Source organism: Sorex fumeus, unplaced genomic scaffold (genome assembly GCF_029834395.1).
Source record: "Sorex fumeus unplaced genomic scaffold, SorFum_2.1 ptg000024l, whole genome shotgun sequence".
Lineage (NCBI taxonomy): Eukaryota > Metazoa > Chordata > Mammalia > Eulipotyphla > Soricidae > Sorex > Sorex fumeus.
In genome coordinates this window covers 52,938,521-54,056,323 of record NW_026606081.1, presented here as the reverse complement: position 1 = coordinate 54,056,323, position 1,117,803 = coordinate 52,938,521, and the positions used below count along the sequence as shown (strand labels likewise).

General features: G+C 49.3%; 1 protein-coding gene and 1 non-coding gene across 2 annotated transcripts; one reads left to right on the top strand and one right to left on the bottom strand.

The window, feature by feature from the left end:
• Positions 1-146,908: 146,908 nt before the first annotated feature.
• CSMD1 (CUB and Sushi multiple domains 1) lies at positions 146,909-1,115,075 on the bottom strand. The gene is made up of 70 exons (XM_056113926.1): positions 1,114,802-1,115,075; positions 867,012-867,228; positions 734,405-734,517; positions 530,138-530,332; positions 513,285-513,492; positions 386,096-386,208; positions 363,447-363,524; positions 340,318-340,405; positions 329,241-329,365; positions 320,718-320,839; positions 311,703-311,806; positions 308,933-309,045; positions 300,118-300,300; positions 298,693-299,019; positions 297,145-297,339; positions 294,452-294,590; positions 292,590-292,777; positions 291,183-291,371; positions 284,106-284,222; positions 283,381-283,596; positions 281,294-281,482; positions 275,535-275,704; positions 274,414-274,570; positions 266,733-266,924; positions 266,050-266,176; positions 264,445-264,647; positions 257,725-257,916; positions 254,972-255,110; positions 252,820-253,007; positions 252,229-252,423; positions 247,706-247,822; positions 245,721-245,834; positions 244,311-244,406; positions 240,328-240,531; positions 239,388-239,512; positions 238,635-238,731; positions 233,765-233,869; positions 226,478-226,596; positions 225,577-225,646; positions 225,377-225,493; positions 221,858-222,067; positions 216,710-216,898; positions 211,566-211,743; positions 208,981-209,126; positions 208,130-208,210; positions 207,208-207,321; positions 206,149-206,337; positions 204,258-204,404; positions 201,638-201,826; positions 195,253-195,438; positions 183,819-184,013; positions 181,259-181,432; positions 177,025-177,198; positions 174,992-175,165; positions 169,888-170,076; positions 168,724-168,897; positions 167,085-167,267; positions 161,864-162,040; positions 161,275-161,454; positions 160,394-160,567; positions 160,115-160,288; positions 159,026-159,099; positions 157,668-157,779; positions 156,332-156,511; positions 155,121-155,165; positions 152,956-153,117; positions 152,112-152,224; positions 151,641-151,728; positions 148,121-148,253; positions 146,909-147,329 (listed from the first exon to the last, which is right to left on the bottom strand). The coding sequence occupies exons 1-70, from the start codon at positions 1,114,866-1,114,868 to the stop codon at positions 147,170-147,172; spliced, it is 10,677 nt and encodes a 3,558-aa protein (XP_055969901.1). The 5' UTR covers positions 1,114,869-1,115,075; the 3' UTR covers positions 146,909-147,169.
• On the top strand, positions 593,988-594,094 carry LOC130023866 (U6 spliceosomal RNA). Its single transcript, XR_008792528.1, has one exon. It is a non-coding gene; the product is annotated as a U6 spliceosomal RNA (small nuclear RNA).
• Positions 1,115,076-1,117,803: the final 2,728 nt, after the last annotated feature.

Here is a 1,117,803-nt window from a genome sequence, read left to right as displayed (position 1 = left end):
CCAGGAGGTGCGGGCCCTGGGATCCCCCTCCTGGTGCTCAGTGCCCAGTGCACCCCCATCACAGTGGACACAGTCTCCCCGGGTTCTATGAACCGCAGACTCACAGCCAGGGGACCCTGCAGCACAGCTGCTGGCCACTTCCTGCCACATCCCAGCCCTCCTTCCCGCCCCCTCACACAGCGTGGGGGAGAACGTGCTGCCTCTGTTGCCCTCTGATGACGTTAGTGCTCACGGCTAGTGACCGCCCCCCCTCCCCCACCACCACCATGTACCCACAGTCCAGAATCTCCGTCCTCTCCACCAACAGTGCCCTGAGTCTCCAGGGCAGTGTGCAGAGCATAAGGTGCAAGCAGGGACAGGCGTGGGGGGCAGGGGCGGGGCCCAGGAGGGCCGGCAGTCGTCAGGGAGGAAGAAGGGGCACATTGGGGACCTGCAGACCTTCTGACACTCAGAGGACCCTTCTGCAGGCATGGGGTAGAGCACCCAGCCAAGAGGACAGGCACCCCTCTGGGGTAGAAGCAATGTGGGAAGCCCAACCCCCCGGCACCCCAGGTGTGGGGCGGGCTGGAGGGGCTTCCGCGAGAGGAGGAACAGCTTGTGAATGAATCTCACTTAATTTATGCTTTTAATGTTTCTGCTGTTAGACCCTGAGTGTGTTCGGCTTTCTCCTGGGGACTTCCCCGAGCCCGGGAAGACCGTCTGCTTTAATTCTCTGATAACGGAGTCTTTCCCCACCATGAACTAACAAATATCTTCATTAGTGCTTCTCATTTCCACTTCTCGTCTGCTCCGAATTAGGCTGTGGAGTGCTTCGAGGCTGCTCTTGTAAGCGTCTAATGGAGACGCCCAGGACTGGCTCCTGGCTCCTGCCTCCCTGCGGAGTTCCTGATTACAGGGGGACAAATGCGTCCCCCCTGCGCAGTTCTCCATGCTAACGGACACGGAGAGCGGAGACGGCTTTCTTCCCGATCAGCCCCAGAACAGGCATCAGACAGGCTGGAGTTTGGCTTCCCTCCCCATCGGGGCTGGTCGGCGAGCAGAGACCAGAGAAGGGGCACGGGGAGCCCGGGTGTGATGCCCCCAGCTGCTCTGCATCCTGGTAATTGCCTCTGGCTGGGGCAGGCCCATCAGAGAGATCAGCCCCATGGGCTGGCACCAGAGAATGGGGCAGCAAGAAGCTGTGGCCTTAACGCTTCCCAAATGACACAAAATCTCCCTCATTACCTGGCAGACCTGAGGCTCCGAGCCCCTGTCTGGGTCGGCCTGGCATTGAGAAGCGTCACTCTAGGGCTGGAGTGATAGCATAGCGGGTAAGATGTTTGCCTTGCACGCGGCCAACCTGGGTTCGAGTCCCAGCATCCCATATGGTCTCCGGAACACCGCCAGAAGTAATTCCTGAGTTCATGAGCCAGGAGTAACCCCCTGAGCATCGCTGGGTGTGACCCAAAAAGAAAAAAAAAAGAGACACGTCACCCTGTGGTGTTTTGGGCCTGGTTTGCAATGCCTCCTCCAAGCTCTGCCATGCTGAAGGGCTGGTCAGCGGCCTGCCCGGGGGCCAGCTGGGTCCAACCTGGGCCAGGACCCAACTTGCTTTGCAGACCCTGGCTCTGCAGGTGGCCTGGGCTCAGCCTTCCCACCTGGGTTTCCTGTGGCGTGTAGGAGAGCTGTACGCGGTGGCCCGAGGAGGCACCCGCAGCTTCGGGAAGGCATGGCTGCTGGCTGTCCGTGCCTCCACGTCAGTGAAGGCTGCGCCCTAGTGCCAGGTCCTACCGAGGACAGCTCTTAGCATCTCAACAGAACCACACGAGCATCAGGGAAGTGTGTGTGTGTGTGTGTGTGTGTATGGTATGCGTGCAATGCTTGTGTCTGTGTGTGCATACATGAACACATGAGTGCATGTGTGGGCATGCAGTGTGCACATGTGTGCATGTGAGTACATGTGAGTTGGGGCATGTATGCGTATGTACACGAGTGTGAGCATGTGTGTGTATACATGTATGTGCATGCACATGTGTGTGGGAGCACCTTTGCCTTGGGCACTGGCTCCAAACTTGGCCCTGACCACAGTTCCTCCATGTGGCTTCCAGTCTGAGGGTGGGCCTCAGGGCCTCACAGAGCACCTGAGGCCCACGAGCCCGCAGGGGCAAGAGCACCCGTGGGACTCTGGGCATCAAAGCCGTCCTAAAGGCCCACGGGACAGGGCGTGGACATGGGTAGAGGTTATCACCAGCCAAAACCAAGAGCCTCTGGGTCCCAGAAACCCAGACTGGTTCCGCGAGTGTGTCTTCTGGTTGCACACAGGTCTGTTGACAGCAGCTGTTGGACACGGAGAGTCACCCACAGCATCCGCAGCACACATGGTACACACAGTACATGGCACCCACAGCACCTGCAGCAACCAGCACCCACAGCACCCATGGTGCACCACAATGCACGTAGTACACACACAAAACACCGGCACCCTTAGTACATACAGTATGTACACCAGGCACAGTTCCCCAGAACGCAGGGCTCTCTCCTCTCTCTCTGCCTCTCTCCCTCCCTCTCTCCCTCCCTCTCCCTTTCTCCTTTCCTCTCTCTCCCTCTCTTTCCCTCTTCCTCTCTCTTCCTCTCCCTTCCTCCTTCCCTCTCCCTCCCTCCTCCTCGCTCTCTCCCTCTCCCTCTCCCTCCCTCCCTCCCTCTCTCTCTCTCTCTCTCTCTCTCTCTCTCTCTCTCTCACACACACACACACATACACACAGATTCGTACAATTTTTCCCTCTTCCCCTGACCCCTCCCAGTTTCCAGGCCCGTACATTCCGTCTGGGAATCGCTGCTGCTGTGTTTCTGCCCAGCCTGCCCCTGAGGAGGAAAGTGGGGGAGATCCTGCATGTCCTCGTCGCTGCCAGAATGAGAGCTCCTTTCTCTCGACAGCAGGCGGTGTGGGAATCACCAGCCGGGTCGCCCAGGCTTCTGGGCCGGGCTTAGGTTGCAGACACTTTAATGTGCTCTGCGGCTGCCCGAGGCAGGGCTTGAGCGGCGTCCACTGCCCATCCAGGCCGCGGTCAGCTTCGAGGCGTGTTTGTGAGTGGACGTAGCCTCGCTTTCCCCTCCTCTCCCCAGCCTGCATTCTTCAGGCCGCCGTGTCTGACCCTCTGGGTGGGTGTGCACGCCCCGTCTCTGAAGTAAAGAAATGGGTGAAAAATAAGATCTTGGGGAAAGCAGCAGGTCCCAAATATTTTCCTCTCCCTTTCCTCTCTGCTGGAAGGGGCCAGGTGACTGCTTTGATTTTCCGCCTTCTCTTCTGACAGACGCAGAAGAGCAAGCTGCAAGCTTTGCCTCCTTACGTGGCGAGTCTGTGGGGTTGGGCTGTGATGCTTCTCTCAGCACTATCCTGTCAGTGGCTCCAGAGAACCTCACCGGGCCAGTGTGCAGCCGTGGGACTTGCACTCAGGGTAAATGCCTGGCTCCAGCCGCTGTCTTCGCCTCCCAGTGTGGATGTGTGGAGCCGTGTTCATGGGAGCGTGCAAGTAGGCATCTGTACACAAGAATGTTGGTGTATGTCTGCAGTGTGATGTGACTGTGCACGGATGCATCTATGCTATGAACACACGTATTGCACATGTGTGCCCAGGCATGAATGAGTGCGTGCATGTGCAAGTGCGTTTACCATATGTGAGCATGCAAGCATATACACACATTTTGTGCATGTAGGTACCATATGTGCATGTGAGGTGTGGGTAGCCCTGTGTGAAAGTGCACCCATGTGAATGTACATAGTTCATGCACGACTGTGAGCATGAATGTGTGAGTATGCCACAGGTGTATCTGCAAATGTGTGCACGCATGTGCAAATGTGTACAGTGCATGTGAGATGTGTGCATGTGAGATGTGTGCTAGTGTGTGCAGGCATATGTGTGCACATGTGTGTGTCCATGGTGCATACATGTGTGTCTAAGAATGGTCCTGGAAGGTAGAGCATCAAGGCCTGAGTGTGCGGGTCTTGGTTTGGTTGCTGCAGCAGCAGGAGGCGGCCACACTCTCGCTCTAAGCCACAGCCCAGCCTGTGTGGCAGTTTGAGGACATCACCAGGGTTGGGGTGCAGGAAAGCGGGCAGAAGGAGCCTGGGCCCACCCTCTGACACACCTGTTGTTAAGGACAGGGCGGGCTGCACCTTTACTGGTGAATCAGGGACATCCGGGTGAGACCCCCCGGGGCTAGTTTCCCAGAAAGGACGAGAAATGAGCTCCAGCCTCCCCCTCTCTGACAGCAGCTGTGTGAGCACGTGTGAGCATGCAGGGGGTATGTGAGTGTGTGACTGTGAACACGTATATGAGCACATAAATGTGCATGTGTGTGAACATGCATGTACACGCACGAATGAGAACATATGTACGTGTGCATATGTATGAGTGTGTGAGATTGTGTGAACGTATGTGAGTATCTGTATGAATTTGAATGTGTGAATGTGTGTGGGTGTGTATCAGTGTCTGAATATGTGAGTGTGCTTGAGTGAGTGAGTGTGTGTGAGTCTGCGTGTGTGCATGTGTGTGAGAATGTGTGTGTATGAGTGTGCGCATGTGTGAGAGTGTATGTGAGTAGCTGTCTGCAGTCCAACAGTGAACGCTTTCTTTTCCATTGCTGGACCAGAATTTACTCTGAGTCTGGGGAGCCATCCTCCAGGTTTCTATGGATTTTGAAGTAAAACCCAATTGTTCGCTGTTCTGTAATGTGTGTCGTAAACTTGATCACATCCCATTTGGCTTTGATGATGTTCCACAACCTATTTAAAGCCCGGGGTTTCCGCCGGCAGTGAGGACCCTGTGACCTCTGACCTGTGGGACTCCAGAGGATCTGGGCATAGAGGATCTGAGGGGACAGAACATCTTTTCCTGCCTCACTGGGGCTGGCTCTGCTCCAGCTTCCTGAGCACTGAGAGCCTCACACGGCTTCTGCTCCCTGCGACCCATTTGTGTCCTTAGTCCTCGCCTGGGTCCTCGGACACTGCTGACCAGGGCCACAGTTCCTTTTGGGAGTGGCCACTGCACCTTCTGCTGCAGGAGGACCTCCCGGTGCAGGTCACTGTCCCCACAGTCCCTGCAGACATCCAGTGCTGGTCACTGCAAAGCTGCCTGCCTCAGGCAGGTTCCCACACCAGGCTGAGACCAGCTCAGGCAGGGAAGGAGGGGCACCAGGACACACACACACACACACACACACACACACACACACACACACACACACACAGTCTGGGCACCTCGGAGGGACATCCAGAACACGGTTCTTTCCTGCAACCACTGGGATGAAGAAGGCTTGTGGCTGGAGTGGCCACGACTGATGTGACTGTGGCTGATGTGGATACAACTGGTGGACTGTGGCTGGCGTGGCTGTGACTGATGCGGACGTGGCCAGTTTTATGTAAACGTGGCTGGTGTGACTGGCTGGCGTGGCTATGGCTCAGCCTGTCTCCCCAAGCCCAAGTGCTGACCCTCAGCTCTGCATTCAGGACGTGTCAGCCCACATCGCAGACAGAGTGTCCAGGAGCTGATTGCTCTCCAGTGTAATTACCAGGCCCGTGGGCTCCAATTACCAGGCCCATGGGCTCCTCTTCTCTGGGCCTCAGGGAGGGTGTGGACATTGCCGCGGTCCAGGCCTGCACCTGAGCGCCAGCCTCTGCAGCAGCTATTCTGGCCACCAGATGGCGCCCGTGCCCTACTTTCAGCGTTGGCGATCTCTGTTCTTTCACCCCTGAGGCTGTGCTGAGGGTCTTCCCCGGAGCTCTGCTGGGGGCTGGTGATGGCTCCTTGGCTGCGCCAGGCATCCTTGACTGTTCCCACAGGGGCAGCTGTCGTGCGCTTTTGCTGTCAGTCACCAGGGCCAGGCTTTCCCCAGTGTCTAGCCGTGGGAATGGCTTGGGTGCTGTGTGCTGCAGGCGATTTCCGGGCATGGTGTGTGGGTGCACGGGGCGTCCCCCAGGCCTGCTGAGGCCTCTGACCCTGGGGCTGTGTGCTGCTCTATCATGGAGCCCCAACACTCAGCCTGGCATGTCCGAGACACAGAACAGAAACGGGGTACGTTGGCATGTTGGCCCTCGAGAGGGCAAAGCTGGCAGCGTCAGCAGGAGAAACAGGCGTGGTTTCCGTGTTATAGGGCTCGGGCTGCCTCTGTGCAGCAAGGACACCCCCCGGGCCTGTCCCTTAGAGTCCCTGGCCCCGGGGCCAGCCCTTCAGGCATCATCGGGCCCCTTCCCAGCCCTGCTTGGCCCCAGGCACAGGACTGGGGGCTGGGAAGCTAGGACGGCAGGCAGGGCACTTGTCTTGCATGTGATCAGCTGGGCTTGTTTCCCAGAACACTGTAGGTCCTCCGAGCCCACCAGGAGTGACCCCTGAGCTGGTGTCACTCAATCCCTCCACACAAGCCAAATCCCAATTATGGGGACCCCCGGGAAGCGACTGCTCTGCCCCCCGCTCCTTTCTCTCTGTACTCTGGGGGCCCATGGGTGGCCCCGTCTCTGCTTTAGTCCTACCAAAGGGCTCAGGGGGCATCCTGGCTGCTCCATGTGGCACAGGACCAGCTTCTGCCCTTGGCAAAGGGACGCGGGGCGTGGGTACCCATCCTCATCTCATGGGGGTGGGCGTTGGGCCTCCTACCTGTGGTTCTGAGAAGGAACAGCTGGAAGTGAGGTCCTAGGGCCTCAGAACCCGGCTCCCCGCAGGAGGCATGACGTTCTCATGCCAGGTGTGGTTACTTCTGCCTGGTAGACATCTCAATGGTGGCTCCTCCGAGCCACGGGGTGGTCGGAGGCGTCTCCCTCAATGAGTCCTTGTGCGTGAGCAGAGGGACCTGACATATGCCGGATGGACATGCAATGTCACCCATGCAGGAAGCCTAGCATGGCTGTGTGCCCTGGAAAAGCCTGGAATCAGCACCTGGTCCGGGCCTCGTCGGTTCTGGGCACCTGGGGCAGCCTCAGGGGTCCTCGCGACAGGCCTGGCTTGTCCTTCCCACACCCTTAGCTTTCAGTCACCTTTCAGCTGCTTGGTCAGTCAATGGACAGTGAGCTGGGAGGTCAGCTGGTGCAGAGACCAGCTAGAGTGAGGAACGAGGCTGGTTTTGTGTGCGCTTAACAAATAAATGGCTGTTTCCGTGGCTTTGGTACAAAATGATGAGGATTTAAAGATTAAGCCATGAGCTGAGGTGGCAGCAGGGAGGACTGGGTTTGAGTGACAGCAGCCCCGAAATGCATCTCAAGACCCGAGTCCTTCTCTACAACCCGGCTGGCGCTGACCTCCGTGTTCTACCGCGTTCTCCCTCAGAATCCCTTTGTATCTGAATCAGACTGTGTGTGCTTTCAGCCAGGGTCTCGCATGCAGATGGGGTGCTGCTTTGAAAGTTATTCAATGCCTGTTATGTGATTTCAGTCCTTAAGCCCCAAAACACCCTTGGAAATAAAGTCCTGTCCCTCTGAGGCTTGCTAATTCAATGGCAGGCTGATAAATTAAAGGAGCTCTTTCTGATTTTTTAGTGAGGAATACTTCCAAATGGAATATTTAGATTAATTGTAAAGAAAAAGGCATTGCACAATGACAGTTGTCATTGGCATGTACAGCACAAGGCATGCACATAGACGTGCACACAGAGTACACGCATGCACGAGGCATGCACACAGACATGTACACAGAGAACACACATGTATGAGGCATGCGCACATATGTGCCCACCGCACACGCATATACACAAGTGCGCACGTGTGCACCACATACATGCATGTACACATGTGCATATGCACACACATTACTGTAAGAAACATACATCTCAGGGTACATCTGCACACACAGCAGGCTGCACTAATGCATGTACACACATGCACATCTACACATGAGTGCACCTGTACGCAGGCAAGGACACACAGCATGCACACACATGTGCTCATGCACTCAGCAGAGCACAGGGTACATGCATACACACACACATGCACACACAGAGCAGTGCTGATTGTGGGGTGACTAAACATCTTCCCAAGAAACCATCGCCTGACAAAAGCATCCCTTTCCCAACCTTGGCACGTTCCGGCAGACCTTGCTGGGGCTGGAGAAATGAGAGCGGAGGGTCTGCTCTGGCTCGTTACTCTGGAATATCAGTGAAAACATTAATAGGACCTCATCCCTGGTATTCTAGATGTCAGGAAAACGGTGCTTTGCCGATAGATGTAAGTTTATAAAAACAGCCACGCAAAATGCAGATCTTGGCTCTCTGATGGCAGAAGCATGGCCTGGGGACCCTCAGCTTTGGCTGCCGGCTGGTCCGGGCCCATCTCTGCCTTTGGGGCGGCTCTGGTTGGATGGCTCTTTGGCAGTGAAAGGGTCAATTCTTAGACTAAATGCAGCTTTGTAATAGAAAACCGATTTAAATATTTGAGTGGAAGTGTGAGAACCCACTGGCCAGATGAACCAATGAGAAGAATCCACAGCCCTGTGGCAGATGCCGTGAACACATGTGCACAGGACAGCCTTCAGGCTGTGCACCAGAGCAGGTGGGCACCTGTACGCAGGGCACCTGTATGGAGGTGTGGGGCCCAAAGCTCAGGTGGGTCAGAACGAGGAGCATGAAGCCCCCTTCCCCCTCCAGCGTGCCGAGGGCTGTGCTCACCAGGAGCAGATGGGCGCTCCAACAGTTCCAGGCACTAACACTGCAGGGACAGACCCAGCCACCTCCTGCCCTCCTGCCCACTTCACTCCACTGACCTTTGGGGCTGGTGAATGTTGGTTGCAGGGACAGGTGAAGGCGACTCTCCCAGAGTCGGGACCCGCTGGGAGAAGCTGCTGCATCCTAGGGCAGCGTTTCTCAGGTCTGCATAAGCACAGCAGCATCTGCCTGGAACAGAAGTCTCACGCAGTGAGGAGTTTGGTCCTTTTGGTGTGCGAAGAGCGGAACGAGACAAAACCACACTCAGGGGGCTGGGGAGACGGTGCGAAGGTGAAGGCAATTGCCTTGCAGCTGAGACCTTGGCTCACACCCCTGAGCACAGAGCCTGTTGTGGCCCCCAAATGAGGAAAAATAAAAGCACTCAGGGTTTTGGATTCAAGTACTGAAAGGGAGATTTCATACCCACAGCATTTAAGACCAGACACCTCTAATTTTTTGAGAATCGTCCATACTGTTTTCCAAAAGGGCTGAACCATTCGGCATTCCCACCAGCAGTGAAGGAGGGTCCCTTTCTCGCCACATCCGCACCAGCACTGGTTGCTTTTGTTCTTTTGGATGTGGGCCTGTCTCTGTCGTGTGAGATAATATCTCATTGTTGTTTTGATCTGCATTTCCCTGATGATTAATGATGTAGAGCATTTTCTCATGTGCCCTTTTGCCATTTGGATTTCTTCTTTGAGAAAGTTTCTGTTCATTTCATCACCCCATTTTTTGATGGGTCTGGATGTTTTCTTCTTGTGGAGTTCAACCAGTACTTTGTACATCCTTGATGTCAACCCCTTGTCGGATGTGTATTGGGCGAATATCCTTCCCCATTCTGTAGACTGTCTTTGTATTTTGGTCACTGTTTCTTTGACATCTGCACTTGTTTGTTCATTGCAGCACCGTTTACAGTAGCTAGAATCTGGAAAAAACCTGAGTGCCCGAGAACAGATGACTGGTTAAAGAAACTTTGGTACATCTACACAATGGGGTACTATATAGCTGTTAGAAAAAATGAAGTCATGAAATTTACATACATGTGGTACTGCCTGGAAAGTATCATGCTAAGGGAAATGAGTCAGAAAGAGAGGGATAGACATAGAAAGATTGCATTCATCTGGGAAACATAAAGTAACAAAATAGGAGACTAACACCCAAGAATAGTCAAGGTAAGGACCAGGAGGTTTACTCCATGACTTGGAGGCCAGCCACATACGCTAGAGGAAAAGGCAGCTCAGATAGAGAAGGGAGCACCAAATAAAGGGCGCCGGGATGATCCTCCCAGGATGGGAGATGCATGCTGAAAGTAGACTATAGAATGAACATGATTGCCACTCAATGCCTCTTTTACAAACCGCAGCACCCAAAAGGAGAGAGAACAAAAGGGAATGCCCTGCCACAGAGGCAGGGTGGGATGGGGAGTGGGAGGAACACTGGTATCAGTTGTGGTGGAGAATGGGCACTGGTGGAGGGATGGGTACTCGATCATTGTATAACTGAAACCCAAGCACAAAAATCTGTAAGTCTACAACTATACCTCATGGTGTTTCACTAATAAAAATAAAAAAAAAGAGCAGACACATCTTTCGTGGCACGGTTATAGAAGGGCATGTTTTAAATTTTTCTTTTTTTGGCTTTTTCTTTTTGGGTCACACCCAGTAATGCACCGGGGTTACTCCTGGCTTTGCACTCAGGAATTACTACCGGCAGTGCTCAGGGGACCATATGGGATGCTGGGGATCGAACCCGGGTCAGCCACGTGCAAGGCAAATGACCTACCTGCTGTACTCCAGCCCCTGAAGGGCATGTTTTGAAATGGCTGTCTCCTTGTTGAATTATCAGGATGGTGATAGTTTCAATGTGAGTGTGAAAATAATTAGTCTTTTCAGGATTGAACTTGGAGAGATAAAGACAAAACTGTATACACCTAACAAGACACTTGTGCAGGGTTTTTAAATTTCCTTTTAAAGTTTATTTTCTAAACCAGTTTTTGTCCATGTGCTTTGGAGGCGAAGAAGCGATCGGAGATAAGCCTTCCTTAGAGCCTGCAGCTCTGATGGAAAACTGCTGATCTTGAGAGAATGAACTAGAAATGGGAACTTTCCAGACGTGTGGGCTCTGATGCCGGCCAGGCCAGCCCAGGGCACATCCGTCAGCCCGTGAGCAGAGGCACATAGCAATGTGCCTACCAGCGTGTGCTTCTGGGATGCTGCACCCGGGAACCTCAGAATCTCACACCTTCCTCCCAGACACTGAACCATGAGTGGAAGCGCTTTGGGCAAAGGTCTTCATTCTTTCTAGGATGCCCATGACTGCCTCCAGCATTCCAGAGTTCCCGAGGGTGTTCCCTCTGCTCACCCTGCCGCCTAAACACGTCAGCAATTTCTCTGTGTATTCTCAGAAGTGGGCAAGAAGAGCAAGCAAGCACTTCCCTCTGCTTAGGAGCTGAGACGGGAAGAACTGGAGCTTCTGGCTGAGCAGATGCTGAGTTTCAAACCTCTCGTGGGATGCAGAACAGTGGGGGCACAGAGAAGGAAGCGCTCCCTCCTGCTGGGAATCTGGGTCTGTGTTGACCCTGTGGGCTAGTGGGATGTGGCCTGAGGCATCGCCCTGCCCTGCTGCCTCTGGGGTTCCCTTGCCCCTGCCCCGCTGAAGGGCAGGACTCACTGTAGAATGTATGCGTCTCATGCAAAAGCAGATGACAGAGTCTCCCCTAAAACTCAAGCTATGTTTTTCTTTCTAACTCTTCTGGGTGCAGAGATAAAACCAACTCCTCACCCAGAATTTACTCGAGGATGTCACGGATGCCAGAGGGGCACCCACAGAGCCCCTCGGGCCCACAGCCCTCAGTTAAACACATACTCGTTGGAACATTTTTGGGGGCGAATGAATAACGCTACTACTTTTTTTTTTTTTGCTTTTTGGGTCACACCCAGCGATGCTCAGGGTCACTCCTGGCTTTGCACTCAGGAATCACTCCTGGCGGTGCCCGGGGGACCATATGGGATGCTGGGAATCAAACCCAAGTCAGCCGCGTGCAAGGCAAACGCCCTACCCGCTGTGCTAGTGCTCCAGCCCCAATGCTACTACTTTTGAAAAGAAAATGCAATCAGCTGGCTTTCTGTGGCACTTTTCCCCGAGTGTAGAAGGTTAGAAGCTGCGCAGAGCAGCCCTTCGTCTCTTTCTCTCTCGACATCTCTTTGACGGAGCCGCCACGGTTTCACGAAGCTGCTGTGAAGCTCTCCACGTGCGGTGCGATGCTGTGGAAAGCGACCGCGTCCCCAGGCTTTATTAATGAGCTAATCAAACAAGAACAATGGACCACGAGATCTCCAAGATTCCTCTGGAAAAGGTTACGCTGTTCTCATTCAAGGTTAATGACGAGGCTCGGGATTGTTTAATAAGTGCTCAATTGGCCCGTAATGTTCGAAATTGTCTATAAATAACACGCAGACAATAGCGTGCCAGCCAAAAATTATTTACGAGCGGACTCAGTGATCAATCTTACTGCTGTTTGTATGAATGACTCATCGTATTTATTATTCAAAGTCAGGAAGATTTAATCGCTTAGGGGACTGCAGCGTGGAATGACTCCAGTAAGCTGGAACTTGGAGCGAGGGAGAGGAGTGAAGAAGTGTAGAAACAGGTAAGTGTGAAAAGCCAGCAAAGAGCATGAGAATATGAGATGATGCTAGTGATTGGCTCTCACACACAAAATGACACAAGCACACAGGCTTGCAAACACGGCTAACAGCACACACTCATACACAGGCACAGTCACACACATAGCACACACGTGTGCACACGCTGCCATGCCCAGCCCACATGCTCACGCACACACCCTGGCTGGGGTAGCCATGCCCGGGTATGGGGACGGCTTGTGGCCGGCGAGGGCAGGAGACACGTGGTGTTCTCTCCTGGGGAGCAGCAGGTGATAAGGACCCTGCGTGCCAGACTCCCGACTCAGGTACAGACACTTCAGTGAGGCTTTGAGGAGACGGCAGAGGCGGCCGTGGGTGCGCAGGCCTCAGGGCTGAGAGGAGTTGGGGAGGGAGGGGGACACGGCGTCTGCCCCACACATGGGCCCTGTGGTCTCACTGCGTGTGAGTGGGCATGTGGTCGACACCTCTGACTACCCGAGGGTCAGTGACCCAGCAGGTGAGTGACCAGGGTGAGTGACCTGAGGGGTGAGTAACTGGGGGGGGGGGTGAGTGACCGGGGATGAGTGAGCAGAGGGTAAGTGACCAGATCGTGAGTTACTAGGGGGTGAGTGACTAGGGTGAGTGATCGGGGGATGGTGACAGGGAGTGAGTGACCAGGGGGTGAGTGACCAGAGGGGTGAGTGACTGGGGGGTGGTGGTGAGTGACCAGGGATGAGCGACTAGGGAGTGAGTTAGTAGGGGGTGCGTGACCGGGGGTGAGTGACTAGGGTGAGTGACTGGGGTGAGTGACCCGAGGGCTGAGTGACCAGAGGGGTGAGTGACTGGAGGTGAGTGGCCTGAGGGGTGAATGACCCAGGGGTGAGTGACTGGGGGTGAATAATGGGGGTGAGTGACCTGAGGGGTGAGTGACCAGGGGATGAATGACTGGGAGTGAGTGACCCAAGAGGTGAGTGACCAGAGGGGTAAGTGACTGGAGGTGAGTGGCCCAAGGGGTGAATGAACAGCGGGTGAATGATTGGGGGTGAGTGATGAGGGTGAGTGGCCTGAGGGGTGAGTGACCTGAGGAGTGAGTGACGAGGGGGGTGATGACCGGGGGGTGAGTGATCAGGGGTGAGTGACTGGGGGTGAGTGACCAGGGGGTGAGTGACCGGGAGGGAGGAGTGACTGAGGGCAGAGTGGCGTGTGTGGGAGGTCAGGGAGAAAGTGGCGTGTGTGGGAGTGCTGCTTATTCCTGGGCTCTGGGTGCCGGAGGGCCCAGGTGGGGCTGGCAGACACAGGCCTAGTTGTCAGGAGGTTTCCAGGAGGAGCTGTCCGGGCTGGGGCTGAGGGCGGTGATCAGGCACTTTGGAAACTCCACAGGAGTAGAAAGACCCACTGGGAGCTGTAGACCGCCCCTTCCAGGCCTGGTCTCTTGGGTGGGCTTCTTGACTGCCCCCACACTCTGTCTCTGCCCAGCTCCTCCTCACACTCCACAAGGCCTGTTTCACGCCCCCTCCCCGTCAGCACACTGGGGACAAGCACACTGGACACAAGCTCCCTAGGAGCTATCACTGTCTCAGGTATCCCCCCACCAGCCAGAGCCCTTGGGGCATGGGCACCACTGACCATCCACTCTGTGACAGGGCCTCAGGGGCCCAGGGCCTAAAAGTGTCTCCAGATGCAGGGACCCAGTCAGGGTCGGGTGATGCTGTGTTTTAGATCTCAGGGTGTGTGTGTATGTGTGCGCGCGTGCGTGCGTGTGTATGCGTGCTTGTGTGTGTGCGCGCGCGCGCATGTACGTGGGTTATGCCTGCACCCAGCTGTGCTCAGAGGTTCTGTGACTACTGGGCATCAACCCTGGTGGTTTGTGGGAGGCCTCTGGGGTTGGGCCCCTGCAGGTCAAGACAGAGCTGCAGGCCTCGGGCTCTCTCCCCCCAGTGCACTTGTTTGAAATGCTGAGGAACTGCTTCTCACTAGTGGCATGAAACTAGCGATTGAATTTCTACTGTGTGTTTTGTTTGATTTTGTGTCACACCTGATGGTGCTCAGGACTCACTCCCAGGGCGGGCTTCTGGAGAGACCATACAGGATGCCTGGGATCGAACCCGGACCAGCCACATGCAAGGCAAGTGCCCCACCTGCTGTACTGTTGCTCTGGCCCCTGGCTGAGTCCTTACACAGACACCTGATGTTCCTGCTTCGGTGGTTGCCCTAGTGTGATTTCTCTGTGTTCTGATTATCCATGCTCAGATTTGGGGTTTACAAATGTTAGTTGCTGTTTCGGTGCCATGATGCAGAGAGAAAGATTGTGAGAAAATGGTCTTTTTTTTTCTTTTTGGGTCACACCCGGCAATGCTTAGGGGTTACTCCTGCCTTTGCACTCAGAAATTATTCCTGGAAGTGCTCTGGGGACCATATGGGAGACTGGGAATCGAACCCGGGTCGGCCGCATACAAGGCAAATGCCCTACTCACTGTACTATCGCTCCAGCCCTGTGAGAAAATGATCTTGATGAGGTCTAGTGGCTCAATTTCCTATTAAGCTTTGAGCCTTGGAATCAAGTCTAGAGACCCTCTAGGAGTGTTTAGGCTTGAGTCTGTGATCCATTCTGAGGGGATTTTCCATCGAAGGCATGAGACGTGGATCTGTGCAGACATGAATATCCTGGAAGGCCTGAGAGTCCAGCCATGTTTTCTCTCCTGCACTGTTGCTTCTGCCACTGGTGGGCGTATATGCCATGCACCTCCCCGAATCTCTGCCTGACCTATCTGAGATCTGTCCCGGGGCTGAGACCCTCCTGCCATAGCTCGGGAAGACTCGAAATTAGTCTTTTCAAAATTGATTCAGCTGCAAAGTCCTTTTCATTTTCACAAACATTTAAAGATGTCTACAAAGAATCTGGCTGCAGCTTGAACAGAAATTACATGAGCACCTAGATGAATTGGGGGTTACTGGCATCTCTGTCTGGGATCCCTGCTTTTGCCGGCCCCATGTGGTTCATTGCTCCCTCACCGTGTTCTGCCTAAGGATAGGTCCACTCAGGTCTGGCCTGCCGGTGTCTCATGGATTGGGGTGTGGGTGGCTGTTGTTGTGACAATGGGTCAGCGTGGTGGCTGCCAGGAGGGCAGGCATGCGTGCAGCTCGGGCCTCGGCTCCTGGGGGCTCTCCCACTGCTGACGACGAGAAATGACAGTTTCCTGGCTGCCGCACGCCTCAGAAAAGAAGAGGTTAGGGACAGCAGCAAAGTGGAGTGTGGCTCAGAGCTGGAAACTGCGTTTCGTCCCAAACCTCCTGGCCTGTGTGGGCTTGGGCACCCTCTGCCGTGGCTCACAGCCTTGTGCTTCCTGCCCCTTCCTCCTACTGGCCCCCCTGTGCTGCGTGCAGGGTCCCCGTGTCCCCGCTGTCTTCCCCTGTGCCCTGCAGACTCTCTCTGCTCTCTCAGGAGGAACCAGGTGCTTTACCTCCTCAGAGGGCTGCACTGTGGAATCTGACCTGGGCGAGCGAAGGAGGAGACTAAATGATAACCCTTTCCTACCGATGCCTGATTTTACCGTGTAGATTTTATTTTTTATTTTTTTGCTTTTTGGGTCACACCTGGAAATGTACAGGGGTTACTCCTGGCTCTGCACTCAGGAATTACTCCTGGTGGTTCTCAGGGGACCATATGGGATGCTAGGAATCGAACCCGTGTTGGCCACGTGCAAGACAAATGCCCTACCTGCTGTGCTATCACTCCAGCCCTTCAGTGTAGATTTTAATAGTTTAGGATACCTGCCGTGAAAAAGTCATACGAGAGAGCTAATTTTCCTATTCACCAGGAGAGCCCAGCCCGACCCAAGCCCTTTATTTGGTGGTGCTGTGTTTCTAAGTCCGGGCTTGAGGAGATGCCAGCCCAGCCCCTCTCTGTGGAAGCTCATTTATTCCGGGAGCAGCTCGGGCTGGAGCCTCCAGCTCTCTCTGCCTTTCCTTCGGCAGTGAGTTCTGGGGGCAGGCAGCAGGACGTCGGGGGCTCCACTGGCTGTCGCCTCTGTCTCTGACACCTCCTCATCACCATGGAGAAGGCACGGACAGAGTCCACAGCAGCCCTGGCACCTGCATTGGCGTGAGTCTCCTGCTGTGCTGGGACAGATGCAGGAAGCCTCCCTCCGTGGACTCCGTCCCCTGCAGGCAGGCATGAGCGGGCTGCGGGCGCCACTGCTGGTCACCCCAGCCCACATCCTAATCAGGCAGGGGACCCGGGAGCAGAGAGGGGGCATGCACAAGGTGGGACCGACGGACAGCAGATGGGCTTGGGAAGGCAGTGCTGGGTGCTGCAGTCCCAGATGGAGGGTCGGGTGCAGAGGGCAGTGTGTGCACGACCAGCACCTGCGTGGGACTGTCACTCACTAGGGGGATGCATGGCCCGTTTGCTTTCGTTGGAGTAGTTTTCCCCCATGTCCTGTGCTGCACTGGTCGGATTTAGTTCAGCCTCGTCTTGGAGGTGACTTTCCTGGAGAAGGGGCTGAAGTCTCCCCGTTTCCTCCTGCCAGCGGAATAAAGCAGGGGTGAGGCCTCCTGCCTCTTGTCCCCGGAGCCGTCCCTGTCCTCGCTTTTAATCACTGGCGCCTGGGAAGATGAATGTTGTGCGGTAATTGAAGCTGGTGATGTGATTTGAGTTCCTTGGAGAAGTTTCATGTAATTGTCTCCTAATGATTGTAGCAATAACAAAGAAACCCAGTGATGATGCAAAACAAATAAAACAAGACAAAGACCTCATTTTCTCTGGAAAAGCAAAGTAAAACAAACAGGAAAGATGAACCATTGTATCTGTATCTTTAAAATGCCGGGAGCATCTCAATGACTCCTTGGAATGCAAGGGCATCTGTGTACTCGATTCCTTCTTTATTAAGGACAATAGCGGAAGAAAGCTGCTGACACCTGCTTGCTTTCAGAATGATTCTGGCAGGAAGTGATGGGGGCAGGACCGGCTCTTTGTGGGCGAACCAGGAGTCTCAGCAAGCCCAGGGTCTGACGTGAGAAGCACGAACACGTGTCAGGGAGGAGGACAGGGTTCTGGGGGCCCACGCCTGCCCAGCCCTCCCTACCCTGTTGGCTCTTCCTTCTCCCTCCCTCTCGTCCTTTGACTCACAGGAGTAGGTGCCAGGGGAGGCTGTGTTCAGCACCCCTGGGTGAGCCGGGATAAGGCTTAGGAGAGTGGAGATGGGCAGGGAGGGGCCACGGCATCCAGGGACTGAAGAAGCGACACAGCATCACTGAGCGTCCACCCCGGGGCCTCTGCTTCTCTGGGTCTGAATGAGCCCTTGGACCTGGCAAAGGCTGAAGAGTCCCAGAGCCCAGATACCTCGTCCGGCTGTCTGGGCTGTGCTGACGTGAAGGTCCTCGAGGGCCTTCCCCAGAGAGCTTGGGCTAACGAGAGGCCTTACCCCATGGCCCACCTGGGCACCGTGTCCTCTGCCCCAGGGCAGCCCCCCAAGGGCCCTTGGGAGCTGGTGCTGAGGGAGAGACCCCCTCCGCCATCTCATAAGCACCTTTGGGGTTAGGGTCAATTGCAGTGTTTCTGCAGAGACATGTCCCCCATGAATTATGGGGATCTGGGCAGGCCTGATGGCTTGGAGCTTCTCGGGATCCAATGAGGACCCTCGCCTGCTCGCCCGCCCAGGCCGTACAGAGATCTTGGAAACCATAATAGAAGTCCCACAGTGGCCCAGGAAGCCAAGCCCGGGCCAGAAGGGTTAACTCACTCTACGTGCAGAGACACCCGTAAAACATACTTTTCTACATGCTGTTTTGTTTTATTTTTGGGGAGAACTAAAATAGTTTGAAATATGAGACCTCAGATCCAGGGAAGCAAGCATCAACCTTTAAATGCATGAATTATTCAGATTGTGGGGTGAAGACCATATTTACAGTCGTCTGTTGATTTTATATATTGTAATAAATGTGATATATACACAGGATATATTGTATCTCCTCCCTCTAGATTTCCGTCCCTTTTGTTTTTCTTTGCAAGCGAGCTGATGGATGGCGCTTACATTACCCGTCACCTGGCAGCTGCCTTTATTATTATTGAAATTCTGCCGATGGATTGTTGAAATTTGCCTCTAGTCGGAGCACGGGGTAGAAACTTCTGGCCCTGAATTCAAGAAGAGAAGGAAGCACAGCCAAGGTGGGGTGAAGGAAGAGAAGATGCAGGTTTGGGGACACCACTGGGGTCTTCCCAGCAGCCCTCGGAGATCCCAGCCCTGCCACCAGGCATTTGAGATTTACTCAAGGCCAGGGGGGCCTGACTCGCCCAGTCAGCCAAGCCAGGCTCACTCAGCACACAGCACTGCCCTGTCCGCTCACAGACCAGGAAGCCCCAGCCCGGATGCCACCTTCAGTTTTATCATTCAGAACAAATGATAGTGTTTGGGGTGGGGCCAATCTGGTCCTTTGGTGTGGACATGTGGGGTATTCTCAGAGGTTTGTCAGAGCTGCCAACTGCAGCCAATGCTCAGGCTGGTCTGCAAACCATGGTTTCCTGGAGACTCTCTGCTTGGCCCTTGTCCCACCTTTGGGTTGTGGTGGCTGGTTTCATGAAGGTGCTTTTGCTGCCTGGCTGGAAACATATATAGGAGGTTTCTTGGGCAACTGAGCCTGCATCCAGGCCTATTTACTGAGCCTGAGGGGAGGCAGCTGCTGAGGTGGGCATCTGTCCACGGCACTGGCCTCTGTGTCCGGGTTAGAACCCTGCCTGAGCCCCAGCCCCCAGGCCATAAGGAAGCAATTTTAACTGTGCACGCAATTTGGAAAGTGGGTTGTAAAGTAAAAGTAAAGTAAAGGCCCTCCCGTTGATCATCGATTTGCTCGAGCGGGCCCAGTAACGTCTCCATTGGAGACTTTGTTGTTACTGTGTCTGGCATATCGAATACTCTCGGTAGCTTGCCGGGCTCTCCGAGGGGGGCGGAGGAATCGAACTCGGGTTGGCCATGTTGGCTGCGTGCAAGGCAAACGCCCTACTGCTGTACTATGTAAAAGCACTTGAAAACTACCAAAAAGACATTCCCAGCCTGATTGGACTCACTCCTTTGTTCATTTAACTCATTTTGATGCATGGTTTAAGGAAGAACTTAAGGTATGTAGAGAGACCACAGGACAAGCAGTCACCAGTAAGTCAGACAAACTAGCTCTAATGGTGGCTTCGGTTGTAGCCTGTGTCCAGAGCGTGGACTCTCGTACCCTCAGTCTCCCCAGATGTGAGTGGCCAGTGCGCCCCACAGCTGCCCCATCAACATTGTATTTTCAAACTGAACAGCGGGGCAATGAACCAGTTTGAAAAATGTGTGTTTCTTGATAGGAGGAGTGGAAAACATAAGTCCAGGACACACAGTTGAAACTCCTCTTGGCGTGATACAGCCCACGTCCAAAGGAGTGAGGTGCCCCCAGAGCCCAGAGCCTACATGCTCAATGCTGTCCCACGAGGAAGACCCCACAGTTTGGCGGTGGGCTGACTGGGAGGCCAGGAGTGGAAGCCAGCAGTAGGCTGCCCATGGCCCTTCTCTGAACTGCATTGACTTCTCCACAGTCACCTGCTGTGCATTGGGGTTTCATTCGTATGTGCAATGGGTCCCCCTCGAGAATTTGTGGGGTGTCACCTGAACTCAACCATCTGCACCCTTTTTGCCGCCCCTTGTAACCTTCCCTGGCACTGGAGAGTGGGGTCATTGCAAGGCCTACCCAGATATCTGGGAAGTCCCTGTCACGGGATCCTGTGTGGTAGCACATCTCTGTCACGGATCCCATCTGCTAGCATGTTCCTGTCATGGGAGCCCATGTGCTAGCACATCCCTGTCATGGGATCCCATCTGCTAGTGCATTCCTGCCACAGGATCTCATGTGCTAGTGCATCCCTGTCATGGGATCTCATGTACTAGCATGTCCCTGTCACAGATCTCACGAGCTAGCACATTCCTGTCATGGGATCCCGTGTGCTAGCACATTCCTGTCACAGGATCCTGTATGCTAGCACGTCCCTTTCACGGCATCCCATGTGCTAGCATGTCCCTGTCATGGAATTCCATGTGCTAGTACATTCCTGTCACAGGATCTCATGTGCTAACATGTCCCTGTCACCGGATCTTGCATGCTAACATGTCCTGAAGCTTCTCACACTGCAGGTCCCAATGACCGTGTGCAGAACCAGCCCAGGAGACAGGCAAGTAGGTGGGAAGGGTGGGTTCCCTGTGGCCATGCCCCCTTCCTGCCTCCTCACAGCCTCGTTGCTCTGCTTCTCACGAGTATTTCTGAAGCCCACTGGGAAGAATGTGGCAAACTGCATTTTATTTTCATTGTGGAGTCATATGACCAAGGAAAGCACCTTTAATAGAGAAATCATAGTTTAGAATTTGTAAAACTAAGCTAATATAATTACATTTTGGATTTTTTTATTATGATGATTTTTGGTTTTGGGGGCCATACCTGATGGCCTACTCGGATTGGGACCCAGACCCCCCAATCTTCCAGTAGGTAGGCGTCACACCCACCAGCTGCCGCTAGCACCAGGTTGGTCCCATCAACGGCCAAGACGCAGAGACTATAAAACCTAGCTCCTGGAAGCATGCGGCTGCATTCGTGGCCTCGCGACATCTTACTATCTTATTTTTCCTTTGGAGAACCTGGCAGGCTACCAAAAGTATCCTGCCCGCCCGGCAGAGTCTGGTAAACTTCCCGTGTCATACTCAATATGCCAAATACCAGTAACAAGGATGGGTCTCATTCTCCTAATCCTGAAAGAGCATTGAAATGGCTCTTTTAAAATCTCAGGGCTAGGAAGGAGACGTTACTGGTGCCTGCTCGAGGAAATCGACAAACAACAGGATGATCGTGATCGTGGCCTGATGATGGTTAGGGCTTGCTGCTGTGGACTTGGGGGACCCTATGGGGTGCCAGGGATCGAACCTGGGTCGGCTGTGTGCAGGATAAGCACCTTGCCCGCTGTGCTATCTGGCCCCAGAATTAAATTAATCTTTGATTAGTTTAATTTTTTTTCAGTTTTGGGTATCCCCTCAGCATTTCCCAGGGGTGTATCGCCTTGCTATGCTGAGGGATCACTCTGGAGGTGCTCAGGGGTCCTTGAGGTGTGTGGTCCAGCCCAGGGCTCTTGTCTGTGCTCAGCCCACTGAACTATCTCTCTGGCCCCTGAATCAGTGAATCTGGGAGGTCCCAGGGACCCCAAGGAGTTTCCATGCAGGAGCCGAGAGACTCAGGGTCAGCAGAGCTGGATTGCCTTGAGGGCTTCCAGCAGCACCCAGCTGAGCTGTGGGTCCTGCGGGGTTGGAGTTGAGCCCGGTCAGCCATGGGCAAAATGCATGTCCACCATTTGTTTTTTTATTGATTCACCATGAACTAGAGCAATAGCACAGTGGGTAGGGCGTTTGCCTTGCACGCGGCCAACCTGAGTTCGATTCCTCCGCCCCTCTCGGAGATCCTGACAAGCCACTGAGCGTATCCCGCCTGCATGGCAAAGCCTGGCAAGCTCCCCATGGCGTATTCGATATGCCAAAAACAATAACAAGTGTCACAATGGAGACGTTACTGGTGCCCGCTTGAGCAAATCGATGAACAATGGGAGGACAGTGCTACAGTGCTATTGACTCCCCGTGAGATACACAGTTATAAAGTTGTTCGTGATCGGGTTCAGTCATACAAGGTTCCAACACCCATCCCTTCACCAGTGCACATTCCCTCCCCACCAAACACATGTTAACCTTGATACTATTTCTCTGGCCCCTCAACTTAGTTTTGAGCTGCATAAATGTACTCTTCAACATTTACCACGAAACTGCAAAATTCTCATAATTCACATATTGCACAAGTGTGCAAAGTGCACACTTGCTCAAGCTCTTGCCATGTTCCAGAATATGCCCTAAGTGTATGCTACATTATCCTACTTAATGAGCCAGATGTGAAACCAATTCCTGCCAAAATCGCTGTTTGAACTCAAAGACGTGGGTCCGCTAATTTTGTCTTCAGCATGTTTATCAAGTGACATCAATGATCCAGGCCATTCTTAAGTGTCTCTTCATTATTTAAAAATGGGGTTTGATTTTCTGACTCCAGATCAAGAGACCAGACTTCATCTGAAAAGATTCTAAAAGAGAAAAGCAATTCGCAGCAACTGAATCTCTGTTTTCAACAAATCCATCTGATAATTGCGCGAGTCCCAGAAGTCCTTCTGCTCTGTGACGAAGGAGACAAATAAATCGATTCTCCTTGTCAGGTAATAAAGAGCAGAGGGTTTCGCGGAGCCATCTGAAGCCATTTTTTAAAATGTCACTTGGTGAATGTTTGAAAATAAAGCTATAATTACTGTGACAGCATCAGGAGCAGGGCTTCAGCTGCGGGGATAATGGGCATACTGTATGTTGTGTGTGTGTGTGTGTGTGTGTGTGTGTGTGTGTGTGTGTGTTCATGTGTGTGTGATGAACACATTCGTGAATGTATGCAGGGCATGTTTGTGGGTGTTTACATGTGCGCACAGAGGTGCATGTGTGTGTGAGTGTGCATGTGTGTGTGCTTGGGGGGGGTCCTGGAGCTATGTAGGAGACCTGGAGGGCAGTGAGGTACTTGCACAGACCCTGTCAGTGGCGTGGCGACGCCTGTCAGCTCCTATTCTCTCCCTCCTGTCCGGGTGCTCAGGAGCACATTTACACACCAAGGCAAGCCCTTAGGAAGGGGGAAGTCAACCTCACGGGAACTGAGGGAAGGCAGAGCAAAGTGATATGTGCCTCCATCCACGAATACTCTGGGAAGTTTCCATCCCTGCCCACGAGAGACCCTCTGCTGCTCTGTCTGCTCTTGTCAGCCTCAGCCTCAGCAGGGAGGATGCAGATGCCACGGCCAGAGCCTCAGCTGAGAAACAAGAACCTCCCAACCAGCATGTTGGAGACATCCACCGGGGGAGAAGGATGGGCGCCCCAGAAACCAGAGAACAGCACCCATTGGTGAGTGCCTGGTTTTGTGATCAGGTCACGGAACGTGAAGCCGTCTGAGCTGGCCCACACAGGGAAGAACTATGCCCGATAATTGAACTTGACAATTTAATCTCAATTCCAAGAGATGAATATTTTCATAACACTGGCTTTGGGATATCACTGGTGTCTAACAGGAGGGTTAAGGTAAAGTTAAACTGTCTGGACAGAATAATTTAAACATGGGGATGGCAAGGACAATATTTAAATTACTATGGTTGAGAAGTAGATGTACAAAATAGTGTTCAGTTTAAGTTATGGGCATATAAAATTTGAAAGCAAGAAAAAAAGCTCAATTTAATAGCTTGGCTTCTTAGCAATGGTCTAATTAGATTTATAGTTAACATTTTCACTATAAATGTTAATAAAGCATCAGATATCTGAAAGATTTAATGACATCAATAGCTTATTTTTAAGCCCATACTTAAATTTTAAGTTATTTTTTTGCTCAGTAAATGAATAAAGTTTCCACTCTGCTTCCTGTCCGAATCACGTGAGGGTTCGAGGAAGTGATTGTTCAAGGTGGATCCTGGTGCCAGAGTGTGGGGTAGAGGCGGGGCTGGGTGAGCGGGTGGGCAGGTGTGGGGTAAGGTCAGAACCACACCCCAGGCCCCCAGGCAGAATGGTACCTGCACCCCAAACTCCAGCAGGATCTCCACTGCATCTCACTCACGCCGAAAGGAATGTCCACTCGGTCCCAATGCAAGCCCATGGCAATGCCGCCTATGCATTCCTGCCGAGTGTGCACGGAAGCAGGGCTACTGGACAGGGCCATGCGTGGACTCCACGATGCCCACAGGACAGCGACTTCCTGGGTCTTTTGCTCTCCACGCTGCAGGGAGCTCTGGGGCTGAGGCTTGGGCGGGTTCCAGGCACAACCACTTGCTTTGAGTTGTGGACCCTGTTGGGGGTCTGGGGGCCACCTGGCTGCACCCCCTGAGGCCTCCCAGTCTCTCAGCAGCTGTGTGCAGCTGGCTCTGGCTCTGCGTGGTTGTGGCCCAGCACGCTAGGGAGCTCTGTCCATGCCAGGCATGTGCTTCAGTGGTTTCATCCCCTGGAACAGGAGGCAGCCAGCCTTGCGCCCGAGAAGCGCATCAGAACTGCGGCACAAACCCGTCGGCTGCGGCAGTTTTGTCCTAGGATACTTGAGGCTCTGTTTTGCTAAAATGAAACCATAATAAAGCAACAGCAGCAACAACAACAAATCAGGAGAGACTAATAAAGAACAAGAAGAAAGCGTTGGGTGGAGGGGAAGAAAAGAGAAGAGGGAAAGAATGAAGGTGAAGGAGGGAAGGAAAGAAGAAGGAAACGGGAAAGGAAGAAGACAATAAAAGAAAGACAGGAGGAAGGAAAGGAGGGAAGAAGGGAAGTAAAAAAAGAAAGTGGAGCATTTTGGCTCATTCAAGATCCCAATTTCACCTACAGTTTTTGCTTTCATTCATTTTCATTTCATTTCATCATCCTGTTATTCGTCGATTGCCTCGAGCAGGCCCCAGTAACGTCTCCTTCATCCTAGCCCTGAGATTATATTCAAGGCTCTTTAGGAGAATGAGACCCATCATTGTTACTGGTATTTGGCATATTGGGTACGCCACGGGGAGTTTGCCAGACTTACAGTTTTTGCTTAAAAAAAAAAAAACCCTACTGGGGCCAAAGAGGCAGGACAGGAGTGCAGCACTTGGCTTGCATGCGCTGACCCGGGTGACTGCTAACTCGAACCCCACCGGGAGTGATTCCTGAGTGCAGAGCCAGAGGAAGCCCTGAGCACTGGGGCTGTGGCCTCCACCCAGGATCCTCAAGAGCATGGCTGTGAGGACAGGTGCCTGCAGGCGGCCAGCCTAGGCTTGGGCCGTGGCCTCCTGTGTGAAGCCAGGGACTGTGAAGCACCACGTCCTGCCGCTGGTGGGCTAGGGGTGGTGGAAAGCCCAGCCTGCCCCCACCCAGAAGAAGCAGAGCCACGTTTAGACCCCAGCTTTCTTGGGTGACTGAGCCCATGGGTCTGTGCCCACATCCTCGTGCCCTCCCCACCCCCCACCCTGGGTCGTGCCCTGCCGGGTGAGAGCTCCAGGGGCTGTGATGGGGTCTGGCCTGGCTCACGCCGAGATGGGACAGCCCCATTCCCCACAGCCTCTGCTCTGAAGAGCGGGCCGCTTGGACCTGTGTTCCTCCTGTAGGTGCCGTCACTAGGGGCCCTTGTTAAAGACAGCAGCCACAATTCCTCCTCCCGCACCCGACGGGGTGCCTGAGTAGTGAGCATGGGACAGACACTCCTGTCATCGGCTTTATTATCTCCTCCTGCGGAAGGCCCTGAGATAAGGGACTTCGCAGGTCAGGTCTTGGTGTTGACTCTTCAGGGGCCTGTCTTCCCCTCCAGTGTCCTGGCCATCTGCTCTGCCCACAGGGCCTGGGACCTGAAAACAGCATCTGGGTGCTGGCTGTGGCGTCCAGTCCAGCTGTCCTTTGGTGGACCACTCACCACAGGGCAGGGTATGAGCGCAGAGGTGTTGGGCAATGAGCTCCCGGCGGGGGGGGGGGTGGGGGTGGGGGGGCTCTCGAGGTGATCAATCCTCACTGACATCGGAGTAGGATTCCCCTGGGGGCCACGTCCTTCCTGGGGACAGGTGTCAGCAGCTGGAGCAGGAGAGGGGCTCATGGGGGTGGGCAGCTCACCACAGCAGGAGGCCGGAGGTTCCCAAACCTGGACCCCAGAGCCGAGGGAATCCAGGCAGCTTTGCAGGTACAGACTCGTTGAAGTCTGAGGGGGGAGAGCTGGCACCTCAGGGTCTGAGTCAGGAAGGGACCCCCAGCTCAGGTGGGGACCCCCCCTTCCTGGGTACTGTGATCCCAGCCTTGGCACTCCACACCCCACACCCACCTCAAAGCCCTGCTTCCCAGCTGGGCAGGTGCTTCCCACAGCCTGGCAGGCCTGCAGGGTGGACATAGCACTAAACATTGGCTCTCTGCTGCCCAACTTGCCCTGGATGCTCCGTGGATGCTGGAGAGGTTCCGCCAGGCCACACCTGCACTGCAGCTGTCATCAGGCATGTCTTGAATCTATTCTGCACCTTCCCATCTCCTGAGGAGATCTGTGTAGCTCTTGAGTATATCTGTGTCGATAGAATTGTGTGTAATGACTGAATTCATATTCAAGAGATAGTACACTTGCATCTTAATTTAATTCTAACAGTATATATTTTGTATGACTTAATAAAGTGTCATTTAATAGTTTAATATTATTAATACAATTTATATTAAATTTAATACTGTTACAGTAGAATCTGTAACCTTTATTTTAAAGGATTAAAAAATTCAACAATGTAATCAATCAAGTTAATTTACTGCTATTTTATTTTCATGGTGATATCTTGTTAAGAACCAAGTTAACTAGGCAAATAGATGCATACTTTAGGCCTCACAATTCCACTGAACTCTAAAACGTATGTTAGTCGGCAAAAGTCACATCCTGGTGAATTGGAAGGATCGTGAATAAAAATGGAGCAGTGACTAGATCATGGAGAAACTTTATTATTCAACAATGAAGCTAGGATCTCCAAGCCTGCTCGGATTGGGACTGGGGCCTCCTCCACCCAGATCCCCCATCTTCCGCTATGTAGGTGTTACACCCACCAACTGCCCCCAGTGCTGTGTAATCCCATCAAAGGCCAAGACCCAGAGACTATAAAACCCTGCTCCCGGAAGCAAGCGGCCACATTCGCAGCTGTGCGACATCTTATTATCTAGTTCTTACTCTGGAGAACCTGGAAGGATACCAAAAGTATCCTGCCCACATGGCAGAGTCTGGCAAACTCCCTGTGGTGTATTCAATATGCCAAAAACCAGTAACAATGATGGGTCTCATTCTCCTGATGCTGAACGAGCCTCGAATGTGGCACTTTTTTTTTAAATCTCAGGGCTAGGACGAAGGAGACGTTACTGGGGCCTGCTCGAGGCAATCGATGACCAACAGGATGACAGTGATACAGTGAAGCTAGGAATTAAACATGAGAACACAGTGAAAAATTGAGTTGATCCCATCAAATTGCATAATCTAGGAACAAAATGGCAGGCAGCCTGGTGGCACGAGCCAGTGCAGAGGGCTTGGAGCTGGCAGACTTTCATCCGTTTTATCTGTGGAAATCAGTCAACTGTGTTCACTGGCAGGAGTCGCTCAGGAGAGCACGGAAGGCCCTGAGTGACAGCCACCGTCCCCAGACCACCCAGGAGGCCTTTGCTTTCTCGTGCCACACTCCAGCACCACCCCAGGGAGGGCCCCTGAGCGCAGCCTCCCTTCCCCACCTCCCGGGGACTGGCAGGAGGAATGGAGACGTGGGGAGAGAATCCTGCCTCCATCTGGACCCGGAACCTCACAGCACAGCCTGAGCGGGCGTGGAGAGAGGATGGGTGCTTGGATGCTAGGCTTCTCTCCGCCCTGCTCTGCAGGCTCAGGTGACTGTTTCAAGGGATGCTTCATGTTCGGCTTTTGTTGTTTCAACAGTTTCAATGAGGTGCTTTGAATGCAGGTTAAATAAAAGCAAGCTCTGGGTGTGAAGAGGCTGCTTCTTTCCTGCCCGAGGGTGGGGCCTCACAGCCCTTTCTGAGGACTGGCTGAAGATGCTGGCCTTCCTGAGCTGCTCCTGCCTGCTGGCGGGAAACGGCAAACACGACTTCCATGGAGATGCTCAGAGTGTGGACGGGGTTCCATCCAAGGACGGCTTCTGGGGGAGGAGAGGACGCAGGCTCACTGGCAACTAGGACGTGCTCGCTGTCTGTTCAGAGAATCTGTCCACAATCAGACTTTATTAATCCCCTGTGTCTTGAGTAAAAGCTAAAGGAAAAAAACGACCGTTTTGCACGGAAACTTCTAAAGAAGGTGTCATGCTCTCTTCTCAGCCTGGGCTCCCTGTTGGCACCTCCTGCTGTGTCCAGCATGTCTGAGGCAGGTACGTGTACCCTCCTCAGTAACACCGAGACTGTGACATACTCACACCCTCCTCGGTTACACCCAGACTATGATTGACACACTCACACCCTCCTCAATTACATCCAGACTGTGACACACTCACAACCTCCTCAGTTACACCCAGACTCTGACACACTCACACCCTCCTCATCTGGGGAATGGTTGGAGACCCCTATGGCACAAGGTGGAAGCAGGGATGAGGTCCACACTCAGCTTTTCACAGGAGGAGCACTGGGGGGATGAGTGATTCCTTCTAGATGGAGTAAGGTAGTCCAGTCACAGAGATCACCTAACAGGGAACAACATGCTCCCCCGGACACAGGGACCCAAATCAGAACTGGCTCCAGTCCCCGTCCGGCAAGGCGGAGGCCCCAAGATACAGCAGGAAGCATGGTTAATTAAGAAATTTATGGGCAATTTTGGGTTATGCACTTTGGAGTATGGAAAGGGAGTAACAAATCTACGGGCTCGTGAGCCTGGACTTAAACAGCATCTTGTACAGCATAGGAAGAAACTAAAATAGTTGCTCTGATCCCAACTTAAAAATGATCGCATCTTGGGGCTGGAGAGATAGTACAGCGGGTAGAGCGTTTGTCTAGCACGTGGCCAACCTGGGTTTGATTCCCAGCATCCCATATGGTCCCCCGAACACTGCCAGGAGTGATTCCTGAGTACAGAGCCAGGAGTAACCCCTATGCATTGCCAGGTGTGACCCAAAAAGCAAGTAAGTAAATAAAATCACTTCTTGCAAGTTTGTAATTTGCAGAAAAAAATATTCAGAGTCTGATGGAATAAAGGTAGAGAAAATCAGCTCCTGGTAGAAGGACTGTGTGAAATGGATCAGTCACACATTTGGGCCAGTGCTGGACGTCTCTCTAGTCAATGCTGCGCTTTCTTTGTTCCCTGCCGGGCTTCTCTTCATACTGGGATGGAAAATGACAACGTGTAACTTGCTCCATTGGGTTCTTGCCTCCACGGAAGACCTGAGGACTGAGAGAAGTTGCTGTCCTAACCCTGTCATCTGCTCAGGGCTTGGTCCCACAGAACGAGCGCCCAGGCCAAGTCATGGTGGGAGGAGGCCTGAGAGGGACCTGATGAGGGGGCCTGAGGGGGCATGAGGGGTCCTGAGAGGTGACGGGGAGAGGCCCTGAGAGGGGCCCCAAGAAGGCCACTGCTCCTCCCTGTAGGCTGTCACCCGTGTCAAGGCGCTGTCCTCTTGATTCCTCTGTTTCTTGCCTACCCCCACAGAGCCGGCTCCTCCCTGCAGCCGATGCTCCATTAGTTAGCTCGTCAGAGTGAATAACCTCGGAAGGCCAAGGGCTCCCTCTCAGCCCCCTCTCTCCACACACGGAGACAGAGTGAGTCTGGAGAAACGAAGACAGCTGTGGGTGTGTGAGAACTTGCCAACGTTTGATGGTTGAATCCTGGCGATCTTTCCTGAATCAGCCCTCCAAGTCTGCAGAAGATGTGTGTGGCCCTGCTGCTACGTTAACTTTACTAGTGACCTGCCATCAGAACAAACGTTTGCCCCCTGGGTGCTCCCTTGATGCCACTGATGACTCCTGGGCTGAGTCCAGACCACTGCCAAGAGGTGCTAAGGGGAAGATGCGACTCCAGACGCTGCCTGCTTTGGAGTTGAGTTTGCTTTTCGGGGCTTTGAGCTCTCTCGCTCTCTCTCCCTCACTCCCCCTCTCCCTCTCTCTCCTTCACTCTCCCTCTCCCTCCCTCTCCCTCCCTCCCCCTCTCTCACTCTCCCCTCTCCCCCTCTCTTTCTCCCTCTCTCTCTCTGTCTCTCTCTGTCTCTCTCTCACTCTTCCCCTCTACCCCCTCCCCAACTTCTACTTTTAGAAAGGCTGAGTAGACATACTTTCCTGGTTCCCCCTTGTGGCACAGATGCTGGAATTTTCTGGAAGGTGGGGAGAGAAATGCAGAGGCATTTTCCGGGTCTTTGTTGGGCCTCCCTGGTTAAGAGTTGGAGCTTGAGCACTACTTGGCTGTAACTGCCAATGAGCGTTACCAGAGGAAGCGCCTCCAAAGACTGCCTCTTCCTTCTCAGAATCAGGGAAGGACAGACAAATCCTCCCTATAATGCTTCCCCTCCCCTGTGCCCCATAGCTGGCCGCCCGAGCTCACTGCTGTGAGTGGGTGATGCCACCTCTGACCATGCAGTGCTGTGGGAGTATTGCTAAGTAACAATGGGCAGGCTGGGGTGCAGTACTATGGGGTATTGCTGAGTAACAGTGGGCAGGCTGGCCATGCAGTACTGTGGGATATTGCTGAGTAACAGTGGGCAGGCTGGCCATGCAGTACTGTGGGATATTGCTGAGTAACAGTGGGCAGGCTGGCCATGCAGTACTGTGGGATATTGCTGAGTAACAATGGTCAGGCTGGCCATGCAGTACTGTGTGGTATTGCTGAGCAGTAACTGGAAGGCTGGAAGTTCAGAATTGTGGGTTGTTGTTGAGTTTTAATAGGCAGGCAGCATTCTTGATGCGCATTTGCACAGAAGAGTAACAGGTTGTACAGGAAACAGCACAAGCATATGTGAGCACATGTGGAGGGAAGGGAGGAGGGGAGCCGACACCGGTATATGCCAACCAGATGCAGGTATTTCAGCAGAGCAAACCCCTGGGTTCTGATCAGTAGGGCCGAGGAGCTTCAAGCTGCCCGCTGAGAGGGCGCTGGGAGATGGTTATGATCAGGACTCCTGCCGGGAGGTGGAGGGAACAAGGGTTTTGACCAAAGAAGAGCATCATTTATTGTACCCTTCTGCACTTTGAAGTCTTGCCCAGTTAGAGAGATGCCCTGAAACTGGGATATTAAAGGATTGAAATGAAGTGGAAACGGAAGGAGTTAAACGTGTACAGTAACCGGGGTCCTCTGAGCTACGCACTCAGGGGCACAGACAGGCGCTCCCAGGCATGTGCTGAGCTGTGTCTGTCAGTTGGTCCCCAAGGCCAGGCCCAGGACATGGCTCAGGTGGTCTGGGAGCCCGTGGGGGTGTGGGAAGGTGAGGCTGTCCCTTCACACCAGTTGGGAACGTAACCCACAGAGCAAAGGGCCATATGCCCCTGATGCAGCCGTCCTGTCTGTGCCGGGACTGTGGGGCCAAGTGTCCCACGAGCATGAGATAGGAAGTGTCTGGGGGGTGTCACCATTGTGTGGGGCCTGAACTGGGGGGAACTCAGTCAGCTGCTGATGTGGAACTTGAACCAGATGCCCGCGTTTGGGGTCTGAATAGAGAACAGGCCCCAGCTGACTCTAAAATATCCTCCCAGGGTTGGAGAGTGAGCACAGGGGTCCGTCACGCTTGTCTGCGCACTGCTGCCTCCGATTCAGCCCCTGGCACCACGCCTGTCTCCCAGTCTCACCAGGAGTGACCTCTGAGCACCGCCATGTACGGACTCCAGGCCCCCTACAACATCCTCACACAGAAAGCCATCATCGTTCTACAGTAGCTTCTGGTGAATCACACCTCGTGCTCTGTGTTGGCTGTGGAGGCCATGCTCAGAAGCTAATCATGGTCTCTGAGCTCATTTGGCTGGAAGTTGTGAGCAGTTAATAGAAATTCCCTGATTGGCGTGGGGGAGGGGAAGGGAGCGTTCTAGGGTTTTATTCTACGGAACAGTGATTTTCTACATCCGTTTGCATTAGCATTAGCCTGAGTCATAGCGTTCCCATCCACAAGGAGGAGTCGGGCCTCAGTGCTCTGCAGAGATAGCGGAGGGAGAGCATTTAACCGTCATTTAGGCCCTGCACACAGAGGTAGGGAGTTAATTATGGCGTGTTCCGTGGCAGGAAAATGCTGACGGAGTCCAAGGCAACTCACCTAATCATGTTATTTGGAAAAATTGTCTCCACCACAGATGCTATAATTCTAACCTCTTTATGAGAAATACGGATTTTGCATATACAGAAATTGATGCCCGCCTGTTGAATACATTATACAGAGTAATACATTTTCTTGAACTGTAATTGAGATATTGTGCTGACCTCAAAATCAAAGAAAAACAAGTGACAAACACAAACAGGCAGGTAGAGAAGACTGTGCCACCCATGGCAGTGAGCTCATTGCCTTGGAGATATGGCGGTTCGGAAGCTGGCCATGAGGTAGGTGCTGGCTGTCTGACCAGCAGTGACCTTGAGTCTCTCGGAGGGTCAATTCAAATTCCAAAATACTCAGGCTGAAGGGGCGGGGTGGGGGGGGAGGGAGGGAGGGAGGGAGAGAGAGAGAGAGAGAGAGAGAGAGAGAGAGAGAGAGAGAGAGAGAGAGAGAGGAGAGAGTTCCATGAGGGTCCATGAGGTGAGGACCTAGTCATCAGCCTTATAGCCTTGTGTAAAGGGGGTGTTTTGGCCACTGAACCCCACTTTGGGCACCTGAAGGCTAATAGTCAAGAGACAAGAGTCAATGCAAGAAAAATAGGTGAGAACTCAGTCCTACACTAAGTTTTCCTTCTTCTCCTACTTTGCAATGAAGCTAACAAACAAAGGCCATCTCAGGGTTGCAGGCTTGATGGCAGACTCAGTCCAGCCTTAGCAGACGCCTGCTGCCTCTGGCTCCTGGCAGTCCTGCGTGAGACCAGGGCTAAGCCCAACAGACAGCTTCCACATTGCAGCTCCTTATTCAACAGCTCTTGCAGGCCCCCAGAACCAGAACCCCAGACCTGGTGGCTGTGCCATCCAGGGCCACCTCTCGCTGTCTTAGTTGCCTTCTTGCTGACCACTGCTGGTCGCTGTCCTCCTGCTGTCTAGTTTGTCAGCTTCCTCTGGTCTTCAGAGCTGGGGCTCTGCTGCAGTCACCTCCAGTGCCCAGGGCGCGCTCACTCTCCTACACTGCCTCACTGCTGGCTGCCGTTGTTTGTGTGCTTGCCTATGAGTGTGTGTCAGAGAGAGGGAGGGAGAAAGGAGGGAGGGAGAAAGAGGGAGAGAGGGAGGGAGGGTGGGGAGAGAGAGGAGAGGGAGAGAGAGAGGGAGAGAGAGACAGAGGAAGAGGGAGGGAGAGAGGGAAAGAGAGAGGGAGAGAGACAGAGACGCAGGGAAACAAGAGAGAGACAGTGAGACAAGAGACTCCCTGGACCCTTCTTTATGTCCTAGCCTCCCATCCCTTCCGCCCATCCTTCGCTCCCCTGTTTTCTGACTGGTAGCTCTCCCCTAAGAAAGATTTAAAATGCCCCACTGTGAGGCTGATTGCCTATGCCCTCCCCTCCACATAACACTGATGGACCTTCCTGTGAAGAAGGGGCAGGGCTCTCTAGGGCCGGTGGGTGAGACTGGAGAGAAGGTCAAGGCCATGGGGCAGAGCAGAAGCTCCTTCCCAGCCCGTCTGAGGTGACAGGCCCTTGAGGACCCCATTTCTGCCCTGTGGATTGGCCGGGTGGGCCTCTCAGGGGCTGCAGGGGACCTTACAGGTCATGAGGTGATAGCCCGGGGCTGGTCACGGTCTGTAGGACAGCCCCAGCCTGTGGCCGAGCCAACCCCCAGTTCATGCTTGAGAATCAAGCAGACAACTTCCTCTGCCATCCCCGGGGTTCTCTACTGAGACCCTGAACCCTCTGCTAAGGCTTAACAGGAGGCGGGTGGGAGGCTGGGGAGGTGGGCGTGGCGCATGCGGCCAGGTCCTTTGGGAGGGGTGGGGTTGAGGGAGGGCTGGGGGTGCCAGGTGTGGGCATATGCAGCCCCCAATTTAACTGGCAGGGCCCTGGGACAGCGGTTCCCGGGGATCAGGGATTAGCGAGATCGAGGGCTAGTCTTAGCTGCCCCTGTATTTAGTTGCGGCTAAGTCGGTTTTGTATTTCGTACCAAATCTTTATACAATGAAATAATTAAACAGGAAAAGAAATTGACAGCACCGTGACTGAACTATCCACAGTCAAAGTGTAGATTGAAACTCATGTTTTTGAAAGGGATGAAAATGAGTAGTAGAAAGAGAGCAAATAAGAAAGCACGCCGAGCGTCACCATAGCCACCAGTGAGGAAATCTGATTATAAACCAGATGTGCAGAATTTCCATTACACAGGTAGCTGATCAGGGAATTTGGTATCTAGACTTGAAGCAAGCACTCGACTGATAAAGCTATTCCACTTGGAATATTTTATTTTTCATTATACACTCAATAATAATGTGATTAAGAAACAAAATGCATTTATATGGTCATGTTGCTGTTCATTCCTTCCTTCCACTGGAGGACAGGCTATGCGCAGCTTCCCTCCCAGTCTGAGGAACTTACTGAGAGCTCAAATTCACCTAAGAAACTGAATCTGGGACTATTCCCTGGGGGTCCCAAAACATAGCAGAAACACCAACTGCACCCCTGTGTTCATTGCAGCTTTGCTCAATAGCCAGAATCTGGAAGCAACCCAAAGGCCTGAGAACAGACGAAAGGATAAGGAAATGATGGCACATCTACACAATGGACTACTACACAGCTGAAAAATGAAGTCATGAAATTTGCTTATAAATGGATGGACATGGAGGGTATCATGCTGAATGAAATGAGTCCGAGGGAGAGGGACAGATATAGAATGACTGTGTTTATTTGAGGGATATGAAAAATAGGTAGTATGAGACTAATATCCAAGACCGGAGATAACAAAGTCCAGGAGGACTGGTCAACGGTTGGAAGTTGCCACAAAAGTGTCTGGGGGTGTGAAGGGCAGTGAGGACAGAGAAAGGACCAGTATGACAGTAAAAATAGTAAAAGTAAAGGCCCTCCCGTTGATCGTCGATTTGCTCGAGCGGGCCCAGTAACGTCTCCATTGGAGACTTTGTTGTTACTGTGTCTGGCATATCGAATACTCGCGGTAGCTTGCCGGGCTCTCCGAGAGGGGCGGAGGAATCGAACTCGGGTCAGCCATGTTGGCCGCTTGTAAGGCGAATGCCCTACCCGCTGTGCTATCGCAATGGATAGCGCATTGGACTTCCAGCGATGAGTATGACAGTAATAGTCGGAAATGATCATCTGGGGCAGGAACTGAGTGTTGAAAGTAGGTACAGGGATATACCTGATAAACTTTCAGTATCTGTATTGCAAACCATAAGGCCCAAAGCTGGGGGTCGGGGGGAGAGAGAGAGGGAGGGAGGGAGGGAGGGAAGGAGGGAGAGGAAGGGAGTGAGGGAAGGCAGAGAGGGAGAGAGAGGAGAAAGAGAACGGGAGAGAGAGGGAGAGGAGAGAAAAGAGGGGGAGAGAGGGAGAGGGAGAGAGGGAGAGAGAGAGGGAGAGCACGTGTGCCCCTGCCATAGAGGCAGGCAGAGGTGGGGTGGGAGGGTGGGAGGGAAGCTGGGGATATTGGTGGTGGGAAGGAACAAGTGAGTCTGAGTCTACAGTAAAGAAGTTGTTGATCATGTCCATTGTGAAGGGCACAGTGGGGCCTGCAGTGCCCGGTGCTAAAGCAGCGTGTGTGCCTTCCCACGGGTGCTGGAGAGTAGCGCCTGGAGCAGGGGGACTAAGGACGTGCCCTGCTTCTGAGGGCACTGCCCTCGCCCAGAATCCACCTCCCACAGCCAGGAACCCGGGAACCCGGGAACCGTGGATCCCTGCCTGAGTACTTTCAGGCCAGTGAGTCGCGTTGCAGAATGAAAACAGGCAAGAAGGGCAGGAAACCCTGTAAACCGGCCGGGCCACCATTTGGGAAATGCTCCAGACTCTGCCGGCAAGCAGGCAGAAGTCGCCGCTGGCCAGCGGGTGGGGGAGGCAGCACTTAGCCACATCACAGGCTGAGCTGCTCGTGGGTGTTTCCTGAGTGAAATTCAGCATGACTCAGTGACAAGAGTGCTAGAAAGAGGCCGAGGGAATACTGAAATGGGTCCCTGTGCCTTGATTAAAAAGTATAGTTTTAAAATCGAATCACTGTGAGATAGACCCTTACAAAGACACGGGTGCGCTTTTTCCCCCTCTGTCTCTCCCAGGGTGGACCCCAGAATCACCAACCTCACCCCTGCTTGGTCTAAATTCTGCTTTATTTGTTATTTATTTATGATTCCTGGGCCACACGCAGGGATGATCAGGGACCCCTGTCCTGTCTCTCCTGCCCTCAGTTCCTTCCTGTCCCGACACACTGTCCTGCATCCACTTCATCCCCCTTTGCTGACAGGAGGAATTGTGAGAAGCCACACTCCAGTTAGGCCCGGGTTCACATAGGGTCTCACAGCAGTGAGCCGAGCGTAGGGAGACACCCCCGAGGGCGGAACCGGGAGGAAGCCCCTAGCACAGCTGGCGGTGGCGTCCCCAAACTAAACAAAAGCACAAAATGCTGTTGTTTAATGTCAGTTTAAACATTTTAAACTGTGGTTTTAAAATTCTCCCTTGGCAAATTCCTAATGCTTGCTGCATTCCAATAAAAGAACATGCTAAATAGCTGTCCAGGATTCTTGTTGACCAGGCGAGCAGGTAAAATGAAAGATGTGCTTTTTAGTGAAATGATTAATAAATGTCATGACACCAGGGGGAAGCATCAATATTATTTAACATACCATTACTAGTTGAAAGGCATCCTCAGAACAGATGCAGGAGCAGCAGAGAGGGTTGTCTTTGGACTGGTGATGCACATGGAAGACTCAGAAACGGAGGAGGAGGAGGAGGAGGAGGAGGAGGAGGAGAAAAGGGAAAGAAGAGGAAGAGGAAGGAGAAGAAGAGGAGGAAGAGGAGGAAGAAGAGGAAGAGGAGGAAGAAGAAGAAGAAAAGAAAGTACAAGAAAGAAAGAAAGAAAGAAAGAAGGAAAGAAAGAAAGAAAGAAAGAAGTTAGTCAGTCTCTGTTTAGGCAGGAAGTGTGAGAATTCCACCCTGGACCCAGCTGATTCTGGGAGCCCCATCCAGGAGGGGTTTGAGTGTGGGGACCTCACTGTTTAAGATGGGGATGTCTCCTCCAAGTTAGCCACCCACGGCCTATTGGGTGATAACTGTATCCTGCATAGAACAACCAAGTTCTCTCACCCACCAGTGTCTCTGTGCTGAGACCAGGACAGACGTGTCCAGTGTAGGGCCCTCTCTGTCCTTCAGTGGGGCTCACAGAGCACTCTCTTATCAGGGAATGACACGGACATTGTTTGTTTTTGGTTTGGGGACCACACCTGGAGGTGTGCAGGGAAAGGGAGTGTGGTGGGAAAGGGGGCCGAGAATCCTGCTGGGAAGAGTTGGCAGGCGCCTGGGAGCTCTCCGTGTGGTCAGGGAACCCAGTGGGGCAGCCAACTGGAGCAGCTGGGTTTGATGCAAACACACCAATCAGGCTGAAGCTGCCAGCAGCCTTCCTGTTCCAGCCCAGCTCCCAGATCGCTAAAACACTGATTCTGATTCCAGTTTGTGCAGGCAGGGGAGGCCCGTGATTCACCATTCTCCCTCCTAAGAGAGAAGCTGAAATGATCTGAAAAATGGAAAACAAAGAAAATAGACCACAGGGGGTATGGTGCCACCAGCAGGTCAATCTGTACCTGTGAGGCGAGTGCATCAGCAGCCTGATGGCACCTTCAGACTTCCAGATACCCCAAAATTGCTGCTGTGCCTTTGACCAGACCCCAAAAACTTGGGGCAAAGTTTACCAAGAAAGTAAACGGCCAAAAGTTAGGTATGTGGGAGACACATCCACAAACCACCTCGGGCTCAGCTATATAATTGGAGGCATGGCCTCTCTGGTTCCTGATCGAACTGCTTAACGGCCATGATCCCACAGACTCAGAAACAAATCTCAAAACCTAATGGCTTTTGGCAGAAATGCGTCTGGTCCCTGCAGTAGGTTACTGGCGCCGGGCCAACCCAGGTAGGAATAGGTTTCATGCCTTGGCCTGTTCCCTTGGCGGCCCAATGGCCACCATCCTCCAGAGGCCACTGGACAGTCAGGTTTGGGCCTGCAGTGACAATATATGCGGGCCTCATGGGATGGGGGTGGAGGTGGAGCCGGCCCTTTCCTCCCCACCCCAACGAGACCCCGAGTCGCCATCCATGAATGGCCTCTCTGGCTCCTGATCAGGCTGCTTAACGACCATGATCCCAGAGACTCAGAAACAAATCTTGAAACCCAGCGGCTTTTGGTAGAAATAAGTCCAGACCCTACAGTAGGTTACTGTTGCCGGGCCACCCCAGGGGAAAAAGGCGCTGTCCCTCCGCCTGCTCCCCCTTGGCAGCTTGATGGCCGCCATCCACCAGAGGCCATTGGACAGTCAGGTTTGGGCTTGCAGTGATGAGACACGCGGGGCCTCACGGGATGGGGGTGGAGCTGGCCCTTTCCTCCCCATCCCAGCGAGACCCCAAGTTGCTGCCTGTGAACAGCCTCTCTGGCTCCTGATCAAGCTGCTTAATGGCCATGATCCCAGAGACTCAGGAACAAATCTCGGAACCGAGCAGGTTTTGGCAGAAATCCTTCCAGATTTAAGTGTTAAAATTTCGAAATTTCAAAATTGTGTGACCACTACTGTGGCCAGGCGACATCATATGTTAATCTTAACCAGCAATAGAAAATAAATTGTCTACTGTTGCCTTTTCAGCAGATCTGAGTGTTGGGGTAAAATCCCAAATAATAATGGTGGGTCTGGTGTCAAAATATTGAATGTGATCAAAGTAGAGAGAGAGTAATGTGGAAACCATCTGCCCTACAGTAGGGGGAGGGTGCGGGATGGGGGTATACTAGGATTTTTGGTGGTGGAGAATGGGCACTGGTGAAGGTACGGGTGTTTCATTGTATGACCGAGACTTAAACCCGAAAGTTTTGTAACTGCTAGGTGATTCAAGAAATAAAATTATAAAAAATGAAAAAAAAAAAAGAAAATAGACTGCATTTCCAGCAGAAACCAAATGGGACAGAGGTTTACCCACCTGTAAGATGGGAGCAAGGTCAAATGTGGATGTTAAATAGAGCAGTGAGGGCGTTGAGGGATCAGCCACATCCACACTCAGTGGAGAGAAGAGAAATTTTGCTTCCAGAGGAAGTTCAGGCATCTGGTGAGGAAGGGAACTGGGAAATGTGGAATCGGAGTCACTTAATCACTTAATCACTTAATCCCCGTTATTCATCGATTTACTCGAGCGGGTGCCAGTAACGTCTCCATTCATCCCGGTTGCGTGCTAGTGTAGCCCAATGGTATCTGTTCGTTCTAGGAACATGCAGAGCCTCAAACCGATCATTCAGGGTCTTGACGAAGAAGTCTGACCATCTTGTAGGTGGGCGTCCACGTGATCTTTTGATGTCCCGTGGAATCCAATCAGTAATGGCTCTAGTCCAGCGGTTGTCTGTAAACCTCATTACGTGTCCAGCCCATCTGATTTTTGATGCCTTGGCAAATGAGACAGCGTCCCTGATTCTTGAGCGTTGACGAAGATCAGAACTCCGGATTCTATCTCTCATTTGAGTGAATCGTGATATTCCAAGCATAGCTCTTTCGATGTGGAATCGGAGTCATGGCAGCAAATGGAAATGGCTGTGGAAATCCGCCTGGAGAAGCTCTGGTGGGGATTTCCCAGTGTGAGGGTAGGAACAAACCTCTCTGGGTTCCTCTCCCTCCCTCTCCCTCCATCACTATCTCTCATCGGCCATCCCTTATGACCACCTTCCCCGCTCACCTCCATGCCTGACAGAGGCAAGACCCAGGTAAGACCCAGGACAATGGATTTAAATGGAACGGGTCAGTCCGTGATGGGTCACGGAGGTGGAGGAGAACAGGGAAGAAACGACAGCCTATCTTTGCCCTATTTTTACAAAAATCCGTGTATTTCTTCATTGGAGGAGAGTTTCCTTATTTATTATTAGTTCAAGGAGTTTTCGAGCAACCGAAGCTCACAGCTGGTTGGCTGCAAATCCCAAGTGCCCGGAGGGTGTCCATCTGCAGGGCTGCTGCAGGGCAGCATGTCTGGTCTAGGCGAGGAGACAGGCAGCGGAGGGCACGTGAGAGAGCATGAGGACCCGGTAGGCTTCATTGGAGACCTGTCAGGTCATCTTTTCCAGGAAACTCGCCTCATTAACGGGTCTGTTTAGCTGGGGTTGGGAATAAAGCCTCCCAGATCACACCTGCAAATGAGCTTAGAACCCCCACCTGCAGTTAGGAACTGGGCCAGCCTATTAACATGTATTTTGCATCTTTAAAGGGATAAGTGCAAAAGGATCTGTGTTTGGTGAAGTCTGAATCAGTATCCTGTGGTCCTTTTGACAAAGACCAAGCTGAAGAAGGTAAGCACCTTATGGAGAAGAGACAATTTTGGGAATTATAAGTATTCAGATTTGAGTGTTGAAAAGTTCTCTACTAAAGAAGGGTCAGGGTGTGAATGCTGAAAGGGATCTGAATTCACGGGCAAGGGGGCTTCTGCAGTTTACAGCCTGGGCCTGGAGAAGTCCCAGTGCAGGTAGAGGAGTCTGAGCATGGCTTGCCTCTCTGCAGTGTTTTCCATGATGATTCTGTGTGCATGAGGAACAAAGCGGTGAAGTGTATTTGGGGTTTTTCATGGTCCTGTACTGAGCACTATTCCTGGCTTTCCAGAGCACAGAAGGCAGTTGGGTTTAGTGAATAGGTTGATAAGTGACCAGAGGAAGTCAAGTAATATCAAACTTCTAATATTTGGAAACAGACAAGTGTCTTCATGTAGGAAAATTTGAGAGCATATGTGACGCTGAGGAGTTCATGCCTTATAGGTCTACACTATTGCACAGTCCACATGCCTTAGGGTGCCATTTGCTTTTGGGGTATTGGTGCTACCGGAAATTGTCTCTCTTATGCCTGTGTGGATTTGAGGAACCTCCTATTTGGAAAATGTCCCTGGATTCTTTTTTTTTTCTTTTTCTTTTTGGGTCTCATCAGGTGGTGCATAGGGGTTACTCCTGGCTCTGTACTCAGGAATTACCCCTGGAGGTGCTCAGGGGACCATATGGGATTCTAGGAATTGAACCCAGGTCGACTGCATGCAAGGCAAATACCCTACCTGCCGTGCTATTGCTCCAGCCCCAACGGATCAGTCTTAAGCCTTGTTCATCCCTGGTTTTGGAGAGTTGTTTAAGAATTCACATTTAGTTTTTTTTTTTCTTTTTGGGTCACACCCGGAGATGCACAGTGGTTACTGCTGGCTCATGCACTCAGGAATTACTCCCGGCGGGGTTTTCAGGAAACCACATGGGATGCTGGGAATCAAACCTGGGTCAGCCGCATGCAAGGCAAACGCCCTACCCCCTGTGCTATAGCTCCAGCCTGCATGTAGTTTTAACTACTGAGTTTTGCCCAACAGCAGGGAGACTCTAAGGCAAACACAATTCAAAATTTAACAAAAGGTGAGTGCTCGAGGATTGGAAATGTTGCAGCATAAACTTTTATTCATTCATAATTAATTACCTTATGTAAATTGTGATTAATTGGATAGCAAAAAAAAATGTTGCGGATGTCATTTGTAGGGGAAGTCATGAATTTTACATCAAGTTCTTTGCCGAAGGTGTTCCATATGGCTGGGATTTGGCTTCACCCAACACCAGCATCAACCACCCGACAGCTTTCTAAGTCTGGTTGTTAAAGTTCAGGTCTCTTGATTGCAGAGCAGTTGACCCTGCGGTTTGGATATTTGGCTCTGTCATTCCTTAGCCCCTTTGCACCTGACTCCCTGACCTGGCTCCCATGCTTCTCAGTTGTCTTTCTCCTCTTTCTTCATTCTTTCCTTCCTTCTCTTCCCTATATTTTGGGGCTGAAGTTGATCTGGTCATACTCTGCTCCCCTTTGAAACATTGCATCTCGTGCAGAATGTGACTATAGACCGAACACGATAGCCACGCAATACCTCTATTGCAAACTACGACACCCTAAAGGAAAGAGTGACCAAAAGGGAATGCCCTGCCACAGAGGTGGGGTGGGGTGGGGGGGTGGGAGGGATGCTGGGATCATTGGTAGTGAAGAATGGGCACTGGTGGAGGGATGGGTACTCGATCATTGTATGACTGAAACCCAAGCATGAAAGTTTGTACGCCTACAACTCTACCTCATGGTGTTTCACTAATAAAATAAATAAATAAATAAATAAAAAGCTGAACATATAGTAGTTAAAGAAAAATCTATCAAAACCATATATTGTTTTAATAAACTATTCTAAGTATAAAAAAACTGCATCTCCTCATCTAGTTATTCTAAATGTCCACTATTTTTGTGTTTCAAATATCTCTCCTCTCCTAGAATTTTGAATAGAAGTAAAATTAATAGAATGATCATGACTTGCAAATGGAATGCGGTCACTCCCTGACAAATCACCGGCCTGCGTTTCTCAGAAACAGGCACCTGCTAATTGAAAATTCTATTCCAAGTGGGAATGACTTCTCAGGCCCCAGACGTCTAGGAGCAGACGGAGAGCAGCCCGGGGCTTGGCTTGGGCCTGCAGGACTCGGGAGAGTGACTCCTCCTCTGAGGTAACTTTGCAGGGCAACACTTCCCCTGTGATAAGGTCCGTTTCTGCACGGGCTGCTCTCTGAGCTGTCTGTGGGATGAGGCTGGACATTTGTGGCATGTGGCTCTACCCTCCCCCAGGGGCAGACGTATTGTCAGACCTGGGGACACACTCCTGCTGCTGCCCGCACACCCAGATCGTCACTCCGAGTGGACACAGCCCTCTTTAGCATTTCCTATGGGCTGTGCTTGTGCATCTTACATCCTGCCCACAGCCACAGATTTGGGGCCAGGAAGTCATTGATGAAGGGATGTCAGGTCTGGATGAACCAGACGAGATGCAGCCACGGCCCCCGGTGCTCTCCTTTGTAAAGTCAGATTCGTGGCTCATCAGTAGATGGCAAGCTCGCTACATGAGGTGTGCAGGTTTGCTTCCCTGCCGGCAGCTTCACTGGGCTTTGTTCCCTAGTGGGGTTGGCAGCGTCTGCAGACTGGAGGTGTGTTCAGTTGTTGTAAGGCTGCCCGCACTCTGACGTGGACGCAGGTGGACTGTGTGGAAGAAAAGCCGTATCCCTGCTTCACATGGAGCTACAAAGCACCTCTGTGTTCTCTCTCTGTGGAAGTGCTGACCCTGGCACAGGTGGTTCCCACATGTGGCAATTCCACTCAGGCAGACACATGGTCCCTGAGATCCCGGACAAGCTCTGTGACTTCCTCTTGTTTAGCGCTTGAGCCCAACTCCTCCACGCAGTTTAGCAGATGTGGAGGGAATTAGTATGTGGAGAGGAGCTACACCAACGTAGCAGGTAGGAATTGGGGAAGAGTAAGGAATGAAATCCTAAAATGGTTGGGATTAAGGATGTTCAGATGGCTGGTGATCAGAAAGAATGTTTGTGTTCTGAGTTTTTTTGGTTGTTGTTGTTGCTTTAGGCTTTTGACAGTTTAATATTTTGACCTGAAAAGAATTTGTGAATTTTGCACTGAGAGTAAATAGTAATGTTCACCCACAAATATTCCAAGGTTCTTCAACCCTCAATCTCAGGGGGCTTTTGGATCTGACTGTTAGAGGAGCTGGTAGTCCTATGTAAAAGAGAAGAAAGTTGCAGCTGGAACACAATTGCCGTGAGTAGTTAGATTAGCAAACATCATGCTTCGTGGATATTGCAGGAAACAAGTGTCCTGCTTATCTGCTAGTGCGAACCCCCAATACCAATCCTGACACCAGGCTCTCCCCAAGCCCTAGCAATGGACACCAGGCTCTGATCTTAGATGTTCCCTCTGTGGGTCTGGGTATAGGCTGCTGGCCCCTTGGATGTGGTTCATTTTTTTTTTTTCATTTCATCATCCTGTTATTCGTCGATTGCCTCGAGCAGGCCCCAGTAACATCTCTTTCATCCTAGCCCTGAGATTATATCCAAGGCTCTTTAGGATAATGAGACCCATCATTGTTACTGGTATTTGGCATATTTGGTACGCCACGGGGAGTTCGCCAGACTCTGCCCTGTGGGCAGGCTACATTCGATAGCCTGCCAGTTTGTCCAAAGTAGGAATGAGATAATAAGATGTCATAAAAGATGTCCTGATAAGATGTCGCGGGGGGGGGGGGGGGGGAGCTGGATTTTATAGTCTCTGAGTCTTGGCCGTTGATGGGATTACATGGCGCCAGGGGGCCAGGTGGTGGGTGTGACCCCCGCCTACTGGAATTTGGAGGATCTGGGTGGAGGATGCTCGACTCCAATCCGAGTAGGCTTGGAGATCTCGGCCCCGGAACCTGCGTGGCTTTGTCCCTCTGCCAGTACCTTCCATGTGTGCGGAGAGTGGTCTCAGCGTGGTGGTGGCTGGTCCTGGAGGTCTTCGGCTGCCGGAGCCCTGGTTGGGGTGGGGAGGAAAGCTCAACCCGCTCCCCTCCAAGGGGCCCCGGGAAGGAACACCCAGGCGCGGGGGCAGAAGACTGGATGTGGTTGGGTCTCTATTTTCCTTCCTTCCTTCCTTCCTTCCTTCCTTCCTTCCTTCCTTCCTTCCTTCCTTCCTTCCGTCCACCCTCCCTCTCTCCTTCCTTCCTTCCTTCCTTCCTTCCTTCCTTCCACCCTCCCTCTCTCCTTCCTTCCTTCCTTCCTTCCTTCCTTCCTTCCTTCCTTCCTTCTTTCCTTCCTCCCTTCCTTCCTTCCTCCCTCCCTCCCTCCCTCCCTTTCTTCCCTTTCTCCAATTCTCAGTTGACAGAGATAAGGCCCCAACTGTGGTCTGCACCACCCCATCTCACAGTGCGCCCCGTGTTCCTGAAGCAGGGAGACTCCATCATTCATTCTTCCCACCTCCCGTCTCCAGTCAGGGGCTTTGCTCCTGGTACTTGTCCAACTTGTAAAAAAAGAACAGACCCTAGAAAGTGTTCACTGGCCGCCTGGGGCATCCATAGTCTCATCAGAAGGGGTTAGATTGGCTTGGAGACTCCTAATCTGTGGAAAGCTGAGTAAGTGGGACACCAGCCAGCACATTGGAGCGAGGCCTCACTGTGCCAGCAAGAGGGGAACGAGCCCCGGCCTCAACCCACTTATCTGCTCGACAACAGCTAGAGGGTAACACAGATGGGGAGACCCACGGGGCCAGAGCTGGGGTCAGCTGCAGAGCCTTCCTGCTGAACTCCTCCTGAGAGGGCTCAGAACTGCCCGCCCCTGTCCTCTGCCTCACTGCCTCCTGCTCCAAGGGCCCCACAACCCACCCCACCCTCGTCCTGTCTGTGAGAAGGGGTGGCTGGGGGCAGGTGGCAGTTCCAGGGACTGGAGGCCCCATGGCACCCACGGGCAGGGAAGGCCTCACCCCCTGCCCTCCACTTTCTTTGACTTGGTCACTGTAGTTCTACGACCCATGGACTCTCACTCTTTCAATGCGCTCATTTCCCCCTGGGCAGAGGAAGCAAGGAAGGAGAAGATAAGAGTTGGAAGCAGTGTTAATTCAGACACAAGAAAAATAGAAATAGAATATGTACACTCAACTTTCATGCGCATGGGCTATAAATAGAGGGAAAGGAGCGATTCTTGTTGCCATAGTAACTGGAAATTTTCCTCAATAGCTCCGGCTTTACTCTGGGTTCGGGATCACTGACAATTTCTCACTGTTTCCAGCACGTTCCCCACCCTGCAATCACCACTGAGCCCCCGCATCCGGACGGGTGGAGTGAGAGGCGTGCAAACCCTCCGAGGCCCTGGAGGACACACGGGCTGGGATGGGCAGCGTTTAGCGAGGGGGCTGCAGGCTGGGGGGTCCTAGCTGCTGCTTCTGTTCCCTGACTAGCACTTGTGCGTGCAGAGGGCCAGGCCTGCCACCGCACCACCCCCCCCCAACTCCTCTGGTTGCCTGGGTGGACAGGATTTGTCCCTAGACACTGGCTGCTCCGAGCAGCCAGTGGCTTTCGTGAACAAGAGCCTTGCGTGGGACTTGGGTCACCCCCTGAGGCAAGTGATGGGGGGCTCCCCACATCTCTGTTGCTGATGGTGGAGGGTGTTCGAGCACCCTCTCTGGGCTTTGGCATCAGCCACGGAGCCCATTACGTGTTACTGAGCTCAGCCGGGCCAGTTCTGACCGGGAAAGCTGGTAACTCCAAACGAGAACCGTCTGACCCCCTGCAGCACAGACGGCTGGGGGACACCATGCTGTGCATATTTCAGCCTGTCTAGATGAGGGGACAAGGAGTTTGGGTGTTGGAGTCGGGTTTTGGCTCGAGTTGACCCAGTTTCTACTTGCCATATGAAGCCTTGAGGCGGTGGTTTTCCTCGGCGAGAGAGCGCAGGCGTGTGTGGTCGAGACTGGCCTGGAGACCCCACGAGGAGACCCTTGGAACAAGTTCTCAGAGAAGTGTCCCTGCCTGCCCAAGCCTCCGTCTACACCCCAGGAGGCCCCAGCTCAGCTTTCAGAGTACTTTGGACTCCTTAGAGAGTGCTCAACCCAAGACAGCAAGTCAGTCTGTTGGCTTCTGCTTCTCAGGTAGTGTGAGCCCCAGGGGTGACACCCACACACAGGGGCCTAAGGGTCTGTGGCAGCTTGGGGATCTGTGATAGCCTGGGGGTTCTGTGATAGCCTGGGGGGGTCTATGATACCCTGGGGAGTCTGGGACGGTCTAGGGGGTCTATGATATCCCTGGGGGGAGGGGTAGGACAGCTTGGGGGGGGGTCAGTGCCAGGGCTGTGGAGGACGGACTCGGCCCCAGGGGCTCAGCACTGGCTGGACTCTGCTTTTATGGCCCCGAGGACTCACAGCAAGACTGTGTCCAGCCCCGAGTGTCCTGGCCAGCAGCGTCTGGCTCTGTGGAGTTTCCGCCTGTGCAGCCAGGAGAACCAGGGCCCATTGAGGGTCTCTGCTCGGCCACACACTGTGTCGGGACAAATGCTTTGATTTTACATCAGCGAATGACTTAATGGCCCTAATTTGCTCTGTGCCATAACAGAAAAAAACTTAGAGCAAGGCACTACGAGAACTGATGAAGATCCACAGTACCAGCCCATAATCTAGCCCAACACTGTGGAGTCCAGAAAGATGGTCCATGAGGCGGGAGGGCACATGACACACACGTACACAGACGCACACACACACACAGCCATACACCTACAAAAACGCATACAGTCAGGTGTGTGCAGCACATGCACGGACACAGGTGCACACATATGAACCATGTGCACAAAGACCCATGTATACACACTCAAACCAGGTGCACACAGAGACACACAACATACACACGTGCACACATAGAGCCACAAGAACATACACACACACGTAGACCTATATGGACGCACAGACACACAAACATACCCATATGCACACACAGACACACAAACATACACTTACATACACAGGCACACATGCATACACAGATACATCTGCACGCACAGAGTCACAAACACAGACACACAACATACATACATGCAGACACACATACACACGTGCACACACAAGCCGCAAGCATGTACAGGCATACAGACACACACATAGACCTATGTGCAAACACAGACATACACACATACATGCGTGCACACACAGATGTACACAGAGCTGAGTGCAGGATCACTGCAGCTGGTTCTGGTGTCTCTTCACTGTGTAATCATTTCCTGGAATTTTCCAGAATGAGCATCTGGACTGGAGTACAGGAACAGGGGTCCGACCATGTGCCAGCCGTGTGCTTGATCTTCTTCCTTTCTGGAGGCTTCCCTTCCCCACGCACCTCCTTGGAGCTCCCGTGCCTGCCTGTCCCAGGGCTTGTCTGCACTGGGACTTCCTGCCTGTATTTTGTCTTCCTTCCAGCAAGGGAGCAAGCTTGCTGCTCACAGCTTCCGGGAATGTCTCCAGCTGGGGGGATGCTGGCCCCTGGGACGGGGCAGCTGCTTGGTACATGCCTCCATGGCACCTGCCCAGACCTCCTCCTCGGGCATCTCTCTTCTGATGGCCGGTGCTGTGAGCTCAGCATGCCCTGCACTGTGGGCCCTGCCTTGGCCTCGGCCCCACTCTCGGAAGCCCTGGCCACATGGAGTGGACACAGACCTACAGGGACCTGGCTCTGGAGTCAGGGGTGGTTGATGCAAAGATCTGAGTTTTTTATTGTCTTTTCAGCAACTTGTTCCCCAGGTAAGAAGGGAGTGGTCACCTGGAAACTCCAGGGGTCTCCAAGTGTGTGTGTGTGTGTGTGTGTGTGTGTGTGTGTGTGTGTGTGTGCTGAGATTAGCAGTGAACACACAGCAGTGCTGAGCACGAAGTTTGAATACAAGCAGAAATGCTCTGTGTCGGGAGTCAGAGAATAGGACAATGGAAGGGGCCGGCCTTCCACATCCAGGGTCTGGCTGGGACACCCCCCCACCTCATATGGTCTCCAGAGCCATTCAGGAGTGACTCCTGAGCACTGCCAGGTGTGGCCCCCAAACAAAGCAAGATACAGCACTGTCTGGAGCCCCAGAAACACCTGGCTCGTGGTGTGGCTCATTCTCCATTCTCTCCCAAGTTTCCTGCTCCAATTCCCAGTGGTTGCAGATCTATCCCGGAAGATGAACATACCGAGTGTGACTGAAACCGGGTGGAGGGCGGCTGTGACGCACCATTCAGACCTGAGCCGATGGACATGGTCATCCGCTACATGGACATAAATGCTAGACAGAGGCAGGAGACACTGGTACGATCCATTATCCTCGCAGCCTCATGGGGAGAAACCGCACGTTAAGAACCAGAGTTCATTACGAAGAACATTTGGTCACAAGATGCTTTTTACCCAGATGAAATCAAACCAACATTTGATGTCAAGTAATTTTATTTAAAAAATGTTTTGAGTTGATTATATGACACAGGCACCTTCTAATAAATGAGGGTGTATTTATGAATTCCGTCTCCTTTCCCAAAGAGTGGCATGAATAATACATCATCACTGTAACATCCCATTAATACTACCATCACCGGGCAGATTATCATGCCATGAAGTAATGAGAAAATGCCCAACAGTAATGGAAAATAAAAAGGTGTTTATCAAAAGCCAGCACTCAGAGTGCTGTATCGGTCACAGTGAGTGCGTGTGGGCGCATGGGGCTTCCAGGGGTCCCAGAGCAGAGCCGCGTCTCTGCCAGAGGCCCTGACTTCAGACGCCTGTGTGGGAAGCTGTTCTGACTGCTGGAGCGTCTTCTGTGCAGTTTCCTGGTGGGCACCGGCATCTCTGTGCAGTTTCCTGGTGGACACTGGCGTCACTGTGCAGTTTCCTGGTGGGCACCAGCATCTCTGTGCAGTTTCCTGGTAGGCGCTGGGGTCAGGTGAGCCTCCTGCCCCCTTCCCATGCCTGGGACTCTTGTGCTGCCCCTGGCAGAGTGAGGGCTTCTGACTCCCACCCGCCATAAGCCCCAGTCTTAAGTAACAGGCTCAGGTGTGCTGAGGGTCCAGACCTCCCCCTGGCCTCAGAGCTGGCTTCAACACAGAGCTGGTCGGGGTCTGGGGGTGAGGAAACACCTGCCAGAGTAGATGGGCACTGAGGGGGGTCAGGTGGCACCGGGCAGACTCAGAGGGGGAGAGATTGGGGAATAGGGCAGACTCAGAGGGGGGTTCTGGGGCATAGGGCAGATTAAAAGGGGATCCTGGATGGGGCCTGGGGGCATAGGGCAGACACAGAGGGGATCTGGGGGGCACAGGGTAGGGTATGGGACACTGGGCAGACAAGGCTCCAATGGTCTGTAGGTGGGATGGGCTCTGGGCTCAACGGCTGGCATGGTCTGAGCATCACTCTGGCCAGGAGCTTGCTGCACCCATGGTGTTCCCCACCCCCAACCTCCACTCCTGGGGAAGCCAGACTTGCCTGGGCCCAGGGCGCTGCTCATGCTCTCGGGCTCTCTGGCGACTGACTCCAGCCCCAGCAGCTCCTCCTGTGGACTCACCACTGGTAGGAATGGACAGCAGGGCCTGCCCTGGGGGCAGAAACCCCAACACCCTTGGGCAGGGTTGGGCTGTACTGCGTATCTCTGACCTTCTCCAGAGTTTCCCAAGTTCAGGGAGAAGAATGTGGGGGGAGGAAGTCTCCTGGGTCACTCCTGACCGCTGATGGGCCTCCCAAAGGTGCTGTCTCACTCAGAACTACTCCCCGCCCCCGAGTTCAACAGTGGGTATAGCTGTTCTCGTCTCGTATTCTCTGCACACCTGTTGGCCCAGCACGCCCGGGTGATGGATGTGGCACTGAAGTTCTTTTCTTACTGTCAAGACACTATTTTGCGGTATTTTCTAAGATCATTAGAGTGAAAGGCTGACGGCCCATATACAATTCTAATCTTGGCATAACTGTAAGAGTTCATTGAAGACACATGTAAATTTACCCGCATCTAGAATATATTCAATAGAATAATATGCTTCAGAGTCTGAGACATGCATATCAGTTATAAATAAGTCATGCACAGAGGGGAAAAAAGCCACATTTAAATTGCTCATGAAATCAGTGAAGAAAAGGAACAAATACTTAATTATGGCAGCATATTTGGAACCTGATCCTCCAGCCGTGTGGGCTGTGGGTTTGGTCGGGGCTGATGGGAAGTGTTGAGAAGGGGCCTTTCTAGCTGCTCATGCCCGCCCTGGGTGGGCTTTCGAGCTGTTTCTGGGGTGATAGCTGTAAACAACACCCTTAACAACAAGAGGTGTTGCTATCTCTCAGGGGTGCGGATTTCGTCTTGTTTGAGTATCTGTCCCCACGTGAAACAGCTGCTGCTTTGGATAGTCCAAGTTTAGGAGTTTTGAGAAATGTCCATACTGTTTCCATAGTGTCCACCCCAGTCCTGGTCTCTGCTCTAGTGCTGTGACCCCCTTGGCTGCTCCCCACTGCCCCCTCCCCCAAGACTTGTGTGGTTTGCAAATATTTTCTCTTGTTCTGTTTGTTGAATGCCTGCTGCTGGCTGCTCAGATGGAAGGTCACATGCTCTATGGGACTGGTAGCATAGGCAGCTCTCCACACTCATTGTGCCTCATAGGTCTTGAGAGGAGAAGGAGCATGTGGGAAGGGAGGGAGCCCTAAGGGACATGGAGACCCTGAACACGAAGACTCACCTGCCTGCAACTGTCTTGCTGCAGGAACGTACCATTAGGTGGTGAGGGAGACTCCACGATTTCCCAGGAGGGACATGAGAGAGTCAGGTCTTCGAGGAGGACAAGGACCCTTTCTCCCAGAACAGGGGATCAGCACAAGCCCCCCTCAGGAAGAACTCTGACACTCTTTTCTCTTTTTTTAATTTTATGAAGTAAAGTAAGTAAAGGCCCTCCCGTTGATCATCGATTTGCTCGAGCGGACCCAGTAACGTCTCCATTGGAGACTTTGTTGTTACTGTGTCTGGCATATCGAATACTCTTGGTAGCTTGCCGGGCTCTCCGAGAGGGGCGGAGGAATCGAACTCGGGTCGGCCATGTTGGCTGCGTGCAAGGCAAACGCCCTACCGCTGTGCTATCACTTTTATGAATCACCATGAGATAGTTACAAGCTTTCATGTTTGGGTTACAATCACACAATGATCAAACACCCATCCCTCCACCAGTGCACATTCCCTACCTCCAATATCCCCCATATACCGCCCCCCCCCCCTTTCCCACCCTCCCCCTGCCTCCATGGCAGACAATATTCCCCATACTCTCTCTCTACTTTTGGGCATTATGGTTTGCAATACAGACACTGAGAGGTTATCATGTTTGGTCCTTTATCTACTTTCTGCACACATCTCCCATCCCGACCGATTCCTCTAGCCATCTTTTTCTTAGTGATCCCTTCTCTATTCCAGCTGCCTTTTCTCCTTTGCTCATGAGGCAGGCTTCCAGCTATGGAGCAATCTATCTGTCCTGTATATCTACTATCCTTAGGTGAGAACCCTGACACTTTTAGAGCATGGTAGAGCATCATCAAGGTGGACCATGTGACACTGAGAGTCATGTGACACTGAGGGCCATGTGACACTGAGGGTCATGTGACACTGCAGACGGTGTGACATTACTTCTTTTGTTCATCTGTTGTTGGTTATAGGAGGGGATTTTGGGAGCCCAGAGAGTCTAATAGGTGGAACAATTGCCTGGCACAGTCAATGCCAGTTTAATCCCTGGCACCACCCATAGTCCCTGAGCCCTGCCAGGAGTGAGTGCTGAGTACCATAGGGTATGGTCCCAAACAAACAAACAAACAAACAAACAAAAAGACAATATTTTGCTTGATAATGTGAACTGTGATAAAACACAGAAGAAAGAGTTTTTAAGACTGGATCTAAGCTGACGGAAGTGAGCGAACGTGACTCTCAGGCCCGTGTGTTTATGGTGTTTATGGTGAAGACGCGAGGCCACGACTGGTGGCTGGGAGGAACCGGCTGTGTGGAGCGAGGGTCAGGCTGAGGGGTCTGCCAGTGACAGGGAGGGCCAAGGAAATCCTTCCTCTCTCGCTGCTGCTGCTTCTCGTGCCGGCGTTCATCATAAAAGAGGAAGGAAAGCTTAACGTCGCAGAGAAGAGTCTCTCCTCCATCCCTGGCTCCTCCTGACACTGTCACGGGAGTCTGGAAACAGAGGGAAAAGGTCTGAGAAACAGCAGAGCCAGACTGGTGGCACAGGACTGACTCACACACACCAGCTGCATCTCTGCACCCTGAAAGGGACTTCTAAAGTGGGCACATACAGCATTGTTTATCAGCAGACAGATTCACTGACGTGCAAGACTTCACGCCATGGTGGGGTTTGGACTTAGGTGCCAGCCCTGGTCTCATCACCGTGGCCAAGAGCTGAGCTCTGCCAGCCTCTCCCAGAGTGTCCGAGGCCCTCCTGCAATCACCGCACATGCAGCCCTACCTTCCCTGCGGTCTCCATTTGAAATGCACAGGTCACGTTCTCACAGGGCTCTGTGTGAGCATATAGAGACCCAGAGCTAATGCATCTAGCCCAAATCTCTGCACCCTTGCGTGGCATCCTGGTACCCTGGCTCTCCTGTGAGTTTTGTGCTCTCTGATCTCATACATGGTAGCATCAGCAGTCTCTCCTTCTGTGATGGGCTGACTTCCTTACACAGTGCTCCTGACACAGAGGCTCACGCTGTCTGATTTTGGAAACTCAATGGCCATTTCAAATGAACAGATTTATGCAGAGCTAAAGGGATCTTCTGGTTTAAATGGAGGGCATCACTGGTGCATTAGAGCCAGGCCCTCATGCATCGTGTTAAATGCCTGAAGACGGGGAGCCTGAGAGACTCCAAAACAGGTTGAGTTCTACTGCTCAAAAGGGAATCTATCCTCTGTAGTTATTATTACCCACCAGGGTGGAGTCATGGCAACGATTGTGTTCATTTGTGCTTTTATTTGTCGTAGGCCAGCATCTATGTTTAGGTTATCAAGTGCTTTAACGGTTCATTTGGCGTGGCAAATACATTAACCTCGAGGACAAATAATAACCAAAGCAGAATGAGTAATTTTAATTTTTATCATTATACATATTATTTCCAAGAGGAGCGGAGGAATCAAACTCAGGTCGGCCATGTTGGCCGTGTGCAAGACGTGTGCTATCAGGGCCCTACCTGCTGTGCTATCAGGGCAAAGCCTGGCAAGCTACCCATGATGTATTCGATATGCCAAACACAGTAACAAGTCTCACAATGTTACTGGGCCCGCTTGAGCAAATTGATGAACAATGGGAGGACAGTGACAGTGACAGTGACTTATTATTTAAGAAAAATGATTGCCCAATAATCTGGCTACTGGATGAAGAGGTGATGACACGGAAATTGCTAATGCTGTTTCCTGATGAACTCAAAACCCTTTCCTGTGTGCAGCCTGGGGACAGGAGCCTGAGTGGGAGCCCAGAGCCTGAGTCCTGAGCCCTGAGCTGAGCCTTGAGATGAGCCCTGAGCCCTGAGCTGGTCCACTGAGTGTCTTGTTTGCTGGTACACTGAACTCTTGACCTCTTAGCCCCCAAGCCTCTGGCCCATTGACCTGGGCCCATCATGAGCTCTGCCCCATCTCTGGGCCTTCAGCAGTTGATGTTGGCTTTGTGCCCAGGACCAGGTGGTTTGTATACAGAGCCTGGAACTGCACAGTGCTGTGATGGGAATCCCCTATACTCAGGTCTGTCCAAGCAGGCTGGGAAGGCGAGTGAGAGGATGCAGGAAGAGTTTTCTTTCCTGAAACCTGGGGCCTGGCAACCCTCACCTGGTCTCAGTGGGTTTATATGGGAACATGGTAAGGGGCAAACTTGAAGTCACGCTTCTGTGTAAGGAAAATGGTGCCTCTTAGAGGGTTTCAATCCAGAGAAAAAGTGGGCGGTCATACACACAAGTGAAGATCAAATGTTGTTTTAGTTGAGTTAGCAATAATAGGAAATTCGTGGCTGTGAATTTAAACTTTCGATGATGAGATACAATATTCTTCTAACAAAACCAGGAATTAATTTGTCCCTGACATTAATAAGTCAAAGATGTTTGCCAAACATGGTTCTGGTGTTGACATTTCAAACCCATCTACTTATCATTATAAATAAATGCATTTTTTAATGAGTTGCTATATTAAGTCAGAAAGTATCAGTGTTAACTAAGAGTAAATATCATCTTCAAATGCCTTAACATTACAAAAGCAAAATTTTTTTGCTGCTTTTCAAGAAACTTGGCTTACCAGGAAAAATTAATTTCTAAGTCAAGAGGAAGAGAGAGGTTCACTTGATATGCTTTCGATTATAAAAGATTTTAAAGAATTTCTCAGGAAAGGAATCATTTGCCTGGCAACAGATGGACATCCCGGAAATGTGAAATATCCTAACACTACCATGCAATGTTTGCCTCTTTGAGAGCGTGACAGATAGCAATTTCACTAATGCTTATGCTCTGATTCATGAGTATTTATTATTTACCTAAATGCCGCGTTCCTTCAGGAGCAGCTGCTAGCCTGGCTCCCATCTCTTGTACCTGCGTCTCTCACTCTCTTCCACATCACACTCGCCCCCTCATGTCTGCCCCTGTGTTGCTTCACTCCTGGGAGAAGGAGAAACTTTCCACACCTGCCTCGGCTAGACCCTGTCTCCCCTCTACCCCGTACCCCACCCCTGTGACTCACACTCTCCTTTACTTCTGTTTGTTTTGTTTTCATAACATGAGTCTCCTTGGGGCTGTAAAAGGCACTTAAGAACATTCCTAGTGTTCTCTCTTCCCTGCATGCCCTGAATGATGGAGAAACTGACCATCAATTGGGTCTGCAGATCCTCTGCAGATGCCCAGAGGTCACCCAAATTAACTGGCACTAACAACTATATCTGCTCATATTTGAAAGAGTTGAAACTAAAAAAAAAACACACAAAAAAACAGGACTATTATTCCCTAGTTCAACATGCAGCTTGCAAGCATTTTATAATTCTTAGAAAGTGAAAATAAAACTGGTGTGAAATCTTGACTATTCTCCCATAATCTCTTTGAAACCTCGCCCATTGGGGCTATAAAAAATGGTGGCATTTCTATAATCTTCCTCACGACTATGTGACTGTGAAAAGCAGGGAGCAATGAAGAAACTGAGTTCTAGTTCCTTCCCTTTCATTCTTCATTTGTTCATTCACTCATTCATCCCACAGACTCTGAGAATAAGTGCTCCATGTGTGAACCAGCAGCTTGGAAGGAACAGAAATCAATTCTGAGGAGACCCAGATGGCCAACAGGCGTGTGGAAAAAATGTTCATCCTCCCTGATTTCCAGGGAAGTGCGAATTAAAGTGACAACAAGCTGTCACTTCCTACCCTTGAGGATGGCCGTGTCAGAAGCACTCAGTCAGTGACGCAGGGACCTCATCTGCCCACCCCCCCCCCCCCTTGGTGGAAACAAGTGTGTGGAGTTCTCGAAGCACTCCCACGGCACTGTCAGGTGAGCTGCAGCTCCAGGGTTAGACTCTATCCAAAGAACCACAGCAAGGCACTTCTGAAAGACATGTGCTTTCCTGCGTGTTGCAGAGCTACTTACAACAGCTAAGATCAGGGAATGTCCTGAAGGTCACAGCCTACGGCACCAGGCAGATGAGAGGACAAAGCCGTGGTGATGGACGAAGGAGCCTACCCTGGCTGCAGTGTGGGTGACTTGGGGCTGGGCGCAGGGCTGGGAACCAGGGAGAGGGTGAGCTACAAGGGGTCATCCTCCTGTACAGAACACACATAACCCAGCCACAGAATGGTATCAAGCAGCTGCGAGCCTCTCAGCTCTGATGCTACCAGGGAATGCATTTCAATGACTCAGATAGTTTTGAAACAAAATATGTTTGATTTTTTGGGGGGAGGGTGTGTCACACCTGGCTCATGGACTCAGGAATTACTCCTGGTGGTGCTTGGGGGGCAGGTTGAGTTCCCTTCCCTGCCCCAAGCAGAGTTCCGGCAGCCAAAGACCTCCAGAACCAGCCACAACCATGCTGAGACCACTCTCCACATGCATGAAGGTACTGGCAGAGGAACTAAGGCATGCGGGTTCCCCGGGCTGAGATCTCCAAGCCTGCTCGGATCGGGGCTGAGCATCCTCCACCCAGATCCTTCATCTTCCAGTAAGCAGGGGTCACACCCACCAACTGCCCCCTCGTGCTGTGTAATTTCATCAATGGCCAAGACCCAGAGACTATAAAGCGCGGCCGCATTTGTGGCCACACAACATCTTATCTTATTTTTACTTTGGACAACCTGACTGGCTACTGAATATAACCTGCCCACATGGCAGAGAAACTCCCCGTGGTGTACCCAATATGCCAAATACCAGTAACAATGATGGCTCTCATTCTCCTAACCCTGAAAGAGCACTTTTGAATGTGGCACTTTTTAAAATCTTAGGGGTAGGGTGAAGGAGACATTACTGGTGCCTGCTCGAGGCAATTGACGAACAACAGGATGATCGCGATTGTGATTGTGATAGTGATTGGTGCTTGGGGGACCATATGGGACACTAGGAATAGAACTCAGGCCAGCCGTGTGCAAGGCAAACACCCTACCCATTGTGCTATTGCTCCAGCCCCTTGAAACAAAATCTGATGACAAGAAAATGAGATATAAAGAAAAGCCCCTGTGTGCCCAAGCAGTGGCATTTCTGTTCTTTAAAATCAGGTTCTCTTTTTTGTTTGAACAACAACAACAAAAAAATCCAAGATTCTTTTTTTTTCCTGATGGGGTCATCCATCATAAACCCTCAGAGGGTGGTGGTCGCGGGGAGGGATGGGGATGCTGTTGGTCCTCTGAACCTGGAGATGCTTCCCACAGCGCGTGACTGCTGGGCAGTGGACAATGGACAGGGCACGTTTGCCGGGACAGGCTGCAGAGGGCACACCGGCAGCACACAGGGTCTCTGCTCCCAGTGTTCATGAAGCCTGCACAGAGAGAGGCCTAGTGGATGGATTCTAGCTACTTGGCTCAGGTTAAACATGACAAGGGTGGTTTCCTCTCTTTTTCCTCCTGCATCAGGTGGCTTTGGGTAGTTCGAACTTAATGCTCAGGTCTGTGTTGCCTGCAGGGCAAAGGTTCCCACATGTCCGTTCCACCGCCTCGGTGGAATTGCAGGAGGCTGAGAGACAGGTCCAGTCAAGCAACACAGTGATAAGGAAACAGCTTCACTGTGATGGACTTTTGTTTTAGAGCTTGTTATATTCTGGCAGCAGCCAGACACATCGAAGAGCAGTGACCACTGCAGCTTTCTGCTTTCTGTACTGATGACTGTTCTCTCTCCCTACCCCTCTCTCTCTCCCTCCCTCTCCCACTCTCCTCCCTCCCTCTATCTGTACCAATGACTGTTCTCTCTCCCTTTCCCTCTCTCTCCCTCCCTCTCTCCCTCCCCTCCCTCCATCCTCCCTTCCCCCCTCTCTGTAACAGTGACTGTTCTCTCTCTCTGTACCAATGACTGTTCTTTCTCCCTCTTCCTCTCCCTCTCTCTCTCTTCCTCCCTCCCTCTCTCTGTACCAATGACTGTTATCTCTCTCTCTCTCTCTCTCTCTCTCTCTCTCTCTCTCTCTCTCTTTCTCTGTACTGATAACTGTTCTCTCCCCCTCCCCACCCCATTCCATTTTGGAAATGCATTGAAGGAAACTCTATAATCCTTTGCTGAGTTGCCTCTGGTATCAGGACACGGTGTAGGAGCAAGGATCGAGGGCAATCACTGTCAGCTGCTTGGCTAACAATGTGCCTACCTTTAGAGGCTGGGGATTCTGTGTCAGTGAATCCCATGGGGTACCAGGAATGGGCATAGACCGAACACTTGTCTCCATATTGAAATGGCCACACTTTTCCAGAAATAGACAGAGACATAACCCCCTCCCCAGTGGCTCCCTCAGCCCCAGGTTCTGTGGGGGCTGGGACGAGGGTGGGCCCAGGCGAAGAGTCTAAATGGAGGGAGCTGCAACACAGCCACTTTCTAGAGAAACATTACCTGTGTTGTTCCAGGCTGGGTGCCCGACTGCCCTGTGCTGGCGGGGGGGGGGGGGGGGGAGGTGGGGAGGGCGGATGCTGCAGACCCCACCCCCCCCTTGGAAAATGAAAGTCCAGGACATCTCCTGTGAGCCATGGAAAGGTGGAGCAGGGAGCAGAGAGCCGATGATTTTAATATCCCAACACTTATGTCACTTATCACTTAATCACTTAACTTCCCGTTAGTCGTCGATTTGCTCGAGCAGGCGCCAGTAATGTCTCCATTTGTCCCTGTCGTGTGCTAGTGTAGCCCAATGGCATCTGTTCGCTCTGGGAACATGAAGAGCCTCAAACCGATCGTTCATGATCTTGATGAAGAAGTCTGACCATCTGGTAGGTGGGCGGCCACGCAGTCTTTTGACATCCCGTGGAATCCAGTCAGTAACAGCTCTAGTCCAGCGGTTGTCTTTAAATCTCATTACGTGACCAGCCCATCTGATTTTTGACACCTTGGCAAATGAGACAGCATCCTTGATTCTTGATCGTCGATGGATGTCGGAACTCCGGATTCTTTCTCTCATTTGAGTGAAATGTGATATTCCAAGCATAGCTCTTTCTATTCTTCTTTGGGAGACCTGAATAGTGTTCTCATCCTGTTTGCGTAGGGCCCAGGTCTCTGAGGCATATGTTAATTAACATAATTAACACTTATGTAGTAAGGGAATATTCCTCATGAGCACCACTGCATGAGGAGAATCAGTTCATGTCGCAGATGGCTTCAATGGCATGAGAAGAGCTTCTTCGAAATGCAGAAGCCGTTAAGGAGATATTCTCCTCTGAGAAGCAGAACAGGACTAAGAAAAGACCTCATGAGAGAAAGGTAGGTGTGCTTCTGCTAGAACAATGCAGTGCATCCCATCCGCCTTCTGCAAAGTCAGCCTGTAAGGGCCCATTCCTCAGCGCCCTGGTCTGCCAAAGCCAAGAGATCAGGGTGACGTGCATCTTGGATGACAAGGGCATGCCACTAGCATAGGCTTTGTTCCTTCCCTGGATTCTGGAAGGTACTAGAGGCAACTTATCTTTCTGTCTTGTTTTCCAGTGTGAGCCCGGGATTCACTGTGAGGCGAGACATTGTTGGAAAGCTTTAAAGGAAGCACATCACGACATGCACTTCCTGTCCTGATGATCAGCCAGGCAGAGATGGAGTGAATCCTATGTATTATCGCTGGTGTCGCTGCACCTTGATTATTGCCAGGAGCAACTAGCGGTAGTCTCTCTCTGGGAAGAGCAGGGACTGGAGGCTCACGGAGATGCGTCCTCCTGTCCAGGAGAAGCTGGAATTCAGACTCCAGCAGGGGTCCGCAGAACCCCTCAGCAACTCTCGGCCAGCTTGGTTGCTGAGGACATAGGAAAACCAGTGATTGCTCTGAAAACCCAGGGGCATTTAGAGTAAAGGGCTGTTCAGTCAAGGTTTTAGGTAATGCTGTTTTCTACTTGAACTTTTTTCTCTGAGTTAAGTAATATATATTTACAGTTCCTTATAATGAGATAAGGTAAAGGTTCAGCAATTACATGCTAGTATTGGTCACATAAACCTTGAATTAGGTGTTATCATAGTTTGATCTTAAAAGATATGTTCTCTTTTTCAGTATAGATAAAAGTTCTTTAGCAAAGATACTTATATGGACTTAAAAAATACTTCAAACATGCCCCACCCTGTACATATATTTGCTCATCCACATCCACACTCACACCCCCACACCCCCACACCCACACCTGAACTTACACAAACTCACTCCCCCACTCCCACATACCACACCCTCATGCACATTCCCACACTCACACCCTCGACACTCATACACCCACACCACACTCACACACACTCTCATACCCACTCACATACACTGATACACATTCATACATACTCACACACTTGCTCACCCATACACCCACCCACCCACAAACACACACACTCACTTACCCACACTCACACACACTCATACACCCACACCCATACCCACGCAACCCCCACACTCCCACACACTCATTCATACACCCACACCCACACTCACACATACACTCACCCCCCACCCACACGAGCCTACATCCATTCACACCCACAACACTCAGACACCCTCCACCCCCCCACTCACATACTCACCGACGAATACATCCACAAACACTTCCATATACTTGTTCACTCATGCAAGAATTTTGCTTGGGTTGCAGAGACAGTGTAGTGTAGTGGGGGCACCTGCCAGGCACACAGGCTGCAGAAGTTGTGGCCCTGGTTTGGTCCCCAGAGCACTGCAGAGGGTCACTCCTGATGACAAAGCTAGAAACAGCCCCTGGGCACTTCTGAGTGTGGTCCTAACCCTTCCTGCCCCACCACCATCCCCCTCCCCCCCCCCCCCCCCCCCCCCCGCCTGGCTTTTGCATAAAAAATAAAAACACAGGATTCCCTGCTAAGGCCCTGTACGCTGCATGATGGGAACTGGGGGGTCAGGACAGAATGCTGAAAAGTCTGGGGTGCTGATTTTTGCCTGTTTCCTCTGATATTGATGAACACCACAGTGACTTCCCAAGCTCCCTGCAGTGAAAGCACATGCGTTCTTTCCAAATGGTTGAAAGGGTCAGTGTCCATGCTAGTATTGTAAGATGTCTTGTGAGGCTCTGTTTCAGACCCCTGGAATACTATGAGCACCGAAGGGGTCGTTTCCTGAGGAAGGTCCTATCAGCAGGGCAAGGCATCAAACAGGCGAAAGGAGCTTCTCGGAGTGAGCATCCTACAGCAGCAGCCAGCACTTTCAGTCACTCGTCTCTGCCACTGAAAATCTCCTTCCTGCCTGCTCTCCACCATCTCTCTGATCATTGCTCCTTGGCCTTTGACTCAACAGCCTTTAGGTTAGAATGGTCCAGCATTCTTGATAGAAGAGTGCTGGTCACTCACAGCTTCAGGTGTCCACACATGAACTGTCCTCACCTTCGAGACTTTACAGGCCAGCATCTCGCCTGCTGCCATTCAGACCTGGCATCCAGCTCTAGTTTCTCAAACCTTGTTGAGCAGTTATGAAGTCAGAAGTTCCCTCTGTTCCTGTGAAAAAGGGATTGTGGATGATCAGGGGAGAATCTGAAGTCCACTCTCATTCCTGAGCCCAGGACTCAGGGTCAGAGGTCCGGCGGGCAGCAGCCCCTTTTCAGATGCTGTCCAGGCATTGTCTGTGAGTCACTAGATGGCTGGAAAGCAAACCCTCCAGGAGCAGGCAGCCAGGAGAGCTCAGTGATACTTGGGTGTGAGTAAAGCAGAGGGGGGAGATTAGATTCCCACAAGCACATCTCTGGTTTCCCAGCAACTCGCCCATCATTCATGCCACACTGCCTACAGGGGAGAGAACGAGTGTGGGTCGTGATCAGGCAAGCTCATGCTTGACTCCTGGGTTCTTGAAAACAGGAAGATGGTCCAAGATGGAGCTGAGAAGCCACTTCTCCGGGTATTTTTTGACTAACGGGGGACTTACGTCACATATTTCTGCATGCACATGCAGGGGTGTGCCATGTGTGAGCCCATCACGTACAACGAGGTTTACTTATAATGCGGAACAAAGGAAGAAGTCGGTACTTAGGACTGGGTCCCTTCGAGAGACTTGCCTTTAATTTTGAGAATCGTTCGGATGAACCCCCTTCCCACAATCTCTGTGCAATCACAATTTCCTGGGATGTAATTTCCTCTTGTTTGATTTGATGCCCTGTGTTTACAATTTTCTACAAAATACAAATACTTTTTTATTATATGTGTTTGCATTTGGCTACATTATTTAAATTAGGCCCCATTAGCATTTTACCTTGGATTATCGGCAATGTTATGAATACATCAGTCTTCTCCAATTAAACAAAGCAATCTTGGGCTGCGCTTCGACTGTTTGAGAGCTAATAAAAAGTAAATAATGTGGCACATATCTTCATGAAACCTTCATGTGATTCTCTGCAGTAAGAAGCCTGGGAGAGGCAGGTCAGAATCCAGCTCACAGTCACTCTTCTTTCGGAATGGGTCTGTTTGAGCTGAAGATGGTACATGGGTTAATGCATTGCCTTGTACACTGCCAACCCTAGTTGGATTCCTGGCACTTTGTGTGGTCCTGGTCCTGCTGTGGTCTGTTTGTTTGTTTGGGACACTCCTTGCTGTGGTCCCCTGCCTGTCTTGTTAGGATGTGCCCTGCTGCGGTCTTTTCCCATCTGGCTAGGACTTTCCCTGCTGTGTTGTGGTCTTTGCCCATCTGGTTGGGACTTTTCTTGCTGTGGTCTTTGCCCGTCTGCTTGGGATGTGCCCTCCTGTGGACCTTTGCCCCTCTGGGTCAGAATGTGTGCTGCCGTGGTTCTCTGCAGCTCACCACACAGCTTCTCCTGGGAATATGCAATGATGATGCTTTCTGGGAGGTTTTTGTGATCTTTATTCCCCACATCTGAGCAGTGCTGCCTTCTTGCTTAGGGTTTTTAGCTTGGAGGATACATTTTGGGAGGATAAATCATCAGGAAGGGCGACACCAGGTGAGGTGATAGAAAAGTCTTTCCTGATTTTCTTGGAGTTTTACTACGGTGTTGTCCACAGTGTGTGCCAATCCCAGTACACAGGAGTGGGACTGTGTGTCTTAGGGGTCTGCTAAGAGGAAAGGCTCTTCATGTTAAAAAAATTAGTAGCCTGAACCTGATGACTACTTCCCATCAATTCATGCTATAACTTTCAGCAGGGCTGAAGACACAGAGATTTGTTCACTGGCCTCCTTTTCCACTGACTCACCTGCTTCTATCTTTAGAACTGATTACACGTTGTATAAGCAATTTAATAGGAACCTTAGGGGGGTGCATCTCTGCATCAGGTATCAGAATCACTGATACTTGCTCATTTGGAAACGTGTGTGTGTGTATGTGTGTGTGTGTGTGTGTGTGTGTTAAATGACTTCGTGTGATTCTGTGTGGTATAGGGGCTGGTGATGGACAGTGAGGTCTGAGATCAACACAGGGCACAGGAGCTGGTGGTGGACAGTGAGGGCTGAGACTAGTACACGGCGCAGGGGCTGGTGGTAGACAGTGAGACCCTGCACCCCCTCAGGGGTTGGTGGTGGAAGCCCCTGCACACTCGTCTGCAGGTGGCCACTGAGGCTGCACAGTTGGCCTGGGGTGAGTGCTGGACTGTACCTGGCTGGGCTCTGCAGCCTCTAGGCTCAACACGCTCAGTGCCCCTGTTTTGCCCCTGGTCAGTGGTCTCCCAGACTGCCTGTGCCAACTGTCCAGACCCTCAACCCAGGCTGTGGTCCCCAAACCTCACCTGCTGGTCCCCGAGCTCTGGACTCATACCCGTGTATGGTAACTCGTGGGCTCACCGGGGTCTCCGCGGCCCACCTATTACGTGAATTGAGAACTCAGGGGCCTTCCTGAGGCTGTCCAGTCCCCAGCTCCCAGCTGGACCTAGGAAGCGAGTTTCAGCACAGATAGATCCACAGATGGAGGGTGAGTGGGGATTTGTTTCATCTGTCACAAGACACAAGTTGTTCCAGGATCTCAGTGATGATGGTATCTTTAGGGCGGTTTTATGTATAGAGTCAGGATGGGGATGAAACTGGGCACACATTCTCTGGCCTAAAACCATGTGACTTTCACATTTAAAAAAATTACCAGAAGCAGCTGAAGGTGTGTTCTGAGGAAGGCCAGATCACTTGATTCGCAGCTGCCTGGGAGCGAGGCATTCTGGGGCAAGGGGGGCCCAGGCCGGCTGCTGGAGTTCTATATCCAGTGGAACCAGAGCCCCTTCGAGAGGGGAGGCGGTGCTGCCGTGCAGGTACAAGGTGAGTTCAGGCACGAGGGCCAGTGTGCGTCCACTTCAGCTTCCCTCTCTCTAGCACATTTTTAATTAAAAAAGGAAAAATGCAAATCGGATCTGCGATTTAAACATTTTATGAGTTTAAAAAAATTTTTTAAACATTTATGCGCTTGCTTATGTTCAAGACTACAGCATAGACCATTTTTCCCCCTTAGGAATGCATAATAATGCAAAGGAAAATATCTTCTTAATTTTAGCAAGAAATTTGTAAAAAGGAAAATGTCTTTTCAGTGACTAGTTTTATTGTTTACTGCATTCGCTTGTTTCATTTTACTGTAATGCTACGAGGTCTGTTTTTATTGTTTATCTTATCATGACATTAATGGGCTAGAGTGATAGCACAGCGGGTTGGGTGTTTGCATTGCACGCGGCTGACCCGGTCGACCCGACCGACCTGAGTTCGATTCCTCTGCCCCTCTCGGAGAGCCCGGCAAGCTACCGAGAGTATCTCGCCCACAAGGCAAAGCCTGGCAAGCTATCTGTGACATATTTGATATGCCAAACACAGTAACAAGTCTCACAATGTTACTGGGCCCGCTCAAGCAAATCGATGAACAACGGGAGGACAGTGACAGTGACATGACATTAATAATAAAATCTGACTGGAGAGTTAGTATAGCAGGGAAGGCTCTTGCATGTGGTCAACCCGGGTCCAATCCCCAGAATCCCACGTGGTCCCCTGAGCCTGCCAGGAATGATCCCTGAGCACCACCAGGTGTGTCCCTAAAACTAAAGGAAAAAAAAACCCACATTGATAATTAGATCTATCCCTCTTGCTTCAAAAGTGATTTTCAAAAACATTTGCCTTCACATTTTCTGAGTAAAATTTCTAAAAGAAAATAAACATATCAACTGTCATGTCTGACCACTTGTATTTCAAATGTGGGAGAAAATGCTTTGGGGGACGATGCTGCCCCCCAAATCCCTTCGGGAACAAGGGAAGCATTGAGACAGAGGTGGGCTCCCTGCATTCTGTGTGTGCTTGCTGCCGAGTAACCAGTGTTTGCAGCTCTCACATGATGCCAGTGACGCCCATTATTTTATTTAAAGAGACGCCTCCAAACTAAGTTCTGCGTTTAGGCCTCCTACTTCCTTTGTTTTTTGGTCTGAATCTTGCGTCACTCTCTCTCCCTCTTCGTCTTTCTTGGTGCTCCCAAACGGACCAGCCCATCGAATCCTGAACTATTTGGCACCCCTGTGTCTGCCTCCTAATTGATTCTTCCTGAGCATGTTCTCATCCAACGCTTTGAAATTGATGCTGACCACCTGGTGCTCTCTCCTCAGGCCTCTGTTCACAAGGCGCCATCGGCTGACCTGGTCAGGTGCTCACCCAGGGCTGACCCAAAGCCATGGTCTGCCCCATCATGCAGTCCCTAATCAACTGCAGGAAAGCTCTTTCCTCAGCTTTCCAGCACAAGGTTCTTTGGACATTAGCTGATAATCCTTAGAAACCACAGTGGCCCCGGGGTCAGCTTGACGAGACTTGTAATCAATTTACACCCAGTGCGGACTCATTGGTGTTTGCAAAGAGGTGGTTTCTCTTGCCCTCTTCCTCCTGCCCTCTGGAAGCTTCTGAGGGGTTGGCATCACCATCGGCTTGTGGCAGCTGATTTGATCTTCGGGCCCTGGTGGGTCATTTTGCACAAAAGACTGTTATGGCAACATTTTCCTTTAGAAAATATGTGGTGTGAATTCTAATGTCTGTCGAGCTGACCCTCCGCACAGAGTGTTTGGGGAGTCTGCACGGAATAGAGATGGCATGTCCTGGTACGACAACCTAGTTTGTTTCTTACTATTTACAAGGCTGACAGCTAAAAACAAAGGAGGAGACAGTCGGAGAGGAGAAGAGAAGAGAAGGTGGAACAGAAAATGGAAGGAGAGCTAATAAACTTTTCCTTAGGGACACCATGGGTGGTGAGCGCATACGAGGTGCCCTCAGGAGCACAGCCTGTAGGAGCGTGTGTTAGCATGTTGGCAGGGCCAGTGTGTGCCCTGGACAATATCAGGGTATGTCTGCACGGCTAACAGGAATGTGTAGGTGCTCATGTACATCCGTCTGTACTCACATGATAGCAGTATGTGTACCAGTCAGGAGTGTGCATCTGCATGTGTGTACCAGTCACTACGTGTGTATCTGCATGTGTGTACCAGTCACTACGTGTGTATCTGTATGTCTGTGTGTATCAGTCAGTACGTGTGTGTCTGTATGTCTGTGTGTACCAGTCAGTACGTGTGTGTCTGTATATGCGTAACAGTCAGTACATATGTGTCTGTATGTCTGTGTGTACCAGTCAGTGTGTGTCTCTATGTCTGTACAATCAGTACATGTGTGTCTGTATGTCTGTGTGTACCAGTCAGTATGTGTGTGTCTGTATGTCTGTGTGTACCAGTCAGGAGTGTGTGTATGTATGTTTATCAGTAAGGACATGTGTGTCTGTACATGTCAGTAAATGTCTGTGTATCAGTCAGTATGTGTCTGTATGTCTGTACGTATATTAGTCAGTACATGTCTGTCTGTGTATCAGTCAGTATCTGTCTATATCAGTCAATATTTTTCTCTGTGTTTATGCATTGTATACTGTATGCACACCAGTATATATGTCAGCATGTGTAAGTGCACATAGCTCTATGCCATCAGTTTGTACTTGTATATATAGCTTACTATATGTATGCATATTTGTGTATCACTGGGGGCTTATTGTGTCAACATGTATCTATGTATTTCAATATCTATATTTATACACCAGTATGAATTTACAAATATTATGGCTGGAGCGATAGCACAGCGGGTAGGGCGTTCGCCTTACAAGCAGCCAACATGGCCGACCCGAGTTCGATTCCTCCGCCCCTCTCGGAGAGCCCGGCAAGCTACCGAGAGTATTCGATATGCCAGACACAGTAACAACAAAGTCTCCAATGGAGACGTTACTGGGCCCGCTCGAGCAAATCGACGATCAACGGGAGGGCCTTTACCTTTACCTTTTTATACGTTGGCATGCATTTCCATACCAGATGTATTTTCATGTGTCATGATTTTTACGTATCTTTTATGTCTTCGTGTGTGTCAGTGGCCTTCTACATGTGCAGTGTGTTCCCAGATATATCAGGATATATATCTCTGTATCTGTGCGTGTCCCTCTCAGAGAGGAAAGTGAAGAAAAAGAGGGAATTTGCCCTGCCTGGAATGTCTCAGTGTCTCCAGCCCCGCTGTCTGTTACTGTGGCAAGAGCAGACCCCGAATCCCCTTCCCTGGCGGAATTTCACTCCCGTGTGTCTGCCATCTCCCACCATCACCACCCACGACCAGGCCAGCCCCTTCAGCTCTGAAACAGGCATTAAAAGTTTTATTTCACAAGGTCCTTATGAAAATTAAATGATACAATCCATTATCCTCATAAAAACATCAAACATTTATTGAGTATTTAAAATGTTCCAGGAGCTATAATATGTGTCTACATATATTTCATTTGATCTTTATTTAAATGCGAACATTTGAGAGCCTTTAGCACAGGAAACATATGTAAGGTGGCACCTAGACTTTTTCCTGTGAGCACCGTTCTTGGTCCCAGTCTCTTACTATTTTGTAGGCAGATCACCAGCATCTGCATCTTAAAATAATCACAACTTTGAGAGACAATAGTAGCCTCCCTGTGCTTATTTCTTATTTCCACCAGACACCTCCCTGAGTCCTGTGTGTCTGCACAGAACGTCATTCTGATCTGCCGGGTTCCCCAGAGCACAGTTGGAAACTCCATGGCAAGAAACCAGTCTCGAGGATGTGCTTGTTGCTACTTAGGAGAGTGGCAAGTTTAATTAGCACCCAAACGTACAAGGCGCTGTTTTTGCTCCCCAGTGAGGCAGACTGCTTCTGTTTTCCTAGCTCTCGTAAATAACGGCAGGACATGTGAATCTCTGCCTTGTTTTTATAGCTTCACACAGAGTGTAAGTTCCAAAAAGAAAATTCTATCAGCAAAATTGCATGGAGATTGTACCCGAGTGTTTTGGCGGAGGCTGAGAGGGAGGCGGGAGGCCCTCAGGAGACAGCTCTGTGATTGTGCTGAAAATGCTGAAGATTTCTGGCTTCATCAACACCAGATCTGACACCGGTGGGGAGGACGGGCGCCCAGCAATCAATCGGGACGTCTAATGAGGTAAGATGCTTTAAAGTGACTTCAAGTGATTTTTAAATTGCACAACCTAAACTTCCTGAAAATGCACCCATTTTGTAAGAAATTGACCCAGGAATAGTATTTACCCCTTTTGTTTTTCTCCAGTGCCATGCAGGCTTTCTTGCCTAAACTCACAATCCTTGATGAAATGACAGGGGCACTGTGATTTTCTAAGTAGATAAAGACCCAGTGATGAGCTTGACTTGAGCTAGAAATTGGTAAAAATTGAAAGTGAGAGCATCACCCAGGCCAATCTCTCCGAGGAGCAGAACCCTTGAGGGAGTCCCTGGAGGGGCCTCAGCCAGAACAGTGAGAACTCCAGGTCTCAGCCGAGTGGGGAGAGCGACCTGCACCCCCGTCACATACAGTACTACCAGCAGAGTCTCCCTCAGAGCTCAGGGTGTATCCCCTTCTGCTCGCCTGATATAGCCACACGGCTCCCCCTTCTCTGCCTGCCAGCAGTGTCCTGTGGTGGAAGTGGTCCATTCATTTCCACTGGTCTTGATGGGCGCTGTCTTATTGTGCTGTGCTGTTTCGACACAGTCAGGAAATCACATTCGCCGAGACACAAAATTATCCATCTCCTGGGTGCTTAGCTTGGAACCAGAAAATCGTGTTGCTTCCAAGTTCCACATTTGAGCCTGTCGTGACGCCCCCCCCCCCACCTAAGTTATGAGCACCCAGCATGCCCCTAAAACTAAACACCATTCACACAGCACTGAGCACACACACGTACGCACACACACACACATACACACTCACACACACAAATGCTTGGCCCATCATGGTGCCTCAGGTCCGTAACTCAGCCTGAGAAGTGATCGATGTGATATGTATATGCACAGCACAATACACACAGTACACACATGAACACATGCCCACTCGGGGGCATATACACAGCACGCACACCTGTCCATAAGGGCACACACACGGACGCACATTACACTTACCGTGATGTGTGTATTGGTCACACACATCACATGTGGGCATGCACACACACCACACACACACACACGCACAACACACACATGCACACACATGTGCTCCTACTCTAAACTAAGGATCATCTAATAGGGAAATGGGAGACCTGACCTGACCGAGTGAGAGACAGCGGCAGATGAGGCAGCCACACTGGCAGGTGGGTCACGGTTCTGGGACCTGGTGTCAGCTTCCTGGGATGTCAGATGGCATCGTGATGGCAATGTGGAGCCACGAAGCAAAGAACATCACAGTGTAGTTTACAAAGCTAAGGTGGGCTCAGCCTCTGGCTTTTACCCCGTGTCACTTAATGGCCATGGTTTCTTGCCTGAGCTCAAAGATACTGGGTTGGAGCCATTTAGCAAACACGCTTGGCTTAGAACCTGACACAAATGGTGCATCCTCCCAATGGGGATGTTAGGAGCCAGGAGCCTGTGGAGAAGTTACAGTTTTCCAGATACAATCAGGGGAAGTCACTGAGAGTCATGTCCATGCTTCAGCCGAGAGACAGACATTCCCTCTACCCGATATCAAGAGGACAAGGCAGGAGAATGTCTTTAGGGCTTCTCTCTCCTCCCTCCCAATGACTAGGTGAGTGAGTTTGCAGCCACCTTCTTCACACGACTTTCCAGCTCTCCCCATCACTCTGATGACTGTTATTTATAGCTCACAGGACGCCATAAATCACGTTGTAAGTCACCAAGGTTGAGACCAAACTTTATAATCTTTACTGCTCTCATCATACACGGGTTCAGTTAGAACTATTTTAAACTGATATTGAATTTCTGTCAACTAATTCCTGAGATTTTTAAAATCTGACCTATAAATTGTCAAGTCCTAACAAGTATCAGCCATAAAAACATGTAAAAAGAAAATGGAGAAAACGATTTTGGTGGTAATGCCAGTTAATTCAGCAATTATCACATGGTGGTAGGAAATAATGTATTCATTACATTTTATTCGGTGTTTGTTATTTCTGTGGACAGAAGATGATATTTTGCTTTGAAATGAATCACATTGAAAATTGCATCGAATTGATAGAAAGTTGGCCATTTTCACATTCTCTCTCTCTCTCTCTATCTCTCTCTCTCTTTCTCAAACAGAAAATCCAACTGAATTTCTACAAAAGCAAAAGATGAACTTCTTGAGATGAAACTTCCAAATATGGCAAGTTGTTTGAACATGGAAGACTCTTACTTTAAGAGAACTCACTTTATTAAGGCGGAGCGATAGCACAGCGGGTAGGGCGTTTGCCTTGCACACGACCAACATGGCCGACCCAAGTTGGATTCCTCCGCCCCTCTCGGAGAGCCCAGCAAGCTACCGAGAGTATTCGATATGCCAGACACAGTAACAACAAGGTCTCCAATGGAGACGTTACTGGGCCCGCTCGAGCAAATCGATGATCAACGGGAGGGCCTTTACCTTTTACCTTTACCACTTTATTAAGATAACTTTAAAACAGCCACCTGGCATATAGTTATATTTTCAAACTGTTGAAAGGGCCTTGCAGCCTTTGCAGAGACTGTTTCCTCTACACCACTTGGTATCCGTATAAATTCACATCCAGAAAAATTCACATGCACTGCAATGCAGGTCCTTTGGCAAGGGCTAGCCAACTGAGCAGGAGGAGTCTTATGAAGGAGGACAGTGGTCACAGTCAAGGTGGACTTCTCAGGCCACACAAAGCCCACTGGCAAGAAGGACACTTGATTTAGGGACTCAGCTGCCAGGGCTCACATGTGTGGGCCCAGGACAGATTCTATAGCCAGAGACCCAAGCCTCAGGATGAAGAAAATAGAGTTGCCCCTGTTAGGGCGCAGATCGTGATCTCCCTTTAACGACAAAGAGACTCCAGAGACTGCAAACAGCAAGCAAGGTTTACTGTAAGACTGGCTAGCCAGGGTCAAGCCGCCTACACAGACACGCAGGTCAGTTAGGTGAGGCAAGACCCCGAACTTCTTCAAAGGGGATCTTATATAGCCCTTCACTGGCCGTTACAGCAAAGCCCGCGCATTTCATAGCCAATAGATTTGTAACAACATATGCTTTCTTAACCAATCCAATTAAGGGTACATCACTTCTTAGCCTATAGTTTAAAGATCAGCATTTTGCGTCCGTGCTTAGGAACTGACAGGTTTTTAAGGCAGTCCTGGGTCTTGCAACATGGGTCCTGTGAGAGACATCCGGTTATCTGGTCTGACCCCCACCCTTCGAGTACCTGTATCTGAATTCCTTGCTCAGGGGCAGAAAAACCAGTTATTTTGCAGTGCAGGCTCCTATAAAGCGGATCTGAAAAAGCTTATCTAGACCTGTTCCTTGAAAAACAAGTTATTTTGCAATGCAGGTTCCTATTAAGCTAAGCTAAATTAATTCTGGTGGTAGTCCATTTTGGGTCTGTCCCTCACAGCCCCAATGTGAATAGCCAATCATGATTGGTGTGTTCTTGTTCAAAATTTCTTTCTAAGAAAACAGTTTAAGAATTAAAGTAAAAAGGCCCTCCCATTGATCATCGATTTGCTCAAGCGGGCAAATGTCTCCATTGGAGACTTTGTTGTTACTGTGTCTGGCATATCGAATACGTCACGGGGAGCTTGCCAGGCTCTGCCGTGCGGGCGAGATACTCTCAGTGGCTTGCCGGGCTTGTTTAATTTTTTTTTGGGGGGGTGTTTGTCCCACCTGACAGTGCTCAGTGTTTATTCCTGGCTCTACACTAGACGGTGTTCAGAGGACTTTATGGGGTGCTAGGGAGAGAACCTAAGTTGGCCAGGTGCAAGGAACATGCTCTACCCTCTGTACAATTTTCTCCAGCCCCCCTAAAGAATCACTATGAAAAACTGTTGGGGGAATGGAAAATAAAATCATGGGAAAGTAACTCAATGAATAATTCGATGTATTTGAAGTGGCTCAAAACTGCTTTTGCGAAGCACTAGAGTGTTGTGAGAAAAAACTGAAGATTAAAAGAAAAAAAAGAAAGCAACAACAATCAAGGCCAAATGCACAAATGTGGAAAATACAAAATTGACACAGTCATTGAAAGGACAGAACAAAGAAATCAAGCTTATATTTCATGAGAATTCCAGAATGATTTGGGATGGGGATATCATAAGATACTGCATGGTAATTGCTTAGAACGGAAGAAAAATGGTGTCTAAAAGGTCTAAAATATGACAAAACAGCAACAAAAACCTATCTGAGAGAAATTGTGTCAACATTCCTGATCATCAAGACAGGAGGCAAGCTGAAGAGCTTTCTTTGCTCCTCAGACATAGTCAAATAGCAGAAGGGGAGGAGAGAAATTAGGCTCACAGCAGGCGTCTGAGTAACAATACAGACTCCACAATAAGCTCAAAATATTTACTCTCTCTCTTTCATGTGTAAGAACTAAGAGAGAGTTTTATACACAGATATTTCTGCAAAGAAACAGCAAGTGATCAAAGTTAATAAACCAGGGAACGAAACCTTGAAGGAACTGGCATGAGACAAGAAGTAGGTTTAAGAAATAAAGAAATCAGTTCAAATGTTTTTTGAATTTAAGTATATACTTTAAAAAGTGGAAAGGAGAAATCATGAAAAGAAAGACAATGTTCCAGAAAAAATATCATGACTGGTGGCAGTGAGGGTCTAAAATATTAATACAATCTTTATTTTTGTCCCTTGGAGGGGAGCGGGTTGAGCTTTCCTCCCCGCCCCAACCAGGGCTCCGGCAGCCGAAGACCTCCAGGACCAGCCACCACCATGCTGAGACCACTCTCCGCACACATGAAGGTACTGGCAGAGGGACAAAGTCACGCGGGTTCCGGGGCCGAGATCTCCAAGCTACTCGGATTGGAGTCGAGCATCCTCCACCCAGATCCTCCAAATTCCAGTAGGCGGGGGTCACACCCACCACCTGGCCCCCTGGCGCCGTGTAATCCCATCAACGGCCAAGACTCAGAGACTATAAAATCCAGCTCCCCCCCCCCCCCCCACATCTTATCAGGACATCTTTTTATGACATCTTATTATCTCATTGCTACTTTGGACAAACTGGCAGGCTATCGAATGTAGCCTGCCCACAGGGCAGAGTCTGGCAAACTCCCCGTGGCGTACCAAATATGCCAAATACCAGTAACAATGATGGGTCTCATTCTCCTAAAGAGCCTTGAATATAATCTCAGGGCTAGGATGAAAGAGACGTTACTGGGGCCTGCTCGAGGCAATCGACGAATAACAGGATGATGAAATGAAAATGAAATGAATTTTTGTAGGAGGAGGAGGAGTTAGGTTAAAAGATTTATGCATAGACCAGAAAGATATTACAGTGGGTACAGTACTTCTCTTGACTTACCCAAATAGGGTTCAATCCCTGGCACCCTATATGCTACCCTGAGCTCCACCAGGAGTTACCCCTGAGCCAGGAGTAAGCACTGAGCACAGCTGGGTGTAGTCCCTGAACCAAATAAATATTTTTGCAAAAACTCCACAAATGGTTACAAATGTCCTAAAAAGTGGGTGGATTATTACTTCCTGTCTTCTCTTGGACCATTGATAACAGTGGACCATACTGTAGACCATGAAGGAGTCCTAATATATCCCAATATATTCAAAAGAATCAACCCAGATTGGATAAAATGATCCCATAATTATTCAATTGATTTTGAAAAGCAAATAATTGATACGCAGTTGTAAGGTTCTTACAGGGACTCAGAGACAGACCTGAAGACTTGCTGAGGGCTCGGAGTCTAGCTTTCCAGAAGACAGCCCACCCTACCCTTTCTGGAGGCTCCTTCGACGTGCCCCCCGCCCCCCAGGCCCTCCTGCCCCACAGATGAGGGACTTGCCTTCCTTCGTGGAAAGTGTCCAGAAGGCTGTAGACTGGGTGGATAGATGTCCCCTCTCCTGGGTGATTCGGCCTGTGAGATGCTATAAGAGGGATTTCTGGGAGCCAGGTGTGTGTGTGTGGCGGAGGGGGGGGGAGGGATGTGGTCTGTGTTCCTGCTTGAGCCCACCAGGAGTCAGTAGATGATGACCACTGGTCATTGGTGATGGTTAGCAGGCTTCTGTGGATCTCGGATTTGGACTTCTCAGGGACCTCCCATGTGTGCTGAGACCAGGCCCATGACTCATGGAATGCACAGAATGATGGAGGCCAGTGTGCCTCTTTATTTATAAACTTCTGTATATCCAAACAAGTTATGGGGAAGGGAGAATTTGAACAGCGGCATCAGGAAGTTGGAAAGACGAGCCATAGAGTTCAGGTCTTGAAGGAACAGAGTTGGAGCATAGCACAGACTCACCTAACGTGGAGGCAGAAGGGTCAGCTGTGGGCTGTGGGCTTGGTGCGTCCCCACAAGGACGTGTGTGAGGAGAAGGCAGAACTCCTGAAATGAACTCCCAGATGCGAACCCAGCCAGCTTCTGAGCAGGGGCTTATTTGCATTTCTATGGCAAGTGCAATTTGCATTACTATCAGTTTTGTAGAGAAACTTGTAAAATAGTTCAAAGACAATGAGAGACACAGAAAACCAAGCCTGTGCTAGACAGGACTTTCAATATCTGTTTTGACATCTCTCAAGAAAGATTTTTTTTTCTTAAAGGAAAAAGAATCAATAGATTTTACTGTAGAGAATCAGCAGATCCAAAATTGTGGTGGTACAGCAGTATCTGCCAGAAGATTAGAGAACTGATCAAGAGATCTCTCTTGGTTTTGGGGAGGTATCTGCGTGCTGTGGAGGGGTTCCACTCTGGAAAATTCTACAGGCCATTACGGAGAGCTGGAACACCTTCAAAGGAGAAATGAGAAGGAATCTATCATGTAGTTCTGGAGTGAGAAAACTCAGCCACGGCTGGGGAATACACCGCAGATAAACCCTGCTGTAGTGGACGGATGCTGACTGGTGGTCTGCTTGCAAATCTCCCTCAAGTCCACAGAAGCCAGTCATGGATTCCCTGTGGTACTGATGTTCTACAGGTTGATCAAACACTCTAGAAACTGCCGAGCTCTGGAGGAACTTGCCTGAACAATTTTCTCCTTCTCTTTAAACCAGCCACCCTAGTCCTGAGCATGGGCCCTTCCTGCTTGATGCTTTAATCTGCAAAGTGACAAAGGAGACACATTTTGTCTTAAAAAAATGGACTATCCTTGGCCTGAAAGAGATAGCTTTGGTGCTCAGCCACATTTGGAGGGGCTGAGGGGCTGCGTGATTCAAAGGCAGACAGCTGCTCGGAGAACTTGCGAGCTGGCACTGGGCTGTCTGCAGGGAGAACAACTCCAGGTTTAAGCAGCCTGAGCTACAGCCTTGACGCTAGGGGTCCCCGTCTTACAGGGAGCAGCTCACCCTCCCACAGAGGGATAATTGTTTCTCATCACGACTTGGGCTTCGGGTGTTTGGTGTCTTACTCAGAGCAACCCACCTGGGACTTCCTGCCAAAGGGACACAAGGGAGGTGAGTGGAGGCAGGTGCAAACCAGTCCCACCGCTGGTTGTCTGGGGACAGAGCCAGCATTCTGGTTTATTTGGGGGCAGGGATGACACAGTCTCCCCCTGCCTTTGTGTTTTCCTGAGACAGGAAGCAAGAGAAGTACAGGTCGGTCCCCTTTATGCACCTAGGAGAGGGCAGAGGAGCAGGAGGGGAGAGAGGGGAGGGCCAGGAGGGGAGGGGACCAAGCCCACCTTGCCAGGGTTGCCGATGTGTGCAGCTGCAGCAGTGCCTGAGCAAAGAAGACTCTTCTGCAGCCTCTCCACTGAGGCAGGTAAGGAGATGGCCCCTGGCAATGTGGATGAAAGTTACTTGGGCACTGGCTGAAAGGCTTGAAGCTCAGATGCCCACTGAGATGCAGAAGCGACAGCTGCTGGCATCGCCCAGCAGGCTCGACCCCGTGAGGAGAAGCTTCTGCAGAAACCGAAGGTCGTGATAAGAATACAAAGGAAGACCAAGGAGTTTCCAGGCTCTTCCCCTTGACAACACCCTAGCAACAGTCGAGCTACAGAACAGGCCCTAGTGGGACAGCGTTGGAAAACCCCACAGAACTCATGTGGCAGGTCCCCTTCCCTCCCAGGGTCCTGGTGTGGAGGTGGGTATCTGTCACAGCTCTCTCATCTGGGGACACTTGAGACTCTCCTCTGGAGATACCTCAGACTCTCTTCTCTGGGGACACCTCAGACTCTCTCCTTTGGGGACACCTCAGACTCTCCTCTGGGGACACCTCAGATTATCCTCTGGGGACACTTCAGATTATCCTCTGGGGACACCTCAGACTCTCCTTTGGGGACACCATATTCTCTCCTCTGGGGACATCTCAGACTCTCCTCCGGAAACACCACAGATTCTCTCCTCTGGCGACACTTCAGACTCTCTCCTATGGATACCTCAGATTCTCTCTTCTGGTGACCCCAGTCTCCAGTTTCTTATACAAAAAAATAAATGAACTTTAAAAGCTTAAAAAGCTAAAGGAACAGCGTAATATTTTCTCTGTGACTCCTTTCTGCAGACACACTGAGGCACCAGTGGGAATGCAACAGGCATTTCTAAACTCAAGAGAGAACTCAATAATAGAACATTCTTTCCTTCTTCTCTTCATTTTGATGCAAAGATGGAGGTTTCTGGAGAGCTCTGCGTGTTGGCTGAGATTCCCGTAGAGACAAGCACATGGCCTCCTGACCAGATGCTCTTGTCTGCCTCACTTCTGAGGCAGCCTAATCTTCTTTCCTGGTGATGTTCCTGGTCCTGATAAAGGAGTAGTGAGTCTGAGTCAATGTGTTACTCATAAATCCTGAAATCTCCCTTTTTTACAAAACATATTTGTAATTTCTTAATTTCTCTTCTGTTGAAATCCCATAAGCCTTATTTATTTCTCATTTTTTTTGGCATTTAAAAATAGGGAATGAATGCACAAATGCAAAATTAAATGGTGAAGGCAGAGTGTAAAAATAGCTATTAGAAGCAGTGAAATTCTCCAGTCGCACTTTCTGATTGCAAGAAGGATAATCCCAAGGAGCCATATGTGTAACAGGCCCAGCTCGCTGGGCCTCCTCCCACACCCTCGCTGGAGGGGACAGAGCGGAGATGCTGGGAGATGAAGTGGACACATAATTGTGGGTTTGACTGTGATGCTGATTTCTCAGTTTCGTGTTGATTATTCTCATCTCTGTGCTGCTATGACATGCCGACATTGCCTCTGTGCTCTGCTCTCGCACCATGGGGGTCTGCAAGAGGTGCCGACACTCTACACTTGGTAGTTCTATGTCAGAAAGCAAGGGACAGGCTGGAGGAAGGAGGAACAACAGCACCCAGCGACTGCAATGAAATTAGCAGTTCCCACCATGTGCTTCGCTACGGGCTCATGCATTTTAGGGTATAGACACAAAACTTTCTGCTTCTCTTTTATAAGCACCCACAGTTCAAGCTATAAAGGAATGTTCCTGTGTCTCTCTAATGTATTCGCTGCAAGTAGACCCATAATTTAATAACATGGATGGCATTTGAGACGTGGGTTGTGATGAGAAAGGCAATTTAGTTTGGCAGGGGAATTAGAGTGACATTTTCAGAGAAACCATTGATACTTTTCGTAACCCGGGAAAACATTAAGTCGAAGACTTTAAAATATCCAGTCCAGATGCCGAGTGAGGAAGGTCTAGCTAGAAACTGCCTGTGATATTTTACTAAATTGTTTCATATGATACTTGATGGAGGCTTGTTATCACAAGAGACGGTGAAGGTAATAGAGAGAAGATAAACATTTCTCGAGGAGAATCCATCTCTCAAGACCACTTTCCAGCAGAAGCGCTGGACTAATTAGCCTGTTCTGGAAAACTAGGGCTCCTGCCAGTGAATTTATGACTGATAAATTCCTGTTACCGAAGGAAGTAAATGAAAAATATGTGGTTAGAAATTTTGTTTTGTTTCACTTTGGGGCTACAGCCAGCTGTGCCCAGGGCTTGCCTCTGGCCCTGAACTCAAGGTTGACTCCTGTGGGCCCCAGGATCAAACCCAGGTTGTCTGTGTGCAAGGCAAGCGCCTCCTCGCTGTTCTCTACCTCTGACCCTGGTGAGAGATTTTGGTTTTTGAGATGAGACTTCCCCCAGGCTGTGCTTCCCGATGCTCTTCCTGCAGTGGCCGGGGCTGGAGGGAGGCTCTTCAGTAGGCAGCGCAAGGCAGTCAGTCCTTCAGGCCCTGTTGCCTCAGTGTAGAGAGGAAGAGGGAGGCTTCTGTGGAAACCCACTACGTCTGACAACCCAGAAACCCACCCTCCCTGACACCCCTGATGCTATTTTGTGTTTCTTTTGTTCTTCAGTTTATGGAGCCCATTCGGATGTGCTCAAAGCAAACATTTCCCACCAGCTCAGGGAGAGGGTCAGTAGCGGGTAAGGTAAGTACCTGACTCTTGTACTATTTTTTCAGCCCCTGTGGTTTTTCTTTCTTTTTTCTTTTTTTGGGTCACACCCAGCAATGCACAGGGGTAACCTCCTGGCTTGCAGCCAGGAATTACGCCTGGTGGTGCTCAGGGGACCATATGGGATGCTGGGAATAGAACCCAGGTTGGCCGTGTGCAAGGCAAATGGCCTACCCGCTGTGCTATCGCTCCAGCCCCCCTCCCCTGCAGTTTTTAACAAAATGTTTGCTCATGCATTTTGATAAACAGTCACAGGATCAAATGATACATCTATTCATGTAGATAAGATATTTGGGAAATATTACCCAAAGGTATAAGTATTCGCCAGACCCACAAAAGTAAAACTGGAGAGGGGAAGAAATGAGTTTTTTTACTATTGTACACAAGATTATACAGTGTGTGGGTCTTACCTTCACTCTTTTATATGTAGAGCAGAACAATGTCACTGTCACTGTCCTCCCATTGTTCATCGATTTGCTCGAGCAGGCCAAGTAACGTCTCCATTGGAGACTATGTTGTTACTGTGTTTGGCATATCGAATACATCACGGGGAGCTTGCCAGGCTCTGCCGTGTGGGCGAGATACTCTCGGTAGCTTGCTGGGCTCTCCGAGAGGGGCGGAGGAATCGAACTTGGGTCAGCCATGTTGGCTGCGTGCAAGGCAAATGCCCTACCGTTGTGCTATCGCTCCAGCCCCAGAGCAGAACAATAATGTATCAGAAATCAAGTCACAATAAAAATGCGGACACTCCCTTTTAATAATAATTTGCACAAATCAGCAAAATTCCATAGATGGTGCTCAGCCAAGGGACTCTCTTCCTGACTGAAGCGGGCATCTGTCGAGGGCCAGGGGCACTGGGGTCTTGAACTGGCCCTGTCACATAGACAGAGCATCCTGTGCCCATGTGGAACCCCCACCCCACATGGCGAGGCTGCTCGAACACGAGGAACGTGACCCTCCAAAGCAGCAGTTCCCTCCTAAGTCATTCTCATGACCATCAAAACTAACTAGCAGGGTATTTGCTCTGATGTTATTCATATCTTTGCAAGACACTGAGCTTTGCAGTTCTATCTTCTGGCTGAATTGAAGATGAAATATGGTACTAAGAGGCTGTATGCATGTGGTTTTAAAAGAGTTTTCAGAGCGTGGGTTTCCTCTGGACACACGATTTCTTTGGCCCATTTGTTATTACCTGAATGAAATAACTGGGGATGAAAAAGCTCATGTCGGTGATGAGCTGTGGATGGTCTGGCTGGAATTTTTCTCCCACACTCCTTGTGTCACGTTTCCCCAGCACAGGAGGGGAGTTTGGCATGCTGACCAGCCTGGTCAGACAGTTTCCCATTCTGTGGCTGGGCTGGGCGTGTGTGTGTGTGTGTGTGTGTGTGTGTGTGTGTGTGTGTGTGTGTGTGTGTGTGTGCAGCACTGGGCCGGTGTCTGGTGGGGTCTTCAACTCTTCAGTGGTATTTTGCAGGGGCGACGGCTATGCTGAGACAAAGCCTGGTGGCGCTTCTCTAACTGGCCTCTGGGAAGGACATGGCAGGGCTGGACGGCAATTCTTTCAAGACACAGTAGGCAGAGGATATAAATGCAAAATGACATTTAAATAGAGATAAGAAAACTATCCACGTTGTATGAAAAGCAATCCTGCTATCCCAACCCTCACACCCACAGGCCTTTGCCAGTGATGACCACATACTCTTGGACTTGTCTCTGTCTGAGCATCATGGGGTCAGCTCGCAGACTACATTAGAATGGCATCAAGGTGTCCTGCTGCCTGTGCCTTGCTGCAAGTCATCATTTTATGAGCCTGGCAGCATCGCCCCTCTATCCCCCCAGGCTGAGGTCTGTGCCACCATGCCTGTTTCACTGCCCTGGGCTGAATTCTGCTCCGGGTGGTCAACCTAAAGGTCACTCACCTTTGCAGAGGGCAGCAGCTCTTCATCCCAGCTCTCCTGTGAGAAGCAGCTTGAATGAGCCGAGTTGCCTGGGGACTGTGGGCTCAGGGCACTTCCTTCCGGGCATATTCCCGAGTGCAGGGAGCGTGGGCCAGACAGGCTTACCTCCTGGGCACTTCATTTTATGCAGTGAAACACCCTCTTCCTGAAGGGGGAGAAGGCTCTATCCAGGGCTGACAGAACTTGACTTCAGGTATCTCATTTGTGCTGGTGGTCAACATCTGTTTCCCCATTCGGGAAAGCAGGTGATGGTCTGTGTGGCTGGAGGCATGAAGCCTGAGTTCAACATCTGCAGTGAGGCACACCTCAGCCATTCCTGCCCCGAGTCCTTTCCCAACAGCCAAGCAGAGGGCAGAGGTGGCATGTGGGCAGGCCTGTGCCAAGCTCTAGAAGTGAGGACTGTCTGCACATACTCACAATGGGTGAAGCTGATGAGTGTTCATGCTGTGCAGTACGGACAGTCAGCAGGGAACATAAGGACCTGGCATGCTACTGCTTAGCCTGGGGGTGGGGGGGGGTGGGGACACACCAGCCTGCAGGGACCTGGGCTCTTCTGGGCATCAGCCCCACCATGCCTGGAGGCAGCTTGTTGAGTTGGACTTGAGTTGATGTGGGAGTTTAGCAGAACAACAGTGCTTCTAGGAAATATCAAAAAGAACCTGTTTGATTTAAAACAGGTCATTTCCCAAACATGATGGCCTCTCAGTACCTGTATTGCAAATGATAAGAGAGAGGGGCGGGGAGAGAGTGATGGTGGCAGGGGATATTGGGGACATTGGTGGTGGGAAATGAACACTGGTGGAGGAACAGGTGTTGGAACACTATGACTGAAACCCAATCACGAACAACTTAGTAGCTCATGGTGACATGGTGATTCAATAAAAAAGGTAAATTAAAAAAACAAAAACAGGTCATTTCAAAGGACAGATGCTTTGATGACTAAAATTCATAGACAACCAAAGACTTACAGGAAGAAACATCCTCTGATTCTGAACTAGTTAAAAAATGTAAAGGCTGTAGATTCCACTGGGTGAGTCCAGCATCAGAAACAGATGCCAAGTAGCGGATGTCCCCATGAACACTCGCCCCAGGGAACAACAACCTGGAGTAGTGGTGGTGACTGTGAGCAACCGGGCCTTCTCTCCCCGGGTTACTACGGCACGGTGTGGCTTCTCTGTTTCTTGGGCTCTGCACCAGACATCATTCACAAGGACTTGCTGGAAGAAGGAATGGGGAACTTGGTTTTATGGTTCATCTCTTATTTTGTCCTCAAACGAGATCCTTCAAGATGGTGTTGCATGTTTAATGAGAAGAACATTTGTTTGTGCAAGGCAGAAAACATTCAACTTTCAAATTGAAAATCCAAGAGTGTGTCAGGCTGGAGTGAGGACACAGTGCACGAGCATTCACAGTAATAAGAATGTTTGCAAAAATGATCCATAGGTTGGGAAGTGACTGTTCCGGCTTTTCTGCAGGGGTTATGGGTGCAGTGAAAGAGGCAGCCTCAGAGGCACAATATCCCTGAGACCCTGCTGGCTGTGGTCAGTTTGTCATGGCCTCGCTTTCCATTTGGATCCAGCCATTGGAGCTGGTGAGGGTGAGGCAGCTCAGGCGGCCCTGGACCCCTCTCCCTACCACAGCGTCTGCTGTACAGCTCTGAGGGCTGTGTGGACCCAGAGAGCTGGACCAGCTTCCCTAGTGCTGCTGGGAGGGAGGAAAGAGGAGAGAAGAGAGGGGAGAGGAGAGAGAGGAGAGGGGAGAGGGGAGATGGGAAAGGGGGAAACTGAAGAGGGGAGAGGGGAGGAGGGGAGGAGAGGGGAGGGGAAGAGAGGGGAGGGGGAGGAGAGAGGGGAGGAGAGGTGAGGAAAGGAGGAGGAGGGGAGAGGGAGAAGAGGGAAGAGAGGGGAGAGGGGAGGAGAGGAGAGGGGAAAGGGGAGGAGAAGGAAGGGGAGGAGAGAAGAGGAGAGGGGAGGGGAGGGGAGGAGAGGAGAGGAGAGGAGAGGAGAGGAGAGGAGAGGAGAGGAGAGGGGACAAGGTGAGGGACAAGGTGAGGGACAGGGTGAGGGACAGGGTCGGGGAGGATGACACAGCAGCTGGAGACAGACAGGAATCCTAGTGAGTCCCCAGCCTGGGACAACACCTAGGGTAAACTGGAACTTTGGGAGAGAAAGTGTGTGGGAAAACTGAGTGTTCTGTAAAAATTCCACGGTTCTCGTCATGAGGCTCCCTTGTCTGATGTGACGTTGAGAGTAAACATTGCTTATTTCCACACAGACTTTCACACACACACACATTCACATATGCATCTAGGCATTCACAACATGCTCACTTACACTCAGACGCTCACACCCACTCGTACACTCTCACGCTCACACACTCAGAGGCTCACACCCACACGCACACATTTGAACATACACACACCCATCCATACAAACACACACCCACACACTTAGATATGCTCATGCACACCTATTCTTGCACCTATACTCACACAGTCACACACACACACACACACACACACACACTCGCGTACATAAACACGTGCCCACACAATTCACACATATGCCCAGGTAAAGTTCCCCTCCTAACTCTTATTTGGGTCTCAAATGGCCCCGGAATCATACACATCTGATGACAAAGAAGCAGAGCTGTGTGTTTAAATTCCAAGGAGGCTTGTGTTTTTAAGTCCCTGAGAATTTAAATTTTAGCAGTTGTGGGGCTGAAGTTGGGACACCACAGCTTTCAATAAATCACAGTGGCACAAACATTTGATTGTACCTCTCATTGATTTTGTGCGTTATGGCCATTTTTCTCTTGGACATGTTATTCTGAACACCAATGCATTTTTCACGTATACAATATATGGGTAGTTTTAAGCTCTATGAATCAAGATGGATTTTTATCAACCTCTTCAATATAATTTCTGTTACAAATGTTTGAACAAAATACAAAACTTATAAAATAGAATTGATTAAAACAAAAACAGTCTATCCTAATTGTAAGCATATAAAATGTATTTATATTTCTTTTAGCTATATTATTTAACCACATTTATCTTAACTAGTAACTGCAGATAGCATTTAAACAAATCGGCTGTATGAAAAATTCAATTCTCTGGGGATGCATGACTCTAAGTGCACTTTGGGACGCTCCCTGTGAGTAATCTCCCTCTCAACATGCTTTCATACTACTTTACAGGCTCAATTTCTGCAAAAAATGATTTCCCGGATGACGACTATTGCCAAACCTTACTTCAGCCTGCTTTGAGCTGGTAGATGCTATCTCCTGCACCACGGTTCTGGCCGGAGCCACAGCTACCAGTGGTGGCCAGAGGCAGGAGTCAGTGACTCTGGACCCAGACTCCACACCACCATGACCCCAAGGCTGGAGGTTGCAGCAGCAGGTGCTCACCCCGGTGTCTCTGGTCAAAGCCCCTGGAGTTCATAGCCAAGTGTGCCACTGATGCTTCCTGTGGCTAGAACTGGCAGGAAGGTAAATCATCTTACCTTGCCACTGGGCCCCTGGACAGAAGGGACATTTTGGGACACTCACTCCACCCACACAGGGAGACTCTCCGGGCCAGTGACCCTGAGTGAGGAGACTGTGACGTTACCTGCCTCATAGACGGTGACTCTGCTGGAAAGTTCTCCTTGCTCCCGGGTCTCTGCCTGGTTATGCCAGGAGGCACCTGGAAGGCCACTAATGGCGACATGGCGCAGCTGCTGGACAGTGTGGGAATGTCTGTGGGTTCCAACTCCGGGCACAGCACCTTGGGAGGCCAGAGACTGTCCTGGCACCACTGGACTCCGGCGGATCCGCTTCAACAGGAAGCACGAGCATGAGGGGCATGTTCAGGGAAGCTATGGGCCGCATCCACATCAGGAGCCACCTATGTCTCTGCATGCTGGGAACGAGCCACTTGAGAGTGATTAGAAGACAGAATGGGTGCACAGCCGTCCACATGCTTCTCAGGCTCTGACTGGTAGCTCGTGGGCCTGACGTATTGAGCGACCAGACACACGGGATGGAAATGAGGGGACACTATGCACTGGGTTCCGTGAGTGGCTCAAGTCCACAGAGAAGCAGCTGGGTGGAGAAAGAGTGGTCTGGGCCCCAGGAAGTCCTGGGGCAGAGTGGGGCTGTGGGCGTAGCCTCGCGCCACGTGAGGGCACCTAGCACCACAGACTTCCAAATGTGAAATGTTTAATATTGTAGTAAGATGATTTAATTGGGGAATTTCTATGCCACGTTTGAAATTACATTACTTCCATCACAACCACAAGGGAGTAATTGGCTTAGTAACTAGTTTAGCATTGTAGCACTGTCCTCCCGTTGTTCATCAATTTGTTCCAGTGGGCACCAGTAACGTCTCTATTGTGAGACTTGTTGTTACTGTTTTTGGCATATCGAATACATCATGGGTAGCTTGTCAGGCATTGCTGTGTGTGCGGAAAACTCGCAGTAGCTTGCTGGGCTCTCCGAGAGGGGTCAGAGGAATCCAACCCAGGTTGGCTGCATGCAAGGCAAACACCCTACCAGCTATGCTATTATTCTGGCCCAGTTTATCACATTATCACTGTCACTGTCCTCCCGTTGTTCATCGATTTTCTCAAGCGGGCCTGGTAACGTCTCCATTGTGAGACTTTGTTGTTACTGTGTTTGGCATATAGAATACATCACAGGTAGCTTGCCAGACTTTGCCGTGTGGGTGGGATCCTCTTGGTAGCTTGCTGGGCTCTCAGAGAGTGGTGCAGGAATCGAACTCGGGTCGGCCATGTTGGCTGCATGCAAGGCAAACACCCTACCCACTGTGCTATCGCTCCAGCCCCATCACAGTATAATGTATTTTTATTTTTACTTAAACAACTTCTTTTCATTTAAGCACCATGGTTTACAAAGTTGTCCATCATGCAATATTACAGTATTTCGGTGTTCCAACAGCGGCCCCATCATGAGAGTGACCTTCCCACCCCATTTTTCTAACCATCCCCAAGCCTACTCCCTTAGCAAGCACATAATAATTTATTTTATATTGCTTTTTACAACTAAATGATGAATGGAATTACCAATACATCAGTAAAAGAAGGTTAGTGGCAGTTGTTCCCTCTTACCAGTGGGCAGTTTGTCCTTTCCGAGATTCCCAAGCCGTTTGCTTCTGAGCCTTATCTGCCGTTGTCTCTGTTGGTTGAGTTGAGTTGGCTTCTCCGTTTCCTTCCTGTCTAATTTGCTGTGCTCTGGAGGAAATGTCAGTATTGTGGAAATCGGAGGTGTCACCAGCCGCAGGTGTGGCTGTGTGGCCAGGAAATGAGGCTCTCTAGAACCAAGGTGTGACTGTGGGACTTGACAGTGACTGCTGTAGTTTCTGGAAGTGATGGGGAAGGAGGTCCCGCCCCACTCTGGGAAGGCCATAGAGTTCTCAGCCTGAAAACCCATGTGCGCCTGGAATTTTCGTGGCTTGGTGTTTCTGCAGAGATTATTCATGACTAAGTGGATTCGGGCCACTGGTGGGGCAGCAGCTGTGGTGGTGCTGTGGGCAGGACAGAGACCCCGCCAGACCACTGCCGAGGGTGCCCGACTCTCTGGCTGGGAGATTGGCAAATGCGCTGGTTGGCTTGTCTCAAAGCTTCTGGGAGGTTGAGTTGTGATGTGGAGAGGAAGACCCGTGAGTGAGTTAAAATGGTGGCAGCTGTGGGAAGCGGGTGTGGCTCTCCAATGAGAATTTTAGATGGTGCCTAGTTTATCATAATTAAAGGAGAACTGAGGGAAACAAGTCAGTATATACTATCAGACATCAAAGAAATCCCCAGAAGCTCATTTACTACCACTTATAGTAATACAGAAATTAACTTTGAGGGGCTGGAGAGATAGTACAGTGGGTAGGGCGGTTGCCCTCCACGTGGCCGACCTGGGTTCGATTCCCAGCATCCCATCTGGTCCCTGAGCGCCGCCAGGAAAAATTCCTGAGTGCAAATTCAGGAGTAACTCATTGCCGGGTTAACTCATTGCGACCCGAAAAGCAAAAAAATAAAGAAAGAAAGAAGAAAGAAAGAAAGAAAGAAAGAAACTGTGTGAGAAGCTGGAAAATAGATGCTTCTCCACAAAGATTCTTCATCATCTCCATTCTATGTATTACAATCCTGAGTATCGAAGGTTAATTCTTGCAGGCTCCACTTTGGGTGTCTTTATTTAGAGACTATTTGCTTGGTTACTTGTTTATTTTCTACATGTTAGACCCTCAGTAATTTGTGAGTAACAGAAGTATTTCTTTCTAATCTCATTGCCATGGGTTGAAACTCACAAACATATTTTATCTTCCGGTTTTTACTTGCTTCTCAAAATTATGGTGAATGAGATCTGCCTATTGTCTGTCATCTACAAGTTGTTCACTCGAGTCATCCTGAATAGGATTGGCAGAACACTAGATGAAGGACAACCATGTGAGCAAGCAGGGTTCCGCAAAGGATTCAGCACCATCGACCATATCCACACGATAACCAAACTCATTGAGATTTCTCGGGAGTTCAAGATGCCGCTCTGCTTAACGTTCATTGATTTAAAGAAGGCCTTTGATTCTGTTGAGACGGAAGCGGTCATTGAAGCCCTAGCCAATCAGGGCATTCAAGCCCAATACATCAGGATCCTCCGTGAGCTGTATTGCGGATTCACTACCAGGATCTCACCATTCTACAAAGAAGTGATCGTTGATGTCAAGAGAGGGGTGCGGCAGGGTGATACCATTTCACCAAAACTCTTCAGTGCCACCCTCGAGAACATCATGCGACGACTGGAATGGGAAGGAATGGGAGTGAAGATAGATGGTCGGCAACTACACCACCTCCGCTTTGCTGATGACATTGTTTTAATAACACCAAACATCAGCCAAGCGGCACAAATGCTGGCCGACTTTGACCGTGAGTGTGGAAAGGTAGGACTACAGCTGAATCTTACGAAGACAATGTTTATGAGAAACAGCCTTGTTCCTGACGCCCCATTCGCTCTCAATGGAACGACCATCTCCGAATGCAACAGCTATGTGTACCTAGGTCGAGAGGCCAACATGACAAATGACCTGGCACCCGAGCTGCGCAGGAGGAAGAGAGCGGCTTGGAACGCCTTCAAGAACGTCGAAGAAATAGCTAAGAGGACGAAGAACCTCCGGCTCCGGCACATCTCTTTGATTCCACTGTTCTTCCTGCATTAACATATGCCTCAGAGACCTGGGCCCTACGCAAACAAGATGAGAACGCCATTCAGGTCTCCCAAAGAAGAATAGAAAGAGCTATGCTTGGAATATCACGTTTCACTCAAATGAGAGAACGAATCCGGAGTTCTGACATCCGTCGACGATCAAGGATCAGGGACGCTGTCTCATATGCCAAGGTGTCGAAAATCAGATGGGCTGGTCACGTAATGAGATTTAAAGACGACCGTTGGACTAGAGCTGTTACTGATTGGATTCCACGGGATGTCAAGAGACCGCGTGGCCGCCCACCTACCAGATGGTCGGACTTCTTTGTCAAGGTCATGAACGATCGGTTTGAGGCCCTCCATGTTCCCGGAGCGAAGAGATGCCATTGGGCTACACTAGCACGCGACAGGGACAAATGGAGACGTTACTGGCACCCGCTCGAGCAAATCGACGACTAACGGGAAGTTAAGTGATTTAAGTGATTAAGTGATCTCAAAATTATACTTAGTGGATATGTTTATCATTCTGATATAGATGATCACCCTTAGTGTAATTGAATAGTCTCAAAATTCAACAGAGTATTCATATATTGGTAGCATTAACTAAGCAATCTATTTTCCAAATAACTGTATAAATTTGATTTTCATTGTGATCATGATCTCTTTGATTATGGTATTTACCAAAAATGTGAAGTGACTATTAGCAGAGATTAGGTCACAATAAATGATCTGAGTTTTGTGTTTTGGGCCACCCTCACCTGTGCTCTGGGTTCAGGGATCACTCTGAGCAGTGCTTGGGGGACTGTATGTGATGCTCAAAATTAAACGAAGGTCAGCTGTGTGCATGCCAGATGCTTAACCTTTGTACTATCTCTCCAACACAATAAACAATTTTAGTAATAGAAATATATGTCATACTTCAATAAAATTTAAAAGACAAAACAATGAAGAATAGGAAAAGATGTCGGAGAAAGTAATAAATGATGGCAGGACTAAAATCAAACAATTGGCATGAAATAAAATAGAAATATGAATGCTTAGAAAATAGTGAGTTATAAATCAGGCACTAAGTAAACTTAAAAAAAAAAAGAAAAAGAAAAACTCAAGGTATTGGAAGAGAAATAGCTCAAGTTAGTGGGTTGGTGAGAAGTCAGAACTTGATCCCCACAGAATGGGAAGGCTGGCAGGGAACATTTCTAGCACAGAAAATTTTCTTAGAAATGTCATCCTAGAGATGCAGGGTGAATGGCACTGAATAATAATCCCACAGAGAGGAGAAAAGAGTAGACCCTCAGGCCAGAGCAATGGTTCAGTGGGTAGGGTGTCTTGTTTTGTACCTGGGTTAGACCCTTATCTTCCCTGATGATCAGTGATGCACACTATTTTTTTTTTTGCATATCTACTGGTCATCTCTATGTCTTCATGTTCTCTCCCCCATTTTTGATGGGGTTCATTGCTTTTTCTCTCTCTCTTTTCTTTTTGGTTCACACCTCTGTAACTGGCTGTGATCAATTAATTGTAAACACCACTGTACTAGGACCAGCGGTAGGGCATTTGCCTTGTGCACAGCCAGCCCGGGTTCGATTCCTCTGCCCTTCTTGGAGAGCCCGGCAAGCTACTGAGAGTATCTTGCCCACATGGCAAAGCCTGGCAAGCTACCTGTGACAAATTCAATATGCCAAACACAGTAACAAGAAGTCTCAAAATGGAGACATTAGTGGGCCCGCCCAAGCAAATCGATAAACAACGGGAGGACAGTGACAGTGGGTCACACCTAGCAATGCACACCTAGGGGTTACTCCTGGCTTTGCACTCAGGAGTTACTCTTGGAGGTGCTTGGAGGACCATATGGGATTCTGGGAATTGAACCTGGGTTGGCCGCGTGCAAGGCAAATGCCCTACCCGCTGTGCTATTGCTCCAGCCCCATTGTTTTTTCTCTTGTTCTGTTTTACAAGTACTTTATATATCTTGGATATTAACCTTTTATCTGATAAGTCGTGGGCACATGTGTCTCCCACATGTGGGCTTGTGTCTGCCTGTGGTCCTCCTGCTGTCCCCCCTTCTATGTGTCCACCCCACAACCATACCTCAGAAGGACACTACCTTGTCCAGAGTCAGACCTGGGCTGACCATGGCTTTCAGAGTTCTTTACTGCCTAGTACCACTCTCTCCACAGAAGCACTGGTATAATTTTATCTATGTCTGGAAGAAGTCTTGTGAGGCTTTCAGAAGCATTGTTTTGAAACTTAACATAATTTTGTGGGGGATTAATATTCATCCTACGTTGAATTTTCTAACCCACAAGCAGTGTTGAAACACATTCAGTAGGATCCTCTTGTAGTTTTTTCATTAACATTATATATGTCCATTATATAACGTCTGAATATCATTTTGTTTTATTTATACTTTGTATTTATAGTTCTTTAGCAGAATTCAGGTGGTATTATATTTTTAGTTGAATTAAATTTTTTATTTTTTGTCACATCTGATGTTATTCAGGGCTTACTCCTGGCTCTCTACTCAGGGATCACTTTTGGCAGTGCTCAAGGGACCACATGGGTGCTGGGGATTCAAGCTGGGCTGGGCTGCATCAAAGCAAGCATCTGAATCCTGCACTCTCCCTTTGCACCATGCTTTAACTATTTTTACTGATCACATATCAATTGCTAGTCTAGAGAAATGTACTTAATTTCATATACTTATATTCTGGGGTTCTGATTTACCTTTTAAAAAACTTTTAGTAGTGAAACACCATGAGGTATAGTTGTAGACTTACAAATTTTTGTGCTTGGGTTTCAGTTATACAATGATTGAGTACCTATCCCTCTACCATTGCCCATCCCAGCACCACCACTGATTCCAATATCCCTCCCGCCCCCCATCCCCTCCATCCCATCCTGCCTCTGTGGCAGGGCATTCCCTTTTGTTCTCTCTCTCCTTTTGAGTGCTATGGTTTTCCAAAGAAGCATTGAGTGGCAATCATGTTTGGTTTATAGGGTACTTTCAGCATGCTTCTCCCATCCTGGGAGGATCCTCCCAACACCTTTTATTTGGTGTTCCCTTCTTTATCTGAGCTGCCCTTTCCCCCTAGCACGTGTGGCAGCCTTCAAGTTATGGAGTAAACCTCCTGGTACTTATCTCAGCTATTCTCGGGTATTAGTCTCTTATTTTGTTACTTTATGTTCCCCAGATGAATGCAATATTTCTATGTCTGTCCCTCTCTTTCTGACTCATTTCGCTTACAATGACACTTTCCATGTAGTACCACTTGTATGTAAATTTCATGACTTCATCTTTTCTAACAGCTACATAGTATTCCATTGTGTAGATGTACCAAAGTTTCTTTAACCAGTCATCTGTTCTCGGGCACTCAGGTTTTTTCCAGATTCTGGCTATTGTAAAAAGTGCTGCAATGGACCACAACACCCAAAAGGAGAGAGAGAACACAGGGGATTGCCCTGCCACAGAGACAGGGGGGATGGGGGGATGGGGGTGGGAGGGATATTATCCATGGTGGTGGAAAATGGGCACTGGTGGAGGGATGGGTATCTGATTATTGTATAATTGAAACCAAAGCACAAAAAATTGTAAATCTACAACTTTAAAAAAAATAAAATAAAATAAAATAAAGGGAAAAAAAAGTGCTGCAATGAACAAACAAGTGCAGATGTCACTTAGACTATACTTTTTTGCCTCTCTGGGATATATTCCTAGGAGTGGTGTTGCTGGGTCAAATGGGAGCTCAATTTCTAATTTTTTGAGAATCGTCCATACTGTTTTCCAAAAGGGCTGAACCAGTCAGCATTCCCACCAGCAGTGAAGGAGGGTCCCTTTCTTGCCACATCCGCGCCATCACTGGTTGCTTTTGTTCTTGTGGAGGTGGGCCAGTCTCTGTGGTGTGAGATGACATTGTTGTTTTGATCTGCATCTCCCTGATGATTAATGATGTAGAGCATTTTTTTTTTTTTTTTGCTTTTTGGGTCACACCCGGCTATGCACAGGGGTTACTCCTGGCTCATGCACTCAGGAATTACTCCTGGCAGTGCTCAGGGGACCATATGGGATGCGGGAATCGAACCCGGGTCGGCCGTGTGCAAAGCAAATGCCCTACCCACTATGCTATCGATCCAGCCCCAGTAGAGCATATTCTCATGTGCATTTTAGCCATTTGGATTTCTTCTTTGAGAAAGTTTCTGTTCATTTCATTGCCCCATTTTTTGAGGGGTTGGATGTTTTCTTCTTGTGGAGTTCAACCAGTACTTTGTATATCCTTGATATCAACCCCTTGTGGATGTGTATGTGTATTGGGCAAATATCCTCTATCCCATTCTGTAGACTGTCTTTGTATTTTGGTCACTGTTTCTTTGGAGGTGCAGAAGCTTCTTAGTTTAAGATCGTCCCATTTATCTATCTGTTTTCACTTGCTTGGCCAGTGGCGTGATATCTTTGAAGATACCACTAGCTTCAATGTCATGGAGGGTTTTGCCAACTTTTTCTTCAATGTACCTTATGGATTCCAGTCTGATGTTGAGGTCTTTGATCCATTTTGATCTTACTTTTGTACATGATGTTAGACAGAGATCTGAGCCCATTTTTTGCATGTAGCTATCCAGTTTTGCCAGCACAACCTGTTAAAGAGGCTCTCCTTGATCCACTTCACATTTCTTGCTCCCTTATCAAAGATTAGATGATCATATGTTTGGGGGGGATGTCAGTATATTCAACCCTGTTCCATTGGTCTGCAGCTCTGCCTTTGTTCCAGTACCATGCTGTTTAATTATTATTGCTTTGTAGTAGAGTTTGAAGTTAGGGAGGTTGATTCCTCCCATTTTCTTTTAATCCAAGAATTGCTTTAGCTATTCGTGAAGGCTTATTGTTCCATATGAATTTCAGGAGTGTTTGCTCCATTTCTTTGAAGAATATCATGGCTATCTTTATAGAGATCACATTGAATTTGTACAATTTTGGGAAGTATTGCCATTTTGACAATGTTAATTCTCCGGATCCATGAGCAGGGGATATCTTTCCATTTTCCATGTCCTATTTTATTTCCTGAAGTAGCATTTTGTAGTTTTCTTTGTACAGGTCCTTTACTTTCTTAGTTAAGCTGATTCCTAGGTACTTGATTTTCTGGGGCACAATGGTGTACAGAATTGTTTTTTTCATGTCACTTTCTTTTCTCTCACTATTTGCATATAGGAAAGCCATGGACTTTTGGGTATTGATTTTATAGCCTGCAACTTTACTATATAAGTCTTTTGTTTCTAGGAGTTTCTTGGTAGAGGCTTTAGGGTTCTCTAAGTATAGTATCATATCATTTGCGAATAGTGAGAGCTTGATTTCTTCCTTCCTACCTGGATGCCCTTAATATCTCTTTCTTGCCTAACCGCTATTGCAAGTACTTCCAGTACTATATTGAACAGCAGTGGAGAGAGTGGGCATCCTTGTCTCGTCCCTGACCTTAGGGGGAAGGCTCTCAGTTTTTCCCCATTGAGGATGATGTTTTCTGTAGGCTTGTGGTAGATGGCTTTAACTATATTGAGGAAAGTCTACTCTATCCCCATTTTGGCGAGGGTTTTTATCATAAACGGGTGCTGGATCTTGTCAAATGCTTTCTCTGCATCTATTGATATGATCATATGGATTTTATCTTTTCTTTTATTGATATGATGGATTATGTTGATTGATTTCTGAATGTTAAACCATCCTTGCATCCCTGGGACGAATCCCACTTGGTCATGGTGTATGATCTTTTTGATGAGTTGTTGAATTCTATTTGCTAGTATTTTCTTGAGAATCATCGCATCCGTGTTCATCAGGGATATCAGCCTGTAGTTTTCTTTTCTTGTGGTGTCTTTGTTTTTTTTTTTTTGATATTAGAGAGATATGGGCTTCAAAGAAACTGTTTGGGAGAGTTTCTGTTTCTTAAATTTCCTAAAAAAGCTTGAGAAGAACTGGCAATAGGTCCTCTTTAAATGTTTGGAAAAATTTGCTAGCGAATCCATCTAGATCTGGGCTATTGTTTTTGGGAAGACTTGATTACAGTTTCAATTTCCTTGATGTTAAAAGGTCTCTTCAGGTACTCTAGATCTTCTTGATCCAGCCTTGGGAGATTATAGGAATCCAGGAATTTATCCATTTCTTCTAGATTCTCTTGTTTTGAAGTATACAGACTTTCAAAGTATTCTCTGATGATCTTTTGAATTTCTTTGGTTTCTGTTGTGATATCCCCCTTCTCATTTCTGATTCGGTTTATTCGGGTTCTCTCTCTCCCTTTCTTTGTGAGTCTTGCTAGTGGTTTATCTATCTTATTTATTTTCTTGAAGAACCAGATCTTAATTTCATTGATCTTTGGGATTGTTATTTTGGTTTCCATGTTGTTGATTTCTGCTCTAAGTTTTATCATATATTTCCTTCTGCCTGATTTGGGCTCCTTTTGTTGATTCTTTTCTAAGATCTTGAGTTGTGAAGTCAAGTTGTTTATGTGGGCCCTTTCTTCCTTCCTTAGAAATGCTTGTACAGCTATTAATTTTCCTCTTAACACAGCTTTAGCTGCATCCCATAGGTTCTGGTAGCTTGTGTCTTCATTCTCATTTGATTCCAGGTATCTTTTGATTTCGTCCTTGACTTCCTTTCTGACCCACTCTTTCAACATTGAGTTGTTTAATTTCCAGGTGTTTGATTTGGTTCTCCGTGTCTGTGTGTGATTCACTTCTATTCTCAGTGCATCATGGTGTGAAAGATTGTTGATACTATTTTCTATCTTCCTGATTCTTTTGAGGTATGTTTTGTGTCCTAGCACATGGTCTATTTTGGAAAATGTTCCGTGTGCACTGGAGAAGAATGTGTATTCTTTCTTTTGGGGGTGTAAAGACCTGTGTAGGTCTATAAAGCCCTCTCTCTTCTATTTCTTTTTTCAAAGCCAATGTTTCTTTGCTGAGTTTTTTTCTTGTTGATCTATCCAGAGGTGATAAGGTGATGTTGAAGTCTCTGGCTACTATTGTGTTGCTAGCAATGTCCTGCTTAAAATCTGTTAGCAGTTGTTTTAAATATTTAGCTGTTCCCTCATTAGGTGCATATACATTTAAGAGTGTGATTTCTTCCTGTTGTATGCATCCTTTGATGAATAGAAAATAACCTTTGCTGTTTCTTCTAATCTTTTTCTTTTAAAAAAATTTTTATTAGTGAGACACCATGAGGTACAGTTGTAGACTTACAAATTTTGTGCTTGGGTTTCAATTATACAATGATCAAGTACCCATCCCTCTACCAGTGCCCACTTCCCACCACCACGGATCCCAGTATCCCTCCCACCCCCACCCCCCCATCACACCCTGCCTCTGTGGCAGGGCATTCCCCTTTGTTCTCCCTCTCCTTTTGGGTGTTGTGGTTTACAAAAGAGTCATTGAGTGGTAATCATGTTTGGTCTATAGTCTACTTTCAGCATGCTTCTCCCATCCTGGGAGGATCCTACCAACACCCTTTATTTGGTGCTCCCTTCCCTATCTGAGCTTCCTTTCCCCCTAGCATGTGTGGCTGGCCTCCAAGCCATGGAGCAAAATTCCTGGTACTAATCTCAGTCATTCCTCAGTGTTAGTCTATTTTTTTGTTACTTTATGTTCCCCAGATGAATGCAATCTTTCTATGTCTATCCCTCTCTTTCTGACTCATTTTGCTTACAATGATACTTTCCATGTAGTACCACTTGTATGTAAATTGCATGACTTCATCTTTTCTAACCACATAGTACTCCATTGTGTAAATGTACCAAAGTTTCTTTAGCCAGTCATCTGTTCTCAGGCACTCAGGTTTGTTCTTCTAATCTTTTTCAACCTGAAATTTATGTTGTTGGATACTAGTATGGCCTCACCAGCTTTTTAATGGAGCTGTTTGCCTGCAGGATTGTTTTCCATTCTTTAACTTCGAGTCTGTGTTTTCTCTGACTGTTGAGATGAGTTTCTTGTAGGCAGAAGAATGTTGGGTTCTGTCTGTGAATCCATTTTTCCACTCTGTGTCTCTTAATTGGTGAATTTAGACCATTGATGTTGAGAGAGATTACTGTTATGGGATTTTGTGTCATCTTTCCGTAAGGGTCTGTTTTTCTTGTAGGGTTTGTTTTGTCTTATAGTAGCCCCATTAGCCCTTTTTTTAGGTTTGGTTTTGAGTCTATGAAGTTCCTGAGCTGCTGTTTATCTAGAAAATAGTGCACCATTCCTTCGAGTTTGAGTGAGAGTTTAGCTGGATAGAATATTCTTCGTGAAGTGTTCATTTCAGTGAGTTTTTTCACTATATTCCACCATTGCCTTCGGGTTTGGAGGGTTCCTCTGATAGGTCTGCTGTGAATCTAAGGGGTGCTCCTTTGTATGTGATTTCCTTCTTCAACCTTGCTGGTTGCAGTTTTGTGTCTCTATCGGCAGCATCAATCATTTTAACTATGATATGTCTTGGAGTGTTTTTGTTAGGGTCTCTTTTAGCTGGCACCCTTCGGGCTCCTTGAATCTGAATGGCTGCATTGTCCAGCTCTGGGAATTTTCAGCAATGATTTGTTTAACTGTGGGTTTGTTTCCCTAAACTTCTGGTAGTCCAATGATTCTAATATTGTTCCTCTTGGAATCATCTCCTAGGACTCTGATTTGCTCTAGAGTTATTTTGAGGTCTCTTGCCATTTTTTGTTGTTGCCTGTTGGCTTGGTGCAGCTGATCTTCCAGCTCACTGATTCTGTCTTCAGCTGTGGTCATTCTACTGTTGAGGGCACAGACTGAGTTTTTAATTTCATCTACAGAATCTTTTATTCATACATTTCTGTGTGTAGTTTTTCAATTTCTGCTCTCATTTCTTCCTGTAATTTCTCGATTGTTTCTCTCATGTTACTGGATATCTGTCTGACTTTTTCATTGAGTTCATTGAACATCTTCATTACTTTATATCTGAATTCTTTCTCAGAGAGGTCCTTTAGGTGAGTAGTACCTACTGAGGCTTCTGGACTCTTTTCATCATCCTCACCAGGTGGTGGGGATTTGTGTTGTTTCTTCATGTTGGTGTGGATGTTTGGGGGCTGAGATGTTACACTAGATCTCTTGATATGAATAAACTACCTGTGGCCAAGTGAGCATTGGCCCGCCTAATATTAGGTCATGCCCACTTCTACAGAAGCCACGCTCACTTCTGAAGAGGCCACACCCTCATGGGTACCTGGTGTGTGTGCGGGTACTAGCTGGGAGGGGAAGAAGACCGACACAGCATAGAGGACAAACAGGAAGAGGCTCAGGGATGCTGTTGTCCCAGGATCCTAGAGAACGCCTGGGGTGCTTATGCGGAGAAAGCTAAGTCCTGGGTTCAAATACTGGCGGATTAACTGACCTGGGAGGGAAAGAAGACTGGCACAGTATTGGGGATGAACAGCTGATTTACTTTTTTTGGATGTGTGTATATTTCTTAATGATTAGAGTTATTTTCTCCCTATTTAAGGTAAAGGCCCTCCCGTTGATCGTCGATTTGCTCGAGCGGGCCCAGTAACGTCTCCATTGGAGACTTTGTTGTTACTGTGTCTGGCATATCGAATACTCTCGGTAGCTTGCCGGGCTCTCCGAGAGGGGCGGAGGAATCGAACTCGGGTTGGCCATGTTGGCCGCTTGTAAGGCGAACGCCCTACCTGCTGTGCTATCGCTCCAGCCCTATTTATCGTTTGGAATTTTCCAAGTTGCTGTGCCTGCAAGCAGTGTCAATTTTATTGCTTCCATTCTGATATGCATAATATGTACTGTGTCTAGTTTTAGTATCAAATTCACTCTAGTTTTAGAAAATGCCTGAGAAATTAGAGGAATTAGAAATTCTCTTCTATGAAAGGATTTGTGTAAGATTCTTTAATTCTTTAAAATTTTACATCATAATCACTTGAGCCTGGAGAATTTTTAAATTTCCTACTTATTCAAGAATTTTATTAAAGCACTGTGATTTATAGCTGAGTTCTAGACATATAACATTGCAGCTCCCAACCCACCACCCATGTCAGCTCCCTCTGCCAATATTCCCAGGTGCCCTCCCATACCCCACTGCCCACCTGCCCTCTCGACAGGGGTGACAACATTGAAATCAAAAGACCCAAACTTTAATAACTGAACTTAGAAATGTGCCTGTAAATTCAGTTTTTAAAGATGTGAATAAATTTGAAATATTTATTTAGCTGGTCGAACTGTAGTCACGAGTATGTAGGAATGGCTGAGGGCGTGATTATCTGAGTCATCAGGGTCCTGCTTGTTACCTGCTTACTCCTTACAGAGGTTAATTGTTTCTTCTCTTTTTTCCCTGTTTTCTTTCTTGTGGGGGTTTGTCCAATTTATTGACTCTTTAAAGGAACAATGTTTTACCTTTCTTCTCTATTGTTTTCTTTGATTTTCATTTTCCCCCATTTATCTTATCCCATCACTGCACTCACCCCATTGATAGTCTTCATTAGTATTTAGTCTTTGTAATTAGAATCAACTCATATACTTTGATATATTCTCTTGGTGTAGGTTTATAGAGGTTGCCAAGCACGAACATAGTGTATACTTTAGTAAATGCACTTTTGTTAATTTTTGCTTCAACTGTCAAACATAATTTAGGGAAACAGACAGGAGAAACATCTTTCTTCCTCATAGTTTTGAAACATTCATTCTTTTTTCTTAAAATTTTTATTAGTGAGACACCATGAGGTACAGTTGTAGACTTACAAGTATTTGTGCTTGGGTTTCAATTATACAATGATCAAATACCCATCCCTCCACCAGTGCCCACTTCCCACCACCACGGATCCCAGTATCCCTCCCACCCCTCATCTCCCCCATCCCACCCTGCCTCTGTGGCAGGGCATTCCCTTTTGTTCTCTCTCCTTTTGGGTGTTGTGGTTTGCAAAAGAGGCAATGGATGACAATTATGTTTGGTCTATAATCTACTTTCAGCATGCTTCTCCTATCCTGGGAGGATCCTCCCAACACCTTTTATTTGGTGTTCCCTTCTCTATCTGAGCTCCCTTTTCCCCTAGCATGTGTTAGCTGGCCTCTAAGCCATGGAGTAAAATTCCTGGTACTAATCTCAGCCAATCTTGGGTGCTAGTCTCCTATTTTGTTACTTTAGAGACATTTGTTCTTTAGGATGCTCCAGGCTTGGATGATTTTCTTTGGGGTCAGAGAAACTCCCCCAGCCATTGTGTGAGGTTAGGCCAGGTCGTTGGCTTCTTGGGATCTTTCAGACCCCTGTGGTCCATGGGGCTCACCTGTCCTCAGATGACTCACGTAGGCTCCCCTAGGACTCGCCTGTCCACCTGAGCAGGTGCAGCAGTTCTTTGTCCAGCACTGGCGAATCCCATCCTGCAGCCCTGGCTTCCACCTCACCCCACCCTGTTGCTGGCTCCTCCTCTGGGTCCTTCCCACATGACCTCCTCTCTACACTAGCCCTTGAAAGCTCCAGAAACCCATCCTCAGTCCCCAGCTTGGGCATTTCCACGGTGGGCCTGGCAAGAAAGCCCAGGCTCGGCCGTCTGTCTCCCCTTCAACCCTCGCCTTCGCTGAAGTCCAGTCCTGCTTCCCAGGAAGTGTGTCTTCTCTCCTTTCACTTATCAGATCTGTGAGTTCAGAATATTCATGATTCTGAGAAAATCATCACGGACTGGCCTATAGTTTACAGTTCAAGGCAGCAATTTATTTAATTTATTTATTATTTTGCTTTTTGGGTCACACCTGGTGATGCATGGGGTTGCTCCTGGCTCTGCACTCAGGAATTACTCCTGGCGGTGCTCAGAGACCATATGGGATGCTGGGAATCGAAGCTGGGTTGGCCTTGTGCAAGGCAAATGCCCTCTCCATTGTACTATTGCTCCAGCCCCGAAGGCAGCAATTTAAATGATCCCTTCAGCACAGAGCTGAGCCCTGAAACCCGGGCTGTATTTCTGTATCTTTTTGGAAGCAATATTCCCCATCTATTCACACTCTCAAAATGCATTCTTATAATTTTTATTAGAAATTTAGCCTTGGGGTAAAATGAAGGGAGCCACGCCTTTTCCTCAGAGTGTTCCAGCCCCTAACTCAGGGCTACACAGGAGCCCCTTGTGGCTGGGCGGGGGAAGCCCGGGGAGGGATAACAGTCTGTTTCTGCCATGATTTTTCTGTTCCTAAAAGGGCACTGGGGAGGAAGGGAATGGCAGTGACTCAGGATTCTGTTGCTGGTTGAAGGGACATTCTATGGGCCAGAGAGACAGGACAGGGGTGGAGTCACTTGCTTTGCGCACATAGCCCATCTGAATTTGGTACTTGACAGCACATGTGGCTTCCTGAGCATTGTCAAGGTGGCCCCTGAGCACAGAACTGAGAATATCCCCCAAACTCCCCCAAGTTCCCAAACTGATAGGATGAGACCTACTCACATCCTCTCCTTGGCTCCATTTACTTCCGCGTGGGTGGCTGTGGACAAGGTCTGAGTGAGAAGCTCCTCCCCGAGCCATCTAGCTGGGTGCCTGACCTCCACCACACAGAGCTGGCCATGCGCTCCCCACACAAGCCACTGATCCTCCTCATGAAGAAGAGTGTGGCTGAACCTCTTCCTGCTCCCAGTGATACCCCCATCCTGGGCCACCATGCACCTATATCTCCTCCCTGGGTGCCCCCCCCCCCCAGTCCAGACCACTGCCCACCCATGTCTCCCTGTTGTGTGCTCCCCCAGCTCTGGAATGGCCTTGGTGGGCTTATGCCCCAATCACTGGGAGGAAGTATTGGGGGTGGTCATTGATTTCTACATCTCGTGGCTGCTCAGTCACCAGGGAAGGATGGGTTGGTGCTGCATCAGAGTTTGTTGCAACACTCATTCAAGAGTGGCCAGAGTCGCTGGCTGGGGTGTTGGGGGGAGGCACTGGTGGTGGGCGGACAATGGCCAGGGCATCCAAAAACTCCAGGAAGTTGATGTTTTCGGATTCTGAGTAGAAACTGCCCAGTCCAGCTTAGAACTGTGACCCACTGGGTGTTTCCCCCACAGTCTCATAGCCTTTGTCTGAAAATGCACCCTATCTCTCAAGAAATGGCTTCTCTCCTCTTGCATATATGAATTTGAAATATTTGCAGTAGCCCCCTGCCTCAGTTTGATCATTAGGGAAACGAAAATATTAGGGTTAGAAAAGGCACATAATTCATCGGCTTCCAAGTAAGTAATCTGCTTTTCATTCTCTCTCTGCTGTAGCTAGATTGGTATAAGCTACGCAGGAGAGGGTGGATTAGTCAGTGATAACTCATGGACTTAAATTGGCATTGGGACGCAGCGAACTGGAGTATTAGCTGCAAAGGGCAAAACTCCTCCAAGCATGGTAATAGAAGCTTGCTGTCATCATAAAGGTTGCAATATTTAACATGATAGCATCCATTCAAGAAAAGATTTGTTTTTATTAGAACACAAAATGGAAATCTCTTCTCTGACTTCTAAAATGCTAGGGCAGGGGATGCCTCAGACAGGGACCTTCTCTGCTAGCAGTTCTGTACAAAATGAATAAATAAATTTGTGGTCGAAGTATGTAAGGCCAGGAGTGGAGACTTGTACACTCTATTCCCTGGACACTGCCCCCCCTCAGGGGCAGGTGGCCGCTGCAGAGGGGTTGAGGGTGCTGGACAAGGGCTCATTGGCTTCCCTCTCAGAGCTGGAGCGTGTCCACACAGCACTGCACCCACGGAGTCTGCCGTGGAGACAGGGATGCATGCCAGGCTGGCACAGGCTTGGACCCTTGTTGGCCAGTGTCGATGGTCACAGCAAGTGGCCACCAGCTCTGGGTTCTGGGGACAGTGGGTGAGCTAAAGTTCTGGATAAAGACCAGTGGACTTTACGTTCTCTGGAAAGGACAAGCAGCCTTATACTTTCCCAGAAGAGTATTTTCCACATCACGGGGTCCCTCTTTCTTCAGATCCCATGACAGAGCACAAGGCACAAAAGAGTTGGAATCATTTTAGGGGGCAACCTTGTGACATAAAAATGGGAAATAAATCGTAAACTGAGAATAGAACAGGATAATCTGGACTCGTCCACCCACAATGGAATCGGATGAGCAAACAAAGAAGGAGTTGAGGCTCTGATGAGAATTTCAGATCATCCAGCTGGGGCCGAAAGGACTAAGATGTTCGAGTGTTAAGAAAGGAGAGAAAAGGCCAGGAGCCTCGCAGGTAGTCTCTAAATTTCCAAAGGAGAGAAAGACGGTTTCTCAGCCTAAGAATATAATTTTCCGCAAGAGCTCAGCGTGCACGCCTGTGGCTGGCTGATAAGGGGAGCGGAGAGGGGCAGAGCTGAGGGGGCCAGGGAGGAGCCGCTGAAACAGCACAACAGCAAATCTCCGCGGACGGCACACGCGAGGATGGCTTTCGCTTGTGTGGGCAGGGACGGGGCACAGAGAGTGATGTCCGGGACTGCTCGGCACAGGCTCGAGTGTCTCGCTGTCTGGAGACTGTAGTGACAGAGCTCCGAGTCACCGTGCCAGGGAGACTAGAAGCAGAGCCTCGTCCTGGTTCTTCTCTAACCAAGACTTCCAGGAATACCCGCGGGGCAGCCGGACGGGTTTTGATTAGATGTGAGGTGGAGAGGTGAGCACTGTGGAGGCCACTCTGGAGTTGAGATGCAGTTAGGGACCGGCATGGCACCCTAGCGGGGAGCCCTGGAGGCATGTGGGGGTACACAGAGGGTGGGGGCTGTTCTCAGGGTCTGCGACCATGAGTCAGTGACCCTTTTAAGTGCTCCAGGGATGGCTGCTGCCGGGCTCCTGGACACTGACTGCTGCCCACTCCCCCGCTCACCTGTCCTCCTGCCCATGGGCCTACCTGTCCACCTGCTGCCTGCGTGGGGGAGGAGGTCACGCTGGCTGGCCATTAGCCCTCTCTTGCCTCCCATGTTTGTGCTCGGATCTGCGTCCCCAGGAGACACTTACTTGCACGGCACATCTGCCCAGATACTCACACTCCAGGTGATGCGCCAGCAGGGACAAGCCGGGCCCAGAACATTTTCTCTCCAGCCAAGAGAGCCTGGAGACAGCATCGTAGCAGCTTCTGTCAAATTTTCTCTATTTTCCTTTGGGCCTCCCTGGCCTCACTGGTTTTTCTCAGTCAATGCCAGGACCTGAGAGTGATTCGCTGTTGTCTGAGGTGGAGGGTCACCCTCAGGGTGCACACAGGGACCCGTTGGACTCCCACGACTGGGAAGGAAGTCCAGTTGTGGGAGGAGACCAGAGACCAGACACCCGCTCCAGGCTGGCTGGACGGGTGTTGGTCTAGATGGACCCAGGCCCAGGAGGCACTGACTCCAGGCAGTAAGTCGAAGGCTCTGGGAACTTCTGCAGCTCTAGTGCAAGGGAGAGGGGGTGGGGTGAGGTGAGTGGCTGCCCACGAACACACATGTGTCACGTGTCCATGGTGTGGTAAAAGCAGGAGAGAAGCGCTAGCTACTGTTTCCTGCCAGAAGCCCTGATGTGAGCATCCGTGCTGTGGCCTCAGTGTCTGTCCTGGCAAAGCCATAGCAAAAGTCCTACCTTAGAGATGAGTCAAAATCTGGGAGAGGGTTCAGAGCCAGTCCAGAACTAGTCCCAGGGACTGGACTTGAGGATCCGGTTTCCCTCCTGGTCACTTTGCTATGAGCTGCAGAGGTCATTGGCATCCCAGAGAGAGGCATTTTCCATCGTCACTGCAGAGGAGACATTTAGCTTTGCTGAGAACTTTCACCATCATTTTAACGCTTTCAAAGCAAACTTTAAGTGTTGCTTACAATAGTTTGTCTCGCGAACGAACATGGAGACTTGTGATAATAAATCATTTTCTATAAAACAGTTTTCCTCGCTTCTAGTGGACTTTACAGAGTTTAGATTCTTTAGATACTTAAAAAATCATTAACGCAAAGAAAAATCCACACTTTCTACTGAAAACCTATAAAATCCCCCAAGGAAATCTTTAAAACTTCAACAAATTAAGCCTACTTGAAATTCAAATTCTGTTTGCTATTCATCATGTTCACTTTTAAGAGGCCATAGAGCCGAGATTGGCTCTGAGTCCCAGCCCCGCATTCGAACTGTGTGATCTCCACAAGTTACTTAATCTTTCTCAACTTTAGCTTCCTCAGTCTCGGTGGAGGCAGAAATCATGTTATCTCTAAGGGTTCTTAGGAGGATTAAGTGGGTTAATAAAAGTAAGACATTTTGAATAGCACCTGGTAATGGGAAGATAAATCAGTTGGTCAGAACCTAACCAGAACTGGCACAGGTATTAAAATTACCCATTGAATAGTGTGAGTTATTATAGCTGCAGCCCACATTCCAAAAAATTAAGTTACTATATAGAACACGGAAAACGGAGCCAGCAGGAGCCAGAAGCTGGCCCTCAGACTGGTGTGTGCATTACCTGGGGGAGGGTTGGCCCCCTAAATTAAATAGAATTAGAGAAGATGCATAGAAGATGGATGATACAGAAACAGAGAGGAGATTTAAAGAAAGGAGCATATGATGTTCCAAATGGAAAACGTGATGACCCCCGCAGATAACGTGCAGGCTGAGACTATTCTGGGGAATAATGACCTGCTTGGAGGACATGGGGCCTGCTTTGAGGTGGCCCCTACAATCACAGGAGGCAGCAGTGCCGGGCTGGACAGGAATGGAATGACCCAGAAGCACAGAGTCTGTGTCGTGGACAGATGCCGTGAGTCCCAGGAGGCTTCGTTTTCGCCTGAGATGTTGTGGAAACATTCAAGAATCTTTTCCTCCCTTGTAGTTTGTGGAACATTCCTGCTGTTATCAGTGATGGAGATGTAGAACCAGAAGTGGTAAAACCAAGCGAGAAGAGGAGCAGAAGGGTCTGTGACTCAGAACCCCTCCCCTCACACACGCACCTGGGTCCTCTAGGGACAGAGGAGACACTGCTGGAGGCCCTCAGAGGGGCTGTGTCCAGTCCTGGGAGACTGCACGGAGGGGGGATGAGAATAAGACTGAAAGACAGAAAACGAGTGCTCTCCAGGGAGCTGGTGAGTGGAGATGGGGATGGTGCTGGCAGGGGTGGATGCAGATAGGCACACCTGTGGGTTCACCTGTGGGCTCACCTGTGGGCATACCTGTGAGCTCACCTGTGGGCTCACCTGTGGACACACCTGTGGGTACCCCTGTGGACACACACTGGCAGAGAGATGTAGGTACAACTGTGGGAGTGGGTACAGGCACGAGGCATGCAGAGTCACCAGACATGGGATGGACCCAGACGCATGTGAGGATGCTGAGGATGTGAATGTAGTGAGAGCCATGGAGTTGTAGGAAGAACTCTGTCTGTAGAGACGCATGATGGATGATGCAGCATTTCTGCCCATTCACATCTGACCCGTCCACACAGGCCACACCACTGAGCTTCCAGAGCCAGTGCCTGGCCTGGGGTGGGGGAGTGGGGGGTGATCATGCCTCACATTGCACAGAAACCTCCTTCCTTCCTTGCTTGTCGCTGGCACTTGCCTCTCCCCATCTCCGTCAAGCTCGTGTTTCTCTCTCCACGAGTCTTCTGGTTCCCTGCGAAATGTCCACGACTGCGTCTCTACACTGAGAGCCCCAGGCCCAAGATGACAGAGGAACAAGAACCACCCACGGGGAGGCTGCGGGGCAGAGTGGCACAGGCCACTGGCTGTGGACTCATCACTAGGAGAAGAACTGGGCTCTGCACAGCTCCGCGGTGGGTTTGAGCCCCCACAGACACCTGGCTAGCAGGTTGACATCAGCCAAGTTGCCGACCTCCTGTTTGGGAAGGAAGTGGTTGAAAGAGATGTCAGGCTTGCACCCCCTCCCCTCTGGAGCCCTCAGTCCTCAGGGGAGGCTGTGAGCACTCCTGTCTCCAGCCTCCAGCTTGGGGTGTGTGACACGGACCCCTGGGCAGCACGTGCCCCTGCCCATGAGGCCGGAGCCCACCTTCCCTCTTTGTGCTTATGCCTTGGACACTGCACCCCACCTGCTCACACAGTTCCACCTGGTTTCAGTAAAACATCCATGGGGTAGATGATGTGCCATCAAGTGTGGCTGATCTCCCGACCTCACCTAACCCCTCAGAGAACCCCTCAGGACTGAGGCACTGAGAGCTTGACAGGAGTTTCAGGCAGGGGCAGAGCACACATCCTGGACTGGTCCAGGGAAGAATGAAGAGCTGCAGGATAGTTTACCTGGATGCATGTATGCTTCTATAAAAATACTTGTATTATCTATAAATATTTTTGTATTCTACCTTCTCTCTAGAGATGATGAGTGATAGGCTGATTGTAGGTAAGAGAGAGGTAGGAAGATTGATTAGACAGGTAGATGGATGAAAGGCAGGTGGGAAGCCTGAAGTCGTACCAAACTTCAGTGAGAGACTCCCCGACACTCTCGAAGGTCTTCGTTGTGCTCCTTCATTGCAGTTTGTTTCTTCAAAGCTGATGGTCCCCGTGCGAGTCTTGCCTAGAATATCGATGCTTGCATCTGTCTATCCATCAGAATATCCTAAACGTGCAGAGAAACAGCAGGTCTCGCCTCCTGGAATACGCGGCACGGCTGGAGAGATACAGAGAGCGAGGCAGAATGAATGGGGTGCTGATTGCATTAGAGCCTTAGTGTTGGAAATCAGCCGTGACACCTGGATTTACTCCCATTGCGCCTTGCTTTACCATACCAGTACCATAAATTATAGGCAGCAAGTCTCAATAAACTCTGTGTATTGGATCTAAGCTATCAGCAAGACAAAGTGTGAGAGGTGAGAGGTGTACAGAACAAAGACACGGTTGAAAAACGGTTCTCTTGCCCTTTCCTTAGTATTAACAGAGAGACAAAGTCAATTTGAAAATGAATGTCCACTGTTTCTGGCAATAGATCCTAACCACCAGCAATTGTAAGAGATCCCTTGGAAACCAAAGCAGGAAAACCGAATCCCTCTAAAGGATATTTTCTCACTCACTTTCTCAGTAGCACGTGGCACCGAAAAATGTTATTCTCTGATGTGGAAGAAGCTGAGTGCTGCTTTGAGTTCTGATCTGAGCCAAGGTGAGAGTTTTAATAAGGTTTAAAGAACAGCTTTAGCTTTTTCAAGTCATCAGTTTTTTTTTCTTTTACAGAGTCATGTTTTAATAACAATGCTTTAGAGGTCTATCTAAAACATTGAAATGCAAGTCAATGGCACATAGAGATTGGGAACAGAAATAAAGATGTTTGCATGAATCTGATATTCCTAAATCAGGTTGGCCTAAATTCATCTATATGTCAATAATCTGAGATGAAGTCTGAGAAATGACAGAGGAGAAAAGTCATTGCAGGGCGGCACCCTCATGCGTACAGTGGCATCTGCTAATTGCGTCTCCTGTACCCCTCACTGTGCTGCTGTGGTTCTTAGCACCCACAGTAGACCCCTCCTTCTGGCCCTCAGGCGGTCATATGCACGGGAAGCCCTCTGCTTCCTGTAGAATCGCCTGAAGCTTTTCGATCGTCAATCAATCATTCTTGACTGCATGCTCAGCCAAGCTCTGGAGAGAAAGAAGGAAAGTGCTTGCCACAGAGGCAGGCTGGGGAAGGGAATGGCAGGAGGGAAACCGGGGACATTGGTGGTGGGAAATCTGCACTGGTGGAGGGACGGATGTCAGAACACTGTATGACTGAAATCCGATCATGAACAGATTTGTGACTGCGTATCTCAGGGAGATTCAATAAAAAAGGAGTTTGACCAGAAAAAAAAAAAAGCTTTATCTCTCAGGACTGCTTCTGGTGATGCTGCCCGATTCTCTGAGTGCCATGAACTCAGGTTGGCTGTCCTGCAGGTCAGTCAGTGACCGGGAAACCCTGAGTGGGGGTCTCGGACACACCAATGAGAAGCCTTTTGGGCCAGAGTTTTGCTCAATGCCAGGAAAGTCAAGTGCAGAGCTGCAGTTTCTATTCAATTTGGTGTTTGCTTTTTCAGAATGAAAAATCTAAACCCTTCAGCAAACATTTCTTTGCCAAGTAGAATCTAGCACGTACTTTGAATGGCATCCTGTGGCCGGACAGGCTGCAGCGTGGCCCCTCGTTACTAGAATGATGGGTCATCCCACCTGTGCGCACCGGGAATGTGAATTGGCAGGTGTGTCCTAGCAGAATTGAGTTTGCTTGGGTTGATTGATAGTGCCAGAGACACAAACAGATGTGGGCTGTGCAGCAGAGAATAGCCAAGCCCGATGGTCCTAATGAAGTATCAGGGTACTTAGTGGTAATTACGGCAGCCTGGAATAAATGTGGACATAAAAACATGGCATGAGTAGCTAGAATAATTTTCCATGTCACCTGTAGGTCTACATGATTCAGGGTGGGGGGAAGCTTTTGCAGGCAGGACATGTGTGGAAAGGTAAGAACACACTATATTTGGTGACCCTTGAACTAAAAGGTACAGCACACTATTGCCAAGAAAAACATTTAGTGTCCTTGAGAAATGTTTTGCTGGGGGGGTGGGGGTGGGAAGACCATTTCCCATTATTTGCTCAGACCTGTGTCCAGAGATGTTTATCTATGCGAGTTGGCCTGTGCTTCTGTGCAGGGGATTTGATTCCGTCTTTCCAATTCCACACGTCTGGGGCAGCACGACTGACATTTGCAGGGAATGACACATTCCGACAGGACTTAGGAAAGAGTATTCCCTGCCGAGAGTGACTGTAGGGTCTCAGCAATGGAAACCCCACCCGTAACATATGGAAATGAACACACACTGCCACGGGTGCAGTCCTGGAGCATGCCCTGGGTGGGGGTGGGGTGGGGTGGGGGGACGCTTATGGGGGGGTCGTTCCACGCAGAGAGAAAAGGACAGGTGGATGGTGGCTGTTCAGCTAAGCTCACCACTGCCCCGAGCAGGGGGACAGCCTGGACAGTGTCTTCCTATTCCTTTGGAGGAAAGAACCAGGAAACCTTCAGTGGACGGGGCTCGTGCGCTGATGGGGTTGGCTCAGGCACTGTGCCCCCTGCAGACCTCGTTGAAAGGTGCCTCCGGGCTCCCCCCCTCTGTCCTTCCCTGGGCAGTCCTGGGCCTCTGGAGGACCCTCGGGGGGGCTCTGTGAGAACAAGACTCGTCTCACTGTTCTCTCGCCCGTGAGGGAAGCACGTCTGGCATTGATACTGTGGTGTGTGGGCTGGTCTAAGCAGGTGGAAATCACGAACTTGAAAGGGTGGTCGTCAGCGTCACCAGGAGGGAGGGAGCCCAGGCTCTGACCTCATGAGCTCTCAGCACACGCCCACCTGCCACGCAGAGTGGACACAGTGGACGGGGGAGATGAGAAGATTCTGGGCTCAGAGCCCAGGGATAAGGGCATCGAGTCCAAGCATAGGGGGTATGACGGGTGGACGGGGTGTCCCAGGGACCCTGGGGACAGCCCAGCCCCATGTCCCCAGCTGTTCCGAGCTCCACGACTCCTTCACTGAGGGTGGGGGGGGATGTGGACAATGTCCGGCCCCGCAGGGTCCTTCTCCTCAGACATGGAAAGGCAGAGCCAGAGGAGACAGCCGACTGTCCCCTGCTCACTCCTGCCGGCCCCTGCTGGTCCCCAAGGGCCACTGTCCACGCGCTGCACCCCTGGATGCCAGGCCTTATTCCCTGGAGTCCTCCTGGGGACTAGCATCTGTGCTTGCAGGCTGGGACAGTGAGAAGCCACAGTGCCATTGAGGGGCCGGCCCTCCTGCACAGGTGGGTTCTTGGGGGAGGCGGGTGCAGGGCACACCAGGGGCTGCTCCCAGCTGAACCCTCATGGCTGCAGAATGTGTGGAGGACTGTCCTGGGTGGGGGGGGGGGCGGGAACTCTCTGCAGCTGGCAGAGAAACACTCACAGCCAAGGACTCTGAGGGTCCCTCCCAAGTCACAGCCAGCAGAGGGGCGGGTGGCCAGCGCTGCCCAACACAGACAGCAGATGTCGCTCCAATCGGCTTGTCCTGGATGTGTCCAGGTGGGAGCAGAATCGGGCACAGAGGGCGACACCTGGTGGCAAGGTGGGCACAGCCTCTGCAGATGACAAGGGGCTGGGGAGGAGGAGGAGGAGGAAGAAGAGGAAGAAGGGGAAGAGGGGGAAGAGGAGGAGAAGGATGATCAGGAGAAGAAGGAGGAGAAGAAGAACAAGGAGAAGAACAAGAGAAGGAGAAGAAGGAAGAGGAGGAGGAGGAAGAGGAGGAGGAGGAAGAGGAGGAGGAGGAAGAGGAGGAGGAGGAGGAAGAGGAGAAGGAGAAGGAAGAGAGGGAGAAGAAGAACAATAGCCACCACCTGGGGGGCCTGAAATAGATGCACGTTCTGTCCTCCTGCCCCCCCACGCCTGCAAATACTCCTGAGCATGGATTTGCTGGGGTTGGTTGTTGGCATCTATCCGGACTCTGAGAAGAAAACCAGAAGGTCCCAAGTTGTGTCCAGAGGCCATCTAGCCCAGCTGAATGCACTTGGAGCCCAGTGCTGAGGGTCACTGGTCACCTGGATGCGACAGCACTCAGAAGGCAAGATGTTTTCTGAGCACAGAGGATTTGCTCTCAGGGGAACTGTGGGGGAAAGACGGGGTTCAGCCCCGTAGGCACTCTGTGTCGGTCACGCCCACATCATCCTGTCCGAGTGTGAATCTGATGCACCCAGGCCTACTTAGCCCATTTCTAATCACGTTGGACTTAGTGCTAATTTCAGTAGCGGTGATTGACAATAATTTAAAAATCTACCAGGAAAAAACATGAAAAAACACATTGCCAAGGTCTTTGAACAGTCTGTCACCTGATTGTGGGAAGCAAACGCTCGATAATACAACATGCGTCCTTACAGTGCAGCTTGTCCAAGGCATCAAAGGAAGGAAGGGCTCCCTCCGAGGAATCTCTACTTTAAAGCAGAGCAGAGGGGGACAGCACAGCAAGGCGCGGAGGGACTTGCCTGGTCTGACCCCGGCACCCCATTCGGCCCCCTGGTCCCAGCTATTGAGCTCCAAAAGCAGCGTCACGACTTAGTCCTGAGCCAGGCGTAGCTCCGTGAAGTTGAAGCCAACAAGGCGGAGGGCAAGCGAGTCTTTTGGAAGAGATGAAACAGATCCAAAAAAAAAAAAAAAAAAAGGAAAAAAAAAAAGAAAAAGACTCTACAGGTCTGTTTTTTCCCCCTCTTGGATGTGTTTCAATAATTTCCGTTCCAAATTAGCGGGGAAACCAGCAGTTCTTTCCTTTCCGTGTTCGCAGGCTTCTCTGCAGGGGAATTAAATATCCAGTGCAGGTAAGTGGTGTTTGAGCAACAGAATCTTGGAGGCGGCAGCGCTGCTCCTTCTGGGGGAAGCCAACACTCTCGAGTGGACCCGGAGCCAGAGCCAGATTTCGCCTTTGTGCGTCCCAGCCTTCCCCAAGAGCTCGTGCCCAAGTGCTCACCACGCCAGGGCCAGCAGGGCCACGCAATTCTGGCAGTGCTGAGGCTCCGGTAAAGTGATGCCTAGACGAGCTCCCAGTCCCTGGCCTCCAAGTGGTGAGAAACACACCCAGGGCTTGTGAACTTTGTCAAGAAGATGCTGCAGTGCCCTGACCCCAGCTGTCGGGGGTCTCGTGGGGGCTTCAGGTGCTGATCGGGGCTGCATGCTGGGTGGTGCTCTCTCTCTCTCTCATTCTCTCACCCTCTCCCTCCTTCCCTTCCTCCCTCCGTTTCTCTCTCTCTCCCTCCCTCTCCTCCCTTTCCTCCCTCTTTCTCTCCCACTCTCCCTCCCTCCCTCTCTCTTCATCTCTCTCTCTCCCTCTCCTCCCTCTCTCTCCCTCCTTCTCTTTCCCTCTGTTTCTCCCTCTCGCCCCCTCTCTCTTCTTTTCTTCTTCTCCCTCTCCCTCCCTCACTCCCTCCCTCCTTCTCTTTTCTTTTTTGTTTTTGTTTCCTTTTCTTTTTTTCCCTTTTATTTTTTTTTATTAGTGAAACACCATGAGGTACAGTTGTAGATTTACAAATTTTTGTGCTTGGGTTTCGATTATACAAATATCAAATACCCATCCCTCCACCAGTGCCCATTTTCCACCACCATGGATAATATTCCCCCCACCCCCATTCCCCCATCCCACCCTGCCTCTGTGGCAGGGCATTTCCTTTTGTTCTCTCTCTCCTTTTGGGTGTTGTGGTCTGCAAAAGAGGCATTGAGTGGCAATCATGTTCAGTCCATAGTCTACTTTCAACATGCATCTCCCCTCCTGGGAGGATCCTCCAAACACCCTTTATTTGGTGCTCCCTTCTCTATCTGAGCTGCCCTTTCCCCTAGAATGCCCGGCTGGCCTCTAAGCTATGGAGTAATACTCCTGGTACTGATCTCGGCTATTCTTGGGTATTAATCTCATATTTTGTTACTTTATATCCCCCAGATGAATGCAATCTTCCTATGTCTATCCCTCTCTTTCTGACTCATTTCGCTTAACATGATACTTTTCATGTAGTATCACTTGTATGTAAATTTCATGACTTCATCTTTTCTAACAGCTACATAGTACTCCATTGTGTAGATGTACCAAAGTTTCTTTAACCAGTCATCTGTTCTTGGGCACTCAGTTTTTTTCCCAGATTCTGGCTATTGTAAAGAGTGCTGTAATGAAGAAACAAGTGCAGATATCACTTCGACTATACATTTCTGCCTCTCTGGGATATATTCCCACCTCCTTCCCTTTTCTTTCCCTCTTCCTCCCTTTTTTACCTCTCTCTCCCTTCCTTTCTTCGTCTCTCCCTCTCTCTCCCTTTCTCTCTCTCCCTTCCTTCTCCCTCCCTCTCTCTCTCCCTCTCCCTCTCCCTCTCTCCCCCTTCCATTTCTTTCTCCCTCTCCCCCTCTCTCCTTCCCTTTCTCCCTCTCTCTTCCCCCTCTCCCTCTCTCTCCCTCCCTCCTTCCCTCCCTCTCTCTCCCTCCTGCTCTTTCTCTCTCCCCTTCCCTCCCCCTCTTTCTGGTTTTGGGCCACACCCAGCAGTGCTCAGGGTTTACTCCTGATGAGGTTCAGGGGACCACATGTGGCCCTGGACTGGCTGTGGGTAAGACTCACCCCAGTGCTCTCTCCCCATCTTAGCAACATGCCCATTTTAAAAGGTGCAGTTGGGTTTATTTTAAGATACACCTTCAGTCAACTCTGATCATCACAAAACCTGATGATCAGCAAAGTCACCCAGAGGGAAGTTCTGGGTGTGGCCCAGGGAGTGTCTGCATGGGCTTGAGGGATCCCTGAGTCCTGCTCGCAGGAAGAGGCCAGGCGCCCTGGAAGCCCCCCTTCCCCAGTCACTCCTGAGACGGTGAGAAGGATATGTGAGCAGGGCAGGGGCTCAACCCACACCTCCCCTTGCTGGGTGAATCAGAAAGTTTTCTTGCCAAAACGTGAAACCAGTTCTCCCAGATTTCCAATAGAAGTAAGATGAAGATCAATACGTGAGGACAATGAAGAATCGAAGACACTCAGTTCTTGATTGCCCGCAATTAGTGATTATTTTGTGCCTGCCACGGGCGGACGCCTGTGGGTTTCGTCGCAGACAGCTCCGCGTGAGAAAGCAATCATTTCATCTAGCTCACACACAAAAAAAGTAAATTGAAAAGAAAAGATTTTTAAAAGTATCTGCCTGTAATCAACCATCCTGGCCGGTCTCTTCTCTATAGAAAAGGGGATTATAGAACTCTGCCACTTTCCTAAACACCAACATACGTAAAGTCTCTTTCTCTTTAAATAATAGGTCTGGACTCAAAAAACTGTAGTTCTATTAAAATTTTATATGCGTTTTCTTCCATAACAAATGGATGTCCCTCACGGTATGGCAAGTACCAATTGTTAAGAGAATAAAGGATTCTAATTAGATGGCGGCATTTCCATCTCTCGGTATGCAAATGAACACCACGTTCTGGATCCGGCTTGCTCTAAGTGCACGTCAGACTAGGGTGAGCTGTGAACTTACCATTTCAGATATTAATTTATTTTAATGAATTCTTAGAATTTCCACATTCAGATGTGAAAAGTTCTTCTGTTTTTGTTTTACCCAGATTTAGATGAAGTACCTCAGACAGAGTCCGATTGCCCTGTCTGGGCAGGAAAGTGGAATTTCATGATGTCTCCAAGTGCCTATGTTTACTGATTTTCTATAAAGACATATTAATTCTAGAGAAAACAATGAACAAGTGAAATAAATGACTATTCAGTCAGAATGATTTTTATGGCAAATTGCATTTTTCTCTCCACATATTTGTCCTTGAAATAGAATGAAATCGGGTGACGTCCCCGGGACTGCTTGTCACAGTGGCCGGTTTCACTGGAACTTCAGTCTGGTGAGTGTGAAGCGGCCGCTTCCCCCGGGGACCGTGCTCAGCGCCTCAGAAAGTGGCTCCGTGCCCCTCACTCCCACCCATCCCTCTGCTTTTTCCTCAGACCTCGCTGCGTGGACACATCTCCCCGCGCACAGCTCGGGTGTTCTCCTCTCCAAGAGACCCAGGCTCCGACTCAGTTTTGTTCCCCGTCTGCCTGTGCTCAAAGGTTCCATATCCTCCTCAGCCCCAGAGACTTACAGCTGTGTACATGGGGACATCTCGGCTGGAGTCTGGGATGGTTTGTAAAAGAAATAGAAATTAGCTAGAAAAAGAACCCAACTCCTATCGACCTACTGTCTGCGATCTGTTTCCTCTGATTCCTACTGACCCACCACTCTCTGACTCCTACTGGCCTTGTCCACTGTCGCCCCTGACTCCTACTGACCCCGCCCACTGTCTCCTCTGACTCCTACTGACCCGTCCACTGTCTCCCCTGACTCCTACTGACCCCTGTCCACTGTCTCCCCTGACTCCTACTGACCCTTTTCATTGTCCTTCTGACTCCTACTGACCCTATCCACTATCTTCCCTGACTCCTACTGACCCCGTCCACTGTCTCCCCTGACTCCTACTGACCCCATCCACTGTCTTCCCAGAATCCTACTGACCCCGTCCACTGTCTCCCCCTGACTCCTACTGAACCTGTCCACTGTCTCCCCTGACTCCTACTGAACCTGTCCACTGTCTCCCCCTGACTCCTACTGAACCTGTCCACTGTCTGCCCTGACTCCTACTGACCCCTGTCCACAGCCTCTCTGCTGGTTTCCTTCTCCCTGAACAGGATGCATCTTCCTGTCTCTGGCCCAGCTGGTGTCACTGCCTGCAGGTTCTCTGTGTGGACACCACGTCCCCTTCACTGTTGCTGCCCGAAGCCCCCCTGCATGTTAGAAGCCAGGAAGACTGACCCAGAGCAGGGGCACTCAGAGAACGTGGTGCTCGGCTTTGTTGGCTCTAGTCCTCACTGCCGTGGGCGGCAAGGGGGTATTTGTATAAACCCGAGACCTGAACCCTGGCAAGGCTTGGGCAGAAGTGGAAGAAACACAGGGGGAGGGAAGCAAAGGAGGGACCCACATGTACCTGCCTGGTGCCATCGGCATTCGCTGCCCCGACCTCCACACCCTACACAGTGCCAACCGGGACTCAGCTGTTTGTCTTCAACGTTCCCTCTCTGTGCGGCCGTGGCCTGAGAGTTCTGAAGAAGTGACCCACAGCAAACACAGGTGTGGGGCATGTGGCCACTGGGGTGTGACCCCTCACACACACGTGACATTGTGGTACGGACTCCCATGTTCACTTGGGGATTGGAAACTTTAAAATCCTGTTGACACTGGTGGTGGGTTGGGTGTTGGGGCAACTATGTCTGCAACTCAACTATGAATAATTTTGAAAAAACATGTTTACTCAATTAAAAAGGACTTATATTACATTTATTAAGGCTTCTTATGGAAGTGTACTGTCCAGTCCTCATGGTGCGTCCCAATGGTGAATCTCAGGGGCAAGCACTAATTATGTTGTTCCATTACATACCAGCAAGTTTTCCAGAAAGTGTTTTCACTGACCAAGGCAATCACACTGTGGGTGCAGGAATTTATTCTTTGTCTTTAAAAGGTCTTTGTTATCAAGGAAAGGAAATCACTTCATGATGGACCACCTGCAAATAATGCTAATTTTGGAATTTTGTTCCAGACACTCAGCACCCTTTTGTCTTTGTAAAGATTCTCAACCCCGCAGGCTGATTATGCTAAAGCGTTTCTTAAAAAGAGTGTTGTAAACAAGAAAAGAATAAACACCTATTAAGTACTGGGTGTTTCAAAGTTGAGGCTGAGGTTGGCAGTGTTGATGACTGGGACTGATTCCTAGTTCAGTGCTCCCCACAGTGGTCGTACCACCTCCCTGGCGCACTGGGGACGAGACGGGTGGGGCGTTGGATGGAACTTAAGCAGGGGCCACTTCTTTTTATTTATTTATATTTTTCGAAAGGGGGCAGTAGGCCAGATCAGTTTGGGACTCTGATAATCAAACATATGTTTTGAAGATGATTTGTGATTTCTTGGTGCTGTGGGTGGAGTCATCTGGCTCCTGAGGGCAGGTTGCTCCCGGCCAGCCGCCCCTGCTCCATTGCTTTCCATGTAGAAATCGTCACTTCTCATGCATCTTCTGGTTTTCCCTTTACCAATCTCTAACACCCTCAGTGAGGACGTTTTCTGAGTAACATTTTATTTCAAAAAGTGCTAATTTAAGAATAATTCTTAGTTTTTGCAGAGATTTTTCTAGGACTCGTATTATGTCTCTGAACTTGGAATCACTGTAACCTCAGCTCCATGGACCATATTCTGGGAAAGCCTGGAAACCTCTTTGTTTTGCTCGTGGACCCCTATTCTTTTTGTTTTTCACCCAATGGGGCATTGCTCCCTTGGGGTCTTTACCTCCACATTCAACACCTGGATTCCCTTGAAGGTGGTTTCTCTGCCTTGTGTCTGTGCCTGGATCACACTTGCCCTTTTTGGGACTTGCTTTACAGATTTTGTTTAAAACCTGACATGTTGGGTAATATTTCATCAGGGTTCTGGACACCAGTGTCCTGACACACCCTGGGTTCTAGTGCAGGGAATTCCGGATGTGTGGGGAGCCAGTTTCCCCCCCGCGGCGCCCAGCAGGGGAGAAGTCTGGCCACAGTCTGCTCAGGGCGCAGCTGGTGTCCCTCCCGGAGACTCGCATCCGCCTCAGGTCTGTGAAGCTCTGGGGATTGCAGAGTCCTTGCAGACAGAGGCCCGGTGGCACCAGGATAATTGGCAGCGCCCTTGGCATGGCTGAGCCCCACAGTCCTGGAAGCTGTCTGTCTGGGAGAGCACGCGGACTCCAAGGCTGTGCTCCCTGCCCTGATCTCACACTCCCCCACCTACGCACGTCACCCTGCTACCAAGGGTCGCTTCTGCTCAGGGACACCCTTGTATGGAGGATTCACTGCTGAAGCCCAGAGCCGCTCGCAGCTGCCCAAGCTGGGCATTCTCAGGCACAGGTGGGCACTGCCCAGAAGGCGGTGAGAATCAGGTGAGAATCAGCCCAAATTCGTTGCTTCCCCTTCCCTTCCCAGCCACTCAAGGGGGATGTCTGCTTCTACTTTCCCTGCTGAGAAAACTGGGAAAATTCGAGCCAAGAACATTAGGAAATGTGTCCACATAGTCTGAAGACTGGGCCTAATAAAATCTATAGTCAATTTTCTTTGTGTGTTTGGGCTACACCCAGCATTTCCCAGGGGGCTTACCTCTGGCTCTGCATCAGTGGTCACACTTTTTGGGTTTCAAGGGACCGAATGGGGTGCCAGGGTCAAGCATGGGTCAGCCACATGCTGGCAAGCGCCCTCCCCAGTATACTGTCTCTCCCAGCCCAGTCAGTTTCTTTTTTTTTTTTCAATTAAACAAGTTTTATAGGATCACCGTGAGGTACAGTTACAAACTTGTATGATTGCATTTCATTCAAATAATGCTCGAGCACCCATTCCTCCACCAGTGCACATTTTCTACCACCATTGTGTCCAGTGTCCCACCTGTAACCCTCACCCTACCCCACTCCCTGCCTCTGTGACAGGTACAGTCTTTCTTACTCTCGAATTTTGGGCATTGTGATTTGAGATACAGGTACTCAGAGGTCATCGTGTTTGGTGCTTGGTCTACTTTCAGCCCATATCTCCCAACCTGGCGATATCTCCAACCATCATTTACTTAGTGGTCCCCTCTCCATCCTAACTGCCTTTTCCCCCCGGCATGTGGGGTCGGTTTCCAAACCATGGTGTGATCTTCTTGGCCCTTTTTTCTACTGTCCTTGGGTTTTAGTCTCATATTCTACATTCCACAAATGAGTGCAGTCATTCTATGTCTGACCTTCTCTTTCTGACTAATTTCACTTAGCATGATAATCTCCATGTCCCTCCACTTATATGTGGATTTCATGATTTCATTTCTTCTAACATGATCATCTCTTTCTGATCACTCTGGATGTTCCCAACTCGAGGGGGATGTGAGGAAGTGAGACGGTGCTGCTCCAAGTTCCTGACAAATAGCACAAGGAATTAAGGCTGCAGCCAACACAGAGATGCACCACTTCATTTCTGGGTAGAATAGACATAGAAAAATAGCTTAGGGAAGATACTGCGATTATTCTAGAGGATTCTATTCTAAAGGATTCTCGAGTGGATGGCGAGACAGTCCAAAATACTCAATGACGTCTTCTGTATTTGAAATTTATAATGAAAGTATACTCATGCCATTTGCTGTGCAAATAAATAAAATCCTGATAAATTATTCTTCCTCATGTGTATTAAATAGCTCATGCCTTTAAAGCAAAGCACAACTAACTGTTGAGACTCCTGCCCCAGAATGACTCTCTGGAGGGTGACGACCAACAGTTCCAACATAATCTTGTACTCAAGTGGGGGCACAGCCCAAGGACCAGAGGTGACGAGGAGCACAGCCCAGGCGGGAGCTGATTGGAGAGAGGTAATGACAGTGTCCTCAGCCTCTCATATCCACGGGCAGGCACAGCCCTGGTCATGTGCACTCAGGTTTTTCCACCCTGACTACCCCCATGACCGGCAGTGGCCGAGAGGTCGAGGCTTGCTCTGCCCCATGCGTCAGCCCATAGCACACTCCCTGCAGGAATCTGGAACACGTTCCAGCAAACCGTAGTCGGAAGTCTCCAGTCCAAGCCAAAATAGTAAGAGCGATGCTTTATTCTCCACAGTTTGTGTTTAAACACTGGAAGTCACAATCCCGTTGGTAAGGAGCTAGGTCTGCCGTGTCCCTACACCACAACCTGCTCCTGAGTCTCACGTCCCCCCTCCCCGCCTCACCCCTTGGGTGAATTAGCTTTTATTTGTTCGTTAATTTATCCCTGACTGGAGGGGTAGTTTTTTTGGTAATCACACTCGCTGGGGTCCAGCCGATGGGAGGGACTAGAGGCGGATGTGAGACCCATCACTTCGAAGTCGGCACCCGACTCTCGTACTGTCTGTAGCCCTGGCAAGCCCTTTAAACAGTGATCATTCTGATTTGGGTCAATGTTTACGATGGTGTTGACACTTAGGGTTGTGATGTGCACAGTTCCCTCTACTCTCCTCCAGGGAAGTGTCTAAGACCCTCATCCATGTCCTTATGTGACCTGGAGATGGGACAAAAACATCTCTCAGCAAGGAGCAGAGGCTCCCTCCCAGGCACAAGCTCATGCCAAGGGTCAGGTAACGAAGCCGTTTGCTTCAGCTGGTTGGAAACAAATCCTGCAATCCAAACTGGTGAGAAGGTGACGCTCAGGGCCCTGCCTCTCTCCTCCCAGCCGTGTGTCTGTGTTTTCTGTGCTCAAGATGTTTAGAGAACATTCTAGACAAGCAAGAAAAACAACCCAGAGTACAAGGGTTCATCAACCAGGTCAGTGCTGAGGACCAGTTTCCCACCCACAAGCCCTTGCTGTGCTGCATGGAAAGCGTGTGAGTGTGTGTGAGTGTGTGTGAGTATGTGTGTATATGTGTGTGAATGTGTGTGTGAGAGTGTGTGTGTGTATGTGTGTGTGTTTATGTGTGTATGAGTGTGAGAGTGTGCATGTGTGTGAGTGTGTGTGTGTTTGTGTGTGAGTGTATGTATGTGTGTGTGTGTGTGTATGTGTGTAGGGGGCTAAGAGCCCCCAGGCTTCTCAAGTGAGCAGAATCACCTCCCTTCTGACAGGAGACAGACTCCTCGGAATCCCTGGGGCAGCAGCTGATACTATATGCCTGTGACTTTTATTTCCCAATGGCTCCCAAATCTCATAATTTCTTTTCTTTTTTGCAAAACATTTTGTTAATGTATGTGTATAAAATCTCCCTCTCATTGACATTTGATAAATAATCTTATAAAAAGAATTCTCTTGCAGATTTATGTACACACAGAAAAACATAACTACATGATCTATGAAAAATAGATACTCTGTTTTTCAGATTTGTAGCACAGCTTGACTCTCTCCTGCGGTGGAGCGAGGGGAGGTCGCCCTGCTCTGGGTGCAGCTGGACCCTGGCACACACCTCACGCCGTCTGTCATGACCGAGGCTAGTTAAGTGCGTTCAGAGTCAGGATCACGTCACAGACATCAAGAGGAAGAATGAAGTTGAGTCTTTTGAGCTTTTAAATCTGGTAAATGAAGAATAATAATTGACATTAATGAGACAATGAAATTAATTTGAACAAGAAGAATAGATATAAAGGGATGCACATTACTTTTTTTTACTTATTATTCATTTAATTCTATACATGGTAATTTTTCTCACTGTGCTTCAGTGATGAATAATTCAAAATTGTGGCAAGCTGTTTAGAAATGTAATTCATGTTTCCAAAATCTTTGCTTCTTCTTCTATATTCTACTAATTTTTATTCAGATTACATCCACACGAATGCTCCTTATATTTTAATTATGGCACTATTATTAGTAACAACAAAACATATTTCCTAGGAGGCAAATACATCTTTCTGAATGTGTGATTAGGTGATTTTCCCCAAAGCCAGTGCTTCCATTGCGAAAGCAGTAAAATAAGGACTTGTCTTTGAATATAAGTACAACATTGAAAAATTGCTATTTGATAAAAGCACCACTTCTAAAAGGATACTTACATTTATGGCAAGATGTGAGGTCCAGTGTAGTAAAGATCTAGCACAGTTGCGGCCATGGGCACTTGTTGAAATCCCAAGGAGGTGAGGAATTCCCTTGTCATCCTGGTTCTGGGTGTAGCGTGCCCAGAGCCCCAGAGCAGTATGCAGCCCGGCAGCCAGGGGGCGCTGTCCTCCCTCAGCTGGGGGCCGGCAGGATGAGCAGGCCTGGACCTTTCTCTGCCTTGTCGCCAAGCAGGAAGATTGTGTCATTCCTAGACTGAAAAGGGAAACAGTGACGCATAATCAAAGCATCACTGTATTGGATTTGCCTAAAAAAAATGAGTAGCTTTTTTTAAGTCTTTTTTTTTTCAAATAAAATTTACCTATTATATTTAAACTCATAAAATTAAAACTTAATAATCAGTTGCTATAATAATCAATAATCAATTGCTATAATTCTGAAGTATCTTTGCATCTCTTTCCCTCTCCTCCTCTCCCTCCCCTTTTCCTTCTCTTCCCTTCCTCTCCTCCCTTTCTTTTTCTTTTTTTATTTTCATTTTTTAAAAAAAATCTTATTTTATAAGTTAGTTCACAATATTTGATTACATTTAATATTCAAACACCAATCCCACCACCATTACACCTTCCCATCACCAAATTCGGGATGTTCCTATCCCAAGCCCCAATCCCTGTCCCAAAACACAACCGAAAGAATATGTTTTGTATTGTCTGTTATGAAGAACGGCTGATCATGCTTACAAAAAAGTGTTCGTACAGGAAACAGTGTGGAGATGGTTCTATTTTGGCAGGAGCCATTAAGACATTCTGTAGGATATCACTAACATGTTGTTGGCCGTGTTAACACGGTCAACCCGAGTTCGATTCCTCCGCCCCCCTCGGAGAGCCCGGCAAGCTACCGAGAGTATCTCGCCTGCACAGCAAAGCCTGGCAAGCTCCCCGTGACATATTCGATATGCCAAACACAGTAACAACAAGTCTCACAATGGAGACGTTACTGGGCCCGCTCGAGCAAATCACTGAACAACAGGAGGACAGTGCTACGATGCAGTGCTACAGAGCTTTGGTATATATATCTAAAAACATGTATATATGCGTATATATATATATATATATATATATATATATTTCCCTCTATGATTTGTTGCCTACTGTGGCCCATCAAATATGGTGTGGTAATTATGGAGAATGGGTTGGGAGTGTCTTATGATGTGTTCACTCAGAAATATGTTCACTCATATGTGAGGCTCGGCCCGAGCATGTGAAGAGAGGTCTGGAGCGTGGCTGCGATTGGGCTGTGGATGTTGGCTGGCATGGCTGGGTTCCTTGGGGCGGGAGGGGCTCTCACCTGCCCGCCTCTGGGGCGCCCCGAGTGAAAACAGTCTAGCGCGGAGTCTGGTGGCATGTCTGTGCCCTCCCCTCCCTTTCTCTTTCTCCCCTCCTCTTTCTCTCCCCTCCTCTCCCCTTCGTCCCCCTCCCCTTTCTTTCCCTCCCCTCCTCATCCCTCCCTTCCTCTCTCCTCCCTGCCTCTCCCCTACCTTCCCATGCTCCTTAACAGTGTTCTGATGTTTGGGTCCTCTCTGCGCAGTGCTCTCAATCAGGGCCTGCTCTTCGTTTGAGGGTCTGAGACAATGTGTTCTCGGACCCTGAGGTTCTGGCACGACCAGGGTCCCTCAGTGGTGCTGGGGGTCAGTGCATGCCAGGGTCAGGTGCATGCGAGCTCCTGTGCTAAGCTCCCCAGCCCTGAAGGACGTTCTCCAAGTGCCCTCTATACCTGAGTCCATTGCTTTAACGTTGGTGGCCGTGGTCCTGTGCCCAGAGCCATCTTGGGCATTGGCCTGGTTCTTTCCAGAACCGTCTCTTCCTCTCCTGCCCCTCTTTGGGTTTGCTTTGTTGAGTTTTGCCAGTCTCTGTTTGTTTTGGGGACTATACTCAGGCTCAGGGTTTATTCCGGTTCTGGGCCCCAGGGTCATCCTTGGTGCTCAGGGAGCATCTGAGGTGTCAGGGTCACACTGGGGCTGGCCATCACAGGATGACCAGACTGCCCAGCATTCCAGCTGCTGAGTTCCCGTGACTTTCCACGTGACTGGATGTTGGCTCACTGGCAGGTGCTGGATATAAAAATATTTTCTCACTGCATCTGATATCTTTTTGTTTTATTGATATTTATATTTTTCTGGGCAAAGCCTTTTATTTTGATGTATTTGCAATTGTTTATTTTTATTTTCTCTGCCATTGGAGTCAAATCCTCAAATATACCACTGAAGGTAATAGTGCGGAGTGTTTTATCCATGTTTTATCATATTTTAAGATTTGGACGTCTGACCTCCAAGTTTTTAATCCATTCTGAATTAATTTTCATATAAAGGTTAGATAGTGGCCTAGTATTAATTTTTGCATTCAGATATCCAGTTTTCCCAGCAACATTTTTTTTTTGAGGAATCATTTCTCTGCTTCATACTTTTGATTCTGTCTGTATAGATTTATTTCTGGCTTCTCAAGCCTATTCCATTTGTCTGGATGTCTGTTTTCAGTCTAACACCATGCTGTTTGAATACTACTGCTTTGCAGTGTAATTTGAAGTCAAGAGAACATAAAGGTTCTCATCTTCTATTTTCCCCTTCTAGAAATACCAACTAGTTTCTGCCATTGAAGAATGAGACAGATTTTTATCCAAGTACTCATTGCTTTTCTTCTATTTGTTCTTTTCTATTTCCCAGTTAAATTTCTATCTGGAAGCACATGTCTGCAAGCAGGCATCTAACCAGCTGGACTTGGAAGATAGTTAGAAAATAACTAGAGATCACAATGGCACACAGGTGTTGCCTGGTTCTGGCACTGGGAAGCAGTTGAGCAGAGTGAGCTGGAATCCCTCCCCACCCCCCGGGTCAGTGCCGGCACTTCCTGTTCCATCGTGGGGCCTGCAGAGGGACATACCTGCAGAGGGACACACCTGCAGAGGGACACACCAGCAGAGAGACACACCCGCAGAGACACACACCTGCAGAGGGACACACACCTGCAGAGGGACACACCTGCAGAGGGACACACCAGCAGAGGGACACACCAGCCTTCCCCTCCTGCTCTCAGAGGGGCGCTGGCACCTTGGCAGCCGGGATTCACATTTTTCGCTTTTCTCTTTAACCGAGAGCCAGAGACAGTTTCCGCTTAGTCAAAGACTTTCCTGACTGAGCACAGGCTCGTGGCTGACGGCCTCTGTGACTTTTCCTGTGAGCGTCGTGGCTGGCGCAGCTGATCAGGCCTGACCCGGAGCTCTTACACGACGGGGCTTGGAAAGAATTCAAAAGTCTGCAAAACGATGTCTCCTGGGCACCGGGAGACTCTACGAAAAATCAAGCTTATACCAACTCATTTCGTGTATTTCTTTATTCCCACTTGACTTCAAAGGCAGAAAGTTGCAAGGCTGTGTTTTATCCCTATAAAGTTTACGAGTGGCACACTAAATTTCAAAGGTCAAAATTTAACATTAATCTGACGGGCTAAAACACCTCATAAAAATAAATGAGATAAGCAATAATGGAATCTAAAATGTTTGTGCAAACTAAAGATGAAAAATGGCTTGGCAGAAACTATGATTTTAGCATCCTGAATAGTGTGTGGTGCATTTTTAGTATTAACGTTGTGCATAAAAGATTTTTTTTAAAAAAAACAAGATTATTGTTGGGGAAAGAATAACATGTGACTCGGAGGCTAAATATTTCATAGTCCTTTATCTAAATTTAATTTGTGTTCTGAGCACTGTGCTTTTGTTTTCTCTGTCAACAGGGCCTGCAGGAGCTGAGCCCGTAGGTTGTAATGTCCCGGCTCTCCTGTGGGGGGTGCCGCGCCAGGCCCATGAAGCTGCCCTAGGGCACAGGCAACGGGTAAGCTGGGCAGCCTGAGCTGTGTCCGCCTCGCACTCAGGGTGCTGGTGTCTGTCCTGGGCCCGTCACTCTTCAGATGCTGAGTCGTCCGCAGGGTGAGTACCCAAAGCCCGGGGATCACTCCGGGAGGTGGAACTCGGGAGGCCTGGGACAGCCCCATGTCCGGCTCGTGCTGGCCTCTGCAGGGCCCAAGCCAGGGGCTGTCTCCAGAGCAGGGGGCTGAGCTCTCACTGGGAATTTCGGTGAGGGTGCTTGCGTGTCCGGTCTGCGCCTTCCCTGGGGGCTGCAAACTCCTGTCCTAGGGACTCACGAGCAAGAGCTGTGTCCTGCGGGATGCCCTATGCCCCTGTGCTCTCATGCCTTGCACCCACTCCCTCCAAGTTTTTTCTCTGCCCCAGAGCCCTGAGCAGCGGGACCCTCTGCTGGTCCTCCTGGGAACACGGTGGTGGTGGTGGGGGGAGTCCCAGCTCTGCCTCCAACGCTCGAGCAGTATCCAGCTTCCAGGCCCGTGGGTTCACCCCACTGGTGCCTTCCTGGCCACTGTTCATCCTCCCGCAGTGCCCAGGCCGGGGCGTGGGACACTCAGGCCACCGGGGAGAGCCTGGTGGTGTTGGGCCCTGTGGCTGGCCACACATGCTCCCCCTGAGTTCTTAGCATCCCCTGGCACCAGGGCCGGCACAGGTGCCCCTGGCCTTGGTGATTCCTTTCCAACGCTTTCTCCAACCACTTCCCAGTGTTTTCTCCAGGTAGTTTCGGATTCTTTCTCCAGTCCACTCTCTGATACTATTCCTGAGAATCCCCCAGTATTTTGGTACTTCCCCCAGTCCTCTCCCCGATGTTTGTGTGCGACTTTCTCTGATACGTGACCCAGTGCTTTCTCCGAGTCTCTGCAGTGCTCTCGCTACAGACATCGTTTCTGTGTGGGGTACGAGTCCCCGCCCAGCCTCCTAGTGCAATGCAGGTGACATGTTCCCACATTCCCACTTTTTCACTTCAGCACTCCAGCACTTATATCCTCCATGGGCCACCTGGCCCAGCACCTCTTCCTGCTTTGTGGTGGTCCCAGGTGATTTTGTTGAGCGCTTCCCTCAGCCCAGGTGTTCGGCCTTCCCTTCAGGCTGCTTGAGCCCCACGGGTGCACCCACCCACTGACTTCTCGGCAGCTAATTGGGAACTGGAGCTCCCGGCTTCTGAGTTGGCTTGAATGGTGTTTGCAACTTCTGCTTTTTGGAAAAATTTTCAATGTGCTCTTATTGATGGTTGAGAATCTTTAATTGGAGTGTGGGCCCTTGTAATTAGGCACTAATGAGGCTGAAATCAGCTTCCACGTACTGGCAGGTCAGGGGAAGCAGGACTGAGGGCTGGCCTGGCCTCGTGCAGGTTCTGGTTTCATTCTGACCAGCTGCTGCGTTTCAGGGAAGGGGACAAGCAGGTGTGGTTGTTCTGATCTGGTGTCAGCTGATTCTCTTGCTTGTGTGGATGGTCAGCTGGGGTCCTGTCGCTGCCATCACCCCTAAGCCCCAGGATGGCACAGACTCCCCCCCGCCCCCAAATCACCAGAATGCCCTTTCCTTTCTATTCTCAAGCAGCTAATTGACGAACGGCACCGTTCACATGGCAGTGAAATAGCACCAGGCAGAACTCATTCGCCAGAGAGAGAAGACGGTGTGTTTTGTTCACATTTGCAAAGACTCGATGTCATTTAGTTAAAAACGACATATTACACAGTTCGTCCTCCCAGGAATGGTGGCCATAATTGCCGGAGAAGTGGGAGCAGGACAGCAGTGCAGTCAGCTGGTCTGCAGGGGGACAGCCGCAGGGTCTGGAGGACAGCCCCAGCTTGAGGAATCCAGCTGGGAGAGAAGCCGCCCATTTGTGGCAGAACCTCTGAACTTCTGGGTTTCCATCACATTGGATAATCACGCTGGAACTCAGCACTGACCAAAGATACACGACTGTCTGAGTTAGTGGGCTGGGAACCTGGGTCAGATCAGGGGGGCTAAGTGCAGGATTTCAGAGGCTGGGGACTCTTTCACCCATTCCTGTGGAGCTGTGCCTTTGTGCTGTCATCTGAGATGGCGCCTGGCCACACACAGGGTGCCTCTCCCAGAGGTGCGTTGGCCCTGGCCACCACCTGGGACTTCGTCTTCGTCTTCCTCTTCTTCATCGTTGTCGTTGTCGTCGTCCTTGTCGTCTTCATCTTCGTCTTCTTCGTCTTTTTCTTCTTGGTCTTCTTCTTCATATTCTTCTTCGTCTTCGTCGTCGTTGTGGTCTCCGGCTCCTCCTCCTCCCTTCTCCTTCACTCTGTTCCTCCTTCCTTCTCCTCCCTTCTTCTCCTCCTCCTTTCTCCTCCCTACTCCTCCCTTCTCCTCCCACTTTCCCCTTCTCCTTCCTTCTTCTCCTTTCTCCCTCTCCCCCTCCTCCTCCATCTCTTTCCTCCTCCTCCTCCTCTTTCCTCCTCCTCCTCCTCCTCCTCCTCCTCCTCTTTCCTCCATCTCCTCCAACTCCTCCTCCTCTTTCCTCCTCCTCTTTCCTCCTCCTCTTTCCTCCTCCTCCCCCTCCTCCTCTTTCCTCCTCTTTCCTCCTCCTCTTTCCTCCTCCTCCACCTCCTCCTCCTCTTACCTCCTCCACTTTCCTCCTCCTCCCCCTCCTCCTCTTTGCTCCTCTTCCTCCTCTTTCCTCCTCCTCCTCCTCATTCCTCCTCCTCCTCCTCATTCCTCCTCCTCTTCCTCTTTCCTCCTCCTCCTCTTTCTTCCTCCTCTTCCTCTTTCCTCCTACTCCTCCTCCTCCACTTTCTTCCTCCTCCTCCTCCTCTTTCTTCCTCCTCCTCCTCTTCCTCTTTCCTCCTCCACCTCCTCTTTCCTCCACCTCTACCTCCTCCTCCTCCTCCTCTTTCCTTCTCCTCCTCCTCCTCTTTCTTCCTCCTCCTCCTCTTTCAACCTCTACATCCTCCTCCTCCTCCTCCTCTTTCCTCCTCCTCCTCCTCCTCCTCCTCTTTCCTCCTCCTCCTCTTTCCTCCTTCTCTTTCCTCCTCCTCTTTTCTCCTCCTCCTTGTCTTTTGTCCTCCTTCTCCCTTGGCAATGCACAGTGGTTACTCCTGGCTCTGCACTCAGAAATTACTCCTGTAGGTGCTCTGGGTACCATATGGGATGCTGGGAATAGGACCTGGGTCGGCCGCATGTAAGGCAACCGATCTACCTGCTGAGCTATTGCTCCAGCCCCTCTTCTTTTTTTCATACACATTTTTGCAGTCAGGGAATGGTCCATCGTGCCACGTTGTGTCCAGGCAAAACCAGCCCAAAGGCTTGGAGGACCCTGGCATGCAGAACTGCAGGTCCAGGTGACCCGGAGGAGAGACTTGACATGGGAATGGAGTCAGGGCTGATTTTCCAAGAAACCCCTTCGGGTTCTGAGCTCACCCTTGGCCTTAGTTGGAACAGTTCGAGAAGACTGATCAAACCTACCTGGCAGAGGCAAAGCAGCAGCGTTTCCTTCTCTGGGCTCACCGCCCTTCCTGCCCAACCACTGGTTCCTTCCCTTACCTTGGGGCGCTGTCTCTACCCGGGAGTTGACCCATGTCTCTGCCTTTGTTCCTCGGGCTCCCTCTCTCTCTCTCCCTTTCTCCTGTTCTCCCTCCCTCCCTCCCTCCCTCCCTTCGTCCCTCTTTTTCTCTCCCTTTCTCTCTATCCCTCCCTTCCCTCCCCCTCTCTCCCTCTCTTCCTTCCCCTCTTTCTCTTTCTCTCCCTCTTTCCCCTGTCCCTTCCTCTTTCTCTCCCTCCCCTCCTCCCCCTCTCTCTTTCTCTATCTCCCTCTCTCTCCCTCTCCTCTCTCCCCACTCTCTTCTCTCTCTGTCTCTGTCTCTGTCTCTGTCTCTGTCTCTGTCTCTCTCTCTCTCAGCTTATCTTACTTCCCTACCCATCTTCTTCCCAGAAGGATTTTTTTTTAAGGATGGGTGACTGACCAACCGGAGAAAGGTCAGAACTGACTTTTCCTTTTCCTTCTAAGAGCAAATTCCTAAGAATGTCCCCAGCCCGAACCCACTGCACCCCAGACGTTGGGCGATGGGGATGAACTTCCACTCTGTGTCGGTCATGAGTGACAGGGTCTGGGCCACGTGGTGCCTGCAACCTGCAAGGAGGGGGAAACATGACTTGGCTTTTAACTTGTGAACTCTGAGCTTTTTTTTTTTTTTTTTAAGATTTTGCAGGTCGCCACCCAGTTTTCCCAACACCTGTTCAAGAGGCTTTTCTTGCTCCAGTTCATAGGTTTTGATCCTCTTTCTTTCTTTCTTTCTTTCTTTCTTTCTTTCTTTCTTTCTTGTTTTTTTAAAAATTTTTTAATAATTTATTTATTTATTGAATCACTGTGGGAAAAGTTACAAAACTTTCAGGTTTAGGTCTCGGTCATGCAAATATCAAACACATTTCCCTTTACCAATACTTATTTTTCACCACAAAAAAACCCAATAAACCCCACCCCCCACCCCTCCCAATGCCTGTGAGGCAGATGAATTCTAGTTAACACTCTATCTACTTTGACTAGATTCATTGTTTCGATAAAAGATGCACCATTATTTTTCACCATTATTATTTAGAGTTTACCCCCCCCCCCCCAAATCAGACATGCTGAAAAAGCATTGTGAAATGATTTGCATTCTACAGCTGGGTTCAAGAATTAAATAATTAAATTAAATGGTTTTGGATTTCTGCTATTTTACTTATTAACCCTGGAAGTATTTCTACTGAGAGTCAGATGATTAAGAGATTGTTTTCTGTGCTCTGGAGCCATGGTACTATTGGGCTTTTGAATCTAGTACTGGGATTCACGATCCTTCACCACACATGTTAAAAGAAATGAACATTTTACCATTATCCAAAAAGAAAATTTTCAATGTCGTAGTTAGCAACACTTTGCCCACATGGCAGAACCTGGCAAGCTCCCCGTGACGTATTCGATATGCCAGACACAGTAACAACAAAGTCTCCAATGGAGACGTTACTGGGCCCGCTCGAGCAAATCGATGATCAACGGGAGGGCCTTTACCTTTACCTTTACCTTTTATTTCAACACCATGATTTACAAAGTTGTTCATCTGACAGTTGTTTCTGGCATTCAATGTTCTACCTCCAGTTCCAGCACCAGTGTGACCTTCCCTCTACCAGGCCCCCAGTTTCTCATCCACCCCCCAAGCCTGCTCCTTTAGTAGGCACAAAATAATTGACTTTACAGAGCCTGTTAACAAAACATGTCCAACGGAACTATGAGAAAGTGCTTCAGTATAAGAAAATTGGTGAAAGTCATTCTATCTCACAATGGGGTGTTAAAACATTTGTCTGAGGGTTTGCTGAGCTGTTGCTGCTGGCTGGGCCTCCAGGTCACTGTTTCTGTCTCGGGCTTAGTGGGCTTCTCTGCTGCTCTCCCGTCTGAGTTGATGTGCTCCTACAGGGACGTCTGTATTGTGGGTTTGGTGTGGCTACATGGACACACAACAGGCGCTCCAGGCTCTGGAGCACTGGACTAACAGAGTTGTGAGGCTGGGTTGTTTACATGGCAGCAGTGGTGGGGATGTGGGTATGGCTGCCGGGGCTTCAGGCACTGTGGTGTGCAGAAGACCCCAGCACTTACAGCCAGAAGAACAGTGTATCTAGAATTTTCATCTGTTTGGATTCTCTGAAGCAATTAGAGGTGAAGCAGTGAAGTCGGGCATTGAGTGGCCACAGATGTGAGGTGCGTGTATAGCTATAAGGCTGTGGGCAGGACGGGGACCCCAGGGACACCCCAGAATTTTCAACTGATTTTTTTCAAAATGATGAATTGCAACAAAATAAATTTCCCAAGTTGGAGACACAGGCTGATTTTTTAAAAAATTTTATAGTGAATGGTCCTTTTTTGTTTTTAAATCAAGGCATTTAGAAATAAAATTATAATTGCTACAGACTATAATTAAAAAAAAACTCAAGGGAAAATACAACATCCCTTTGCATGTGGCATGTCTTTACCAAGAACAGGGTGTTTTCCCAAGGACAGTAGATACAAGGGTCAGGAGGATTGCTCCATAGCTGGAAGCCTGCCTCATGAGTGGAGGGGAGAAGGCAGCTGGAATAGAGAAGGGATCACTAAGGAAATGATGGCTGGAGGAATCGGTCGGGATGGGAGATAGGTGCTGAAAGTAGATAATAGACCAAACATGATGACCTATCAGTGTCTGTGTTGCTAACCATAATGCCCAAAAGTAAAGAGAGAGTATGGGGAATACTGACTGCCATGGAGGTCAGGGGGAGGGTGAGGAGTGGGGCCGTATACTGGGGATATTGGTGGTGGGAAATGGGCACTGGTGGAGGGATGAGCATTTGATCATTGTATGATTGTAACCCAAACATGAAAGCTTAGAACTATCTCATGGTGATTCAATAAAAAATAAATAAATAAATAAAAACAGGGTGTTTTTACAGTTCTTCTGGTATTGGGAGCAGTGGGAACACAGACTGTCAAGTGCATTGTCGAGTGGTTGATCTTCTGTTTTGAGTAGAACCCAGAGGCCAGTGGGGACAAGACAAGCCATTGGTCTAAGTGAATTTGAAGAGTCCATGGGTGTGGAACCACAGATATGGAACTTCTTTGTTCACTGGGGTGGCACCAACGCCCTGCCATGGTGAGTGTGACAGGTTCTGTTTGGTCAGACTTCTGTGTGGTCACTTGCATGGAGAGACTGACAGGACAGTCAGGCACAGGCAGGCTGCTTACAGTGGACGAGGCCGGACAATCCTGGGGGTGAGGCAAGGAGCTCAGGCTTGTCTCACTGCCTGTGGAGGGTGCAGCCAAGCATACGAATCAGGCTAGGCCTTTGTGGTAGAGCCCTGTACCCTGGCTGCAGCCAGAGAGTGCCCTGTGTGGGGGGTGTGTGTGTGTAAGGTTGTGTTTGGAGCCGCTGACCATCACCTCTGGGGCAGGCTGTGTTCAACAAGTGGCTGTATGGGGAGAATAATATTGCTGTGGAAAACAGGGGGGAAAATGATATTGCTGAGGAAGATGAGAGCAAGATGGGATGGAGGCTTGGGGGTCGGAGAGGTAGCATAAGGGGTAAGGCACTTGCTTGGCACACAACTGACCCGGGTTTGATCCCTGGTACCCCATATGGTCCCCAATCCCCACCAGGAGAGATCCCTGAGCACCACTGGGTGTGGTTCCAAGACCAAACAGAAAAGAAATTACAAAAGAAAAGAGTCCAGACAGGGGACAGGGTGAATGGGGGTCCACACTGGGCTTGTCTGGGCACGGTGAGATTCGTCCCCTGCACCACATGTCTCCACATGCCTAGGGGATGACCCCTACAGAAGCAGTCTTATTTCTATGTATTTGTAATGGATTATTAAAATGTCAGCCATGCAAATGATAATCTTGTAAATGTGTTGGCTAGCATCCTGAAATGGCATCCTGCTCTCTCTCGCACCCCTTGAGTAGCAGCAGTGTGTGGACCAGTGGCATCTCACCAGTGGGCAGATTAGCCAACAGCGCCTGCATGAACCAGGAGATCTCGAACAATTTCCCTTGTGGTACTTTGATGCATCTTTCTAATCGAGCTGCACTTCTTGGCTGACCAGGTCTAAGTGAATTTGAAGAGGTCACCCTGTTTTAATGAGATGTGTCTGGACAGTTTCCTGCATCATGCAGTGGGATTCCCTGAATGTCAGGGATCTAGCCCCTCTCTGCTTCATGTTCCGCTGGCCACAGGGAATCACGGTGCTGGCTTGAAGAACTTAAACCTGTGACCTCTCACTCTTGCTCAGTCCTTTCAGCTTTCTGTGGCTGAAGGTGGCTGATGGGTGGAAAGCAAACTCATTGGCTGCTGTGACCAGGCAGGCCTGTCTGTCTCTTGGTGGGTGGTGATTAGGAGAACAGCATAGAGTCTTTGGAACTGGTGCACGCTGCTCCCAAGACCAGTGGCTCTGCCTTTGTTTCTCAGAGAAAGAAATTAGGAAAAAACAATGTTTCCCTTTCAAAAGTCTTACCCTGCATCTAGATAAAAGATCTAACAGCATTTAATTTTTAGATCCTGTGGTAATTACAAAAAAAGCTTCTTTGTAATAGGGTTCCAGACATATAGTACCCCACTTTCAACCACCATCCCTCATCCCCCCCACCTTAATACTCGACAGATACAATTTTGAATTTAATTATTGTAGTTTGGTTTCTATGGTTTTATTCAAGATGGTTCTAGTGCTTTAGATTATTTTGCTCTATGCCACAGATGAGCCCCAGGACTCTGCCCCTTGCCCCTTATTCTCCCAGACATCTTCTTCTCGCTCTTCTCCATTCATGTTCTTCCTTGGCATTTTTGTTTCTGTAATCCAGAGTCAATGGTTTGCCCATTGTTGACACCTCCCACTCCTATGTCATGTTGTTCTGTACAGTGCAGATTATCCTCGTCATTCTGACTTATTTCCTTTAACATGAATCCTGCAGTTCTGTCCACGTTGCAGTGAATTTTGGATTTTTTTCCTTCCTTGCAGCTTTATAGTATTCTATGGTGAATATATACTGCGTCGTCATAATCCACTCATCTGTCATTGGACACTTGACTGCTAAGTGCTTCAGTGAACAGAGGTATAATACATAGCTTCGAATAAGTGATTTTTCGTGTGTGTGTCTTGGGGGTAGGTACCAAGCAGTGCTATTGTTGGATCTTATTTTATGGCCATTTCCATGAAACTGGTTTGCTCTTATAGGACAGATGTACTGTAAGTAGGGGGACACTGTTAGAAGGGTAGATAACAGGCAGGAAGCTGCATGAAAACTGAGAGTGATGTGCTCATGTGATGGATGACGAATAGATTATAGATTATAGGTAATAGGCATTAGATGGAAGATAAATAGGCAACTGGATTGATAGATGAACAGATTGTAGAAGATAAGTTTTCAGATGGATAAACTGGTGCACTGCACTCACTCTAAGGAATGTGAGCTCATGTCAGAGATAGGAGGACACTTCTGGGCAGAGATGTCATCTGCCATCATGCCCTCCCCCCCATGTCTGTTGATGAAAGGGTCCAGCTTGTGCAGTTGCTGGATACACCCTTCCCTGGCTCTTCAGCTCTCCTGGGTTTGGGTTATTCTCTTCTAAGAGAATACCCCCACTTAGCCTCACTTAACCTCACTTCATCCTGCCTGTGGCCAGTGTTCATCCTGTTATGTCAGGTGAAGATGCTGTGGGCTTCTTGTTGAGGTCAGGCACATTTTCCTGGTGGAAATGCTCCTACACCTGGAGACTGGGTCTGAGATTGGGTTCTGGGAAGTCCCAAGTCATACAGAAAGCACAAGTTTGAAAATGTGCTGCAGCGACTAGCATCATTTTTATTTACAAGATGATCATCTGAATATTCTAATTAGTAAGCCTCCATCCCCTGCAGGAACAAGGGCTTTCTTCCCGGGGAAAACACCTGTCTGCAAAGGACTCCTGGTGCTTGGCTGCTTCCAGGGGTCTCTTGATCACTTGGTCCATGCTGGTGATTGATGGGTTACTGAGAATCTTCCTGTTGCTATGAATATACTTCACTATCCATGCTCACCTTGATGTAGAGTTGGTGCAAGCCCTTGGTAGGGCCTGCTTATCGGACAGTGTACAGTGGCCCATGCACGAAGGTGTCAAAAAATCGGAGAGAGAAAAGGGAGTATTTTACGCGACCATGATTCTTTCATGAACGAAAAGGCCAAGGCCACAAAGGGAGTCTGTTGTGTTCTAAAACAGTGGCTGTCAGTGATTATTTTCTGACTTCCTAAGTCAAGCATCCTGAAACTTCTGTGCTGCTGCTGTCTTAAGAAGGAAGGTGAAGGTATGAGCCGGCGGTGATGGGGCAACTGCAGTCTCATGGGAAGGGGGGTGGTACCGGCTTGTCCCTCACGCCCTACTAAGGTCATGTGTTGCCCCCCACAAGTGGTTCTCCGGCAGAGCCATAACACCAGACACACAGAAACCAATCTTGTAATTATCTGGCTCTTTGCAGAAATCCCTCCAGACCTACCTAGTAAAATACAAAATATTAGAAATCCAAAATCGTGATAGCGGCCGCGTGACATCATATGGTTCTCATAACCAGCTATAGAAAACAAATTATTTCACAATGCCTTTTCAGCAATTCTGATTGTTGGGGGGAAATTCTAAACAATAATGGTACATCTTTTGTCCAAATAATGAATGTAATCAAAGTAGAGAGAGAGTTAAGTAGAAATCATCTGCCTCCCAGGCATTGGGAGGGACGGAAGGGGGTATATTGGGGTTCTTCGTGGTGAAAAATAAGTACTGGTGAAGGGAAAGGTGTTTGATCATTGAATGACTGAGACTTAATTTTGAAAGCTTTGTGACTTTTCCCACAGTGATTCAATAAATAAATATAAGAAAAGGAAAAAAAAAGAAGGAAGGTGAGAGGCGGGAGAGTCAGTATATGCGTTCTGCCCCTCAAGGGGGGAATCTGTGGAGTTGTGGGAATGCTGCTCCCTTCTAGATGAGGAAGGGAGCAAGCCACACACTTTCAGCCAGGAAGAACATCTGTCAGCAGCTGTACACAGCACCTGACGCCTGCAAAATCCAGTCCCTCCAAACCGCCCCTGCCTGACAGAGGGACACAGGCCTCCTTGTAGCTCTTCAGGCCTCCCCACTCTGGGCTCCCAGATGGTCTCCAGGAAACCATGGTCACTTTTCCTTAGCCAGGGGATGTCCCACGCAGTGACAGACGCTGACACATGTTCCATCTCCCTGATTGTATAGGCATGAGGCTAAGGCCGTGATTTCTTTTTCGAGTCATGCCTGCAGGATTAAACTCCAGTTTTAAGTTTCTTCTGTTCTCACAGTTGTCTGCTCCTGGCTTAGATGGTAACAACATTTCCTTTTAAAATTAAAACAATTGTTTGTTGGTCACAACTGGAGATGCTCAAGGGGAACTCTTGGTTCAGTGCTCTGGGCTTGCTCCTGGCAGGGCTGGGACTGGCCCCAGACTCCTGCATGCCTGTGGTAGGCACTTTGAAACACATCTCCGGCCCCACATTTTCTTTAGTGATGTGATTTTTTTGATTCAATAATTCTTCAAAACAAAGTGCTATTTATTAATATTGATACTATTTTATTCTATTATAAAACTTTGGAGATTCATCACATGAGAATGTGCATTGCTCTAATAAATTATAGTTAAGTTAATGTTAAAAGTACTTACTCTAATTCGTCTTCTTGCTTCCCTTGTGGATTGTGGGAGAAAAGCGGAGTAATTTGCATGTATAAATGACACTTTCCCGTAGAAAAGCCCTAGGGCATGGGGTCTGAAATATTAAAGATTCATAGGGAAGGTATAAAACACCCAAAGATCCAGCTGATAGCCTGTGTGTGCTGTGGGGAGATTTGCATTTTCATTGCATGTAGGATGCATAACAAGTAGACTTAAACAATTGATTGAAATTAGAAAATGTCAAAGCTGTATTTAGAAAATTGAGCTATGCTATATTTTTTCTTTTGCGCAGCATTAAATCAAGGAAAACATCAAAGATAAAATGAAATGATAGTGCATCTTCCACATCTAATTTGAAATTTTACATATGGCAACAAGTATGGTTAAATTATCCATAGCTAATTGATCTTAAACTGAAATAGACAATTAAAATGTTGTGGACTATTAACTAGTTTATATTTTAGGGATTTGCCTAATTAGATATTTCCTAAACTATTTATTTATGTTCGTTAGGTTTTCTACAGCACTTCATTGTGAATTTAAAGTTTTATATTTGGTACTTGCCCATTTAAAGCTATTTCTGTGAGAAGTTGTATCCACATAATTATAAAAATGTCTATCTTCAATTCAAGGGACAAAGTTGTTTTTTTTAAAATCCCTTGAATTGATTTTGGACTACACCCAGCGATGCTCAGGGGTTGCCCGGCTCTGCACTCAGGGAGCATTCCTGGCAGTGCACAGGGGACCATGTGGGACACCAAGGATCAAACCCAGGTCAACTGCATTTAAGGCAAACATCCTACCTGCTGTACTCTCACTACAAACCCATGAAGAGACAAAGGATTGTCACAGATTGGAGTCTGAAGAAAATAGTTGCCAAACACACACACACACACACACACACACACACACACACACACACACTCTTATGAACCCAGAATTAGAACAAATACTTAAGCCAGGAAAGAAATCTGTCAGATTGACCTTGTGTATTTGAGACAGAAGCAAATAGACGTTATTCAATGACTAGACAGAAGATGAAAATTCAGTAAGAAACGGTGAACTAAGGGCAAGGCTGAAAAAGCCGTAAATATGACATAAAAAGACAGACTCTTGGAAACAGAAGGAGCAGGGAAGGCAGAGTCCCCAGCAACACCACTGACCACAGGCTGTGGCTGGCAGCAGGACCCTTGAAATAGGGATCTTCTCCAGTTGATCAAGAAGTCAAATTTTCTATAAGCAGTCTCAAGTGCTAGTGAGTGAATTTGTGGTTTCCCAAATTCTGAGTTGATACCTCACACCCGATACAATGGTGTTGGGAGGTTTGAGTGGTGGTTAAGCCTTGCGGGTGGAGTGCCCTGGTGGTCTGGATTGTGGAGAGTCTCTGAAATCCTACATTAGATCACTCTGGTACACTGGGTCCTGAGAGCCCCTGGAATCCTACAGTGGATCACTCTGGTAGACTGGATCACGGATAGTCCCTGCAACCCAGTGGATCACTCTGGCAGACTGGATCCCAGAGAGTTCCTGTGATCCTACAGTGGATCATCCTGGTGGACTGGATCCTCTGGAGAGCTTCTGGAATCTTGTGGATGGATCAGCCTAGTGGACTGGATCCTGGAGAGTCCCTGGAATCTCATGGTGGAGCACCCTGGTGGACCAGGTTCTGAAGAATTGCCTGGTGGATCAGATCCTGGAGAGTCCCCTGGTGGGTGCATCCCAGAGAGTCCCTCACCGTGGAGGAGCAGACAGTGGCTACCATGTTGCTGCCCTCACGCTGCCCTCCTGCTGATCTGGCTTCTAACTTGGTCTCTCACCCACACAAGTTCAGCATCACACCAGCTTTTTCTGTGTAACCCAGTCGCAGAGGAAGGGATTTGATTTTCAACAGCAGCTGGGGGGCCAGAGAGGCAGGGGGAGGCCCTTACCTTGCATGCTATTGTTCTGCTTCATCCCCAGCACTGCATAAGGCCCCTGAGCCCTGCCAGGAATGTTCCCTGAGCACAGAGCCAGAGATGCTTCCCAAGGACAGCCAGGGGTGGCCCCAAATGCCTGCCCGCCCAAATAAGCATCAAACAAGCAATAAAACCTCAGATATTTGTGCAGTGCATAGGAACCCTGGGGCTTTAGCAGTGTTGCTGGAAATCATATTACATGTGAAGTTGAACAAGGCCTAGCGACTCCGGCTCAGCGCCCTGTGAAGGCGGCAGGGCAGGCTGACCTGCAGTGGAGCCCTGAGGTCTGAGACCTCCCTCCTGCTCCTTGAAGGCCACGGGAGGCCACCGCTGTCCTGTCTTCAGGACTCCCCTAACGTGCTCCCTCTAAGGCTGCATGACAGTTCCAGACTGTCACTGAAGTATGGAAAGGGGGAGCCCAACTCTAGCTGGGCATGAGTGAGCTGTGGCTATGGGGAAAGAAACGGAAAGAGAGGTCAGCTTTAGAGCATGTGACTTCACGTGAGCGTGGGCACTGGAGGGCACACAGCCTTGAAGGGAAGGGCAAGCGTGGGCCTGGCTCGGGGCAGAGAGCCGGGTGAATTTTACAAGCTGACACATCTCCCACTGGGGCAGGTGTCTGTTCTGGTGAGCAATAAAGCCAAGTCACATAATAATCACAATTTGTTCTGACGATGGATTGGGCTATTCAGACACCCTTAATATCATCAATTAGAGTTTTATGCATAATTAAATTGTACAGCTAATTAGTACACAATGAAATAAAAAGGTCAACTGGTGAATAATGGAAATTCTTTACTCGGGAGCGAAGCACCATTTGAAGGTAATGTCTTCTGTGCAATGTCATTGAAACCACGAAGGTGGAATTCTGCATCAGATTCTCATCGCAGGTCTAGAAAATTTCATTTATTTTTAATTAGCTAAGGACATTGTAGCTTTGCAAGAAATGAATAAAGAAGTGATTTACTCACATACTGGGGACCCTTAATCATGGCTAATACGTATCAGCAGCTTAAACCACCCGTGACACGTCATAAATGCTCCCTAAATATTATCTATTGTAATCGTTATCCCAGACGGGAAGCTCGTGGGTATTTATTTTGTAGCCCGGTTATACACAGAAAGAGCAGGGTCTGTGGAAGCTGCATGTTTGTGCATATTTTGCACGGATGATGTGAGTGATATTGTTCTGCTTGTTTCTCAGATGCTTCTAGGGGAGTTTCTGCCCATTCTAGTGAGGACCATGTTCTGTTTTGTTCTTGGGGTGATGAACCAAGGCTCTGCCTGTTCAGGGCTGCTCTCAAGCACGCCCCTCCCTCCCTCCCTCCCTCCCTCCCTCCCTCCCTCCCTCCCTCCCTCGATTCTGCAGCCCACTGGGAGCTGATGTGCATTGTCCCTGCTCCTCTCTGTGATGTGGCTGGTGACCACTGTCCACTCCAGGACCCCTCTGTGCTCTAGGCATTGCTCCCTGCGTACTGTCCTCCACAGAGGCATAAAGGCGTGGACAGTCTTCACAAGTGGAAACCTACCTTGGTTCTCACATGGGGGCGGGTTCAAACTCTCAGGAGGAGAGAAACTTGGCTCGGAGCGAGCGGTCCTTTTCTCTGTGGGAGGAGAGGGAGAAGTATGAGAAGCAAGGTTAGACTATGAATGTGGAGGGCCTGCACTCGGCTCAGCACCCGCGCTTAGTATCCCTGCTTGCACTCAGCTTAGCACCCATACTCAGTACCCCTGCCTGTACTCAGCACTCGTGCTCAATACCCTGCCTGTACTCAGCACCCATGCTCAGTATCCTGACCTGTAGACTTAGCACCCAGCCGGTAGACTCAGTGCCCATACTCAGTACCCTGCCTGCACTCAGCACCCACGCTCCGCACTCTGATGTATGAAGTTCTGGGTGACCACAGCTTCTTCCTCTCTGCCCTCTGTGAGGGTCAGACTCACAGTGCCGCTCCCATCCATCACTTGAGGGATTTCTGTATTATTACTGCCTGATTATTTGGCCCCGGTCCTGCTTTCAGGGAGAAATACGTGCTTGGATTAGGGTGTTTTATTTGTTCACTGGATTCCTGATAAATTCACAGATGTGTTTTGAAATTCTCATTCTCATTTTCTTTCCTAAGTGTTCAACCCACTTTCTCATGGTCCCTGGAGGTCAGACCCCGAGAGGTCACAGGGCACTGCAGGTCCCACCCCGAGGGGGTCGCAGGGCTCTGGAGGTCTGACTAGAGGCCTCAGATTTTCCCGGTTCGTTTGTGACCACATTTCTGGGGGCTCATAGTTCTGGTCGCCATCATAAGCAGGGTCTCCTCCTCTACCCGTTTGTCCTCTCTCCTGCTTCCTGCCTGTAGGGTATGGGCGGTAGCCATAGGGTATAGGTTCAACACCAGCCTCCCCTCAACCTGCTTCTGGAAAGGGTGTGACTTGTCCCTTTGGAGTTCCTGGGCCTGCTCTGGTTGGATCTGGAAACACAGCATCTTCACTGACCCTCTTGTTACCATGTGTACCTGCCCCTTGCCCCACACCCAGGGTGTGCCGGAACCACTGCCGTGCTCATGTGTGTGCTGGGTGTGGCCCGTCCCTCAGAGTGGCACCAACTCTCCAGAAGCGCGTGACTGTCCATGGGCTCTGCCAATGTCTGGACACACCCAGGAGGGTCCCGAGCTGCCAGATGTCTGGCTGCCCCCACTGAAATTTTCAGGTGCTCACAAAGCACCCTGGTTCCCATGGCTGCACCTTCTCCCACCCCTGACTCCCAGTCTCCCCCACCCCAAGACCCCTTGGACCCCCCACGTCGCTGGCTTCTGCCAGCCACACTCACAGTCCTTTGAGAGACAACAGCCCTGAAGTACCTCCCAGGGATGGTTTGGGCTGCAAATCAATCTGGAGAAGTTGTTTCTGAGGAAGTCATTCTCCCCACATCAACTTTTGTAGTGTTTTATTCTAAGGCTCTGTGTAAACAATCCATAACTCAGAGAAACACACTCAGTAATTCTCCCGATGCCTCCCTGTTTTGAGCTTCCTCTGGGGGAAGTTGTAGCTTCCACCCAGCTTGTTGGCATCTCCCCTGGCTCCTGGCATGGTGCAAGCCAAGAGTGAGTTCTCTGGCAGAGCAGCCACGCACGGGAGGGCCGGCCCCGGCTGCCACGGTGGACAGATGTCAGAGTCTGCCTCTACAACTCTAATCAAACTTTTTCTGTGGGATTCTGTAGAGTTGGCCCGAAGCTCACCTTTCAAGCGGCAGTGGAAGAAGCAGAATGCTCATGGCTGGAATGATAGTTGCATTTCTCCTTCCTGAGAGTGAGGCGAGAGGTCCCCAGAGCGATGAAAACCAACAGCCCAGAGCTCTGGAATGCAGACGGTGCTCAGGAAGGTGCAGGGAGAGCAGACATTGCTGTGAGCACTGGGATTCTTTCTTTTGCCTGGGGACGGGGGCTGGAGAGTGAGCTGGAAATTGCGACAAGAGCCAGAAAGGGGCTTGGTGGTAGAGTGAGGGCGGCCTTTCTGTTTGTTCTGATTGATTTTCCTAGACTTTATTTGCTCAATCCTGTCATTGAAGCATTACAACAATCCCAGTGGGGCGTGAGCGAGGAACTAGACCTGGATGCGACTTGCCGACTCGGTCTGCCAGAGCCAAGGTTTCCAGGTGTGACGGGGCTGAGGTGCCCGTGAGCCAGCAGGCACGTCTTGGCTTCTCAGCATGTTAAAGACAGTCCACAGTGCCGTCTCTGCGAGATACGTGTCCATACTCAACCCTTTCCCTGAGCCCGTGGCCGCCTGTTAGATAGATGTAGCTCACCGTCACACACCCGAGTGGGGCTTCCTTTCCAACTTGGAGCTTGCAATCTGCCCCTCCCTCCCACTGTATTGGCAGGTCTGTGAATCTTGCAGGTTTTGTACCCGGCAGGCACATGAGGGATCGCAGGAGGCTGTGGGGTCGCTCTTGGTCCCAGGCGGAGTCTGGTGGCAGGGGCACCCCGGCCTTGGCCTGTACTTGGCTTTCTCTGAGGCTGTTTCTGTGACATTCTCTTCAGAGGGATAAACTTTGCACTGCGAGAATTAGAATTTAATGCCAGTGCACTTTGTGAATGGAAAGTGGCACTTGTGTAATTACTTGCAATTTCAGAGATCACTCCAGCTGAACGTGGCACACAATGCCGGAAGCATAAATATATATTTGATGGATTAGGAGGCACTTTTTCAGTCAGATGGAAGGGTAACACGAAAGTTTGTTGTTGTTATATCACAGCGGAGAAGAGAGAGAGACTCCACGCCCCAAACTGTAAATGCAGAGGGAGGCCTGAGATGGCAGCCGGCCCCTGTGAGTTCCCGGGTGGCAGCTCTGGGGCAGGAGGGTCTGTCAGCATCAGAGATGCTCTGCAGGGCGAGACCAACCCCGCCGCTTTGCTCTCCGCCAGAACTTTTGCTTGGCCCACACACATGTGCCTGCACACATGCAAGGAAACACATGCACACATGCACCAGCATCCACACACATGCACATCCACATGCACGCACCCAGACACATATACGTACACATGCACACATAAATACATACAGGCAGCCCCCACAAACACATGTGCACACAAGGCACATGCACACACCCATGAAAGCAAACTCATGCAATGCATGCACACCAGCATATGCACCATATGTCCGCATGTATGTACACACAGGCACACACGCATGCCTGCAGATGCACACATAATGCATGCACACATGCAGTCATGCCCAAGAAGCAGAGGAAAATGGTAGGACAGCGAGTTTGGTCCCAGTCTCGTTTCCTAGGAATTCTAGTCAGTGAAGGTTTGTCATGGCTCGTCGGCCTCTGCATACAGCCAGGGAGCTGCATGGGTAAGCCATGCTATCACAGACCCACAGTGCTCTATGAGTCCTTTGGAAGTTCCATCAACAGCAAGAAGGTGGGGGGAGTGAGTGCCGTGAGATCCTGGCAGAAACCAGAATCTCTCGCAAGCTCGAAGGTGCCAGGGCTGAGTGGGATGGGGGGACAGCGGGGTGGGAGGGATACTGGGACCAGTGGTGGTGGAGAATGGGCACTGGTGGAGGGATGGGTATTCGATTATTGTATAACTGAAACCCAAGCACAAAAATTTGTAAATCTACAACTGTGCCTCATGGTGTTTCACTAATAAAAATCTAAAAATAAAAAAAGGTGTCAGGGCTGAGCAGGGCCACACCTAGAGATGCTCCCAGGAGGTCTGGGGTCAAGCTGAGGTCGGCATAGGCAGGTTGTCTCCCTGGCCCTGACTCTGACTCCTCCTGCGGGCACCCGGGACCGGGAGTGTGTGTGAGCAGTTGTCTGATGTGCCTCTCTTATCTGCGCTACCTCCCACCTCGTGTTCTTACCAGTGACCACCTCGTGGGGCAGCCTCTGTGTCATCTCTGGAACCGACGTCCATCCACACTGCAGGGACCCGGCCATCTTCTTGGACCCGCTAGCTTGACCCCAGGCTGGGAGCCGGCAGGAGGGGTCTCTGGAGGGGTGCTGAGTGAGTGGGCCAGCCGGGGGCCACTGTGAAGCTGCGGATTGCAGATGCTTTTCTGGGACAGCTTCTGGGACCTGGTGGACCCCACCCTTCGATGCCCGGCCCCATGGAGCTGGCCATACACCATGGGGCCACAAATGGGGTGCAGGGAGTTCGGGTGGGAGGTGCCTCGTGACCAGGGAGATTCTCTGGCCCCTGTAACTCTAAATCTGGGCATTTCCCCACCAGCTGAGTGAAGCATGATGTGATCGAGACAGGAAGTAGTGGGGAGAAGTTAATGGCAGAAGATCGGGGCAGGGAGGATGTCAAGCTCGTGACATTTTTAAGTGGAGAAAAAGAAACTTGGAGTGAAAGACACTGACCCAAGACAGTCTGAGCATGTGGGGGCGAGTGTTCTGGCTCTGCTTCCCCCTCGGGTGGGCCTGACTGGGTGGTGTCAGCTGAGAACCGGGTGCAGGCGTTCTAGCCCCCATCCAGGGCCCGCAGCCCTGGCACTGACCCGAAAATCAGGCGCTGGCAGGAGCCAGTAGGAGCCGGTTCTGGTTGTCAGCTGTTTCCATTTCTAATTATGAGTGTCTTGGCTGTTTCCATTTGGAGATGGCTCTCGGGAACCCCCTTTCCTAGTTGCTCAGGACGTCACAGGACCTAGTGGCTCTGGGCTGTCCAGCTGGGGTCCATGTGGGGCTCGGGGAGGTGGTCATGCTAGGGAGACCCCGGGCCAGTGGCCTGGGTCTGGCCTGTGCCAAATGAGTGCCTTTGCCCGCTGCTGTCTCTCTGACCCCCAGTTAAATGTTGGGTAGAATCTCCCGAGCAATGCTCAGGGTCCTCTTGGTGGCACCAAGCCAGCTGGGGGGCTTTTGTAGAGACTGCAAAGGTGCTGCTGGGCACCTCAGGCCATATCCAGCAGGGCTGTGGGGACTGGGCAGTGCTGGGTGCAGATTCGGCCCGTGGGGCTCTCCCTTTACCCCAAACTGTTTTAGTCACAGAATTCTAGACTTGATTTTGGCTTGGAGGGAACTAAGGTTTCTCCTTTTCACTTTCCTGGTTTTATTGTTGTTTTCTTTGGCCACTCCCAGGGACGTTCAGGGGCTACTCCTGGTGGTGCTCAGGGGAATGGCGTGTGGTGCTGGGGACGGAACTCTGGACGGTGAGTCCAGGGCTTGGGCTCAGCCCTGGCACGGTCTCTGTCCTGAGAACCTGGCTCTCATTTTCCTGACAAACCACCAAGAGATTGGCTCACTTTGACAATTCTGTTATTCATGCCCAAACCCGTCCTGCTTGACAAAAAAAGCAGGTATGGGCATCTTTCCACTGAGCAAGGGCCACAGTCAGAGCTTACAGCTGAGGGGTCCCTGGTCAGTGCATGTGATTGAGGGGTCCCAGAGACAGTGCATGTGTCTAAGGGGTCCCTGCTCAGTGTGCATGGCTGAAAGGTCTCTGGAGAGTGGGGAAAGGAAGAGACCCTTGGTGCTGATGTGTGTCTCTTAACACACAGGACTCTGTGAGCCAATGTTCCCACAATTACAAAAAAAAAAAAAAGGAGATATTTAAAAAAGTCTGGGTCTCTTTTTAAACATGACCAAGACTTGGCCTAAATGTCCACCCCTCCCCAAGCTTAAGAGCATATATTAAAGGTAAAATAAATGCATGCCCATGAGTAGAAATCTAAAATGAAATATTTAATTAGAACTCTGATTTGCTTTAAAGACAGGTGGCATCACACAGGCTATATTACACTCTCTTTATAATTTTTTTTGACAAAAAAGATACTGTTCCTTTTACAGGGCCACTGGAATATTAATACATGTGTAATAGGATTGGAACTGAAAATCAGCTAGAGATGGAGCATTGTACATTATTGGGAAAATTACAGTTTTGTATTGTAAAAACATTGAATTTTTTTTAACAATTTACCTACATTAATCAAAAAATTACAGCATATTTAATAATTTTACAAATTCTTCATAAAAAATATATCTCTGTACAAAAAGGTCTTTGCACCTACATCTGACAGCAGCATGTGGATGGCGGGTGGGCGGCGGGCAGTCTCCGCGGGTGCGGCCTCTTGTCCCCTTCGAAGAGCGTCATGTGGTCGCTTACAAAATATCTTACAGGAGAAAAAAATTATTGCAGCTAGCCTGAAGAAAGGCAAGGTGTCGAGAGAAGCAGCGTTTGGAGGGCCCCTGGCTGCTCCTGGAGGGGCCTCGCCCTGCCCGCCCCGGCCCAGGTCCTGGGCGTGTCTGCACACACGACCCACTAAGGCCGGGGCGGCTCCTGGCAAACGTGGCCACGAAGGCGTCTCCAAGGGACCAATATGATGGGGCTCGCCAGGGATGGCCTGGCTTTGCACACAGAGGAAGCGGGAACTGTGGAGGGGGTGGAGGGTGGGGGGACTCATGGATGCTGGGGATATATCCCTGGACCAGCAGCTGGCCAGGGATGTGGGAGAATCGCTCGGACTCTGAGCCCTCAGGCAGGGCTGCGGACAGTAGATTTGTGTCTGCCTATCTGTCTGTCTATGCTCGTCCACAGCTGCCCTGTCTGCCTGCCCCCAGGAACAGGGATGGTCCCCCCGGGGATGCCACTCACAGGCTCCCCAGCAGGTGTGACTTGCAGAGATGCTTGGGGCTCCGGGAGACGGTTTCTCGCTCCTGCTGGACCCCATCCTGGAGGGAGCTGCCCCGCTTCTGGCCCCTGTGGTGCACAGAGGCCCCCGCCAGGGAAGGGAGCGGGAAGATGCCTTAGGCTGCGCCCACCTGGCTGACTTTCACTGGGACACACTGTGTGTGGGGGTCCTGCACTCCCCTCGGGAGAGACTCCAGCATTCTCACCTTCAGGATCTCTGCTGAGTCCAGGCGCCTCAGGGCCCAGAACTGGGGACAGGGGCCATGGAGATCAAGGCCACAGCCAGGAGGCTTCCTCCCGCCCTGCCCCATGGCATTGGGGTGGCAGTGGGTCTTGGTGGGGGAGACATGGGCACGTGGGACCAGGGAGCGGTCGCCAAGCGCGTGGACCACGGGCATGCCCGGCAGCTGCCCTGCCGCCAAGGGGCTTCTCTCTTCCTGACTCGCCAGGCCTGTGGGATGTGAGGCTGAGATGAGGAGATGCGTATATACAGTGGCGCGTGTGTATAAACCCTGTGTGAATCATTTGTTAGCAGAATCTCACTCCGTCATTCCCAACACGCTAGTGCAAAAAAATTGTGCATGGGAAACTCCGCACTCCAACAGCCGACGCCCAGGAACAGACGGGGTGAGGGTCCTCAAAGCTGTCAGGCCTCCGAGGACTCGGGGGGTGCGCGGGGGTGCAGCTTCTGGAGGGGGCGTCCTCTTCATTCTTCTCAGATCCCGCCACGGCGGAGGGGGGTCCGAGAACCCAGACCAGCTCACGCTCCCCATGGCCAAGGACGTGGCCTGCGGCCCCGGGGCTGGCAGGAAGGCGACGTCGCCGCGCCCCGGCTGGCACACGGACACCGCCGCCACCTCTCCCGGGCTCCGTCCGACGGGAGGCCTCCATCGGAGGTCTGTGTCCGTCCCGGAGGCTCTGGCATGGAGCTGGCAGCTACACAGAGCAGCCGGCGGGAGACGGGGAGTCCGCAAAGCCGGGAGGGGACAGTGGTTAATGGCACCAAGGAATTCCTGCTTGTCCGTCGGAGGTATGGCTATGAGTCGGGCACGCGTGGCTACACCACAGTACACACTGTGTTCAGGGTCGTGTCAAAGCGCACGGCCTTCGCCTCGGTGGGCTTTAAGTTTGTGTCATACATGGGGTTCTCGAAGGACGCCTGCCCGTTGCTGCTCTCGTGCCCGGCGTAGCCGTTGTACTGCACTTTGGGTCTTGTCCTGCGAGGAACAGGGCCCGTTAGAACAGCAGGGTGTGAGGCTGGCTGCAACCCGCCCCCATCCACGGCAGGGCCCTGACTGGTCCCGGGTTCCCAGCACAAAGCCTGCTGTTGCTCTACTCAGCCTCGGGTCAGGGTGATGGTCACCCCCACCCAGGACCACTGCACAGGCCTGCCAGCCTGTCCTCACACACACACACCCCTCTCATTGGAGCCGAGCACATGGGTGTGCGGTCAAGTGACCAGGCATGTGCAAAGTGTCTCTCTCCCCTCGGAGACAAAGACTCACGGTTCCACTTCCAAATGGTGTCAGGGCAGAAGGGTCGGGGCCTCCCAGGAGCCCCCAATTCTGTTGCCCTGTTTGGGCGTCCACCCTAGGGGAACCTCTAGCAAGTAGGGGCTGCGGCCACTGAGACACTTTCTCAAGACTCGGGAGTGTGGTCCCGTTTGCAAATGGGGTCCTTGTAGATCACAAGGGCCCGGGGTGAGCCAGAGTCTGGCCATAGGAGGGACCAGCTCAGGTTTACCCCATTGAGCCTGAAAATGGCCTAAGGAGCCTCATCTCCTGTCCCGGGGCACAGGGGACGTAGGCTGGATATTCCCCCATTCCCTCCTCAGGGGCCACAGCTCCCCGAGGTATCTGGGCAGCAGCACCAGCACCCAAAATCATCAAAGAACGCTAGCACCGGGGAGAGGACGCTGCCCGCGCAGGCATGAACACGGCTCTGCAGACATGCGTGTCTGTTCGTGCGCCTCCCTCCCCTGCCCCCAGCAGTCGGGGCTGGGCAATACCTGTGTTTGTAGAGGTAAAAGGCAAACCCTGATAGAATGAGCGCGAAGAAGGGCACCAGGATGGCGGCCGCCACGGAGCCGCTGCTGGTGCCCTGGGGGTGGCCAGATGGGTCTGGACCGCTGCTCGAGGGATCTGGAAGACATAAGGGGCACGAGAGTTGGGGGGCTGCGGCCATGGTGGGAGGGAGACGCGGTTCTGTGAGGCAGAGGGGATGCAGCCAAAAGGCAGCAGGGGTGCTCTTCAGTACCCAGAACCGGTGGCCAGGCTGCCCCCAGCACGGGCACCCCATCCCTTCACTGTTGGTTTCTTTTTAAAAGGTTATTATTATTTTTAGGCCCTTGCAGAACTATTCATGATTGGGTTTCAGTCACACAGTATTCCAACAGCTGCCCCTCCTGCAATGTATATTCCCCAGCACCTATGTCCCCAGATTCCCTCCCGACACCCCAGCTCCCCCCCCAACTCCAGCCAGCCTGCCTCTATGGCAGACACATCCCTCCCTCACTCCCTTTTCTGTCCCTCCCTCCCTCCCTCGATCCCCCTCTCCTTTCCCTCACTCTGCCCCTCCCCTCACTCTTTCCCTGTCTCTCTCTTCTCTCTCCCTCCCTCACTCACTTTCACCCCCTCCATTACTCCCTCACTTCTCTCTCTCTCTCCTCTTGCATTAAAAAATTTTTTTTCAATTGAATCCCCGTGAGATTGACCCTTACAAAGCTGTTCACAATTGGGCTTCAGTCATACAATGTTCCAACACCCGTCCCTCCACCAGTGTACATTTCCCAGTACCAGTGACCCCATGTTCCCTCCCATCACCCCCAACTCCGGTCAGGCTGCCTCTATGGCAGAGACCTCTCTCCCTTATTCTCTCTCATTCCCTCTCTCTCTTCCTCCCTTACTCCGTCTCTTTCCTTCCCTCCCTCTCTCCCTCTCTTTCTCTTACTCCCTCCCTTCTCTTCTCTCTCACTCCCTCCCTTGTTCCCTCTCTCTGCTCTCTCCCTCAACCCCTCCCTTACTCCCTACCCCCATCTTTCCCCTCTCTCATTAAACCAAATTTTTTAAAATTGAATCACTGTGAGATAGTTCCTTACAAAGCTCATGATTGGGTTTCAGTCATCCAATGTTCCAATACCCGTCCCTCCACCAGTGCACATTTCCCAGCACCAGTGTCCCCAGGTTCCTTCCCATCACCTCCAACTCCGGTCAGGCTGCCTCTATGATGGCAGACACCTCACTCCCTCTTCTCTCTCTCTCTCTCTCTCTCTCTCTCTCTCTCTCTCTCTCTCTCTCTCTCTCTCTCCCTCACTCTCTCTCTCATTATGGGCATTATGGTTTGCAATAGCTTCTATGCGCATCGTGCTCCTAACAGCAGTGGCAGCTGGTGATTTTGGTGAAGGTTGCCCTGACATCTGATGAAGTCGAGGGCTTGTTTTCCTGCTCACGGCCATTTCCTGGCTCCCTGCCCCTTGTCTTCGGAGAAGTGGCTATTCAAATCCCTGAATGACATCTACTGGCTCAGCATTTTGGAGTCATGAGACTCTTTCCAAGTTCCGGATGTGACTTCTTTCCCAAGCACTGCTGGCCTTGAGCGGCGCCCCGCTTTGTTTGGGTGTGCGGGGGCCTCTCAGCTTTAACAGAAAAGCAGCTTCCTGCTCCTTCTTGAACACTTTTCTGCCTTCGAATTGTCATTCAAACAAACTTGGTTCCCGTCCAGGGTGCTAATCGCCCTCTTCTCAGTGTCTCTGCTGGCTGGAGACCATGAAGAGCTGGTTTATTTTTAGCCACCAAATAGGTTTTACCCACAACTTCAACTTCCGAGTGAACACTGGCTGCTGAAGCATCACTTAAATGTGGAATTTTCTAATTAGTTCAATGGGGACTTGCTTGGGCTCCAAATGGTTCGGTGAGGCAAAATGGTCCCAACAATCTGCTCGTCACCACTTGAGAATAAAGATCACTTTTCAAGGCTGCTGTTTTGTTAGACAAAAAGGGCAAGGGGCGATGCCAAGGAAATCTGCCCTGGGAGAGCGAGAGCTGGGCTTCAACGCTCCGGGAGCAAAATCAGTCACATCTGCACTTAGAACAGCTCAGTGCACACGGGGCCTTCAGCCGAATTAGCAAAGCCGTTGCCAGGAAGGGAAAGGATGGGGCCAGTTTCAGGCAAAAGAAACAGCGGGAATCTGGTTTATTACCTCAAAATAGCAGACCCGGGTCAGGTCACGCTCAGCCGCTGCTGACACAGTAAAGGGTGTCCCGGAAAGGATCGAGCTGGGACAGGCTCCAGGGCGGAGGGCCAAGCCTTCCTCAACACAGGGGGAATTTTTGTTTTGTAAATGAGGGAAGTCCTTATTCCCTTAATAAACTACATTGAACACAGCGTTTTGTGACGAATAATGTGACTCACTGCCTCAAATGACAAACGGACGGAATTCTACTCCATTACCTGTGTAAAACTAAGAAATCCTCTCTGATGTCAGTGTGGGACTCACAGATGCTCTCAGATACCTGGGTGAGACTCAGAATTTCTCTCTGATGCCTGGGTGAGACTCACAGATGCTCTATGATACCTGTAAGACAGTCACTGATCCTTTCTGACACCTTAGTGAGACTCCTGTGAGTCTGATATCACAGTCTCAGCTCTGATACCTGTGTGAGACTCACAGATCCTCTCAGATACCTGTTTGAGACTCACAGATCAGCTTTGATATCTGTGTCAAACTTACAGACCCACTGATACCTGTGGGAGACTCGGAACTTCTCTCTGTTATCTGTGTGAGACTCATAGATCCTCTCAGCTACCTGTGTGAGACACACAGTTCAGCCCAGATACCTGTGTGAGACTCACAGATCACCTATGATTCCCTCCCCTGGACAGCACTGCCCAGTCATCATTTGCGATGAGATATTCCTGAGGCATGGGGTCTGTGGCTCAGCTTAGAACACTTATCACGTACAGGTGAGACCCTGGGTTCAGGTAAAAATTCCCTGACATTTCTGGGGAGAAAAAAAGAAAATTTCTCTTCAGAAAACAGTTTTGGATGAGAGAATTTGCCGGTTGTACCTGTTAAGTCAATTCATCTGTGGAGACCTAATCCCACACACTTATTTGCAGAAACCCAGCCAGCAGAGAACCAGCCTACTCGTCCTGTTGCCATGACAAGCACTTGCTCGGAAGTCTGCCTCCCTGTGCCCACCAATCACCTACTCGTGGCCTCCTGCATACTACTTAGATTTTCTTTGGTAATATGGCTGTCTGCTTTTTAGCTGACCCCGTGTTGCTTTCGTACTTGTTCTCACACTGTCTCTGCAGAGGGAGGAAGTGATGCTTCCTGGTACATTGTCTGTAGCTGCCCTAGGTCCACGCTGCTGCCTGGCCATCTGTGGCCAGCCTGCCCAACTGTGACTGTGTGAGTCTCTCGGGTGACTGTCTCACCTTCCTGAGCCACAGGCTCCTCGCTGCTTCTCAGCGCAGACACCTGGATGCTGAAATCTGCTCAGAAAATCACACAGGGTGAAACTTACCTTGTCTTTCCAGCTTGAATTTCCCAAAGTCCTTTCCATTGATATCACCTTGGAAAGTGAACCCTCCTCGTTCAAGGCCTGATGCTACCTGGTATAGATGAAAAGGAAGAAGCCAGAAGCTGTGAAATGATCAATGCTCACTCGCCCCTCAACCCAATAGGCGTGCTTCTCTTCTCATGCCCAGATCATAGCTAAGTGGTTCTCTCCTTGCCAACTCCTTCTGGTGATGCAGTTGAAATGGGAAATTGAACACAAGCTTCCGTGGGGCCACACACGTAAGAACACATGCTTCCATGGGGCCATACACAGAACACAAGCTTCCATGGTGCCATACATGTAGGAACACAAGCTTCCATGGGGACATACACTCTCATCTTGACCTCAGGAAAGAGAGCCAAGGTGTGTGATGCAGGAGGTCTCACTCAGACATGCTCCCGTGCCTGCTCTCCTGACTCAGAGACTGGTACTTACATAACCATCCAGCGCCCATTCGTCATTCTCAAACTTGCTCACGAAGATATCTGCTGGGCCTTTGGTCTGGAAAGCTCTCAGGAGCAAGTGGGCCTCTTCTTTCTTATACACACCTATAGAAAGAGTGGTTCCCATGTAGACATGCATGGGGCAGGGTGGTTCCTGTGTAGACATGCTTGGGGCAGGGTGATTCCCATGTAGACACACATGGAGCACTGCTGTCCATGGCCCCTGGCCACACGCTAGCCCTGTGGTTTGCCATATGCCGTGAGACTGGGTGTCTAGGAGATCTTGGGCACCACCATTGGGGTTCATTGTGTCATTTACTATTCAAGGGGCTCTCAGAGGCACTCTCTTGGCAATCCTCAGCCCACTGGGTGGCAGTCAGTGCTAGGGCTGGAGAGGGGTGTCGCTTGTATCCTGGGCACCAGGGACCCCTGGGCTAGCCCAGGAGTGTGTGGCTCTGGGGACCACAGGCTGGGACCTCCCGGTGCTCAGAGCTGATTCCTGGCAAGCAGGAACCCAGGCCACTGTGCTGGACACAAAGAGAGCCCTAATGGAGTCCCTCCTCATCCAGGGGCGAGTCTACCCACTTCTGCCGACAGGGCCCAGCACAAACTGCTATGATTCTATCAGCCTGCCCTGAGCTCAGGAAAGTGTGTTGTGTGACCCCATGGTGTTGGCGAGGCTGCCCAGGTGAGATTGCCCAGCCCCTGGGCTAGATGGTGTCACTCTTCTGTTAGCCCCGGGAATGGGTGTGAGAGAAACACACATGTCAGGGTGCCTCCCCCCAGACTTGTCCCCACCATGGGCTGGGAGTGGGTGGGGCATGTCTGCCCCCTACCTGCCAGCGTCAGCTCCACCTGCTCTGTGTCCCTGAAGGTGGCCGTCACCTTGCCGCTCGTGGCATTGAACCCGTCCACGGTAAGTGTGGCCGGCTGCCTCTTCCCCAGGTACTCGTAGTGACCCTTCCACACGGAGCTGAGGAAGAACACGTCCGAGGGGACTGCAGGCAAAGAGGGGTGTCAGCACACATAGGAAGGGCAGGTGAGCCCCCAGCCCATGGCATGGCCCCCGCCCTGAGGAGGATGGCAGGGCCCTCAGGGCTCAGGAGCTGCACCTGGCGTGAGTGTTCGAGGCAGGCAGGTGTACTTGTGCCCACACACCTATAACTTTATACCTGTGCCCTCATACCTGTTCACACACACCTGTGCCCTCAGACCTGTGCACACACAACTGGCCCTCATACCTGTTCAAATACACCTGGGTCCACACACCTGTGCCCTCAGACCTGTGTCCGCACACCTGTGCCCCTCATGCCTGTGCCTTCATACCTGTGCACACACACCTATACCCTCATACCTGTGCACACACACCTGTGCCCTCATACCTATGCACACCTGTGCCCACAAACCTGTGCCCACATACCTGTGCTGCTGCCGAGGCACACTGCCAATACTACCGGGCTGGCCTGTACCCTGTGTGTGGACCCCAGCATCATGCCCCAGCATTACCTGGCCACATCTGCTCTCATGGACACAGGTATTTCTTTCTGCACAGTCCTCCGCTCCACCCGCAACCACTTGCAGGGCCCGGCTCTGCCTCCCGAGGCTGTGTTCTGGTGGGCAGCCTGTCGGCTTCCTGGAAAGTGCCCCTGGCCATGAGGTCAGTGGTGGCTGGCAAGAGTTGGGCAGAGCCAGCACATGTGGCCCTAGAAGCTGGGCCACAGGAGCAGCTGATCCAGGTCTGAGGGAGTCTGCTTCCCAGGGCCCATGATGGAGACTTCACGTTCTCCTAGCAGAGCACACACGGTCTGACCCTTCCCGATGTTAAATGTGTGTTTGGTTTGGTGAATCCAACCCAGGATTCTATTGCTTCTGTCTCTTCTCTGCCTTGGGCTATGCCTACACAGAAAACAGAACCAGTAACAACCCCAGCACCCTCCAAAACATGCATCGTTCGCCCATGTGGTATAGCTCGGAAAGACTCAAGGGGCCTTTCCCCTGTGTGCAGGGCTGTGGCATCTGCATCTGTCACTCACACTCACTCTGCAGCTCACATAGGCCCCTCCACGACCCCGTGCCTCTGTGCATGCATGTCATTGGGCACAGGACACACACGCTCTACTCCACACAGGCCCTCCCCTCTTTGACTCTTGGGGGCAGGTCTTGGTGTGTAACTAATGGGCCTGTGTGTCCAGAGAGGCAGCCCCAGCAGAGCGGGGCTGGCACCAGCAGCAGCATGGCAACAGCCCCCCGAGCATGGCTGTTTCAGGTTCTGCTCCCCAGCTGCTGGCTGGGACACCTGCAGAGATGCAGCAAGCACATCACCCGCAGGAGAGTAGCTTGCTTGAGGGGTCTCCACCACCTTACAATGGCACCCCCTGATAGGGCTTTCCATCAGAAACCAGCTCACACCTCGGCCTGGAAAACTCTGTGGGCGTGATGGTTTTCCCAGGGTTTTCTATCTCTGTGGACAGGAGAAGCGTGGCTCTGCCATGGCCTGGGGACGGATCTGACCTCGCTTCGGGAAGGTGTGACCCAGACAGAACGTGACTGGGCTCAGGAGGAGCACCTGCATCAGGGATGTCACAGGGCCAGGGACGGAAGTTGCCTGGCTGCACCAGAGCCAGCACGCGCCACATTTCAGCTGCTAGAATCTGGGTCTGGCCTGGAGGCTGCACGTTTCAGCAGTTTATGCCCACGGCATGCCCCGTTTGCCTCCCCTGGTGGAGGAGAGGGCGGCCACCCTCTTTAGAAGGCTCTCCGTTATATCACCGCACAGTAAGAGTTGCGCTTCCACCCAGAGCCCCCAGGCCCCCCTCTCGAGAAGACCAGGACGTGACTCCAATCGCAGACCACGGCCGTGGCATGGCTAGCCATCTGTAAGTTCCGGCTTTTTCAGAAATTGAAACATTAGTTGTTTATGGACCGAATGGAATCAGAACTTGGCATGTTACAGAGCCGGTCACTCTACGGGTTGGACTCTAGAGCTGTTCTGTATACGAACCTGGAGTTTTAGTAACTGTTTCATTAACGTCTCTCACTCCTTTACCTACAAGTAAAAAGACAAACTGTCATTTTCAAAAGCATTAATTTGTGAATATGTTTGAAAAAATAAAATGTCAAATCGGAGCAATTTTCCTTCCTGGACATCTGTGTGGGCCCTGGACACCCTCTCCATGGAGTCGGGCACCTCCGAGGAGGTGGGGACAATCTGGGCGCCAGCAACAGGGCAGCCCACCTTGGGGGTCTGGCGGGGTGTGTTACAACAGAGAGCCTTGCAAGGAAGGGAGGGCTGGTCACTCGGGTAGACGCTGGGTGCCGCTGGGGGTAGGGTCTGAGCTTCTCCCATCCCAGCTGCTGCTGAGCCTGGACTCAGTCCAGGACACCCTGAGCCTGGACTCAGACCAGGACACCCTGAGCCTGAACTGCGCCTCTGGCCCATCCTGTGGGGCCTAACCCAACCTCTTCATACTGGACACTGAGTTTTCATTTGTGTTTAAGCGTGAATCCCCTGTTCCAGGCAGAGAGGCACGAGGGAGGCTTCTCCAGGGTCCTGACCTGGGACGTGTCCTGGGCATAGACCTCCTGCCCTTGGCCTTGTCCCTTTTAGCTCACTCTGAGCCCAGGTGTGTGGGGGGTGGCGGGGGGAGGGCCCAGCAGTCCAACTGCCTCCAGTCTGCCTTGGTTCCCACTCTCATCCACGGACAGCCCTGAGAGGGGGAAAGAGACTCTTCCCGGAGAATTGCTTCGACACGGCGGAAAAACAGAAGCAATATAAAAAATACACGAACCGTTCCCCCCACCCCCCACTGCTGGGAACTGGGGTCTCAGGACCCATGGAGAGCTGTGCCTGCAACTGTGCCTGGCTCATGGCCACCCACCTCGATTAAAAGAAAACTCTCAAAAGTGGTTTGGAAGCATTTTCCATATTTTCCTTGCAACACCGGGCAGGCTGTGGATTTTCTTTGGCATAAGTGGGATGGGCAGAGAGACTGTCTCTATGGGACTGGCCTCACCTTGTGTCTACGTCTCAGGTACACACACACACACACACACACACACACACACACTCACACGCACAAGCAGAGGCTCCCGGAAGCAGCCCTGAGCGCACACTGCCAGGATACCCAGCACAGGGGGTGGTTGTGCCAGACTCACACCCGCAGGAGCAGTGCCCTGCTTTGCGCCCCTGTGCCTGGCAGAGCCATGACTTACTTTTGCAGATGGGGGATTTCCCCGTCCACCTCATGTCTGCTTTGCAAGTCCTGTGTTCAGACCCTCCGGCCAGGAAGAAGCCGGGGTGGCAGGAGTAGACCAAGGTGTAGCCGAAGGCGGGCAGGTCAATGGCCCGGACGTCCACGTGGGCTGGAGTCTCTGGCTGCCTGCAGGCGTGGGCTGTAGGAAAAGTTCTCCATCAGGGACGTGTGGGCTGAGACCCTGGTGACCTTTCACCTGATGATGGAGCTCGCCTGGGTTCAGCGGCATCCCCTCTCCTGTGTCCTCTGCGTGTGGGGTCACGACCAGCGGTCCAGACTGGCCACCCCAGCTTTGAGATAAACACACCACCTCTCATTGACCACTAAGGCCAGTGGGCATAACCTGCTGCCACGTTCCAGCCCAGGCTGTAAATGTGCAGACGTAGCCAGACACGGTTTTGTATTCAGCAAAATGAAGGGCTGCCGCCAATGAGAAGGTGTGTGTCCAAGACTGAACGGAACCATCAGAATCCAGCGCCTCTAAAGGCAGAACTTAGGGGAAAATTAAACGGGAGGCCTGAATACACATAACCTCTCATTCTCTATTAAACCTGCACATACATCAAATAAAGAGATTGGGTGGGTGGTATGTAACATTGTCACTGTCACTGTCCTCCCGTTGTTCATCGATTTGCTCGAGCGGGCCCAGGAACGTCTCCATTGGAGACTTTGTTGTTACTGTGTCTGGCATATCGAATACGTCACGGGGAGCTTGCCAGGCTCTGCTGTGCGGGCGAGATACTCTCGGTAGCTTGCGGGGCTCTCCAAGAGGGGCGGAGGAATCAAACTCGGGTCGGCCATGTTGGCCGCTTGCAAGGCAAACGCTCTACCAGCTGTGCTATCGCTCCAGCCTGGTATATAGAGTAAAATTGTGAATGCCATGGTTTCAAGCATTATATTTTTGCCCTTTAATTAAATTTCACCACCATAGCTGTTTCTAGCAAGCTCACACACACACACACACACACACACACACACACACACACGAATATGTATGTTTATCTGTGGTACGTGTGGATCTAAATACATACACACGCCTGTGTAAACAGCATGACCTGGCCCCTGTCCCTACCTGGTCAGGGAGCTGGGGGTGGGTCTGGCTACTCCTAGGACCTTGTGCCCACTAAGGCAGCCACTGGAGGGGGGGGGTCGAGCGAGGAAGCGAGGCAGGAAAACAGATTCCTGAGGCTCTCGGCCCCTAGCATATACCCGCCCCCCCAGGCCCCTGGTCCCCTGAGGTCCTCCCGCCCTCCCACCCCCGCCGAGGGCCCCTGGCCCAGCCCATGGGCACTCACGGATGCACTCCGCAGGCAGCCCGCTCCAGGTCAGGTTGGCCAGGCACGTGCGTGTGGTGGAGCCCTGGACATGGTAGCCCTTGCGGCACCTGAAGAACACAGTGCTGCCCACCTGGGCGGGCACAAGGGATGTCAGCACTGGCCCTGCCCGCTCTTGGCCCTCTCCCTGCTCTCTCTCTGCCCTCTCCCTGTTCTGTCTCGCAGCATCTCCTGAGATGCACTGACCTGGTCCCTGTACCAGACTCACCCCTACAAAGCCTGTGCTGTCTCACCCCTGCACGTCCCTGAGTTAGACTCACCCCTGCACAGCCCTGTGCTGAACTCACCTCTGCGTGTCCTTGAGTTATATTCACCCCTGCATGGCCCTATGCTGGACTCACCCCTGCACATCCCTTGCTGGCCTCACCTCTGCGTGTCCTTGAGTTAGACTCACCCCTGCATGGCCCTGTGCTGGATTCACCCCTGCACAGCCATGAGTTAGACTCACCCCTGCAAAGCACTGTACCGGACTCACCCCTGCGTGTCCTTGAGTGAAGAGTCACTCATGCACAGCCCTTGTTGGACTCACCCCTGCATGGTCCTGAGTTAGACTCACCCTTGCATGGCCCTGTGCTGGACTCACCACTGGAGAGCCTTTAGTTAGACTCACCCCTGCACAGCCCTGTGCTGGAGTCACTCGTGTGTGTCCCTTGAATTAGACTCATCCCTGCATGTCCCTTGCTGGACTCACCCCTGCACAGTCCTGAGTTAGACTCACCCCTGCATGGTCCTGTGTTGGACTCACCCCTGCACATCCCTTGCTGGACTCACCCCTGCAAGGTCTCGAGTCAGACTCACCCCTGCATGTCCCTGAGTTAGACTCACCCCTACATGTCCCTTGCTGGACTCACCCCTGCACGGCCCTGAGTTAGACTCACCCCTGCTTGTGCCTGTGCGGACTCATTTCTGCATGTCCCTTGCTGTCCCACCCCTGCACAGCCCTGAGTTAGACTCACCCCTGCTTGTCCCTGTGCGGTCTCATTCCTGCATGTTCCTTGCTGTCCCACCCCTGCGTGTCCCTGTGCTGGACCCCTTGCATGGCCCACCTGACATTCCTTACAGGCATGGGGCAGGGCCGGGCTGGGGCTCCTGCTGCTCTAGGACCTGGGTCTGGTGCTGTCAGCCTGCTCAGGGGCTGCGCACTGCAGGCTTCCCTGAGCCCCGAGAGGACTGGGCACTGCCGCAGAGGATGCGTCACCCCAGCAGGCAGGTGAAGTATCACAGAAACCCCGTCAGGGCGAGCTGAGCTGGAAGGATGGCAAAAGGCCCAGAAGCTGGCCAGGCCAGGCCCTGCCCCCTGGAACCACCTGACCACTGACCTCATAGCCCCGTGAGCTGTTCTGTATGCCGAAGTGTGGGGTCCCCGGGTCTGGGCAGGCATTGTGAGCGGGATCTGCAGGGACAGGGAGAGAGGGGTCAGTGCAGGAACACCAGCTCCTGCCTTGAGGGGTCGGCCAGAGCTGGGGTCCTGTTGACAGACGTCAGCTGATTTGGTGAAAGGGAGAGATGAAAGGAAACTGCATTTTCCATCTTCCTCCAGACGTCGTTGGATTTGGTCTGTGGTGCTTTATCAGTCTCTAAATCGCTCCGTTTGCTATTTCCTGTATCAGAACAAGCACATGCTTTCCTCGAGCCGGGTCTAATTTTCTCCTGCTGCCCTGACTCGCCATGTGGTTAATGATATACTATCTCGAATAATTATCTATTAGGAGCTTCAGATTTTTAAGGATTCAATTTACGGTCATCATCTGGTCATTCATGATATTATTATTCCAAGTTTCACAAGTTAATTTCGTTCCAGACTTCAAGATGAGAAATAAATTTCATGCTTCGAAATTGGAACCCCAGGTGGGCCCCTGAGGACGGACATGGGAGAACCAAGGGCGAGGGGACGACACTGGCTGTGTCCAGCGGTTAGCGGGAGCCAGACCAGCGCCTTGTAAAGAAACCTTGCTTGCCTTGAAGGGAAACTTCTCACAGGGGCATCTTGTGTTGCATGACCCTCGGTGCCCACACCCCACTGACCGTCGGTGCCCACACCCCACTGACCCTCGGTGCCCACACCCCACTGACCTTAGATGCCCACACCCCACTGACCCTCGGCGCCCACACCCCACTGACCCTCAGTGCCCACAATCCGTTGACCCTCGGTGCCTATACCTGTGGACCCTCGGCACCCACACCTGCTGACCCTCGGTGCCCACATCCCTCTGACCCTCAGTGCCCACACCCACTGACCCTCAGTGCCCACACCCCACTGGCCCTTGGTACCCACACCCACTGACCCTCAGTGCCCACACCCCACTGGCCCTCACTGCCCACACCCACTGGCCCTTGGCACCCACTGTGGGCAGGAGGGAGAGCTCAGTGCAGGCAGGGCCTGATAGCCCGGGCCCTCTGGCACCTACCGATGCAGGCGGGCTGCACACCGCTCCAGGTGCCATCGGCCTGGCAGAGCCTGCGGGCAGAGCCCACCAACAGGAAGGGGGCCTTGCACTGGAAGGACACCTCAGACCTGTAGGTGAACGTGGTCCCGCTGAGCCGGCCCTCGCTGGGGGTGCCAGGGTCTCCGCAGAACACAGCTGAGAGAAATGAAGGATGGGGTCAGCACAGGCAGCCCCCCCGTGAGGCCCCCCACACTTCCCCCCACCCCGGGCAGGACTGTGGTCGAGGCCTTGGGTACTCACGCAGGCACTGTGGGGGGTCCCCACGCCACACGCCATGGCCCTCGCAGGACAGGATGGCCGCGTGGGACAGCTGGAAGCCGGGCACGCAGCGGTAGCTGATGCTGGCGCCCCAGCGGAAGTCCGTGCCCTCCACGGTGCCCTGGGGGACAGCGGGGGGCGGCCCGCACAGCACGGCTGCATCCAAGGACAGGGGTGTCGGAGAGGGTCCCTACGCCCGCACCCCTAAAGCCAGCCTGGTGGGGTCTATCACATGGGCCAACCCAGCACCACAGTTTCCAGGGCCAGGGACCCTCCACGGGGTCAGCAACCAAGACCCCCCTCCCCCTCCGCCAGCTGCAGCTGGCAGCCTGGTTCCACCCCAGGTTCTCTCTCCAGCTTCCTCCCTTACTAGCAGCGTTGGTTTCAGGAGACCCTCAGACCTGGGGCCCCCTGCTGACCAAGCTTCCAAAGGCGTGACCTTCAGCAGATTCCAAATGTGCCCACCCAGCTCCCCTGCCCTCTGCATGCCCAGGAGGGTCCGCCATGTGGCCCCTACTTTCTGCCCAGCCCCTCCTTCTCTCCTCTTCCTGCACAGCACACTCGGGCCCATTCCTGGCCCCCGTTTCATGGGAGCCCCCAGTGGGCACTGCTCTCCCCGCCGCCCCCAAGGTGCCATAGCCTCTCCCTTATGTGGATGGGACATGAGGATCAGGCTCCTTCCCTGAACCCCGCCTCTGATTTCCTGCACAGCTGGGCCTGTTCTCTGCCCTGGGCACCGTGCCAGGCACCCGACATCCTCCTTCCTTCTGAGTCCTGCCCCTTCTCTGCCCTCCCCGAGATGCCTCTTCCTGCCCCTGAGTGCTCTGTGCTGTGTTCTGAGCAACCTCACCCCCCAGCCGCACCTTTGCAGCGGGGCTTGCTGTGGTTCCAGGTCCCATCTTTGGTGCAACGGAGGGCGGGGGCGGCAGCGGGCTCCATCAGGAAGCCGGGGTTGCACTGGTAACTCACAGTCTTGTTGAAGGTGAAGTCAGTCCCAAACTGGAGGCCGTTGGCCAGACCGCCCGGGTCCCCACAGCTGATGACTGTGCAGTAGACGCCGGACAGAGAGACACAGAAGGATCACAATCTGAATCCCGCCGGCTGTGCCTCGTGTCTTTCCTGCACTGCTGGTCACTGGGTCTGGCAGGGCCCTTGGACACAACACTGAACGGACGGGTGCTTGGGGGCTGCACTTGCCCTTGGCCGGGAGCACGTTAATGCCAGCCCAGGGTTGGAGGCTGCTAGGTGATCCTGAGCCCTGTGGCACATGCCCTGCTCTCCCCAGACTCCAGCAGGCCTGTGGTAGGCACAGCTAGTACTGATTTACTAATTTGGACCATGCCCTGAGCAAGATCCTAGAGAGAAATCTGCGAGTATCACTCTACGGAGGTGCGGGGCAGATCTCACCTTGTCTCTCCCCTCTGGGGGGCCCACGAGGGAAGCCAGGCTCACCTGTGCAGTCAGGGGCGGTGCCGGTCCAGGTGCCGTTGGCCGTGCAGTGACGTGTGGTCAGCCCTGCAGTGTGGTAGCCCTCCCAGCAGGCGTAGACCACGGAGCTGGAGAAGAGGGTGCCATCGCTACTCACGATCCTGCCGTTGGTGGGTGTGCCTGGGTTCCCGCAGGACACAGCTGCGGGGGACAGGGCAGTCACCGACCCTGCGCCCGCATGGCCTTGTGCAGGGGAGCGGGTGGTAGAGTCACGCGGGGTGGAGTTCCCTGCCGCACACACGCTGCTTCAAGTGGGTACCCTGAGAGCTGGGACGCCAACACCTGGCTTTTGGGTGTCCAGAGCATGATAGGAGGGGATAAAATAGCTGCCGTAATTGTAAGGGGACTCTGGACCTTACCACAAGCCCCTCTACCCGCCTCCCCAAGTATCTGCTGTTTTTAAAACGTTATTTTTCCGTTTCATCTTGGGGCCATGTGTGGCTGTGCCCAGGGCTTCCTCCTGGCTCTGTGCTCAGGGATCACTCCTGGCAGGGGTTGGGAATCATGTATGGTGCTAGAGATCCAACCTGGGCTGGCTGCATGCAAAGCAAACACCTCGTCCTTGTCCTATGGTTCTGGTCTTTTTGTAAATCTGGTCTTCAGGTTGCATTTCAGCCTCTAACCTTGCTGGCTCAGAGGAAGGGCCTGCTCAGGCCTCCAGGGCTGGCTGCACTAGGGGATGCCCCAGAGGGCCTCTGAGCAATGGAAAGGCACGTGCACCTGTGCTGCAAGGTAGCACTGGCATCTGTGCCCTGTGGCCTGTGTGCTGAGCTTTGGGACACAAGGCAGAGAAAAGTTCAGCCACTGTTGGGATGTCAGGGGCACTAGAACAAGGAGTCCCATCTGCTCTGCGGGTCCCACTGATTCTCAGTGCCATTACGTTCCTTCCAGGGCTTCCTTTGCCACCCCCAAATCATAATGTCCAGCAGTAGAACTGGAAAGAAGGACCCGGGAATGGGTTTAATAACAAGAACATCAGGCGACCATTTCTAGCAATGAGCCAAAACTTTTCTATCTGTTTGCTTCTTTGGCCTTAGACCTAGCCTTGAGAATAGGGGCATTTTTTTTTCTTTTTGGGTTACACCAGGCGATGCACAGGGGCTACTCCTGGCTTTGCACTCAGGAATTACCCCTGGCGGTGCTCAGGGGACCATATGGGATGCTGAGAATCAAACTCAGGTCGGCTGTGTGCAAGGCAAATGCCCTACCCACTACACTATTGCTCCAGCCAACAGGGGTACTTCTAATTTTCATTTTAAATATAGAAAGTTGTAGAAGAGATAGAATTGAGGGCAAGGCACTGACCTGGGTTTGAATCCCCAACACTACATATGGTCCCTGAGCAGTACTAGTGGTCACTATTGGGCACAGAGCCAGGACCAGGTCCTGAGCACTCCTGGATGGGCCCAACTTGCCCTCCCCCAAATGATGACTTTAAAATAATCACTGTATGGACAAGCTCTCACCCAGGTAGTTAGGGAATCTTAGGGTGTAGGACATTGGGAGGGCATCACCCTCTGTCCAGCGTTCATCCACAACGCATCAGAGGAGCCTGGCTCAGACCACACCTTCCATGGGAAGAGCCTGGCTCATACCCTGCCCTCCATGGGAGGAGCCTGGCTCAGACTACGCCCTCCGTGGGAGAAACCAGACCCAGAGTCTGACTCAGACCACGCCCCACGGAGGAAGAGCCTGGCTTAGACCACACCCTCCACGGGAGGAGCTTGTCTCAGACCACGCCTTCCATGGGAGGAGCTTGGTTTAGACCACACCCTCTGCAGGAGGAGCCTAGCTAAGACCAAACCCTTCCTACCATACTACTTGCAGCTTCCTGATTGGCATTTGAGAGAAGATAAATTGACCAAGAAGAAACAGATGATATCCAAGGCTGTCTAAACTCACATGTCCTCTGAGGACTGTAATGTGAATTGCAAACATGAAATCAAATAGGCCTTTATATTAATGTTTAATGTTTTGGTATATAAGAAGACCATCAGCAAAGCACAAGAAATTAGACTTCAATTCACTACAAGAGGTAGAAGGCTTTTTAAACTGAAAGTTAAAGAAGTACACCTTATCTTTTTAAATTCCTTTGGCTCATGGGATGCCTTTGGGGAAGATTTTCCCCTTTAACTTGATTTATAGTCAGATGGCATTCTAATGATTGTGAACATGCTTTGTTTTCAAGAGCAGCCCTGTTAGGCAGAGTGCATTTTAGGACTGATATTAAATTGATCCAAGTAATTTTGGACTGGAATTGTTCTTGTCCACTGACCACTGACCACTGACCTCCTGTTGTTCATCGATTTGCTTGAGCAGGCCCAGTAACGTCTCCATTGTGACACTTGTTACTGTGTTTGGCATATCGAATACATCACGGGTTGTTTGCCAGGCTTTGCTGTGCGGGTGAGATACTCTCGGTAGTTTGCCAAGAGGGGCGGAGGAATCGAACTAGTGTCGGCCATGTTGGCTGCATGCAAGGCAAACGCCCTACCGCTGTGCTATGGCTCCAGCCTAAGTCATGTAAACTGAAGGGTTTCAAGTCCTAACCTGAGTATCTCTAACTGCAAAAGGGGTCTATTGTGGGGGACAGCTCCAGCTGCTGGAAGTGTAGCACAATTTGAGCAAAGTGCACAGCAAACAGCACAGCGAGGGGACAGGAAGGAGCCACAGAACAGGGAGGTGCTGCTGTTTCCACAGGCACCACCAGCATGCTGCCATTGCTTGAATAAAATGTCAGACTTAATTACTATTTCATGTGAAAGAAAACTAAGAATTATCAAACTAAAACCAACAAAGTGTTTCTATTCCAGCACCTTTCTAAGGTATATTATATATATTGATTTAAAAGTTATGTTGCTGAGTTTTATTAAAAGACCAAAACAAGAACAATATATGAGTTAACACAATGGAAATATAAATTCGTTGCTAATATTTAAAAAAAGATATTTCTCCCATAATTTATGAACTCCTCCATCTTTCTACAGTTTATTGAAATAGCCCAGTGGAAATCCATATGGTGATTAGATTCAGGGGAGGTGATTTTGGTTATAGGACCAACTAGATGTCATGGCTAACCCTTTCAGAAATTCAAAAACCTGTGCTCTCAGAGTCCTCATTCTTTTAGAAGTCTGAGCATGGCAAAAGTCTGAGCATGTTAAGATGCTGTATGGGATTCTGAGAGATTCTGCCACGTACTCTTTCCTCCTCTCTACCCTCTCCGCTTCTGGGGGCAGCTGCTCCAGTTGCTGCTCTGACCAAGGCTTATGCTTGTGTTGCTCTGAGCTGTGCGGGCTCAGTAACTGCATCACATGATGGATGAGTGTTGGGACTGTGATATCTTTAGCTGATGCAGGGCTTCCCATTGGCTGTGCCTCTCAGAAGCCTGGCACCACGATGCACTGAGAGAGGAGAGTCACCTGGTCATGACCATGATGGGTGTTTGGGTTCACGGTGGTTCCACATGCTCCTCTGTGTTGGTGAGGGAGCACACTCAGAAACGGTCCACCTGGGTCCTTCAACATTCCTGCTAGGTGCTCGGGCTGATCACAGCCACAGTCAACCCTAATGTCCCCAAGGTGCAGTACTGGGGAGGGTTTAGATGGGACATGAGTGAGATCCCAACTCCGAGGTACTTGTACAGAGTAGAACAGAAGTTCTACTCTGGGGAGAGACGTTTTCATATTCAAATCTTTATGACAGGGATTGAACTGAAGATACTGAGTCATGATGTATTTCCACCAGTGAAAATGGGATGGCTGTGCAGACTCAGAATGCTGGCCATTCTCACTGGCTTGGGGAGGTCAACTGATCTAAGCTATGATCTACACCCACTCAATTGTTAGGTGATTTTCTGTCAAGATTTACCTTGAATTCTCTTAATATTTAGATGTCTAGATCTGCCCATCTAAATTATATATATGTATGCATATGCATATATATATGCCTTAGATAACCCCAGAGACAGAGCCAGGATGGGGCCATATGCATGCATATATGCAGCTGGGGAATGATATGTGCATATCATACTATCATACTATCATACACAAGGACACTTGGCTAGCCTCTTTGTATATACTCTCCTATTATGTAGCTTGATGTGAATCATGCACAACTGCAGTTGTACTGTATTATCTTTAGAGACAGATACGTAGATTGTAGATACAAGGAGGGGCGGCAGAATCCAGAAAACAAAGATTCAGGAAGCTTGATACACATTTCTGATAATGGGCATTGTAGTATGACATTGTTCCATCCTTTCTCTCTTGTCACAGGGAGCTTAGGTTTATTGGGTTACACCCATCACAGTGCTTGAAGACACAGCTATTCCTCTGTGTTCATCTTTAACTTCTCATCTGTGCTCTGCTTCCCCTATCTGTTAGTCACCTATGTCTCCAAATCAGATCCCGTGACTTATAAGGTCAGATCCTTCTAAGGACACTGGATTTTGTATGTATAAATGAAATAATGCTTTTCTCGCTCCCTTATGTCCTTTGCATAGTTTACTTTAGAGCAATGTCCTTTTTGTATAGACACAGGAACACAGTTAATGCTATGCTTTTGTAACTTCGAAGTTAATCGACTCCAAATAATATTTCGTTCTGGGCATCTGTCATATTTACTCAACTTTAACCTCAGTTGCCCTTAGTTCCTAGCACCCCAAAAGCAGAGTCGCGATGAAGATATTGGATGGGTCCAAGGCAAGTTTTAAGTTACCCTGGCATCAAAATGGGACAGACCAAGTGCCACAAGACTTATAATAAGTTAAGAGCACAGTCATGGATAAATTCTGTCATGACCCAAAGAGAAGTGACTGGACAAGGACCCTGCTGGGGTTAGGAAGGACTAATCTGGCCTGAGGACTTTAGTCTGGGATATATAGTGAGATGTACTCAGGAGACCCACCCTTTAAGCTTAATATATCTCTTACTGTGTCCATACAAAATGACTAGGAAGATTACTAAGAAGTAGAAGTAAGAGGACTATTTAAATGGATATGAACTAAGGAAAGGAGAAATATGCCCCTAGATGAAATTCTGTCCTTGGGCTGATCTCCTAGCAGGATGAGATCTTTGTCTTAGAAGAAGCTTCCCGAGAAGGAAGGGCTTTGCTTATGTTGACTGTGCTACCTCACCAGTGCGTATTTGCTACCCTGACTTCCCATTGTTTGGGGGCTGAGCCTTACCCTCACATGCAGGCTGCAGCCCCGACCAGGAGCCATTGTGCAAGCACGTCCGCTCCGCGGAGCCCCGCAGCTGGTAGCCCACCTCACAGGAGAAGCGCAGGAGGCTCTTGACCTTGAACTCATCTCCAAGCCGAGAGCCATGTGCCGGGGTTCCGGGGTCCCCGCAGAACCCAGGGTTGTTTCCTGGTGGATAGAAATACAGATGACCCCATGTGGCCAGATGTTTAAGACACAGCTGTTGTGTTCAAGGACAAAGGAAAGAAATTAAATCTGTATTGAACACAGGCTATAGTGCTGTAGCATTCCAGCAACCTGAGATAAAGATTTTCTCTAATTGCACAAACATGGAAGATGCTGAGAAATTGTTCTTGTGTAATGGGAAGGAGGACAGTCTATTGAAGCAAGGCTCTGATAGGGACTGATGTGATTTGGAAAGAGACAGTGCTGGGCATGGTGTAGGCAGGATTGCTCCCTGGAAGGCAGGTATAGAGAGTCAAGGAGAACGAGGTTAAGGCATTGTGAAAATTCAGAAAAAAATACACAAAAATTTTAAGAGACTTCACTTTCTTAAATATTACAGAGCTTCTGATTCATTGTGTTTTATCTAAGAAATATTTGCTTTGATATCACATTTGTTCCTACAAGAAAAGTATCATAAGACAATTTTTCAAAGAAGACCAATATATTTATTGATTCTAGAGTCAGAAAAGAAAAACATGGAAAAATTGAGAAGGAAGCACAGAAATGGAATCCAAAGCAAATGAACAAACACAATTCAAGTCCTGTCCCTGCTGGGGAAACATGGAGCACTGGGACTGCCATCAAAGGCTAGAAATGACCAGGGCAGGATGGCGGGGGCCATAGGGGCACAGAAGTGAGGCTGGTGGTAAGGACAGGGATGATGGGAGCATGGTGATGCCACGATGATTCGTATAGTAGTGACTATGGCTATGGTGATCTGAAGATGGCACTGGTGATGTTCTGGTGATTCTATTGTGATGATGGCTAAGGGGATGGTGATAACAGTGATGATGGTGATGACGTGGTGGTCATGTTGGTGATGGTCCTGATGCTGATGGTGATGCTAGTTGGTGATGGTGATAGTGATTAGATCGTGATGGTGGTGGTTATGGTGGTGATGATGGTGGTGATGATGATGGTGGTGATGGTGGTGTGGTGGTGGTGGTGGTGGTGATGGTAGTGGTTATTGGATGGTGATAGTCCTGATGATAGTGGTGGTGATGGTAATGGTGATGGTGGTGGTAATGGTGATGGTGGTGGTGATGGTGGTGATGATAGAGATAGTGATGGTGGTGATTACACTGTGATGATAATATGAAAGTGTGGTGCTGACCATTTGAGGCCTCTGTTGTGGCAACTGTGTGGATAGGATACTGTGGTATTGGTGGTGTTGGTGGTGAAGACGATGGCACATTAAACTATGGCGTTTAATGATACTAATGGGACCGCTGGGATGACAGTGCCATGATGATAATGATGGTACAATTAGTACAATGAGGATATTAATGGTGCAGCGCTAGTGTAATGAGGAGGAGGAGGAGGAAATATAATATTGGCACTGTGAGCTGAACAGGAAATAACCCTTTCAAACCTCTTTAAGACCCCGATGGGCACTCACCGGCACAGTGGGGCAGAGCCCCGCTCCAGTGGCTGTTCTCCTGGCAGACTCTGGTGCCGTTGCCTACCAGGCTCTGGCTCCCTTTGCATGAGTAGTGGACCACAGCCTCGTAAGTGAACACTTCCCCAGTCAGGATGGCATCAGCAGGAACCCCGGGGTGCCCACACGTTATCCCTCAAGGAGAGAACGAAAAGCAGAAGAACATTCTTACCACACCGCTTGTTGCAGGCAAAACTCCCACAAAAGCCCGGACTCATTTGCTCCTGGAACTGGTCCGCCCTTTACTCCATGTTCCTGTGCTTTTCCTTACATCGTGCCTCATTACACCCATCATCTGCTCTCAAACCGTCCCTCCAAAGGCAAATTCTGGAATCCAGATTAATGTAGGGGAGGGACAACGCTCTCCTGCCCATTCTGTCACATCCTAGGGTTAACCCACATACATTCTAACCACATGAAAACAGGTCACTGGCCTCAGAGATTATTTCCAGTCCCTGTTGCTGTATCCGGGGACAGGGCTCCCACAGTCTTGGAAGCAGCCCTTCCTGGAGGTCAAAGCTGAGACAAGAGTCTTTGCTGTCCCCGAGCTGCCACAGGAAGCCCAAGGTGCCAGTGCACAGAGGTGGCACCTAAGAGACCCAGAGCCCCCCCCCCCCCCCAGCACCCCCAGCCCCTGTGCTGAGTCCTCTCATTAATAATACCAGGAGCGGGAAGTGACACCTGGGGCCAGCAAGGATGGGGTACTGTAGTGCCCTGAGAGTCAGACCCTGTCATTATAGAGGTGGGTGGGCAGAATGCAGAGCCCCTAAAACCCACACACAACCACACAGGTGCTCGTGGCACTCAGCTGTGGTTGAATTCTGGGCTGGGCTGCCACAGTGACTCATACAAACACAAGAGTTCTCAGTCCTTGGTGTGCCCAGTATAGAATTATATACTGATGAAAAGACAAAATGAGACAATATGAAATACTCAACCACGGTTTTCTGGCACTGCCACTGAGATTTCCTGGGAAGAGGCCGAGGGAATGGCAGAAAAAAGGTGCGGCCTGCGGTAAGACAGTGACAGTTTATCGGGGTGGTTGGCAATAAAGGCAGAGTGTTGGAAGAGAGGAAAGAAGACAACTGTGCTGTGTGGCTGCAGGAAGCGTGGGACCCCACTTACTCAGACACTTGGGACGAGAGCGGTCCCACAGGCCGTTGGCCATGCAGGTGAGCACTGAGGAGCCCAGCAGGTAAAAGCCCTTCTTGCAGTGGTACATGACGCTCATGCCATACTCAAAGCTCTCGGGGACACTCTGCTGGCCATGGCGAACGGCGTTCTCCACGAAGCCTGGGTCTGAGCAGTTCACAACTGGGGGAAGGGAGGGGGAGAGAGCGAGGGAGAGAAAGAGAGAGAGGGAGAGAGGGAGAGAAAGACAGAGAGAGAGGGAGAGGAACAGAGAGGGGAGAAAGAGAGAAGAGAAGAGAGAGAGAAGAGAGAGAAAGAGAGAGAGAGAGGGAGAGGGAGAGAGAGAGAGAGAGAGAGAGAGAGAGAGAGAGAGAGAGAGAGAGAGAGAGAGAGAGAGAGAGAAAGCAGCTGTAGTGAGGCTTGCAGAAACCCCGTGGTTGGGCCAGCTTCTCACATCTCGGGAATCCACGTGGGGGTGACTCTTTGGAAAAGCTACAGAGTGTCATAGGAAGTGGAAGGTGGAGCTGACACATGGAATGTCCTGTCCACCTTGTGCCACTGTGGGGTCCTCGGGTGTAGAGCCACCAACTATGACAGGCGGCACCGGAGAGCAGACGCCTTTACATCATCAACGAAGCCAGAAACAAACACCAACTGTCCCCACAGGAGCTTTGAGGGACGACGCCGGGAAGGAGCATGCAGGGAGAGACTCAGGCTGGGCCCACCCACCCATGTGTGAAGGACTAGGAGAAAGAAGGCTGGGGGTCCAAGCAATGAATTGCAGAGGACTCACACACCAGTGCTCTGTCACTGATGACACACTCAGTGAAGATAAGTCCTAGCCAGGCTCATGGCTGGCCGCCCTGCTCCCAGGAACCTGCTCACCTCTGGGGGCCATTGGGCTTTGAAATTCACCCACTGCCCAGAGGCCTCAGATGACGCCCAGAGAAGGTGAGCCCGTCGGGTCTTTCCTGATACTGATGGATCCCAGGCAGAGTCGAATCTAAAACCCATCTTCTTGGCTAAGCTGGTGGATCCCAAAGGTGTTCTAGCTGCACTGACCAACGGGAACTCGGTGGAGACATCTGAACTTGCAAAATGATCGTGCCGGGCATGCAGAGGTTCCAGGACAAACGTTCCTGCCCAGGCACAGGGGGCGGCTCAGCAGCACCATGTCTGATGTGGATAAAGGGGACATTCTTCATAGAACGTAGCTGGAGGCTGCCCGGGATGGGTGCGTGGGCCTAGGCTGGACACATCAGCTGCGTCTGAATGCAGCACTGGGAGGAAGGGTCGCGATTGAGCAGGTGCGGGAGTGAGCGGGCCGTGTTCTTGGCAGTCACCCACCAGCCCTGAATGCCACAGCTGCGGCCTCTCCGGCTATTTCTGGCTCACAAAGGGGCACGTCAGGCTCTCGTGGCCCCTGCACGCCGGCCTGGCCCATCTGGGCCATTCATTCTTCTCTGTGCCGGGAGGAAGTGTGGGGCCGAGTGGGGAGCCACAAAGGCCCCTTGAGTGCTGGAAGGCTCGGCTGTTGCCGTTTCAATGAGCCTCGGATTTGCCCAAAGTGGGCAAGTCTGATATGGGGGGCAGGTTCCACCAAACGCATGTGAATTCACAGAAGCAGAAGGGTTCGGGCTGCATGGGGCGGAGAAGCTCGTTCTCCGACACTGTCTCCTGCTCGGTCACTTGTGCAATCTGAGAGGCCCTGATCCAGGCCCTCGGGACACTCGGGCAGCTCCCAGAGGGCAGGCCTGAGTCCTCAAGCAGGGAGCCATCCTTGACAACGTGCAGACGAGACTACCAACTCTTTCTGTCCCCAGCGGGAGAAAGGCTGAATCTCTCTGCAGAGCCCGTCCCAGTGCCCGAGGTGTCCGGTCAGATGTTCCCCGGATTCCATGTGCCCAGACAGCTCCCGGTCATCTGTCTTTGTGGGCTGGGAAGGGGGACACACACCAGGACCGGTGCCCGGGCTGGGGAAGGGCAATAGAGGGAAAGATGCCTCTGGGGCAGGAGCAGAGAGCCACACCCGCAGGCCGGGATGGAGTGACCCTGTCCTCTTGCTGTCCTTCTCAAGAAGCCTGGCAGTGGCAGTCCTGTGGGACTCGGAGCCTGCTTCCTCCCTGCAGACTCAGGGTGCAGGGTTCTCTCTGACCTCGGCCGAAACTACTTGCCTCCATGGGCCTCACGTGGCCCCTGCCTGGGCCCTTCGTGCCCGTGGTGAGTTAAGCCCCTTCCTAGCATTCAATTGAACTCACCCCGGTTTCTGGTGAAATTCTGCTCCTGGGCACGTTGCTGAGATTAATGAGAATGCAGAGGCTCACCAATGACTGCATCAGCATCAGGATGTGGCTCAGAGAAGGTGGGAATTCTTCCCAGAGATCCCCAGGTCCACAGCAAAGCTGGGGGCCACAATAACATGGGCCCCACCCCCTCCTGGAAAGCTACAGCCCCCCTCCCTCCTGAGATCCAGGTGGGTTTCTAGATGAACAAGCCTTTATTCCCTGCAGAAAATCTTTCCCTACTAAGCTTTAAGATCACAATCAGAGATGTCCACCGGCTCCCCCAACCCCCTCCCCCAGACTATCATTGTGTCTGTAAAGTCAGGTACGCTATTGAGCAGATGGCCTGTGCAGGGCTGGAGACAGAGTCCGGCAGGGAAGGGATCTGCCTGCTTTGACCCCAGACGCCCCAAAGGGTCTCACGAGCCTCCCCACCCACAGGAATGAGCCCTGAGCACAGAGCCAGGAGTCAGCCCTGAGCACAGAGCCAGGAGTCAGCCCTGAGCACAGAGCCAGGAGTCAGCCCTGAGCACAGAGCCAAGAGTCAGCCCTGAGCACAGAGCCAGGAGTGACCCTGAGCACCGTCCGAGTTTGGGTTAAAAACTAAAACCCAGCAGTCCCATCAGCAGACACGGACTCTCAGCAGGCACATGCCCTACAGGTCGGCCATCCACGGGCCCCTGGGCAGCCCCAAGCAGGAAGGTTGCACACCCAGGGTGGACAACTACAGAATCCAGGTCTGTGAGGTAGCTGGGCCTAGTTCCTGGTTCCTCGTGGCGAGGTGACAGAGTATAGGGACGGTGGTGGACTGGGGTCTCCGAGGGGACTGAGCAGGGGCTGTGTTGCCTGGGGCAGTGAGGATGCCGAGGCAATGCCCACAGCCCTGTCCTCTGCCTTGTTCTACAGGGGGCCAGGGTGTACAGCGTGCATGCGGTCTCTGTGTTATCCTAAACAATTACAGTGAAACCCACAGTGGCCTCAAAGTAAAATGCGGAATTATAAAACGGTTGACTCATTCAACCAGAAATGAGGAAACAGTGGAATCAAGTATGTGGGAAATACACAGAAGGCAGTATACCCTGCGTTGACTGAATTAAAATAACCTTTTCATTCAGGCTCCATGACCACGTGCACTCAGCTGGGGTTTGAAACCCCGGAGCCCAACCAGAGGCCACGTCCTTCCCTGGCCCCCACCCAGAGTTGCAAGCAGGGGTGGAGGAAGGAAGCCTGTTTGCCAGTCGCTAATCAAAACTCGTCATTCGTGCGGCCCGAATGCCAGGACGGGTCCAGCTGCCCGGCTTGTTCTGGGGGATGGCAGCATGCATCTGAGAGCAGCTGTGCCAGCTGTGCTTCTTTCCATGCCATCCCCCATGTCACAGCCCATGTAGGGCGAGTCATTTCCATCCGAGCATTGCGTGTCTTTAGCTTTTAGAGTAAATGCCCAGAGAGGGACAATGGAGGAGGAGGAGGAGGAAAGGTGTAAGTTTGGCTGGAGAAAGGCTCGGGTGTCTTCCCGGTTTGCATGATGCGTGTTTAAACCAGGGGGGCTACTGTCTGCCAGGGAGGACTTGCTGTCCATGTCTGCGGCTTCCCTGCATCGTCATCCAAGACGGGCCCTCCCTGCGCCTGGCCTTTCTGCCCCATGCTGGATGGGAACATGGCTGGGCTCACAGGCGCTCTCTCAGCTCCTGGTGTCTGTGCCCTGGAAGCAGGTGGAGCTCTCCCTGGGGTTCGAGTGGAAGGCAGACACCACGACACAGACCCGCTTCAGGCCCACATACCTGCCCAAGCACCAGCGTGACCATCAGATATTGTTGTTTCCTTTCAATATAGCTCTCTTGGGAACACCGGGGATGGAGGGGTGGATTACCAGCACAAAGAATTCCAGAAGAATCTGACTCTGGTACCACATTACTTTCACAGAAGCAAAACCAGAGGTGTTTGCTCTCCATCTCAAGTCTGACCTAGCACCTGCCATAACACAGCTATTCCAACAGAAAGTAATTGAAGTGGAAACTCTGATAGTCAGAGCTAAAACACTGAGAAGTACAAAAAATACAAAAGAGCATTTTATGAAAAAAAAAACAACAACTCTTGTTTTAACACAGATACTTGTGAGAATTTTAAACAATTAAATTAAAAGCTGAGGCCAAGCCATATAGGGATCCCGCAATGCCACTCCCGGGTCTCTGCGTACAGGGAACCTACATTGGCTGAGGTATTCGCGCCCTCGTGCTCACAGCAACCTGGTTACCAGCAGCTCGAACCCAGAATTAAGGGCTCTGTCCCCAGACCCTGGGAGTCCTCCTGTGCATTAGATAAGACAAAGAGAACAGACTTGGAGTGTCACTGCACAGGGACCTAAGTCCGGAGAGAAAGCAGGAGCTCACCCCTACCACCGAGGATCTCCACAGACTCTGGCGGTGAGGAGGTGGGGAAGCGGGGAATTGGCAGAAAGAGGGGAGGGGACGGTGATCAAAGGTGGACAAGGCTCAGCTGGGGGGACGGAGGGGACCTTATATCACAGTGAAAGCTGTATCCCCCAAACCTTCCATTGCTTTACACCAATGGGGAAATACGTATAAGTATAAAAAAAGATGAAATAACTCCCAGAAGTATAGCAGGGAAATGAACCATAATATGAATGAAAAATGAAAAAATGACACTTGGATAAATGCATAAATTAGTGAGTGAACGAATGAACAAATGCCGAAAGAACAAATAAAGGGAAGATGAGTCAGTGCCACACCTGTGGCCGTACGCAGGCCCGCATACACCATCGTCCCACCCCACCCCATTCTGGAAGTTTCTCTTACCTCGGCAGGTGGGCAGAGCGCTGCTCCACTGCCCACTGCTGCGACACTGTGCCCTGGCCGCGCCCTGCAGCAGGTAGCCGGCGGTGCAGGTGAAGTTCACCACATCGTTCAGGTTGAACTCGGAGCCATTGGTGAGGCCACGGGCGGGGTTCCCAGGGTGGCCGCAGGTGATGGCTGGGGGAGACAGGGCGTGTCAGGCAACCAGGTGAGGCCGTGCTCCTGCTTTAGCTCCACAGACGCCAGACTGGCATGGGGCAGAGAATGGGAGACACAGGGCAGGGCCCAGGTCCCTGCTGTAGGCAGCAGCCAGGGCCCACACGAGCACTTTCCTCCTGCTCAGAGCTCGGTGGGGCCCCAGGCTGTTGGTGCAGGAAGCTGCATTCCAGAGAGGCTGAACCCCCAGTCTCAGTCAGGGGGATACTCTCCTTGTGGCACACCAACCACATCTCCGTTGCAGAAGGCAGAAGGATCCAGGCTGCAGTGTGCATGTGTGTGTGTGTGCATTTGCATGTGCATGTATGTGTACATGTGTGCATTTACATGCATGTTGTGCTTATGTGTTTGTGAGTGTGTGCATGTATGTGCATGTGGGTATGTGTGTGCAGTGTGCACCTGTGTGTGCATGCATGCATGTGTGTGTTTATGTGTATGTATGTGCATGTGTGTGCATGTGTGTGTGTGCGTGTGCATGTGTGGTTGTGTGCGTGTGTGTGTATGTGCATGCGCATGTGCATGTGTGTGTGTGTGTGTGTGTATCATCCCAACAGCAATTCAAGCATCATGAAATCAGCCAAACCATGTACACACACAGACTGATCCAGAAGGCTGTCAGACATCCTCCCCAGAGATGCAGGGAACTGTCCTCCAGTCCTGCCCAGAATCAGGACATTGGAGACAGTCTTCTTGGCCATCCCAAGGACATGGCAGTCAGCAGAGCCAACACCCGTCTCCTCTGCCCGTCAGCTGCTGCTGCTCTCAGGCAAGCTTGGGCCTGAGCTCCTTCCCCAGCTGAACACTGTTCTGACCCCTCCCCCGCTGGGAGATTCTCAGGGAAACAAAAGCTCCCATCAGGGTGAGGAGGGCCAGCAGCTGAAATCTCCCTCTGCCGTGAGACAAGGCTTCATAGATCCTGCATTCTTGGTGAAAGCAGACAGACACAGCCACAGTGACAGGGGCCTGGACACTGGGACCCCCTCCCCGTCTCTGGGCCTCCCTGAGGCCAGGTCCCCCCGCCTCTCCGGTGAAGGGGTTGGGCAGTGCTCTGTGAGAGGTGGGCAGCTGGGGCGAAGCTTGAAGGAGGGTGAGTATGGAGGCCTTAGGGGGCAGGATGTGTGGGATGAAGAAGGGGCTGCAGGTGAACCCAAGTTCTTTGTGTTTCCTCTGGAGATGGCCAAGCCTTGGTGATGACTTCCAATAGAAAAGACACGAGGAAGACGATGGCCCAGCACCAGCAATGATGGGCCCAGGGTCACAAAGCCAGCACCCAGAGAGGGCTCAGGGATAGGAACACACACAGGCCACAGAATAAGCAGACACACAGTATCCATGGACACACATGGGCCACGGAATGAGCAGACACACAGTACCCATGGTCACACACGAGCCATGGAGCCATATGGTACTCACAGACACATACATAGGCCATGGAACCAGCAGTCATACAGTACTCCTGATATACATAAGACTGTGGAACAAGCAGATATACGATACTCATGAACACAAACACAGGCCACTGAACAAGAAGACATATGGCACTCACAGACACACACATAGGCCATGAGACAAACAGATATATGGTATTCACAGACACACACAGGGCACAGAACAAGCAAAAATGCAGTACTTATGGACAGAGCTGGCTGAAGGGGCCAGCACTCAGACAGACTCAGGGACAGGGTCATACAGGCAATGGAGCAGCAGACAGACGGTCATGGAACCCGGCCACAGAAGCAGAAAGCAGAAGGCACGGAACCAGCACATAATGAGCGCTTAGGGTCACCCAGGCCACAGAACCAGCACCCAGAGGTACTCACGGACACACACGGGTGTCTGTCCAGACCACTTGTGGTCTTGCAAACAGATCCTGACGGAGGTGCCCACCAGGCGGAAGCCGGGGTTGCACTGGTATACCACCGTGTCCCGGTAGCTGAAGCCATCCCCGCTTATGTGGCCGTTCACAATGGGGTCAGGAGAGCCGCAGTGGCCGGCTGCAGGACAAAGCCATGGGAACACATGGTTAGTAGTCCCACACTCAGCTGCCCACTAAATAGCCCGCTGCTGAATGACAGATAGCATGTGTGGGCCCTGGTGCTCCTGTGTACATGCTGCCCTGGAGTAGTCAAGGAAGGTGAGAGGGGGTTAGAAGGACGAAGATGACATGCCCCAGGGCAAGCAGGCTATGGCTGCAGTGTGCCCACCTCAAGTGTGGCCCAGGTTGCCTGTTGGATGAAGCTGTTGGTTTTCTCGTTTGCTTCTGTTTATGGTCCAACAGGAACCAGGCACAGAGGAACCGTGGCAACTGTATGTTGGTGTGTCTGCTCCATGGCACCCACACTGGGCGGGCTGCACCGGGTGGGCAGGTCTCTGGGAGACAAGAGAATCCTGGAGGACAACGGGGCCCGTACTCTTGGGTTGCCGGAACCATGTCCAACAGCTGAGACTCAAGCGAACAGGTGCTCTCACAGATGGAACTTAACATCTCCACAGGACTCACCTAGGCCCACACGGACCACACCAGTGCACACACACCTAGGCTATACCTGTGCTCACACACCGGGGCTATACCTGTGCTCACATGCCTGGGCTGTCCTGTGTGCACACACCAGAGCAATACCTGTGTCCACACACCTGGGCTGCACCTGTGTTCACACACCTGGATTGTACCTGTGATCACACACCTGGGCTGTACATGTGTTCACACACCTGGGTTATACCTGTGCTCACACACCTCGGTTGTCCTGTGCTCACACACCTGGGCTATACCTGCGCTCACACACCTTGGCTGTCCTGTGTGCACACACCTGGGCTATATCTGTGTCACACACCTGGGCTGTACCTGTGTTCACACACCTTGACTGTACCTGTGCTCACACAGCTAGGCTGCACCTGTGTTCACACAAACCTGGGCCATACCTGTGTCACTCACCTGGGCTGTACCTCTGCTCACACACCTGGACTGGGCCACTCACATAGGCTAAAGCTTTATGTATGAACTTGGCTGCCATTGAGGGGAACCCCTCTTCTAGGTGTGGCTGTAGCACACATACAACTTGCACACACTCTCTCACACACACGGACATATAATCATAAAATCAACACACATATCCATATTCTCCCACATAAGCACAATCATATCTCAATTTTTACATATGTACAAACATGGCCACACATGAACACACAATCATAATCTCAACATTCATACACATATTCTTACAAACACAAAATTCTATACTTAACATGCACACATACATACATGTAGAGTGCTCACACACTAATTCTTATAGAGCTTCACACCCTCACATGCATACACACACATACATATGCAAATGCTCAAGCACATACCACATCCCACACAAGCACTCACGCTGTCTCTGAGTTTTGTTGCACAGACTTGGATGATCTTCCTCACTGCTTAGATCATTCATTTCTGAGAGAGAAGCCACATCCTCTCTGCCTGCACACGCTGGGCACAGAACGGCTTCTGTTCGCGGAGCTCTCCCTCCCGATGACCCTCCTGCTCACACTGCGAGGGGTAGGGACCTGCCCTGCTCCAAAGCCTTCTGTTCTCTGCAGCAGTCACATTATCACCACCAGCTGCTTGATTAAAACTTTTACGTGGCACTACCACAAAGTACAAGGCATTTGAGGAATATGATTTAATTCTCTGAAAAGCAATGAGGAACATGGTTGAAGTATATTCTCTTAGATGGTGCCATCTGGCGAATGCCAGCATGATGCTCTCTGTTTTATAGAGATGCCACTTGCTCATGGCTTCAGTCAAACAAGCGCATCCCTGCAGACTCACTTCCAGCCCCAGCAAGACGATGAGAGAGCAGCTCTTCCTCTGACGCTCTCTCTCCTGCCCCTGAAAGCACAGCTGTGTGCTGGGGAGTCAGAGGGCTCCAGAGGGCATGCGAAGCCCCATGTGGTTCCAAGACAGGAGGTCCAGACCTCTGATGAGCAGTGCTCTCTTGGACGCTTTGCTGGACCCCATAGGGAGAAAGAGCAGCCAATGACCCTGGGGGTGAGGAGAAGGCTCCTGCAGTCTGGATGTGGGGGTTCCTGTTCTACGAGCTGAGTTTACCAACCTGGGGGGATTTGCATCATGGAAGGTGGCCCTCGACAGATCATGGAGAGCTGGACAGCCACACACAGCCGGGGTGACCCCTGTCATTCAGTGTGGGCTACCTTCACAAGCAGCTTTCCCCTCTGACCTTGAGACTGGACCAACCTCTGCTTGCAGGGGGCCTGGCATTCTTCACTCCTATCTCGGTTGCAAATTCTGCAGGCAACGACTCCAACACTTATGCGTGCGACTGTCCAGTTACACAAAGGAACATCCCCAGCTTTGGGACAGTGACCCTTCGGTGAGCTGAGCCCAGAGCTCCGCTTGCCGCCATCACTCACCAGGAGGCATCCAACACCAAAAGAGTTCCTGTTTGTTTTTTCTCTTTAGATCTTGAGTAAAATTTCATGTCAATCCCTACAGTTGTCTGATACGTCACTCCCCGTGAAAGCTCATCCATTCTGGTTTTCCTCCTTGCATGCAGCACGGTGTTCCCCCAAGAGAGGAAAAGGGCTTTGGAAAGGGCTGGAGGGAGGAGGAGGACCAGAAGCTTCTATCCCCAGGCATCTGCCAGCATACAGGGCTCTTCCCCAATACCTGTGTTGCCTCCCTTTTACAAGGTGACTCCAGAGGGACCCTGGGAAAGCTCACGCATATGCCACTCCGTGCAGGGACACAAGGGGGATGTCAAAGGAACAAGCTGATAGAGACTTGTGTGACGCCGTCTAAACTCTTCTGACGCTCGCTATCAGGCTCCCATCTGCACAGTGCTGGTGTGATTATCTGCTCCGCAAAGCACCAAATCTGCCAGTCCACAAAGTCCGACAACCAGCAAACGCCTCTCCTCTTCCTTCGATGATCTGATTCTGAACACTCTGTGATGTGTGCAGACTCCTCACCCACGCCGTCCATTCCCTCAGAGCAAGTCCCCCAGAGGGACACTCAGCTCCACTGAAAACTCTAAATCTTCATAGATTTAGAACCCTTGCTGGGGTTCTGGATCCTCATGCCCAAGCGTGCTGCAACCCTAGAGTGGCAGTAATGATTCTTCTTGGCAGAAGAGGCTGCTGAGAGGACCTGCTCTATTTCTGCCCTTCACTCCCTGAAAGCATCTCCATGGAGCACACAGGGGCTCGTCCTGCCTGCTGGATCCTTAAACTGAAGTGTGCCCTGAGCACAGGGCCAGAAGGAAGTCCCGAGCACCACTGGGTGTGGCCTCACACTGAAAAATACACAAACAAACCAAACCAAAGCCATCGCCCAAAAGTGCCCAAGACACAGCCAGTCATTAGCAGCTGGCACCAGCAGACGGCTGCAGCAGACAACACCAGCCCACGGCTGTAGGAGATGTCATCATCTGGTCCACCCAGGCACGATCTACACTCTGGAAGTTTCTCCTTTGCCAGGGTTAGGATGTGCTGTCGCCTGGGTCTCCTGTCTGTGAGCCCACCCGTGCATCCTCACGGCCACACACAGCTCCAGGTCCTGGTGCCTGCCCCCTGTCACAAACTGCCACTGAACCACCAGCAACTCTGAAGATTCCACGTGGCACTGGCCAACTTTGCTCAGTACCTTCCCTGTTGCTCACCAGCTGGTATCGAGGCACGGAGAGCCGGTTGATTGCAGAACTCTTTGACTGTGTTTCCTGGAAGGGTTCTTTGCTCCTCCTCGTCTCCAAGGCTAGACTCACTCTCAGACACCAAATGCTGGCCTGGCCTCTCAGGCCCCCTGCCCCACCCAGACGGGGCCATGCCTAGAGAGCTCCTCCTCCCTCCCCGACATTGAGTCCCCATTAGAGTCAGCTCCCGTGTGTCCCCCTGGGGTCTGTCCCCAGCATCTGACCAGGGCTTTGGAGAGGACACATCCCCTCAGGCCTGGCTGTGTCTGGGTTCAGCCTGAAGCCCTTGGGAGGTGAGGGTGGGTCAGTAGTGGGGGTAACGGGGTGAGGGGGACCCAGCTCCCCCACGTGGGCCGGCACTCACCCAGGCAGCGAGTCTCAGAGCCACCCCACAGCCCGTTGGCCAGGCACTGGCGCACGTGGGAGCCCACCAGCGTGTAGCCCGTGTTGCAGGTGAAGATGGCCGTGGCCCCAAACACTGTTAGCGTCCCGATCTTGTTGCCATTGGGTGGGGAGGAGAGGCGGCCGCACGAGATGACTGCAAGGAGAGAGAAGGTCAGAGTCCTGACCGGCTGGGGGAGCCCACTCAGGACCCAGGAGGGCTGTGAGTGGCATTGGTGGGGACACCACAGCCGGCCACTCACCCCTCTCAGCTGTCCTGGACACTGTGCTTCACCCACCTGCTCTTCCCTCCTCAGCCCTCCCTGGACACCCGAACTCCAGGGCCTTCTAGCACCCTCACCCACCTGCCCTCCCGCCTCTGACCTCGGGTCTGGGGGAAATGCATCCAGAGGCTGACGCACACTCTCACACCCACACTCTCACACTCACATCCTCACATATTCACATGTTCTCACACAAACTCACATAGTCATATGCTCTCACATGTGCTCACTCACATACTCTCACACTCACACACTCACATAATCACATAGTCAGATATTCTCACACATACTCACATAGTCACTTACTCTCTCTCACACACACACTCACATAGTCACGTAGTCACATGCTCTCACAGGTGCTCACTCACATGCTCTTATACTTTCACACTCACATACATATTCTCACACACGCTCACTCACATAGTCACACAAGCTCTCACACTCACACTCTCACACTCACTCACATAGTCACATGCTCTCACACATGCTCACTCACACACTCACACATGTATTCTCACACACGCTCACTCACATAGTCACTTGCTCTCACACATTCTCACTCACACACTCACACATGTATTCTCACACGCGCTCACTCACTCTCACACTGTCATACTCACGTGTTCTCTCATACAACTCACATAATCAGACTCTCACACACATACTCTTGCACTCATACTCACACTCACCGACACACTCACATAGTCTTACCCCACACTGACTCAGAGTCACATTCTCACACAGTCACTCACACACTTTCATTCACCCTCACACTCACACACTCACACTTACAGCCATATACTCCTGCTCACACACTCATTCACTCACACTCACATATTCCCGCACACACTCACATAGTTACACTAACACTCAAATACTCTCATACTCACACACTCACTCTCAACTCACACACACACATACACAGATGCACACTCACACACTTTCACACTCTCATACATATGCACACATCGCATGCACATATCACACACACACACACACACACACAAGAGCAGGCTGACCAGGTGGATAGACTAGGAGGGTCTCCCCAGCTTTGCCCCCTGCCCAGGGTGCCTGTAGGGCCCCTGACAGGGACATCTGCCTCACACAGGCCCCGGCCTGCCCTGGCCAGCTACTGAGTACAGGACCAGTCTGAACATGACTTCAGGCTCTGGGTGATGGAGCCCCAGAGAGAGCCTGCAGGGACCCACCCCAAGATGGCACAGCTGACTCTAAGACCCTGAAGACACTGAGGTGAAGGGCACTGGCTGTGTGAGCCTGTGGGAGGTGGAAGGCCACCACTTCTGACCCTTCTCCTGCCACTCTGGGGCCTCCCACGAGCTTCCCGGGGAAGGACAGACAGGGAGGGCAGGAGGTCTTGAGGTGTCCAGCACAGACCAGCCTGGTGAGTTTCGTGGTCAGTAGGGGCCATGCAGGGCTCCAGGGAAGAACCAGGCACTCAGGACAGTTGCCCAACACAAGGGCAGGCTCAGCAGACCCAGAGCCAGAGTCAGAGCCAGAGCCAGAGCTGCCACCACAGGCCCAATTTACCTTGGTCCTGCCCATGTCCTTGGTGTGGGCTCTCTGCAGCGCTGTGTGGGGGCCATGGGCAGCAGAGGCCCTCTGATTCAAGGGTGGCTGGATGTACCTGACTGGTCTACACCTATCCCTACTCCCCGGGAGAACAACCATCAACACCGTCCCATTCCCCACGAAAACAGCCATCACCACAGTCCCATTTCCAAGGAGAACAGCCACCTACAACCATCCCATAACCACTAAAACAGCCATCTACACTGTCCCATTCCCCAGGAGAGGAGCCATCTATACCATCCCATAACCAGGAGAACAGCAATCTATACCCATTCCATTCCCCAGAAGAAGAGCCATCTACACCATCCCTTTCCCCATGAGAGATGCAACTTCCTTTTTGTGTCTGAGGCGTGCCCAGGCCAGCCTGCAGGCATGCTGGGATCCCAGCTTATGTTTCTGTTCTTCTGTTTCAGACCCTGCCATCTTTGCTGCTTCTCTGGTCCCCGAGAATAATCATTCCACTAGCTTTCATGACAGCTGTGGCTGGTGGGCCGACAGATAGCAGGGTCAGGACCCCCCAGGTGCCACACCCCCAGGGTCCACTGGAGACCTCAGCCAGCCTGGGTCTATGTAGGCACTGCCTGGAGCTGGCCACATCCTGGAGCTGAGGTTGGAGGAGAGCGGCAGGTGTCCATCCATCTCAGGGCAGCAGGGGGGTGGCGGGCTCACCTCGACAGCGTGGCCGCTCCTCTCCCACACTCCACGTGCCGTTGGCCTGGCACTGCAGCAGCCGGCGGCCCTCCAGGCTGTAGCCGGGGCTGCAGCTCAGCACCACCTGTGCACCGTACTCGTTCAGGGCGCCCGACAGCAGCCGCCAGGTGACATGCTCCGAGAGCTGGGCCTCGATCCCTGGGCAGGTGACCGCTGCAAGAGACAGAGCCTGTGTCAGCTGCCTCCAGGAGGCCCATCTGGCTTGCCAGGGGAGTGCCAGGCACAGGCTCTACCCTGGCCTCCGGGCTGGCTGCTGGGCGCAGCTCCCCAGAGTGAAACTTCCTCAGGGCCAGTCAGATCCCAGAGGTTGCCCCTCTGCCCTGAGAGTCACTGGAGCCAGGCGTGGGGACTTGCTTCTGGTTTAGCTGGTTTTAATCAGCTGAACGGTATCTTATGTTTACCGCGTGCGTATGCATGTGTGTGTGTGTGTGTGTGTGTGTGTGTGTGTGAGATAGGGTGGTGATTATGCATGACGAGGGGTGTGTTATGCAGGTGTGTGTGAGGGCGTGTGACAAGTGTGTGGGTATGATCTGTGTGTGTGATGTGTTATGTGTGATGGTGATGCGTGTGAATATGTGTAAGAGTACGTGTGGCTATGACCAGTGTGCGGGAATGATCTGTGTGTGATGTGTGATTGTGATGTGTGTGAGTATAAGAGTGTGTATGACTATGAGGAGAAAATATTTTTGAAACATCTTATAACAGTTTAAAAATATGGAACATTTCTATAAAAGTTCCAGAGTCATAATATTTTGGTTTACTTTTCTCTCTTGAAATTTTGAAGTGTTTTGCTAATAGCAATAAATTATGAATCTCTGTACAAGAGAAGCTTGTTTTATTTCTTTCTAAATCTAGATGAAAGTATCAGGCATCTGGTGCTGGAGAGATAGCCCAGGGCAAGGCACTTGGACATGCCCAGCTGGGTTACTCCTTAACACCCACCTGGTCTCCCAAGCCCTACCACGAGTGAGCCCTGAGTACCACGGGGTGTGGCCCAGAAACAAAACACACAAAAACGGGGCAGGAACAGAAAAGAATGAGAGCACCAGTTAAAAGCTGAATTATGTGAAATCATTTACCAAAAAAATTCTGCAGTATTTAAGCAAGCAATATAGAAATCTTTACGTGGACTCCCAGCATTTTAAAAAGTAAAATCCTGGTGGGTTATACAGTTGGAACTACAGCCTGAAAACCCTCCACTCCACTGGCCCTGGTGAAGGTGACAGAGATGGAGATGGTCAGGGATGAGGGGGTCTCCTTTCAGAGACTGAGGTCCCAAACCCAGGGGATAAGCTCTAGTGCCAGATGAGACACGAGAGAAGCACAGCTCCCTCCCTACGTCACTGAATGCATGCATGATTCCTCAGGTGGTGAGGGAGCATCCCTGGAAAAGTGTCCTGGCTGGGCTCATGGCCTGGAGCCCAGAAGGAATCTCCACATGCCTAGTCGGGAGAGAGTTGCCTCTAGAACCTTGACGGAGAGATCATCTGTTCCCATGCTTCTGCCCTGGGCTAAAGAGGCCAAGGGTTAGACGCAGAGGACAATCTGCATAGACTGGTTGAGATCCACCACCACGTGAGGGATTCATGTACAAGCAAGAGGGGTTGGGTATGAGTAAGACCCTCCCAGTGCTGCCAACAGCCCCCCAGGTTCCTCACAGCGCTGCCTTAATAAACATCCCGGTGCTCCTGAACCAGCAGCGAGGATGCCTGGAGCTTGGCTGAAGCCCAGGTTAGTTGACAGGGACCCTGTGAGGAATTCAGCCACTTGCCACAGGTAGCGCCAACTCATCTGACCAGAGGCTGCAGAGACCCCAGCCTCAGAGACACTCTGCTCCATGCTCGCAGCTGCTGGTGTGTCTAAGCTGGAGGCGGTCACTCACTTACCATTCCCAACACTCCCTTCCTGCCTCCCTCAGAGCAGCCAGTGGAGTGCTGGTCACTCATGTGGCCTCAGTTCTGACTGGATGGCCTCTAGGTTGGAGGAAGGTTTTGGCAAGGATGCCCCCTTCTCCAGAGTGCCCCTTTCTAGTCTGGGCTCACTGCACTGAGACCACAGCTGAAGAAGCTTACATGCCAGGCCTGGTCAGCATGGGGTCAAATGCTCACACCCCCTTCTTGGCCTCGCTTCCCCAAAGGGTGTCCACCACCCCAAGTGTCATTTCATCAACCAGCAATGCCTGCCCGTGTGTATGCCAGCTGGGAGGCCCTGTTCGGGGATGTCATGGAAGGAATTAGGCTTCAGCAAGCTACATCTGGCCTCGGTAAATAATTAAAATGAAGGGACTCACACCTGGGAGACGTGTACCTGGCAGGAAGTGCTCAGAGCCAGGGAAGTTATTTATTACAACCTTCACGTTAGCCAACCGAAGGGGCCTGGGCTAATTTTATTTACCATTTACATTTGCTATTTATCAAAGTTGAAGTGTTCCTTATCTCTGGAGAGTGAGTGTGCTGATCTCCGAATTATTGCATTTGCTAAAGAAACTTATAAACCGTGTCCTGCCAACATGGGCCTATCTGGAGGAATTTGCCTGGGGAAATACGTGTCTCAGAATTTAATAATAGTCAAATGTTTGAACAAAGAGGTAAAGTTTTATGCTTACTTGGTTCAATTTCTTTATTTAAATCAAGTGAAGTAAATACCTACTCTCCCTAAATATTAAATAGATGTTCCAGGCTTTAATACCAGGCCATCTTAGTGGAACGTTTACTTCTTCTTTAATGCAAAAATTTATTAAATAATGGGAAAAATGCTTGAATGTTTTCAATATGTGTGGACATTTAAAAGTTGAATTTCTATTTTATTTTTAAGTTTGTATGATTTCCCTGTGTTATAGAATAAATAGTACTCAATATTAAAAAATTGTAAGGGTTGTGAGATAATACAGGGGTGAAGATGCTGCCTTGCTGTGACCAATATATAAAGGCTTGTCAATATATAAGGGCTTGCTGAGCCCCACCAGGAGTGACCCCTGAGAACAGACTAGGAGTAAGCCCTTATTGCTGTTGGGTGTGGCATCAAGTGCAAAAACTGAGGAAAGAAAGGTTATATAATACAAAGTGACTTTTCCCATTTAATCATTATTTCATTGAATACGCTCAAACTTCCTAATAATGGGAATCTCCTTTGTATGTTAAAGGCAAGTTTGTTATCAATTGCCACATCATGAAAATAATTATACTTGCAGATAGGTATTTAAAAAACAGAAAAATTCAAATAAATTTCTTCGTTAGGGAGGGAGTAATTCAAATAAACTACAAACCAATCTGCTCTATGAGCTATCATAGAATGTTGACAGAACAGTACAGTGTGTCAACACACATACTTGGAATTGCCCAAGAGGTGGCATTCCTGACCTTGCCAGATGTGGTGGACACGTGTGGAGTTGTGACCCTTGTCTTACCTCATGGACACCAGCTGCTCAGCACTGTCCAGAAGAAAGCCCTGCTCAGGACAGAGGCAGCTAAATCAGCTAGATCAGAAAGCTAGGGACCCCGGGGGAGACAGAGAGACCCCTGGAGACCCCTCCCCTGCCCCTGCCCTTCAGGACCACAGCACCTGCTCAGAACACTACTGGGTTCCAACTGCAAGGGCACCACTGAACTTGCTTCTTCCCGCATCTCACTGGGGTACATGGGGCCAAGGAGCTGGAGGTCAGTGGAAGGTTAGATGAGGGGGTGATCCCCAGTCAGGGGAGCCCTCAACTTTGTCTCCACAATGAGGAGAGAATTGGGGTCACTGGCATGCAGACCTGGCACATTCACAAAGCTCCACTCAGAATGACTCCTTGATGAAAATGTAAAGAAGTGCGGGATGATCAAACTCATGGGAGAGCTGGATCCCCCAAATGCACCAACCATCCCCACCAGGCCCTGGAAGGTCCCTGCTAGGCCCCCGGAAGGCCCTGCGCCCCGTGCCTTGGATTCACGACTAGGAAGCTGCACTCGGAACTGTGCCATTTTGCCTCCAGTTCAGTCAGGAGCCTCTGAAGTGTGTGGCCACCAATGTAGCCGGGCACTACTTATCTTCCTCACAGAGAGGATATACCGACATTCTAACTCCAGACCATCGTCCTTACAACAACAGACAAAACTCATCTCCAGGGGGCAGAAGGTACAATGGGACAGCAACACAGCCTCACCAGGCTTGGTCACTCTAGATGGTGCCCAGAAGTCTCAACTAGTAGTGACCAGTTCTATGGCCTCTCTGAGAATGACCTTAGAGAGGGAATGTTGAGGATGTTTAAGGAGCTCAAAGGAACAATGGAATTGACAGTCAGTAAAACACAAGAGCATATGAGAGCAGAAATGAGAAAACTATACGCAGAAATAACCAAACTAAAGAATTTGGTAGGTGAAATGAAAAACTCACTGGAAGGCCTCAGCAGCAGAGTAACAACAGTGGCAGTGGCTAAAAATCAGTGAACTCCAAGATTAAATGCAGAACATCTCCAAGTAACAGCACGAGATAGAAAAAAGACTTAAAATAAAGGAAGAGCAGACAAGAGAGCTCTGGGATAAATTCCAGGGTAGCAACATCAGTCTCTGAAGGGACAGAAAGGTAACGCTCACGAAGAAGCAAAAGTATCACTGAACAGTCAAAAACATCAGTGCTGAGAAGTTCCCAGAGCTGGAGAGAGGAGGCATCCAGTTCCTAGAGGCTCACAGGATCCCAGCTAACAGAGATCCAGCACTCCGAGACACACCCTGATCAGAATGACAAATGCCACAGAGAGAGATTTCATCGATTTGCTCGAGCGGGCCCAGTAACGTCTCCATCGTGACACTTGTTACTGTGTTTGGCATATCGAATACGTCACAGGGAGCTTGCCAGGTTTGCCGTACGGGCGAGATACTCTTGGTAGCTTGCTGGGCTCTCCGAGAGGGGCGGAGGAATCGAACTCGGATTGGCCATGTTGGCTGTGTGCAAGGCAAATGCCCTACCGCTGTGCTATCACTCCAGCCCAACAGAGAGAGATACAATACTTAAATCAGCTAGATCAAAGAAAGAAATTACACACAGATGAGCATTGATAAGATTTACAATAGATGTATCATGTGTACCTTCCAGCCCAAAGATAATGGAAGGACATAGTTAAAAAACTCAAGGAAAAGGATCATCTTTTATAGCAAAAGTACAATATGGGATAAAGGGCAAAATTTCAGTTACAAAGTAATGGCTTGAACTTTAAATTCTTTATAACTCTTTTCCCTTAATTTTAGAGGGATCTTTTACAAACAATAGACCCTCCAGTAAAACTGTTATCTGTAGTGCTACCACTTAAGCTAATCTGAGCTTTCTTATGTTTAATTTCAAGTAAAATTAAATTTCAAAACATTAATTGAATTAGTAAACATAATATGTTCCAGCATTTCTAAAAGTATTTCTACTTATGCAATATATTTCTAGATGCAGAAACATATTGACCTATATCTGGATATTTTGTTCACTAAAAGTTAAATGTAATTCTGTATTAAAGTACCTGGAGAAATTTTTATTTTATTTTCATTCAATAAATTTCTTTATTATTTATTAAAAAAACTCAAGGAAATGAATGACTCACCATGAATACTTTAACCTGGCCAGACTCTCAGTCATATTTGAAGGAATCATACACAACTTCATGAATAAACAACAGCTCAGGAACTTCATAGACTCGAAACCATCTCCACAAGAAGAACTTAAAGGGCTACTCTAAGACCAATCTTACAAGCACATCCAAACTTCTACAAAAAGATGGCCCAAAACTTCATGACAATAATCTCACTGTCAATGGACTAAATGAACCAACTAAGACACAGAGTGGCAGGATGAATCAGAAAACTGAGTCCAAGCTTTTTCTGCTTACAAGAAACACAGTTGAATAGTAATGGAAAACAAAGACTCAAAGTCAAAAATTGGAACACAATATTTCAAGAAAACAACCCCCACAAAAAAGCTGGTATGGCCATACTCGTACCAGAAAACATCGACTTTACGATTAAAAAAGTTATGAGAGAGAGGGCCATTTCTTAATGATGAGGGGATATCAGGAATAACACACTCCTAACCGTATATGTTTCCTAACAAAGGACCAGCAAAATAAATAAAAGAACTACTAAATAGACTTGAAGAAAGACATCAATCAGAACACAATAACAGAGATTTCAATACTGCTCTATCACAACTTGATAGATAAACTTGATAAAACTCAGCAAGGAAATACTGGATGTAAAGGAAGAGAGCTGATATAAGCTGAAAGAAATATATATTATCATATGATATATATTGCTGATATATATATATATATCTGATCTGTCCTCCCGTTGTTCATCGATTTGCTTGAGCGGGCCCAGTAACATCTCCATTGGAGACTTTGTTGTTACAGTATTTGGCATATCAAATACATCACAGGTAGCTTGCCAGGCTCTGCCGTGCGGGAGAGATACTCTTGGTAGCTTGCTGGGCTCTCCGAGAGGGGCAGAGGAATCAAACTCGGGTCGGCCATGTTGGCTGCGTGTAAGGCAAATGCCCTACCACTGTGCTATCGCTCCAGCCCGAATATATACATACATACATATATATATATATAACTTTTAATTCTCCTAAAGCACAATATACATTCTTCCACTCTTCTCCAATGAACATAGGACATTTTCCATGATAGATCACAGGTGCTAGACCACAAAACATAACCTCCATAGAGCCAAGAGCTTAGAAATCATATCAACTATCTTCTCAGACCATGATGCTCTGGAAATACAAGTTAACCACAAACAGAAACAGAAAAACAGCTTAAACACTTGGGAATTAAGCAGCTCGCTATTGAACAGTGGGTCAGAGAGGAAATGAAAAGATTCCTGGAAGCTAGAATGAGGAGACAAGCTACCAGAACTCATAGAACACAGCAAAAGTGGTGTTTAGAGAAAAGTTCATAGCAATGCAAGCATTCGTCAGGAAGGAATAAAGGGTCCTACACAAATAACCTAACAGCATAGCCTGAGAAAACAGGAAAATGACCAAATAAAGGAACCCAAAGCAGGAAGAAGGAAGGAAATAATAAAACTTAAAGCAGAAGCCTGATTCAGTTTTCAGGGTGATGGTTGGACAGTATTGTTTCTGTTAGTAATAAAAACTTGTGTAAAATTTAAAAAAAACTTAGAGCAGAAATTAATGAATCAGAATCCAAAAAAAAATCAAAAACATTACTGAAACCAAAAGCTCGTTCTTTGACAAAATAATGATTGATAAACCACTAGCAAGACTCACAAAGAGAAAACACTAGTTAACTTAAACAGAAGTGAAAGGGGAGGTGTCACAACAGATACCACAGAAATTCAAAGGACCATTAGAAATTACTTTGAGAATCTTTATACCACTAAACAAGAAAACCTAAAAGAAACAGATAAATTCTTGGACTCCCATAGCCTTCCAAAGCTGAACCAAGATGATCTGTAATACCTGAACAGAAATATCACTGTTGAGAAAGTTTAAATGGTAATCAAAAGTCTTTCCAAAGGCAAAAAGCCTAGATGGATTCACTATCTGAGTGAGTTCTTCCAAACTTTTAAAGAGGACCTACTGCCAATTCTTTTCAAGCTCTTCCAGGAAATCAAAGAAACAGAAATACTCCCAAACAGTCACTTTGAAGAAAATATTACCCTGATACCAAAAGAAGACAGAGAGAGCACAAAAAAGGGAGAATTACAGACTAGTATCTCTGATGAACACATACACAAAAACCTTCAACAAAAAACCAGCAAATCAAATTTAACAACTCATCAAAAAAATTATACGCCATGACTAAATGGGATTCATGCAAGAATGGTTTAACAAATGCAAGTCAATCAACATAATATACCATATCAATGCAAGGAAAAGTAAAAAAATCATATAAATAGATGCAGAGAAAGAACTTGATAAGATTCAATACCCATTCATGATAAAAAAAAAACCCTTTCAATAAAATGGGAATTGAAGGAACTTGCCTCAAAATTGTCAGAGTCATTTACCACAAGCCTACAGCAAACATTGTACTCAATGGGAAAAAACGAAAATCCTTTCTCTAAGATCAGGCACAAGACAAAATTTCCCATGCTCAGCATGTTTATTCAATACAGTATTGAAAGTATTTGCCATAGCAATTGGACAACACAAAGATACCAAGGCCATCCAGATAAGAAGGGAAGAAGTCAAGCTTTCACTATTTGCAGATGACATGATACTATATTTAAAAGCCCGTCAGGACTAAAAAAATCTCCTAAAAACAATTGATTTGTACAGTAAAGCGGCAAGCTACAAAATTAATATGCAAAATTCCATGGCTTTCCTATATGAAAATAATGAAGTAGAAAAGAAAGATATTTAAAAAACAATCCCATTCATGATTGCGTCTCAGAAAATCAAGTACTTAGGTATTGGCTTAACTAAAGAGGTGAAAGACATTCAAAGAAAACTACAAATAACACTTCTAAAATAAAAGAGGACACAAGAAAAATGTAAACACATCCCACTGCTCATGGATTTGGACAATACTCCCCAAAGCATTATATAGATTCAAGGCAGTCCCTATAAAAATACCCGTGACATTCTTAAAAGAAATATACCAAACACTCCTGATGTTTACATGGAACAATAAGTTCCTGCTCCCCCACCTCCAAATAGCTAAGGCAGTCCTTGGGAAAAGATGATGGAAGATACCACTTTCCACAACTTCAGACTGTACTACAAAGCAGTAGCATGGTACTGGAATTAGGACAGATCCTCAAATCAATGGAATCAACTAGAAATTCCTGTGGATAAAGGAACAAAAAATATAAAGCTGAGCATGAAAGTTCAACAGATGGTACTGGGAAGATTGGTTGACCACATGCCAAAAAAAAAAATGAACTCAGACCTCTTTCAAAGGCCATGAACAAAAGTCAAATCGAAATGGATTAAAGATCTAGATATCAGACCTGAATCCATAAGGTACACAGAAGAAAATGTAGACAGAAATTTCTGACATTGAAACTAGAGGCATCTTTAAGAATGAAATGCTACTGACCAAGCAAGAAGAAGCAGAGATAAACAAATGGGGCAGTACTAAAAACCAAGAAGCCTCTGGAACTCAAAGGAAATGATGAACAGAACACAAAGCTGTGAAAAGACATGGAGGGTGTAAGGGCAAGTCACTAAGGAACAGAGCCACCCCCTCTCCCTCAAGGACCCCACACTCCAATTCTAACTGGGGGCACTCAGGGAAAGGAAAGGTATTGAAAGAAAGAGAGAGAGATAGAGGGTGAGGGATGGAGGGATAAGGGATGAGGGACGGAGGAGTGAGGGATGGGGGGAGAGGTATGGAGGGGGGAAGATGAGGAATGGGGGGATGGAGGAGTGAATGATGGAGGGGGAGGGATGGAGGGGGATAGGAACGGGGGCTGGAGAAACCAGGGATGGAGAGACGGAGAGAATGAGGGGAGGGAGAGAGGGATACAGAATAGAGGGGTGAAGCATGGAAGGATGAGGGCTAGAGGGATGATAGATGGAGGAATGAAGGGATGGAAGTAAAGGAGGAATGGAGGGGGGATGATGGATGGAGGCATGAGGGGTGGCAGGACTGGGATGGAGGGCTAAGGATGCAGAGATAGGAGTGGAGGATGGAGGGGTGAGAGGTAGAGGGGTACGGATGAGTGGAAATAGTTGGAGGGATGGGATGAGAATCATCAGGGAGATGAGACCGAGTCCTTCTGGGCAGGACACTGTCAATGAGACTGGGAAGGACACAGGCTTCATGATCCAAACCCACCAGAGGGACCACAGGGGAGGGACCATCCCTTCTATGTGGCCTTTGGTTAGGATGACACACTGTGTCTGCTCATCATGCCAGAGGTGTGGAGAATGGGGTGTGCAGGGAAGGGGAGCAAAAGGAATAGGACTATCTCTGCACTGTCCCTTCCACCATCCTTGAACAGCTCAGAGATACGCTGTTTGGGGAACAAGATGCATGCACATATTTATGATGCCCTGGGTGAATCTCCAAGGAGGGCGAGAGAATACCCTGTGACTTCTCTTTCAGACACAGCCCACCCTGCCACCCAGAGGTACCAGCACACTCAGAAGCAGAAGCCCCTCCCCAGGCAGCCAGACCTGGCCCTGGAGTTGTAAACCCCATGGAACTGGAATGGGGAGGCACCGCCATGGGCCAAGTGCATCTGACTCCAAATAGCAAGTCAGTGATGCTGTCCTCATTGGCTGCTCACCTTGTCTGCATTTTTGGCTTCATGAGATTTATGAGCCATGGAAACTGCCGGTACCCTTGGACTCCACGAGCATCCTCACTAAGGGCCTCTGTGCTATATATAAGCAGATGAGAGTGTCTCAGAGGCCGGGAATCCTTCTTATTATCAGCAGCCCCACCCAGCACCCCTGGAGAGCATTTATTTAAGATGGGACTAAAAATCAGGTTAGAATATCTGGGCATCCTGGTTCTTCCTGAACTGCTACTTAATTCCAACAGCACACTAATGAATAGTAACTAATCATTATGTTTTAATGTGTTTAACAGACTCCAAGGAATAATTATTTGAAAATAGGGAAAAAGAGTTGATGGAAATGAGTATAAGAAAAGGGTTGGAGGGATACCCACTATTTCCCATAATGCTTCTATCTCCTTTCTGAAAATTTAAAAAATTTAAACATGACCAAAATACCACATTCAAAAAGAAACTGATAATCTGACTTTATATTTGAGGATAATTTGGATCTACTCTGATCATATTGTAAGAATAAAAAAGACATATATGAACATACATATTTGTATGCGTGTATGTTGCATGGTCCTCAATTTCTAGAATCTTGCCTTAAATTCAAGGCTAGTTTTGCTACAATCACAGGAAGAGACTTGGTATGGAAATTCTGGGTATCTGTGTGTGTATGAGTATGCATGGGTCTGACACACACGTAACACATAGATACTACATGTGTGTTACATGGGTAAGCTTGCATGTGTGTGAACATGTGTGAGCTCAGGAGTGTGGATTTTTGTTGTTATTGGCTTTGCATTATGTATTTGGTGTTACTTTTTAGGACAAGATCTAGAATTAGCCCAAACATTGGTGCCTTTAAGACTCAAACTAAAGTACATCAAGAACCTTTAAAATGTACCCTGAGTCACCTCCAGAGAGATGACCCCCACAAATCAGATCAGCTATGGACTGGTCAGCTCAACCCATGGGGCAGAGGGAGCTGTGCTTAGACATCTGTCTGCAGATTGGGGCACGCACATGTATGCCTGAAGGTTATACCCACACCTATACCTGTAGGCTGGGGCACACACATGTAACCCTCAGACTGGGTCGCACACACCTACACCTGCAGGCTGGGCTGTGGGCGCTGCTCCCCCCTCACTCCCCGGCACGGGTGCACTCACGGCGGCAGGTGGGGGGGCGGCCCCGGTTGCTCCACTGTCCGTCCTCCATGCACACGGCTGTCGCCTGCTGTCCCGCCTCCAGGGAGAAGCCCTCATGGCATGCGTAGGTGACTTTGCTGTCCAGCGTGAACTCGCTGCCTGAGAAGGAGCCGTTTCCCGGGCTCTCCGGGATCCCACAGGACACAGCTGGACAGAAAGAGAGCACGGTCACTCACTCACAGGGGTGGCCCCCGCTGGTCATTTGCTGCACCCTGGAGACAGTCCCACTTTGGGCACAGGGCCCCTTCCCTACAGCTCAGGGCATACTAAAGGCCAAGGAGAAGAGAGGGAAGTGGAGGCAGAGGCCAGGATCTCAAGGGCTGAGCCCGGCTCTGGGGTTCTCCAGATGGCTGGGCTCAGAGGACTCAAGCACCTGCTTCTCCCCCCTCCAGGGAGGGAACGGGGGACTGGGCCCTGTCACTGAGCACCAGGTTGCTTCACCTCGGGGTTTGGGTCTGAGCATGCAGCACTTCTCATGGGGTCCCCAAGCAGGGCTACACCCAGGCCGGAATCCAACCAGGTGAGGTGCCTGCCAAGCCTGAGCTGCAGCCATTGCAGGACCTGTGGCAACCCCTGGGGCCTCCGTCACCACCAGTAGCACCCCCAGGGGTAAAGGACAAAAGGGAAGAACAGACTCAGCCCTGTACATGCTGGGTCAGCCCCGCACGCCTGAGCCCCAAGTTCTTAGCCCTGAGCCACAAGTCCTGAGCTCTTAGCCCTGAGCACTAAGCTGAACACTGAGCCCTGAGCTGAGCACTGAGCTGAGCCTTGAGCCCTGAACTGAGCCCTGAGAGCTGAGCTGAGCCCTGAGAGCTGAGCTGAGCGCTGAGCGCTGAGCCCTGAGCCCTGAACTGGGCTAAGCCCTGAGCACCGAGCCCTGAACTGGGCTGAGCCCTGAGCACTGAGCTGAGCCCTGAGTCCTGAACCCTGAGCCCCAAGTCCCAAGACCTGAGCCCCGAGCTGAGCCCTTAGCCCCGAGTCACTTAGCCACTTAGCCCTTAGCCCTTAGCTTGAGCTGGCATGCCAAGGTGCCCAGGAAGAAGTGGCCCCATGTGCAGCCGTGCTGGGCAGACTCCTGAAGGAGCAGCTCCTGGGCGCTCACTCACACCTGTGCCACCCCCCGGGTTCTTGGATCCAAGCAGAGACCAGTCGTGTTCGAGCCTCACGCAGGGTCCCAGGGGTCGCAGGTGGCGGTGGGCAACACAGGGCAGGCCAAGCACTCACATTCCTCCAGTTGGGCCTCTGCGTCTGAGCTCCTGCCTCAGCCCAGCTGCTTCCTGTTGTTCTCCCAAACAGGCTGAAGGTTTTGCACCAGGCTCGGTGTGTGAAAGAGCCACAGAGAAAGGTGATTCGTGTGAGCGTTTATGCTACATGGACCCAGGCATGCTCCAGGCAGAGTGAATCCTGGCATTTCCTTCCAGCAGTTGCCTCAAGTGTGGCCCTGCACAGAGTGCCAGAGTTCCCCCCCCACCCCCCCGGTGGGGTCCTGCTGAGCTCCGGACATGTGCAGGCAATTTCTCCGAGCTCGGCAAATCAGGCTCATTGCTGGCAGCCCTGTCAGCAGCCACGGACACAGGACGTGGTGCTGCAGGATTCCATAGCCCGCGGTTGGCAGCCATGCAGTCGAGTCCCACTGAGCTGCCTTCCCACTCATGGGCCTCTTCTTCGTCGCCTCATGCCAGCTGGGCAGTGTGGGCAGAGGCCCAGCTCACGGCAGGAGGCAGCTTTGGGTCTGTATTGCTCGTGATGACAGAGTGCTGGGACACTCACCCAGGCTGTACACATGGGCAGGCTACAAGCTCCAAAGTGCATCCAAGACGGGTGGACAGGGTTGGAGACAGAGAGTCCACGGCTAACACTGCCTCTGACACACAAAAGAAGCTCCGAGGCCAGCAGGCTGAGGCCTCCTCGGGTCAAGGAAGGGAGTGGCCACAGGGTTTGGACATTGCCAGCCAGCTTCTCCTTGAACTACAACCAGGGGACAAACTCAGGACTCATCCCATCCCCAGGGCTGCTCCAGGCCTTGGGCAGCCCCTGCTATGGGTGAGGCCCAGTGGAATGGCCAGCTCAGGGGCTTCGAGCTCTCCCTTAGCCCCTGGCAGCACCGAGGTGAGCCAGGCCATGAGACGGAGGGCGCCCTGGGATAGAAACTGGGCATGTTGTGAAACCTCCAAGAGCTTATGGCATCACATCCCCTAGGAACGGGAGGAAACAGTGACAAAGGGCTTAGTTGGGGAAGCAGCTTCTAAGCAGCTGTATTAGAATAAAGCTGGTGGATCCCTAGGTCAGATGAGTGTGTCTCTCCCACGTGGTCATTAGCAAGGGCCCGGTGCTGAGAGTTGGAATCACTGAGAAGACGAGGCCCTTGTCATGGGGATGCAGAAGTCTAACCAGCCTGTTCCTGGGCGTTGCTGGTGAGCATGAGCGTCAGCCCATTCCCACCACCTGTGTGCACACTGAGCACGGTGAGATGCTGACGACTGGGATGGGTGGGGGCGGCTCCCCCACAGAACTGGTCACAGCAGGGGGGCTCAGCAGGTGTGGGCAAACGTGGGCTGGGCGCTTCCTGGGTCAACTCACCTGGGCACCACCATCTCCAGCACAGATGGTGCACACCCGAGACCCTGAGCCCGGGCTCTGCCACGCCCTCACATCCCCGATCATGCCCACACCGCCCTGACCACGCCCTCTCATCCCTGACCACACCCACACCCCCCTGACCACGCCCTTACATCCCTGACCTCACCCACACTGCCCTGACCACGCCCTCACATCCCGACCAAGCCCACTATCCCGACCACGCCCACACCATCCCGACCACGCCCACACCATCCTGACCACGCCCACACCACTCTGACCACGTCCATATCACACACTGACCACAGATGCTCTTACATGAGCCCCTGCGTGCCCTCTGGGGGAAATGAGGCTGGAGGACAGTGGGGACGTGGGCTTGATTGAGGAGGATCAAATCCAATGCAGATTCTTCTGAAAGTAGGCAGGGAAGGGGAAAGTGAAGACAGGGAAATATCCCGAGACCACCAGAACCTGCCTTCTCCGGTGCAGTGCCTCACTGCTGAGCAAAGCAGGCTGTGCTGTTCCAGCCGGGCCGTGCTGTTCCAGCCGGGCCATATTGTTCCAGTTGGGCTCTGCTGTTAAGTTTTCTGTGCTGTTCCAGCCAGGCTAGGCTGTTCCAGTTGGGTTCTGCTATTCCAGTTAGTCCGTGCTGTTCCAGTTTCCTGTGCTGTTAAGTTTTCTGTGCTGTTCCAGCCAGACTAGGCTGTACCAGCTGGGCTGTGCCATTCCAGTTTCCTGGGCTGTCATTCCAGCTGGCATGTCCTGTTCTAGCAGGGCTGTGCTGTTCCAGTTGGGCTGTGCTGTTCCATCTGAGCCTTACTGTTCCAGTTTCCTGTGCTGTTCCAGTTTCCTGTGCCGTTCCAGTTTTCTGTACTGTTCCAGCTGGGCTGACCTGGCCAAGGGCTTGTTCCCGGTGTCTCTCTGTCTCAGGAAGTGGTCTGGGGAGGGTCTGGGCTTGAGGGGTGCCCAGGAGCCAGTGCTCATGTGTGGGGGTCCCCGCTTCCTCCCAGGACAACACTTACTGGAGCTGGTGAAGTCACCAGCCACCCACGTCCACAGCCCCAGTGCTGGGGGTCCACGTTCTCAGCTGACCAGGCAGGAAGTGGTTCTGGGGCAGCAGGAGCTCAGTGTCCAGGGAAGCAAACGCAGGTGCGGCAGCTGGGCCTCCCCTGCGTGGACAGGTGCTGGCCCCCAGCACAGAGGGAGTGTGAAGGTACTTCAGCCTTGTTCCCAGGTGACTGTGGAAGTCACATCTGTGTCTCCTGTCCCCGTCCCTGGAGGTCTCGGCGGGCCCCGCCCTCTGCCTGGGCTACTTCCAACCCGCACACCCTCTGGCTGTGTTTCCCCCAGACCCGAGGGCAGAGGCGGGAGGACAGGTGGGCAAGGGTACTAGAAGGCCCTGGAGTCCGGGTGTCAGCTGCAGCCGTGAGCCGAGATGCATACCCAGCTGCGGTGCTACCCCATGGGCAGCCAGGGGAGCATGTCCCACGGCGAATCATACCAAGTGCTCCTTCTCCGAAACCACGTGTTCAGCGCAGGTTCTGGAGAGTGTCGCTGGCAACCGTAGGTGCAGTGTAGTATCTTCACCCACATGGGCCATCCCCTTCCAGCCCCTGGGCTGGACGCTTCCTGGGCTATCTCACCTGGGCACCACCATCTCCAGCATAGAGGCCCGGGAAGCCCCAGTAGGGCACACCCGATACCCTGAGACCTGGCTCTGCCACTCTTCACATCCCTGACCTCGCCCACACTGCCCTGACCACGCCCTCACATCCCTGACCACGTCCACGTTGCCCTGACCATGCCCTTACATCCCTGACCACGCCCACACATCTCTTCTTTTCCTCTGCAGCTCAACACAGGTGACACCACAGCAAAAGTCAGTACGGAGACAAACTTTCTGGCTTGTGGGTGGGGTGGCAAGTCACGTTGCCTTGGAGAGCATCAAACATTTAGTTTATCTCGGGGCCTCTCCTGGAAGTGCTGGGGGACCAGCCTGCCAGCGGACTCCCAGGAACTTTATGTTCCATATTAAATGCAGTAAGATCAAGTCTTGAGTGAAAAGTCAAGGACTTTGGAACTAGATGACAGGGTACACTACATAAGATAGCTCAACTCAGGCTGAAGTTCTTTCCCTGGCCCCTCACCAGTTCCACAGTCATGTTCACTCTGTCGGTGGTTCAAGTTTTCTCTTAAAATTGAAAAACGTTATCCCCAATCAATTAGCAAGACTACTACTTTCTACTGTGTCATTTAAAGCTGTAGTCCCATAGATATTGGATATTCTGAGTGCTGTTACAATGAGAATGTCATTCTTATACAAACTGCAAATATCTAAGGACAGGTTGAAGGAACTGGAAGGGAGAAAGAATGCGGAGAGATCTAAAATAAAGATCCTTTCAGAATCTGTGCCTGCAGGGCTGGGCATGTTTTCTTTGTATTTTGCTTTTGTCTTATTTTGGACCTCCCCTGGCAGTGCTCAGAGGTCATTCCTGGTAGGACTCAGGGGGGCAGATATGGTGCAGGGGATCAAACTCAGGTCAGCCATGTGCAAGGTAAATGCTATCCCAGGGCTGTCTCCCAGCACCAAATGTGTCTCTGAGCCTCTCTTCCCCCCTCTGCCCTCTGAACCACTCATCCCTGATGCCCTATGACCTGTTCCTTGCCCCAATGCCCTCTGACCCTCTTTTCATCCCTGACACCCTCTGATCTGCTCCTCACTCCCATCCTGAGCCTTCTCCAAGGTTTTGCTGCTTTGGGAGTCCGAGGCTGACCACGGCCTGCCGCAGCCATCACGGTCCCACACGTGACCCCAGTGTGGCTCCCCTCCCTGGGGCAGCTGTGGAGGTGGTCCCCTGTGCTCATGTGCCAATGCCAACACACTATGTTCAGACCACTGGCCCTATGTACGGGGCGACCCTCCTGGGGTGAAATGAAAAGGGTTTTCTTGGAAATGAAAGGCCCCCTGGAGGGTCCACCCCAATCAATGCGGCCCTGGGTCTGTCTGTCTGCCCAGGCCAGAGCCTCAGCAGATGGGGGCCCGCACAGGGCAGTGGGAGGCATCTGGTGCCACCTCTGAGAGTCTGCTAGAAAACAAGGCATCTGATGGGAGAGGAGGAGAATGGAACCAACAGGAAATTCTATTCGTAAATCATAATTAACTTTCAGGGGCCTATATATTACGTATGAATATAAATCTCGATAAGACAAAAAGATGAAAATTTCATGACTTCAAAACCTTCAAATTAAAATGAAAATATCTTATTTAAAAATCAGATTTTTATGCATATGACAGTTGAAATGCAAAAAAAGATATGAAATATTGAAATCATCTTAAACAAGCCAGAGATTTAAATCACCCAAAGAAAAGGAAATACAGAGCATATGGCTCAGAGAATGGGTTTTTAATCTAAAATAAGAAAAATGAGTTTTAGTAATTGATTTTTTAAAATTAATGCCACTGTCAAGAAAAAAATATTTAGAATCTAAATCAGAAAACACATTTTTCACCTTAAAATGAAACACAAGTCAGAATTGGAATAACTCAGGCTGGTATCGAGGGACTGGCCGGCCAGCCTCTGACTCAGGTTATAAAGCTAAATCAAGGCCAGTATAAATGTCATCTGTGTTTACTCGGTCAGTGGAAAGTTAAATGTGTACTTTACAAACCCGCATCAATTTCCGCTCACCTTCCTCGGTAATTCTCTGGGTGTGAGTGAGATAAGAGTGATAAACCCAGCCATGGTCGGGGCGGGAAGTGGTTCCTTACCCTGGCAGACAGGGGCGAGTGCATCCCACTGGTACAGGCCCAGGGGGCTGCGTCTGCAGGTGGCGTTGCTGGGGCCGACCATCCTGTACCCGGGCTTGCAGAAGTACTGCACCCTGCTGCCGAGCGTGCCTGCCGTCCTGTTCAGGACACCCCCGTTCCTCAGGGTGTGCGTCAGGCTGCAGTAGGGCGCTGTGGACACACGCACACAGAGACACAGACACAGATATACAGACGCACAGACACACACAAAGACACACAGAGACATAGATATACACACAGATACACAGTCCCAAAGACACACAGAGACACACATAGACAGACACACAGACACAGAGACACACATAGATAGATACATAGACACACAGACACACACAGAGACATGCACAGATACACAGACACACACAGACACACAGACACACAGACACACACAGACATAGATATACACACAGAGACATGCACACAGACCCACAGACACACACAGACAAACATAGACAGACACAGACACACAGACATACACACAGACATGCACACAGACACACAGACACACAGACACACACAGACATAGATATACACACAGAGACATGCACACAGACCCACAGACACACATAGACAGACACACAGACATACACACAGACATGCACACAGATACACAGACCCACAGACACACACAGACACACAGACATACACACAGACATGCACACAGATACACAGACACACACAGACAGACAGACAGAGAGGGAGAGAGACAGAAAGAGGTAGGTTAGTCCTGCTGCATTTCCCCAAGATATGCCAGGAGAGGCACAGTCTGTCTCTGAGGGGCAGCAGGGTGAGACCCCTGACATAGCAGCACTGTGGAGGGTAGAGTGTGGGCTGAGAGAAGATTGGCTCATGTCATGGTGGGTCTCCCCAGGGAGCGCCCCGCGTCAGCCCACCCGGGGAGATGCCTGCTTCTGCATTTTCATGCTGTGGTTTCTACATTTTGCCCACGGCAGTGTTCACGCCCCCTCCAGTCCAGGACCCCAAGTTCTCCCCCTCCCCAGCCTGACTCCTCAGCAGACCCTTCTCGAGTGGACTGTTCTTGCAGCACACCCGGAAACCGAGTCTTCAGCACTGAGCCGAGGGACGCCGAGGCCAGGCCCCATAGGGGTGGATACGGGTGTCTGTGATGGCCTCCCTGGCCCCCACTGCTGGAAGCAGCCCAGTGGCCCCTCAGTGGTGAAGGGAGAAGGTCTGGCCATGCAGACACATTGTGGAGAGGTGTGGTTGCCCTGAAGTCACACCGCTCGTGAAAGGGCTACCAAGTACATGCTGCAGAACCTTCTGGAAGAGGCAGAGCACTGGTGGTATTCACAGAGGGGTCTGCCGGAGCTCTGGGCTGAGGGGTTGGGGCAGAGGCTGAGGTGCGTGGGTGGTGGGCACTCTTGCCCACATGCAGGCTGTGTGCGTGCACAGCCCCCGTATGCCCGAGCCGTGCACAGAACTCCACGCTGGGTCCGAGTCACCCAGTGTTCCAAGTGCCCCACTGGTGCAGGCTCCCACCCACGGGCAAGGCTGTGCCCATGGGGGTTTCTGTACTCTTCCTCAAAATTTTTCTGTGAGTCTAAAACTTCTCTGAAGAAGTTTGATTTGGGAAGGGGTCAGACAGGGTCGCCACGGGAAGGGCCTGGCTCAACTTCCTGCCTTGCTCTGCACCAGCATGCAGGAGCCTGGCCTCCTGGGGGGATGCTGCAGGCACAGTCACTGCGCGATGCTTTTCTCAGAACTGGGCATGCGCTTGAGCCCCAGAACTGGAGACGGCAAGGGGCGACCTGGAGCCCAGCCGCAGAGACTCTGCTCCACCCTGGAACACCTTCCTTTTCCGTGGGGAGATGAGAGAAGACCACGCCCAAGGCCCAAGCCTCTCACCAGGCATGGGCCATGACCACGTATGCAGGGGACAGACACAGGTGAGGCATAGGCTTCCTCCTGACATCTGGCAGGTGGAGAGACCCTGAGGGATAGCTCCGCCTGGTAGGAACCTGACAGCGGCAGGTAAAATAGCTGGTCCCCTCCCAGGACAGGGCTGTGGGCTGACTGCTGTGGTCATCAGTGCAGTCAAGGCAAAGCTCTCTTGTTCTCAGGCCAGTCTAGGCACCAAGTGCCTCTTCCTGAGCACAGGGCATGGCTGTGTCCACTGACAGAATCTTGTTTTGTTTTGTTTTAGGGCCATACTCAGTGGTGCTCAGGGCTGACTTCCAGCCATGTTCACGGATTGCTCCTGGAGTGATTCGAAGGGCCAGACTGGGGTGCTGAGGATCAAACCTGGGTTAGTGCAAGCACCCTACCTGCTGAACCAGCCCTCTGGCCCTGACTTTTAATCATATTTAAAGCTTAATTTTGATCATATTTTATTATCATTGGGGTAAACTCCTTTGCTTTCCTAGTATATATTTTGGTGGTGTATAGTCTTAGCAATGCATTCAAAATATTTAGCAATAAATGATTTTCCCAAATGTAGTTCAGAGACACTATAAAGATCTATTTCCCTCCCTGAATTTCTATTGCTGTGAGCACTGGACACTGGGCACGTCTCTGGATCTCAGGCTCCAGTCTAACGCAGGGCCCTGCCTCCTGCACTGACCTGAGTAGCGGATCTTGAAGCCCTTCTTGCTGGTGGCATGGTCTGTGGACCAGCGGAGGTAGAGCTGGTTGCTCCTGCTGGTGTAGTTGGATTGCTCTGTGAGGTTGCCGCTGAGGACCACCAGAAGCGGACTCTGGCCAGAAGAACCTGAAGGCAACAGAAGCAAAAGCCTGTGTGTGACTCATGCCTGTGACACGCAGACAGCTGTGGGCTTCCGGTGAGACTGAGTCTACATGAGCACTGCACAGAGTTCACGTCCAGAGAGGACAGAGAATTCACGGGAGTCAGCGCATATCTGCCTTGATAAGAATGGGGGAAAAAAACCCTATTGAGTCCAAGTCATTGCAGCTGCATGTAGGGCTGACATGCATTTGGGTCAGGTGACCTGCATCTGAGTGGCTGAGAGTGCGGGTCAGCACCAGTATTGCTCTCCCTGCTTGGACCCGAGGCACAGACATTCCAGAGTGACAAAAGTGCTGGGTGAGACCAGAACAACTGCAAATGCAGCCCTGCCACTGGCAGGCAGGATTTACACCTTCCTAGAATTTCGGGAAAAACACACACACACACACACACACACACACCTATTTCAATATCCACTTAATATTTTACAAAAGCATAAATCTCTGCTCTGACATGCAACTCTGAGGTGCTTCGTGTTTGTGTGTTGTATACAGTGCAATGCAATGCAACATAATGCCACCCTGAAATTCAAATATGATTCTTCATCCTCTGAGTCTTGGTAGGAGAGTGTGAGCTCAGCTCCCGTGCACTTGTCACCTCAGAAAGGCTGCGGTGTCATCCCTCAACACTTCCAACTGAGACCCATCAGGACAGAGAGAGACACCAACACTCGAATGCCCGGCACCCTCTGCTCCCCTGAGCCTGGCAGCTGTTCCCGACAAGCCTGGCGTGCAGCTATCAACACAGCTTGGTCTGATTTCCTGAGTTATGATAATGCTTCTTTGCACAGACAAATAGTAACATTGGTCCCATTGCAAATTGATGGCAGAAGCATAACCACCTAAGCACAGTATTGTGATATTAAAACAGTCACCAGATATATATTTATAGACATGTCTCCAACTAGTATTGAGGACAGTTGAAGCATTTGTTTACCTGTATGTTAAGGCTCAATTCTTCCTTTTTTTTCTTGTACATTATTTTTTCTTGTATTTTAAAAAATTTCTTCTTTTTTTCCTTATACATTAAGTCTCCTTTTTTAGGTTAAATCCAGAAATCTGAATCATAGTTTTTTTTTTTTATAAATCTTGTAAAAAAATCATCTGGATTGATGAATGTGCCTTTAGGTACCTTAAATTTCCTAAAATGTCCTCTGAATCAGAGTAATAATATAATTTATTATATTATACTATGATTGTGTTTAGTAAAACTGCGTAAAAATATGGTACTACAAGTAATACATTATACTGACTAATATATTGAGTAGTGCAGAATAAATAAGACAGAACTATAATATATTCTATCACACTGAGTAGTTATAAATAGGCAAAGTGATATTTATTTATTTATTATTTTTAATTTATTTTATTTTATTTTTGCTTTTTGGATCACACCCAGTGGTGCTCAGGGGTTACTCCTGGCTCTGCACTCAAGGATCACTTCTGCTGGTGCTCGGGGGGGACAGTATGGGATGATGGGGATTGAACCTGGGGTGGCTACATGTAAGGCAAATGCTCTCCCCGCTGTCCTATTGCTCTGCCCCCCTCACAGTGATATTTAGACGTCAACAAAGTATATTAGGTTTCACAGACTGCTTCTTCTCCATGACCCTACCTGGTCTGTGCAACTCGTGATGGGGCAGCACCAGTGTGGGGTCTAGGCCTGGGCAGGGGACCTGTGGCCACTGCAGTGACCCTGGCAGACTCACCGTCAAACACTTCCAGGGCATCGAACTGCCTCTCGCTCTGGAAGGTGTCCACCAGGAGGGTGATATTGTACTGGGGCTCCACCCGGATGCTCCAGGAGCACGTCTGCGAGTTGAAGTAGTTGCCAGGGTAGCCAGGACTGAGGATCACGCCGGAGGAGTCCGTGCGGACTTCGTTAGCTGGGCATTGTGCTGATGAGACAAGAAACAGGAGACACTCCTTAACTGCATGGTAGCATTGGCTGACCACATGGGCCAGAGGGGGGCGGCAGGCAGAGGCGGGTGGGCAGGACTGCCAGGACTCGGAGTGGTGAGAGCTTCTCTGATGACCATATGAAGCTGCACGCCTGTGCACAGGGCCGTGTCCTGTGCGTGAAGGACACACGGCGCTCTGAGGGCAGAGTCAGGCAGGATAGAGGTCCCGCTCGAGACTCTTGCTTCCCAGCACTGGGTGCCACAGTTGACATGGGGACTGCCCAGCATGAACCATGGGACCACGCATGACAGGGTGAGAAAAAACACAGGTCACTCCATGGGATAGCAGCTATTGTCTCACCTACACTAACACTGAGCAGATCTGGGGGGAGTCACAGAGATGCAGATATCAGAGAGCTTCACTGACCACCTCGGGGACCATGTCACTCACCACCTTGGGGACCACATCACTGGCCAACTCAGGGACCATGTCACTGACCATCTTGAGGACCACATAAATGACAATTGCACAGACCAAGTCACTGAACACCTCGGGGACTATGTCACTGACCATCTTGCGGACCATGTCACTGACCACCTCGGGGATCACAGAAATGACATCTTGGGGACCAGGTCACTGACCATCTCGGGGACCATGTCACTCACCACCTTGGGAACCACATCACTGGCCATCTCAGGGACCATGTCACTGACCATCTTCGGGACCACATAAATGACCATTGCATGGACCAAGTCACTGAACACCTCAGGGACCATGTCACTGACCATCTTGGGGACCACATAACTGATCACATCATTGTTAACTTGGGTTCCCGCAAAAGAGAGATGCAGCCAGGCCTGACCCACCTTCGCAGGTTGGCAGTGGCCCTTCAAATTGCAGCTGGGCACTGAGCTTGCAGGAGAGCATGTCGGGCCCCGACAGCGTGTACCCCGGGTGGCACTGGTACTTCACAAAGTCTCCTGGAAGAGAGAAGAGGGCACGTGTGAACACGGGTGTTGCAGCACAAGAGGGGACTGGCAGAAGGGGCAGCCCAAGGGCTCCTGGTGCCTCTGGGGTGAGGCCACAGAGCAGCACCAGGCCCAGTCGGCAGCTGAGTCAGTGTGGCCAAGCCTTTGGTTCAGGCTATGAGGGGGTTGTAATGCACCCAGCGAGCAGCTCGGTCCAGCATGGCCTGACACGTGCCCCATCAGCTGCCAAGGGTATGCTGGAGCTGAGCTGGGGCGGACTGAGTTCTGGAGCTTGGCTGGGCATGTTCACTGAGGGTCTAGGTCCCTCTAATGCTCCTGCAAACGTCAGCTTCTTCCTGAAAACTGGTGATTCATAAAATAAGCCACTAGTGTGGAATGGCCGGGCTGAAGTGCTGAATATTGTTCCTGAATATATGCACCCATTGTACCCCGATTTCTGAGAAAGATCAACATTACACTGATTATTTCAGCCACAAATCAATTTCTTCTGAGGCACAAACATGCTTCCTTGGCAGAAGAGACCCAGGGGGCTTGTGGCTTTTCTTGGGAAATGTTGTTCAAAGGGAAAAATGGAACACTCCATGACTTGGGGCCCAAGGGATGCTGAAAACTGACGATTTTCACACACAAATGACAGAAACCTTCACATTAATGGAGAGTGGAAGGGGCTCGGCTCCACACGTGAGTGAGCTCCATGCCCAGGAACCCCCCGAGGCATGGATGCATGTCCAGCAGGGGCAGCTGTGGCCAGAGGAGAGTGGGACGCCAAGGGAAGTGCCCTGGGATGGAGCCAACATACCTATCTCAAAGTCCTCATCCTCTGTGAGCATTTCTGCCCGTGGCACAGCTGGGGGTGGTGGGCATTTCTTCAGCTGAAAGGCTGCAAGCGTGTTTGAGAAAGAGAAGTTGCGTTACACACGCTGGATCCCCCAGCATAGGGAGCGAAACGTTTCTCTTCCTTGGCTGTGACGCTTGGGCACACGGGAAGGCAGGAGGGAGGAGGATGAACAGAGCCCCTGGACTATCTGTGCCTGGGTTTGTGGGGTGCCGAGCAGTGGGACAGCAGAGGAAGGAAGCATGCTGTCCAGGGTGTGGTAATAAAGTCACTCGCTATGTATCGGGGCTCAGCTCTCTCTCCCCTAGCGTGGCCTCTGCCGTGGCCTCTACCGTGGCACCACTCAGCTGCAGCCCTGGCATGGGAGAGAGGCCAGAGAACTCTCCTCATAGGCCATTTTATTCCAGGGGTGCAGAGGTGGCATCAGGTAAAACACTTTCCCTGCACTTGGCCAACTGGGGTTCACTCCATGGCATTCCCACATGGTCCCTAAAGACCTACCAGGAGTGATCTCCGAGCTCAGAGCCAGAGGAAGCCCTGAGCACTGATGAGTGTGGCCCCAAACCAAATTTAAAAAAACTTAAATGACATAAAACCAGTTTATTCCAATCCCCCTGAAGATTTGCACTGATCATGGGAGTCCAGCCCGTCCCATCTACAGTGACTCTCAATCCGAGCACAGCCCGAGGCCACACTCCCAGTGCCAAGGTCACTTGTGCCCATGCATGGAGCTCCCGGCAGCCTCTCTGAGAAGGCCAGGGCCATGCTCGGGGGCCAGTGACCTCCAGCTGTGGGGAAAGGTGGGCTGCACTGACCCTGGAAGTTGAGCACGAAGAAGCCGCCATTGGAGAAGTCACTGTGGAACTTGAGCAGCACTTGGTTGGTGGAGCTGTACGCCGTCTCCAGGGCCGTGTTCCCGCTGAAAATGCCCAGCTGTGGGGCGTTGGGGTCTGGCCCGTCCCTGCAGGAGAGTGAACAGGTGAGAGAGAGCTGGACAGCCTAATGGTTGGCGACAGAGCAGCAGCAAAGCAGCGATGTGGATGCTACCCTTGTTCCTGTCTCTGGACGCAGCAGCCTGTTCCCTGTGCATCCGGGGACTCTGGTGGCTTGAGAGAGGGAAGGGTTAGCCCTTGTGCGCCTCAGACAGATCTCAGTCCTACAGAGGAAGATCAGAACTGGCTCCTCCATTCACTGGTGGAAGGTCAAGACATGAAATTGCATCAGAGACAGCACACAGGCCAGGGTGCCTGAGTACTTGCCCTGCATGTGGCTGCTCAGGGTTTGATCTCTGGCAGTGCAGAGGGTCCCTGAACAGTGCCAGGAGTCAGCCCTGAACACAGAGATAGGAGTGATCCCTGAGCACAGATCCGGGAGTGAGCCCTGAGCACAGATCCGGGAGTGAGCCCTGAGCACAGAGCCAGGAGTGACCCTGAGCACAGAGCCAGGAGTCAGCCCCGAGCACAGAGCCAGGAGTCTGTCCTGAGCACAGAGTCAGGAGTCAGCCCTGAGCATTGTCAATTGGAGGCCCAAAACTTTAAAACAAAAGGCAGATTGGGGATGGGGGTGATGGGAGGGAGCCTGGGGACACTGTCTGGGAAATGTGCACTGGGGAGGGACAGATGTTGGACACTGTATGACTGACACCCAACCAACAGCTTTGTGAGGGTCTATCTCACAGGGATTCAATTGAAAAATGGTAAATTTTATGTTACAGGCACTTTCACAATAAAAATATGATTTAAAAAAGAAGACACAAACAAAAACAGCTACAGAAGTGATGAACACTCAAGAAAAAGTTGGGTTTTCTCCAGTGCTGAGGGAAGTCTGGGTCTAAGGAGGGTCAAGGGGAGAGGGGAAAGAGGAGAGGGGAGAAGGGAGAGGGCAGAGGGCAGAGGGCAGAGGGCAGGGGGGACACCAGGAGCTGAGCCCTAGGGGAGCGGCTGTGATCAGAAGTGCTGGGCCTGGAATCTCTAAGCGTGTCCACCCACTGCAGCCTGACCTCGCCGTGGCTCTGGGGAGCGAGCACTTCAGAACTTTAGTAGCAGGAGTGCCCGGGCTGGCATAGTGCAACGTTCCCCACATGCTGAGCTGTTGGGGTTCAGAGCCTGTGACCCCCAGCTTCCTGTCTGAAGGCCACAGTCTAAGGTTTGAGCTGACCAGTGCAAGGCTCTGGAGGCTTTGTAGCTGGACTAAAGTGGTGAAGGCTGGGTGGGCAGTGCTGGGTGCTAAACGCCACCCAGGGGTGAAGCCTTCCCTCGGCAGCCCTGGCAGGGGCTGTGCGTGCCCCTGAGGCAGCAGGACTGGGGCCATCGGTATTGACTCCTGTTGCTTTGCATATAAAGTGCAGCCCACGGTGCCAACAGAACACCGGGCTCTTGTTTTCATTCTAAACTCACTGGCTGGACTCACAGTCTCTTTCAGGGCTGATCCCTGCAGCCCGGGCACTGGCCTCTCCTCTGCCAACGGGCCAGCCACACTTTCCACCACCTCCAACCTCAGCCCCTTGCTGGGTCCCTACCAGCACTGCAGTGAGACCCCTGGCCAGCTCCTCTGTTCCCCCCCCCCCAGGAGGATATGAACCACTCTCAGGGGGACCATCGGCCATGCCACTCCCAAAATCACACAATGTTGAGCTCATTCTGTCATTAACCCCAGCCCCAAACTCAGTGCCACCCAGCAACACAACCATGCCCATAGATACCGCAGAGAACATGTGAGAACACACACAGACCACAGACCCCCACACATGTGAACACGTGAGAGCACACAGACCACAGATACCCACACATGTGTGTGAACATGTGAAAAGACACACAGATCACAGATGCCCCACACATGTGAACATGTCAGAACACACACAGACCACAGACCCCTGCACACATGAGACATGTGAGAACACACAGACCACAGACCCCTCACACATCTGAAGACGTGAGAACACACACAGACCACAGACCCCCCCACACGAGTGAACATATGAGAACACACAGACCACAACCCCCCCACATGTATGAACACATGCACACAGATGACAGATATCCACCTATGCTAACATGCAGTCATATAGAATGCATATGCCCACACACATGTGGACACATGTGCATACATGCAGTTGCCTGAGTTGCCTGTGTGTGTGGACACATGCAACCCATAGACACCAACATATGTGAACACATGCATATCCACAGACCAAAGATACCTTCACATATGTGAGCACACGTACACGTGTGTGAGCACAGACACATGCTTACACAGGTACACATAAGCACATGTGACACAACTGGCTGTGGGTGCATGCACCCTGCAGATGCACAGACATGTGAGCCCACGTGGGCTGGCATGTGGAACACGTGAGACTTAGCGTGAGGTGTGCCGTGAAGGAGCGGCGGGTGGTGCGTACCACACGGCAATGTAGTCGTTCACGGCCTCCGTCTGCAGCAGAGAGAAGTTGATGTAGACCCCGTGGCCGGGGGGCACCGTGACCAGCCAGGTGCAGTCCTTCAGGATGGGGTACTCGTCGGGGAAGCCGGGTGAGTAGATGGTCCCATTCTGCGCCGTGATGTTGTAGCCACAGGGAGCTGTGGGGGCAGAGGGAGTCAGGCTCAGTGTGGCACGGCCGGGCTGTCCCAGGGCATCCCTGGGCCCAGCGTCCCTGCTGAGAAAGAAATGTGGCCGGTTCCTCAGGAACAACTTTGCCAGCATAATCCCCCAGCAGTCCTAGAGCCCGGGAAGAGTTAGACTGGAGGCTAGGATATCCAGCGTGCGTTAATTATATTCTCCAAACATCCGGAATCCCTCCGGGATAAAGTTAATCACGAGTAATTAGGAAGAAAGATAAAAACCCTCCTTCTGGCCTGGTTCCCACCTGCGCTAAGCTGCTAATCCGCCCAGCCGCAGGCCCAGGATCCGGGAGAAGCACTCAGACGGAAATGGCTTGTTCCCGGGGAGGGTCTGAGGCCATTTCAGGAGCTGGAGGGCCGTGAGGGGCTGCTGCTGGGAGGGAACCGGGGGGCTGGCCGAAGCTCTTGAGGTGAAAGGGGCCACGTGGACAGCGCCCGGCTCAGACCCCTGACCTCCGCCTAAAGTCTTCAGTTCTGCGGGGTTCTTGCAGCAAGGGGTCCTGCTCCCAGGACAAAGCAGAGGGGTCTCCGGAGGGCTAGGTCTGTCCTACCACGTGATGGATCATCTGTGACCTGAGAGGGGGGCATCCCAGACCGCTGGCCCCTCTGAAGCTGTGCTGCTCCAGCCCTGCTGGAGGTGACTGTCCTACACAGCCCACAGGACCCCCGGAGATACTTTCAGAGCCACACTGCCTGCTTTGGGGTCATCGTCCTTTGGATGATGACCTGGACACTTGTTCAGGTTGCTGCCTGGAGGTTCAGAATTCCTGAACCTTTATCACCTCAGTTGCTTCATTTTTGTTTTGTGTTTGGACCACATGCAGTGATGCTCAGAGCTGACTCCTACGAGCCTTGGGGGGACCATATGGGTGCAGGGGAACTGGGTGCAGGTCAAGCACCTTATCTTTTGGGGGCGCAGGGGAGTTGCTTGATTTTTTAATTGTTTGTTTATTTTATTGTCTTTTGGGGGCACACCCGGAGATGCTCAGGGGTGACTCCTGGCTCTGCACTCAGGAAATACTCCTGGTGGTGCTCAGGGGAACCTATGGGATGCCGGGAATTGAACCCAGGTCAGCCACATGCAAGGCAAACACCCTCCCAGCTGTCCTATCGCTTTGACCCCAAGTTGCTTGATTTCTTAGATGCCAGAGGTGTTTCTACGCACCCAGATGACCACTCACCCCGCTTCTCCTCAGCTGGACTCCAGGGCCTGTGCTCCCGAAGCCCCTGACAAATGCTGAGTTGGGGGCATGCGCGGGAAATGCCTAGGCGGGGAAGAGGAGCCTGGCCCCCGGGCCACATTGGCTGCGCTGAGGACTCATCTTTGCTGGTCACCTACACCTCCCTGGTGGAGGACAAGGGCTCCTGCAGGCAGCCTCGCGGGCGTGGAGGGTTGCTGGCTTGACTGGTGACTGGCAGAGGGAGGAAAGCCCAGCTACTGACATTTGGGCTTTAGGAGCATGAAGAGGGTCTGGAGTGTGACGAAGGGCAGCAGTGACGCCTGGGTCATCCTTAGCACCAACTCGCTAGGGGTTTCTGTGTCCTCCTGTGTGCATGAGGAGCACGCGGCCGGTGGTGAGGAAACCAGCACCTCCACCTCCTGTTATGGGGTCAACCCTGCTCCAGTGTTCCAGGGCCTCTGTGGGCTTTCCCAGGAGCTCTGGGTCTGGTGTGGCGTCAGAAGGAGACCCCGGGGCAGGGTGGACAGGCCCTTCCTACTGGCACTAACACTCAAACTAGGGTCATACCAGGCTATCCCGGGCATGTGCCATGGGCTAGGTAGGGCCTGGTTCCCAGGAGGGCCCCTCAAACTCTGAGGAAACAGGCCTGGGACACCCCTTGACCGCCCTCTGGCGGTCCTGCCAGGCCAGTGGCATCTCCAAGGCCCAGAGGGCTCAGATGCGGATAAAACTGATGAAGTCAGATTTCTCTATCAGGCAAGAGGGCTCCCCTCATGCGTGAGTCCAAAGCTTTAGGCAAGGAAGGATCCATCCCAACAGCCCCAACCACTTTTTACCTAGAAACTGATGGAATTTCAATGGAGAATTGTGTAAGAGGGTTCTGTTCTAATAGAGTGAAAATGTGTTGCATTTTGATAGTATTTTAATAGCGACATGTAATAGCACTACTTAGTTCATCAAGTACATTTAAAAATGATATTTCATTGGTTCCTAAATGTGCACTGGACTTCAGTCAGGATTTAAAAAAACATCAGCCCTAGGTTTTCCCATTTGCTTTTGATGATACAGAGCGGAAAGACTCCACATCTTTGAAAATGATCTCAGAAGCCCAGGGACGGGTGTTTGTTTGTTTGGAAGTTCTTCAAGGGGCTCACACCAACTGGCACTCCTGCCTGCCCAGGAACTCATCAGCATTTCCAAGCCCACCATGCCATGCCCTTCCTCATCTTCCTTCCAAGGTGACGCCTGTTTGCTTTGCTCTGGACTTTCTGTTTTTTTTTTCCAGACAAAGCTCTGGATCTGGTTAGTTTAGCTGATACACAACATTTTAAAAGACATCCAGAAATTTGGGAGCCTGAGAGTTTCTCAGGAGACAAGCTGTCAGGGAACCATTAGGGGACAGCCTGGGAATGGCCCGGGGACATCATTTCAGGTCAGGAAGATACATACTGGACAGAGAGTCAGACAGTGATGGGACCTGGGTCCACTATGCTGGAGGCCAGTCACCTAACCAGACGGTGATCAAGGGCAAAGGAGCGGTTTGGGGGTTTAAGAGGGACCTGAACCCGCCTACTGAAACTGGACAAGAAACTCACTGATGGGTGTGAAGAAGAAAACAGTACAATTCTCAAGAAATCCTCCTCAGGGAAGAACATCCTCTTTCTGGGTAACAAGAATAGCACACAAGACCCAGGAAAAGTGAAACAATGCATTCACAGGATATCCCCCTGTGAAGGCCGCCCCCCACCTCTAGGGGACCCTTCTTGCTACAGCTCTCCAAGGGGGCCCTTTTTGCCACACTTCTGCAGGGGGCCCTTCTCACCACACCCCTCCAGGGGACCTTCTCACCACACCCTTCCAGGGGTCCCTTCTCACTACACCCCTGCAGGGGGTCCTTCTCACCACACCCCTCCAATATTGGTTACTTCCAGTGTTTTCAATATATACCATTTTCATTAGTGTGAGACAGTATCTCACGGTGGTTTTAATTTGTATTTCCCCAATGATCAGTGATGATGAGCACTTTTCATGTGCCCACTGAACATTCTATATCTTCATTGTCTGATTTCTCAAAAACATAAGAAAGTAACTCCTAAAGATAGGACCAAGGGATGCCATTTCTTGACATCTACCTCCAGAAACCCCCAAAGGAAGTCTACAGGAAAGGCCTCCTGCATACCTATGGTCAGCAGTGCTTAGTGCAACAGCCTGATATGGATATAGCCCAGATGTCCTGGGATGAGCAAATGGAGGAAGAGGCTGTGATGAGCACACAACAGAATTCTATGCAGCTGAGACCAAATCTTGGGGCTTGCTGCTCTGTGGGCTGCCAGGAGAGTCACTCTGTGTGAGTCAGTCAGGAGAGGGACAAACGCAGAATGATCTCTCTCACACATGCAGTGCAAATAGCAAGGTAAGAATATATGGAAACTCTCGTCCCCCAGCCCTGATGGGACCCTGAGATGGTGCCCACCAACTGCTTCCGGCTACTACTTAAGATCCTCAATGGCCATGATCCAGAGACACACAAAAGAATCTCTCACCCGAGCAGCTTGCTGCAGAAATCTCTTCAGATCCTAATTATTAAAATTTTAGAATTTTGGGAGCACACGGCCTCATATGCTATTCATAACAAGCGAAACAAAATAAATTGTCTAGCATTGCCTTTTCGGCAGAATTGAGTGATGGTGGGAAAATATCAAATAATAATGGTGGGACTGGTGTCAAAATATTGAATGTAATCAAAGTAGAGAGAGAGGATGGTAGAAATTGTCTGCCACACAGACAGAGGTAGGGGTGAATGGGGTGGAAATGGGGACTTTGGTGGTGGAAAATGTGCACTGATGGAGGAATGGGTATTTGGTCATTGGATGACCGAAACTCAAACATGAAAACTTTGTAACTGTATCTCATGGTGATTCAATAATAATAATAATAATAATAATAATAATAATAATAATAATAAAATGTGGTAAAGGCACCAGACCTAGAGAGCTGGTTCACAGCTGCACCTAGGGAGCGGGTGGTGGGTGTTGGGACCCTGGTGGAGGGAAGCGGCCCCCTAGAGGCTGGATAGAGAGAGTGTGTCTGAGACTCTCCCTAACAGTGTCCTAAATCACAGCACCTCAGTTGGAACCAAGGAAGTGAAATAATGCAACCCCCAGGGTCATAGTAACAAGCACCACTGAATGGGCCTCACGCTTGTCCAGCAGCATCGAATGAACTTGGACACCAATCTGGGCTGCCCCAGACCTCACATACTATTATTATTACACAGAGTAATTACCCAGTGCACATCCCAGGCTCCCTACGGCACCTCCTGCTCTGCTTCATATCATAAATCTGTGTTTACCCTTCCTTATTCTTTTCATTCCCATGAGAGCGAGACCTTAGTATTCAGATATTTGTCTAAAGCTGCTGCAATTTGGCATCTTCCTGAAATACCGGGTAGAGGGAATTTAACACTCAATTGCTAACCAAGCTTTGTTGCACAAACTAATGCTCAGAAAATTGCTCACAGACCAGAGAGCTCTCTGAGTCCAGGAGAAAGGAAGGGCTGCAGGCACACGCTGACCGTTACGGCATGGCGCTGACTGGCTCTGGGCATGCGCTGACCCACTCCAGGCATGTGCTGATCCCTTCCTGCATGGTGCTGACCAGTTCTGGGCATACACTGACCAGCTTTGGCTTTGCGCTGACCAATTATGGGCACGCACTGGCCTGCTGTACAGGAGTTGACCTACCGTCACACCGGGGAAAGGGGTGGTTCCAGTTCCTGTTGCTGCCGTGCTGGCACGTGAGAACTGGGTGGCCAATCAGGATGTAGCCGGGGTAGCACTGGAAGGACAGAGACTGGCCCACGCTGTAGTCCGAGCTGACCATGTAGCCATTCTGAAGCGGGGGTGGGTCTGGGCAGTTCTGCAGCTCGTAGGCTGGAAGGAAGAGAACACAGAGCAGCTGAGAAGCAGGCATGGGCGCAGGGCAGGGGGTGGATGACCTGCGTCTTCAGGCGCACTTTCCCTCTTGTGAAGCAAACACCTTTAGAGTGGACGGAAGGGGCTGTTTCCGTCCTTCTCAGGGAGCAAGACGGGGCTGGACCCTTGGATACCAAGTCACTGTGTGTGTGTGTGTGTGTGTGTGTGTGTGTGTCCCTCCAGCCAACACTATGGCCATGTCACTCACTGTTGCCCAACAGACACTGGAGCTGTGTGTTCCCCATGGGGGTACTGTCACCGTTTGGAGTCTAAGAAGGATCCTTGGCTTCTGTGGAGAGGCCGACACAGAGGAGCCTCCGGAACTGCCCTATGGCAGTTACTAAGCATCATTGCCCCACATCCAGGGCAATGCAATTGCCCAGGATGGAGTTTTTGCTGAGAGTGTGTTACTGAGTGATGGATGTCCTCTGGTCCTAGTGCTCTAAGATGGAAAGGCAGGTGTAGGCCTGAAGGTGCCATCACCTGGAATGTCTGCAGACCTATGGGGTCCCCTGTGCGGGGGTGAAAGGAAGGGTCTCTGGGTGCAGGAGTGAGGACGGCCCCTTTAACTCCCAGAACCCCATGGAGAGAGCAGTCCAGTGGGGCAAGGTTTGCCTTGGGATCTGCATCTCCTGAGCCCATGAGAGGGAACATAGCCAGAAGACAGTGGGGACCCTGGGGACCAGAAGGGCTGGTAAGGGGACTCCCCTACATCTGCTCACCACTGCTCTAGCTGGCAGCGGGGAGAACCACCTGCTGCCAGAGCCTGGTTCTCACAGGCAGATGAGTGAGAGGGAGGGAGCCTGACTACTGCTCTCCTGTCCACTCATCCAACGCCAAGACAATGGCGAGAGAGGGGGGTGGCCATGAGGAAATCGCTTCCCTGTATAGATGTGGGCTGTGTTTGTAGAACACCTGTTGTGCTTCTACCTGTACAGGTGTGGGATTGTGTCTGCAATGAATTTCCATGTCTTACCTGTACAGGTGTGTATGGGCTGTTTATGCAGCATACTTCCATGTTCCGACCTGTAGTACAGGTGTGCGCTGCGTCTGCAGTACATTCCTGTGTTTCCCCTGTACAGCTGTGAGCTGTCCCTGCAGCACATTTCTGTGTTCTGAACTGTCCAGGTGTACACTGCAGCACTCAGGGTGTGGCTACCATCATTGAATTCTCACTTGTTCTCATTTCCCTTTTTTTAGCCCTAGCATCCCATGGGATGTCCTGTTCTTCCTTAGATGCAATTCACTACAAACGCAAATTTTCTGGTGTTATAGTTTACTAACAAGAGTTAGCTCTAAGATAATATTGGTTTGTCCTTTCTCCCTTGCTCTAGGGAGCTTAGGTTTATTTGGTTTCACTCGTCACAGTGCTCCTGAGTCATTCCCGTTCCTTTGCTTATCTGTAACCTCTTTGTGTTCTGCTTCCACAATCGGTCTATCACCTTTTCCCCCTAATCAGACTCTGTTAACTTGTTAGGTCAGATCCTTCTAAGGACACTGACCTTGTATTCATAAGTGAAATATTGCTTTTCTCCTTCTCTTATGTCCTTTTGCATAGTTTACATTAAAATAATGTCCTTTATGTATAGACACAGGAAGACAGTTAATATTATGCTTTTGTAACTTGGAAGCTAATTGACTCTGAATAATATTCACTCCTGGCTATCTGCTTTCTCAACTTAAGCCTCAGTTGCCTTAGTTCCTAATACCCCAATGCAGGGTCCTGACAAGGGGCTGGATGGATCTATGGCAAGCTGTGAGCTACTCTGGCATTGAAATGGGCCACATCAAAGTGCCACAATACTTAACTATAAGTTAAGAGTATAGTCATGGACAAATTCTGTCATGATCCCAAAAAATAACGACTGATTTAGGACCCTGCTAGGGTTAGGAAAGACTTATCTGGCCTGAGCACTGTAGTCTGAGATCTATAGCGAGATGTCCCCGGGAGAGCAATATTATAAGCACAATGTATCTCTTACCATGACTATAAAATGACTAATATTATGAATGCTTATATGTTTGTTGGATTAAGGAAAGGAGAAACACTCCCATAGGTGGAATTTTGCTCTTGGGTGGATTGTCTTACTGAATGAGAATTTGTCCTAGAAGAAGCTTCTCCTGAGGGAAGGACTTTACCTCTGTTGATTTTATGACCACACCCACGTGTAATTATTACCCTAACCCCTCATGATCTGGGATTTAACTAAGGCTGTAAGAGTGGGCTGGGGGAGGCAGAAGCAGGAAGGAGAAGTATGAAGGAGCAGGATCCAAGAGGAGGATGAGGGGAATCGGGGAAGGGGACCCAGAGGAGGAAGAGAAAGGAGATGGGAATGGAATAAACTGCAACTGACACCAACCAGCCTGGCCCTCATTCCCTCTTTTGGTCGCCCATCGCCATTGGCTACCCCGGGGTGGGGGAAGTGGCACCGCTGGCCTTTTGTATTTATTTCTTGAATACACAGTTAGCAAAGGAAAACTGAAAACTGAAATGGGCTGGAGAGAGCACAGCAGGGAGGGCACTGGCTCCATGTGGCCCACCTGGGTTTGAATCCCTGGCACCACCTATGGACTCTGGGCCCCACCTGGAGTGCTCCCTGGGCCCAGAGCCTGGAGTGCTCCCTGGGCCCCACCTGGGGTGCTCCCCAGACCGAGAGCCGAGAGTTCTTGCACAGGAGCAGAGAGCCACGGGTAAGCCCTACGCATAGCAAGGAGCAGCCTAGCCCCTGCAGTCCCCAAGAGAGTTGAAATGTGAAGAAATATGCATTTTTTAAATTTATGAAACAGTGACAGTTGCCTTTAAGTTTTTCCTTACTGCACAACTATGCTTTTTTTAGTGCAGAGAGAGAAAGAGAAGGAGGAGGAGGAGGGAAAAGAGAAGAAAAATATTCAACTTCTTCAAATGTCAAATTATAAAATAGAAACAAAAGGGCAAAGAAGGTGGCAACCATTCCACAGGGATCAGGAAGACCCCATCGCTCCAGAGCTCAAGCCAGCCCCACAAGTCGGATAATAGAATGTCATCTTCCATAGGGGCAGTGCCTAAGATTCGGGAGAATAACTCTCACTCCCATCTATCCATCCCCAGTGATATTTGAGTCAAGAGTTAAATTACAGGTGCTTACTGTGACGGCAGATGGATCGTGTGGCCACCCCCCCAGAGCCAATATGTTTCCTGACGAATATCTTATTGTTGATGAATAACACTGTCATCTGTTTCCAGCTCCTGACTTAGAAATGGGGCGATGGACTCGCTTCTATTTAACATGATCCTTCATCGGCTGCTTCTTCATTCGGAATCATCATTTAACTTCAAGGCAGCTACATCTACGAGTTAGATTTTTGACCTTTCTGTGGTCGTGAATAAATGACAAGCTTAAGAATAGGGCATATGACCCAGACATCATTGAGACTGACAAGAATTATCTGCATGATTTATGTATCTTCTTACGAGTCATTAATTATCAGTTTAACTTAGAAATCTCAAGTAGGACTTGGGAATTTTGATTTGACATACGAATCAGAGTTGTGTCATTTTGCCAATTTATAAATTTTATAAGATGACAAACACTGATAAATTATCTAATTAAGTGTCATCCTCGTTGGAGCGATGTAGCCTAGAAATCAACACGGAGATTCATGTTCTCATGCTTTTCACTTCTATTTATCTCTTAACGACAGCACAGCGTTCCATTAAAATAGGCTTAAGAGTCAAGTGTGGAGCTGATCGGACCTGGCCCACTGCCTGTCTCAGTCGTGGTTTCCCTCGTCAGAATGTCCAGGCACACAGAGCAAAGCTATCGTGGGCTTACGGCAGCTCTGGGAACCCTTTCTGGGCTGCCCCTTCACCTCCAAGCTCTGGCTCAGAGAAGAAACGGGCTGTTGAGTCTGTGGGCATCTCACAAAACACATGAACCTCAGCCTGAGTGCTGTCGATATCAAGCATCTATACTCCCCCAGCCCATGTCAACCTGATGCGCTTCCACCTAGATGGGCTCTAAGCAAATATTTCTGTGCTTTTCTTTTGCTTCCTTTTGTTGATCATTCTTTAAGGGTTGAAGCAACTGGCAGCTTCTTTTTGATACTCCAAAGAAACGGCCTTACTCACCCAACTGGAATAAATGAGGAGAAATATTTTTAATATAAGTTTTTTGTTTTTGTTGTTGTTGTTTTTACATTGCAGGTTAGAGGTTATATAAAATAAAGTGCATTTCAAAAAGCACACAGACAATAATGCTGTCATGGGATTTGGTACTTGGTATATATATTTTGCAATGTCAATAGAGAAGGAAAAGTTTGATTTTGAAAGAGTACTTAAAATGTTGGGCCTGAGAGACATTAGTGTTTGCCTCATGTGCAGCTGATCTTGATTCAACACCTGCCACCACATATAGTCCTTGAGCACTGCCGGGGTGATCCCTGAATAAGTCCTAAGCATATCAGGGTAAGCTCCCAAAACAACAACAACAACAACAAAACCCTGCCCCCGTCAAATATTCAAAATGCTTGAGTGTCCCCATGGAGACACACACACACGCATGCACACACACTCACACATGCACATATACATACATGCATACACCCACATACTGCATGCACACACCCACATTCTGCATGCACACACATACACGCACACACACAGGCATGCATGCACCATGAACACACACATGCTCGTGAATATCCTTGGGGGCAGTTTCTCAGAAGCTTTCTGCTCAGCTGAGCAGGTAACCACTGCCTCTTTTTCATCAGCTCAGCTCTATCGACAGTGCCCATCGGACAGCGGAGACCACCATGGAGAATCCAGCTCTGTCTGGGTGTCTGGTAGAGGGCAGCGTGGGCACCAGACCTCAGGAATGCCCTGACATGAGCCAGCAGGAGAAGAGCAAGGAGCAGTGAGTGGTGCTCCTGGGGTCCTACCTTGGTAGGCGAGCTTGAAGCCTTGGCGGTTCTGTGAATGGTCGCTGGAAAAGCGCACGAGTGTCTCGTGGGTGGTGCTCAGGAGGGCTGCGGGCAGGTCAGGGCCGCTGAACTGCCCAATCATGGGACTGGTGTGGAACGGCCCATTCTGGATCTCCAGGTAGTCGTGGTTTGCCTCTGTGGAAAAGTTCAGGAACTGGATGTGGACGCCTGCAGGGAGGGAACGAACGTTACTGACCCTTCCTGGGAAAGCCAGAGTGGGGAGAGCACGACTCCTCTGGGAGAGACAGGCATGTCGGTCACCGCCGACTTGGGCTGTTTCCTCCTTCCACCAGGGCGTGGCTCCCCAGCACAGAGGTGTAGCCACACTGCTGAGGTGGGACCAGAACACGTGGACACGGGCATCCTGACCGACCACGCAAAGGACGCGAATGTACAACCTATCACTCACATGTGGATTTAGGGCTGGGCCTGGGAAGAGGCCGTTATAGCCTAAAACACGCAACAAGCTAAAAAAGTGGGTTGGGAAGGGAGGACCCAACACCACATAGACATGTGTGCATCTAACAGGTTTCTGTGTGAACAGTGTCTTGGCAACAGCAGGAGGTTCTGGGTAAGTATCTCCTGCACCCACCATTTCCTCCAACAACCCAGCATAGTCTGACAGAGACCATTTAAACACCCTGGGACAGTATACTGCATGGGAACAGCTGGGAATATCAAAGGAAAGAAGCAAAGAAGGAAGCAAAGAAGGAGAAAGGGGGAAAGGAGGTAAGAAAGGAAAGAAGGAAGGAAGAAAGGGAGAGAAGAAGGGAGGGAGAAAGGAAGGAGGCAGGAAGGAAGGAGGAGGGAGGAAGAAATGAGGCAAATAGGATGGAAAGACCGAAGGATAGAAGGGAGGAAAAGAGAGAGAGGAGAAAGGGAGAGAAGGAGGGAGGGAGGCTGGGAGGGAGGGAAGGAGGGGAAGAGAGAGGGGTGGAGAGAAGAAGTAAGGGAGGGAGGAAGGAAGGAGGGAGAGAAGGAAGAGGAAGTGAGGGAGGGAGAGAAGAAGGAGGCAAGTAGGAAGGAGGCAGAGAGGCAGAAAGGGAGGGAGAGATGAAGGAAGAAGAGACGGAGGGCAGGGGAGAAGGAAGGGAGAGAAGAAGCAGAGAGGGAGGGAGAAGGGAGAGAGGGCCGGAGGGGCAAAAGGAGGGAGAAGCACCATCTCCTCCAGCTGCCCTGTGCTGTCTCTGCTGGGAGCTGCTCTCCCAGAACTGCACATGTTCCTGCTTTGCTTCCTCATTCACTGTGTCCTGCCACCCGCTTTCTTTCCCAGCACACTGTGACCCGACAGATGAGCTGCAGTAACCGGCCATGGTGGCAATTCTCGAGTGCCTATCCCAGGGGCAGGCGCTGAGCCTGGGGTCCCTTCTCAGCTCCACCCACAGTAGCAGGGGTCCTGAGTCTGGCACAGGGGCATTATCTGGACACAGACCCACACAGAGGTGCTGCCATCCGCCCGTTTCAAGTGCGGTTGCAAACAATGGCACAGAAGGAATCAGGAGGGAAAGGCATGAGGTGGCAGCTCCCTGGGCGCTGAGGGAGGGAGCATCCAGGGGAGGGAAGCCGGAAGGGACCTGGGCTAGAATCACTCACGATGGATGGAATTAGGGCAATTAGGAGAGCAGGATTTAAGCAGGGTGACTGTCCATCCGCATCTCAGTGGCCTAAGACAGGCCCTGACCCAGTCATAATCCGGCTTAGACGGGTCTTATCGGGCGCTCTGTGTCTTAGCACCTGGAGACAGGTGGGCAAGATTGGTGGTGGTGGTGGTGGGGGAGGATGCAGTGGGCAGGCCCCTGCCTGCTCTCAGGCCTCGGCTGAGGGGGGAGCAGGGGTGTCACCGGCGTCTCTCCTGAGACAGCGGGCACCTCCTGTGGCTGCGTCCCTGACACCGAGTGGCTGGCCACAACCCATCCTCAGATGCAGCTAGAACGGAGGCAATGCCAGCACCCAAGAAGGCAGAGCTGGACAGTCCAGCTTCCCTGCTCTCTGTCCCAGTGGGGCAGCCGGGGGATCCAGGGATGGCTGGGGAGAAGTCGGGGAGACCTTAGTCTCCCGTGTGAACATGCATGCACATACATGAGCAGAGATGGCATGCGTGTACACACAACACACACGTTCACTGCTACATACTTGTAAACACAGCACTGTAGCACTGTAGCACTGTCCTCCCATTGTTCATCGATTTGCTCGAGCAGTCCCAGTAATGTCTTCATTGTGAGACTCACTGTTACTGTGTTTGGCATATCGAATATGCCACAGGGAGCATGCCAGGCTTTGCCGTGCGGGCGAGGTACTCTCAGTAGCTCGCTGGGCTCTCCGAGAGGGGCGGAGGAATCGAACTCGGGTCGGCCAGCAAGGCAAACGCCCTATCTGCTGTGCTATCGCTCCAGCCCGTAAACACAGCACACATACATAATACATAAGTGCACATATATGTGTAAATATGACACACACAATCACAGACACATAAATGCCTAAACTACACACGTGCAGGCATGGCACAACAGTATACTACATACATAATTTCAACACACATACCTACATATTCATGAGGTAAATATGGCACATGCACATGCAAGCTCACATACACACACATGCGTGCAAACATAGTACACATACATGTATAAACATGGAACTTCATGCTCACCGATACATGTACACTTGCACACACACCCTGTCATAAATAGCACGTGTGTATACATGAGGGCATAGATGCATGTACACAGGCACATAAACATATAGTCATGCATACACAAGTAAATACAGACACAGTGCACGCATAGTCACATGCACACAAACACATGCAGACACATGTGTACAGGCATGCACACTCAAACACCCATACACACAAAACACACATGGACACATGCATGCACACACTCACACAGACACACAGATGAACACCTGTTTGCACATGTGTAAGCAACCCAGGAAAACGTGCACAGAGCTGGTGACAATCAGGAGTCATGGCATCTTCCCTGTGTCTGCACACCTGCACACGCATGTGCCCATATGACCAATGGTCTTTCTTTGCAGGCACATGGCCCATTTCATGCCTCAGTGCCAGGGTGCTTGCAGGTATGTCCTGAGCCATCACTTGGAACTGAGGTGGTCTAAGTGGAAGCTGGGGTTCCTGGGCAAGGCTCGACAGAGCGTGAGACCATCGTCCTGACGCAGGCCACGGCCCTCAAGAGGTCTGAGGGCAGAGCAGTGGACTCTGGAGAAGACCACATGCCCCACATGCACTCACAGGCAGCCAGCAGCAGCCCAAGCCGTCCGGGGCTGAGACAGGTGAGGGCGGGCCAGAGAGGACAGGGTCATGCACCCACTGTGTCCTCCCATCGCGCTGAACTTTGCCTCTGGAGGGTTCAGTTCAACTGAGCTTCTGCCCATCCCATTCTCTGGACTCTGTGACCTCGCCCCTTTCCGCTGGACAGAGACTCTGCAGCATCAGTGCTGCCCCTGGGCACTCACCATAGCCCACAGGCAGGGAGATCCTCCAGACACAGTCCAGGTTGTTGGGGTATGCACCGGGAAAGCCAGGGCTCAGGATCACGCCACCCAGGCTGGTCAGCGTCCCCCCACAGGCGGCTGCAGAGAGACAAGGGCACTGAGATGGGGGCTCCCTCGGGGGCACGGGGGCGGGCAGGGGAGGTGGTGGAGTATGTCCCTACCGATGCAGAGTGGAGACGGGTAGTTCCAGCGGCGGACGGTCCCCGGCATGCAGGAGATGTGGGAGCGGCCCTGTGGGAGGAACAGGTGGGCTCAGGGTGGCCCCACGGGCCCCCTCCAGGTCTGACACAGAGACAGACCCAGAGACAGAGACCGTACCCAGATGCACACAGACCCACAAATATAGTCACTGCCAGGCCCTGCCAGCTGGGGTAGCCCGAGAGCTGCTGACCCTGGCAGAAGGTCTGATGACCTTTGATGGCCCCGGGATGTGAGCAGGTGAGGGGGGCAGAGCTGCTCCCAGCCAAAGTTCCCCTGAAACGGTTCAGATGCTGTCTCCCAGGCTAAAGGCACAGCTTTCTGTGTCCCAGGCTAAGAGCACGGTTTCCAGGGTACTGTGTCCAGGCTAAGAGCACAGCTTCCTGGGACCCCAATGTGGGGAGAGCAGCAATTCACTATTTTTCTGGCCTTGTGCACCAACATGGCCAAGCCCTCTTGGCTCTCTGTCAGCAGGAGAATTAGACAAGAATTTTTCCAAATTGTAGAAAAAACGATTCTGGAGTAAATTTATTCACTCTGCAACCAGGAGGTAAATAAAACAGAAAGACTCATGCTGTTTCCCCTTGGCTGACTAAAACGCCTTCACCAGTTCTTGAACAAAGCTCTGAGATGGTCTAGGAGACCCTGCATGCTGACCCCAGCTCACCAGGAACCCAGAGCAAGGCTCTGGGTGGGGGGAGCAGAGCCTGGGGGTCCTGTGCCCCCACGTGGAGGCAGACTCTGGAGCGGGTAGAGAGGCCCAGCTGATGCGCTGAGAGTGCGTGTTCACGGAATGAACATGTGTGGGAGCACAGTGCACCGAGCACTTGCCCAGAGCAGGAGGCCGGCGTCCCACGCACCCACCTGCAGTGTGTAGCCGGGCTCACACTGGAAGGACACGACGTCGTTGACCATGTAGCGATCGCCCGTCTTGATGGCATTGCTGGGCATGGCAGGCTCCTGGCAGGCAGCGAGGCCCACGGCTGTGGGAGCAAGGACAGACACGGAGCACCACGGTGCTTCACGTTAGAAGGTCTGACTTTACCTGAGTCAGGCCAGGCCACGTTGCCACGGCTGCATTCACAGGGAACTGTGAGCTCGACAAATCAAATGCAACAGTGAGTGATGTGATTATATTTTAAGGTGTAATGATCACTTCGATCATTAGCACATTGAACTTACTCATGTGCCCAAGTGTAAGAAGAGAAAAATCTCCTTTTGCTCTCCCTGGTAAAGTATGACCACCCTCACAGTGAGAGTTTCCACACTTCCTTTCCTTCATCCTTCCTTTTGTTCCCATTTATAGCAAGCACCAGTTCAAACTCCTTCCTACCTTTCCCAGAATTAATATCTACAGCTGGCTCATGGCTGTCTTTCCTTCCTTCCTTCCTTCCTTCCTTCCTTCCTTCCTTCCTTCCTTCCTTCCTCCCTTCCTTCCTCCTTCTCCCAAAGGCTGTGGGCCCGTCCCAGCCTTCCACTGGAAGCTCTTCTCTACTAAGAGCCCAAGCTAAAGCAGGCAGGATGTCTCTGTGACCTCAAGGATAATAGCAAGCCTCCTGCCCCACTGGAGATCTCAAATGCATTTCGAGAAGAAGCTTCTCCAGCTTGATCCTGGTCTTCTCAGAGATCAAGTCTCACAGCTTACAGATCACAGAAATGTTTAAACTCTGCTGTGGCTGATGGGAAAATACCTCCTGAGTAGGGCAGTGAAATAACAAATGTCCCAGAGACAGGCTTGTCTGGGCTCAGAGACCCACAGACCAGTGGTTCAAATACAGTCGCTGAGTTTGTAGCATTAGCTGGGAGGGATGCAGCTTGAAGGGGTCTCTACGGCTCACGGTGGACCCAGAAATTAAGTATCTTCCAACTTACCAAGATAAACTAAATCACAACAATAGTGGAATTTAATTGAAAAGAGATTTAATAATGAAAAGTGTCATCCTCAAGGAAGCATCGCCATATGTATAAATCAGATTTCTATTTCAGGACCTCTTTAAATGGGGAGTAATTAACAATGAAAAGAAAAGGCCCATCTGGCTTATGCTGCTAATGCTTTATTTAAAATGTAAATATAAGTCCAACTTGACTTTACAATTTATCCTCACCTCTCTCTTAAATTTTCCTAAATCTTGAAGAACCCTACAGCACCTGTTTAAAATTGTGTGTCTTGGATAAGTGGCTGGATAAATGCTCTCGTTTTAAAATGAGTCCATGGTTTACATGTACAAGCCAGCTCTGTGCTCATACACTTCTATCCTGAACCAGAGGAAGCAAAACTGGGAGGCACTGATGTGCAGAGCAGGCCCTCCCTTTCACTTCAGCTGAGAGAAAGGGGCCACTGCACAGGGGCCACTGGGCTCTGGCCCAGCAGGGCCTGAGGGGCAGGATCCGGGCGACAGCAAAGTGAAAAAGAAGACGTTCCTCCAGGGGATGCAAGAGAGCCCTCTGAGTGCAGGAAGCAAAGGGGGGGGGATTCACTTACACACACTCACACTCTCACACACTCACATGCTTCACATATTCACACACATGCTCACACACTCTCACACATGCTCACACACATGCCTCACATATTCACACACTAACACTCTCACATTCACATGCTTCACAAATTCACACTCTCACACTCACACATACTCATATGTTTCACATATTCACACAGACACACTCACTCATGCTCACACACATTCACATGCTTCACATCTTCACACACTCACATATTCACACATACTCTCACATACACTCACATGCTCACATATTCACACACTCTCTCATACGTAGACTCATGCACACTCACACATGCACATACTCATACATGCTCACACATCTCACATATTCACACACACCCTCACATATTCACAAAACTCACACTCACACACTCACATAAGCTCATACTCACACACTCAAACACATTTTCACACACATTCACATACTTGATACACTCACAGACTCATACACTCACTTACACATACTCTTACACACTATCACACATTCTCACACACAATCACACAAACTCTCACACTTACATTCTCATATACATTCACACACACTTATACATGCTCTCTCACACACACTCAGTCTCAAACACACAAATCACACGCTCTCATACAGACTGACACTCACACACACTCTCTCATACATACTCACACATACTCATTCACACACATTCTCACACACAGACTCTCAAACACACTAATTTAAACACTCACTCTCTCTCTCTCTCTCACACACACACACACCTTCACATCCACTCAAACACATCCACTAACTCTCTCTCTCTCTCTCTCTCTCTCTCTCTCTCTCACATACATACACACATACACACACACACGTCAGAACCCCTAACACTAATGTCTCAGCAGCCACCAAGCTGAGAAAAGATGTCTAGTCCTCAGAGGCCAGAAAGAAGGCATCTCCACAGCCTGACACAGCCTCTCTTGTAAGACTGGGGGATTCAGTTGTAGATCCTGGAATAGAACACGAGTGTGAAGATCCCCAGGACAGACAGCGCACGACTCCTATGCCTAGGCCCAGAGCTGCAGTGGGGCAGGAACAGGTCATGGATGAGAAGCTCTGCATGGGCAGGTCTGGGCTGGCATGGTTCTGAGGGGGGTTGGTGTCAGGGAGTCTTGATAGGAACACTGCAGGAAAACCCACCAGCCCTGGAAGGGAACTGGGAGGTGGAGAGAGTCATTCTCAGATGAGCAGGGCGCCCTGGACCCCAGGGAGTCTCCGCACAGGTCACACAATGGGTGGGGGTGTGGTTGGGGCCAGACACCACCTCCAACCAGGTGCTTCACGGTCATGACCAGCTAGAGGTCGGCTGCTTTGAATTCACCTATTCCTTTTGGCTTTGGGGCCACACTTGGCAATGCTCAGGGCTTCCTCTTGGCTCTATGCCCGGAGATCACAGCTGTCAGGGCTCAGAGACCCTGTGAGGGACTTGAAATTGAATCCAAGTCAGCTGCATGCAAGACAATTGCCCTACCCATTGCACTTCCTTTCGGGGGCTTATGATACACTATGGACACGGAGAATATCCGAAGTAAGTGTCCGGCATATCAGGCCAATGTGAGAACAGTTTGACGCCTGTAGCAAACTCAGAACTCACCCCAGCTCAGCTCCTATGAGTCAACAGACCACTGAGTGAGCCAAGGTCCGTCTGACACCAACTGCGACTCTGCACTCTTACACCTGACCTCTAGTTTTGACAGTAAGAACATACAAGGTACACATGAATGCAAGAGGATGTCGCTGTATACGCAGAGACAAGGCAGGTGTCAGAACCACACCTGGCCATGCTCATATATGCTTAGTCTCATTTGTCTGAATAGGAGACTAGAATCAGGAATATTAAGCTGATTATGAGACTGACACTATGCTCAAAGATCTAGTGGAAAGAGAGCATCCGTGAAGATATGGAATAACTTAGTGAGACAAGAATTAAGAGAAAGAATCAAAGGAAAATTCCCGGGGGACAATCTAACACTGTCAGAGATGAAGCACTCTCCAGTGCAATAACTGATATGGCAGAGGAAAGAACCAAAACCATTAAAGAAAGTTAATATCACGGTACAAACATAAAAAGAGAAGAGTGAATCAAAATAGAGCTGTGCAATAGTAACTGTGAAAAGGCATCTAATGGTTTAATAGGAAAAGAAATGGGATCCCAGAGCTAGTGGAAAAGGAGAAAGGAAAGAAGGAACATCTGGAACAATAATGAACAAGAATTTTTCATGAATTATGAAAGACCAGAATTAACAGATCCATGAGCATCAAAGAAACACACATACAAATACATCGCAGCTGACTTGGTAAGATGACGAACAAAATTTCTGAGTAAATCAGCCAGAGAAAAGGGCAAAAAGCCAGACATAAAAGACACAGCTGACTTCTCATCACGAACTATAACAAAAAAACTAACAGTGGGATGGGATTTCAACCAGCCTTTTCCAGCCACACAGACACCTTACACCACTTGTAGGCCACTGTTATCTCAGTAAAAAGTATCAAGAACTCCAAATTGAAGAGGGAAGTGATGACTTTTCCTCAGAGAAGCAATTTTGGGAGACTTCATTTTTCTCCCAAAGGACAAGAAATAGTCAAGGAAATTAGTTTTCAAAACAGGAAAGAATTTAGACAGAGACTTGGATTTCTCCAATAAATAAAGAGCCCCAGAGATGGTAAGATGAGGGCGAGCATACAGGACAGTTTTATTTTTAACCACTCAAAAAAAGATCATTGTCTCAAACCCCGAACAGTTAAAATGGTGGGCACTGAGGCTTATTTAAGGTGAGACACAAATAAGAATCATAATTGCGGCCAGGACGAGAGGAGAAAGGCAGGAGCATATCATGGAGTTGTTCCACTGCACTCAGAGGGGAGCAGTCTCATCTCAAGGTGAGCTACATCCAAGATTCATATTTTAAATGTTAGGGAGGTCATTAAAATTTTATTGTTTGAACTAATAAGTCTGTAGTGGAGATGAACAGGAGCAATAAAAAAAAAGATCCAATTAAACCAAAAGCTGGTGGGAAAAGGTGGAAATCACAAGCTATAAATAGGCCACATAGAAACACTCTCATACCATCTTCCAAGCAAGCCCCACACACGCTTGTGCCTTGACACATGTGTGTGATATAAACAACATGCAGTTGTCAACGAGAGCCCAGCATCGGCTCTGTCGTGCGCGTGTTTCCAGAGGAAGGAGCGCAGCCTTCACCCCTTTAGCCTGCGTGCTTGCAGGATCTCCAGAGTTTCATCCTAAGAAGTTGAGGGCCAGCAAGACTCTCGAGTTACACACTAAGATGGGGGCCAGCAAGACTCCCAAAGTTGCACGCTAAGATGGGGTCCAGCGAGACCCTCAAGTTACATGCTAAGATGAGGACCAGCAAGATGCACTTCAGCGTCCCCAGGGGTCCCCAGGTGCCACCTGAGCTTAGGTGGCAGGAGTTGATCCTGAGCACACATGCACCATTGTCTTTCAGCCCCACTGGTCTCACGAACCCTTTGTCACTTGTACCTTGGGGTGAAAGGGGGTATTTGAGAACCACCCGGGGCTTGGGGGAGCGATGTGCTGTGGTGATTCTCAGGGCACTGCCTGCATTTTCCTGAGAGAAAAGGGCAACTCTTCTGTGGAGCTGAGGAGGACCAGACCTCTGTCCAAGTCCTCCTGTCCTTCAGAGCTGGAGCCCTGTAACCCGGCTTGCTGGGCACCATATGGCTCAGTTCAGATGCTCCATGAGATTCCTGCAGGAACAGACCTGGGAGAGCTGCAGACATCCCCTGCTCTGTTCCTGCTCCAAGACGGGTAGCACCACAGGGTAGGTTGTTCTGAGCAAAATGAGACTGAAGCTGTGAGGAACAGGTCAGGCCCTGCCTCGTGACTCCTGTATGATGCACTCTTCAGTGGAGAACCAGGACTTTAGATGTGCAGACTGGGGTTGTTCAGTTTTGATAGATGCAAAACAGCTCAAGTATCAGATTCTTGCTCCTGGCCACCTACTTGGCCTGCTGTCTGCTGTTGCTCTTTTTTTTTTTTTTCTTTATGGGTCACACACAGCGATGCACAGGAGTTACTCCTGGCTCATGCACTCAGGAATTGCTCTTGGAGGTGCTCAGGGGACCCTATGGGATGCTGGGAATCGATCTCGGGCTGGCCACGTGCAAGGCAAATACCCTACCCGCTGTGCTATCACTCCAGCCCCTTTGCTATTGATCTTAACCTGGCAAATTCCACAAACACTCAGACTATCATCCACCTCTGAAACCGAGGCACAAAGAATTAGGTAGGGCCACGACTATGACAGTACACAGGAGTGGAGGAAAGGATAAGAGATAGAAATATGATGCAAAGGCCAATCGATTAGAAAGGAATCATCAAGACCACCAATTACTGAGTAAGCTTGGTTCCTCAGAGAGCATGTCAGGCTCTCTCTTGGGAATGTTCTCACTGGCAGGACCTCAGGGTAAGTGGTCCATCATAACTTGTCAAAGCTGAAGTTCATGTGAACACGTAAATAACTGTGCCCAATAATAACTGGAGACTAATTATTTCACAAGCACCTCTTTGGGTTAGAAGCGAATGAGAAGGCATAAAGGACAAGATAACTGAGGAAAAGAGATAAGAGCACCCATCCATTCCCACACTGCTAAAAATATTAGAGAATTTATTATCACCATCATAAATAAGCTTTATGGTTTCTTGTCTACAGATGTTCACGAAATGCATCCAAGCAGCAGATTTTTTCCAGACATGGCCCACATAAATAACATCCACGATACCATTTTACACTGTCACTGAAGAAGCCCTATTCAAATAAATTGGAATAAACATGCATACAAATGCCTGTAATAAGTAAGGAAATTTAACCAGAATGTGAAACAGCTCTGGGGTTTGCGTCTGCTCCAGAATATTTATCATCAGCTGGAATTCTGGCCTTTCAGAAAAGTATGCATGCATTTATATCCCTGCAAACTGTTTATCTCAATTCAAAGGATCACTTATTAAAGCTTATCCTTGTATTTGCTTATCTGCAACTGCTTATTAAAGGAGATGAATATCAACATTAAGCATTTTTTTTTAGTGCTTGAAAACATGTCCTAAAATAAACTTCTCTCTCATTGGAAATTCTTATTTTGCTTTCACAAGGTTTACCTGCATAATCACAGCCGGTAGAAGACTTAAAAATTGACCTTTGTCATTCATTCATCAGCCCATTAACTTGGCTTCTCATCCATTTGTAAAAGGTTAGTCTCCTCCTCGATCCCTTCTCCCAATTAAAACGAGGCGGTGAGCTGTGCTCATCCTCACAGCATGGGACCAAGAAGGGGAGACACGTGCTCTTCCATCGGAAGGCACATGTGTTTTGGGAGGCTAACACAGACATTCGCTACCACTCATGAGACTAATGCTGTCCCCAGCGGCCACTTTAGGCATGTTTGAACGCAGCCCACAAAGCCAGCAGGCGCCGAGCCCCCTCCTGGAGCTAAGGTCTGAGTTCCCTCTTCACTTGTCTTTTTACTAAATAGAGTTAACAAAGATTCCGTGTGGCCCAACTTCAGGCGACTTCCAGACACAGTTTTAGAACACCATGATTCCTCCGCATAATGAGGGGAGCCCGTGGGTGGACACAGCCCACCTGTCCTTACTTTTGTATTCCAGGTGAAAGCCCGCAGCCGCCACGCTGATGTCCGACTGGAAGTGCAGGTAGAGCTGGTTGGAGGTGCTGTTGAGCAGAGCAGGCACTGTGGTCCCTGCGGGAGAGAAGGCAGGCTCAGCCCCCGCACATGCACTGCGCCTGCTCTCACGAAGGGCTCGAGGGATGCTTGTGGGGGTCTCTGTCCCCTATTCCACCCGAGCGTTAGCTCCCATCCTGACCTCCGCTCCTCTTCAAGTGCCTCTTCCAAGCACAGGTAACTCTCCTGATCACACTACCATAGAACAGTTTTCCTCCACGCTTTCCTTAAAGACATCACGGGATTTACACATCGCTTCCTATGAGACATGCAATCATTGTCATTATTAACCTTTTTTCTTCCGTGACTAGGTTGAGGAGGCAGAGCTGGGAGGTGGTCGGGCTGTGCTCGCTGACCCAAAGCTGTCCTTGGATGACGGCTTGGGAGATTGGGCACTCTGGGCACTGGGACACACTCCCTTACACGAAGTGCCCTGGCCTGGAGCCACACGCCCAGCCACACATGGAGCCCAGGACATGGGCACAGGGAGGCTCTGCTGGGACTGAGGGGACAATGCTTCTCAGCAACCAGCAACAAATCTCTGGCAGACACGGACACAAGGGGAGGATTATGGGCTGGTCCTGGGCCTGGGGCTGAGGGGCTGCCAGGGAGAAGCACCAGAAAACATGCTGACAGCAGTGCATTTGCACCTGAGACGGAACACAAGGGGATCCTCCTGGGCAGACATGGTAGACACTAGGGCCCTCGCCCCATGTCCCACTGTGGGCTCCACAGCACCATCCACAGGAAAGGACCCTGTGTCCGTGGCACCCAGCAAAGCCAGGCAAGGCAGGACCTGTGTCCTTAGCACCCGGCAAAGCAGTCTCTTGGATGGAGATGCCAAAAAGAGTCTCCGTCTGTCCTGCCAGACCTTTCCACGAGCCACAGAGCATCAACTCTTGCCTGCCCAGGAGAGTGTCCCTGTTCTCGGCCAATGCCACCTGTTGGCACCCTGGCCTGTCTGCTTTGTTTGTACTGTCGCCATCTCTCATCTCTCAGGTCCCACTCCCAGGGCCCACCTGCGCCCGCCAGCAACAAGCTGGCATGCACAATTTCTGAGTTGCCTGTTTCCAGAAGAGAGTCCCACCGGCTTACAATACGAGTCCCTCACACCAGGGTGAGCCGCACAGACATGAAAAGCGAAGCCCTGACATGACCAGCTGCCAGGCCTTCTCCAGAAATGTGAGTCTGCAGCAACTACTTTCCTTGGCTGTTCCCATTCCATGGCATGAAGTGAGTTTAGCAGCTTCTCTATCGACACTCTGAAGTGACAGTGCTTTTTCAAAAAGTATAAGACTACTGATTGTTTTAGAGCAGTTTTCTGGCTGAAAATTCTTTTCATTTGTTCCAGAGCAATCATTTTCCTTTATAATAAGTCCTTTCTAAGTTAATTAGTAAGTTGCAAATATGGAACACAAAATACCCCTCTCTCTCTGGATATTATAGCATTTTATCATCCCACCTCTAATTTATATATATGATTTGTTCAAACGTATTTTATTCAAATTGTGAGCAAATTGTAGACACAATGTCAATCTCTTGTGAAATTCTAATGTGTATTTCTTAGAATATCTCTCGAAAGAACTGAGTGTTGAAGGTACTTAAAGGGACAAACATGACAACCTCTCAGTACCTGTATTGAAAACGATAAGACCCAAGAGGAGGGAGGGAGGGAGGGAGGGAGGAAGGGAAGGAGGGAGGGATGGAGGGAGTGAGAGAGAGAGGGAGGGAGGAAGGGAGAGAGGAAGGAAGAGGAAGGGAGGGAGAGGGATAAGGAAAGTGCTGCCACAGACGCAGGCTTGGAGAGGGGGCCTGGAGGGAAACTGGGGACACTGGTGGTGGGAAATGTGCACTGGTGAAGGAACATGTGACTGAAATTGGGTCATACACAACTTTGTAACAATTTATCTCATTGTGATTCAATTTAAAAAATGAGGAAAAAAAGTTTCTAGGGGCTGGGAGATAGTAGAGGGTGAAGGAGTTTTCCTTGCTTCAGTCAACTCTGGTTTGAGCCCAGCAGCACCTGACCTGCGGGGCATCACCAGGTGTGTCCTGGGCACCCTGGAACACCATCACCGGGGCGGGGCCCAAGGGAGACGGTGTTCTGGGACTCCCTGGTGAACCTCGGCCTGGCTGGTGGGCAGTCACCATGCAATACACGTATGATGATCGGTACACAGTGCACATGTATGATCCATACACAACGCACATGGATGACTATCAGTGCACAATGCACACACATGATGATCAGAACTCAATGCTCACGTATGAAGTTCAACACACGTGATCAGCACACAACGCACATGCATGGTCAGCACACAATGCACACACATGATAACCAGTACACAATGAGCATGCATGATCAGTCCCTAATGCACATGTATGATGATCAGCATAGGATGCACATGTGTGGTCATCAGCACACATGTACTCACATGATGATCAGTACACATTACACAGGTATGATGATCAGTGTCCAGTGCACCATGTAATTTCATGACAGTCCGTGTTGTGACTGGTACACAATATACATGTATGGTGATTCCCATGCAAAGCACGTGCATTGTGGCCAGTGCATTCCTTCATGTGTATGAAGATCAGTACAAATGCGCTGGCATGATGACTATTAGGCAATGCACATGCCTGATAAAAACACGCTGCACACATACAGAGGTCAGCCTCTGATGAACATGTGTGACTCAGCATCCAGTGCCCCCAGTAACAATCAGTGCCCGACACACAAAAGCTGCAAACAATCATGGTCCAATGCCACCCTCTTCTGAGGTGGCAGCTTTGCCTGATTTAGGAGAATCGGTTCCCACCCATGTCGCCTGCTAGTGAGAATGTATGTGATGACGTCAGCAGGGGTTTGAAGATTTCTGGTTCACACTATTTCATTATGCAAATTTCCCCACCAGAACCTTGGATCAACACGTGTCCAAGAAGCTTTGGATCTTTTAAGGGAGAAGAGCATTTATTATGATATTTAGAAACCCAGATGTGGGTTTACTATGATATTTAGAAACGCAGCCCAGACGGTGAGCTACGAAACAGAATCACACACATAATCATGAACATGCACACACAAGTGCACGCGCACACACACACACACACACACATACACACACATACATACACATGTCTGCAAATGTTCACGTAGAATGGCAAGTGCATGCCAGCATCTTGAATCCAAACCCAGCACTGCCAGACCCTCCTCTAGAGACTCAGCAACACTGAGGAGGTGGGGGGAGCCAGAGATTTCACCAGTGGCTCAGAGAACCAGGGGACTCAGGACTCTGGGGTCTGTGCCCACCCCAGGATTCCACAGTAGAACTGCCCAACAATGTCACTGGTGCCAAGGCCCCCTCCAGCCTCACCCCAAATCTCCAATAAAGAGGAGACCAATTCTTCCTTTGCTATTTTTTCAGGAAGTTGCTTTGCTGCTTCTGTCGCTCTGCCCACTGTACCCCCAAGCACCGACCTTCTTAAGCCCCAGATGTCCACCTCGGGGGTGGGAGGGAGAGTCTGCCCAGCCTCCCACTGTGTGTTCACAGCCCAAGAGGAAGCAGGAAGTCAGGCTGAGAGGTTGAGAGGGTGCAGGCCCCCCCATAGATGAAGAGCGGAGGGTGCCTGTCCAACGCCCACCCCTCCCCCTGCACGTCTGGTGTGCTGGGAGACAGGGCAGGGCACCGGGGATGAACACAGACCCCCAGAAAGGGCCTGCGTGTAGATGCACGCGGCTGTGAGATGTGCTGTGGAGGGAGCAGCTGTGCCTGCCCGCATCTCTCCCAGCCTGAAGCTCTACTCAGTGCTACTCATGGCCCCGCTGTCTGCACACATGTCTGCAGTGTGTGTCGGTGGTATCCCCCCGCCCGGTCTTAGGAAAGGCCTGTGCGTGGCTGTGTTTGCCGACTGCCAGCTTGGGTCTCTGACAAAGGCGAGATGAGAGGGGAGGTTCTAGCATCCCCAGTGGGGCTCGGTTTTGCCACCACTTTAAGGAAGGAAGCTTCTGAGAGAGCACTGGAGGTGTGCCGAGTTCCTTCCAGAGCCCTCCGCCAGCACCTGAACGCTGATGGCAGAGCTGGCGCGGAGGACATGGGGTTCACACTGAGCACTCAGGGGGATCGGCATGGGTGGGCCATCAGACACTCAGGCACCAGAGGTGGGAGCAGCACAGGGAAAGGGATTCCTGTGACAGGCAGTGGGCCGTAGCTGCCCTGGTCTCCGGCGGATTGGGGCTGTGCCCTTCTCTCTTGGCTCCCCGAGACCAGCTGCAAGACCCCGAAGTCTCTCAGAGGCACGGGGTCCCCCAGAGCAGCACAAGGCAGAGGTGGGGCGCAGAGGGAAAAGCCCCTCCCCCCTTGGAGGTCAGACAGACCCGGAAGCAGGCTCAGGCCAGAGGGGAACGATGCGTGATCTAGTGTGAGTGTTTGGGGCAGACGGAAACGCTGGACAATCTGGAACGTCACATCCGTGAGTAAGGACAACAGAATCCAGGTCCTTGTTAGCCCGGCACTGAGGCCAGTGGCCAAGGCTGGAATATGCTCACAAGGGAAGGCGAGGGAAGAGCGTGAGAGCGGGAGTGAGTGGTGGTACCGGACCATCGTGGAGCACGTGGCACGGCTAGAAACCAGGGACTCTGGTGTCCCTACACTGGATGCCATTCTTGGCTGGCTGCCTGTCACAAGGCAGGGCTAACAGATCAGGCCCAGAGCTTCCCACGCTGCGTCAGCCTGGACAGAGGCTCCCACACACAGGCACCGTGCCTCGGTGTCACTCTCACCTGAGAAACTCCCCAGCCGCGGGGAGGACAGGCCTCCCCCGTCGTAGATCTCCAGAGAGTCCCAGTTCTGCTCCGTGGCAAAGCTGATCACTTGGATCTAGCAGGCGAGAACGAGAGTTACTATTTGTTTGGGGTTTAAAGGATTTGGATGAATCAGGAGGGGTTTCCATGACACTGACTACAGCTCTGTAAAGAAACCGCAATACCGGAGGGAAACCCTGGCAAAGACAGCCATAGTCTACAAATGTAGCCTACGGGGATTTGGATAGATGTGGGGGGGAGGGTATGATTACCTTCCTCCCGAATCACAGAGACATGATTAGAAGCACTTTGCAGGGATGGAAGAGAAGACACAGGGATGATGGACATTTGAAAATGACGAGTATAAAAATGAAAAAGAGAAGAAAGCTAAAAAGAAAGAAAAGTTGGGAAGGAAGGAAGAAAGGGAGTGAGGGAGAGAATGAATGGGAGGGATGGAAAGGAGAGAAGGAAGAAAGGAAAAATGGAAGGAAGGAAGGAAGGAAGGAAGGAAGGAAGGAAGGTAGGAAGGAAGGATATGAAGGAGGGAGGGAGGAAGAAAGGAAGGGAGGGAAGGAAGGAGGGAGGGAAGAAAGGGAGGGAGGGAAGATGGAGGGAGGGAAGGAGGAGGGAAAGAGAGGAAAGGAAGAAACAGAGGGAAAGAAGGAAGGAGGAAGGGAGGGAGGGAGGAGGGGAGGATGGGGAAAGAATTTCCTGGACCCCCAGCACACTTGCCTGAATTCCTGATCCCTCAGTGACTATGATTTTCCAGACACAGTTTAGGTTGTTCCCGTAGGGCTCTGGGTACCCAGGGGAGAGGATGGTTCCCCGCCTCTGCGTGAAGTTGCCGCTGCAGGGAACTAGGAAGCAAAGTCAAAATCAATTGACTAAACTGCAGAGGGACCCCACGACCACCACACACACAGCTGTGCATCCACTCTGCTCTGTGTCAGGCGTTAAGAGAAATATCACTGGAGCGGGGCACTTGCAATGTCCTTCCAGCTGAGGTAAAATGGAGCCTGTTCTCTGTCACATCAGCAACGCCAAGGGTCTTGGCGTTGAGTCCTTTCCAGCTACCAAGCTGGGCTCTGCACCTGACAGCCATTCTCAGCAAGTTCTCCAAGAGGACTCTCGACCCACACAGGAGGTGGTAGGAGCCGTCCGGATGACTTATCCATTAAAATCTAAGGAATTTGGCAGATTTTTCTCATCAATATGCAGACATGCAACTAGGGATGATACGAATGGGGTTTATGAGCAAAGCCAGAAAGAAGAGACCCTTCCAAGCCAAAGGAGCTCGGGAGCTAATCACAGCAGTGGTGCGAGGCTCTCAACGAAGCAGGTGTGAGACCCCTCGCAGCCCATCAGCATTCAGGCTGCAGGGATGCCCTCATTTCAAACCTGCACCCACGTGCGTTTATGTGGAATGAAAGGACATCCACCAGGAACAGTGAATCTGCATGATAATGACCGGCCCCAGATGGAACGGTGTCCTCAGCCCCTGGCTCCAGGGCTGCTGGCTCACTTATCAGGCGCTGGTGGGGACAGGCACTACCTGCGGGTTAATGGGGTGTCCGCGCTGGGGACAGCGGTTTGAGGGGTTGGCTGCAGCTCTGTGATCAGTGGGGAAATCATTGCTTCTGACACAGCATCAGGAGGACAGACACAGACTCACCCACGCAGCTGGGCACCGTGTCGTTCCACTGGGCCAGGGCATTGGGCACTGCCCGGCAGCGGATGGCTGTGGAGCCTTGCAGCAGGTATCCCGGGTTACACTCGAACCGGACGATGGACCCCGCGGAGAACTCCAGCCCGATTCTCCGGCCGTACCTGGGCTCGGGCACCGAGCTGCATTGGGTGTCACTGGTGCGGGGGACAGCTGTGGACAGAACACAGGACATGGGACATGGGAGTCTGGTTGTGGGTAGAACACAGGACATGGGACATGGGTGTCTAGCTGTGGGCAGAACATAGGACATGGGACATGGGAGTTTGGCCATGGGCGGAACATGGGACATGGAACATGGGTATTTGGCCCTGGGACATGTGTGACTGGCTGTGAGAAGAACACAGGACATGGAACATGTGTGTTTGGCTGTGGGCAGAACACAGGACACAGGACATGGGAGTCTGGCTGTGGGCAGAACATGGGACACGAGACATGGGTGTCTGGCTGTGGGCTGTGGGCAGAATACGGGATACGGGACATGGGTATCCATCTGTGGACATAAAACAGGACATGGGACACGGAACACAGGTGTCTAGCTGTGGACAGAAAACAGGGCTTAGGCACCTGACTATGGTTAGGACATGGGCGTTCAACTGGACAGGGCATGGATGTCCAGTTGTGGACACAGGAAATAGGAGACTGACCCTGTTTGAACAGGCTGTGAGCTGTGAGGGCTCCTGTCTACCCATCCAGGAACATGCAGGCTGCAGGGCCACCGGGCACTGCAGAGGGGCTGAGACCACGTGGCTCAGGCCTTCAGAGAGTGGAAAAACCTGAGCAACTCCCGAGGGACTGAGTCCTGGTGGCCACAGGGGGTGCCTGTATCCACACGGCTACTGTGGGGACAGGCCAGCGACAGCCTCTGCCCCAGCCCATGTAGGGTAACTGGCGATGGAGAAACAGACCCGGACCCCATGGACACTAGCGTCAAAGGGCATGGTGGGGTTTCGCCGGGACATTCCCACACATTCCCACATCTGTGTGGGAAATCCAGAGCTGACTGTCAATGAGTAACACTCGGGCCCAGCTGGCAAGCTGGCAGGACCTGTGCAGGCACAGGTCCGGTTTTGGCCACTAGGGTGTCGGCTGGTCCCCTGCCAACTTCACCAATCCCCCCCTCCCCCACCAGCACCACCACCACACACACACACACACACATGTGCCACAGCCTCGGGCCTGGGGAGCTCACAACTGAGAGGCCCCACCCCAAGCTGTCTCCACTGCGGGGGGCTTGCATCTGCTGTGGCTTCCAGGGGTCTCCCTCTCCAGGAGGGGGGAAATCACCCTGAGCCGTCCTGTGGACCCTGAAGTCAGTTCCTGGGGAAGGGGTGCTGTGTGACTCGGGACAGGAGCTTGGGGCTGGCCACCCACCTGGGCTGGCCACCCACCTGGGGAGGTGCCAAGAAGCGGCCTGTGGGCCTGTGGGGTGTGGGTGGCAGGTGTGTGGCTGCTCCTCCCCGTGCTGTGGCCACCTCCTGGTCTCTGCCCCAGGTTCGTGGCCGTGGGGAGGAAGCCGCCAGGAGGCAGTGTCCCTGCATCAGGACCAAACACCCCTTGGGCACAGGGCACTGGCTGTCGTGAGGGCAGCAGGCAGCGTCCACTCTGGCCATGCCTGGCTGACCCAGACGCTCCAGCCCTTTCTCCACAATCTGACAGTGGTGCTGGCAACCTGACAGTGGCTTTGCTGCTGTTGGATCAGCCAGGGAGGATAAGGACAGGGATGGATGGCTTCACAGGAGGGCCCCTGGGCTCCCCTGAGGCTTCATCAGAGGAGGGAGGTTCCCTGGAGAGCTTCTCCTGAGGGGTCAGTTGGCCTAAGTAGACACCCGCGAAGTTTCACACTGCTGAGACACTCCACGTCCAGCCAGTCCAGGTTCGGGAGGAGGAGAAACCCACCCTGGGGAGCAGCTGGAACTCTAGAACATTCCAGAGACAACTGGGACTCTAGAACATTCTAGAGAGCAGAGGCTGGTGTTGGGAAGTTCACAGCATGCAGCTGGCAGAGTGTGAGGGGTTGAAGAAGTTCCAGAGCCTGATTCTGGAGACCTCGGAGCACGCGTGTGACCTGGTCCTCGCCCAGTGGGGACCCAGAGCCACCTGCCTTCCGGGTGCTAGCTGGGGTGCAGGCAGCCTCCCGCCCGCTCAGGTTCCATCCTCTAGGAGAGTGCAGCACTCTCCACATGCCTGCCCCTCACTTTGCTTCACCTAAAGAGCAGAGGTGCGGTGATGTGACTGATCCATCACGTGGGTCCAAAGCGACCCACATGAGCAGCTGCGGCGTCCACAGGACAGTGATGGCCTCCTACTGGCCTCCTGCTCTTCTCCCTTTTCACACACTGTCTGCCAAACACTGCGACTTTTGGCAGTGGAATATTGGTGGGTGTGAATTTTGCACGAGATGATTGGAAAAGATTTAGAAGTGGCATGGCCGGGTCATTTGCCAGTTTGGGGCAGCAACAGCAGTGAGGCATGCTTCCTGGAGGAGATGTTACATATGGAAACCAGCCAGCACAAGCCGGTGGGTGCAGGCACGTGACAAGAACTGTTTGTCCTCAGGTCTCCTCAGGGAGAACCGAGCCTGGAAGGTATCAGCACCACTGGCTGCTTTTGAAGCAGCTTGTCTCCATGGAGGGTCTCTGCTAGACTCCAGCCCGAGAACCACACAGGCTGCACCCCAGACCACACTGGGCCTTGGGAGGGCGGAGGCAGCTCGGGAGGTGGGTTTTCTTTTTCTTTTTCTTTTTTTTTGGGGGGGAGGTGGGTTCTCAAAGTTGTCCAATGAGCATGCAAAACAAAGGTGAGCCAAGAATAGGGAAAAGTCTTCAGTTTTAGAAAAGTTGAGCACTATCAAAACCTTTGATATAGTTATAGATTTAAAAATAAATGTAATTGTGTCAAAGTACTAAACTTAATAGAAGATGAATAAAATCAGATACCTAGAAAAGGTAAGTATAACATGAACAAAATAAAATGGGAACACAAGATCTATATGTACATGTACATATATACCCATTTTATTTTGTATATGTATACATATAGATAAAAAACAAAATAAAATGGGACACAAGATTTATATATACATACACATATATATGCCCATTTTATTTTGTATATACACTGGGTTTTATTTGGCTAAATTACATTTTTAATTTGTTTTTATAAAAATGTGGACCTTTTAGTATTTTTAAGTGAATATTATTAAAAACAGTTATTAAAATCTAAGCAATTATAAAATATTTTACCTTAAATAAAGTATTTTTGTCAAATGGGACATAATATGAAAAGGTATGGAGGTAGAATTGTTATATTGAAGCATTGAAGTAAAAGTTTGCCATCTCTGAAACAATTTCATCACAAGTGAACATTCTGTGGCAGAATGTTCTATGAGAGAATTTTGTGTGGATGAATGTTCTATGAGAGAATTTTCTGTGGAAGAATGTTCTGTGGGAGAGTGTTCTGTGGTAGACTGTTTCATGGAGGGATGCTCTGGGGATAATATTCTATGGGAGAATGGTCTTTGGGGAGGGCAGTCTGTGACAGAATGTTCTATGAGAGAATATTCTGTGGAAGAATGTTCTAAGGGAAGAGCGTTCTGTGGGAGAATGTTCCTGTGAGAGAATATTTTGTGGAAGAATGTTCTGTGGGAGAATGTTCTGGGGATAATGCTCTAAGGGAGAATGGTCTTTGGGGAGAGGTTCTGTGGCAGAAAGTTCTGTGAGGGAATGTTCTGTGAAGACAGTGTTCTATGGGAGAATGCTCTGTGGCAGAACATTCCATGGGAAGAATATTCTGTGGGAGAATATTCGTGGAAGAATGTTCTGTGGGACTGAGTATTTGGGACTTGGGGCGGGGTGGGGGGCGAGGGGTGGTAGGGGTTGTGCTCTCTGAGGACCCTGTCTGTGGACAGTCAAGAGCAGTCAGAATTGTACCTTGGTAGACAAAGTGGAAGCCCCGGGCAGACGCTCCACTCTTTGCGCTGAATCGAAGGAGAATTTGATTCGAAGTTGCCAAAGGTAACGTCTCACCTGCGAAAAGGACCCAGAAACAGAGCTGGCACACAGGACCCGCACAATACCCTGGGCTGTGCTGACACACGAGAAGGGCAACAACAACTTACAATTCCATGCTTAACTTTCAGACATTTAAAAATTTGTGCCCTGGGATCTAGAAATTCAATAGATTGTTTCTACAAAGATTCTAAGATGTTGTCCTTGCCTGGAGAGCCATTAAAACATCATTTGAATCACAGTCACAGGTGCTGTCTCTTGAAACTTGCCTATAGTGGCCTATTGGCAGATCAGGTGGCAAATGTAACTACTGGGTGAGCAGGGACTCAAAATCATCTTTACATGATAGTTACTTGAAAGGATTTCACTTACAAGGGCTCTAAATCCAAGGTTGCTTTCTCTTTTTGTTTTAAATAAAGGGATCCAGGAAAGCTCTGTGTCTATCTCCTGCTACAGCACAGTCTGTGGCACACGGGCCCTCAGGACTAATGAGCAAGAGAATGGACGGTGCTTTCTAGAGGGACCATGACAGTGCACTCATGTCCTGGGTGTGTCTTCTGATACATTTCCACTGACATCACTGGGCATTTCTGGACATTACAAACTATAGGCTAATGACTTTGAGCTAATAGTAGCGAACCACTAGGAATAAACGCATCTTGATGTTGGCACAGGCTAACCCTGGTCAGCCACAAAGAGAAAGCACTGGGAAAGTAAAGGTTTGAGTCAAGTGCACTTGACCCTCACCCCAGAGGCCCTCAGCACACAGACTGGAGCCTGGTAAAGACACCTTTCCCCAGGAAGACACATCTGAAGGGGAAGCTTTTGATTGAAAAGGGTGGGCAAGTGCCCTGAGTGGGCCTGCATATATGTCTGCAGGCAGATATGCATGTGGACACAAGTGCCTCCCCAGGAAAAAGGGTAATATCTCCCAATGTGTGCATGTAAAGGTTTAGAAAGGACGAGACGGGAACACCAATAAGTTTGACGAGAAGGAGCTCTGGACACATACAAGAGAAACTAAAATATCGCTTATCCTTTCTATCCTGGTCATTTCTGCTCTCACTCAGGTGTAGGTTACCTTTCCCCAAATCTTAGCAAAATGACAAAAAGAGGGTGTATTTATGTGTTTTAAATTGAAACAAGATTTTAGCAGCAGAGAGATAGTCCCCAAACCAACCAATCTTTTTGTTTGTTTGTTTGCTTAATCAGAAAGCAAAATCTAAGATAGTCAAGTTTCTACTTAATACACAAATAAATAAATAAAGCAAGTGTCAAGTGGATTGCCCTGGTAGTCCTTGAGATGCCAAGATGCAGTTCTCTTCAGTTTACCTGAGTGAGATCCAGAGAGGGAGCTGAGAAGTCTGGCCTGAGGGCTTGCTCCATCGAACAGTTCTACCAAATCGTTCCGCGTTGTCTGGAAATAGACAAACTGTCCAAATACCACTGCAAAACAAGAGGGTCAGGCAAGATGGGATTTTAAACAAGAAGGTTTGGGTGGACTTATTTACTAATATGTCCAAAAATTTGTTATTTCATGAATCCTGTAATTGGGATTTTAAACAAGAAGGTTTGGGTGGACTTATTTATCAATATGCCCCCAAATTTGTGATTCCATGAATCTTATAAAAGTAATCAATTAATTATTAAATAATGTGATGTTGAGTTTTAGTAGCTTACACAATTTATTTTGCTTCTCAATTTAATAAAAGAAATGCAATTATTATACTCTGTATAGTTTGACGACTGAATAAATATTACTTTTGTTTTCATAAATGCTGCTCCAGTTAGTGGCTTGTGGCCAGAAATTAGCTCTATGTATTTGTCATTAACATTTCCTTGAGTGAATTAAGAGCTATAGTATGGGGACGCCTGCTTTCTGTTAAAGCATGCTATTTGACAGGGATTAAAATGTCTTCACTAGGATTCTCATCAGGACAAATTCCTGTGAGCTTGTTGAGCTTGCACATGTAGAAATCCATCGCAGGAACTGTGCTCTCTGATAGAGGCTACAACATGGCAAGACTCATCTCCAAGGAGAGCCTGGAGATCCCTTTCCAAGTAGCGGCTTCACCCACTTAAAAAGATTTTTTTTAATTAAGCCACTTTGATGTACAAAGTTGTTTTACTAGAGTTGTTACATGCATACAGTGTTCTGGCACCCATCCCACCACCAGTGTCACCCTCCCTGCAGCAATGTCCCCAGCTTCCCTCCCACCCCCAGCCTACCCTTTGGGAGGCATCTAACAAATCTACTCCATATTACTTTTTCTGCTAACGGAGGAGTGGAAAATGGAGTTATCAGACAATAAGTCACTAAAGGCCTCTCTGTGATGACTGGCTGCTAAGTGATTTGAACCAATGTAAATCCATTGCTAATTCATTACTGACGGTATATAAAGTCCCTAGCAGGCGAGGAGTAAACAGACTCCTTAATCTAGAGTGGACAACCACAGAAGCATCAGAGAGTGCCATACTCAGTGTCCATGTTGGGAAGTGTGTCCTGTCTGGTAGAGAAGCTCCTTTAATGGTTCTTGCAAAACCACTTTAGAGGCTGTGAATTCCCTAAGCTGTTGCCTGTCTGTGAAGATCCGTATTGTCCCTGATGGGGAAAGATCAGAATGATAATGTAGCTGGACAGAGTATCTTGGCGAGGTGCTTGCTTTATTGAAGTTTTGTACTATATCCCTTCATTCTCCTCTGGCTCACATTGACCTGACAATGTCCTTTATCACCCAGAACACTTGAATTCAGTATCCATTCGCAAGCAATGGGTCACAGTTACTGTTTGGGGGTCAGGCCGAATCTAAGCTCCCTCTAAGTCATCCTAGATCAGAATCAGAAGGTTCTGGTCTGTGTGCTCAGGAGGACCCAAGTAATGCCCCAGCAGAGCCACACAGCATGTGCAGAGCCTGGGATGGAAGCCTGCACATTCACAGGTACAGATTCTTACAATGGTGCCCACTCAGCGCAGGCACATTGCAGGATCCTCCCCCCGCCCCCGACCACACACATGCACACACATGTGCACACACGCACACCCGTGCACAGATGCATACAGGTATACCCATGCTCTCAATCACATATACACATCCACGCACATATACACATGCATACACACAAAACTGGCACGCAGAGTGAGGACACTCTGAAAAAGGAACAGCAGTGGGTACTGTGTGGACTGTGTTTGGAAAACCTGCTTCTTCAACGCAGCTTTTATGCTTTCTGATTATGGCACATCTGGAATTTCTTCTTAGACAACAAACAGAAAATTATCATTGAAAGAAACACGACAGAGGTTGGGAAGAATTTCTTACCGAATTCCTTGGGCACCGTGATGGAGTAGAGGCAGATCTGACCAGCTGTGTAGTTATGCGGGTAGTTCGGAGACAGGACCACGCCCTCTGACCCTGTGTGCTGGCCTCCACAGGGAGCTGAAAGCAGAGACCCTGTCTGAGCTTCACTGACCCCACTCTGGGCAGAGAGCCAAGTGGGAGCACTGTGGGGGTGCTCGGAGAGCCCCCTGCCAGGCTTCTTGAAAGTCTCAGAAGCGATTAAGGCTAAGGGTGTGTTCCGAGGCTCTCTAAGGAGCAAGAAGAACAAGAAGACTGAGAAGGCAGAAAGCAAAGTGACTCTACCTGAAGGAAGAGCTAATGTTATTACCCTATTATTACCCTATTATTACCCTAGCAGCAGCAACTACAACAACAAAACGACCCCAACAATGACGGCAACAACCACAACTACAACAGCAAAAACAACTACAATGGTACCAGTGGCTAAACCAACAACAACTGCAGCAGAAGCTACAACTCCAACGAACAGAAGCCAGCTGCAACAGAGGAACCACCACCTCAGTAATAGCAACTTACAACACAACAACTACCATGGCAGCACCAATTACAGAACAACATAACACCAACAACCACCACAAAAATAGCAGCAACCACCAAAGCACCAGTAACTACCATAGTAGCAACAGCCACGATAGCAGTCACAGCAGCAGCAACAACTGCAAGTACCACAGCAGCACCAACTACCACAGCAACCACTACCACAGCAGCAATTACCACAACAACCACAATAGCAATAGCTACAACAGCAGCAACAATGACAACTACAACAGTAACAGCAACTACAACAGCAGCAACTACAACAGCACCGTTAGCTGCAACAGCAGCAACTACAATAGCACCAGTAGTTATAATAGCAAGAACCACAACAGCAAAAACTACCACAGTGACAGTTACCACAACAGCCACAATAGCAATGACTACAACAGCAGCAATGGTCACAACTACAATAGTAAGAGCAACTACAATAGCACCAATAGCACCAACAGCAGCAACTACAACATCAGCAACTACAACACTAGTCGCTACAACAGCAGCAACTACAATAGCAGCAACCACAACAGCACCAGTAGCTACAACAGGAACAGTCACAACAGCAGCAAACACCGTAGCAGGAATACCAACTACATCGACTGTAGCAGCAAGTGCAGCAATGGAACAGCAGTAATGACAACAGCAGCAGCAATGACAACAGCTCAACAGCAGCAACAACTGCAGCAGCAGTAACAGCCAGAACTACAATAGCAGCAACTACAATGGCAGCACCAGTCACAGCGGCACAGCGGCAACAGAGCAGAGACAAACAATCCGCAACTTCTAGATTTGCTTCCGGTGTACGGCAGACAGCGAGCATACCCAGAATCTCAGAGCCTCAGGGACACAGCTGTTTTCTGCTGGTTTTACATTGCTGGTGGGCTGGAAAACTTGCTGCTGCTTAGATTGGATTGACCGGACTTGGGGTGTTGTTTCTGCTCATCAGCTGACCCTTGAAGTTCCTTCCTCATTACACTTTTCTGTTCTACTGCTTTTGAGAGTCTCCCTTTCTATAGCTGATTTTGTTCTGGGTTAGTTTGAGTTTGAGGGTGCCTATTTAGTGAGGAGCGCTCTGATCCCAACTCACGCATAGAGAGTTTTCTCCCTCCAGACCCACAGAGGCCCTTTAACAAGGTGGTGGGTCTGAGGAGGTGCCTCTTCACAATCCCTTGGGTTTCCCAGACCAGGTGCTGGACACTTAAGCATGGTTCCAGGAGCCTGGGAGATCCTCAGACCCCTGACCTTGCTCATCTGTTACTGATCAATGAGTTTCTTAGCTGAGTGTGGCTCCATTTGCAGAGTGAGTATCACAGAAGAGTTAGTTTATCCTTCTGCTAAGTTTGCATTGTTATTTTAGCATTTTAAATAGGTATAATTTATCTTAATTTTTAGATAGAGATAGGCATTTCCCTGAGTAGAGCCCCAAACTGGATGATTCAAGTGAAATAACGGAAAATTCATTCTGCTTGAGTGAGTGGTCAGTGGTTCTGAGCCATGGACTGAGTGGGGCCAGTCTGGTCTACATAGAGGTGAGAATGAAAACCCCCCTCATCCAACTTGATCTTCAAGGCAGAAATAGTGACAATATTTCATCCGTAAATGCTCCAAAATCAAATTTTTTAAAGTGCAATGAAAAGTATAGTTAATTTCAACTACTAGAATGTATTTTCTATTGGCATAAAGTTCAAGCAGAGCTTTGTGCAAATATCTCCTTCCCATATGAAACAGTCTCCTATTTCACATTTGGACAATACACATCAAGGACATGTGGGAATCCCTCAGCTGGCCCCTTCCTGGGGCTGAACTCAGTTGGGGATGCCGCTGGGCGTGCGGCTGAGAGCTAATGCCAGGATCTGCCTAGGCCAAGGACAAGGTCAGGGGAACATCACTCTCTGATCACAGGACGCACAAGATCAGCCTGAGAATAGAGCACAAAAGTTGCTAGGTCCAGGCTTGCAACACAAGCAGGGTTCTGCGCCCCCTTTCCCTGGTGAGAGTAGGCTCTAGGCCACAAACACAGCCAAGCACTCTGGAATGAGTGGAAGTGCAGACAGTGTTCACTGAACTCCTCAGCACTGTCCTGTCCAATACTGGCTCATAAAAATACCAGGCTTGGTCTCCTGCTGGGAGATTTTCACATGAACAAGGTATTGAAGGAAAACAAAGGTGAATCCACTCTGTGTGGTTGGCATCTTCAATAGACTTTGCCTGGCTGTTTTCTACATGGAGGGACCAGAAGCCCATACCCTAGTTTGGCTCACCAAACCCGCGTCTCAGAAACAATGGGATACAACCAACAGAATGGAGACAGGAGAAGCATGAGCAACAGAGTTTCTTCACCTTTGGAGCTGTCTGTTACCTCAAAAGCTGTCACTTTATGAGCTGCCTGTCACCTCAGGAGTTTTCTGTTACCCCAGAAGCTATCTGTCACTTCAGAAGTTCTACATCATCTCAGGAGCTGTCTGTCACCTCAGGAGCTGTCTGTCACTTGAGAAGCTATCTGTCACTACAGGAGCTGTCTGTCACCTCAGGAGTTCTACGTTATCTCAGGAGCTCTCTGTCATCTCAGGAGTTCTCTGTCACTTCAGAAGCTACCTGTCACCTCAGGAGTTCTATGTCATATCAGGAGCTCTCTGTTGCTTCACAAGCTGTCTGTCACTTCATGAGCTGCCTGTCATCTCAGGAGCTGTCAGTCACTTGAGAGACTATCTGTCACTTCAGGAGTTCTACGTCATCTTAGGAGCTCTCTGTCACTTCACAAGCTGTCTGTCGATACTATTTGGGCTGAGGGAACCAGTAGCACCATGAACTGTGGGAAAAGGCTTCTTCTGCAAATTCAGTGCATTTAACTAAGGAATCTCTGGGTAACCCCCAAATATCCAGGGCAATTTCTCTCCACAGACACTTGGATTGACTCTTTGTAATGCGGGCATCTACTCAGGGGAGTGGATCCAAGAGGCCCCTGTAGCTAAAAAAGTATCATCCGAGACCCCAAGACATCCAACCAGACTCCGACTGCAGGTTCTGAGCCCCACTGAACCCCTCAGATCAGTACATCCTCCCAGCCTGGATCTGACTTTTGTCTTCAGGGAAGAAGCTCAGTTCACTCCTTAGTGGCAACAGGATACAACCGACTGAACGGAGGCAGGAGAAGCATTAATAACAGAACTTCTCCATTTTTGGAGCTGTCTGTTACCTCAGAAGCTGTCACTTCATGAGTTGCCTGTTACCTCAGGAGCTTTCTGTTGCCTCAGAAGCTGTCACTTCAAGAGTTCCACGCTAAGTGATTACTTTAGTGTCTACATAAGGAGCCATAGATAGAGCGGGCAAATGACCACCATTTCTACATATTCTTTGTGCATGCACATGATATGTGTGATGGAGGCAACCAGAGAGCATGCCTGTGTGTATATGAATGTGTCTGTGACATACTACACATGTTACACATGCAGGTATATATGTACTTGTGAGTATGAGGGAGAGTCTGAGAAAGAATGAGAGGAGAGACAGAGAACATGCCCACAGATGGCCACCAATGTATCTTGTACATGAGACAGCACCAAGCTTCTCAGACTGTGGGTCTCTCATCACTGAACCTGTCTTTAGGGGAGATAGCACAGAGCCAGACTCAGCACCATCCCCAGCACAGCTGGGTCCAAAGAGCACCCTAGTGTTGGGCATGAGTGTTGGCCCAAGCATGGGGGGATCAGGGGTCCTGGGCAGTGCTCAGGAGCACCCAGATCGCTTTAGAAGAAATCTTTAAGCTTCAGTGCTGGTGAATATTTGATCTGCAGACCTGTTTATGCCCATATAGCTGCAGCCATAGAGAATGTACCCAGGATGCGTGGAAGACATTTCTGTGGGACTAGAACACGCAGAGACGGTATCAGGCAGGGGACCCCAGGGCAAGGAGCATAGAAGGCAGACACCCAGTGGGGCACAGGGGAGCCTACCGCTGCAGGCAGGCAGTGCGTGGCTCCAGGCGGGTTTGCCATCTGCCCCGATCACACAGCTGATAGAGGGTGGGTCCCCCATCCTGTAGCCAGAGTCACACTGGTAAGTCACGGTGGAGCCCAGCTTGAAGTCGGACCCAATCCTCGTCCCATTCATGATGTTTCCAGGGTCGAAACAGGCTTCCCGAGGCTTCTCTGCAGGAGAGACGAGGGAATTGCGTGAGGGCAGGATCTGAGTGTTGGGCTCAGGGAAGTCCCCAGAACTGTGAGGAGACAGAGACACAGAGACAGACACAGACACAGAGGCAAAGACAGAAACAGAAGCAGAGACAGACAGAGACAGAGATACTCTCTGACAGAACTCAGAGGCAGAGACAGACAGAGACAAAGACACAGAGGCAGAGACAGAGGCAGAGACAGCCCTGGGCACAGCTGACACGCTGTGAGAACTGATGGGCGAATCAGCTGGATGATGGTGGGAGCCACCACTTCTGCGGCTGAGTCTGTCTTTGTCCCTGTGAATGGTTCCAGGGCCTGGGCGGGTTTCAGTACGCGGGGCCAGGTGAGCTCTGTAGGGTGAGGGCCCCCTACCTTTGAACTCGATGGCAAACCCCGACAAGCCCACGGAGGCGTCACTGCGGAAGGCCAGGAAGAGGCTGTTGCCACTGCTCTCGATCCTCTCAGGTGCCTGCGTGCCCTGGAAGCTGCCCACCAGGGGGCTGTTGGAGTCGTCACCCTCGTAGATGTGCAGGAAGTCATAGCTGGGCTCCATGTTGAAGCTGCAGGAGAGGAGAGTGAATGCAGCCTGGAAGCGGCTCCCCCCTCTGGGTGGAACATTCCAGGGTGGACCCCGGGACAGGTCTGCCTTCCAGAATATTCCAGAGTAGCCCCTGGATGGCCCCCAGGAAAGCTGCCTGGCAGAGCCCTTTGTAAGACCCCCCTCTCCCCCGAAGAGATGGGTTCGTCTCACAGCAATGGTTGACACGCAGACCCCCTGGCTGGCATCTGTCCCGGGACCTCTCAGAGGAGGACAGTGGGGACACACACCACCTGACGAGCAGGTGTTGGTGGGCAGAGGACAGCTCAAACAGGCTTGTGTCCACCCACGGGTGCCGCTCACCCCATTTCAGAAAAGTGGGTCCTGGGCGAGGTGGAGAGAGGTCAGTGCCGGAGACTCTAGGCCTGTGGCTTGGAAGCCTCCAGTTTCCCTCCCTCTTGCCTTTCCCCTGTCTTTCCCCGTGTCTCTGCCTGGATGCTCAGGCCCAGGCCAGATGATCTTTGCCACTGCCTGGCAGGCCCAGGGGGTACAGTGTGGGGAGCAGGACCAGGGCCCCGACTACAGGACCAGCTCACGTTCTTTCACTCTTCAGGGACGCCTGCTGACAGCAGCTGTGACTTGGGCACCCTTGAGCACGGGTAGCCCGGCCTGGTTCCCCTGTCTCCTCACTGGGGACAATTCTGTATTCCCACGTCCTCTATCTGTACTCAGCAGACCCAGGAGGAGAGCACCCTGCATGCGCAGCTGACACCCTTCAGGCACAGCTGAGATTCCTCGGAGACACTGTGGGTCAGACACAGCTGCTGGGCTGGGGGGTGCACGCATTTCCAGCTGCAGGGCTGAGGGGGGACACTCTATCGCCAGCTGCAGGGCTGGGGAGGGGGGCATGCCATCTCCAGCTGCAGGGCTGAGGGGGGCACGGCATCGTCTGCTGCAGATACAGTGGCCCAAAGTGCTTCTTGCAGGGGGCCCCTTTCTGAGTTTCCTGGGGGGCCTGGGGGGGAGGCCTTGTCTCCCCCCTCCCCCCCCCCCACCAATCCCTAAAGATGCACTCCCTGGCCCTGAGGCTTATTCTGTTAAGGCGGGTCTTCCCGGAGTGGATCACTGATAACCCCCCACGACATCCCAGAAGACAGCCCGCAGATGCTTCCCGGGGCGGCCATGCTGAGCGGCACCATCAAGAGCTCATCACAGGTCATTTGTCACCGCTCGAACACATTCAGGAAATGATGGCTTATCAACGCTACTTAGAACCGGCCGTCGTGGTCTGAAATTACACCGAGTCAGCTCTCATCAGGGGGAGAGAGTGAAAGATAATCACAGCAGGCCGGAATATTGCTGCAAGCGTCTCGGAAAGAAAGAAAGCATGCACAATCAAGAGATAAATAAATGTAATTAGACCACTTTGCCCCGGGGAGCAGAGAGATCAATGGGAAAGGCTACAAAACACTTAGTTTTTAAAATATCGCTCTGCTGAGATCAAAAAAACCAAGATGTAAAGTTGGAAAGATCTTGAGAATTAAAACAGTGCAATCGCCACAAACAGAGTATTAATAGGATCGTCCTGTAGAACTTAAATTTGTCAAAACAGCCCTCACAGCTGCACTTGGGTCGCCGAGCCCAGCAGACAGAAGTTACGGCTAATTCCAAGCCCAACGACGCATTCAGACTCAAGGGGACCAAGCGGGCAGTTGAGCCCGCAGTGTAGACTACCTCGGTGATGAGACCAAGGGGCCAGAATGGACCCATCCCACACCCAGGGAAAGCATGAGGAGCGGCCTAGTACTACTGCCGCTTTCTCTGCCCTAGAAGGGGCACTATGCAGTTTCCGGGACCCCCTTGTCTGGCGGGCTGACCCTGGACTTGGTCCCATCAAGTCCTGCACTGTGGAACCACAGACCAGCATGTTCTAGGCCCAGTTGGGAGGAACCACTCCCACAGCACCCCCAGGGGGCGCCACTGTACCTTTTGAAGATTAAGGCGATGACGAAGTCGGGGTTCACCCTGATCCTCCAGTCACACTCCTTCCCAGGGGGGTAGGGCTGCGGGTAGTTGGGGGACAAGATGACGCCCGCTGGCCCCGTCAGATTCCCGCCACACGCCGCTGCCACGGGAGAGAAAGAGGTGTCAAGTGACTGGCCACAAGGACCATGGGCCCCCAGAACTTCCCTCAGCGCACACACTCATGTCATACACACTCACAGCCTGTGCGTCACACACAGATACATGCTCACATGTGTGCATCTCTACACGCAACACAGCACGCCTAGTCTGCACATCACATGCATGTGCACACACATGCCCCTCACATGTGCACACACGCACACACATGCACACACAGACCGCACCTCAGTGGCAGTTAAGACACAGGGGCACACTTTTCAGTGCTCCGTGTGTCTGTGTCACTAAACATGCACGCAGCATTCTTGAAAACCTAATTTTCCACAAGAAGAAATATAACAAATCGCCTTATCATTGCTGACTCATCTGAGGCAAACACCGGGGAAACTGTTCACAAGGTTTCCTGACGCATCCAGGGTCAGGCACTTGGGAACAATGATGGACACTCGGGGACATAGTCGGCGGCCCTGCCCACACCCGGCCTGTGTCCCCACAGCCCCCATGGCTCTGTCTGCGCCCATCCCTGGAAGCCAGGACACACAGCGGGAGATGGGATTCGTGTGGGGCCAGGTCACACAAGGACCCAGGGTCACAGCACGCCGTGGCAGGCTAAGGGACCCAGGAGAAGGGGGATGGTGGGGCCCCTGGCGGCCCTGCACAGAGCTGCACCCCCAGGGGGCTTTCAGAGCACCCACACAGACTGACTACACTCCCAGGAAAGAGGAAGTGTGGCTCAGACGCCACAGGGACACTGCAGAGTGAACAGAGAACAGAGACACTGCGGAGATACCACAGACACCATCACAGACATACCACAGAGACACTACAGAGATACCACAGACACCATCACAGACATACCACAGAGACACTACAGAGACACCACAGAGAGACTGCAGAGATGCCACAGAGACACCACAGAGATACCACAGAGACACTCTAGAGATACTGCAGAGACACTACTGACCCATTTTTCAGCCACACCCACAAACATCTCCTGCACATGCATGGGAACCAGAGCAGGTATAAAAGGACACATGATTTCTGCTCTTCCTCTTAAGGAAAGCGTAGAAATTGTCTGCCATGAGCACATATGGTCTCCTCATAAGAAAAAAGCTAAACAAAACCACAATCCAAACAGAAAATTAAGTGATCCAAATCCGCAGATCAGAGGTGTGTGGGAGCAGAGAGGCAGGGGCTGAGCGACAGGGGCCTGAGTCTTGTTTCTGGAAACGGGTGTTCCAATGCCTGGAGTGGGCATCGTCCTCCTTCCCTCAGCACCCTCTCTCTGCCTTTCCTCTGTGTGTGTGGGGGGGAGCTTCCAGGGCTCCTGTGCTCAGCTGCTGTCTGTGTGGATTCTCCATCCTGTCAAAAGGAGGACCTGAGAGAATCTCGAAGACTGCATCAGCTGGGAAGGCGATCAAATGTCACAGGTAAGTGAATGCCCACAGAGGAGCTTCCAGAGGCAGAAAGATAAATGCTGGCGCTTGCACAGATTCTTGCTTGGGCTTCTGATCACATCAAATCAGGGGGGAAAAGGATAAAAGAAAAGCACCTTTGCTAATTAAAAAGCAGGCTGAGGGTTGAAAAAGATTACTGTGCTTATCAGTAATGTCTCCACTTTAGAAAAGCAACAGAGAGATCTTCCCCGCCTCCTGATGACTCAGCTGGAAATGAAATTCACGACTATAGCTGCAAAACGGTCCAAATGAAATGCAGCCTGGATATTAAATAGACATGCAGAGCCCGTCCCAGCATGCATGATAATCAGCCGTCCTGCCAGTCCCTTCATCTGCAGATACACAAGAAAGATTTGGCAAAGGGCATGGTGCCAGCTGACCCTCTCTGGAGCTGCTGGGAGGGACATGGAGGTCACTTGAAATAGGACATTCTCTCCTCACAGATTAATTTTCAAACAGTTGAGGGAGAACAAACAAAGCCTGGGGAACTTCATCAAAATAAAAAATCTCAACAGCAATTCTTGAAAAAAAGTGGGGAGAGGTCTGCTCAGATGATCAACAGCTAAAGGGGCCCTCTGCTGACAATTACATGTGGATGGTGCTAAAAGGCTGCCAGGGGTGGGCGATTTCATTTCACTATAGCCTGTGAAACCGAGTCCCGTCATCTTAGCAAGTTCAAACTATAGAGTCCCAGCGAGCTTCAGAAACAGCTTCCCTGTGCTTCTGACTTTGACATAAGCAGCATCATTTCTAGGGTGGGCTGTTTGCTTTTAAGCTGCAGATACTCCAAAAAAGCCACGTGATAAGAAAAAAGCTATTTTGTATTGAGTCCTTTCCACTGCAGAACATGAGTCCCTATCACACACCAGAGCACGGGCGGGCAGCCTATGAGTTGTCAGCCATGGAATTCTAAGTTACAATGATTTGATGGATTCCTATTTTTTATAAGGGTACATAAAGATAGGAAATGTCAGGTAAATGTCAACCACCAAACACTGAGTGAATGCCTCTTGAACGTCACCGAGAAGATGGGGTGGAGAGACTCACAGCTACGGCCCTGTACTGTCTGCAGGACCCTGCAGATGGGGGCAGCCCCTCTAGGGTACCCGGCACCAGCAGCCCCCGAAACGCAGCGCCTACCGATGCATGTGGGAGGGTCCGGCTGCCAGAAGAAGCGGCTGTTGAGCTGCACGCAGGTCACCTTCGCCTGCCCTTGCAGCTGGTAGCCGGAGTCACACTGGAAGGTGACGGTGTCTCCCGGCTCTCGGCTGTCCCCATAGCGAGTGCCGTTCTGGGGCATGCCCGGGTCGTTGCAGGTGGATGCGACAGAGGCTGCAGAGAGAGAGAACAGAGTGGGGAGTGATCAGAGGAGGTGTGGGGAGGGTTTTGGTGGATGCTATGCTCGGGGAGCACCGTGCGTCTGTCCTGCCCCCAGAGGCATCACAGCTTGGCCCTGTAGGGCAGCAGATTCCTCCTGTGATGGACATGCTGCCACGGGGGCCAAGACTGGGGTAGAGCACACATGTCTTCCCAAACCTCTCCAGAGAGCATACCCATGAGAAGAAGCTGGATTCCCTCGATGATGTGACAAGGCTTGGAGAACCTGAGCTGACTGAAGTGCCCATAGTCTGTGCTCCCTGGCCATTCCAAGTGGGCCTGTCTCTGGGGAAACAGCCAGAGAACCAGGCATCCCTCTGTCCAGGCCCTGAGCCCACAGCCTCTGCGGCTGGTGACAGCCTACAATAGCCCCTTTGCTCTGGACAGATGTCCATTCATCCAGAATGATCTCTCCTGCTTGCTGAGGTCACACTGCACTATGCTGGTAGGCGACTCAGGGAAATAAAGGCGTGCCCATGCTACATTAGGCTCACAGGGCACGCCTGAGACTGACCCTCTCTGTCCGGCTGTCCCTCTGCAGACTTTGACTTGGGGGATCAGGCTAATGGCTCAGCAGTGAAGCTCTGGGTTTGGTCCCCAGAACCACAGGAAAAGAGAGCTAAGGCTCCAATTCAGACACGGCATTAGGGACTTGTCCTGATTTTCGTGAAAACCCTGAAGATCTTGCTTTTCTGTAGACGAGGAGAAGAATTTGGAATTTCACCACAGTTTAGTAGAGAACAGACTCTCCCATCAGCTGGGGGTGGGGGTGGCAGAGACGCAGAAACACGACGGTCTCCCGGTTATTCCGCAGACAGCGAGTGACGTGGTCAGAGCTGCCCCTCACCCACACCCAGGGTCTCTTTCGCACACCCGGGGTCTCTCTTGCACACCCGGATCCATGGTGCTCAGTGGGGTGGCTGGTGGGTGGCGGGCGTCTCCACAACCCCAAACTGCTGCTCTCAGAATTAGGAGCCTAATCTCTCAAAACAGAAACAGACCCTGGCTCTACACCCCACGGGGCCCCTCCAGGAGACCACTGTCAGGAGACATCCCTGAGGACTGAGCACAGAGCCAGGAGTCAACCCTGAGCACCACTGGGCGGGATCCCCCAAATCTCTCTCCCCAAACGGAAACTCCGTCGTGATACAAATAAGTATGATTTAGTACTATTTGTAGTCAAATTAGCAATAACTAGAAAACAAAATCATTATATATTAGGATGATTTAAAATATTAGCGTGTAGAAGACCAAGAAGTCATGAATAAAGCTCATGGTAAACTTTAAAATCAAGATGAGTGATTCTGACTTCTTTTGAAAATTTCATTTCAATGTTCGTTGAAAGTAGAAGCACATAATCCCCACCAAAGGAGCTCGGGCTCCAAGGTGAGCACACTTGCACAGGACGAGGATTTTACACACAAGCCTTGGGGAGCCTGTTTCTGAGAGCGAGTGACGGCATCTCCGCTCCACCACAAGGAGTGAATCTCCCCGTCCTCACTCCCCTGCATAGGTCCTTGCTGTGTGTCGGGGACAAAAGGCTCGTGGAAGCCTGGGGCACAGCCCTGCGCCCACCTCCTTAGCACCAGTTGAACCCACCATTTCCTGAACTGCACACGGTTCGTGGGGTACATTCTGTGACTCAAAATCTTACAGGCGACAGCCACAGATGACCGGTCCACAGGCCTGGTGTGGACCCCCTGGCCCAAAGCACCTTTTAGGAGCTGAGGCTGGATCCACTTTCCCAAGGACACCCCCCACTTCTGAGCCAGAATCTCACTTGGACTAGCTCTGGCAGGAACATGATGGGAAATTCAGCCACACAGGCAGTACTGTTGCAGAAGCAGCAGGACAGGGAGGCCACATGACTAACAAGGACAGTGTTCACTGGCCAGGACAGCGCCCACAGGTGAGTTCGAGTGAGACCGTCTAACTCTGTGCTAGGAGAGGACCCATCTCGCTGATGCTTCTCTGATGATGGGGAAGTCCAGGAAGCGAACCCCGAACTGCTTTTCCTCTGAGAAAGATAAGACTAGACCCAGAGGCTTCCAGAAACCCAGTTAGGGTGAAAAGCAGGAAGTTTCAGACAGGACACAGCACGCTCCTGACTCAACTTGCTCTGAAGTATTTTTCTCCAAATGGGATTTGGGTGAGTGAATCCTTTCAGTATCTTGCCACAAAAATGCCGTGATCTGAGCCACATCTGGCCTCTGATATAGCATGTGGCCCCTGCAATGGCGAGAGTGTGAGTTCAATGATGAGGAGACAGTCCCAAGGACACTGAGGACAGAGACACTCAAAGGTCTACCCCACATCTTGTCTTCCAGAGCCCAGAGCTCCCTGCCTAACCAGAGAAGCCCAGTTTCCCCCAGAGGGGACCCAGCAGGGGGCATTGTGGGCACTGAGTCCGGCCTTCTATTGTGAGCCACGGCCCCTGGCGCTCTGGTTGCTGTGAGCCCGTTTACAGGGGGCACGGGGATGCCTCCCCTTCCTGGTCTATGGGATAAAAACCCAGAATGGGATCAGAGCCTGGGGCGGGGGGGTTGTGCTCTGGAAACAAGAATGAAGAGCACTGTGGGAGGAGTCGCCTAGCTACAGAGAAGCAGCCGATGCAAACCACCATGTGAAGGAGAGGTTCAGACATCAGGCACAATGCAGTCCTTAGGACTCTCGGTGCCCCATATAATCTGCCACTGCAGTTCTCGGTGACGTTCTTCAAAGAGAGACATTGGTTTTCAGGGTCTTTCTCCCTGACAGGGACTGCATAGCTATGACAACACACCCCAAAGTGAGGTGTTCTAACCTGAGTCTAAATCGGGCTTTACCACTGTAAAAGGTGAGAAAGAAACTTCAGCACGCGACAAAAGAAAAAAATAAAAAACAAAAAAACAGCCCCTTTGATCTTCCAATGGAGAGTGAATTTAATCAAAGGCTTCATGCCAGCAGGAAGGACGATTCTCACGTAGCAGCTGGTAAACTGGGCCACACGCACGCCTGCCAACACTAGCCGGGTCCAGGGTCACCTTTCCTCACAATTATTCTCATCAGGTAGAACCAGGGTGTCTTGATCTGTGCAACATGGTTCTTTTGTTTTAAATTAATTGGCTTAAGTTCCCATTTTAACATTACTCTTTAAACGTGATCCAGGGGCTGGAGCAATATAGCACAGCAGGTAGGGCATTTGCCTTGCATGTGGCTGACCTGGGTTCGATTCCCAGCATTCCATATGCTCCCCCGAGCACTTCCAGGAGTAATTCCTGAGTGCAGAGCCAGGAGTAACCCCTGTACATCACTGGAGATGATGTAAAATTAAAAAAAGCAAAATAAATAAATAAATAAATGTGATCCAAGGCTTCATTGTCGATTGTTGAAACAAGAAAACCAGCGGCCCACAGGAAGCACCCCATGTAGGGGACCCAGCCAGTCTGAGATCCATGGGAAACGCCCCATATAGAAATCCCAGCCAGTCTGCAGTTCTTTCTGGTTCTAGACCTTCTTGCGTGTGGGACTCTCGTTTTGAGAAAGGAATGGTGGGTGTGGAATATTTCAGAGACCAGAACCTCTTGCTGGTGAGGGTGTTCATGCCTTTCTGCAATCCCACATTACCACATCGGTGAGAAACAGCAAATCCAGCCTGTTTGTTCTCCGGAAACAGAACTTGTGAGCTCTTTAGAATTCCATTTACAACTTGAAATCTCATAGCAGCAGAGATACGCAGATTTAGAATGTCTGTTAGCTTCGTGGCATGGGTGATCCTTTATTCAGTTTTGTTAAGTTTTCAGCTTGTTTATACAAAATGTGATAGTCACAGCCAAGCCCTCACCCGCTCCTTGGGGGTTTGCAGTTGGTGGGATCCTCCACTCTCTCCTGCAGGCAGAGACAGAGACAGACTCGCAGGAAATGCTGAGTGTCAAAGCTTTCTCCAAAGGTCCTGCCCAGTGGCCAAAGCTCTCCTGAGAAGGAACACACAGCTGTTCCCTTCTGTGAGCTTTAAAACTATTCAGTGGCTGTGGCAATGCCCGGGAACAGAATGCTGGCAGGGCTAGGAGAAAGTGAGTTCATGTTTTAGTATCTGCCTGTTGCTCCACCCAGCCATATCCCCTCCATCATATTGCTGGGCGACGACTGTCTCAAACTCCAGCACAGGCTCCAAAACAGGTATCTGGACAGTGGGCCAGAGAAGAGCCAGCGTCCATCTATGTCCAGAACTGAGAGCGATCAGCAGGGACCCCCATATGCAGAGGAAAGTGCCCATCAGAGTGGTCGGGCATCTACCTCTGGAGCGGTGGTCATCAGAGTTGGTCAAGGCTCACTAGGCTTTCTCAATTTGCCCGATCATTGACGCCTCCTCAGCCCCATCACTGATGCCCCCTCAGCCCACCATGAAGCCCCCTCAGCCCCATTACTGACGCCTCCTCAGCTCCATCACTGAGGCCTCCTCAGCCCCATCACTGACTCATCCTTAGCCCCATCATTGATGCCTCCCTAGCCCCATTACTGAGGCTTCTTAGCCCATCAGTTGACACTGACACTGATTTTCATGTGGCAATTGACCTTTGAGGTAGATCAGTGAAAGGCAGAACTGAATCAGGTCAGGTGTTCAACTGCAGACATACGTGGGGCCAGTGACTGTTGTACAGATCCAGGTGGTACCCATTTATGAACTACAGCCATGCAGGGGAGTGTGTGTGTGTGTGTGTGTGTGTGTGTATCTGTACAGACCCCTGTTGTACAGATAAGTCTGTACAGGTGTGGTGGGGTGTAGCTGTGTAAATTTTTGCTGTACATCTGTGCAGGAGTAGTTGTTTGTGCCTGTGCATGTGTGTAACTATGCAATTTACAGCTGTGCAGGTGCAGGTGTGTGTGTGTGTGTGTGTGTGTGTGTGTGTGTGTGCATGTACCGGGTTTATTATACAGCCTCCAGTCTTGCAGGTGTGTGTGGGGTGTGAGCCTGGGGTGTCTGCTTTGGCACCCTCTCTGTGGGTCACACACTCAGGATTCTGCTGCCCAAGATTATGGGGAAGTGCTCAATACCCTTCTTCTCATGGACACACATGTTGCTTCACGTGTTCACATGACACATACATGCGTGAACTCTGTTAATGTTGGGCACAGACCTGTGGAGAGTTAACCCCCTTTGTCTTGCTGAGTTTATCCATTTGGATCTGCCCCTCTAACGTCAGTTATTTCTCACCCTCCTCAATGAGTTTGCATGTTATTAGGGAGGACGGCTTTAAGTCACTTTAAATGCAATTGGACACACACCTCTGGGTGATTGCTTTTGTAATCAGACTCATCCCTAGGAATGCAAATGGGAGAAGAAATATACAAAACTAATTATTTTAGGGAATTCACAGTCTCAGTAGAGCCAATAACTAAAATATATTAAAAATCAGCAGAAAATGAACCTAGATGCAAACACGAGACACGGGGAATGAAACAAAGACCCCCGGGGTGGGGCAGAGGACACGTGTCACTACAGATAAGAGGAAGAACATGGCAGGGATGGGTGTGAGAGCCGGTCACGCATCCCGGCACGGTCTCCTGAGAAGAAAGCAAAGGCGAGAAGAGGAAGGAGCCTACAGCCCTGAGCACGAGGGCAGTGGGGGCCCCAAGGATATGCAGAGGATGAAGGTGGCGTGCCTGGTGGTCAGGCTTCCAGCCCAGATGGGGAGTCTGGCAGGTGGTGGGCAGACCTGGGTGCTCTCTTCAGCCCAGCCCCCACCAGCTCCAGGAAAGGCCAGGAGGGGAGCTGGGGAAGACGCATCCCAGGTCACTGAATGAAAACCAGATGTGTCACCAGCAGAACCCTAGCAGCTGTTTGAGGGGCCCCTAAAGCATGGCAGACGGGGCTGAGGTGTAAGTCACACCTTGGGGGCTGTGCCTCGTATTCTGTAGAGCCACAGAGGCACAGCAGAGGGAGGAGGAGATGGGGCACAGTCAGGGAGGGGCACGGAGCAGCCGCCCAGTCAGAGGGCACCTCTGGAGGGTGACCCTGGAGGCCCTGTGAATGCACACATGTCACGTGTCAGTTACACGCTTAGGACTGTAGAAAATGATTCATCCTCCAATATGAGAAAGTGCACGTCCAGGCGGATCCCAGCTAGACCCCTGCGTTCCCCAGGGCCGGGGGGGCCACAGGACCCACTGCACCTATAGGCAGCCCCTCTCCAAGGACAAGAGGGTCCTTCTCCCTCTCTCCTCCAAAGACCACCTGCCACAGCTCACAGCCACAGCTGGAGACACTCCCACTTGCCAAGCCTGAGATGAAGGGGGACAGAGGGGAGAGACACGGGGGAAGGGCAGGAGAGGGGACAGATAGGGGAGAGACATGGGGAAGGGACAAGGAGGGAACCAGGGGAGGGACATGGGAGAGGGTCACAGGGGAGGGTCACAGGGGAGGGACACGGGGGGTCATACAGAGGATCATGGGGAGAGACCGGGAGAGACACAGGGCCCTGGACTGCGCCCAGCTCCACCTACTGGAGAACTGGATGGAGAAGCCGGACTTGCTGATGAAGAAGTCGCTGGAGAACTGCAGCGTGAGTGAGTTGAAGGTGCTATGGGTGTCGCCGGGCAGTGCCGAGCCGCTCCACTCCTTCAGCAGGATGGCGCTGTCCAGTGGCCCGTCCCACACCTTCAAGATGTCGTGTGCCAGCTCCGTGTCAAACACGATGAAGTGCAGGCTGTGGGGACAGAGAGCCGGATTCGGGGAGGGCCGGGTGGCTGCAGCCTGGGTGGTTGGGCAGGCAGAGAGGGCTGGGCTTGGGGCTGACTCTGGGTGGCCACTGTGTGGTGACATGCCCACGGGGAGCTCAGGGCAGTGATACCATTGCCGGGGCAGAGGCACCGCTGCACTGAGCTGATCCAGCCCGGGAGGGGAGGCAGGCAGGAGGGTGGTGTGGAGGGGAGGGTGTGAGCAGACAAAGTTGCCTTTCCCATCCAAGCCTGTCCACTGCAGGAGGTTGGTTTCAAACACAGGGCAGCTCCGGGGGCTCTGGCCAGTGGCCACCACAACACAGGAACATTGGGGGAGGGGTGACAGTGCACCCACACTGCACCAGTGTTCCAAGTCTGCAGGGACAGTTTTGCCTATGTTTGACGCCTCTCATACTTCCACACTTTGTGAACTTTATGAAGGAATTCCTGCCAGTGCTGGGGAAATGGCAAGTCCTCAGGGACAGAAAGGCCACGAGGGAGGGCACCGCATCCCTGCATGCAGGCCCCAAGGGAGGGTGCAGGGACAACCCTGAGGGCAGGTCCCATGGGCCAGGCCCCGCCCCACCGGCCAGGCCCCACCCACAGGTCAGGCCCCAGCCCGCCCACTGGTCAGGCCCCACCCCCACGCTCAGGAGACATTTTCTTTCAGATGTCAAAGGTTTATTTACTTAGAACTTCTCTTGCAATTTTATTTCCAAGAGCTAGAAGGAACTTTAAAGGTGTATTCCTTGGTGTAAACCAGCGTAAGTCACTCTTTGCAGGTGAATCTAATACCTCATTCAAATTTTAATAAGAAGAGAGAAACTAAATTATTAAAGAATGAGTTGAGGTAATAAAAAATTTATGACTTTGCTATCAATACTGACTTTAATATTTAGCCATTAATGTTGTAGAAAAAAAGACAAATGCCAATTAGTTGTTTGGGGAAATTTTCTTCTCTCATGTTTAAAATGAGAGTTTACCTTAAAAATACGTGGAGGGGCTGGAGTGATAGGGCATTTGTGGGAGGGCACTGCCTTGCAGCGGTCACCTGGGTACCATCCTGGCATCCCATATGGTCCCTGGAATTCCTTAGTGCAGAGCCAGGAGTAACCCCTGAGCATCACCAGGTGTTACGCAGCCCCCAAAAGCCAACATATATATATGCATATATATGTATACATAGGACCTTTTACATGTATCTAAAATTTTTATTTAAAGAACTGTAATTTCCAAAGTCATTTATGGTTGAATTTTAGGCATGCATTTCCTATGTAATAAATATCAGGCATACACTGTTTCCACCAGCCTCACCACCAGAGTTCCCTCCCCTGCATCTCCCACTTCAGGCACAAACTCCCCTGGAGATACAGAATGAAGCACCAGTACCTGATGGTCCTGCCCGGGTCCGCCTCGATCACCCACGTGCAGTGCAGGTTGTTGTCGTAGGGCGCAGGGTAGCCTGGAGACAGGATGCGCCCGGAGGTGGCCGCCTGGATCCGGCCCCCGCACTCCGCTGCAAGGGACACCAGGCGGTGGGGGAGGGGAAACGCCTCCATAGGCACAAGCAGGGGGCCCCACCAGCTGGGGGGGACATAGGGGCCCCGTTCATGGGGAAGGCCCCGCCCACAATTCCCCGCCCACCGTAAGGCCCCGCCCCCACCAAGCAGGCCCCGCCCACAATTCCCCGCCCACCGTAAGGCCCCGCCCCCACCAAGCAGGCCCCGCCCACAATTCCCCACCCACAGTAAGGCCCCACCCACACCAAGCAGGCCCCGCCCACAATTCCCTGCCCACAGTAAGGCCCCACCCCCACCAAGCAGGCCCCGCCCCACAGTGCAGGCCCTGCCCCCACCTTGCAGGGTACGCCTCACAATTAGGCCATGCCCCACGAAGGGACCCCTAATCCCACTGAGTGTGCCCCACCCACATAGCAGGCCCCACCCATGATCAGGCCCCACCCCACCATGCAGGTTCTGCCAACAGACCAGGCCCTGCCCACCCGCCCTGAGCAGGCCCCGCCCCCGAGCAGACTCCACCCCCATCCCTTTGTCCCTAGCATCCCTGCTCACCCACGCAGGTGGGCACCGGCTGGTCCCACACCCTGCGGTCTCCACTCAGGCAGGTGAGGCTACTGCTGCCCCGCATGGCATAGCCGGGGTTGCAGCTGTACACCACGGCCGTGTCCGAGAAGTGCCCTTCGTCCCGGATCCTGTAGCCGTAGTTGGGGGTCCCTGGGTCCTCACACTTGAGCAGATCAAAGCCTGGGGGCAGGGGCGTTGGGGAACAGATGGTGAGAAACAGGCCCGTGTAGACCCGGGTAGGGGCTCGCCAGCTGCCTCTGGCAGACGGGGGAGGAGTCTTCTTTCCTGGGGAGGGTCATGCTCAGGGATCACTCCTGGTGGGGCTAAGGGCACCCTATGGAGTGTTGGGGTGGGCCTGGGTCAGCCACATGCAGGCCTAGCACGTTAACCTCAGTGCCCTCCCCTGCAGGCACCAAGAATCTCAGAGATCCAAGGGTATCTGCGGGCCCAGCACCCGGCCTGGCCCTCTGCATTTCAGCAGGGCTTGTAAACTCAGGTACCTTCGTGGGACTGTGGGAAACCGCATCATTCTGCAGTGACTGTGAAATGGATCTGTGTCCATTGGTGTGGTTGATTCAAAATAGTTCAACAATAGTTAAATGATTTTCATCTAGAGCAAATCTGGAGTATACCCCTGCTCTGAGGAGGCTTGCCCACCCCTGTCAGACCTAAGGGGGTTGGAAGCATTCGCTGTGAGGCCAGCAGTCGGGCCAAGGCTGCCCGCCCCCCGGGAATGGTAAGTTGCCATGGGAAGGCCTCTTGGTGTTTGGCTTCTGGAGAGTACAGGAGGGTGAACTGGTGGCTGGAGTCAGTCTCAGCCCACGGGGGCTTGGAGACCACCATTGTCTCTCCAGGCCTCTCCTACAGCCACAGGCAGGAAGCGGCCATGGGCAGCACTGGCTGGAAAGAGCCTGAATTCCCAGTGAGGACCCTTGTGGCTTTGTGTGCCAGGAGTCCAGAAAGTTCTGTGTCAAGGTCGCCCTACAGGGTGGGTTCTCCTCTCCCCTGGGGACCCGGACCCCGACTCCTGGAGCTTCATCTCCGGCCAGGTGGGGCCGGTCAGGCGCATGTCCACCTGCAGGTTCCCCACTCTGTGAGCTCTGAGTGAGTGGCTGAGGCTGTACCATTGCTGACTTCCAGAACCTGCTGGAAGGAATCTCAGCCCTGCCCTGAAGCCAGGGCACTCGGTCTGGGGACTTTTCTTATGTGACAAAAAAAATCCTCCAGTCATCTAAGCAAACATGTCCTGTCCAGCAGCAGCCATGCCCAGTGGGGGGCTGGAACGCTTCCATGACTGCGTGTAACAAAAGGAACAGCAGCAGGACACTGACAGGTTTACATCCATATCTGCATGTGCTCCCAAATGGTGCTCAAGGGCCCCAGGGCCACCCTCAATGGGATGACGGTAGGACCCATATACCCCCCATATACCCAAGGAATCTCAGTGGTTCTTGACCAACCCACTGAACAGTCAATGTCCAGACCTGCCACCAGGAATGGCTGGAGGAGATGGCGTGTTGTGGTACAGGGCAGAAAGCAGAGACCTCGGGCTCAAGAGCCCGTGCGTCCATCCTTTGCCCTTGCCCTGAAGTAGCCCTTCTCAAAGGGATGATGTTGACCTTCAGGCCACCCAGAGGGAAGCACCACTCAGGACGAGAGAACCCAACAACACACACGTTCCTTTGGGGTCCATCGGGGGAGCTCACTGGTAGTGAATTTCCTGAAATATCTGATTCATGTTTTAAACACAGACCCTGTTAATCAGGCATGGCATTCTTGGTGAAGTGTGTGTGCGTATTTGATTTTCAAATCATTTCTATTGAATTACTATAATGGAAAATCATTCTCTATTTTATAGTTACATATAAAATATGTTTTTTTTCAGCTAGCATTGGGACTAGTTTTGAATTGATATTTTGATCAGCGGTTCTTTTCTTTTATCATTGATGCTGTTACTTGGTGATTATGTCATCTTCCTCCATGGGTACGGACCTCTGGATTTTAAAAAAAATTCTTAGCTGGATAGGGATCACATTGCAATAGAAAGGTGGGTTTCAGAGTGCCAGAATGAAGCATCAGAATGCCTGTCCGAGTGTGGAGAGGCCACGTTACCAGCCTGAAATGCCTGTATGAGAGTGGAGAGGCCATGGGTACCTGTCCCATGAACTCTTCCCTGAAAACGTGGTGCTTCATCTAAATGTGTCGTGAGGAATCACGGAGGCAGGGAGAGCTCGCTGAGCAACCCAGTTAGATCCTAAATGCACCCACCCACCTGGCTGCCCCTTAGTGCAAGCACAGGACCTGGAGTCACAGGGTCCAGACCACAGGATCCAGAACCATGGAACCCAGAGCCATAGATCCAGAACCACAGAACCCAGAGCCATAGATCCAGAACCACAGAACCCAGAGCCATAGATCCAGAACCACAGAACCCAGAGCCTCAAGATCTAGAACTATAGAACCCAAGGTCTTAGAATCCAGAACCACAGAACCCAGAGCCTCAGGATCCAGAACCACAGAACCCAGAGCCCCGGGATCCAGAACCACAGAACCCAGAGCCCCAGGATCCAGAACCACAGAACCTCCCCCAGTTCTCAGTGCTGAAAGCACACGCCTGAGTCTGAACTCCCTGGGGTCTGCTCCTTCTTGTCTGCTTCCGGCCCCTAAATCAAATGACATCAGGAGGATGGCAGAAAAGCCCCCTCGGAACCATCACAATCACCAAGTGGAGAGGCGGGGGAGCAGGTGGGGGGGCAAGTCCTGGATCTTGAGTGCGAGGGGCAGGAGGGATGTAAAGGTACCGATCTGCAGGCCCTGCATCCCAAGCCCACTCCCAGACCTGCTCAGTCTCTCAGAGGCTCCCACCCTGCCCACCTGTGCCTTTCTTCCAAGTCCAGCCCCAGAGCCCCTGCGATCTCCTGAGATTTCTTACAAGTCCCACACAGGGAGCCCTCCTCACTGCTGCACTTCCTCACGCCGCACAAGACCAAAGCTTGTTCAGGGCAGAAAGGAGGTGGGAATGAGCTGGGCAGTGAAGCAAGACCTCATGCTGGTGTCTGTCCACTCTGAAAGCCCTATTACAGTGCTCAGAAACTCACCTTCCTGCTGGAATATTATTCCCATGCAGTTGACTAGGGGTTCCCCCCAGGAAATCCAGGGTGTTTCCATGGACACAGCTCACTCTGCTTCACGGACGCTTTATGAGCTCTGCTTTGTTAATAAGTGCTTCGATTTTAATGAAACAGCAAGCTTCTAATGATACCCAGGCATATTTAAAACACCTCGGCACTCATGCCAGTCTGTGCTGTTTGTCCATCTACTTTGTGTGTCCATCTGTCTTTGCCAGCCTGTGCCAGCCCGATGCACCCTGCAGCTCTGCCAATCTTCTGTGTACAGCCTAGGTCAGCCCACAAGCTCTGAAGACTGTGCAACCAGAAACTTGTTCTGAGCCCAGCCTGGGGCTCAGGGCTGTTTTGATGGTATCCAGGATGATCGTGTGCCCATGTGAGGTGGAGTGAGGGAGCCAGAGTGGGGGCCACCCCCAGCTCAGAGCCCAGCCCTCCACGGAGGGGTCTGTGCATGAGGATCTCTGCAGCTGTCACCCGCTACATCTCCCTCTAGGGTCCCTCCTGGCTGATGGGGCCACACGGGCACTCCAAGGCTGTCCAGAGTGCCCTGCCCATCCTTGGATTAGAAGCAAAGGCACCCCCTCTCCATCCAACCACTTGGAGCCTCTGTCCACTCTGGTACGTGTGAGAAAGTAGTAGGGACCAAATAGTGGGTGCTGCGGGGACAAGCAGGCTTAGGGCTCGCAGCAGAAACCAGAAGGCTGGCATCGGGTTCCCGCAGCTCAAACCTGAAAGACGATGGGGCCCAGCAGCAAGGCAGAAAGCCCAAGCGCAGCTGCTGGTGGCCACTCAACCTTGGGGACACGGGAGCCACACGACACACCTGTGATGGTTGAGGAACCACGGGACTCGACTGAGGCCCCAGGACAAGCCAGGGCCCCTCTGGAGAGATGAGCTGTGTGGGGCCCCAGAGCCACCCATGGCAGTACCCGCACCAACTCAAGGAGGACTATGGCCAGCACTACCTTCTACCTGTGCTTCCCAGGCTGCGTGGGGCTGCCCATGGCGCCTGCTCTGCTGTCTCTGTGCCTCTGGGTCTCAGATGTCCACTGTGCCTGGGTGGGCCTGGAGAAAATCTGTGGGATTCTGGGTTGCTGTGCATAAAGTGGGTATCATGCATGAAGAAGAGTGATATTCAGGACACGAGTACGGCTCAGGAAGGCAAGTGCGATTCATGAATGTGAGTACTGCACAGGAGGACAAGTACTGCTCGTGAATGTGAATCCTATGCTTGGAGACGCTGTTGTTCATAATTGTGAGCACCGTACATGGAGATGAGCACTGTTCATGAGCGTGAGCGCTGTCCCGAGGAGGGGTACAATGCAGAGATGAGTACGATGATGCAGATGAGCACTGTCTGCAGAAATTAGTACTGTGTGTGAGGACAGTGCACGGAGAAGGGTACTGTGCATGGAGAAGAGCACTGTGCATGGAGAACAGAACTGTGCATGGAGGATAGTACTGTGCACAGAGATGAGTACTGTGCAAGGAAAGGATTACTGGCGAATGAGAAGAGTACTGCAGATGGAGAAGAGTACTGTGCACGGGGAAGAGTAAAGTGCATAGAGAAGAGTACTGTGCACGGAGAAGAGTACTGTGCACGGAGAAGAGTACTGTGCATGGAGATGAGTACTGTAGATGGAGAAGAGTACTGTGCATGGATAAAAGTACTGCTTATGGAGAAGAGCACTGTGCATGGCGAAAAGTCCTACTTATGGAAAAGAGTACTGTGCATGGAGAGGAGGACTGTGCATGGAGAATAGTACTATTCATGGAGAAGAGTACCATGCACAGAGAACAGTACCATCTACCCAAGCCCACAATTCCCAGGATGGTAGAGTGGGAATGTGTGCGAGCTTACTGCAAATATTAAAGGATAAACACAATTTGCGCTCATTTGTAAAAAGACTTCAGGATGTTTATCAAGCTATATATTTATTCTCTAGACATTCCGGGATCCACTCATGTGTGTAGATTAGTTATGGACCTGAAACATTTAAATATGAATGTTTCTTTAAGTAATGCAATTAACTAGCAAGAGATAATTACAAAAGGCTTTGGAAAATAGTTGAAAGTGTCTTTACATAGTCTGAGGCTTTAATAATAATTGGCTCAAACTCTTTTCTAAGCATTCATTACTCTCCAGCCCTCTTCCAGGGATGCAGATTCGACTTGGGCGTCATACCACATCTTGGAGCCTGCGATTTCTTGAGCTTAATTACTTAGCATTTAATCTATGAATTTAATGAGAAGCTAAAAATGTTTTGATTACATAGGCATCGTGCCATCCATCCGATATCCCAGATATCTTTCCCCTCCGGCAGAGCGTTCAGCTTGAGCAAGTAAGACGCCCACCCGGGGGTCTGTGTTTTGGTAGGTGGAGACAAATTGGCAAGCAGGCAGAAAAGCCAGCTCAGTTCTCCTGCCAAAGCGATGAGACCCTGGGCTACATTTCCATCTCTGTCAGTCCCGGTAGCTCCTGACGTTAGAATTGTGTGCTGCCGGGGGCACTGAGCACAAAGGATGCACAGTCGCGCATTTCCTGGAGGGTTCTTGGGAGAAGGAGCGAAAAAGCAAAGCTACATAGTGGTACCTGGCATGGGGGGAAGAGGGTGGGGAGTGGTGTATACCAGTGGGCTCAGTCAGGAGGCCACAAGGATCTGAGATGGGATGGGAAGTCATTTCCTCCACCAAGCAAAAGCACATGCAGACAGACCCTGTGTCCACCTGCCCTCTAGCCCGGCCCTGCTCCCAAGGCCATGGACCCCCAGGGAGGGGAGACTCCGAGGGGAGAAGGATTTGAGGCACAGTTCATAGACTTCTTTTGTAAGCCAGCTAAGCCCCACTGTGGACACTGGACTTGGGTTCCAGGCTGAAGATGACTCATACTGGAAAGCATCAGAGGGACCAGGGGAAGCAGGTACTGGGAAAGAGTGATGCGGTGAGTGAGCAGGGTTGGGAGGGCTGAGGGCAGCGCACACAGGGGCACTGTGGGTTCTAGAAGCTCAGAGTCCGGAGCCTCAGGCAAGTCAGGAGCAGCCCTTGGCTGTAGAAGAACCAAAGCCAGCCTGGGGGCCCTTCTCTAGCCCCCTTTGATAGCCTGAGCTAGGCCAGGGCTGAGCTTGTCCGAGGGTTAGTACCAATAATCACGCACTGCCCACGCCCACAGACAGAACGAGAAAGGCAAAACCTGAAGCTGCAACACACATGTTTTATCTGCTCTGACTCTCTGGGACCAGGACACAGACTTACTTTGGGAGTGGAGTCCTGAACAGTAGAATCAGCGACGCAAGGAAATGGTTTTATGCTGCTGCTCACTGCCAGCACACGCTGCATTCATATGATGAATCCGTTTCCTAGTTACTGAGTTATCTCAATGAAGTGACTCATCGTTGTTATGAAAGAACAAACAGCTTGTTTCCCTGGGTGCCAGCGACTCTAATTCTATTCCTGCCCAAAGTCTTACAAGTCTCCGACCAGTGATTGCTCCTGAAAGGGGGATCTGAGTCCTTTGTCTCAGGCTCAGGCATCAGGATCAGTGAGTTCCGCATCTGGGATGACTTAGGAGCATCCTAAGCCTTTAGTTGCATCAGCATCAGCACCAAAGGTGTCATTGATTAGGACACCCTCTCCTGTTACCTGTCCTGTAGTCTGACCTGATGGAGTGGTAGGTGGAGACAAACTGGCAAGCAGGCAGAATAGCAGGCTCAGTTCTCCTGCCAAAGTGACGAGACCCTGGGCGACATCTCCATCTCTGTCAGTGGTAGTAGCTCCTGCTGTTTGTTTTCTGTATTTTCAAGATTTCATGGACCGACTTGACTTGAATCAATCACCCACATTCCGTCACCAAGTCTGTGACTTTGTCTCTAACGAGAATGGTTTAAATGATGTCATCCTGCTATAAAGTTCCCTTTCTGAAAGCACAATTTCTTGATTTTTCTACTCTTTTGTCTTCTTCATATTCATCTTTAAAATGTTCGTTTCCACCCTGGGTCTTATCCATACAGGAGCAACGGAGAACACATGAGGCTGGTGATTAGGATCCTACTGCCCATGGCTGACCCAGTGGGACCAAAGCCCAAAGTGCTGAGATCTAGCAGTGAGCTGGGAGAGCGTGTGTGTGTGTGTGTGTGTGTGTGTGTGTGTGTGTGTGTGTGTGTGTGTGTGTGTTCTGGGAGCAGAGAGCCTGCATATGTATATGCAGTTGACCTCGAGTCACAGAACGGAGCCCACGTACATGGGAAGGGTGCCCAGTATCAAGAGACACACCACACCAGGGAGTACGAGGCAGAGATAGTTCTGATTAGGACTAGAAACACCCCTGAAATCTTTCCTACTTAAGAGCATGGAACTCTGTCAGCATGCAGTACCCCAAGATCAGTGTTTGGCTCAGAGTTATTTTCTTGTCACGCATAGCCATGTTATGAGACCACTCAGACTAGTTCCTAAGAGACCGTCTCAGGCCTTGCCTCTGATCACAAGTCTGCACCTGGCCACAGTCTACACGGGCACAGGTGGTTAGAGGCAGGGGGGCTACTTACTGGTGTAGGTGAGCTGGAAGCCGGGCGCTGTGCCTGAGCCGTTGGTGTTGAACTCTAGCCACAGGTGGTTGGACGTACTGTTCAGGACCAGCCCCGAGAGCTCATTTCTGGAGAAGGCACCCAGTGGGCGGGCAGAGCTGTCCCTCCCATCGAACACCTGGGAAGAAAGCACAGCACACACCATTCCCAGCTGGTGCCTCTATCCCAGTGGTCCAAGAGCATCACTAACTACTGTTGCCTTTATCCCAGTGGGCCCAGAGCACCATTATTGGTGAAGCTTTATCGTAGTGTTCTTAGCAAGGCATGAAAAACCTTCACAGGTAGAGTCCAACCCAGACAAAACTCCCTGGTACTAGAATGCAGGAAGGACAGACAGACATGTTGGGTGTCCACCCATCTCCCTGAAGACACAAACCAGGTCTGGATCATGGACCACCCCCTGCTAGGCTCTCTGATGAATCTGTTTCAGGGATAACTATCACTGCCATTGGCACAGCCCCCTTGGGAAAGGTGAAAGGCAAAGAGTGTTCCCAGGAGTACTCCCATGAGTGTTCCCATCATGTTCCTATGAGTGCTTCCATGAATGCTCCCATGAGTGCTTCCTTGAGTGTTCCCAGGAGTACTCCCATGAGTGCTCCCATCATGTTCCTATGAGTGCTTCCATGAATGCTCCCATGAGTGCTTCCTTGAGTGTTCCCAGGAGTACTCCCATGAGTGCTCCCATGAGTGTTCCCATGATGTTCCCGGGAGTGCTCCCATGATGTTTCCATGAATGTTCTCATGAGTGCACCCATGGTGCGCCCATGAGTGTTCCCATGATATTCCCGGGAGTGCTCCCATGATGTTTCCATGAATGTTCTCATGAGTGCACCCATGATGTTCCCAGGAGTGCTCCCAGAAGTGCTCCCAGGAGTCTCCCATGAGTGTTCCTCACGCTGGGCCCTCTTGTCTGTCTCTGGCTGGGAGTGCCACACTCAGGCACCTGGGGGAGCCCGGGGTTAGTCCTGCTCTCGGGTGCTATATGAGAATCTGGCTCCTGACCACTTCACCGTGGGGCAGACCGTGAAGAGGTTCCTCCTGCCCATGACACCAGGAGGCTCTGCTGAGCTATGGAAACTCACCTTGAGGACGTCCCCCTCAAAGAGCTGGAAGCTCTGCGCTCGGAGCCGCACGCCCTTGCCAGGCTCTGTCTCTATCCGGTAGATGCACTCGTGGTGGTTGTCGTAGTTGGACGGGAAGTTCGGGGACAGCAAGGTACCTTCGTTCCCTTTGACACTGGCTCCACATTCAGCTAAAAGAAACGGGACACGGAGAAAAGGGAATTCAAGAGTGGAATGACCGATACTTTCAGAGGCAAAACACACGCAAGGCTTGACACCCTCTCCTCAGCAACACGTGCAGATCAGAGCCACAGACTGTGGACGCTGCCTGCTCCTTCCCTAGCGAGGGGGTGGGTCCCACCGGGCCTGCCCAGATGCTCTGTCTCTGCCAGCGGGCACCACCTAGCAGCATCCAGGGCACTAACTCACTCTAACCCAGCACAGACTCACTCTAGAATCTCTGTCTTCCCGAATATATCTCTTATTGGGTCGGCATAGGGGCTGCAGGGGTGTGAGAACACCAGACTGGGCCCCCCATTCCTGCTTCCCCTCCCCTCAGGTCCAGCCCACAGGAAGGAGTGATGCTGTCCTGGTCATCCTCCTCACTGATCTCCAGACTGGACTACGCCCTCCCCCTTCCCTGCAAGGGTGGAGACTGACTTATGTCCAAACATGCACCAGGCGTTCAATTTCGTAAGAAACCAATGCTGTGTAGACCCCCGCCAAGCCCTGACTGCAGGGGCAGGTTCAGAGGATATGACTGCGTAGCCCCTCTTAGGTAGGGAGGCTGTTTTCTAAAGCACCAATAGGGGCCTGCTGCATGCACACATGTGCAGCGGACATGGACCCATGCACACAGAGACACATCCACCTGTGTGAGTATGCACAAAGGCATGGTCACGTGTGCATGTGTGCATCGTGCACACCCACAGGCACACCTGTGCAATGTGCATGTGTGGGCTGGCGTGTATCAGTGTGTGTACAGGTCTTGCCTTTGAGTATATGCACACGGTTCACATGCGTGCACATGTGTGCACGTATTTTGAACCCACAGTCGAGATGAAACCTCTGTTGGTGGTGAGTGAGTCATGGGGAGCTCAGGAGTGACCCAGAGTACAGGAGGTTGGGTGGCGAGCCCAGCACACAGGGAAGGACGTGGCTGGGCACGGGGGGCAGGAAGCTTGTCCAGGGCCACTGCACAGTCCACCTTGGGGGTCCAGCTCGTTCCCCGTTGCCATTATCAGGAGTATGGGTGAGTGTGAAGCCCCTCACACCTCACACCGCTCACACACGCCTCCTTCATCCCCACTGAGGAGGACATGCAGGGCAGTGTCAGTCACGGGTGGACTGGGCACTGGGTCCAGACACTGAGCACTCAGGCATTAGTTCCCCTGAACAAACAGCTCATCCCCAGCTCCCTAGGGTCCCTGAGTGATCCCCAGCACAGAGCTGAGGGGCACCCTGATCTCTACACCCCCAAATAAAGATCAAGTGTTTTTCCCTATGCCAGGCAATTTGTTTAGGTTATTGATTTGATATAAACTAAGTGCTGAGACAGTGGCCTTTTTATAGCTAAATTAATGTCGAGTACACCTTATAATTCATAATTAAAATGTTTAGACCAGCAAAATAAAAATATGTTTCAGAGGAAAACATACTTTTAAAGATTTCCATTCAAAATTGTTCAGATTGACCAGAAATTATATTAGTTTTTATACTGGCAATTAGAATGTTAACCATATGATTTATTTCCTATCACACAAGATGCTGCAGGAGAGAGAAGACTCACATTTGTCTACCTGGGAAATACATCAGCGTGATGCTGGTGACCAGCATGATGAAGTACAGACGTCATGAACTCCGTGGAGACCGTGAGTGCGGGAGAGCGACTTGCCCTTTGGCATTGATGAGCTCTGTGGGCAGCAGCTATGGACAGCACTGTCCCTCTCACCAACATGCCCCCTTCCCCTCAGCCGCCCAGTTGAATCCGAGCCAACTCAGTCTGACCCCAGACTAAATCTGCCAACCTTACCTCCCACCCCGCCATTACATCCAAGCTTCACTGACCCCCAGATTAAACCCTCCCAACTTCACCCAGTCCCCAAATTAAATCCAAGCCAAGTTCACCCCACACCCCCAATTTAATCCATACCAACTTCCTCCCTGGTCCCCCAATTCAATCTGCACCAGCCGCCCCCAGTCCCCACATACACTTGGCCCGCATTGAAGCAGCCTCTGTCCTCTTGGGTCACAGCTAGCTCCCCTGAAGCATGAGCCCAGAAGCCCCGTGTTCTATGCATCTCACACCCAAACCATCAGCTGCCCCCCACTCTGCGGGCAGAGGGGCCTGGTGGACCTAGCAGCATCCGGGGCCCCGACATGGTCCCAGCACAGACTCGCTCTAGAAGCTCCGTCTTCCTGACTATATCTCTTATTGGGTCAGCACAGTCACAGCTGAGGGTCTCATTGGCACAGGGACCACCAGAGTCTGATCCAGGAGGCAGCCCCAGAGTCTGGGGGATGTCCTTGTGAACACTTATGAGGGGCACCGGTGTGGGTATTGGCCTGCTGGAAACTTCTAGAGCTTCCTGTCTTATGAGAGCCGCCCATGTGGGGACTGACTCAGCTGGATGCTTCTAGAGCCTCCGGTCCTAACAACAAACTTGCAAACTGACCAAGGGATGCAGGGTCGGTTTCTCCCCTTGTGGAGGACTCCAGGAGCCCCACTGCAGATGTGTGAGGCCAGTGCAGGCCATAGACTCCAGGACATGGGGATGTTGTGAGTGGAGCGCCACCCGCCTGGGGTTGGCGTGGAGAGGGCACGGCCACGCTGTGCTCAGGGAGGGGGTTGTGTAGATCACCCACGATGGAGAACCTGGACGCGGGGTGGTCAGCACTGTGCTTGCTCACCCAGCAGGACTGCACACACTCCTGCGTCTAGAGGATTGCTGGAATCACATCGAGAACTCCCCCGCTCCCCTCACCCTCCCCATGCAGAATGTTCTTTGCAGACGTGGAGACCCCACAGGGGCCTCTGGGCGTCTGGGGAGGCATGAATGCACAGGTGCATGCGTCTGTCTGAGGGAGGGCACTGTCTGGCTGTGGGCATTGGCAGCGGGGCTGCCATGGAGAGCAGTTCTAGGACTAAGGGTGGCACACGCAGAGCCCCCTGGAGAGATGGACACACAGAGAGACCCCAGTGAAGGCAGATCTCACTGTGCAGACAGACCCTTGGCCACGGTGGCACCTGATTCTCTTGGCCCCAACCAACTCCTTCCTCCCGGGTCTGGTCCCCAGAGCACCGAGCTGTCCCCCAAGGGCCCTTCCCTCACCCCCGCTGATGGAAAGAAGCATTCTCCCTCGGTAGGACACGTTTGCTCTTTGATGAAGCCCCTGCTGAATGGAATCGAAGCTGCACCACCACTTCTAGACTGGACTGAGAGAGACAGCCCCATGGGTCTCAACATAAAGCGAGTCCCGCTGGGCCCCTCACAGCTCACCAGGGGCTGGGCAGCACGGGGTCACGCACAGCCACAGGCCGCTGAGCACCTGGGCCTGGAGGGACCCATGGGACCAGCCAGATCCATGGCTGTGTTGAGGCATATATGGGAACATGGATGACTGCATGTTTGGGGGACGTGCAGAGAGAGGAAGCCGCTCGGCTGTGTGGGTCACAGAGAACGTCCTGATTCAGCCAATCCTGGTCACGCCCTTCTGCCTCCCACCTGGATCTCTTGCCCACCAGGATGGTTTCTCTAATCACCATTTAGCATCTCTGATCCGCCACCCACCACCCACAATCTACTCTCTCTGTGTGAGCTCCACGTTATCTTAAACATATGATTCGCCGGGGGGAAAAGGGCTCTGCTCCTTTCCACATTGGTTTGTCTGTCACAAGAACCCCCTTGGAACACAGCCAGGCTCACGCTGAGTCTCAACCCCTTAATTTAATGCCAGGATTGGACCCTCTACTAAGGCTCTGCGGGGATTATTCCTTTTTTTTAATCTTAAAGATCATAAATTAAGAAATCAAGACACTACACTAGTTGGCTACACAGTAGTTTGCTACACGCTGCACAGGAAAATCTAAGTTAAATCGATTGTGTTAAGATACAAGCAGCATTTATTTCTTCACATTTTCTCTCTGAAATATCGTGGTTCGCTGACCCATGGCCACTTCTGGTATTGTTCCTTGTGTACATCTCACTTCGGCCACTGTCCTTTCTCTGGGAAGAGAGACAGCCCGAGGGTGGGCCTGGTTGGGGACAGTGGCACAGCCCACAGGGACACACATGTTCCCCCCGTGAGCAGGGCAGGGCCTGCATCTGGCTCAGGGTCCACCAGTGACACTTCTCTTCAGACACTCCTGACCGTGGCGCCCTCCCCACACTGCCAGAGAAGATGGGTATTATTCAGCATGGCACCAGCACCACCATTTCTAAGTGGCAACCATTCTGTAGCCAGAGCTTGCTTAGTGTAAAATTTGTATGCCATGACTGTGGCCTTGAGGCGTATCTCAGGATTGCAGAGTCAGCTAGTAACCCTGTCGCACGGCAGGACTTGGGAACCTGATGTTGGCCGGTCCTTGGAGAGACATGAGAGAGACATGGACCCCCAGATGGTCACAACCAACAGGATTTGACACAGCACTCGCCCAGCACAAACCAGCTAGAGGCGGCCAATCAAGTCAAAGGCCACCAGTAAGTTAGCCAGACCAAGAAATGGGTAACTTGCAGAACTCAGGGATAGAAAGAGTCCGAGAGCAAAGGAGGGGACGGCCCTGACCGGTCAGCTTCCTCAGCTTTCTCTGCTTTCTGAACTCAAGACTTGCTTGACTTGTACCAGATAAAACGTCATACTGTGAAGGTCACTGCTTGGCGTGGACACCGGACTGGAACACTGACTCTCAGATTCGCAATAGTTCATGAGCAGAAAATCCCCTTTCAAATCTCCTAACACCCCGAATCCATGCCGGCCTCTGGAAAGTGTCTGGGAGAAGCCCACCTTCGTCCACTCCCTGCTCCCATTCCCTGCCGCCTCCCTGTATCCCTCCTGAGAGCATTGGCCAGGCCATGGGGCAGAGCTAGTGTTCTCTCCCCAGGCTTGAGCAGGGCTCTGGCCACGCAGTGAACAGCCTGGTCAGCCCTCGGGTGGCCACAGGGTTCTGAGGCAGGTGCCGAGTCTGTGGAGCCTTTCCTCACTGCCCTTACAACGTCCCCCTGGCACCCCCCTCCCCCCCCCCACACACACAGGTCAGCAACTGCGGACACCTTGCCTCTACCCGGAGAAGTCTACTACCATCTGCATGGCCAGGCACACCCTTGAGGACACCCAGAGGACAGTCAGCTACATCCTGAGCCCTCTAGAAGACGAGAACCTTTGGATTTGCTGTTGGGCTGGTATAGATGGCAGGGCTTGGGCTCAGGGTTCCATGCAATGCTGATTCCTTGTGGACTATGGCTCAGTCACAGGAAATGCTGGTTCCCAGTGGACTCGGGGCTCAGTCATAGGCAATACCAGCTTCTCAGTGGACTTGAGGCTCAGTCACGGAGAGCTCAGGGGTTCCTAGTGGACTCGGGGCTCCTAGCTAGGCTCCTATCCCAGTGCTCTTGATCTCCGAATCCCTCACAGAGGCCAGTGCCTGCACCTTCCTCGGCACACACCAGCCAGAGTCTTTGAGGGGGTCCAAGGTGACGAGGACCTGCCCCCACCCACCCTCAGGTCCCCGCCCCCCTCGCCCGTCCCACCGGATGGATGAAATGAAGCGTGTGTCCACCTACCCACACACCTTGGCAGAGGCGCACTCCACACACGGCGGCCCCCACCCAGGCACGTAAGCTTGGTTGCACCTTCTAAGCGGTACCCAGGGAAGCAGGAGAAGGCCAGCGAGTCCCCCACGCCGAACTGGAAGCCGATCCTCCGACTGAAGGCGGGCACACCCGGGTCATCACAGGGTTCGAGGTCGTACTCTGTGGGGTGGGGGAAGGAGAGAGGAGCAGGGGGGTCGGGCAGGGCCACACTCACACACACACACACACATGCATGCACACACGCATGCACACACGCATGCATGGCATCCTCTGCCTGTCTGCCACACCGAGACTGCCACCTTCCCTTGTGGCCAGAGCTCCCGGTGCAGACTCAGGGCAAAGGCCTGCTTGGGTTTTGAGGCACACCAGGCAGATCTGGGGTACCCTGACTCTGTGCTAGGGCCCTGGGTGGCATCCAGAGAAATGCCTTCCCTCTGGAGAGGAGTCATGCCCAGGGAGGGCGGCCGCATCCTTCAAGAACCGCATTCCACAGAAAGGACAGCTCACCCACCGCACCACAGATGCCAGTCAGCTTTGGGTCTGTTTCTGCCCAACATGTGGGGGATAAGCATTATGCAGAGACGCTCGTCTGGAGGTTTGGGGGGTGTCAGTGTGCTCAGGGGTCATTCCTGGCTTTGTGTGGGAGGAACCAGGTGGTGTTGGGGAAAAGACTCAAGGCCACCTGCATGTGAAGAACATACTCTGGGCACGGCACAGCTCTCCAGCCGCTGTCAGGAAACTGGAGCAAACAGACCTGGGCATGTGATGGCTCTACAGGAAGTCTGGGATCTCTCGATGCTAAAATCAGGCACGTGCTCCTGGGGGGCACTAGGAGAACAGGCCCCGGTCACGGGAACAATGGAGAGGCTGTAGGTGGGGAGGCCACATGTCCAAGGCCCATGGGGCCCTGAACACAGCCACAACCTCGAGTTCACAGTGGCCACGTGGGGGCTCTGCCATGTGGGGGCTGAGCCCCACGCTGGCTCTGCTGACTGGAAGGAAACTGTCCCAGCTGGGCACTGGGGGAGGCAGCATTTGGTGCCCCTGGACATCACCCTTGTGGGGATACCGCAACCCAAGAGTCATCCTGATACCCACAACACAGACATACCACGCTGCGTGTCAGAGGACAGATCCGCCTCACAGCCCCCACCAGCCGACTGACCCTTACTCACATCCCAAGTCAGTAGAGTCCTGTCCCCACATCCTGAGTCAGACCCGACCCACAGACACTGTTAGCAGACAGACCCATTTTCTGCATGGCTCCTGCAGAGCGGAGCTATTCAAGCTCCAGAATCTCCCTGTGCTGCCCGTCTGCTCAGCCCTCTTCCCCCTGCCATCTGCCCATCTGGTCAGCTCTACTTTGCAGCAGGGGCATCCTGGCTGACTTATGTGGTCCACAGTCCGCCCTCATTCTGTCTGTCCCCCTCACTGCCTGCAAAGCTTGCCCACGTGCATACCTTTATACACTCGCACGTCTGCCCGCAGAGGCATACATTCACACTCTTACTCTCTCTCTCTCTCTCTTTCTCTCTCTCTCTCTCTCTCTCACACACACCACACACACACACACGGCACTCCAACATGCTCACACACATTCACATGGCCACATACAGGCCCTGACACAAGTCACATGCACATGCACATGTACACACAGTCACACACAGTCACATGCACAGGAATGCATAGTCACACAGTCAAACGGACAGGCACACACAGCCACACACAGTCACACACATAGGCACACACAGTCGCACGTGCAGGCACACACAGTCACACGCATAGGCACACACATCCACAGTCACGTGCACCAGCACACACATTCACACACACAGGCACACACAGCCACACACAGTCACATGCACGGCACATGCAGTTGCATGCGCAGGCACACACAGCCACACACAGTCACATGCATAGTCACATAGCCACACACAGTCACACACACAGTCAGACACAGTCACATGCACAGGCATGCACAGTCACACGCACAGACTCACACAGTCATACGCAGAGGTACACCCCCTCACCCGGCACCCTGGCTGCAGACACCCCACCTGAGAAGGTGACGTTGAAGCCCTCGTAGGAGATGGAGAAGTCGGAGATGAAACGCAGCTGGGCCGTGAAGTTCCCGAACAAGCCCGCCTTGACAGTGTGAGGCAGCACCGAGCCAGTGAGCCGAGCCACAGGCTCTGAGAAGCCGCCGTCCTCTGTGATGAGCAGGTAGTCGTGGGAGCTCTCCAGGTGGAAGGTATGGAAGCTCAGCTGCACGCCTGGCGGGTGACAGGGCCGGTGCTGGGAAGAGCCACTAGGATCCCCAGCCCGCACGCTGGGCACCCAGGAGCAAGCTCAACAGGCAAACCTCACCCCCAAGTTTGCGAAGCAGATACAGGGGTGCGTGAGATGGAGGGTGGGCAGGGCAGCACACATGAAGCCCTGCCTGCATGCGTGAGGTGAGGGGGAGGGTGTCAGAGGTAGGTGCAGGGTCGGAAGTGACTAGCCACACAGGCACGTGACCAACACACAGACGGAAGTTTGGAGACAGGCGAAGACAGAAAGATAAGCACTGAGGCGGTCTGAGAGCGTGGAACCCAGAAACAGGCCCAGTGGAGCCCATGGGTGAGACGGGGTATGAGGAACACAGAACAATCTCAAGAAAGCTCCAAGTCCACACGAGAGCTGTTGTGCAGAGGTTTGCCTCTTGCCGCTCACACATGGAGGCCCGCCTCCTTGCTGGTGCCGGTCACTCTGGTCTTGGGGTTGGGCACCACTTGCTGCTTACCTTTCCCATGGGAGACTTCGATGGTCCACGTGCAGTTCAGGGAGTTTGGGTAGAAGTCGGGAAAGCCGGGAGAAAGGATGGTTCCACTCTTTCCCTGGATGTAGCCTCCACACAGAGCTTCGCACAGGAAGGGAGGAAGGAAGGAAGGGAGGGAGGGAGGGAGGGAGGGAGGGAGGGAGGGAGGAAGATGGAGGGACAAGGGAGGAAGAAGGGAGGAAGGGAGGATGAAAAGGAGGAAGAAGGGAGAGAGGGAGGGAGCAGAGAAAGAAGATACTGTTAGCAGACAGACCCATTTTCAACTGCTCACACCTGCTCATACCTGCACACACCTGCCCCCACCTGCATATACCTGCATACACCTACACATACCTGCTCACACCTGCACATACCTGCTCACACCTACACATACCTGCACACACCTGCACACAACTGCTCACACCTGCTCATACCTGCACACACCTGCCCACACCTGCATATACCTGCATACACTTACACATACCTGCTCACACCCGTACATACCTGCTCACACCTACACGTACCTGTTCACACCTGCACACAACTGCTCACACCTGATCATACCTGCACACACCTGCCCACACCTGCATATACCTGCATACACCTACACATACCTGCTCACACCTGCACATACCTGCTCACACCTACACATACCTGCACACACCTGCACACAACTGCTCACACCTGCTCATACCTGCACACACCTGCCCACACCTGCATATACCTGCATACACCTACACATACCTGCTCACACCTGCACATACCTGCTCACACCTACACATACCTGCACACACCTGCACACAACTGCTCACACCTGCTCATACCTGCACACACCTGCCCACACCTGCATATACCTGCATACACTTACACATACCTGCTCACACCCGTACATACCTGCTCACACCTACACGTACCTGTTCACACCTGCACACAACTGCTCACACCTGATCATACCTGCACACACCTGCCCACACCTGCATATACCTGCATACACCTACACATACCTGCTCACACCTGCACATACCTGCTCACACCTACACATACCTGCACACACCTGCACACAACTGCTCACACCTGATCATACCTGCACACACCTGCCCACACCTGCATATACCTGCATACACCTACACATACCTGCTCACACCTGCACATACCTGCTCACACCTACACATACCTGCACACACCTACTTACACCTGCACACACCTGCACACACCTGCACATACTTGCTCTCAGACCCTGGCCTGACCTCACTCCTGCTCTCTGAGCCATCTATCCTGAGACAGAAAACAGATTTAAAAGTGAATTTGGTTTTGGTTTGGGGGGGGGGCCACGCCGGTTGGTACTCAGGGCTGACTTCTAGTGGATTCAGGAGACCATTAAGTGGTTCCAGAGGGAATATGGATTGTCCATGTACAAGATAAGTGCCTTGCCTGGTGGCCCATTTCTCTGGCTCCTGACAACATACTTACTGGATTAAATTAGTTCCATTTATAGAATGCTTGTTCCTGGGTAGGTGTTTATGGTGATACTTCAGAACACACATTTGCAGGGCCTAACATGTTCTAATACCTCAAACAATGACTGCCAATAATTAGTGACTGGTGAATCACTGCACTGATTCTAATTATTCCATTAATTTAAAATCTTAGTAATTAGTCATTTGGGACATCAATAATCAGATCATCTGAACAGTTACAAGTCTCACTGTAACCCACGGCTATTGCCGAACTTTGTCCTTGGCCTGGCACTCTGGAACCTGTCCATAGAGGCTGCACACAGGTGACTTCTCGGGGACCTGGAGTGAGACATTAGGGGCCCACACTCCTTCAATGTGGGTCCATGATTTAGCCGTAACGAATCAGGTACCCTTTATGTAAAATGTAGAACTATCTAGCTTTCATTCAAGGGTCTTTACCTAAAATCAGTATATTCTATGAAAGTTGCTAACACTTAATATCCAGCTACATCTTGGTTATACATCAATCTTTGTTAAATCTTCTTCCCTAAAGTCATTAAAATAAATTATTTAGTCATATTCTTGGGAATTCCTTGGGCAAAGGCACATCTAATCATGGTCTTGATGTTTTCCATCATCATCCATCCATCTAGCTAAACTTCATCCATCCATCCATCCATCCATCCATCATTCATCCATTATCCACCCATCCAGTCTCAACCATCCATCCATAGACCAGCAGCCATTGAATTCATCATCCATCCATTATCCATCCAATCATAATCACTCATCCATCCATCCATCCATCATTCATCCATCATCCATCCATCCATCCATCCAATCATAATCATTCATCCATCCAATCACAACCATCCATCCATACAGCCATCATCCATTCATCCATCGAACCATCATCCACCCATCTGAGACAGAGTTCAGAAAACACTCACCAACTCTATCAGGTTGCTATTTAGAGCAAAGTTGGACAGAAAATTATACATAAGGCAAATATTTATGTATGTTTTCCCAGATGCACACACAACACAATCTAATTCATCCATTATGGGGATTTTTGAATAAAGTAACTGTCTATAAACCCAACGATGATTTGGAGGATAAAAGGTGTAGAGAATTGCAGCGTCATTCTCCAGCGCAATGGAAAAGAGGCAGTGAAGAAGAGATCTGAGTTCTCTCTCAGTGTTCATGTGAGCCCACTGCCCCGGAGGATATGCGGGTGGGGCAGGGATTCAATTGGAGGAGAGCAGAGGTCCACCTGAGAGCTGCATCAGGTCCAGCTGTGCAGATTCACCCACCCTGATTTCTACCCACAGCCCTTGCTCCTATCCTGCTCCTTTGCCTGCGACCCCCCTTTCCATGTGTCCAGTGAGGAATAGGGCCCCGTGGCCCATGGGAAGGAGCCGTGGAAGTCCCAGTGGGCTGTTGGGAGTTCATCAGGACAAGCAGCAAATTCTAGAATGCCCTCTTAAGTCACTCTCAGACCTCTGGGAGGTCGAGGGGATGGAGGCAGGTGCTGGGTGCAGCAGGTGGTGGAAGGGGCAGGTAACAGAGTCCACTGGTGGTCAAGGATCCCCAGGAAAGCCCAGGAGTGGACGCATTCCTCTTTAGTATCCAGAGCACGCCACTCTCCCCTTTCTGAAGCTGCAGCAGCCCCTCCTCCCAGCTGCTGTTCCGGCCCGTGGAGGAAACCTTATCTGAACCCCCAAAACAAAGGCGGGGATGATTAGGGCTTGGGGTGGGGGACTAGCCAGGGCCATAGTCCTGGGGTCACTCACCAAGACCCCCAGCACGTGGCCGCAGAAGCTCCTGTCTGGGACAAGCCCCTCACGCTTGCTGGCCCAGCAGGCCAGGTCCGGAGCCACCTGTGCCCCTGCCCAGATGACGATCAAGGAACAGCCCCACCTTTGCCCCTGACTGTGTGGGTCTACCCTCCACGTCCTGCTCCTCCTCTCAGCCTCTGCCTCACTTCTCTTGTTTGTACTTGCCCCCTCCCCCAGTTGCCTGCAGGGGCAACTCTCTGCCTCTGTGCTCAGGGCTTCGCCCTTGAGCTTGGGGGACCCCTCGGTGCCAGGGGGTCAGACCAGCTTTCTGCCGGCAGAGACCCTGCTCTCAGCCCCTCAGCCCCTATCTGAGACCAGCACAATGATGAATGCCATTCTCCATGCCAAGTTGAAGCCTTATTTTCTTTATTCTCCACTACTTTTGTTTCTGTTTTGTTTTGGTTTGGTGGGGTGGGAGGGCACACCAAGTGCTTCTCAGGGGTCACTCCTGGCTCTGCATTCAGAGATCATTCCTACTGTGCTTCTCGGGACCAAGCAGGACCCAGCCACGTGCCCCGGCCACTTTACCCGCAGAACTCTCTCTCCAGCACTCCTCTAGCACTTTTTATAACTTTACCAAGTGATTAAGAATTAGCCTTTCCTAAGTTAAAAATAAAACCCACCAGTCACATGCTTGCAGTATAGTCACTTTTCAATGAACACCCTTAAAAAAATTGAACAGTTGACAAAAATATTTGCTCAACAAAAACTTTTCCCGAGTTCTTCTTGCATCTGTCTTTCACAGAGTGAAAAGGTTGATGTGTTCCAAAGTTCACATCATGTCTTCCAAACCTGAATTTGCTAAAACATGAATAGCAAAAAGGAAAAGAAAAGGAGGCAAGTCTGTGTGAGAGATGCAGAGAGTTTGCCACTTTTTTGCAGTGATATATAACATTACAATTAATTCTGATTTATTTTTACCTGTCCAGGAGCTATGAATTTTTAAAGCTTTAAATATCTTACTGATATATTACTGGTTATAATAAAACCCCTCAGGGTTTCTCAGATTGCTTATGATTTGAAGAGACAACAGAACAGTTTTAGTTAAAATGGGAACAGCCAACCATGACTGACTAAACCTCATATCAAACTCTAAAATCTCCCCAAGTCTGCACACCTATTAATAGTAGCTTCGTCTCAGAAATCCAGCGTTCTGTGAAACAGGTTCCAAAGAAGCAAAGCAGAGGAAATGCTTCAGTTGCCAGCTCCCTGCAAAATTTAAGTTTCAAATTGGCCTACAGGGAAGCTGGGAACAATAAAATCATGAAAAATATGATGAGATGCAAAATATGACAGTTGCAAAGTCTGATTAGATGCTTCAACTTTCTATGGGAAAGACCATCCTCTTAACTCGTGCCTTAGCCTCAGCGCCAAGTCGACGGGGCCCTCTCCTTCCTGTTGCTGCTTGCTCCCAGGCCTGGGACAGAGCTGCCCAGGGTCCACGCTCTCTCCCTCACTGGGGACTGCAGGAGTGCCACGGATGTGAGTTTGGGACTGTGCCCACATTCAGGAATGGGCAGCTGTGTCTGTGTCCACACTCAGAAGTGTGAATCTGTGTCCATACTCGGGAATCTGAGTCCATGTCACACTTGGGAATGAGTCCGTATCCACACACTTGGGAACATGTGTCTGTGTCTATGTCCACACTTGGGAAAGTGTGTCTGTTTGTGTCCACACTTGGGACTGGGGCTGTGCTGTGCTTCTGGGACCAGCCCTGGCTGTCCCCCGTTCAGCGAGGAAGGACCAGATTTCCTATCATTGATGTCATACTGTGCTTGGGGACTTGAGCCCCCAACCCCGGGTGCCAGAAGGTGTCAGAAGGAGGGAAGACAGGGTGAGGAGGTTGGGAAAGTGGGCACTGAGGGTCTCCTTTCTGAATGAGTGGGGCCAAGGGTGAAGAGACATAGCAGTCGGGTGCAGCTCATGTGAGGGCAGCTGCTTCCCAGGACAAGACTGGCTGTGGGTCAGCCCTGGATACAGAGCGAAAGTCCAGGGGGAGAAAGGGTGGAGCCCAAGAGCAGCCCCCCCCCCAGCTCCATACCAAAGACCATTAGCCGCCCAAAACACACACACACACACACACTCCTATTAAAACTGTACAATGACAGTCAACGAAACCATGTGTTTGTGTGACATGCAAATATTCCAATGAATTCAGCACACAAGGTGCAGAGGACAAACAGATCACTGCGAGGGCCACCTCTGTTTGCTCCATGCTCCTTAGCCTGTGTCACTGCTCTGGGCCCTGGTCTGATGGCACGTCCATGCCCTGGCAGGGGAACAATCTGCAGCCCTCTGAGGTCCCACAGTCACTTCCTGCTCGCCTTCACAATTCTAGAAGAATTTCACCAGGTGGATAGTGTAAGATCTATCGAAGACTCTTCCAGTCACTTCAAAACTTCCTTGGGAAGCTCTTCAGAATTCAAAAAGCAAAATTTCTCCTAGATCAGACATGGCCTTGGTACTGGTAGGCACCAGAGAGGAATGAATACGAGGGGCCCAGGGGTGGAGAACAGGCTAGAGATCAGAGCTACCCACACTTCAAGCACTGATCCTCTGGGAGAGCGACCACCCAGCTCCCAGTGCAGACCCAAGACGGCTTCTCCGGCCCAGACTCCAATACAGGGCCACTGACTGCTTTCTCCAGATTCCAGTACAGAACCACTGACGGCTTCTCCTGTCCAGGTCCCAGAAGAGAACCACTGACGGCTTCTCTGGCTCAGATCCCAATAGAGAACCGCTGACGGCTGGGAATTTACCCTGGGACCCCAAAACACACCGCAGAAACACCATCTGCACCTGGATGTTCACTGCAACACTGTGCACAATAGCCAGAATCTGGAAACACCCAAGTGCCTGAGAACAGATGACTGGATAAAGAAACTTTGGCACATCTACACAGTGCAATACTATGTGGCCACAAGGAAAAATGAAGTCATGAAACTCGCTTATAAATGGACATGGAGAGTATCATGCTGAGTAAAATGAGTCAGAGGGAGAGGGCCTGACATAGAATGACTGCACTCATTGGTGGGTTCTAAAAATAAACATAGCTTGAGACTAATGTCTAAAAACAGGAAAAAACAGGGGCCAAGAGGACTGGTCCACGGTTGGAAATTTGCCACAAGTATGTGGGGACCAGAAGTCAGTTAGGAGAGAGAAGGGACTACTGTGACAGTAGCACTGTCCTCTCGTTCATAGATTTGCTCAAGTGGGTACCAGTGACGTCTCCATTGTGAGCCTTGTTGTTTCTGTCTTTGGCATATCGAATACGCCACAGGGAGCTTGCCAGGCTCTGCCGTGTGGGTGGGATACTCTCGGTAGCTTGCTGGACTTTCCGACAGGGGCGGAGGAATTGAATCTGGGTTGGCTGAGTGCAAGGCAAACGTCCTACCTGCTGTGCTATCCCTCCAGCCCACTGTGATAGTGAATAGTTGGAAATGGTCACTCTGGACAAGAGCTGAGTGCTGAAAGGAGGGAAAGATATACATGATAACCTCTCAGGATCTGGATTGCAAGCCATAGTGCCCAAAAATGAGGAGGGAGATAGGGAGAGAGGGAGCGAGGAGAGAGTGCCACATGTGTCCACACCAGCTGATGGCCACTGCCACACGCGTCCACATAGAGCTGGAAAACAGCTGATGGCCACTGCCATACATATCCACACAGAGCTTGACGCCAAGTGATGGCCAGCGCCACATGCGTCCACACAGCCCTCCAGGAGCAGTGCTGGCAGGCTGGAAGGGCCCGAGGGGACGGTCACTTACCATCACAGCTGGGCAGCACGTGGTCCCACTGGTGGTTGCTGTCGCACACCAGTGGCTCATCAGCACTCAGCGTGTAGCCAGGGTCACAGCTGAAGGTCACCGTGGACCCAATGCTGAAGCTGCCGCCGTGCCGGTGGCCATTGACAGGGATGCCAGGGTCAAGGCAGGAGTCGGACTCCAGAGTGACACCTGCAAACGAGACAGGGCTGTCAGGGCTGCTGGACACGACATACCTTCTCAGGGATGAGCCAAGGGCCAAGTCCTGTGTCCACCTGTCCTGTCTCTCCCATGGACACAAGAGGCGCAGGCAGGTCCCTCTGGGGCACAGGGATGGTCCTTCAGGCCCCTCTGAGACAGAGGCAGGTCCCCCTGTGCAGATCCCCCCCCTGCGCAGCAGGAGAGGGCTCCGGGGTGTCCTGCTCTGTCCCCACTGCCCTTCTTGGTACCCACTCAGCTTCTCTAGCTGGTTCCTGGTGGCTACAGCCCAGGGGTCAGAGCTGAGCAGGCACACACCTACACACCTGGCACTTACATGATGCATCCACATGTGTCCACATGCGCACATATAGCGCATTCCTTTATGTCATCCCAGGAACACTCATGCAGAAGCCACGTACATGCACCTAGCACACACACAGCATGTACACAAACATGTACCCAGCACACACATGGAGAATCCACAGACATGCTCCCAGCACACACGGCATGCACACAAACACGTACCCAGCACACAAGTGGTGAGTCCACGTGCATGTACCCAGCACACATATGCACCTTGCTCACACACGGTGCATCCACATACATGTACCCCCACATGTACAGAGCACCCACGTACATGCACCCCGCTCACAATGCCCTCTTCACAGACCCACCCTCAGCACACCTGCTGTCTCCATGTAATGCACCTAGAACATACATCCTGCATGCACAAACATGCATCAGCACACATGTGTCCACATGCACCCACACACATACAGTGTCCTCACACACACGCACCCATATACAGGCACCAGCACACATGCTGCCTAGGAGACTTGCAGAGCATCACAGCGTCTGCCCCGTGCATGGCTCAGCCCTTCTCAGGAGCCACGACCTCCACTGGGAGGTGCCGTGGGGAAAGGCCACAGGAAGCCCAGGGGCACCACCGGCCAGGCCAATGGCATCTGCCCCTGCCCGTTTCCTCTTTAGAACAAAACAAGCTAAGACGAGGGGAACCGGAAGTGGGGGAGTCGCACAGTGGTGCCCGGGGGACACAGGGACATGGGAACTGGACATGGAGACTGGACATGGGGATGGGGCATGGGTACTGGGCACGGAACTGGACACGGGGCTGGGCATGGGGACTGGGCACCGGGACTAGACGTGGAGACTAGACACAGGCAGGGCGCTGGCCGGGCTGGCACTCACTCTCGTAGTGGATGAGGAAGCCCACGCTGGAGCGGCTGCTGTCGGTGCTGAAGAGCAGGTGCATGAAGCTGCCAGTGCTGATGAGGAACTGGGGGGCTTGCGTGCCATGGAACTCCCCAATGAGGGGCGATGAGCCTGCTGGCCCATCCCGCACCTCCAGGATGTCGTAGTTCACCTCGGTCTGAAACCTGCGGAGAGAGGCCGGGGCGTGGGTGGGGACGAGGTGTGGGCTGAGCCTTGCAGGTGCTCAGGGCTCGCTCCCCGCAGGGCTCAGGGACCATGTGTGAGGCAGAGACTGAGCTGGGGTCAGTGGGCACAGGCCAGAGCCCTGCCCGCGGCTTCTCCACCCTGTGCTTTGACGACTGCTCTGCAATATTACAATCATTCACTCTCAACGAAAATCATAGTGAAGCAGATTGATTAAGGGAGGAGGGAAGGAAAGACAGGTGGGAGGGAAAGGCAGGGCTGGGAGAAGGAAGGGAGGAAGACAAAGCCAGTGAAATATCCCCAAGGAGGGGCAAAGTGATCCTCATTCATCTGCAAAGCATGCAGCATGAAAGTCAGCAGCTCTAAGGAGGCCCAGCTGCGGGACTCTCCCTTCAAGGGCACCAGCCCTTGGTGGAAACGGCTGCTCTTCTTGGGGGCTGGTGTCCAAAGGAATCAGAAATATGGACACTTCCACGTGGGCTCAGCCAAGAGCCTCCATTAATGACGTTAATCTGAGACACTAGGAAGTTCTACGAGTAGCTTTGTCGTAGTTTCCAGACTGTGTCATTCTGACAGCACAATCTCGATTTCCATCAAGTAAAGTGATTCCCGTCGTAAGGGCTGCCAGGCAGCGGAGTTTGCAACCGTCTCTCTTCTTCAGAAAGCATCTGAATCAGCAAGAAGCTGGGCTGGATGTGGGGGAGGTCAGAGGGATCTTCCCCAGCGATTAAAGTCGTGGGCAACTTTAACATACAAAGGAGACCAAGTTTTCAAGTTTCCTCTTGAAATTTTTGTTCCATTCTATATATATATTTTTTGAGATAAGTAATATAAATACAAAAATCCACTACAGATAATTTCTGAGGTGACATAGCTTTCGCTAGGAGCCTGTCTGTGTGTTATCACTGATCATAAGTGAGTGAGTGGAAAGCAAAAAGGAAATAGTACGGTGAGGTTCCCCAGCGTGAGACGCGTTATGCTCGGGAGAGGGTCCCAGAATGAGGTCTGGTCAGAGGAGGCTGCAGAGAAATGACAACAGTGCTCAAACATGAAACCTTTAAAACTAAGCAGAGCTGTCTTGCCCTTAGCCTAGGTCCACGGGGCTTATGCCCAAACAGTTTCAGTTTCCACCACCCCGTTGTTTTTATGCCAGACACGGGTGGGAAAGTGCATGTGATGGGGAATTTGGAGACCATGCCGAGTTTTACAGGGTCAGCCCGAAGTGCCCCTGTCTGGATCTGAGCCTGTCTCACGGATGAGTCTGGGTGGCCTCCATCCCCTTGCACCCCACCCGAACCCTGGACAGCATGGCCAGGAGGATGTGCCCGTGGATGATCACAGAAGTCACCCGGGGGGAAAAGTGAGGTCATCTGCAGCACTCACCACAGGGCCCAGGCCAGGCCAGACTCAAGCCTTGAGACTTCCTGCAAGTGGACATGACCAGCCCCCACCCGTCCCCAGTGCAGACAGGCCTTGCAGCCAGAGGGCGCCACTGGACAAGAGTGGACCCACAAAGCAAGGGCCTCCACTTCCAGGAACGCTGTCCCCGAGCCCAGGCAGAATGCCCTGTGTCCATGCGAAGTGACCGGGAATCGGAACACCAGGTGTCAACCATCCTTGGGTCCAAATTAAGGGGAGTAAGGGGACTTTCTTACCTATCAAAAGTGATCTTGATGGAGTGTCCTGGCTTTGCTTCAATGATCCACTCGCAATTTAAAGAATCTTTATAATATCCCGGCCACCCGGGGGGCAGGATAACCCCGCTGGAGGCCGTCAGGTGTCCACCACACGGGGCTGGAAGGGCAGAGGGGGAGGAAGGAGAAAGGGAGAGCAGGAAGAGGGTGTGAGGACAGCAGCTCCCACAGAGGAGACCCACAGCAGGAAGGCGCTCCCCCCACCCCACCCCCCACCCCCCATGGCCCAGCTAAACTCTAAGGATACAGATGCAGCAGGGCCTTCTTCATCGGCTGGGAGCTGGCCTTCCACTCGGACAGGAGGATACAGTGCCGGCCACCCCTGGAACCAACCGTCACACAAGCCCGGGGCTCCCAGCACCCTTCTTAGATCCTCCACAAACTGCAGGGGTGGGCACATTCCCTGAACTGAGCTTCTGTGTGGGCAGTGGGCTTGGGTCTCTGCACGTGGGAATGTTCCCTCCCCCATTACCGGGATAGCTGACCACTACATTGTACTACAAGGCTGGTGAATGCTAGGAAACAACCTACAAACCTCAACTGGATTCAACGAGTTTAGCTCAAAGGGTGCATGAAGTCTTTTGAAGCCTCTGGAATGAAAAATGGGTATCGCTGTGAGGCAGAGAGGGTGCCGTGGCAACGGCTGGGCCTGGTGCTCGTTAAAAGCAACCATGCATGTCCTGCTCTACAGGAATTGTGAATTGTGCCACATATCAATATGATATCAATATCAGTGTATCACCATATCAGTACCAATTTATTCATGCTTCTGTCTGGCCACACTTCTGGTTGAATTTTATTTCGTCTTCCCTCAACATTTTTTGTCACCTCTGATTATATTTGTGACTGCATAGATGTCCAATAAGCATGCGAAAATGTTTTCAGTTGAAAATTATATATGCTTTTGGAGGAAATGTTTATTCTATGGAAAACATTGCACATGCATCAGAAGTTGACCAATATACTAAAAACTGTCTGCAGGTCTTGATGGGAGAAAATAAAGCTCGAGAAAGAGACATCTCGAGAAGTAATCTAAGTAGCTTAGATTTATCACTTGAAACAAACAGAAGCAAAAATCTCTGCAAAGATAAGCCATTGCTGGATGAGAACACAGACATTTAAGTCCTGTTTGAAAAACCTGTTAATATGGACAACTCGATGTCACTTTTCTGCATTGCATTGAGTTACATCTATCGAATGAGTTCTTCTAAAAGAACACGGGTGCATTTTTATTTTATTATTTTTTAATTTATTATTATTAGTTTTTTGCTTTTGGGTCACACCCAGCGATGCTCAGGGGTTTACTCCTGGCTCTGCACTCAGGAATTACTCCTGGTGGTGCTCGAGGGATCATGTGGGATGCAGGGAATCAAACCCAGGTTGGCCACGTGCGAGGCAAACACCCTCCAGCTGTGCTGTCCCTCTGGCCCTGGGTGCATTTTTAGACTCAGACAATCTCCCAAGATAAACCTGAACAGACCAACCTCAAGTAAGATGAAAGAAACTGAAACAGTCTTTTTAAATTCCCTCAAGAACAAATGCCCAGGTCCAGACTGCCTCACTTGGGAGTTCTACCAAACCTTCAAAGAAAACTCACTACCAATCTATACTCCTGAAGCTCTCCCAAATTATTGAAAAACAGAAATACTTCCTTACAGGTCCTGTGACAACAAACACTACCCTAGTTAAAAATAATTGGACAGAGATATCATTAGAAAAAGAGACTAATATTCTTGGAGAACATCAACGCAAATATTCTCAGAAAAACCTTAGTGACCAGAATCAACAATATATTCAAGGGCTGATACAGTAGATCAGGCGGATTTCATTCCAGGGATGCAAGGATGGTTCGATAGATGTAACTCGATAGATGTAACAATGATAGACCTTATAAACAAAAGACCCAAACCATAGAGTCACATCACATGCAAAGAAAAGTTCTAGCCTGTCTCCTTCCCCCTTCCCCATGCTGTGGCAGTGCTCGGTGCATGTGGGAGAGGCCACATGCCTGGCCATGTCCAGCGTACCCTGATCAGTGTGCTGAGAATAACATGTGCATGGTTGCAGTGGAGGGTCACAGCAGCAGAGCTGCTGGTAAGGTACTCGGCAAGGCAGGTGGTGCTTCACTGGCGAGCTCTCAGCCATGTTTCAGTTCATGCTCCCCTTAGCAGTTCCTCTCTGCTTTAACTTGGGGGACCAGAGCAAAAGTACCAAGAAAAGGGGGCAGGGCTTATGCAAGATACACAGTCAGAAACTACATTTTAGAGATGAATCCTGCTTCCCTAAATATACCTGCATCTGTCTTCAAGGATATGTAAATATACGTTCTTGCAGATAAAGACCAGACAGATGGTGGCTTTTTGCCCCTCAGAGCTCTCACTGGGATTTACTAGAACCCGGGACCATGACTGGGAAGAAATTCGCCTCTACGTGTGCTGAGAGCTGATGCTCTTCCAACAGTACCTGAGTTCAGGGGACTTGGATGGGTGCATGTCAGTGGGAAAAGTAGAGCCATCACCCCTCATGGCACAGGCTATGGCAACTGGAAGAGGGGCCGGGCAGAGCCTGATGCTGAGAGCACCCTGGGGATCAGCGGTGAGTGTGCCATAGGTTTGCTGGGTCAGGAGCATTTCCCCGCAGGCAGGGGCGTGTACCTTCGCATCGGGGGACACTGGCGCTCCAGACCACATTCCCGTCCTGTAGGATGCAGGTGATAGACTCGGAGCCCTGCGTCTTCACAAAGCCATCGTCACAGTGGAAGGACACGGAGCTCCCCAGGAGGAAGCGGTCCCCAAACCGCCGTCCGTTGGTGGGGATTCCTGGGTCATGGCACTCGTTTTGGCCAAATGCTGAAAAGGAAGGGTGGGGGAAACAACAGTGTAAAGGGAATAGCAAGTCCCTGGGGATTTGAGTGTCATCCAAAGAGAGGAAGTGAGCACACGTAGAAGCCAGCCACTTCCCCGGCTTTGTTATAGGACCTGCGACAGATACTGGGTATGAGCCGCTTTCAGTGTGGGCAAGACAGATGGACACAGGCAGGGAGCACTGCGTACAGCCACAGATGAACATGTCAGAGTGTCTGGCCATTTGACAGAACTTCTGTGCCCTGTGGAAGGTGGGAGAGAGGCAGAGGGTGGAAGGGTCTTGGTGGGAATGTCTGGGGAGGGCCCCTGCATTTTGTGCTTCTATAATGATCTGATGCAGGGAGGAACTGTTTCACTGACAGGACCAGCAATATCAAGCCTAGATCCCAGACATTCCAAAATACAGTGAAACCATCTTTGGCAAAGCCTCGGATTAGCCTTGAAGAGAAGTAGGGGTGGGTACAATCACAATTCACTATCACTCATGGTAACATTATCATCTGATGTGGCTCCCCCATGTGCATTTAAGTCTATGCTCTCAAATACAATCAATTTGGCTAGTAGGAGCCTGTGGCAGAGAACTGTGTTGCCAGAGAAAGATTCACCGAATTACACGAATGCCAGTGTCCTAATCCAGCACTCATGAGTCCAAATGCCTCAATCCTACTGCTGTATTTCCTTGTTTCTGGGAAGATGGATAGAAGGATGGATAAATAATGGGTGGATAGATAAATGAACGATGGATGAATAGATGGATGCTTGGATGGATGGATGGATGGATGGATGATAGATGGATGAATGATGGATGCAGGCATGAGCAGAAGAATGGATAGATCGATTTGGGGTGGCTGGATATGAAATGGGTAGATGGATGAACTGATGATGAGAAGAAAAACGTGGATATATTAGATGATATATGGTGGACATGGTCACCGAGTGAATGGTCAATGGATGGACAAATGGGGTGGGGTAGGCCGAAACATGACTCATCATTGGAAAGATGCATTTAGCACAGGAAGCAAAAGGCCAACAAAGTAGTCAAGGACATATGTTACATACATGTGTTCCTGAATTTGATCTCTCACACTGAAAATAAAATAGGAAAAGGAAGAAAGGGAGGAAGGGCAGAAGAAAGGGAGAAAGGAGAGGGGGAAGGGGAATCGAGAAAGAGGGAAGGAGGAAGGGATAACATCAGGGAGGAAGAGACAGTATGAAAAGTGATCGCCAGGTGGACCAAGGCTGGACTCCATGTCAGTGGATGGGCCTGTGCTGCCCTCTCGGTCATGTGCTCACCCACCCACCAAGGCCAGCCCTGCTGTGGCCACAGGGAGAACTCACTTGTGTATGTGATGTTGAACCCTCTGCCTGTGGTGGAGTGGTCGGACTGGAATTCCAGGCGCACGATGTGTCCGCTGCTGGCCAGCTGGGGAGGCACCTCATTGCCTGAGAATGTCCCCAGCACGGTGACCTCAGAGACGCTGTCCTCCTTCACGGCCAGGAAGTCGAACTGGGGCTCCACGTCGAAGTCGTTGAAGATGAGATGGATTCTGCTGCCCAGCTCAGCGATGATGAGCCACACACAGTTCATGTTGTTGCCGTACTCCTCCGGGTAGTTTGGGGAGAGGATAACGCCCGAGGAGGCCGTGAAGTTGAAGAAACACGAGACTGTGGGCAGACAAGCTGTCAGCAGCTTTGCTGGCACTGAAGGACATGCCCGGGGCTGCCGGATGCTGGACAGTGAGGGGCTGAGGCCACTGTGCTCCCCCAGAAACCCTCTTCCCAGCATTCACCCCACCTCAATACTTCACCTCAGACACCCCATCTTCCCAGTCCCACCCTAGTCACGCTGTTACCTCAGATGCCCTCCTCCCAGCACTCACCCCAGATGCTCTGTCACGCAGACACCTCATCTTCCTGGTGCTTACTAAGACCCTATCACCTCAGAGACTCTTCCCAGAACTCATTCCAGACACCTTGTCACCTCAGACACTCCTTTTCCCCAATGCCCCAGACACCTTCCTGTCACCTCATATGCCCCTCTTCCTAGCATCTACCCCAGATACCCTGTCACCTCAGATGTCCTCTTCACAGCACCTGCCTCAGACACCTTGTCACCTCAGACGCCCCCTCTTCCCAGTCCCAGCCCAGTCCTGTCACTTCAGATGCCTTCTCTATCCAGTGTCTGTCCCAGACACTCAGTCACCTCAGATCCTCCTTTTCCAAGCACCCACCCCAATGTTCTGTCACCTCAGATACCCCTCCTTCCCAGTCCCACCTCAGACACCCTGTCACCTCAGACATCTCTCCCCAGAGTCTGCACAAGACTCAGACAACCCCCTATTCCACCCTAGATGCTCGATCGCTTCAGACGCTCCTTTTTCCCCAGCACCCCAGACACTCTGTCACCTCAGACAGCCCCCTTTTTCCAGCACCTGCCCCAGATACACTGTTACGTCAGACAGCACCACCAGAGCACCACCACAGAACCACAGGGCGGGGCTTGAGTGACCCTGTGGACTTAGCTAGAATCCGTGGCAAAATCAGTGGTAACAGATCTAGAATGACCCCAGACACAGACCCCAGAATTGAGACAGGGCTGGTACCACTCAGGCTCTGCTGCTATGCAGACCGCCACATCCCCCCCCCCCCCCACGGGCACATTAGCTCAGGCAAGAGGACACAGGTAGGCACTGAGGTTGGGCAGGTGAGGGCAGGTAGGAGGATACAAGGTGGGCTGGGGTCACGCATCAGGTGGACACTCACACACGCAGCTGGGCTTGTTCCCCGACCACTGGTTGTTCTGCTGGCACGTGATCACCCGCTCGCCCACCAGCTCGAAGGCCGCCTGGCACTCAAATGTGAGCGAGTCCCCATGGAGAAAGCTGCTTCCCGTTCGCTTCCCGTAGGCAGGGATGCCTGGGTCCCCGCAGCCCCCCTTCTCGATTTCTGAAAGCAGGAAAGCAGAGGAAGCATTGTGACAGGTGGAGAAAAGAAAGCAAAGAACATTCTAGAAAATTCAGTAACACTCTAGAACATTCTGTAACACCGTAGAAAATTCTGTAACACTCTAGAACAGTCTGTAACACTCTAGATCATTCTGTAACATCCCTAGAACATTCTGTAACACCCTAGAAAATTCTATAACACTATAGAACATTCTGTAACACTCTAGATCATTCTGTAACTCCCTAGAACATTCTGTAACACACTAGAACATTCCATAAACTCTGGAACATTCTAGAACATCCTAGAAAATGCCACTGTGGCTTCCTTTCACCCATCATTGTTACAGTGTTGGGAGGAAGGAGTCACTGCCTGGCCCCAAGAGTGTGCATGTGGCCACACAGAGCAGATTTTATAGTTTGGACACTGGCTGGGATATGTTCCCTGACCCCTGCACAGCCAGCTCAGCACCCTTCACAGTCCTGAGCTTGGTTCACTTAATCTTTGAAAAAGGCACAAGAAATGTGAAGTGGAGCAAGGAAAGCCTCTTCAACAAATGGTGCTGGGAAAACTGGACAGATACTTACAAAAAAAAATGAACTCAGACCTCATGCCAGGCACAAAAGTCAGATCAAAGTGGATTAAAGCCCTCAATATCAGACCTGAATCCAAAAGGTACACGGAGGAAAACGTAGGCAGAACCTTCCATGACATTGAAGCTAAACGCATCTTTAAGGATGAAACATCACTGACCAAGCAAATGGAAACATAAACAAATGGGACTGTATTAAACTAAGAAGTTTCTGTACCACAAAAGAAATAGTGGCCGAAATACAGAGAGTCCATGGAATGGGAAAGAATATTTACCCAATACCCATCTGATAAGGGGTTAATATCCAGGATATATAAGACACTAGTAGAATTGTACAAGAAAAAAACCTCCGACCCCATCAAAAAATGGGGAGAAGAAATGAACAGAAGCTTCCTCAAAAAAGAAATACAAATGGCCAAAGGGCAAATGAAAAAAATGCTCTACATCGCTAATCATCAGGGAGATGCAAATCAAAACAATGAGATATCAACTCACACCATAAAGACTGGCACACATCAAAAGAACAAGAGCAACCAGTGCTGGCACAGATGTGGGGAGAAAGGGAGTCTCTTTCACTGATGGTAGGAATGTTGACTTTTTGGAAAATAATATGGGCATTCCTCAAAAAACTAGAAATTGTGTTTCCATATGACTAGTCCAGTCAGTTTTTATGTAAATCTGGCACAAATGGCTTCGTTCTTCTGTGCTGGGCATTTACATCACTGTTGCTCCTGACCTGGTCTTTACTGAGATTCATGTTATAAACTATGCAGGCCTCTGCAGCTTTCAGGTGAGGTGAAAGGAAAGATGCAGAACCAAAGCTCTCCTCCTTCAAACCTGAGTGCAGTGAAATATGCTTCAAATCCACCCACCCATGCATGTGGTGTTTGCTACATGCTGGCCTGTCCCTGAAGCTATTGGCCAAGGATGGATTCAGCCAGTCACTCTTTCACTCTCAAAGTGTCTCAGGATAACTCGGTGTCAGGCCTTTTCTGGGCATTGTTGGACCAGAGAGAAGGAAATCTGTCAGGGCAGAGCTGCAAGGAAGGATGCGGTGGGTTGTAGAAGCAGGAGTGCATGGAGACGACTGGAAGGAAGAGGAGGTGGGCGGGAAGGGCAGTGGGCGGGAAGGTGCACATAAGCCCCACAAAAGGGGCCCTGGGTGGCACCCAGTTCTGTCTCTGCACCCGGTCAGGTCTGTGCTGGGAGAGGTAAGGGGCCTCGGAGGGTCTCAGGGTAGGCAGATGTGTGTCCTTGCTCTTGTGTGTCCACTCCTAAGCTCCTGCAGGACTTGGGTGCAAAGCAGAGGGATGGTGACTCCGGTGATTGTCCCTTCACACACCCGAGTGCCCTTCTTTGGTGCTGGCACAGCCTCACCTGGCACCAACATCCAGCAGTGGTTGGGGGCACATAGCAGTCTCGTCTGTGCCAGCCTCAGCCGCCGCCCCTGCTTAGCCCTTGAGCTGGTGGCACTTAGTGGCGGCAGGGTGGCATGAGTGAGTGGGGGCCTCTGGGTGCTGGCCTGGCGCCGGCAGTGGCTCTGGGCCCGGGGGGAGTTGCACCACGTCTGAGCTCGGTGGAAGCAGCTCTCCCTGGATCCAAGGCGCCCTGTGACCTCGGCTACAAGGCAATATTTCTGTCACTGTCCTCCCGTTGTTCATCGATTTGCTGGAGCGGGCCCAGTAACATTGTGAAACCTGTTACTGTGTTTGGCATATTGAATACATCAAGGGGAGCTTGCCAGGCTTTGCCGTGCGGACAAGATACTATTGGCAGTTTGCCGGGCTTTCTGAGAGGGGCAGAGGAATCGAACTTATCCATGTTGGCCGCGTGCAAGGCAAACGCCCTACCCGCTGTGCTATCACTCCAGCCCAAGGTAATATTTAGGATAGGTAAAGGTAAAGGCCCTCCCGTTGATCGTCGATTTGCTCGAGCGGGCCCAGTAATGTCTCCATTGGAGACTTTGTTGTTACTGTGTCTGGCAGATCGAATACTCTCGGTAGCTTGCTGGGCTCTCCGAGAGGGGCGGAGGAATCGAACTCGGGTCGGCCATGTTGGCCGCTTGTAAGGCGAACGCCCTACCCGCTGTGCTATCGCTCAAATGAAAGCTTGGGTGCGGTGAACATGGCTAATGGCACGGGACCCTCAGTTGCTCCCCACACCCTGGCAAAAACGGTTGACGCACGTCTGCATGAGTGCAGCCTTGCCCCTGCCTTCTCCCCACTGGGAGCTAGAGGACCCTCGGGGACTAGGGAAAGCTAAAGTGGACTGCCCAAGGCCTGACATTTGGTGAGTGTGACCACCTCTCTGCGGGAGACGCCTCCTCGTTAGTTCTCTGGGCTCTGACTGGGTCAGGACAAACCTGCTGGACATTTGGGTGCTGGCCAGGACCTCAGGCCTCAGGGCCTGCAGCCAAGACTGTGGTGGGTCCTTTCCACTCACTGTCCTCCTCCTCCTCGCCCTGAAAACATGCCCCTAAAGCTCCCCCCCTCTCATGTTCTGTCCATGCGATGCATGTCCACTGGTTGTCCCTCTGTGGGTTCAACAAGCCCCCCACGAGCATGCCGGAGTTCCAGAGGGAAACACTAGAATCAACAAAGTGCAGGATCCGGAAGCTGAGTGGGGAAGTGTTTAACGACAGGAGACAGAAACCCTTGGTACTGGTGACTCCGGAACAGATGGGTCCACAGTCCTGGGAACTTCACGCTCTATCAATACCCCCGATGATCAGCCGTGCTGTCACTGTTACCCAAAGACGGTGTCAGAGCAGCCCCCGCAGGTCTGATATTCAAAACTTTTCCTCAAATCATGGTCACTGGGAAACTTCTATTCACTACCTTGGTCTTTGGTATGTTCTGTCCCCAACCTCCCCTCCCCCACCACCAAATTATGGGGAAACCTACAGATAAGTAGCTAGCTTGTTCAGGCTACTAATAAATGCTTTTAATCCAATTTGGAAATCACACATGCACTTATTTCAGAGTCCTCCCCGGGGGCAGTCTCCTTAGACAGAGGAGGTGTTTGCATGTCGAATCAATTGCTGTGGAAGCTCCATGTTCTCTGGCATCTGCAATGAGCTGACCTGGTAAATGGGCCCTGCGCCCTTTGAGAGATAACTAACAAGCTAAGAGCTTTAAGATACAGCCCTGTGATTTAATCAGCTCAACACCAAGCAGTTTTGTCAAATCCCATTATCTGGAGACAATGCCCACCATCCCTGGCCCTGAATTCATTAGGAAACCAGCACCTTCCTTCCAGAGCCTGAGATTTGACGTTCAATCGTTCTTTTTTAAGTTTCTACAGTTGAGAATGATTTATAGGAGGGCTACAGAGGGGCAAGCCATAATGTGCAAATCTTGCATAATGATTGTTTAATTGACACCCACAACTAAGGGTGCTTTAGCAAAAATTAAAAAAAAAATAGAAATAAGCAGCCCAGCAGGTAGAGCAGCACTGCAGGTGGTTTCAGCTGAGAAGAATCTTCCAGAAGCCTCAGTCTGGAGCTTTAGCAGAAGTTCCAGCTCCAGAGAAGACTTAGCAATGCCGAGCTTTCGGGAGATGACCCACAGCAAAGGAGACCGAAGTCTCACCAATGAGCCCCCATGTGCGGCAGCCACAAGCTTCCCAGAGTGATTCCAAATAACCCCAGTGGAAGCCGATTTCCCCTGGGAGAGGTCGAAGGCTTCAGCGTGAGTGTGAGGTGTACCATGGTGCCATGGGGCTCACTGATGGGCACCGGGTGTTTCCTGGGCAGCAACTTGGGGACTCAGACCCTGGGGTACTCAGTTCCCCTCATTTCTGCTGATGGCAACTCCCCAGGTCCTCAATTTGCTCCCCTTCTCTGTGTTCAGGGGCCCATACAATGGCGATAAATCACCAGGTTCCTGAGGGCTGGAGTGATAGGACAGTGGGGAGGGCACTAGTCTTGCACTCGGCTGACCCAGGTCAATCTCTGGCATCACATATGGTTCCTTGATCACCACCAGGTGTGGCCCCCCAACAGAAAAATAACCCAAAATAATCACTGTTCTTTACATCATCTTTCCTCTTTCCAGAATGGCCAGTTCAATGACCTGCATCTTTCTGAGGGCTCTAGGAGCTTTCCTGAGTGAGCCTCAGCCACAGGAACAGCCGCTGGCCTTGCTGTGGGCTGTGGGTCTGGCTCGGACATGCCCACCACTGCAGAATCTGCTACTCAATGTCAGAACATACATCTTCAATGAGAACAGTCCACAGATGTTTCACTTACTGGACTCCAGCAAAGCCTAGGTCAGGAGCACCAGCCACTGGTCCCTCCTGATGTTCCATGATACAACGATATGTTCTGAGATGCAGTATTGAAGAACTGGTTGTTATCAATCAAATCACCAGAAAACAAAATAAGTAGGAGATTTTGGTTAAGCTCTCATATACTTTCATGACCTGTAGTACGGTGGGGGTGGTCGTGGAAGGCAGCAGGAAGAACCGAAACTTTTGAGGAGATGCCTGAGCAGAGACACCCCCTGACTGGGATCCGGACTCTCTCCTGGCCTCTGAGTCAGACTGCGCTCTGCAACGGAGCTGAACCAGCTCCTGGACCACTTCGCGTGTCTTCTAGCCTCATCTTTAATAATCTGATGATAAACACTCTAGAAAGAAGAGTGTGTATTTTCACAGCAATCTTTGATATGTTCTGTAATGAGGCACATAGGGCCTCAAGATCTGTATCTGAGTCAAAGGCATAGACACGTGGAGTTTGCTGAGTGCAAGGAAAGTGCCTTAACCCCTGCAGTAATCTCTCCAGTCTCCACAAATGACCTTTTCCATCATATCAACGGCAACCATTCTTGGACAAAGCATGAAAGGGTGTTCCTGACTTAAAACGAGCACCAAAAACAGCCTGCTTTGTGATGCACTCACACGGCATGACTCAGGGTGAGGGAGGTGGGAATTCTAAGTGAAGGTCAGCTCAAGGGCAACCATGGTCCTGTCCCCACATCCTGTACTGCTTCTCCCTAAACATAAGCTACGTGGCAGGGAAAGAGCAGGAAGCGTAATGAGCAGCGACAGAGCGGGGGGGGGGCAACCTGGCTGCTCCCTCGCATAGAGCAGCTTCCCTCCCATCCTGAGCCCGAGCTTGTCATGCCTCACAAAACTTCAAAGACTGAAGGGCAAACTCATTTTCTGTGCTTGATCCTCCTGGTGGGGAGGGAAAAAATCAAATGCTATTGTGTGAATTTATCATAATATTGTTCAAGGGGAAAACTCATAAAAACCCGATCTGCGGCTCACTTGGTTTGATGTATCCTCGTCTACAGCCATCACTTAGGGAGAAGAGCAGCATCGGGAATGCAGCTTGCCAGGGGGCCAGCCCTGCACCGCCTCAGCCCTGCACCCCCACTGTGGGGCGGTGTCTGCACCCTTAGTCCTGCACCCCCTGCGCCACAAGGGGTGTCTGCACCTTTAGTCCTGCACCTGCAGTACCTCACCCCTCCACCAGGAGGCAGTGTCTGCACCACCCCAGCCTGTCTGCACCTTTAGTCCTGCACCTGCAGTCCGAAACCCTCCACCAGGGGGCGGTGTCTGCACCCCACCCTGTCTGCACCTTTAGTCCTGCACCCCTCCACAAGGGGTTGGTGTCTGCACCCTGCAGTCCTGCACCCCTCCACCAGGCGGCAGTGTCTGCACCCACAGTCCTGCGCCTGCAGTCTCGCACCCCTCCACCAGGGGGCGGTGTCTGCACCTTTAGTCCTGCACCTGCAGTCCCTCACCCCTCCACCAGGAGGCAGTGTCTGCACCACCCCAGCCTGTCTGCACCTAATCCTGCACCTGTAGTCCTGAAACCCTCCACCAGGGGGCGTTGCCTGCACCCTTAGTCCTGCATCTGCAGTCCCGCACCCCTCCACCAGGGGGCGGTGTCTTCACCCCACCCACCCTGTCTGCACCTTTAGTCCTGCACCTGCAGTCCCGCACCCCCCCACCAGGGGGCGTGTCTGCATCCGCACCCCTCCTTCCTGTCTTTCCCTCCCCTGAATTGGATCCACAGTCGGATTTCTCTGTACTGAGAATAAACACATTCCAGGGGACAGTGGGAAACAAGATCAACCATAGCAGTGTCCAAGACTAATTTAAAAGGAAAAGAAAAAGGGAAAAGTCAAGGAGAGGAGTGCTCTAGTGAGCGGGGCGTTGGACTGGCTTAACTCTGCGAGATTATTCACCCTCTGGAGTAGATCATGTTCTTCGTATATAACATCACAGTCATCACATTCTTGATGACACTCGGTTTCCTTGGCAAGAGCTGCATGAGGAAAATGAGCAAGCCCATGGCTCCCCCCAGCAGCACAGGCTGCGATTGGATGCAGAATTTAGGGGAAGATTTCCACAATCAAGGCAGGGCTCCGACTCCTGAGAGAGGAACAGCAGGACAAGGTCCCTCCCTCCCTCCCTCCCTCCCTTCCTCCTTCCTTCCCTCCCTCCCTCTCTCCTGCCCTTTCTTCCTCCCTCTCTCCCTCTCCTGTCCTTCCTTCCTTCCTTCCTTCCTTCCTTCCTTCCTTCCTTCCTTCCTTCCTTCCTTCCTTCCCTCCCTCCCTCCCTCCCTCCCTCCCTCCCTCCCTCCCTCCCTCCTTTCTTTCTTTCTTTCTTTCTTTCTTTCTTTCTTTCTTTCTTTCTTTCTTTCTTTCTTTCCCTCTTTCATCCGTCCTTTCCTCCCTCCCTCCCTCCCTCCCTCCCTCCCTCCCTTCTTTCCTTCCCACATCCAGATGTACTCAGGGCTTCTCTTGACTCTGTCCTCGAGGGTCACTCCCGGAGGGGTGCAGAACTGACCCGGGGTCCTCAGGCTGCAAGGTGCACCCTGCCCCCATTGACCCTCCCTCCACTTTCTTTAGGAAGTTCGAGCACTGTGAATGGGGCATGTTGTTGTAACTGATTTGCATTTCCCTGTCAACTCACGGGGTACAACCTGGCCCTGGGCACCTCCTGGGGTGAGGGCAAGCCAGGCCCCTGCCTGCCGGTCTGTGGGTGAGTCTGGAGGCTTCATCGAGTCACGAGCCGAGTCCCTCTTCAGGACGTGCTCGGGAAGCATGGGAGACACTTCCTCCTGCCTCGGTCTCCCCCAGGTTGTTCGAAAGCAAGAGCATCGCTCCCACGTCCACACGGTAAGGAGCAGGGCTGCCGCCAGGCAGGTGGGGCTCACGTGTGACCCTGCAGACTCTGAGCCCACAGACCCCTGTCTCAGGAGAGGCCTCCACTCGAGACAGGATGACGGCGGCAGTGGTGCCGGGCCCTGCCTGGGAAGGCACATGGGAGTCAGAGGTTGCCGCTGCCCCATCCCAGGCCCTGCCCAGGCATCTCTGTCCCCGACCGCCCCACCGTACTCAGCACAGCCAGACATACAGCCCCACGACACACATCCCAGGGACTGTAGTGCCTCTGTGAGACAGAGAAGGGGCAGAGGGGTGAGCCCAGGAAGCACCTGCCACTTAACCCGCCAGTGATGCCACTGTGCAGTCCCAAGGCGAGGAAGAAGACAGGGGGAAAAGGGCAGGGTGCGCCTTGCAGGCTGAAGACCCCGGGTAAGATCCCATCCTCGGGTCTCAACCCTGAGTCCTTTAGGGGCGGAGGTGAAGAAGTGCAGTTCCCCGCACACGGGTTAGTGGAAGGCTGCTGGTCACTTGCGGCTCAGAGTCCTGGCCGGACCCCAGCAGCCCCCAGAGAGCTGGGTACAGGGGTGAGAAAAGGGGGGGTGTAGAGGAGAGTGAGAGGGGTGCAGGGGAGAGAGCGGGAGGGGTGCAGGGGAGAGAGCGGGAGGGGTGCAGGGGAGAGAGCGGGAGGTGCGGTGGGGGCTGTCCCAGTGTCATGTGGGTGGGTGGGGCGGTGAGGCCAGGTAGTGAAGCTTCTGGTTGATCTTCCTGAACCGAACAGAGAAGGCTGTGGGGGAGGAGGCTGGCCCCGGGGACGGCCCCAATGCCCTTGCATGAGGAAGTGGTCTTGATTTGTCCTTGGGTGCCAAGGGGCATCGCCCCAGCCCACTCCCAGCCAGTGCCCACCCCCTGGGGAAGCCCCTACCTTGGTAGACGGCCTTGAAGCCGGGCGAGGCGATGCTGTCGTCCGACTGGAGGTGCAGCCACATCTGGTTGCTCAGGCTGACGATGAGGTCGGGCACGCTCGAGCCTGTGAGGCTGTGGAGGGGTGGGGGAATCAGTCAAGGCTCGGGGAGGGGCTTCCTGCTCACCGAAGGGGGCACCACCCGGCACCTCTGTATGTGTCTGTCCATCTGTCTCTGTGTCCACGTGTCTGTCTCTCCGTTTCTGTGTCCACATGTCCATCTGTGCGTCTCTGTATGTGTCCGTCTGTCTCTGTCCATGTGTCTGTCTGTGCATCTCTGTGTCCATGTGTTCATCTGTGCATCTCTGTATGTGTCTGTCTGTCTCTGCATCCACATGTCTGTCTGTACATCTTTGTATGTGTCTGTCTGTGTATCTGTGTCCACATGTCCGTCTGTGCATCTCTATATGTGTCTGTCTGTCCATCTCTGTGTCCACGTGTCTGTCTCTCCATCTCTATGTCCACATATCTGTCTGTGCGCCCCTGTGTCCATGTGTCTGTCTGTGCGTCTCTGCATGTGTCCGTCTGTCTCTGTGTCCACATGTCTGTCTCTGCATCTCTATATGTGTCTGTCTGTCCATCTCTGTGTCCACGTGTCTGTCTCTCCATCTCTATGTCCACATATCTGTCTGTGCGTCCCTTTGTCCATGTGTCCGTCTGTGCATCTCTGTATGTGTCTGTCTGTCTCTGCATCCACGTGTCTGTCTGTACATCTCTGTATGTGTCTGTCTGTGTGTCTCTGTATCCACATGTCTGTGCGTCTCTGTAGGTGCTTGTCCATCTCTGCGTCCATGTGTCTGTCCGTGCGTCTCTGTATGTGCAGAGTCACCTGCCTATGCAAGTGTCACCTCCCCATCTTCTCTTCCTATTGGCACTCCACCTCCACCTTTTCCTCTCCCCGTCATCTCTCGTCAACCATCACTCTCTGCCCATCTGTCTTCTGCAGTCTTTCCATCTGCCTACAATAATCAGTCTACTAGCTAGCACCTATTGATCACCTATCTTTTCTATTACTTATCCATCAGACCCACCTTCAAAGGAACAATAGCTAATTGCCATGCGTGAATACAACTATATCACCCGAATTTTGCCTCAACAACCTGACTTTTTTCCCACGCTTCTGCTCTGATAAACTGACCAGGTGATCCCCTATTTGTGGTCAGTTCAAGGCTTGTCTGGTGCAGAGACACCAGAGCAGAGACCGGCCCGGGGCAGCACTGGGCACAGCATGGCCGGCACAGAGGAGGCCACCCCCTGCCTGGGCCTGAGGCTTCCTGGGTCTCAGGCAGAGATGCTACCTGTGAGCCTCAATGTCAGCTCCCTGCCTCGGCCGGCCCCAGCAGCGACACCCCCGGGGGCCTGCTGGTCCTGGCTCCTTAAAGTCTGCTGTTCCCCAGCCCATCAAGGGCTGGTCGTCAGCACGATGCTCTCATCACCAGCACCTTCATCACATCATCCTCTCAGCAACCACACTGCCATCTTCCTCCTCCTCACACGCCTCCCCATGCTGGCCTCATCACTGTCCCCCTCATCGTTTGGGGGCCTGGGCCACACCTGGCAGTGCTGGGGTCCTGGCCCTGCTCAGGCAGCTCCCGGAGACCCTTGGGGGGGGGCACAGGTGGTGCTGGGGTGGATCCAGGGTCAGTGCACATGAGGCCGGCACCCTACCCCTGCACGGTCTCCCATCCCCCATCCTACTTTTACTACCATCGTTCTATTCATCTCCTAGCTCAGGGCTGACACTTTCGGGCAGAGCGGGCTGTGGGTTGATCACTTTCCCTCTAACTTGGTTTATTTTCTGCTTCCCCCCACCCCCATTTCTCTTGACTAACAATCTCTAGGCTATGTGGGTGCATGGAGAAAGGATTGCTTCTATGTATAGCCTCTGCAAACAGCTCTTTTTCATGTCTTACCTTAAATCCACTGTGCTGGGTAATAAAGGAAAGCCAAAAAGCAGCAATTTCTCTGTTTCCTTCAGCCTCGGCAACCCCCCCTCCCCCCTCCAAACCCTCCCCATGTCCTCAGCGGGGCAGGACGTCTTCGTCCCCCAGGGTCACCTGCTCTGCTGTGGGCACCCATGCTTGGTCCTGCCCCCTGTCACTCACTCGCCCTCTGGGGGCCCTGCACTGGAAACCACTCAGAGGTGGCACTTGTGAAATGCCAGAGTCAGAACCACACCAGCAGGGCAGGGGACACTCATGTTCACACGTGATTGCGTGTGCTACAGAAGCCCACTGCATGCTTATGCTAAACTCACCGTGTCAACAGGACCCACACATTCATGATGCAGGTTTCTACATGTGATTTCTCATGTGGCAAGAGAAGTAAAGGACACGCTCACACACAAGACTAATGATGCATGCGCGCACACACGCACACACACATGCACACACTCATGCATACACATGCACACGCATGTACACAAATGCACACGTACACACAGGCTCACGTCTGCACACACACGCACACACACGCACATATGCACACACATGCTCATGTCTGCACATACACGCACACATGCACACATGCTCACACACATGCACACACAATGCTCACGTCTGCACACACACAGGCACACACGCACACACATGCACACACACATGCACAAATGCATACACACATTCACATCTGCACACACAGCTACTCACGCGGCAGAGAAGAACGACACTCCCATGTGATGGGGCACAGATGTGTGGCTTGTGTATTCACACGTGGGGAGAGACATACTTACACGTACAAAACAGTCCTGGTGTCGCCCACTTTCCCTGCATCGCCGACCGTGAGGGTGTCATAGCCGCGCTCCAGCTCGAACTCCTCAAAGGCGAGTTTGATGACCTGTGGGCCAGGGGGTGGCGTCAGACATGCAGCCCGGACTCAACCCATGCCACCATGCCAGTGCCGTGCTTGCTGCTATTCCTGAGCTGCGGCCCTTCCACGGCCCCAGGCTCTCAGGGCGGCACACCGGGAGGCAGCAGCTCCTACCTGTGTGACCTGAGGTGACTCTCCCCGAGACACACACCGTCACTCTGTGAGAGCTAAGGTGACTCACACCGTCTCTCTGTATGATCTGAGGTAATTCACACCACCATTCTGTGTGACCTGAGGAGACTTTCCCTGAGACACAAATTGTCACTCTGTATGACCTGAGATGACTCACACGGTCTCTCTGTGTGACCTGAGGTGGCTCACACTGACACACACTGTCTTTCTGTGTGACCGGAGGTGACTCTTCCTGAGATACACACCGTCACTCTGTGTGACCTGAGGTGACTCACACTGCCTTTCCGTGTGACCTGAGATGACTCTCCCCAAGACACACACCGTCTCTCTAGGGCACACTTCTAGGGCAGTGGGTGGGACCCTAAGCCTTCCTGCTGAGGAGGGACCCAGGCGTCCCAGGAGAAGTGACGTCTCCTTCTGGCCACTCGGCCCTGAGCTCCCCACGCTGCCCCTGGGGGACATGGCTACAGGATGGCGCCTCCCATGGGCCACTGCCATGATGAAACGGGTCTGCTGACTCGCCACCGGACTTGCACAAGGAGGATCTTATTCGAGGCTTCGTTCTTTACTGACAATAGAGCCTCCAGCTTTGAATCGAATCTTCCGGAAGATACATCTGGCCAGGTGGGCAATGCGTGACCCTGTTCCAGCACCATTCGGTCTAGGGGTCTGTGGACAATGGGGTCGGGAATGGACCAAGAGGGGATGAGACGTGGTCCTGGGGAGCTGAGCATGGACACAGAGGTCGAGGGGGGCGTCCCTGCCAGGTGTCCACAGTGGTCACTCGGCCTGTTTAGGGGCAGCACGGATACTCTCGAGGACAGAGGGCAGCCGGCCACTCTCAGTGGGCCCCTGGGATCAGGTGCTGGGGCGTGGCTCCCCCCTTGCCAGCCCAGTAGTGGCTGAGGCTGGGGCTGTGTCCAGTGCCTGGACTAAGAGGGTGGCCCCCATGTCTGTCTCCTTCTGGAATCACATCGTGCATGTTGCCAGCTGGTCCCCAGAGCCGAGAGAGCAGAAGGAAGGGAAAGGAGAGGGCCAGGTTCCCAGGGAAGAGGAACGAGGATGAGATTCCCATGGAAGCTGCAGGCCGGGTGGCATCGGCTGGGCCACTGGCGGGCAGTCGGCAGCGCACGCAGGCACTATCTGCTCCTATGGATCAGGGTTCGCTCCGGGCAGACGAGCACAGACAAGAGCAGCGGTGACTGCTGACTGCCAGCGTCTCCGATCTGTTTGCCACCCGCGGGTGGGGGCCCCAGTGTTAGGACTGGGGCATAAACGCTTCCCCAGCTGCCTGGGGTCTAACACTTGGGCCAGCGACTGTCTCATCCTGCCGACTAAGGCAGGAAAGTAGCTGATTCTAGAAGTGTCGGAACCTTTGCACAGTGGGAAAGGGCAGGACATAGCTAAGGCTCTGGCCCTGTACAAACCGGGCAGCCCACGGCGTCAGTGCCTGTGTGTGCTTGTGTGTGTGTGGGGGGGTGGCATCAGTGTATGTGTGTGTGTGTGTCGGGGGGCATATAAAAAGTGCATGTGGGGGATAGAGGTATCAGTGTGCGTGGCTATTTGGGAGGGAATCAGCATGTGTGTGTATGAGGTTGGGGGCATGTGTGTGTATGTGTGTGTATGAGGTGGGGGCACATGTGTGCATGTGTGATTGTGCACATGAGGTGGGGGCATGTGTGTGCATGTGTGTGTGTGCCTGAGGAGAGAACATGTGTGTGTGCATGATGGGGGGCACATGTGTGTGCATGTGTGTATATGAGGAGGGGGCATGTGTGCAGTGTGTGTCTGAGTAGGGGAAGTGTGTACACGTGTGTGCATCTGTGTATATGAGGAGGGGGCACATGTGTGCATTTGTGTGTGTGCGCGTATGAGGACGGGGCACATGTGTGTATGAGAAGGGAACATGTCTGCGCACATGTGTGTATGAGGAGGGGACACGTGTGTGTGTGTGTGTGTGTGTGTGTGTGTGTGTGTGTGTGAGGTGGGATGGGCCGTCAGCCCTCCTGGGTTCTGGGCATGCCCCTTGTCAGCACTCAGGGAACACCCTGCCGTGTGCTCTGGGCCACAGGGCTGGGGTCTATGCTGAAGAATCTCTCCCTCTCAGGGACACTCCCCAGGACACAGTCTCCAAGGCCCCGCATCCGTGCTGGGGCCGAGGACACGGGGCCACAGACCCCTAGGAGCCGGAGTCTGGGTAAGAGATAGCTGCTTGGCGAGTGGACCCCAGCCCAGCATAGAGGGGATGCTTGTTTCCTGAGATGGGGGTCAGAGCAGCCCACAGAAGCTGGATGCCATCATGCTGACTGGGCGGCTGCGTCACACTTGGACATGCTGGAACCTCTAGCTGTGCCCAGGGGTGGCAGAGCCCCTCACCCTCTGCCCTCCTGGCAACACAGGCCCAGGGGTCCTGGCTTCAAGGGCAGGGAGGGAATCAGGTGGTCCTCTATGGCCACCACGGGAACTGAGGAGGGCCACGGCCGGGGGCCCGGGCAGTTGGTGCTGGGTGGGGGTGGACAAGGAGGGCAGCCCCCACAGAAGCACAGGGCAGGCAGAGGAGAATGTCAGGGGGGACAGCGCGTCCAGCGGGAGGGACTCTGGGACCCACAGCATGGGCAGGTGCCACCACCTAGTGGCCGAGAGCAGAAACGGAGCCACAGAGCACCGGGAACAGAGTCCTAGCCTGGCGGGAGGGAGTTCCAGCGTCCACTTCGTCCAGTGTTCCCACTGCATCTAACACCGCCCCCCCACCGTGTCCAGCTCCCCCGCTATGTCTGGTGTACCCACCGTGTCCGGCTCCACTTCTGTGTCCAGTACCCTACTGTGTCCAGCTCCCTCTACTGTGTCCCAGCTCCCTACACTGTGTCCAGCACCCCGAGTGTGTCCAGCACCCCTTGCTATGTCCGAATGGTCCCCATTGTGCCGAGTCACATCCCCGATGGCCCCCACATCCCCCCCACTGGCAGCTTCTCTGGATGTGAGGGTGAGGATGTGTCTCTCCATGACCCCTGTGTCCCCCCTTTTCTGTGGCAGTGCAAACCTGCCTGACAGAGACACCGGACACCCAGACCCAAGCAGGAACATTTTATATCCACAGTACAGAGACGAGGGGGCCCGAGCATAGGGCTGTGCCCATGGGTCCTGGGCTCCTGGTCTCAGCACGAGGTGCCACCTGTGGGCGGGAGGGAGCAGTGCAGGGCAGGGGGCAGTCAAGGGCTGGGCTTGTCTCCAAGTCCTGGGCAGCTCAGAGCTGGCATGCCCTGTTGGGGTGGGGGGTGGGGGGCTGATTCTGGGCCACTGGTGGGGGTGGAGTCTGGGGAGAACCCAGGGTCGCAACCGCACACACACATCCCACTCGGAGAAATTCCATATCGGAAGGATTTCTCACTTGCTTCCCCTCAAGATTTTGCATAATTGTAGCTCATTTTCTTTAATCCTACACCAGGAAAGCTTGTTTTACATATAAATTTAAAATGTGTACATAGACATGCACTCGCTTGCGATCATTTTAAATCAGAACATTTCACCCTCCCCTCCCCACCCCCCACCAATATGTGCCAATCTTCATTTCCATTCCTCCTCGTTTCCCTGTATCTGATTATCTGGATCTTGCCCGTGTAAGGCTTAGGATACACGTGTGAGCACATGTCATAAATCTACTGTGTGTCGTAAGGCACGGCCCGGGTGCTCCAGTGTGTTCTGCAATGAAACAGAAATAGCTCAGCTGAGCGCTCTGAGTCAGCGAAGACCCCGGTCCCCGGGAAATGAAAGCTGCTTCTCCAGAAACGGCTTTCGGGTGGTGCCTGTTCCTCCCCGCGTGAGGGCAGGCCCTGGTAACGGTCATCTTACTACGGGGCTTTGAAGCAACACGCTAGTGGCTAGTGGCACAGATTCGGACCAGTTAACTAGAACGGCAGCGAATCAACTCTGAGGACACAGCATTGTTTGGGTCCTGCTGTGCCCGGGGGCCTCTAGGGCTGCGCCTGCCAATGTCCAGGGGATAGTCCAGCTCAGGCACAGGCGGGGCAGGGGGCCTGACCCCTCCTAGCACCATCTCCCACCCAGAGTGCTGGTTTTAGACCAGCCAAGGACAGCAAGGAGCAGGCACGTATGCAGCCACTGGTGAAAGTCACTTGACTCCTGGAATCTCCTCAGGTTTTGGGCTTTGGGCCCTGGTTACATACAAGTGGCCGCTCCACTAAAGAGCACCAGCTGCTGGACACTGCAGAGTCCCAAACGCCACGTGTGCATTTACAACCACAAAACTCAGACTGTCAGAGGCAGGCTGGGATGCAAGTGATCCTGGGAGATGCCAGAACCGGGTCATTCTGGAACAAAACAGAACCTGCTTTCTCATCTGCAATTCCAGCACACGGAAGATGAAAACAAATCCCCAAACTAACCAGAGTAGACACAGGACACGGATGGACGAGTGGCCCGAGGCTCCCGAGGGAGCTGAGTGACGAGGTAGGGGGCACACTGCGACTTCCCGGGTCCCTCCATTCAAGGGCAGCTGACCAGTGTCTGGACACACGAGGTCCTGGGGGATGTGCCTGGGAAGCCCCTCACCCCAGGGACGGGCCCACGCACCCCTATCCCTCTGCCCAGCCCTCGATGGGTCACCTATGGAGACCCCAGAAACCCTGGCCAGCAAGCTGGGGCTGCCTCCCAGGACACAGTCAGGGTTGTGGTCATCTCGTCCCAGCAACACCCGAAGGGTGAGTCCGTCCCTGCGTCCAACTGTCCTGAGAACATGCTTCAGGGGCAGTTCCCACAGTGGCCCAAGGTGGTGGCATATTAAACGGGGGCTTCCTGTCCGCGAACTATGTCCAGATCAAACCCACAGACCACTCGAGAGGACACGACTCCCACCCTCGAGGCCTCCCTGATCTGTGTCAGATGGGCACTGCCCCCAGAGCCCCTGTCCCTGCCCCCTGCTCTGGGGAACCAGCATGCATTCCTTCCACACATCACCTCGTAATGCTGAGATGGGCCCAGAGGGAGCCGTGGACACAGCCCTCACTTGCCCCGCTGGGGGGAGCCCCAACTCCGCACTGCCCTTGCCCCCCACATCCTGCACAGAGCCCAAAGCCCGTGACTGGTGTGCAGCTGAACAGGGGGGGGGGGCGGGGAGAGGGAGGAGATGCTGCACAAAACAGAGCAAAGGGGAGGAGGAAAGTGTCAGGAGAAAATCATCAGCATCCGACTGAGGAGCATGTCAGATGCCAGGGAGGCCAGTGAGGAGATGACAGTCGGACTGATGGCTGAGTCTGGGGTCCTGAGAGAATCAGGGGCGTCTCACCTCCACGCCTAGATGCTCAAGGACACACACATGCACACAGACTCTCACGCAGACACAGAAGCACACACGCAGGCACCCACACTCAGATCTCACATGCATACATGAGTACACACAGAAACGTAGGAGCACACACATGCACATATGTGTGTACACTAACCCGCAGGAGCACACAGGCATGTATACACAGATACAAAAACACACAGGAACACACACTTGCACTCATGCATACACACACGCATAAACACACACAAGACTACACACACATGCACTCAGACATATAGAGACAAACCACAGGACTATATGCACGCACTCATGTGCACACACACAAACATCCATGGACCACACACACATGCATTCATGCGTAAAAGGTAAAGGTAAAGGCCCTCCCGTTGATCGTCGATTTGCTCGAGCGGGCCCAGTAACGTCTCCATTGGAGACTTTGTTGTTACTGTGTCTGGCATATCGAATACTCTCGGTAGCTTGCCGGGCTCTCCGAGAGGGGCGGAGGAATCGAACTCGGGTCGGCCATGTTGGCTGCGTGTAAGGTGAACGCCCTACCCGCTGTGCTATCGCTCCAGCATTCATGCGTACACACACACAAACACACACAGGACCACACACATATGCACTCATATGTACACACACAACTACAGGACCCACACATGCGTTCATGTGTACACACAGACATGCACTCATGCACACACACACAAACACACAGGACTACACTCACATGCACTCAAGCATACACACACTCAGAAACACACAGGACCACACACACATGCACTCACGCATACACACACTCAGAAACACACAGGACCACACACACATGCACTCACGTATACACACGCATAAACACACATAGAACTACACACACATGCGTTCATACGTACACACAAATAAACACATAGAGGACCACACACATGCACTCATGCATACACACACATAAACACATAGAGGACCACACACAAATGCACTCATGTGTACACACAAAAATACACACAGGAACACACACATGAACTTACCATGTATACACACAAACACACAGGACTACACACATGCACTCACACATACACACACAAACACATATAGAACTACACACATGCGTTCATGCGTACACACACATAAACGCATAAAGGACCACATACACACATGCACTCATGTGTACACACACAAATACACACAGGACCACACATATACACTCATGTGTGCACACACAAACACACAGGGCCACACACATGTACACGTGTATATACACAAACACACACAGGACCACACACAAATGCACTCATGCGTACATACACAAATACACACAGGACCACACATACATGCATAGCACACTCGGGCCCAGAGGCAGGTCTGCACCTCGGCCACCCAAAGGATAACTCAAGAACAAGAACCGGCGGAAGGGGTCCCCACCCGCCTCCGCCCAGTTCGTTGCCTGCCTCAGCGCTGCCCAGGGCCACAAGTTTCCCGAGCAAAGAGGCCAGAGGGCACTCTGTCTCCAGAGGGGGTCCCGATGGCCACGATGGGAAACAGAAGCAAACAATGGCCCGAGTCCACTTGCTGAGGTACTCTCCATCCCGGACCCCCTGCAGGAGAATGTTCCAGAGGTCCAATGGGCACCCCCATCCGGGAAGGAGCCAGGCTTCTGAGGCCTCTTGGGAGATGCGTCCACCCGCCCTTGTCTCGCTACCGGGGGGGACAGGTCTTTGGAGCCTCCCCCCACACCCCTCCCCTTGCAAGTCGGCCCCTTCTCGGCCTCTCCGCAGGCCCGTCTCCACCCCAAGCTGCCCTGGAAAACCCCCTTATTTGGAATTTCTCCCAAGGAATCAAATTAAGTCTAATTATACTTAATGGCAACGACTGCTGCTTAATTTGGATGGTAATTCTGCTTAATCGAGACACCGTCAGGTGTCAGAGGTGGGAGTCTCAGGGAGGTGCGGACACAGGGAAAGGCGTCCCGCAGCAGTTGGAGGCCTGCCTGCTCGGGGGCTGGCCAGTGAGGGGTGGACACGTGGCTGTGTGATGTGCAGAAACCTGGAGGAACAGCAACTCAGAAAGGGGGAGAAACTCACGGAGGGGATCCCCCACCCCGTGGCCAGGGTCCCTGCTGCCAGGCAATCCTGGTCAGGGCCCCCAAGTTACCCTCAGGGTGTCCAGAGAGAGGAGCTGCTGGGCCCAGGGACAGCAGCTTGATCCTGGGCACCACATGGTCTTCAGAGCCCCCCAGGAGTGACTGCCCTGAGCACTGCCAGGTGTGGCTCCCAAACAAACAATGCCAGAGACAATGTCCTCAGGAGTCCATGGGCAGGTAAACCCGCGGCCACAGAGTCCCCCCTTGAGGTGACCACCAGAGCTGCCTTCCTGACTTCACTTAGGGACGGGAAGGCTTGGGAACATTCTAGAAGCTCTCATGCTGAGAAAGTCCCCTGGTCTCCTCACTGGTCTGCCTGTGGCCACAGCCTTGAGGTCTGAAGCCTCCCTGCCCAGGGGTGCGGCAGAGCACAATGGTCTTGGGGTCCACAAGTGTCCCCAGAGGACATCATGTGAGATGAGTAACCTCATGTGCCACTGAGGCATCACGTCGCTGTGTGTCTGTCCAATGACATCATGAGGTTGCAAGGGAGGGGCCTGTGAGGTCACTGAGACCCACTGTGAGGTCACAGTGATGTCATTGTGATGCTGTTGTGACGTAGTGCTGCGGAGAGCAACAATGACCCCCGAAATCACTGTGATGTCACTGTGGGGCACTGTGATGTCATTGACATGTCTTGTGATGTCACTGCCTACAATAGCCCACCTGTGCTTTCAAATTGACCACCACTGCCCGCCTGTGCGCTCTCACCTACAGCCACTGCCCACCTGTGCGCTCTCACCTACAGCCACAGTCCGCCTGTGATCTCTCACCTACAGCCGTGCCCACCAATGATCTCTCACCTATGACCGCTGCCCGCCTGTGCTCTCTCACCTACAGCCACTGCCCGCCTGTGCTCTCACGCCTACAGACCATGACCAAGTCTCCCTGTGGGAAGCCGTCCTGACTCAGTCGGGGATAATTCCTCAGTGGTGACATATTTCACAGCTGTTGGGGCCCCAGAGGTCACACAGTGCCACCTGCCACCCTCGCCTCAATAACCAACAGAAAATCATCCTGAAAAGCAGCTGAGTTGCAGATCCCAAAGGAAGTGAACACACGGGGGAATCTCATGTCGTCCTGAGTGCTGACCTGTTGCCTAACCACCATGGCCAAGCTGGCCTGTGAGCTGAGCCCCTGCACCCCGGGGCACAGCACTCAGACACCGACCCTTGGGCGCTCCTCCTCCCCACCCACCCCTGCAGTGCTCCTCTTCCCCTCCTCCTCCCCACCCAGCCCTGTGGTGCTCCTCCTCCCCACCTAGCCCTGCAGGGGCTGTTCCAGGCCCCCAGGGGCAGCCCGAGCCCTACCTTGTCGGGGTCCGAGGTGGTGATGACCCACACACATTGCGCGTTGTCCTCGTACTGGACGGGGTAGTTTGGGGAGGTGATGATGCCCGAGGGCCCTCGCAGGTTCGAGCCACACGTCCTGGCTGCAGACACAGAGAGAGGTCAGAGTCCCCAGTCCTCAGCTGCCCACCGGGAAAGCTCTGAAACCCGCATCCCAGGTGGCCAGTGTAGTGGTGGATGCCGGCGGGTGCTGGTACCCCATGATGCAGACGCCCCACCAGGGAGGCTGAGGTGTGGGGAAGCTTTGTGAGCACCACTACAGAAGAAGGCAAAGGAGCGATTGGCGTTCGGCTATACACGGCTTGTGGACATTAGATGGAGACCACGAATTCATCCCCGAGTCACAGAAAACAGGACACCCAACCCAGACTCACTGGGCAGCCAGCGAGGCTGGGAGTGTGGACACGTGACCTAGCTGTCCACAGTCACTCCCAGCCATGGACACCTCTCTAGTTGTCCATAGTCACCCCTGGGCACAGAGCTGGCCTGCCGGACTCACTCCCAGGGACAGAGCTGGGCTGTGGTCAGTGCTCAGGTGTGGCATGGCTGCTACTAGCCACTCTGGACTCTCACCTTTGGTCACTGAAGTGGACCCTGGGAGCTGGGCCACAGCCCAGCTGTTGGTGGCATGACCCTGTCTATGTAAGGCCCCACTCCCATCTCAGAGCCACATGACCCCTGGGCAGCCCGGGAGGCCCCCGGCACTGCTGGGCACTGACCAGCCCAGTCTGAATGGCCGAGCGCTTTCAGATTTGAACACAGACCCTGCAGAAAGTGACTCTCGTCACAGTGCCTCTGCCGAGGAGGAAGCCTGTGACGGCCCCTCAGAGAGAGGTGGCATCATGCCCCAGGGCTCCTGCTGACACTGGCCACAGAGGCCACGGTAGCAGGGACACACAGGGAAAACCAGAGCATCTCTCATCCCTGCACTGCACCTCAGCCTGCTCAGGTGCAATGAGGTGTGGCAGAGAGAGGCCACGGGGCAGAGCGCGGGAGACTAGAGCCAAGGCGGGCATGGGCGCCCCCCACCCCACACCCCCTGCCCCCAGAGCAGGAGAGATGGATGAGAAGAGCAGAGCCCACATCTAGGTCTCCTCAGCAGCCTGCACTGGGCGCCCCCAGGAACGGCACCAACACCCTGACACAGTGACACGGATGGCAGCTGCCACCCCGGCTGTGAGCCAAGGACTGTGAGCGCCTGGGGGAGGAGAAACGCTATGTGGGAAGATGCAGTAAAACACAGACACTGCCGGCCAGTAGCTCCGACCAGAGTGGGTGTGCACCTCCTCCTTAGGAGACCCCCACCCCCCCACCTCAGGACAACGGGCCGCGTCCGGGTATCAGATCTGAGCACTGATGTGAATGGCTGTGCTGCTCCTGAGATTTCCCCACAACCCACTCAGCATCTGTACTCGTGGCTCTGCACCCCTGCGTGGGGTTCCACAGATGCCAGGACCACCCTCAGGGGCCTAGGACACTCCCGGGGGGTGGCTGGTAAAAATCACATCAATGGGCCCCAGCTGATGGGTATAGGGTGGGAGGGAGAGAGATGCTCAGGGAGCGTCACTTATCGGCCCTCCTCGGCCCCAGTGGAGAGTGAAAGATTGACAAGAAGAGCAGATGCGCAGAGAGCACACGTAAGAACAGACTTTGCTTCCCCAGACCCAGAGCCGAGACCAGAGGTCACCATGGGGATTCGCACACAGGACCCCCCCCCCCCCCCCCCCCCCCGCATCGCACTCCCTGGCGTCTGTTGTCAGGGCCAGGATTTCAGAGAGGGCTGAGAGAGTCTCAGGTGAGAGAATTCCTTGGAAGCGCTCCTGTCACTCACGGGCTTCGCTGTCGAGTCAGAGATGTGTAAGTCATCTCCAGCCCCCTTGGTAAACTTAGCTGTGGAAGTTTGCTGGAAACAGAGCACCACACAGTGAATATCTGCCTGTGAATATCTGCCTCCTGTCGAGGGCATTCATCCTGGGGCTATTCAGGGTATTGAAGACCATCGCGTATTTCTGGGAAGGCCAGCAAGTGGACACCAGGCCTGGCCAGTGTCTCCACAGCTGGCTTTGAAGCTCAATCCTGAACCGGGTTCATTAAAATCGGCTCTTGGCTTTCTGTGAAATACAGCTCACCCACTGCTTGGGGGAAGACGATTCCCAGTGATTATCTTTTCAGAGAGACCCGCGGGAGTGAAATATTTCTAGGGACAGACACTTTCTCCACACCCAGCCTACAGCGTGCCGTGGCTCAAGGCAGCAAGAGATTTCTCACCGACCATTCTCCAATTAATTCATGAGAGAGATTTGTCCTTTTCTTCCCCAGAATGAAGCCTCGGTCTCTGCAATGCATCTTCTAATAAATGAGAAATCATAACACTTTTTTTTTGTCCCTTCAATTTTAATCAAGCCATCAAAATCGCCAGATGAGAGGAAAGACGTGGGAAGTGTTTGTTCCGTTGGCCTGAAACACAACAGATGGAACAATCTGGGACATTTATCTGATTGTTCCTCCCGGAAAGGCTTGCAGCTTGGGAGTGGCTGGAAGCTTCAAGAATCGCATCTAATTCTGCTTTTGCTTTTGTTCTGAGCCACACGGGGAGGTGGTCAGGGCTTCCCCTGGGCATGCACTCAGGGATCACTCCTGGTGGTGCTGGATCCACTCTGCAGAGCTGGATATGGACCCAGCCGGCTGGGTGCAACGCAAGTGCCTTAATCTCTGTACTTTTCCGTTGGCCCCATATTTTATCTTTTTTAACAAAACCAGAACCGGAACCATGTTGAGAGGGAAGCTGGATGGGAGGGGAGTCTGATTCAGAATGCCAACTTATGCTATTTTTCATTCAACTGGTAAACGTTTGTTAAACGCTACTTTTGCATGTATTTCTCTTATGGAATACAAAGCCACACTTTATCTACGTATGTAAATTTAGTTCTAGGAATCTGCCGTTCTATAGCAAACCACTTCATCAAATTAAGTGAGGAGAGGAACATTCTAATTGAATACATCTAAACTAAGATGGCATTGGGGCCCCACGCTTTCCCAGCACTGAGGCTGTGCCATGGGTCCGTCTTGTGTGTTTAGCAGGAGACAGGTTGACCTCGGTGCCAAGTCAGGTGGTGAGACACAGAGGGTAAGGGGTGGGGAGCCACACCCAGCAGTATTCAGCAACTGGGCCAGGGGGTGTCAGGGTCCTGGGCCCCTGGAGCCCCCAGCAAGTCTCAGGTTTCTTGGGCTGTGCTGTAGCCCCTGGGCTGTCCACTCACCCCCCAGCTCCTGGGCTGGAACACATGGGGCCCAGGACTCCTTCGACTCCTAAGTGGACTTTGGCCTTCACTCTCCTCTCTAGTCCAACGCAAACAGCTGCAGTGCCCACGTCCAGTGTGAGACTCCTCTAGGGGCCAGACCACCACAGGACACGCAGAGGGCCTGGGGACCACACGCTCAGGAGAGGCTGGCTGAGGAGAGGACGGGAGTTCCAGCGGGCAGCAGAGTCCCCGAACATGGTAAATGACATCAGGGAGTCAGCACAGAGCGATCCTGGGCCTGTCTGAGCAACACCACTGGCTCCAAAGGGCTGTTGGTTCCACGTCACTAGAATCTGGGGCGTTTCATTAAAAACACAAGCCTGAGGCTGGAGTAATAGCACAGCGGGTAGAGCATTTGCCTTGCACATGACCCACCTGGGTTAGATTCCTAGCATCCCATATGATCCTTTGAGCACTGCCAGGGATAATTCCTGAGTGCAGAGCCAGGAGTAAGCCCTGTGCATTGCCAGATGTGACCCAAAAAGAAAAAAAAACTAAAATTAAAAAATAAAAACACAAGCCTTCCTCCTTTGCCTTGACAATAAAAACATAAAGAGCAAAACGCGGCATTCTCCCAAGTGAATTTCAAGTCAAACGTGCAAGGCCCTAGGAGTTTGAAGGCAAAAGAGGAAAGAAGTTCTCTATGAGTTCCCTGGGATTCAATCAAGTTTACAGTGCAGGGGGCACCTCATCTGGGTAAGCCGCAGGAAAATGCACACAGGGGGTTCTCCCAGGAAGGGAGAATGGGACACCAACCCCAAGAGATCTCTCTCCACCCGTTTCCTCCGCAGTAACTGACACAATCGCCAGGCCATGCGGTAGCCCGAGATCCGTTGCAGAGAGGTGGACAGTGAAGCTGCCACACGGAGCCACAGTGGACACTCAGCAGCTAAGGAGAGATGAGCCTGCGCTTGGCACGGGAGAAGAGAGGTGGAGTGAGAGGACACGCAGTGACCCTGTCAGAGAAAGAAGCAAGGAGATAGGACGGGCAGCACTGGGTTAAAGAAATGAGGAAGGATGGATGGAGGAGATGGCACTGCAGACGGGGAGGGCAAGGCGAGGGCACTCGGCACTGGTGGGAAGAGAGATGAGGCCACGTTGTACCCCAACCTTCAAGAGCCAACACACCAATGGAGAATGGGCACTGGTGGAGGGATGGGTACTCGAGCACTGTATGACTGAAGCACAAGCATGACAGTATGTAAATCTGTAACTGTACCTCACAGTGATTCACTAATACAAATTTTTTTTTAAAAATGCAAAAAACAAAAAAACCTTAAAAAATTTTCTCAGATAGGGGCTGGAGTGATAGCATAGCGGGTAGGGCATTTGCCTTGCACGTGGCCGATTGAGGTTCGATTCCCAGCATCCCATATGGTCTCCTGAGCACCGCCAGGGATAATTCCTGAGTACAGAGCCAGGAGTGATCCCTGTGCATCGCCGGGTGTGACCCAAAAAGCAAAAAAAAAAAAAAAAAAAAAATTCTCAGATATCTTTGGATTGGGGCATTTATTCTGCACCTTCTCATGCATCTGCCTCTCACCCTCTGAACAGTGCCCTTCATAGTTTGTTACCCATTTTCTCTTACCACTAATAACAATCTTGTGCAGAAACACACACACACAAACACAAAAGAACCAACATGCTGAGTTCAGTTCAATGAGGTTTCTAAGGGGGCGGGGGGAGGGGCAACAGCGTGGGGCCCAGGGAGGGAGCCTGATGGAGTGGGCATTTTGCTGTCCGGACACTGTCCACCTGACACTGTTACTAACAGAGTGAGAATCTAGTGCCTGAACACGAGTCTGGAGAATCAGCGGTGCAGGACTGAAGGTGTAGCACAGGGCAGTGTATGTGCCTGGCATATAGGCCCGATCTGGTCCACGGCAGCCCACAGGGTCCCCCAAGCCTGGCTGCCAGGAGGGATTCCCGAGTGCAGAGCAAGAAGCAAGCCCTGAGCACTGCCTGGTATGGCTGCCCCTGTCCAAACTCACACAAAGCTGATGGGCAGGGGCTGGAGAGAGAATTCAGCAGATGCCTGTGAACAAGTTGGGCTCGATCCCTGGCACCCACATGGCTGGAAGCAATGCCGGGCGCCAGCCCTGAGCACGGTTGGGTGTGTTCTCTCTCCTCCCCCTCCCCCCCAGCGCAAAGTACGTCTACTTAATTAAATTTCTGCTCAGAGTACCTGGGAAGCCAGGGGCGCAGGGAATCGCATCCCTGTTCCTGACTCTGACCTCGCACAGGGAAGAATCAGCTTCATGTAGTAAAAGCCTTTTCACTGTTACTGAAAAGGTCGGTTCTGCCCGGCAGAAAGGAAGACGCTTAGTAAATGGCGAGTGGGCAAGTTGAGGGAAATCCTTCGGGAACCTAACCTGAACCTAACTCAACCCAAGGGAGCAGAGGCCTTATCCTGGGACCCCCGTGGTTCTCACTGGCTCCTCCTGGTCACATCTCCAGGCTGGTAAAACTCTGCAGGTGTTGAGGGGGAGGTTACTCCTGTTAGCACGGAGTGGAGGTCTCTGTGTGTAAATACCCCCCTGTAAGTCCCGGGACTAATGTCACCCCTGGGATATTTCACTTCACAGGGCAGAATTGGCTCCTCTTTCTTCTTTGCTTTCCGGCTTATGTTAAAGATAGTTACATTGTATTATGCGCCTCCCAATACTGTTCTCCGCAACATAAATCAAAATAGCTGATTTCTTATGCCTGAAGGGAGTGAGAAGCGTCCAACTAAGCACAGGTCTAATTACTGAGCTGTGTGAACCACTGCTCTGGTTCCTCTGTTCCTCCATGAGAGGAAAGAAAGTCTCACCCAGCCCCTACACCAATCAGCAAGCAAAAGCACTGGCTAATAATGACACCAGGGCCTGATACCAGAGATAGGCATCTCTCAAGTAGTGCATCACCAGCCTCCAGGAGGCTCCCTCTTAGAGAGCAGGCAGTGGTGAGCTGGACGTCAAGCCCCAAGTTAGAGACGACGGGGACCCGACATCAGCCTTGCTGGCCCTCTGGTCTGGAATCTGCAGACTAGCCAGACCAGGCGTGTCTTAGTCTGCCCTTGATGGATGGCTGTGTTTGGACTCCACGGGCTGGACGCTCCCTATCACTCCTCAAAAGACTCGGATTCAACCATGGATACCTGGGCCAGGATGTTCCCTTCTCATTCATTCATTCACACACGCTGTTTGTGGAGCAGATAGCAGGGGCTGTGAGATGAATTTGGGAGTTTGCACTGGGCAGGCCGCCCCCAGTGAGAGGCCAGCCCACCTCTCAGCACAGTCTGCTCGGGGGACAAAATAGGAAAAAAATGCATGAGTTGTATCTACTCCCCCTACATTTGACACATCAGGAGATGTCGCCATGGAAATTGCTGTCCACACTTTGCCTCCAAAAATGTCCCAAATGGTCTCACTAATGAGGGGGGGCACTCCTAGGCAGGTGGGGACGGGGTTTGAAGGGGGAGAGAAGAGGTCGCCAGTCTGAAAGCTTGGGTGGGTTCTGCAGAGAGAGCTGCATGGAGGAAGTAGTAGGTAGCGGCTAACTTATGCTCCCCACTCCCCATGCCCTCGCCCACCCCCGCCAGGAACAGACAGAGACCGGCTAAGCTCAGCTCCTGTAGTGCCCTGGGGCTGCTCTGTGGCACTGATGGGTGCTGGGGGTGTGGAGATGCACCCGGGGCCCAGGACTGGGGACACACTAAGGCATCTGCTGTGAGCTTCTGGAGGTGGAACACCAAGAGGGGTTGTCTGCAGGACACACATTAAAGAATGGTCTCGACTGTTTCCCTGCCTTCCAGACGCAGTGAGGCCCCATGCACATCCTCACGACACACTCCTGTCCTCAGGGCTGGTCTGTTCTGATGGTGGCTGCTGTGGCGAGGGCCACTCCCGATGGACCAGTGGACACACACTGGCCCAGGACCCTGTGTGCAAAGTACATGCTCTACTCAGGGCCCTGGGGCCCGGCCTGCATCCCATGTCAGTGGGGGCTCAGGGCAGCCTTCCTGGGGGACAGCCCGCAGGAAACTGTCCCCTGGTCTGGGCCGTGAGCTCAGTTCCCAGAGTCTGACTCTGGGGCCCGTGGGGGAAAGAGCAGGAGAGGTCAGTGCCTGGAGCAGGGCTGGGAGGTGTGTGCTGGCCGTTTGGCAATGGGCTCACTCCCCATCTTCCTGGATGGACAAGCAGGTGCCAGGCTGGTGTTTCCAGACAGGACAGAGGGACACGGGGGCTAAGGGGTCTGTCCAGGGGTGTGAAGTGGCCAGGGGGCGGCAGGAGGGGGCACTGTTATGGGGCGACGGAGCAGAGGAGGGTCTGCCCAGCGGTGAGAGAGGAGAGGGCTGGGCACTCAGAGACCCTGAGGCTCTGTCGGCGGCCACCCCCATTTGTACGGGAGACCCCCTGAGAAGCACGTGCCGCCATTTTTCTCTTCATACCCACCAATTGCCCGAGTCAGGTCGGGCCTCTGCTTTTATGGCTTTCCTCGTTCAGGCAGCCGGGCCTGCTCCCTGCCGGTTCCCTGATGGTTCCGATTGCCTGCAGCACCCCTGGCCCTCCCAGAAATTAACGTCCTGTAGAGGTCACTCCCCTAACACACACTGAGGGCAAACAAAGTGGTCACTTATCCCATGGGAACAAGTTGCATGCTGTGTGACTCACTCTCTGCAGCACCGTCCAACCCCCCAGGGCCCTGTAGTGACCACCTCACCCCAGGGCCCTGTAGTGACCACTCCCAGAGCCCCATAGTGACCACCCCACTGCAGGACCCTGTAGTGACCACCCCACCTCAGGACCCTGTAGTGACCACTCCCAGGGCCCTGTAGTGATCACCCCATCCCAGGGCCCTGTAGTGACCATCACACCCCAGGACCCTGTAGTGACCATCACACCCCAGGACCCTGTATCGACCACCTCCCAGGACCCTGCAGTGACCACTACACCTCAGGGCCCTGTACTGACCACCCCAGGGCCCTGTAGTGACCACCCCCTAAGGCTCTGTAGTGACCACCACACACCAGGACCCTGTAGTGACCACCTCCCAGAGCCTTGTAGTGACCATTCCACCTCAGGGCCCTGTCGTGACCACCCTAGGGCCCTGTAGTGACCACTCTCCAGGGCCTTATAGAGACCACCCCCCAGGGCCCTGAGTGACTGCCCCACCCCAGGACCTCAGAAGCATGGCTCACCTCGACAAATGGGCCGGTGGTCACTCCAGGCAGCCAGTGTCTCGGTCACCCTCTGGCAGGTTATGCTCTTGGAGCCCTGGAGTACGTAGCTGTCCTCGCATGAGAAGTGGACACTGGCCCCGACCCTAAGGACAGAGAGAGAGAGAAGGTCATCTCACAGCATGCTGGGGGACTCACCTGTCAGAGCTGTGAATGGCGTGAACCCCCAAGAGCTGCAGGGCTTGGGTCAGACACAGCCTGTTCCTCCAGGTCCAGAGCCCCCAGCCTAGTCGTCGTTGTCGTTGTCATTGTCGTTGTCCTCCTCCTCCTCCTCCTCCTCATCATCATCACCATCATCATCATAACTGGAGGCGCTGGAGAGGGCTGAGGACCCCGAGGCAGAGGGCCGGCCCTGCTTCGTGAGGACAGACATGGTCACGTCCACCTTCAGGACTGGGAAGAGGATGATGGGTCGGGAGGGGCTTTGGAGCCACGCCTCCCAGGCAGAGGCTTTGGGTGAGGTGAAGGATGCTGGACGCCCGAGGCTTTCTCTGCATCCTCAGTACAACCAAGGCTCCACCACCTTTGTGGGCCTGACACTCACAGCCATGGGTGCGCGTGGGCTGAACCATTGTTGCATCCCTGGGATGAATCCTACAGGGTACAAGGGCAGGACCCTTATGTTTCGGGGGGGGGGGGGTGGGAGTTGGGTCACCTCCAGCAATGTTCAGGGGCTTCCTTTTGCCCCCGCACCCAGGAACTTCTTGGTGGTGCGTGGGGGACCCTATCAGGCGTTGGAGTCAAACCTGGGGAGCAGCAGGCAGGGCAGGCACCCTCCCCCATTCTCCCCCTCTGGGGTCAGCACAGGACCCTGCAGAGGGTGGACCTGCATGCTGGGTGTGTGCTGATGAGCTTGGGCTGGGGGCAGTGACAAAGCACACGGGCGTGCCCATCACCACCACCCGAGCCTGTTCGCTCCGTCCTGCTGGCAGGGAAAGATGAGTGTCCCAGCGGCCACCGGCCTGGGCAGGCTCCCACAGGGGACAGTGGGTGCTGTGTGGGGGTCCGAGGTCCTCTCACCATAGCTAAAGCTTACAGGGTGTTTGTTCTTGTCCCAGAGAAGAGACAAAGGCAGAAACAAGCTCAGTCAGATGACCTCGTATGAGAGACCAGGGTCTGCAGACGGGCAGTGCACATGCATCCATCCTGGCCCTGACCAGCACACGCCTCCCGGGCCCCGTGGCTGCAGCCCTGCTGGCCCTGACCAGCACCGCACACCCCAGGCACAGCACGTTCTTGGCAGCCTGGTCAGCTGTGCCTCATCAGGTGTGTTTCTGGGCTGTGCTGAGTGCCCGCTCTCCCCAGGCCAAGTCAGTGGCCCCTGACTCATCTCTGGCACTGCATAGCCGCCAGAATCCACCAGGTGTGAGCCATCAGTCCCTCTGGGCGATCCTGGGGCAGAGCCTGAGGGGCATCATCCTCAGGTCCTCTCCAAACACTGCCAAGAAGGTCCAGAAGCCCCCAAGCACTGTGATGAGGTCTCTAAGCACTATGATGGAGCCCTGAGCACTGTGATGGAGTCTCTAGGCACTGTGATGGAGTCTCTAAGCACTGCAATAGAGCTCTGAGCACTGTGATAGAGCCCCAGAGTACTATGATGGAGTCTCCAAGCGCTGTGATGGAGCCCCGAACACTGAGAAGGAGACCCAAGCACTGTGAAGCAGTCCTGAGCACTGAGAAGGAGCCCTGAGCACTGTGATGGAGTCCCTGGGCACTGTTATGGAGTCTCTAAGCACTGTGACGGAGTCCTGAGCACTATAATGGATCTCTGAGCACTGTAATGGAGCTATGAGCACTGTGAAGGAGCCCCGAGCACTGAGAAGGAACCTCGAGCATTGAGAAGGATCCCCGAGCACTGTAAAGGAGCCCCCGCAGGTCCGTCACTCTCGCTCTCTCTCACTGGGAAGGTCAGTGGTGCTGCCCTTGGCCGAGGCCTTGTGGAGGAAGAGGCTCAGCGGGCCCTCGACCAGCCGGTGACATGACAAATGGCTTTGACTCTTGAACAAAATGACTTTGGCTGCATCTGAGAACAGGAAGCCCCTGGGCACCAGCTCTGTGGTGGGGGGATTCGGGGGCACGTCGGGGAAAGTAGGGCACGGCTCAGCTCCGGGGCTGATGCCTGGCTCCGTGTCTGGAGCGTTATCGATTCTCCCTGGCAGCGCTGTGGCTGCTGCAGGGAACTCTCCCGGTGCAGCCCTGGGGCTGATGTGAAGGAAGGAGAGAGCAGCATCTCTGATGCAGGGCGTCCAGTGGCCTGGGTGCAGGGAGAAGGTTAATTACAATGCAGAGGAAGAGGGGGAGGTGGACAGACACTGTCCTCTCCTCCTCACTGTCCGGCTCGAGCCCCAGGGCCCAGCATCCCTCACGCTTCTCTCGATATCCACGCAGGATGAATGCCAAGATCACTAACCGGGGGCAAGCCAGTTGGGAACATTTTCTGGAAGAGACAAAATTAAGCATCTTTCCATGATAATGGAACCTCTCAACCCACTACAATTTAATGTGGAAAATTCTACTTTGCCTTCGTAAGAAGCTCATGGCACTTTCCCCTTTATCTGCCCAGGAAGCTTCTCTCACCAAGAATTCAGGGCAACTTGGGTCCTATGAAACTATTTTAGGAGATGTTTCACTGTAGTGAAATATTCCACTGATTATATGATTTGGGGGGAAGTATGACTTATAAAAGAATATAAAAATAATCCTAGTTTCCACTGACAATCATAAAGGCTATTCAAGAAGCTGTCCTTTGCACATACAATTCCCACACGCAGTAACCACGCAGTGTGACGGACGATGCAGATACCCAGAGAGCCGGGGTTGGAGCGTGCCGACACTTCCTGGGATCATACTGAATGAGCAACGGATATCCTACTTTCTCTAGGTATGGAGAAAAATGGGGTCCTTGACCCTAGTGTGGTAATCTGGAAAACAATCTTAGAAAAAATGCCAGACAATGAGATGGAGCCATAGTATAGCAGGGAGGGCACTTGCCTTGCACGCGGCCGACCTGCTGTCCCAGGCATCCGTCCCATAGGGTCTCTTGGCAAGACTGATTCCTGAGTGCAGAGCCAGGAGTTACCCTGAACATTGCTGGGTGTGGTTCCCCAAACAAAAGCAACCCCCTCCCAAAGGAAAAAAAATGCCAGAAAACATCATTTGTGGTACCTCCCATTGGCACAAGCACTCGGATTATGTTATGCAATCTTGATAATTGGTAATTATTGGAAATTGGGAACTGGAGCAACAGCACAGTGGGTTGTTTGTTTGTCTGGCACACAGCTGACCCAGATCCGACCCCCACGACCCCATATGGCCCTCCAAACCCCGTGAGGTGTGATCAGAGCAGAGTCAGGAGTCAGCCCTGAGCCCTGCCAGGCATGGCCCCAAAGAAAATAAAACAAACAAGCAAAAGGAAACTGAGATCAGAAACTGATTTTGTGTAAGGTCTAGACAGAGAGTTTATGAAAAAGAAACACAGAAAGACACTATTTAGGTAACACAGTTAAGGTAGCATGTTTTCATTCTCTAAAATGGAATAGGTATTTTTTTCCATCTCTTGTGCTTAGTATTCTGGAAGCTTTATGCCTACGTTCTTGGGCTCTAAAGACATTTCCTGCCCCACCATTTGTCTGCAGTATGAGGTGTCATTCTAGGTGAGTGAATTCTTTCTAAACATCATCAAGTTCGGAGACAAATCACTGCCAAGTACAGCTTTCCTTGGGAATGGCTCTGTGGACCAATATTTGAGACGGGTCCCGTAACTGTTGCTGCAAAGGAATTAATGTGACTTCGGGGACCAGAGGAGTAGGGCGGGGTGGGCACACACCTTGCATAGGCCAACCTGGGTTTGATGCCCGGCACCCCATGCCGCCCCGTTGAGCACCTCTGAGAGTGATTCCTGAGCGCAGAGCCAGGAGTGAGCCCAGGGAAGCACAAGGTGTGGCCCCAAACAAAACCAAAAATCAAATAAAGTGACTTTGAGCTCTGACGGGAGCCCCGAAACAGCAAGAGGCAGTGGGTCTACAGGGCTACAAGACCTCTCTGTGCCAATGACAAGCAGGCAATAGTCCTGGGCAAGCTCTGTGCCTGCGTGATCAGGGTGGGCGACTGGACACTTCGGGCAGGCAGCTGAGCCACCTGTGTGGCAGGAAGTTGGTGCTCCCATGCAGGTGCTCCCATGTAGTGCTCCTGTGCAGTGCTCTCGTGCTCAGGGGTTCCCTGGAGCAGACTCAGCCCTGTGGGTGGTGGGTAGTGGCTGCCATGGGGCTGGTGTCCCTGAGCCAACCTTTGGGGTCAGGAACCCTTGGACTGTGAGCCGCACAGAGACTGTAGCTTGAAGTGTTGGCAGCGCCCAGCTACTTCCCATCTTTCCAAACCTGGAGACGGGGCCTGGGTGCAGATCATGGGAAAAGCCTCCAGATGACCATCTGTGGTGGTGATCTGGGGACAGCCACTGCACACCCGGTGGCACTTGGGGGAGATGCTTGGCTCTGAGCTCAGGGGTGAACCCTGGTGGTGTGCAACGGTCAAATGCAGTGCCCAGATTCGAACAAGGGTGGCTGCATCTAAGGAGAGAGGCAGCCCGAAAGCTGGGCATCTGTCCACTGCGCTAGCCACCCGCTGGGAAGATGACGCCCGTGGACTCACCGAGCGCTACCGTGTCTTATGGTGGCCTTGATTTTCCTCAGGCCCCTACCAGGTATAAAGTGATTCGGAGAAATAATAACAAGCATATGTAAGGGGGAAAATATCACATTCATTTCCATGTTCAAACAATGTTCGTATGAGCAGTTATTTCTAAATTCAAGGGGGCTGGTGCAGAAAGCCCTGCAGCTAAATAATGGAAAAATAATAAGTTTGTTGCAGTGATATTTCAGTGCTACAGATAAAGTTATCTATGCATCCCGAAGGCCACACAGAACTGCAGTGGATGGTGGCTGCCGCCCCTGCTGGCAGGAAGGCTGGAGTTGTCTCCTTCTCACTGATCACTGATCACGTGGGCTTCCCTCTCCCCCCATAATGTCTCGTGCCACTGCTGAAAGGACTCCACTCGAGGGCCTTCCCTGCACACAGGGCCAAGAAGAGCGGGGAACAGAGGCTAGAACTCCAAGGGGTCTAGGGCCGATAGCAGTGGGCTTTGAGCACTTACTCTCTAACCCCCCAATCTCTCTCCTCCAACCCCAGCTTCGCTCTGGGCCGGGGTCCTGCTGGAGGGCTCTGCTGTTCCGGGCGGCTCACTTATTGCCTTCTCAGCTACTAATGAGGCGCTGACGGCTCCTCTCCAGGGACGGGCTTGTTACCGCCAATTTGATCCAATTTCACAGAAGAGGGTGTCTACCAGGGCTGGGCATGGGAATGAAGCATAAAACCAATAAGGCCTGGCCTCCTCCCTCTGAGGTACCTTACCCCACCTGATGGGGAAGTTCCTCCAGCACAGTATATGTTTATACACGCCGGGGACCATCATATGTGCCAGCCCTGGTGCCAGGGACCGATGAAGTGAAGCAGGTGAGGTGGACGCCAACAGCAGGGATATTTAAGATAGCCATGCAGAAAGCAAGAAGCAGCTCGGGAGGAATCCAGAGCATCTGCTGGTGTCTTGCCAATCAGTGACGGGGCGTGCAGGCAGTAAACGACACACAACCCTGTCACTCAGCCCATAATACTGCCGCCTTCTCGCGCTCCTCCCAATCACTTCTCTTCCCCTGCATTTCAGGCATTTGCTAAGGTAGCATTGTAATCGAAGTCAGAAAACAAGACGTAATAAATGTGAAAGGATCCAAGGAGTGGACAAGTCAATTCAACTGTGTTCTCTGAACACAAAGATCCTCTGTAAATACCTAGATCCCTGGGGACTAAATTGCACATGAATAACCAATGGACTAAATACTTAAGTATTTAATAAGTAGAGGAGAAAGTAGAAAGTAAAATTGTTGAAAGGAGCTAAAGAATTCCTAGGCGTAGCATTTATAGCACTAAATACCCACTTCTTAAAGAAAATATATTAAATTATACCTTTAATTATTAGAAAAAAAACAGAAAAATAAAAGAAAACAAACCCCTTAGTAATTAGGTACTGAAAATAATGACACACCAGAGCATAATCAGTGGCTTGTAAGGCAAATAAATTCAAAAGATAAAAATCAGTGAAATCAAATGTGATTTTTTTTTGTCTTTTTGTTTTGGGACCTCTCTGGATTTTTCTCAGGGCTGACTCCTGGCTCTGTGCTCAGGCATCACTCTTGGTGGTGCTCTGGGAATCACATGTGGTGTCCGAGATGAAACCCCTGCAGGGTGTATGTAGGATAAGGCCCCCACCCACTGTACTATCTTTCCAGCCTTAAGTTGATTTTTTGGGGAATCACTAGCACTGGTATGTCTCCAGTCAGATCAGATAGAAAACACAGGTTACCAATTATCAGGAATTAAAACTGTGATATTATGACTAATATAAGAACTTATTATACAGTAATGTATGCATTAAAATGAACAAATTTGATGAAATTGTTTAATTCCTCAAAATATGGGCCTTAGTAATATTCAAGTGGAGAAATAGATCCTGAAGTGGTAGCTATGTAGAAAATGAAGTTGAATTTTTAATTTAAAACAAAACATTACTATGAGAAAATTCTGGGGCCAGAGAGATAGTCTAGCAGTTAGGAAACTTCCCTTGTGTGTGACTACCAGGGTTCAGTCCCCATCACTCCGTAAGGTCTCCCTGGCTTTCCAAGAGTGACTGCTGAGCTCAAGAGTGAGGAATAAGCTCTGAGCACAGCTGGGGGTTGCCCCCAAAATAAAAAAGCAAAAAAAAAAAACCAGGTAATTCCAGACAGTTTTATTGATGAATCTCCACAAAAATTAAGAAGGAACACTACTAACTTGACTCAAAATTTTCTGGGATGTATGAGAAGAACATTCCAACTATTGCATGAGACCAGTATTCAAGAAGAAAACCAACCAGCCAAAGACCAAGTCGTGACAGGATCAGGCTATCAAAGTCAACATGTGTCATGAACACACACAAAAAAGATTCTGAGGAAGAATGAGCCAATTGAACGCAGCAACACATGGGCATAATGATGGAGCACGCCCAGAATGCACGCTCGGGTAAGTGATTCTTCACTGTGATGAAACAAGAAAAGTGGGAGAGATCCCCTCAATCAGTACAGGGAAATGTCTGGATAAAACCCCATAGTCTTTTTTTTTCTGATGAAAGGCTCTACTGGGTGCCGAGACAATGCAGGAATCAGGTACCGCCTTGCACGCAGCTGAGTTTGGTTCCATCGCCAGCATCCCCACCCCTGAGCATGGAGCCAGGGACAGTCTCTGAGTTCTGCCAAGTGTGACTCCAAATAAATACATAAAAATAAATATATCCTTATGAAAAGCTTTTTTTCTCAAACAAAAGAACCACGTCCACTTGTGTTGGAACATAGCTCTTTCTTGGGAATGGATGTACCAGAGTGAGCTGAAACGACTGTCCTCTAAATTAATTTTATATGCCGAAGGGCTTAATATAGGTGACGTTTTCAAAGCCTTACCTACACACTTGTAAAAAACATATCCCCAATTGTGGCAAGGTTCATAAACTTTACTTGTAACCGTAGAAAACTCTGGATATTCATGTTATATATTCAACATCAACAATCTATGCTTTCATTCATTTCTTGATCATTTATAGGTTCACTTCACACTCCAAACTTTGGTATTTTGATGGGTTTGGATCTTTTAAAATATTTTTCTTATAGATACTTGTGATGCCCTGATAAGATGTCTTTTGAGGTTTGGGTACTTTTCTTTTTTTCTTTTGGTTTGGTTTCCTGTCATACCCCGTGATGCTCTGGGATTACTTTGGGCTCTGCACTCAGGAATCACTCCTGGAGATTCCCAGGGGACCAGCTGGGGTGTCTGGGATCAAACCTGGGTTGGCTGCGTGCAAGGCAAGAGTCTTACCCATGGTACTATCTCTCGACCCTCTTTTCTGTTTAGTTTATAGCTTGCACTATCTCTGGTTAGCAAGTCTAAGATGAACATTTTTAGAACACTGTGTGTTTTTATTTGATAATCTTAATTTACTGTAATGCATTTAATGAGTGTGACTAATGCATATTCTCCTCACACACAAAATTTCCAACAAACCTCCAAATAGAAGGGTATTTCCTCAACCTGATCAGAGACACGTATAAAATATTTATAACCAATATCATTCTGAATGACAAAACCCAGGATGTTTCTGGCTAACATTAGGAATCTGAACATCTGCATCACCACCACTAATATTTCCTTGAAACATAGGCCTTAATGCCTTTAGGCAAAGAAAAGAAATATTAAAAAATTTTTTTCAAGCCAACATTGACTGGAAAGAAATAAAAATATATATTTGTAGTTGATAGAATTAATAGGCCCTGAATTTGGGGGAGAAAGTCCTAGGAAGTCTACAAAAGTGCTAGAATTAACTCTCAATATTCTGTACGTACTCACACACATGCTTACACATACTCACATACACTCACACACAATACACAGTCACATATATTCACACTCAAACGCATACGCTCACACACACTTCACTCAATTCACACTCACTCTCATTCACACTCACATTCACACTCACATTCACACTCACACACTCACACTTGTTCACATGTACACACATGCATAACATACACTCATTCACACGCACACACATTCACACTTACATATGCTTACACTTATACACACACTCTCACACTCATTTACACTGACACACACTTATTCACACGTACACACATGTACACACACCCATTCACACTCACATATGCTCACACTCACACACTTATCCACTCATGCACACACACTTACACATGCTCGCACTTACACACTCACACATTCTTACCACTCATTCAGACCCACACACATTCACATGTACACACATGCACAAACACACACATATTCACACTCACACATTAAAAATGCTCACACTCACACACTCACACATTCTCACACTCATTCACACTCACACACATTCACCTACACTCACATCTACACACATATACTCCCATTTTCTTACACACACACACAGGGCCATCATGGCAGGAGTGAGACCTCGCACCCATACCAGGTGTAGAGCCAGCCACACGTCCACCTTTGTCCACCTTCGCCCTCACTGCCTGGCTGGGGCAGGGGCAGTGTCACTGGGCGTGCAGCTCTGGGCTCTCCAGTGCTGTGGCCTTCCTCCCATGGCCATGCACACATGCAGCAAGTCCCCCACTCAGTTCGTCCTCCTGCATCTGCTTCAGACACGGGCGGCGGGAGGAGGAGGGGGGAGAGTGGCCCGTTCACCCCGTGCTACGGTCACGTTTCCATCACATCCTGTGCAAACGAACCTCGGTCTGCTTGGGCTGCTCCCAAGTTTCCTGTAAACTTTGAAAAATGAACGAGCACTTTCTCTTTTCCACAGATGTGATCGCCTGAACCTGGCACCACGTGACAGAACTTTGCTCACTGTGGAAAAAAACACCCAAGCAGGTCTGGGTTCGGGCAGGGCTGTAGGAGGGAAGCAGGGTAAGCCTGCCCTGCTGATTTTCAGAACCCACCGGCCTGGGCACCATGGGCAGAGATGCTGCGGTGAGCCTGCATGGGGAGGGGTGAGTGCGGGGCAGAGAGTGAACATGCAGCTGAGGTTCAGGGTCCAGAGAAATACTGTCTGAACACGCAGTCCCAGGAGGGCCACGAGCAACTTCTGGAGGAATGTGTGAGGGACGCCTTTCCCAGGTGAGGGCAGGTGCACAGAAAATAGAAAACACCCCGCAAGTTGGAAAACTCATGTTCTGGGGTGGGGTCTGTCCAGCAGAGATGAGTAGACTTCATCTTTCCTCTGATTTTTTTAGAAACTTGGATAAAATCCCTACGTGTATGCCACTAGGGGCTGTCTGGTGTGTGTGTGTGTGTGTGTGTGTGTGTGTGTGTGTGTGTGTGTGTGTGTGGTAAATGCTCTGAAATCAGGGCCTGGCCCTGGAACTGACCAGCACCCCTGGACATGCAGCAGCTTGGGAGGGACTCATGGCATCTCGTGCAGCCTCCCCCTGTGCCAACCCGGACAGACAGAGCCAGGGGCAGAGAGGGCGAGGTCTTGGCACCAAGTCTCCTGAGCTGGCGACGGCCGCTCTCCGCTCAGCTTTCCGCTCCCCTAAGAAACCCCCGCATGCTGCCCAAAGACCAATGGGAGAAGAGACCATCTCAGGCTCAAACACCCAGATGGGGTCTGCCCCCAAGTTTCCCACATCCAGCCCTTCGAGGAGTGAGGGACAGGGGAGTCTGGGGTGTTTCAGCATCACACCTGCACGTTCTTCCCTCAGGATGGTGGATGTGATGGCCCATCTCTGGGCAGAGTGCTGCGTTTCACTCCTCACCATCCTCCCGAGCAACCCCCAGTGCCCGATCTCACTGGCTGGCGTTGCCCCTGCCCCCTAACGTGGCTCTGGCTCTGGCTCTCAGCCCACCAGCCTGCATGAACACACCACAGCCTCTCTTACTCCCAGAAAGGCCCAGGATGAGGAGGGAAACAGTGACCACAGGTTCGGCTCCAGTTTGTAATGAACTCCTGATTGCAGCATTCCTCTGGCCTTGTGTATTCTTTGTGATGTGAGAAAATACTATTTTTCTTAAATGAACTGAGAGCAATGCAGACATCCACACTGGGAGTGCTGTTAAAATCGCTACTGTATTCATGACCACACAGGGAACAGACTCTAGCTCCTCACACTCCTAGTACCACAAAACCATAAAATTGGTTTTACATAGACTTTGAGCATCTATAGTTAGAGTACAAATGTAACCCTCTCCCCCCCCCTCCACACCACTCCCATAGGGGAAAGAATCAACTCAACAAAATCCACAACTTTTAGCACTGCACACGTTGTTGGCATTCAAAGGATAACACAGCAGGATAGAGACAGAGATGCTGCCTCTTCACACCCCGGCCGAACACACACAAGAGCGGGAATGATTCATGGGTTCTGGGAAATCATATGACACTTAGAAGCTGCTGTTCTCCTACCTGAAGTCAGAGCCTGCTCTTCGGCCGTATTCTGGAGTTCCCGGGTCTGGGCAGGTGTCAGAGACTAAGGCCACACCTCCCTGGCTCACTGCAAGGGAAAAAAAGCAGCGTGACTTCGTGCCGTTTGTGGGGAGCCTTTGAGAATATGCTTTGGTCATGCTGACATGGAGCCTGAAACGTATCAGGCGAGAGAGAGGACAGGTGGGGGGCTGGGAGGGTGCCAGGTGAGACCTGCTGCCCACCACCTACAGTTTCAGGCCCGGCGTCCTCACACCCCCTTGATGACCTCCTAGCTGACCGGCCAGAAAATGCTGGCAGCGGACCCCTGCCCTATACGGGAGGCCCCCACACAAAGCGAGACAGGTTAGCTTGAGTAGATCAATCTGCCCTTACCCTCAGAAGGACTCCTCAGCCCTCCTATGAGAGAATGTCAACACCATTTGGCTTACACTCTGCAATTTATTTATTTATTTATTTATTTTATTGTTTTTTTTTTGGGTCATACCCAGCGATGCTCAGGGGTTACTCCTGGCTCTGCACTCAGGAATTACTCCTGGTGGTGCTTGGGGGACCATGTGGGATGTGCCGGAGATCAAACCCAGGTTGACCGCGTGCAAGGCAAAATGCCCTACCCACTGTACCATCAATCTGGCCCCCACTCTGAGATTTAAATTAAACCTGACTGTGCTCATTACCAGGCCCTGGTGACCGGTCACTGATACCTCATCCTGGGAGGGGCCCTGGGGATCTGTGCCTGGGCTTACAGTGGACAGAGCCTTCATTTGCTCCCACAGGTAACGGTGGGGTCACGTGCTCAGAGACAGGAGCTGCCACACACCTGCCACTGTAGAGAGAACAGTGGCGCCTCCTGGGCAAATGTGCCATTCAGCTGCGGAGTCTGCCCGTGCCCCTGTGGAGGCAGAGTGCAGGTGGGCATGTGGGGCCATGTCTGAACACTGCTTTGGTCATTAGCCCGAGCTGCTGCCCCCCGCACCATCTACTGCGGGGGATGGAAACAAGATAATCCCACGAATTCTCAGCCAGCTGCGACTTGGTCCTGGTGAAGCCCCTCAGCACCTGGGGGTGTGGTAGGTGAGCTGGGGGCAGGGCAGCTCGGTCACCGGAGAAGAGCTGTGGGTGCACGGAGACCACCGTCTACCCCTCTGGACCCCTCCGAGTCTGGACGCTGACAGCAGACCTCACCTCACCCATCTCACTCCAGCCCCACTGGAGCCCACCACGTGGCCAGCAGCATGTGGGCGGAGGAAGGAAGCAACAGAAGAGTCTCTGATACAGAAGGGGATGGACGTCAGTACTTCCCCTTGACCCACACACCCCGTGGGGGAGCTGGACTTTCCGGCATCGCCAACCCATGTGAACAGAGAACCTGTTGTTTGCGTTTTAACAGCATAACGAGGAGCAGATAATTTACATGTATATTTTAAGTGATTCCATAAGAGGAAAAAAATACAAGTGGGATAGTGGAGTCCTTGAGCACTTTATTAAAGTATTCACAGGAAGCACTGATAATTACAGTAAGATCTGGCTTTCATTGCTAAATTAAGCTGAAATTAGGATATGGATATAACCCTTCATTAACTACAGATCTTATTAGAGAACATTAAGAGAATGTATTCTTAGGAGTACACCGTGCTAATTGATTAACTTATAGTTCTGACACTTTTTTATTTCTTCTTCTTAGCATTTTTCTGTCGTCTAAAAATTTAACTTTGGCATGAGCGGTGAATTTTGTGATTTTCGCGATAGGATTTCAATATCGTCTGGCAAGTTGGGCAGTGAGGTGGGCGAGTTGGTGGCAGGGCAGCATAGGCCCCGCTGGCCCATGTAATGGTCACCGTGGACCTTGGATGTCAATCTGAGCAGGAGCAGTGACAGAACCAGAGACCCTTGAAGAGGGCAAGCGCCGAGAGGGTGAGCGTCTCCAGCAGGGAGCTGGGAGCTCACAGAGTCCCAAGAAGGGAGCCGAGAGGTAATAGCTGCTTGTCTGTGGGCTCAGAGGGTCTGCACAGGACCCTGGGCTTGGGAGGCCAAACTGGAGGGGGCGGGAAGCTCATAGGGACCAAGATGAACCGGGCTGGTCTCTGGGAACTGAGATGTTAGGGGTCTGAGGGATGGGGCACAGGGCAGGGGGAGGGGCATGAGCGCAGGCCAGGTGGACAGAGGGCAGCTCAGTGGACAGAGCTGCCCTACCACCAGCTCACCCACCTCACCACCCAACTTGCTGGACGATATTGAAATCCTATTATGAAAAATCATAAAATTCACTCTCATGGCAAAGTTAAAATTTTAGATGACAGAAAAATGCCAAAAAGAATAAAAAGTGTCAGAGGGGCTAGAGCGATAGCACAGAGGTTAGGGCGTTTGCTTTGCAGGCAGCCAGCCCGGGTTCAGTTCTCAGCATCCCATATGGTCCCCTGAGCACTCGGGAGTAATTCCTGAGTCCAGAGCCAGGAGTAACCCTGTGCATTGCTGGGTGTGACCCCTCCAGAGAAAGAAGAGGTTTGGAATGCCCTGCCACAGAGGCAGGGTGGGGTGGACGGGATGGGGTGGGGGTAGTGGGAGGGATGCTGAGACCACTGGTGGTGGAAAATGAGCACTGGTGGAGGGATGGGTACTCGATCATTGTATGACTGAAATACAAGCACGAAAGTTTGTAAGCCTGTTAACTGTACCTTATGGTGATTCACTAATAAAAAAATTTTTTTAAAGTGTCAGAAATATAAGTTTTAATCAGTTAGCACGATATACTCCTAAGAACAAATTCACTTAATGTTCTTTACTAAGATTTGTAATTAATAAAGGGTTATATCCATATCCTAATTTCAGCTTAATTTAGCAATGAACCCAGGGTCAGTGGCCGAGCTTTAGTCCAGGGCTGTGTCAGCAGATGTCCCCGTGTCCACAGAGATCCCCGGGCAGACGGGATACAGGGACATGTGTTCCAGGGGAAGGAAGCAGGCCCAGAAATGACACACAGCACACCTGCCGGCACACTTGTGCTTGACTCTGTCTGCGGGAAGATGCTAACCCACGGCCCCAGGGAGCCCCGCGAACCTGAACTGGCATGAGTGCACAGACCACCCCAGGAAGGACAACAACACCCCCCCGCCCCCCCCCCCCCACACACACACATATTCCTGAGAGGAGCAAAGAGCCGTCTGCTCTGGCCAGGATGCAAGTGTCCACATCTGTGAACCGGAGAGAAGATATTAGTGGCAGGAGGGATGGAGCGGAGACACCCGTGTGCCGTTGGTGAAACGGAAATCGAGGGCATCACAACCATGAGTGTATTTCAGGTGAGGGCTAGCAACCCCCAGGAAAGCTGGCGGCTGTGGAGAGGATCTGGGAAGTGGGGATGCGGCACTCAGCAGAGGGTGGAGGTTTGCGGGCAGGGTGGGGGAGAGACAAGAGCAGCCCCCACCAAACCAGCGGGTGGGCCCCTGCACCCCAGCCCGTGACACCAGGTTCTGCTCCAGCTTCGGGCTCCGCTGGCTACTCAGCACACATGACCCAGGGGGCTGGCAGAAGTAAGCAAAAGCTTCTGCCGCCCCACTCTGCCCACCAGCACTGGGCACTGTCCGCGTCTCTGAAAACAGAAGCTCTGACTGGGGGGCAGCCTGCTTCCAGTAGCCTTCCCAGGGCACAGAAACACATTTTCAGAGGAGAGGAATTACTGGGATTAATGTCTTTTTAGCTCAAATTTTGTTGAATTATATCCTTTCAAGTCTCATAGGACACACGCCATAGATATTCATAAATATATTAAAACTCTAGTCAAAACCTCGGGGACCTGAACTCAAACTGGCAATATTCGGTCGGCAGATTCCTGCCCTGTTGTTAAGTAACACTTAATCACGCTGAGAAGTCATGCACACAGGGAGCAGACACGGAGTCGACAGTGTATGCGCGACGTTGAGGGGGTTGATGTGAAACGTGTAGATTCTATTAATGCACAGAGATTTAAGTGCCTTTCCCGAAGCACGTCGGCCCACGGCTTGGCGTTCCCTCTCACCACACGTCCCCGGGAGGCGCACACTGTGGGGCCAAGCCTGTTGCTCCCTGCCGACCTCCCTGAGCACACGCGTGGAGAAGGAGGACTTCCCATGGGCGGATCCAGAGGCCAGCACCATCTGGAGGGAAGCGTGATCCTGAGAAGTGTAAACAATGGCCGGCACGGCAGAGGGGCTGCTAAGGCCAGAGATCAGGTGAGCTGGGGTGTGCCAGGGCTTGATCAGAAAGCCTCAGCCGTGATGTACCTACCGGGAATCGCACTGCTCATGACAGTGATGCAGTACAAAGAAGCACAGAGCAGCTGCGAGGAACTGCCTGCAGCACGGAGACGCACTTTAGATGGCCTCCATGATGACCAGGCTGGGCGGTCTGCTGAGCCTCGTTTAGAGGAAAGAACACAGAGACCCTTGGGCCCCTGACACTGGGCGTCTTCCCTACCTGTCCAACACGAGCTACTGGGCACTTTACAGTAAAGAGCTCTGCAAAATCAATGTGTGAAAGTGAAACTGATGCCATGACAAGCTGCAGCTAACATTAAATCTCAACTAGGCCTCAGTTTCTGTTTTCTCGGAGCAGGACTTGCAGCTTCTGGTAGATTCCCAGGTGAGTAATTTGCCCAGACAAGGAATTGGGCAGTTGGGTCTGGCCGGTCATGAAGGGTCACTGTACCCTTCTTTAGAAACCGTTGCTAACCATTGCCTAATTGCTGACCACCACTGTAATAGGGCCAATGGTAAAAATAGACCAGTATATAACTTGCTTAATTCTGAATCCTATATAAACTGCTTGTGATTTGGAGTCGGGGTCCTTGTCAAGACTCCACTGTGTTTGGATGAGTTTTGGTCCCTACCTCGAGCTAGCAATAAGGTTCCTTTGCTTTTGCACTATCGTGTGTGGACTTGGTCTCTCCACGACTGGGGATCTAAAACTTGGGCACAACAAATGCGGTTTTTAGAACTGTACTTAATATATTACTAAGATGCATTCCTTTTACAGTAGGAAGGCACAGTCCTGAAAAGTGAAAAGGTGTTTGCATCTATATTCCCAATCAAATATGCACTCGGGAAGCCATCTGGTTCCAGCCATGGGACTCCAGCTCAAACACCATCTGGTGGTGATTTTCCTGCCTTAAAAAGCCGAGATTCCCAGACGCTGCTCTGGGCCCTGTGCCACCCCAGAGTTCTAGAACTACGGGCTGGCTGGGATATTGGGCCTTCGTGGAAAATGCCATTGTTTATGCTAATATTTAGTTTGTATACCTTGGCAATAATAAAATCTAAAATCACAGCCATGTAAATGAGTCTACACATTTCTGTGAAATAGCTCCACGCTTTATCAGAACATATTTTATTGTTGATACTTGTTTCTTAAGAGACCAAAAACATGTTTCAGCCAGATCAATTTGGAGACTACCTCTGACCTTTTTAAGCCTCCAGCGAGGTGACATATGTTTGGGCCGCATAAGAGGTTGGTCTGCAGAACATTTTGGCCCAGATGCCCTACCAGCCACTGTGATCTTTCCACGATCGCCTCCAATTCTGGGTGCGTGTGTATTCAAGTGCCCAGAACTCCAGCCACTCCAGCTAAATTCCATCTGGAATAAGTCAGCACTGACTCCTGCATTCACAGGCTTCCCTAAAAGCAAAGCAATTGCCATTTCTGAAGGCATTCCCTTTCTCTGGGCGGCAGGAGGTGTTTACCTCAACAAGAACTGAATGCCCATAGTCTGTCTTCCTTAAAAACCAATAACTAGATCAGCATCGGTGCCAATAATAACATTCCGTGGCTGTAACGATTCCTTTCACCTCACCACAACAGGATTAGTTTGACTTAACAGAGCACCACATGGGACAGCTACTTGCAAAAACAAATTCTCGTTACTTTTCTTGGTTTCTACAAATGATTTGCACAGTCTCCAGCAGTGCTTGGTTCTGATCCCAGAACAGTAAACAAATATTTACGAGTTTTCTAGAAATGGGCTGAAACAAGAATTTCCAAGCTGTGGGTGCTAGAGTCTCGTTACCCACGGAACATTAGCTTAGAAGGAAGTGTGTGGGCTGAATCTCACGCTGCTTTGGCATGTGCCGTGGGGATCTCAGTTTAATGGGCTGCTAATGAAACACCTTCTTAGTAACTGAACCCGCGGATCTGACACCCCTGTACGGACAGAGGCTGAATTCCCCCAGCGTTCAACCGAATACGATAATAGAACGCCAAAGTTTTCGCTCTGGTTCTCACTTTTCTCACTATCTAAGCCTTAATATGGCAACTTTTAAGATGCTGTATTCAAACGCCTATTATCATCCTTTCCATCATTATTTCCACGGCCTCGTCTCGACAACGCTGCGTGCATGGTCTTCAATCAAGCTCGAACTTCACAAGCTTGATGTTTCTAAACTATATTTAACTTCCCAATGCATACAAATAAAGTACAATGTAATAAACACGGAGACTTAAAAAATGCCAATGCCTTCTATTGCTTGACAAGTAGTCAGAACTTTCTGTGTTTCCAAGGCTGTCCTGAGAGCTACATGTAGGATCTGATGAGCCCCCAAACGCCCCCACTGCTGAGTCTCCCCACTGTGCCAGGCCCTCACTTAGACTGTTCTGCTGGGGAAAGTTAGCCAGACCCATCTATGGCATGGAACAGTGATAATCCTTCTTCAGACTAGCCAGACTCCGGCAGTGCATGGTCAAGGAAATTAATCCTCATATTTTTCTCTTTGGGCCACCCAGTGATGCTCAGGGGTTACTCCTGGCTCATGCACTCAGAAATAACTCCTGGCGGTACTTGAGGGACCATTTGGGATGCTGGGGATTGAACCCGGGTCGGCCGAGTGCAAAGCAAACACCCTACCCATTGTACTATCTCTCCAGCCCCAAGAAATTGCCTTTATGTAGGATCAAGTTGAACCGAGGTGTTTCTTTGCTGTTTGAATGAAGTACAAATGGCGGATATGCTGTGCGGGATCAGCATGGAGGACCCCACTGCCTTCACAGGCAGGGGAGGGGCTCTGAGAACCATCACCCTCTTCTGAGCGAGTGTGCCAGGAGTTGGCAGTGCTCGAACCTGCTGCCTCCAGCTGCTGCAGAAGCCACCTGAGCAGGGGCTCACCTGGACAGGGACCCACTGGGCAGAGATGCACGAGCAGAAGCTCACCTAGGCAGAGACCTGCCAGGCAGGGACCTAACTTGGCAGGGACCCATCTGTATAGAGACCCATCTTGACAGGGACACACCTGGCAGGGATCCACCTGGACAGGGACACACCTGGACAGGGACCCACCTTGGCAGGGACACATCTGAGCAGGGACCCATCTGGACAAGGACCCTAGTCAGCGAGAGTGGCCACCCTGGGGTCTTACTCCAGCACAGAGCAAGACTCTGCCCTGAGGCCCTGCATCCCTGCTGGGCCCCTACACGCTCCCGTGGGAACCTGGTGACACTGGCCCCCGGTCAGGCTGCACTGACCAGCTGTACCCAGCACAGGACCAGGGTTAGCCCTAGCACGTGAGGTCAGCGTGACCTGGAGAGTCTCATGTCTGCACGCAGGGGGGTAGGTGTTGTGTCAAAGGTCCATCTCTGCTCCCGGCACAGGCCAGCTCTGTCCATCAGGACAGGCCGGTCACGGGAAGAGGAGCCAGTTCTGTTGTGATTTTAGATCTCGGGACTCAGGTACATTCTGAGCCCTATAGCACAGAGATGGCAACACGTGTCATGTATGTGATAGTCATGATGTATTTAATTCACCAAATAGATCATGTGTGCATTCCTAACTACTAAATTACACCCGAATTTGTTCAAGCAGATGTAATTAATTCAATATATCAAACAACTCTAAGGGTGGACACATGTGATGATGTATTTGCCCAAATCCAGAGAACTTGCCCTGCAGGAGGAGGTCACATGCTCCCAAAGACACAGGACAGTGGCCGGTGGGGGGAGGGGGAGATGGGAGCCGAGGACGTAAGCGGGAGAGGCTGAGGAATTAATGACCCAGGCTCCAGCCCCTTACACCCACCGGGCCGGGCTGTGGTCTTGGGGCTGGTTTGATGGAGGCAGGACCCCGTTTCTCAGCATCTAGTGAATCATGCAGGGCTCAGTCACAGCGCCAAGCCCCGCTCAGAAAGAACTGACCACTGGACCCTGCTCCCTCCCTCCCTCCCTCCCTCCCTCCTCTCTCTCCCACTCTTCCTCCTCCTCCTCCTCTGCCCCCTCCTGCAGCTCCTCCTCCTCCTTCTCCTTCTCTCCTCCTCCTCCCCCCTCATCCTGCAGCTCCTTCCCCTCCCCCTCCTGCAGCTCCTCCTTCCCCCTTCTCCTTTGCATCCTCCTGCAGCTTCTCCTCCTCCTTCTCCTTCTCCCCCTCCTCCTCCTCTGCCTCCTCATGAAGTCCTCCTCCTCCCACAGCTCCTCCTCTTCCCCCTCCTCTTTCTCATGCAGCTCCTCCTCCTCTGCCTCCTCCTCCTGCAGCTCTCCTCCTCCTCTTCCTCCTGCAGCTCCTCCTCCCCCCTCCTCCTGCAGCTCCTCCTCCCCCTCCTCCTCCTGCAGCTCCTCCTCCTCTCCCCCCCTTTCTCCTGCAGCTCCTCCTCCTCTGCCTCCTCATCCCCTTCTCCCCTTCCCCCTTCCCCTTCTTCCCTTCCTCCCCCTCTTCTCCTCGTCCCTTCCTCCTGCCCTCCCCCTCCTCCTCCTCCACTTTCCCTGCCCCCCATCTTCCCCTCTCCCATCCCCCTGCTCCTCTCTGCTCCTGCTCTTCCTCCTCCCCCTCCTCCTCCCCTTCCTCTTCCTTGAGCAAACTTCACCATGGTGGTTTCCTTCCACAGTCTGGGGACACTGCAAGAACACTGGTCACCTGGAAGCCCAGGGACAGGGCACAGGGTGGACACAGAGCGAGCCCAGGTACAACATGTGCTTTTCAGAGAGTGAAAGAAAAATTTGCATAGTGCCAGTGAAGGCTAAGAGTCACAACTCCTGACCGGTGACTGACACCCCAGGGCAGAGGGCGGTTGGAGAGAAAGCCGCCTTTCCAGTCAAGAGAGAGGGCAGGCGGGGCTCTGCTTCCGGCCTTCTACCTGCACCCAGCACTGCCGGGTTCCAGCTAACAAATGACAAGAGATGTTGACATGTTTTCTTCGCAGACTGCATTCTTATTCACGAGCAGCTAGCAACTCAAATGCTTGTTTTTCTGACATGCTCAAGTAACAAAGATCACCATGGAAATGACACTTGCAAACAGGAACGGTGTGATATCGATGTCATACAGCCCTTGAGGGAACGTGTGCACTGAGTGTCGCTTCATTAGCCTTTGGAGACTGAATAAGCCCTCACAGAGAAATTCTGGACTCCAGGCTCCAGCACTGTGCTCCTCCAGAGAGCCACTGGGGTGCAGGAAGGGAGCAGAGGGAAGGGGTGCAGGAGGGGAGCAGAGGGAAGGGGTGCAGGAGGAGAGCAGAGGGAGGGGTTCAGGGGGAGCAGAGGGAGGGGTTCAGGGGGAGCAGAGGGAAGGGGTGCAGGAGGGGAGCAGAGGGAGGAGTTCAGGGGGAGCAGAGGGAAGGGGTGCAGGAGGGGAGCAGAGGGAGGGGTGCAGTGGCAGGAGGGTTGGCTTCTGGAAGGGACAACCTCTCAGCCACACTGAAGCCGGAGAGGTGCCTGCTGCGGGCCCGTGAGCAGGGACCCTGTGTTGGCGAGGTGTCAGGCAGAGGTCAGCGCTCAGGGAGGGGGTCAGGGTGAAGCCAGTTACCTGCTCTGCGGTCATGGGTGAGGCCCAGGGACTCGGGGAACTGGCAGGAATGTGGGTGGCTTTGTGGTGGGAAACCCAAATTGTCACTGGATCAGCTTCTCATTTGCATTTTTTCATTTTTCCCCTGTCCGCACTTTGCTCTGCAATAAGGAATCTAAACAAACAGACCCTTTAATTCAAGACTGGAAGCACCTCGTTTGGGAATGAAAGAGCCTTCTCACCAACTTTTCCTTCTGAAAGGGAAATAAAAATCTGGAGGTGGAGTGGTTGGGATTCAGGGGAAAAGGCCCATCTCAGAGCCTCAGGCCGGTAGCACTGGCCAAAAGGCAGTTAGGAAACCTGTCAGCATGAAGGGCTCTTGCCTCCTGCCAGGGCAGGCCCCAGGGCCAGGCCAGGCCAGGCGGTCTGCTAGCTCACGAGTGCACCTTCCAAACAGCATCCATCTGGCCTGCTCCTCCTGGCAGCTGCAGGACTGTGGCCTTCCATGGTGCCCACCATGCCATTCATCTCCCCTTACTGCTCCAGCCTCATTTCTCCTGCGCCTAGCGACCCTGCTTGCTTCCAGGCTGGCTGCAATGGACATGCCCGTGCTAACAGAGAAAGGGGCACGGCAGAGAGAGACACTGATAGTCCACCAATAGCCTACTGATAGACCACTGATAGCCCACCTATAACCCACCAATAGCCCACAGAGAGACCACTGACAACCCACTGATAGACCACTGATAACCCATTGATAGCTCACTGATAGCCCACTGATGACCCACTGACAGCCCACTGACAGCCCACTGACAGCCCACTGGCAGCCCCACCGATAGCCGGTAGCCCACGGTCTCCACCACTGGGGCAGGTTCTCACACGCCCGGCTGGGGAATACCTTCAGATTTGGGAATGATGACAACAGAGTCATGTGTAGACTCGATAATGGCTACCAAGAACCACATTCGGTCTCAGGAATGACAGGGTCACATTCAGACTTGGAAATGACAACCACAGAGCCATGTTCAGACTCAGGACCTATGAGGACAGAGCCGTGTCCAGACATGGGGCTGATGCTAGAGTCAGAATGGCAGAACTTTGTCACCCACGGGGCGGGGGGGGGGGGGCAGGATTGCCCCAGGGGCACCTTTGACAGAGGAGGAGGAGGAGGAGGAGGAGGAGGAGGAGAGAGAAAGAGGGATTCTGGGCGTTGGGGCGGGTCCTTGCCCAGAGTGAACAGGAGCCGAGGGCTGTCCCAGGAACTGACCCGGGGGCCTGGACAAGCAGCCAGCCAAATCCCCCCAGTTTGGAGATGGCCCAGGTGCTCCTCTATGGCTCTCACCCTGTTCTTAGGCGGCTCCGTTAGAAACATGAGGACTTAGAAATAAGAATAATGTGCTCAATCATTTGCTGTGGAGTTTGGAGACATCCCTGCCTCACACTTAGGTCGGTTAGACGGAACTGGAAGTGGCCTGTTTACGTGCTGGGGAGACAGGCCTCGTGGCACCTTAGAAAAGCAGAATAAACGGAAACCAGAGTCTGCAGAGTAACCTGAGCTAAAGGCAGTGCTTGGGGATGGCGAAAGTGAGCCCAGTCGCAGGGAAGAGCTTCCTGCCCAATTGGACGTTCCTCGCATCAAACATGTGTATCTGTGTAAAAGTTTTTTGTTTGTGTTTGGGGCAACACCTGGCAGTGCTCAGGGCTTATTTTGGCTCTGTACTCGGGGCTTTTGGGGACAATACAGGGTGCTGAGGATTGAACCCGGGTCAGCCACGTGCGATGCAAGCGCACTGCCTCCTGAACTATCACTCGCCTAGAGCACTTTCTACCCATGGTAGTATGTAAAAGTATCTGACTATGGGGCTGGAGTGATAGCACAGCGGGTAGGGCGTTTGCCTAGCATGCAGCCGACCCAGGTTCGAGTCCCAGCATCCCATATGGCCCCATGAGCACCGCCAGGAGTAATTCCTGAGTGCAGAGCCAGGAGTAACCCCTGTGCATTGCCGGGTGTGACCCAAAGAGCCAAAAAAAAAAAAAGTATCTGACTGTAATAACAGTTTTACTTCTATTTACATAAATATCCCTAACAAGCACTGTTGTTTATGTTTACAGCAATATGATCTTAAGGTGCATTTTAACAATTTTAAATAATATGCCGTAATTATAACTTTCATTTAATTAAAAGATATTATTTGAATTCTTGTTACACCTTTGAGGATTTCCTACCAACTGTGAATTGTTTCAAGGCTTCATGCCTTACTCTTGGAGTTAATAAGCTGATTCTTGCCTAGAAAACAGAACTTACTAAAAAGTATTTTACCTTCCTATATCAATGACTTAATATTTATAGCATATTTTCTTACAGGTCTTCAGCCCATTGTCATTACATTTAACAGGTGTTCCCTATATTTACTTAAAATTAGTTCTAATTTCTTAGATGTGACTGTCATTATTTTAGGATTTACATTGTAATTGTCATTTATGTGTTAAATAAACAACACATACAGCTTCGAAACAAAAGGTCTTTGTTGCCAGCTGTTTCTGTGGCCCCAGGGCTTCTGGGGGGTGGGTGGAAATATGCCTATTTACACCTAGAGCTTTTCTAGAGGCCAGTTAGTAAGCCTGGACCAGGCCACCCCCTGCTTTGGCCAACAAGCCCTCACGTTGCCAGCTCCAGGGACTGGGGAAACTCATCATTGGGTCATTGGGACGAGGGCCCTTTCCACGTAGTTGGGAGGATTCTAAGGTGATCAGAGCCCATTTGGATCACCAGCCTCTGAGACACCCACAGAAACAGCCTGTTTGCCCCAGTTCAAGAGCAAGTCGGCCCTAGACTCTCTGGAGCAGGGGAACCGGTGTGCATGCTTGCTCTCTCTCTCTCTTTCTCTCTCTCTCTCTCTCTCTCTCTCTCTCTCCCCTCTCCCCTCTTTCTCTCTCTCCCTCTCTTCTCTTTCTCCCTCTCTTTCCGCTCTCTTTCCCTTTCTTTCCTTCTCTCTCCCTCCCTCCCTCTCTCTCTCCCTCACCTTCTCTCCATCTCTCCCTCTCTCTCCCTTTCTCTCTGTGTCTCCCTCTCTCTCCCTCCCTCTCCTCTCCCTCACCCTCTCCGCCGCTCTCTCTTCCTCTCTCCCCCTCTCTCTCCTTCCCTCTCCCTCTCCTTCCTGTCTCCATCCCCCTCTCCCCCACCTCTCCCTCTCTCTTTCCGCTCTCTCTCTTCTCTCCTCTCCCATTCCCTCCCTTCCTCCCTGTCTCTCTTCTCTCTACTCGCTCTTTCCTCTCTCTCATGGTCCCTCTCTCTCTTTCCCTCTCCCTCTCTTTCTCTTTTTTCTCCTCTCTCTTCCCTCCCTCTCCCTCCCCTCCCCACTTTCTCTCTGTAGAAGGGAACCACCAGCCTTTGGGACTGTGCACACAGGAGAAGGGGGAGTCGCGTGCAAAGTGGGCCTGGAAACTGGGTGAGTCTCAAACACATGCTAATCGATCTCATACTTTATTACATTAATTCCCTCTCCACTCCTCTGAAAAAATACCAGTAAATAGTTTAAATCTTCAACCGGCAATAGAACTAGGGAATAAAATCATATGGCATAAAATAACATTCCCAAATGGGCTCTAAAGTTTAACTTCCTTAGAGAAATAATGCCACACAATATGAAATATGGAAATGGAATTTGCCGGGAAGAATCTGCAGTAACTGCCTGAGCCCTACTGCAACCTTCAAGGAGTGCTCTGGCCACAGTGCTCATGCTGGACACCACAGATGGAGGTGCTCCGAGAGTCGCTGGGGAGGGGTACTGAGAACAAGCTGTCGGCTGAGATGCTGGGGTCAGTGGACTCAGTGGGGTGTCCAGGGCGATGGTTTCCATGTACTCCTGGGCAGCGGACTGAGACACTTTCTAGCCAGGGGCTCTCAGCTCCTATATCCCTTTGGGATTCAGTTTTTCTGTGAAATGGGGGTGCTGTGATGCGGCTTCCAGTGTGGGTGACCCTCATGATGCCCGCCTGGCCCCTCAGGCCTTCAGCGGTGGTGCTGGTGCAGAGAGCCTCAGCTTGTCCACTGGGAGCCCCAGCAAAGGCCTTTGTCTGCCGCTGTCCCCTGGCTGTCCTTGGAGTGGTCACTCACAACAGCACAGAGGACCTTCTGTCACGGGTCCTGGCCAGCCTCAAGTCTGCCCTCCCTGACCCCGCCTGACCTGCTGGGCTGCCCAGCAGGGCCAGATCCCAGAGTCTCCGGTGGGCACATGAAGATGCCGTGAAGGAAGTAACCATGCCCCAGGCTCATCGTCCGCAGAGAGGATGTGCCCTGGACACAGTTCACTGCGGGCTCCTGCCCCACACCAGCTCCTTCAGAGACTGCGGACCACAGAGCACAGAGCAGGCTCTCAAGACTTGGGATAGCCCTCAGGATTTTTACTTCATCCGAATTGTTCAAATGCCCTCACCCATGACCTAGCAGCAGCAACTGATGCCTCTGGGGTCTGAATTTGGACTGATAGGCTAAGATGGGTCCCAGGCCTCAGGCTCACTGTCCTGTGGGAGTCTGCACCCAGACAGACTCAGCCCGCCCTGTCCTGTGGGCCCGCATGAACCCAGCTCAGAGACAGCGGCGATCCCTGGTCTGAAGAACTGAAAATACCCTTTATAATATGTGAGAAGCTGTGCCAGGGCACGGACCCAAATAAGCATTAGCAGCTGCTTATGTAGATTATCTAGGAAGTGAAATATTGACTAGAGAAACTACCGGGGGAAACTGACAATCCCAGAGTTTCCAGGTCGCTGAGATGGTGTGTCGGCCCCGTGAGACTCCTCTAGTCTTCCTTTCCTCGGCCACTGAAGAACCCAGTTAGATTTGAGAGGTGCAGTGTGGACAGGGCCATTACACACCCGGCAGATGGGGGGTTCCCACAATCTGGGAACCAGGGGGAGTGATTGGGAGAAGCAGACACGGTGAGCAGCGCCCAGACAGGGGCCCACAGGGACAGTGAAGGGCTCAGATGGAGACTGGGGGCAGCAGTGCAGGGAAGATGCGTTTCGGGAACAGAGGAGGACACCACCGAGAAGGGTGGACACCAAACAAGGACCTCACACCACCACCCAAAGATAATTCCAAGTGCCCCAGGAGCCTGGAGAGGGGGGCGGGGCGGGGGGGGGGGGGAGCTTCATGTCTGCTCTGCAGGAAAGAGCCTGTAGGAGATTCTGGCTGCAACCATGGTTGTTTAACCAGAAGAGCAGATTGGTATTTTAAACAAAACCTGACAAGTTCAACTTCATCAGAATCGAGCACGTCTGCTCAGGGACATTTAAGAGAACAAGAAAGCAAACCTCAGAGGGAGGAAAATATTTGCCCAAGGCAGAGCAGCTAAAGAATCCCTCATCATCAGACCGGGAAAGAGCTCCATGCCCAGGAAGGAGGCAAAGAATCCGGAGCCTTCTGCAGGCTGGAGGGAGGGCCGTGCGATATAGGCGTGTGCAGGCGTGCATGTTTATGCGCATGTGTGCATGTATGTGCATGTGTGCATGTATGTATGTGCATTGTGTGTGCATGCATGTGTGTGCGTGCGTGTGTGTGTGTAGACAGAGGTGGCCTGTGGGAACTCTGGTGTTAGAACCAAAGTGAAGTTATAGTTGTTAGGAGCCATTTTGTGCTTTATAAAAGGGCCCTCCCGTTGATCGTCGATTTGCTCGAGCGGGCCCAGTAACGTCTCCATTGGAGACTTTGTTGTTACTGTGTCTGGCATATCGAATACGTCATGGGGAGCTTGCCAGGCTCTGCCGTGCGGGCGAGATACTCTCGGTAGCTTGCCGGGCTCTCCGAGAGGGGCGGAGGAATCGAACTCGGGTCGGCCATGTTGGCCACTTGTAAGGCGAACGCCCTACCGCTGTGCTATCGCTCCAGCCCATTGTGCTTTATATGTTCAGTAATTGGCAGCTGAACTGGCATGAGCCCTAGACCATCTTCTGGAACATGCCCTGGAGAGAGGAATAGGAACAGAGGAAGAACAGATGGGGTAACTCCTTACAAAGCTGATAAGAGCTACCAACCAATCAGTGTAGGGGTGGGAATAACCCAGTAGTCAGCCAAGCTTGTGTTTTTGGAGTCCTTAAGCCCGCCCTTGCAGTCGGAGGGGGTTGTGCCCCGACTGCCTTTCTAGGGCGTGTGACCCTGGCAGGTCAGTCTGTAACCACTCTCTTTAAAAAAATCTTTAAACTCCTCTTGCATGTCTTGTATTCAAATCGCGGACCCTAGTACGGGCATTCACACACCATTTTACCGTGAACCTAGAAGGTTTTCTGAACGAGGCCAGTGAGGTCTCGGGGTGGAGTGACCAGCTTGATCTGCCTCCTAGCCCCTCACAGGGCATGGGGCTGCCAGGTCCTCATGCTGACTTGTGACAACAGGGTACTGTGGGATCTTCCAGGATATAAATAGGATGCTCTTCATTTGCTTCTCTCCCCATGACCCAGGTCAAGGAAATTCCTTATCTGCAGGAAGGTGTTTGGAAGAAGTCGTCTGTGGCTCTGATAAAAGGTGAATAAAGCCCGCCAGGTGAGGAGCAGCAGAGTGGGAATGACTCACTGGCCTGGAGCAAGTGGGAAAGTGCCATTCTCATGGGCAGAGCACGCAGGATAAACCAAAATTGGATCAAAATGTCATAAACAATTCCTAGGTGGATTCTGGCAAATTGAGCCTGAAAGTGAGCAAAATGGGAATTTGGTTGGAAAGATAAATCACAACTAAGCCCTTTTTAATACATGAGGCACTAGATACACTGCAGCTCAACCAGAAAACACTTCTCCCATCCACAGTGGGGCCCTGGGCTAGACTCTCCACTTCTCAGAAGTCTCCACTGTATTCAATTCCTCACTAGATACAGTAAATGTCTGCTATTTTTTTTTAAGGATAATACATAGGGGGGCGATAGCACAGCGGTTGGACTTTTGCCTTGCAAGCAGCCAACCCGGCCAAGCGGGGATCGATTCCTCCGCCCCTCTCAGAGAGCCCAGCAAGCTACCGAGAGTATTTCGCCCACATGGCAAAGCCTAGCAAGCTACCCATGACATATTTAATATGCCAAACACAGTAACAACATGTATCTCGATGGAGACGTTGCTGGGCCCGCTTGAGCAAATCGATGAATAACGGGAGGATCCTGACCGAATACATAGGAATCAGCTTTTCAAAAACCTTGCAGGCATGCACACATGTACACACACAGGTATGTGTACATGCATGCACAGTAGGTATGTGTGTGCGTGTGTGTGCGCACGCGCGTGCACACACACACACACACACACACACACATACACACACACAACCTTCCCAGCATCAGAAACCTGCAATACTGTGGAAGACCTATGCTTACATTGACCTGAAAACCTGGCTGATTTTCTTTGAAGGAATGTGAGAGATTTTTATTGATTTTTATTTATTACAGAACTTGATTGTTTTTTGGGGAAGGGAATAGCCAACTTGCTCAGGACTTACTCCTGGCTCTGTGCTCAGGGACCGCTCTGAATGTGTGTGAGGAAGTATGTTCGGTACCAGTGACTGAAACGGAACGGGCAGCCTGTGGGGCAAGTGCTTTGATGCTGGTACTATCTCTGCACCTCTAGAACTCGATTGTTCACATAAAGCGGGGCTTTTCCTGGCACCTAATGAAAGTCTCTTTCTTGTAGCCTTCACGGTTACACTATTTGACGGGGCTGTCAAACGGAGGTTCGGTATGAAGCCGCTGATCAGAGATGCAAGCTGAGTTCCCTCGGGGAGAGAAATCAGTCCTACTGCAGTGTGGACCGTCTGCAGGCAGGGGTCTCCCCCTACAGCCCACTCTGCAGCCCAGTGTCCAGTCCAGCCCATCTCCACTGGACAGATGTTTTCATGTATCTTAGAACATGATTTATTTTCCTTCTCTGGCAAAATCTACCACTAAATGCTTCTCACCATCTGCTTCCTCTTTATGAAAAAAATGAGTGTATTGAACTCATGGGATATGACCATATGAGTATATGCCAAATAAAGATAATAATTTTATGTAATTAAATCATCCAATTTAGCCCAATTTGTGCGACAATGAATTTGGATAGATTAGTAAAAAAAGAGTGATGAACACTTTCAAAGATGAAAACACACCTACTCATTACTGACTTTTTCCAGGGGACCACACCTGATGGTACTCAAGGGGTGCTACTGACTCTGCCCAGGAATCACTTCTGGCAGGGCTTGGGGTCCATATGGGGTGCAGGGATTAGACCTGGGTCAGCCCTGTCCGATTATTCCAGCACCCCATAATTATCAATTTCTAATGGCTATTTTAAGGCCAGCCCATTTTGTAGGCAAACAACACTTAAGGAACATGGAATTGTCCATTTTATACCTAAAAACTGCAGTCTAGTTAGAAATAAAATATTAAGGATTTTGAAGAAAACAATAAGAATCTATAAAACATTTCTTGTAATTTTCCCATTTGAATTAACTGCCCTTTCGGTCATTTAAATGTGCTTAATTCAGGAGGAACACAGCAGAGGAAGGCTTCCATGAGCCAAGTCCAGTCAATTGTAAACGGTCAATGAGGACATCTTATCAGTCTTTTTTGTCAAAGTATCTTTGATGTGAAAGGTCAGTGTAGAACACTACAAAGCTTTAAGGAGGCGAAGGACTAATTTGAGGCCGTGAGACCTTGCGAATGCCTTTATAACACTGGGATGGGATCTGACCCTCAGGGGACACGGTGGACTCCTAAACAGTGCTTGCCAAGGCCTGTGCAGTTCTTGGAAGAGAAACAGTAAAGACTTTGAAGATGGTTCAGAAGCTGCACTGTGGGCCCAGTGGGCTGAAGTGCTTATACTGAGTCCCTCTGCCCTATATTTTGGGGTGCTGGTGCTGGGTCCCTGTGCTTGTACTTGGGGCTGATTTCTTCCACGCACCAGGGCAGACCCGATGCCACCCTTTCTTTTGTTTTTATGACACTAGCAGCACTTTTGTTTTAGAAGCAAAACTATAGCTTGTAGAGGTTAGTTGAGGTGAAGAGCAAGTGAGATCAGGGGACGGAAGGGAAATGCCTGCAGGCTGCAGTCCCCGGCAGAGGGATGACATCCAGGGATGAGACAGCTGCGATTCACGAGAGAAAAGGCAGAGCATGGGCAAGCGCCATCCACAAAGGGTCAGGGTCAACAGGGCTGCCCCCACGGTGTCAGGAGTGGACAGAAAGTGGCTGTCCATGAAGGGGGCAGGGGCTGAGGGTCGCAGGCATAGGAGCACATGGTGCCACGTGCTCCAACAACGTGCTGCTGAGGAAATAGTCAAGACTGGCCATGGGCCTGCTGGCCACTTAACGGGACAGGAATCCCACACCACATGCTGGGGCGGGGGCGGGGGGGCGACACTGAGACACCCGAGTGGGCTGCGCAGTTTCCTGAAGAATCAAACAGGCCATTGTCCGTCCGGGGACAATGCCTGAGGCCTGAGCAGTTACCCACGAGTGGACGTGACTCCCTGATCAGCTCCCCTGGGTAAGGCCATCCATTCGGACAAGGCCAAAGCAGTCCTCTCGGGTAGTGAGGCTGCCCACACCCATCACAGCCTCTGGTTACACGGGATGGATGAGGTTGACTTAGAAACTTGGTGCCTGATGATGAACTTCCAAGACACAGGATGGAGACATGGAGGTTAAGGCGCCTTCAGAGGACCAGGCTGCTATTTGCCTTAGGGGACACAGGAAGGTACCCCCTGCTTGTCTTGGGCAAAGGAGTCTGCGCCCCCCGGTCAGTCTCCGATACCTGCTAAAACCCACATCCTCTCCCTCCCTCCCTTCCTCCCTCCCTCCCTCCTTCCCTCTCTCCCTCCCTCCCTCCTTCCCTCATCTTTCCATCCTCCTTCCTTCCTTCCTTCCTTCCTTCCTTCCTTCCTTCCTTCCTTCCATCCCTCCTTCATCCCCCCTCCCTTCCTCCCTCCCTCCTTCCCTCTCCCCCTGCCTCTCTTCCTTCCTTCCTTCCTTCCTTCCTTCCTTCCTTCCTTCCTTCCTTCATCCCCCCTCCCTTCCTCCCTCCCTCCTTCCCTCTCCCCCTGCCTCTCTTCCTTCCTTCCTTCCTTCCTTCCTTCCTTCCTTCCTTCCTTCCTTTCTTCTTTCCTTCCTCCCTTCCTTCCCTCCTTCATCCCCCTTCCTTCCTCCCTCCCTCTCTTCTTTCCATCCTTCTATCCAATCATGTTCCTCATTTGGAGGAGATCCCCTTTCCCTGATTATCTGAGAACCCCAGGCATCATGTTCAATCACGACCGGGCGTTGAGTCCCAGTTCCCCGGGCCCTTCTCTGCTTCCCATGCATCTAGACAGCGACTGTCTCACAGCACGGCCTTCCCGAGCGTTATAGGAGATATTTTAGCTCCTGCCGTGACAAAGGCCTATTTAGAAACTGCAAGCATAATTTACTCACCTGATTTATGAAGCAATTTATACAACCTAGTATATCCAGGAAGTATGGGGATGGATCTTTGTTAAGAAAATAAGGATCTCTAACAATTGCAAGGCTCTGTATTATTACATTTTATGATGGAACAAAGGAGATTGGGCAATTATCGCTCTTGTTTTATTAAACCTTTATACCACTGTTAGAGGTTAATAGGACGATTATTTTTCCTACTGTCAAAATCTGCTTCGAGGCCTGATGCGGTATGCTTGGTGCCAGAAACACACATGGAGGAGCATTGGAACCTTTACTTCTGTAGCAGTCTTGCAAATCTCTGTGACTCGCTGCCTTCCAGATCAATCCCACATTAATAACACAGCAATCATGTTATCTCAGACCTCAACCTGAAGCCAAGCAGCAGTTTTGGCAATTTAATATCAAGCTTAGCAACTAGGATAATACTATTATAAAAACTTTTGTTTCTGCAGCCAGATAAAGTAAATCACGTTAATGACTGACAATTATTCCCATGGGGACAGAGCAAACACCCCCTGGATATGTGGGTCCCTGGGAAGGCTGTTGAGAAAAACGACAGGAGCGGTTTCCAGAGTGAGGTGTCACAGTCGGACAGCCTCATGTGAATCTGCCACTAAATCGTCCACCTTCCATGGATCAGCCACTGACAGAACCTGCCTCTTGTGGATCAGTCACTGATAGCACCTGCCTCCTGTGGATCAGCCACTGACAGCATCCACCTTCCATGGATCAGCCACTGACAGCATCTGTCTCCTGTGGATCAGTCACTGACAGTGTCTGTCTTCCATGGATTAGCTACTGATAGCACCTGCTTCCTGTGGATCAGCCACGGACAACACCTGCCTCCTGTGGATCTGCCACTGATAGCACCTACCTCCTGTGGATAAGCCACTGATAGAAACTGCCTCCTATGAACCAGCCACTGACAGTGTCAATCTTCCATGGATCAACCACTGAAATCTCCTGCCTCCTGTGGAACAGCCACTGAAATATCATGCCTCCTGTGGATCAGCCACTGACAGCACCTGCCTCCTGTGAATCGGCCACTGATAACAACTGCCTCCTGTGGATCAGCCACTGACAGCTTCCTCCTTCCATGGATCAGCCACTGACAGCACCTACCTCCCGTAGATCTGCCACTGACAGCACCTGCCTCCTGTGGATTAGCCGCTGACAGCATCCACCTTCCGTGGATCAGCCACTAATAGCATCTGCCTCCTGTGGGTCAGCCACTGACAGCACCTGCCTCCTGTGGATCTGCCACTGACAGCACCTGCCTCCTGTGGATCTGCCACTGATAGAACCTGCCTCCTATGGATCAATCACTGACAGTGTCAACCTTCCATGGATCAGCCACTGAAATCTCCTGCCTCCTGTGGATCAGCCACTGACAGAGCCTGCCTCATATGGATAAACCACTGACAGCACCTGTTTCACATGGCGCAGTAACTGATAATGCTTGCCTCCTGTGGTTCAGCCACTGATAATGCCTGCATCATGTGAACTGGCCACTGAAAGCACCTGCCTTGCATGGATCAGCCATTGACAGCACTTACCTTCTGTGGACCAGCCACTGAGAGCACATGCCTTTCGTAGATCAGCCACTGACAGCACTCATCTGTGGATCAGCCACTGACAGAGCCTGCTTCACATGGATCAACTATTTTTAGCTTCAGGACTGCTCTCCGAAGCCTTGGTGCTTGTACATTGGTCTCCCTGAATTCATTCTTCTCACTCCTTCTCTCCGTCTATCCCCGTGTTCTCATGAGGCCACTGTCCACACTGCTGGGCCTAAGGAAGCCCCGTGGACAGAAGCCAGTGCTGTCTGCCCTCAGGCTTTCCAGGGGGAAGTGGACGGGCTACATATGCACCCAGGATGGCAGGATTCAAGGGAGCAGCAGGCTGGGCAGAGAGGGACGAGTTGCTGGAGGTGGGGTGGGTAAGCGCTGCTCAGCTCTTCCCAGTCAGGCCAGTGCAGGGGAGCTGTGTGACACGGCGTGACCCATCTGTGTGGGCTGCGCCAACCCAGAAGTAGAGAAGTGTGTCGGATGGGAGCCTGGGCTGGAGTCTGACCCAGAGTTCCATGCAGGAGTAACTGGATCCAGGGGCACCTTCACAAGCGCAGGCGGGCCCCTGTGATGCCTGCTCCCCCCACCTCTGTCCCCTCTGTTCCTTCTCTGCCCAGCCCCGGCCCCTCACAGAAACCACTCAAAGGAGAGTTGTGTTCGCCCCCAGCTGGTGATGGCAACTCAGGACCAGCCTAGGGCTGACACAGGGCATGGCCGAACTCTCCCTCCCCCTCACACTGCTGGAGTGAGCCGAGAAGGGCATACGCATGCGCCCGCTGCTCGGAGGCCACAAAGGAATTGTCAGCTGGGGGCAACACACTAGGGCCTGTCTCAGTGACTCAAATGATTGTGTGTTTGTGTGTGTGTGTGCGTGAGAGTGTGCACATGTGTGAGTATGTCTGCGTAGTGGTAGGGCACAGAGAGGATGGTCGGTGATCGGAACAGGAAACAGAACCTCGTGGTTGGCAGTGAGGTTGGCCGGGTCTGAGACCTGACTGGGGGGCTCACAGGGAGGACAGAGTTGGGCACACCAGGGAGGCAGAAGCCCAGTGCCTTGTCTCCGTCCCCAGAGCATGAAGGTCCCGCTCCTACCAGCAAGCTTGGTGGCAGGGGAAATGTGGTAGAGGAGAGAGGGGACGTGTGGATGCTGGGCCCCTGGGGGACAGATTTACAGATGGAGATGGGGGCAGAGAGACTTACAGACAAAGACTAGGTGAGACTGATGGACAAAGATGGGGCTGAGTATGGATGCAGACAGGGGCAGACTTACAGACAGAGAGACTTACAAAGACTAGGTGAGACTGATGGACAAAGATGGGGCTGAGTATGGATGCAGACAGGGGCAGACTTACAGACAGCGACAGGGACAGACGAACTTACAGACAGAGATCTTGTGGTTGCTGTCCTTGCCGGGCAGCAGCTTCACACCCCGCGACTTCAGCTCGATGGCCTTTTTCACTGGAGGAGACAGAGGAGATGGTCAGTAGGGCGGCCACACCGGCTCATCCCAGCCCTCCCACCTGACCACCACTTGCTGCAGGCTGCACACCTGAGCAGAGCCATGGGCACCTGAGGGCCTCTTCCAGCTCACTCAGGCCGAGCAGGGTGCTTTGTGAGCTGGCGTGGGAAAGCTTGACCCAGACGCTGGTGCAGCAGAAGGCACCGTCCCCAGATGAGGGCCCCACCACCACCAGGGCTGCACAGCCCGAGCTGCACCCAGCCCTAGCCTGCACCATCTGGCGCGTGCACTGAAATGGAGCATGGCGAAAGCCCACCTTCTGGTCACTGTGGAATGAGGGGCAGAGGCATGATGGGAGGAGGAAAGTACTTCCATGGAACCCTACTGGTTTTAAGTATCAAAGTGATTTTATTATTTTTATTATGAATAATAATAATAGCCACCACTAAAATGGGGACATTCTCATTCACAGATGGAGGTCAGAGGGGCTTCAGGCCATCTTTGCTCCTAGCAGGACCCAAGTCACTGGGTGTGGCCATGCTCCTTGCCTGGTGCTTCTCTGTCTTGTGTGTGCATGTGTGAATGTGAATGGTGTGTGTCCGTGTGCAGGGCTTGTGTGTGAGAGGTGTGTGTGTAAGAGTGTATTGCGGTGTGGGTGAATGTCTGTGTTGTGTGTGAGAGTTTTGTGTGTGCAAGTAGTATGTGAGAATGTGTATGAAAGTGTGTGAATGTGTGGTGTGTGAGTGTGCGGGTGTTGAGGGTATATGTATGTGGTATGTGTGTATGAAAGTGTGTGAATGTGTGGTGTGTGGATGAGAATATGTGTGTGCGAGTATTGTGTATGTACATATGATGTGTAGAGTGACTTGAAGGTGTGTGAATGTGTGAAGTGGGTGAGTGCGTGTGAGAATGTGTCTATGTGTGCTGTGAGTGTGCACATGTGTGTGAGAGTCATGAAAGTGTGTGAATGTGTGCTGTGTGTGGTGTGAGAGTGTGGGTGAGAATGTGTGCATGAGAGTGAATATTGTGTGTGTGCCTGTGGTGTGTGAATGTGTGGTGTGTGTGTGGATGCGTCTATGTGAGTGTGTGTGTGTGTGTGTGTGTGTGGTGGGAGAAGCCATGTGAGCTCGTGTGTGTGTGTGTGTGGTGTCAGGGGAGCGGGGCCACATCGTGCCGCTCAGGGTATACTCCTGCTCCCTCTAGTTGGCCTCAGGAGACCACATGTGGTGAGGACACTGAGTCAGGGCGAGTTGTGTGCTTTTCCTGTGGCCTCTCTCTTCCGGAGCCTGAGCTGAATGCCGGGTTCTCAGTGCCCAGCGCCTGCACCCTGCAACCACAGGACGGCCATGGAGCATCAGAGGTGGCACAGTGCAGGCTGTATGTGCCAGGAGCTTCCTAGCACCTGCCTTTTCCAAAGCCTATTATATCCATTCCCCTCCACAAACACTTCCTGACCGCCCGTGGCTGCCTGAGGAAGTCCCACTCAGCTGTCTCTTCCCCAGGAGAACACACAGGCTGCCTGGCCTGGCAGGAGACTGTGCCTCCATTTACCCCCTGTCATGACTCTGGCCTGGGGCTCCTGCACCACCAATACAGGCCTTGGCTGCCAACAACTCCTGCTCAAAATCCCCTCTTGCTCGGGTACCATAGTGGGGAACCCTAGGGAAGGAACTGGGGCTGACTCAGGGGTGGGGGCTGGTGGTACCTGGACCACGTCTGTGGGTCGAACACCCAGAAAGTATGATGTAAGTTCTGCTGGGGTGTAGACACATGGTCACCTGTCTGAGTTTCTGTATGGAGGACTCTTGGGACCAGCTCACTCGTTTCCCCAGTCCAGCTCTGCATGCTACCTTCCTGCAGAGGACCCACCAGTACTACCCCCAACCCATCCACCCAAAGGGCAACAGCAATGAGGCACGGTTTCCCCTTTTTCCCTGGCCACCAATTGTATGGGGGAATTCTAGAACCCAGCCAAGCAGACCTGTTTGCAGAATTTCTTTTTAAATTTCTGCATGGCAACTGTATTTTCAGTTTAAATTGGGGTCCCTCTCCTCCCTGACTTTAATGATTCTCATTTTGCAAACACTGATATTTTTGCTGTTTCCTCTGATGCCTTTGGAAAAGCCTCATTAATTTCATTAAATGGTATATTGCATCAAATTTAATGTAGTGACATGGGGGAGATGGTACATTCCTAACATAAAACTTCCCTCAGAGAGAACCATGATACAAAGCCTCAAGAACTGGCCAGCATGGTGCCTTCTGAGGGGGCCTATCTGCAGGTGATAACATGTACAGAGCCTCCTGTGGAGATGCCATATCAGCTGGAAATACCAACCAATCAAATGCAGAAATGCATGAGACACACCCTCTTTCTTCCCTTGTTACTGTCCTGAGCCCCAGAAATCTAGGATGAAGAGAATGCCTTTGGGTCATGTGTGTAGGGGTCATCTAGGAGTTATTGATAGAGATAAAAATGCAGCTATTATCAATTTTTGGAGACAGACGTTTGAGAACAAAAATGTTGGTGTCTGCCTCTGTGAACTTTGTGATTTCCCCCATATTAGTGAATTCCGATAACATCAAAATTTCATGAAAGTTAGACTCCACTTGGAAGAGAACTTGACTAGTTCACATGGCAGCCAAAAGACCAACCTACTGACAATGCTATAGGTCTCGATTACATTTAAGAGAGACTCTAAGCAGATGTTAAGGATATGTGATCGAATGTGTCATGTCCTGATTCCAGGAAGGGGGAGGGAATGCAGATGAGCTCCTGGGCACCCAGGAAGTTGTTTTACCCATGAATGCCTGTGTTTTATCCTTGTACAGACTCCCAGAGCTGGGTATTCTGTACTACAGACTTGAGCACAGAGGCATTTCTCCCAGCTAGAATTCTTTAGGAAATTACCAGATGATTCTTTTTTGGCTGAAAAAAAAAACTGGAATTTTCAAGAAAAGGTGATTATTCTGGAAAAGCCACACCTGCCTCTGTGTTCCTTAAACTTTCTGGCTTTTATTTTGATTTTTTTAGGCCTTTCGGATGGGCACCCTGATATGCTGTTGCCTTGGTTAGAGCTTGTCTGCTGATGGACCAGAGCTAAGGACATGGCTAACTTGGGTGATGGGGACAGAATGACACCTGTGAAATGCCAAGTCCAGACTAGATTAAGGACAAGATACAGACTCTGGCGCCCATGCCAGCCGTTGCCATGGAAACCAAGGGCAGGCGAGCGAGACTCCTGCAGTGACTGTTGCCTGGATTGAGGTAGTCCTCCAGGGCAGGAGAAACATCTAGGACATTCCTAAAAATTGGGACAGTCCATCTGTCCAGTTAATTATTTAAATAATGCACCCACCAGGCATATAACACCCTCATGAGGGGGAGGCCCAGTCCTGGGCTCCTAGAAGTGGCCTCGGGCTGCTGATGCTGGACAGAGAGTAGCGAGGAGAGAGCGTGGACCTGGACCAGGTCTGCAGGACACTACCCGATCCTGCCCTCCCACCCCAGCCCTGTTAGGGAGGAAATGAGGAGGGAGGGGCCAATGATAAGCCCACCAATCAGTTTCCAGAATTTACAAGGCATCTGCAAGCTGATTGGTCACCCTACAAGTCTTATTTGCATAAGAAATCTCATTGGTTGTCTATCATCTTTCCAATCAAATGCCTTTATCCGACATAACCAAAGGGCAGAAACCAGGGGCAGGGTGGGCAGGTACCTTGCATCCATCCCCTGCATCCATCCCCTATCCAAGAGGCGCCACCTTCCTTGTCTTCAGATCTTTATTCTGGCTTCAGATGTGAGGCCCTGCCCTTCCCCCACCCCAACAGTGAAAGACAACCCAATTTTTATTGTGCTGGATATTAAAGAGATCAGCTAGAGGTGATAAGAGAATGCGCTTCTTTTCCTTATTAGGGGTGAAATGACTTATTGCCTCAACGTCTCACGTCTTGCCAAGGGTTGCTGTTTCCATTGTCTTTTTAATATGGAAAAAAATGATGTTAAAATGAAATAGAGCTAAGGTGCTTTTGCATTCTGAATGCCCACTTCACCACACACACACACACACACACACACACACACACACACACACACCACTCGACTGTGGTCATCTCTAATCCTTAGCTCCTCTTTTTCACCTTAGCACTTCTCTTCCCAGGTCATTCAGAAGCAAACCCTGATAGTAAATCAATAGTTTCATAGCCCATAAACATTTCAGAATGTGCTTCTGAGAGGTGAAGATGCAGATCAGCGTCCCCAACACCAGCAGGAAAAGTGTCTGTACCTCTGGCCTCCCAACTCTGACGGTCACTCACTTTGGGTTGAGTAGACACTAAGTTGATGTGTTTTAATGAACAAAAAACATTCCTGCTCCATAGACAGACCCTTCTCAAAAGGGTCCATAGACAGACCCTTCTCAAAATAACTCAGAGGCGCAAACACAGCACTGTGGGTTCCGAGTGTCTGTGCACTGATTTTTCAGGGCAACTTGCACTGCAGTGGACCCACCAGCCTGCTGGAAGCAGGGCTTGAACTGTCATGAGGAAAGCACAGCTAAGCAGAGGGTGCAAGCACCTTCCCACTGGGACTGAATTATCTCTGCTCTTGTTCTGGGAACCGCAACTATTACCAGCAGTGTGATAAAAGTGAGGAGGGAAAGGAGCTGGTGCTGTTTAGAACTGGATTGTGCAAATGTGAGAGTCAATCACCATGGGAAGGGCACTGGCACTCAGTCAGGGGATGCCAGGCATGCATACAGCCAGTTCCCAAGGGTGAGCACTTCTGAGGCAGCATCATGACAGATCACCTCAAGGGTGCCGACTGGTGATCCACACACAGCCCCTGAGCCCTGATTTTGTCTGACTTGGTGGAGCTGCTTGTTCCTCAACCAGGTTCCACGACTGGATCACCATCAGCATTACTGGCATGCTGCCGTGTGGTTCAGATTCTGTGCATCCTGCAACAGAAACCCTGGTAGAATCTGATCTGAAATGTAACTAGGAAATACCAATATGATGATGGTTGATGTCAGATATTTCCTGGCCGGGCCTGAGAGACAGCAGAGAGCTGGGAAAACCTTGTTTCTCTGTGATTTTGTCTTGGGGTGGAGGATGTTTGCAGAAGAGATGAGGGTTTAAGTGGGTGGAGGAGGAAGGAGCACCCACATGCGTGGGCTCGGGCCAGGTTCTGAGAATGCCATGGCAGAGAGGTGGATGAAAAGCAAGCAGACAGTACTGGGGCAGGCACATCTGCCCTCTGGCCGTGCACTGGATCTTGGACCCTGTACACAGACTAAATATTCCACAGCATTCCTGCTAATGCACACAGCAGCTCCTGGGCTCCTCAATTCTCAGGGTCAAGCCAGAAACTGCTACAGCACTGTCTGTCTCTCTCTTCATCCATCTGTCTATCCATCATCCCTCTACTCATCTGCCTATCCACTTCCCCCATACCTACATCTAACCACCCACCCATCTGCACATCCAACTATCCATGTATCCATCTACTTACCCACCCACCCCTTTACTCATCATCAGTTATCTATCATCTTTTCCTAGTCTACTTACATATATTATCTATCATTCATTTATCTACCAACTATCTATCTATTGAATGCAGAACACTGAAAAACGCAAAATGTTTTTTAAGTGTGTTTGTGTTGATATACACATGGTTTGGATGCAGACACACTTTCTGTACAACTTCTCAGTGGAATTGAGTCCTGCACTTGAAAATCAAAGGTTATTATACATCATAACTTATCCAGGATAACTTTTGATTATTCCATACAGGTTTTTAGGCTACACCTGCCAGTTGCTTTCTGTGCTCAGAGATCACTGCTGGCAGTGCTTGGGGGACTGTGTGTGGTGCCAGGGATTGAACCTGGGTCTGCTGCATGCTAGGTAAGTGCCCTCCCTGCTGTTCTATCTCCAGTTACCTACAGTTTTGCACGTGAGTCATCCAAGCTGCTCACTTCCTTACTTCACTGTTAACTTAGCTCCTTTTCGGGAAAGAGCTGGTGGCAGAGTGTGTTGGGCCCTCTTGTGGAGAGGTGGGCTACCTTCTGGGCAGCTGCAGTTAGTTGGCATTCCACATGGCGATGGCACACAGGGACCAGCACACCCCTTCCATGAAATTATCGCAGATTAAACACAGGCTCCTCACTCATCCTGCCAGCTCCACTTGCCATGGCCACTTGCTGAATATGTAGTGATTACCTAATCACTCGCTGGCCTGGACTGAGTTCTGAGTACTGAAAATTCAGCTGCACACAGGCAGACAAACACCTGTGCCTCTATTGTTTCCTATTGAAGGCACAACGATGAAAGGGGTTCATGGGTAAATCCATAGATCTTACTGGGAATAAGAACACTGGGTAAAAATTAGAGGTAAGAACAAAGAGATGTGCTGAATGGGAAATGGTGTTGCAGAGAGCGACGGGTAATTTCAAGCTAGATATTGTCCATGACGGCCATGTGCACTGCAGATGGATAATCACACTAAGCATGAGAGTCCTGCTAGGGCCCGGGCAGCCCTCCCTGTGTCTGCAGCCAGACAACACATAAGAATGACCAGCTGCCTGGCCTCCTGCCCGAGTCAGCACTACCCACGGCTGACACGTGAAAATAACAAGCTACCCAACGGACCGCCTACTCGCCTTGTTCTGAAGTGCTTGGACTGCTCGTGAAAGTGTGTCCAACTTACTACATCTCTGCCTACTTTTCTACACTCGCTTTAGCTTTACATTTGGAGGAGATGGCTTGGGGGGTGGGTGCACCCCACCAGCCCTGAAGAAGGGGGTGAGTGAAAGCATGTTTCACTCAAACAGAGGAGGTTTATTGACAGTCGGAAGCTGCAGTGGAGAGATGTTCCTTAAGGTCCAAGCAGGATGCTGAGTCATCTCTGTCCACCTCTGACTGTCCACCTGCCCTACACTGCCTTCAGTACTCGCCCCATTCCCCAGAGCCCTTGCATGTTTGCTGAGTGACCCCCTCCTCTTCCCCGAGAACTTGGGGTGTATGGCCGTACTTCTGACAGCACCTACTGTCAGGAACTGTGGAATGTGCCAGTCCTCCCCATAGAGTTGGGGCCAGCTCCCAGTCACCAGGTGAGAGCCTCACAGTGCAAGGCCTGGATCCAGGGCCTCCTAGACTTCCCTTTCCCCCCATTCACAGATGGTTCTTCACAATCCCTCCCCAGGGCTACCTCATCCCCCTAAATATGGGGGCGCCCACTGAGGATCCTGAGAGGCACTTGGGAGTTCCCTCAGGTGAGTTGAGACCAGGTACTGAGGGCACCCACTGCTGGACACTTGGGATGACCAGGTAATCAACCCTCCCAGAGGCATCTGCAGGATTCAGGTGAGGCAAGAGCCATATCTGCACAGTTCTGCATCCTGCGGGGACCTTCCTCTGCAGGCACCCGGGCAGTAATGGGAATGAACGTTGTTTTGGCTGTATCCATCCCTGTCACAGCATTTTCTGTGACCATTTCCCTCACAGGCACACTCATTGGCCAGTTTGCTTTCTGGAGAGAGGCTGTGGCAGGGATGCCCTGCACACCCACTTGTCTGGCTAGGAAGCCTGGCGGCGGTCTGTTTTCTAAGGGAAGCTAGTCATGAACTGAATCTTCCTAATTTGACCTTCCTTCAAAGATCTATTCCTCGTGGGGGGTGGGAGGGACAGTGTAGTTACTGTCTAGAAGGATTTTACCAACAAAGAAGTTGGAATTTTTTTAGAATTTGATGAGGTTATAGATAGTCTTCCCATGCCATGGCTTGTCAACCACTCTCTGCCTAGGCTCTTACACACGGTGTCCCTGCAATGCCCACTGTCACTGTGTCTCTCCCAACCTGGTCCCTGGCAAGGTACATTTCCTCCCAAGGCACTGAAGACCCCACAACCCCTCTTGGGGACTAATCTTTTTGCTAAGCTCCTTGGATGCTCCCAGAATCTCTTTGCACTGTTGCAGCATCCAGAAAAATTGATTCGTCTCTTCTCTTCAGGTGTCTGGCTTCCAAATGCAGGCTGATATTTAGGTAAAGACTCTGGCAGCATCCAGAATTCCTGTATTTGCATGAAATCTTTTGCAGTGAGAGGAGAAAAGAAAAAGTAGGATGGCGGTATTTAAAGCTACAGAAACATAACCTTCAGGTCCAAAGTTGGCCTGCAGTTCATCTTTGCAAAGCAAGCATTTTCATGAACTCCACGAGAGACTCATGGCTGTCAGGGCAAGTCGGGACAAGAAACAACCAAGTGACAGGCAAGATGATGCAGAAACAATGACCAATGAGTGCGGCGGATGCCAGCCATGGCTCCCTTGCCAGTGCCTTAAATATTTTAGCCAGTTATTACTCCAGTGACCTTTCATGAAGACGATATAGCCCCGCACGTGTACAGCTATTTCCTAAAGACATTTCATAGCCGTGTGTAAGAAAGAAGTCATCTCTTTGTTCTCCAGGTTCCACAAAACAGAAATGGATGTGGGTATGCACTTTGTGCTGTTTTAAGAGCACGAACCAGGAGGAACTCTTCGTAGCTTATGGTCAATATTGCTTTGCATCTAAAACAGCTCTAAAATATATTTTCCAATCACAAAAGAAAAGACTTCTAAGTGGATACATGGGTTCCACACTTGGCAGATGCTGACTAACTGAGGCATTTCTCCATGCACTGACAGATTTTCATTCAGCTTTCCCTGGAGAAACTCAGTGCTTTGAAATCCAGACCCAGGACAGGGAGAGACTCGAGCCCTGAGTTTGGTTCCCGGCACTATCTGGACAGACCCCAGGTCCTAATAAATATATTTTAAAGTCAAGTCCGTAGCTACGAGGTCCAGGGAGGCAGTCCAAGGGTAGAGTACCTGCCCAGACTCTGTGATCCCAGGCATACATCCAGAATTCACAGTCCAGCCATCGATTCTTTCCACCCAACATTCGCAGGGCTCATACACATTTTTCTGTCTTTCAAACTTGTGGAGATCATATTTGGAGCTAAGACTTGTGGCTGATGAATTATTTATAGATGAATTTTGACCATACAGCCAAACAAACAGGGAACTGTGCTGTGCTTTTTCCAAAGACGAGTTAGCTGTGTCCACCTGGGGTGCTGGGCCCAGGTACCAGGGAGGTACCTCTCCCTGGGGTGCTGGCCACCCTCCCTCCCTGGACCTCTCTAAGAGGGGTGTAGAAAGGCAGAGAAAGGGACCAGAGAAGGGGTTGGAGGAGGAGCCAGGGAGGGCCAAAGCCATGGCAGCCATTTTTAGTTAGTTAATGTGTTATTTGTTCTGTTGGGTTGCAGGACCCTTCTCCATCTCCCTGTAAGACCTGATGAGAGTGAAGATCTGGAGTTCCCTTTTCTGCCACACAGGAAACCATCAGGTGCAGAAGCTGATGGTGGTTGCTGTTCCTGGCACGGGCAGATGCCGTGGGCCATGGGCAGAGAGAGTCATCAAACCGAACAAGCACTGGTCTGTGCTTATGCCCCTCGATTTCAGACCGTTTAAGTCTTTGGTGCATTTTCCGTGGGTCTTTGTGGCCGTTGGTGGTGATTGTTTACTGTGTGTGGCAACCAGCCCTCCTGGACCATCTCTCAAAGATCTGTTCTTTCCCCATCATGAACTAGAAGTGTTTTGGTTAGAGACAGGTGGGTGTGCAATGTGGCCTCACTCTTCCTGGGTTCTGCTCTGGGTTCCTTCTGTTAGTCTAAAATCAGGATATAGGATGCTCAGCTTTGTTTTGGTTCAGAATTCATTAGCTACTTGGGCTTTCTTATTATTTCGTAAGAACTAGGGTATTTTTCCTTCCATTTCTCTGAAGCCACACCCCTGACATTATGATAGGAATTTCCATCAATGGAATGTATACACACACAGTTTGCTATCCCAATGCGGGAACACAAGAATTCTTCCCACTTGTACGTGACCTTCATTTTATTCATCAGAATTTGAACTGTTCATCACATGGGTCTTCAAGCACCTAGTTTTAGATGTTTAGTTTTAGTTTTAATTTTAGAAGCACCTAGTATTTTAGTTTTTTTAGTGCTTTTGTCAATGAGATCACTCTTATTGTTTTCTGTATTCTTAAGTTTGAGTGTAAAGAAATGTAAGTGGTTTGTATATGTATTGTAGCTCAAATCTCACTAAAATTGTTTATTAGTTGTAATGAATCTTGGGTGGAGTATAGGGATGTCTCTGTGAAAACATCCCATAATCTGCAGACAATTTTACTTCTTCCTTTCCACTCTGGAAGATTTTCATTTCCCTTTTGTCTAATAACTATCTGTAGATCTTCTATTACTGTGTCAAATCAAAGGGTTGGGATTAGGCACCTGCTATCTTCCTGCTCTCTGCTTTCCACACGTGTAATGTTAGCTGGGAGCTTTTAACATGTTGAGATGTATTTCCTCTATAACTAATTTTTAGAAAGTTTGTATCATGAATGGATGTTGTATTTTATCAAATGCTTCTAAATTCATTGAGAAAGCCCTGTGGTTTTAACCTTTCTTTTTGACTGAAGTTTGTTTATTCATGTGTGTAGATTGTGCTGCCCTTGCCTTAAATGAATAAATATCACTTCATCCTAGACGATGTTACATTTACTTTTATGTTTAATTCAGTTTGTTGGTATTTGGCTGAGGTTATTTGCATCTGGGTTCATGAGAGATGTTGACATGTAATTATTTTCTTAGTGTGTTTATCTGCCTTTATCAGAATAATGTTGATCTCTTAATATGCAGGCTCAAGGTATTTTTCCTTGCTCAGTTTTTGGAAGAATTTCACAATTATTGGTGCTAATTTCCCCCTCAGGGTTAGGAAAAACCTCTAGCAGTGAAGCTAATGGGCTTTTGTTGAGAGATTTTAAAGTTATTGATTCAATCTCCTTACACACTATTGGGCTGGTCAGTTTTTCTATTTTTGCTGTATTTCCATCTCGGTGGGTGACTAGCTAGGAATTTCTTGATTTCCTCTCGGTTATCCAATTTGTTGGCATAAAGTTGTTCATAGTTTTTTTTTTCTGACCCTTGCTGCTCCACTGGTTCAATTTATAAAAATTTTTCTTTCATTTCTGATCTGATGTAGTTGAGTCCAGGCCTTGGACAGCAGCTGCTCTGTGGGCACCTGCAGTGAGGATTGGAGGACAGTCACTGCAGGCTCGCACCTGGTGCTGAGGGCTGTGATGGGGACGAGGCAGGTGGGAGTCTGTGGAGGAAAATGCGTCGTGGCCTGTGGGAGTGATGGGGGCATAGAGCCCCTGCTGCCACCATGGGGTCTGTGCCAGCACACACCGAGCTTCTGGGCAAAGACGGTTGTTGAGGAACAGTTTTCCCCAAAGTGCCAGAACACGTTGTGCAAAGTGTCCCGGCTGACATGGAGCAAAGGACGACAGGTGTGCAGAGAAACACCCTCTAGGAACAGCCAATGGCTGTTCACTTTATTGCCAAATACGCACATATTTTATAGAGGGTCTCAGCTTTACAGGAAGGTCCGATCACAGAAAGTTTAGCATTATTGGCTGATGACCTTTTCTACTCTGATTGGGTCTAAACCCAATCAAGGCCAGATGCTTTGGTTAGGATGACTTGCTAAGCATACACAATAGTTTCTGTGTCTTTGGCTCACATGACTAGGAGGTCGAGTGAGGCTCAAGACCGGACACCTGGTGCTGACCCCCTGTTCTTGCCAAACTTGCCCAGATACTCTTTGGCAGGGCCTCACTTCAGGACCACTTTGCAAGGTCAGGTCTTATCTGCTCCAATGCCCATCACCATGCTCCATAGCTGGCCACCCTCATGCCTGGTCTTTTACACATCTTGACTGAGCCCGGCTCCCCGGCACCTGGAGGCGGTGGGGGCAGGGAAGCTCTGTCTTTGCGTGGGGCTCAAAAGTCGGGTGTATGGGGTCAATTCCTGATGCAAAGCCAGGAGTAAACCCTGAGCATTGCCAGGTGTGACACAAAGAGTTCAAATAAATAAATAAATCAAGGCTGGGGCAGGGGCACTGTGGGCTGCTTAGCCACCCAGTGAGGGCATCTGTGAGTGCTGTAGAAGCCTGCCTGGAGGATGGGGTGTGCAAGTAAGGAGAAGCCACCTTCGTCCCCTGCCAGGAGCCCGTCCCGCCTCCCCACAGCATGGCTGCCACACTGCCTGCTGTGGACTCCTTCCCACATCTTGAGACTTTTCAATGCAGAAATACCTGTAAAGCACTGACACATTCTAGGCTCACCAGAAATGGTTTCTTTCTTCCCCTTTCTCTCTCCCAATATCATAGCCCTATCCTCTAAAACTCTTTTTCTCTGGGCTGTTCTGAGAGGCTTAGGAAATACCGATTCAACACTTAAAAGGCCAACTTGTCCTCAAATAGAATCTCCCTCTCCTTTATTATTTTTATTTATTTTCTTTTGGGGTCATAGTCAATGATGCACAGGGGTTACTCCTGGCTCATGCTCTCAGGAATCACTCTGGTGGTGCTCAGGGGACCATATAGGATGCTCGGAATCGTACCTGGGTCGGCCACATGCAAAGCAAATGCCCTACCCTCTGTGCTATTGCTCCAGCCTCCCTTTCCTATAAAACCAACCCCCTAACCAAGCCCTTGTGGGACAGTTAGATCTAGGATTGTTTATGCTCTAGTCTTATGAGGTTGTGCCATGTGGTGCAATATTAATTCAGATATCCCGTTTCTATCACTTTTATGGATTTAGCTGATTTGCACTTTAAACTGTCAAGGATGCTGATATTTGACTTGTTCCCTCTCTCTTCTCTGTGCCTCGAGAGAAATGCAGGCAGAAGCTGGAAGAATATTCTAGAACTCTGTTGTGTTGAGGGACCTGAGAGAAACAGTAGGCAGGAAATGAGAAGCAGAATTCGTTTATATGCCACCAAGAAAGGACAGATACAAGCACTGTCAAGTAAATTATCCTTTTGGAGATACTAAAATATGGAAACATGTTCATCTTGGATTCAATGTAATAAAGTGTAAGGCACAGCTGGTGGAACAGGAAAGGGATTTTGTGTTTATTTCAAGGCAATATTTTTCATTGAAGTTATTTGAAATAGGATTTTTTTGTCTGTGTTTTTCCAGAGTGGTTTTTTTAGCTAGTGTCTTTTGAGGATGCCTTTAAATTTGCTAGGAGTGGGCTTTCATCTATAAAACATGGCATGGTTTCTGAAGGAACAAAGAAGACAACATCAGCTCTTTAATACTGCTCGGAAAAGTGAGATTTTAATGAATATTTAATTAGCCTTAATTCTATATTTTTTTGTCATTTTTAATACCCGTCATTTAAACTCTAACTTGTCAAGATGCACAAGGCCTTTATCTGCTCATTACCTGAATACCTGTGGCTAAGAAAATGATATGAACTTGCGAAACTATCAGCTTCCTGCCTCCAGCTCATCAGATTATAATTGGCTAATGAAATAAGATGGAAAGATCAATCCCCAAAGAATCAATTGAGTTATAACTTCATTTCACAAGGAACAACTCTGAAAACAGAGCTTCCCAGGCAAAAAAAATTACGAATCCTTAAAGGATTTGCAGAAGGAAGACTAGAAGTAGCCAGGGTGATGCTTCGTGTGTTAGTAAATATTGTTATTGATTCACGTTTACCAAAACAATGTCAACATCCATTACGTTATTGACCACACTTATTAAGATGACGTCAATATCCATTCCATTATGGGTCCACACTTCTTAAGACAATGTCAACAGATTTCCTCATCTGTTGAGATCAAGGGATGTGATGCTAAAGTTACCTCAAAAATATTTTAGTACATGAAATGCAGAATTGTATATCTGGGATTACTGCCTAGGTCATTTTAAGAATGTCAGGAATAATTCTGGCTTCCATCTTTCAGAAATCATTGGCTCTAAAACCTGGAGAAAATTAATGCCCAAATTATTTTGTCTCCAGTAAAGGTATAATTAACATTCTCTTGGACTCTTCTGGGTATTATGGAATAAGCCAATGAATTCCAAAGGAATATGCAAACAAATAGGACCACTTACAAAATGGTCCTTTTCCACAGGGTGAAAAAAATTCAACAAAGGTATTAATTTCACTGAATTTAAACTTTACATTATTTTAGCTCTGCATGATAAGTACTTTTTCAAAAGCTTTAAATAGCAATTTAAATGATTTCAACAGGGATCATATTCACTGCCAGGCTGTGAGGACTTTTGTCAGTTAAGAAAACCTTATCCCAAGTGGGATTTCTCAGGGAAGGGCAGACATGCCTCGCGTGGCTGGGATTCACAGGAAGCGACAGGGCCCTGCAGGTAAGGGGAGGATGTCAGGGGCCCAGGAGGGAAGAAGGACGGAGAGGTTAGGGTCCCTCAGCTCCAACCCACTCCATGACAAACCCTCAGCACACAGAGTTCCCAGTAAGTAACACAGCTGCTTAACGTCCAGGACTTTCCTTTTTGCTCTCTTTGTTAAATGGATTTTAGGCACCATGATTTACGATATTGACAATGGCCAAGTTTCAATGCCAAAAAGAAAGAAAGAAAGAAACCCAAATTCCAAGATGCCGTCCTCCTGCCTCACGTCCCAGCGTCCCCTTCTCCCACAGTGATACATTTCTGATTAAAGACTGTTCTCAGTTTCTGTTGCTGTTGGGTATTTGCTACTTCTTTCCCCTGTGACTTTGTGTCCTGCATCTAGAGATCACTCTGTGTCCAACCCTCATGTCCATGGCTCACACGTCCACACTTCGGACTCACCCGACATCCGCAGTGGGCACAAGGCAGGCTCTCCCAGGAAAGGGGATGACAGTCCCAGCCTGGCACTCTTGGTGCTTTCCTGTCACAGTTCCCTCGCCTCTAGGTGGGGGACTGTGTTCTAGGTGATCATCATACAGGAGTCATCACCTGTCCTCACTCTCTCACTTCCTCACACTCTACTGAGCGTCTTATCACAGAGCCACGCGGCTCCCATATGACTTACTCAGTCTGGGGAGAGACACAAAGCAAAGCTTTCTTTTTTTATATTTTTATGTAATCCTTACCCTGTGCTTCCTTCCAGGGAAGGAGTTGGAAAACTCCCATAGTTTGAAGGATAAGTGGTAATAAGGCATAGAATTGATCTCTCATGGAGATTTTTCGTCATAAACCCAAACTGAAGCCCACTCTTGGCCCTTCGTGGGAGAGTTCCAGACGTCAGCAATCCTGATCAGCTGCCTGAGAGGCTGATGGGGCCCCTAGAGCAGCCTGAGACCCCCCACAGGCCTGCTGAAGGCCTTTCAGGCTTAGAGAGAAAGCCAGTGATTTAAAGCGGCGCAGAACAGCCAGTGGAGGACAAGAGGCAGTCTAGGTTTCTGGCACCCACATCGAACATTTCCAAGAAAGGAAATGTACTTTATAATATGATTATTCAGCTCATTTTTGAACATTTATTCTCATTCATAGTCATTTTCCTAGTGCCTTGGAAGATGGGTGCATTTCTCCTCTGCTTTCTCACACATGTTCCAGGCCTCAGGGGTGGGTGCATGGCCAATAGCCAGACGCTTTGACAGGTAACAGTGAAGACACTCATTAAGAATAAATGACTTTGGGAGATGAGCATTTTGGGTGCAAGCAGGGAGTGGGCTGGGGGTCATGTGTAGGGGCAGGGGAGGCATTAAGCTGGGGGAGGGCAGGAGGATCTGATGGGGAGGGGAGGGACTGTGAGCAGGTGGAGGGGGAAGGAGGATCTGATTGGGGAGGGGGGCTGTGAGCAGGGGGAGGAAAGGAGGGACTGGTGGGGGAGGGGAGGGATGTGAGCAGGGGGAGGAAGGGTCTGATGGGGAGGGAAGGGCTGTGAGCAGGGGGAGGGTGGGAGGGGCTGATGAGAAGGGGGGGCTCTGAGCTGACTCGACTCCCCCAAGACGCATGATGACACCACCCCTGGGTGGCCGTAAAGCTGGGCTCTACTTGACTTTGAGGGTCCACACCCACCTTCCAGTCCCAACTCTGCTCCCTTGGTTTGCCCGTGGGTCTGTCCATGGGCCAGGCTTGAGCGGCCCTCGGATGTTGGCCTCCCTCTGCTCTCTCCCACCATAGACTCACAGACTGGGTTCGAGCCCTGCAACTTCACCCAGAAATCACTGTTACCCCCAAAACAGTGACGCAGCTCTGACCAGGACACCCTGGAAGGCTGCTGTGGCCCCGGATGGGATGAACAGGCTGGCTGTGATTGAATTTTCAATGCCAAGTCAGACCATGCTGTGCTGTGAGCTCCTGATTAAATCACGGATGCAGACGGTCTGCGGATGGCTCCGGTGTTGGCCTCCCAGTCCAGGCAGGCCTGCCCCCGTGATTGCTGCTTCCCTAAAATATGTGTTATCATTGCCGGGCATGGCATTGCAAACAGCTACACAAGTTAATCTCCTGCCTGCACTCACAATGTTGGTATAAATTATACTTGGTATAAAAATAAAGAGGAAGACAGGGATTAAAAGTTAATCAGGGGGCTGGAGTGATAGCACAGCGGGTAGGGCGTTTGCCTTGCACGCAGTCAATCCAGGTTTGATTCCCAGCATCCCATATGGTCCCCCGAGAACAGCCAGGAATAATTCCTGAGTGCATGAGCCAGGAGTAACCCCTGTGCATCGCTGGGTATGACCCAAAAAGCAAAAAAAAAAAAAAAAAAAAAAAAAAAAAATTAAAAGTTAATCAGGAAAATGCATACTGGTGGTTGGGGATGGGTATTTGATCATTGTATGACTAAAACTCAATCATGAAAGCTTTGTAACTGTATCGCATGGTGATTCAATCATTTAAAAAAATAAAAAAAATAAAAATTTTAAATCTAAAAAAATTAAAATAATTATCAGGAAAAAAGTTAATCAGGTATTTCAATGAGGAAATTGGCAGGATTAATAGTTGAAATTGGAATCCCTCTAGAGGACAGCTAGTAATGCACATCATGGAAAAGTATAAAACACAAGAATTGCAGAATCCATTCATGTATGCACAATTACACATTAAATATAAACCTCGATCTCGATGTAAAAATCACGCCTCTGAAAAAAAAACTAAAAAAAAATCACGCCTCTGCAGTGGGCTGGAGGCCTTCGCTAAAGGAAGTGTGTATTCCGCTGTCTCAGTCCCATTCCCCATGACTGCACTAGTCTGTGCAGGACAAATCTGTGGCTAGTACCACTGCATGTACACGAATAAGTGACAGAATGGAACTGCATAAACGGCTGTTACTCTGCAGTCACCACGTGGCACTGGATTTTAGAGAATGCTGTTAGGACATATTTAGGTCAGTGTGTGCAGGTGACAAGGACAGCTTCCCAACAGATGCTTATGGGCGAGCCAGGGAACATCCCCTGGAGTCTGAGAACGAGGTAAAATAAATAGCTTTGATTAATAAATCCCAGCTTTGAAATGTTGGTTTCCATGTCTGGAATTGCCTGAAAAGGGATGAGACAAGCACAGCTCACCAGCACAGAACATTCCAGGCCCATGCTGAGTGGAACTGCTGTCCTTCCCACTTCTCCTCGCCAAAGGTCAGTCTGCCCAGGTTCTCCTCCTGGTGTCACAGCCAGATGGGGACCAAGAGACAGAGCTCCCGGGGGGGTTGTGGGCAGGAGGGCCTCAGGCCCCCTGGTGTCACCCGTGCATGTGGACAAGACCTCCTTGTCCTTGTTGTCTTGCTCTGTTCTGAACTCAGAGAACCAGGCGAGATGCTGCCCCTGTTGTGTCCTCACCCGGCTTTTACCAAGTGGCCCCTAAGACTGACTGTGATTTGTAGGTGATGATCAAATGAGGGTCCTGGCTGAACTCGTCTCTCCCCCCAGGTCAGTGACTGCCCCATTCTCAGCTTCACCGGGAGCAGCCGGCACCTGGCATCAAGTCACAGGCCACGAATGGTGGTCCTGTGTGTGCCATAGGCCTGCCAGTGATGGGCAGGATGGGGACCTGGGTTCGAGGAGAGCAAGAGTTCCACAGCCTGAGTCTATGTGACATGGGGTCATCAAAATGCCTCTCAGAGATCTGGAGGCATAAGGTAGGGAGAACTAAACACAGTGGCACCCGGGCCTGGCTTATGGCACAAACTAGTGAGAATCAAAGACCGTGGTGCCAGTGCATGGTTTATGGCTCAGCCATGGGACAGCACTGGGTGCTGGAGGCCTGGCCGGACCACTGCTGCCAAAAGCTTCCGTTTCTGCAAAGGAACAGCCAGTCCATACCACATAGTGTGGGTAGCAGCACCTGCCTCATGCCACGGTGACTGCTCCGAAGTCCAGTGCAGGTGGCTGTACCGGAAGGTCAGTCTGGAGGAACTTTGGCTGGAGATATGGCAGCCTCCCAGGGCTGGAGCTGTTTCACTGGATGCCACTCATTCCTGGCTCACCACTGGCACAGACTCACAAGCCAACCTCAGCTCCAGAAAGGTACCAGAGAAGCAGAAATTCCCCTGAGTTCCTGGTGGGTTCCACAGGCCCTGTACCTCTCTGCATTGTGCCTCTTGGGTGGTAGATGGATACAGCTGGAGCCGTGTCCCATGTCCCGTTAGCTCCATCTCCAGGGCAGGAATGGGAGCAGTTTCCAGGGGATGGAGCCGAGGTCACTGGGTGAGGGAGGAAGTGGCTGGAATCTGGGAAACTCTAGGAACCGCCTCAGGCTGACACCACCCAGGACTTGTCAGAAATGGTGCCAGAGGGACAGTCCCTAGCGAGTGACCATGCAAACTGTGGTCTTCCAGACAGGTGCCAGGGCTAGGAAGAGCCTCACTGCCGGGCGTGACTGAAAATGGCGCTGAGGACTTTTCCTGGGGGATTGCCCACAAACATCCTCTGTCCTGACAGAATTTCCCCCCGGGGGCCACTGCTAACTGAGCTTCTGGCTCCTCAAACCCTCGTCCACCAAAGGGGAGCCTGCTCCCGAGCCGCTGTGAGTGGACCATATTCTCCACATGGTGTGGGGTTTTCACAGAGCCTGGACCGTGGACCACCCAGCACAGGTTGGTGACTTGTGGAAGGCTTGCTGGAGTAGAAGGGACCCTTGGAGCTCAGGAAACCAGCTGTGGCCATGCTGCTGCCTCACTTTGTTGGCTTTCCAGAACATTCCACGAGGGGCACTCCCAGTTTCCTTGGCCGTGCAGAACCCGTCAGGCATCAAGGGCTCTGGCTTTGAACAGTCTGGACCCATAGCCTGGACACACGAAGGGTGTCTTTCTTCCCCTGGGCTCTGGGAGAAACTCAACAATCCGAGTGGGGCAAGTGGCCCACGCTTCTGAGGCAAGGAGGCTTATTTTTTTTTTTTATCCAAGCGCCATTTTTGCATGTGGGGGATTTAAGAATGATGGAGAAAGGTCGTGAGATCAGTTTTGCCAGTGGACGTTGAGGCAGTCGGTTTCCTGGTCAGGAGGCTGGGTGGGAGTGCCACCTGCAGGACCGGCCGAGTTCTGCAGGCCGGCGTTGAGATTGACGGTGCCCCGTCCTCCTTCTGCCTTGAGTCTTTCCCATGGGACAGTTTCCTTCTGTGGGAGAGAATCACAGACACAGCCTGGCTGGGAGGGGCAGACGAGCCCTTGGAGAAGAGCTTCCGCAGCCGGTGCTGAGCTGCAGAGGGGAGCGCTGGTCTCGCTCACATTTCAATTAAGCTGAGGAGATGGAGCCTCCATTCTTTACAGTGCAGCCAGGGAGAGCGCCGAGACCTCTCCTTTAAAGACAATCAATAGGTATATAGAACCTGCACCTAAAAAGCAAACTAATTATTTGTGTCAACACGGGCTTGAAATCCACGGCTAGGTTCCTCCTTGATTTATGAGCCGGGGTGTTCTCTGTATAAACTGGAACTTTATTACAAACGCTTTCAAAATGATTTATCCATTACAGGAATCAATGGGAATTTCATTCTGTGAAAATTGTATTTTTATAAATAGCCAGGTAAACATATGTACCAGTCGAGGTAGCCCCTACGTGGCTGCTTAATAGTGAAGAGGCATTGTTCTTCAAGATTAATATGCCTTAAAAATTCACCCTGGAGACACTGGAAGTGTCTAGATGATGGATTGCACTAACAAGGCACTTATTTAATTATAATTAATGATGGAGGCAACATATAAAGAATGGGCTCAATTTTCAGCTGATTTAAAGAAATAATGAATCCTACATAAATCTATCATTCTGCAAGAGCCCAATAGAGACACAGGTATTGCCAAGGGGGTGAGTTTCTCTCCTGCACCTGCTGCTCCTCCCATCCATGTGCTGTTTAAGAAGAGTGCGCGTCTTAGGGATGGCAGCTGAGGGCTGTGTGGCCTGGGTGGGTCAGCCTCATTGCGCCGAGAAAAGCTAGAAGCCAAAGGAAAGACTGTGATTGTCGGGGAATAAAGACGTGGTAGAAGAAAGCTAGCGGCATCAAGTGAGGCAGGGTCTGTGTCTGAGCTGGCTCCTGTTGGTTTGGCCAGGAAGAGCACTGAGTGTAGGAGAAAGTGCTCCTGGGCATCGGGTTCGTGAAAGCTGAGACTCAGTCTACCTGAGAGGAGCCAGACCTGGCAGCCTGTGCCTGGAAGCAGAAGACTCCTCATGTTATAGACTTTCCTCTCAAGCATGAGACTAGATGTGTGCACAAGGCATGGAGGTATCCACAGAAGTAGAGGAAACAGTCCTCCAGTCCTATCACTTAGAGGCCCAGACCAAGAGATACACACACACACACACACACGTACACACATGCACACACATACATAGATACACACATGCACACATACACGCACACACACGCTCGCACACACAGAGTGCTCAGCACAGAGGGAGTTTCCCCTTTCTAGAATGTTCATCTATAATGCTTCTTTTCTTTGCAATTGTATTGTGATAATAATGGGGTCCACCTGTTGCCTCAGTCTCCCTAGTTAAAATAAAGTCACTTCCAGGTGAGCAGGACCCGGGCATCCCATCTACACATGTGTACACATATATGCACACGTATGTACCCATGTGTGTGCTTACAAGCCTGTGGCTGGTATCTAGATCATCAGACTTCTCTACCTGTCAGTGATTGCACACGTACACATACACGGAACCGATATAGAGGCACCCGTTCTACCCCATGCTCTGCTCTCTCTTCCCATCAAAGGCTGCAGGGCCACGCAGCCAGTGTCCTGCCACTGTGAACAGGCCCACAGGGCTGTCAGAAGCCAGTAGGCAGCTCAGAGAGCTCTGGGGCCTGTGCCTCCCAGTACAAGTTTCTGACCCCTTGGGCCTGGGAGGTGTCAGTCAGCTTAGAGACCCCAGCGCCTATGCAGGGAGTATTGTTCTCGCTGCGGCGTCCCCAGGTGGCCACCACGTCCCCATCTCACTAGCCTGGCTCCGCCCCCCACATTCTCGGGTCTAGATGTCCTCCACTATCACCCAGTTGTCACTGAGATACAGAACGGCTGTTGTCCTCAGAAGGGAGGCAGTGGCCACATCTGGACCCAAGGTTAAGCCCCCCAGAGCAGAGAGGACCGCGTCAGGCACACACGTGGCCACGGCCGCTCACAATGCAGCATCTCTGCTGAGATTCGGGCCTGAGGGTCGCTAGGCAGAGACCCCGGCTCTGGTGCTCGGGGCCCTTTAAGACGGAGGCAATACTCTTCCACAGCCACACAGCCCCACGCTCACTGCTTCTCTCAGGGAGTGGACAGTGGAAACAACCAATTGCAATGGGCACCTGCCATGGCCAGGTGTGCTCTCGCCAGCTCTCATGCCCACGAACACTTGTGCATTAAAATGGGGCTACGGGACAGCGGGCAGGGCACCTGCCTTCCACACAGCCACACTGGGCTCAAGCCCTGGCATGGCAGATGGTGCCCAAGCTCCTCCAGCAGTGACCCCTGAGTGCACGGCCAGCAGTGACTCCTGAATACACAGCCAGCAGTGACCCCTGAGTGCACGGCCAGCAGTGACCTCTGAGTACACAGCTAGCAGTGACCCCTGAGTGCATGGCCAGCGTTGACTCCTGAGTGCATGGCCAGCAGTGACTCCTGAATATACAGCCAGCAGTGACCCCTGAGTGCACGACCAGCAGTGACCTCTGAGTACACAGCCAGCAGTGACCCCTGAGTGCATGGCCAGCATTGACTCCTGAGTGCACGGCCAGCAGGGACTCCTGAATACACAGCCAGCAGTGACCCCTGAGTGCACGACCAGCAGTGACCTCTGAGTACACAGCCAGCAGTGACCCCTGAGTGTACAGCCAGCAGTGACCCCTGAGCACACAATCAGGAGTGACCCTTGAGTGCACGGCCAGCTGTGACCCCTGAGCGAAGTCAGGAGTGACCCCTGAGTGCATGGCCAGCATTGACTCCTGAGTGCATGGCCAGCAATGACTCCTCAGTGCATGGCCAAGCAGTGATCCCTGTGTCCATGGCCAGCAGTGACCCCTGAGCCCCCAGGTGAGCCTTCTCTGCAGTCACCCCTACCCCCAAGCTCTTTATAAAAGGCCTAGAAAACAGGCCGCGAGGCTGGCGGTGGTTCCGCTCCTGAGGGCACGGCAGCTTCTCTGAACCACTTTCCCAGTGCAGGCGTCACCCTTGTCCTGAGCAGGCCCTGACTCTCCTCGGTGCATCAGGCTGCCTCTCCCTGCCTCTCTCCTCACCTTGGAACTGCGCGCTGAAGCCCTTGCGCCGGTGGTTGCTGTCGGTCGTGAAGTGGAGGCGCAGCCAGTTCTTGCTGCTGATGACGGGGGACGGGAGGTTCATGCCTGTGAGCCTGGAACAGAGAAGAGAGAAGCCCTGAAACCAGAGCGGGGGTGCGGGGCTGAGTGTCCCCAATCCCAGACGCAGACCCAGGGCCCCACAAAACCCCCAGCCCACCTCGAGGGTCCTCATCACTGACAGGGAAGCAGGGGGCAGTCTCCGTCCATTGATTGGTCAACAGGGGAGAGTCTCTCCGTCCACTGATGGGTCAGTGGGGAAGAGTCTCTTTATCCACTGATGGGCCAGTGGAGGAGAGTCTCTCTGTCCACTGATGGGATAGCTGGGGACAGTCTCTCTGTCCACTGCTTCCCAAGAACTTAGACACAATGGACTGCAGGCAGCCAAAACAGCATGCTTGAGCCTGTCCCTTGTTCCTGGACATTGGATCAGCCTACAGTGAGGACTGGACCAGCCAGGGGCAGCCAGATGGGACCGCAGTGTCCCTCCTTGCCCCCAAACCCTGGGAGGGTCCCTCTGAGCCTGGCCAGGGCAACAGAGAGGCTGGGGAGATGAGGCAGGGAGGCCACAGTGGCACAGCCCCAAGCAGCCACACTCCATGTGGACACGGCCAGCTGCCACCATGCAGCCAGTCAGCATGGATGTTGGTGAGGATTTCAGTGCCCTGCAGGTAGCTGCAGTGTGGGGTCTCCTGTCCCCTAACCTGAGCATCAGGCTTGGAGCAGCCCCACCTGCGGGCAACCGCTCAAAAGACTCGGCTGAGGTGTGGAACCAGCAGGACCCTCAGGAACACAGTCCGCTGAGCAGAGCATCCAAGCCATAGTCTGCACCCTCTCCAGGGGGGCGGGTCTCTGCTTCCATGCTGCAGGTCCAGCTCTGGAGACACCCAGGGTCTCAGCACCTGCTCTCAGGCCCCGTTCCTGCATGGTGCCACATGTGCTATCTGAGATGCCTTCAGTGGTCTCTACCTGGCACAGTGCAGTGGCCTGGATGTCCACTGATGCCAGGATGTGCCCAGGTGTGTGGTGCTATTGCTTCCAGAGAAGTGCCACACCCAGCAGTGCTCAGGGCTCACTCCTGCCCCTACTCTCAGGGATCTCTCCAGGTGGAGCTTGGGAGCTGGGGGCCCAAATGGATCGGCTGCATGCAACACAAGTGCCTCCATGCTTGCACTATGTGTCCACCCCCCAACCTAGGGCTGTTTAAACGTGGATTCTCTGCACGTTCTTGCTCTCAGAAGCACGGCATTGGGCTAAGAGCTCGGTGTCAGCTGCCTTCAGTCACGATATTGAATGCTGGCAGGAGAAAGGTATCTGCGAAGGCCTGGGAGCCCCCAAGGAGAGGTGAGGGGTCCCGCGCCACTCCTGTTTGTGGCCTACCTTGGGTCCCGTGGTCAATGGCGCACACAGGCCAATGGACATGGAGGGTTGGATTCCCCCCACCCTTCTTTTTGCACAAACACTCCCTTTTATGGTGTCCTTTCCCCGCTTTCAACCACTCAGCAGTGTACCAGTGACTCTTTGGGGACAGGATAGAATAGACCTGTGGGCATTTAGGTGCTGTCCTCAGTATTTGCGTCTAAAAGGCCATTTTCAAACTTACTGAGCAGAAAGCTGATTAGATGGTCATGCACCTCAGGCTCCTGGGAAAAGAAGGGAAACTCTAGATGGAAGCAGAATAACATGTGAAAGTCTTAAGAGGGAAAAGAGATGGAGAGGAGAAAAGGCCACCCAGGAAAGGAACAAAAACATCCTGTTGGGGACTTGAAAGGGGACATGAGCTTGGGGCTGCCATAGGGAGCAATGTGATCACGTTGAAACAAAACCATATAAAAGACCAAGAAGAGGCAAACAGAGGCTGATCATCCCTTTAAATTCGAGTGTCAAAACGCAAGAGTGAGAAATAGACAAAAGCTAAAGAAATGACGGCGAGCTGCGAACCACCCCAAATCCTCATGGAAACACGGTGCTGGATTTACTCCCGCCAATAATCTCTCTAAATGTCAGTGGTTTGAACTCCCTTATCGAAAGGTGCAGGCTGGTCGCCATCCAGAGCAAAGCCCAGGCTCGCTGCTTGCACGAGACATACTTGAACTCTGATGGCAAGTCAGGCTCAGAGCAAGGGCAGCGCTCACCCGGGAAGGGGTGGGCTGCTGAGTGCTGGAAACCGCACTGTCACCCATCAGTAGGACAGCGCTGAGTTCCGGGGAAGTAATCAACATGCCAGTGTGGTCCCACTAAGTTAGTGACTGTTAACTGGATGGAAGGCAAGGTAGCAAAGTCCTCATAGCAATGATGAACGTAAAGCAAAGTGACACAGTAGTGACAGAGGATCCTGACAGTCCACTTTCACCACTGGACGTGTCCACCAAGAGGATCCATAAAGAAACAAGGGCCTGAATAGGGCCCAGATGACCTGGGTAACATGTAACTGCCCCAAATCCAAAATACACAGTTTACCCCAGTGCTCACGGGACCCTGTTTAGGAGTACGACATGAGTTCCACAAAGTCACAGAAACCAAAGTATTCAGTCTCTTCACCGGAAGCACCGATGGAGAGCCTGGAAAAGCAGAAATGACTGGAAGCCAACAAGCACAAATCACCTTCACGTTTGATCCCCATTGGAAATGACCCCTAACAAGGCCAGGGGCTGCCTGGGTGACCCCAACATACGGGTGTCCAGTGAGCATTGAACTCTCACGTTGGCAGATGATGGCCAGCAGTGACCCCCAAGCCCAGTAACCATTGTGGAAGATGGTGAGGACAGACAGGGCTGCAGTCCGAGGTTGCATAGGAAGGTCCCTCCGATGCGGCCCTTCCAACTGCCCAGCTCAGGCCACGTCTCTGTGGTTTGGTTTGAGACAGGTGCCTCCCACCATGAGCACTAGAGTCGGAGGCAAGAGAGGACATGGCTGGAGATGGAGCACAAGGACAGCAGGGGCAGTGAACCGCTGGGTCAGCCCTGAGTGTCTGGGCACGGGGTGGGTCAGCCCGGCCTGCAAAGGGACGAAGGAGCAGCCCTTGCTGAGAGCAGGCGTAGCCGGGCTTCCTGGACTAGGGTTGATGACAGGGTCAGTCACTAACTTCCACTCTGGATGAAGCAACTGGACCTGCATTGGCCCCAGCTCCAGAGTGAAGTCTGGAGCTTCTTCCCCAGGCTCCGAGAGTCCCTGACGACCAGGACCAACCACGCAGCTCCAGCCTATTCCTCCTGACAGGCATGAGCGGATGTGGCTCCCCATGTGGGTGGCTTCAGGTGGGAGAGGAGCCCCTGGCAGAGGCCAGCAGCTTACAGACACGTAGGACTCAGCCGAGGCGCCTGGTGGGAGCACAGCCGGGAAAGAGGCAGCACGCGCCGAGCTCTCAGTTTCAGACTCAGAGTCGGGGCTTCACTGCCAAGCCCAGCGGCCAGGCAGGCAGCCAGCACTTCTCCGCAGAGCGTGCCCAGGCTGGGCACTGAAGGGCACTGCCCAGAGACCCCACGGCAGCTGCCCCACCTCCTGCACCTGTGCACACTTGCTCCGTCCGGGCCACCTGGCACAGGTCTTAGCTGGCGTTGGGGATCTTGATGCAATCATGGATTTGGATCTACATCGGTGACTTGCAAAGGGACTGTGGGTCTGTTCCTCAGCCTCTGCCATGATCCGGGTCCCAGCGCCTCCTCAGGCTGTGTCCCCAGTGTCCCCGTGTTCCCTGTGTACCATTTCCACCATGTGCCTCATGTCTGAGGCTGGTAGCAGGAGAAAAAAATCCTTCCTGTGCCAGGCTCTGACTCTTCAAAGCAAAGACCGGGGCTTTGGAGTGATAGTGCAGTGGGGAGGGCATTTGCCTTGCACCCTGGTATCCCATATGGTCCCCCGAGCACCGCTAGGAGTAACCCCTGAGCCTCACCGGGTGTGACACAAAAGGCAAAATAATAAAAATCAAAGCAAATGACTGTGGCATGGGCTGCCCAGAGCATTCACTCATGGTGTGGCCGGTTATGGCAAAGGAGGCAGAGTTCACCCACCCACATGTCTGTACCCAGTACTCACGGGCAGTGCTCCGAGACACTTGGTCCAAAAATAAGCAAAACACCGCTGGTTTTCATGTCTTTGTGGTTCCCATTTTCGCTTGGATATTATTTTTAGTAAAACCCTTTCCTTAAGACATTGCAAGTCTAGTCCTGTCGATTTTAAACAAACTTTTATTCTTTTAGCATAGATTTCCATAGATTTGTTTTGGGATTCAGCACTGCTCCAGAATTGAACAACTGAACACTGAGTGCCACATTATGACAGATTATGGGAGGGATTGTATGAAAAATTTGGTAGTTTCCTTAGATTATAAAATGATCAAGAACACTGAATAAAGTTATTTCAACATCTTTATTTTCAGCTTTTAATTATTGCTCCAGTTTCTGTCTCCATACCTGAGTATGAAAAGGAACTCATGCCTAGGTGTGAAAGTTGCCACCTCAAACCCCGTCTGTGGTCAGGGCTACTCCTGGCTCTGTGCTTGGGACCCCTCTTGGAGGGGCTCAGGTGACCACTGCAGTGCTGGGGATGGAGCCCGTATCACGGTTTGCAGGGTGGGCGCCTCAGCCCCTGGACTGCCAGTGGGCTGCCTCTCTGATTCCCATCACTTTTGGGAGTTTCTATTCCATTTTGCCTCCGAGGGAGCATTTGTGAAAAGACTCTCATTTGTCTGAAACGTCCAGTAAATGGATGTATGACAGAAATGGTGCTAGAGAGCGGTGAGTGATGAGATGATGGTCACTCTGCGTGTCTCTAAGACTTAAAGGTAAAATAAATAAAATACTTAAAAATCAAAACAGGCTCAAAGTCCAGTTCTCAGGTAAAGCACATTCCTTACTGTTCTTTTTTGGTCAGATGTTTGGGTGGGCATCCAGATCTGAGCTGACATGAAGGGAACGGCCTGCCAGGCTCTCTGACTGGACTTCGCTCAGGCTTTGAAAAAAAAAAACCGAGGCTTCAGAGTTTTCTATTGATTTTTAAATGTGTTCATCTCTTAAAAATAGCAGCCAAGTCATCAATTGTCCTGGCTACAGAGAAACTGTAATGGGTGAAGACCAATTAGGAGCAGAGGGAAAGACTGTTTAAGTTGTCATTTTTAAAAGAAGGTTAGATGTCTTAAAATAATCTTTTCCTATCATTCACTGATTTCACTCCATAACTTGATGAAAATTGCCCTATTAAATGAGCCATGTAAATGAGCAGTGAGTTATGTGCGATATATACCCAAAAGCAATTCTCTGAGCGATAAAGCTTTAATAGGCTCTAGGAAGTGACAGGGTTAATATTTCAGGGGGCACCTATGCCACGGTGTGACTTTTGAAATAGGGGAAAGGGATATAATACGATTAGGGAGGATGTATCTGTGTTTGACAGAGCCAGGTGGATGCATTCCACAGACTCAGCTAAGCCTTGTACGTCTCCAGACAAAGATTAATGTCCAGAAATGTCAAATAGTCACATGGCAAGATAGGTTTAACACAGGACAAGAACATGATTTGCCTGGGATATTCTTAAATCTTGGAAAATTTATATTTTCCAAAACTTTACTTGAAAATGGGTGAATCTGAATTAATTTTCTTTTATTTTTTATTTTTTAAAAAAATTTTATTAGTGAAAGCTGAAGACCTCCAGAACCAGCCACAACCATGCTGAGACCACGTTCCACACGCATGAAGGTACTGGCAGAGGAACAAAGGCATGCGAGTCCCGGGGCTGAGATCTCCAAGCCTGCTCGGATCGGGGCTGAGCATCCTCCACCCAGATCCTCCATCTTCCAGTAGGCAGGGGTCACACCCATCAACTGCCCCCCCGCCCCCCACCACCCCCACCCTGCCCCCAGATTCCTGTAATCCCATCAACGGCCAAGACCCAGAGACTATAAAATCCAGCTACCAGAAGCGTGAGGCTGCACGACATCTTATTATCTCATTCTTACTTTGTACAACCTGGCAGGCTACCGAATGTAACCTGTCCACACGGCAGAGTCTGGCAAACTCCCCGTGGTGTACCCAGTATGCCAAATACCAGTAACAATGATGGGTCTCATTCTCCTAACCCTGGAAGAGCCTTGAATATGGCACTTTTTAAAATCTCAGGGCTAGGGCGAAGGAGATGTTACTGGTGCCTGCTCAAGGCAATCGACGAACAACAGGATGATCGTGATCATGATTAGTGAAACACCATGAGGTACAGTTGTAGACTTACAAATTTTTGTGCTTGCGTTTCAGTTATACAATGATTGACTACCCATCCCTCTACCAGTGCCCATTCTCCACCACCACTGATCCCAGCATCCCTCCCACACCCCTATCCCCCCCATCCCACCCTGCATCCCGGGATGAACTAATTTTCTTACTAACAGGGTGTAAACTTCTAGGCCAGAGAGTGTGTGGGCCTTGTGCATATACAAGATACAGGAGGCCGAGTTCAATCTCTGCTACTGCTTGGCCCCTGAGCACAGAGGCAGGAGTGAGCACTGAGCATGGGCCAAGAGTGAGTACTGAGCACAGAGCCAGGAGTCAACCTGAGCACAGAGCCAGGAATGGCTCCTGAGCACTGCCAAAGCCCCCAATGTAAATTTTGGAGTCCGGTTTTCCAATATGCAACTATGACCCCAAATCCACACATAGCCCTTGCACATTTGTGAGAAACATTCTCTGTTTCATGGAAGCCCTGTTTGAGTGACTGGCCAGTCCTGAAATGATTAGGGTTTATCTGATGTAAATGATGCTGCCTGGTTAACCCTCCACACTTGGCCCCATGCTCAGATGAAAAGTTCCAAGTGCAGAGGGGCTCCCTCTTCGCTCTGTGCCTGCAGGCCAGCCTTCTCAGACCTGCCTTGTCTTATCCTTTCAGAGACATCAGAGGGGGCAAGGTGACTAGCCAACTTAAATAATGGTCCCGGGGCAGAATGAAATGCCGAGAGCCCCACAAACAATCTGCTCCGTAATGATGCCCTTTAAGTCCACATCACAAACATGCCGGCTCGCTTGTAAAAGTGGATCTCACAACAGTAATGGTTCCAAATTACAATCCCGAAGCCGGCATCAGAAATCATTCCATTAAGTCCATTTTTGGTGGTAAAATTGAATTGTAATGGTAATGAACATCCGCAAACCACTATTATCAAATTCACAAATACTAAATTCACTAAAGCGGATGCCGAATTGCACCTTTTTCGGCCACTTTCTCAGAAAGCACCTGCCCTGTTACTGGGCATTTTTGGTGACAGCAGACAGAGATGCCTGCTGGGATGTTCCAGAGCCTGTGACATGAAGCTGATTTAATCTCACGGGCGACACTCTTAGAGACAGATCAATCCCAAAGAATGTAATTCAATCAGCTGCCCCTGTGTTTCCCCAGAACCATTTCCTGGAGAATTCCCTCTGGTCATTGTTTAGTTCGGGATTTGTAGGTGTTGGAAGGTGTTTAGGTAACTCTAGATAATTTAGAGATGACGGTGGCCTTATAAATATAGAAAAGAGGCCTGAAAGATATTTTCTACTTGTCCCTAAAACAGGCAGGATGTTTGGCTTCAGTTTGACTGCTCATAGTAAGTATTTCATAGGGGAAATTTCAAGCCAAGCCAAGCAGCAAATAGGTGTCTCTTCAAGGCCGGTATAGGATTGAGAAATGAGAAGGAAGGCGGCTTTGGCTCCACGCGTCTCCAGCCCACGGCCGCAAAGCAAAACAGAGATTCTGGTTTTTAGCTCCAAGCACAAGGGTTGTCACCGGAGACAAACTTTAAAAATTAGGCAATTGCCAATTTTTGTGAACTGGACTGTGTGGTTCTGCCAAGAAGCCCGGACAGGCTTTTGTGGTCCCTACTCAGGGGTAGTCTGCAGCCTGTCTCGTGCCGGTCTCTGTGCTCTGGGCTGCCCAGTGAGATGCCTATGAAGAAGCAGACAGAGGTGCACGGCATCAGTGAGTGAGCTACCTGGCCAGGGTGATCTCGCAGAGACTGTGGGGAGTGAGTGGGCAGTGGCCCTGAGATCAAGCATGTGAGTGAGGTTGGAGGACAGAGCCAACTGGTCCCCTTGCATGGTCACACAGAGTTCTATCATCGTGGGGAGGGTCCATCATTCTCCTCCCACCACTGTGTTTGCTCACAGTCTGCCTCAGAGCTGCTGCCTCCATCCCCAGATGCCCTGTTTCAGAGGCGGTTCCACTCGAGTAGGTGCATGGTTACAGGGTTGCTGGAGCAGATAGATCACTTAACTTAATCACTTAACTTCCCGTTAGTCATCGATTTGCTCGAGCGGGCGCCAGTAACGTCTCCATTTGTCCCTGTCGCATGCTAGTGTAGTCCAATGGCATCTGTTCGCTCCGGGAACATGAAGGGCCTCAAACTGATCGTTCATGATCTTGACGAAGTCTGACCATCTGGTAGGTGGGCGGCCACGCGGTCTTTTGGCATCCCGTGGAATCCAATCAGTAACAGCTCTAGTCCAACGGTCGTCTTTAAATCTCATTACGTGACCAGTCCATCTGATTTTCGACACTTTGGCAAATGAGACAGTGTCCCTGATCCTTGATCATCGACGGATGTCAGAACTCCGGATTCGTTCTCTCATTTGAGTGAAACATGATATTCCAAGCATAGCTCTTTCTATTCTTCTTTGGGAGACCTGAATAGCGTTCTCATCTTGTTTGCGTAGGGCCCAGGTCTCTGAGGCATATGTTAGTGCAGGAAGAACAGTGGAATCAAAGAGATGTGCCCAGAGCCGGAGGTTCTTCGTCCTCTTAGCTATTTCTTCGACGTTCTTGAAGGCGTTCCAAGCCGCTCTCTTCCTCCTGCGCAGCTCAGGTGCCAGGTCATTTGTCATGTTGACCTCTCGACCTAGGTACACATAGCTGTTGCATTCAGAGATGGTCGTTCCATTGAGAGCGAACGGGGCGTCAGGAACAAGGCTGTTCTCATAAACATTGTCTTTGTAAGATTCAGCTGTAGTCCTACCTTTCCACACTCACGGTCAAAGTCAGCCAGCATTTGTGCCGCTTGGCTGATGTTTGGTGTTATTAAGACAATGTCATCAGCAAAGCGGAGGTGGTGTAGTTGCCGACCATCTATCTTCACTCCCATTCCTTCCCATTCCAGTCGTCGCATGATATTCTCGAGGGTGGCACTGAAGAGTTTCGGTGAAATGGTATCACCCTGCCGCACCCCTCTCTTGACATCAACGATCACTTCTTTGTAGAATGGTGAGATCCTGGTAGTGAATCCGCAATACAGCTCACGGAGGATCCTGATGTATTGGGCTTGAATGCCCTGATTGGCTAGGGCTTCAATGACTGCTTCCGTCTCAACAGAATCAAAGGCCTTCTTTAAATCAATGAGCGGCATCTTGAACTCCCGAGAAACCTCAATGAGCTTGGTTATCGTGTGGATATGGTCGATGGTGCTGAATCCTTTGCGGAACCCTGCTTGCTCGCATGGTTGTCCTTCATCTAGTGTTCTGCCAATCCTATTTAGGATGACTCGAGTGAACAACTTGTAGATGACAGACAATAGGCAGATCGGGCGATAGTTGCCAATGTCATGGATGTCTCCCTTCTTGAACAGTAGTACAGTCCTGCTGGTTTTCCATTGGGATGGAACCTTGCATTCAGACAGGTAGCGAGTGAAGAGCCGAGCCAGTGTGAGTCTCCCGGTGGACGATTCCACAACGAAATAGACCACATCATATTCAATCGACGGTTTTGCCTGACTGATGTCGCTGTTGTCCCAAAATTTCGAACGGGATCGGACCACCGTCTCCTTCGTGCAAAATTCTACTTCACAGAGCGGGGAGAAAGGGCTGCAAAGTTCAAAAAGAGAACTCCTAGAATGACCACCAACTGGGAACTCTTTGGTACTATTGCGGCAACATGGGAAGATGCCATTGTTGACAACATTGATGAGGAATACGATCGACTGGTTCAGCACCTCCATGAATGTGCGAGGAATGCCAAGAGAGAGATAGCCACAAAAAATCGCCTATCTTCGAAAACTCTTGAGCTAATTTGCCAGCGTGGTTTTGTGCATGCCTCAGGCAACCACAAGCTAACGTCTGAGCTCGCAAAGCAGTGCAGAGATGCGATCAAGGAAGACCTCAAAGAGAGAAGAGCAGAAGTACTGGTAGATGCGGCAGAAGCCGGGAAAAGTATTCATAACGCCCGCCTGTCCTTCGCCAACTATAAGACCAAGATGACTGCCCTCCGACGTCCTGATGGATCCATCACATCCTCCAGAACGGCAATGGAGAAGATTATCCATGACTTCTACTCAAATCTCTTCGATAGCCATGTCCACTTGCCGACATACCAAATTCCACAGGATGGATATGTCGTTCCCAACGTTCTCCCTTCCGAAATCCGACACGCCATTTCGTCGGTAAAGAAACAAACAGCACCCGGCCCAGACAAGGTCAGACCTGAACACCTGAAGAACCTGCCGTCAGTAGTCATCAATACACTGGCTCGGCTCTTCACTCGCTAGAGCAGATAGATACTTCAAAAAAATGATTTTGTTTAGGGGGCCACACTTGGTGGTGCTCTGACTCTCTCCTGGTGGTATTTGGGTGCCCCTAGGTGGTGCTAGGTCTTGAACCTCGGTCTGCTGCATGCAGGCAAGCACCTTCCCTGCAGTCCTCTTCTCCAGCCTGATACATTCTGATATTTTAAAGGCAAAAATGAAGCATCTCCAGTGAGACTTCTGTCCAGACCTGGGTGAGGGTTTAGTTTAGAGCTGGGTGATTGGGACACTGAAGAGAGTGTCAGAATGAACAGAGGGTCACGGGACCCCTTTTGTACTTAAAAAGAAAACTTTGCGACCCAGCGGGGTGCCAGCAGTTGAAGACAAAAAAGAAAACACAGTGCAGTGGCTTAGGGAAACATGAACTAGCGTGAACTGGGACAGAGTGGATGAGGAGTATGTACCGGTTCCTGGACCGGGAGAGCATGATCAGGAGTGTAGCCTGAAGGGCTGGGGTGTGTAGAGTGAGGGAGGGTAATGGGGAGTGTAGACTAGGGATGTGGATGGGGAGGTCCCCTGGGCCCTGGACATATGGAGGTGAGGGGGCAGGACGGGGCCTGGGGACACAGAGATTTGGTGGCTACACCAGTGGCTAGAAACAGAGGCTATTTTTTCGGGGACTTCTCCTGAGGTTCCTTCAGGTCTCCAGACTGGACATTTGGTGCTGGGGTCCGGGGAGGAGGCACTGCTCAGACCCACGTGTGGGGGTTGATCCGGGCATGCAAAGTGCTCGGGGACCGCCAAGGCCAAAGTTGTCGCTGGGGGACTCTGCAGTTGGGGACTGACCCAGAGTCAGCGGCAGGGAAGGCTGGGGGTCCCCCGTACAGGTTCCCTGGCTCTGAGACCTGGAGATTTGGTTCTATTCCGCCAATATTTATTAAACACCTTCTGCTTGCTAATGGCTCTATCTGCGCTTGCTCTGAGTGTGCCTTTAGAATATTAATGCTCACTTAATTAAAACAAAATCGCTTCAAGGGAAAGGAGAAAGCCAGAAAAATGGCAGTGGACTGTGAGCACAAACCTTCCACGCCTAGAACAGGAGACCCAGGTTCAGAAACTGAAGCACCTTCCTCTACAAGGACAATGAAACACAATCATTTGAAAAAGTCTACGAGGTAAAAAAAAAACTTTATAAAATAAATATGGTTTTGGAGACGCCTGACTCTGAAAGCTGTAGGCAAAAAAGCTCCTGGTTGATGCTATTTCACCTACACAATCAATTAAATAAGCAGAAAATCAGAATTCTTGCATGTTGTGGGCAATCCATGAATTTCAATTACTTTTCTAAATGATTTGCAAGGGTTCGTGAGGAAAACAAAATGATGATTAATCAAAGAGAATGGTAGCTTATTAGAGGAGGTTAATAGCAATTAAGATAATATTAATATCCATGAATATATGAGAAAATACAGATTTTCCAGGCACTTTAATTAAAGATATAATTGTTACAACAATTAAAGCTGTATAATCATGTTTATTCCATGGAGAAATAAGGCAGCCTAGTAATTCCGATTTAATATTGCTTACAAGTCATTATAAACCTTCAGACAGCCAGAGCCTATGTTATATTTGTGAGGCAAATGCAGCCCCATCTGGAAAGAGTTAGGCACATTTATAATACACGCATGAAGCTGGAGCTTCTGACTCTCTGGGTGTGCATGAATGTTACTGCACGGCCCTGGGTCCTATAAAGAAAGGTGAGAACAGGCTGCACCATTGGCTTCACACAAATCACACAGCTGTCGTGTGGGAATGGGGGGCCTGGGGTCACAGCACACCTGTACCATGAATGGAGAACAGTGACTCGAGAAAAAAAGAGGTGGGTCTCTGGATGGAGTATTGATTCAAACACGGTGTCAATTAGCTTAGCCCACAGAAGGGTACTCCCCTTCTGTGTGTGTGTGTGTGTGTGTGTGTGTGAGAGAGAGAGAGAGGGGGGGGGGTCCTGGTAGCACTTCACATCAGAAGTTTCTTCCTAATACACCCCAAAGCTGGCTATGTAGGAAGGACACTGTGCACGATTATTAATTCGAGATTGTTGGTTCAATTGTTTTAAGTTACACAGGTCATCTCACACGCGTACATGACCAGCTTAACTGCAGTTTTCCTGCTTGATAAAATTTATCTTAGCAATTTAATACAGATACATGAGACAAAGTTTCCCTCAGCACAGGGTGCAACTCCGCATGCTTTTGTGCCCATCTGATAGTTGAGAGCAGGTGAGAATTGTGGCGAGGGTACCTGGAACATGGGTAGAAGGCACTGGGGCAGAAATAGTTACCTTCTTCCAACCAAGAGCCTTGGACTCAACTGCATCGCCCAACCATCTCGTATTCGTCCATCATACATCTACCCATCATCAGTAAACTCTCCATCCACCATCCATTCATCCAACCTCCCACCCATCCATCTACCTGTCATCAATCTAGACAACAGCCATCCATCATCTATTCACCATCCATCCACCATTCATCCACCGTCATATCACTTCACTATCTATCCCCTGTCCATTTATCCGTCATCAATACACTATCCATCCACCATCCATCAACCCATCCATAATCCATCTATCCATCACCAACACAGCATCCATCTATCATTTATTCATCATCCATCCATCTATCCATCATTTATTTGTCTATCCTTATCTATTTATCAATCCTTACATTCATCCACCTACTCGTCCATCATCCATTCATCCCTCTCTCCATCATCCATCCACTCACCCCTCTATCATCCATCCATATGTCCTTCCATCTATTCATCCATCTAATCATATACTAATTTATTTATTCTATGCTAACAAAGGACTTGAAGGATAGAATCTGAATTTTGCTCTATCAAATCTCCCCCAGAGTAGATACAAAAACAGAAGTAACTACATTTGTAAGTAGAGTTATAAAACTAGATGGCAGTCAAGAATCTATTATGTAGTTTCACATTTACGTATAACTTCCTGCTTCTAATATTTGTGAAAAGGGATGTGATAAATATAAACAATAATACGCTAATGATCTTATTATATTGCCTATGATCCATCAGGAACAGTCTCTGGGAGCTGAGGTCATCATAGCTGTTTCAGACATGGGCAGGCATGTGGAGACTGAGTGACTTGCCTGAAGTACAGACCAACCCAGTCATCTAATACCAAATAACCCAAATCCTTTTATAAGCCAGTCATAAAGGAGGAAAATGTATGACATGCATTTGTTAGTTTTTGCTAGTTTTTTAAAAAATATTATATAAAACTTTAGTAGCAAGTAGAATAAAGCTAAAAGATGCCAACATTCTGTTTTATTCCCATGACTTAATGTTCTAAATCATAGACAATGTTTGTAGTTCCTTGACAAATAAAGCATATCTAGTACTGAATTGTTTTGTTAGTCTTTGACTAGGTTCTCTAAGGAATAAAATGGTGAAAATCTCAAAATTTCCAGTAAGTCATGTATGCTGTTTGCCTATTTGGTATTTGTCAGAAGAGTTTAAACGGTCATGGTCAGTAATAATGTGAGAGTTCAGAGAAAGCCACTGAAAGATCACGCTTATTGAAGAAAGGCAGAGGACATTTTGCTGTGATTTTAAAACATGAGTGACCTTGGATCATTACTCTTGTCCATGTCTACAGTCAGAGCTCTGGGACTCCCTGAGAAGTGATACCATTCACTGACAAACCCCTTTGGGGAGAAAATGGTTCTTATGGGTCTCCTAGTGAGCAGCTGGAAGCAGAGAGAACAGACGTGCTGTTGGGTTTAACCTGAAATGCAGGGTGTTGGTGGAAAAGATGGTGAGGGTGAGGGTGAAGAGGAGGAGGATGGTGATAATAATGGTGATGAGGCAGGTGAGGGTATGGTGGTCAGGAAGATGGTGATGACAGTGATGGTGGTGGTGAGGTGAGGATGGTGGTAATGATGACAGTGAGGGGGATGATTAACATGGTAACTGGTGGCGGTTGTGGTGATGATGTTGGTAATGATGGTGATGATGGTGTTGATGGTGTTGATGATGGTGATGATGGTGGTGGTGGTGATGGTGGTGATGAAGGTGGTAATGATGTTGGTGGTCATTGTGATGGTGGTGATGAAGGTGGTGATGATGGTGGTGATCATTGTGATGGTGGTGATGTGAGGGTGAAGATGTGGATGGTGATGATGGCGATGGACATGGTAGTCATAATGATTGTGATGCTGAGTGTGAAGATGCTGGTGATGGTGGTGTAATGGTGTGAGGTAAAGATGAGGATGGTGATCACAACTATAAAATTGATGGCAAAGACAACCAGGGCCAGTTATAAAAAAATGTGACTTTTACTTTGGGGACTTATGATTACACATGGAAAGATCAGCATGTCAATAAAAACATCACCATCTCCTCCTAGCTAGGGAAAGCTTGTATAGATTCCTTCCTAAGAAATCGGTGATTGCTATGAGAACCAATGTCTAGGGGTCTAGAAACAAGGGTATCATGACGGGCTCTGGAAGTGTCAGACCTGGGTGACAAAAGTCCCTCAACATAGGAGGTGTTTGGAAAACTTCACTCTGTGATGCCAGCTGTAGAAAAGTCTAGAAATGGCAAACTAAAGGAGACAGTGGGAAGATTGGTGTTGCTGCGTGGGGCGTGGGTTTGGCACACAGACCATTTTGGGCTGTGATGAGTCTGTCTGACTCTCGAAGGCACACACACATCATTGCATGTTTGTCCAAACTGACAAATGGATAGAAAGGATAATGCCCAGAGTGACCCAGAATGGAAACTTGGAAGAGTGACATGCCGTGTAAGGAACATCAACCCACACGGCAGGGTTGTCGGGGGCTGGCAGAGAGGGCAGAACACTCTGTTCCTCCTAAAACCAACAGAAAAGCAGATGCAGGAACCGCCTGGGTGGAGGGGAAAGTGTCATGAACATTGCTCTCTGAGTGGGGAGGGACATGACATTTCAGCCCAGAGCCAAGTCCTGTGCCCTCCCCGCACCTGGAACCCTACAGCAGGTCCCTTGGCTCCTAGACCACGCAGCTTCCCAGTCCCTGGAAGTCGGCCTGGCACCGCCCAGAGCCGAGGGCAGCAGCGATTGCTTTGTGCTTGTTTTCCATTGACATTTCCTAGCACCTCCATTGTTTGAAAGAATCATTGAGGCACAGAGTGGCTCTGAGGAGCCGAGACCCCGCCTCGTCCATCTCGGTCTGCACGGCACGTCCCTGCTTAACTGCATCGAATCTGTCTCGGGAGCCTTGAGAAGTGCGCTCGGCCCATTTGCTGTTTGTGTCTCTCTCCCGCCAATAACTCAGCTAGACAGTTGCCAGCATGCTGAGTGCCACTTTATTTCCAAAATGAATCAAAGTCCTGAGTTGGAATGCTGTTTGAATGTGAGACCTTGACCGGAGCCCCAGATAAACGCAGTGTGTGGGTGACATCCTCAGGGGAGAAGGCGCTTCCTGTGAGCCCTGAGAGCACAGAGCTCCCTGCGTGCCACCTGGGGCCAGGCAGAGTGGACTCATTCTCTTCACGGGTCACACCTCTCGGATACCCACGACACCACCTCAGACCTGAGGGGTTCCCATCTGACAGAACATCTTGGAGCCACCAAACGCACCCAGGACCATGAGCCTGTGTCCACTGTCCTTGACCAACACATGGACAACACATGGTCAGCTTGGAGCTCCCTGCTCCTGGCCCTCGAGGCTTCCCTGCACTGTCGGTCCAGCAGAGGGAGTCAGCTCAGTCAGAGATCATCTCCCCAGAGGGCACCCCTGCAAGCATCCTCCCTGACAGACCATCACGTGTGATAGCCCTGAGACAGGGCCAGGGGCAGCACGGTTGTGAGGATGCAGGTGGGGCTGGGAAGCTGGAAGAACATGGGGACAAATGCACAGCCTGGAAACATGCACAGCCATAGTGACACATGCACATCTGTGGTGACACATGCACAGCTGCAGTGACATATGCTCAGCTGTAGTGACACATGCATAGCTGCAGTGACACGTTCTCAGCTTCAGTGACACATGAACAGCCATAATGACACATGCACAGCCGTGGTGACACATGCTCAGCCGTGGTGACATATGCATAGCTGCAGTGACACATGCTCAGCTGTAGTGACACATGCATAGCTGCAGTGACACATTCTCAGCTTCAGTGACACATGAACAGCCATAACGACACATGCACAGCCATGGTGACACATGCTCAGCTGTGGTGACACGTGAACAGCCGCGGTGATACATGCTTAGCCGTGGTGACACATGCACAGCCTTGGTGATACACGAATAGCTGGCGTGCATACAGGAAGGCTGGGGACCCGGCAGGGCGGCAAGTTGTTGAGCAGTGAAAAGGCTGACTAGCTCCGGGGGTGAGAGGGGAAGGGAGAGGGGTGGCCACAGGCTAAGGCTTCTGCCTCAAGGGGTGCAAGGCTGAGGGGCAGGGATGGCAGGGGCGAGGTAGGGAGGAGGGTCATGGGTGCAGGGAATGCTGCTGGTGTGGCCCAGCCGTGGGTGAAGCAGAACAGCAAACGCTCTCCACATGGGGTTATCCATCGACTGGGCAGGTGGGGGCCTGGGAAGGCGCAAAGGCAGGAGAGGGACAGAAGCAGAAAGGACTCGGGGCTGTGATGGAGCCTCCAGCTCGGCCTAAGACAAGGACTAAGAGTGGGCAGGGAAGCCACTCTTAGCTCACTCCGTGAGCTCTCTCACTTGTGTGTGCTGGTCCCCAGGGCCCCAGGAAATGGACGCAGACTGGCCTGATGAGTGAGCTGGGCACAGCCTGCATCTTGGGTTGCCAAGGCAACTGGCCAGAGCATCCTGTTCTTCCCAACCTTGGGGAAGTCCCTGAAGTAAGGTGAAGGTCCCCGTGTGGTGAGGGTCCCCGAGTGGTGAGGGTCTCTGTGTGCTGAGGGTCTCTGTGTGGTGAGCGTCCATGTGTGGTGAGGGTCTCTGTGTGGTGTGGCTGTCATCTCTCATGTTTCTTTGGACTATTGATCTGGATCTCACTGCTAATTCAGCAATGGGAGGCAGCGAACTTCTGGAAATCAGCTCCTGCCTTTTGGTGGTGATCTCAGGCAAAGCCAAGATCAGGAATGGTCAGCAGTAGAGCCTGCGACTCAGAGTTGTGCAGGAGAAATGCACTCCTGCATATCCGTCAGCTGTCTCCAAGCTGAGTGCACTGGCCTGAGCCATGAGCCCCATGCTCCAGGCTAACCCCTGTGTGGGCACCGCCGTGAGTCCACCACGGCACAGCCCGCCCCAAACACAGTGCACCCTCAGCATCTCCCCATGAAGGCCCCAACCAAACACAGACATGAGCGTCACTGGTCAGGACGGGCTCTGCCAGCTCAGAAACTGGGTGGGGGGGGCACAGTGCTGACCTAGGGTGCCGGCAGGTCTGAGCCCCCATGCTGATGACTTCCTGATCCAGCCTCCTCTGCTACAGAGAGAACGTGACAGAATGGACCACACTGTCTGTGCTAGTATAAAGAGAAGCCAGGACTGCAGTGTCTGTTAATGACAACAACGGGAATTGCAATGTTTGTTGCTAACCATCAAAGGACACTGTTCTTAATAGCAATAACCATCATTAGAACTGCATTGTTTGCTAGTAGAAACAATAAAAATTAGGACTGCAGTGTTTGTTAACAGCAATAATAATAATTAGGAACACAATGTTTGTAAATGATCATGACAATAATTGGACTGCAGTGTTCATCCATAATGATGATAATGAGGATCGCAGTATGTGTCAATAATAATAATAATTAGAAGTGCAGTGTTTATGGTGATGATTCACAACTGCAGTGTTTGTCCATATAAAGAATTAGGGCTGTAGGGCATGGAACAGGAACAGGATGATCAGGACAACAGTGCTCTGACAGCAATGAGGTGGAGTGTAATATTTGTAATATTTACTAATAGCTATGATCACAATGAGGGCCGAGTGCCTGTTGGTGGCAGTGGTAATCGGGACTGGGGTGCCAGGACGAGGAGAGTGGAGAAAGTGTCTGTCGTGGAGACCAGATGTGGACGGGCAGGATAACTGAGGACGAGACACAGCGACTGCGTGTCTGCATGCAGACACGTGAGTGGGTGCAGGATTCTCCGTCCTGAGAATCCACAGGACAGTCTAGAGCACAGGCGGACACGCTCTGGCCTGAGCAGCCTCCAGAACATTCTTGTCCTCTGGAACATTCTCGTCCTCCAGAACATTCTTGTCCTCTGAGGAACATCCCTTGTTCGCAAGGACCAGGCCCACTGGAGGAGTGGCCCCATGGTACTGATGTTCTGCTTCCTGGCTGCCAAGATCTCAGTTTTGTGGATGAGGAAAAACAAATACAGCCCTGCAGCGCTCCACTTAGCAGGCAAAACAAGCTGGATTGTGCCAGGCTCTGCATCACTTGGTCATGACCCAAGGTTCGTTTTGCTTGTGTTGGGTTTGTTTGTGTATGTGCTTGTGCGTGTGCACATGCGTGTATGTGTATGGGCCTGTGTGTGCATATGTGCGTATATGTACCTGTGTGTATGTGCTTATGTGTTTATATATGTGCCTGTGTGTGTATGCGCCTGTGTGCATGTGTGTGCATGTGTGCGTGCATGTGTACGTGTGTATATGTGCCGGTGTGTATGTACCTATGTATGTGCACGTGTGCATATATGTGCCTATGAGCATCTGTGTGTCCATGCATGTGTATGTGCATGTGTATGCACGTATGTTCATGGGTATATGTGTCTATGTGTGTGCACGTGTGTGTATATGTGCCTATGTGTGAGCATGTGTGTGTGTGCATGGGTGTGTATGTGCCTGTGTGCATCTGTGTGCCTTTGTGTGTGCATGCGTGTGTGTGCTTGTGTGTGTGTGCATGTGCCTGTGTGTGTGTGTTTGGGGCCACCAGCTTTTCTGAGGGATCACATCTGGCAGGGATCAGGGGACCATCTGGGGTGCCAAGGACAAACCCAGTGGGCTGCTGAGGGCAAGCGTCCTGCCCTGAGCCATCTCACAGTCTTTCTCTTCATGTTTGGTGCCAGAGAAGGAACCCCCACAGTGTCTCATACCTGTCTGGCAGAGGGTCTGCCAATGAGCTCCATCCTGATTTAGTTACAATGTAAAACACAAGCTGGTGGGCCCAGGAGATGACCAGGTCCTCGTTGGGCATGGACCCTGGACAGATCCCTGAACCCAGAGCCCCAAACACACAGCTCTGCCGGGCTGCCTGTCCTGAGGGCTGGGTGTGGCTGCTGGGCTTCCTCTTCCTCGTCCCCCTGACCACTGCCCAGAACACGTGGCTCTCTGCTGCTCCCACACTCACACATTCACTTCATGACTCATATCTCAGTGCACACAGCATCATTCCAGCTTTGCCAGGGCCATACTCCAGAGGAGAGCAGGTCAATGATCAAACTGAAACCCCTTGCCGCAATGCCTAGGGAATGTTTATGGGGGTCAGCCTGGGGGTGACTTTGGGGTGAAGGGCCTGGAGGAAAACATCTGAGTCAGTGGCTTGGCCCTTCTCATCACCACTCACGGCCAGGAGCGGCCTGTCAGACAGGCAGGGCACGTGCACCCCAGCAGGAGAGCCAGGCTTCCTGAGCAGCCAATCAGGCGTCTGCAGACCAAGGGGCCTCGGGCCCATCGCTGACTAGTGGACATGGCTCCGTAATTCTAGTTAATCAAGAAAGTAATTCAGGGAGTTGGAGGCGGGAAGAAGGATCAATGTGCTTTTCAATTAGACCTTCTTGTTAGCATTAACACCAAACACTTAGCACAGAACATTTATTTTCCTGCAAAGAGCTCAATGCCAGCGCCAAATCAATAGCAAGTAGAAAAACTATTTTTGGTATCTATTTTGAGGCGCATGGCTTAGAATCATTATTTTTTTAATTAGGAAAATTTTAAAACTCTACATAGCTATAATTGAGGACTTCAGAGCGGGTGAAAATGTTTTCTTTCCATTGCACCACTTGAACGTGTGCTGGAACTCGTGATGTCAAAACTGAGTTCTCTCCTCAGTCACTGGGATGCAGGCATGAGGAGAGATCACGCCCCAGGCCCACGGAGATGGAAGGCAGAGCCTCCTTTATTTGAACGTGTTCTTGAGTTTTATTTTTAACGGAAGGAATTTAGACAGGTGTGATGGTGTTACGTCTCCTTCCTTTCTTGAAGTGCTGACTGAATCCACTTCCAGTGGTTAATTCAGACTAAAGGCCTGTGTGGTGCAGAGTCACGATGCTGGCCACTGCGAGTACTTGGGCTGAGAGGTTGTTCCCTGAGCAGCTCCGGGGCTGAGAAATAGTCAGAGTACTGGCCGGGGCCATCTGCCCGCAGCAAGGTGGGGCATAGTCCAGTGCCTCCTCAGAGACTGGCTGAGACATAGATTGAGAGACCTCCCCAGGAAATTATTTTTTTTAAATTATGACTATTTAGGGCTGGAGCGATAGCACAGTGGGTAGGGTGTTTGCCTTGCATGCAAGCCAACATGGCCGACCCGAGTTCGATTCCTCCGCCCCTCTTGGAGAGCCCCGCAAGCTACCAAGAGTATCTTGCCCGCACGGCAAGGCCTGGCAAGCTACCCGTGACGTATTCGATATGCCAAACACAGTAACAGCAAAGTCTCATGGTGGAGACGTTACTGGGCCTGCTTGAGCAAATCGATGAACAATGGGAGGACAATGACAGTGACAGTGACTATTTAAGCTTGAAGGTTGTGAATATTTTCTTTAGAAGAAGACAAGAAATTCTAGGATATTACACATATTGAAAGCTAGAAAATCCTAGAAGTGTCACTATGATGGAAATAGATAAAATACAATCAATAGCAGGTCACACAGGCATGACGAACTGGAAACACATGTTCCCCTCCACAAATGCTCAGAAGCACTTGTCCGACCATCCCCAACAGGCCCGTGGTGTGGTGCCCGCCGTGGCCACAGGCACCGGCCTTGAGGCTCAGACTTGAGGGGGAGATGGGATGGGGAAGGGTGGCAGAGACCACTCCTGCTGCTCCAGCAGGAGACTGAGGGTCCGGGAAAGGGGCTGATGCATAGGCAAGGCTAGAGCTCCTCTCATCTCCTCTCCTCCTGCCTCTCCCTTCCAAGCTACCCCCTCCTGCCTCTCCCCTCCTACCTGCTCCCTCCCTTCTCTTTTTTCTCGCCTCTCCCTCTCTAGCACCACCCTTCCATGAGGAGATGGACTTTCCTAGGGAGGATGGAGAATGGGGTGCAGAGCTGACGGGACCCACTGTCCTCACTTCCTTCGAGGTGGGGAAGCCCAGAGCAGATGCAGCTCTAGAACTCAGACGAGGACCAAACAACTCCCGGTGCAAAGCTGCCCTTCTGGCCCACCCCCGGCTCTGTCAGCTCCTGGACAGGATCACCACCACCTGGCTGTACCCACAGCCCCTGGCTTGCTTTCCCGGCCAATTCTGTATTCCCTGCCCAGCTGGATACTTGCCCACAGCTGGACGCCTTCCTCACCTGCAGCCCATGGCACTCTTTACTCCCTGAGATCTGCAGCTGCTTCTAGAAGCTTCTTGTTATCTCACCTCTCCCTCAGCAAGGACCACGTGCCACCCCCACGGCATCTAGGGCTCCTGGAGGGGACCCGGCTTCTCTGCTCCCACCTGCCATCTCAGTGGGCTGCAGAGTCTGTGGAGCTCACGGGTGTGAGCCTGCCTAGGTAAGGAGACCGTGATCAGGTGCAAGGGGCACCCAGAAAGACGTGGGCAGCTTTGCAAACAGGTCAATGGCAACACTTCTCATCCTTCATTAAAAGATATGTGACCTCCCTCTCAGAACATCCGGTCCCAGTGCTCAGAATGCCCCCAGAGAAGGCGTGACGGTCAGTGTCGGTGACAGTCCCTATACCGTGACATGCCTGAAGCCCAGTTCTGCAAAGCACAGAGGGTTGGAGTGATAGCACAGCGGGTATGGTGTTTGCCTTGCATGCGGCCAACCCGGATTCGATTCCCAGCATCCCATATGGTCCCCCGAGCACTGCCAGGAGTAATTCCTGAGTGCAGAGCCAGAAGTGACCTCTGTGCATCACCGGATGTGACCCAAAAAGAAAAAAAAAGAACTGAGTGACTCAGACAGAGTTTCCTTTTCCCCAGAGCCTCTGCCCTTTGAGGAGTCTGGGCACAAAGCAGTCAGCAGAGACAGGGTCTCACCCTGCAGAGCAACTGGAGTCCTGCCTTCATCACAGAACCCCCATCAGAGCTGCAGGGGCAGAGTGGGGTGAGGGCAGAGCCAGGGGAGCAGCCCTGAGCTCCAAAACACCATTTTTCTTGAAATCCAAAGACTTGGAGCATCCCAAGTGATACCTATGCTCTGGACTATGCTACTTAGGGCTGGATTCTTTCTTCACTCACAGAATGATTCACAGCATAACACTTGGCAGGTTCCTGCACTTTGGAAATGAAGGGTCGTGGATTTCAAGAAAATGAATATTTAATAAGTATTTTAGTTATTGTTCAATTTAGTAGTTGTTTATTATTGACACTTATTATTGCTGCTTTTGCAGTTGCTGTTTATAAATCTCTCTCGAGGAAACCTACCCCCATCCAAATAACTTCATTTTCCTCGTTCTACGGCTTTTGTCTTGTGAATTAAATTAAAACAAATTCACAGGATCCAAGAATTTGATGCTCTGTTCATAAAGCTATATTTGGGGGGCCACACCCAGTGGTGCTCAGGACTTATTTCTGGCTCTGCACTCAGGGATTGTACCTTGGGGACCATAGGAGATAAAGTGGATCAAACTTGGGTCATGAGTGGGCACATCAAGTGCCTTACCTGCTAGCCAATGACTTCTGCTCATAGTAAGCTCTTTGAGAAGAAGTTGGATGAAATTACATTAATTGCATTAATTCTGAGAATAGATGGGTTCATAAGCACTTCGGCCAAGAGAACTTTTTTCAAGTAAGATGCAATGAGTACCCTCAGCCAAGAGAAGTTTCTCTCAAGTAAGGTGCAATGAATAGTCTTGACCACCATGTAAAATGAAATGGTCGAAGGATATGCTTTTCATGGAGCGATGGGACTCATGTGTTTGAGAAAGCAAGATAGTATGCATTTGTAAATAAGCATTTTTAGACTCTCTTCCTCAGCTTCTCTAAAAAAATATTTATTTCCTCTTGCAAAATTCTGCCCCTATATCCATTCCCCAGGAACTAGATTCGCTCTTCAGAACGAGACCAACCCCCGGCGTTTCTCTCCCAGTGCACAATGAGATTAATCCTCTACACGACAGAGCGTTTGACCTTGCTTGTAGCACAAAGATCTTGTTAGATTATGCAGCTGGGCGATTATGAGCTGCGTTTTCTCCAGCTGGGCACTTGATACCGCCAGTCATGGCCAGGTCAGGAGGGGGCTTAGCACAGCACACCCTGCTCGTTTGAACTCGCCGATAATCATGGCCCAATTGACACTCATATTTAATTATGCATTTTGTCCATGAACTTTGTATCTAGGTAAATAAAGGTTTGGGTCTGGAATGAAATAAGCTCCTCTAGCAAGCTTGTTTGCTGTTCACCCAACTGAGTAACCAGCATCCTTTGAATTTGGTTACAGATTCTTGCCTGGAAGATGAAACTCCTACTGACCTGGAGTTGCTGCATTGAACTCATCATCACTGTGTGTTACTTACTGACCAGCCTTGACCTCCGGGCTTGGAGGGGATGTGCTGGGCATGGAATTGGGGGGAAGAGGGGAGAAGGGAGAGGGGATGGATGGCTGGGGCGAGAGCTCAGGAAGGGCTCCAGAGACTCTCCCAGTGGCCTTCCAGTGGGCAGCCTCAGGTGCTCATGAGGAGAGGAGAGAGGAAAGAGGAGAGGGGGGGGGGAGAGAGAGAGAGAGAGAGAGAGAGAGAGAGAGAGAGAGAGAGAGAGAGATCTGTGCAGACAATATCACACCTTGTCCTAGGCGAGGACCTCCAGGAGCTCATGGCCCCTGCTTTCCCATTGCTTTACACTTCCCTTTCTTCGTACTGCTTTACCCATTAGATAAGAATGTTCATAAGTACATCTCTCCTTCCCCCTATATCCTGACATTGAAAGCATTATTGTTATCATTGTGATTCTTTTATTTCTTGGCCAGGTGGGTCATCCTCATTGTATGTACCCGCTGACAGGCACGGAGACCTCTCTTTCACACAGAAAAAGACTAAGACTGCAGAAGTGAAACGCCTCTCGCCTTGCCACCAGCCTGCAGCCCTGGACTTTAAACCCTGTCTCTGTGCTCCCAGCGAACGCCATGCCCCAGGCCTGGAGATCAGAGTCTCTGGATGGCTGGGGTTGGAGCTCAGGAAAGACTCCGGAGACTCTCCCAGTGGCCTCCCAGTGGGCAGCCTCAGGTGCTCATGAGAGCTACACCCAATAACGTCAGGGCGACAGGAACCGCCCTGAAGCTATTGTGAGGGGTGAAGGTTTGGCGCGACTGCAAGGGGAACTTTTTAAGAAAACGCTTTCTAGGGGCTGGGGCATGGGACAGGTGGTAGAGCACAGGCCTGTCACTCACAGGGGCCCCAGTCTGGTCCCGGCACCATTTCTCTCCCGCCACACACAGCAGGATGCTGCCTAGAGGCCACAGCACACTAGAAAATATTCTCTACTTTCTTGTTCCTAGTAAAGTTTTATTTTTTAAATTTTTTAAAATTTAATTATTTTAAAATATTTTAAAAATTATTTTAATTTTTTAAAATGTTCTTTTGGGGGCCTGCATCGGGGTGGGCTGTATCCACGGCAAGCACCCGGCCCACTGTGCCTTCCCTCCAGCCCCACTAGTGTTTTTCAATTGACTCTAATGGTTTTGTCTCAAATACAATATGTGCTAAATAAACTGCACCCATTTTTAACTGGGAACTGTGGAGGGTGCGGAAACTTTGTTAGGAATGATGTAAAGGTAAGGTAAAGGCCCTCCCGTTAATCATCAATTTGCTCTAGCGGGCCCAGTAACGTCTCCATTGGAGATTTTGTTGTTACTGTGTTTGGCATATCGAATACGTCACGGGGAGCTTGCCAGGCTCTACCGTGCGGGCGAGATACTCTCGGTAGCTTGCCGGGCTCTCCGGGAGTGGGGAGGAATCGAACTCCGGTCGACCATGTTGGCTGTGTGCAAGGCAAACGTCCTACCGCTGTGCTATTGTTGGGTTGTTTGGGAAGGAATGTGGATAATTTCCCATGAATCCATGGAAATGCTTCTATCACCATCAGTCGGAAATAGTGGTTTCCTATTTGCACAGGGAGCTGGAGCTGAGAACTCATGACATGCCACGCAGGTATTCCTCCCGAGACTTGTTCTTGGGGCCACACGTAACGGTGATGCTCAGTTTCCCTTGGGCTTTCTTCTGGTTCGTGCTCAGGGATAGCTCCGTGGTGCTCTGGGGACCATCTGTGGTCCCAGGAATCAAACTGAGGTTGGCAACATGCACGACAAATGACTTGACCCCTGTATTATCTTACTGATGCTCCTCTTGAGATTTTTATCTGAAACACAAAATTCCCGCGTGTGCCTCCTTCGAAGGGGAGTAGCTCAAAGGAACAGGCCTCGGGAAGTAAACTGCCCCACCACGTACAATGCCGCTTTCCACTCACAGGCCAACACCGAAGAAAGGCAGCTGGTCTGTGTAGCTTCAGAAAATCAGACTTTTTATCTACGAGAATTTACACTAAGTAGCAAAATGTCTAGAGGAATAAAATTTACATGGAATAAGCACCAGGATATCGCAAACTGAAACTGCTGGGGTCCTAGGGCAGTTCAGAGTATTTTCACTCAAATAACATTCAGTAGAAAACTAAGACAGTATTTGGGAGAGGGTTTGGAAGACATAACCTAATATTTATATACAGGGCAAGAGAATTTGTCTTGGGATGCACAGTAAGAGGCAGTAATGTGTATAGAATTACACTTTAAAATATCGAGGTCCCTTAAGCCCTCGCCTGGCTTTTCTTAACTACAATTTCCTCTGTACTGAGTGGAAGGTAATAAAGTGACAACTGAAACTGAGGGCAGTGAATGGATCCAAGAACCGAGACTGCTGGGCTCAGAACCTGGTTTATAATCTCCCCAGCTCTGCCACATGACAGCAGCCAGTGACTAGAGTCCAGCCATCGGCACAGCCTTAGTAAAATGCTCCCGTGTTGTGGCACTGAGATCTCACATGTACTGAGTTTGGTGTTACTGAAACGGGCATAATGACGAATAGAATGGTCCCTGCTATAAGATGAAAATGCTCGCACACATCCTGCACAGAACAAACTGAATGCAGGACCTAAGAGCAGAACAAATGCAGGAACATTCTAGACCACGGGCACTGTCCTTGGCTTTGTGGGGTCAGAATTAGAGGTCTAGGATTTTCCGTGAACTCTGAAAACTAGAGGTAGTAGGTGACTAGATGTATAGCATGTCATTACTTGCAAAGTCCGTGAATAAAAGCAAACATAAGTGTCTGCAATTTAAACAAAGGGGAGATGAGCCACACTTGGCAGTGCTCAGGGACCAGTGCTCAGGTGCCAGGGATCGACCATGGTTTCCGAGTAAAGCAAGTGCCTTATCTGCTGGACCATCTCTCTTGCCCCTAGTAGACTGGTTACTGTAATTGATTAAGCAGTGATTCATACATAGCCTTGACCTGTCTACAAAGCCAGCAGGAAGTGATAATAGGAATAAAATGTGTCCAAACATGGTGTGCATGAGGGAAGGCTTTTGTAACCCTGTCGTAACCAGGCAGGGTGTCATCAGAAGCCTGTTCTGGGGATGTGAGCACGGATGTGTGAGCAGCAAAGGCAGGGGAATGAGCTGCAGGGGTGAGTTAGGACCAAGCACATTTTTACTGGAATCACCAAATGGTGATGCTAAAAGGCATGAATTATTTTCCTTCATATCTGCTCACCGATACAGTAATCGTTTATGATAACGGTGAAGAATCTGGTCAATTTATTATTGTCTGTGTCTCAACACAATAAAATATGTAAAGGAAATTTGTGATAGAAAACAGTTACTGAGTTAGCTGGAAGTCGGCAAAACTGGCAGCTATAGTCCCTTAACTCGTGCCCAGCCAGAAAAGCATCTGGACCCTCTGACTAAAGAACATTTGGCTCTGTGAAGCATTTTCCTCCATATGTTATATTTATTAATATAAATGGAATAATTCATACTGATTATGTTTTTCTCTTTATATGTAGTTTCCTTTGGTCTTTTCTTAAATAAATGAAACAGAAGTAAGACAACAAAAGTCAGATAGAGTTGAGGTTCAGGCCCAATTCAATCAGCTTAATTAGTGGCTGAATAAATAGCATTACTCCTACATTAAAAAACAAAGTCAGCTAGAGCTTAGATCACTAATTTAGCACTTTTAGTTTCTCTCCCCAAGGATGGGGCAGGCAGGATTTCGGGCTGCCCCTGCAGGGACACTGACAGGGCTAGAGTTTGCTGTGTGGCTCAGCCCCAGCCAAAGGTATGTGAGGGAAAGTCTAGAACCATCCACACGGGAAAGTGTCCACTGCTAAGGCTTTTCTGGTCCAAGCTGGGGCCTCCTCACTCCCCGGATGCTGGCTGGAGTCTGAGCATCCGTCTGCTTCTCTGCTGAGGTCTCCTCCCTCCTTGGATGCTGGCTGAAGTCTGACTATCCCTCTGCGTCTCTGTCTGCTGCTCCCCACACAGCGGCAGGTAGGTGAGGCACCTGCCAGCACAGGTGAGTCCTGTATGTGGATGGGGTCACATGGAAGGCCCACCTGCAGCTGGACAGCGCAGTGGGTAGGGTTTTCATCACAGACCCACACCGAAGGCCTGTGTGAGCTGCAGGATGTGGTCTGGGTGCGAGGGCCTGTGCCACGCCGTCAATGGTGTCGCCCGCGTAGCAACCTGCTAAGGTGACCTGGGCCTGGCCCAGGTCCCGCGGGAAAGGGAGGTTCGCGACCTTTGGGTCTATGCCTCCGGCGCCCCCTTTTTCTTATCCTGCTTTGTGTGCTTCTGTGGCACTTTGGTATGTGGCTCTTCTGCATCCCGGATGGAGTTTATAATGGTTGCCTGCCAATTTTACTTATAAGTTAGGTATTTAGAATTAATAAGTAGAAGCTTTGTAGTTATAGTTTGCTTTTAATCATTGTGAAATCTGTAGGAAACTAAGGAGATGTTAGGTTTGACAAAGGTCAGGAGTCATAAGTGAAACCAAACAATAACAGGAGCCAGAAAAACCGCCAAATATTGTGGCTGAAACAATTAGATCCTTAGCATACAGTACAGCCCTCAATTTCAAGCAAGGGTGCCTAACATAAAAGAAAACAATAAGCTACCATATGAGAGAATGAGGGACATTGTGAAACCTCTATCCCCCCATACAAAAACTGGTCTAAGCACATACATCCTGGAGTTTATTAACAGAAAAACAAAGTGTTGCAAACCAATATATGGGAAGGTCCGAGACCCTTCCTGGATTGTGATGTGTGGTTAAGACCCTAGTAAGTAAAAGTAAAGGCCCTCCCGTTGATCATCGATTTGCTCGAGCGGGCCCAGTAACGTCTCCATTGGAGACTTTGTTGTTACTGTGTCTGGCATATCGAATACTCTCGGTAGCTTGCCGGGCTCTCCGAGAGGGGCGGAGGAATCGAACTCGGGTCAGCCATGTTGGCTGTGTGTAAGGCAGACGCCCTACCCACTGTGCTGATGAAAACATAAGTTGCTGAAGAAAAACAATGATAGAGAACTCTGTAAACAGGGGAACCATGGTTAGACATTAAATCCTGTGTAATCACTGTAAAGAATTCATAGGTAAATGTTTTGTCCTAATTTGAAGCAGGAAGTGTATTAAGAAAGTGTTTTTGTCCCTCGATATTTTTTGGAATATGTCACCAATAAGTAACCACGATATGATGTAATGTCCGATTGTATTCTGGCCCTTTGTTCTATGATTTTGCCTTGACTGTATAAAAAAGGAACTCTGTGCTCAGTAAAATTGCAGCAGCACTCAACCTCACTTGTGTTGGTGTCTGTCTGTCATCGCCGAATCTCCTGCTTTCCTGTAAACCTTCTCCCACGTCCCTCAGCCTGGTGGTTCCCGACTGAGCCAGTCTGCGGCAGGCCTGTCCAGAATCTACACAGTAATATTCTCAATTGTATGTTCTTGTTGCTTTATAGTACTTGTTCATGGTCATTAGATACAACGTGCATTACTTCTGTGAATACGCATTCTCCATGATAGTGTATTAATGATTTTAATGCATCATGGTCAACCCAAGCATCACACTGAGTGATTAATGGTCAAGCTCACCAGCTCTGTGTCACTAGGTTTGAAAACTATGGACCGTGCTGGGCACCGGCATCAGGAGGGGACTGAAGCATACATAGACGCACAGATGCACAGACTCACAGAGGCACAGAAGCACAGACGCACAGACAGACACACAGATATACAGGCATACAGGCTCACAGACAGACACACAGACTCAAAGACACATAGACTCACAGATGTACAGACACATGGGCACACAGGCACACAGGCACACAGGAGCACAGACGCACAGACACATAGGGTCTCAGACGCACAGACACACAGGCACACAGATGCACGAATGCACAGACGAACAGACACAGATGCACAGACGCACAGGCGTACAGACACACAGACACAGAGATACACAAACATACAGATGCACAGACACACAGACGCACAGAATCTGGGTCCTTACAGGAAACCAGCTATCCAGCAGGGCTGGCAGGTGAGTCTGGCATCCTCTGTGATCTTAAGATCTTGCCCCCTTCCCTGTTGTGCTCAGCTCATGAGCTGGGCCTTGTGTTCCTTCCCAGGTGCTCTGCAGGTGCCTCCTAAGTTGCCTTCAGCTCCCTGACAGGGAGGTGACGTGCCGCTGAGCTCTGCCTGTCCCCCGCCCCAGACCCTCTGCTCCCTTCTTCACCAGGGTCAGTGGGAAACACTCACCCGTGTCCCTGGTGCTCAGACCAAGTATCGGATGTGAGTGGACGAAGAGCAGAAGGATCCTGTGTGCCAAAGGTGGACAATGTGGTGAGAAACGGCCGCTGCCTCTGGGCCCAGAGAGAAGCTGCTTCCCATGGCTGGCCGGAGCCTGGCCTGAGGGGACAACAGCAGGACCCCTCACAGCCCAGCTTGGGGTGGCTGGGGAAGGTTCCAGAAGGAGTGATGAGTAGCAGGGGTGAGCCAGCGCCTACACAGAGCCTGTTGTGGGAAAGGATGGTGGCCCTGGCGTCTGCTCAGAGCCAGGACCCTCTCTGCAACACTCAAGAGTGAGTCTCTCAGACCTGCAGGAGCCCAGGGTGGGCACACAGAAAGGAAGGTGCAAAGGGCTCACTCGCTTTCCCCAAAGGAGCAGCACGGCAGATGCCATGATGGCACACGAGCCAGCGAACACAGAACACACAGCTGACACAAGGGTCAGTGTGGGCTAGAGGCCGGGGTCCGGCCTGCAGCTCCGTCTAAGTCCTGAGCACATTCATTCCTCTTCACTTCTCAACATGATGCCGCTCCCTTCCATGCAGGAGCGTGGGGCTGTTTATAAATCAGGCCTCCTAAGCATCGCACTTCACACCCACAACTCGGCTTTAATCTCTGCCATCCACCACCTTGCCAAAGTTAGATGTTTGAAGTGTAGTTTTGAAAACAAAACCAGAAAACGTTTTATTCCCAAGAAAAAGTTAGTCCTTTATATGGAAAATATGCAAGTGAAAGGAGACAAATAAAAATCCAGAAAAATCTCTGCAGTGCATAGAAGAGTGAACATCCCCATATAGAAAGAGTTCTGACAAATCAATAATAAGCTGAGTGGCAGAGAGAGAGAGAGAGAGAGAGAGAGAGAGAGAGAGAGAGAGAGAGAGACAGCAGGCACTCCCAGGAAGAAAGCTACTCATGTTTTATATCAAAAGAAAACTTAGTCCTTTATATGGAAAATATGCAAATGAAAGGAGACAGATAAAAATCCAGAAAAATCTCTGCAGTGCATAGAAGAGTGAACATCCCCATATAGAAAGAGTTCTGACAAATCAATAATAAGCTGAGTCGCTGAGAGAGAGACAGCAGGCACTCCCAGGAAGAAAACTGCTCATGTTTTATACCAAAAGACATCCAACCTCACTAGTAATTTAAAGAAATACAAGTTCAAAGAGTGAGGAAGTTTTAATACATTATTTTAGAAAAAACATAAGGATTGTATTAGTAAACTGCAGGTATATCTTTGAAATACCTCTAGGTGGAGTTTAGATTGTGCAGCTGTTTCAGAGGATAATTTGTTATTTATAAGTGCTAAAATATTCCCTATTCCCCAATTAAGTTAGATCCTTGGCACTCGCTCTAGAAAAGTATCTGCTCATTCGCACTGAGGAAATAGAAGCGTGCTCAAGGAAATGCCGTTTGCCATACTAAAAGTTTGGAACATCTTAAATGTGTGCTAACAGGACGACTGCGATCTAAGTCCTAATATGCCCAGATCATTGAATAAAAAGGCTTCTATGAGTATAAATGTGAACGTTTATGATATATTCAATAACATTTAAGATGGCAAAGCTATGTTTTATGGACATACATAAACCTGTAGAGGTGTATGCAATGTTTTTAATAACACAACAACAGGATTGAAAAGTGTACAAGGCACCTGGGAGAAGAAGTGCTGGTGGGAAAAGGGAGCTCAGATAGAGCAGGGAGCACCAAATAAAGGGTGTTGGGAGGAGCCTCCCAGGACGGGACAAGCATGCTGAAAGTCGACTATAGACCAAACACGATTGCCACTCAATGTTTCTTTTGCAAACCACAACACCCAATAGGAGAGAGAACAAAAGGGAATGTCCTGCCACAGAGGCAGGGAAGGGGGGTGGGAGGGATACTGGGATCCGTGGTGGTGGGAAATGGGCACTGGTGGAGGGATGGGTATTTGATCATTGTATAATTGAAACCCAAGCACAAAAAATTGTAAGTCTACAACTGTACCTCATGGTGTCTCACTAATTAAAAAAAAAAAAAAGAAGTGCTGGTGATTCTGGAGGTTCTTGTTTTATGTTTTACAATTAGAACATGAACTTAAACAGAACTTGAAAACTGGTCTACAGAGCTGAGCTTACTGCAGGGAGCAGCTTGGGGACCGTGAGGGGAGATGAGGACCCTCCTACGGAGTGTGTGGTACCAGAACCGAGAACCCCTGAGCCTTGCTACCAACACTATTGTAAATCACGGAACTTAAAACAAAAAATAAACGTTAAAAGAGAATGGGATCTTATATAATTTGGGTAACTAGAATCAATATGTAAGACCAAGGGACAAGTATAGGATATTCACTTGAAGCAACACAAATGAATTACAGGGTAAATACTGGTCAATATACTGCTAATATTTAGGTATAGCACTGCACTGCACTGTCCTCCCATTGTTCATCGATTTGATTAAGCGGGCACCAGTAACATCTCCATTGTGAGACTTACTGTTACTGTTTTTTTTTTTTTTTTGCATGTTGAATATGCCACAGGGAGCTTGCCAGGCTCTCCGAGAGGGACGGAGGAATCAAACCCGGGTTGGCCGCATGCAAGGCAAACGCCCTACCCACTGTACTATCGTTCCACCCCAATATTTAGGTAATAAAACTAATTTATACAAAATACAGGTGTGTGCCTATCAGATGAAATAAATTGAACTTTATGAATTTATTTAAATCAATAGTCTTGGTTTGTTTACTCAGTCTTGTGTTAATTTAAAACATAACAATTTATTTATCATATTGGAATAGGTTTTAAAAAACAAAACGACTTGGGCTGGAGCACAGTGGGAAAAGCACTTGCCTTGCATGTGACTGACCTCGGTTCCATCCCCAGCATCCGCCAGGAACCATCCCTGAGCACGGAGCCAGGAACAGGCCCTAGCCAGGAGCAGGCCCTGAGTACCTAGCCAGGAGCAGGCCCTGAGCACCGATCAAGGAGCAAGACTGGAGCACCACTGGGTGTGCTCCCCCGAGCAAAAAATAAATTGAATAAAAAGAGAGGGATCTATGAACTTGGGCACGAAGTGATACAGATGTTCTGTTGACGTTGCCTATGGAGATTCACATTTCTTTGGTCTTTCACTCAGTAATCGCAGCTCTAATTGTTTTTTACAGGTGTGAGGAGAGTCCCACGGTGCTGAGCACGGGAGCTGGCTGGAGAGGTGGCCCTCGGCACAGGGCACCCAGCCAGGGCTGGAAGCCAGAACCCCCTAAAGCAGGACAGGCTCCTTGCACCCCTGATGCCTGGGCTTGGGAAACTCCCCAGGTCAAGGCTCCTCAAGTGCTCAGAGAGTCTTGGGCCAAGTCGCTTTGAGCACTGGGTGGACGTGAGCCAAAGCAGGGCCGTGGGTGCCCACTCCAGCCGTGATCAACGCTGAGCTCTGCACTGAGACGACCTCTGCTGGCCGTGTTCCCCTGGGTGTGGCTGGGATCAGGGGCTACTCGGGTGACTCCTGAGTCTTAGCAAGTTCAGCTAGGGAGAGGGTGGTCACTGCAGAGGGTGGTCACTTCTGCCCACCCGTGGCCCATGCAGCCAGGGATCGCCCTTGGTGGCAGGCACACAGAGAGTTCTGTGCCCCATGACCACCAGCATCTTCTCTGTGCCCCTGCAGCACCCAAAACCTTGAGCAGAAGGGGTAGCCGGCATCCTGACCGCACCAGGGTGCATGGGTCAGGGAGCCGTGGAGCGTGCGGCTGCTGCTCGCGTCTGACGTGCCCACACTCTCCCATGGCCGCAGAGGCCCAGCTTGCAGCCTCTGGCTGACTCCTGAGCTTCAGACCAGAAGATGGAGTCCACCAGCCACACCTGTGCATGCACCTCACAATGGCAGGACCCCAAGCAGGCACACAAGAGGCACTGGCAGGAAGGGCAGTCCCGTGCATCCAGTGTGCCCACAGGAGGGCCAGGGCATGGGCCCAGCGACTTCAGGATGAGCGCAGGGAGAGTTGGCTCAGACTAGCACTGGCGGAAGCCTCAGCTCTAACTTACTTGTTCATTATTTCCCTTTCAACTGACCTGTCAACCTTGGTCTCCTGGTCACTGTCCAGCGGGGGGACAAGTCATGACAAAGAACTAAAGTGAATTGGGTAGAAAAGGCTGCAGCGATGTGCTAGACAGAATGGGGTTGGCGGAGCCCAAGGTGCTCTGAGTCCGGCTATGCATCCATGTGGGGAAACGGCCCCCGACTCACGCCGTGCTTCTGAGTCTCCACAGGTGTGTGTGTCCCAGGCAGAGGACTCAAGAGGCATCAGCCACATGGCAGAATTCACACATGGGACATAAGAATGACTTCTGCTGGCTGGGGGCTGCTCTTGGCCAATACCAAGGATCAGGAATACATGATACAAAGAGAAACACACATACACACAAACCAGACACAGAAGCACATCCCTAGGAAGGCATCCACGCCCACACCGAATCACACCTGTGGAGACACCCACAACCACACGCATGACCCACACCCATGCCCACACACACAGCCACACAATACACACACTATATACACCACACATTTGCTACACAAATCACACAAGGCCACAAACTCCCCAACACTCACTTGCGTTCTTTGCCCCTTTCTCCAGGAATGTCTGTCACCCTTCTAGAGTGATTAATACGCAGGCTTGAAATGACAGCCTCTCTGAGTGAGAGCAAGGCAACTACTTAATGAGAGTGTGAATGATTGCTTCTGCAGATTCCGATCTGTCCCGGGAAGACTCGGGTTCCCACGGGCGGGCGAGGAACGCCCCCCTGCGTCCCTATCATTAGCAGATTTCCTGAAAGCTAAACCCTGGCCAAGTGCAAAGCAATCTCCGAGAGGGAGGCAAAGCCTGGCGTGCATTTGATGTCCAGTAGGATCTGATGTGAGCCATCCCCACCGCCCTGTCCATCACTGAGTAATTCCGTTTGCAAACTGTCCATTTTCCTTCCCTGCCACGTGAACTGGCGGCCTAGGAGGCAGCCTGAAGTAGAGTAAGGTCAGACATCTGGGCCCTGGGATAATTTTCCAGAGTCCCAAAGGACCTAATGCTGGTTTCATAATCATGGAATTAACTTTGGAAAGTGAAAAGATGAAGTCATGAAATTTACATACAAGTGGTTCTACACGGGAAGTATCATGCTAAGCGAAATGAGTCAGAAAGAGAGGGACAGACATAGAAAGGTTGCATTCATATGGGGAACATAAGTAACAAAATAGGAGACTAATACCCAAGAATAGCTGAGATAAGTACCAGGAGGTTTACTCCACGGCTTAGAGGCCAGCCGCACATGCTAGGAGAAAAGGCAACTCAGATAGAGAAGGGAGCACCAAATAAAGAGTGTTGGGAGGATCCCCCCAGGAGGGGAGATACATGCTGAAAGTAGGCTATAGACCAAACATGATTGTCACCTGTTGCCTCTTTTGCAAACAGCAGCACCCAATAAGAGAGGGAGAACAAAAGGGAATGCCCTGCCACAGAAGCAGGATGGGATGGGTGGGATGGGGGGTGGGAGGGATACTGGGATCATTGGTGGTGGAGAATGGGCACTGGTGGAGGGATGGGTACTCGATCATTGTATAACTGAAACCCAAGCACAAAAATTTGTGAGTCTACAACTGTAACTCATGGAGTTTCACTAATAAAAATTAAAAAAAAAGAAAGTGAAAGCAAGCGGGGAAGTAACTGTGTTTTTTCTAAGTGAGTGTATGTGCAAGTGTGTGTGTGTGCAAGTGTGTGTGTGTGAAAGTGTGTTTTACATTTTGAACACTGCATTGAAATGAGTTTGGGATATTTTTACTGGGCAAACAGTTGAGAATTCGGTTCTGGTAAATTTTCACACTATAGGTGAGAGAAGTGTCTTGTCAGGGACCTCACACCTCATCCAGTGACCTTTTTGGAGGATGGAGGACACGACTGTGGTGAGAGGCAGGAAGGCAGAGTGTCTGCCTCCAAGAATTTCACCCTTGAAGCTCAGGCGAATAATACCACAGACCTGTGACCAAAGGATTGGGCGGGCCCAAATCTGAATTCTGCTGCTGCAGAGGCTGAGATGGCTTAAAATCCAGAATGAACTTCCCTGGATCCCCAAGTCTGGGAAACAGGGCCCTGCCACCCTGCCCCGCTGCCCGGGGTTATAGTCACGTGCATCCTGATGTCACTCTTCCTGATGACAGAGGCCGGCGCCCGAGAGACAGTACTGAGGGATTCAGTGATGCCTCCTGCGAGGCGCCTCCTGGGTCCCCCATGCTCCTCAGGGCAGAGCCGGCTGAGGCGGCAAGGGCAGCGTTGGATGCCTTAGGTATCATGCACTCACCAGCTCTGCGGGCACTTCACCCACATTAATAATTCAGTGAGGCACCGTTGAGCTCACGTTTGCATATTTTGCATGTCACTCTGAACTTTCAAGATCCATAATTAAGGAAGCCTTCCATTTTTACCACTGGTAAGAAGGATGATGGAAAGGTAAGGTGGCATTTATATTCTGCTAAAATGACACAAAGGAGCCAAGGGCCGACCACAGCTGATAGCGAAGAAAGTATCTCAAATCTCTGTCGTGAAACCAGGGTCACATGTGAAGGGTCACGCCGAGCCACCAAACAGGACCTCTAAAGTCTTGATTCATGGGAATGAAACCTGGAGGGCCTGGCGATAATGCACCTGTCTGTACTGGACACAGGCCTGGCCTGGCCTGACTCTCCCTGAGGATGTGAGGGAGGGAGGAGGGTCGGGGTGCAGCCTCACTCCACAGACTGTTTCACATGTCTCCAGCCTGAGTGAAAAACTGGCACAGTGGAAGCAGTTTGGAGCCACAGAAACTTCACCTGACCCTCACCACGGACTCACCCAGAGGCAGAAACAGCCTTAGTTCCATAGGTGAACAAACTCCCTTGTTTCTCTAAGAAAACACAAACACACACACAAATACACACACACACATCTCTATAATCCAGAAGGTTCATATTGAAAGGCCGAAGGGACCTATTTTTATGTCCAGCAAGCTCTTTTATGAAGGTGGGTGAAAGCCTTTGCAGAGATCCGTTCTCCCTGCCAGAGTTCTACTCTTGACTTGGGACCAAGATAGGGAAATCTCTCCACTATCCTATCCTTGTCACTGTTTTTATCCTGAGAATCTTCTGGAAACCACCTCTGCCAACCACTCACCATTCGTGGTACTTGCAGAACAGAAGAATTTAGGAGGTGGCTGCTATTCCACTCAGGCTTCTCACCTCATGAATGGCCTGAGACTCACAGGCAGACCCAAAGACGAGGCAGAGCAGATTTCAGATCTGGTGGGGCTGCCACACCCAGTGTAGATGGGGTTTGGCGGTGCCAGATGGTTCTGCCTAGGGCAGCGCACAGAGTGGTCTGGGCCAGGGGCACCCTCTAGGGGAGCCAGGAGCTGCCTGCTGTCTCATTCTGATCCAGGTGATCTGGAGCAGAGGGGCGTGTCCAGACCTCGAGTTCCCCTCTTTCCTGTGATTGCAGTTCACCATCCTGAAGAGAAAGCTCCCGGCATTGAAGATCCAGTTCTCGATCCCTCCTATTTCCTGCCTATTTCCTCTCACTCTCCTCCCAGCGTGAATGGATTATTCACTCCTCTAACCCCTTGAGCTTTGTCCATACAGCTTATGTGATAATCCTGCCAGGTCTGGCTTAGATGGGGACAATGCCGTTGATTCTGTGCCAGGCAAAGCACAGGGAGGCACAAGGAGTCCAGTGTCCTCCTGAGCACCCTGGCCGTGACGACGAGAGCCTGTCCACGCAAACAAAAGCTGTCCACACTGATTCTGTGTGGCATCAGGACAGAGGCCAGGTTGTCCAGACACAGACATGTATTTGGATATCCAGGGCCAGCCATGGGGGGATGGGTCACTGTGTCCTGCTGTCTGTTCCTGCCCTGCCCACAATGGAAGGCTCTTGCTCATCCCACTGGGCATTTAGGCATTTCCGAGTGTAGTGGGGCCCGTGACCACTCCTGCTGTAGGGAGGGGCCCCTGCCATAGGTGGGGTGTGCCACCACGCCCACACTCCAGCATGAGGTGTTGTTGGCTCCAGAGCCCTGGAAGACAGGAGTGTGTGTGTGTGTCTGTGTGTGAGCGTGTGTGTCTGTGTGTGTCTGTGTGTCTGTGTATGTGGTCTTCACGTGGCTTTTGTACCTCTGTAGCAAGCCAGGGTCAGAGCAGGATGCTGGGATGGAATGGGCATTTGGGTGCTTATCTGTCTGTCGGAAGGATGACCCACATGAGGAACACGCTGGCTGGCATAGTGACTGCTCAGAGAACCAAGCTCAGGGTCAGGCCTGAGCCTACCTGCTCATCTTCCAGGAGACCAGCAGGAAAGTCAAAAAACCAGACGTCCGGCCGGTGCATGAACAGGACTCTGGGCCAGTGGTGTTTATGTTCACGCTATTGGTGGAGTCGTGCAGATTCTGTGAATCCTACGCTCTGCCCGGGAAGCAGCAGACAGGCACTCAGTGCCACGTGACCCATTCCAATGGAATTCCGAAGGAAAGGGGACATTGTTCCGTGATAAATAATGGTCCTGATTAATCAAATTAGAGGAATTAAGTTCATGTTTCAAGCAGTCCACAGCTGCCCGGAGAGTTAGCCTACTCACTCATCTGGCTCTCCACCAACTCGAATGTGATTAATCAACAGTGCTGTGAGCCTCACGGATACCTACAGAGGCAGGATGGCAATTAAATTGGCTTTTTGACACAGGAGTCTAAATCTCCAAGAAAACAGAATTTCTGCTATACAAAGTTTCTATATATTTCATGCTGTCAGCCCTTGTTTTGTTTTCACTTTATTTTTCATTTTAGTGAGTTAAATTAGAACTCTGCGTTTTCTTGTTAAAAAGTGTGTCTATGTGTTGTATGTGTGTTTGACTTTATGACATGCAGAAAGGTGGATCATGTCATCTGTTACAAGATTAGCATCTTTGCAATGCCTATTAGATATATTACAACATGTTTTGTGCTATTAAAAATAATTAGAAATTAGAAAGATTTTGAAAAATTATTTAAAATATTGAAACTATATGCTTTCATAGTACCAATAAATTACTTCTGCTATTTGGCTCTAATTCCATGTCTCTGTAGTTTATATATATATATACACATATATAAAGTAAATATTATTATATAACTATGTATGGATGTGATAATATATATCTACATATATAAATATTATTATATAACTATGTATGGATGTGATAATAGATCAATACAATAAGTATACATGTATATATTGAATATTTTGCATGGTCATAATAGATGAGTTCATTTATATGTGAATATATTTGGAAAGAATATAATATTGCTTTACTGAATATTTATCATTGGGGAATAATAAATGCAAATTTTACATTACCCTCAGGTATACAAACATACCAATCCAAATATTTTTATATGTTGTAAAGTGGTCTTTCTTCCCAGTATGTCTACTTCACATCCCTCAATGCACATAGTCACATAACTTGTTTTCAGGATGGAAACTTGAAGCTCTACTGTCAGAAGTAGGAAGTGAGATGCTGAAGAGCATTATTTCTGGTTATTACTTGGTGCTCCATTTCCCTTTGCTTCTCTCAGGGGGAATCTCCTGAGGCTTTGATTCCCTGCACCTGTCCGGCTTGCTGCCTCACTGCCTCTAAAGATGGCCAGTCTGCTGGGGTATTTGAGCTTTCCTCCACTGGCTCAGATGTGTGATCCTGTGCCATGTCCTCCCCAAAGGACCTCACTGCAACTGCCATGCTGTTGCCACGGGCATGACGCCCCACTCCCTTAAAGCTGAGCCATGTTCTAGTTGCATTATGTACATTCAGGTGCAGCCATACACACAGACACATATGCAGTGACCCTGAACCACATTGGGTCCAACTTTAATAATCCACTTTGATACGAGTTTTTAAGAAAGCCACATTTGTGCATTCTCGATTCTCTCATTCAAGGATTTGACTAACAGGTATCCATGGCAGATTGAATTTGTGGCGGTGGAGTCCACTAATATGTAGACCCTAAAAGAAAGTGATGAGGCATGGGTTTTGCTGTGAGAGGGGACATGAATCCAGACCTGTACATTCCAAGGAATGACCGTATGAAGTTCTGGGGAAGCCAATAGGTCTATAGGAAAGCACCCCAATGCCCCGTTATTCAAGGGTCAAGTGTTTGTGTGTGCATACAAATATAAATATGACTACAGTTTTTTTCCCAGTCATCAACATATAGGCACTTAACTTGTTTCCATTGCTCAGCTATTGGAAATGATGAAGTTTTGGGTTAAACTAAACTTCTGTTAGTTTTAAGTCTTCTAATGAAGACTGTTCTATTTGTGATTCTGTTTTAGGAACACCCACACTGGCTTCCCTAGAGACTAAATCAGTTTCCACTCCCACCTACAGTTCATGAAAGTTCCTTTTCCCCTTTCTGTGACCCAAAATTTCTTTGATTATCTTTTCTGATAAAAGGTGTGAGGTGATATCTCATTATAGTCTTTATTTGCATTTCCCTGAAGATCAGTGATGTGGTGGATGATTTACCTATTGATTGTGGGTCCTCCTTGGGTCAATTCTGATTTTGTTGTGGTCATTTGAATGATTCACATTTTGGGGGTATTAAATCCTTCTCAGATGTTTGATTCTCAAGGAACCTGCCACACCCTCAATATTCTCTTCCATGATAATGAATTTGCTTCATTCTACACAAGACTTAGCCGAGTCTCACCTGTTTGTCTTTGCTTCTTTGCTTTTGCTATCAAATAGAGAATGTCAAGATCAATGTTAAGAGAGGATTACCTCTCTCTCAAGGATATTTGATTCAGGTTCTCCATCCAAGTTGCTCACTGAGTAGATTTTGTGTATGGTATAAAACAGGGGTTCACTTCATCCTGCTATGGTCATTCAGTTCCCCAAATCCACTGATTGGAGAAATTGTCCTTATATAATTTTGGCTCCTTTATGGCAAATTGGATTAATGTGTGGGTTTATTTATGAGTTCTCTGTTCTATTTCACTGACCTATATGTCTTTTTAATGCAATACAGTTTTGATAGTATAGCTTTGCACTATATTTGTAATTCAACTACTGATTTGTTCTTGAGATATACTTGTGGTCTTTATGTCTCCATACAAGTTACTAGAATATTTTAGTTTTGTTAAAAATAACAGTAGAATCTTCAAAGGGATTGCTTTGAATTGCCATTGCTTTGGACATTCTAATACTATTAATTTCCAATCCCTGGGCATATCGTGGCATTTTTTCTTCAACTTCTTTCATAAATGCATTATAGTTTTTATTGTGCAAATAATTTATATAATTGGATAACTTATTCTGAGATATTTCTATTATCCTTATTTTTTTGTTTCCTTATTTTTTCATTCAGAAAACTCGTTAATTCATAGACTACAATGGATTATAGACTACCAATTGCATAGTCATAACTTAAATGAATTTATGTGTGCTAATAATGTTCCAATGAAGTCTTCAGATTTTAAAGATACACAAATTTATACATATACATGCATATATGCTATCATGTCATTTGAAAATAGTGAATTTTATTTATCCCTTTCCAATCTGGATGAATTTGTTTCTTGCCCATCTCCGCCAGAGAGAAATTCCAATATGATGTTGAATAAAAGTAGCACAAGAGGGCATCCTTGTCTTATACCTGATCTTAGAAAAAAGAAAAGCTTTAGCTTCTCACTATCAAGTCGGATGGTTGCCGTGGGCTTGTCATATATGGTCTTTATTTAGGTGTGACATATTGTCTTCTATCCAGTTTGTTGTGAGTTTTTTTTTATCATAAGGAGATGTCAGATTTTGTCAAATGTGTTTTTGTTTCAATTGACATGACCATATGCTTTCTTTCTTATCCTTCATTTTAGCTAATGTGTCAGTGTCTTGATTTGCAGATGTGGGACCATCTTTTCCTCCCCAAAGCCATTTCTGCTTGTTCACAGCATATGATTCTATCATTGCAGTGTAGTGTTAGGTTTGCTTATATTTTGTTGAGGATCTTTTCATTGATGTTCATCAGGGATATTGGCCTAGAATGATTTTTCTTGTAGGGATTTTTTTTTTGCTTTAGATATTGGGATAAACCTGGCCTTATTAGAAATGTATGGAGGCATTTTTGGGGAAGGATTTGAGAAAGATTGTTACTAAGTCTCTATTGCGTTTCATTAGGATCTGACAGGGAAACCAGCTAGTTCTAAACTTCTGCCACAGGGGAGGGCTTTGATTACATATGTAGCCTCATGACGAGTCATCTGCTCGGTCTCCCTAGGGCAGCCTTTAGAACATGTGCATTTCTAGAACTTGTCCTTTTTTTCTAGGCTTCTAACACATCGTCAGGTAATCAATAGAGCAATCTCTTACACATCATGTAATTCTGCCTAATCAGACAATACATGTCTAATTTCCGAATTTGTTTTGTTACTGTCTGTTTGGAGCTTCTCAAGCAGGGGGGATAAGGGCACATCCAGGGCCTGATCAAGCTGGACATGCCCAGTGGCCAGGTCTTGGTTGGTGCAGAGCTGGGCTGTCTTCTGAAGGTTCAGGGACTGAACCTGGCCCCAGAGTGGGTGCAGTGAATGTTCCGGCCCTCTGAGCTCTGCTGGTGCCTTGTTTGTGAACTTTTTTATTTGAATTGTCTTTTATTGTTCTTGGCAATTCTAGCTAAAGGTTTCTCGATTGTTTTTCTTTTAAAAGAAACATACCTCAGTTTGATGGATCTTTTCTATTATCTTTTTAGTCTCTTTTATTTATTTCTCTGTCCTGGGCTTTATTTCCTCCTTTGTCCAAATCCGGGGTTTTAAATTTTGTTTTCTTGTTCCTGTGTAAGTATGCGGTTCAGTGATCTAAGGTTTCCTTGTCCTCCAAGTGAGCATTTATGGTTATAAACTCGTACCTTTGAGATGCTTTTGTTCCTGTAGGTTTTAGAATGCATTTCCACTTTCATTTAAATCAAATTTGTTAAAAAGTTCTCTTATGATTCCTTCATTGACTTTTTGGTGTTACATAACTTACACCTGCTGGCATTTTAATATGTATATAACTTTGAACATATATTTGTATTTAGACTTATGATGAACTATCACACCATTTTATGTTAAAAATTTTTATAAATTTTTATAAATAAAAATCCCTATAACTTAACTAAAGCATGAAAAGTTAGCAATTCCCTGTTTTATTTTTTATTTATAATAAAATGAACAATATTATGACACTTCTTACTCTCCCCATTGTCCCTTCTGAAGAATTTTTCTCTCTGACTTTCTCTAACCTCCCTCTCCTCTCTCTATGCCCCTTACTCTCAACTTGTTCCATTGATCCTTTATTCCCTTCTCCTCTAATCACCAAATTCTGCAACAGAAAGTCTTAGAGATGATTTGTCAAGTTTATAAACCTTCTTGGGAGTGGGAATGATAGAGGTAGAAGGCAGAAAATCTAATGGTGGAAAAATGGCAATAAAACTTTGAAGTTAAACGACTATTTGTATCTTTTAAATTTATGCAACTATAAAATGTTCCACAAATAATTTTTACTATTTTGGCATTCTTCAACATTATCCTCAAAACTGCCTAAAAACATGAGACTTCGTTTCATTAAATTTAATGAATTTAAAGCAATTTAAAGAAAATTGAGTTATTCAAAAGGGAAAACATTTTCTCTCAAAGGAAAGTACCAACAATATGCAAATGCACGCCACTAAAATATCAGTTCACAAGGATTGCTAATTTAATGTTTTGAAATCCACTATATGATACTGACCTTCCAGAAAGCTTTAAGTTTTACAAATTATTAACATTACCTTCATTGGCAGATTTAAGAAAAGGGATTCTTTCGTTTTTAAAAATATATGATTATTAGTTAATAAAATAGCTCATAGTTAGCAGGGGAAATTGAAGGAGTTGTAAATAAAAGAAGGATGAGCTTTTCTTTGAAATATGTGTGTGAGTAAGGAGGAAGTGAGCATGTTAAATGGACTCGCGGGCCAGGATCCATTCATTCACTCCCCTAGAGAAAGCAGAGCACTGTGGTAGCTCCACACACACCTCGTCCGTCATAGAAAGCATCCACCATCCTGAGTGCCTGCAGTGCGCTGCTACCTGCCCAGTTACAGAACCGTATGGTTTGCAGAAACAACCAATATGGTCAAATTGCAGGAAGAATCTGACAGTTTCTGAGGCTCGTTCAACTGCACCTGTTGTGAGGTGCCAGGAGAATACAGTGCTCGTGCCCGAGAATACTAATGGCCGAGCTCCCCCATCTTTTCTGGTCACTGTCCTGTCCTTGATGCATTCTTTGTCCCTCCTAAATACTGCTTGGGCTTCTGCTACTCGCAGAGAGTAACACACATGTTTGAGAACAGAACAGAGAAACTCCTACCATCACAGAGCCTGTGTTTCCCAGCAGGAAGTTAGGGAAGTAAATGCCTTGCTTATTGTGGCTAACCCAGGTTCTATCCCTGTACCCCATAAGGTCCCCCAAACCGAGTAATTCTGAGGTGCTACATATCAGGTGGAGTGGGAGCAGCTCTAAGGCTTGGCACCTTCACCTTGACCTTGAGGACTGTATTTTGGGGGAAGCACTGCAGAGACTGGTCAAACCCAAGGAAGGAAGATGGAGGCAGCGGCTTCCCAGTGAGGAGGCTGCTCCTGAGCTTGGGGCAGAGGGCAGCTGCATGAGGCTATGCACTGCAGGACGGTGGGGAGGGAGGCGGCTGGAAGGAGAGACCACCTGGACGAGGTGGAGTGCGCTGGGCTGAGGAGGAGTCGGCGAGTTTAGCGCTTTATCACTGTCATCCTGTTGGTCATCGATTACCTCAAGCAGGCCCCAGTAACGTCTCCTTCATCCTAGCCCTGAGATTTTAAAAAGTGCCACATTCAAGGTTCTTTCATCTATTATCTAGGTCTTACTCTGGTGAACCTGGCAGGCAACCAAAAATATCCTGCCCACATGGCAGAGTCTGGCAAACTCCCCATGGCGTATTCAATATGCCAAAAACCAGTTAGCGCTTTAGTTCCTCATTAGTCTGTTTCTGGGCCACGCAGCGGTGCTCAAGGGTGGCTCCCGGCTCTGAGTTCAGGAATCACTCCTGGGGGACTCAGGGGACGATATGGGGTGCCAGGAATTGAAGCAGAGCTGGACACATGAATGCCAAGTGTCCCACCCACTGGACCTCTGCTCAGGTCCCAAGAGGAGCATTTTAAAGAGAAATAAGAGCACTCAGGTTCACAGAATGGAACGCACACCCCACTGCTCTGGGCAGCCCTCACTCAGCCGACCCCTCCTGCTTTAACTGATTTCAATCTCCTCCCTTTTCCCCTTCACCCACCAAGCTTCATCAGTCTGGATGCTTTCCTGTCCCCATAGCACTGGACTGGCCAAGACCCTGAGCCTGCAGTGCCTGAATACAGTGAATAAATAACCTCCACAGGGTCCACTGGCCAAACACAGTCAAGTGTAACTGGTTACGATTTGTTTGTTTTATCAAGATCATATGCCAGTGAAGAAGAGGCTGCTGAAAGATCATTGCATGATTCAGTTGATCCAGAGAGACAGGAGGTTGGAAGCTGCCACGGGAGTGTGTGTGTGTGGGGCTGGGGGCCGGAGAAGGGCAGTGAGGATAAGGAAGGGACCAGTATGACAATAATAGTTGGAAATGATCATCTTGGACAGGAACTGGGTGTTGAAAGTGGGTAAAGGATGTACCTAATAACCTTTCAGTATCTGTACTGCAAACCATAGAGCGGGGAGGGGAGAGAGATGGTAGGTGAGAAAGTGGGGACATTGGTGGTGGGAAATTAGTTGGTGAAGGGATGGGTGTTGGAGCATTGTATGACTGAAACCCAATCATGGAAAAAAAAGAACAAAGAGTGACCACCAAGCATCATTAACTGGTTTTGGGGTCTGACAATTAGAGACTAGAGTTTCTAACTTTCTATTTTTGCACTATCCATATGGAATGACTGTTCCTCAATGTCAGATTTCAGGGCTTAGACACATATTGTTATAAAGGAACAGAATCATCATTTCCAATGTTCAGCCAGTAAAAGCATGACCAGGCTCATCTTTTCAAACATTGTATTGCAATGCCGACTGCCATGATCTGCTTCTCCCAAACCCTTATTTAAATGGAGAACTCATCATCCTTAATTCAACCCAACACTAAAAAGTTTTCAGATATTCTGAAAGTTCTACAATTAACATTCTGTTAATTTCTACAAGTTTGTTCTGGTCAAGACACAAATGCGGCAAGAAGGAACTGGGGTAAATTTCATGTGAAACACCTGTTTTACTCTGCTCATTTGCTATTTCAGAGAAATTGGAGCACGCTTCACCTGTGAGCACAGACCCAGATAATTCACACAACCCTCCAAAATGGACTCGACCATTATCGCAATTTTACACCTGAAGAAAAATCGAGGAAATGTGTTTAATGAACTCACCCCAGTCAGCTAACTGCTCAGTGGGGGCTAATGAAGATGTGCGTGTGTTAATCCTGCATGCAGGGGGCGCTCTGCTCGCAGACATCCATCCCCCCCACCCCCCACCAGGGTTGCTCTGTGACAGTCCCCACAAGCACAGATGTGAGTATTCATCAGTAAACACACTCAGGAGAGCTGGGCTGGGAGCTTCCAGGTGAAATGAGATGTCCAGGAACCTTTGCCCTCTGGGGATCTGTGGGGTATTTCCCTGTCACTTCTTTAGAGTTGATTTTTAATCAAAACTGAGCACTGGGTCCTCAGCCTGGCCTGCTTGGAGGGCTGCTGTTAGAATTTTACAGAAGATCACCACTCCACCCAGATGGAACTTTTGAGAAAAATTTTCCCTTCCACATGCTCAGTCAGCTCCGAAGCTTCCAAAAGCAGAGGATCTCTCTTCAGAGGAGGCTGCCGCCAGCAGCCCTCAGTCAGGGAAGTCCGAACCTCTGCAGATATTTCACTTTCCAACGACGATGGATTAGAATCCTGAACTGTGGTTGCTGCTGAGGCTGTGCTCTCCAGTGGGGAGCCCCTGGCACAGACTCCGGTTATCCCTGTCTTAAAGCCCAGTTTCTGCCCTGTGGAACTCTGGCAAAGGATGACAGTGATGCCACACTTATATCCCAGAAGCCGAGAATGTCTGGACACAGACTTCAGCTTCTGTGGAGCCACCACTCAGAACCGAGTAGCTGCCCTGTTTGATCACGTGCCTGGGAAGCATGATGCCAGAGTCCCCACATCTCTGCATGTGCCCACCGTCCCTGCTACTGAGAACCAAGCACCAAGCTAATGAAGGTTTCTTGGCTCTGCCAACAGCAGCTTCCAGCCTGGCCCAGCCTCCAACCTACTTCTTAGGAGAGATGCAGAAACAGACCTCTCCTAGCTGCTCAGGGCACTTTATACCGTGTGTAGGACCCAGGCAGCCTTGGCAGGGAGCCGACAATACATTCTAAGGTGTGCAGGGCTGTCTCTTTGCAGGCCGCTACCAGACACTGGCCCTGGGCATGGCTGGAAGCCTCTCTTCTTGGTGGCATGAAAGGGAAAGTGTCCCCATGAAGACTAGATCATTTCATGTCACAACACCCAGCTCAAGAGAACCTTGCATCATTCAGTCTCCAAGGATCAAAGACAAATGTCCTTTCTTTCTTGGCAAGAGGGGGTCAGTGTCCAGGGTGCCCTGAAGACCCTCCCAGTCACTCCAGGCCACTTCTTAGCTGCTGGTTGCATGCGCAGGTCTGAGTATGTGATGCTGTCTGGGAACAGGGATGTTGGGCATGTCCCAGGTCACAGGGGTGTGGTTTGGGGGCTCAAGGAATCATGTGTGCTGAGAATTGAACCAGAGTCGGCCACTACAGGGGACGTGTCCTAATCCCCCCCCACACACACACACATGCACACATGCATGCACACACGTATACTCTCTCTCTCTCTCTCTCTCTCTCTCTGGCCCCGAGACAAGTTCCCGAAGGACACTGCAGTATGATGGAACAAGGCCACTGTTTTCCAAAGCTGTCCTGCCTTTTCATTTTTTACCATTAATTCCGAAACTCATCTCAAAGGTAATCTCGTCTTTCCTATTTCACATGTGTGACAAAACACTTGATGTGCCCAGCAAGAAGGTGAGAAGGTGCACAGCCTCTCTGCCCGCTGCCGTTCCCCCTGGCATTGTCCTTTCATGTCGCATCTTCTGCTCGACAGCTTCCCGTCTGTGACACTTGCCTGGATGGCCCTCCCTGACTTGAGTGCCTCAGACAGGTCATCGAGTTTTGTCCCTGTCTCTGTCAGCTACAGAAAACTAGCTCCAAGTCTTCCCATGAGATGCTTGAATTACTTGTTCTAGAAACTTCTGCCAGTGCCCTGACATGAGATCAGTGTTTGGGTTCCAGATGGTCCCACTGATTGATACTTGGATGAAGTTGGATTAAGTTCTGGGCTGCCTCTGTGTGCCTGCGCTCTCAGCGTTGCTGTTTGAGCAGCTGTGGAACCCAACTCTACCCTGACCGTGAGTAGCCGGTATTGAAACTCTTCACCTAAGGTTTGGGGAAGTTCTGAGGGAGAGCAGTTTGAGGTGCTACAGGCTTTGATATGGAGGCTGGGAGCACACTGGGAAAAGTGACCCCCCTCTCCTGCCTGCAGACCTCAACCCTCTCTTTCCTAGAACACACTCTGCATTAGATTTCAGAGAGAACTTAAAAATGAAACCAGGCAGAATGTCCTGACCCTGTGCCAGGCTGTCTTTACCAGGGCACCATGGGGGCGAGGGCAGAGGGGGGTTGAATTTCTTCCCCACCCCAAAAACCTTCCCCCCAAATTTCTTCCCTGGAAGCCAAAAACCTTCAGAACCTAACCACCGCCATGCTCAAGGCCACCCTCCACACGCTCGGATGAGCCTCATCCAAGAGGGGATGAGCCTCACCCAAGATGGGATGAGCCTCACTCGAGAGCAGACAGGCAGAAAAACCCAGGTATGTGGGAACCCATGACTGAGATCTCCAAGCCCGCTCGGATTGGGACTGGGTCTCCTCCCCATTGCTCTCCAGTTTTCCAGTACCTTGGCAGTCACACCCACAAACTGCTCCCATCACCATGTAATCTTATCAATGGCCAAGACCCAGAGACTATAAAGCTCTTGGAAGAGAGCACTGAAGAACTTCCTGGAGTGTGCAGCCGCATTCGTGGCTGCGTGACCTCTGACACTTTATCTCGCTTGCTTATCAAAAGTAGCACACATTCGTTTGGTTTTAACATGCTTGCTTATATTCTCTTATATTTGGGCTTAAATGGCTCCAGAATGAAATACAACAACCTTCACATTCTTCCCTCTTATTGTGGTGGGAAGGTGTTGGTGTTTGAATATTATCTGTAATGAACTATTATGAACTACTTTTATGAAAATGAAATATATATATAAAATTGAAAAAAATTAAAGAAATCAAACTGATGATAAACTGGAAGGAGAAAGGTAAGATTAAAGTTGGAAAACATCTCAAAAAGGATTTTATATTCAGTTTCAAAGTTTTCTCCTAAAAAGTGATCCAAGTCAATAAAGACAGGGCAGCTGATGGGGTACAGTCACGAATGGAATAGTGTTTTTACACAAACTTGATGAGAAAAGTAGAGACAGTTCCCTGATGTCATTATAAGAAATAAAATATACCACCAGTGGTCAGCATTAGTGTTGCACCTCCGAAGTGTTGGGTATTGACCCTAAGTACCTTAGCCTTCATCAATGAATTGCCCCTTTTCCTCCCCTAGAGAAGCTTATGTTCCATCATACTGCAGTGTCCTTCAGGAACTTGTCTCAGGGCCAGAGAGAGAGAGAGAGAGAGAGAGAGAGAGAGAGAGAGAGAGGGAGGGAGGGAGGGGAGAGAGAGAGAGGGTGTGCATGCGTGTGTGTGCGTGTGTGTGTGTGTGTGTGTGTGTATTAGGACATGTCCCCTGCAGTGGACGACTCTGGTTCAATTCTCAGCACACATGATTTCTTGTGGGCTGGAGCAATAGCATAGTGGTAGGGCATTTGCCTTGTGTGCAGCCAGCCTGACCTAGCTGGGTTCGATTCCTCTGCATCTCTCGGAGAGCCTGGCAACCTACCGAGAGTATCTTGCCCTCACAGCAAAGCCTGGCAAGCTACCCATGACGTATTCAATATGTCAAACACAGTAACGACAAGTCTCACGATGGAGACGTTACTGGGCCCGCTCGAGCAAATCGATGAACAACGGGAAGACCATGTTACCATGCTAGAGAACTTACAGTGCTCTTACGAGCACTCCTAATCCCCCAAGTTTATCTTTAACCTTTCCTTTGTGCTTTACCTCTCATTGTTACATTCTCCAATCAGTCTTGGTTACTTGTAAGTCAGCACTTCTTGTGATTCTGGACTTTGTGTGTGTGTAGTGAATTACTTGCTTTTCTATTTCCCCTGTGGTCTTTTCATATTTTACTAGCGAGTAGTGTTCTTTGCTTAAACACAGAAAGGCGGCTGATACTGTACTCCCAGCATTTGGGAGTTGATTGACTCAGAAATATATCTACTCCTGGGCATCCATCATAATTACTTGACTCAGGCTTCAGTTTCTATAGTTCCTAACACACTCAAAGGGGAGGCAGGGAGGGTCCTCACCATGTGACTGGGATGGGCCCGGGGCAAGTGGCAAAGCTACCCCAACATCGAAATGGGACAGTCTAGGAAGCAAGCATGGTCTTGATGCTAGCTGTTATTTATGACTTAAGAGACAGGACCCCCACAGGGAAGCAAGCCAAACCAGCCTGAGGACCCAGTTTGGGATTTATGGTAAAGGACCAGAGGGCTTGCCCTAGGAGCCCAGAGAACTAAGTTTTGGAACCTGTATCTCTTACTGTGTTTATCTAAATAACTGTAAGTATTAATAAGAAGTACTAAACTTAGTTGTTTAATATTTACAACTAAAGGGAAAGAGAAAACCAACGTGGATGTCCCTGGGAGACAGAGTATCTCCTTGAGTTAATGCCTTAAGAGAATTGCCTCCGCCGAAATGTTTTACCTCTGTGAATGATCAGTCACACCTATGTGCAGTCCTGTACCTCGAGCCTGTCAGATGTTCTCTAAGTATGCCAACAGCTCTGCATGACATGGGCCATTTTCATCATCTATCTGCGAGTACTCGTCTCTTTGTCCCTCTGCTGGGGAGGCTGAGGAGGTGCTCTTGGCCACCAAAGGCACGCGTCGCACACCCACACTTTGAACTCACACTTATTTCTAAGTCCACCTTTAAACAGAAAGCTGCTGTTGGTATTTTGTAGCTGATAGATGCTATCGTGGGCCGGAGTGATAGCACAGTGGGTAGGGCATTTGCCTTGAATGTGGCCAACCTGGCTGACCCGAGTTCAATTCCTCTGCCTTTGATTTCTCGGCTCCTCTTGGAGAGCCCGGCAAGCTACTGAGAGGATCTTACCCACAAGGCAAAACCTGGCAAGCTACATGTGACGTATTCGATATGCCAAACACAGTAACAACAAGTCTCAAAATGTTATTGGGCCCGCTCAAGCAAATCGATGAACAACGGGAGGGCAGTGACAGTGATAGATACTATTAATTTTACCCAGTCCGGGCTGGAGCGATAGCACAGCGGGTAGGGCGTCTGCCTTGCACGCAGCCAACATGGCCGACCCGAGTTCAATTCCTCCGCCCCTCTCGGAGAGCCCGGCAAGCTACCGAGAGTATTGGATATGCCAGACACAGTAACAACAAAGTCTCCAATGGAGACGTTACTGGGCCCGCTCGAGCAAATCGACGATCAACGGGAGGGCCTTTACCTTTACCTTTACCTTCTATCATAAAATTTGAATAAGTGACTAAGCACATTTCCTAATGAAATCTTCCCTCAGTCACACACACAGGTGACTTGGATACTCCCATCTTTCGTGAGCTTTCTGTGTTTTACAGGGAACACAAAAGTGTCTGTTTCACTCATTATTCTCCTATAGCATGTTAAAAGATTTTCTCAGAATTTCATCATAGTCCTCAAAATCACCTGAAAAACTTTGGTAAACATACACACAAACACACACATGTACACACTTTGTTCACCATGAAGTACGAGTTCTTTTGCACTGTGCTGGTGATATATTACTCTGCCTCCTCTGTTGTGATGTTTTCATCTAATCTATGACTTCTCTAATACCTACATTGAAGGAAACGCACATTCTTGCTTCTAAGAGAATCTCACACAATTTTACCCATTGTACTCATTCACGGCCCTCCTCACTCTGATTCCCTATGTTACGGTGTTCCAGGATGTGTCTGTGACGGGCAGTATGGCACTGCTTGGCATTTTCATCCCCTCCTAGAGCATTACCATTCCTGAACATCTGCTCACCATTTGGCTAATATGTGCTGTGTCTTTTCTTTAGAGATTAAAAGTTACAGAAGTGTTTAGTTACTTCATGAAGACTCTTTGATGGCTTCGACATGTCGAGAGAACATTAAGTAAAGGGGAAGCAAGCTGTTTACAACAGGTCTTTGTAAGAGTGAAGAAAAGGCTCCTAAAATGTAATGCACGGCTCTATATGGAAGGAAGATTGTCTTCAATGACACTAAAATGCTTCTTTCAGTCTCCAAACACCATGCAATGGTGGTCACTGATCATGCCCACAGACATTGGTGAGTCTTTCTCTCCCTCTAAGCTCTTCTTCCTGTCCTGAAAGCTCTATGGAAGCTCCATCTTTCTGCTCCTCAGGAACTCTGAGAGCTAGATGGCTCAGTAATGTCCCTTCTTTGATTTGTGCTTATTGGAACAAATCTAATTTTGCCACCAAGTCTTCCTGGAACAAATCTAAACTTTCTTCCAAATGGCAGCTTTTATGTGCTTAAAAGCAAGCAAAGTGCTCTGAGTCACTTTATTGTCATTCCACACAAGAACTTCTGAACAAACGGGGCCAGGGACTGGAACACGCTTAGGCCTCCAGGTGTGATCTAGGTATAGGTACAAAAGGAGGAGGTAAAATAACTGCACCGGCCCACCCAATGGTACTGCATTTGAAATGTACAATAGAACGATTTATTTTAAGATGTTTAACAACTTATTTTGTATTTTCTTTGTGCCATCCACTCATGAAGCACTGTGTATAAAATGAATCCTTGCTCTCATGGAAATTGCATTCTTAGGGAGGGCATTAATAGGGAGTTTATACAGTTAATGTAGCACTGTAGCACTGTTGTCCAGTTGTTCATCGATTTGCTTGAGTGGGCACCAGTAATGTCTCCATTGTGAGACTTGTTGTTACTGTTTTGGGCATATCAAATACACCACGGGGAGCTTGTTGGGCTCTGCCATGCAGGCGGGATACTCTCCGTAGCTTGCTGGGCTCTCTGAGAGGGATATACAGTTAATACGGTTAGGAAAGAGCAGAAATAGTAGAGAGACTCTGGTTAAGGAAAGTCTCTGAGGTGACATGTTCGACTTGTGCCCTAAGTGCCTAGAAGAACCATCAAAAGTAATCTGGACAGGAGCACCATAATGAGAGGGGAAGGGCTACTGCAGAGTCCCTGATGGGGCTGACATGATCCCCGAGGAGGCGCACAAACTACCATAAACACACTCACACATTCACTCTCATTATCACACTCACTCTCTTGCATAATCACACGTGCACTCACACACACACCAACTCAGTCATTCACACACACACACTTACATGCATGCACACTCACACACACACACATGATCCCGCACTCATCCTCGTGCACACACACTCACACGACCATATATGCTCACTCACACACCTGCGTAGTTGGTGAGAGGTAGAACCTCAGAATTGAAAGAGAGGCTGGCATTACAAGGGAAGATGAGTAACACATTCCTTCTAGAAAAATCTCAGTCCCCCATTTCCCATAGGGATAATGTGTGATAAAGAGTAAGTAAATGATGCAAATCACCAGGCTGCCTACTCACAGCTAAAACCACCTTTCCCAAGGCCTAAGGGAAGTCCCCTGAGGTCCTGTAGGGGAGTCAGGTGACTGACAGAGTTTGCCTGGGGTCCAAGAGCTGGACACTGTCATGGTCCCACAAAGACCTGGGTATGGGTGTTCTTCTTCACCAGCAGAAAGGAAATAGGGTAAATACTTCTGGACTCCACATGTGAGGAGAGACTTGGGTTCGTGGCTCCTTCCAACAGCAGCATGCTTCTTACTATCATGCCAGAGTCCCACATGAACCCCACCAGAGCCTGGAACTTGGATCCCCAAAGGTCTATTCTGTCCCAGGTCATGCATTCCTCCATGCAGAGACATCCTCTGGAGTCCAACTCTGAGCACAGAAGTAAGGTTGGAAGACTGAAGCCTAGAGAGATGTTTGAGAAATCTGGTGCCCGCCCTGATAAAACTGTATAGGGAAAATCTGCCCCAAAGGCTGCCTCCTAACCTTGCAATCATGCTGAGTTTCTCTCTGCCATGTAGAAACACACAGACAGGGGTTAAACTTCTCAGGTTCGTAGACCAGCGGATGTGTACACATTCTCCAGTCACCACTAGGCCAGCAGAATCGAGCCACATGCAGGGCATAGCTGGCAATCCTGCAACCACCTCCATGAACATGGCCAGGTCATGGCTTGTGGCATTTGTCCTTCTTTATCTGATTTGATTCACAAACCCTAATCCCTTCAGAATCACCCATGCTTCTGTAAATGACAAGGTTTGTTCCTACACCGTACAAACATATATCTATACATTGAGATTTTTTATGCCACTTCCAAGCTCATTTATTAGGTTGTAAGAATACATTTGCTGGTATCTTAACATTGGATTCAGTATGTAGTCTATAGGTGAGTGTTGTTTCTTCCTTTGCAATGTGGATAACTTGGTTTTCTAGCCTACTTGTTCTTTCTTGAATGGGAAGTACTATTTTGAATAAAACTAGTGAGTGTGCTCATCTTTGAAGAGTTTCTGTTCTTAGAAGAAAGGCTTTCCCGGGACCTGTAGGCGTGAACAGAAGACCCTGGAATGCTGCCAGGCACCCAAGCATGGCAGAGCTACCAGGCAGGATGACCTGAGTCTACTAAGCCCAGCCTGAGAGCTCCCCCCACCCCACTGCAGCCCAGAGGTAGAGAAACTTTAAGCAGCTCAGCGTAGAGGGTGGTCCCAGTTGTGGGCTTGGCACTAACACTGTGGTGATGTGGACACATATCCTTCCTCAACTGAGTCTGCTGGAGTTTGTGTGGAAGTTAGAACATGTCAAATGGCTCTTCTGTACTCAGATCACAGGTGTCTTCCTTCATCTTGTTAATGTGGTGATTCACAATGACTAAGACACAGATATTGAACTGTCTTAGTATCCCTGGAATAAATCCCAAATGAACAGTGTTGACGATCCTTTAAATAACTATGCTGAAAGTAGATAAAGGACCAAACTTGATAGCCTCTCAGTATCCATATTGCAAACCATAATGCTGAAAAGTAGAAAGAGAATATGGGGAAAATTGTCTGATATAGAGGCAGCAGGAGGGGTAGGATGGGTGGGGGGATACTGGGAACATTGATGGTGGAAAATGCGCACAGGTGGAGGGATGGGTGTTCGATCATTGTCTGTCGAAACTCAAACATAAAAGCTTTGTAACTATCTCACGGTGATCCAACAAACATTAATAACTATGCTTATTAATTTAATGTTGGAATTCATCGTGGCAACATTATGAGTCCTCTTTTTTCATCCTATGATGTCTCTGATACACTCATCTGGTGAGTAAGTACAAATTCAAATAATCTATAAATAACATCTCTAGTTCTGCTGTTTCCTAGTGATGTGTCTGCAATAGCCTATGCATCTTTAAAAAGCATTTCCATATTGTACACAAGTATATGATAAACACACAAATGTAAAGCATGTTACATAGATAATAAACATACATGCGTATTCAACTGATCTTTAAAACATATGAGTACACATATATGTATGCATAGTAGCAAATCTGTTATATGAGAGTGATTTATATCTGTGTAAGAATAATCTGTCCTTGATCTGCCTAAGATTTCTGCATCTGAAAATGCCCTGCCCATCTGTCCTGTGGTGGAGACTTCCCACTCCCATCTTCATAGTTCTCCTTTCCAGACCCCACATTGCAGATTAATCTCTCAGACGGCCCTCTTGTACAAGCACCATGTTGCATAGTACAATTTATTCCAAATAGAATCTTCATAGCTCTGAAATGTTTCATTTGCAGCACAGTGATTTCTTCCATTTGATGATTGTGGCTCACTGCCATCGTGCAGGTATGAAATTAGTTTCCACAGATTCAAAAATAAAGACAACAACTGGGAGTAGGGGCCCCTGCAATGGCATCCTTCAAGAACACTTGGGTGCATGGACATTCATATAATCATCTCTCCTGTACACCACACTCCCATGTGTCAGTATACACATACACTCTGTATTTTCCTGCACACTTCACTCCCTAGAGTCCCATATCACTAATCATGGCCCTATCAGTCCCAATTTCCTGAGCTCCTCTGACCTCTGCAGCTTCCCATATCTGCAGCCTCTCCAATCCCAGAGCTTAGTTCAACACAGAAATGTGTCCCAGTTCTTGGGTCTCTTGTGGGTGATGCTACATCCTTGTCAATTCTCTTGCATTTTCCACAAACTCAGTTGGGATATGGGTATGAGCTTATTTCACCACTACTCATCCTCTGACTCAAGAAAGGAACCAGCTTCCTTATATATCGCCAGACATTAACCTAGAGTTCACTTATGCTCCACAACCATTGCAAAGAATAAAAACATACTGAATATTTTACGTTTCAGCTTTAAAATTATTTGACAATCACCATTCTGTTCTAACATCCAAACATTTTTTCTCTTTCAGATTCTGCATCTAAGTGATATCTGGCTCTCTCTGTCTCCGTTCATTTTTCATAATGCCCTGAGGATCCACTTATGTTTCTGCAGATGGAGAGGGACCCCTTCTTTTTGATGGCTGATCACCATCAATTGGTGGCTGCCAGAGGCGAAGGTTGGGAAACATGGGAGAAGGGGAGCGGTGGCACAGACCCCCATTTCCCAGCTAAGTCAGCTCTGGGGACCTGCATGCATCAAAGTGGCATGTCGTTAGAATCCCGTGTTGAACATCTGGATGTTCTTAATGGAGGTGATCCTACAAGTTCTCATAATCAGAGATGCGAATCATGCCTGGGTGGGCCAGTGGGGTTGGGGGGAAACTAACTGAACTTTCAGTGCTGGTGGCTTCCAAGCAGGAACAACAGCCAGCGAACTGCATGGGTGAACGTCACATTGAAGCAAAGCCATGTGCTGATCCTCTCTCAATAAAACAGGGGAAAGGGCTGCCTCATAAAAACTCCCAAGCAAACAATGACATTAACACAGAAACCAAACACAACCTTCCTCTCCAAGAAGGGAGGCAGGGAAGAAGGGAAGAACCCAGGAGAGCCGAGGGCGGGTCCTGAGCTGCCTCCTAACCACCTCCTGCATGATCCAAGTTCAGCTACCTGAGAAGACATTCCTGGTCTCTGAGCAGCTAGCCCCGCTTTGCCTGTTTATCAAGGGAAGATAAATGATCGTCAGCTACCGACCCAGATCTTACAAATCCAGAGTTAGGAAGACAAATACCAAGAACAGAATTATTAATTTTTGCTCAAAAATTCCCTCCATCACCCCAAATTCCTTTGAAACATATCTGCACTGATTTTGAGGAGACAGTTGTTCAAAAATCTTATCGCAGCGCCCCAAACACTGTGCCCCATTAGGGAACATTGCAAGAACACAGCTCATTCCCTGAAAATAATCCGGTATCTGAAAGTGGAAAAGATTCTGCTGAAGTAGATAAGATGCCTCTTATTGACGATCTCAAATATAAAATGATTAAAATAGGAAAGGGAGCCAAACTTAATTAATGGTTTTAAATGAAGACGGGATGTTCTTCAGAAAATCGCACAGATACTCAGAACTGCACTTGTACCTAGAGGAAGCAGAGCGAGCTCTGTGCTGAGATCAGTCCTAGAGGGTTGGGGAAACATATGGGATGTACTCAGGTCAGCCCCACTCAAGGCAAGCAACTTGCCAGCTGTCCTATCTCTCCAGTCCCCTGCTTCAGTTCTTAAACATAAATATTGGTGGGGGCAAAAAAACAGTGTTTCACTGACAACATAAAGAGATCAGCAACAACATGGGAAGGCGAAATTCTTGCTTCCACAGGAGCCTCTTAATTAAGGTTCCTGATAAATTATCCCGATTATGTACTTTCCCCAAAACTTAGACTAAATTGACCTTTTGGTAATCTCCCTCTAGGCACTTTGGAAAACATCTGAAAAGCCCAAACTGACTCAAATTGGAAGCCCTCAATCGTTATGATAGAGATGTAGCAATGCATACTTTCATAGAAATATAGAGTCTGTTGCATATAAATAGAGAATCTTCTGCAATTACCAATGCCCCCGTACAAAGATGCGTATTTATCTCATTGAAAGAGAAATCCCCAAATCACGGTGACTTTGTTTATACAATGGAGATTTCTTTTGATTTTTCCCAAATATATGTCTCTGTTTTCATTGGTACTGGCACACACTGATTTTATTTTATGCTCTACTTCATGGAAGGAAGGAAATTTCTAACATGGGTGGAGAGGAGGTAAGAACAGCAGCTAGAAGCTCTCCACACTGAAGCCCCAATCTCCTTCCCTCTTGAAACTTAATCAGGACACACCGCATAGAGAGTCCTCCACACTCAATTTCCTTGGCCGCACTTGAGACCTTTCAGAGCCTGGGCAAGGCGGCATCCCTCCTGGGCTTGGTTTCCCATCTTGGATGCTACTGTGCCCTGAGTGTGAGGAAGAAGCAGAAGCAGAAGCAGAGAAGGCCGTCAAGGGGGCACTCAGAAGCGGGAGAGTCAGACCAGGGAACGGGAACTGAGCTTTCTCACTGCAACAGGGATGCAGAACAGCCCAAACATGTTGGGGCATTCCTCAGTGAGCACACATGAAAGGGGTGCCATGGAATCCGACAGAGCACGCACACATACACATACACACATACACATACACACACTATACACACACCACATACACAGATACACACATATACACACATGGGATGCCACAGTATCCCACAGAGCAGGCACACACACACATATACACACAAGGGGTGCCACAGTATCTAACAATGCATGCGCACACACACATATACACCAAACACTCATATAAATCTTACATACATAAACACATACAAACACCACATGTACACCACACATATACACACATATATACACATATACACACACAGGGGGTGCCACAGTATTGACAGATAATCCTCCCCCCCACACACAGGGGCTGCGATGGTATTCAACAGAGCATATACACACACATACACACCACATACCCACACACACATATGCACACATACACACACGCCCCCACACATACGCACCACATACACATACACACACCCCACACATATACACAGACACACACATACATACCACACACATACCACACACATACATATACACAACATACACACACCACATATACACACACACGGGGGTGCAGGCTGTCACCAAGTGTTTGATAGCAGATGGCCAAATGACAAACGCGCTTTGATTTCAGGGGAATAAATGAGGTCTGGGATACTGAGCTGCCCTGGCAGGGGGTGGGGTAGGGCTGCCTACGATGCAACATGGGGTCTCAGGTCCGCCCCTGGTTTCCATGTTCTGCCTTCCCTGCCTCTCCCTGTGGCCCCCGGGGCTTGTCTCCTGCGCACTTGGAGCTGGTGGCAACGGCATGGAGCAGACGAGCAAGAGAAAGAGACGGATGAGACGGCTCAGGAGTGAGTCCCTGACCCTGCGAGGGCTTCAAAGTCCAGTGGGCTCTGCCAACCCACCACTGACTGTGGGCGTCCCAAACCCCTTTCCAATGTGGGTGCTGTGTGTGCCCACGCACGTCTCAGGCAGCCCCACTTCCCAGAGAGGCTGGGCCCATGCTCGGGACAGATTCACCTCTTTAGGATAGCCCACCGCATCCTGCACACCCTCCACCCGCAAGGATTTTAATTTGTCAGCCTCACTTTGAAGGGAACCATTACTGGCAGCGCAGAGCTGGTGCCATGAGACAGAGAATGTTCTGGGGCTTCCCAGCCCATGGAGGCTGCAGTGAAGAGTGGCTGCTTCCCGTCTGTCCCCAGCTGAATCCCTCCTCCCCCTCCACCACGCTCCAGGCTCACAGCTCACTGACAGGCCAGGCCCAGCTCTCGCTGACGGCCTTAATGAGGTCCGGGTCGCGCTTAGGGAGGGGGCACTCTGAGAACCGTTTGTCTGCTTCATGAAGACAAGCCTGCAAGTGCTGCTGATAATTCCAGAAGGGACAGATGGCGCCCGGGGAAACGCAGCCCCCTGTGAGGCGGCAGGTCAGCCCCCCCGAGGAGCAGAAATGACGAACAACAGTGTTTTTGCAAAAAAAAACCCCCAAGTTTATTAATTTAACTTCCCACATGCTCATGTGAAAAAAAATCTATCACTCAAGTGCAGTCTCTGGAGAGACTGTGATTGTGAGTCTGGGTGAGGCCCTGTTTAACTCTGAGTCTGCTGAGCGTCTGAGGATGGGGCGGGCAGCTCTGTTCTCTGCCCTGGTCAGGCACACACCCTGCAGAACCCAGGCAGGTAGGGTGGGGGTAATGGAGGGAGGGAGTAAGGAAGGAAGGGAGAGAGGGAGGGAGGGAGGGACGGATGGACGGACGGAAGAAGGAGGGGGAGAGAAAGGAAGGAAAAAGAGAAAAGAGAGAGGGAGAGTGAGAGAGAAGAGAGTGAGAGAGAAGAGAGGGAGAGAGAGGGAGGGAGAGAGGGAGAGAGGAAGACAAAAGAAAAGGGAGAGGAAGAGGGAGAGAGAGTAGAGAGAGAGGGAGGGAGGGAGAGAGAGGAAGAAAAGGAGAAAAGAGAGAGGAAGAGAGAATAGAGAGAGGGAGAGAGAGGGAGGGAGGAAGAGAGGGAGAGAGGGAGAAAAAGAAAAGAGAGAGAAGGAGAGAAAACAGAGAAAGGGAGAGAGAGGAAAGAGAGAAAGGGAGAGAGAGGAGTCGGAGAAGACACAGCTCCCAGGTTGTGAGGAAAAGCACACAGAGGCCTCTGCCTCCTCCTCCCAAGGGCAGAGCTCCAGCTCTGTGTAGCCGCAACTCTGGACCATCATGTACACAGGCTGGGCAAGCAGGGTCCGAGGGGACCCCCGGCAGGGCTGACCCTGGTGGTTTCTGAGGTGGAGTTTCCGAGACGGGGCATAGGCGGGCAAGAGCCAGAAGCCCTGGGGACAGTGTGGGGTAGAGCTGTCTGAGAGGGAGCTGGGTGGGGTGGGGTGAGGGATAGCGCCCCAGCTGCCTCCCCTGGGACCTGTGTGTGTCTGTGTATATCTGTGCCTGTATGTGTGTATTTGAGTGTCTGTGTGAGTGTCTATGTGAGTGTGTGTGTGTTCTGTGTCCTGTACAAACCCTGCCCAGTATCTGCTCCCCTTCACTACTGCACCATTTGACTGAGATGCAGTGAGTGATGGGGCAGTAGACAGCTCAGGATCCCCTTCTCCAATGATTCTCGCACTCTGACTGACCCGGGCAGCTCTCCTTCACACACAGACACTCCTCTGGGTGGTCAGAGGCTCTCAAAGGCAGCACCAGAGAAGCTCACCCAAGTCTTCACTCCCATCCCAGCCCACATCACCCAGTAACACAGCAAAGACCCAGCACGAGCCCTCGGACAAACAGCAAGTTAGTGATGCTGCGTATGGACAGCGGGACTCAGTGATTTCAAAGGCGATCTCAGGAGCCAGAGTGATAGCACAGCAGGAGGGCATTTGCCTTGCACACAGCCAACCTGGGTTCGATCCCCGGCATCCCATATGGTCCCCCTTGTACCACCAGGAGTGATCCCTGAGCACAGAGCCAGGAGTAAGCCCTGAAATCACAGGCTATGCCCCTGCAAACAAAAAACAAATAAGACAACAACAAAAAGTCTTCATTTGATGTACCTAATAAAATTACTAGAAACTGAAAGATGTCTGTACCGATTGCCACACTAATGAGACAGGACTGCAGCATATTTAAGGAATTCCTAAAATATATTTTCCTAAAAAATAAGCCATTTATTAGTAAGTACTATATTTGTGATCAAAATAACATGAATATCTGTTTTAATGGGAGTCATACTGACAAAGAATTCTTGAGGACAGAGTGTACAGGTATAGTTTATTCATTATGAAAAAACAGGTTAATAAAATTGAATTTTTGAAAATATAGTGCTTGCTTAAGAGGCCAAAGATTTTGCACTTCCTTTCTGAAATGTCTGCTTGAAATGTTTGTAATATATGGCTCTTACCAAAGTCTAAGGGTATTTCATCTCCTATGAATTAATACAACCAGTATTAGAAGAAGATAAGAAGAAAGAAAGGCCCTCCCGTTGATCGTCGATTTGCTCGAGCGGGCCCAGTAACGTCTCCATTGGAGATTTTGTTGTTACTGTGTCTGGCACATCGAATACTCTCGGTAGCTTGCCGGGCTCTCCGAGAGGGGCGGAGGAATTGAACTCGGGTCAGCCATGTTGGCTGCTTGTAAGGCGAACGCCCTACCGCTGTGCTATCGCTCCAACCAGTATTAAAAATTAGAATCCCTAGTTTATTACCCTTACAAAAGAAAGTTTTAGGAGAAAGGGATTCTGGCATTTTAGCAAAACTGAACTATTTTGAAGTTATCAATTGCTTTATTTTCTTGCCTAAGCCAATAATTCACTATAATATTGTGAACTGTGTGTGATTTTTCTTATGGAGCAAAGATAAATACAAAAGTAATGGGATCACAGGCAATAGTGCCCAGCTTTGGGAGAACTCTCCTTTGTATGAAAGACTCCAGAGATCACATATAATTTATTCTTAAAGCTCTTCCAGGACTGGGGAAATTAGACTATTGATTCTGAATTATTTCTCAGCTGACTCAGCCTTCATAACCAAATGGAACTTAGAAAACATATTAAGAAGGTTGATTCAAATGTTGCTTAGAAAGGTAATGGAATTCCAAGTCTTTCTTTATTACGCCTGACAGTGAGTTACTCCAACTCCATTTTAGATGCAATAAATCTGAAATACCACTGACGGTGCTATGTGGAACAGCCAATCTCTAGAATTTATTCATCCTGCACAACCAAAGTCTTCTACCCATTCAACAGCCTTTTTTTCCTCTGGGAAACAGTTTCTACACTGCTCAGAGTTTGCCGTTCCGAGGGTTGGATCCCTGTAGGTTGGAGCCTTCTGTGCCCGGCAAATTTACTGCTGTGCTGTCTTCTAAGTTATCTTGTTGCCAAGGGAAGAATGTCCTTGTTCTTTGGCCTGATGACACTCAAGCCCCTTTCATCTTTCTTGATCCATTCAGCGCCCAGTGGGAAGGGCATTTAATTTGTTTCAGATCCTGGCCATAGTGACAAATACTGTAGTGGCCGTGAGGTTGTTGACATCTGTTTGGCATCCCTATTTTGTTCTCTTTGGACATTTTTTTTGGTGAAACACCATGAGGTACAGTTGTAGACTTACAAATTTTTGTGTTTGGGTTTCAGTTCTCTTTGGACTTTTATCCAGAATAGGATTTCTGGATCCCGTGTTTAATTGTGTGTGTGTGTGTGTGTGTGTGCTCATGCATGTGTGTGCATGCGTGTTGTATGCTGCCTGAGAGTTCCATGTTTAAGAAATCTTATATGCTCTCTATAGCCATTCTACTGTTTTGCATTCCCTGTACTGGATAGGAAGGGTCCAATTTCCTTACATCCTTTTAGATCCTTCTATTCTTCTTTGAAGTAGCCAAACATTTGTGAGTGCTGTCTCCTTATGCTTGTGATCTACATATAGCTCCTGGGTGACTCGGGAATCCAACCATCTTTACAAGGATCTGTTGACTGTTCACATACCTTCTGCTAGATTATCATTCCAAGCATCTTAGGCTTAATATTGGGATATGCTTTGTCCTCCTGCAGGAAGCTTATGTGATTTGAGTTACACCCACTACAGTGCTCCTGGGGGCAATCCCAATCCTCAATGTTTATCCTTTGTGTCCTACGCCCCCTACCTATTATCTCCAAATCAGACATGGTAACTTGTATAGTCAAACCTTCTGAATTTTGTATATGGAAGTGAAATACATAGAGAAGTGCTTTTCTTTTTCCTTTATGCCCTTTGCATATTTTTATTTTAGAGCAGTGTCCTTTTTGTATAGACACAGGAAGACAATTAATGCTATGCTTTTGTAATATGGGAGTCAACTGACTCTGAAAAATGTTCACTCCTGGGTCTCCATCATATTTACTTGACTTATGCTTCAGTTGACCTTAGATTGACCTTAGTTTCTTACACCCCAAAATGTGGGTTCCACTGAGGGCATAGGATGGACCCAGGGCAAGCTGTAAGCTGTCCTGGCTTCTACATGGGACAGCCTAAGGGTCATAAGAAGTATAAATAATTTAAGAGCATGGTCATGGAACAAACTCTGTCATGACCCCAAAATAAGTAACTGAAAAGGACTCTGCTGGGGTTAGGAAAAACTGGTTAGTTTTTTTTTCTTTTTGGGTCCCAGCAGTGCTCAGGGGTTATTTCTGGCTCTACACTCGGGAATTACTCCTGGTAGTGCTTGGGGGACCATATGGGATGCCAGGGATGTAACCCAGGTCTGTCGCATGCAAGGCAAATGTCCTACCTCCTGTATTATCGCTCTGGCCCCAAGACTGGTTAGTTTTTCTGTTAGTTTACCTGGTTAATTAGCCTGGCCTGAGGACTGTGGTATGGAAATTACAGCAAGATGTCACCCAGGAGAGCCACTATTTACCTGAGTCCAGAGAGACCATTTTAGGCTTTATCGAGGGTATAGATAAAAGTCAATATCTCTTGGTGGGTTTATACAAAATGGTTAAAAAGCACAGTGGGTGGGGCGTTTGCCTTGCACGCAGCCAACATGGCCGACCCGAGTTCGGTTCCTCCGCTCCTCTCAGAGAGCCCGGCAAGCTACCGAGAGTATCTCGCCGGCACGGCAAAGCCTAGCAAGCTCCCCGTGACGTATGCGATATGCCAAACACAGTAACAACAAAGTCTCCAATGGAGATGTTACTGGGCCCGCTCGAGCAAATCGATGATCAACGGGAGGGCCTTTATTATTTTATTATTATTAAGAAGTAAATGTAATATGATTAAATGGATTACCAATAAAGGAAAGGAGAAAGCAATATGCCCTTGGATGAAATTCCACCCCTGAGTGAATCTTCTGGAAGGAATCTAGAGTGCTGGAGCCCTAGGTAGAATTCTGTCCTTGGTGGATCTCCTGGAAGCATTTTGCCTGAAAGAGTGTCTTGACACCTGTTCATTGTTTATGTTAATGTTCAACCACACCTATGAGTAATTGTGGCCCCCAACCCTCCACAATTTCTCTATAATAATCCTGATTGACTTGAATAAATGCCACTGGTCTGGTCATCAGCCTGTGGACCTGTTCCTTTGTTCATCAGCTGGGGGGGGGGGGGCAGGAATGGTCATAGGCATGGAACACACCATGGGACTCTAGTCACCAGGGGACGCTTCAGACAACCTTCTATGGAGAAATTTCATTTCTCTTGATTTATTGGTGGCTTATGATATGCACTTCAGGGCAGCAGCTTAAATCAGAAATGAATCAAACTCACCGCTCTCATCCCCAAGGCTCCAGTGCCACATACCACCAGGGACCTACCCCCTTCCCGTTTCTCCCGCCCCTCCAGCACTCCAATCCAGGAACCACCATCCTTTCACCAAGTTCTACTGAGTTTCACTGAACTTCCCCCAATTGTTTGCTTGGTTTTTTACATTCACAGAGTAGAACCATCTGAAGTTTGTCGCTCATGTTGAACTTATTTCAAAGATCCGTAAATCCCGTCCCCATTGCAGACCTTCCTTTCCATCATGACACATGGTACCCTTCTGGTCTCTGCCACAGCCGCTCTCTCCATCACCTGCCGACAGGCATCTCACCTAAGCCTGGCTCGGGCTGAGCAGGTGGAAACACAGGGCTGCCATAACCTTTGGGATTAAACTTCTCACGTTCTTCGAATAAATACCCCAGAGTGGTGATGCTGCACCATATGGCACTTACAGTTTAGTTTTCTTTAACGAATTCTCACACGGTTTCTGTAGCGGCTGGACCCATCACTGCCGAGGCGGTGCCCAGATCCCCTCCTCCGTGTCTGGCCAACACTTGTCATTTCCCATCCATTCCAGAGAGGCAGCTCTCACAGGTGGGAGATGCTGTCTCATTGGGATTCTCATTTGCATTTCCCCGATAACAAGTGATGTTAAGCGTTTCCCCACTTGCCTGTGGCCCATCTGTTTGTCTGCTCAGGCCCTCGGCCCCCTTCTCACTGGTGGCCGTGCTTTCTGCCGTTGGGAATGTGAAGGCTAAGCACGCTCTGGATGTCAACCTCTGTCAGATGGACGAGGCACAAACATCTTCTCCCTCATGCCCAGCTGCCTCTTGGCTCTGGGGTCTTCGCTTCCACTGTTCGAAGGATCCTTAATTGACTGCAGTTCCCGTGCTGGCTGTTGCTTTTTTGCTCCTGCATTCAGAGAGCAGTCTACAAATCCATCTCTGGCCCAAGGCTTCTGCAGAATAGCACCTGTGGGTTTTTCCCTTTGTATTTCAAGGTTTCAGATCTAATATCCAGTCATCTGACAATTTCCAGTTCATCTATGTTTATGGTGTAAACAACAAGAACCTCCCTCTCCTCCTCCCTGCTTCTTCCCTCCAGCAGGACTGGGATGGAGCAGTCAGGGCCACGCTGGGTGGTTATCTGCCCTCTCCGTGCTCAAGGCTACACTCGGCAGAGCTCTGGGGACACGTGTTGGCAGGGATCAAGCTCGTGGCGATGTGTAAGCTGGGCCTGAACTTAGCCATCCAAGGTAGTGCCCTCGGCCCTTCCTTTTACACGTGGCAGCCCAGTTCCCCCCACTGCTTCTTGGGGGGTATCTTATTATTGCACAGACATGCTCCTGAGATGTCCAGGTATTTGTCGAACTGTTGTTGTGTTTTCTTTCACTTTCCTTCCACTGATGCATGTGCCCAAACAAAACACTGTCCTCCTGTTGTTAATCGATTTTGCTTGAGCCGGCCCAGTAACGTCTCCATTTTGAGACTTCTTGTTACTGTGTTTGGCATATCAAATACGTCGCAGGTAGTTTGCCAGGCTTTGCTGTGTGGGTAATACTCTTGGTAGCTTGCCAGGCTCTCCCAGAGAGGTGGAGGAATCGAACCTGGCTCAGCCGGGCTGGCTGCTCACAAGGCAAACGCCCTACTGCTGTGCTATCGCTCCAGCGGGGCACTATCACTGTGCCCATTTTTGTTTAATTCCATATTGATTACTATTGATTTCCAGAGGCCTTCCAAGTGAGGAAGTGTGACGCCCCCACCCATTTCTCTGCCCTTTTACAGTCTTTGGCAGGTGGGGATCTTCTGTGGCTCAAACAAGTCTTAGAATTCTTTGTTCCATTTTCCTCACGAGAGCATAGCTATTTTAAGAGGACAATTTTTAGGCTGCAGATGGTTTTGGATAATACGGCCATTTGAATAAATTTAATTTTTTTGATTCATGGCTGGATCGATAGCACATTGGGTAGGGCGTTGGCCTTGCACATGGCCCACCCACATTTGATTCCTCCATCCCTCTAGGAGAGCCTGGTAAGCTACCAAGAGCATCCCGTCCTTATGGCAGAGCCTGGCAAGCTCCCCATGGTGTATTCAATATGCCAAAAACAATAACAACAAGTCTTGCAATGGAGACGTTACTGGTGCCCACTCGAGCAAATCGATGAACAATGGGAGGACAGTGCTACAGTGCTACAGTGATTCATGGCTACAGGGTATCTAACCATTTCTTTGAGTGTATAAGTCTTTGTTACATATATTCCCAGGAATTTGATGCAAAATAAATGGGGGTCATCTTTAATCCCTTTCCTCTCACTTAGTGTTCATATAGACAAATAACCAGACTTATGCATATTGATTTTGCGTCTGTCCACTTCCCCAAATTCATTCATTTTTGTAGCTTTTTGGTGATGTCTTTAGGGTTTTCTATGTACATTTTCATGTGATATTCAATGAATGATAATTTTACCTTTTGTTTAATCTGGATTACTTTTAAATCTTTTTGTTTTCCTTGCCAAAAACCTCTAGCTAGAACTTCCAAAATTATGTCAAAAAGCTGTGGTGAGAGTAGACATCATCATCATGCTTAAATTTCAGAGGTAAGTTTTCAGTTCTTCGCCAGTGAGTATGATAGTAGCTATGGGCTTGTCATACAATAGTATGCCACCTTCATTATACTAGGGATATTCCTTCTCTTCTAAATGTATTGAACATTTTTGGCATTATGCAATATGAGCTATCTTTATGGAATGGTGGGTTGCATTAATTTAGTTGTATATATCTCTATCCCTGGGATGAATCCCAATGTCAGTGATAAATAATTTTCTTGGAGTGTTGAATTAAAACTGCCAAGATTTTGCTGATAGATTTTTGCATATATATATATATTCATTAGCATTATCGGGTTATTTTGTTTTTCACGCTTTTAGGATTTGAGATATTGGTATTATAGACTGTGTCTGGGAATGTTTACCAAGTCTTAATTTTTGGAAAGAGCTTGAGAAAGATAGATATTACCTCCCTGAAAGTTTTGTAAAATTTATTGGTGATAAAACCTGGCATTGGATTTTTTCCCCTTTTGGTTATGGATACATTTGATTCCTGATTCTATTTCTGTTATTAGTCTTCCCAAGTTACACATTTCTGTCAATGTTGGTTGGTTCAATGATTCTGAGAATGTTTTTATTTTTTTGAAGTTGCCCAAAATATCTGAATACAGACACTTACAGCCGCCTCCATGTTTCTCTACATTTCTGTTACTTGAACCCTACCCTTCCCCATCAGAATAGGACAATCCCAGGTTTTCCCAATTGTCCTTTGATCCCTGCCAGGAGTGACCCCTTTGTACAGAGCCAAGAGTAAGCCCTGAGCATCATTGGGTGTAACCCAAAAACAAATTATCCCAGAATAGTGAGAATCAAATACAGTATCAGGTGTGATTTCAAAGTCTAGTGACATACTTTCTCCTAACTTCTGGTTCCTAGGAATGGCACCACTGGGCCTGATGACCTGACCAGTGGACAGTCATCAGACCCTGAGTGCCCCTGGAGCAGAGGCACTTAAAAAGTCAGCAGGAAGAGACTGAGGGCCAGCAGAGAAGGGTGTCCAATGGAAAGGAGACAGGGGCAGGTGGACACAAACAACAGAGAGACCACCCTGGGACCAAGGGGCCATGGCAGGAAGCCCCGTTTACCATTGATGGCACTCTGGTAGGGTTTGGACCCACCCATGGAGAAAGAGCAACTGAGCAGCAAAAAAGCAGGGCCCGGCCTCTGGGGCTCACTGCCTGCTCAAGGCTGGTGGGCTCAAGGGGACGAGGGGTGGTCTGGGTCCCCACATCCTCACTGCGGGCTCTGTGGTCTCGAGAAATATTCCTCACCTTCTACACCACCAATGTGCTGAGACCCCTGGCCTATAGGGGTCTGACACTTCTTGTTTCCTTGCTCCATCTCTCCCCTTCGTGGGCTTTTCATTTCTATAAACTAGGGCCCAAGGTTTGTGTATCAAAGAAGGAAAGTTCTGTAGAGATTAGCACGTAGGAAAAGCAACAGACAGCTGAATGTGAGGCAAATAAAACTTCAATACCGAGGGTCAACAACATTCTTCCCCATCTTCTGCACAAAGACGGGATCTAACCTGATGTGACACAGAAAGTCCCGTTTTCTTAGATACCGTCTGTGGTTAGACACAGACTCCAGTCTCAGAGGGGAAATCCTTATCTACAGAGAGCTCTCTATTGGATTAGAGTTTGCCATTGATCTGTTTAATTAAGTGCTTAACCAGGCATTGCTTATATAGATCTTAGCATATACTTTTGTTAATTGATTTTTTTAAAACAAGCATTATGGGGCAATCTAGATATTATAATATTAAATTCCTTCTTTAAAGAGTCCTGCCCCAAACAACAAAGCCCACCATCTATTCTCATTCACCAACTATGCATAATTTGGGGAGAGGGCAAGGACTCCTGGCACAGCTATTACAACTCTGCCAGCTGGTCATACCATTTCTTCCTGGATATAGACCTAAATCGGAATTGCTATTATTTAATCTCAATTCAAAGGATGAGTGGGGGAAATGCAGTGGAGGAAAATCTATCAGGAAGCCGAGAACGTTGATGAAGAGGCGAGTGAGGGAGACCTAGCAGGGCGGACAGCACCTCACTGGCGTCGGGAAGTTTGCTTCTGTGCTGTTCTTATCAGGCGGACCTATTGGAGGAATAAATGAAATTTCTACTCCAATGAATTGGCTCTTTTTCTTTCTTTTTCCATTTACTTTTGATGATAATTTAGTTTAATAAGTGTGGGGTAAAGCTGGCTTTCATTTCTCTCTCACACGCTGAGATTCAAAGGCTAAGATTTCGCCTCTTGAGACACTTCCTCTGACTCTCTAGAGCAGATCAAAGGAACAATGTGTTTGTGTGACCTTCTGTTATCTGAGAGAGAGAATCTCCGCATTCAAAGGCATAGGGACAGCGTAGGGGGGCCCAGAATATGAAAAAGACATGAGCAGGGACAAGAGGCCGGGCAAGTCTGGCCCAGGTCGGCTTTGTTGTTCTGTTGCTGGTGAAGCAGCACTGATGTCTGAATTCCCTGTTGGCTGCAGAAGACCTTTGAATCATATAAATTCTTAAACTATTTCAAGAAATATTTAGTTTTTCCTCGAAACAATGATATTTTCCTTTCATTTCTTTTGATGATGCTTAAGTCTCATCACACTCTTCATGTACATGCACAATTTCTGTGTTTGGGACCACACCTGGCTGTGCTCAGCGTTTACTCCTGACTCTGCTCAGGGATCACTTCTGGCAGCCCTGGGGGACTATGTGGGACCACCTGGGGGGCTTCCACCATGGCTCCCCCTGCCTGGATATATCATCCAGCATTTCCGCCAGTCACAGTGGCCCTGCCCCTGTTTGGCCCAAAGAGCTGTGTGGCATAGGAACCATCTCAACCAGAAGAAAGCAGGAGCTGCACTCAATACAGAGGCAGATGGAAACAGCCCGTCTCACTGCAGCCTCCTTTCAGGGGAAATGGAACTTCTTCTTGTCTTCTCACAGTTCCTCTGGGCCAACCAACATTGTTTAGCTTAGTCTAACAGACACCAAGGAATCACTTTTCATTTAAATAAAACTTGCATTGCTGCAGAACATGTTTCCAAAGTTTATTTTTATTTGATGCCTGGTTTCCCTGGGCTGGAGCGATAGCACAGTGGGTAGGGCATTTGCCTTGCATGCAGCCAACATGGCCGACATGAGTTCAATTCCTTTGTCACTCTTGGAGAGCCTGGCAAGCTACTGAGAGTATCTTGCCCACACGGCAAAGCCTGGCAAGCTATGCGTGATGTATTTGATATGCCAAACATAGTAACAAGTCGCACAATGTTACTGGGCCCGCTCAAGCAAATCAATGAACAACGGGAGGACAGTGACAGTGACAGCTTGGTTTCCCATTGGATACAAATTTTCTGTTTTTTTTTTTTTATAACTTCCAACAATGAATGTGTGGGTCTGTGAAGCCATCCTTCCTGAGTTTGATTTGGAGTGAAATCTGTACACAGACGGAGGCAGTGAATTTAGTGGGTACGAGAGATACTGAGCTAGGCGGGATATTCCATCCTTCAGAGGGTTGAAGAGACTCAAAGGGCACAGGTGGGAAGTCTCCCAGCTCAGACACTGAACTCAGCACTGTATATGCCTCTGTTAGAGCTCAGACACTGAGCACAGCACTGAATGTACCTCTGACCCTGAGGTCCTGAGTTCGTGGCAGATCCTTGGACCATCTTTGGTCTCAATCATCAGATGCCAGTGGCAAACTACAGTTTTAAGGGTCAGATCCCCTGCCACCACACACACACACACACACACACACACACACACACACACACACACACACTCCACTGCAGAGTGTCCTCAGCTTGCGGGCATACAGAACACTCTACATCCTCTCTGTGACCCTCTGGTCTTGTGGGATGGTCTGGCGTCAGTTGGGATTTCTGATCTGAACTGTGAAGAGATAGAGTTAGGGTCAGTCCTTGGGGAGGTGACAGGTGCTGGCTGGCAGGAGCAGGTATGGAGAAGAATGATGGCCCAGACCAGAGCTTCGGGGGGGAGCAGAAGCCAAACTCGGAGCACGGATTAAAGTGCTCTCTGAGTCCCTGTCAGCACCCCAGACTCTCAGCAGCTCCCTGGGGGATAAAGTGGATTCTGACCTTGACTTCTTCATTTGGAGCTGTGGCAAACTCATTTTCCTGGATAGTAATTAGTCCTTAATTCTGTAGTTCTTATTCACTCCTATGGGTCTGCTTAGCTGCCGTCTGTTTTACTCAACTGAAGATCACAGATTCCAAATTTTCAAGAGATTCTAAATTTATTACAAAGAGATCCAAGAATGGGAAAAAACTAAAAGCCTTCCCCCTAAGATCAGTCATGAGACAAGGCTGCCCACTCTCACCTTCTATTAATATGGCACTGGCATTACTTGGCATAGCAATTAGTCAAGAAAAGATATTAAGGGCATCCAGATAGGAAAGAAAGAAGTCTTACTTTCACTACTTGAAAATGATGTGAGACTATATTTAGAAATCCCTAAAGACTCTACAAAAATATCCTAGAAACTTTAGATTTGTATAGTAAAGTGTCAGGCTACAAAATGAGCATGCAAAAGTCCATGGCTTTCCTAAATGCAAATAATGAAATAGAGGAGAGAAATTAAAAAGAATTTCCATTCACAAGTGAACCTCAGAAAATCAAGTACCTAGAAATTAGCTTAACTAAAGAAGTGAAAGACCTATACAAAGAAAACTACAAAACATTACTAAAAAAAAAAATAAAAGAGGACTTAAGGAAGTGAAAACAGATCTCCTGCTTATGCCTGGGAGGATTAACATTGCCAAAACAGCAATAACCCCCAAAGCATTATACAGATTCAAGGAAGTGCCTATAAAGATACCCATTTGACATTGTTCAAAGAAATAGATCAAACACTCTGGAAACTCATATAGAACAACACTCCCAACCCCACCTTCAATAGCCAAAGCAATCCCAGAGGAAAAGAAGATGAGAGGCATCACTTTCTCCAACTTCATACTGCAGACAACGTGGTCTTAATTAAAATAGCATGGTAATGGAATAAAAACAGACCTGAAATCAGTCGAATTAGTACTGAAAATCTAGATATAGAACCTCAGATATATGGTCAGCTAATACTTGATAAATACTTGATAAAGGAACAAAAATATGAAATGTAACAAGGAAAGCCTTTTTAAAAAGTGGTACTGGGAAAATTGGTTAGCTGTATGCAAAAAATAAACTGAGACCTCTTTCTAACCCTGTGCACAAAAGTCAAATAGAAATTAAATAAAGACCTCAATATCACACCTAATTCCATAAGGTACATAGAGGAAAACATAAGCAGAAATCTCCATGACATTGAAGCTAGAGGCATCTCTAAGGACAAAACGCCACTGACCAAGCAAGTGGAAGTAAAAATAAACAAATGGGACAACATTCAATTAAGAAGCTTCTGCACCTCAAAGGAAACAATGACCAGAATACAAAGAAAGCCCACAGACTGAGAGAAATTGTTTTCTCACCACTCACCTGATAAAGGGTTAATATCCAAGTTCTATAAAACATGGGTAGAACTTTAGAAGAAAAAAAATCCAACCTATCAAAAGATGAGAAGAGATGAAAAGAAGCTTGCTCAAAAAAAATACAAATGGGAAAAAGGCATATGAAAAATGTTCTATGTTACTAAGCATCAGGGAAATGCAAATCTAAACAATGAGGTATTTCCTTGCTGCAGTGAGACTGGCACTCACCACAAAAAACAGCAACCAGTGACAGCGAGAATGGGGTGGGGGGTGAGAAGGGACCCCCATTCACTGCTGCTGGGAGAGGGGAGTGGCCCAGCCTTTTTAGAAGACAATAGGGACATTCCTCAAAAAATTAAGATTTGAGCTCCCAATTGACCTGGCAATTCCACTCCTGGGAATATATCGTTGGGCACAAAAACACAGTACTTAAAGGACATCTGCAGTCCTGCGTCCACGAACAGATGCCTGGATAAAGAAGCCATGGGGTGTGTACACAATGGAAAACTACTTGGCTGACAGGAAAGAGGAAGTCGTGCGATTTGCTGGATCATGGATGGATCTGGAGAGTATCATGCTGAGTGAAAAGAATCCGAGGGCTAGGAACACATACAGAATGATCTCGCTCATATGCAGGATGTAATGATCCACACAGTAAAGGAATCACTGATGACTGAAGGCAACGAATCAGAGAGCAGGAGACTAGTTGGCCCTTAGGAGGAAGCTTGCCTAAGGAGAGAGACAGACAGGGCAGGGCAGGGACCACTATGACAATGACAGAGGGAAGCGATCACTCTGGACCAGGACGAGGTGCTGAAAAGAGGTAAAGTGACCTGCTTGATACCCTACCAGTAACAGCGGGGCAAACCACAGTGTCTAAAAGGGAAATGAAGAAGGAGAAAACAAGAAAAAATAGTGCCTGTCAAGAGGCGGGCGGGGGGGGGGGGGGCGGACAGGAAACTAGAGGGAAGTGGACGCCGGGGAAGGGACTGGTACTGGAAGGTCGTACACGTGAAATGCCATCATTAATGACTTAGCAACTCTTAATTCACACTGATTCAGAATCAAAATAAATAGTTTGTTCCCCTTCCCTCTGATCCGGACATTGCCAAGGAATGAAGGTGCCTGAATTCTTCCAAGTTATCAACTGTGCCGCAGCTTCATGGGAGCAGATGGGAAACCGGCCAGTCAGGAAAACAAAACCATCTTGAGATTGGATTTCATTTTGACGTAAGCCTGACAATATGAATTTCTTGATGGAGTCACCATGCTCTGGTAAGTCACCAGAGGGTTAATTCCAAATTTCCTCTCCTGAAATTGCTCTGCCTCTTCTCTTTCCCATGATAGATACCTGATGTTATCAAAAGGGACAAAACACATTATCACGGCCCCAGAGATGCTGCCATGTCATTAAACCTGGCCTCGTAGGCTAATCTGGAAGCCAGCTGAATAAACGCCTCAAAACTCCCTGCACCATCAAAGGAAAGACAGTTAATTCAATGGCTACTATTCCCCCACCCTTGGCTGATTAAAACGGGCAGGAGAAGGAGGGGCGATCTTCCTGGGGTCTTCAGGAAAAAAGGCCCCCTTCCTGATGCGCCCTCTGCCCCTGCTGTCCCTGGCACCCTCAGACTGAGTCCTCCATGGCCCCCTGACAGGCCCTGGACAGAGTAATGTCTGCCTCCTGGGGAGCAGGATTCCCAGTGCTGCTGGTTGCAGCTTGGCTTCTGCGGGACCACCGAGGCCCAGGAGGGTTCTGCAGATGCAGGAGTGTGTGGGAGGCAGGGAGGGCAGTGAGGATGCAGCTTCAAGAAGGTCTCAGCTGGCAGTCAGGGGATGAAATCTTAGGATTTGCTCTGATTGATTCCTCCCTGCTATCTGATGCGTGTACTGTGGCAGAGAACACAGCAGATGCACACACACACACATACATGCACACACCCACATATACATATGCATAATACAGCCACACACTATACAGATGCACACCTTCACACTCATACATGTGCACACACATGCACATACACACTTGCACAATACACAGACACATTCACACACATACATGTGTACACACATGCATATACAATAGCACACTCCACAGATACACACTTTCATACACACATGCGCATACACATGCACACAAAATCCTACATTATACAGATACACACCTTCACACACATACAGGTGCACACACACGCACATATACAGTCACACAATATACAGACAAACACATACATTCACATACATATGCACAAATTATATTACTCACACAATATAAAATATACACATTCACATACATACATGTACATGTGTGTGCACACACACACACATACACATACACACACACACACGCTTGCCTATCACAGCGAAGCTCAAGTACCCTCCTGAGGGTCAGAGCCTTGGCGAGCCTGGGAAGGTTCTGGATCTCCACTAGTGGCCCTTCCCCAAACTGTCCTGTCCATGTGGAGTCGGAACGATGCTCCGTGGGAGGGGTGGGCATGGCCATCCCTGTGTTGCCTAACTAACCCGTCAAGAGCCTCAGTTAGAGTTGGCGCATGCAGCTTTCACTGTGGATAAAGAACAAGGAGACGTGAGCAGGCCTGGGGGCTGCCCAGTCACATCTGTTCCTGGAAATTCACCCCAAGGTGCCCGGAGACACCACAGAGCCAGCTGAGAGCCTGAGCTGGGGAGAGGAAGCAGCTCTCTCAGCGCAGACGCCATGGCAGACAGAACTGAACTCAGGCGAGGCACGGCCATGGGAACCAAGGTCCTGGCTCTGACCCCTGAGCACTTTGCTGAGGCGGGTCTGGGTCTGGGTCGTGAGGAACTGGGCTGGCACAGGCTAACCTGTGTGCTGCTCGCAGTAAGCGTAGCTCCAGGCGGGTGGGGGGCCAGCCAGTGGGACATTTCTGGGCCAAGTGGGGGGGCCAGCCAGTGTGAGTAGCTCTAGGCTGGGAGGGGGGGTTGGGGGCAGCTCTGACTCTCCTCTGGGGGCCCAACTTTCCCCTGGGAACCACCCTCTGCCCTGGTAGCTGAGCGACCTGCTGCATACAGCTCAGATCTGTTCTCGTTCACAGCCAGACAGCTGGCCTTCTAAGAAGCAAACCTTGGGCCATGGCGGTGGTGGTCAGCATGGGCCCAGGCGGCCGCATGCTGTGCCTGCCCCAGCTCTCCTGACCGGAGCACAGCACAAGCTCCTCTCCTGGGTGTGAAGGGCCTGGAGTGGACAGTGGGCACAGACATCCTCTGTGAGATTGGCCGGGAGGAAGCTGTTCCCTCCTTGTCCCAGGCAGTGGGCAGGCAAGCAGCAGAGAGAAGCTGTGTCCAGGCAGTGGCTCCCATGGGGGCAGCACCGGGCTTAGGGCTCCTTGGGGTCTTGGTCTCTGCCTCTGTGATGTTTGATGTTTCCACTAGTGTCACAGACGTCCCTCCTTCCTCACAAACTACCTGGCAGGGGTCCTGCATGCCTCATTCCAGTCTATGCCCTTTACCAGGACTGACGTGCTAGCATGAGTAAGAAGCCCCCATGCCCCGTGCCCTACCACAGAGAAGCGCACCATGCCCTGCCATGAATGCAGACTCACAGCCTGGGACTGCAGCAGCAGTGTGAAGAGCCCAGGATCAGAGTTTCACAGAGATGGCACTGACTCCTCCAGATGGGCCCGTCGGTTGTGACAGTGTTGTTCACTGAGGGTTCCTCTGATTACACCCACATGGCAAAGACAGACCACCCCATCTTGTCCCGAGAGCAGCTGCATTCAACACCCACCGAGGCTGCCGGGACAGGGGGCAGTCTCGGGGTGTCCTGCATCTCCTGCGTATTTCATGGCAGGGCTACTTGCAGAAACAGCTGTTAATCGGTGCCTTCGTTCAAAAGGTTGAATTATAGACCGAATGGCTTTGGAGGGACATTCCTGAGTGACATGGCTGAGGACTCGCAGGTCTTCTTCAATCAAACCATTTTCCCCAACAACTGCTGTAACTTCTGTCGAAAAGGCAATTTAAAAATAGAACTCGAGGCAGGAGGACTTTGGAGCATTTAAATGGCACGGGAATAGGGCTGTAGATCGTGTTGGACAAGTTATGCAAGCCACACAGCCTCCAAGAATTATAATTCATTTCTGCTATGTGATTACCTGGCACGCGGGGGATTGCTTTTGGCCTCTGCAATCCCCGGGAGAGGACGGTAATTCTGTCGGAAAATGCACCAGCCTCTCGGTGAGGTCCTGTCCATCTCTCTATAAAGCTTGAATGACAACCTGGGTAGCTCAGAGCGGGGCTAAAAATAGATTACTCCGGATGATTCCTGCCTAACAAAGACATTAGGATCAATTATAGCTGAAGGAGAAAGAACCCCAACTTAATTATAGAGATGTGTAGGTGAATGAAAACACCCCAGTGTTTACTGGAAACACAACTGACACACAATTATGTTATTTAAACATAAAGGAATGTGTGGCTTTGTAAGTCTGTTATTAAAATGTGCAATTTAACCAATTAACATATCATTAGTATCTCTTTCAGCTCTGCACAAGGAACACTGTATTCATGTATCAAAGATGACTTGACATTCCTGGGTTAATGATCTTTGCCTTTTATTATCTGAGTGAAAAAAAATTAATGGGAAAACATCCTCCACTAAACATTGTGTTGCATTTCTCTGAAGGGTTTGCTGGTATTCCCCCTTAATCACATTCTATTCCTTTCACTTTAGCCAAGCACAGGGCTGAATATTTCCCTTCACCATCACGCTGAGTGGATCGCTAAGGTTCCGGTGGATCAGAGAAAGCTTATTGCTGAGGCTGGAATGTGGGATCCCTCCTCCTTTCATATGAGTGCTTGCACTGCAGAATACATCTCAGGAGAAAGGTGAGTATCCTGGTGATGTATAAACAGGCCCTGGGATAAAGCAGAATATAAACTATGGTCAGGGTCTCTGCTCCCTGTTAATAAAATCCTGGAATTAAGGGGCTGCATTCGGTTCTGTTGAGTAGCTAGCTTGTCTCGGTGAAGTTAGCACGATCAAAACCCACTATTAATCTGCTACCAATGACTTTTTTTCTAGCATATTAAGTACCTCTCTTACTCCCTGGGTGTCTGAGCTAGCATTTACAATGAGACCTTCTGATATCTTGCCAGAAACTTGCCCTCATCACCCAGCTTCGGTGTTTCCATTTCTGCAATGAGAACCCTAACATAGATTTCCTGGGATTATTCTGAAGATGAAATGTGCATATTGAATTCTTAAACTACTGCTCAGGCAACTAGAAGCCAAATCCAGCTTCCCTCTAGTTTCCTGCAACATCACTGTCCTGAGAAGCCCCGAGAGCGTTTCTTCGGGGAACCAATGATGCGCGTGAGTGTGTGAGGGTTGATGATAGCACAAGGCATGGGCAACCTTCTGGCAGCGGGGTGGGTGCTGGTGTGAGTGCGTGAGCGAGACTGTGTGGCTGTGTGAGTGCGTGAGTGTATCTGCATGTACAAGTATATAAGTGAGTGTGATTGTGAGTGTATGTGCATGGCTGTGTGACTGTATCAGTATGTGAGTGTGTTGTGTGAGTGCGTGAATGTGTGCCTGAGTTTGGGAGGCTGAACCTGAGTGTGTCTCCATGGAGTGTGCATGGGTAGGCATGGGTGTGTGTGGGGCACTGTCTGATGTTGACTGTGTTCTGAGGTCTCTGGACTAACGGTTGCTCTAGGCTGACTGTGCTCTGGTTCAGTGTTGCCAGGTGGCATCAGGAAACTCACTCAGCCACACCAGGATCTCCTCAGGGGCACGACCAGCCACCTGCCCTCTTTGCTGTGGAAGTCCACGCTCAGACCCCCATGTAGGCAAGTCCCCACCCAGTCCTGGGGCTCCCACGGCCTACAAAACACTCCCATGGGGACTGAGGGTGCCCTAGAAGTCCTTCCAGGAATAGGGGCCTGGGCAGCCATGGGAGGGATAGGGAGGCTGCGGACTCCACTCGGGGTCCCAGGAGTCAGAGCTGAGGGGACAGTGGCCGCTCCTTTGTGACAGGCCCAGGAAAAGGACATCTCTGTAAGCTTTTGTCTAGGAGAAATGTCCCCTCTCCCTGGCCTCCCAGGATAGAGCAGAGCGCCCGGGAATGCCCTGGTGCCCAGGGGTTCTCAGGAACAATATCCTGAGATGTTTGTGTTCCTTGGAGATGTGAATCTGGCGCCCTGCCCTGGCTGCTATCAGGGATCTGCTGCCTCCTCAGCAGCCACCAGCACGCGGCCCGTGCCCAGAGCATGAGTTCATTCCCGGCTGGGGGTGCATCTGGGTGATGCCAACACCTCTGTGCCACAGCCCTCAACCTACAGCCCCATCCTCTGCATTAAGCCACTTTCCAGCGGGGACCACAACAGTCACTGATACTTTGTATCAAGGTGGCTTTGGCTGGGAATGAATGTTTCTGTATCCAGGGTGGATACTCTGAGGAGTGTTCCAGAGCCATTCAAGCTACTCTGTTGCGGAAGGCCGACAGCAGCCCAACTTGGTTTCCCCCGAAAACTCTCCAAGCTGCCTCCACCGTGGGGCCGGGCAGTAGGTCTGGCATCCACGGGGAAGATCTGTTCTTACCCCATCTGCCCCAACACACTGTCTCTGGTGTGTGCCCTTCCCCAGCGTTTGAGAACCATAGCACAGTGTATCTTGGTTTGGCTTTCCCCGACAATAAGTGATGATGAGCACTTATCCATGTTGACCTATTGATCATTCATCTGACTTCTTCAAAAACGTGTCACTTCTTGTTCATTTCTTCTCCCTCTTTTTTGAGAGGGGTTTTGGAGACCCAGGACCACTCTTAGCCCTGGAGTATAGAAATAATAAGGACATGGAAGGAAAGACCAAGGAGGGGAGTAAGAAGAAGAGGGTGGGAGGTAACACTGGAAGGGAGAGGGGCGATGCATGCATGTTTCCACACCAAGGCCAACAACACTGAAGGCATGTGATCTGAACTATAATCGCCAAACTGGAAAGCACGCCTGTCAAGTCACATCTTGAGGGGTGAGTGGTGGTAGAACCCTGTCTGCCTGAGATGTGGCTATGAATAACCTTACAAAATCACAGTAACTGGTTTTATATAGAATAGAAAATATAGAAAATACATAAAATTCTATTCATATATAATAGAATTTTAATCTAAAAGCTCCCTCTGTCTTTATCACCTGGAGGGATACTGGTTGTTTTGGGGGGGGGGTGTCACACCCAGCCATGCTCCGGGTTATTTCTGTCTTATTGCTCTGAGGCTGAATCTTGGCTATGCTCAAAAGACAGTGTGAGGGGTGAATAGGGGCAGAACCCAGACCCCCTGTCCACCAAGCATCTCTCTGGTGCAATAACCGGAAGTTCTTCATTGTCAGACATCCATAAAACTGTGACTTATTGTTTTTTTTTTTATTCTGGCCATGATAAAAACTTGAGGTATATTTAATAGATGCAGGAAATGTGTTTTTTGCTTCCTTTTCACTTTCTTCAGTTTATATTCTGAATAATATATGTCTCGCAAAGTGACTTTTTAATGAAAAAAGAATGATAAAATATACATATGAGAGAGCTGGCGGTCCCTCTGGGTTCCCGCATCCACAGACAAATGGGGCCTGATTGTCTCAGAACCCGTGAAACCGAGAAAGCAATCAACTCCATTATCCCCCAGTTCATTATATTTAGACGCAAAGACTTCCAGAAGGAAAATCTTTCTGGAAACTTTTTTCTTCAGAACAAGAGTCTGGTTTTCAGGTTTCTGTGTTCTTTCTTCTTTCTTTGTGGACAGTGAATTCCCTCTACTTGCTCTGCACCCGCGGCTTCAGGAGGCCCTTCAGGGATCCTGGGGGCTCAGGGTGGAAGGTCCCTCCCCAGCCGCCCACCCCTGAGCCTCGGGTTCACCACTTCTGTGCCAGACAGTGGCCTGCACAGGCCCTGGCAGCCTTTGTTTCCTCCCTGTCAGCCTCCATCATGGTACCTGCTCTGGGTGCTTCCTGGAAGCGCTCTGCAGAAGGAACCCGTTTTCTCTGGGCCCTCAGCGTATGTGATGGATGATTTCTGCAGCTGAGGGTCACTACACACACACACACACACACACACACACACACACACACACCGGGTTAGCCCACCCCAGACATCATGCAGGGCCAGTTCTTCAATTCCTGCTTCTGTCCCCTCAGATATATGCCAGAACCCTCCTGCACACATGCTCTCTCTCTCTCTCCTCTTTTTCTCTTTCTCTCCCTCTCTCTTTCCCTCTCTGTCTTCCTCTCCATCTCTATCCCTCTCTCTCTCCTCTCTCCTCTTTCTTCTTTCTCTCTCCATTCTCTCCCTCTCTCCTTTCTTGTCTCTCTTCTCTTTCTCTCTTCTCTCCTGTCTCTTCTCTCTCTCCTCTCTTTCTCTCTCCCCCCGTTCTCATCTCTCCCTCTCTCCTCTATCTCTTCCTCCCTCCCTCTCTGTTTCTCCCTCTCTCTCCTCTCTCCTCTCTCTATTTCTTCTTTCCCTCCCTCCTCTCTCCCTCTCTCCTCCCTCCCTCTTTCTTCTCTCCCTCTCCACTCTTCCTCCCTCTCTCTCTCTCTCTCTCTCTCTCTCTCTGTCTCTCTCACACACACACACAAACACACACACCATCTCCACTACAGTCACTCTGATACCCTCCATCCTCTGACCATGTTTAGTGGGTGATGTGACATAACACATGGTCTTTGTTCCTGACCCCTCCCCCTGCATATGGATTCTCAGGTCACAAACGTCTGAGGATGAACCCTTCGTCCCGCACCACGACATCCTACTGGGTGTCAGCCAGGTTCCGTTCCCCATCATCAGTTGCAGACGTGCTGCTTCTGCGTTGGGGTAATGGGGAGTAAGAGATCTCTCTAAGGGTCTGTGTGGTCCAGTGTCCTCTTAAGCAAAAACCCAGGGGCAGGTTTGTCCTGCTCCTCCTCGGTGTCCCTGTGAAGGTGACCACCATTTCCTGCTGGACCATGGCTGCCCTTGGAGTCTTTCTGAAGCCCAAGATCATAAAAGAGAGGACAAAGAAGTTCATCAGGACCAGCCTGACCGCTATGTCAAGACCACATGGGGCCAGCAGGAGCCCAGAGTTCCTGACATCAAGGTCAGAGTGCACCAAAGATCCAAGGACCATATCTTGATCCCTGATATCAGTCTGGGTAGTGACAAGAAGACAAAGAACCTTCTGCCTGAGAGCTTCTGAATCTCACAGAGCTGAGAGAGCTCCCAGCATGGCCCCCATAATTGCAGAGAGCCTGCAGTGAACAGCCCGCTGCCCACCAGGTGGCCAGTACCCCTGCCAGGCTGCACAGCAGAGAGAATGGCCACACCACCGTTGTGTTAATACAACCTTAAAATTGCCCCCAAATAAATAATGAAGAAACTCAGGTGCGAGATTCTGACCACTGAGAAAGGGCAGAGCTCTCTTCTATTCCTGTCTGCTTTTCTGCTGATGACAATGTATGAAAATCTCAATTTTCTTTATACCACAACCTTCAAAATTAAGATTAAGTGTAATTCTCAATGGTTTTTATCTTTATATCTTAAAGTAACAAATGACAGTTAGCACATCTCCATAGGCTTACTGACCATTTATTTTTCTTCTTTGGGAAAATGTCTACTTACATCATTTGCCCAATTTTCAATTGTGTTATGAGCCATAGCAGTTCATTATAAACTTGATATTAGGTCTTTTTTTAGATAAAGCACAGTTCCCCCGCCCCCCCCTCAGGTTCTGAGTTAGTTTTCTTTTCACATTCTTGATAAAAGATTTGTTGCACAAAATTTTCAGTCCTCAAGAAACCTAACTGGTCCCCTTTTAATTCTTGAGCTTTGTGTCATATCTATGAAATCAAGGCTTAGCTCAAAGTCATTGAGGCTAACACTAAGAATTTTATAATAGAAGCTGCTACTTCAGGCTGTGGCCATTTTCATGTTTGGAGGAAGAAGCTCAGAATCACGTCTGCTTTCTGCTTGGGGGTGTTCCTTTTACCACGGAACACCCTTTCACCTGGTCACACAGATGGCTCTGTGCCCGTGTGACAGTGACTGCATGCTCTGGGGTGACATTCGCTTCTCAAACCTCTCCGAGCATCCATATTCTGTCACTGAAGAATCAGGGTTATGGCGATTTGTCCAATATCCTACCTGATATTGAAGCTATTGTTCCCCAGAATGCAGTGCTGTGCAAATCAAACACCATTCTGTCCTCATCTATAGGAGTGCATCTTGGCTGACCCTCATCTCCGGTCACTCAGGGCCTCTCCCATGTAGAATCACACATAAGCATGTCATCTGATTGCCACGCAATCCCTCATCATGAGCCAAGGTCCTGCTATCCTACTCCAGAGCCACAAGTTCTGTACCTGATAACTGCATCCTCGGAGACCAGACACTCCAGAGTCAAGAGCCTCCAGGGCAGTGACTGAGCCCAGGACACACACACCCAGGGGAAACTGCTCCTTTCCCTTCCTGGTGAAGAACCCAGGGCTGTGCCCACCTCACGGAACTCAAGGCACAAAGCATTCAGCTTGATTCGCGTCAATGATGGGGTCAAGCCTGGTTGAGAAATATGTCATGAATGATGGAATCTCATGGAGTTGATCATTTGGTCAAGAAGAAAAGTTGATTTTCTCAAAGGATATTGAACAGACTATTAGACTTTAAGAATACTATTAGACTTTAAGAATTAGAAGCGGGAGAGAGACTCAGGGGCCAAGGCATTTGCCTCGTAGGGTCTGAGCCAATGCAGTTCCAGGGCTGGTCCTGAGCCTAGAGCCCGGGGTGAGTCTGGGCAGAGCAGGGCACAGCCCAACTCTTTCACCCGCCCCCACAAAAGCAAATCAGGGAACCAAATACATATCTGCTTTGAACAATGCCACAAGTATAGCCTAGTGCACTTCTTAAAGCACTGATACAAAGCTCCCCATTCAATGTCTACATGAAGATCTCACTAATCACAGACTTGGACATCCTGTTTCTTGTTTCTCACACATGCTATACCCCAAGAGAGAAAAGATTGGTGGAGAAAAGTCAACTATGTCATCTACTCCATTTCAGAACTTATTTAAATGAATTACAACCCTTTTCACTAAAATAACGTTGAACAATATGTATCATATTGAAGATAAAAATGGGCCTTTGCAAGTTTTCCTATACTTATGCAGAGTACTATAGGCTAACAATTTTATCATAACCAAATGGACCGTATTTTTCAATTGATTGGTTTCTATGGTTTTCACACATGTCTCATCTTTAAAAAATAGCTCCTCTATAGCCACTTGAGGCCTGAAAGGGAGGAGGACTAGAGTCCACAAACATTTTGAGATCGATTTGCACTTCAGTTTCAATTGCACATTCATTTGTTACTATGTATTTACTGTTATGAATCACTCCCTATTAAGTGGTGAGACTCTTGATATGGAACGAATTCCCTAGTGTAAGGATCCCATATGAAGGATCCATTGTCAAAGGCCCAGTGTGAGGGATCCAATATGAGGGGATCAATGTGAAGATCCAGTGTGAGGATCCAGTGTGAGAGTTCAGTGTGAGGGTCCCAGTGTGAGGGATCCAGCGTGAGCAATCCAGTGTGAAGGATCCAGTGTGAGAGATCTAGTATAAGGGACCTGGTGTGAGGGATCCACTGTGAAGGATCCAGTGTGAGGGGCCCAGTGTGAGGGATTCAGTGTGAGGGATCTAGTAGAAGGGATCTGGTGCAAGGGATCCACTGTGAAGGATCCAGTGTGAGATATCTAGTATAAGGGACCTGGTGTGAGGGATCCACTGTGAAGGATCCAGTGTGAGAGATCTAGTATAAAGGACCTGGTGTGTGGGATCCACTGTGAAGGATTCAGTGTGAGAGATCTAGTATAAAGGACCTGGTGTGAGGGATCCACTGTGAAGGATTCAGTGTGAGGGGCCCAGTGTGAGGGATTCAGTGTGAGGGATCTAGTGTATGGGACCTGGTGTGAGGAATCCATGTGAGGGGTTCAGTGTAAGGGCCCCACTGTGTTTTCTTCACCTTCAATGACCAGCCCCAAGAATTACCTCACAGCTCCCAGGCAGTCTGTGTGCGAGTACAGAAGACGTGATATTCACCAGCTCTTGCTGACTAGAAAATCTCCCTCACATGAAGTGAATTCACGTGAAGTAGGAAAATACGATACCTGTTTTATAACTGTGCATGGAAATAGGGGTCATCAATGGTTCAGTTTCTAAATGGTGGTTGACAGTGACAGGAAATAAAAAAAATGATGCATATACAGCACTTTTTAATATTTAAAATACAACATAACGGCATGTTTTAGAGTACAGTTTTACTTCACCACATACTTGATTTGTATGAGTTTGACCATTTTAAACTTGGAAAATCTAATGATCATGTTATTAAGAGTAGCTTTTCTCCAGGGGCATGCCAGTGCTGCTCAGATCCACTTCTGCCAGGTCGGGGCGGGGGGGGGGGCATGTCGGTAGTTCTGGTGATGGGGCCCGGGGTTCACTGTGTGCACCCAAGGGCCTTACCCTGGTGCTATCTCTCTGGCGCTTCTGAGATCCATTCTGATTGATGGATGACTCTAGCATCCTCTTTCTCTTCATTTACCTGGTTCACTGGTGGAGGTCTTTGCTGAGGAGTGCCTAACAGAGAGGCACTCAAAGGGAGGTAAATAAAGCAACTAGAGATTTAATTGCCCATGATAAATCTACACATCCATTAAATCCTGAGGCAAGAGTGGGAGAGGGAGGCAGCCCAGGAAGCAGGACGGTGCAGTATACCGAGAGGCCAGGCTAAGAGGTCAAGAGAAACGGTGCCTCCTTGGTTTTCTTCCTTGTGCTTCCAGCTCTCTCATCCACAAAGGGCATGGGAGCAGAGAAACACCCAGCTCGGAATGCAGTGCTCCCCCTTCACGGGCAGACTTGCACCCAGTGGTCAGCCTGGCAGCCCTATTTCCCCCTGCTGCAAGCCCTGACAGGAAGCCCGCTGTTCCCAGTTCCCCAGTGATACCACATTCACTCCTGCTCTTGATGCCTCTCGTGGCAAACAGCCCTGGTGGCGGCCACAGAATCCTTGGGGCTGTCACTATTCTCTACGTGGCATAGGAAAACCCAGGACAAATCTAGCTCCTGGCAGCAAGTGACTTTGAGCCTGCATTCCTCACCCCACCCCGCCGGATGGTACCCGCCGGCCTTCATGCATGCATCCACCTTCTTTCTTGGGATTCCCGAGTCCACTTATTGGTGAGGGTGTGGGACTTTCTCAGCCTTTCTCCTCTTTCTCCAGGCCCACATCCTTTCGTAGCGAGATTCTCTTCTTGGTGGCTGGCTGACCGCACTGACAGGGGTGGCTGACACAGACACTGAGGGCTGTTCTGAAAGCAGGGCTGTTGAACATAACAACCAGTGGGGCTGCAGATGAGCTCTGTCCACTTCTTCCTGAGAAAGACCCAGCAGTGCTGCCTCCCGCAGTAGACCTGCACTTTGGTGCTTCCTCTGGAGCAATCGGCCGGCTGCTTTCCAGAGCGAGGTTCCAGTTTACAGGGGGCCTGCACACCCCCAGCTCTGGTAGCGGCTGTTTCCTCTTTTTCTGAGAACCGCTGAAGGGTTGGTTTGCCTGATTCCTCTACCAGTGATGTTGAATTTCCTTCCATGGATCTTTTTTTCACCGAAACATGCTATATGGATGCTTTACCTATTTTTTAAGAAAATTCAGATAGACCTTATATTTGTCGGCTATTGAACTGTAGGAATTCACTCTGTGTTTTCGAGTTATCAGAAGTGTGGCTTTGAATATCTTCTTCCATTCTTTCTTTCCCTTTTCTCCCCTTTTGTGTTGTGGTCAGTCTTTTTAGTTGTTCCATTTGTTCATTTTTGTCATTATTGTCTTTCTTTTGGTGTCCAGACGAATGATATTCGCCACTTTGTTTTCTTCTGCAGAGTTTTATGGTTATCGTCTTGCCTGAAAGTGTCTAATCCACCAAAGGGCGTGTGTGTGTGTGTGTGTGTGTGTGTGTGTGTGTGTACATGTGCTTAGGACCACAGCAGAGTTTTTTCCTGCCTGTGACTGTCTCGTTTCCCTAGCACCGTTTAATTTAGATGCCGGCCTCTCTACTGCAGAGTCTTGCCTCCTTTGTCACACATAACTGAAGGTATCTGCCAGTCTCCTGAGTTCTCTGCTGTAACCCTGTTCTGTGAGGCCGTGCCCTGGGGTCAGACTGGATTGTAGTTTTGTAACACTGTTGGGGTTAGGGCCATGCTCCCTCCAACTCTGTTCTTGCTACAAACGTTTCTTTGAATTTGGGGGATCTCTTGTGGTTCCACACAGATCAAGGATTGCTTGCTGTATCTTTATGGAAAGCCTCTGGAGTTTGATAGGGAGTCCACTGGCCAGTTTGCAAGGCTGGCGACCACTTGCTGGCTCATGTCTGGAAGAGTTCTCATCCCATGCCAGAGTAAGTCCTCTCCTGACACTGACTGAGACCAACCCTCTCAGTTTGCTGCGTGGGTCCTGGTGCAGGTGTATTGGCACAGAAGCATCTATGAATGCCACCTTCTGCCCTTACCCCTTCTCAGCATGCACTGACCTCTGTGCCTTTGTGCAGACTTGTGCCTTGGTGTTACAAAATGTTCTGGTGACATGACTATAGGGATCCCATTGCATGAACCCTTTTCCATCCCTCACTGCATGTTTTTGTGCATATGTGTATATGTGTATGCATATGTATGCATGTTTGTATACATGTGTATTTGTATATGTATGCATGTGTTTATTTGTATGTGTGTTTGCATGTGTGTGCATGCATGTATGCATATTTATATGTGTGTATGTGTATATGTGTGCATGTGTACGTGTGTATATGTGTGCATGCCTATTTGCATGTGTATGTATATATGTGTGTACATGAGTGCGCATATTTGTATACATATATGTGTGTGCATGTGTGTATTTGTGTATGTGTGAGGATGTGTGTGTATTTATATGTGTGCTTGTATGTGAGTGCATGCATGTGTGTATATTTATATGTGTGTGCATGTGTACATGTGTATATGTGTGTGCATGCATATATGTGTATATGTGTGTGGATGTAAGTGCATTTGTGTATGCACATGTGTGCGTGTGTGCATGTGTATTTGTATGTGTATATATGTGCATGTAAGTGTATTTGTGTGTGTATGTGTGCGTGTGTATTTGTATGTGAGTGCATGTGTATTTGTATGTGTATATGTGTGCACGTGTGTGCATATTTGTGTGTGCATGTGTGCGTATTTTATGTGTATGTGTGTGCGTGTGCTCTGCCATGAAGTGGGCCCCGTGAGCAATGGGTTACTGATCTTGCTTTAGCTGATTCATGGCTTGTAGAGCTGAATCTCCTGACAGGCATGGCTGAGTTGGGGGAATTTGTATTCTGGCAGGATGTTTTGTTCTGCTTCTCTTCTCCTGGTCCTTTGTAGTTTGGTGACGGCGCGCGTGTTTGCTTAGACTCTTTCACGAAGCACAATAGGGCCTTGCTTTGTCATTCCCATGGGGCTTAAACAGAACAACCTCATTTATCACAGTGTTATTTTGATAACAGTTTAAACACGGGCACTTCGTGAGGCGCGGCACCTTACCATCCTACCCATTTCATTTTGTGTGTCACATTTGACATGTTTTTATTTTGTTTTCCTTGCCTAATTGTTAGTTGTTTTTAGCGCTCTGTCTTCCAGCCACCGTAGCAGCTGCGTGAGAGGTGGACCGCCTTTCTATCTGCCTTTACCGCTGAGAGCGAGACTCCAACTACTTCCATCTGGGTCTAACCAGTCTCCCTCTTTTCAGATCAACAAGGCCCCTTTGGTGCTTGCTGAAAGAAAGGCTTAAAGACAATGGCTCAGTTCTGATGTGTCTAAATAATGTGACCGGAGAGTGCTCTTGAGCTTGGACTATGTCAAGTGCTCCCTTTTGGCTTCTAAGTTTCTGCTGGAAAAAAAGCTGACTGAGGGAGGCCACCTCGGGGCAGAGCAGGCGGGTGCTGGAAGGTGCTTTGGACAGTGGCCACCCTCTGAGCCCCCAGTCCAGCAGGCTAGGACACCTGAAGCATCTGGGACGGTGCCCTTCTCCCTGCGCCCCCACCCCGCAGATGAGGATGCTGGCAGGCCTAACGGCTGCCCCTGAATAAGCCGGCTGGCCTGGGAAGCTCCGTATGCTACGTGGACAGTGAGGACCAGACTCTAGCTGCCCACATAGCACTAGATGCAGGAACAGGCACCTTCCCCAGAAGGGAGATGAGATGGGGATGCTGCGCACTCTTTCCCAAAGCCCCCTGCCTGAAAGCAGCTTCTCTGTTTGGACTCCACTTAAAGGGATGTTTAAAGACTGGCTCCAGGTCCAGGCCATCGCCCGGCCCCCCTCTGCCCCTCACGGTCCTGGTGCAGCAGGGCGGTGGGTTGGCCCTCTTATCCTCTGGCTCCCAGAAATTGGGGTGTGCTAGTTTAACAACCTGCTTTCAAGATATTAAAAATGAAACTGCGCAATGATTTCTTCTCATGCTTAGCTCCAGCAAAACATTCACAGGGCCTTTTGGTTTGACCCTGCAAATAACCGTTTTCTCTCTCTCCAAACTCTAGGGAATGGTCTAGGTAACTACCATGTCCAGCCGGGCATGCGGAGATGCATGTTCACTGGTACAGAACCCACATGCCCATGGCCATGCACATGCCTCCCACTCCGTGTCTTAGTATGCATATGTATATGCATCTGTGATGTATGTATGTGAGCATACATGTCCATGCATGTGTATTATGTACATATGTGCTATATGTATAATGTATCCATGTGTATAATATGTGCATCTGTAGTCCTGTGGTATCTCTGTGTGAACTGTGTAAGCACCTAGATGTATGCATGTGCTCATATAGTTTTGTCTGTGCGTTCTATGTATTTATGTGTATGAGTGTGCACGGGTATATGTGTTTGAGAATATATGTTTTAATATGCTGTGCACTCTGTAGTATGGTTGTATGTTGGTGTGCATGGGATAGATTTATGTGTGCATGTGTGTATTGTGTGATATGCATGCACGTGTATATATGTGTTCATTTGTGTATGGGTATGTGTATTCTGTGTGTTGTGTTGTAAGTGAATGAGTGTGTGTGTTTGCCTGCACACATGTGCACATAAGTCTGAGTGCATACACATGTGTCTTGTCCCTCGTGCATATTTTTTTTAAACTTTTTTTTGACTCCCTGTGAGATAGACCCTCACAAAGCTGTTCATGATTGGGTTTCAGTCATACAGTGTTCCAACACCCATCACTCCACCAGTGCACATTTCCCAGCACCAGCGTCCCCAGGTTCCCTCCCATCACCCCCACCCCACCCCCTGCCTGCCTCTATGGCAGGCGCTTATCTTCTCTCTCTCTCTCTCTCTCTCTCTCTCTCTCTCTCTCTCTCTCTCTCTCTCTCTCTCTCTCTCTCCTTTTGGGCATTGTGGTTTGCAATATTGATACTGGAAGGTTGTCAAGAATAGGTAGATAGAGAGGAGATCATACAATAATAGCTGGGAATGATCATACTGGACAAGATCTGAGGGCTAAAAGTAGTAAAGGAATATTCATGTGTGCCTGTTTGTACATGTCTATGTGTGCATGAGGAGGTGGGAAAGCCCCATGAACCTGTCCCGGAGACATGTCAGCATGTGGATGGGCTGCAGGTGGCCCTGAGGGTGGCACCGGAAACTGGGGGTACAGTTGTCTTACCACCCTCCACCTCTGCCCTTGAAGATGCACAAGCCTTTCTCCTCAATGGGAGACTTTAATCATCTACTGATCAAAAATAGATAGGGCAATGGTTTTCTTCTCAAACGTCCTGATAAGTCATCAATTATTCAAATAAAAGTCATTTTATTGGTGGGTAACTGTCCATCATCCCTTGGTCTACAGATCCAGTGGGAATCCCAGAGCTTGGTCTGCAGCTGGACAGTGGCTCCCTGTGGCCAGTTTCCTGCAGATGAGCACCGAATGTGTGGCCCCTGCACAGAACTCTGTCCAGTGCTGAAGTTCAGGGTCAGAGTGAGCTGGCGGCTGTCGGGGGGTCCTGGAATGAGAGCATGAAGTGGGGTATGTACTTCTACCTTACAAAGTCACGCCTGTGTGGAGACATAAATCTGACTCCCCACGAGGGCAACGAGGTGCTGATAAGAGAGGGTCCCAGGGGATTCTCTCTCTTTGTAGAGCATCTCTGAGAGGGTTTGTAGCCTGGGAGGCTGCTGTACTGGGAAGAGGGGGATCTCTTTTGCCGTGAGGACAGTAGGCTGAGAGCTTCGAGCGATGACCTTGTGCTGGCCAGGAAGGGCCCCTGGTGACCCACTATCCCCCAAGGCCAGGGCTGCGGGCCAAACCTCGTGGACAGTAGAAGCAGTCCCTGTTCCAAGTTTCAGTGTGATGACATGCGCTTTGAAACCCCAACACATTTCACAGCGGGGGCGTGGGGGGGGAACTGGTGATGAATCATCTCACTTCCTTCTCAGCACACACCAGCAGAGAAGTCCAGCAGGACATGGCCCACAGACACTGGCCAGCCCCAGGGGAAATCTCTTCTTCAGGAGGGCAGCTTGGGTGCTGCCGGCTTCCTTGGGTTGGTTCCTATGCATCCATTCAGTTGGACACAGTGAGTTTTATGAACCTTTATCTGCTCCATGCAAAGGCAGCAGCTTCTTGGTTCAGCTCAGATCACACACTGCACTGGGCTGGCCGCTAAAAGTGGTTTTCTCAACGCTCTCAAGCAGGATTTGAGAGACAGAGGTCACAGGGGATAATCACCTCCCCCCCCCCCAGCCCCCAATTTCTCTAGTTCCAACCTCACATCGGATTTTTCCCTTTCCAACTGCAGACGTCCTGGGGAAATGAACCCTCGAAGGATGCCGGCTGACTTTTCTCTAAGGTGTGGGCACCCCAGCTCATGCCATCCTCACTCACCAAGAACTAGCTAGTTTGGAAGGGATGGGTGAGGGTTGAGCCCGGAGGGATGAGGGAAACCCTGGGGAGAGCTTGATGCAGCAGCACTGGGAGATATGCCTGGGTTTGGCAGCTCCCAGAACGGAGAATTACAGAGCAGAGTCCCGCTTAACTAGGGGAGGCGAAGGCAAGGAGAAGGCCCGCCATCCCAAGTTCTGCCTTCTGCCTAACCCCACCCCAGGCCCGAGCCGGCCCTCTGGAGCACAGTCACTCGGAGGTTGGTTCTGAAGATAGGCTAGCAGAGCCCAGGCTGGAGTGGACCCGCCTTTGGTTCTGTTTACCCGTAAGAATGCTACACAGATGCTCCCCTGAGCCTCTGCTACTGAGTCCGTGCCTGAACAACTCTCCTCACAGTTATGTCCAGGGAGGAGAGTTGCTGGCAAGAGGAAGCAAGCTAGTCCCACGAGTCTTCAAACCCGGTGCCAGGAGGGAAGTCAAACCTGCAGGGGTGGTATCTTAGTGATAAGTCTGGGCAAGGAGGCAGAGGTGGCCCTGAGTAGATCAATCAGGCCACACAATTTCAGCTCAACTTATTGCAACTTAATTAGTGCTGTGGCTGGCTGCAGAGCTACAGCCCCAGCCTATTTCCTGAATATTTGTATTGACATTTTCGCTCTTGTTAAGGGGTCTCAACAAGCCCATCTAATAAGCGCATAAGAACACGACTCGTTTGGGAAGGATTTTAATGTTAATTGCTTTTTTTAAAAAAAAGGAAGAAGAATGTAATGAACCAGTAATAACAATCATAAAGGCTAACGATGTTGAATTTTAATTTTATGTGCAGAGATGAGGTATTTCATGTTTTCCTTTCTACACAATTGTTATTAGAATTCACTATTTGGTGAAATTGAAAAATGCTTTACAGTATTTTATTCCAAGGAGAACACAATGTTATGTAATAAAACTAACTATTTTTGAGGAGTGCATGCATTTTTTTTCTCTTTCTATTCCTCAGATCTGAAAATTCTGCAAGTGTTTGTGTAGCGCAAGACAACTGTTCTATTTTAAGAAATTGTGATCAAGTGTCTGGTTAAAATGAAACAGATATATTTTATGTGTCCTCTTTCAACTGCCTTGGGTTCATATATTTAAATTTTTATATAGCATAAGGAATTTATCCAAAATACACTTCTACTGTAATACTTCATGGCGCTCCTTCCCAAAATTTGTTGGGCAGAAAGAGATAAGATTTGGAAGGGGCGAGACATATAGTATGGGGGAGGGTACTTGCCTGGGCGAGGTCACTGGAATGCTCTGTACCCTTCCCCACCCCAGGCACAAGGGATCCCTCAGCACAAAGCCAGAAGAAAGCCCTGGAAACCCCTGAATCCACTCAATGTGACCCCAAACAGAAAATAATTAACCTTGGAGTGTGTGATGCACTGATGATCTTAAAATACTTTGCTTCATTCACTTTTAAACTCCGTATTTTTCTGTAAACCAAGGGCCTCACTGAAGCAACTTCTCACTGAGGGCCTCTCAGGTCAGGTTTATTTGGGATTGGGGATATGTGAGGACCGCACGGCACCAGGGGCTGACCCTGGAGTGTGTCCGAGTCTGTGCCCCACTCTCAGGTCCCAGACCCCCAGCTTAGTTCTTACTGAAACAAGCACATGAAAATAATGCCTGTGCTTAACTAGACAAGTAAATAAGGATTTTTAAATGTCATCCCTACTCTGCCCTACCATTCTCTCATTGTATGGAAAGTTCTGGAGGCTTTGAGAATGGATGTGCCCCCCTCCCCACACACACACACACAACACACACATGCACACACACACACACACACCACCCCATCCTCTAGATGGCACGCTGGGAAACAGCTGGGGTGATGACAAGGGCACTTGAAAGTTCTGTAGTGTTGTTACACTGTAAGTTCCTTATTTGAGAGATTTCAGCAGAAAGCTATTTTTCCTTTATTTTTGGCATCCATTTGCGTTTCTTTTTGCATGAATTATTGTACTGGGAAAATCCTACAGTACGGAGAAAGGGGGCTGCCTATATTCGGGTTTCCTGTGTTATAGTACTCATTTGATTTTATAATTCAGATCTTGCACTTAGAACCAATTAGCCCAAATGGAGGGACTGCTGTGTTCTGACCCAATTCGTCTCCCTTAAACCAGTCTCTTCACCACCTTTGCTAGGACGCCTGGTGAGGGCAGGTGGGCCATGCGGAGGCAAACCTGGACGGGGGCCAAGGACATCCTGGGACCAGTGGGAACAAGTCCAGGCAACGGTTCTCAGCTCTGCTGCCCGTCGAGAGCACCAGCCAATGGGGCTCTCCACGGCGGAAACTGACATGTCTACTCTTGTTTCCAAAATGTTCTTAGGAAGTCAAAGCCGACAGCCAGATGGAAAGCGTCCCAGCTCATCCTTACAAGGGGTGACAGACACAGGAGAAAGCACATGGGCCCCAAGTTCTCCTGCACTTGCCCCGGAAGGGGGCTGATTGATGAATGAACTGTTCCCCATCACTGGTTCTTTTTTGTGGACTTAGCTTGTCTCTGGCAGTGTGGGTGTTGGCATCCCTCTTGGTGAGACGGTCTGGAGGGGCGGATTCTGCCCAATGGGTGCCCAGCAGTTTCCCGGAGAAGCTTCATCCTGGCTTTTGCTTTGGGAATGTTAGTGTATTATCATGGAATACCAGCACTGTAGACATGACCGTGACCGTGACCATGCCTTTCTACTTCAGTGCTAATCAAACTTGCTTCCTCTGCTCATGCCTCTCATGTCCCCTTCTCCATCACCAAGCAGGAGGGATACCTCAGCACAAAGTCAGGAGAAAGCCCTGGGAACCCCTGAATCCATTGAATGTAACCCCCCAAAGAAAATAATTAACCTTGGAGTGTGTGATGCACTGATGATCTTAAAATACTTTGTTTCATTCACTTTTAAACTCCGTGTTTATCTGTAAACCAAGGGCCTCACTGTAGCATCTTCTCACTGAGGGCTTCTCAGGTCAGGTTTGTTTGAGGTCAGGGAGGTGTGAGCTCTATGCAGGGCCGGGGGTTGACCCTGGAGAGTGTATGTATCTATGCCCCACCCTCGGGCCCCAGCTCCCAGCTTGATTCTTAGGGATACCACAGTTATCACAAAGTCTAGCAATTATGGGGCTTGTTGGTAGTGGTGGTTCGTTTTAGTTTGGGGGCCACACCCGGCAGTGCTCCAGGCATACTCCTGGCTCTGTGATTAGGGCTCACTCCAGGACCCTGTTTGATGCTGGCGATCAAACAGGTTGGCACCTGCAGGGACATGCCTGACCGATTCTACTCTCTTTCCGGAGGCCCTGTTTTTATTTTTCCAAAGGAATTTCCTTCCCACATAACCTCCACATACTGATTTCCACAGGCTACACTGACTTTCTTTCCATTTTATTTTGTTCATTAAAACAATATATGTGACTAAGACAGGATATATTCTTCTACAATAGAGCCATGTGTAGAGTTTTACTTGAATTATAGCTTGAACAAAAAATACTTTATGGTCCCTGTCTCAGAGAGCCGTGAGTCCTCATTAACTATCAGTTGTAGTCACAAGTTAACCATTAGCCTTGCCGCCTTGTTTTTATCAGAGTCCCCTGTTCATAACTGCCAGCTATAAGTCCAGTCCCTAATCACAAAATAGTGAGTCAAAACACCCTAATTAACTCCCAAAGGCATATCAGGATTCCATAAGATCAGGACAGTTTTATGTGTAAAATCTCCATACAAAATATAAGAGGGGGGCGGAGCAAAAGCACCGTGGGTAGGGCGTTTGCCTTGCACGCATACGACCTGGGTTTGATTCCCAGCATCCCATATGGTCCCCCGAGCATCGCCAGGAGTAATTTCTGAGTGCATGAGCCAGGAGTAACCCCTGTGCATTGCGAGGTGTGACCCCAAAACAACCAAGATAAAATTAAGTGACTAGAAAAGTTTATAAAATCATACTGATATTGATTAACAAACATCAGGCATTGGGGTGACTTTCACTTGAGGGACAGTCAGTGTCACTCTGACCAGCACTCAGATCTACCAAGCTTTTCTGTTTGGGAAAACGGAAATGACAATGCACACAACTTCCTAATGCAAGGAAACAAATCACACACAGAAGGGTCTGAATCCCTGAGACTTGGAATCTAGTATGAGAATATGTTACACATTGGCAGGAGGAGGGTTCGAAGGTGAGAAGGGGTTTGGTGTTCTTAAAGCCGGGTGTTTACTCCCTGGTGAGAATGATTCAGTCCAGGGGGCATGAGCAGATTTGTTTAGCAAAAATAGAGCGGTTCCATTTTGGGGAAAATTAGTGATGGCCGATGCTTTTAATGTGTGCCTGTTTTTTCAGCCATCACTTGGAACTCAGTGCATGCCCCTGGCTGATCAGGGTGGAAGCACTGGATATCATGGAAGGTTTCCACGCAGGCTGCTGGCTTGAAGAATCTAGAGTGGGGGTGCTGGGGGAGCATGATATTGTCAACATTTTAATCTAACACTTGAGTTCAGCTTCACAGAGACACCTGAAGTAAGATTGCTCTTCTCCCCCGTCTACACAGAGCTCAGGCTGTGGGAAGGCAGTGTGCTTGCAATGAACCTGGTGGTTCCGATAGATCCTGATGAGTCTCTCAGAGAGTCACCAATAAGACTCATCAACTCAGTCAAATTCTTCAGATGACAAGTGAACTCTCAGACACAGCATCTGCATATTCCCAATAGCTTAGACCTCCATCTCAGGAGCACTGACTTATAACTCAGGATTGTGCCAGGAGCGAGAAGTCAGGGCGCTGTCTTCAAAGATGTGCTTCTGTTTCTGACATTGTTAGTACTGAGCCACAGTCTGACAGAAAGAATCAATCCCTTCAGATGCATACATTGTCAAATGCTCATTGATTTACTGAAAAATAGGCCTTATTACAGGACAATAAGCCATCCCCTTGGTTTGTGAGTGACAGGGGTATGCTAGAAACCAACACAAAAGCTTCTTTGAATTGAAAAGTCTTCATCTCTGGAAAAAGTGGTTTTAAACTAGCATGGGGACATTCACAGTCATAAATAAGAGCAGATATGCTCCCCCCAGCTTGTTTGAAAGGCCATAACACTGGATATGTTATTAACGCTCCACTGTATTAGATGCAAAACAGCTTAGAGTATGGGCTTTGAAATTGTTTACCATTAGCCATCTCAGGACACCAAATAAAAAGAATATAAATTTTCATCCAAAGGAAAACATTCATATGAATTTTTATGTTTCTTTGTTAGTCATTATATGAGGAGGGAAATAGTCCTCTTGAAAAGTCATGTTGAAAAATAGGAGACTAACACCCAAGAATGGCCGAGATTAGTACCAGGAACTTTATTCCATGACTTGGAGGCCAACCACACTAATGCTAGGGGAAGAGGGAGCTCAGATAGAGAAGGGAACACCAAATAAAGGTGTTGGGAGGATCCTCCCAGGATGGGAGAAGCATGCTGAAAGTAGACTATAGACCAAACATGATTGTCACCTGTTGCCTCTTTTGCAAACCACAACATCCAATAAGAGAGAGAGAACAAAAGGGAATGCCCTGCCACAGAGGCAGTGTGGAATGGGGGGAGATGGGGGGTGGGAGAGATACTGGGAACCGTGGTGGTGGGAAATGGGCACTGGTGGAGGGATGGGTATTTGATCATTGTATAACTGAAACCCAAGCACAAAAATTTGTAAGTCTGCAACTGTACCTCATGATGTCTCACTAATAAAAATTAAAAAAATAAAGAAAAGTCATGTTGAATCTAAGAGACTGTGTCTCTCAGTGGTGGGGGACACAACACCCTCACTGGACTTTCCATTTTATTTCCAAGTGCTTGTGTCTGAGGAGAATAATATGGGTGAGGGAAAAAAATTCCACATGACTGACATCCTTGTGTAGAATTTTCTTTTTTCCATTCCCTCCATTTTCAGGAGTTTTTACTATGCCTGTGACTTTTATCATACTCATATTAGCAAGCATTTTTGAAAGCGGTACACATTTTAGTTAAACACAGAACTTAAATCAGTCTTGCTAATTCCCTAAACTATCCTTTTTTTAACCAGATGCTTTGAAAATGTCTTATGTCAGCTATAATTCTTTTTTGATGGTGTTAAATTAACATTCCTTTCAAGTAAGTTTCACAAAAGTTCTTAAATTCAAAATATTTCTGTCCATCAAAATACAAACACTGTGTTTTGATGTTCTGAAACAGAGTTTGTGCAGTGAGGTAACAGATAGACCCAAATGCTTTGATTTAAACTGCTCCCTCCAAGTTTGTGTTGTGTGTATGTGAGAAGAGGTCTCCCTGGATACTTCACTCCCTCCTCACTGTTATTAATGAGTATATGGTAATTCATTAAGACTTGATGAGGGAAAAGGAAGCAGGAGCCCTGGACCCACAAATCCACATAGATTTGGACTAGATTTAATGAGGTTTTTAATTATCTAACTAAATCTTTTCTTTAGCAATATGTATGCACTTTCTCTCTGCAAATCCTTCTGTCTTCCCCTCATGAACAGAGGAAATATAAATTGAATTCAATCCCTTCACCATTTTTTTCTCAGAAAGTGATATACAGGAAACACAAAGGCCATCAGCCTGAAACGTGTCCTTCACTTGGTTATTACAAGAGATCATCAACATTGTCTTTGGTGGCTTAATGGGCTTCCAAATCCAGAGCACACACATCCGCGATTTGGAGAGATAAAGGAATGTCCTCATGCAGGTCTCACTCTGCCTCTCAGACCTGTGACTCTGTCGCAGGGACCAATGGCTCAGACTGGGCAGTAGCATGTTTTCCAGGTGGCAGTGCTTGGCACTCCTCAAATCACCATGTCACCCGGGATGAAATGACCACAGCTACACAAATGTTCTCCTGTCACTCATTCCCCAAACATGTCCCCTATCTCCGAGTTCTGTAAGAAATAAATGATATGATGCAGGAACTGGCATTTGGAGCTTCTATTTCATCAATACTATAGGAACTGCAGCTGGGGGAGATAAGATAGGGGGTAAAGTCACATGCCATGCATGCAATTGACCCCATTTGAATCCCCAGGTATGATCCTTTGGTCCCTACGACCTCAAGATCTGAATATTACCACATTTTCAGACCCTCACATTGAACCTGGAGCACTGCCTGGAAAACCCAAGAGGAAAGAAAAACAAATGTAGAAGTTAAACACAAATATTTAAGTTCTCTGAGCTAAAACAAAAACATCAATGAGTGGTTCTCAAGATGGAAGGAAGGGTAAACTGGGTAGAAGTGTGTCACTGTAGGGGATGGAGAGATACGACAGGGGGAAGGGTGCTTGTCCTGCCAATGACAGATCTGAGTTTGATTCTTGGTGCCACACACAGTCCCCAGCACCACCAGGAGTGAGCCCTGAGTACTGCCAGGTATGGCCTTTAGAACAAAATTGAAAGTGTTCTGTTGTACGACAAGGGACAGATGGGGCCTGTGGCAGACACAGTGAGTAAGGGCCCATGTGATGGACGCTGATGGCCACCTGAAACAGGACACAGCTGGAAGCAGAAGAGGAACTGGTCAGGAGACAAGCTCACACCTGGTGCCTGAGTTCTGTGTCCATCTGTCCTCTGGGGTTCTGCACAGGCCATGCGCATATCCATACTTGTCTCACCTGCACCCCAGTTGCATCCCCGGGTGCACTTTAGCAGGAGATGCCTCTATCTTGTTACACACAACCACAGGTGACCAAAAGAGGGTTGGGACAAGGCCGGGCTCAGGCCACCAGCAGGACAGTCAGAGGCCAACACTTGCTTCTTTGCAGAATGAAACTGAAGTGAGGGAGACGAGTGCTGCCCAGGGTTAGTGAGGTCAGGGTGTGTGACAGGTGCTGAAAGCCAGATACACCATATAGTGGCCCAGCCCAGACACAGAACACCCTGGGGCTCAGCATCCCACTGCTCAGAGCTCTAGTTTGCAAAGCGGAATCCAAGGGTCCTGCCGGCCCTTTTTTCCAAATTGCTATGTCCACTGTGTCCATAGAAAGTGGCTTCTCTACTGGTGGTTGCCCACCTGTCCTTAGTAAAATGCACAGAAATAGGCAAACACTAAGGATAAATAAGACTTGGTTTCCATTTAAGTTTTGTTCTAACGCATCTTTTTTTTCCCCTTTTTTTTAATTAGTGAAACACCATAAGGTGCAGTTATAGGCTTACAAATGTTGTGCTTGGGTTTCAGTTATACAATGATCAAGTGCCCATCCCTCCACCAGTGCCCGTTATCCATCACCACGGGTCCCAGCATCCCCCCCCTCCCTTCATCCCTCCCCCCCCCCCCGTCCCATCCTGCCTCTGTGGCAGGGTATTCCCCCTTGTTCTCTCTCTCTTTTGGGTACTGTGTTTTGCAAGAGAGGCATTGAGTGGCAATCATGTTTGGTCTATAGACTACTTTTAACATGCTTCTCCTACCCTGGGAGGGTCCTCACAACACCCTTCATTTGGTGCTCTCTTCTCCATCTGAGCTTCCTTTTCACCTTGAACGTGTGGCTGGCCTACCATTCATGGAGCAAAATTCCTGGTACTAATCTCAGCCATTCCTGGGTGTTGGTCTCCCTTTTTGTTGCTTTATGTTCCCCAGATGAATGCAATCTTTCTGTGTCTATCCCGCTCTTTCTGACTCATTTCGCTTAACATGATACTTTCCGTGTAGTACCACTTGTATGCAAATTTCATGACTTCATCTTTTCTAACAGCTACATAGTACTCCATTGTGTAAATGTACCAAAGTTTCTTTAACCAGTCATCCTTGAGGAATAAGCGTCATCTTTGGAGTATGACAACAGGCTCTATAGCAGATAAGACCTGTCCCTGCACAGCAGATAAGACCTGTCCCTGTAGAGGAACCCCAGTAGGGACTGTCTTGGTACATTTTGACAAGCACCAGGTATCCAGCCTTGAGTCTCACCCAACCCCCCCAAGAATTGTCACCTATGCTTAGGGAGTCATTCCTAAGTGCAGCATCAAGCATCAATCCCTAACTGGGATTGGACCAGGGCAAAGCGAAGTTGAGAAAGGTGATAGGTCTGCACTTGTTTGTTCATTGCAGCACTCTTTACAATAGCCAGAAACTGGAAGAAACCTGAATGCCCAAGAACAGATGACTGGTTAAAGAAACTTTGGTACATTACACAATGGAGTACTATGTAGCTGTTAGAAAAGATGAAGTCATGAAATTTACATACAAGTGGTACAACATGGAAAGTATCATGCTAAGCGAAATGAGTCAGAAAGAGAGGGATAGACATAGAAAGATTGCATTCATCTGGGGGACATAAAGTAACAAAATATGAGATTAATACCCAAGAATAGCTGAGATCAGCACCAGGAGGATTACTCCATAGCTTAGTGGCCAGCCGGGCATTCTAGAGGAAAGGGCAGCTCAGATAGAGAAGGGAGCACCAAATAAAGGGTGTTTGGAGGATCCTCCCAGGAGGGGAGATGCATGTCGAAAGTGGACTATGGACTGAACATGTTTGCCACTCAATGCCTCTTTTGCAGACCACAACATCCAAAAGGAGAGAGAGAACACAGGGGATTGCCCTGCCACAGAAGCAGGGGGAGATGGGGGGATGGGGGTGGGGGGGGATATTATCCATGGTGGTGGAAAATGGGCACTGGTGGAGGGATGGGTATCTGATCATTGTATAATCAAACCAAAGCACAAAAAATTGTAAATCTACAACTGTACCTCATGGTGTTTCACTAATAAAAAAAAAAAAGAAAAAGAAAAAGGTGACAGGTCAGTAATAGAACCCATTTGTTAAAGGCTACGAGATGTTTTCCTCAGTTTAGTCAGAATGAAGACTGGGAATGCGGCTCTGGGACTCAAGTCTCTGTCTGGCAAACACAAGACCCGAGCTCCAGCCCCAGCACTGGAAAATAAAAAAGTGGGGGAAAAAACAGAATGCACCTGAGAAGGTCCTCCAGTAATTGCTTTTAGAGCCTGCTGGTAATTCTGCCAGAAATAGATGAAAATATTATAGGAAATGGAATATTTACACAAACCCAGTGCATCTCTCAATCAGATACTTATGACTTATTTCTGTCTTTCTAGTGCAGAGCCTGCCAGCCCGCTCTTACCCAGAGCTTATCTCAACAGTAATGGGGCAAATCGGCAGGATGGCCTCCTGCCAGGATTAACGAGGACATGAGGCCAATTCCGAGGGTTTCTGCCAAAAATAACCACCTAGTTCTAATGGAGAGGAAACAATGAGAGGACTCAAATTGAGGGACAGTCTTTAAATTAACTGGCCTGTCTCTTCAAATGCACCCGAGACCCATTCACCAGCCTCAGAAGCCTGGCACCCGAGGAAGTGTGTGCACTGGGTCGGACTGTGGAGCAAAACTTCAAAGGCATCTGCCGGGTGGTTGGGAAAATCTGAAGTCGTTGTATAAATCTGGGAAGGGAATCAAACCCCATTAATGCCATAATTGAAATTGCTCCATGAGAAATGGATTCTTGCTTTCATTCTCCAGGCTTTCAGGAGAATACACAAATAATCGATAGGACTTGGACACTTGGTAATTCACGTGAAAGGCACATGTGGCGTTTTTGCTATTTAAGACCCCCAAAATTTTTGTGATCCTGGAAATATTTCAAGATTTAAAAAATACTCATATCAAATTATCATTGTCATCATTTTTCTTTCAAAGAGGGCAAAATGGAAAATCAAGTTTGCGCTGTGGATTTGCTTTAGGCTTGGTACCTCACTCATCGACACAGTTTCCGGAATGCATCTGCTTCTGCCTACAGTGAAATCTGATTGAAAGAGTGGGCAGAAGGTCTTCTACTTAAGTGAGGAAAGTAAGTCTTTGTTTCGGTTTTGTGAGTGTGGATGCAGTAAGATGATATTAGCTGGCTGAATATTACTCATGACGTGCCCAGGTCAGTGGAAACCTGGACATTGGAAGGAGCATTTGATGTCCAGTGTCCCAGGCCTGCCCACAGAGTCACTCACAAACATCAAGGAGCTGGTGAGTATACAAAAGGCTGCAGGAAATGTGACTGTTGGTCAAACAGCAAAATAGTTTCCACTGTTTTCTTACAAGTACCCAGAGGATCTACCCAGCATGAGCTGGATTCTATTTCCAGAACTTTCCCCACTGCAGACTTTTCCATGCCTCAAAGCTCACGTTTATTATTCCTCTATTTTACAGTGAAAATGAATCTTTCTAGGTAAAGTTTTTCACCCCAAAAGTGAATAGGTACCCAGATTTCCAGAAACCAGAGTGTCCCTTCATCATAAATGCCTAACTGGAGTCCAGGAAAACGTGAAGAATGGGGTCATAAAAAAGATAATAAGTCTAATTGAAATTTATGGCCAAAGATAGGAATAATCACGCAAACATCCAGGGAAAGAAATGATGTTAGGATACAGTTGATGACAATGTTTGAGAAACAAAATTAAAATATAAAAAGCATTTGCATACATTTAATTGAAATTTAAAATCAGAGTTTATGGCATTATAGAATGTAATAGACACATAAAAATAAGGATGGTCCCTGCTGGCAATGAATCAGTAGACTGGAAAATAAATGGAATTTATGTCTCTAAATACAGAGCTCAATAAGCAAAGCCTTAACATAAATTTTGTTTTAAAAAGATGAAACGGGGGTTGGGGAGATGGTACAGAGGCTGGGTGCTTCTGTGCCTGTGGCTGTGTCACGTTCGGTTCCCGGCAATTCATAGGGTCCCTGAGCACCACCAGGAGTGATCACTGAGCACCACCAGGTGTGGCCCCAAACATCTTCTCCCCAAATTAAAAAGGTGAAAGATCATGATGGAGAGAAACCAACAAACATGGAGTTTGGGGCAGATGAAGAACAGTCTGGTGGTCCTGTGGTCCTCTGACAAGGACCCTGCATGTCTCCAGAGAGAAGGTCTCGACATGCGTGGGGAGCCTGGAGAGAAGACGCCTTTCAGAGAAGCCAGGAAGGCCAGACAACGATCACCACCCCACACTCTCCTTGCCCCCGCGATGCTCTTAGAACATTCCTAAGCGCTCTTTATGGTGAAAGCAGACAAGATGTAGGAACTCAGAGCTCGCTTCGAACCCTTTTTTCAAGCCAGGCCTAGGAGAGGCATGAAGCCAACCTTCCCACATTTTGGAGAAGCGAAACCCATGGGACTTACTATTGCACGTGCCTAGCGCTAAACACAACGGTAGACTCATAGGTTGAACCGTAGACCCCAGGCAGCACACAACACTGAGAGGAAAAGAGATCTCCGTGGGCCCTCTCCACACAGGCAAATTTTGCAGAGCTATTGTTTCTATTTTGCTTTCTTTCTGCTTTGCATGCCATCTTTCTTTGTGATCAGTGCTTGGGTCTGTTGGTTCTTTAGCCCTCAGTGTTACTGCTTAGGGATACCTCCAGGAAGTTCCAAAATCAGAAGAAGGAAAGGACCTAAACTCAAAGCAGAAATGGCTGTGCCCCACCCTTCAGAGCAGAGACACTGGCAGCAGGTTGACGCCAACATCCTGGAGAAAATATGCTTATGGCCCCGTCTCTGGGACATGGGGAAGAAGCACAGAGGGATTTTCAGAGCAGGTGAACAGTTTAGAGGGGAGATGAGAGCAGTGAAGGCAGAGATACCCAGCAGGTAACGTAACCATTCTCATGCCCCATGGAAATTTCTTGGTGCTGATCTCAGTGGAGGTTCCCCAAGTCCCTCGAGCTATATCCTTCACTCCTACCTGTCCATGGCACGGAGAGAGAGGAGAAGAAAGGCGGTGTGGGTGATAGGCACAGATGCGGGGATTGGGCAGGGTCCCAGAGGGTGGGAGGCAGCTGGGGGTCCAAGCAGATTCTTCTCTGATCAAAGGACTCAGGACTCTCTGATTTCTGCAGGATAGAGAATCTCATCATCTCTGCTGTGATAAGGAAGAGGATGTCTCTTCCTTAGGCACCAGGGCCTTTGGGGTTATTAAGTACTTCCCTGTTTCTCCATCCACCCCTAGGCATACACAGGTCCTGATGATTGGTAGCTGGTTGGGTGGCAACAGGGCTCCCATCCAGCGATGTCAAAGAATTCTGCTGGAGACAAGGGTTGGGATTTACTTAGTGCTGGCTAGGTTGTGTAATATGTTGGTGCCCTGCACACCAGGGAGCTTAATTATGTGGAAAGGATCTCAGGGTCTTGGCGCTGAACCCAAGATTAATGCCTCCATTTGCATGGGGACAGGCACCAACCCCATCGGAACAGAGCAGAAAGCTCTGGATGAAATCCCAGAGCCACAGACAGCCTGGGGGCAAGAACAGTCACCCCCACAGTGTGGTGAGAGAGGGAAATGCCCAAGGAGCAATTTCCAAGTAACAGCACGAAGGGTCAAGGCCCCATGCTCTTGAAATCGGAGGAGAGAGAGAGGAAGGAAGATGCACCAAAATCTGAAGTGACACCAGCAAGTCCCAACAATACTCAAAATCCACAATGGTAACACTGAGTGTCAAAGCTCTAGCACAGCTTGGAACAGTCCACCAAAGGACATGGACTGTGGGGGGTGGGGGGGAGACGTGCAAGTTTACATACTGGACAGGAGGCTGGACCCCCCAAATGGAATGCATTCAACCAGCTCAATAATCTGACCAGCAAACAAACAGGTATCAAAAAGATGGACATTTCCATCAGGGATGTTGTAATGTCAACATGGCTTAAGTTTTCCCCTGTGCAACTTCTGCCATCAAGACAACGGACTTACACATAAACTTATACACCTGTAAACACTCATACACACACAAACACCCACAAAGACTCACACATTCACACACACTCACAAAACACACACACACATACATACTTATACACACATACACACGCAAACACATACACAAATGCCCACATCACTCACACACACTTATACACGCATACACACAAACACACATACACACACGCAAACACACATATACACTCAAACGCCCACTAAAACTCACACACTCACATACATGCACACATACTTATACACTTGCAAATACACATATACACACAAATACCCACAAAAACTCACATACACACACTCACATACATACTTACACGCATACTTATACACACACATTCATGCGAACACCCTCAGGCACTCACACACACTCACATTTACACACACATACTCACAAAACACATAGTTATAAATACTTACCTCCCCCCCTACACACACATAACTCACATACACAGAGGAATCCTAGGCAGTTGAGAGAAAAGAGGAAACTTAGACACATGTGTAGTTGCAGCAGCATCTGAACAAGATGAGAGGAAGATGAACTTGAGATCTCACATATGCCCAGACATGAGGGTCCCCCGAACCAGACAGACAGATCCAGGGCCGGGCTCCGCTCATCCGGGAGCCACACAGCCGTCCACAGAGCCTGAGACCATCCGAAGCACACAGGTGCAAATGGCGATGGGTGCTGAGCGCCACTGTACATGCATGTATGGCACCCCTGGCAACTCAGAGCCACATAGTGCCACATGCCAAACATAGTCAATCACAGGGACACATGTCAGAAATATCCAGGGGTTACTTTCCAGAATATCATAAGCTTTATATTTCAAAATATATGGTTGGGTCATATTACTCTAACTTAAGTATATTAAAATATAACAAGTAAACAAAATAACGAGGTCAGATATAATAGAACATATGCTTGGTTGCTTTATTTAAATTATTTAAATTTTGTTTTAAACACTATATATGTGCATGTTTCTAGAAAAGAAACATTTTCCATAACAAAATGAAAGCCATATGGCAACCTATGTCAGGAAAAGCTTAATATTTTTGGAGGTTATGGGGTAAGTTTTTGGAGCTTACTATAAAAATTATGTTTACACAAATAAAGACATAAAAATTTGGTTTAATAAATGAAGGGAGGTGTGGTAGTTTATTTATTCCTGTAAGAATTTCTAGCTCACCCTGGCCTTAATTTTCTCCCTCTTGGAAGTTTAAAAGGTATTTAATCAAACAGAAGAGTCTGAACATTACCAGAGCATACAAAGGACCTGGCGCTTTGCATAAATTATTCTCATTAATAGCACAGCAGGAGGTGCTTGCTGGAATAACATTTTGTCCATAGTGAAAAGAATCTGCTTGGGAAAAGAAGTTGGGCATGAAATTCACAGCATGGGTGAGGACTAATTTTTATCTTAACAAACAAACATGGAAATCACTTTATTTATTTATTTTTTTTTGAAGACTAAGTAAGTCGGTGATTTCTTACATAACGTGTCCCTTGGGTTCTTAGAGGGTGCTCCTGTCCACTCACTGGAGGCTTGAGGAGAAGGTCACTGAGCACTATGCTAGCTGTACCCTCCCCCCGGTCAGGCTGGGAGTTCAGAGTCATTCCCAACAGGTTCTGCGCATCAAGCTTGGTAGGGGTGGAAAGTCTAGAACCTGGGAGCTTATCTCCCCCCTTCTCCCTCTCTCTCTCTGTGTCCCTCTCTCTTCCTTTATCTCTCCCTCTTCCTCTCTCCCTCCATCTCCTCTCTCCCTCTCTTCTTCCCTCTCTACCTTTCCTCTCTCTCCCTCTTTCCCTCTCTTTCCCTTCCTCCCTCCCTCCCTCCCTCCCTCCCTCCCTCCCTCCCTCCCTCCCTCCTTCCCTTCATCCCTCCCTCTCTCCCCGTCCCTCTCTCTCTGTCCATTCCATCTCTCCTAATCCTATCTCTCCCTCACCCCCCACCCACCCTCATGCATTCCTAGGTCATTTTCTCCTGGTTCGCTTCCTAACCCACCCAAACCCCAGATGAGTTGTCTGAGTCAGTGATAAGAAAATTTTACGCTGAAATATCTACCAGAGGGGAGGTTTCTCTGTGTTAGAATTTGAAACTGGCCCATGATAAAGAATTTCTTTTAAAAACATTTTAATGCATTTGTGAGATATACCAGTCTCTTTCAAAGACACAAGCAGTGGATTTATTTAAACTCAGAGCTCTTGCTCCCATGTTGCCGCCTGGGGTCATAGGGCACATGTATGGGTGCAGAGCCGCCTCTGGCTTGGACAGGCAACCTTGAGGCCTTGAGGACAGCCCTTCCTGGTGGACATTCTCACCTGCTCTCTGCCATGCCCAGTCTCAGAGGGCTTTGGGAATAGCAGGGCCTGTGCCCAGGATTCACAGTGCCCAGTCCTCACACCCACCCGTGCCAGTGCCAGGAAAGGGAGCCTGTGGCTGAGGTTTTCCCAGGCCAAAGCCCCAATCTCTGGGTTCCAAAGAGCCACATCTCCAAAGAGCAGAGCTAATGGTCCACGCAGGCAAGCTTGGGGAACAGGAGGCAGGAAGGAGGGGTGTGGGGTCCTGCATCCCTCATCAGGCCCTGGCCAAGCGGGGCGCTCAGAGCCAGCCCTCTGGATGCCCCCTGCTCTCCCAGTGAACCCTGCTTCCTTTCTAAACTAAAACCACCAATTAAGCGAAACCCTATTTTCCTCTATCCCATGGTGCGTTCAGTGATGCTTAGTAAGTCATTGCCTCCTCCAGGACCGATACGTCCTGCATTTCGAAAGCAGGATAGTTCCACCTGATCAGGGCACTCAAAAGTCTGAGATAGGGGGTGATATCAGGGCGGACACGGCTCCCAGGTCTGGGCACAGCTTGGCTTGGCCTGCGGGAGACCCAGGTCCCCCCTGTATCTGGGAGCCATGGCCTGGCCCACGGAGTAAATTCCTGAGCACTGCAGAGTCCCAAATAAACCGCGTGAGATGATTTATATGCAGCACTTGTTCAAAGTTGGGCCCGAGGGAACACTGACTTCTGGCTACTACTGAATAGCTTCAGAACAAATATTTCATAGTCTTTTTCTGAGTCTGAAACCCCACAAGGGAGAAGAGAGATGGAGGAGGGTTTGGCTGCAGTAGACGCACATGGCTGATTGATGCTGAAACAAGTCACCCCAGATTCTGACTGTCCCTTCACTCGAGCAGGAGCAAGGCAAGAGTCTCTCGGGGTGGAGGAAGAGGGTATTCTTGATGCTTGCCACCAAAATTTCTATGAACACACTGTCACAAAAAACTGGTAGAAAATAGAAGAATCTGTTGAATCTTTCTGATACAGCCCCAGAAAGCTTAAAAGATTTTCATTTCTCTTTTAAGAGAGAAGAGGAAACGCTCACAATACTGAAAGGTGGAAATTTACTGAGAGATTCCAGAAAGGTGCAGATCCAGAGCCCCTGTATCTCCAAACTCTACTGGGGACACGTGACCTGAAACTGGGGTATGGAATGGCACCTTTGGGAGACTCTGAGTTGTGGCCCTCACAGCCCAGGTACTGCTGCTGCCTGACCCAGCACTGTCACCGTGGGCTTTGCCTCAGGAGCTGAAAGTATAAGCACAGGGTATTTGAGCACTGAATCATGCACCCTTCACTGGTGACAAGCTATGCTGTGGGGCAGTTGCTCAGGGGAAGAAATCTGGAACCCAGGGCCAGGGGACATGAGGAAGCAAAGAAGCTCATTGGCAGGTGAAACTGAGCCAGAATGGAAGGTCCCACCTGTGATACCCACCCAGGCAGGGGAACCCCCGTGCTTCCTGAGCAGGGGGGAAGGGGCAAGAGGGGTGCTTGTCACTCTCTGAGTCCAGCAGTAAGGGGCCCAGGCTGCTCACCAGCTGAGACCAGAGGTGAACAGTTGGCCAAAAGGCCCTGGACAAGATAGATGGTCAAGGGGGAAACATAGCCCAAACCCTGCAGAGAGACAATATAACAGAAGCTGGTGCAAAGGTGGAGAGCAGGGGCTGGGACATAGTGTCACCTCTGGGGAAACGGAGGGGACATTCATCAGCCAAAAGCAGAAATTCCATATAACCCACCACTCTGCTCCCACGTGTCTGCTGAAAGAAAACTCAGTTACTACATAGCCAAGAAAGGGAGCGACTGCAGTGTCTGCAGATGGAAGACTGGAGGAAGAATTCCTGACACATTGCGTGTACATGCACAGGGGCACTCGGACCCAACAGGGAGGGATGCTGAGACCTGGGTGTAAAGAGACCTGGAGAGGGAAATAGGACACATTCCTTATACCCAGAGTCTAAACCAGGCCCAAGCCCGAGAAATTGTACGGCCGGGAAGGTGCTTGCCTTGCATGCCGCTGATTCCATTCCCCAGCACCACACATTCTCCTGAGCACTGAGCCAGGAGATGTCCCTGAGCAAAGCTGGATGTGGCTCACAGAGCCAAAATGGAAACAGACAAAGCGACCCAGTGCATGCAGAGGCAGGCTGGTGAATTCTGGAGGTGAGTGAAGAAGATGCAGCAAAGAGGGTCAACGTGTTCAGAGTTCCACATGCAAGTCAGACAGCCTCTGGACACCATGTAGCAGAGCAGCTAGGCGTGATCATATGTTGACTCTTCTTACTAAGCAACATCAAGTTACCGTGTTAGGTGGGACACTTACTAATGCACGCATTATGTAACTCCACGTTTACTAACTACATGATAAGAATATTATATATCACACACAACAAAAGGCATTCCATCATGGGATGTGTGCTCTACTATATGCTATTTATCAGGATATAGTTTGTTGTATGCCATATTAGATATGCTATGATTTATATTACATGCCGTATCATATGTATGTACTACACTATATGTGCTCTGCTATTTAGAAGATGTCAAGTTGATAAACTCTAAGGGTTCTTATCACAAGTGGTGGTGGGTGCAGCTTGTATAAAGTGAGCATTAGACCCCTCTGTGTGCTGAGGTGCACTGACCACTGCCCGGCACACCTTTGCGCAGACTTCTGCTGCATGCCTGAGATGCAGTGACCACTAGCAGGCAACCTCCAGGTAGACCACTCTGCGTGCCTGAGATGTATTGACCACTCGGCCCCCTACTGCGTGCCCATGGCACACTGACTGGTAGACTCCCTGCTGCTTGCCCGAGGCACACTGACCACTAGCAGGGACACCTCCAAGTAGCAGTATGGGAGAACTGGACACTGATGGCCGGAAACTATCTTGGGGTGAGTGGGAGTGTTTCCATCCCAGGCTCAGAGTTCAGTGCTCTCATATTTATAAGCAGTGAGCCTTTTGAAGTCTCTGAGAAGATGTAATCTAGGGGAAACAAAGGGCACATACAAGGGAGGGAATCAGTCGCAGGTAGAAGGAGGTAATGACTGGAAATTACTCTTGAATAAACAGTGGACTCTGCATGGCTGTGGAGAGGAGGGACTGTGTGGCTGGTAAGGGCCCAACATCCTGCCTTGTCACAGCTAAGGGGCAAGGAGAAAGGCCGGGCGCTGCCCAGAGCAAATGGGGCCAAGCCCAGGTCCTCGCCCAAGGACAGCGTCCAGTGCCGTGCTGGACAGAGGTGAAGGCCAGTGCCTGGACAGGGCAGAGTTCGAGTACAGTCTACTCCCTGTCTGCCTCAGTCTGCAGCAAGACCAGTGCCAGGCTCTGCTGGGGAAAAAGACAAATCACAGGCCAAGAGGAGAGGCCACTGGTGCATCTCTGCAGCCCCATCTCACTGGGTTTTGCCGGAAATGCCGACTTGCCCTTCCCACCACGGCCATTCACGAGGGTGTCAGATGGCCAATTAGTGCAGCACCATGCACTGAGCTTTCATGCCAAGGGTTCCTGAACACCTGGTGGGTTGCACAAACACACACACACATGTGTGCACACATGCGTATGCACTCACACACACGCACAAATAACACACACGCGCACACACACATGCACACATGCGCACGCACATGCACACACATACACCATATGCACACACGCACATACACATGAACACACATGCACACATACACACAAATGCATGCATATACATCCACATGCTCGTGTACACACTCATGTGCATGCATACACATATGCAGGCACACACATGCACACACTCACACACATGCACACACATACACATGCACACACATGCACACACTCATACACATACACACATACATTTACATGCATGCTCATACACTCACATTTATGCACAATTCAAAAACGCAATCACACAGGAGTATTCATATATATGCACACACATGTATACACACTTGTGTTCTCACACATCTGCACACACTAAATACATATACCACACACACAAATATGTAGCTATGCACACACACATATTCCTGACACGCACAAACACATGCAAGCACTCACACACATACACACCCAAGACACGTACACAGATCACCCACCATCCAGTCTGCTGGAGCGGAAATGAAGAAGCCCATTCCATCCTGACAGAAACAGGCTCCATCTGACATGTAGAATCTATGGGAATCCAATGTCGCAGCTGAACTGATGGAACTGCAGAATCCGCAGCTGTGTGTGCATGCGTGTAACCAGGTTTAAAACCGTGCTCCAGAACCCCCCTTCAAATGTGGTGGCCCTCTTGACTAATTCTTCTCAAAGAGGCTGAAAATGATGACAGGAAAGGTCAGAGCAGAAGCAGCTGAGCAGAAGCCCCCCTTCTCCCTGCCCTTCCCTGGGTCCTGGCCCACCACACAGGACCTGGGGCTCTCGACCGCAAGCGAGGTCTTGTTGGCTTCTCAGATCCTCAGTGTTGCTGGGAAGAAGCCCAGAGTTTGTAAGTTAGCATTGTTTGCTGTGATACATGTATGTGTCCTATAGAATATCCCAGAATGCATGTTGGCATGTGCTTATACGCCAGCTTGTGAGCAGCTTCCTCCAGAGTGACCCTGAGCATGTGCTGCATGCTGAGGATAGCAGTTGGTAGGATGTGGGTCATTTCTATTTGCAGTTATAGGGTCGCATTTCCACACCCATGTCCAAGGGGACTCTGGAGATCACGGCTTCTCTCTGGATTTCAGAGACGGAGGCTTCTCTCTGCCTTGCCCCTGAGCCTGTGGAAGTATCTGGCTCCCGCGGAGGCTCCAGGATGGAGCGGCCTATTCCAGACCCTCACGGCTCAGGGCTGGGTTCTCGAGGGACCCGGGGAGGGAAGCAGGGCTCACTGTGCCGGGCCGAGGCCTCTGGACAGGATGGCTGAGAAGGAACCCTATGCCCACATGGACATAGAGGGCTGAACAGCCCTGCAGGAAAAGCCTGGCAGAGCCAGGGTGCATAATTCTCAATGTCCACCAGAGTTGAGAGGACAGCATGAGCCCAGGGTCACTCTGATTCGTGACAGGGGAGGAGGGGACACAGAGAGCCACAGAGTCCAAAGCTAGGACAGCAGGAAAGGCACTTGCCTTGCACTCAGCCAATGCCTGTTCATGCCAGACTCCGTTTACAGTGCTCTGGGCCCTGAGTACCACCAGCTGTGGCCCAAAACAAGCAGTAAAGATAACAGAGACCAGAGAAGTAAAGGAAGCCGAGTCCTTGCTCTTCGAGGTTCTGAGCCCTTCCCGGATAAATAACCCAAAAGACGGCCACAAACCCCAAATGTCTCCGCAATCCCGCAGAGAGCCCGACACAGTGGCGGCATGGAACCCAGGTTGCCCTCTGGAACCTTTGCCTGCCTCACACACACTGTAGGGAAAGTCCCAGAAATGGGAAGTTTCACTTTCAGGAGGAGAAAAAAGTTCCATTGAAATCACAGTGATGGAGTTCAGGGCAGGCTGCCGAGATCAGTGAGTTTCATGTGGGTTAGTTTGAGCTGGAATCAATCAAGGTCTAAAAGACTCTGGCGGAACCTTTGCCCTTCTCTTCATGGCCTCACTCTATCCGCGAGGATGTCTCAGGAAGGACGCTCTCACCGAGAACCACAGCAGCACGTGAATAGGGAGGCAACAGGATCATAGCACCATGTGGGACAGAGAGGGGACAGAACCACAGAATCACATGGGAACAACCCCCCAGCACCACGTGGATGGGAGGGTCTAGAGCCACAGTACCAAGTGGATGGGAGGGACTAGACCCCGCACAGCATCACCTGGATAGGAGGCACTAGGAGGTCCGGAAACTCTCTCCCACCACTATTTCTACAATGCTTACAACATTGAACCTGCAGAGGCTTTCTGTGACCTGCTCCTTTCCTTCCTGTCCCAGAGCCCCCACCCCTTCTTCCTGCTCAGGAATGAGGCACAACATCCTCAGGCATCTGGAGTCTTCCATGTCTAAGGAAATTCCCTGTCGGTAGGCAATCGATTTGTTTTTCCTGCTAATCTGTCGGATGTTGATTTGATTATTTAATTAGCCTTGGAGAACCAAGAGGCAAGATGTGTTTCATCCTCAAAAGATGTGCCCCTTGTTTGCAACAGCCTGGAAACTGATGCATGGCAAGTGCCCAGCAGGAGGCAGTGCAGGGAGATGATCCTTGTGGCTACTGCTGCCTTAGTACGGGGCCGCTGGCCACTGTGGGCAGATGGAAATGGAGACTTGGTCCTCCTAAAGGACAAATGCTTTGGGTGTCATGCGGACACAGACCAGAAAGCACAGCCTAAGAAAACACACCTGCCGACTCCAGTGGAAATGCCCCCCAAAGCAACAGTGAGGAGGGGGAGGCCCTGCAAGGGTGACCTTCAGGGTGTCAGGTGGGATGAAAACTCGGAGAGGGATATACAGTCAGATGTACCCCCAGATCAACCAAGAGGCTTTGCTCCCTGGACTCAACAAGTGGTCAACCCTAGTGGGTGACCAAAGTGAATAATGGGGAACAACTTGCCCAACCACATGTTACCATCCTCGTTTCCCAGGTCCAAAAGAGCGTGGTGGACAAGCACCTTCCTTGCACCCGGCCAACTCTGGATTGATCCCAGCATTGCATCGATGCTATCTCTGATCACCACCAGTGGTAAGCTCTGGGTATCACTGGGGATGCTCCAAACACTCCCCAGATAAATAAAAATAAGAACATTTCAGTTATCCTCAATGGCACTGCTGCTGCTCTGAAAACTAGAGCTTTTCTATGAGAATCCGTTGATAAGAGGACATTTAATGCACCGGTGGGTCTTTGTGACCGCTATTCCTGTCCTCAGCTCCCTTTCCTACCACCAGGAGTGAATTCATGTCTGTTCCTCCTTAGAGAATCGGGCCACAAAGGGGCTTCTGTGAGCACCTGACTGGGAGTCCAGTTCCCCTGCAACTAACACAGCAACTTTCCTTTCTGTGTTGCTTGGGCGACACCCAGGGGAGGGCTTCCTTCTGCTCTGTGCTCAGTGATCACTCCCAGCTGGGGTCAGGGGGAGCATTTGGGGTGCCAATGATCTAGTTCAGTTCTGCCCTGTGCAAGGCAAGTGTCCTCCCAGCTGCTCTACTGCTCCAGCCCGAGGCAGCTTTCATTCTTAATGCAAGACTCAGCCATTGACTGGAGGTATTTTAAGCCTAATCATAAAAATAGAAATGGATTATAACCCGTGTTAGCTTGAGCATTGCCACTGAGTTCACTGAGATGTGTCTTTGGGATTAAACAGTGCCAATTAAAACAAAAATGTATATATCCAATGTCCTTATGAGTCTTAGGAATCTCTACCGTTGGGGGGGGGGGGATGAGTATTCACACATACACTTTGACATTTATTAATAAGGACACTCAACATTACTAAGGACAGAAAATGTCGCCAAATAGAGAATTACAGAAGAAAATAGAGGCTAAGTGGAAACAGCTGACTAACAATCTCATTTACCATGGAGTAAACATTTCCCACTTTTCTCTCTGCAGTGTTTCCCAAGCAGCCCCCAGGTGAGGGGTATTTGGTGACAAACGCTGCTCTGCCCTGCAGCTCGGATTCCAACAAACCTGTTCAGTTATCAGGTGCAAATACTGAAGGGAAAGAAGGCTAGGAAATCCCCCAACTTTGCCCTAAAATGCAAAAGGTCTTTGTGACCCAACCTGTGGCCATCAACACAGACTGCAGTGCTCCCTCTGGACAGAATGAGGAGCCCAGATGCCAGGTCTCTCAGAGACGGTCCCATGCCAGGGTCCTGGTGGTCGATGGGCATGAGCATCTCACAGATGGGAAGAAGGTTCCAGCTTCCGGAAGAGGCAGGTTTGGGCTGAGCCGCCTGTGCACTTGGGTGCTATCCACTGGGCCACATTCTCGGGCATCTCCAAGGGAATATAAAACTCATAGATTTATCCACCATGTGGCCTCCTACCCGCCCTGCGAGGGGGCACGTGAATGATGGACTACTATGTGGTGTTTTAGGTGGGAATAGTCCTTGCTTTAAAACATAATGCACCGCGACAAATCACAGCTGAGAAGGCAGAGACGCAACTCTTCATTGCCACTGTGTACTTTTGCTAAAAGTCAGAAGGAATTGTTCTATGACTCTAACATTCCTTGATTTTTTATGTTTTGATTTGTGAAGTATTGCCAAGGCTTTCCTTGGTGCGGAAACGAAGGCATCCTAGGGAAAGATGTCCTGTACCACCAGCGGGCTTTTATTGATTCACATATCTTAGTCAACCAATTTTGCTAGAATTGGAAATTTAATAGCTAGTCCCCAGAAATCAATCATGATACCATGTATAATTTATAGCTTTCTATGCTGTGTCTGCTTTTATACACAGTTTTTTAGATGCCAGCCCATAGTCAGACATTCTTGCTTTCATAACTTATTTTTTAAGTTTCAGATATACTAGATAATTATGTTTACCAGCATTCAGTTTACAAACCAAGCATACTTTATGGATTTTTCTTTTTTTGGTTTGTTTATCATGCCCTTTAAACATTACTTTTCTGAGGAACCAAAAGAAATGGAATCAAATATATGGATTTTTAAAACAGTGGGGAAAATAAAATTTTGTTTTCCTTTGGATCCATTGAAAGCAGTTTTCACAAATAGTCCAAGCCCCCTATTGAAATGGGATAAAACGAGGACCCCGAGAGCTGGAGAGCAGTAAGAGGCAATGCCTTGTACACGGCAGGCTTGGGCTCAATGCCCAGCACCTCACTTGGACCCTAGAACCTTGGTGACCCCTGAGCACAGAGCCAAGAGTAAGGCCTAAGCACAGCCGAGTGTGGCCCCCAAACCAAAAGGGGCATAAAATTATAAAATATTAACTCTTGGAAATAAAAAAATTATAGTAATCATATTGTTTCTACACTAAGCCTATCAATTTAATGGTCTCAAAATATTTAAATGCTCACTCTTATGATTATAATAATATATGCACATTTCTATAATAATAACCCTATTCCATAATAAACATCCGATGATTATTTGGTGAAGGCAGTTCCGGTTTAGTTTTGTAAAAAGGACCAAGGTATTCTTAAAATGTGCTGCCAATTCAGTCCTTCATAACAACTATTCATAGAGCATATTCATGAGACAGAAATAGACAGTAGCAGATTTGGAATAACCTTGTGCCAAGTTAACTTACATTGCTGAGGGGGGTCTCAGGTAAACCCACTACTGGTGGGATTTTACGGGCTGGATAGAGCAAAGGCAAGCCTGTCTCCACTGAAAAGTTTCTCATTGTGGCATGTAGAACAGATAAGGGGTTAGGAGGTACCAAAGGGTCAGGCCAGGCCTAGATTATAGAAATGAAGGAAGGAGAGAGACGGAGGGAAAGAGAGAGCGGGTGGATGGGAAGGGATGGGTTGGACCCTCGGGGAAGTAAAGGTGGGCAGAGGTGTGGCTGGGGCAGAGATGCAAACCATGGAGCCAGCAGAACTGCAAGTCTCACATCCAAACTTCAATCACCAAATTAAAAACTGTGTCTTTTAATTTTTTTTAAATGAATCACCAAGAGATACATAGTTACAAAGTTGTTCATGATTGAGTTTCAGTTACACAGTGTTCCAACACCGGTCCCTTCACCAGTGTCCATTCTCCACCATCAATGTCACCAATATCCCCAGTTTCCTCCCAGTCACCTGTCCCAGCCTCTACTGTCTGTCTGTCTTTCCCTTTCCTTTTCTTTCTCCCTCACCCTCTCCCCTATCTCTCTCTTCTTCTCTTTCCCTCTCTCTATCCCTCTCTCTATCCCTTCCCTCTCTTTCGATCCCTCTCCATCTCTCTCTCCCCCTCCCCTTCCTCTCTGTCTCTCTCTCTTGTGCTCTCTCTCTCTTTCTCTCTCTGTCTCTCTCTCTTGTGCTCTCTCTCTCTTTCTCTCTCTCTGTCTCTCTCTCTCTCTCCCTCCCATTTTCCTTGTAAGCACAGCACTTTGCAATACTGCTACTCAAATGGATCCTGGACATCACTCTACCTCCTTTCAGCACTCAGCTTGTGTCCAGAGTGATCATCTTCACTATCATTGCCATAGTGGCCCCTTCCCTGTCCTGACCGCCTTTCCCAGTCCCTTTGTGGCAAGCTCCCTACCATGGGCCTGTCTTGCTGGTCCTTGTAAAATCTGCGTCTTATAAAGCAGGAGGCCCAGTACTCTGGCGGAGGAAGTAGGAACTGCAGGTGGGGTTGGTGTTGGAATACCGTTTGTAAATCATGATGCCTAAGTTTAAGAAAATGATTTTTTAAAAATATGCCATGAAATGTTTAAAATCCTATCTGGCAGACATAGCTTTCACCGGAGTTTCCTGGACATGCCCTTGAACAAGTTTGGATGATTTAAAACCTGGTGTGGGTGTCTGACAGCCAAACACTGGCTCCAGTCTGGATAGGAGGTTGAATGGGGGGCGTCGGTGCCCAGACAGTTGGCAAGGCCTCCTCTGAGCGGCAAGCATCTCTCCAGTCCTGCCCACAGGGGCCCCGGGGGGAGGGGGGCTGTGGGCAGGGCCGGAAGTTAGTCTCTGCTGCTCCTCAGCACATGAGTTCTGAGCTCTCCTGGGCTCTGTTTTCTACTGTATGAGCAGGGTGAGCCATGGAAGTGGTACTGTGGAGGGAGTCTCCCTTTGGGATAGAGCAGCTAGGAATGGTTTTGAGGCTCCCGGACACAGGCTGCAAATGGGAAGCCCTGTGCAGTGCCGGGCTTGAGCAGGGCCAAGCATTTCTTTCCTAGGCCCTTAGACAGGTCCTTTTGCTCCCTAGGAAATGGAGTGTCCAGTGGACAGAGAGAGCAGGGGGCCACCCCAAGGGGAGAGGCTAGGACGGCATCTCCTTAGGGGTGGGGACCGACTTTATCAGCAGACACAGGTGTCCGGAGCCTTTCTAAGGCTCAGGAATAAATCTCTTGCCCCCTCTGCAATGCTCCCAGGACTGATTTAGGAGGTGTCCGAGATGATTGATTTAGAGGCCAGCACTGGCACCAGCTTCATTATATTATAAACTCAGAGAAGAGGAGAGATCATGGCGGCGAGCCCGAAGTCTACTAAGCTACTTAGAGCTTCTGGACTTGGCTTCTCGGTGAGGACAACCTTCTTGTGCTTCCTACCACGCCGCCCTTGGTCATTCACCACTACAAACTATTTCATACCTCTCAGCGCAAGGGGCTCAGCCGCTGGCATGGACTCACTGATGATTCGCAGAATCCTATCAATCACTCCAAACAAAATCTAGACAAAGTGTGGGGTGAGTCGAGGATGTGTGGACAAACATCTGTGCTCCTGTGCAGAGTGCTGTCTGAGGAGAATGCAGCCCTCCCCACAAGGAGTCCTGAGCGACCTGAAACCTCGGGCTTGAAATAAGAAGCTTCAGCATCTTCTTTAATCACCTAGGCGCTGCTGACGTGAATCCTTCCATTCTGAGTTCAAGACTTATTTTAAAATGTCCCTTCTCGGGTTCCTCTTGCCTGTCATTCTCTGCACTGATCAATGCTTCCCGCACCCCTGCTCCGGAACCACGGACTGTGATCTGGAGAGAGCCTGGGGCCACGCTGGCGGGGGCCAAGAGTCTGTGATCATGTCATACCTTTTCTGACCGACTTGCCTGCCTACAGGGCCAGGGGAGGGACTGGCAAGGAGAAAAGACAGAGACAAACTACTGTGACAGAGGCCATTTTGTCCACCCTGGCAGCTCCCCCAGCTGCCCTGAGAGTCACCCCCACGTCTTCCAGCTGCCAGCCGCAGTGAACCTGACTTCGCTTTGTAAGCCCCCAAACTTCCCACCAAACCCACCAAACAGCCACAGGAACAGCGAGTGTCCCCCGGGGGACACAGTGACGAGGCAGAGCTGACCCCTCATAGCTGTCCGGTGCTCCAGAGCTCTGGGGCTCCAGGAAGCCACTCTCTGGCAGTTGAGGCTGCTCGAGTGAATGCGTCCCCCATACCCATGATGCTCCGAGAGCCCCTCTCTGGCCTGTGCTCACAGCCATATCTAGCCACCCTGTGCAGACGGTTTTCACCATTCCCTGCTTCTGGGCATGGGGCCACATGCATGGGATCCAGTCTAGGGATGAGGCAGGGATCGGGAGTTTTTTGCCCAACTCTCAAGGACAATTTAACTCTCACAAAATGGTGGTGGTGAGCGGGGGGGGGGGGGGGATGTTACATTTCAATATAAGTTTTGAAATTTAGTTGACTTGCTAAAAATACATCTAATCACACAAACATTTACCTAACTTTTATTTCCATGAATAGTGTTGGTAACTAGGGCAGTCACAGCACATGCACACAAGTTAAAAAGTGAAAAGATAAAGTGTGCATTTTGCATCTGGGTAGATGCACACGCAGAATCTGCACTTACATGCCATAAACACATCTGAGGTGCATATCACAGATAACTAGAAACTCGCATGTCCACATACATACTGACATTGCATACACCCATGCACTTGTGCACACATACCATGCACACATGCGCATCTTCATGTGCCCGTCACACATATACCCGCGGTACACATTTACAGGGACACATATATTTGCTAGGATGAAGGAGACGTTACTGGGGCCTGCTCGAGGCAATCGACGAATAACAGGATGGTCGTGATTCGTGATTCATATATTTGCACTATGTGCTTCCAATTTTCTGTGGCTGACCTTTACCCTTGGACCATGCGCTCTATGGTGCCCTGTGGATTTCCCCACAGGAAGCACTTTGGCCACGTCCCCCCTGTGGTCAGAGTCTGTGTCCATGCTGAAGTCCTTCCACTGCAAACCCTCAAGTGCTGATGAGTCCAGATTCCAGCAAAGCACCAGCAGAAGGCTGGGCTGGCCAGTTGCCAGGACAGAAGGACTGGGCCATTCTCCATTTATGACCAGGGAAGGAGCTTGTGTGTGTGGCGGGGGAAAGGTGTGGCGATGTTCAGCAGCTGGACTTTGTCACAGAGCCACGGGTCTGCAAAGTCAGCTCTCACACCTGGCGTCCTGTCCCTGCTCCTGACCAGTAGTGCTAAGTAGCAACGGAATCCTCCTCGTTCCGTGTCTAATCGGCCAGTTGGCCATCTCCCGCTCAGCGTGGGCTCAAACAAGAATCTTCTCAGCTGCTTTGCCTTCTCTTCTGCCTATTATCCCTCCCTATGCAGGCAGACCTGGTCAGCAAGTCTGAGGCTTTCGGGCCATCCTGTTGCTCATCACTGTCCTTCCTCCTCCCCACGAGCAAGGGTAAGATGCCCCATGGGCTCAGCTGTCAGGAGAACTCGGGCAAACTGTCACAAGGACGTAAGTGGTATATGGGTGGGTCCCCGCCTCCTTCTCCCCCTCACCTGTGACTCCCCAGATCTGACTTACCTCCCACTTGATACAGCCACCCTGGCCATGCCCTTCCCTGATGCCCTCTGCTCCTCGCGACATTTGAGTTTGGTTCTGTTTGCCGGAATCTGCATTTGGGGGAGAGAGTGAGGGAACAAACGCTTCCAGGACCACTACACAGCCTGGGAAAAGCATCCACAAAGTCACATGAAAATGGACTCTGGGTGGTTGGTTGAAGCCGACTGTCTCTGCTCATAGCCTTGAGGTGACTCGAAGCGGCCACCCTGGGGGGTGACAGAGATGAGTCTCGGCAGCCCAGCACTGGCCTCACCACCAGCAGGAATTATCTGTCTGGACCTGAGTTTCACTCATAGTCATTCCAGAATCTGGGCTTCTGCTCACACCCAGGACTCAGGGAGCAGGGAGGAGGAAGCTGGGCACCATCTCCACCAGAGCAGGGACGAGCAGGGAGTTTCTGTTTGTCCCTGGTCGCCGGCACCTCCCACACATGCCTTATGGTATCAGAAGCTTGGGGGAAGCGGGCATGAAGCCCAGTGACCTCAAGATAGAGAACCCCTGGGCCCCCAGTGTCCACCATGTATGTACACGTCTCTATTTCACACGGGCCTGGACAGTCTTTCAGGAGGGGCTTCACCAGCGCAGACCACAGACCCTGAGGTGAGGGACAGGACAGAGATTTCCACAGAGGCAGCCAATGACCCTGCCAGGGCCCAGGGGGACATTGGAGTCCGGCCAGTCACTGCCTCAGCCGCGCTGGGGAATGTGGGGGTTCATGGCTCCTTCCCTGGGGCATCTGTCCACACGCCCAACTCTGCCTGTTCCCATCTCTCCCTGTCAGACCCTCAGTTGGGATTTTCACAAGTCAAATGTTCCTGACTTTCAGACTGAGGGACTGTTGAGCCATTGTGGCCAGTCAGTGCCTGCCACAGCCCACTCGTGCTCACTCCTCCCCTGCAGGAGACGAGCCAGTCCAGGACTCGGAAAGCAAGTTAGGCTGGTTCTTGCTCGGTATTCTGCCACAAGTGAGCGCCAACCCCACGCCGAAGACGCCATAGAAACCTACTGAGGGATCCTGCATGTTCCCTTCACATCTCGGTGATAGGAACGTGTGTGAGTGGGATATGAGCATGTCTATGTGATGTGGAGGTGTGCCTGCTAGCATGTTTGTGAAATATGGATGTGTGTGTGTCTATGTATGTATGGATGGATGGATGCGAGCAGGTCTCTGTGAGATAGATGTGCATGGATATGGCTGTGTGATATGGATGTGTATGTTTGTGTGTGAATGTAGGTATGTATGCAGGTCTCTGAGATCTGGACTGTGTGAGTATGCCTGTGTCTGATATAAATGTGTCTGCGTGCATGTCTGTGTTATGTGAACGTGTCTGAGTGTGTCTGTGTATGAACATATGCGTATTGTGAGCATGTCTGCATGTCTGTCTGGGTATGTGTGTGAGTATATGTGTGTGAATGTGCATGCATGTGCAGCATGGGTACAATAAGCATGTGAACGCGTGTGACCATGAGACTCAGTGCATGTGTGAGAGAGCATGTGTGTCAGTGTATGGTTATTTTGATCTCCTCTGACGGGTTTTGGGTGGAAGAGACTTGATTTTGAAAAATTACCAAGACAAGGAAACTTGTTATAAAATTTTGCATTGTCCTCATCAGGGCAAAACCAGATTTACGTTTTATTTTCAAATGTAGCACTGGGAAAAATCTTTCATGACTGGGAGAAATCTGCAAATTTCCCTCCTTTTCTAATGAGCATCTGGTATGTTGCCAGCTTCCTCCTTTTGCCCAAGATGCCTGGGAATTAAAAATTAAATATTCATTTTGATCTCCACAATTCTATTAATCTCCATTTATAGATAATTAATTTGCTCCTCCTGGCTTTCATTTCCGATTTCATTATATTTGTGCATATGTGTTTTGTTCAAACAAGCCCCTGGAAGGATCTGTGCATGGGCGCTGAAGGCCAGAGATTTCCACGTCTGACTCTTTCTGCGCCTCCCAAAAGTCTCTCGGTACTACTCGGGGCCACAGCACTGACGTCCGAGGACATGCTTATCCCCTTCCTGATAGCCCCGTGTCTGGGCGGTGCTGGTTGTACCACACCCAGCTTGGGGGAGAGGAAGCGCGGGTGATTCCGGGGACACAGGAAGCCTCGGGACTGGACGAGACACTGTTGTGGGGGGAGGAAGCAGTGACCGGGTGGCCGCTGGTCCACGAGAGAGTGTGCCCAGAGGCACAGTGGTGGGGGGTGACTGGCTGCAGAGACCCTTCCCCGAGGCCAAGGCGTCTCCCTGCTCCCACAGCCCCGGGAACCCACATCTGCCAGGGCCCAGCGGGTCACGCCCCGTGTAGCACATGCAGATAGGAAGGTCCAGGCCCATGCATGAATGTCTGTGTCCAGCTGTTTGAAAGGCAGAGACGCCCCAACCAGGTCCACAGCACACCTTTCCCTGGCTGTCCTTGTCAGCTCTGCAGGTGCCCCCAAGAATTTCAGGGATGAACCCGGGACCAAGAGCACTAAGCCCCCATCTGGGCCCACCTTCCACATCTCGCTCCACCGTCCATGTCTGGGACCACTCAGAGTCTTATATGTAGCACTCGTTAGTACTGTGGGTAGCATTTGCAAGTACTCTGTGTAGCACCCATTAGCACTGTGTACAGCACTCATTAATGCTGTGTATCGCACTCACAAGTACCCTGTGTAGCACTCATTAGTATTTGTGTAGCACTCATCAGTATTCTATGTAGCATTCACAAGTAGTCTGTCTAGTACTCACAAGTTCTCTGTGTAGCCCTTGGTGCTTCTAATGCATCACACAGGAGTTCTGTGCACAGTACTTGGTAGAAGAGAGTCTGTGTCTTGGGGATACTCTGTTTATAATTCAGGAGTACTGCTTCTCTACTTAGGGTGCTGTGCTTCTCACGCGGTCATGCTGAATGCATCACTCACCCAGGAGCACCATGCACATCACTTGGGAGCACTGTGTATATTACTCAACAGTACTGAGTGAATCACTTGTGAATACTGAGTATATCACCCTGTAGAAATCATCAAGTGTGTGATCTGCCTCTCCTTTGGACCAGCATTTCTGACTGAGTGTCCACTTGTGCTTTGGACCTTGTGATGATCCTTGCCCCTCACGTGCCTCCTTAGGAAACCCGGCCTGGCAAAGGAGCAGCCTCTAATTTCTGCCCAAGCTGCCCTGCTCCCCATCTCTCTCCCACTGCCTCCCCAGCCAAGGCCCAGTGGCACTGGACAGTGTCCAGAGTCTCTCTCACATACCATGGGACATCAATCACAGCCTCCTCCCTCTGTCCCTGGAGTAACCTGGGCTGGGGTGCTCGCATGCTGAGCTCCTGGTGGGATTCATAGGAATGTGTGTTCCTGCAGGGCTGACGAGCTGATTCTGAAGTAACTCAGTGCGGCTCTTTCAGATGGAACCAAGTGCCTGGCACAGATCATGGGGCCATGTGCATCCCCTGTTGTGGGGCCTGGGTGCTGGACTCGGAATCCCCAGGGCCCGCAGGAACCAGGTACTGCACAAGCAAGAGTTGGGAGGAGGGTGTCAGCATCACAGAGTCTGACTTTCACGAAGTGACTCAACGGGCAACTCACTCAGCCCTCTGCAAGGTCAGAGGGCAGCAAACGCCCAGCAAAGACCACAGCAGGTCACGGCGGTGTTGCTCTCCCAGGAACATTCAGCACCAAGGAAATAATTTATCCATTAACATGGATCCCTGCTTTGAAGTCTTGGAAAATCAAATCAAATTCAGTTACCATAATTGATTTAAGACAGGTGATCTAATCATATTTTTTCCTAAAGGAAAATATTCAGCCTTTGTACTGCAATGCAAACTTAATTCTGTAGAACTGTATGTGATGGCTCATGTCTCTCCTCTCACTGCAGAAATAGCCGCTGTTTCTGGGTCCTGCCTTAGTTCACACACACGCAGGTCAAAACTCGCTCGTACTTAGAGAGCCGAAATGTTCTACAGGAAAGACAGAACACCCCAAATGCGGAAACCCCAGCATTTCCTCCAACAGATGTGATTACATCTTCGAATGTTTAGCTGTCGGTTTTGTCCTTCCCAACAGAACCCGCAGACCCAGTGATGCTCCCCGCCACCGATTCAACAAACTACAGAGTAGAGCAGCATGATTTTCGTTCTGATCAGCACACATGCTCTAAACAGATCCTCAGAACTTTCATGCCTCCCCTGCATTTTTCTCTATGGTTTGCCGCTGGCACCCCTCTTGTGGTGGCCAAAGCTAACAGAAGCCTCGCTGAATCTGGTCTGGAGCAGAATCTCCAGGGAAGAAAAGCAGGCAGAGTCTGAGCACAATTCATAGAGGTCAGGGGAGCACTGTGACTGGAGCAGCTCCTACACCAACTCCAAAGGAACCGTGCATGTGAGCTGCCCTCAGGTCAATTCCTGGGGCCACTCCAGGGCACGCAGTCAGCCTGCAACCCACAGCCTGGCCAGAGAAGTCCATGAGACGCACATAGGTTGTGCATGGCCGGCAGAGTCACTCACCAGATGGATGGGGCTTCTGTCCCGCTGATCTCCAGGAAGTCGTAGCCTTCCTCGAGCTGGAAGTCGGTGAAGACCAAGGCGATGGTGTCCCCGGGCTCGGCCAGGATGGTCCAGGTGCAGTCAGCGTTGTTCTCGTACTCCGAGGGGAAGTGGGGGCTGGAGATGCCGCTGCTGGTGCCCCTCAGGGTGCCCCCGCAGGAGCCCTCGGCTGCAAGGGCAGAAAGTCGGAGAGCACGGTCAGGACAGCCTCACACACACGCACTCACACACGCACGGGCAGAGGGCCGCCTGCCCCCAGCCCTGGCCTTCTGCCCATCTCACTCAGAGGGACACAGCAGGCCACCCGAAGACATTTTCCAAGGGAAAGGAATGCGTTGGCCTGACATTTAGTGTTGGACTCTAGTTCCTAAAGTTTACTCTCCGACTGGATAACTCATCTCAGTCCACCGAGGGCCTGGGAAACGTCACCTTCTTCACACAGCAGCCCCCCTGATCTTTAGAGAGTCTGGAACAGACATTGGGTTTCCAATTCCATGCAAGTTCCTGGCTTGTACCACAATACAGACACACTGAGCAATCTAAGAATCCCGCGAAGAACATCACTGCGGGTGAGTGTAGAAAGAAAGATCTTAGAAAAGTGGCAAACGAGAGTGAAAAAATAACTGACTGGGGCTAAAGTTTATACGTTCTGGAAGTATATACTTAAATAGTGTTCAGTAAATAGTGGTTTGAAGAGAAATATGTACGGTAGCTTTTCAGGTAAAAGTAGAAGAGTTATCTGTGGTAATGTAAATATAAATTACATACTACAGAATGTCATATACTAAGCTGTACATCAGGTAAAGGTAGTGAGTCTATAACATGTTTTAAGAAGTATCTTTTTATAGGATCCCTTTCTGTTTCATTCCTCCTCTCTTTCCCTACTTTTCTCTCACAATTCCATAAAATTATTCTTTCATGTCCCTCTTTCATAATGTCATAAGATTATTTCACAATTTCATAAAAGGGGTTGGAGCAATAGTTCTTTTGCCTTGCATGTGACTGACCCCGGTTTGATCTCCTGACATCCTATATGGTCCCCCAAGCTCACCAGGACTGGTTCCTGAGCACAGAACCAAGAGTAGGCCCTAAGCACCTCTGGGTGTAGCCCCCAAACCGAAAGAATAAATTGATAAAAGAGCAGCTCTGATCATGGATACTGTTATATGCATCAGCCTGATCTGGACGGCCTGGTGGCAGGTAGGATATGCCTTCCTAACTGGAGCCCTAGAAAAGTTCTTCCAGCAGAAACACTCACTGACTACAGCAAACACCTCACACACCTAACCCTTAGACTCTCTGGGGGAACACAACTTTGCATAAATGAACACAAACAAGTATCATCACAGATACATCAGAATCTATAGCTGTCATTTCCTTCCATGCTTCCAAGCCTAAGAAATCTCGTTATAGGAACAGATACAGATTTGCAGTACAGGATTTGTGTAGAAGTTAAAATGTCATGTATTTGGATATGTATATTTGTGTCAGTGGAATATGTAACTGGGGAGTGTTTGAAGGCAATGTCAGTGGTCACTGTCACTGTCACTGTCACTGTCCTCCTGTTGTTCATTGATTTTCTCGAGTGGGCCCAGTAATGTCTCCATTGTGAGACTTTGTTGTTACTGTGTTTGTCATTTCAAATACGTTACTGGTAGCTTACCAGGCTTTGCTGTGCAGGCGAGATACTCTTGGTAGCTTGCCGGGTTCTTTGAGAGGGGTGGAGGAATCAAACTTGGGTCGGCCATATTGGCTGCGTGCAAGGCAAACGCCCTACCCTCTGTGCTATCGCTCCAGCCCTGCATATCAGTGGTACTCAAATTATTTTCTTTAACTGAAAATCTAATTCCCCTTATTTCTAAACATAACACTTTGCATTTCTGTATATGTAACTGGATTGCATAAAATGACTAGTTTAGAGTGGAAATACACCTAAAGAATTTATTTAATTTTTAGGTTATAAAAATCTATAAGTAGATGAACTATATATAGCAGAGTAGATGATTTTCAGAGAATCCTGTCCCTTGAATAATAATTGATTCTTTCCTTTTAATAAATAAATTTTGGGTATCATATTAGTGGTGAATTCATCTGCCAGTGTGATTGCCAGATACTTTATGTGGCAAGTCTCAAAGTATCATTGAATGACAAAGGTCCACCTTGTAGACTTGCTAAAGTCCATTGCCTTGAGTTTGGCGGTTATACTGGGCCGGCATCGGGTAGCTACAATAAGATTTACATTCAAGAGGAGAGAAGGGACTGAGCCAAAGTATCTGGGAAGATAAATGGAAATATGAAACAAATTTAGATGTAATCTAATAGAATGTTAGTATTTCAGTATAGAAATATGTTGAAAATGTAATAGGCTTACAAATGAATAAGATGCATTATATCATCTTAAATAATGTGATATCTTGATGAAACGACAGAGGTTACTGAAACTAAAGAAACCTAGTAAGCTGACTTATATTTGTTCAAACCTATGGAGATAAAATAAAAAAATCACATAAAATATTTATAATAGCAGTAATGATATATTATCTATAATTTTATATTACTCAGAGATATGTAAAGAATGACCATAAATAAATAAAAAATCATGATAAACACCAGTAAAAATATAACATTTCCCATCCTCTTATTATCAGAGATAAGGAAATGAAAACAATAGCAAATTACCTGAAGTTTGATAAAATGTTTTCCAAAAATGAAAATTAATCCAGGTTAAAATGGACACAATTTTCCATCGCTGACACTAATGCTGGGTGACTTCCAAACAACTGAGAGGAGTAAATGTGCCCCCATCCCTGACAATCTCTCCCCTTGGAGTCTCACTGACTAAGGAGGTTGGGTGTGCCTGAGAGTCCAAACAAATTCCCCATGGAGACTATTGCATTTCATCTTTTCATGTAAGAAATTATTCTATGGCCCTATTTCAGTTTTCAAAATGAGGTTATGATTGTTTAGGAAAAAGGCATAAAAAATATGAACATCTTACTAATGCATTCAACTAGACAGCATGAAAATAATCAACATAAACACTAACACCAACATCAAACACATAATTTTCTTCATAAAAACCTGAATAAATTCTACTATCTTAAGATATACATACAATATCTAAACATTAAGACTTCCAGGTGTGCCGATTATTTAAAATATTTGGGGATTAATGCTGATTCCAGCAGTAAAAAAGAAAAACAAAGTAACAAGAGAAAAATTAAGTAGTTATATTTTTAATAGCAAGTCAAGCTACAACTACTGCTACAACACATTTGTTTGGGACTGGATTTTCATTCTTTCTACAATATACTGCTTTGCAATTTTTACATACACATATTTATTTACATTCTGGTATATGTTATGTAATTATCTTGTCTAATTTGTATTGCCTACAGTATCAAGTTGATTAGTTGTAGGAGTTTCAAAACCACAACCGTTTTTGTCATTGTAGAATACTCAATGCAGAGGCAATGAGAATTCCCAAGGGTGTATCTACTCTGCCCATTACAAACACACAACCCACTTTGCAAGGTCACTTCCAGTACCATCTCACAACACCCATGCTGTGTGAATGGCCAGTGGCCACAAGAACTTTTATACTAAATCATTTCCTGATGCTTGGTCTCACACTGTATAGACTCACCATTCATTTAGATGCAGTTTAAAGAAATATATGAGAACATCACAAAGGGAATTAACAGGGTTTCAAAGTCACAGATTCATGTATAATTTAGAGACTGCATTACTTAGGCAGTGATAATTTAGTGATAATTTAGGCAATGCATTACTCCTGCATTAAACAACAGCAAAACTGCCAACATTCTCTTCTTTGATTCATTTCAACTAAGCAGTTGAACGTGGGTTATTGTACAGAAGCAAAACACCTGTATCATGGGAAGTGTATACAGTGTCATCAAGTACATAATCCATGTCATAAGCGGACAACAATGGACATGCCGGTATCAAAGACTGTGTTCATGTCTGTGCATTCATCCATAAATTCTAGACACTCTTCTCTACCAAGCCCTCTCTACAAGCTGAGCATAAAAGGACTCTTGGAAAATAAAGCATATTAAAAAGTCAAAATTTGAAGAGGAGGAGTTGAGGCGTGACCTGGATACAGCAGATGAAATGACAATGTATTCCCATGTCTAAACCCTGACATGCAGGTGTTACAACCTCCCTACACCTCATGTTACGTGCTTTCTCCTGTTACGTACTTTCTCATGTTGCTAGTGAACATTCAAGGAAAGAACTGTACTTAATTGACTTAAGTGGGTAAATCTCACTTACCAAAGGGAATTTTCCCATAGAGTTGGTCCATAATGTCCGAAGGGAAGGCTCTGCTGTTGAGTTTGCATCTTATGTAGAAATGATGCCCTATTTGTCTAAAGTTCCTGAATAAAAGGAAGGATGAAAATAATAGCTGGTGTCTTTTCTACAGACACCAAATCTATACAGTGATAGAATGTGAAGACTAAGGTATTCATAGCGTGTGCCTTCGATCATGGCAATATCGTATTTAAATTAACTGCCTCGAGAGGCCATGTGCGTCATTATGTGCATGTTCAGTGAAGTGATGATACTTGCTTCACAGGGAATAGTGCCATCATTGAGGTGGGGACCATTCTCATAAGAAACCTGTCCTCCCACTGTCCAGTTAGTCAGCTTTGCCATCAGTACCTGGGTGTTGGTACAGTGAGTCACTTGCCTCCTGTTAAATTTAAATTGGTATCAGCGTCCCCGGGCTGGTGCTGGGCCCAGCTCTGAACCCAGAGTGTGTGCAGGCAGCTGTGGGACACACTGAAAAGTTCAGGAACTGGATAGCTCAGAGCCACCCAAACTGGGTGACCTGAATCCTGGCAGGATGCAGAGGTAGCAGTAACGACGAGTACTTTATGCCCTTCACGGAAGGAGTTGGATGTCCAGGGGACAATCTGCTGGCCACCACTCAAGTCCCAAAGTCCCTCAGAGATACGTCACTTGGCCCTCTGGCCCCCAGGTAGAAGAGGACTTGGGGTCAGAGTGACCGTGCCTGTGTCAACCCCACGTGTCACAGCAAACCCTGGTGTCAGGCTGCAGGGGGACAGGCTGGGGTGCAGGAGGTGGCATGGGACCCACGGGCGAGCGCATTACTCACATTCCTGCTTTGCCCCTGCCATGTCTTTGAAAAGTGGATATTGGTTCCATTGAATTAAAGAGCCCCTGCCCTAAGCAATAACGGGGGTTTGTTGAATAAATGCACCAACATCATGGTGCTAATGGTGAGATTTGAAGACAATAACACCCAACATCTAGTATACCCGTGGTACATGCCCCCATGAGTTATGATAGAAAATACGGTGCTGCCCTATTGTGCCTCCAGGTGCCATCTTAGCACACCAACAGTCTTGGTCCAGAGATGCCCAGTTGAATCCCAAAATAGATTAGTGCCCTACAGAAATGTCTCTAGAACCCAACCATCTACAATCTAGGATTCCAGAAGCACGCGGCCACAGCACCCATGATATTCAAAATGAGCAATGGACAATAAATGATCTAGCATCGGCCCCTGGCATGCAGGCTTGAATGGTGGTGGAAAAATTCAAGCAAAGATAATGCCCAAAAATAGAGAGAGAGAGAGTATTGGGGAAATTGCCTGCCATGGAGGCAGGATGAGGACTGGGATTGGCGTCCGGGGGTTATACCGGGGACACTGGTGGTGGAAAGTGTGCACTGGTGGAGGGATGGGTGTTCAATCACTGTATGGCTGAATCTCAAGCATGAAAAGCTTTGTAAACTGTATCTCACAGTGATTCGATAAAAGAAAAAAAGTAATGTGGAGTTCATGCCCAACTCAATCAGCTTAATCAATGGCTGAATAAAGAGCAGTGCTCCTATACTTAAGAAAAAGAAAAGAAAATAGGGTGTGCTGGAGGGAGTCTAAATGCGTATAAAGCCCATTACATGTGTGACAATATAAAATCACGAGCTGCATCCCATGAGGCAGGTGTCATTCATCGGTGGTGATGGCAGTGACATGTATGTGGCTGTCAAATGTCTCAGATATGGTACCTGGGCCTCTGAAACGCTGGGGCCAACCTCACCTTAAGAAAAATAACCATGGGGTGCCTCACTATTAAAAAATAAATAAATAAATAAATAAATAAATAAAATATTTCCCCTAAAAAAATAAATAAAGTAACATAACATATAACATAACAACATTGTTCATATAAATGTAATAATGTATCTGACTTTCAGTAGAAATACTTCCAGGGTCAATAGGTAAAATAGCAGAAATCCAAAACCAACTTATAATTCTTGAACCCAGCTGTAGAAAGCAAATCACTTCACAATGCTTTTTCAGCATGTCTGATTTGGGGGGGGGAGTAAACTCTAAATAATAGTGGTGAATCTTTTATTGAAACAATGAATCTAATCAAAGCAGATAGAGTGTTAACTAGAATTCATCTGCCTCACAGGGACGGGGAGGGGTGGGGGGTGGGGTTTTATTGGGGTTCTTCCTGGTAAAAAATAAGTTTTGGTAAAGGGAAATGTGCTTGATATTTGCATGACTGAGACATAAACCTGAAAGCTTTGTAACCTTTCCCACAGTGATTCAATAAATAAATAAAAATAAATAAAATAAAAAATAAAAAAAAATTAAAAAAAAAATAACCATGGGGAACTGAGCCCTAGGACAGCAGGGAGGGCACTTGTCTTGCACGTGGCTGAACTGGATTCAATCCCTGCTGCCATATACGGCCCCCTGGGCCCACCAGGAATAATTCCTGAGCACAGAACCAGGAAGAATCCCAGAGCACTGCCAGGTGTGGTCCGCAAACCAAAGGGAAAAGCACCTAAGAGCAACCAGTGGCAGACACACCGAGACCCTCCCACACTAAAATGCAGATAGAGCAACTCCTCTAGAGGAGTTCTCTGCTGGAAACAGACACGTGTCTTTCCAAGCTACAAATCCTCGACCAGAGCACTTGGAAACGAAGCCTGGTTGTGCCTGTGCAACGAGCTTGCTTGTGCCCATGGCATGTTTATGTGCAGGCACACATACATGCACAGGAACACATGTGCACGCATATGCATGGGGAGACCTGAGCCCCAGAACTCGGGCCTTACTTTCTCTCTCGTCCCATCTCATCGATGGGTCTTGTCAGATCACCCTGAGTGACTCAGTTTTCACTTCGACCTTGGTGTTCTCACTCTGCCATCTTGGCTGCAAGCTGCTCATCTTCCCAGGACTTCACTCCGGATGAAGGAAGCCCATCTGTATTGAGGTCTAGACAGGCCCATCAGCTCCCCGGTCCACTATCTACACACACCGGTCCACACTACAGCCTAGCCCGCTCTCTGCACCCTCACGGCTGGGTACTCCCTCCCCCAGGACCACAGAGACCCAGCTGCCGGCTTGGTTCCTGATCTTGTTTTCCTACTGAGCCAGGCTCCCCACACAGCAGGCTCTTCTGGGCTCAGGGGGGCCGCTGGAAATGGTCCTCTTTGGGGGGAGACCCACTCTCTACCCGTGTTCTCCATCACACCCCAGGGAGGGCCCTCGGGCCCCTGACCGTGAGGCCTCCCTCCCTCAGGCTGAGCAGGAAGAAGCTCACTCAGTGACAGCGACATGCGGCTTTTACAGGGAGGACGTTTAACAACACTATAAAACTCCGGCAGGCTCCTTAGAGTGGTATCGCAGACACAAATTAATTGCCAAGAAGTAAGATTTACAACCACACAGATCCGTGAGGGTTTATTCAGTCTTTACTCTCTTCAAGGGGCTGAGTCTCGAGACGGAATTTCTGCTCAGATAGGGCTGGGCAGTGTCTTGGGACCGGCAGCGAGAGGCAGATGGGCAGTGGGCAGAAGCTAGGGAGGGGGACACACACCTGCAAGCAGGGGCAGGAGCATGTGTGGAAAGCAAATGCCTGCAGAAGTAAGCCCGGCAACTCCAGAAGCCTGGTCCCCGGGTTCTAGGTAAACAACGCATATTTACCTTATGTTTTATAGGATATCTAAAATGACCCATGAAACGTATCATGCATTATTGGAGCTATTTATGCATATTTAAATGGTTATGTTAATATAATGTAATGTTCATGCAATCCACAAATTGTTTTCAACTGATGTTAAAAACAATTAAAATGTATAAAGCTGTTTGTAGCATTTATTTTACTATATCCAGAGGGAACTTTTTATTTGTGAATTGAATAAAACTGGATGGTCCAATGGACTAAACGCTGCATTTAGAATTCCAGCCTCCTTGCTCTTGTCTATCCACACTGAAGGGGAGGGGAGCATCTCCCGCGTTCTGAAGAATGTATACCCCTGGCTCCCATGGGAGAAGCAGGAGGAGGGTCCCAATGTGGGTCCTCGCTCCCCATCCAGGAAATTCTTTCTTCAAATCTGGGTCCTTTTTGGGATTTTCACCAGACCTTCATTTGAAGAAAAGGTTGTGCAGCTAAGAGGAGATTGCAGACAGACCATCGAGTAAGTCTGAAAGGAAGATAAGGGTTTTAATAAAAGATGTAATGGGCTCCACTGATCGGGCATGTGGGAAAATCTCTGTGTAAGCAGAAACAAGAGGGTTCTCTCCCCGGAGGAGTTCAACAACTTTTCTAAAAGTTCGGTCTCAACTCTAAAATTATACTCTGCTTTGCCTAGGACTTAATGTTGCTAGGAATGTATCTTGAGGGCATAATTCAAAATACAGAATAAAACATTATTTAGAGACATGCTGTGCCATCGTTATCATAAGGAAAAGTGGGAACCGCCTCAGCACCTAACTACCGATAAATCATTCAATAAAGCTGGAAGTGGCTGCGTCACGAGACCAGCCCACCCGCTTGCCGAGCACTCAGGAAAGAGGCTCAGTAGAGTTCTAGGTTATAGTGTCACGTGTGTAAAACTCGGGGCTCACGTCTGGCTACACAAGCTCATGTCAGCTTTCCTAAGTGCCTTTACCATAATGGCAAGTACACAGATCCCCAGCAAGGAAAGATTCACATTCACTCACGCACACATGTCTGCTCTTAAGCGCAAACATTCATGCACACGCGTCCACACACACGGACACACATAGACAACACTGTGGGCTGCTCTCAGTGTGACCCAGCTTCCAGCGAGCAGCAGAAACTCTTTTTTTTTCTTTTTGGGTCACACCTGGCGATGCTCAGGGATTATTCCTGGCTCTGCACTCAGGAATTACTCCTGGTGGTGCTTGAGGAACCATATGGGATGCTGAGAATCGAACCCAGGTCGGCCACGTGCAAGGCAAACACCCCACCTGCTGCACTATCGCTCCAGCCCCAGAAACTCTTGAGGTCGCTGTGGACAAGCCCTTGGCTTCCCTGTGGCCACCATCCCACCTCCCCCCAGGTGCCCAGTACACTCGGTCAGTGTAGCTGAAACAGCCAAGATTCTTGCATGCCCCAAGCGCTTTGCATTCAGCCATGGTTACTGACTGTGCCAGGAAGGCAGCTAGGAGTGTCTTCTCTAACGGCCACCCCTGGGGGTCAGAGATGGAGCATTCTGTTAGGTTGTGATGGGGTGGAGGAGTGGGAGCTATCTTCTGCTTTGGGGTAGCGCCTTTAACTTCCTGCATTGCTTCCTGGGAGACCAGGGAGGGGCACTTACCCCTCTCCCCCGTGGACTCAGCTCTGTTACTGCAGGACCCCTGGGTCCAGTCCCCACCCACCATTCCCGAATCCCTTCCACTGGTCCCTGGTGGTCAAGTTCGTCTGCTAGTGCAGCCCCAATGGCCCCTTGCGGGGAAGGAGCCCAGCTTCCTGCCCCACCTTGGCAAAGAGGCAGGGGTCTCATGAAGTCACAGCACAGATTCCTCCTGATGTGCTGCTGTACCTCCGTCCTGGAGGGGCCAGAGAGTTGCCTGCCTGTGATCCCCACCCCTCCCGGCCACTGGACTCTCCTCCCAGCACTGCCCAAGGCCGGTGTTGGCCCCAGCTCCCCACAGCACCCACAGAGACGAGGGACGAGGTCACAACCCGACTCCCCCACCCAAGACACAGACCTTCCACCCAGTTGCCCCTTGGTCCTCGGTGGTTTGGGGAACGGTCTTAAACCTCTTTCCATTTCTCTTCCCATCCACTGTCTGTCTAGAGAAATGTACAGATTTGGGGGTTCTGGAGCAACCCTGGGCTTACTCCTGGCTCTGAGCTTGGGGCTCACACCTGCTGGGGTGCAGGAGACCCTGTCAGTCTGTGCCAGGCATGCGCCTGCCCCATTGCACCAACCCCCAGTCGCACTTTTAATAAACATCTTTTGAGCCCACTCGAACACATGAGTCACGATCTCGGGAGCCTTCTTGGGGGCGATGCCTGGCCCAGCAGCAGATCCACAACCTGCTGTGGCCTCATGGCCCTGACAGTTGGACCCCACCCACTGGGACACCTTGGGGCAGCGTGACCAGCTGTCCATCGTGTGTCTGTGCACACAACCAGACATTCCTTTCCTACCCTCAACGCTGTTTGCTGCCTGAGCTCTTAGAGAGCCGCTATGGTGGAGAGAGAAGCAAACAGCCATTCCTAGATGTCAGCCAGGGCAGACATCTAGGAATCAGGAGACAAGGAAAGTGACTGAGGGCATCGTCTGTGCCAGTAAATTTTCAGTAAAGTGCGGGAGACGCCGATATCACGACTCCCGAGGCAAAGGCAGTGCTGGTGCAGGAGGATGATGTGCAGAGCTGGGAACACATCCCCGGGATTCTAGCCTTAGGGGAAAATGCAGCGGAAGGAACAAAAGCACCACTATATGTACAGCCACTAATTACAGCATTATGCGGGGAAGGAAACACTGCAAACACTCATTATGCCCAATTATGGAGACAGAGCACTATTAATTTGTATCCTATTGAGGGCATAAGACGGGCACGCTGTCCATGAACACTGAGGGTTTCTGGCAGAAGCCTAATCTCAGGAAGGAGTGGCCAGTGCCATGGACCCTCGGGCCTCTGTCTGTGGGATGGCTGGGCTGTCTCTGCTTCTGCCTTCGGGGCCCTGGTCACTCGCACCACAGACACTTGTCCCGAGAGCTGAATCTCTTTCACTTCTGACCATCCTGGGATGTTTGAAGTCGTGCTGATTTAACCGGGCAGACTCGGCTTTGCAGGAACCTCGCCCCACCCTGCATGGTGCAGTGGTGGAGAAGGGTTTGTCAGGACAAAGTTTCCCGTTAAACTGTCCTGGCTCCAAGGCTGATGGGGAAGGCTCAGGCCCTGGGTGTGTGCTCAGCTCGGGTGCTCCAAGGCTGACCTGATCTGTCCCCAGAAGGGAGAATGTGTCCTACTCAGGAAGCCTCTGTCTGGGACTTACACGCGTGACAAGATCTCCTTGAATGAGATCACATAATCAGACGCTTCCAGAAGACGGACAGCATGGGATGGGGCAGGGTGGTGACCGAGGCTGACCGGTGCTATTTTTCTCCAAGGCTGGCATAGCGTTGTGCACTGCACCTTACACAGGATCGTGCTTCACCCCCACTGCCTGGCACCAGCTGGCTTTGTAGAGAACTGATTTCCTCCAATGGCCACCCTGTCCAGGCTCGGGATGCCTCCTCGGGCATGGAGATCATTTAGGATCCATTTTACCATGCTACTTGGGTACAAACACAGCTGCGCTGTAAATATCAGGAATTTATAGGCTCCAATCAAAAGCATGATTCACCCCCGCCCGCCCTCCCTCTGCCTCTCTCCTCTTCATTACCAGGAGAACGTCTGCAATTAAACAACTCTGAGTGACATTTCCTATAATGCTGGCAGCGACATATTGTCACTCGCCCTCACATGACGGAAGACTTATCAATGAGGGGGATTTGCAGCTCTCCACGGCACTGGAGGGGCTGGGGCCCACGATTCTCTGTGTCTCCTTCAAGACAAGGCTGCCTGACTTCACGGCGTCCTAGCTTGACTAACGGCCGTGCCTCCTCTCAGAGAAATGCCACCATCCCCGAATGGAGAAAATCAATCACTACTTAAAAACAAGCAAAGTAGCTGCCACATCCCATATCTCCAAGGCCCTCACAAGATGTGACAGTGTTTTGACACACGCAGGTGAATATTCATCTGCAGCGTGTCTGTCCCGGCAGACATACCTGAGGGTAGGGCTGGAAGAAGCAGTTGCCTGAGTCCCCAGAAATGAATGACGCCTTGGCACAGGCTCTTGCTTCAGTGGGGGACCCAGCCAGCTACACTCAGGGCTGACTCCCATCTCTGTGCTCAGGGATCACTCCAGGTGGGGCTTGGGGGGCAATACAGAGATCCCTGGCTGGTGCATGAAAGACAAGGGCCGCCACCACTGTACTGTCTCTCTGTCCCATTATCTGTGATTCTTCCATATTTTCCAGGCCCTTCTCTGACACCACGCAACCAAACCTCCTCCCTCCCACTGCTCCATGGCTTCAGGTCTGCACAGGAGAGCGACTTTTGTGCTTACCAGCTCTGGCCCCTGCAGGCTTCACCCATAGCTGGAAGTTGGACACAAGCCCCATCTGTTTCTCTGAAGCTACTGCTGGTCTCTAGCCTGTAGGGATGGAGTGTCCCTTTCTACCAAGGTCCAGTGTGTGTTTCCCAAGTTCATCCTCCTACCCCTGGTTCTTCTGCAGCCAGTTTTATTTTAAAGCACTGTTTTAGTTTCTGCCTGCCCAGCATACACGTAAAGGTATCTGTATTTCCTCTTTAAAACACCTTAATGGTTGCATGGTGTCAACCATTAGGAGACACCTACAGGGTGACACAAGCTGCCAGAGCCTTCTACAAAATCGTTCCCCTCCAGGTCCTTCAGCAGTGTGCCCAAGATGGGAACAGCTCCAAAATGGTCATCAGGGCAGGTGCGGGGACCTCGCCTGAGGCCATGGGGACATTGGCCCCATGTCACCACAGGCCTGCGTGGTCTGCAGGTGAGACTCATTTGGGTCCCGGGTCAGTAGGTGTTGAAGGAGCTGGTCTGCAATCTCCCAAGAGGCCAGGCTGGACTCTGTGTGCTGAGATGCTGCTCCCAAGTATTGGGAGCTCGGCTTACCATCACAGAGACAGGAACTGCTGCAGTGGCCGATGATGGGTGAGCAAGGACTGCAGGCCGATGGCCGTGGCTGGGCTGCATCCAACTCACAACTTTAGGAATCTGAGTGTGGGACACAGTGAGTCCGTACAAAATGCTCCTTGATGAGAGAAAAGGTGGAAGGGAGAGCATGAAGTTGGCCACGGCTGGTATGGGGATGCAAGGAGGGGCTGGATTCCTCTGGCAGGAACCTGTTGCGAACATGTCCAGAGCATCTACTAGACCCATCCAGGCCTGAGCTCATGTCCTCCATGCCTCTTGCTTCCTCCATGATGCTAGGATACAGGGAATAGGAAGACTGCTGGAATGCAGTCAGACGACTTTTAGATTTAAGAAGGGAACGAGGATTGAGTGGCGTCTGCTTCCAGGGCAGGGGCACGAGAAAAGGTCCCCTTCTCTGGGGGTTTCTGAGGCTCAGATATTCTTTTCTTAGGAAGGTAAATTTTCCCATCACAGACCATCCCCTGCTGAGCAGTGGGGAACTGGGAGAGGCCCTGGCGCATTCTGCTTGTGAGGAGATCCTCTATGTGGATTGTACACCCCGAGGCCTCCACCCATGGGGACTCAAGGAACTTAGGGGACTCGAGGAACTAGCCTGGTCCTTAGGGGATGACCTTTGTGGCTTATTGATAAGTTCAGAAAGCACAGCCACCTGGAAAAGGGGCCAAAAGCCTGTGACACGATCCTCCATGCTGACCCTTCCCTCCTGCACAAACTTGGAGCCTGGCCGTGACCTTCAGGGTCAGCAGGGGGGAGAACAACCAGGGAAGGGCATTAGGAAGGGCTGGATCCATGACTAAAGGTCAGGACTCACAAGCAGGACCTAAGGCGAGGTGCCCCCAGGAGAAGCAATCGCCCTCATGTAAAAGAAATGAGTAGGAAAACAGCCCCTACTCCAGGAGCTGTTCCGGTCCCGATGGCCTCCCCTCCTTCCCCATGACTTGGACTCTGCTCAGCGGAGGTACCCCTTGGTTCCCTCTAAAGAGTCTCCTCATGATCCCAGTAGCCCTCCTTCAGGGTGTTGTAGTTTACAAAAGAGTTTTTGAGTGACCATCATGTTCAGTCTATAGTCTACTGGGATCATTGGTGGTGGAGAATGGGCACTGGTGGAGGGATGGGTACTCGATCATTGTATAACTGAAACCCAAGCATGAAAGTTTGTAAGTCTACAACTGTACCTCATGGTGTTTCACTTAAAAAAAAATGTTTAAAAAAAATAATGAAGAGTCTTCTCAGACTCAAAAGGTGCATTAAGCACCAGTCAGGTTCAGTGCTGCCATCTGCAGTTAGACGCCAAGTTCTGGAGCTGAAGCCAAAGGTCACTCACAGAGCCAGCAGAACTCCAGCAGGAAGTGGGGAGAAGCAGTCCCCAGGTTCCTGGAAGGAGGGGCGACAACTTTGGGAAGCGGCAAACAGATTGACCTCATTGCTGTAACCCCCGGGGCCCAGATCACTGAAATCCACTTATGTCTCTCCTGGGCAGGTCACGGCTACACATTTATAAGAATTAGATCATTGATTTTTCTCTTGATAATCCAATTATCCAAATCTATGACAAACTGTTCTGCATTCTTCAAATTTCCTTCATAGAATAATTACATCTAATTGAATATCCTTTGAGATGTTACTAGTCCATTGGAAAAAGGAAAAGTTACACCTAATTTAATCAGCTGTCCTATAGAAGAAGATATTATCAAGTAACAGCATCCTGATGTTGTTGGGGTTTTATAAACAGGGGGCAGATAGGATGGCAAAGCACGGAGAGCGGCTTCTGCTCTGACTGTAAAAGGTTGACGACGAAGACAACGAAGCCTCAGGGCTGACTCATGTACTGAGCAGATGCAGAGCGCTCCTGTGTCACCCGGGTGCAGAAAAGCAACCGCCCTGGTTTCTCTCTTAGAGTTTTGCATTTTCAAACATACAGAAGCTCTTTATTTGACACTCAGTATACTTCCTTACTCATAGTAACTTTGGAATCGGGAAAGACAGCTCTGCATTAACCGTGATGTAGAGAGAGAGCGTGATCAAGAGTACACAGTTTCTCAGGCTGCCTCCTGGGAAGTAAACCGACTCATTGAGGAAACGCTATTAAGACATGAAGCTAAAATACATACTAGCCATAAAAGAAAGACGACAGACAAAAGGGCTTAGATTTCTTCCCCAAGCCATTTAAAGGGGGTGCAGAGGTATGAAGCACCTGGGATTCGGACCTCAGCTGGGACAAGGAGGCAAACCTGGCATCTTCGAGGGAGTATGAAAGTTAGGTGGGCACTGAAGCACCGCAGGGTGAGTGTGGGGTCAAACAGTGCAGTCCAGGGCATGAGGCCCAGGCAGACCTTCCTACCAAGACTGTGTGGGGCTGGGAGACCCCTTCTGTGCCTGGGTCCTTGAGTGACCATAGGTCTTTGCAGAAAGAGTCCAGGGCATAGTGTCAGCCACGGGAGGGAGGGGGATGGAGCCACGGGGAAGGGGGGAAGGGGAGAGGAGGAGAGAATGGAAGGGGTGGGGGTCCGGGCTCCAGGTGAGTTTGTCCCCCTCTGCGCTGGATCTGGTGACAAGGACAGAGAAGAACCGTGGTGTGGAGTGGGCAGTGAAGGAGTGGACCCCAGGAGGCAGGGGCACAGTGATCCACAGTGAGCAGGCTGGCGTGGCCTGACCCCAGCCTGTGTAAGTGCCCAGGGAGGTGCCCCGGGCCCTCTGGAAAGAGTGTGTCTGCCACAGCTGAGCTGCACATTTTTATGTCAATAGGTACCTGCATCAGATGTCATGTGAGCCAAAAAAAGGAACTGCTTTAGGAATGCAGGCCACATGAGCTGGTGCTTCGAGACTGAGTTTATTTATTTATTTATTTATTTATTTATTTTTTTAGGAAGTGAAAACCCATGCTAATTCCTAACGGCATTGGATCAGTAGAATAACATGACAGGAGAGCTGAGAATTGGGAATCATAGTACTCCAGGACTCCAGATTCCCTCATAAGGACTGTCTGGGAGCACTGGCCACTGGTACCACCACAGGGTCTCTGAGGCCTGGGAAGCAGGACTGAGGGGCAGGACTGAAGGCCCAGGGCTGCTCAGTGAGACACCCATGGGAGGGGCCATCCAGGTGCATATGGATCTTTGCCCTCATCAGAGGAGTGACCACTGACACAGAGAGTGCAGCCCAGAGCTGAGAAGGCAGCTGGTGGCCCTGGGCAATGGGAAAGGCGCTGGACTTCAGGGCCCAGCAGGGGCTGCTGGCAGCACCTGGTTCTGCTCTTGGAGATGGACTCGGGGAACTTGATGGGAATAGGGCAGTGGTGGCTGTCCAGTAGGGACTGGGGTCAAGTCAGTCCAGAGCCCCCAAGAGGCACGAGCACCAAGCTGACCCCAGGGAGGAACCTGGGAACAGGGGCCCACCCCTCTGCAGGGGGGAGTGAGGACTGGGATAGTATGCACCTCTGCAGGGGGGGAGTGGAGATGGGGAATAGTGTGCACATCTGCAGGAGGGAGAAGGTACGGGAGGGGCATAGTCCACAGCACTGCAGTGGGGAGTGGGGATGGGATAGTATGTACTTCTGTAGGGGGGGCATGGGGACGGGGGATAGTATATACCTCTGCAGGGGCGAGTGGGGAGGGGAATAGTACACATCTCTGCAGGGGCAAGTGGAGACAGGGGATAGTACTCACCTCTGCAGGGAGGAATGGGGATGGGAGGGGGGTAGTCCACACCTCTGCAGGGGTGAGTGGGGGACGAGACAGTACTCACCTCTGCAGAAGGGAGCGGGGAAGTCCCAGGATGCACCGTTGCCGGGGCTGATGATGCAGGTGAGGGTGGCGTGACCTTCCAGGATGTAGCCCGAGAGGCAGCTGTAGCGGACCTTGTCCCCGATGTTGAAGCGCGTGCCGTGGAGAACGCCTTTCAGGATCTCCCCGGGGTTCCCACACGTGTGGCTCGGTAACACTATTGCAAGAAGCCAAAAGAGAAGGCAGAGATGAAGGTTGCAGAAAGGTTTCCTGTACATCCCAAATCATGCAGTGTGGGGCTCGTCAAACGAGCACAGCTAGCCCAGATGTATTTTGATGGTGCTTAGAAATTAAACAGGAACCCACACTTCAGACTTCCGTAAGATTCCGTTTTATCCCCATAGAGGCTATTTCAAAGTAAGGATATCTGCACTTGAGAGGTTCACGAAGCTTCGCTGCTCAGACCTGGGAATGACATGCAGATTATTTCCATAATGAAGAGACTTGTGCCCCCACAGAGCGAGCACCAGGCAATAAAAAATGATACAGATCTCTGAAAAGTGAGATCTGAAATTGCCATTTCGGTGGTAGGGGCGGTGCAGAACATTGTCTGCTTAAAGCATAAATATTAACACTCTTTCAAACCAGGGTGCCTTCGAGAAATAAATGCACAGTAAATGAGCCAGCCTGCAGGAAGGGTCCTCACTCCTCCCGGGGGGAGGGGGAAAGTTCCCTGTTCAGTCAGGTTTGCTGCTGCACGAGGGAATTAAAGGAATAGCTGAAGCCCTGTCACTGAGCTGTCAGCCTCAACACATCGCCGTTCTCCAGCTCCACCGAGGGACTGGGCATCGCCTGAGTCCCAGCTGGTCCTTGAGATCCCTGTGGCCCTGTAACACCCACCATCAGCCTCTCAGCAAGCACGGTCCTCCACTCCCTGCCTCCCTGTCCCTGCGTTTCTCTCCACAAACTCAACCCCCAGAGGCCTGACAAGAGATGCTGCCCGGGGCCCTAGAAGAGGGTTTGGAGCTAAACTGATGCACATTTACTTAGATGGATGAAGCCCGAGAGTATTGGCTATTGTCTCCCCTTTTAGGACTTAAATTTAGCATGAAATCTGTAAATTAGAAGCTACTATGTAATATTCAAAAAAATAAGTGTAATATTTTCCAAATAAAGAGTATTTCTACATGAACAGATCATTTTATGTCTGTAGCCAAAGGTTTGCAAAGATAGACATAGCTACGTAAATAATGAATGTGCATAAATTGTGTATATTATATGCACACATGTGTGTACTTATCCATGTAACATACATGTATGAATACAGTGTTTCTTTGTAAAATAAGAAACAACACTTTCAGAGTGATGGGTAATCTCAGTGATTTCCAAAAGCAAGCTTCCTAATTAGGGATGATTTGGATATCTATTCACCAAACTATGTAGAAACACGGCAGGGAATAGAATCACTAAGATGGTTGATATTACTCATTTCTATATTTTTATAAAAATTGCTGAGAGATCTTTGAAAACCCTATTTGAGGAATACCTTTCTCCTTTATAAATACATGATTTTCTTGTATTTAATTTGGCCTTCTTTAGTCCAAAGGCCATTGGCCTTCTCTCAGTAATGCTTATAAACCGTGGGGATGGCTCAGCTCCTAATACTGCCTCTAGAGGCGAAAGATTCCCCTGTCCCATCAGATGCAGGCTGGGCCTCTGGGAGGGTTGGGGTTCAGGTGAGCCCAGGGAGAACCGGGGTCATGGAACCTTGGTCTTTCCATAGGGTGGAGGATCCGGGCATCTGCCTTCCCAGTTTGAGGGGCCCATCCCCTTCTTGGGCCTTCCTACGGCCTTTGACTGCATCCTTCCGGGAGGTCTCCCCAAAGACGAGAATCAGGGCTCATACCCCCAAAATGGTAAGACCTGCAGGGAGAACCGTGCCTCCCAGCAGAGAGAAACACTCCTGAGAACACCTCAGGCTGGACTCTGCCTGCTACTGAGTGGCAACACGCTGTGGTCCCACAGGCTCAAGCAGGAAGACAATCCCCAAAGTCACAGTCAGCTGAAGCAGTAGACAAGCGCAGCTACCAGGACCACTGCGACCTTGTCAAGGTGCCTGAGCACCCCAGGGGATCCCAGTGTGAGGCTAAAAACAGACACAACCCCCCTCCCCCCACCACACACACACACACAGCCCAAGACTGTGCTGGCCCACAGACATGCTAAGGGCCACAGGACACTGCAGAGGAGGGCAAAGACCTGGGCCTGGACTCTAGCAAGACACTCTCTGCTCACTATCACCCAGTCCACACCTCCACTGCTTCCTGCTGAAGGGAGAGAGGCCTGCAGCCATGTCCACTCTACACCCTGTCCAACATGCCACATCCTGTCCATCCATGCCACACCCCTGTCCTCTCCACACCCCTTCCATTCCATACCATGTCTGCTTTGCACCACCATCCACTTTATACCCCAACCCATTCCATATCCACGTCCTCTCTACATGCATGTCCACTTCATACCCCGTGTCCACCCCACACCTCTGCTCCCTGAACTCTCTGCACCCATCCACTATGCAGCCCCATCCTCTCTGCCCCTCTGTCCAGCCTGCAGTGGGCTCCCCGTCCTGAGGCCCTGACACCAGATCCACCCATCTAGACTCACCTTCATGAAAGCTGCCCTCCCTGATCCCCAGAGTCCTTTCTGCCCAGCACGGCTCACTGCGCAATGCTGTGAGCTGTGTGACGGAAGGAAGGTGATGGATGCAGAGTCAAACTTTGGGAGGGAAGAACAATGGTTCCTGGAAAGGTTTTCCCAAGAGACCTCTGACAGCCCCTCAGGGAGCTCTGAACCATGCCAAAGGCCACACCTGGCCCTGCAGACCCAGACCCAGAAAGAACAGGGTCAGATGGTCATCCCAGCAGGCCCAGAGAAAGTTACAGGCTGCCATGGGAAGGCGGCACCTGGCAGGGCCTCTGGGGCCACAGCCAGTGTCATGCTCACCTGCAGTGCTGGAGTCTGGCACTGGCCACGCAGAGCCCTGAAGGAGGAGCAATATTGATGGAGCACCTCAGCCAACTCCCCCCCCCCAGCAGCTCCCCAGGGTTTGGGGACAGAACCAAGCCCCCCTGAGTCACTGTCAGCCCCACAGCAAAGCAGGCCATGCTGTGAGCACAAAAGCCGGGGGCAGCAGCAGGACCCTTGAATAGACCCTCCCCTCTGCCTCCTGGGCAGGTCACTTGCTGATGGCGACGGCATGGGGTCCACAGGTGACAAGCTGACCACTGCTGGCCGTGAGATGCTGGCATGGGCCTTGCTGTATCCCCGCCCAGAGCCCCTTTCCCATCTCTATCCACAGAGGCAAGAGCCACGTCCAACCCCGCAGCGAAACTGCGTGTGCATATTTGCTTATTGAAGTGAGTGCATGAATAGTCACACAGACGCATCCCGCCTCATTCTAGATTGGTGACACATTCAGTAACTACAGTCCTCGGGGCTCCTGGTTGGGGGAGGATACGGGGTAAATTCTAAAAACCACTGGGGCAAAATGACACTTTGGAAAGACGAAATCAATGACAAATCAGGCTATTAAGTCACTTTCTCCCCACATTTGGATAAAGTTGTAAATATGTCTCAGAGGCTTAAAATGAATTTTAGACACTTAAATGAAAAATGATAGAGTAAAAGAGGACAAGTGATTAAACTGCTATTTCAAAGTTCAAAGCTTTGGATATTACTGAAAAATGGTCATTTATGATATAGAAATAAGGGTCTTTGGCATCACTTGATCACTTGACTTCCGTCAATTGTCGATTCGCTCGAGCGGGCGCCAGTAACATCTCCATTTGTCCCTGTCGCGTGCTAGTGTAGCCCAATGGCATCTGTTTGCTCTAGGAACATGAAGAGCCTCAAACCGATCGTTCATGATTGTGATGAAGAAGTCTGACCATCTGGTAGGTGGGCGGCCATGCGGTCTTTTGACATCCCATGGAATCCAGTCGGTAACAGCTCTAGTCCAGTGGTCATCTTTAAATCTCATTACGTGACCAGCCAATCTGATTTTTGACACCTTTGCAAACGAGACAGCGTCCCTGATTCTTGATTGTCGATGGATGTCGGAACTCCGGATTCTTTCTCTCATTTGAGAGAAACGTGATATTCCAAGCATAGCTCTTTCAATTCCTCTTTGGGAGACCCGAATAGCGTTCTCATCCTGTTTGCGTAGGGCCCAGGTCTCTGAGGCGTATGTTAGTGCAGGAAGAACAGTGGAATCAAAGAGATGTGCCCAGAGCCGGAGGTTCTTCGTCCTCTTAGCTATTTCTTCGACGCTCTTGAAGGCATTCCAAGCCGCTCTCTTCCTCCTGCGCAGCTCGGGTGCCAGGTCATTTGTCATGTTGACTTCTCGACCTAGGTACACATAGCTGTTGCATTCAGAGATGGTGGTTCCGTTGAGAGTGAATGGGGCGTCAGGAACGAGGCTGTTTCTCATAAACACTGTCTTCGTAAGATTCAGCTGTAGACCAACCTTTCCACACTCACGGTTGAAGTCGGCCAGCATTTGTGCCGCTTGGCTGATGTTTGGTGTTACTAAAACAATGTCATCAGCAAAGCGGAGGTGGTGTAGTCGCCGACCATCTATCTTCACTCCCATTCCTTCCCATTCCAGGCGCTGCATGACGTTCTTGAGGGTGGCACTGAAGAGTTTCGGTGAAATGGTATCACCGTGCCGAACCCCTCTCTTGGCATCAATGATTACTTCTTTGTAGAATGGTGAGATCCTGGTAGTGAATCCGCAATACAGCTCACGGAGGATCTTGATGTATTGGGCTTGAATGCCCTGATTGGCTAGGGCTTCAATGACCGCTTCCGTCTCAACAGAATCAAAGGCCTTCTTTAAATCAATGAATGTTAGACAGAGTGGCATCTTGAACTCCCGAGAAACCTCAATGAGCTTGGTTATCGTGTGGATATGGTCGATGGTGCTGAATCCTTTGCGGGTCTTTGGCATAAATCAATTATATTTGAAAAAAATGGTAATTTGGGGGTTGTGGACACACTCAGCAGTGCTCAGAGATCATTCCTGGTGGTCTCTGGGGCCCAATGGAGCTGAGGACAGAACCTGGGTCACAGGCAAGAGTAGTAAAAACCTCTCTGCTGTCTACTTCTCTGTCCTTAGAAAAATTGGGATTTTATTAATGTAAACAATACCACCAAGAAAATACAGTTGAGGATAAACTACTCCCAGTTGCCAATGAAAACAAGGAACCACATATAAAAACAACATCATTGTCAACTTAAAATATTAAAAGATCTTAAATTTTGAAAACTGTGTCAGTATCAGCAATGATTTCTAGCTCAGACATGTTGAACTTGCCAATACTTAATCCAACATCTGGATTCCAAACAATTCCAAACAGTTCACTCAGCCCAGTGGCCGTTTCTTCACGCTTTATCCTAAGTCCATCTAGAGCCGTTTCCTGAAGAACATGTGGACTTTTGTGGGTGAGGATCAGTCCATATTCAGATTTAGCAAATGCTTGCTGAATCCCTTCAGCTATACTCTTCACTCCCCTCCTCCTGCCTCTCTCCCAGAGACCCGCAGGAGAGTAGATTAGACCAGGGAGGGCATCTGGGGTATGAAAGACTTGCTGGAGAAGCCCCTCTGTGCTAGGCTGCCACGCACAGCTGTCCAGCACCTTGTCCTGGGAAGCCACAGGCCCCGGGTACCAGGACTGTCGTTATTCTGCTTGTGCAACTCCCTGCATACCACTTCTCATTTGGCAAGTAGCAGGGTCGCAATTCAGTGACTTAATTAGGGAGTCACATCAACCCTTCACCCTGCTGCTTAAATGATTAAAGGGATGTCAGATTAAATTCCTTTTCTTTCTGAAAGAAAGTGGGTAGCAGGGTACTAGCACAGGGCCCTGTTAATGTTCCTCCCTAAACAGGACGAGGACCCTTGGACACTCACGGCGGGTCAGTCTGTGTGTTCACACTCTGTCTCTGCAAGAGGGCACAGACCCTCCCATCCCCACGGGACTCTCCGTGCAGGGGGTAGCCTGGGTGTGAGGAGCTTTTCCACCGCCCACCGGTGTCCTCTCTCTGCCCTGTCTCCCCCCAAGACTCCTGGGAAGGAAGAAAAACTGTTTATCTGGGACCCTTTAAAAATCAATTTTGGAAACGTAGCACCTGAGTGTGTTCTTCATCTTGCGTGCACCTGGCCACCTGGACGGGAGGTGTGGAGAGGCCAGTCATGTGGCAGATACGTGGGTCTTAGCAGATAGTGCCCAGAAAGGTCCAGGTGGGAGAAGGAGGCCTGGGTAAGTGGTTGTGTCCACTGTAGCACTGCCCACAGCAGCCACAGTCTGAAGCATCCCTGTGAGGCCCAGCAGAGAGAGAGAGAGAGAGAGAGAGAGAGAGAGAGAGAGAGAGAGAGAGAGAGACCAGAGGGAGTCACCCAGAACAGAGGCCTCGTGGGCATCTTCCAAGACTCATGTACACAAAAGGCACATGAAAAAATGCTCCACATTGCTAACCATCAGGGAGATGCAAATCAAAAGAACAATGAGGTATCATCTCACACCACAGAAACTGGCACACATCAAAAAGAATAAGAACAACCAGTGCTGGCATGGATGTGGTGAGAAAGGGACTTTCTCATTGTTGGTGGGAATGCTGACTGGTCCAGCCTTTTTGGAAAACAATTTGGGCATTCCTCAAAGCACTAGAAACTGAACTTCCACAAGACCCTGCAATACTACTTCTGGGAATATATCCCGAGGGTGCAAAAAAGCACAGTAGAAATGACTTCTGCACCTGTATGTTCATTGCAGCTCTGTTCACAATAGTCAGAATCTGCAAACAACCAAAGTGCCTGAGAACAGATGACTGGTTAAAGAAACTTTGGTACATCTACACAATGGAATACTATGCAGATGTTAGAAAAAAATTAAGTCATGAAATTCACTTATAAGTGGATGATTACGGAGAGTGTCATGCTAAGTGATATGACTCAGAAAGAGAGGTACAGACATGGAAATATTGCACTCATTTGTGGAATATAAAATAACATAATATGAGACTGACACCCAATAGACAGTAGACACAAGGGCCAGTAATGCTGCTCCATAGTTGGAAGCCTGTCTCGTGAGCTGGGGGGAGAATGCAGCTGGAATAGAGAAGGGATCACTATGCCAATGATGGTTGGAGGGATTGTTCAGGATGGGAGATGTGCGCTGAAAGTAGACAAGGGACCAAACATGATGGTCTCTTAGTATCTGTATTGCAAACCATGATGCCCATAACGGGGAAGTTGTCTGCCATTGAGGCAGGGGAGGGCTGAGATGTGGGAGAGAGGGATACTAGGGACATTGGTGGTGGGAAATGTGCACTGGTGGAGGGATGGGTGTTGGAACATTGTATGACTGAAACTCAAACATGAAAGCTTTGTAATGTAAAGAAAAAAAGATAAAGATGCACTACTGACCTTGGAAACAGACGCCAGAAGAGACAAATGTACAAATATGCCCACAGTGAAGGCAGAGGGAACGGTGACTAGGATTATAAAGTCCCAGGATAGGGAGAAAACACTCAGCCACCACACACAGCTGACCAAGGGCCAGTGTCCAAGAGATCTCATGTGAAACAGCAGAAACAAAGGACCTGCCCGGAAACAGGCAAGAGTCCAGAGGGTCCTTCATCAGTGGACACTCATACTGGCCACTAAGGAAGGAAGGCATGTTCCTCTTCCCTGACCACTAGGGAAATCAATGTCAAGACAACCCCAGGGTCATGCCCACCAGTGATTCTGGCTCACACAGGAGCCATCTATGTCCCATCTGGCCAGGGACAGCACAGGGCAAAGTACTGGCCTTGCAAGCTGGCCTGTTAGATGTCCGGACAGCAGGAGATCCCCTCAGAACCCTGCCGGGAGTGCTCCCTGAGCACAGAGCTGGGAGTGAGCCCTGAGCACAAGCACAGAGCCATAAGTGCTCCCTGAGAACAGAGCTTGGAGTGAGCCCTGAGCATAGAGCCAGGAGTGCTTCCTGAGCACAGAGACAGGAGTGCTCCCTGAGCACAGAGCTGAGAGTGAGCCCTGAGCACTGAGTCAGGAGTGCTCCCTGAGCACTGCTAGGTATGCCACAAACCCCCAGAAAACAAATGTGGAGAAAAAGAATCTTCATCCACTGTTAGTGGGAACATTGCCTGGTGCAACCTCTCTGGAAAACAGCTTGGAGAATTCTCTAAAAATTGAGAATGGAGCTTCCATGTGACCCATAGACATGACTTCTTGGCATCTGCCCCAAGAGCCCAGAAATAATCTTTCAAAAGATACATGTGTGGCAGTGGGAAATAGTCTTTCCCGTCTAAGGCACTGCATGTCCCAGTGAGGACTACGGCCTCCACTTGCACTCCTGGAGCTCAGAGCTCTTGCACATCCTGTTCTGAGAGTCAGGCTGGTTTCCCACCAGCTCTGTGCTCAGATGGGGCCTGACCTGTGTGATTGTGTGATGAGCAGCCTATCGAGCTTCATAAATGCTCATGCCCTTGCTGGCCACATGAGCGTTTGGGGGCTTGGGTTTGTATCCTGAGGACTTTAGTTGCTTCCATCTTAGCTGGAGTTCAGTAGTGGGCCGGGAGCTCCATCCCACCCATTCACGGCGGTTGTTTGGGTGGGTGGGAGGAGCTGTATTTATCCTCGGCTCTGGCTGAGCTCCTGAAACCCACACACCTTCAGAGGCACTGGGAATTCACTGTGTTCAACAGCATCCAGAGTCACGTTCTACACCAAAGGAGATGGCCCATCTGGGTGATAAGGGCCATTGTGCCCAGCTCCAATGCAGACAAATAGACACCACCCCCATGACAGGAAAGAGGGGATCAAGTCATTGAAAGATATTTGGATTCCGCTATCTACTTAATAGTGATAGAAATAAGGTGCATCTACCCGAAAACAGAAAATGAAGTCCTGAAAGCTATTCAAGTGGTTGAAATTGTTCCATTGGGGCTGTTGCGATTGAGAGCACGTGCTTTGCAGGTAGGAAGCCATGACACAGCCGGATCCCTCCAAAAAGAACCACTGGAAATGGCCCATGGAAGAGGCCCCTGAGCACCAGTGGGTGACCCCCCCAATTGTCAGAGCTGCCTCAGACACTCAAGAGACAGTATCCATAAATGCCGATGAATACAGCCTGAACAATCTCATGCAGTCATGCTGTTTTCGAAGAAATTCCAAAAGACCTTTACTTCTGTCCAACAGATTTTCTTTAGGTTAATAAATAGCCCCCTTCATCACAAATCCCTCAATCCTTCCTAGTATGACATAGCACACTTTGAATCGACTATTCTCAGGTCAGATCAGTTGAGTGAAGAGAAACACATCATTGTGCTTGATGAAGAAATGCGTTGAATATTTTGTGCGTTAAAAACCAGTATCAAGACATGGCTTTTTCTCCCAGAAGAGAGCAATATGATGCCCACCATAGTCATGCCACTGGACTCCACGCCAGGCTGTTTCACTCGGAGTGCCCCAGAGGGGGTGGGTGAAAGTCCTCCCCTCCCCAAGGGACCCAGCTCCGGCAGCCAAAAACCTCTAGAACCCAACCACTGCCAGGCACAAGGCCATTCCCCACATGCTCGAGCCGAGCCCCATGTACGAGTGAACGTATTCCTGGACACATTATAAGACACATCATAAGATGGTTTTCCATAATAGACAATACAAAATATATTATTTCAGTTGTGCTTGGGGACAGGGATTGGGGCTTAGGATGGAAACATCCAAAATTTGGTGGTGGGAAGCTATAATTGTGGTGGGATTGGTATTTGAATATTAACTGTAATAAAATATTGTGAACCACCTTATAAAATAAAAACATTTAAGAAAATCAGCATCAACTCTTCTCAATAACCTGAAGGGTTATATCGGCCAACTTTCCTGGGACCAGGACTTTGACCCACGGCCCCACCCCACAGGCCCTATGCTAGAGACTGTGCATCAGGGTCCCCAGAAAAATAAGTGAATGACATCCAGACATCACAAAAAACAAAGGTTAAAGGAAGAGAAAAACTAAATAAATGATTCAAAAGTTAACGGTTGCAATGGATATAATATGTCAGTGGTGGATTTCCTTGAAATAAACAATCTCTTGTAGTGACAGATGCCACCAAACTAGCAATATTTGAATTATGAAAATCACCTCGTATTAATTGGAGATGAAATTATGCTGTCATATATAACTGGCAGACTTGAATATCTAATAGCTGAATAGATAAGACTCTTTCAGGAAGAAATGGTCAATAAACATTGTTTATACATCAGATGATTAACATTTAAAATCAGTGGAATTGATTTAAAACGTGCAGTTTTTTCCATTGTCAAGTTACATAAATGCAGTCAAATAGCAAAACATAGGTTATGCAACCATTGGGACAAATAAAGAAATTAAAATTTAACGTTCAAATATAAGTGTGCCAATGTGTGCTCGCTCAAGAGTGGCCACACTGCAGTGGCACCACCCTGAGGATCTGTCCGAGTGTTGGCAAGTTGCTAATCCCATCCTTGTCATTTGCACAAGGCGCAGGAGATGGAGGGACCCAGGGGAGTGTGTCTGACAAGAAATTCTCATCCGCTGCAGGTGGGAATCCGACTGGGTACACCTCCTTGGAAAGCAAAACAACCAAAATGGAGCTTCCACTTCTCGGCAGCTAATCCCCAAAACACCATTTTCATTTTGAGAGATATGTGTGCTTCTATTGCAACACCACTCACAGGAACCAAAATCTGGAGAAGACCCAAGTGCCCAAGGACAGTGAGTGGGTGGTAAAAACGACAGTACAGAGACACACAAACATGAAAAAAAAAAAACTCAGCTGGAAGAAAAATGAAGTCGTGCAATATACTGCTACACGAGTGGACTTGGGGTATCCAGCTCAGTGGGGTCAGCCAGCAGGAGAGGGACACACACACAGGATGGTCTCTCTCAGATGCTCTGTGAGCTGACCATGTCTCTGACCAGGGCGGGGCCTCCACCATCACTCTCGCTGGGACGCCTGGTGGCAGCAGAGTGCCCACCCACAGTCTGGGGACCACCTGTGCTCAAGTCGCTGTGTCCTCACATCCCCTCGGCCACAGAAACGGGAACACACACCCATGAAACACAATAGGTCATGAAACTCAGGGGCAATATTGAAAGGTAGGGGTCAGATTATCCATATCACACCAAGATCTGTTGTGCTAGCCAGAGAGCTAAGAGCATAGAGCCCACGCTAATTAAAACCACAATGCCGAATTAATGAGTCACTGACGGCAGACTATGAAATCCTGAAAGCAGGTCCATCCCAGACCGTGTAATGAATCAGGCCGGATTAACTAAAACAAGGCACTGCATCTTCAGACCAACGAGACACACCTCCCTCCGCCAGAGGCCGTTCGTTTAGCGCACACACACGGACAGTCAGCCCTCACAGTCGTGAGGACGCAGGAGATAAATCAGCCACGAGAACAGAGGCTGCCCCTGAGTTTACTTCGACCAGGCAGAGCCGACCATGGCATAAAACACCATAAATAAGAAAACTGCTCGGTGTGGTAGAAATGTTAAGTGGCTCTTATCTTTAAATACATGTGATGTTTATTTATTTCTTTCCAAGCGACATAAATCTTTCCAGCAAAGGCTAACCTGAGCGGGGTTGGGATCTCCTAAGAGCAGCTCAGGAGCAGATGAGGGTGCTGTGGGGTTAGGGCGGCTGGGCAGGCCCTTCCTGCAACAGTCGCGAGGACGTGGGACATAAATCCTCAAAGGTCAGGAAGCAGGGAGAGAAGGTGCTAGACCAAGGAGGACAGCTGGCACAGATCACAGAGCACTGGGGGCTGACTCACTGCAGCCCTGAGAACCCTGGAAACCAGGCAGGCCGCTGAGGGTGGCCTAGAGTGAAATTCTGGGGACTGTCCCACAGCGGGTGCCAGCAAACAGCCACGCCCACAGAGGGGATGACTTTGGCCAGAGTTGCGGGAATTTTGTCCACTCACAGTCCCCTTTCCACCCAAGAAATGTTTACACAATCTTGGCTGCATAGGCATATAAAACACGCATCCAGATGAAGCATTTCTTGGTAACAAAACAAAGAAATTGATTGCAAAACAAAGTTTAGGGGGAGGTTCCCAAGCACACGCTGGGCTGATTCTCCGCCAAGTGAGCCAGCAGTTCATAAGGGTCCGAGAGGGTGGGGCTGCCTGGGACATCCAGTGCTGTGGACCTTGGGTCCTTGGCGACCCCCAGGGCTGCACCCACAGTAGTCTGGAGGCTCTGGGGTATCTGAATTTCCAGAGTTGGTACCATGCAGAGCACATGTCTTCACCCCTGTGCCATCATTCCAGTCCCCACAACACAATTGTTTTAAGCATTACTTAAAGTGACCCTGAGTATTGAAAGGGGGGGCCTGGTAGCGTGAGGGCTGCTCTGGGGAAAGCGAGGGGGAAATACACCCCCATCTCAGCAACCAGCCTGAGGGTCAGGGCCTGTTATCATAGGAAGTGGACCCCGACACTCCTGATCCAGAAATACACACAAAGGCATCAGCAGTAGAGGTGAAAAGCATGGGAAACTATCTCAATTGCTCTGTAACAACATCAGCCCCGGCCTACCCCTATCCAAGGAGGACACCCTCCTCCTTCATTTCTTGGACTCCAGAGATATTTGCTCATGACCAGCCCCCTCTACACTGGTGGGGGTCCATTGCTCTCCCGGGCCAGCCTGCCCTGAAACAAAGGAGGCAGAAGGAGCCCGAGTCTTTCCTTCTGCTCCCTGCTGGGCTCAGGGTGGGGCTGGTCAGGATGACTGCACATAAGGAAGTTGCTTTCATACCTGAGCTCTGGGCCTCCACCCAAGCTCCACAGTTTATAAGCTGAAATCAGAGCTGGGAACCAGAGAGACGGGACAGGGGCTGAGGCACATTCGGCCAAGACAATTCTGTCTGTGTGCTCAGTGGACCGTGTGTGGCCCTGGAGACCACTAGGCTGGCCTAGACACCCCTAGGAACACAGCCCCAGGTGCCACCACATCCCCAGGCCCTCACACTGCTTGGCAGACCCCACCCCCAGTGAAAGGAGAGTTTCCTGGGGCTTCCTGTGCCTGCAGGGCAGAGCCAGAGATGAACCCAAGATAAAACATCCCAATCCAGAGACAAGAGCTGGAAAGATCCTGCCCAACCCCGCAGGGAAACCAGCCAACATGAGGCCCTGCTGGTCCCCATCAAAGGTGACAACCTGGCACCATGCAGCATCCAGCACTGAGGGCCGTGATGCCAGAGAAAGAGCCAGACAAAGACAACCCTCCCCCCCCTCCCGCTGAATGGCTGCTTCTAAGGCCTATGTTCAGTGGGAAGGGAGAAGGGAGATGGGCAGCGGAACATTCATCTGCATGACGTGGCGTGGCTCGGCCCTCTGAGGAGGAAACGGCAGCACTGCATGGAGCAAAGGTCCAGCTATCACCCCCCCCCCCCCCCCCCCCGCAGACATGCCCCGATGGCACCAAGGAAGGGAAGCAGGCCTGGGGGAAACAGTCCTCAGGCTGACAGAACCACCAAATCTAGCTGGCGATGATCCATTGGGCTTTCATGGCCACGGCTTCTGCTCAACTCACTCCAAAATGTTTAGGGTGTTTAGGGTCAGGAAACAGCTCTGTTTGCACTGCAGACACCAGGTGAGAGCAGCACTCTGTGCAGACGTGATTAATTCAGTGTCTTTACTCAAGTCAATTAAGAATGGGCTTTCACTAAAGGAGCTGAACTTAGTAATGGCAAGCTCCACTTCACGAGTCCTTCCCCACACAGAGTAATCTATAGGAGTTGTGGGACTCCTCAAATTGTCACCTATGATAGCAATTTTTATGTTGTCACAGCATGTAAGCACGGATTCAGGATTCAGTTTGGGATAATTTTATTTGGGGGGTGCCGTGCCTGGTGGTACTCAGGGTTGGCTCTGTGCTGAAGGCTCCTTCCTGGTGGAGCTCAGCAAACCACATGGGGAGCTAGGCAGTGGACCTGGTCAGCTGTGCAAGGGAAGCCCAGCCCAGGAAAGCAGGGTGGAATCTCTTCATATCTCTAATCTCTACGCAAGTCATATTTCAGCAGCAAAACACTCTTGATGTAAACGTTTTCTGCTTCAGAACATCTTTCATGCCAGCACTGTAATGTCTGTCCTAAAGAACTACTGACTCTGCTTGGAGATCTCCCTGAACTGCCCCGAGTGCTGACTGGCTGTCCACATTGCACGAGAATAGAGTGGAAACTTATCAACCTCAGAAATGGTCCCAGGAGTTTGTCACCCTGGACTTGATTAGACCAAGCATGGAATAACTGATGGATAGAAGAGGTGAATTTCCTGGTAGGTGGCTGAAGGTGGCTTCAGGCGGCAGATGTGCAGACTCCAGCCCTGGTGTGAGGCTCCTGTCCTCACAGGCAACCATGTGCTTCCTTGGGTCACCCGACACACAACGGTCCCATGTTTCTAACCTGAGCTGTAGACAATATCCTGGGAGAACTGAGCCACACAGCTGATCTGGTGGGAGAGGGGCTGAAAGGTGGGCATGGGACAGGAATCTGGGTTCACTGCTGATGGGTGTGGTGTGGGAATTAGGTACAGGAGAAATCAGCATTAACTGTATTTTGAGTTAAAGAACCTCAATTATGGAAATAGGGGGCAGATAGAAATAATCCCCAAGACACCCCAAAAGAAACAAATGAGCTGAGGGGAGACTTCATCTCCCTGGAAGAGAAAACATTGGTCCAGACACATGGACCCCTCCAGCAGCCTTCATAGCACAAAGTCAGCTGGGGCCTGGCTATGCGCTGGGTTGAGGCCATAGAGAGCTGGAGTTGATGGGAAGCTGGTCCTGGTTCCCCCATGAATCCGGGTTGGCTCTGCTGCCAGCCCTGAAGGGAGTTCAGGATCGGTTGGAATCAGAGCGATCACGGCTCAGAGTCCGGAATTTGGGGTGAGAAAAGGCAGCGTATGCCCGAGGCTGGGAAGGAGCCCTGGGGAAAAGCATGGAGCTTCTCCTCCCTGGGGCTGACGTCCCAGGAGGTGATTCCTCCTTCTTGCTCCTAGACTTGAAGAAAACACAGAGGCTGAACAAAGTGTCAGTGGATGAAGGGGAACCGGCAGAAGAACCAAGTCCCCAAGGTTGGGAGCGGTCCTCTTCCTGAGGGCAGAGGCAGCTGTGGACACTCTCTCACCCTGCGTCCCCTTGCGTCAAGGCAGAACGCGGCGTCTCTGTAACACCCAGCAGTGCTCCTGTACGTCAGGACTGCCCGGCTGTATTTGTCAAATCAATGCCTAGAACACTAATTAATCCATGGACTTGACAGGCAACAAATTGGATGTATTCCTAAATGTATCTTCCTGAAATTTTACCATTAAAGATTCATTGCATGAGATGGTAATTGTCTTTTTTAAACGTAATTATGCCCAGAAGGGAAATGTACTATATTAGCAACCATTAACAACTCTTTGTGAATGGGCTTTTTCATCAAATCAAGGACATTTCTCTCCTTTCCGGCCTGAAAATAGATGATGGTATATACTGACCAGCGACATAATCAGAACCTTTGAAAACGAGGTAGCTGAAGGTCCAAGCACACCTGGGCACTGGCCAGAGGCAGAATCCTGCTGCCTTTAAATTCGATTTTGTTCTCTCCACCAAATGCTAAGTCCCTGGAAACAGGTGTGTATTGGGTGATATGTATTGGGAGACACATGTATAGTCCATTTCCATAATCTTAGATCATAGCACAAGTTTCACATTCGATAATATTCTCACGAAAGGAGACAGAGGCTCCCGAGGAAAAAAGTTACCCCTGTGAAGAGCAATGCTTTCGACCATTTTGTGCAAAAATGCATTGTTTGCTTTCTCTCGGTTGATTTATTTCTAAAATCCCCTTCTGCCTCCTTTGGAATGTTTGAATATTGGTTTAGAATTCCATTTTAAGTCATATAGTGATCTTCTAACCATACTTACTTTCATTATTCCTTTGGTGCTTGTTCTGCTAACAAACACCCTTGATTTGGGGTCTTGTTGGAATTAATCTGACACCACATTATTTCAGAGGTGTTAAGAAGGCAATTGTATAGATCAATTTGCTTTAACTCCTGTTAATATTTTCCATGGCTATTATATAAATTTAAACTACATGAATTTAACATACTTCCCAAAATCCAGGTGGTAATTTTTCTTTTAAAAAAATCACATATACTTTGAATAAATTGCAGTGGAACACTTGTCTAGAGGGTTATAGGCACCTTGTTGGGATGTAGGAAATTTTTATATAAATATTAACTCTATTATAACCATGTTGCCTAACTGTAATAAAGTATTTTAAAATAAAATAGATTTTTACTACTTCTATTTCTTTCCATTTGTTATTAAATATATCAGATTCTATACATTATTTCCTGAATCCTAAACAACTTATTTTGGCACATCATACTGTGGCTGTACTGGTCAGATTCTCTTGGTTTTCTCTTGTTTTCTCTATCCTTTCCCTCACCCTGATTGAAAGGTGTTTTCACAGGACACAATGATTGGATACAGTTTTTCTTTGTTTTATTGAAATTTTTCACATTAAAGGTATTGTTCCGTCTACAAGGTCTCCAAGGTTTTACATATAAAATCAGCAATAATTCAAATGACTGAATTACATAAAAATATGCAAACCATGCCAGGTTTTAGGGAAGGGGTTTTCCATCCTTGCCAATGAGTTTTAGGACCTTTCTCCACTTTACTTCTGGGTTCAAGATGTTGACGCTCTACTTCACTTTTGCCAAATTTGAAACATTGTAGCATTTTAAAAAATATTCGCTTTGTAGCAGTCTCCTCTCTGTTCTTATAGCTTCAGGCACAGGTGTGCAAGGCATTCTTGGGTCACTTCATGGAACTTCTATACATGGGAACTTCTTCGATTTGGGGGAAGAGCGGTCAATTCTTTCTTCAAAGTGGAATCATTTATATTATTTAAATAATAATATAAGCCTGGCAAGCTCCCCATGACGTATTCGATAAGCCAAACACAGTAACAACAAGTCTCTTGATGGAGACGTTACTGGGCCCGCTCGAGCAAATCGATGATCAACGGGAGGGCCTTTACTTTACTTATGTCACTTTTATGCAGTAACTTTTCTCCAGTTAACTTATTCTTGTTCTTTTTTTTTTTTACTTTAACTGTGCTTTCCAGTATGTGAATTTTCCTTTGTTTCTTAGAGTTTCCAACTTTTCCTGTACTCCTATAGACCCAGCTGTAGTATCTGCTTTGACATTCTGTTTGCTGATGGCAATATCTGGGCCATTTCAAGCTTGGTCTCAGTGTTCATCTTTCTTGGCCTTCTCTTTCTTCTAAATAGTTTTAAAACCGACTCTTTGCCCATAGAATTTGGTGTTTAAGGGTAATTTCTCAGCATCCCCTAACTTGCAAATGGAGAGGGAGAGAGGGAGAGGGGGAATGAGAGAGAGGGGAAAGAGGAAGGGAGGGAAGGAGAGAGAGAGAGAAAGAGAGAGAAAGAGAGAGAGAGTGTGTGTTTTGGGTCTTATTGTGACCTTCAGTAAGTTTTGATTTTTTTTTTTAATATTTGTTTCTTGTTCTATCAGTCTTTGGGGGCCCTAGGGATACCTTTCGTTTTAAGCATATAATTAACTTGATTAGAATCAAACAGAGAACTCTACCTCTTGGGGGGAGAAAACTGAGTCTAGTTGTTAAATCTTGTCCATGTGTTGTTCATGCACATGATGTGAGAGGCAGTCGAGGTGAGAAGCATCTAGGACAATGTAGGAGCCCCGGGCTGCTTCTCCCTGGACTCCTGCTCACTGTCCATGGTGGAGAGTACTCCTAAACCTAGCAGTAGGTGGGGAGGAGGTGCTGCCTCACTCAGCGCTGACCCTACATGTCCTGAGTAAAACCCTGAGTGACAGCTGCACAAAGCTCTCTCGTGCCACCGGAGGAAAGCAAAGGCTCCTCTGGGGCCTGCTTTCCTTTCATGCAACTAGTTTTTCTTTTTAAAATCTTACTGCTTTGTGCATATTGGAATTATAAAAGAATTGGGTTCTGTCAGAGTTTATTTTACTTTCCCAAATTTTACCATTTAGAAAAATGTTATCTTTTGTCTTACAGATGCGTTTGCGCCTCTGATGCATTTGTTCTCAAAATTCGTATGCGCTGTGTGCCATCCGTGCTGTGTGATACAGCCTTTTCAGGTAATCATATTTTGGAAAATATGTCTCGGTAGCTCAAATGTGTTGTGAAGAAAATTGGAACTATAATCCATATTTTTTTAAAACTCTAAGCAGTTACAACTGTGAACATATGTTTTGTGTTTCTTTGAATGTTTACCTCATGCTCAATTTCTTGTCTGCAAGAAATCTATGTGAGGAATCATGTGTTTTCTTGGACAAGAAAACAAGCTCATGATTAATGAGGGTTCTTTGAATACTATGGATTTCCTAGAATGACTCCAGTTGGGACAGTAGGGGGAGGGTGTTGGGAATGTTCCTTGATTCTCTGCAATCCCTGAAGAATTTTCTCGGCCAAAGAGCCTCATAGCAGATGCCACAGGACTAGCCAACCTGAAAACCTGCTTCTCACCACAGCAATTGGCCAAACTGAAAATAGTCAAACGTTTTCAGAGCTAAGGCAGAACCAACACTATTGCAGCTAGCTTGGCATTTACTGTTCCTTGAAGACACAATAGACCAAATAAATATCTATCTAGCCACTGTTCGTGATCAATAATCACTTGTTTCATTTTCATTTTCAAGTGTGGCTAATTTCCTATTATCGCTATAACAGGGATAGGCATGGAATGAAGCATTTAGGCCTTCTCTACTAGAGGCAGAGTTGGAATGGAAGGCGGTGAGGGAGTTCACAAACAGGACTTTTGTTCAAATGGAAATATTTAATAAGAATACGGTACAGCAGGCCAAAATTAGACAGGAAAGAGGGGTAGGGAATTGGGCTAAAGAGGCAGGACATGGAGTCTTGTAGAAATTGGCAGTACTTTGTCATAGAAGGGCAAGGTCAAACTTAATGAAGCTAAAAAAAGGAAATGTAGAAGAGACTGAGTGCATTTTGGGACCTATTTGTTATTCTGTGTGACCATCTTCCTCAGATTCTATTTTCTCCTCATCTTCTGGCTATCCTTACCCGATCTTTCAGAGGTCCTGGTCTGTGTCTTATAGGCAGATGCTACAGAAACAGCTCACTTAATCGAGGGACTCACATTCCAGCCTTCGAAAAAGTTTGATGAATAGAACCTTAGTTAACTTATTCTGACAAACTATACTCTGATGAAGAGTTATATTTACATATTTTTAGGGAATTTGCTAGTATGCAAATATTTATTGTTATATGCAACCACCCTATTTTTCTTTATAGACTTTTTATAGACTTGGAAATTTATAGACTTGGAAAACAATTTATAGTCTTGGAAAACAGCTCAAGCTTTAAAAGTTGCTGGAAAGCTCATCTCACTTTGACTTTTAATTCTTTTGTTAGTTGTTAGTATTTCAAAGCTGTTTAGATTGGGTTTAAAAATGGTCATCATACAATCTCCAAGTATGTAAATACTTGAAATAATCTTAGTCTATGGAAAATATCTAATTAACTTGCTCTGGCAACTTCCCGATGTTTGTGGCCAGGTTTGAGGTTTAAGTGCATTACTGAATGGCAGAGTCCAAGTTTCTACCTCTGGAATGTAAAACTGCATAGTACTGGCGAGCACGAGAGGAATTCTAGAGGAGTTCATTAAGTCAGCAAGTGGATGCAACTTAATCATGCTGGCTGCATGCGCATTCAAATGCAAGACAGAGTTGATATAATTCAGTTTAAGATTTTTGTCAAACTATAAACAGATCCTACAATCTTTGCTCCACAGAAAGCCAAAACATGTGGTTCTAGAAAGGAGGAGCTACCAAACTAAAACAAACTGTAGAATTCAGTGTTCTTCAGGGCCATAATGCAGTGAGCACAGATGCACCAGCCTTGGTACAAGGAAGGGGTAGGATGGGCACCTTCTGCATGTTCACTTAAAGAGGAGGATTTTCTGGGGTGGGTGGGGGCTGAGTGATAATTTTTCTTTTTTCTATTTTTAGGGGGAGTTGGTAGGCCAAATAAATTTAGGAATCTCTGGTGTAAATTTTTTTAAATTCTGAATCTTAAATATATGTGTGTGTGTGTATTTAACTGGTAAAACATACCTTTTTTTCCCCACCAATAAGACAGAGCAAATGTTTTTCATAGCACGGTGTCAAGATAAACATATTCTGAGCATGACTATTCATCTTGCTAAAGCCACGCCTCTAAAACTCCATTTATGTTCCATTACACAAACATAAAATTTAGTACAACATAAGCTCTGAAATTTAGGGACATGGTCTCCCAGAACTGCCCTCAGGGGAGCTGAAGGGATCAATTGCCATTCTCAGCGGCCCATCTTGCTCAAGCTCCAGCTCAGTCTGATAACGGATTCCTGAGCCGATATGTTTGGATGCTGCAACCTGTATTTTGTTTTCTGGAACAAGCTCTCGTGAGCAGAGCCACTGACCTTCAGCCGGGCCTTTCCTGAATAGAGTCAGTTCTGACTTTCATTTTGCCCCATAAAGTTGCATACTGCAAAGATCCCCTGGACATAGCAGGTTCGTAATTACAATATTGACTATGCTAAAAGATGCCAGAGCAATAGTACTGCAATCAGGACTCTTGCCTTGCACGTGGCCAACCTGGGTTCGATCTCCAGTATCCTATAACATTCCCCCAAAACCCACCAGGAGTGATGTCTGAGTACAGACAGAGCCAGGAGTATGCCCTGAGCTACGCGGGGTGTGACCTAAGAACAAAAAGATGCATCTTTCTTTGGCTGACAATTTTGCATCTTTCTTTTCCTGGTGCCAGGAGAGGGGACACTGATTATGTTCCTTATCATGATAATCACAATGTAAACGTTGAGTGAAAAATGGGGCACTAAAGACATTATGGAATCGTCACACACAAATCATCTGTCAACTCAGAGAACTGACAAGGTGACGGAAAATAAGCAGGGGGAACTCTGCTACACTGAAAGCCTGGCACAGCAGCATAGTAAATAAAAGGCAATGATATTAAATTCTAACTTCTTAATAGTTTAGGGATTTAGAATAATCTGAAAAAAATAACAGTATTACAATAACACCACAAAATAAACATAAATCACTGAAATATATGCTCATGTATAAGTATGGAGGCTATTAACAGGGAAAATGCTAAAATATCATTTTTTTCCTAATGAACAGATGGAAAGCAAAATCTCTATTATTCCTCATACCAAATTAAGTTTCCCTTTATAGATCTGAAGCACCGTGATCGCAAATGCTGTTCATGATGGAGTTTCGCACAAAAAATGATCCAACAGCCCCACCTTCCTTCTGAATGTCCACTTCCTCCTGACTGTCTGGGAGTCCAACAGGACTCAGTAAGACGTGTTCTCGGGACCAGTCCCAGGTACATTGCCTCTAGGCTTTAGAGGTGCAAACAGTCCTGCAATTGATTCGTTCCAATGTTTGGGTGGTGGGCACAGACACCTGAAAGGGAAGGTGGGACTGTCCTTCCCACTTGCCCAGCCTTGCTGGGGGCAGGTGATCTGCTATTCTGCCTGGACATCGTCTCTGAGCCTTTTCCACTATCTCCCTCACACCCTTTTCTTGGGCGCTCTGAGGACTTCCAAGGTCCCCTCATTCCAGGAGAGTAATCAGAGGGTCAGAGGGCTGAATTGCACGAAGACAATGTTTATGAGAAACAGCCTCTTTCCTGACACTCCATTCGCTCTCAACGGAACGACCATCTCCAAATGCAACAGTTATGTGTACCTAGGTTGAGAAATCAATATGACAAATGACCTGGCACCTGAGTTGCGCAGGAGAAAGAGAGCGGCTTGGAACACCTTTAAGAGCATCGAAGAAACAGCTAAGAGGACAAAGAACCTCCGGCTCTGGGTACATCTCTTTGATTCCACTGTTCTTCCTGCATTAACATATGCCTCAAAGACCTGGACCCTATGAAAACAGGATGAGAACGCTATTCGGGTCTCCCAAAGAGGAATCGAAAGAGCTATGCTTGGAGTATCATGTTTCACTCAAATGTGAGAAAGAATCCAGAATTCTGACCTCCGTCGATGATCAAGAATCAGGGACACTGTCTCGTTTGCCAAGGTGTCAAAAATCAGATGGGTTGGACACGTAATGAGATTTGGAGACGACTGCTGGACTAGAGCTGTTACTGACTGGATTCCACGGGACGTCAAAAGACCCTGTGGCCGCCCACCTACCAGATGGTCAGACTTCTTCATCAAGATCCTGAACAATCGGTTTGAGGCTCTTCGTGTTCCTAGAATGAACAGACATCATTGGGCTACACTAGCACGCAACAGGGACAAATGGAGGCATTACTGGTGCCCGCTCGAGCAAATCAATGATTAATGGGAAGTCAAGTGATCAAGTGAAGCAGAGGGCTGCTCCTATAGAGACTCATGCAGCTCTGCTTCATCAGTTTAAACCCGGATCTTTCACGCTGATGATTAGAATCCTTATACTCTGAGAAAACAAGTTCTGTCTTCTTTCTAAGCTGTGTCCTGGGCTTTTGCTCAGGAGCAGAGGGAGATTTTCCATGCAATATTCTCTGGGCTGGTGGGCCCAAGTCTCCTCCACACTGCAGGACTGTTGCTCAGAACTGAATGTTTGTGTCTCTTGGAACTCGCCCTGTCGGAACCCTCCTCCCTGTGGGATGAAGGATGGGTGGCGAGTGCTCTGGGTGTGCGGGCAGAGGCGCATTCTGTGAGAACATGGGTGGTGCCCGAGCAGAGTCCCTGAGACAGTGTCATGCAGCACTAACTGTAAATGCAGTGACGGATGCCAGGGCACATGTCCTCCATGGGGCTATGACACACGTAAGGCAAGGCTGGATAAAGCTGAGGAGCCCTCACAGCCCCACCCCCAGCCTCCACCCCTGGGAAAAGTGACCCCCAGGGGTCTAAGGCCCCCATCCCTGCTCTGGGCTGTGCCAGCCTGAACAGTGGCCAACGAAGACACAGTATGGCTTGAGGAGGGTTAAATGTAAAGCCCTGAGTCAACAGCCGGGTACATGTTGGAAAGTGACGCATGGCACAGAACCCCAAACACAATTAAGATGACCACATAAGGGAGCATTGTCACCAACACTCAGGACCCTGCAGCTTCCTGCCACCTGCAGACACACCCAATGGTGCCGCCATGTGCCATGTCCCAAGCACGCCTGCTCCCTCCTCCTCCTCCTCTCTCCCACTCACAAAGGGGCAGCACAAAGCTTTAGCTGCGAATGCCACATGTGCTAAGCTCACCTCACTGTTGCTGTCACCCTTTTAGTAGAAAAATTTACTGAGACGTCTTGACCGGCTTTGAATCTGAAGGTGAGTGGAACAATGAGAGGGCCGCCTTCATACACATCTACACAACACACACACACACACACACACACACACACACACACATACCCGCGACACTCCAGGGCCCATCTCACACACAGGCAGCGTCTCTTGCATTCCAACGTCAACTCCGGAAACCAAGCGGGATGACAGGGGCGGGGGGTGCACAGCACCTCTCGGCAGACAGGGGTGCAAACACAGGCAGACGTTGCTTCTCTGGCCCACAGGAGGACCGACTTTCGGCCTCAGACCCTGCCCTGCTCCTTCTCCCCCACGGGCCAACTTCAGTGACCAGAAGAGTCCCTCGGGCACTAGTAGGGCCCACTCTTGGGTTGGCGCAGGCCCCCCGTGGGCCACTCTCTCGAGGTACCTGTTAAAAATCCCAATGATACAAGGAAGCGCAGATCAGACCAGGCCGTTCCCAGGCTGCCCACAGCCACATGGCAGAGTTCGGTATTGGCTGGCCGCAGTCCAGATTTCCTTGTTGGGAGAGCTCATAGGGCATAGGAGTGTCATCTGCACCAGCAGGAGGGTCCCTCAGTCACCCACTTTTCAGAGCAGTGCTGAAGGCAGGGAGGATGGGATGGAGACCAGAGCAGGTCTCCAAGGCAGCCCTCAAGGGCCCAGGAATGCATCGGGCCTGCAATGACTGTGGCACCCCCTGTTCTGGGTGGTCTCTGATGGCGACGTCTGGGTACTGAGTCTGCCACCCCTTGGGAAAACCTTCTATTGCATCCCCAGGATTTCCATTCCGAGTTAGTGACTTGGAGCACTCACAACCCTTTATTTGTTCAAAAGCAGGAAGTGGAAGGGCCAACTGCTTCCAGAATGGAGGCATTCCTGGGCAGCGTGTTCTCTGCGGAAGCAGCTCCCATCTCCGAATGCAGGGCATGGAGAGAGAGGGTATACTGGCCCCAATACTAATGTTTCAGAGCAGCCAGGGCCTAGACCCCGGGGTGCCCTGTTACACTCACATGCATCTAAAGAAAAGCCATGAGCTTCTCAGGAGAAGTCTTCCTCTTTATATGCACACAAGGAGGAAGGGAATGGTAGCTGCTTCATGAAAACAAGGCAGCCCCTCACGTTAGGCTGACACTCTCCAGTTCTCATTTCCCCTGTGGCCCATGGGGTACGTGGTGTCTGGAGAACCAGTTGTGCTGCTGATGAGTTGCACGGCAACAAGTGTCTAAAGCAGTATATGAAGAAGCCTCAGAAATTGACAATGGTTCCAGCACACACTCCAGCGATTCCACGCCTGGGTTTCTAGCCCAAGGAAACAAAGCAACAATTAAAACATTTCATGCACACCTGTGTTCAGTGCAGCACCAGAAATGACCTGCATGTCCAGCGGTGGGGCAGGGGGTGGGGGGAGGACTACAGAAATCAGAGTAGAGAACTATGCACAGAGGAACAGTACTCAGAGTAGAGAACTATGCACAGTGGAACAGTACTCAGTGTAGAGAACTATGCACAGTGGAAGAGTACTCAGAATATAGAACAGAATGTAGTACAAAGTATAGTACTTCAGCTACCAGGAAGTTGAGCAACGCATGCCTTTTCCCACTAGGTAAACTGAAGGGTGTCCTGTTGAGTGAAATCAGTCATAAGGAAAAAAAAATAATGATGATCTTACTCAGATGTTGGATTGAAAGAAATCAAGAGAATGCAAATGGTGCCATGAAAACAGGACTAGAGGCCAGCAACGCTCAGGTAAATCTGCAAATATCTACGCATTAATGTATTAGAAGATAAGTCTAGATAGAGAATTTCAAACAAAACAAAGAGAAGAAAGTGATAAATGTGGATTCAGAAATGAAGCAATTTTTAAAAAGGCAAATGACAGGGGAAATTAGCAAAGCTAAAATGTGCTTCTTTGGGAAGCAATAACACCGATAGTATCTTAGCTAGACAGATCCAGACAAAAAGAAACAGACACCAATTGATAAAACAAAGAGAGACGGAGGGCTGCCTTCAGATCCTAAGGACACACACAGGCAATATTGAGAACAACACTCTGCCAAGATCGGAACACTAGATGAGATGAACAGAATCCCATAAAGCTGAGCCCAGTGACGCTGACATGAGATGAAAAACCGTGTCTGAGATCTGTATCTCTGAGAGAAATTGAGGTTTTGTTATTAAAACCTTGCAACAACAACAACAAAAAACCTCTCAGCTCGGATCTTCATCATGCTGATGAATTCTGAAAAATGTTTTAAAGTGATTAACACCAATTTCATTTAAAACCGTCGAGAAAAGGGAACAGGGGTCAAGATTTCCTAGCTTGCTGGATGAGGCTAATCATTTCCATTGTAGAACAGTGGGACTAGTAGAACAAAGTCACAGAGACCACAAAAGACCACTCTCAGGGAGAGAATGATTCTCTGGGAGATGAGCAAATCAAAGGCACCAGCAAACCGACTCCAGTGTTGTCAGTCTTTGACATGGCACCAGTGATTTGTATCAAAGCCAACGAGAAGATGGACGGACCGAAAGCAGTTTGGCGAAGTCTCTCCCTACCTGTACCCAGTAACCTGGGCCCCACATGCATGAATATCTCCAACTCATGCCCAAGAAGCAGATAAAACTACTCAAGTGCATAACAAACCCGAAGCACTGAGTGGTGAACCAATGTCTCTGCAGATGGAACCAAAGACTCGCCATCAACATAAGAGTTTAGAAAGTCTAAGTCTCAGCTTTAGACCAAACTGCCCCTTCTGCCTTTTAATAGCAAGCTTGGTGGGCCTGTCCTGAACCAGCTTCTCTCAGAGAAGCCCCCCGGTGCTCCCAGGGTAAGAAAAGGACGAGGAGACTCCGCTTTTCGTGTACAGACCCCGCAAATGGCCACAGCAGGAGTGAAGCCCAGCTTTGGCTGTTCCTGGCCGGGCAGATATGGTCCCAGGGAGCAGTCATGCCCAGGTCCTGTCAGGGTCAGCAAGACTGAGACTGTGGACTGGAACCGGCCTTCCTGGACCTTCACTGTCTGAATCAGGCTGGGTACCCTCCAGAGAAGAGTCATTGGGGGTCCCAGGCTCACCTCTGAACCTGCCTCTGCTCCAATGTACCTGCAGACTCCTTGCTCCCTCCGACCCAGAATTTCTCAGCCCCGAGATATGGGCGTGGGGAAGAGCCAGGGTCCTCTGCCAGGGTCCTCTGGGGTTGGGGCTTCACCTGAGAAACTGCACTCTTCCCCACCCTGCAAGACCCAAACCCACCACCCCAGAGACACAGCTAGCACCCGGCAAGTATATCGTGTCTGTGACAAGTTCACACCTGCAATCGCTTGCAGCTGAAGGGCCAAGTGCATTCCACCTGAGAATACTTTGGGAAGTTTCCATCCACGGCCTGCTCTCACGACGCTCGCATTCTAATGAGGGAAACAAAGCAATGATGTTGTTTATAAGGAAAACCATGAACCACGAGGCATTATCCAGTATGCATTAAGAATAAATTAGTAAGTGTCAGCTTCTCTGCCCTTCCTCTTCTTTAATCAAAACCCAGGTCTTGACTGGATACCTTTAATTCTTTAAGGACAAAGTAAAGGAGAAAACTTTGAAAAAATAAAACAGAGGGGAAACTCAAGCTAGAGATAACTCTAATATACCATGGGAGGCTCACAGGCCGTGGGTCACTGTTCTTCCATAACACAAACCAAGACCGTAAGGATGTCAGTTCATGCTACACATCTGAAAGTGAATCAGTGAAATCTGAAAGAAGGTTGTAGAACCAATGACTATTATTTGACATTGGAGTAAGAAAAGAGTGCATGATTTCCTTATCTCTGATGGGTTTTTGCTTAATTTTAAGTGGTTTTTCTCAGAATTAAACCAATAGGTATATAAGAACTGCAAATTATAAGTCATTGTAGTGCTGATTAAAGAAAGGACTTTTTTTAAATTGGAGCAAACAAATTTTACTTAAAGAAATTCACTTAAAAATGTAAGTGTGTGTGTGTGTCTGTATGTGTCTATGTGTGTGTCTGTGTGTATCTGTCTGTGTCTGTATGTCTGTCTGTATATATGTGTGTCTCTGTGTGTATGTCTGTGTGTGTCTGTGTGTGTCTGTGTGTGTGTCTGTGTGTATGTATGTGTCTCTGTGTGTCTGCATATGTCTGTGTGTGTCTGTATATGTCTTTGTGTATATGCGTGTCTGTGTCTCTGTGTGTATGTGTGTGTCTGTGTAGGTCTGTGTGTGTTTGTGTGTCTCTCTCTGTGTGTATCTGTGTGTCTGTGTACGTCTCTATGTGTGTGTCTGTGTGTGTGTGGTGGTGGTGGTGGTGGTGGTGTCCAGGGAGCTCAAGCATACTGTTTGGGGCTCATTGTCAAGAGGGTGTCTTCAGTGAAGAGGATAATGTCACAGGAACCCAGTGAGCCTTTGCCCTGTGGAAGGGATACTGGTCCTAAAATATGCCAGTTCTCCACTTAGAGATGCCATCCAGGAATCAGATGCACTCTGGAGACGTTTCAAACAGCTAAAAAAAAAAAATAGGAGCTGCTTTGGATGATAATATCTGCATATATCTCAGGGCCGGGACGTTTTCCTCTCCCTGTGTCAGACCTGGAGGTGGAAGGCTAACAGGGCTCCAATCCTGCTGAGAGCAGGAAACTCTCTTCCGAAGAGCACTGCACAAATTCTACCAGGGGACACCTCCGTCACAAATGAGGAGGCCTGTCTGGTGACTATTCAAAGTCACCCTTGGGAATGGGAAGTTACACTCAGAACTCACCCCTCCGTGCTGATGGCCAGGCCAGCCGTTTGGGGGTACAATGACCTGGCTTCCCTTTGGTGGGTGGAACTCCATGGGGACCAAGCCCAGCTCTTGGCCACTTCCATGCCACCCCGATGAGCTCACAGAGGCTCTGCTTTCTTGCCAGCTGAGGAGGAAATTAAGCCCTATACCCTTACCAGCTCTTTCCGGCTAAAACAATGGTTAGACATCAACCCTTTTAAGTTTCCATAAGAATTTTCAATAAATGAATATGAGGATTTGGGGAATATATTGTAAGGAAATCTTATCTATTTTAGCACCACTAATAATTAGCATAACATCTTAAGCACTTAGGAGAAGAATAAGTTGGATACATACCATATTAAATCATTTTAATGTCAAAATTAACTTGGAACATGTCCTAGGAAATATTTTACCTAATTGAATTTTTAGAAATAATTTTGACTTTCTCTATTTTTCCTAGGGCCACTTACTGTTCTTCTTCTTTTTTTTCCCCAAAAACTATTCTTTAAATATGCTTTCAGAGTAGCTTGAAGATTGGATCATTCTGCTAATTGGGCTTTACATAATTACTTCTGACTTGCAAAAATACAGTATGCGACTCTTTTGCATTTTCCTCTCTCTCCCTCTCCGATTTCTCTAGCTAGCTGTGTAGGGAGCAAACTATACACAGGGAAGGATTTTCTCCCAGGGAAGAACACCTCCAATTCCTAGGAACAATTTCAGATGTGTGCAGCCTACTGGCTGTTACAGCTTGAAAAAGTTCAGCTTTGAATGTTTTAAACATATAATAAACTCTGATGTCCTCGTGCCTAAATCCCCTCACCATAAATTATGTGAGCCATATTGACTGTTTTCAGGTTCACATTAACAAGCAAACAGAAACTTTTAAATTTCACATTATGTAAATATTTAAAGTACAATTTACATATATTTACATAATATTTTGCTAATTAAACTAAACTCGCATCTACATGAAAAAATAATTATTTACCTTAGACAATTTAAATTTACTGACTTTCAATTTCCACGCAGTAAATAAAAATGTAATAGTTAAAGTTGCTTCTTATCAAACACTTGATGTTTTAGGAAGACAAATTAAAATTAGTTCTTTGTGGGGCCACACCCAGAGGTGGTCAGGGCTCACTCCTGGCTCTGAGCTCAGGGGTCACTCCTGGTGGGCTCGGGGGGCCATCGGGGGTGTCAGGGGTTGAACCTGGGTTGGCCGAGTGCGAGGCAGGAGCCATATCTGCTGTGCTATAGCTCTGACCCAAGACACAAGTGAGTTATTTAAAGCCAGGAAATACACACCGAACTCCCAGTCCACTGGAATCGGAAGTGAGCCGTTAAGTAGAAGTGATACAGGCTTATAATCTGCCTATTATATCAGAGGTCTATATTGCAATTTTCCCCCATGTTATCTGTGTTTTCTGTCAGACAAAACAGCCACATTGAATATATGGGAGGATCTGAGTGTTTCTTTTCTACTTCAAAATTGATCCTTAGGCAATTACGACAAAGGTGAGAAAGTGAAGGCTGGGAAGGCAAGGATGGCAGTGGGGGAGGAGGAGGGAGGACCGTGGGCACAGGACGAGCTGGTGCCCCTGCTGTACACACAGCCCGAGTGTCTGGAGCCCAGCCTATGAGCTCTTGAAACCCAGGCCGAGTACCCTGGACGCCCAGCCTCGTACCCCTAAACCCGGGTGAATTCTTCTTTGGAGGATTCACAAGGTCTGAGGGGCTGACTCTGGCTTCAAGCCCAAACCTGTCTTCAACGCTAGCATGTGTTGGCAGGGTGGGCTGCTGGGGGAGTCGCCAGGCCTCCTGGCTATACACTGGCTTGGGTTCAGGCCGCAGAGCCCGGCGGCTGAGGGGGGTGACACAGCGGGTGAGAGCCATGCAGAAGGCTCAAGGGTGCCAGGTTGGAGCACGGTACTCTAGACTGTGTGTGGACATGCCACCATGGCTGCGGATGCCACAGGCAGCTTCTGCCTTGGTACAGATGTACCGCAGAGAGCCAGAGGGAGGCTGGCGCCTGGTTCTGCATCAAGATTCTCCCCGCAGCAAGAGTGAGAGCCCAGGAAAAGAATGCATGCAGGGACGACAACCAGGCTGGTGCCAGAAACAGCATGCCCAGGGCCTGAAACCATGTCCTGGGCATCTAAAGGCCGTGCAGAGACTGGGGTGGACACACAGGGTGGCGACTGGGAGAGACGCTGATGACCTCTTGTGGGGAGGGCAAGAACATGCTAGAATGCTGTTGCCTCAGACCTGGGACGGACAGGAGGCCCTGGTGTCCTGGAAGGACAAAGAGCCCGGCTGACAGAGTGGGCACAGTACCCACGCTGTGTGTCCTCCACCTCCTAGCCTGGCACAGGCTGGGTACCACAGTGTCCTCCAGAACGCTAAAACTCTTGCTTTTGGCCCCAATTGTACCCATTTTTGACATCTGTATTACCTGGTTCTATGTGGTTGGGATGAGAACTCAAAAACCAACCCATACATCAAGCTCCCAAATAGCACAGAGACCGACACCTTCCTCCATCCCGATAGAATGTGTCCTTCACTTATCCGCCCACTCGGGTATATGTCCTGAAATCTGAATATAAGGAAATGATCGTCTACATATCAAAGAGATGCACATCTTAATGCAAAACTGAAACATCAGTTGGGGTGGGAGGAGGTGGAAGGGCAGACTGGAGGTAACGTGAGGATGGTGGGAAAAGGTCTGGGGTCTCGTGCATCAACACTGTGAAAGTTAACATTCATGTAATGGTGTAACCAAAATGATTTACGTGATTAAAATCAATTAGTGGATGAAGTGCAGAGCAAGAGGCAGGGAAGGGTCTGAAGCCAATGGTCAAGAAATACCGGCACTTTGCGGGTGCTTGTAGTGTGTGACCAAGCCCCCATAAAACACATAGACAGCACAGCCTTGTAAACCACTCTGAGCCCCATCACTATATCACTGTATCACTGTCATCCCATTATTCACCGATTTACTCACGCGGGCACCAGTCATGTCTCTATTAGTCCCAGCCCTGAGATTTTAGCATCCTCTCCTTACTCTGGAGCGATAGCACAGCGGGTAGGGCGTTCGCCTTACAAGCGGCCAACATGGCCGACCCGAGTTCGATTCCTCCGCCCCTCTCGGAGAGCCTGGCAAGCTACTGAGAGTATTCGATATGCCAGACACAGTAACAACAAAGTCTCCAATGGAGACGTTACTGGGCCCGCTCGAGCAAATCGATGATCAACGGGAGGGCCTTTACCTTTACCTTTACCTTTACCTCCTTACTCGTCTTTCCCAGTGCTGCAGTATTGGAGGTTCTTTCAGGGCCAGGGGAATGAGACCCATTGTTGTTACTGTTTTTGGCATATCGAATACACCATGGGTAACTTGCCAGGCTCTGCAGTGCAGGCAGGATACTCTCGGTAGCTTGCTGGGCTCTGAGCCCCATACATGAAGAAAAAGGTTAAACAAGAGATGATTCCCATGGTTTACGGTATTGATAAAAGGACTTGGTAGAATCACGGAAACCTGCAAAGCAAACACTACACCAGGGAAGGAACATGGGAATAGAAGGAAAGCCTGACAGCCAGCATTGCAGAGGCCGCTGTAAAGTAAAACTTCAGCGTCCACTCAGCACACATGCTTTTTTTTTTTTAATTTTTATTAGTGAAACGCCATGAGGTACAGTTGTAGACTTACAAATTTTTGTGCTTGGGTTTCAATTATACAATGATCAAACACCCATCCCTCCACCAGTGCCCATTTTCCACCACCACTAATCCCAATATCCCTCCCACCCTCATCTCCCCCATCCCACCCTGCCTCTGTGGCAGGGCATTCTCTTTTGTTCTCTCTCTCCTTTTGGGTCCTGTGGTTTGCAAAAGAGGCATTGAGTGGCAATCATGTTTGGTCTGTAGTCTACTTTCAGGAAGCATCTCCCATCCTGGGAAGATCCTCCCAACACCCCTTTTTTGGTGCTCCCTTTTCTATCTGAGCTGCCTTTTCCCCTAGCATGGCAGCACACACGTTTGATGTGCAAGGATGCTCTTAGTTTCCTCAGGCCTATGTGTGACCATCCAAAGAGCAAGTCCCTAAGGAATCGATGAGAGGTTTGCATGCGTAGGTGTACATATATACACACACACACACGTACATGGGTGCACTGTGTGCATTCTTATACATGTGTGCCTGCATCTGTGCATGCATGTGTATGTGTATGCCTACATGTGTTTATATGTTCACACACAGGTGATCCTGGCTCTGTGTGCATTCCTCTATATGTTTACATATGTGCATGTGCACATGCCTGTCTGTGTGGGTATGTGCATTTGTCATGGATCCCTTTGCATGGATGTATGTGCACACATGCCTGTGTATATGTGTGGATGTATCATGGATCTTCGTGCATGGATGCATGTGCACATGTGCCTGTACATGTCCTATCCATGCATGTGTGCGGAAGTATGTGTGCACCTGAATCGCTGTGCATGGATGTGTGTGCATGTATGCCTGTATGTGCCTCTGTATGTGCATGTGTGGAAGTATGCATATACATGGATCTCCATGCATGGATGTGTGTGCACGCGTGCCTGTGTGTGTGTGTGCCTCTGTCGTGCATGTGTGGAAGTTCCCACATGCATTGAACAGTTGCTTGCTTCTAGTGGCATTGCTTAGAAGCATTGAAAGCTCAGCCATGAGGAATAGAAACAGACACCCCAAACACACATTCTTCATATCTAGACTGTACTTTTATCATTATTAAAAACAGACTTAAGAAGGAGAGCCAGACATTGTCCCTCAAACTGAAGGCTGCCAGAGAGAAAACAGACAATGCTACAGTGGCTGGCCGGGATCTCTGTGCACTGGATGTCAGGGAGGTGAGCACCGAGGGCCACTTTCTCCTCCCGTGGATTGAGATGGAGCCGCTCAGACTGTCCAAGCTTTCCCGTGAGCTCCCGATGGGGCTCTGGACATCGGGGGCACTGGGCAAGGCTCATGGCCAATCAGCCTCTGTTCTCTGGGCAGTGGGTCCGAGTGTATTTTCTGAGTTTGGGGAAATACAGCATCTTGGTTTGTTTTGTTTTGGGGTCACCCCCGGGAGTGCTGAGGGCTCTGCACTCAGGAATGAGTCATCCTGGTGGTGCTCAGAGGACCACAGGAGGCCGGGGATCAAACTCGGGTCAGCTGTGTGTAAGATAAGTACCCTCCCTGTGTACTCTCATCCCAGGCCCCAAATACAGCAGCTGAAGAATTTCCGCTGATGCTGATGACATGTCCCCATGGCCCTTTCCTGGGCCTGCAAATGTGGGGCTGGATGGCGGCTATCCTCAGCCTGAGGGGGGTGTGGAGACCACCATGTCCCTCAGGCCCAGCATGAGGGATACTGTGTCACCATCTACACTGCACGGGGCCTACCAGGGGGTAGAGCAGACTGCAGGCACTGGGCCCCATCCCATCTCTGACTGCCTGAGCCCTGGGTGTTATTCTGCCACTGCAGATGATTTTCATTTGCTCCCGCACGGCAGAGCCTGGCAAGCTCCCCGTGACATATTCGATATGCCAGACACAGTAACAACAAAGTCTCCAATGGAGATGTTACTGGGCCCGCTCGAGCAAATCGATGAACAACGGGAGGGCCTTTACCTTTACCTTTGTTTTCTTTTATTTTAAAAAAATCATTTTTAATAAAATAGTTCATGATTCATTCCATTTAATATCCCAACACCAACCCCACCACCATTGCCCCTCCCACGACCATTACTCCCAACTTTCCCAACCACCCCCCAACCTGGAGCGATAGCTCAGTGAGTAGGGGGTTTGCCTTGCACATGGCCAACCTGGCCGACTGGAGTTAGATTTCTCTGCCCCTGTTGGAGAGCCCGGCAAGCTACCAAGAGTAGCAGACATATGGCAGAGCCTGGCAAGCTCCCCGTGATGTATTCGATATGCCAAACACAGTAAAAACAAGTCTCACAATGGAGATGTTACTGGGCCCGCTCAAGCAAATCGATGAACAATGGGAGGACAGTGCTACCCCCAAGCTGCAAATGTTTGCTGAGGTCCAGGTTTTCCAAGCCCTCATGGAGGATGGCACAGATGTGCTCAGAGGCCAGAGTCATACAACCAGGCTACGGGGCAGCAGGCTGAAGGTCCTGGCCATGCTGCTCGCCGGCCATGCCTGCCTAATTTCTCTCGGGCATGCTCTGGCTGTGAGTGTGCTGTGTTCTCTGCTCCCTCTCTGGATCTTGACCTTCCCTGCAGTGACCCTGAGAGCCCAGTGCCCGGCCCCACACAAAGCTCCACACAGGAGACCCTGTTCTCTCAGATGGCTCAGATCGGGAACAAAGCATGAGACCCCTTAGTGTGGGAGATGGTTAGAGCAACCCACTGGGGAAGGAGCTTGAAGTCCAGAACAGACACAGGGGGACCTTAGATGAGCCTCACGTGGTGACAGAAGCTGGAGGCCACACTCAGCTCAGCCCCATCCTGGAACCCTCTGGAACAGGCAGGGCTTTTCAGTGGAAGGATCAGAGGTTTTGGGATTCAGGGGAGGCGATAGGGGTGAGGAGAGGTGAACATGAGGTGCCACGCGTTGGGTCTCCTCTTATGAGATGGGAATGGTGAGTCCCTCTGTCCAGGCCCGAGCACTGGATCCCCAAATGGTGGATGCAGGATGATGGAAATATGTCACTGTGGGTCAGTCACTGTGTCACACATCCCGCCGGCTGCTTGGAGAACAGTGGGAAGACTGTGTGTCTTACTCCCAAAAGGTTCCTGCCACCCCAAACTGATACAGAATCATGCTCAAGACCCAAAAAGATATAAATGCAATCACACTAAATAGCCTTAACACGAGGAGAGACTGTCCCCCTCACCGTTACTGTCCAGCAATGTGACAGCCATTGCAGAAGCCCAGCTCACAGCTCAAGCTGGACATGAGGCGAAGGAAGACCCTTTGTTGGGGGAGGGAGGGCGCAGCTTGTCGTCGAGACCAGGGGTTCTAGTGCTGACCCCCTCTGCCTCCGCAGGTCCCCTCAGACCCCCCAGGGAAGGGCCCAGCTGCTCTGTGGGCAGCCCAGAATAAGATGGAGCTTCGGAGAACAGCAAGTCCAGAAGCAAACACCTCCCGCATCACAGACAGCAGCGGCTGCAGGAGGCCTCTATGCAGTCCCTGAGATGGTCACTGCAGCGGGCAAGGGCAGAGGGAGGTCTCCCACAGAGAAGAAGGACGGTCAGAGCCCACTGAGCCCAGGTGGATCCCTGTCGCTAGCAGAAACGGAGAGGATGGTAAGGGCTGCGGGAGAAGGGGCTGGCCCCAGCCACGCAGTTCTGCAAAACCTGATCCCGATCAGCGCAGACAGAGGGGAGGACACATCCGTCATGCACAGCTTCACACTGGGACGTGGCATGGAAGGGGAAGGGCTGCATCTCGCACGGGGAAGGAAAGGCATGTGCTTGGGAGGTGACTCTGAGCTGCATTCTACCACAGGGATCTTTTCTGGAGAATATGTAAATCGGATGAAGTCTTTCCTGTATAACAGTGATCCCCACAGGATCACGTGGTCCCCAGACAGAACAAGTAATGCCCTGAGAATTATTAGATAAAACATGCCAGCCTGCAAGGCTGAATTAAAGATCTCACACTAATCAACCTGCATGTAAAACCAGGACAAATTAGAATGATGTGTTTTACTGCTTTAAAATGAAGCTAATTTCAACACAATTTCACCTCACGTACTTTGAATAGAATCTAATTCTATTAAAACAGATGCAACGTGTTTCTGATGCAATGGCATTTTAGACAAAGTGTAAGAATTCCGAGCTGGAAAAAAAAACCCTTCATAAACAAAGACACCAGGCGAGATGCATCTCACAAAACTTGTGACACCAACTGCTTTTTCTGTTCTAGGAAGCTTAATTTCTCATAGGCCATTTTCTAATTTCACCTGTGTCAGGCCCTGTAAAACAAGAGACAAACATCCGGATTGTTTGACTTCCACCTGGCCCAGTTCCTGCTCCTTGCTTCTTCATGTAGGAGCTCAGCTGCGAGCACTGTGACCAGCCAGCAGGCTCCCAGACCAGCTCTGGGCTCCACTGGACTCAGCACTATGAGGAAGATTCTGGAAACTTCCATGTCCTCATACATTTTGAGCTTCCTAGCGCTAATTTTCAAAACCTCTCCCCAGCCACTTCTGACACCCCGAGTGTCTGGGGACACGTAGGCACATGGTCTCAGGCACCACACAGCATTGTCTGGCTACAGGGAAGGATGCCCCATGCCTGCTTCCTTGTCCCGTCCTTCCTTCCAGTCCCCACTGCATGTCCAGCCCCAGATTCCAGGGAGGAGGTGCTGGAGGACAATTCCTGCATGCAGGGTGGGCACCGTCACAGCCTTCTGGGAGGGACGCAGGGCCTGCAGCAGCATTACTGACCAGGGAATAAGGTGCCAAAGGCCACTCGTTCCTCTTGTCCTGGACACAAGGACCACCAGCCCATGAGGATGGAAGCTATTGGTCAAGAACTAGTCAAGCAGAGAAGGCAACCCCCCACTGGGTAGGAGTCAAGGGCATAGAAGGCATGGACCCACACCCTGGGCAGGGGTCAGGGGCACAGAGGGCATGGATCCCCACTCCCAGCAGGGGTCAGGGGCAAGAGGGCAGCCCCCACCTGGGCAGGAGTCAGGGCTTGCGGGACAGTGAATGAGGGGCCCCAGGTTACCTGCTGAGGGAATAGGGGCCCGGGGAAGGGCATAAGAGACAAGGGGAAGGCAGCGGGTTCCCCAGGGCCCGCTGGAAACTCAGGCAAACCGTGAGCTCCTTCCGGGCCCTGCCAGGCCAGCTCTACCAAAAGTCATCCCTTCCTTCTCCACTCTGCTCCAGAGGCTGCCCCAGACTGGAGCCCTCCGAGGGACGTCACAGGGGACCCCGGGCGATTTCGGCTGTGTGATCCTTGCCGTGGCACCCCAGTTCCTGCTTCTAGATCTGCAAAAATTCCAGAGCAGCCTGGAATCTTAGGAAGCTTGACCCTCAACTAACACTCTCTAAAATAAATACAACTCAGGTCACACCCACCTCGGTTTTCTCTTTCTGGATAAAGTGAGCTGTGTGTGTCTCTGCAGGGAGCTCCAGGCTTCCTATACTCCATAATCTTTTATTTTTAGGCACATGGTCACTCATACCTTGGGAACGAGGAGAGAAATCGTAGCTTTCTCGGTTCATTTTTAAGTACCTGCAGAAAGGCTGTCTTCCTTTTCCTCTCTGCCTATTAGGAGAAAGTTGACCTTGGTGAGTTTTGGAGGTGAGCCCCATGGAAAATCTGCCCTGTTTCCATCATCCCACATTTCAGGATGTTCATGGCCCCTCTCAATCAGCTGTGGAGCCTGTCCATTCAGGGCCTGGGGACAACAAGGAGCTGTGACCACTGACATGTCAAACACCAGGAAGAGAGGCGCCCAGGATGCAGGCAGGCGTTCTCTGCCTCAGCCTCCGTCTAGCATCCGGGCGCCATGGAGAACTGGAGAATGTCCCCTGGCAGGTCTCTAGAGTTCTCTCACAGTCGGTGAATAAAACCTCTGCATCGGGGGCTCCGCACTTCCTGCCCCCACCAGCTGACTCTGCTTGTTAGGGTCAGGAGCTCATGCCCCTGCACACGAGGTCTGTGCAGACATGAGGTGGGCTCAATCTGCGAACCTCACACCTGTGGTCGGGAGGGCAATGTGTGAGACCACGGAGACATGCCGCGGAGTGGAGGGACAGACGGCACGTTCAGGAAAGGCGTCTCTGTCTGGGAACCACTGAGCTCTCCCTGCTTGGACATGAGACATCCCTGCGCATCCTCAAGCTTTCCTGGGAACCCGGGTCTCCTTCCCTCCCCGGGGAGCCTGGGCAAATCCATCACATCCTTCTCATGAGAGTTCATTTAAAAGAGCCCGCACTGGGTGGTAAAGGATGGGCTGGTGAAGGGGGCAGGGGAGACGCCTGTGGGAGCCAGCCTGGACGTGCCTTGGTGAGGAGTGGCTCCATGGCTATTCCGATGCTCCAGATCCGGCTTCTTTACGCAGGAGGCACGGCTACCTCCCCATGATGGCCACACCCAACCAAGCATTGTTCAGGCAGGTGGGATCATGAAACCTACTACAGCAGGAAGAGTGTGGCCCACTAGGTAAATGGGCTTACTCTTTAATCCTCAGAGTCTATGTTTTGCTAAAGAGTAGATAATCTCACTTATCTTCACTCTCCCTCTCCTCTCTCTCTCCCTCCCTTGCTCCCTCTCTCTCTCCCTCCCTACCTCCCTCTCCCCATCTCTTCCTCTCTCTCTCCCTCTCTTTCTATCCCTCTCTCTTCCTCTCTCCCTCTCTCTTTCTCCCTCTCCCTCTCTCCCTTTCTCTTTCTCCCTTTCCCTCTCTCCCCCCTCCTTCTCTCTCCCTCCCTTTCTTCTCTCTTTTTCCCTCTCCTTATCTCCCTATCTCTCTCTCTCTGTCTCTCTCTCCCCCTCTCCCTCCCTACCCTTTCTCTCCTTCCCTTCCTTCCCACTTCCTTCCCTCTTTCCTTTGAAACCTGAGCAGAACCTCCTGCCTTGGCTCTTATGCTGCTGCTGCCAGTGTTGAGGTTCTGCCCCTGAGACCCTCTCCCAACCCAGCCAACCCAGAGCTGCTCCTGCCTCGCTCCTGGGCTCCTGGACAAGGCGGCTGCTCCTCTCTTCAGGGACAAGACGCCATCATGCCCCTGGGTCTCAGCATCCCAGGCAATCATGGCAAGTGGAGGGGCTTCTCCTGCCTCTGCAGCAACCAGGGCACGTGTGCTAGGTCACTGCATCCTACCCAGGGCTGCTGTTGGCAAAGTCCAGGAGCCACAGCCAGCTTCTAATCCCACATGTTGAGGAAGGCCCTGTTCTGGGTGAACAGACAAGTGTGCAGAGTGTCGCAAGAGAGAGGCACAGAATGAGGTGGCATGCCGCAGGCAGCACAGGGACAAGACAGTGGTGAGGACAGGGTGGGGCCTGTAGCACCAAGCTCGGGTGGGAACTGGCAGGCCGGGCTGGGGAGAGGCAGCCCGCATGGTCCTGGGGAGCGTTGGCAGCCTGGTGACCTGTTCAAGGGATGTCTTTAAACGCTTCCCCAGATCAAAGCCTCCCGTCTTCGCCAGCATGCTTCCTTGTTTGCTTTTGCACCCATTAGGATTAATCCCACCGCGAGTGAGAATTATAGAACAGGAGTTTAAACATGCTTGCTCGAAGCCACTGGGGTCCTTCCAATTCTATCATAATAGAATGTTTTCTCATGGAGAAAAAAAAAGCAATTCAATTAAAAACTACATTATAGAAATGCTAAGGGTCTAATTTCTGCTCCAGAAGGCAGTGGGATTAAGGGAGAGGCAGCAGACGTGCGTTTAAATGTGTTCTCACTCCACCGAGGAGAAACACACTCTCTGCTCACACGGGGCTTCCCCTCAGGGGTGCGGCCACTGGTCAGCTGCCCTGTGTCCAAGCTCCTAGGGTCCACAGACAACCACGTCCATGAGCCACACAGGCCATGCATTACCAGGAGTGACCCCAGAACTTCGGGAGTCCCCAAAATAAAAGGCCTGAGTGAGGGGCCCAGGAGAGCTCAGCACAGGAGGGGGGCACCTTCCTGCACCAGGAGAAGCTCAAACACATTTTGCATTCCCAGCGACTCAAGGAACAAAACCCAAAGCCACACCACTTCCTCCTCTCTTCGGAACCAGCCCACCAAGAGTCGTTCACTGCGAGTCACTGAAGTGGGTCCCAGCTCCCCACAGCCCCAGGGATGACAGCTGGGATAAATGGCGGTGAAGGTAATGAAAGATTTCCCCTGAGAGGCCTCTCAGACACTCCTGTGCCTCCCAGCCCTGCCTGGTCTGGCCAGCACCCAGGAGGAACCCCCGAGTCCTCCCTGGCTGCACTGGAGCACTTGGCTGTGAGCACCCGCAGCCCTGGGGGGGCGGGGTGGATGCTTACAAGTATCAGGTGAGGACACTGACCTCTCAGAGCCTTGTACAAGGTCTGGGCAGCTGTACCTATCTCTGTCCATGCAAATGTCTGACCCGTGCTGGCTCTCAGGTCTTGGGCCTTCTTAAATGCCCAAGCAGCCACTGCTGACCTCTGCAAAGGCACATGGCCACTACAGGGCTCTCTTGACAGCCCCTGTCCGTCCTCCTGCCCACTCACGTTCCTGCCCCAGGCGACTGTCCCGCATGCTCCAAAGGGGAGGGCCAGGTGCAGGAGGACAGACGTGCTGACTGACTCTGGCCGGGTTCCCACTTGGAGTTTCTCCTTCCCCGCCCAGCCTTCTCAGAGCCAGCTTAGCCACGGCTGCCCAAACTCACACACGAGGGCTTGCTGCCGACCTTTCAGGACTCTCCCAAGCGTATCTTAATGTCAAACCCCAAACACATCTTGGGCTTTTTATAAAAGTGTATAAGACTGAAGACAGGCCTGTGCATGTGGTCCTCAGATGGATGGGTGAAGCCTTACGGGTTTCTGGATCACTAACTGTGAAAATTGTGTATCAGAAAATCAGAGCAAAGAGCAGAGCTCCTACACCCAACACAAAATCATCCCACGAAAACGAAAAGTGGATGGAAACCCTGGATTGGCACTTTTGGCCAAAGAGGACACCGAAATGGCCAACACAGAGCCAAGGACTCATGTCTCTGATGGGTGTGAGGGACGTGGGGATCAGAAGCAGGAGGGCCTGCTCAGAGAAGCAGGAAGGGGCAAGGAGGGAGGGGTGGGGGTGGCAGGAAGGCAAGGCTGGGATGTGACAGGTCTGAAAAGCTGCATGAGCCCCTGAGCATGAGCAAGCAGAAACTCGCAGTCCCAGGGACGGACTTCATAAGGAAATGAAACCCTAAATCAGAAATTCCAGCTCCACAATCTGTCAGCCTGGTCACAGAGAAACCAGACAGGGAAAGTGATGACAGGGGCCGATGAGAAAGTCGGGGTGGGGCCTGGAGGACAGGACCAGGGGATGGTGGGCAGGAAGGAAGTAACAAGCAGTGGGGTGGAGGTGAGGGGAGCTGTGTACCCCAAGGACACAAATATCAGCACACTGCAAGCACATCGCCTTCACTGTAGTAAATTCCTTTTTAAAGAACAAAACGAAAATGCCAGAATGTCATGGGAATCTAAGGAAAAGGTAAATCTCGGAGTAATTTGAAAGCTTTGAAAACAATAAAACGACACCAATTTTTTTTATCAAGATATCTTCACACCCGTGTTCCTTTGGCCACAGAGCCATGGAAGCCAATTAATGTCGCGAATGACTGCGTGTAAGACAGACAGACTTAAATGCTGTTAGACCTAAATGCTGTTAGGATGTGCACACACACATCTGCATGATGAGCTATTAGTTAGCCCTCAAAGGAGATGGAAACCTCGCCGGCGAAGACGCTGGGGAAACTAGCAGGCAGAGAAAGACAAACAGTGCGTGGACACCTAAGAGGGCAGAGGGGGCCCAGGTGGAGTGAAAGGGGGCAAATCTACTGTGATAAAACGGTGCCACAAGTGGCTACCCCAAGGTGGCATTAGTTAACTATATTCTACCAGTGAACACAGCCAAGAGGTCAATGATTCTCCTCCCAGGGGCCATTGCAACAGTTGGGCAGGAAGGCGCTGACACAAGATCCATCCGGGCTCCATCTCCCAGCCCCACATATCCCCACGCCTCCCCAGGAGTGACCCCCTAGCTACATAACCCCCAATTCTCATCATCACATTCTCACCATGTGTTGCCTGTGTATGGAGTGTTCGACATTACTGGCTTTCTCACCCCTGCCCGAATGTGAAAACCAGCCTCATGCTGGATGCCAGATGCACCTCAAGGAGACAGGGACCCCTGAGCAGGTCTCCAGGGACCTGGGTAGCACTGTCTGTAGCACTGTCCTCCCACTGTTCATCGATTTGCTTGTAATGTCTCCATTGTGGGACTTGTTACTGTTTTTGGCATATCGAATATGCCATGGGAGCTTGCCAGGCTCTGCCGTGTGGGCGGGATTCTCTCAGTAGCTTGCCAGGCTCTCCAACAGTGGAGGACTCGAACCTGGGTTGACCACATGCAAGGCAAACGACCTACCCTGGTGCTATTGCTCTAGGGACCCGGGTAGCTGCAACTATTTAGAGCAAAGTGGAGGACAAAGATAACTTGAGCTCTATTCACTCAGTCTCCTTCTCCCTCAGAGCCCCCCTGAGGAGACTTGCCCAAACACAGCTCAGAGCTCCAGGAAGAGGCCAGCAAAGCCCTCACCCCACCCCCTCCCTGGGGTGCTAGCAGTTAAGGCAAGGGGACTCCAAAATAGGGAGGCTGGTGAAAGGCCTCCCACAAATCCTTCTGGAAGAATAAGGCTTTAACATGCAAATGTGTGGCTTCTTCTGACCATTTAACTAAGGGAAGCAATCCCAGAGCTGCAAGCAGGATAAGAATAAAAGCAAGACTGAGATAAGGATAAAACAAGAAGAATAAATTCACCTGTAATGAAATATTTTCATTGGATTAACCCCCATCATTCCCCCCCAAATCCTGTGGATTTTTCCAACTGAATAAAGAAGTCGTCCTCTATTATAGCTCTTGGGTCTGCCTCTCACCTGCAGAAAAAGTGGGCGATGCTTCGAGCCCATCTATAAGCTTGAGTATTTTCACACTTCTACTGCGAAAAAAGAACAACTAACTTGGGGGAGAATCTGTCAGCAACCCCAGCTTTGGGAATGGAATACTTGGTACTTTTGTCCATTAACTTTTCCTGTTCCAAAACCACTCTGAATAGTATGAGGTAGTTCTGCAATTTCCCCCAAACCCAACCCAAACCTTCATATAAAGTTAGCAGGACATCTTCAGTGCCCACTCGCTGTGTCCGTGTCCAGCCCCAGATGCCCTGTGTGGAATCTCATGAGGATTCCACACTCTGATCTATGAGATTTCTTCCAGGAAGGCCCCCCAGGTTTTTGCTTCCTGATAAATGTATTTGTTACAGATGTTAGAAACTTTTGTTTCCCTGGAATGTAACATCTTATCACTTATTGCAGAGCTGGCTCACAAGAGGCAAAGTTGATTTACAAAGAAACACTTTGAAACTGTTGGTCACAATGAGCAACAGAGTAACCACAACAGAGTGCCGGGCACTGCCCAGTCTCATCTGCCCACAGCCTGTGATGGAGCTGAGACAGCCTTTCAGGGCAGGTTCAAAGTCTTTTTGAACCCATGATGTGGGCTTCTGGATTCCATGCGGGTGCTGAAACACAGTATGTAGAATGCCAGGGTCCCCCAGGGCTAGAGTGACCACATGTGGAGACCTGAGTGGCCAGCCTGCAGCTTCTGCTCACTGTCCATGCCCTAGGCCAGGAGGGGCACTGGGCGGCACAATGAGAGCACCTCCACCGGGGCCAGACGCAGCCCATGGCAGATGTTGAAGATGCAAGTTCAGAGCTGGCGCATGTGTGGTCAGAGGCTGTGCAGGGAAGGTCAGGCCGAGCCACTCCTAAGTGCACGTGGACACACTCACTCTCCAGCAGAGCACAGACACCCACGGCACAGCAGACACACAGCACAGATATGGGCATCTCATCTCACACCCTGTTCAGGCCACGGGGTCAGTGCTCAGTGAGAAACAGGGCCCAGATGTAGTCTGCAGAGTCAAAAAAAAAGAGGAAAAGAAATGAAACAAATGAAACAGGGACCAGGACACAGCTTTGGGCAAGGCACACGCTTGTCCGTGGCAGCCAGCTCCAGCCCAGCACAATGAACCCATCTCAGTGCGCCTAGAACAAGGGCAGGGATGGGCCCAGGACCACCCAGCAGACACCTAAACAAAAGCAAAACAAACCAAAAGTCTCGGAGCTGCTGCTGCTGTCCAGGTTAGAGGAAGCGGCATCCTGCTGCTCAGGGAGGAAGGACCCCAGCATTCCTGCTGTGTCTCTGAGTGTGGCTGTGCACATGTCTGCATGTGTGCACTCCTGTGCTCTGTGTGCATGTATGTGTGTGTGTGTGTGCGCGCGCGCGTGCAAGTGTGTGTGTATATGTGCCTACCTGTGCATGTGTGAGTGTGTACACGTCTGTGTGTCTGCATTTGTGTGTGATGATGCAAGAAGTGGGAAGGGCCACAGAACAGAGGCTGATCACAATGGTGTATGGGGTTGGAGTCAGCTCGGGAGAGGATTTGGTTCAGTCTCTAGGTTACTATGTCACACCCTTTCTCATCTTTAGCATGGGAGCATTAAAAGCAGGAAAGCGTCTTAGGTCCTGAGACAGGGGTGGAGGGGAGCGGTCATTGGTCGGGGGGTGGGCGTGTAAAGTTTCATGCACAAAACCCAGGCTGAACAGCACTGTGAGCGATGGCGCTGTAAAACATTCAGAACGGACAGAGAGAGACTCACTTCAACCCCGGACAATCGAGGACTCTCTGGCCACCAGCTCGTTCTTTGCTTCTGCTTCTCACTTGCTGCCCTCACCACGCTCTGGCTCAGCCCACAGAACTGGGGGGCTCTTCCCTCCCCAACCCTCAGCCAAGTCCTGGCTATTGTCCCCTGCATGAACCTGGAGAGGTAGAACCTCAAAGAGTCTCTCCCACCGACCCTGGGGGCCCATGTGCAAGGCCACACAGGGAGTACCACATTTCTTGTTTGTTTATTTACTGCACAGCCTGGTCCCTGAGTAAGCAAGGCAACGGTGCTCCATGCCTGACTGGGGTCTGGGGGTCAGTGTATTTTTAATTACAAAATTCACACTCTCCCGCTGGTCAAGGCTCCCGGGCTATATTTAGCTTAGCTACTGTCCTGGTTTGCAGTAAAGAGCAGGTAATTATAACCTTGACAGATTTGTTAATAGAAATGAAGCAATCACCCAAAAATGTAATCAATCTTGTATTCCTTAAAAAAAAAAACAGCAGCAAATTATGTGCGTGAGTATCTGGTGCAAATACAGAAATAAGTTGGAGGGGACGGAGAAAGATCGAGGCCAAGATGTCCTACTTACAATGCAGAGATCACTGGCTCTGAAATGGCCTAAATGTGGAGGGTTCCATGGCTCTGAGAAGCATCGGCCCAGAACGGGGTGCCATCGGGACCAAGGTGCACAGCTGGGGTCAAAACGCTTTCATCAAAGCATAGGGCAACGCATCTTCTGGTCATCATTTAATGATTAAAGTTAACTTTAGCTGAGAAAGCAGCCACCTCGATTTCTCTACGATACTCCTGATCAGGGGATTTAAGTTGCTAAAATCATGACTCCCACCATGCAATGTACAGGAAAGGATGATGACTTGAAATGCTGCTTTGCAGCAATCCACTATAAATCAAATTGTTGGGAGGAGGCCGGGGAGATAGTACAGGAGTGAGGGCACCTGCTGAGCACTGGAGGACCCTGGTTTCATGCCATACGGTTCCCCCACCCCCTGCCCCAAGCAGAGCTAGAACCACCTCATATGGCTGCAAATAAATTGACTTCTTGGCTGCAAAGTCCCATAGCATAATTGCCGACCTCCCAAACAAATAATACAATTAATTCTTCTCTCACTTAGAATATTCTAATGTTTTTTTTACTTTTTGATTATGTATTTGTATTATGATTCTTAATATCCCTGTTAAAAGAAAATTTTGTGAAAATACTGTATTTGTGTTATTTGATTACATTTTTCTTGTGTGTACCACCCGGTCATTTTTCTACCTTCCATCACTCTGTCGCTGCTGACGCATTGAGGACTTTAACAGCTGATAGGAATGAGGCTGTCTCTGGCTGATGTGGCCTCTCACATTGGCTGATCCATTCTGCCACGCCTTGGTGGGGCTCTGGTTTCTATCTCTCTCTGTTCTGAGAACCTTGGACAGCTCCAGACCTCTACCTCAGCCATGCAGGTGCCAGATGGAAGCATCCTGTGCATGAGGTGTCATGGTGCCTCTTACAATCTTCTGCCCTCCTGAGCTCAGACCACAGGGACTGTGGGGAGCCCCAACCTGGGAAATGTCCCTGAATGCTGGACAGGGTAAGGACAGTGTGTGAAAGCTGGCTGTTGGTTTGGGGCTCCATGCCTCGGTTTCCCCACTGTGCCATTGGCACCCCTGAGGCTTGGGGGTAATTTCCAAGGGACACCTGAGAGAAAGCCCAGTGACCCTTGGTGCTCAGTCATCCATCGATGCTCTCTCGGCTTCTAGGCTGGAAATCCCCAACGCTCAAAGTGCCAGGCCCTCTCAGAACCACTTGTCCATAAATTAATTGGTTTCAACTTACGTTCTTCTCTGTAAGAGAGAAAGAAGAGTTCAATCACTCAGGAGAACTGCCAGCAATTTCCTGGGGTCCATCAGGAGAAGGACCCCATGAGCTATGCCAGCACCCCATCTGGTCCTCTCAGTCCTCAGAGGCTCCAGGGTCCTACCTGCTCTCACCCTTAGCTTGTCTTTGTGTGCCTGTGGCTCTAAAATCATCAATTTCATCATTAACACCGTACTTTAGTGGGATTTTGGGGAGGGAGCACACCGGGAGGGATCTATGCCAGCCTTTATCTGCTAATTCAAGCACGCACAGTATGAGTCATGCCTAGGCAGAACAGGCATCTGGAGAACATTCTAGATGATGGGCATAAACTTCCCTGTTTGGTGGTAGGTCAAGAGTAGGGGTGTCTCCCCAGCAGCCGCTCTGCACTGGTGCCTTCTGGAGCTGGAGGCAGCTCTGTGCGTGGATACAGAGTGACCGCCTGGGGCCTCCTCTCACTGCGTCTGACCACCCAGAACTATGGATTTGCCAGTGGGTGAGTCTTTAAAATACTCCCCAGAGGGGGTATAGTGACACCAGCAGGTTAACCTGTACCTGCGGGACAAGGGGATCAGCAGCCTGATGGTGCCGTCAGACTTCCAGATACCCCCAAATTGCTGCTGTGCCTTTGGCCAGAACCCAACAACTTGGGGCCAAGTTACCATGAAATTTAACAGCCAAGAGTTAGGTATGTGGGAGCCATACCTACAAACCACCTCTGGCTCAGCTATATAAGCTCATTTATTGGCCTTGTTTCAGAACAGACCCATAAATCTCGAAAGAGAGCAAAAGATGCAGTTAGGGCCAGTAGCATGGACATAAGCAGAAACCTGTGACTGAGATCTCCAAGCCTGCTTAGATCAGGACTGGGCCTCCTCCCCCCACATGTCAGGCTGTCTTCACCGGGGCACCTCAGAGGGGTGCGGGTTGAGTTTCCCCCCTTGCCCCAAGCAGAACCCCAGTAGCCTAAAACCTCCAGAACCTCCTAAACCTCCTAAACCCAAACTCTGCCATGATCAAAGCCACTCTCCACACGCTCAGACTAGCCTCACCTAAGAGGGGATGAGCCTCACCCAAGATGGAATGAACCTCATCCAAGAGTGACCGGAGGGAAAACCCAGGAATACAGGAACCTGTGACTGAGATCTCCAAGCCCGCTTGGATCAGGACTGGGCCTCCTCTCCACAGGTCCCCAGTTTTCCAGTAGCTTGGCAGTCACACCCACAAATTGTCCCCACCGCCATGTAATCTCATCAACGGCCAAGACCCAGAAACAATAAACTAAAGCTCCCGGAAGAGAACAACATAGAATTTCCTGGACGTTATACTCTATTCATAACAAGCAGTACAAAACAAATTGTCTAGCATTGTCTTTTTGGCAGGTTTGAGTGGCGGTGGGACTGGTGTCAAAATATTGACTATAACTAAAGTAGAGAGAGTATGGGGGAAATTGTCTGCCAAACAGGCAAGAGAAGGGTTGGAAGGAGGTGGGGGGGGGGGAATACTGGGGATTTTCATGGTGGAGAATGTGCACTGATGAAGGGAAGGGTGTTTGATGATTGTATGACCAAAGCTCAAACATAAAAGCTTTGTAACTGTATCTCACAGTGAATCAATAAGAAGGGGAAAAAACAACAATAATAAAATAATAGAATTAGCATTCTGAATAATAAAAAAAGTAATGTGGAGTTCATGCCCAATTCACTCATCTTAATCAATGGCTGAATAAATAGCAGTACTCCTACATTATTTAAAAAACAAAAGAAAAGAAATTTAAAACACTCCCCAGAGAGCAGGAGCAGAGGGTGTCAGGTGGGTCTAGGGAGGACCCTGCTAGTTCACTGAAAGTGCTAGAAAGGATAGAGGAAGTAGGGGAGGGGAAGCGTGTGGAAGCGTGGGGCATGAAGAGTAGTTGGGCATGCATGAGCACTGATGGACTCAGGACTGCCAGGGGGGAGGCATGGTGGGCTCCACATAGCAGGTTGCCTGGGTTCCCACCCAATGGTGCCCGCTCTCCTGAGTGTTGCTAACCACATTAGCAGTCCCTGCCTCGTCCACCCTCGCTGGACCCTGAGCCAGAGAATGTCCTGGACATGCTGGCAGCCAGCTCCAGCTCCACACTGCACATGGCTTCACCGCCGCCCACTCCCCCTGGGTTTGAACACAGGAAGTGGCTTCCCTCCTAGGCTGACAGGATTGTGCATCTTCCCTAATGAGCTGCCCTGCCTGTGAGGACGACTCAACAACTCGTTCTCTGGAGAAATGAAACTTGAGATGATTGGTGAAAGATTCCTCGATTTGCATTTGCTATATTCCCTGCAAGAAAAAAGAATAGAGTCCAAACAAACAATGCTGGTCCCAAACCTGTAAATTATTACCCAATCACATCATCTCATCCAGAACACCCTCTTGATGATCCAACAAGGGGAGAACAACACATCACAGATGCACCAGAATCAGGTTTTGAAAAATGACCTATGGAACCCCCAAGTCTGATTTGACACTCTGTGTTCCTACAAATCACCCACTGCGTGTTTGATGCGTTCGCTGAAATTTGTCACAAGCTTCTTTACAGGGGCAGAAATGCACTTTTCTGACTTCCAGAACTACTAGATTATGAAAATGTCATCCAAGGCAGTGTTTATTCCCTGAGAGTAAAATCAGATTGGACAAGACACCAAGGAGAATATAAATTACCTTCTTATAGTTCTTATAGCATAAATCTAGCCTCCATGCTTCCTCTCCAGTATGGAGTATGAAAATGATGGCAATGCCTAGAAACTATTATTCTAAAAAGCAATGCAGCAGCATCCATTTCTGTTTTAAAAGGAATGGGTCATCTGCTTTATTATGCATTCCTCCATCTATGGAAACATCTTAGAAAAGCAAAGGTGGAAATGAACAAATCCCTTGTACCATGCCATAGATTGTCAGTGACTTACAATTCTAGAATAGTGCTTGGCACTTGCCTTTTATGGGGGGTCATGGGGGAGCAAGTACACACTGGCTATGCTCAGGACTTACTTTACTTCTGGTTCTGCACTCAGGGATCCCTCCTGTTGGGGCTCTGGGATCAAACCCAGTCAGAAGTGGGCAACAGCAACACAAGGCCATTTGCCTTTAAGCTAAATAACGTTTTCAGAACTCATGAGACCCTGATGGGATTCCCACACGATCACCGTCCCTATGCACCTGCTGTAATTTGTAAAATCGCTAACCGAGGTCAGGGCTGATGCTCTGCTCTGTTTGCTCAGAGAGGCATGGCGATAAATAGTGTGTGACAATAAAGCAGCAATTTCTAGAGTGACAGATGCATAAGGCCCAGGTTCAGATCTGGACAGACACGGGAGGATACTGGAGAATACGCTCAGCTTTTCTTCCTACTCAGACTGCATCTCGTTCCAGAAGCTAGAGAACATGGTGAATGCCAGATGATGTTATTAAGGAAAGGCCTGTGCAGAAATGACCTTCTTCCCAAAGTGAAGCAAGTGACTGGAATGCATGTCAGTGGTGGAAGGTAGAGCCCCGAGAGGCCCTCTGAGCCTGAGCACCAACTGACGGCACCCAGAATGACCGCACCCAGAGTCCCTGTGGGAATTGCTCCAGCCTCGCTGCAGTGGGTGATTCTGCCCTGTCTCTCCCTCTTTCTCCTCACGATGATTGAAAGGATGCCAAAGATCAGAACAAACTGGGGAACAGATGCATTCCCCGTGCCAAACCATAGGAATTCAGACAAGAAAAGTCTCAAATCTCCATGAAAGTACAGGAATAAATACATTTTTAAAAAGTTAAAAATGTAGGCTTCTTTTTTTAGTACTTGAGAATGCTTTTATTTATCATACAATTGAAATAAATAACCACCCCATGTCCACCCAGGAGAGCTAGGATTTAAAGCCATGTGATCAAGATGGATCTCCAGGGAAATGGGCCAGAACGGTAACCTTTCATCTTCGGTCCAGGACCGAGAGACACAGGACACCTCAGCTTTAGTCTCTCACCATCCAACAAGGAAATAGTGTCTGCACTAAGTTTTCTTTATGATTGCAGAGAGCGCATCTATCCTAGCAAAGGACGGGTGCTGCCCTTAAGATAATATGTTTACTCTCCCTCTTCCTCCCCTGCCCTCCTCCTCCTTCTCATCTTCCTTGCCTCTTCCTCCTGCTCCCTTTCCTCTGTCCTCCCTCCTGCTCTTCCTTCCCTCCCTCCTGTCCACCTATCTCCCTCCTCCTCCCTCTCCCTCCCTCCCCACCCTCACCTTCTCCTCCTTCTTGTTTCTGTGAAGAACAGCAAGCTTGCACCAAAGAATCAATGAACTAAAATTTGGTGTGTAACCTCTGTTCTTTGTGGTTGAAGGGAGAGCCCTTCTGTGATGAACTAAAACCCCAGCCCTAAAATCCACAAATGCTGAGGTCCTGAAGCCAGCAGTCAGGAATGGGACAGTTGGAATGAGACTGTTTTAAAGTACAGGGTGCAGAGCGGGAACATGGAGGCAGCTCCCCAAGGCCAGAAGCGTGGACACATGCACACAGAGGGTGGGCTGGGAGAGGACAGAGGAGAAGACAGCCCCAGACAGGCGATGGAGAGAGCTCCAGGACAGACTCCAGAAATGGGAGGGAGTGCATTCCTGCTGGTCAAGTCTCTCCATCAGGGGATGTTTACACGGCGGCCCAGCACCAAGGCCACTTTCCAACAATCGCCTACACTCTGCCCAGTTCTCTGATCTGCTCACTAAAGTACACTCATGTCTGTGCACAATTCCGTCTGTCAGAATGGAACCTTCATCTCTTCCCTCCACTGGGCCAAAGATCTCCCGACTGACCCTCAGGTCTCCAGGAGATAACTAACATGGGCTCAGTGGGATGAACCCCGGCCAATCCCACCCCTGTCTGCATAGCTGAATAGAACTTGGCAGCTTCTGAAGCCCCTGAGATTCAGGGAGTCCATCCCGGAGGGTTCTGGCTGACCTGGGCTGTGGCCTCAGACCTCTTAATCCACATGTGAGAGCTGCCACTTCAAGTCCAGAGAAAACTCGTCTGCAGTACCTGGAAACCCACCCAGAACACAGCAGACTGCCTGTCCGGTGCTGCAGACCCAATACTGCTGGGACGCTGGCCAGCCACAAGCAGCCTCTGCTTCTTATTTCAGGTTGGACTGACAATGTTAGTGCTTCCGTGAGCCTGAAGGTGTGACAAGGCAGAGAGGGAGGGGGAGGCTCTCTGGGAGAGAGGAAACATGCCCTAAACACAAAACACACAAAGCGACAAAACCGAAGTCCAGAAAAAGACAAAACCAGCCTCTGATGGTGCAGAAACTGGCTCTCTACAGATATAATCTAAAATGGGAACTATTTCCTACATGTTTAAATGGCATAGCAAAATCACAAATCACAAATCATCCTGTTATCTGTCGATTGCCTCGAGCAGGTCCCAGTAACGTCTCCTTCATCCTAGCCCTGAGATTATATTCAAGGCTCTTTTAGGAGAATGAGACACATCATTGTTACTGGTATTTGGCATATTGGGTATGCCAAGGGAAGTTTGTCAGACTCTGCCCTGTGGGCAGGCTACATTCAGTAACCTGCCAGTTTGTCCAAAGTAGGAATGAGAAAATAAGATGTCATAATAAGATGTTGCGCGGCCGTGAATGCGGCCACCGAGGTTCCAGGATCTGGTTTTTCTAAAAAGGCCCTCCCGTTGATCGTCGATTTGCTCGAGCGGGCCCAGTAACGTCTCCATTGGAGACTTTGTTGTTACTGTGTTTGGCATATCGAATACTCTCGGTAGCTTGCCGGGCTCTCCGAGAGGGGCGGAGGAATCGAACTCGGGTCGGCCATGTTGGCCGCTTGTAAGGTGAACGCCCTACCGCTGTGCTATCGCTCCACAAATTATATTTATATAATGATATGCATTAGAGCACACCAGATATTTGTATGCTATTGTACATTAACAAAGACAGGTCATAAATACAGGTCAAACTAAGCAGTTTGACTATTGAGAAACTCACTCTGCATTGGCCATGGTTTGAAGATGTTGCTGATATGTAAAGATGCTTGAAGGTATTTTGTTAATTAGACAGATTATTCTCATCCTTTCCTCAGAGAGTCATCAGGTAAACAGAAGCTGGTTACACTAAAAAGAAGAACTTGGAAATGGTCAAATGGATCTGAGCAAAGGTGTCCAACGTTACCATAGCCAGAGGCCAGTGTGTTACCTACTCGGATAAGGAAATCATTCACGCAAGCTAAGATGACGTTGAGAGGTTTGGGGCATGGACCTTGACACATATTTGTGTCAACTGCGTTATCCCATTAAAACTGCTCGTTCTAGCAGAGATCCTCTGCCCATTTCCCCCCAGTCTCCAGCGACCCAGGGCTCATGCCCATAAACCACCTCCTGCCAGCACAAGATAATCTTCTCATCTGCCATCATCCAGATCACATGGCTTTTTCTCCCAGAAGGGAGCAACATTACGCCTGCTATAGCCATGCCATTGGACTCTGCACCAGGCTGTTTCACTCTTGGGTGTGTGAGAGCCCTCCCTGCCCCAAGGGACCCAGCCCCGGCAGCTGAAAACCTTCAGAACGTAACTGCCGCCACACTCAAGGCCATTACCCACAGGCTCAGGCCAAGCCTCACATACAAGTAAACATATTTCTGGACCACGCAGTGTGTGATACATCATAAGACAGTTTTCTCTAACAGACAATACAAAATATATTATTTCGGTTGTGCTTTGGGACAGGTAGTGGGGCTTGGGATGGAAACATCCCAAATTTGGTGATGGAAGGTGTAATGGTGATAGGATTGGTGTTTGAATATTAACTACAATCAAATGTTGTGAACCCACCTTATAAAATAAAAAAATAATAATTAAAAAAAAGAGAGAGGATAGAACAGTGTAAAAGAATATTGTAACTCTGATGGTAGGTGTGCATTGACATGCATGATTAAAACATACTATTGTAGATCACTTTATTTCAAAAAATAAAAGTAAATGATGATAAAAAAACTGCTATTTCTAAGTGTCTTTGGAAGTATAGTAAGTGGTAGTTAATACTCAATGCCTGTCGTTTAGATTCTTGGTCACAACCCTAGCCAGAGTTTTGTCTGTCTTCTGTGGAAGCATCACATTGCCTGTCAATACAACAGTTGAGACTTTCCCAGAGAGTTGGCTGAGGCTGTGGCCCTGTGTCCGCCGGCAGTACCAACCTTTGGAGACAAGTTACTGAATGTACTAGAGACCTGGCAAGTGGCAAAAGTCCAGGGACAGGGAAGGATGGGATGAGAGTCCCCAGGTCTGAGCAGTCCCTGGATCTGCTGTAAGAAGGGAGACAGGTTTATGTGTGCAGACGTGGTGGCTGGGCAGAAATCCCCTGAGTCAAGACCCTGCGCTGAAACAACACAGAGATTAGCAACCCAAATACAAGATGCTCTTCTAACAATGCCTGCCCAAACAGGAGGAAACTGCCTCTCTGAGGACTCAGCAAAGCTACTTCAAAGGCCCTTTCATCGGTGTTGCAGGAGATGTCAGCAGGGGAGGACACAGTCCAACACGTTCCTGTGGACACGCATGACCTCGTGACCTCCTCTGTTGCTCCTGGTGACCGGGGCTCCATTCAGCCGGCCACTGCTCCTGGCTCCAAACCTGTGTCTGGGCAGACTCCGAGCTGCAGCTCTGTTGCAGTTCTCAGTAGTTCCAAGGGTTCGAGCAAGAACCTAGGCACAGTGTCTGTGGAGATTCTAGTGGTGTCACAGACAAAAAACAGTCATCAGCTCTGCTCCAAAGGATAGGAGTGTGGAATGTCACCATGGACGTGCTGAGAAGTGTGGACATGGGAGGGGCAGCCAAGCCCACAGCAGCATGGCTTCCACAGTGTCCTGGAGGCACGGTCAGCTGCCCGTGGTGGCCGGTCGTGCCCTGCTGTTACCTTCTTAATGGGATGCATTTGAAATCATAGAGCAGGAGAAAGTCCACCCCCAGCCCTGCACTGACCCACGTGCACCCTGGTCCACCCGCCACCCCGTGCTGGCCTCGGCCATGCTTCCTTCCCTGCAACTTCAAGGGTGACAGGGTCTGGATCCACACGTCCAGGCTCCTACACTGGGCAACAGGTCAGGGCTTCCCTGGACAGGGCCACCAAGGACAACAGGAATCCAATGCTAAGAGAGTCCAGGAGAGAAAGAAAAGAGATCAAAGCCATCTATTATGGTTCAGAGCAAAGCAGGATGCATTGTGGATATAGGGCCGATAAAAACGAAATTACCAGGAAAGAAGGAAATATTTCCTTTTAAATGTTTCGGCCAGTGCTTCCTTTGTACGTGCCCTCTTTGATGTATATACAGGATCACGTGGAACCCATTAGACTGCAAGGAATGAAATGAATATGAAGAAATACTGCTTTTGGATATTGTCTCAGCTGAAGTCCGTCTTGATGATGAAATCCATCTATGGAATCAGTAAGGTGGCTGATCCTGTGGATCTCGCCCTACACGCTTCATTTTAAACATAAATGTTGTGTTTTCTAGATTCCCTGGGAAGTCAAGGTAAGATCCATTCTCAAAAATCCCTTTTCCTTTACTTTGGGTCACAAACTTGGCAGCTTTTAAAGTCTGTCTTTGATGTTTGAGGCCATTTGTGAATTTTCTAAGATTATTTTTGGATGATGGCACAAGTTCTGTTCTGCAGACCCCAATGTGGAGCAGGAAGATGCTGAGGCATATTCTGGACCACCAGGTCAGAGTGGGCAGGGTTGGTGGGAGGCTGGTGTGGGCCATCAGAGGTGCAGAGTCTGGCTCCAAGCCTTTCAAACAGGTTTAGTGATTTAGAAGCAGCTGAGGGGCCAGAGAGAGCACAGTGAGTCATGTGCCTGTGTAGGATGCAGCCGGCATGGTTCCCCAAGCACCCCCAAGATCCCTGAACACTGCTGGGTGTGGCCTTAAATAAATAAGTGAATAATAATAGCAGGCATGTTGAAAGAACAGTTGTCCCCACATGCTTCTATTCCATCAGATGAAAAAAACATAAGTGAAAATACATCACTCCTCTGGAAGTTAATTTTGCAGAATCGGATGGCTTGTTTTATCTAAAAAAGAATTCCCATAGAACACATTTCAGATGTCCACAGAGAAGAAACTATCCTGGAAGGGGCTATTCAAAGGACTCCTTATGATCTTCCAAACTTAAATTACAAGGAATCCTACGTGTAGGATATAGCTGAGATCAGACACAAGAATTAAAGAAAGTAACAGGGGAAACAGACACTTTGGGATTAGACAGCCAGAGAGGACAGGGTGGAGTGAGCTCTAGGGGACGCAGACGGGACTCGCGGTCTGTGGGCTGGACACTGGCTGCTCCTGCCTGTGGGTCCCTGGCAGGTGGGGACTCCTGGTACCTGGCAGCCCCACTTGCTCTGTGTATAGAAGGACACAGAAACACCACTGCAGAGGGGGACGCACAGCCCAGTGACCCCAGCCCGTGAGTCACAGTGGTCAGGTGCAAATCCACCTGGACTCCACTGAGCAAAGCCGAGAAAGAAGCAGAGGCCCATGTGTGATGAAGAACCTCTTAGGACACACACACATCCTGGAAACCAAGAGCCAAGAGAGACAGGAGGGTCTGCAAGGTCAGAGACAGACAGAGAGAGAGAGAGAGAGAGAGAGAGAGGCAGGCTCGGCCTGGGGAGCGGCCTGGCATGGTTCTGCCATTCACTGTCCCCCACCCCCGATGTCTCAGCTGCTTCAACCCCTCCATGCAGCTCTCTGAGCCCTCCAAACCCCAGGCTTCGGGACGTGAGTGAGCAGCTCTGTGTTTATGACTCTCCAATTAAAACCTGCACAGCCCCTCAGCCCGGGCTCTGCCAGTACCTGCCAGAGACTCCTTTCGCCCGCTTCCCTGAAATATCACGCGGCATCTGTCATGATTAGAAGCTCCATTTAGAGGCAGACAACTCCTGCCTGACAAGGGGCACATAAAAGGGACCCGGGGCTTTTCAGAGCGTGGTATTTGGTGCACTCCCCAAAATAACAGCAAGGTGCTAATTCACTTATAAATTAGGACATTAAACTTTTCTCCACTGAAATGGCCCCGAGATTTATAGTGCAGGAAATAAAAATAGCGCTGGTATGCAGCAGCCCTCGAGAACCAAGAGAGTGTTTGTTAGCAGAGAGCCACGCAGGTAACCACACATAAAAGATAGCAACAAGCCCCACACTAATGAGTCCAGATAATTACTACATTAAATTAATTATCTTTCGATAATTAGTCATGTCACGATGACGCTTGGAGTTACTGACGAGACTGGGTTTTTATTCTGATAAAAGCAATGTTTCAGGCCCCCGAGGGTCCACGGCCTCAGTCATCCTGGATTCTTCTCCATGAGCTGCAGTTTTCCTCTGCAAGCTAATGCCAGAGACCGCAGGCCCAGCAGATCTTGCTAACTTGCTGCAGGTCAATATTTCGCAGACCGCCAAGACAGAAGCTGGTTTCTCTTTATTCTTCCAACGTTGATCCATCTTGTTATCTGCTAAATTCACAAGCTAGTGAGTGGAACTATGTTCAAGGATGCCAAGGCTCGTGATCTCCCAGACAAATCACCATCTGGAGGAGGAGGCAGGGAAGCATCTTGGCTCTGTGGGTCAGTTAACCAGGCTGCTTCCACGCAGTCTTTGCTTTCAGGGGACAGCTCAAGTCCGGAGTCCCTGATTGCCCACCCCTATCCTGGTCCACGCACACCAGAATGTGCCCATCTCTCGCTTAATGTCAAGAGGTGAAAGCAAATGCTCGCAGTTAGAACTGAAGCACCAAGGGCCCCAAAAGCTCAGGAGAGAGGAGATGTCACTCAACTGTTTGAATGGGCAAAGGGGTTCTAAGGCATCTCCGTGGTACAGGACCACTTGCAAAGGCAACAGAATTAAAAATACAGCAGGTTAAAGAGTTTCTGCTTGGTGTAAGAAGCATGGGCTAAAACTAAAGGGCTGCTAACTGAAAGGAGGAAAATATTTGCAGTGGATGCATCAGATAAAGGGCTGACATCCAGGATATATAAAGTACTCACAGAGATCAGCAACAACAACAAAAAAATCAGAAACCTCATCCAAAATGCGGTGAACTGCACAGGGACTTCTCTGGGGAAGACTGGGAGATGACCTACAGGCTCAGAGAACAATGTTCAGCATCGCGCAGCAGGAGGGAAACTCACACCAAGATGACACGAGATTCCATCTCCCACCACTGAGAGAGCCACGTGTCAACAAATGATGGGACACTCAGTTTGGGTGGGCTGTGTGAGAGAGGGCACTCGTCCACCTGGTGCTGCCCTTCTGCCAAGAGCTCCCACTGATGCAGTTTGTCTGCATATTGACTGAGGCCAGAGACACTCAGGACTGAGCTGGGCTCGCAGACTGCTGGCCAGGGTTCAGCAGGAGGCAGCTGACCTTTGGCGATTCGTCTGACTGACCACTGACTCAGTGTCTCGTGCATCAAAAACATAACAATCGCCGTTTAAGCCGGCCTGGATCCACCCTTGCGGCAGATGACCCACTGCCAGGGGTTCTGTTACTGCTCTGAGTTCCCAACAGCCACCTGAGCTTGGGAAGAGGTCGGGGACAGGCTTCGGGGGATGAAGTTTCGTTCCCTCCTGGGGGGAGCACTGTGCACAGGAGCACAAGAGCAGCCCTGGGTGGCAGCGTTCAAAGGTCTGTGCAAGCAGGAGGATTTCAGGGGGAGGGAGAGCAATCTCACTTGGACATGAGAAAAGGGCCAGAGCAGGAGACCCTGATGCAATTCCTGCCACATGGGACTGCTCTGTCCTCTCCACTGCACCCTGGTGGGACCGGCCTCCTGGCCCCCAGATACCTGCCATACCAATGGCCCTGACTGCCTCCCAATCCCTGCTGTCCCTGGGCTCACTCCCACCAGCCAACACTCATCTCTGAAGGACATGATCTCGTGAGCAGCTTAGTTGGGACAAGCACATGGAGATCATAGACAGTCAGAAGCCATGGGATCCAGAGAGATGGTCCAGGGGTTAAAGCATCAACCCTAGCTCCATCTCCAGCACCTTGTATGGTCCCCTGAGCACTGCCAGGATGGCCCGTGAGTACAGAGGCAGGACTAAGCCCCAAGCACCACCAATGTGACACCAAGTCCCCTCAGCTTCCCCAAATACTGAGTCTCAGGGCCAAAAGGAGAGAGAGTGTGGCAGGCTGGAACACGCCCTTCGCATGCAGAAGATCCAGGTTCAATTTCTGACTTTTGACAGCCTTCCAGGAACCACCAGCAAGCCAACGAAGGAAGAAGAGACATATCCTGGGTGGAACCTTGTGACCAGGGACTTGGCCCACAAGGAGATGGTCCTCCTTGCTCCGGGTGGCCGCAGGGCTTCACACACACACACACACACACACACACACACACACACACACACACACACACACACGAAGGCACTTCCCTTGTGGAGGCATGGCGCAAACCCCATGTCCACTTCCAGGTGGCCCCTTCAGAGAAACTTCCTGGGTGGCCAGCACCCAGCACCCACGGTGGGCAGAGCTGGGCACCTGCAGTCTCTGCAGGAAGGGACTACCTGGGCCGCCAGCCAGGAACTGTGATCAGACACTTAATGAAGGCAGAATCCAGTGGCCCGGTTCCCCCCAAAACCTCCAGGGATTCCTGCAGAAACAAAATTGGAACTGGGTGCCAAGGTTTATCAGAGTGTGGCATCACCTGCCCCAACCCCAACTGTGTCTGCAACTAGAACCCCAGGTGGGCATGGGGGATCTGGAACGCAGAAGCTTTGACTCCAAGGCTTCTCATCTAGCAGAAAACTGCTGGTTTGGATGACGGCCCCTTTACCGTCCTCATGGGCTCTGCTCCCCTCTGCCCAGTGGGACCTCAGGTACAGGCCAGGGCACGATGTGGGGTCACACTAACTGCCCAGGGATCACCAAGTGAGGGCCTGGACAGCGCTGGGGGTACAGCAAGCACAGGCTCCACCCTGCCTTGGGGTGGTCACTTTGCAGTGCTCGGGGCAAGAAGCCTGGACATTCCCATGAGCCCCCGTGAAAGGATGGGCATGGGCTCTCAGCATACAGCCTCCTCTCTGCGTCTGTGTGCCCTGGTCTGTGGGCAGGTTAGGGATGCACCAGGCCAGTGCAGGGTCTGAGATACTGCTGCAAGGTCCAGCTCCATCTGGGGCTCATAAGAGGCCCGAGAGGGTCCAGCTGGACTGTCCAGCAGTGGCTCGTGGGCTCTTCGGGAACTGGGCTTTTCTCCCCAGGGAGCATGTGAGGATCTGGTGTGCCCAGGAGGCACCTGCCCATCTGCCCGGCTCCTGAAGGTGGTGGCCATGGGGGCTTGTGTCATGGGGACATTGCAGCCATTAGGGCTTGGAACCACTGCGTCTGAGGTGCCCGAATCCTCTCTTGGAGAGCCCAGCACTGGGGTACCCGTAGGGATCTCAGGTGGGTGATAGGTTTGGCACCGGCACTAAAGTCAAACCAGTTTATGAGGCTGGATTTGATCCTGGCAACTTGCCTCAGTGGAGAGCCACTCAGTGTGGTCCCCAGCACGACACCCACTGTGAAGCTGGTTCATGAGGCTGGGTCAGACCTGACACCTCCTTGGGTAAAGCTGGACTCAGGAGCCACACCCAAAGCAGCCAGTAGAGGCTGTGCCTGTCCCAGCTCCCATCTCTGCCCCCCGCTGCCCTGCTATGGGGTCCTGCTGTGCATTGGACATGCAGTGACCCGTAGGTCACTTTCACAAACAGATGTTTCATCACATTTGATATTTCGAAGTTTTAAAACTTAAAGACTGTGATTTTCTTAAAACTATAAGTCAAGGGGCTAGAGCGATAGCTCAGCAGGTAGGGCATTTTCCTTGCATGCAGCTGACCTGGGTTCAATTCCCAGTATCCCATATGGTCCTCTGAGCACTGCCAGGAGTAATTCCTGAGTGCAGAGCCAGGAGTAACCCCTGTGTATTGCTGCATGTGACCCAAAAAAGCAAAAAAAAAAAAAAAGGAGGAAATTAAAAAAAAACTATAAGTCAAGAATTTGTAAAAGTCTGTTGCGTCAAATCGAGTCCAGGGTTCCTGACATCCACTTCAGCACAAACAGCAGCAATATTTCCCCAGTCGTGGGTAGAGGAAACGTCTGTCTGCAAACAACAGAGGGGCCAAAACCCTGCTGGGAAGACCAGCAGAGACGGTCTTGGAGAGGTGGGGCCCTGGTAAGTGAACTTACATACAGAAGGTGGTCACAGTCCGAGAGAAGAGGCTTAGGATGAGAAAGAGGAGGCAAGTGAAAAGTCAGATGTGTCTCCCTGAGGATGCAGGATGGCCAGCCGGGGCGAGGTGCTGGGCTCTCCCAGTGGCATGTGTGGGCACTAGATGCCACGTTCTCACCCTGCACCAGGGCAAAGCTACCTTTCACACTACAGTGGCCCCAGGTGTGCCCCTCCTGCACGCCCAGGCAGTGTGGAGCCCACCCTCCTCCCCTCCAGGGTGGTGCTGAATCCAGTCAGCAGCCTTCCTCAGATGCAAGTATCCACTGTCTGGATGCGTGGCGCTGTGCAGTCTCCTTGGCAGAAGAGAACAGAGCCGCCCCGCTTCCTACAATGTCTCGTTTAAAATGTTGCCTGTTTTGTGTTGAGGAAACGGTATGTATGAGCCTTGCCTCCAGCCACGGCACTGGGTGTATTTGTCAGGCAGGATAGACCCATCTGTGCAGATATCAAAAAGCCTGAAGCATCTGTCATTCCTAAGAACACATTCCTCTTTCTTCTCTTTCATCCCTGTTTGCCCAAAATCCCAGTCCCGTTGGAAGCGGGGTTCCTGAGGAAAGTACTGAGGACGTGGAATGCAGCCTTTGGGACTGGCAAGGTAAGATGGATGCAGGGCTGAGTGCCAGCTCTGGGCGCCCACACACCTCACTTCATGCCAGTCACACCCCCTAAGGGGAAGCTGCCAACAGCTCTTGGAACGTTATATAACTGTCCAGGGGCCAGCGTTGACGAGTGACAGTTTGAGGACCTACATTCGGGTCTCTCGGCTGTGAAATAGTTTTTGTGAGAGGATTGGAGGCTTCTTGGAGGTCACCTTGTCCTTCCTCCTAAAATTTCACCAGAGGAAATGGAAACTGAAAGCCAGTGAGCCAGTGAGCTCAAGGTCATGAGTGACCGAGGTCAAAGTCAAGGAGAAGCTAGAGCTAGGAAGCATGACCCTGGAGTCACGGGGAAGCTGCATCCACCAAGCCTGGTCTGTGGAACCTTGTCACACCCACCTGAAGTGAAACCCACAAGAGCTGCACAGGGCCCTCCCAAATGGAACAACAGCATGAAAACGGTGATGGCTTAGCTACAAACACTGGGTCCCCTAAATGCTAACCACATGGACATCATTACCCCAACTCTGAAATTAGGACCACCATCACTGATGACCTTAAGTCATAACTTTAGACATTTTTGAGTTGAGTCAAAGAGAGTTTTGTTGGTTTTTATCAGTTTATAAGGAGATATTGCAGCACTCTCTATTTTTGCAGACTTTAATCATTAAGACTATTTCAAAGACCGTTGAAACGATTCTCTCAGTTGGACTTGATCAGTCTAACTCCCCTTCATTCAAATATTCAGTAACTATCGCATGCGGCAACCCTTCGAAAATAACTTCTTTATGGTTGTATCTGGATTCTGACAATCCATTAGATATCTGCATGAGACTTTGCTCAACTAAGCAATTTTCTTTAATGTCAACCTTGATGAAAAGGAAAGCATTAAGACAACATTTAAGCACTAAAGTGATACATGGTTAAGTGAATCTAAATAAACTAAGACAGTGAAGAAATCATCATTAGTTTCCAAGCCTTTGAGTAAATTTCATTGTGGAATTCCATGTGTCTTTTTTAATTGTTACTTTATCACTATTCATCTAAGAAAACATCTTACAATTAAACACAGCATGTCTTTCAACACTCGAGTTTGCTAAATAAAACTCAGCAAAGTTCAACGGGTTTACATTACAAGGGGATTTTATGTTTCATTTTTCTCATCTTTTCATCTGCAAATGTTGTCTGGCTTTTTGTCACGAAAAGTCACAAGATATTAACAAGTGAAAAGTGAAATTGGTGGCATACAAAAGGTGTCTCCCAGTTCAGCGAATAAAGATGAACCAAGAGCCTTCCCCTTAAGAGAGAGGTCTGGACATCTTGGGTAAGGCTTGGGAAATTCTCCCATTTCAGCAGAAACTACTTAAACTTTCCTCCAGCCGCCCCTACCCGCCTCCCTCCCCTGCCCAGGCAAGAGGGGCCAGGGGTCTGTTCAGGAAAGGCAGAAGGTGGAGATGTCCAAAATGCTCAGCCTGGAGAGGAAGCTCCGGCAGATGTAGCTCAGGGCAGGGCACATGGGCACACGGGCACTTCGTATTCCGGCAACAAGGGCTGGTCCTGGAATGCCAGGCTGACCCCTCCCAGGCTGGCCCCTGTTGAACGCTAGCAAGCAAAAAGCAAAGGAGGCCCAATAAGATTTCCAAGAGCCACGTAGGAAACAGATTCCTATAAAATTCTGTCTCCTGCGGAAATCAGGAGCAAGTGCGCAAGTTTGTAGGCTGCAGGAAGGGAAGGACCAGGGGGTGTGAGAGCAGAGACTGCGCGCCTGTGGGGGGCTGCTGCGGACATGGGCAGTGAGGATTTGGTTAGACGCCGGCCATCAGTACCCCCAGCACTGACCAGAAGCGCTGGACAGGATGGCCGTCTACATTCTCCTGCCACTGTCTGTTTGTGTTGCCCATACTCTGAAGCATGATGCCCCAAGTTTCCACCAAAAGGGTGCCCTGAAGGGGAGAGAGGAACTCCGTGTGCCAAGGGGCAGCTTTGTCACCAGAAGGTCCAGCTTCAACCCCCAGCGCTGCCCAGTTCCCCGAGCATCACGGGTGTGATGCCCAAGCACAGAAATCGGAGTAGCAACCAAGTACCACTGAGTGTGGCCTGGCACTGTTCTGCCCAAAGAAGGACTTTAATGACGTATCGGTTTGGAACGAGGCCTCCACGGACCCAGGGAAAAGCAACTTTGCAGAGAACCACAGCTCTGCGTCAGAGAGCACACGCTCTGTGCCTCATTCTCCCCACTCTAAAAATATGGCCATTTAGCCCATTTCACAACCAAAAGCTGTAGCACTGTCACTGTAGCACTGTTGTCCTGTTGTTCATTGATTTGCTGGAGCGGGCACCAGTAACATCTCCATTGCGAGACTTGTGTTACTGTGTTACTGTTTTTGGCATGTCGAATACGCCATGGGGAGCTTGTCAGGCTCTGCCGTGTGGGCGGGATACTCTTAATAGCTTGCCGGGCTCTCTGAGAGGGACGGAGGAATCGTACCCAGGTCAGCCGTGTGTAAGGCAAACGCTGTGCTATCGCTCCAGCCGATATACTAAAATTGGAACGATACAGAGAAGATTAGCATGACCCCTGCACAAGGATGACACACGAACAAAAAGCTAGGAAGCGAAAATACTCTTTCGAGCTATTTTTCCTTCCATGCGAGTTCTATTTCTCGTCTTCCCTCTGAGGAAGCCCGCCTACCCTCTCCCTTCCTCCTTCCTTGTGAAGTTCAGCTGCTTCCCTCTCTGCAGAGGCTCCACTCAGGGGTGGGACTCCAGACTCCCATCCAGTGACGCCCCTCAGGGCCAGTTCTCATCCTGGCCCAACACAGGTGCTTCTGCAGTGGGCTGCCCACCCCAACTCATAAGCATCCTGCCCTCTTCCTACGGCTGCTTCTTCTCGTCCCAACTCCTGCATGGAGCTCACACCTGCCTCTGTTCTTGGTCTTCTCTTCCCTTGTGAGCTGGTGCGGATTCAGGGCTACGTTTCTGCACAGTTCTCAAATCCTAAGATTTCACATGTGTCTGATCAAGACTTCTCTGAGAGAGTCCGCTGAACTTGACCCTACAATCAGATACTTAATGGAACCAGAGACTTGGCAGATACCCACTGACTTCCTGAAAACCATCTCCTCTGCCTCTTCTCCCACCCACTTAAACAACACACAGCCATGGGCTTCTGGGGGCTCAGGGCAAAGCCCCGAGTCATGGGCATCAGGCTCCATTATCATCTTTTAGCAAACTTCCCTGTCGCCTCCCGAAGGATGTACCACAAGCCACTAGAGGGATCAATGCCACCTCAGACACTGGTCCATTTTCTCTCACGTAGAAAGGACAGTACACGCCCAACAAACACAACTGCTTTTGCCCAAACTACTGTTCTCAGTCAAGTCCTGGAGAAATCTCCATAAACGTAAGACCCCTCCAGAAGTTCTCTGCTAAGCCCTGTAATGCGCCCTCAGTGGGAGTGAAAAACCTATGTCCACCCAACAGCCTAATGCTTCCTCCCATCTGGGCACCCTAACTTCCCACCTGACTCTTCTCTCTCTCTGGGTCTGTTTCTGGACTCCCTGAGGTTCTTGGGCATCACCAGCAAGCTCCTGCCTCGAGTTCTGCTTGTGCCTATGTCCTCGTCAGGACCACAGCACAAGCCCTTCCACACAAGCCTTCCAACAGGCAAATGGCCTCCCCCCCCCCTCAGCACTTTCTATCCAGCTTCCTTGATTTATTTCTACCGCTATTTAGCATACGAAGCAATTTACTTGTGTTTTTACGAGTCTCCCTGTCCCCTTATTAGAATATAAACTATAATAGGGGTTTGCCTATGAGGCTGTTTTCCCCAATAATGTAATGCATGCCAATAGGTTAGCGCCTACATGAAGAATGAATGGGAGAATAATGATTTGAATATTCAAAGGCCACTATGCCTGTACTCGCAGCCGGATCAAGCATGGAGAATCTACCCCAGCAACACTTCATCCTGCAGAAAAGGCTCTTGTTGAAGTTCCCACCAGCCCCTGTGGATGAGAGCAAAGGAGCTTGGCCCTTCTGTATCAGCTCATCTCTGCTTTAGATGCTATCTCGGCTGCTTTTTAATTTTTTTTCTCGAACCATTCTTTTGCCTTGGCTTGTCTCTCTGCAATTTGCATTTCAATTATACAAAAAGAAAAACTCTACCTCCATTCATGCAGCTCAGCATACACAGACAATAGATGATAAGTAGAATTCAAGTGCGACCTCAGAGAAATAAGGTTTCTCTATACTTTAAATTAAAAATGTTCAGACACAGCAGCTCTTGTTGGGGATTCTCTGGCTCCTCCACATCCTAAGGACACTGATCAGAAAAGCTGCAGAGAGCTCGGGCCTCCACATCCTGCCAAGGAGAGCAGGAAAGGAGTAGAGCCATAAGCCAAGTCCCAGCCCAGTGGCTTCTACTCCGGTTTCGGCAAACACAGATTTTCCATGAGAGAGACTTGCGACAAGGAGGGAAAATCGAGCGGGAATCCACGAAGAAGCAAGTTCTCAGAGTTTGTTTATTGTTTCCCCCGGGGGATGCTCTCCAGGCAGAGGTGATTGGGGAAGCTGGTTTCAACGTGCTTCTGTTTGGGAATGTCACAGTCCTCTGTGACATCAGCCCACCCTGGAGAGATGCAGCACTGCCCGGGTTCTGCCTTAGAAAATGCACCCGTAGCCTGAGCCAGCCCTCTAGCTCCTGGTCGCTCCAGTAGGCTCCTGTCTGTCGCTGTCCCAGCCTGCTCCCAAGACTCTGGGACTAGAGTCAGCTTTTCACAGTTGCACCCAGAGTAGCTCTGGACCGTGCAGCTCTGGGGATGGAAACCACGTTTCTGCCAGCAAAGGATGTTCTGCAGCCCAGTCAGCCAGCTCCCTGTCGAGGACCACCTGCACCGGGCAAGGACCCCTCCCACCTTCTCTCCTCACCTGAAAGCACCCCCCTCCCCGGACTGTGCACAGAATCAGGCCTCCATACCCATTCATGCTGCCCAGGGGCTCCCTCCAGCTGTGACCCTGGCTGGAATCTGCACAGCTGTGGGTTGGATGCACCTTCCGGGCCCGCTCAGCTGTTCTCCCCAGGCACGTGCCCTGATGACCCTGTTGGAGAGTGAGAGAGCTCACTTAGGAGCTTGTCCACCGGCACAGTGTGCTGATGAGGACAGATGTAGCTTTCCCCGCTTATCCTGCTGAAGGACACACCTGCCCCTCCCGGCACACGTTTTCTCTGCAAGGCTGCAGCGGGTCACGGAGGCTTCACCCTACTGGTCACTTTCTACCTGGTACCACAGCCCCCCTAGGCACAGCTCACCCTCACATTCTGAGTTAGGGGGAATCAGTTAACAGCTCCCTCTCTGATCAATCTTTAGACCCTGCAGTCATTTTAGGAGAAAAATACAAAATGCTCGATAAATACTGGATGTGGATAATACATCACCACTAATTTCATAGTTACTTAAAAGGAGATTCCTGTAAGGCATCACTAATGCAAGCCCCAGCCTTGCCAAATCTTTCCTGTGTGGATACACTGGTAGAATAGTCACATTAAAGTTTATTCCTTAATCCCGATAGTGCCAAGCTTTTGAAATTTCCATCTGCCGATTTTACCCTCTTTTTTTTTTTTGGCTCACAATCTAATTTGCTTGAGCAGCTTCATTCATAAGACAAATCAACTAAATCTCAGTTTAATAAAAATTGCCTATTGTTTGATTCTCTCATTACTTACATCAAATACTTGAATGCGATTGTCTGCATGTTTTTACATAAATTATGTTTCATGCAATACACTAGATTTTGTGTTCTTTTCTGCATAATGAAATAATCAGCATCTTTCATTTGAATATCAGAGTTTAATGCCACCAAAGAAGCGATGATATTTTAATGCCACCAAAGAAATGATGATGTTTTCAAGTGGAAAGAAATACAATGTGGAATGCTTAAAATAGCTCTTTGCAGGACCGGTTGATCAAGAAAAGTTTGTCATGAAAATAATTTTAGCAGGTGAGCAAATTACCCAAGGTTTGGGATGGCGGGGTTGAAGAATGAGGACACTCTTAAAGAAAGCAAATGCATTTCTATCTAAAACGGAACAAACTCAGGTGGAGCTATCTCATCTCAATGCCTGCAGAGTTTTGCATATGCTGCTGTGCTAAAATAGCCACTGGGCAAATCTGGCTAATGAGCATTTGCAATAGATAATGTGATCCCCAAAACTTTTTGTGTGTCTGTGGTTGGCCCATCGGAGAGCACTGAGCGTCATACAGACACCATGTGACACATTCCCTGGGTCATTCATCCATTGGCAGGAAGAAGCAAGGGGTCAGGGGTCAGGAATACTGCCCCAGTCAGCTGGGGGTTGAGTCCGGTGGCCAGGAGGGCTCAATCTCTGCACTGCACCCCTCACATATGAGGAGCATCTGGGTGGGTCCTTGGGCCTCCACCTAAGCGTCATGACCATCTTCAACCCTGACTCTTGGATGCAGGCTAAAGACAAGTCCTCACCTCTAGTTAGAATGAGACCAAATCGTGAATTTTTCAAGACAGCTTAAGAAAGACCATGGTTACCATTTGCCTTGGTTCCCGCCTCCCACCCCACTCAGAAACCAGCTAACTTAGTCTGAAGATGCCCTAAGGTGAGACAGACCATGTGTGGGGAAGCCCAGGGAGGTCGACAGCTGGGAGGAAACTCCCCAATATCTGAGACACATTTAAGTGCATCCTAGAAATGCGTCAGCTGCAGAATATCCAGCTAGGGGTGCAGACATCAATCCTTAAAGGCCAGGTGATAAACACAGCAAGAGAGACTTTTGGAAGTCTTTATTCCCTGTCCTTATTCCATGGCCCTCTCCCATGAGACTGGCCTCAGAGGGGGTGAGATCATCCTGGACACCGGGAAGCAGGGCTGGGATCAGGGTTCTGGACGGGCCATTGCTAAGGGGGCAGTTGGGTACGGACTGTGGTCTGCCCAAGCCAATGGCACAGGAGTCCTGCCTAGTGCAGCACACGACGGGGGAGAGGGGACAGGGGTAGGGGTGGGGAAGAAGTGATGTGAGGTCGTGAGATGTGGTACCTCATAGCTACCAGGAGGTGCTCCTGAGCATGACTCACAAAGTTTCAGTGAAATCTGCATTTTAAGGAAATGCACACGTGTGCATAGGAGCAGGTCCAGGAACCAGATACCATTTTTTTTTAACCAAAAGATATTCGCCAACACCTCTAGGGCACAGTAGGTGGGACGCCATGAGAAAATGAGCACAACTTGTTTTCATCCAGTGGTTAAATTTCAAGTTGATTTGTCACAGGGCAACAAATCACTCCCTTCTTGGTTTCTGGAAACTCTTGCAGGAACCTGAGATGAGGGACAGCTTAGCCCAAACTCAGCTCCGCCAGACTGGCCCCCAAACCAGTAGGGCTGGTGAAACTCGAAATGAGAGAGAGACAGACACAGAGACAGAGAGACAGAGAGACAGAGACAAAGAAGAAGAGAGAGGGAGAGAGAGGGGGAGGGAGAGAGATGGAAAGAGAGAGAGGGAGAGAGATAGAGAGGGGGGAGAGAAAGAGGGAGAGGGAGGAGAGAGAGGAGAGAGAAAGAGAGGGAGAGAAGGAGAAAGGGAGAGAAAGAGAGGGAAAGAGAGAGAGAGGGAGAGAGGGGTAGGGAGAGAGGGAGGGAGGGAGAAAAAGTGACTCATAGAGGCAGGTGGGGGGTGGGGGCAGAAGGGAAACTGGGGACTTTGGTGGTGGGAAATAGATGCTGGTGAAGGAATGGGTATTGGAACATCCATCATATGAGTGAAACCCAACCATGAAGAACTTTGTGACTGTGTATCTCACTTTGACTCGATAAAAATTAAAAAACAGCATTTTTGTAAGGAAATCCCAGGCAGTGTTTGGGCTGTGCTGTCTTAGTTTAAACAGTTCTCCTTTATATATATATATATATTTTAATTGAACCTTGGGCTGGAGTGGTAGCACAGCGGTAGGGCGTTTGCCTTGAACGCAGCCAACATGGCCGACCCGAGTTTGATTCCTCCGCCCCTCTCAGAGAGCCCGGCAAGCTACTGAGAGTATCTCGCCCGCACGGCAGAGCCTGGCAAGCCGCCCATGACGTATTTGATATGCCAAACACAGTAACAACAAAATCTCCAATGGAGACGTTACTGGGCCCGCTCGAGCAAATTGATGAACAACGGGAGGGCGAACCTTATCAAATTTGTCCTTTTCTGGAAATTCGAAGAGCTCTATGCCATTTGTCATAGTAAAAACCATGAGATATCTAGTAAGAAAAATCTTTTCTTTAAACAAAATTTAGTAGGAAAATTAAGTTTCTTTAATGCAATGAGGCTGAATGTGGGGTGGAGGAATGAGCTCCACAGTGCCCACCTTCACCCACCCTAGACCTCTCAGAAAATGTACAATTGCGGGCAACTAATGAGAACAGTCAGGCAGGGTTAAGTGAAAACTGAAACGCATGCACTCTTGGGACTGGCACTGACACTGCCTCTCACAGTCCAGCACTTCTGGAACCCTCTCCTTTTGGAACTCTTCTTCTGGAATTCTCCTTCTGGAATTCTCTCCTTCTAGAAACCTCTCCTTCTGGAACTCTCTCCTTCTAGAATCCACTCCTTCTGAACCCTCTCCTTCTGGAACTCTCCTTCTGGAACCCACTCCTCCTGGAACCCTCTCCTTCTGGAACCCTCTCCTTCTGAAACTCTCTTTCTGGAAACCTCTCCTTCTAGAACCCTCTTCTTCTGGAACCCTCTCCTTCTGGAACCTACTCTTTTTGGAGCCCTCTCTTGCCCCTTTCCGGGTGGGGCCAGGTCTGTGCCTAACTCCAGAAGTCACCAATGCTGCAGAGATTGGTTCATGCCCCCCACATCGCTTCCTCCAAGGAAATGCCCATCCAGGTTGGGCTCACGCAACACTCCTGACCCCATCGATGCCCCATAGCAGGGGCAACTGGCCTAAGCGGGCTACGTGCCACTGACCCAGGGCTGTAGGTGAGGCAGGAACCACGAATGGGGTCAGCCCCTGGGAAGCACGTGTCCATTGCTGGGGTAGAACAATCTAGCTGAAAGGAAGAGAGGCCTGGGCAGGAAGGGACTGCCCACCATGGCCATCCTAAAACTATCTCAGAGCAGACGCCACACAAGGAAAGGAGCCAAAGGACCACAGCACTGACCCTTAGGCTGCCAGCCTGTGCCGGCCCCTCCACAGGGAACAGTGTTGGGAGGGAGGAAGCGGGGGGCCCAGTTCCCGCAGGTGTGCCCGTGTGCCCGTGGCCGAGGTTCCCTCCCTGCTCTGTGGGTACCAGTTGCAGCTTTGGCCTCTCAGAGCTGCTGGTCGCCGGAAGCCTCAGGCAGACTGCAGGCACCCACAGCTTCTGGGACTCTTCAGAACTGGGCTTGGAGGAGGCTTCGGAGGCTCCTGGCAACAGTGCTCAGGGATGCCAATGCGGGTGCAGCACACAGCAGCAGGAGTCAGATGACCCAGCTCCAGCCCTTCAAACCCTTCCACAGAATGAAGGCATTTTCAAGTGAGACAGAGGGGAAGGGAGGAAGAGGCGCTTCCGGCCATGCCTGAAGAACGAAGAGGGGGAGAGGGTGGAAGGGGAGAGGAAGGATGATGGAGAAGTGGACTGAAGGATGAGGAGGAAGAAGGGGGCGTGGGTGAGCAGTGGGGAGGAGGGAAGAGGAAGGGGAGTAAGGGAAGGAAGGAGAAAGGAAGGGAGTAAGGGAGGGAAGGAGGAGAGAAGGGAGGAGAGGCGAGAAGGGAAGAGAGGGGAGGAAAAGGAAGAAGGAAGGGAGGAGGGGAGGGAAATGAGGATAAGGAAGTTAGGAGAGGGAGGAAGGAGGGGAAGGAGGAAGGGAGGGAGGAGGGGATGGGGAGAGGAGAGAAGGGAGGAGAGAGGGGAGAAAAGGCAGAAGGGAAGGGAGGGAGGAGAGGAGGAGAGGGGAGGGGCGGGCATCAGGAGGGAAGTCATCTGTATGATGCGGGTGCCAGGCTAGCGCTCCCACCCACTGGAAGCCTCCATGAGCGGTGGTGGCTCCCCGGGTCACACCAACACATGGCATCTCCCCCTTCCCTCCCCAACTCCTTCATTTAATGCCCGCCCGAGGCCTTCATGACCTTAGGCGGCTCCTGGAGGCCCTGCCCTGCTTATCTCTCTCCTCCACCCTCAGTTTATTATACTTCCTTTTACGTGAACCCTGAGTCTCTGCCACTGGCTTCTCCTTTGTACTCTCACAGATAATTTCTGCCAAGAATAATATTATCCGAGGAACAGTGTAAGACCTTGACCATCAAGGAAGATCATGGTTGGAAAGTGATTTTTAATTACTTCTCGCGGAGGAGAATGGAGCCAGCCACAGAGGTGAGAGCAGGGTGTCAGCCTATTAAATCAAACCATTTATATTTAATCACCTCCAGACCGAGGGCACAGCCGTAGGAAAGTGAATTTCCTATTGTTCGGGGTAAAGTTCTCTCTGCCACTTTTTCCTGATTATTTTTTAACTACCCCACCCTTGAGCCTGGCCTTGCTTCTTTCTGATAGGCAGTAGATTTCTATGGCTGCATGGCATACGGTCAATTAATTGAAAACCATCCTAAGATAACGGAGCCCTTCCCAAGTTGCTAATACATATTGCCTCTCAGCAGGCAGGGGGGGTGGATGGGAGATGACAGACCCGCGTGAGCAGGGTGGGGAAGGGCTCCGGTTTGCCCACAGACTGTGGCAGGAAGGCCCATGAGGCAAAGCCATCAAAGATCATGAGAAAGAGATTCACGATCGATCGCCAAAAGGGAAGTCGGGGCCGTCTGATCAGCTGGTGATCGCCAACAAATTCACATGAGTTGAGCACCTCTACTCACAGAGAAAGCTGGTTTATTTGTTTTGTTTTGCTGCCTTGAGAGTTCGCACCTGGAGGCGTTTGGGGCTCACTCCTGGATCTGTGCTCAGGGACGAATCTGGGATCTGAGTTAGCAGCGTGCAAGTAAAGTGCCTTCACACAGGCAGGGAGAATGTTACTATCAAGGATAACGGCCTGTGGAGCAGGAGCAAGAGGCATGCTGAGAAAAGGGGTGAGAATCGGAGCCACTGCCACACAGACCATCGCCCTGAAAGGCTCTGCCCTGCTCCGCCCACCCTTCCCAGGGAAGGATGATGCAACCCCAAGGTCCCTGCCACCTGGCCAGGGTACGCACCATCCTCCGGCTGCTCAGCACATGCCTGCAGCTGGTTCAGTGGTGCCCTAGGACCAGGGGCCCCCAAAGTCTGTTCTGCTCTGTAATGAGGTGGCTCGGGCCAGTGACAGCTGGAGGGAGGGCGGGGAAGTAGAGTCACGAGACTTCACACAGGGAAGATGTGGCGTTTCTAAGAAGGGGGGCCAGCACATGGCCCTCTAGGTCCCTATAGGCTTTCGTGAGCCCCTTACTGTGGCTCATCTGCTTGAAAAGCAAAGAGACCCACTGGCCCCCTGGCCCGTGTCAGCCGCTGTTTCCGGGAGTGGCCTCGGAATCCACTCTGAGCCGCTCACAACCCTGGTCACAGACCCCCAGAGAAGCTGAGCTGACTGCTCTTTTGGTATTCCGAGTCACTGAACCCCGTGCTCAATGTTGATTTAAATGTGTAGCCGATGACGAGAAGAGCAGTTGTGTTCCTGGAGTGAAGGTGATTCTGTTCCCTCACACTTCTCCATGTGTGGCCCTCTCCATAGGATGCTCAGCATATGACAGAGTGAACTCATAGATACCCTTCCACCGAAATAGGCTTCTCTACCAGCTGACTAACTAGCAAAATGAGCTAACAGATACTTTCCACTGAAATAGTCTTAACTATCAGTCGACTAACTGGCAAAGGTCCATTTTTAATATTCACTGGATGAGTGATCAATTTTCCTTTCCTTGCAACAACTAAACATGGTGTCCCAGATTTAACACAGTTGGGTCAGGATTTCCTAAGATTGATACTTAGCTACTTTAGATATTAGCTTACCTGATGCTTGGGATAAAAGCATATTTTACTCCAGTGGGATTTTGAGGATAAAATTTCTTGGACGATTCCACTTTTTAGGAGTAAACACTAAGTGCATGGCTCAAATATGCAGAAAACCAATACCCTGTTTTTGGAGTTCTGTTAGCTAGAAAGAGACAGCGGGACTGTTATTGATGGGAAAACTCACAGTTGAATCGTAGACAAAACTAAGTCAAAATATGCAAATGGAATGGGATGCTAATGACGGAACCGGCAATTAGTACCACCAAACTCAGAATCCCAAAAGATATCTGAATGGGGAGGAGGAATTGGAGAGAGTCTCCAAAATCTCTGTGAGCAATGAAGACATTGGCTTATACAAAGGTGGGCAAGGCTGGTGCAAGAGCTGTGAGCAGAGAAAAGTCTGTTGATTGGCTGGAAAGTGTGAGCTTGGCCTCGTCCCACAAAGGTCCCAGGATGGAGGGCACCTCAGCTCACGGTCATGCTGGACTCTGGAAATTAGCCCCCATGGGCCAGAGAGCACGACCCGCGGTTCCAAACATTTCCCCATGATGCCGTAAAGCCATGGGGCGTCTCAGAGGAAGGAGAAATCTGCAGACAGTGTTTGGAAAACAAAAAAACAGCGATTCAAATCCCTCCCCCCAATATTTGCAATTGAATAAAAAAATTGGTTGATACAATAAGAAAAATAACTACCATAGAAAATCAAGCCTACTTCAAAATGCTTAAAATGATTTACTCAGGACAACTGATGAGTACTCCTGTCATTGAACAGTGAGGAGCTCCGTGATGAGAGCTCGGTACATGGATGCGAGGCAGGGGAAGAGGCAGTTTGGGGCAGGTGGCATTGGCTTCCCGGGAATTTCAGCTGCCATCTCAAAGCATGGCCATCAGCAGAGCGAGAGACTCGGGGCTGGACAGTTTCCTCTGCAGGGCCCAGGGGGCCGTTGCTGTACTACGCAGTGAAGCTCACGGTCAGAGATATTCACATCTGTGCTGATCAAGTCAGCCCAGCTCAGTTCTTGGGGTACACAGAGCACGTCTAATTGCATGTCATCTACCTGATGCTCCGCCACCATGGCGAGACACTGGGAACTGTGGAATCTAGGGAAGAACCTTGAAGCGACAGCTTTAAACAGCACAAAGGCAGGAGGAGCAGAGCATCATGGTGACTGCCCTGTGCCCGGGGCACGGGTTGACTGTGCGCAGAAGTTGGCATGGGGCAAGGGGATGGGACTCCATTTGCACAGGACACGGGCATGGGGCCAGGACGTGGCTGGGTTTACTGGTGGGAACAGGAACATTCTTCTACCTCATTCACCCTGCCCTGGAACGGTCTGGGTGTGTAAATGATGGTTCTGAGTAAAAGTAAAGTAAAGGCCCTCCCGTTGATCGTCGATTTGCTCGAGCGGGCCCAGTAACGTCTCCATTGGAGACTTTGTTGTTACTGTGTCTGGCATATCGAATACTCTCGGTAGCTTGCCGGGCTCTCCGAGAGGGGCGGAGGAATCGAACTCGGGTCGGCCATGTTGGCCGCTTGTAAGGCGAATGCCCTACCCGCTGTGCTATCGCTCCAGCCAGGTTCTGAAAGTGAGCAAAACTGAAACGGCTTGAAGAGGGAGGAGCAGCCCAGTGGCCGGACATGGGCTGAGACCCTTAAGTGGGACCAGCAGGATGCAGGAGAGCTGTGCCATGGGGGTGGGCATGGCCCTGTAGAATGGGGGGTGGGGGTGGGCTTACTCAAGACCCAGCGCCCCCTCCCAAGCAGGAGTTTAGCTGCTCATACACAGTTCTTGCCCACCAGCCCTGCCCAGGGCCATCACCTGGAGCAGAGGGAGGGCCCAGCCCAGGCCACTCAATGGACTCTGGATGAAGGGCCCGGCCAGGCAGGGTTCCCTGTGTCCTGCTCCCGTGTTTGACCCGCTATGCCAGTGTGTGTGGTCCATGGCTCACACCTGGCTGTGGCCCAGCTGCCAGCAATTCCAGCCTCAGTATCAGGCAAAACAGTGTAATAAGACTCCAGGTCTAGGGGTATTCTAAAGCCTGAGCCTCACTCTGCCCTTCCTATTCTGAGAGATGCGCCTGTCGGGGACCGACATTCAGTTCGACATCGCTGGGGAAACAGCACAGGATGGAGAGTGAGGACCGTGGTCTAGAAAACAAGCCCTTTGGCAAGGAGAAATGAATGAAGGCCCATGAGCAGGCGGCTGGATTCTGCCTCCCGGGTCGGTGTCGGCCTGTGAGTGTGGAAGGCAGCCCCTCACGGAGCACATGGAAAGCCACACCTGAACGCTGACGGGGTACGAGCTGGGCAGAACACACTCGTGCTTGGGCTCAGGCCCACGTCAGAGGGAGGAGGAAGCACTAGACTCCCTGGGAAGGGCCCCCGCACTGGGCACCCACCCTGCCACCTTGGAGGCCATGACTCGCAAACAAGCATTTAATTCTCCATGACTCGCCCGGGCTCTGAGACGGGGCTCTGCTATTTGCAGAATATTAACTGATCAATCACGTCAGCAGCCTCCTGCCATCCTGCTGGAGCTTCGGACGGGAATTCATGGACTCCCGAGGATGCCAGGGAGAACTGAACGCTGTTTCCTACGGAAGCTTCATGGACCTGGGTGGGTTTCGAAAAGTGAAAACAGTGCAGATCCCCGGAACTCTGGCCCAGAAACCCTCAAGGCCACTGACTGCAGAGGCTCAGATGCCTGGACAGAACCCTGGAGAGGAGGGCAGGGGGTGCAGGGGGCAGGGATGAAGTGTGGAGGCTGGTCTCAGGACCCAGTCCTGTGTCTCCAGGGTCCTGAAGCTGCCAAGCTGGAAGCCTGTAGGGAAATCTGAGTCCATTAGAGGACCTCAAGACCAGGATGGGGCACACGTGAACCCTAAGCTCAAGGCCAGAGGCTCACAGTCAGGGGCCCAAGTGTCCTCCCTCCTGAAGACGCACACATGCTCTTCTTCCTTGAGGCTTTTAGATGCTGAGAAAAGTGAGCACCAAACCCCATCCAGCAGGGGCTCACACCAGAGCCTTGGAAATGACTCTGGAGGTGGGTGTTCTGCTTTTCACAGACAAGGATAAGGAGGGCCATTGCACCCAGGAGTGGCCAGTGTGGACACGCACTCACCTCCAGTGGGCCCATGTTGGCCAATGTGAATGCAGGAGCACAGCCCAACCTGCTGGCCTCCTCCACCCTGCCTAGGCTTGGCTGTGCGCCCCCCGGGGATGATGGTGTCAGCACTGCACCCCTGGACTGGACACGGTGCTGACCTTTGCTGGGTTTCTCTTCACCCATCTCAATGTCCAGCCACACCCCCCAGCCCCACTCCACCCTCACCAAGTCGATGCGAGATTGTTCATTGCAAGGGGACAGAGCACCACTCCTGTTCAATGCCCTTGAAAGGCTAAAGCTGAAAGGATAGGAAAGGAAAAGAAAGGGAATGAGAAGAAGTAAGAAAAACAGCAAGGAAAGGTAAACGGAAAGGAGCTGGGACCAGGGCAGAGCGGTGGGCATTTGCCCGCATGTGGCCAGCCCATGTTGGGTCCCTGGCACTGCGGAGAGCCCCCAAGTCCTGCCAGAAGTGACCTGAGTGCAGAGATAGGAGGAAGTTCTCAGCACTGCTGGGTGAAGTTTAGGCCCCAAAACAAAAATAGAGGAAAGGAGAAAGGAAAGGAGAGGAAAAAAAAAAGAAAAGAAAAGAAATGGAAATGCCCACATAAGACCGTACAAGTTTGTCCCTCACACACAGCGACATGGAGACAATCGAGATGGTCCAACCATCGCATACACTGAACATACATGTGGAAAGGACGTTTGGAAAGCCAGAGGCACGAAGTACGGGCACAGCCCCATTCTCTCTCTGAGGCGACTCGGGCGGTGAGCGGTCCTCCAGCTCAGGACTCTGACTCTTTTTTTTTTTTTTATTAGTGAAACACCATGAGGTACAGTTGTAGACTTACAATTTTTTTTGCTTGGGTCTCAGTTATACAATGATCAAGTACTCATCCCTTCACCAGTGCCCATTTTCCACCACCACGGGTCCCAGTATCCCTCCCACCCCCATCCCCCCATCCCACCCTACCTCTGTGGCAGGGCATTCCCTTTTGTTCTCTCTCTTCTTTTGGGTGTTGTGGTTTGCATAAGAGGCATTGAGTGGCAATCATGTTTGGTCTGTAGTCTACTTTCAGCATGCTTCTCCCATCCTGGGAGGATCCTCCCAACACCCTTTATTTGGTGCTCCCTTCTCTATCTGAGCTCCCTTTTCCCCTAGCATGTGTGACTGGCCTCCAAGCCATGGAGCAAAAATTCCTGGTACTAATCCTGGCCATTCTTGGGTGTTGGTCTCCTATTTTGTTACTTTATGTTCCCCAGATGAATGCAATCTTTCTTTATCTATCCCTCTCTTTCTGACTCATTTCGCTTATCATGATACTTTCCATCTAGTAGAAAGGAGACTCTTTGGACTGAGGGAAGGTGATCAAGCTTGAGAGGCCCTTGCCCTAGCCCGGTCCCGGCCAGCACCTTCTCTGCACCCCTGTGTGTCTCTGCAGACACATGTTCCCCCGAGTCCCAGGGCGCTGTGTGGGCAGAGGGTTTGTGAGTTTGTGTCTTTGTTTGTTTGTTTGTTTTTCTTTTTTGAGTCATACCCGGCCATGCACAGGGGTTACTCCTGGCTCTGCACTCAGGAATTACTCCAGGTGGTGCTCAGGGGACCATATGGGATGCTGGGAATCGAACCTGGATCGGCCGCGTGCAAGGCAAACACCCTAGCCACTGTGCTATCACTCCAGTCCAAAGTTTGTGTCTTTACACAGTTCCCAGAGGCTGAGCGGGACACAGTGGCAAAGGAAGAGGACAGTGGAAATCAATATCCACCACGACATGTGTTGAGCCGAGGATTCTTGGGGCCCTTGACTGCACAGAGAACAGGTTCTTGGAGACTTTTTTCCCTTCCCTCTTCACCATGGGCTGGAGCGATAGCACAGCGGGAAGGGTATCTGCCTTGCACCCGGCCGACCCAGGTTCAATTCCCCTCATCCCTCTCAGAGAGCCCGAGCTACTGAGAGTATCCCACCCACAAGGCAGAGCCTGGCAAGGCCCTGTGGGTGAATTAGATATGCCCAAAACAGCAACAACAAGTCTCACAATGGAGACATTTCTGGTGCCCACTCAAGAAAATCGATGAATAGAGGGAGGACAGTGCTACAGTGCTACAGTATTTCTTCACCATGTTTGCATTTGTAAATAAGAAAGCAAATGAAGACCATGAGAATGGGGTTATGTCTAGATGAAGGTGCTTCCAGAGTCCGGGGAGGGCGGGAAGCTGGGGGCTGAGTGCTGGGACTGGTGGCTGGAGGCCTCCAGGGGTGTGGAAGGGAGATGAGTGGCAAGCACAGAGCCATGTGTCCATGACTGCTGGCCGCCGCCCCGGCGTCCATGAGCACAGAGTCCAGGCCACGGGTGCCCGGCATCCTTGAAGGACTGGGGGATAGTGGCTGCAGGGCAGCAGAGATACCCTGTAATGGTCCAGGTTGTGCGCACTCCAGTTCTGTGGTCTGAGCGGCCACAGTCATTCACCCAGGGGAGAAGCCCGGGAGACCATTCACCAAGTGCAAGAGGAGCGCCAGCCGGGCCACTGCAGGCAGAAGAGGGATCTGGGACTGGGCCCCATGCAACGCTTCAGGCCCTGCATGGGGGAACTATACCCACAGGCACCGCTTCCATGCCTCTCCTGTGACAAACAGGATGCGGGCGGCCCCATGCCAGCGATTATTGTTCCACACACGAATGAGGTGACAACGGCTGTAGTAACGATGACCCCAGTGGCTCCTAATGCTGACGAGGCCATTACCGTACTCGGACTGTGCAGAGCCTATTTCTGGGATGTGAAAAATCAGAGTATTTGTACTTGGAGCAAGTTACCGACAGCATAAGCCTAACTTCCAGATAAATCTCCATTGCAGCTTCTGTCCATTACCTCCCAGGTATCCGGCACCCACCCAAGGGTAATTAGGGTCCCCGTGCACCGACAGACCCCAGGGTAGGAGTCCTTCCTTCTGCAGACTTCTCTAGCAACACCCTTGGCCCTTGTTCGTGATTATAATGGGACAAGAGTTGAAGGGTAATTTTTACACAAATATTAATGAATACTTTAAACATTAAAGAAAAACATCCTGACCAAGCATGAAAATTAAACTGGAACATAAAGAAAAATGATGGCGGTGGCGAGATAATCAGGCAGGAGAACTACCAGAGCACAGCTTTCTGGAACACCGAGATTCAGCTGGTGCGCTGGGTCGGACCTTAAATCATCTCTAAAGGACTGGAATCCTATGATTCTCTGCTTCTCCGTCTGCAGTATCGGGGTGGGGCTAGAGCTGGGATAAATTCAGAAAAGACAGCCAGACCTTTTCAGGCTGACTCAAATCCACCATCTCCAAGGAGTCAATGAGTGCTATTGGCCATGGCCAAGCTCTTCCCTTCTTGGCCTTTGAGGGGTGGAGGGAGGGGAGAGGGAGAGAGAGACAGAGAGAGAGAGAGACAGAGAGAGAGAGAGAGAAACACAGAGATAGAGAAACAGAGGGACAGAGAGAAACAGAGACAGAGAGGGAAACAGAGACAAACGGGGAGGGGTGGGAGAGAGAGAGAGAGAGAGAGAGAGAGAGAGAGAGATCTTACAGATGTTTTTTTGGGATAAATCTAGAGGACTGTGTGATGCAGAACAATTGCTCCTCTAACTGTGAGCATGGCCACTGGCATCTTTACCCTCCAGAAAGAGAAGGACAAAGAGGTTAATGAATTACTGACTTAATGTTGTGGCCAGCAGAGAATCACAGCTTCATGATGGGAGAGAATTCCACTGCGACATGTGAGCAAACATTTATAAAACACAAAACACAACCGCGAGCCAGTGAAGGCAATAAACCATGGAGACAGGCCACGGACCCCAGCGCCTGGCCTGATCTGCTGCTAATGTAACGTCTGCTTGGGGTACCAGTCTCCGAGGCAGTGTTTTGCCTAAACTACAACTAGAAATTGCTGGCACTGCACCCGTGAATCACCGCTCCTCGGCTGTTTAAGCTTTATACATTGAAAGAAAACTACAAGGTAAATTGAAAGAAAATGAAAAGCCATATGAAAAATTCATCAGGTTGATCTCAGCACTGTGTGCCTTTGCAAAATATATAATCTCCCTCATGGAACTGGAAAAGGCCTCGGCCCCTGATGGCAGTACAGTTCACTTTGAGTCTAAGGTTGAATTGAACTACATGTTTCATCAAATGATTTGGGACGTGAATCAGCAAAGTCATCTGCGAGTTTCCAGACCTCAGCAGCATCAAAATTGGACAACAACTCAAGGAAGAGCCGAGCACAAGAACATTACCACAATTCAACGTCCTCCAACCATCTGCACCACAAATAAAGCACCCACAAGGGGCCCTGGCCTCCCCGGATTCCGCAGAACAAACGTGCGGGCTCCCCGCTGTTTCCAATTCCCTCACCACAAAAGCAGTTGCGATTTTTACCCAAGAGCCGTTTCTGCACAGAGCCAGGCCCCCAAGCTGCCGCCTTCACACACGTGGATCTTCTGGAGATCACTGTGGGTCCCTGGCAAAGACTCGCGAATAACCGGAGATGGTGGATCATTGCCAGACATGGTTCCCGCACATCACAGAGGATCAGGGTGAGTGTCCGTGGGGGAGGAACCAGCCACTACATTAGGGCTCTTACCCTGTGCTGGGGGGGGGGGGGGGGCGGGGGACCATGGCCACCAACTCCACTTCCTTGGACAGTGTCAGAGCATGATTACCAAGCACCACCAGCTCTGGCCCTCAGGCTCTAAGGAGACGTGGCCTCCTTCCAGCCCTGCTTTGCACAGGGACAGCTGTGGAGGCCCCAGGCAGTGGCTGTTCCTGGGTCAGCAGGAGTGAGAACCCCTCTGGGCCTCCAGGCAGCCCGGTTTGACAAGCCCAGTGGGGTGGCACTGCTGTGTGGCTGCCAGGGATTAATCTCCCAGGGCCCCACATGGAGAGCAAAGGTAAGAGGATGCAGGAATGAGGATGGAGAGTGTGGATGGATGACAGCCCGTGGGAGGCACCAGGGAAACCTTCCTCCCGTCCTTCCAGGCACTGATGCTCTCATCCAGTCACGTGTCCCCCCGCGGGAGAGGGGCTCTCTGGAGCTCCGCCAGGCTGGTGCTGAGGCAGTGAGGGGCCAAGCCCTGGGATCCACAGAGAGAGGTCTCGGCAGCCCGCGCTCAGGGATGAGAGGTGTGCAGAAGAACAGGGGCTGAGGAGTGCTGGGCACAGACCAAAGGCATCACCATCTCCTGATCCAGGGATGGAGATTCTCAGTGAGATGGGCTGAACGTTTTCCAGCTGCCCTGGTGGGAAGAGAACGCACCTTCCCCATCTGGCTCCGCAGGTGAAGGCCCTGTCTCCCATGCCCAACGTTGCTGCCTGTCCCATATGGGCTTGATTCCCAGAGAATTGCTTTCCTTTGCAATCTTGGCATGCCAGGACTGAGAACGCTTTCTGCAACACCATCCAGAGAAAACACTCACATATCAGCTCAAATGTCAGAGTTCATGGCACCAAGTAGGGAAAACAGCGTTTTTCAGGTGCTGGGGCAACGCTGTCGAAGATTTTACTTTCATTAGAGGCACATGCAGCTCACTTGGGGCGGGGGAGGAGGGGGGGGGGGGGTGGGGGGGAGATGTTCACAGACGCTGACCCTCTCCCAGGGCCCTGCAGGCCAGCGCTCCACTTGGCACCCCCAATGGAGCCACACAATCTCTGAGAACTGCATGCCACAGCCCATGTGATGCAGGGGACTGTGGAGGCACACTGTCCTCTGGGTTCTGGGGACAGCGAGCTCTGTGCTGAGAGCAGGGATGCGAAGTGTGGGGGCTTCAGAAGCAGGCGGAGCTGGTGCCCAGCCCACCAGGCCCTGACATAAATCTCACAAATATGAGGACAGGCTCAACCTGGAAACATTCCATCTTGGTCAAATCATGTGTGCTGAGGTGTCAGGAGGAACACATCTCATACAACACAGGCAAGAGCCCACACTCAACCAACAGACACAGCGGGGAAGCCCAGGGCCAGCACGGGGAGACGCCAACCTCACACCCTTCCCGCCTTCATCCCTGACTTTCAGTCCCTCCGAGTGATGGTTTTCATATCTGATACAAGCACAGTATGCTGCTCCCAGCATGCACTGGGGCTCCCGCCATAGAAGGGCGGTGTGGTGGTACCCAAAGGAAGCAGAGTTGACCCATCTCATGCCCGTCATTCTGCTCCATCTCCATTTCCTGAAAACTAAGGGTAAGGCACTGAGCTCCGACACGGGACTGAGAAATTTCTTCAAAGAGGACAAGCAACCAAATCAATCATCAACATACAAATGACCAATCAAATGTCAAAGGACCTCTTATCCCCTTACCCACACAGTGAGAAGCCACCTGCAGCATGGAAGAAAATACCCTTGAACCAGAGTTCTGGTAAGAGGGAAATATTCAATGTTACAAGAAACACACAGAACTCAAGACCAGAACAATGGCCACCATACAACTGAGACTTGGGCAAGGGACACGAGTGGCATTTCTCTAGAGAAGATGCAGAGTCTGATGATGGCTGCATTGAGAGAAGCTTTTCATACCGAGTTGCTGGGGAAATGAAAAGTGCACAGCCATGAGATGCACCTCACATTTTGGTGCGGCTACCGTCCAACAGACAAGAGGCGACCAGTGCTGGGGAGGACGCCAGGAAAAGGGAACCCCATGCTCAGCGGGGGAGCAGAGCCACCACCAAGGAGAACAAGGGAAAAATCTCTCAAAAAGCCACAGCAGAAATTCCTTGGCTTGGAGATAGTACAGGGATTAGTGCACCAGCCTCCAGTTCAACCCCTGCACCCAGCTGTGGTCTGGGACCAGAAGTAGCCCTGCAGATGCCCTGGCCAGCCTGAGCCACACTGAATCCTGGCATTGAAACTGCTAGTCTGGTGATTGAGAAGAACCAGCTGGAAGGACCTTGGGACCCCTGAGCTCATTTGGGAGGTTCCTCCCCTGCAAAATAAAAAAAAATCATGTAGTCCAGTAATATGAATCTGGGAATATTTCCAGAGAAAACTAAACAGAGACTGCGAGAGCTAGCTGCACCCCATGTTTATTATGACTCTATCAACAGCATCCCACTATGTGTGCGTCTGTGGACAGATGCAGAGAGAGGAGACACAGTCCTGGCATGCACAGGCAGAGGGCGCAGCTGAGGAGAAGCCCTTCTATCCATAAGGGGGCGGGGGAGGGGGTGCTGCATGGGGAGGACCCCACCCTAAACAGGGCAGGCTGGGCACAGGCTCTGTCTGCTTCTGAAGCCCCCACAGTGGACTCCGAACCCCAACACCCAAATTTGTTAAAGGAAACAAAGACCTGAGGTGGCCAGCTTGTGTGTGTGTGTGGGGGGGGGGGGGGGGTGGAGAGAGGAAGGTCATTCCCAAGACCATCAGGGACGAGGGACTGTGAGAGAACCAGGATCCAGCCAGTTCCCTCTGCTGCTGGCCACAGCAGGAGAAACATTAGCTAGACCTGCAGTGGGTTCAGTCACGAAGAAAATACTGATCTCAAAAATCCCACAGTAGGAAAAAAGTATAGGGAAAACATAAGAGCAAACAAGAGTCCAAATGAAACCCCCTATTCTCTCCCCAATCCCCTCGGTTTTCAAAGGAGGACATTGAGTCTGAGGGAAGGAATGACTTCGGGAAACTTTCTGTAACTCTCTGAGGCTCATGCTGATGTGGACGGCTGATGTTCTGGCAGTAGAGTGCCCCAAATCTGAGCCAGCCGATCTAGGTTAAAGGTATTTGCGCTCCTGTCATTTCTAATCACCGTAATTACACTTTTGGAAGTTATTTTATTAATTGACTTCTTTTCCATGGTGTTTATGGCAGGGAGAAACTCAGAATCTCAGCTTGAGAGATTGTAATCAGAATTTGGCGGGTCCGATTCCCTCCACCTCCAAGTAGCCCTGGCCTGGCCCCGCCTTTGGAGCTGGAGCAACTTTCTCCTACATTTGAACCTTTCAGGATCCAAGCGACTGCTCCACAGACAGGAAAGTCAGTCACAAGTGCAGAATGTGTGACCCTACAGCGGGCACAACAGAGATCCCCGGGGAGCAAGTGTACCCGCTTCCGGCCCGCGAGAAAGAAGAGTAAGGAAAAGGATTTCGAGGAAATAACGCAGTTTCAAAGCTCGCTGGAGTGACACGTGGCCTGATGGTGGCAGTACTGGGGCTGCTCTCCAGTTCCTGGTGTTGCCTGTGGAAAGACCCCAGGTGGCCATAGGCACATGCAAGCCCAAGGGCGACTGGTCTGGCCTGGCCTCTCCCAGCAGCATTTAGTCACCCTGACCCAGCTCCAGGAAAGTCTTCACAGCAAGACAGCTGGGAGTGGCATCGCCCTGAGGGTGACACAGACTCCCTGGCCGCACCCTGTACTGCCCCTCGAGTGACACGCAGGACAGGATGAGAATAGCCAATGGGTCCTGTTCTTTCTCCCCCGATTACTAGGTTCACACTCATCTTACAGAGTTGTCTTCTCGCTCGCCTGGGGCTGCGTCTCTGACTCCCACTGCATGTGCGTGTGTGTGTGTGTGAGAGAGAGAGAGAGAGTGTGAGTGTGTGTGAGTGTGTGTATGTGAGTACACCTGTGTGTGCCCGTGTGTATGAGTGTGTCCGTGTGAGAGTGTGAGTGCACCTTGTGAGAGTGTGTGAGGTTCTTGTGTGAAAGCGTATGAATATGCGTGCCTCTGTGTGTCTATGTATGAGTGTGTGTGAGTGTGTCTATCTATGTGAGTGTGAGTATGAGAGTGTGTGTGCTCGTGTGAGAGTGTGTATGAGTGTGGCTGTGTGTGTCCAGGTGAATGTGTGTAAGTGTTTGCATGTGAGTTGAGTGTGTTAGTGTGTATGCCTGTGTGTGATTGTGGCTGTGTGCGTCTCCGTGAGTGTTTGTGTGTGTGTGGCTGTCTGTGTCTTTGTGAGTGTGAGTGTGTGTGAGTGTGTGTTCCAAACTCCTGATCAGAGTGATTCCCCTGTGGTATGAGCAGAGAGAATCCCAGTGTAGCCGTTCCATGGGCATGGAGGTGGTGTGGGCCATCCGCCAAGGCAAGAGCTGATGTCTGGGGAGCAGGCAATACCCTCTCACCGGTCAGGTGCTGTGGGCTGTGGCAGACACACCCCACGGACACAGGCCCTGGGATGAGCCCTCGAGAGTGGAGCTGAGGCTGGAGAGTGAAGGCTCGCCCCGCCCTCAGCCCCAGCAGGACCCCTGGAGCAGGTGGCTCCGTGCTCAGCCTCAGGACCTCTGTCTCACAGCAGCCTGGAAGGAGCCACACCCCAGGGCAGGTGAGGACAGGGAGAGGACCATGCAGGGGTCAGGCCAGGGCTTCTTCTTTCAGTTCTCAGTGAGCATCCTGGCAGCGCAAGAATAGATCATTTCATTCATCTCATTCGTCCTAAGAGGCAGGGAAGAGAGAAATTCTGCAGCCGCTGCTCCTGGGCTGGCCCAGATTCAATTCCCAGAACCACAGATGGTCCCCGGAGCACAGAGCCAGGAACAAGTCCAGGAGTGAGCCCTGAGCACAAAGGCAGGGATGAGCCTTGAGTACTGAGTCAGGAGTCACCCTGAGCACAGAGCCAGGAGTGAGCCCTGAGCACAGAAGCAGGGGTGAGCCAGGAGTGAGCAGTGAGCACTGAGTCACGAGTGAGCCTTGAGCATAGAGCCAGGAGTCATCCCTGAGCACAGAACCAGGAGTCAGCCCTGAGTACAGAGCCAGGAGTAGCCCTGACCACAGAGCCGAGTGTCGCTCCAGCCGCTTTCTCCCCAGTACAGCAGAGACCACAGTCCCTCCTACAAGATATAGCACACCAACAGATTTTAAGCCATAATATTCATTAGGTTCCAATTTTCAACACCTAGACCCTCACGTTGTCCAGCGTTGGGGGATGCTAGCGCCTTCCCTGCTCCCTGCCGACAGGAAGGCCAAGCGGCTGGAACGGCCAATAAACAGAGTGAAGCCTTGGGAAACTCAGGCAACAGGAGAAAAGTTAGCCCATCGGTTCGTTCTAATAAGAGGGATTCATCTCCATTTTTTATACAATACCGTAGAGTCTATTAGCAAATATCCTGAGAGTATGTGTTGAGAAATACAGGATTTGACATAAATAATTCCACCTCCACTCTGATGAGTGAACTCTGACCTCGAATACTTAAGGAGCAAGTGCCTGATGTCAATCCCCTCATTTTTGTTTTTCCATTTCTGTTGGGTGAAACCCTTTTTAAAACATGAAAACATTGATTTTTAGAGTTGATCTTGGCTTGATAAAATAGCCCTTCATAGAGGGGCTTTTTGCGTATTCTTTTCTCACATATTCTAGAATGAGGAAAGAGGATCGATCAAAATCAGGGAATTTTTCTAAAAATGTGCTTCATGGGGCCACCCTCTGTGACATCAGATAAGGTCCCCCCACCCCCACCCCATCCCCCGTGCTCCCGCTGTGGCAGAGCCCACCCTGGAATCACAAGTGCCTCCACACAGCCTGAGTGAGAAGCACGTGTGGAAATGGGGCGTTGTGAAGGACCAGTCTGAGCCTGGGCATCCGTCACCCTTGGACTCACACTGGTCACCCTGGCATCACCAAGTGCCCTGGAACTGAAAGGGAAACTTCACTCTCCAAACTAGGCTCAGGGCACTTCAAGCTCAGGTCACAAAACAAATGCACCCCAAGAAGGGGAATAGCCAACATCCCTCCCGTTTGTGGGCCATGAGCCTGCGCAGACAAAGGAGGGCTTCAGACTCTCCCAAGAAAGCTCATCACTGCCCAGGCGGCAGTTGGCCCTCCGGGGTATGCATTCCTCCTTCTGAAGTTGTGAGTAATTCCTCATATGATTCTAGAAAGATATTTTTGTCAAACTGTCATTTACCTAATTAAACAACGATTTCATAATTTAGGTTTCTACCTAAAATATATATATAAATATTTTCAAGACATACACTTATTTAAGATAACACATTCACAAGTACTCTACTGGAAAATTTCCTTTCAAAAATAAACATCTTTCTACTGTTATACTTGGAAGGGGCGTATTGATATTAACCAGGGGTCACTGCAGTTTTGCAAAATTTTCTAAATGAGCTTATGAATGTGACAATTGACAAAAATAAGGTTTATATACCAGGTGATCAATAAACTTAAAATGAAGAGAAGAATGTGAATCAGGACATTACAAATGGAACTAATGTAGTTAACATTTCGAATGACGGGCCCGAACTCCAGGCATTAATTTCGGAGACGGGAGGGGCAAGCCCAGCAGGACAGCAGGAGACCCGCATTCTAGATCTTTCTCTCACATTCAAGGGAGATATTTAAAAGTCAATAATATTTCCTCTCTGATCAACTCTTTCAAAAATGTTTTCTTGGACAAAGAACACCATCTACAGTTTAATCTACAGTTGTTTTTATCTTGTTTGTTTGCTAAAACTGTTAGTGACTATAGCTTTTTCTCACATTAAAAATTAAAAAAAACAGGGGCTGGAGCGATAGCACATCAGGTAGGGCGTTTGCCTTGCACGTGGCTGATCCGGGTTCAATCCTCAACATCCCATATGGTTTCCCCAGAACCGCCAGGAGTAATTCCTGAGTGCAGAGCCCTGGGCATCACTGGGTGTGACCCAAAAAGAAAAAAAAATTAAAAACCATTTAAATTATAAAGGGGGGCTATGTCCATATTTCTACAGCTGCTGCATTTGAAACTTCAATGAATGGACTAAGAATCAAAATTCAATATAGACAACGTAACATTTTTATAATCTATTTAAATAACAAATCATTAAAATTGATGATGTGAAATGTCAAAATAATTATGTAGAGGTAAATGCAATATCGGATCATTTTAGTTATAATTGGTGCATATTTGGGGACCGATAGGTCAGCCTATAGCAAGAATCATAATTACATTCCTATTAATTAATCTATTTCTCGAAATTTATCTCTATATGATATTTACTATGACAGAGCTATTCCAGTGAAGAAAAACCCAACCTAAGATCCCAATAATAGGGAAATACAGCAGAGAGAAGATGAGCGCAATTACGTTTTGGTCAGATGTATTTATGATGTATTTGGCGTAAAGTCAAAAATATGAGTGAAATACATTCTCATTTCCTCAATACGAAATATCCAGGCATTAGGTGGGCATTTAATACGCAGTAAGTGAGATAGAAGGGAAGGGACACTAGTTATGGGGACTTTCCTTCCCTGCAAGGTAAATGCTCTTGTTTTAATTGTGTTTGCACTGCGACCCAGAGGAGGCAAGAGGTGAGGGGGGCGGGGGAAGGTGAAGGTCCGAGTGAGCCCAGCCTGGGAGAGAGGGGCGGTTGCCTCAGTCCCCGAGTCGCTGCTTGTTATGAGCCCCTTGTTATTAAAACCCTATTATCCTTGTTTTTAGAATTTTCTGTGGCTTTAGAAAGCTGATAATTAATGTTTCTATTCATTTGCCTTCTGCAGTTTATTAATCTAAGATGAACTATCGGAGCAGATTACATTCTCATCTGCAGACTCAGATTGACTTGACTCATTCAATTTTCTATTTTTTTATAGAAAACAAATGTAAGAGAATGAAGACTCACAGGACCGAGACCAAAAAAGTGCAGGAAAATGACATGAAGTCAATTTCCTAAAGGATGACAGGAGCCCAGAAGGGCCTGAGTCCTCACAGAGACAAGCATACAGGGGCTTGCTACCTGACAGAGGGAGGGAGGGAGAGGGGAGAGAGAGATGGGGGGGGGAGAGAGAGAGAGAGAGAGAGAGAAAGAGAGAGAGAGAGAGAGACATGCTGGCATACACCCTTGTGGGAGTGTGGGGCCCAGAGGAGACAGGTCTGGCACGTGCTGGCACATGACCGGTCAGATCTGTGTTCCCTGCACCCTGTGTGATCACCGAGCACTTCAGGAGTGATTCCTGAGCACAGAGCGCTGAGCACTGTGGGGAGCCCCTCTGAGAAACACCCCAGGGATGTGGCCAGTCAACTGCCCTGAGGAGCCACAGATAGCCAAGGGCTATCCCCTTTCCTCCCCTTCCCTCTCTTCTCCTCTCCTCCCCTCCTTTCTCCTCTTCTCTCCTCCCCTCCCTTCTCTCACCCTGCCCCTCCCCCCACCCCTTCTTCAGCACACTTCCCCTCCTCTGCCTCACTCTTCTCTCCTCTCCTCTCCTTTCCCCTTTCCTCCCCTTCTTTCCCACTTCTTCCTCCCTTACCCTACTCTCCCCTACCCTGCCCTCTCTCCTTTCTCTTTCCTTCTGCCCCTTCCCCACCTTCCCCTGCCCAAAGCAGGGTCCCTATCCTAAAGCAATAGCAGAGTCTTTCAGATCCCCCAGATGTGAGGCCTCCCGGGATACTTCTGCTGTTCCAAGGCAAAGAGCAAATGTTCAGCAATCTAATCCCGGGTGCCCTGCTGAGATGGACCCTGCCCAGCCTCAGGTGCCCACATTGCTGCAGCCCTATCCTGAGGACCCCCCAACCCGCCCTCAGCCCTCCTCTCTGCAGGCCCAGATGTACAGACAAGCCCCCCTCAGTGCCCACCCCCCAGCACGCAGGACTCCTTAGCTAGTAACAAAGTGCAAGTGAGATCCCGCACCCAAGCCGCCAGCAGGAAGGCAGTGGGGACAGGGACCTTGTGTGTCCTTACATGGTTCTGGTTACACTCTGAAGTCTCAGAAGCTTTCTCCTGTTCTACGGTAAATAGGGAACTATCGGCAAGATTTGTGTCATTGTCCTTGTACAAATACTGGCTCATCTTGGAATTTTTCAAGATGAACAAACCTACAAATAGGGAAATATACATCTGATCAGTCTCCTAAAAAAGATGTAGAGTCAAATGAATCAATATCTAATTAAATAAGACCCTATTGATTTTTGATTAGTTCCCACTTCCCCTCGAACGCACACACAAACATACACACACACACACACACAATGTTTACTTGCAGAGAGCAAATTTTCTACTTCATTCTGTTTGTTTGATTATAACCTTAAATCTATTTGAATAATTTAAGGCAGCAAAAATCAGTTAATCCTTAACATATTGAATTACTAACGATCTTTCAAATTCAATTTGTGAACAGCCAGGAACATAACTATGAAAACTCAGGACTATAACCAGCATCGTCTCCAGAGCCACAGGCATCCGACAGGAGAAACAGCCCCACAGCGCCAAGGGCTAATGTCTGTATCTCTTGGTCAATATTTTCTTTATGGGGTTGGTGACGTAAGTGCAAACTGGATGCTCAAGACCTGATCTGGACGCCCCTCAGCAAAGAGAATCTACAGAGAGCAGAGAGTACGGCCTGCCTGGAGGGTCACGCTGAAATACAATGTTAAAAATATCAGTAACGGGGCCAGAGAGATAGTACAGAGTTGGGGTGGGAGGTGGGACATTTTCCTTGTACATGGCTGACCCGGGTTCTGTCCCCGGCATCCCATAGGGTTCCCCAAGCACCACCAGAAGTGATTCCTGAATGCAGAACCAGGAGGAACCCCTGAGCATTGCTGGCTGTAACCCAAAAAAGCAAAGGAAAAAAAAGAAAGAAATATTAGTAAATTTCTTGTCGTAAGAAATCCACATTGGGGCCAGAGAGACAGTGTTCACCGTACACATGGAAGGCCCAGCTTTGATCCCTGAAACCTCATTCAGCCTCTAGCATGGCGCAACCCTTGACCCTGAGCACTGCTGGGGGTGGACCGATCCCCTGAGAAAGAAATTCACAGCCACGTGCAATTGATAATTAATTCCTGAAGACCCATTAGTTGGATGCTTTCAGCACTGACAAAGTCACAGAAAAATTTCATATTTCTTAGTAGACACCAAACATGCCAGATTTTTAAAGTAGAAGGAGAGGGTTGGAGCCATAGTACAGTGGGTAGGGCGTTTGCCTTGCATGAGGCTGATCTGGGTTGGACCCCAGGCATCCCATGTGGTCCCCCAAGCACCGCCAGGAGTAATTCCTGAGTGCAGAGCCAGGAGTAACCTCTGGGCATCGCTGGGTATGACCCAAAAAACAATAATAATAATAATAATAATAAGTAGATGGAAATCCAAATATGGCTTGCCCCTGTGCTTTGCTCCATTTTAAAACTCTTCTTCATTCCATCCAAGTGTCAAATTCATTGGACCTTTTTTTTTTGTAGGAGTACTGCTATTTATTCAGTCACTGATTAGCTGATTGAATTGGGCATTAACTCCACCTGAATTTTTTAATTTATTTTTCTTTTTATATTTATTTATTGAATCACTGTGGGAAAACTTACTAAGCTTTCAGGTGTAAGTCTAAGTCATACAATGATCAAACACCTCTCCCTTCACCAGTACTCATTTTTCACCACCAAGAACCCCAGTATACCCCCCCACCCCTCCAAATGCCTGTGAGGCAGATGATTTCTACTTAACTCTTCTCTACATTGATTACATTCATTACTTTGACAAAAGATGCACCATTATTGTTTAGAATTTCCCCCCAAACAATCAGAATTGCTGAAAAGGTATTGTGAAATACTTTGTTTTCTATAGCTGGTTATGAGAATCATATAATGTCACGCGGCCACGATTTTGGATTTCTGCAAAGAGCCAGATAATTACAAGATTGGTTTCTGTGCATCTGGTGTTATGGCCATGCCGGAGAGCTGCTCGTGGCGGGGGAGGGGGGTAACTCGTGATCTCGGTAGGGCGTGAAGGACTTGCCAGTACCACCCCCCTTCCCATGAGACTGCAGTTGCCCTGTCACTGCCGGCTCATACCTGGCTTTCCTATAAGCTCTGAGGCGGTGGCCACCCTGCTGCCAGGAGGGAAAAAGGCGGAAGGGAGCAACACCCTTTCCCTCCTGGGGAGGCATGGCACCGTGGTTTAACACATGGTCCATTCACTTTTCTTCTGCAAGCTGCTGGGCTCTGGACTAAGTCCTTTTGCCTCTGGAGCAATGGCCATGCCAGAGAGCTGCTTGTGGGGGGCAACTCATGACGTCAGTAGGGCGTGAAGGACAAGCCTGTACTGTCCCCCTTTCATTGGACCTTTTTAATTCCTTGGTTTACCCTGAAGTAACGTGACACATCTGGACCAGTTCTCCCAGCCTAGTGCTCCAGTGTGACCCTGAGCCAACCTGCAGATAGTCTCCAGCCGCAGGCAAAGAAGCCTCCAGGCATGCTGCTTGGTGTTTCCACGAATGTGTTGTTTTTCCTATTTTTTTTCACATGGGTGGAGGTGGGGGTCCACCCCCAGAGTTGCTCAGGGCTTGCTCCTGCCTCTGGCCTCAGGGGCCACTCCTGGGGGACCAGAGAACACAGGGGATGCCAGGGGCCGAGCTCGGGCAGGCCAGGAGTGATGCAAGTGTTTTTTGCACAATCTTGAACAACCAAAAAATATGTTTGGTCAAATTGGGTAGAAAGATTTTTTGTAAAATTGGCAAAAAACAATTACCTCACCAAAGCAGAATCCATTTGTCACATTAAATTCTCTGGATGGATGTGACACATTCCTCCATCTGCCAGAGGGGACGGAGGTCTTAATGACCAACTCATCAGCAAGCAGAGGGACTCTGCATGAGGAGATCGGACCGGAACCTCTCGAACAGCCCTGCCTCATAGTCTCTGTCCCCAGCGGGCCCCTTCCAGTGGGGGCCAGGGGGATACAAAGCCCCCAATCACTTTGCTAACAAAGACCTCAGCACAGAAGCATCCCCTCAACACCATGCATGGATCAGAGGGAATTCTCACAGTTTTTGTTTGTTTGTTTAAATTGTTTTTTAATCAATCCAACGTCCTTTGAAAGACTGTGGTTGAGAGAAATAAACAGTTTCAACAAGCTCACATCCCCAGCTCTGGGACCTCTGCGTGACGGCACCCCCTGCCAGGGGAGATTAGCCTCCCGCCTCCTCTGCTCACCTCTGCCATTTCAAGGGACCCAGCAACGCTCTCCTGGGCTACACGGAACTCCTTATCAAAGGTCACACTGCTCACAGTTAACGTCCCATCACTGGGTGAAGACAGGCAGGGAATAAAAAGAGCAATTCCCACAGCCTAATTCCTCGCAGAGTCCCGGGGGGGTGGGGGGTAGGGGGTGGGGGGCAACTACAAAGCTTCACTCTCAGTGGGCAGGAGTGCCACAGCCTGATGGAGAAGCCCAAGGAATTCACGGAGCAAAAGCAGTGACAAGAGGCGGAACCAGCACCAACCCGCCCAGTGAATCCTCAGACAGTGACCTGAGTGACGCTATGTGAGGATGTTTAATGAGCTCCAAAGAATGGCAGCACAGGTAGTCAGCAAAGCACAAGAAAGTATGAGAGTGACAATGATAAACTGCACGCACAAGTGGAGTCGATGGTAGCAGACAGGAAGGAAACGCTCAAGAGAAGCTCTGGGCAGCAGAATGAGGAAAAGATCTAGGCGCTCCGAGGGGAGATGGAGAAAACCACTAGAAAATAGTCTGTAAAGCAAGGAAGAACATCTGGGAGGGCTAGGGTGTAAGTTCCGGAGGAGCAATATCTGAGCTCTAGAGACCCTGAATCCCTGAAGGTGTTCCAGGAAGCAACAGTGATGAAGAAACAATAGGCACAGAAACCGCCGATAAGGATTTCCCAGAGCTGAGGAGCGCAGGCAAGGGGATTCAAAGGGCCCAAGGGGGCCAGCAAGAACACTCAAATGGGAAACTCCAATACCTACAGTGCTCAGAGATGCACAGTCCAAAAATAAAGACAGAATACTGAAAGCAGCGAGATCCAAAAACCAGCTCACACAAAGCACAGCTCACGTACAAAACACAAGTCACATACAAAACACAGTTCACATGCAAAACACAGTTCACATGCAAAACACAGTTCACATGCAAAACACAGCTCACATGGAAAGCACAGCTCAGAAGCATAGCTCACATACAAAACATAGCTCACATACAAAGCACAGCTCACATACAAAACACAGCTCACATGCAAGAGAAAGCCTATAAGAATCGCAGCAGATCTACTGAGTGAGACTCACAAGCTCCAAGGGAGTGGAGGGTGTAGCACAAAAACTCAGTGAAATGAGCACCTCGCTGGGAACACTCTACCCAGCTGGAACATCACTCAGGTTAGGGGTGATGTAGCCTTGAGACCGGCTTTGCATGAAAGATGCTTCTTTAAAAAGGCAAAGCAAACACCACAGTACTAGTATTTAGTATGGCATCCACTCCTGGCACTTAGGGATTCTTTCTATGAGACGCTTAAGCAGTATTTATGATAGAATAGAATATTTCTTACAAAAAGCTAACATTTCCTTTCTTAGCATGAAACATACGTTTTTACTTCTACAGGCCTATTCAGATTCCCCCCTCATATTTTCCTTAACTCTCTTCACTCTTACCAAATTTTACATTTGTAGGATTTAAGGTTTATGTAAATAATAAACTGTATTAGCACAGAATTATTCATAATATTATTTTTTTAAATTTATAAACGTCAAAAGGATAGTTTTTGGATTCTTTTACATGATCAATTTATCTCTGATTTATAATTTTGTGGGGTTCCAGATTAGCTCTGTTTGCCTATATGTATAGATGTCACCAGCTGTACATTAAAAGAGAGAGAGAGCGAGAGAGAGAGAGAGGGAGGGAAAGAAAGGGAGAGGGGGAGAGAGAGAGAGGAAGAGAGGGAGGGAGAGACAGGGAAGGAGAGAGGGAAAGGGAGGGAGAGAGGGAGAGAGAAAAGGAGAGGGAGAGAGGGAGAGATAGGGAGAGAGGGGGGAGAGAGAGAGAGAGAGAGAGAGAGAGAGAGAGAGAGAGAGAGAAGAGAGAGATCTATGCCAGGTATGAGATAAACATAAACACAGTAAGTGAATGACAAATGGCCAACGTCCGCAGTACTGAAGGTTTTATCTACAGACTGATCCCTCCAGGATCAGGGCGCCGGGGCCCTGGAGGAGGGAGAGGGGCCTCACAATGGGCATGGTGTTGGGCTCATGCACCCATGCTTCATCCCAACAGTCTAATTAACAAAACTATACATCTGGTATATCAATGAAAGTTGTTTAAAAGAAAATCAAGTTGTGTCAGAGAATTGTACTTTGTGTGGAAATAATGGGACTTCGATATATTCTGTCCAATTAAAGCGAATCATGAAGGCTGAGTGGTGAACAGATTCTAGGTCTTCCAAGATACTTGGATTCCCTCCGGGTATCTCCCTCTCTCGCCCACCTCCCCAGGCTGCCTGCCCTGGTTTCCCTCCCCCTAACCCGTCGATGGAGGCTAGGGTAGAATCCAAGGAGAAACTAGAGAATTGGCATCTACATACATATCTGAAAATAACTTTGAGAAAAATTGCAGTGTAAAGAAGTCAAGTAAAGATTCACGGGGAATCTCCCTAAACCAGAAGCCGCCTTCTTCCCACGCAGTCACCTCAAGCCCCGAATTCTGAAAGTGTTATGACCCGGATTTTGTTTGATTCTTCTTTTGGACCAGGAAATGATGTGCTGTCTCATCTAAACGATGAGACAAGCTACAAAATTCGGAATTCATAGGACCCGCGATTTTTTCTTCAGGAACATAAAAATATCCAGGTCCAACAGAACTAGTTGGTAGCATTTATGAAAATAGAACCTTGACGGCTATCTTCCGCCCGAGAGGCGCAGAGAAGTCTAAGGCGGCCGCCAGTTCTTCAGCTGGAGGCGCCAAGCGCTCGGAAACTGTGAGCTCCGAATGCCCTCTCCACCTCTTCCCTCCCACCTTCACTCCTCTGCTGAATTCATTCTCGTTTCCTGGGAATTTCTCTCCCTGCATCTAGTCCTCCTTCTCCCACCCTGGCTCTCCCTGATGAAACGGGATCCATCCTGCAAACTCTCCTTTTCTCCAGATTCTGCTGGGACTGTGGGGGCTTGGGTAAGTGGGTGTGCATGAGCAAGAGCCGTGGGCCTGGGTCGGGACAGACAGGAGTGGGAGCCACGTCCGGCGGCACCCCATACCCCAGCCTGCGCCACTGACGGCCCTGGAGCCCTCAGCATGGACCTTCCTCCCCTGTCTCCTGCAGTGTTGAGGCCTTCACTAAGCAACCCACAGGCAGCTGCTGTCTTTGCCCGGCAGCCAGAGCATCTGATTCTGGCCTCGAGGGATTTGGTGAAAACCTGGGGTATGTTCTGTGCCAAATCTCATTCTTGTCGCCTCGTCTGCACTGGCCACAGTGAGAGCACCTCGCCCTGCATTTCCTCCACAGCCAGAGAGTTAGTCAGGGGTGCAGGGGGCCTGGGGACCCCAGCCTGGCTGCTGAAGGGAGAGAAGCTAAAGGGGACTCCGTGCATGAACATAGGAGCCAAACCACCAGACATCTCTTCCGGGGTCAGCCTGTGCGTTCTGTGTCGTTTCCCAGGTTCTTTATTTGATTGGCAGGTGTAGAAATCACCATGACATCATCACAGACCCCCCACTCCTGAAGTCAGGGGACGTAACTTCTAGAAAACGTCGCAGCTTCCCTCCAGTTTGATGAACGAGTGTGTGCTCGGATGGCTGCCTAGATGCGAACATGACCCCTGGTATTGTCCTCCAGGACGCCATACAGAGAGGAAAGGCCAGACCAGGCCACGGCTGGCGGGCAGCAAGGAGGGGAGCAGACAGCCCTGCCTGCCCCGACACTCAGCTGCCGAGCCCCACTCACAGCTGCGTGCGAGAGCGTGTGTGCATGACCACATGTGTATGAGAGCGTGTGTGCAAGGCTGTGCGTGACCACATGTGTGCAAGAGCCTGTGTGCATGGCTGTGTGTGTGCGTTACCATATGTGTGAGAGCATGTGTGTGTGACCACATGTACGCAAGAGCGTGTGTGTGATGACACGTGTGCATGGCTATGTGTGTGCATGACCACGTGTGTGTGAGACCATTTGTGCAAGGCTGTGTGTGTGCGTGACCACATGTGTGCAAGAGTGTGTGTGCATGGCTGTGCATGTGCGTGACTGTATGTACGTGAGAGCATGGGTGCGTGACCACATGCATGCAAGAGCGTGTGTGTGACGACATGTGTGCATGGCTATGTGTGTGCATGATGTGTGGGAGAGCATGTGTGCATGGCTGTGCGTGTACACACACAGACACAGTGAGACCGAGTGTTTACTATGGCACGCTCACGTCCTGCACAAAGCTCTAGACACCCTTGCCTGTACTGGAGAGCTGGACAAACGAGCAGATGCCCAAGGAGAAATGACCACCTGCAGGGCTCCTGTCCTCCAAGTGCTGCCCTCGGTGTCTCCCTGGCCGCTACGCTGGCCAGCAGCCCTCCTGCAGCATAGGGACAGACACAAATGGCACGGGATGAACGGAACAGGAGTGGAGGAACTAGCAGTGGACAAGCCAGCAGAGGACGGGACAGTAGCAACTCTGTCGGAGCAGGCGAGGGGAAATACAAGCTTCTTCCCAGCTCAGCGAGGACATGGGGCAGAGAGTGGACAAAAGGCCAGCGGGCAGAGAGTAGACAAAGCTTCTTTCCCTGCCCAAGAATGGGGCTCAGGAGATGGGCATATCCTAGCAGGGTGAGCAGGGCCCTGTATGCCTGGCCACCCGGGCCCTCCAGCTCCAGGCCAGACTGTGGCCCCCTCCCCAGCAAGCTGTGCGGGGCTCGAGGCCCAGCTGGCCACTGTGAGCCTGAGAGCGGCCCCTCTTGACGTTCAGAGCCATGACGAAAGTGATGCTTCTGGAATGTTCTGCCCAATAGAAGGAGGAGTTCCCAGGGGCTGAGGACTCGGAGCTTTTCCTCCTGGTGTTCCCAGGAGACGCACAGGGCACACGTGGTTGGGGGCACAGTCAGGGGGGCAGTGAACAGAGCCCGGGGCAGGATTCCAGGATTCAGTGAAGCTGGATGAGGACCTCAATGGAATGAGCGCCCCGGGGCCTGGCGATTGCTTCCTCCAGTCTCTCATGCATGGAACATGCCACACTTGCCGCCATCCGTGGGGACACGCCCTGCAGGAAGGAGGGTCCCAACATGCCCCCTGCACTCAGCGACCCGGCCAGCGCTCGGCCAGTGAGTGACCTGGCCAGTGCTTGACTACTTACTGCTGAAGCCTGGCACGAGGAAGGGAGGAACAGGACGTTTGGCTCCGGGCTGTGTCCTGACCAGGGAGCGGAGCAGGTGGCCGTGTGGCAATGCTGCTGGCCCAGACAAACGTCCCCTCAGCGCCTCCTTCCCTGGCCTGGCTGCCTGCTTGTGCCTCTCTCTGGACCCGGCTCTGTCCAGCGGCCAGTGTTGTCCTCAGGATCTTCCGGTCTTTACTAGGAACAGTCACTTCCCTGCTCAGTAGGGCCCACACTTGCCGACCTACGGGTCGGTGCCCCAAGAAGGGGCGGCTGGACACCTCTCACGGCAGGGCTGGCCTCCCGAGGGAGTCACTGCGAGCGGGCGGCACGGCCCCCCGGCTGCAGCCAGACCCTCCTCCCACGCATCCTTGCTCTGCCTCCTGCAAGGGCGGCTCCTGCCTCAGGCCCACACGGAGGTACACACATCACACAGGCTCCACGCCTGCCACTGCCTCCACGACAGTGTGTGCGGACAGTGCTCACCCAGTGCTCACTCTGCATCAGGACATTGCTCACCCAGTGCTCGCTCCACATCAGGACAGTGCTCACCCAGTGCTCACTCAATATTAGGAAGTTCTCACCCAGTGCCCACTCCACATCAGGACAGTGCTTGCCCAGTGCTCACTCTGCATCAGGACAGTGCTCACTCTACATCAGGAGAATGCTCACCCAGTTCTTACTGAGTATCCGGACTGTGCTCACCCTGCTCACTCAGTATCAGGACAGTGCTCACCTAGTGCTCACTGAGTATCAGGACAGTGCTCACCTGTGTATTCACTCAGCATCAGGACTGTGCTCACTCACTATCAGGACAGTGCTCACCAGCTGCATCAGAGGACCTGCGGTCCTGGGCCAAAGCAGCCCTCCCTGTAAACAACCCTCCCTGCCTATACTTCCTTGCACTCTGCAGGTTTCCTGTCCTGCCTCAACCCTTCCCGCCAGGGTCTTCCTTGGCCCCATGTTCCTTCCTTTTCTCCTTTCCATCCCCTTTCCTTCCTCCCCTCCTTCCTCCCTTCCTCCTCCCTTCCTTCTCCCTCCCTTCCTTCCTTCCTTCCTTCCTTCTTTCCTTCCTTCCTTCCTTCCTTCCTTCCTTCCTTCCTTCCTCCCTCCTTTCCTTCCTCCCTCCCTCCTTCTCTCCCTCCCTCCCCTAGTTTCCACCTTCTTTCCCTTCTTTATTCCCATTCTCTCCTTCCCTTCCACCTCCCTCCCCCTTCTTCCTCTCCCCCCTTTCCTTCCTCCCCTTTTCCCTCCTCTCTTTCCTCCTTCTTTTCTTTCTTCCATCGTCTCCTCCCTCCCGCTCTCCCCCTTCCTTTCACCTTTTCCCCTGGATCTTCCTTCCTTCCTTCCTTCCTTCCTTCCTTCCTTCCTTCCTTCCTTCCTTCCCCCTTCCCTCTTTCTTTCTTCATTCCCATTATTCCCCATCTATTCCTCCCTCTGCCTTTTCTCCCTTCCGAGCTTCCCCTGACTGGGGCAGTGAAATGTGGTTGGTCTGTGCCGACCCCCACCTGCTCCTCTCAGCCGCTGCCCCCACACCCTGCAGGGGTCCCAGCTCCCTGACCCAGCACAGCCGCTGAGAAGTCTGTCCCCTGGACAGGAAGTCCCGCGAGCCACGTCTCCCTCCGCCCGGGTGAGTCCTGCTTCCACCCAGATGTGCAGAGGGAAGTTGCTCTGACTGAAGTCCAGCAGCTCAGGTGCTGAAGTTTCCAGCTTCCCAGTGCAGCCGCGGTCACACTTGCCCGTGCTTAGAGCTGGTGTGAAGGTGTGAGCACCAGCTGTGGATGCTGCACAGTCCAGCCCCTCCTGTCCTGCTCAGCTTCCCCGACCCAGACTGACCATCTCATCTCACTGAAGCACTTCTCTGAGGCCTCCAAAGTCTGTCCAGGGTGGCGGTGCAGTGCAAAGAGTCGCCACCAGGTGGCAGTGCCCAAGGAAGGCGCACAAACAGGAGTCCTTGCACGCACCCAGCCCACGGGGCACAGGCTTGCACCCACGCCAGTGTCCAAGGCAGCTTCCTGCATGCCTGGCAGCACACGGAACCAAATGTCGGGAGGCCCCAGACGCACAGAAGCCTGTCTGTGGAGATTTATCTTCTACCTATGGAGCAGATCTTACACACACATACACAAACACACACATACACATGCATGCACACACATGCACACACACGCATGCACACATGCAATGCTCACACACATGCACATGTGCACACACACATGCGTACACATGCACACAAACACATCAGCACACATATGCACATGCATGCACACAAACATATCAGCACACATTCACTCACACAACATGCACACACACACACCCTCACGAGCACACGCCAACCCTCACTCTTGCACACCCAGCCTCTCCCGTCAGCCTTCTCTCCCACTCCTTCTCTTTCATCACTTGCAGGCATCTCAGCAAGAACAAACCAATCAACAAGGTGTTAGAGAGACTGACTGGCTTCAGATGGGGCCCACTCAGGGGCAGGCGCCCTCAAGCCCCGCTAGGGGTGACCCCTGAGCACAGAGCCAGGAGTCAGTCTCAGCACCACCTCCTGTGTCCCCAAACCAAAGGAAAACAAGAAGCAGAAATAACAGCATTGCTTCTGACAGCTAGGGAAGTGCTTCTTTCAGTCAGGCATTGACCCTGTCAAACGAGGGACAGCAGCTCACGTGGGGTGAGGGTTGTATGTTCTGCACCGCCCCCAACCCCCAAACATGCAGGGGGTCCAGGGAGAAGACGGCCAGAAACATAAGACAGCGGGGAGGGCGCTTGCCTTGCTTGCGGCTGTCCTGGGTTCAATCCCTGGCATCCCACAGGGTCCCCCCAAGCATCAACGCATGTAACTCCTGAGCAGAGCCAGGAGGAGCCCCCACTTCACTGCCTGTGCCCCGAAAAGCAAACAAAAGAGTAAACACAAGAACACTGATGCTCCACCTTATCAGGTCTCCACCCAGGGGCAAACCTGGGGACAAGGCACCTGGTAGGATGCTTATGGAATCCCTCCTTCCCCCTCCCTCCCTCCCTCCCTCCCTCCCTCCCTCCCTCCCACCCTCCCTCCCTCCCATTCTTCCTTTTCCTTCTTCCTTCCTTCCTTCCTTCCTTCCTTCCTTCCTTCCTTCCTTCCCTCCCTCCCTCCTTCTCTCCCTCCCTCCCTCCCTCCCTCTCCCTCCCTCCCTCCCTCCCTCCCTTTTCCTTCTTCCTTCCGTCCTTCCTTCCTTCCTTCCTTCCTTCCCTCCCTCCCTCCCTCCCTCCCATTCTTCCTTTTCCTTCTTCCTTCCTTCCTTCCCTCCCTCCCTCCTTCTCTCCCTCCCTCCCTCCCTCCCTCTCCCTCCCTCCCTCCCTCCCTCCCTTTTCCTTCTTCCTTCCGTCCTTCCTTCCTTCCTTCCTTCCTTCCTTCCCTCCCTCCCTCCTTTCCTCCTTCCTTCCTTCCTTCCTTCCTTCCTTCCTTCCTTCCTTCCCTCCCTCCCTCCCTCCCTCCCTCCTTCCTTCCTTCCTTCCTTCCTTCCTTCCTTCCTTCCTTCCCTCTCTCTTCTTCCTTCCTTTATTCATTTCTTTCTTCCCAGCTTCCCTCTTTCCCTCCTTGCTTTCTTTCCTCCTTCCCCCCTTTATTCCTCTTGCTTCCTTTGTTGCTTACTTCCTTCTTCCCTTTCAACCTCTTCCTCCCTTTTCCCTCCTCCCTTCCTTCCCTTCCTCTCCTTCACATCTTCATTTCCTCTTTTCTTCTTTGCTTTCTTTTCTCCTTCGTCCTTCATCTTTCCTCCTCCTTTATTCCTTCCCTCTCTTCTTTCTCCTGTCGTTTTCCCATCTAGTCTTTCTCTTCTTCTTTTTGCTTTCCTCTTTCACTTTTACCGCTGCCCTCTCTCCTTTTTCCTAATGTTTTCTAGGTGTGCTTTATGATTTGCAAGCCAACAAAATGAAGAGGTATGTCTTCACTTGTCCTTTGCAAATGACCAGTCCTGTCCTAAAGCGAAGTGGTCTACCTAGGCCCTTGGCAGGAATCAAGGTTTTAGCCACAGCTCTGGGATACTACAAGTCTGAGGGAAGGAACCCCTTATTCCAGTTTTCACCTCCGTGATTCCAGTCACTTCAAGATCAACACCTGAGTAGGTAGTTATCACTCTAATGCCTAAGTTGTTCTCCTCCTTTTAAAGACTGCTTTCCAAGAAAGTGCTTGCTGCCTCCATAGCCCCTTAGTTGTCCACAGGGGACAGCAGCTTGGTTTCTGCACTCACACGGGGACGCTCAGCTGGTCTGGGGTGTGGGAAGGGTCGGGAAGAGCCCTGAAGGTAGGACCCTCTAAGGCAGTCCAGGGCACAGAGACCTTCACTCCTTGTGGGTGAGTGCTGAATGAGGAGAGGACAAACCAGATATTGACATTTATGGGAACCCTTTCTCGTGGGAAGTCTATAGTCCTGTGTCATTTGGTTATTTATAAGGGGAAGGAGAACCCGGGACAGGGGGTGCACCCCAGTCACTGGAAGATCAAAAGAGTCCTGGTGTTGGAAGCTACCAAGCCCATCATCCTGTGCCCTGTGTGGGGCTTAAGCACAGTTGGGAGAAGCTGGAATCTGCTCACACCAGAACAAAGGCTTCAGCTTCAGAGGGAAGGAAGCTGCCGCATTCCTATGGAAAACAGCCTTGCCCACACATCCCCTTCCGGGAAGGCCGCTGCCAGCCTGCAGTTAAAGCCAGTTCCTTTCCGCTGCTCTCCTGAAGGATCAGGACAGGCCCACCCGAGCCATCTCCAGCCCTGCTGGTCTCTGGGGTTGGGGCTGACCAGGTAGTTCTGAGGAAGGAGCCCAGAGTTGGAGACAGGGCCTCAGCACTGGCCCTGGCTGAGTGGGGTAGCTGGTGATGGTGATTCACTGGAACTTTCCCCATGCACCTCAGCCAGCTTCCATGGGGAAAGGTCCCGTCAGCTTCTCTATTTGTAAAATTGAATTGGTCATAGTTGAGTTGCAGGAGCTGTCCACTGCCCACGGAGCTGTCTGCTGTCCATGGAGCTGTCCACTGTTCATGGAGCTGTCCACTGCCCATGGAACTGTCCACTGTCCTGCCCATGGAGCTGTCCACTGCCCTGTCTATGGGAGCTGTCCACTGCTCACAGAGCTGTACGCTGCCCTGCCCAGGGTGCCTTCCTTTTCCCTTTGGAGGGGCATATGCGCCTTCCTGTGCAAAGATCTGGGTTTGTCCTACTGAATTTGGCTTTTGTTGCAAGATGTTGAGTCCCCAAACACCTCCCAAGGCGTCACACCTTAGGTGTGTTTATGGTTCCAGGTCAGACCCTCGAGTCTTGACTCCATTTTGGGGTCACCTCTATGCACGGTGGTAAGGAGTGACCCCACCTTGGTTCTGGGCTGAGGCTGTCCAGCCCAGACCCTGATTGCAGACTTGGTCTCTCCTTGCAATCACTGGGCCTGGGCACCTGGGCCTGCCTCTTGCCTATAGGATCCTCATCCTCAAAACGTCTCGTTCCTCTGGTTCCTGTACGTGGCCAGCCCCAGAGATGCTTTGCACACTCAGTGTGGCTTACTGTCTAGCATTTCAGATTGACAGAGGAAAGCTGTGGGCGTTTAGGATGGACAAGGTGGGCCTAGATGTCTGTGGATGCAAGAGAGGGGCCAGCCCCCTGCCCCATGCCTCAGGCCAGGGAAGGATCCCAAAATTCAAAGGGGACCATTGACTCTCCCAACCCTATACATGGCAACCACCTCACCAACAGACTCCTGCCATGTAATGGGGGTAAGAGATGGAAGGACACAGAAAGCCTGATGGACAGAGGTGCCTCCTGTGACCAAGCTCTGCTCTCCTACCGGGACTAGAAAGAACTGAAGTTGTCAAGGAAATTGAAATGCCAAGCAGTCTTCAACAAGTGCATTAATTAGACTCATCTACTCCTTTTTTTACACGTGAAAAAGTAAATAAATTTGCAGAAGGAGCAACATTTCCATGATGGAAACATGGATTCAAGAAAGTCCAGTCATGGCAAGGCCTGGCTCTGCTCGCTAACCCAGTGATGCTCTGAGCCAATGCAGGACCCGCCGGAAGCTCCAGGAGAAGGCAGAGGCCTTGCAAGGAAACTCGAGAAGGAGATTTTGGTCTTTCTAAATGTCCTAACGTGAATACGACCGATGAAGAACAGAACGGAACATCTGCAATGGTGTCATTAGCAAGGATGAGCGAACAGGAAAATATACAACTTCCCTCAGAATCAAAGAGCTCTAAGTCAGACAAGAAAACTGCCCTTGCAGTGAGCAGAGAACAAACTCTATCAGAATACTTCACCTTGCCAAAGGACATTTGTGGCGAGCACAGACGAGAACAGGGTTTACAGAACAATTCTGCAATATTTATTAAGTGCCTTCGACGGCTTCTTATCAGTGTTTCCCCTTCTTTCAAAGAAACCTACTTGGAAAAGACCCAGAACTAGAACAAGGGCTGAGACAGAGATAAAACAGGGAAGCAATATTCAGAAGAGGCTGTATGAGATGAGGCAGACCACACACAGGACAAGTGGCTGAGGGCTGTTGAGAAGCGCCAGGCCTGACCTGTGTCCCCCAGGTCGTGGGTGGGGAGGGCAGTTAACTCAACCCCTCAAGGACAGAGCCTGGCTATAACACAGGAGCACACACACATGACAGGAAGCTGACAGAGATTCCTCTCACAGGGACTGGGGGGATGGGTCCCCCCTCCGCTGACAATCACCAGTGAAGTATTAGGGAATAGTAGCACTGTCCTCCCGTTGTTCATTGATTTGCTCGAGCAGGCCCAGTAACGTCTCCATCGTGAGACTTCGTCGTTACTGCATTCGGCATATTGAATACGTCATGGGTAGCTTGCCAGGCTTTGCCGTGCAGGTGAGATACTCTCTATAGCTTGCTGGGCTCTCCGAGAGGGGTGGAGGAATTGAACTCGGGTCAACCAGGTCGGCTGCATGCAAGGCAAATGCCCTACCCGCTGTGCTATCAGGGAAAGTAGATCATTATAAATACACTTATATAGTGTGATCATCAAATAATATATTGATAGCAATGTTTGAATAGGATACAACTATCCTTTCCACCACTATATCTTACCACAGATGAACATAATAAGGTAAGCTACAAAAATGGATACTTTGCAAGACAGAAATTCCTCAAAGCATTCAAGAATCATGTACCCCTATGACTCAGAGATTTCACTTCTTGCCGTCAACCCCCCAAACACAAAAACAAGAGTTTGAAAAGATATATGCACGCCTACACCCATAGCAATGCTGAGATCACCAGTCAGGCTATGGGTGGCCCAAATGACAGTGATGGGCATGTGGATAAAGACACCGTGATCTACTTACAAAGTGGGCGCTACTCACCCATTAACAGGATGAAGATGTGCATTTGCTGTACTTAGCTGGAACCAGAGGGTATGAGATGAAGAAATATAAGTCAGAGGACAAATACCCAAATAACAGGTGATCTCACTCAACTGTACTATGCAGAGAAGCAAACTAAGAGAGTAGACAGTACAGAACAACCCCTTGGCCTGGGGTTACAGGCCTGTGACAGCCAGCAGTGAGGCAGGTGGGAGAGAATGAAGACGGGCTGGAGGACAGAGGGATGTGGGAAGGTCCTGCACACTGGGTGGGGGGGGGACGGGGGGGAGGCGATGCTGTGGTCACCCAGTGACAGGAAATCACAGTCAGGGCTGGAGCAATAGGACCCTGAGAGGGAACTGGCCTCATGTGGGACCAATCTGGGTTCGGTCCTCAAACCACGTATGTCCCCATGAGCCCCACCATGAGTGATCCCTGACAAACAAAGCTACAGGATGCGAGTCTGATGGAGCATCCATCCAGAGGCTGCCCTTTCCTGCGAGGCCGCTGTGTCCCCCCACCCTCCCCTGTGCCTGCCAGGCAGCCCTCTCTCTTCCATTTCCCACCATGCTTTTCTATTTGTTTCTCATCCTCTCTACTCAATATTCTCCTGAAGGTATTGAAGAACCGGGGAGCTGTCGGCCAGCCAGACTGTGGCAGCTCCTACATCAGCACAGACGTTTCCAGAAACTTCTATTTCTGTTTAAGTGCGCGCTCCTAAGCCTGAGGGTTTCTGCTGAGGAGAGAGAGAGGGGCGGGTGTCTGCCTTCTCCTCAGAACTCTCCCACACACCAGCCCCGGGCACTGGGAGACGCGCCACTTGTCCTTCTGAGGTCAGCACAGACGGGAGTGGGGAAGTGGCTGGGTGTGTGTGTGTGTGTGTGTGTGTGACGGGGGTGGGGACCCTGAGAGGCAGGACCGGGACGGGACGCCTTTCTTGCCAGGGATGGCCACGATTGATTAAGAGCACAACGATCAATAGCCTTCACCCAAATCACATCTCTATTGCAAATACAAAAGCACCTTCCTTACATCAGAAAGCCTGTGTAAGCACTTCCCCACCCGTCTGCAGGGGTCCGTGACGGGCCAAGTTTCAAATAGGTCTTTTATAGAAAGAGATTAAGAATGACACGGAAAATGGGGAGGGAGGGAAGGAGGGAGTGGGATGAGGTGGAAAAGAAGAAGAGAGGAAGAGGGAGGAGCAGAAAAGGGAGCAGGAGGCATGGGGCGGGAGTGGCAGGGTGTGGGGACACTCTCCTGCATAGCTGATCCCTTGCTTCAGCCTGGCACCCTCTGGCAACAGGAAGGAACAGAATGGGCTGATGGAGAGAACCGGTTAGGGCACAGGACCCCCTCCGACATAACCACCAGGCACCTGAGTTCACGAAAGAAGCTTCACTTGGGATCGTGAGCACTGTTTCACGTGCCCATTTGTGTTCCTCTCTTCCACCCCTGCATCTGTGGTATGAAGGAGCGAGAGAGCTAAACATTCAAGGCAGAGGCAGCAGCACTGGAATCACGAGACCCAAACGTGAATGACCAACATCAAAGATGGCAGGCAATATCAAAGATGGTGTGTGTGTGGGGGGGTGGGGGGCAGGGTGGTAGTCAGGCAGGGGGATGGGGAGCACTGAGGAGGGAGCACTGGGAGGGAAGGTGACACTCGTAGTGAGGCCAGAGCTGGAACATGGCATGTCTAAATTCTGTAGTAAAATAATTCACTGTCACTGTCACTATCCTCCCGTTGTTCATTGATTTGCTCAAGCAAGCCCAGTAACGTCTCCATTGTGACAATTGTTACTTGTTTGGCATATTGAATACGTCATGGGTAGCTTGCCAGGCTTTGCCGTGCGGGCAAGATACTCTTGGTAGCTTGCCAGGCTCTCCGAGAGGGGCGGAGGAATCGAACTTGGGTCGGCCATGTTGGCTGCTTGTAAAGCAAATGCCCTACCTGCTGTGCTATTGCTCCAGCCTGAGTAAAATAATTAAAAAAAAAAATGATCCCAGGATCCATGACTTCCCTTGCCGGCCTCTTGCCCCTGAGGCCTGCATTCCTTTTGCCCCAACCTCACAGTTAAGGCCTCAGTCCTGGAGATAAATGATTCTTCTCTTTTCTAAGGAAATTAAGCTAGTTCCAAATTTTCCATTTTTTACTTATATATTATCCCGATAATTGTATTTAAAAATGTCCTTTTAGGGACCAAGAGATAGTACAGGGGTTAACGAGCTTGCCTTGTTTGTGGCTGACCCTGGGAGGATCCCAGCGTAAATGGTCCCCTGAGTGATCCCTGAGCTCAGAGCGGGGAGGAAGGCCTCAGTGCAGCCAGAGATGGCCTCGTGCCCTCCCAACTCAAACAACCTTATCTTAGCATTTACATTAGCATAAGGCAGACCCAGGTTTGCATAGCCAGGCAAAACAACAAGAAAAAGTAAAGGCTTTTTTTATTGAGAAGGGAGAAAAGGGGTGCTGAGCGGAGGGACTGTCTGGGAGTGGAGGTTGAACGTGAGTGGGCTCTGTGTGAACACTGTGGGTCTCTAACACAAGGATGGGAACACTCGAAATACTTGAGTCAGTCCCTGAAAAGGATCCACTGTAAAGCAGATGGGCCCTAAGAACAGTCCAAGCTCCGAAGGGAAGGGGAGTGAGCCACTGTCCTCGTGAACGCGGGTCCCAGGGCTGGTTGCGGGAAAAGAGCAAGGACTGGTGGCCTGGGCTACTTGGCTCACCCTGCCCAGGGCGAGGGAGAAAAGAGAGATGCCCAAAAGCAGGGGGTGCAGGTCTCTGCTCAGGGAGTGACCTCATGCTAGGGGCGCCTGAGCACAGAGCTCTGAGCTCCCTCTGCCTCGCCCAGGGCATCAATGAGATGCAAAGGCAGGAGCCACCTGTGATGTATACTAGCGTCCACTACCTCCTGGGTCACACGCTGGAGGCAGGGGCCACCCGTGATGGACACTAGTGTCCACCACCTCCTCAAGTCACACGCTTGAAGCAGGGACCACCTGTGATGAGCACCAATGTCCACCATCTCCCGGTCACATGCCCTAGCCTGTGTGAATTCACCCCTGCAATGCCGGCAAGTGGAGTAGCTCCCCACAAAGGCACAGAGGCCATTTATAAAGGAAACATCCAGAGACGGCCAGTGCCTATCTGAGTCGCCCAGGATTAGTCCTGTGGGCAGTGGGGGGCTATGGCCTGTGGTCTGGGTCCCCTGGGTTGCCCTGGCAGCCTGCTTCCCTGGTGATATTCACACCCCTCTTCTCTTTTCTTATATTCACCTCTTGTTAGTACCCAGAGAGCAAAGGCTTTTAGAAAATTCCTATAATAATAAAAAAGACTTGTTAAATAGCACTATATTATATAATTATAAAAAAAGTAAAGCAGGGATGGATTTTCAATCCATTTCACATGTGAGAGATGATTTTTATAATGTATTTCCTTCTGCATTTTTACATTAGTACATTTCCCATAATGACCTTCTGAAAAGGTACTTTAATAACTCTCAATATTTGCCAGCAGAAGACCCACAGAGCAGCAGGGAAGACCCAGGAAGGCAAGAAATTCCTTAAAATCACTCACTTGGATCATTACAAACCACATTATTCTACCGGAAAAATGCGTGCCGTTTTCTCTTTTTCCTTGAGGGAGAAACTTGATGCTCCCCTATAAATTAGCATCGCACTTATACATTAATCAAATATTCATGAAGATGTTTTCAATCATCCTTTGGAAATTGCCTCCCTCTCGGTAAGGTATATTCTCACTGATTGTTGAATGACAACTTTTTATTCTTAGAGATTGTTATATTTAGGCACTACTGCAACATAGTGCAGCAAACAGTCTCTTTGATGGGTGGAAAAAATTCAATCATCTTGAGAAGTGAAGCCCAGGGAACCCCAGATGCGTGAGGGTGCAGGAAGGGAGGGGCTCGCTAAGGCAGGTGGAGGCGGAGTCGGGCGCTTTGCTCCCTGGTCTCCAGGAAGATCCAGGCAGGAGAGCAGGAGATGCCCCCATGGAAGGCCCTGCCCTTCTGGGCGCTGGACCGGCCACGGGGCACCAGGCCCCCTGTGACATGCTCCCCTGGGTGGCCCCTCCCACACAGCTCCCCCTGCAGAGACCTTTGCCTTACCCAGTGAGGCCCACACACCCTCCCGTCTCTCTCGGTCACACTTTCCCACCTTGCCCACCCAGCACACACGCAGGCCCTGCACCCTCGTCCCCGTCTGTGTGTCTGGGAGATGAATGCACAGGGGCCGAGTATGGGGCTTACTTTCAAGTCGCCGAATGTTGCTTCCTCAGCCCCAGCAATGCACCATGGTCTCTTTGGACCTGGGACCTGAAATGCAGACCCATGGGGAAGTGCTCCCCCTGCCCTCCTGAAAACCCGTTCTCCTGCTACCCATCAGTGCCCACTCGCACAATGGCCCTTTGGCTCTAGGCAGCGAACTTGCCAGGCGGGTGGGTCCGGGAGCAGACAGCAGGCGTGCACAGCAGGGTTGGGGCTGTCCCATCAGCCTTCCTTGGTGGCATGCTGACCCCGCTCCTCGAGAGGACTCCCAGTTGTCAGAGCAGCACCTCTGGGGTCACGGGGCTTCTGAAGGCTGCCCGATAAATCAAGGCCGGGGAGGCCGGAGAGCACCTAGTGCCCAGTGCATGCACCAGGTTCCCCCCAGGGCCTGGCGTTAGCTCACATTTGCATCCGGAGGAAGAGGAGAGGCCCCAGTTCTAGCTGTGAGCATGGCAGGCTCTGAGCCAACACTACTCTGGAAAGGGAAGTTTACTTCAAAGAACAAATGATCCAAAATAAGAAAACGACCTCAACGTGACCTTCCACGGGAAGAGACAGACAAAGAGAGGGGAATGAGCAAGGAAAGGAGGGAGGATGGAAGTAGGAAAGAAAGAGAAGCTTCCGCCACAGGAACGCTGGTGGCTGGTGGCTGGTAACAGGGTAGTGGAATCAAACAGGGCCTGCAGAATCCCGAGTCTGGAACACGTGGGCAGCCACGCTCTTTCTCAGCCACATGTGGGCCCGTATCCACGGATCTTGGCGTGTGGGAACCCCGATCCCTGCGCACAAAGGGAGCCTCTTCCTAGCTGTCGATCCCGTCTATTCTTCCTTCCCGCACAACTCCCTCCTCAGACAAAAGGAAAGAGGATCGACGCCACCCGGAATAATATGCTGGCCTGGCATTGATTCCTCTTGTGCCCAAAGGCTCTGCTGGTCCGGTGGTGGTCCTAGACACAGCCCGCACCTGGGGTCCGACTCCCTCCGACAAGGAGGCCGTCACAGAAGCCCACTCTCTTGTGGAGGCACCCTGCCCCAGAGGAAGGGCTGGATCGATTAGACACTGATAGTTCTTAAATCACAGCTAATGACAAGCCTATTTTTAGGGTTTGGACACAAATGCAAGCCGGTAATGTGCAGGTGCCTGCGAGAAGCTGGCGCATGGAGTTCCTGCCAATTTTCTGAAGGCTGCCCGATAAATCAATCTTTAAAAAAGGAACAAAAAGAACCATTGCTCAAAAGGCCAATAGATAGAACAAATGTCAGAGAGAACGAGTCTCCAATAATGAGTGCGCAGTCCTCCTTGCAGCGTGAGGCTGGGAGATGTTTGTCCCCCCAGCGAGAGGCTGAGAGATGTCTGTTGCTTATGCCCTCTGATGTGTCCCAAGGCAGGTATCTATCTCTGTGATGGGCTTTGGACCCTTCCTCTCCAAGGCAGCAGAGCTTCAGACTGGAGACAGTCTTACATTCCACTAAGCTGCTCTGGCTCCCGGGAAATCTCTGAGCCAGCCCCAAAGGGAGTGGGGTGACCCCAGAGGCAGAGGCTGCTCTAGAGGCACCCCCTGCTCCTAGCAAGTCGTCCAGGCACGAGTCCCGCCCAGAGGGAGGTGGGTGCATTCCTCTGGGTGTCAGAAGTGTGCACAGAAAGTAGTGTTCTCACACAGTGTCTACCCAGGATGGGGCAGGGCTGGGTGAGCGTAAACCTTCATGGAGGGAGTCTGGAAGCAGATACAGGTGAGAGGGTGCATGTGAGATTATACAGTTAAGAGCACAGGCGAGGGTGAGATTATACAGGTGAGAGCATGGGTGTGAGTGAGATTATACAGGTGAGAGGGTGCATGTGAGATTATATAGGTGAGAGCACGAATGAGGGTGAGATTATACAGGTGAGAGGGTGCATGTGAGGTTATATAGGTGAGAGCACGGATGAGGGTGAGATTATACAGGTGAGAGCATGGGTGGGAGTGAGATTATACAGGTGAGAGGGTGCATGTGAGATTATACAGGTGAGAGGGTGCATGTGAGGTTATACAGGTGAGAGCACGGATGAGGGTGAGATTATACAGGTGAGAGGGTGCATGTGAGATTATACAGGTGAAAGGGTGACGGTGAGATTATACAGGTGAGAGCACGGGTGAGGGTGAGATTATATAGGTGAGAGTGCAGGTGAGGGTGAGATTATACAGGTGAGAGCACGGGTAAGGATGAGATTATACAGGTGAGAGCACAAGTGAGGATGAGATTATACAGGTGAGAGGTGCGGGTGAGTTTACTCAGGTGAGAGTGCAGGTGAGGTGAGATTATACAGGTGAGAGGGTATGGGTGAGATTATACAGGTGAGAGCAGAGTTGAGGGGTGCAAGTGAGATTATACAGCTGATAGGGTACAGGTAAGAGTATATAGGTGAGAGCACAGGTGAGGGATGCAGGTGAGGGTGCATGGGTGAGAGGGTGAAGGTGAGAGGTGTAGGTGAGATCATACAGTCAGGAGTGCAGGTAAGAGTAAACAGGTGAGAGGGTAAAGGTGAGATTACACAAGTGAGAGGGTGCAGATAAGGGTGTACAGGTGAGAGGGTGCAGGTAAGGGAGTACAGGTGAGAGGGGTAAAGGTGGGTTTACACAGATGAGAAGTGCAGGCAAGAGTGTACAGGTGAGAGGTGCAAGTAAGTATGTACAGGAGTGAGGGTACGAGGAGGTAGGTCGGCTGCCCCCCATGCAGGGCATGCTGGAGCCACAATCCTGGTGTCCACCCCAGGGAGGTTGTGCCACCTTCTGCAACCATGGTGCACAAGGCAGCTTCTGGGCAAGCCCCTGAGTGACGCACTCCCGGGCTCTGGTTTTGAAACTGGGAGTGAGTCAGGAAGAAATGAAGTCTCAGCCCATGCAACGAGCATTCCAGGATGTTGCATTTTCATTGGAACAAGCCAGGGTGGATCCCAACAAGTCCTACCTGATCTTCCTTTCAATCTGAGAATCTCAGCATCCTGCAGATGGACAGACACGGCTGCTTCCCCCTTCCTCGATGTCACAGCCGAGAGCCTTCTGCCTCCTCACGCACCTGCCTGGGGCAGAGCCAGGCTAGCAGAGACTCAAATTAGACCCACCCTAGAGGGGCCACTGCTGCCTGTGACTCCTCCTCAACACCACTCACTCTTCAGGATGCAGCAGAGGGTCTGTCTCAGGGCCCAGGGTCACCTGGAGACTGGCCTTTCTTAATGTACCCTTCCTCTGAGTGCCAGGAATTCCTACACAATATTTGCCATTTTGAGTTGTAACCTTGTACCTATTTCCTCAACCACTTCTTTCTCTAGGCTGCAAACTGCATATCTCTGGCTTCTCAGGGACTGCAGAGCCAAGGGTTCAGTGCCACAGCAAAGAGTTAGGATCAAGTTAGGTTAGGGTTAGGGTTAGAGTTAAGAGTTAGGGTTAGGATTAGGGATTAGGGCTAGGGTTAGGGGTTAGAGTTAGCGTTAGGATTAGGTTAGGTTAAGGTTAGGTTAGGGTTTGGTTTAGGCTTGGAGTTAGGGTTAGGTTAGGGTGAGGGCTAGGGTTAAAGTTAGGGTTCGGGCTAGAGTTAGGGTTAGTGTTGGAGTTAGGATTAGGTTAGGGTTAGGGTTAGGTGAAGACTGGGCGGGGTTGGGGGTAGGGTTAAGGATAGGGTTTAGGTGAAGGCTGGGTAGCATTAGGGGTAGGGTTGGGATTAGGGTTAGGATTAGGTAAGGGCTGGGGGGGTAGAGTTAGGGTTAGGTGAGTGCTGGGTGGGGGTTAGGGTTCGGGTTAAGTGAGGGCTGGTTGGGGGTTAGGGTTAGGATTAGGATTAGGTGAGGGCTGGATGGGAGTTAGGGTTAGGGTTACGTTAGGTGCGGGCTGGGTTGGGGTTAGGGTTAGGGTAGGTGAAGGCTTGGTTTGGGCCTCAATTGTTGCTGTCCATCAGAGTTGGAGTCTGGAGTGCCTGGTCCCAGAGTCAGGCGACATCTCCTTCAAATCTTGGGCAATGGGTTCTCAGTTTCTCTAAGGAAGCTGGCTTTAATTATGGTCTTGATTTTCTGAAATTCTGCAAACTTCCAAGCAGAAATCTGAGATGGAATCCGGAACCAGAAGGAGAGAGATGCACAGAGATGGCGAAAGCAGGGCAAGCCCCAGGAACAAGGATCTTGCTGGAAAGTAACGTGGGCCCCGTGAGGAGTGGAGGGATGAGCGCTCGAGGCAGGAAGTGGCACAGGCAGTTGCGAGCACTTGGCAGGGAGGCCTGTTCCTGGGTCTCGGACATTCTCGCTCTTAGCACAGAGACCCTGGGGTGGGGTATGCTGGGGCCAAAGGACAGCCCGGTCCTGGGACACCGCGGATGCTGGCCCTGGTCACAGGGGCCCTGTGAGGTGACACCGTGAGGAGGGGTGGGATGCAGAGATGGGTTGGGGTCCTATTCTGGAAAGGACGTGAAGGAGTGGGCTTTAGGAACTCAAGGACAGTGGCGTGAAGGCCTGACCCCAACTCTCATGCGCACGACTCACTCCCGCCCACGACTCAGGGCAGAGGCCCAAAACTTCGACCTTGAGTTCCAAATTATGGGGCTGCATTTTTAAGCATGAGAAGTTTTATTGAAAGAGACTAATCTCATCCTGCCATGTATTTTAATTTTATTATGCCAGGCTCACTCCACCCTTCTCTGTTATGGCTTATTATTTTATAATTCAATTTTAAACGATAACTATTTTTAACTATCCATTCAAAGGCTGAATAATTTTTTTTCTCTTTTTAGAAAATTAAATATTACCGTTTTTCTTCCTCTCGTGTATAATCAGGAACTGGTACTTTTCCCTCCTGTGAAACTGATTAGGATTCTGTCTTAGTTCGATGCCTATGGAGTGCAAATACTTCCTCTTGCCCTCGGAGCACACTCATGCACACGTGCTCTCAAGGATGTTCTTGAAGTCAGAGATATGAGGCAGCAGATCTGTGGCCGTGGGTGACACAATGCAGGGAAAAGCATGTCCTCCTGCTTAAGGATCCAAGGAGGGGCAGGGCAAGTCCAGGCCCACCGGACTTGGTGGGCAGAGAAGAGCCTGACTCCTCCTGCTATCTTCCTGTTGGGGGAAGGATGCAGAGTGCACCCCCTCCCCAGAACATGGTCAGCAGGAAGCCAGCGCATTGCAGGGGCTCGACACCTTCAGGCTCGCCACTCCTCCTGCAGCCTACAGTGACCTCAGATAATCAAGGCTATAAGCACTTGGCAATAAGAACATTATTCTAACAAGGGGAGACAGTGGGGCAATGGCTCAGGAAAGTGGACAGTGGTGGATGGTGGGTGCTCACGTGTGTCATGCATTAGACCCTCTTAGTAACGGAACTGTAAGTCCCAGTGCCCAAAGTGAAATAAATATAGAAACAAAACAAACAAAAGGTCTTAACTCTGGCTAACTGAGAAGCAGCCAATAGATGTTCACTCCCAAAGAGGGAGCCAGCCCCATGGAGGACCGGCAGGGTCTTGGTTTCAGTGAGGACTTGACCATGTGTCTTTGAAACTCAAAAGTGGAATCCTAGAGGTAGTTCTCCTTTAGTCCCAAGCATCATTCTCTCCATCTGTTCTAAATTAATAACCAGTCTGTTTAGCCAAAGTGCACAGAATATTAGACCCAAATTGACTCTGTGAAATCACTCTGTACGATAGTTTCATTTTGGGTGCAGGAGTGATAGTACAGTGGATAGGTGCTTGCCTTGCCTGCAACAACCCAGGTTCAATCCAAGGCACTTAATATGACCCCAAATCCCACCAGGAGTGATCCCTGAGCGCAGAGCCAGAAGGGACCCCCGAGCACTGATGGGTATGATCACAAAACAAACAAAATTTCTCATCTTTTATGTTTGAAGTTATTATAAATTGTGAAAAAATAAATTTAATGGCATAGCTGTGAATTTAAAACATCTTCCTTCATGTGGCACCCACGTGTTGCTCTCATTAAAAAAAATGTAATAAAAGCAATTCACAGAATCCTCTGTGTCCTCTCTGGGCATTATATTCAGAACCATCAGAGCCCAAGTCCTGACAAGAGGGAAATCCAGTCTCTCCTCTCCAGGTTTGGGACGCTACTGGCAGAGATGTGGTTCACAAACAGAAGACTGGAAATGCTAATATAAAATAGTTATGAAGGTGTGCAATCTGGCACTAGTCATTAGGTCATGGTGCAATTTCTTAGGGGCTTGAATCAATAAAAAGAAAGAAGAAAAATCCATTTCACAGGTACAGATTGAAAGCAATTACATCCTCCTGTGCATTTCCTGTGGAATGTCCCAAGCTTGGCCACAGGTACACTGCCAGGACATGTGGCACCCACCCAACCAGCCCGTGACTCTCCTAGATGCTGCCCCAGACACAAGGGAGCAGAACAAAAAGAGAAAAGCTGCTTCGTCTGCACTTGCAGAAATGAAGACGAATGGAACAGTATAGAAGCCGGTCTTAGATTTGTGATATCGATGTTTCTTCCAAATTAATTCGACTCCTGAAGTGGTTCTCGGTGAGAGTTAATTCTCTTCTGACACTCCTGATCAGGAACTCTGATGTCTTTCTTGAGAATGAATCATCAACTCCTATGACTCAAAGGTCCCAGTGTGCCTCTGCTCAGAGGCCCTCCGTAGAGAATCAGGGTGTCTCCCATCATTTACATCAGCCTGATTGTAGGGTAGCACCTAGCTGGCCAAATAATCCAGTACCAACCTGACCTCCTCCCCTGCCCCCATGACCTACTGGGGATAATCAAAAGGAAAATCCTGCCCCTATCCCCGAGTCTCTGCCCCCCTGAATCTTAGGGATGTGTTCACAGACATAATTGTGTGGCTCACACAAGAAGTTGGTGGACCAGAATGATTGGAGCAAGTGATGACACAAGAATCCCCTCATATAATAAAGCACTTACCATAAATCTGCCGTGATTTGGTAAAACACAACTATGCTGGCACAGAAGACCAAATATTTGCAAGTGGATCACTTAGCATGATGAGCTACAGGGACTGCAATGACTGCTCAATGTTTTCTGGCTTCAATGGGGATATTAGTCAACAGAAGCATCTCAGAATCAAGAACCCATGGCCGAGTCTCTGATCTCAGTCAACAAGTGAAAGCCTTTTAGTAATGATTATTACTATTAGAACTCCATCTTGCCTAGGAGTAATTGGTTAGAATCATCTCAGATATTGTTATGGTAACACTACATTGCACTTTCAAAGCGATTATAGCACTTTCAAAAGACACGATACTCATTTGCTTATTAGCAATACTCTGGGGTGGTAAGATAACCCTATATTATCACATCTTAAAAGATGATTCAAGATACATTTGAATACTGTACATCTCTCTAAGGACCCAGTTTGGACAAAAAATGATCATTGGCCCAAGAATCTGTAGATGTTAAGTCCCACTCATAAATCTGTTCATTAGATAACATGACTTGCCCAGGTCTAAGCAGCTCTATTTTCAAAACTCTGTGATTTTAAAGATCACCAAAATTTTGGTGGATGACTAATTCCTTCAAAAACCTGGTTATAATAAAAACCTGGTTAGATGAAAGTAAATATTTCGCAAACTTTGCTTGCTTACATTTGCATGTAGTGTGCATTTTTGCCGAGACTGAACATTTCTCAAAACAGTTGACCTGGAATTAAAACTGAATAATTACAGTCACAGGAGTAGACTTACTCGGAAATATCTAGAATTTTCTTTGGTCAAGTTCACTTCATGAACGTACGTGAGATCCTTATTGATTCGTTGCCTTACCTACTAACCGAAAGCAACATCAAGAGCACCAGAAAAAAGTGGTCTGTCTGCACGTGAATGTGAGGAGAACGTGTTACAAGAACTGACTTGTTTCAATTCCCACAGACCCACTGGGTCCAAACTTGAAGACTTGGTAAAATGCAAGCGGAAGCAATACTAATACCTCACATTTGCACCATATCATGCAATTGTACTTTCACGCTTCCAAGTGTAAGAGCAATGGCTGATTATCATACACGCTTACTGGTGTCAAAGACAACCTGAAGAGTAAACCAAGGACCTGGTGTCTGGCCGTTCATTTTAGTGCACCCTCCCTCAAGCATGAGCTCTTCCAGACACGCCTTGAAGCAAGATGTGCTTCTTGTCTAGGATCGTAGGATTCACAAGCTCTCAAGGCCAAGTAGAAAACTGATCTCTAACTTAATTTAGTCAACATTATCGCCAGTAAAAAACACACAGCCAGAGGCCTGAGAGATAAGTCCAGAGGCTGAACAATAAATTTGCATGTGGCAGGTGGGGTTTGATCTCCAGAACCGCGCGTGGTCCCCTGAGCACCACAGGGAAGAGTTCCTGAGCACTGTGATGTGCGACAATCCCCCAGTCAAAACCAAACAATTACAGCTTATTCAAATGATCAATCACAGATAAATCCAGAAACCCCATCAAAAACAGTAAGAGGAAGGAAAGGGACTTCTCCAAGGAAGACCAATGCATGGTAAAAGCCCATCCTTACATGAAGACATGCCCATCCTCACCTATTAACAGGGAAATCCAAGTCAAGACAACAATGAGATATCATCTCACACCAGGGAGAATGACACATATGGGTGGATGGGATAATGTGTGTTGTCAGGTGTGTGGTGAAACAGGAACTCTCATACACTACTGGTGGGAATGTTGTGGAAAACAGTATGGAAGGTTCTCAGAAAACTTAAAATTGATCTGCCACAGAACCCTGAAATTCCACAGAGGTTTGTGAAGATGTGGTACACAACAGGATACAATGCAGGAGTAAGAAATAATAAAATCATGCAGTTTGCTGCAACATGGATGGAACTGGTAGGTATCATGCTAAATGAAGTAAGCCGGAACAAGGATGAACACAGGATGATCTCACTGATGCGTGACCCTTAGAGTAACTGAGCGAGGAAATGCTTTAAAGGGAAGATGCCTAGATCACCCTTGGCCTGGAGTGTAGGGAGAAGGAAAGACAATGAGTAGAAGTGGGTGAGGGGAGAAGAGACAGATGAGAAGCAACGGGGGGCCATGGTCATTGTACACTGGGGAAAGGAACATTGTACATGGGTGGAGTGAAGGGATGACAGGGCTAATAGATCCAAACCACACAGTCAGCAACTGAAAGAATGAGACCAGAATTTAAATAAACAAACTTCAAAGGGGGTCTGTGGAGATGCAGGCTGGGGTGGGGGGGTGGCAGGGGGAGGGGAACGGGGAGCACTGGTAGAGGAAAGTTGACACGGTGGTGGGATCAGTGATGGAACATTGCATGTCAAAACCCAACTAGGAATAACTTTGTAAGTCAAGGTTTTTCACAAAATAAAATGAAGGAGGGTGGGGTGGAAAGAATATTGTCAAGAGAAGAAAAAGTAAAAAAAAATTAAAAATGCACGCGGCCAACCTGGGGTATGATTCCCAGTATCCTATATGGTCCCCTGAGCACCGCCAGGAGTAATTCCTGAGTGCAGAGCCAGGAGTAACCCCTGTGCATCGCCAGGTCTGACCCAAAAAGAAAAAAATTTAAAATGATTCATATTTGTGGAGAAATGTTATCCTTTCAGTTGTACTACTTTGCTTTCTAAAAGTGCTTTCTAATGCAATTAGATGAAAAGAATAAATTGGGATAACATTTGAAACAAAAGTATTACTAATTTCACAAGACAAAAGAATCAATTAACAATAACTACTAATAAGGAATGAGCTCAATAAAACTGCAAGCAGAAAAAATGCATTTTAACATATATTAGCCACAACCATTTAGAAAATATAATGGTGAAAAAATCTCATGCAATAACAATGAGGATTAAGAACTAGCAATAGGATTTAAGACATAATCTGAAGCATAAATTCAAGAACTGTAAAAACCCTACGTGGGAATATATGATGAGTCTCTACTGAGTATCAGAGGTTTTAATAAGTGAGATACATATATTACTGGCATTAGAATTAATACTTAAGTCTTACACATCTTAAATACTAAAAAATATGGATCCTTGCCACCGGGCCCCTGGAAACAGTGATAGAAATAGCCATCTCTGCCATCAGCCAGGTCACTATTAAGGCAGACGTGTTTTCTTTTATTAAATAGCAAAAATTAAATATATGTCTCTGCATGGTTAGTATAGAGGCTTCAGTCGCATGACAAGTTCTCAATGCCATGATTCTGAGTTCTGAAAAAAATCAGCTCTACACCATTCAGACTCACCCCATGCAGAATGCAGAATTTTAATCTGGAAGTGGCCTACAGCTGGCTGTGCGCTGTGTAGATCTTAAATGCCGTGCGTGCGCCATCAGCTTCCATTTTCATCACAAAAGCAGATTGCCTGCTTGCCTTTATTTTTACAAACAGAAAATGCTACTTATGGTTTTTATATTCTCCCAAGCTGCATATTAAAATGTAAGAATATATTTAAGTTATTAATGCCTGAGATTAAAAAGGATTTACCCATTCATGCCTAATATATAATCAAAAGATCATTTTATTGTATTTGCTAGATTAGGCACAGAATTGAAATAAGAGAGAAGAGCAGAGGAGAAAGAGAGAAACCAGATCATCCTTGAACAATATCAGAATCTGAACAGTCCAACCAGAGAAACGCTGTTTTAAATGATATCTAAATCCAGGACGGGTGACCCTCCCACATTAATAGACATCCACATTCTCACTGTGGCTACAGTGGACCAATCTGGCTACTTTGCCTGGTTCCATCTCAAAGGGATTGTAAAGAATCCAAGGGAATCCCGGAAGCTGGTGGGTACGGCACGGACATTCTAATTGAGTTTCTATATTTGAACAAATTAATGACTACAGCTATGTGTAAAACAATTATGACCCGGAGTAAATATTAATTACATTCCCCTTGGCTAATGTTTTCCTCTTGGGTCAATACACATTGCTAATTCTCTCCAGAGTAATTATGTGAGCGCTGACTAGTGAGGACTCAGGCCCTGCAGTGCACGCCCTCTGCTACAAGGTGGTACTGTTGTTTATGCTTCTGATGCTTACAAACATGCAGAGTCATGTTAAAATCGTTTTCCACTCGCTTAAAAGACCAAAGACAATCATCCTTGTTTCAAAAGACTATCTGGAGGCCAGTGTGATAGGAAAGTGGGCAAGGGGCTTGCCTTATATGCAGCTGACCTGGATTTGATCCCTGGGCACCTGGTATGATCCCCAGAGCTCTGCAGGAAATAATCCCTGAGCACAGAGCCAGGAATAAACCCTGAGCACCTCCAGGTATGTGCCCCAAACAGCAACAACAGAAGAGACTATTTTAGAAGAGTAACTAGGTGTTCCCACACAAGACCATAGAAAATCTTTTTTTTAAAAATGAATGAAAAAACAAACAAAAGCAACGCACACATATGAATACCAAGACACAACGAAATCCACACACTTGATTCAATTCCAATGCCAAAAAGCAGCGTCTGCAAATTATGTAGCATTTACTTAGAAAGAGATGGCTAATTGGTTGATAATAACCTCACAATAATTCCAATATGTTAGGATTGCATGAAACAAATCTCTTTCCATATAGAATGCTAATTTAAGATGCATCTTATTTTCAGCAAGATTCTTGCTATTTGGAGAATAAGAATTAGTTCCTCATTTTATTCATTTATTCAAAATATGAAATAACCATCTACCTTAATGTATTTCATGATTTCAAAATATATGCTGAGGCTCGCTTTCTCCACACACCCTCTTCACACAAATAGCACTCTGAATTCAATTTTTCTGAGTTCAATTCTTCAGCAATGTTGCTTTTGATCATGATTGCAGGTTTGATCTCTCAAGTTTAATAATGTATTTTTTATTAGAACGCATTCACTCTTCACTTATCTTTGACCCTCTGAATACAGGAAGTGTGTTTTTATCTATTTCTAAGAAAAAGCCCTCAGAATATGGAAGCTGGAGCGCTTGTTCTGCAGTTCGTCCCGAGTACCCTTCACTTGAGGCTGGGTACCACCTCCCCGGCCATGCATTAGCACACATGTGCCTTCCTAATGTTTCCTCATGCCTCAGGGCAGACGACCTCATTCAAAACCCACAGGTTTTCCAAGCACTTCCCTTGAATCGAATTTATCCACCAAGAAGGAGATGTTGGGACACTCCATTTCTGTTCCAAGGACAACTCTACAGTCCATCTTCACAAAAGCTTATGGGATCCAAACCACAGGGATGAAAAAAGGGATTGAGAATGGCAAATACTCTCACTCCAGCCTCCCCCACAGAATTTGTCAACATCATTCCATCCTTCCTGGCATCCGGGCCACAGACTGCTGCTACATCAGGGTGGGCTGGAGGGCGGTCCCAGAAAACTAGAAGAAGGAAGTGATCTGGGAAAATATATGATGTGTGTGTGTGTGCGTGCGTGCTTGCGTGTGTGTGTGTGTGTGTGTGTGTATGTGTGTGTGTGTGTGCAGCAGAGGGAGCGCATGAGGGATGGTGGGGGTTGTGGTGTGAGGACCGAGATGAGGGTGAGTGGGCGCACACAGACAGGTAGGGGTCGAGGGAGCAGAACACGGCCAGTGACCAGGAGGGCTGAGGCACCTGCCACGTGGAACTGCCCCACAATTCATGTGAAACTCAATCTGTGAGAGGAAGGGTCGGCTGCATGGCAGGGCGCCGGAGACCAGCACCCACAGACGGAGGGGTCCTGTGCCTCTCGGTGCTCCCGTTTCCCAGGGGGTCCCCAAGAGCACCTGGCAACCCTCTCTGGTTCTTTACTGAAAGCGAGTGTCTGCCTAACACATCCACTCAGAGCGTTCTTTCTCTAGGTGAGCCACCTCAACGCCATGCCTCCCAGCGCCCTTGTCAGCTGGCCCTGCTCTCCTGTCAGCAGCTGCGGGAAGCCTAATGGAAACTTCCAGAACATCCTCCTGCTATTGGGTGTCCCATCTGTAGGGTCCTTCTCTGCCACCACTGTCCCTCACAGGCCGGCTGCCCCCTCCTGCCCCAGCCTCTGGCAGACTCACCCGCTCCTTCCTGCCAGCACAGGAAGTACCAGCCCAGACCCAGCTCCCCATCACATGGTACCCTGAGGAGTCAAAACCCCAAACCCGAAGATGTGTTTGACTCTTTCGTCTCTCCCCAGTCTCCCGAGACAAGGCCGGTAGCAGAGCAGGGAGACCAGGAGGCATGGGCCTAGAATGTTCTTGCTGTCTCTGTCACCTGCAGGCAGGCAGAAGGATCCCTCAGCCCCTGCAGTCCTGTCTGGCCCCTGGTGGGCCCCTGGGGGTTCGGAGGCTCAACACTTACATTCCTTATGGGGTGTTGGGCCAAGGAGCCCGCCAGCCCCAACTGAACAAGCTGCTGTCCATCGTGACAAGACAGATGCCGTTTCCACATGATGGGGAGACTCCCTGGAGGGTGCCAATTTTAGAAAGTGAGGGGTGTGTATCTGGTTTGGGGGTGGAGGCAGAGATGGGCGAGGGGGAGGACAGGGGAAAGGTGAGGCTGGCCTGTTGGGCCGCTATTTCCGTGACGTCGCCTGCTCAAGGAGCACCTGGGCCCGTGAGATCAGCAAGCGCAGAAGCAAGGGCGAGATGGCAGGTGAGGCCAGACCCCACATGCTCGGGGAATGTTCCTGTTACCTCCGCACTGTGCTGCACAGGGCAGGGCTCCTGGCCACATCCCCACTGAAACACTGTCTGCTTGGAATGTGTTTACACCGCAGGGGTAGTGGACAGGAGAGACCCAGAAACCCAAGAAAATGACTGATTCATTCCATTTTTGAGAAGTCAACAGAGTAAGGGCGAGTGACTTTTTCTACTTTTAGTCTCCCTGGAGATGCTCTGGAGGTCTGGGGGCCCCACAGGAGATTCCCAAGCAACCAGGCCTTTGACCTGAGCACGTGCGGCTGCTCAGACCCTGGGCCTCCTTGTGTGCTGGGCACTCCAGGGCATGCCCCGGCAGCTGAGCTCAGAAGGCTGTAGATGCCAGTATGCTCTGAACACTGTGCTCAGTCCTGAGTTTTCAGCATCTTAGCTAGACTCGGAATCCATCTGATCATAAACATAAGCAACTCGATGTCTACCAAAGCAACACAGTGTCTACCATGGAGAGAATCATCATGGCCCAGGACTCTCCCAGCCGGACCTGCTTGGGGCCAGCAAAAGGCTTGCTGTCTGTCCACAGGATCCTGCCAGACGCCACACAACCCTGGGCACTGCCCAAGCACTCATAGTCGGGGCCCCCCACCCAGGGCTGGCACTTTCCCTGCTCTGGGAGAAGCAAACAGGCCCTCGGCATAGACCCAGGTGGGGTGGGGGTGGGGTGGGGCGCTCTTTTGTAGAAACCAGAAAAACTGTGGATCTTTCCTTCCAAATTAGCCTCCTGGGTTAGCCCTGATAGCACAGGGGCCCATGGCAGGGTGATCCAGAGGGCTAAATTCCGCCAGAAAATGTACACTCTGGCACTTCCCAAACACTGTGGATTCAAATGCAATTCACCGGGTTGGGGTTTGGGGGGAGTAGAGCTTCATCCACAGGTCAGGCACCATGCCCAGTGGACAGCATGAGGGAGACTCAGGGTGGATGAGCAGCCCTGCCCCAATGAGGAATTCATCTCACAAACAAGACACAGCATCTGCCCCACCCCCGCCCCAACCCACACAGACAGACAGACAGACAGACACACACACACACACACACACACACACACACACACACAGAGTCTCTCTCTCGGTTTTTGTCATCTTTTCAGAGGTCAAAGCAAAAGCAAACTCTTTACTTAGAAATGGAGTCAGTACGCTGTGGCATTTTCCCTTAGAGAGGCAGAAACGGCTGAAGTCTAATGTGCCTGGGTGCAAACGTGACCCATCATTCAAGGCAAAGGACAGTCACAGGATGGTCACCGCTTCATTTTGTGAGCAGAGGTATAAGAGACAGCAACAGAGAGAGCACAGTGACAGAAACAATAGCCATTTTCTCTCGCCTTTATCTCTTCCGGAGAGATCTGGGCCGCACTTTGTCGGAAGGATGTGGACCTGAAAGCATAATGACCGTCTGTCTTTCAGAGAAGAGGACACGTGGCAAAAATGCCAGGGAGCCGTCCACGGGCGAGGCTCAAATACAGATAAGCATGTGGACACTGAGTTTCTTCATTCCTTCCAAGTCAGGAAATTGCACCATCCCATTGATTGCCACTTAGGGATAATTGGGGAAAGAGATGCCTGCATTCCACGCCAGAGAAGTCCTGCGTGCCTTTGTATCTTCTCTGGATCTTTCTGTACAGATAAGACAATCATCTGCCTTATCTCTAATAAGGCCATTATAATAACTGCCACAAAGGTTTATTCTGAAAGTTAAGTATCAAATTAAATAAGCGCTCTACCCATATGTTTTATTGTCAAATAATTAATTTTGAAGTAAGCAACAATATGCAGGTCGGTCCTGGCCAAGCTCTGAAAATGCAAATGAAGCTGCATCTGCTGAGTAGAGGGTAGGGCGGGGTGAAGAATAGCAGGGGAGGGGGGAGAGGGTCTCACCCAGTGGGGACCTTTCTGAGTTTCCACTGGGGAGGCTGGGACTGGGAGGGCAAAAGGCTCTCAGTCAGGTGATGGGGGGTTGGTTCTCTGGTGTGGGAAGGTGACTCTTGTTTGCTGAAATGGAGACCAAGCTGCCATCCATGTGCCTCGATTTCTTTGTTCAGATTTGGGTGCTTACTGGTTTTGTGTAAAGGGAAATACAAAGAAATGGCCAAGATTCGCAGGGACAAAGTTACAAGGCTAAATGTTCAACAGGGAACTGAATCTGAGAAAACTCGATGTTGCACTCGATGGCGTTGAATTTGTTGGATTTGGTACATATTTCACTAAAACAGCTTTTCACATTAAAGTTCATAAGAAAGTTTTTTTTTGATAAATGTTCTTATTTTATAGCTCCTTTTTAATCTAAAAAAATAAGGCAAGAGTTTCACATTACGATTTATATTATATGCAGGTTCCCTTAATATAAAATTACATATAATATTGTCTATGTAAAATAATACATGGGCTGGAGCCATAGCATAGTGGTAGTGCATTTAACTTGCACGTGGCCAGCCCGGCCGAGTCTGGCCCGCACAGCAAAGCCTGGCAGCTACCCGTGAAGTGTTCAATATGCCAAACACAGTAACAACAAGTCTCACAATGGAGACATTACTGGGCCCGCTTGAGCAAATTGATGAACAACGGGATGACAGTGCTACAGTGCTACATACATTAGATAATACTACATACATTAAATACAGTACCCATTACAAATATACATGTCTATATAGAACATCATGTATATTTAAACACATTGAGACATAGTTTATAAGTAATTTCGAGTGTACTAGCATTAATGTCACTACCTTGTCTTTGAAGCACATCACGGGAAATGTAGTGCTAATCTTATTAAAAATTTAATTTAATCTTATTAAGATTGTAAAACATTAATTTGCTACAACTGCCTCATAAACACTCAACATGCATATAAATTTGTTTGGCAAGTGATAAAGCAAAGGCTTGGGAAGGGCAACGCTGACCTGGTGGCTCTGCTCCTAGAAGTGGGGTGTGCAAGGGCCGGTTGCTGGAGACCCAAGGCACATCTTACATGCTTCGTCAGGAGGGCTTGTTCCTGGGAAATGGGGCAAGTCTTCAACCTAAATACTAACGGGGAGATGAGCAACCAGGAGCAATCGATCCATGATTAGCCCAAACATTAAAGAACCAAAGGGTATAAAATAGTCTCTATCAAGTATCTTTCGATTGTACTTTGATAGGGTCCTGATAAAAATAGATTCTGGTAAAAACTTGGATAAGTCAAGTCTTGGCCCCACAAAGAAGGGGCAAGGCCACATTTGTGGGCTTTGAGCTGGAGGGCATGCCTGGAGGCTTTGGGCACTGCAAGTAGTGAAGAGCCAGTTTCAGGCACGGATCCCAGAGGGCACACGCTGGCAAGCCTCTTCCTCCACACAGGCTCCGGGCAGCATCTTTGCCACCATGACCCTGGACCCAGAGACACACGCCCCAGTGCGTGCTGTTCATCCATCCGACAAACACCAAGTTCAGGCTTGTGTCGGTGATGAAATTGTGCGTTTACTTCTCCCTAGCACTGTCACATTTCCACTGAAAGGGGCTGATCGTAAATGATGACAGTCAGGGAGAGACATGCTTCTTCTTCACGGCAAGCACTCATCTATTCTGTCTCGTTTATTGGAAAACCACGTGAGAATTGAGTTCAGTGCAAAAGCATCCTAACAGCTCATTTGTAATCTGTGTAAAGGAAGCACTTTTAATTACTTGTGGAGATAATTTGTTTAAATGGCAATATTTTGAGAGCTTTTTGTAGTAATTACACTTCATAATGGGGCAGGTATGTATCAGATTCAATGAAACATCACTCAGAACCTGACAAGCATTTTCAGTTTGTAAAGATCGTAATTATATTTCACATTAATATTTGAACTTATTACAGTGCATCACTTTCTGTTTAAACATTTTCGTTTCCAATATGGACATGCACTTTCCAACAATCATCACTCCACGCCGAGTCTTGGGCATGCACCTGCTCCCATCTGCAGGAACCCTGCGACTCTGTTTCCAGCTTCAGAATGTTTGATGGCCAGATACTGACTTTTAATGGAAATACCCTGCTTTTTAGAAGACTAAGATTGTTGCCTGCAATTATGGATGGAAGTATAAATGCCTGCTTTGATGCAAGTATTTCAGAGACTTTAAAAAACACTGTACCTAAATTATCTCTAAAGTGATCATTGTCGTAAATTTCGTTTTAAGATATCCGCTATTCTTCAGCAAGCAGATAGGCGAAGAATTTTAATGCAATTTCCCCACCTCTGATCAGCCTCTGATTTTGCTGATCTCTCTGCAGCCTGTGCTCTTCTTCATTCCTGTCATGCAAACTTCTTGGCCGTGGGGACGCTCAGGCCACGGCCTCCCTGAATCAGTGACAAGGACAGACTCCTTGCATTCGAGTACAGGTTTGCCAAAGCCAAACCATGGCAGACGTTTCCCTCCCACTTGGCTTATACATGCGTCCCTCCCTCCTGCTTCCTGCCCCTTGTTGCATCTGAGATGCATTTCATAGAGTGAGGCTTCTGGCTTAGCTCAAGAGCTTCAACAGCCAGACAAGGAAAAGGAGGCAGAGGGCAGGCAAGCATTTGTCTGACGGCATACAACAGTCCAATGGCCAACAGCAGAGGCACAGTCACAGAGTAGTACATCCACACAGCACAGGCAAGACACAACACAGACAAACAACAGCACGGTCACATAACACAAGCAAGTGACACGACACAGACACACAACAGCACAGTGATAGGCAAAAGACACAACACAGACACACAACAGCATGGTCACACAGCACAAGCAAAAGATACAGCACAGTCACACAGCACAGGCAAAAGACACAACCCAGACACACAACCACACAATATTGGCACAGGCCATACAACAGCACAGACACATAACACACAGCACAAACACATAGGCACAAAATACACATCAACACAGGTGCAACCATACAATACAAGCATAACTCACACAACAGCACAGATACACAACACAGGCAAAAGATGAAACACAAATACAAAACACAATAGACCAATCACACAATATACAACATGGTCAAAAGACAAAACATACAACATGGTCAAAATACAGTCACACAATGGCATGGCACACAACACAAGCAAAAGATACAACAAAGAACTCAGACACACAACTCAGACAAAAGACACAAAACAGTATGGGCACAACCACATGATAAAGGCACAAAACTCACAACAGCACTGATAATACACACATAGACACAAAACTCCATAGGCTCACACCATACAAGATGGCCACATGACAGCATGGCCCCCATGGCACATGATAGGCCATACAAGAGTATCTGTTTGTGCACCGGGCAGGCTGACTTGGGAAGCAGCATGTTTTGATTGTTTCAATAATCCAAGGTACATCTGATGATATTAAAATTCCTGGCAGGCACCAAAGAGGGTCGTGGAGGGTTGAAAAGATGGGTGTGTGTGTGCATGTGTGTATGTGTGTGTGCATGTGCATGCATGTGCATATGTGTGCACGTGCATGTGTATGCGTGTATGCATGTTTGTGAATATGTATGTGCATGCACACATGTGTGCATGGGTGTGTTTATGCAGGTGTGTGTGCATGTGCATGCATGTGTATGTGCACATGGGTGTATTTACGTGGGTGTGTGCATGTGTGTGAGTGTGTACATGTATGCTTGTGTACGTATCTGTATGTGTGCATGTGTGCATGCATGTGTGTTTGTGTATGTGTGTGCGTTTGTGTGCATGCAAGTATGTGTGTGTGTTATTCACTTTCAGTGTTTTATGCTCCCAGAGACAGCCCACAGTTGGCCATGCTGCCTTCCTCAGCTGTTTCTCTCTCAGCCTAGAGCTCTATGATGCCCAACACAACAGCAAGAAGAGCCCCGGAGAGCAGTGCCCCCCTCCCCACCCCCCCACCCCTGCAGCACCCTGCAGCCTCTGCCCCCTGCTGACTCGGGTCTCCTGTCCATCCATTGGGGAGAGAAGGCACTTGTGTGTCGGCATCCACATTTGCAACCTAGGGCTGGTGTTCCTTTCCACGCCTGGGGCACTCCAGGCTGGGTGAGGGTAGGGACGTGGCACAGGTGTGCTCAGGAGTGTTTCAGACATGCATAAAAGTCTGCATCCACCTTATTTTACCATGTGCCAACTTGGTTATCTTTAAATGAGTCGGTACACATTTGAAAACTCTGCACCTTTTCTCTAGTAGAGTAGCAACAGAGCTTCCAAAATAAAAGCTCTGGCCAGGGTCATCAGCCACTTCTAACAAGAATTTTACTTTCAAGCCATGGTAGGTCCTTCACACAGCTGGAGAATACAGCGTTGGTATGCACTCCTGCCTGGTCTCCCCACGCTTAAACCCTTACCTTCCCACAGAGCCTGCCACCTCCACCCTATGGGAAACACACCATCCACTGAACTCCAAACCTTATTTATGGCCTTCTTTATTTCACAGTCTCATTTTTCTGTTCCAGAATCAAAGCCTGGGAAAATACACTGCATCTAGTCATCAACTTCTGACTACTACATGGTCCGATTTTAAATTGGAACATCCCTATTCTGGAACATCTCTGCGTGGCTGTTCTGGAGCACCTCTGCTATTGTTCCAGAATGTGTCTGTGGCAGTTCTAGAACACCGTTGTGGTTCCAGAGCACCTCTGTGGTGGTTCTAGAGCACTCTGGGCCAGCTCTGGAATGTGTCTGTGGTAGTTCTAGAGCATCTTTGTTGTGGTTCCACGGCACCTCTGTGGTGGTTCCAGAACACTTCTATGGCAACTCTAGAGCACCGTTTTGGTCCTAGAACTTCTCTGATGGTTCTAGAGTGCCTCTGTGGTGGTTCTGGGATGTATCTGGTGGTTCCAAAGTATCTTTGTGGCAACTCTAGAGCACCTTTATGGTGATTCTAGAACATTTCTGACAGCTCTAGAGCACCCTAAGGTAGCTCATGAACATCACTGTGGTAGTTCTGGAATATCTCTGTAGCTGACCTAGACCATCCCTGTGTGGCTGACAGTGTCTGCCAACATGTCTACCCTGTCAAACCACGGCCATGTCTGTACTGGCACAGAGTGTGGGTGGGGTCCCAGGGCTGTAGGAGGACTCTCTCACTTTCCTGAGTGTGACTTCCGGACCCACCATTTCTGTGCCCTTAGATCTAGGACTACTACCCAGCCTTCGCTACACTCCAGGACGCTTTCCGGACCCGCGCGGCCACTTGCGGCCGTGCAACACATCATAAGACACTAAATACCCATCTTCTGGAATTGTCGTACCATATTTGATAGGGTTCAAATATGGTAACACCTACAAGGGTGATTAGAGGTCACCCCAAAAGCCTCTATCCCTCTCGGAAAGACTGGCAAGCTACCGAGAGTATTCCGCCCGCACGGAAGAGCCTGGCAAGCTATCCGCTGTGTATTCGATATGCCAAAACCAGTAACTACAACTGGTCTCATTCACCTGACCCTGAAGGCTTCACCGACATGGCAGCACTGAGAAGGATGAGAAAGGAGAGGCCAACAAAATCTCAAGGCCGACCTAGGCTGCCACAACGAAGGAAGACAAAAATGATCATCTGTACTTTCAATGCACGTACGCTAGCATCAGATGCATCCATCGAGGACCTGATGGTACAAGCGCGAATGATCAAGTACGACATCATTGGTCTGACCGAGACAAGAAGACACGAATCTCACCATGCCGTTTTTGACACTGGAGAAGAATTGTTCCTTGGAACATGCGATAAAAGAGGTGTGGGAGGCGTCGGTGTCCTTGTCAACACAAACTTGGCCAAGAGCATTGATTCATTCGAATGCCTAACAACCCGAATCGGACGATGACATTTGAATAGATGTGGCTCACTGCCTGCAGTTTCTATCTTCGTTGTCTACGCACCAATATCTCATTATGATGAAAGAGAAATCGAGAAGTTCTACATGGAGCTAGAGAAGTTCTATAAAGACCACACCTTCTACAAGATCATTGTGGGTGATTTTAATGCCAAGATAGGACCGAGAAGATCAGCTGAAGAACTTCACATTGGGACCCATGGCCTAGAATGGAACGAACAGGGTGAGAGACTGTCTGAGTTCATCATGTCGACCAAGACCATTCATGGTAACTCACAGTTCCAGAAGGCAGAATCTAACCGATGGACATGGGAGTCTCCCGGTGGACGATTCCACAATGAAATAGACCACATCATATTCAATCGATGGTTTTGCCTGACTGATGTCGCTGTTGTCCCAAAATTTCGAATGGGATCGGACCACCGTCTCCTTCGTGCAAAATTCTACTTCACAGAGCGGGGAGAAAGGGCTGCAAAGTTCAAAAAGAGAACTCCCAGAATGACCACCAACTGGGAACTCTTTGGTACTATTGCGGCAACATGGGAAGATGCCATTGTTGACAACATTGACGAGGAATACGATCAACTGGTTCAGCACCTCCATGAATGTGCGAGGAACGCCAAGAGAGAGATAGCCACAAAAAATCGCCTATCTTCGAAAACTCTTGAGCTAATTCGCCAGCGTGGTTTGGCGCAAGCCTCAGGCAACCGCAAGCTAACGTCCGAGCTTGCAAAGCAGTGCAGAGATGCGATCAAGGAAGACCTCAAAGAGAGAAGAGCAGAAGTACTGGTAGATGCGGCAGAAGCCGGGAAAAGTATTCGTAACACCCGCCTGTCCTTCGCCAACTATAAGACCAAGATGACTGCCCTCCGACGTCCTGATGGATCCATCACGTCCTCCAGAACGGCAATGGAGAAGATTATCCATGACTTCTACTCAAATCTCTTCGATAGCCATGTCCACTTGCCGACATACAAAATTCCACAGGATGGATATGTCGTTCCCAACGTTCTTCCTTCCGAAATCCGACACGCCATTTCGTCGGTAAAGAAACAAACAGCACCCAGCCCAGACAAGGTCAAACCTGAACACCTGAAGAACCTGCCGTCAGTACTCATCAATACACTGGCTCGGCTCTTCACTCGCTACCTGTCTGAATGCAAGGTTCCGTCCCAATGGAAAACCAGCAGGATCGTACTACTGTTCAAGAAGGGAGACATCCATGACATTGGCAACTATCACCCGATCTGCCTATTGTCTGTCATCTACAAGTTGTTCACTCGAGTCATCCTAAATAGGATTGGCAGAACACTAGATGAAGGACAACCATGCGAACAAGCAGGGTTCCGCAAAGGATTCAGCACCATCGACCATATCCACACGATAACCAAGCTCATTGAGGTTTCTCGGAAGTTCAAGATGCCGCTCTGTTTAACGTTCATTGATTTAAAGAAGGCCTTTGATTCTGTTGAGATGGAAGTGGTCATTGAAGCCCTAGCCAATCAGGGCATTCAAGCCCAATACATCAGGATCCTCCGTGAGCTGTATTGCGGATTCACTACCAGGATCTCACCATTCTACAAAGAAGTGATCGTTGATGTCAAGAGAGGGGTGCGGCAGGGTGATACCATTTCACCGAAACTCTTCAGTGCCACCCGCGAGAACATCATGTGACGACTGGAATGGGAAGGAATGGGAGTGAAGATAGATGGTCGGCAACTACACCACCTCCGCTTTGCTGATGACATTGTTTTAATAACACCAAACATCAGCCAAGCGGCACAAATGCTGGCCGACTTTGACCGTGAGTGTGGAAAGGTAGGACTACAGCTGAATCTTACGAAGACAATGTTTATGAGAAACAGCCTTGTTCCTGACGCCCCATTCGCTCTCAATGGAATGACCATCTCCGAATGCAACAGCTATGTGTACCTAGGTCGAGAGGTCAACATGACAAATGACCTGGCACCCGAGCTGCGCAGGAGGAAGAGAGCGGCTTGGAACGCTTTCAAGAACGTCGAAGAAATAGCTAAGAGGACGAAGAACCTCCGACTCCGGGCACATCTCTTTGATTCCACTGTTCTTCCTGCATTAACATATGCCTCAGAGACCTGGGCCCTGCGCAAACAAGATGAGAACGCTATTCAGGTCTCCCAAAGAAGAATAGAAAGAGCTATGCTTGGAATATCACGTTTCACTCAAATGAGAGAACAAATCCGGAGTTCTGACATCTGTCGACAATCAAGGTTCAGGGACGCTGTCTCATTTGCCAAGGTGTCGAAAATCAGATGGGCTGGTCACGTAATGAGATTTAAAGACGACCGCTGGACTAGAGCTGTTACTGATTGGATTCCACGGGATGTCAAAAGACCGCGTGGCCGCCCACCTACCAGATGGCCAGACTTCTTCATCAAGATCATGAACGATCGGTTTGAGGCCCTTCATGTTCCCGGAGCGAACAGATGCCATTGGGCTACACTAGCACGCGACAGGGACAAATGGAGACGTTACTGGCGCCCACTCGAGCAAATCGACGACTAACGGGAAGTTAAGTGATTAAGTGATTAAGATCTAGGACGTGTCTCTGAGTCTTGCTGAGCTCAGTGCCTTCTCTGGGGAACAGACCACAGCCCCACTTGGTTTCACAGCAAGAGTCACAATGCTGGCCAGGACATGCCATGTGCAGGAAGTCTCAGCTCCTGTTCCCTTGCTCGAGGAATGCTTTTTCCTCATGAGGTTCTGATGTTCCTGGGCAGTAGACCTGCACCACTGTCTGTCAGGAGGGAGGGTGTTAAAACTTGTAGGGTTTGTATCCAGCTCGTGCACAGCCCCTGGGAAGACATAGGCACAATCACGTTTCTCTCGGAAGCAATGTGCATTTCCTGACTTTCCTTGCCTGGCACTAAAGTTCATACTGTTCAGGGGGAGTGGACTTGTGACTGCAGTTCTTGTACCAAATTTATCATCGGACCACATCCCCGCTTCCCAAATAAGGATACTGGTCCCTCGCTAAAGCATAGTGGGAAACGATGGGCTTGGACAAGGCGGCAGAACAGATGCCTAGGGTGCGTGGGCCAGGCCCTGGCTGGTCTCCTTGGAGGAAGGGGGAGCTGGAAATGCCAATTTTGGATCAGGCAACTGGAGCACTTGGTTTGCAAACGCTTCCCTAAATGGAACAGCACAGATGGTGTGTGGCCACTGGCCTTGAGTGGTGGTGGGGCAGGAAGATGTCTGTTCCCTGATCGAGTAACCCAGGCTCCTCCTGTCCTGTGAGGAACTGGAGGACAGGTCTGACCTCTACACTTCCCCGAGTGCCTGTGGGTTTCAGCCAGGAGGCCTGAGCTATTTTCATCAGCGCACAGTCTACCCGAGGCGCTTCCTGCTTCTTGCACGTGATGTTCTACCCCCTTTCCACTAATTTCCAATGGTTTTATCCAAAAGGGGATGTTTTACCTCCTTCACACTAATTTCCAATGGTTTTATTGACCAGGCTTTTGAAAAAATAAAGGGAAATTTACTTTTTAATTGACAAAAGAAACTAACTTCAATGTAGAAATTTTAGTAAAGTCAAAAGCAAGACTTTATTTTTAGGGTCCATGTTAGGTAAAGGTAAAGGCCCTCCCGTTGATCGTCGATTTGCTCGAGCGGGCCCAGTAACGTCTCCATTGGAGACTTTGTTGTTACTGTGTCTGGCATATTGAATACTCTCGGTAGCTTGCCGGGCTCTCCGAGAGGGGCGGAGGAATCGAACTCGGGTCGGCCATGTTGGCCGCTTGTAAGGCGAACGCCCTACCCGCTGTGCTATCGCTCCAGCCCATTTTAGTGCAATATATTTTTCTTTGTTTCATCCTTTAAGTCTAGTTGCAATATGAAGAATATTTCTATTTAAGTGGACTTCTTCATTTCCTGGATGGTAACAGTCAAAGACTCAGCCCCATAAATACAGTGAGGGGAGGGAAAGGAAAGACTTCCATCATTGTGCCAAGTAATCTAACGGAGAAGAGCACATTTGCTCCTTTTCTGTGTGGCCTAATCGGGCCAATGTCCTTTGCACAAGAATTCTGGAATTGTACAGGATTTTGGAATCATTTCAAAGCTGGTGCAAAAAAGAAAGTATCCTTTAGCTTAAACATTATGGGCAGGGACAATTTCAGAATTTACTGACTTTTGGGAGGACCTCCTGGGTATGAACTCACTCCCTTCTTGGCCATTGCCTGAGCAAATGAACAGTTGGTGTCTTGTGAGTGGAGATGCAGATCTCAACCAGAGAGTAGAGAGACACACTGGGCTGTGGCCCCTGCTGTGGGGTTCCAAATGGCCTTTCTGGAAACCTCTTCCCTTTCACACCGTCTCCATAGGTCTCTTCCCTGTTCACACTCTCCACAGACCTTCTCTCACTCACTCTCCATAGACCTTCTCTCATTCACTCTCTCCACAGATCTTCTCTCATTCACTTTTCACATACCTTCTCTCAGTCACTCCACAGATCTATCATTCACTCTCTCCACTGACCTTCTCTCATTCATACCCCCCACAGACCTTCTCTCACTCACTCTCCACAGATCTCCCCATTCACTCTCTCCACAGACCTTCTCTCCATTCACACACTCCGTAGACCTTCTCTCTCATTCACACACACTCTCCCTGAATGCCCACACAGCCCAGTGTAGCACAAACTTCCCACTGGCTCCTGAATCTCTATGGGGAAGAGTTTTCTTTCTCTTTCTTTCTTTCTTTCTCTTTCTTTCTTTCTTTCTTTCTTTCTTTCTTTCTTTCTTTCTTTCTTTCTTTTCTTTCTTTCGGAATGTCCCCAAGTGGTTTCCCTCTATTCCCCTCGTTGCCATGTGCCCATGTTTCTTCATTACTGCTCAGATGGAACTTTAAAGGCATTTCAAGAGCTGCAGGATGGCTCCTCATTATGCTCAGACAAAAGCGATCCTTAGCAGAAAGCTGGATCCTGTGGCCTAAGCAGCAAGGGAAGAAAGGACCTTAATGATGCTTCAGTGCTGAAGAAAGGTTGAGTGGGTACCATAGTCTGTCAAGGGTTCCCTTTGAGACAAGAAAGCATCTGAGGGGCTAGGGGGGAACTCAGGGTCAGGGAACAGGCCTTGAACATACCAGGACCCAAACTCCTCCCTCTGCCGAGAGCTCCCAAGTTACACCTCACCAGGCTGAGTATAGTCTGTGCTGCTCCAGCTAGGTAAGAGGTTGGGTCTCTCCACAAGTGTTTCTCTCGTAGAGCAACACACTGCTGCTGACATTTTCTTCAGTCTCATCAGGCAGCAAGCTGCACTCTGGGAAACCCCAAGATAGAGAAATATAGGGCTGGAGCGATAATACAGCAGGAAGGATGTTTGCTTTGCATGCAGCCAACCTGAGTTCAATTCCCACCATCCCATATGGTTCCCCAAGCCCTGTCAGGAGTATTCCTGAGTGCAGAACCAGGAGTAACCCCTGAGCATCGCCAGGTGTGGCCCAAAAAGCATAAAAGAAAAAAAATAGAAATACATAGTGAAAGGACTAAGTCATTAATTATGTGGGCTCACCAGAGATAATATTTAGAACTAATTATTTACTGAAAGTTATTTTATATTACTTAATATTAATTTATTTATGATTAATTGGTTATTTTTTAGCACTGTTTAGAGGTCACTTGGTAAGATGAAGAGGAAACAAAGAGACCTGCCAGATACTGTGGCCTGCCTGCTGACATCCCTTTAGACAACCGACATGTCTGCGTGGCCAGGCCACCCTCACTGGTGCCTGCACACGACACAGGTCACTGATGGCGCCGCATGTGTCCCCATCCTGACAGCCAGTGGGGCCTCCTGCGCCCAAGTTCCCGTCTTGGCAGTCCACCTCCTCCCTGGTCCCCGGTCACAGGGCCTTCCCCCTTCCCCGACTGCATCTGTCTGCCGGTAAGGACCAGCCACCAGGGCCTTCCCACATGGGCGTCTCTCACAGAGCAGCAGCTGCCGGCATTCCTCACCCTCTTTCCTAGCCCTGCAGCTCTTTCCCCTCAGCCCTGAGTCCTCTCCCAGCACTGGTGTTCTCACTTGCCTTCATGCTATGGCCGGTTGGGGATTCTGCTAGGGCACCAACTTGCAAACGCCCCGGGGCCTGGGCAGGGCATGATGAAGCCAGTCTGGAAACAGGGTCCCTGAGCCACCAGCCTGGGCACGGCATCCCCTCAGTGGCATAGAGACCAGTGTGATCACAGGGAGACCACACTGAGGGACAGTAGCCAGAGGGCAGGAGCCAAGTGGAGCCTCCACAGCTGCTGGCCCAGAGCCCCGGGGACCCTCTGCTGTCCAGTAATCACGGCACAGTGCTGCCTGTGACAGACTTCAAACCCCGACGGGCACTGAGGAGGAGTCTGCAGCCAAGAATGAAAACTAGCCACAGGGGCATCACCCTATACTTCCTGAGAGTGGCCCCTAGGAGCTGGCCAACCGTGGGCAAGGCACGACTCACCAGAGGAGGGGCAAGCAGCAAAATGGCCCCTGCAAATGCAGGAGGCTCATTCCTGCCCCTACTCATTTGACTTCCTCCCCTGCTCTGAACTTTCCAGAGCAGGAGTCACGGAGGGAGAAGAGCTTACCCATCCGATGCATAGTGCAAATCAGAGCTGATCCAAGAGCTTGTCAGAAATGAAGCAATAAGGCAGTACCACATTTTGATTATGATATATCATTTCTATAGACCAACCATAAATACATTGTAACAACAATTCATCATCACTCAAAATTGCGTCCTATTCATTAAAAGAAGTATTTTTGATATACTTCAACAGTCTTCGTTTCAGTTTTGGGTGAACGCAGAAAATAAAAAGCTCATGCCTTCGGATGAAATGGAACATTCCAAGCTCATCTTCCACTTTCCGTTCAGTCTTCTTGGTCAGAGCTTCAGAGACTGACTACCGGATCAGGGAATGTTCTGGAAATAACTCCTGGACATTTATCCCCCACCAGCACAGGTGCTGAGCTGCATGGGATTCGGTAGGTGCAGGAAGCTCTGGGATCAGACTTGTCTCCCCTGGGGGCTGCTGAATGATGGTCAGCTGCACTGTCCACATGGCAGGCTTGCAGCTCTTCTCCCAGAAGCCCTCAAGCTTCTCATCAGGACATGCCCAGCTTTTTCTAGAAGGTGCCCCCAGCAGTCAGCACTCCACGTGCAGACACCAGACACTGATGGCCAGAGCACCAAGAACAATTCCCAATCACCACGAATTGCGCACTCACAACTGTCTTGGGGCTGGGGGATCGTTGAGTAAATAATATTCTGGTCACTAAACTGTAACCCACCAACACTACAGAGATGGCACAAATGACAACAGAGAAGCAGCGTGGCTCATGATAAGATAATAGAAGTGAGGGACCACGGTTCACGTGGCAGGCAGGACCCCAGCCGGGCGCGTCAGCTGCCATCCCCGTGACAGCAGCTGGAAACTTAACATCCTCTACTTTGGCTGATTAGGAAACAACAAATGAGTTGGACAGTGCTTCAGGACAGTGCAAGGTGACCACAAAGTGGGTCTCAGCTCTTGTTCACAGACGTTCACTTGGGACCAGGCCTGCTCTGGTTTTTGGGGTTTGAGCAGAAAAAATCTCTTGTCAGAGTTCCATCCTGTGGGGAGCCAGAGGTCTCCATCTTGGCTTCGTGAGTCTGTACATTCCTCACAAGCACCTAGCATCCCACCACGTGGTCCTTGGATGAATCAACCTGGCTAGCCCCTCTGTAACTCTCCACTCCTTATACGGCTATCTTTACTGTCCATCCACTGACCATTAGCCACGACAGAGATCAGCCCATTCTGTTTCGCACGCGCGCCAACTTAAGGTATATAAGTGCCTTGCAGACAATAAAGGTTGTCGCCTGTTCCCCATCCAAGATGTGCATCCATTCCTTCTCATTCAGGAGCGCCCTCGCCCAGGATATCCCTCATAGATGGAGACCTGCAGGTCGGGACCCCACAGCACCCAAAGCACCCCATATCACCCCACACCATCCATCCCAGAAGGGTGGATGACAGAATCACTCCCTGGGCCATCTGGCCCTGTGAATCAGGACAGCAACTGTGCATAGCCGTGGGGAGCTGTGGGGGGGCCCATAGCCACAGGAAGAAGGCTGGAGGGACTCAGTGATGGGGAGCTGGGAGCTAGGGAGAGGGGAACTGGGGGGGCTGGGTGCTAGGGATAGGGTGTTAGGGGGGTGGGTGCTAGGGGTGCTAGGGGTAGGGGAGTAGTTGGGGGTGTCAGGGATAGGGTTCTGCCCTCGGAAAGAGCAACTTGGCAGGGACAGTGAGGAGAGGCACAGATGTGTCCCCTCTCTACCCTTTCACAGTCGGGCACAGAGGGTCACATGTGTCCCTTTACCTGGCAACTCTTTGAAGGTGTTTAGAAAGAGACCTTAAGGGTGGACAAGCCAGTGCCTGGCAGTGGTGAACACCCATGGGTGCCCTGCTCTCTGCACACAGCCTGCACTGGCTGGCACTGACAGGCGTGGACACCCACGGGTGCCCTGCTCCCCGGGCACCCTGCAGCCAGCTGTCAGTGACAGCCCACCTTCCCAGATGTCTGGCCCCAGTGCAAGAGTGCACACGTGCAACTTTGCCTATTCCTGCAGAACTTCTATGGATGTTCTCAAGATTTAGCTCTACTGTGAGCTTACAATGCCAGTTAAGTGCAAGACCCATAATTATGATTAATTTGCTGAAACAGTAACAATTAAACTTCTTTAGATACAATGATTGCATTATTTATTTATGTGGCCAATTACTTTATCAAGTGAAATTGAAAACTTGCTAGAAGAAAAATTTAATGTTAGCGATTGCTTTGGGATTATTTAGGAAAGACTGCAAATAACCTGGAAATATAAAATACAGAAGCAATTCTATGGCATGCGTGAATGATAAAATAGGGATGACTATCAATCATAGTTAAAGAATACTTTAATATTGTGTCTATGTCTCAATTCAAATTCACAGGTGAGGCAAAAGAAACTACTGAATACATTTTGGTTACTAACTTCTAAAATTTTGTTAACTAACTTATAAAATTCACATTGCCACAACAAATTCAGTCACTGTGAAATCCCCAAGGAACATTCCCTTCAGACTACTCCTCCTGCTCAGAGTCTAAGCCTTCTGAAATAAGGTTCTTTTATATTATTTTGTCTTATTTTCTAAAGCATAACTTTATATGGAATTACTTGGAATTTTAGCCAATGTACGTAATATAATTTTTTTCACATCTGCTGAAATCAGAAATCAGGGTCTGGGGTCGGAGAGATGGCACATGGAATAAGACACTTTGCACATGGCTGACCCAAGTTCCATTCCCAGTTTTCCTCCCCTCTATCCTCATCCCGCCACAAGCCTTGCCAGGGGTGATCTCTGACACAGCCAGGAGCAAGCCCTGAGCCTGTGTTCCCACAAACAAAACAGAACTTGGGGCCAGAGTGACAGTACAGCGGGTAGGGTGTTTGCTTTGCACGTGACTGACCCGGGTTCAATCCGTGGCATCCCGTATGGTTCCTCAAGCACCGCCAGGAGTAATTCCTGAGTGGAGAGCCAGGAATAACCCCTGAATATCCCTGGGTGTGACCAAAAAAAAAAAAACGAAACTGAACCGATGCAGGATTTGGATCACCCTGAGTATTCCTTTGCTCACTCAGCATCTCTACCATGTTTTCTGCATAAAGCATGCATCAGTGTCCCTGATCTTCCTCAGTCATGAAAGCTTGTTAAGATAGCCCAGTGTATCCACTGCTACTATTGTCCATCTGATGACCCTTTTCCTTTCAGAAATTCTAAGCCTACTTCTGTTACAAAATATAAATGTAATTTATATTTTAGAAATTTTGGCTTAGAAAACTCTTTGGGCACCCATTCTGGTGCCCATCACTTTTAACACACCCTCTTGGTCACCTATTCTGAGGTTTGACTCACCCCCTTAATTCCTGGACATATTTTAGCCCGACACAGTCTTTCCTGTTGCTTTGCAAGTGAAGAATGCACTTCCACTTCCTCCCCACAATATTTCCAGGGACAGAAGCTTTTAGCCACACGTGCTGGGTCCTCCAGAGCCCCCACAAGGTGCTTTGTTAATTCAGCTTCCACTTTTCTATGATTAATTGTCAATATTTCAGTGTGATTTTTCAAACCTCATATCTTACCCAGCATTCACTCAATGTCCTCAATATAGAGATTTATGTTTCTCACTGAATTTGGAGATGTTTTGGTCACTCCATAGAACACTTTCAATACCTCCCCACATGATCTCTCTATCTCGTTGTCCCCTGCCCCCAACAGCAACACACACAAAACAGGTGCCATTTTTGTCATGTGAATGTTAGCATTTAACTACTGCTCCACAGTTCCCTGAGATGCTACTGATGATGTTTTACATTTCCACACAGCTACATACCTATGCTCCTAGAAAAGTAGAAAACGCCCTCACCCATATGTGTCTGGAAACGACTCAGAGTGAAGAACCAGGCATTCCCTACAGACATTTAGTAGGACACCTTGTTCTTCTGCTGCCTTGAGGTCAGGCAAGGTCCAGCATTGTCTCATATTCTTAAGTTAATAATAGATAAAGATTATTTAGATTCCTTTAGGTTGAATTCAGGAGGATTTAAAGTAGCATTTTCTCAGAGTATTTCCAGTTATTTTCTAGCATAACCAATAGCTATAAGTGTAATGAACACAAATCGAGGAAATGAAACTTAAGGAATTTGAAAGAAAGATGTACAGTCTGTTAGGCACTTCACCAAAGTCGTAGGCATCAGATTAAGTCAGGCAACTTGATGCTAGGTAGTTGTTCTTTCAAAATTTTATATCCGGTTTCTAGAAAGAGGGCAATGAAAAAAATAATTCTTTTTTTATTGTTGTCTCTGGTTTCTGTATTCATGAAAATCTGTGATTTTATGTTTCCAAACCACTTCCAAGTTTTTTAACCATCAGCTAAGCACTAGAAAGAATGAAGATATCCCACTAATAATATTTCCCTAATCATATTTCTTCAAATTTAAGCCCTTCTCTGCCAACAATAATTTCTGTATCACATGCAACATAATTAAAAGATTTTTGCTAAGCGATTAACTATTTAAAAGCATCATGATAAGGCTTAGGAGGGCAGAGGTACTTGAAAGTGAATATTTGGTTCTCTTCACATTTCTTTTATTGATTCCATTCTTTATATAAACATATATCAGGCTTTATTTCCCAGACCGCATTTTAGATTGCTAAGGAAAAAATAAAATAAAACAAATAGCAAGCAAACAAATGAGCCAGAAATATCTGCTTTTAGGAAACTGGCTATTAAAAGGAAAACATGAATTACAACTACAGAATACATAAAATGCACTCAGCTGACTGACCCAAGGGACAGCCTGAGAGGGGACAAGGAGATCATGTTCCGGGATGCACTTCAGGATAAGTGCTGGAGAAAAGGGAGCTGAGGGGAGGGACATCGTAGAAAATAGACAGGCAGGGGCAAAGAGAGCTCTGTCCACTGCAGACTCCAAGGGCTATGGTTTTATATTGAATTAAGGAGTGTGAGAAATGTTTGGAGGGGGTGAGACGTCATATTTATTACATGGATGTGGAAAAATAGAACAAGGTCCTCGTGGTTACTGCTTTGTGGTAAGGTTCATTCCACCAGTGGTGGACGGATCAGTTCATTCACTCAGTCATCAGTCTCTGCTTCCATACTGTCACGTTTATGCCCCTCTCTCCCCAACATCCTGCACCCAACTGCCTCGTCATCTAGTGGAACCCAGAGGGGTTACCAAGCACAATTTCATGAAGGGACGTTCTGGATTAGAACCAAGATCAGCGATGGTGAGACTTGTTCTGACTTCTCATGCGGGCATCAGAGGAGAAAGTCCCCATTCCCTGTATAAGCAGAGCTGTCTCTGCAATAGCATGCCACTGGCCCCGATGGCCCACTATGAGACACTCTATTCAGACGTGTGAAGGATGAACGGCACTTTCATTTCACTGACACTCCCCCATGCGAGAGCTTTTTCTTCCACATTAAACTCTGGCGTTGAACCCCAGTGAAAAGCTCAATGACTGTATCACCCTGAAGTTATGATGCTTGTCATAACTCCAAGGAGATGAACACACGGTGTGTCTGGAGGTGGCGTAACTGCACAGGACACTCCAAGAAACCAACAGGAGAGAGTCACTGCCCAAGAGAGATGGGGCGAAGCTGTCAGAGCAGTTTCCTGCTCTTTCATGACACTGGTAGGAAAGCCTGTGAGCCTTGAAGAAGGAGCTGTGGTTTCTCCCCAGCGGGAAGATCGGGTTTGCCTTGTTTCTGCTAGGGACCTGCTGGATGTTTAGAACACTGTTCACAGGTGTGTGTACAAGGAGAATAGTGGGCAAATGGTAAGAAGCATCACGCACGGTGACTCTTTCATGCACCTGAGTCAGACCACATGGCTTTGCGGCTCTCACACAGTCCGTGGGCTGGACATTCTCCACCCCCTGGCTTGTTTGAACCAGAAGGCGATGCTGCAGGAAGCACATTTCACTGAAAGACTTCGGGTTTATTTTTGTTTTGTTCTGGCGTCACACCCAGGGGTGCTCAGGACTTATTCCTGGCTCTATGCTCAGAGATCACTCCTGGCAGTGCTCAGGGGACCATGCAAGGTACAAGGGATTGATCCCAAGTCAGCCACATGCCATGCAAGCACCTGACCCCCCCTGTCCTATCTTTCTGGCCCCTGAAAGGCTTAAAGTGTGTTTTAATACCTAATCGTCTCTAGCTATTGAAATGCAAGTTTTGTGGAAAGTGTCTCAGGGAATTTCAAGACGTCAGTGTCTTCAGTGGCTTGCTTTCAGGAGAGTTGGCAGGACCCAGGAAGTGTAAAGGCAGTGTGGTGTGCGTGGCCAGGACCCGCGGCAGGACAAATACCACTTTCCCATAAATCTCCAGCCGAGGAGCTACAAATGAACGCTGTCCCCAGGCAGAGATGGAGCTAATGCAGAAAGACAACTCTCTCACGGGCCCCTGGACACGGAGCATGGGGGGACTGGCTATTAATTTCTCACCTGCTGGACAGACAGTTCTTGTTCCATTCGGGGAATAATAAAAGGAAAAGGTTAACAACCTTGAAATAACTACTGTGTCAGATATTCAGTTCTTTTTCTCTGGTGTCCAAAGGAAGAACCGAGAGCCAGTCATCATGACTAATGGGACGTTCAGGTGACCAATCTGAGGCGGGTCAGACATCATCCACAACGAGCAGCTCCTCCACACCCACTGCTCTGCTTCTGCAAAGAACACCCCGGATAAGCACCCAGTAAGGATCCAGAGAATACTGACATCTACTCCTTCCCAGGGACAATGCAATATCCAGGGCTCCTCGGGGTCTTGCCTGTGACGATGACCAAAGGCCACCGCCTACAGGCAGGTCCCATATGTAAAAGGCCACCGTGGGAACAGGAGAAGGAGTGGCTGGTGTCCACATGCCCTCTCAAGAGCCCTCAATGCCAGGAGGTGCTGGTTCACTTCAGACAAGGCCACATGGGGTGCAGAACACTCCACAAGCTGAAACACACATGGCAGGGGAAAGAGCCACCTGTCCAGTGGCCTGACCTGCAACCAGGTCAGTGTGACCACCTCTCGAGATTGACAAACTGAGATTTTTATGGGAGAATAAAAAGAAGTCAATTCATTTTGCTGAGTAATGCGACTTCCCTGAGGCAGAGCAAACATTCAGATGAGAACTGCAGAGAGAACAAAGCAGAGTCACATAGAGGCTGGGAGGCTAAGGGCCAGAAGGCACCAGGAGAGCCTTTGCAGTGGTGCCCTGCATACAACAACCAACGGGCTTCTATGGTCGAGGACCACCTTCTCTGCTCTTCTCTGGCCAAGTGACCAGGACCCCAGGACCCCAGGACCAGCAGCTGGGCTGGCTCATACAGCTCTACTGAGCCACTTGACCAAGCTCACACGGTCTCCACACTGTCCACTAACCAAGATGTTTCACTTCCTGGGTCAGAGAGGAATGGCACCTGTGTCTTAGGAGTAGCGCCCATGACCAAAAAACCCCTAAGATGTCCAGTGATGCAGCTTCCCTGTCACTGTCCATCAGGAATGAAGAGTCAGAGCCAGACGGAAGAAGTCAGCCAGCAGGGGGGTCTGGACACTGCACTTTTCTTCCTGGGGTCTGAGGCAAGGAATATCCCTGCTGGTGTAAAGCAATGGGACTTTCCCAACACATGCTCCCTTGGAAGCCTCAGTCAACTCTTAGTCACTGTTCTTCATAACATCACCCACAGTTCAGGATCCTTCGCAAGTGACTCGGTAGAGAGTTCTAGGTAGAGAACACGGTGCCTAGGCAGACGGCTGATGCCTTCCTGGACCTTCTACCCTCTATGAGCATTGTCTGAGATGAGGCCACACTATAGCAATGAGACTCCAAGCAGACCCGCACACAGCCCTTGCCAGGGCACTGTGTTGGCCCAAGCTCTAGGGGCTCTCCTGAGACATTAGGACGGTTCTAGCCTAGAGAAGCTGCTCAGTCTAACTCAGGCTGTGCCTCTAAAATGCAGGGGACTTGTAGGAGTTGTGAGCAAAGCATGACATCAAAGTAACTTCAAGTTGTGTGTGTCCTTGTACACATGTGTGCACGCAGTTATTGATAAATTTTCTCTCATTTAATGGATGTAGATTCATGAAGTATCGAGCATTCAATTTTGAGCACCTGCCTCTTAATGGTTTTGTTTTGCTTTTGGGGTCACACCCTTGGTGCTCAGTATTTACTCCTGTCTGTGCACTCAGTAATTACTCCAGGTGGTGCTCAGGGGCCTGCATGGGATGCTGGGATTGAACCCGGGTCAGCCGTGTGCAAGGCAACTGCTTTCCCCCAGAAAACATTCAGAGTCTGCCAAAAGGATGCACGGTGAAAGAAGATATGGATAAGCAACTTAGAAACCCCCCCACCCCAGACAGCAGCTCTGACCACCACCTCTCCTAGATGTCCTGCAATCCAATCAGTGTCCAGAGAGAAAGCCACTTTCTGATTATGTGAGCACAGAAACAAACATAGACATGGTACCTTTCATCAACTGGCCACGGGAAGCAGAGCTGTAGATGTGATTGAGATGGTCCATTAGAGGAACATCCCCTCAGTACAATCCACTGTTTGTTTCAGGTAGAAACGTTTTTTATATAAAGTAGGCACTTGTTCTTTATTCTGAGAATCTTTGCAACAATTAGTTTCACAAAATATCTTTAAATAGGCATCACCATGAAGGTTTCTTAAAGCCACAGAAGAGTTATAAGAAGAAAGGTGTTCTAGAACCTACATAGGAAAGCAGGGCCCCTTAAATCATACAGAAGGAGAATGTCCTCAACTGTTTTCTTTGGTTCTTCTCTGCTATTCTTTGAAAATTCAAGCATCATCACAATTTGGTAATACGGTGATCCTTGAACAAAATAAAGTGGAATCTAGAAGGCAAACACTCATTACTGTTCACTTTTGAAAACTACTCAAGACCATCCAATTGGATGAGGCCCCCTGAAGGTATAGAGGTAGTTTAGACTCAGCCACAGCAGCCGTACAGACGCCCCCAGTCTAATTGCATGCAGGGTCGTCGGGGGTTTAACTTAAGTTACACTTCAGCTTATTCAAACCTTCTCTCCATGTGCTTATCTGGGTCAATGAGCTTTCAACTGAGTCTGCTTCTGTACTTAACTGGCAGGTTTCTCGAGAAACATTTCGAATAAACACACCTGCATCCTCCTCAGGTTCTGACGTGAGCTCGGGCAGAGCTGAGTCACCCTCAGCTTGAACATGGGTCTTGTGCGTCTAGGAATGTACAGTCTCCAGGACAGTCTCTTCTGCGTCAAAGCGAGAGACAGAAATGGTGATTTACTAATAAGTCCGCCAGACCCTTGTGATTTCCATCATATCTCAGAGATGACAGCAGCAGGGAATGAGGAAGACAGGGCAGGGGCCACCTCAGGTACCCAGGCAGGCTGACCCCAGGAAATCTTAAAAGGGGAAGTCAGATATAAGGCACTTTACAAGGGGGATACAACTCCCATAAATAAAGCCTTCTGCAAACTCAGCAGCTGTGCGGAGAACACCCTAAAAGTTGGGTGGAGGTCACAGCAATGTGACCACTGGCATGGGAAATACCTCCTCACTATCAAGCATGTCTGAGGAAGAGGAAGATGTTTCCATCAAACACATAAAACCAGCAAAGTCAGGACAGGGAGAGGGTCCAGGCCACAGAACACACCAGGGACATCCACCGGGAAGATGCTGAGCTGGGTGCGAACATCACGTATTCTTGGATGAACTGACAATGAGTCATCAGGACTGACACTGGCCCTTGTTGACTGTGTTCATATCGTGTGGTGGCAAGAAGCTTAGCTGTGAGCTGCTCTCTCGGTGGAATCAGCTGTGAGAACTGCCCACTGGGAGCACTGGCCATTTGCCCAAGCACATTCTGGCCGTGGAGAGCCAAGTTCTCATTTAAGACTCCAGTTACTGAGTTTCCAGTGCGCCATCGCTTATTTCCATAGAAATCCCAGCAAAACACAGGATGTGTTTTCTATGACAATGGTTTAAGAGCAAAAAGCTTGACCAAGAAAGATGACAAGTCGGTGGTGGTGGTGGTGGTGGTGGTGGTGGTGGTGGTGGTGGTGGGGATGGTCAGGCAGTGAGAGGGCCTGTATCTGCCTCTCACCTACTGCTCTTTCTACCCTGGGAGCAATTTCCAGTCTCTCTCTCTCTGAGACTGCAGGGTGGCCGCAGTATGGCTGGGCATGCTGAAGCAAGGCCCTGCCCTGCTGGAGTGTCCAGCTGAGCTGGACGAGGGAGAGATCCAAGAACTGTGCCCTAGGTCACCCACCTCCTGCTGCCCCCACGTCCATCTCCCAAACTGTGCTTCAAATTCACGTGTGCATGTATGCTTACTACGTGGTGTACAAAGTTTCTATTGAGGGGTACCCTGTAACTTTCCAGAAATGAAACAGATATATTTTCTTCAGTGTGGGGGCAGTTGGGGCCACAACTGGCAGTTCTCAGGGGTTACTCTTGGTGGGGTGTGGGGGGCCATACACCGTGCTGGGGATCCAACCAGGATTGGTCACAGGCAAGGCAAGAGCGCTACCTGCCATACTGTCTCTCTAGCCATGAAACAAGGATCTTCATTTCAGATCTGCTGAAGTGAACAGAAAACGCAGGTGAGCACTCTTTCACAAAGTCACTGGCAAGGTCTTTTTAGGCTAAACAGAGTCATAGGGACTTGGTTAAAACACTTCCTCTTCCAGTAACAGGAAATATAAAGGCCTGCGACACTGCACACTCTAGCCACTCTTTGCTTTTGACATCATGGTCTACGCTGGTCTGGAAAGCAAGGCCCTCTTTGTTAGCCCTTCATTCTTTAAATCTTTATTTTTTTTTTCCTTACAGTTTCCTCTCCTTCCTTTATGAGATAAATTTTAAAAGAGAGTAAAAATAGGCAGGGAGTTAAAAGAAAGGTTAATGAAAATGAAAGGACTCTGCCTGCGTCTCCCATTGTGTAAATCACACAATCAGTTGGATTGTTTGTCACTTCCAGCTTCTGCCTGGACGCTGCAAATGAGCCACTCATCTGGGTCCAGAGGGGAGATGGACTGGGGGGGGGGGGTGTTGGGCAGCTGTCCTGGGGAGCTGTAACCCACAGGCTTCACTCCAGTGCGTCAGAACTGAAAGCAGGAGGCCTGTGTGGGTGGCCACAGAGAGGAGGGTCTCCTGGAAGGAAAGCCAGAGAGAGATGTGGGAGGGAAATGGGCCCAGGGGCTCGTGCGGACGCCTCTGTCCCCCAAGGCCCAGCTCAGCTTCTCTCATCCAAACATTTCTGCTTGTGTGAAATAAGGCAAGATACGCTTTGGCACCAGAAACACCCAAGGAAGAATTTACTTTGATTTTCCCTTCAGCTCATGTGTGTTGTTTTGTGTTTCTGCCCTCCACAGGACCAGATTTTTTTTTTCCCCTTCACAGTGATGGAAGGTAAAGGTAAAGGTAAAGGCCCTCCCGTTGATCGTCGATTTGCTCAGGCGGGCCCAGTAACGTCTCCATTGGAGACTTTGTTGTTACTGTGTCTGGCATATCGAATACTCTCGGTAGCTTGCCGGGCTCTCCGAGAGGGGCGGAGGAATCGAACTCGGGTCGGCCATGTTGGCCGCTTGTAAGGCGAACGCCCTACCCGCTGTGCAGTGATGGAAAAGTTGAATCAATCCTTGCTTGAACTTCTGCTAAACTCGGTCTTCTGAAAAAGGCTGTCCATCAGGGTTTCCTGGTGTCCACTCTGCTCCACACTCCAGATGGCACACGGGCCTACCGGGGTCCCCCACACTCTCCTGTAACCCTCTTGGTGATTCTCACCCTTTCCAGGCGCTTTCTTCTGCTCATGCAACAGTCTTCTCCCCTTGATTTTTTAATAAATTTCCACTGTCACATACAAAGGAACAATGACCGGGTTACCCTCCGCCACACACGGTCAGATCCTGCTCCAGTTTTGCATCTCAAACTCGTCACTTTGCGGGGAAACATCTCGTGCTTACTCAGCAGGACTGTGCTGGCTTTGCCCTTCACACGGCCAGTCTGTACTGAGCCGACCCGAATGCACTTGCTGAGGAGGAGAGGGGCCGGATCTTGCGGCTCTAGAAGAAAGAATCATCTCATTTATTTTAAGTTAGAAATCTGACAGAGCATTCTCTGTCTACTAAAGAAATGTTTAAAAATACCACCAGACATGGAAGCAAATTTCGAGGATAATTATAACTAAAGGTAGTGGAATGGCCTGAATATTTTTTACTCAGTATATATTCTGGAATGTTTTTGTTTGCATTTGCTTTTTTTTTCATAATAAAATTTCTCATTCTGCAGAAATTCACTCTGATATTGGTTTTTGTACTAATTGTTCCTCTTGGGCCTCAGACACCAGTTTTCCTTATTAAGTCAAGTTTGCCATCCGAACCCTGGGGAATTGCAGGATAACACATACAAATAGCCCAGCAGGTAAGCTCAGGCCCAAGTCCAGTCACAGACCATGGGCTCTGAGGCACAGTGTCCTCCCACGCACCATCGCCTCCCACCTGGAGTGGGACCGCCACAGCATACAGGCTGAAACACAGGTCATCTGGGTCTCGTTGTCAAAGGACAACGCAAAGCACACACACAGAAATGGGCAGTGCCAACCCTCTGGGAGGAAACAGCATGCTCTTTACAGCTTTTTAGATGTAGGAAACCGGCAGGCTTGGTTTGTTCCTCATGAATCTAAGAATCTTGAACTGGTGGGCCTCTTGGATAGACACATGGGGGACCTAGAGGACAGTGCTCAGAGCATCTCAGAGCCAAGGAAACCTCTTCATGGAGATGGACTGATGGCATAAGAGGGGAGGAAGAGGAGTCAGAGGGTGCAGGAGGAGCACAGTGCTTGTGGTCCTTCCCAGGTACAGGATAGTTGCTTCCCCCGCTATATCTAGAGGATGGAGGAGGCCTCCACGGGGCAGGATGGCTCTCGGAAGGCACGTGAGGCACTATGTGGCTTGAGTGAGAGGTGCGCTGGGCCCCCATGATGGAGTTTAAGAAGAAATCCCAGGGGGAGGGTGTATTGCGGCATCTCAGCTGGAGGCATGATTTGGCCCATGGTTCACTGTCCACAGTCACAGTGGACCCACTGCTACGGGGTCCTAGGGCTGAAGGGAGGCCGGGACCAGCCCACTGTCCAGCTCTGGCAGCCCTTCCCTGCCTGACCCAGATAGCAGCCACTCACCACCTCACCCCAGGCAGCTTCTTCCTCCCGAACTTCCTCCTTCATCAGGACCAAACTGCATCTCAGTTTCCATGGCAACTGGACTTGCTGGGTCTCTCATTCGCAGAGCCATGGTGCATCTGGAACCTTCCCTGCTCCGTCCACGGTTGTGATGCCATCTCTGGGAGGAGCAGAGGCACACAGGAGCAGGGTGTGCCCTTGCTCCCTCTCTCCACACATGCATCCTGATGAGAATTGTCACCATTCATGGCATGTGGTTGTTACTTCAGCATCTTTTAAATTATTGTGGGAGCCACATCCTGCTTTGTGGCGGTCACCAAGGCCCCATTGGGCAGTGCCAGGATGGAGTGCAGGACCAGTCACATGCAGGGTGCTTGTTCTACCACTTGAGGTGTGTCTTTGGGCCCCCTACGACATCATGTTTATATAATTAGTTCAGTGGCTGGGCAAGAGCAGTAGAGCAAGGCATCATACTGAGGTCTTTCTGGAATGGAAACCAGCTGTGCTCGATGTGTGAGACTCTGGGTTTCTCCAGAATTATATAGCAACCTTCTAGGAAGAGACATCTCCCTCTGAAGCCTCTATTAATGGCTGTGCTCAAGGGTTGGTGCTGAGAGGGGTGTAACTATGACACGAGGCCAAGTCCTTGCAGATCATATGGAACTGATACTCTCTGGCCAATAAGGAGCACTGATCCTCAGAAAACTCCTCAAAAGGTGAAAGAGTGGCCTTCTAAACCTTAATACTGAAACAAGATGACCATAAACCAAAACTTACTGTAGAATTATTTCAGGGGTTCGTTCAGGGGACTGTGCAAAGGGCTGGCAATCAGACCCATCTTGGTCTCATGCAAGACAAGAGCCCTACCCACTGTCCTATAGCTCCAATCCTAAAACAAAAAAATAAATTAAAAATTTTCTTTCTTTTAAGCTTCATTTTTCTAACTGAAGTGTATGGATTCTCTCTTGCACTGTCGTGAAAATGCTGCATTCATGACATCTGCCCATCTCAATCCCAGCTCCAAATAGCCCCTGCCATCATATCAGATTGGTCACTGCTACACTTTCTCCCATCCTTGTCCCCATCACACGTTTCATACTTAAATTTCTGCCTTGTAAAAGCCAAAATTGCCACCAAATAGGGTAGTTGCTCTGATTGCTAAATGACAAAATGTATGTAAATTATTGGTTTCAATAAGAAAAAAGCAAGTATGTCTTTAACACATGCACACTTTCTGTGTCATCTCTGGCTACACTTCAACTAAAAGTTCCCACAATCACTTTCATTCCAAATCCCGGAAAACAGGATCACAATGATAGCAGACTCAAGCTAGAGGTTAAGTGAGAGAAAGACATAAAGTGGCATATTAATAGATGCAGACACAGCCATAAGCCCAGGCAGAAGGATGTGGATCGCGGGTAGGCATATGGCATAGTTACAGACACAAACTCTCAGCGGACACATCACAAGCTTTTCCTGTTCTCAGGATAGAATTGGGGAAACTCGAATGTTCCACAGTTAAATAAATGCACTATTGCATAAATGGCTACGTAAGAGCAACACTTAAGTGATTATTGAGTACAGAGTTTTAAGAAATCCTGTTCATAAGTTTACCATATATCTGGTTTAATCAGTGGTGCTTTCATGGGAGATGCACAAGGGCTCGTGTTTGCAAATGAAATAAAAGCTTCAGCTCCCCAACAGGCTCTGGCCACTCCTGGGCCTTGCGTGAAGGTTTTCCTGGTCTCTGCCTTCTAGTGGCTTCTCTCCTCACAACCAGCTTCTGATTTGATAAGTTCCATAACATGCAATATTGGGAACAATAGCAACTGAAATAATTCAAATTAATCCCTCATTTGGCTTTCATAACATACATATTATTAATGATAGACCCGGAAAGATAAACTATAATCACTTACTTTTAGGTCCTGGTATTTTATGTCCATCTATTAACAAAACATCAATAAATCTATTTATTATCCATCATCACATCCACCTAGGTCACCAATCAATATATCAACTGTCAATATATGCACATATCGATCATATGTATAGAGATCAATCTATAGATTTATCACTTTCCTACCAAATCCAACCTCTATTTTTCTATATACTTATATTCTTTGTACGTGTTGATGAGTCTTAGATTGTTGTTTTGGGGTCTTTGGGGGGATGGTACCCCAACTGGCAGTGCTCAGGCCTTACTCCTGGCTTTGCTCAGGCACCATAGCTAGGGGTGTTGTACTGATGATACCTGGAGCCCAAAACTGGAGTTGGCCGTGTACAAGGCAATTATCTTAATCCTCCTCTATCTCTCCTGGCTCATCTCATTGTTCTCAAAGCTTATTTCTTTGGTTTTTTAGAAAGGCAAACCATGGAAGATGTAGAAGGGTTAGGAAACTAGCAGAAGTGCTTTCAATGCCGAATATTGAGTATGATGATAAAGGAAGTATATAGGACTTTGAAAGATGAATAAGGAGAGGCTGCTAAAATCTCAGGGCTGAAGACATTATTGGTGCCTGCTCGAGTAAATAGATGTACAGTGATACAGTGATACAGTGATAGGACTGTCCACATAGCAGACAGTCGGGTATGCTTCCTGAGGGGTTGGGGGTGGGTCACAGGCACGATGATGGTGGAGAATGTGGAGCTGGAATGTTTCATGCATGAAACCTGGTCGTTTGCAGTAAATCATAGTGCTTAAAATGAATTTATTTTGATTTTTATGTTTTAGTTTTGGAAGCCACACCCAGCATTGCTCGGGGCTTACTCCTGGCTCTGTGCTTAGGAATCTCTCCTTGCTAGGGTTTAGGGGACTGTATAATGGGCTGCAATCAGACCCAACGTGGTCTCTTGGTCTCATGTAAGGCAAGAGCCCTATTCCCTGTGCTATGGTCCTAAAACAAAAACAATTTAAAACTCTTCTATGGCTGGAACCTAAACTGTGAGCCCCTAAGGTGATGGGCAGACTTTCAGACTCTCAGAATTGCTCTAGGGGGCAGCTTCTCATCAAAGGGCTCAGCTCCCCAGAAGGAAAGCTTTCTGCCGAGCAAGAGAATTCGGGGCCAGGCTTTATCTGCAGGGCAAGGATGCCACAGGCAGTAATCGGTGGGAAATCATTCACTTAGGGGCTTGCCTTGTTGAAAGAAAAGTAGGGAGTGGATAACTGCCTCCAGCCCTTTCAGTTCTCACTATTTTGTGATTTAAACTCACCAGCTCCACTGACATTAGCAGCCAGTCAAAGAATGAAGCTCTTCTTTATCTTGTCCTGAGCTCTGGGCACTACCCCGCCCCAGAGTGCTGTCCAGAGCAGGCCCCAAGTGAGCTGAGCCACTGAAAGGCCAGCGCAGCTTGCAGAGCAGAGAATACCCGAGACGCTTTTCTGGCTGTTTACTGCCTGATGCTGAGCATTGGTGGGCCCGCCTGGCCAACAGCGGCCTGCCCGTGCTGAGAAATAATGTGGCAGGGTCTTCACTGTGTCAAACTGAGGGGGTGACAGAACTGCAAGAGAGATGAAGGGACAGAGGAAGGAAGGAGACTCAGGTGTTCTGATGAAAGGCGCTGACTGAAACAGAGCATCCTCAAGTCCAAGATGCCAGAGAACGGCTCTGAAGCTCATGTTCCAAGGGAGGAAACAGCCGTTATCCCCGGGAAAGCGATACTCTGTGGAGGGGTTCCAGGAGCTTCTCAGGATCAGTCATGGCCATATATATCTATGTGGCTTTGGACTAACTCCCAATGATATAGACAGGCAGACAGGGAAGTCCTCCTCCAGAGGCAATGGCAAAAGCCAGCCCCGCAGAAAATAGGAAAAACAGGAACTAAGGCCTGATAAGACCCTCACCTGGCACCAGCAACAGACCCAGAGAACCTCCTGCAGGAACAAAAGGCCAGGAAAGAAATTTCAAAGAAGACCATCACCACTCCCAACCTCCCTGGTAACCTTCTTAGCAATGGCACACGTGGGGGCAGGTTGGAGAAACCCTATAAAGGCCACCTTGAACAAAGGAAGGGCGCACATATGCTGCTGGAGCCCATGTGCAGCTTGTGCCTACGTGGCTGAGCACATGTGGTGTCCGAGCACATGTGTCGCCTGCATCTCCCCTCTTGAGATGTGTACTTTCATGCTTTCATGTCGAATGCTGGGATATGTGTAGGGTTTCTCTTGAGTGCATGAGTCTCTCTCTCTCTCTCTCTCTCTCTCTCTCTCTCTCTCTCTCTCTCTCCCCCTACCCTCCCCCATCTCTTCTCCTCCACATCTTCAAGCACTCCAAATAAAATCTGTTTTGCCTCACTGCTTGTCTACTCCTGAAATTCCTTTCTGCGAGTGAGACAAGAACCCAGTAACCCTGGGTCCCGGATGGCAGAGGTGGATCAGGAGAAAGTCACCGTCTTTCTCCTTCCACTTCATATGAGCCACCCGTGGGGTCCACCGACATCACCAGGACAGAACTGAACACAAACTTTCCCCTTGGCACAAGCTAATATCTTGCTCACAGTGTTCCCTTAGTATACCCTACAGTACAGCTTGGTGCACTATCCGATGCCACTTTTTACCAGGATGCCGGTGGGGGACTGGAGGGTGAGGTGTGTGCGGAGAAACCAGGGAGAAGCAGGAGCTACCGGTGCCCCCAAGTGCTGCTGACTCTCCACTGACCACTGACCCACAGGAGAAGTGGCAGGAATAGTCCAGAAGCCACTGTTTGTTCCCTCTCTGGTTTTATTCCTTCATTGCAAAGCACAGGCTTCGACCAGTGGCCCAAAGCAAGCCCACATGGAACATTCTGCTCTCACAGCTTTACTTGGGCGAGGAGCAGGTGATAGCTTCTAAGACTAAAGGGACCTGGAAGAGACAGAGCCTCAGGAGAAGAGGGGAAATGAGACATGATCTAAGCCAATCCTGTGTGGCGAGGGAGCTGTGGGCCCATGAGGGAAGAAATGCCAGATGAAGGAGGCGCCTGAGGACAGAGAGAGGAACCCAGCACACCCGCACGCCCGCTTACGTCACTGTGCCCAGGCCCCAGCCTCGGGGGTTTTGCTCAGTGTAACAGCTGGTGCATATCGGGAGAAATGTGGTGATTTTCTGCACTCACATCCACAGCCTCAATGATGTGGCTTCTAATTAAACTGCACTAGGCTTGGTATGGGCTGGAGCGATAGCACACCGGTAGGGCGTTTGTCTTACACACAGGTAGCCCAGCCAAGCCGGGTTCGATTTCTCTGTCCCTCTCGGAGAGCCTGGCAAGCTATCAAGAGTATTTCGCCTGCACGGCAAAGCCTGGCAAGCTACCCGTGACGTATTCGATATGCCAAACATAGTGACAACAAGTCTCACAATGGAGACATTACTGGGCCCGCTCGAGCAAATCAATGAACAACAGGAAGACAGTGCTAACAGTGCTAACAGACTTGGTATAAACCAAGTAGAGCAAATGCTCTCTCCAACTGTGGATGCCATGGGAACAAGCAGAGAATCCCAAAAATCCCAATGAAAGGACACAGAAGTAGCAAAATAAGACAGCAAAGAAGAAGGTAACAGACTTGATATACAATATTCATTTGTTTGGCTACAGAGTGAACTAGAAGAAAGCGAAACCAGAAAAAGCGATCTTACTTATCAGGGCATCCAAAGGAACTAAGGCTGCAGAACAAGTCTGACCACAGAGTGAAAGGCCATAAACAAGAAACATTCGGGAACTGCTGAAGGGAATCAAAGAGTCAACAAGATGGACAGATTTTCTTGCTCAGAGATTAGAACAGTTAAATTGTTGAAAGAGCAATATTGCCTGAAGCAAAGTGCAGGTTCACTGGAATCCTATAAGGACCCCAATGGAATTCTCCATGGCAATCAAAGAAAAAAAATCAGACAATTGATTGGTTCTACAGGAGATGCCCAACAACCCAAGCAAAACGTCTCCTGAGGGAAGAGAACAAAACGGGTATATCCTGCTTCTTGACTTCAGCCTATGCTGTGAGGTGACAAGGATTGAAACGGCTTGGCATGAAAGTCATTAACAGCCATGCAGATCCATACAGCAGGACTGAGGATCCAGAAGTAAGCCTGGACATCTAAGCACGGCTCGTTCTTATGGCAGGTCCAAGAGCCTGCAACGGTCTGAAGAATCTCCTAAGCTGCACCATGGGAAGAGGGAAAGTGCAGCATCTCTGCTCACTGGGGACAGAGATCATTCCCGACGGATCAGGCATGAAACACTCGAAGGCCAAACAGCCAGCAAGCACCCTAACATCACTGCAGATACCTGTTGGGCAGCAACTCCCAGGGTAAGGAGGACAGAGGCCGAGATGGACAACACAGGGCCACATCCTCCTCTGAGTGAAATAAAATTGCATCACCACGCAGATGCTGAATGGAAGGAGAGGCTGGCACAGCAAACCTGACAAGGAGGTGAGCCAAGCAGGACAAAGACCTTACAAAGCTCCATAATAAAAACAACCTGGCAGACTTCTCAACAGACACATCTCAAGAGAAGACACAAGGCCGGTTAAAAGACGTTCATTATCACTTATTGTTCAGGAAAGCCTATCAAATCCACAATGAGAGTGATGGCTCACCTGTCACAACAGCCATTATTCAAGGGACAAAACAGCTGTTGCCAGGCAGGGTGGGCAGAGATGGACCCTTGGGCATCCTAGTCAGAACATGCTGCAACCCTCAGGGAGAGATGCCAACCTCCCCAGCTACCCCGCTTCTTGGGAGATGCTGTGGCAGAGAAGCAAAACAGAGTGACAGCCAGTGCACTGATGGGAAGACAGAGCTCCACGTCCAGGTCTGCTGATGCATCATCTGTACTCAGGAGCAGAAAATGCAGAGGTACCCAAGACAAACAACTGGTGCTGTGGACCACGGATGTCTGCTCATGTCCAGAAACGGGCAAGCATGCGTACAGATGGTGAGGTCTTCTCCCATTTGAGACGAAGAAAGGAAGGAGAAAGGGGCGTGGTGCGATTCCACTCACATGGGCTCTGGATCTCAACAAACCTAGACATCGGCTTACAAACTCTGAAATCTGAGACCCAGTTAGTGGCCATTATCAGAGGAAAGAGGGACGAAGGGTGGATGGAACCGTGAGAAGGCACACGTGGAGTCAAGGCACATGAACCTCAGGGAGCCACGTTTGGGTGGATCAGTGGTGTGGTACCCATCTGAAATAGTCAGAATATGCTGGAGTGGTGGTACTTTAATGAGACACAGAAAACTTGGCTCCTGGGAAGAGCATCTGGTTTACAGGAATCCCGTCCCTGGCAGCGCCCACATGCCCAAGCCACGCTAGTAGCACAGATGTCTGGTTTCCATTGCACAGCATCTTACAACTACGTATGTGACCTCCCTGAGGGCTGCCAATGATGGGGAGTAACCCCCAGCGAAGCCTATGAACCAAGGGTAGCTCAACAACCAAACAGCAGAGACAGGAAGGAACCAGTCAGCTACAACCAACCCCAGCCCAGAGCAGGGGAGATGCAGAGAGAAACCCAGAAAGTCTCAGGAACTTGCTCTGCACTTCAGGGTTGATTTCACGCTGATGGTTTCGAGATGGTCAGAACCAGCCGGCTTCCCCACAAATTATATATTCTACTTTAAAATCCATATTCTAAGGCGACATAAAAGGTAAAACAGAGGCAAGGGACGTGGGAGAAGGCAGCGAGCTCCCTCCCCATCCACGGTTGCCCGGGCAACAGCCCATCTGAGCATTTTGAATTGGTAGGCGTTGATCGTCTATATTTGGGGGCTCAGATCTGCCATGAAGGCAAGTTTCCATGGTGCCAGCAATTGCATAACTGTTCTCCAGTATTTTTGAGAACAAAGTTGTGTCATCTGGGCATATTTCAGGCTCAAATCTATTAGCCAGTCAATCACATGCCCACGTGAGATTCTTTCATACTCGCTCCCAGGATGAAGACGTGTGTATTGTAGGAATTAATTCGGAGCTGAAGGCCTTGCCGCAGTGTGGTGGGAATGACTGAACCGCCATGGAACCCCGAGACGCACACGGAAACGGTGCTCCAGAGAGCCCCCAAAGCAGCAACCCCAAGACGACTGTTTCTCAAAGTGGGGGCGGTTTGGAGGAGAGATGCTGATTTCTTGCCTTATTTGCTCGACAAAGTTTCAAGCATGGAAACGTAGCTGGGCCTTCGCCTCAGCCTCTGTAAGGCTCTTGAGAGCTCGCGGGCAGTGCTGTCAGGGCAGAGAAGCAAGGCCCATGGGGAGCTGGAGCCTCTGTGATGGGGCCAGGGCGGGCCGCTGACCACTCCCCCATGGGACAAAGGTGCCCCTAATCCGGGGGTGGGGGCAGGGGGGAGGCTGCCTGGAGGCGGCCAGAGGCACAAACCTCTTCTGTCTTTCCCTGCTTGAAGCAGAGCGTCACCCCCGATGGGGAAGGCACTCCTGTGGCTTAGCAGGCAGAATTGGCCTCCTTTCCACCAGAGTCGTTTTGTGAATTGGCTTCGAGACACAAATAGTGGGAAATCAGAAGAAGCGCGTCTGCGGGAGCACATCCTGTCTCTATGGTAACTCCGGGAGGAGCTATTTACAGCCCTCGGCCAAGTCTGTCTTCACCGCTTCCTTATGCAACCTTTGGGAAGACCAGTGTGTGTGCGAGTGTGCACGCAGGTCAGCCTGTGTGTGTGTGTGTGTGTGTGTGTGTGTGTGTGTGTGTGCGCGCGCGCGCGCGTGTGCCCACGGCTGCCGTGAGGCACAGGGCAGAAGGGTGAGGAGTTCCGAAAAGGCTGTCAGACACGCTGGCTCTACAGTCAGGAGAAGCGCAGGGCCCAGCCAGCACGGTGGGCTGATAGCACAGGCCACCCCCAGCGCTGTTCAGCAAACCTTGTTTTCCCATGACCCTCATACAGAGGTGGACTCCCAGGCTGGCCCTCCAGCTTTGACCCTGCGGTGCCCACAACAGGCTGCCCAGTCATTGGCAGGCAGACATAGTTCCCGGGACATTTCAGGTGCCCTGGGCAGAAATACTGGAGAAGGAGAGAAGGGCCTGGAGATTCAGGAAGGCGCATGCCCAGGGGCATGCGGACAGGAAGCGCTGTCCACTCTGCTGTCCGGAGTCCACCAGCCCCGACCCCACCAGCTCCTGCATGAAGATGCCTGGGTCCCTCCTGCTGGAGACCAGCAGGGAGCAGGTGCTTACCCAGGAGAGTGGCCGTGGACGCAGAGAGGAAACGGAGGAACAGACGCCCCTCACCCGAGCAAGAAGGCAGACATGCCCCCAGGCCATGCTTCCGGCAGTTTCCACAGCCCAGCCTCCTCCTGCCATGCTTCCCAATACTTCAGAGAGCCCATAGCCAGGCTGCAGCTAGGGATGTCCACATGCAGCGAGTACCCCTTCTCCCATGGTGGGAGACAGTATGTTCCCTTCTCCTGTGGCATCTGCAAGGTGGAGGTCAGTGTGTGTCCCCTTCTCCATGGCCCCTGTGTGGTGTCCAGTGTCTGAACCCATACTTCCCCTCAGAAGCCCATGAGCTCTGTCTGTTTGGCCTGTAGCCATTTCCCTGGTCCCCCCCGGGGAGTGCCCCGTTGACCACCACTGGCCCTTCTTGCTGTTACAGTCCCAGCTGAGTGCTGCCCCAGATGACACTCTGAGTGTGAGAACACAGCCCAGGCCCCCGCAAAGTGCTTGTTCCCTGCCCATTCCTCGCCCACCCACCGTGGCTGCCTCGCTCCAGCCTCTGGCTCGTACTGTCCACCAAGTCCAGCATCCTCCTGATTGGGGATCCACAGAGCGCAGGAACCCCTGGTGCCCCCTACTGCACACTAGGAGCTGCATCAGAGGACAGGGCAGTGCTGGCCACCATGGTGGACACCCTCCGACTGTCAGCAGTGAGGCCTAGGAGAGCTGGGAACATGCGAGCCTTGAGCATGACCTGTTGGGGGTGGCAGAGACACTGTGGGTGGAAGGCACCAGTCTCAGTGCAACTCGGGGACGCTTTTGCTCTGTATCAACTGGGCTGTGGGTTTTTGAACCAAGTGGGTTCAGTCTGGAAGCGACAGGGGTCTGCTCTGTGCCTGGCAGTCCAGGGAACACCCCAGCTTTCCCTGAGATTCACCAAAGCCCTTCCTCAGGACAGCCTCACACATGCTGCTACGCCCAGCCCTGGGCCCAGGGGTGGTTTCAGAACCCTTTGGGGTCACAGTGGGAAGACCCTGCAGAAGCCCAGATGCAGGCAGAGGAGCCGGGGGAGGGACTTCACCTCTGTTGTAATGGTGGGATGGGGGTCCTCTCCTCCATCCCAGGCCCCATGCCACAGGCTTTCTTCTGGAAAGGCCCTGGGCAGCGGCCCCATGCCACATCTCTGTAGCCTACACTCCAACTCCAGCCTCGTACCCGGCCCCTCTGCAGAAAGCTGCTGGCGGGGGGTGGGGGAGGGGGTAAAGCTGACCCTTCCCAATGCCCTGAAGCCCACTGACCACCAAGACCTTCACTCCTAAAGCTGCTTTCCAGGACCACTGCAGACCTCATGTTTGCAAAACATCCAGGTTTCTTTCTCACAGCTGTGAGCTGGACTTTCAGAGGAGAGACAGCGATTTCCGGGCACTGACCTGTAGGACACCGGCCGGACAGAAGAGAGGCGTGTTTGGGACGCAGGTGTGCAAAGCCATCACCCTGGCCTCCTGCTCACAACAGGGACACGCAGAAGCTCAGGGCAAGCAGGAGCCTCTGAGAGCCGAGCAGCTGCAGCTGCCTCACTGGACAGACGCCGCCCCCTGGACAGAGCAGCTGTGTCCCTGCCACCATTCCCGGGTAGGACAGCCCAGCGCCCCCAGCAGGAGCACGACCACCAGCACCACCTGAAGCCTGCTCTGCCCCTGCTAGCGGGGAGTATCACACGTGTCAGGAAAAGGCACCCCGTGCCACACACGCACAGACACACGTACAGACACTGACACACACACACAGACACACACAGATACACCCACAGACACTAACACATACAGACACTGACACACACATGCACACACACAGATTCAGACACACATAGACACACAGACACTGACACACACTGACACACACATGCACACACAGACACAGACACACAGATATACACAGACACTGACACACGCAGATACACACAGACACACATGCACACACAGACACAGACACACACAGATATACACACAGGCACACACAGACATAGACACACACAGATATAGACACACAGACACAGACACACAGACTCACACAGACACACACATGCACATACAGACACACAGACACACACATACACACATACACACAGAGACACAGACATACAAAGACACAGACACACACAACATGCATATACAAAGAGACATAGACACACAAACACACAGAGACACACACACAAACATACAGACACACATGGACACAGGCACATGCGCACACACATAGACACACAAACACACAAAGACACACACAGATGCACACAGACACATACAACTCCCAGAGGCCCTCTCCTGTGGAGACATACACAGCCTCCACTGGGCTCTAGGCTGTGTTTTGATTTTTGTTTGTTTGGTTGGTGTTTGACTACACCCAGTGGTGGTCAGGTCTTGTTCCTGGCCCTGTGTTCAGGGATCCCCCTTGGGACTTGGCAGACAGTATGGGCTTGAACCCAGGTTAGCTGCATGCATGGAAAACACCCTACCCACTGTACTCTCTGTCCCAGCAGCCCCAGGCTTTAAAAGGTCATTTGTTTCAGTAAGAAACCCTCGTCCCCTCGAAGCTAGAGGAATCAAGAAACAAAACACATCTGAAGCGGTTACCAGAGGCACCTCCAACTGATTTTGAAATGCTTGCAATTAAGTTCAGATGATCAAGATTAAAATTCAATATTAAATTCATCTCAGAAACTCCTCAGAAAATACCAGTGGAGGTCTTAGACACAGTGCCATCCAGAACAGCACCATAATCCTTCTCAGTTGAAAAGCCGGAAATTCCTAGTCACTCCAAGTTTTCAGAAACAGAGAATTTGCTGCTGTTGGACCAGATTCATCTATATTATGGAGAAGAGAAGGAGGTTTGGAAACGCCCTTTGTCTGTAGGGGCAGAATCAGTCATTCAAATAATGCTATTTCACCCCCCCAGGAAACATCTATTCAGAAGAATTTGTCCATTCTGAGTGTTGCTTTCCAGGAACATATGAAGACACACGTTGGGGTTCTCTGTCTGCCTGTAGGAGCTGTGCTGAACAACCCTGGGCTGCGGAAACCAGGAAAAGCAGGGAATGTCAGACAAGACCATGGTCTCACTGACCACTGACAGAGTCTGTGGCTATTGGTAGGTCAGCAATGCCCTCAGGGCAGCACATCCACTGCCCAGCGACCTCTCTGCAGTGTTTGGGGAGGGACCAGCCATGGGCTGCCGGCTGGCTGAGAGGATCCTTACTCCAGTCTCCAATTGGGCTCAGGAAGTGGCATTTTTCTTTATTTTAATTAGTTAATTTATTTTTTATTGAATCACTATGAGATACAGTTACAAAGTTTTCATGTTTGAGTTTCAGTCATACAGTGATTGAACACCCATCCCTCCACCAGTGCACATTTTGCACCACCAATGTCCCCAGTATTCCCCTCCCCCCACCATTCCAACAAAAACCTAGTAGACAGAATCCAATGACTCATCAAAAAGATCATATACCATGACCAAGTAGGATTCATCCCAGGGATGCAAGGATGGTTTAACACTCTCAATTCAATCAACATAATCCATCAGATCAATAAAATAAAAGATAAACTATAGGATCATATCAATAGATGCAGAAAAAGCATTGGATGAGATCCAGTGCCCGTTTATGATGAAAGCAGGTGCTGGGTGGGCATTAAAGGAATTTTTTCAATATAGTCAAAACCATCTACCACAAACCCATGGCAAGCATCATTCTCAATGGGGAGAAACTAAAAGCCTTCCCTCTAAGATCAGGGACAAGACAAGGTTGCCCACTTTTACCACTTCTATTCAATATAATACCGAAAGTTCAGGCCATAGCAGTTAGGCAAGAAAAAGATATCAAGGGCACACAGATAGGAAAGAAAGGAGTCAAGCTATCACTATTTGTGGACAAGATGATATACTTAGAAAATCCTAAAGACTCTACCAAAAAGCTCCTAGACACAATAGGTTTGTATAGTGAAATGGCAGGCGGCAAAATCAACACCCAAAGGTCCATGGCTTTCCTATGTACAAACAATGAAAGAGAAGAAAAAGATATTAAAAAAACAATCCCGTTCACAATAGTACCTCAGAAAATCAAGTTCCCCAGAATCAGCCTAACTAAAGAGGTAAAGGACCTATACAAAGAAAATTACAAAACACTACTTCAAGAAATAAAATAGGATACTAGAAAATGGAGATACATCCCCTGCTCATGGATAGGGAAGATTAACCTTATCAAAATGGTAATAGCACTATACAGATTTAATGTGGTCCCTATCAGATACCCATGACATTCTTCAAAGAAATAGACAAAACACTCCTGAAATTCATATGGAACAACAAACCCCCACGAATAACTAAAGCAATCCTTGGGAAAAGGAATATGGGTGGCATCACCTTCCTCAACTTCAAACTGTACTATAAAGCAGTAGTAATTAAAACAGCATGGTATTGGGCTAGAAACAGACCTACAGACCAATGGAACAGAGTTGAATATTCTGTCAGACTCTCAAACATATGGTCATTTAATCTTTGATAAGGCCCTCCCGTTGATCGTCGATTTGCTCGAGCGGGCCCAGTAACGTCTCCATTGGAGACTTTGTTGTTACTGTGTCTGGCATATCGAATACTCTCGGTAGCTTGCCGGGCTCTCCGAGAGGGGTGGAGGAATCGAACTCGGGTCGGCCATGTTGGCCGCTTGTAAGGCGAACGCCCTACCCGCTGTAGCAAGAAACGTAAAATGGAAAAGCCTCTTCAAGACTTGCCTAGATAAGGTACATGGAGGAAAATGTAGGCAGAACCCTCTATGACATTGAAGCTAAAAGCACCTTGAAGGAGGAAACAGCACTGACCAAGCAAGAGGAGATGACATTTTAGGGATAGACTCCCAATGTCCTAAGTCTCAGCATCCTCCTATTTCCCCTTTGCCTCTGCACCGTTATGCAGCCATTGGAGCCTTTTCCTTGGGTGCCTCACCCGCGTGGGGTCTAATCCTGCTGGCTCTGATGGAGAGGCTTGGGAAGTTCATTTGTAAGCCAACTCACAGCACACACCTCCTGCTCTGTTTATTTTCCTCCTCCTTGACCAAGCCAAGAAGAATCCGTTCTTTGAAAATGAAGTGAGTCCCTCAGAAACGAGATTTGTCATGTCCAGCTAGGAACCATGGCCACTTCCTCACTGCTCAGGTTTGGACATTGAAGTGAATATAGTTCTTCATATTAGATGAGTAGTTTTGTTTCAGGATGTGACTTATAAGGAAGAGACCCTGAAAGGCTTAAGGCTCAAAAAGCAGCGTGAATGCATGGACACAGAGGGAATGAGAAAACTGACTTACAAAAGCCTGGTGCCTGTCTCACTCCAAGTCACTCGCACATGCCGGGAGGTGGGGTTGGCTTCATAAACACTCACACTTGTGGCCTCTTGGTCCACAGAAATACTCGAGCAGCAGCATTTTCTTTTTTGGGTTGTTACATGTTTTCTCACAATCCCCCCAGAGTGGGTGATACTGTCCCCACGGGTGCACAATGATCTGGGAGCAGAAGTAGTTGGTGGTGGTGGGGCATTTGAAGGAGAAACATTTCCAAAAGGATATGAATAAGGCCAAATAAGTTTGGGAACCCTGTTAAGGTACTATAATTGGAGGTCCCTGGATTTAAAATAATTTCATAGATGCAGTTTGTCCATCTCCCCTTTCCAAGTTCCTCCCAACATCATGTGGGTTGTCTAAACCACTAGAGAGTAGTGGAAATTGCTCCCCAGAACTGTATCAGGTGTTTGAATTACTTAAGATATCAAATATTCATGCTAAGATGAGAGTACGGAGAGGATCTATCTGGGTAGACCTGACACATTTCCTTCACCAGCTCTTCCCTTTCTAAGGCATCCAAGACTTTCTGTGGTCTCATGTGTAAATAAATTGAAAATAAGCAATTGAAAAGAAGAATCTGTAAAGCAGCCTGGTCTTTGTTACAATAGTTCCCTTAGGTTAAAAATGTAAACACTAGGTTCAAACCTATATTAGCTGTAACAGAACTAAATATAGCTGGGGTGTTCCCTTCCCTGGAACACTGCAGATCTGTTTCCTGGGGCTGGGAGGATAATGTGGGGTCAAGTGGTCCTCAGACTCATCATTCTGATGCAAATTGAAAATGAAGCAGGAGAGGCAGAGAGAGGAGAAAGAGACCCAAGTTGACTCCTCCCCAGGAAGGCTGGGAGGAGAGTAAGTGCTGCTCATGTTCTGATACAAAGATGATGCTGAAGACAACCACGGCATCCCTGTAGTTGAAGAGAACCACAGTGTCCACGCATGTGAGGGGACTGGAGGACCCAGAGCACCCAGTGCTAGATTGCACAACTGAGAGACAATTTTCAATACGATATCTAAGAAATATCTTCTACTGCACCTTCTTCTCGTGGGGTTGCAGTGCTGAGAATTGTGCTTTCAAAGTGGTTTCCTTTTCACTTAAGTATGATAAGCAAATTAAATTTATTCTCCATATTCTCGGATATGTGAAGACTTTCACTGTGCCCAGAAATGGATTTCTTCTCCCAGACTGTCATGAAATCGTAAGGAACAAATGATTTTTTGTTTTGAATCCACTTGGGATTCGTGGAACTTTCTGGTTGAATTACCAGTGCTTTGCAAAGAGAAATCATTGGCCTGACCTGGTGGCACCATCCGGTTTCTCTCTAAATTCATAAGCTAAGAATGACTTTATAATCCTAAATAATTAAAAAATACCACCCCCACACACCAAAGGCTATTTCTGACACATGAAAATACACAAAATTCCAACTATGGTGTCTACACAGTCTGGCAGAGGAGAGATGCTTCTGGACATGGCCATTTGACTTGAGGCCACCGTCCCCAGCAGCCATGGAGCGGCAATAAAAACCACGCATCCTGGCACACAAAACTTACCTACCTGGCCCTTTAAAAAAAAAAGGTTTGGAGTGAAGCATAGAGGCAAAAATACAACACACAGGAATTCATGAATTCCTGATACTGCTGACTGTTCTTTTATGTACTCTGCCTAGTTATAAAGAGTCTGATATTTGTAGTGTAATCATTAAAAATGATTCTCAAGGTAAGTGTATGTGACTTCAAAAAAGCAATTAGGTTGCCACAGAGCTCCGTTAGCCAAGGTGAAGGTAAACAAGTGATAAATCAAATCAGATTGCCTTCGTTTCAAGTCTGTGAGTTGCTCCACCAGATCTTACATAAGATCACAACACACCTGAGATGTCAAAACACTGAGAATAGACCCTTATTCTCAGGGCAACCCTTCCATGCCCTACATACACACACATTTTCATACTCATCTTATGATTACAGATCATATATATACATATATTTGTATGTTTGTATAAATAAAGCACTGATATAATACTCTGTGGAAAACAGTAACATTACCAACTGCTGGGTCGTGAGCTAGAAAGGCAGAGATCAGAGTTCTTGGTTCATGTTAATCAGAAGGACCAACAAGTGAGATAAGAAAAGGGGGGTTGCCATCTGTAAAAGGGTAGGGGGGGCTTCTCCTGAGGCCTTTTGCTCTTTAAATGTATTTAATTCGGATACCTGCCATGAGCCTCTTCCTCTAACTTCTGCCTCCACATAAAACCTGCATCTCTAGATACTGATGCCCAGGGGACATCAAGGAGGGTGTAGAGTTGAATCAACTCACCAATTAGAGACACTGGGATTTGTCTGCACAGTTTTCTCTCTAATCCACACTTCATAGGCATGATGAAAACCCTGTGGATTCTTCCATCTTCTGTGGCGAGACCCATTAAGGGATGAGCAAGGTGGCTTCCCTATCCCTAAATTTTTTTAATTTTAATTAATCTTTTTATTGAATCACTATGAGACACATATAGAATGACTGCATTTATTTGTGGGATATAAAAAAAATTAAGCAGTGTGAAACAAATTTTCAAGGCCAGAGAAAATGGGGTAAGAGGATTGGTCAATGGTTGGAAATTACCACAAGGGCATGGGGGAGGGGCAGGGTGGAGGTAGTCATGATAGAGGACATTTTACGACAATGTTAGTTGCAAATGATCATTCTGGAAAACTTTATTTTTAAATGTGGAGTTTTCTCATGCTGAGGAGGTGCTGGGTCTTGGAAATTACAAGATGGTATGAAGTTGGAATAAACTCAAGAAAAGCCAGTGGATGTGCTGACTCTATGAATCAAGACATTTTTGGATATAAATACCATTATCTGCAAACACGGTGGTCTGGACTGGCCCGCCTTGATGCCCTTCTTGGTTCCCAGGGTTTATGCCAAAGAGAAGGTGGCAGACGCACCAGCAAAGCTGCTCTGAGGAGCGCACAGCCTCTCCTCCTGACTGACGTGGATTTGTGAATGCAGACTGAGGGGGTTCCCAGGGTCCTACCACACAGGTCAACCATGGAAACCAGGAATGTGCTGCCCCATCCACAGGCCACTCCCTGTGGCCTCAGACAGGGGTCCCCCGTGCCTCCTGATTCTGGGGCCCCATGCTCAGAGGGGTCTCCGTTCTAACCAGAGGGATCTGGGCTGACTTTCTTCCATCAGTTACTGTTACATGCAAACTCTGTATAGTGGGAGGACAATTGGGGAGAAAGTGAAAAGTTTCGCCTTTCCTCCTGTGATGAATGCACCTTCTCTGTCGTTGCACCTGGTCTCAGTCATGAATGGGCCAAGGCCAAGGGGACATCACTTCCCCAATTCTCCTCTACTCACACCTGTTTGCTAAACGCTCCCCTAAGTACCTGCTGGCCTCACTCACAGCCCAGCTCTCCACCCAAGCTTGGGCCACTGCCATCTGCTCTGTACAAACAGCTTATTTCAGTTAAATATAATACTTCATTCAATTCGCAGAGATGCGCCTGTCCACGCTCTTTTGAAAAACTTATTTATTTTTAGTCGCTGTGAAATTACAAACTCGTTCATAATTAGGTTTCAGGCATATAATGTTCCAGCACTGATCCCTTAAGCAGTGTCCACTTCCTTCCTCCAATGCCCCCAACTCCATTTGCACCCCCCCCCCACCACCACCACCACCAATCTGCTTCTCCGAGAGACTCTTTGGTTTACAGTCCTACTGAGACAGGGTTTCATACATAACATGTTACCTCCTTTCAGCATCACCCCCTCCTCCGGGTTGACCGCTTCCCAACACGACAGACGTTGCTCCCTCCCTGCCCTGTCCCCCAGCCCCCTCAAGCGGCGTGTTTCCTACTGAATACCAGTGCTCATGTTCTTGTTTTCATTGTCGCTGAGTATTCCTTATTCCCCCATTATGTTTTGTTATGTCCCACATCTGAGAGATCATTCTGTGTCTGTCCCTCTGCCTCTGGCTAACTTCACACCATGTGAGACTCTCCAGGTCCCTCCATGTAGCAGCAAACTCCACAACTGCACCTTTTCTTATGGCTGAGTAATATTCCATTGTGTATATGAACCGTAGTTTCTTTATCCAGTCATCTATTCTCGGACAGTTGGGTTGTTTTCAGATTCGAACTATTGTGGATAATGTTGCAAAGAACATAGGGGTCCAAATGTCTTTTCTCCATTTTGTTTTTGTACCTTTGGGGACTATTCCAAGAAGTGGAGTTGCCGTGTCAAATGGAAGCTCAATTCCTAGATTTTTCAGGAACGTCCACATTGTTTTCCTGAAAGGCTGGGCCAATCAGCATTCCCACCAGCAATGTATGAGAATCCTTTTCCCCCTGCATCCACAGCACTAATTGTTCTTCTTTTTGATGTGTGCCAGTCTCTGCAGTGTGAGATGGTACCTTAATGTCTTAATTTGCATCTTCTTGATAATTAGTGATGTCAAGGATTTTTTCATGTATCTTTTGGCCATTTATATTTCTTCTTTAGAGAAGTTTCTGTTCATCTCTTCTCCCCATTTTTAAATAGGGCTGGATGTTTGTTATTATTTTCTTTGTAAAGTTATACCAGAGCCTTATATGTCTTTGACTTTAATGCCTGATCGATCAGATGAGCGTTGGGTAAATAACACGCCCCCTGCCATTTCTCATTTGTCTTTGCATCCTGGTCATTATTCCTCTGAGGCATAGCTTCTTATTTTAATGTAGTACCTTTATTTATCTTTGCTTCCACTTGCCTGGTCAGTTGTGTTTCATTCTTGAGGATAACTTTAGCTTCAATGTCATGGAGAGTTATGCCTATATTTACTTCCATTCACCTTATGGATTCAGGCCTGATATCAAGGTCTTTAATCCATTTGTATTTGACTTTTGTGTGCAGTGTTAGAAAGAGGTCTGAGTTCATTTTGGGGGTGTAGCTGACCATATCACTAATTGAAGAGGCTCTCCTTGCTCCACTTTGCATTTTTGCTCCTTCATCAGAGATTAACAAACCATATACCTGAGGGTCTGTGTCTGGGTTTTCTGTTCTATTTCATTGATCTGAGGGTCTGTCTTTATTCTAGTGGCATGCTGTTTTAATTAGTACCACTTTGTAGTACAGTTTGAAGTTGAGGAATGTGATACCTCCCATCTTCTTTTTTTTTCTCAAAGACTTAGTTATTCAGAGGATTTAATTGTTTCCTATGAATTTCAGGAATGTTTGAAGTATTTCTTTGAAAAATCTCATGAGTAACCTTATAGGGACTGCATTAAATCTGTACAACACTTTGGGAAGTATTGGCGTTTTAATGATGTTAATCCTCCCAATTCATGAGCAGAGATATATTTCCATTTCCTTGGGTCCTCTCTTATTTTTTGAAGTAGTGTTTCAAAGTTTTCTCTGTATAGGTCCCTGTGCTCTTATTTTATTATTTCTTTTTATCACATCTGCTCTCTCCTCTGACCTCCCAGTCTTGCATTAAGCTCAAAATGGGCAGGCAGTTTCTGAGTTCCTGGTCCTGACATTGCTTAAGTCTTGATAAGCTCCCTCGAGTTAGAAGCAGGACGGCATGGCAAGTGAATACAGATGGCTATATATGCATTCCCATTCTGTATCTCTCCGAGCTTTGAAGAACGATTAGCTGACCGTGGATTTTCAATTAACATTTGCTGAATCCATTTGTTATGAAAAGTGAAATATTTCCTCGATGCATGGGGAGAGGAAGGAATGGATTAGGGTGTCCAACACTGTCCTCCTCCGTGACCCCATCGTCCTGCTGCCAGCTGTGAGGAGATGATGTGGTGGAGCTTTACTGTGTGAAGAGCCACAACAGGAAGCTGACAGCTGAGGGGCTCAGATTGGAAAGCAGGCTCCCCACAGCGCAGGGGGAGCCAGGCATGACCAGAAAAGAAACTCCAGTCTATGATCAGGGAGAGCTGGGAACAAAAGTCTTTCTAAAAGGTGAGGACGACTGGGCTGGCCTACACTGGTCTGGTGCTCGCCAAGAGTGACAGATGGGCCAGCTCTCAGCACATGTGTCTTGAGCCTGTGGATAAAGAGCACCTCCAGGAGTAGCTCATGTCTGGTTACTTCCCTAACAAGCTGGTCAGAGGCACGATGGCCTTTCCCAGCCCACAGGAGAGGAGCTGGTGCTGCGCCCCACCCCCCACTGCAGGAAAAGCTTCTGACACTCCCCTCGGGAACCCCTCTGGGAGTGAGCAGCTGAGAACCATAGGCACCCACTGCCGCTTCCACAGAGGCTGCACCTTTGCTCCCTGAAGCTGTTGTCTGGGGGCTGGGCGGGTCCCTGGCAGTGATGCTGAGGTAGGAGCTTGTCGGTATCCGACATGGGGATCAGACGGACTTTTTACTGCAAAGTCACGACCAACGCAGCTTCTGTCCACACCTCTGCCACCATGTCATCGTCACTTCCTGTTTGTGCTTAGACACTTGGGACCCTCTTCACTGGCACTGGCACTGTCATCCCATTGTTCATCGATTTCCTCGAGCAGGCACCAGTAACATCTCCTTCGTCCTAACCCTGGTAAAGGTAAAGGTAAAGGCCCTCCCGTTGATCGTCGATTTGCTCGAGCGGGCCCAGTAATGTCTCCATTGGAGACTTTGTTGTTACTGTGTCTGGCATATCGAATACTCTCGGTAGCTTGCCGGGCTCTCTGAACCCTGAAATTTTAGAAAGTGCCACATTCGAGGCTCTTTCAGGGTCAGGGGAATAAGACCCATCATTGTTGCTGGGTTTTGGCATATCGAATATGCCACAGGGAGTTGCCAGACTCTGCCATGTGGGCAGGATACACTAATAGCCTGTCGGGTTCTCCAAGAATAAGAACTAGACACTAAGAGGTCTAGTTCTTCCGGGAGCTGGGTTATAGTCTCTGGGTCTTGGTCATTGATGGGATAATATGGTGCTGGGGGCAGTTAGTGGGTGTAACACCTACCTACTGGAAGATGGGAGAGCTGGGAGGAGGAGACTCACACATGAAGGGACCCTCTTAGGATCCACTTATTTATTTATTTATTTATTTATTTATTCTTTTTGTGTCACACCTAGTGATACACAGGGGTTCAGGGGTTACTCCTGGCTCATATACTCAGGAATTATTCCTGGCGGTGCTCAGGGGACCATATGGGATGCTGGGAATTGAACCGTGTGAGCCGTGTGCAAGGCAAACATCCTACCCACTGTGCTATCGATCCAGCCCCCAGACCCACTTATTTATTCATCTCCATGTACCAATATCTCCACCTCTGGTCCTGGCAGCCCCAACTGCCCCACATGTTCAGATTTCAGGATTCATGATGTGAGTAGAGCCCTTGCTGCAGAGCGACCAGCCCTGGAGATGCAACCTGGGGTCTGTATCTGTCGCTGCAGCTGGCATAACTCCTGGGACAGCCCAAAGGGTAAACCCGGGATTGCTGGTCTTCCTTCACAGATCCTGAACTATGCCTGCTCAGGGTCTGGGCAGGAAGGGAAGGTGAAAGTTTCCCTCCCAGGGGCTGCTTCCCTCTGCAGCCAAAGCACCAGTGGTCAGTCCTTCTTGATTGAAAAGATATTGGGGGCCAGAGACAGTATTGGGGTTAAGGCCCATGCCTTGCCTGTGGCTGGCCCAGATTGAGTCTCTCGTACCATATGTGTGTCCCCCAAGCACTGCCAGGAGCAACCCCTGAGCATCGAGGGTGGACCCAAACCATCTCCCCCCAAATAAAGGGTCTTTGTGCTCAAACGAGCGTGTTTCCTGCCTTCCCAGTCAAAGGCGGGAGAATTCCTACTGTCTGGCTGTCCAGCATGCGTATTGTGAAGGCCTCAGCACTGCAGTCACTCAGGCCCGTTTCTTACCCTCAGATCCTTATCTCCCATGCCCAGGCAGTAGCTGGCAAGTGGACGGGAAGGATTCTGCAGGTCCCGAAGGGAAGTGAGGATTTGAGAAGTTCATGGAGTGGGGATTACGAGATGTGGGCTGAAGCCATCTCCACTCTATGAAGCTATGGGTGCAGAGGTCTGAGTTCCTCCTAAGAGCCAGCGACTGGGGTCCAGAGACCCCGCAGGGTCCTGCAGGGCTGGAAGCGGCCATAGCAGGGAGTGGCTCAAATGTGGTGGGACAGGAAAGAAAGCACATGAGAGCTCCGTGTTCCCTATGCACCCCACAAACCAGAAACCCCAGACAAACCACAGCAAAATGGCACTGACCCTTGTCTGGGCCCCCCAAGTCTACTCCCAGCACTGTGCAAAGTTTTGATGGCCATGAAAGCAAGCCAGGGCGTGGACACTATCACCGTCAGGGATGTTGGGGGCAGAAAGAGAACATTCCATTATGGGACGGAATGGGGATTTCATGGACTAAATCTCCACGATGCTCTGATAATCCCTAACACTCGAGGTGAACAAGAAACGGCACGCAGAACCCGTGATGCCTGGATGTCATCCAGGAAATGAAAGTTTGTCCTAGAAATGAAAGTTTATTTTAAAAACTACTCAGAAGGGCTGTGGAGCCTGCAGCTTCTCTCAAGCCCCGCGCCGGTGTCAGTTGCCTGTCATCTGATTTAATCTCCCTGCGTGCAGGGTGATTCACCAGGCGACAATTTCTGTCCCTTCATTCTGAGGGGAGCTCTGCGGGGGTAATGAAAGATTTCACTTTAATTAACTTAAAAGGAAACGTTTTCTTTTCTCCTTCCCCTCCAGGAAGGGACCAGAGTTGTCTTATTAGCACCGTGAGCACTGTCAGCCTTGGCAGCGTCTGTGTCCAGGCAGGCGGAGACAGAGCTGCTTGCAGGAAGGAGCCCGAGTCTGGGGCTGTCGGCCGGAAACTATTCATCAAGTGAGAAAGAGAAAATGCTCACTTCCTGTGTTGTCTGGAGGTTCCTGTGTCCTCCACAAAGAGAGTCGATAAAATACTACCAAGGAAGAGCCATTTTACTATGATGCCAAATTGGAGTGCTCTCGGGTCTGAGGGCACAGAAGTGGCAGAGCGAATGGTGCCCAGTAAAAGATCACAAGACCGAGAGAAGCAGGTTCAGAGGAGGAGGCGGAGACCCACGCAGGCAAGACGCTGACACCACACAGCTCCATTAGACACACGTGCACATGCCATGTCTTTCCGTGTACGCATGTGTGTTTATGTGTGTGCATGGACACCTGGAAATGAGCCGCTCACTCGCCACGCCTTTGCGTTCCTAGCAAGGGGCATTTTTCTTCTTTGTCTCTCTCTGTTCCCCATCTTTATTGAGGCCCTGTGATTCACAGTCCTGTTAGCAGCAGTGCCACTCACACACAGACCTAGCACTGGGACATGTGCAGAAAAGGGCCACATGAGTCCCCGGTTGTGAGATGCAGCCTGGTGGCTCCCGAGAATGACAAGGCCCTGTCCAGGTTTATCCAGGCACCCTAGGAGGCTCTCGCCAAGGGCTCTGGTGTCTGCTGTGAAGCTGAGGATGTGTGTCCATGACAGAACATGGTGTCCCGTGTGCTGCCGGGAACCCAGGCCTGCTCTCACCAGAAGTGCAGCACCTGCCCAGCAGAAGGATTAGTGACATATGTCTGCGGGCTGTCATTTTCCGAGTGCTGGTGAGATACCTGTGGCCGGCAGAGAGCCAGAGAACTCTCAGGAAGGCAAAGAGAAGCAGCTAGAAGCTCACCAACTGGGGCCACAGAGATAGCACAGTGGGTAGCACATTTGCTTTGCACACAGCCCAGCTGGGTTCAATCCCTGACACCCCAAAGGGCCTCCTGAGCACGGCCAGGAGTGAGCTCCGACCACTGCTCACTGACTGTGACCCCCAAACCAAAACACCTCCCACTAGCGGTCATTTATAGCTCATGCCGGCAGATTCTCACTGTTATCTGAAAGCTTCAAAGTATGTTCCACAAACTCTATGGAAACATCATTTAAAAACACTCTGCTTGTGAATGCACCCTTGTTACCTCCTCCCTCCATATTTAATTAAATTCACTTTATTTTGCTATTGTCTTTGCAGGCTCTGCTATTCTATAGCTTCCTATTAATAGCCTGGTAATTTCAGGACAGAGGAGACAATGGCTTCCTCTCGGGAGAGAGACCGGGCCACTGAAAAGGCCCAGCCAGCGAAGGCTCTTTAATCATCGCAGCGTCCTTGGCCTGAAATATCAATTTTTAAATCTTGCAGATTTGATTGTGTCTACTACACCTGCACTTTGCTCATCTTTCTCTTGGGGTGTTCTCTGCCACCGCACGCTTGCTGGCAAGCCCACGGACCTTTCCTTTTGGTTCCCCTGCAGAAGCCCCGTCCCACAGCCCGGCCCTGGCTCTGTGGATGGCCGAAGCAGTGACACCCTCACCCTCCTGCAGCCAGGCCTGACACCACTGGCCTGGGCACTGCAGGGCACAGGGAAGGAAGGCAAGAGCATCGCAGAAACCCCTTCTGGAGGAGGGGCCTGCTGCTCTCACACATGCGCCCACCCCTTCCCTGCACTCTGGGAGACTCTTTCTCTCCCAGTCTGTACCCTGTGGTGCTTTACATGGTGGATGCTGAGGCAGGGGTGGGAAGGGCTTTGAAAGGGCAGAGAGAATTGCTGACAGGAGCCCCGGTTCCTGGAAGTAGCTGCCAGCCGGGGCTGTAGCACCCAAAGCAGGGGAAGGTGATCCGGAGCCCCAACCCAGGAAGGGCCGTGCTGGGTGTCCATGGGGCGCGGGGCTCAGTCCTCTCCCCTCCTGTGTATGGCAATGCCACTCAGCATCTAGTTTGGCTTTCAGTGAGATCTGGAAGCTGAAGTGTTGCCCCCCTGGGCTGACACAAGAACCTTGAGTGCATTTCAGAAGTGTCTTAGCCACCCTTGACCCCCAGACACGGAAAACAATGGGGTCTGCATCACCTCAGTGTCTGCCTAGTGACCCCCGGGACAGCCAGGTCACGGCTGCCTGTGACTCCCCGGGACAGCCAGGTCACTGCTCCCTGGTGCCCCTAGGATGCTCTGAAAGTAGTCACTGGTGAAGGTCATTGTTTAACTAAATATCAAAATATGCCTCTACCAGACTCCTAAAACTTCCATCTGCCATGTAGTTTTGATTTATGATACTTCTCAGGCTTCCAGGAACCACCATGGCAGAATCAGGGTTAAAGTAGGGTTGGGACCTTATCCCACTGAAGTTTATAAACTAATCATTCTTGGTGAATGAACACGTTTATCTCAATTAGCATATTTCCATGATTGCAGTACATGAGGTGACCACTTCCACAGAAAGTGACTCAGAGCATTACTCTGGCCGAGGCTGGCAGAGCCAGGCACTCACCTCGGAGGTGTAGGTGCTGGACCTCCACACCCCCGTCAGCTGAGGAAGTCACACTCGCTGGTGCTCATATCCCTGACACATCACAAAAAGAACCCCCTGGGAGGCACAGGCTGATGTCGCTCTTGTTCAGAAGCCCTAGAAGCTTCCAGGAGATCGGCTGGACCATGTCTGCCTTCCCCTGGACTCCCCATAGCACGTGGGCTGCTCCAACCCCTTCCAGGCCACGGCTGCGTGGCTCCTCTGTAGCCTCCTAATAGAGCTATCAGGGGCCCGCCGTGGCCATGAGCACATCCCAACTTGAGCCCAGAGCATGGCCCCGTCGCCAGCCGTCAGAGCCTCACAGCTGCCGGGTCTTGGTCTAAACGATGCAGAGACAAATGTTGAGGAGACCCAAAAGGGGCGAGTCTTTCCAGATGAACCAACCTGGCTTCAGAGAAAAGTGTCACTGACAGTGGACATGCCCGCGGCACCTTGGTCCCCAGTGACTCCAGGCTAGGACGCAGGGCCCAAGAGGGCTCCTGTCCTCTGCTGGCCGGGGCTGATTCTGAGCCCATGTCATGGCAACTGTACAGAATGAGGAGATGTGCACCACATCGCAAATGTCCTCAGCACTGGCAGTGGCAGGCCCAGGGATGGTTCAGGCAGCAGGGATGCAGGGCTGGAGGCCTGGGTGGGGATGGGGGGCACTGCAGAGCTGGCCTGGCCTGATGCTGCCTTGAGTTCCCCCAGAATCTCAGCGCTTCCCTCACTCTCCCTGTGGGCCGGTGCGTCCTTCATCCAGATGAGCTCGCTCTGGTTATGGGAAGTGCTGCAAAGTGCAGAAGGCCCAACGGGTGTGCACAGCATGACCAAAAGGAGGCGGTGCTTCTCAGCGCTGGTCTGGGCCCACACGCAGGGACAAACCTCCACTGGACCCTGGGCTGGACCTTGGGCTGAACCTTTTGCTGGACCCTCAACTGGAACCTCTGCTGGACAGTACACTGGACCCTCGGCTGGACTCTCTGCTGGAGCCTCTCCTGAACCCTTGGCTGGACCCTCAGCGGGACCTTCAACTGGACCATGGCCCAGACCCTCTGCTAGACACCACACTGGACGCTGGGCTGGACCTTGGGCTGGATCCTCAACCAGACCCTGACCTGGGCCCTCTGCTGGACCATACACTGGACCCTTGGCTGGACCCTCGGCTGGACCCTGGGCTGGACCCTCTTGTAAACCCTCTGCTGAACCCTCAGCTGGACCCTTGGCTAGACCCTCCACTGGACCCTCAGCTGGACCCTCCACTGGACCCTTGGCTGAACCCTCAGCTGAACCCTCGGCTGGACCCTACACTGGACCCTCGTCTGGACCCTCTGCTGAACCCTCCCACTGGACCCTCAGCTGGTCCCTCGACCGGACCCTTCACCAGACCCTTGGCTGACCCTTCACTGGACCCTCCACTGGACCCTTGGCTGGACCCTTCACTGGACCCTCCACTGTACCCTCGGCCGGACACTCGGCTGGACCCTTGGCTGGACCCTTCACCAGACCCTCTCCAATCCCAGCAGCTGGGGGAGCGCGCAGGGCCAGGGAAGAGTCCTGCAACAGCAGAGGAGACTTAAAGCTGGTGGGGCCAGTCCCCGACTCTGAGGGCGGGATGTGAACTGGGCTAAGGCCTTGAGGGATGGCCTCACCAGGGCCGGGAACTCTGTCACCTGACATCAGCTGCCCACCAGGATGAGAGCCACGTTGCCCCCAGGCCGCATCTGCCGGCATGGCAGCAGCATGGGCCAAGTCGTGCCTGGAACCAGCTTCCCTCCGGGCACAGAGGCTGCTGGTCATGGCACCAGGGCCACGTTCACCCAGAAACAGGCCAAGCCAGCCTGACCTCCAATGGGACTGGCCCATTCCCATCAGGACAGGCCATCTGCGCTGTCCTCGGGCATGGATGCTCCAGCTCCCAGCCCACTGCTGAGGTGAGAACTATACCAGGATGCCCTGACGTCCACAGTCCCCGGCAGAGAATATGCATTTTCAGGCTGGAGCATGGCTTGGGAATCACCACCCCCCTTGCCTCCACGTGTGTCGGCAGCATCCACGGTGGAAAGGACAATCAATTTGGATTTGCTCAAGCCATTTGGATATGCTGTCAAGTCATTGTGTTCATGAACTCGCTAAGAGAAACGAGGTAGGCATGGGTGCAGATGATGGGCACTTCAGACTGACCAGCACAGGTGCCCACAGCAGGCTGGGGAAGAAATGACCGCTGGGGTGAAGAAGGCGATTCCAGCCTCGCAGCCCCTGCCCGTATGGGTGCTCTGACAGCATCCTGCTCCAGATGTCTGCCCTGGGGACTGGCCTGCCTCTGTCTTCCCAGAACCCAGACTTCAGCAGGGCCAGTATCTCTGAGCCTTGTTCTGGCATACAGAGAAGACGCCTCAGCCCAGACCTCACAGAGACACATCCCGCTCTGAGGCAAGAAGCCTGCGGGTCTCAGTGCAGAAACTGAGTCAGGAAGCACCGTGCCAAGAGAAAGCTCTCCAGATCTGCACGGGCTCGTCTAGCTCAGACGTGGCAAACCCAACAGTGGTCCCCACAGCGTGTAACCCAGAGCCACCTGTAGGCTCTGGGATGCTGTGAGGACGAAACTGATGCCATGACAGGCTACAACTGACATTAAGTTTTGACTAGGCCTAAGTTCCTGTTTCCCAGAAACTGAAATTGCAATTTCTGGTAAACTCCCAGTTGAGTAAACTGCCCAAAGAAGGAACTGCTAGATCATCTGACTGGTCATGAGGGGTCACTATGTCCCATTTTTTGGGAACAACCACAAACTGACTGCTATCAAATGTTACTGGAAACTATTGACTAATCACTGACCGCTGTTGCTTGATCACTGTTATCATAGTGCTTGCTCAACCTTGAACCCTATATAAACCGCTTGTGATTTGGAGTCAGGGTCCTTGTCAAGACTCCACTGCGTTGGATGACACTTGAACCCTAGTTCAAGCTAGCAATGAATTTCCTTTGCTTTTACATTATCGTGTATGGACTGGGTCTCTCCTCAACTGGGGATCTGAAATTCGGGCACAACAATGCTACACTGGGATTCCTCGATGCCAGAGTCAGGTTGTCCCTGATGCCCCTTGGGTGGTCTCGGCACTGCCCTGCTCCCTGCATGGGGCTCGGGGCCCTGCTGGATGGTAAATGACCAGGAGCAGCCGAGCCTGAGGTTCCCGGAAGTGTCCTAAGACAGAGACCGAAGTGCGAACACAGGAGAACCTCCACTCCAGCCCCGTGAGCTGTGCTGTGGGCAGACAGGAGCCCAGTTCCTCCCTGGCATTTGCTAAGAGACATTTGGAAACTCTCCGGCATGATTCCCAGCTGCTCCGCGGCGATGCGTATTCCTGACAGCAGACAGTGTCCATTCCCTGTTCTGGTGCCCAGCTAGCCTGGAAGAGGTTTCCTTCTGAGCTTGCTCTCATCCCAAGCAGAAGAGGCCTAGAGACTCAAGTTTGCGAGATGGAAAGAAAAAAAAAATACCTCCATGTTTGTAACATTTCTAAGTATTTAACACCAAACACTAAATAACTAAAAATGAAAACCTAGAACAATTAAGAGATTTCCCTAAGAGGCAGCCTGGAGGGAACGGCGCTTTATCTCTGCCAAAATGGACGTGTTGATACAACTTACTTGAAATGATATCTGAAGGCTTAGACGAATGACAAAGAACGGTTCTGAATCTGTCCTTAAAATTGGGATCTTTTTATAGCCCTGACAGGCAGCTGTCACCAAGGACTTTGAGCGGTTCTTTCCCGTCGCTGTCTCTGGAGTGGGGGGGGGGGGGGGCCTCGAGTGTGCTGCGGAAGGCACAGATATTTCTCTCAGTGCATCATGCAGCTGCAAATTAAACGCTCAGAACATGAAGCGGGAGGGTGACATGTGAGAGAGTCTAGGTCTGCTCCCTGTGGCTTCCCGGGGTTAGAGAAAACTCACTTCAGTCACGGCGCCGTCCCTGGGAAGGAAAGGCCAGCCTTCCCAGGCAGTGTCCTGTGGCCTGTGGGCCTGTGACCGGCTTCTCCCAAACCCAGCTGACAGGTTCCGACTTGGAGGGCAGCTACAGCTTTTCTCCCTGGGCTGTTCCGGTGACAGAGATGCTCTCGAGAGGGTCTAGCTTTTTCTGGGTCTGCAACTAGCGCCAGGTGAAAAGCCTTGTCAGGCCTTTGGGTGCTCACACGGGGGGCCCTGATGACCTTAAGGGTGAGCAGCTCTCCTACGGCCTGGGAACTCCGTTGCCATGAGGGCCCTTCCCTGCCTACTTGCCTACGTCACTGGCACTCAGCTCACTTAGTTACTGCAGGTTTTAGCACCTGTTGGTTTCTGTGTCTCTAAGCCCTGGCACCATAATGCACCTGTTGAGGAGGCTGGACGGGACAGTAACTGCTAGCCACAGGGGGGTAGGGGGGTCTGCCCCCCTCACAGGGCGGTGTTTGCATTTGTGTTCCTTCTCAGCTGTGTTTGGGGAAAGCTTCCAGCAAAACCCATACATGGCGATATATTCAAACATGTTTGTTAGAACACTTTTTTAATTGAGACACAAGGGACTGGTTTTTAATCTTTGAGTTTTTTGGAGCTAGGGGACGATTTCTGGTCACCAGAATATGTTTCGAATCACGCTATGCCTATATGAAGAAAGACCCACGGTGTCAGAGAGGAATTTCGTATCTCAGCACTATTAGCTAGGGTCAGCCAGTCTCGGAAATCAGGACAGAGGCGAAGTAGAAAGTGGTAAAGGAAACGAGAATCAAACGTCTGCGTTGCAGAGCTTTTAGTTAGAAATGTAATAGAAAAACTAATAGAAAAGCTTATCCAATGCTCATGGAGCAAAGGTAAAATGCTGCCGTTTACAAAACAACAGCACATGTGCTTTAAGACATATTTCAAGTCAGAGTGCCTCATATTTTCTTTATAAATTACTCTTAAAAAAAAACCCAAATGACTTCTTTTCAGCCCTACGGTAATAAAAATGGAGTACACCGACCTTGTGTTAAATATTATTATATTATTATTATATATATTATTATATATTATAATTATATATATTATTCAGTGTAAAATACCTCGTGGCTATTGTTTTCTTGATCTTGTTTGGGGGCCACACCCAGCGGTGCTTAGCACTTACCCCTGGCTCTGCATTTCAGGATCATTCCTATCATCTGGGTGCTGGGGATTGAACCCAGGGCAGCCGCCTTTAAAGCAAGCACCCCGCCCACTGTACTGTTGTTTCAGGCTCATCATTTATTCTTGTTGTTGCTTGCTTTGGAGACACACTCAGCAGTGCTCAGGGCTTACTCTTACTCTGGGATCGGTCCTCAGGGTCCATATAGGGGCCATATACCTATGCTGGGATCGACCCAAGTTGGTCGTGACGTGCAAGGTAAGCCTGAAGCCCCTGATTATCTCTCTGGCTCCATAATCATTTACTTTAAAAATTAAGAACATTTTAAATTTGTGAAAATCATCACATAGTATTCTGATATTGCCTTTTTATTTAAAGTGACTCAAAATGGGAAGCCATACAAGTACTTTAAGTGCTCCAAAGGAGAGTGTTTCGGAGAATGTTGTAGAATTTATGTTCTGCGCGTGAGACATGTGGGCCACTTCCAATTTGCCGTTATTACAAGCAGTTCAGAAATGAACAATCTTGTACATGTCTCATGATGCGCATGAATGAATTACTGACTCTTAAGTACAAACACTCTTAACGTCAGTCGAAGGCGCTGAGCGAATCTTCTTCTCTGACTGCTGTGCTAACTTATGCTCCCAACAGCAGTTTGGGGTCACCATCTCCACATGCTCTTTAACAGTCGGGATCCTGAGCTGTCAGATATTCGGGGTTTACAGTTTCATGTCAACCAGTGTTCCCCCATCTCCTTCCTGCTCACACCTGAGGGCGGAGGTTTGCCTTAGTTTCCACACCCAAGTTCAGGGTCGTCCTGTACTTTTCTCTTTCCTTACTGACTGATAGCTATGAGATAGCGTACAAGCACACGTATAGACACATAAAATGAACACACGTGGATTGAACCATATAAGCATGAAGTCAGTGATATATATTCACAAAAATGTGCTCATATGCACTACAATTTAGAACCATTTTGCATCCTTGACTTTTTATTTCACTTTCTTAGCTGATTCACTTACATATTTTTGATGTTTTTATATGTACACACCTTCCAATATTTTCATTATTATTATGGGTTTTGGGTAACACCAGGCAGTGCCCAGGGATCACTTCAGGTGGGCTTAGGGTACCCTACAGAAAGCCCAGGATCAACCACACCCTAAAGTACCCTACCCCTGACCCTTCTCTGGCTACTTAGTTTTATAACTTTGTTGAAAAGTTACTTCTCTCAAATGTTTCTCATAGGGTGTGTTCTCTCTAAAAAAAGAGAGTGTTCTCTCTCTCTTTTTTTGAAAAAAAAAGCTTTATTTTTTACATTGTCACATCTGGGATATTAATGTTTAGTAACAACGAGTACAAACTAATGTCTTAATATCCAATTATATAAAGTTTTTCATTTTTTCTTGATATATTATGAAGATTCATACAATTCAAACATCTGACGCCGCCATCTGGCATTCATTTCTAGGATAATATTGAAATTTTCTCTGTTGCAAAACGTATCCTTTTGTTGATCAGTTTTGAAGATGTCCCAGGTATATTTTTTAAAATAATGTCTATGATTCTTTATCTATTAGCTAAGACATTTAGTAAAGCAGGATGGTTCCTTTGACCTTGTTCTTCCAACTTTGATAAGCTTATCTGCTTTATAAATTCTGATGCATTTATTTTAAAGTCTGCTTCCACAATGTTCAAATTATCCTTGTAATTCTGCCTATTTTGACTTTAGGTGTTTTACCTGTTTTAAAGCTCTGAGGTATATACAGAGTCATGATTCTCATGTTAGTCTTACAGATTGGCTTTTGATCATGGTAGATAAACCTTCTACTTCTTTCCCTCATATTTTTTCTTGAATGCAATGTTATAATTTGTGTTGCTGCCAAGACCTTACCTATGCCAGGGTGGCACAGTTCTCTTTACCTATGCCAGGGTGGCACTGCTTTCGTTATCTATGCCAGGGTGGCACTGTTCACAGGCCATCACTCTCTTCTCCTTCTGCCTCAGTTGGCTGAACATTAATTCTGCCCTTCATGAGGTTCATTCTTTAAAATTTCTTTTGGCAAACATCTCATTTTCATAAAAGTCTTACTTTTTTTTGTTTTGCTTTTTGGGTCACACCCAGTGATGCTCAGGGATTACTCCTGGCTCATGCACTGAGGAATCACTCCTGGCGGTGCTCGGGGGACGATATGGGATGCTGGGAATCGAACCCGGGTCAGCCATGTTGGCTGCGTGCAAGGCAAACGCCCTACCCGCTGTGCTATCGCTTCAGCCCCAAAGTCTTACTTTCTTAGCGAGTAGCTCTATCTTCATTTTTTAAAAATTTTCTCATCTCTTCTATTGTGACCATCTCCTTTGGTCCTCTCTAATTTGTACTTATCGGAGGCCCCATTTCCACCACTTATCATTCACCGTTGGTCCTAACATACACAGCCATAGCTTCTCCCATAAGGCTGGGGGTTATTGATATCACTAACCTAGTTTTTAATATGACTAGAACATCTACCCATCCTGGGTGAATGTTTATTATCAAATTACTCACTGTCACCTGCAGGGCATGACTATGGAACTGAAGATAACACAGACAGGAATTGATGTATGGGCACGGCTATTTTGTGCATGCGTGGGATGTAGAACCAGAGACCGTATTTCCACATAGGTATAACAAAATCCAGTGAGAGGAAGAAAGAAGTGACACAGGGTCCAGAGGACCTTGGGCAAGTGAGAACCACGCATTTCTGTAGTCAATGCCAGAGTGTAGAGGGGGCACCTGGGGCTGCGTTTTACCTGGCAGGAGGCCCCCGGGGAGGAGGCAGGTGAGCAAATGCAGGGTGTGCATTTGCAGTGGCCCCACTGATGACCTAGAACAGTGGCTTAGAGCAATGGAAAAGCTGATCATGCCCGTGGCACTCTGGGAGGAATGTGGGTGGTACCTGACCCCTGCCATGTGGCAAGGTCTAGAAGCAGGATCACGGGGGGGGGGGGGGGGGGCGGAGGGTGTGGGGGCCTCTGAAGGCTCAAAGACAGACTTCCCCTGTCCTGGGGCCCATGGGGGCAGACAGGGAGGCTTACACCCAAGAGGTGGCCAGTGCGACCATGGCCACACCAAGACCCAGAGTTGCTTATGAATAAGGCAAGAAAAGCAGACAGGACACCCGGAGACAAGGGAGGAAGCAGTGTCCTCACTGTGAGTGCCCCTGGGCAAGCCTGGACCCAGGGGACAGGCAGGGACAGCTGAAGCACCTCCCACCCCCAGGGACGGGAGTGGGGTGGGGTGGGGATAAAATTGGGTGGGGACCAACTTTATCCTCTTCTGCTGGCCCAGAACTCAGCCGAGTCCCTCCCTTCAACTGAGCCGCCAAGCTCTCGCCGCGAGCAGCGGACCACAGGATTGGCCACCTTGGGCATGAGAGATGGGAGGCAAAATCTCAGGCAGAGGGTCTACAGGAGAGTGCTCACTACTCAGTCTGACCCCAGATGTGTCTCCAGTGCCCGAAAGGCCAGCCTGGGTGAGAGAAACACCCCTCAGACCTCGATGCCTGGGGAGGGGCTCTGAGAACCACCCGCCCCCCCGTGCGGCCTTGGCCCTCTCATCTTCACGCTTCTGGCCAGCTCCCCCTGGGGTTCCTGATCTTAGATCCAAGGCACAAGCAGAGGCCACACCACTGATCATCCCTCCACCAGCAGCGCCAGAGCATACAAGGAGGCCCCAGGGGGCCCCAGGAGCACAAAGCGAGGCACAGCCCACATGTGGGGCCAGCTGGGAGACCCCAGCAAGGCACAGTCCATGTTCCCAACCCACAGCTGCATTTGCCTGTTCGTTGCAGCCATTGCACCTGGGGTTGGCCAGAGCAGGGATGTTGCACAGCGGCACGTCTAGGGGGTGGGTGTGAGAGTCAGCTGCAGTCCTAGACTGGTGTCAGACACCGTAGGGTATAGGGCATAGGGCAGGGCCAAGCTTTGGCCATGGGGACCACTTCTATCCCATGAAAGAGAGCAGGTGCAGGAGCAAAGATGGCAACAGAAAACCACCAGGTCTGCGAGGCCTTTCCATCCGCGCGTCTGAAGGCACCCGGTGCTGCAGAGATCAAGGCCAACAGAATGCAGGAACAGCTGCCCCTGGACATCCCAGTAAACTGACAGGGGGAAAGTTAGAAATTACTTCCAAGTGCCTTAGACTCTCTTTTGCTCTGAATGGACGAGGTGGGGAGGAGCAGAGGGCGGGTTTAATTAGGGGGAGTTGAAGGGATGAGGAGCGAAGGGTGAGGGAGAAGGCAAAGGGGTCTCTCAAACACCAACGCGGGATGTAGCGGGAAGCTCTCCCATGGGGGAGTGTCCTGAGTGCCAGCAGGGCAGCTTCCCGAGCCCTGCAGAGGCCACCCTGCCGTCCGCCCAGAGGCAGTGAGGGCAGCAGCGGGCCCGACAGCAGCATCCAGCAAGGGACTAGGCATGTGCAGGGGATCATGGGGAGGAGATGCAGTCACCAGCTTGGCCTCCCGCAAAAGCAGCAAACTGAGCCAGGGGTGACCCCCAGCACCCGGGACACATCCCCCGAGATCCACCAGCAGTCACAGAAGAGAAGGAGCCCCGGGACCCTGTGGGTGACTTAGGAGCCCCTCCTCTTCCTCTGTGGAGGGCGGGTTCCCTTCTCAGTCTACTTACGGAGCCACGGACACAGCCAGGACGTAGAGGCTGGTAGTTTTGCACCTTCCTGCAGAGCCAGAGCCCGACTCTCGTCTCTTCAAGTAAAGACTCTTCCACATGGGGTTCAAAACCGCACCTCACGGACTCTGCTTCTCTCTGTGTCCATGACTCTGACATGACTCTCTCTCAGGGGACGGGACGAAGCCTTGGGGTTGCATGACACGTCCTCTACCGTGGCTGGCGTGGCCTGGGCCTCTCCTGGCTCTCCTGGGAGCTGGGCCAGGTCCTGATGGGGACCCTGACCCTGGGAGGACTCTGCTCAGTGGCACCCCCTCACCCCCAGAGGGCTGGGCGCTTCTCCCTGTGACAATCCCACATGCTCCCGAGGGTGTCTTTCCTTCCCGCCAGCGTGATCGCTGACTGGGAAGGCTCCCTGAAGGACTCTGTGTGTTGTCCAACGTCCACGTCGGCTTTAAACTATCTCCACCTGGGCTAACCATTTCCAAGTCCCCCATCCAGAGAAACAACACATGCAACAATTCAGCAGCTGTGCTGAGTCTGAAGGTGTTCATGCCACGTCATAGGAGCCCACGCATGGGGATTATTCCAGTTAGCACAAACACTGGGCCCAGGTTGCTCACACATGAATTATTATTTTCTTGGGGGGAAAGAAGATTCCACCTCAGATCATCTGCTCACAACTCAGCAAGCCTGAGTGTCCTCATGAGAAGAGGAACAATGTAATTAGGTACAAGGAAACATGAGGGGCTCCTACCTAGAGGGACCCCGGGGCTGGGTCTGTGGCAGTCTGGTCTGAGCCCTTCTCAGAGTGGCAGGAAGGATGAGCTGGTTGTGGAGGATGCCTTATTTTTGTTTTGCAATAAAATGGAGACAATATGTCATTTGTCTTAAAACAAAGCTAAGAATTGTGAATAAAAAAGCACATCAATGATGTTTAAGGATAACTTAAGTCTGAAAATAACTTAAATCTAAAGTGCTCTAGAGAACGCAAAAAAAAAAAAAAACAATGAAAACAACTCACTCCCCAGGCACACAACCTCACCGGATGCACCTGGACCCCGAGAGACCAGACAATTTTTTTGGATGATCAGTTATCATCCCCTATGTTTGGCTGCTTCAGTATTGCCAGTTGCCCCTCCTCTAAACCTACCCTGAAGTCTCCTCTGGGGCCTGTGCCACTTGCTGCCTCTCTCCAGCCGGGGCCAAGCACCTCTGTGACCAGCCATGCATTTGCTTATGTCTCTGCCACTCTGTCCATAGCTCACAGCCATGGGCTGGGTGTCATAGAGGCTTGGCAGATTCTTCCCGGCAAGTGTGAGGTGCAGGTATTCAAGATGAGCCACGAGAGGAGCCTGTAATCTCCTGCGGTTGCTGCCACGCCTGGCCACACACAGATCAGACAGTGCTACAGATGCCCAGGCCCTCTCTGTGCAAGTGGCGAGTCAGTCTCTGGGCAAGCTGGTGAAAACGATGCCGGCCGCTCCCCTCTTCAGTGAGGGCCACCCACTCTGCAAAATTCTCTCAGTGTCGTGAGAGACAGTGGTGGCCACAGCAAGCAGGACATGTGGCTGGCAGGAATCAGCAGCCTTAGTGCCCGCCACTGGGCCTGTGATGCTTCCTGAAGAGCTGAAACCCCGTCTTTTTTTCTATTTATAGTTTTGTCTGGGGGGCCTCACCCGGCTCTGTGGTTAGGGATAATCCAGGGAGGGACCTCAGAGTCCCCTAGGTGGTGCTGGGGACTGACCCTGGGTTGGCCACACGTGAGGCCAGCACCACCACGCTCTACTATCACTCGCCCCCCCCCCCCCCGAGGACCTTCCCCAACCCTCCGTGCTCACCCCCCAGGTGCCGTCCCTGGTTCAAAAAAGCTGCCCACTCGCTCTTGGCTTCCTTTGCCCTCTTGGTGGGAAAGATGCCAAATGGACTCATCCTGGAGGAGGAGCCCAGCCCTATTCCCAACAACTGGGCAGACCCCGTGGCACAGCCCCACCCAGCCCTGTGTCAGAAGTGGCAGCCGAGACCACAGCAGAATCTGCCTCCTGATTACTGAGAAACTGCGGCTGGATTTGGGGTTTTCACAACCTGCCGAGAACTGAAAGGGGCTCCGTCGCTTCCCAAAGATGCTTTTTAAAAGGTCCTTCAAGGTCCCCGTGTATGGACCCTGGACTCACAAGCGTCCCATGTAAGGGCTCACAGAGCAGGTGTCCACTCCTCTTGCCAGGCTCCCGCAGCTCTGGGCCCATGGTGCCCCTTTGCATGATTAGTCTGATTTTCAAGTTGTGGTCACCCACGACGGAGGCCACAGAGTTAAGCCACCTGAGCCTGGCACAGCCTTGGTCAGCTTGAGCCTAAAGCCCATGCCACTCATGGGGGAGCAGTCTTAGCTCTACAGGCCACATGCTTGTGAGAAGGGAGGCACAGCTTGGCCCAGCCAGGACTCTGGGGTCCGGCCACCTGAGTCTCTCTGCCCTGCCAGCCAGAGCTGCCCCAGAGAGGGCCAGTGGGAAGCAGCAGCCCGTGTCCACATGAGGACGGGCACCTTTAGTGCTTCCCCATCATCTTTACTGAGTGAGCTCCTCAGCTGCGTCCACTGATTCCTGCCCTGCACTCTTCCGGTGCCTGTCTTACCCAGGAACCCCTACCCTCCCCACGGACTCCAGGACATTCCCAAATGGATCATCTGCTCGGAAAGGAGGGTCAGTGTCCATGTGAGAGAGGCTATCTGCAGCTGAACAGTTAGCTGGAGGGTTCGGTGACGTCCTGGGTCCTGGTGGGGCCCTGAAGCACGGTCACAGGGACAGAACCAAGTGAGAGCCCTCAGACCCAGGGCCACCCCATCCTATGCCCCCCAGCCTTTCACTTCTGACTTAATGTGCACTCTTATTCCGGGTTCTAATGGGCGTTTCTAAGGGCTGCTCTGACACAGGCTACACAAGGCAGCTTCTTCCCTTAAAAAAAAAAAAAAGAATCTTGATGAGCAAAGGCTTCTAAAAGCCTATCAGGTCATTTGAAGGACAATTTCTATTTGATCGCGGGAGAATTAGACCCAGCCTAGATTTACCAGGTGTCAATTTTTTGTCTGGTAACGAAGACTAAATTTACGGCTTTAAAGGATGACTTTTAGTTTATATTCCAAAAGTATTTTAACAAGAGATGATTCCCAAGATGAAATTGAATCTTGTTTCCTTCGAATTGGAAACTTAATACAGCGCTGAGCTTGCAGCCTGTGGGGCCTGGGGCCAGCGTGACCTTTCCCGAGGAGAGAAGCACCTTATCAGTCTCGAAGGAAACCCGCGGTTCAGGCCGAAGGGCACTCACTCCTCCACAGCTCGGTCAAAATATTTCCCCGTCTAAATGCTAAGAAAATCTCTCTGGATGGTTTCTAATCCGACTGCACGACAGCAGGGCCTTCAGGTCCCCCACATTATGGGCATTCATCAGGGAGCACAGATGAGCACTCGGCTGAACCACTCTCATCTCTCCTCTCCACCCAGGTGTGTCCTCCCTGCCCCATGCCTGTCCCCAGGGCTCCCCCCCACCACCACCACCCTGATTAAATCATCACACCTTGACCTACACACCAGCTTCCAGCCTGTTGGTCATCTTGAAACTGGCAACTCAGCAGCCCATGTCCTCTGTCCTGAACCATGTCGTGGACACTCAGGTAATGGTCTTTGGGACAGACCCTGAGTAAGTCCACAGCTGAAGCCCGTTCCCCCCCACCCCCCCACCCCCACCTCCGCCAAGGCCAGCACCTGCTTGACACTTTCTCAGCCCTGACATCTCCAGGTCACCTTCCTTCTCGGAGCGTGGTGAGGAGATTCCCCCCACAAACATCCCCCCGCCGCCACCAGTAAGACCCAAACCTGCCATTGCCACAAGGCCCTTCCCGAAATGCCACCTGCTGACCCTCCACTTTCTCAGGAAAGCCCTGGTCTTTCATTGAAGATCTCGCACCCTTTGTATCCCCAGCCCTGGCTGCAGCGTCCAGCCCTGGTGGGCACTTGACCATCACCCACTGAGTGGCCCTGGTGGACACAGGTCCCTGGCCATGTGCTTACTCTGCTGTGCTCTGGTCTCTCTCAGAATTAAGAGCCCTGAGCCCAGAGGCTGGATTCCATTCTGTTGAACACTGACTATATATGCACCGGACAGATCTAATAAATAATAATTGGTCAATAAATATTTATGCAACACAAAGATTCACTTTACAAGGTGCCAAACACAACCCAAGTTCCCAGCCTACTGGGAAACTATGATAATAGCATAAAAGTGACCTTCAGGTCAGCATAAATGTCACATAAATTTTGTACACAGGGTTCCCTAAGCACAGCAGCTGCAAACTTGGAGTGAAGCTGCTAACCAAAACCCACATAAAACCACCCCTGGCCAGAGCTCCTTGAGTATCTTGACAATTAATAAAAATAGGCCGACATGAAAATCACTCCAATCATAGCTCATGAGTAGAAGGGACTCAAATTCTCCCTTACACACAGGAGAGGGGAGGAAAGCTGATTTTTAACTTGTTAACCTCTGCCACTGAGCTGCAGTGGACACAGCCCAGTCAGCTTGACTCTCTCATTAGCTCCATTGCACCTTTTCCCCCATGCAACCCACACAGGCTCGTCCAGAGGCCAGAATCCTGGGCAGCACTGCTCCTGATGGACACCGGCAGAAGGCCCGGGCACTGAGCCTGCCCCCACCCACCCACAGCCATCGGCCGTGTTCAGACCCTGCTCTTGTGGGGTCCTCTGAGACTCAGGCGGGAGACCTGAGTCTGTCTACTGGACACAGGATGAGTGTGACCATGGCTGGTGCATGCCAAGATGCTGGGAGCATCCAGTATGATCCTGAGAAGTGCCACCCCCTTGCTCTCGACTCGTGGAAAGCATCATGTCCACCCAGTGGGGGCAGGGAGGGCCAGCTCATCTCTGGCCAAGAAAGGTCACTCAGTTCAGCACTTCCCACATGCTCCATCATCCATGGTGCACCAAATCCCACCAGTTCTGGGCCATGCTCCAGATTCCCACGGAACACACAGAGAGTGTAGGAGCTGAGCTGGGAGCCACGTGACTAGGTGACAGTGTTGAAGAGGAAATGCCCTTCCCTAGGTGATTTGCTCTACTGGACCACCAGCCCCGGAGGCCCCCTGAGGTGCTGGCAGGGGCCAGTGGACATGGCCAGAAGCCCACGCTGCATTCTCTCGATCATCTGTACTTCCCGGCTCCTTGCTCCCAGGAGACTAGAGACAGCCCAAGTCAACGTGAACAGGTGGACGCCATGGCAGGAAGCTGGGACACGGTAGGGAACTCGCTGTGTTTGCTCTGTCTGTCCACCAGTACCCCCCAACTGCACCAGACAGCCCGGCAGTGATCAGGCAGGCTCCAAGAGAAACAAAGGTGTGAGGGTTTTGGGGGACTCACCCGAAGGAAGGGGAGCTGAGGGGGGATCTTCATCCATGGCTCAGCCTCACTGTCACAGGCTCTTTCGGTTTCCTAGGACTCACACTGGCTCTAAGTTTAGGCCTGAATCATGTCTGAGCTGAGTGTACATGGGGGCGGGGCCTACATCCTGGCTGATGAGTGGGGTCCTCCCTGCCCATGCAGGAGAGCACAGGCCCAGCAAGGCAAGGATCCAGTGAGGGCCGGCACCTGCCCGCCACAGCCCACCTGCTTTCCTTCCTTCCTGGCTGATTCTGGTGTTGTTGCCACAAGGTGCCGCATCTGTGGAGACTCGATTCTGTTCCTGCTTATGTCCCTTCCATCAGCGAGGAATGTGCTACTCTAAAACACTCAGGGCCATCAGGACCAAATATCTCAGGACACAAAGCCCCAGGAACCAGTCCCCAGGGTTAGAGAGCTTGAACAAACACCCAGCACCGGGGGTCTCTGCTCTCACCATCCGTGCATTTGGGGCTGCCCCCAAGACCCAGACCAGCCCTGTGGTACATGGCAAGTTTCTGGCAAACCTCCCCAAAAAAGGAAAACAAGGGACAGGAGAGGAAAGCCCGCCACTAGAAATGGAGATGGAGCCTGGATTCTGGCTGAAAAGTGCTTGGCATTCAATCCCTAGAGTGCCCCCCACTGGGTGCCCCCCTGAAGAGCCACAGGAGAAACCCAGCCTCTCCCTCCCCCACCCCCCCCAGCTGTCCCTGCCCGGACGAGCCCCCAGCCCTTCTCCAGCTCAGCCCTGTATAGGAGAAATGCTGCCTGGGGGACAGAATGGGACAGACCCTAAAGGAGATCTGGGTAAGAGTGGCTTCCGGGGGGTAGGACAGCCCAAAGCAAGGGTGTGCCCCTGACCATCCAGAGCGAGTCCTCCCTCTGGAGAGATCCAAGGCAAGGAGCCCCCGGAGCCATGTCACCAGCGTAAAGAGGCAGCAGGTAAAGGCCAGCAGGGCGCATCAGGGAGCCAGGTCCCCTTCTCCATTTCTGGGGGGAAGATCTGAGATGCACGCATGCCTGACAAGTGATGCTTTTCCATGGGCAGGTTTGGTTTCTCTTCTGTGCCTCATTGACACAGAGATTCCATCTCAAGGTCCAGACACTCCAGTGAGCAGGAAATGGTAAGAGGCAGAAGCCCCCAGCACAGAAGTGGCTGGTGGCAGGGGAAGGACCCCGAGGACCACCCTGAGAATCCACCTCCCCGCCTGAAGGGAGTGCCAGTGCCTTGGCTGCCCGCCTTCCCATGAAAGGGAAACAAAGAGTTTAATCAAGTTGAAAACTTCAGGGATTAGAGCACACCTGAAAAGCTCTCCTTGATTGAACACCGGGGGTGCTGGCCGATGCTCACTGACCCGTCCATCTTATTAGCAGAAATGATGATGAATTTACATGTTAAGTACAAAGTCAGAAATGGAATTGGACTCTGAGTCTCCTACAGACTGACCTCAGAAGCCTGCAGGTGGACAAACACCGGCCTTCCTCTGTCCCGGGGATGGCCCTTGATGTCCATCTCACTGAACAGCTCACTCTGTGCAGAGAAACAGTGAATCCTATTCATGGACTCTCTGGGATCTGCAGTGTCACAGGCCTGACAGGAGGCCGTGAGTGCATGGGTATCACATGCCAGGTCCCTGCCTGAAGCCCACCCCTACCAGGCAAACGACATCTCATGTGCACTCATGCTTCCTGCTCCTTCTGCTACGACCTTCACAGTGTATTCAATGTCCCTACCAAGTCTTGATATGTTTATCCTGATTTTAAGACCAGACACTTGTCTTTTGAGTTCTTGTGTATGTTTTACTCCCCTATGCCAACCTCCTTGTTTCAGAGTTTCTCTCTTTGCTGCCTCCAACTGACTATAAGTAACCAAAAGTAGGTGATTCCCTATCCTGGGCATCACCACCCTTGTTTTATTAAGGGCAAAGATATAAACAAATGAAAAAGGAGATGGATACTGCACACATCACACATGTCCATGAGCAGAAGTTCAAGAAGAATGCATGGGCACTTGGCAGGGAGGCCTGGCTCCATGGGGAGGGGCATGCTCAGGGGCCCAACAAGGCGGGTCCCAAGGACCTGTCCCAGAGACCGCCAATGTGAAGATGGCAGGGATGCCGCAGGCTCCTTCCTCAGCCTGCCCACAGAGGAGGGTGTGCATGCCCACACAGGCATCTGCACTCACTTCCATGAGGTTCAGTATTGGGTCAGACCCAGGACTCAGATCCCTGTCCTTACTCACACGCAAACATCTCGGCCCCTCTTGCCCTGGACACAGTCCCTGCTAACGGATGGCAGAGAGGAGTGTCCCCACTTGGATGGAGTGAGGAATGTCCCCAGGTGGAGGGAGAGAGGAGGGTCCCAGGTGGAGGGAAAGAGGAGGGACCCAGGTGGGTGGAGAGAGGAGGGTCCCCAGGTGGAAGGAGAGAGGAGGCTCCCCAGGCGTATGGAGAGAGGAGGGTCCTAGGTGGTTGGAGAGAGGAGGATCCCCAAGAAGAAGGAGAGAAGAGATCCCCAGGTGTATGGAGAAAGGAGGGTACCAGGTGGATGGAGAGAGGAGGGCTCCCCACTTTCAGACAGAGAGCTCACCTGACTTTGGGCACAGAGAGGGCACATTCCAGAAAGGGTGCGAATAGCCCCACCTCATTCCTCTTGCTTGTACAGCTACATGTTAGCTAACAATGTATAGAATACGGGGAGATGGAACAGCCGTAGGCACTTGCCCTGCACCTGGACAACCTGGGTTCAGTCCAGGACCTACACCTTGTCCCCTGAGCATTGCCAAGAGTGACACCTGAGCCCAGAGACAGGAATAAACCTCGAGCGCTGTCCGAAGTAATCTCTGAGCACAGATCCATGAGTCAACCCTGAGCACTGAACGTTCCTCCCCCCAATAAGAATCCAAAACAAACAAAAAACATTTAATAACTATCTGAGACTACTTGTTACCAAAAATTACCTAGTTTATCTAACAAAGATAACCGGGGTAGATTTGACATGGGTAGACAGAGGGCTCTACATATAAAGTATGGAACAATTTGTTTATGGCACAAGAGACAACTGGGTAAAATCAATAAAAACTAATAAGTTAGTTGGGGAAAGGAGTGGGCATATGAAATAGAAGGTACATTATGATTTGAAGGAAATATACGAAGCAGCGCAGATAGAGTTGCTGGTGGTTTGGGACAGAGACCCACCAAGTACAGATGAGAGCAAGCACTAATTTGTTCGTGATTAGCCTTTCTGAAGATATCTTTCCTACAACCTTGGTCTTCCCTAGTGCTCATTAGACAGACTAATATTTCTGTGAGAAGATTCCTACTGAGTGTATACTGTCTATTTTTCTTATTCTTCAGCCACATTTTTCTAGCCACGGTGCCTTGGAGCCCGTGAACTATGGCACCTGAACTATGCCCCCAGGAAGCAGTCCTGCTGGTCCTTTAATTACCTTGTCCACGTTCCTCTCCATCTCCCAGGTAAGACTCAGAGTTCCACTTAATAGACTAATTTCTGCATGATCTTCGGAAATGTCTTTCCCGATGATGCTCATTATTTAATTTTAAATGCTCATTGCCAGGAGCTAAAATAATACAATTCAAGAGAAAAAAATCTAAACAATCCCACTTTCTAATCATTCCAGTTCCTCCCCAAAGTAATTAATCAGTCATTTGTGTAAACATATATATTCGTGACGAGTCTCTCCAGCATCTGCATCCAGACAGGGTGCATACAGCAATGCAGAGAAACTGCTTACATAGTGTTACATACACATTCTGACAAGACTTTTAACAGCATCTTCCCGAAACTGGATCATTAGTATCACAGATGCCGCCTAGATCATGCCATGGACATAGAATCCCCAAAATAAGTCACTGTAATCATATTATCGTAAAAAAGGTTTGTGATGATGTGTGAAGGAAAACCACACAAGGAGTGTATGTGTGTTTACATGTATACCTGCATGGGTGTGAACTTGGCACCACATCCAAACAGGAGCTTTCCGGGGTGGGGAGGGGGGCGTTTCAGCAGTAGGGCGCATGTCTCACGTTTGTGAGATGCTGGGTTTGAGCTCTGCAGAACACCCTCAAAATACAGAATAGGCCTCAGAGTATTAATTACTCTGTTAGTCAATTTGCAATGATCTCCTGCTAATGAATCAGTAATCAGATGCCTTGGTGGAGAGAGCCGATTCATCACCATGTGGATGCTATGGATTATTCGCTGGACCAATATACAGAACCATTCAGCAGGTCAATGGAGGGGCATCCTATGAAGGTGGGCATGGCAGCCCCACGCTCTGTCATAGACAGAGCCAGGCTACTCCTCAGAGCCACTTGCTGGACACTGGCCTCAGAGGAGGAGAAACAGTGGTGGCTTGGATGGAATGGCTTTGGCTCTTCTGGGCTGGGGAGCTACCTTCTCTACTGACAGAACCCAACGACCTTCTCCCAAGATCGGGCTCTTTGTGTCTGGGTAGATTACGACATGCTTCCCAGGGACACACATGCTCCTAGAACCCATGTATGCCACGAACATTAGCTGTGACCCTCCGATGACCCAAAACTTGATGAGCATTGGTTTGGGTCATGGCCTGGGCTGTGATGGAGAAATTAGCCTCAGCAGAGTGAGACCCCTGCATGCCCCTCTCCCCTCCTCTGTGAGTGGTATCTGCCGAGTGATGGTGGGCCCGGGAGAGGACACTGGGCATCTTACCCTTCCCCTGACGGTCTCTTACTTCGGTCTGCCTGAAGGTGACCTTTCAGAAAGGAAACAGAACGTCTCCCGAAAGGCCGTGCCATTTTGGGGAGAATTCTCACACACCCCTGCCGTGTAACCTAGTGGTCTGGGATACTGTGTGGGAGAGGGAGGTGGAGATGGGCCAACTCAGGCGCTCAGAGCCCCGGGTACCTGCTCCTGGAGAGGAAACGAGCTCTCAAAGGTTTTCATCCATCCAGCCTCTGTCAGGGCACCAAGCCCAGCTACTGTGAGAGTCGGCTGGGGGACAGCTCGCTGATGTTTCTCCCTCTCTTCTCTCTGCCCTGCGCCCAGCAGACCATGGGCTGCATGCTCTAATTCAGGTTGAGTTTGGATAATCACTTCAAGGGAGAAATAAATCAGTGCTGACATTCTAAATAAAGCTTTGAGCTTGAAGGGTAATAATCTAGCTGCTCTTTCTAAACCCAGATCCATGCACGTTCAAGGAAAGAAAATTCTGCTGGAGGGATGTGTCAGAGGGAAATGCCAAAGGTACTCAGCCAACAAGCACCCCGCGTGCTTGGTCCTCCCACCCCTGGGTTAATTACTGAGTGAGACCCCAGGCAAGGCCGCCCCCTGGTCTCTGAGGTGCCCAGCCCCCCGCCCAGCCCCTCAGGGGCACAGAAAAGGAGGCAGCCGCCCCATCCAGCCGAGTTTGACAATGGAAATTAATCCATTTCAAGGTTTTACAGAATGAAATTAATGGCCTATACAAGTCACTCTGTCTCTAAATATTTCAATGGAGGGACCGCCAGTCTCTTGGTTGGAATGACCTTTCTCAGTGGCATCGGGGGCGGCCGTGTCCAGATCTCTCCAGGGGGCTGTCCTGGCCGTGAGAAGGAAACCCTCACCCTCAGGATGAAGTTCTCCTGGGGTGGCGCATGCAGGATTTTCATCATGAACGGTTCGGGCGTGTCTGTTTGGTACCTGAGGGGAAGGACTCAGGTTGCCATAGACTCCTCATTGCCCACAGGAGACACGGTGCTTCCCTCAGTGTTTCTTAGCAAAGAGAGATGAGCCCAGAGGTCAGCTGGAGGCGGGGCCTGATGTCCCCACTTCCACCAGACAGACTGGGAGCCCCAGGCTGGGCAAGTGGGTGGGCACCTGGCAATGCCAGAGGGCAGGGTAGGGCCCTGTGCAGTGGATGTCTCTGAGATGCCACAGCCCAGCCCCCAGTGCTGTGCCTCGGTGGCTCCAGACACCTCATCTGCCCCATGGGCCTGTCCCTGTGTCCTCTCTCCCAAAATGAACTGCTCCGTTCCTACAGGGGACACAGTGTCTTGGGCTCCACAGGAGGCCCCTCATGCACAAAGAAACTTCCAGAAAGTCTCTGCACACTGGCCACAAGAGGGCACAGCCGTTCAAGGCAATGTGAGCACCAATCGTGCAGTGGCCACCCTAGTCCTTTCAGTCCTCTGCCTGGTTGGGGTCACCTAGGATGCATGGCACACCAGTGAGTTTCCCAGATACCCTCTCCCTCCTTGGCTCAGAGACAAGCTCTGCTCAGTGCTCATGACACTCAGGGAGGGGCGAGAGGGAAAGGACATGTGTGTTGCTATGACTCACAGCCACAGGGGCTGGGGCTGGGTGCTTAGCCATGTGCATCCAGCACACACATGTGTGTATCTGTGTCGAGACAGATGTGTTCAAGGACTGGCACATTCCATGATTCACATGTACATCTATCTAGAGAGATGTGTCCAAGGATTCACTGCATGTAACTGTGTCAACACAGATGGAGTCCAAGGATTCATGGCATGTAACTGTGTCTACACAGACAAATCCAAGGATTCACTACATGTAACTGTGCCAACATAGATGAGTCCAAAGATTCACTGCATGTAACTGTGTCTACACAGATATGTTCATGGATTCCTGTGTGTGTCTGTGTATACAGAGACATATTCAATGATTTACAAGTGTGTGCTTCTATCCACACAGATGTGTCCAAGGATTCACTCTCTGTACCTCTGTCTACACAGATGAACAGTGATGAGGGAGAGAAGAGGGATCTAGTGAGTAGGTAAGACTTGCACCTTCCAAACGCAGTAGACTTGATTTAGTAGCCATGAGATCTTAGAAAATGAAGTTATTTCTGTCACTACTTCATTTTTAACAGTAGGAAACTTTACTTAGAAGAATCTTGTGAGGATTTAATAAGAAAATTCACAGGACTAGAGAGACCGTACGGTGGAGAAGGTGCTTGCCTTGCAACTTGCGGACCAAGATTCCCGACACCCCATATGGCCCTAAAATTCTAAAGAAAAAAGAAAGAAACTGTACATGTGATTTCACATCACCCTACACAATTCCATTTCTCTCTCTCTGATATAGCACCTATTTATTAACTATCACCCATCTGTCCTAATAATCTACCATCTGCCCAGCATCTACTTGCTTATCTACCCACTGAGATACATGTAATTTACTAAGGACATACATTATAATTGACAGAATAAGTACTTCTGAGACAAAAATATTTTAATAAGAAGGGTTCCTCTAGAAGAGCGTCTTATAACCTGAGGGTGCCTCGTAAACCATCTCTACAGGCAATTGTTTTCATAATCTAAGTATCAAAACTGTCATGTAGAAAACGGTTTCCTGCCACAAATACATTTTTTACTTGTTAGTGATGTCAAATTCCTTCTTGTAATACATCTAGTAATTTTTAAATTACAGCAGCTCAGACACCTTCAGGTCCTTATACAGTCCGTGCAGAGAATCCTACACCAATCCATTAAAAGATGCCACTTGGGAAATGAGAGAGGCATTTAGTTAATAAAATTAGTAGTTTATCATCGATATATTTGTCTAAGTCTGTGCTTTAAATTTTCCCTATTCAATTTCTGCTGTATCCAAAAAATGAAAGTAATATTAATTTTTTTCTGCCATTTATCAGCTTTTCTTTAGATATATATCCAATTTAGCCTTCTCACTGCCTCCCCTAGTGATTATGGCAAACACAAGCGGCTAGTCAAACTGGCAGATGATGGTCATCCAATTCCTTTCAAAAGCCTGCCACCTACAGATAAGGTATCTGCCAACTGTTCAGAAAAAATGTGGCTCCAAACTTCTGAGCTGCTCTTATTACTAAGAATGATGTACTCAGAGTAAGTTCTGAGTTCAGAGGCTACTATGCAGATAAGCCCATTGTTCATGGCTGTATTTCTCAAACATCATTCACACAAAATCCCAGATTATGAAAGGCATAATCAATGTTAAAGAAACTTATTTTACTTCCAAAGCTCATCTAAAACTGCTCATCGAAATCACGGTCAATTGTAAGTTTCTAAGCTATAACATTATTTCTAATTTTAAAAGCCAATGTATTAAAAACCAAACAAACTGTAAAACCTTTGAAAGTATATTGGGGGCAAAAATTAAGATGACAGAAAAGAGACTTGACACATAAGTGAAGTGCTTCTGATCAAATAAGAGAAGCACAGAGTGTAGTTTGCTTCTTCCTCAGGGATGTCTAGGGTTCTCAGTTCATTGGATCACTTTTGATGACTGAAAGCACCAGAATATTGCAGTATGGCTTCCTGGGAAATGGGGTGAGCCAGCGCACCGGTGTGAGGGGTGTGAGGCTAAGGGGGTCTCCGGATGACCCTATGTCCCAAGCTGTTCTCAGAGGCTCAGCTTCATCCTGTGTGATGGTTACGGCTCACCAGGCACTGACACTCCATGCCTGCTTTTTCTGAGCTCCAATGTGATTTTTTCCATTCAATCCTAAATACACCTTATGGAAAATGGATATTTTTAATGATATTCTTTGGGGGGTGGAGGGTTGGAATCATGCAGATAGTGCTGGAAAGAGAGGTCTCCGGTTCTGTGCTCAGAGACACTCCTGTCAGTGTCCAGGGGACAGAGGTGGAGAACTAGGCTGGGTCACATGCAAGGTCAGTGACGTGACCCCTGTGCTGTCCCTGGGGCCTTGCAGCAGATCTTAAAGGACTACTAATAGCAACGCACAAATCAATAGGATCTGTACATGGTGTGTCAGGATGGGGTGTAGATATTGGAGAGCTAAGCCTCTCGCTGGAAATTAAAGGAACGCCAATGTTGCTGTGGTAAGTTCACCAAAAAAAAAAAATCACTTGATTTTCTAGGTAGAAGATCAATGATACAAGCAGTAATGCAGTATCAGGGAACACCCAAAGGGGCAGTGTTTGAAGATACCCCACTGAGTAAGGGGCAGTATTGGGAAATACCCTGAATAAGGGGAAGTATCAGGGAATACGTTAAGGGGCAGGATTAGGGAATACCCCACTGAGTAATGGGCATAATCAGGGATTACCCTGAGTAGGAGGCAGGATTAGGAAATACCCCAGTCAGTAGGGGACAGGAATAGGGTAAGGTACAATTTCAAGTCACTCATCCTTATTTACCAGCAAAAATTGGGTTATTTACACACAGTCTGTAGACTTACTAAGATTCTAAAGCGCTCCATGCATACATAATGGCCATGGATAAGCTGTGACAGTAAAATTTATAATGTTTCCATGTAACTTCCAAGGCTAAGTTCAATGGCCAGGAACATTAATTAGAATATTTTAACTCGCAGTTTCCGTACTCATAATATTTGACAAGTAAATAATAAGCCACGTAACCTATTCCAAAGAACTGCCACAAAACCACTAGTGTGTGCCCCAGGTTATCATGTTTAGACAGACTCTAAATATGGGGGAAATGTTCCACAATATGAGTCAAAGAATTTAATGGAAAAATCACACATCTGGCAATAGAAAAAAGATCTTTATTTTTACTAAAGAGCACAAAATTTTTGCCAAAAAAAATAAGTATTCTCTAGGAAAAATAAATTTAAAACAACATAACTCCTCTGCCTCGTGTGGGTTACAAAAGTTCCCATGCGGAGATGGGATTCTGCTCAAAATGCGAGCACAGAGGGATGGGAGGTCTGCTGCTGAAAGGGAGCAGTGGTCCGGGTTCTGAAAGCATCAAGTGTTACGATCCTCATCCGGGCTCTGCTTTGGCAGGATCTCAGTGGGCGTGTCTGTGTGTGTCACATGACCACGTCCACGTTTCTCACTGCCCCTGCGTCTGTGTCTGTGCCTCAGCTCTGCTGGGGTCCAGTCCTGCTGACGCATCGGGCGTCTCACTCCCCCAGAGCACCCTGCTAGGTCCTGTCTCCACCCAAGAACACAAATTCACTTTCCCAGGAGACCTTTAAGTCAGCTGAGAAATATTTTTGAGACACATATTAGATATTTGGTACACTGTGATTTTGTTGATAAAACGTTTATTTTAGTACTAACATGTGTTTTTTTTAAATTTTCAAAATAAAGATGCTATTTACTTGCAAATATCAGATTCTGTTGATATCAGTATTCACAATGTAGATTTTAAAGATATCCCCAGCTATCGGTGCTTCTTCAAAACACGTGTAATTTAACATATGGACCTTATTTTTCAAGCCATTTTATAATGTTTTAAAAAGCTTGGAATGATTCTCCAGAAGAGACCATCTCACCAATGATTTTAATATGGACACCAGGTCCCGAGGACCACCAGCAACCTCCACCCAGAAAGATTAAGCAGAGTCATCCATCTGCCTCTCACGTCTAGCACACATGTCTTACAGCCCACAAAGGGTACTATTCAGCACCAACACTGCTGGGGAGGGGAGGGAATCTGTCAGGGTTTCTAAAATGCCAGAGCTCTGTGAACCTTCTGAGCAAACACCATGAATGCTGATTGTCCAAGGTACGTTTCAGAGAACAAGAATTGCCTTAGAGACACCACTGCAAACAGTGGAGAAAGGAGAAGAGCGGGGAGGGGAGGGGAGGGAAGGGAAGGGGCAGATGTGAACTTGGGGTTTACAGAGTATGGTATACATTTTTAAATTAGAAAGCTCATCACATCTATTAATCTCAAATTAGTGCTGATTTTCCAAAGAGAAAGTTACTCCCAGAAAGCGAGGCTCTATCCAAATGTGTATTCCAATAATCCCTCTGGGACAGCAATCCCACTTGATGTACAGTGCGGGCTCTAAAGACCCCCCTAGTCAGCAGCTACAGCGGCAGAAACTCTACTCCACAAGCTGTTAGAGGTAAAAGCTACATTGGTCTCTTCAGATGCAAGATCAGAGAGAACATTCGCCCTGATATTTCCTGGTAATCGCGAAGAAGCTGCATAAAGCACATGGAAAAGGTCACTTCCCACCAGTGATACTTACCAGAGCTAATCTGGAAACCTCACCCACCTGGGGGGGGCGTCCAGGGTGGTCCTCAGACCGGCCACACTCCCATCAATGCCCCCTTTCTTCAGTTTGCAGGCCCTGGAATTATCTCTCTCCAAAAAGTAAGGGCTCTGCTAATCTGAGCACAAGGGCAGTTGCCGTGCAAACACGAGGTGTAAGGTTCAGACAGATATCCCTCCACTTTCACACGCCAGCATTTCAAGTGTGACTCCTGAAAACAATGATTCCACCTGGAACCTTCTCTACCAAAAGTTGAACCTCTCTATCTCTTAAAACATCCTTCCCAAGAGTCTTTCCATAGGAATAGCAATACTCCAACTTTGCTGCTGGAGACCTAGCCCAGAGGGTGGGTCGGTGTTCTCCGTGCCCTCAAGCCCAACCAGGACTGAGCCCTGAGAACTGCCAGCTGTGGTCCAAAACATCAAACAAACAAACAAAAGCCTCCAGCAGTACTTATCTCCAGAGTTAAGGCCGAGGACATAAAACCACATCTCTTCTCTATGCCTCTCAGGAACCAAACACCTAAACCAACTTCTGCCTGCTCAAGCTGCTAGGTCAAACACCCAATCTCGTTTCTCAGGACCACTTTCATCACAGCACAGAGGACCAGTCTAAAACGTCTAAAAGGATAAGAAAACGCACCCTTGACCAAAAAGGCTCTGACTTCCAAACATTTGAAACTTTCCAACACGATGTCAAAAACAAACCCCAACCTTTTCTCCAACACCAAAGCGCTCTCCTGTTACAAAGGAAAGTGTGGAAACACGTTTTATACAAGAAAGCTTAGCCATGGCAGCATGTGGCAGGCTGAAACCCTTCACTCCCAACGCAAACACCATGTGTTGTGCCCCAGGAGCCAGCAGAGAAACGCCAGCCCCATCTCTGTCCGGCTCCTGGTCAGGAGTGGACAGGCAGGGGCAGCGCGGAGAGCAGTCTCCTACCTTCGTACAGCGCCTTGAAGCCTTGAGCGCTCACAGCGAAGTCCGTGGTGAACCAAAGGGTGAGGATGGAGCCGCTGCTCACAATGGAGGAAGGTAGCTGGAAGCCGGACAGCCTGAATTCCGGGGAGACAGAGACACAGTTAGGTGTGGCCAGAGGCTCAGCAGAATCCCTGGAGGGGAGGGGCGGGGGGTGCTGGTTCCCTGGGCTTCCCTCTCAAACTGTCACACGAGCTCTGAAAGGGGCATGGTTGGCCCTTGAAAGGGAGCCCTCCTCAGGAGAAAGCAATATTTAGACAAGTCCTGAGACAATCATTCTTGCAGAAATCCTACAATACACCTTGTCTTAGCACGGGGCAGAAGATGAGACAGCCACACAGTCACCCTCACGCGTGCTGCTGGTTCTCTTCCTGGGTTCATCTTCCTCTAAGTGAGATCTAACAAGAGCTATTTCACAGGTGCTTATTCCTGATCTGCCCCTTAAATAGTTCTGTTTCTCTCATAAGGAAAACTCACCGGTCTAAAATAGAATAATCTTCACACTCTTTCCTCTATGGGTACTTTTTTGCAGCATTTTCAACGGTTTTTCATATCAAGCAATACAAGATATATTACTTCGGTTCTCCTTTGAGGCAGGGATTGGGGTTTGGGATGGAAACATCCCAAATATGGTGGTGGGAAGATGTAATGGTGGTGGGATTGGTGTTTGAATATTAAATGTAATGAAAACATTGTGATTACCTTATAAAATAATTTTTAAAAAAAAAGAAAATGTCACTGGTCAGGGTGCAATACCTGATGATGTGTCATTACTACTTCAAGCAGAGGTCAAATGAGTCGATTTAATATTTTATTTCTGAGAACAAACTTGAGAGCCCTAAGAAGTCTTAAATCTGTCAACAGAAGATGCACTGTCACTTGTCGATGGAAAAGTCCTAACCCTGAGGCACGGAGTCAGGCTCACAGTGGGTGTCACATGCTACACAGCAGCGGCTGTCCCAACGGTCACACAACAGCTTCACCTGTGTTCTCCCCAGCTGACCACAGGGAACTGGTTTAGTTTCTGAACAACAGCCAGTGCATGTTGAAGACAAATCTAGGATGCCAGAAGGGGACCACCAGGATGCCTGCTGACCAGATGAGATTTGTGAGCTGACCCCTGCTGACCAGCTGAGACCCACTGAGATGCCTGTAAGTCTGTGGTACTAAATAGCTCATGCGGAGGCTGAATTGAATGGTGCAATCCATTCTGTAACATATGTAGAAATAATAGGCTCACAGAGAGAATGATAAGCTCAAGCTAAAACACTGAATTAGGGGCCAGCGAGGTAGTACAATGGGTAACATGGATGCTTGGCATATGGCCCCCAGATTCAATCCCCGCCACCTCATATGGTCCCCCTAGACCCTCCAGAAATGATTCCTGAGTGCAGAGCCAGGAGTAAGCCCTGAAGCACAGCCACATTGGCCAAAAAACAAATTCAAAAAATGTATATAATGATGTCATGTTACATAACAGAATAATTCCACAGGTTTCAGAATTAATCACTAGGTATATTCGGCCTTTTCAATGGAAACAAATAATTGTGTCAATTAAATATTTTCCTTTAACACGCACACACACATATACACCACACACCACATACCAACTACAAACACCACACACACATACACACCACACACATATACACCACCCACACACATCACACACACACACCACACACAAACACAGACCAAAACCATATCACACATCACACACACAATACCACACACACCATACAACACACAAGGCACACTACACATGCCACACACAAACACCACACAAACCACATACCACACACCATGCACACATACCACACACATATACCACACACCAATCACACACACCACACACCAACCATACACAATACATACAGCACACACACACTACACACAAGCACACACTACATAAACCCCCCCACACACCACACATACAAATGCACACACCACACAAATTCTCCCACACCACACACACCACAAACACACAAACACACCACAAACCAACCACACACAACACACACTCCATACACATCACACACAAACACACACCACACACAAACACACACCACACACAAACACACACCACACACCAACCACACACACCACACAACAACCACACACGACACACACACCAACCACACACACCACACAACAACCACACACAATACACACATCACACATACACCACACACATACCACACACACACCACGAACCACACACACACACCAGAGACCACATACACCACAAACCACACACTCAAAGCAGACACAGCAGACACACACACACATACACACATACACACACACACCACTACCCCACCACACAAAACACCCCCATTGACTCCAACTGCAGCTCAGTGCTCTTCAGCACCTTCTATCAGATCACATTGATTTCAGTGAACAATCTGCATTTCTCTTCTCCTTTGCGGCCTTCAGACCCCTGAGAGTCCTTTTTTTGGCGTCTCGACCCTCCCAGCAAGCCTGACTCCTTGGGAAGAGGCAGATGGGAGGCAGAAAGGACTCAGCCCCGTGTCAGACAAAAGCAGGGAGACAGGCACTGGGGACAGGCCCACTCAGGCAGGAACTGCTTTGTGAGGCAGGCTGGGGTTCCAGAGAGGAGGGTGGACAATAGGCTTGGTGTCTTGGCTAGAAAACCAGCAGCAGGTGGAGTTCCTCACCATCACCAATCACGTGCAGGACACTACACTCCCCAGCAGGAAAGTCTCACTCCCAGTGTCCACCGAGGAGAGACCGGACAGACCACCGCTGGGCCTCCACACAGACCCAACAGACTCGAAGTGATGAAGATATGTGGAATGCAGTCCCCCTCTGCAATGGAATCGGACTAAAAATTCATAGGAGGTAAGTGGCAGGAAAATCACGAATCATTAAGCAACACAGTTCCAAATGACCTATGGGTGAGGGAAAATCTCAGGGAAAAGAATCCATTAAACTGAATGATGAAGGGGAAGCCAGCTGCCGCACTGTATAGGACTAGCTACACAGGGCTCTGAGGGAAATTAGTAGCACTAAAACATTCATTAGGAAAGAGAACAATTCTCTGTTAATGACCCCAAGACTCCTGTCAACAGCCGATTTAAGGAAGAGGAGAATGAACGAAAGACCAACAGAAAGCTCTGGAAGCAATCTGACACCAGCTCCACCTGTCCTGAGCTGTGATTTCCAGGCTCCCAGATGCTATTGAATCCTAAGACATTCCAACAACCCCACCAAGACAGCGCCAACCAATAAAACAACAGAACAGTCTTACGCCTTCACAGGTATTCTTGCAAGAATCCTTGACAAAAAGGAGTACAGAGAGGAAATACAGAGCAAAATTCCATTCAACGTGACTAAGTGTAGATTATTCCAGTAATATAAGCTTGGGCCAATAATTGAAAATCAATCAATATCTATGTGCCATTACAAATGCTTATGTATTTGTATCTGTCTCTACACACACACACACATAGACGCATACACACACACACACACACACACACACACACACACACACATATATATATATATGTATATATACTCCCCTATATATGTGTGTGTGGGGGGGGGTGTAATGAAAAATTCACAGCTTGACAAAAAGTCTTTATAAGCAAAAGGTTGTAACTAACATTCTTTGTTCTTTTTAGTATCAAAAGACTGAATGCTTCCTCCATGATTGAGATGAATTGGATCGGTTTCCGATTCTTGTAAAATGTATCTAGAAAGGGCAAAAACCAATAGATAAAATAGGAGAAATTGCTTTATTAGTTTCCAACACTTATTCTATGGCTAGAGTAATCAAGACCACATAGTTGGGGCAGAAAAAGTCGTGGAGATCAATGGATCATAACAGAGAAGCCAGAACTAGATGCTGGAAATTCAGCATGGACAGGCATCTCAACAGCAAATAAACAAGCAGCTGCTCACCAGCATAGCAAGGGTACCTTGGTTTACTTAAGTAGTCTTAGACTTAAGACTAATTAGTTCGCTATATAGTATTTAACTCAATAATGACCAAAGTCATAAATGTAAAACCTAAACTTGTGAAGCTTTTAGAAAAAAAAGCATAATCCATAAAAGAAACACATGATATGATCAGACAACGGAACAATAAAAAAAAAAACTTTTGCCTTGAAAGAACGTTAAGAAGACTGAAAAGATGCATTACAGAGGAAGGGAAAATATTTGGAAAATACCTGACAGTGGACGAGATTCTAGACTCTATAAAGAACCGGGAAGACTCAACAGTAGGAGAATAAACAATTCAATTAGAAAGAGGCAGAAGACAAGGAGTAATTTCATCTGAAAGGATACACAGATGGCAAATAAGCACATGAAAAGATGCTCAGCATCATTATTCATTAGGGAAATGCAAATTAAAACCACAAATATCAGCACACGCCTATTAAGGATGAAGGGAACAGAGCAGGATCACGTTCCAGCACTGGCTAGAGGTGGGGAGGAGGAGGCCTCCTGCATTGCCACAGAGAAGGCCTGCTAACAGTGGGGCGCTTAATCAAATACCGAACACGAGATTTTCCAAAAACAGCTTCCCTGGGCACTCCACCTCCACAGTGAAGACAGTTTGTGCGAGAGCCCTTAGGTCTAGAGCTAGTAGAGGTGCTTGCCTTGTACTAAGCAGAGCCTGGTCCCAGCCCCTGAAGAGCCTGGTCCCAGTCCTTGGGAATGGCCAGGAGAGACCCCTGAGCACAGAGCCAGGAGTAAGTTCAGAGTATTTCTGTGCATGGTCTGAAAGCCAGAAACAAAAAGCAGTCAACACAGAGCCTTTATATGCAAGAATCGAGCACTGGAAACAGCCCTCCTGACCTTGCAGGGGTGAGGCTCCCACCTGGCCCGTCGGTATCATCACCCACCACTACTCAGCCACGGAAGCAGCCATGATCAGTGGCCTGGGTTGATGATCCAGAGATCTCAGGAAGACAGACAGAAAAGACCCCAAAGAAGGTGTGCTGTGGGGCCCCCCTCTGCACCTGGGAAGCATGTAGAGAGAGGCGGGGAGGAGGGTAGGTGGTAGGGGGCCTCCCGTGATAGGACCTCAGTGTTCAGGGTGTTCACTGCTGGGGGCTGCTTAGGAACACACAGACAGTCTGGTATTTCTCCAACAGCAAGAACAGCTGCGATGATTTCACATCTTAAGGCTTAATAAAACAAAAGATGGGACGGTTTGAAACTGAGAAATGCTTGGAAAATACTAACAGGTAAAAATAACAGCCAAATTAGTAGAAAACTAAAAATAGTATTTAGTAACAAAACATGATCTCATTATATTCCGAAAACAAATTGAACGAACAAGATTGAGGATCATCTCATTATGTAAGGGGGCTTCTGGATGTTTAAAATGCGTATGAACACAAGTTTAGTTATCAGATAACGTGACAGCACTTTAAAATAATTAGATCCACTCTTACACTGTTGGTGGGAAGGGTGTCTGGTTCAGCCCCTATGGAAAACAGTGTGGAAATTTCTCAAGTAGTTAAGAATGGAGCTTCCATAAAACCCAGCGATTCCATTTTTTTTTTTTTTGGCATCTCCCCCAAACGTCCTGAGATCTTAGTTTGAAAAGACATTTGCACTCCTGTGTTCACTGCAGTACTATTCACAATAGCCAAGATCTGGAAACAGCCCAAGTGCTCAGAAACAGATGAGTGGATAGGGGAGCTGTGGTTCATAACACACGGTGGACTGTTACTCAGCTCTAAGCGAAGATGAAACCATGAGGGAGGGAGCCAAGAGCACCTTGCTGGGCGCAGTGCGTCAGAGGGAGAGGGCAGACAGAGAATGAGCTCTCACGTGTGGAATAAAAAGGAGAATGGCCAGGGAAGAGCGAGGGTCAGCAGGCAGAGAGCCCGAGGGCTGGCTAGGACCAAGTGCACAGGGTAGGGGGATCTGGGCAAAGTGGGGGCTAGAGACTGGCAGAGGTCACTGGCACAGGGGATGGTGTAGAGCTGATCTCTGGTGAAACATTCTGATTACAGTACTGAAACTCAGGGTGCCCAATTAAAATCTGAAGCAAGTGTGTGTGTGTGTGTGTGTGTGTGTGTGTGTGTGTGTGTGTATGTGTGGGGGGAGAAGTTTCTGTAAGAAGGTGGAGCAATTTTTAGTTTACAGTCTCTGGGTCTTCGCCTTTGATGAGATTGCATGACGCCAGGGGCAGTCTGTGGGTGTGACTGTCAAGCTACTAGAAAACTGGGGACCTGGGGGGAGAAGCCCAGTCCTCATCCAAGCAAGCCTGGAGATCTCAGTCACGGATTCTCAATTACTTCCGCACTACAGGCCCTAACTGCATCTTTTGATCTCTTTCGAGATTTATGGGTCTCTGAAATAAGGCCAATAAGTGAGCTTATGTCGCTGAACCAGAGGTGGTTTGTGGTTATGGCTCCCACATACCTAATTTTTGGCCATTTAATTTCTTGGGTTTAATTTCTCTCCTCGCCAGGGCCCCTTGGAGGGGAGCGGGTTGAGTTTCCCTCCCCACCACGCTCCACATGCATGAAGGTACCGGCAGAGGAACAAAGGCATGCAGGTCCCGGGGCTGAGATCTCCAAGCCTGCTCAGATCGGGGCTGAGCATCCTCCACCCAGATCCTCCAAATTCCAGTAGGCAGGGGTCACACCCACCAACTGGCCCCCTGGCGCCATGTAATCCCATCAACGGCCAAAGACCCAGAGACTATAAAACCCAGCAAATGTGGCCGTGCAACACCTTATTATCTCATTCTTACTTGGGCTGGAGCGATAGCACAGCGGGTAGGGTGTTCGCCTTACACGCGGCTAACATGGCCGACTCAAGTTCGATTCCTCCGCCCCTCTCGGAGAGCCCAGCAAGCTACCGAGAGTATTCGATATGCCAGACACAGTAACAACAAAGTCTCCAATGGAGACGTTACTGGGCCCGCTCGAGCAAATCGACGATCAACGGGAGGGCCTTTACCTTTACCTTTTACTTTGGACAAAATGGCAGGCTACCGAATGTAACCTGCCCACACGGCAGAGTCTGGCAAACTCCCCCTGGTGTACCCAATATGCCAAATACCAGTAACAATGATGCGTCTCATTCTCCTAACCCTGAAGAGCTTTTAATATGGCAGTTTTAAAAAAATCTCAGGGCTTGCTAAGCGAAATGAGTCAGAAAGAGAGGGATAGACATAGAAAGATTGCATTCATCTGGGGGATATAAAGTAACAAAGTATGAGATTAATACCCAAGAATAGCTGAGATCAGCACCAGGAGGATTACTCCATAACTTAGAGGCCAGCCGGGTATCCTAGAGGAAAGGGCTGTTCAGATAGAGAAGGGAGCACCAAATAAAGGATGTTTGGAGGATCCTCCCAGGAGGGGAGATGCATGTAGAAAGTAGACTATGGACTGAACATGTTTGCCACTCAATGCCTCTTTTGCAGACCACAACACCCAAATGGAGAGAGAGAACACAGGGGATTGCCCTGCCACAGAGACAGGGGGGATGGGGGATGGGGGTGGGAGGGATATTATCCATGGTGGTGGAAAATGGGCACTGGTGGAGGGATGGGTATCTGATCATTGTATAATTGAAACCAAAGCACAAAAAATTGTAAATCTACAACTTTAAAAAAAATAAAATAAAATAAAGGGAAAAAAAAATCTCAGGGCTAGGACGAAGGAGACGTTACTGGGGCCTGCTCAAGGCAATCGACGAACAACAGGATGGTCATGATCGTCGTGATCGTGATTAATTTCTTGGTAAACTTGACCCCAAGTTGTTGGGGTCTGGCCAAAGGCACAGTAGCAATTTGGGGGTATCTGGAAGTCTGAAGGCACCATTAGGCTGCTGATGCACTCGCCCGGCAGGTACAAGTTGACCTGCTGGCGGCATCATAGTTTACAGGCGCGGGGAGTTGCCCCATGGTCATCTGGAGGGGCTGGGATAGGGCCAGTCCAGGTGCTGCCTCCAAGGTAGAACAATTTTTAATGCTTATCAATAATGTTGATTGAAGGCTTTGAGAAAGTGGAAAAAGATAAGTAGAAATCCAAGTTTCCTTTCATTTACCAGGTTTATAAAGAATGGTGACCGTGAAAGGACATTGTCTACATCAGGGTGAAAGGAATAAGCATAGGATGCTTATGGGCTCACAAACATCATCCGTGCAGGTCCTAGGAGGGTGGCCTCAAAGTCTGGGAGCCGAGCACATGCACTGTGGCCCATATGTCTAGCAGAGCTGCTGTGCGGCCTTCATGGGGCCCCCGTGTGAGGGAACCAGGGAGGACAGAGCCTGTGGGTGGGCGGCAGGAGGAGGACCCCAACATACCAGGAGGGATGGCAATGTCTATTGCCCGCCACCAGGGCTGACCTTGCCCTCATCTCTGCAAATGCCTCTTGGAAATGCCCCCCCCACCCAGCCCCCACTCCATTCCTTCACTCATACCCTTCCGAGGCTGCAGGGGAAATCTCAGCATCTCTCTCGTCCTCGGGGGGGGGGGGGGGGGGGGACTCTGGCCATTGCCCACTCCCCACCCCCAGGAGATCATCAGTCACTCAGAAAGTGTAAATTCACACCACAAAGCAACGACCCCTGCTGCTGATAAGGAGACACCTGGGCATGGCTGGCAGGGTGAGAGTGAGGCATGGGTGCTCGTTGAGGGGGCAGCCCTTCCTCAGAGGCCTCAACCGGCCTCATACCATACTGCACACAGGCATCTCCCCTGGTTTCATCCCTGCTGACCAGCGGTGCAGGAGGGTCTTTGGAAGCCCCCAGACAGCTACTGCAAACTCACTAGTGTTAGTCCAGTCACTAAAAGGAAGGATGGAAAAGAAATTGCCCCCTCCCCATTTTGCCAAACCCCACAGCACTCCTTCACATGGCTCCCAAGTGCCTTTAGGGGCGCGGGGAGTTGCCCCATGGTCATCTGGAGGGGCTGGGATAGGGCCAGTCCAGGTGCTGCTCTATTTCAGGGCTCTGCCTTGGCTACCTGCAGGCAGGGCAGTGGCCTCAGCATCAGGGGAACAGCCGCATCTGTATCTGACACCAAAGCCTGACTGTCACGGACACCTCTTTGGGCTGAGGAAGGGGCAGGTGAAAGAGAGGGAGAGGACGCTCATTCAGCATCAGGGATGAGTCGAGACTCAGGTCCACCTCTCTCTGTCTCTCTCCTCCTCGAACTGCATCCTTGCTGGTTCCTAAAATCTCCTGCTCTGGCTTTGCCCTCAGTGAAGCCAGTTTGTCTCTCAGTCCAAGACAGGGACACCGCAGGCTACAGAGCTGAGCGACACCAGAGGGGTAGGGCGGTGGGGGGGGGGGGGGGTGTTGCTCCCATATCCCCAGCCCCAGTTCTTCACAGAAACCTGAGACTGGGAACTGAGTGAGATGATGCTATCTCTAAGGAAAGCACCGGGATGAACTGCACTTCGAGATCTGATGGCTTCTGAGCTGCCTGCTCTCCTGGGCAGGAATCAGTGGGTGGCACACTGTCTAGTGGGTGGGGTTGAATACCCAGGGGGGAGGGAGCGGAGTGCAGGGCTGAGGGAGGCTGACTCTGGTGGGGTCACGTTTAGGAACCAGAAGGACGCTGGACCCACAGTCACGCGCCTTCTCACTGGCACCCACACAGTCCAGGCTGCATCGCTGTTTGTATTTTTTTAAATGTCAACTATGTTTAAAACTACAGTTCGGGCGAAATGTCAAGTGTATATTTTACGTAAATTGGGGGAAAAAAGTCACTAAGTTAAATCATTTTCCTGTGAATGTGGCTGCTTTAGGGAAACCTCTATAAAGCCAAATGTCACCAAATTCACATTAGTACCCGGGATCTGAGGAGGAGCACATTTCCGGCCATGAACTTCTGTGGTGCTGATAACAGCATAAGAAGCATGCTCTACTATCGTGTGGGGCCAACCACCCCCGAAGTCAGCTTCCTCCTGGACATAAATGTATTCAGTGTTACACCAGTTAATTTCCTCAGAGTGGCATGAGTGAAGCATGTGTGGGCTTCTGGGAGCCGATTACAAAGGCCCCTTTTGCAGTGCCCATCCCTGTTAATCTCTGGGCTCACCATCCAGGCACTCCAGCTCTGTAACACGTCCATACCACGGCCTCAGACGGGAGCAGAAGGAAGTGCGGATTTTCACACCAGAACTCTGGTGACGACTTTACAGGGCCACATCCAGCCATGCCCAGGGCTTCCTTTTGGCTCTGCACTCAGAAATTACTACTGGTTGGCTCGGGGAACCATATGGGATACAACATGCATCCTTCACATGTGAATCAAGTGCACTCCCCCACTGTACTACTGCTCCACCCTTAAGATTTAATGTTCCTTTGGTCACTTTGGGCCTGAGTTTTAGCCCCAAAACTAAAAAACGTTTGAAGAGCAGTCTCAGATAATAATAACCAATTTCAGTCATTCAAAAGTATCTACCGGGAATCCTGAAATCGGTGTGAATGATTAACCCATTTTCTGCAGTCCAGAAATTCATAGATTAAAGTGAAACCAGGAGAAACAGCAGGAACCTTCTGGAAGCCAATCAGCAGAGTCATGGAACCTTGCTGCTGCGGGTTCAGTTTCTCCCTCAGTCTGAGAACAGGGCCAACTGGGAGACTGTGTCCCACCCTTCATTCCTGACTACCAGGATCTCAGCACCCCAGGCCAGCAGTGCTTTAGAGAAATGAGCTTGGGAACCACTTCTGGGACACATACTTTCCACTGCGGGGGGCATGTACTCAAGGTGCTTTAAACAACCCACATACTGCAGGGGCCAGAGCATGAGCACAGGGCGTAAGGCACAGAGCCAGCCCCAGAGCACAGTGGGTAGACCCCCGAGAGCCTCCAGGGTGGCCGGGAACATCCCACAGTCAGGAGCGCTATAAGTCCATGTCCCTGGGTCCTTGCACAGAATCTCCAGGACTTACTAGAGAGTCCCCCTGTCCCCCAGCTCCTGAGAGGCCTTACTCTGCTTTGGAGACATCCCCAAATTCACATATCCCAGAAGGGCCAAGGTATCATTCATGTCTGTAAAGACAGACGTGTGTCATGGCGAGTGCTTACTCAGAGCTGGGGCCGGGGATGAGGAGAAGCAGCCGGACGTGGCACACAGCTCTGTCTACTCACCCGCTTGGTGCCCTCCATGTTCAACTTGTCCTGAGACAATTCTGTGGTGCTGCTCTGTGTGTGCGTGTCTGTCTCATGGACACACACAGTGTGCACGCAGTGGTGCCTGCCCAGATGGTGCCTCCATGGGGAAGCACACACTCAGGCAGGGGAACCGTCTTTCCCCTGAAGCTCTCTCTAAGCTGCCTGAGATTCCCGCTGGCTCAGTTCTTCGCAACCCTACGCAGGAGAGCTGACCGGGTTCCAAGTCTAGATTCCAAATGACATTGGAGCCACATTGGAACCAGAATACCAGATACTCAGCTACTCCTGACCAGAAGCCTAGACTTGGGGCAACGTGGCTGGTGAAGGGGGTGACAGAGGAAGAGGGCGAGTGGTGGTGAGAGACAAGAGCAGCAGCTGATTTCCCTCAGATGCAGGCTGTGGCCACAGCGGAGAAGCCCAAGCAGCTCAGGTTGGGAGGGGGATGGTGGCGGGGCCAGGGTAGGGGACGGGAGTGCTCCGTGGATGGGCTGTGACCTCAGGGTGGTGGGTGCCACGAGCTGTGGGTACACCTGGAGCTCACCCCCCATGGGGAGGCCTCATGTCTTGACTAAGACCAAAAGAAGAAGAAAGCTGGCAATTGGGATGAGGCAACAGTGAGCAAAGGTCTTGGGGAAAGCGCTTTCCGGGACTCAGCAGGGCCCCAGGTGCCTCTCAGAGGGACTGTTTGTTTGTGTCCGTGATTCTTTAGGTATCTAAAGAACTTCAGGAAAGTTTGCCAACAAGAATGGTTGGATGCAACGAGAACCCAGGAACCTGCCTGATGGAGGCAGGACCCTGGGGTGACAGTAACTGTCCCTGTGTGAACACTGCGGGGGCCGGAAGCAGGGCACAGCAGGGAGCCCGGACACCCAGTCCCCCCAACACACATCAGATCCCCGCCCCCCCACACACACCTGGTCCCATAACACCTGGACACACACACACACACACCCGCTCCCCCTCCCCCCACACATACACCCGGTCCCACAACACCTGGCCTCACACACACACATGGTCCCCTCCCCCCACACCCCATCCCACAACACCCAGTCCCACACAAACACCAGTCCCACAGACACTGGGTCCCACAACACCTGGTCCTGCAGAGATTCTTGGTCCCATACATACACCCGGTTCCACAACATCTGGTCCCACAGACTATGTTCCCACAGAGACCCCTGGTCCTGCAGAGACACTTGGTCTCCCTCCCCCAAACAGTGCTACAGAGACATTTAGTCTCCCACACAGATACCTGGTCCCACAGAGACATCTGGTCCCATGGACACACCTGGCCAACACCCCTTATCTGCCAAGATAGTGAGCAGTTTGTTCTAAGAGGGGAAGGTACCACAAGTTTTTCTTCTGGGCATCTCGTGCCCTGAGCATCTCATGGATGCGGCTGCATGTGCAGATCACCATTGATCTCTCTCAGGGATGTGGAACCACCCCCAGACAGCCTGTCCCTCCATCCTGGGGTCCCCAGCACTACAGGGCCTGGACATCCCGATACCTGATATGGTGGGAGGGGCCCTCTGAGCACACCTGTACTCCATCACTTTCCAGGGCATGTCCTTCCTCCAGGACTTGTTTCATCTCAGTGTAGGCCCCATAAACCTCACTTTTGCCTCTGCCCACAAATTCTCTCACCTACTCATGACATAGGCCACAGCCCAGTCAGGCCCCCTCCATGCAAACATGCCCACATTACTTTTAGTTTGTGGGCCACATCTGGCAGGGCTCTGGGGACCCGGTGGCTGGGAAGGAGCCCAGGTTGGCTGCGTGTGAGGTAAGTGCCCTTCCTACTGCCCTGTGTCTCCAGGCCACCATGCCACAAAGTACACGTCGAAGCCACACCATATCCAGCTGCCCGTGGAGTCCAGCTCTTGCCTCTCTCTAAGGTTGGGATTCCAGGAGCTGTCAGAGGGAGGCAGGCTGAGGAGCATGTGGATGCAGAGACAACGGGCACCCATCTTGGCCAGTGGGTCTCATTCTTGGCTTCTGCTGTCCCCAAAGGGCCAGATACAGCCACCAGCCACATGAGTCAGTGAAACTCCATACTGGGGAGTGAGCTCTGGCCTCGTGTCTCGGGATGACAGCACGTGTGCTCTGCCACGGAGTCACATAAGGGCCATGAGGATGCCTGCTTTGCAAACTCCTATTTTCTTGGTCCACACTCAGGGCTTTCTCCTGGCTCTGCACTTAGGGATCACTCCTGTTGGGCACAGGGGACCACATGGGGTACTGGAGATCTGACTCGGGCAAGTACCGTACTGTGTCCCCATCCCAGAGCATCCACTCTGGAAGTTCACCATAAGTTTGGGTTGCTTGGAGGACGGCTCTCACAGGGGTCAATTGCCAGGTCCAAGGTGCTTCTAGCAGCGGTGCAGAAAGCCGCCCCCACTCTCCCGCTCAGCTCTTCCTAGCCCCCTAGCTCCTCCTAGCCCCCTCAGCTCTTTGTAGGCCCCCTCAGCTCCTCCTAGCCCCCCTCAGTTTCTCCTAGCCCCCCGTGCTCTGCTGCTTCCCGGGAGGGGTCCTGGCAGAGAGATCCATCTTACAGCCGGAAGACTCTTCGCGGCATTTCATTTTCGCAAATGGAAAACACAACCAAATAAAACAGCAAATCTCTGTTCTCTCCACAGAACAAACCCAAATAAAGGGCTGTCTGGGCAAAATCAATCTTTCTTCTCACCGACCCAGGAGGGCCTATTTGGAGAGAAAACTCTGAGTTGATTTTTAAACAGGAAGTAAATGATATGGCATTTCTAGAAGCCCTAAATATAACAGTATGAATTCCAGACCATTTGGGGGCAATGATCAAATTATTCATAAAAGGGGAAACAGGTTCTGCCAAAGAAAGTTGATAACATGAACCTTCCCCAGGATTTCCTCCTCAGGCCCTACGGAAATTCTCTTCTTTATCAATGCATGAAAGGACCTTAGCAGATGGTAATGCCACACTACTGGGCATGATTCTCTACTGTTGGACTGGAGAGGCTGCTATTGGGCACAATTTCCTTCTACTCGACTCAATACCCTGCTATTGGGCTCTATGGCCTACTATTGGACATGATACCCTGCTATTGGACATGATACCCTGCTATTGGACATGATACCCTGCTATTGGACATGATACCCTACTATTGGACATGATACCCTGCTATTGGACATGATACCCTACTATTGGGCACTATACCCTGCTATTGGAAATGATACCCTGCTATTGGACATGATACCCTACTATTGGATATGATACCCTGCTATTGGACATGATGACCTATTATTGAACTTGCTACTACTATTGGCCATGAGATTATACTATTGACCATGGTGTGAAACAATAAGATGCAAAATATGACTATTGAACATAGTACTTTAAATACAATATGTTATTATTGGACAAAATGTTCTACTGTTAGAAATAATTTACTACTATTTGTAAAAATATCCTATTATTAGATATGGAGTCAGCATGTCACAACTGCATATAATATTTTGGACATGACATCCCACTGTTAGATACGATACCCCACTGTTGGATGAGGCATTTATTGCTGTACTGATGGCCATCTCTTAGATATGACTCTGCCATTAGAAAGGGTGCTCATCTATGTGGCATGCCACCCTACTCTTGGGCACAATGGGTTTCCACTGGGCACCATACTCTACTACTACACACAGTGCCCTACTATTGGACATGATACCTCACTATTGAACACAATGAGTTACTATTGAACACCATGCCCTACTAATGGACATGATTCCCAATTACTGAACATGACACTGAACCATTGAATGCAACGAGTTACTAGCAGACACCATCCCCTACAATTGGACATGATACCCTCTTACTGAACACGATTCTCCACTATTGGATACAGTGGGTTATTATTACATGCAGTACCCTACTATTGGACATGACACCTTACTATTAGACACAATATCCTGCTATTGGACATGGCACCCTGTACAATAAGTCATTACTGGGCATTGTACTCTACTACTGAATACAATGTTACTACTGGGTATGAGACCTTACTATTGTTCAGAAATCCTTGTCCTGGACACTGCTATGGGATAGAATAAGTAGCTCCTGGGTGCAGTTCTCTACAATTGGAAAGGTTACTACTGACCGTAATTTCCTCCTCTTTTCCGTGAGACCCCTCAAGGCAAGGCACTCTGCTACGGGATCCTGCTCCTACATGTTCTTGCCACAGCTGAACCTGCTGCAGCTCTCACAGAGGAAAGTCTGTCCTGGATGATACTGCAGGGAACCCCCCTAGGCCCAGAGTGCCAAGGACTGCACCCGACAGGCCAGCTGCTGGGCCGACTTCTGCGCTTTCTCTGGAAGTCTCTATCTGCTCCCTAACGTTCCCTTCCCTCCATGCACATAGAGATACATTTGTACACACATAGACACATACATGCACACATATACACACGCACACAAAAACACACATGTACACAAACATGCACACACGCATGCATGAAGACACACATGAATATGTACACACATGCATACATGCACACAGACATGCAGACAGACACACACATTAACATGCACACACAGACACATGCACACAGACACACACATTAACATGCACACACAGACACACATGCACACAAACACACACACATGCAAACACACAAACACACTATTCCTTGAATTATAGCACCTCTTTGCAGCTCCTGGGCACCTCCACATTTCCCCCATTTCACTTGATCTGACCAACTCATCCACAAATAGTAAGCAAGTAATCACTGATAATCCCTTCTTACTATTTTGATGAAGGTTCTCTTAAGGTTCTCTTTTTGATTATTTAATGTAATGATCATTTAGAGCAGTTTGGGGCCTATTACTTTCCTGAAATTAAATGTGACCAGAGGATTGGCGACGGTCCTTCAGAGATGACGGCATTGACATGGCCATTGACATGCTGATGGAGGTTTCCCACTTGGGCATCTTAGAAGACGCATGAACAATTTCATTACAGACTAATTTACATAGATTCATCATTAAACCTCTAATTACTAAGGATTTCTTTCATCCAGTTTCTTAATGTCTTTTTTGTTGTTGTTTGTTTTTTAACGACACCCAGTGGTGCTCAGGGCTCACTCCTGGTGAGACTTGGGAGAACCACATGGATGCAGGGATTGAACCCTGGTTGGCCCATGCAAGGCAAACATCTTACCCAATGGACTATCTCTCCAGTCACTTAATATAGCATCTTATAACTCTGCTTACTCCCATTTGAGTCTAGGGCTGAGAAAGTTATGTCCATAGACACATATTAATAAATCTGAAAGCATACACATGATCTATATACATATGTATTCATTCTATGTTTTCATTCATTCTTCATATTTAAAAATGCACTTTTCTTCTCCATGTTTATCAGTGCAAAGAAATATTTACCATTTCAATTTATAGAAAAGCAAGTACAATAAAGCAAGTTCTGGGGGCTGGAGCAATACAGTGGGTAGGGCATTTGCTCTATTGTTGGAGCAATAATACAGCGGGTAGGGTGGCCAACCCGGGTTTGATTCTCAGCATCCCATATGGTCCCCTGAGCACTGCCAGGAGTAATTCCTGAGTGCATGAGCCAGGAGTAACCCCTGTGCATCGCTGGATGTGACCCCAAAATCAAAATAATAATAATAATAATAATAATAATAATAAAGCAAGTTCTGTAGAAACGTATTAAAAAAAATCCACAACAAAATTAGACTTCCCAGTTTCTTACAAAGGAAGCAAAGAGATGATACAAATCAGCTTAAGGTGAGGAGACCTGAGCCTAAAATTAGTGGCTTAACCCATGGGTGTAAAACGAAAAGGATCTCAGCAGAAATCACTGTTAGTGCCCAGAGGCCAGAGGTGACCCCTGGCAGGTGCTGGGGCAGGTAGGAGCAGAGAGCGAGAGTTTATAGCATGCACACCAATGCAGGATGCCTGAATTTCTCCAGCTCCTGGTACCTGAAGGTGAACCAGCCAGGATCAACAATTTAGATGTGGTAAGACTGGAAAGAGCCAGATGCTTCCGGAAGCATAGCAGGGCGCCAAGTCCTTTGAGCCCTGGAATGTGTCTGTTAGGCTTCAAAAAGCAAAACTCAATGCCCTCAGATTTTCATTTTAAAAATGCAACAATTTGTATCTGTGTAGAATGAGGACTTAGATGGCACTTGTGGCAACTTCACTATTTTTTAGTGCCACAGGGTGCTTCCCGGATATTCTGTGACTAGAGTCAACCCGTCCTAGGGCTGCCATACCTTGATCAGTCACACCCTGGGCAGTCACCCCTTCCTAGGGCTGCCACTCCCAGCTGCACGTGCAGGGCCCCCCAGCCAGCCACCTCCTCCCCCCTCCTTAGATGCCTCCAGCCCTGCTCTACCCACTTAGAGATAGGTGATAAAGGCAGCGAATATGCACCTGGAAAATGGCACAGCACCACGAGAGAAGTATGGGGAGATGACAGGAACCCAAATTGCCCATCGTGACCATCATTTCCTGTAAGACGCAGAGACGTGGCCTGGCCACAGGGAGAAAGGCCATGGTGACCCCTCACTCCTGCTTCAGAACATTTCCCCCCAAGGAGTGCACTGCTTTCCCCTACTAAATGATATTAGAAACTGACTTGAAACATGAGGGTCTAATTAACATTCTAAGATGCACAACATTATTTATGCGACTTTCTAACCATCTGACTGATGTTTACAGAACAAAATCCATTTGTAAGATGAATTTTTTTTAATGGCATCAATGGAACAGATGTCTTTCTATTAATTACACTTGAGGTCCTCGGCAATAGGTAGAATGAAACAGACCGTTTTTATTTTTAAATTGCAAACATGTTTTTTTTCCCCCAGCAGGTTAAAAACTTTCTGATTCCATGTTGACACGTTGCGTGGAACCTGCGGAGTATCCAGGAACATGCCCAGCTGTGAGGACTTTCCAAGGAAGGTGGGTGAGCATCCGTGGGAGCCTGGGGGTCCCCTCAGAGCTCGGCCACACTGTGAGCAAAATACACCATTGGCTGGTGCTGTCGAAACACTGGTGAAGTGACTGGAAAGGGAGAAAAGAGACAGATGCTGTGTTGCAACCTGCTTTCCTGTCGATGCATCACAGTTGGGGCCCACGGACACGCTCTATCAACCAGCAAATGGTAAAGAGCCCCTGAAAGAGTGACCTGAGACTAGAGGAAGGGAACCTACAGCTCTTCAAATATTTGCGATCATTAATTCTAGACACGCCGCCACTGCAAAAAGCCTCTGCGTAAATAAAATGCAGTGGAAGTTGAGGGGAGTCCCTGGCCTGACTGTGTGGAAGGGCTTCCTCAGAGATATGCAGATGGTCTCTGGGGCTCGGAGAGTTTTGGGGATATCTCCATGGTGCCCCAGTTCCAGCAGACCCATGGCATCATCCGTACACCCTATTCTCCCGGGGCCTGCAGAGGTGGGAGAAGGGAAGCGCAGCGTCTCCTCTCTTGACTCCAATGCTTGGCCTGAGGTGGCTTAGCACCCGCCTTGTAGCCGCTCAGCTGTGGTCGGGTCCCTCCAGTCCTGGGGCCTGGGACACTGAGGGCAAGTCTGCAGTGGCACCTGCTTTCCTGCTCCCTGCCCGTGTTCTCTGGTGGCCCACATGGGCCCAGCGTGGTACCCTGGGAGGGCAGCTTCTCCCTCAGAGAGTCACCAGCCGGGGGGTGGGGGTGGGGGACACAGAGAGAAGGTTCTCAAGGGTCCAGGCTGATCTATCATTTCTGGCCTCCTTGCAGCGCCCGAATGCCACCCACATCTCAGACCCTCGTCCGTCCGTTCCAGGAGGGATGGAGACTCATTGGCTGGAGCGTCCAGGGCTCCTGCATAGAGCCACGTCTTTAAAAAGGCGCCTTTAAAGCCACAGTGCTCCAGGCCTGATGGCTGCCCAGCCATGAGAGACATGGAGAGAGGTGCGAGTCCTACTCTGTGTAACAGGTGTGCGATTTCAGGCCAGGCGCGATGAAAGCCTAAGGGGAGCGGGCAGGAGGGAGGGGCAGCCACAGGTGGAGCTGGGGATACCCGGGCTCTGCTGTCCAGCACAGGGCAGTGGGGAGCCACTGCAGGTCACTCTCGGAAATGGGCCTGTGGGAGTGAATATAGCCCCGGGAGAGGAAAGACAGACGGACACCAGTGAGAGCCTAGTCAAGACTAATGGGGCCCAGTATGCGCACATATAGGCACACATACACACACATGCACACACACACACACACACGTATTTGCTGAGTCACACTCATGCATACACAATCATACACATGCATGTACATGCTCAACCTCAGGTATATTCACATACTCATCCACTCATAACTAAATGTGCAAAAACACTCATATGCTCTTACACACACTCCCATACATGTGCACATTCACATACTTACTCATGCGCCTCACCCCCACTCAACGCTCTCATACACACTCATTCACACACATCCACACTCTCATATATACACACAATTGCGTGTTCATGTACTCATTCACTCCCACACACTCACTCTCACTCTCTTTCTCTCTCTCTCCCCTTATACACACTCACACATACTCACACACACACACTCACGCACGCACACACTCACACTTACACACTCACACACATGACCTGGCTCCCGCCTGGGGGTGAGCCAATGCTCAGAGCAGCCTGAGACTGGGGCTGGTGGGGGTGGGGGGCACAATGGTGATGATGGTGATATATTCTACATGGCATAAATGCTAAAATAAATGAGAAAATCTTTCCAAACACTGCGATGGTTTGAGAGAGAAGTAAACTGTGAATGAAAGTATTTTATCTGGGTCTTGAAAGACAGCAGAATCATATTATTCAGAGATAGTGAGCAACACCCGCCACTCGAAGATCTGAAGTTCCTTGGAGAGGCTCTAAGCCGATGGAATCCCTCTGCGGCAGATAAGGAGTGGAGCTCACCCCTCGCCCAGCGCCAGCCGACAGGGCACGTCTGTCACTCACGGCAAGTAGCTCAGCTCAGGGCCTGGGGTGGGGCTGGGCTCCAAGAACGAAGCACCAGCCTGGCACATGGCAGCACCAACTCTCTCCCGGGACTCCCTCCTGGGGTGATGCACGATCACAGGAGTTGGGAGAGGAGAAGAAAGGAAGGAAACACAAACGAGGAGGTTGTTAAGATCTGAGAAATGAGGTGCAGACAGACTGAAGCTGTCAGTCTCCATGAAAGTGAAGACCATGAAGCGCAGGATGTGAGGCAGTGGGTAAAATCTGAATGCCTGGGAGTCTCCAAGAAGGGCGTGTGTCCCCGTTTATAGAGACCAGCTCTAGATTCCTTACCCTGCGATGAGCTGGCTGGGGGCTCCCTCTGCCCCACAGGGCCTCCTCCTCCCATCTTCACATTGACGTCATGGTGGGATTAACTTTCTAGGGCAAAGTCTGATTTGAATTCGAGTTCTTCCCCTAAGGTGAAAACTCGCATGTGTCCACTGAACAAGGCCTTCCACAGAGAGCTGTGCCCCCAGGAGCGTGCGCGCAGGGCACCTCCTCACCAGCTAGAGTCAGTGAAAGCCGCATGTGAAATACGGCCACGGGGATCCTCTCCCACGAAGCAACTCCTCATTTCTCCATCCAGAGTGAACGGAACATTCCCTTTGGGGCTGATTCCCTTTCATTAGCTGCACACACAGCAGCAGAGAGTCTTTGAAGGCATGTCTCTACTTGCATCTAATTCTACCAATAATTCTCTAACCGTGCAAACAGTCCTTCTTGGCATCTCGCTGCCATCTTCCCCCCCCCCCCCATGCCTTTTAGGATGTAAAGTCTGGCATTTGGCCTCCATCACCTGGCAGGTGACTGAATAGCTTTTCTGTAGCCTTTCACCTGGCGGGGGCGGGGGCAGCAGCACCTGCCCAGACTGAGTCCAGGCCTTCTCTTCAGGTCAGAGTAAACACGAATGTGACATTCATAAAGTGCTTCCATCTCAGCATGCCCTTCTACCTTCTCTACAGGGACCTCTGGCAAGCTTGCTTAGGAAGACGTGACATACGGATTTATCACCCCATTGGAGGACAGCAGGGTGGACAATTTCTCCGCCTTCCATCTGAGAGGACCCCAGTCTACCCTTCTGCCCCCAGCAAAGACACACGAGCCTATACCCCATTCGTTAACTCACTGGACAACTACCGGTTTCCTTTCTCTCCAGCAGATCTAAGCTAGGACAGCTCAGTTAATACGGATGATTCTTTTGTACATTTCATCTCATTTATAGTTCTTGACAGGACAGGTCCTGCGTGGTGCTGTCTCACAAGCTGCTTTCTGGGTAGGTTCAGGAACTCATGAGCATGTACAAGGACTGGAACCCGCCCTTCAGGAGCCCACTGACCCCAAAGGGCACCCCCTCAGCAGCTCCTCCCTCTCCTGTCTCGGCCGAGGGGGTGGAAGCAGGTGGAGTCACTGGGAGAAAACTCAGAAAGTTTAGCTGGGGAGAGATGAAAAGCACCTCAAAGAAGCACACGGATGGTTGGTTACAGCCCTTGCACTTTGATGGACATTCACAGAGGAGTGTCAGGAAAGGGGGATGGGTTTGTCTCACAGGTAAGAGAAAATTCTTTTACTTTATGTGTGCCCTGCACATACCTGGGTGAGTCCCACACACACCTGGGTCAGCCCTGAACACACCTGGGTCAGCCCTGCATACACCTAGGTCAGTCCTGCACACACCTGGTTCAGCCCTGCACACACCTGACTCAGCCCTGCACTCCCTCCCACAGCTGCATGTGCAGTACACAGCCAGCAGAACCCCTGGATGTTCCATTCCTACCCAGGGGCAGCTCACAGGTCTGGCCTGGGAAGAAATCTCTCGTGTATGCCTCTTCCAGAGTGATGGGGCTCAGCCCAGGAGGCAGGACTTCTCTTACCTGCCCACACCTGCCTCAGGACACCCTATGGCTCTAACCCCAGCCCTTTCCTCCATTTCTCTTCCCTCCATACCCCAGTGTATCTGACATTCTCTTCAGACTATTCTGTGGATTCTGTTTCTCACACTCTGGACTCTGACTGGAAATCAAACATCAAGTTTGCTGGAACCAACAATCCAATTGGATCAGCAATAGGTAGTAAGATGCTGGTGAACACGGGTAGGAGATAAAACATGTGCAGGACAATGTAAAAATGAGACCCAGTGAGGAATTCCTTTCGACCCTGAGAGAGGGTTAGCTGAGTCTTATTATCACAATCAGTGGCTATTATCATCAGTGATTATTACAATGAAATTAATTTAATAATATTGACTTACATGCTGTGGATGACTCTCTGGGAAATGACTCTTATGTACTCCTGGGTTTATAAAACAAGTAGCCAAGAGTTCAGAGTGATCATTGTTCCTAAAATGTGTATAAGGGTAAGGTCTGATGTAAACTGTGTCACGCTGGTCATAACAGCACTTTCTTCTTTTCTTGGTGTTGACACTAACTTCTGCAAGGTCAGAAAATACACGAGCAAAGGCCGGCAAGGATAGACACAAGTGTCCATGTCAAATATCTACATGCTCAGCTCATGTTTGCCACAACTTAAGGAAAAATTAGAACTGCGGATGGTGGAGAAGTAGGAGGGAGGACTTGGGGGTTCACTGCAGGACTGTGGAACCCCCCAGCATCGCAAGAGCTCACTGCAGGACTGCAGGACCCCCTAGCATCGCGAGGGCTCACTGCAGGACTAAGGTACCCCCTAGCATCATGTACCCATGAAAACTGTGGAGAGAGAGTGAGGAGAACCCAATTCATTCACATCCTTGGAGTAAAAATTTCCAAAATTTCTAAGTTACAGATCATTGAATTTCTACAACAGGTAATTTTTTGCAAGTAGTAAAATAGCATAAAATTGTTAAGTGTCGGGATTCGGGGGTTTGTTTGCAATGGGCCTGTGCAGATTGGGTAGTGGAAAGACAAAGGGAGGGACTTCATTACATGCTGCCCGTGAACCACACACATGTTCTAGTGAGCTCCCCACGGGCCCCCACACGTGCCCTATGTACCCTGACATGTACTCCCTGTAACCCCAGACACGGGCTCCACACTTTGGGTGTGAGCCCCATGCAACCCAAACACGTGTGCTCTGTGTAAACCCTACACCTGTTCCCTCCACATAACACCTACATGTGTGCCCCCATGTAGCCCCCCAGGCATGCAGACACACGGCTTCCACATCACAGGCCAGATTCTCTGCCCCTCCCCAGGCTGTGCCACGTGCCTGTTCTTCCCCTCACCCCCTTGGCTCCCACTTTACCAGTTCTATCTCTGCTGCTGCGGGTGCGGAGTAAATCTCCGTAAAAGCCTTTTGTCAGGCTACAGTCCCAGACTGTCTTTTTCAAGGACCCAAAGTCCTTTGTGGGACATAAATCCTGGCAGAAATGGGTACTGTGGCCACCACAGACACCAATCCTGTATGGACGCCTCAGCCAGGACACCCACTGGCCAGCCCACGACCAGTAGCACCCACCAGCTTCACCTTTTGCCAACTGAGTCCCCACCTTTCTCTCGTTCAAGACAGTATCACCCATGGTCTGCTGGACACTGACCCCACCCCTAGTCCCCTGGGCAGATATGGGAGAGAGAGGGCATGTTCACAGAGTCTGCCTCTGCCACTGATGGGAATGACCCTGGCCCCCACGTGAGCGGGAGCTCAGTGCCACAAGGGAAGTGAGTCCAGAGGGTAGATGGTCACTGGCCGCAGCAGGAGAATGGATGCAAATAGGCTGGCCCAGCACGTCCAAATGGACTCCTGGATGCGGTGAGGACCACGGTCGCCTGGGGGGACTGGAGGATCTCGGGGTGGACGCAGGCGTGAGACCTGCACATGTGGAAATGAGTTTTTCTTTTTTAACTCTAAAAGTTGTAAAGTCAAGTTCACATCCTGCCTGGTCCCTCGGCAGTGTCCTGAATTTACTCAGCTCTGCTTCGATTGATTTCTGTCCCACTCCTCAGCCCCAGACTTCCACTGACCCGAGAGGAACAGAGAAAGGGTGTCCCCTGAACTCAGAATAGGCACTTCCGGAAGTGCCCACACGGCACAAGTCTGCAGATGGGCACAGAAACCTGGAATTTGCCTTTCTGGAAAACAATACAGACAGTCCTTCAAAAACTAGAAATTGTGCTTCCATATGACCATGCAATACCACTTCTGGGAATATATCCTTAGGATGCAAAAAAGCACAGTAGAAATGACATCTGTACCTATATGTTCATTGCAGCACTGTTAACAATAGCCAAAATCTGGAAACAACCCAAGTGCCATAGAACGGGTGACTGATCAAAGAAACTTTAGTGCATCTACACAATGGAATACTATGCAGCTGTCAGGACAGATGAAGTCATGAACTTTGCTTATAAATGGATAGACTTGGAGAGTATCATGCTAAGTGAAATGAGCCAGAAAGAGAGGGACACACATAGAAGGACTGTACTCATTTGTGGAGTATAAAACAACATAACATGAGGCTTACACCTAAGGATAGTAGATTCACAGGACAGAAAGATTGCTCCATGGCTGGAAGACTGCCTCATGAGCAAAGGGGAGAAGGCAGCTAGAAAAGAGAAGGGATCACCAAGAAAATGATGGCTTGAGCAACAGGGATGGGAGATGTGTGCAGAAAGTATATAAAGGACCAAACATGGTAACCTCTCAGTGTCTGTATTGCAAACCATAATGCCCAAAAGTAGAGAGAGAGTATGGGGGATATTGTCTGCCATGGAGGCAGGGGGAGGGTGGGAAAGGGTGGGGTATACTGGAGATATTGGTGGTAGAAAATGTGCACTGGTGGAGGGATGGGTGTTTGATCATTGTGTGATTTTAACCCTCCACTACCTCCACTACCTCCACTACCAAGCCACCGCCATGCTCCAGGCCACTTTCTGGACACTCGGGCCGAGACTCATGCATGAGTGAAGTCCCACAGAACCAGGAAAGCAGAACTCTGTAACCTTGGACTCCAGGTTCAATGGGACCCAGGAACAGAGATCCTCTACCTGCTCCCACCAATCTCCGGGAACCCGGGGATTACACCCAGAAGCCCCACCCTACTGGTACCAGATAAATACCTCATCAGCAGATCTCTACTACCTCCATTACCTCCACTATCCAGCTGCCGCCACGCTCCAAACCGCTTTCCGAAATGCTTTGCTGCAAAGCAGCTGCACAGCACTTTATAAGACACTTAATACCCATCGCCCAAGATTATCGCACCATATTTGATGGGGTTCAAATATGGTTTGAACCATGGGAACACCTGCAAGGGCAATTAGAGGCCACCCTAAAAGCCTCTATCCCTCTCAGAGAGCCTGGCAAGCTACAGAGAGTATCCCGCCCGCACAGCAGAGCCTGGCAAACTATCTGTGGCATATTTCATATACCAAAACCAGTAAATACAATGGGTCTCATTCCCCTGACCCTGAAAGAGCCACCAACATGGCAGCGTTAAGAAGGATGAGGAAGGAGAGGCTGATAAAATCTCAAGGCCAAACTGGGCTGCCCAAATAAAGAAGAACAAAAATGACTGTCTGTACTTTCAATGCAGGTATGTTGGCATTGGATACATCCATCGAGACCTGATGGTGCAAGTGCGAAAGATCAAGTACGACATCATTGGTCTGACCGAGACGAGAAGGCATCAATCACATCACACTGTTTTCGACACTGGAGAAGAACTGTTCCTTGAAACATGCGACAAAAGAGGCGTTGGTGGTGTCGGTGTCCTTGTCAACAAGAAGTTGGCCATGAGCATTGATTTATTCAAATGCCTAACAATCTGAATCGAACAATTACACTTGAACGTGGCTCACTTCCGGCAGTTTCTATCTTCGTTGTCTATGCACCAACATCCAATTATGATGAAGAAGAAATTGAGAAGTTCTACATGGAGCTGGAGAATTTCTATAAAGAAGACCACACCTTCTACAAGATCATTGTCAGTGATTTTAATGCCAAGATAGGACCAAGAAGATCAGCCAAAGAACTCCACATCAGGACCCATGGCCTAGAATGGAACAAACAGGGTAAGAAACTGTCTGAGTTCATCATGTCGACCAAGACCATCCATGGTAACTCACAGTTCCAGAAAGCCTAATCTAAATGTTGGACATGGGAGTCTCCCGGTGGATGGTTCCATAACAAAATTGACCACATCATATTCAATCGATGATTTTGCTTGACTGATGTCACTGTTGTCCCAAAATTCCAAACGGGATCAGACCACCATCTCCTTTGTGCAAAATTCTACTTCATGGAGCAGGGAGAAAGCTGCAAAGTCTAAGAACAGAAATCCCAGAACGATCACCAACTGGGAGCTCTTTGGCACTATTGCAGCAACATAGGAAGATGCCTTCATTGACAACATTGACAAAGAATACAATCAACTGGTTCAGCATCTCCATGATTATGCAAGGAATGCCAAGAGAGAGATAGCCACAAAAAGACCCCTGTCTTCAAAAACTCTCGAGCTCATTCACCACCGTGGCCTGGCGCAAGCCTCAGGCAACTGCAAGCAAACGTCCGTGCTTGCAAAGCAGTGCAGAGAAGCGATCAAGGAAGACCTCAAAGAAAGAAGAGCAGCAGTGCTGGCAGATGCGGCAGAAGCCGGGAAAAGCACTCACAATGCCTGCCTGTTCTTCGCCAACTACAAGACCAAGATGACTGTCCTCTGACATCCTGGTGGATCTATCACATCTTCCAGAAGGGCAATGGAGAAGATTATTTATGACTTCTACTCAGATCTCTTCAATGGCCACATCTATCTGCCCACATACCAAATTCTGCAGGATGGATATGTTGTTCCCAACTTTCACCCTTCTGAAATCCGACATGCCATTTTGTCGGTAAAGAAGCGAACAGCACCTGACCCAGACAAGGTCAGACCTGAACACCTGAAGAACCTGCTGTTAGTACTCATCAATACACTGGCTCGGCTCTTCACATGCTACCTGTCTGAATGCAAGGTTCCATCCCAATGGAAAACCAGCAGGACTGTACTACTGTACAAGAAGGGAGACATCCATGACATTGGCAACTATTGCCCGATCTTCTTGTTGTTTGTCGTCTATAAGCTGTTCACTCGAGTCATCCTGAATAGGATTGGCAGAACACTAGATGAAGGACAACCATGTGAGCAAGCTGGGTTCCAAAAAGGATTCAGCACGATCGACCATATCCACATGATTACCAAGCTCATTGAGGTTTTTTGGGACTTCAAGATGCTGCTCTGTCTAACATTCATTGATTTAAAGAAGGCCTTTGATTCTGTTGAGAATGGAAGTGGTCATCAAAGCCCTAGCTAAACAGGGCATTCAAACTCAATACATCAGGATCTTCCATGAGCTTTATTACAGATTCACTACCAGAATCTCACCATTCTACAAGGAAGTGAACATCTATGTCAAGAAAGGGGTTCGGCAGGGTGATATCATTTCACCAAAACTCTTCAGTGCCACCCTCGAGAATGTCATGTGATGACTGGAATAGGAATTAATGGAAGTGAAGACAGATGATCGGCAACTACACCACCTCTGCTTCACTGATGACATCGTTCTAATAACACCAAACATTAGCCAAGTGGCACAAACGCTGGCTGACTTTGACCGTGAGTGTGGAAAGGTTGAACTACAGCTGAATCTCACTAAGACAATGTTTATGAGAAACAGTATCATTCCTGACATTCCATTCGCTCTCAACAGAATTAACATCTTCGAATGCAACAATTATGTGTACCTAGGTCGAGAAGTCAACATGATGAATGACCTGGCACCTGAGTTGCGCAGGAGGAGGAGAGCGGCTTGGAACACCTTTGAGATAATCAAAAAAATATCTAAGAGAATATAGAACCTCTGGCTCCAGGCACACCTCTTCGATTCCACTTTTCTTCCTTCATTAACATATGCCTCAGAGACCTGGACCCTACTAAAACAGGATGAGAACGATATTCGGGTCTCCCAAAGAGGAATTGAAAGAGCTATGCTTGGAGAATCACGCTTCACTAAAGTGAGAGAAAGAATCCGGAGTTTTGAACTCCATCGACGATCAAGAATCAGGGATTCTATCTCATTTGCCAAGGCGTCAAAAATCAGATGGGCTGGACACGTAATGCGATTTGGAGACGACCACTGGACTAGAGCCATTACTGACTAGATTCGACAGGATGTCAAAAGATTGTGTGGTTGCCCACCTACGAGATGATTAAACTTCTTTGTCAAGACCCTGGACGATCGGTTTGAGGCTCTTCGTGTTCCTGGAGTAATCAGACACCATTGGGCTACACTAGCATGTGACAGGGACGAATGGAGACATTACTGGCGCCCGCTTGAGCAAATCGATGAGTAATGGGATGTCATGTGATTAAGTGATCAAGTGATTGTAACCCAAACATGAAAGCTTGTAACTATCTCACAGTGATTCAATAAAATTAAAAAAAAAAAAAGAAAGAAAGAAACCTGGAATTCAGTCTGAGAAAGAACCCGTTACCACTCAATTAATTTTCTCCTTATTAATGTCTGATCTTATTAAGTGTGTGAGATGCAAGATGCACCGTCCTGAAAGCAGGCTAAAACTCCCCAGAATTCCAGACTCCTCTCTCGAAAGGACTTGGAAGTCATTGCCTCGGTTCTAGCAGGTTCTACTCTTTCCCCTCCTTCCCAGAGGGCCTTTAAAGCAGTATCCCTGAATTCAGAAAGTGTTCACGAGGGGAGAATAATATTCACAAACAAAATTACCCAGCACTAAAGATCAATACTCTGATAATAAATATTAGTTTAAAACAAACAACAGAAGAACATTTTGTATTCTGTTCAGAAGACAAATTGCCTTTCTGATGTGAGGCGGATGTACACTAACATCTTTAAATTTTCAGAGTAAAACACATGTGTTTCAATAATAAAACCTAATTCTAATGTCGTATTCCAAATTACAGAACTGAAAAGCAAATCAATTGAATGCAGTGAAAATTCAAATGTGGAGAAGTAAGTAGCCATTCATAATTTAAACCCGGAAAGCATGTTTTTGAACAGTCGGCCATTTATTTCAAAACAACTTCAGCAATGAGCATGTCTTGGAAAAAAAAAAAAGGTTCCATCCTCCCCATGGCCCACCCCACTGTGACTAGACGCCCTTCCCCAGCCCAGCATGTCCAGGGGGTGTCCCTCCCCCAGAGCTGGCCGGAAGGCTTCCTGCTCTCTCCACTGGCCTTGGAAGGCAACAAAGAGTCTGCCTCTTGGCAGAAACCTTCAAAGAAGCGAAGTGATGAGCTTTGATTTCTTTTCAAATTTCTACTTATTCTTGTCCCAGATTCTTTAGAATCCCAAAAATTAGAAAAAGCAGAAATTGTGACAAGCCCTGCTGTAAGCAATGGAGCACCGGCCACTTCCTTGTGTCGAAGAGCTCCAGGAACTCGCTCCAGCTAATAATCTACTTCGATTCATATTCAATTAAACCAATTCACAGCTGCGAAGGATTGTTGAACTGCTTCTCCCTGTGAGGGCAGCTCTCACACTTGGAACCCTGGGCCGCCCTAGGTTGTGCTTGTCCGCCCCAGGACCTTGCCATCCCATCGGGCTCCGATTCCATGGGTTGGCTCAGCCCCTCCTCACTGAGCTAAACCTGCTGAGGAGCCAACTCTCGGGGGTCCTTTGCGCCCCTCTTGTCCCCATGCACCAATGCGAGACTGTGATGGTCTGCTCAGAGCACCCAATAATTTTACTTTGATCTTCTGTACAACAAGTCTCACAATGGAGACATTACTGGTGCCCACTCGAGCAAATTGATGAACAACGGGAGGAAAGTGCTACAGACTCGAGACTCAAGCCAAGATAAAGTGGCAGGCTGGGTGTACATCCAGTCAGGTGGGAAAGAATAGCAAACCTGTGTCTCAGAAAACCATCTGCCCTTGGACCAGGGCGCCCACACCTGTCTCCGCCCTTGCTCCTCTATAAACCGCCAGTGACTCTTCAAACAGCGGCAGCAGCCCTGGAGCGGCCCTGTCCCTCTGTTTGGGAGGCACTAAGGAGAGACACAGCTTAGTAGCAACACAATGGACGTGCCTACCTGGATACCACTGACCCCCATCTTGTGGCCATGGCAGTGAGACACCCATCATCCTGCCACGTGGACAGTGAACTCGAGCCAGCATAGAGTGGACTTGGGGTAATTGCTATGGTCAACCCAGCATGGAGGCTCCTAGAACAGTGCTCTCTAATTCCAGAGGTAGGCACGCACCCTGGGGAGAGGACGGGTGTCTCCTGAGGTGGCAGTGTCCCTGAGATTAGTCAGGCATGGGAGAATACACAGAAGGCCTCACTCACGTGCGGAACTATTCATGTGAAGCAAACGGAAGGACCACGGAAGCCACCCTGAATTAGTGATGGTGGTCTTCAGAGGTATGGGGAGGGGCGGCGTGCAGGGGTCACTCTGGTGGTGTGTTAGGGCAAAACTGACACCATGGCGGGCGATAGAAATGAGGGAAATCAGGTAGGCCTCAGGTTCAGTTCCTGGAACTGAAACAAACTTCGTTTACCAGCAATGAAACAATGCATAACTAGCCAACCTGAGCCAACCTGGATAGTTCCTGAGCCCAGTAAATGCTCAATCAATCACTATTCCTCAGTTAGAAGGCCCCAGAAATTATCTTTCGTTAACCATAAGGAATGGATAGCCTATGTAATCATAAAACTATTACTGTTACTGGAAACTATTGTTTAACTGTTGCCTGACCACTGTTGCCAAATGCTTAACTATTTTTTTTTTCTTTTTGGGTCACACCCGGTGATGCACAGGGATTACTCCTGGCTCATGCACTCACTCAGGAATTACTCCTGGCGGTGCTCAGGGGACCATATGGGATGCTGGGAATCGAACCTGGATCAGCCGCGTGCTAGGCAAATGCCCCACCCGCTGTGCTATTGCTCCAGCCCCACTTGCTTACCTTTGAAACTTTGAAACCTATATAAACCGCTTGTGATTTGGAGTCAGGGCCCTTGCCAAGACTCCATTGTGTTGGATGAGACTTGGACCCTAACTCGAGCTAGTAAAGAGGTTCCTTTGCTTTTGCATTATCATGTATGGACTTGGTCTTTCCACAACTGGGGATCTGAAATTTGTTCCTAATAGGTTCAGGGCTTGGAGGTGGTGTGAACATTGGCAATTACTCACAGCATATGTAGAGCTGGGACGCTGACCTCAGCACAGCAAACCAGCCGGGCCACAATGCAGGGGACGTCCTGAAGCCCAGGTGGAGAGATGGGGAGAAGTGGGTGGAAGGAAGAGGAAGCAAGCGGCTTGGCACAGCACCATCTGCCTGAGATGGGGGGGAGACCTGGGAACCTGGGTGGAAGGTGGCTCAGTGCAGCCCCCAGGTGCCTCCCAGCACCTCCTAGGTGACCAGAGCCAAGAGGACCTCAAGGCTCTGAGCTAGGGGTAACAACACTCCTTCAACGTGACTGAGGGCATGTAGGGTTTGGGGGTGGGGCGGGTGGCAGGGGAGAGCCCGGAGTGCTCAGCCCACGGTGCCCACGTGATGGCAATGGGCAGCCTCCGTGTACTCAAGCTCAAGAACCCAGGACTGCATCCAACAGAGAAGATGTGGGGCTCAAAGCAACCAGAAAGCTCCAGCTCGGGGTCTGAAGGGTGAAGGGTGACCTGGTGACCAGCCGTGAAGGTAGCTGTTTATTGTTGCTGCTGGTTTCATCTTACTTTCTCTTTTGCATAACTGCATCTTGTCTGGCTTATGATTAATAAACAACATGCACTACATTACTTGAAAGGTTGTTATTAGAACAGTGAGATTATATTTTTAAGGTTACACATTCGCTAAACAATGTTGATTAGACATATAAACTGAAGAAGGCTTTATGCAGGTTTCCAATAAAAGTCCATTTTTGTTTCACCAAAGTCATTCATCTTTTCTCAGAAGACTGAACAACAGGCCAGTGGATACCGCTAACCCCCATGTGTCCTCTTAAGAGATGAGGCCCCATGTCCACCATTCCATCCTTCTTGACTCCCTCTGCCCCAGAAGACAAGGACTGTGTTTTAGGGACAGTGTGGAGAGACACAAGCCCTCATCTGCCCCATGCCCATGTCTACCCTCAGTGACCTCTTAGCACGGCCACACTGGACTCCAGTATCCAAGATCTGGTCAGCGAGGACTGCAACATTGAGGCCCATGCCCCCCAGTGCCCCCAGTCGTCTAGCGAGGGACCAAGAGTCAGACCCACCCAGACCCTGAGTGCCCCTTGGCGTCCAGCCCCTGAGTGTTCCATAGTGTCCAGCTCCTGAGTGCCCCTCGGCATCCAGCGAGGGAGCCACTTAGAGCACAGGCAAGAGCTGCTGGAATCCTTGTGTTGCTCTCCCAGTGGCCACTGATATTTCCTATCTCATACATACACAGAAATGCACACATTTGATTCATTCAATCTCTCATAATTAACACAAATCTATCATTATGGAATCATGATCAATTCATAGCTTACCTCCATAATATATTAAGGATATATCATTTATTAGCAATTCATTATGCTATTTGTAATCAATTATGTTACCAATAATGTCTTCACCGGCGCCCCGTGAAGGGGGGCGGGTTGAGTTTCCCTCCCCACCTTGAGCAGAGCCCCAGCAGCTGAAGACCTCTAGTACCCAGCCACAGCCATGCTTAAGACCACTCTCCACATGCTCAGACCAGCCTCACGCATGAAGGAACCAGCAGAGGAACCCAGGTGTGTGGGACCCGGGGCTGAGACCTCCAAGTTTGCTCAGATTGGGACTGAGCCCTGGGCCTCCTCCACCCAGATTCTCCATCTTCCAGTAGCTAGGAATTTATACCCACCAACTGCTCCACCCCCCCACCCCATGTAATCCCATCAATGGCCAAGACCCAGAGACTATGAAACCAAGCTCCTGGAAGCTTGACCTCTTATTGTCTAGTTCTCTTTCTCGGAGAACCTGACACACTACCGAGAGTATCCTGCCCGCACAGCAGAGTCTGGCAAGCTCCCCGTGGCATACTGGATAGGCTAAAACCCAGTAACAATGATGGGTCTCATTCCTCTGACCCTGAAAGAGCCTCTAATGTGGCTCTTGCTAAAATCTCAGGGCTAGGATTAACGGAGACGCTACTGGTGCCTGCTGAAAGAAATCAATGAACAATGGGATGACAGTGATATATTGATGTTACCAATACAGCACCTATAATCATGTAATATCACACTATTTGTATATCACAAGACTCATGGATGTATATGTGCATATTTTCATAAACACTTCTCACCCCCCAACTCCACACCGGGTCTTTGGGGTGACCATGAGAGTTCAGGGGTCCAGAACACAGAGGAGCAGGACAAGGCCAGGAAGAGGCTGGTTCCAAGCAGTGGATATGGGATCCCGCCCCCCCCCCCCCCAGAGGGACTATCCTGGGACATGCCGGGACTGGACAGCTGTCCCTGAATGCTCCTCCTCCCTCCCATGTGTGCTGGGAATCAGGCCCAGATACTCTGCCCTCCACCTACGTCCACCTGTATCCTCCACATTCCAACACAGCCTCTCAGAGTTTCCCAGGCCCAGATCCAGGAAGACTGGCCCACGTGACCATCACTGCCATCTTCTATCTTCTGCTCACCAAAGGACCACTTTATTTTAATTTGGAAAACTTCTTTTGAAAAGCTAACTGCCTCCCCAAGGTTAAAACAGTAAAATGTGACTCAAGTCAACGTGAGTTGCCTCCAGTCACAGCAAAATTCACTTTTACATCTTCTAAGCCTTGAGAAATACGATTGGAAACACAAGCACACAAGGCTGAAGTGACAGGAACCCGACTTCAAGTCAATGAGTCCCAAATCTGATGGGTGACAAAATGAACCAATATTTCCTGCTGTGGATTATTTTCCTCAAAAAACATTTAAACAAAGCTTATTGTATAAACCAAAAGAAAATTCAATAGTCTAGCTTCTGCTTTATTTACCAATATCCATGACAGAAAATAGCACTGACAATGAAGCGGAAAACCAGAATTTTTCAGTGTAAAATGTGTTAACCAAAAACAATTGCTTAACTTTTGAGATAAATTAATTTTATGATGGACACATAAAATTAATTCACCTCAAAAGTTAAGCAATTGTTTTTGGTAACAAAATTTTCTACCTAGGGCCAACTCTCGCTTAGTAAACAAGGCTGGGAGGGATGTGCCCAGCATTGTCTGGCCACCTGCACAGCAGTGGTCATGCCTCCAGGTTACAAAGACACTGCACACACGTGTGCAGATGTGCACAACTATATAAATAGCACTATCTGGATGCCTCTGCCTTGTACTCGACAGAATACCACAAACTTTTACAAATGAGGTCATGGGCCTTTGGGAGGTGATGGAGTCGGGGCAGAAACCCAGACAGGCTCTGGCAGGACACCCACACTCTGATAGCCACTGACATCCCATTTCTGGGCAGATACATCCACAAATTAGGTACCACATGCATTGTTGGGAGGATTCTGGGTGCTTCTAAGTGGTGCTCCTGGCCCACTGGGCCGGTGACTTAGTACAAAGGCCAGAGGACAAGGTGATGGAGGCCTCTGGGGCTGTACCCCACAGTGCTCAGGGGACCACTCTGCACCATCTCCTGGCCCCCTCATCTAGTCTTAGTTATTTCAATAAGCATAAATGACAAATCACATCAGTGACAAAACACTGGTTCCCACCTGGCCAGTATGTGGTGTGACCAAGTCATACCATCACTATGTAATCCCATCAACTGAGCATCGATCAAACACCTTCTGTCTGCTGGTTTAAGGAAAGAAGGAATTGGCTGGTCTTTCTGTGGTACCCTTCCTTGCCAAAGCTGTTATGTGTTTGGTATTATTGAAAAACAATTGAACGAGGTGGATATGAAATCACGGAGCATAGCTGGGAGGGAGGGTTGGTGATGGCCCAACTCAAGACTTGCTCTGTCGGGTGGCGTGTTCATGTAGCAGACCACATTCTGGCCTCCAGCGCCTGCCAATGCAGACAGCCAGCACTGCACGCCAGCCTCCATCCTAAAGACCAGCCAATTCATGGACAGTCCTGGGAAGCCCCTGGCCTCCTTTTCACAGAAAGGATATTACCGCACAGGAATTTCTAGCTGCTCGTGGTGACAGGGCTTGGGAGTACCATGGGGTAGAGGGGTGAGCTGTAGAATAGTGGCAGTCAGCTCCATGCCCTGCTCCAGTGCCCTGAAGAGCTGCACATACTAGCTGAAAAAGCATCAGATTTCCAGCAACTGGGCTCTGTGCTCGATGCCATCTGATAGGAAGGAATCACATCTCTCTTCACTTGCTCCCTGTTAAACCTTCATTAAATGGGCGATAGTGTCAAGCCACAAGCATGAAAATATCCAAATATAGTAAATGTTTTAGTAAATGTCAATGCCATACATTTAGCACAAATAAAAACTAATAGAGTCGGGTAGGAAAAAACTCCCATTAGGGAAATTATTCCAATTAATGGTACTATATTTTTCTAAAGTTAGCTTATTTCCTATGAAGATAAAAAACTAAAATGAATTCACTTAAAATGAGTTCACATTAATCAGCATAACCGATTTCTAGTTAGGATGGCATTGGTGTAAAAGATATGACCATAATATCCATGGAACAAGCAGAACAAGAAGCACATATTTTTTCATGACTGGTGATATCAAACTGCCGATTAATTATTATGAGTAGTGCAAGTGAACATAAGACATTCACAACAGTAAAATACAATATAAAGGGCTAAAAGCACATTTAATGCATTTTATATGAAGGAAACATATTTGGGTTGTCATGGAGAAGAGGAGAGAAAGATTCAGTGTCAAGATAGAATCTTGTAAAGGCGGATGGTTAATTGCTATCATATTCAAAATTTCAATATGACTGTTGCATGGTTTTTGAGTTCCAAAAAAAATTCAAACATGTCAAAAAGTATCTCATGAGTGAAAGGAAAAGACATTAAGTATTTGGTGTGCAGGCGCCCTGGCGCTCTCCTGTCCAGTCACTCAGCATGGGGCCTACAGGGGTCCCTGCACCCGCTGGCAATGCTGCAGCCCCTCCTGGAGCCTGGCCCAAAGCTCCAGCAAAGGAGAGTTTATACTCCTCTTTGACCCCAACATTTCATGCGTAAAATGGATCCCCTTAAAAATAATGCCAGAGGACCCACAAAAAAAACTCGGACCCGAGCAACTTGCAACAGAGATGGCCCGGGACTTTGCAAAAGGCCTTCTCCACTGGGCTGCTCCAGACTGGGGCAGGTGTTGTCCCTCCGCCTACCCTTTAAGAGCTCCAGCAGCTGGCATTTTCTAGAAGCCAGTGAGAAGCACCAGGTACGAGTCGTGGTGACAGCAAATCCCAAGTCTCATGGGACAGGATCTTTCTTTTCCCAACCCCAATGGGACTCTGAGATGAAGCCACATCTGCCCACCATCTGCTTAAGCTCCCACGTGGCCACAATCCAGAGACACACAAACGAATCTTGGACCTGAGCTACTTGCTATAGCGATTTCTTCAGACACTAATTATTAAAATCTTAGAATTCCTAGAGCACATGGCCTCTTTATATTCTATATATTATTATATCACTGTATCACTGTATCATTGTCATCCCGTTGGTCATCGAATTACTTGAGTGGGCACCAGTAACGTCTCTATATTCCTCCCACCCCTGACATTTTAGCAGCCTCTACTTACTCGTCTTTTCCCAATGATTGGAGGCTCTTCCAGGCCCTAAGACTTGGGAACATTTTAAAGAAGAGGAAACAGAATTACAGAGTGCGAGGACAGAGGGAAGGACCTAAGACCCTCTGAGGCAGCCTTTTGCCTGCCCGCACAGCCCAAGATGTGTGGACGAGACTCTTTCCCAACTGTGGAACTGCCACCAAGCCACGAAGGAACCGCAGGGGGATACTGTGGCTCCCATGACAGGCAGTGACCTCTATTTCTACTTCCCAACCAAGCTGGGACTTTTTTCTTTCTCTTTTCCTTTTGTCATTTTAGGCTCCAGAAAGATCGCTCAAGGACCTATTTTAAGCGACGCGAAATAAAGATGAATGTTTCCCCATTAAAGCAGAAATAAGGCAAAACCCTGATTTTGTTTTAAAAGGGTTTTTCAGTAAAATAATTAAATCAATTTTAAAAATTGTCCTAAAGTACCTGCTCAGAGGATATAAAAATAACTGAGCTCCACTAGCTACCTTAATGATCTCAGGAGATTCATGCCCTTGAAGTGTGGGGGAGAAAAGGCACAGGCTGCTCCCAGCCTCCCCCACCCCCCTGCAGAACCCTGACAGGGCCTTAGGAACCGTGGCCTCCTTGCCGGCCCCATGTGTGTGTGGAGCCAAGCGACCACACACCACTGGCTGGCTTCACAGAAGGCCATTGTCCAGTCCTCCTGCCATCCCTGGGTAGGGGTGCCATGCCCCACTTCCATGCAAGGCGGCAGTTGAATCATGCATCCAAACCCACATCCCAGCCACCAGGTGTGAGCATAAACCAAAGCCAGCGACTGGTGTCCAGTCTGGATACCTTTCGGGGGGACTCGCATGAGGGTGCTACTCAGGGATCACTCCCTGCAGTGAGAGGCAGCCAACAGGGCTAGAGGATTCGGTTCAAGGCCCCCAGGGAAGTTGGGGCTGCCTTCTGGAGCCTTGTGCCCTTCACCCAAGTGAACTCCCCAGCCCAATGTGGAGGCTCCTGACGGGTTACTAAGCTCCAGTCTCAAGACTCTCCCGTCTAACCTCTCAAACAGAGAACCAAAGGACCTGTGAACGGCCAGGGGCAAAGGGCTGATTGGGCACCACCTCCAGTCCTCGGGGCCTCTGCCACCTGTTCGGGGAGGACCCTCGTGGCTGTAATAGCTGATCCGAAGCAGAGAGATCAGGACAGTGCTGGCTCCCACGGGGCCCTGGACGGGTGAAACCAAGCGGAGGGCAGATGCATGCTGCACGCTACCCGCTGAGGACAACTTGTCTGTGAGTCCGGTTCTGCCTGACAGTCCAGTATACACCTACATGCATACCCTTGAGGTGACACACAGCAAGAGTGAGGGTCGGGGGCTCTTCTGGCGGTGGTTCATTCACTGCTCAGAGACCATGAATGTCTACACCATCATGATCCAGAACCTCAACAAACATTTTTGCAGAATCATGTTCCACCCCTTAACTATGATCCCATTTGTCAAAGGTACTTCTCTAAGATGGAGCAATAGCACAGCAGGTAGGGTGTTTGCCTTGAATACGGTCGACCTGGGTTTGATCCCTCCGTCCCTCTCGGAGAGCCTGGCAAGCTCCCCATGGCATATTCGATATGCCAAAAACAGTAACAACAAGTCTCACAATGGAGACATTACTGGTGCCTGCTTGAGCAAATCGATGAACAACAGGAGGACAGTGCTACAGTGCTACTTCGATAAGTGCAGAGATGATAGAAAGGGAATGGAATAGAATGAGTTCTCAGAATCTGCATAAGCCAACACCCACGGAGGGCTGGGGGCTGCTCTGGGCATCTCCTTCCTGCCAGCGGCCCCAGTACCTGGTACTCCCAGAGGGAAGGACGCAGACACTTCCCTACAGGACACAGATAAATGATGGTTGTTGGGATTTGGGATTTTACTGGGTTTTTTTCTTGGGGGTGGGGCTGACACGCAATGGTGCTCAGGACCTATTCTTGGCATCATGCTCTGGGGACCGAATGTGGTACTGGGAGACTGAATTAGGGCAGCCACAAGCAAACACTTTGCTTCCTTTGCTCTTTTTTTCAAAATTTTATTATAGCACTGTGATTTACCAAGTTCTTCATAGTGGGGTTTTAGACCTGCAGGATTGAAGCACTGCCCCCTACCACCAGCATGGAGTTCCTTCCACCAGTTCTCCCAGTCCCCACCTGCCCTCCTGACAGGTGCTGGCTAGGTTATTAAAGGTCGGGTCTCGTGATTTCAAGGTGGTCAACTCTGTGGTTTGAATATGTGGCTCTATCACCCTCGAACGAGCCTCACGCATGAAGGAAACAGGAGAGGAACCAGGTGTGTGGGTCCCAGGGCTGAGATCTCCAAGACTGCTCGGATCGAGACTGGGCCTCCTCCACCCAGATCTCCCACTTTCCAGTAGCTAGGCAGTTACAACAACAAACTGCCCCACCCCCGCCCCCGCCACCATGTAATCCCATCAATAGCCAAGATCCAGAGACTATAAAACAAAGCTCCCAGAAGCACGCAGGTGCATTTGTAGCCATGCGACCTCTTATAGTCTAGTTCTCCCTCTCAGAGAACCCAGCAAGCTACCGAGAGTATCCTGCCTGCACGGCAGAGCCTGGCAAAATCCCTGTGGCATATTCAATATGCCAAAAACAGTAACAATAATGTGTCTCATTTCCCTGACCCTGAAAGAGCCTCCAATGTGGCACAGTTGGGAAGGGCAAGTAAAGAGAGGCTGCTAGAATCTCAGGGATAGGACGAATGGAGAAATTAACTGGAACCCGCTCGAGCAAATCGATGAACAACGGGATGACAGTGATACAGTGATACAGTGATCACCCCTCAATGCCCCTTTGTGCCCAACTCCCTGACCTGGCCCTGCTGCTTCTCATCTGTCTCTTCTCCCTCCTTCCCTCCCTCCCTCCCTCCTCCCTCCCTCCCTCCACTCTTTCCTTCCTTCTCCCTACACTCTGGGGCCAAGGTGGACCAGGGCATCCCAGCTTTAAAACAATGCATTCCCTACCCAGTTTTACCGAATACCACATATAAGTGATATCATCTTGTGCCCTTTTTGTTTTTCCCACTAAGGAAGCACATGGCTCTTCTGAGAGAGAATCTCAGCAATGTTTCAGTGGGAATAAATTCCAGTTAGAAGGCGAAGCTTGATCTGGCGGGTGCTTGACCACAGCCTGGTGGCCCATCCCTGCTGCTTGTTCCTCACCCTCCATGAGGGGCCCCAAAGCTGGCATGGGATGGCAGAGCTGTCAGAGGATAACACTCAAGGGTGCAAGGTGGGGAGACTGAGGTCCTCCTGGTGGAGCTTGGGGTACCTTGTGGAAGTGGCAGCTGGCCAGCTCAGGGGTCTCTCTGGCCCTGGAGTTGTTTCTGTTTTGTCTTCTCACTGCATCACTGTCATCCCGTTGCTCATCGATTTACTCAAGAGGGTTCTAGTAACGTCTCCATTTGTCCCGGTCCTGAGATTTTAGCAGCCTCTCCTTACTCATCTTTCCCAACACTGCCATATTAGAGGCTCTTTCAGGGTCAGGGGAATGAGACTCATTATTGTTACTGTTTTTGGCATGTCGAACACAACACGGGTAGCTTGCCAGGCTCTGGCGTGCGGGTGGGATACTCTCGGTAGCTTGCCGGGCTCTCCGAGAGGCATATATGTTTCCATCTATGATTTGTTGCCTACTGTCTGGAATCCCATCAAATATGGTGTGGTAATTATGGAAAATGGGTACGGAGTGTCTTATGGTGTATCCAGGAATATGTTCACTCACATGTGAGGCTCGGCCCAAAGTGTGTGGAAAGTGGCCTGAAACGTGGCGGTGTTGGGTAGTGGAGGTCAGCTGCTGGGGCTGGGTCCCTTAGGGGCGGGAAGAGCTCTCACCTGCCCCCGTCTGGGGCACCCTGAGTGAAAACAGCCTAGCGCAGAGTCCGGTGGCATGGTTATCAAGGCCTCATTTTATGCTCCCTTCCAAGAGAAGCAGCCGTCAATTCTGGAGGGTGGCTAGTGAGGAGATTATCTGGAGCCAGCAGGAGGTGGCTTATGGGTGTTTTGTTTTAATATTTTAAATTAAATCACCATGAGTTAAACACTTACAAAGTTGTTCATGGTTGGGGTCTGGTCATACAATGTTCCAACACCCATTCTTTCACCAGTGTCTATTTCCCAGCACAAGTGTCCCCAGTTTCCTTCCCAGTGCCCCCATGTCCAGCGTTGCCTAAGGACAGCCAACTGAAAGAGCCTCCTGATGAATGCAATCTTTCTAACTCATTTTGCTTAGCATGATACTTTCCATGTAGTACCACTTGTATGTAAATTTCATGACTTCATCTTTTCTAACAGCTACATAGTACTCCATTGTGTAGTTGTACCAAAGTTTCTTTAACCAGTTGTCTGTTCTCGCGCACTCAGGTTTTTCCAGATCCTGGCTATTGTAAAGAGTGCTGCAATAAACAAACAAGTGCAGATGTCCCTTCGACTATACATTCATCTGGGGAACATAAAGTAACAAAATAGAAGACTAACACCCAAGAGTGGCGGAGTTTAGTACCAGGAGTTTTGCTCCATGGCTTGGAGGCCAGCCACACATTCTAGGGGAAAAGGGAGCTCAGATAGAGAAAGGAGCACCAAATAAAGGGTGTTGGGAGGATCCTCCCAGGATGGGAGAAGCATGCTGAAAGTAGACTATAGACCAAACATGATTGCCACTCAATGCCTCTTTTGCAAACCACAATACCCAAAAGGAAGAGAGAACAAAAGGGAATGCCCTGCCACAGAGTCAGGGTGGGATGGGGGGGCAGGGGGGGGGCGGGGAGGGATGCTGGGACGCATGACAGTGGAAAATGGGCACTGGTTGAGGGATGGGTGTTTGATCATTGTACAATTGAAACCCAAGCACAAAAATTTGTAAATCTTCAAGCTACCGAGAGTATTGGATATGCCAGACACAGTAACAACAAAGTCTCCAATGGAGACGTTACTGGGCCTGCTCGAGCAAATCGACGATCAACGGGAGGCCAACTGTACCTCATGGTGTTTCACTAACAAAAATTAAAAAAAAAAAAGTAAATGATGGAGAATGGGCACTGGTGGAGGGATGGGTACTGGATCATTGTATAACTGAAACCCAAGCACAAAAATTTGTAAGTCTACAACTGTACCTCATGGTGTTTCACTAATAAAAATTTTAAAAAAATAAAAAAAAGAAAGAACCTCCTTCTGAGATTAAGACTCCAAATGTAGCCCCAGTCTTACCCTAAACACGCCATCCAGGTATGTCAGTATGCTCTGAAACTCCTTTTCCTTAGAGCAATTAATGCTCATTCAAAGCACATGGTGATTGGGTCCAATTCCTGCCACTAATGTGTGCTTTGTTACTGAGAACATGCTTGAAAAAATACATTTTTCATTTCATGTGGGTCCATGCTATCAATTAGAGAGAAGAAACTGTCACAGGGAGTGAAGATTCTTATTAAAAATTGATTTTAGTCTAGTTAAGGCTCAACACACAGCTCCAATCTGCAGATCAAAACTGTTAGAATAAAGGCCAAAAGGGAAGGCGATCGATATCAAATATTTCAGTTCTGGGTTAATACATTTGCTTACAGAGGCACACCCAAAGAAATGCTATTTTGGGACTATTAAGAAGCGCATAGATTTTCTAAGGACAGACATAATATTTCTGGGCTCAAAGCGGCAATAATTATATACATACATATTGTGCACAAAGATATAATGGAGGAAAAGTGTTTAAAATCGCCTTAACAAATAACTGTTGCGTTGTACTTTAAGGCTCATGTAGCAACCCTAAACAGACTATGTGTCTGCATTCGCGCTGTCCACGGACCCTGTGGGGCACCTGCAGGCCTGCAGATGGTCAGCATCTGATACAGGCATGTGGCAAAGCCAGCATTTCCACGCGGAGATATCTCTGATGAGACTTCTCTTTGACCCTGGCGGGATGCTGGATGGACACAAGTGTCGCTGACTGTCCTCCCACTGGGCACAGGCACGCAGAGTTCTAGGGTGCCCCTCCCCCACCCACCTGAATGAGGGGTAGGGACCGAGAAGCCACCTGTAGAGTAGCACAGGCTGCTTTGATGATCAGATGCAACTTTCGAGAATGAAGGCTCTGAGCAAGGTCGGACAGAGGATTCTCCGTATGTAGGACTTGATTCGGCAATCCCCACCTTGGAATCCATCCGAAGAGCACAGTACATGGCGTCCAACAGACCCCCACACACCTGCTGCACAGCCACACTGTCCACCTTGCCACGGCCTGGACAAAAAAGATGGATAAAGAAAACCAAGCCTATCTACACAGCAGCAGAGCACTTGGCGGTCAAAGTGGCCTTGCCTGGGAAGGAGCTGGAGGAGGCGGCACCAAGGGGCCAGTTGGGGAAAGGCACATTCTGGACGCTCTCACTAGAGGCAGGAAGAGAATAAAACAAGGCCAGGGGCCAGCTGCTGTCCAGGAAAATGAGCTTGAGAGTCTGGACAGAACTGAGGTTCCCCAAGGATGGGAGGTCTGGGGGGGGGCCACTAGTGGACGGGGAACACCCAGGATTCACTCCTGGGTGCAGGGTATGTGACGTAATGCTGGACCCCTAAAGCATGTTTTGTGAATGCACACTAATTAATAAAAACAAAAATAAAGACCATTTTGGTAAAAATAAATGCCGACTAGGTTCTGTCTGGCCCCTTCCAGTATACCTTTGGGTAGCCAAGCAGGTAGACAGGGCTTTGGGGCCCACGGAGCGGGGGGGTGGGTGGTGTCATGCCAGAGACCAGCCTGGACTCATGAGTGGGTCCAAAGGGAGCTCTGAAAAGTGAGTACTGGGACATGGCAGAGTGAGACCCAGGGAAGGCAGAGATTTCCCTGAAGCCCAATATTCCTCTAAACCCAAAATGCTGAAAGGACCAGCTCCCACAAACCCTTCGGGCATTTACCACACATTTAACCAACAGGAAAGACATTTCTTCTCCATGTCTAACTTCATTCCATAATAAACCTAGGCTCATTTGTAAAGCTTTCCAGTGATGTGCAGACGCCAGAGTGAGTCGAAGTGCTCTGAACCTTTAATATTCCACGGCGGTTGTCCCTGAGGTTAATTTAGAGCATGTTCCTAAAAATATTTCTACTTTCACTCGAAGAGAGTTCTATCCAAATTTTATCAGCATAAATTACTACAATCGATGAAGCATTATCTGAGATTGATCTGAGCAATGGTGTAAAAACAACGCAAGCCAGCGAAACTCCACAGATTGCATTCAAACACTAGTTTTCAAAGAAAGTTGACTTCATGCACATTTATGTCCCTTGGAATATTCATCACTGGTCTTACTATACACAAAAGAGCTCAGTCCCAATCAGTGAGGTTAAACATGCAGGCCCGGCATGCACACTATCTCCCTGATTGCCCATTCTCTCCGTGAATACATCTTTCTCTAATTCTGAGGCATATCGTCTTTGAAACAGGATACATTTAGGAGAGAAAGACAAAGAAGAAAGCAATCCTACCTGCAGTACAAAAAGAAAACTCAACATTTTCCTTGCTGAGTGTGAAGGGAAGGAGAAGAAGACTGATGCAGGTAGATATGAGGGTAAACGGGAGAGGTGAAGGAAAGGCAGGGAATGACAGAGCATCAGAGGATCGAAGACGAGAATCTTCGTTCTCAGGAACAGCAGAGAAGTACCCGAAGGTCTCCGTGACAGGTCCAGCTTCTGACACCCGTGAGCAGTGAGAGGTACTGGGGAAGGAGCGCGGGTCCATCTCACCCCACAAATGCTATGAGGGTGAAATTGATGCCATGACAGGCTATAGCTAACCTGAAGTCTCAACTAGGCCTCAGTTTCTGTTTCCCCAAAGCAGGACTTGCATTTTCTGGTAAATTCCCAGTTGAGCAATTTGATGAGATAAGGAATTGGGCGGTTGGCTGGTCGTGAGGGGTCATTGTACCTTCCTTAGAAACTGCCACTAACCATTGTCTAACTGCTGACTGCTGTTGTAATAGGGCCAGTGCTAAAAAGAACCCAGTACATAAACGGTTCTTAACTCTGAACCCTATATAAACCGCTTGTGATTTGGAGTCGGGGTCCTTGTTAAAACTCCACTGTCCTGGATAAGGCTTGGGCCCTAGCTTGAGCTAGCCAATAAAGTTCCACTGCTTTTGCACTATCGTGTGTGAACTTGGTCTCTCAGCAACTGGGGATCTGAAACTTGGGCACAACAACGCCAGGTCTAGGGACCTTGAACGCAGGATTAATTTAAAACATGAAAAGTGGGCAGGAGCAACAGTACAATGGGGAGGGGGTTTGCCTCGCCCAGGGCCCACCTGGGTTTGATCCCCAACACCACACATGGTCCTCTGAGCCCTGCAGAAGGGGCCCCTGGGCACAGAGCTAGGAGTGAGTCCTGACACCACTGCATGTGCCCTCAAAAGCACAGCCAAGAAAGAAAGTGCGAGCAGAATGACGGGGGTGGGGGGGGCGGCAGACATTGTGTTCTTCTCCCCCACTGAGAACCTCCAAAAGCAGAGGGGGCATTGGTCATCCTTGCCGTAGGCCCTTGACGTCCAGAAACTCCCAGAACTGCGGTTCCACTTCCTCAGATCTCCCCTCCTGTGGGTTCTCTGGTCTCCCCTAAGTCTCCCCACCTGTGTCTAGGTGTGAGTCTGTTCATGCAGCTCTGTGGAAGCAAGATTCTCCCAGGGGTGCTGGGGACAGAGTTGGGGTGTCAAGAGAAAGGAATGATGTGGGGACGGGGTGGGCTGGGCTGTTGAGGAGGGAGGCGGCTCTCCTGGACCAGGGGAAGGAGATTCGCAGAGGCTGGACCCCAGTGGCCGCACACAGCAGGGAAGGAGAGCCCAGCATGGGTGTCCAGGGTGGGTTGGAGGTTCCAGGGGCTGTGCTGCCTGGGAGCCCATGGCTGTGGAGAGTGAGCACAGTCTTCCCATGCATGCTCCCAGTGAATTGCAGCCACGAGTGCACAGGACAGACAGCCAGTACAGCATACAGCAGGACCCGCTGGGATCAGGTGATCCCAGGCACCGGCTTCACGTCATGGTCCCTGAGCATCATTGACAGCCAAGACATCTATAGGTTCCCGGGTGCAGCCACCAGGATCCCAGACTGTCACTTCTGAATAGGACACCAGTTCCACGCAAGAGAGAGAGAGGCAAGAGGCCAGAGGAAATGTCCAGTCATGGACATAGGGAGCCGTTCTGATCCCCTCCCCCAGCTCAGCAGCTGGGCCTTGTCTGACTCCCCGCATCTCCGGAATCTCTCCTCCCTGAGCCAATGTGAAGAAGACATGTTAGTGTGAGAGCGGGTGGAGACTCTGGTCAGCTTTGGGGTCCTCCGGACCTTCCTACCTATCCTAAGAGGCTCTTCCCTGGTGCCTGGCCAGCAGGCAGTCCAGCTCACAGTCACAGGCAGGCGAGGAATTGTGCTCAGTAGGGCGTGGGCATCTGTTTTGGAGAAAGTGATTTGGGCTTTGGTGTCTGCGCCTGTGGACCAGAAGCAAACACAGCAGCGGACGAGGACATGAGAACCCTGCTCTCTCCCACGGTGATGGCAGAGCCGGCCAGGGAGAGTGGGGTCAGTCAGGGGGATTGTCCAGTAAGCCAGATTTGGAGCTTCTCCCAAGCATCGCTTCTACCAGCTGTTCCGTAAGCAAACATTTCCAACCAGAATATACCGCAAGGGGAAATCTTCAGAACAAAAAGATTTAAAAATTTTATGAATGTTTCTATGTCAATATGAATTCTTTGAAAAGACTCTGGTATGTCGACAAAAATATTCTGAAAGCATCTTAGCGGTGGGCATGCAAGAGGCAGCTGCCCACCATTGCAGCAGAAGCTGAACGCTGATTGCGTTCAATGCGTGAAACGTGCTTAGGTGTGACAGTCCAGCCCACTGAGCCGCCACCAATAACTACTTCATTTCTCCGAATCCCAGAAGGGATGCTAATCTCCTTATTGTACAGGCTGATGGGCTTGTGACTAACAAGCATTACAGTGCGTGGTTGGTGGCATTTGATTAAAACAACCTCATCACTCCCCAAATAATAAACATCAGTTAGAACAAAACCAACGCTCCCCAGAGTATAAAGGACAGAGCTCTGGGTTCAAATCCCCACATTGGCAGGACAAAGGTCTTCAGACTGGGCGAGATTCAGCCTCGGGGCTCAAGCTCAGGCCCCATCCCCATGTGGAAGGTGGGGCCCTGCCAGGACCCTCTCCCTTTCTGAAGCAAGCTTGTGTCCTCAAACCCCGCTCAGATTTCCAACAGCCACGCTTTGTTCTGGCGCTTTGAGTCTCATTATCCAGTAACTATCTTCCCACTTTATTTAGTTTTGTTACTTTGGGCCCCACCTGGCGGGGTGAGGATCATGCTTCCTGGCACTCGGGGCTTACTCCTGGCAGTGCTCAGGGGACCATATGGGTACTAGGGATCAAACCCAGTTCAGCCATGTACAAGACAAATGTTCTACTCACTGTCCTGCCTGTCGCTCCTCCTTGCTGTCTTTAACGGGTCCTGGGGCCAGAGAGATAGTACAGTGGGTAGAGCACTGGCCCTGCAGTGGGCCAACTGGGGTTCAATCCCTGGCATCCTACTGGGTCCCCTGAACTACTAGGAGAGCACTCCTTAGTGCAGAGCCAGGAGTAAGTCCTGAGCATTGCTGGGTGCGACCCTTACCCTCCCCCCAAATCCAGCCCAAGGTCCAGACCCAAGACCATCTGCTAACTTGTTTGCCTGTGACTGCAGTGTCTCCCCTGCATCAGAAGAAAGTCTTGTTCTCCACCTGCACCCCCGCCCCGCCCCAGAGTACAGCATGGAGAGTGGCTGCCCATGGAAGCCCCTTCAGCTCCCAGGGAAATGGATGGAAACCTCTCAGCAGAGCCCCCCAGAGCAGCCTGGCTGCTGTGGGCCGCATGACACTGGGTTTCTCTGTCTTTAAGTAGCATGAGAAGGTCGTGGCAGGGCTTCTAGTTCCCAGTACAAGAAGCAAAACGGCGTGTCATAACGCAGACAGAAATAAAAAGTGCCGCTATAAAGAATTTGAGGTCTTTAAATGGTCCATCTGTGGTTGAAAAGATCTTATCAAAAGCAGGGAGCCGTATTTGATTCTCTCGCTGGTGTTCGTCACACTTCTCTCAGGCCTTCCTGCCCCCTCTGGCTCTCCCTGGGCCCGACCCACACTGGGGCTCACAGGCCAAGCTGGTTCCAGTCCCCAGCCCCTGCCCGTGCAGATCCAGGGCGATCAAATGTGTTGGAGAAGGGTGAGTGATGTGCCCAGCCCAGTGTGGGGGGTGGGGGGCGGAGGGGGGGCGCTTGGGCTGGCTTCCTGCACCCACACCACCCCGGGACCAGCCTAGCACAGGACTGAAAGAATCCACCCTCAGGAGGGTTTGGGCACCCCGGGGGCAGCCTGTGGCCCAGGGGAATGTAGGTGGAGATCTGGAGCCTGCCGGGATGTGATCAAAGGGTCTGCATGGCTGGGAGGATGCACGGCAGGCAGAGCTGCAGCTGAGGGCACAGTCTATAAAGGGACTCGCCCCCGCGCCTCTCTGATCTCCGAGGTGTCATTTTTAGCATGTGTCCAAAACTGCTTCAACTCAGTTCATTTAACAAACATTTATTTCCCATCAGCTGTGTGTCTCACTTTGCTGGATGCTCTGGGGGGGGGGGGGGGGAATTAGGGAGGCGGGTAAGACAATGTTTGGCCCGCAAGAAAGCCACCAGACTGTGGAGGCCCCAACTTCCAGGTTCCTGCTTCAAATGTTGGATCGAGTAAAGCATGCAATCACTGATGTGCTTCAAAGTTCAAAGAGCTCAATTGGAGCCCAAGGAAGCAGGAATTTTTTTTTTCTAGAATTAAACCCACAATATTCTTCCTTCTTAAACAAACAAAAAAAAATTGCCCAAGCCTCACAAATTTGCAAGCTGGATCTTATGGCAAATTGGAAAACTAGAGACCCCTCTCATTATCTGAGCAGGGCTGGAAAGCACACCTCCACCCCCCGCCCCCCACCAGGCAGGGCAGCTGCTTCGAGGTCTGGAATCTTCTTTAGCTCCCTCAAAGTGGAATCAGATGCATTTGAACGTAAGGATGTGAAACACTCATAAATTATTTCACTGGGATGTCAAAACAGTGAGTCACGATATGACAACTATTTTAAAATATTAACTTTTACTTTCTCCTTTTATTTTGCAGTGGAATGCAAAGCTTTCTGGAAGTTTCCAGTAGCACTTCTGTCATGACAAAAATAACTCACCTGGTGTCAAGGAGCAGGAGACATGAAGACCAGCAGCCTAAGAACGTCAGGCTTCCCTGGGTTAGACTGGGTGAGTAAAAGACACAGGTGGCTCTGGGCTCTGGGAGCCTGCCTGTCCAGTCCAGTGCAGAGTTCCAGGAGGGAAGCACAGAACAGGCAGGACCACGTGCCCCGCTGACCAGGAGAGAAACAGAGAATAGGCAGGGCCACATGCCCCGCAGACCAGGAGAGGAGCAGAGAACAGGCAGGGCCACTAGCACCACTGACCAGGGTCTCAGGAGACACCTGCAGGGAGGCGCCAGCCAGAAGGGAGAACCTGGTGACCCAGGCCAGGGCCACCAATGCAGGGACAGAGCAAGTTGGCCAGGAGCCTAGGGTGGGCCAGAGTCCACAGGAATACAAAGAGAGAAAAGACACTAGTCCCAGTGTCTGCCACGGTGTGGGACATTGCTAGGAGCAGCTAAGGAGTGACCGGGTTGGGGACGGAGCCCCCAAGGCTTGGCCCGAAGGGGTAGATGGCCCCTCCCCCAAAGTTTCCCCTTCTGATTCCTGGCAGTGGCCCCTTCCTCTCCCTTGCCCTGTTCCCTCCAGGAGCTAGCCGTGACATTCAGGAGACGACTGGGCAAACAGGACCCCCGACCTAGAAGAATGACAAACCACAACTTTTTGCAAGCATGTACTAAATACCTCCACCAAAAGTTTGTTCTCTGTTTCTTAGGAAAGAGTTTGTTCCCTTATGAGCCTAACCCTGCTTGCACTAAATCGACCCTTCTCCCTGCAGCGGCTCCCAAGTGTGTCTTGTCTTGTCCTTTCATTGCCTTCAGACTCCCTCAAAGGGCTGTCCCCTCCCCCACTGTGGTGTGCAATGGGCAGTGAGGTGGGCTCCCACGGCCGGCCCCCTAGCTGGTCCCATGATCCCAGCATGTCAGGGTGACACACAGGAACAACCAGAGGTCGGGGGCAAGTAAGCCGGGAAGTTGAATCCTGCCGCGGAAAAGGTAGTTGGTTTAATGGGTGTTGGAATACGGGGGCAGGAAACAGTGAGTGGTAAAAGGGCTTCACCAAACTCATCCCCGACAGGAGCAGCTTCTCTGACCCTCACCCCGGGGACGCAGGGAAACAGCAGGCACCCAGCAGGAGAACCAAAGGATGCCAGAAGGACAACGGGTCACTGGGCAGCAGGCCTTGGGGCAGCGGCCACAGCCCAGGAGGTCAATGACGGAGCTTGAGAGAGAAGCAGTGAGAGATCATCCTCGAGCCCAGACAAGGACGTGGACCCAGCGTGGACACAGCGAGAAGCCTGGACACAGGGTACCGGGATCCCAGACTCCCCATGTACCACTGCTACATAACCACAGTGCATGAGAGGCTGGAATTGTGTTTATAAATCTCCCACTCAGCACTCGGGGATTCGTAGTTTAGGAATGAATTTCTCTTGGCAGCAACATGGCCAGGACAGCGAGAGGCTACCGGGGCCTCTTGGGTGCCCCCCCCCTTCCCCCGACAACCTGGACAGAGCAGAGGAGGAGACGGAATCAGCAGGGCAAGGCTGCCTGCAGAACTGCTCGGCGGAGGGAGGAAAATCCCACCAAGGATGATGCGAGCAGAGGGGAAGTCCAGCTGCTGCGTGGCTTGTTTGACTTGACAGGGTGCAAGCGTGTCCATGCACTGGAGGCTTGAATGCAGCTGGCCCTCTGCTGTCCTGGACTGGCCCGCCTAGGCCTGTTCACTCGGGGAAGGAGAGCCACCAGCAGGACTCTAATCACAGCCAACAGGATCTGGCACCACCATCCTCACCAAAAGGGCCTCATCACCAATGCCCCGTTCCAGGCACAGAGCCGAGGCAAGCCCCGCCCACCCCCACAAGTCCCGCCCACCCATGACCCTGCCCACCACCATAAGGCCCCGCCCATAACAAATAGGCCCCTCCCATCACCATAAGGCCTCACCCACCACCACAAGGCCCGCCCACCACCACAAAGCCACTCCCGTTGAACCAAAGTCCCCTGCCCTCTGCTAGCAAAGCACCACCTGCCTGCAGAAAGCCACTGCCACTGAGAACCAGCCCTGCCCACCACCACCAAGCCACACCCACCTTCAGAAAGCCACGCCCTCTGAGAACCAGCCCCGCCCACCACCACCAAGCCACACCCCATTGGACCAAAGGCCCCGCCCACCCGCAGAACGCCACGCCCCCTGGAAGTGGCCCCACCCACCTGCACCAGCTGTCTCCGCCCTCAGGTCCCAGCGCATCCCCAGAGCATCCCCAGCGCAGGGTGGCGCTGGCCCATGTGTGAAGCCCCAAACATGACGCTCACAATTCCACTGAGTAGGTGGGGCCGGACGGGGCTGATGCGCAGCCTCCAGCCCCCATCTCTGCTGCCAGGCCCCGGGGTGCAGCTGGCCCCCGGCTCCGCATCCATCTTCCTTTCTCCCCTGCAGGCTGGGAACTGTTAGCTCCAAAGCTGGTGCCCAACTCAAATTATTACACATTCAATTATTTTAAAAATAGCCCAAACTAGCAATTTTTTAGCCATTTAGAGCCTGCTTGCCTGGCACATTCATCTGAAGTTCGGCCTGCAGCTGCTGCCCGTTGATAAGACAGCTCCGCGGGCCTCGGAGGGGTGAGACCCCGCTGGAGAGCTGGGTGATGGCCATGTCCATAGGCAGTCCTGAACAGTGGCCACCCAGGCCCTGGCGCCAAGGAGAGAGGCCTGGGTGCATGCGAGTGCGTGGACAGCAGGGTCTCACTTGCCAGCGCCGGGCACAGGACAGCAAGGCTGAGCAGGGACAGGCTATGATGGCAGTTGGTGACCAGGACAGACCCTGGGCATTTAGATAAGGAAACCCAGCTTAGGTGATGGAATTGATGATTATTTCTTTTTCTATTGCAGTGATAAATGATGTAAATAAATCAGTATGGGAGGCAATGAAAATAAAGCATTTCTCTGGCAGACAAAGATCTTAAAACTTCTAGATAACTGAATGGGGGGCCAGGCGGGCTGCAGGCAGGAGGGAAAGAGTCTGTTTCGTCACGCACTGTCGACCAACACATGGACAGGCAGAGAGTAGAACTGTGAGGGGTGAGGTGTGGGCAAGGCAATGGCACCAGTCCAGTGAGAAGGAACCCAGACACCAGCTGGCCACTGCTCCGAGGCCCAGCAGGAGCGGGCCCATGGTCACGGTGTTCTGGGATCCCCTTTATGTCTGGCTGTTTCTAGAATGAGAGGCACAAAAAATACCTCCTGGGAAGGTGCTATGGGTCTTAGTGCTGTCCCAAGGAGCAGTGACCAGAAAGGCTGAGTCCCAAAGAGGAGACCTTGACATCCTCTCAGAGAAGTTTCGATAGTATTCCATGCCAACACTAGTGGACGTGGCCTTCAGTCCCAGGTGCAGAATGTCCTCAGTAGGATGGTGAGGGGTCTCAGTAGAGAAACTGGAGATGAACCTCCTGCTTCCAGGAGCATCAGGAAGAGAGAAGAACTTCCTACCGCACCCCTCCTCCCCATCTCTAGTCCTGCTGAGGGATCCTGGGGCTGGGATGGCAGCTCTGGGAGCTCACAGGACAAGTTCCCCATGGCACTCCCTGGGTACCACCAGACACTGACACTTCCTGTGGAGGACCAGCGTTCGGCACACTGGAGATGCTTTCCAATGCCATGAAGTGTACTGCTGTGTAAACTCAAAAAAGAGAGCAGCGGCTCTATCTCTCCCGCCACCCACTTTCGGTAGTCTCACGCCAGTTCCCCCACCCCAGGGAGGTCGATGGCGATGGGCAGGTGAAGGAAGGAAACAAGGGCCAGGCTGGTTGGTCTTAGTTGCAGTTTATTCCATTCCCATCTCCATTCCCCTCTGATTCTCCTGCTTCTTCCTCCCCCATGCTACTTCATTCTCCTCCTCGATCCCTCTTCATTCTTCTCGCTCTGGAATCTGGATCCCCTTTCTCCTTCTCCTTCTGGAGTCTGGATCCTGATCCCCCAGCCCACTCTTACAGTCTAGTTAAATCCCAAAGCATGAGGAGTTGGGGTAACAATTACACATAGGTGTGGTCACAACCAATCGGGGTAAAGTTCTTCCCCTCGAGGAAAGCAGCTTCTGGGACAGATAATCTCTCAGCAGGATGACCCACCCTAGAACGGAATCCCCTGGGTATGTTTCTCCTCTCCTTGTCCAACAAACATATAAGCATACATAATATAAATCATTTTGTATAGATACAGTAAGAAATACCTGAAACTTATAGAATTGCTCTCCTAGGGCCATCTCGATCTCAGACTACAGTGTTCAAGCCAGATAGTCTTTCCTATCCCTAGCAGGGTCCTAGTCTCATTGTTACTTTTGGATCATGACAGCATTTGTCTATGATCAAGCTCTTAACTTATAGTTAAGAATTTAACTATAAGTGCCTCCTGCCGCTGGCACTTTGTTCTGACCCATTTCGATGCCAGGGTAGCTCACAGCTTGCCCTAGGTCCATTCAGTCCCTCGTCGGGACCCTGCTTTTGGGGTGTTAGGCACTAAGGGCAACTGAGGTTTAAGTCGAGAAAGCAGATAGCTGGGAGTGAATAATATTCAAAGCCAATTAAATCCTAAGTTACAAAGCATAATATTAACTGTATTCCTGTATCTATACAAAAAGGACATTGCATTAAAGTAAACTATTCAAAAGACATAAGGAGAGGAGAAAGGCAATATTAACTTACAATACAGTTTCAGTGTCCTAGAAGGATCTGACCTTACAAATTAACAGATTATGATTAGGGGGAAAAGCTGATTAACTGGTTGGGGAAGAGAGCACAGAGAAGTGGTTACAGATAAACGAAGGAATGGAGTGACTTGGGAGCACTGTTATCCTACAAACTGCCACTCTCTAAAACCCTTGAGATGTACCTTCTCTACCACCTGGTGATAAGAGGCCATTGCCTGTTCACTCCCATCAGATATTTAACCCCCAAACCCCTCAAAACCACCATTCCACTCAATATGCATTTCAAAATGATCTAGCTGAGTGAACCAACATCTTCTGCTACCATTATAATAATAATAAACTGTTGAATAACATCTTAGTATGAGATAGACACCTTAGACCTAAACAATATCCTTTTTAGTACCACAGCACATTTGAATCGACTCTTCCATGCTGCTGTGTGCTCTGAGGATTCTCAATTCTGAGACTGCCTTGGCATGGCCGTTTCTCAGCATGCGGAGGGAGAGAAGGAAGATGCACAGAACTCCTCGGAACACCAGCAGATGGGTTTTGGGCTTGAGTGGAGAAATTCAATGTCTTTCACTAAAGATGCCATTCAAATCACAAGTCCAATACATCAAACTTTCTCAAAAAGAGCCCAGGTCAAGTGCAAAATTTTCCATCAACTCTGAAATGATCCTCTGAGAATAGAGGCCAATGAAAAGAAAGAAGCAACCAGGCGCCAAGACAGATGAGGCCTGAGACAAGGCCGTGCAGGCCTCCTGCCGCTGGCCTGGCCTGGCTGCTGGGCTCGAGACATCTCGGCAGATGCTGGTGCTGAGCTCAGCTCACAGGGGACCCGGCCTGAGTGTGTCTGAAGCCTGCGGCTGCTTTGACACAGGAAAGCTGCCCACAGCAGCTCAGTGGGGGCTGGTGGAGGGGGGGTGGGGTAGGGGATGGGAAGCAGCTGAGGAGAAAATCACGTTAGGTGGTGGGAAACAGGGATGGAATAACAGGGACAGTCCCTGTCTCCACCACGGGCCTTCCTGAGTGGGCCCAGATGCCATTTCTCACTTGCCAGTCAGTCACCACCCAGAGGTGGCAGGTATCCCTAGGGGTGCCCATGGTGTATGGCCGGTTTTGATTCTGCCCACAATGTTCCCACAGCAAGTTCTCCCTGGACCAGGGGGGCTCTCCACAACAAAAGCTCTGCCTGAAAGCAGTGGGCGACCCTCCTCCTGGGCCTCCTGCAGGCCAGATACTGGCTAGGCCAGTTCTCAGGGGCGTGTTTCACCCACAGACAGATGCTTTGGAAATGGGGGAGTGATGAATACAAGGAAAAGGAGCAGCCTCAGGGACAGGCGAGAGCGGCTCTGGCAATGCTGAGTCCAGCTTGGCCCTGAGCACGTCCGCTGGACCCTCACACTCTACAGCAATGCATGGGCGTGCAGAGAGCGGCAACAGCACAGTGTGGTTCGGACACAGAGCGAGTCCGCCAGCGAAAATCCCTGACCATGATGGGCCCTCTCCTTTCTCATCTCTCCTCCAGAGAAGGGAGGAATTTCTTTCTTTCTTTCTTTCTTTCTTTCTCTCTTTCTTTTTTAAGTAAAACAGATTTTATTTGGAGGTTTTGAAGGGAAGGACGAAGAGAAAGTGGGAGAGAGTTGATGGTAACAAGCTCATGAGAGAATCCGGGATTCTCTGAGGGCGGAGAGAACCCCTACACAGACCCCAGCATCAGACAGGAAAGCATGAAAGTACACATCTCAAGAGGGGAGATGCGGGTGACACATCTGCTCTTGCACCACATGTGCTTGGCCACGTGAGCGCAAGTAGCACATGGGCTCCGGCAGCATATGTACGCTCACGGAGGAATCTTTCCACAGCACCAGCCAGTATCACTTCCCTGGCCCAACTGATCTTGTTTGGAAAATAAACAAATAAACTTAAAGTATGATAATACTGAGAATATCCTGCTCACATGGGCAGAGCCTGGCAAGCTCCCTGTGGCATGCACAATATACCAAATACAGTAATGACAACAGGTCTCATTCCCCTGACCCTGAAAGAGCCTCCAATCGTTGGGAAAAGACAAGTGAGAAGAGGCTGCTAAAATCTCAGGGCTGGGAGGAATAGAGACGTTACTGGTGCCTGCTCGAGTAATTCGATGATCAACGGGATGACAGTGATACAGTGATGATAATTCTTAAAAACATTCTAAATATCAATGCCTATGGCAAATGTTAATGGTAATGCCATACTTACATTAGCTTAGCCCAGTCATCACATGCATGTTTAATGCTTCCTCATACCAAGAAATTTCTGGAATATGCCCTAAAGGAATGATGACTCTGCAGCCTAGCTGAAGTAGATTGGATGGAAAAGTGTGGGCATATGTACACACACACACACACACACACACACACACACACACACACACGTGCGCACCTGTCCTGTCTGCTTCCTCAGCTCCCCATAGACCCTGGATTCAAAACTCTTATCACAGCGTGTTGGATCACAGTGTGTTGGGCTGAGAGTTTTCTCTGCCTCGGGCTCTCCTGACCGAACAATAGAGTTTCTCAAAACCAATATGAAGTTCCTGATTCCAATCCAACAGACACAGAAGCTACAGTAACCAGGCACCCTCCAGGGAATGAAGCATGGAGAAATCTTTCTATAGCACTGACCACTATCACTTCCCTGGCCCAAATTAGAAAAATAAATAAATAATTTAAACTATGATAACTCTTAAAATATTCTGAATATCAATGTTAATGTCAAATTATTGCAATCTTACCTATATATATTCAGAATGCCTCAGTCTTCAGTTTTGGCATGGAAGGTACACATTGAATAAGCAAAATCTCTTTGGTACAGGAGAGATAGAAAGAAAGAAAGAAAGAAAGAAAGAAAGAAAGAAAAAAGAAAGAAAGAAGGAAAGAAGGAAGGAAGGCTGAGAGATAGCACAACGGGTAGGGCGTTTGGCTTGCATGCGGCTGACCTGGGTTCGATTCCCAGTATCCCATATGGTCCTCTGAGCACCCTCAGGAGTGATTCCTGAGTACACAGCCAGCAGTAACCCCTGAGCATTGCTGGGTGTGACCCAAAAAGCAAAAAAAAAAAAAAACAAAGAAAGAAAGAAAAGAAAAAAGAGCACAAGAAAACAAAACAAGAGAAAAAGAAAAAAGAAAGAATAAGAGGAAGGATGGAAGGATGAAAGGAAGGAAGGGAGGAAGGGAGGAAGAGAAGAAGGGAGGAAGGAAGGAAGGAAGGAAGGAAGGAAGGAAGGAAGGAAGGAAGGGAGGGGAGGAGGAGGGAGGGAGGGAGGGAGGAAGGGAGGAAGAGAGAGGGGAGGGAAGGAGGGAGGGAAAAAGCAGTAAAGAAAAAAACAATCTGACAGGAGTTGCAGTTCTTGCCTGCTCAGGAGCCACAGCTGTCTGGGTTCTGTGGGAGGGAGAAAGAGGCTCTTCCCAGGAGCCCAGCAGGAGGTGGCTCAAGGCTCCTGGGGCTCTAGGGGAATGGAGCAGCCCAGGGGCCTGGGAGTGCAGCTGAGGCTTTCTTTACAAAGGCGTGTTTGTGGGGACTGCTTCACAATTCACCTAGGGAGAAGCAAGTATGAAAGGATGCAGTGGGACGCTAAGGGTGGAGGCCCAAGCGTGGCCACTCGTGGACGAAAACCCAGATGGTGCCAAGGGGGCTGCAAGTTCAGAAAACCAAAGTTACATCAAAGACTGCGACTTACAGGAGAAGCCAGGATTAGCAACTGCCTGATACTGACGACTTCACCAAGGAGAGCACACTTCCTGGTGTTCAGATGCAAACACACAAACTCGTGTGTGTGTGCAAGCATGCATGTCTGCACACATGTGTGTGCAAGTGTGCATGTCTGTAGACATGTGTGTGAGTGTGCATGTCTGCATGTGTGTGCAAGTGTGCATGTCGACATACTTGTATGCAAGTGTTTATGTCTGACGTGTGTGCAAGCTGCGTGTCTGCATGTGTATGTGCAGGTTTGCATGTCTGCACACATGTGTGCAAGTGTCCATATCTGCGTATGTGTGTGTCCACATCCTGCAGTACGCTCTGAGCAGTCACATCTGTCACTCTGCATGCCCAAGCTGGGCATCAAATGAACCAATCTCCCTCTGCAGGAATTTATATCTGAGGGGAATAGAAGGACATCATTTTCTCAAACGACTGCTATTTTTGAGCTATATCATAAACTCAGTGTATTACCACATTGTCTTAATGGTATTTGTCCAGGCTTGAGTTGAGGCTAGAGAAAGAACTGGTACTGACCACAGCCTACAGCCGACAAGGTGGCACCTCATCTGCTCAGGACACAGCTAAGGCCACTTCCTCAGTGACAGGGCGTTATTTCTTTGGCCCATCCTCCTGCCTACTATAGAGAAAGAAAATATCACGTGGGCACCGTAAACGCCCACCTGCCACTGCGCCGACTGTTTCACCACTTGAGCTTCATTAGTTTGTAAAACTGACCTTGGGCTGGAGAGGGAGTGCAGGGGTTAAGGTGCTGGCCTCGCCTCCTGCTGACTGCTGGCTTTGCCTGCTGCTGACCCTTTCTTCATCCTGGCACCACAGCACGGAGCCAGGAGTAGCCCCTGAGCACTGCTCGTGTGGCCCAAAATAAAAATAAATACCAAAAACTGGCCTTTATTCTTTTAGCAGCATATTTCTGATTTATTTATTTTCCTTACGGGGCTAGGATAGACAGGCAATTTAAAAATATTCTCATACAGGACAACTTTTTAAGTTCTGTGATACAGCAAAACTGCTTGAATGTTGAAATGCTATTTATGTTTTGAATGCTGAAATCTTTAAATGCTATTGCTGATAGGCTTGGTGAATTTCTTCAAGAAAGAATATTGAACTGCAGAAATAGTAGAGCAGGCAGGATGCTTGCCTTGCATGTGGCCAGCCCAGGTTCAATCCCTGGCACTCCCCCCCCCCCCCGACCATGGTATACCCCAGAGCCCTGCCAGGAGTGGCCCATGAGTGCAGACCTAGGAGTGACCCCTGAGCACAGAGAGAGCTGCCCTACCCCCCTCACCCCCCCAAATAATATTAAATTGAAAGTGTGTTCTATTTTTGGAGGAAAATGTGATCGTGTTCATAGTTTTCCTGTGTGTTTATTATCCCTGTCATTGGGGATGTGACCCAGTGACTAGACACACACACACACACACACACACACACACACACACACACACATTCTATATTTCTATATCCTGATAACAAGTCAGTCTTTGGGTTCTGCTCCATATCCCATGGTCTGGATTTGCCGGGGCAATCAGCTAGAGCCTTGTGTACGCTTCATGGGTGCCATATCGACCAGCATCACTTAGATTCCTGCTTGGAAGACATATGGAAATTGTGTCTGACACAGCCTTTGCACAGAGACTTGGGGCTGGCTGGGCTTTGCCTGCTTTCATGGCCCTCTGGCCTCAGAACTGAGAGGAGTCCAGCTCCTGGACACGTGTGGATCTACGGATGGGACTTCAGATCCACGTTTTGGTTAGATTCTCTCTCTTTGTGGGAAGACCTGTGTGTTTCCCAACTCACCCGGCCCAACTTCTCTGCAGTCTGACTCATGCTCAGAGGTGTGGCTTTCCACCTGCTTCCCGTGTTTCCTGATGCTGAAAAAAAGAGTTTTGCTGTGCTGTTTATCATTCTTAAATAAAATACCCGGAGCCTGATTGGGGGTCACATGTTTAGTTTTGTAAGGACTCAGGCACCAGCTCAACCTAAGATCATTCTTATGGTCTCCTCTTGTATCTGACACCTCATGAAACAAAAGCTTTTTTGCTTGTTTGTTTCTTTGTTTTTTGACATTTTGGGGTCACACTTGGCGATGCTCAGGGGCTCCTCCTGGCTCTGCACTTAGGAATTACTCCTGCTGGTGCTCAGGGGACCCTATGGCATGCCAGGGAATTGAACTCTGGTCAGCTGCATGCAAGGCAAACACCCACCCTGTTGTACTATGGCTCTGGCCCCAGCTAAAAGCTTTTATTTTTTTTTTTTGTTATCTATTTGCACAGATTAAATCTTTAGGCTCAAGTTTTCCTTAGCAGAAGATATTACCTAAATAAGGGTCCCCCGCTCCATTCCAGTCCCGGCCTGGGGCCCTTCATGCACTAGTTACGTGCCTTCCCTCAGCACAGGGAAGAGATGGTGTCACCCATCTGCAGACAGAAAGTGCTACTGCAGACAGGAAGTACTTGTAAAGGCAAGAGTGTAGAGGGATTTCCAAAGGTGTCTCTGTCAGCTACCAGTGTTTGTCGTTAATTTTAAATGATATTTTAATTATTTTCAGGGACCACACCCAACAGCAGTCAGGCCTTACTCCAGGATGTGTCCTCAGGGATCATCCTGGTGAGCTCTGGAAACGTACGGGGTTAGCTGTGTACAAGGCAAGCTCTCTGCCCATTGTACTATCTCTCTAGTCCCTTCCCTTTATTTTTAAACAAGATTCAATGTCTTAAAATTCATATTGGAGATAGAAGCCTTGTTTGATGAGCAGCATCCACTCAGCCCAGGTTCTGTGAGATACGCACCAGAACCAGCCCCCTTTGAGGTACGAGTCCTCCGCCACCACTTCGAGTGCCCAGGAAGTGTTTGGCTCTATTTTTTCTTTTAAGAAATGTTATATGGCGACCTTTAGCTTCTTGTATTCTTTGGAAGAAGCTAAAAATGGATTTTCTATGAATTAGCATGCAATTTGAATTATTTCGCAGCGCTTCTCCACCTGAGGTTTGCCGGTGCCATAAGTCACCAGACATTAAATACTGCATTAAGCTCGCGCAGGCGGTGATTCCGGGAGGTGCTCTGCATATATGGGCTGTAAAACATATATTTTGAGACATTTTTAGATTAAATGGGATTCTAAATCTTTTTCACTAAGCCTGCAGATCAGCGGTAATGTTTCTGGAGTATGCCTCTGGAACAATCATTTCATTTATGATGGGATTACCTTCCTAATCAGCTCTTAAAAACTCATCTTGAAGACTTCAGGAAAAATATGTAAGCAAACAGCGTTTTCCCCAACTTTCCTACAAACGACATCTCAATTTTACTACCTATGCAGAATGAGTTAAATGTTTCTAGCTAAACTTCAAAGATTTCTGTGTATTACACTGGCTGATGGTGTCAAGAGAGACTTTGGAAAGGAGAGTTGATAAGTCCTAAGTGTGCCGTCAATATAACCGATTAAATCATGGGGAGGTTGCTTATTAAGACTGTTACAGAGACATCTAGCCCTAGCTATTAGGAAAAAAGAGTTTATCTTTGATCATTTACTCTATTTCAGAATCCTTTCCAATCTTGTTCTTTTCTCCTATGGGCTCAGGGTTCTACTTATCAAATGGAAATGATTGTATTTCTAGAAAAGAGCAAGAAATGTTTTTCTCAAACTCTCTTTTCTAGGTCATCTGCTGCCTCAGTTTTGGGCATCATGAGTGGTGAGGATTTCCCAGCCCATCCACTGGTTCTTGGCCCCTTCCCTGCCTGTGATCTTAGACCAGATGCTGCCTTTGGTGCCAGGGCTCTGAAATAGTACTCCAGACCCAGATTCCAGTTTCTTCTCCTGTTCCCAAAGAAGATTCTGGCTATCTCTTTGGCTTCATCCTCTCCCTCTCTTTCTCTCTCTGTCTCTTTCCTTGTCTTTATCTCTGTCTCTGCCTCTGTCTCTCTGTCTCTCTTTGTCTCTCTCTGTCTCTGTCTCTCTTCAATTCTCTCTTTATCTCTCTCTCTTTCCCCAAATTCAGATGCACAGACCTCACTCACCTGGTTATGAACAATGGTCAAATTTTAATGAAAGGAAAATCTAGAGCTCTTTGAAAGAAAAATCCCGTGCTTTCTCCACCTTCAGGAACACAAAGCACATCTCAATCTACTCCAGATATGGGTCTCTAAGCTCTGATGACTGGGCCTCTGGTCTCTTGCTCACGACTCTTCCATAATACGAAGTTAACTCCCAAGTTCCACAAAGGAAAGAAGTGTCCTCCTCAAGCTGTCTCAGCCTGGACCTCTCCACAAACTCCTACACAAGCTCTACCTGACCACCAACTCTGCAGATGGTGCAACTCACTCTCCACTGCGCACTTCAGTCACCAAAAGTCACCACTGAAGGAAACACATTACAAGAGTCCAGGGAAAGCAGAAGACTCCAAGGCACCCTGGTTCTTGCTGTATTTCTCAGCAGAAACACTGCAGGCTGGAAGAGTATGGCATGATATGTTCACCATCCTGAAATTTAAAAATGTCCAGTCCAGATGAATACACCCTGCAGAACTATCATTTGAACATGATGGTGAAGAAAGGTTTTCCAGTGCCGCTGGAGTTTGCTTCCACAAGACCTGCATTGCAGGAAAGAGTGAAAGGGGCTGTTTTACAGGGAAATAATGCTAAAAGTGCATCGAACCTTGAGTATGCTGATACTGATTAAGAACAGGATAAAGTAAAACAATGAAACACAGATGGGGTGGGGAGGGGTAGGAAGGAAGGCAGGGTCTGTTCGGTATAACTAAATCTCGTCAACTGTAACCATATCTCGTCAACACCGGTGCACAAAAGGGACCTCACCCACAGAGAGGCAAATACTGACCTCACGACAATCTCTAAACAAAAGCTGGGGCAGAAACACTAGCAGAAAAATGGAATAAATGGGGAGAGTCAGCAGGGAAAAGTCAGGCTACAAATAGAAAAAGAAAAACCAACGGAAATATGGAACATGCAGCAAAGCCAAGAGACCAGCAGAATGGCAGGGGTTCAGCCCCACGTGCCACGGCACCTGTGAACACATACACAAGCAGGGTTCAGCTGTGTCGGGGTTGGGGACATGGAAGCCATAGGGACGTGAAGCCCCTCGGGCCCCCAGTAAGGGACTCTTGGGGGAGGGCTCCAGGAAGAAGATTCTCAGAGCGAAGACTCTCAGGAGGAGGATTCCCATGGGAAGAATATCCAGAGAGAAGATCCCCAGCGGGAGGAATGCTAGGGGAGAACTTTTGGGGTAGGATTCCCAGGAGGAAGACTCCCAGGGGAGTACTCCAGAAGGAGGACTCTTGGAGGAGGGACTCCCTGGGGAGGACTCTCACGAGGAAGATTCTCAGAATGAAGATTCTCAGGAAGAGGATTGCTGGGGGAGGACTTCCGGAGGAGGACTCCAGGAGGAAGATTCTCAGAGCGAAGATTCTCAGGAGGAGGACTCCTGGGGGAGAACTTCCGGAGGAAAGACTCCCAAGGGGAGGACTCTGCCATGCAGCCTAGGGCACTGAATACACTCAGCACCTCTTGTCTTCAGAGGAAGAAGCAATGCTAGTCCAAATACTTGGGGCCTTGGGAGTACGGAAGCATTACAAAACTCGAAATGTCACATTGGTCTTTCTCATGCTGTGTAGTTTTCTAGAAGGCACATCTACCACATCTGAGACTTCCGGGAGCGCCGGGGATCCCCACCATCCACCCCACCCCATCCTGCAGCAGGAGATGTTGTTAGCCCACGAGTGTGAGCCGCTGGTCCTGCTCCTAATTGCTCTTCTCTCACGGTTCCCCTTCCATGAGGGCCTCGTCTGGAATAAACAAGCGGCACAATATGGCCTTAATGCCATTGGGGACGCCCCACAGATTCAGAAACATAAAACAGAAAATCTCTTTAAACGCTTCACATTACTTAACACAATTTCCACAATTTGACTGTTCAAAACACGAACAACAGTTTTGTATTACCCCCAAATACTACTGTCTGGAGAGTTGAGAATTGTGTGAATTGATTTTCAGCCACTAAAATGAGGTAATATTGGTGCCTGGGCTCAATCTCCAAAATGAAATCGCTTTCCCCACTGCTGATCTGGGGACCCAGAGGTCAAGCCCCAGCTTGGCTGGCAACTGATGTGTGGGTCCAACCAGTCAGTTAAACTCATTCTGAATTCTGTGATGTGCAGTGCCGAGAGGCAGTGCCACCTGGCCTGGGGGTAGAGAGATGACATCAGATGAACAGCCTCACGGGCACTAAGTGGTGTCTCCCCCTTCGGAGTATCCAGCCTTCGCTCCTTCACTTGAAAATCGAATGTTCTGGCATGCCACCTTTGCCTGGCATAAGGAATCACCTAATATCAACTGGCTTGACACATAGTTTCAGAATTTTCTCTACTTCCCCGCAAAACTTGATAGTGCTGAATTCCTAGCGGAGCCCAAAGGAGTTGTGTACATCAGCTGCAAGTGGATTACAGTTGGGGAGCCCCAGGATCAGCCGAGGATCCGTGAGGAGTAGCCTGACACTGACAGGAAGGATGCTGAGAGCTTGGGCTCTCATGGATTCACCGTGTTGAAATACTATCAGCCCTGTGCTCAGCTGGCGGGACAAGGGGGCACTCCCTGATCAGCTGAAACTAATGCTCTCCCCCCCCCCCCCCACTATGGGTAAAGAAACATGGTCCAGAAACCAGAGACTTCCAGCACTGAGCTGTCTTCTTCAAACCATGCTTCAGAATAAAATTAGCCCGCACTGGGGAAAGACATTCCAACTAAAAGGGGGAGGATCCGAGTCAAGTGAACCATTAATGCATTTGTATAAATTGTCATTCTCCAAAAGAGATTGTTTCTTAAACTATTAAAAATTTGGCTTTCCTTACAGAAGAATAACCATTAAAAAAATCTCTCAGTTATGGGAACAATCCGACAGAAAATGTCTCCACAGTGTTTAGAAGTGAGAGCCGGGGAACATCAGCGCTTCCCAACTCTATAAAACACAATTCACAGAAATTTCTTTAAGGACATGCTCTCAATTGGGGATAAAAGAATGGTGCCTGTTGTGTCCAGTGCTTTTTGTCCATTACTGCTATTTTTCAATGAAATCTCTTCGACTCTGTTCTCAAACAAGATGATGGGGATAAATCGAAGTTATTAGATATTGACACTCCTTGACATGGTAGAAGAGTGTGTGACCCTCGGAGAAATAAGCAAGCAAGTGCTTTAGCTAAAAATGATCTGATGGAAGGACTTGAGGAAAAACAGGGCACAGGGTAATGTTTGGAAGCTTTAGAAGTACTGTAAAACATTAAATAAACACAACATGACTAGATTGTTAATTAACACTGAAAGTTTAAGTGCCTCGAGTGATTAGATTTGGGGGGCTTTTTGTATATGGATATACAACGGCTAGTGAATCAAGTCTTTATAGTGCATTGCTATACCCAGTGATCATAAATTATGATAATTACAAAATAGCCTAATAGTTGTTTGCTAGATTATCACTTAATTTTTGGCATTAAAAACTGTCTTCAATTATTGTTACTCTATAACATTGTGCTCAGCTGAAGATATTTAAAATTGATTGACAAGACCTAAAATATGTTCAGGGAACAAAACTCAATGTCAGCCTTGCAGAGTGCACCTGGGGACAGCGTTACCTGGGAATGAAGGAGTGTATTTTAGTTAAACTTAACATTTATTATATGTCTACAGATAGCTTTAAACCAAGATAAACTCAAATGAATCCTTTCAAACTCATTCTTGGACATAGGTTTGTTATGGATATGAGTAAATATATGTATTTTAAAGGGAGTACAGAGAACTACACATAGACCCAGAACTTTAAGTCTATCCACCTGTAAATCATTGATGCTCTGTTACTTTGGGCTAGAATCTACCTCTGCAGGAAGGCACTGGCCTTATGCCTTATGTAGTAGCCCCAAGTTCAATCCCTGGCACCTCTCTCTCTCTCTCTCTCTCTCATTGCTTTCACAATTATAGAAGTACAATTAGCTCCATTATAAGGAGTCAGAGACCCATTGTATTTACTGGTTTTGGCATATCAAATACGCCACGGATAGCTTGCCAGGCTCTGCCGTGCAGGCGGGATACTCTCCGCTATTCAGGTCTCCCAAAGAGGAATCGAAAAAGCTATGCTTGGAGTATCGCATTTCATTCAAATGAGAGAAAGAATTCGGAGTTCGACCTTCGTCAATGGTCAAGAATCAGGGACACTGTCTCATTTGCCAAGGCAACGAAAATCAGATGGGCTGGGCACGTAATGATATTTGAAGACGACCACTGGACTAGAGCAGTTACCGACTGGATTCCACGGGACATCAAAAGATTACGTGACCATCCACCTACAAATTGGTCAGACTTCTTCATCAAGACCCTGAATGATCGGTTTGAGGCTCTTCGTGTTCCTAGAACGAGCAGACGCCATTGGGCTACACTAGCATGTGACAGTGATGAATGAAAACGTTACTGGCACCTGCTCGAGCAGATAGATGAGTAATGGGATATCAAGTGATCAAGTGATAAGGACTCAGAACTATCACACTGATCTTTAAATTGTGCTTACATACAAATTCTGGAAACATATTTACAAATATTAAAATTACAACTTGTTGGCTGTTGATAGGCAAATGTGTAGTACATTTCATTTTGTTTATGAACTATACATGTGTGCATCTGAATGCATACACACTGATGGTGAGTGTGTATATCATGCATGGATACACATCTGCTGTCATGAGCAAGTGGGGCACAGTTCTTAAATGTTAATAGACTCTGGCTTAAATTTGTTGGCAAGTAACAGTTATCTAAACCTAGGCAGACTGTTTGGTTTCCTTAGCTCCGAGCAAGGGGGATTTACCACCCCTCACAGTGCGATTGTCAATACCAAACGCACTTGGCACTGAGATCTGACTCAACAGTCTAGCTCCAGAAAAGTCCTAAGAATGTGCTCCTATTTATCACTCCATTCTCTCCCAGCTAAGGACCTAACAATAAGTGAAGCTTCCACTTAGGCCTTGATGAACCAAAAAGGTGAATACTAATCGAGCTTTGAAAGGGGGAAGGAAGGGACTTTCGAGACAATTTTTTTCAAAACCAGAGAGGCGAGAAGACCATCTAAATCCCATTCTGGGTCACATTCGACAGAAGCTAAGCTGGGGTTGAAAGACACGGGGCGAAGGGCGGGAGGGATGGAGAAGTGGAGAGATGCTCCTGGACCCCAGGGGTGGCGACACCCCAGACAGCGGCTCAGTGGGCCACGTGGGAGTGCCGCTCTCTCCTTCCCCTCTGTCAGGGACCCACCACAGCTCAGGCATCTCTCCCTGCTGGGGCCTCCTGCACTCTCGCACTTGGCCCTAGGGTCCTGCATCTCCCCTGTGGACACTAGCTCAAGTCTGACGTCTGTCCTTCAGCTGCTACTGCTGTACACAACGACCACGTGTCTGTTCCTTCCCTCTCCTAGACCCTGCACCAAACACTGACCCTGGCCCCAAACGCAGGCAGACTTAGATGTCACCCAGACTTCAGAGCATTCAAGCACTCAGGGAAGCTCCTCCCCCACCCCCAAAAACCACCATGCATAGGGTCTCTGACATTGCACCAGCTGCCACACAGACCCCAGCACCCCCGCTCCCCCAGGCTGCCCCTCCACCCAGGGATCCTCCTCTCCTGTTTGCCTCTATTTCCACACTGCCACCCAGAGTCCCCAACTCAAATGGCAGCAAGCCTTCCTCTGCTATAAACCAGCGAAGGCCCGTGAGACTAAAATACAAGGACTAGTCAGCGAGACCCAGAAAATGCCTCCATCATATCACCAGCACGTTCCCGGCCACCTCCCACAACCCCCTGAGCAGAGCAGCACCTACCAACCCAAAGGTCCTTCATGCCTGTGTCTCCAGGGGAAGGCAAACCCACATGGAGCCCCTCATTTCCCTTCCTCCTGTTAAGGCCGGAGCTTCCTGAGTGACCCTCCAGTGGTGATGGAGGGGTGTCAGGCCATTGGTGCTGCTAAGAATGGCTTCCTTCATGTCAGGGAGCTGTTGTGCTGAATATTCTGATGGGCTGTCACTGGCACCATGTATTTTTAGGCGTAGGCGTGGGCAATGTTCTTCCTGACACGTCGGTCCATTGATCATCAGGAAATGGCCAGCACCGTTCCTGATGGTCTTAAAACTTGAAGTCCCTGTTGCCTGGTATAAGTACAGCCTTTCCTTTTGTAAAGGATTAATTTACTGTGAGTGTGTTTTCCAGTCTCTGATGTAACCTAAACATGTTCATAGCAGCACTATCCACAGTTGCTAAAATCTGGAAACAACTCAGGTCCAAGAAGAAAGGATTAGTTAAAGAAGCTATCCGATGTACACACAGTGGAATATTACTCAGCTATGAGAAATGATAAAATGATCCCACTGGCTGCTCCATAGATGGAGCCACAGAGTACCATGCTGAGTTAAGCCAGCCAGGAGAGGAACAGACATAGAACCCAGAACCCTCTCTAGACGTGGTACAGAAAGAGACAAAGACAAATGCCTAAAGGCAACAGTCTCTAAGAGCTGCTCCCACAGGGCCCCTCGGTGAGAACGAGGGTTATTGGGACAATGGTGGGGAATGGACGCACTCATGGCCCTGTGCCCAAACCCTCTCAATCACAAACGTGTAAGTCACGCTGCCTGAAACAGAGAAAAGAGATAACCACCAGAAAATGAAGCGTGGATGCAACAGATGTGAGCGTGTTTGAGAACAAGTGAGGGCACACCATGTCCCAGGCCGTGGACAGCAAACGCATGTCATCTGGAGTGTGAGCTTTCAGTGCACAACTCAGATATATTCTGAAAATGAGCTGCCAAGCCCCTGCCCCCACGCCCCATTTTAATCTTTAGCCACGAGGGAGTAGATCTGGCAGAGGAAATGGCAGTGACATGTGATTACTGTGAGGAATACTCAGGGCATCCCAGCAGAAATCTAAGACAATAAGGGAGTCAAGGCAAAATAAAGGCCCAGAAAACACTTTTGTTTCCAGTCTGGAAAACAAAGGAAGGGTAATTACATTTATTGAGAAAATGTAGGCCGTGCACTCCCAAGCACCCCCCACCCCCAGTGCCCTAAATAAATCGCCACACTTTCAGTCCTGTCTTCCCACTTACTGAATAAAAGCCCAATGCAGAGAGGACAGTTGGGACTATTCCCAGCTCCAGTTTGGGTGATAGGGTGCAGCTAACAGATCAGATTTTTTTTTGGTGGTAGACAGACCCCCAAGAACAGATGTTGGGTCTAACACAACCCCATCGAAACTGGTATTTAATACTTCATGCCGCGTACAAAAATGCATAATTGCTTCTCCAAAACCCATTGATAAAGATGCACTTGTCGATTTTTCTTCTGTGTGTGTCTCTCTCTTTTTTTTATTTTAATAATATCACCCAGAGAAACAAATGTTGTTCGTTGAATATTTATGCCATTCATTTAGATGCACAGACGAGGGTTTTGTTATGTGATAACATTTTCAACTTCCATATAAATATAAAATCAATCTAATTGTATTCACAGGGCACAGGAGATGAGCCCAAGGAATGGAAATGGCGTGCATTTGGGAAGCGTTCCCTTCCACGCCGGCTTCAGAGCATGTGCTTGGCTCTGAAAATATATAATTAAAAGGGATTTGATTAGTTATAGACACACATGGCTCTTCTCCCCCCACTGCACGCTCTGAGAGAGCATGGGATGGAGAGCTTGATTTCCTCGACCTGTCTCTCCCTTATAGGTCCCCTTGGCCTGTGATTGCCACCACATCCCAAGATGAAGGTGTGCTTGAGAGTAGGGGACAGCCTCTTGTGCCCACAGACATGAGGCGGTGGCTTTTGTGGCTTTTGTGGTAGAGCATTTGGTGGGAACCACACCAGCCCCTGAAGATAGATCCACACCCACCCTTCAGGGACCCTTTTCCCTTGAATATTTTAGTTCTCTGGGATTACACATGACAGCATTTATTTTATCCTTTTTGTTTTGGTTCTGCACCACAACTGGCAGTGTGTGGGGTTTATTCCTGGCTCTGTGCTCAGGAATTACCCCCTGTGGTATTCAGGGACCCAATGGGGTACCAGGGGTCCAACTCAGGTCAGTGTCATGCAAGGTGAGGACTCCACTGATGGGCTATCGCTCTGGACCTAGTTCATTATAGTTTTCTTTAAAATGTTCTAAAAATGGAGCATTGAAAGTAGGCGAAGGGATTTACCTGATAACCTTTCAGCATCTGTATTGCAAGCCATAATGCCTAAAATGAGGGGGGGAGGGAGAGAGAAGAGACAAGGAGGGAGAGAGAGAGGGGGAGAGAGAAAAAGAGAGAGGGAAGGAGGTGCCTTCCATAGAGGCAGGTGGGGAGGAGGGAGGTGAGGAGCGGGAGGGAACCTGGGGACACTGGTGCTGGGAAATTACATTGGTGGAGGGACAGGTGTTGGAACATTGTATGACTGAAACCCAATCATGAACAGCTTTGTAATGCTTTGTAAGAGCTTTGTCATGGTGATTCAAGAAAATAAAAGAAAATTTTAAATAAAATTGAAAAATCATACAGAAAAAAATTCTAAAACTTGAATAATATTTTTAAAAAATCATTTCAAAGCTTGTTTACATTTGAGTTTGCAGACAGATGAATGTGACTTTAAAAAAAAATCCTATTGCATGACCGAGACTTAAACCTGAAAGCTTTGTAACTTTTCCCACAGTTATTCAATAAAAATAAATAAATAAATAAATGATGTTGACCAGAGAAATAAATTAGAATTGCAAAAAAAAAAAATCCTGGTATCCCAAATCCCTCCTATACAGACTCAGTCAGAGGCAGCCCCAAGTAGCAGGGAATCTGACAGAGCTGGTCTTGTCACTGGACCTTATTCCCAATGCCCAAGTATGTGGGTGATGGTGGACACCCAGGGCTCCCTCCTGCCTCTGCTCAGGGCACCATATGCAGAGTCAGCCGAGGAGCCTCAGGGAGTACCTCACCCCTCCCCGCTCACCCACAGTCAAGCCAAAGATTCCTGCTTCTGCTCCCATGGCTGGGCATGCCCCCAGGGTCCACGCATGTGGCCCCATGTCCAGCCCCACACCAGGGGGCAGCAAGCAGGAGCCTGGTGGGAGACGGAACTGATGGTGTGATGTCTCTGCTGGCCTCTAGGGTGCCGATGGTCACTCATTTCCCACCATACAGGTTGGTCAGCTGTCCCTTGGCTGGGTTTGCCCTCAAGTGGTCCAGCTGGGGGCATTGCTGCCCTCTCCTTCACTCTGCAGGTTCTTCCAGTTGCTCCCAAGACCCCCAGCCCTTCCCAGAGGCATCCTCATGGGATCTCCACCCACATGCACCCCAGAGGGCACGAACATTCTCCTCTGCCTACGGCAAGGCCTTAGCCAGCAGGAGGTGAACGTTCAGCCCAGGTGCAGCTACAGACACCACCGGAAGGCCGTGTGGACTGAGGGCTGGGCAGATTCTGATCCCCTGCAGAAATGGGCTCCAGGCCTGTGGGCCCTCCCTCTCCAACCCTGGAAACACAAGACCCAAAGGAGCCGCAAAGTCACATCCAGAGTGAGCGGCCATAAGCCTCTCCAAAGGGAGATCCACAGGGGCATAGGGCAGGGAAGGATGGAGGACGGGACCTCGAGACAGCAGAACAGGTCTGGGAGGGGGACTGGGAAGCTGCAGGTGTGGTGGGCAGGGGACGGACACAGCACAGGAGAGGGGGACACAGCCTCATGTCGAGGTGGGGGCCAATGGCAAGGGGGCCTTCAAGGAGCTGATGAGCATGAACCAGGGCAGGTGGACCCTCCCCACCTCAGAGCAAGAATCCACGGGGCCATCAGCAACCCCCACGACAGGCAGAACGGGCAGAGGAACTCCACCCCCACACTGGACTCGCCTTCGACAGCCAGGCCCAGCACGGAGCTGATCGCTCATTTCCGACTGTACAGATGGACTTAATTAGAAAGTTAATTATTTATTTGGCAATTACAGTCACTTAGCCAGCAAGGGGTCACTCAGCTATTAAAGGAGACTACTGGAAAGTGGGGCCCACAGGGAGAACTCACGGACCAGGGCCCCGAGTCTGGCTCCTGCAGCCTCCCACCTGGGCCCAGCCTGGTCCTGGCGACTCTGATCGCCTGAAGCAGGTGCTGCAGTCAAATGTCCCAACACAGTGCCTCCCGCCAACCATGAGGGCCACACCACAGCCGGAGCCTGACCCCTTGGGCCTCCCAGCTAGAATATGCGCCAACATCACATCCTAACTCAGTGACCACTAGAGCACGAGACAGAGGGTTGTGAGCATTGCAACTGAGTCAGCACATGCCATTGGCCATGGCAGCAGAGGACACGGTGGGGGTGGGGGCACTCCGTGTCCATCAAGTCACATGACTAAAGCTCAGCCTGAAGGGCTGGAGAGAGGAGGGGAAAGCATTTGCTCTGCAAGGGACAGGCCCCAGGTTCCATCTTGGCACCGCCAAGTGGGGGGTCACTGAGCACAGAGCAAGAGCACTTGGGCACTGCTGGGCGCTGCCAGCCCTCACCCCCTGCCGAAATTCCCACCTCTTTGGCTCTAACGAGTTGGAATTAATTAGTGTCAGAGCCCAGGAAAATTCCAGGACGGGCTGACCAGCTCAACTGTGGGCAGTCAACAGAACATGCTGTGGCCATGAGCAAAACCAGTAAAATTCACTGCCAGAGGCTCCTCAGACAACCAGCTATGTAGCCACCCATCATTCTTCCAGAACATCAGGAGGAATTCCTATGTCTTCAAACATCTGCTAGAAGGTCAGAAAGGACCCAACGCCTTTCCCAGGACATTCTTCTCATAGATGTTCATCACCCCACCTTATAGATACCCCATGATCTAGATTGCCCAGATACCACAGAAAGGACACTGGGGGCTATTCCATCCAACCCATGCACTGTTGTCTGTGTCATCTGTACGTGAAGACAGAATGTTCAGAAAATGCTCCATCGTACAGGTGTCCAATCATCTGTATCACCTACAGAATCTTCCGAGGATGTTGATCCTGACGGGTGTGGCATCATTCGATGGGCAACAGACCACAGGTGACTGTCAGAGACATTTTGTCCCACAGGTGCGTGATCAGGGGACCACCTACAGATCACAGAATACTCAGAACATTCTGTCTCACAGGTGCCTGATCATCACATAGACCACAGGTGACACAGTAACAGGCCACTATGTACAGTGGTATACATCCCTCAAACTTGAGTGTCTGAGAGCCCAGTTCCCTGGGGAGTGGCAGAAATTCTGAGTCCAATGGGCTGGGCCCAGCGCCCTCACCATGTGAGAGAGTTCTGGGGGTCCCACCCCCTACATCCCCTCTTCCCCACTGCAGCCCAGTGTGTGCCTTCCACTGATTCAAAGTCAATGAAGTGTTTCTGGAAAACAATCAAAGCTTTCTTTACTTAAAATGCAAAGCCTAAAAATAGAAGGAAAGTGCTGAATGTGACAAAGTTCCGAGGAAACTCTTGCTTCTTTAATATGCAAATTGCCGCTGTGTGCCTTGTTTACATATCAGCAGCCCTGCACCATCTCTGCAGCCTCCTGAATCCCTGCTTCTGTCCTCAGTGGTACTAAGGGTTTCTGGGATCTTCGCCAATAAGCCTGGGAGTGCAGCGGGCAGGAGGAAGAGGAGGTTATTTAAGATGACCCTCTGTGGCCCTGTGCCACTGAAAGATTTCAGGCCCTGCTCTCAGAACATCAGATGGCTTCGGTTAGCTGCTATCTGCGCCTTCCCATGGAAATGATGAGTTTCTTCCAGGTCTGTGGCAATGGTGGGCCAATTATCCAACACCCTCAGAACATGGAGGCATTACAGAAGCGTGGTTCATGGGAATAAGCTGATCACGCTTGACTTTTCACATCTTTAAGATAAATGCAAAGCTTCCAAGGTAATAAATCGTTGTTAAGCTTTGTAATACCTTTGTTTCCTCCCTCTAAACCTTCACCAAGAAGATAGCAACAAAACTCTAAGACATAATAATCGTCATGGATGTTTTAGTCAAATTTTCATTTACTTGCAAGATAAAATTTCATCTTATATATAATTGCAATTTGCTGTAGGATAGATAGACATTTCGATTTGTAGATGCATAAACAGTGCAGGAGAATTCAAGTTTGTTGCAGAAATTAATTGTTTTATCCGAATGGAGCAAGCTTTGCCCTGGGTTCTTTTTGGAAATTTCTAACTCCAAACTTCTGTAGCACTTATTAAGCTAAAACCGCTTCAAGTTTAGAATAATGTTATTAAGGACAATTTGCTTGCTGATATTGCAATAAGCTACCGGAAAAAAAAATATGATCCAACAACACTAGAAAAACATCCAGTGGTAACTTTTACCCAGTGCGAGAATAGAAAATTCTTCATTTTTTCAATTACCATTGGATTTGGCATTTTCTTTGATGTTTATTGTCATTTTCTGCCTGGACTCTTATTTCAGCTTAACTGAGTGATATCTCTCTCTCTTAGGATTAATAGCTACTTTCTAACTGTATCCATTTTAGAAAATTATGCTCAGAATAAAGAATCAAAACAAAATGTTGCCATAGCAGGAAGGAAAGGAAGGAGCTTATTTCCAGGATTGGGCGCTGAGGAGAGCTGGAGGCAGGAGTGGACAGTGGACGGCTGCTCCCCATGCCCTCCCTCTGCTGTGCCAGGCAGCACATCTGCAAGGAAACCAAAAACCCTCGCTTAGTTTCCATTCCTGGCCCAAAGCCAAGGCCCGCACCTGTTCTGCCGTGGCTGGACCATTTCCACATCATCCACACTCAACACCAAGGAACCATTCGGAGCGAGGGGCTTGTAGGCACAGTACCTAGCATCCTGGCCTAGTGAGGGAAAGGCATTTGGGGGCCACTCCTGCAGGGCTTGTGGGACCATATGGTGTGCTAGGGATCGAACCCGAGACAGCTGCAGCAGGCAAGCACACTGTCTATCATGCCATCAGCCAGCCTGGAAAAAGGCGTCTTGGGCTTTGAGGTCTTGGCCTGAGGCTAGGGGCTGGAAGATGCTTATTAGAAGGGAGTGACCACTCTCAGGTCTGGGCTGGCCAGGCATGCGGCCGGTCTGTACAGTGATCCCGGTAGCCCATCCCATGGGGCTCTGACTTGAGATAGGAGACTAGCCTCTCTCAGGCCAATGCAGGGTCAATCTTGCCACCACGTTGAGGTCCCTGAGCTCTGCCAGGAGTGACTCCTGAGCACAGAGTCAGGAGGAAGTGCTGAGCACTGCCAGATGAGGCTCCAGCCTTCAGCCACCCAGAGTAGGAAGGGCCCTTCTCTCTGCACTAATTCCAGGGAGCTCTGCAGGTTGATCTTCCCACTCTCAGGCCTGACACTAAGAGCACAGGGAATGCAGGGTTAGTGGGAGCACATGTTCTCTGTCTTCAAGAAAATGAATTTTGAGCCACATATTTAAAACAGCCACAAGAGAAAGGCTAAAGAACCTCCCATGTTTCTAATCACGATCTTGATTCGACTTCTCTCCAGCCACGAAACCCAGCAATGACCGCCAGTTTTCTCTCTGCCCCATGACACTTCAAATGAAAGCTGGCGCCTTCCGCAGAAAAGGGAAAGTGGGTGCGTGTAGGACTCTGATTTTTGGAGCCAGACTTAGGCAGGTCAGCTAGCCAGTCCAGCTAACGTGGCTCTGTGTGCACCAACTCACTGGGGCCACTGCATGCCCACCTCCTCCTCAGCTGCAGAAACACTGACCCAGCAGGGATTTTCCAGACAGAATGACGATTTCAAACCTTATTCAGTCCTTGTTGATTTTCTTCGGCTGGAAGACATACTACTTCATCCTTTGATAACAAGTATCAATGATATCTTGAGGAGATATGGGATTCATGCTTCCAATTGTATGTGATGCCCAGCTCTGCATTTTCAGTTTTCAGCTACAAGTACCAGGGATTTTAGGAAAACTCTTGTGATGGATGTTTGTTCTCTCAGCCATGTCCACTTGAAACTGTCTTTGCTTCTGTTTCGCCATGGTGTAGACCCCATGTGCAGTGCTGAGGACCAGGGAGGAGGCAGCCAGAGATGTAGCCTTAGGTCTACCCACTGATGCAGATCAATGCCCCGACTCCAGGTTCTTGAGGGCAATTACCCAAAACTGGACTTTCCAGAAGGATACACCACATTCGTTGTATTTCCTAAACTCAAGTACATGCTAATGAATTCACCTGCGATAGAACATTCTAGTCTCTCTCTTTCTCTCCCTCTCACCCCCCCCGTGTGTGTGTGTGTACACACGCACAGGTGTGTGTGTGTGTGTGCACGCGCGCGCATTTCATTTCTGTTCCATACATAACAATCTGAGGTAGGAAAACTACCACTTAAATACTTGTAAGATAACAATTGTATTATAGATTTCTAAAAAATAGAAAGGGACTAGAATTTAAGACTCCTGCCCTATGCTAATTCCCCATACTATAAGTGGTTCCCTGAACACCACCAGGAGTGATGCCTGAGCACAGAGCCAAGAACCAGCCTTGAGCCCAGCCAGCATCCCCAAACAAACTAAAGAATAGGAGTGGTATTAAAAGTATGAGAAGCGCCTTTGAAAGTGGAATGTTATAAGGGATTCAGTTTTTATTTTTAGAATGTTGGCATGTATAAAATATTCAATTCCACTAACTCAGATGGAATAGTTTAATAAATACAGCAAATGTTAAAATTAACTATGTTTAACTATACAGTTAACCAAATTAACAATATTTAAAAATATAGTTAAACTTTAATTTCAACATTGGCTGCCAATTACATGTGGGTCTTACTGCTTTATATAGCCCAATGATGCCCCCAAAGATAGACTGGCCTACAAGTTTTCAAGAAACACAACAGGGAGGGGGTGCCGGGAGCACGAGGCAGCTCAGGGAACTGGAATCCCATGGGTGTCCCAGTAATGCCAGAGCCACTCACAGGGGAAGCAGATTTACCCCGTGATCCCTGCGGGAATTAGCCACGGCACTCCTAGGTGCTTCCCCAGCGGCTCTGTCCACCAAAGCATGTGTATTAGCAGTGCTGTGAGCTGGGCTACCTCAGCCAGCAGAACTTCAACCAGATAAACACCTTGTCTAACATATAAATGACAAGGTCACCCAGAGGTGCTCAGGAAGAATCAGGAAGCTTTGGCTCAGAGACATTTCATTTGCTTTGGGTATCAATTCATTGAGCTAATCAATGAGGGGATGAGCAAGAAAATGAATCACATTTTTAACTGCCATTGAAATCACTGTGTTAGTCTCAGAGCTGGTAAAACCTCACGTTTGTTACTGAAGATCAGCAGGATGAGGTCAGCACTGGTCCGGAGAGGACTGGCTTGGCTTCGGAGTTGGGGGCTGATGAGGGGCGATAGGGGTACCCTTCCTGGCTGCAGCTCTCCCCTGGCAAGGGCAAAAGGGAGCAGCTCTACCAGCTCTGCTCTCTCCCTAATGACTCCACTATCCCTGAACACTGTGAAGACACAGCTTAGGGGCCAGCCACGTGCTGACTCTGACCATGGCCAGGCTCCAGCCCGGGCACACAGTGATGAAGAACAGACCTGCCCTGTGTTTGCCCCATGAAGGATAAAGGCTCCTTGGACCCACAACACATGCCAAAGGGATTGATTATAACATTAATGATATGTGTAATCTACATGCTCCTTATTTTAAAATATTGCTGGTCATAAAATTATCATACCCCAGGAAGGGAAAAAAAAAGGAGACGTCAATGGCCCAATTAACATTTGCCATCAATTTGGAATCTACATAAATGTGCTTAGTAAGACTTTTTTATTCCTTTTTCTTTTTAATGGGCTCAACTCTCCATGGCCTTAAACCACGTGATGTCTGTGCCCAGGTCCCAAAGCCCTACTTTCCCCGAGGGCTGCATCGAGTGCCCTGAAGGGCTAGTTCAGACCCCAAGCAGGGAGTGCCAGTCTGCAAGGTGCCAGTCTCAGCTGATGAAAATACAAAACAGAATACTTCTGACCAAAAGCAGGTTGACACCAACATGCTCTCTTGGCCCACCTTTGTGTGTCCAGGCATCCACTGATGAGAGACCCATCAAGGACTGGCAGCTGTCCTAGCACCTCTTGCAGACGTGTCGGAAACGCGTCTTGCTTTGGAAACTAAGCAACACTGATACCACGTGATTGACTCACAATGAAAACAAGAGACCCCTCTCTGCACTGGAGCTCAGAGCAGAGAAACAAGAGGGTCCTTCATGCCAATTCAGTCAGCGTACATCCCTCCACAATCATATTCGCAATATTATTTATCTTCTAATTCTGTGGTAAGAGTTATCCCTATACACAGGAATGGGGATACAACACGAAGCACATTTCAGGAGATTGTCTTAAAATTGCCTTGTGAAAATGACTGACTGGGAAAGTATTAAATCAGTGCACTGAATTCTAATGATTAATCTTCTAACATCGCTCCTTCCCATTAATTCCATAAAACGTATTTAGATGGAGTCTAAGGGTTGTTGACGCGTGACCCTGTGCCAGACCAGGAAAAGGATTCGTAGGATTCCAAGAAGTTTCCACAAAGAGCCAGGAGGACTAACATGTAGAAAACTATATATATATATATATATATATATATATATATATCAAAGAGGTGCAAGGACGCAGTGGGGGCTGGGGAAGGCAGCCCAGGAAGGGTGCAAGGGGGTGGGCTCAGGGCAAGGGGGGCCATCTGAAGGTGACCGAGGCATTGCAGGAAGAAAGCAGGATGGGGGCCAGGAGCAAGTCTGAATACCGACCCAGAGCTCCCCCTGGCAATTGTTCATCCCGTACATCTGCTGGGGGATCTGTGCTAGCATCCCACCACCCCTGAGAACTGTCCAGACAGACAGATGGGGAGAAAGTGGCCCACTGCACTGTGAGGGTGGAGTCCCGGCTCCAAGGAACAGCAGATGCAAATTTTGTGCCCTGAAGTACAAGTCTGAGCCCACAAGAGCTAGTCACAGCCCCTGAGACCTGGTTATGGCCCCCAAGAGCCAGTTAACAGCTCTCTACAGCTAGTCATGGCCACCAAGAGGTAGTTACAGCCCCCCGAGAGAGCTAATAATGACCCCCAAGAGCTAGGCACAGCCCCCAAGACTTAGTCATGGCCCCTGAGAGCTAGTCACAGCTCCTGAGAGCTAGTCATGGGCCCCAAGAGCAAGGCACAGCCCCTGAGATGCGTTGTCCACTGGGTGTACCCATCTCTTATGTGATCCCCGCCTACCTGTGATCCCATCTACTGGGTGATCTCCATCTATTGAGTGATCCCATCTCCCAGCTGATTCCCCACCTACCTGTGATTCCCATCTACATATGATCCCCGTCTACCTGTGACCCATATCTACTGAGCGGTCCCATCTCCCAGGTGATCCCCGTCTACCTGCTGTTCCTCCATCTTTGGGGGATCCCTACCTGTTGGGGGTCTTCTGGCTTTCTGGGCCTTCCCTGCTGCCATCAGCCACCAGGCCCTTCTCTGTGCTCCCAGTGTCCAGTCCCTACAATAACGCACTTGGGGGACAGTACGGGCCCAAAGGCACTGGCCTGGCATGTGGCCCACTCGGGGTGAATCCCCTGAGGCCCTCCAGAAGAGAGCCCTGAGCACAGCTGGGTATGGCTCCAAAACCAAACTTAAGAAACACTAAAAGCAAGCAAAGCAGAGTGTGCTATGGTCAAGTCTCCCCGCCTGCACAGGTGACTCCATGCCATGGGAGTGACACCTTTCTGCGCTCACTCACCCTCACCCCTTCTCAGAGGCCAGTGAATCTGCAGCCCTCCAGGAGACTAGGCTGCACAGAGAGTGGCCACTTCCATGAGTTTGGGGACTGGTCCCCATGAGTGAGTGTGGGTGAATGAGGAAGGGTTTCTCCAGCGCCCATGTTAGAGGAGGGGAGGGGCTGCTCTCCAAGGCTGCTGTCAACAAGGCTCCAGCTCGTGCCCAAGGCTCACAGACGCTCTCAGGAAACCCGACAGTGCCGAGCAAGGCTCTGGTTAGAGCTGGGATCGCGGGGGCACACAGCTGCCCCCCGTGACCAGTGACGCAGAGCAGCTTATTGTGTGAATTCTCAGCGAGGCCCCATTGCCACTCGCCACGCATCTGTCACTTCCCTGCTTACGAGGGGACCCAGCGTCTGTCCGTTCCAGCTCGGCAGATCTCTTCAGCAGCTGGTTTCCAGTGTGTGCACTGGACAGATTTTGAAGGGGATCATCTTTGATGTCAGAATGTGTCACGTCCATGCGTTTATTTACCAGACACGAGAGCGACTCACTTAGCAGCCTGGCAACCACACTCGCCAGGCCCGAAGGACCCGGACTGGGGGAGCGTGTCCAGGATCCTGCTCCCTGGTTCCGTGGGGGAGGAGGAGAGGTGGGCGAGAGAACTCAGAGGGCCGCAGTGCCGCAGGCTGTGCCTGTTCCTCCCCAGCAGTGCTTGGCTCCAGGAGTCGGAACAGCCCCTGAGCACTGTGAAGTGCCCTTCCTTTCCCTCCAGAGGGGCACATGGGCAGGTCAGCCTCTCCCAGGAAACTCTCGTGTTCACTAGGATGAACAGTTCCCTCCTCCCTGCAGGAGAGGCTTGCATGGCTGCTTGCTGGTGAGTGAGCCCAGCTCCTGGAAAGAACCTCGTCAGGAAGCTACTGCACCCCCCTCCCCCCACAGCCCCTTTCCCCACTGGCTCTGAAGGGCCAGGGGGCATCTAAGAATCAGCTCAGGGAATCAGCCGAGAATTCCAACCCAGGGCAGCGCTAGAGCAAGTTTGGTGAGGACTAGACTGATCACTGAAGGTGCTAGGAGCAGCCCGGCAGCCTCAAGGTGAGGCCCCGGGTGGGGGAGTGGTAGTTTCTCACCCCGCAGTGCATGGTGGGAGCCCGGGTTTGTCTGTCTGAACAGTGAGGGTGGGTAGGGGCCAGGCTCCATCACACAGGACGAATCCATCAAGGCTTCTTCTGAGTCCAGCAGAACCGCCTGGATCATGCCGTGTTCCTTACAGAGCCCAGGCCCAGGCCTGGACCAAACTGAGGAGAGTGATTGAGGAGGAGAGGCTGAGGGGAGCATGCCCATGCCTGAGGGGAGCACGTGTATGGCTGAGGGGAGCACCCCCAGAGTCGATGGGAGCACTCCCACCGCTGACAGGAGTTCTCTTATGGCTGACAGAGGACTCCCACATTTGAGGGTAGCATTCCCATGGCTGAAAGAGACCTCCAAAATTCTAGGGGAACACGCTCATGGCTGAGGAGAGCACTCCCACTGCTAAGGGGAACACTGCCACAGCTGAGGGGAGCACTCTCATGACTGAGAGGAGCACTCCCATAGCTTCAGGAGAAAGCAAGATGGAGAGGAGGGAAACAGACAGTTGGGGCCATTGAGACCTGTGGTGGAAGGAAAAGGCAGTGGTTGGGGCTCCCCAGGGCCGGCTCTGATCTGGAAAGTCCCCCCACCCCACAGCCTGGCAAGGGGACACCTGGAAACAGGGAAGTCCCCTGGCGACCAGCTCGAGACTGCACTGTGTTGGGGTCTCTGGGCACGCTTAGTGTCCTGCTGTCAGGAAAAGCAAAGCTTCCCTGGGGCAAGTTAACCTCCCTGCAACTGCCAATGACTTCCACTGCTTTCATCTGAAGGAAATGACATTCTGGGCCCAGCAGGAGAAAGGACCGGCTGGAAGGCCACGTGAGAAATGGTTCCCAGGGAGCCAGACACGAGGCTCTCCCGGCTGACCTGCGAACGTCTGCAGTTACGAGCCTAGCCAGTCAAGAGCCCCGTCCTCGACCACAGCACAGGAGCCTCACTCAGCCGAGGCTGGAAGGCAGGACCTGAGCCTCGAAAGTGAGTTACTGGTAGATCAGGGGGAGCAGGAGAGGGACGGCAGGAGAGGAGAGGCCTGCGCAAATGGGCTTAACCCAGAGACTGAATCCCAGCGAGTAAATGCCAGCTGTCAGAGCAAGAACGTCTCAGATCTTCTCTCATGGGGCAGAGGCCATCGAGCAGAGCAGGGAGAGGCACAGGACTTCCCCGTGATTGATCAGACGTACCAAGTGATGGAAGAGAAAAGAGAAACAGCAGAGAAGCCAGGCACTCCCAGGCTTAAACCCTGTCCTAGAAGATGGTTAAAGAGCAGCGATGGATCAGGGTGTCGCCACCCGAGAGCTGCAGCTAGAAGGCACCAGGCAGCGAGTCACAGAGGATGCACAGTCTGGGCATGAGCAGAGGCAGGAGGTGCAAGGCTCGAGGAACCAGGCTGGGCAGGTCTGTGGGGCGGGTGCAGGAGAACATTCATGGCAGGGGATGTTAGGACTAGGCTCGGACAGGCCATTGCAACATCACTTCCTCCTCTCTGCAAGCGAACGGACGTTCACAGACAGCACACACTCAGCTCATTACTCCCAGCTCCGTGCCATCTAGTGAAGACATGCCGCAGTTCCGGGGAAAGCAGCTCTAGGATATTCTTCAAGCTCTTGAGTCCTTGGGTTCAGTGTGTGAGCACCAGCATGGGAGAGGGGAGGAAAAGGGAGAGGTGGAGAGGGAAGGGGGAGGGAAAAGGGGAAGAGTCGAGAGGGCAGAGGAGGGGGGTAGAGAAGGGATGAGAGTTTGACCATCTTTGCTCACTTTCTCTGCAAGTGTGAGGGTCTGCTCGTTTCTAAAACAGAGTATTTTGAAGGCTCGGGAGCTCTTGAGAGAGTACTATGCATGATACTACCCGTGATGCTACGGGTGATATTACCCGTGATGCTATGTGTAATACTACACGTGATGCTATGTGAGGTGCTATGTGTGATTCTATGCATGGTATTACACATGATCTTATGTGTGGCGCTATGTGTGGTACTATGCATGGTACTATGCATGATGCTTGACTTGTTTCATGTTGTTGGGTGTCCTACAATATTCCTTTTGATAAGGAATGTTCTCTCGGTGTGTAGAGGCAGAAATAAGCTCTACTTAGAAACGGCTGCATGCATGAAGCTCGTGAGCTTCACAGGAGGATTTGTTTTCCTGAACTCTTGCTAGGGAGAAGCTTTTGGCATCCTGAGTCCTTTATCAAGTAAACCAGCCCTTGTGAAGGGCATACACAGGAGTGGATGGCACATGAGGAACTCGGGGCTGCCGATTTTGCTAAACGGCTTGCCTTTCCACTTAAACACAAATAACTAAACACCCACCGGGCTTTTACTGAAATGTAAAATTAGCATTCCCTAGGAAATTCAAGGGCAAATATCTCCAAAGCTCATCTCCAAACGTTAGTAAAAGATTGACCCTAGGTTTTAAAGTGACTCATTTCCCCATAATATAAACAGGTGTGCAAGCAGTAGACGCCACTTCTCTGCGATGTGAAGACCCTGGCCTTCAAGCCGTCACAACTAAAGCAGAAAGATAAGGGGAAGGAGTGTGGGACAAACATTTGATACTGAAAGCGCCACTCGGCACCTCTATCTCTCGTGCTAAGGTCGGGCTTCTTCTAAAGACAGCTGAAATGTTGGGAGATCCCGGGAGAGGAACACACTGCAGGGAGATGAGACGGATCACACAGGCCAGCAACAATTAAATGACCACCAGAGCCCAGGTGACTCACGGGCCCCTGTGAGGTGTTGGGCGGCTGCAAATATAGAGAAGCCAACACTGGGCTGTTTCATGTCCAGAGCAAATGTGGGCATGCCTGCTGCCTCAAGGAATGACTCTGTCAGCTTCTCTGCTACCCGCTCTGGGCGTCTTCTGGTTCCCAGTGACTCATAGCAGGACCAGAAGGATGGTGGGATGTAGACAGCACCCATGCATATATCCATGTGCACACATATGCACACACACACACACACACACACACACACACACACACACACACCAACATCATTCTCTACACAGCAGATCTCAGAAAGATGATGATGGGTCTTAAATCAAAGGTTCCTTTCCTTGGGAAGCCATTCCCATCAAATGGATCATCATTAGTATGAAGACAAGATGCAGAAACTAGACTTTCCCGACGTTTGCCTTCATTGGTCCTGTCTTCAAGGGAAATGGGATGCTTTTGTGGTGTTCAAAGGGCCAAAACGGGTCAGGCTGGAAGGGTGAGTGCAGCCTCCCGTGATAATCTCAGCAGTCTGTGTCCCAAACCTCACCAGCCTCCCTCCTCAGACAGTGTCCCTCATAATGCCACCTGCCCTGTTTCCCTGACATACAAATCCTCAACTGTGCCAGCTCGCTCTTGAGAGGTTCTCTAAACTCATCTCCAGACAAAAGTGTAGTACGAGATTGAGTGGACTATGACAGAGGCTGCCCAGTGCCCACCTGGACCAGCAGGCTCCCCACATCTCTCATTTCCCAGGACACAGTGGAGTGGCCAAGGTGTCGGGCTGGCCTGGCCGTGAGAGGCTGTGTGCTCACCCTGCCTGCGCCTGGGCCACTGCTGACGGCTTCACCCTGCACTCTTTAGACGCGTGTGACCACAGATCTGAGATGGCCAGTGTGTACTGGGCATGGCCCAATGATGATAGAATCAGTTGCCAACTAGGGACACACAGACACCATCCAGGAGCTAGTGAGGCTAAAGCGGGAGCAGGTTCCGGAATGTAAGCGGAAGGGCTCGGGGACCAGGACAGAGCCTGGGTTTGGCTGTTTTTGTCTTGTCTCTGTCTAAACGACCCCCCGCTGTCTAAGCACTTCACTCGGCTGCATGCTGACACTCAGAGTGGGCCCCCTGGCGCTGGAGAGTGATTTGTTCCTTTGGGTGGGAAGATGAGAGCCGCATAGCTAATCTCTGTTCTTGCCTCTCAAGATCACCACTAGCGGCTGCTTTGGAACAGCGGAGGGGCAGTTGGGCATGGTCTGCTTGGGCCCCTGGTTCCCACCCCGACGGAGGCAGTGCTGGTAGGGGGCTCTGCCTGTCTCTGGCCCTGCGAACCAGTTCTCATCAGACAGGGCTCTCAATGGGGTGGGTTTGGAGATCCCCTGACTCCTTTGTTTGGCAAGCAGTACTCGGGGCTGATTCTGGGCCCTCACTTTCCCGGTTACAGTGCTCTGTTGTAGCAGTCGAAAGAATGGAGTTGGTGACCATGGAAACAGACCAGTCCTGAGGGCAGACACGGGTCACCAGCTTCATGCCCATGGAAAGAAGCTCCATCCCCTCAGAGGGTGCTGGGTTCTAGCAGCTGGACAGACTCCACAGCTGAAGGTGCAGAAACTCATTTGCTGACTGGACCCTGCATCACCCTCCTCAGGAGCACTGAGCTCCCCTCAATAGGGAGCACACCTGCTCCTTTCTTCACATCCCATCACAGGTTTGGCACTGCATCAGTCTGCTTTTAGGATGCTGCTTGGTTTGTGCTACTGACAACACCGCTCAGAACAAGGGTTTCTAGGATGAAAGCAGGGGCAGAGGGTTTCTTTCTCTCCTGGCTACTTAGGAAGAGGACAGGGGCATAAGCTGAGTGGAAAACAAATGCTATTTCTTTTGTTGCACTCAGCCAAGTAAAGATTTGGGCCCTATGGGGCCCTCCTGATGCTGCTGTCCCGTCTGGCTTTGTATCCCTCAGACCTGGGCCCCTCTTCTGCTCTGGGTGGTACCTGTAGCCAGTCTCCTGGACTCCTGGAGTTGTTTCTAGAACTTGGGGCTCTGCTAGAGTCTTGTAAACAGTGTGCTCAGGTTTAGGAAATGGAGCGCTAAATGCCTTCCTTCCTCAGCTGTCTTTGCGTTTTATTATCCGTCACACAGTACTGATGCTGACAGCGAGGCAAGGCATGAGGAAGAGGAAACCCACAGCGGTCTCCCCACCCAGAGGGAAAACGCTGACAGACAATGGCGTGTGGTCAGGCTGAGGCAGGAGTGACCAACTCCTCCTGGCCAACACAAACTCTCAGAGACCACAGTTTGGCCGTGTCCGGGCGACTAAGTCCAACCGAGGTGGGGAAAGGACAGAGGCAAAGAGCACTGAAGAGGAGAGCCAGAAAGAGAACTGGGCTGAAGCCCTGAGAACCACAGAGGCGCCTCGTGCCCTGAGAGGGGCCGAGATGGGGCAGGACAGACGGCGCCTTTCCATGCTCCAGCCTCCAGAGAAGGGCTGCAGGCAAGGGGCGCCAGGGCAAGGACACGTGACAGGACTGGGTGTGGGGTGAGGTCGATTGCTCCAAGGAGGTGAGCGAGACTGTAGGCATGGCAGCTGTTACAGCATGCGCAAACATGGAGATGGTGAGGTCAACACAGAGTGGCCAGGCTGCCCCCTGGGCTTTCCAGAGCCTTAAGAAGGGGCAGCCAGTCATGGTGGGCTTCTGGCTGCCTGACATGGGTTTGTGTGAGGGGAGAGCTGATCTTGAGCACCCACCCATCTCCAAGGGGCCAGTTCTGCTGGGAGAGGGCCCAGCACTGGGAAAGACACGAGTTCTCTGGGCCCAGACATACTCTCAGCTGTCAAACAGACGTTTCAGGTGAGTCTTTCAGAAGAGAGAAACAGTACATTCATCTTTTAATTTTTTTCTTTTTGGGTCACATCTGGAGATGCTCAGGGGTAACTCCTGGCTCTGCATCAGGAATTACTCCTGGCAGTGCTCAGGAAACCATATGGGATGCTGGGAATCAAACCCAGGTTGGCTGCGTGCAAAGCAAACACCCTACCTGTGCTATTGCTCCAGTCCCTGCATTCATCTTTAATAAAAAAATATCTGCCGTTTAAAAGAACCCTATTAGGAAAAGGCAGCTGGAATAGAGAAGGAACCACTAACTAAATGATGCTTGGAGTGCTCGCTCGGGACGGGAGGTGCATGTTGAAAGTAGACTATGGACCAAACATGATGGCCACTTACTACCTGTTTTTGCAAACCACAACACACCACAGGGGGCGTGGGGGGGAGAGAGAGAGAGAGAGAGAGAGAGAGAGAGAGAGAGAGAGAGAGAGAGAGAAAATGTGAATGTGCCTGCCACAAAGGCAGGGGGTAGAGGATTTGGTGGGGGTGGGGGTGGTGGGAGGGACACTGGGGACATTGGTGGTGGAGAATGGGCACTGGTGGAGGGATGAGTACTCGATCATTGTATGACTGAAATGTAATCACAAAAGTATGTAAGTCTGTAATTGTATCTTAAGGTGATTCATTTAAAAAATAAATTTTAAAAAATAAATAAAAGAACCCCATTAGAGTGAAGTGAAAAAGTTTAAGTGTCCTTTCTGACCCCCCATGTGACTAAGTTTGTAAAGGCCAGAAACAGCTGAATCTGTTTTAAAAATTTATATTTAATTAAGAATATGGTTGTCTTTATTCTATTGGATTTGGAGGTGTTAATTTTTTATAATACGAATAACTCCCCTTTACCTTTTCTATATTGATTTAATTTAGTCCAATTTTTACATTAATATTTAGAAACATCAAAAGAACAGCCATATGTGAAATTTAAGAGTGTCCCATTTTTATGCATTTTCTTAGGTTTTCCAGTGAAATTCATAAAAATGACTAGAACATATATATATTTTATTATAGGGTATGGAGTTTGAAAAGTCTTTAGAGACTTAAATATCTTGGGAAACTTAGGCTGAATAATCCATCCACACCAGCGCTTGGCTTCCTTTGTAATTTAGGAAAAGTGAAGGTGAGTCTCCAGTTTCAGGGAGAAGGAGGGATTGACCTCAACTGAATGCAAATGGACAGAAAAGAATCTATCAAATAGCTATTGCTGAAAAACAAGGTTAATCAAGTTTCTGCGGTGGGGACATGAATGTCACTAAGATGTTTCCATTTATCTCAACTCTTTTAGCATGTACATAGAAAATTAATTAGATGCTGCTGCTGCACTGCTAAAGCTTTGTTATTGTCATGATAAAAAATTTGCTTAATAATTTTGCTGCTAATTATGCAATCTTTGGCATACTGTTCCATTGCAATAGAAACGGCCTTAGGCACAAGAGAAAGACTATTTACTGGATGTGCAAAATAAAAGAAGGAGGCTTTTAGAGTCTCAGATTAATTTTCAATTATAAATAGATTACTGAGTGACTATTTGTAGCACTTAAAGTGTATATATCATTACAGTTCTTAATGGAAATAGAAAATAATAAATGGCAAAATCACTCCCATGATTTTTATGATCAGAATTCTTGAATCTCTTATTCGAAAAGCACAATAAGAACAACTTCCATCTACTAAGCACTAATGGAATACCAGCATCTCCTCTAAGGGCGTCTTTGAATTTCACCAATAACCGCCACTTTTGTGCACTCTCATTTCCAAAATCTTGCAAAAACACCAGTCTGTTCAAGAAGGTGAAACAGTGTCCTTAAACATCTCCTGGAAGATTGCATTCATTGTCCAGATTTGCCAGAACAAACCACAGAAGCGGATGGCTGTGAAGGATACATGCATGGCACGCAGCCCTGAGACAAGGGGTACAAGCTGGTTTGGTGCTGGCTCTGAGGGTTTGCTGCCACCCTTGGAAGGTAGATGCATCACTCCATGCTCCTCCCTCCTCTAATGGATGCCTCCCCCCAACACCCCCAGTGCCTGTCTGCCACAAGCCCCCATGGTCACCTTTCCATCACTTGCTGGCAATCAGAACCCACGAAGCACGTGCAAAGCTGCTCAGTTCCAAAAAAGATCTAATTCCAAACAGAATCATTTCTGAGTTCCTAGGGGAAGGGACCACACATCATCTTAGGGGCAATACACATCCATCCCAACAGATTCTGAGACGCCAACCAATATCTGAACCTGTTCTTTCAGCCGTGAACCCTGCACCTTGTTCTCATTCCATGCCGTAGTCTTCCCATAAAATCGACACTTGCTCACATCCTCTTTGACCAAGTAAAGGCATCCAATGCCCATTTCCTTCCTTCTGTCTTTCCTCGAAGACTTGGCTCCTCGAGTCAGAAGCAACACCTTCCTTACAATGCTACCCTCTCCATAATAGGTGAGTGCCCCCTGCAGCCTTTCTTAGGAGCTGTGTATTGTGCTGGAGTGCATTGGTTACGTGACAAAATGGAAATGAGTCTGGTATATGTAATAGTTTGAATGTCGAGGTTACATATTATAATTTAACAACTGGCTTTTTTTTTTTGATGCTCTATGCCAAAGAAATGTGATGAAGGTAATGAATTGGGCTGTCAGAGTCTGTGACTCACTTTGGAACAGATTTAAAGATCTTGGAACAGCAAACAGAGGTGTGGCATTTCTTCACGGCATTATCAGAGCTGGCATTTAAAAAGCCTGAAGAATTCTGTCAACTCTCATTTAGTTTGCCATGGTAAAATAGTATTAATTGCTGGAACATCCTAGAGTGTAGTTACATAAAAATGAACTCATACTGGTTTGAATTTGTTATTACTCTATTATTCTGAGACAGAAGGAAAATGTGAGAAGTAAAAGGGAAAGGCTATACATTTGATAAGCATTTTTGATTGGACTATTTTTCCATTTCCTAACAGTACATTTGTTAAATTTATTTCTGTTCCATCCACCCACTAAACCATCCATCCACCATCCATTCATCCATCATTCATCTACCACGATCCATCCTTCCATAAATCCATTTATTTACCATTCATATATTATCCATTCACCTTACTTCCACCACGCCTCACTTGTCCACTCATCCCTCTGTCCACCATCTGTGCATCCACACATCCTCTGTGTCTTCACAACAAACTAGTGCTGTGTGACGCTGGTGGGACATCCTGACCCGGAGCTTCCTTTGGAACCCTCTCCCTTCTACAGCTCCAGGACTTAACTTGCTTCTGAGGACTATACGTTTCTCAACTTGCAAACAATCTCCCCTCTTTCCCATAGCTTCTCACCTCAGAGACTTTTCTCCTCTGTTCTCCCTACCAGCACACCTGTCGCCTTCTTGGATATTGAAATGTTGACCTGGAAATTGGACTACACCCTTCTTGGTCTAACTTGGACCCAGTTGGTACCACTGGTCCAAGTGAAGTTCTTTTTCTTTGATTATTTTTGTTTGTCTTTGTGCTGAGGACTTATTTCTGGTTCTATGCTCAGGAATCATTCCTCAAAGGGTTCAGGGACAACATGGGGTGCCAGTGGTGGAAACTCAGTTATGGACAAGGCCGGTGCCTGCCCCACTGTGCTCTCTCGCCTCTGTGCTTCTTTCACAGAGCTCATCGTGAAGGAGGCACCAGCAATGTGTACCTGAACCCCAAGGCCACACCTGCCTTGCTGCTAGGACCTGGCCAGTCCTCAGAGCCTCTGCAGGCCTGCATGGTCCATCATTCTTGTCCTGCAAGCAAACCACAGCCCACACTATCCAGAAAAATTCCCCTGGCACATAAATACCTCTCCCAGCTGGTCTTCCTGCTACTCGGGCATGAAAGGCCATCCCCCTTCCTATCTAAGGCCTACTTCTCTGTGCAAGGAGCGAGTGCTGGCATGAAGAATATGGTCACTGGCCTGAATCTGTTTCCTGTGTGAGTAAACCTGGAATCCCATGCATACCTGCCATCAGGAAGCTCAGATTCTGAGGAAGACGCGAGCGGCATGGAGAGACGGTGAGAGGAGCTCCTTAACAGGGTGGGGCCGTTCCCAGAAGGAGCCCTCCCCCAGCTTCATGGCTGGATTTGGAGACAGGCCACAAGTAAAGGTCTCTGGGGTTGATGAGGGAGAGTGGGTTCTAGACTATCACGAAACGCAACTCTGTCTGTGTAAGTCGACATACAGACCGCATGGCAGGGCGAGCCTGTGGGATAGGGTACATTAGAGAGTGGACTTTCCCTCCAGGTGGCACTGCCCTGGAGGACGCCAAGAAATCCAGGGACAGAAGTAGCCCCAGGGGCCACTTTCAGTTTGATCTCAAGTGAGGTCCAGTCTTCCAGCACCATATTCTGCCTCAAGACCAAAGGCTAAATGTAATTTGACTAGATTCTTCCAGAACTTTCCAGGGAGAGAGGCTGGCACCTTCTCCTCACTGACAGGAAATAGGTGAGTCAGGGAATCACACTTCCTTCCCTGGTCCACCTCATTTTTCTCTGATGAATTCACTTTCTGGCAGATTTGCATCATTATATTAATTCTTTAAAATAACACACCTGAGAGTGCAGAGACATAGTTCTGAGGGAGGTCTAGGCTCAACACACTGCCCCTAAGCACAGGCAGGTGTGGCTCTGAAACCAAGCTCAACCAGAACAAACTGGCGTTAGTGTGGAGGGCTGGTGTGTGCACGGCCTGGTGACAGAGACCAACAGGGGCCACCACTGGGGCTAGGACAGCGAGCTACTGACCAGCTCAATACCACCAACAATGTGCTTGACCCTGGGTCTGGCAGGACTGCTCAGCCTTGAAGCAACTGCCACCAAAATTCTAGAATTAATAGTCTGACTCTGTTGAAGATTCAGTGACTTGCCCCAGATGTATTAGTTCCCATATGGGATGGTCTCAGGAAAATGGAATTCCATGACAAATCCAGTGCTATGACTTGGATTGAACAGGTGTGGGTGGTCAGTACTAATGAGCGGGACAGCAGCTAGTGTGAAGGAAAGTGAAACAGGACTCTGTGTGGAGAGATTATTATTAGTTCCTTGTGTGCTTGAGGCTGAGTCCAGGGCCTCGTGCATGCAAAGTATGTGCCAAGCCTCATCCCATGTACTCAGATGAATTCCACAGGTCTAAGTTCACTGGCATAGGAAACAGTCATTATTATTATTATTATCACACAGTGGTAGAGCATTTGCCTTGCGTGCAGCCAGCCCAGTCGAGCCGGGTTCGATTCCTCCGCCCCTCTCAGAGAGCCCGGCAAGCTACTGAGAGTATCTCGCCCGTGCAGCAAAGCCTGCAAGCTACCTGTGATGTATTCAATCTACCAAACACAGTAACAACAATTCTCACAATGAAGATGTTACTGGGCCTGCTCAAGCAAATCGATGAACAATGACAGGACAGTGACAGTGACAATTATTATTATTATTATTATTATTATTATTACACAGTGGTAGGGCATTTGCCTTGTGTGCAGCCAGCCCAGTTGAGCCGGGTTTGATTCCTCCGTCCTTCTCGGAGAGCCCGGCAAGCTACTGAGAGTATCTCGTCTGCGCAGCAAAGCCTGGCAAGCTACCTGTGATGTATTCAATCTGCCAAACACAGTAACAACAAGTCTCACAATGGAGAGGTTACTAGGCCCGCTGGAGCAAATCTATGAACAATGGGAGGACAGTGAAAGTGACAATTGACAATTATCATTATCATTATTATGATTATTATTGTGGGAGAAGATGGTCACTTTCTTTTCCTAGATTTAAATAAATATCTTCAAATAAGCCATTTTAGTTGAATGTAAAACAAACTTGAAACTTTTCAAGCAGATTCCATACCTGCAAGAAAACTCTAAAATGTACTTGTAAATGTCATTATTCCCTTCTTTATTTACAAAGCACACATCAAAGAGAAGTGAATGTAAGTGTCCATATAGGGGTTTGGCTAGAAACAGAAAGTGTGACCTCAGGCCCATCTACAAGAGATGGGCCTCGTCTGGGGGGATGCACAAGAATGAGCCAGGGAGACAAAGCCTGAGTTATGACTGAGACAGGATGTGAAAGGGACCACGCGTGTGTGGACCTGGGGCCTGTCATCGATGGACCTGGAGCCTGTTAGGTCCTGCAGGGATCATGGGCGACAGAACTGTTATCCCAAATGCAGGTGCCCAGAGCAAGCATGGTCTTGTGACCTCATGGGAAAAAAAAATAATCAAACTTTCAAAAGAAACTGGAAAAGATTCTGCCTGTGTGAGAGGAGAATGAATGAAGCTCCTTCTCCTGTATGGATGCCTGTGGACTTAATCGGCCAATGATTCCTGACACTAAGCAGGCCGAGAAGGTAGAGAACCTACAAAATTAGGGGAAAACCTTGATAGGAATTCTGCCCGTGTGGAGGGTGGGAATTTTTCATGCATGCCGTGTTTGTGCCCCACCTGTGTGCCTTCCGTGCGGCTGCTCGGATGCCCGTGGTCACCTACGCAGAAGCCCTGGAGACTGACACGGGGCCATGCAGGAGCAGCTGCAGCCGCCCACGTCTGCTGACGCCCGAATCATCAAATCATTGCCAGGAGTGCTCGGGAGAGGAGAGTAATTATCACTAGGTATTGAGTGGCTTCTGAGAGCTAAGTGCTTCTCGTGCAAGATTTACAACCCCGATCTGCCTAGAGACGCAAAGCAGTTCATGGGGGAAACTGCAGTCACTTCAGAGACCAGAGAGCACATGCTCCAGGGTGCAGGGGAACATGGTGACCAGCTAGGGAGCCCTGGCTGGGGGAAGGAACAAGGACACAGTGAGGAGGGCACTGGCCTGGCACGCTACCAACCCGGGTTTGATCCCCAGCACCCCACAAGGTCCCCGAGCCTTGCCTGGAGTGAATCCTGAACGCAGTGTGAGAAGGAGGTGAAGAGCACTGCTGGTTGTGGCCTCAAACTGCAGGTGTTGCCCCCTCAAATACAAAAGAAAGTTGGGCACTGAGCAGGGAGAACAGGCTCTGTGTCCAGGCACTGAGAGGACGGTCACCCAGGGCACAGAGACAGCTCCTCGACCTGAACCCACCTGCTACATCTGCCACCTGCCTCCTGCCACACCTGACTGCCATATCTTTCTGTCACAGCTGCAGGCCACCTGCCACATGCCACCTGCCTGCCTCCCTCCCAGGTCAAAGTCATGGTCAGTCCCTCCCAGGTGAAGGGATCAAACTCAAGACTCAACTGCACTTGGGCGCCTTCCAGAGTAAAGCATGGCGGCCCTTCTTTGAAGCCCCCCCCCCAATTTCTTCATAAACACTTTGGGGAGACCCAAGGTGGTTCCGGGATCAGACAGACGGGAACCACATGCAAAGTAAGTGCCTCCACCCCAGCACTTCCCTCTCCGCCACGGGATAAACTTGTTATTTGTGTCTGTGTGGGACCATGCCTAAAGTGCTCAGTCCCCAGTCTGTGCTCGGGGTTCAGGGGACTAACCCTGGCCAGCCATGTGCACGGCAGCACCCCGCCCACTGTCCCACCTCCCCTGGGCTCTTTCACAAACCCATATGCCCGCCTCACCCCAACAGCTGTGCTTCCTTTACCCCCACGCACTGGTGCTATTTTATGTGAATTAAAAATACAAACTCGGAACTCCCAGCTCAAAGTCCCTTTGGTGCCCCGGGCTTTCTCCAACTCTTACAGACAGACATATGGCAGTGGACGCTGGAGCGCTGGCCCATGTCAGGGGTCACCCCTGGGCACTGGGGTTGGCTGGCCTCAGTGTCACCAGCAATGTTCCTAGAACAGCAGCCAAAGTGGAGTTGACAGAACGGGTCCTGCTCTGTCGAATATGGCTTCAGGTGAAACAGTGGCCTCTGCTCCAGCACAGAAAACCCTCCCAGGATGCTGGGCCTCGCCCACTTCTCTCTCACCACTTGGATCTTGTCCGGGAGGGAGCTGGCTGCTCTGGGACACGCTTTTGTAGGGGAGGTGGATATGAACAGGCGAGGTCGGGAGGACACGGAGTGGATATGGGAAAGGACAGGTCAGACAGAGCAGCGTTTTCTGCCATCATTGTTCTTCCATGAATAAACACTTGCTTCAGGCCCATTGTGATGAGCTCTCTTTATCACTTCCTCTCCCTCTAGACATGTGCCGGACTTTACTATTTGATGCTCGGAGACCGGGGATGGAGATTGCACACTGCTGCCCCGCCTCTCCTGATTTATCAGTATATTAATGGGCAGAGATCTAGATTTTTCTATAGATTTGCTGCAGATCACGAAAACTAAGCACAGAGCTAGAAATGCTCATAGCCACCAAAGGGTGCTTCTTGGTGCAGAGGTGAATGGAGCGAATCATCAAGGCCTCTTCTCAAAGCCTGCGAACAGCTGTATGCCAGATATATACTATGTCTAATTTAGTGTATGTATCACAGCTAAATAGTGAATCATAACATTCCCTGTTGCGCTTTCTATGTGAAAGAAACCAACTCAATGGCTTGGATCCAATGTCAAATAGCAGTTGCCAGACTAAATATCAAATGTTACTATAAACGACATGAGAAGTTGACAAAAGCATTTCACAAAAATGGGAATCTGGCTTGTTTGCTATTCATGGAACGATAAAAGGTATAGACTCCGCTTAATAAATATTCATAAAAAATGCACAAATCTCACAATACTGACCAATTTAAACGTCTGAGAGAAAATATTTTGCATTTATGTAAAACTTTCCCCCGTCACATACACAGATTTCAGAGAAAACCCTCTCACTGGGAAAAGAAACTAATACAATGAACACATCTGTGCAAAGAAAATTTCTGTTGCATTAGAAAGGATGCTGACAAGAAACAAGAGGAAAGGGAAGTTGGGTACGTGTGGGGAGTTCCACATTTCCAGGCTGGCACTGATACCTGATGGGCACACCCCACTGCTGGAACCTTGTCTTTCCCAGAGACACCAAGTCCCAGGTTCTGGGGGTCTCTAGAGAAGAGAGGGTTATGCTAAGGAGGGTCCCCAGGGGTGCCGTGACGACGCTCTTTGTGGTCTGCTCTGGCTCACTCTGCAGACTACTAGTCGGACAGGTACCACTGTGGCAGAGGCCATACATGGCCTATTTCCAGCGAAAGAAAACTCTTCCCAGCCTCAAGTTCCTCTGGAAGGTGTCAAAGCCATGCCCCTGGGTCTGAAGCAGTCATAGTCCCTATGGCAACCCTGGGTGTGGTCAAATGTGGTCAGGCCCTTGAGGCCCAGGGGGATGGGAAAGGGAATGGGCAGGGAGTTGGAAGCCATAGAAAGAGGTGAAATTCAGAGTCGGGAATCGGGGACCTCCCTGCCATTGGGGCAGGCTTGGGTGGTGGTTGGGAAAACACTGGTGGTGGGGAGGTGTGATGGCGGTGGGATTGGTGCTGGAATATTGAATGGAAGAAATAATAAGAAACAATTTTATAAAAAAAAATAAAAAGAGGTAAAAACAAGCCAGCAGGAGAAGACACTCTTGGGACCCTCAACTCCAAAGCTTGAGAAGGTGTTTGTTCCTATCTTCCTTAAACTTCTTACCCTGAATGGGTGCTTCCTTCCTTTGCTTCTCTCCTCTGCCTTTGTATGTAAACACTGGCTTTAATGATCTCCTACTCTCCAGGAAACCCTTCCTGGGGAGAGTCAAGAATTGGGAGCAGGGGCCATATGTGCCACTGACCCCCTTGCTTTATCATCCACAAGAGGCTGGTGGTTTCTGCTCTCAGCAGGAAACTCACCCTTGTCTCCAGGTTGAGAGGACACTCGTACCTTAATTTATCCATGAGGAGCAATAGGGACAGGCACTGTGAAGCCCTGGCCATTCATCTCCCCTCTGTGACTGGTGACACCACCCAGGGACAGTGTTTACTCACTCGGTCAGGACAAGACAATCTGCAACCAAGCCAGCGCCCCACCCAGACCGTCAGCAAGAAGGATGTGCCCTTGTGAGGGGGCCAGAAGGATGAGCCAGCCCAGGGTGAGCCCCGTACTCTCCACTCTCCACATTTTATCTTTACCTTCAAAATGACATTTGCTAGCAGGCATTCCCAAGGAAGCATGAGTACAGAAAGAGATAAAGGATGTTTCAGCAAAGTTTCCAATTGCCTTCCCTGAGATAAGAGGGGGGAAAGCATTGTGCTGCTCCCCTGGGTCCCTAAGGGGAACTGGTGTAATGTGGAAATTATTTTCCTTATTGCATGCCTGCAGGCAGAGCATTTCTAGCTGATGTCACTGAGAATTGATGGGGGGTGTTTTATGGGATGGAAAATCTTATTAGGAAGAGAGAAGAGAGGAACACTGCCCAGGTGAGCACCCAGCTGTCTTCTACTAATCCAGAGAAGTCGGGGGTTCTCGGACACAGGGCTAGCTACAGATAGTCCTCGGGAGCCAGAGGAAGCCCAGCCAAGCAATCACGCCCAGATACAACAGAGCAGGCAGACACACATGTTCCCGGATTAGAGAGAAGGAGAGACCCCAGCACCAGGCAAGAGACCTGTAAGAAGCTTGGAGACATCCTAAGAGTTCTCTTTGCTTTTCTGAAAAGAGAACAAGTGGCAAGTGATTTTTTATTTGAATTTTCTTTTTCTGTGTTTTGTGTGTGTGATGGGTCTCATTCTCCTGATGCTGAAAGAGTTTCAAATGTGGCACTTTCTAAAATCTCAGGGCTAGGATGAAGGAGACGTTACTGGTGCCTGCTCGAGGAAATCGATGAACAACAGGATCACAGTGATACAGTGTGTGTGTGTGTGTGTGTGTGTGTGTGTGTGTGTGTGTGTGTGTGTGAGACACCCTGAGATGTTCAGGGATCACTGAGGTAAAGGAACCACATGGGGAAAGGTTTTAATTGTTTATGTGTCTTCACGGTCATTTGTAGCAGCAGGCATTTAGAGGGTTGTGTGCAAATCAGACCGGAAGAAGCAGGTTGTGGCAGATGGCCCGTGACCATCTCGGAACGAAGCCAATGGCCAGCATCCCTCATGGAGAACTTTAAGAACCATCCTTAATGTGAGGAGAAAGAGACTCTCATTCATTGCTAGTGGAAAGGCCGACTGGTCTAGTCTTTTTTAGAAAACAATATGGGTTTCCTCAAAAAACTAGAAATCGAGCTCCAATATGATCCAGCAATACCACTTCTGGGAATATACCCCTGGGCTGCAAAAAATACAGAGCAGAAATGACTTCTGCACTCATTTGTTCATTGCAGCACTGTTCACAATAGCCAGAGTCTGGAAACAACCTCAGTGCTGGAGAACAGGTGATTGGTTAAAGAAACTATAGTACCTCTACAAAATGGAATACTAAGAAGCTCTTAGAAAAATGAAGTAATGAAAATTGATCATAAATGGACATGGAGACTAGTATCAGGCTAATTGAAAAAATCAGAAGAAGAAGGACAGACATAGGATGACTGCAGTCATTTGTGGGATATAAAAAATACAGTTTGAGACTAACACCCAAGGACAGTAGAAACAAAGTTCAGAATGAATGATCCACAGCTAGAATGCAGTTGGGATAGAGAAGGGATAATTATGACAATGATGGTTGGAGGGATCACTCTGGATGGGAGATGCGTGCAGAAAGTGGACAAAGGACCAAACATGATGGCCTCTCAGTATATGTATTGCAAGCTATAATGCCCAAAAGATGAGAGAGAGAAAGAGAGAGAGAGAGAGAGAGAGAGAGAGAGAGTGCAGGTTGGGTGAGGGTGGCAGGATGGATACAGGACATATTGGTGGTGGGAAATGTGCACTAGTGGAGGGATGGGTGTTGGAACGTTGTATGACTGAAACTCAGTCACAAAAGCTTTTAACAGTATCTTACAATGATTCAAAAAAATAAAATAAAAAGAAGCATCCATTTTAGGAGTCACCAAGAAGCTCTGTGAACATCTCAGAACAAAGCTGGTGCCCAGCATCCCTCATGGAGAAATTCAAGAACCACCCTTAATCCATTACAGGAATCACCAAGACTGGTGAAAGATAAAGATTTGCTGATGATTTACTTACATAATTCAAGACTAAATTATGATTTTAATAATTAAATATAATTTCTGAGTTTGGTATTCTAGAATATTAGGAGTATGATTTTAATTCTAAATAATAAATAAAGGAGTAAAAATTTACAAATGATGGGGCAACAGTTTGGGCTCAACTTTTATGGAGCTATTGTTACATTTATAAATTTAACCAAATATTAATTCTAACCACCAGCTTCTAAACATTAATTTAGGCTATAGGGGAACAGAAAAATATTTACTCTAAACCATAGACTACCATACATTTTCTTCAGTCACACTCACTTAATTTGTATTGAGCTTCATTATTAATTAATTAATCATTTTTATTAATTATTTTTTAAATTGAATCCTTGTGAGATAGACCCTCACAAAGCTGTTCATGATTAGGTACAGTGTCCAACACTCATCCCTCCCCCAGTGCACATTTCCCAGTACCAGCATCCCCAGGTTCCCTCCCATCACCACCCACCCCTCACAACGTTCTTGCCAATTAAAAAAAATCATATGAATGCCTTACCACGGGAGTAAATCTCCTCAGAAAATACACTTGTTTTAACTAGAAATAGATATAAATTATGAGCACTAATATACTTTGTTTTGTTTTTGTTTTAGGGACATGCAGGGCAGAGCTTGGGACCACTCCAGATGGGGCTCAGGGAACCTCATGGGATGGGGGGATAGAAGCCGGGTTATCAACCAAGTGCTCCTTCTGGCCAAGTCTGAATGAGCTTCTACATGAGGACCCAGGCAGTGACCCAGGGCTCCATTCAGCACCCCAAGGCTCCTGCTGCAAAAGTGCAAATGAAAATGATCACGTCAGCGAAATCACCTGGAGGAGTGGGTGGGCATCATCATGACTCGGCAACATCTTGCTCTAGAGAGGCAGCTGGTTAGCTCCCAGGATGTTGGGAGACCACCACAGTCTAGGACGCAGAGAAAGTCCCACTCGGCCTCCCAGAGAGCTGCAGCTCTGATGGATGAGAGTCCTGTGGAGAACTCTGGGCCCATGCAGATTTATAGAATGTCTAAATGACTTACCGCATTGGCTGAGCCCATATTCACTATGTAAATGAGTTGTTTTAAGAAAATGGAAGAATATATCTTATTGATCATAGTTAACATTGGGCCAAAGAAATGTTAGTGACTTTTTTAAATATCTATGTTGATAATCATCTAATTTAGCTTTATAATAATCTAGCTCACAACAGTAAATTGTTTCCACCACCCAGGCATCATGACAGTCAGGCAAACATTCCCCATCCTTGACTAATCTCTTCTTCCAACAAAGGTACATGAAGTAACACGGTCAAATGGCTGTAAGACACGAGCGTCTCTCATCAAAGCGGGAGAGCAGTAAATATTCATCACTGCAGGCGGGCGCCGTCTGCCAAGGCTGCAGCCAGCGCCTGGGATGGAAGGGAAAGAAGGAGAGTGCTCAGGGACCTGACACTGGTCTCTGCCCTCATCCCATCACCTGAATGTCCTTTCATCTCTAACCTGCCCACCACAAGCCTAAGTGTCCAATAAACATTTCCACATGGTGCCATGTTTGTTTTAAAGTGAATCCAGCAAGTCTCAAAGTAAAATGTAAGCAACACCCCACATTAAAAAAAAAAAGACAAAGCAAAGCAGTGAATCTGTAAAACATCTCTTCAGCCACCCAGATCATTGCTGTAATTTGGGACTGGGATAAATATTGGGGATTGAGGTCACTACAATGCAGGTAGCAGAACCATTCCCATTTGGATTCTGTGGTGTTAAATCCCACTGGAAATACACTGTGTGCTCTGTCTTCAGTTTCTCTCCTCTCTTCCAGAAATGAATTTGTTGGGAATAGAATATTCTGGAGACACAAAGGTCATTTTCAGAGCGACAACTACCTTGGTGGTGTCCAGGCTCATCAGCCACACACGCAAGTCCCCGCCAGACTGCCCGGTGACAGTATGAGCAGGCGTTCTGGCTGTGCTGCCCAGAACAATAGCCCTCCTCATGGCACACAGCTGTCCAGCAAGGCACTGCCCATGTCCAGATGCCCAGTGAAGTGAAGGAGGAACTAAGACCCGTACAGATCTGCCACAGACAGAGACCTGCATACTGAATGTGCACACGGACCCCCATATATGGGAACATGCACGCAGATACCTAAATATGGAGATATGCACGGATACCCATATATGGGAATGTGCACACAGATACCATATACGGAATGTGCACACAGATACCTGTATTTGGTAATTTGTACTCATATATCCAAATATAAAATATGCACACACAGATACACAGGTGTATATGCACATAGACACTGTATATGGGAATGTGTGCACACAGATACATATGTGCATAGACACAGACACTGTATATAGAAATGCACACACACATATGCGTATATGCACACAGACACCATATACACATGCAGATTCCATATGTGGGTCTATGCACACACATGCATATATCATGCATACATGGGAATGCTCACACATGAACGCAGGACTGCATACGTTCATGACTGCAATGAGCCTATTACAGGTGCTACAACATGCAGAAGGAGAGCCAAGAATGAATCATTTAAACGTGCCTTGGGCTGCAGACAGAATTGAGAGCGTGGTCTGCCCGATGCCAGGGCGATGCTTTCTGGGGCACTGCGGCTCCCCCGAGCTTATGTTCCAGAAGCAGGAGCTGTTCTCACAGCGATGGAATCCACCCAACCGCCCACGGAGAGTTCTGAGCACCTCCTGGAACTGATGCTCAAAGCATCAGTCACCCTTGGGGAAGCCGGGGGAAGCGTTTCTGTGCACACGGAGCACCCGTAGCAGAGTCTGAGCAGAGGCCAGGGTGCTCCAAGTTCCCAAGCTCCATGACAGGGCAGAGAAGCAGGAGAGGAAGCTGAAAGATGGCAAGGCCGCCTCATCCAGGACGGGACTGACTCCGCATGGTTTATCTTCCCAGTGGTCACATGGCTAGTGACCAGCAGCAGTCCAGTCCACTCTCCTCCAGCACAGAGGTGCGCTTGCCTGTACAGCTCACCTGCTTGGAGCTGGGCAAGAGCAAGGTGTGCCCTGCTGTGAGCAGGCTGGGAGATGTGCTGATACCGGGCGGCATCCTGCAGGCTTGATCCACTTCACCGGCTGGTGCCCATCGATCTGCTTCCAGAAAATTCCAGCCGAAGAAACTCTGGGAAATACTGTCTTCTACTGAGTCCACCGGATGGAAGGAATGTGGCTACTTTGATGGTTAAATGTGCCATGTCTGAGGAGTGGGTCAGGGTTGGAGATTTTCACGTACCACTTCCCGCGTCTTGGAATGTAAGGGTGCATCTTCTGGGGACCCAGAGCTCTAGCGTCAGTTACCTGTTAACTAATTCATGAATGTGTGGGCTCTCTCAACGGCTCTACAGGTAGGAAGAACTCAGCCTGTCCAGATCTGGCTACAGGGCACACGCACAAGCGAGGAGAAGGAACAACTCACTTGGACTGCTGACAAAATGACACTTTCAAAATCCCATTCTTCCTCTGCTAGTAATTCCAAACCACACATCTCACATGCCGAGAGCATTGGAACCATTCAAATAAGCAAACATGAAAATAAAACAGTTAAAGAAAGAGAACATAAAAAGCAATTAAACATTGAAACATGCAATAAAGCAATTAAAATCAAAGCAACATGGAAACAATCAAATTCCAAAGGGACAATAATTGAACAAGGATGAGTCTGAGTGAGAGCACAGCGGGGAGTTGCCTGCCTCCTCACACACTGCCAAGCAGGTTGGCTGCCAATGGCCCCCTGAGCACCCTTGGATGCACCGCCTCCCCCCGCCCCGAGCAGAGAACCAGGAGGAAGCCCTGAGCAGTGGTGGTACGGCACAAAATGACAAATGAACGGAGCCAGGGACAGATCTGGCTTCACATACAGGCAGAGGAGAAGCCCTGGGAGGCTTCTTGGTTAGGGCAGGTGATGGGAGATCTTGGAGCCAGGAGTTTTCCACCTGACTTAGGGGAAGTGCTGAAGGGTTACAGGAGAACCAAATGCTGGGCACTGCCAGCATTCTGGGGCTGAAGCACTGCTATGTGCCAGGAAGAGAAAAGAAGGTTGGCCAAGGGTTCTTCTGACCCCTGCAAGCACACATGCATTTTTACATCTGCATGTTTTTTTTTTTCTTTCAGAAAAAGCACCAGTCTCATGCAAATTAAATGTCTTATACCTTCTTTTGTCACTCTACTTTCTTTTACTGCATTTTAATGTAGGATTTAAGGGAGATTGGGGGCATTTCTAGGAGAGTGGAAGCAGAATCATTTTCTTGGATCAGGGAGGGGCATGGAGGGGAGAGGGAGGAAGGGGGAGAGGAGAAGAGGAGAGAGAGACAGAGGGGAGAGGGAGAGGGAGGTGGAGTGAGGAAAGGAGAGGGAAGGGGAGAGGGAGGGATGGGGAGAGGGAGGAAGAGGGATGAGAGAGGGAGGGATAGGGAGGAAGAGGAAGGGAGAGGGAGGGAGAGAGAAGTGGAGGGAAGGAGGGAGGGAGGAGAGAGAGCAGTCTAGCGCAATGGATTCATGGCTTCTGCTAGTACCAGCTTCTGCATCATTGCAGACCTCTGCCCCTGGTGATGGCGGTTTGGAAGAGCCCTCTGGACTAAGCACCCTCTCTCAGAGACTTAAGCTGATCACCCAGTGTTGCTTCTCTGCAGACCCGGGCCCCCCGCCACACCCAAGTGCCAGCAGTGTCCACCTAGGGACGGGCCTGACGCTGTCTCCCTGTGGAGCATTGGCTGGTGCTGGATTGCCCAGCAGCAGTGATGAGACACACCCGGGCTGGGGCAGGCGTCTATGAAGCTACACTGCCACCAGCTTGACAGAGGCCTCCGGTCTCTTGTAGGTCACCCCTATTTCCCTGTCCTAACTGCTCAAAGGAGGCCACAGGAAGTCACCCCTCGGCCCCGACCCCGGCCCTGCTAATGGTTGGTTCTACAACCACGACATCTGCGTGAGTCTCTGAGTCACGCTGGGCCCCACGGCAGGAATTCACTCTCTGCCTTGCCGAGCTATACCCAGGCCTGTTCCCACTCTGGCTCCGGGCCTGCTCCAGCGTCCACTGGAGCAGCCAGCAGCTGTGCCAGTCACACAGCCCAGCTCTGCCGAGTTGCATGAAGAGGTGGCAGCAGGGAGCCCCAGAGGGAATGGAGGGACCATGTACCTGGGTATGGGTGGGAGGAGGAGGGATAGCCAGGTGGACAGCGCTGTGGGGATGGCCAGGAAGCCTGACTAGGGAAGGCTGCTCGCTGCCTAGCAACAGAGAAAGGCCGGGCCATGGTCAGAGTCTGTGCCTGCGGGTGGGCACCAGGGTAAGCCCCCTTCCCTGCCGTGCTGGGCTGGGTCCCTCAGACACCTAGGAATAGGGATGGAGGGAAGGCTGTGATAGTGGCAGCCCAGGGACGCCCAGCCAGCAGTCTGCCTGGACGCCCATTACAACCCGGGGATGCCCAGCACAGCCCTGGGATGCCCAGCACAGCCCAGGGACACCTGTCGGCAGTCAGCCCAGATGCCCCAGCATGTGCTCCACTCGCGCCAGAGCCCTCCCGGGCAGAGGAAACGCTGAGGGCCAGAGAAGCCCAGTGCAGCAGAAGCTCTAGGACACACAGGACAGGGTCCCCACAAGAGAGAATAAGCAGGCCCCACACGCAGCATGAACACATACCCAGATGTGCAGACACAGGCAGACACACGCAGGCACCAGGCATGCACAGACACGGATGCACAAGCACAAACACACAGTCAGACACACGGATACACACGAGCATCCATATACACACGGGGTCACACAGATACACTCTTATACACACAGACATCCATACACACAGGCATGCACACACACACATCCATACCCACACATGCACACAGACACGGGTGTCATGCATGCGCACACAAACATGTTCATACATAGGCACAGAAATATACTCAGAGAGAGAGAAAGAGAGAGAGAGAGAGAGAGAGAGAGAGAGACAGAAAGAAGAAAAGCACTTGGAATAGAGGCAGGCAGTGGGCAGGGTGGAGGGTGATGGGAGGGAACCTGGGGACGCTGGTGCTGGGAAATGTACACTGCTGGAGAAACGGGTGTTAGACCGCTATATGACTGAAACCCAACCATGAACAACTTTGTGAGGGTCTATTCCACAGGGATTCAATTAAAATAATTAAAAAATATGTATTATAAAAAATAAAAAGACATTAACAAGGGGCTGGAGTGATAGCACATTGGGTAGGGCATTTGCCTTGTACGCAGCTGACCGAGTTCGACCCCCGCCATCCCAGGTAGTCCCCCTAGCACCGCCAGGAGTAATTCCTGAGTGCATGAGCCGGGAGTAACCCCTGTGCATCGCTGGGTGTGACCCAAACAAGCAAAAAGCAAAAATAAAAATTAACAAATTTAATAAAAAATCAAAAAGAGGACATGTACTCAGACTTATGTAGATACACATATTCATACACACAGGGCACCAGATATTCACACACAAACCCACAGATGCACACATTGATATAGACACAGTCTCATGGACAGACACCCAGGAACAAGATTCACCAGCCTGCACAGATCACATTCCTACATGGACATGCACACACAAATATACACATATGAACACATGCCCAGGTATGCAAGCGTACACACACACACACACACACACACACACACACACACACACACAGGAGCAGTATTTGCTTCCAATACTCAATTGAGCTGGAAAGATTAAAGTTTCTCATCTAAGAGGACATTTAAAAATATATCTGCAGGATTTCAAATACATTAACCTTTCAGAAAATCAAATAGTCTCAGATGAAAACTATGCTATAAATTCAGTTCTTTAGAGTAAAAATCATTCACTAGTCTCAGATAATTTCCTAAAATGCTACTAATTTTCTCTGATTTATCTGAAAAACAATCATATTTGTAGCACAAAGTAATTTAACCTGAAAATTAGAATTGGTGGACTTTAATGACTTCACACTTATTTTCAAATAAGAAAAATTTCCTATTTGTCTCAGATCCACAAACCCATATAATCTATTAGTGCTTCCATAGCGCCATGACATAAAATAAATGGGCACAATAAAAGGGAAAAGCAATTACCTATTTCAAATCTATTATCACCCTTGGATTCACAGAGCACACTGGAGCAAAGGGAGCGTGTGCACAGGAGCACACACACACACACACACACACACACACACACACACACACACACACCCCGCAACTGCGGCAGCCACCATGCGTCCACGTCTTTCCTCCTGGCTCAGCTTCCTGGAGGTGGTTAGGGCTGCCCAGGCCCAGAGCACACAGCCCAGCATTGGCGTTTGCTCTTCTCCTGTCAGAGGAAGCGCAACCAACACTGACTTAGAACACTGAACTGCTCCTCAGGGAGAGACAGACTTTGAGCCTGAGCATCTGAGTCCGGATGTACTTGGACAAGAACCTGCGAGGGTCTGGGACTTGCTGGCAACTCAGAACACCCAAAGAGCAATTCCACAACCATCTCCATCACTCCAAGGACAGGGAGAGATCCTAGAGCTCCATCCCGTGGAACTGCATGTCTCATAGGACAGGACCATGTCCCTCCACTGTTGGTGAGGACAGGCTATCCTCCAGAGACTTCTCAGATTACTGTGGATAGACCCAGGAGGTACCCAGTCTGCCCTCTCACTGGCCTCTGGTCCAGGAAAAGATGCCTTCATCTGAAGGGATGGGAGCATCAGAGTGACTGCCCCCTTAGGACTCAGCAGAGGCCACTCGGTGTGAGCAAAGACCAAACCTTGCCTTTTGCTGTAGCTTGGGGGGAAACAAAGGTGGGTCATGCTGAGGGAAGGAATTAGAGGGCAAGGACAAGTCCTGAGATCTTGCCACCATGCGTCCACGTCTTTCCTCCTGGCTCAGCTTCCTGGAGGTGTGTTGGGCTGAAAAACCAGACAGGGCTGGAAGACAGCAGGGATGGGGAGTGCACCCAACCCACCCAGTTTGTCCCCAGCACCCTTAGTCCTCCAAATGCCTCTGGCTGAAGCCTCCAGGCCCCTGCCGCAGGTAAGATGGCCCTGGCACTGAGCTCACCAGGCTGGGCTAGTGTCACCGGGACAGGCCTTGGCCCCTAAGTACTGCCTGGGAGCCCTTCCTCACCCACCCACTCCCTCTACCCTGCAAAAGGCACAGCCAAGGGAGGAATTCTGACCCCAGGTACTGTCCTGGTGTTTGTCCAATCAGGGGCCCCTGGGCAACCAGAACACTGGGAAGAGCCACCGCAGGCACAGCTGGGCACTGTCTGTCAGCCCCAAGAAGGCGGACTTCAGGAGCACTGATGTTTTCTCTGAAATAGGTGAATGGAGTTGGCATCTGAGACTACACATGGGGCCCAGGGCTCCAAGACACCCCTCTTAAGCCTCTCATTTCCTTAGTGAAGATCCTCTTCAGGGACCCCCAGAGATGGGCAGCCCCCACATCTTCTGGGTACTCAGGGCTCCTCCTCAGGCTGCCTCGGGCTCATAGGTCAGCAAGAACCTGGAGCTACATCCGTGGGAGTGACCAGGACTATCTGCAGCCTGGCCCAGCCACAGGGCTTTCCTCTGCTGAGGGAGGGAGCGGCCCTGGTGGGTGGGGAGGCTCTGGCTCTTTCCCGGCCATTTCCAGCAGCCTCTGGGCCGCCTAGAACCATCCAGGTAGGTAGGAGCCTCGGGTTCACATGTGGGTGCTTAGGAAGAGAAGGGGCGGTGGAATCCCACAGGAGGGCTAGATCTTTGCCAATCCAGGCCCGGGTTTGCAGGTCAAGTACAGTGAGAGTTGCTACCAACCTGTATTCTCCAAACAGACACACACAATGCAAGCTCTCCCATTACTGGTCAGGGCCATTGACAGGCCCCCAAGACAGTGATAGCACAGTGGCACAGCGGGTCCACTGGGAAAAGGCCCGGCCTTTCTGGGAACACGTGGTTGATGATACAATTATAACCAGGCAGGACAAACATGCCACACGTGTGTCTGACTCTAAACTGGGCGACAAGAAGGTACCGGGGGACCAGGACTATCCAGTACTAGCATGCAAATCCGCTCTCTCTGCCTTGAATCTTTATAGATTACAGGTAATGCACAAGGCAAAAGGCCTTGGTGTAGCTGAAACAAAACAGAAATGGTTTCTTACATACCTACTGTATGTTTTTTTTATCCTCTAATACTTACAATAAAATCATAGCAATTGTCTGTTACTATAACACCACTTCAAATGATGGCCAATATGGTTATCATGGTTTTTTTTTTGTTGTTGTTAGAATGAAATAACAAATCTGTGAATGATTAACACTCATTTATAGCTCCAAATTATCTATCTAAGATCAGTAAGGCAATGTCAACAAGGAACACTGATTGCAACAAGGGAAAACTAAATACTATGAACTGATTTCTCTTACATATTGATATCATCTTAATTATTTCTCAATAAATTTAGTTTGGTCTTGGACAATTCAATGTCAAAGGCATGCATCTACCGCTGAGCAAAGAATAAGACCAACTCTATTATTTTCATTAGTAATTTAGTTTTTCTTTTGCCATTTTATGCACAAATCACTATCTACCAGATGTCTTGACTATCTTCCAAAGCCCAAATTATATTTTGTTTGAGGTGAGAGGAACTGCATTTTTTCAATTGCATAAATTGTAACTTCACTCAGTAATATCCCTGTTATGATAAATACAAAGATTTTAGTCTTTAAAAGAACATCATGCCTGGAGTTAAGAAACATGTCCAAACTATATCACTGGCTTATTCAGTGGGCCATGAACTGCATGCGATCTGGGTGTCTGATCAGTCACGCTCTTTCATCACGCATAGCCTTTCCTACCACAAGGACATTTGACCTACGTTTGTCCTGATCAGAGAGATAAGGGTTTATCTTATTTTCAAGCCCTTCACTTTAAGGAAAAAGGAAAAAGAGGATAAAATTACTCTCACTATCTTTCAAGCAAAGTGACAAGGGGCTGCAAGCATCTCCCAGCACTGCATTACTGGTGCTTCGGCAAGGAAACTGCACGATGGAAAGGAGTGATTCTGCCGGATATGAATGAGCCTCCCACACTGCAGGCATGTGCTGAGGAACAGCAGCCTGCAAAGCGAGTGGACACAAGGCTGAGGTGACGAAAACGCTTTGTGTGAGCAGGTAAAGCATCTCGGTCGTTCCTGTGACTTTGTCAGCTTTGCCAGAAAGTGAAGCCAGACTTTGAGTCATGAGCGATTCGTAATAGAAGAGAAAAACTGCCAAGAATTCATATTTGTTAAATTTTTTCAAGCTGAGCCCAAAGGACAATCCCTATTTCGTGCAGTGGGAGAGTATTTTTTCTTTTTTTTTTTTAAATAAAAGGACCCTCTTCCCACCCACCCCTACCCCTGTTCTGAAGGTGTTCCAGTGAGGGGGGGATTCTAGGGGCTATTTGCACTCCTAAAAAATGGGTCTAGCAGTATTTGCCATATGCGGCCTTTCATCATGGAAAGTAGGTGCCGGAATCTAAATGAGTATCTACATAGGCCATCGCGTATGTCATTAAAAAACCAGCCAAATCAGAAGCAATTCAGTGATACTGTTTGGACACTTTATGTTGCAAACAATGAGCATGCACTTGCCGAGTCCCACAGAAGTCCCCTGACCACATAAAGTTGCACGTCTTGATTGGTTTTATAAACTCATTGTGCTAAAGTTCGTAGAGCAAAAGATGATGCTTTGCAGAGCACTTGATTCCCAAAATGCCATAGCCTATTTGACAGACTGAAGGAACATGGAGCGATAGCACAGCGGGTAGGGCGTTCGCCTTACACGCGGCCAACATGGCCGACCCGAGTTCGATTCCTCCGCCCCTCTCGGAGAGCCCGGCAAGCTACCGATATGCCAGACACAGTAACAACAAAGTCTCCAATGGAGACGTTACTGGGCCCGCTCGAGCAAATCGCTCCAATGTAAGGAACAAAATTTGATCAAAACAAAAACTTTTTTGTTTTTTTTTTTCTGAATTTGTGGCAAAACTTCCGTGGAAGCAAAATCTAGGACATGGGGTTTCCGCCAGTTTCCACACTCGTCCACAGCAGAAAATCGGGATGAAGGAGTGCTTACCTAGGTCAGCTCTTGGAGACTCTCCAACCTGGCCTCACTCAACAACGTACAGATATTCTTAAAACGGACAGGCCCACGTGCATTTTCCAGGGTAAACATGGAAGAACAGCCAACGTTATAAGAAGAATGGGTGAGGTAGCAAGAAATGAGGTGCTGAAATTTAAGTTCAAAGACAGCTACTGACAGCTACAGCCACGAAAGCAGAGAGGTACAGTTAGGGCAGAAAAGTTTTAAGTTGAATTTCCTCCATCATAGTTAGTGCAACAAGGGGTTCCATGTGGCCAGAAATCTCTTCCCTGAAATTAGCCTCAGCTGCTGGTAGCTGGTGGTGATTGCTGGATGATGCAGGCTGAGACAGACCCAGGCATTCATTCTGAGCATCACTACGGGCTCGTCCTTACCAGGAGGGCTATTTTTATGTTATTTGTGATTTCTGTTTCTATATTACTCTGCAGCACCTTAATTTTCTGTGTGTAATGAAAATGCTAGTATAGTTGTTTTTAATATGTTTATGGTTTCAAGTTGTCTTACTTATAATATCTTATTTACAATATATATATTTTTTGGTTATGTCTTGGGATATAAGTAGAAATACAGACACTTCCAAGAAGGAAACTTGTCAAGGCGTCTTCCTGCATGTTCACTCCCAGAAGGGAGATTTCCAGGGCAGGAGAGTAATTATTTTTCTGAAATAAGTCGTGGAGCTTTTGCTCTATGGAACGAGAAATGGGCTGGCACATCAAGAGCACAGCACAAGTGTGGCCTGAGCAGGGCTTCTCACCTGGGACCTAGTCGCAGAGCATTTAGGATTGGGTCCATCATGTCCACCACCACAGTGGCCCAGAAAATAGCACAAATGTGCGGCCACGTGGTCTCACTCATGCTCCAAGGACCAACCTACACCATGGGCATCTTGGAACTCACACCCAGCCCATCCCTTTCTCCTGCTGACAATGGCTTCACTGTTCCCATTTTCTTGAATGTTTCTGCCATTGCCATCTGCTCTTTGGCTATTTTTATTGAAGCCCCGGCCCAGCCTTTGATGCAGATAGCTGAGAAATGAGTGAATAAAGCAGAGGACAGAAGCTTTAAGAGCTCTGATATTGCACCTTCCTTCTGCCAGAGTGAAGAAGCTTGATGTGGGTTTTACCAGAGAGTATCCAACAACAGGGACATGGAACAAAGCCTAGTGCTGGGCTCCGAGTTACAGAACAGCCCCAAGAACAAGGTGACCCTATGTTTTCTCACGGGCGACCCCGACTGCCTGTGTGAAGTCTCCCTCCACATTCTTCCAACTGCCATTGAGAGACGCAAAGGCAGCGCCATGACAGGCTCATAAAGAAGCCAGAAGAAGCAGGGCCTAGGTTGTGGTTCCAGAAATTCCTGGAATTGAGCACAGATACCTGGGATTGAGTCATGATTTCCCCAAAGTGAGATAGCCATGGTGAGGTCAAGTAAGGGTTACCAATCAGATGCAGGTAGGGAAGCCCTCCCCCCGCCCCCGCAATAGAACCCTTATGTAATGCTTATGCAACCCTTATATAACTTCAATTTATAACTAAACAGCTAAGTACAAGTAGTTGAAAAGCCCCTCAGTAGCCAAAATGGTGGTCCATGGAAAGTCCCTGTTATATAAGACCCTCACTTTTGAGACTCTGACCCCTGGTTCCGGGAAGGCTGCCACTGTGTCGGTGAGATCAAGCCTCCATGTCCCTCTTGGCACTCATCCCTTGTGGGTGCATGCTTCTAGGTGAGAGCAGCCCTCAGCCCACCCAGCTCAGCACTTCTTCTCACAGCAGGAGAGCCATGCTCTTCCCTGTCATCCACCCACGGCTGAGGCTGCTGCCTCTGGCACGGGGCTGGCTCACCTACACAGTGCTCGTCACTGAGCCTGGGGACCCTGTTGTCTATATGGCACCCCTGACCATGGGCCATGGCCTGAGATCCTGTTTGTACCCAGCATGTGTTCACAGAACCAGAGATGCTTCCCTGATCTTGCTTTTTTGTTGTTGTTGTTTTGGTGTTGGGGCCAGACTCAGTTGTGCTTAGGGATCACTCGGGGCTAGTTTGGGGAACCCCAGGTCTCACGACAGATCAAACCTGAATCGGCCATCTAGAAATCCAGAATCCTGTTCCCTGGGTTACCTAGCAGGCATCTGGGATGCTTTTAAGCACCTGACCTTTAGCAGCTGCTTATTTCAAGGTTTCTCCAGATTGGCAGACCACTTTGAGGTCGTTTACTTGGCAGCTCACCAGGTCACTGTCAGGGGGAGTTGGGTCTGTTGCCACTCCCCAACTCAGGCTAAAGCCCAAAGTCCCTGGGATTGGGGATGAGACCCAAGTGGAAGAACAAGCCCCTAAGCCCTTCCACAGCACCACAGGGACCCTACATGGTCATCCCAGTGCACTGCCAGCTGTGGCCCATACAATGATTTTTAAAACAGCAATATTGGAGGTATGGTGCCGCCAACAGGTCAGTTTGTACCTGTGAGGTAAGTGCATCAGCAGCCTGATGGCACCGTCAGACTTTCAGATACCCCCAAATTGCTGCTGTGCCTTTGGCCAGACCCCAAAAACTTGGGGCAAAGTTTACCAAGAAAGTAAACAGCCAAAAGTTAGATATATGGGAGACACACCCACAAATCACCTCTGGCTCAGCTATATAATTGGAGGTTTCTGATTGAACTGCTTAATGGCCATGATCCCAGAGACTCAGAAATGAATCTCGGAACCCAAAGGCTTTTGGCAGAAATGCATCCTATTTCTGCAGTAGGTTACTGTCGTTGGGTCACTCCAGGTGGGAATAGGTTTCGTGCCTTGGCCTGTTCCCCTTGGTGGCCCGGTGACCACCATCCTCCAGAGGCCACTGGACAGTCAGGTTTGGGCCCACAGTGACAAGACATGCGGGGCCTCACCAGATGGGGGTGGAACCAGCCCTTTCCTTCCCATCCCAACAAGACTCCGAGTCGCCACCTACAAATGGCCTCTCTGGCTCCTGATCAAGCTAATTAACAGCCATGATCCCAGAGACTCAGAAACAAATCTCAAAACCCAGCGGCTTTTGGCAGAAATGCATCTGGACTGCATAAAAGGTGGCCGCCACCTCAGAGCTTCTTGGAAAGCCAGGCATGAGCCAACGGTGACAGGGCAACTGCAGTCTCATGGGAAGGGGTGTGGTATCGGCTCGTCCTTCACGCCCTACCGAGGTCACAAGATGCTCCCCATGAGCGGCTCTCCAGCACAGTCATGGCTCTAGCGGCAAAAGAACTTAATCCAGAGCCCAGCAGCTTGTGGGAGAAAAGTGAATGGACCATGTGTTAAACTACGGCACCATGCCTCCCCGGGAGGGAAAGGGTGTTGCTTCCTTCCGCCTCCCCCCACCCTTCTCTGGCAGCAAGGTGGCCACGGCCTCAGAGCTTATTGGAAAGCCAGGTATGAGCTGGCATTGACAGGGCAACTGCAGTCTCATGGGAAGGGGGGCGGTACTGGCTCATCCTTTGTGCCTGACGGAGGTCACGAGTTGCACCCCAAGAGTGGCTCTCCGGCACAGTCATAACACCAGATGCATAGAAACCAATCTCGTAATTATCTGGCTCTTTGCAGAAATCCAAAATTGCGAGGCCGCTATTGCAGCCACGTGAGATTATATGATTCTCATAACCAGCTATAGAAAACAAAATATTTCATAATGCCTTTTCAGCAATTCTGATTGTTGGGGGGGGAATTCTAAACAATAGTGGTGAATCTTTTGTCAAAATAATGAATGTAGAGAATAGTTTAGTGGAAATCATCTGCCTCATAGGCATTGGGAGGGGTGGGAGGGGGGTATATTGGGGTTCTTGGTGGTGAAAAATGAATACTGGTGAAGTATGATCGAGTACTTGATCATTGTATGACCAAGACTTAAACCTGAAAGCTTAGTAACCTTTCCCACAGTGATTCAATAAATAAATATAAGAAGAAAAAATAATAAATAAAATTATGAAAAAAGGGCAATATTCACAGGGCCTACTGTATATAGTTCCTCTCTCTGGAAAGATCCAACTTGAAGAATGCCACCAAGAAATTATAAATGCCCTCCCTTGGTTTCTGCTTCTGAGGCGGTGTGTTTCCAGGATAAAATACTCTTTCTCCGAGGCAGAAAATTTGAAGAACTCCGCTCTGCCTCACAGATTTTGTTCTAGAGATCCCTCATGGACCCTTCCAGGATGCAGAAATATGGGCAGGGCTGGATCCCACCCGAGGAGTGCTGCGTGCCTGGAATTCACAGTGGAGTGGGTGGTGGCAGGCAGCTCCTCTGCCTCATTCTCCATTTCTCCAGTGCCCATGGCTGAAGGCTGGGCTGCCTCTCGACTCTGAGCAGAAGCCCTGCCTGTGAAGATGCAGGAAACTCACTTGCCGCATCTCCTCTGAGCGTCCCTTCATTCTCTAAGCACATCACACGGAGCATGAACTCTTGATTCTGACTCTCCCATGGTGTGTCGGGGAGGGAGGTGTCCACCTTGCCCACATCATGCAGAAGCCAGATGTATTTCTGACTTCGTCCTGGAGAAGATGTTACAAGTCGCCAACATTCCCTTACAGTTAATCTATGGCATTTAAAATACAAGAACATGTATAATGCAATAGATATAATGGGCCAGAATAAATTATACTCTAAGGAAACTGCAAGAACAAATCCATATTTTATCTTAACAGAGGTAGCACTGGTTTCAGTAATACCCGCAGGAGATTAAAATAATGCAATTCTGGTTTAGAAAAGATTTACCTGTTTACCTCTCCGCCCAGGCATTTCTTTCCCTTAAGAATGCCAAACAGATCTTAAATGATAAATAACCATATTGAATATCACTCATCTTCCATCCCGGCTCTTAACTCATAGGAAAGAATTTAGAAATCTCCTATTTCTGTATTGGTGGTGGGAGGGTAGCAGAATATCTAAGAGGATCAATTTTCTAAATATTAATTATTGATATATTTTCATGCATTGAATTAATGCTACATGACAAACTCCAGCTAAACATGATTCCAATTAAGCTCTCAAGCCCCGGTAATATTAAGCTTAAGAGGGATTTATTTCTGGGTATTCACTTCTGCTCCTCTGTAATAAGTGGGCATTGGCAGGCATGGTGGGTGGGAATCCAGTTCACGTGGAAAAGCCACTGGATGGGGTAGCTTCAGACGATTGGGTCATGCCCAGATTCTGACTCCAGGAGCCACTGACCAAGTATCTACTGGCTGGAGCGCCTCACCTCTGCACTCAGGCTCATCCCTTCAGTCCCAGCTGCCTTCAGACATCAAGCACACCTGCATCTTCCCTCACCCTCCTCAAGAGGGCACAAGGAGAGCAAGCAGGTACGAACCTGCCCCTGATTCACAGGACACTGGGACCCCTTGTCTGTTCCTGGTGGAATATGTTCTGTTTGGAGTGAAATACTTATAACAAAACGAATTTACTGATTTCATTTTGGGACAACTAACAGCCTATTAGGGCTATGTCACTCAGCTGTAAATGTTAAATAAGTCTTGATCGATACCTATAGACTAGGAATTTTATTGACTGCTAAAAGAGGCATAATTACAAATGAGTTCATAAACACCTATTTTATATTCACATTCTATTAAATGATAATCATTATGAGTGAATTAAATCTTTATTAATAGAATGGGAATCCTTGTTTTTTTGTAGTCATATTTATGGGCTGGTGCGATAGCACAGCAGGTAGGGCATTTGACTTGCATGCTGCCAACATAGCCGATGCAAGTTCGATTCCTCCACCCCTCTTGTAGAGCCTGGCAAGCTACGGAGAGTATCTCACCCACACGGCAAAGCCTGGCAAGCTACCTGTGATGTATTCGATATGCCAAACACAGTAACAAGTCTCACAATGTTACTGGGCCCACTTGAGCAAATCGATGAATAATGGGAGGACAATGACAGTGACAGTGATTTATGAAACTATCAAGGGGATTCGCGTCTTTCCTTCTGTATGTAATACCATTTCTGGAGAAGGTCTACCTCAATTGCATCTGATCTTCAGAAACAGTCTGTTTAGATAATATATGAAATGCTTAAAAATTAACTACTACAGATTGAACACAATGACCACTCAATACCTCTATTGCAAACTATAACATCCAAAAAGAAAGAGAACAAAAGGGAATGCCTTGCCACAGAAGCAGGGTGGGGAGGGGGGATGAGGTGGGGGTGGTGGGAGGGATACTGGGATCATTGGTGGTGGAGAATGGCACTGGTGGAGGGGTGGACACTTGATCATTGTATGACTAAAACACAAGTATGAAAGTTTGTAAGTATGTAACTGTATACCTCACAGTGATTCACTAATAAAATAAAGTTAAAAATAAAATCTAAGTAGATATAAAATTTTTTTAAAAATTAACTACCACACGGGGGTATGGTGCCGCCAGCAGGTCAATCTGTACCTGTGAGGCGAGTGCATCAGCAGCCTCATGGCGCCTTCAGACTTCCAGATACCCCCAAATTGCTGCTGTGCCTTTGGCCAGACCCCAAAAACTTGGGGCAAAGTTTACCAAGAAAGCAAATGGCCAAAAGTTAGGTATGTGGGAAACACACCCACAAACCACCTCCGGCTCAGCTATATAATTGGAGGCAAGACCTCTTTGGTTCCTGATTGAACTGCTTAATGGACATGATCCCAGAGACTCAGAAATGAATCTTGGAAACCAGCGGCTTTAGGTAGAAATACGTCCGGTCCCTGCAGTAGGTCACCGGTGCTGGGCCAACCCAGGTGGGAATAGGTTTTGTGCCTTGGTCTGTTCCCCCTGGCGGCCCAGTGGCCGCCATCCTTCAGAGGCCACTGGACAGTCAGGTTTGGGCCCCCAGTGACGAGACACACAGGGTCTCACGGGTTGGGGGTGGAGCTGGGCTTGTCCTCCCCACCCTAACAAGACCCCAAGTCATCGCCCATGAATGGCCTCTCTGGCTCCTGATCAAGCTGCTTAACGGCCATGATCCCAGAGACTCAGAAACAAATCTCAAAACCCAGTGGCTTTTGGCAGAAATGTATCCGGACTCCACAGTACGTTACTGTCGCCGGGCCACCCCAGGGAGGAAAGGGTGTTATCCCTCCGCCTGCTCCCTCTTGGCGACTTGGTGGCTGTCATCCTCCAGAGGCCATTGGACAGTCAGGCTTAGGCCCGCAGTGATGAAACCTGTTGGGCCTCACAGGATGGGGGGGGAGTGGAGCCGGGCCTGTCCTCCCCACCCCAACGAGACCCCATGTCATCGCCCACGAATGGCCTCTCTGGCTCCTCATCAAGCTGCTCAACGGCCATGATCCCAGAGACTCAGGAGCAGATCTCTAAACCCAGTGGCTTTTGGCAGAAATCCCTCCAGATTTAAGTGTTAAAATTTCGGTATTTCAAAACCACATGGCCCTACTGCAGCCACACGACATCATATGTTATTCATAACCAGCAATAGAACACAAATTGTCTATTGTTGCCTTTTCAGCAGATCCAAGTGTTGGGGTAAAATCTCAAATAATGGTGGGTCTGGTGTCAAAATAGTGAATGTGATCAAAGTAGAGAGAGAGTAATGTAGAAATCATCTGCCCCACAGGCAGGGGGAGGGTGTGGGATGGGGGTATACTGGGATTTTTGGTGGTGGAGAATGGGCACTGGTGAAGGTACGGGTGTTTCATTATATGAATGAGACTTAGACCCAAAAGCTTTGTAACTGCTCTCACGGTGATTCAGTAATAAAATTATAAAAAATGGAAAAAAAGGTAAGGTGTTCATGCACAATTCAATCAGCTAATCAGTGGCTGAATAAATAGCAGTACTCCTACAAAAAAAAAATTAACTACCACAAAAATACTCTGTCGATAACCTACACTCCACATATATCTCTAGTCTAGTTCAAGAGATGGAGCTTATGAAAATACATGTAATTATATATGCCAATACATATCATACATACATACATACATACATACATACATATCGCTGGAGTGATAGCACAGTAGTAGGGCGTTTGCCTTTCAAGCTGCTGCCCAGCTTAGCCAGATTCAATTCCCCGCCCCTCTCGGAGAGGCTGGAAAGCTACCGAGAGTATTTCACCTGCATGGCAAAGTCTGGCAAGCTACCCATGACATATTCGATATGCCAAACACAGTAACAAGTCTCACAATGGAGACGATACTGGGCCCGCTCAGCAAACCAATGAACAACGGGAGGACAATGCTACAGTGCTACATATCATACATGTGCATATACATTTTACTTGCATACTTTGAAAAATTTAAATAACTTGTCTAGAACCTAAACCAAAAAATACAAATCCCCATTGATTTTTTGTGATTTAATCACAAGCTGAGAAAATCTGCTCTATGCTGAACCAAGACAGAGTCAATTCGATAAACATAAAAGGATAAACTATTAACAAGACACAGGACAGAAATAACTCCAGGGTGAGGCAGGGACTGGGTGAGGTTAAAGATGTCCCATGCACATGCAGGACTAAGTTGGGTTCTGAGAAGAAACGTGTTGGGCTCAGACAGATGCTGGTGGGGCACTCCCAAGGCTTAACCGGCATGCAGGTGTAAAGCCATTTCAAGAAAAATTAAAAATAGCTAAAATTTACACCTTAGGGGCTGGAGCGATAGTACAATGGGTTGGGCATTTGCCTTGCACACGGCCAACCTGGGTTCGATTCCCAGCATCCCATATGGTCCCCCGAGCACTGCCAGGAGTAATTCCTGAGTTCATGAGTCAGGATATGCATCGCTGGGTGTGACCCAAAAAGTAAAAGAAAAAAAAAGTTACAACTGAACCTAGGGGTTGAAGAGATAGAAATGTGGGTGAGGAACTTTCCTTGCACACGACTGACCTGAATTCCATTCCCAGAACCACTTCTGGCCCCCCGAGCACTGCCAGGAATGATCCTTGACACAGGGCCAGGAATAAGTCCTGAACATCACAGCGAAATGGAACTGAATGGGAAAACTCAAGAATAAATGACAGCGGAGAGAGCCCTTTGCAGTGGTTCTGTGAGAGCTGGGCAGGAGTGCGGCCGGTCGAGCGCTCAAATATTTGAAATCAAACAACCTGGTCCTCACCTCCTGTCACAGAAGACATCATCGGGTAATAGAAAACACTTTCAATGAAATCACCACAAAATGCAGCTACATTCCAACACAGTGTTTAGAAAGATGAAGTAGCAGAGCGGAGAGGGGAGAGAGAGGGGGGATGGAGAGGGAGGTGAAGAGAGAGAGAGAGAGAGAGAGAGAGAGAGAGAGGAAGAAGAGTTGAGGCACCCCAGCAAGGCCCCCCCTGGTTCACACCCCTGCACAACTGCTGGGTGGTCAGTTGTTCCCCAGCACCACATCCCAGGGGCTCACAGGTGACCAAATATTGCCAGAAGGGGCTTGGGATCTCTGGATACTTCTTAGGAGGGGAAAAATATAAAATCATTTGTGGTGGGAGGCTTTTAGCTCTAATTATCATATGAGAGGAGAAAGCTCAATTAGTGACCTTATGTTCTGCTGAAATTTATAGGAAAGGGATAGAATGAGCCCAATGGAAGTAGGACAAAAGAGAGGGTTGAAATACGGTAGACAAAGCAGAGCATATGCATTTCCAATATTAATAATTAAAAGATGATTAATCATAAGAGTCTACAGACATTAAACAATTCTAAATAATGCCACTTATATATATTTTTTAGAAAACTATACGAATACATTTGATAACAGAAATTAAGTGCATGTTCTGGAAAATGTAATTGATCTAAATTGAGACCAGAATTTTAAAAAAATGAGAACAGATCCAAATGTAGAAAGCATATTGAATTGTTTCATATTAAATTTATTTATTTTTAGAAATTCACAGAATAAAAATGTAGGGGCAGGTGGTCCTTGGTTGAATTTTACCAAGGCAAAATGCCACAATTTCACTAACTTTCAGGGAGAAGGGAGGAAATCAAGCTCTCCCCAATATTTTGGAATAAAGTTTATACCAAAACCTGGAAAAGGAGATGAAAGCCAGTATCAGTCACATGTACAGACACAAAACTCCTAAATAACATGTAACAAATAAGAACACAGCAGTATAGGAATGATAATAACATATAATAGATAGGAACACATCAATATTGCAATGATAAGAATGTGTAACGTGTAGGAAGGCAGCAGTATAGCACTGATAATAACATGTAATGGGTAGGAAGGCAGGAGTATGGCAATGACAATCTTGTCTAAGTAGCCTCTGTACTAGTGTGCATGACTGGATTCACATTAAAAACTAAACAATATAATTAGCCATATTAAGAGAAAGAGATGGAAAGCGCCGCTATGACTTCCAATTTCACTGAAGCAGAAAAAGCTTTTGACCAAGCTAAAGCCTTTTTTTGCACATGTCCCCCCAGCCCCACCCCTCCCATCCCAGCCAACAGTCAGCTAACACAAGAGACAGAAATCCCCCAGGTGAGAAAAAAAATTCATGAAGAAAGTGGTGAGTGGAAGATAAAACACAAAGGGGCAAGGGAAAGGGAACATAAAATCATGCATGGGTGTCAGACAGGGACAGCCTCACCTGGAAGGCTTTGTCCACCTCCCCTGGCCGGGGAATCACTGTCCTGCAGGAACCCATAGCAATGCTACCTGGGGCCAGGTCTACCCAGCAGGATGGTCCTGGTCCACGTCATTCCCATATAGCCTGGACAAACACGCCAAGGGAGTCCTCCAACCGCTGCTCTGAATGATCACACCAGGGCTTGGGTCCTGGTCCCCAGGGAGGCTGCGGGGGATGGCTGGAGGAGTCTGAGACCATCTCCACGGGCAGGAGCCTCGGGCTCAATCCAGGCTTGCAGGATGCCTGCACTGTGGATTCCTTGAAACTTTCCAGGGAATTGTCCTAAATATCACTCTTTGATTCACAGGACCCAAGACTAAGACCCTCCCCACCAGTTGCAGTCTTTCTACATTAGCCCCAAACTCTTATGCACGAAGCTTTGGAAGCCTTAGATTTTGTAACAGTGGGAAAACATTAGTTAGGGCTGAATCCGCTAGATCCTTTTCTGAGAAACTGACGCTGAACTCGGGACCTGGAGAGGAGCTTTACATTGAGAACTGGGAGAGTCTATTGTCAAAATGACAGTTCTTCTCAAATACGGAGTGAAAGCAATCACAATGAAACCTTCGAGAGAATTTTTTTTTTCTTTTTGGGTCACACCCAGTGATGCACTGAGGAATTACTCCTAGCTGTGCTCAGGGGATCATATGGAATGCTGGGAATCGAACCCGGATTGACCGCATACAAGACAAACGCCCTAACCACTGTGCTATAGCTCCAGTCCCTGTCGAGGGAATTTTTTGAAGAAATGCGGGCCAACTCAAAATAGTTCTACAAACTACAAAACGAGAATAACCAACTGCGTTAAAATATCAGAGCGTGACCAGTGAGATTCCAAAACTCACCGTACGGCTGCAGTCAGCAGGCAGCAAAAGGAGAGCAATTAGGATGACAAACTGGTGCAGAAATGCCTCTCACATATTTCAGAAATTGACTTAACAATGGTCCAAGTCATTTCAAGGAAGAAAATGAGATATTTTCAGCAACTGAGGTTCAATCAACGGAACTATATGTTTTTAATGAGCATCAATTCTAAAGAATCATAGCCTTTTCAACAAATAGTCTTGGAATAACTATCTATAATGCAAAACTAACTGTAAAATCTTATTTCCTATCTCTGACAATTAACTCAAAAGACAGCATATAGCCTAACTTGAAGCTATGAAAACCATGAGCCTTTTAGGAAAAAAAAAGGAGGATATCAAAAACGTGTGATACTGAGGTGTGCAAACATTCTTCTATACTGCATACCATCACGAAACAGAAATTAAAACGTGCTACCTTGGCCTTTATGAAGACTGGAAAGTTTTGTTATTCAAAATCATGTCATTAAGAACTTAATTCAGGGAATGTTAAGTAATGCAGAAGGTGGAGAATGTGCTCCAAGAAGACAAAATCCCAGTACACTGGCTAGATCCATTGTCCCATCCGCTGGAAGATCCCGGAAAGAACAGAAAGGGAGATACAAGGTAAAGTGACGGGGAGGAAATGGCCTTCTCCTCCCCTGGACACTGAGGGCAGTAAAACCAGTGCATGGCCTGACGAGATCCTGAAGGTGACACGATTATCCCAGGCCCTCCCAGGCCCTGCTGGCATCAATGTCCCGGTGGTAACTCAGACCCTATTGATGCCTGCAGACTGGGCCTTTGTCCACTTGACAAAGCACCTCCTGCTGCCTAGGGCAAAGAAATCAGACCCTTGGGCACCCGAGAGGTTTCCACCCTGAGTTGAGTCAGGTTTCTCAGACAAACTGAGCCAATGCCTCTATTTTCTGACCCCTGGGATCACCCACACCTGGGTCACTGACTGGGCGTGCCCACACACGGGGTCTGCAATGGAATCTGGGTCCTGCACTATCCCCTGAAAGCACCCACAGGGCCACGGGAGCTGTGATTGGGTGTCCAGGGCATCCTGATGTACCAGGGATGTGCTGACAAGTGGCCATGGGAATGACCGTGCAGGGCAGAGCGAGGCAACACCCGGACTATGCCAACTTTCCCTCTGACCCCTCATCCCCTCACTCACCCTGCCTCAATGCTGGGAGGGGCTGGAGAGAGGGGCACTCAGGGGGCGGCCTAGTCCCCCAGGCCTCTAATGACCTAAGGCCTATTTGTCCATGCCCTGCGGGATCCTGCCATGCTCTGAAAATACGCACAGGCTGCCTGCTCAGAGTCCCTGACCACCAGCAGAACCATCACAGGGTATATGCAGTCCAGGGGGTCAGGGCACAAGGAAGGCCATTGATCCAGACCCTCCACTCCCACTGCTCTTCAGCAGAGTCATTTCAGCACCAATGAGGGTCTTCCTCGCTCCCACCCCAGGTGGACAAAGCTTGTTCACTGAGCACATTTTTGGCGGCGGGTGGAGAAAGTGGTGTCTGGAATGTTTCTCACGGGTGGGCAGAGGCAGCTGGAGACTCCCTTGTACCAGTGTCCATAGGTGTCCTTGCAGGCAGAATGTGGGCAAAGACCGCTTGCCCATGCCTCCTGGTTCCCAGCATTCTTCTGGGGATTGGGCAGATGTAGAGGGGTGGACACAGCCCTGCCCAGCCACTGAGCTCCTACCAGCTCCGGGCACACAAATGCAGGCCTGGCCACTCTTTGGGTGCCGACATCCCTACAGGGGGAACTGCAGCACCCTGGCTGCAGGCAGTTGCAGACTCTAGGAGTCTCCAGACCTCTTGGTACCTGACTCAGGCCAGGTTCCAGTTCAAAACCTTCTGCAGCGGCAGGATACCAGATGGCCCAACGCTGTGCTGGCCGCTTAACAGCTGCTGAGGCTGGGTGCCTGGCCTCCACCCTGCGGTGTCCAGGCCTGGTCAGCATGTGCATCACTGGCCTCAGTCCCGGTGGGCAATGGAGGTAGTGGTGAGCACGGGCTCAGGTGGGCTGGAGCACTCACACCAACAGGCAAAAGCGGCCGGTATGGGGTGCCCAGCTGAGGGCTAGGCATGGCCTCGGGGTTGCACACAGGCCTTCCTGGAGGTGGGCCAGGAACGGCAATGACACCTGCGCCCACGTCAAAGCAGACAGGGTCCCTGTATGTGCTCCTGGACCTTCCTGGCACTGCCTTGACCCCTAGTCCTCTGTCCTTCCCGCCGGGCCCCTTTGGGCACAGAAATGTTCTCTTTTCTCCAAAAACCAACACAACACAAAGCTGCAAACCAATCAAGCACTACCTCTGGCTGAAGACTTTGGAATGGCCATGTTTACAGATGCCCCATTTATGCATCTGAGGGGGGACAGAGGGGTCACCAACAGCCAGGGAAGACCTCCCGTAGCGTTTCTCAGGCAGAGCCATGCCCACCAACCTGGGCTGGCAAGACTGTCACACAGAGAGTGAGTGGGAGGAAACTCAAACCTGCTTTCACCTCTATAGGCGAGCAGGAAATGGACCACACAGTAGTGTCTGGCCCTCCAAAGGCACCTTGCTTTAAGGCGTCTGTACCACCACACCTGAGGAAACCTCCCTGGCCCTCCTGGGGTCTTCCTTCTCACCCGTCACTGATCCTCACAGTGGCCTGTGGAGGCATCAACCTGCACTAGGTTAAATATCTGGACCAAGCATTTGCTTTTCAGAGTACTAGTCCGAGAACCAAACCCAGTGTACCGCATGGCCAGTGAGGCCTAAGAACACTGGTGGCAACTATCTTGTCCACTCTAAATGTACCAATAGCAGACTTCTAAGCATCACTGTAAGAAGGAGGCTGCCCAGGGACCCGCTCATGGATGGGAGAAATTGGGCTGCTGGGTCTTCAGAGGGCATTTTCCGGGACTTTGAGGAGGCCCAGATTGTCTTTGGCTCGTGGTGCCTTTGTAGGCCCAGAGTCACAGGTGGAAGCTCTCCATCCACCCGGACTCCTGCTCACACAGCCCTGCCACCAAGCTGTGTGTATCCCAGAGGGCTGGGAGGGGGACAGTCACAGTGGGAAGTCTGTACTCAGCAGCCCCCACCTGACCTCTCGTGTCCCAGGGTTCAGCGTGACATCAAGACAGTCTTTGAGTTTGCAAAGATCTAAGAGGAGCTTCTGAGGGAAAACCATGTCATCTCAAAGAGATTGGAGACAGAGGCCGCCAGCTTGGGACTGGGGAGGGCGGGCGAGAGCTGGGTGCAGCTCAGGGCCCAGGCTGCCAGTGCTTCTGGGGGGTCAGTGCCCTCCTGAGTGGGTGCCAACCTGCCCCCTTGCCAGCACAGGCAGGAGGTACAGGCTGCCTCCCAGGGTCATACCTGGAGCAGGAGGGAGCAGGGGTCAGATATGAAGAGAGAAGTCAGGGGGGAGGGAAGCCAGGAAATAAAATCAAACCTGAAGCTCAAAAGACAAGGCAACCCACCCCAAGTTCTGCTCAAGTTTCTTCTTCTGTGACGTTTTTAAAATTCCAAAGCTCAGGTCTCAACGGTCTTTGTGAAACATGGCTTTTTTATCCCAATGTGGGCTGGTGAGACTCATAAATAAACACAGTGTTGGATTATACAAATTACTTCAGGATGAAAGCGGTAATCCAGCATCAAGGCCAGATGGAGTTGATACCCAGCACCCCGCATGATCCCCTCAGCCAGTCAGGAGTGAGCCCTGAGCACAGAGCCAAGAGTAAGGCCTGAGCACCACCAGGTGTGGCCCCCAAACAAAAGCAAAATCAAAGCGACTTCCAAGTAACTAACATTTCAAAGGTCTGAAGAGAACTTCATCAGAGATAAGCAGTTTTCCTTTTGACAGTGTTCAATGCTTTTGGATAAGGTTACATAAATCCTAGGCAACATCGTACACAGTTGCAGTTATATTTCAGGCACTTGAAAATAATGACTTCCAGTTCAAAGCCATACCCCATTCCTATTTTTTTTTTCATTGTGGGATAGGGGGCATCTCTGAGTAAAAATAAAAGACTATAAGGAACACATTTTTGGGTAGTGTATAGTTTCCTTTTAGAAATCTTGTAAAGGGATCGGGAGATGGTTCAGTGGTCAGTGCAGATTCACAGGAATCAGCATTCAATGCACAGCACCCCAAGGAGTGGTCCTCAGACCTCTCAGCTCTGCTTGGGGGATTCCCAAAGATCGCCAGGGGAGAAATCACCATTTGTTTCGTCAATTAAAATTCCCATTGTCTATGTCCTAAGTGCTTAGCAACTATGGCAGGCAGAGGGAACCCTCAATACTGCAGAAAGTAACGTAGCCAAGGCGGGGAACAGGAAAATTCATTCCAAACCGAAGGTGATGATTCTGCCATGGACCTATGGGCCATCAGGGATGGACTTCTCTGTGTCTCCTCCCTGCGGGCCCATAGGCGGCCTTGACACACCACTGCTGCAGGAATTGTGGCCAGAAGGACGGCAGTTCTGCTGAAGCCAAGTTTTGGACACTTTCTGCTTTTTTTCTGGGCTACACATTAGAAAGACCATGATTCCATTTCCTGTCCAGAGAGGGTTGTAAATGAGTCTTGGGGAGGTTTGATGCCCAAATACCAACACTGGTTCTCATATCAGAAACAGCTCATGTGCTGGGTCCCTCTCAGCTGTTCAACATCTGTGAAGCTCAGGTTTCTTGCACCCTGGCCTTGGGGGGGTGAATGGCCCAGCCCAGGCACAAGCAGAGAGAGTGCTGCCGGCAGCCTGGCATCACGCCTCACCGTACTTTGTCACACGGGCCCGACTGCTCCTAACATGACTTACCACCCTGCTGGGGTCACACTCTCAGGACGGACAGCTGGACGGTGCTTAATGCCTTCCAGGGCAAAGATCGCCAGGGGAGAATCACAGCTCAGAAATGGCTAGAGGAGGAAAGGGCAGGTGGCGAGACGAGCAGAGAGCAATAGCGATAGGCATGATGACCTCCCTAAGAACTCCAGGGGCACAGACATGCATGCGTGCCAATGTTCATTCACAAACACACACATGCACCCTCCAGATACACACATGCCTGTGTGCAGGCATGCATAGCTGTGCCTGAACATTCATACACAGAATCACGTAGCTGCTTACATGCTTGCATTCATATACACATACGTCTATATCTGTGTATGTGTGTGTGTGTGTGCCGATGCCCCTCCCTGGCCCTACATTTTCAGGATTTAGGTGAACTTTTCTCACAATTGAATTTCAGTGGCCTGTTGGTGCCCTTTGAGAGTTTTCAGGAGGAGTCTGTCTCTTTTCTAATTTCCTTGAAATCTCTATTGGGTACAAGAGTTATGACTGAAGAAGGGAGTCAAAGGGTCTTTGCCCGCACATTGGCCCAGAACTCCCATGATGGTTCTCACTAGGAGTAATTGCGTACTATTTGTCGGGAAGCATGAAACACTGAGAGGGACAGAAAAAAGTCACATGACTGAGAAGCCCAGTTGCAGGGAGGCACCCCGGGTTCTGCCCTGTTCTGCACAGTTCCCTAAGGCCTGGTCTGGGAGCTTCCTGCTCTGCAGGAGATGTGTTTACCAGCCCACCCCACCCCCCAAAATGTAAAGTGAAGTGAATTGTGGAGTGAAATTAGACATTCAAATACTACATTTAGTTTTAAATTTTAAGCCTGGGAGATCTCTTCATATCAACTGCGTTGTATAACTTACATGCTCTGATTGATTTGCCTTTATCCATGGAAATATAGGTTCTTGGATTCTTTTAACATGACTCAAATGGCCCATGAACATTTCTTTCGACATATTCTGTCATAAAGGTAAATATGTAGAATAAATTCTTCGCATGTCCTTACTGGATGAGATCTTTTCTCCTGAGTAGTTAAATTCGAAAGAGTCTCTGCCCCCAAAGCATTTATAGAAACCTCAAACCCTACGAGTGTGTCTTAGCTCAAAAAAGCTCCTGAGTTTTGCTGTTCGCAGAAGGGTGAGATATTTATTAATATTTGTTTGAATAGACTTTAAACTTTCTAGAACATTGAATTGTTATATCTGAGTTCTTATTTTATCTGCTTCTCAATTAAGTGATGCATTTTACTCCCTTTGAAATCTGAACATTCACTGTACACGTTAAGGAAAACAGCTCTTCCATTTTTAACCCTATTAATAGTTTTTACTGAATTTCCCACTTGGCTTTTACATTTTAGAGAGGCAGATACTTATGCCATTTTCTTTTTTGCTTTCTAAATGATGTGTTCAGAAAAATTTATTTTTGGTATATTCACCATCAACATTTTAATGTTTAAATTGTTTTCTAGCATATTTATTTGAAGTAGCGATGACAAGATTTTGCAGTATATAGAAGTGTGTCGATTTTCAGGTCCCGTGAAGTAGCTGCAGAACATTTTACCTGGAATGGATTCAGGCTCGAGACAGGGGTGTCTCCTGGTTGATCTGTTCTCACTCTGAAAACACAAACATCTTCCCAGCGTCTGTCTGTACGTCGCAAACAGCAATGTGTCAGGCGCTGAGAGCTCTGTGAACACCTTCCCTACACAGATACTTATAATTATGCAGGTTCTTCCGCCCAAGTTATTACGGTTGACACTTTCCAAATGGCCAAAACACTAAAATGAACCCTTGTGTTGGGCTGTGCTGGAAGCAAGCCCACGGCCCAGGACCGCTGGCTCACGCACACGCTCAGACCCACTCAGAGGCCTCTGCAACCAGGTTCCACCTTTGGCATTTCTCTCCAGCATTTCTAATTATTCAAACTGTAATCATTTTAAAATAAATATGTTATGTAATATCTGGTGCAATATAAATGTTATATAATACTTAAATAATATGCTAGTTGTTTGCAGCCAAAATTTCCCATTAAAATCACTGCCAGGGAGGGGGAGGAAGGGGGGAAATGACCTAAATATCCCTGTTGAGGCCCCAACCTTGTCATCCAGTCTCTGGCCTAAACATCCTCTCCTGCTTGTTTGTAGTCACCGCAGAGGCCAGTGTCCCAAGAAGCTGATTCAAACTCTGCCCGCAGCACCCATGTGGCCTGTGAGTGGCTAATTTGAAGCCTGTGATAAGGAGGGGAGGAGGGGGCCGGGATGGGGTGTGCGTGTAGGATTTCATTGTCCTAAGAGATGAATGAGGACAAGAGCAGGTGACCCAGGAGGAGGGGGAACAGGCAGGGGTCAGGGGCCCACCGCCAGCCCCTAAATCCCTAGAAGGCATCAGTCTATTGATTCCAGTGCCTACTCTGAGGGGGTCTCATGCCTGCAGGTTCCAGATACAGCCCTGCCCTCTCAGCTCATTCACAGGGTCACTAACCGCCCCTACCACCACCACCTAGGACTGGCCAGAACCCCCCAGCACCCCCTCCTAGCTCAATCTGGAGTGAGGCCCACTAAGATGGAAGCCGAATCCATTTGCACACTGCCTGCACTGACTATGGACCAGGGCAGCGGCCACTGATCCAGCTGAAATCAGACACTGATGCTGCCTGCTGATTTGTAAACGGGCTCTTCTGCATCAGGACCTCAGAAAACAGCAGGGCAGAGTTTGGGGGAAGGCAGCAGCATGAGACACCACCAGATGAATATTCTAACCTATCCAGGTTGCAGTTGAAAACCCTTTCAAAGTTCCAAGTCCCCAGCATCACCAGAGAGAGTTCACTGGCTTTGTGGGGAAGGTTTTGGGAATTCCATCCAATGCCACAGCACAGATTGAGAATCAGAATAAAAAATACATACACATTAGCACCCCTTCTCCTTCCATTTCTGATCTTGGTGGCCACACCCCCTTGTTCTCTCGCCACTTTTTTGCCACCACTGGCAGAACACAGGAACCATCTTGTACTTGAAGGGGAGGAGAGAGGACGGGGCCCCAAGGACATTTCCTGAAGCCTCTTCCACAAATGGTGCCTGCATGGATGTCTGCGGCCTCCTCCCATCACTAATATTCCCTTCAGAGGTGGAGACAGAAGGTCACTTATTTAGTAATCTCTGTGGGAAACCGGTGTCACTTCAATCATTTCATGATGATTAGGAGATGAACAGCCTCATTTGCCAAAGCCAAGAGCGCCTCTGGGACAACAGTCACCAGTGGCTTGTGGGAGGAGCAAGTGGCCGGGTACTGCTCAGGACAGGCTCTGTGTGCTGCTGGGGACAGGCTGTAGGAACTGCTGGGCTCCCAGCGGAGAGTCTCTGGGTGCTGCTGGGCTCACACAGAGCATAGTGAATCATACATGTCCAGAGGAGACGCTTGGGGTATGACACTCACTTCTCTCTGTTCTAGTCTTTGCGCTCAAACAAGAAGATGCACAAGCCCCAACAAGGCAGAGTCAGAGCCCAGTGGCTTCCAAAGGGGCTTAGGTATGTGTCAGAGGCAGACGCTAAAGAACTTCAGAGGAAAAAATAATAACCCTCCCCCCGCCCTGGGGACTGCTGTTTTGTAACTTGAGCTACAATGGGACATCTTTCTGAAATAAATATGTCATCTGGGTTCCTAGACTTGGTTCTCATGTAGACAGAGGGAGGGAAGAGGATGCAGAAGAGAACAGATGATGGTTGGATCCAGGACTAACCCACAGATCCTTCGAGTAAATGAGAAAGAGAATATCCACATCTTCTCTCAGCACTCTGCTGAACCTGGAGGGACTAGAGGTGGGGGCACGAGGGGGACACAGAACACCGGATGCACACCCTTTCATAGGAGACCACAGGGCGTGTGCAGCCCTTCTCTGCTCTCCACAGCTACCCAGGACCTCATCAGCAGGCACCAACCACCTCACGTCTCCATGGCAGAACTTTGGTCTCCAAAAACCTAAGACACACGTTGGTGCTGTCCAGGAGCTCTGGGCTCAGACAGACTCATGGAGAGGGAAGGGCTGGATGGGAGTCTAGGGGGCAGGTGAGGAGTCAGAGGTGAGAGGTCAGAGCATCTCACCAGTAATGCAGTGAGGATTGCACAGCAATGAGTCGGGATAGTAGAGTTGGAAAGGACTGTGCCTGGCACAGTGGGGACAGGTGGTCTGGACAGCATGGCCGCTGGTGTCCTCTGAGGGCATGTGTGGAACCAGTCTCCAGAGTGGTCCAGGACGAAAGGGGGAGTGCTCCTGTGGAGGCGCCTGATACGTGCACAGCCTGTCCAGGGATGAGCCCACACAACTGGGCCAAGGCTCAGCCGCCAACCTGAGTTCCCAGGAATCAGGATGAGAAGTAAGCTACTCTGCAGCAGTGAAAGGCGGTGCCACGTCTCCTGGGTTTGCACCCACATCTGCCACTGATCCCGATTCCTGCCAACATGAACCTAACACAGAGTAGGGTCAGTAGAGTTCTGATCTGGATGCATCTGTTTCTACGCTCCAGGGTCTAGAACCTTTCATTCCTACAACGCTTCCTTCCGCACAAAGAAAGCCCATGCCAAAGCCTTCCAGGGCGGGGTGGGGTTTCGGTAAAGGAACGCGTCCTCCTAACCTGAATGAGCCGCAGAGGGGTTGCCGGGGTTCTCTCTGCAAATGAAAACTTGTGATGCAGAACCACTCAAAAAAACCCTTGTGACCTCCTCCGCCACAGCCTTCCTAGTTCTCTTAGCTAACGCATCCAAGTGAGTGAAAATATACACAGATATATCTCAGGATGGCACTCATGCTTCCTCAACTACCAATCTGTCCCCAGGCACTGATGTGAATTGAGATGCGAGACCCTGGGTCCTTAGACACAGCTCATGACTCCTCCAACCTCCGTCCACTGAAGACCCTTCTTCACAGGACACTGGCAGATTGCTGACACAGAAAGGACCAAAGACCACCACTTGCATGTAGAAAAGTGTTAAAATCAGCAATTTAGATGTGCTTCTTTCAGGCAACTGAATTGTAGGAAATGATGATAACGGTGAAACTTAATGAAGAAAATGTATTGGGCAGAGATATATGGGGCTAAAGCTCTCACATTGCACATTCAGGAAAGAGAGATCTTTGTATGCAATATAAAAAAGTGTTTTAAAAAGTCCAAATTACATTTTACAGGTGACCATAAAATACAAGAAGGCATTCGATATCTGTAAAACCCATAAATAAAATGCAAAAAGAGATTTGAACTATGCTATGTAACCTAGTCAATATGTTTTTGTTTTTTGCTTTTTTGGATCACACTCAGCATTGCACAAGGATTACTCCTGGTTCATGCACTCAGGAATTACTCCTGGCCATGCTCGAGGGACCATATGGGATGATGGGAATTGAACCCAGGTTGGGCCGCGTGCAAGGCAAATGCCCTACCCGCTGTGCTATCACTCCAGCCCCAACCTAGTCAATATATCGACTTTATAGTAATTAATATTTAAATATTAACTAAATAAACAAATAATTTTATTTATAGTTAGAAAGTGTTTTCATTCACAAATTGATGAGTAAACTTTGTACTCTCTATTGTTAATATTGTCATTAGCATTGATGCAATTTTACTTATACAAGTAGTAAAATGTCTTTGGCCTATTATCACATTTCTACAGTCTTCTATATATTCCACAAATTTCTAATTATTGCCAATTTAAAACCAAAGAATGGAGACATTTTTGCATTGATGTATATATATATATGTATATGTATACACCCCCCCACACACACACAACACTTAAATATGTTCATTAGTTCAGCCAAGAAATTCATTACTTTTACAGAGATATAAATCTTTCTTTGCAACATTTAAAAAGTAAATATATTGGAGCTAGAGAGAAATACAGAAGGTCTGGGACTTGCCTTGCACATATCAACCCTGGTTCTATCCCTGGCATTTGTGATCCCCAAAGAGCCGCCAGGAGTAATTCCTGAGTGCAGAGCCAGGAGTAACCCCTGAGCATCACTGGGTTTGGCCCAAAAACAAACCACAAAAAGTGAATATAGCGATACAGAAAACGTTTTATTTTAAATGTTGACAAATTAAAAACATAACTTAAGTCATCCAGGTAATATTTTTCTTTCTTTGTGGTAAAAAAAAATGATAGCTACAGGAGATAACCAAGGGCAAACAGGAAGTCATCTGACTGTATAAACAGGCAGTAGTGTGGCTGTATAAACAGGAAGTCGTCTGACTGTATAAACTGGAACTAGCATGGTTATATATAAATAGAGAATAGTGTGGTTGTATAAACAGGTGTACACGCCGCTGCCGTGGACCCTGCTGCCCACCTGCCCACTCACCGCCCAGCTGCTGCTCTGTGATGGGGTCCTGCTCTGCTAGCTGCTCAACCACCTCTGGGCGTACTCCATTGACCTCAAGGAGATCAACCTGAGACTGCAAATGTCCCAGGTGCTTGTCTCACTAGTGTGGCTGTATAAACAGGAAGTTGTCTGACTGTATAAACAGGAACTAGCATGGTTGTATAAGCAGGATGTAGTGTCATTGTAAACACAGAGAATAGTGTGGTTGCCAAACAGGCACTCGTGTGTCTGTGTACCGGGAAACTGTCTCACAGCCAAGGGAGAACAGTGCCCTTCAGCGTGCTCCCAGGACTCCACCTCCTATTTCTTCTAACTCAATACCTCCCCACGTATGTGGCCCTGCTGTTGCTCTTCAACCCAACTCACACAATTGTCTTTGTTTTTATCCCTTAGCTACAGTTGTTGGAGGAAAAAAATGGTGATTGTCCCGTTACTTACATTACCTTGACCACACAGCTATACAGATCCCGAACAGTTTGGTAGATAGAAATAAATCCATTGAAGTTACATTTTTAAGCATTGGAAAGCTGTGCACAGACCTGCAAGTGCATATATATATATATATATATATATATATATATATATATATAAAGTTTCCCTTCTGCTACTTAAATTCAAATACTGATTCCAAATAGTTTTCAGAGCCTGAAAAATCCAATAGAGTGGCTTCATCTATGAAGCGAAGTGGTGAGACTTACCTCACTTTCAGGTTGCCCTGCTGCAGTTGTCCGTCATACACGGATAAAATATCGAAGTCTTCCTCCAGGGCGAAGGTGTGGAAGGAGAGCTGTATCCGGTTCCGCTCTCCCGTGAGGATGATCCACGTGCAGTTGGCGTAGTTGGGGTAGCCGTGGGGGAAGCCGGGACTCTCGATGGTGCCGTTGGGGCCCTGCACCAGGCCTCCGCAGTTCTGTCCTGAGAGGGAAGACACACACAGCTTGGAACATGGCCCATTGCAAATCTGTGTCGTTAAGAACAATTTCTCTCTCTTTTTAAAAATACATTCATTTTTATTCATTTAATACTATGTTGGTGAGATCCACCCATATCCTCACATAATAGTGACTTGTTCTTTTTTTTTTTTTCTTTTTTGGGTCACACCCGGTGATGCGCATCCTGACTCGTGCACTCAGGAATTACTTGGGGACCATATGGGATGCTGGGAATTGAATCCGGGTTGGCCATGTGCAAGGCAAACACCCTACCCTTTGTGCTATCACTCCATCCCCATTAAGGACAATTTCAACTATTCAAAATTCTGTGTTGTCTTGAGGGGAAAAATAAAAAAAAATAGGATGACTTATTTGGTATTTCTTCATACCCAAAAGTTGAGCCATCGAAGACAATAACATTGGTCACTGCTGAGAGACAGTGAGAATAACAGACATAAGAGTTGGAGAGAGAGAGAAAGAGAGAGAAAGAGAAGGGAGGAAGGTGTAGAAGTAGAGAGAAAACTGAAAGAATATAATAATACCAAACAACATTGGGAACTCGGAACTCTTATTACTACTTAAATTTCTGTCATTTTCAAATACAGGTTCAAGGGTATCGGACTATCATACAAACAAGTTTGGTGCCCACATCCGTGTTGCATCATGCTGAAAATACTGTCCCCGATCCTTCATTGGAGGAAACTGCACCGACAGACAAGACAACTGTCACAAAACTATGAGCTCACATGTTAATAAACCCAGGCTGCCAGCAACCAGGACAGTGTAAACCGTTCCAGCACATTTCCTCACTGTCCACAGGATCAATCTTCCTCACAGTGGCTTAAATCTTACAATGCCAGGGAACAGAGCAAGCCCACAGGAACTGTAGCCAGTGGGGAATGAAAGGTGGAAAACCAGAGAAATTAAGGCATCCTAAAATTAAGGGAATGACCAGCAAAATAAACAATAGACCAACTGATGTCTAATCAACTCACGGTCCAGCCTAGATGAGGAGGGCCACAAAACAACCCCAAAGGGTGGGTCAGAGTACACAGGAAAGTGGACACGGAAGCATAGGGAAGAGTGGGAGCTCTGGGCACCAAGCTGGCCTTGTTCCTGGTGAGGACCCAGGGACCCTACCTGCTATTGTCCACAGTACTACCCGCCACTGTCCATAGCGCTACCTGGGGAGTCCACAAGGTCATGGCCTCTGGGTCCCTACCTGCTGCCTGCCCCTTTGTCCACTTTCAAAGTGGTCACTCTGGAACCAGCCCACGGGCCTTCGTGTGGGTGGACCTGTCCCACATCTCTGTTCTTCTCCCATGCAGCACCTCTGTCACGGCCACGTGTGAGTAGCCAGGCCAGTGGGATGTGGGGCAGCGATAAGCCAGGGCAGACGGTCGCATTGCCATGTCACCATACACTTCAGCACTTTCACGAGAAGGTGACCACCATACCATACCAGGGAGCAAACATGCATTCCAACAACTCAGCACTTGGAGCTCGATGTTCTGCGGCCCCGGGACCCTTACAGGCTCCACGCTCATGCCCCACCAACAGGAAAAATGTACTCATGTGTCCTCACACTTGAAAAGTCAGAGAGTTCTGGAAAAAACAAGACCAACTCAGAGGACAACATGCAGTGTTGTTCTTGAATACAAGTATTAGGAGCCGAAGAGATAGAACAGCAGAGAAAGTGTTTGTCTTGTATGCGGCTGCGGAGGTTTGATCCCCAGCATCCCACATGGTTCTCCGAGCACAACCAAGAGTAATTCCTGAGTGCAGAGTCAGGAGTGACCCCAGAGCATCACCAGGTGCAGTCCCCAAAGGAAAACAAACAAGTATTATTCCAGTTTTTATTGTGGAACTGCAAATAGAAAATTATTTCCAGCTCTATTTTATGCTTTAAAATATTAAATATCTCACAATTGAGAGCTCGGTGAGCTCAAATCTTTCAGAGTAATATTATCAAAAGCTTGTGGAAGTTGTCTAAATTTTCGTAAAAAAATTCAATGAAACGGATTTATGAATTTAAAACCAATGAACTAATAAGAAGCCCATTTTCCACTAAATTTAAATCTAACAATAACCCAGTAACAAGCCGATATTAAAGAGTGAGGTTTTGAAAGGTCTTTAAAGAAAATAGCTTTTCTGGTTTATCTAGAAATTCTTGCTTCACAGTTAATTGAAAAGTGAAGATTTGATTATAAATTGGAGGAAAGAAAAATAAATTTGACAGAAAAGGTGTCAGCTGGAAAGTGGTCAGTGTTCTAGCTCTAGTGGTGACGCGTATCCAGGAGAGAGAGTCTCTGAGGACTCCCATGGACGCATCTGGGTATGATTAGCGCCAAGCACTTTGCAGGCTGGTCATAATTGAGCAGTCGACAAGCTTTTCCACTGTCCCTGTGTGAAACTTTGGAAACCGCTAAAAGTTCTGCTGTAAGTGACTCTCAAGCCTGGCCACTTACTGCAATCAAGTAAGGAGGTTTTTAAAGACAGATATTGATATTCTTGGTCTGGGTCAAGAATATCTGAGAGAATCGTGAAGAAGAACAAAAGAAGAGATTTGATACTACTTAATATCACATCTTCTCTGAAAGCTGCAGTAATTGAGACCTGCACGGTGGGTCTGGATCTAGGTAGAGAGCCCCCCTCAGAAAAAGTGTAAGAAGTCCCCCACCACCTGCACAATGATGAGAACAGACTGAAGCGGCGCTGACTGCAGAGGGCTGGGGAAGGAACGAGTTTTACAAGAGATGGTCCGAGGTCAAATATTTCTCCAAGAGGGCAAAGTGAATAATAGACTCTGCCCCCCAGCCCACAATATACAAATCCCAAGACAAATAGATGCATGGCACGAGTCAGAGCTATGTGCCCAGAGGCCTCAATAGGACACGGAAGCATAAAACAGTTCGAGGAGAGAATAAAAGGGAGATCAGAAAGAAGGTCAAACTGTAACACGTACATTTGGCAGAGAAATGACAGTGGGGGCAACAGAGAGAAATCCTACACAAACACATCAGCACAGAAGGCCCCAGGCTCTACTCAGTGGGTGCTGATGCGGAATCAGGGATTTCCTCAAGCTGGAAGGTGACAGGTGGATCCCTATGTGGGAACCTGTCGGGTACCCCCAGACCTTCCGTGGAGGTGGAAACTTGAATTGATAAACACCTGATGTCTTTCGGACTATCTGGAGAAGCAACAGCCCCTGAAATGGAGGAAGCTGAGTAGACCTTCAGCTTAGCCAGGATTGCTGGCCGTCAACACCTTCTTCGCTCCTCATGGTACAGAAATACAGGCCATGTGAAGATGATTACTTGTCTAAGCAATACCACTCATCAGTATCACCTCAGAGTAAACAGGACTCATTCAAACCCTATTACAGCATTCGCTGGAATGTGTCCTTAGCAATCATTACTTCCAAGCTATTTATTTCAGTATCCTGAAAATCTATATAAGGTCCTGGTGTCTTAAGACACAGAAATCATACTAACACCACTTCAGAGTAGCTTTCAAACTGGTAATACCTGGTCTGTACTAGAATTAGTACAAATTACTTATCATTCACTTTCTTCATTGGTGTCAGAATTAAATTCAGGTGGATGGATATCTGACATAAAGATGGACTCAATTAAAAAGAACTTTTGGGGAATGAAACATGGTGTCTGAGGGGTGTCTGGAGGCAGCATTTTCCAAGTACACACATGTTCACGTTGAGATGAAGTTGGGGTTCATCCACAGTATCACCAGCAGCACATGCCAGAGTTGGAGCTGCCTCTCAAATGTCCCCAACAAAGTTCCCGTGGTTTTCTCTTGGGTTTGGAGGATAAAGAGCACAAGCCTGCCACAGAGAAGAGTTCCAGAAATGGTTCTGTAGCTGAGACTTAGATCCTTGCTTGATTGAAACACTGACCTTCAGCACAGCTTCCAATAAGCAGATCATTTTAGTGGTAAGCAACTTTAATGGACAAGTTTTAAACACTGGGAACATTAGCATACATTAGCAAATTGCACACAGGAATCTGTGGTTGGCTCATTTACATATTATATTTCCCAAGGGACTGATGTAATCCACAGTGCTCCATTGATAATTTTAATCTCTTAGTGAAACTTGGTTTATTCTTTTTCCCCCACAGGATTGAAAACTCAATGATTACCGAGCAAAATACTTAGTGATCTTTTATCTTTGAGTACTGATCCTGGACAATTGCTTAAAACCTAGCACCTATGTCAACAGGAGGAAAAGGAAGCTTATGGGTGAATACACATATAAATTGTGTATACCCACAAAAAGACATCGTGTTAAACATACAAAGAACTGTGGGCAAGGGGAATCTCATCTGCAACAGCCCTAGAGATGCACCATCCACATGCTGGTGTCCTCAGGAACTGTCCACAGCAGTGAGCTGCCAAAAGAGGTAATTACTGATTGTGGTCATCAGCTATAGTGCAAAGTGTGGGTGTGAAAAATAAGTGTCGAGGTAGTCTAGCAATTAAGTGGACTTTATGATACATCGAGTTCTTTTCTGAAATGGTCTGTAGGGTGCTCAAAGGGCTCTTCTGTGGAACGGATGGGTACGGAGCATGGGAAAAGTGAGCGGAGTTAACAAAAGCTGTGAAGGTCGTGCTGAATGTCCTCAGCAAAGACATGAGCACTGGCAGCTGACTGTCCACCTTTTTCCACAACACTGGGCTGATGTCATGACTCTGGGGATCAACCCCACTACCTGCTGACCACGCAGAGGGCTGGAAGAATCTGCCTGTACTGGGGTCTAGGGCCCAGGACACTAGAAAGGCATGCATGGCCCCCTCTAACTCCCACTTCCAAAGTCGGTCTGAACAAATGTTTAGCTGAGAAGCTGGAGACATGTCCTGGTCACTCAGAGCTGAAACAACTCTGCCCCCATGGGTGCCAGGCTGAGGTCGGCCTGGTCACTCGGAGCTGAAACAATTCTACCCCCATGGATACCATGTTGAGGTCAGCCTAGTCTCACAGAGGCATCGGCCTCACCTTGCCTTCCCCTGCTGGCATCTCTGCTGAGACTGTCTCTCGTGGTCCAGGCTGTTTCCTTGAGAGCAGCCGTAACCCACCCTGTGTGCCCCCCACACTCATGGCCTCTTCTCAGAGAGGAGCAGACATGAGCCTGCTGCCCACGGACGCTCAGACCTGCCTTCACCCATGCGTCCTCACTTTATTCCTGTGCAGCCTCCAAGGGGGACAGGTCCAGCTCGGTCTTGCAGCTGTTGGAGAGTGGATTGAGATGAAGATTGATGAGAAAGCAATGTCTTTACTCAGTCAAGACCCTTCTCAGGACCTGTCACCCTGCTCACAGGGTATTCTGACCTGGGTCTTGGCTGGATGCTGTAGAATGGTGCATCTCTACAAATGAGAAGAGATAGAGTCCCGGAGGAAGGAACTCTTTGGGCTGGACTCTTCTTCCGATGAGCAATTAGATTGACAAGCCTATGGAACCACCTACAGAAGCACCTTGAGCTCTGAGACGCAGACAGTGACCTTCCAATTAACAGTCTTGCCACTGTTTTCGAGAGTAAACAAGTCTACGCGCAAACACAGAACCCGCCCGAAGAACATGGGCCCGTCACGACTCTCAATGTGCTGGTTAACAACAGGTGGGTATGTGTTTGTTCTAAGCAAATCCGATGCCCACGCGGCTTATTTTAGCAGCAATGTAACCGAGGAGCAATTAAGACATGTTTATTACTTTTCGAGGCAACCTCCAATCGCTCCCTATATCATCTTGTGAAAACAACATTTAAGTTTTTCATATCTTATGTCAATTACTTTGCAAATGGAACTTTAATTACTTCCTTTCAACCAGATTCCTGACCTCTGAAGCATCTCTGATTTTGATGTTTTGGTGGAAATACGTTTTTCCGTGCACCTGTCGGTCTGCCAGGAGACGGGGCGCGTCCTGGGCACTGGAGGGTTCTGGCGGAATGGAAAGAGCCTGCTCTTCGTCTTCTGTTTCCTCCAGAGCTGGGGCGGAGGCTGACTTTCAGTGGAATCAGAATTTCCAACGGCAGGAAGTTTCCCTGCTCAGATAAGCACTTTCCAAAGCAGGAAACAAATCAAATATTCATTAACCTCGACATTATCCTCCGCAGTTCCATTGGATTTCTGGGTCTGCATTCTTCGGAAAACGATTAATTGTGGAAGGATCATGACTTAAATGTCCTTCTTAGGACACGGATTACAGGGTTTCAAAACTAAAATCTCTAGGCATTGTCCAGAACCATACACAGAAAGGAGATTTTATTCATCTTCCTGTTTCTCTGGGCACTCGAAGTGCTGGCGACCAGCTCTGAGGCTCGTGCTGCTCTCCCCGAAATGTACGGGATCGTCACTCACAACCCTTGACAAGGGGCCAAGGCCCTTGAACAGGTCACCCAGGCAACTCTCAGGAGCGAGCCTCACAGTTCCTCCCCAGAACAATGGGGCTCTCTGCAGAAGCCCTCCCTGCTGGCCACATGGTCTCCACGCTTGCTCCACACCTTGTGTGTCTTCCCTGAGTTTGTTCCCATCTCTAAGAGCACCCATTGTCCTGAAGGTCAGCCTGCAGCTGCCCAACACTTCGTCCCCTGCCTTCACTCCGTACCAGGCACCCTGCAAGCTCAGGAACAGTCCCTAGGGGCTCGCTTCCTCATGGCTCACATGGGCCTGGAGCAGATGGAAATCGTCCCCCACTGAGGCTGCAGACACCTTCTGCTTGTCTGGACCCCTCTCTAACAGGGTCCCTCCAGGGGCAGGAGCTGGGCCATAGGCTTCGGGGCAGGGGGATAGAGGAGCCATCGGACCTGGGATCTGAGTCACCTGGAAGTAAAGATCTTTCTGGGGGCACCAGGAGAAATTTGAGCCGTTTTTTCCCCCTTAAATTTTTATTAGTGAAACACCATGAGGTACAGTTGTAGACCACAAATTTTTGTGCTTGGGTTTCAGTTATACAATCATCGAATACCCATCTCTCCATCAGTGCCCATTCTCAACCATCACGGATCCCAGTATCCTTCCCACCCTCAATCCTCCCCATCCCACCCTACCTCTGTGGCAAGGCATTCCCTTTTGTTATCTCTCTCCTTTTGAGTGCTGTGGTTTGCAAAAGATTTGCTCAGATCCTACTGAGAGTATTGGAGTTTGAGTCAGTCCCTGTTGTCATTATCATCTTAAGGAATGAGTTTGAACAGCCCCGCTGTTCCTTCGGCCGCTTCATATGGTCTCTGCCACCTCTGGAGAGGCTCTTTCTCTTCTATAGTCCTGGGAATGCTAGCCCCTCCGCCTCTTCCTTCTAGAAAGGGTCATAACTCAGGGCAGGACACGAGGCAGTGAGTCACCCAGGAGCCGCAGGGTCTGACGTCAATGTTGCTCCCTTAGCGATGGCACCCAGGGGAGGGGACTGAGCTCATTCCCGGGCTGTAATATTTTCACCAGCTGAGAAATTGTCACGCTGGTGGCAATAACATCATTCCATGTCATTCTGGAGGGACAGATTGGAAGAAGTTCAGTGTCTTTTGGAGACAAAAGCCACATACAGAGAGAAAATACTGAGCTTTGGAGCAAACGAAGCAAATCCATGTGGAGCATCTCCCACAGGGAGGTAGGCACGGAAAAGTTGAGCGAAGTTGCTGTAGCACAGAGAGAGGAAGAGAAAGAGGAGCAGGGAGAGGGCAGCTGGGCTGGGGCAGGTGTAATTCCCACCTTCTACCTTCAGTGTGCGCTGAAATCATTCACCACCATCAAACACAAGGGGACGGAAAGAGGAAGTTCTCTAGGCAGTATTGGGTGGGGGCTTTTATCCCTGGATCCCCTCACTTCACCCCACTCAAGTCCACAGATTCCCTGAGCGAGAGGATAAGGACGGAGTTCAGGTCAGCAGATCTTGTGAACTTGAACCCAAATTGGGAAGAAATAAACTTCTGCTGTTTATAAGCCAAAGAGATGGAGATCCTTTTTAGAGCAGCCCCAAAGATGGAGGCAAACCCCGTCCTTTAAACGGAGCTCCCTGGGGAGGCTGGAAGGGAGCTTGGTGGGGGCTGGAGCCACAGGGCGACATGGAGAGTCTCTGCTTTGTATGTGGCCAACACGGGTTCCATCCTCAGCACCCATTTGGTGCCATGGGTACTGCCATGAGTGATCCTTGAGCACAGAGCCAGGAGAAAGCCCTGGGCACTGCAGGAACTTGGTGGGGGTGAGTGGCACCTTTATCTGGTCTCATTTGGTGCCTGTCTGGGAGGGCTCCAGTGTCCTGCTTTCAGAAAGGTGCTCCTGGGCATCCCATCTGCATGGAACTCTGACCCAACTCAACCCTCGTGGCCTCGCCCAGATGGCACTGGGGGCTCTTTCCCCAGAATCTGGCTGGGAACAGGCTCCTGAGGGACTCTAAATCTTCCCGAAATGCTGGTTTGAGCCACACTCTGAACTCCTCTCCCCAGAGAACTCTGCCTTTGTCTAGGGACAGGCCACGCCATGGCAAGGGAGGTGGTATAATCCAACCCGAGGCTGCCAGCTCTTTCTTTCTTTCTTTCTTTCTTTCTTTCTTTCTTTCTTTCTTTTTTTCTTTCTTTAATTTTTATTAGAGAGAGAGGCCCTCCCATTGATCGTCGATTTGCTCGAGCGGGCCCAGTAACGTCTCCATTGGAGACTTTGTTGTTACTGTGTCTGGCATATCGAATACTCTCAGTAGCTTGCCGGGCTCTCCGAGAGGGGCGGAGGAATCGAACTCGGGTCGGCCATGTTGGCCGCTTGTAAGGTGAACACCCTACCCGCTCTCTCTAATTTTTATTAATGGAATAGCATGAGATATAGTTGTAAACATACAAATTTTTGTTCTTAGGGTTCAGTCATACAATGATCGAGTACTCATCCCTCCACCATTCTCCACCAACACTAATCCCAGTATCCCTCCCACCCCCATCTCCCGATCCCACCCTGCCTCTGTGGCAGGGCGTTTCCTTTTGTTCTCTCTCTCCTTTTGGGTGCCGTGGTTTGCAAAAGAGGAATTGAGTGGCAATCATGTTTGGTCTGTAGTCTACTTTCAGCATGCATCTCCCATCCTGGGCGGATCTTCCCAACACCCTTTATTTGGTGCTCCCTTCTCTATCTAAGCTGCCTTTACCCCTAGAGTGTGCAGTTGGCCTCCAAGCCATGGAGTAAACCTCCTGGTACTTATCTCGGCTATTCTTGGGTGTTAGTCTCCTATTTTGTTACTCTATGTTCCTCAGATGAATGCAATATTTCTATGTCTGTCCCTTTCTTCCTGACTCATTTCATTTAGCATGATACTTTCCATGTAGTACCACTTGCATGTAAATTTCATGACTTCATCCTTTCTAACAGCTACATAGTACTCCATTGTGTAGATGTACCAAAGTTTCTTTAACCAGTCATCTGTTCTCAGGCACTCAGGTGTTTTCCAGATTCTAGCTATTGTGAACAGTTGCCAGCTCTTTCTTGCACTCCAAATTAGGTCTGGCAGCATTGGTGTGTATCTGAGAAGCCGTAACTTTTTCTGGAGGGGACTGGATGGGGTCACACTGTGCAGTGCTCAGGGTTGACTCCTAGCCATGCTCAGTGCAGCAGATGTGACTCTGCGGACAGAACCAGGGTCAGCTGCATGCCAGGCAAGCACTTCACCCTTCTCTCTCTCTCTCTCTCTCTCTCTCTCTCTCTCTCTCTCTCATTCTCTCTCTTACTTTCTCTCCCTTTCTCTCATTCTCTCTCTCTAACTCTCTCACTCTCTCTATTTACAGTGTGAGTCCTTTAGTAATTCTTTCGATGCACAGCTCTTTTAAGAATCATTCTTTCAATAAAACTCCCAGAGGAGAGTGACACAGAACATCCTGACCCCGTGCCAGGATGTCTTCACCAAGGCAACTTGGAAGGGGGGACAGGTTGAGCTTCCCTCCCTGCCCCAGCAGAATCCCAACAGCCGAAAAGCTACAGAACCCAACCACACAGCCATGTTCAAGGCCACTCTCCACAGGTTCAGACGAGCCTCACCTACAGAGGAACCTGCAGAAAAACCCAGGTATGCGGGACCCGTGACTGAGATCTCCAAGCTCGTTCAGAATGTGACTGGTCCTCCTCCCTCCAGCTCCCCAGTTTTCCAGCAGCTTGGCAGTCACACACACACACACACACACACACACACACACACACACACACACACACATACTGTCCTGCCTGGGTGCCATATAATCTCATCAACAGCCAAGATCCAGAGACTCTGAAATAAAGCTCCTGGAAGAGAGCGACACAGAATGTCCTGGGCGCGCGGCCGACCTATCATACTCTAGCCCACATTGTACCTAAAGTAGCACACATTTGTTTGGGTTTAACATATGTGCTCGTATTCTCTTATACAAGCGCTTAAATAGCTCCAGGATGATCTCCAACAATCTTCACACTCTTTCCTTTTATGGGGGTGGGAAGGTGCACGGTCATGGGATTGCTGTTTGAATACTATCTGTAATGAACTATTGTGAACAAATTTATAAAAATAAAATAATTATTATTGTTATTTAAAAATATCATTCTTTCCACCACATAAGAAGGTTTGGGGTTTCCACAGACTGGGGGTAGTCACAGCAGAGGCCTCTTGGGGGCGCTGTCGGCTGTGCTCCTCAGCTACCAGGCAGGCGTCTCAGAGCTTGGTCGGAGATCATCCTGCATCTGAATATGCACAACCAAGGCCAGGAGGCTGTTAGAGCCAAGGAAACACCCAAGAACCCCAAGGCCGGTTGGCGGCTTTGCTGCTACGAGAATCTTCACCTGTCGTGTGGTCGCTGTTCCATGGCCTTCCGGCTTCCTGGCTTCCTTCCCTGCATGCCAGACAAAGCCTGGCCCTGCCCTCTCTGTTATCTTGATGTTTCTAAGGAAATCATGCCACGGTATTAAAAGATCACGGAGGTTTTGGATGCATGATACAAATGACTTTGACCAAAAAAACAAAAACAAGCAAACAAAAAAAAAAAACTCTGGTTCTTTCAAAACTGTGGCCTTGATTTGCAAAAATACATATTGTCTGTACTTCACTGCATGTTTGTATTATACTGATTTCTAATTAGAACTCCAGGAGCAAAAAAAAAAAGGCTTTATTCCCCTTTAAACAAAGTCACTCTTGTTTTATCTATCTATTGGTTTTTTGTTTTATTTTTTCTCTGCTTTGCCCTAGTCTAGTTTCCAAGGTTTTAGTTCAGAAATAAGACCAGAGAAACAAAATAGCACGTTGCTTAGACAAGAATCCACAGAAACCTGGAGCTGTTTTGCAGCAAAGGGGAAATGAATTTATTTGCTTGCACCACTGCAAGGGGACAAATGGACGAAGAGACACCCCACAGGAAGGAGTTCCTGCCGAGGGGTCCAGCTGGAGGCTGGCAAGGCTCCTCATGGAGGCCTTAAGTAAAGGGCCCACTACGTTGCAAGAAGGCGGCCCCAAGGCTGGAGTGAGGCCACCACTTCACTGTCCACTGGGAAGGGCTCATCCCAAAGTGCCAAATGTCCCAACCCCAATCACACATCAACACTGAGGGTTTGGGAAAAGCGCCACGGGGCTGGCAGAGAGCAAAGGGACGTGGGGCAGAGGATGAAAAGCCAGCGCGAAATAGGCCCCGGTGGTCATAGGAGCACCGGGTGTTTGGTCCCAACAGACCCAGACATTTCGCACACCCTTCTGCTGATGTCACATGCCAGTTCCAGCTCAGTACCCAAACCAACAGTGACCACCACAGAGTCACACCAGAGAGGAAGGGCAGTCTCGAGCATTGCTGACTGACATCACTCACGGGCATGGGAGAGCAGCCCTCTCTGAACTGGGCCTCTTCCCTCACCCCCAGTGACCCCCATTCCAGGCTGTGGGGTCACCACTGTGGGCGGGAACAGAGCTGGGAATGCACACGAGTGGGTGGGAGGAGAAAGAAGCAAACTGGGCCATTTCTCTGCTCAGACTCAAACTTCAAACCTACACTTGGAGGACAAGACTCTGCTCCTCGCCAATCTCTGCCAGTGAGCCACAGCAGAGACCCTGCATGCCCCTGTGCCAACCTTTACATGATGCCATCCCCGGGTTCCTTTTGGGATGCAGTGCCCAGTGTCCCTTCCACACCGTCCATTAGGGTGGAGGGGAAAGAGCGTCAGCTCGCTGTGGGAATGAGGGGAGCTTCCTTCTCCCAGAAGAGTGGCAGAATGAAAAGGCTGCAGCAAGTGAGCACCCAGCCTGGGAGCCTGAGACCTGGGCCCCTGCTCAGACCCTTGTCTACACAGAGACCAGGCAGGCGAGTTAGAGCTCAGGCCTCTGCACGGAGTCCTTTGAGGACAGATCAAGGGGCTACGGAGAAGCATCTCCACGTCTCCGTTTCCTCTGAGACGCATGTGAGCAGGGCTTGGGCCGCACAACGCTGTACTTTTCCTGCCTGCTGGATTCTGCGAAGCTCCCAGTGGAGAGGAGAGGTGGGAGAGGCAATGAGTTCTCTTGCAACACAAGAGCCCTGAGAGCCTCCACAGTCCCACATATTCAGCGTGGTGGGCAACGAGGAGGCGATCACCAGCCTCCTTTCAGGCTGGGTACTAGTGACAGTGGGAAAGGTGCCCGCTTGATCATCTGGGGCGCTGGCATCCCTAAGTCAAACCTAGGAGACCGCCTGATACAAAGACACCCCACAGATTGCAGAAAAAAGTTGTTTACCCAGGGCTGGACCGATAGTACAGTGGGTAGGGCGTTTGACTTGCACACAGCCGACCCGGGTTCGATTCCCAGCATCCCATATGGTCCCTCAAGCACTTCCAGGAGTAATTTCTGAGTACAAAGCCAGGAGTAACCCCTGTGCATTGCTGGGTGTGAACCAAAAAGAAAAAAAAATGTGTTTACCCGATAGCCATCTGATAAAGGATTAATACGCAAGATATTCAAGGCACTGGTGGGACTTTACAAGGAAAAACACCCAGGCCCATCAAAAAGTGGGGAGAAGAAAGAAGCAGAAGCTTCCTTCCTCTTTTAAATCCTGCTTCCTTCTGCTGCAAGAGGAAGAGGAAATCGCTGTCACCCAGGAAAGGAGGTGCCAGTTCTGCCCCCGAGAGAGGAGGAAGCAGCTGCAAGGGAACCAGCCCACGCCACCTCAGAGCCCAGGAAAGCAACTGGTGTGTTGCTTCCCCGGAAATTCATCCAACCGAGATGCTGGTGATGACAGGAAAGTGACAGTACTGGAAATGAAGTAAATGAGGTTGGTTGGTGGGTTTGTTTTTCGGTGAGAGACGCCTGGAGGCTGCAAGGTGAGGTGCCACACAGCCTCCACCCTACTGAAGGGAAGTGACAATCGCTAATGCACCTGGGGATTAAGCATTGAAGCCGCAGATGAAGATTGATGGTTATTTTTCGTGCTGCAGCAGAAGCACGCGAAAGAAAGGTCTTTTCGCCTGTTGTTGAAACTTCTGTGCTTCTGGCTTAATTCTCCAGAGTGGCTTGCCCCTCACCGTGGGGGTGTGGAGCGTGCTATTTGACTCACAGGGCAAGTTCTAAAAGCTGAGTTTTAAATGAAACCAAGACCTACAGGCAACAGACTTTCCAAAATAAATTGCAGAAACACGTGACGCTGCTGGTTGTTCCTATTTGTTTCCAAATAGAAGCTTTTCTTGGTGATTGATGACCATCATTAATACATCCCAGATAACAGCCAGTGCTGCTAAGTCAACTGCAGGGGACCCAGATCACAATAAGATACTTGGGGAGTTAAGGTGCCCCCAGGCTGAAAATAATCATAACACAAATGGCAAAAAAGGAGACATCAGAGGAAAAGCTATTTCCAAACACATTTCTTTAGAAAAGCGCCAGCCTGCTAAATAAATAACATTCTGAATCTGAATCCAGGCATTTGCAAATCACTGGTCTTTATCTTGTGCTATGTTTCTGGACCCTGAAAAAGACTGAAGCTTTCATATGGTTATTAACGCAAAATGTCTCAGTGGGGACTTTTCATCCCCAGTGACATTGAGGATCTTCTGTGACTGAGTTGGGTTCATTGACTCCTCATTCAGGTTCTGAGACCCAAGTCAAGGACCAATTCTGCACACAGATTGACTCCATTCATCCTCGTTCAAAAACACCTCCCAGTGCGTCTCATCTCTGTCCTTGGGCAAACTTGCTTCCCTCTCATAGCTGTGTTCTAGGTGCCTCTGCTCTTGGGGTGCATCTCCTGTGAAAGCTGCTCTTCTGCTCAAGGCCCCTGACGCCCCGAGGAGTCACTGGAGGGGCAGAAGCCCCAGTCACCTGGGCATATGAAGTCTCACCTGGGATGGGAAAGGCTGGGCAGGAACAAATCAAGACAAGACAGCTGCCAGTTCATGCAACGTCCTCTCTGAGCATCAGTCTGTGCCTAGTACACAAGCAGCGAGGCTGGAGAGCAAAGGCATGTGACTCGAATGTGGGACCCTGAGCCCAGGCCAGACTTCACAGGATGGGCAGAGAATGGCCAACTGGATACTTGGAACACAGAACAGAGCCACAGCAGATGCTCCAACTCGAAGCTGGGAGAAAAAACCCCAAACATCTGGGCACTGCAATCTCACACACGCTTTCCCCCAGAGTCAAGATTCGCTACACGTGTGACCCCTTCCTCTAGAATCCAGTGTCACATGCCCACCAAGACATGGCTGCATAGGTGACTCCACGGAGTCTGACCCTGCCACAGAGATGAAGATGAAGTCGTACCATGAACAAAGGGACAGAAGCGAAGTGGTTATATACTCAGTGACATAAATCAGGGGGTGAAAAACAGCTACCAGATGGTTTTGCTCCTGTGTGGAATGGGAATTACTAAAGTCAATGAACTGGCAAGAAACAACAAAAGGAATTCCTAGACTCAGTGAAAACTGATAGTTCCCGGGGAGAAAGGGGAGGGAGGGCGCAGAAGGGACTCTGGGGTGTGGGAAGATGCTGGAACTTTGCTTAAGAACAATTATATGCCTGTATAAAGTATGAAGCCGAAACTCCGGAATTTTGTAGTATTGTAAACCAATGTGGAGTCAGTTTTGAGACACTTTCAAAAGCAAGACTTCAGGCCTGAGATGCAGTGCAGGAGTTGAGGGTCTGGTCTTATGTGTCCAGATAGAGCCCCTGAGCATAGCCAGGAATTATCCCTCAACACAGACACAGGAATAGTCCCTGAGCACCACTGAAAGTGGACCCGCCTAAATAATAAGTTAGTCAAAAAGAAAGATTTCAGTTCTGACAGCTGCTCAAACAAAGCTTCAGGGAGCTGTGGGGAGTTCAGAGAGGATGCATCTATCTGTGTTCTCTCCGGAGGAGGGAAGGCATCAGCCTGGATACCAATGTGTCACACCCGTCCTGGAGAAACAAACTGCCTCCCAAAATCTTACAAGGGGCCTGTGAGATAGCACAGCGGGGAGGGCACTTGCCTTGCACATGGCTGACCCAGATTCGATACCCAGCATCCCATATGTTCCCTTGAGCCCCACCACCAGGGATCCCCAAGTGTAGACCCAGGAGTAAGCCCTGAGCAAGGCTGAGTATGGTCCAAAAACTGAAAAATAAAACCAAACAAAAGCATGCAACATGATCATCTCAGGAATGATAAATGAGTAAAAATTCAAGTCACTGCTATTCTATTTTTGACTTGTCATTCCTTTATATTCCAAAGTGATTTTTAAAAAAATCCATAAAACAACTAATATAAATGTTAACGATGCATGACGATATCATTTGTTGCAATATTAACAGCAAGACAGGGTTCTGAATTCTAAAAGAGGAGAGAGTTTTGTGCCAGTGAAGCTGGTCTAATAACAATTCAAACTGGATAGTTATACTTTTAGGATATTAATTATAATCTCTTTAGTTATTACTAAGGAAATAACTGAAATTTGACAGACACAATTCAGATTGAAATAGTAATGGTATACAGCAAAAATGGTAAAGAAAAAATTTCTGGAGGAAATGAAAAAAATGAAGCACAAAGTCAACACATAGGGCTATGTCAAAACTCAGACTTCTTTATTAGTATTACTTTAAGTATAAATGGACTAACTTTTAATTTAAAAGGTAGAGATTGACAACGTCCATAAAAATAACAAATGTTGTCGAATTGGATCCAATTATTTTTTATCAATAAGAGATCACTTTATAAACAAATATATGTGGATTGAAATTAAAATACAGAAGTAGGTATAGCACGCAATGATTAACCAAGAGAACAGATCTGACTATACTAATATCAGCAAAAGATGAAATTTATCTATAATGTTATAGGAGACAAGGAAGATTTTATATTGTTCAAAGTATCAATTTATCAAGAAGATATAGCAATTATAAGAATATATGCACCAAACAATAGAGTTCTAAATTGCATGAAACAGAAATATTGACAGAATTAAAGATGAAAGATCCAGTTATACAATAACAATTGAACTGCAATATTCCACTTTCAATAATGTATAGAACATCTAGACAGAAAGTCAATATGGAAAATGAGGGTTTGAGCAACATCATAAATCAACATGACATAGCAGACGTCTGTGGAACACGCCATCCGGAACAACTGAGTCTGTACTCTGTTTAGATGAAAACAGAGCTTGGTCCAGGACAAACCATATATTGGGCCATAGACAAATATGAATAAATGAGAAGGTGAGCACAGGTTGAAAGGATGGATTCAAGCTAGAGACAAATGAGGAAGACAGATCAGAAAACATAAGTGTGCAAATCAAACAATTTGGAAAATCAGTAAAAACCAATGGTAAAGTATCAAAAGCATTCAAAATTTAAAAAATTTAGATTAAAAAATTTTTAAAAACTCTAAAGATGAATATGAATAAGAACACAACATACCAAAATTCACGAGAGAGTGAAATCAACTTATTGTAAATTTGATAGTTATAAAATCCTTCATTAAAGAAGAAAATGTAATTCAAAATAACAAGTTTTACACATGAAGGAATAAGAGGGAAAAATTAAAAATAAATCAAAGACAACAAATGAAATAAAATAATAATAATGACAATATTAAAAACAACAAACTAGAAGAGATGAAAGAGAAAAAAAGATTAACAGCCCCACTGAGATAACCATTTTTACAAATTTCCTTTTACTGGAATATTTTGAATAATTCCTTTAGCCATTTTGTTGTTACAAACTGTGTTGGGCCTGCTAAGGGGGCAAGCTTGGGGTATGGTTGGGAAAATGGGCCAATGGTGGAGGGACAGTCACTCAGGGTGTAGGATTGGTGTTGGAACCTCAAAAGCTCATGGGCTGTATTATGGACAGCTTTTAAGCCAAAATGTTTAAATAAAGTTTTAAAAAAGAGAATAAAATAAAATCAACAAAATTAGAAGTTGGTCCTTTAAAAAATTCACGGTGACACATTTTTAAATAGATTTAGGAAAAATTAAGAGATTATGGGACAAAAAAGAATAATCTGATCATTTGACTCCAACAAAAAAGACAACATCTGAAAGAAATGGGAAAATACCTAGAAACATCTAGTAACCAATAACGAATCAAAAATAAATAGGGACATTTCAACAAAGCAATAATAACAAAGAGGCTAAAAACTATTTTTAAAAGCTTCCTATAAAAATAGAAATCAAACCAACGAACCCAACAAAAGACCTCAGTATCAAATAGAGTCGCTGGTAAATTCTGACAAACATTGGCATCATACAACTTGCCATGATCCAGAGACTCATAAATAAATCTCAAAAGAGATCAGCAAGCTGTAGAGTTGTTTCTGGACCCCAAAGTCACCATCAAATTAAAAATTTCACCCCAGCTGTATCACCCCAGCACAATTTGTGGCCACAACATCTTATACTCTACACGCCTGGCACGTGAGGAATAGCACTGGACGGGATGTAAAGCAAAAGGCAACCAATTTCAATGAAGAAAATAGCAACACACAAGGCTTAACCTATAACAACATGTCAGTGATCTCTTACACAAGGACCTAGTAGCTTCAGGATGAGCTACAACAATCTTTACATAAGTTCGTCTAGGGAAATCTTTTTTGATACTTTTTAGAGAGTTAACCATAACAAGCAGTACAAACCAAATCATTTAGGGCCTGCTATTGGGGCAGGCTTGGGTGGTAGCTGGGAAAATTGGAAAATATGGTGGTGGGAAAGTATAATGATGGTGGGATTGATGTTGGAATACTGATTGTAATAAATTATTGTGAACAACTTTATAAAAATAAAAGATAAAATAATGAAATTTAATGATAAAAAATTAAAAATGTCAAACTGTACTCCTAAAACATAACAGTGTTGTAAAGCAACTTTACCTCAATTAATCAAACACAATTTTAAAAAAAGAAGTTACTACTTAAGCTCTTCTCAAATTCTTTGATAAAATAGGAAGGAAGCAACACTTTTAATTCTTTCATGGAGGCCAGCATTAAGCTAATAAAAAAATAAAACAAACAAGCAAAGAGAATACCGTTTAAAAAAAGCATCCAGAAAGGGTCAGTAATGAATTTGGTTGGAAATTCTTCAATATAATAGTGTCAATCTGAATTCAACAAAATATTAAAACTATAACTCTATTTAAAAAATAGGATTTATTTCAGGAATGTAAAGGCAATTGATTCAACAAGATACAACCATTAATGTAATACATCACATTTATAGGGAAAACAAAAAATTGCATAGCCCAACAACTGTTTGAAAGAAGAGAAGAGATGAGAGACAGAGACAGAGACAGAGAGAGACAGAGAGAGATAGAGAGAGAGGAGAGGGAGATATTCAGCAAAATTCAATACATCTTTATGGTAAAAGCACTAAAGTAAGAATAAAGGCAAACTGTCTCAACAATAAAACCTTAACTGACATTCTCATCAGAGTTTAAGAAAAAGAAATTCCCAAGAATAAAGTTTACTTGTACACATCAGTCATTATAAACTATTTTTTCTGTTTTCACTTTTATTCAACAATGTACAACAGAAATTATCAAGGGTAAGGTAGAGACATTGACGAGGAATACGATCGACTGGTTCAGCACCTCCATGAATGTGCGAGGAACGCCAAGAGAGAGATAGCCACAAAAAATCGCCTATCTTCAAAAACTCTTGAGCTAATTTGCCAGCGTGGTTTGGCGCATGCCTCAGGCAACCGCAAGCTAACGTCCGAGCTCGCAAAGCAGTGCAGAGATGCGATCAAGGAAGACCTCAAAGAGAGAAGAGCAGAAGTACTGGTAGATGCGGCAGAAGCCGGGAAAAGTATTCGTAAGGCCCGCCTGTCCTTCGCCAACTATAAGACCAAGATGACTGCCCTCCGACGTCCTGATGGATCCATCACATCCTCCAGAACGGCAATGGAGAAGATTATCCATGACTTCTACTCAAATCTCTTCGATAGCCATGTCCACTTGCCGACATACCAAATTCCACAGGATGGATATGTCGTTCCCAACGTTCTCCCTTCCGAAATCCGACACGCCATTTCGTCGGTAAAGAAACAAACAGCACCCGGCCCAGACAAGGTCAGACCTGAACACCTGAAGAACCTGCCGTCAGTACTCATCAATACACTGGCTCGGCTCTTCACTCGCTACCTGTCTGAATGCAAGGTTCCGTCCCAATGGAAAACCAGCAGGACCGTACTACTGTTCAAGAAGGGAGACATCCATGACATTGGCAACTATCGCCCGATCTGCCTATTGTCTGTCATCTACAAGTTGTTCACTCGAGTCATCCTAAATAGGATTGGCAGAACACTAGATGAAGGACAACCATGCGAGCAAGCAGGGTTCCGCAAAGGATTCAGCACCATCGACCATATCCACACGATAACCAAGCTCATTGAGGTTTCTCAGGAGTTCAAGATGCCACTCTGTTTAACGTTCACTGATTTAAAGAAGGCCTTTGATTCTGTTGAGACGGAAGCGGTCATTGAAGCCCTAGCCAATCAGGGCATTCAAGCCCAATACATCAGGATCCTCCGTGAGCTGTATTGCGGATTCACTACCAGGATCTCACCATTCTACAAAGAAGTGATTGTTGATGTCAAGAGAGGGGTGCGGCAGGGTGATACCATTTCACCGAAACTCTTCAGTGCCACCCTCGAGAACATCATGCGACGACTGGAATGGGAAGGAATGGGAGTGAAGATAGATGGTCGGCAACTACACCACCTCCGCTTTGCTGATGACATTGTTTTAATAACACCAAACATCAGCCAAGCGGCACAAATGCTGGCCGACTTTGACCGTGAGTGTGGAAAGGTAGGACTACAGCTGAATCTTACGAAGACAATGTTTATGAGAAACAGCCTTGTTCCTGATGCCCCATTCGCTCTCAATGGAATGACCATCTCCGAATGCAACAGCTATGTGTACCTAGGTCGAGAGGTCAACATGACAAATGACCTGGCACCCGAGCTGCACAGGAGGAAGAGAGCGGCTTGGAACACCTTCAAGAACGTCGAAGAAATAGCTAAGAGGACGAAGAACCTCTGGCTCCGGGCAAAGAGGACGAAGAACCTCCGGCTCTGGGCACATCTCTTTGATTCCACTGTTCTTCCTGCATTAACATATGCCTCAGAGACCTGGGCCCTACGCAAACAAGATGAGAATGCTATTCAGGTCTCCCAAAGAAGAATAGAAAGAGCTATGCTTGGAATATCACGTTTCACTCAAATGAGAGAACGAATCCGGAGTTCTGACATCCATCGACGATCAAGGATCAGGGACGCTGTCTCATTTGCCAAGGTGTCGAAAATCAGATGGGCTGGTCACGTAATGAGATTTAAAGACGACCGTTGGACTAGAGCTGTTACTGATTGGATTCCACGGGATGTCAAAAGACCGAGTGGCCGCCCACCTACCAGATGGTCAGACTTCTTCGTCAAGATCATGAACGATCAGTTTGAGGCCCTTCATATTCCCGGAGCGAACAGATGCCATTGGGCTACACTAGCACACGACAGGGACAAATGGAGACATTACTGGCACCCGCTCGAGCAAATCGACGACTAACGGGAAGTTAAGTGATTAAGTGATTAAGGTAGAGAAAACACACACGTTCTCATGGGGAAACAAAGAGGAAATCTCTCTCCTCTTGTAGATGACTGGGTGTTGAGTATAGAAAACATTAAAGAACCTACAAAAGTCTAGAATTAATAAATTCAGCAGCTGGAGAGTAAACATTATCAGAAAAAATAGTTGCTTTTCTATAGATCAGTACTGATCTTTATTAAGATAGCGATACTGCCTACAGTGACCAATGAACTCAGTGCAATCACTCTCCAAATTACACTGCTTTTTTTGCAAAAGAGGAAGACACAATAATAAAATTCATATGAGCTTTCAAGGGGTTCAAATAGCCAAGATAATATAAAAGAAGTAATAGAATGGGAGAGCTTACTAGCCGGTTTCAAAATGTCTCATAAAGCTACATTAAATAAAACAGTAAAAGACATAGAAACCAAAGACATAAAATTGAGATTCTAAACATAATCCAAAATTTTTACAGACAACTGATTTCTGAAAAGATTGTCAGGAGGGAAAAAACAGCCCTGATAAATAGTCAGTGAAAACTGTATATCCACCTGCAAAAGAAAGGATTTGGATCTCTTCTTTGGTAGATACAAAACATTTATTAAAAATTGATAAATGTCCTAAATGTAGATGCTCAAAATATAAATCTTAGATGACACCAAAAGTGTGAGCAACAAAAGAAAAATTAGAAATTTAGACTTTATCAAAATTAAAACTAAATATATATCAACTATTTTCTATCAAAAGATACTGCAACAAATAAAAGGAAAGACTACAGGCAGAATAAGACAAAATGCAAATTATACTCTGGTAAAGGTCTGGTAATTTGGATACACAAAGAAGTTGCACATCAAACACAGAAAGAAGATCATTGACGATGGACAGTGCAGTAGAATATACATTTCTCTGCAAATAAAGATGCTTAATTTCATCAGTCTCCTGGGAACTAGAACGCCACACCCCAAAAAGATACAACTTCACACATTACCTCACACCCACCAGGATGACCAAATGTAAAGAGGGAAATGAAAAGAAGTTTGGGTGACCTTGTGGAAAAGTTGGATCCTTCATTCTTTGCCTTGGGGATGAAAGGTGATTCTATTGCTGTGGAAATCATTCAGCGCTGCATGGCCCTTACCCCAAATTACAAATACAGCATCACTTGCTCCAGGACTCAGTTATTCACAGCTAGGTGTCACTCCACAAGCCCTGAAGGCAGGGAATCAACCAGAATCTTCCATGTAAATGTTCACAGGTGCTCAAAGAGCTAAAAAGAAGAAACAAGCTAAATTTCCATCAAGAAAAGAGTGCAGAGATGAAAAGGGGAGTATCCTCAGAGGCGATCACTCAGTCACAAGAAATGAATTCATCTGTGGTGCCAACTACGGCAGCAACCTCCAAAGGCGAGGTTAAGGGACAGAGTCCGGATGAAAGTGTCATGGCACCACATCACAGATGATTTCATGTACATCGAGTATATAGAACAGATGTCCCCATAGTCAGGGGACGCATGTCAGGGGCCCACGCTGTTGTTTGGAGCAACGAGCACAGTTTGCCAGCACGCAGTTCTCCTCCGGGTGCTAAGGTGCTTCGAATGGAGGTGGAGGAGATCTTACACAACCTTGGGAATGCTCTAAATGCAACTGATTGATTCACCTGACAGTGATTCGTTTCATATTATGCAAATTTCACTGGGTTAGTTTTTCAAAACACAATCAGTATAATCCCCCATATTAACCTTCTAACATCTAAAAAGCACATGAATCACAAAAATCATGCCAATCAATGCAAATGCACTATTTTATATAATTCAATGTATAACATTTCTCAGAAAACAAGGAAGAGGAGAACTTCCTCCACGACAAGGCGCCTGCAAAAACACATGTGTGCGACTGTCTTTAAAGGTGAGAGACTTTTCCTGCATTGGGGAAGATGCTTTCTCTCTTAGTTTATATCCTGGGGGAGGTTCCCACCAGGTGAATCAGCAGGACATGAAATGAGAAAACTGGATCAGAAAAGAGGCCACAAAACTGCTTAAATTTACAGAGAAGATGGCTGTTGATGTGGATGTTATGGAGAAACTCAAAGCTGCCACGTGTGGCAAAATGCACAGAACAATGAAAAACACAGTCCCCCATTCTAAGCATTCAGAAGTCTGGCCAGGAAGTGGGGGCGGGGAACAGTGAAGAGAATCAAAAGGCAGAAACCTCCAGTGACCAAACAGATAGCCAATACACGCGCCAACACTCAGCCCGTGGCCTGCCGTTACTGTGGTATTGCATGTTTCACATGTGCCATAAATGTTGTTTATGAAAGATTCCATCCAAGAAAATGAATTGTAACTATGTGTGGTAACAGATGCTAACTAGATGCATGGTGATCGTTTAATGATATGTAAATATCAAATTATAGTAGCATAGGTCTGACGAAGGTATGCAGATACACACCACTCGAATCTCAGTGACTTAAAACAATCAATTCTACAAACACAGCATAGAGGATGAATGGATACTCACCTTTCAAAACCCCAGCCTGATTCTCGGCATTTATTGGCCAGAATGCTCTAACGTTGACAAAGAAAGAAATACAATTTAGAATAGGTAGAATGCATTTAAAAAGAGGAATAGGTGTCTGGCGCACTAGTGCAGTGAGGGGCAGGGCTTGTGCCCTGCACACAGTCAACCCGGGTTCAATCCCAAGCACGCCATGTAGTCCCTGGAGCCCCACAGAGTGATGCCTGTGTAGCCAGGAATAAGCCATGAGCACCAATGGGTGTGGCTCCCAAATTAACCCTCCAAAAATTAAAATAGAAATAAAAAGAGGAGCAAATTGGAAGCTAGCCTCAGTGATTTCATGATCTCTGACACAAGCTACTATGTGTGTATGGTGCAGTGGTAGAAACAGAAAAACAGAGAGAATAAAGCATTTGGAAATAGACGCACCCAATATTCAGATTTATGTTTTTATAAAGGTGGAAAAGCAATTCAATGAAGGAAGGCAAAGAGCCTTTATAAATGGTGCTGGGAGAAGTGGATATAAAAGCTTAAAGCTGAACTGAGACCTGAGATCCAGCCCTTTACAGAAACAGACACAATGTGAGTCTTAACACACAGAACTATCAACCCTTTGGGGAGAAAAGGAGAAACAACTAAATGCTCTTAGTTTAGACAACAAACTGACAGTCTATGAAAAGAAACATGATCCATGGTACTTCACCAACATCCAAAACCTTTGCTCCATGAAAGATCCAGTTAAAAGGATGAAACAAGAAGCAAGAAGCCAGTGGATGAGATTCTTAAAGCCGGGCGGAGGCTGGACTCTGGACCAGAGACATCTCCAGCCCCTCCTCCAACCCAGACAGTACCCTGGGGAAGGGGCTAGGGGACTGATGCCAATGAAAGCACAAAGAATCTCACGCCTGGTTATCAAAACAGCTCCAAGGAGCAGCCACGGCGTGTTTGGGGAGTGGACAGACTCCTGCATGGCAGAGCACAGAGAAAGGAGATGCCAGTCTGCAGAGGCTGTGGGCAAAGCCCCAGCACCCAGTCAAGTGACCTGTGCATCTACACCAGACACAAAATCCTGGGACTAATGCCGCTCAGAGCAGCTGGCGACTCACGGCAGGTGAGCCCCAGGGAGCATGACTGCGTCCCATAGGGAAGAGCTCTTTCTCACAACACTTGAAATGCTGGGGGGTGTCAGAGAACAGAAGGCCAGGAACTATCTCAGAAGGTCCCACCATCCTGTTCCCCAGCCTCCTTGAGACAAGGTGATTCCATAACTAGAGAACAGAGACAGGCTGGCGGGATCTGGGGGACCTTGGCAGGCGGGAATCCAGGAATCAGTGACCTCCTAGCTGGGAAGTCTCTCCTACTGCAGAGGCTTCTGTCTGACCAGATACTGCGAATTCCTCGGTTTGGATTGTGGCTTTGTAAGATGGCACAGTCCTTGGACACTGAGTCCCAGGCACAGCCGACTTCTCTGCCTGGCACTCCCACAACTGCTTGTGACTCGGGAACAATTTCAGAATGATACCTTCAACGACAGCGAAGAAGACAGAGCCCAGGGAGACAGCTAGAGATAAGATGCGTGCATATTCCAGGACCTGCTTCATTGCTAGCACCGCATGGTCCCCTGAGCACTGGGAATGTAGCCCTGGAGGTTCCTTGGCACCACCAGGTGGCACAGCTGGCCCCAGACCACAGGCCACAGAGCACCATGGGGCTAGGTCGGAGCCTTGAGCCTCCCGGTAAGGTGAGGTTGGCTGCAGATTTCTGGGTGATCCTGGTTCCTGAGCAATACTTGTGAGGTTCTCATTCAGGAAAAAGAGGACCAAAGAACATTAATTGAGACATGTGTCCTTTTCATAAGAAACATACATCTTGAGGGCTGGAGAGATAGCACAGAGGGTAGGGCGTTTGCTTTGCAAACAGCATACCCGGGTTCAATTCCCGGCATTCCATATGGTCCTCCAACACTGCAAGGAGTAATTCCTGAGTGCAGAGCCAGGAGTAACTCCTGAGCATCCCTGGATATAATCCAAAAAGCAAATAAATAAATAAAAATAAAAAATAAATAAGAAAAATATGTCTTGACAATCTGAAGTCCCTGAGAACTTAGAATGAGGAGTATGTCTGTGTTAGGTAGTACAAACTCCAAATTCACCGTGACCACAGAGGACGGGGCCAGCATGAGGGCGAGGGAAGGGAAAACATCTCCATTCTCAACAACACACACTGATAAGGCTGATACATGAATTTCCACATTATTCTGTAACATCTCCTCTGCTGTGATCGAGCCACGTGATTTGGTTGTGGTAGGAAAGTTCGTATTTCATAAAACGGAACAGTGCTGTAATAGCCAAATCAAGGAAATAATGTTTAGCCTTCAGATTACTCAACAAGTCTGGGGCCATGCTCTGACTTCCCAAGTGCATCCTCAGAACTCTGTAAATTCTAAGAGAATAAAATTCTCCCAATAAACCCATAAACAGTGTCAGTCTGACTTGGTCATAACTAAAAACTTGGTGTGCCTCCAGAGTTGCAGTGGAATAATTTTTGATAACTAATATAAAATTGAATAAACATTCTTACTTGGCAAATAAGGGATTTCTAAAAATACCAGCGTGCTGGCTTACTCGGAGGGAGTGAGTGGGGCAGGGCCGTTTGTGGAACACGCATTGTTCTGGGAATGGCCGCAGGGGGTTATCAGTTTCACAGAAGACCACACTGACACACTTTTCTATTCCTAGTGCCTGTTTCTTTTCAGTTTTTCCAGGGTGTCTTTGCCTCTGGAGCCCGGAATCTGCCCCTGAAGAGCCATCTGTGGTTCCCTGTGCTGCATCTCCCTGGTGAATGCTAATGCAGAGAGGGTATTCATGTGTGCAAAAAAGTAGGGCTCCATGCGCCCCAGTCCTGGCTCCATGCCACCCACACCCTGCATGCCCAGGGACACTTCCCTCGCCCGCCCCACATCCTTGGCTTCGGGTCCAGGTAGTAGTTTCCCCTGGGCACTGAGCTGGCCGACAAGACCCTTTAAGCTCAAGACAGGATGGCAGGAGGGGCGCTGTCACATTGGAGCATGGCCAGCGGGGATTCCAAAGGTTACTGGCCAGCAAAGGGAGACAAAAGAGAAGCAGGTGAGGAAAGCCCGGGTCCTGCCTCAGCTGGGGAAGCGTCACCCTGTAGCCAACATCTCTGCTTCGGCATGGAAGAGAAGAGAGTCACTTTGTGTGTGGAGACAATTGCCTCTCACAGCTTCTGGGGCAGAGGAAGGGGTCGAGAGAATATGAAGAAATGTAGGTGCACACTGGATTCCACGGTTTCTACCAGGATCCACCTTGCCTGCTGGATTTGCCTGGATCATCCATGGATGCACTGGATGGACATGGACCCACTGTCCACCCACGGGATCTGCCTGGATCTTAAACCCTCTGGACATCCGTTTTATCCACATGGATCCACCAGGGCCCACTGTGCCTAGCCTACTCCACCTGGATTTGTCTGGATTCTCCTGGGATCCACCAGATGAAACCTGGATTCGACTCAGATCCACTGAGAATTTCTGTATCCACCAAGATTTTCCTGATACCTCTATGTACCCACTACATTCCCCTGGATCTTCATGGGTCTACTATGCACCCAATAGATCCCCTTGGATCTTCCTGGGCCCACTATGCACCCAATAGACCCCCCTGTATCATCCTGGGCCCACTATGCACCCACTGGATCAACTTGGATTTTGCCTACATCCTCCTTGAATCTTCCAGATGAACCTGGCATCCACCAGGTTCACCTACACATGCCTGAATCCTCCTGGCATCCCCTGAATCCACCTGTATACCCCACAGTGATTCTGGCCTCTTAGTGACGTGCGTAGACCCCGCCATCCAGTCCGACTTCTCACTATCAGTCTGGACGCGAAGGATGTCAGAATTCAGCTCCTGTGAGAAATTCCCGTTCCCTTGACAAAGTTCATCATGCATTTGTGGGCATGACCATGACTCAAGTTTTACTGTAGCACTGTAGTGCTGTCCTCCCATTGTTCATCAATTTGCTCAAGCAGGAACCAGTAACATCTCCATTGTGAGACTTGTGGTTACTGTTTTGGCATATTGAATATGCCACGGGGAGCTTGCCAGGCTCTGCTGTGCGGACGGGATACTCTCAGGGCTCCCTGAGAGGGACGAAGGAATTGAACCTGGGTCGGCCTTGTGCCCTACCCACTATGCTATCACTCCAAGTTTTACTACTTTATGTAAAATGTTTTTCTTGATTTTTAATTTTTAAGTAAACTTTATTTTTGAATATATTTTTTAATGTTTGGGGTTTAACTGGTTGTTCCCTGGTGGCTGGAAATGTCAAACCCATTTCAATGTTTTTATCTGCATCTGTTCATTATCTCCAGTACCATGCCCTTTCCCGGAGAGGAGGACCAGCTCCCGGGAGCACAGGGTGGTTCAGTCTGAGCCTCCAGAACTCTTCAGGCTGGTTTCCACAGGGCTTGACAAGCCACCGTCCCTACAGGCTAGGCGAGAGTCCCTTTCCCCACGCCCCACAACTTCTGATCTGTGCCATTGTCACTGGTGTATATGGCATCTCATTGTCATCTGATCTGCACCCTCTCATGATTTATATTTCTAGACCAAAATAGCTTCTCAGTGAAGGTTCTCTCCACATCAACTATTCCTACTTTTATGCTTCAAAGCACCTGAATGATATTTCTTTATTGATTGTATCACTGTGGCAACTTTTCATTTCTGATCATTAATTAATCTCCTTCTTACTACATGGTAGATTTCATAAGTTCTGCTTTCACTCAGCATTTTATCCTTGAAACTCATTAGGATTCTAGGCTGATGATAGATCTCATTGAATAATTGTGGGTGAAAGAAGAAGAGGAGGAGGGAGGGAAGAAAGCCAAAGAGGGAGGCAGGGGGGAAGGGAAAAACATGAAGGAAATCTGAAAGTCTCTGAAATGATATATCAACACATCACTTTTATGCGGCAAAGTAACTATGAGATTAATGAATCTATATATCGATTACTCGATATAAAATGAAAGGCAATAACATGAAAGAAACATAATCCTGCCCTTAGATTTCATTGGCAACCAGAAACCATGATAAATTGGGCCCCCTGGTGTAAATTCCATGGACAGTGCAAATGCATGTGTACATACATGCACACATACACATATATGCACATACAAATAAAAGCAACTTTTTTTCTAACCAGGATAGATTTAATGACAAGATCTACAGAATATACTTCGGTAGTTGAAGACCTAGCATGTATTTATTTCCTGTTACCTAGCTGGAGACATATGCAAGAGCTAAACAACTGCGGATGTCAAGTTCGGGATTGGAAAGAATCTGTGAGCTAAGGAATCCAGTAACACAGTCAGCAATCAAGAAAAGAAGGGAACGAAGCCTAGTGCTCGCTGTTAAGGAATAAACTCTGCTTATTTATCTCAGGAAGGAACCATGGCCCCAGCACCCTGCAAGGGTCAGAGAGACAAATGGGGGTTTGAGCAAACCCTGCTGAAAGTAGGGGCGACCTCAAGCAGAGCCACTACTGACCACTGAGGCTGTCTCTGTCCTTTCAGACTCTGACAGTGGTCTGTGGCCAGGTGGAAGGGCCCTGAAGGTGAGTGGGTGACAATGGAGCAAAGCGATTGCCATGGCTCCTCTGGTGGCCTCACTCCACCCTCTTCTCCCAGAGGCTTCCTATAGGCACCACATGAGCCTCGAGCACCCCGGGACCCTGTCCCAGCCACCGTGGGGTGAACCTCTCTATCGAAGCAGCTCCCGGACCTGCCCATGGGGTGAACACCATGTGCTCCAGCCCACTCCTGACAAACTGGGAGATGGAGGCTCTTCGTCAATGCCCCAGAAATCCAGCCATGCTCAGTCACCCATGGAGGAGATTCTGGACTGTCCAGACATGCTCCCAGGGTATAGGAGGCATCGCTAACCTTAAGGGCTGATATTAGACCCTAGACCCCAAAGCTGACCCAGGAGTTGGGGAAATGTGGTATCAAATGGCTGAGTTCCCTGGACCTGCTCCCTTTCGGAGCCATCATTTTTCTGCAAGAGAATATCTCACTAAAGGGTTAGGAGGATCGAATGACACAACCATCCAAAGGAGTGCAAATGCTCTGCCTGTATTTGCTGAATCTGAAATTTATCGGTTTCTGTAACTACTTAATTTCTTTAAACGAAACTTTATGCATAAGTAATGCGTGCATAAATTACACAAAATGCATATGCAGTTGAAATGCGCAGCTATTGATTTTAAAAATGGATGGCCACTTCCCAAATGAATCGCTTGAGTTATTTTATCTATCGCAATGCACATTTAGATCCACATTTCTAGGGTATTAGCTCCAACTATTTGCAACTTGTAGTTGTATCCTTTAAGTATTCCAATACCAACAAAATATGCAAATGACGTGAATAAAACAATACACCGTTAAAATGACTAAGTATATCTTAAAACCATTTAAAAGCGTTGGTACGAGGGGGATTTTGCTCTGTCTCCAAGTGGGTTTATTGTGCTATTAACACATGTCATACTTTGGATTAGTACTGCACGCGAAAGATTCAGATCAATACCACGGTGCAAAAATGCACACAGCAGTCTGGGGCGTTATGTTGAAAGTGAAGAATGTGTGAGGCATTTCACTGTGATTTTACAAGGAGAGCTCTACTTCGAAATGAGTTAAGAAAGAACGATGAATCCTGAAGTGCTGGGTCACTTCGTTCAACCTCAAACCTTTCCAGATTCATGTTACTTCCTGCTACAAACCACACTTGCCTGCAAATTTCTGTCACCTCTTGCAAAAACATGCTCAGAGAAACCATGTTCTCATCACACACTTTCACAGTTGATGGCCCTGGGCAAGTGTACAAAATTACTGAGAGGGAGGAGCAACGGGGAGTAGAATGTGGAATGGGAATAGCAAGGCAGCTGGACCATGGGCCAACGGGGTTTCCAATGTGAGAATGTTCTCTCTCCCTCCCTACCTCCCTCTCTCTCTCTCTCTTTCTCTCTCTCTCTCACTCTCTCTCTCTCTCTCTCTCTCACACACACACACACACGCACGCACACCCAAACACATACAGTCCAACCCAGAAACAGAAATTTGTATATGAGTCCTGGAAGAGAACAGCATCACTTCTGAATAATAAAATTGAAAACATGCAACAATTGACTTAAGTGTGAACTTCCCACAAGATTCTGCAAAAGGGAGGCCATCCTTGGCAGCTGAGTTGTTTTTAGGCCAGGAAACCTCGGCATCCTGATGAAGGCAGAAAGCCTGCTGGGCCCAGGGCTCCCATTTGCTCATCCGACAGGAGCCCAATGGGTGGACTTCAGCATCAACTCAGACCCGGGTCCAGCATGCTCTGCGACCCCGTCTGTCTCATCCCCGCCTGCCCAAGACCTCTCCCTCTTCTCCCCAGAATAGTGTCACAACACTTCTAGTCAAAGGGTGCAAATGAACAAAGTCAGCTCTGTGCTGAGATCGGACAAAAGCCAGATACCAAAGGACCCATGGTTGCATTAGGTCCATCCTCCTGAGGAGGGGGCTGGGCAGGGCTTAGATGAACAAGTTGCCCTTCCACAGACCACTACCAACAAAGGGGGCAGTGTCCCTCCCCCTCAGACTCCAGGTGTTTACCCAGGGTTCTCAGGAAGCCAAAATGGGTCAGGAGCAGGAGTTGGGAACACACTGGCAGCAGGGGAAGGAGGCAGAGCTGGTGTAAAGTCAGTCCTTGAGAACAGAACCAGGCCCTCGGACCTCTTGGCCTCTGGGACCAGCCCTGGAAAATCGTGTTGTTGGGGCACCACGGTAGCCCCCTGGCTGTTGAGACAACTCCAGAGGCAGTGCCTGGAAGAACATCACGTGACTAGAATCCTCCTGGGACTGTTGGGAGCGTGAGCAGAGGACCCTCTTCACTGCTTCCCCAGCAGGATGTCAAAGGCCAGAGGGCACTCCTGAGGACACCCTTCACTCCGGGGAGAGGGGAAACAGCCCGTATTCTGAATCTGGAGCTGAGTGAGGCTGAGATTTTCACAGAAGCCTGGGGTTAGTGGAAACAGAGGCTGAGAGGGTGTGGAACCACCTTCTGTGGCAGGGAAAGGAGGGCAGAGCTGCCTTCCATGGACAATGTCTCAAGGGGCCTAACCAGGGGTGTCCCAGTGCTTCTGACAAGCTCTTCTCATGATCCACCAGAAGTTTATTTAAATTATTTACTAATTTACAACCATGCTCAAGGCCACTCTCTACATACTCGGACGAGCCTCACACATGAAGGAACTAGCAGAGGAACCCAGGTATGCGGGACCTGTGGCTGAGATTTCCAAGCCTGCTTGGATTGGGACTGGGCCTCCTGCACCCAGCTCCCCAGTTTTCCAGCAGCTTGGCAGTCACACCCACAAACTGTCCCCAGAGCCATGTAATCTCATCAATGGCCAAGATCCAGAGACTATAAAACAAAGCTCCCATAAGAGAATGATGCAGTTTTTCCCTCTTGGAGAGCCTGGCAAGCTACTGAGAGTATGCTGTCCTCACGGCAGAGGCTGGCAAGCTACCTGTGACGTATTTGATATGCCAAAAACAGTAACAATAATGGATCTCATTCCCCTGACTCTGAAAGAGCCCCCCAATACGCCACTGGGCTACACTAGCATGAGACAGGAAGGAATGGAGATGTTACTGGTGCCCGCTCGAGCAAATTGATGAACAACAGGATGACAAGTGATACAAGTGACTTACAGACACTATGTACATCCTCAATGGATATTTTTAAGGTAGAGTGAATAACTTCTTCACTTGTTCCGACCTGGAAGATCTGTGGTTTGTGAGGCTTGTTCAGACCTGGAAAATCTGTGATTAGTGTGGTTTGTTTCTTTATCATACAGTCGGCAGAAGGCCCATCTGTCTTCTTGGGCCCAGCCCACTGACCTCGAGAACTCCCAAACGCACTTAGATACTGGTGCTCTAGGAAGCTGTAGATCCTGATGGGGTGAGTTTGGCTTTTGATTCCGGTAAAAGGATACCCCTGATTGGATCTATTAGTTCAATTCACACTTTTTTTCTTGTTAGGAAAAAAAATGGTACAAATGTTGTAGAATGCATTTAAGTGAATAATGTGTATAATTATATAATTTCTCCCTATGCCAAAGTTATTAAAATATTCTATTTAAAGGCTAATAAATATTGAATGCAGATTTCATTGTTTTTAATAACTTTGGGAAGTTTCCAGAGAAAGTTCCTCAAATTTCTTCTAGAAAAAAATGAGCATTATTTTTACAACTCCCAATTCTCACACAGATCATATTTACACACAAACTCTTCCCATTCCAGTAGGTGTAGGTCAATACTCATTGATCCCAATATAGTCCAAATTGTTCTGATGGAGCTGAAGGGGGTATTTCAGGTGACACTGTTTTCACTGGTATGAAATTCAAACATGACAGTTTAGAAATGTCCCTGTGCTCCATTGCTACATGACGGAATGTAAGGCTGGGTGTCAGGCAAACATGTGCAGTTTGGCATGATGTAAACTTCTACCCGATGCCCCTTCCGGGAAGTTATTCAGAAGAACCAAAGGTGCATTTAGAATCTGGATATGCATTTTTAGGGAAAATACCTTAAAAACTCATGAAAGCAAGATCCAGAGTCTCACAAAGTCACAAAAGCAAAACTCAAAGCAGATTTATGAGCTTGAAATGCTTCTCCAGCACCACATGGACGGAGCCGGTGGGATTCTCTCCAGGCTGTGCACAGCCACCCCTCCTCCCCCCACAAAACCCTGCCCCCACTCCACTGGACCTCTCTATAGGGGGCTGGGCTGGAAAAGGCATTTTCTGCCCTGACCAGAAAAGAGAGGGTGAAGAACACCCTTTCCCCATATAAGGACTGATTGTCGGGATGCAAGGGTTTCCCAAAATCTGGAACCCTACAGGACTGGGACTGTCTCTGAGGGTTCCTTGGCATCTGGACACACAACAACCCATTTCTCTCCATGTATAATTAACTGTGATTTGCTTCTGTTATCTGCATCTCTCTAGACATGGAACGTACTGAAACATTTTTAAAATGACAGAAACAAGAGGAGGCAGAGATTTACTTGCCAGGCTATTACTTCAGGCATTTTGCATCATTGATCTCATTTCAGAGAGGTGGATAAAGAAACGATTAGTAATGTGAGAAGAATACCTAATCTGGAGTTATTTCTTAATTAAAGCATTACTTATTACAGTGTGCTTTGAGGAAAATACCTTAAAAACTCATGAAAGTAATACCCATCGTCTCACAAAGTCATGAAAGCAAAACTCAAAGCAGATTTACAAGCTTGAAATGCTTCTCTGGCATCACATGGACGGACCCAGAGTGGTCTTTCCAGGCCCCTAGGCTACTACTCTCCCACTTCTATGTCTGACCACAAATACAACACTGCTCTGAAGAGTACACGTTCCCATGTTTATCGCAGTTCTATTTCAAAGAGATCAGAGCTAGAGGCAAGTATGCAGAGCAGGCGAGCACCTAGAGAAGAAGTGGGCCATATCCCAGCTGCCAAAACTGCAATCCTGCATCGGCCATGCCAAGGCCTGCAGGGCAGCCCTAAGACCTAGGCGAGAAGGAGAAGGACAGTCCCTTAGAGCTCTGCTCACTCTGGGTCTATGGGAAACACAGGGATGAATTCAGAAAATACGGCCCATGATCTAGCAGCAGCGAAAGGACAGGTGTCTCATGAAGTCGCATGTCCTGTTTCTCTCCTGATGCAAAACTATAGTTAGATGGTTTTAGAAATCATACTCCTGGCACTCAGCTACAGATGTATAGTACTGCTTGCTGCCTTGATTGTAACTGAAAGAGGTGTAACTGATGAGATACACATGTGCGCACTGTTTGTTTCCTAAGAATCAGGTTGCTCTGTGGGGACTGAAGCTGCCCTGGCCACGAGGCTGCTTGGATCAGGCTGCTGGGACCCCGGGACTGAGTCCTATTGATCTATTCTGACACTCCCATTGGCTCCAAGGAGGACAGCTTCCGGGTCTAGGGTCAAAGCAGGCACTGCAGGAGAGGCTCACTCTGTATTCTGCCTCCTGCAGGCTGTGCTCTGCACCCAGGGTCTTCAGAAGAGGGGAAAGCCTTTCAGCATGTTCGAGGGACCCCCAACACACATATGCTGCCTTTCCACACGGACGGCTCTCTGGGCCACAACCCTAAAGTCTTGTGGTAGTGGAGCTTCTACACTTATACCAACTGCTTCCAATTGCTGGAAGAAAAGCTTATTTTCTACTACATGGGGGAAATACTGACGACAACCTGGAGGAACACAGAAATCAAACGACTTTAGACAGGAGTCCTGGGCCCCTAACTCTTATCCAACAGCACACCTCTTTATTGCCTTCTAATATCACTAAAAACAAAACCTATTAAGAGAATGGCATAGATCTGTTTCGCATGTTGTAAGCAATCTCAGAATAGTACGAAGCGGAAGGAGATCTAAACTTACAGAGCAAATGCGAAAGCACAGACAAATAAAAGAAAACAAGGTCACAAAACGCACATACATACATACAAATATAAATAATATTTGCACATATATTGAACAAGAAGTACTAAGCTTGTATGTCAGAGAAGTGACTCCACGATACCCCTAAAGATACACGGGGCGGGGCCCATCTCTAATCTTTCAAGACAGAAGGTTGATGCTCGGAGAGTCAGAGAGATTCCCAGTGCCCACCCCAGCACCAGCCACCCCTCCCCCCCCCCCCCCCCCCCGCTTCCCTCTCCCTGCATGTCCGGGTTCCCTCCCGCCCCTGGCTGTGGCACTTTTTTTTTTTAGTTTGGTTGTTGTTGTATTTTGGATCTTGGCTCTCGTGGCCTGGGGGGCCCAGCAGCTCAGACTACACTGATGTGTTCAGGCCCTGCCCCAGCCCCTTAGCGCCCATCTGTCTTTTCTTACCCCCCTTAGTTTCTTTCAGTTCCAAGATGGCCATTTCGAAAGTGTCCTGTTGCTTTCCCTCAGCTGTTCTGAGCCCCCACCAGCTTTCTCAGCCATGACAGCATCAAGTGTGAGCACATACATGCGTGCACATGCATGCCCACATAGTCATATGCACACACACACACACACACACACACACACACACACACACACACACAGAGGAAAATGGGCACGCACATGTAGTCACAGGCAATCACACTCATGTTTCCCACCCAAATTCGAGAGGGGTCAGCTTGGATACATGTCCATTGGTCTGCTGTAAATAAAACGGGTGGGCTGCTGGTCCAGCCCTGCCCCTGCCCATCCTCTCCCTCTGCTTCCTTTCTGCCCCTTCCCAGCCCCACCTGCTGTAACAGGTGTCTGAACCAGTGATGCTAAGTGCCACTCTCTGCTTGCGGGATCACTCAGAGGGGCCTGAAATCTGCACAGAGACTCAGGGGGCCCTTTCCTGAGTTCTGACTTTGGGCACCACATGCCCCCTTCTCCGAGAGGCCAAGGTCTCTGGGCTCTAAGTCTCAGCTCTTCTATCTTAATTTTCAACCTCAAATACGCCATTCACGATGCGTACCATGCTAACCAAGACCATCTGTCTCAATGAAAACTAGTAAGCTGGAGCTTGAGCCGAGGGTCAATCAAGTAAGACTGAGATCAGAAGCATGGCTGGGTGTGATGTGGAGTCTAATGAGGTGCCACCTAGGATGTGGCACCAGGGAGGGGTAATCACCCGTGTTCCCACTGCCAGCAGGAGTAAGCACGGCCACTGCGATAATAAGCATGATGGATTGAATTTCATTAAAATACCAAGGAAAATCCTCCAAACCCGGTTCTTAATTAAATGCTCTCCAGCTAAGCAACAGTCAAAATGTGAACTTTCCCCACCTTCTATTCAACTGGATGTCATGTTGGCTTCAAAGTCAATGGGGGTCCAGGGGGTAAGTGATAACAAGCGTCCTATTTACACAGCTTTCTGCATATGCAACCGAGCCCAGCTCTGCAAACATCATCTTATTAGCTCTCAGTGAGTCAATTATAGAGCTGGGGTGGACCCTTAGACTGGAGACTCAGAGCGGGGACCAGCTCTAGTGAAGGCTGAAGCCTAATCTGGAAAATAAAGTTCAAAATGGATCCCTTGAATTAAGTTGGTGTCTTTGAAGCCCAACAGTATGATTGTCCATGAAAGCATCCACTTCCTGAATTTTCAAGAAATAACCACTTTCTAATCCTTTGATTAATGACTCGTGTGAGGCAGGGTGATGTGATCATGGGAACGTAGGGTTTGGTGTCCGCAGAATAGAAGATTTTTCAAACAATAGATGAATTGGTGTTGACACATTTGTTGTTGTTTCTATTTCAATTTAATGTATCATTTATTAACCGTCTGATTCTTGAATTCAGTGACAATTTTAAATCTAGAAATTTCACTAAGTATAGCTCTGTTTCTGTTCCAGGTGATTGGTGATATTTTCTTACTCAGAATGGTATATTAAATATATTATTTTTTATTTACAGTACTATTAATAATGATTTCCCATGGACATAATTCCAACACCATACCCATATTACACTGATGATGTATTCTTTCAAAATAAGAATGACCTGATTCTCAATTTTGGGTTTATACGAAGGTGTGTTTTCAGGAATTAATCATTTTAAGACTTAATGCTATTAATAATCTCCCAAAGAGAATCACTCAATCCTAAATGTCCACACATTTTACCACAAATTAGAAAACATAATTTTCTAGTCTAAATTTATCATCACAAAAGTTTGGTGAAAAAGACTTCCCTTCCTAATACGCCCCTTGCATGGATTCTTCGAACCTTTCTTGGGTGCCATGCAAGGTAAAACGAGTACTTACGGAGCTGAATATTTGGGGCAAGTTAAAGAATGTGTCCAGGAAGACTCTCTTTGGCCCAGAGCTAGCAAGGGTGTGAAAAACACACGGCCGAGGCACCACCTCATGCTCCTCTATTGTCAGAGGCTTCAGGGTGAGACCAGTCCCAGGAACCATCTACTGCATTTCAGCCTGTTCTGAGTTACGGACACCCTAAGATCTTGTCCATGGGAGCCCCATGGTTCCTTCCATGGAACACTGGTCACCAAGCTACTCCATGTCTGTGTCTTAGGTCTGCAAAGACCAACAAAGCAGGGAGTTTGCTCCTGGCTTTCTCCATCAGCCGCTTCCCTGCAGGCGCCACTCCTGGAGGAATGGGTCCCACAGGTGCACAGTCCGGCGCCCACAACCTGCCTCTCACACCCTTGTGGGCTCAACTGTCCTCAGCCTGCCCAGGCCTCCTGTGACCATAAGGCCCAGTGCCCCCCACCCATACTGCCATAGCCCGGCTCACCCTGGTGGTGGTGGGGGGGGGGGGGGGGGGCTGGCCTCTGCCCTTCACCCAGAGGCGAGATTTTCCTCCTTCCTCTTTCCACCAGCACCTCCTTGCCACCATACACCCTTGCCAAGGTCGGGCCATGCCCCCTCGTCCCCCAGCAGGCCAGGCTGCAATCACCAAGGTGCAGCTCCTTCCCACTAATGCAACTAATAAGAATAAGCGCACCATTAACTCCAGCCCCTAAATATCCTCAGACTATTTAGGGAACAGTAACACCTAGGCCAGCCCTAATTACGTTCTTTAGACCTGTGGTCCTCAGGAACGATTTATCTTAAAGAATCTTTGCAGAAAAAAGTTTTATATCAGCAAAGCAGGGATAAACATAATGAGAGAAAGGGTACAGTGGAAAACAACAAAGAGTAAACATGAAATTAAAGTTTTCCAGTATTTTTCAACAGAATAAATTCTGGGTAATCTTGTTTTTTTTTCCCTAGAGAATAAAAGAGAAAACTATGTCTTCGTTGATGATAGTTATTTTTAAGTAACATAGCACTGTAATGAGTCCCTTTTTAAAAAGCAGAAAACATATCTCTGTATTTCATGTAAAATTTACTTCTCTTTGAACTATCTCTCTAAAAACCTATACATACTCTGGGGGAATCGTCACTCAAAAATCTTTGTGATTTATATCCCAATACTAGGAATCAGGCTGGAGCGATAGCACAGCAGGTAGGGCATTTGCCTTGCAAGCAGCCAACATGGCCAGTCCGAGTTTGATTCCTCCGCCCCTCTCAGAGAGCCCGGCAAGGTACCGAGAGTATCTCGCCAGCACAGCAAAGCCTGGCAAGCTACCCGTGATGTATTCGATATGCCAAACACAGTAACAACAAAGTCTCAATGGAGATGTTACTGGGCCCACTCGAGCAAATCAATGAACAACTAGAGGACAGCGACAGTGACAGTGACTTGGAATCACTTTATGATCACCTTTATATAATTGCTTCAGTTAATGAAGAATCTGAACTCAGTTCTCAAGGAATGTAAATAAAACATACTGTACACGTAACATTAGTATGCACATTCACGTACTCTATTAAATATGAGTTTTGATGGGAGAATGATGATTTGTACAAACTGAGATTTGATTTGGGGGGAAAGCGCTGGGTCACCCCGACAGTGCTCCAGGCTCACTCCTGCCTCTGTTCAGGGATCACTCTTGGCAGTGCTTGGCCAACCAGACACTGTGTCAGGAGTCCAGCTGGGGTTAGCCCCATGCAAGTAAGTGCCTTCCCCACCAACAGTTCTCTGCACTGACACTTCATGTGTTTAACCTTGAAGCTGAAACACTGAGATGGAAAGTGGGGCTGAAGCATGCATGTGCGGGTGGTCTGAGTTTGATCCTAGGCACAGCCCAGCGAGGAGTGACCCATGGCCGCTGGGAGGTGGAACCCCTGCCCCAAATACAAACAAAAACAAGAAAGTGTCTGCTTGTAGCAATGGGAACTCAGCTGAGTTGGCAGCCACAAACAGCTTGGTGGGCATCTCCTCAAATTCCCTCAGTCTCTATCATTCCAAAAGCACAAGCCCACGTGGGGTCTCAACCAGCAGGTTCCTGAAACACACCTTTCAGTGGACATGTCCTGTTGGGCACTAAGTAGACACTAGCCTCAAGCAAGTATGTCAGCAGAGAAGAAGCATGTGGGCAGAGTGGGGGCACGGCCACGACCAGCCCCTCACCACGCAGGTCCATGGCCGGCAGAGAGCAGCCTGGGATTCACAGGCACTGGGATGAGAGCCAACATCCTCTTAATCCACCCAACGTCTGCCCTGGAGTTGGACAGGAGGACCAGGGAAGCCAGGCTGCACCTGGGGTGCTGGGGCGGGTGGGGCATCAGGGAGTTTCCACTTATACTCCCCTCCATTCCTGTGCTCACCTCCCCCCAACTGCACCCACCCACCAGCATACGGGAACTATAATCCCAAACGAGGGGCCCCAGCAGGATTGGGATGGCTAGGCCAGGCTTGAGCAGACACTGCAGCCCAGCTGAGCACGGGAAGGGAGAGGCTGATAAATGAGCAGGGCAGACAGAGAAGTGATCAAAGAAAAGAGAAGCCGAGAAAAACGTCCAAGTTCATGAAGCAATGGGTCATTCATCCAGTTGGAGCCGGCCTGTGTCGGGCTGTGAGTGACGGAGACAAGCGACAAAGAACCTTTATCTTCAGGCTGCAGGGATGGCGTGGACAACCACAGGTGTGTGTGTGTGTGTGTGTGTGTGTGTGTGTGTGTGTGTGTACGCGCGTGCACATGCGTGCATCATGTATGTGCATGCGTGTGTGTGCATACGTGTGTATGAGTGTGAATCACATATAGATGACACTCGGGAGCTACTAAAGTGATTGGGGTGTGCAACACTAACCGGAGAGTACCCAGTTGTGTGTGTGTGTGGTGTGCCGGCCACTGCCATGGATGCGTCATCTCCGTGGACTCCTAATTCTGATCTGAGAGCTCTGGGTATATGCGGGGTACAGAGAGGCCCACACAGGACTGAAGGGCAGAGTCGGGACCCGGTTGTAAGAATCATGGTTCTGGGAACTGGTTTCCACTCAGGTTCAGAAAGGAGCCCAAATAGATCTGAGGGAGCCAGGAAGCTAGCCTAGGGCATGAAGGCTCAGGAGAGCACGCATTGTTTCTCAGGGTTTAGGAAGAAAATAAACAGAAGTTAGTGAAGTTATACAGAGAGCAGTTTCTGAAATAGACTCTATGGCACTCTGCAGGCAGGCTTCCGGGGGAGGAAATGAGTGACAAGGTAGGGAAAGGGGGTGCAGAATGCTTCATTGTTCCCTTCTGAGGGTGCATTCATTCTGCTCACATCCCTGGGTGTTTTCCCTCCCCCAGGGCTGACGTGGGCTGCTCCCAAGCACCAGGGCAGCAGCCAAGGACATGCCTTGACCAAGGAATCCCAAGAAGGCCCTGGGGTGGGGTTCAAGAGGAAACTGAGTGCTTGCCCAAAGTCAGACTTCAGAGTTCCATGGCTGAGTGAACTCCTGCAGACCCCGCCCCTTCCTCAGTGTGACACAGATCCTTCTCTGCCTGGCTCAAGGGCTGTTTCCCACACCACCCCCATTCCTGGGCAGAAGTTCCAGCTTACCAGCACAACTTGGGAAGTTGGGTCTATGAAACGGAGCCGGCTAAAATGAGGGCCTCAAGCAGTTTGAACCCTGTAGGAAGGATGGCCCAATTCAAAGACTGGGCCGAGGAGCTGCATAGTCATCTGGCAGGGGGCTCGCCTGGTATGTAGCCTACCAGGGTTCGATCCCTGGCAATTCATCTGGTCCTCAAGCATTGCCAGGAGTGATCCTGGGGCACGGAGCCAAGAGTAAACCCTGAGCTCTGCCAGCATGGCCCAAATCCCCACAACAAAACAATAGTAAAAAAGAATAAATGAGGATTTCTGGGGCAATGCCAGGCTTATTTTGAAATTCTAGGAATAGACCTAGTGACTCCATTAAAAACATCATTTGCTGATTTTAATAGGCAAGTGAACTGTTGTGGCTGGCTGTGACGTGGAGACACAGAAAAACAGGAGATGCACCTGGGGCAATGGAAAGACAGAAGTCGGGGCTTGGCAGTTGGGCATGCACTGAGTGGGAGAGGTCGGGAGACCCGGGAGAGAGCCTGTGACAGCACACTGCCACTGGGCACCACTGTGCCTGGCTGTGAAACATGGGGCTTGGGTAAACCGACTTCAGGGAGCGCAGAAAGAGAGTCAGCTCCCTGGTTTGGCAAGCATGACTCCCCCCACCACCACCGATGACTTGGGTTGCAGACGTCAGACAAGGGGTCCCAGGCACACAGTCAAGCTTTCGGAGAGACTGCTGGAATCATCCATTCCAGGCCAGAGCCACGGAACCACGGAACTCTGAACTGCTGGAACATCCCAGGCCAGAGCCACGGAACCACGGAACTCTGAACTGCCGGAACATCCCAGGCCAGAGCCACGGAACCACGGAACCTCAAACTGTTGGAACCATCTCAGGCCAGAGCCATGGAACCACAGAACCACAAACTGTTGGAACCATCCCAGGCCAGAGCCACAGAATTACGGAACCCTGAACTGCTGAAACCACCCCAGGCAAGAGCACCATGGAACCATGGAACCCCGAACTGTTTGAATCATTCCAGGCCACAGTCACAGAACCATGGAATCCAAACTGCTGGAACCATTCCAGGCCAGAGTCACGAAGCCACAGAACCCTGAACTGCTGGAACCATCCCAGGCCAGAGCACCATGGAACCATGGAACCCCGAACTGTTGGAACCATTCCAGGCCAGAGTCACGAAACCACAGAACCCTGAACTGGTATAACCATACCAAACCAGAGCCACAGAATTCCAGACCACCTGGATCTACATGAAACTGACTCATGGGCGCTCTGTGGGTGAAGATGTGGTGTCTTTGTCTTCTTTCTCATTGTTCATAGATGAGATGGGTCTTGGGGATTAACCACAATGTCAAAAAAGGACACATGGGGAGCAGGGAAGCAGAAACGGACACTTTGAGGTGGCTCTTACTCTGGAAATGATATAACAGAAATGTGTGGTTGTTTTTCAACTGAGGACAAAGAAAAGTGAGAAAGAGGAACCCAAGCAGGTTAGTCGGCTATGGGACAGGTCGCCAAAGAAAGTCTGTTCTCCAAAGTGTCTGCTTTGGCAGGCACTGGGCCCTGCTGCTGCTGTCCCCAGGAGCTGGCCCTGCTGTCCATCTGTCCCCAGGTACTGTCCCAACCAGGGCCCATCCTGGACTCCTGCTCACAGAGGTGTGTAGAGTAGTCGCAGCTGGCACACCCAGGCTCTCACCCATGGCTCTCCCTCTCCACCACGCACAAGTGTAAGCCTTGTGTGAGTTGACCAGAGCACTGGATAGCAGAGAGACCGGCTGGATGCCTCAGCGCAGCTCACCCCTCTCCAACCCTGCCAGAACCCTGTGGTGCCTGCACTGGCTGAACCACATAGGATCCTGAGCACGGCAGGGGCCCGGGGAGTACTGGCATTCAGGGCGCAGCAGCCCCTTTGTCTCAGGCCCCAGCTAGAACCTCTGTGGGGACAGCCAGATTTCCCGAGAAGAGGGAAATAACCGTGGGGAAAGGGCGCATGTTCCCACAGGAGCCCCATAAAATGGATTTAGTACCAGGGACAAGAACTGGGGATGGTCAGTGGCAGCATCTGAGCTGGTCACAGTGGAGGCTGCCAGTCTCCCCCCGGGGCTGTGAGCACTGTGAGAATCAGGCTTCCTGGGGCACATCCTAGGGTCTGTCAGCCTGTGGGAGAGGACGCCCGCGTGCCTGCTCTGGCACATGGTCACAATATTCCTGCCCCATCCAGGAACCTGTGAACAGTGGTGTCCCAAGGGGAGAGGGGACCCCTGAGACCCCCGGAACCAGAAGCCTCAGAAGCCATTTGGCTGTGGTGCCTGGGGCAGTAGGGCCCAGTGTCCTCACCTGCCGGGCCCCGCTGTGGTGTGGTGAGAGCCGAGCCCCGTGACAGGGCAGGCTGAGAGACCAGAAGTGGCTCAGGCCCTCGTGAGGACGGGAAATGAGACATGAAGGAGAATGGCAGCTGCGAGTCTTCTGGGTCCCCGAGTTCGACTGCTCACCTACAGAGACTTTGCTGCCCGTCCTCTGGGCACTGCTGGCTTGCTCCTGGGGCATACCCAGAGTTCTGCCATCTACAGGGGTGATCTCAGAGGAGGCCCATCTGCACAGTTTGATGGGTGTGTGTGTATGTGTGTGTGCATGTGTGTGCGTGCAGGAATGTGTGTGCATGTGTGTGCATGTGCATGTGTGCATGCGTGTGAGTGCTTATATGTGCATGTGTGTGCGTGTTTGTGCATATGTGCATGCGTGTGTGTGTGTGCGTGTGCAAGGAGGGATGAGCAAAGCTCAACATCAGCAACTCACTGACCAAGAGGTGCCAGACTAGACCAAGGCCTCGGGTATCACTAGCATGTTGGGGTACGCAGTAACCAAGCTCATCAGCTGCCAGATTCTGTACGGGAGTTTAGGGAGATGAGGAACTTCTGCCCACATTGGTCCCTCCCTACCTCAGTGCCACCATTACAGCCATTCATTTGAGTTAAGAAAATTGCCAGGAAGACCTCTATTAAAATGCAAATGTGTTCCCTGGGTGGGGAGACACTTTAAATCATTATCAGCCATTAACACTTTAGACCAAATTAGTTTCAGATTTATTAGCCAATTACTCATAGGAAGGCAGGAGAGAAGAAGAGAGGAGAGGAAAGGAGAGGAGAGGAGAAGAGAAGGGAGGAGAGGAAGGGAAGGGAGGGGAGGGGAGGGAAAAGAAGGTGAGGGCAAGGATGGGGGAGAGGAGTTGAGTTTAACTTTCTCTTGACAGGAGGGTCCGACATGGAATCATTGCTTAGTTATTCTCAGATTTTCACTATTTAATAGTTTTTTTTTTAAAGAAAGAAAACCAACTTTGCAAAATTCTTACCAAAACCCCAAAGATTAACGTTTTTGTACAAAACAGATGCAGAGGTCCAAAGCCCCAAGGCTATACCAGCTTCCTCCCTGCAACCCCCAACTGTCAAGTGATTTGTGAGAAATAAAATGGATTTTCCCATTTCTGGGGCAGGGGTCTTTGATTTGGGCTGGTGGTAAAATAAAGCTTGATCATGTGACAGTAGTCTAGAACTAAGAAAATAAATACACTCAACAAGGGATTTCCCCAGGTCTACGAATTCGTCCCTCTAACCAAACACCCCAAGGATAGGATATACATCCTTAGGTTAGATAGTTTAGGTAGCAGGATGCTAAGGTTTGCAAATGTGCATCAGAAAAGAATAATGTTGCAGAAAAGAATAGCATAGATAACAAATACCTGTGGGCTGCAAAAATGCACCAGGCAAGCCTAGAATAAGATTGTTTTTCACTGAGGCACTATTCACAATAGTCTGAGTCTGGAAACAACCCAAGTGCCCAAGAAAGATGACTGGACAAAGAGCCTGGGGCACATCAGCATGATGGAACACTGTGCAGCTGTCAGAGAAACGTCATGGATGGATGTAGAGAGCAACAGGCTGAGTGAACTGAGTCAGAGGGAGGGGGACAAACAGAATGGTTGCACTTATTTTCATGATACAAAGAAACAAAACACACCAAAGTATGTGAATAAAACCCAAGGATAGTAGAAACAAGGTCCAGGAGGATGGGTCCATGGTAAGGAGCTTGTCACTAAGGCACAGGGGAGGCAGTTAGGACAGGGAAGGGGCCACTGTGACAATGATAGTGGAAGTGAGCTCTTGGGACAAGAACTGAGGGTATAAGGAGGTAACGGGATATATATATAGCGATAGCACAGCGGGTAGGGCATTTGCCTTACAAGCGGCCAACATGGCCGACCCGAGTTCGATTCCTCCACCCCTCTTGGAGAGCTCAGCAAGCTACCGAGAGTATAGCCTGTATAGCATAGCCTGGCAAAGCTCCCCGTAACGTATTCGATATGCCAAACACAGTAACAACATGTCTCATGATGAAGATATTACTGGGCCCGCTCGAGCAAATCGATGAACAACGGGAGGACCGTGATGTGATATATATATATATATATCACATATATATATATATATATGATACCCCTTCAGTGACAGTATTGCAAACCACAGTGCCAAAAAGAAAAATGATAAAGGAGGTTGGGGGGGGGAGAGAAAAGGGGAGAAGGAGGGAGAAGGAGGAAAGAGGACAGAGGACAGGGGAATCACCTAACATAAAGATTGCTAATACCTCTAGGATTCCTTCACGTTTTTACAAAAGTTAGCAGCCCAGGCAAGTAGGTAAAACAGATAAACAAAATTTCAAAACTGAAACAGTGAAATAGAGATGATAAATACTATTTTCAGTGACAATATTGTACAGTGAAAAACAATATAAATTAGAAAATAGAAAATTACTACAAGCAGAAGAAAATTCAATAAGATAACAGAAGCCAAATTATTACAAAGAATGATTAGCACACATAAGCCAACAGCTAGTATTTTTTAAAAAAAATACATGCAAGAAAATAGCTAATTTTTTTAGTATGGCAGCAACAATTTAAAATAGGAGAGGTGAAAGTTAGCAAGAATATTCAAGACCAATTTTAGGAAATAATCACAATTTTAAGATATGTTGTTGGAAATGTAAATTTGTCCAACCCCTAGGGAAAATTACATGGAAATTCTCTGGAAAAAAATCAAATTAAAATTATGTGTAAGCCAGCAGTAGTACTTTTAGGATTTATCCAATGGGTATGAGAACACAGATTTGAAAATAAATCTCAGTGCTTGTTCCCGCAACTCTTCTTGCCAAGGCCAGACCCTTTAGCTGATAATGGGCAGGAAGAGATACTTGGGGGCACACTTGACCACAGGTTTCATCTCTAACTTTAGCATCCGTGGGACAAAGCTGTAGGTCATTGCTTAGTAAAGAGTCAGACAGGAAAGACCATTATTTGGCCGTCTCAGTCCTACAGGACAGATCAAGACTGAAGCTAACAAGCTCCACTGACTCATCCCATTGAAGACCCTGGGGGGTCCCTGCAGGGATGGGGGTGATGCAGGAGTGGGAGGAGGGGTCTCCTGGGGACAGGACGGTGAGGGACTTGGGTGATGAGAGTCCTGTGTGTGTTATTCCTGGAAGCTGCCCCCTGAAATTCTTTAACACCGGAAGAACACAAAAGGGATAAAAGAGAAAATGATAAAGGCCAAAAGGACTGAAACAGAAACAAAAAGAAAAAGTCTCTAAGACACCAAGAGAAAAATAAGCGAAAAGAACCTTAGTTTGGAAATGTGAGACTTCACAAAGGCATGAGGGCGCTCCTCCAGTTTGCGCTAAAATGACTTTGATTACTGAAGTTCCACCTAGGAGAATAAAAGCAGTGACAGGCAGAGACGCTGATGGTGTATTTGTGGAAGGAAGGGGAAGGGTAACAATCCATTGGCACAAAGGAGCTTGTTTATGGACAAAACAGCTCCGAGGGCATCAAGCTAAGACACTGATCCCCTGCTGGGGCCGCAGGAGAGACGGGAGAGAAAGCAAGAACAAGACAGATGCACAGCCGGATACCCTTCAGGCTGACATCCAGGTAACTGCCAAGTAAACAAATAAATGCACTGCAATGGGAAGGGTGGGTAGACTGAACAGGTTCTGACCTTCGGGACTTCCCTATTACTGCTCGCTTCTTCTGGGACACAGCCTTTAATTCCCACCAAGTGTTGAGGAAGCAAATCTGCCCCCAAACAAGGCTTTAATGGTCGACTTCCTGAAAGATTTTCAAGAATGACTGAAATAGGTCCAGGCTGGTGCAGACTCAGGGAGGAACACATCTTCAGAGGGGAGAGGGGAAGTGCAATTTGGCTCCTTCTCTGAGTTGGCGCCACAGCTAAATCCCCATTTATTCTACACTCCCAGATGAGAGAAATTTGATTTATGAATCTGAGTAAAAGCTAGGGAGTTCTAAATTACTTAAAGCATTCCCAATATGCATGTGTAATTCTGAAAGGATAAATTACTATTTCCCTTTGAGAACTCCAAGGCTGCCTCTCACTTTGGTAAATAAACTGTTATTTCATTAAAAAAGGTGAAAGCATTGAAAAGGCCATTCTATAGAAATTTCAGGCCTGTACCAGCAACTCCAGCTTGACTGGCTTTGCCAATCAGAGAGAGCTACTCACGCCTCCACTTAAAATGTTCTCTGCTAGATTTTACCTACAGAATAATAAGCCTTTCTTACTGCTCTAAGTGCTGACTTATAGATCATTGGCACTTTCAAGAAAGGATTCCTGTGGTGAGCTCTCCTGCAAAACGAAAAATTCAAGATGTGAAACACCAGCTCTCGTGGCCTAGAGTGTAGGGTTTTTGTGTTTGGATTCTCCAAGCCAAGAGTGGGGATGTGTATGTATGCATGTGCATATATGTACACTCTCTCTCTCTCTCTCTCTCTCTCTCTCTGTCCACTCACACAAGCACACTCCCAAGCACATACTTATACAGGCATGCACACATGTGCAAGGTCACAGCACACTCACCCACATGCACACACATTAATTTTTTAAAAGGAAATTTGGACCATTTGCTATGTCTTAGTAACCGATTCATGAATGGGATACACACAATTCCCAGAAAGTCTGCAAAGCTTTCACAAATATCACAGTAATAAAGCCCTTGGAATAGCTTTTCAAAATAAACCAACATTACTAGAAAGACAGGGCATCATGCATTACCTAAGAAAAGGTAAAGAACACTCCAGTGCAAGCTGCCATCATCTTACATACATGGCATATTTCAGGCGATTTCCTTCTACAAACAAGAGATGCAAATAATAAAGGGCAGGCAACAAAACCAACATCAAAAGCCCATGGTTATTCTATATGCAAATAATGAATGGAAGAGAGAGAAATTTTAAAAAATCCATTTACAATTGTGCTTCAGAAAATCAAGTACCTGGGAATCACCTTAATGAAAGAGCTGAAAGATGCATATGAAGTAAAACTACAAAACATTACTTAAAGAAATGGGAGGATACAAGTAAGTGAAAGCACATCCCCTGCTCATGGATGGGGAGGGCCAATATCATCAAAGTGGCAATATTCCCAGAAGATTATACAGACTTAATACAGTGTTCATATGGGTACCCATGACAGAAATAGATGAAGCAGTTCTGACATACACATGGAACAATAACCCCACCCCACCCCAAAACAGACAAGCAGTCCTTGGGAGAAAGAAGGTGGGGGCATCACTCCTCATCTTCCAACTGCACTACGAAGCAATAGTAATTAAAAAGCATGGTACTGAAACAAGGAAAAAAACCCAGATCAGTGGACTAGAACTGAAGATCCAGACACAGACCCTCGGTATATGGTAAGTTAATTTCTGATAAAAGAGCAAAATATATCAATCGAAACAAGAAAATCTCTCTAACAAGTGGTGCTGGGAAAACTGGTCAGCTCCATTTAAAAAAAAAGAAGAAAAAAAGAAAAATAAAGAATTCAGACCCCTTTCTAACTCCATGCATAAAAGCCAAATAAAAACGGATTAAATACCTGGATATCAGACCTGAATCCCTAAGGTACATAGAGGAAAACAGAGGCAGAACTCTCTATGACTGTAGCACTGTGGCACTGTCCTCCCGTTGTTCATCAATTTGCTCAAGCGGGCACCAGTAACATCTTCATCGTGGGACTTGTTACTGTTTTTGGTATATCGAATACATCACAGTAGCTTGCCAGGCTCTGCCATGTGGGCGGGATACTCATGGTAGCTTGCCAGGCTCTCAGAGATGGACAGAGGAATCGAACATGGGTTGGCCGCGTGAAAGGCAAATACGTATCCGTCCTACCCACTTTCTATCTCTCCATGACATTGAAGCTAAAGGCACATTCAAGGATAAAATGCCACTGACCAAGTGAGTGGAAGCTCAGATAAACAGATGGAACTACATTATATTAGGAAGCCTCTACATCTCAAAGGAAATGATGAGCAGAATACAAAGGTAGCCCATAGACAGAGATTATTTGCCCACCACTCATTGGATAAAGAGTTAATATTCAAGATCGACAAAGCACTGGTAGAACTTCACAGGGAAAAGACATCCAACCCAGCAAAACATGAGGAAAGAGATGAACAAAAGCTTCCTCAAAGAATCAATAAGAGTGGCCAAAAGGCACATGAAAAAAATTGTTCTATATCATTTGTGGAATATAAAGTAACACAATAGGAGACTAACACCTAAGGGCAGTTAAAATAAGGGTCAGGAGGACTGCCCCACAGCCTGATAGCCAATCTCATGCGCTGTGGGAAAAGGTAGATGGGATGGAGAGAGGAGCACTAACTAAATAATGGTTGGAGGGATCCCTCAGGATAGTAGATGCCTGTTGAAAGTAGACTATGGACCAAACATGATGGATGCTTGTTACCTGTAGTGCAAACCATAACACCCAAAAGGACAGAGAGGTAAGAGGGATTGTGCCTGCCACAGAGGCAGGAGGTGGGAAGGGGTAGGGGTGGGGGGAGGGATACTGGGAACATTGTGGGTGGAGAATGGGCACTGAGGACAGGGCTGCCTGAGACCATCAAGGAGGCATTTATTCATTTTCAGATCAATGAACTCAAGAGACCCCATGTTTTGGTTTGGGGGCCACACTAGGTGGAGCTCAGGGCTTGCTCCTGTCTCTGTGCTCAGAGATCTCTCCTGGCAGGGCTCGGAGGGTCATATGGGGTTCTGGGGACCGACTCTGGGCTATCTGCATGCAAAACGCTCCCTGCTGTCCTCTCTGGCCCCTCCCATGGCCTCCCATGGCCGGTGTGGGACATCTTATTCTTGGGGACAAGCACTGACATCTTATTCTTGGGGACAAGCACACAGCCTACTCTGAGCTCAGTCATGCAGTTGTGGGCTGCTAACTCTCTCTCTCTCGCTCTCTCTCTCTCTCTCTCGCTCTCTCTCTCTCTCTCTCTCTCTCTCTCTCTCACACACACACACACACATATACACACACATGACAGGGAATGACTAAAGAAACCCCAGGGTGGAGACACAGATTTGCAGCTGTCCACACCAACCCAGGCCCAAGGTGGTCTCTCAGGTGCCCACGGGTCTCCAAGAGCTGAACTCAGAGGGATTCTAGCTTTGAGTGCTCAGGGGTCTGGCTCTGGCTTCTGCCGTCCAGACAGTAGAGCTGGCTACACACAGGGGCTCAGGCAGGGGGCAGCCCCCGCCCTGGGTGTGCCCACACAGCTCCCCACGCCATTAAGGCTATTTGAGTGCATTAGTGGAAATGGAATCCATAATGTGGTCCCGTGGGGAGCCACGCAGGCGTCAGAGAGTGGGGAGGAGGATCCTTTCAAGGGCACCATGGGCGCATCTCGGGACCTCCCTTCCGCCTGCTCTCAACAGGAGCATCGGACAGACCCAGCGTTGGGCGCCTCTCTCCTAAGGAGGGAGTGCGTGAACACGAAGACAGTCAACACCATGGGGGGTGGGGGCAGGCAGCCTGTGGACTGGCTTCCAGGCACTCACCCCTCCATACCTGTGGGCTGCTGGAGCAGGTTCCCTGGCCAGGGCAGAAAACAAGAGAGACCCTCAATGGAAATCAAGGTCTGGCGTGTATTTCACAGACCAAGAGAAGTTTCAAGCTGAGGCTGATGCAGCAGTTTGCTGAGCTCAGATCTCTGGATGGAAGGGAGGGAAGGAGACAGATGCAGGCAACCCAGAGAGCTGGGATAATTCTGGCACAACTGTAGTGTGCGAGGGCTGAAGCTTATGACGCACGCCCGAAGAGGGGTGGGTATCTGTCTTACCGTGACCCCCTGCTAGGACAGATGTGTGTCCTCTCACCTTCCCAGAACAACTTCTGGCAATATTCTAACACTATATGAATCGGGAAGAAGTCTGCAGGTTCAAAAAGAAAAGAAAACGATGACTGTTGCCAAATTTAATCCCTGAAACTTGTGAATGAAGGAAACCATTGGAAGAACATAAGCTTTGAGTAACACACTTACTATTTTCAGCACACAAAAAGGAAATCTGAATTCTGTCACCTGCAGTTCCGCTTTTCAAATTAAATGTGCATCTGCAAGGTCTTCTTCCTCATGGAAAGGCATTCTTAAACCATCGGGAAAGAGACGGGCAACCAGAGATCAAGGGTCCAGGGGTTAATTTTAGGAATTCCTACATATTCTTTAGTATCATGAGGAAAAAATTGGAAGGATAAATTTCAGAGCCGGGAAGGAATATAGGAGGCAGAGCAGTGGGGAGATGGGGGAGAACCACATCATGGTGGCAGGATAAGGGGCCGGGAGCACTGGGGCCGCATAAACCATGGAGTGTTCAAGCTTCAGTTAGGTCCTGAGTATTGAGAAAACCATTCAGATCAGCTCTAAGAAGGCCAGGCACAGGGGAAAAGTGGGGTGCTTCGTTCTTGCATACGTGAGAAATTCTAATGTGCTCATTCGAGCTTCTAAATTCCCAGTGACAGTTGGGACTGGAGCGATACCACAACAAGTAGGGCAGTTGACTTGCACGCGGGCTGACCCGGGTTCAATTCCCAGCATCCCATAAAGTCCCCGCCCAGGTTCGATTCTCAGCATCCTATAAGGTCCCCCGAGTACCTCCAGGAGTAAACCCCGTGCATCACTGGCTGTGACCCCAAAAAGCAAGTAAATAAATAAATAAGTAAATAAATAGAATAAAGTCCCAATGGCTTTGCAAAAACTCACAGTGCAACCCACGCGATGTGGTGGAGAGATTCTGAGGAAGACCGTCACTGTTAACATGACACAGCATGACCGTCCTCCTAGGACCACTGCGAAGGGAGTGAGGAACTGCCCCAGCCAAGGGGATCACGAGACCTGACCTCCAGGAACTCTTTGCTGCACCTGCCTTGCACAGAAACCTGAGTCCTCTCCTCCCGGGATGTCAGCAGGGGATGTGCCTGGCCCATGGTGAGGGAATATGTATGAGAAATTACTTCTCTCATTCAGATTCCAACCCGCCGAGCACAGAATGAAGCTGCTACTAAGCCTGGCTTGGGCTGCCCTCATCATGAGGAGAGCAAAGCCGAGAGTCAGGGCAACATCTATATCCCCTGTGCTCTTCTCGTTGAAAGTACTTGGATGCGTTCCCAGAACATGGGGGATGGCCACGGAGTGCAAGAAAGGGGTGGAGGAAAGGATAGAAGATGAATTTCCTCTGGAGGAAACGCAGAAGAACTTGGGAGGCGACTCATGCATTGAGATATAAATTATACCCACAGAAACATCAGAGGCTGTGGAGAAAGGCCTGAGGAGATAAAAGCATATTGGAGCCCAATGTGCAAACTTGAAAGTAAAAGTTGTTGAGTTGGATGGGGCAGAATTAAACCCCGAAGAGAGAAGAGCCTGAGGAGGTTGCCCTAATCTGGGCACTGTTCCAGGCTCACCGCTGTCTCTGAGCTCAGGGCTCACTCCAGATGGGGCTTGGGGGAACATAGGCAGTGCCAAGGAGCAACCTTGGTCAGCTGCACACATGGCGAGCACTTTCCTCACTGTCCTCTCCCTGGTCCATTTTCCTAATTTCTCTGTGCAGTCTACAACTCTCCACTCCCACAGGCAGAAGCAGGAGCTCCAACACGCAGACTCTGACCCCTAAGGCCGGAGTCTGTCCAGTGTCCCTTCATGGTTACCCGTTGACTCCTGAGGGACTTTGCCCAATGCAAGTCTTGTCCACTTGTGGCTTCCACTGAGAATGTACTATCCAGGGCCATGGCCACTGAGGAAGGCGGGAAGCAGAGACCATGGCCCCATTTAGGCTGGACACCGTCTTTGCTAAGTTTCTCTTGCCCTGGGTCACTCCTTGGGTTGATATTGTGTGTTAGCCCTGGGCATAAGGAAGATGGAACTGCCAAGTTGCAGCTGTCCCTGTGCCTAGTGGCTCTGGGGTTTAGGGACCCCGGTAGAAAATCAGTGTGGGCTTCTTCAGAGGCTAGTTACATCCCCCCCGTATTCATCTCTTTATTATGGTCTGAGGGAAAACAGTGAGGATATCTCCTGACGCAGAGAAGAACCCAGAGCTGGAAACAAACCAAGAGCCCCAGGCAGAGCTCTTGGCGAGAGACAGGATCCACACATGTATGCATATGCCTGGGCAAGGAGACAGGGTTCACATGTGCACACTTGTGCCTGGGTGAGGAGACGTGTCCACACGTGTATGCATGTGCCTGGGCAAAGAGACAGGTCCACAAGTGCATGCATGTGTCTGTGGTGAGTAGACAGGGTCCACACTCCACATGTGCATGCATGTGCCTGGACAAGGAGATGGGTCTGCATGCACACACTGCCCTAGTGAGAAGAGAGGGTCAAAGTGCATATACATGCTGCTCAGCTATGAAGAGCAGGGGTCCTCTGGGCCCTGCTGTTGCTGCCGGGGGGCCCAGAGGACAGATGCTCTGGGGCACAGGCCAGACAGAAGAAGACAAACTCTCCGATCGTCCCCAGGTGGTGTCCGGAGAGTGCCAACCAACAGACAGCTGTGAAGCAGAAATCGGTGTTTGTGATGCTATTCTGTAGGGAGGGGTAAAGAGACGGCACATCTCCCCTGTGAGGATACATCTGATTTCTTAAAAATTCTAGTAATTAATGTAAAATTCGTCCAGCTGCATCGCCAGTGTGAAGAAGATAGCATTTTTTTGTATTGTCCGATATGAAAAGATTCCTCACTGGTTATTTTTGCACAAGATCTATAAGTCATTAAGATTTTCAAAACTTCTCTGTCAAATGATTAATTATATTCTCTGGATCGACACATTAATTACATTTTAGCTGATGTCTTTATTGTGCTGGTATATTTTGCATCTTACATTATTATTGATGGGAAGTTTTTTGTGCTAAGTCAGCAAGATATTTAATTCTTTTTTTTCCCAATATGTAATTCACTCCTCTTCATGAATTGATATATTGGAAAAAATAAGAATAGATCTTAATTGCTATTTCTATTCAAAATGTATATATTCCATTAAAGACGAATAGATTTTTGGTAAGACCTAACATTCTCAGTATCATCTACTTCTCAATATAGGAATGATTTCCATTGGCTTCAATACTGATCTATTGTAGTTTATTATGATGAACTTTTCTATTATTTAACAAGTGTGAGAAAGTGGTGCCTTATAAACACCCCTGGGAGGGAACAGTCCTTTCTCCTTTATGTCACTGGGAAGTCCTTCTCCCAGACGCAGGTCTAAGACCCTGTTGGACGCAGGTACCTGAAGGGCTTTTGCTCCTGTTTCAGTTATCAAAGCTGCCAAAGGGAAGCTCTGTGTCAGTGATGCTGATGCAGGCTGCAAGGATGGTATGTCTGGCCACCCCTCCCTGCACTCCTCTGAACAGCAGAGAACCAGCTGGCCCTGACTCCCACCTCAGAGATACATGTACCTGCTTCCCTGCTTCTCCCATCTGGCCCAACGCACTTCACACTGAGCCAGGCTCAGGCTCTGTCTGGAGGTGCTCCAACCCTGAGGACCAGGAACCCCAGCCCTGATGGGTGTCTAACAGAAGACTTACTATTCAGGACGCCATGATGAGCCCTGTGTTTCTCACAAAGACAACCTAACAAAAGCCCACCTGGAACTCTCCGCTGTGTCCCCCAACAAGTCCTAGGGGGTTATGTGAGAGAGAAGGGGAGAATAGGCAGCCTCAAGAGAGAAGGTCTTTTTCCAATATGTAATTCACTCCTGCATCACTTGCAGTTGCTCTTCTCCATCCCCTGCATCACTTGCAGTTGCTCTTCTCCATCTCCTGCATCATTTGCAGTTGCTCTTCTTCATCCCCTGCATTGTTTGCAGTTGCACTTCTTTATCCCTGCATCCTTTCAGTTGCTGTGCTTCATCTGAATCACTTGCAGTTGCCCTTCTTCATCCCCTGCATCTCTTGCAGTTGCTCTTCTTCATCCCCTGCATCTCTTGCAGTTGCTCTCTTCATCCCCTACATCGCTTGCAGTTACTTTTCTTCATTCCCAGCATTGCTTGAAGTTGCTCTTCTACGTCCCCTGCATCGCTTGCAGTTGTTCTTCTTTATCTCCTGCATCTCTTGCAGTTTGAGTATGTTAATAGGCTGCATGTGGGAAATGAGGGCCAGATAACAAGTTTGACAGAGTCTCACCAAGATGTTATCAAGAGCCTTAAGTCAACACCAAACCCACCACCAACCCTTGCCACTTCTCCACTGGCCCCGAAGGCCTGGGGAATGCAGGAGGGCCATGGAGATCACTGGAGTTCAGGAACGAGAGGACAGAATGGTTGGAAACTTTCATCTTCCAGTTTCCTGCTACATTTACACTAGAGCATGTGCTTAAAATATTCAGAAATGAAAAATTAACTCATCTTTTAGAATGCTAGGAAATTATAAATTAACTATGTCAATTTTCCTTTTTATTTAAAATTCGAGGAAATAATTTAATTGGTTTTAGAGTTGCAGATCTTGCATCATTTAATTGTTCTTAAATATTTTAATGAGAAAAGAATGATTAATTTTGTCCATCAAAATGAAAAAACACTCAATAAAAGAAATCCTGGTTCAGATCATAATGTATAGCCTATAAGACAGAGTGCTGATTTATTTTACATAAGCAAAAATCTTGGTGGAGTTAATTACTTTCTCAGCTATATTATTGAACTATAAAAAGAGTCTCCTCTGGAGTTAACTTTGCTTGGAGAACAGTCTGGACTGCGTAGTACTTTATTAGCTGTGGAAGCTTTAGATACACTTGTATTTCTCACACTTTTCAAACTCTAATGACCAACCAAGCAACAGCCACCACGCTGAAATACTGAAATACCCACTTTCTTCTACTCTCCGCTCCTTCTCTTGAGCCTCAGCTGTCCTGGGCATCTTATCTCAGCTGTCCCCAGTGTTCCTTCCACCCAGTCCCTTCACTACCTTCCTTTAGGAGCATGGACACAGGCATGTGCCTTCAGCATCTTCTCTGAGATTCAGAGAGTCCACATGTCCATGCGGCCAGTCTATTCCAGAAAACATATCTCTAGGAAGCGGCCTGTGCTTAGTCTACAACAGGCAACATGAGAGGTTCCCCCCGGGGCAAAGATGGGGTGTGTTCTGCTCCCGGGAAGCAGCTGAATCCCCCACTCTTGGTCTGTTCGATGTCTGAGCTCAATTTCACACGCAGAAAGAAGCACCTCTGTCGTCAAGCACTCGTAACACAAGATGAACCTCAATAACAGAAAAATCACCGTAGGGGCACATGCTGAGAATGAGTGGCTCCATCTAAGTTGCAAAAGTATAGGGCTTTGAATCTAAGAAATAAAAACTAAAATAAAACTCACTTGGTTCTTGTCCAGCATGATATAGCGGATAACTTTTCAGTATCTGTATTGCAAACTTATTGCAAACTACAATGACCGAAAGGGGAGGGAGGGAGGGAGGGAGGGAGGGAGGGAAGGAGGGAGGGAGGGAGTGAGGGAGGGAGGGAGGGAGGGAAGGAGGGAGGGAAGGGGAGAGAGGGGGGAGAGAGAGACACACACAGAAAGAGAAGGGGGGAGAGAGACAGAGAGGGAGAGAGACAGGGAGAGAGAGATAAAGGCAGACAGGGGGTGGGGGTGTAGGGTGATGGACGGGAACCTGAGAACACTAGTGCTGGGAAATGCACACTGGTGGAGGAATGGGTGTTAGAACACTGTATGACTGAAACCTAATTATGACCAGCTTTATAAAGACCTATCTCAAAGGGATTCAATAATAAAATCTTTAAAAATTAATTAATTAATTAAAATTAAATGTGAAAAGAAAAAATATCCACTCAGATGAGCCTGGGTCAGCCTGTGTCTGTGTCTGTCTGAAGGCAGCTACTCGTGCAAAGCTGGGGCTGAGATGCGGGTCAGAGGTGGGAGGCAGTGGCTTGAACACTGGCCGGCCAGATATTGGGAAGATCTGCAGGTGACTGAGCCCCTCCAAGCGGGACAGTTGGGATAGGAGTGACCTTCCTGCCTCTACAGGGTGCACGCTGAGGTGGAGCTGGGGCTGTGGCTCTTGAAGTGTCTAGGGGGACAGAGTGAGTGTTCCAGGAGCCAATCGCTATTTCAAACACAGTTGGTAGCAAACAGCACACCTCTATACCTAGTCATTCAACACCCCCTACTTCCAATTTATGATAAAAAAAAAACCACCATAGAGAAGATAATTGACCAGAACAGAATAAGTGTTGCCGGGACTAATAACTGTGTCACTCATATAGACACTGGGAAGACGACATTCTTCCAAGCTCTTGCTCCTGCCCCAGCCTTCAGACTCTGCTTGGCCAGGTTCTGTGTGAGTGCACTGGTCAGTTATGGCAAGAGGGCATGTCCTGAGACCCAGCTCCAGAGCGTCATACAGTCCACGCATCTCCCAGTAACTGGACTGAAAGAGCCTCACTGTGGTTGGCAATGGCCAGTGACGGACATTTCTCTCACAGACCAATCACTACGCTCTGCACATTGGCTGCCGTCAACCAATTCATGCCAACACGCCACGGGGCATCCTTGAACAAGAAACAAGCAGGAGATGAAGAGACAACTCTTTGAGGAGAATGCACGGGGTCCCCATGGTCGGAAAGAGCTGGGAAGGGTGCGGGTCAGTGGCCTGCAAGATGAAATTGGGCTGGGCTGCAGGGCAGCTCAGAGTACTCAGCTCACCTCCGGGCTGAAGGGCAGGGTCTGAGGGACAGAGCCAAGAGGATGGTCACTCACTGACCCAGGAAATGGGATCAGACCTGCATGCCCCCTGCTCACCTCCTGTTCAGCCTCCAAGACCCAGGGAGCTCAGCATCTGTGCCTGCCCAGCCATGCAGTGAGACTGAAGGTCTCCTAAATGCAGGTCCTGAGCCCGAACCTGCAGGACACACAGGGAAGGCTGAGGGCGTGGAGAGCTTACACCGCCAGGGTCAGTGTCCTTGGCACAGAGTCCCCAGGACAACTGTCCTCATCCCTCTAGGCCACTCAGGGTCTGAAACCTGGCAGGGATCTCTTTGCAGAGGCAGAATATGGGAGGTCTTCACCTGTATGTTGGGGGTGGGGGGGATAGGGGGTATCTTCTCCAGGTTCCCAAGCTGATCCGGTCTATCACCCCAGACAGAAAAGGATAAAGGATAAACCACACACAGCACCCACAGGGGATTTAGTATCTCGGAGCAAACAGAGTGTCCCCCACCCAGTCCCTGGCCTTTTCCGGTATCTCCCACTTTGGGAACACGTTGTCCAGATCTTCCTGCCCCAGAGCTGGACTTTATATGCAGTTCCATCAATAGCATTTTGTCTGCCTCAATGGAGCAGGACTGATGCTCACGTTTTCAACAAGACTCTACCTCAGTCTCTGTATTAAAAAGTTAGATTATACTCAGCATTTACTTTAAGTTTCACGAGAGGAATGTGTGCTATGTATAAATGCTATATATGTTAGTATGCCATATTAAATATCTTATCAAATGTTTCAGTATATACAGTGAAGCATTATTCCTGCTATCCAGCTGGAATCCTTGTATTGGTGACGCCTCTGATTGTTAGATGCAAAGTGAAAAGTAACATGACAAGATCCGACGGAATTCTGAGTGTTGAGAATCAGATTCGTTCTAGTAAAAATGCAATTGTGGGACTGCATGGCAGCCAGCAAAACCAACAGGGATTCATTAAATCACTTCTCACAAATAGCAAATTATGAAAATCGCAGAAAATGTTCTCTCCTGCATTTTGTTAAGGAAATTTTCAACCATCCTCAAAGAATGGCCTTGATTTTAATAAAGGTTGATGTCCCTATCAGAAATGATGAAGGGCATCTGGAATAAATTTTAAGATTTATAAATCAGAGTAGCAACCTCAGTCTCTTGAATTGAAAGCTTCCCTGTTCTTGAGGCGCTTGTGTTTGGCCTTTTCTTACATGAATTATCACACCAAAATGGACTGTTTGGATCTTGTACTCAGCACCTGTGAAATCTGTGGATGGATCGCTGAGAACAAACATGCAATAAAAACCACAGCACTCAAGTACAAGGTCTTTCTTTCTTGTAAAAATCATCAGCATCCAAGTCTGTGTGAAGCTTTTGACAAAGACCCAAGTTCCAGTAAGAAAGTGGCTCGGGCTCAGCACTCTGTATGGTGACAGGCAGTGGGTGGCCGGACATAGGATATCAGGAGGGTCCAGGTCTCTCAAAGCACAAATGTGGTGTGTATCTGTGTGCACCTGATGGATGATGTGGCCAGATAACACTGACCTATCAGAAAGGGGGAGTATGTGTGTGCATGTGTGTGTGTGTCTGTGTGTGCATTAGTGTATGGATGTATGTGTGTGTGCTTGAGTGTGCATGTATGTCTGTGCATGTATGTGGTGTGTGTATTCATGTATGTGTGTTCATGTGTGTGCACGTATGTGGTGTGCATGATTCGTAATGTGTGCGTGTGTGTGTGCAGTGTGTGAGCATATACATGTGTCTGTGTGGTGTCCATGTGTGTTCTTATGTGTGTGATGCATGTGCACACACATGTGTGCATGTGTGTGTGTGCGTGTGTGGTATGCATGTATGTGTGCATGTGCCTGTGTGTGCATGTGCATCCGATCAGCAGACCCTGCCATCACCAATCATGGTACCTCTCTCCTCTTGGGAGCGTCAGACCCACCCTGGCAGGACCATTTCTGGCTTAGGCCACTTTGCTAGATAAGTTACTTTGGGAACTGTCATGGATTGAGGGTGGGCTGTGATTAGTTTCAGAAGCCACTGCTGACTGAGCAGGGGGTAGTGCCCAGCTTGCTGTGTCAGTGCCAGGGGACTTCCTCATCCCCATGTCTCAGCTGGGCACAGAGGGGACAGGCTGCAGACATGGGGCATCTACTTCAGGAAGGATAGTCCTGACTTCTTCTTCAAAGAGAAACATGTCTCATTTTCTTTTCAATGCAGATCTAAACTGGGCCCTGAGGTGGGATGGTGCAGCAGTGGTCAGGCTCTCTGGAGGAGCCATGGGCCATTAGCCACCTGAGCTCACACAGCTGATGACCCCATGCTGTGAGCAGGGGGCAGGGACATGGTGCCCCTGGAGGGCTGGGAATCAAGGCTCCCCACACCCAGGAGGTGATAGAGGAAGGAGGTTCATAGCCAGTGCAGGATGGGGAGGAAACCACAGAACACTGCTGTTTGGTGAGGGAGGGCAGGGGGGGACTGTAAGCTCACACCCAGACCATGGAGAATTGTCCACACCACAACCAATGACTCAGTCCACCACCAATGGTCCAGACCACCAATAGTGACCCAGACCACCAACAATGACCGCTATCCAAGAGCAGAAGCTCCTAAAGAGCTGTGCCCCTAAAGAGCAAATGTGATTTGGGGAGACTGGGGGAGAAAAGGGAACTGTGGGCACCGTGGGTACCAACATAGGGTGGCGACCCCCTGTGGAAGACTGAAGATTCCTTAGAAAATGAAGAGCTAAGTGAAGCGCAAGGGTTAAGGCACTTGTCCACGTGTGGCCAAGCCGGGCTCAATACCTGGCACCACCTGGAGTACTTTCAGAAGTAATCCCTGTGCAGAGAGCCAGGGGTATCCACTGAGCCCAGCCAGGTGTGACCCAAACACAAACAATCCAAAAACAAAAGAAAAGAACAGCCATATAATCCAATACGGCTCCTAGACACATATCGAAGGGCACAAAAATGGTAATTTAAAACGATATTTGTCCCCTAAGTTCATGGCAGCATTATTCACTACAAAGAAAGCATGGACCCACCCTAAATGCCCACTGGCAAGTGACAGGATGGAAAAGCTTAAATACAATCTTTGGAATATTACTCGGTCATTTTCAATGGTTTGACATGTCTCTGGGGACAAGTAGAGCTTGAGGTCATTGTGCTCAGTGACACATGTCAGAAGGTAAAGGACAATCTCATGCATAGGTGGGATATAATACCTAGAGTGAAGGAACAGGCAAAGATCAGTTACTAGAACCCCAGACACAGGAGAACTGCAGTCCTGGGGGGAGCAGGGATGGGACGGGAGGAAGGGGCATGTGGAACTTCAGAAAGTGCTGGAGACTTGGGGGTAGTAGTGGGAAATCTTGTAAAGAGCTGGTTTTCTGTGCCCCTAAAGAGCTGTAAATTAATTCATTTGATCACTTGACTTCCCATTAATCGTCGATTTGCTGGAGTGGGCACCAGTAACATCTCCATTTGTCCCTGTCGCGTGCTAGTGTAACCCAGTGGTGTCTGTTCGTCCAAGGAACACGAAGAACCTCAAACCAATTGTTCAGGGTCTTGACGAAGAAGTCTGACCATCTTGTAGATGGGCAGCCACGCAGCCTTTTGACATCCCGTGGAATTCAGTCGGTAATGACTCTAGTCTAGTGGTCGTGTCCAAAAATTATTAAGTGTCCAGCCCATCTGATTGTAAATTAATTACAAATCAAAACTGGGATGCATGGAATTATCCTCAGCTGCAGATCACTGCGTGTGTCACAGAGATGCTGGCACTGAGTCCTTCAGTGCCGCAGAGTAACTGGGAAGGCTGGGGAGGTGGTTATCAACATGTGGGGCACTTGACTGCTTTTCAGTTCCCGGAATCTGAATTTCTTCATTGTTGCTACCAATGCTGTATTGACGAAGATGCTCTCACTTCTGTAAGTTCAGGACTTACCTAAGAGGATTTAGGTGAAATGATGATGTTTTCACCCCAAACTAAGTTAGCTGGAATGTCTCAGGGAAGTAAATCTACTCAGCATGGAGCTTGAGAGGTATCTTAGAGGGCTATCTTTGACAGTCAGGGACCTGGAATTTAACCCTTGAGGCTACATACCCCCTGAAGCATACAGCCCTGGAGAACCTGAGCTCTCAGGATGCAGAACTGCCGGCCCAAAGCACCAAGTCAGATTGAGCACTGAACAGTCCAGCTCCAGGGCAAACTGTAGACAATGCATATACCACATAAGCATCATACAGCACATATAATACATGCAATGCATGTGACATATACAATGAATCCAACACATGCAATGCATAAAACACATGCAATGCATACAACACATGCATTGCATACGACACATGCAATGCATTCTATGATTCTGTACCTACATGTTTTTTGCGTTGTTTGGCTTGTGGGTGGGCACCTGGCAGTGCTTTAGGGAAAGTTCCTGGCACAGGGCTCAGAGAACTAAGCAGTGCCAAGATCAAACCTAGGACTCCTATGGGCAAAGCATGTGTGCTAGGATGGAGACTCGGGCACAGACTTGGTGCAGTAACAGAATGGAACCTAAAAATATCATTGTTCTCCTTCTTCCAAAAAGGTGCAAATGTTGCTATTAAATTCTAATAGTTCATTCACAGTCCTTTCTCATTCTAATTTCTTACTAAAGTAGCTTGGATCCATCCCCTTGTAGGGGTCTCAGGTGGGCACCATTTAAGTTGGCATCTGTTGAAACTACAGTATGATGCCATCACAATCCTAGCTTCCACCTCCCACTGTACACTTGGTCCTCGCCCAGATAAATTAGCCCACCCTCCATCCACACCAGCCCTGTCCTTCAATCAGAAGAATTTTATCCCTCTTCTTATGTTACCTACTGATAAAAAGTTTTTACATACTCTTTATTAATCTCCAGAAAACATTGAACAGAATTTTGAGAAAGTTCCTTTTTTATTTTAATGTGCCAGAAATATTCCATTTCTTTATTATAAACATATATACTTTAAATGGCTTATGACAAACACTTTCCTTCTTTTTCTCTCTCTCTACTTTTGTGTATTATGGTTTGAAATAAATATACTGAGAGACTATCATTTTTCTGCCATAGAGGCAGAGGGTGGGGTGGGGTGGTGGGAGGGATACTGGGGACATTGGTGGTGGAAAATGTACACTGGTGGAAGAATGCATGTTCTATTTTGTTTTGTTTTTACTTTTTGGGTCACACCCAGCAATGCACAGGGATTACTCCTGGCTCATGCACTCAGGAATTACTCCTGGCAGTGTTTGAGGGACCATGTGGGTTTCTGGGAATCAAAACTGGGTCAGCCGCATGCAAGGTAAACACCCTACCCGCTGTGCTATCGCTCTAGCTCTGAGATGCATGTTCAATCATTGTATGACTGAAATTCATGAAAGTTCTGTAACTATATCTCACGGTGACCCAATACATAAAAATAAAAATAAATGACTTAAGAACATTTAATTTATATGTAAAAATCTAAATATCTGACACATATTAACAGTTGTACAATTGTTAATTTTTAGCATTACAACTTTACTTCTTTAGGAGAGATGCCTTTATTACCAACTTTATACTTTTGTACTTTCTAAGTAACACGAGTTACCAGGGAACAGAGTCTCTGATTCTTCAGGAAACCCAAATGAGCACATCGAGGTTCTACTTGGCCATGGACCCTGTGGAATTCAACTGGCACTGGTGTGTGCCGTTGAACTTACTGAATATTTAGTTCCTGGGCTTCCAGAGGGAGGAGCTTGTGTGAGAGAGCTGTGGAGACATGAGAACAGGAGGAATTGGCCTTGGGGGAGGCCCGGTCCCTCAGCTCTCACCTCTTGGTCTGCCCCAGGGCTCTGCTGCCCACTGTAAAGCAGGTGCTAATAAGTATGCTTGAGTGTTGTTTTAACACATTGATGCCAGTACTGAAATCGTGTTAATTAGACCACACTCAAGTGGGGTACATGGCACATACCAGTACCAACAAGTGCAGACCCTAAACTTGGTCCCTACACAGTGTTGGGTGGCTGAGATTTAACAGGAGGTCTCTGACCTGGGCAGAGTGCTTGAACTTGCTCCTCAAGAGACACGGCCATAGTCTGGGGGACAGCAGGGTAGGCAGGCCAGCAGCCTCGCATGTGGCCAACCTGGATTCAATCCCTCCATGCGTCCTCAGAACCCCTCCAGGAAGGATCCCTAAGTGCAGAGACTGGATAAGTCCTGAGCACAGCTGGGCATGACCCCGAAACAAAACAAAACAAAAACATGAAAAAAAAATAAGACACATAACTCCCTGGCCATGGATTTGCCTGTGAAGTGTTGATTATTTTTCTACCAAATACGTGACACTCCACATTCTCTGACCTGACATGCTAAGAGACTTTCAAGTTTCCTTTCCCCCTGTTCCTCCAAGATGGTCTGACCCTAAGAGGTGATCTCATCTATGGGGGAGCAGAGAGCAGCCAAGTAGGCAGTGCCCTAGCCTCTGCCTTCTGTCCACTGCATTCTGACGCAGCCCTTCAGAGGAGGAGGTGAGCTCTTCATGGCTCACTCCTTTCTCTCGAGTCAATCATAAATGAGAGTCCCACGGAAGCCTCCCCGAGGCACGCTATGATAATCCTTTCACCCTGTGCTGCAAATGCAATAAAACTCTAGCTCCCAGTCGAGAAACACAGAAACACAGCGGCGACTCTGAGCCCAATGTCCGGACGTCTCCAAAGGTTAGCCTCCTCATGACTCCCACAACACGGGTGAGCACGGTTGTTTGCAGTAATCTGGTATCAAGGGGGCAGCTTGGGGCCCAGGGTCAGGATGTGGAGCTTGCATTCTAACTTGGTGATCAGGAGGAGCCCTGGGTGGTCCCTGGGGGTCCCAGGCACCACCTGGGCAAGAGTAGATTCCCTGACCACAAGCTTCCTGCCTGCCTCCATTCCCTGCAATCCTTTCCTTATGAGCCAGTCTTTTGGGGGTAGGCGGGAGACGGAAAGGGTGTCTCACCACCACTAGACTCCCTGGTTTGCATGTGTGTCCACCAGTGGGTGCGAATGTATGAAGTTTGTGACATGTGTGCTCCAGCCTGCTGGATTCACTCTTCATTTTAAAACTCTCTGAGACAGGAGAGGGTGCCACATTTCACTGTTTGTAAAAGTTAACCAAACAATCAGGGGTTCTTATGCCTTAAAAATTGTCAGAGTCAGAGAATGAGTGAGCGGGACCTTCGCTTGTTTTCTGTTTCCTCTGCCTGAAACAAAGTCTCTGAAGCTTCAGAGTTCTCCCTTATGCACATCATTCTGCATTTCACTATATGTCGCACATCATTCTGCATTTGACTACATGATGCACATCATTCTGCATTCGACTGTGTGTCAGTGACCATTGAAAATGTTCTCCTCTACCCTTGCTGAGAACTGCTTTATGGATTTCTCAGTGCCTGATCCTTTTTATTCCCTTAAAATACTGTCCAAACAGAAGCTCAAGGTTTCTGTCAGGCGACAGTCCAGCTGGGCGTGAGAGGGAGTGCTCGGGGCTGCAGAGACACGACCATGTGTACAGAGGCTGAGAGAGAGAGAACGAGCACGAGAATCTCAGGGGCTGCCACACTGGGGGAAGTGTTTGCAAGGACTGGAGGGTTTCCTCATGGTTTTCTAGAGGCAGAACATCGGTGAGATTTGACATAAGGGGCGGAGAGAGCCTGGGCAAGAGTGTATAGGGTGCAGGCGAGCAGGTCCTTCCCACTCTTACCCTAAAGACCCTCTTCTTAGAACTGAGATCAGCAGAGAGTTCCCAGTGGGGGAGGAGGAGTCACAGGAAAGACATTTTGCATCTCTTTGGGGGCCTTGTCTGGCAATGATAGGATCTACTTGTTACTCAGGGCTGCTCCTGGAGGAGCCCAGGGAAACCCTGCAGTGAAGGACTCAAACACCAAGTGCCAGATGAAGCTCCAGCTTGGCAGGGCTGGGCCCCCTCTCCTACAGGGTGCAGAGGTGAGTGCAGACGTTGGCGTCTGGGCACGCAGGGAAGGCGGAGATGGACCCATGTGCATGAAAGCTGGCGGGCACTTCTTATTTTTTTCCCTGAGCCCTCCAGGTAGCCTGAAAAGACAGGCTAGTTCTGTTGTTATTTCACAGTGGGGTTGGAGTCTGAGCGGGAAAGTTGCTTCCCTAAGACCAGGAAGCCTGGAAAAGTGATGGGGACTGCAGCTGGGCACATACTGGCAGAGCTGTGTGAAGCCTTTCTACTCCTTCTGACTCACACACAGCTTCCTTCCAGAGCAAAGCATGTGAGGATGTCAGTTTGCACTGGAATGATGAGGGTGAGAAGATATGAATGATCTTCTCTCTGACCCTGTTACTGCCCACATGTTCCTCTATTCCTGGTAATTCCATCTCAGATCTAGACCCAGTGGATTCTGCTCCTTGAGCTCAGAGCCTGACGGGACTCGAGATGGTCTAGCATCCAGTCCTTATGAGCATTCAGCTCAACACACGTCAAACTGGGGAGAGAGATCTAAAAGTATGTCACCTGCTCACTTGAAACTCACAACTTATCTCCTACATGTTTAGGGAAAACAATGATTGCCTTTCTTCAAAAGAATATAGAGCATGTGCAATTTTTCTCAACAACATACATTCAGCTAACTTTACTAGGCAATTTAGTAGTTGCAAGCAATCCTTGAAAATAAAACTGCTGATATGGTTAGCACCTAGCATAATATTTGAGCAACATAGCTATGCACGGGATTACATAGAAAATAGCTGACTATACATTCATGTATGCAAGGGGCATAATAGACAGAATGTTAGATGTCCCCCCAAAAAAAAACTTAACTCAAAATCCAAACCTAATGGCTATATTTCTATGTTTATAGTTATTCTTACAATAGTTTGCATAACACAGTTACAATAGTGCTAATGCTTATGGTTTTAATGTATGGAATCAGCACCAGCAAGGTGCCCCTGGCCCTGGATGTAGACTTAGCTTATCACCATTGATTCAGGATATAACATTTTGTATTTGGGTGGGGGGGGGAGAGGGAGGGAGGGAGAGGAGAGGGAGAAAGTGAGAAATATGGAGAGGGGGAGAGAGAGAAAGAGAGAGAGAGAGAGAGAGAGGATGACACTCCAGTTTTCTAGGTGACAAGGTCACTTCTGGGGAAAAGGAACTCTCTAAAATGCCATTAGACTGGATAGCCACTCATGCTCCTCATAGTCGTCTCCATAAGACACGTACGACTGCCATAAAGCAGCGGCACTGAGAGTTGGCTTTCCTGGTTCTGGACATCCCAAGTGGGAACCGGCTTTCCTTGTTCTGGGCACCCCCATCACACGGCTTCAGGAGGACTCTGAACACCAGGGAGCCTCATCCCAGGCAGCTGCATGCAGTGAGTGCTGAAAGTGACTCCACACTAACCAGGAAACCCTCACGACACAAATGCCCAGTGAAGCCGGATGCTTCCCAACCTCAGGGCTGAGGGGGCCCTTCTGAGGAGGGGAGCAAACCCAGGATGAACTCTGTCACATCGGCGCAAAAATAAGACGAAGAATCTCAACAATTTGTTTCCCTGCTGATTGCACAGTGAGATGGAAGCACTGGTCGGACTGAAATAATGCCCACTGGTCTCTGCCAGTGCATGGGTGGGCCCCAAAGGGCAGGTGTGGGCACAGTCACCCTCTGGGTGCTGGAAACTGAGCCTGGCTTCTCATGTCAGCTTAACTAAAGAGTAATCGCCTCTATTATCAACCATTTGTCAACCAGATCATCCCAATTGCAAAGTACACATGTCTCTTATTCAATTAATTGGGTATTTTTGCAGAATCAAAGGATCCAAATCCTTTATTCTGAAATAGCGAATCCAGTCAGAGTTATTTTCATCTACTGAGTACTTGTACTATGTTTTGCTTTTTTGTTTGTTTAACGTGGTGAATAATTCTAAGAAATGAAAGTGCTAATTTGTACACAGCAATTGATACGGAAAAAAGTCTTAGTGGCCAAGCAGGCCATGTCAACAAGGAGCCTGGAGCCTTCCCACCCATCCAGAGCTTAGAGCCAGCGTTTCTCTGTCTTCTCTGATCTTTCAACTGGGACCCCTTCTGCTCCGGCCTCCTTCCTGCACCCCCTCCGACCTACCCTCCGTCCTACCAGCAGACCCCAATCTTTTTCATACCCTTCATTTTACAGAAGTTATACCCATACCCTTCCTCGGAGTACACTGGGCTCAATTGGCCATTGATTGGGAAGTGCTGGTCCAGACTCGGTTTCCCTATGAAATAACACAACCACGAACTCCATACTAAAGGTGAAGTGTGACCATCAGCGCCACACAACAGAGGCTCCACATTGCCCAGCATGGAGTAGCCACAGCACCACACGACCCGACCTGAGGTATCTGGAATGTACCTGGGAGATGATCCTGTGGGCTCTGAGAGCCAGAGATGATGGGACAGAAAAACAGCAGACAAGGAACTGCTCACATGTGTCCATTACCAAGGCCCAGCCTACATTCACTCTGGAACACAGACTACTGTGAGGACGAAAATGACACCATGACAGGCCACAGCTGACATTAAGTTTTGACTAGCCCTAAGTTTCTATTTCCCGGAAGCTGAACTTGCAATTTCTGGTAAATTCCCAGTTGAATAACCTGCCCAAAGAAGAAACTGCTAGATCATCTGACTGTCATGAGGAGTCATTATGTCCATTTTTTTGAACAACCACAAACTAACAGTGATCAAAGGTTACTGGTAACTATTGGCGAATCACTGACCACTGTTATTTGATTACTGTTGCCATAGTACTAGCTCAACCTTGAACCCTATATAAACTGCTAGTGATTTGGAGTTGGGGTCCTTGTCAAGGCTCCATGGCGTTGGAGGAGACTTAGACCCTCCAAGCTAGCAAAAAAGTTCCTTTGCTTTTCCATTATTGTGTGTGGATCTGGTCTCTCCGCAATTGAGGATCTGAAACTTGCCCACAACACTATCAATTGGATATGTTTTCCAGCATTTTTTGTCATCTGAATTTAAGTTCATCTTGTCTTCACTTGGATAGGGAAGTCTATAAGTTGATGAAAAATTTAAAAAGATTTAAGAAGTGATTTGGGGGTTGGAGAGGAGGGAAGGTGTTTGCTTGCACATGCAGAACCCAGCTTGTCCCCAGTACAAGTCTCATCCCCAGCACCCTCCAGGGCTGATTCCTGAGCATAGAACCAGGAGTCAGCTCTGGCCTCAGCTGGTGTGGCCCAACAACAGCAGAACCATGATTGGGGCCTCAGTTAAGAAACCCTCGCTGCACACAGGTGGGAGAAACCTGTTGATGTGTCTGACTCAAACGTTCTCCTGCTATCTGCATGGAAGTGCTCCACTGCTAGCCCACCCCATTGCCAGTCACCACCCACCAAGTCAATGAGACGGATGGATGTTCTGACATGGGGGACCCCAGACTGGTCATGTGCTGAGCAACAGCAGAGCAGAGAGGGCACTTGCCTTGCATTCGGCTGACCCAGGTTTGACTCCCGGGCACCCTCTTTGGCACCCTAATTCTGTCAAGAGTGATCCCTGGGCACAGAGTCATGAGTGAGACTTGAGCACAACCCCGTGTGGCCCAAATAAAAACAGAATCATCAGACGCATGAACTCCATCTCTACTCAGCATTCCTGAACCCCCGTCTCCTCTGAGGTCTTTGAAATGAGGCTCCCAAATGTATCTAAATCTCACCCTTGACAAACTCTAAGGAAAGAGGTTTCTTAGGCCTGTGTTGGAGTGCATGGTACTTATCAGCATCTCATTTCTAGACCCTTCTTTAACAACATTGCAGCTGAGGCTCGATCGTAAGATTTTATGGGTTCTTGCTTCTCAGTGTCTGGCTGAGTGGGGAGGAGACAGATAGGAAGCCGGGGGGAAAGGCAGGTTCTGGTTCCCTGAACCCGCTCCAGGAGCCCCTGAGAGTCTGTAGCATCATCTGTCTGGAAAGCTGGTGGGAAGAGTCGTCAGGCTACTGAGCACCGCCTTGGAAGACAGTGGGGTTAACAGCCCAAATAGAGCAAAGAGGAGTGCTCTGAGGTGGAACACTGAATGCCTAAAATTCTACTGTTGGCAGTTTTGTAAGTCAGGGTCCCCAGGTAAAACAAACAAGTAAGCAAATATTAAAGTAGGGGCCGCGGGCATAGTAGCTCCAGGAGGATGACTGGGTAGAGTGGAATGGAAAAGGCTTTCTTTCACAAGACTACTTTGGCAGAGATGAGCCATGCGGCCAAGGGGAAAATGTTCCTGTAAGCTCTCCGTGCGTGTGACATGGCAGCAGAGTCTGGCTTCTGTCCTAACTTAGCCACACCCTCCTACCCCAGTCATCCCTGCCCTGCTCTGTTTCCAGATGGCCTACTCCGCAGAGAGGGAAATGTGGGTCAGGACCATGGGGGTCTCTGCTCCACACCAGGGGCCTGATCAAAGGTCCAAATCACTCAGCGACGCTCTGGCGATTTCTAGGAAGTGCCAACAGTTCCCTCTGGGATGACCTGCCTGAGACTAGATAAATTTCTGAACAGTTGTTTATCCTATCTAAGACCACTTCCATTACTTTTTTTAAAAAATTATTTTAACTAACTAGATTTAAGGAACTAACACGCCCAGTGATGTAAATAATACTGTGCACTGCAAGCAAAATCTAATGGAAATAGATTACTAAATAGTTAACATGCCATGTCATACTCCAGAATGGAATTTTAATGGCCATATGCAGTTGCTTCTTCACATAGGCTGATACGTCTGAAAGACCTTATTAATATTATTAAATTGCGATGGCTTAATTTCCACTTGAGATATTTTCCTGAAGGAAAACAAACAAAAGATAAATAAAATGCAAGAATAAGACATCCCTAAATAACCCTTAGCTCTTTACAATACCAAGTTTGAGCAAATCATAATATTCCTCATACTACTTATGTCAACATACTAGACAGCAAGAAAAAAATCAATGCCTAGTTTCAATTTAAATTGTATAAGAAGCAGCTGCTAAGAACGAGTAAACGAGGCTGCCCTCACAGCACATTCTGTGAGCACTGGTGACCCAGTTTCAGCTCCCTGTAAGTAATGAACCATGTAGGACATTGCCCGTTGTTCTTATCTCTCTAGGAAACATTCATATGGAAATCTTGAAAGAGTGGCACTGACATTACCAGGACTATAGAAGAGAACTCGGTGGTCCAAGGGTGCATCACAGAGAGGAGAGGAGGGTGTTCTTGAATTGGGTGGGGGGAGGGCGACCATGGTGATACAATTACATGGGCACAGACAGGAGAGACCACGGTTTCAGAACTAGAGATTAAAATCTATGCACACAGGATAAATTGTGGGATCAATGATATGCTGGCATATTATCTTCACATACTTTTATTAAGCCAATATCTGTGTAAATGGAAGATCATTTTAGATTACGTTCTGTATTTTTAAGTGTATTAAGTTTAAAAGACAATTACAATTCTCAGGCATATAGACACTTTGCTAAGTTATGGATTCTGCCCAAATTGGAAACCAACCACAATCCCCTCTAACAATATAAATTTAGACTACTGTTTCCTGAAACAGCGGAAAAAAAGATTTCATCTAACTGGTTTTAGAAAAGTCTTCTGATCCTAACCTACTTTTCATATTTGACCACATGGAGGTATAAGGTTCCAGTGGGAGTGAAATTCTGAAGTTATCCATCACTTCTTGCATATTTTTGTTTTCTTGTTTCTCTGCAGTCTCTTAAAGCACTCATTAAATCCATGAGTAAAGTCTGTATTGCAGGCAGCATACCGAGATGTTTTCACAGAGTGATACTTTGGGAGTGTTAACATGATATATATTGCGTTATTTTTGTGTAATTTTAATCCTGAAAAGTTTTCATTCCAGTTGCAGTATTACTCTTACATTTCACTGGTTCTTACAGAGCAGGCTGCAGTGGTCATGGTATTCTGTGTGGGAGGAAACTGAGGGAGCATGAAAATGCTGTCATGGGAAAGGAACCAGCAGGATTTAAGGCGTGCCATGGAGCACACTATGAGCGAGTACACTCTCTAATCATCAGACCTCAGTTCCATGGCAGACATCACTTTAATAAACGAACAGGCAGAGAGAGATAAAAGCATATGGACACTTCAGAATGCTGCCTACATGTTTATAGCAAAAATAAAATGGAAATAAAGGAAAGAGACGAGGTAATGAGCTTAGTGTATCCAACTGATGTGAATGTCAGTATTTTCAGACATAAATAAACAATTCCCAAGTGAGACATATGGACCAAGAGCAGCAGTTTAGGACAATTGCTCCCAAAAGTGCGTGTCTAGTGAAGGATGACTTCTCACCTGTCTGACTGTGGCTCCACACTCTCAGAACTGGCCGGCTTCGGGGCCACAAACTGACCACAGGAACATCCTCTTCCTTGACTCAATGACTGTATCTCTGCAGCAGTGGCTCCCGTCTCTGTCACTTCATCCATCCGGTCTTCGGGCCTAGTTGAGAGCAGAGCCATAACCCAAATGAGGATCCTCCACCTGACCCACGATAGAAATGCACTGATGGGAACATATGTTGCTTCCACACTGTTTGCAGCTTCATCTTCATTGATGGCCTTCTCCAGTGCAGAGCCCTAGAAGTCTTTGCAAGACCCTGCCTTCCTGCCAAGGGCTTCCTTACACCTAGACCCATGGGCGGCATGAGTGTGGGGCTCTCCAGTGGACTTTTGCCAGGACCATCATATCACACCCATTACCAGTTACGAGTCAGGTATCAAACATGTTTTGGTAGATTTGCTTCCTCAACTTCAAAGGGACGTGATAAAGCTGCAGATCCTGGCAGGTGGGACATGAACTCTTATTGTGAGGCATCTGGGCTGCTGGTGTAGATTCAGACCACTGGGATCGAGGCTATGAGGAAGACACCAACACAGCCCCCTCCCCCTCAGTCTGGACTGGATGCAGAAGAAACGGTCTACACAGGAATAATTGCTCACCATACTGTACCTTATCACTTTTCTGCACACATGTATTATTCCTAGGAAGGTTTGTGTGTATGTGTGTGTGTGTGAGTCTTTAGTACTTTCTAAGTATGATATCATGCCATCTGCAAGTAGAGCATACTTCTCCATTCCATTCTGAAATTGTCGGTATCTCTCTCTTGCCTCTTGCTGTGACAAGAGCTCTCAGTAGTGGCGAGAGGAACACCTGGTCTTGTGCCTGATATTCGAGAGAAGTCTTTCAGCTTTTCCCTATAGAGGATGATGCCTGCTGTTGACTTGTAGCAAGTGGCTTTAAGGATGTCCAGGAAAGTTCCTCCGATTTGATTGTTTGTATCATCAATGGGTGTTGTGACTTCTCAAATGCTTTCTCTGCATCTGTTGATGCAACCATAGGGTGTATCTGCACTTGTATTGATCTGGCATGTTTGTGTTTGATTCCACAGCCAGACCTGCCCCTGAAGGCCACAGTATAGCAAGAGCAAGTTTCCATCAAGACTCATCCTATACAGTCTGCTCAAGAACACAACCCCCACCTTTACCCCCTTTTGCATTGCTCTTTTACATGAGAAAGACTTGCTGGGGCCTGAAAGATCGAACAGGAATTAAGGCACTTGCCTTGCACTCAGTCAACCACATTAGAATCCATTCACCACATCTGGTGAAATCACCAGGAGAAATTTCAAGCACCACCAGGAGAAATCCTTGAGCACAGTGCGAGGAGTAAGCCCTGAGCACAGCTAGGGGTGCCCCTCCCTCCCAATCCAACTACAAGGGCAAAACTCCCTCTCCTGCCTCCAGCAGGGGGCCCTGAGTGCTGCTGTAAGGAGCTATGATGGCTCATATTTGGGCTGGAGGTGGAGTAGCCTGAGAGTCAGCTGGTTTCTACTTCATTGTTCTCCAGGAAACTGAAGGATGCCACGTCACATTTCCAGGAGAGAGAGCTGCTGATAATTTTTCAGGATAATTTAACAAGCAGTGTTTCATAATTCAATTTGCTGCAGTTTGGTTCTGTTTAAAAAGTGTTTGCCGGATACCTCCTGTGTGCAAAATGATAACACTGGGAAGCAAATGGAAGGGAAGGAGAGCAAAGCAAAGAGCTAAGCCAATGGCCCGCTCTGGACAACAGGATTAGCCAAGGGAGCGATCAAGAACAAAAGGGTGCAAGATGGACCACAGACGTCAGAACATAAGCGTCCAAGTGACCCAGAGGGCGACCTACAGGACTGAGTCCAGAGCAGGAGGCACCAAAACCAAGAATTCGAGCTGGGTCATGAATAATGAAAAGAGGTTTAAGGAATCAGTCCTGCAGAATCCTTTTCTTGAAATCATTTCCATTCTACTTCAAAACAGAGATTTTTAAGTTTACTTTTTTGGGTTTTGGGCCACACCCAGCTTTGCTCAGAACCAAATCTTAGCTCTGCACTTGGGGATCACTCCAGGCAGGTTCAGGGACCAAATGGGGTGCAGGGATCAAACCCATGTTGGCTGCAACCAAGGCAAGCATTCTAACTGCAATACTATTTCTGCAACACTAAAACAGATTTAAATATGATTAAATATGCTTAATATAAGTTTGAATTTGGAGAACATATTTAAGTTTAAATTTAATATAATTGGAATTTAAAAGGTAAAGGTAAAGGCCCTCCCGTTGATCGTCGATTTGCTCGAGCGGGCCCAGTAACGTCTCCATTGGAGACTTTGTTGTTACTGTGTCTGGCATATCGAATACTCTCGGTAGCTTGCCGGGCTCTCCAAGAGGGGCGGAGGAATCGAACTCGGGTCGGCCATGTTGGCCGCTTGTAAGGCGAACGCCCTACCCGCTGTGCTATTATATTTGTTTAGTATATGTAAGTCTATATATTTAAATGTCATATATTTAATATATGTAACATTTACTTGAATATGTATATGTATTCTATATAATAAGAACATTCTGGTGAAAAAATTATTATTTTCCCAAAAGAAAAATGGAGATTGACTATATCATCAGACTTATTTAAGTTCACATAACTAAGCAATATAAAGCACTTATTGGTCATTACATCGGTAACTTTAGAGTATCTGAAAAAATAGCTTTAAAAAATGCATTTCCCCAAAGATGATTAAACCCAAATATAGTTTCATTAAAATGAGAAACGAGGGTGGTTTGGGCCCACAGCCCTGATGCATTACCCACTCTTTGTTGCCTAGTAACAGAGAGTGAGTTGGCAAGGACTGGAGTGAACATATGGAGGATGGAGTACCAAATCAGGAACACCTCACTCGCGTGCGACCTTCCTTCCCCATCCTAATAGGGACGATATGAAAATTTCCATATGAACACGTTTTACTAAGACTTTAACGTGATGCTAATTAGCCACATAAAGCTCAGCCAGAAACTTGCTCTCCCTGTCACTGTTGGTCCCAGAGGCGTTTCACCTGGGTTGGATAAAAGCAGCCTCTGCACCAGCCCAGTGGTTCTCGCTGGGAAACCAAGATTGGAGCCTGCATACCAGCAAATACGGGTCAGTGCCTGTTCGTCACTCTGCTGGGCATTACGGCAAAATGTTTGGATGGAAGTCATTGCATTTGTTGTTGAGATAGATCTTCAAAAAATAGTCACCATATTGAAACCATCTCTCTTATACCAGTAAGCATTGTGGCCTTGGCAGCACGCACTGCTTAAATAGATTTCACACGCATGCAGCAGTCCTCGATCAATCATCACTCAATCAACAAATTCCCAAGTGTCAACATGAGCAAATATTTGTTCAAGGTCCTGGGTATGGAGTGTTGACCAGGATTGATTCTTCAATTCAATAATCAGAAAAACGGAATCTATCGTGTGATGTGTCCTCATTCACAGGGCTTCAATGTTGACCAGGTGTGTAAACTCACACGTCATGATGAAGAATGTTGTTGTTGTTGAGATAGATCTTCAAAAAATAGTCATCATATTGAAGCCATCTCTCTTATATCAGTAAGCATTGTGGCCTTGCAGCCATGCGCCATGTCTTCCAAAATGCAACAGAGGAGCATTTCTCCTCCCGGGACCATGCGGCCTGGCCCCAGAGCCAGACTATGAGAATATAGAAAGAAAACGGGTTTGTGGGTGGCTGGAGGCATTTTCCTCTTGAGCCGTGGAGAGAGCTTCCATCACCAGGCCGAGGCGAAGCTTGGCAAGCAGCCGAGAGAAGCCAGACGTGTGTGATCAGAAAACCAACATAGTTTGGGCATCTGAAATTCACTGCAGCCCATAGCCTGCAGAAGTGGGAAACATCCCTATGTTTCTCTACTGGGTCCTGAGCACTGGCCTGCCCTCATGAAAGGCACGTGTCAGCTGATTATGGCAAGAAAGGCAAAAAGTATATATATAAGGTAGCCTCTCTCCTAGGCCAGCAGAAGCTGGAGCAGATGGACCCACAGGTTGGTTTCCAGACCCTTCAACTCCCTGGCTCCTGGCGGTCACTTGCCACTCTTTTAATGGAGGTTCATACCCACAAGAAGAAAGTGAGATAAAATGTCACTGCTCTACAGATACTAAGCTAGTGGCTGTATACATACTTAATCTTGACTTGAGAATGGGACCCTGTTCCAGCTGTGTCATAGAAAAGGATAGGTGACCCTGTGGGATGAGGACTCATTCATTAACACCTCCCAGGGAGCATAAGGTAAGGCTCAAACCAGAAAAGCTTCCTAGAAACCACTGAGCAGAATGTCCCCTCTGGGGTCCAAGAGATGCTACCAGGGTTACAGCACTTGACTTGCAGGTGGCCAACTCGAGTTTGAACCCTGGGCACCTCCCATGATCCGCTGAGCACCTCTAGCTGTGATCCTGAGCACAGAGCCAGGGCTAACCCCCGTCCACAAGTAACAAGAGATCGTACATCAAACTCTCCCACACAGTGGCCCTCAGCTACTTGGTCCTCCATGGGGGCGACAGAGAGCAAAATCAATCACCTGCCCACAAATCCGCAGTCATTTGTCTGGTGAAGACAGCCCCACGGACCCTGTGTCATGACAGGGTGGGGTATCCTGCTCGCATGCTGGGGGGCGGGCATGTAGTTCCCGGTGGGCACAGAGCCCCTTCTGAGCCAGGAAGCAGATAGCTGTGCCACATCACCAGTGGTCTCGGGACCCCGGACAGGTCCCCCCGTGATTGGGTCAGCCTCCCTCGAGCCTCCTCCTGCCCCACTGCCCCCTCCACCCTAGCCTGTCTTCCTTCCCATCTCTTTGCTAACACAGGCTAACCCTTCCCCACTACACACAGGCACGACACCGCAGAGGGATTCCTAAAGCCATGGCTGCAGTAACATGCCAAGGAGAGGCTGAGGCACACCAGAAACATGCCTAGCGCAATCGCAGGTGCTCACTCAGCCTGCGCCCGTGGGTGAGGCTCAGAGCTGCCACCTAGACGTGAGGCTCAGAACTGCCACCTGGACCTGGAGTCTCAGAGGCCCAATGAGCTTGAGCTTGCTCCTAGATCTGTGTGTCATTCTGCAAGTTTTCTCTGCTTCTCTCCTGCTTTCACTATCTTCAGGACTCTGGACACAGGGCATTCCACACAGGGTACCAGGACCATCGATTCAAGTACTCATGATTTGGGCATGGCATCACTTTCATGCCCAACAGCCCTTCAAGGCCCTGTCTCCCAGCGGATATTTAGGTGATGCATCCATAGCTGGAATTGCTTAAGGAAAATGGAATTCCTAATATTTACAATGCTGCAACAATAAAAACATTTTTTCTTCTTTTCGTTTATCTACCAGAAAAATCCACCCATGAGAATACAACCCCCGAGTAAACAGAAAAATTATCAAAGTCCAAAAAATAAAATGGCAACATGAGGGGCTGGTGACTTCCTGCCATCACTCAGTGAAACTGCATCATCACTGCCAAGCTGAGATGCAGGGAGGAGCTGGGGCTGACTGAGCGCAGACCCCCAGAACCCTGGGTCCCCATGCCAGTCCTGGGTTCGGTGCCATCAATTTCAGGGACAGGGCCACCTTTCCCTGCCCACTGGGAAGCGCCTGGAGCCACCAAGAGCCGATTGCATGTCTGTGGGCCCTGAGATTTAGTAGGGATCATTGTGGCACAGTGTCACAGGTGAAGGAGATAATAATGTGCCCAATCATTTTCCATTTGGGGTCACGTAACTAAGGCAGAAAAGAGTGGAACAATGATAAATCAGATGAAAGGGAGAAAGACTCGATCAAACTAAGGGGGAAATCCTGAAAGCATTCAAGAAACACTGTAGGAAAAAAGAACAATGGTAGCAGCCCCTGAGCATAGCCGAGAGGCTCTCTGGGTGAGAAGCAGCCGTGCAGCTGGGGGCGTGGTGTCGGGACTCAGCATGCCGGGAACTCTGAGTAACGGCATTGTAAGGCCTAAATAAAAATGGGAAAATATTCTCGGCTATCAGAAAATTAAAAGGAAGCAATCAAGGTTTTTCCTAATAATAGTTTTTATAGAAAGATATTATTCAAAGACATAGTATTCAGAGTGCCTGAACATCCTTGAATAACGAAAGAGGAAGAGGCTCTATGTGCGTGAGTGTGCTGTACTCAGTCTGAAATAGAATGCGAGGCAGGCCAGTGTGCTGTACGTCGCAGGGGAGGCTGTGACGTACGTTCACTCTCAGCTAAGAGTTCCTGAGCGTCTGGGTGCCTGAAGGATGAAAGATTGCAGATGAGAAGCACTTTATGAGTAAGAGAACAGCAACCAAAGAGAAGTTAGAAGCAACAGTTAGGGTGGCTAATCCTGTTAGTTAAGGAAGCCTCTAGATAGCGCGCTCCCTCCCCCGAATCCTCTGCAGACTTTAACAGGAGCTAAGGGGCTGAGTGAGGGATCTAAGGGGGTCTGTTTCCATTCTGTACAGCCTCACGTGGCCCATGCTTCTCTGAGCTCTGAGAAGAGCATGCAGTGGAGTCCCTACCCCAAGTCCTGAATTTATTCAAAACATCCCATTTACTTCAAGGTAGAATCTCCCTTGAAGCTCAGTGAGGCAGTCACTGAGGTAAACCCTCACGGCCTTTATTGGTTCCAGAGACACAAAGACAGTCACCACACATCACACAGGGCTTTAAGGTGGAGAGTTGGAGTCTTGGGGGACACACACAGCACCTGGTGTTGGCACTACCCCCTCTGAGGGTAGAGCCGGGTGGTCTTTCTGCAGCAGAGCAGGGAGACCGCACCCCTGGAGCAGGCCCAGCAGGATGGTGGGATACTGAAGGAGAGGTCAGCTGGAGCTCCATGGAGGGTCCACCAAGAGAGCCAGGCTGTGGACTAGTCAGAGCCTGTCCCCATAGCCAGTTGCCAGCACTTTCCAGAATGCCTTAATCAGGAGTATCTTGGAGCGGGTGCCAGACCTTGCAGCAAGTGACATAGAACAATAGTACTGACTTTTGACATCGCAGGGCTGCGACTTTTGATACTGTCACTCAATCACCTTCATGGCATCCCTGATGAGCAACTAAGGTTCCTGCCTTGCATTGACCAACAAGGGTCCCAGGCTGCTGGATAATGATTCAGTGGGAGAACCCCCAGTCCCCTTTTGAATGTTTTCTGAACATCGCAGTCCTGAATCTTGGAGTTGGGGGCTCACCTTCTCATAAAAGCATGAGTTGGAAGGACTCTTCAGACACTATCCCCTAGATGGTGTCCAGGTGAAGCCTTGAGGTTCTGACTACCATGAAGAGCCCACCCAGGAGAAATAAAGGAAAAAGAGAGTTCCAGATCATCAACTTGATTCTACTGGAGAACACTGCAGGCATTCCAGAAATAGATGTAGAAACAGGGTATTGTTTCAGAGTTAGGTCTTAGTCCAGTTTTTCAATCCAATTTCTGATTATGAAGCTTCTGAAAATCACCTTACTACCCCCTGCTTGTCCTCATCTTTGTCTTGAGAGAATAACGCTCCTTCCCCAAAGTCACAGAAAACTCCAAAGGTGCTGGCATTTGCAAAGCATTTTGAAAACAGTTGTGTGTGTGTGTGTGTGTGTGTATAGCTGCTCCAATAAAACACGAACTCAGTGTATTCCTAACAAATTTGTGGTGCTGTTCCTGGTTCCCTCCATCCTGAGTCTCACAGAAAGATTGCATTTCAATCATTTCTTCCACATGATGCTGCCTGACAATATATTCTGCAAGAGCCACACTAAGACAGCTAATAAGTCCTTCCCAGTCCCCTGTTTTACCTCCTGGTTGCTATTTTACCAAAGAGAGCTAAACCGTGGTGGAAATCAGGGCACCTCCCAGGAGCAGGAGGCAAAGCACCCCGAGAAACAATTAAACCTAATTGACTCAGCAGGTGGATTCATCCAGGAAACTGGGTCTAGTCAGTGATAGGGGAGGAGAAAGAGGGGGAGAGGGACAGGAGGCCGGCTGAGAAGGGGTCTCCGAGAACAGACTCCACTGGGCAGAGCCGCAACAGACACAGCTGCAAGTGAGAAGTCACACCGTCACCACGACAAAGAAGGGAAACGCCCAAACAAGTAGGTCCCGGATATGTCATGCATTTAAAAAAATAATCATGGTTTTTCTTATCAATTTCTCCTAAACATGCAAGGAGACAGCCTAACTCAGATTGCTTTGTACAATTTGGCTTTTATTTTGGATTTTTCTATATTGTGGGATGAGCGGTGGAATCTGTGTCTCAGGCGTGGGAAGCAGGTCTGGAGGGAGGAGCCACACCTAGCCCTCAGAGGGGTCATCTGCAGGTCCTGGCAGTGTGTGCTCCCGACCACACAGTCGCACACACCGCACAGAGTGAAGCCAGAGAAGAAACCTGGGGATGGTGGTCGGGGGCTCCCTGGCCTCTGTCTACACTGCCGGTGTGGGAACGCAGCTGCTCCTCCACTGCTGAGGGCCCTCTACACCCCAGTGGGGGCAGGAGTCTGCGGCCAATGTTGCAAGTCAAGCTTTGGGGGTCAGGGCAATGGAGTCCACTATGCTCCTACTCTCTGAAGCTGGTTCCAGTGCTGTCCAGGGCAGAACCTCCTGATCTCAGGCACACTTCATGGGGCTAAAAGCCTGGGTGAGCCCTGGGCTCTCCTTTAGGATGTACCTGAAGTTGGATGTTTAAAACATGTTTCAAGTGGCCGCGGTATACAAGTAGCCTCACTAATATTCTACTCCAGGAAGTTCCTTCAGTGGGAGTCTGTGGGACCCTGTAGAATGTTTCTTACTTAGAGCCTCAGGGGGTGCCAATATCTATCTATCTATCATCTATCTATTGATCTAGCTATGTCTATCAATCTATTATATACCTATCTCTCTTCTATTATCTATCATCTACCTATCATCAACTATCTATCCATTGATTGCCCTATCAATCTATCTATTACTTATCTATCTTGTCTCATTTTTTTCTCTGTTTCAACCAGGCCCAGCAGTGCTCAGGGCTCACTCCTGGATCAGTCTTCAGAAATTACTCTTGGTGGGGTTTAGGAACCACAGGAGGGCTGAGACTGAACCTGGGTGGGTTGTATGCAAGGCGAGTGCCCAACCTGCTGTACTATCTCTCCAGCCCAGTGAGTTTTTGCGTCAAAAGCAATTCACCCAAACTGGCTCCAAGGGTGGTTTTTGTCAAATGCTCAGCTTATGCCATCTGTATCATTGAGGGACACCTCACTCTCCTGTCAGGTGAACCCCACTGGGCACCTCACTCTCCTGCCAGGTGAAACCCACCAGGCACACATTGGGATGATACCTCATTCCCAGGCTGGCTCTGTGCTACCTCCCCCTGGCCTGTCAGAGAGGGCACAGTCCAGGGTGAGAGGCCTCAGGGTGAGGGAGGAACACTGCCAGTTTCCACGGGGCTCACAGCAGGGGTTGGAGCAACAGGGCACGGGGAGAATGTGGGCCTTGCATGGGACCTAAAGAGCTTTAGTCCCCAGCAAACCACATGGTCCCCTTAGCACTTCCAGGAGTGATTCCTGAACAGAGCCTGGAGTGACCCCTGAGTATCGCTGACTGTGGCTCCCAAACCCCAAAATAAAAAATAAAACAAAGAAACCAAGCACCTTTGGCCCTTCTGATCCTGCCTCGCTCCCCACTTCCTTGCAAACTGGGCAGAGGGCATTGAAGCAGAATCGATTCTTTATAAACATTTCCTCCCCTGAGGAAACCCGGACATGGAGATTTACATGCAGGAAAAGGATTGATGGAAAATGCACTCTATCAATCCGGGAGGGGGGTAAGGGGGAGAGCCCTGGCCTGGCTTTCTGGGTAAGGGTGCGGGAGGGACTCTGAGGCTGCAGGGGGGCAGGAGGGCTTTGAAGACGCAGAAGCATAAGTCTGCCACTTCCCAGGCACTTTCCAGGCCTGTCCTAGGCCGGAGGCTCTGCGGCCCTTGTGACTTTTCATTAAGGGAACCACCTTCTCTCCCTCTAGCTCATTGCTAAGTAGGTTCTGGCCATAATGGAGCATCCTTTGCCTTTCCCTTAGCACAAAGGACACACACAGAGATTGAGTAGGTGACCCTCAGGGCGTCTGCCCAGCACAGTTCATGAACATGGTCCCCCTCAGTGGGTCCCATGACCTCAGAGTTCAGCATCCGCACCTCCTTACAGCATGACCACAGGAATGGATCATAATGTCCAAACAAACAACGAATCCTTCCGGAGGGTAAAGACCGACTGACACCCGCACCTGTACCCCACCTCCCCACTGTTTGTGCTGGTGCTTACAGTTTTGATCTTGGTGAACTATGACCTAACCAGGAGACAGTAAAAGATGCTAAGCCCCATGTTCTACAGCTCAAAATATTCCCATCTGCTTCTAGCATGGGCTGCTTTGTTCTGAGCACAGCTCTTGGGGCAGAGAGATGAGTTCTGCCTTGCTTTCCACCTCCTGCACTTACTCTGAGTGTTTTTAGAAAGCAGGAGTCATTTTAACACTTAAGTCACGGCCTGTTCTTGTCATTAGCCCTCGCCCAAAGGATGAATATCATTCCCTAAATAGGGCAGATACAGCCTTTGGGAACATTTTCCTACTACAGTGGGGCTTTGCCCCTGCCAAGACACACCTCTGCCTCCTCGCCACACTCCTGCTCAAGGACAGGTGTGTCTCTACCCAGGGCCCAGACTGGCTCTGCTGGGCTGGATCTATGCAGTGAATGTGGACTTAAAGCAAAGTTTACGGGAAGCTTATACTTTGGGACCGGGGTCAACAGCCCATGGGAAGAATGTGTGCTGTCAGTGTGGCAGTGTCCAGGTAGAATCCACTTGCGATTGTCCTGTTCACCTTGGGGACAGACAGTCAGTACACGGGCTGCCTTTCCAGATCCACATCTCCCTCTCCAGCCACCCCCAGTATCTCTTTCCAGAGGGCTTGTGCAGGCTCCAAGGAATGTGGCTCCCAGGCTCCACAGCATGCTGGACCCTGCAGCCAGTCACTCAGGAGCCAGTCTTTCAGAAACGACTCACTGGGAGGAGAGAAGCAATAATGAGGCTTTGGAAAGACCCTTTGGTCTCATTTCACTCTTAAGCAGTCTTTTTTGATGTGTTTGGACCCTGGACCTAAGCAAGTGTGGTAGACAGTGACCACTGCAAGGTGACCCTGCCTGGGGAAGGTTGAGAAGTGCCCTCCCAGTGCCATGGGACTGCTGAGCAGATGGGCACTCTCTGCCATGGCAGCAGCAAACACCGGGTTGGCCACACGGCTGATAAGCCCCTCCCCATGCCAAACCCACATGCTGACTCCTCTAGGAGAGCCAGGGGCCATGGGTAGGGGCTCAGCTACAATGAGACCAAGACCAACAGCACATTCTCCGGCCATTAGCAAGGACATGGACATCCTTACAAAACAGAACGTATCCTCGCCTCCTGCCCCATGGGGCAACCACGCCTCTGCTATCGACCCAGGGTCAGAGAAAACTTATACTCATAGAAACAACCTGAACCCAGATGCCTGGATCATCTCTATTCACAGCAATTAGCGAAGTGCCCAAGATGGTCTCTGGAAGGTGAATGGACCTATCAACTGTTGTTCGTATTATCCAGGGAATAGTCTGAGCACTCGAGAGAAATGAGCTCTCAAGAGTTCCAAAAGCACAGGAAGTGAATGTCCATTAGGAAGTGAGGGAAGCCAGTCTGGGAAGGCTGCCAACCAAAAGGCAAAACCCAGAGGAAAACAGAAGTCCAGGGCCTTCCAGGGGCTCAAGGGAAAGGTGGAGAGGTGGGCACAAGAGCCTGGGGACAGTGGCATCAGGAACCATGATTGGGTCTCGGCATAGTCGGGCGCCGGCCCAGAAGAGAGGTGCAGGCAGCCCCCCGCACTGAGACTCTGGCCTCGGCAGGGCGATTGGCTCACCCTGTGGGTTCATCCTTCCTGTGGGATGGAAGAGAGCAGGAGGCTATTCCTGGGGCCAGGGATGGTTATGGCAGTCTCTTCTCCTTCTCAGTGCAGAAGGAAGTCCACGAGAAGAGGTGGTACCCCCAAACAGCGCATGGATTCTTGGAGAGCACAGAAGCAGCATCACAGAATAACCTGGGCCCCATCGGCCAGGCCTCTCTCTGCTACCTCTCCTTCCTGCCTTTTAGCCTGTATCAAGATCCCAGGGGGAACAGTGACCTGCAGCCACAAGTACCTGAGTAATGTGGCCAGATGCTTCAGAAACACACCCTACTGTGAAGGAAACTCTGGAAAATTCAAAATAAATCTCACTTCAGAATTAGAATGGTAGATTTTTGCCGATTTATAATTGCACCCTAAGTATATTCAAAGACATTTTAGCTTTGCACTATGGAGCTTAGAAACACCTACATCTCATTTTTCTTTGTCGATATTGAAAATAAACTCAGCACGTACAGCTATTTTTACTGTATATTTTTGCACAATGTCATTCTGCTGTGACTCATACATTTACAGATGAAGATTTCATGATTCTTCCCTTAATTTTCAACCAAATAAAAGCAGAAAGTTCAGAGACTTTAGCTATATAATTTTCTGGTAAATATTAGTTACCAAATTCTTATTTACATACATTTTCACATGACCCAGCAATTTAAAGGTGAACCCAAGCTTCTGCTGTTTTTTTCCAATAAATGTATTACCATACAGAAACTAGAGTATTTCTTCAAATGTATGTCCTGATGATAAGGAGAGACAAAGTGTTATTTAGGAGTCAAATTAAGAAGCACGCCCTGGTATGCCTGAGAGAACTCTATTATCCACAACTCCATAAATCACAGTAGCATTGTAGCACTGTCCTCCCATTGTTCATTGATTTGCTCAAGCGGACCCAGTAATGTCTTCATCGTGAGACTTGTTTTTACTGTTTTTGGCATATCAAATACGCCATGGGGAGCTTGCCAGGCTCTGCCGTGCGGGCGGGATACTCTTGCCCGGCTCTTGCCGGGCTCTCTGAGAGGGATACTCTTGCCAGACTCTCCGAGAGGGATGGAGGAATGGAACCCAGATTGGCTGTGTACAAGACAAACTCCCTACCCGCTGTGCTATCGCTCCAGCCCATAAATCATAGTGCCTTAATAAAAAGAAAATTTGTAAAAAATAAAAGTGCTATTGGAAATATATATTTTGAATTGTTATGGTGTCGGGGAGGGGGTGTGGGACAACTTCAGATTAGGAAGAACTGACCCAAGTCTGCAGTCCACTCTGAGTGTCACTCTGAGTGTTTGGAATCACAGACAGATCAGTGCTGAGCTTGACTGTAAGGTAAAGGTAAAGGCCCTCCTGTTGATCGTCGATTTGCTCGAGCGGGCCCAGTAACATCTCCATTGGAGACTTTGTTGTTACTGTGTTTGGCATATCGAATACTCTCGGTAGCTTGCCAGGCTCTCCGAGAGGGGCGGAGGAATCGAACTCGGGTCGGCCATGTTGGCCGCTTATAAGGCGAACACCCTACCGCTGTGCTATCGCTCCAGCCCTGCTATCGCTCCAGCTTGAGCTTGACTGTAGATTCACTTAAAGTAACGCGTCAGCACCACGGACAGCGGTCAGGGCTCTGCCCAGCTCCCCTGGGGGTCTGTGGAGAGGGTCACAGCACAGCTGTCATCAAGCATGGCTGCAACAAACAGGAACATGGTGGGGGAATCTGAGGGCATCCCCACAGAGTTGTGGGTATCTTGGGATGTCCCCACAGAGCTGTGGGTGTCTGGGGGCATCCCCACAGAGCTGGGCGTAATCTACCACCATTCTCTAACCACTCAGCCAGCAGCTGCTGTTCCCCCTGATGGGAGGGCACTGGCTGGGACAGCCAGGCTGAGGAGTTGGAGCCACATGGCAAGGGACGACCTCGTGCCGGTGAGGCTTCTGTGGCCCAGTTCATTCAGGTATGAATTTGCTTTTTCAAATGTAATTTGATTTTATTTTTATTGAATCACTGTGAGGTAGAGCATTATAAAATTGTTCATGATTGCATTTCAGGCCTACCCTGTTCCAACACCTATCCCTCCACCAGTGTAATTTCCCAGCTCCAGTGGTCCCAGGTTCCCCTCCACCCCTTCAAGCCAATCCCCACCCCAGCTTGCCCCTACGGCAGGCACCTCTCTCTTCTTTCTCTCTTTCTCTCTGTCATTTCAGGCATTATGGTTTGTGATACAGATGCTGAAAGGCTACCGTGTATATCCCTTTGTCTGCTTTCAACACTCAGTTCTTGTCCAGAGTGATCATTTCCAATTAATATTGTCATAATGGGTCCTCCTTTGTCTTAACTACCCTCCATCCCCCACACCATTGAGCGACCCATTGGCCAGTCCTCCTGGCCCACTTTCCTTGGCCCTGGGCATGAAGCCCACAGGTCCCCAGTCAGAAGGAGGTAAGACAGTGGCAGTCCCAGCCACGGGGGAGCCTAGAGGATGGCCCTCAGACTGCACTTTGCATGCATGGATCTCCACTGCCCTCAACCCATGGAAGATCAGCTCCCGGAGGCTGCCAGGCCAAATTCCAACCCCTGCCCCCGGTGGGGGGGGGGACGTGGAACATGCCAGCCAGCCTCTCTCAGGATGCTGGGATCAGGCTTGTAAATGCAGATAAAGGCACCATGCCCAGGGCATGATGAGGTGCTGGCACCACTCCCGCGATCACACACCCCGTGCCAACATTGATGCCCACCCTGGGACAGATTTACAAGCAGTGCACTTAGCTGCTGAGGCAGAGAATCATAAGCCCGGGGAACGGGCACCATGGCAAGCATGGTACTAAGTCTGAGCAACTCACAGCATGGTTAGGAGCCTGACCAAGCTTCAGGGCCAATGAGCTCATCCTGGGACCATGCCTGGTGGCTTTCCTCTGCAGGCTGGGCCTCCCCTCCCTCAGGCCATCACACGCCCATGGCCCATGGTGGGATCGCTGGAGGTCAGGACCACCCCAGGAATGAACTACACAGAGGGTTTCTGCCTTCGCTTATGGGAACATCAGGGCAAATATAATTAGAGGCAAGGTCCTATCACCCGATGTTCAGTTCCTAATTCAGCTGCGGAAGCATTGTGTTCCGGAACATTCTCCCTCCAGGGTCATGCCATGGACAGCGACACATTGCAGAGACAATCACAGAGAAACAAAAGAAGCTCAATAGCCTCGAGAGATTGTGTCTGCACCTCTGAACAGTGGCTAAAATAGAGCCTGCATTGAAACTTGGGGCGCACTGGTGTGCCAAAGGCATGCACCCCCTGCCCCACCCTTGGGGGGGTCGTCCCCTCTGACCTTTGAGCATCTGTCTTTCTAGGCACAATTTCTATTTCTTGCAGTTTCGCTTTCACTTACATCTCTTTGTCCATCACTAGTTTTCAAGTCCATCATATCTCTTACGGAAAGGGCGCCCAGGATAGGTACATGAAAAGGGACATGGTAGAGGAGAAGAGAGGTGGCATATCTGCATGGTAACATCACGTCTAAGGAAGATATGTCTGAGCAGATCTGGGGAGAAGGACGGAAACAGCACTAAAGTGCAAACTGCCCCCACACCACACCTGGAGAGGAAGCAGTGGCTGAGTTTTACTGGACCTGCATCACATTGGACGGGTGAGTCAAAATCAACTCTGGATCACACTTTTCTTTCCTCTTTTTCTCTTGCTTTTGCTGTCAGGTCACACCCAGCGGTGCTTAGTGACTATTCCCAACTCTCTGTTTTAGGGGGTCACTTAGCATTGGGGGCAGTTTGCAGTCCCAGGAGAGAGCCCAGAGTGCATGCTCAGCCGGGTGAGCAAGCTCTGGGCCTTTCTGTCATATATTTTTCGATGTAAATACAGTAACCCTTAGTTTCCTTTCTATCATTACCAAATCTAGGACCTCAGACAGGCAAGTTTAGCGCTCTATCAGTGGGCTATATCAGAAAAATCAAAATAACAAAGAAGGTGGTGGATTATAGGTAGGTGAGGGGGGAGAGATTAAAAAAGTAGAAAAATTTCTTTTGGTTGTCAAAGAAAGAAGGAGAGAAAGGAGGAGGAGGAGGGAGAAAAAGGGGAAGGAAGGAGGAATATTTATTCATCTAAATATAGAACCAATAATATTTGTATACATTATGTTGGCATGAGTGCTTTGTGAATGGAATGCATGGACACATTCAAGATAAAGTGAATTGGAATATTTTTACTACATTTATGAGATGGAGATTTTGCCTGGGAAACTTAGTAGAGAGAGTTTATGCCTGATGCTTTAGACAAATTCAGGAAATAGCTCATTATCCAAAGCACTGTGTAAACAATCTGTGTGGGGATGTGCCTCTCCACAAACAAACCACTTAAAATAGCGTGGTTAACAATTAAAAGAGATAGGAACTAGACATTAATTTTTGCTTCCTGGTAAACACACATGGAATAATTTTGCATTTGGAAAACGGTTGGGCTGGAAAAGAAAGGGCGCTTTGAACTATGCCAGCTCAAACGCGCAGATTCATGCACGGACTGACTATCCAACAGAGAGCTCAATCCCGGTAACCGTGTCGTTGAGACCACATTGCACTGTTCCCCCTTGCTTCCTCCCAGTCCAGATGAAAAATATTTATGCCAGCCGGGTATCCTAGAGGAAAGGGCTATTCAGATAGAGAAGGGAGCACCAAATAAAGGATGTTTGGAGGATCCTCCCAGGAGGGGAGATGCATGTCGAAAGTAGACTATGGACTGAACATGTTTGCCACTCAATGCCTCTTTTGCAGACCACAACACCCAAAAGGAGAGAGAGAACACAGGGGATTGCCCTGCCACAGAGACGGGGGGATGGGGGGATGGGGGTGGGAGGGATATTATCCATGGTGGTGGAAAATGGGCACTGGTGGAGGGATGGGTATCTGATCATTGTATAATTGAAACCAAAGCACAAAAAATTGTAAATCTACAACTTTAAAAAAAATAAAATAAAATAAAGGGGGAAAAAAAATATTTATGCATCTGAATAGTGAGATGATTTCTGAGATCTCATCGGTGCTAAAATTGTGATTTATGATTCAGGTATTAGCATGTGTGTTCCATCCTGCCTCGGGCCTACTTTTCTCCATGTATATTTGATCTAGCTTTATATTGATGTAATTTTCTTTATGTCACAGCAAAATATCCTGTGAAATTATGGAGCACTTCTCCAGTTGCTGGCCTGATCTTACCGACACTTCCTTCCTTGTTTCTTAGGATTCTGAGACTGCACCCGGCCTAGCTGTGTCCAGACCCAAACTCGTCCCTCAGTCTTCTGCCGTTCTCCAGCCCTAGCTGTCGAGTCTGATTCTCAGCATGGACTGGAGATGGCCTTGACCATGGAGCCTCAGGAACCCCCAGGACGGTCCTGGAAACTAACATGTTCTTACAAAACCAACTTGTTTTCAGGCAAATGGTTCTCACAGAGAAGCTTGTTGGGATTTGTTCAAATGTCAAGACCGGCCAAGGACCACAGATACATCGAAGTGATTTAAGATGATCAACTACAGGCTGATATTCCAGCTGGGAGAATCAAAATCCCACCGCCCCCTCCCTGAGGAGGCACGTGATGAACAGTGGGGTGCCCTAGAATGAGTTGCCAGCAGGTCACCAGGGGGACTTCCTGAATCTGCTCTGTCCTCTGCTTTGCATACACTGAATCTCAGAGCAAACAACACTGTCTCCTGACAGAATACTTAGAGTCATACAGAGACCCACAATTTCTCCCTGTAAAATAAATATACAGTACGTTTCCTAACTTGGTAGAAAGCTCTAGAAAGGGAGAGTCAGGCAATTGCTCACTGATCGATCAACACCCAGTTGAAATGTTCCCAGTTCACCTGCCTGAGGTTCCGGGTAGGAGGCGATGGCCTTTGGGGTGACCAGAGTCCAGCAGTGGTGTTGGGAGACCAGACATCAGGGCCTGGGAGCCCACCAGTGTGCCCAGGGTTGGCTCTTGGACAGACCCCCGCCAGAAGGTCAGCACTACAGCTTGTCTGCTTGGGGCAGAGGCTGCCACCTGTCACTCAGGCACTTAGCTGGAGACACCCTGGCACTGACTTTGCCACCCTCCTCCGAGGTGTGGCCTGGCCTCACTCAACTGTCACATCCAACAACAGGGAGGTGGAAAAGATGAACACTCACTCAGAGGACTCAGAAATTGATTTTCCACACTCACTTTGACCATCCAGGTCACACAGAACACAGATCCTTCATCATGGCGGCAGTCCAATTCCTGCACAGACCTGCTCCACCCACGGAGGGACGGATCCTGTGGAAATCACTCGTTCCCACACATGCCTCTGGCCTGGTCATGGTGATCTCATCATTCTTGAGCCACAGATGAGAGGGGAGCCCACGGAAGAGGTGAACAGAATCAAAACGGGGAAATGTCCTTGGTGGAGGTATGTGAGCTTGGACCAATCACCCCCCTGTACAGTCAGTCATCTGTCCATTCGAGATAACGTGTTCTAAATCTTCTAAAAGGCACCACAGAAGATGCCACTTAAAATACCATCTTGTCTCCCCCCTCAACTCCGAAGACACTAATTCTAAAGCAGGGGAGCAGGAATAAATCTTAAATTTCCTGTCACACAGAAATGAGACGTTTTTGTAGTAACTGAATGGAAAAGAGAGAAAGATGCTCTTGAGATGTCCTTCTGTGGTCAGGGAAACAGGGATGGGGCCTCAGGCCTCCTCAAGCCTCCTCCCTGCCCAGGACTCCGCCTGGACCACAAGTGCTCCAGCCCCTGCCAGGAAGAGGAAGCAGCTTCCCATGACCTTGATGCTGAGCACAGCCCAAGAAGGTGCATTGCTCGTCTTTCATATGCAGGTGCCAAGAGCAGGGCTCCCTTCCTCCCTCCTGACCCTGATGCCATGCCCCAGGCCTGATGCCATCCCTTCTGATGCCATATCCTAGGCCAGAAGAGAATCACAGGCAGCAGGGGTCCACACTGCGTCCACCTCTGACACATCTCAGGGCAGGAAGAGAAGACGTGCTACTACCAGGTGCCAGAAAGGCTGCAAGGAAGGACTGCGGAATTGCCCTAGAACAGTACCAGCACATCTGCTGAGGCCGTAGAGAAAGTGCTCACAGGAGCAGATCTTACTTGCTTCACGGAACACAAAGATCACCTCCAGACTTTAAGAACTAAGTCAGCTAGCACATTTCCCATGCTAATAGTGCACTGAATAGAACAATGTGTTGGTCGATGCCATCTACCCCATTAAGAATGGCAGTCTCAATGAGGAAAATGTGTGTTCTCTTTCCAATGTTCTTTTACATTTCAGCAGGGATTCCCTAGGAAAGCTGCATGCTCCTGGTGGACTACATGAAACACAGGAGGAAGATCCACTCCTCTCTTTCTTTCAATCCACAGATGGCAAGATGGTTGAATTTTGAAAATAATACAGTGAACATTGATGCCATCATTAGCACACTCACTGCTAACTCAGGTTCCTCTGTGATGCTCAGCCAAAAAGCAACTTCCCAGTTCACACAGCATAGAGACTGGACACCACAGGACCTGGGTGTGTTAACGGCCAGCCCAGGAGATTAGCAGAGTCTTAGAGCCCTATGTTAAGAAAGCAAAGGAAGGGACTTTACTAGGGCGTTGATGGTAGAAATGGGGCAGCGACTTGCAGTAAGCAGAGGAAATACCCAATACCCCGTTTCACCTACCTCTGTCTGTCCTTTTCCCCTGAGGCCCACAAGAAAGCCGAACCTCTAAGACAAGACGCTGGCCTTGTGCCTGGATTAGGGGCTTCAAAGGGATTGAAGGTGGTCTGGAGGGACAGACCCATGGAAGAATCCCCCTGGCACTAAGGCCAGAAGAGTCCAGAGAGGCCTCCCTGAGCTCTAGGAACCCGCCCACATGTGCCTGCACCCAGGTCCTACCAGGCGGGACTTGTGCCCCCCTTCACCTTGCCACCCCACAGCATGTAGGTAATGAGCAAATAGCCTCTTTGGCCATGTGGCTTCAACACACTGATGGGCAAACAAACACTCTGGGATCACGTGATAGGCTCATACAGGAAAGCACTTGATAGGCTCACACAGGAAAGCACTCATTGCTGTTCTGGTTTTAAAGAGGGGGGAGCTGAGTTAGGAGCAGGAGTGGGGGGCCCTAGACACTTCTTTCACTCTCTCCGTCTCTAACTCCAGGCAGAGAGCTTGTGGCTGTTTTCAATGACTGCACTGGGCTGGCTGGGAGAGAAAAAAGCTTGTCACTCAGAGCTTTGGATGGCCACCACCAGCCCCTAGATCATGGGTTCACTCAACAGTCCACCTGGAAAGCATCTGAGAAGGTGAGACATGGAAGTCAGGACCATTCGTACAGGCTAGAGCAGCCCCTCAGGCTCTGCCTGCCCAGCGGCCACCCAATCCCACTCGAGCAGGCTGAGCTCTAGGCCAGTGCACTCCCATGCAGAACATCCTGGGTCCAAATTCACAGGCTGAATTCTTTCCCACTGAGAACAGGTTTTGCAAAGTGGAGAACTCCTGGGCCAGAGAAGCAGTGCAGGGCAGGACACTTTCCCCTGAAGAGGCTGACTCTGGCGTGATCAGGATGCACAGTGACAGGAGGAAGGACTGGACACTGTGGGATTGGCCCCCAAGCCAATAATTAGGAGAAGAAGAACATTAAGAAGGAAGAGTGACAAAATGCTCCTAAAGAAGACCATCCATGCTGAGAGTTTCCTGGGTACCCTGGGAGAGAAGTACAGCTCAGATTTCCTACTGAATCCCAACACGGTAGAGGCAGGAAATAGAATTTAAATCTCCAAACACTGCCTGCAAGCTAAGAGCATTATATATACAAAGAATTACTTAGCCACAGCTCATTTCACTCCTTGCCTATATTTCATATTAAACTCTGTGAGGTGATATCATAATTTTCTTGCTATCCTTCATCAGCACTTAATTTATCGCATTTTAGAGTCAAGTGTTTATTTATTTATTTATTTTGCAATATCTTGAAGAACAGTATGTCACACCGTAGCTGCATCTGGATAAGCAATAAAATAGTCTCATCGTGGTAAAATCTGCATCAAAGTCATTGAGCCCCCGCAGGAACTCGGCGAACTGTCTGCATGTGATTCTGAGGTTCTGCAGGGTCCGTTTGTCCCATGCATGGCTCTGAGTCTTGTTTGCTAATGTGTATGACCATACAAAGGTCCATAAGCTTCTTTTTAAAAAATTTTATTGAATAACCATGAGATAGTTACAAGCTTTCATGTTTGGGTTACAATCACACAATGATCAAACACCCATCCCTCCACCAGTGCACATTCCCCACCACCAATATCCCCAGCATACCCCCTTCCCCACCCTCCCCCTGCCTCCAGGGCAGACAATATTCCCCATACTCTCTCTTTGCTTTTGGGCATTATGGTTTGCAATACAGACACTGAGAGGTTATCATGTTTGGTCCTTTATCTACTTTCTGCACACATCTCCCATCCTAACCGGTTCCTCAAGCCATCATTTTCTTAGTCATCCCTAATCTATTCCAGTTGCCTTCTCCCCTTTGCTCATGAGGCAGGCTTCCATTTGCTCGTGGAGCAATCTACCTGTCCCATGTATCTACTATCCTTAGGACTACTATCCTTAGGAGTCAGTATCATGTTATGTTGTTTTATACTCCACAAATGAGTGCTGTCCTTCTATGTCTATCCCTCTCTTTCTGACTCATTTCACTTAGCATGACACTCTCCATGTCTATCCATTTATAAGCAAAGTTCATGTCTTCATATCTCCTGACAGATGCATAGTATTCCATTGTGTAGATGTACCAAAGTTTCTTTAACCAGTCATCTGTTCTAGAGTACTTCTTTCGCTCTCAGCACTCAGCACTCACACAAACATAGGCACACACAGTTAAACACACACTCACATATACAAACACACTCACAAATACACACTCACATAAGCACACATACACAAGAACACAAATACACCCGAATACAGACATATGCACTCACACAAATACAGACACACACTCAAACACATATGCACACACTCACATATGCATACTCATAACACAGCCATGCACATGCACAAGCACACACACTCACAAACACATATGCACATAAACACAGAAACAAGAACACACACATTCACACAAACATGTACACACGTACTCACAGACACAAACGTAAGTGTCAATCACACATATGCATGCACACACGAATCTCTTATTTCTAGTGGAGTCTCTGTGCCCCCAGAGTTAGACACTCTTTACTCTTTCACCCCAAACTTCTTAGCAAGGGCTCACCTAATAATTGTTGGGTTCCTTCTCATTCTCCAGAGGATTCTATGGGCCTCAGGGGGCCTGAGGCCATGCCTGGCTATCTACCATGGCCCCTTTTGGCCTATCACTCTGCCTTCAGAATAGGTTTGATCAAATAAAGATTTGACCATTAAAAATGATTTTCTGTGTCTTTCTTTCCATTTCTCAGAAGCTGGTTACACAACCACACACATTTAGCATACTTGACGTTTCCTGTCTCAATGACATCTTCAGCAACCTCATTTGGGTCAAGTGGAACCGGCACCAGAGCTTCCCTCACAGGCAGTTGGATAAAGAACGGAGAAACTGAGACAGGAAAGATGAGTTCAAGGTCTATGAGGGAGGGTGGAGTGTCTGGGGAAACTGGGATGATGCTTGAACAGAAGTCATCAACGACCTTCAAATGTTCTTTCTCAGAGAACTCTTTGACCCAATGTACAAAGTAGGTCAACTAAAAGTAAACTATAAATGCTGTCATTTGGAACATCTGCATGACAGAATGTCAGCAGAGAACCCCACGCATATTAAATGCCCATGGAAGTAGGAAGACGGGGATGGTGTGGTTTCTCCCTTGAAAAGGAGTGCGTGAGAGCCGGAGGGACTATTCCACAAAGCACATACTATGCAATCCACAGAAGAAAAGTGTTTCCGCATGCTGCACAATTAGGATTTAGGGAAAATATGCAGATAATAAGATTTTGTGTTACATAGATAACTGAATAACATCGTCATGCTGTTCCGGTAAGTTAATGAGAATCAGTCAACTGGCAAGTTTCATAATCCATAGCAGCAATGTATTTTCTCTACGGAAATTGAAAAGGGTCAAGAAAATGCCTAGCAGATCACCAATTTAATAAATTAAAAAATAGAGGGGAGAAGGGAAGAGAGAGTGAAAGAGAGAGGGAGGGAGAGAGGGAGAGATAGAGGAAGAGAGAGAAAGTATCTGCCATAGAGGCAGAGGCAGGCTTTGGGGTCAGGGCAGGGTATGGTGGACAGGAGGGAAACTGGGGACATTGATGGTGGGAAATGTACACTGATCAATGGGTGTTGGAACAAGGTATGACAGATTAGATCGTGAAAAACCTTGTAACTGTGTATCTCCTGGTGATTAAAAAATAAAATAAAAAATGAAAGTGTTGACCAAAAAGGGAAAACTTTATAAATTAGTTCATGGAGATGAAATCATTTACAAAACAATTACTAAAGTAAGACCCTTTAGTAGGAAGCATATAAAATGGAACCTCTGCCTATTCTCCAATATGAGACAAAGGAGTGGGATAAAATGGGTACGATATTAAAAAAGCAGGGGAGTAAAGGAATATTTGTTTTCAGATTTTAATTTTCTGTAGGGTTCCACCCAGTGAAGTGTGCTCAGAATTAAAAGACTCATCAGGTTCTATCAGCAAAGTGAGTCAAGCATTTTGGAGGAAGGTGCAAGGTAAATGAAAAGCATCATTATTAAAGCACATCAAAGAGAAAGTAAGAAAAAAGACTCGGCTGATACCTACGATCACTGCCTCATTAATTTCTCCTCTTCTCCTGTCTAGAAAGTTGTGAAGCACGGAGCAAGGAAGGGAACTGTAGATGAGTCAATTTCAATGAATCTCAAGTTAATCTGTTTAAATAAGAAATGCAAACCCATCTATCAGTTGGGACGATTGTCCTCAGTGAGCAAAGCTCTGTGTGGTGAGCTGTTCCATACGCATGGGAATTGGACCTGGGACTGAAAATGATGGATTACGCATAACTATGTTAAGTGGTTATTTGAATCATTCTTGTTATTATTATTATTATTACTATTACTATTATTATTATTATTATTATTATTATTATTGGCTTGAGGCCACACTTGGCTGTGCTCAGGACTTACTCCTGGCTCTGTGTTTAGGACTCATTCCTGGCAGGGCTCAAGGGAACTTATGGAATGCTGGAGATCAAACGCAGGTAGGCTGCATGCAAGGCAGGTGCCCTTTCACTGTACTATTTCTCTGGCCCATATCGGACCTTTCAGTTCTAGAGAAAATTGTCTCAAAAGGTGAGGCCTGATGAATAATGGAGTCTGTGCAGTCAGGATTTGCACTGAAGGAGGGAAAGATACCTGTGAATTTGACTTAGGAAAAGATATGTGACTTGCATCCTTTAATGTGACAGGAGATGTCTTGACATAGGTGGTGTCTAGTATTTATTTCAAAGTTTTGATGAAACTCTGGTAACTAGGCTGCGGCTATGTCAAAATAATTTCTCTTGGCTCATTAAGTCATGAAAAAGAACACGATCTGGAGCTCACATTCTTCAACCCCCTTAAATCCTTTGGTTTGTCTTCAACCTGCAAATTCATTTAAGACGACAGTTTTAAACACCATGTTTTGCAGAGAAATCAAAAATTGGTATGAGGTGTTTCTTCTAAGGCTCAGAGTGACCAGGAGGGACCAGCCTTGGGTTTGAGAATGTGTCCCCTGAATTGGCCTGCTTCCTCAGGAATCTGTGAGTGGGGCTTGGACCAAGTCACACCAATTACCCTGAGTTTTCAGTAAACGAGTGAAGTGAGGGTCAATGGTTTCTTCCTAGTGCTGGAAAACACCCAGAAACTGAATAGCCCCACATCCAAAGACAGACCTTTGGGGAGAAGGAAGTCATGCTAGATATTCACAATGGAATATTAGACAGCTGTGAGAAAAGATAAAAGTTCTGGGGCCAGAGTGATTGTACCATGGGAGGGCCCTTGCTGTCTTACATATGACTGACCCTGGTTCCATACCTGGCACCCTGTTGAGTCCCCTGAGCACCATCACAAGTGATCCATGAGCACAGAGCCAGTAGTACACCCTGTACACAGCTGGGCATGGCCCAAAACCAAATAAAGAGATAAAATTATACAGTTTAGTGCTCCCTGATGGATCTGGTAAAGAAGCCAGAGGGAGAGTAAGGACCAGTGATCTTAGTTCTCTGTGGTGTCAGAGATACAAACCAAGGAGACCATATTCCATGATGATGAATTCTTGACCATTAATTGCAAAACTCACACTACAAAACCATGGGGAGAGGGAGCAGAAAAGGGGTGGCTGGGAGACTGTGGCAGAGAGAATTTGGGGTCTTTGGTCATGGAAAGCTACAACTGCTTTGCTAGCCCGAACCAGGTTAACTTGACACTCTCACAGTCATGTTTCTTGACAATAGTTGTAAGAGTGAAAAAAAAAACACAAAGAAATGGCAAAACTGTCTATGTTCTGTTATAGATGTGAACTGGCTTTTCCATCAGGAAAACCCCTGTACAGCTGTGCAGGAATCCTGAGTGTTGATGCTTTATCCATCCAAGGAGCTTTGGGGGGTCCTGGGCACAGGAGCCACACTGCTGTCCTCTCCCAACCTCCTGCTGTCCCTCGGACATATGACCACCCAGCAGGGCTTTCCCAGACTGTCCTTGGCAACCTCGCACTCCCCTCTCTGACACCCACCCCACTGGCACTTGCAGAAAATGCTCTCACACCCGCTCCACGGAGCAATTTCTTTGTTCATTCTCCACAAAGATCCCTAATTTAGTCTGCAGGCTTCCTCCATTAAAGAAATAAGCTGGAAAATGAATTTCGACAGAAAAAATGCTACTTAAGAAAATCATCTTTATTCCTATGGTAGTTGGAATGGAAAGATCCAGAGTCTATTTTTGTAGATGTTCTTCTAGAGGAAAACCCATTTGGGTTTTTATAGGGCAGCCGTTGGTTTGATGGAAGTAGGTCTTAAGGTGGCCCTGTGCATGCAATAATAGTGTCTCTATCAGAACATAATTTTTAAGCCAGCATGTCTTAACACAATTCTAAGAATGAAAGGTTTTTGGAAAAAAAATATAGCCTGGTCTTATTTATCTGTCAAAACTCTCATCAACATTGGGTTCCAGAAGGAACAGACTTCTAGATCAATCGCAAAATCTCTCTGCCAGATGGAGATATTTATGCAGGATTTATACAGTTGAGAAAAACTATTTCTAAAAATACATTAAGTCCTCTCTAAATCATGACATAAGCACCATTGATTAATTCATAGACTGAACGAAATGCTGTCTGTTTTGGTCCTCAGAATATATTCAAGGGGAAAATGTGCTGTGGAAAATCAAATACAAAATGCTAGAAAATATATTTCTGTTGAAAAAGAAACAAATTATTCCCACCCAGAAACAGTGCTCTCTAGAGGAATAAAATTTGCCAAGACTCTCATTAAAAACAAAACCCTCAAAATACGGAAGAACATAAAATGGTCACTAGCCCTGCCTTAAGAAAATCCTTTCATTTTATGGCCCACAAATATGCCCGTGGGATGTATTCTTCCTGGATATGACAGGAGATGTCCAAAGAGAAATTTCAGAAGCTTTCTGATTTATTATTTTCTTAATAATTATGAGCAAACATCAGTGAACTTGTTAGCACTTCTCCCCAAACCCAAGAGGAATGCGTTTATCAAAGTTCAAATCTCAGTGTGCTTCTTCTCCATGGTCCAAAAGGTCTTTGAGTTCTAATAACTTCAATTTTCACATTGCAGGAGATAAGGCCACATGCCCTAGGGATTCTAATCATCCTAAATTCATGGTAAAAATAGCCCATCATGGCTGACATGCAGGCTTCCAGAATATGCTCTCCCTGCCCCCACTCTGGGACCTGACAACGGTCAGTCCTCACAAGCCTCAGAGCAGGCAACAAAATGAGTACAGGACAGAGAGTGGTCTTCTCAAGCTGGACCCTCAGTCTACTAACCAAGCACTGCGGAAATTCGGTGCTCATCACTAAAAGGTCCAGCTCCCTATTCTGAGTCCCTTCAATGTCCGTGTCTACAAAGGTCGGCGATGGACCCACAATGATCCCACAGTCAACAGGGCCGTTCCTCAGCGTCATTGCTGCGTTTCAGAAAGGGAGTGATGTGAAGTATGAGCAGCAAGAGTGTTAGGAAAATCATTTCAAGCAGAATTTGAATCATTTGTATGGTGCTATTAGCCTAAAGGTAAAGGTAAAGGCCCTCCCGTTGATCGTCGATTTGCTCGAGCGGGCCCAGTAACGTCTCCATTGGAGACTTTGTTGTTACTGTGTCTGGCATATCGAATACTCTCAGTAGCTTGCCGGGCTCTCCGAGAGGGGCGGAGGAATCGAACTCGGGTCGGCCATGTTGGCCGCGTGTAAGGCGAACGCCCTACCCGCTGTGCTATCGCTCCAGCCCTGCTATCGCTCCAGCCCTCCATTAGCCTATTTCCTAGAAATGTCAGGAACATTTGATTTGTTCTATCTTCAAAATTATGAGCCCTAGGTTAGTTTGTTTTAGGTAAATGTTATAAGACCTGATTTTCACAACTCCTCACACACAACAGTGATGTGTGGGTGGATGGCACAGAGCTGGAGACTGGGTGAACACATCTAGCTACACACCAGGATGAGGGTTTTTAGCTCACTGAAATAAGAATCTCCCTCAGACCCCAAAACCATAGTCAGAGCGGCCAGCCATCCTCAGACCCATGGTGTCCACTCTAAGTAACTCCTGAGGCTATTGCTCATGGCATCACCCTGAGCTTTGTCTGCCCAGGCCCTGGGGGGCCCTGAACCATGGACAGGCCTCTGGAGCACGAGACCAGACGGGATGACACCTGTCACCTCACCCTGACACCCAGTGGCACCATGTCCCTGACCCTGGGCTTGGCGGCTGACTTGTCTGCTGATGGTGAGATGGAGCGTAACACCCACCATGAGGCTTGGCTGTCACCTCATTTGAACAATCACACAAGCAATTCACTGCATTGCTGCAAACCAGGCAGCCTGGTGTGTGCCAGGGACCCTCTCACCTCCTGAAGGCTCCAGGTGGCATCATGTTCAGCACAGACTAGTGGCCTGCATAAGTTGGGTATGTTCTCAGAGCTCCCCATGGATGGAGCCTGGCCTCGACATCATAGCCCAGCATAGCCACATCCACTTGCCAATATGTCTGCTGAGACCCAAGCTCAGTGTACCCTGACTTCTGGGGGCTGTGTTAGGGGGAAACGAGGGAAGGGAGACCCTAGGCTGGCGTGGGTCACTGTCCTAGTGCCCCAAGACACCATCTGTGCAGGCTCCCGGAGGCACCATGCAGGGCCACAAGGACCAGGCCTGTGGCTGTGTGTGAACATGACCAGCCAGCCTCTGTTGCATGGACAGCGGTGCCAGGTCCTCCTCCCTGCCCACTGGCTGTACCAGGACCAAGAGCCCAGAGGCATCGGAATGGAAGCTCATCTCTGGGCTCTGCTCAGTGAGGAATCGATTCACACATCTCCAGAGTGACCCACGTGCAGCGTCACTGCCGAGAAGGTACCCAGAGCTGAGGGGTGTCCAGCATGCGGATGTCAGCTGACAGACTCGGGGGCCTCTGGGAAGCGGCCTTTGGAGCAGAGTAGGACTAGTGACCAGCCCTGGATGTGGACAGTGAAGTTAAGCTCCCAGGAAAGGACAGAGGTGGGGGCCTGAAGGGAGAGGCCAGAGGGAAACAAGAGGCCAGTGTTTGGGCAGTCTGGGCCCAGGACACAGGTAAGGGCTGCAGCCAAACAGGGGACCCTCCCCTGGGCATTCCTGCTCAGGTGTTCCATGCACAGCCACCTGGGCAGTGCTCGGGAGAGCCACACAGCTGAGCGTGTGTGCTTAAGGCTAGAGCAGCAGCCAGAAGCAAGTCCTAAAGTCTCTGAAGTGAGTTCGGAGTGGTCTGGGGGACAGGGCTGGGCAGTGCTGGTCATGAAAGGCCAGAGAGGGGTGGGCAGGGGAGGCAGAAGTGCAACCTTTGGGCCCCCTTCACAGGTGACCCCGGAAACTGCCACCTGCTGGTCCCTCTGTGCTGGCCCTCTCTGCCACTTGAAGGATACGCGCTGGTCTCTGGGTGCCACGTACAGAGGAGCACCATGAGGGAGGACGCGGCACACGCGAACACACGTGGCACAGCTAGAGCCTGGCTGGGAGCTCTGCTGTGTCTGCATTTATAATAAAGGGATTGTGGAGCTGAGAGGTGGGGCGGTGGAAGGAGTTGGACCTGCCTGGCCCCTGCACTGCATGTGGCACCCAGAATGACACCGAGAGAGGCCCCTGGACATCAATCCTGGCTCTGCCTGCTAGGCACCCCCAAAGCAAACCCTGCTCCAAAAGTTAAGTGGTTAAATATGAGTCCAGATTAATCATTTGTTGATGACCAAGAGCTCCTTAAGCTGCCTCTCGCATATTTTATATAAACAATATACTGCAGTATAGACAGGCTACTACGTAATTTTAACCTAATAGGTTTAATGGTAAACTATGCAATCTCTTTCTAGCACAGATATGCACCAGGGAAACCCAAATATTAATATTTTTTTGTTATCTTATGCCGTGAAAGCGTTTTTATAGGCAAAGATAAAATTTAGACGAGTGACTGGAGGAAATCTGGGAAGCCCAGCCTGGAATGAGTCAAGAATTAGCTTTCCTGAAGGGGTCAGAGTTCATCTGAGTTAGCCCCCCCCCACGCCCAACTCCACTACTTTGCCATTGCCCCATGGTATTTACAACTTAAAATTATATCATTTTCCACGTTTTGAGTCATCTCCTATAATCAAAATACAATTTCTGAATCAAACCAAACAATTTAATCACACACTTAAAATCAATGGAATTACCAGGCAGATTTATGAAAAGAGAATGTTGTTGAAATCAATATTTTAAATTGCTTTGTTTTGTTTGTAGCCAAATTAATATAATTCAGCTATCACACTAAATATGTACTCTCAATATGATTAGAAATAAATCATCAGGAGTACTATGGTAATGAAGAAAGCTTATGACTATGGAATCATCGGGTGAAAATTGAAACTAGCTAATGATTTGATAGATGGTGTTGGCAAAGCAGATTAGAACCACCAGTCCACTATCATTTACTCCACCACGATATTTTAACCTGTCAAGTCTGCCTCCTCCTCCATGCTAAGAAGCCCCATTTCACAATCAAACATCCTGCCTCACGACACCCAGCCCGAGTCAGAGACTAGTTTCTTCTGCATATGAGCCGTGCTGAGTCGGACTTACTCAGGCATCACACTGACATGGGCACCCATGATGCCACTATCATGTCCCCACCCACAACCAATATCGTTTATGTGACCTACACTGTGATATAGGGGCTCCAGACCTCCCTAACCCGTGCAGCAATCAAAAGGCACTGCATACCATTCTCAACATTTTTGTGGTAAAAACTTATTAAATGTTTCCTCTTGTCCCTGATACATACCAGAAACTTGTCCAAGACTCTCATAAAATTTACCACACACAGACTCTACAAATGAAGATTTGAACACAACCCATGACATCATTCAGTGACTTTTGCCTTGAGCACAGCCAGCCCGGCCAAGCCGGGTTCGATTCCTCCGCCCCTCTCGGAGAGCCCAGCAAGCTACGGAGAGTATGGTGCCCGCACCGCAAAGCCTGGCAAGCTACCCATGACGTATTCAATATGCCAAACACAGTAACAACAAGTCTCAAAATGGAGACGTTACTGGGCCCGCTCGAGCAAATCGATGAACAATGGGAGGACAGTAGTGTTTGTTTGTATTCATTTACTTATTTATTTTGTTTCGGGCCCATGGACAGCAATACTCCTAGCTCTGTGCTTAGCGGTCACCCATGGATGTCCTGAAGGGAACAACAATGCTGCCAGGGACGGAAATAGGGCCAAGAGCGTCCAAAGTGAGCAGCACCTTAACCACCTTACTACTGTTGCTCAGCCCCATGTGATGTGTAGGGGAGAGAGCATGCAAAGAGAGTAGCACCTTAACCAGCCTGCATACTCTTGGCCCCTACGTGATTTATTTTCAGAGCAAAGCGCATCATAATATACTGGATTTCTCCTGACAGCTTCAATTAAACTCTTACCAATTCAAACTTGTGAAATTTTCACATTTCTGTCCACAGTTTTCCTTCCACTACTCATGAATTCTGTTCACATACACACATACATGTGAATAGATACGGATCTCTAGATATATATATATATGTATAGATACATATATGTGTGTATATACCCCCATATGGCCACGCATAATGAAAAGGTTAAATAGATGTTTGCCCATTGTAATGAATATATAGAAATAGATACCTAAATATATTCCCAGCTTTAAAGACATATTTCCACATGTGTTCATAGAAGATAGATGTGCAAATGTAGTTGTCATGTTTATAAAGGGTAGATGGTGGGGAATCTGGGCGATATTATAGGGGACAAGGCTTTGCCTTGCATGCAGGTCCTGGTTTCATCCCTGGCACCACCTGGCACTTCTGAATCTGCACCAGGGTGATCCATGAGCACTGATGGCTGTGGAACAAAATAAAACTAAACAGAAGGTGGATGGATGGAGACAAAGAATCTCAGCGAGAGAGCACAGACGGGCGGAGACAGAGATGGCCATGAAGGATTTGGGGTGTTTGCAGAGGGGCAGTGCCATGAAGGAGAGGGGTAGGGCTTCCCTTGCACAGTCTGCATCAGCTGGGATCAGAATCATGCCACTGTCCACTGTCAGTGGCACCTGGAGGGCAGGATCACCCCACATCACGTTTCCCACTGCTCACGGAAATCTAAGGAGGCTGCAGCCCACAAGGGCCAGCCGTGAGTATTGGTGGAGAAGCAGAACCAAGCCAGTGTCTGAGATGCTGGCCTGAACTGTGCCCGGGCTGGTGCTGTTAACTCTCGTTCTCCTGGTACTAACTTCCATGCCCAAGCAAGTCCTGAGGATGCTTTTTCAGCACAGTAGAAATGACATCTGCACCTGTATGTTCATTGCAGCATTCTTCACTATAGCCAGAATCTGGAAACAACCTAACTGCCCGAAAACAGATGACTGGTTAAAGAAACTTTGGTACATCGATACAATGGAATACTATGTAGCTGTTAGGAAAGATGAAGTCATGAAATTTGCTTATAAGTGGATGGTCATGGAGAGTATCACGCTAAGTGAAATGAGTCAGAAAGAGAGGGACAGACATAGAAGGACTGCACTCATTTGTGAAATATAAAATAACATAATATGATACTGACATCCAAGGACAGTAGACACAAGGGCCAGGAATATTGCTCCATAGTTGGAAGCCTGCCCCACGAACTGGGGGAGAAGGCAGTGAGATAGAAAAGGAATCACTAAGTCAATGATGGTTGGAGGGATCATTCGGGATGGGAGATGTGTGCTGAAAGTAGATAAAGGACCAAACATGATAGCCTCTCAGTATGTGCATTGCAAACCATAATGCCCCAAAGTGGAGAGAGAGCATGGGGGAAACTGTCTGCCATAGAGGCTGGGGGAGGGTTAGGAAGGGGGGGGATACTAGAGACATTGGTGATGGAGAATGTGCACTGGTGGAGGGATGGGTGTTCAATCATTGTATGAATGAAACTCAAATATAAAAGCTTTGTAACTGCATCTCACAGTGATTTGATTAACAAAAAAAAGAAACATTTTTTTTAAAAAAAGGATGCTTTTGCAAGAATGAACATTCAAGACTATCATTGTAATAATAACCTTTGGCATTTGACAAGAAACAGAAACCAACGGTCACTGAAACGCTGGCTGAATTATTTGACAATCATCAGGCAATATATTCGCTCCCAAACGGGAAGTGTCTTCTTGTCCCTTTGACATGTAAACAAGTCTTCCATTTTTATTTCATCTTCTTACTCTGCAAGGACGATAGAGCAAACAAATATTGCCGATTAACTCCTGGCTATGGCATGTCTGGCACAGCCATAGCCAGTACCTCTGTCCCCATACTTCTCCAGGTGGTATTTGCCTCCTCCTCCGGTGCTCAGCTTTGCCATCTACTGCAGGACAGTGCTATACCCTCGAGCTGGCCTTCAGCATGGGGCAGCCAGCAGCCAGTCCACAAACAGCAGAGCTGTAGCCCCCCAGGCCGGCAGGAGGGGCCCTGCACCATTCTGTCACAGGCATGGGACTGGCCTCTCTGACCAGCCCAGATGCAGAAAAAGGTCTTGGCAGCACAAAGGATGATTTATAATTTCCACCGAGAACTGCGCTGTTCCGATCAATGTAAATGGCGTGGCTACGTGCCCCGCTGCCACTCAGCTGTCTGAGAACCCACTGAATGACCCATTTTCTTTCCAGAGGAAAGAGCTCTGGGGACGGGCCCCTCCCCCCTCACGCACACTTCACAGTCCCACACTGTGGGGGCTTGTGCGGCTGATCCTGGTGCCTCGTTTGTGTACAGACACAACTTTGCAGAGTCTAAGACGAAATGCTCACGGTACCAGGAGCCCCAGAACTGCCCCTCTCTCAGGGGCTCCAGAGACCCCATTTCTACAGCCTCATGAACACTTGAGGATCAGAGGAGAAGCTCAGTCACCCTCCAGGAGTGTTCCTTGAAAGGAGACATCTCTTCAATGTGTTCAGAGAGAAAGCCACAGGGAACTTCTGGTCAGATGGAGCGGGAGCAGGGCTCTGGGTGTTTGAAGTGTGCCTGGATACGGAACAGGGCATTCGGGCCCCGGCCTGGAGCCCATGTCACACGTTCTGGGTGCTGGCCATTTCCTCCTCTGAGTTTCTCAAGCTCTGGACGGAGAAAGGTTCCAGCGGCTTCCCCGTGACTGACCCTGCACTTCCGCCAGCTCTAGGCGACCTGGAACATGGCTTCTAATGGGGCCTCACCTGCCTCCCCCAGTCATAAACCATGCCCAATCCCCAGAGAGACTCTCTGGATGCAGGAATTCCAGAAGTGGAATGATTAAGCATCTTTCCAGCCACATATAAAGACCAGGAGAGCAACATGACCAGATGTTCCCCGGCAGTTGTCCTGGGGACTGCGGCCCCTCTGTGCAGCTGCCCTGGTGTAGTCTATGCCACTGCCTGGCTCGATCTCCCTGGGACTGCCCATCAGTGTTCAGGAGGCACGGGGCTACCCCGGGCACGTCCCTCGGTCTGAGCAGCCCTTGCGCTGTCCTTCCCTTCGTTCCTGCCCACAGACTCCACCGTCTCTTGTTAATTTGAGAAATCCACTGTGCACCTTCTGTGACTAATATTCTGTGTTGGTAATTAATTTATTCTGACTTTGTCTCTCATGGTACTGTCTAGCAACCATTTGGGGAACCCAGTAATTAATTTTGTTTCACTATATCCATGCCCATTTCATTACTGTGTCTGTGAAATGCATTTTTGCTGCTCCGTCCACTAAATTTATTTTAAGTAACGTCTTGATAGAACATGATATTCTGGTGTCATATTGAAGTTATTTGATATTTTATGCAATAATCATTATCATTTCTGGGTCATGGAGAATTTTTTTTTTAACCAGAGGTTCCTTTTAGGCTTAATTCGGAGGTTTAAACCCATTATTTGCCTAGTGTTCATGCCTCTGGTTTTATAGGTCACAACAGTTTTAGAATTGAGAGCACTGTAGCACTGTCCTGTAGCACTGTCTTCCCGTTGTTCATCAATTTGCTCGAGTGGGCACCAGTAATGTCTCCATTGTGAGACTTGTTGTTACTGCTTTTTGGCATATCGAATACATCACAGGTAGCTTGCCAGGCTTTGCTGTGTGGGTGGGATACACTCGGTAACTTGCCAGGCTCTTCGAGAGGGGCGAAGGTATCGAACCTGGGTCAGTCGCGTGCAAGGCAAACACCCTACCCCTTGTGCTATCACTCCAGTCCACTGGGGACATTGGTGGTGGAGAATGGGCACTGGTGGAGTCATTGCATGACTAAAACACGAGCACAAAAGTTTGTAAGTCTGTAACTATACCTCATGGTGATTCACTAATAAAAAATTGAAAAAAAAAAAGAATTGAGAGATGTGAGTATTAATTCCTTTTTCATATTCTAGTATTTCTTCAATGGGGAAATTTTAAATTATTATCTTAACACTAAATTTACTTACTTATTTGGATTTTGGTCACATTCAGCTATAGGCACGGTTTACTCCTGGCTCTGCACTCAGGGATCACCCTTGGCAGCACTTGGGGGGAGCAAGCCCTGCGGTGTCAGGACCAAATAATGTCAGCCACATCCGAAGCACATTCCTTAATAACCCTAAACTATCTCTCTGGCACCTGACATCATGTCATAGTTCTATTCTGATTTTAAGAAAATAGAGTCCTTGCTTCTTACCATTCTGTGACATTCTTCCACACTCTTGTTCTCATAGTTTTGTTAAGATCTAAGATTTATCAAATTTTGCTATCACTCTCCCACTAACCTGAATTGAAAGTTTGAAGCATTGGATATGAAATGGGTCCCTTTGGGGGAACAGCTGCCCCAGGGTCCAGACACATCTCCTGTGGGGTGGAACTGCAGGAGGTCAGGGATGAGTTGGTGCCCACGAGGTGGGCTGGGGCACTTGTGGGGGGCCTGGGAGTCACTGCCCTGCTCCCCTGTACACCCCAGCAGGAAGGATACAGGCCTGAGCTGAGCTGAGGCAGAGGAGTCACTCTTCTTCTTTCTTCTTCCTTCTTCCTTCTTCCTCCTCCTCCTCCTCCTCCTCCTCCTCCTCCTCCTCCTCCTCCTCCTCCTCCTCCTCCTCCTCCTCCTCCTCCTCCTTCTTCTTCTTCTTCTTCTTCTTCTTCTTCTTCTTCTTCTTCTTCTTCTTCTTCTCTCTCTCACACACACACATACACACACTCACACACCACTGGAAAACTACAGTTGATGTGTCAGGTGGTCTGTACTCTAGTCACAGGCTTCGAAGTCCTCTACCTGTGACCTCTGATGATGTCTGAGAGGAAGGAAAGTGGTGTGAACAGGATGATGGAGAAGATAATCACTTTTCTAGGAGCACAGATGAAATGATGTTTTTGACTTTTCAGGCAAAACTAGAAGTCTGACAATGGGAGAGGTTGGTTTCAGCAGAGAGACTCCCACCCCAGTGTCAATTATGAAAGAAAAAAATCTAAGTCATTAAGAGAAATATAACCAATTAACAAGAGATGGCTGCTGGAGAAAGGCAGAGAATGGCTTTAAGTAGACATTATGTAAGTTTGTCCCAGCCAAGATGCTGTAGAGTTGAATGGTGGTTCTGTTTCACGATAAAACTCTGAGAAACAGAGCCGGCTTCTTAGTTTAGGGCTGTAACTCATGAAACGGTGCATATATATGTAGATCAAATAAAAGAAGTCTCCAAACAAAAGTGACAATTTCTCCACTGGCATTTTTATCCGATGAAGTAAGAACAGATGTCACTGCCGTGTTTGGAATAACACTCACAGAACTTGTCACTCACATACAAAAGCCAACAAGGGTAATAATTACTATTTTAATGCACTTACTAGAAATGACCAGGTATATAGCCTATATTTAAGAAACAATCAACATTTCCAAGTGAAATAATGTCATCGTAATAGACTGTTGTCACCGGGTAACCAGCTCTTTGTGTCACGGAACACTAACACAAAGCCCGGCCATTTAGGGAAATGGAAGCAGAGGCTAATTGGAGAATTTATTTTGAACACAGAGGGGTTGAACACAAAGTCTTATTTATGGTGCTTGGGTGAGTTATCCTTCCTGAAGACAAATTCCTTGGCAATTTGCTTTCTCCCGTTTTGAGTTCTGCGTAAATGTATAAACTGACGTAAATGTATAAACTAATGAAGCACTTTCACTGGGGCAGACGTTTCTGGAAGGTCACCAGCAAGGGCTCAATTAGACACTGGGGGTGCAGACTCAGCTCCCCGCCCGCCCTCCCTGCCAGAAGCCAGGAACCCTGCACGGCCTTGAACCTCCTTCTCCCCCGCTCCCAGGGCGACCCTCTCTTAGATGTGATCCGCCCCATAGGGCCGCTTGGTTGACCTCCAAGGTTGACCTCCCGCTGCCCTCTGGCTCTGCAGTCCCTCAGCTCTGCCAGCCCTGGCCACTGGTTATTCAAACAATGGAGGTGTTCGGAGTTCCGTGAAGGAAGGCCCTAGGGGGCACAGATGTGACCTGCTGCAAGCTCCACCCAGGCCTCATGGCTCCTCCCTGGATTCTCAGGTGGTTACACCAAGTGGCTGAGTGTCTAGAGCGCAAGCCGTTTGCTGTCCTGCTGGCCGCATGGGCACCCCCATCTATACAAGAACCCAGACTAGGGTTCTTGTATAACCCAAACCACTGACAGTGAAAAACCACCTTCAGCTCTGAAGCAGAGAAACAATCAGTCGTAGAAGGTGTGTGTGTGTGTGTGTGTGTGTGTGTGTGCATGCGCATGGGTACGTGTATGCACACACATGTGTTGTGTGCATATGTGTGCATGTGTGTATGTGTGTGTGCATATTAGTATGTGCATATATGGGTGTATGTGTATGTGTACATGGGTGTGGGTGTGAGTGTGTGCATGAGTGTGTGTGCGTATGTGTGGGTGTGAGTATGTGCATGTGTGTGGTGTGTGTACATGAGCGGGTGTGGTTGTGAAAGTGTGTGCGTGTGTTTGAGTGTACACATGTGTGTGCATGTGTATGGGTGTGTGTGCATGTGTGTACATGTGCATGTGTGTGTAGTGTATGTATGTGTGGCACATGTGCATGTGTGTGGTGTGCATGTGTGCATGTGCGTGTGTGTGTTGTGTGTGTGGCACGTGCGCACGTGTGTGTGCATGTGTGTGTACATATGCATGTGTGTAGTGTATGTATGTGTGGCACATGTGCATGTGTGTGGTGTGCATGTGTGCATGTGTGTGTGTGCGTTGTGTGTGTGTGGCGTGCACGTGTGTGTGTGCTGTGTGTGTGTGTCTTTAGGGCCACACTCAGGGGTGCTCAGGGGCTATTCCTTTATCTGTGGTTGGGGGTTGGTCCTGGGATCAAACTCCAGCTTCCTGCAAGTTCAGCCCTTGGGGCATCTCTCAGGCCCTGGAAATATTTTTCAAAGAAAAGAGAAATATCCTTACAAAGCAAACCATGCCCATGGGAGTTATGGAATGAGACAATGTAGAACTGAACACATTTATGTTTTTACTAAATTCTGTTTAAGCACTGGGGTCCCCTCTGTCCCTGAGGACTGAGACAGAAAGCGCCGAATCTCACTTTCACACAGGTGAGCACTGCCTGTGCTTCCACCCATCCCCCCAATTCAGAGCAGGTTCCAGAAGGAGGAAGCAGCCAGAGAATTACTCGTCCACCCCGACCCTCTCCCCAAAGTACAAGCAGCTCTTAGGATGACCTCAGTGGTTCTCAGATACTTCACAACATCCTGGCACCTTCTTAGGGATGTTTCTTCAAACATGCAGACACTCTGCTTACTAACAGAAGCATTCTGGGTGTTCTGGGTGAGACGCTATGATGTCTCAGGAGCTCCAGAGGCAAAGAGGGGTGAAGAGAGGCTCGAGAGAAGCTTAGCAAGCGCCCCCGATTCACTGCAAAACTGCCACTGTGTTTGTTTGCAAATGTGTTTTTCTTTACCTATTCAGAATTTCTCTCCCAAGGACTTCTGTTCTGGGCTGACACTCCCGTGGCACTTGGGCCTCCTGCAGGGTCCCTGAAGTGTGCAGGTGAAGGCTGTCTGCTCCCTCCCTCCTGGCTCTCTGGTGTTTAATAGGCTCTGCTTCCCCCAGCAATTGTGCGAAACACAGTGAAGGATGCCAAACGCTGCACTCGCGACTTCTAAAAGCCTCGTAGCCAAAATACCCGGTTCTAACAGTGACATAATAATAAAATGTGTATTATAGATCATCTATTAAATATTTAAGCCAGTTAGAATCAAAAGCAGAATAATGGGGCGTCTCTGTTTGTCTTGTATGAATAAAACATTCCTTAGCTATTTTTTTAACGGAATCACATAAAGTCGAAGTTTTAACATGGAGAGTCGTCCCATAGGATAATTGATTTCCAGTCATGAGCACAGAACTCATTTACCACCGTTCAGAGCAGAACTATTGTCACTTGATATTCCACATGCTAAGCCAACATCTTTCTGTGAATGAAGGTATTCCTTCCCCTTTGCCCTCCCGTTAACTTCATGGCAATGATATTGACAAATTGCCAGCTTTTCCTGCATGCAAGGAGAAACTAAGATGGCATCCAGCCCTTGGCCTGACTCTGGGCGAACACACCGATTTTCCTGGTTTCTGGATGAGTAGGAAGCAGTGACCCCCCACCCCCAGCCTTCTCTCCCTCTGAGTTCTGGAGGGAAGAAGGCTCTGAGAACGCCTCTTCCTCAAGTTTTCAGGCCCTTTACTAACTGTGCTATTTCCTGCTCTCCATGACTATAGCAAATACAGCCTGTCCCACCTCTCACCTTCCCTGGGGCCCTCTCACCTGGAACCACCATCATAGTCAAGATCATTAGGTGAGTGAGGACACCAACTGGGCAGGGCCAGGAACAGATGAGGTGCTGTTCACTTACTACACGGTACTTCAGGTGTCTGAAAAGTCAACCAGTCAGCCCCAAGTCACACAACCCCTTTTATAGGAAAAAACACTGGGTTGGATCTAGAACTTACAGCTTTTCCTATTACCATTACCCCTGAGAATGTTTTCCCAAAGTGCATCATTATCATCAGAGTTATGTGAAATACCGGTCATCAATGACATCTTACCAGGTCATCTTTCTCTAATCCGCTTGTAATTTATCAAAAGAATCACTAGATTTCGGGGCTGGAGCGATAGCACAGTGGGTAGGGCGTTTGCTTTGCACACAGCCAACCCGGGTTCGATTCCCAGCATCCCATATGGTCCCCTGAGCACCGCCGCCAGGGGTAATTCCTGAGCGCAAAGCCAGGAGTAACCCCTGTGCATTGCTGGGTGTGACCCAAAAAAGCAAAAAAAAAAAAGAATAACTAGATTTAAAATGGAACTAGGGGCTGGAGCAATAGCACAGCGGGTAGGGTGTTTGCCTTGCATGTGGCAGACCCAGGTTCGATTCCCAGCATCCCATATGGTCCCCCAGCACTGCCAGGAGAGATTTCTGAGTGCATGAACCAGGAGTAACTCCTGTGCATCGCTGGGTATGACCCCAAAAAGCAAAAAAAAAAAAAAGAATGGAACTAGAGAGACACCTCAGGGCAAGGGGTGCTGGTCTTGTATGCACAGAGATCTGAGTCCGATCCCCAGAGCCATGTGGCCCCTGAGCACTGTAGGGCAAGACTCAGACGATCCTCAAGGAGCTAGCATTAAGTGGTCTAATTCAGTTGACCAAGAATCTCTGCAAGTATTCCCTGAGCACCGTTTATCAAGTCCTTCATCAAACCTCAGTACAGGGAAATTACAGTAGGGTACAAGGAGCTACATTATACTGATGTCATTCTCCAGACACAGGACTACTCTCTCCTCGGTGGGCTGTAACTGTGACGCTGAAGTCATTCTCCAGACACTGAGCCATTTCTCTCCCAGGTGGAACTTGAAGATGCACAGCAAGGGAGCAGTGCTGGCCCAGAGCGCATAGCAGGAAAACTGATCCATACAATGGAGTCGGATGATGGAGCGGGTGGCAGGGAGAAGGAGGCGTGCTGGTGATGAGGGCACTGGAGAGGGGTTGGTGTGGGAATGACATACGTGAAAACTGTCATTAGCAGTACTGGTAACCACAGAATCTCAATCAGTGACAGATTTCTTAGACAAGAAGAAGGATCTCGATGGCCTTCTCTCTTTGTTCTCATTTAAGAGCCTACTCTGCATTCTTTAGGCGGGCATGGGCCCCAAAATTGTTTTTTCATAGACCCACGGATGTGCATCCACATGGCACCGAGCGGGGCTCAGAGTTGATGAGAAGCAGTCACTCCCCCATCTCTGAGTGCTCCCTGGCCATGGTCAGTGCCCTCCCTCCCCACCCCCACCCCCCGCACTCTCCCCTTCCGGTGGGGTCTGCACGTTGCAGGGAAAGGGATGCCAGGGCAGTTTGGGACTTCCTGGCTTCATTCTCAGCCTGGGCAGCGGCCCCTGGAGTAGGCCTGGGCTCTGGTACAGAGGAAGCAGCTCAGCGCCCCCCCCCCAACCTCTCAGGACCACTTCCAAGGTAGCCTCTTCTCAGTGACCCCACCCCCACCCCCATGCCTGAGGACCTCTCTTCACTCCAGCTCCCGTCTGGGTCAGATCTGACACATCCCCCAGGAACCCATTCAGCCCAGGGCACCCTGGTGCTAAAGACACACCTTCTGGAGACTTTCAGGGCATGTAGAAGCCAGCCGCCATCTCTGTGGGAACAGCCACGTTGTCCCATGCCAGCTCTAAAGCACGGGCCCGTGATTCAGTTGGACAGAACCGGGAGAGGCGGTCCCCTCCACTCCTTCCCCTAACTCCCACATCTGTGCAAATCCTGCCCCGTGGTGCTCGGCTTGACAGCCTTAGCAGCAGCCCTGGGCCGGGGAGCGTACCCCCTGAACTGAATGTGTGCGTTTATGGAACATTCATCTTTCTGGGGTTCCAGGCCTGCGTCTATGCTGGATGTTTGGGAAGCAGTGATCTGGGAACTATTTCTGCTGTCAAACTGTTAAAGCAGGCACAGTCCCTGGTGTAAAAACAAAACACACTTATGCCAAATAAAGACCACTGATAAACAGATGTTTAAAAATAAACCACAGGCTGATTTTGCGAGATAGTAGACAACAGTGAAAGAATGATATATGGACAGATAATAGCTAATAGAAAAATGATGTACAGGTGGAAAGATAACAGGAAGAAACAGAGAGTGTTAGATAGAATAAAGCGTGACTGGATTTATTCATGTAGCAACAAGTACATGATCCTACCTGCTACTAAATGATCCCTCAGAAGTGAGGACAGCAAGGCACCATGAGACTATGTGCCGATGTGTCTGGGCTTACCTAAAGTGCTCGCATCACAAACTCTGGTCACTAAACGGAGGCCAGAGTCCTCTACACACAGCAAAGATGAAACCCACAGGAGAGGGGAGAAATAGAAGTGAGAGGGGTGGAGATTTCTGAAAAGGCATCACTATCAAGAAGACAGCCCTAGAGTAGAGTCAAATGAACTTCCTATGAACTTACACCTCATGTCACCCAGATATTACTTGTGCTGGGAGGAATAGGGAAGCTAATCAAGGAGGCATTTAGAGCTTTGCATTGAAGAGTTGTCTGAAGCAGAGAACGAAGAGCACGGAGATCTGGATCATCCACCCTTCCTTACTCTGAACGTGCCAAGTCAGAAGTGGGAGGGGGGTGTCTCTCCATCTCACCTCAGAAGAAGGAGGAACTGTCAAAGCTCCATTAGAGCATCACCTAGTCAATGGGCCAAAAAATCCAGAATCTAAAAACTACAACTTTTTACAGATTTACAGAAGATGAAAAATCTTTTTACAGATTCTTCATTTTACACAAAGGGTGGGGGTTGGGGGAGATGCACCAGCTGACAGTGAGCAGAGCTGACTGGGCAGATGAGCCCTTGACATCCGTGTCCCTAGAGCTCCAATACTGCCCTTGTGCCTTCTCACGAGACATGTTGAAACCTGGTCACTGCCTTGTACCTATTCATGTTGGCTAAATAAAGTGTCCTAAAGGGTTTAAGTCGTTTTCCCAAAGAGTCATTGTTTAAGCTTGAAACCAAGGTTAGTTGGGCCCCAAGGCCACCTTGGGAGGCTTTACTCTTATCCCCACTAATAAAGTCAGGATGGTGCCACCCAGTTTCCTGCCCGTAGCAACACTGCCCACAGACAGGTGGAAGTGATTTACTCCCACTCCAGCTCCGGAGCTTCCGCCCTGTTCCACCCTTAGGAGAAACCACCACAGCGCAGACTTCACCCCCTGCTGTCCACTCAGTCCTAGCACCAACCTCTGATGACAGGACAACAGCTCACTAAGGGACAGTGATACGGGACTCTACATGCTGCATGAAGAGAAGAGCGGATATTCACACACATGCACAGTACACACACACATGCACATGCACACACATGCACACACATATACAAACACACACATGCACCACAGGCACAAATGCGCACACATACACACATGCACACACATGCACACACATATGCACACACATGCACACATAAGCACACACATGCACATGTACACACATGCGCACAAACATGCACACACACATATACAGAGCTGTTACTTTCTAAGAACTACCGAGGATGACATTAGAGGAGAGAGCCCTGAGCACACGTCTGTTTGAAGAAGAGAGGACACAAGGCTCAACAGACGGGGCTGAAGAATTGGGGCACTGCGGGACCCCGAATTGGGCAGGAAGAAGCGGAGGTCTGCTCAGGTCCACATACTCATCTTCAGGGCCACCTGAGCACGACCGTGTGACTAGAAGATTTGATCACTGCCTTGAATAAATAGGGGCTCATTCTTCCTAGAATAGCTTTGGGACACTTGTGTTGCAAGGCACGAAAGCCTTGTGGGCTAACAGTGGGCTAACCTCGGCCCGGTGAGGCACAGGGATGGGACTGGCTGGGTGCCCAGCCTCAGAGTGCTCACACCAGCTCGGAGGTGCCATCCCCCCATCTGTGGGTCCAGTGCCCACCTCACCTCCAGCTCACTCTAAACACTGAGAGAAATGCCCTACTGGAGCACGGTCCACTTGAGACTTCAGGTGACAGGTGTGCAATGCTGGCTGGCCGCCTCATTTCATATGTACATAAATATCTAAATGAAATTTAAGTGACTGTACCTTTAAAAATGATTTTCTCAAGGATATCTCTTTGACATCTGTTTGAAGATTTAGGATAAGAAACATTGGTAGATGGAATAGAAAAAATGGTCCAACGGCTCGGGCACTTGGCTTACATGCGGCCAGCCTAGGCTCAACCCCCACCACCCGCTGTGGTTTCCTGAGCACCGCCAAGAGTGAACCCTGAGCACAGAGCCAGGACTAAGCCCTGAGTGCTGCCAGGTGAGTCCCCAAAACAAAACAGAGGTTAAAAACAAAACAATAATAACAACAACAAAAAAAAACCCACAAATACCATCCAGGAGTTGCTGGAGTGTTTCTGGGAGGCCAGAACGATGGGTTTGATCAAATAGTGGCAGCAGATAAGAGAAAGAGGAACTTGGGAACTCAGATGAGAGAACCGGGGACTCACTGAGGGCCTTCCTGATGAGTGCATCTTGTCTTCGTAATCCTGTGCAGTTTAAATATGCATGTGCGCTTCTGATAATCTTCATTCCAAGAGGAGACTTGAAGCCCCCTAAATATAGCCATCTCCGGTAGAAGTCATTGTGGTAAGCCAATTATTTTCCAAATGGAATGCAAGGTTATCAAAAGGAAGAGTATGAAATATTTATAGTTTATCGTTAGTGTGCGCTTGAAATTACTGAGCAGGGTGCTACTTGCCATCACAAATTCTCCATCAACATCCTGTGGAAGAAGGCGATGCCTTCTAAATATTTAATGCGGTCCTCCGTTCACAGGCACTGCGGCTGGCTGGCTCCAGAGTTCGGGAAGGGATATGCCGAGAGGATCTGATAGGACGTCTGGATTACGTCCAAAGGGGGACTCAGGCTAGTGCATCCCCTTTGCCAGGGTTCACCCAGCTGTGTGAACAGACTCTCCATCCTTTGCAGGTCTTTCCTGGGCACAGGCCTGCACCCCAGAAAGTGATTCTCTGTCCACCCCCAAAGGCCCACCAGGATTTGTCCTTAGACTCAGTTTTATTTTACTTTTCTGTCTTTAGTCATCTGATTTACATGATTATATTTATAGTGATTATTAGCATAGTTGGATCAATACCTTCACCTTATCAATTAAAAAATATAGGCACTATGATTTACCATGTCTCTGCCTTAGATTTTCAGGCATCCAATGCTCCAATCCCAAGCCCACTACCAGTGTCCACTTCCCTCCTACAACGTTCCTGCAGCCCCCACTCATCCGTCTCCTTAACAGCAACATTTTTAGTTTGGTGACTGGTTTGGGTGCTCTATAATTATGACTCTGTGCATGGAGAGTATCTGCCTCACTCTCCAACGTCCCCTGCACTGCAGGCCCAGGTCAGCCCACATCCTCTCCTGCCTACCCCAATCTTCTCTGACCCCGACTTTGCATTTCTATCATCTCAGACTGAGGGCTAGACCGTCGTGTGGACCTCAGGTGAGTGAGCTCACTCGGGCCTGGCCTTGGTCCGAACTGCCCCATGTTCCCCGGACAACCCAGGCCCAACATGCAGCACTGGGTCACATGACTTGCCCTCCCTCTGAGGTGGCACTAGGTTCCAGGTATGAAAGAAAGTAGCTTTGGGATGCAAGGCTGCATTTCCCCTGCAGATGACACCGCCTGTCTCACATACTCTGAAACACACGTCCGAGGTCTTTAAGTGAATTCAGTTTATGTGGACGGCTAAAGCAATGGAAGCTTCTAACATCCACATACAGATAATGCAGGACATCGTGAGGGCACTGGACTGGAGTGAGGTTGAGAGGGAGGGAAACGGGCTGGAATTCAGGAAGCAAGCAATGGCCACTGGGTGGAGTCGCATGCAGAGCACATGAGCTCAGGGACAAGCCCAAGCTCTTCAGCACTGGTGAGACCCAGGCACATGCAGAGAGGCCCTGGGCGTGGCTTTGGTGCTTCTGGTGACAAGAATCTGAGGGCCAAGACGTCTCTGGGTGCTGAGACACCATCAGAGGCTGCAGGGTCTTGGTGAAGCCTTGCGACGCCCTGGGGGAGAGGGTGGAAGATGCACGTGGATGTGAGTTGTCCCAAAGCAGGGCCAGGGAGGACAGACTGGGTGGGCATCTGGTGGCACTGGAGGAGGGAGGGAGGACATGGGGGAATGGGCAGGTGCTGTGCAAAAGCCCAAGAAGATAAGCAAAGTCCAGAGAGGGTTGGACACTGCATAACAGTGACCAGGATTAAGCATGGGGGCATTAAAAGAGAGAACTCTGGCCAAGCTGGGCTCCTGGCAAGGACAAGAGAGGGACTCTGATCTAGCCATGAGAGAGACAGAGACACAGAGAGACAGAGATAGAGAGATAGCAAATGAGACAGAGACAGAGGGACAGAGATAGAGACTGAGTCAGAGAGAGACAGAGACTGGGACAGAGATAGATACTGAGAGAGAGACTGAGACAGAGGTAGAGACTGAGATAGAGACAGAGACATAGAGACAGAAACAGAGACTGAGAGAAACAGAGATAAAGATTGAGACAGAGACTGAGACAGAGAGAGACAGAGAGACAAAGGCTAGGACAGGGCAGGGCTGTGCAGAGTCTCAGCTGGGCAGGCAGGACACAGACACAGAGATGTGCTCCTGAAAGTCCCCAGGCAGTTGGGGCCAGGGAGGCACCAGGCAGGATCTCGGGAGAGGTCCAGCACCCAAAAGAGCCTGTGAGGACGAAGGCCAAATGCTAGCGGGCTCCTCTGTCCAGGCTGGGCTGTGGCTTCCAGTCCATCAAGGTGAGAACATGGGACCCTGAGTGCCTCTTCAGGGACAGTGGCCTGGAGGATGCCCCTGTAGGCCTGAGATTGAGACTGCAGAATCCCCCAGACCCAGACCCGCTACCCATCACCCCTTTGAGGACACAACACAGGAACTGGCCGAGATGATCTAATGAATGCATGGGTGTTTGAGGACGCGCAGCCACTCTGCACTTCTACTTCCCAAAGTGGGTTCTCTGTGATGTGGGCTGCCTGGTCGAATTCTGACTAGAACCACTGACCACCCTGCTGGACACAGCGGCTCCAAGTTCCAGATGCCCAGAGTGTATCAGGGAGGGAAAAGTCTTCGAGGGGCCATCAGAGCTGCCCATGCCGGCCGGGGGAACTGAGCAACTCCAGGGCCTGAGTCTCATATTTCCTTCACGGATTTCATAGCCAACTTTGAGCACAAAGATGGGGAATGATTTCTTCTGGAAAATTCCCTCAGCTCCTCGTCGGCACCTGCTAGGTATACGACATCCTGCAAACCCCAAGGAGACTGTGAGAAATGGGAGAAGCAGCCTCGGTCCCAAGGATGACGGGAGGATGAGCCATCCACCCAGCAAGGTGGGAACAGAGCCTCTCCCAAGACGCACGCGCCAAGCCCCGCTGAGGTCTAACAAGGCGGTTTTAAGAGAGGGGTTATTTAAATTGGTAATTGGGGATTGATTCAGGCATTCATTTACCTTGAGGTATTAGATAGGTTAATTAACTTCCATGATTCATTTTTCAAATGATAACACCCAGACTAATTTTCCTTACCTTCTGCCTCTAAGATATTAATTAATGCATTCTATCCCTGCACTGTTTCCACGTCCCGTGAACACGGCGACGCAGACAGCATAGAGAGTCTCACCCTCGCTGGAGAGAGAGGCTGGACCAAAATTTCCCTCAAGTGCTATTCTGCAAGCCGTGTGCGCATGAATACCGCAGACAGGTAACATGAATCATGCATATGCTAATTGTCATAAATAATGAAAATATTGAGACACAGTGAGGTTTGAACTTGAACTTTATGAATAACTGTTGATTAGTATGCAGCCCAAGCAGCAAACGCAGCTTTTGTTCCTCCTCCTAAAGGCAGTCATTACTCAATGATGCTTTGAAACCACACAGCTGCACACTTCTCTCTCTGTCACCCGATGGCGAATCCCGGTCCCCACCTGCAGGCCACACCCAGGATCCCGAGGCCCTCCTGCTGGGTGTGAATGTGTGAGCGAGCAGGCTTTAGGGCTGAGGGCCAGCGCCCAGCTCAGTAAGATGGCAGAGGCAGGAGGAGGGACACAGCTGTGGCTCTGAGCTCTGACCACAGGGCCACACGGCCCCCTCCACTCCCCACCCCTGCCTCCTTAGCAAGCTGTTTTTGGGTGAGGCTCACTGATAACTTGAGTCACATGCTGGACTCTGGCAGCTGTGATGGGAATGACCATCTCTTCTCCAGCCCCATCGTCACCCCCACGGCCCTCTTCCTTGGCATTCTCCCTTCTGCCGTTTCCCTCAGAGCCCAGAACTGCAGCCGTCGGCTCTTACATCACTGCAGACCCTCTGCGCAGAGTGTGCTCTCTCCACACTCTTGCCACCCCCCACTGGTCACTTCCCAAGTAGAGCAGGACAGCCTCTTTGTCATCTTACACTTCCTGACTCAGTTTCCCCATCTGGACTCCTCCCGCAGCCACTAACAGCGGCGCCTTTTGTTTGAAACCAAAGAGAGAAGCTGGGCCACAATCTGTGCCCAAATAAAGCCTTGAACAAAGAAACGCTGTTGAGAAACGTGATTCAACTCTAAGGGAGAACATCAGGTGAGTCGCCACCATGTCCGTGGGGCTGGATGAGTCACTCTGGGGGGTCAGCACAAGAAGAGAGTCACTGTGGGGGTCAGCTAGAGGAGAGGGTCACTCTGGGACTCAGCCACGGAGGAGGGTCACTCTGGAGGTCATCCTCAGGAGCGGGACAGACTCAGAACAATCTCTCACATGGGACATAAAGAATCACAGTCAAGGGACCACAAATTCCCAAAGGCCGCAGAGAGTCTAGAGCTGAGTTGACTGCATGGGGCAGGGTGCAGAGGTCTCTTGGACGACACCAGGTGTGATGTGGGACAGGAATGTGGAGCTTGTGGAGCCATCAGGGACAGTGTCACAACGTCGCCATTAAAATGAGAAAGAAGCAAAATAGAAAATCGGAAACCAGCAACGTGTACCTCTGAACAGAACTCGCTCAGGTCAACCCTGCCTGGCCCGGCCCTGGGCATTCACGAGACATCACAGGGACCAGAGCAGCGACCAGCCTGCCCACGCAAGCCACGCTTGACCTTGTCCTGTCCCCGGCCACGTGGTTCTGCACTGACCCCACTTCCTGCAAAGCCCTTGGCAAACAGAGGTCGATTAGGCTGAGCCTGGGGACACTGGTCTCCAACACGAGGGTCATGAGAGATGCCCAGCATGTCTGAGTCAGCCTGTCCTCCATCTGCTCAGATCCTGAGCTCCACGAGTGGCTGCTCAGAAGCTTTGTCCATAGCCAGCACACTGTGGGGCCTGGCCACTGGTGAACCTTGTTGGCCTCAGAAATATTGGCCCTGCTGGCCCCTGAGGCTATGCTGTGCAGTTACTACTAGGAGCCCTCACACTCTCTGTGTCCCTTCAGCCCACCGAGCTGCACCTGGCCTTCTCCTGCCCATCTCACTCCAGTCTGGGGCCGAGGCTCTGGGTGCTGGACAGTGCAGGATGTGAGGCCCCAGCTGTGGGCACCAGCCGTACCACCTCTGTCAAGCTCTGCCAAGGGATCTCAGGCAGTGCTGCTGCCCCCACTGTGACATCACACTGCTCGGACACAGCATCCAGTCTTAGGGAAGCCTGCAGTCAGTGCTGCACTGCCCAGGCCATGGGCCCAGCTGTGCCTTCCTGCCTGAGGTCCTGGGGAGTCCCAGAGTTGTCTTGGTAAGTGACATCCACCACGATGGCCCCATTGCTGGAGGGAAACGAGACCTCAGTCAGGGCTGGATACGTGGGGCCTGCAGGGCTGGGGCAGCCCTGGGCTGGGCCGGGCCAGGCTCTCGCGCTCTCGCAGGCATGAACCCTCTCTGCAATCCAGGTGTCCCGTGCTGGGACCTGCCCTAGGGGTGACCAAGGACAGTGCATAGAGTCACACACGTGGATTTTAGCCCATGCCAGACTCTTAATTTTTTAAAAAACTTTGGGAAAATAATTCCACATCCCAAGTCCTGGCTTCCCGTCTTACAACACGGAGAGAGCAAGAGGCCTGGAGGCCTGACTTGATGAGGCCTGACTTGATGAGGAAGCACAGAGGGGGATGAGAAGATGGCCAGGAGGGGACTCAAGTGCCTTATCTGGGGGTCCAGGCGGCCGGTAGCACCACAACTGGATTAAACACAGAGTCTAGTTGCCCCTTCCTCCAGTTAAACCCCCATCCCCTGCCTTGGGTGCTGAGGCCACAGGGCTTTGTCTGTGCTGCCCTCGGTTAGCACCTCACAGGGTGGAGGGAAAAGCTGCTTATCCCAGACACGTGTGGGTTGAGGACAGCTGGACACATGACGCCAAGAGGGGCTGCTCTTAACCAAGCTCAGTCCTGCTGCTGGAAAATTAGTCCAACATCCTTGAATTGGAAGGGCTTAGGCCTTGCCTGAGCACAGAGCCAAGAAGACTCGCCATGGGGAAAGGACAAGAAAGAAAAAGAAAAGGACAAGAAAGGAAGGAAAACGAACCATTTGCTGGTGCCAATGTAGCACTATAGCACTGTCGTCCTGTTGTTCATCGATTTGTTTGAGCAGGCACCAGAAACATCTCCATTGTGAGACTTGTTGCTACTGTTTTTGACATATTGTATATGCCATGGGGAGCTTGCCAGGTTTTGCCGTGCAGGTGGGATACTCTCGGTAGCTTGCCAGGCTCTCCAAGAGGAACCGAGGAATTGAACCCAGGTCAGCATATGCAAGGCAAACGCCTTAGCTGCTGTGCTATCGCTCCAGTCCATAAGTGCATGTGAAAACAATGGCATCTTGGGGCTGGAGTGATAGCTCAGTGGAAAAGGCATTTTCCTTGCACATGGCCAACCCAGGTTCAATTCTCAGCATCCCATATGGTCCCCTGAGCACTTCCAGGAGTAATTCATGAGTGCAGAGCCAGGAGTAACCCTTGAGCATTGCTGGGTGTTACCCAAAAAAGCCAAAAAAAAATAACAGTACCCAGCACTGAAGGTGGTGAGACAGGTCCTGACTACCCTCAACGTCCCATTATCTTCTCACCCCTCTGGTTTCTTTTTTCTTTCTTTCTTTGTCCTTCTCTCAAAACTCTGGGTCAAGGGTGATCTAGGCCTCCCCCTTTCTCCATATTTCCTCATCCAGTATTCTACTTTCCACAGGTAAGTGAGGTCATCCTGTGTTTTTCTTCTTCTGGCTTACTTTCCTCGACATGATGTCTTCCTGTTCCAACCAGGGTGCAGCCAATTTCATGATTTCACCATATGCTAAATCTTCATCATCCATTCATGTGTCATTGGGCACCGAGGTTGATTCCACATCTCAGCTAATAGGCTGAGCGCTGCAAGGAATAAGGGTGTGCATCTGTCCTTTGCAGGAGCTTTCCTTTCTGCCACGGGAGTTTTGAGTCAAACTCGTGTTTCTCCATTTCCCTCCTCTACAATCTTCATAACTTTAGACACAAGCTTGACATCAGTGGACTTTATCTCCGGCATTACTTCTCACTCACCTCTCTTGCGCTGAGAGACAGGTGACATGAGTGGGTATGTGCTGAAGGGGGCTGAGCATTGGGGACACCATGGGAAGGGCGTGACTGCACAGCACACAGGGCTGCAGGCTCAGTCCCTCCAGCTCCTCCTCTCATTGGCCTCCAGCACTGCAGTCCAAGGTGGGTTGTAGCAGAGATGAACACCGATGCCCGCCTGGAAGACCTGCAGATTCCTGGACAGCCCACGAGTTCTCTACTCATCAACAACATTTTAAAAACCCAGCCATTGCCTAGACCTGGACAGACCCTGAATTTCAGTGCTGTTTCGTCTTTCCCAAAGTAGCATGGACAGGAACTCGGCGCTCTTTCTGGGCAGGTCCTGAGAGAAGCACGAAAACATGGGCTGGAATGCAGCTCAACGTTCCTGCGATCCAGTTAGAACCTAGAAGTTGAGCAGGAGCCGTGAGTTCCCTTCTCTGGAGCTCAGAGACACTGTCGGCGGGGGGTGAGGGGGGGGAGGAGTGAGTACGATGCTGTTGTTCAGAGCCCTGATCCAGGTGCGGAAGGTGAGGCTGACGTGCCGTCTGAAAGCTAAATATAGCCTCATTAATTTGGAAGTGTGCCGGGGTTGAATGTCAAAGAAATTAATAAGCGTGCGTGAGGTGCTGTTACCGATGAGCTTCCCAGGGTGGGGCAATGTGTGGCCTCCAGTGGGGGTAAGAGGGGAAAGAACACTTCTAGTGTCCCTGGATTCTGGGGGGTCAAGAGAACATCCCCCACCCAAAGTAAACCATGCACCGCCTATTCCTCGTGCTGTAGCACTGTATCACTGTCGTCCCGTTGTTCATTGATTTGCTTGAGCAGGCACCAGTAACATCTCCATCGTGAGTCTTGTTGTTGCTGTTTTTGGCATATCAAATATGCCACGGGGAGCTTTCCAGGCTCTGCCATGCAGGCGGGATACTCTCAGTAGCTTGCCAGGCTCTCTGAGAGGGACGGAGGAATCAAACCCGGGTCTGCCACGTGCAAGGCAAATGTCCTACCTTCTGTGCTATCACTCCAGATTGCTAATGCTGGAAGCCCACTCCCGAGGCTTCGAAGTCAGGTCTGCCCTCCTCTCTGTTACTGGGGGTTCAGGCTGCTTCTAGGTTCTGGCAGTTGTGCTAAGAGCCACGATGCATATCTGTGCAGGCATCTTTTTAGAAAAAATGTTTCTGTATGTGAGGGGCAAGGGGGTAAGTGGTAAATGTGAAGAAGCACAATTGCTAGGTCACAGGGCAGCACTACGCTCGGTTTTTGGGGAATTTCATAGAGGTTGAACCAAGTGATGTTCCCATCACTGAGACAGAAGAAACTGCAGCACGGTGCAGCACGGTGAGGGAACAAGGACTGTCTAGCCCTCGCATCTCCCCGTTCCTGTCAGCACAATAAGGCAGCCCCATGGCTCTGTCCCTGCCCCTCGTCCCTTTCCCTATCTCCTGGCTGCAGGAGCTCTTTCAGAACAGGACACTGGCTGTTTCCTGCTCCCTTTGCATGCATGCCCTGGTGAGTCTACAGAAGAACAGCAAAGAAAATGGCGTTTCTGGAGACCCAAAGTCCTCATCTTCATCAGACACCAGACAAGCTCTCTGAGAGCAGAAAGAGGCTCCTCCAAAGCCACAGAGAGGCGTGGCTATCCCTGCAGGGAGGATGGGTCAGGATGCGGGATGAGGCATGAGTGTGCTGGCTGGGGTCAAGGTGTGAGCGTAGGGAGCTCCACAGTTCCTGGAATCTGGCACTGATGAGTGCATTCCACGTCCACCCAATATGGCTCCATGCTAGTAGTGTTAGACAAACGCTAATTGAGCACCAAGCATTGCCAGCGGTACATGTAGGGCGCATCCTCAGGCAAGGCCACACAATCCGAGTGCTGGGGACCTGGTGATGATATTGACCAAGAAGTCCCAGACTCCAGAGGGCAGAGCTTGACTGGAAGGTGCCATAGAAAAGTGGGTGGAAAAGGACGCAGGCCTTCCCTGGGGCATGGTCCAGGAGGGCCGGGTGCTGACACGCTCACCCACTCCTTTAATTTGGGCTTCTGACTGACTCAGCATAACACCCGCTCTGGCTCATAACTGTCCTGGTCAGCACTCCTTCCTGCTCCAAGGTCAGAGCAACCTGCAGGAATCCTGGCAATGCAACACCAGCCATCTAGGGACGTGCATGGCGAGATGAACACAGGCTGCCCAACCTCCCTGGACAACTCGGGACGAGCTTACTCCTCAGAACCAAGCAAACCGCCATTAGTGGTCCAAACTCCACAGATGTCACACTCGTCATCATGGTGTAGTTAGAGTCACAATGATGCTGTTGTTTACGGAGCATCTCGGCAGTGCCCTCATCAGCTTCCCAAGCAAAACCACTCTCTGGTAAAAGTGTTCTGCTAGACAGAGCTTAAACATTCCTCACGTGTTTCCCTAGAGAGACCCCAGAGTACAGAGACAGGAGTAAGCTCTGGACACCAGTAGGTGTGGGCCTCAAAGCCAAAGAGATGGCAAAAAACAAAGAAGAGAGTGAGTTTGCTGAATTAGCTCTATGCATGGTTTATTGCTTCATTTAGGGTTCTATTTCTCAAGTTGACATCAGTCAGTCAAATCTATTGTATTAAGAGAGAGCTGCCAGGACCTGGGTGTCTTTCAGCGCTCTTTGTAGAGTAGAAATTCTGGTTAATAACAGGAGTGCTCAATGCTCGCATTCTCAGCATATCAAATGGGTCTTCTTATGAGATGGAAAGTAAAGCAAATTATGATGCAAAATTCTCAGCTGCGTCTTTGGGAACTGCTCTTGTCATTACTACATTTGATAAAGACTAAAGGAAACAACGATTTTAAGAAGGAAAACATAATTCCTGTGGCAGCAGTGGTTATCTTCCGGGTGTAGCCACTGCTGGCACGCTCAGCCCCCACTCACACACTGACGCAGTCTCTGTCTTTCTCACGCTTTACGGCCCGTTCACTTTCATAACGCATTTGAGTCCACGGATAATCTGCATGCACAGTCAGCAAAAAGTCTGAATGATGGGCGCTCCTGAGCTAAAACACCCATCAACTACATATTTTGACAGTTACCCGATGTTGGCAGCCAGCTGAGTGTGGAATTCTGAATAATCACCCAATATTTATTGGTTTCTCCTGAGCACCGAGCACCCTTCGAGGAGCTGGGAAAGCAGGGTCCCAACTTTCCCATTATGCCTGAGGCAGGGGGGTCTGGGCTGCCCTGGCATGTTGGCCGTGCCAGTGTCACCTCTGCCCAAGAGGAAAAGCTGCTTGGAGCCCGGGGACTCAGTTGGTGGGCCTGGGCCCCTCAGAATATTAGGGAGTGTCTCAGAGGAGCTACCCAAGCTACCCTGCTGATGTAGGCCCGCTTTGGGGGGCAGGGAAGTGGCTGCTCACGCATTGCCCACAGCCCACCTCCTGGGGGGCAGCACTCTCGCAGGCTCCTGCTCACAAACCTTCTCCTTCCAGACTAAGGCATGGGCCCAGGACTGCCCCCACCCAGTGGCCCCAGCTGGGGAAGGTCCCAGATAAGTGCCTCTTACCCCTCCCAAGCCACAGACGACCCATGTGGGAAGGATCACAAAGCCCAGAGACCCCACTCACTTTGCCTGACGACTGAGGTCAGGAACCCATGGGGGGAGGAGACTATGGCTGATGACCCGCTCTGTGGCCCAGGTGTCCATTTGCCCTGCTACCACCCAGGAGTGAGTGGACAGGAGGGCCTCTGGGCAGGTGCCCATCTGTCCTGTAACCACCCCAGGATTAAGTGGACAGTAGGGGCCTATGGGTACGGGCCCAGGCGGGACATGCTCCAGCCTCTGCACTCTCATCCTGCCACCCCCTCCTCGAGGTGTCCTCTGTCCCCAAGGCTGGGGTCAGTCCAGGGCCTCTGCTTCTGCCCTCACCCCATGGCAGCAGCCCCAGCACGGGATAGAGACTATCCAGGACCGCTGTGTCCAGGTCTCCTGGCCACATGCAGCCATGAATTTGAATTTGGTTCTTTGATTTTGGTTCTGAGTCTAGACTTGCCTCCAGGCCAGGGATGCAAGATTGCCATCTCAGTGTCCCCTCCTGCTCCTGCTATGACTGTAGCCAGGATGTGGGTTCACACACTCGGACACAGGTGACAGAGGATCCGGGGACCTAAAGGCCAGTTCCCAGAGATGGCTGCACAGAGGCCGTGGGACCCAACAGAAGCCCACCCAGAGGGGCCAGGGCTGCCCTGGGCCCTCCTGGGACACCTGCCCACGGGGTTGTGTAGAAAGTGAGTCCGACGGACACTCTCACATTCACAGAGCCCACCCATGCACACACATGCTGTGGCACATATCTATTGTCACTATGCCTGTAAAGACACGGACAGAGCAATGGGCAGCAAAACCACAGAACTACATGGACAGACCAATGGATGGCAGGAACCACAGAACTACATGGACAGGGGCTAGAGTGATAGCACAGCGGATGGGGCATTTGCCTTGCTTGCAGCCCAACCAATATGGGATCTCTGGCATCCCATATTGTCCCTTGAGCACCGCCAGGAGTGATTCCTGAGTGCAGAGCCAGGAGTAAGCCCTGAACATTGCTGGGTGTGACTCCCCCCCCCAAAAAAAGACTACATGAGCAGACCAATGGATGGTAGGAATCCTAGAACTACACAGACAGATCAATAATCATGAAAGTAGCAGACAGGAGCTCCTGAAAGAGACTCTTCACCGAGGGAGAAGAGTTTGACCATGATTCTGATGAGTGATATGTCAGTGGAAGAAACAGCATTTGTTTAAGCAAAATAAAAAGGCGGGGAGGCGGGGAGGTTGGAGGAATGGGTCATACACAGCAATGTGCAGGGCTTCCTCCTTCCTGAGCACTCAGGGATCACTCAGGTGGGCTCAGGGGGATGGATACACAAGAGCCGGGATTGGACCTCGGTCAGTCGCGTGCAAGGCCAGTGCCTTAACCTCACTGCTACCTTTGGCCATCCTAAGAAAATGTCCATAACTGATGGCCAGCTCGGCCCTCAGGACTTGACCCAGCACTCGCAGGTGGTTCTGATTTGGCTGAAGAGTCCCGTCCCTAGTTTGCTATGGAGGGCTATGTCTCCCGCCTTTCACTGTGTGCAGATCTAAGGACGCTGCCTGTATAACATTAATCAATGCTGAATCGTGAGATATTTCTTTAGCACTTTCAGAACCTCAAAGAGGCTTCTAAGAGAATTAATTGGCATAAGCAATTTCTGACAACAGATCTTGAATACTTAATTCTAAAGAAGGACTCTAACATCCCTTTTCAAGAAAAAAAACTACTTAAATCAACTCCATCATAAAGCAAGTTGGGGCTCAGAAACTGAAGCTCACATTGTTCCGTTCCCACCTCCATCCTGGCTGTCCTGTTAGCAGCATCAGTTCCTTCGGCCATTTGTCCTGTTTGTCCAGTTCCAATGCCAGCTTCAGTATGTTTTGTCCACCTGAAGTGACTGCATCGTTATTGAACTATTTTGGGAGGAGGGACTGTATGCATGGCCTCCCACATCCATGGTGTTCTGCCTCAGAGGGGCATGAGGCAGGAGGTTCACATGTAACAGCACAGCCTCTGGGCAGGGACCTTCTCAGAACCCCCCACATACATGCACATTCACACACGTACACACATACACGTATATCTACACAGATACACACATACATGCACACCCATAACACTTACATATACACATATACACATGCACATACTTACATAAATGCACACACATACAACACATACATACACATGTACACACATGCACACTTACAGACATATAAACACATGCACATATACATACACACTGCACATATACATACACACATATACACATACACATACATATACACATATACACACACAACTTCTCTCTAAGCCTCAGGGAGTCTCTGGGTCCCAGTTAGTGCTTCTGGTGGGTGCCAGGGGAGGTGCTAGGCTGGTGTGTCCATCTCCTAGCCCACACCTGCCACAGCAGGCCCATCAGTCCTGCTCCCCACTGGGCAGCCCTGCAGCAGCCCTGACCATGGCTCTTCTTGGTGGCCAGTGCAGTGGGGTCTCCCCATCCTTCTGATGGACCAGCCCTTTCCCTAGAGGCAGCCTTGGGATTTGCAGCTTCCTCCCCAGTCCATGACCTTTCCTGACGAAGGCCTTTGAAACACAAAAGCGTCTGGATGGATGAGTCCCAGCAGATCTAGTTTTCTTTGGAGCTGTGTTGCTGGTAAAGCCTCTCCCCAAGGCCAAATCATGGCTCAGGGTGGAGGACCTGCAGCCAGGAGAGGGGACAGACCTCGGCCCTGCGCCCTCACCTGCTCCATCAGGAGCCATGGGCTTTCTCTGGTCCTGCCTGCGTCCTCACCTGAGCTCTCCCACCCACACCACTTCTCCATAGCATGTCCCCAACTGGTGAGCACAGAACTGAGAGTTCTCCCATATTTGTGGACAGACACAGTGCCCTGGGACCCCCATCTGCTCCCCCTTTCCTGCAGCCACATTCTCCGGCCCACTCCTCCCTCCCACCCAGGTGTCCACTGCTGTGGTTTATTCCCCTGCAGATTTACTCACTCTCCTGGCATTTAATCTGTCACTAAGATCTCATTTGTATGCCTCCTCAGAAGGGCTTAAATTGATCTACTCTCTTAGTTCAGACTTGCTTTTGTTCTTATCGGTATTATTGGAGTTTTCTTCTCACTGGCCCAAACTATAAATTTCTCCCCTCCAACCTACTGCTGCCAGGATAAGGCTTTTCACAGCAAACAGAGTCAGGCTGCTCACTGGCATGGACAGTTGAGGCCCCTCTGCCCCTCTGGGGTCCGAGCAACTCTCCCGAGCCAGCCCCTGACCACTCTGGCCTCCCGCCGGGAACCCCCCTCTCATGACATAAGATTCAAACCCCTGGGAGCTGTCCCTGAACTCACTCCTCCTTCACACATTTCCTGTGGACGAGGCTGGCCCTGTGTTCCCAGAGAGGAGGGCAAAGGCCCGTTCCGTTCTCACTCTGGTGCCCACTCAAGAACACAAGTCAAGAACTCTTACTCCGGGCAGTTCTCTGCCATCTGTCCTGAGAGATCCTTGCTGATGCATCACCTGAGGAGGCCAGCCAGAGCTCTTTGGTCAGCATGCGCTTCATAAATGTCCACCAATGACAGAGAGACAGGCAGTAACACCGGATGCTGATGTTTACCCCGGAGATGGCCCCCTGACCCCTTCGAACACTAAGATATCACTGCAGCCTAGCACTGGGCAAGAAGCTGTACCCACATGTGGTCTGAGGCCATCATGCACGCCCACCATGGGGACTTCACAGAGCCTCTGGTGCCTCCTAGAAGCAGCGTCTCCTGTCCTCTTGCAAATCCTCGAAGCACAGAATGCAACTGAGTTCGAGGACTTTCATATGAAAGAAGACAATCTCAGACATCACTCAGCTGGGTGGGACGTGGGGTCTGAGAGCAGAAGGAGGACCAGGCTGGGCACTCGGAGGGGCAGGCAGCCTGCTGCAGTCAGCCCCCAATGCCCTCTGTGGGAGCAGAGCACGGCCCGAGCTCACTCCGGGTGCCATGCTTCCCTCACCACCAGCCCGTGATGCCCGTTCCTAGGCAGTTTCCTGGAACTTGGGATCCATTTCCTTGCTTCAACTTCCCCAAATCCGGGGGGCTCAGCCCAGCTCTGTCACAGCCCTCCAGACTGAGTTGCTTGGGGAGTTTTGTTTGTTTGTTTAAGACATGGTGATGCCAACTCACTGTGAGCTGCTTTGAAGAACAACCAATTACAGGACATGGTGGCATCTGTGTTTGCACGTGCTTCCTAGATGATAAGGGTCTACTCCATAGGGGCCTCCAAGCCCTGTCGGCAGCGAGCCCTGAGTACAGAGCCAGAGTGAGGCCCTGAGCACAGTCTGGCGTGACCACCCACAAGCCAAAAACAAGTTAATTAATACAATTTGAAAAGAAATGTGAAAGGTCTGAAGAAGGGCGCTCGCTATGCTGACTTCCCCATGCCCTGTGGGTCTGAAAATGTTCTGAGAAATTCTGGTAAGGCTCTCCGGTCAGTTTCTAAAGCTCCATTGATTAAGATTCGGCCAGCTACAAACACAAAATCAGATTATCCACATAAGCAGGGAATCAGTCACTGGAGTTGAGAAAGTCCTTAATTTCTTTCCACCCCCATATTTTTCATCTTCAAAATGGGCAGAAGGATGAGGAGAATGTGAGCTGAGAGACCAGCCTGCACCAGACACTGGTGCACGTTGTCCAAATCCAGAGTGGCCCGTGCTGGCAGGGACATGGGGAAAGGGACAGCCACCCACCACTGGGGGGATGTTCACTGGCCCAGCCTTTCTGGAGAACAGTATTCTTCTCCTCAGGAGAAAGAACAAAGGATTGACCCAACAATTCCATTTCTCTGACCTATCCTAAGGGTCCCAAAACTCTGTTTGGAAAATGCATTTGAGCACCTGTAGTCACTACACGAGTCACAACAGCCAAACTCTGGAAATAACCCAAGCATCCAAGAACAGAGGATGGATAAAGAAGCTGGCACATCTACACAATGAAATACTCCTTGGCTTTAAGAAACAAAGGAAGCTTGTAATTGTCTGCCATGTGGAGAGGTTGGAGAGTGACATGCTGTTTTGGGTCAGCTAGAAGGAGAGGGGCAAGGGGAATGAACTCTCATAGTGGGATCTAAAGAAGAAAATCGGGGAACAGGAATGTTCAAAGGCAACAGAACTCTAGGACTGGACTACAGAACTGAGCTTACCACTGTGTGTGAGTGTGTTGTGTGTGGGGTGTGTGTGTGTTTGTGAGTGTGTAGAGGGTGTGTGTGTGTGAGTGTATAGGTGTGTTTGAGGTGTGTTGTGTGAGTGTGGTATGTGCTTGGGGCAGTGGTGTGTGTGTGTGAGGGGTGAGTGTGTGGGTGTGTGTGTGAGAAGGTGTGTATGTGTGAGGGGTGTGTGTGGTATTTGTGGGGGGTGTAGTGTGTATGGGGTGTGTGGGGTGTGGAGTGTGTGAGGTGTGTGTGAGTGTGTGGGGTGTGTGTGTGTGGTGTGTGAGGTGAGTCTGTGGGGTGTGTGTGGAGTGTGTGTAGGGTGTGCGTGTGGGGTGGTGAGGGGTGTGTGTGGTATGTGTGGGGTATATGTGTGTGTGTCCTCGGGAGTGGGTGTTGCTGAAAGCAGGGGGGATTAGGACAGTGCCGGGGAAGGCTGTGGCCCTCTGTGAGCCTGTGGTACAGGGCCGCTGTACGTATGAAACTCCCCCTCAACTCCCGGAAATCAGGTGCCTGGATTCATTCTCAAAGCCATGCTGATGGCTACCTGAGACACCAGTACAGATCTGTGGATACTGGCCCAGCTAGGATGTTCCTGTGGCTTTTCCAGGCTGCCCCCACACTGCACGTGGATAAAGAGACACCTCAGAGAAGCCCAGCTTGTCTCCTCCTCCATGACGAATGACAGAGGCTAGAGACCCTGCAGAACCTGTCTCTAGACCTTGCTAGAGACATTCCAGAACACTGGGGCTGAGGCATGGGCCAGGATGGAAGTGCCAAGGGCTCCCCCCTCTACCCCAGACCCATTCTCATTCCTGCAGATCTCAGTCACTGAGTCTCCCAGGCATTTCCCACCCACAGCCTCCACCCAGGGGACATGGCAGGACATGGAGGGTGGCTCCAAACATGAGCCTTTCTCAAGCACCAGGAAGCAGCAACAAAGGCCTCCTCATGTTCTCATTAAACATTAATGTTGACTTCAATAAATCCATGCCACAAAGTTTATGTTTCTGATGAGCGCATTGTTTTGTATTTTTTTACTTCAGAATAAATCTAGATTCAGTCTACAAGTCCCTAAGGGGAAAAAAATGTTAAATTTATACCATTTAAATTACACTAAATCTATATATCACATATATTTTAAATATAAATATGTCATACCTTTTTATATGAGGTTAAGTAAATCTCCATAGATTGAAAACTGTCTTCCTAAAATGGCACAATTTAAATTAGAACTAGGATCCCTTAAAGTGTTTCTTTTATAAATGGATCTCAAAATCAATGTCTAGGGAATAATCAAAAACAATTTCTATTTTATCTATTATGCACTTATTTCAACAATGTTATTATGCATTATATTAATTGCATTTTTATTTCTTAGAGTGTTCATCTCTTCTGTGGCATGTTCCATATAAAATGGCCTTGCAGTTGTAAAGCTTACTTCATAAAACTATAAATTAAAACTATATCCTGAGTAAATTGATCACATGTGGGCAGTATTATCCAGTATCTCAAGTGCTCAGAAAGTAGAGTGAGCTGCTAGTTGCTATTAACATACACGTACTCACAGAATGTGGAGAGGTTCATCCAGATTCATGATACAACCTGTTGTTTTCAACTGCTTCTTGCTCTAAGTACTCTGTAATGAACACGATACACTTCCCAGAAAACCAAAAGAGCTTGCTTGCTTTCTACATATGTGTGTTTGCAAGTGTTTTATTCAATGGGTAGAGGTAATCAACAACATTATGTTCACCCCAAATTAGTAACACTTCATTTTTTTAATCACAAAAGTTCTTACTTTTATTAATCTTAATAATTCATTCAGTGGACACCCACAGCATATACAGAGCTTTGTAATTGGATAAAGAACACCCTAGGACTAAGAATAAATTGAGAAACCAGTGATGCATCAGCTCTTCAAGCAGAAAATAATAACAGTGACACTGCTATCAAAATAGAGTCAACAAATGAAAATAAATAACAAACAAAAATAACATCGTATAAATAATGAGTATTTGATCACGTTCATTCATTGGCCCAAACCAATGATATCTACATTATCTGGAAAGTTCCATTTCACACAATATTTCAAATAATTAATGAACTGACCTTGAAATTTTTCATTCTGTGCCTCTATTTCTACACTCACACTCACACACTCACACACACATATGGCCAACAACACAGTGTACTGGAACTGGTGTTCTTCCTACAGATTGTATTATATATCACAACAATCATATGCATATGCCTTTATGATTTTGTATATAAAATATATCTGCACTTTTAAAATTTATTTGCTCATTTTAATAACTGACCAATATCTGAAAGTCTAGAGGTAATATACATTTGCCTAATTTTGACTTACTTCTATGGAGATAATATAACATGATTCTCACATAAATGTGAATCCATTATGTAGACAATTAAAATACTTGTGGTCACAGACTTTCTGGTTTAATGTCCTTAAAAGAATAAGATGGACAAGCTGCCTTGTATTGCTGCAGTGAGGGCCGCCACTGGCCCTGGAGCCTTCATTCACGGACAACCATCACGTCTGCAGTGAAACAGAGTTTGGAAGAATGAATGTGGCTCTGGGGGGTCTTTTCTTATAGAGAAGATGATGGTTCACCTGGCCCCTCAGCACCTGCTGCCTTCCAGCCCTGCCCCTGCCTGGTCTGTGACCTTCAGTGACCTTTTGTCCAGGGCACTGGTGGTTGGTCACCCCAGAACCCCCCACGGGGGCCTGGAGCTGTCATACCCGGCCTTTCTGCATTCTCCACTGAGCCAGTACTACTCATGTTTATGCATTTTAGCACAGGTTTTCTCCACTTACGTTAACCAAACTCGATAATACAATCAGAGGAAAAGAAACATGGTGAAGGACCTGGACCTTCCCAGGTGGGTAATCTGAAAGCTGCCTTGCCAAACCATGCCCCTCCCTGGGTACGGAAACAGGGAGCATGGCCACGTGACCATGATGGACAGAGGAGTGGCCCAGCAGTCAGAGCTGGCATTTAGTCCTGGCATCAGCAGACCTTGGGACACCCCCCGTAGCCCCCCATCTTAGCAATGCAGAGCAGAGGGACCCGTACCAGAGCTAACCAGAGCTAGTGACCAGCTAGTGTGGCAGAAATGGACACTGCCAACTCAGTTGGAAGGAATGGCAACTCCAAGTCAGGACCCAGCTTCCAGGAATATCCATGAGGCCTCTTCCCTCTTTCCAAGGCTGGTTCATAAAGTGCGTCTAACTACCCCATCTGGGAAGCCCCAGTCCTATGCTAGTAACCCCCAAACTGAAAGCCCCTGTCTTAGGGAGACTGCCTGTGCACTCAAGTGTTTCTGAGACCCAGTGACTGCTGTCCCATGTTGTTTAATTCATCCACTATATCACAGACAACTCTTTTTCACATCACTTCCTGCCAAACACCATTAGCTACCCGATGAAGAGAGGACAAATTCTCCTTTACAATCAGGCCAGAGTCAAGGATCAGAGAGGGCAAATCACTCCTCCAGTGGGTCTCCTCCTTGTGCTAACGTCAATACTTCCTGTTTACTTACCAGCTCTATAAAGAAATTTGTATCACTGAGACAAAGATGCAGATGTGGAAACTTTCAGACCAGCCTTCCTAGAGAATGTCTCTGCCATCATTTGAAACAAGGAAATGTCTGAGAAAGACAACAGCTCTAAACTCAGATTCCAGCCTGCTGGGGACCCCGTCACCATCTACAAGGCATGATGACGCTCTTAGCACAGAACATGCCAACCAGTGTGGACAACGTGCTGGCCCATTGCGTGTGATCTAGTACCTGAACATGATCATTCGTATAAACAGCCAAAGCTAAGGTATTCTGGCAATGATTCAGACAGTAAATCGAGGCTCGTGACAACTTAGGCCTGACTCACCACACTCATTAAGCACAGCCGCCCCTGGAAGGAGGCTGTGAAGTACTTGGAGAACGGATAGGCTTTCCTTCCCCCTTCCTTCCCCACCTGTCATCTGCTTCTGAAACATGAGTCACCCCTCCTGCCTCTTGTCATCACAGACTTCAGAGGACCCTTGTCCCCCTGGAGAGGCAAAGGCATGGGGGGTAGAAAGCAGCCAACCCCCCTCTGCAAATGGACACAAGCCACTGAGGCTAGTTCTGTGTAGGCTATGGCTCTCCAAGGCCAATAGCCTCTGGTGCGCCCCCACCCCCCGCAGTCCTTCCTGTCACATGGCCCAAGGCCACCCAGAGCCCAGAGCAGCCAGAGCAGAGCGAGGTCCACATTTCCAGGCACGCTATCATAGCCCATCGAGGCTTCACTTGCTTGTGTGGGACCCCAAGCCTATTCATGAGTGATAATACTCAGGACTAAGCCCGCACCTGATTTCGGATGGGACCTCAGGGCTTCCAGCTGGGGTGATTCCATCCCAGGAAGCCGAGGGGTCCTTCAGGGTCTGGTCTGTGCTGCCTGGTACCTCGGGGGCTTGGGTGGCCCGGGGTGGCCCAGGGGCAGCAGTCACCCAGGGCAGTCTGAGCCTCACCATGCCCCTAATCGTTATTACAGGGCCAGGTCCTCAGAAAGCACCCGCCGGGCACTGGGACAGGTTTGCTGTCTCCGCCACAAAGCAATTGCTTTCCCATGATTGTTTCCAGAAAGAAAATTTAAGTTCCTATTCCACCACCGTGGCCCTGACCTGACTCCGGTTTCCAGAGGCTTCCAGCCAGGCATATTGATAAAATGGCATTTCCACGGCCCAGCAGGCACGGTCAACCCTGGGCAATCCGTGCACTGCAAAGGCTCTCCGGCTGGGCCACCTCCTGTGGCCAGCGAGCGAGGGTGCGTGTGGACAGGACCACGTGTCTCCTGGCCTGCTGTCTGGACAGAGACGTTCTCCCGGCCCAGGGCTGCAGCCTGTCGTGCGGCCTTGCTTGATTTCATTGTTATTCTGCACAGCCCAGATCAGAGGGTCCCCAGGCACTCCCCGCAGCTTGACACAGAGACATGGACCCGCAGAGCAAAGGCGCGGGGTCCCTCCCGCCCCCTACCAGCAGGCCTCATGCTGGGGGCACGCCTTGACAGGAAACCATGCCCATCATCTGGCAGAACAGGGGGCTGTGTATTTGGGAGCAGCGTTCTCCCCCAGCATCCGAGAGGATCCAGCCACTCACCCCTCCCTGTGCACACACAAACATGCGAAGAATTTTCTTTGACCTGGATAGAAAGAAGCCAAATTTTTTGGATGTTGGATAACACTAAGTCAAAAAAACAAACAAACAAACACTGTCCTCTTGTTGTTTATCGATTTGCTCGAGTGGGCCCAGTAACATCTCCATTTTGAGACTTGTTGTTACTGTGTTTGGCATATTGAAAGACTTCATGGGTAGCTTGCCAGGCTTTGCCATGCAGGCGAGATACTCTCAGTAGCTTGCCGGGGTCTCTGAGAGGAGCAGAGGAATCGAACCCAGCTCGGCCGGGCTGGCTGCGCATAAAGCAAACACCCTACCGCTGTGCTATCGCTCCAGCCAACACTAAGTCATGATTGGTAAATTTCTGGCATGATCTTTCAACTGATGGAGTATTTGCTTTTAGTTTGTTTTAAAATGATATGAAATGGAGTTAATAAACAGTCACTAATAATTTGGTTTGGGTGATAAATATTGGGTGAAAGCTTCATATTCACTAAGATCAAAGATTCTTTAACCTGGGTTCCAACCCCAGCACCCCGTATGGTTCCCCTTAAACCTGCCAGGAGTGATCCTTTTGTGCCCGAGTTTCAGATCCCCAATTGCGGAGAGACCAAGTCCATGCACGATAATGCAAAAACAAAGGAACGTTATTACTAGCCCGCGCCAGTGCTAGCTCAAGCTAGAGTCCAAGTCTCATCCAACGCAGTGGAGTCTTAACAAGAACCTCAACAGCAAATCACAGTTTATATAGGGTTCAGAATTAAGAGGCAATTTATATACTGGTCTATTTTTAGCATTGGCCCTATTACAATGGTGGTCAGCAATTAGGCAATGGTTAGCAACAGTTTCTAAGGAGGGGACAGTGACCCCTCATGACCGGCCAGACCCAACTGCCCAATTCCTTATCTCAGCAAATTACTCAACTGGGAGTCTACCAGAAAATGCAATTCCTGCTCCGGGGAAACAGAAACTGTGGCCTAGTTGAGACTTAATGTTAGCTGCAGCTTGTCATGGCCTTAGTTTTGCCCTCACAATCCCTGAGTGCAGAGCCAAGCCCTGAGCACTGCCAGGTGTGGTCCCCACAAAAAGAGAAAAAAAATCCAAAAAATATTTTCTTCATATGTAAAATCTATTCCAAAGAGCCGTATGTGTGTGTGTGTGTGTGTGTGTGTGTGTGTGTGTGTGTGTGTGGAGGGGGGCGGGGCACACACACAACTGTGCAGGTAAAGTGCTCAGAAGACACTCAGGGGACATCAACGTGAACTCAGGAGCTGGACTCAGAGAACTTCCTGTGGAAAAGATGAAGTGGCGTCCACTCCCGAAGATGGTCTTGCTCGGACTGGACGTGCTCCAGCCCTCACGCATTCTCTGAACAGCATCATTATGTCACAGTTGGGAATTAGTGATGAGAAGGAACACATCAACATCCAACGGGCTAAACAATCAATAGCTCATTCATTCTCCAACTCATTCTTCCATTCACCTCTTCAGCAAACACGGATCGAAGACTCAGTGGGAGAGAATCTCCTCAGCCGGACCTTTGCGTCCCGAGCTTCACAGGGCGGCCTGGCTAGAAAGATGCACTGGGTATCTGGGCATCTGCTCTGGGCGCTAAACCTTCACTCTGAGCAAGGAGGTTTAAGCCAAGAAATGGTTTAGAATTTCAGAACTGGTCACTGGAAGTAAGGAAGGAGAGAAGAAGGGAAGAAATAGTGAGCAACGGGGAAGAGGGCCAGTGCAAGCTCCTCTGGGATGATGCCCCATGTGTGGTCCAGGGTTGACCAGTCAGCTCTGTCTAGCATGACTCATCACCCACACTCACCTGCTTTGTCCTGAACTCTGACACAGCAAGTCTGGCCACAGGCGGGGTTTTACTCATACCCATAGAGCTGCTGATTGCGACCTTGGGCTTCCCAGTGCCCTAATATTGATGTGAGAATGAACTCTTTTTGGGGTGGTTTGTCAAAGGAGACTAGCCACTGTGGATGTGGCGATATTTTTGGTCCAATCAATCTACTCCCTACATTGCATCTAGTCTGATTGTTTCCTACACTCTGTTGTTTGCACTGTTTATCAAGTGTTTTATTAGAACATTCGGCATGTTTTTCAACAAAAGGGGAAAGAAAAGAATGGTGGGAGAGACTTACTACCAAATGACTCATTCTACTAGGGATGATATCAGTGATTTTATTTATCTGAACAATTCCTGAATCCATGGTGCCCTCACACACATTCATGCTCAAAGTTAGACTTTCACAGACATGTAGCTCAGGAAAAACATACTTTACATGCCAAATATGAATATTTTTATATGTAATGAATATAATAAATGCAATTGACTCTGCTTGCCATACTCAGCATGGAACCTAAATATTCTGTGCTTTTCTAGCAGACTTTAGTGGGAACAAAAGTCTCCCAGCTTTACTTTCTCTCTTTTGCCTTTATCTGTCTTCTCTTCTCCTTTGGTTTTTTTGGGAGGGTCTCACCTGGCATTGCACATGCACTCAGGACTTACTCCTGGTGGTGCTCAGGGGACCATATGAGATGGTGGGAATCAAACCCGGGTCTGCCGCGTGCAAGGCAAATGCCCTACCAGCTGTGCTATTGCTTCAGCAGCCCCTCTCCCTCGGTTTATATCTTCCTCCCTTGCTCCATTCTTTCTTTGGAGACTTGCTCTAAAATTAAGAATTCCCAGCCAGTTCTGACGCCTCCTTCCCGCCCCGCCCGAGGCCACGCGCTCGGCCTACAGATTCCCACTCGCCTCCTCTCTCTGTGCAGAAGGACTCTCAATGGCTCCCTGCTGGAACAAGCACAATCCTGAGAGAATCGCTGTTACACCGCCCCATCTAATGGGGGGTAAGCTCACTGACCCTCTTGGAAGATGAGGATTCTGGATTCTGGAACAGGTGTGGGTCATTTACGATCTCAGAACTGGAAAGTGACTCTACCTATGCCGTCATTTCACCCCAATGAACAATGAAGGGTAGGTTCTATTCTACATCAGCATTAGGCTGCAGCACAATTTACCTCGGCTTTGATGCCAAGGCTGACTCCAGCATCTCCAGAGAAGCTGCTTTGGCATCTGTCTAGCGCCATCTACTGCCCGAGTCAAGCAGAGGCATGAGCCCCCCAAACTGGGAGCTCTGGAGCTCTACAGCCCACAGCAAGAACAGTGATGGGAAGGAGCGGAGAAATCAGATCAAGCTCAACCACAAACACAAGGGCACGTGAGAAGCTCAATCGCATCCTCATAGAAGAACACACAAATAAACACCCAGAAACTCGGAGGTTCGGGACCTCTGGGATTCAGCATTTCTACATAAACACGCACATACACAGAACCCTAAATGCTGGCACAAAGCCACTTCACAAACACTAGCTGTTCAAAGTATCTTTGAAGACCCAGAAACAGAATACACTGTTCTAAACAAATCTTGTTTTCATATTCCTTCTGAATAATATTTTTAGCACGAAAGGAAATAAAAATTGAGAATTTCAGTAATGGCAAAACTCAAAGTACCCTTCTAGTACAGTAGGAAAGTAACCCTTGGCACAGTGGGTATGACAGAAAGTCCAGTTGGTCAGCCTGGTTTGAACAATGGCCAGAGTAGAGAGTACAAGTGAGCCTGGGCTAATTCCCCCGCTGGGTAATAACATGAATTTAACTAAATATGTAGGCCACTTCTAGAACTCTATCTGCAAGTCATCTATTACTATGATATAATTTCACCCTCCATGACAAGATAATTCATAGGCTGTGATCATTGCTTCTCTAAAAACGGAGCAGCATTTATAGGCAGCACAATTCACTCAGAATATACTTTTTAAAAAAATGATTGTGCAAGAATTCACACCTCTCTGAAGAACTGTCAGAGAAATACAAGTGGCCTGCTTTTGTCAGGAGCTTTATTTCGTGCAGATAAAAAATCACTTTGAGGGCCAGAGAGATAGTCCAACTGGTACAGTGCTGGCTTTGCACACAGCCAACCAGGGTTTGATCCCTGGCACCACACAGTGACCCCTGAGCACAGAGCCAAGAGTCGGAGTAAGCCCTGAACCTGCCAGGGGTGGCTCAAATCCAAAAAAATAAAAAATAAGCTCAAACACTAAATCAGTAAATACTTTTGGTATTTTATGTTCAGCTTTTCAATTACTCTGAACTGTATGTAAATAAATAGCCATATTTCAAGGCTTTCTCAAGTCTCACTCTACAAGGACATTGTTCAAGTATCTGTTTTAACTTAGCAAATGAGGTGATAATTGGTTATTGAGCAAAGTGGAACATTTCTGATGCTCCTGTGCCAGGGGGCTCATCTGTGTGTCTCTCCAGGCTGGTTTCCAAGACGATGAGCGATGAGCCATCCCCTACCTGCTGACTCCACAGGTGGCTCACCTCTCACCTCTATGGAAAGCGCTTTGTTTTTCTTTCTCACTTTTAAATTAGTCCAAGTAATAAATTTCAAGAACAAGGAGCAATTAGTGGCCCCGAGATAAAAGACTGTAAAAAATATGTCCAGTTACACAGACAGGACCAATCTTTTCCACTTACACATGCAAAAATACATATATGTTATATAAGTTCATGACCAAGAACTTTTGTTGGGGAAAGATCAAAGAGTATGCCAGATGAGGACATGAAGACATCTATCTGGTTTACCTGGAGATTTATGGGCCCTCCAGCCCTGTTTCAAGTGTCCGCTCTTTGGGTTCCATTATAGAAAACTCCTCTTATCACCCCTTCTTTACACACCACAAGCTGCCCATGCAAAGGTCACTCACATGAATCTTAGGTGCAAACTCACTAAGCATCAGGGAATGTCATAAACACACACACACACACACACACACACACACACATACACACGCGCGCGCGCGCACGCAAACGCACCTTGGGAAAGATGGCCACAGCATTTTCAAGCACTTCCTCACGTGTCATAAGGAACATGAGGAGGAAAAGAGGGATGCCAGAGAGAAGAGGAACCAAAACTTTGCCGGTGTTTGTAATGTTCCTCTCTGGCTAAGGGGTTCTAATTCCCACTCTCCACTGGCTTCTGTGAAGCACTGCCCTGAAGTTCTGGTGGTTTTGCTCCCACTGAAAGTGTGCAAAGGACTAAACAGCCCCACTGGGAAGCTCCACACAGAAGCCAGAGATACTGGTATTTAACTGGACAATGAACCACTTGAATCACACAGGTTGCTTGTGCCTCTGTTCAGACATGCCAACACCCCTCACTACAGATATTCAACCACATGCCCAAAGCTCCAAATTCCTGCAAAAGGCCATCAGACCTGGGGAGGACCTAACATTCCCAGGGGTCCTCCTGGCTTTCCTCAGGATCAGATGCTAAGACAATGGTCTAGATGGAAGAACTTCTACCAGAGGTGATGCCAAGGGACCCTGAAAGAAGGTCAAGGAGAGAACAACAGGAGGGCTGATGAGAGCTGGGTTATTCGGGGCCAGATGAGCAGTACAGCGGCTATTGCACATGGCCTATTTTGATTCAATCTGGTGGCCCCCTGAGTCCAGCCAGGAGTGACTCTACAGTGCAGAGTCCGGAGCGAGCCCTGAGAACTGCCCAGTATAGCCCTAAAACAACACCAACCAGAAAACAAGTCATTCAGCTTCTTAACCCTGCTTACACCCCAAGCTGCCTTACTGGGAATGGCTGGTCAATAGCAGACTGACCCTCAGACCTCACATGGCAGAGAAGTGTGAGGACACGCATGACCCTTTCACCTCCCAGCAACTGTGAGACATGTATGAAAACATTACCAGCTCCATGAAGACATCCGTGCCCATATGAAATTGCATCTCGATATAAATAAACGCTGTAAACACAGGAAAAGTGAACTTTGCAGGGCTATGGGAAGAGGCGAGCGATGGAGAATTATCATTTCTTAAAAATGTTTTATGGGTTTCCACAGCCTTTTTCTTGCATACTTTCCAAGAAATTAATTAAATGATGGCCTTATCCATGACTCAGCGCAGAGGGCGAGCGCTCACTCGTCCTCCTGAGGACAGAGACGGTGCTGTTTAAGGGAGCCACTACTGTTTGTCATGGGCCTCTCATCCTCAGAGTTTCCCATGGCATCTCAGGAACGCCAGGCAGCTCACTTCGGCCTCATTCCCTTTGGAAACTCCCACGCGGAACAAGCTCATTTTCAAACAGGAGCACGGGACTCTGAGAAGCTGGAGTGACAGGTTCGAGTGCGCCTGAGACTTGGGGGAACTAGCCCCTGACAAGTGGTAGACAGTGATATCCCCGTTTTAGGGAGCTCTAGCTAAGCAGGAGGCAGACTGGGCCTGAGGGGGCACGGGGAGCCAACTCTGCGGGGGAAAGTCCAGGGTGGCCTTGTAGACCCCAAGTCAGGCTGATACATGGGAACACATGATGAAGCTCATGGCTGGAGAGAGAAATGCTGCAGTGACAGAGACTGCAGGATGGGGAGGAGCAGGTGGAATGTGTTCCAGAGAGGAGGAATGAGAAATGGAATTCTCTAAGACAGCAGAAATGGGATAAGACGTTTCCAACAGGACAGAAGAAGAAACTAACAGCAGAGGACGGGAGGAGAAAGAACTGGAAGGAACAGAAGGACAAGGCTACACTCACAGCGCCTGGGCCGGGGCCAGGAAGCAGGGCTGATGGGCAGTTTGGGGTGGGCATAGGCTGGCTGGAATAAAGATGGGAACGAGTTTCTCAGGTGGCTGCAAGTGACACAGACACATACTCAACTCACTGAAAGGAAATGGATGTGGGTCCCAGGGCGATTCTACCAAGCAGGGAGAAAGTAAAGGGAGGGCATAGAGGCTGGCAGGAAAGAGTCCCACCAAGGGCTCTGCACTGGCAAATCTCAAAAACAACAGCAAGGAAAATGGAGGAATAAGATGTGGAGGAGGGAAAAAGGATGGGATGTGAGGTAGGGCAAGAATAGAAGCATACCGGAAAGCCCCAGGACACAGCTTGTGATGGGGACACAGCCCACAGGACACAGCTGTGATGGGAACACACCCTCAGGGCACAGCCTGTGATGGGGAGCTTGACAAAACAAACACCTGCATTTGGTACTGCTCACCCCAGGGACTCTCGGCAGGATGGCTACCTGCCCTCGGTCCTTCCCTCCCCTCCTAGTCCTGGGAAATCTCACATTAAGTAGAACCAGTCCCTTGGGTGCCCAGCACACTCATGGTGTGTGCTGGCATCCAGAGGGGCTTTCTTTGACCAATTTTAGCATGATAATGGGAGCAGAAAGAAAGGTTGGATTTCAGCTGTATCTCACAAAGACAATGTTTATGAGAAACGGACTCGTTCCTGATATTCCATTCACTTTCAACGGAACATCTCCGAATGCAAAAGTTGTGTATACTTAGGTCAAGAACTCAACATGATGAATGACCTGGCACCTGAGTTGCTCAGGAGGAAGAGAACAGCTTTCAAGAGCATTGAAGAACTAGCTAAGAGGACAAAGATCCTCCTGCTCCAGGCACATCTCTTCAATTCCACCATTCTTCCTTCATTAACATACGCCTCAGAGACCTGGGCCCTATGAAAACGGGATGAGAACGCTTTGGGTCTCCCAAAGAGGAATCGAAAGAGCTATGCTTGGAGTATCACACTTCACTCAAGTGAGAGAAAGAATCCGGAGTTCTGACCTCCACAAACAATCAAGAATCAGGGACACTATGTCATTTGCCAAGGTGTTGAAAATCAGATGGGCTGGACACGTAATGTGATTTGGAGATGACTGCTGGACTAGAGCCATTACCAACTGGATTCCACAGGATGTCAAAAGATTGCGTGGCCGCCCACCTATGAGATGGTCTTCATCAAGACCCTGAAAGATCAGTTTGAGGCTCTTCGTGTTCCTGGAACGAGCAGATGCTATTGGGCTACACTAACACGTGACAGGGACAAATGTAGACATTTATTGGCGCCCGCTCAGGCAAATGGATGAGTAACAGGATGTCAAGTGATCAGTGGGGAGCAGATGGAAAATCTTTGTGGGGACCTTCTTACCCTCAGTTGTGTGTCCCTGCCCCCTGAGCATGGAAGGATGGAAGGAGGATTATTTCCAATCATCCATTTCTCTCCTGGCACTTCCATATGCCGGCCACGAGAAAGACACTTCTTCTCACTGTGCCTAGTGAAGCAGGAGTGCGTGACCCCTCGCCCTGACCCCACTGACTTCATAGGGCTCTGCTTCTAACGGTTATTCTGAACAGGACTTTGGCAGCTCCTCCAGCCCATGCTGGTCTGCCCCTATTAATAGCATCACTAGCATTTAGAATGTGGATTTAATCATGTTTTACTTGGGGTTTATATTTAGCAGCTCTTTTGTGTGAATATGTTTAGAATAGGCCATTCGCATTTTTTAACTATTTTTTTCAGAAGCTGAGTCTCTGAGAATTCACTAGTTGGCTGTTTACCCCGTAAGGATAGCAACCATGTATATTTTATCTTTAAGTAAATAGTAATTAATACACTAGAGATATAGAGTCAGAAAGTAAATGGATAATTTTAACAAGTGCTGAAATATATTTAACAAGCATCTCCAGGTTTGGGTCTAACCATTTACCACTTTCCACATATCCATACATCCAGTTATCCATATACCCATTATCCATCCTTCCATCCACCCATCCACCCATCCATCCATCCATCCACCCATCCATCCATCCATTATTAATCTATCATGCATGCCTCCACCCAACATCCACCTACAAACTATGTAGTTATCTTTGTATCCATCGTTTACCCCAGCACCTATACACCTCAATGTTGATATACTGACCCATGTCACGTACATACCTCTCCTGCCTCTACCTGCAGGAGATTTTTCCTCAATGTTACTATCTCTGAAGTTAGAAACAAGTCATTATATGCACACATTTAGAAGTCCAAACTTACTCAGTTAATGAATGTTCAATTGCGCGACTCTCTTCAGTGAGTGGGAATAACTCCCCTCGGCCTAAATGAGTCGGGTCTGAATGGTGTGTGGCTGCCCTCTCCACCTGGTTCCCGGAACGCAGACACTGTGTTTGTAGCTGCTTCATTACAGACCACAGTGCTGACACTCCCTAATGGCACAGAATCCCTTCGTTTACGACCCAAGATTAAAAGACAAGCTTTCCAATTTGGACAGCAACTTGCTTCGTTTCCTTTCAGTGATTTTTATGAGGGAGGAGAAAAATTTCGATGCTGTACAACTTTATTTTTTATTTTTATTTTTTTGCTTTTTTTGGATAACACTCAGAGATGCACAGGGGTTACTCCTGGCTCTTCAATCAGGAATTACTCCTGGCAGTGCTTGGGGGATCATATGGGATGCTGGGAATCGAACCTGGGTTGTCCGAGTCCAAGGCAAATGCCCTGCCCGCTGTGCTATCGCTCCAGTCCCACAACTTTATTTTTTTTAAGATACAGATCAACTTTTTGTAATGAAAATTAGATGGCTTTGGGGATCAGCCAGATCGGGAATAAAATCTTGGCTGTGCCAATGTTAAGAAAGCCATCTCTCTCTGGACTTCTTTTTTCTCTTTTCAAAAGTAGCACTGTAGCACTGTCCTCCTGTTGTTCATTGATTTGCTCGGGCGGGCACCAGTAATGTCTCTGTTGTGAGACTTGTTGTTACTGTTTTTTGGCATATCAAATACGCCACAGGGCACTTGCCAGGTTCTGCCATGCAGGAGGGATACTCTCGGTAGCTTGCTGGGCTCTCTGAGAGGGATGGAGGAATCGAACCCGGGTCAGCCACGTGCAAGGTAAATGGCCTACCTGCTGTGCTATCGGTCCATACAAAATCCCCACCTGCCTACTAATTTGTGGGATAACTGGTCATTCTTACTAAGTCCAGCTGTAAAGATGCATGAACCCCAGGTCTCTCTGGCCAGAGAAGAGGCTTCCATTGCTGGTAGAGCCCAGATTTATTCAACAGGCGCTCTCTGCTTCTCATTCAGTCCATGCTCCATTCTGAATGAGCTAGAGGAAACGAATTCTCCCAGTTCCAGGAGCAACGGAGCACTTGCCCAGCAGGGAGTGTCGGCTGCAGGCTGAACAAGAGCCCTGAGTCATGGGGAGCTCTGCTTCCTCACCGCCCTCCTAGAGGGGTGACCGCCCCCAAACGTGTGACTGTGATACCCATGAGGAACTTCCCTCGCTTTCCCTTGGAACCTCAAAGCTGCTGGAGTAAAGTCCCAGGGGAAACCCACATTCCTGGGAATCCCCACCCTATTTATTTGATGGATGGGTGCTGCATGGTCATTCGATGGTCATGGCAGCTTTACCAGCGAATCAGAACCTTTGACTTTGTCCCAAAGGCTCGAGGGCAAACCAACTCTCCACTGAAAATTGAGATGAAAGTTTTGTTGCCTTTGACTCAAATATTTAAGGTTAGCAACTTGGAAGAAGAAAGGGGGAAAATGGATGAGGCCCAACGGTCAATTAAGCGGAGAGCTTGGGGCCCAGCTGTGTTAACTACCAATTAAACTTAAAAATTTCTGCTTCTTGGCATCTCCTCCCAGGGCCCACGGACAGCATTGCAGAAAGTCATCTGCACGCCTGTGTTCACTGCAGCGTCGGGCACAGCAGCCAAGGTCTGGAAACAGACCAAGTGTCTCAGAAGAGATGATGGGAACGGCAAACTGCATATACATGGTGGAATATGACTGGGCTCTAGGAAAAGACACACATCACTCAGTGGACCAGAGGGTGAGGTCAGTCAGAAGGAGAGGGGCAGACCTGGGGTGACAGCTCTCATATGTGGGGGAGAAAGAACTATAGGAAGGGGAGAGTTGCCAAAGGCCAGAAGATCTGACAACTGGTCTCAGGTCTAAGTTTATCAGGGAAGGGGACCAGGAGTGGTTGGGAGGAGGCCCTGAGCCAGCTCCAGGGGACAGAGGTCACTCTGTGGGGGGGAGAGAGGGAAGGTGCTGGAAAGCTATTTGCATCATTGACAGTTTCGCCAATCACAGTACCTTGGATAAAATTTTAAAAAAATAATCCACACAAATTCCAGACAGAATGGAAGAGGGATGAGGAGCTCAGAGCACTTTCCAGAGAACAGCAGTGTCAGTTAACACTGCAGAGCTGCTGTCTCAAGGTCTTAGTTCTTTTTCTTTTATCACATACAATACCTTCAAGAAAAATTTAAAACATCATTATTTCTCTCATGCATTCTCATTTTCCCTTGAATGATGCATGATTTTTGTCTTGGAGACCTTTGCATGGAGAAGAACAGCGTGTCGGGTTTCAATAAAGAGAGAAAAAGAAATAGCGGATGACGCCCGACACAGAGAGATAGATGATAAGTTACTGAGATAAAGCTATTGGTTCAATGATATTGATAGTAACACTCTTATGTAGAATTAAATCTAATTTAATTAGATTAATATACAATAAAAGTTACCCGCGAAATTGTATGCATCAATAGTTCTCAGCTTACTGAGATACACAGAATACACTAATTTTGGATACTTCACCATTCAATAAAGGCATTTCAGAACCATTAGCAGCATCTCTTCCTTTCCGCCCCGCACTTGACAGTCACTAATGTGTGTTTCCTATCTGCACATTTGCCAATTTGGGGCATGTTCTATGATGGGATGACAGTACGCGTGGCCTTTCGTGACTCTGCTTCCTTCACTCCCAGGTCTGCAGAATTCATTCGCCTCTACGATATCTATCACAATGATAGTTTCTTCCTGCAGAATCAAAACGAGGTGATGAGGAGGACGCACTGCACTTATGTCATCATTGAATCATATCACGTTGAACTGAAACATCATCTCTAATAACTTAGTAGGGTTCCTCCCACCTACCCCGTGTTTTGGCTCATCTGAATCATGCTACGATGAATATTGATGTACTCATTTGTAATACATGCATTTGTTTTCGTCATTTATTTGAGGGAGGGCACATCTGGCAGTGCTCAGGCTTAGTCCTGACTCTAGACTCAGGGATCACTCACTCCTGGTGGACGTAGGCAATGGTCAGGATCAAACCCAGGTGGGTCACATCTAAGGCAAATGCCTCCACCCCTGAACTATCTTCAGAACTTGTTTTTATCTCCTGAGTGCAAACCTTGGAGCGTAATTTCTAGACTACATGGTCAAATTATGCATCACTTACTGAAGATCATGACTGTCAGTAAAGTTGCAATATTTTACCATTAAACTAGTAATAGGTGAGACTTCCAATCTTTAGAAGCCCTCCAATGCTCTTGTTATTATCTGCATTTTTGATATGGATTACAGTGAATGTTAAGTGTGTCACGTTATGGTGGCTTACATTTTCTCTTCTCTGATGGCTAATAATATCGCAAAATTTTTCCTCTAGTCATTGACCGTTTGCATATATTCCTCAGGACTCTCTCCTTCTTGACCTGCCACCTCACCAGTGTGGTGTGGTAATGTGACCCTAAAATACAGATACACTTAAACTCTTGTAAAAACCATTCTGAAAAAGTAAATAAAAATAGAGGAAAATAAAACAAGTTCCCTTGTTTTTTCTAAAATGGCTGTCTTCTTAACTGAACCCTGAAAGTTGTGTGTGTGTGTGTGTGTGTGTGTGTGTGTACACACACACACATATATGTATATATGCACTGTAGCACTATCCTCCCGTTGTTCATCAATTTGCTCGAGTGGGTACCAATAATGTCTCCATTGTGAGACTTGTTGTTACTGTTTTTGGCATATCGAATACGCCACAAGGAACTAGCCAGGCTCTGCCATGTGGGCAGGATACTCTCGGTAGCTTGCCAGGCTCTCCGAGAGGGATGGAGGAATCGAACCCGGGTCTGCTACGTGCAAGGCAAATGCCCTACCCGCTGTGCTATTGCTTCATCATATATATATATACATATATATATATGTATGTATTCTAGGTGTAAATCAGATACATGATTTGCAAAATCTCCAATGGATTATCTAATACATTCTATTTTTCATTTTCCTTTGTTCCTCTCAGGAGAAAGCACAAACATGAACCACACTCAGAAACCGCAGTCACATTTCTGACATGTGGGGGCATTGCAGGGGTCAGTACACATAGGGAGCACTGGGAAACTCTGGATCACGGAGTCTTCCCTGCCAATCTGAAAAGAGATTCTTACTCTATTGATGGGGATCTTTAAGATGCACAAAGTAATTTTTTGCCTTGATGAGGCTATATATGAAAACCCTTAGCTTTATTTGTTGTTGTGTTGCTTATTTTATTGTCTTCATTTCTAAAAAAAAAATAAAAATAAAAGAAACACCTTGGCTTTCATCAAGAAGACAAAGATGAACAGCCAGAATTTCTAGGTGAAAATCTCTCCATTTTAGTGCTTACTCTTTCATCCGTTTGTGAGCTAATTTTTCATCTTGGTAGTGGTCTAACGTCATTATTTTGCCTGTGTATATCCAGTCATTCTGATGCCATTTGTTGGAAAGATTATTATTCCCTGCACCCAACTGTCTTGGCAGTCTTATAGGAATCAATTGGCCATAAATGTGACAGTTTATTTTTAGGCCTTCGGTTCCATTCCATGGGTCTATATGCCCATTCTGAAGAAACAATAATTGATTTTTGTAGCCTCATAGCAGGTTGTGGAAGCATGAGTTCAACAACTTTGCTTTCTATTTTTAAGAAAATCTTGTGAATTCTTGGTTCTTTGAATTTCCACCTGAATTTTTGGGTCCACTTGTTAATTTCTAGAAAAAAAAAATCTGGGGTTTCACTGTCCTATATTGAGACTGTAGTTTGATTTGGGATGTTGCTTCCTTAACAATATTAAGACTTCTGACCCAGGGACATGGTGTTTTGACATCTTCTTTAATTTGTTATTTGACCTCCAAATAATTACTTATAATTTAGAAAGTATTGTAGGATAACATTGGTTTGTCCTTTCTCCTTTGCTGCAGGGAGCTTAGGTTTATTGGGTTATACCCATCACAGTGCTCCTGAGGCACTCCCATTTCTGTGTTTATCTTTAACTTCTCCTCTGTGCTCTGCTTCCCCTCTCTGTTAATCACCTATATCCCCAAAACAGACCCTGTGACTTGGAAGGTCAGATCCTTCTAAGGACTCCGGATTTTGTATATGCAAGTGAACTATTGCTTTTCTCTTTCCCTTTTGTCCTTTGCATAGTTTGCTTTAGAGCAATGTCCTTTTTGTATAGATACAGGAAAACAGTTAATGCTATGCTTTTGTAACTTGGGAGTTAATAGACTCCGGATAATACTTAGTCCTGGCCATCTATCATATTTACCCGATTTAAGTCTCAGTTGCCCTTAGTTCCTAGCACCCCCAAAGGAGGGTCCCAACGAAGAGACTGGATGGACACAGGGCAAGCTTTCAGCTACCCTGGCATCAAAATGGGACAGGCCAAGTGCCATAAAACTTATAATAAGTTAAGAGTATGGTCATGGACAAATACTGTCATGACCCAGAGAGAAGTGACCAGACAAGGACTCAGGAGACCTGCCCTTTCAGCTTAATATATCTCTTACCTTGTCCATACAAAATGACTAGAAAGATGATTGAAAGGTAAATTTAAGGTGTCTGTTTAAATGGTTATGAACTATGGAAAGGAGAAATATAGTCTTAGATGAAATTCTGCCCTTGAATGGATCTCTTAGCAGGATGAGAGCTTTGTCTTAGAAGAAGCTTCCCCTGAAGGAAGGACTTTCATATGTTGATTGTGCAACCTCACCTATGTGTGGTTGCTACCCCCAACCCTTGGGGATTGTTCTCTATGGCTAAGACTGTGTGAGTGGGTTGGGGGAGTGGGAATACAGGAAGTGGGTGAGACTGGAAGGAGTCAGAGGGAGACTAGATCTGAATAAACTGCAACTGACCACCTACCAGCCTGGCCCTCCTTTCCTCCTTCATCCACCCATTGCCGTGAGCCATCCTGGGTGAGGGAAGCGGCCCCAGACCATCAAACACACAGAGGGCTCGCTGCTATTATTTTTGAACACACAAAGCATAACAGATCTTCTTTCCTTAACAGTATCACTAAATGTCACATTCTTTAGTTAATACTATTCTTATTATTTTATAATAGTTCATTGTAGGTATATGGACATCACACTGCTTTTTGTACTTTGATCTTGTATCCTAGAGCTTCATGAATTTGATGATTCTAATTCATAGGGCTCTTTAGCATTTTCCCATACTAGAGTGTGTCATATTCAATTATCAGCAGCTGGCTTATTTTTTGATTTTTCCACTCCACTTGCTTTTTTTGCTAACGGTCCTCGGTAGAAACTCTAGTAAAATGTTGACAGATACACAAAAATGGACAGTTTCTCCTGTTCCTGACCCCAGAAGGACAATACTCAATCTTTCACCATTAATTTTGCTTTAATATTTTAACATTAGGGACTTTTCTATATGTCCTCTAACAAATTGAGAAAGATGACCTTATTACTAGAGTATTTTTTTCAGTATCTTTATCATAAAGAGGTAATGGATTTTGTCAAATGCTTTTCCTGTATCTCAGATGATTTTTCTCCTTTATTCTATTTATATGGTACAGTGCATTGATTGATTTTTTATATTAAACCAATCTTGTTTCATTTTACATGGTTGTCTTCTTTAAGCATTATTGGATTTGGCTAGCTAATAGTTCATTCAGAAATTTTAAATCTGTAGTTTAGATTTCTCTGTGTGATGTCTTTATATTCCATCGGTATGTGGTTTAAAATGACTTCATAAAAGGACTTGAGAAAAGTTCCTTCTTATATTTTTGGTAAATGTTTAATAATTGCTATTGATCCTTTAAATATCAGGTAAAAATCACCAGTGAAAGTATTTAAATCTAGATTATTTCTGGGGGTAAATATTCCTTTTATTTACTAATAAAATCACATTATATGGTATGTCTATACACTTTTTTAAACTTCTAATCATGATTGACATATTGCACCTTTTAAAATATTTTTTCTTTTGACCATTATTGACATTGTTCGATTGAAACTTTTCTTTGTATTCATTTAGAACCTCTTTATTTCTGTGCATGTATAATAAAACCTCTTTCTTTATATGCATTAATTTATGTAATTTATCTCATTCACTCTTAGACTAATTTCTGCTTTTATTTCTCCTATATGAATTTAAGCTTCTTCCTTTTCTACTGCCTACCAATCCATCTCCTATAAGCACTGCTTTAACTTTACTCCTTAATTTTTGTATGTGATGTACCTATTGTATTCACTTTAATGGAATTTTAAGCCTGTGATTTATTTTCTGTTTCATTATTTAGGTGTGTGTTGTTGGACTATTTTGTTTGCTGGGTGAGTACTGAGCTGCACAATATTTTTTGTCTTCCTGGTTTTCAATTTTATTACACTGTGGTTGAAAGCATATTTTGTATAATTTCAATCAATTTATATTAAGCAGGGCTTGTTTTATGTCAAAATATGCAGCCTATTCTGATACTGTTTCTATATAAGTAGGAAAATGTGTATTCTATTGTTGACTGGATAGTTCCATAGATGTTTTGTTAGATATAGAAGATTCATAGTGATAAAAGTATTCTATTTACTTGATGATTTTTTGCCTGATTGGGATGTTCAAATGGGCTATTGCAATCTGCAACTATAATTTTTAATGGGTCTATTTCTACACTTCAGTTCTGATTTTTTTTATATGCTTGGTGTTTTGCTATTAAATGCATATATGTTTATAATTGACAAATTTGTAATTCTAAAATAACCTATTTTATCTCTAGCTATGTCTATTTTAAAGTACATATATTTAATATTAGCATAGTAATCTTATTTTTCTTGTTTGCTATTTTTAACCATCCATACATAGATAAGTTTGATAGATAAACCTCTATCTAAACATATAGGTTTAGATTATATACGTGTATAAATCAATCACTTACCCCTTATAGGAGATTAAAAATAAGAAAATTATATGTCCTCATTAGAGAAGACAGTAAATCATAAAAATGATACCTAGATCTGGCAAGAGAGCTAATAGAGGGGACAGGCACTTACCATGCATCTGGTCAACCCGGTCTGACCCTGGCACTACTGAGCACCAGAGTGAGAGCACAGAGCCAGAAGTGAGCCCAAGAACTCCCTGGTGTGGCTCCCCAAACAATTTAACCAACAAGCAAGGAGGATAGTTATCTCAGAGACTTGCTGAGGAAAATGTCAGAAAGTAGAGAATAGAAGTTCCCAAAGTTCTTCGCCCTACCATTCCTACCACCCAGAAGGAAAACTACTTAGCGCCCACTGGAAATGGACTCAGCACCCACTGGAAATGGGGCCTCTCTTGGCCAACAGAATCCTTTAAGCGAGTGCTCCCCAAGTGACAACATCAGGGCACAGCCCTATCCCTGGTCCTTCTGGCCTCTGGCAGGGCTGCCAACTTTGGGGAACACTGGTTTCAACAAATATAAGTGGGTTGGAAGGAAGGCAGCTTGAGCATAACTATTTAAACTATGTTAATGCTGAGAACTATGGAGCAATTTCAGGTATAATTTTTAAAAGAATATTTAAGATCAGCCATCATGTGAGGACAACCTGTACTGGAGAGCACCTAGCATTGAATCATCTGATTTCATGTCAAAGGTGGAACAGTAACATGCAGAGAAGGGTAGGGGGGTTTAAAATGTGATCTGGGGGGTATGGTGCCGCCAGCAGGTCAATTTGTACCTGTGAGGCGAGTGCATCAGCAGCCTGATGGCGCCTTCAGACTTCCAGATACCCCAAAAATGCCTCTCAGAAGCCTCTCTTGCTTCTGATCAAGCTGCTTAACGGCCATGATCCTAGGGACTCAAGAACATATCTTGGAACCCAGCAGGTTTTGGCAGAAATCCCTCCAGATTTAATTGTTAAAATTTCGGAATTCCACTACTGCGGCTGTTCCTTTGGCCAGACCCCAAAAACTTGGGGCAAAGTTTACCAAGAAAGTAAATGGCCAAAAGTTAGGTATGTGGGAGACACACCCACAAACCACCTCCGGCTCAGCTATATAATTGGAGGCAATGCATCTCTGGTTCCTGATCAAGCTTCTTAACAGCCATGATCCCAGAGACTCAGAAACAAATCTTGAAACCCAGGGGCTTTTGGCAGAAATGCGCTGGGACCCTGCAGTAGGTTACTGTCGCCAGGCCACCCCAGGGGGGAAAGGAGGCTCTTCCTCCACCTGCTCCCTCTTGGGGGCCATCCTCTAGAGGCCATTGGACAGTCAGGTTTGGGCTCACAGTGATGAGACTCTTGGGGCCTCACGGGATGGGGGTGGAGCCAGTCCTTTCCTCCCCGCCCCAACAAGACCCTGAGTCGATGCCCACGAATGGCCTCTCTGGCTTCTGATCAAGCTGCGTAACGGCCATGATCCTAGGGACTCAAGAACATATCTTGGAACCCAGCAGGTTTTGGCAGAAATCCCTCCAGATTTAATTGTTAAAAATTTCGGAATTCCACTACTGCGGCTGTTCCTTTGGCCAGACCCCAAAAACTTGGGGCAAAGTTTACCAAGAAAGTAAGGTAAGGTAAAGGTAAAAGGCCCTCCCGTCGATTTGCTCGAGCGGGCCCAGTAACGTCTCCATTGGAGACTTTGTTGTTACTGTGTCTGGCATATCGAATACTCTCGGTAGCTTGCCGGGCTCTCCGAGAGGGGCGGAGGAATCGAACTCAGGTCGGCCATGTTGGCCGCTTGTAAGGCGAACGCCCTACCCGCTGTGCTATCGCTCCAGCCAAGAAAGTAAATGGCCAAAAGTTAGGTATGTGGGTGACACACCCACAAACCACCTCCGGCTCAGCTATATAATTGGAGGCAATGCATCTCTGGTTCCTGATCAAGCTTCTTAACAGCCATGATCCCAGAGACTCAGAAACAAATCTTGAAACCCAGCGGCTTTGGGCAGAAATGCGCTGGGACCCTGCAGTAGGTTACTGTCGCCAGGCCACCCCAGGGGGGAAAGGGGGCTCTTCCTCCACCTGCTCCCTCTTGGGGGCCATCCTCTAGAGGCCATTGGACAGTCAGGTTTGGGCTCACAGTGATGAGACTCTTGGGGCCTCACGGGATGGGGGTGGAGCCGGTCCTTTCCTCCCCGCCCCAACAAGACCCTGAGTCGATGCCCACGAATGGCCTCTCTGGCTTCTGATCAAGCTGCTTAACGGCCATGATCCTAGGGACTCAAGAACATATCTTGGAACCCAGCAGGTTTTGGCAGAAATCCCTCCAGATTTAATTGTTAAAATTTCGGAATTCCACTACTGCGGCTGCATGACATCATATGTTATTCATAACTAGCAATAGAAAACAAATTGTCTACTGTTGCCTTTTCAGCAGATCTGAGTGTTGGGATAAAAGCCCAAGTAATAATGGTGGGTCTGGTGTCAAAACATTGAATGTAATCAAAGTAGAGAAAGAGTAATGTAGAAATCACCTACTCTACAGGAAGGGGAGGGTGTGGGTTAGGAGGTATACTGGAGTTTTGGTGGTGGAGAATGGGCACTGGTGAAGAGACAGGTGTTTCATTGTAAGACCCGGACTTAAACCTGAAGGCTTTGTAACTGCTGTGACGGTGATTAAATAAATAAAAATATAAAAAAGGAAAAAATAAAAAATAAAATGTGATCTGGTCCCCTCCAAAGGGAAGTATTCTTTTGATTATAAATATATATATATAGAGAGAGAGTGAGGCTAAACTGAAAATCCTATTCAAAAGTATATATTCTCTAGTAAATTTTTATCATGTATTTATTCTCAACTTTAAAACTGTATCCCGTGTATTCTACTGGAAAATAGTTAGATACATTTTAGTGAGAGCAGGTTTCTAAGATCTGATGGGAGTTACAAATACGAAAACAAAGAAGAGCTAAGTCAAGTGATGGAAGATTGAGCTCATAGTTACACGTGGTAAATCATGGTAGCTCGATAGATAGATAAATAGACATGAGTGAACACATAGATCAAGCAATCAATTATAAAAACACAAACGTGTGCTGGATCTTGGGTCATTATATACCTATGACCTGTCAGTTTGATATGCTAGTCTATAACCAACAATAACTAGAAGTAATGCATACATTTAACACCTAACCTCCTTGTGGCAAGGGAAAAAGGACAAATCAATTGTTATCCTCCACTTCTTCACCATAAACTTCTCCAATAAAAGACACCAGGATTCCATGAGGGTTTGGGGACCCCTGGCCAAGGCGGGAAAAAGGGAAATCTGAGCTAACTCTCAAAAGAAAGTGGTTCGTGCACATCTCTTTACCCCCTCTTGGCACTTGGTTTTTGTCCAATGTGACCATTTCCAATTATCACTGTCACCGGGGTGACAGGCTTTCAGGAACAGTATTGGAAACCACAGTGCTTGAAAGGAAAATAAGATACAGAGAAAAGAAAATTGTCTGTCAGAGAGGCAGGCTGTGGCCATGGTGGGGATAGGTAGGCGGGAGGGACACTGGGGACTTTGGTGGTGGGAAACGCACACTGGTGAAGATATGGGTGTTGGAACATTGTATACCTGAGACTTGATCATGAACAACTCTGTAATTCTGTATCTCACAGTAATTCAATTAAAAGAAAAGGAGGGTTGAGGTCATACTAAAACAGAGTGGAATCTCAAAGCTCTGTGTACAACTCCAGGACAGTTTCAACAATAAAATAATCAGAACGATGGATCTTAGGTCCTATACCCAAACAATACCCATGAACACTCCCCCCACATACACACAAGTTAGTGATGGAAAACACTGAGCTCAGAGAGGTCGCGAGGGGTTAGGGCTGGTGCTGTTCTCTGCCCGACCCTGTCTATCCCCAGCTACAGTTGTGGGGATGCCCAGCGTGGCAGGGATAGAGCAGTGCCCACAGGGTCTCAGACAATGGCCCCAGGGCTCCCCCACCACTGCTTTTAAATCCACTTAATTTCCTCTGGGCGGGGGGGGGAATCTCTGACTGGAGAGAAAGATGATGTATTTTTCCATTTTAATCTGTGTTTTGGAATTTTCAGCACCAGAGCTCACAAGACTGCTAATGACAAGGTTCTGAAGACCACGATCCAACCTCACATTCTCCTGCCCCCTCTCTCACACCCCCACCCCACCCCTGGATCATCTCTGCTCTGGATCCTGGGCTCCTTACTAGGTTTCTTTATATCCCACAGATGAGAGGGGGCATTGTGAACACAAGGTTCTTACAGCATGTCCCCAGTGAATATGTATCCCAGAAATGATGGAAATAGAAACTTCATCCTTGGACAAGCTCGTGGTAAAAATTATTTCACACAAGAGGACTCAGTGCATGTTAAAGCTAGTAGATGGGAGTTTCATAGAAAAACAAGCTATTTACAAAGCCCTGACGTGAAGTGCATCCATTTGCATTAAAACTCCTCTGTCTTGGGGAGTCCCCGCCCCAGCACCAAAAGGGGAAAGGTGCTGATCGTGTTTTAAAATATTTTATGAATAAGAAACTTGTTCTGAAAAATGCAAATGCTTGTTCTCAGGTGACCTATATACGATAGCATCTCCCTCCACGGTCCTTGTAAAGGAAGGACTCTAAGTCATTTCAGTTACAATTTCACACACCTGCCGGGACTGTTTCTATCTAGACTGCCTGTGCCTCGGGGAGATTATAGTTCTGGAAAGTGGAGCAACTATGTTGTGATGGAATAACGGAAAAGTATTTCTTCACACTCAGGGTTCAGTGAATGAAGCTGGTGGGCTGCCCGGAGGAGGAGGTGCTTGGGTGATGACAATCATGGGGTAAATTTGGGCCATGCAGAGGTGACCAGGCTGCCTAGACCTAATATTTATGCTAAAATTATTTTAATGCAGGTTGTGACATCACCCGAATGTCTTTATTGCTAACATCCCACTGAACTAGGAGTCACACTTTCAGCAGTTTGCTTGTCCTGAGTTCTCAGCCTGGGGCACAGCAAATCCAAAGGCAGAGGCCTTCTATCAGTTCATATTCAGGAAACATGTTTTCAATGGAGAATCCTCCAAGAGCTGTGTATGTGGAAGCAGTTCTTGTTACTCAGAGCCATTTAACGGCATGAACAGAGCAAGAGACGATGTTGCTTCCTGCCAATCAGCCAGACTCTCCCAGCACTGAGGGACCCTCATGTCACCTCTAAGTCACCTCCAAGTCACCTCTAAGTCCATGAATTTTGCCAGAACAACTGAGTGATATTACATCTTACACCTTACATTCAAGCATCAAGAGCTGGGTAAAAGTAAAATTGGAACAAAGAAGAATCAGAATTGGATAGCAAACACCCCAATCTAATGACTCAACCTCATCTAAAATACTGAAGTTTATTAGAGCATTTTTTTAGCATACAGCATTTTACTCCTTGAATGAATAGCAGCATTTGGTCGGGTTTGAATACTGAGATTTCAACAATTTATCCCACTGTGTCTAAGTATGACTTAGCTCACAATAGCCCTTTTAATTTAAAAAATGTTTCCAATTAAATAAACAATAGTGCATCACTAGAATATTTTTATGCTCAGACTAGAAACCCGTGGTATTGTACAACTTCTTTCCAGCTCTTGTAGGATTAGCCTCCGCCGCGGATTCAGCCATTCTGCTGAAAGATGCTGAGCGCGTCAGCATACTTCCTTCTGGGCCTCCTCAGCACACACAAACCACTTTAACAGTCAGAGAAAAGACCGAGCGGTTGCCTGAAACTCCCTAGTTATTTGAGCCAAGCAATTAATTAGCAATCTATGAAGTCTAAATTAATTAAATGAATTCACATGATTTGTGCAGAAACAATCTTGTATTGTGCGTTGATTGTAAGTCATCAACATCCACTCCTTTATCTCCTATGTTAGCAAGAGAAGAAGACAAAAAAAAAAAAAGAAAGAAACACCCAGAGACAGTAAGTTAGAAAGCAAGGGGGCGGGGACACCCCAGACTAGGACCCAAAGGCGCTGAGAACCCAGAGCTGTGGAAGGGCGGCAACAAGCATCTCTGAGTCAGGAGGGGTGCGGGAGGCAGGAAGAAATAGAACTTGCTATTTTTTTCTCCTCTGTCACATGTGGAGTTTCATCTCTCACCTGCGATTCCAGCAAAGTCATTTCATTTAAATATACTTGGAGTAAGTCTGCAGGGTCCTCCTGAGGAAGAAGCATGGTGCTCCTCAAGATGGTCCCAGGGCCCTGGACCAAAGCTCTCCCCACTCAAGGGACCCAACACCCGCCTGGGAAGCAACTGCTGCAAGAAGCACAGGGGGGCACACAGGACCAGACAGTCCCAGGCCAACTGGACAGAGCTCGCTCTGACTCTTTGTAGGGAAGGAGAAGCCTCTATAAGGAGCTATTTTTATTTATGGTAGCATCTAAAAGGTTTCCACACCACACATAAATATTGCCTAAGTGCAAAAAGAAAAATCCATGTAGAAATAAGGAAAAAGGAACAATCTCTCATCATCATGTGCATGCCAACATTTTCTCCCAGATGTGAATACTTCACTGTTTAGAGTTTTTTTTTCCCTTTGGCTCCCCCCCTCCGAGTTCATTTATATCTATTTATCAACATGTTACTTTCTTCCCTTTGTTTTTGCTTTGCTTCGTGTTTGTTTGTTTGGGGATCATACCTGGTAGTGCTCAAGGCTGACTCCTGGCTTTGTGCTCACACTACCCACTGTTTCTCTGGCCCTTACAACATTATGTCTAACTCTCTAGTGAGCAGTCTATTTTTATCCTTTGTTTTTATTTTTATTTTTTTGAGTCACACTGTGCGATGCTCAGGGTTACTCCTGGCAGTGCTCGGGGACGGGAGGCAAATGTGGTGCAGGAGATGAAACTCAGTTGACCGTATGCGAGGCAAATGCCCTCTCCTCTGTTCTGTCACTCCAGCCTCTACTTTTATCCCAATAGTGACCTGATACTGTTCGTGTCTACCTCTAAATCTGATTGTAATCTGCTTTCCCATGATGCAAAGGACCTTTTTTTATGTCCATTGTCCATTCAAATCTCAAAAGGAACTTCAAAACCTTTGTGTCTCTGACTTAATATTTCACTGTGTTCACATTTTCTAAATGTGAAATAATTTAAGTTTTTTGGCATCTCTCTCCCCCTCACCCGCTTCCTCCATTCTCTGCTTCTCCCCCTGTTCTCATCCCTTTACATAAGCAAAAGATTAATCTATTGGGGGGAATATCTTGAAAAATATGATTTTATCTCTACACGTCAAGCTTTGATTCTGTCTTCTTTCTGAATTTAAGCTTTAATTTTATTATCCTTTTCCTCCTTTTTTCTTAGTTTGTGTAGATTCTCAAAGCGTGCTTGGGTGATTCCTCTTTTTCTCTCTTCTCTTCTCTCTCTCTCTCTCTTCTCTTCTCTCTCTCTCTTTCTCTCTCTCCCTCTCTCTCTCCCCGCCCCCTCCCTGTATGGAGCAGAAAGCTCCCCACTAATGATTTCTTGCAAAGAAGTCTTGAATTGAGTTTTTACTTTTGACTTGACCTAAGCTGTTTGCAAGCAGCACAACTGTGTGTCACATGTGTCTAATATCTCAGAGAAATATTCTTTGTTATTACATTTTCATTCTATTTCAGCCTGGACAAAGAACTTGACCAGTACCAATTTGTGTTTGAATTTTATTAAGAGAATAGTGTGAATTTACATGAGCTTGTTTTAGGAACCCCTGACAAGTACTGTTTGAAACACTGCCATTTAAAGAGCTGGGGATAGAGCATGGATTCTCTCCCTCCACAGTCATCATAAGTGACAGAGTCTGGTCCCCGGTGGTTCTGCTCAGCAGAGCCCCCACCCACCCCCAGCTCCTGTTGAATGAGCATGATCTAAACCCACTCTAGAACTGGGTAACAGCCTGTTTTGTTTGTTTGTTTGGGGGCTACATCTGGTGGTGCTCAGGGAGCACTCCCAGCAGGATGCTGGGGATCGAACCCAGGACAGGCGCATGTAAGGCCAACACCCGACTTGCTGGAGTATTGCTCCAGCCCAAAAGGATTTTTAGATGCAAAAATAAGTTGCATTGGCTTGGTGCTCTTTCCAGGATGTGGCTCGCAGGTGAAATGGGAACTGAGTGGGTCGGTGCCAGCATAGCCTGGCCCAGAGGGGGGCTCCGCCTTCACCCTCCCAGCACCCCCGGCATGTCCGGAGTCTGTGAGCTTGTCTGAACCAAAAGAACTAAACCAACAACAGGCCTCAGTGCTCGAAAAGATCCTGAAGGATGGTGCGTATCCTGAAAGATTCCCGTCCTCATGACACTGCTTTCTCCAAAGCTTGATTATTGCAGAAAGTCCTAACCCTGCGCCAGACTGTCTTCGCGGGGGCACCTCAGAGGGAGGCGGTTTGAGTTTCCCTTTCCGTCCCAAGCAGAATTATGGCAGCTGAAAACCTCCAGAACCCAACGGCCACCATGCTCAAGGCCACTCTCCACAAGCTCAGACGAGCCTGACCCAAGAGGGAACGGCAGAAATAGCCAGGTATGCGGGAACCCAAGACTGAGATCTCTAAGCCTTCTCGGATTGGGACTGGGCCTCCTCCCCCCAGGTCCCCAGTCTTCCAGTAGCTTGGCAGTCGCACCCACAGACTGCTGTCCCCGGCACCCTATAATCTCATCAACGGCTGAGATCCAGAGACTATGAAATAAAGCTCCCAGAAGAGAGTCACAGAATTTCCTGGACCCCTTGTACTCTAGCCCACTTATGTACCCAAAGTAACAGACATTTGTTTAGTTTTAACATACTTGCTTGTATTCTCTTATATATGGGCTTACGTGGCTCCAGAATGAAATGCAACAACATACAACAACCTTCTCATACTTCCCTCTTATTGTGGTGGGAAGGTGCTCGGTGGTGGGATTGGTGTTTGAATATTATCTGCAATGAACGATTGTGAGCTACTTTATGAAAATACAGTGTATAAAAATTGTGAAAAAAATTTCAAAGCTCTATTATTCATTTCATTGCACACTGGGCCTGCCTTTCTGAGGGAGGGTGTGAGGAGGACCACAGACTCTGGGATTTCTGGGAGCTATCTCTCAGGTGGGGTTTGTGGAGGGAGCACTGGAGGCGGAGAGCATCCAGCTGGACCGTTTCTCTCTGCAGGTTGAGATGCTAACAGTTTCTCAGTCCTGCTGCCCATCCTGTGCCTTGTCTAGCACTCGCTTCTGCCATCACCTGGGCACTGCAAGCCTTTTTCCAAAGTTCTGGTCTCTAGCATGCAGCTGCGTTTGTGCACACGAGCATTCTATGTGAGGCCTCCTTCAGCAAGGCAGGCAGCCCGGGTCACAGATACTCATCACAGACACATAGGATCCTCAGGGGAGCATCAGGCTTTTCTCCCTCACCAGGTGGCTTGGCTGGGTGTTGTCCTATCCTATCTCTGTGATTTTCCTTCTTTCTTTTCCACAATCTTGGGGAAAGATTTCATAACTGTGCCTCCTCTTTCTATTCTTTGGGTAGTTGTAACTTACCATTAACAAACTTATTAAAACTTCCATAAACTAATGTTCAGAGTTAACCTACTGTGACTATTCAGCAAAATATGCCGATTTTAGCAAATTACATTTCATTCCCTCCCACTGCCAGTTACCTCATCACTTCCTGTTTCATGCATCTTCAATTTGAGTATCAGCTAACCATTTTAAAAACCATGCCCTGGGCTGGAGAGATAGTTAAGGGATTAAGGCCATTTCAGGAGTGGTTTCCTGGGCCCCAAGGTGAATCCTAAGCAGAGAGCTGTGAATAATCCCTGAGCACAGAGTCCAGAGTCTGCCCTGGACGCAGCCCAGTGTGTTCACTTCTCATGCCAGGCCTTTCTCTGATTAAATTCTCTGTCATGAGCCCTGTACTCACTAACTCCCATTCAGTGTCTGGTTTGAAAAACTGTGGGATCTTTGTTTGTCTAAAAAATATCTTTAATCTGCTTTCTGCCATGACTAGTTTGTTTTGGGTTTTTTGGGTTTGTTTTAGTTTTGATTTTCATTTTGGCCACATCTGAGGGTGCTTGGGACTAACTCCTGGTTCTGAACTCCGGAATCACTCCTGTTGGTATGTAGGTTCAGATGGGGGTGCATGGGATGGAAGCTGGGTCAGCTGCATGCAAGTCAAGGCCTAAAGCCTCAAACAATCCACCTGGCTCCTGACTTCTCGTTTTAATGACTGTGACCACCAAATAGCTCATCTTCAGCAAGAAGACATTGCTCCTTTGGCAAATGTATCAGCAAGGCTGCCGAAGAGTCTCTGTTCTGGACACAAAGTATTTGAAGTGTGTTGATACCTCTTTCCAGTCCCAAGTGCGTTAGTGACCCTTTGTGCTGGTCATCCAGAAACATCACAGGTGAATTTTCCACCAGGGGATTGCTTTCATTCCTTCCTCCCAAGTCTCCATTTCCCTTTGACTCTGCAGATCTGCACTTGTCTACTGCGCAGGCAGATATTATGTCCTGTTTCTTTGCCCCTGACTCAGGACAAATAGCATCCAAGTGTCCAAATATATCTAAGAACAGGACAAGAGTCCCTGCCCATCCAGCAAATAGCCGAGGGCATGAGTGTGGTCAGTGGAGGGAAGAATAAAATTCACATTAGGTCTCTCTCATTTCACATTGTCAAAATCCCTTGGTATTGTCAAACAAACACTTAAGGTTAATTTGAGAAAGGAAAGGAAAGAATAGAAAAGAAGATCATATAAATAGAATTCTACCAAGCATGACAACGTTCATTATTCCTGTAGACCTCGGCCGACAGAGGTGGCGATTGAATCTACTCTGACAAAATAAAGGGACAATGAGCATGACTCAGAAAATAAGTCATTCCCCACCTCCTCAGAAGGAGCTTCACAAAGCTGTTTAGAGAACTGTAGACATGTGGTATTGTAGGGGATGTGCAAAGCATTTTAGTCACAAAACACTAGTTGGGGATTTTAACAGTGTGAAGTTTGCTATTCTGTCTTAGAAAACCTTAGTCATAGATTAAGTTCAAAGGTCCTCAAAGGTTTGGTAAAGCACTTCTTACAGGGCACATTCACAAAAGAAGAATAAGAAATAAGAGCAGGGGCCATTATCACTATGTTATACAATTCAATATTCCTGGCAATTCAAGTCCAAGAGAACATGGATGGATGGATGGATGGATGGATGGATGGATGGATGGATGGATGGATGGATGGATGGATGGGTGGGTGGGTGGGTGGGTGGATGGGTGGATGGATGGATGGATGGATGGATGGATGGATGGATGAGTGGATGAGTGGATGGGTGGGTGTATGGAAGGATGGATAATGGACAAAAGGATGGATGATGAACAGAAGAATAGGTGATAAACATATAATAGCTACCTAGATTAAAGGAACAACCAGAAAAGGAATATAGTATTTATTATTTCTATATAACAATTTAAAAGTTTCCTAATTTTTAAGAACTCCAAGTGTCATCATCCTCATTCTTTGTAGAAATAATGACAAGACCTAATTTCAGTCCCGTGAAAACATTCTATTTCTTGATATGTCTGGTTCTAAAGATATGCTAAGTTTTAAACTATTTTAAGGCACATTCTTTTTGATTCATATTGGAAAAACAGTCCCAAAATTATAAAACAAAGAGAAAATTTAAAGTTAATTTAGTTTTCTTGGCTGGGAATGTTTAGGCATGGATCTTAGTGAAACAATATTTTGTTTTGCTAAATAATCAGATACAACGTAAATATTTAATGTAAGCACAATGATTTATGTAGAATATATTTATCTTATTGGCTAAATACCAGAGTATTGAATATATATTATAATATACAATACCACATATTTTATACATAGTATTATATATGTAGAGACATATCTTACATATACCATGCTATTTATGCCATATCATATCGAATTTTATTTATACTATATATGTGATATAAATCTTTGCCTATGTAATATGTACATTCCATGCATCATCTGTGTACATCGGCCTTTCTTTCTCTATATTCCATATAAACTCGCAACCCTGAATTTTGAGAGGGAGCACCATGAATCTCTATTTCAAACGCAAAAACAAATATTCAGCAAGAACTAGGAGGACCCAGCACTGAGCGACGTGTCAGTCTCAGGCAGAAGTAAAATGATGCTTCTGTCTTAGCTAAGACACCAGCCACCACGGACAGAGCCCCTCTGTGATTTTTGTCCAATGATAGGGCCGCATATAACAGCAGCTCCCGCCCTCTTGATAATGTCTGTCCAATAACCGAGCTGTATTCAGCAGCGCCCCCCGCCCTCTGTATAATGTTTGTCCAATGGCAGGGCCACGTCCAGTTACAGCAGCTCCCTCCCTCTCTATGATGTTTATCCAATGATAGGACCGCGTTCATCGGCAGCTCCCGCCCTCTTCATGACGTTTGTCCAATGACAGGGCCGCGTTCGGCAGCATCTCCCGGGCTGGAGAGAGGCCAGGGGCTGTATAGTGCAGAGCTGGGCGGCCAGTGGGGCCCCCGCAGTCTCCTGCGCCTCCGCTACGCGGGGCCCAGCTGCATGGACACGGACACAGGGCCATGGCCAGGAAAGGTTTTCCGAGAATTGTCAGGTCACAGGAGCAGGAAATAGGAGGGACACAATTGGGAAGGGTTTTGCAGGTCTCCTGAGTGGGAGAGCTGGGTGGGCACCACCTGGTAAAGCTCACAGCATGTTTTTATTGTTACTAAGTTACTAAGGTTACTAAGTTACTAAGGTCTTTGGCCGGATGCAGGTCAAGATAGGTTTTATTTGCACATCGTTCCATATCACTGATAAACACTGTATGTGATTAAAAAAAAAAAACCACGCTGCATGTCTATTACTCTTTGGAAACAACCCTAAAATAGTTCCCATCTTAGGGATAACTATGCATACTTCAAAGTAGGAAAATGAGAGCTCCGCCCTAGCCACAAGGCATCAAAACTGTTTGGAGACAGTTTGATCACAAAAGAGCCTGTTCTTGGCCTTTCTTTGACTTATCTATCTATATCCCATGTTATCGGGATAGAATTGCAAATTCAAATTGTATAAAAACATAATAGCCAGGATTGAGACACCCTGTCTGTTGTGGCATGCTCTGAGGACTGGAAGTCTCTCCCCGGGGCTGCCTCTGTCACACTCCTTCCAGCCTGACTTTCTTTCATGAAAATAATTGTCACTGTCACTGTTCTCCCGTTGTTCATCGATTTTCTCGAGCGGGCCCAGTAACGTCTCCATCATGAGACTTTGTTGTTACTGTGTTTGGCATATCGAATACATCACGGGGAGCTTGCCAGGCTCTGCCGTGCGGGCGAGATACTCTCGGTAGCTTGCAGGCTCTCCAAGAGGGGCGGAGGAATCGAACTCGGGTCGGCCATGTTGGCTGCGTGCAAGGCAAACGCCCTACCCACTGTGCTATTGCTCCAGCCCCATGAAAATAATTAATATTTACCTTTTCATGGACTTTCTTTTTCTTCATTTCATGAGATTGATAAGCATTTACCTTCTTAAATCTTCAACTTTTTTTTTTTTTTTGCATCACACCCGGCGATGCACAGGGGTTACTCCTGGCTCATGCACTCAGGAATTATTTCTGGCGGTGCTCGGGGGACCATAGGGATGGTGGGAATCGGCCGCGTGCAAGGCAAACGCCCTACCCACTGTGATTGCTCCAGCCCGGCATTTACCTTCTTAGAGACTTTCCCTTTGTCTCATGAGGTTAGGGAATAGTCACCTTCCTACAGACTTGCTTTTCCTTCCTTTCTTTTGTGAGAATAACTGAGATGCACCCCCACCCACCCAAGGAAAGCCAAATGGAGTGTGTCATACAGGGACTCTGCCTGGGAGGAGTTGTCATTCCACACTGATGGAAACTGGGATGGGATGGGATGATGCTGTCAGACGTGCATGTACACCTGTTTAATAATGCAATGGGCTGGAGCGATAGCACAGCGGTAGGGTGTTTGCCTTGCACGCAGCCAGCCTGGCCGAGCCTGGCCGAGCCTGGCCGAGCCGGGTTTGATTCCTCCACCCCTCCCGGAGAGCCCGGCAAGCTACCCAGAGTATCTCGCCTGCATGGCAAAGCCTGGCAAGCTACCCGTGATGTATTCAATATGCCAAACACAGTAACAACAAGTCTCAAAATGGAGACTTGGGCCCGCTCGAGCAAATCGATGAACAACGGGAGGACAGTGTTTATGTTTTAAATAATGCATTATTGTCTTGTTTCTGAAACTTAAATTATTGGAAAAAATAAAGTCTAAGTCAATCAAGCAATTGTTTAAAAGAAAAATTAAGATATTAGTCCCAGGACTCTTAATGTAATTGAAAGTTAAATCTAGATAAGCATCTCAAATACAAATTAGAAAATAAAAACCATGATGTGTCAGATCTTATTTGTTTTAAAATAAAAGAAATTAAACCAAGCAGAGTCAAATCCCCTTCCCTATATGCCTACCCAGGCACTAAGAATCAGCATCTGATTTCCTTATTTGAATCACCCCAATCACATATTGTGTAAAGTATCACTGGTAGCGTTGTCAAAAATATGAGGTAATTGTGTCCTGGAATGACTTTGAAATCAACATTTTAAAAATATCTCTAGTTACATTTCAGAAGACATGTTTCTTCACATTGAAGAAAGCCTATATGCATCAACATATCATCCTTGGTGGACCAAGAACAGGACCAAGTGCCACAGGACACATGAATCTATCTTTTGGATTGAGACTCTGCATGATTGTCTCTGGGGACGGGGGTTCCTGCTGCAAGACCTGCATCCTCAAGCTCCACTACCATTTCATCCAGGGATGTCTCCCCAAAAGAGGTTTTTTTCATCAATGTATCTTCTCTGTCCTGTAGGCGTCTTTATCTTGCCCTAAAATATTCTCTTCTCTGCCTGAGAGTTTAGCGCATACACTCTGGTGCCTCGACATCCAAGATGAATCTGGAGTCTCAACTTCATTGGCAAATAAACCAATGGATGGCACGAAAGTGAAGAACTGCCACACAGTGAAAGGAATTGCCACAAAACCAGAAGAGGGTATTTGCACATCATATATATATCTGATGAGGGCTGATACCTAAAATAGATCAAAAATTCTTACAACTTAAGAACTAAACAAGCGTCCTAATTTAGACAACAGGCAAAAGACCTGAACTGACACTTCAACAAAAAAGACATACAGATGGCTCCCAGTGACAAGGAAGAAAGGTCAGCACCACCCATGGGGGATTCAAGCGGAACCCACAGTACATCACCTTACACATGAGCGTGACCTAGAGTTAAAAGTATAGGCAAGGACATTGGGACCAACTTCTACACACTTTGCGGAGAGTGTAAATTGGTGTGATCACTAGGGAGAAGGGCACAGAAGTTACTGAGAAAAATTTAAAAACGAGATTTCCTTTAATCTAGAAATATGGGTCATAGGAACTTACCCTAAGGACATGGGGGCACTGGTTTAAAGGGCATTTGCATCCCTGTGTTCATAGCAGCATTTTCAAAGCAACCTGAATACAGACTGACCCTAAATGTCAACCAAGGGATGAGTGGGTGAGGACAAAGGGTGACTCCCAGTGAAATTCTAGTCTACAGATTCAATCAAATCTGTGCTCCCAATGGGGAAAGGACTGGGGGAGATAAAATTATGCCCTTTGGGGTAAAATAGATGGATCTGGAGGTGAGTATGCCAAGGGAAGTAAGAAAGCAAAGACAATTCTCAATAATTTAACTCAATGTTTATATATATATATATATATATTTATATATATATATATATATATATATATATGGTAAAGGCCCTCCCGTTGTTCATCGATTTGCTCGAGCGGGCCCAGTAACGTCTCCATTGGAGACTTTGTTGTTACTGTGTCTGGCATATCGAATACGTCACGGGGAGCTTGCCAGGCTCTGCCGTGCGGGCGAGATACTCTCGGTAGCTTGCCGGGCTCTCCGAGAGGGGCGGAGGAATCGAACTCGGGTGGGCCATGTTGGCTGCGTGCAAGGCAAACGCCCTACCGCTGTGCTATAAGACCCCTTAATGCTGGTATATATATATATATATATATATATATATATATATGTATATATATATATATATATATATCAAAACCAAAACCCACTCTTGATGAAAATTAGGATGGTTTGTGGAGGGATATGGTAGAGGGAGTCGTGAGCAGAGAGCTCTATGAGGGTAAGTGCATGTGCAGAAGTCTGAAGTGAATGATTAAAATTCCCTAATATCGTGAGCCAGTGGAAATCAATCATGCCCCTTCAAAAGGCTGCAGAGTTTGGTTTCTCCTCAGATAGCTCTGCTTACCCTGCAGGCTGGCTGCCATCCATGGCCCCCACCCTCGGAACCAGGCTGTGGGGTGCAGGGGACGTGGCTGCCTCTGTCCCCCCACCCCCCACTCCAGCTCCTCCTGCTGCTCTGTCATGGGAAACTCAGGTAGCACTAAATTCAAGTCAAGCCACTGTGGCTCAGGTATTGATCTTTCAAGCCAAAGATCACTATAAAGAGTCACTGGGTCGGATCTGAGTCTCCCTGAAGAGGCGTGAGGAGTATATGGGGAGATACTGCTCAAAGATAGTTGCTCTGTGACAGGGTGCGGCTGCACATGGGATTTATAGACACACACAGACAAGCCACATGTATGTGTATCACATGTGCGGCCACAAATGATGGGCCCTTTTCTGTTTTCTGCACATAAATATTGTAGACTGGATGAAGTGTGTGGAAAAGGAATATGCACCATTATTTTCCCAGATACAAATGAAAAATTCATGTGATTTCCCAGCCAAATCACACCTGAAAGCATTTTCATGAAACCAAAATCTCTTCTCTCCTGGATCAATACATGCCGCACCCCTCCTCCCTCCCCCACCCCCCGCCACCGCCCAGAAGGAGCAGTTGGCCTCAGAAGGTTCCATTTCTCCTGCTAGCTCTCCGTAACCTTTCCATGCTGACATTAGCCAGCCAACATGCTTGAAATCGTAACTGGTGCCCATGGAACAAAACCTGGTCTTGTCCAAAAGCATGTAAGTTGAAATGAATCTCCCTTTAATCCCTCAGACTGCAAGGCTTGGGTGGGAGGACGCACACAGCTATACAAAGGGTTTTCACTTGACCTGTGTACGCACTGCTCCAAAACACAGTATTCCCCAACAAGAAGTGGACTGCCAGGAGCATCTTAGCACTGGGGATTCTGCCTTTAATAGAGCAACACCTGGGGCACGGTCTGCCCTCCAGTACTGGCTCTGGTTCTCTGGTTCTCTGGTAGGAGAACATTGGTTTGTCTTTTCTGCCTTGCCGCAGCGAGTTTAGGTTTATTGGGTTACTCCCATCATGGTGCTCCCATTCCTCTGTGTTTATTTGTAACTTCTTTCTTTGTGCTCTGTCAACTTGTAAATATTGTTTTCCTCTTCTCCTTAAGTCCTTTATATATCAGAGCAATGTTATTTTTGTATGGACACAAGAAGACAGTAAATGCTATGCTTTTGTAACATGGGAGTGAATTGACTCTCAATGATATTTACCTCCTGGGCATCTGTTCTCTTGACTTAAGCCTCAGTTGCCCTTATTTCCTAGCATCCCAAAAGCAGGGTCTTGATGAGGGACTGGATGGACCCAGGGCAAGCGGTGAGCTATGTGCTACCGTGGCATCGAAATTGGCCTGGCCAAAGTGTCATAATGCTTAACTATAAGTTAAGAGTTTGCTCATGTACAAATGTTGTCATGATCCAGAAAGTAATAACTAGATTCAGACCCTGCTAGGGTTAGGAAAGATTAATCTGGCCTGAGCACTATAGTCCAAGTCTGTGGCGAGATGTTCCCAGGAGAGCTGCCCTACAAGCCTCAATGTATCTCTTACTGTGTGCATACAAAATAACGAATATTAAGAAGTAGAATTAAGATGTTTATTAAGATGTTAATTAAGCTATTGGACTAAGGAGAAGAGAAACACCCTATTGATTTTGCTATGCACTGAGACTGGGTGTGGTGTCAGCCTCTTGTGCTGGGGAATGGGAGAGAAATGAAGGAGTCGGAGGAGTTGGGATAGAGAGCAGGAAGCAAGATGCAGCACAGAGAGATGAGTGGGAAAGACAGGAGGAGATGGGAGCAGTGTGAGACTAGAATGGGGGGCTCAGAGAGACTGGAACAGGTGCATGGGGAGAATGGAATAAACGGTAACTGATCAATCAACCAGCTTGGCCCTTGTTTCTTCCTCCATCTGCCCCATGGCCTGGGCCGCCCTGACCGGGCGAGCGGCTCAAGACCCCCCGAATGTGGGCAGCGAGGGGGAGAGCCGCTGGGGCCTTCTCTGGCTGCCCTGGGAGATTATACACTCCCCCATGGACCTGTTGATGGAGAATATTTCCACAACTACTTATGCCCACAGTTTGAATACCTTAAGAAATCCAGATCCCCTCTTTAATTCATTATAGGCCATCCTATAAGATGCATTGAAAATGTCCTAAAAAACTTATTCTAAGTTTCTTGAATTCTAAGAAAAATACCATTTTTAATATATTTCTGCAAATAGAAAATGAGAGAGAAATCATCTGGCCTCTTAATCATTAAGGAATTATTCCGCAAGCTTAAATAAAATGCACTGTTAAGTTCAGAGGAATTCAGACGATGCTATGATCTTCTGAATGTCATTATAAATGGTAGAAAATGAAAAAGTAAGGCAAATTTAAGTTTTATTACTATGTTTCATTGTATATACACAGACGAAATTGTCATTTTTGTGCACATGTATGCCAATTTTACACCAATTAAACTGGAAATAACTTTTTACATGAATAGGTTATATACTAGACCAAAAAATAATAATCCCTCTGAAAAAAATACTACATGATTTACATATTTCAGGAACTAAACATACATTTTTTAAGAAAATGAACAACTAAATTTCACACCTCAAAATAAAGTTCAAAAAGCCTAGGTTAATCTCACAGAAATGCCATTACATTTCATTTTCTTTTTGTCATCCCAGGAAAATGAAAGTCAAACCAAGTTGTGTATAAAACTGTTTAGTGACCCACTAGTGCTTGGACAGGTGACATCTATGAGTATATTTTAGAATATAAGATCTAAACCAGCACTTCATGAGTCCACTTTGACCAAAGGAGATTCCATACGGTTCAACCACCATTCCGCACTGCTTACCTGGGGGTCATGAAAGCAAAATTCTAGAGGCCACTGTCACCTCTATGCCAATAGCCCAGATACTGAATGTGCCTAAATGTCCACCCTCAGATGACGGGGCAAAGCTCTGGTGTCTGCACCCAGTACACGGTCACTCTGCCATCAGAGAAGAGGAGGTTGAGCTGCTTGGGACAAAACTGCACCCATCTTCCTATGGTGGTGACACAAAGGAAGGAAGGAAGGAAGAGGACACAGTTTCCAACGGTCCAATCAATGATCAATGTGAGTAACGGGAGCAAATCAACCGACAGAAGGCTGAAGTCTAACTCAGTGAAGTGGGCAGCCACTGGAGGCAGTAGAGCAATGGGTGGGTGGGTGGGTAGGTAGAAGAATCAACCAGGAAGAGGGTCTTACTCAGGGGCGGCGGGTGGTCACTGCACGCATACACAGGTGTGAAGCTCTACTTCCGAAATTCTCTGGAACTGTGAGATAAAGACAATCAGAAATAAAAACTACGGGCCAAATTGGTAAGATAGGATGCGAAACAATGAGGATTTTCATCTCAATGTTAACACATGTCCCTAAGACATTCTGAGGGACGATTTGCTTGAGAAAGAAACCAAGAAGATAAAAATGCAATCAAAGTAGTCTATAACGTTTTCATTTATTGATGTTAATTAACTGCAGATAACTAAGGAAGCTATAAAAGGAAACTATAATGGACGCTGCACAGCCAGCAGAGACGAAAGAGGAAAACTAGCTGGAGTCCTTCTGTCATTCATAACTCGCCTTAATTATCTGCTCTGGAGAGCCACTGCCTTAATTTGAAAAGCCTCCCCCCAGCCCCCATCACCAGCCCACGACCCTAATGGAGCCACTGCACCTCAGTGGGTCCAGCCCTGTCGGCTGGATTTCATGAAGCTCCCGCAGCAAGCCTGAGAGAGAATCCAGCATTGACTCCGGCTGACCCGCCCTCCAGCGTCCTGGAGTGTGGATGGATCGGCCGCCTCCAGGGAGCAGCCACCGAGCACTCTGGTTTCCATTACTGACTGCTGATGGCTGAGGCCATTCCTGGACTCACTCGGCTGAAGGCTCTGTGTCGCCTTAGCTCTTGACTCCGCCGCGTCCTCGCAGATCCCTGCCCTGCTCTGAGGCAGCCATCTAGTGCACATGGAGACAGATGCCTGTGCCCATGACTCGTAAATTCCTTTCTTTCCGAGTGCATAAATCCCAGAGAGAAGAAGTGTTGGTAGTCCCTTAAGGCACAGCTCATTCCACAGTGGCGTACTTTAGGGCTAGAGAGATAGCACAGCCGGTAGGGCATTTGCCTTGCACGTGGCCGACCCGAGTTCGATTCCTTCGTCCCTCTCGGACAGCCCGGCAAGCTACTGAGAGTATCCCGCCCACACGGCAGAGCCTGGCAAACTCCCCGTGGCATATTCGATATTCAAAAAAAACAGTAACAACAAGTCTCACAATGGAGACGTTATTGGTACCCGCTCAAGCAAATCGATGAACAATGGGAGGACAGTGCTACAGTGCTAATAAGTAACTCATACTCGATTAGAGTACCTGCTCCTTACTTGTTATTTTTGGTGTGGGGACCACATCTGGTGGTACTCCTGACTCTATGTTCAGAGATCATCCTGGCAGGCTCCTGGGACCCCATAGGGTGGCGGGGATCACCCAGGTTAGATGCACACAAGTACATCTACCCACTGTACTATCACTCTGAACCTGGAGATCCGCTCCTTAAAGCAAACTTCTCAGGACCACCTATTGGAAGGAAGGAACTCGGAGACCTGAGCAGAGAGGCAGGGTGCAGTCCAGGCGGCCCACCCCCCAGCAAGTGGCCTGCTCTGCTTTATCCCCTTCACTGGGTGAAATGCCAGAGAGATGTTTCCTGGGTTGAGGAATGCACCATCAAAATACAAAGAAATGCTTCCAGAGGGGCTGGAGTGATAGTACAGTGGGTAGGGTGTTTGCCTTGCATGTGGCTGACCTGGGTTCGAGTCCCAGCATCCCATATGGTCCCCTGAGCGCCATCAGAAGTAATTCCTGAGTGCAGAGACAGGAGTAACCCCTGTGCATCACCGGGTGTGACCCAAAAAACAAAACAAACAAACAAACAAACAAACAAAAAAACCCAAAAAACAAAGAGAAATGCTTCCAGAAAAAGCCAAGCCATTTTGCTTATTTCAGTAGTTCTGGGCTGGCCCTTTGGGGACCAGACAGGCAGTGTGTCCGAAAAACAGGGGCTTCCCCCTGGACGTCATGTCAGAGGAGGGGGCAGTACTGCTGCCCGAGAACCAGAGCCCAGCAGTGTCACTCCTGTGCCCAGCTAAGGGCAAATGGACTATCTCACGGGACTCCAGAAAAAATCAAAGGAAACCTGAGCCCCAGCACCAGCCCCCAGAGTCTCTGCACTCTGGATTCCAGATTCCAACCAACTGCAGAATCGAGGGAGAAACAACACACGCAGTGCGAGGGTCCGGTCCCTAGAGGGCCAGCTGTCCACCCTGCACGGAGGAGCAGTGGCCCATGGATGCTTCCCTCGGCACAGTGCTCTCTCCTGTGCTCTCTCTCCCACTCCTGGGAGGCTCACAAAATGCTCCTCCCAGCACAGTGCTCTCTCTCCCGCTCGGGGCATCCTGGGACTTGTAAGCAGAAAAGCTGAGGAGGGTAAGGGTGACCATCTAGCTCCATCAGCCAGATCTGGGCAAACCCACTGCTGTCCATCTGTCCGTCATCCTAGACAACTTTCCATCACCCCCAGCCTCCCACGTCCATAGCAGTGGGGACAGGGTGAGGTCAGCGGCATGTCTGGACCAGCACGGCCAACTGTGGAGGCCAGAATCTCCTGGGGAAGGCTGGTCAGGACTCCTGGGCTGCTCAGACACGGCCTGGACATGGTCTGATGACCCCGGGCTCCGAGTCACGGGCACTGAGGCAGCTCTGCGGCCACTTCCCTCCCTTGCAGGACCTCCCTGGGAGCAGCGGTTGGGCCACACCGGAAGCTGCCCTGGAAGCCCCTGGCAGAGTGCCCACAGCCCCGGAGCTGGGCCTCCTGTGGGCACACCTGCACTGCACCTCCAGGCCACCTGTCCAGGCTGGGACGCCTGTTCGAGGCAGTGGGCAAGGACAGGGGAGCAGTTTTCTAGAACACGGTCGATGTTTCTTAGGGACGAGGCACTTCGCCACGGTTCCATGGGCATAGTAGGCTTGGCGGCGGCATTACACACGAGAAGGTAGTGGGGAGTAGGGAGTAAAAATAGCAGGGACCTTTTGAAGCGCGCCAGCACAGGATGGCTCCTCCAGAGTGTTCTTAGTGTTCCCTCCTCTTTGCTTTTAAATGTCAGACGCAGTGAAATCCTAGGGGGACTACCCGAACACCTCTCCAGAAAACGTTCTCCTTGCTCTCGCCTCTGTGTCTCTTATCCGGGCTCTACTTCCTAGGGAGGTGGCTGCACTGGCTGGTGCTGCCTCCCCTTCACCGCTGTGGGGCAAGATCTGCACGCACCCCTCCTGGCGCTGCGAATCCCACAAGTCCCCTGGCCTGCCATCTGCTGAACTTCGTCAAGAACGGAGACTGCCTGACCTGGGAAAACTTGTCAGAAATGAAAAGCAAAACCCACAAAGGCTCCCCTTTCTTCTCCCACTGTCTTTTATCTGTGTTCGTAGAGAGATGAAACATTCATCTAGACAGATCTACGAAGTCAGCCGGAAGGGAAGGGCGTGTGTGTGTGTGTGCGTGTGTGTGTGTGTGTGTGTGTGTGTGTGTGTGTGTGTGTGCGCGCATAGCTCACAGCTTAGAGCTCGGGGATATGGCATGGAGATAAGCCATAGACAGGTGAACAGAGAGAAACACAGGTGACATTCGGGGATCATATAGGTAAAAAAAAGATGGGCAGATGGACAGACAGATCTAGGACATGCCTTTCACTTTTGTCTCAAGTATGACCCATTTCATTTTCCTGTCTTTTCTCAGGAAAAATATCACGGACTATATTTGATGGGGGATCTATACCCTTTCAATGTCCTTTCGCAGGGTTACTCTTTCCCATGCCGGCCTCTAATTCCTCCCACTAGTTCTGTCTGCACATGGTCACGGTCACTACATGGTCACGGTCCTCCCATTGTTCATCGATTTGCTCAAGCGGGCCCAGTAATGTCTCCATTGGAGACTTTGTTGTTACTGTGTTTGGCATATCGAATACATCGCGGGTAGCTTGCTTGGAGAAAACTCTGCTTCCTGCAGAGGCCTGGCCTGGGAAAGTGCAGGAAAGAGTCAGCTCTGGGAGTGGAGAGGTCCCACAGCTACCCTGGGCACACCCCAGGCCTCTCCAGGCCCCTCCCCCAAGCTGCTGACCAGGAGGAGCTCTAAGGTGTCTTCCCAGGTGGAGCTCCTGAAACAGACCCACAGCCCCAGGAGGTACTTGTGCTGTCGCTGGTCAGCAAATGACATTCCCACAGAACCTCCGGCAATGTGGATCTTGGTTCCAGAGCCTTGGGGAGCGGTGAGGGCACGTTTCCAGACTGGGGAGGGGGCACTCTGACTCACAGCAATGGACCCTCTGACATCATTCCACACACTTGGCTTCCATCATCCTGACCGTTTCGTCTAATGTTTTCAAGATTGCGGTTAGCGTCTGATGCCTGAACTTCCTTTCCCAGTCCACATTTGGTTCCCTAACATGAGCCATTGGCGAGATGAACGTTCCTGACATGGATTCTCCAACAAGACCTTCCCAAATGATGTAGTCATGATATTCGAGGCTTACATTTTGTTTGTGCCCTAAGTGCAACCACAGACTTCACACACACACACACACACACACACACACACACACACACACGAATGCACATGCAGTTTACAGTTTAGTTTGGGTCTAATAGTCATTTTTAATGTGTATGATACATGGAAAATATCATGCTAAGTGAAATGAGCCAGAAAGAGAGGGATAGACATAGAAAGATTGCATTCATTTGGGTAACATAAAGTAACAAAATAAGAGACTAACACCCAAGAACAGCTGTGATAAATACCAGGAGGTTCACTTCATGGCTTCGAGGCCAGCCGCACACTCTCGGGGTAAAGGCAGCTCAGATGGAGAAGGGAGCACCAAATAAAGGGTGCTGGGAGGATCTGCCCAGGACAGGAGATGCATGCTGAAAGTAGACTTTAGACCGAACATGACTGCCACCCAATGCCTCTTTTGCAGACCACAGCACCCAAAAGGAGAGAACAAAAGGGAGTGCCCTGCCACAGAGGCAGGGTGAGATGGGGGGTGGGGGGGTGGGAGGGATACTGGGATTGGTAGGGGTGGAGAATGGGCACTGGTGGTGGAATGGGTACTCGATCATTCTATAACTGAAACCCAAGCACAAAAACTTGCAAGTCTAAAAAAAAACACTGATCTAATTAAAATTACTTCACAAATAAAAAATAAAAGTTGTTTTAAAAAATTAAAAAATAATAAAAAAAGAAACATTCTTTTTTAAGGAGACATCTCTTTCTCTACCACTTCCAACCCAGAATTTTCTTTTAATTCTTTCCAATAAAAAATATTTTCACTCTACAGAAAAGTGAACGGACTATGAGTTAATCCACGCCATCATGTCTGCCCAGAGGGGAAAGGGTGTTGCTCCCTTCCGCCCTCTCCTCTCTGGAAAGAAAGATGGCGGCTGCATGGTAGCCTTGTGGAGAGCAGGTATGAGCCGGGGGGTGAAGGGGCGACTAAAACCTCATGGGAAGGGGGGGCGTTCTGGCCCATCCTTCACGCCCTACCGAGGTCACCAGTTGCCCCCCACGAGTGGCTCTCCAGCACGGCTATGACTGCAGAGCACAGAAACCAATCTCTTAGTTATCTGACTCTCAGTAGAAATACTTCCAGGGTTAATAAGTAAAATAGCAGAAATCCAAAACCGCGAGGCCGCTACAGCAGCCATGCAACATCATTTAACCCTTGAACCCAGCTGTAGAAAGCAAATCATTTCACAATGCTTTTTCAGGGAGGGGTCATTTTTGGGGAGGGGGTAAACTCTAAATAATAATGGTGAAAAATAATGGTGCATCTTTTATCGAAACAATGAATCTAGTCAAAGTAGATAGAGTGTTAACTAGAATTCATCTGCCTCACAGGCATTGGGGGGTGGGGGTTTATTAGGGTTCTTCGTGGTGAAAAATAAGTATTGGTAAAGGGAAATGTGTTTGATATTTGCATGACTGAGACCTAAACCTGAAAGCTTTGTAACTTTTCCCACAGTGATTCAATAAATAAATTATAAAAAAAAAATTTTCGCTCTAGGAACACGAAGAGCCTCAAACTGACGAGGCTCTTCGTGTTCCTAGAGCGAACGGACGCCATTGGGCTACACTAGCACGCGACAGGGACAAATGGAGACGTTACTGGCACCCGCTCGAGCAAATTGACGATTAACAGGAAGTCAAGTGTTCAAGTGAAAAAATATTTTCAGAAAAGTCTATTTTTATACTCTGCATCCTGACTTCTATTATTCCAGAAAGGAAACTTTCTCTCAAGTTTGTCTTGAAAAATGACTACATTCTGGAGGCTCTGATATGCCTAGGCCCTGTCTTCCCCCTCCAGATGGCTCCACCACCAAGAGCCCTGCAAATTGCCTGTAAAACCAGGACCCCCTCCCGAAGGCCCCGTGCTTGGGCTGGGCTTAGATGGAATTGGCAGAGGCGGGATGGGACTCTTCAACCAAAATTAATAACCAAAGAACTTGTGAATAAAGAAAAGTCAGAAACTTTTGTTATCAAGTAAAACATTGGGACCTAAAGAAAATCCATACGCTCTTGTACAAAAACGGAGACTGTCATTTCAAATGATCAGTCCTAGTTCACGAACTTATTAAATCTTATTACTTGCCAGGAGGTTCTTAGCATTGTAACACACGCCTCAGCTTCTGACTTTCAAATCCATTAACCCAGAACTAAGCCCATTTTCTATATTTATAAACTCTGACTCATAAGAAGTGGACAGCCATGCACCTCGGGGACAGCGGCAAATAATCTATCATTTCTGATACCCCTGAAATAGACTTGGGAAGAGCCGTGGAGGAGACCATCAAATACTTTTCTTCATCTCATTTCAACTCTCTCAACTCAGAATTTGAGGCAACAGTATGTGCAGCGGAACACGCACCAGCCATGTCTTAGGCGCTGATCGTTTGAAATGTATTAAGTTTATTTTTACTAGAGACAGAAAATAAGATTCTGTGTCTTCTGCGGCAGTGGCCTCTCGCACCTATCAGTCTGAGAACCGTAGCAGTGAATCATTCGTGTTCTGCCTCTGTGTCCGTCCACTCTCGTCAGACAGAGCTGGGCCTCAGACAGGGGAGCAGCAGCAGGAGTCGCTTCTCCCAAGCCTCTTGCCAGTGAGCCTTAACATTTGTGGATCAATTTTAAAGGCTGTGATTTTTTTTTCATTCTAAAAGCTACAGACCTCTGCTCCAGCATGTTTGCCACTTCTCTCTCCCCATGAGAAGGGCAGGACAGCCTGAAGTCAGCAGATGCGAGTGCTCAAGTTCTCAAGATGATTCTGCTAGCATCTGGAGGGTGGGGAATGACCCCCTTTCAATTCTCTTCCTGGGAAACCTGTCACTGCTTTTCTTGGAGTATATCAAGTTTGTTTCTTTTCAAAAAACCAGCTTCAGGGCTCATTGATTTTCTCAGCTGTTTTCCTGTTTGCCTGATTCATTAATTTTTGTTCTGATTTTTATTATTTCATTTCTTCTCGATTCAAGCTAACAGTGTTCCTTGTAGGGGCTGCAGAGATTGTGTAGTGGGTAAGTGCCTTGCATGCACCACCACCCCCAGAGTCAGATGCCCCCACCGCTATGGCCCCTAAGACTCCATCAGGACCAAGCCCTGAGCGTTGAGCCAGGTGGAAGCCCTGAGCACCATTGGGTCTGGTCCAAAAACAGAGCAACAAAAAAGGCTCATTCTTCAGTTTTCCCAAAGTTAAACTTATACTGTGGATTATTGTTTTTTTCTTCTGTGACAGGGGTAATTAATGCCATGAATTTCCTCTCAATCTGATCTCTTCCTGCTTCCCACAGTCTTGGGAGATTTTCTAAATTTTTTTTTTATTCCTTCTGAGACATCTTCCTTAATGTCTACGTGTCAGTAAAAGTGTGTTGTTTACTCTCCAAATTGTGGGGACTTTCCCACGATCGTCTGGTTGCTGATTGCTAGTTTAATTCCATTAGGGACCATAAACATGATTTGTATAAGGTGCTCTTCTGTCAAGTCTTAACATTTATAATCCAGGGCTTATTATAATCCAGCCCAGCGCTCTGACCTGGGCTTCCTGGATGACTCTCTGAGGCCCGTCTTGCCCTTGGCCAGCATGTGTGAGGGCCAGTGATGGACACTCTGTGGACACCCCACTCCTTATTTCATCACGAGTCGTGTAGGTGCCAACTGCCCAGAAATTTGCCCATTTCTCCCCAATTATTCTAGCATCTTCTCACATACATCAATGCTATTTGGTAGGTGCTCACACAATTACTGTACTAAAAAAGTGAGCCACAATTATTCCATAATGTTCTTGTATATCCCTCCTTATAGATGATGATAAATTTTTGCTTGAAATTAATGTCATTACCCAGTATTTTTAAAACCAATGTAAGGACCATAGATGCGTTTTCTATTTCTTTCCTTTGGGTCCATCTGAGTCCTTCTTTTCAAAGTGAGGTCACTGCATACAACACACACATGTGGCATGGTTGCTCGATTCACTCTGACAATTTCTAAGTTTCGATTGTCTTAGTAAGGTAATTGTATATGTTACATTAACAATTGGTGTAGGTAGATTAATATCCAACACAAATCTGTTTTCTAATTAATTGGTTTTCTTCTTTTCCTCCTCTTCCTAATTTCCATCATCCTGACTTTAAATAGGGCATTTCTTGTAATTCACTATTTTTAATTGGGATGGGGAAGCAGTGTGTGGGCAATACTCAGTGGTACTCATGAGTCTGTGCTCAGGAGGTGGTGTTTGGGGGCCTATGTACTGTGCAGGGAGAGAACCAGGGGCTGCCAGCTGCAAGGCGAGTGTCTTAACCCCTGGACTGTCTCTCTGGCCCCACCTTTCACTTTTATCCTCCTTATTCTAAGAATCTATAAGCAACTGTATGATGCACCTATAAAGATATATTATGAAATGTGCTTTGTAAGCACGTAAGTCACTGTTGGTGAATGAGTGTGGGAGAGATGCGCTAATTGGTGAGAGGTCAAGGGTATGTGACATTTGACCCCCAGGAACAGACAGCTGGAGCTATTTTTGAAAGCTCGTGCTCTTTCCAATGCCCTATTTCTGGCCCTCCTAAATATCAGCGGGTTAGCTTATACCTTTACCCTACTCAGATGCGAGGGAACAAGAGTCTGATGAACAACCGATAATTTCTGGTTTTGTTTGTTTAATTTAAAATGTATCATGGGTGCCAGAGCAATAGGACAGCAGGGAGGGCATCTGCCTTGCATGCTGCCAGCCCACGTTCGATCCCTGGCATCTCTGATGGTTCCCTGAGTCTTCCAGGAGTAATTCCTGAGAACAGAGCCAGGAGGAACCCCTGAGCAATGCCAGTGTGTCTCAAAACAAACAAACAAACAAACAAACAAACAAGTATCATGGAGGGTTATGGGGAGAGGCTGTGGAATTCAACAGAAACTATGAAATTCCAGCCCAACCCATGAAAACAACAATATACCAACACAGTTCCTCCTGGTAACCTGTGTAATGACAACTCCTCTATTTATAAAAACACATAATCATATGTTATTACATGTAACATTTTCTTACATGCCTGATAGCAATTTCATTGCTGTTGATAGCTAAGTGATCTCTCATATCCTCAGAGGGAGCTCTCATTGAGAAAGTCCTCTATTCGCTGCACGCAGAAGGCACTGGAAAGAAGGAACCTTACATTGGTCACCAATAAGGTGACGCCTCTCCAGACTTGCCTCTCACTTGCTTCAAGCCCGCTGGAAGGAGGGCCTTTATCTGCTAACATCCATAAAGAACATTTACAGACCTAATCTGAAGTCTATAAATCTCAGTCTCAATGCAGACTTGATGGTATTTTTCAGAGTTTAGGCATGAACAATTGAGGCCACAAGAAATTCATGAACTTGTCAGAAACTGCATTAAGAGTAGAAGCAAAAACAAGTCTGGATTCAGCCTGTCACACTGCACAGCCCGAAAACACCGACCTCTGTCAGGGCCCACCCAGGCTTTCCCAGGGAGAGGCCACGGCAACACTCAACACAACACTCAGCATTAGAGATATGCTCTCAGGGTGGATGGCAGGAAGGAGGCAGCTCTGAGCCAGGGAAGTCCTGTCCTTTCTGTACCCCATGGTCTTGACAAGGGGGGGGGTCAGGGAGACACACAGCACCCCGCTTCCAAGAAGGTGTTCAAGGTCCAGCTGTCTATCCATGAAACGGAGAAGGAGAACTCTCCTTGGAGTTGATTCTAAGCATGTTCCCATGCCTGAGGTCAGTGCAGATGGTCTCTCCAAGCACATGCCTCAGCTCCTTCTGTGTCCTCACACTCTGCTTTGCGCCAGGCTACAACCCCAAGACCGAGCTTCAAGTCTGCCAGATGTATTTTGCAGATCAGAATTCCATGCTTTGTGCTTTTCCTGACTGTAATTAATCTTTGGAAGGGCCACTGACAAATCTGTGGGTAAGGGAATAGTCCACTGGCTCTCAAAACCCTGGGTGCGGTGCCAAATGGCACACCGGGTGCCCCACTATAGTCTTTGGGGCGTCTCCTATCAGCAGCTGGAGGGGTAGTGCCACTTGGATGGAACCCAATTACTGTGCATCCTTCCTAATTAATGTGATTATCAAAGGAACCTATAAAATTGGCCTCTAATTAATTGTATCCAATTAAGATTTTGAAACCATAAATTCAGGGATTATTTCATGCATTAGTGTGGCGCTATAGTTTCTTATAACCATTTCTCGTGGTAGAAATGGATACTAGCAAGAGTCGGCAGTAGGGACCGAGACCGTACCCCTAAAATATGAAAATTTACACTTCACAAACCAAAGCTACCCCCCAACAAAATTTCCTCAAGAGACAAGTGACATGATGACAGCTAAATCAGGTGGAGAGAAACTTTTGAATCTATGCATGTTTATATCATGCAACATCTTGCATCATTTCTTCTAATCAAGTATATCAAAGACCACAATTTAAAAAAAATAAAAAGGACTGTGGACTTTCTGATTGTATGATTTGCTATAAAAATCGATATAGTATGAGTCCAGAGTGATAATACAGTGGGAAGGGCACTTGCCTTGCACACACGCCAACCGGGACTTTGATCCTGGGCATCCGAAAGGGTCATGCCAGGAGTGATCCTTGAATGCAGAGCCAGGAGTAAGCACTAAGCACCTCCAGGAGTGGCCAAAAAATCAAAAATGAATAAGTAGACAAATAATCATCTTATATGGGAATGCATGATGTAGTGATGGGTCAGGAAGAGAGGATTCCCGTAAAACTAGGGTCAGGAGGCCAAAGTCCAGCCTTCTAGGACAGGGAAGCCCAGGGGACATTCTCAGGGCTCGAAGCACAGATGCTCCTTAGCTAGGGGGCGGTTCAGGGAGATTCGCATTGGGCACCTGGAAAACTGTAGCCCGCAGACATCCAGGCTGAGCCAGGCGTGATCTGAACACCATGCTGAGATCACAAGAAAGGCAAGAAACGCTAACTTGGCCTCCATCCCAACAGGAAAGAAAAAACAGGAACAGTGTATTCAAAGAAGACACGACCCTTTCTATTTCTGTGCAAATTTCACAGCCCTGGTACTTGATTTTGATAAATATTTGAAGGCATATCCAGTCAGTGCTGAGGAATTTGGTGCCAGAGAGAAGAGTGTCGAATCTGCACACTCACCAGGACGGATCATCCATCAGCCTACCAATGGATCAATTCATCTGCCATTCACCAATCTATCCTCCATCGATCTACCTATTTATAGCCATCTTTTTATTTTATTTATTTTTTAATTCTATCGAATCACCATGAAATAGGTACAAGCTTTCATGTTTGGGTTACAATCATACAATGATCAAACACCCATTTCTCCACCAGTGCACATTCTCCACTTCCAATATCCCTGGTATACCCGCCCTCTCCCACCCTCCCCCTGCCTCCATCGCAGACATGATTCCCTAATCTCTCTATTTTGGGGAATTATAGTTTGCAATACAGACATTGAGAGGTTATCATGTTTAGTCCGTTATCTACTTTCTGCACACATCTCCCATCCCGACCGATTCATCCAGGCATCTTTTTCTTAGTGATCCCTTCTCTATTCCAGCTGCCTTCTCCCCTTTTCTCATTAGGCAGGCTTCCAGCTATGGAGCAATCTATCTCTCCTGTGTATCTAGTATCCTTAGGTGTCAGCCTCATGTTATGTTGTTTTATACTCCACAAATGAGTGCAGTCCTTCTATGTCTGTCCTTCTCTTTCTGATTCATTTTACTTAGCATGATACCCTCTGTGTCTATCCATTTATTAGCAAAGTTTATGACTTCATCTCTCCTAACAGCTGCATAGTATTCCAGTATGTAGATGTACCAAAGTTTCTTTAACCAGTCATCTGTTCTAGGGCACTTGGGATGTTTCCAGATTTTGGCTATTGTGAAAACTTTTGGCTATTAGTGCTGCAATGCACATATAGGTACAGATGTCATTTCTACTGTTAGAGCCATCTTTTCAGCATTCACTTACTTGTCATTGACCTACCTCATCTATCCTCAGAAAGGGAAAATATAACACCAACACCCCTGCTCACCCACAGACCCCCTAGCCCACCTCACCAATACCACAGACCCCCTCAGCCCACCCCACTCTCCCTGAGAGCAGACTGGTTGTGGAGATTTATGGTTACAGTAATGGTTACTTGTTAATAACTTCCATCCTATGCAGCCTGGCAGCCATGGTATAAAACTCCCCTTGCTGGCTACCAGGAGGGGCACCTCTGCATAGACTCTTCCCTTCCCACCCCTCAGAGCAGCCAAGAGCTCTGCTCTGGAGCTTCCAGCAGGGAAGGAATTTGCCAGAGCCTGGCATGCAGGCATCACCGGTAAGTGCCTGCAGCAGGGGGGCAGCGTGCACGAGTGGCCTTCTGGCTGGGCAAATTCTCCATGATCTGCTTCTGAACCCATGGCTGACTGTGCCTGGCAGGCATGGAGGGAGGGGGTGAGCCATGTATGTCAGCGACAGACAGTGTGTGGTGCCCTGATGCAGACTGGGATGCTTGGCACAGACACCTGATGCATGGGGGAGCTGGCACCAGCCACAGGGAGCTGTCTGTGGGGTGCCCTGCGGAGTCCACTGTGCCTTTAAGCCCTTGAGGTGCCATGCAGAATGGAGCACTCCAGGGGCACTGGGAGCCTCAAGTATCCCCTCCTCCCCCAGCCTTGTGGTCCACCCCTGCCCTGGACCATGCACTCACCTCACCCATGCCACTTCTTCACAGGAGGCTCCACCTGCCCTGGCGCGGCAAAAGCGGGCACTTCCCATTATGGGCTCCTGCCAAGAAGCCAGGTGGCCTTTCCAAAGGCATCTGGTGGAGCCAGGAAGGCGGCTCAGGGTAGAAAAATGTTTTTCTAAGAGAAAGTAGAGGTTTCTCCATGGGGGTCTGTGGAGGCCATGGCTCCCAAGAGACATCAAGTCTCAGAGCACCAGGATCACCAGGATGAGTGCTGGCATCCCAGGCGGGCAGGAAGACAGAGAGTGCTCTGCATTTGGGTGTGACCATGGGGGGCGTTTGTGGGCCCCTCACACAGGGGTCACACTGCTCCGCTTTATCCTGTTTGGTTCTAAAGGCACTTTCCCTTCTTCTGTGTCGCCACAAAAGTTACAGGCAGGAATGGGAGGACACACAGTCATGTATGTCTCTAACACTGCTCTACTTAGGAACGCATGGGGGAGAGAGATCCCCGCCTGCTTGGGCTCTAGAGCCATAAGCACTAAAGAGAAGATTTCAGAGTCGAACTTTGCTAATTTTACTCAAGCAAGTTTTGTGAAGTAACCCAGAAGTAGCCCCTCCCCCACACACACACACAGACACTGCTGCGGTTCCTATTGTAGCAAGGTCAGAGCTGCATGCAAACTTATTCCTGAGCTGGGACAGAGGCCATGGCTGAGGCCCAAGAGAGCTGGCCCACCCAGGGAATGAGCTCTGGGGAACGCTGTGTGTGCACGGGAAGCCGAGGAAGGAGCGCTGGGGAACCCTGTGCGTGCATGAGAAGCTGAGGAGTTGGAGGCTGAGAACAGCTACTGCTTCCAAGGACCCATCTCAGATGTGAGGCGGGACACAGATGTGTGCAAAGAGGGTGTTTCTCCAAGTGAGAGCAGGGCCAGGCAGAGGGTGAGGGCAGGAGGCCGGATTCCCCCCACTCCTGTTTCTCCAGCTGGAAGCAGAGACCCCCGAGGAAGCGGTGTGAGCTCTCCTGGCAGAAGGGGACAGAGCAGGACAGGGGTAAGCTGCTCGCCCTGCGCGCATCAACCTGGGAGCAACCCCCAAACCACCTGTGGCCCCAAGGCTGCCAGGAATGATCCCTGGGCCAGGTAAAGCCCAACCCTCAGACTCAAACTAAATGAAATGGAAAGAACAGAAAACAGGAAGATGAATGGAGAAAAGGGTGCTGGGCTCCCATCCCTCCATGGGATACGAGGTATGGGCCTGTCCTCCAGGGCCTCGGCCATGGGCTCCACTGAAGTGTGTATGTGTGCGTGAGTGTGTATATGTGTGTGAATGCGTATATGTGTATGAGTGTGTGTGTGAGTGTGTATGAGTGTGTGTTTGTGTGTATGTGTGAGTGTGTTTGTGTATATTTGTGTGTGTGACTGTGTGTATAAGTGTGTATCTGTGTGCGTGCACACGTGCAGCTCGGCCAGCAGCACCCTGTGAGCAAGCCCCCAAGAGCCTACTCTGCCCGGGACTGTCCTAAGTTTGCCCACTCTTGTCTGCACCCACTGACTCCCTGAAGGCTCACCTGGGGAGACACAGAAAAGGAGCAACTGAGTTTTTAGTTAGAGTCTGGAAGATTCTTCTGACCTTAAAGGGCAACACCAACAAAAACTCTTTTTGTTATTGAAAATAGCAACAGAGAAAGTTTCTCACTCCTTATGTGTGAAGCTGGTGGGGGTGTCTTCTCTCCATCCTGCAACTGTGTTTGGGAAATAGTCCCTCGGAGCTGGGATGCCCGTTTCCACACATTCACCTGTCACCGTGGATCCACATCAGCCTCCTGGAGAGGCCTCAGTGTTTGACTAAACACGCACGTTGTGAACTTCTAACCCAGTGTCTGTTGGAGTAGACATAAGCCCATCAACAGCATTTCCCATGAGTGTGCAGACATAGATGGCGGGCACAAGGATATAAAATTTCCAAGATGATATACATCAGCCATAAATAGAGACACGGGCTCCCCAGGGTAACCCAGGAACGCGTCTTCCTTGCTGACTTCCACATGTGTGGGCACCTGTATGAAACACTTCATTATCCCTGGAGAAAACATGACCACGCCCTCCCCCAACAGCCACCTGCATCTGTCGCATTGCTTTCTCAGGTTGGGGATAACGGGCCTTTGATAAAGATCTGGTGTAAGGATGGACACGTGCTTGTCTGTACTTGGACATCTCATTCAGGAAGCAAGCCTCTGGCCCTCTTAGCAAATGCTTTCAGCCAGCAGAAAGGCTTGGCCACCCTCTCCATCAACAGACTCTGCCCTGTGGTCAATCTTTCGATTTCCTTCTGAGAACCCTTAGTCCAATCAGACTGTCCTGCTAATGTGTGCCCAGAACACTACATTTTTTTCTCAGCCATAATCCTGCAAATCCTTCTATTGTCATTGTAAATAACCATTCAAATGTTTCTCCCCTTGGGTAGTATATTTTAGAAAGGACAGCATCATGGGGATGGAGGGTACATGTGTGTATGTGTGTGTCCTGTGTATGTGTGTGTATGTGTGTGTGCATGCACATGGGTGTACATGTGTTTGCGTGTTTGAGCGCGCATATGTGTGTGCACACACGTGTATGTGCATGTGTATATGTTTGAGCATGCATGTGTGTGTGGACATGCATGTGTGTGTCCTGCCTTTAGAATAGAGGGTTTCTAAAGGCAGAGTATATGCACAGGAAGCATGGTGCCAACACCAGAATAATGAGTATACAAATGCTGTGCTATTCATGTTATCCTGAATAAACTACAGCATTTTACCACATCTTCTCCTAGGTTTCTGAAGGTATGTGATTGTTCCAGCCAAAATGTTTTGCATAGTGCTATTCTACATGAAAAGTCTCAGAAATTAAAGGAGATAACAATAAGAACATCCAATAGCTTTGTGTTATGTCTTCTCATCTTAGAAGCTGGCCTGTTCTAAGTCAGCACTGATTCATCTCAACCCGTTCTTAGGTGTGTGTACTGTGTTTGCCCTTCACAAAGCCCGGGCAGGTTTTGAGCACAGAGATGAGAGTGTAAGACACCATGAGAGTGGCCTAACCAGGCAGCTGCCTCAGATACACACCTGGCTGAGCTGCACGTGGGCTCACGCTCAGTTTCTACAGACTCTCTTGGGGGGCTCCTGAAGACCCCAAAGTCGCCTTTTGACAGAGGTCAATGGCCCGAGTGGTCCTTCTTCCAGCTCTCCTGGAATCCAACCAGCACTTATCAAGGCCTGAAGGGCTGGACCATTGCTGCCCATTCGTGAGGCACATTAGATGCTTTCCCAGACCGAGATTCCTGGGCAGGAGGACAGTCCTTACTACCGTCCTGTGGAAAACAGAGACTCTTCCCCCACTATCCCTCTAAGGATTCCAAACAAGCACAAACTACTTGATTGGAATTTGAGAAAATAGGATAGGAGCTACAGCAGTATGAAATTACAATAGTATCTTTCAAATAAGGGACAATGATGACTACAAATGACCCCTGAGTACTTTATTTCTACAGGACATAACGTAGCACAGTGGTTCCGTCTTTGACTGGCTTCTTTCTCCTCTGCACTTTTACATTTAACTGGCTCATGTCATGTCTCCACAGGCACAGGGAGGTAGGGGGTGCTGACTGGGAGCTGAATAGCTCTTTCTGGAACGAATATAAAGATGTGAGAAATGCAAGAGTAAAGCTGCCCATGCTGGACTGATGGGGCTAACCTGGGCCCCTTCCCTGGCTCTGCTGTGCTTTCTACACCAATACATTGCCTTAGTCCCCTCCTCTGGGATCAGGTGAGACCTGAGCAGCGAAGCCCACTGCAAGCACTTGCCAAGAGACCCTCCGAGTCATTCCGGCATTCTCACATGCAGTGGCCATTGTTGAAGGTGAAGATAGCAACCACACCAACACATTTGGTCAGGATCATAGGAGAAAGCAGAAACAACTGACCCTTAAATTAGATGCACTCTACCTACTTTATTTTCTCGTAGAGGTTCATTTGCTTTGGGTTCCGTAGGGAGACAAAGTAGCTTAGCAAGCTTTCCTCAGCTCTGGAATCTGAGTCATCTTTTAATTGTTTTGGTGAGTCTTGGAATAGAATTCATAATAGTCCTTCTGCCGCTCAGCACACTTGGAGTCTCAAACACTGGGGGCTGGGCAGCCATCACACCACGCCTCTCTCGGTGACAACCAGCTGATTAAGGGTCCACAAACAAACTCCAAACTTCTACCTTCACTAAGAATTTACAATCTCAATACAATATAGATGCACAACTGACTTTGTTCTACTTATATAACCTCTGTCTGTATCTCTGTGACCAGGAGAAAAACTATCGCAATCACAGGTGTATGCAATCTTACTAAGATAATGTCACAAAAGTGCAATAAGGATCATCATATACAGTGGTTTTCCTCTTAAAAATTTGCACTTCTGGGCTGGAGGCATATCCACATGGCGCTTGCCTTTCATGCACTGCTGCCCCTCGTTAAGTTCCCCATATTTCATGGGGTCCTGAGCACTGATGAGAGCCCCCCTACCCCCTAGCAGCACCAGGTATGGATGCCGAACCAAAGAATTAGACCACTTAAAAAAATTGTACTTCTATTTTCACAGTACTAAGAAAAAACTAATTGGTGTTTCCAACAAAGCAGACTCATGGAAACATAATAAAAAAACTATCAAACTTCCAAAGAATTCTTTAGGATTGACCTTACTTAAAAGTTATTGATAGATCAAAGTTTTGCCTTTTATTTCAGGTTTAAGAAGAAACACAAATTCTCTAAGTATCCCAGCTAGCGAAGTGGCTGGTACCTGAAGCCACGTTCTTCTCCCAATCCCATCTTCCCTATTATCCACCTGTCTGCCCAAGTAGCTCCACTTCCCTCTTGATTCTGTAGTGGGTAAATCAATGACTACATACAGTAAGACCTGAAGTTATGATCAACTGTATTTGAAAACGTCATATGTCAAAACCAAAACACAAGATCTGGAGCTGAATCCTCCCAGACAGGAGGAGGGCTATGCTTATCTCTCAATCAGCAACCCTTGAGCTGGACTGAGTCCTGCCTGAGAAACAGCTAGACACTAGCCTCTAAGACAGTTTTCAATGTAGTCCAGGTTCAGTTTAAGGCCTGGGTCCATATGCCCAACCTGAAGGCCCATTTTCAGACACAGCATCAGTCACTGAATTGGTTATGGCGAGTTCTTAGTGACAAAATTTCAAAATTTATATTTGTTAGCAGTAAACAAATACTAATGACTCTGTGGTACTCCTTTAGAATATATAATTCTCCTAGAATTTACTTGTAATATTTTCTAAATCCACCCCCAAATGATAAAGCTCAATACACCTTATTCTTGTGTTCTTCCCTTTTTAAAAATGCATGTTATTTCTTACAAATTTTTCATATAATTAATGTCCTATCTGTCCAATAAGCAAATTATTTCCACATTTTATTTCCCAGTATACTTAATACACGGACTGGAGTGATGGCATAGTGGATAGTGTGTTTGCCTTGCATGCAGCCAACATGGCCGACCCGAGTTCGATTCCTCCGCCCCTCTCAGAGAGCCTGGCAAGCTGCCGAGAGTATCTCGCCCACATGGCAAAGCCTGGCAAGCTACCCATGACATATTCGGTATGCCAAACAGCAAGTCTCACGATGGAGATGTTACTGGGCCCGCTCGAGCAAATCGATTAACAACGGGAGGACAATGACAGTGACAGTGACTTAATACACCTCCTGTAGAGGTTTACTTCTGGTTTTTCTATTAAGCATCTTGTTTATAGTTAATGAATCAATAAGTGACAGATCAGAGTGAGTGATCCCACATCATCAGATCCATGTTTGAAGCCTGGAATATCACGTGTCATTATACTAACACTGATAGTCATGAATGACCTCACGCGAGTCGAGACAGCCATGCCACGCAAGCTTGGAATATCCAAATTGCTGGCATGGAAGGAACCCTGGTCACTGCATTTGTGCTTGTGGAAGAAATGAAAAAATGGACAGATCCACTGTAGACAAAGGTGCTGTGTGGGCGTTGGCAAAGCCAGTCATAAAAACCGTCGTGTGTGTGATGTCCCGGGCAGCGGTGCCACCGAGCTCTTCCCCTGCACACCACTCAGAGGTGACAATTCACTGGACAGAAGAACCTCTAACCCCAGAGGCACCCCATAGCTTGAGATCTCAGAGTACATGTGACTCTAACACGAGCAGATATTAGTCCATGCTATATTTTTGTGCTTTTAATTAGTCACTTGGTTTAGGTGCCAAACAGAAATGGAAGCTCAGGGGGGGAATCAAACATAAGGAAGAAAATACAGAATTAAAATCAATTGTGCTACTCTTCATCTCCCTGCCAAAAAATAATTACAGGCATTTTTCTGTGTCTGCTTGGCCACAGTGAACACAGACTATTCAGGACTTCACACTCCGCACTGCATTTTTGTTCGAGCCGGTGTTCTTATGCCATCTGGCTCACTGTTACCCAAACTGCAGCTCTGCTTAAATACCTCCCCTGGACGCCTGCCTTTGCTGCTTTCCCATTGGATGGCTCTCGAGCCACGCAAATCATTTGCCTTCAAGGACTTACAGCTGCTTCCTGGCTCTCAGTGCAGTGAACACGGTTCTGCTGGTTTTAGGGAACCTTGACACATTCACTGGCTCCCTGGGGTCTGCTGGCACTGGCCCACTCTCTCCCCTACAGCTTTCCCCCCACCCCCGCCCATGCTCCACCAGCACCTTCTTTCTGCCCCTGCCTGGACTACATCTGGGGGCACTGCTGTGGCCCTGGTATGGTATGGCCACTGCCCAGTCACTGCTCTCTCCTGTCTGAGCTCCGCCCAGCTGGCCTGTTCCTGGGTCACTTCTAGTACCAAAAGTGGGTGCAGGAGTACTGGGCTCACTGCTCTGAGCTAACACAGACAGCAACACAGAAATACCTTAGGATTTCAGGGATTGGGGAGGATAAGGGGAACTCTCTCAGAAGGATGAGGTCGGAGGCAGGCAGGGAGGGGGACAACGCTGGCCAGAGGCCCAACACTCCACTCAGAAGGTGAGTGAATTCCCAGCTACCCCCGGCCTCTCTCTAACAGACTGAACCCTCAGCGGTCCCACGTAGGAAGGAGGACAGCGATGTGCCCCACAGGGAAAGTGGACACACAGAGAAGAAAGCAGCCTGGACATGTGGTGGCCAGTGTGCTCACTCTCACCGCCCCTTGCCCAGTAGCCACGGAATGGACTCACGCGTCCACACACACTCCACCTGGCCTGGAAGGCAGTTGTGCCCCGGTTTCCAGGAGGCAGCTCCTTTGACCTGGCAGCCACAGAAGAACTTAGCTGGCACCTGGTGGCACAGGGGCACCCACCAGCTTAGGGGGGTTACGTGGCATCCTGCATCATCCACCAAAGTCCTGAGTCACAGTGTGAGGACAAAGACCCGACGTGAGGGCAGTTAAGTGGCAGTGGGGCCATCAGGGCAGGCCTGAGTCCCGTGTCAGGGAGGAGTCCCATGAACCTTTCAGAGCTGTCCAGGAAGAACCTGGGAGGAGAAAGGGGGTGTCACCTGCAGGCCAAGGTGAGAGGACAGCAGGAACCGCACCTGCACAAGCCAGCCTCCAGGAGGGAGTGAACTAGCTCCCTCCCCCATCTGTGGACACAGGCTTGGTAGCTCCCAAGGTCCCCGTGAGTAACAGACTCACCCAAGTCGGCGATTCCCACAAAGGAGTTGGACCACAAGGTGCTGGGAAGACAAAGACATGCAGGGTCACAGGGACACTGTCCAGGGCCTGGAAGAGCTGAGTAGCCCTCAGTGCGCCTTGGGCTGTCCTCACCCTGGACACTAGATGCTTCCTTTTGGCATCCAGGCCCCAGCACAGGTGAGTGCAGGGGCGAGCCAGCTCCACGTGGCAGGGGCAGGCAGGTGGGCAGGGGGGTGGGCAGTGCTGGCCACACACACAGCCAGCAGGGGCAAGGCTGCACAGCCAGAGGCAAATAATTTCTTGTCAGGCATGCAGTCAGGGTTGACAGTCCCGGGGTTAAGAATAACTCACACCCCTCAACCACAGCCACCAGCAACTCACTTAAATCCAGGCAGAATCTGGCCAGAAGAGTGCAGGGTCAAGATGCCTGCCCACACGAGGCTGACCACTCCATGGTCCCGGAGCATAGAGGCGGGAGTAAGCCCCAAGCACTACCAGGCATGAGCCCCAAATCAAAATTAATAAAACCAACCAAATAAAAACGGGCAAAGTAGCTGAACCATTATTGCCCCAGAGAGGACACATAGGAGACAGAGAGGATTCGGCAAAGATGAACATCGTTACTTCTCACTAGGGAAATGCAGACCCCAGCGGGCAGGGGTGAACTGGTGGTGGCCCAGGTTCTGTGGCTGTCATGGAAACTCCTACAACCACATTGGAAAATGCTGCAGAACTTCCTTCCCAAATCTAAAAGCCAAATTACCAGGGCCCCAGCAACCTCTCTTCTGAAAATCCATCCAAAGAATGTGAAATCGTACCTGAGTTTTAGACAGAGCCATGGCCACCACATCATCCTTCAGATGTAGAAACAACCAGAATGCCCATCAGTCGGTGACTGGATAAAAACAGTTATAAGGCAGTACCTATCACCCATAGAGGATGATATAATAACAATGTCATTTTGCCATTTATGGCAAGGTGGAAGGAATTTCTGGAGATCATGCAAAACAAAACAGTTCCAAAGGAGAAAGACGAATATGGGTTTCACCTGGGTATCTGAAGCGGGAACCAGGAAACAAAGCCGACAAAACCCAATCTAATAGTCCAGAGGACAGTAATGAAGGAGGGGAGGAGGCGAGAGGGAACACAGCACCAACTGGCTGCATTTAGCCCGTCCATATCCCTTCAAGTAACTGGAGAGATAAGTTAACTCACCTCCCACAAGAAGAGAGCAAAAGCAAGAGAAGTGAGTGACGGGCCACTGCTGGGAAGAGATGTGGTAACCTCCAGGCACAGGAGAGCTGAGATGGGAGAGGCCCCCTGTGGTCCTGCCCCACCCTTGCCTTCATGACCTTCTGCACGACTCAGGTGGAGCCAGGGAAGATGGAGACCTGGGCTGGAGGTGCCCCAGTCCCACACGTGGCCCCACTAGATTTTCGTGGGAGCTATGCACAGACTACTCACAGCAATGGAGACAAGAAGGATATCCTGCCCATGTGCCGGCCAAGCCGGCAGGATGAGTCCGAGGATGGCAGGAGAAAGCTCATCAGGGACGTCACTGTGTGCTCAGCTGTCCTATCGGCGCACACACGGCGTTTCCCCTTATCTGCCTCAGCGAGAGGTGTGCACATGGGCCCAACCTTGAGACTCCGACTCTAAAGAGGACAGTGACACGCCACTAATTTATTAGTTTACTCAGCACAGCTGTGCCGACGATCATTAGCAGCCAGGGCCACGGAGACAGCTGAGTCAGCGGTTCCTGGCTCGGGCTGTTTTCTCTCTAGGATCCCCTGCTAGGACTGGCACAGCTAAGAATACAATTCCATTCATCACCTGTCTCTCCAAAGACTGGTCCCTGCCAAAGCCAGCAACATTAATAATTCCTACCCCAGGTATCAATTTTTAGGTCATTTATATTGTAGCTAATATGCGCTAATTGTTTGTTTTGGAGTCAGGGAGGTTACCGGCTTCGAGAACAGGCCCCATGCGGGTTGCCACATGTCCATGTCTTGGGCTGCTGTCTGTGGAAGCCTCGTCTCACCCTCGTTCCTCGGCTTGCTCGGAGGCTGTCATGCTGACCTCTCCCAGCCCTTAGCGTCATGTTCTGTGCCCTGTCACAGCCCATCAGCAGCTAAGGTTCCAATTTAAGCTGGGCTCAAAATTAAGACATGGTAAGGTAACTGCATGCTCAACAGCAGGGCGGTTTATTTTAGAAAGATACATCTTGTATTCAAGTCACTTGAGTCAAGAGACCCAGGAAAATGACTTCAGCCTCTGGGCCATGAGGGAGACACCTTGATCTAGTGTTCCATGGGGCATTATCTAATAATAAGTGCTTGTTCTTCATGATTAATCCTAATAGCCATATCACTACTATTATCGGTTATTGTTGATGATGACTCTATTGTTGATTCTGGTCTTTTCCACTAGAGGTAATTGGGCTCACACAATGGGAGGCGCTTTTGTGGGAAGTTTCTCCTTCCTTTGGGATGAGGAAAGGAGATGCTGAGCTGGTCATCTGTGTGGGGCCAAGGGGTGCTGCTTACTCCTGTGTGCTGGTAAGAAAGTCAAGGCCACGGGACTGGAACAACAGCACAGTGGATAGGGCGTTTGCCTTGCACCTGGCCGACCTGAATTCCATGCCCAGCATCCCACTGCCAGGAGTAATTCCTGAGCGCAGAGGCAGGAGTACCCCCTGTGCACCGCAGGGTGTGACCCAAAAGGAAAAAAAGAAAAGAAAAGAAAATCAAGGCCACACAGAAGCACTTCCTGCCTGAGTTCACTGCTGTGCGGCCCAGCACACAGCCCTGCCTAGACCTAAGCCTGCCCGTCTCATGACCAAGTGGCACATTCCACACCATTTTCTGAGGATCCTATAGTCCCTTCCCTTGGAGAAAGGAATCATCTATTTCCTGATGGTCTTACATAAAGTCACTGAGAGTTTACTGTTGGGTCTCCCCAGTCTCCCCTCAGTCCATAAGCCATTCGTGGGGCCAGCCTAACAGCAAAGGCACAGAAGACCCAGAGAGGCACATGTCCATTGAGTAGCTTGTTAAATGCTTTAAAATGCGGATCAATTTGAGGCATTTTGAGAAATCTTCAATGTATTGATTGTCCTGTGCATCTCTAGGCTTTATAAACATTCTTTGCACCCTGAGCTTGTTAAGTAACAGGTCCAGACATAAACTGCATTTTAGTTACACCCAAAGAGCCTGGAAAACTAAAGCTATAATCATTTGAGAATTGTTTTAAACATGAGTATTAATGAATAAAATACATAGTGCTAATTTGGTGTGGTACATATTAAATAATGGCGTGATTACATTTACTAAAAGCAATCTTCCCTTTGAATTATTTCAACTTTCAATCACATCTTGGGTGCATCCAGATAGATTCATTAAATTGGAGAGGGTGCTGCTAAAATTAAAATCGTAAACTTCGAATTTGTTCTCTTTATTTCATTTTGGGAAGTCTTTAAATATAACTTGTCTTCTGTTAGAAAAATGACTTTTACATAAAAGTATTTTAAAAAGTAACATTTGGTATCAAGTAACTATCCACTTGACATATTTCTAGAAGAAAAAATAAACCTGATTTCAGAAACAAGAATATCTGCACTGACTCCGTTCCTTCTGTGAGCTGAAGATACACTCGCTTCCAGAAACATCTCTCTGGCAGTTTTTCTTGAGCAGAAATAATTGACTACCTCATTAAGACTAGTTCAATTAAAATAAAATATAAATGAAAGCATTTAGCTAGAGCTAATTGAAAATAAAACCCTTCGTTTGTCACATATACTCTTGTCTTGGAAACTGGCTGGCCCAGGGTATTGGCAAATGAAGCCACAGTTCTTCAAGTGGACAGGATTCCACAGTGTTTAGGAGGAAGGGGCAATGGGGTGAGAAAAAAAGCAGGCAGCACTCCCCTAATGCAGCTTTCAGACCATTCATGGCATCCTCGTCCCTCGCCCTGCCCAAGATTCCAATCCCAACTACTCACTCGTTCTCTGGCCCCCAACTTGGCGGCAGCACAAGCTGCCCAACAAACAACAAAGCGCATTGGCACAGGGTCTATATGTGCATCTGGTGAAAAGGCGTGAAATAAAGACAGAATTTTTAAATATATGAAAAGCATTTTCTTTTCACACCAAAGAACTGGGCAATGAATAGACATTTTTAGGAGGCAAGAAGTATTTGATCACTTGAATCCTTTCTTTGATTCACACTCTATCCAGTAAAGATACAGTGTGCATTTGTATTTGCTTCCTTTTCTTCTCTTCTTCCCTCCTTTCTTCCCCTTTTCCCTCTTTTATCCCACACTTTCATCCTTTCCTTTCCTCTTTCCTAGAGTTTTTCTATTATTTCCTCTTCATTTCCTTCCTTCCCTCATTTTGTTCTCCTTCCTTTCTCCCCTCTCTCCTTTAATCTTTCCCTCCTTTCCTTCCCTCTTTCCTTTCATTTCTTCCTCTAACTTTCCTCACTTCCTCCTTCCATCCCTTTCTCCATTCCTCCCTCGCTCATCCTTGCAATCCTTCCTTCCTTCCTTCTTCCTTGCCACAAACCATGCTTTCCTACTAAATATGTTAGTATAGCTCTAGTGAATTTCAGAAAAGCATCAGCAACATTCTCTCAGAGGAACACAATCTGTCCAGCTGTAAAATCATGTATTAATACGCTGGTTAAATATAGCATCCCTCTTTTGGTAAATTGTAACTTCTGTTGCCTCCTCACCGTCTGTTCCTCTGGGGGAAAAAGTCATATTTTGGGTCTTTGTGTCAAGATAAGGAAAATTAATTTCAGAGCCAACAAAGAGAGAACCGCTGGTGCAGAAGGTGGGTAAATGCCACAGTCACTCTGGCTTCAAGAGAGAGAAAAAAATTTTTCCTAAATGGCACTTTGACTCAGTGGATATGGAGGTGGTGCCTCCGGCTGACCCCTGCAGGCCTTAGAGCATTCTGGGAATAAGCACAATGGGGACAGGGGGTGGGGTCCCTCATGAAGGTTTCACACCTCCCCTCCTCACTACCTGCCAGGCACCCCGGGGGTATAAGGTCCAGACACTCAAGTTAAACTAAAACAGTCAGCATCAACATGTAAAATGAGGCATCACATGAGTAAGACACACCTAAGGGAGACCAGAGAAGAGGTAGCGGCATGGCTGGAACCAGGAAGCTGCTAGAGGGGACCCGAGGGTGGACAGAGAGATGCCAAGATATATATATATATATATATATATATATATATATATATATATATATACACATCTAGGTTAGGCAACAGGTAGATGAGGCCTCAGACTGTCAGAGGAGGAGACCACACCAGCCAACAGATCCACAGACAGACAATGGCCAGACAGATGTGCATGTGGTCACGTGTTGGGTTGGCTAGAAGTGGGTGCCCAGAGATGGACTGTGAGAGAAAACAGCTTGCTCAGTCAATATATGGTGATGGGTGGGTAAATGGAGGCCAATATATGATAATTAGGTAGTTGGTATATATATATGTGTGTATATATATATATATATGACGAGTAGATAGATGATATCTAAAGTAGATGAGGAGTAGGTAGATAATATCTCTACTTGATGCTGAGTAGGGAGAAAGACAACTATAGTAGATGACTGAGGAGTAGGGAAAGACATATAGCAGATAGATTAGGGTGGACTGCGTAGATAGAGTTGACAGGGGGCAGAGTTGGCCACAGACCAGGCATTGCTGGAGACTCTCGGACCAGAGAGGGTGGCTGTGTGACAGGCTGGCACACAGCTTGACTAAAGACGCCTCACTTCGCTGCGGATTTGTGTAAGAAGTCACAACATCAAGTCTTGAAACCAGAGCACAGGCACTGCCAGATGCCTCAGGCCTGTTCAGGGGCCTCCTGGGATAGGAGCAGACCACCCCCCACCCTCTACTCCCAGCAACCCCTCCCTGCACCTGGCGATTCCCTTGTCTGGCTTTGTGCCGGGGACCAGCGTGTGGATGAAAGGTGAGTGAGCACTGGGGTGGGGGGGGGGGGGGAGACACAGTGCGCCAAGCAGAGTCGAGGCAGCTGTGCAGAGGGCCAGAGCTGGAGAGAAGGGCTGCTCCCAGCTAGACCCGCTGCTGCAAGGGCAGGACGCTTCCCCGAGGGGTGGTGGACCCACGCAATGCCCTCCACAGCAACTGCAACATCATTTTCCAATTTTGTCTAAACTTACAATTATTTATCTTAATAGGAAATAATATTTTACGGTGCCATCAAATGGAAGCAATTACCCGCTATTGTCTCAGTGCTTTCACTGTGGCTTTGAAATCCCACAGCTCAGCTCACAGAAACTCTCCCCCAGCTGGGAAAGCAGGGAGAGCTGCAGGGGCACTGGCAGAGCCATCGAGCGCTCTCAAGTGCCACCACTGAGTCGGCCAAGAGCATGGCGTGGTGCAGAAAACAGTCACACACTCCAATCAGTGTCACTCACCAACTGATTTATCTGCCAATTTCCAATCTATCACCTGTCAGTCAAGTATGATCTACCAACCATCTATTAATCATTCTATATCTGTCTATGTTCTATCTCGATCATCTATCAATCATTTATCTATAATTTATCTACCCACCATCAATCACCCATCAGTCATTTTAATGCATCTATCAATCATTTGCCACCTGTCAATCATCTATCATCCATCTATCAATCTACTCTATAACTATATATCATCGAAGTATCCATCTATCATATAAAAATTAGTTATGTTATATATTGATCTATAATCAATGTTTCTATACATCCATATATCCATCTACATCTGTATTCATCTCATCCATTGTCTACCCATTAATGCATGACATAGATATATTGAGAGATCATATCATCTGTTTTCCAGTCCTATGTTCATTATAATCAGTCTATCTATATCCTCTGTCAATATCTCCTTGTCTGGGTCCATATCTAATCCTCTCTGCACCTAGACCTTCGGGTGATCATCGACACATGTGTAAGATGACAGGTTTCATGTCTCATTCCTGACCTGCCTCCTGTCAGGCCTCCGCCCTGACACTATTTCCTCTTGCTGAGTCCATTCCAAGTGGTCTATGTGTCAGGGTTCTAAGTCCCCCAGTAACCCAGGCTCTCTCCCACCTCTGCCTTCCCCTGTGAGGGGTGGACCTGGCCTGCGAGTGTCTTTGCAGAGCGCCCTCCTCCTGGCATGATAGTTCTCCAGGCTGAGGCAGAATGCTCGAAAGGAAAGTGCCACACTTTGCCACAAGAGACCCCTGCAGCCATTACCCCAGCACCCCGGGAAATGCACTCTGCAACCCTGTATGTGTTGCAACTGCTGGATCGCTTGACATGCTTGAAGGAATCTGTCAGCACTAAAAATAAGAAATGAAGCCTATTTAAGTCTGAACCCACTCAGCACAGCAGCATCTGGCTTCTATAGGCTGCCACACACGTGCCTGAGGAGTGCGTGAGCGCGTACGACTCTCCATGGCTAAGATTTGTGCCCTGCTTTCAATATGTGAAGCAATAGGTCTGCGAGCTCTTCTCATCCATCCTGACACTCAGCGATGTAGATTCAAGCTCTCTGGATAGTGCCAGCCCTAAAACAAAAGAAATAAGCCCTGCAAGCTTTCATGTCTTGGTCAAAAATAACGCAAAATGACCTGAAGGTTTGATGGCACAAATGAAATCTGAAGTTCTTCCGAGGGTCTAAGGACGGCAGGACAGAAGCTGCAGCTGGAGTGAGGGCACCCTGCTTCCTGGAGTTGCCATCCAAATGCCATCAAATGGGAAGCAGTGACTTGTGACTCTCTCTCCACCGAGAGCCCCATGGATGTTGCTGGGTCTCTCAGAACACCTAGTACTTACACCAGCTTCTCAGCAGTTTTGCAGAAGAATCAGCAAAACAGCCAAGAATAATAGGAACTCCAAGTGCAATGCATTAGGGAGTGAAGACTTAATCAAAGAAACAGCAAAGGGAAATGGAAATAATCACAGCCAGGCTGCACAGGTAATTACAGTTATAAAAAGGGTTTCTGTCCTGCTCCACATAATCTTCCTCACTCCGTCCTGATCCTGAAAAGACATGACAGTGGAGAAGCAGGAGCCAATCACGTCCCCATGATAACGACTCGCTGCATGAGTCTGGAGGTTCCTGGCTGCAGTAAACACGTCACTGTTTCTTTGGGATTTTGATTTTTCAAATGTGTGCGTGGGACGGTGAACAAATGAACATGGCCTGGGAAAAATAGAAATAGTAAATATACCCGATCGAGTTCATATATATATATATATAATTTGATTTTAGTTTCCATGATTTATGATACTGCTATTGTTAGTTTCATGCCTGCAGTGTTCCAACTCCACACACCCACCAATATCCACTTGCATGCACCATTGTCCCAGGGACCCCTGAGCCCTAGGACCCCGACCCTAACATCTCCCCGCCATCCTAATCTCATTCCCATAGGTCAGTGGTCAGGGTCTGTTGCCTTTGGTCATTTGTTATCTCCTCACTGTGCTTCCTTTATCTCACTTATGAGAGAGCTCACTCTGAATCTCTCCTTCCTAGCTCACTGAGGGCAGGATGACTTCCTCTAGATCCAGCCACACAGCAGTAAACGGCATGATTTCATCTTTTCTAACAGTCAAGGAGGATTCCTTTGGGGACATGGACCACAGTCTCTATCTCGTAACTTCTTCATGGGGACTCAGCTTGTTTCCAATTGGAGCTATTGTGACTAGCGTAGCAATGAACAACGAAATGCGAATGTCTTTTCCGAATAGAGTTTTCTGACCCTTGGGGTAAATAACAAGAAATAGAATTGCTGGGTCATACAGAAATGCAATTCTTAGTCTTCTGAAAAGTGTCCATACAATTTTCCATAAAGGTTGACCAGGCAACATTACCACCAGCAGCGGAGGAAGGTTCCCCTGTTCCCACATTCATGCCAACACTCGTTGCTGTCTGTGTGTTTGTTTGACTGTCTGGTGTGTGCTAGTCTCATTGGTGTGAGGTTCCCACTCATTATTTTGATATGGACAACTAATCTCTGACAAAAGAGCTTTGAGTATAAAGTGGAACAAGAAACCTCTTCAACAAAAGGTGTTTGGAAAACTGGTTGGTCACATGTTACCAAAAAAAAGAAGAAGAACTCAGACACCCCCAGCCAAAAAAAACCCTCAGGCTCCCCATGACCCCCCCATGAAAATGAACTCAGACCCTCACCGCACACCATGCACAGGGGTTGACTAAAAATGAAATAAAGGTGTTGAGCAACAGTATAGTGGGTAAAGCAATTTGCCTTGCAGGAGGCTGACCTGGGTTTGATCGTTGGTACCACAGATAGTCCCCCAAGCACCACCAGGAGAAATTCCTGAGTGAAGAGCTAGGTAACCTCTGAGCATTGCTGGGTGTGCCGCCCCAAACCAAAATAAAATAAAACAAGGAAATAAAGAGCTCAATATGAGACCTGAATCTAAACACTGCATTGAGGAAAACATCAGTGGAACCCTTCAGGCATTGAATCTAGAGATGCTGTCCATGGTTGAATGCTACCAGTCAAGCAAACAGAAGGACAGATAAGCAAGTGAAACTACAGCAAATTAAGAAGTTTCCACACTGCTGAAGAAACAATGACCAGAATAGTCACCCCACAGACTGGGAGAAAATATTTACCCAATGATCATCTGACAAAGGGTTTCTATGAAAGATATTTAAGGCACTTATAAAATTTGAAAGAAAAATATTCAATCAACCCCACCCAAAAATGGGGAAAAGAGATAAATATAAACTCCTTAGAGAAGACAAACAGAGGGCCAACAGGCATTTGAAAGAATTCTCTGCAAGAGGGGTATACAGTGGGCAAAAGTACAACCAAATTAATATAATTGGAAAAAGTAAGACTTATTTCCAAAACACAAGATTATTGCAAAATATTTCAATTTCATCATCTTTTCCAGATAGGTTCCTTTCAATAGATTATCTCTTTCTAATAAAATATTTGATGATGATGAGATATATTATTTTATACACAATCATGCATGGGAGACTTTATTTTTAAAATATATAAACACTTTCAAAGTCTATAAACAAAAAGAATGACTTTCAATTCCCAAAAAGAGGGCGACTGAATAATTAAATATCACCTATATTTCTTCGCTCTATTTTCTCTAATTTTTCAAGCACTGGTTCATAGACAACTGGCTAGAGCAAACATAGTAATTATTTTGTATGTGACCACCCCCTAAAAGCACAATAAAACTTAGGAATTTTGCTTAAGCCAACAATGCAGCTGGGTGAAAAGGATGAGAAGTTACAAAAGGTCCAGAGGACTTGGGCCCTCAGCAAGCGAATCGTGTTTTCAGTGAACGTATAAAGACACAAAAACAAAAGGCATTGTTAAACTTTTGCTTGACTTTGTCCACTTAAAAAATTGATTGAGGGTGGGGCAGAAAGATAGTCCAACAGGGAAGGCACTCGCCTCGTAAATGGCCAACCTGGGTTCGATCATCATTCCCCAACTAAGATCCCCGAATACCCAAGGAGTGATTCTAGAGATGGAGCCAGGAGTGACCCCTGAGCACCACTGTGAGTGGCCCCCCACACAAATAGCATTGTAGCACTGTCCTCCCATTGTTCATGGATTTTCTCAAGCGGGAACCAATAATGTCTCCATCGTGAGACTTGTTGTTACTGTTTTTGGCATATCGAATATGCCATGGGGAGCTTGCCAGGCTCGGCTGTGCAGGCAGGATACTCTCATCAGCTTGCTGGGCTCTCTGAGAGGGGTGGAGAAATCGAACCTGGGTCGGCTGTGTGCAAGGCAAACGCCCTACATGCTGTGCTATTGCTCCAGCCCAAACAGATAATAGAAAAAATAATTTAAAGACATGAGAGTTATTATTTTCTAACTGAGGCACCATGATTTACAGAGTAAAATGCATATGGTTCTCAGAAAGTAGAGATTCGAGAAGAAGCCAAGTTCACCTCTGTACCTGCAATTAGAAATATGGAAAGGAAAGAGTGTGGGAAAGAAAAGAGTGAGAGTGTGACATCCTGTAACAGTGACACCCAGGCTGCACACAGAGCCTCAGGGACCACACGTCCAAAACTCCAGTTGTCAGATGTTAAGGGAGGTTTCTACGTGAGTGAACTTGTGTGGCAGTTGTCCATTTTCTCCTGTCTATTTTATCAATGTAAACACCAGACACTGGATGAGAAAGAAGCTGCAAAGGCCAACTGCAACTGTGTGTGCTCAAGAAGAGGATTGGGGGAGAGACAGGTGATTGATTTTCAAACACCAAAACAGACCACTCGTTCTCAGAGCAGGAATCTATGGCCCATTGTCTTTAGAGAAGGTTTTTGCTTCCTATTTAGCACAGCAGGTAGGGTGTTTTGCCTTGTACACGGCAGACCCAGGTTCAATTCCTCTGTCTCTCTCAAAGAGCCCGGCAAGTTACCGAGAGTATCCTGCCCGCATGGCAGAGCCTGGCAAGCTCCCCATGGCGTATTTGATATGCCAAAAAAAGTAATAAGTCTCACAATGGAGACGTTACTGGTGCCCGCTCAAGCAAATGGATGAACAGTGGGAGGACATTGCTACAGTGCTACATCTGATACAAAACACAAAATTTCTTTTTTCTTCCAAATATATAATTTTGTAATTTCTGTTTTCTAAGTCACTTAATTTTATCCAACACAGACACACACACACACACACACACACACAATAGATCTGCTGATTGTGTTTGTTTTTGTTTTCTGAAATCCCTTCTTTCTTCCGTGTAAACCTTCAGCACCCATTCTCTGCTCCACCAGAGTGAGGACCTTTCCTTAGAGGCCCTGTCTTTGTGGAGCGCCCCCCTCTTTGCCAAAGTAAAAGAGTGCAGGTCATGTGGTTCCACACTTCCCCACCAGCTGGGCAGGACAAAAGCTGCATTTATTAGGTTTTGATCATTCAATTTCCGTTTGTTGATGCTAGAGAGATAGTAGAGTGGGCAGCTTGCCTTGCATAGGGCTGAGCATAGTTTGATCCCCAGCACCCCGTGTGGTCCCCAGAACCCCACCAGGAGTGCTCCCTGAGTACAGACCCAGGAGTAGCCTCTGAGCACCACTGGGCATGGCACAAAAACAAACCAAAAATTAATAACTTCCATTTATCAAGCCCATTGCTTTAAAGATATAGTTTTTCTGGTACAGACAATGCACAGACAATCAATTCTCACATATTTCAGAGTATGACTCAACTTGAATAACTCAAGTGTCAGCATTCTAATATGCATCTTGCAACATTTCACAAATGCTGCCTCACACATGTACATCTGAAACATCACATATTTGTCTCTTCAGGATGGGCAATATGGCAAGTGGAAGATTAGCAGACATCCCCTACTGACCTCAATACGCAGAGCATGGAGAGGGCCATGCCTGGCCTATGTAACTAGGGGATTTAACATCTATGTCCATACAGTATGATAATGGGCCTGAAAGAATTCCAAGAGAGTGAAAATAGTGTCTGGGCCACTGATGCAAGCTAGCGGGAGTTGTCTATCAGAAACCATTCGATTCAGGAGAGGTAGCTAGATTAAGACGGAAGAGACCATCCATGCTCTCAACACTCACAACCTGGTGGATGATCCAGAATAGGGTCAAGGAAAGAAGATGTGACATTGTTTTGTCAGAGTAAACAGAACCTTTTCATGAGCCAGAAACTTCCTACTCTAAGAAGTCATAGAGGAACATACCACTTCCACCCAGCTAATAAGTGTGGGCTTAGATAAGAGCCTAAGTAGCCTAAGACTCATTGGAACCCTTTGTTTTGTTGTTGGTGGTAAATTTTGTTTTCTTTTCATTTGTTTTGACAGTGCTCAGGGATCACACATATATGGGGTGCTGGGGATTTAACTTGGGTTGGCCATGTGCAGGGCAAACACCCTCCCTCCTGTGCTATCTCTCTGTTCTCAGTTTTTAAATGATCACTGTTGTGTAATTCATAAGCAGTTTGAAAACTCGCCACAATATCCCACATAACAAGTTTAAACAATTACCTTTGTGGTTTCTACTCTAGAAGTGTGAAGGCCAACATCTCAGCTATGTTCTTTACATCTCTGCTTAAAGTATTTGAGGGTTTCAACTCTGACATGACAGGGGAGAAGGAGTTAGGGAAGATCTGCAAGTGAACCACATGGAAATGCCAACCCTTCTGAGAGGATATTTGGCAGTTGGGATTATTCAGAAAAATTCAAAGCCCAAGATAATGACCTTTAAAGATGTAGATGACAGGAGACCAACAGGATACTGACTGAGAAATAGAAAAAATACATTTACATGGAGCATTACTGACAAGAGTGATTAGCTACTTTATTTGGTAAATTAATAAATGGACTCCGTGCCAGGCTGTTTCCACTTGGGGAGCCCCAGGAGGGGGTGGACAAGAGCCCTCCCCACCCCAAGGGACCCAGCCCTGGCAGCTGACCTCCACTACTCAACCACCGCCACGCTCCAGGCCACTTTCCGGACTGCACGGCTGCTTTGCGCAACACACCATGGTACACTTCCTACCCATTGTCCATAATTACCACACCATGTTTGTTTGATGGAATTCAGACAGTAGGCAACAAATCATAGAGAGAAATATATATATGTATATGCATATATATACATATATGCCTCTCAGAGAGCCTGGCTAGCTACCAAGAGTATCCCACCCACATGGGCAGAGCCTGGCAAGATACCCATGTCGTATTCAATATGTCAAAACCAGTAACTATAATGGGCCTCATTCCTCTGGCCCTGAAAGAGCCTCCAATCATTGGGAAAGATGAGTAAGGGGAGGCCGCTAAATTCTCAGGGCTGGAATGAATAGAGATGTTACTGGCTCCCACTCGAGTAAACTGACGAACAACGGATGACAGTGATACAGTGATTTGGGAAATGAGGAAGAATTAGGAGTTATATCATGAAAAAGTGACAGGAGGGTAGTGGGAAAAGGGGAATACTTCAGCATTAATTCTTATGAACTGTGGGCATGTAAAAGCCTGAAGTGTCTTGGAAGTGACAAATCCAGGACCAGAGACTGGGAAATGCTTGTGAGAAGGATGCTTAAAGATCAAGAAGAGGAGTCTTCACAATTTGAAGGTGTGGCGGTGAGAAGGATTCACAGGGAAGCTCCAAGTTGGCAAAGGAGATCAAGTGAGTGCTAAAGGTGATCAAGGAGGCAAGGTCTGAGGGTGATCCTATGTCTCTACACCCCAGTCAGTCAGAGAAATTCTCTTACACAAATAGGAAGCTCTGAGGGTGACCCCAATTCTCAACCAACCCAGTCAGAGAAATTTCTCTGATATGAGAATTCTCTTATTGCAAATGTCTTGAAATATTTTCTTCAAAACTTTTTGTTGGCATTCTTGTCAAAAAAAGCAAATATCTTACTGAGCTTATGAAAATGGAAAGAGTGTGCCAGAGATTCTCAACAAAGTTCAGGATTCATCTGAGAAGACAGAACTACCACATGTGAAAGAAGTAGAAACATGAATTTGAGACTTCAGGTGAAAGTGGGCAGGGAGACTGCGGAAGGCACTCACCCACTCTAATCACTAAGGAAACGCAAACGTGAACAATGAGGGGCTGCCTCTTGCCCAGTGAAAAGGCGGCTACTTAAGTAAACAGGAAAGAACAAGTGCTCTTGAAGATTTGGGAAAATGAGAATATGTGTGTACCGTCAATGGGCATGTAAAATGAATCGCTGCTATGAAACAGGATGAAAATCCACAAAAATCACAATTCATCTTTACAAGGAAGAAAGTTCCAACACCACCGCAACACAGATGTGTGTAGAGAAGATCCTGCTCAATGACAGAGACCCATCACAAGGGTCCCGCAGGCTTCCGCTTGCACAAGGCATGGAGGGAAGTCGGATTCACAGATAGAACGTAGCAAGGTCACTGCCGGAGAGGAGAAAAGGGGCAACAGAGGGTGGTAGCTTGATAGGTACAGGGGTTCCAGTTTTTCAAAATCAAAACAAGTCTCGCTATGATTGATTTGCTAACTGTTGTACTCAATACAAGGGAACTGCACAATCATTGCTGTAAAGAAGGCAAATTTCATGGTATATATATTTTAATAAAACTAAAAAATGGCATCATTATAATATCAAAAGAAACCATAAAGCTGACTAAAGGGAAACATTAATGAGATATTAAGGAACAAGTAAAATTTAGAAATAGAGGGCCATAGTGGTAGTACAGCGGGGTCTGTGCTCACCTTGCATGCAGCTGACCTGGGTTTGATCTCCGGCATCCCATATGCTTCCGGAAGCCCACCATGAGTGATCCCTAAGCACAGAGTCTGGAGTGAACACCACAGGAAGTGGCCCCCAAACAAGGAAAAAAATGAAAAGTAGAAAATCGGAACATACCTCTGGAGAAGTTCTGTGTGATGAATGCAACCAGGCAACATGTAAGTATTTTTGGATGAGCTTAAGGACAGGAGGTTCAAGGCACACTGGCATGAACAGAGACTGGAAGAAAGTGATGATGAGTTTGGGGTGGGATACTAGGGTGTCCTGAGTATCGGGAGACAGGAGCAGACGAGAGTAAATAGACAGCAGAATTCAACTGGAGGTCCTCAGAAGAGATTCTGAAATTCAGCGTGAGTAACTGGAGCTGGGCTGCAAAGGTTCCTGAGTGCACGGAACTCTACACAGTGTTTCTTGATCTCTACAACCACATTCTGTTCACATGGCTCTATCCTATATGTTGGCCTGCAAGACTCGTGATTTTCACTTCTGTCCCCCTTGTAAGAGCATCCCTGGGACCCACCATGGGTCTGATGAGAAATGATTCTCTGAAGAAACAGGTAGCCAGAGCCTTCTGGAAGGATTGAGGGAAGCAGGAGAGAGTGGCCTGAAGCGGGAGGAGCTGGGTTCTTGCCAGCCCCAGGTTTGCCCCATTCACCATCCCCAACACCACAGCATGGGAGCTCATGTCTCCCCAATGGGACGTCCAACTCTGAAGAGGGTCTTCGTCAGCCAACAAGCTTGAGGGCAAACATGAGCAGCATATCAACACCTACTCTTCCGGGTTGAGCATCCTTGCTGGTGCTCACGCCCAGTGTGCTCTGCTGGGAGTGTCAGCCTGTCCTGGTGGACTACATGCTGCCTCAGGTGGGGAATCTGTGAATGGAAGAGCCCCACAACAACGCACAACCTGAGAGATGATCCACTGAATCTGTGAGGAGGGGAGACCTTCCCCCACAGTGAGGAGCATTGGAGAGATGATCCAGTGAAACCTTGGAATGGGTGTGGAAGGTACCATAGTCATTATGTCTGAGACATATCCACAGTGACAAACACACACATAATGTTCCTAAGGCTGTGGATAGTGTGTAGAGTGTGATGGGCTGGACCAATTTTAGTGGAACCTGTCTTGCCCAGCTCCTGAGCTTGTCTTGGTCAGGAGCTAAGTCAGTCCACAGGAAGGATCGCCCAATATGTATCACTGAATACAATATTGCCTATTCATGTGGTTGAGAAACAATAAATACATTTCTGCTATATTTATATTCTGATCCTCATTAAAATAAAGCCTTTGTTAGAGCATACATACTACCCTAGTATTTGCCCCAGTGGTGAAATGTTTAGGTGGCTTATAATTCAACACCAGTATGTTCAGTAATTTTCACACCATTGTTATTGGGTCAGCAGTACGGCTATTAATTAGACGATGATCCTATTTAAAGAAAGAATGCCTCCAGTAGCACATTTATTTTGACAGAACATTTTGAACCAAAGCCACGGTTCATTTGGTGACTAGAGAATATGATAGTTTCTTTAAAGAAGAAAGATCCTACATGAATATGTATCTTAATCTATATTTTCTTCCCCCATGATAAAAATCACATTGAGTAGCTATTAGAAAATGCCTCTGTAATCTAACTGCTAATAAAAACAGTCAAGAAATAGAAGGTTTGGTTTTCTGATCATATTTTTTGAATACTATAAACTTTGGGGTATTTTTTCCATAATACTGTAGGGAGCTTGCTCATTTGTTCTTCTTTCTCATAGATCGCTAAGACACAACTATAGAATGCAATAAAAATAGAAAAACACTTCAACAAATAAACCCACCGTGTGTCACTACTTTATTTGCTGCATTCAAACAATGAGATTTTTTTATGCGCAGCATAATCTCAAAGACAGCTTAGTGATTGCACAGAGATTTCTCCTCTTCCCTCTTAGAGTCTGCATCTCTGAAGAATTTTTATTATTATTTAATAGGAAACCCCTTAGAAAGAATGCAAAACTCTAAAACGTACTGTTTTTTCCCTCCACAAATACAATTCAAGTAGGACAATTTTAGCCTCTTACCTGCCTGCATCTTAAACACTGGAAAGAAAAGAAACCTTACAAAGAATTTCAAGTATATCCATGGCCAAATGGAGGCCTTAAAAATTCTGAATATAAATTATCTAAAAAATATTGTTTCTTTCATATTGACATGTTCAACCTATGCCCTCACATCCTCCCTGCAATGTAAAATCTACTTATCATTTGGTATTTGATATTTCTCATTCCTAACTTAAAAACATATTTCACCATTCATTGTTAGCTGAACTCTGCAGCTCTGTCTTACTTGTTCTATGCTTTATATTTTTAATATCTTGCTTGGGTTTGTCTTTTCTCCAATGATAATGTTTCTAAAATTCCTCCATGTTCACTGAAGGGAACTGCGTTTCATTCCTCTTCGCTGCCATAAACATACTCTTCTGTAAGCGATCCCGGTCTATGCATCCATTTATCTGTTGAACATTTTATTCTCAGGCTGTTTGCAGGCTAATCCCTTTACACTTCTTGTGTGCATTAACTTATGACTCTGCTCTCATGAACCTCCTCATGTGGGTCTCTACTCATGCAAAAGTCTTCATATGAAAAAGTCTGGGTATGAGTCTTTATAGATATGAAGTCTCACATTTGTTAAGTCTTCTTATGTAAGAGTTTCTATCTAAGATTATATGTAAGTCTTTATATGAATGAAGTCTCACATATGAAAGTCTTTATGTAAGAGTTTTTATATAGAGTAATTATATGTAAGTCTGTATATGAGTGAATTCTATATCTGAGTCTTTATAGGCATAAAGTTTCATGTGTGTAAGGGGCTTTCTAGGACTGTATGTTGACTAGCAGAGAAAATACTAACAAAGAAAGGATATTAAAGTTTTCAAAACCTAAAAGGTTGGGTCAGTTTACCTCCCATCACCAGGATGACATATTCTCACCTTGCTATTGCCCTGGGCTGTAGCATTCTGCCATCCAGCCCAGGGTCAACCAGTATCTCATTATAAATCTCATCGTTCTGATCATCACTTCCTCCTGTTATTCATCGATTTCTCGGGCGGGCCCAGTAACGTCTCCATCGTGAGACTTGTTGTTACTATGTTTGGCATATTGAATACGTCTCAGGTAGCTTGCCAGGCTTTGCCATGAGGGCGAGATACTCTCGGTAGCTTTCCAGGCTCTCCGAGAGAGGCAGAGGAATCAAACTCGGTTCAGCCATGTTGGCTGCATGCAAGGCAAACACCCTACCTGCTGTGCTATCGCTCCAGCCCGGTGGACCAATATATCACTTAATCACTTAATCACTTAATCCCCGTTATTCATCGATTTATTCGAGCGGGTGCCAGTAACGTCTCCATTCATCCCGGTTGTGTGCTAGCGTAGCCCAATGGTATCTGTTCGTTTTAGGAACATGTAGAGCCTCAAACCGATCATTTAGGGTCTTGACGAAGAAGTCTGACCATCTTATAGGTGGGCGTCCACGTGATCTTTTGATGTCTCGTGGAATCCAATCAGTAATGGCTCTAGTCCAGCGGTTGTCTGTAAACCTCATTACATGTCCAGCCCATCTGATTTTTGATGTCTTGGCAAATGAGACAGCGTCTCTGATTCTTGAGCGTTGACGAAGATCAGAACTCCGGATTCTATCTCTCATTTGAGTGAATCGTGATATTCCAAGCATAGTTCTTTCGATTCCTCTTTGAGAGACCCGAATAGTGTTCTCATCCTGTTTTCGTAGGGTCCAGGTCTCTGAGGCATATGTTAATGCAGGAAGAATAGTGGAATCAAAGAGATGTGCTCGTAGTTGGAGGTTCTTTGTCCTTTTAGTTATTTCTTCAATGCTCTTGAAGGCATTCCAAGCCGCTCTCTTCCTCCTGCGTAACTCAGGTGCCAGGTCATTCATCATGTTGATTTCTCGACCTAAGTAAATATAACTGTTGCATTCGGAGATGGTGGTTCCGTTGAGAGCGAATGGAGCGTCAGGAACAAGGCTGTTTCTCATAAACATTGTCTTCGTAAGATTCAGCTGTAGTCCAACCTTTCCACACTCACGGTCAAAGTCCGCAAGCATTTGTGCCGCTTGGCTGATGTTTGGTGTTATTAGAACGATGTCATCAGCAAAGCGGAGGTGGTGTAGTTGCCGACCATCTATCTTCACTCCCATGTTTTCCCATTCTAGTCGTCGCATGATGTTCTCGAGGGTGGCACTGAAGAGTTTTGGTGAAATGGTATCACCCTGCCGAACCCCTCTCTTGATATGGATGATTACTTCTTTGTAGAATGGTGAGATCTTGGTAGTGAATCCGCAATAGAGCTCACGAAGGATCCTGATGTATTGAGTTTGTACGCCCTGATTGGCTAGGGCTTCCATGACCGCTTCCGTCTCAACAGAATCAAAGGACCAATACATAGTATTTAAATATTTTATAATGTGTGTATATTTGTGTTTGTAATAGAGTAATTTCTTAGGTTTCTCTACTAATAATTTGTCAGTTACATTCTTGGGGAAAAATCTACCCCAGGGTTCTGTAGACTTTCAGTTCTTTGTGCTCTTTTGAAGTCAGATCTTTCTGTTGTTATTCTTGGTTCAGGGCATACCTGTCTGTGCTCAGGGCTTATTCCAGCTCTGTGCTGAGGGATCTCTCTTCACAGGAATTTTCTATGTGGCAGCCAGGGATCAAACCTGCGTCAGTCATGTGCAAGGCAAGCGCCGTACCTGCTATACTATCCCTCTGGCCTCCAAGGAGAGTTTCCTAATGGTATCTGTTAGTGCCCTCTTCCATGGTATGCCAAGGGCCCCTGCTGGCACTGCTCTATTTCCTAACTTCTTAGGCCAAGCAAACTGTATTTTTCCTGACATTTTAAATACTTCTGTATTTAACTTCCCTAAAGCAATTGTGAATTTCTTGCTTCAATTGTAACACCTACTTTCCCAGTCCAAAGAGTGTATGCAAGGGCACCTGCCTTTGCCCTGACCCATGAAACCAGCTCTTAAGGACACCCCCCCACCCCCCCCACACACACACATACACACACTCCCTGGCTTTGTTTACCACTTAGACATGAGCTCTTGGGAGCATCAAAAATATGTAAAGGACCATCGGTGTCTAAACCCTACATTGCAGATGGTTTGTTTTCTTCATGGAGGTCTTAGAAATTGTGGCTGTTACTCTTTCACAAATGTATTTCACACAGCTCACCAGACCCTAGAAGAACTCTATTTGGTAGCTTTCTGGGAAAGACCTTGAATTAATAAATTTAGAGGTGAGAATTTTTATTTTTTTGATACTGAGGTTTCATTTGGTATTGGCAGATCACTGGCAATAAATATCTCCATTTATATAGATTTTTTATGATGTTCATTATAGTATTGTAATAGTGGTCTTGTTCACATACTATAAAATTTATTTCTAGTTAATTTATGTTTATTATCATTAAGTGGTACCTCTTATAATTACATTTTTTAATTATTGCTAAAATATGGAATTACAAATATATATTTGTTGCTAGGTTGCTAAACTATTGAATTCTAAAGCTCAGTTTATAATCTTTCAGATTTTTCTAGGTAGGCAATTAAGTCATTTGAGAGTAAACACAAAAGAAAAAGGAAAAACAGTCTGATTGCAGCCTTTAGAGTTCTAAAACTCTTAATGTGTTTTTATATCTTGTACTGCCCTAGAAGGGAGGTTCAGCATGAAGCTCTTTAGAAAAGGTGTTTGTGAGAGCTGCCTTAAATCTGATTTAAATGAGAAGACCAGGATTTTTTTTACCATAGTATTGTTTTCTACAGATTTTTGGTAGATATACTTTCAGATATGCTCTATAGAGCAAAGCTGATATAATTTATCACTTTTAGGAAGTTTCCTTCTGTTCTGAGTTAGCCAAATGTCTTCCTCATAAAGGATATAAAATGTTGTCATATGCCTTTTCTGCTTCTACTGGGAAATCAGATGAGTTTCCTTTGTTACTTTGATCTATAAATGAGGTAAAAGTAACAATTTCATCATAGAAAATCTCCCTTGTACTAGGTGATTCATCACAATATCATCTTATACCCTATTGCATTTGGTCTGTAAATAATTTGCTCAGGGTTTTTGCATCTTCCTCCATGAACAGCCTGATCTTCAAGCTTCCCCCTCCTGTTTCCTTATCAAAGCTGGTCTTGGTCTTCATGTCTGTGGAAGTGAGTGTATGAAACTGCTGTCACCTGCATCTTCAATGTTCAGTGAAACTGGTGAAGCTGGTGAAACTGAAAAATGTTTTCCAATGCCTGAAAAACTCCCTGCATATGGCATTTGTCTGTGTAAATGTATAACTACTTCTTTGAGTGTTTTTCATCCCAGGGTAATTTGTTGTGTGGGGACATGTGGACACCCCAGTCGACACTTTAAACTGTTGTCAACTTAGTAGCTAAAAATGTGAAATGCCCCCAAATGCTCCATTTCTTGTCTCCATTCACCCAACCAACATGACTTTCGCCCAAGTTCTGAAAATGCCAACATGGGTCAACCTTCATTCATTAGCACAACAATGGTTTTTACTTGGTTGTTTTAGAAATTTAGAGCTTTTATGGAAATTTGCCCATTTTATCTAGATTTTTTAATGTTTTTACATGAGATTTCCCGAGCTTGCATTTTAAGCAACATTGGATAAGACCTGCAGAAGAGGAAAGTATTTTAAATAATTAGTGGAAAATGTTCTGACTTAATTCATCACAAGACTTAATATGATAAAAGCAAATCAGCTTGAGGAATAAAAAGAAAGCAAAATAACTACAGATAAAGATTTTCAACTTATACTATGAAAACATTTTTTTTTTGTTTTTTTTTTTTTTGTTTTGGGACCCACCTGGTGATACTCAGGGCTGACTCCTGGCTCTGAGCTCAGGGATCACTCCTGGCCATGCTCAGTGGACCATATTAGGATGCAGCAGATTGGACAGATCAGCTGTCAGCAAGGCAAGCGCCCTGTCTGCTGTGCTATTACTCCAGCCCTTATACTATAAAAATGTTAGCGTATATTATCTCCATCTGTGTTTTTAGAATGTAGTTTGCTTCTAGGTATAATTCTTTTATTATACTTGACACAAACACATTCTAAAAAGCATTTAAAGCTGTTGTGAATCAATTAGAAACACAAAACTGATAGTTTTCACGCAACATTTCCATTATTTTTTAGTGTTAAACATGATTAGTGAGGTTGAATGGTTGAACTGTGTGATATTTGTGATTATAATTTTTTCTAAATGTGTTCAAATAGTAAGCAAAAAGAGTGCTCATGTAAGGCCAAATACCACTTATGAAGATAAGATGTTTTGTTTTTTCCCTCAGTTCTTTGACTGTTTTTTGGGTGCCAGGTTCAGTAAGGAGAGCTCAGGGGCTACTTCCTATAGGTTCTCAGTGGTGCTAGGGATCCTGAGGTGCTGAGAATGATATGGGCTGCCCACATACACAGAGCACACACTGCAGCCCTTTGAGTGTTAGGATACTCTTATTTTAGATCTATGAACTTCAGTTAAATCAGCTATATAAAGGGACTAAGAAACAGCGTTATTATGTCAATAATATATTATCACACTAATTAAAAAATGGTGGGACACATGTTTTCAGGAAAACTCCCATTATTATAAAGCATATTACTCAATTTACAAAAAAAAATCTATGGTGGCAATGGTTTGCCTGTCACTTCTTAAGGAAGAGCTGAAGACTTCCACAAAGAAAGTGCTCAGGTTGCTTTCGACACAGTGAAAACAGTGGCGATCCAAGGCCAGGATTTTGGACAAGGGTGCAGCAGTAACAAGGGGTGATGGTCACATGAGACAAGACCAGAGAGACTAGGCGGGCCAACCAAGAAAGTCCTGCTTCAAGTGAGTCTCAACATGAGCTCAGCTTCACTCAGACATATGGTAGAGGAGGAGTTTCCAAAGGGCACCATTCTGAGAGTTTAACCAAAAAACGAGGCTCCAAAAAAATGCAAAGGCGCATGAAGACTAAACAGTGGGCATTTTAACCAGCTTTTGGTAGACTCTGCTCTATCTTTTGGTCTACTGGGGACTTACTGAACTGAACATGTCTTTGAGCACTGCTGTGTTTCTGGCATGGACCTTGTCTGTGGCGATCCTGGCTTCCCTGTTCACTACAATCTATAGCACTCCTGTGACCAGCATCCCTGGGCTCTCTGCTCTCCCATAATGATGTTAGTGGCTGCCTAAACTTGCTCACAAACAGTTTTTGAAGAACAGACTTTACAAACAAACTCCTCACCACAATGGCTATTTCTGCATTTAACTGCTAATCGCTCCATGCAGGCGAACTGGGGAAGGTGTGAGCACATTCAACGTGCTCTGCAAAAACAACAAAGTCCCAAAAGCCATGACAGAAAAAGATCCATAAATACCTGTGAATGACGGCAGAGGCTGGCGAGTGTCTTACGGGTTTTTTTTTTTTTTACTTGAAGAAAATACAGAGCTGTGTTGGCTCTGGTACTGCCAGGAACACCTCCCGGGACTGCCAACAGGACATGCCAACTCCCTTCCCTCACCTCCTCCATCCCTACTACCTCGAAGATGGAGATTCAAAACTTAATTTTTCCCATGGGTTGTTCCAGTGATCAAGAGGGTTAATCAACTGTTTGAATCTGCAACATGCTACAAAATATTAACAAGTGTAGAGGAAAATCCCATTTCCCCACCCAAGCCCCAAACTAGTAGTTCCCAAGAGACCAACCCTGAACACTGTATATCTTAAAAGAGTGAACTTTATATAGACTATTGTGGGCAAATTTATATCACTGTATCATGTACATGTGAAGAAACTGAATTTCATTAAATATATCGCCTGAACTAATATCTATAAGTAGTATATGTTTTCGCAAAATTGTCACGACAATCACAATCACGACCATCCTGTTATTCGTCGATTGCCTTGAGCAGGCCCCAGTAACATCTCCTTCGTCCTAGCCCTGAGATTTTTTAAAAAGTGCCATATTCAAGGCTTTTTCAGAGTTAGGAGAATGAGGCCCATCATTGTTACTGGTATTTGGCATATTGGGTACGCCACGGGGAGAATTGTAAACAAAAAAAAAGCTTACTTATGTAAAGTTTTAAGGTTTGTTAGGTAATGATAAAATTAAATTGCTATATATAATAAAATGGAATATATTATAACAAATAATCATGAGGCATCAACAGTTATTTTTCAGGTTAGTTTTTTGGCAAAGCCTTTGAAGGAATGAAAAATACCACCCTGCCCTTTGAATGGAAAAGAAACTTACACATTTTTCCAATGTTTACATATTTTATATGTTTACACATTTCAAAATTAAAAATTTGAAAAATGTAGCAATTTGGTGATACTGACTGGAGTTTAGTCACCAACACTTAAGAACAAGAAATGATTTTAGAAGTTATTAGCAAATTTCTTCCTGAGAAAATCTATTTGTGTTCAATATTTTAAAGACTATTTTGAGGTCTTAATTTTAAAACATTCTGCAATGTGCAGTTGTTTTCAATTTATATGCAAACATAGTTAACATGGAATTTTCAGTAGTTGTTTGAATATGAACCTTAAAATCTATTAGAAGCAAAACTAGGTTTGAAAAATTCCAATGAACATTCATTGCAATGATGTCAAATAGATTCCCAAACTTTTCCTTGAAATTTCACCTAACTTGAATGTACAGTTATCATGTTAAAGAAATTATATAACATTGCATTGCAATTAATACTTTAATAACTATGCATTCAGACTTGGTTGATGCGATCATGATGTAAGTAATCTGTCACAGCAGGACATACACCAGGTCACAATCACTGACTCATGAATTTATACTACAAACGTTATAATTTGTGATGCAAGAATAAAGGCATTTGTACCATGTTCATGTAATCGTCATTATGTTTGAGTCTTCCCAAAGGAAGATGGGGTGACCATTCACAGAGGGACAGAAGTGACAGAGAAACCCAATCTGAATTGACTGTATCCAATCATCATGATAGAAATATTGTTAAGGGATATGCTAGCATACAGGAAAGGAAATATATTTCTTGCTGGAGGTCGACTTCACTGGTTCCAGTTTTATGTTTCGAACCAATATTTCTCAAGGACATAAGGAGTTTGGTCTTTTGGGAAGCACAGCGCCTACTGGGAACAGGGTTGGCATGAAGGATCTAATGACAAAGGAAATCTGGAGGCACCCTTAAGGGAAGGTTTGTGACATCAATACAGATAACAAATGATGCTTGGCAGCAAATAGATGAATGCTATTACTCTGAAAACAAGATGAACGTCTCATACCGAGTGGCCTGTACTTGGGGTCCCTAATCACACATTCACATGGTGTTAAGTGACGAACTGGAAATTGCCCCCAGAAAGCTTTATCTCTTCTGGTTTCTGTCTTGTGACACAGAGTTGCTCTTACTCATTAAATTTAGTCATGAGAATCTGATAATATGGAAATACAAATGGCATCAAAACTAGATGGTCAGGGCTGGAGAGACAGAGGGACCACACTTGCCTTGCACTCAGCTGACCCATTTCAGTCCTTTGCTTCACATACTGTGTCCCCAGCTTTCTGGGAGTGAGCCCTGAGCACAGAACCAGGAGCAATCCTCGAACACCACCGGGTGTGGCCCCAAAACAAATGAGAAACTAGATAACCATCTTTCTCGAGAGGGGGATGGATACCTAGATGCTAAGCGTGTCTGGAGGTCGGCCTGGGGAGGGAAAACTGGCTGTCTATGTTCCATCTCGATGTGCTTCCTCAGACTGTGCAGGGTGCCCTGCAACAGGAAGAAGCATCAAATCAAACAGGAAGAAGCATCAACTCATCTGGTTTCAGCATGAATCCCATGCTTAGGGACTGAGGGGGCAGGGGTGCCTGGGAACTGAGTCCAAGGGCTTTGATGTCTGAACAGTTCCCCTGTATGATGGAAGTCATACCCCAGCTTCACTCCCCAGTAGAGGCGGAGTGAGGCCATCATGAAGATTACGCCCCCACCCCCACCCCAGGAAAACAATTAAGACCTGAAGATTTTTCATTTCATTCTCTAATTCCATCAACGTTTTCTTCCAGAGTTCTCCATGCCCCAGTTCCAACAAACATCAATTAGGAACCTACTGTTTTGGCACCAAAGAAAAGCACACAGAGCACACATTACATGTTCGCGAACCCCAAGGGACTCATGGCAGAAGGAATTATTTTTAAACAACAATTACCAATTACAATATGGTGTGATAAGTGTTATAATGGAAGTGCCAATAACAGGTTTTAAGGAAAGGAAGCTTGTTATAAGGAAGCTTGTTATTTAAAAAAAAAAAAGGTGATATTTCCATTTGTAACTAAAATTACAATGTGTTTTTCTCTCTCCCCTTCTGAGTGGAGTTCTGAGTGCCTGGACAGGCACTCGGTGCCCTGGTACCATTTGGGCAGCTGGTATCATTTGATAAGTTGAGTGATTATATTCAATCACATCATGAAACAAAACAGATCATTAAATCACCTCCAATTCATGCACAGGCCTGATTTCTATACAACAATTTCTCAGGATCCGTGTTGTCTGCTTAGAGCTTGTACAGAATTTCAGGGGCCAGCACTATAGTGCAGCGGGTCAGGTTTTTGCTTTAGTCGCGCTGACCCAGGTTCTATCCCTGGCACCACATCTGGTCCCCCAAGCCCACCCGGAGTGATTCCTGAGTGCAGAGTCACGAGCAAGCCCTGAGCAATCACCAAGTATGGAGAAAAAGAAACCAAAGACTTATATACAATTTCAACGAAGGGTGTTCTACAGAACAAGATCCTGCCAAAATGCAAATTCTGAACTAGAATGATCTGAATGAATTCATATGCGAACATCCGTTTCTAACACTGATGAACTCTACGCCCAGTGAGAATGAAGAGGCCAGAGACAGCGTGAGCAGAGGCGCTTGCCTTGCACTGGCTGAGCCTGGTGCAGTCCCCTGAGCGGCACCAGGCCTGATCCATGAGCACAGAGCCAAGAGTCAGTCCTGAGCACCCAGAAGAAAACAAAAACAAACAGGAGGAAGCAGAAGACACAGCGCCTCATCATGACTCTGGGGATGCCGTGCTGGATTTCAAGCAGAGATTCCTTGCACATTTCTGTCTGCCTTTGGTCCATTTGACCAATGAACCAGTCACTTGATTTCCAAAGGTGGGGTTGGAAGGATCACTTGATTTCCAAAGGTGGGGTTGGTGCGTCTCTCCAGAAGCACCGACCCCATTTGGGGGCTTCTGGGCTCTCCTGGCAGTAGGGAAAGTCAAGCTCTGGGCTCTGGAGCTCAGGCCCTTCAGGGGTCAGCTGCTGGAGGGCCAGCACCAGTCTGGGAGCCTAGGGTGGTCACCTGCACCCCACCTGCCCCAAAACCATGGGAGGTCACCTGCCCCCACATCTTGGGCAGTCACCTGCTCCCACACACCGGCAGTTACCTGCTCCCCACACTGAAGGCAGTCACCATCCCCTACACCCCACCTGCCCAGCTGGGAGAAGTTCTTGTAGATCACACAAGATGTCTACTAAAATGGCACCATCACCAAAACATCAGCACTGAGACATCAGACTCCAACACATCATGGAGCCATGCCAGGGCCCCAAGTTGGTGGCTCGTGTTTGACAGCCACCGGCCACCACAGCCCTATCTGGAGGCCAGGGGCCTCGGGGCCACCCACATCCAGTGAAACCAGCATTTCAGGGCTGTTGGCGGCAGAGAAAGTGGCAGGAGAAGCAGCAACATCCTCACCAGAAGCTGTCCCTGCCCAGGGGACTGGACCAGAATGTCCTTCCCAGCATCCCCCAGTAGCTCCACCCCGGCCAGCCAAGAGTGTGGCCCCGGGCCGCCTGACCAAGCTCCCTGTTCACTCCCTTGTGCCTGAGGACTCCATGTTCTAGAAACTATCTTCACTCACCACCACCTTCTAGCTCTCCTGGTTCCTGGACAAAAGTATCTTTTCCATTCAGAAGGAAAGAAATACCCCATATACATATTCTAATTTTTTAAAAAATGACAGAATTAGCTCCAAATACAAATTGTAGTTTTTTGGGGGGTCACACCCAGAGATGCACAGGGGTTACTCCTGGCTCATGCACTCAGGAATCACTCCTGACAGTGCTCAGGGGACCATATGGGATGCTGGGGATCTAACCCAGGTCAGCCACGTGCATAGCAAATGCCACCCCTGCTGTACTATCACTCCAGCCCCTGTATAGCTCTTTACGTTAAGATTGTAGCACTGTATCACTGTCCTCCCATTGTTCATTGATTTGCTCAAGTGGGCACCAGTAACATCTCCATTGTGAGACTTGTTGTTACTGTTTTTGGCATATCGAATCTGCCACAGGGAGCTTGCCAGGCTCTGCCGTGCGGGTGGGATACTCTAGGTAGCTTGCCGGGCTCCGAGAGGGATGGAGGAACTGAACCCGGGTTGACTGCATGCAAGGCAAACGCCCTACCCGCTGTGCTATCACTCCAGCCCTGGGTTAAGACAGAACAAAATAAATATGTACATATTTACTAAATCATTAAACAAACGCAGAAACGGATGATGGTAAAAATGATACCAGAAAAAATCTCAGGTGTTGGAGTTGCTGTCCAGCCACCTGCAGTCTAGCGAACCTGATGTTCCAACAGAAATGACATGAACATGACAGAGAAATCTCCTGGAGCAGAGACCCAGCAAGGAGACTGCATTCTCCTTCTGCTTCGATGGCATCTCACCCCCTCACCCTCTACGCGTGTGAGGTCCTCAGGCGTGCTAACCACGTGGCCAGCTGGGTGGGCCCCTCTTTCTAGTCTCACTGAGGCAGAACCCTAGATCTAGCGAGGCTGTGAAAGGTGCACCCTGGGAATCTTCCCTAATGCAGAGAAGAATAAACGTATTTTAATTTGGGACTGCTGCCAGAGAGGCTAGAAATATGAAACTGAAAATAGCCCATTTTTCCCCCGTAGGGAACTCTGGAGACAGTCTTGAAATCCTCGCCCCACGCCAGTTCAAAGACCCTCATATTTCATACACAGAAGCCGGTCACTGACAGCCCCAGGGGAACATGGTGAGGCATGAAGCACTGATGTTTGCAAAGCAATTAACCCAGAAATCCAGAGCGGCGGATGGCCACACATCACAGGACAGACGCCGCCCCGTGGACTTCTAGTCCCTCGGTAATTCCAAGGGAGGAAACTCTCTCACGGTGGAGATAAAAATGGAGCTTTTCTCCATTTTTATAGCGTTTCATATGAGAAATTGGTTGTGACGCCAGCGTCTTTGTAGAAGATTAAAAATAACAACCTTGTAAAATAGCCTCATTAAAAAATGCACTGAAGAGATGAATTATGTTCAAGTCTCTAAAGGTAAAATGAACAAAAGCATTGGGAAAAACAATTACTATATTAGGATTTTTTTTATTTCCTAGCCCCTTCTCAATAAGGGTTCATTATGCTTAACTCATGTTTTTAAAAGGATGCTGAGCAAACGAATGGTCCAGTTGGGAAAGGTGTGAGGCCCACAGTGCTGACCAGGGAGGGGGACGTGGACCCATCCACATGGACAAAGCAGCATTTCCGAGGGTTACTCCGAGGACTCTTTCTGCCTCTCGCTCCTTGGTAAGATGTTATTTTCCCATAATTGTGTGATGTCAACAGATGGTACAAGTCACGAAGTTGAAGAGAAAAAATCTTTAGCATTCATTTGATATTATGGAGCAGAAAGTACTGGATGTTTCTTAGCTACCAAGTGGGTCTCTGGGAATTTAGGAGATCTTTTGTGTACTTAGTATATTTAGAATCTCCCTCAGCCCCCTCCCCGCACACAGAGAAATGATTTTTAATCATTTGATATACCCAGTTTCTATATTATGTGCCTGCTATTATCCAAGAACCAGCAACATGGCCAATATGGAATGAGAGGTAATCATCGAACACATTGATACCAAAGCTTCCCTCTCTGTCAAAGGTTCCCAATTGTCAAAATCAATTTAGTAGTTAACATTCTTGTCTTCATATACCTGTTTTAGACCACAATCAATGTATCTGGTGGATGGTGGACTTTGTAAAAGGAACTAGAGGTAAACAAAGGTTAAAAGTGCGAAGGGGAAACTGCATAGATATTAAAGACACCAAGACTTTCAGAATCAGGCACACCACAGCCAGAAATATTCCTAGTTAATTTATAAACTCTCGAAATGAATAGAAATCCTGACAGCTTCTTCAGCAAGGCAGGGCTTGGATTTCTGCTGCAATAATAATCAGCTATTCAAGTATGGAATCTATGTGAATCAGTCTTTCTGGTTGTGTGAGTTACCATGGAGTTTTAAAGAATAATAGACCTAATTAGATTTAGTGACTCAATAAATAAATGAAACTTTTTATATGCCATCAGTAATTTTCCTGTTTTAAACTAGAAGTGGAAAAAAAGCAGAGCTTTCATGCAGAAATTCTATCCTATGCTCTTTGACAAGTGTCTGAAAAATGCATGTCCTCTAGTCAAAGAAAGTAGATAATTTATTGACTTCCTGTTCATTCAATAAAAAAATAAAAAGAATATTTTTAGGAAAAAAATAGACAGAGACCTGTCCTGGCTTCCTTGGCTCTTATTAGAATTATGAAATTTAAAATAAGTAAGTTGTGAAATCTTAATTGCATGTTTTAGGTGAGACTATCAAGTATGTTCTATAGCACATATCACATCCAATGCAACATGGTTTGTTCTGGAGTAGAACAGTTCATGCTCTGCTCGGTTTTGCAAGTTCTCTGGGTTTCTATGACAGCATTTGCAGATACGTTCTGTGCTACACTAGTGCCACAACAGAACGGTTGTTATTCCTTTTTCAAAAAGGACTGAGGTCCGACATTGGCAAAGTCAAGTGAGACGCCATTGTCAGTTTATAATAAGAAGGCTCAGACCCTCAGCGCTGACCCCCCGCCCCCGGACAGCCAACTTGTCTTGATCCCAATGCCCCCCAGATCTCCCCACTGTCACTTTCTCCCCGAACCAGGCCCCCACCCTGGCTGCAGCTCTTCGTGTTAGGCTTGTGATTGCCCGCTGGCTTGCTGTTTGTTCTGTGACCAACCCCAGCTCACACATCCGCCATCCTGCCTACTTTGGTTTTGGTAGTTCAGCAACATCCAACATCCAACATCCAAACTGACAGCAGACAGCTGCAGGCACTGTATCTACCTTGAATCCTTCCCCCCATGTAACCCAGATGCTGAATATCTAACCTATGGAATAAACAAACATTTCTCAAAGAGGGGACAGGTCTCGTGATCATCACAGCCACCTTCCCCTGGCACCGCTCTGCATTTCTGTCATGGACTAACACTCCTTATCCCCTAAAACATGCAAACATGCCCAAGGATGGCGCAGTGCCTGCTGGTACATTGTTTTATGTCCCTCTAGAACACAGACCCAACCAGGCCCAACATCCTCCTGGATGACTCAGGAGAACCTGGCCAATTAAGAGCAGATTATTAAAAAAATACTTGCTTGACAATGAAGCATGACAAGGAGGGGTGAACTGTGCTCAGAATTTTGGAAATGTATGAGATTCCCCTGGACTCCATTTCAACCCTGTTTTAAAGATCTCTGTCATATGTTTGGGTTCAAAGAGTGGCACACACATTCTAAATCTAAATTCCCCAAAGGGCAGCTAAGCGTGGACAGGACAGCCACTTGAGGTGCATTGTCCCTCCCTCCCCAGTGATGTGCTTCTGGCACGTAACCTGGCGTGAAATAAAGGGACCTTGATGATTTGGGGGGGGGAGGGGGGCTGAGGATCGCGCTAGCTCTCCATCTACGGCTGGTGGTCCTTGGAACTGGCATATGCCAGGATGCAGAACGCAAGGAGAAAGGAACAATCCCACTGGCCAGTCTCAAGGACCGAAGCAAGCCTTCTGAGGGGTCCCTGTGCTGGAGATACTCCTGTAGGCTTCAGAAGACTGAGAAAAGAATGAAAATGGGCACCTGCATGCTACATGCATGTATGAACAACTGCCTGGTTGGCTGGTCACTGGTTTTCTGAAAGAAAAATGGTGTTTTCTTAGTTGTCTCAATGTACCCAGATGTCCATGTGTGATTGGCCTTTATCATATGGATACACCTATGTTGATGTGTGATTTATTTAGCAAATAAATAATAGAGACATACCAATAGAGACACCTCAAATTCTGAAACAATGATCTTCAATTTATTCAAGTATTTGGGGGGGGAGGGGTTGGCTTTCTACTTGAAAAGAGGGTTTTGGCCTGTGATAGAGTGACATCCTAGTGGGTCAGTGACCACTTTCTAGTCTCACTTCTCACTCTTCAAAAAAGTAACCACACCTTCCAGTAGAATTCAGAGCTCTACACTGCCATGCCTCTAAGGGCCAACGTGCTTACTAGGACCACCTTATCTTGTGTGCAATTACTTTAATTTCCTGGATTTATAAATCTATGTGCCTAAGTGATTTTTCCTTATACCTCTGAGGGTACATTAAGCACTGTAGCACTGTTCTCCCGTTGTTCATTGATTTGCTCGAGCGGGCTGAGTAACGACTCCATTGTGAGACTTGTTGTTACTGTGTTTGGCATATCCAATACGTCACAGGGAGCTTGCCACGCTTTGCTGTGCAGGCGAGATACTCTCGGTAGCTTGCCGGGCTCTCCGAGAGGGGCGGAGGAATTGAACCTGGGTTGGCCGGGTCAGTTGCGTGCAAGGCAAATGCCCTACCACTGTGCCAAAACTTCCAAAATATTAATCCCTCTGTCAAATAACTGAATGGTCCATGAGCTCCTCTTTTTGGCTCATGACACAACTTCTAGAACCTTCTACAATTTTCCCTATCCTACATTGCCAGCTGCTGAGCTTTTTGTGGGAGGTGAGGCTCCCCACACAGTTCTCCAGCTGAGGAAAGGCCCTCTGCTAGGTTGGCTCACCTGGCACCTTTCCTCCAAGCCCAGCAGGTTCGAGCTGACAGGACTGGTCCGATGCATGTCCCCAGAGAACACCCATCTGCTGTCTGAGGGGTGCTCAAAGCTGGAGGGGCTGTGTGTGTCCTAGGGGTTCCCTAACAGTCTTTACTCATTTTCCAAAACTCCTAATTCTAAAGTTTCATTAGCATGCTATTTTCCTTTTCCAAATAAAATTATGAGTCTGGTAATTTATGTCACAAAGTTCTATTAATGGTTTGTGTTATTTACTTAACACTGTTCATCTACCAATGTCCAATTATATCTTACTGACTACTGGATTCAATTTTAACTATATTTTTACTATTTTGGAATTTTTTCTTGACTTTTGTTTCCCAAATGTTCCCTGGCTGTTCTTGCCAGCTATGTCATTTTCAGTCAGGAGTGATGGCTTGTCCTGGTCCCTTGCTCTGGTCTTGTGGCCTGAGTTCAGAGACTGGCACTCCCTGAGAGACGTCTTCTCTCATGCCTGTGTGTATGCTTCTATACTGTGAATGGTTGCTTTAGTTTCGTCTTTGGAACTGGAGGTTTTCACAAATGCCCACTTAAACACACACACACACACACACACACACACACACACAGTGACATTCTGTCCTTTTCAGCAGGGTGGCAGTGAAGTTTCACAGGAGTTGGCCACAGGAGTCTGGCAAACAGAGGGGGTCTGATCAGGGGCCCCCGAAAGTACCATTAGTCAGTCAGTTTGCTGCTGTGATGCATATCCCTGAGACGCTGTGTGTTTCCCGTGGACAGCAGTCATTCTGAGCAAACAGGGATTGGCGGGCCCAATGTGTTGGGAAATAGGGGCAAACTTTACCTGCTGACCTACAGAGAAGAGCTTCTTGGTCACCAGGCACTCTAGGGGTCCAGACAGCTGTGGACATCTGTTTCCCAGTGTTCAGTGCTTGTCCCAGAAAAACAATGAGTGAGTTCACACTCAGCTAGGCTCCAGGAGACATGATACAGTCTCTCTGGCCCCTAGATTCCTTTTCTACAGTTCCCTCCTCTTCCCTTTCCTTCCCTACAGCTACTTTATTTTTAATACTAGTAAGCCCCCACAAATGATCCTTCTAATAATTTATACTGGAGGGGAAAAAAACCTAAAAGTAACTGTCGGGCTGATTTAACATGTGCTTCAATTAAAAATAACTCAGATATACTTAACTACAAAAATCCAATGAGTGTATGGTGCGCTGTCAACACAGCCCTCAAATCCTGAGGTTGATTACATAACAGTTTCTCCCCCTTATTCACAGCCAAAAATACTGAAGGCAGGGCCAGAGCATTGGTGACCCCAGGTTGCGCGAGGTGGCTTCAGGAATCTGTCTTTCCCAAATCTCCTTGGTACTTGATGCCATCCAGTACCCCTGATGCTACCGCAGGGAAAGAAATTAGCTGGACATCACATTTCTTTCTGAGGGTAATGGCTGGTCACTCATCAATTAGTCACTGATTGAAAATGATTGAGTAGCTACACTTGACTTCAAAAAAATAAGCATGCTAGGAATAAAGCAACAGAAAAGACTTCTTATATTCAGAGGATAATTTTTAAAGATTAAGCCATTACTTCTCATCAGCTTGAAAAGAAGATGGCAATAAGGAAACCATCAAGGCTAAAGTATAGTTAAATTATGTTGATATCAATTCATCTGTTTTCTTCAGTCTTTCAATCATTCTCAAATTTTCCTCTACAGAGAAATTTATCGTATCACTCAACACAAGGATAATCTCCATCATGCTACCATCATTATATGTGCAATATCTGTTGATAAATAAGCACTTATAAAATAGTAGGTACAGGAGGTTCACTACATGGCTTGGAGGCCAGCTGCATACTCTGGGAGTAAAGGCAGCTCAGATAGAGAAGGGAGCACCAAATAAAGGGTGTTGGGAAGATCTGCCCAGGATGGGAGATGCATGCTGAAAGTAGACTATAGACCGAACATGATTACCACTCAATTCCTCTTTTGCAAACCACAGCACCCAAAAGGAAAGAAAGAACAAAAGGGAGTGCTCTTCCACCGAGGCAGGGTGGGATAGGGGCATGGGGGGTGTGAGGGATACTGGGATTAGTGGTGGTGGAGAATGAGCACTGGTGGAGGGATGGGTACTCGATCATTGTATAACTGAAACCCAAGCACAAAAATTTGTAAGTCTACAACTGTACCTCATGGTGTTTCATTAATAAAAATTTAATAAATTAATTAATTAATTAAATTAAATAGTAAGTTCATTTTGATGCTTGCCTGAATCATGTTGGGGATATAGGCTCTTTATGTGGCTGTAATTATTATTAAATATTAATAACATAATTATCATTCAATGTTATTAGTCAATATGAATCTACATACAACTTAAGATGATGCTTTTATTACACAGCAATCCAGAAATTCCTATTGAAGATCTCTAATTTTGATAAAGCTACATGTATAATAGTATTCCAGATCTCTGTTCAGACCTGCAGTGCTCTTGTTCTCCCGTTTCCGTGAAACAGGCTGGTGGCTCACTCTTGCTCAGAGGCCAACAGGGCTGTGTACATTTCATTACCATGGCATTAGTGATCAGTACTGAGACTCCCCATAGTTCCAGGATTTTCAGAGCAGAGAAGCTGTTCTAACCAGATAGGAAGGTGACAAGACTTAATCCGGAGAGAGCTAACTAATAAAACAGTAACCTCAACTCAAAAGTCAGATGCACGCCTCCAGGCATCCTACCCTCTCCAGAACCTTCGGAAATGAGCCTTTTCTCTCGCAGGACATGGGAGCTCTTCACAGGCAGAATGTGTGTATATGATTGAACAAGACATACCAAGCTGGCCAGAGTGCCTCAGGTAGCTGAAACACAGCCGTGCAATGATGACCTTCCATCCAAATGTGAAAAAGGGGAGATCTAACAATGCGGGAAAGAGACAGCCCCAGCGTTCTAAAATAAGATCCTTTAGAACTGCACACAAGGAGGTAGAAAACACAGACTTCAGAAATCAAGTTTCCCGGGAACTCCAGTAAATGTGTTAATCGGATGGCCCATGTTGATGGGATTCTTTAGAATGAACTTCTCCTTCCATTTTCCCCCAGATGATCATTCACACACTGCTCCTTTCTGCCCCTCCCTGTTTGGTGCCTGTGGGACTACTGTTCTCCCTCAGTCCAGCTCCCTCAGAGCTGGAGTTTGCGGCAGAACCCGGTCCCCCGCAGGAACCCTGGCCACTTCTCTCGCCTCTGCTCTGCTGATTGCCACACTCTCAGCCTCAGCTGCGGAGTTTCTGGAAGCCAGAACTCCTGATTCCCTGGAAAGGCTCCTCACTCTCAGAGCACATCTCAAGTTCAGTCAATGGAAGTGGCCCATGTCTTGCCGTCCCTTGTCAGGACTGGACCATAGCTGCTACCCAAAATTCAGCCTGCAGCCGATTAATTCCTAGATTAGATCTTTGGAATGGCCAGTTCAATAGCTCCTGGAGTTCCTGATGACCAGAATATTCATCATTCTCTAATTCTCCATTCTTCAAGACTCCTCAGATAACAGGTGATGGGAAAGTTCAGATTCAAATGCTCACATCAGCCAGAGACAGGTCAACACAGCATGCTTGAGGAGCAGCTCAAGGAGATCTTTTCTGCCCATCTCTGTCTCCATGGAGCTAGGCGAGAAGTGAAGCTGTTGGCTCCGAGGTGACCTTCCTCCTGCCCCCACCCCGTGCTTCCTCCCTTAAACCTCCCACCCTCCCTCCTTCCTTTTCTTCCTTCTTCCCTCATTCCCTTCCTCTGGCTTTATCCTTTACCTTCTTCATCTCTTTATCCACATCCAATCTATTATCTATGTCTACCCCACTCTCCCTCCCTCCCAATCTAAACAGGGAATCCTCTGAATGTTGTTTTTTCCTCTAACGCAGTTTGACTTTCCTCTCCACTGACTCAGGTCTGCCCTGTACCCCCAGCTTTGACTCCAGGATGACCATCTTCTCCCACACGCACTGAGGTCTGGTGGGAAGGTGGAATCCGCGCTCAGGTGTGCATCTCTTTCTCCCTCCTGCTCCGACTCCACCCTCTGTTTCCATTTTTGAGGGAAGTGGGAGAAGGGGAGCTTCCCTTCTAAGTTTGAACAGAGTGTAATTTAAAAACCTTTTTCTGGTTGCACGCAGTTTTGTATCTCTTAATTTAAGCAAGCCAAGTCTGAATACACTGGAGCAGAGAGGGATCAAACAGCTCCTTCGAGGAGTGTCTGATTTCCCTAAATTGCAGTGGATCCGGATATGGGCTGGTCTACACAGTTGGCACTCAGCTACTTAACACTCTTACCTGTCACATACCTTCCTCCCATCCCCAATTCCCAACGCTGTAACAGCCATGAAAGGCCCAAGAACAGAACAGAGAAACGACAGAGCTATTCAGTTTCCCATGAAATTAAGAGAGAAAGAAAGTTCAGGGCTGGAAGCTATGAAAGTGGAGAAGGACTGAGCCCCTGGGTGGGAGAACCAGGCTTCACACTCCAAGCTCAGTGCTGCGTGGGGACTAAGGGATTGGGGACCCCTCTCCGCCTCAGCCTTCAGCTCTGGGAAACGGGGAGGAAATGTGCACTTACCAGGACCACACGGGGGAAAAAACAGTGCCGAGAAGGATGAAGTCTGTCTTGCAGATAGGATGGTGGTTTTTGCCCTCCCCCACTTTGCAGTTAGAGTCTGGCACCCGTCTATAGGGTCAGAATGCAGCCAGCCACCATCCTACCCACTCAGGAGTGAGGCCTGGGCACAGCTGGCCCTGGCTCAGGTGACAAATAAGCACGAAGGATTTTTATTCTGCTATTAGCAATAACCCCACACTGAAGTAACAGAAAACCTGGGGCTGGCGGTGACTCAGTCCATCCAGAGATGATTTAATGCTGTGCGGTGACTATAGAATCAGCAGGATGCCCCCGGGTGGGGGCCGAGATGGCACACCACAGGGGGGCTCTATATCCTCAGCTCCAGGTCCCAGAGGCAGCTGCTGCATCCTGATTCCCAGGTAACACCAGGTAACAGCCACCGTTCCAGAAAGCTATTTCACTGTTTACTAGGAAAGGAGGCTTCACTGCCCAAAGTTCCACTGGGTGAATTCTGCATTTATGGGGATTCCTTGAGCCCCCAAAGGGAAGAAACTCCAGAGGCAGCTGAGGCGGGGGTGGGGGGAGGATGAGAGTCTGGTTCTGCTGGAGAGGGGGACTGGGGCAAGGGGAGTAGTACTTGGTGCCAGCCTTCGCTTTCGTCTCCACAGCAATTCTCTATTTTATATCCCGAATGAAGTCTTTGAACAAGTTAAAACCTCTATCTCCTCTAGTTCTTAGAAGCTACATATTTTAAGTCAAAAAAACAAGAACATAAACACAAAAGGGCCTCAAAGAGAGAGAGAGTAAAAGGGAATGTGCCTGCCACAGAGGCGGGGGGGGGGGTGGCAGGAGGGACACTGGGAACATTGGTGGTGGAGAATGGGCACTGGTGTAGGGATGGATGGGTGGATGGGTACTCAATCATTGTATGACTGAAATGTAATCATGAAAGCTTATAAGTCTGTAACTGTGTCTCATGGTGAGTCATTAAAAAAATTTTAAATAAACATAAAAGGGTATCTTTGAAATAGGAGACATCACGTTATGAGGTATCTCTAATAAAACTGTTAATGAAAATTAATTTGTAAATTTCTTATAAGCTGAATATGGATTTCCTCCACATCAATTCTTGATTCCTAGAGCAATTCTGATGTTATGTAATGCCCAGCCAGGCCACCCCGTGGGCAGCAGACACCACTAAGGCTAAAGGCCACTGGGAAATTCTATTCTAATACTGTAATGCAGAAAATATTCAGACTCCTGGGTGTGGGAATGAATTTTGACTCACAGGCACCATTCCCCATCATTATTATAAAAATTAAGGAAGGAGGGAGGGAATCCTGATAATTTTTTTTTATTGAATCCCAGTGAGATACAGTTACAAAGCTTTCATGTTTGAGTTTCAGTCACACAATGGTCAAATACCCATTCCTCCATCAGTGCACATTTTCCACCACCAATGTCCCCAGTACCACCTCCCATCCCACCTCTCCCCCAGCCTCTCTGGAAGACAATGGGAATCCTGATTTTACATGACATCATTTCTTGAGCTTTAAGTTGAAATGTACCAAGGAGGAGGCAATATTTATCATGCATTCAAAGTCCAGCATTTTGAACCTCAAAATGGGCACTGGTGGAGGGATGGGTATTCAATCACTGTATAACTGAAACCCAAGCACAAAAATTTGTAAGTCTACAACTGTGCCTCATGGTGTTTCACTAATAAAAATTTAAGGGAAAAAAAAGTATGCACAAAATGTATATTATTATTATTATTATTTTTCACTTGAATATAGACTAAATATTTCAGGGAAAAGACATTTTCTCTCATCATGTTATTTGTATAAATGTTGTCAGATGTTATGATTTCTAATACTTCTAAAGTGATTAAGATTCCCACTGTTAGAGAATGTAAACACAGAATTCAAATCTAAGTTGACTTCTGCGCTTTCTTCCAATTAGGGAAGACATGGCCTCAAGTCCAAATGAGCTCAAGCTCAGGACTCGGTGAATTTAGCTCAGCCTACATAGAAGTTCATTAGTAGCAGACGGCAGGAATTTCAGGAGTAAGAACAAGCTACAAGGATGGTTGGAAGGGATCGTCGCCATGGATGGGAGATGTGTGCTGAAAGCAGATAAAGGACCAAACATGATGGTTTCTCAGTATTTGTATTGAGAGAGAGAGAAAGAGAGAGAGAGAGAGAGAGAGAGAGAGAAATGCCTTCCATAGAGGCAGTCTGGGGAAGAGGGGTAACACTGGTGGTGAAAAATGTGCACTGGTGGAGGGAAGGGTGTTGGAACATTTTATGAGTGAAACCCAATCATGAAAGCTTTGCAACTGTATCTCATGGTGATCCAATAAAACAATCAATAATAATAATAATATCAATGAAAGGTCTAGGGCACTCAGGCCCAGAGACACTATGGCCTGCCCTGCCAGCATCCCCCAGGCCAGACTCAACACTTCCCCCACCCTTTCTCATGGTCAGTTAAAACCAGGCGCCACCATATGTCCTGGTGCTGATGGAATGCAGGAGAGTCTCCTGATAAGGTGTGCTCTTCATCAGGGGCCAGAGAGGGATGGGTGCCATGGAAAAATGATGTCAAGAAAAATCACCAGGCAGGCGGTTTGATACGGACACCATTCTTCAGCACATGACCCTGGTCAACATTTTACGGTTGAGTTGTAAAATGAATAAACTCCCGCTTAGATTCCTCTCGATCTTGAGGAGGCACCAGCACTGGGCAGTGGAAGGGAAGGAGAGCTAATGATTGCACCAGCACCCTCTGATGAGAGAGAGCTGCCAGGGAGGGGGCCCTGAGCCTCAGGGGCACCCAGGCCAGGCATGGAGTGCCCAGACACCTGCTCGGAGACACGGGTGATCAATGGGGGCCCAGCCGTCTGCTCTTTAGTATTTTAAGATCTCTGCAGCCGGAGTCGCTTCTCCATCAATAATACATGGCTGCTAGCCTGGCTACGGGGCTGGCGAGAGAGAAACCTCTAGTGAGCAGAGCTTGCTCGCCAGGACAGGGTGTGGGGAGAAGGGGCTGCCCTACCCAGCTCCTTCTAGAAGCCCAGGTGGGACCAGGCAGAGCAGAATGTGCCCTCGGCGGCCAGGAGGGCCCAACTTCCCTCCCAGGGAGGTGAAGGGCGGCTGCTTGGAGGCAAGAGGCCACAGCTGGCTGGGCCAGATGCATCAGAAACAAGGACGTTTGTTGGTTTGTTTGTCTTTAAAAAAGAAAAATGTTGGGGCTGGAGTGACAGAACAGTGGGCAAGGCATTTGCCTTGCATGCAGCCGACCCTGGTTCGATTCCCAGCATCCCATATAGTCCCCAGAGCACCACCAGGAGTAATTCCTGAGTGCAAAGCCAGGAATAACCCCTGAGTATCACTGGGTATGACCCAAAAAGCAAAAATAATTAAAAATAAATTAAAAAGGAAAATACAAAAAAAAATAGATGCAGCTGTGGGTCATGGTCACCTCCTGGCTCTGTGGGTTTCATGGTGTCCGGCCACTCTCATACCCAACTTCATCAATACTTGGCCGAGCTGACCAGCGAGGGCAGCATGAAGACTCAGGTGGGAGTGGGCACCAGGTGGTTGGGCCCCATCTGAGGGTGCCCAGAGAGCAGCAGTGGTGGTGGCCATCCTGGTGGGGATGGCTGCAGGTCAGCCTTGAGCCACAGCACTGGAGGACACAGTAGGAGAGGAGGACACAAGGAGGACATCCAGTATTGCCCAACTGGCCACGGCAAGCAAACAGCCAACAGTCGCTCCTTTCATGCTCGAGTCCTGGCAGGGGTGCAGGATCCCTGAGCAGGTCCGCAGGGCCAGCCAGACCTGCTATGGACTGTCCACCTGACCGCACAAGGGCCTGAGCCCCCAGTACCCAATGAGCTTATGCATCCGGAAGAACCACCAGAGAAGAGGCTTAAACCGCACGTTCATCTTCCTCCCCTCTCAAGAGCCGTCCCCGTGCACTGGGGGCTGGCAGCAGCAAGTGTGCATAGGCCTCCTGGTTGCATCATGTTACCCTGTTGCCCCCCACATGCATCCCGCCAGTGCTGCTGAGTCTGAGCCCCACGCTGCTGCCGTGTCCCCCACCCACTGTCCACTCCTGCAGGAATGGTTCAGCGGGAGACCAAAGGCCACAAGAGCAGGGACAGGGCAGCCGTGAGGAGCCACTTTCTAGCCAGACCCTTGCTCGAGTCAGAGCACTCACAGGCTGTGACTGGAGGGACAAGGGTATAGACTGTTTGTTCCTTTTGCTCTAATGGACACTGGCTGGACCCAGCCCCGGGAGCAGCTCTGTCCTGGGGCCCCGGGTATCGACAGGCACCTACAGGTCACCATCATGCCTAGCCCCAGACACTTGCCCCACTATAGCCAGACCAGTGGCTACAAGCATGACAGTCAGCAGAGATGAGGCCCTGGGCACCAGACTAGCAGCTCTGCGGCCTCCGCCTCAGGGGGATGGCCTGTCCTCCTGTCCCTGCGGGCTCAGCCCAGCACATGTGCCCGTTCTCTGTGGGTCACTGTCAGTCATACTTTCCTTTCCTTCTTGGACCCCTGAGCCCATTCAGATCACTGAAGAGCCTGAGTGTCTGCACACAGGAGGGGGGAGAGTGATCGGGAGACCAGACAGATGCCAGGTGCCCAAGGAGAGGGCACTGAGGGCCAGAAGAAGACACGGAGGGACACAGCAGGGACTGCGCCAGTGGGGGCCTGCAGAAGGCCATGCAAGAGCCCTGCGGTCCCCCCATCTCTCATGTCCTGACTCAGTAGCCTCCCAAGGGTCCTGCTGCTGCTGGCCCTGCCTGTGGCAGGGGGAGTGACAGGCCTGTCCTCGCTGTCCCCATCCTGGAAAGAGTGACCCATGTCCAGCCTTCTGCACATAGAATCCACTCTCACTCAGGGCTCATGCCCACGCAGTGTCCAGGCACTCAGCCAGCAACACAGAGAAAGCCATGGAGTGGGGCCACGCCTTTACTCAGCCTTCCTGAGGGGCCGGGGCAGTGTCAGAAGAAGCCTCACCATGTCCTGGACTTGTTTCCTCCCCCCCCCCCCCGTGCCCTGCCCTTCCAGCTCTGCCCAGTGAGCCTCACTGTCCAAGGGAGTCTGGCAGATGAACAGCACAGATGTTCTTTTCAAAAATAAATAGTTCTGGACCTTTTTGAGGTGCAAATGAAGGAATCAGACAAGGATGCTGACTTCCTTTCTCTATGCAGTATCCCACAGCCCCTGGGAATGCTCAGACACAGTCAACAGGATGGGGCAGCAAACACTGTGCCGTGGCTGCTTGCCTACAGTGACCATTATACCACATGACCATCCCATTCTCAATGTTTTACCTCCTCCCTATCCTGTGGTCATCTCGCCCTCGGTACCCCACCCTCCTATGGCTCTCCCATTAGCTGGTGTCTGTGCAGGTCAAAACATCTTGATCAGAAACGCCCCATACACTTCTTAAGGGCTCCACGGCCCATTTCTTGAGTTGTATGTTCAGAGCAAGGTCAAATGATGACTTTGAAGTTACATGATTCACGGAGACTCTCCAAAGCCTTCTGTTTCCTATAGATGAAAGAATCCTAAAGAAAAGAAAAGTCCTAGAAACTATGGTCAGGACTCTTGCTACAGTATCTCATATACCCAAATGTAACTTTGAATTTCCTATGAGTACACGTGTGTCTCTGCAGGAAGAGGGGCTTGCCCCAAGACCACCTGAGCCAGAGCTGGGACGGAGAGTTTGGCTGTTCTCATAAGACAGTAACTCATTCAAGGGTCATTCAAGAAATGCCAAGCGCATGGTACTAAACTATTTCTACAAACTCAAGCTTCTTCACTGACTTCTTACCCTTCTGATTGGAGCAGGCACCCTCCAAGGGGATGGAGAAGCTGCTCTCAGCATCCCGCTTTCCCAGGGAACCATGGGGCAGGGCCCTATGAACCACAGCAACCGGAGGCTTGGTTACAGATGCGTGGCATAGGGATAGAACCCAGGACACAGGAGACCTGAGACAAGAACATCATGGAAACAATGCTGTGTTTCATTTCCAGAAGGCATTTCATAACTCCATTTCTATCCTCCGCTAAGAAATGCACAGGACGGAAGAGATGGTGCAGAATAGGAAGACGCTCGCCTTGCAGGTGGCTGATCCCAGGGGATTCCAAGCAAGGCCAGGAGTTAGCCTTGAGAACTGCTGGGGGTGGACTAAACCTCCACCTCACCTACCTACCTGGGGGGGGGGAGAAAGAAAGAAAGAAAGAAAGAAAGAAAGAAAGAAAGAAAGGAAAGAAAGAGAGAGAGGGGGAAGGAGAGAGGAGAGAGAAAGAGAGGGAGGGAGAAAGAGAGGAGAGAGGAAGAGGAAATGGAAATTTAAACTGCAACTGTGTGTCCCCACACATCCTTGCTAGCGAGTGCCTCAGGGTGCCGTGAGACAGTGGGTCAAGTTTTTCAGAATCAAATTTTCTGCGATGATGATAAAGTCACTCAGGCAACAAGCAACGATGATGCAGAAGCTGCCGGTGCAGCTCCACACATCCATCAGGCCCCCTCAGACACAGACTCCCAGTGGGGTCTCGTGTCGCATGGCATGGTCAACTCCCAGGCGACAGTCACAGGGCCAGGGCAACCACGGGAGCCTGTGGAATCCCACGTTTCCCCGCCATGGTCTTCCCAGAGCGGCTCCCAGGGGCAGGAGACCAGCAGACCAACAGTGCCCTCCTTTCTCCTCCCCCCAAGGTCTGGGTGGTGTTTCCATATGGATTCAACACCTCCCACCAGTACATCACACCCAAGCCTCAGTGACAGTCACCCTGACCACAGATCACCACAACCCTTACAGCTAAAACCACCATCACCACACCACGCCACAGTTTCAACAAGCACCACAGCCACAATCACAACCAGATCATAACCACTACCATGCCCATTTCAACAACAACCACCACAACCACAACCACAGACCATGACTATAACCACGGCCACCAGCACCATGATCTACTACTAACCACCACAACCAACCACAAGCACCTCAAGCACCACCACCTGCAGCACTGTAACAGCCCCAGCGCAGCCTCCATCCCAGAAGCGAGCACGAGAAGCAGCATGCAGAGGGGGATGAGCCACCCCTCCAATGCAGAAGGGTGGGACGGTGCAGGGAGCGTGAGGTGGATCCAGGACACTGCCAGGACAGGTGATGCGCTTGGGCCACTGAGGAGACTCAGCCTGACCCGAGTGGGGCTCAGTTAATCCCAGCCCTTCAGCCTCTGCTCAGATGGCTACTGCTCAGTGCACACTAGGCGGGTGATGTGGTGTGGCTCTGCTGGCATGAGGGTGACATTCCTGAGCCGTACAGGCCAGCACCACAGGCACCTGGGAATGAACAGGGCCAGCCTCCCTGAGCTCGGCCATGTCAGAGAACAGACCACAGGAGCCTCTTTCCCAGCGCTCGCAGCTCCCATGTCAGCAAATAGTAGAGAGGAGAAAGGGTTCCCCCTCACCCAAGAAGGTGACTGCGCTTAGAGAAGCGTCACGGGGGATGGCCGTTTTCCAGAACCCTGAGCCCCCCACACCTCCAAGGAAGGAGCCCCCTGCGATGCAGCTGAGACACTCAGGAGGTGGCTGGGGGTGTCCAGGGATTAGGGCCAAAGGGAGGCACTCCCCCCACTCCACCCCCAGAGACAGGGTCCCGCAGTCACGCCGCTTGCAGGGACAGCACCCAAGCATACCAGATCCCTGGCGAGCAAGAGGAAACTCCAAGCATGGAGACACATCGCCCATGGCCTGGAGCACAGGAGGGTGATGTCACTGTCAGGGAGAAGGGGGAACTGGAACAGCAGTGGAGGCCAGGACTCCTGACAAGGAGCTGCCCAGCCTTCCCGAGGGGGAGCAGCTGAGGAGCAACTGAGAGGGTTGAGGAGAGGGCTGAGGAGGGGGCTAAGGAGAGACCTGAGGAGAGGGACGAGGAGGGGGTGGAGGAGGGGGCTGAGGAGAGGCCTGAGAAGGAGGCTGAGGACAGGGCTGAGAAGAGGCCTGAGAACAGGGCTGAGGAAAGGGCTGAGGAGGATGCTGAGGAGAGGGCTGAGGAAAGGGCTGAGGAGGGGGCTAAGGAGAGGCCTGAGGAGAGTGCTGAGGAGAGGGCTGAGGAGGGGGTGGAGGAGGGGGCTGAGGAGAGGCCTGAGAAGGAGGCTGAGGAGGGTGCTGAGGAGAGGACTGAGGAAAGGGCTGAGGAGGGGGTTAAGGAGAGGCCTGAGGAGAGTGCTGAGGAGAGGGCTGAGGAGGGGTCTGAGGAGCGGGATGAGGAGGGGGCTGAGGAGAAGCCTGAGGAGGGGGCTGAAGAGATCCCTGAAGAGAGGGCTGAGGAGAGGACTGAGGAGAGAGCTGAGGAAAGGGCTGAGGAGAGGGCTGAGGAGGGGGCTGAGGAGAGGGCTGAGGAGAGGGCTGAGGAGAGGGCTGTGGAGAGGGCTAAGGAGAGGGCTGAGGAGAGGGCTGAGGAACAGGAGGAGTGGGCTAAGGAGGGGGCTGAGGAGAGGGCTGAGGAGTGGGAGGAGTGGACTGAGGACTGAGAGGAGTGGGCTGAAGCAAGGAGGAGAGAGCTTAGGAGCAGTCTGAGGAGCGGGAGGAGCAGGCAAGCCTGCCTGGGGTGGAAGAGGGAGGAAATTGCACCCGAAGCCTTAGGAAACATTCAGGAACAGTAGGGGCAGGGGGAGGAGCTCAGAGGATAATGATGGGAACCCATCCCATATATGACATAATATCAACTCTTGGGTAGAAAATTACTCACTTGGAAACGATCAATACAATTTCTATTAACAACAAGCGGAGAGAGAGAGAAAGAAAGAAAGAAAGAAAAAAAGAAAGAAAGAAAGAAAGAAAGAAAATTTTCTGAGTAAAGGACTGGCGTTTCTCAAGAATTTACAATTAATTTCTATGGTTTTTAATTCATTAGAGATCACTCCCCCAAATATTCAAATAATAATCTAACAATAGCCTTTTCTTACATAACCTAATCAAGTCAGAGTGTACTAATGGCAGAGGAGACAAAGTCCCAGCCCCATAGCCTCTGTTCCCAGGGGCCGGCTGTCTTCCCATGCCATAAACACCAGTGGCAAGGAGCTTGAGTCTCATCTATGTTATAAAAACATTTTTAACAGATTCAGCAGCTGTGGGGCCAGAAAGCCAGCATAGAGGGTCAGCAACACTTGCCTGGCACAAGGCAAGCCAACTTCGTCCCCGTCACCCACTCCCACAAGAGCTGTCATGGCCATCCCTGTGTGCAGAGCCAAGAGCAAGTTCTGAATACTGCCAGGTGTGCCCTCTCCCCCTCAAGAAAACAGTTTTGTAAAATATTGGACAGCACAAAACACCCTGCCCTGCTAATGGAGGCACAGTGATAAAGAACCCTACTGAAATCACCACAGTTTCATAACACTGTATATCCATCATGAAGCCAGTGTGGGCTGATTATCCTCTGATGGCTCAGTAAATAGCAGATTAGACTTGGATAAGCTTTGCTAAAGAGGAGGCAAGATACAATAGATGACAGACAGACAGACAGATTTTTGATACAGTCCCAAACCTGCTTAATAAGAACGGCTTGCATATCCAGAAGCTTTGGGATCTGACTAACCAGGATCTCATGTTCTTCTGCAAAATTATTCAAAATAACTACAGCTCGGTCCTGACACAGACACCTATGGCTACAAGGTGACAACTCTGTATAAAAAACAGTGTGTGGTATAAAACTCTGGAGGAAATTGCCTGTACTCAGAGGCTGTCCTGAGGTCACAGGTAGTCCTGTGACTTAACCTCACCTGGACCAGAAAAAGCTAAATCCATATTTATAATAACCACAGGTCACTCCTTATCCTGAACTTGACTGAGATGGTCTCCAAAACAGAGAGAGAGATTCAGATAAATATGGAAAGATGTAATTTCCCATTTGTAATGAACCTAGATGGCTGCTAGGTTGCTGGGTAGATGAATGACGAGATGATGAACAGACAGACAGACGACGCTTGGAAGGGGAAGCTGTTTCTCTCAGGCTGTGCTATAGGTAAAACACATACCCAGACACGATCTTCTTAAACAAGTCCTCGCAACTCTTTTTTCACCTTGAGTTCACGTGGATAACAAAGAAAATTTTGTATCCCAAAGCATGATCTCAAATTTACTAATTAAAAACAAAGGAGGTAGGCAGTATGATCCCAAGATGATGAGCACTAAGAGAAAAGCAGTGACCAGGCTCAAGCACCCTGGGTCTCAATGGCTTCCCCTGCATTAGCCTGAGTCCAGGAAAAAAGCAGGAAGTTTCAACCGAGAAGCTACAAAGCGATTGGAGACATCAAAGCAGAGCAGTTATTTTTAACATGCACCCATGCTTCCATGCGGGCACGTTTTCCTTCTAGTCATGAGAGAACTTCAATATGAAGACGGTGGTGGCCAACGAGGGGCAAAGGTTCTAGCTGGAGGCACGTTGACAGGGTTGAAATGGCCAAGACGGTTCCCTCAATGCACCGTGTGCTGGCGGGTGCACCTAGCTCATCTGTAGCTGCGGCAAGGACCATGAGGAGGTAGAACGTGTCCTGCACGTACCTCTCCCAGACATCACGGCTAAGGAAACTGCAGCTGAACTCAGAAGAAAACAAACTCCCTAGCTCTCCGCATCCGAAGGAGGCTTGGAGTGTGTGTGGAACCCTCCGGAAGGAAGTCGGACACTTCTCCCGTCAGAAGTCCATTTTCACCTCTTGGCGACACACCGTTCTCATTTCTCATTTCATTATAAATAGGATACTAGATCTCTTAACCTCCACACTCACACCCCCCTCCCCCCCCAATACAGGCATCTGGCTGAGTGGAAGGTCACATAAGGTCATCTGAGAGAGCGTCCAGGGGAGTGGTAGACCCCGGAGTGGTGAGCCCGGGCCAAGCGAATCCTCATACGAACAGGTACCCCAGCGCAGGGCAGGAGAGAGAGCCCCACCCAGGGAAGGTCAGAGGGCCCATTTCCTTTAGGAATAATTCTTCTCAGCTGTGTCTCTCTCATCGCCTCCAGCTGCACTAGAGCCAGTTTATTTCCAGCATTATCGAGCTGCCGGCTTCGGTGGCGGGCGGCCACGGAGCATGGAACAGTTGGATTCTATCACCCTCTGCTGCTGGTCCGAGCCCTCCCAGCTCTGCAGCACCGGCACTGGGGCCCCCGGGCTTGCACAGAACGCACCCTCGACCCAGAGGAGCCCTGGCTCTGATCCTAGGACGCGTGTCTCTGCGTGATTAGCCAAAGCAACAAACAGCAAACAGCCTCCGGCCTGCGCCCGGCTCAGCCGCTAACTCCCAGAGGGCAAGGACTTCACAGAAGAAGCACAGAGGCCGAGAGGCGCGCAGGCACGGCACTCGCGATGGCTCCTCGCCACTCGGAGCTCGGCAGACAAAAATGACCAGAGGCACATTTAGAATTCAGCAGAGCCGAGAGTATTTAATATGCCATTTGCATCTGACAGCTTAGCAATGTCTACACTGGGTTAGCTGTCTCCTCAGCTAGGATGCTCACCAGCCGCTGAGCCTTTGTTTATCTATTTCTTAAAGGAAGCTGAACCATTTTCTTGACATTTCCAGAGCTCTGTTGGTGTTTGCTTGAGACAATAAGCCTGAGAGGAGGAAGCCTGGCCCTCAGGAGCTGCTCCTACCTGCCAGGGGAACTTTCCAGTAGGGGAGTTGCAGTGGCTGCTTCCCCCGACTGCTGCCAGGATGGGCCACCCAGGCCCGTCCATAGCTCTGTCCTGTGCTTGGACAGTTCCCGGTGGTGGTGGTGGTGGGTGGGCATCGCATTCCCCCAGCTCCAGAGCCTCGCCTGGGTCAGGGCGTTACAAATCTCAAACTGAGAGCTAAGAGGGCTTTTTCCAGAGGCACTAGCCGGCAGGCTCAGTCGCAGGAGCCTAGGAGAGTCCCCATGACAACGCGGTAAAAATAATTATATATATATATATATATATGTGTGTGTGTGTGTGTGTGTGTGTGTGTGTGTATAGCGGGCAGCTGGGAATAGTGAGCTCCTGGGCAGCCTGGGAGGAAGGAGGCTCTGCGCTCAGCTCAGCTTCTGCTTCTGCAGGGTCTGTCCGCCTCTCCCACAGACCCACACGCAGCCTGGACAGAAGCGCTTCTATGGGTTCCACTGACTCAGTCCCCAGCTCACATTGCCCAGGGCTGGAGCTGACATCCTGCCAGCCAGGACTGTGGCCACAAATGAGAGGGCTCAGAGGCTGTGACCGGAATCCCTAAGAAGGGCTGCTGGTCCAGATGCCTGCAGGGGTCTCTCCCCTCCCTTTCCCTCATTCTCTACCCCCCTTCCCTCTCTCCTTGCCTCCTTCCCCGCTCCCCCTTCCCACTCTCTCTCCCTTGCCCCTCTCCTCCTTGGCTGCCTCCCTCACGCTCTCCCTCTCCCTTTCTCCCTTCCTCTCCCTCTCCCTCTCTCTCCTCCTCCTCCCCACTCCGGGGAAATCTGGCCCAGCCCGCTCTCCCCCTCTCCCTGCCAGCACCTCCAAGCCTGGAGAGCTAATGAATGTTCCAGGCGGCGCACACAGGCTTCCCACGGGAGGCCAGGCGGGTGTGACATGTGTGTTGGGGCGGGGCTTCCACGTCCTGCGTGCACCTCGCTAGCCCCGCTCTTGGCAGCCAGTCAGAGCAAACTTTCCCCGCGGCACGGGGGCTCAGGTCGCCCCGACCACCACCGCTAAAAGATGGGTGCCCCGAGCGCCCACAAACGGGGTAGGGTGTGGGGGGAGCCCGCACTCTCCCCGGGAGCTGGAGCCTGGCCCGGAGGCTCCGACTCCAGCTGCTCTCGCCGCTTCTCACGACTCTGCAAACAGGTCACGGAGCCGCCCGCCCCCAGCCTCCGGGCCTCCCAGGGAAGCCCCCTCTCCCGCGCCGCTGGCGTCACCAGCCCTGGCCCGCCCCGGGCAGCGCCCCGGGAGCACCCCAGTGCCCGGGAGACACGACACGACACCCATTGGGCGTGGAGGAGACCGGGCCCGGCCTCAGCACCGGGAAAGGGGGGATGCGAGTGATGAGGGGGCGCGAGTGCTGGACCCTCCGGGCTACGCGCACGCACGCGCGCTCGGGCGCGCACAGACACGCGCGCGCGCGCACACACCTCTCCTCTCCCCGGGCTCACACAGGGGCCTAGAAGCTGCAGCCCCCTGTCCTGGGTCCTCGGCCCTGCCCTTCAGCCCCCGGCACGCGCTCCCCGCGCTTTTCCTGCACCCCTCGGCGTGGGGGCGGCGTGGGCTGGGCGCACACGTGTGCGGGCTGCTCGGCAGCCTGCTGGGCCGCGTCCAGGCGACGGCTCTGCGCTGGGCAGGTGCTCAGGCCCTTCCCCACAGGCCGGGGGGCTCCGGGCCCCGGGAAGTTTGGCCGAGGTGCGTCAGGGCGCCCCGCCTAGTCCGCGCCGGGCAGGCCGAGTCCGCCGGCACCTCGCTGGGCACGGCCCTCCGCGCTGCCCACTTTCCGTGTGCTCACAGTGTGTCCCCCCTGTCGTGCAGCCGGGCACCGGCCGGGCTCAGCGGCCCGGGGAGCGCCCGCAGGACCAGGCTCGGAAACTGCCCCGCCAGGTTGGCCGGGGGGCGGCGGGGGCAGCAGCTTCAAGCCCGACCAGCTGCGTCCCCGGAGGCGCGGGCTCGCCTCGGGCAGCTGCGGGGCGGTCGGGCCGCGAGGACGCTGGACAGACCGTGCCCCCGCCGCCCCTGCCACCCCCGCCGCCCCCTGCATCCAGGCCCATCTGGACGTGGCGGGTAGAGCCCGCTCGGGTCCGCCTGCGCCGTGTCAATCACCCCGAATGTGGAGCAGGGAGGGAGAGAGTGCGCGGGGAGCGGCCCGGCGAGGCTGGGGACGGGAACGGCAGTGTCCACGGCGGGCTCGGTTGGGGCAGGGGCGGGGGCGGCGGGCAGGCCCGGGGCAGCCCCCGGGGCGAGCGCGCGTGTTTCCGCGGGGGAGGCGCAGCCCGCGGGCTGCTCGAGTCGGGGGAAACAACCCGAAACTCAGCTCAAGGAGAGCGGCAAGTTCACGGCGCCGCGCCCCGGAGCGCCCCGGACCCCCGCGCCGCCTCCACGCTGCCCGCCCGCCGTGCGCAACTTGCGAGGCGGCGCAAAGTCCCGGGGACCCCCGCAAGCCGAGCGCGCCCCGCGGCTGGCCGCGGGGAGAGACCACCCCCCCAGCTCCGGCCCCGACGCGAGCCTCCACCCTACCCACCCCCCACCCTCCCCGCACCCCGGAGCCCCCGGCCCAGTACACTTTCCCGTCGCCCCAGGCCGGGAAGCCAGTTCTGGGGGCACAGCCCCACGCCGTGGCACATCGCCCCCGGCCCAGCCCCAGCCCCGGGCCTCGGGCAGCGCGGGGGACGGCGAGGCGGGGCCGAGGTGGGGGGCGCGGGCCGCGCGGCGTCCCCCCCCAAAGCCCTGGAAACCGGCCCCTGCGCCCCGATCCCCACGCCCCGGCTGCCTGCGCCCCGGTCTCAGCTTCCCGGTTCCCCGCGCCCCCGGTTCCTGCGCCCCATCCCCGAGCCCCGGTCCCCGGCCCCCCGCGCTCCGCTCCCCGCGCCCGGCCCCGGCCCCCCGCGCCGGGGTTCCTGCGCCCCGCTCCCCGCTCCCCGGCCCCGGCCCCCGCGCCCCGCGCCCGGCCCCGCTCCCGGCCCCGGCCCCGCTCCCGGCCCGCGCCCCGGCCCCGGCCCGCGCCCGCAGCGTCTTACCGTTGGCGGCGGCGAGGAGCCCGGCGCACAGGAGCAGCGGCCCCGCGAGCCCGAGCGGCGCAGTCATGTCTGCGGCGAGTCCACGCGCCGCGTCTGCTCGGGGGCGCCCGGCGCCTGCGGGGCCCCGCGGGGCTGCGGCCGGCAGGTGTGTGCGCGCCCGGCCCGCGCCCCGCCGCTCGCATGGGCCCCGCGCCCCGCTCGTCCCCGCCTAGCGGGCCCCGGAGCGGCGGGCGCGGCGGCCGGACGCGACCATCCTCCCAGCCAGGGCAGCGGGCACGGCGCGAGCCCCGACCGCGCGCCCCGGCCCCCCGCGCCGCCCCGCGCCGCGCGGCCTCCGGCGCCGCCGCCGAGACTTGTTGGGCGCGCGCGGGGGGAGCCGGCCCCGCGCCCCGCGCCCCGCACCCCGCCCGCGGGAGGCGCCGAGCCGGGCCCCGCCCGCAGCCCCGGGCCGGCCCCGCACCCGGCCGGGCGCCCACCCGGCTTTGCCTGAGGCGCAGGCGGAGGGGGCGACTCCGGTATGAGGGCTGGGGTCGGGCCTGCGGGGCGCGGGGGTGGGGGACACTGCCGCGGGGAAGCCCCCTCGGCAGAGCGCGAGGGGTGGGGTGGTTCTGGACCTGGAACCGAGGGGCTCGGAAGCAGAGAGGACGGTGCGCTCAGACAGCCCCCAAATGGGAACCTGGATATCTGGGCAAGGTACGGGGTGGACAGACACTCAGGGCCCCTAGCCCAGGACGCAGCACGGAGCGGAGAAGACCTCCCATTCTACTATGGACAGCTGCCCCCACAGTGGCCCCACACCAGGCCCCAGGCCCTTACACCGCATGGTCCGAGCGACCGGGCCGGGGTGGTCCCCACGGTCACCCCCACTCCCCACTCCCTGTCTCCGGCATCGCAGTTGAGTCTCGTCGTGTGCCCAGGATTGTGTGTCCTGGACTCCAGTTCCCGGGGAGACCCCAGAGCCTACAGGATCCCTTCCCCCACAGCCCAGCCAGAAACCAGCACCAGATCCAGGGGTCCCCTCACTGGGTGCATCTAGGGAGCCCCATCCAGTGTCCCAGAGGCCTGATGTGCCCCCTTGGGTCCTCAGGAAAGACCTGGGTGGGGAGAAAGCATCCTCCGAGGGACCCACACAGTCTAGTCTGGAGTTGGTTGACCATGGCCAGGCAACCACTGTCGCTCACAGGTGAATGAACAAGCCTGTGAGGACCCACTGAGATCCCCCCAGTCTGTCCCCTGAATTCTGCATCAGACACATGGATCCCTCCCTCAGGAGCAAAAGCACTTGCTCCCCCCTGGAGAGACGGGGCCTTGTCTGGGTGCCAAGAAGTACATCGGAGATCCCGGTTCCAAGCTCCAGCCAGTCCAGGCTGTGGCCTGTGTTAGAAATTCAACTGGCAATGATGGTGGGGGGGGGCACCTCCAGAATGACCATGCCCAGGTGCTAGGCTGCACCTCATGGCCCTAGGTTTGTGTGTGGAGCCTCTAATGCCACTGGCTGTGCCTGGGATGCAGCAGCCTCATCTGCGTGTGTGCCAGTCAAACCAGCCCCAGGAAATACCATTGCTGTGTTCTTTAGGTGGACATCTTCCCTGGCAGGTCACGTTGGAGAGCAGCAGGGACTTGTGATCAAAGGATGAAGAGAGTGGGAAAGGGCTGGGGGATGAGAGGGGCCGATGGACTGTACCTGGCAGTGCCCCTTTTGCTCCCCATCTGTGGGCATGCAGCTGCCAGAAAGTGCGTGGCACGGCTGCCATCTAGTGGACAGCTTTCCTCGCCGGGCGCCTGCGAGAGCTATGGGCATTGGGTCTGAGCTCCCTGTCTCCTCTGCCCTCCCAGACCCCTGGGAGCTCTCCTGCAGTTGCTGTTAGGCTGGAGATGGAACCCATAGGAGGTTCCTGGGCGGTTCTCCCCTTATTTGTAAATGAATGTAGATCCCTGCTCTGATCCCAATGCCCAGGCCTGAGGGACTGAGGCAAACAGAGACTTGCTGCAGGCCTGGATGGGGGGGGGGGACTCCTCCCAGTCCAGCCTCCTCCCCTCCCTCTGCAGTGCTCAGCCTAGGGGTCTGGGCAGAACAAACTTGCTAGTACTGCTGGCCCCAGGGAAGCTAGAGCAAAGGAAGGGACTTGGGAGGAGAGATAACAGGAATCCTTTCACCTCAAGAGCAGCATGCGGTTTGGAAACGGGCACACCTGGACATGACGCACCTGAGCCGTGGCACACCTGAAGCTGTAGCACACCTGGGCTGTGACACACCTGAGCTGTGGCACATCTGAGCCATAGCATACCTGGGTCATGGCATACCTGAGCCATAGCACATCCGGGCTGTGGCACACCTGAGCCATAGTATACCTGAGTCATGGCATTCCTGGGCTGTGGCACACCTGAGCCATGGTACACCTGGGCCATGGCACACCTGAGCCGTGACACACCTGAACTGTGGCACACCTGAGCCGTGGCATATCTGGGCCATGGCACACCTGAATCATAGCATACCTACGTGATGGCACACCTGAGCCATAACATACCTGGGCTGTGGCATACCTGAACCATGACATGCCTGGAGAGCAGGTGATTAGTTCTAAGGCTGTCAGGCTGTGTATGTGGGGAGGGGCATCTGCCCAGCACCTTGCAATAAAATTGGAGATAGAGGGGAGGGGTGTTCACCTGACTAAGAGTGCTAATGACTCAGAAGGCTGAGCTCCATTGGACTCCTGGAGGAGGGAGCAGGCCATGGTGTCCAGATGCTGAATGTAGCTGTGTGGCACCCAAGAGCCATGTAGTGGACACTAGAGACCCGGGTCTGTCCTTCAGCAAGGGTCAGTATCAGGACCCACAGCTCACATTTCCCAAAACTCACTACCCGACACACCCGAGGATTCCCAGGGTGTGTGTGTGTGTGGGGGGGGGGGTGGGGGAAGCCCGCCCTACTGCTGCCCCTCCAAAGAGCCCAGGCTACCTGGGCCCCATTCTGCCCCTCCCCTCTGGCTCCAAGGGTGTCC

Bases quoted from the DNA above. Each gene is read 5' to 3' on its own strand.
- CSMD1 (XM_056113926.1), bottom strand. From the start codon at position 1,114,868: ATGACTGCGCCGCTCGGGCTCGCGGGGCCGCTGCTCCTGTGCGCCGGG. The intron at 309,046-311,702 runs GTAAGTATGTCT...ACCCCTCCACAG, and splicing joins ACCAGGACTGTTTTGTACGT to CCTCACAGGCTCGAGCGTGC. The intron at 216,899-221,857 runs GTAGGACCCCAG...TCTTCCTTCCAG, and splicing joins CTTCAAGCTCGCCTACCAAG to CCTACGAGCTGCAGAACTGC.